Source organism: Dipodomys spectabilis, unplaced genomic scaffold, assembly GCF_019054845.1.
Source record: "Dipodomys spectabilis isolate Male_0828 unplaced genomic scaffold, ASM1905484v1 ptg000094l, whole genome shotgun sequence".
Taxonomy (NCBI): Eukaryota; Metazoa; Chordata; class Mammalia; order Rodentia; family Heteromyidae; genus Dipodomys; species Dipodomys spectabilis.
Genome location: NW_024870771.1, coordinates 19,443,568 through 20,597,000, shown reverse-complemented (window position 1 = coordinate 20,597,000; position 1,153,433 = coordinate 19,443,568). Strand labels below are relative to the sequence as shown.

Below are 1,153,433 nucleotides of genomic sequence, written 5' to 3'. Positions count from 1 at the left end.
GATATAGATGATAAAGATTCTATACATATAACTATAGATGATATAAGTGTAGATGTGGACATAGATGATACAGATGATAAATATAGATATATGGATATCACTGATTGCTTATAGGGAAACACATTTCATCCTCACATGGAGTACTTTAGGAGCTGTGTCCTAGTGGCCATGTCTCTTGATAAGATAAACATTTCTTGAAACTGCTTGAAAAATTAGCAGTTCAAATACATCGGGCTATGAAAAGACTGGTGGATTATGCAAACACCGGATGGTAGATAAAGAAGAAGCTTTGTTTGTCTGAAATGTTGGAATCCTGTGAGAACAGACTGTGAAATTCATCCAATCTGGAACACTAAAAGAGACAAAGTCATGACATATGCTTTTCATGACTGAGTTGGGCCTAGGGTTTCATGATCAACATCAGTAAGAAACTACTGATGTGATTGACAGTTTTGCTCATTTTTTATTCTTTTTTTTTTTTTTTTAAATCCTTGTAAAGTGATGTACAGAGGAGTTACAGTTACATAAGTCAGGTAATGAGTACTTTTCTTTTTGAACAATGTCATCTCTTACTTCATTTCTCCCAATTTTTTCCCTTCGCACTCCCTTCTCCCTCAAATTGTATAATTCATTTCCAAATAGTGTCCAGAATCATCCATGGGATAGTAAGACTGACTAACTGAACTTTCAATTTCACAACGTATAGATCCAAGTATAGGCTTCAAATAAACTCAAAATAATTTAAATAAAACATAATAAGTTTATACTTTTGTATATCATAATTTGACTTGTCTCCTCATTTAAATTATATTTCTAAAAGCAAACAATCTTTTTATATCTTACAAAAGTATTTAAGAGCCAATGAAAGAAGACTGTATTATCAATTGTATATGATAATAAGTTCCAATCAGTTAAACCTTGGCAGGATTAATAAACAATTCTTAACACTAGGCTGGAAATATACCTCATTGGTACAGAACTTGGCTTAACATAGAGGAAGGCCTGTGTTTGAACCACAAGACTGGCGAGAGGTGGGCATGTAGGGGGTTCTTAAAACCATATCCCAGTGGCAATGAAAATTGGAAAGGAAAAGTTAGCAAAGCCCTTAGAATTTGGCATGTGTGGCCTCCTACCTTATGCAAATTAATAAACTTGATCCCAGTTCTATGAGGGCAGTCTTGGCAAGTCCTTCCTTCCTCTACCTCCTCCTGTGATAGATTATTCTTTCAAATGTCCCCACCCGTGTCGGATCCTGCATCTTGGCTGCAATTTGACTCCAAGGAATTTTTTTTTTACATTTTCTTCACAAACCTGGCTCTTTGATAAAGAAAAATCTAAAATTTGGGACACTGCAAAGACCACATCAAATATTGGAAACTGTTTCAAGGATCAAAGGCTTAGTTCTTTATAGAACTACTTCTGGTAAATACAGTTTAAATAGTTACTTGGATGTCTTCAGTCATCTGACTAATTATATTGCCTCACATATCAAAATATGAGAAAATAGTTCATTTAATCTGAAAAGATGCATATTTTTATATTATTTATACAGCAGTGCTTGACATACCTCACTGTGGTTGTCATTTCCTTACAATTGCCAAGTTCTTAAATTGTTGTTTGTTTTAGTATTCTGAAGAAAGAGAGACAGACAGACAGACAGACAGAGACAGACAGAGAAAGAAAACAGTTTTGGTCCCAATTTTTCTGACATTAAGATTCACTTATCCAGTTAAAATTGATTGAATTTATGCCTAGAGAGGAATTAGAACATTTTTAGACATTTTTATAGGCCATAAGATCTTTTCTTTTTTTATTTTATTTTTTTTAATTGTGAGAATACCATACAGAGGAGTTACAATTACATGGGCAAGATAACGAGTACATTTCTTATCAAGCATTGTTGCCTCCTCTTTGTTTCCCCTTCCCATCTTTTCCCATACTCCCCTCAACTTCCCTCACCCAGTCCGCCCCCCTCCCCCCCACCAAAGTTGTACCAGCAATCCCACTTTTGGGTATTTACCCAAATGATCACAAACAAGACCATACTAAAGCTACCAGCACAACTATGTTTATTGCAGCATTATTTACCATAGCGAAGATATGGAACCAACCCAGATGCTCCTCCGTAGATGAATGGATCAAGAAAATGTGGTATATATACACAATGGAATTCTATGCCTCCATCAGAAAGAATGACATTGCCCCATTTGTTAAAGACATAAGTTCTTTTCTTAATCATTAAATTTTATTGCCAAGGTAGTGTACAGAGGGTTACAGTTACATACATAAGATAGTGAGTACATTTCTTGTCCAACTTGTTACCTCCTCCCTCAATTTTCTCCCAATTTCTCTCCTCCTCAATCTCCTCCTCTAAATAATACAGTTCATTTCCAACATAATGTCTTGTGAGCATCACTGTTACACTGGTTTGCCCTTTGTCCTTTGTCTCACCATTTTGTTGTTCCTCTTCCTTTCCCTAGTTCAGATAAACATAAAGTTATTCAAATCTCTACCATTACTTAAATTTTCATCTAGCTAGTATATTTGAGATGTGTGTGTATGTGTGTGTGTTTGAGTGTGTGTGTGTGTTTGTCTGTGTATCTGTGTAACTGTGTTTATAAAGATTTTCTTCAGGGTATGTTCTGATTTAAGGAAGCATTGTTGTTACATATAAGCAAAATTTTGCTGTTTAAGGAAGAAAAAAACAGTTAAACCATCTATTAGATTAAGCAGAAAAGCATTATCATGTTAGAACAACATAACTCTTTAACTTAAATTTGTGATTTATGAATATGATTCTAGAGAAGAAGAAATTCCATTTATATTGAGTATATTAAGAATGTTGGGAGAAAAGAAAATCCTATCTGCTGTGACCTTGAAGGGCTAGCCTTTTGTAATATAACAAATATACTGTCTAGACTGGAAGGGTAGAGTCCCAGCTTTCAAATGACCATTCTTTCAAATGATTTCTCTATATTGGGTCAATCATTTCAATAAAAAATCACAAACTATATAGTCTGAAAGTTAGTTGCCTGTTACATGGTACATTTATGTGTTTTTCTTCTGAGTTTTATTGTTTCAGAGGTAGACTAACCTCTGACCATCATCATCTTTTAAAACCTATACTCTGTACATTTGATGTACAATAGTTTTATTGTTGCAGTGGTAAATTGTGTGCATATGAGCTCTGGGGAAAGTATATAAAAACTTGTTATTTTTAAAACAAGAATGTAGCTTTACTCAATTTTTTGGTGTAAAGTTCCCTTGGCAAAATCTGTCTAAATACTCTGACAAATTCACATCACTTATCTCTTAATTTTTAATTTATTCAGATGTTGATTCATTCATTCATCAAGTAGCTATTATGTGAGTACAAATGGTCAACCACCAAAATCCTGATAAATGGGGCTAAGAACCTGTATTTTGAGTCATGTAGAAAAAGAGAAGCTTAGATCTCTCTACTTACTTACTACATCCAAGGAAGTTTTAGAGTTGGTGTGCGGATATATATGTTTCCTAAATTGGTGTTCAATAGGGACAGTGAGGAAAAATAGAAACAAGGTATTAGAAAAAATTATTTTTAGTTCCAAATAACATGACTAATGATATGAATCCATCAGACTAGTAAAATAATGTTCATATGTAGGAAAAGTGTGAGACACTCAAAGGAAAAAAACAAAATCAATCCTCAAATCAAACTAAGATATCAAAAATATTTAAAGAAGCAAGTAGCCCATGGATCACACCTATAATTGTAGACATTCAGGAGGCTGAGATCTCAGGATCACACCTGGAAGCCAGCTTGAGCAATAAAGTCTGTGAGACTCTTTTCTTCAAATAAACACACACACACACACAAACACACACACACGCACACACAAACTTAGCTATGACACTAGTGATATGGACACGAGGTTTTTTTTCTTGTTATTGTTTTAATGTACTGTGTGATGTTTTTGTTTCTTTTGTATATTCTTTGTCCTATGGTATATCCTTATTGTCACTGTATTTGTTTTGGGTACATTTACCTAATTTGGGGAGGAAAAGGGTAATAACAAAATGCTGAAACAAGAACACAGGATGACCCACTGCAACAATGATACTCACAGGACACTATGTTGGAAATGAACTTTACAACTTAGGGGGGATAAGTTGGGGAAGCTGGGGAGGGAAGAGATAGTAGGAGAAAAACAAAGTGGGGGAGTAACAATACTAAACAAGAAATGTACTCATTATCTTACTCTTGGAACTGGAACCCCTCTGTATAGCAAATATATAATAAAGTGTTTTCACTGTATTTGATATTGGTATAATTTGGAAAGGGGAAAGGAAAAACCAAATTATTTAAATAGGGATACAGGTTGACCCATTGCAACAATGAGAAGTACAAGACCCTATGTTGTAAACGAACTTTACAATTTAGGAGGTGGGGTTGTAGTTGAGGAGGTCGGAGGGAAGGGATGGTAGGGGAAAAACAAAGGAAGAGACAACAATGCTTGATAAGAAATGTACTCATTACCTTGCCCATGTAACTGTAACCCCTCTGTACAGTATTTTCACAATAAAAAAAACTTATTTTAAAAAATAATAAAAATTTTAAAAAATGAAGAAAAATAGATTACAACAACAAAAAATGAGGTATAGTGCCAGTTTCTTAAGTGTAAAGCTCAAGTACAGCACCCAAGATCTGACCTCAAGCTCCAGGATCAGACAATAATAATAATAAATAAATAAATAAGAAAAGAGAAGAAAGAAAGGAATATAAAACATTTAAACAATAGAAAAATCACCTAAAAAGAAAAGTCATCTGCATCACTTCTTATAATCACTAGAAATGCTTAAAATATCAGCTGCTATTCTTTTTTTTATTTAATTTTATTTTTTTTTTGTGAACATACTGTACAGAGGGGTTACAATTACATGGGCAAGATAATGAGTACATTTCTTATCAAGCATTGCAGCTTCCTCCTTTGTTTACCCTTCACATCCCTTCCCAGCCTCCTCCTCCACCCCCCCACCCAAAATTCACCCCCCCCTCCCAGCACCAATGTTGTAAAGCTCCTTTTCCACATGACAACTTGTACTTCTCATTGTTGTAACAGGTCCACCTGTATCCTTAAACGACTTGTTTTTCCCCATCTCCTCCACAGGTTATACTGACATCAAATATAGTGAAAGCAGGGGTTATACTGTGGGGGAGGGACATACAAAGCAACAAAGAGATAATCTTATGAATGCATTAGAAACGAATGTATGAAAGAAAAAAACATTAAAATACATATCTAAGGGTTCATTTTCCTAACATTACCTTATCTGACCTTTTCTGCTTGACTCATACATATACTAGATATTGCAAATAAGAGAAACCATGGGACCTATGTTTCTTTGGGCCTGGCTTACTTCACTTAATATAATTTTTTCCAAGCCTTTCCATTTCCTAACAAATGGGGCAATGTCATTCTTTCTGATGGAGGCATAGAATTCCATTGTGTATATATACCACATTTTCTTGATCCATTCAGCTACTGAGGGGCATCTGGGTTGGTTCCATATCTTAGCTATGGTAAATAATGCTGCAATAAACATAATTGTGCTGGCAGCTTTAGTGTAGTCTTGTTTGTAAACATTTGAGTAAATGCCCAAAAGTGGGATTGCTGGGTCATAGGGGAACTCTATGTGAAGTCTTTTGAGGAACCTCCATACTGCTTTCCAAAGTGGTTGAACAAGTTTACATTCCCACCAACAATGAAGTCAGGTTCCCTTCTAGCCACATTCCCTCCAGCATCTGTTGTTGTTAAAGTTCTTGATTTTTGCCATTCTAGCTGGAGTGAGGTGATATCTCAATGCTGTTTTGATTTGCATTTCTTTTATGGCTAGGGATGTTGAGCATTTCTTCATGTGTCTATTGCCCATCTTTTCTTCTTCAAAGAAGTTTCTCTTTAAGTCCTTAGCCCACTTATTTATTGGGCAGTTGTTTCTTTGAGGATTTGTTGTTGGGGGATTTAATTTTTTGAGTTCCAAGTATAGTTTAGATATGAGACCCTTGTCTGTTGTAAGGCTAGTGAAGATCTTCTCCCAGTCCCTGGGCTTTCTATTGATCTTGCTAGCTATGTCCTTTGCCATGCAGAAGCTCTGCAACTTCATGCAATCCCATTTGTCCAACCTTTCTTTGATTTGTTGTGTTTCCGGGTCTCTATTCAGAAAATTTCGGCCTGAGCCAAGGAGACCTAGGGTTTCTCCTATTCCATCCTGTAATGTTTTCAGAGTGTCTGCTTTGACTTTGAGGTCTTTGATCCATTTGGAGTTGATTCTGGTGCAGGGTGATATATAAGGATCTAGCTTTAGTTTTCTACAAGTAGTTAACCAATTTAGCCAGCACCATTTACTGAAGAGGATGTCTTTCTTCCATTCTATTGTTCAGCTGCTATTCTTATTTCAATTAATTTCCTGGCTGTCAGTAAATTAATTCTACTGGCTTTCAGTAGATTTTGTTTCCATAGCCACCATGTAATTCAGTGTCTGAGATCCACTGGAAGCCTAAGCACAAATTTGTCCAATAAAGGAGGTCAGGTCTGGCTGGCACCATATTGGCCATGTGGTAGATGGTAGGGTCTGGCATCTTGTCTTCTTGCTGGGGGAAGGAAATGCCCCTGCCTCCCTGGTGATAGATGAGCTGGATCTCTGGGGGCAGGGGCGGGCACTTGTCTGATAGGTTGTAGAACTTGTCACTACAGTGCCTGGGACTTGGAATTTCTTGCGGACCTGTATCCTGCTTGGACCCAATTTAGGCCTGGAGCGCACAGGTGATGCCATGCCATGCATGTCTCCATGTTTGTGTCCTGTGCTGCCTGCTGGCTTGTTTCCAGGCATCCCGATTCAGCTCTCCATTGTAGCTGAATTGGTTTGTTGGTATTGTTTTTGTTCTTTCTTTCCTCTCTGGCCTGTTTTCTAACGGTGATATGTGTATTTGGGGGCTACAGGCCTTTGTTACAAAGCCTGCAGAATGCTAGTGTTTTAGTAAAGACTCGAATATTCCATCTCCCAAAATGTGGCTTCTGGGATAGTTCACCTTACAACAGTAGGTGGGTAACACCAAAGGCAGTAGAATAATTTCTTCAGCGACCTCAGAGGAAAACAAATCAATTCGGATTTATAACCTAGAAATCTTGCAATAAAATAAAGATATTTCTAGAGGACCAAAAATAATCATTATAAATTTTTGGATCAAAGGAATTTCGAAAAGATATATCTCCAAAAAATGAAAGTGATTTTAAAAAGTTTTAATAGTTAAATAAGAATGACGAGTAGATAAATAGGAAAGTATGTAAGAAAATAAAACATACATTGTCTTTCAAAATATATAATCATCATGGGAGTAGTCTATGAAGTTTAAAAATGGTCATACATGCTGTATAATATATTACATAAGCCAGAAGGTTTGATCAGTGCCCAAGTGCTTTAAAATTACTCAGATCATTTGGGTTTGAAGTAGGATTAACAGAATTTCTGAAAGCAGAGAAATTAACATATTGATTGACTTCAGACATACAATCTTATTAGGTTTCAGGACAAATCCTCAGGGTGACATAGTGGGTTAGTTCTCTCAGGTTATATTAAAAAAAATCATAGGCCTAGTAACTTAAATAGTAGTTTATTTTCTTACACTTACAGAACTCAGAAGTCTCAGAACAAGGTGCTTTCCTTGTATTGTTTTCCAAAGGACTCTCTTCCTGGCTTGCAGACAGCCTCCTAGCTGCCTTCATGTTCTGTGCTCCCATGACCTCTTTATATACCTGCTGGAAAAGATTGAGGAAGTTCTTTCATAGAGCTTCATACTGGGGTACTAACAGGGACCTGGCCACTAACCAGAATCAGGCCCCAGTTAGTGACCTCAATTGAACCCAATTTCCTTCAAAAAAAAAAACCAGCCCTAACACATTCAATTTATAACATTTACTAAAATAATCATAATAAAGAAAAACATTGGATTTACCAAAAAGGATGAAAAACTACAAAACACTGACCATGCACAAAATAAAACTGTTTAAATTGAGTAAATTGTTTCTTGGTCTTCTGAACTGTCTTGGGATGGCATATTCTAATATGCAGTTAAATAAATTTACTTTTTTTTTTTGTCGGTTGTGGGGCTTGAACTCTGGGCCTGGGTGCTGTCCCTCAGCTCTTCAGCTCAAGGCGAGCGCACTACCACTTGAGCTACAGCGCCACTTCCGGTTTTCTGGTGGTTTATTGGAGATAGGAGTCTCACAGTCTCTCTTGCCCAGGCTGGCTTTGAACTGCGATCCTCAGATCTCAGCCTCCGGAGTAGCTAGGATTACAGGCGTGAGCCACCAGCGCCCAGCTAAATTTACTTTTAAGATGAACAATAGAATACAAATCGAGAAAATTAAGAAAAAGATGGAGTTTCAAAAAAAAGCAAGTTCAGAGCCTAGGGCCTGAAGAGTGGACAGAAGTTGCATAAGATCAGAAAACCATACAGGACTGTGCAGAACTGATCCCTGGCATCTGATGAAGTAGGCTACTTGGTTTTCCATGATGGCCTTACCTAATTGTATGAACTTAATAGCTCAAATCATACAAGTATGTCAGAGTTCTGCAGGACAGAATTCCTGTATGAGTTATAGTGTGTTGAAATCAAGCTATCAGCAGGGCTGTGTTCTTTTCTAAAAGCTCTGTGGGAGAATTCATTTCCTGCTCATTAGGATTATTGGCAGAAAATTCAGTTCCTTGCAGGTGTACTAGTCATGTCCCATTATCTCCTTGTCTGAATTGTGAACTCCTTTCTACCTTCCAGAGGCTGTCCCATCAGAGGGCTGCTGACCCCTACCATCAACAGAGAAGGCAGTGTTTTAAAGTCCTTTTCAATTCACATTTCTCTGATAGTGGCCAAGAAAGGTTCTCTGAACTTAAGATGCCATGTTATTAGATTAGACCCACTTGAGACAATCTAGGAGTCTCTCCCCACTTCAAGGTTTATAATCTTAATTGTTTATACAATTATAACGTACAAGGATTATAACCTTAATCATATCTTTGTATTTCTATACATTTTTCCAGGATGAGGATGTGAACATCTTTGAGTATTATTATTTTATCTTTCTCAAATCAACTTGGCAGAAATAGAGAGCTCTCAAGTTAATAGATAAAGTGTCCTGGGTTCTGTTTTGAAGAAGGGCAAATCAAGATGTGCTTCAATATTCAATAAGATGTTACATATTACATAATTTAATATGCAGATAAAGTACAGATCATTGTTAATAACCAGATCAGTGATAAGGTGGTAACTTTGGAATTATAGTGGAACTCATTCTTCAGATCCTGGAAAATTTAGAAATTTAAGTTACTCCTAAAGGAAATGAGAAATATGACTTACCATGTATCAAGAACAAGACCAAATTAAGAATCACACATTAGAACCAAATTTCTACCTGTCAAACAGACTGAGAGGGGAAATGAACAGACAGTAATTTGAAAACAAATAAACAACAACAACAACAGAAACCAGTCTAGTTTGAAGGTGTAAGTAAATTAAATGAAAGAGAAGACCAGGACCAGATAATCTAGGTAGGACAGTTGTGACAAAATAAAACCAAGGGTCATATTTTTAAAACCTCCCATATTACAAATATATCTTAACACAAACATAAAAGAAAAAAAATAGTGAATGAGTTCACAAAAAAACTCTAGAATGTATATACTTAGGCGAGTCAGTGGTTGTTTTGCAATGAAATCCCCATTGTAAAATATTCAGTAATTGTGAGAGGTGGTTACTATAAATTTAGCATCCTGAGATGAATGATAGTATTTCCATCAGCAAGAAACACAAGTTCTTTTCCTTTCTTTCTCCATAGCAGATTACTAGCTTGCCAGTGTGGCCTTGACAATGCCTCAAATCTATCATCATTGAATGAGGGAAGCGAGGATCAGCGTTGCTCAAGTCATGAAGTTCTTTCAGGCTTGAAATGAAAATGAGGAATGTATGAGGTAGCAAAGTGGTCAGAAGACGCTGAACTTTGTTCTGATGCTTTTTCCATTAGACAAAAGCAGTATTATTTGTGTAGTCCTAGGAAAAGAACCTAAGCCAAGTTTTATGCCAATGACAATTTTCAGATATTCTAGTAATGTTCTCATTACTAAAATATAATTCATGTGGATTATTACAAATGGAGAGGTAAATACCTATAAAAAAGGAACACAATGTAAAAAGATATTTACATTCTATTACATATTCTTACATGTGCAAATATATGCACATGAGGAACATACATGCAACTTGCCCTCCCAATCACCTGAACCAAGGAAGTTAAGAAGAATTACAAACTCCTTTTCATTCTTCAGGTTTATGTTCAGGAAAGAGATTAGAAGAGGGACATCAATGTAAGTTAAAGTGCCAATGTCATTCTGTGGAACTAATCAAATTTGAGGTATAAGACACTGAACAATTAGATCATTGAACAGAGGTGTCAGCTCTTCTCACCACTGAAATTGACTGAAACAAGCACCCAATCAACATACAAGTCAATAGTGGGAAAGTGCAGTTCTTCCCAACACTAGCAAGGTTCTTCTGTATGCAGAGCAACATGGTTTTAAAAGACACCATTCCCCCTCACCCTGCTCCAATTCCTTTGGGGGCGAGGTCTTACTAAGGTGCCCAGGCAAGCTTAGAGCTTATGATCTCTCATCCTTCCTATCCTCTGAGCTTCTGAATTAGCTGGGATTGTGCACTCAGGATGACACCATTTCTTTGCTACCTGCCTCACTCTAAAGGGAATCCACTCACATTGTATGCCACTTACGAAGGCATACTTCTCACCCAGAGAGAAAGACTGCATTCCTCCCACCTGTGAAGAAGGAATCAAGGGAGGGTACTTAGCAGGATTGTGACTCTACAGTTAGGGTCAGTGCTGACCAAGGAGACCTCAGACCCCCTTGGAGGCTTCCAATTCCCAGAAATGGGATTTATATTATAAAAGAAGAAAGAAACACCCCATAATATTATTGTAGCTGATTTATTTGGGGGACAACATTAAGTTCTAAATTAGGATGAGAATCCAAATATATGCTGGTAGGAACCATTCAACTACTCAGAACCATGAAAATTGAGGATATTCACACAGCATTGATGAGAGTAAGCACACTCCAATTTGTGACAGTTACTACTATATAGAGCAAAACAACAAGAAAAAGTTTGTTGTTCTTAATTTAGTAAGCTTACTTCCAGAAATTCAATCTGCATTTAGATAATAAATACACATTAAAGGGAGCCATAGCATTTGAAATTATTTGTAGAAGAAGCACATGGAGAAAAGAGAAAGAAAAATTTTTTTTACATGAAGCTCAGTTCTGGCCTTGAATAGAATTACCATTCTTTAGCTTGTGAATTTCTGTTATAGTTTGGCTCTTGTTATAGGTTTTTACTGTTTTTCATTCATTTGTAGGTCACTTCTGTACATGAATAATCAGGATTTCCAGGAACTACTCATATATTTTTTAAAAAGTGTTCATTTTTGGCCTTGTTTCCTCATAGTTTTAGTAAGAAGTAGGTACTTATAAGATCAAATGAAAAACTATGACAGCAATGCATCTGTAGTAGATGCACTGAAGACCTTGAATATGAATGTTACATTAATTTATATGGTGATCTACATAAAACAGTATATATAATTATGGCCAGTAAGTGCCATTCTTGAGAACTGTTTAGAATATCGTAAGAACAATTTTGTGAGCATAAATAACTGAGGAAAATCAAATTCTTGACCTTAGGCCTCCAAAGGTCAATGGTCAAAAGTATCAGCTCTTCTTATCTTGTAGGTATAAACCAAGCAAAAATGGATAAATTGCTGCATTCTGAAACAATTCCTGTGTAGATTTTTGGTTGCATATGGGGTGTTAATCTAACTGCAGTACTGTGTAATATGGCTGATTAACATCCAGGCTCAGGGAAACGTCAGTTGCATATCAGAAGTAAGTCCTTCCCCAGACTTTAATATTCTTCCTTAAGATATAAAATTGTCTTTCATAATAACATCTCTTTTATAATATGTTACACCAAATCTATTTCTTCTTTATGTAATTTTCTTTAAATATCAAAACAAAATATATGTTAACTTTTTCAGGCACTTAACAGGTAGACAAAGCAAGAAAAATACTTGATTAGTAAATAATTATATTTTAATTTATAGTGTGGAAAGTTTCTCCATAATTATTGCACAGTGTGGAATAATTTTCTGTCTCATGTATGTTTCTGAAGCTTTTCTATCACCTATCATTTTTACCCAAAGAAAGTATAAACATACTAACATAAACTAACTAAACCTCATTTCAAGAGGCAACATCCACTGAACAAGGCCTTAAGATCCTCCCCTACTTTAATTACATGGTATTATTACATCTTCAACAATTTCTTATTTTTGCTTTTGTTTTTATTTTTTGGTTGGTCATGGGGCTTGAAGTCTAGGCCTGGGCACTATCCCTGAGCTCTTCAACCCCAGGCTAGTACTATACCACTTGAGCTACAGCACCACTTCCAGTTTTCTGGTGAGTTATTGGAGATAAGAGTCTCTTGGACTTTCCTGCCCCAGCTGGCTTTAAACTGTGATCCTCAGATCTCAGCCCTCTGAGTAGCTAGGAGTATAGTCGTGAGCCACTGGCACCTGGCCTTAACAATTTCTTAAGCACACATTTGGCAGATGGTAAAGAGTCTGGAACTGTATGAAACTCACTCAATGATATTTATAGGTTTGTTCTGACATGACAATATTAGTTGTAAATGAGCAGATTTTCAGGCAATGGCTCTTGACTAATATTGTTAGGAGCAAATTATTATATTTAGTTTACCATAATTTGTGACATTTCTGGTATGATAAACAAAAACCAGAATGTAAGTTACTTAAAGTCTCTAATCCTGATAGTAGTAGTTGAAATACATGGTGGAAAAAAAAAACTTAGTCATGAAGGCTATATATTTTATGTAATATAATTCCCTTCAAATGCAAAACTATTAATAGAAATCATATCAATCTTGCCAGTGCCTGGCAGTAGATATAGAGGATTGGCTATAAAGAGAACAAGGGACATTTGAGTATAATTCATTTGCTGTGTATCTCAAATGTTCTGTTGGATGTATGATTATACACACTTAACAATACTTACCATAGATTTTTACTCTCAAAACATGGATCTTTTTTCCTAGTTTCTCTGAATGCTGAGATCTGAGGATCACGATTTGAAGCCAGCCTGGTCAGGAAAGTCTGTGAGACCCTTATCTTCAATTAATCACCAAAAAAGCAGAAGTGGAACTGTGGCTCAAGTGGTGAAATGCTAGTCCTGAGCAAAAAATGCTCAAAGACAACATCCAGATCCTGAGTTCAAGCCCTAGGACCAGTATAAAAAAATTAATTTCTTTTTGGATTGACATGCAATGGTATTGACACACATTGGTTCTTTTCATACTCACTCCCAAAAGAGCTAACAGAATCTCATGGCACTTAAGTTAATGTCATTCATATGAGGACATATAATTGGAATTGAAGGAAGCATTACCTTTTCCTTTTACATTTAAAAAAATTTATTGTAAGGGTAATGTACAGAGAAGTTACAGTTACCTAAGTCAAGTATTGAGTACATTTCTTTTTTTATAGTGTCACAATTCTATGTCTTTTTCATTTCTATAACATAGCAATAGAAACTTGTGATCTGATTTTAGGAAACAATGCAATAAAGTCCCTCAGAAGCATATACTGAATTCTAGATCTATAAGTGTATGGAAATCCATGGATAGTTATCTGCTACAAACAGTAACAGTAGTGATGTTTTTCAAATCCACTATTATAAAGTGCAGTAGTAGCAATGTTGGACCAAACTTCAACATTGGACCAAACTTCAACAAAATTAGAAATATATAGTAGGAGCTATAAGGATAAACATTTATTCTTTGGAAAATGCTAGCCTACCTTTAACTTTATCTCCTTAGCAATTTTTGGACTGTTTTAAATTTTTTGGGGGGGGTGTTGGTCATGGTGCTTGATCTCTGGGCAATCAGGGTCCCAATGCTATCATTAACCTCAGGAAATCAGGGTTCCAATCCTATCATTAACTCTATATGAATCATGACCCAGTAGTACAGGATGTACATGGTCAGAGATGCAACTACAGAGGAGGAAATACGTCAGCAGCCTGTGCTTTAATCCTAACAGTGACCATAATTTAATGTTGTTATCCCTATTGCATGCAAGTAGCTTTTGGTTATATGTACCAGGATATAAAACACAAACAAATTCTAGGAGCTTCTACTTCTAACATGTAAGCCAATTGCTCATGTTGAGATCTGCTAATGTAGGTTTTTTTTTTTTTTTTTTTTTTTTTGTCGGTCCTGGAGCTTGAACTCTAGCCCTGGGCACTGTCCCTCAGCTCTTCAGCTGAAAATGAGCGCTCTACCATTTCAGCCACAGCACCAATTCCAGTTTTCTATTGATTTATTGGAGGTAAGAGTCTCACGGACTTTCCAGCCTGGGCTGGCTTTGAACCGCAATCCTCAGATCTCAGTTTCCTTAGTAGCTAGGATTACAGGCATGAGCCACCGGCAACCAGCTCTAATGTAGGTATTTAAAAGTCTTTTTCATCTTTGAAATTCACTGATTTTCAAATAAAATTTCTCATTTCTGTAACTTATGAGTGACTTATTTTGACTGCCAAGTTTAGAAAAACCCTAAAGCCATGCATAGCCATTCAAGGATCAGCATTTCCTTTACACTTCTGGGCATATGGAAACTCTTCCTAGTCCTTATTAAGCATCTTTATAATCTTGCTAGATCTTTTTAAAGCTGGATGAATTTCCTGAAGGAAATCTCTAGTAGGATGAAGGTAGCTGGTAAAATTTCATTCTCTAAACAATATTAGTATGATGTCTTTGTACTCATTCCTCTGAGTCTACGGCAGCAGCATTTATAAAATTAAAGAAGAAAACCAAAGAATTTATATTTTAAACATTTAGAACCTCTTTGATCTAGATTTAACCTTTTAAAGTACAGATGAGAAGTATTTCACCAACTCAATAACAATTCATAAGTGTATGTTGAATATTTCCAATATATCATGCATTATTACAGGGCCCTGCAGTACAAGCAAGAAAGGCTGTCCTAGATCTCAAGGAACCATTACAGTAAGTGACAGAGACAGTGATCTAAATAAATACATTCATGGTATTAATAATAAATACATAGAGGTCATCCAAATGTCTAGAAACAGGAGAAGTTCACAATGATTGCATGTACAAGGCAGGAGAGAAGAGGAATGGACATGGAACTAATAAAGAATGTTTACTTAGGGGAAACAAAATTTGAGTTGGGAAAAGTGATAGGCAAACGCAACAATTTTACATATAACTGTAGACAAATGTTTAGCAAAAATATATTGTATAGTATATTATATGTTATAATAATATATTGTATATCTTAGTTGTCTTAGAGTACATACAATTGAGAAAACAATTAAAAACCCAATTTCTCCTTATCTTAGGCCACATTAACTCCCATTTTGACATCTTTTTCCCATGTAGCATGGGTAAAGAAGGATGCTATGTCATACTATGCAGCCAGACCTTTGTATCCACCATTGCTTAGCCTGAGAATCTTGGCTTCTTATGTAAAGGAACGAGACATTACACTTGTCTTTAAGGTCCCATAGCTTCATTTATATTTACAAAGAAATATCTCTGAGTTTGATTCCTCAAATAATTGATTCTTCCTTTCCTTGGATTTGTTCTAGTACATACTTTTGATGCAGGGAGTATTATACCACAGTGTGTGTGTGTGTGTGTGTGTGTGTGTGTGTGTGTGTGTGTGTGTGTGTGTGTGTGTATGCACACATATATCTTGAATGTCCTCCTTATCAGGACCAAAATTCCTTGGGGCTGGAAGGATCTGAATAAATAGTGATGGTCATGTGATGAAGTTGGCTTATGTAGGCTCAGGAGAACTATTGTAATATATGGAGAGATTCTGTGAGTCATTAATTAAATCTTTGGCAACTTAAAATAATTGATAGTGAAATGTTTACACTATGGAAATTAGCAAACACAACATAAGAAACTGCTCAAGAAATCTGAAGGACAAATAATGTAAATTATGTTAGAATAACTGTAAAGTTACACAGTCAAGTAATAATTATTTAAATTAAATAAATCATTGTAAAGTGGAAGAATGATGAGAAGTACAGAAAGGAAAGTATTGATGTATCTCTGTCCAGTGTGACTACTGCAAAGGGAATCAGAATCACCACAGTAATTGTTATGAAAGATAGAGCAATAGCCAAAAGCCAAAATGATTTTCCTAGGATTAGTTTTCCCCAAAGTAAAAGACAGAAAATAAAGAAGAAAGGCAAGAGGCAGGGGGGAGAGAGAGAGAGAGAGAGAGAGAGAGAGAGAGAGAGAGAGAGAGAGAGAGAGAGAGAGAGAGAGAAGAGAGAGAGAGAGAGAGAGAGAGAGAGAGGAAGAAGAAGAAATAAGGCTAATAATTCTTGCCAGCCAGACTTTTAAAACAAACTATACTATATAAAGAAATTCTTTATTAGCTACACAGTATATAAAATATGTGACTATATGATATATATTGAGTGCAGTATATGAATTACAGTTACTATAATTGGATTTAAGAGCAGTGGTTAGCATCAAGCTTTACACAAAGTTAAGACTTCCTTTTATCCAGAAAACAAAGACTATTTTCTCGGAAAATGTAGAAGGTTTTCTTTGTCCTGATAACCATATCTTTGCTATTTTCAAAATTATTTATAGATTTTTAATGAGAAGGAGAAGACTATCAAGTCACAGTCAAGCTATCATTTTATATTCCAGGCACACAGTACCATGCTAGAAAAGACTTGCTTTCTTTCTGATCTCTATTTCCGTGGCTGTTTCCATGGAAAGAACATATAAACCATGGTCCTTAGAAATGTTCAATCCACCTCACTGTTGCAATAGGTCCACCTGTATCCCTATTTAGACAATTTGTACAAGACGTTATGTGAAAAAATGACTTTACAACTTTGGCCCTGGGTGAGGAGGAAATGGGGGGGGGGGGGCGGCGATGGGAAGGGATGGTAAGGGAAAACAAAGGAGTCAACAATGCTTGATAAGAAATGTACTCATTACCTTGCTTATGTAATTGTAATCCCTCTGTGCGATATTTTCACAATAAAAAATAGTTTATGGCCACAAAAAAAGAAATGTTCAGTCCACAGATATTCCAGAAGAAGGTTTGCACAGTCTTGTTTAGGTATTGCTTTGGGACATGGTATAAATGATATTTCTCTAGGAAAAACGTTGGAAAATTCATAGCTGTCTTTGATAGTCCCTTGTATTGAGGCCTTTGTTGCAGCTGTCAATGGTCAGTGAAAAAAGTAGATAGATCATATGTAATTGTCTCGAAAGCGGTAACCATCTAAGAAATGCTGAATGCCATGTGCAGAAATCCCTTATGACAGAGCTTGAAGAATACATGCAAAATACTGTTCAAATCCTCATCTCAAATCTGCTATCTGTAATAAATATGAATCCCAAAGTCATAAATATTTAAGTGACTACCTTACATCTCTTAAATGCAAAATAATGTCCTGGCTATAAGGTAATATCATCATTAAATAGAAATACTTTGAGCTAGACCACTAACATAATTTATAGAAACTTCTATCATGTTATATCCTTAAGAGTGCCTTTAAATATATTCAGTTGCACCTATAATTACATGGCAAATTCTGCTTGCATAATTGTAGGGTGGTGACAGTATCAAAATTTTAGGGTCAAATTTCTGAAGACCTGAATAAGAATTTTTCTTCTACTTCTCATTACATAATGTTTCCTGGGTTTCGGGTTCTATACATCTAAAATAATAGAAATATCCTGAGTCTGAAAATAAATGAGATAATTAAGTAAACTAAATACAGCATATGATGTAAAAAAAACTGTAAATTAAAAAAAACTGTAAATTCAACAAGCTATGACATAATTATTAGTCATCAACACCTTTACTGGCATCATCTTTAAGTGATATAAATTGATGAAGCCATTATAATTGTCTAAGTCTTTTTCTCTATATCAAGACAATCATTTCAAAATGCAATCCTCTAAAATATATCATGTATGCAAAATATCTGGCATACTAAAACTTAAGTGCCACAGGTCTTGATTGGGACCTACATTGGCATATAATGTAATTTAATCATCTAAATCATATTTTAAAATCCAATGTGTCATAAGAATATTAGAGTGGGTATTTTTTATAACAATTCTGCATTTAGTGGCTTGCTCCCCAAAAGTTTTATTTCCTATTTGTGTTTTAGTAAATTTGACTAGTTGACTAAGATGAAATTTCTTCTCCATGAAATTTTCTAAGGCTCTAAGCTTATCCTGTCTGATGCTTTTGTTAAGCAATATAATCTTAGACTATTTCATCCCCTTCATCTCACCAGTAGATGCAAAAGAAGCAAAATCATGGAGGATGGGACAAGACAGTAGATGCTCAGACTTGGAAGTTTCTCATGCTAATTTCATGCAAATTATATTGATAATTGTATTAAATCCACAAAAGGCTGGGAGATGTAGTCTACCTACATGTAAAGATGAAACAGAAAATGAAATATAGGGCTTAAATCTCTGCCTTAGGGTTCTAGCACATTAAACTATATTATTAATTGATTGAAAGAAAATGTGCGATTTAATAGTCTTAATAGCTTATCCTATTTAAATAATAACATGCAATTTAGTCACCTTCTTAGACAAACTACTAAAACATGCTAGAAATATATTTGCTAATTCATGGCTAAGCACTATTTTGAAACCCATGTTCATGAGTTCAAATTCTTAGGCTCTTCATTTGTTTAAATAGAGTTAATACTTCTGTGATTGACACATCAACTGTTAGGGAGAACAGAGCTTTGCCAATGTGACCAGGGCAATAGAGTGCTTAACCAATGAGCACTATTTTGATAGTACTTAACTTGACATGATAAAAGACATTGCTTTCTCTCTGAGTGTGGAAGTGAAGACTAAATACTCTTCACCTGAATGAAGGATAAGTAACATTCATGAGAATAACTATTCATGGGAAAAAACATGGTCTTCCGAGCATTTATAAATATAGATATTAAGATATGTTCTGGAAATGAATCCACAGACCTATAGCCATCTAATCTTCGATAAGGGAGCTAAGCCTCTTCAGTAAATGATGCTGGTAAAATTGGTTAATCACCAGTAGAAAACTAAAACTAGATCCTTATATATCACCCTGCACCAGAATCAACTCCAAATGGATCAAAGACCTTGGAGTCAAAGCAGACACCCTGAAAACATTACAGGACGGAATGGGAGAAACCCTAGGTCTCCTTGGCACAGGCCAAAATTTTCTTAATAGAGACCCAGAAACACAACAAATCAAAGAAAGGTTGTACAAATGGGATTGCATGAAGCTGCAGAGCTTCTGCATGGCAAAGGACATAGCTAGCAAGACCAATAGAAAGCCCACGGATTGGGAGAAGATCTTTACTGGCCATACAACGGACAAGGGTCTCATATCTAAAATATACCTGGAACTCAAAAAATTAAATCCCCCAACAACAAATACTGAAAGAAACAACTGCCTGATAAATAAGTGGGTTAAAGACTTAAAAATAAATTTCTCTGAAGAGGAAATAAGAATGGCCAATAGACACATGAAGAAATGCTCAACCTCTCTAGTCATAATAGAAATGCAAATTAAAACAACATTGAGATTACATCTCACCCTAGTTAGAATGGTTATAATCAAGAATGCTAATCACAACAGATGCTGGAGGGGATGTGGCCAGAAAGGAACTCTACTGCATTGTTGGTGGGTGTGTAAACTTGTTCATCACTTTGGAAAGCAGTATGGAGGTTCCTCAAAAGACTCCACATAGATGCCACATTTTCTTGATCCATTCATATACTGAGGGGCATCTGAGTTGGTTTCACATCTAGTATATATGTGAGACAAGCTGAAACCATCAGATAAGTTTATGTTAGGCGAAATGAACCCCAAGATCAGGACTCAAATGTTTTTTCTTTCTTGCTATTGTTTCTAACATATTTATAAGATGATTTCTTTGTTGCTTTGTATGTCCCTCCCCCATCATATAACCCCTGTTTTCACTATGTTTGATGTTGGGATAATTTGTGGAGGGGAAGGGAAAAAAACAGATTATTTAATAGGGATACAGGTGGACCCACTGCAACAATGAGATGTACAAGATGCTATCTTGGAAAAGGAACTTTGCAATTTAGGCGGTGGTGAGGGGTGGGGGGTATAGTTGAGGAGGTGGTAGGGATGGGCTAGTAGGGGAAAAAACAAAGGAGGAGGCAACAATGCTGGCTAAGAAATGTACTCATTACCTTGCTCATGTAACTGTAACCCCTTTGTACATTATTTTCACAATAAAAAACTTATTTTTTAAAAAAATATGTTTTGGAATGACTTCTATTGTAAATAGAACAAAATCAGAACCACTGGTAACAAGCCAAAGTTCTGAACAGTTTTAGATTCAAGTTATATATTTGGATAAGTGAGGGCCCCAGGTTTTAGAAGACATTGCATTTAGATTGTATAAAATTTGAATTCATGACTGAATATTTACATACTCATGGCTAATTTTGACACAGTCCAAATTTAGCTAAATTTATTCTTAAACTACTCTTCCAACATATGAAAAAATTATGATTTAATTTAGATGCCACATTCCTCAGGAATGATGCTTTGATATTTGATATTTTATATGCTGTGAAAAACCTCTTGCTACAGAAAACCAGCTACTGAGATGGTCAGTCTATATGTGTAGGGAAAGTAAATATGCATTGGTGAAAGGTTGTGAGCCAGTCCTCCATCACTAAAACAAATACCTGAGTATGTGAAGTGAATGAGTTTGTTTCAGCTTGTGACTTTGTCGGATTAAGTCTGTGATTCATTGGTGCTCTTGTTTTGGGACTTGTGGCAAGGCAGCACATCATTTATTGTTGGAGCATATGGTAGAAAAAAAAACACTCAAATCACAGCCTGGAATTGAAAGAGAGAAAGAGAAAACAGGGTTCCAGTATCCTTTTTTAAGTGTATGCCCTAGTAACATAAAAACCTCCCAGTAGGCCCCACCATTTCACAACTCCACCAGTTCTCAAAATCACTTAACTGGTACCAAGCCTTTAATATGTAAGTCAATGGGGAGGGGTATTTAAGCTTCACTGTACAACAGTGAGGTATAGACAGGAAGTATGATCTTTTAAAAAAAATAAGGAAGATAAAAAGGCCAGCCCTCATATATTTAGTCTATGACCTCTGGCATTTGTTTTCTCTCTCTTTTTTTTTTTAAATATGAGTTCTTAGAGATATTTGAGGCAGGTGCTTGTTGCATATCCAACTGTAATCCCAAACTACTTGGGAAGTAGAGGTTGGAAGATCATCATCTCAAGACCAACCCAGGAAAATTTAGGGATATCTAATCTTAGAAACAACAGCAGGAAGCAAGCAAGCAAGATAAAGCAAGAAAGCAAGAAAGCAAAAAAGAAAGAAAGAGAAAGAAAGAGAGAAAGAGGAAGGAAGGAAGGAAGGAAGGAAGGAAAGAAAGAAAGAAAGAAAGAAAGAAAGAAAGAAAGAAAGAAAGAAAGAAAGAAAGAGAAGGAAAGGAAGGAAGGAAGGAAGGAAAAAAAAGGAAGGAAGGAAGAAAGAAAAAAAGAAGAAAGAAGGAAGGGAAAAAAGGAAGAAACTAGTAGGCATACAGTTCAAGAGGTACAGTATTTGCCTAGCATGAATAAGACACCCTGGTTTTCATCTCCAGTACTGAAAAACAAATATACATATGCTTTTTGTATGATTAATAACTGATATAAATTTCACATGTACATTTTATTCTTCATTTTTTTTCAAAAGCACATCAGTTTGGTTAATCCTTAAAATAACTAAGTTGGACAGCCACAGCAATTATCCTAATTCTTAACTGAGAAAATTAGGAAACATGAGAGTCTGTGGTCTTTCTAAAGTTACTCAGATGACAATTGTAGTGTGTAATGTATATTTCTCATGGAATCTTCATATAAACCATGAAAATGGAGTTCATATTTTTATAAAATAAGCTAGTTTGACTTTGGATGAAGATGAGGTTTATGGGAAAACACACATACACACACATACACACACACATGATTAACCTGTTACATTATATTACATTACATTACAATAGACACATCCAAAAAGTCAATGAGAATGAGAGGACACAGAGAGAAAGAAATTTCAGTAAAGTTAAAATAGTGGGTTTATAAAATTAGAAAGCACCATTTCAGTTGGGGAGAAAATAGAATTTCATCAACTGCTTCTGAGAGGAAAGGAAAATGAATGACCAGTTTAAGTAGCTGTTATCACGACCAGTTTAACTGTCACTTCCTGTTTCATTGTCACATTTGCAGATTTAGAAGATTCAGAGCTATGGTAAACAGATTATATAAAAGCAAGTAATTAAGTTGGTTGTAACTATTATAGCATTTTGTGTTAATTGCATCCTATAGCAAATGTTACTATATCCCAGTTGTGCTTGAAAATAATTCCAGTCATTTCAAACTAGTTTCAGTAATTTCACATAATGCCATTCACTTACAATGCTAGAACTACAGACTGAGGATTTTTTGAACTCAGGTTTCTGGGTTATAGAAGGAAGGAGCGAATGTAGTTTCCTGTACCATTTCTACTGCAAGGTGCCAATGCTTTGATCAAATGAGACATTAATTATCTAGTCTAATCCCAAACCATAAACCGTTCTTTGCAAGGAAAATTAAAATACCCAGTGGAAAAAAAGGGTATCTGAGAAAAATCATTAAAATTAAAACCTAATTCTGTAAGGATTTAAAGAACTATAATGATATAATATAAAAGCTAAATTGGAACATATAAAAGTAAACAAGATTTGAGAAGATCTCTGCCTTAGTTATTGGAAACATAAAGTTACATTAAAGGAAAGTAGAAAGAATAGAGCTAGTTGAAAAGGGAAAGGTGCTTAAAGAAAACTAAGTTGAGCATCAGCAGCTTACACATATAATCTTAATTTCTTGGGAGGCTGAAATTAGGATTGAGTCTCCAAGCCAGTCCGGTTGGAAAAATTCTAAGATTTCATCTCAACAGTAGAAGCCGTGAATGGTTGAATGTACTTCATCTGAGATATGGTGGGAAATGAAAAAAATAAGATGATGACAGTCCAAGTGCATTGCCTGATAAATAGCAAAAATTACCAGTGGAGGGGGAAGTGGGGAAGGCAGGAAATTGGGCTCAACACTAGAGTATCTCTACCTAGTAAGCACAAGGTCCCAAATGTTTATTGCAGCATTGTTTACCATAGCTAAGATATGGAACCAACCCAGATTCCCCTCAGTAGATGAATGGATCAAGAAAATGTGGTATATATACACAATGGAATTCTATGCCTCCATCAGAAAGAATGACATTGCCCCATTTGTTAGGAAATGGAAAGACTTGGAAAAAATTAAGTGAAGTAAGCCATGCCCAAATAAACAAGCAGAAAAGGTCAGATAAATTGAGGTTAGGCGAAGTGAACCCCAAATAAGGACTCAAGTGGTTTTTCTTTCTTGCTATTGTTTCTACCATCTTTATAAGGTGATTTTTTTGTTGCTTTGTATGTCCCTCCCCCTGTTTTCACTGTATTTGGTGTTGGTATAATTTGGGGAGGGGAAGGGAAAAAACAAGTTGTTTAAATAGGCATACAGGCGGACCCATTGCAACAACGAAATGTACAAGACGCTATGTCAAAAACCAAACTTTACAACTTGCGGGGTGGGGGGGTGTAGTTGTGGAGCTGGGAGGGAAAGGATAGTAAGGGGAAAACAAAGGAGGAAGCAACAATGCTTGATAAGAAATGTACTCATTACCTTGCTCATGTAACTGTAACTCCTCTGTACAGTATTTTGACAATAAAAAAAACTTACTAATAAAAAAGTCATCAACTAATCTAAACTTAAAAATAATAAAGTAAATGATAGCAAAATTATTTATCATTTCCAAACCAAAATATAAAAATAAATAAAGGCAACTATGCTTTATGCTTTCATTTATTCAAGTATTATTAATCTCATTTTCCAAGAACAAGTGTGATAAGAATAATACAAAACAATTTACTTGCTCACATGTAATTTACAGAGACAGAAATCAAGTAAACAACTACACAGTGAAACTCAAAGTATGTATATTTGGCATTTCTTTTGTGTAACTGAAAATCTCTCCATCCTGTCTCTGATCACTGCTGTAGGGTATATCTGTTTCCAGACTTCTTCCAGACACCTTGAGATGTTCCAATTGCTATCTTGTGCCTCCCCCAAGAGCTTTTCCAGACATAGTGCAGTGGAGTTAACACCTGTGATTCATTTTCAAACAAGAGTCCAGAGCTGATGCCGAAATTCTGAGCTATATTACACCAGTGTTCTCCAAAATACTCTTGGTACATAAAACCTTCTGCTGTGATGCTTAATATGATAATGTAATACTGATGCTGTGATTTTTCCCCTTTTATTTTCTTATCTATCACTACATATGAAGTTCAGTGCTTGAAGGAGCTCATTCTATAGAGAGCATGTTGTAAATGTTTTTGTTCGCAACTTAGGGAAAATTTTAAAAGGTTTCTTCTTCCTTTTATTTTTTTAATTGTTGTTGGTCATGGGGCTTGAACTCTGGGCCTGGGCACTCTCCCTGAACTCCAGCTCAAGGCTAGCATTCTATCACCTGAGCAACAGCACCACTTCCAGTATTCTGAGTGGTTAACTGGAGATAAGAGTCACAACTCTTTTGCCTGGGCTGGCTTTGGACAGCGATCCTCAGATCTCAGCCTCCTGAGCAGGTAGGATTACAGGCATGAGCCATTTGCACCAGGCATCTTACGTTTTCTGAATCCTGCCACCCCCTCTTCCTCTCATAATGATTTCAAGACCTTCACAACCTTTTTTATGTGATGGTTTCACTAGTTATTACATAACCTTCTTAGGGCAATTCACATAACAGAATGACATTATTCCAGCAGACTCATGATTGATGCAAAGGAGCTAATCTCTAGTGCTAGAATTAATTCTAGTCATCTTCATTACTGAAATTGATCCATTTTCCTCTAAAAATTCACACTTCAGTGTGTAGGTGGCTGGTGATGTAGCTCCATACAGTCTTCTGCAAACCTTTTCTGCTAATAAAGATTAAGATGAATCGCTATTTTCATCTTGGATTGGCTTCAAGCATATCAATAGAACAACTTATAGAACTACCATATTTTAGCAAAAATTATAGAATGCGGTGTTGCCAGTCAATTTGTTGCTAGGCCAGAGATTATAATGGCCTGCCAAATTAGAATGAACAAGAAAAAGAAAATACTCAATCCTTATCATTTTCTCACAATATACAGAACTAAGAAGCCTGTGTTGTTGCTGTTGCTATCTGCACACACTTTCTTTATGAAAGTTGCATTTTCGATTTATTTACTCTGTTTTGTACCCAGTCACCAATCAGTTGTAACAACTTGATGGCTCTCAAAGGAATTGGGAGCTGTGCTCCTTTCAGTTCATTGAGATACACAGGGAAATGCACAATTGGATTGTTTATATACATGTTGTGTTTTTAATTTTCATTTTTTGAAATCTCAGTCCTTTGTGTTACACAAAATGAGCAAAAGTAAAGAAGATGCTATTTCTTTGGTAGAGGTAATGTGAGATAGCAAGTTTTTCTCATATTACACTTTTCTAGACATGCATTATCTTTCTCGAATTACTACTTTGTGGCATTCGGTTAAGAAAGCACTGTCTGTCTCACCGAGGTAGGGCACCACTGCCCATTTTCCCAGAGCTGCTGCTGGCATCTCTACTGGTATCTTGTCCAGCTCTCTTATATGAAAAGCTGGCCCCTCGCTTGACCCCCTGTTTACCAGTATGGCAAGGACTGCTTCCCTGGAGCTAGAGAATTCTGAGAATGGAAAGTTTGATATCTTTGAGTCACACAAGTTGAGCCGATTCCAGCCTAAAATCACAGGTACCAATTTAAAACTATTGGTGTCATGTCCTAACTCTAGTGCTCCAAAGTATTCATTGAGGAGTAATCTTGCAATATTCAGTGTCCTTTCAGTTCAGCAATAAATAAAATGATAGGAAATGGTCTGAGCGGAAGCTGAAGAATTCACAGCCTAGAATTGAAATTCGTATTGGGTTTTACTTTATTAAAATTATCAGATCCAAGTTCTAAATTTTCCATGCTAACTTAAAATAGTTGCGTTGAACACTAAGAGGATAAGCAAACTACTTAGAGGAAATAGGCTAAATCTCAGATTCTGGCAGCAAAGTAAAGGTAGAAGAAGGTGATTCTATTTTCTTTTTCTTAACTCAAGGCTAATAAACAAGATTTTAAAGTACTAGTTTGAAGGATAGATAGGGTAGCTTATGCCTATAAATCCACCTACTTAGGAACATAAATAGGATGATCAAATTTCAGGCCAGCCTGAGCAAAAGTATATAAAAAAAATCTATCCTAAAAACAGCAAGCAAAAAATGGACTGGGATTTTACTGTGTACTGGTGGCTAGGCATGTAATCCTAGGTACTCTGGAGGCTGAGGTCTGAGGTCAAAGATCAAAGCAGTCTAGGCAGAAAAGCACACTAGACTTCTTTTTTCCAACTGAATTATCAAAATGCCTGAAGTAGAACTGTGACTCAAGTGGTAGAGTACTAGCCTTGAACAACAAAAACATAAAAAGCTCAGAGACAGATCCCAGACCCTGAGTTGAAGCCACAAGATTGTTACAATAAACTGGACTAGAATTATGACAAGTGGTATAACCCTTACCTAACAAGAACAAGTTTCAAAATTCAAAGCCTAATTCCATTAAAATACAGGAAAATATCAATATATGCTTTTATTCAATACGTAAAACCTAACTTTGGTTTTCACCTACCTTGTTTTGTCTTTTTATTTATTTTGGCAAATTTTTTTTGTTGTTTTTTTGTTTGTGCTGAGTCTGGAGGTTGAACTTAGGCCTGGTTGCTGTCTCTCAGCATCTTTTGCTCAAGGCTAGTGTTTTACTACTTGAACCACAGCTCTACTTCTGACTTTTTTTTGAGAAGTTTATTGGAGATGAGAGGCTTGTGGACTTTCCTGCTTGGGATGTCTTTGAAACTCCATCCTCAGATCTCAGCCTCCTATAGTAGCTTGAATTACAGGCAGGAGACCCAGGTTTGCTGCGGTGGTAATATTGGAGTAACCTCATGCTTGCTCTGCAAACACAGAGTCATTTGAGCCACACCCTTAACTCTTTGTCCTTACAATTTACAGGTATAATTTTGAACTTTTGCTTTGGGCTAGTCTTAGACTAGTATTTTCATACTTAAAGCCTCCCACAAAACTGTGATGTCAACTTCAGTATGCCACATGCTTATTCTTTGAAATAGTCTTGTAACTTTTTTAGGCACAAGTTGGCCTAGAACCATGATCCTCTAGATAGCTTCCTCACTATTAACTAGAATTAGAGGCTTGACCTACTCTCTCTGGTTTTACTTACCTTGATGTTTTTTCATAAATCAAAACTCTATGCATATACACCGAGCTGGAGTACAAAAGCTACAGTGTCACCATATGTAATTATTCATTTTAGAAAGCTTAGATTTATATGTAGCACTTGTTCTCATGTTGTAAATTAGAGAGGAAATAAGATAATTAAGCTAAAACACTATAGACTGTGAACACTAATAGAACCATAGCTCCCTAAAGATGTTAGTATTTAAAATGTTTGCCTTCACTTATGTTTCTGCTATGAATCTCAAACTTTGTGTGGAGCATTATATCCCTTGAGAAAAATACAAACTCTTCAGGATTCCTAAAAATCTGTCTGTGTCTCTGCTAGGGTAGGAGGATAATGGATTCAGAAACGTTGTTCTGTTCCAGTGATTTTCAAGAGGCAGAAAGATTGCAAGGCTTGTAGAAATGAAGCCAGAGCGTGTGTTAACAAGAATTGCAGCAATATTGAAGTGTGACATCATGTTTACAAAATCTCTCTCCCTCTCTCTCCCCCTACCTCTCTCTCTCTTGCTTTCCATCCCTCGCTCTTTCTCCCCTTCTGTTTCTCTTTTTCTTTCATTTTCCTGGCAAGGTATCGCTATCTTCCTGGGACAGATCCACTTGCCTCAGCCTCCTGCATGCTGGAATTTGAGATGCTCTCCATGGGCTGGGCTCTGCCCTGTTGCCTTGCTGTTGTTAAATCTGTGAGACAGTAGAGAGCTCAGGGTTTCAATGTCACTGTCATCAAACCTTGCTTTCCCTGCCCAAGTGTCTCTGTGCATCACGTGTCCTGTGCCTCTGAGACTTAATTGTGCTCTATCCTTTGCACGCACACTATAGTTTTTGCCAGACTTGCTGTGTTCTTCTTCTTTGACTATTTAAATGGATCTTAGAAGTGTTAACTATCTGCTTTGTAAAGCTTTATTACTCTCCTCAAATTATCTTAATTCATTACCTTCTTGCTATGATAGTTTAGTTGAGTGGAGGATATAAAGCTAATTTATTTCACATTTTTACTTTTAATAGTTTTTACTTTCTTTATTGAAAAAAGTAATTACTGAATTCTCTTACAATAACTGGAAATGACTTTTTCTAATAACACATTATCAAATCATCAGGAAATAATTTGAAGTATTTTCAAGTATTTTCCACTTGGGTTATTGTAAATCAGCTTAGAATTGTTAAAACTATACATTGTTTATCTTAAAGTTGGATTTTTGTTTGTTTTTTAAAATTATAGATTTGTGTATATTTAGCAAATGAAAAAAAACAAAATATGAAAAGGAGAAAGTAAATAAAACCCAATACTTAGAAATAAACATTATTGATGCTTGGTATATAGGTTTCTATATTATTTCTATGTTCACAGATACCCACATAAGGGCATTTTAATAATATACTGATATTTTATTATTTTATTTTAGATACAAATACTATCATTATAAAATTTATAAGAAGTCAATTTTTGTTATAGGTCATGTGATGAAATAGGAATTATTTCAATGTGATTGAACTTAAAACATTACCATGTCATACATTAAATATTTCATTGATTTTAATTTTAAATATTTTGGCAAATGCCTTTTATACTGATTAATATGCTTAAATAATGTATATAAATTATATTTGTGTACTTTTTCTAATAGTTTTATAACTTCTCAGTATTTGGATTGTTATTCATAGAAAACCCCCTACACATATACAAAATATATGTTTCCTAATTTTCCTTATTTATGTACCAGCATCACACAAAGTTGCCTTCATACTCAGCAACACTGGATATTGCTCTCCACATCTAAAAGAGTAGAGCACTGGTATTTCCTCACGTTTTGCCATCAACCTTGGCCCTTTATTCTTTTTTGTAACAGCCTCTTCCCACAATTAATCTATGCTCTATATTCCATGAGCAAAGCATTTCTGGGCAGTGTCATCCCTAAGGATAAGAATGTGAATTAAGAAGGTGCCACAAGAGACAGAGAGATAAACTACCATGGTCAGGGGGATTTCTTCATTATATCTTTGGAAAATTAGCCTCAGTTTGAAGTCATTCAAACTAGTGGGTACTAGCCTATATTGTTTGTGATTAAAGCCTCTTGGAGACTTCCGGGGAATGAAATCTTCCCATAGATAAAGACAGTAAGGCCACTGGTGTAAAGATCTATCAGGCACATATATCTGGGAATAACTTCTCTAAAAAACTCACGAACATTCATGATCCATCTTTTTTTGTGCCACTTCTGGGGCTTAAACACAGGGCTTGGGCACTGTCTCTGAGTAGTTGTGCTCAATGTTAATGCTTTCCCACTTGAGCCACAGCTCCACTTCCAGCTTTTTGGAGCTTTTTGGAGATAAGAGGCTCATGGATGTTCCTGCCTGGACTGGCTTCTAACCATAATCCTCAGATCTCAGCCTCCTAATTGTTCCTACGATTGCAGACATGAGCCACTGGCACCCAGCTTCATAATCCATGTTTTAAAAAGCAAGACTTGGGAATCTAGATTCTTTTTTTTACCAGAATAATGAAGGAATACATTTTTGCCTGATGAGAACTTTACGAGATTGAACAAAATACTAGGATAAAAAAATAGAATTAATTTTATAGAGCAAAATGAGGAAACATTGGCATGAAGTCATGTACTTAACAGCCCCAGTTTCTCCCATGTAACCAAGAGAGTTACTAGTAATGGTGACTACATGACCGTTGTTGAGTTGTTGAAGACTTTGCTATTCAGTGCAGTTTCAAGTCTGCAGCTTGCTAGCAATACACTTTCAGACACAGCCCAAACTTACTTATTCAGAATCTGAACTTTATAAGATCCCCATGAGATTTATATGCACTCTAAAATGTGAGAAATTTCATTTAGGAGATAAAATTTGAAGAACCTGATAGAAGGTAAGATATAGAAAATGAGAGAGATGTTGGGGAAAGAAATGACTGAATTTCATTCTTCATGGAAGTAAATGGACTGACAGCTGATATACAAGCAGATGGAGAGAGTGAGGTAAACAAGGGTTGGAGACATTGAATGTGAATGGCAACAAATGTGTGTTGCTCCAACTGTTGGTGATACAGAGCTGTAGAGAAAAACAATATCCCACAAATTGGATTAGCTTGCTTTCCATCCATTCAGAAATACTTCATTGAGGTTGTTAACATCAAGTGAAACAATGCATGTCAAGTGCCTGCCATGATGCTTCCCTCAAAGAAGGCAACCAGACAAATGCAGTTATTACTATGATTGAGAGAGTCATTTTCTGTTTTTTGTCAAAAAATTTGACTATTAAAGGAAACTGTATAGATGAAGATAAACATGTGCTACTTGGATATAGTTTGATTATATTAATCTACCTTCATTGCTAAAAAAAAGTAGAAGAAAACTGAAAAGTAGCCACTTTAAAAAAGCTTAGCAACAGAACATCCTACTCAGCATTTAGTAGAGATGCTTGCAATTAAAGCCATGGTGTGGAATTCCTGATTACTCAGCTTTTGCAAATTGAAGGAATAATAAATAGTACAGAAAGGAAAATGGTTATTTCTTCAAAGATGCATAGAAACAAACATCTAATTTTTGTGTTATGCTTGTTTAATTAGGTAATTTACTGTAACATATATTTATCAGAAAAGACTATAGAAAAGACAAGGCTTTTTTTCCTCTTTATATCATTTTATGAGTATTAATTTATACTGCACAAAGGGACTTGCTGATCCTCACATAAAAATCCTGGTGATTGAAATTTAGAGATGCAAGACATAAGTTTGGATTTAGAATTTAAGGAAAGGGAGTAGAGGAAAACCTCTAATGGAAAACAGAATGTAATGTTTAGAGGCAAAAAAAAATGTTTGGCTATAATAGAGTAATTGATTCCATACCCAGAGAGTAAGGAAATATAAAATCATAGGTTAGGTCACACTAAACTGCCAAACACCTTTGTAGAAGTGATCTAACCTCTCAGAGGATGGCTGTACTTCTCTGCCTCTGGGTAGAGAAGCTAGAATCAAGTATAGGTCACGTCAGAAACTATGAAGAAGTTCAACATTTTATGATGTGTTCCAGGAAGATACTTTGATGCAGATGATATATTCTCTTGTTTGTCTACTGAACTATCTCCATAGCTTTGATTAATGTACCTTTTTGTACCAGAAGCCAGTGGAGCCAGGGGCTTATGTATATCACCCTGCCTACTTAGGAAGCTGAGATATGAGGATCATGGTTCAGAGGATTATAGTTCAAGGGCAGCCAGGCAAGAAAGTCCATAAGGCTCTTATTTCCAATTAACCACCACAAAGCTGAAGAATCTGAAGCTATGGCTCAAGTGGTAGAGCATTAACCTTGAGTAAAGCTGTTTAGGGACAGTGCTCAGGCCTGAGCTCAAGCAAAAAACAAAAACAAAAACAAAAAAGTACCTATCTTCTTATGCCTAAGCAAATGGATGAGTATGTAGACTGGGTTAAGAATTAGTAAACATGTTTACTTTTAGAACCTGTCCATGACTTGAAGGAACATCCAGGTTGGAAAGCGATAGAAGTATTGGAAGTATGAATACCATGGAAGTCCACTTCTCACTCTTCAGGAACTCTTTGATTTTTTACTTCCAAGTAAAAGTTTGCTTCAATATATGTTTACTCTAATAAAAAAGGACATCTATTTAATATCTTTTAACACCTTATTCTAGAAAGTACTCCATATCCACAGCCTTCCAGAACTACCCCAGTATTTTTCTCCTTTGAGGAAGGCAGATGACTTTAGGTTACCGGATGGGCATTATGGGTTGGGATTATAGCTAGAAAAATTGCTGGTACATTCAAATAGACATAAGCGGTAGCCATATTTAATAATCAAACACAGAATTATTTCATATGTACTCAAAAATTTGAAAGTTAGAAAACTATTCCTCAAACAAAAGGTTAAACATATAGAATTCTAAATATATATGAATGTTACTGAATGAATAATTTTCCACTTTATCTACCATTTGGTGGCGTCTCTTCATATCTTCAAGTTATGCCTCTGTTTATTTCTTTTGGAGATTCATGCATTGCCAAAAGAAATTATCTTAGTTAACATAACTACATATTATTTTACATAAATTTGTATCTAGTGGTAACTGAGGTCTATTCCTGGTTTATTCATCATACTCTAGGAAAGTTCTAGTATTCAAAAAGCATCATAAGTAAACTTAGATCTGATATTCAGAATAATAAACAGAATGCAATTTACAAAACACATTTTGAATGTGATGTAGCTAACGAATGGATTAGGAATGAATGATGATGGAGAAAATGAGAAAATTCTTACTTTATTTTATAAATGATAAACATCCAAAGAGGCCCATTCAAATGAACTAAGAAACAATTAAGTGCTTTCCTTGGATTTTTTATGCATACACATTGTTCCTCAAATGGAAATATGTAGAATTATTATGGGTCAGAAAAGAGATCACACAGCCAGTCTGCATCTACTGTTCTCAGCCTGCTTTCAAGGTTGGCCTGTGGCTGTTCAATTCCAAAAGTTTCCATCATTTCCTTAAAAGATTTGTTTACTTTGCTTCAACTGCTTATGCAACCAATGTGATTTAGGGTGAACACTTCACTTCCGAGGGTCACGAAATTTGGTAGGTAAAATTTCAGATATCTGAAGATGGTAGAATGCATCTATATGATCCAATTTTCAATAAAACACTGGATTCTTTTCAATTAGTTTTTCTAGTTAATACATTTCACGTATGTTATCATAACTGAGTTATGGAAGATTTATGTACTAAATGAAATCACTGAGAGGAAGTTCTTAAAGTCTTGTGCCTGGCTTCTTGTGAACTGTAACCCATGACCTTTCTTATTTCTGACAGCTCTTTGAGTTTTAGTGAGAATGGTGTTTGAATTTGTTGCCCAACATTTCATGTGTTTTATCAATTTTGCCAGTACCATTCTCTGAAGAGGCTGTCTTTCTTCCATTCTAGTTTTTTGCTTCCTTATCAAAGAATAAGTTGCTATAGTTCTGCACGTTCATTTCTGGGTCTTCCATTCTATTGAATTGGTCCTCAAGTCTGTTTTTGTACCAGTACCAAACTGTTTTAATTATTATGGCTTTGTAGTAGAGTTTGAAGTTTGGTATTGATATTCCTCCAGCACTGTTCTCTGCAAAGGATTTTTTTTGCTATTTGGGGTCTTTTATTGTTCCATATGAATTTTGGGGTTGCTTCTTCTATTTTATTGAAGAATGAGTTTGGGATACTGATAGGTATCACATTCAATCTGTAGATATTCTTTGGCACTATTGCAAATTTCATGATGTTAATCCTCCCAATCCAGGAGCATGGGTGGTTTTTCCACTTCCTTAGTTCTGCTTTAATTTCCATTTTCAGGTTTTTAAAGTTTTCATCATAGAAGTCCTTCATATGTTTAGTTCAGTTAATTCCTAGGTATTTTATTTTGGGGGAGGCTATTACAAAAGAGTTGCTTTCCTGATTTCAGCCGTGCTTTTCTCATTATTACCATACAACCAAACCATTGATTTTTGAGGGTTAATTTTATACCCTGCTACTTTGGCAAAGTTTCTGAGCAGCTTGAATAACTTTGGGGTGGAGTCCATGGGCTTCTTTAAATACAAGATCATGTCATATGCAAAGAGGGAGCATTTTACTTCATTGTTTCCTATTTTTATCCCCTTTATGTTTGCTTTTTATCTTATTGGTCTTGATAGGCATTCTAATACTAAATTGAAGAGAAGTGGAGAGAGTGGACATCCTTATGCTGTTCCTGGATTTAGAGGAAATGCCTGTAGCTTTTCACCATTAAGTGTAATGCTAGGTGTAGGTTTGTCAAAAATATCTCTTATTAAATAGAGGAATGTTCCATGGATTCCTAGTTTCTCCAGATCTTTCATCCTAAAGGGCTGTTGGATCTTTCAAATATTTTTTCCACATCTATTGAGGTAATCATATGGTTCTTATCCTTGCTCTTGTTGATGTGATAAACTATATTAATTCATTTGAATATATTGTACCAGATTTTCTTTCCTCAAATGAATCCTGTTTGATCATAGTGTATGATTTTTTGGGGGGAATTTTTGAAGGTGATTGACCAGGATTTCGTTGATAAGTTTTGGATTGATATTCATCAAAAAATGGGTCTATAGTTCTCTTTCTTTGATGAGTCCCTGTCTGGTTTTGGGATGAGGGTTATGATGGTTTCATAGAAAGAGTTTGGTAGTGAACTTTCAATTTCAATTTCATTGAAGAGTTGGAGGAGTCTTGATGAGAGTTCTGCTTTGAAGGCCTTGTAAAATTCAGCTGTGAGTCCATCTGGTCCTGCCTGGGCTTTTCTTTGGTGGGAGGTCTCTTATTACTGTTTATATTTTGATGCATGATATGGGTTGGATAAGTTGCTTTAAATCATCTTGGTTTAGTTTGGGCATATCAGTTTTGCGAGAAATTCTTCCATTTCTTATAGGTTCTCAAATTTGTTAGAATACAGGTTTGAGAAGTGTTCCCTTATAATGTTCTGAATCTTGTTTGTTTCTGCAGTGATTTTCCATCCTCATCCATGATTTTGTTTCTTTGGGTGTGTTCTCTTCTTTTTCTGATAAGATTTTCTAAGGGTTCATCAATTTTGCTAATTTTTTTGAAGAGCCAACTCGGTTTTGTTGATTCATTCTATGTGTTTTGGGGACTCTAATTAATTTAATTTTGATTTCATTTTAATTATTTGTTTCCATCTACTGGATTGGGGTTTGGCTTGTTATTCTGTTTCAAAGGAGCTTCAGGTATATTATTAAATTATTAGTCTGAGATCTCTCCAATTTGTTGATGTAGGAACTAAGAGCTATAAATTTTTCTCTGAGTACTGCCTTTGTTCTGTCCCAGAGGAGCTAATAATTTGTTTGTTCATTTTTGCTAAACATCATGTACGTTTTAATTTCCTTTCTAATCTCTTCCATGATGAATTCGTTGTTCAATAGTGTGTTGTTCAGCCTCCACTTGTTGCAGGATTGTGTTTGGTGGCTTTTGGTATTCAGTCCAATTTTATTCCCTTGTGCTCTGAGAAAATGCAGGGCATAATTTCAATGTTTTTGAGTTTGGACAAATTCACATTGTGACCTAAAATGTGGCCTACTTTGGAGAATGTTCTGTGTGCTGCAGAGAACATGTATTCTGATGCTGCTGGATGAAATAATCTGTAGATATCTGTTAAGTCTAATAGGTCTCCGCAGTTGTTTAGATCTGAGGTTTCTCTGTTGAGTTTTTGCCAGGCTGATCTACCTATCTACCAGGAAGAGTGGTATGTTAAAGTCCTCAACAATTAACGTCTTTGGATTTATGTGTGATTTTAGGGAAAGTGGTGTTTCTTAGATAAATTTGTATACTACAAGATTTGGTGAATAGATTTCTAGAATTGTTGTAGCCTATTGTAGGAGAGATCCCTTTATCAGTATGTAACGTTCTCTTTTATCTCTTCTTGTTAATTTTAATTTGAAGTATATTTTATCTGATATGGGGTCATTTGCTTGGTAGCTTTTGTTCCAGCTTTTCACTTTCAGAATGTGTTTCTTTTTGTAGACAAGGTATGTCTCTTGAAGGCAACAGATAGAATATCATTTTTTTTGATCCAACTAAAAATATATATTATTTAAATGGAGAGTTTAGGTGCATTAACATTGAGGGTTAGGATGGAAAGATGTTTGGTAGCTCCTGCCATGTTATCCACCTTCTTAGCTGCTGTGCCTACTTTGTTCTTACTATGCTTATCTGATTTTTTGTATTGGGGCTGTTTCTTGGCCCTTATCATGACCTTGTTGGTTTTCTATGTGTAGGACATCTTTAAGCATCTTTTGTAGAGCTGGTTTGGTGGAGATATATTGTTTCAATTTTTCTTTGCTGTGGAAGGTATTTATTCATCCATCCATTATGAAGGAGTGTTTAGTTGGGTACACTATTCTTGGCTGATAGTTGTTTTTTCTTTAGGGTGTCCCATACATCGTTCCAGGCTCTTGCTTTCATGGTCTCTGCTGAGAAATCTGTGGCTACTCTGATTGGTTTTCTATTGTAGATGATTGATCATTTCTCCCTGACAGCTTAAAGATCCTTTCCTTGATCTCTATGTATCCTGTATGGATTACAATGTGAAAGTGGATGATCTGTTCTGGTCTGGTCTATTTGGGGTTTAAAAGGCTTCTTATATCTGAATGGGCCTATCTTTTTGCATATTTGGGAAGTTCTCTGCTAGGATTCTGCTAAATATATTTCCTAGACCTTTTGCTTCTAGACCCTCCACTCTACCCATTAGCTTTACACTAGGCCTTCTGATAGCATCTTCTAGCTGTTGAATATATCTATCATATTTCTTGGATTTGTCATAAATATTTGTCTGTTCTTTCTCTATAATATCTAGGCTGTCTTCAATCCCAGAAACTCAATCTTCTGCATGGTATAAGCTAATGTCAAGATTTTATACTTTATTTTTTTTACTTCCTTTCCTTTTAATTGGTCAGATTTGATGGCTTCAGTTTCTTTGCTAGAGCTTCATTTTACATCTTGTATGGACTTCATTATCTCCTTGATTTAGTTCTCAGTGTTCACTCTCAAATCTATTAGTTGAGTGGTTATAGTTTCATGGGACTCCCTTTCTTTCTGTTGGAATTTATTCAGCTTTCCCTTTGTGAATTCCATGAATTCATCTATTAATCTTTGGTTATTCTCATCACTCTTGTGCAATTCCTCTATTAATCTTTGATTAGCCTTGTGATGCTCACACAATTCCTCTATTAATCATTGGTAGCTTCATACTGCTCATACATTCCCTTATCATGCTCACACAGTATCCTTTGCAGGCTTTCAATATTTTTATTCAGCCTGTTTACCAGTAGTGTTTGTAGAGTATTTTGAGAATTCTCCTCTGGATTATTCATTAACTGCTCTGTTGCCTGTTTATCATTAGTGGGAGAGGAGTTTCCTAAGATTGCATTTTTTCTTATGTTTCTGCCTATTTCAGTATGAAGGAAAACCAGTTCCTTGCTAAAACCCTATTTTAAGGCAAGCATCAACCCAGAGCCCTGTAGTTGCACAGGATTTTTGACACAGTCAAAATGAGTACAGATACAATCTAATACAACCACAGACAACTAGGGATCTATGGACTAAGAAAATCAAAGAAGGAGTCAAAGGACCAGAAATTAATAGGTATGGGGAAAATTGTTAGGAGAAAATAAGATTAGAGGACTGTAGAGAGGGAAAGGAATAGATAGATGATAATGAAAACCTAAAGTCAGAGAAAAGAAAAAGAGAGAAAGAAAGGAGAAGAAACAGAAAGAAAAAGACAAAGAAAAAAATTAAAAATTGAAAACTTAAAAAAATATATAAATATAGGAGCTGACATGGTAACTCAGTGGTAAAGTGCTTGCCTTGCACGCATGAGGCCCTAGGTTCGATTCCTCAACACCACATAAGCCAAAAAAGCCAGAAGTAGTGCTGTGGCTCAAGTGGTAGAGCACTAGCCTTGAGCTGAAGAGATGAGGGACAGCGCCCAGGCACAGAATTCAGGCCCATGACCGAGACAACACACACACACACACACACACACACACACACACACACACACACACACACACATGTACACACACACATACGCACACACACACACACAAACGTGTGTGTGTGTGTGTGTGCACAAAAAATAATACTAAAATTAAAGGAATCAAGGTTGAGAAATTGTGAATTGAGTAATTGATGTCTAAATTAAGTACACACACAATGAAGGGTAATGTGTAATCATCAAATATGGGTATGTATCTGGGGATGAACAGAACAGCAAGAAAGTAGAGTTAAAAAAGAAAAAAGAACAAAAGGGAAATGAAGGGGGAAAAGAAGAACAAAAAGAAAATATGAAAAAAGGTTGAAAACATTAAAAAATAAATGAAATAGAAAAAAAATTCTTTGATTTATTATGTTGATCTTTTGTCCCCACTGTGTCCATATCCAGTCTGTTGGTAGAGTCTCTGATTTGCTTGTGGTATTTGGTTTTCCTGTGGCTTAGTTGAATTCTTAAATCAATTTGTTTTAGAAGGCAGAACGAAGCTCTGCCTTACTGACAAGGGGACTCTGTGACCCTTTTCCAGACTAGTACAGTGGGAGGGCAATCTGCTGTGTACATCACATAAGAGGGAGGTTTCTGCTTCCTGTAGCTTGGAGTCAGTGCAAGAGAGCTGGAATGTGGTGGGGTTGTTTGTGACTTGTTAGCAATCAGCTTTTCCTTGAAGTGCTAGTTTCTGAGACACTCTTGTGTCCCAGCATGGAGCCACTTTCAGCATTTATGCTATATCCAGATTCAAATTGTTTTACTTTTAACTTTTTGCATCTGAGAGAGCTGCCCATGCTGCAGAGAGGTGGGGTCACCTCTGGCTATTTTCCCCCGTGAAGAAAGTCTCCCTGCCCCTGGTGGAGCTTACCTGGGAAGAGTAACTTCCACCTGCATGGAACTGAGCCCTGCTACTCAGGTTCCTTTGCCCTGTTCAAAAATGGCTCATCAGTGTCTGCTTCTAAGGCTCAAATTATGTGCTACCTGCTCTGGCCTTGTCTTTGCCAATATTAAAGATGGCATTCTTCTCTGGTGGTAGTGGGAGCTACCTTCTAAATGCTGCTCTGTGAGAAGGAGTGAGAGTGTGTTGTCGGGTACTCACACCTTTCACTTGGTTTTTGGCCTGTCTTAGGTCTAAGTCCATCAGTGGTCAGCAGGATGAAGATTTCCACTCTTTGTCAGATCACACTGGTGATGAGTAGAAGCCACTCTCAGGCCATTTCTGGCATCTTTGTCCTGGGCTCTGTCTGCTGATATGGTACTACCACCACCATGGTCACTAGCAAGAGCTGGAATCCATAAACAAGTTGATTGAATTTTTTCCTCTCTAGCCAAACACTCTGTGTTATGATGGCACACTTGAAGTGACTTCCTAGCATTAGATTTTTCACTGGAAAAATGAAATTGGTTTCTTCATGAGAGCTCAGTTCCCAGCTACTCTTCCACCATCTTCCTTCACAATCTGTAGGAACTTTTAATTGTGGCTTTGACTAACTTGTCTTTGTTAAGTTGCCCAATTGTGACTTTTGAACTAGTCTCTAAACTTCCACCAAACCAAGTATCTGTAGCAACATATAAATCTCAAAACACCTCTATCATACAGCCATGAAAGGGAATCATCAACCTTTAGCTTTGAGGAAAGTCAAGGCAAATATTGATTATCACATAGATTTTACAGAATTCATAGCCCTGAAGAAGTGATAGAGTTTTGTTCCATTTTTCTTGCTTTGTTAAATTTTTGTTTGATTCAAATGTAATGTTGGGCTGACTGGACAAAGGGCAGTGAGTGGAAGGAGCATTTGGCAATGAAAGTCTAGAGAGAATTTAGTCTTGGAAGAACTTGTCAAAATGATTTGGAAAATTTCCGCATCAAAGAGCAGGTAAATTTTTGTCAATAATAGGATGTTTTCTATTATAGTAAGCAATGGTTCAACAAGTAATTATTATTTCAGATGCAGCCTTTTTTTCCTGTTATTCTCTCTTTGCATAAAAAATGAGATAAATGAATTTCAAGAGAGGACCTAGAGATCAATGTTTTTCTGGCCTACATTAATAAGCACATTCTCAGTCCCAAGTCAAAATTATAGTTTTTAATTACCTTTTTTATTGGAATCATTAAACATTGTCTGGCTTTTGAATGATGAAAAGAGTAATAATATGTCAAAAATGATGAGACAGTCTATAAAAACATTACTTGAGAAATTTATCACAATCAATAATCTAGAATTGTGCATTAGTCATTCCTTTTTTTTCTGTGTATGTTGCTCACCTTCCAGTTACCTTTCATATACCTAATGCTCATTTGGAAACTGCATTTCTTTGTCACAGCCAGTCCAGGGGTTCTCAGATCTCATGAAAAAGGAATGAAATTGTGACAATGCAGAGCTTTTCTTAAATAAGAAACACCACGTCTATAGTTCTGAATTAACCACCAGAACATGATAAAGTATAGTAGCACTCTCAATTTTGACATTTTGTTTTCTGGATGTTGATCTAAGAATAGTACATTCTTCTAAAATTTTAAGTCTATCATTATATGCTTATAATAGATATTTTGTATGTATAACCTAGTATTAATATTTTGCTTCTTGAACTTAGGAAAAAAGTGCTGTCTGTTTTATTAATCTAGTCTTTAATTTGTAGATTTCTTCAGGACTATTTGTGATCCTGCAACTTGAATAAACTACTTTAGGTTAGAATGCTTTGACCAGCTAAACCCAGTACCTATGCAAATATGTAATTGAGAGATCATAGTCTCTATAAATTTATCTTCGGAAAATTAATAATCCTTTTCTCCTGGCAACACAGTGTAGTTAATACATTATAGGGCATTTAGCTAATTTGATGAAAGAACTCTACTTGAAGACACCTGAAAGTTTGAAGAAGAATGGGAAAAAGCAAAAAGTCAAGATTAGTCTGTAATCTCAGCACGCACAAGGACTACTACACCAGCAACAGATCTAGGGTTCCCTCAGGTTCTTCATTAATTTCATATCTGAAGAGATAAGCAACATAAGGGACTCAACAAATAAACTTACAGAGCTTTTCACAACACCTTTAGACTATCCACTTGTCAAAATGTCCTAAAAATTTCCTGTATAAATTATATGATCAGTCACAAAATAAGTCTTACAATTTAAGAAAGCTAAAAATCAAGAGTGAGGGGGAAAAAGCATAGTTTAGAACAACCATTGCAACAATGAAGAAATCCAGAAAGAAAATTTTAAGCTTCTTAAAATAAACAAAAGTAGAATCACAACCAAGGGAATGCAGAAAAGTAGAACTAAGAAGAAAATGTAAACAATTATGGTCTGAATTAAAAGTAGAAAGATTTTGATGAATAACCCATCCATATATCTCAAGGAGTTACAGAACAAAGTGAGACCTTAAAGGAATAATAAAGAGCAGAAGCAAGTTGAATAGAGGCTGTAATAATATGTAAGAGATGAATGAAATAGAGATATTTTAAGATGATTAAAATTGAAGGTAACCCTTAGATAAACTTAGTAAAACAACAAATTTGGTAACATAGAAGATGTATAAAATATTGAAATATATATATCTTACTAAAATTGAATTACAAACAAATGGAAAACTTGAAAACAACAACAAAAAAAGAGTAACAAGACTAAATCAGTAGCAAAAGTACCTTATCAAAGGTGAGCCTGGAAGTATATGATTTCTACCAAAATCAATGGATTCTACCAAAAAATGAAAGAGATAGTCCCATTTTAAAAAATTATTCCAAAAACCAGAAAAAGACGAGAACTTTTACAGATTATTTACAAGGCCAGAATTACCTTAATGCTAAAATCTGATGAAGGATATGATAACAAAATGATGAAAATAGCTTCTAAAGTCCTCAATGAAATACTAGCAAACCAGATCAAACAGATCATTCAAAAGATTGTTTAAATAGGGATACAGGTGGACCCATTACAACAATGAGATGTACAAGACGTTGTGTTGACAAACGAACTTTACATCTTTGGGTCAGGGGAGATGGGAAAGGATGGTAAGGGGAAACAAAGGAAATGCAAATCAAAACAACATTGAGATACCACCTCACCCCATTTAGAATGGCTAAAATCAAGAAGTCTAATTACTACAGATGCTGGAGGGGATGTGGCCAGAAGAGAACACTACTGCCTTGTTGATGGGAGTGTAAACTTGTTTAACCACTTTGGAAAGTAGTATGGAGGTTCCTCAAAAGATTTCACATAGAGCTCCCCAATGACCCAGCAATCCCACTTTTGGGCATTTACCCAAATGATCACAAACCAGACCATACTAAAGCTACTAGCACAACTATGTTTACTGAAGCATTATTTACCATAGCTAAGATATGGAACCAATGCAGATACCCCTCAGTAGATGAGTGGATCAAGAAAATGTGGTATATATACACAATGGAATTCTATGCCTCCATCAGAAATAATCACATCTTCCCATTTGTTAGGAAATGGAAAGACTTGGAAAAAATTATATTAAGTGAAGTAAGCCAGGTCCAAAGAAACATAGGTCCCATGGTTTCTCTTATCTGTAATAACTAGTATATGTCTGAGTCAAGCAGAAAAGGTCAGATAAGTTGATGTTAGGTGAAATGAACCCCAACATAAGGACTCAAATGTTTTTTTTTCTTGCGATTGTTTCTACCATATTTATAAGATGATTTCTTTGTTGTTTTGTATGTCCCTCCCCCACAGTATGTCCCCTGTTTTCCCTGTATTTGATGTTGGAATAATTTGGGGAGGGGAAGGTGGACCCATTGCAACAATGAAATGTACAAGATATATGTCGAAAAATGAACTTTACAATTTTGGCGTGGGATAGGGGGATGAGAATAGGAAGTTATGGGAAGGGGAAACAAAGGAGGAGGCAACAATGCTTGATAAGAAATGTACTCATTACCTTGTCCATGTAATTGTAAACCCTATGTATGGTATTTTCACAATAAAATAAATAAATAAATAAAAAGATTATGCACCACAACCAAATGAGACTCATCTGAGAAACACAAGTTTAGTTTAATTTATGCAAATCAGTAAACATGCAACTCTATGTCAACAGAATGAAGGACAAAACTGCATGATCATGGTTACAAGTTATCCTGGGCAGAAAAGTCTATATTACTCCATTTCTGTGGTAATCACCAAAAAGCTGGGCTACAGGCATAGTACAATGGTAGAGTCCCAGTTGAACAAGAAATTCAAATAAGCATGGGGCCTTAAATTCAAACCCCAGTACCTGAAAACCAAACCAAACAAAACCCTTTTCGACATAGTCCTACTAGTCCTTTCAGAGAGTTTTGTTGTTGTTGTTGTTGCTTTTCTCCATTGTCACTGCTTTTGTTTTCAGTGCCATTTGTCTTTTATGTAAGTTTATCTTACCCTTGTAAGTGAGGACACAAAAATGGTGGAACAAAGTGTGAACAAAGGTAGCAGTGATACTCACTAGACACTAGGATGAAAATGAATTATGCAACTAGTTGAGGAGGGAGCTTGGGAGGAAAAAGCTGGGGGTGAGCCAGGGAAAAGATGACACTCTTCAAAAAGAAAAGTACTTATTACCTGACTAATGCACCTGTAACCTCACTATGCATCACCTTTATGATAACAATACAAATTTAAAAAAAAAAGAAAATGAGAAGTATTTGAGGTGAAAACAAAAAAGTCAGATTGACTTCCAGTGACATGATCTTCCATATTGAAGCTCTCAAATACTTGACACACACAAAAAACAGAACTAATAAATCACCAACATCTCTCTCTCTTTTTTTTTGTCAGTCATGAGGCTTGAACTCTGGGCTTGGGCGCTGTCCCTGCGCTCTTCAGCTCAAGGCGAGCACTCTACCGCTTGAGCCACAGAGCCACTTCCAACCAACACCTCTCTTATCTGAAATACAAATCAAGAAAACAATATATATATGCATGCAAATAATTTTAATAGTGGTTACTATAAACTGGGGAGAATAGGTGTGAGGGTGGACAATATAGGGATTGTTACTCACTGGGTTTCATTTCCATAGGAGTAAGATATGATAGTGATCTAGTCAACAGTATGATGTTGATAGATAATTATTCTATACTCTATAATTGAAAACACTGCAGCTAACATTTTCACTATAAAGTAATTTTAAATGTTTGAGTACATAGGTATGTCTGACCTGATTTACATGTACATATATCAATGAAGCATCATATAGTACCTCATGAATAGGTACATTAATAATAATTGATGTACCAAATTAAAAGAAATTTAACTTAAATTGAAAAAATATAGCTTTAAAAATGTTTATTGTCAGGCATAATGGCATATATGTGTAATCCCATTTGCTTGGGCAACTGATGTTGGAGGAGCATAACTTTGAGCTCAGCCTAAGCAACACAGCAAGACTGTCTAAAAATAAATAAATAACTAAATAAATAACTAAATAAATAACTAAATAAATAAATAAATTGAGGGCTTATAATAATGGTGTTTGTCATGCAGTAGATGACAGAGGATGTAATCATTTCTGTCCTCATTTTTCTTCTCATAGTGAGAAGGAGGGTCCACAGGCTGAGGATGTGGCTTAGTGGTAGAGTGCTTGACTGGCATACATGAATCCTGGGTTTGATTCCTTAGTACCACATAAACAGAAAAATCCGGAAGTGGTGATGTAGCTCAAATGGTAGAGTGCTAGCCTTGAGCAAAAGAAGAAGGGACAGGTTCAAGCCTCAGGACTAGCAAAAAACAGAAACAAACAAAAAAAAGTAGAGGTTTCTCAAGCAGTAAATGCTACCCATAATGTGACTGACCTAACAATCACAAGGAAAGTGAAATGTAATGTTGTAAAGTAGGATGTAGCCTTTTGATTGTAGCCATGATACCTGAGAGTGGGCATGTGGGTACTGCAAAGGTGACAATCATACCTTCTTTTTTGCTCTAAGTACAAAAGGATAAGCTCCTTTTGTGAAAACTCACCTCACCAGTGCACTTACTTTTCTTTATTTTAATACTTTTTATTGTAAAACTACTGCACAGAGGGGTTACAATTACCTGAGTAAGGCAATGTATTCATTTCCTATCGAGAATTGTTGCCTCCTCCTTTTTTCCCCCCTATCATCTCTTCCTTTCCCACCGCCCCAACTACTCCCTGCCTCCCGCCAATGTTGTAAAGTTCTTTTCCAACGCAGTGTCTTGTACATCTCATTGTTACAATGGGTCAACCTGTATCCCTATTTAGGGTCCCAAATTAGAAAATGTATATACAAGATGCAGGGCACCGGAATCAAATACAGTGAAAACAGCGGTTATACCGTGGGGGAAGAACACGTACATTATGCTTGAATATTTAAAGTCTATTGAAGAGTAATTGCTGGAGGGAAATGGAGAATACGGGGTTAGAGTTCATTTAGGAAGCTGAATTATCTCTATGTGCAAGCCAAGTACCATGCTTAGATAAGGCCCTTTCACAGAGAGGGAGAAACAAAGCTCCAATCCCTCCTTGCTAAGTCCACACTCATGGGTCCACAATAGAGTTCCTGAAAACTTCACTTTTACATTCTTAGTGTGAATCTTTGAAAAATAAGAGACAAGACATTCTCCCTTTTGAGCAATTCAATTAGTGAATGAGGCCTTCATTTTTTAAAATATAGATGCTATCAATATTAAATATTAAAATATAGGATACTATCAATGGCAGGTGTCTAGAAGGTAGAGCTGTGCATAGAGAAAAATACAGAAGCAAGTTTTGACTCTGAGGTACTACTTACTTAGTGCAGGCTCTCCCATGAGAAATACCTATCAAGTAGCTTTAAAATAAATTGGAAAGAGAAGTAGAGAAAAAAAAAATGTGGGAGAGCAGGGGAGTAAATGAAGAGTCAGCAAATGAGCAGGTTTTCATTTGAAATTTAAATTGGCAGCTGGCACTCTTTGAATCACTCTACATTTAATATAATTTCAATCGGGTAGATGATGGTTTTGCAGTTTGAAGAGGCAAAGCAAAACCTTGAATATGAGAAATGAACAAACCTCAGTTATTTTGCACAGCTCAATTTGACATACTTCCCCTCATATACTTTGAAGAAAATAAGGTGCAGGTATTTGGGCTGTTTATTTCTTGTCAGCACAATGCATAAATGATTGAAGAACAGAATTCAAACCATATAAGCTGTGACTTTAACATTATAAATGGAGTTATTTAAATGAGGGGCAAAACAAAGCCTTGAACTGGTTATTGATTATTAGAGAAACAAATCCATAATGTGGAAATTAAACTAGGCTCAAAAGATAGCCATTCATAATAAACTTATCCAGGTACTAAAGGTTAATCAGTTAGGAATGATTTGCAGAAAGTAATACATAATTAACAGGAATGTATAAATCATTTGTTATTGATCTAAGGGAAGTTGGTTTATTTCACAAGAACACTGATTTTGTATATACATCTCAATTACTGCTCTGAATAGATATGCCAACAGAAACATTAAAAACTATGAAAGTATACATTAAGCTGTGAGTGATAAGTGAAGACTCTAATCCTAGTTACTGGGAGGCTGATATAGGAAATTGCAGGTGAGGCCACACTAGTTACCCAATCCTTCTGCACTATGGTTTGCACCTTTTATTTTGGCTAGAGGGATGGGAAATACAATGGCTAGGCATGGTTGTGTGTGCCTGCTGTCACCTACAGTGACTTCAAGAACCACAAGGAAGAGGATTGTAGCCTGAGATGTCCTACTTAGAAAATCCTACTTAGAAAGTACCTAATGTAAAAAGGGGCTGGAGTTGTGGCTCAAGTGGTAGAGCTTCTGTATAGCAATAAAAATAAACCTGAGTTCAATCCTCTGTACTTCTAAGTAAACAAATTCATAAATATAAAATAGATAAATATGAAATAATATATATAACAAAAATAAGAGATGAGAATCTTAGGAAAAAGATAATCTGAAGCATATAAAAGTACCACATTCATTGTGATATATGTTATATATATATATGAAGTCTATGATTCCATGAAAAAGAATGACACCCCCCCATTTGTAAGGAAATGGAAGGAGTTGGAAAAAATCATATTAAGTTAAGTAAGGCAGACCCAAAGAAACATAGGTCCCATGGCTTCCCTTACTTGTAATAATTAGTATATGTCCAGGGTAATCTTAGCAGATGAGCAGAATAGCTCAATAGCTATGTACATATGATCATATAAGATGATGCTAAGTAAAGTGAACCTCAAGATAAGAACACAAGGTTTTTCTTTGTTGTTGTTGTTAATGTACTCTGTAATTTCTTTTTTTTTCTTTGTGTCTTTTCTCCCCTTGCTTTATCCCCTATTGTCTCTGTATTTTGGTACCCTGAGTATTGTATATAAGTTTATCTGAATTAGGGAAGGAAACAGAAACAACAAAATGGTGAGACAAAGCACAAAGTAGGAACCAATGCAGCAGTGACATACACAAGACAATATGTTGGAAATGATTTGTACAAGTTAAGGGGTGGCAGGGAGGGAAAGTGGCAGAAAATGAGGGAGGAGGTAACAAGTTCAACAAGAAATTTACTCACTACCTCACTTATGTAACTGTAACACCTCTGTACATCACCTTGACAATAAAATTAAAATAAAAAAAGTACTGCATTTTTGGCTGGGCACATGTATTTTATCAACACATTTGAATAGTTTTCTTTGAGAGAGTCCCCTCTTTGTGCCTTTTTTAATCCTCAGAACATTGAGAAATATCAAATGTATATGTTTGTAATTCAGTTATATATTCAGTCAGGTGCCAATGGCTCACACCTGTAATCCTAGATACTCAGAGGGCTGAGATTTGAGGATCATGAAGCCAGCCAGGGCAAGGAAGTCCTTGAGATTCTTATTTCAATTAATCACAAGAAAACCAGAAGTGGTGTGGAGGCTCAAGTGGCTGTGCTAGCCTTGAGCAAAAGGAGCTCAGGGACAGTGCCAAGGTCTAGAGTTCAAGCCCCAGAACTAGAAAAAAAAAAAGCAGTTATATTTACAATGTATTTGAAACTTGGAAAAGAATGTAATCTGAGGCTCAGGTAGCCAGTGAAAACAGTGTTAACCTGAACTCAAGCTTTATGTGATCTTGAATCTACTTACTTCCCTTAAGTCAACAATGTATTAACATCTCAGTTTTCCTTTGACATTATCAAAATTTTCTTTTGAAGTTAGCAATTAAAGCACATGCATTAAGGTCAGAGGCATAGCTCAAATGGTAGAGCCGTTACCCAGTAAGCTCAAAGTCCTAAGTTCAAACCCCAGTATCACCAATAAAAGAAATGTATGTATTAGGAAATTCTAGGGGAAATTCAGGCATACTTCTTTTCTTTTAAACTTTTTATTGTTATTATAAAAGTGATGTACAGATGGGTTACAGAAGCATACATCAAGTAAGGAGTATATTTCTTTTTGGACAATATCACCACTTTTCTCACTCCCAGTTTTTACCTCTTGTCCCTACCAACAATTAGTGTAAGTTCATTTTCCACATAGTCTCTAGTGAGTACCACTGCTGTGTTTGTTTAACAATTGTCCTTACATTTCTGTGTCCCACTCTTACCTTCCCGAAGACAGAAAATGAACAAGCAAGACAAGAAAAGGAAAACAACAATGAAGCAAAAGCATCTTTTTTCCATTTCCTGGAGTTCATTTTGATAAATATTATTTTATATGATCAAAGGCACATGAAAATTGTGCCTTTACATTCCTCCCTTAACAGACACTCTTTTTTTATTTTGGTCAGTGGTGGGGCTTGATCTCTGGGCCTGAGCGCTGTCCCTGCGATCTTCAGCTCAAGGCAAGCACTCTAACATTTGAGCCACAGCACCACTTCTGGTTTTCTGGTGGTTTATTGGAGATAAGAGTCTCATGGACTTTCCTGCAGGGGCTGGCTTTGAACTGCAATCCTCAGATCTCAGCCTCCTGAGTAGCTAGGATTACAGGCGTGAGCTACCGGCACCCGGCTTTAGACACTCTTCTTGATGTGAGAAAAAGGTACATGTTTATTTCACAATGAAGATCTATGAAATAGAGTTCTTATTCACTAGTTTTATAATGTACTTATTATTATGTGAACAGAGGTCTAGTGAAAATGTGTCTGGATCTAACTAATTCAGTCACTTTCTCTAATTTGTGTATTAATATAAGGTTAGATATAGATAAAGCAAAGAAATTCAATAATACTCCAGCTTTCCTCACTTCTCATTTCAGGTATCAGTCTGGTGAAGACAAATATTCTACATAAATTCAACAGGAAGTAAAAGAATATCAATTATCTAGTAACCAATATCTTGAATTCAGAAACTGGCAACATATTCATGTTTGAGATTCCAGAAAGGCTGTTTTCATAGTTGTGCATAATTTAAAAGGAGGGCAAATATAAATACAGGTACTAAGGGGTGAAGGTATTTAAACTTGTAAAATATTTAAATGTGGTTTGATTACATTCCCAAACAACTTTTTCTGCCCCATCATCTGGTGTCACTAAATATAGCCTTAGACTTTAGTAGATCAGAACGGTATCTACTTAGTGGTTAATTAGCCTCTTGTATTAAAAATAAAGCCTATAAATATCACCTCACTAGTAGAACTGTATCCTATAGAACTGTTGCCTGCTCTCTTTGTGGTTTGAAATGATCCATACAACAGTTAGAAATCTAATAACCAAGATGGAATGCCCAAGGCTGGATTTCAGGCCCACTGAGTACCATGGATCAATAATGAAAATTTCTACTCCTTGATTTTAGATTAATGAGCATCAAAGGAAATAAATAGAATGAAATGAAATGAATTTGAAATCAGAGAATTTAACTAGGTTGTTCATTTCTATGTTGTACATTTTCTTCTCAGCTTCTGGGTTATTTGCTGATAAGGAGGAATTTCAGAAGCCTACCAATTACCCAGCATCATGAGGATAATACATATAGATGCTGGTTTTATTCTATGTTCTTTAACATGTTAAATCATTATTCCCGCCAAGAAGATAATGATAATGATATTAATTCATCCAGTCATCCTAAGCATACTTGTCATTATATTCAAATATGGTCAGAACAATGTAAATGTTCTCATTATTCTTCTTAGCCATCAAGAAACTTATGGATCCAGAGTTTTCCTTGGGTCACAGAGAGTATGTCTCTTGTATATTGTGCTCCATCAGAACCATTGTTCCTCAGGGTTAGACGTGAACTGCCATGCTGACAGATACAGGTATCATAAGGCCATAAGTCTTTGTTAATATAGGATGTGGCATGAGGAATATTTCTTCTTAACCAAACTAGTTCTTTTTGGTTACTTGTTTCCTAAAGCAGATTCTTGGACAATCACTGACAAAAATCTAATATGAACAAACTCAGTTCTAGTCCTTATCTTTCTTTTATATATCAAATATGACTGGCCAAATTATATTACCCTCAAATCCCATTGGTTTTTTTTTCTCTCACAAAGATTTTTATTAGAATTAGGAAGAGACTCTGGATTTTGGAGGCATTCTTTCACCAATGTGAGCAGATTATCCAGCATCTCAAGTATCCCTGATTATTGTGGCAGAGAGGAAAGAGGGAGCTATTTAGAAACAACTAAAAGTGACATGGGGCACTTTTGTTTAAAACTTACTGATCATAGTCATCACGTGACTGTACTCTAGGGGAGAGAAAAATGTCCCAGAAGTAAAATCCTTCCAAATGACTTGGTGAAGGAGAACTGGAAATCTTTGGTAGATAGAACTTCCACTTCATGAAAGAACTCAAAACCAGACTAAGTATCATTAACCTATCAACTTATCCAACTGGAGCATAAAGAACTTGAAAGATTTCAAGGTAATGAAAGAGTAAACATTAAATATCTTGATTTTATTATCACTTAATATATACCTCCATGGGGACATCATAATATACTTAATAAATGTATGCATTTATAATGTGCCAGTCAATAAATAAATTAGAATGCCTAGCTACAGAAATAAGACAAGATGTTTGAAAACAAACTTTACAACTTTGGTGGGGGGGGGGGAGGTGGGTTGAGTGGGGGGGGGGGATGGGATGGGAAGGGGAAACAAAGGAGGAGGCTACAATGCTTGATAAGAAATGTACTCATTTTCTTGCCCATGTAATTGTAACCCCTCTGTACAGTATTTTCAAAAGAAAGAAAGAAAGAAAGGAAGGAAGGAAGGAAAGAAGGAAGAAAGAAAGAAAGAAAGAAGGAAAGAAAGAAAGAAAGAAAGAAAGAAAGAAAGAAAGAAAGAAAGAAAGAAAGAAAGAAAGAAAGAAAGAAAGAAAATAAGATGCAAACATAAAGTGGATCCAAATAGGGAAAGATGAAGTAAAACTCTCCCTCTTTGCAGATGACATGATCTTTTATTTAAAGAACCCCAGGGAAGCCAGGTGTCAATGGCTCACTACTGTAATCCTAGCTACTCAGGAGGCTGAGATCTGATAATAATGGTTCAAATAAGTCCGGGCAGGAAAGTCCGTGAAACTCTTATCTCCAATAAACCACCAGAAAACTGGAAGTGGTGCTGTATTGGTGCTCAAGTGGTAGAGCACTAGTCTTGAGCTGAAGAGGTGAGGGACAGTGCTCAGGGCCAGAGTTCAAGCCCCAAGACTGTCCAAAAAAAAAAATCCCAGGGACTCCATTCCCAAATTACTCGAGCTGATTCAAAACTTTGGCAAAGAAGCAGGGTAAAAATTAAACCTCAGCTGGGATTTCTATCACATTCTTATTTCAGAATGATGTCCACATTATGGGTTACTTTAAAATCTGGATTTGTTCTCACAAAAACATTTGAGATTGAAGTTAGTCATGAGCTATTAACCTCATTTGATGTCATGAAGCTAAGTCTCAGAAAGTAGGCTACTTAACACTATTAAACAAGATAATGCTGGTTTGTAATTTTAGTCTAATTCCAGATAGTCATTTTCTACTGATGTATTTTAATGCCTTTTCAAAAGTTATAAGAATTAGAACTATATCATAGAAACTATAGAGAATTTTTAACTTTGTTGAATGAGAAACTTGCTTCTGTCCAGCTGTTACAAGAAAACAACAAAGTTGTCTTCTTTTCTTTTCTTGAAATAATAGAGAATAGTGGATAAATGTTAGTGAAAGAGTTTCTTCTTAAATTATGTTGGATTTTCATGAAGAAATCAAGTTGTCTTATTAATCTGATAGTCACCAGTTTGTTATTTATTGATGAATAATTTTACTTTTCATTAATAGTATTTTAAACAAATTTAAATTTACATATGTATATATTTGGACATATGTATAATATTTGAAATGATAGAATCTAGCTAATCAGCATGCCATTAAATGATTTACTTCTAAATGTTGTGAAAGACATTATAGGTAACACTCAATCTGAAATACACATTATCATAGCCATGTGTACAAAAGTACATAGAATGTCTTATCTGAAACTTTGTACCCTTGACTTCATTCCCTTTCTCACACACCCCCATTCTCCATCCACTGAGTCAGTTGACACTCATTCTACTTTCTTTCTTTTTTGTTTTTGGCCAGTGTTACTTTATTTCACTATGATTTTTAATGTTTGCTTATTTTGTTGTAAAGGTACACAGAGGGGTTACAGTTACAGTTTTACATGCACTCTTCTTTGTACTTCTCAGAGTTCACCATGTACAAATAGAGAAGTGATATCAGGCTACAACTTATTTTGTGCCTAGCTTATTTCACTCAGCATAATATCCTTCATGCTCCTTCATGTTGCTGCAAATGACAATGTATCATTCAGTTTAAAGTCTGGAATAGTATTCCATTGAGTATATGTTCTATACTGCTTTATACATACATCTGCTAATGTCATAGTTTTCTTCCATATCTTAGCTACTTTGAATAATGTAAAGAATATGAGAATACTCTACATGCCTAGAACAGAGATTGTTAGTTCATATGGTTATACTATTCTAGTATATTCTATACTATTACCTATTTATTAACCAAAAATGCATATATGAACACCCAAAATAGTATAATAAAATCATATACCAGTTGATAATATTCAATATTGTAATGCATAATAATCTGTTAATAATATCACAATCCAACTAATACCCAAGTTAAAATGCAAGCTTTCTTGAGTCTTCTGATTTTTAATATATATTGATTATTGTAAAGATACTGTACAGAGGGGTTACACTTACATGAGGTAATGAGTACATTTCCTATCGAACATTGTTACCCCCTCCTTTGTTTTTCCCCTACCATCACTTCACTCCCCACCTCCCCAACTCCTCCTTACCCCCAGACACCTGCACCTGAAGTTGTAAAGTTCATTTTCAACATAATGTCTTATACATCTCATTGTTACAATGAGCCAAACTATATCTCTATTTAAGCATTTTGTTTTTTCCCTTCCACTCCCCAAATTAGAAAAAAAAATATATGTACAAGATGCAGGACACTGGAATCAAATACACTGAAAACAGGGGCTATACCATGGGAGAGGAACATACCAAAGAAACAAAATAAAAATCACATAATACATTATAAATATGTTAAAAACAATAGTAAGCAAGGAAAAAAAAACACTTGGGTCCCTATCTTGGGGTTCATTTCACTTAACATCATTTTATATGGTCATATGTACCTAGCTTTTGCCCTTTTCTATTGTCCTAGACATATACTAGTTATTGAAAATAAGAGAAACCATGGGACCTATGTTTCTTTGGGCCTGGCTTGCTTCACTTAATATAACTTTCTCCAAGTCTTTCCATTTCTTAAAAAATGGGCATATTCATTTTTCTGATGGAAGTAGAGAATTCCATTGTGTGTGTGTGTGTGTGTGTGTGTGTGTGTGTATGTGTATATATATATATATATATATATATATACACACATGTATATATATATATATATATATATTTATCACATTTTCCACGTTTTCTTGATCCATTCATCTACTGAGGGGCATCTGGGTTGCTTCCATATCTTAGCTATGGTAAATAACGCTGCAATAATCACACTTGTGCTGGAAGCTTTATTATGGTCTTGTTTGTGATTGTTTGGGTAAATGTCCAAAAGTAGGATTCCTGGATCTTAGGAGATTCTTTTGAGGAACCTCTATACTGCTTTCCAAAGTGTTTGAACAAGTTTACACTCTCATGAACAATGTAGTAAGGTTCCCTTTTGGCCACATCCACTCCAGCATCTATTATCATTAGATTTCTTGCTTATAGACATTCAAACTTGGGGGAGGTAGAATCTCAATTTTGTTTTGATTTGCATTTCTTTACTGACGAAAGAAGTTGAGCATTTCTTCATGTATCTATTGGCCATTCTGATTACCTCTTCAGTGAAATCTCTCTTTAAGTCTTTATCCCACTTATTAATTGGGCAGTTGTTTCTTTGAGAATTTGTTGTTGGGGGATTTAATTTTTTGAGTTCCAAGTATATTTTAGATATGAGACCCATATTCACTGTATGGCTGGTGAAAGTGTTGTCCCAATCTGTGGGTTTTCTATTGACCTTGCTAGCTATGTCCATTGACTTAGCTATGTCCTTGGCCTGTGCCAAGCAGACCAGAGTTTCTCCTATTCCTTCCTGTAATGTTTTCAGGTGTCTCCCTTGACTTTAAGGTCTGATCCATTTGGAGTTGATTCTTGTGGAGGGTGATGATAAGGATCTAGCTTTATTTTTCTACAGGTGTTTAACCAATTTTGCCAGCAACATTTACTGAAGAGTCTGTCTTTGATTCTGGGTTTTTTCGGTTTTTTTGGCTCCCTTATTGACGATTAGATGGCTATAGGTCTGTGGGTTGATTTCTGGGTTTTCAGTCCTATTCCATTGGTCCTTAGATCTATTCTTGTCCTAGTACCCTGTTCTTTTAATTGTTATGGTTTTTTTTTAGTAGAGCTTGAAGTCTTGTATTGATATTCCTCCAGCACTGTTTTTTCTGCTACGAATCATTTTTGATACTCGGGAATCTTTTATTGTTCCATATGAATTGTTGGATTACTTCTTGCATTTCGTTGAAGAAGGAAGTTGGAATACTGATAGGCATCACATTGAATTTATAGACATCTTTGAAAGTATTGACAATTCCATGATGTTAATCTTCCCAATCCAGGAGTATGGGAGGATTTTCCACTTCCTTCGTTCTGCTTTAATTTCTTTTTTCAGGATTTTAAGGTTTTCATAGTAGAGATCCTTCCTAATTTCAGCCACGCTCTTCTCATTGTTGGTATACAGAAAAGCCATTGATTTATTAGGGTTAATTTTATACCCTGCTACTTTGCAAAATTTTGAATCAGTTTGAGTAATTTGGGAGTGGAGTCCCTGGGATTATATAAGTACAAGATCATGTCATCTGCATAGAGGGAGAGTTTTACTTCATCCTTCACTGTTTAGATCCCCTTCATGTTTGGATCTTGTCTTATTACTATAGTATTATAATACTAATTCTAATACTAAGTTGAACAGAAGTGGAGAGAGTAGACATCCTTGTTTCATTCCTGAGTTTATAAGAAATGGTGTTAGCTTTTCACCATTAATTATAATGGTGGCTGTAGGTTTGTCATATACAGCCTTTATTATATTGAGGAAAGTTCCATGGATTCCTAGTTTTTCCAGAGCCTTCATCATAAAGGGGTGTTGGATCCTGCCAAATGCTTTTTCTTCATCTATTGAGATAATCATGTGGTTCTTATCCTTGCTCTTGCTGATCTGATGAATTATATTTACTGATTTGTGTATATTGACTCAGCTTTGCATCGCTGAACTTAATACTGTTTGATCATGGTGTATGATTTTTTTGATTAGTTGTTGAAGTTGACTGGCCAATATTTTGTTGAGAAATTTTTCATCGAAGTTCATCAAAGGAATGGGTATGTAGTTCTCTTTCTTTGATGAGTCCCTGCCTGGTTTTGGCATGAGGGTTATGATAACTTCATAGAAAAAGTTTGGTAATGAACTTTCACTTTCATTTTCATTGATGAGTTGGAGGAGTATTGGTGTGAGTTCTTTGAAGGCTTTGTAGGTTTCCACTGTAAATCCATCTGATCCTGGGCTTTTCTGGGATGGGAGGTCTCTTATTGCTGTTTCTATTTCAATGCTTGATATGCCACCGTTCAGTTGCTTTAACTCATCTTGGTTTAGTTTTTGCATGTTGATATTTGCTAGGAAATCATCCATTTCTTCCAGGTTCTCAAACATATTAGCATAAAGATTTGAAAAGTATTCCCTTATAATATTCTGAATTTTGTTTCTTTCTGTAGAGATGTTTCCATTCTCATCTCTGAGTTTGTTTATTTAGGTGTGTTCTCTTCTTTTTCTGATAAGATTTGCTAAGTGTCTGTCAATTTTTTAATTTTTTCAAAGAACCAAATCTTTGTTTTGTTGATTCGTTCTATGTTTGTTTTGGATTCTAATTAATTTAATTTTGATTTAATTTTATTTATTTCTTTCCATCTACTGGATTGGGGTTTAACTTGCTGCTCTTTTTAAAGGACTTTCAGATGTCTTATAAAATTGTTGGTTTCAGAACTTTCCAATTTGTTGATGTAGGAACTCAGAGCTATAAACTTGCCCAAGTATTGCCTTTGCTGTGTCCCAGAGGAGCTGTGATTTGTGTGTCATTTTTGTTAAATAACATAAAATTCTTTACGAATCTATTCTATTACCCACTGGTGGTTCTACATTGTGTTGCTCAGGCTCCATGTGTTATAGGGGATTTTTTAGTGTGTGGCATTTGGTGTTGAATTCTACTTTTATTCCCTTGTGGTCTGAGAGAATTCAGGGAATAATTTCAGTGTTCTTGAATTTGGACAAATTTGCTTTGTGACCTAAAAAGGGTCTATTTTGGAGTATTTTCCTAAAATGTGGTCTGTTTTGGAAAATGTTCCATGTGTTGCTGAGAAGAACGGTATTCTGATGCTACTGGGTGAATATTCGGTAGATGTCTGTTAAGTCCGGTTAGTCTATGCAGTTATTTAGATCTGAGGTTTCTCTGTTGAGTTTTTGCCAGGTTGATCTATCCAGTTGGGATAGCATTGTGTTAAAGTCCCCAACAATTAATGTCTTTTGGTCCTGTGAGATTTGAAGGAAAGTATTGTTTCTTGTATAAATTTGGGTGATCAATTGTTTGGTGAATAGATATTTAGAATTGTAATATCCCCTAAAGAGAAATCCCTTAATTAGTATTTACCATCCTTCTTTATTTTTTCTTGCTAATTTTAACTTGAAGTCTATTTGATCTGATATTAGGATTGCACCTCCCACCTGTTTATGGAGGCTGTTTGGTTGGTAGATTTTATTCCAGCCTTTCACTTGCAGAATATATTTGTTTTTGCCGGGTGCCATTGACTCACACCTGTAATCCTAGTTACTCAGGAGGCTGAGATCTGAGGATCATAGTTCAAAGCCAACCTGGGCAGAAAAGTCTGTAAGACTCTCACCTCCAATAAAAACCCACTAGAACACCGGAAGTGGTGCTGTGGTTTAAGAGGTAGAGTATTCACCTTGACCTGAAGAGTGCAGGGACAGCGCCTAGGCACAGAGTTCAAGCCCCACAACCGACAAAAACAAAAAACAAAAACAAAATATATTTGTTTTTGTGGGCAATGTGTGTCTCTTGAAGGCAGATGGTAGAAGGATCTTGCTTTTTAATCCAACTAGACAATCTATGTTGCTTAATTGGAGAGTTAAGTCTGTTAATATTGAGAGTTAGGACTGAGAGGTGTTTGGTAGTTCCTGCCATGTTATCCAACTTCTGAGTACAGATACCATATAGTTCAACTGGGTTCTTTCTTTGATTCTTGGATTCTCTGTTTGAGTTTCTTGGCCTTTACTCCGCTCTTCTTGGTTTTCTATGTGTAGAACATCTTTAAGTATCTTTTGTAGGGCTAGTTTGGTGGAGATATGTTGTTTCAGTTTTTCTTTATGGAAAGTTTTTATTTGACCTTCTGTTATGAAGGAGAGTTTAGCTATGTACAGTATTCTTGGTTGACAGTTGTCTTTAGGGCATGGCATACATCATTCCAGGCTCTTCTTGCTTTTATTGTCTATAGTGAGAAATTTCAAGTTATTCTGATTGGTTTCCCTTTATAGGTGATTGATCTCTTCTCCTTGAAAGCTTTAAGGATCCTTTCCTTGGTCTGAATTGATCCTGTGCAGATTATAATGTGATTGTTGGATTTCCTGTTCTGGTGTGGTCTATTGGTCTATTTGGGGTTCTACAAGCTTCTTGTATCAGAATAAGCCTGTCTTTTTACATGTTTGGGAAGTTCTCTGCTAGGATCCTGTTAAATAAATTTCCTAGACCATTAACTTCTGTCTCTTAGTGCTCCTCTACACCCATTTCCTAAGATTAGGCTTTCTGATGTTGTCTTCTAAATGTTGAATAGATCTATCCTATTTCTTGGATTTGTCTTGAATAGCTGTCTGGTTTTTCTCGCAGCCTTCTGCATGGTCTAATCTACCGTCAAGACTTTCTACTTTGATTTTCATTTCCTATGTTTCTAATTGGTCGGCTTTGATGGCTTCAAATTCTTTGTTGGAGCTTTGTTTTAGATCTTGTATGGACTTCTTTACTTCCTTAATTTGGTTTTCAGTGTTCATTCTCAAATCCCATAGTTGATTGGTTATGGTTTCATTGGACTCCCTTTCCCTCTGATGGGCTCCTTTCATCACTCCCTTTGTGGCCTCCCTGGATTCCTTCAGCTCTCTGTTTGTGGATTCCAATAATGCCTCCATTGAACTTTGTCTAGTCTCATCCCACTCATGCAATTCTTGTGTTAATCTTTGATTAGTTCCTCATGCTCACAAAATTCCTGTATTAATCTTTGTCTATTCTCAGCGTGCACATGCAATTCCAGTATTAATGTTTGATTAGCTTCCTCATGCTCAAGAAATCCTTGTATTAACCTCACCATGATCACAAAATTCCTGTTTTAATCTCTCTCTCCCTATCACACTCACACAAAGTCCTTTTCATTCTTTCAATCTTTTTATTCAACATGTTTACTGGTAGTGTTTGTAGAGCATTTTGTGAACTCTCCTCTGGATTATTCATTATTCCTTTGTCACCTGATTATCATGAATGGGAATTAAGATACGTAGACTTGCCATCCGGCTTGTTCTTCCCATTTGGTATAAAATCAAGACCAATTTTGTGCTAGAACCCTATTTTAAGGCAAGCATCAACCAGAACCCTGTAGTTGTATAGATTTATTGATGCAGTCAAAATGAGTACAGATACCATATAGTTCAACAGATACAATCTATTTCAACAACAATCAACCATGGATTAATGTACTTAGAACATCGAAGACAGAGTCAGAAGACCAGAAATTAATAGGTTTAGGGAGAATTGTGGGAAGAAAAAAGATTAATGTGGAGAGTGAATAGGAAAGAGGGAATTTCAGCAAGCCCTAATTTCAGAGAGGGAACCAATAGAAGGAAAAGAGGAGAGAGAAAAAGAAACAAGGAAAAAAATGAAAAAAAAAATTTAAATTTAAAAAGTGAAACACTTATAATTATGTAAGCTTAAGGAAATAATACTGATGGAGAAAAAGGATAGAAGGAGAGTAGGAGAGGGGATAAAAGGAAAAATGAAACACTTAATGTTATATAATTATAAAGAAATAATACTACTATTAAAGAAATGAAGGCTAAGACATTGTGAATTGTATAATCAATTTCTGGATTATGTGTGCACACAATAAGGATAAGGTCTAATAATTTTCAATGGGTATATATCTGAGGATGAGCAGAACAGCAATTAAGTCACGCAAAAAAAAAAAAAACCAGGAAAAGAGTGAAAAGAGTTTGTATGTCCCTCCCCCACAGTATAACCCCTGCTTTCACTATATTTGAGGGGGGAGGGGTAAAGGTGATGTTATATCTACCCTGTGTCAATAACCAGTTTCTTGATGGAGTCTCTGGTTTGCTTGTGGTGTTTGCTCTTTCTGTGGCTTGATTTGGTTTCTTAAGTCAGTTTGTTTGAGCAGGCAGAAAGAAGCTCTGCCTTACACAGGAGTTTATGATCCTCCTCCCAGGCTAGTTCAGTGGGAGGGAGATCTGCTTTGAGTATCACAAAAGGGGAGATGGCTATTTTCTCTAGCTTAGAGTTGCTGTGATCAGGCTAACTGTGGGTAGGGTTGAAGCCTGTCAGCATTCAGTAGCTTTTCCCTGAGGGGCTAGCTCCTGAAACACTCACAGAGCCCAGCCTGGAGCCATTCTCAGGATTTATGTTTCCTGAGTTTCAATTTTTCCTGTGAGTCCTCCTGGTGCTGGGTCTGCTGCCTAGGCTGGAGAGGGGAGGAGCAGCCTCAGGCTCTGTTTACCCAGTGAAGAAAGTCACCCCTTCATGGGCAGTGTTTCCTCTTCCTGGGAAGGGCAACATTCCTCTGGGTGGAGCTGAGTCCTGCAAGTCAGGTTCCTGTGACCTGTTGAATGGCTCCTATTGTCTTCTTACAAGGTCTGAGTTGTATGCTAGCTGCTCCGCCTGGAGCCTTTGTCAGTATCAAAGATAGAGTTCTTCTCTGGTGGTGGGGAGGGGCTACCTTCCCACTGCTGCTCCCAAAGAAGGAGTGATGTCTTGGGGTATACTCATGCCTATCTCTTTGTTTCCAGCTGTTCACAGTCTGCAATGGTCTGGGATCAGCAGGATGAAGATTTCTGCTACTGGTCAGTTCTTGTTGGTGGTGGGTAGAATCTGTTTGCACACCACATCTGGTGCCTTTGCTGATAGGGTGGCCTGGATTTCTCCTCTCTGGCCAAACTCTCTGTACTATGATGGCACAGTTGGTGTAACTCTCTAGCCTAGGGCTGTTCACTGGAACATTAAAACTGATTTCTTTGTGAGAGCCAACTTCTCCTCTTCTCCATCTTCCTCCAGACTCTTTCTGATGTTTTTTAATGCTTCACTCCATTTAATCCCACACAAAATCTCTTAGCTCTTTCAAGTCATGTTAGAATTAGTTTCTTCTGAAATTTTTCCAACTACTCCACTCTGCCAATAGCATTCTCAGGAGCAGAGGATCAGCCTGGAAACATTTCTTTGTCTTTACATTTCCTTTTGAGCCATTTCTCACATAGCATATATATATATATATATATATGTGTGTGTGTGTGTGTGTGTGTGTGTGTGTGTGTATGAATATTACATATATTATACATATTATATTTGTTTTAGTATAATATACAATAAAAGTGTATTTTATATATATATATATTATTGTGAAAATACCATACAGAGGGGTTACAATTACATGACAACCCCAAAAATGACACAAAAGAACAATCATTTAATTATTCTCATAGATCCAGTGGGTGAGATATTAAACAAGCAGCAAATTACGATATTTTCTCTGCTACACAATGTTGGGGTAGGTGGATGTTCAACAAGAAAAGATCAGGTGTCTAAAATGGCTTCATCGACATATGTGATATCTGGGCTAGAATAACACAGATAGTTCTATATATGAGAGTGTCAACAAGTGTCCTTAATTTTTAATTTTTATTATTTTGTTGGTCATGAGGCTTGAACTTATGACCTGGGCACTATCTCTGAGCTCTTCTGCTTAAGACTAGTGTTCTGCCACTTGAGGTACAGCACCACTTCCTATTAATGGGACATAAGAGTCTCAAGGACTTTCCTGCCCCATCGACTTTGTCTCAGATCTTTGCCTCTGAATAGTTGCGATTATAGGTGCAAGACCCCAGCATCTGACAGATGTCCTTTCAATATGGCTTCAGTTTCACACAGGGCATCAAGATAATTAAATATTTTATGTGCAGTACTAGAAAAATTAATGCCCCAAGCTGGGTGCTAGTGGCTCACATCTGTAATCCTAGCTACTCATGAGGCTGATAGTTGAGGATTGTGTTTCAAACCAGCCTGAGTGGAATGGTTGGTAAAACTCTTAACTCCAGTAAAGTACAAAAAAAAAGAGCCAAAAATAGTGTTGTGGTTCAAGTGGTAGAGTGCTAGCTTTGAGCAATAGAAGCTTAAGAATAGTAAAAAACAAACAAACAAACAAAAAACAGTGCTCCCAAGTCCTGAGTTCAATTCCCAGGATTTCGGCAGGGGTGGGGCGGTAAGAGGGAGGGAGGGGGAAGAATGAATGTCCCACCAGCAAGTGGCAGAGACACTTTAAACAAAGATGGATAATGCATTTCTATGGAACTAATTAGTCAAGTGTTGCTGCAAACTCAACTAGAAACAAAGGGAAGATTGTCAGATTTCACTTCCTGATCTGAGAATATATAGGTGAAAAATGGCTAGGTCTTAGGATTTGTAATGTTTAGTTTTGCTAGATACTGCCTCTGTGATTGCACCAATTTATACAGTCCCCAAGCAAAATTGTGAGAAAAAGCATGTCAACTTGGAAATCTTGTTTCAAAGGTTACATTTCTTCCCTAAGGCCCCTAGTATTCCAACAGCCCCTTGGCATAAACGTAAAATCCTTTATCATGTTCTTCAGGGCCTACTGACCTGGTCCTGCCTTTCTTACCACCTTTCTGTAATGCTATAGTCACACAAGCCTTCTGTCTAGTTTTTAAACAAAGCAAACTCACTGCCTACCTAAGACTACTGCATCTGCTCTTTCCATTGCTTGGAGAGGTCACTTCCCTGTCCAATCCTCAGAGAGGAAATGAATGATCACCAGTCTAAACTACATTTTACCCCTATGTGTACTTCCTCTTCTTCAAGCTATAGTTTTTCCAGATCAAAAAATAACTGCATGTGTGATTATTTTCTTATGTTGTATATCAAATTTGTAGACGCTACAGTGAGGTGACATGAGTTTGATTTCTGAAGTGATATACTAATTCAATTGAGTAAACTTACTGAGATAATTGATAACTGATAACAGGAGTTAGGCTTTTCATTCTTCTTACAAGTTAATCTATATCTAGCACAGAGAGGTCCAACAAGGAGAGAGGTGTACAGTAATGCCGATGGTTTAAATAATCTGGTTAATATTAGTACTAAAATCAGGGAAAATATCAGAAACTAGATTGGATTTCTAGTCTTTAGTGGAATTGGTATCCCAGAATCTGAGAACTATTTGATTTCTGAGTGTTCAAAGGCAGTTTAGAGGATATAACCCACCTACCTACCATCAGTGATGATTCTTGAGTTTATTGTTATTCTCTTATTCTTATGTCTTTCCTTTACTTCTCATAGGCTCATTATGATGGCCATAAGGAAGCTGAAATGATATTGTAATGTTTTCTAAAGCTATAAAAATATGGCAAAATGCTAAGGAAAAACTGTCTTCTCAACATAGTGAACATTCCTTTGTTTTTAAATCAAGGAATATTTTTTTAAAAGATCTTGATAATATTATCCCTTTCTATGTTACCATCTCCTAAAGACTTTTTTTGATGAAGCTACCTGGTAAGCTGTGTATAAAGAAATGGAATTGTCATAGAGAAGAACAGCTTCATTTCCATAGATGTTGGCAATTCCATCTCAGTTTCATGGGCTTCCTTCAGTGTAGTTGAGTCTCCAACTTTAGAAGCATCTTTTTTTTCTCAAATGCAAATTGAGTATAGATATTTCTAACAAATTTTGAGGTTCTGTAGATATTGTGGAACTGAATGCTATACTCAGATAGTGACCACATTAAGATGATTTTTTTAACCCTTGAGTCTGATTTGTTTCTTATGGATTTTCCTCCCTTGATTCCAAAGTCTATACACAACATCTCAGTTATATCTCAAACCTTTAGCTTGTCCTTAGATTATGACTCATACATCTAAAATCAATCAGCAGGTACTTCTAACAGGATGGGATTTTGACAATGACTTTGGATCATCCCATGAAGTCCAAACTTTTTTCCAGAAGCTGTCTTTCCATGGATTAAATTTTTATTTCTAAAAAAATAAAAAAATAAGAAATTCTATTTTATAATATTTTTATTATAAAGATACTATGCAGAGGGGTTACAGTTGCATGAATAAGTTAATGAACTTTGTTAACCTCTCCTTTGTTTTTCTCTTAACATTAATTTCCACCCCATCTCCCCAACTCTTCCTTACCCCCAAAAGTTGTCAAGTTCATTTTCATACTGTCTTGTACATCTCATTGTTACAATGGGTCAACCTGTATCCCTGTTTCAGCATTTTGTCATTTCCCTTTCCCTCCCCAAATTAGAAAAATGTATATACAAGATGCAAGGCAAAGGAATAAAATACAGTGAAAACAGGGGTTATACCATGGGGGAAGAACATACAAAAGAAAAAAAACCCACATAGTACATTAAAAACAACAGTGACAAAGAAAAAAAGAAAAACCTCTTGTGTCTCCATCTTGGGATTCATTTCACATAACATTATCTTATATGGTCATATGTACATAGCTTTTCACCTTTTCTGCTTGTCCCAGACATATACTAGTTATTTCAAATAAGGGAAACATGGGCCCTATGTTTCTTTGGGCATGGCTTACTTCACTTAATATAATTTTTTCCAAGTATTTCCATTTCCTAACAAGTGGGGCAATGTCATTCTTTCTAATGGAGGCATAGAATTCACACACACACACACATACACACACACACACACACACACACACACACACACAGTCACACACACACCACATTTTCTTGATCCATTCATCTACTGAGGGGCATCTGGGTTGGTTCCATATATTAGCTATGGTAAATAATGCGATAAACATAGTTGTGCTTGTAGCATTAGTATGGTCTTGATTGTAATCATTTGGTTAAATGATCAAAAGTAGGATTGCTGGGTCATAGAGGAGCACCATGTGTAGCATTTTGTGGAACCTCCATACTGCTTTCCAAAGTGGTTGAACCTCCATACTGCTTTCCAAAGTGGTTGAACAAGTTTACACTCCCACCAATAATTCAGTAGGGTTCCTTTTGGCCACATGCCCTCTAGCATCTGTTGTTAGATTTCTTGATTATAACCTTTCTAACTGGGGTGAAATGGAATCTCATTTTTTATTTTTATTTATTTATTTTTGTCCATCGTGGGGCTTTAACTCTTGGCCTGGGAGCTGTCCCTCTGCTATTAAGCTCAAGATGAGTGCTCTATCACTTGAACCACTGCCCCACTTCCAGTTTTCTGGTGGTTTATTGTAGATAAGAGTTTCACAGACTTTCCTGCCCAGGCTGGCTTTGAACCATTATTATCAGATCTCAGCCTCCTGAGTAGCCAGGATTACAGGCATGAGCCACCAGTGCCCAGCTTCTCAATGTTGTTTTGATTTGCTTTTCTTTTAGAGCTAATGAAGTTGAGCATTTCTTCATGTGTCTATTGGTCATTCTTATTTCCTCTTCAGAGAAGTCTCCCTTTAAGTCTTTAGCCCACTTATTAATTAGGCAGTTGTTTCTTTGAGGATTTGTTGTTGGGGAATTTAAGTTTTTGGGTTCTAAGTATATTTTAGATATGAGGCCCTTGTCTGTAGTAATCAAAACAGCTTGGTTCTGGCACAAGAACAGACCTGAGGACCAATGGAATAGAAATGAAGACCCATAAATGAACCCACAGACCTTTAGCCTCCTAATCTTCATTAAGGGAACTAAAACTAGAACAGAAGAAAGACAGCCTCTTCAGTAAATGGAGCTGGCACTATTGGTTAAATACCTGCAGAAAACTAAAGTAGATCCTTATATATCACCCTGCACCAAAATCAATTCCAAATGTATCAAAGACCTCAAGTAAAAGCAGACACCCTGAAAACATTACAGGAAGGAATAAGAGAAACTCTAGGGCTCTTTGGCACAGGACAAAATTTTCTTAATAAAGACCCAGAAATACAACAAATCAAAGAAATATTGGACAAATGGGATTGCATGAAACTGCAGAACTTCTGCATGACAAAGCTAGCAAGATCAATAGAAAGCCCATTGATTGGGAGAAGATATTCACCAGCCATACAATGGCTTAACATTTTCTACCTGTTTTACTTCCTCATGTTCTTTACATTTGATACATTCTATTATAATAAATACAAAGAGTAATTCCTAGCTGAAGTCATAGCTAATGGTCCACATTCATCATTGTGGACAAAATGCCTACATCAGCTTGTTCTGAATTGTGGTGCAAAGATCAAATCTTGATTTTGGTAGGAGGAACAATATCTTCTTGGAAAAGTTTAAAAGTGAAACAAAAGTTTCCTATCTCTACCTTAAAGAGAAATTGAGGTGTCAAAGAATCAGCAATTTTGATAAAAATGAATTACAATTTTGCAAACTATTGACTTTGAGGATGCTCTTAGACATTTGGATATGTTCTTCTCAATCATCCAAGCTTTTAAAAAATCACTTAAAAATATATATGTTTATACTTTCAGCTCATTTTCCAATATGTCTTGTTTGTGTACAAATAGATGTTAGTTTTCATGTTGCTGTGTTGATATTGTTTTCTTCATTCCCTGCTGATAACCACTTTGGACTCTGCATGCAAAATGTCTGGATAATGATGTGGTGTAGAGAAGGGTCCTCACCTTGGGTTTCCCTCCGAGTCTCTTCTGCTAACATTCTTTAATTTTACCAGAGAAGTTTATTCATGTAATTGATCTTATCCTTATTTGTCAATGAAGGCACCTCTGAGGTTTGCCCCAGAAGACTCCTCTGACAACAGGGAAGCACAACAGAAAGGGCAAGGTGTTAAAAATAGAAGAAATAATAATTTCTAGACAAAATCATCCCTGCCAGTTACATGTTTATCATCTTTGAGTCTCTCTTTTGGGTGTCCCCCTGGGGACAGAGCTAGCAGGATGAAAAACAATCAAAGCTTTGTGAGTTTGGGTATAATTTCATGGAGATGAGAGTAGAATCATGCAGGGAGATTTTTTTTTTGGTCTCTCATTCCCAATAACAATAGTAGCAATGAACAGGAGTATCACATATCCAGATAGCAATTCAGTGGATTAGAGGAAGACAGGAATTCTGCACATAACACATTAATAAAAACACAATATTTCAAGCAGTCTCTACTAACGTGAGGAGCAAAGAGATATGTCACAAAAATGAGACTAAGAAAAAAAATCTAGATCTTTATTTAGCATTTTGATTGTCTCATTTTTGCATGCATTTTTTTGGTCTATTCCTTGAGTATCACAAGGCATAAATGCTGACAATGCAATGTCCTCAGCCACCACCACCATTGCTACAGTACACGTGCACCATCACAACATCACCACTATTGCCATCCTTTTCCCATGTTACTAACTACTGAGTCCATCTTGATGACTGCCTCCAGTTTGATGCCCAACAGCACCTCTCACCTACCACCACTATCTGCCAATTAATTGCTTTTCAAATCTCCTCTCTAGGGAAAATGTGTCATTAACACAAGAAGGCAAATGATCCATGAGTCTGACTCAAGCTTTCTGTACAACAGAACATGAAAAATCTTACCTTTCTCCTGGATCTACTTGAGTGAACTGTATTCTTCACTTCCTTCTAGCCACTTCTTCAATAGCTAAAGCATTAAATAGTGAAAGGATATTCAGAGACTTTGTATCTCTGCTGTGCATTTTACCTTGCCCTTAGAGCTGTTCAGAATACTTGTTAGCTGGACCCTGGGATGCCATTTGCTCTGCACAGTTTTCCTAAATGGAAGTTTAAAAAAGTTTAAACTATTTAAAATAAAATCACAGCATCTGTAGATGAGCAATACCAAAAGAGACTTCTTTTGCCTGTAGATAAAACACACTTGTATTACAAAATTAATTTATAAAACAACATGTGCATCTATGCCATCTCCAGGGTTGGTTTTTGTAGGAACCAATGGTCAGAAAAGATGGTAGTGGAAGTTACACAGACATTGGAAAAGGCCATTTTTTAATTCTGAGTATACCAGTGTGTATGTTTATTTTTTTCCCTGAAGAATCATTGCTCAAAAATCCCAGGCAGGGGTTATACCATGGGGGAAGAACATACAAAAGAAACAAAAAAAAATCACAAACTATATTTTAAATACATTAAAAACAATAGCAAGAAAGAAAAAAAAAACAGTTGCTTTTCTATCTTGGGATTCATTTCACTTAACATCATCTTATATGGTAATACATATATAGCTTTTGACCTCTTCTGCTTGTCTTAGACTTATACTAGTTATTGCAAATAAGGGAAACCATGGAACCTGTTTCTTTGGTCCTGGCTTACGTCACTTAATATAATTTTTTCCAAGTCTTTCCATTTACTAACAAATGGGGCAATGTCATTCTTTCTGATGGAGGCATAGAATTCCATTGTGTATATATACCACATTTTCTTGATCCATTCATCTACTGGAGGGCATCTGAGTTGGTTCCATATCTTAGCTATTGTAAATAATGCTGCAATAAACATAACTGTGCTGGTAGCTTCAGTATAGCCTTGTTTGTGGTTATTTGGGTATTGGGTGTTGGTGCCCTGCATCTTGTATATACATTTCTCTAATTTGGGGAAGGGAAGGGAAATAACAAAATGGCAAAATAAGGATATAGGTTGATCCATAGTAACAATGAGATGTACAAGACACTATGTTGAAAACGAGCTTTACAACTTGGGGGGAAGGGGGAGGGAATTGTTGCGGAGTGGGGAGGGACGGGTTGTTAGGGGAAAAACAAAGGAGGAGGTACAATGCTGCATAGGAAATGTACTCATTACCTTACCCATGTAACTGTAAACCCTCTGTACATTATTTCATATATATATATATACACACACACACACATACACACACACATGTGTATGTGTGTGTATGTGTGTGTGTGTGTGTGTGTGTGAAGCCAGGTGCCGGTGGCTCACGTCTGTAATCCTAGCTACTCAGGAGGCTGAGATCTGAGGATCATGGTTCAAAGCCAGCCGGGGCAGGAAAATCCATGAGACTCTTATCTCCAATAAACCACTAGAAAACCGGAAGTGGTGCTGTAGCTCAAGTGGTAGAGCACTTGCCTTGAGCTGAAGAGCTGAAGGACAGAGCTCAAAAAATCCCAGGCAGCATTAGTGTATGCATTCCCCTGTCTCACAACTTCGTCGTCCCTCTGCTTCCATTCTCACAGCCTTAAATATTTTTTTTGTGTGGGAAACATTCAAAGATGTAAAACTGAACCTCTGTCACAAAGAAATAAAATGAAAAAATTCATAGCCCTGTCTTTACAAATATATTCTTTTGAGGTTTCATAGGTCAGCTATCTAGTTTACAGAACAGAGAAATGTATGCTTGGCTGATGCATAGGGGAAGAAAGCCACTGGGGTTACATTGGTTTCTTCAGGGTGCTATTGTTCTCCTGAGACTTGTGTGGAATTTATGCACATAATAATACGAAGTATCTTCCATACTATCCACACAAAAATTAATCTTCATGAAGTCTGATTCCATCAAGGAAGACTTTCACAAAATGTTATTGTTATACATGTCACAGCCATACTTCACATAGTCTACATCCTAATCACAGCAATCCCCAAAAGGAGTTTAACTTCAGATTTCTTGAAGCAAAGAAAAAAATATTTGATTATAACTAAACATAAACTATTGTTTGGAAGTGGCATACAGTTTACTACAAATAATCATTCGCAAATACTTGCACTCATGCAGATGAAAGAATTGTATGAACTTGCTTGGACACATTTGATTTTCACTCATTGTTGAACCACAGACTAGATACTTAACTCTATTGAAGTGGTATCTCTGAATATTTGAATGGTCTCATTTAATTAATTAATTAATTAATATCATTGTTATTGTTATTTTGCAAATACTGGGCTTTGAACTCATGGCCTCACATCTTCTAGGCTGGGGCAACACTGCTGAGTAAGTTCTCCATCTCTGGCCTTGAAGTATGAATCCCTATTTCCACCTCTCATGTGGCTAGCCAGTATGTTAGATCAGCCCTTTTTTTCACTGATTATTTTTGGTGTAGAATCTTGCTTCCCACCCCAGCATTTCAGAGCTACAATCTTCCTGTTTTAGGCTTCCTGTAGTTCCTATATGTAGATGCAACTCAATAACTCCTGCCTTTCACCTAGAGGGCATCAATTCTTTCCTCTCCTTTTAAACTTGCTGGGAAACATGATGACATTAAGTAAGTGAAGAGGAGGCTAAAGGAAAAGGAAACATCTTCCTGGAGGGAAGCTCTTCTGGGTGAATTTTACTGTATAAATAAATTCTGTTTCTCTTCTGCTATCAAAGAAAAGCCTTGCTTTATCCAAACTCATACTATAAGGGCTGGAAATATATGCTTACTCAAACTACAAATCAGACTCATGATTTTCAATCAGTTATAGCAAACTGGTCTGCAGTTTCATAATAACTTTTAAAGAATCACAAATAAATATTGCTAGCCTTGTTTAATAAAAGTAAAAATTAAGCAATGGGAATCAGTGTTAATTATATATTATATATTATATATTATATATATATTTGGATGTATATACCGATGTATGCAAAATATTGTAATTTAAAGGCTACATGAGAACTCTTCTGGTTTTCACAGCCACAGATGGATGGGAGTTACATTTTAGATAAGGCATCTTTTAAAGACCACATGTGAAAGGCCGAAGGGAAAAATGACCATCATCACATTTTGAAATTAAAAATATGTATCTATTAGTGTGCATAGTGTCACATGTCTTTAATCTCAGCTACTCAGATGAAGGCCATATGAACATTACATTCTTAGGTTTTCAGAGAACATTTGCACACATACACACACACACACACACACACACACACACACACACACAGCAAAAAAAACCACTGATGGTATGTCTCCATGGAGAACACTTGCCTAGCAATTGTGAGGCCCTGAATTAAAACCAGATGATGATCTAAAAATGCTGATTCTCTCAATGAGACTTTGGCTTTGTGTCATAGACTTTCTTACTGTATTCTTGTTAATTTGTCCACAGAAGTGCAAGCTAGGATGCTTTCATATTTTTCAGTCCTTCCTGATTTCCCATGTTTGTCTGCTGCCACTTCAGTTGAAGATGTGGGCAGATCCAGCATCAGAGGAATTGGCACAGGATTTATCATTTGGAGTTTAAGCCATAGCATTGCCAGAGGGAACTGGCAGTAATGTAATTAGCATTATCCAGACTGAGAGAAAAGCAAAGACAGGAGAAAGTGACAAACTTGAAGAGGATTGCTCTAGCCTTTCTGTCTCTCATTTCACTTTTGAATTGATATGATCTTCCTAAGTCAACATGCCCTCCTAGAGATTGTGCTGGCAGCTGGCAGGGTCAAAGAATACAGAGAAGAGAAAGAGTTTGATTTGAGTACTTCCAATTCCATACTATAATGTTACTTATATTTTGCATGCAAGTCAAATCAAGCCTTGTTCTATTTTGGTACTTGATGTAGAATCATTGTGTTGATGACAGTCATTTATTCCAAAATACCACCTCAGTCTCTGATAAATGCCTAGGACTAAAACAACTTTTGACCTAGACAGATATGTTAAAGATGCTGCATACTGGCTTAGTAAGCTTGGAGGTGTCATCAATCTAAAACTTTACAAAGACATCTGTGTTTCCATTGAGGGTGTCTTTGGGCAGAAAAACTATCGTTATTTCTGCCCTGTTTTTACTTAAAAAGAGCACCTCACTTTTATTGCTTTTCAGGAACACTAGTATATAAATGAACAAAGTGAATACGGACAGATATTTCATAACCTAGATAGAACAGCCTAATGATAAACCTTCCAATGATGGGCTTTCAGGCATCACTAAACACATAGAAATGAAATTCAAAGATGCACACCACTTTTTGTTTCCAGCAATTATATCATTACTGTGCGTAAGTGTAAAGAATGTGTTCAGGCTGGTGCACAAAAAAATGGTAATGGGAACAATTTGTGACAGGTCTTTATTTCTCCTGGGGTTGCTAGCCTCTTAGATTTATGTAGATCCCAGATCAAATACTTTTCTTATTTCTGCAATTCAAACTCTTAGTTTTGTTTTTGTTCTATTTTCTCATGTCTAATATGAGGACAATACTTTATCTTTTGAGATATTTGTTAAAGAAATACCAGTACTGTGGAAAATATACCTCCTTAAATATGTTTGATACATTAAAAGTAAACAAAGATCACTTATTCTTAAAATATATGTTAAACACTGTTGTCACATCCTGTGTATGATAGAATCTAGTCTGTATGTCACTGTTTTGGCTGTGTATAATAAAATCTAGTCTGTATGTCACTGTTTTGGTCTTGTACATTAGAGACATGCTGTTCAACCCTTCTTTACTTCACACAGTATACTCCAGTCCTGCTGGCCTCTGAGTGTGTTCTACCCTTAAAAGCCTTCAAAATGACCTTTCATCTTTGGCAAGCTAAAATTTAAAAAAAATTACTGTACAAGGCCAGACAATAAAAGATTTTACCTTTTATGTTCCATATAGTCTCTGCTAGAACAACTCAATTCTGCCATTATACTAAAAAAAGCATCCATAGATATTACTTCTTTGGACTAGTCGTTTTGTTTTGTTGGTCCTTGGACATTAGGATTTCCATGATCACTCTATTTAGAGTTTCTCCCCATTTCATCTTGATTGTACTTCTCTGTTTTGTTATCATAACTTGTTTACTTAAGTACTTATAAATGCACTACTATGCATTTATTATTTTTATTAAGCTTATATCTTTCCCATACTCATAGAACCCTAGTCTCAATAGTATGATCTGGAACTGGTAGGTGGTAGGTGCTCAATAGTTTATTTCCCTTGTGAATAATTGACCCAAAGTAATAAAATTCAAGATGGAAAATGTCAAATTTTAGTGGGAAAAAAATCAAGCGTTTGAGGAGCACTATAAGACCAGGAACTCATACAAATTATCCATTCCCCTTATGTATTCCCTCTCAAACACTTCTCTAAAAAAGGCAGACCATTTCATAGTCATTATTTTATTATTGTTGTTTGGGCAAAGTATGAACTATGAACCCTTTTTCCCTGATTATAAAATACACTAGTCAATGTAGTCCAGATCATAGGCATCAATAATAATTTTAGCCCATTAACAAGCCTTGTGTTCTGAAATTGTTTTGATGAAGATTGTTAAATGGCAGAATTCAATACAACTAGCCAGCCCACTCCCTATGCAAATCAAATGTTAATTGCATGCATGGATACTGAGGACACAAGCAAAATGAGACAAATGTTGCCTTCTCTAACAAAGTACTGATACAATTGTACAGAGAGAAATACTAAGTTCACAGGGATGGGGTATATCAGTCATATATATTTGTCCTAGCTGGAAACAAATGGCTCATACCCCAGGATTTTAGTAGAGATGTTAATGAACCTATGAGAATGCTATATGCAGCAGTGAGGATGGGACAGGCCAGATTTTGAAAGCTGAGGCTTTAGAGGCCAGCCAATGGACGATAAGCTTTCTGGACAACCAATAGGGCTGTGAAAAGGATCTGTCTTTAGGAGCAGGGGAGATAAAATGAAAAACAACTACCTGAGTAAGGAAGAGTAGATAAACCAGGAGACAAGAGACTATATCTTGTCAATCTATATTTACTTCATCTTTTTATAGTCTATTGATTTCATTAATACAATGGGAATTGAGGGATTATTGAAGGTTTTGTTGGTGTTTATTTTTAATTCTTAAGGAAGTAGGTCAAAAAACTTCCAAAGATACTAGCAGACTAGATCTGATTGAACTTAATCCATGTGATGTCTATTGTCCAGAGTTTGAGGGAAGAAAATACCTTTTTATCCTTTTGGCTGGGGGAATAACATTTAGAATTAAAGATAATTTTTTGTTTGAGATAAAGAAACCACAGAGTAAAATTTCTTGTTATTAACATTGAGTCTTTAATATTGATAAAACAGAAAAGGAGAAACTCTTGTATTCTTAGTAGTAAAAGCTAATCAGTTGATGAAATAGTTCCTCTTTTATTTATTATGCATCAAAATGAAGTCTTTCTTTGGCTTGTCAAAGCAAAATCAAACCCAGGACCTGTTGTGAATTGTAGTAGAAATCATTGAAACTGATGTGTTAGGACTGTGATCTTTAACAGATAATCACTTGCCTTTGACATCTCCTGTAATAAATATGTTAAATACTGGTCTGTGTCTTACAAATTATATACTTATGTATAGCATACATGTCATGTTATTATTTCTATTTTTTGGGGGGGGTCCAGTCTTGAGGCCTGAACTCTGGGCCTGGGCGCTGTCCTTCAGCTCTTCAGCTCAAGGCTAGCACTCTACCACTTGAGCCACAGCACCACTTCCGGCTCTTTTTCTTTTTGCTTATGTGGTGCTGTGGAATCAAACTCAGGGCCTCAGGCATGCAAGGCAAGCACTCTTCCACTGAGCTACCTTCCCAGCCCCATGTCATGTTATTTCTAAGGGCCTTTCCTACCATATTCACCTAACCTCATCCTCAAATACCATTCCAATACCTTTCTTAATAAATGGAGTTGTGAAGGGTTTCATCAGATTTCTTCAAGGAACTATATTCTGAATTCTTGTCAGATGATCTTTCCAAACATTGTGCTGCTTTTATGAACTGACTTAAATGATAGGATTACTAACTTGTAAAGCGTTGGGCAACCAAATAACTACTAGAAGAAAGCAATTACGGTAATGGACCATTTCTAAGGTGATTTCAGGAACAAAATTCTTAACATCAAGGTGTCTATCTTTTGTGAATTTTGTCAAGTGATCCAAGAAAATTGTATTGTGATTCTTTCATCATATATCTGATTAAATTCTTCCTCAGAGAGAAGTTTTGGAGTGAAAGAAGTCTATATAAAGTAATTTCAATATGTGTCCCTTTGAAATACAAGTTGATTTCAATGTGATTCTAGTCTAGCCACTGGCAAACTTGGAGACTTCAGACAACTCTCTGTGGTCCTCAGTAGCACATCTGTAAAATGAGAGGGATGGGCTAAGTGGGCCCTAAAGCCCTCTGCAATTCTACAGACTATGATTACGAGTCTATGATATTCCTGGAAATATCATAGAAATAAAATAAAACTGATTGAGTTGAAATTGGTCCAATAGTTACAAAGAAATATCTGACATTGTAATCACGAACTTGTATCAGTTATTCTTTTGGCTTTTAATTTCGGAAGCAGATGTTTGATTGCTTGTTTAAAACCTATGTAAAAAACCCAGCTCAGCTTTGTGAAAGCTTGAAATATTCTTAAACAGAAAAGTCAATTACATAATTTTGTAGATCCGCTAGTTTGGTTGAAATTCACTCACAGAGTATTTGAATGCCTTTTTCTTTGTGAGCATCTAGCCTTATTTTCCATGGCTTGCCTCCTGGGTATCCATTTGTTATTAAAACCAGAAGCACCATAAGGCATCCAAATGGAAGTCCATTGTCAGCAGAGGTTACATTTATACATTTCCCAGAAAGGAGGTTAAAAAAAAAACAAAATAAAACAACTATTGTCATAGAAAAGAATTAATGTGTGGATATTTGGGCTCTTATAATCTTTTCTTTAAGAATGAGGGATGGGAATGTTAACGCATTACAAAAGAATGTTATGGTGCTTTGACCTTTTCAACATTCGGTAATTTTGATTGAGTGGTTATTATGAGCCTTTTCATTTAAAAAGATCTATATCCTGTGAGAAAGAGCTAGGTGAGCCAAATTTTGATAATACATTTATCCTGAATCAAGCATGAAGGACTTAGTTACAATATGCCAGAGAGAATTGTGTTCCCTGTTTTCTACGACTTCTCACATCATTCTGAGATAATGTTAGTGTTACCACTGTACAGATGAGGAAGTTTAAGAGCAGAGCATTGACCAAATTGCATCACAAAAAAGATAGTGAATCAACCGCAATCCTAGGATGGTATGATATCAAATCTATATATTTTCCAGTAGAGCAGAGTCTTGTTGAAAGTATATTTATTTTAGAATAAATACTTACAAACATCCCAAAAATTTCCTCTACATTAGCCTGTACTTTGGGCACTGATGACTGCTAAGTACCCATGACTGCCTATTAAGCCAAAAATCTTCTATGACTGGTAGAGAAAAAATGATGAATAATCTAAAATACAACCCCAAATGATATTATACTTGTGTTGTATATTTGCCAATCGTTATAGGAACACATAATGGACAGAGAGATGAGTGACTTCAGGGCATTTGTACCCATTACTTTGACTCAGACTTGGAAGATAATGTAAGAAAATTGTGTCACTGGAACCCAGAGAAAAGGAGAAGAGTGAATTAGGGACTCTCTGGAAGGAAGAAAGGCTCAGCCTGAGGCAAACAATACTCCATTCCATCTTTTACTTATTTTTTTACTCTCTCTTCTCCTGACAAGTCGTTTATTTAGGGAATCCAACCAGATGTCAAGCATCATAAGATTTCTTTTACCCCAAGATTAGTATCTGGTGATGCAGAGCAAGAAGGGTAGAAAATGGATTGGGGAAATATACACATGTACAATGTGTGTGTGTGTGTGTGTGTGTGTGTGTGTGTGTGTGTGTGTGTGTGTGTGCACGTGTGTGTGTGAAATCACCCACAAAATAATTTTAGAAAAACCAAAGAAGAGTATGCCTCAGACAAAGAGTTGTTTTCATTTCTTTGGAAACAGAATAATTACCTAAGGTTTTTGAACTATTTTTGAACTAGTCCCCACAAATAAAAAATCCAAGCAAAGTTCTAAATAGAGTAACCTGACTAGTCAAATTCCAAGGCAATGAAATGGTGGGAAGGAGAAAATGAGCTCAAATTGATATACGTTTCTTATCTTAGTTATTAAAAGTGAGAAATGAAAGAAATATTGTTCTTCATTTTGATGGAGAGATTCTAATCCTGACTCCTCTCCAATTACTGAGTAATGGAAGAGTATGGAACAGATGATGAATCTTAGATACTTTTGGAGTCTGTGAACCTATGAAAGATTACATTAAATACTCATACTATTGATAATCCTTCAAAATTGAAGGTAGACTTCAAAATGACAACCATACTGAGAAGTCATTGTTGGCTTCAGCCTTAATTCAATTTATAGAAAACAAAGAAATAAATACATAATTTCCTTCAGTAACATGTAGGGTAGAACAATTCTGGACCACTTTCAGATATTTTTCAGTCAACACAGTCAGCAAGTTGTAATCTTCTCAGCTACTTGAGAGTTTAGTTATACTTTTAAAATTATCAACAATAAACCTACTTAGAATATTAACTGTTTGAAAGAATATTAGTTGTGTTTTTGTTCAAAAGCCCTAAGAAATAAAAGATTAGTAGGCTAAATATAAATCTTCTACTAGAAACCTTCTCCGTTAGTAGTTATAATCCCAAATGCCAGAGAAATAGGTAAACCAACTAACTGATTAAAACTTTAGAAAGCCAGTGACAAACTCTATAGTGAGCTTCATATCTTTTATTGTAAGAATGATGTTCCAGATAAAGGAGAGACATTGATAATAAGGAAAATGAAATTGTGGTAATTTCTTTGGAAAGAAACCCTCTAAAAATGGATCTTAACCTTGGTTTTGGTTTGGTCATACAAAAAGTGTTCATGGAGAATCATCTTTATGCAACAATGCTGCATTCCAGGATTATCATACATCAACTGTGGGCCAAAGGAGAGGAATACAGTATAAAGAAGTTAAGAAAGTAACACTTTCTTCTGGGAGCTGTGGGGACCATATTTGTTGGCATAAAAACCAATCAGCAGCCACCCCCATAAGATAAAAAATGAGCTATATTTCTTGTTTGGCAAAATGTTTCATTCAATACTATCTTGGAGTTTCTAATAGATAGAAAAATGTCATAAGAGTAGAAAACACTGAGAGATAGTGAGGGAGTGTATAAAAATTGAAAAAAAGATTATCTACTATGCATTACTTTGATACGTATTGTATCTCTCTGAGTTCTATTTCCTTTGCTTACCCTTGGCTAGGTGAGTTTGGGGTCCAAAAGAAATATTGTATACTCACTTTCTGTTTTGCATGCAGCTGTCCTCAAATTTACTTGTGTTGAAGAATATTTTCTGAACATAAAGAAATCCCCTATTCTGCTTCTTTTCTAAAGAATTACTTTCTTATTTTATACAAAATACAAAGATGTTTAACAATATGTTGTCTAAAAGTGGATCAAGAAAGTGTGTTATATGTACACAATGGGACTTTACTGAATAGAAATAATGGTATTGTACCATTTGTAAAGAAATGGAAAAACTTGGAAAATTATATTAAGCAAAATAAGTCAGGCCTAGCGAGATAAAGTTTCATGGTTTCCTTCAGATATGAAAGCTACAGTTGCATATAAAGCAAGTATGCAAGTGGTTATAAATATGTTCATTGGAATTTGAGGGAGACCTCAAATAGTGTAATTCCTTAGAAAGTCAAAGCCTAACAAAATTAACACCAGGAAACAGGTACTTTCAAAAGGTGAAAGAGGACCAAGGGGAAAAGGGTATGTGAATGAAGAGTACAAAATGGGAATGCAGTCAAGAATTCAGTGTATATACTACAAAATAAAGAAAAGAATAGGAAGGGGTTGTAAAGAGCAGGTGAGAATGTTGATCAAAATGCATTGTATTCATAAACTACTTTGTAAAATAGCAATTCCTTTCTATAACTACTTAAAGATAACTTAAAAAATAAATGATTTTATGATAGTTACTATTATATATGTATATATGTATTATATTATAGTCATTTATTATGCTTATTATATTTACATGAATATCTATGAATTATATGAATTATTATGAATATTGTATTAGCATGAATATTCCTAAACAATAAAGAATATAACTAGCTAAAATAAACAAAACATTATCTCTTTTTTCTAATGGGAAGATGATTAATGGTGTGACAAATAAATTATTGTATGTTATTTTAAAATATGTTTTGAGTTTCAAATTATGATTTAATTATTCTGCCCAAAAGAATGAGATATGAACTATGTTCCTATTGCTATGATCATATAAACAATTATAATGTTGATAACAGAGCATACTAAAAATAAGTAAATCAAAATTCTACCTTGAAAAATGGAACAGGAACCTTTCAAATGAATAATTACATGTTGTGTGGTATCTTAAAGCATATGTACACTACAGACTAAAATTTATGCCCTTAGATGACAAAGAAAAGAAGTTGGCAAGGCCAGAAAAGCTGTTTGGTAAAAAGTAGTGAAGAATATGAACTTTGTGAAATTGAGCAATAGATAATTTCTAATTAGCAGTATGCATGATCAGATATAGACATAACTGTTCTAGGAAAGTAAATTAAGAGAATTTAGACAATAACATGTATGAAATGTATAAAGCAAAATAACATGTACATTGATACACATAAATTAACATTTTTATTTTTTGATGAATGATATGTGAGTAGTTTTAAAAAACACATAAAATGTTAAAATAGAAATAAGTATTAAAATGTGTGTTGTCATTATACAAGGAAATACTTAGTTTTCACCCATGACAAGGATTATGGATAGATTAACAAGAGATAAGATAAAAGATGGTTTACTTAACAGAAAGAACAATGCTGGAGGAATAACAATACCAGACTTCAAACTCTACTACAAAGACATAGCAATCCAAACAGCTTGGTATTGGCACAAGAATAGACCTGAAGACCAATGGAATAGAACTGAAGACCCAGAAATGAACCTACAGACCTATAGCCAACTAATCTTCCATAAAGGGGCCCAAAAAAATAGAATGGAAGAAAGATAATCTTTTCAGTAAATGGTGCTGGAAAAAATGATTAAACACATGTCAAAAACTAAAATTAGATCCTTATATATCACCCTTCACAAGAATCAACTCAAAATGGATCAAAGACCTTGAAGTCAAAGCAGACACACCAAAAATATTACAGGAAGGAATAGGAAAAACTCTAAGACTCCTTGGGACAGGCCAAAATTTTCTAAATAGAGACCCAGAAACACAACAAATCAAAGAAAGGTTGGACAAATGGGACTTCATGAAACTGCAGAGCTTCTGCATGGCAAAGGACATAGCTAGCAAGAGCAATAGAAACCCCACAGACTGGTAAAAGATCTTCGCTAGCTATACAACTGACAAGGGCATCATATCTAATCTAATCTTAGAATTCAAAAAATAAAGTCACCCAATAACAAATCCTCAAAGAAACAACTGCCTGATTAATAAGTGGGATAAAGACTTAAAGAGAGACTTCTCTGAAGAAGAAATAAGAATGGCTAGTAGACACATGGAGAAATGCTCAAACTCCCTAGCCATAAAAGAAATGCAAATCAAAACAACATTGTGATTCTGTCTCACTCCAGTTAGAATGGCTATAATCAAGAAATCTAATAATAACAGATGCTGGAGGGGTGAGGTCAAAAGGGAACCCTACTGCCTTGTTGGTGGGAGTGTAAAATTGTTCAGTCACTCTGGAAAGTAGTTGGATTCTTTTCTGTTTCTAAAAAGCATCCTTTCCACTAGGTATGAGCAGGACACTTGTTATACGAGCATGTCTGGATGATAGGAAGGACCATAGTGAGCAAAGACTTGATCCAAGGAAAATTGTTATTAATTACATTTATTTTGGCCCATAACAATAACTTCATGAGAAGAATGACTTTTTTCTCAGTTGTTGTCATGTGTAGTTTTTTGTATGTTTTTATTGTAAAAATGCTGTACAGAGGGGTTACAGTTACATGAGCAAGGTAATACGTACATGAATGATTTATTTTGCTTCAGATTTTCTGGAGTTGCTTGGCCTGCTGCAATTGAGCAGAACATGACAGCACAGGAACATATGGAGGAGGAGAGTGTTCACATGATTTCAGTCAGGAAACAGACAACAAGAGGAAAGGATTGGGGGTCAGGTATAACCTTAAAAGGCATCCCCAGTTACCTCTTCTATCTAGGTCCCACCACCTTCCAAAGTACTGTGACCAGCCAGGAAAAAAGCCTTCAAGACATGAGCCTCATGGAGAACACTTCCTATCCAAATCATAAGAGGAATTATAATTTTTTTTAATTTAATTTAATTTTTTTTGTGAACATACTGTACAGAGGGGTTACAATTACATGGGCAGGATAATGCGTACATTTCTTATCAAGCATTGCAGCCTCCTCCTTTGTTTACCCTTCACATCCCTTCCCTACCTCCCCCCCTACTACCCCCCACCCCTCCCTCACGCCCACCCCCACCCCCGCACCAACTTTGTAAAGCTCATTTTCGACATGACAACTTGTACTTCTCATTGTTGCAACAGGTCCACCTGTATCCTTAAACAACTTGTTTTTCCCATCTCCTCCACAAGTTATACTGACATCAAATATAGTGAAAGCAGGGTTATACTGTGGGGTAGGGACATACAAAGTAACAAAGAGATAATCTTATAAATGCATTAGAAACAAATGCATGAAATAAAAAGCATTAAAATACATATCTAAGGGTTCATTTTCCTAACATCACATTATCTGACCTTTTCCGCTTGACTCATACATATACTAGATATTGCAAATAAGGGAAACCATGGGACCTATGTTTCTTTGGGCCTGGCTTACTTCACTTAATGTAATTTTTTCCAAGTTTTTCCATTTCCTAACAAATGGGGCAGTGTCATTCTTTCTGATGGAGGCATAGAATTCCATTGTGTATATATACCACATTTTCTTGATCCATTCATCTACTGAGGGGCATCTGGGTTGGTTCCATATCTTAGCTATGGTAAATAATGCTGCAATAAACATAGTTGTGCTGGTAGCTTTAGTGTGGTCTTGTTTGTAAACATTTGGGTAAATCCCCAAAGTGGGATTGCTGGGTCATAGGGGAGCTCTATGTGGAGTCTTTTGAGGAACCTCCATACTGCTTTCCAAAGTGGTTGAACAAGTTTACAACAACAATGCTGTAAGGTTCCCTTCTGTCCACATCCCCTCCAGCATCTGTTGTTATTAGAGTTTTTGATTATAGCCATTCTAACTGGGGTGAGGTGGTATCTCAATGTTGTTTTGATTTGCATTTCTTTTATGGCTAGGGTGGTTGAGCACTTCTTCATGTGTCTATTGGCCATCCTTCTTTCTTCTTCAGAGAAGTTTCTCTTCAAGTCTTTAGCCCGCTTATTTATTGGGCAGTTGTTTCTTTGAGGATTTGTTGTTGGGGGATTTAATTTTTTGAGTTCCAAGTATATTTTAGATATGAGACCCTTGTCCATTGTATGGCTAGTGAAGATCTTCTCTCAATCCGTGGGCTTTCTATTGATCTTGCTAGCTATGTCCTTTGCCATGCAGAAGCTCTGCAACTTCATGCAATCCCATTTGCCCAACCTTTCTTTGATTTGTTGTGTTTCCGGGTCTCTATTCAGAAAATTTCAGCCTGAACCAAGGAGACCTAGGGTTTCTCCTATTCCATCCTGTAATGTTTTCAGAGTGTCTGCTTTGACTTCGAGGTCTTTGATCCATTTGGAGTTGATTCTGGTGCAGGGTGATATATAAGGATCTAGCTTTAGTTTTCTACAAGAAGTTAACCAATTTTGCCAGCACCATTTACTGAAGAGGCTGTCTTTCTTCCATTCTGTTGTTTTAGCTCCCTTATCGAAGATTAGATGGCTATAGGTCTGTGGGTTCATTTCTGGATTTTCAATTCTATTCCATTGGTTCTGAGGTCTGTTCTTATGCCAATACCACGCTGTTTTGATTACTATGGCTTTATAGTAGAGTTTGAAATTTGGTATTGATATTCAAGAGGAATTATAATTTCTATGGCCAACATACTAAGGCAAAAAGTGTGGAAAATACGAAACTAGAAGGTCAGTGACCTTGCTCCTTAGGATTTCATAAATCCCTTTGATAAAACTATTCAGGAAGCCACAGGGCCCAGTGTTCTGAGATCAGTAGTATCCACACTGAATAGACTGGAAAGATCTCTTTCTCACAGTTTAGTGAATCATTACTTTTGCATGAACACTTCTGGAAATGTTTTTAGAGAGGCATATTTGACTGAGGTCAACTGTAATTGGTAAGAACTATGGTTCCTGAAAGGGGAAGGCTAGGTTACATGTATTCCTTCCAGGTATCTGACTTACTTAACATGTTAAATTCACATACAACAAACAAATTCTATTGAATTAAGTGACCTCTACATGTAGGAACCTAAAGAATATAAGATAAATAAGTATAAATTAAGTCAGCAAAAACTATTCTGGAGCACATTTGACTAATACAGAGACATTCTCTTCTATAAATTTATAGTTATTATTAGGGCTCTGACTATAAGATTTTTGAACTAAGAAATCATCCTGAAATAGCAATGGTGTTGTATTAATTGATGATATATTGATTGAGACACATAATAAGTACCTGTATGGATGTGAGCCCTCTTAATCACAATTAATGTCACAGAGTGATCCCATGTATCTAAGGGGAAATAATTCAATAATATTCCAATCACTGAAGCTTTATGTAAAATGAAAACAATTACAGATACTGGATTGTTTATGAATGTATTTAGCAAATTAAGACATTAAACTGTTGGTCATTGCTAGGGAATTGTAAGGCCACAGTTGGAACTTGATATCGAATAATGTTTAGTACCTGTCAACTGGTTAGTAATCATGCACACTTGATGAATAGTATGTTGTGTTTTCTCTTCAAACTATTGTGTTGTCTACTTAATTACTAATAATCTAATTTTTAACTTAATTCTGTCCATTTTGTATGTGTGTACAATTATTTAATCAAGTACTAATTAGGCATAGCAAATTTATTTTTATAAATATATAGCTTCCAATTTAGCCAGGAGAATGGAAACCAGTGGAAGAACATAGAACATTCCAACAGATACTTGTTCAAGTATCTAAAGTATTTACCATATTTGTTTTCTGGCAAGGCTTTCTTCCTCTCACTAGTCAATACTTTCCCATTACTCCTATAGCAAGAGTGCTTTCAGATATGAACACAGTATTTTACCTTGAGTTGAAACATTTTCTGTTTTTAAAATGATTAAAACCAGAAATTTTTACTGATAGTGCCCAAAGAGAAGTGTGTTATCACTTTGCAAAAAAGTTCATACATGTATTTTATTGTCATAATCAACCTGTAATTTTCTTCTTCCATTTACTTTCGCATTTCAATGTCTATGTGCTATCTTCAGTGAATAATTCTATGAGTGGTTCTTTCATAGACAGGAGAGAAAACTTGAGGAATGAGTGGTACAAATCTCATCCACTTACAATGATGACCTTCTGAGGAGACTACCTGTCCAGGAAAATTTAACATAAAGGACAGAATATAAGCTTTATATAGAGAGTCAGCCATACACTTCCATGAATCTTGAGTCTATGGATGCAACCATCCATGGATTGAAAATGGTAGATGGATGGACTAGTGAAATGAAATATAGTAGGACACTTGCTTAGTACTTGCAAAGCCCTATCTATGTTCAAATCTCAGCACAACAAAAACCAATCAAACAAAAATCTTGTCTTCTGACTGCATTCAAGTCATTTTTTTTCTAAATATCTATGTAGCTTGCATTGTATTGATTATTTCAAATAACTTAGGGATGGTTTGAAGTTTCCATATATGTCGATTGTATGTAGATATTACATTTTATGTAAGAGACTTGCTCTTCAACAAATTTTGGTATCATCATGGGATCTTGAAACCAATCCTCTACAAGATATTCAAGGACAACTGTAATTATGTACTTCAAGAGACATTTATTTATTGTTATGTGTGTGTGTGTGTGTGTGTGTGTGTGTGTGTGCCATTTCAAGGCTTGAATTCAAGATTTGGGCACTGTCCCATAACTCTGTCACTTGAGGCTGGCACTCTACCATTTGAGCCACAGATCCACTTCTGTGTTTAAGGTGGTTTAGTTGGACATAATATTTTTACTAGATTGCTTGTCTGGGCTGGCTTTGAATCTCAATCCTCAGATCTCACCATTCTGAGCAGCTACGATTACAAGCATGAGCCACCAGCTCTCAGATCATCATTATTCTTATTAGCAATCCTTTCTTTCATTTTTTACATATAGAAAACAACAATAAAATTAAATGCATATATGCACTTATATATAATACATGGAATCTAGGTTTATTGACAAATCTATTAACTTATTATGACAGGACTACCAAGATAAATTAGACACAGATCTCTCTCAAATATCATGTAGTTTACATGGAGGTAATTTCAACTACACATAAAATTCATAGGATAGTACCTTCTATTAAAAAGGGACTCAATAAATATATGTGCCGTAACTCATTTCATAAAACAGCAAAAGTCAAAAAGAGCATATATTGTCTGATGATCTACAAAGGCATTAGGAAGCTGGAAAGTTAAAACCAAAGAAATAGAAAAGAAAACAAACAAACAAAAAGAGAACAGGGGAGAAGGCTGAAGCCCTGTGTGGAGAAGCCATATATCAATATGTCTATGGTGAATAGGACTAATGTACATTGAATTGCAATGCAAGTCTGTAAGAGCATGAGCCCATGTAATTGTAACCCCTCTTTAAGGTATTTTCAAAATAAAAATGTTTGAGTTAGAGACCTATATTTATTATTGAAATATGAATAAATGAGCAAGTGTGGCTCACACCTGTAGTACTAGCTATTCAGTAGGCAGAAATTCAGATTGTGATCTATGGTCAAAATAACAGCAGCATGTTAGACTGGAGATGTGGCTCAAGTGTAGAGCACTAGCTGAACAAGTAAGTCAAGCTAGTTTGAGACTCTTTCAAACCCTGGTACTAGGAAAAATGTAAATAAACAATCCAGTGCATAGAAATGCTATTTAACAAGGAGACAAATACATTCAAGGGAAAAAAACAGTAAGCTAGGCATGTTGGTACATGACTGTAGTCTCAGATGAGACAGAGTGATCATGGGTTTGAGCCCTGCCTGAGAAACAGAGACAGCTAGTATCCAAAAGATAAAAAAAAGATAAAAAGAAATGAGTAAAAATAATGGATTTGAAAGGAATACAGATTTCTAATGTAGGTAGATAATAAAAATGTCCTATGTTATTCTATAATAAATCCCCCAACAACAAATCCTCAAAGAAACAACTGCTTGATAAATAAGTGGACTAAAGACTTAAAGAGAAACTTCTCTGAAGACGAAAGAAGGATGGCCAATAGACACATGAAGAAATGCTCAAACTCCCTAGCCATAAAAGAAATGCAAATCAAAACAACATTGAGATACCACCTCACCCCAGTTAGAATGGCTATAATCAAGAACTCTAATAACAACAGATGCTGGAGAGGATGTGGCCAGAAGGGAACCTTACTGCATTGTTGGTGGGAGTGTAAACGTGTTCAACCACTTTAGAAAGTAGTATGGAGGTTCCTCAAGAATATATCAATTTCTAATGAGAGCAGCCATTTACAAATTGATACTTGGGATATTGTTCAGAAAATGACAGAGTTGAGATATGCATCTCTTTAAATAGAAATATAATTCTTCAATGATTACTAATGTTTGTGCAGTCCCTAAAATAGTTGCAAATTCTATTCTGGAAAGACTTAATGAAATATTGAAATACAAAAGTATCTCATTAACAAAAAGTTCGAATCTACATTACCTCTTCCTCCTTTTGCAGCTTCTACAATAAGCAATCAAAATGGGCTTAAACTACCATAGACAACTATTTCCAATTTACTGTTTTCCCTTATTCCAACTGTCTATGGCCTCTTTTGTTTTCATTCATTTTATTTTTATTATCCTTAGGAGGCTGTATGAAGGAGTTGCCATTTAATAAAGCAGTTTATGAAAACAGCTCATCTTGATCAATGTCCTCCTAATTCCTGCCCTCATACTTTCTTTTGACTGTGTCCTCTCCTGAGTTGAAGATTCCATCCTATGCTCTCTTCCATCTCTGTTTTCACATCCAATCAGAAATGTCTCTCTAATGCTGAAACAACTGCCCCAAATACCACATTTTAAGTTTTTGGCAACCTGTATATTCTAGAACATAATGACAAAAACTCTACTATAATATTTATAACCTTCCTAACATGGTCATCAATCCCATTGTATACAGCATTTCCATCTACTTATCCCATTTCTACTGAGGCGCAATCAATCTAATCTGCATTTCTCAGTTGCTTGACAAATTTCTAACTTCTGAACTTATTAAGCCACTCTATTTCTTTGCCTATTACAGTTTCCTTTCTTTCTTTTGGGAGGAAAATTCTTATTTTTTTTTATAGAGCAAACAGAATTTTATTTTTTAAAGAAAAAATGGAAATAGAATTTATGAATTTATTTGAAATTAGTAAATACATTTTTAGTAGCCTACATAAAGAGATATAGCTTTGACCAAATTACAGACAAGAATCTAAATCCTTGATAATTCTAGTAACTGATCTGACTGACATCAGTTGAATCACAGTTTTCCTGTACAATGAAGGAATAGCTGCAGGCTAGGAAAGCAGCTAGAGAAGGCAGCCCGATTGTATCTGTGACAAAACTGTGAAAAATGGTATGGAGGATTACTTACTGGTGATCCACTTGCCCTGGAAGCATGATTCTGAACTATTGATTGCTCACTCTTATTTATTTTTTTAAGACCCAAAATAGAATACTTCCATGGATTATATTTATTCTCCCATGGTAAGAAGTTGCACTCTTCTCTTTTTCTATTTATAGAAACTATTGTTTATGTGAATGTACCCACTGTCCCTCCCGTCACACCCAGTATACACATTGACAAAGTGAGCTAGGTGGTTATCTCAAAATGTTGAATAAATCATTCTGAAGTCCAGGCAAATGAAATAACCTATTAAAACAAATTAGCACCTGTAATCCTAGCAATTCAGGAGGCTGAGATATGTTGATTGTGGTTTGAAGCTAGCCTGGGCAATAAAGTCCATGAGAATCCTATCACCAATTGAACAACAAAAAGTCATAAGTTGAGCTGTGGTTCAAGTGTTAGAACACTAGTCTTAAGTAAAGTAGCTCAAGGACAGCACCTAGGCTCTGAGTTCAAGAACTAGAATGGGCACCATAAAACAAAACAAAAACCCCAAAATAGTTAAAAAAAGGCAAGCTTGGCTGGATACTGGTGGCTCAAACCTGTAATCTAGCTACTCAGGAGGCTGAGCTCTGAGGATCATGGTTTGAAGCCAGCCTGGGCAGAAAAGTTCCCATGAGACTCCTATCTCCAATTAAACACTCAAAAACTGGAAGTGGAGCTGTGGCTCAAAGTGGTAGAGAGCTCAGCAACAGTGCCCAGTCTAGGGAAACAGTGCCTCATGTCTAGGGGAAAAAATCAAGCTTCTTATGCTGAAATATTACTTTCTTTGTTGTGATTTAAAAAAAAAATTAAGCACAGACCTTTCTAAAATCCAAAAACAGAGTGAGAAAATGCAAATCTGAATAAAATCCTGGTCTTCACTGCCAAGGACTTCACAAGGCCAGAGAGTCATTTCTACAACTGTTTTGCTAACATCTATTTCTTTTAGTTTTTGTATGTGATAATTATGCATGCTTTCAAGGCACAGTGTGATAATATATAGCCACATATATTATTAAATATGTATATATGTGTATATGATTGTATACAATACACACTCATGATTTCTCCCACAACTGTCTAGATTTTCTGCAATCTTTATGACAGATACAGACTCCGCATGAACTGTGACCACTCCACTGTGTTCTAGAACTCTAGAACTTACACTGCCAACTGTCTTTTGGTGTTGGATATCCAAATTCCTTTATCCCCCACATTCCCACTTTTCCTAATCACATCCAAACTCTAAAACTTTTTTCTTCCAAAATCACTTTTATTTTTATATTATTTGTTATACTTAAGTAGTTTTACAAAGGAGCTACCATTCAGTAAACCAAGGAATACAATGCATCTTGATCAATGCCATCCCTTTCACAATTCTCCCCACTGCTCCCAACCCACCTCTCCCCTCATTTTTGGAATTTTATAGCATATGCATTGATTATTATGACAGAGTCATCCCTTTTTTGATTTGTCTACCTCTCTTCCCTGACCTCCACAACCTTTTAAATATCAGTTTTCTTACATTCATTTTGTTAGACTGTGTTTCTAATAAATTACAGATTTGAATTCTCCACTGCAAATATCATACTTCATACTTGGCATTTACCTAAGATAAATGCCTATTGTCTGATGTTTTTTTACATACAAACAGGCTTTCTTTATTAGACCTAATTAGGTAAGTAATTTTAATATGCCATCATCGTAATTCACTGAATTTGTAAAATTACAACAGCAAGAGATATAAGCCTTTAGGTTACCTTAGTGATATAACTAAACAAATTTGTTAGCAAATTTAAAATTTATAGTTATTTCATCATTTAATAAAATAAGAAACATTGTTCCAGATACTTACACAGATTCTAATGACAAGTTTTATTTTTGAACCTACACTGTAATACTTACTCATCGTGGAAAAAATAGCTTTTGTAGCTTTTCAAAGAACATCAGAAATGCTGTGTTGAAAACCGAGATGCTGCAACAATAAAGGCATTTTTATGGCAATAGAAAGAAATGGGGGGAAATAAAAAGTATTAATGTTGTAATTATAAAACCCCATTGTACTGAAATTTTTGTCCTGAAAGTTTTTCAATAGGACTTAATTATAAATATTTTTCATTATAACAGCTTTATGTATTTCTATCCTATATTTCACCATGGGAATATTTGTAATATATATTTTGGAATGAGAAACAGGTCAAATATCCAGCACTCCAGTATTTCACACTCATGAACAAAGCCACCAAATTGAAAATTAACTTGGTTGTTTCATATCCCAGGACCAACTCAAAACATAAGCTTTTCAAAAACAAATGGTTGTGATACAATGTTGATTAAAAAGTGTGTATTTTTAAATAGCAAAATGAGGTATCTAAGTTTTTATTAGAAGCTTTGAGAGTCATCGCCAAAACTGTTAGTCTGAGAGGTGTCAGGGTGAAACATTATTTGAGAAAAAAAGATGGGGTTACAAAATACCCTGAGAAATGAAGATGGAAGGTGCTATGTGTTAGGTATGCTGTACATTATTTGGTGAACCTTAAACTCATCAAGAGATCAAAACTCTATCTGATGGAATTTGAGATTAAATGGTGCAGTACAATTTGCCTAACCAAGCACATGCACGCAATGATTTTCAGAAGGATAGCTTGTAAAAAAACACATAATCCTTTATATAAATTATTCTTTTCCTTTCATTCTCTCTTATATAAATAAATCTTTAAATATACAAATGACCTTAGCCAATACAAATGTCAGAGGCCATCATGCCAATGCCTTCTGCTCATATTTGTCTTCAGCCTAGTTTTCCAGTCATATATAAAACTTCTTATTTTCCAGAATCAATAGTTAAAACCCATTTTAGACGTTTTAAAAGTATAGCATAGTTACTCAATTTTTCTCATTTGCATACATTATATTTACAACATAATTTGTTTCATTATCTACAAAATTTCATTTCATATGTAAATATAAGGTACTTTAATCATCTTCATTTCCACAGATATTATGTATTCTGACTCACCCTTCCTAATTGTCCCATTCTTTTCCCAAATATTCTCCCTTCTACTTTCATGTCTTTTTTTATTTACCTATGGATTCTGCACCTGAGAAAAATGTGATTTTCATATTTAAGAGCTGGCATACATCTTCCTACAAATGACCATTTTCCTTCTTTATGGTTGAATAAAATTCCATTGTAAATAATTCGTTTTTCACCATTCGCATATACATGGATGAACACTAAGGCTTTTTCTATAGCTTGGTTATTATGAATAATGGTGCCATAAACACAGTTGTGCAAGTATCTCTATTGTATGCTGATCTTTGTACCTTCTGGTATATACTTTGGAACAGTATAGCTGGGACATATATTAGCTCTATTTTTAAAGTTTGAAGGAAGTTCCATACTGATTCTTAGAGTGGATGGTCTTATTTATACTGTCAAAAAGTGTATAGAAGTTCCTCTTTTGCTTTTCCTCACCAGCATTCATTGTTCATTTTCCTAATGGTAACCATTCTGACTAGAATGAGTTGGAATCCTGATGTTTATTTTTATTCACATTTCCTTGATAGCTAAGGATATTGACCATTTTTTGTCACATATTTATTGGCCATTTCTACTTCTTTTGAGAAGTTACTGATTTGACTTGCCCACTAATTGATTTGATTGGTTTTTCAGTGCTTATATTTCTACTTCTCTTATATTCTGGGATTAATCAATTGTCAGATGAATAGTTGGCAAAGATCTCCCATTCTCTAGATTGTCCCTTCATTCTGTTGACTGTTTCCTTTGCTGTATAGAAGTATTTAAATTTCATCCAATTTGTCAATGCTTGCAATTATTTCCTGAACAATTGAGTCCTACTCAGAAAAATCACTGACAATGCCTATATTTTAAAGTGTATTCATTGTAATTTTCATCTAGTGATTTTAAAGTTTTAGAGCTTAAATTAAAGATTTATCTGTTTTATACCTAGAACTCAAAATATTAAATCCCCCAAAACAAATCCTCAAAGAAACAACAGCCCCATTAATAAGTGGGATAAAGACTTAAAGAGAGACTTCTCTGAAGAGGAAATAAGAATGGGCAGTAGACACATGAAGAAATGTTCAACATCTCTGGGCATAAAAGAAATGCAAATCAAAACAACATTGAGATACTACCTCACCCCAGTTAGAATGGCTATAAACAAGAACTCTAATAACCACAGGTGCTGGAGGGGATGTGGCCAGAAGGGAACCCTCCTACAATGTTGGTGGGGGTGTAAACTCGTTCAAACACTCTAGAAAGAAGTATGGAGGTTCCTCAAAAGACTCCACATAAAGCTCCCCTATGACCCAGCAATCCCACTTTTGGGCATTTACCCAAATGATTGCAAGCAAGACCATACTAAAGCTACCACCACAACTATGTTTATTGCAGCATTATTTACCATACCTAAGATATGGAACCAACCCAGATGCCCCTCAGTAGGTGAATGAATCAAGAAAATGTGATATCTATCTATCTATCTATCTATCTATCTATCTATCTATCTATCTATCTATCTATCTATCTAAATATATAATGGAATTATATGCTCCCATCAGAAAGAATGACACCACTCCACTTATTAGGAATAGGAAAGACTTGGAAAAAAATTATATTAAGTGAAGTAAGCCAGGCCCAAAGAAACATAAGTCCTATGGTGTCCTTTTTTTGCAAGAATTAGTATATGTCTATAATAATTTTATCAGATGAGAAGTAAAGCTCAAAACTATGTACATATGACCATATAAGATGATGCAAAGAGAAATGAACCCCAGGATATGGACACAAGAGGTCTTTCTTTGTTGTTGTTTCTAATGTACTATGCGATTGTGTTTTTTTTTTTTTTTTGGTTTCCTGTTATGTTCTTCCCCCTATGGTATATCTCCTATTGTCACTGTATTTGATTTTGATACCCTGCATCTTATATATACGTTTATCTAATTTGGGCAGGAGAACGGGAACAACAAAACACTAAACAAAGACACAGGATGACCCATTGCAACAATGATGCCCACAAGATACTATATTGGAAATTAACTTTACAACTTTTGTGGGGGGGAGTGATGGAGTGGGGGAGGAGGGATAGTGGGAGAACAACAAAGGAAGGGGTAGCAATGCTTGACAAGAAATGTACTCATTGCCTTACTCATGTAACTGTAACCGCACTGCACAGCATCTTTACAATAAAATAAAAATTTTTAAAAAGTTACATTATGACTTTAAAATAAAGAATAATGACTTTATCAGTGCCTTTTCTGCATTTGCTGCAATATATCAGTTATCTTTGGCTCTACTGATAAGCTGTATGATATTTGTGACTTATGGATGTAAAATTTCTGGAAATTGAGCTGATTAGATCATGATCTACATCCTTGTAATATGTTGCTGAATTTAGTTTGCAAGCATTTTGTGGAGAATTAGTGGCTCTCTATCCATCAAGGATATAGGCTTATAGAGTTTCAGTTGTTGGTCGTGTTTGTTGTATTTTAAGCTGTTTTGGTATCAGATGCATTCTTTCTTCTTCAATTGAGTTTGGAAGCATGTCTTCTCTTTTTATTTATGTAATAATTTAAGGAGGATTGATATGAGTTTATGTGTAAGAGCCTGGTAGAAGCCAGATGCCCACGGCCCACACCTGTAATCCTAGTTACTCAGGTGGCTGAGATCTGAGGATATCAGATCACAAAGAAGCTCAAGGGACAGCATTCATGCCCTGAGTTAAAGCTACAAGAGTAGCAAACAAATAAACAAATAAGAAAAAAACAACAAAAAGTCTGGTAATGCATCTAGTACTGGACTTCTTTGTCTGACCCCCCAAAAATATATAGAAAGAAAAAGAGAGGGCTGGGAAGGTGGCTCAGTGGTAGAGCGCTTGCCTTGCATGCCTGAGGCCCTGGGTTCGATTCCTCAGCACCACATAAGCAAAAAGAAAAAAGCTGGAAGTGGCGCTGTGGCTCAAGTGGTAGAGCGCTAGCCTTGAGCTGAAGAGCTGAGGGACAGCGCCCAGGCCCAGAGTTCAGGCTCCACGACCGGACCAAAAAAAAAAAAAGAAAGAAAGAAAAAGAGAAACAAAATATAAAAGATTTTAATCACTAAAATAATGTAAACATAATACTGAAAAAAACCACAGTCAAAAGAAAAGAACAACAAATTGAAGAAGCATCCTTCTGGGTTCTCTAATATCGGGAACTGCCTGGGAATGATGGATGGCCAGTCTTGCTCAATTAGAGGTTAAAAAAAAAAAGTGTGAGTGCAGCGCTGTTCTCTGAATGAGGCAGGACGTGGGAAAACACAGAGGTTTCTCAGATCTTCTCTGGAGGGAGGAGATCGCGGTGGAATCCCACAGTCTAACTACCAGTCCAGCATTTGTAGATCCTGCCCAACAAAAAACACCTTGCGGGAAGATGGAGGCTAGGGAAATCAAGCAATCCTTCATCAGACTTGGGCTCAGAGTTTTCAATCCTACCTGATGGTAAACCACTTGTGACAAACTGGTAGTGTTGGAAGCACTCTTTTGCAGTCTCTGTGCGGATTCACAGGTGGAAGATATTACTGTGCATCACAGTGAGTGGACCCCCACATCACCATACTTCTACAGCTCTCAGTCTTCAGTAATCCACAGATTTTTGTGTCCAACACTACCTACACATTTTTCAACCTGCATCTTTTTTGAGGGGGTGGGGTGACGGGGTCGGTCGTGGAGCTTGAACTCCATGTCTAGGCCTGTCTAGTTTTCTTGCTCAGATCTAGCACTCTACTACGTTGAGTCACAGCTCCACTTCCTCAAACTGCATCTTGTAAAAGTGTCCCTAGTACCTTGATTTGTGATTATCCCATGTTCTCAGAATTTGAGAAAGGCTCAGTTTCTGCACCTCCCCTCAAGATGGTACTTGACTATATCACTCTGAGATGGGCATACAAACAGCAAAGTCAAATTTTTCTCCAGTGCTATCACACTACAGAGAAGAATCAGTATCACACCAAATCCTCCACTGGGTTTAAGGCTCACAAGAACATATGTGGCTTGTTCTTCCCTGAGGATTGCCAGTTTGTTGTTATCAGAGCTACCTGAATTCCCTTGTGGCTGTAGCTTTGGCATTATTTCCATTCATGGTTCAGGAGTTGGAGTAATGGACTGTCTTTTCTGTGAATTCATCTTTTGGATTTTTCTATAAGTTAGCTGTGTTTTCATCTCTTTCTTTATTCCCAATGTCATCTTATTCTCTTTGTCTTTGGAACTTTTTACCTTACTCTTCTTCAGAGTCACATGGACTGAGCTTCTAATCCATCATCTTAACGTGGAACTTAAATTTGTTTTGGATAATTATTACCTACCTTTAATGCACTGAGTTTAGTTTAGATATGCAATATACACAGAAGTCCAAGGGGAAAAACTTTCAGATAGTTTATTTTATAATTTAATGTAAATCACATAAAGGTCTTCTTTTAACTAGAATATGACTTTGCCTTATTCTTCCTCAGACTAAAAACTTAGGAGTTCTCTGCTTTATTCTCTCATTGTCATAAGAAAAGATACTTTATGGAAAAAGGGATGAGAAAGTATTTCAGGGAGTCCTACCACATGCTGTTCAATGTTAAAATTTACCAGCCATGAATAAAGCCCTGACTATTAATAGCTAACATTACTCTTGTCCATTTTATCTGTGATTCTACTTTAGTGACTTTGTTTTAAATAGTATTATCATCCAGATTAATGCAAAAGCCTCCATGCTATACCTGCCACAACCATATGTAATTCATGGCCAAAGATCAAGTAGTTTTTCCATTTTCATAGTTAGCTCAAAACTCAAATTGCACAAATATTTGAGATAAAGGATATACAGGTATATGGATATACAGGTATATATGGATATACAGATGGAAGTCTGGAAATGTTCACAAATACTCTGCTGACATATTCAGGTAAAAATAATCATTGTATAAGTTGTTATGTCGAAAAACAAACTTTACAACTTTGGCCGGGGGCAGGGGAAAAGGGGAAATATGGGTGGGGGGATACGGGAAGGGATAGGAAGGGGAAACAAAGGAGGAAGCAACAATGCTTAATAAGAAATGTACTCATTATCTTGCCCATTTAATTGTAACTCCTCTGTATGGTATTTTCATAATAAAATTTTTTTTTAAAAGCTACCTGAGCACAATTATTTTCTAAGAAATTTAAAATGATTTAACTTTTAAACTTTGAAGAATTATAACGTGTTTTGAAATAAAATGTAACAATATATACAACCTAATATATACAATGATTCATAACATAAGAAAATAGAGTATTCTAATTCTGACTAAAATAACTAAAATTCCCACATTCTCATAGTCATGGAAGAGTTGCTAAGGGGGGGTGGCAGTTTGATATTGTATTCCTTCTGGTGGCACATTTTCCTGGCATAATTTAATACAAGTCTTATAATAATGTATTGGCTACATAAAATCTATGGATGGCATTTATGATGTAAAGATTGTATTTATGCATTCTAAATATGATAATTCTCTAAACTTTATGACAAAAGCTCTACCTACCTATCTGAAATGTTTGTTTTCAGTTCAATTGCGTAGGTGTTTTTCTGATTTCACTTGAATATTTTTGTGTGCCAGTACTAGGGCTAAACGCAAGCCTTGATGCTCGGCTCAGACTTTTGCTCACCAATTTTACTCTACTACATGAGCTACACCTCCATTTCTGGTGCTTTGCCAATTAACCGTAGATTAGAGTATATCCATTTTGTCTGCTCAAGCTGACTTTAAATCAAAATCCTTAGCTCTCAACTTTTTTTTTTTTTGTCGGTCGTGGGGCTTGAACTCTGGGCCTGGGCGCTGTCCCTCAGCTCTTCAGCTCAAGGCGAGCGCTCTACCATTTGAGCTACAGCGCCACTTCCGGTTTTCTGGTGGTTTATTGGAGATAGGAGTCTCACGGTCTTTCCTGCCCAGGCTGGCTTTGAACCACGATCCTCAGATCTCAGCCTCCTGAGTAGCTAGGATTACAGGCATGAGCCACCAGCGCCTGGCTTAGCTCTCAACTTCTTATAACAGACATGAGCCACTGGCAATTAGCTTAATGTTTTTTTCTTAGGAAATATCATGTTATTTAACCATATTCTTTCTCTTACATAACAAAACATTTTATGAGACCAGATATTAATAATGACTTGAAAGAGGGAGCATGGTTTGTTTTCTTCCAGACATCCAGAGAATACATTCCACCAGAGACTATTATGTTACATCATAATTTAGGACTACACATTTTGACTTTTCTTTATTATGCTCTTCTGAGTTGTTAGGCTGTTCTGAGTTCCTATCCTGCCAGTTGTTGTCTCTAAGCCTCTATTTTCTTTTTCTTTTTTTGTTGGCCGTGGGTCTTGAACTCTGGGCCTGGCCACTGTCCCTCAGCTCTTCAGCTCAAGGCAAGCGCTCTACCACTTGAGCTACAGCACCACTTCCTGTTTTCTGGTGGTTTATTGGAGATAGGAGTCTCACGCTCTCTCCTGCCCGGGCTGGCTTTGAACCGCGATCCTCAGATCTCAGCCTCCTGAGTAGCTAGGATTACAGGCATGAACCACTAGCACCTGACTTTCTAAGCCTCTATTTTCATGTCAGCAAATGTGACCAGTGAAACTTGTATCAAGATATCACACGTAATACACTTACCTCAATACCTACCACAATGAAGACCTAATCAGTGATGTTTACACATAGAGCAACAAAAGACAATAATTGATACTTTGAGAATCACAAATCTTTTTCCATCCTATGGAAGCTTAGCTGCACAAGAAATTTCAATATATGAAGCACGTGGTATTTTCCCTTAAGTCAGCCTTCAAAAACACAATGATTGAGTTGGAAGGACAATTGCTTGTATATATGAGTATATGTGTCTAAGTATGAATATATGGATATGCCAGTACATATAAAAATCATATATATATCATATATATAATATACTGATTTTGATTTTAGGCCAACTAAGTATGAATATATATAGATACTTATACATATATACATTCTATATACAAATTTTATGCCTATAAGTCCAATCAAATATTAGCATATCAAAATGAATATGTACTTATTATATTAATCCAGTTAGAATTGGCAGGAATGATGCATGCTCCCAGTTGAAGTCAAAGTCTGTTTCCTGGTTATTAGGAGCATGGGATAAAAGAAAATTCCAAAGTCACTTGTGAAAATTCTTATCAATAAAACAAATATAACTGCATGTCAAGTATTCAATGAACTATTAAACTTAGAAGAAAAGAGAACAAAAGAACAGTGACTGTTATCATTGACTTTACAGTCTCGTCTTTCAAAGTGGAATAAAGAAGAGTATATATAATTAGTACTCAATTGCATGATGAAGCATATAACTGAAAATCATTTCGTATCAAGTCTTATGGTTGGAATTACCCTTTGGATTGTGTGAGCTGTAGAACTAAATCCCTTCTGATCTTTATCTCCCTTTTCAGATAACAAGAGATCTGACATGTATACACCTATTTATAGCACTGTATTATACTGGTTCCTATTCTCTTCCATCTTTGCTCATACTTTCAGGGCTCACCTTTACCCAATCCAAATTTTCGCTTCAGAGCTGGGAATATTCTATTCAAAAACAACTAATATGGTTATTCCCTGGGGAAAAAATTCTCAAATTCTACCTACCAATAATTTCTTCCTCCTCTCCTTTCAATTGCACCTGATGGCTACTGCTATATGCATGATTCATGGTATGTTTTGTTATAATTATTTAACAATGTTTGTGCTTTTATATGTATCCACAAGTCCTCCTTGAGTATATGTACTCCACAAGAGTTAGTAGAGTCATGGATATGACAAGTATTTACAACATACTGGCTAAATCTTTGAATACATTTTGATGATTTGAATAGTTCAGTCTGGAATATTATGAGCTTTAACTCATAATATTTTACTGGAGCCCATGAAGGAGGAGAAATGCAGATCTTGAAAATAAAGTGCAAATATTTGGGACAGCTAAATTATTATGTGTTATTCAGATTGGATTTATCTATAATTTTTAACAAAGAAACTCTAGCCCTTAAAGACATTTAATGTTTCTCCTTGTGATCTACCTCTCAAGTTATCACAGGGACCAATGTTAGCAGTGGTTCTGTACTGCACGACAAAGATTTTTTTCTCAGTCTCTGATAATCAGATTCCTCATTCCCCATTGCTCAACTTCTGAAACCACACTACATATTTTAGGGTTGGGCTATATCAGAAACATTTAACATATTAATTTATGTTTTAGTTACAACAGAGTAAACAGTTCTACAGTGACAAATAAGTGCTAAAATATAACTTAGAGGATGATCTTATTTATGCAAATCCGTTGTGAGTGAGCCAGACATCTCTTCTCTATCTTGAGGCTGTGACATCTGAAAAATATGGTCACCACTAGTGAAAAGAGAGTTGGATGACTTCAACAAATACTATCAAGTACCAGACCTCTAAGTGTCCACATCATTCTTGATCATGGACCTGTCCTATGCATTATAATCAAGGAAATTTGGGACCACACATAGACTCTTGATGAGCAATCATAGTACTGATTCCTATGGGAAGGAAGGGAAGCTCACCTAAGTATGTCAGATTTTGAAAATAATTGGTAGAGCTCTCAATATCTCCATGTGATAATTGATCTTGTCAATTTGATTGGATTAAGAAAAACCTTGGAGCTGAGTGCCAGTGGCTCACACCTGCAATCCTAGCTACTCAGGAGGCTGAGATCTGAGGATGGTGATTCAAAGCCAGCCAAGCCAGGAAAGTCAGTGAGACTCTTATCTCTAATAAACCACCAGAAAAGAAGTGTCACTGAGTTCAAGTGGTAGAGTGCTAGCCTGGAGGTTAAGAGTTGAGGGATAGTGCATAGGCCAAGAATTCAAGTCCCATGACCTACAAAAAAGAAGAAGGAGGAGGAAGATGAAGAGGAGGAGAAGGAGAAGGAGGGAGGAGGAGGGGGGAAGGAGGAAGAGGAGGAGGACAATTGGAGAGAAAAAAATCTGTGAAAAAAATTGAACTCTGCCAAATTGAAGTGAAGTGTTTTAATTAACCAAAGATAATTTTCATCTCTTCCAAAGGAATTCTCACGCTCATTAACATACATACACTTTGTTCTGTAAGTGCCTTATTCTACTGTTATCCTGGAATTTTGCTTTTAAAGTTGTCCCTTGTCTTGTTACTGGTGTTTATTCCCTGCTTTATTACAGAGATTGGCAGTAAGTCAATTTTGAGGTCTGCAAGGCAAGAAGGGAGCCATTTGTGAGTGGCAAAGTTCTTTAGGATAAATATTTCACAAGAAAATAGGCAAAGTTCTAATCAGTCTAAAACACCCAGACAATATATGAAATTGTAAGGATCACCTTTTTTCACCCAAAGCTGGTACTCTATCACTTGAACCACAGCTCTATTTCCAAAAATCACCTTAGAGAAAATATTTGGTAGCATTGCCTAATCAGAACCCATGATGGAACTAATAATCTGAATAATTTTATGGATAGAAAAGTATGAGAAGAAACAGTGTGAATCATAAAATTTCAGATCTAGTAGATTTTCCCCAAGTATACAGAAAGCTGAGTTAGGATAATATAGTTCCTCAATATGAGCATTCCCTTTGGCATCCATAGAAGCCTTTTAAGCAATAAACACATGTTTTTCTAGGCAGGCAGTTCCTACTAACAGTTTTAATGAAATCATTCTGAAATATTTAAAAGACATACTTTATGAGCTGGCCCTTAAAGAGCAGTGAGGGATTGACTTGATTTTGTCAATGTTTATTTGTTCATTTTTCCTATTTCTTATTACTTTTCCCTACAAGAGAGAGACTAATATGAATTATGTCTTTAATGAAGAGATGAAGGTTCAAACAATGTGAAGAGTGAGGAAGTCCACTGCTCAAGTAATTGCCATGCATACACAAAGCAAGAAAAACTATCTTTGACCAAATTTGGGAATAGGGTATAGAATAAACTTTAGTACTTTCTCTCTGTGTGACCTAAAATCTTGCATTTTGCTCTACTTCTAAAAATTAAATAGACTTCAAGTTTTAAAATAAAAGCAGTCTATCAAACTATGCAAAATATAAATCCCTTTATTTCATTTAAAATAGAGCAATAATGAAAGATCCCAATAGTTAGAATCCTGATATGCAAAACCTTCCACTTAGTTGTTTAACTCAAGAATGGCTGTTATTCTACTTATTAGTGGGTCTGTGCCTATATTTAATCCTCTATCTTAATTTGATGCCAGACGTCACAGAGTTTTGTGCCATTTTCACTCCTCCTAACCGATGTAAGGGAGCAGATCATTACCTTGTAAAACAATTTCTTTCAAAATTTATGGTATTTCAATGGTTTTCTGTTTACCTAAACATTATTCATTATGGCTGTAGTTGTGATGACATTTTCTTATCGATATCGACATTTGTTCTTTAAGCATACAAGATCACCCTCACATATTAAAGTAGTAAGCTGTGCTATTGCATTGTAGGCTGGTGGAGTCACAGCATGTGCCATGTCAACCTCTGTATCATCCACTGAATTAAATCCACAGATTTAGCTAACACTCAATAGGAAGTTTTAGATATAGATTGAATATATTATATAATTTTGAATACAATATATAGTTGTAAATCCATAGTATAGAATAAGTGTATCATAGGAGGAAAGGCTCCAGCTGAGGTTGAAAATCAACTTCCATGACCTAAAATTGAGACAGTGATAGGAACTGTTATGGAATGAAGAATAATGGAAAAATTTAAAAACTCAAGGCTGTGAATTGAACCAGCATATAGACATGGAAAGCCTTCGGTCAGATTTGCCTCATATGTGAATAGAAAATAACCCTGAAATGAAAGGTTTTCTTGGCAGCAAAGGAATCATGGATAGATTCAGACTGTTGAAAAAAGCCAGTATACATGCTGACACACACCAACTTAAGGTACTATGATTTTCTCCAGAAATAATTCAATGGTAAAGAAAGCAACATGAGTTTCTTCTATAGTCAGATTTTTGCAGGGAAAATAAATTTAATATGATCATATTATTTATTGACCATACTAGTTTGCCTTTTAGTATAAAACAAAACACAGAAAAAGTATTTGGTAATCTTAGGTACACTTAGGTACACTAGAATATATTTGTAGCTTACCTAGACTAGAATCTTTATGTATTTAATCATTAATATATAAGTTATTATTTAAAATAGTTAAAAACTCTAGTTTACAATGAATTACAGGCAACTGGCCCCAGAAAAATACAAAAGAGAAGAACTGAAAATAAGATTTTGACAGAAAGACAGATTGCATAAAAGTGGCAAGCTAAAAGTAGGCTTGTAAAACAGGATAGCCACTGTCAGGGGATAATCAAGATGGTTGGACAGGGAAGAGAACCAATGCACAATCAAACTAAAACTGTTTTCAAGCTTGTTATGGATAATATCTCATCATATCATTGGTCTTTATACCAATCGTTTGCATTGACCTGAACCCAAAGATGATAAGTGAAGTTAAATGTAATTTCATCCCAAATAATAAGTGTATTCTTGGCCCAAATCAATTTGAAATCTTTTTCTAGGAACAAAGTCTGTAGGTTTCAAAAGCCAGTCCACATATTACTCTTGTCTGTGCTAGTGGGCTGTGAAAAAGGAAATATAGACTCAGGAATGCTTAATGAATTGTTGTGTTAATTCTGATTTTAAACCCTATTTTTTTTGCAATGAAGCATAGTATTTTTGGTTCCATGCCTTCCTGATATATGATTGCTAAACAAAATAAAGATAATTTTGAAGTGGACAGAGTATGCAGAGATTTTCTACATGCACAGAGAGAGAGAGACAGAGACAGAGACAGAGAGACAGAGACAGAGAGACAGACAGAGACAGAGACAGAGAAATTTCCTTCTGTCTACTCTTTATTTTTAGAATGTGTCCTTAAATTCCAGTGTTTGTCATTATCTTCCAGAAAGTTTATCTCTATTGACCTTTACTATCCTTTTTTTTTAAAAAAAATTCCTTTTAAGCTTCAATCACATCTCTGCTCTTCAATGTTTTTTTTCAGTTATTGGAATTTCAACTTTTCTAGCTCTCAGAAATAATATAACCTCCTTCTCCATTTATCATTCTGGTCCTGTCAATTCCTTTTGCCTCCTCCATGTCTTTCCTATGACTTTCTACCTCTCTCTACCCTGGGAGATTGTCTCAAATGGTAAGTCACTGAGTGTATTTAATCAGTTGCCATCACAGTGTCTGGCTTCCGCAGACATGCATATAGCCTATTTTATAAATTTATTGTTCTTAAAAGCAAACCTAATTTTGCACTGAAACTTCTCAATCACCTTTACATAAAAACAAAACAAAACAAAAAACAGTGTATAGATACTGTTCTTTGGCCGGGATCTAATTGGAATTGCTTTACAGTATGTTCTTTCTAAAATTATTACTCTTGAAATTCTCACACCAGAGGGAATTGCTGTGATCTGTTTTCAGTCCAGTTATTTGTTCTCTTTTGCTATTCCTTTGCCCCCTTTTTGTGGGCACATTCCTATACTCAACAGGCAGTTGAGTTAAACAGTTATAACAGACAGTTCTGTTATACCATGAAACAATAATTTTTGCAGCATTTGTGTTGTTTGCACATGATCCTTGAAACAACGCTGTGATGGCTACTGATGCCCAAATGATGAAACGTCCTCAATGTGCACAAGCTCAAGCTCATAGAACTTGGTACAGAGGAGCCTAAATAAGATCTTCACTCTCTCCACCCTTCCTTTTATTACTAGATTAAGAGACTCAGGGATGTTTTTGACATCAGAATCTAATGGGGTATTATTAAGTTCTAGCTAAGTTTGAGTCTTTCACACTTTGTGAATACAAGAACTGTATTTACATTATCTTTGAATATATTTGCATAACGATGTGAAAGTTTGATACTGAAGTACACAAGTTGAAATGCACTATGGCTAATGAGGTCTACATGATTCTTCACAAGCTGCATTTTAAAATATCTTTAAGAGTATTTACCCTCATCTGAAAATAGAAATTTTACTTTATTATATTATTTCTATGAGCAATCTGATATAGAGAGATACAATTTTTATGATTAAAATTTGATCAACATATATTAGCAATTTGTATTTATATGTTGAAAATTGGTATAATTATACTATCCATTTCTTTATTTCCTACAAATTTGTTTAACATGGTCAACTATGGGCCATAAGTATTGAATGAAAATTTCATATACAAACTATTGATGACTTTAATCATTTTGGCTACTGTACTGTGCTGAATAATAAAGATTTAATACTGGGCTGAGAAGTTGGCTCAATGGTAGAGTACTTGTGTCACATGCATGAGGCACTGGGTTCGATTCCTCAGCACCACATAAGCAGAAAAAAATCTGGAAGTGGTGCTGTGGCTCAAGTGATAGAGCACTAGCTTTGAGCTGAAGAGCTGAGGGACAGCGCCCAGGCTCAGAGTTCAGCCCCTACAATGACAAAAAAGAAAAGAAAAAAAGATTTCATACTATTGCTTCTGCTCCATCCCATTTAAGACATAAATCATCACTTTGTCCAACTTATTCATGCTGTATATAGCAGGTCACTTATCAGACTGATTGTCATACCACAGCATCACAGTGCTTATGTCCAAGTAACTTAAGTGCTAAGCTATCCTATGTCACAATGCCTTCCTTTCATTTTATACAGATTGTACCAGCTCATATCACCAATTACAAAGGTAGCTGGGTGCTATCTTTTAGACTTGTGATCCTACCCATTCAATAGGGGAAATCATGGTTTGTAGCAGGCCTATAAAAACAGTTCAGGGTGAGATGTTATGCCCCTATCATTTCAGCTGTTCATGAGGCTAAGAGTAGGAGGGTCACATTTCTAGGCTAACCCAATTGATAAAAGTTCATGAGATGTAAACAGAAAAGGTCAAAAGCTCTGTATATATGACCATATAAGATGATGTTAAGTGAAATGAACCCCAAGATAGGGACACAACTTGTTTTTTTTTTCTTTCTTGCTATTGTTTGTAATGTATCTAAAATGTACTACGCGATTTTTTTGTTTCTTTTGTATGTTCTTTCCCCACAGTATAACCCCTTGCTGAAGCAAGGATACAGATTGACCCATTGTAACAATGAGATGTACAAGACACTAAGTTGAAAATGAACTTTACAACTTGGGGGTGGGAAGGGAAAGGTTGGGAGGTGGGGGAAGAAGGTGTGGTAGGGGAAAACAAAGGAGGAAATAACAATGCTTGGTAGGAAATGTACTCATTACCTTACTCATGTAATTGTAACCTCTCTGTACACTAATTTTTACAATAAAAACAAAACAAAACATAATTCATGAGGCGCCCATCACAACAGGAAATGTAGGGCGTTGATATACATGCCTGTCAACAGAGAAACAGCTAGAAATATAAATAAACAGGAGGATCATGGTCTAGCCCAGTGGAGACAAAAACAAGATCCTTTCTGAAACAATATCCTGAGGAGAAAAGGTTGAATCATAACGTAAATGACAGTGCCTACCTAGCAAAGCAAGTGTAAAGTCCTGAGTTCAGACACTAGTACTGCCGATAATAACAATAACAACAACAATAATAATAATATAAAAATAAAATAAGAAGGGTAAATATAGTATAAGATATTTCAAGAAAGCATTCTCATAATTTTTATTATAGCACGCTATTATTCCATTTTGTTATTACTTACAGCTACTGGTCTTCTACTGTGTTTAATTTACAAATTACATCATATCATCATGTATGTTTTAGAAGAACAATAAATATAGTGTTACTGTGGAAACACAATATGCAGTCACTGAGAGAGGAGAGATCTTGCATATTTCCCATAGATAACATGTGAGTCCTGTGTGTGAATCCTGGTAGGAAAGTGTTATGACACTGTGTGAAATGGCCTCAGGGGTAAGAGGAATAATAAGAGGAAGATAATATTCCCTGATAATGTTTCCTAGTTACTTACCAAAATCTGTACTGCATGTATCACAGACAAATTCTCAGAAGACACATTTTCTTACAACACTCATGCAGAACAGCAATATTTTGCTTATTTTATATGAAACAAAGGGATAGGGTAAGGAGTACATAAATTAAAAGGACATGATTCAAACCCATAGAAGTCTGACTTCCAAGTCTTTCCCACTTAGCAAGCTTCAGGTGAATATCCTATGCAGTCTCAAGAAGCTGCCAGGGCCTTGGATCTTCCTGGGCATGAGATTCTAGAAGGCTGAGAAATCACCTTCCCAATCAAGGACTCTAAAGTCTACCAGTACAAGTGGCAAACACCTCTAATCCAAGCTTCATAGGAGACTGAGATCAGAGATTACAGTTTGAAGCCAGCGTGAGTAGGCTGGCTGAGCTTGCTGGTTAATTGGAGAATCCATTGCCATGTAACCAATGAAAAGCAGTGTTGGAGGGATGGCTCAGGTGGTAGGCTGCTAGCTGTAATTAAACTAAATCCCTTGACAGGCTGTGGCTTAAAAAACTGTTTGGCAAGAACCCAATATAATGTATGTTCAGTTATGTGGTGAACTGTCTGTCACAAATATGAGACTACCACTAAAGCTTTGATCCAAAAAAACAAAAACAAATAAAAAATAAACTAAATTTGAATGGAAGGCACTGACTTCAAGCAACAGAGTTCAAGTCCTAGTACAGCGATGTAAAAGCAAAAGAAAAACATCATTGTAGGATATGATTATTAAGCTCTTAATAATGTGTATGTGTGCAGTTAGAAGGTCAGAGGTACATAAAAATTCTCTTGGCTTTTTCCCCTAATTTTGCTGTAAATCTAAATTTCCTCTTCAATTTAAATTTTATTAATTAAAACAAATTTATTCAGAGTTGAGTATTTCATGTAATGCTTACAGTTTCCAGAGTGAAGACCTTTTTGCCAATCATTAATTCTACCCAAAGCCCAGGAATCATCTCTGTGAGGCAGAGAGGGCTGCCAATTTTGAACAGCATTTATGTCTTTCAGCAACTTGCATGACAGTGGGTTTCCCCTGAGTGTCCCTTCACTTTGCGGTTGGTAAGCGAAGCACGAAATGAAGTGCAGCAGCTTGGCAGGTTGACTTCTGCAAAAGGTGTGAGGAACTATCTCTGGATTGGCAAGAAGTGTGAAGAATCTAGCAATGGAAATATTGGCTATCACTTCTAAATGGACCCTGGCTTAGGAAATGTGTTTTCTCTCTTGTTTCTCACCCTCTCTTGTAACCAGGCAGGGCTAAGGTATAATAGTTTGAGGTGTAAGAAGAGCAAACACCATCTGAACTTCTTTTTTTCCCTAGCTGGGATTTTGTAGAACAGGCAAGCAAAGCCTGAGTAAGAACACACACACACACACACACACACACACACACACATCTTTACCATGACATTTTTCTAACTCAATATTTTTTCTTATGCAAAAGTATATTTTTGTCTCTTGAACCTCACCAAGGACAAATTTAAGGGGGGAAAGCTGTACTAACATAACTAAGCTGTGGTCCATGATAGCTCAATATTCAACTAGTAATGCCAGCAAAGTATGTTCCAGGAAAAATGTGCCTTTGATAGTATCAATAAAGTCAGTCATTATTTTGTAAAATATAAAATTCTCAATTGCATATTTTTTTAACTTGAACTGAAATAAGAACACTTTCACTAATGCTTTCTCATTCTGATGACAACTTGTAAGGAAGTAAAAAATCAAAATCAAAATACCAAGGCATGACATTCAGGCTAAATTTTATAAATTTAAATATGCTAAAAAGTTTTTCAAAGCACATGCTACAGGATGGCTATGAATATCTGTCAATCGTCAAGTGTCAGAATTATGTGTCTTTAGAAGACAAAAATCATTTATTAATTCCAAAATCAGATACAAAAGTCTATAGCAGAATATTTTGGAGAAAACCAGTTGGATCCCAAATCTTCCTTCTTTTATATGACTTAGGCCTGAAAAGATATTGCATAACTTTACTATCTCTAGAATGTCAACTCCATATTCAGATTCTGATTATTCTGTTTTAACATGAGGATGAGTGCAAATGTTGATCTTTTGGATTCTCTCTAGCACTAGCAAGAAAATGACCTTGGCTGCGTACTGCCTGTCTTCATCCACACCACACAGTTGCAGAGCTGATTAGACAAGTGGGAAAGAGAAAGAGTTCTACATAGGTCTTCCTTCCTTCCTTCCTTCCTGCCTTCCTGCCTTCCTGCCTTCCTGCCTTCCTGCTTGCCTGCCTGCCTGCCTGCCTGCCTGCCTGCCTGCCTTCCTGCCTTCCTTCCTTCCTTCCTTCCTTCCTTCCTTCCTTCCTTCCTTCCTTCCTTCTTGCCTGCCTGCCTGCCTGCCTGCCTGCCTGCCTTCCTGTCTTCCTGCCTTCCTTCCTTCCTTCCTTCCTTTCTTTTGTTGTTGTTGTTGGTGGTCATGGGGCTTGAAATCTGGGCCTGAACACTGTTCTTGAGCTCTGAAATCTGGGCCTGAACACTGTTCTTGAGCTCTTCGGTTCAAGGCTAGCACTCTACTACTTGAGCCACAGCACCACTTACACATTTCATTCTTGGCCAAGTTACCTTCACAGGTTTTAATGGGTTTGACTTGAAAATAATAATTGATAATGCTTGTATTTATGGTTGGAAATTTGGGTATGGGTCTGTGCTTCATGTGTTCCTCTCTTTGATTTCATTCCTATGTATCATCTGGGAAGGCTTCCCAAACCTTTAATATTGTGTCTTTAGTTTCTTTCAATACTTTCATTCTTGCTGGACCTTGCATCAAAGTCTGCTTCTGGTCTACTCATTTTAAAGACTTCTATTATCATGCCACTTTAAAGTACCTCTTTATTTCCTATCTCCAGAGTGAACACCCCAATCATCCCTTGCCGATGGAGCTACTGTTACAATTCAGATGTCGGTCATGCCTGACTATCCTGGGCACATATCTCCACAGCAAAGTACACTTTCTTTCTTGTTCCCTAACTTCTGTCTTTGATTATTTGATATTAGGAATATATTCTTATTCATCTTAATCATTTCTGTACTTCTAACTCCTACAAGAATGCCATAAACTTTTGAGGCAATAGATAAATGTTCCAGAAAGATCAGCTTAATAAAGAGTTGAGGAAGGAAGCAATGTATGTATGCATTTGGAGATACTAAAGATTATGTTGACTGTATCAGGAACAGCTTTTTTAAAAGTAAAATAAGAAACTATCCCCTTTGCCTATATAGTGTGATTTTTAACAGTTTTGACAAAAATTTAACTCACAAAAGCTATTCCCTGCGAATGAGTTTGCTGCTGACTGGGAAAGCCGTATAAGTACCTGGATGCCATCCTTATCACCACGCCCCAGAAAAGTTAACTCCTAGTAACCCTAGTACTATATTCTCTCCATTGTTTTGAAAAAACATTAGTTGCAAAAGCTAGAATGTATAAAATAAATGGTTAACCAAGATAGAGTAACAATATTGAATTATAGACTTTATATGTGCAATGCATCATACTATAATAATAACAGTAACAACAATAACAATAATATCTACAAACATTTAAAGACAAAGGAAAGGAAGTCTAGATGTTCTATGATACAGTTAACATCAAAGGAGTTAATTTCACGTACTTTGCCAGAAGTATTAGACCTGAGAATATACATCAGGTCTTATATGTCTGAAATACTAAAACATAGAAGAGTCAACACATAGAGATTTACACATAGGACAAGTTGGAAATCACCACTAATTGGAGACTTTCAGTGCATATTTAGATATCTCAAGTATATAAAATAGAATCTAGACAAATTTGGACAACAGAATAATATAAGAAATGTACTGTCTATCCCAAAATTTACAAGAAGAAACTTTCTTGTGAAAACTACAACTCAATGTGTGTCCATGTGATTGGAAATGAGATATTATTCATTCCATACTACCCAAAGGCCAGAACACAATGTATATATGGCTCTAAAATTTATCAATTTTGGGAAACTTTATCAAGGAAAACTTAAAATGATGGCACAAAGATACACACTGTAAGACATGAGCTACTCTAGAATGAACAAAGTAAGTCCAAGCAGAAATGAGTGCTAACAAAAATGACAGTTCCCTTGAGGAGATCAGGAACAATTATGGGCTGATCAGCTAATGAAAAAGGTGGAAGAAAGATAATGCAAGTCCTCTAAGTCATGGGATACTATTTGATATTCCAAGTGTTCACACTGTAGTATATATGATTACATAGACAGCACCAGGATTTTCATTGAAGACAAAATTGCTGTGGAGTTGAAGTTACAATAGATAAGCATCCTGTCATATGACCCTCCCCCATTCTTGATTTACTATACTGCATTTTTTTCTTTTTATGTGGCATTGGGGCGGCTTGTGTTTCTAGGAATAAGTCTTTAATAATCAGAATATTTAGAGAAAATGTCAATTTGTGAGTATTATTCCAAAATTCCTTAGATTGAGCATCTCATACACAGTACATGTATATCTCACAACTCTGAAGTCAAAGTAGTTCAGGACCCAGGTGTGTACAATTCAGCATCTTGTGAGATTAGGCTTCCTGTTTCAGACAGCACTACCATTCCCCTGCATCCTTTAGTGGCCAAAAGAGCACACATCCTCCCTCAGGCCTCCTCCACAAAGGAAGTGTCCAAGTTAATGACATTTAAAACAATAGGTGCAAAGTCTTCTTTCCCTTATTGCAATTAAGGGAAAACATGGGACCTATATTTCTTTGGTCTGGCTTGCTTCACTTAATATGATTTTTTTCCCAAGTCTTTTCATTTCCTAACAAATCGGGTAGTGTTATTCTTTCTGATGGAAGCATAGAACTCCTATATCTGTCTGTCTCTCTATGCATGTATATATGTATGTATGTATATATGTATGTATGTATGTATGTATGTATGTATCTATGTATGTATCTATGTATCTATTTATCTATCTATCCCACATTTTCCTGATCCAATCATCTATTGAGGGGCATCTGGGTTGGTTTCATAATAAGTGGGCTAAAGACTTAAAGAGAGACTTCTCTGAATAGAAAATAAGAATGGCCAATAGACACATGAAGAAATTCTCAACTTCTCTGGCCATAAAAGAAATGCAAAGCAAAACTTTGAGATTCCACCTCACCCCAATTAGAATGGCTGTGATCAAGAAGTCTTATAACAATAGATGCTGGAGGGGATGTGACCAAAAGGCAACCTAACTGCACTGTTGGTGGGAGTGGATACTTGTTCTACCAAACTTTTATTGATTGAATATTTTGTGGATGAATGTTTCCCAGCCCTGGCCCCTCCAAAATAATTAATATGTGTCTAAGTTGTCATAGCTTTACTATTTTTTGCCAGGTTTTGTGTACATGGAGTAGGAGGATTTCTAAACATCTTTATTTTGGCCAGTCCTGGGGCTTGAACTTGGGGCTGTCCTAGGTTAGCATTCAACCAATTGAGCCACAGTTCCTCTTCAAGGTTTTTTTCTTTTAGTCTTTCTTTTCTTGCAGTTAATTGAGGAGTTTTATAGACTTTCCTGCAGGGGTTGTCTTTGAACCAAAATCCTCAGATCTTTTCAGAGTAGCTATGATTTTAGGCATGAGCCACCAGTGCCAGCCTAAGCATCCTTGTCTTAAAGATTCTTCTTTGAAGAGATCTTTGCTGCTAACAAAGAAAGTATCAAGACATAAGTGAATATTATCCACTGTTAACCATAGTCAAGAGATTGTTTAGGAGTGTCATGTAGGGTAATCACAGTAATTTAGGTAATATGACCATTTTTAACTTATTATTTTTCGCCTTCATCCCAAAGACCTTTATATAGGAGCTGTTTTTTTATATTAACAATTTGGAGAAAATTATTCAATATTCATCTAAAAATAAGAGCTAGATTGAGAGGCTATTAAAGTAATACTCTTACTTTGCATGCAAAAGAATCATTAAAATTCGAGATAGTGAGACTCAAATACATTGTGGTTGTTTTTTTTTAATGTGCATTGCTTCACACAAATAAAATTTAAAATCGTTATTATCGTGTTTTATATGAGGTATCTCATGTTTCCTAACCGTAATTTGCAGGTTTGTAAGCTAGTGATGTACTTAGAGAAGAAACTAAGGTTTCAGGCCAGAGGTTGGGGATAGGCAACAGCCATGTGGGGGATGTTCAAGATGTTCCTATTGGTGTCTGCTTCAAGAACAGAGCCTGCGAGTTCTTTGGTCTCCATAGCAAATGTCTGAATGAGCGACACACTGTGGACAGTTAAGAATTCCAAAAGACTTACGCCCCAGACATTACTGCATAACTTGTTACTACATTTGGTTTTCAAAATTTATATCTCTGCCCTGTACTCAATAATGTTATATTAGTGTATTTTTGGTGGGCTTTCCTTTTCTACTTTCCTTGGAAAGTTTCCAAACACTGTTTTGTTTAGAACATTTTATAGGGAAGGAACTCACAACATTTATAACACTGACTCAGAAATGATGATGTGAATGGATTCTCTAGACAGAATTTTTTATAACAGCTTCATTTTGATTTAGTACCTTGACTCATTTTTTCCCCTCATTACTTTTTTATTATGGAGAGGATAAAAGACCAGTGAAAGAAGATCAAAAGCTAATTAAAAGTAATCAAATAATGTTTTAAACATTCATTCCTGACAGCAATTTTTGCTTGTATCATTTGTAGCATTTTTAAAATCAATGTTTGGCAAATAATTCCTCTGATCCTTTTTAAGTTTTAAAGATTTCCTTATAGATACTGTGGGATGAGAGTTCATGTGTGTACCTAATGACTCAGATGAACTATTTTGTATCATGAAATACCCAGGGCATTAAAGCTATAGTTTAATTTAGCTGGTGCAGTAATACTATGAAATGAGTATTTACATAAGATTCCACAGGAGCTATACATATTTTTGGTTAGTGAATTAAGTCAGTCAGCATGATGTTGAAGAACAATATGTCAGATGAAGTATGCTAGATTTTTAACTATTTAAATATAAATGAATTAAGGTTCTGTTTATTGCCATAATAACAGAAGATAGTGTAAGCATGATACAATAACAAAATTATTTAGTAAATATTTGTACTTACAGTGTTTCTTATAGTTCTACATTTTGTCTCAACCTACATTTAGTGATGGTTTGATGCATTAATTAATTAACTAATTAATTAATTTTGGTGCTGGTTCTGGGGTTTAAACTCAAGGCAAGGACCCTGTCCCTAAACATTTTCATACCAGCTTAGCTCTCTACCAGTTGAGCCACAACTCCACTTCCAGGTTTGGCTGGTTCATTGAAGATAATAGTCTCACTGACTTTCCTGCCTGGGATTGTGATGGATCAATTTTTAATCACATAGGCTATGAGCTCAGAATCACACATAGCCCAAGTCCTGCAGTACACCTACCTGTAAGTGACACACTCATTTGTACAATGTCAGCACACTGGAGACCCCTGTCTAGCATGGAATCTGTGATTCCTGATGTCCTGGTTTCCTTTTCAATTCATTATCTCACTTGTTCCTGGAGTTATTGTCAGTCAAATTTGGTATTTCCAGTTTCTTTCTAAACACTTTGAGATATTCTTGATGGTTAATACAATATAATATACAATACAAGCTCCTAGCCTCATATGTATAGGGATTCATAACTCATCCTTTGAAATTTCACCTTTGCACTCGCGCCTCTCCCAAGTAGGTTTTCCTAAATTTTAATGCAAATTTTAATAGCTACTGTAACTTTTCTTTTAGTAAAAACCTTTTCTAAAATCCTCGTCTTTATGCCAAAATCTCAAAAATGTGTATTTTTGTTTAGGGTATCACTGAAATATCACCTCTCTGATTTTTTACGTAGTCAGAGCTCTCTGCTCTTGGTCTGATCACTTTCATAACAGTACTTGTAGCACCATATTAGAATCACAACTGAATCTGGAGTGCAAAGTCGTTGCTGATATAATACTAGGCCTATGACACTTTCTATTTCAACCATGTATTCTCACACCTGGTGATACATCATGGATCCATATGTTCATACATGATTGAAATGACACACAGTACATATTTATTGAATGAATTAATACAAAAGGGTCTTATCTTGTCAAATATGCTACCCTTCTTATTCCTTTAATGGAACAATACTTACAATGTATTACAAAATATGTATTTTGTGATAAGAATCTCAAACACTTGGAATCAGGAGTATTGACCATGAACTTAAAAGTATGTATACTAAGCTCAAGAACCAAATAGATAACTTTCCTAGTAAGATTCTGTGTAAATGAAGAATAATAGAAGTTAAGTTAGTCTTCTATCAGTCATTAAAGTCAGTTTTCCATCAGTATAACAAACATCTGAATTAAATAAACTTATAAAGCTAAAAGAGTTCTTGTGTCTTGTGATTTCAGATATTTCAACCCATGTTCAACAAGCTCTGTTTTTTTAAATTTTTTAATTATTTTTTATTGTGAAAATACTGTTCAGAGGGGTTACAATTACATGGGCAAAATAATGAGTACATTTCTTATCAAGCATTGTAGCCTCCTCCTTTGTTTCCCCTTCCCATCCCTTCCCATCTTCCCCCTGCCCCCCACCCAATCCTCCCCTCCCCCTTTCACACCCCCACTCCTGCACCAAAGTTGTAAAGTTCGTTTTTGACATAACGACTTGTACATCTCATTGTTGCAAATGGGTCCACCTGTATCCCTAGTTAAACGATTTGTTTTTCCACTTCCACTCCACAAATTATACCGCCATCAAATACAGTGAAAGCAGGGGTTATACTGTGGGGGAGGGACATATAAAGCAACAAAGAAATGATCTTATAAATGTGTTAGAAACAATCGCATGAAAGAAAAAAAAAACATTTGAATACATATCTTAGGGTCCATTTCCCTAACATCACCTTATCTGACCTTTTCTGCTTGACTCAGACATTTACTAGATATTGCAAATAAGGGAAATCATGGGACCTATGTTTCTTTGGGCCTGGCTTACTTCACTTAATATAATTTTTTCCAAGTCTTTCCATTTCCTAACAAATGGGGCAATGTCATTCTTTCTGATGGAGGCATAGAATTCCATTGTGTATATATACCACATTTTCTTGATCCATTCATCTACTGAGGGGCATCTGGGTTGGTTCCATATCTTCAAGCTCTGTTTTTTTTTAAGTGGGTTAAAGACTTAAAGAGAGATTTCTCTGAAGAGGAAATAAGAATGGCCAATAAACACATGAAGAAATGCTCAACTTCTCTAGTCATAGAAGAAATGCAAATCAAGACAACATTGAGATTCCACCTCAACACAGTTAGAATGGCTATAATCAAGAAATCTACTAACAACAGATGCTGGAGGGGATGTGGCCAAAAGGGAACCCTACTGCATTGTTGGTGGGAGTGTAAACTTGTTAACCACTTTGGAAAGCAGTATGGAGTTTCCCCAAAAGACTCCACAAAGAGCTCCCCTATGACCTAGCAATTCCACTTTTGGGCATTTACCCGAATGATCACTCACAAGGTCACACCAAAGCTACCAGCACAAACATCCATGTTATTGCAGCATTATACACCATAGCTAAGATATGGAACCAACCCAGATGCCCCTCAGTAAATGTGTGGATCAAGAAAATGTCATACATATGTACAATGGAATTCTATACCTCCATCAGAAAGAATGACATTACCCCTTTTGTGAGGAAATGGAAAGGCTTGGCCAGGCCCAAAGAAACATAGGTCCCATGGTTTCCCTTATTTGCAATAACTAGTACATGTCTAGGATAAGCAGAAAGTGTCAAAACCTATGTACATATGAACATATAAGCTGATGCTAAGAGAAATAAACCCCAAGACAGGGACACAAGTATTTTTTACTTTCTTGCTATTGTTTTTAATGTACTTATAATATACTATATGATGTTGTTTCTTTTGTATGTTCTTCCCCCATAGTATAACCCCTGTTTTCACTGTATTTGATTCTAGTGGTCTGTATCTTGTATATATATTTTTATAATTTGGGGAGGGGAAAGGATATAACAAAATGCTTAAGTAAGGATACATGTTGACCCATTGTACAAGACACTATATTGAAAAAGAAATTTACAATTTTGGGTGGAGGAGGGAGGATTTGGGGAGGTGGAGAGGGAAGGGATGGTAGGGGAAAACAAAGAAGGAGGTAACAATGTTCTATAGGAAATGTACTCATTTTCCTATTCATGTAACTATAACCCTCTGTACAGTATTTTTACAATAAAAATATATATGAAAAAATAGTGGGGTATATTTTATACCTATTTAAGTATGAGCTATATTTTATGACTTACCATATTTCACCAAAGAGAAAAACTAGTGAAAAAAGAAGTACAACCTTGAGAACAAAGTTGTAAGGCACCAAGAACTGCACCTTATTCTTTTTCTTGTATCACTTATGTGGAGAAAGTCAACTCCCTGTTCGAAGTTGCCCCAACCCCCTAACCTGGTAGGCTCTCTTCTACTACAACTGGTCAATATCTCAGCCATAGCTTCACTGGAGACTGAGCTAGAATCACCCAGTGAAGCTATTCCTGCTCCTGACACCAGACATTTGATAAAGTAATAAATTTGTGTTGTTTCCAATTACTAAGCTCTAGCAGAATGTGGTAACAATGAATATACATTGGGAAATTCAAATCCAGAGCAGTTAAGTGACTTGTATCTGGCTGTACACTGAGAGTAAGTCACAATTAGAATCTAAACTTTTACCTTATAATGTTCTATTGCTCAGTTTTGTGTCATTACAATGAAAACCCTAGCACAAGCTACCTGTGAGGTAATGAAATTTAATTAGCCTGATGGTTCTACAAGTTTCAATACAAATCACGGTAGCCCACTGGTGTAACCTGTGGTGGGGATGAGCAAAGTATTACAATGGGGGAAACTCACGCTGGAGTTAGGTAAGAGAGAGAGAAAAAGAAGGGAGGGAGTGTAAGAGGAGAGGAGGGCAGTCTGGGGACAGGTTCCCCAAATTTCTTTCAAAGGCATGCATTCAGTGATTCATTTGATTCAGCTAGAGAAAAGGGGCTCAAGGAACCTCCCACCAGGCTCCACCCCACTAAATTTCTACCATCTCCTAATGGTACCACTCTGTTGACCAGGTCTTCAACACAGGGGACTTTGGGCAATTTTTCCTATACGGAACCAAAGCAAATGCCTATACCCTATAATTGTGAGTCAAAGAAGACATATTTTTTGTAAAGCATGTGTGAACAATTTTGACCCTTACTAAATTGACAACAACCTTAGATTTTAAATTATTGTTATTCTTCCTGATTGACCCCTACCCATTATAATCCAGTATAAAATAAATGTTAGAGGTTATACCTTTATTATCTTTTCAGTTGTCATTCAGTATTCTGAATAAAGGGAAAAATAAAGAGCTCTTCCACACACAGTGGTCAAAAGCCTGACTATTCATGTTAGATGAGAGATGACTGAAACAGAATGCCCTCTTGCAGAGAGGCCAGCATCCTGCTGCCTGTTGATACTCAAAAGCCCCCGGAAGACATCACCATCTCAGAGGAGCTTGAGAAGGTGTCAGTCACAGGGCAAATATCACCTTGAAAGGTAAAGAAGCCAGTTTTAAAGGAGCTCCCTAAGAAGAAAAAGCCTGTCCTTTTCTTTACTGTGGAAATTGAAAGACATGAAGGATAAGACTCTTGAATATTGCTTTTGAATCGTCAGAATGAGATTTTGGTTAACCTCGGATGGCATCAGATACATTGTATTTTTATTTCTATTTTTTTTTCTTTCAATTTGTTGTGGAAAACAACTGTATTTTGTTTATTTTCCATTCCTAAACAGAAATTTCACTGTTCCTTTGTGTGTATGTGTGTGCTTGGGTCAACGTTTATATATACCTTGTCTCAGCCTATACATAAATTAAGGCAGAACAATTACAATTGGTATGGAATTGCTGTTCTGTTTCTACTCCTAAAACCTTTAGTAAATCCACATAGGGAGAAAAATGAGAAGAATCTATTGTACTATATAACTATCTCCTTTCCTCTGCCAGTAAGATTAAATTTCAAATTTGGTTAAGGAGGGAGTAGTGGTGTGGAAAAGAGAGAGTTAAAGGAAGAAAAGGAAGAAGAAAAAGAATGTAGAAGGAAAGAGAGAAAAGAGCAGAGCAAGGGAGAAGGAAAGGCAAGTGAGAGGCAGAGGTAAGGAAGAAGTTATTAATGGCAAAATAAAATAATTTCAATCCCTACTATAAACGCACATTGAGAACCCCAATCAAATTTGATTCAGGTAGGAAAAAAATTAGTTGTTAAAAGAATGTAGAATTCCTACCTGATAAGGACACAAAGGAATACAGAGATGAAAATATATGAACCAACTCTAACAAGCAGATATCCTTACTGTAATCAGTTAACATTCTCTCACAGACTAATAGTCTATACCTATAAGATGCATGAAATGAGTTCTCTACTCACTAACTGTACAGGTGACTTTGGGAAAGTTATTTGATTTCTTTTCCTTTTAACTTCACATTTCTTTTATGTAACAGGAGCATACTGCTGTATAACTCATAGCTCTGTGACAAATTTAGAAGACAAAGTAGATTTGCTTTGTGACAGAACAAACTTGTGCAACTACAGGGATTTAATCCATGCTATTATTTTTTGTTTATAGATCAACTTCCCATCTCTGAAGTTAAAGGACAAAATATTTAAGTATTCTTTGTATCCTCCCTACTTTCTCATTTTTATTCCTTGATAATAATTTGAAGTACTTTATATTTCCTTGAGCTAATTCAACATAATGTATCAAAAGAGGTGGATTGCACTTCCTTGCATCCAACACATTACTAATGAAATGAACACAGACTGCATGAGACTAAGCATTTGCTTTAAAATAAGGTTTGCAAAAAATAGCAGTATCCTTATTTCACTGGGAACAGTGTTTGGCACATACACACAATACACTCCAACTGCAAATCTTGGATTATTTGTGGGTATAACAGATGTGATTTGAGTTTCAGTTAGAGTGTTAATAAAATATAAGATGGTATTAGTTGGACTTTCATATTTGGTATTCAAAGGTTGTTTACAAAGCCTTTAGGAGTATTGTTATTTCTCTAAATAATTCCAAGAACTGCTTTTGAATATTCATATTTACAAATGATATGTATTCTGGAAAAGAACCCAAGGGAATTTAGGAAACCTGACAGCTATTAAGAGGGGAAGTTAGGATTTATACTGAATTTAGGTGATTTCAAATCCTTCGTACTTGCCCATATGGAACCCACAGAGACCGGTCTTTATTTCAAAACTCAATTGAAGCAGCAACTAAAAATTCAACTTGTGTCTACACAATGCTATGGTAACAGAAGATAAATAATTATTTAGTCAAGCAGCAGGTTATTAAACGTACCTGTGACCATGTCATAATTTTGATGATAAATTCAAAATTTGTCTAAGTTCAAAATAAGCTCTAAGTTCTATTTTGACCTATCATTTTGATTCATTTTCATCATATAAGGAAATAAAATTAAATAAATGAACACATATTGTAAATTTATTTAAGATTTCACTGATATATATTTTGAAGTAAAATTCACACAATCAACACAATACTTTTCCTACACAACATACAGCTAAATATCTAGATGTGTTTCTTATTCATCCATTCACTTCCTTTTTGTTCATCCATCCATCTACCTGTGATCTATTAACCTCACAAATTACTGCATTTTTTACTTCTCTGTCAGTTGGCTTACATAAACTTCTTGTTTGTCCATAAATTGCTCAATTTAGGGTCAGTCTATACCAGGGTTTTTGAAACATTAACTTTATACCTGAATCATCAGGGATTCCTGTTAAATTATGGGCTCAAGATTCTACATTTTTATATGATCTTTTGGATTATTTTCTGCATGTATGTGGGTCACACTTCTACAAGTAAGGCTTAATATCAATCACACAAAGGGGAAGATCAATTCATTGGAAGGAGTTTTGAGTTGTTTGCTAACAAATCTGGATTTTTATACTAACTTTATCAGGAATTAGCCATGTGAGTTCATCAAATGAAGTAGAGTAAACATGTGAACTCCAGATTTTATTAGCATTCTTTCTACAGTGGATCCACATTCACACAGGTGCGTGCATGCACACAGCAGGCAATAACAGATACTGTGAATTTATGGAGGTGAACTCACCCAACCTCAATAGGCTGACACGTGTGAGTCCCCTCAAATCTGAGGTCAGTTCACTCCCAAAAGTATGTGGTTGACACAGAGGTCCTCTTTCTGAAAAACATAACCAACCCATACTCAGCCTGAAAAGTAACAAATATTTCCAAAGCAATCCTCCAAATATATTATATTCACTAAAAAATGAATAACAGTATTTTCATGTTATTAGTTCAGTTCAGTGACTATGGTAACTGATTGGAACTAAAGTTAATCACAACTTCTACTCTTGTTCTTTTATTTATTTTTTTGTCTGTCCTGGGGCTTGAACTCTGGGCCTGGGCACTGTCTCTCAGCTTTTCAGCACAAGGCTAGCACTCTACCACTTAAGCCACAGTACCACTTCCGGTTTTCTGAGTGGTTTATTGGAGATAAGAGTACCTCAGTCTTTCCTGCCTCGGCTGGTTTTGTACCACGATACTCAGATCTCAGCCTCCTGAGTAGCTAGGATACAGATGTGAGCCACAGATGCCTGGCCTCATGTTAATTCTTTAACATGAGGTTGAATTAGCAAGTCAGCAGTTTTATTGGGCTTCAAGAGGTAGTTTTAGGGGAGCTATGTTTTCCTCATGACTTGATAAGTTTGATACATATCATGAAATGAGATCTGAGTTGATAGCTCTTTTTTTTTCTTCTCCTAATACTAGCTTCTATAAGACAGCCAAGTAACTCTGGACAAGTTTTCTATTCCTATGCTATTGCTCAAAAAACAGGGTCCTATGTCTTTGAAGAAAACATTTTACTACTAAGCTATCTGAGGAAACTTTATAATGACCACTAACCAGTCTGTGACAATTCTTTCTATCATCATTTTGTCAACTTGCTCAGGCAAGACAATTTATGTTTGTTGTTTGTTTTTTTTTTAAAAATCCTCAAATTTTCAATGATAGAATGTAGAGATAGTATGTAGAGAAAAAATGAAGAGAGATTTGTTTATTCAAAAATAAGAATATCAGATAATTAAAAAGTTAGTCAATAAGTTCAAATGGCTGTGTGCATATGCCTTCTGAACACAAAGGCTTAATTAATATTTTTATCAGGGCAAATGCCCCCAAGTCTTTTATCAAAGCATGCCTATAAATCTGCATTCAAACCTAGAATTTCATTGCTCCCCTCAAAACTCCATTTTTCAATCTAGCAACAGAGAGTTTTTAAAGCCCAGGAAAACAAGGCAAAACAACATGAACTTTAAACTTTTGCAGATAAGACTGTCTTGAACGTTATCATATGTAGTTGTCCAAGTGGAAAAAAATGAGATTCACTGCTCATATAAGATTAATAAAAAAAAAAAAAACAATTCATTCCTGTTTTCTAACATTCTGGAATAGTATTTGGCTATTTTCCCTGGAGTTAAAGAAGATATAGCATTGGTGGCACATGTTCTGGGAGGAGGGATAAAGGCCTCCAATCTTTCTCGCAGAAAACTAATGCTGACATCCTTTGTGGCAGATATACTGTGACTTTTTTCTCTAGTAAAATGAAATATTCCAATTAAAATAGTTCTCTCATGTGAGAGCATTGATAAAGGAAAAGAAGCTACCTTAGGAGTCAGAAATAGAAAGACAAAAGAAAAAAGGAAAAAAGGGGGAAGGGACAGAGGTGAGATACAGACTGGTGAAAGAAATGTGTCAGAAATAAATTTGAAAACTGTAAAGCAGACATTCAGGTAGGACAGAAGAAAGAGGAGAAACACAGAAGTTAATTTGAACAGAAACTTCATAAAAGAACCTATAACATTTGATAAAAGTCAGATGAAGGTATGTGTTTGTTTATTCTTTAGAATAAACAAATATCACCTGACTACTTGAGCTCAGATGTTTAGCCAAGTGTTTTGATAGTTGTTATATTAAGACAAAAGATTCACACCTTTTTAACTTATAGATTTATTGTGGGTTTTGTCATTTGTTCAATCAACATCTGATCTTTACTTCCAGGATTATATGGAGTTTAGTTGCTAAAACAAATTGAAAACTAGCTGTGTTCAAAGGTGCTATGATAGTATTTATGCTATTTTTTCCAAAGTTTGGGAGGGAACAAGGAGAATAAAGAGTGAAATCTGTGGGGGAGGGTCAGTTATATAAAATTGAATCATAAAATCAACATATTTATCTTGATTTCCTGGATTAACCAGTGTTCTCAGTGTTGTTTGTGTTCTCTCAAGACATTCCATAGTAGCTCAGTGATTAAATTCTGAGGGCTGTCTGTTTGGATATTAACTAGGTCTAGGTTAACCACAATCTGGTTCCTCATTGCACAGTATGCTGCGTATTCTACTGTCAACTTGGTTACACTGGAAACGCCATTTCTGGAGAGCCTCTGTATCATTTACGGTAATTCCAGGATTAGATTTAAATGTCAAGATGCCTGAAACTGGGAAGTTGAAGAAAGCAGTAATCATCATGTTCTAAATGGAAACCTTGTTTATTGGTGGTGAGAAACTGTCAAGGGGGGTGTTAGTGGGTATCAGTATATGTCTTCCACTCTCAACTTCCATTTGCTGACCATTGATCCAGCTTGGACTCAGCTGGAGAAGGGGCTACAAACTCATGAGCCATTAAGCAACAAAGCCTTTCTTAAACATTATCAAACCTCACGATCCCAACACCTGTGTTTTTGCTTCAAGTTCTGACTTTTATTAGGAGTAGTCTTTAATCATGGTTTTGCCTCCTTTCAACACCTGTCTTTTTATCTTCACTTTATGGTGCCTACCACAATTGTATAATCTACCTACTACCAAAAATTGATAGTTTAACAGGTCTTCCTGCTTTCCTGAATTAATTCTGGTGAAGCAGATAGGGTGGCCTTGCACTGCTTTGTGACATAACTGGAGAAAAAATTGAACAGAAATCAATGATTTTTAAAAAAAATTTTGGTGCTGAAGATTGAAGCTAGGGTCTTGGGCATGCTCTCCTGCCAGCAAGGTACATTTCAAGCCCCCAATACTACTTTACATATTGGAAGATAATGGACATGGTTTTGGATAGCACTTTGGATTTTTACCTATTCATAATGCTAAAAATATTACTTATTTTTCTAGCAGGGAAAAACCTGCCCTTTTCATACTTACTTGCTCTCTGCCTCTGGCCCTTGAACACTAAGGGGGAAGGATATGAATAAATGGTTTGGTATACTGCTTAGGGAATGACCTGAGATTCAGGGAAAAAAATAAATTTCCATCATCCCATTTGGGCTGCTAATCTACCTTTTCAGGAATGTAAGTTCATTTAAGTGAATAATCTTAATTTTGCTTCTGGAACATGAACTTGAGAGCACAGTTAAAATTCTAAAAAAATACAGAATATTGGGAATCGAGTTAAGTATAAAAAGAGTAAAGTCATTGGTAATGGAAAAACAAAGTACAGGAACAGCAATGTTAAGTAGAAAATTTTTATAATTTCTTTGCAAAATATTCTGAAATTGAACTCTACCATTTTCTCTTAGAAACCAGTAAAAGAAATCAGCATTTTTAAAAATTATTTTGTGACATAGAGATGAGTTACATTATCAATGTGACATTTTCAGTGATCATAACCAGTTCTTGAGTGTTATCCAGGAACTGTTTCAGCAGGGAAAATATGCTGTTGACCAGAAGGGTCTCTTCTTCCTCATTTCATCCTCTCCTCATTCTACACCTTAGTACTACTGTCAGCAGCCTGGGACTGCAGACAATAGAATTAGCAACTAAAGTTCAGCCATAAAACAAGAATTCATAAACAGAAATAAGGGAAAGGATCAAGAGAAAGTAAGTGAATATACCAGTTCTTATCAACCAACTGAAAATCCATCACAGGTAGACTGTTTCTGGATTTTGATCCCAGGGAAGGAACTCACCATGGTGCTAGTTTTCTCATTGATTGGGAGCTCATTTTCAGAGAGTATGTGGTCAACCAATCATGTAGTAAAAGGTGGCACCTGGGCCTGTGATATACCAGGGCTTAGACCTACTTCTGCAGGGTAATGTGTATATTAGTGCATACCGTCAAGGAATCTTGTTATTCTGTTGATCTAGCCTGTGGCAAAAGGCTGATGAGAGAATCACATGGGTACATCAAGTGAAATGGACCTCCACTCCTGTTCAGATTTCATTTAAAAAAATTATTGTCAAGGAGATGTACAGAGGGGTTACAGTTATATAAGTAAGGCAGTGAGGACATTTATTGTTGAGCTTGTTACCCCATCCCTCATAAGAAATTTCTGAAATAGGTAAAGAAGTTAAAGGAGATCCACAGCTAACACCCACAATTATTTGGAACTGGGGTTTGAAGTCAGGACCTTATGCTTAGGCTTTGTTTAGCTTGCAATGGCGGTAGCCAATGTTGGGCTGGTTATTTTGGAGATGGAGTCTCATGGCCCTTTTTGCCAGGATTGACTTTGGACCATGATCTTCCATATCCACATCCTCTAAGCAGCTAGAATTATGTTATTGAGCCACTGGTAGCTAACTGGATATCTTTGTTTGTTCAAGGGAATCCCCAAATGAAATGCTTAAGATTTCATACTTAGGACTTTCATAGACATATCTTATTCTACTTCTAGAACTACAGACACAAAATTTTGAATGTGTTAATGCTTAAATGAAGTATGGTAAAATGTTTGAAGAGATTCATAAAAGCTTAATTCTCAGTGATACATCGTGATGTTCAACAGCACTAATATACTTCCACTAAGTGATTACCAACTTCCCCTAAATCAGCTAGTTGAATTTGGCTTGACTACCTAATTAGTACATTTGAGCTAAGGTTCCCTGTCGCCTCTGAATTTAGTTAAAGTTGAAGTAATAACTAAATTAAACTGAAACCCTATTTTTTCTCTTTTACATGCTTATGATGATGACATTGAGTTGTTATTGTATACTAATGTAGAATATGATTTAAAATCCATTGCCTGGAAAAGAATCATATATTTTTCAAAATGAGATTTTAAATGTCTTATATTCTTAATTTTTCTCTCTCAATCTTAGATACACACAAACATTCTAAGAACTTATTTATGCATATATTTCCTTCTGTACATTGAGGAGTATATAGTATATCTAACATACCTTATATTATGATATTCTTAATAATATAAATTGAAAACTAGTGATAGAGTTTTTTTTTGGGGGGGGGGGGTTGTGTGTAAAATCTTGTCCCAAACTTTGTCAAGAATTTTCACATTTTTCTCTTGAGTAACAACTAGTCATTTTGCAAAATAGTATCAGTGAATTTTTCTATGAGAAACAAATGTTTCTCATATTAGAAATCATTCTAACCAGTGACAAAGTTATATATATGTATATATATATATATATATATATATACATATATATATATATATATATATATACACACACAGTTTAGACACTGTTACATGCAATCTAATTGTAAGTAAATTTCTGAATATCTGATAATATGGAAACCATGACATATGATATTGAGCTGTTTTTATAAATTATATTTTTTATTGAAGATTTTTAGGTGTTTATAGACCTTGAAAAAATATATTTTTGTTGTGGGAGTCTCAGAAGTATGTGAAATCTTACATTCTGAATTTCTCACTCATCCATTCTAATTGGTCTGGAAATGCCAGTTATGTAAAAATTTCAAGGTCAAAGATCTTCTTTATTTACTTGTGTGACAAGGTTTCAATTCTTTAAGTAGAGTGCATAAGAAAATATTTGCTGCCTGACTTGTTTGCAGAGAAGGTAAGATAAATTCATAAATAAATCTATTACAAAACCTGACTGAAAACTAATGGTCTACTTTACACATTAGGACTTAAAATGCAGCATTCCATGATGGGAAAAGCATTCTTAATCTCTTCGCTGTTATTTAATTTAATGTGTTGGGCAACAGGCTCATTAATCATTTCATATTAATATTCAAGTGAGAGAGGAAAGCTGGGGCATGTTCTATTTCAAATAGTGATTGCATTTGCCTTATGCATGATGGGGAGAGATCAGAAGGGAAGATTAACTTTCTGATACATTTGTTTCTGCTTCATTATCCTGCAAGCCTTTTCTGAACCATAAGAAAACTTAACCATACTGAAGGCAATCTTGTGTACTCAATCCTAATAAATAAAACATTTTTATTCAAAACTTTGTTTATTCAAAACATCACCACATTTATAAATCACAATAGAAAGAGAATGATCATTAATTTTATCCTAGATTTTTATTTATCTTTGAGGCATATGAAAGCTACTTGTACCGGGTCTTGAACTTTTTCTTATTTTATATTTTCATCTTATATTTTGATGTACATATATTTGTACATGCATATTTTGATGTACATATATTTTGATGTTATATATACTCTGTACAAATTGAACTATATGTAGTGCATGCATCTGCATCAATGCATGTATATATGGAATTTGTAAGGTAAGAAAAACAATGTTTAATTTACAATAATTAAGTTGCTTATTGAAGGATTATCTATGTTGTTATTAATAGAAATTAAGTCTATGAAGCATTAATGTGAATGTGTAAAAATCTTTGAAAACTTAATCTTATTTAATTTTCATGATGATTCCATGAGATAAATATTTTCATTTCTATATAATAGTCAATACAGCTTCAGTTTAGAAATGTTAAGTAACTTGGCCAAGGTCACTACCGCTAATAAGTGGTAGATTTGAATAACAAAATTTAAAATTTGTGCTTAGCCAAATATGTAATAAGTACTTATTTCAGTAAATTTAGTCCATAATATTTAGAGGCCTGTAATCTAAGTAGAAAATATGGAGTCAAATTCTGGGACTTTCCTGTTACCCTTTTGGTAGTAAATGAAGACTGAGGACTTCTTTCATGCTTTCAATCTAAGCAGATTTATTAGGAGCTCAAATCTGATCATATTCACTCAGTGAAAGCTTTGTTTCTAACTGGATAAAGGATTTCTTAAAATTAGTTTAAAAAATTCTGTAGATTAGAAGAGATTTGTCATTAATTATTTGTCTTGATTTGAGATACAGCATCTTTCATTTTTATAAGAAATATTGTTCTGTTCTGTGTTAATGAACAAGATTCAGAAAAAGAAACAAGGATTATTTTTAAAAGTCATTTATTTTAAGATGTTTGTTTCCCTTTGACTTACATCAAAGTGAATTACTTTCTGAGGTCTTATGCTGCTTATTAAAATGAGATGTTGATTGGTGAAGCCTGGGCTCACGGTTAGAAACCAGGGTTGGACAGGAAGTCTTTAGCTCAGTCTAGATTCCAATTTCTATCACAGAAAAGATCACCTTTTGAATGATCTCAGTGACTGTAATTAGAGTGGTGGGAATTTTTAATTACCCTTTCTGGAACCCTTTGTTCAAAAAATCTTCATTCCAGCTTTCAGAAGATAATACAATTAAAACTAGATTTATTCTATTTTAAACATCTTCCTGAATTTCTTCCCTTTTACAACACAAATACCAGTTATACTTTTAACTTCTTTAACCCTCTGGGCAGAAAGTGTCATGCAATTATGTTACTACAAGTTTGTTTGTTTTTTAAATTTTTTTATTGTGAAAATACCATATAGAGGTGTTACAATTACATGAACAAGGTAATGAGTACATTTCTTTTTTTTTTTTAATTTAATTTAATTTTATTTGAGAACATACTGTACAGAGGGGTTACAATTACATGGACAGGATAATGCATACATTTCTTTTTTTTTTCATGCTTGATGTTTCTTTTTTTTTTAATTTAATTTAATTTTATTTATGAACATACTGTACAGAGGAGTTACAGTTACATGGGCAGGATAATGCGCACATTTCTTACCAAGCATTGCAGCCTCCTCCTTTGTTTATCCTTCACATCCCTTCCCAGCCTCCCCTCTCCCCACCTAATCCCAATCCTTCTCCTTCCCCTCCCCCTCCCCCCCCCCCCCCCCCCCCCCCCCCCGTTGTAAAGCTCGTTTTGGACATGACAACTTGTACTTCTCATTGTTGCAACAGGTCCACCTGTATCCTTAAACAACTGGTTTTTCCCCATCTCCTCCACAAGTTATACTGACATCAAATATAGTGAAAGCAGGGGTTATACTGTGGGGGAGGGACATACAAAGCAACAAAGAGATAATCTTATAAATGTGTTAGAAACACTTGCATGAAAGAAAAAAAACATTAAAATACACATCTAAGGGTTCATTTTCCTGACATCACAATATCTGACCTTTTCCGCTTGACTCATACATATACTAGATATTACAAATAAGGGAAACCATGGGACCTACGTTTCTTTGCGCCTGGCTTACTTCACTTAATATAATTTTTTCCAAGTTTTTCCATTTCCTAACAAATGGGGCAATGTCATTCTTTCTGATGGAGGCATAGAATTCCATTGTGTATATATACCACATTTTCTTGATCCATTCATCTACTGAGGGGCATCTGGGTTGGTTCCATATCTTAGCTATGGTAAATAAAATGCATACATTTCTTTCCGACTTTTTTTTTTTTTGGGTCCGGTCGTGGGGCCTGAACTCTGGGCCTGGGCGCTGTCCCTCAGCTCTTCAGCTCAAAGCTAACGCTCTACCACTTGAGCCACAGTGCCACTCCCGGCTTTTTTTTCTTTTTGCTTATGTGGTGCTGAGGAATCGAACCCAGGGCCTCAGGCATGCAAGGCAAGCGCTCTACCACTGAGCCACCTTCCCAGCCCATGCATACATTTCTTACCAAGCATTGCAGCCTCCTTCTTTGTTTACCCTTCACCTCCCTTCCCAGCCTCCCCCTTCCCCCACCCAATCCTTCCCCCTCTCCCCCACCACACCGACATTGTAAAGCTCGTTTTTGACATGACATTTTGTACTTCTCATTGTTGCAACAGGTCCACCTGAATCCTTAAACGACTTGTTTGTCCCCATCTCCTCCACAAGTTATACTGACATCAAATATAGTGAAAGCGGGGGTTACACTGTGGGGGAGGGACATACAAAGCAACAAAGAAATAATCTTATAAATGCGTTAGAAACACATGCATGAAAGAAAAAAAAACATTAAAATAAGACAAGATGCAGACATAAAGAGGATCCAAATAGGGAAAGAAGAAATAAAACTCTCCCTCTTTGCAGATGACATGATCTTGTATTTAAAGAATCCCATAGACTCCACTCCCAAATTACTCAAGCTGATTCAAAACTTTGGCAAAGTAGCAGGTTATAAAATTAACCCCCAAAAATCAATGGCTTTTCTGTATGCCAACAATGAGAAAAGTGTGGCTGAAATTAGGAAAGCAACTCCATTTGTAATAGCCCCACAAAAAATAAAATACCTAGGAATTAACTTAACTAAAGAAGTGAAGGACCTCTATGATGAAAACTTTAAAATCTTGAAAAAGGAAATCAACACAGAACTTAAAAAATGGCAAAACCTCCCATGCTCCTGGATTGGAAAGATTAACATCGTGAAAATGGCAATACTTTCCAAGGCTATCTACAAATTCAACGCAATACCTATCAAAATTCCACCCTCATTCTTCAAGGAAATAGAAGAGGCAATCCAAAAATTCATATGGAACAATAAAAGACCCCGAATAGCAAAAACGCTCCTCAACGGAAAGAACACTGCTGGAGGAATATCAATACCAAATTTCAAACTCTACTATAAAGCCATAGTAATGAGTACATTTCTTATCAAGCGTTGATGCCTCCTCCTTGGTTTCCCCTTCCCATTCTTCCATCTCCACCCCCCCCCAAAGTTGTAAAGTTCGTTTTTCGACATAACTTTTTATATATCTCATTGTTGCAAATGGGTCCACCTGTATCCCTATTTAAACAATTTGTTTTTTCCCTTCCCCTCCACAAATTATACCAACATCAAATACAGTGAAAACAGGGGTTATACTGTGGGGGAGGGACATACAAATCAACAAAGAAATCACCTTATAAATATGTTAGGAACAATACCAAGAAAGAAAAAAAAAACATTTGAGTCCTTATCTTAGGGTTCATTTCACCTAACATCAATTTATCTGACCATTTCTGTTTGTCTCAGACATATACTAATTATTGCAAATAAGGGAAACCATGGGACTTATCTTTCTTTGGGCCTGGCTTACTTCACTTAATATAATTTTTTTACCACCTCATCCCATTTAGAATGGCTAGAATCAAGAACTCTAATAACAACAGATGCTGGAGGGGATGTGGACAGAAGGGAACCCTACTGCCCTGTTGGTGCCAGTATAAACTTGTTCAACCACTTTGGAAAGCAGTATGGAGGTTCCTCAAAGGATTCCACATAGAGCTCCCTTATGACCCAGAAATCCCACTTTTGGGCATTTACCCAAATGATCACAAACAAGACCATACTAAAGCTACCAGCACAACTATGTTTATTGCAGCATTATTTACCGTAGCTAAGATATGGAACCAACCCAGATGCCCTTCAGTAGATGAATGGATCGAGAAAATGTGGTATATCTATACAATGGAATTCTATGCCTCCATTAGAAAGAATGACATCGCCCCACTTATTAGGAAATGGAAAGGCTTGGAAAAAATTATATTAAGTGAAGTAAACCAGGCCCAATGAAACATAAGCCCCATGGTTTCCCTTATTTGCAATAACTAATATATATTGATACAACTTTTCTTTTGGTTTTCCTTATAATTTGGAATCTTCATAGACTTTTATGAAAATTTTCAGTAATATTACATTATGAGCTTTGGTATCTGTATTAATATGATGTTTCACATGTTTTGAGAACATTTACTTATAGCTGTGTTTCTCAGTAGATATCAAGCTCCTACTTGCTAAACTCAAAATCAATATTATGCCTCAACCATGTTATGAAGGAAATAAAGTTTTCCTCAAAAACTGTTCTTTTCTCTTCTAAAAAGTTCAAGAGCACAGACTGATGTTGCAAAAGCATGTTAAGGAAAATGAGATCATTTTGTCAAAAGTAAAGGTCACCGGAATGGATTCTCTACAGCATCACAGCTGCCATTTTGTTTCCTTGAGTAGATCAGAGGGCAGAATCAAATTAATGCTGACCCAATGAGATGACACTTAAGAAAAGGATAGCTAGGTATTAATTTATAGTAACACAGGTAAATGATGGAAGAATTGTACTCATATCTGGTTCATATACTTCCTTCTCTCTTTAAAGCCAATTTATGATCTAAAGTTGTTTGGCCTTAAGACATCATGTCTATTATAATATTAATATTTAAGACCCTCACAATAACATAAAAATAACCTTCTAGTAGTCTTAAAGCAACCAACTTGATCTCAAAAAGAACTTTCTAGCTCTCTTAAAAATAACTTTCTAATAATTCAACTCTTCAAGTGGCTGGTTAGGGTTCCTCACAAGGCACCATTGTAAAAGACATTGCCAGGATTCCACATTTTATTATTAACTAATCCATTTTTGATAGACTTTTGATTTCAAACTAGAACTGATGACATTGGACATGTTGATAGCCTTAGAACCATTCTAATTTTAATAGGTTTTGCCCAAAGAACTATTATATCTTGTGGTGACTTTGATTTCACACATGAGGTATTGATCTGCTGTTTAATTCTTCAAGGACAAGCTTATATTCCTCGTCCTACCACATTTCCTTCTTGTCAGATTAAGACTGGGAGATGGAAATAGTCTGTCAAGAGTGTCATACCATCATATCCAAAAAGACAAGGAATAATCCAAAAATACATACTTGGTGTGACCAGTGAAATGAGAAACCCTCTAACTTCTTGTGAGATCAAGTTAGCACAGTTCCTAGGATCCAGGGTAGATCTGGATGATGGGCTCAGACAAAATCTCCAGCTGGTATGGGAATCTGGCAGAACAGGAATTGATCTAGGACTTAGATAAGCTTTAAAATGGATATATATGGAAAAACAGTTGTTAAGTGTCTATTGAAGTAGCTGAGCATGGTTCTTAGGGTTGTGGACTCTGCCACTTTGCTACTGTGTGATTCTAACTTAACCTCCTTTGAGACCGTCTACTTACCTGAAAACCTGAGAAAGAAGTAATGCTTACTTCATAATCTAAAGAGGGTAACTCATGAAGAGAGAACTGTAATTTCTGTACATAGAGAGTACATGTGAAGTGAAAGCTGCTTCTCACATGTATTGAATTCAGGTGGTGGTATTATATTATTTAGGAAGGATGATCAACTGATATCTTAAGGGTTATATATAATTCTAGAGTCCAAGCATATGTCCACAACAGATATACAGAACTAAATGCAACCAAGTTATATGCCATAAGAATGAGCAGATCAGTGTGCAAGCTCTAGAGTGGGACTGCCCATGTGTGATGCTGGTTTCTCCCCTGGTTAGCTAGATATACTTGGGCAGATTATGTGCTTCCCTGTAATAACAAAATAAGGAAAACTATTTTACTTTTTTAAGACCTGTGACAATTAAATGAGTTAATCTATATAAAATATGACAATGAATACCTGGTTCATAATGAACACTAGATAAGAGGACCTTTGACATAATCATTTTTTTTACTATAAGTTGAATCTCCCAGTTGCACCTATTCTAAGATTGATTTCCTCTTCTGTCCAAAGCAAAGAGTTGTTCATCCTGTATCTGCTATTTCTTTGATTTCAAAGTGGAATTTTTCCAAGTTGCTTTTCCTATGAAACACCACCATCACAGGTAAAGAGGCAACCTAGAATGATGCAGAAAATTCTTAAGTCTCTGAAATTCTGCCCATACACCATCTCTGTATTGTAGGAACTAGTTGACATGTAAAAGAGGAAGAGAAGGAGAAAGAACAGGAAAGAACAAGCATGTAGACAGGAGACCCTGAAGGTCCAAGGATCCAAATTAGCCATTCCCAGAAGTCTACCAGCTGAGAGTCATAACAGGAGGGTATCACGATAAGCTGTTCAAGTTATTTTTTGATTGTTCATAAAACAGTCTTGAGCTTGTACTTTATTGCTAGAAAATGGTAGATAATAGCCACTGTCCTCTCCCTAGAGACTGTCCAATCTGGTGAGGGTACCCAGCTGTATTCTCCAGCGTAGACTGTCACAAAACCTACCAAAGACTGTGATTTCAGCAAGAAGAACATATCTCTCACATTTCAGAAGGCTAGATTCTGATAACATGGTGTCAATAGGTTTGGCTTCTCCTAAAGCTTCTTTCCTTGGCTTTTAGATGACTGTATTATGGCATTCTGTGTTTCTTATGGTCTTTTCTTATACTGCTCCAGATTTGTTCTTGTTCCTATGACAGAAATCATACTGGAGTAGAATCGCTCATATTTCTAACCCAGTTTTAACGTAATTGCTTTTTTCAAGATTGAACTTTAAAATACAGTCATATTCCAATGTACTAGGAGATGCAATTTAGTTCATAACACAGAATAATATGAGTGATTCCCACATGTTATGTGTCTCATGTGACAAAATGGGAGTTGAGGACTTACTGGAAGAGGAAAGAGAAAGGGAAAGACAAAGAGAATAAAGTATCTTCTGATAATTTTTTACATCAGGGACACTTTCAAGTTCCAGACATCTCCAGATTACACTCCAATTCCAGGCTAGTTTCTCTTCACACCAATAGGACTTGATTCTGCTGACTTTGGAAATGGAATTATCTGGCTTCTTTGCATCTCCAAATGTACCTGCACGGCTAAGGAAGAGCAGGGTTATGACTGAGTGTGACTGTAGAATGTATAACTTTAAAAAAGAAAACTCCATATAATAATAACTATATTCTATATGGATACAGATTCAAATCTTGTTCAAGAAATTGAAAATAAAGAAGGTAAAAGAACAGAAAGAACTCCAAATATGCAGGAGGCTGAAGAGACATTAAAAAGTAGAGTTGTCACCCTAAGACCTGGTGACAATGTGAAGAATATGTTAAATCTTGATAATTATCCCAGTAAAAGGTGGGCTTCTATTATCACTAAACACAGTCTTCAGTAATTGGATGAGATGGTTTTAGGTATACTGAGCTTCTTTTTGTTTGGTTATGAAAAATTCTTTGTTATCTCAAACTCTGGTAACATAGGATAACCACCAAGATCTTTCCAGTCACAGATAGCAGAGGAAGAAGGAGGGATTACCAAACTATTCATTGTAGAACTTGTTGATCAAAAGACTCTGAATACTAAAAGTGCAGGAGCAATCATGGTCAAAGACAGCAGTCATATCTACACTTGTTTTCCCCCTTTTCTCTATTTTTGTATACATTAATTTTAATTACTTTGAGGCAACAAAATTTAGTAACAAGTGTTTGACAAGCACCCATCATAATGGCTAAACTACAAAATCAGCATTACTTATGTCTGATCACCTATACAAAACTCATCAATTTTTCTTTTGACAAAAGATAGTAGAAATTCAAACAACAGGGGACAAACTACGAATTAAAGTCTTGTTTGCTAATCTAGCACCATAATTCCAGTCGTAGAGCCTCCCAAGGAGACAGAAGGAAGACCAGGGAATGATAAGGCTGTTGGAAGCAAAGAGGAGTTCTGAATTTGTGGTCCCATTTCTGCTCTGAGGGAACACCCAGGGTCTAGCAAGGAAGAAATGGCTGAGACAAGATAAGAACAGAAGCTTTGGGTCAGGAGGTAAAGGAGGGTTAAACAACATCCACCTGCTTATCTTTGCTTTCATGTGTTGCCACTAGGAAATGGAAAGGGACCAGTTTAGGTCCCTGGTACCCAGAAGGAAAAAGTTGGTATTTAGCATCCTGCTTTTCAGATCAGACTCTGTGTATTTTGGAGAAGTTGTTGCTCTGAACCTCTTAGGAAAATATTCGATCATTTCCTATAATAGGGAGAAGACATTGGATAAACACTCAATAGAATGGACTAAATTCACTAGATAAGGCAGAAATCAAAGAAAGGATGGAAGAGTCCTGAAGAAGATGCAGTAAGAAGAAATAGTTTAATCTGAACCCTGAAAGATTTTTTTTTAAAAAAGGTAGCTTCTCATTCTCTTTGGGATTATTTTATGCTTTAAAATTATTATCTTTCTTTGAGATAGACCTTACTACAACCACCAATATTTTGTGAGGGTCTTGAAGCTTATTGTTGCTAGCTTGCCCAAAGCTTACCAAAATGGGAGAACAGATAGCTGGATTTGAGACTAAAACCTCTTCAGGTCCTCTGTTGCTGACCTTTTCCTGCTTGGACCATGGAGGGGCAGTAATTATCTTTTGTCTTTCAAGTATGCCAGATCTCCCAGTCCTCCAAATTACTTCTTTATTTATTTTTTATTGTCAAGGTGATGTACAGAGGGGTTACAGTTGCATAAGTAAGGTAATAAGTACCTTTCTTGTCAAACTTGTTACCCCTTCCCTTATTTTTCTCCCACTTTTACTCCCCTGACCCCTCCTTCAAGTTGTACAGATTATTTCCAACATATTGTCTTGTGAATATGGCTCGTTCCCCTCTTGTTCCTTTGTCTCACTATTTGGATTTCAGAAAAACAAATTCATTGTACCACAGTTCACCTCTAATTGTTATGTCACATCATGTTCTTTCATGACAACATTGTTCCAAAAGAGTTGCTTTCAAGCAGCTCCTCTCTTAAGTTTTGTGTGGATTGTTGAAATGTTATAGTTTATCTTGAACTCATATTGATCTAAATGACCCTGAACCAGGGGTTAAAATTTTCCTAGCTTGGGAGATGTGAAGCTTTTCTTCAACACATATTCATGCATCAGACATTTGTTGAATACTAAAATGGGAAGGATTTTTATTACAAATGGGAAGAGGTGGAGGGAGCAGGCTTGTAATGTCTTCTGCTAAGAGATCTTGTAGCCATTCAGGAAAGCAGACACATGAATGAATATATTAACTGTACCATAGTGCATGCTATAATGTAAGTTAGTAGTTTTTTTCTTCCTTCAGCTTATCGCAAAACTAAAACCAATATCTTTGCTTTGGCTGTGACATGGAATAAATCTTATTTTGCCTCCTGGGACGGTGAAAGCTCAGTTGAGAATCTCATAAGTTCAGCCCAAATTTTCAGCAGAAAATTGATGAGAAATAACTGATTTTAAGAGAAAGAAAAGATGTAAGGTAGTTTGGCTTAGTAGAACCTGATCCAAATAGTCAGAGAAAAATTCAAGCTGTAATTATCTTAACAAGCAGGTAAAACAGTTACAAAAGTTAAATAATGAAACACTCATTATTTCACAATTGAATTATCCTTGGCATAAACAGACTTCTGTGTCATGTGCTATTTTATTATTGCTGGTAGAAGAAATTAATGTAGACTTTAGAGAGACCATTTAATGAGAATATCAATACTTTTAAATCTATAAATAACTAAACTATCCAAGGATACCTTTAAAGTTGTAAATCTCATCACTTCTGTACATTTAGAGGAGTATGACATTTTAGAATAAATTTTCAAACAGTCCAATATATTTCTATAATTTAGGTTTCTATAAAGTGGAATATTTGGTCACTTTTACTGATATGATAGTATATTCATCATTCTTGGAAATACAGATAAAGTAAATGACTGTTCAAATACTTGACAAGAAGTTTATGAAGAAAACTATGAATTATATAAATACAGAATACAGTATAATGAAAAGACACAGCAAATACTTTCTGTTTCATACACTCATATTTCTCAATTTTTTAAACCTTCCTCCAATATATTGCACAATATTGGAAGACATATAAATTGACAAGACATAGTGAAAAGGATATTTATTATGGCATTACCAGCAGAAAAAGAAAGCCCACAGATCAAAGCAGATGAGAGAGCTTTTTGCTATCTTCCATGAGCTTCCATTTACAATTTGTCACGTAAATTTTAGATGAAACCACATCTTGTAATAATGGGAAGATGAGTATCCCACAGGACAAGCTTTCTGTGAATCCTAAGGGCTTCTGATTTAAACTAGAGTTTGTCTTTTAATAGCGCTTAGATTTTGGACAATCAAATGCATTTTTCTTTTTAAAAAGTCACCGAACTATCTATATATACGTACTGTAACTGTCTTTGGGAATAAATTAAAAGACATGTCATTTCATGAATTTAGTACGCAGCTAGCTGTTTGTTCTTCACATTTGTTGGGTATCCTCCAACAATGCAATGGAAAGTCCAGTTATCTTTGCCTGGAGACCAATCTTGTATTTGTCCACTTTTCTCCATCTCCTCTGATACTTTCTATACCAGGAATTCTCAACCTTGAAATTCTAATGCTTAGAAGCAGAGGAAGATAGCAATCTCTACTACAAAGACATAGTAATCAAAACAGCTTGGTACTGTCACAAGAACAGACACCAGGACAAATGGAATAGACTTGAAAACTCAGAAATGAACCTAAAGACCTATAGCCATCTAATCTTTGATAAAGGAGCTAAAAAATAGAATGGAAGCAAGACAACCTCTTCAGTGAATGGTGCTGGCAAAACTGGTTAACTACTTGTAGAAAACTAAAGCTAGATCTTTATATATCACCTTGCACCAGAATCAACTCCAAATGGATCAAAGACCTCGGAGTCAAAACAAACACTCTGAAAACATTACAGGATGGAATAGGAGAAACCCTAGGTCTCCTTGGCACAGGCTGAAATTTTCTTAATAGAGACCCAGAAACACAAGAAATCAAAGAAAGGTTGGACAAATGGGATTGCATGAAGTTGCAGAGATTCTGCATGGCAAAGGACATAGCTTGCAAGATCAATACAAAGCCCACGGATTGGGAGAAGATCTTCACTAGCCATACAACAGACAAGGTCTCATATCTAAAATATACCTGGAACTTAAAAAATTAAATCCCCCAATAACAAATCTTCAAAGAAACAACTGCCCAATAAATAAGTGGGCTAAAGACTTAAAGAGAAACTTTTCTGAAGAGGAAAGAAGGATGACCAAAAGACACATGAAGAAATGCTCAATCTCTCTAGCCATAAAAGAAATGCAAATCAAAACAACATTGAGATACCACCTCACTCTAGTTAGAATGGCTATAATCAAGAACCCTAATTTTAAACAACACATGCTGGAGGGGATGTGGACAGAAGGGAACCTTACAGCATTGTTGGTGTAAACTTGTTCAACCACTTTGGAAAGCAGTATGGAGGTTCCTCAAAAGACTCCACATAGAGCTCCCCTATGACCCAGCAATCCCAATTTGGGGATTTACCCAAATGGTCACAAACAGGACCACACTAAAGCTACCAGCACGACTATGTATATTGCAGCATTATTTACCATAGCTAAGATATGGAAACAACCCAGATGTCCCTCGTAGATGAATGGATCAAGAAAATGTGGTATATATACACAATGGAATTCTATGCCTGCATCAGAAAGAATGATATTGCCCCGTTTATTAGGAAATGGAAAGGCTTGGAAAAAATTATATTAAGTAAGCCAGGCCCAAAGAAACATAGGTCCCCTGGTTTCCCTTATTTGCAATAACTAGTATATGTCTGAGACAAGCAGAAAAGGTCAGATAAGTTGATGTTAGGGGAATCAACCCCAAGATAAGTTTCAAATGTTTTTTGTTTTTTTTTCCTTTCATGCAATTGTTTCTATCATATTTATAAGATGATTTCTATGTTGCTTTGTATGTCCCTCTCCCACAGCATAACCCATATTTTCACTATATTTGATGTTGGTATAATTTGTGGAGAGGAAGGGACAAAAACAAATCATTTAACTAGGGATACAGGTGGACCCATTGCAACAATGAGATGTATAAGTTGTTATGTAGAGAACCGACCTTAACAACTTTGGTGGGCGGTCGGGGGAGGATCGGGTGGGAGGAGGGGAGGAGTATGGGAAGGGATGGGAAGGGGAAACAAGGAGGAGGCAAAAATGCTTGATAAGAAATGTACTCTTTATCTTGCCCATGTAATTGTAACTCCTCTGTATGGAATTCTCACAATAAAATAATAATAATAATAATTTTTAAAAAAGAAAAGAAAAAGGAGGAGGCAACAATGCTTGATAAGAAATGTACTCATTATGTTGCTCATGTAATTGTAACCTCTCTGTAAGGTATTTTCACAATAAAATAACTTATTAATAAAACTTTTAAAAAAAGAAATTCTAATGCTTATCACCAGGAATTATTGCAGTATAAAAGTGTAAGGAACCCATGTTTAAGTGAGTAGATAATATGATGTCAAACATACTAATGTATAAAGATTTTCTTCTTCTGTATCTTGTTTGATTTATCATGGCATTAATTTATTTGATGTCATTTTATTTTTATTTTTCATTTATTTTGTCAGTCATGGGGCTTGAACTCGGCTTGGGCGCTATCCCTTGCTCTTCAGCTCAAGGCGAGTGCTCTACAGCTTAAGCCACAGCTCCACTCCTTGTTATCTAGTGGTTTATTGGAGATAAGAGTGTCATGGGCTTTCCAGTCCAGGCTGGCTTTGAACCGTGATCCTCAGATCTCAGCCTCCTGAGTAGCTAGGATTACAGGCATGAGCCACTGGCTCCTGGCTTGATGTAATTTTAAATAGAGAAAAATTAAAAGGATAAATTTTGAAGAAGAAAATTTCACATTTATCCTTTTATAGTGCCTGTTGAATTCAGATATGAGAACATTTGCATTTTATACACAATCATAATGATATAGCTGTTTCACAAAACTAACTTGATTGTTTCTAATCTCATATCTTCATCTGTGCATATTCTGAAATTGTTCTGAACAGAAAGGAAAGAAAAAAAGGAAACAATGATTTTTCTATTTTCACTTACTTAAAATTATAAGTTAAAGTTAAGCATTGAACATACACAGAGGAGTAATGTATGCATGAAAAAAAATTGAAGGTCCTTTAGCTACATATATTTCCTTGAAAGTCTTTCCTATTTTCCTGCCTTGGAAACAATTGCAAACAGGAAATGTGGTCTCTTGAGATTTCAGATACCAGTCACAGGACACAATCATATATGTAATACCTTTACTGTGTTTATGGTAGTCTCTCTAAACAGCTATAAACCTTGGGGCTCCCTTAAAGTCCTCCTCAGATATGGTAAGTCTTAAGTGTCAATGGAGCAGCAGGGAAGATAATAACTGTCTACACTTCTCATAAGCTTGTTCTATTGTCCTATTGAATTTCACTTCCAGATGACAAGTTCACAGTTGCAATTTCAGAATTTCAGGATGACAACAGCAGAGTACTGAACCTAGTTTGGCTCCCTTCTAACTATGGGGAAAACATATCAGACTGTATAAGTATCATCTTCATGATGTCTCTGACAACGTAAGATCATATTTAATGAGTTATATTCTGTAGGATGTTTACCAGCACCCCTGCCCTTTACCTACCAGATGAAATAAGATGACTCTACCTAACTACTACCAGGCAAGTCAATAAAAAATATGCCTAGGCACTGTAGCTTTTCTCCAGCCCTCATCTCACTTGCAATATATTTCATTTTTCTCTTTAAGAAACTTACTACCATTTAAAAAAAATGTGTCCCTTATTGCTAAATTTCCACTGGGCAAAAATGCATCATTCTAGATGAAATCGTCCTTGCTTCTTTTCTTGTTTACAGTTGAACTACCTAACTAGTTTCTTTGGCTCTTAAGATTGATATCTCTTGTTCCATTCATTACAATCAAAACAATCATTCAAAGGATCTTGTCAGTCTCCTTAAATGCTTCAGTGATCCACCCCTTTATCCTCATATGCAAAACTCTGCCACTCTCACATCTCTGAAATGATGTCTCTGATCTTTACTTTCCTTTTTCATCCTAAACTTAGCTTTTTAAATGTTCCATAGCATTGAGACCCTATTCAGGAATAAAGAACCCTTCTACAAGCTGTTTTCTGCTAAGCTAGAATATTCCTTACAGCACGGGTGACTATTTATGTTTCCAAATTTAAAAATTATTTCCTGAATGTGAGTTCTCTGGATCATTAAAATAATACAGCTATGTAGTCATTCTTTATGATAATATCATGTTTATTTTCACACAACCTTTTTTAAACTCTCTTTTCTTAAAATTATATTTGCCTCTGTCCATTATCCTTGCCACCAAAACTATTTCATAAGAATAGAAATATGTCTGTTTTCTCCTATTCTCTTCCCAGTGCTCCATATAGAAAAAAGCACAAGAAATAGTTTTTCAATATTTGTAGCATGTGACTCAAACATCTATTGCATATTAATTACTGAATATGTGGAAGATTAAAGGGACATAATATCTTCATTTTCTTCATTCATGAAAAACTTGTAAGCCTATTACTTTGATGTTTAAAGCCAGCCAATCCAGGGGTTTCTTTCTATTCACTCTTTATATTTTACTTTAAACACTATTATGTTTCATCTATTAGTTTGCACAGACCTGTAGACAGATGTGTGGAAATTCAAAACTACTTTACTATATCCCCTATACTAAACTTAATGTTGCAAATATTATTAGAACTCAGCTAATACTTGTGTCATCAAATACATTGTTATTATCATGAAGAAAACACATTAGACAGAGAACCAGAAGATATTATGAGTCTTGGTTTTATTGTAACAGCATTTATGTCTTCTAAGATTCCTATGCTAGCTTTCATTTTCAGCTTTAAACATGGGCTCAGTCTTTGGAGTTCTGTAGGTTTTAAAATTTCATAACATCTATAAAATTTATGGGTATTGCTTTGAGATAAGAAACAATATATAAGGAAGACTCAACGTGATCTATATAATATGAAATGTTCTCTGGTAATTATTTAAAAATTCAAGTCCACAAGGGTTCAAAGATTTCTTATTTTCTCCCAAAATGAAGTCTTTGGGGAAACTCAAGAAATATGTACTGAATATTGAAACAAATGTAAAAAGCCCAAACATGTCAGAGTAAAAGCAAATTCTTCATTTTTAACAATAATCTAATTTTGATGTCCACATTGTTAGCAAAAACTAGAAAAGATTGGTATTGCCAAAGTAAACTCTGAAAATTAGACCAAGTAAAGCTTTATCTTCAGTGTAATTCCAAAGTCCTATGTTTGTGAAGGGGAAGGAAAGTACGTACACAAATGGATTCCTTCAACCCTTAATGAAGACAAGATGTAGTGTTTGTCCTTGGTAAAATTGTGTTTGGCCATTTATCTCAGTGGCATTCTATCAATTCTGCATCACCCCAATCTACCTTCCATTCACTGCCCATCAATTTCCACTTGCAGAACAAGATTTATAATTGTCAGAAGTCAACCAGCCACTCTGAGATGCTGCAGGGCCATAGGTATCTTTCAAGTGTATGTGTGTGTGTGGAAGGGATGAAGGGGGGGGAGAATACAGAAGGAAGGGATTGGTATTAATTGGCATCTTGCCCTTCTAGTGATCTCTCCCTGCTCTCCCATCACCTAGTTCTAATATCGGCATTCTCCCAGAACCATGGCACTCAGGCCTAAAACTCCTAAATGAACTTCCGTCGATTCCTCAAAAACATGGCCACTCTCACTGCTGTTTCCTCTTCCCGACCATTGATGGAGCTGATTGGTTTGCATTATTGATAAAGACCAGCAGTGCCCTCCATTTGCACTGCTTTGTGTTTGCCAAGATTCAATGATATTTGTCACGTTACATTCATGACTTTAGAGGTGGAAATCTTTTTAGTGCTCATTTTTTCCAAAGCCTTACCCACTACAGAACTTCTCTTTATTATATCCTCAAAGCTTACTCTATCTTCTAGTTTTTGCTAGAACTACATTCAGAGGTTGAGAACGCTACTTTTTGATGGGCTTTATTGTACTGTTTAATATATCTAAGTGGTAAAAAGTACTTCTGACTTCCCACTAACTGATCTCAGCCCTGTCTCTCATCTGAAGCAACACAAAATATGATTATTTCTCTTTTCCTCTTAGGATGTCATGGTAGATGTCACATTCCTATCAATTATAAATTCATAGCTAAATATCACGCAGCCTGGGAGAAAATTCACAATTATGCTTTGTTTGGCTTATGTAATGATGCTCCTATTGGTTTTAAAATGAAGTCCAATTTATTGGTGTTCAGTAATCCTTATGTAGTGCTTAGTATACATACATATATAGTACACATACATATATACATATGTATGTATCTATAGAGATCTTTAAGATGTCCAATAAATATTCAAACATTCACTACTCATAATTATCCTAGGATCTAGAGTCATATTATCCCTTTATTAGTCATACTGCCTTTCTGTTGATGAGAAAACTGAAGCACAGAACACAAGTCAATGGAATAATTAACATTGAAACCCAGGCAAAACTGGCTTCTCTGAGCTTTTCCTTCTTAGTCATAACACTGTGCTATGAGATGTAAAACATTAATATTGCATAGAGAAATTGAATTTTTGTCTTCTGTTTGAGCAGGATTTTGCAGGTAAGGAGCTAAACAGCCCATGAGGCAAGAAAATTTAGTGAACACTGGAATTTTCATCTAGGTGACAAAATGTGGTCTTCTACTGGCTACAAAGACAAATTCTATTTCTTGAGATATCTTTCGTTTATGTCCTCTACGTAATTCAATGGACTATTCCAAAGCAATGTTTTTCTTTTTTCAGTTTTATGTGCTCAGAGTTCAAGGGTTTTGAATTAAGAAAAGTAATAGAAAACATAATAGACACGAAATAAATTTGATAAGACTTACTTGAAGTTTCCTTTTATGTGACTATCGCAAAGACTATCAAAGATTTTAATTATAAGAATAAAAGTAGACTTGGAAAACAAATAATAAAGGTAATTGTGTACAAAAATTGAAATCTGGCAGAATTAAAACTATTGGAAAACATATTGATATGATATGCTAGCTATTATGATAGTATTAAATAATGATGACTATGAGCTAAATTTCCTATCCCTGATGTAGAACATAGGCAATTCTATGATTTTACTATGTTGCATGAATATCTTTATCTTTAGGAACCCATTGGGATTTTCTTTGAATAAGTTAGGGAAAATCTGTGTATTATATATGATGGATTTATATGTGAATTGATTTATGGCAGCCTCCCTTCAGTCATTCATGCAATATCTTTGAGTATGTAGAATAAGCAGCAATCTTTTAAAAACTCTCTTCTTCACGCTCATGGTATTGTCCTGCATACAAGGAACTGTAAAAATACTAAATTCTACATTGTGAAAATCTTCCAGATTCATCTTTCTATTTATTCTGATACCTTTACATTGATACCTTTCTTTGACCAAACCTTGTGGATCCCAACCATTTTTGCTTTTGTTTCTCATATTTTGAAAAATATCTTTTTATTGTAATGATACTGTACAGTGGGTTACAGTTACATGAGTAAGGACATGAGAATATTTCCTAACAACATTGTTACCCTCTCCTTTTTTTCCCCTTAACACCCTTTTTTTTTCCTCACCTCCCTAACTTGTCCCTCCCCACTCCCAAAACTGTAAAGTTTGTTATCAACATAGTGTCTTGTACGTCTCATGGTTACAATGGATCAAACTGTATCCTTATTTCAGCATTTTGTTATTTCCTTTCCCTCCCCAAATTAGAAAAATATATATAGAAGATGCAGGGCACCAGAATCAAATACAGTGATAAAAGGGCTTGTACCGTGGGGAAGAACATACCCAAGAAACAAAAAAAAAAAAAAAATGACACAGTACATGATAAATACATTAAAAACAATACCAACAAAGATAAAACCTCTTGTGTCCCTATCTAGGGGTTTATTTCGCTTAGCATCAGCTTATATGTTCATATGTACATAGTTTTTGACACTTTCTGCTTGTCCTAGACATGTACTCATTATTGCAAATAAGGGTAACCACGGGACCTATGTTTCTTTGGGCCTGGCTTACATCACTTAATAAAATTTTTTCCAAGTCTTTCCATTTTCTAACAAATAGGGCTGTGTCATATTTTCTGATGGAGGCATACAATTCCATTCTATATATAAACCACATTATCTTGATCCTGTCATCTACTGAGGGGCATCTGATTTGGTTCCATATCTTAGCTATAGTGAATAATGCTGTGATAAACATAGTTGTGATGGTAGCTCTAGTATGGCCTTGTTTGTGATCATTTGGGTAAATACTCAGGAGTGGGATTGCTGGGTCATAGTGGAGCTCTATGTGGAGTCTTTTGAGGAACTTCCATACTGCTTTCCAAAGTGGTTGAACACTTTTACACTCCTACCAACAATGCAGTAAGGTTCCCTTCTGGCCACATCCCCTCCAGCATCTGTTGTTACTAGATTTCTTGATTGTAGCCATTCTCACTTGGGTGAGGGTATCTCAATGTTGTTTTGATTTACATTTTTTTTTTTATGTCTAGAGAAGTTGAGCATTTCTTCATGTTTCTATTGGCCATTCTTATTTCCTCTTTCGATAACTTTCTCTTTAAGTCTTTAGCCCACTTAGTAATTGGGCAGTTTTTTCTTTGATGATTTTTTTGGAGGATTAAAATTTTTGAGTTCTGATTGTATTTTAGATTATGAAACCCTTGTCCATTGTATTGCTAGTGAAAAACTTCTCCCAAGCTGTGGGCTTTCTATTAATCTTGTTAGCTATGTCCTTTGTCATGCAGAAGCTCTGCAGTTTCATGCACTCCCATTTTTCCACAACTTTTCTTCGATTTCTTGTCTTTCTGGGTCTTTAATAAGAAAATTTTGGCCCGTGCAAAGGAGCCCTAGAGTTTTCTAATTTTGCCAGCACCATTTGCTGAAAAGGCTGTCTTCCTTCCATTCTATTTTATAGCTTCTTTATCGAAGATTAGGTGGCTATAGGTCTGTGGTTTCATTTCTGGGTCTTCAGTTCTATTCCCTTGGTCCTCAGGTCTGTTCTTGTGCCAGTACCAAGCTGTTTTGATTACTGTGGCTTTGTAGTAGAGTTTCCAATTTGGTATTGGTATTTCTTCAGCACTGTAAATTCTGCTAATGCTTGTTTTGCGATTCGGGATCTTTTATTGTTCCATATGAACTTTTGGATTACTTCTTCTATTTCCTTGAAGAATGAGGTTGGTTGGGATATTGATAGGTATTGCATTGGATTTGTAGATAACCTTGGGCATTATCACCGTTTTCAAGATGTAAATCGTCCCAATCCAGGAGCATAGATGTTTTCCAATTCTTCAGTTCTGCTTTAGTTTCCTTTTCAGGTTTTTAATGTTTTGATCATAGAGGTCTCTCACTTCTTTAGTTAACTCCTAGGTATTTTATTTTATTTTTATTTAATTTTATTTATTTATTTACATTGTCAGTCATGGGGCTTGAACTCTGGGCCTGGGCACTGTCCCTCAGCTCTTCAGCTCAAGTCGAGTGCTCTGCCACTTGAACTACAGCACCACTTCCAGTTTTCTGGTAGTTTATTGAAGATAAGAGTTTCACAGACTTTCCTCCCCTGGCTGACGTTGAACTGCATTCCTTATATCTCACCTCCTGAGTAGCTAGGATTACAAGCATGAACCACCAGTGCCCGATGGTGTTTTATTTTTTGTGAGCTATTACAAAAGGAGTTGCTTTCCTGATTTCAGCCATGCTCTTCTTGCTATTTGAATACAGAAAATTCATTGATTTATGAAGGTTAATTTTATATTCTGCTAATTTGCCAGCTTGAGTAACTTGGGAGTGGAGTCCATGGGCCTCTTTAAATATAAGAAAATGTCATCTGCAAAGAGGGAGAGTTTTAATTCAGCTTTCCTTATTTGGATCCCCTTTATGTTTGCATCTTGTCTTATTGCTCTAGTTAAGCATTCTAATACTAAATTGAAGTGAAGTGGGGAGAGTAGACATCCTTGTATCATTCGTGAATTTAGAGGAAATAGCTTTAGCTTTTTGCCATTTAGTATAATGCTAGCTGTAGGTTTATATACAGCCTTTATTATATTGAGGAATGTCCCATAGATTCCTAGTTTTTCAGAGCTTTCATCATAAAGTAGTGTTGGATCTTGTCAAATGCTTTTTCTGCATCTATTGAGACAATCATGTTGTTCTTATCCTTGCTTTTGTTGATGTGGTGATGAATTATATTAATTTATTTGTGTATATTGAACCAGCTTTGTATCCCTGGAATGAATCCTGTTTGATCATGGTGTATGATTTTTCTTTTGTTTTCTTTTTTTCTATGAGTTGTTGAAGTCAATTTGCCAAAATATTGTTGAGAAATTTTGCGTTGATATTCATCAAAGGAATAAATGAACCTCAAGATAAAGATACAAGTGTTTTTTTCTTTCTTAGTATTGTTTCTAATGTATTTATAAGGTACTATGTGATTTTTTTGTTGTTTTGTATGCCCCTCCCCTATGATATAACCCCTTTTTTCACTGTATTTTGATGTTGGTGTAATTTGGGGAGCAGAAGGGAAAAAAACAAATTGTTTAAATAGGGATACAGGTTGACTCATTGCAACAATGAGATGTCCAAGACACTATGTTGAAAAACAAACTTTACAATTTAGGCGGGGTGGGGGGGATGTTGTTTTGGAGATGGGGGGAAGGATGGGAGGGAGTAAACAAAGGAGGAGGCAACAATGTTTGATAGGAAATGTACTCATTACCTTGCTCATGTGATTGTAACCCTTCTGTACAGTATTTTCACAGTTAAAAAAATAAAGAAATGGGTCTTTAGTTCCCTTTTTTAGATGAGCCCCTGCCTAGTTTTGAGATGAAGGCTATGATTGCTTCATAGAAAGAGTTTAGTAGTGAACTTTCTATTTGAGTTTCATCGAAGATTTGGAGGAGTATTGTTGTGAGTTCTACTTTGAAGACCTTATAGAATACAGCCGTAAATCCATCCTGTCCTGGGCTTTTCTTGGATGGTATGTCTCTTATTGCTGTTTCTATTTTGATGCTTGATATGGATATGTTAAGCACATTTAAGGCATCTTACTTTTGTTTGGTCATGTCAATATTTGCTAGAAATTTGCCCATTTCTTTCAGATTCTCAAACTTATTAGCATACAGGTTTGAGGAGTATTCCCTTATAATGTTCTGAATCTTGGTTGTTTCTGTGCTGTTTCCATTCCTTAGTTCCCTGAGTTTTTTATTTGTATTAATATTTCTTTAGCTTCATCATGCTCACACATTTCCGTTTCACGCTCACACAGAGTTCTTTGCAGGCTTTAAATATTTTCATTCAGCATGTTACCATTAGTGTTTGTAGGGCATCTGGGAAACTCCCCTCTGGATTATTCATTAAGTGCTCTGTTGCCTGATTATCATGAGTGGGAGTTGAGATACCTGGACTTGCTATTTTTCTTGTGTTTCTCTGGCTTGTTCTGCCCACTTGGGTATTAAAGCAAAACCAATTCCACATTAGAACACTATTTTAAGGCAAGCATCAACCTGTAGTTGCACAGATTGTTTGACGCAATCAAAATAAGTATAGATACAATCTATAAGTATAGATTGTATCTATAGATACAATCTATACTTATAGATTGTATCTATAGATACAATCTAGATTTACAACAAACCACTAGGGATCATTGGACTAAGAAAATCAAACAAAGAGTCAGCTGATCAGAAATTAATAGGTTTAGTGATAATTTTGAGAAAATAATATTAGAGGAATCTAGGCATGGAAAGGAGAGAGCGAATATAATAAAGATCTAAATGCAGAGAGAGGAAAAGGGTAAAAAGAATGGAGAAGAGAGATACAGAAAAAAGAAATATAAAACATTTTAAAATGAAACACTTAAATTATATAAGTATAAAGAAATAATACTACAATTAAAGGAGTTAAGGCTGAGAGTTTGTGAACTGAGTAATCGATATCTGAATAAAGTAGTCACACAATGAAGGATAAGGCCTAATAATGAAAGATGTGTATATATCTGGATATGAACAGAACAGGAATTAAGTAAAGCAAAAAAAAAAAAAAAAGACCCAAAGGGAAAAGAGTAAAAAGATAGAGAGAATTTTAAAAAACTAAAATAAAAATGATGAAAAAATAGAAAACATTAAAGAAAAAAAAAGCTGGAAAAAAAGTTCTTTAATTTTATTTTTGAGAAGGGGGAATCTTAGGCCTCCTCTCTGTCTGTAACCAGTCTTTTGGTGGAGTCTCTTGTTTGCTTGTGGTGTTTGGTTTTCCTGTGGCTCGACTGGTTTCTTAAATCAGTTTTTTTGATCAAATAGAAGGAATTCTGCCTTACCAGGGATTTTATGACCCTCCTGCCAGGGTAGGTCAATGGAGGGCTTTGAGTATCACCAAAGACCTAGATTGCTGTTTCTTCTAGCTTGGAGTTGCTGTGATGGGACAAGGTTGTGGATAGGATTGAGGCCTGTTAGCAATCAGTAGCTTTTTCCTGAGGGGCTAGCTCCTGAGACACTCACACAGCCCAGCCCAGAGCCATTCTCAGGATTTATGAGTATTGTGTTTCCAATTGTGCTGCCGGGTCTGTTGCCTAGGCTGGAGTGGGGAAAGGCAGCCTCTGGCTCTGTTTACCCAGTGAAGAAAGTCACTCTTCCATGGGTGAAGCTCACTGCCTGGGAAGGGCAACTTTTCCCTGCATGGAGCAGAGACCAGCTGATCAGGTTCCTTTGACCTGTTGAATGACTCCTATTGCTTTCTTCCTAGGCCTGAGTTACTGGCTAGCTACTCTGGCCTGGTCTTTGTCAGTATCAAAGATGGAGTTCTTCTCCAATGATGGGGGAGGAGCTACGTTCCAAGGCTACTCCGTGAGAAGGAGTGAGAATGTCTTGGGGTTACTCACAGCTTTCCCTTCGTTTCCATGCATCCATGGTCTGCAATTGTCTGTTTTCAGCAGGATGAAGATTTCTGCTTCTTGTCAGTTCTTGCTGGCAATAAGTAGACTCTGCTCCCACACCTCATCTGGCACCTTTTTCCTGGACTCTCTGTGTTGATATGGCAGCTGTAGCAGCAGCCACTGCTGCGGGTGTGGAAACACCAAGTGCTTGAATCTGTCTCCTTAACCAAGCTGCCTGAATTTTTCCTCTCTGGCCAAACTTTCTGTATGATGGTGGCACACTTGGTATGATTCTCTAGCCTTGGACTTTTCACTGGAACACTAAAACCAGTCTCTACACCAGAGCTAGTTTAGCCACCAGCTTCTCCTCCACCATCTTCCTCCAGACCTCCTCTTTGTTTCTCATTCTTTTATTCTATAAAAAGAAGTTTGTGGTTTTGGATTGTTATATTGTGTCTTTTCACTTACAAGCACTATGTAATTCAGGAAGCAGATCACTCCAAGAAACACTTCATCAGTCCTTTATCTCTATATCCTTGGGTATGTCATTTCATCCTTTTCAGTTTGTGAGATATTTTCATACAAATTGCACCTTTGAACTAAAGGAATTATCTAAAGAGAAAATTACAACTTAGATTCATATCTGTCCATTTTAACTAAAGAAATAATCAAAGAGCTGGGCGAGGAAGTTGCTGGCCATTCACATTTCTCTTCTCCCTACTTGTGTTCCATTGAGGAAATCAACTGAAATGACATTGACAAAAAACTTCAATAACAAGTAAAGAAAAAAATCCTTACATGAATTAATCGATAAACACTTCCAAGTAGGAAACATCAAAATGATTTTTAAATGCTTTTCCTCAGATATTTTCCAAATGGGCCATGTCTTTGAAACTGATAGATTAACTGGATCACTTAAGTCATTTCCACAAAACCTGAAAGACTCATTTTATGCCCAAATGCTTAATGCCAAAATACACTGGAGTAATTATCTTTTCATTTGGAACATATGTGCCTGCTAGTTTCAACTGAAAGAAACAAGATTTACCTGGAAGGCTAGTCTCTTTCCTAGCACTTTTACAAATAATTTTTTTCACATCAACATTGACTTTATTCTGTAGTTTGAATTTAAGCCATAATACTAGGAACACTGCTTTATCTTTTTCTTTGCCTCCATTCCTCAGGCTTCATTCCCTGAGGAAGTGTATATTTATCAAATACTTAACCTGTTGCTCTACAATCAGGTCACTTGTGCTAAAGGTCTCATAACATAGTCCCTGCCTGCAAATATAGCCCAAAATGAACTTAGTATCAATTTGCTATTTACTGTTTTGTCATTTCACCAGTTTTCTGCCCCATAAGCTATCATTGTTACTACTATTATTATCGTCTCATAAATACCTTCATATCTCTTAAGTACTACATTATAAATCTACCTGGTCAATTTATGTAAACTCTTCTAAAATGATTAAGTTATCAATCTCAGGGGAGATGAAAAGCATAAACATTAGCATCTTTAAGTTTGCAATGTAATTTTCACCCCAATAAAAATACAAATTTTTAAGTGATTTCAGTGTGCAAATGTGAAAACAATAGTAATGAAGGAAGAGAATTAAACCTTCTGTTAGCCAATTTGCATTGTTGCTACAAAATATTTGGCTTGAGTGATTTAAGAGAGGAAGGATTTATTGGTTTCACAGGGTACAGATTTTTTTTCTCCCATGATCCACTGCCTCCATTGCACATAAGCCTATGTCAAAGCAGAATCATCATGACAGATACATAAAGTGGAGGGAAGTGGCTTACCTCCGGATAACAAAGAAGCAGAGGGACTTACTTCCCCAAATGGTCCCCATTCAGGATCTTTATGATTCAATCACCTATCATACTGTCATCAGTTGGGGAGCAGCCTTCAGAATTGTTTTATATCCCAACAGTAACAAATATGAGTTTAATATTGTTACAAAAGCCTTTACTATAGAAAATGCATGATGGCTTTTGTGACAAAATATTTGACAGAAAAAAAACTAGAAATATGATAGGCTTGAACTAACAGGATAATAAAATCAGGAACTTTAAATTTTTCATCAAAATTGTGAAATATGATGACCACTTCCTTTCATTGATAGAAAAACACATGATATTAATGAGCAACACTTCAGGCTTTGGGGCAATGGGATCTTTTTGATTAGGGAGCAAAGCCAATGCTCAAGAATTTATAGATAATTTAACACTAATAAAGACTAAGATGATTATATCTAATGGGATTTTAGGATTTTAGCAGCTCCAGTTTAGATGACAAATTGCAAGACATAAAGTGTTTTACAACAACCATGTAATGTAAGAGATTACACTTATTCCCTGTGTAGTGTTCTCAGCTCCCTTTTTGCCTTCTCTTATGATCTGTACTGAATAAATGAAATAGTTGAAGCTGTGAAATTTGATGCCTCCTAAACAGGAAGGAAAAATGTTGACTAATTCTGCACAGAAGGCGGCTACAACATAAAGTTGAGAAGCTGAGTTTACAAGTTAATTGTTGTCGTGTGCTGTTTGCAAAACAGCCATCAAATCTGGCCCAAGACAAAATGAAGAATATTGCCTCATTAACGAATTTGGCAGTAGCATAGTGACAGTAATCACATTTTTATTCTATTTTCATATTCAAGACTTCAAAGCAGCTTAAAAACATTCAATAAAGAAGCAGGTTTCAGCATGCCAACCAAGAGCTGCATCAACACTCTCATATATAATTTTTTGAACATTATCTGAAAGGGCAGAGTTTAGCTTTAACTTCAGGAAATACACACACAAAGAAGCATGTCAGATGAGATTAATAAAAGCATTCTCTTAAAAAATAAATGAGTTTCTCAATAAAGTGGAAAAAAATTCCACCAGTGTAATTTGTTGTTTCAGTTTTAAGTGCTGTGGTCAATCGCTAATGAGCAACATTGTTTATATGCAAAGATTGAACTCTCTTTAAAAACAATTATATGAGAACAAGAAAGTATACAAATGGCTCAATATGTATAAACTTATTTATAGGATGGGTCAAATATATTAAAATACTTGTACAAGTTAAAGAAATAGTGATATGATTGAGATAATAACTTGACTAAATTAGTTAAAAGCCATCTGCATTTCAGTTACTGTAGAATTATTTGCATTGTATTAAAAGAACTATGAAACTGAGAAAATCAGAAAGTGAGGTGTTAGGCATAGAGTAGCAGCTATATTGTAGTCAGTCATAGTGCTTGTTTGTTGACCATGATCTTGGCTCACTTTTTTTTCCTGGCTTCTATTAATATATTAGAAAAATCATTCTGCATTCATTTGAATGATAATACAATATTTTTGCAGAAACATTATGAAAATAGTTTTAAAAATCTTCTTTGCAATGCACAATTCCTGATCATTTCACTTTCATATCTTTTTCAATATGAATGAATATAATTCTTCATTATACACACAGTATATATAGAGTTATGATAGATTTACTAAACATCACTTATGTTAAGGTACATAAAGATGTGTCAGAACCAGATTGACCTCACACCTAGCTCCCTTGGGGCTCTAACACTCTGATCACATGTCATGCATTTGGGTAAAGTAATTGCGACAGCTGAGACTTCAGGTATCCCACAACTAGCAGTAGGTATGTTTCTGTTAATGGCATTTAAATTTCCAAACTAAAGAGAGAATAATAATTTTAAAAATATATGAAACAAAAACAAAATAATTTGATAGTGTCTGAATACAGAGTGATTTATAATGGGAGGAATTAGAGTTACTGAGTGTTATTTTTAAGCCTCCTGAAATGGTAGCATGATTTTAGTTTTTTTTAATTACCTTGTAAAATAGGAATGAGTTATTAAATGGGCTTTACTTTTTCCAGCTAAGATAGGCAAGTTATCTTGTAAATCAAAGCACCACACTAGCTGATAGAAAGCTTAATGTGTCACACCATGCTTCAATACATTTATTGACCAGATTATAAATTGCTGTCAATGTTTTAAATTTTTATTCCAAATTGGAAAGGTTTCACAAAACCATATTTAAAAAAAACTATTTTAGCTAGCTGTTCCTTAAGATTTGGCTGACCATTGCTCAGGGACAGGGCAAAACAACAGAGTGTAGAGAAATCTCTGTTAGCCTATTAACTATTGGAATTCAGGTCAAGGCTGAGATCCACAAAATATATATTCCTTATATGAGGCTGTTATTTCAACCTTAAATTTTTCTACCTACTAGATGAGCATCTAGTGAGCATGGAAAGAAATGGATTTTCTATTAGAAAAATCTTTAAGTTTATTATAAATGAGGGATTTATTGCATGCACCCAGTGTTAAGAGACCTTTTCACTTACTAAAATTTGCTTTTACTGCTTCTTTTTCTATTGTACATAAATTGATATTGTTCATGAGTAATATTATTAATGATCTCTAGATATCTAAATCATTTAACAAGAATAAAGGAAGTCTAAAAATAACTCTGAGCTATGTTTGAAAAGAAGATAGTATAATATGGAAGTTTTGTACAATGGAATATAAAACTGGTTCTTTAGCTACAATCTACCACCTGATATTTGTGGCACTATAACCTAAATATTAAACATTCTTAAGTATCCAACTTATCATCCAAAAGATGGGGCAATTTTAACCTCCAAACATTGATGTGAGTCTTAAAGTGAATTATATGCCGAGAATTCTTAACAATAAGTCAGCATTCAGTAAATTAAAGCTATTTTATTAATATTATTTATTACAGTGTTCTATTACAAACCTACATATCTTAATACTTATGAATTTAATAAAACCATATTGCTTTTTAAAACACTTTATTTTCATATCTGGACAAATATGTTTCTGAGGCTACTCTGAAATTTGAAATTCTCTCATCAGCTTTTGATTTGATGTGCACATTCACAAGTAAAATAGAAATTCATCTTGAGCATCCTTTACTAATACCCTCTTTTCTAAGCTCATTTGATATTTTACCATATGAAGAATGAATTTGCAACTTATAATTGGACATCACAAATTTTATTAATACAATGGCATAAGCAATCACCATAATAACTAAATAGTTGCTTTCTCACAGAGCCTGTTTGTATAGTGATTAATATAATGAAAACATCTCATTTCACAGATTAAAATGTATTTTCTTGGTAGTGATTACAAAATACTTATTGCCAGGCTCCAGTGGCTCATGCCTGTCATCCTAGCTACTCATGAAGCTGAGATCTGAGGATTATGGTTCAAAGCCAGGCCTGACAGGACAATCTGTTATACACTGATCTCCAATTAACTTACAGAAACCAGAAGTGGAGGGATCCCTCAATTTATAGAAAAGCAGCACTGAGTGATAAAAGTTAAGTGAATTCAAGCCCTGAATTCAAGCCCAAATATTGGCATGCATGTGCATGTGCACACTCCCATATGCACGCACGCACACACACACACACACACACACACACACACACACACACACACACACAATGCTTGTCTACTCAACATATAGTTTTATGCGACTCCTGACTGAATCAATAGTAACAATTGCATTTCAATACCTTTTAAAATATTAATATATTGACTTGAACTTTGAAATGTCCGTGATGGAGTTATTTTATTCCCACATGTAAATTTTCCTCTTTGTGGATTCTTCTGGATATTTCCTTTTGCATTCCTCTCATATTTTCTTTTAGTATTGCTAAACCTGTATACAAGCACTCAGATCCCTTACCCAGGACTGGCAAGTCATATGCACACATATGTTCTCTTGCACACAATTCCAGGCCATTTTTAATGAATGCATGTCATTAAAATTTCTACTCCCCTCCTACTAAAATTTCTACTCCCCTCCTACTACTCTACTCCTGGTCCCAGGTTCTATTTGTACTTTCTTATGAATTTTCCTTATTGTACATTATTTATTTAAGTTTGTTTTATTTTCCAGCCACCATAGACTTTCTTGATATTTTCTATTGTATACTTACTATTTGCACTCTTCCCAAATATTTCCCCCTACACTAGTTTTGCAGCTTCTTCTTTCCTTTGGACTTCTCTCTCTTTGGTAGCAAGCAGCACATGTGAACACATTGGGAATTAGAATTTCAGGTTTATAAGATTGGTTGTATAAATTGCAATGAAATGGCTTTATGCAAAGTTACTATATTAGTAACTCAGTGAAGATTACTGAAAGTACTTAACATACTTGTGGTTAAAAAAACAGCCATATTGTATTTTTAAAACATTCTCACCATTTCTGGAACACCATTTGGATGTAAATGTGCATATACTTAGCTCATATTTTACAGCTATTCCATTTTAATTATAACTTCTTCAAGGCAAGGTTAGTTCTCAAGTTGAGAAAAATCTCCAGAAGTGTTAAGATTTTCACTTCTGTCCTTCAAACTTGTACCATTATGGCACAGGTTGCTCATTTTTTCTACAGATACTTAATCAGGAAAGTGGTGATAATTTTGTATTCTTCAAAGCTTCTGCCAGTGAATTATAGCAGCCAAATGAGGGGAATATCATGAATGCTTTCTCTATTTCCCCATTTGGAGAACAATATACTATGTATGTTCAAAAGCTTAGTTGTTCTTAGTAAAAGCTGGTTCTGATGACCAAATAACTGGACATATAAATAGTCTGACCTTTGACTTGTCACTTTTACTGTATGTCATAGGGCTGTCATCTAGGAAATGAGTTCCATAATTGTCTACACTGTATTATAAGACATGCTCAGCACATCATGGCATCCCTTTATTCTCCCTTAGAGTATAGCTTTCTAGCACAAAGTAGAATCTACTAAATGTGTTGATTTACCCCTATAACTTCGAAAGGATCAGTAAAACACAAACTATGTAGGTCATTAGACTATAGTAGATAAAAGGAAAAAGAAACGTTTAATGGAGATGTTGACACAAAGTGACAGTTCTCAAAAAAAGTTCATGTATCTGTGTAATGATTAAGATTAAAGAAAAATTTACTTTGAAAACCAAGTTTCACAACTATATTTAGCACCCAAAAAGATGATCAAAAGAGTTCTAGATAACACAAAGAATGAAACTTTAAATGAGTTTGTAGATAAAACTTGAATTTTATTATGAGAGTGATTGATGCTTGGGTCAAGGTCCTCAAAATGAAATTCAAAGCAAAATCAACTTCTTGTTGAATAAGCTCTTTTTAAGGTTAAAATATTTACTTGAGTAATGATGTTCTGAAAGATTGAAAATGCTTTCTTCTTTGATAACCACACACAATTCCTTCTTATAATGAGATGCCATGATGAGATATTTGCCACTCATAATTTTAAACAGAATTCCCTCCTACACAAATATGCTATATAATGGACCCTACCTCGAGATAATTTGCTTCTGATCATGTTTTTGGTTACAAGATAAAATGTGTCTTTCTCAAATTAAAATGTTGACGTGAACTATAAGCAACTTAGAATATGATTGTCTTTGAAGAATGCACCTTTAAAGAGGTAAAAATGAAGTCTTTAAAGTGCACCTTCATTTAGTATGACTGGTGTCCGTTTACAAAGAGGAAATTTGGACCTCCACATTCACAGCAACATTGGGAACATTTCATTAATACTGTGGAAAGGTAGACATCTATAAACCAAAACCTTAGACTAGATTGTGTAGACTAGAATTCAACCAACATATGAAAACAGAATTTGCACTACCGAAGATATTGAGTATGTGGTGTTTATTAACGCTCTACACAGAATTTAAGTTTTTCAGGAAAGCCCTAAACATTATTTACTTAACATGTTTTGAAACTGGTCTCTAACTTCACAGAAACACTTTAAAATTTATGAATAAATGTATCAAAATAGCACATTCTGACACCTAAAAATTAGTCAGATGATTGTCATAATTGTTCTACTTTTTATGCTGAAGTAAAATTTTAATTGAAAGGAATTTAATGGAAAGGGGAGTACTCACTATATACATCTTTATTCTGTCTGTTCATACTTTCATTCTTAGAATTCATTAGCAAAGATGCAGTTCCCCATAGACTGCCTGAGAAGAATTTGGATTCCATTGTCCAAGTGCTTAGTGTACTGGCATTTACAGTGGTTATTCTATTTTTAGGTAGTGATGAGCAGATAAATAAGCCATGTCTCAGTCCCTTACAGATTTTTACAGGGGAGACAATATTCTTTAATATCATAAAGTGCAGGATATGCCATGAAAGATGCTTAAAATTTCAGTGCTGATTAACCAAATAGAGCAAATGATCATGGCCTGACTGATATATTGGCACAGAGCAAAATGTATTTGAGACAGAAACACATCTAAATATTTTGTGTGCTACAAGGCAAAGAGAAAACATATTACTCAAGAAACCGAAGATAGATTAAATAGGCAATCTGAACATGAATGGAATAATAAGGAATATTAAAAAGAAAGTGTAGATAGGAAACAAAACTTGAAATGACCACTTATTAGTAATTCCTCCATTAAATAAATAGATACATAAACATATATATGCAAAGATAGCTGTATGTGAGAAGAGCTTAAAAAAGAATCCATACAAAAGGAAAAATATTTGCTTGGATTTACAAGTACAGGAGAACATCTAAGATCTTCAAGCCAGCTTCTCAAAATTTTATAAATATAAACGTAGAATTAGTGCAATTTGAATTGTCATCCATTCATTATTAAAGACAACATTTTGATAATTCGCCACATTGTTAATTTCTGAAGCATTTATTGAGTGTTTAGTATGTTTCACTTAGTTCAGTAACAAACACAATCAAATTTAAGGCCAGATGAGGTTCTAACATAATACTAGATATTAACTCTGAATGAAAAAAGTGTTAATTTTCCCTATTGATTGAATATATGCTTGTGGAGAGCACTGTCACAGGGTACAATGTAACCAGACGCTGTTCCATTGCTTAGGAAAATTCTGTTTTATCTTGCACTTGTTTTCAGCTGCAAGCAGTTCTTGAAAATCACATCCTGATGAGAGATGTGAAATCAGGAATGATGTTTTTAGCAGTCCATTAGTCTTAGACAAATATCAAGGAATCAAAAATGCTCATTCCAACTGATACTGCACAGTATTTGGTAGTCAAGTATCTATGTAACTGTTATGGCAAGCTAGACAGGAAACTAACAAGTGTCACTAGGGGTAGTTATGCCAGGGACATATTCAAATAAAACTTCAAGAGGAATTAAAAGCCACAGTGAGGTACCTCTTGTCACAAACTATGTGACAAATATTGTTTGCCACATGGACTTAATGTTCAATTGGAAAAGTGATTCTGGCTCTCTTCACCTCTTAGGGCTTTAGGAACATGATGTGACATGAGTATTAAAGTAGCTTAGAAAGATGACACAGACAATGATAAAGATTATTATAACAACAACAACTCCAAGGCTTAAAATGCAATGAGAACTGCCATAAGTAAATAGTTGTGTCAGGTTTTATTTATGTATTTATTTGTTTGTTTATTTATTTGCTGTTGTATATGTGAAACAAACTATGGGAAATGAACCAAAGCTAAAAAATTCCTCATACCTGTAGCAACTTTAAAACAATCATCACCAGCAGGACCTTTACCAAAAAAGGGAATAATTTGTCATTGGTGAATAATATCAAATCACTGCCAAACTACATGACCTATCTAAGTATGTGTTTGCACTATCTTTAACTGTGATGTTTTCCTAATGCATATTTCAGTAGGATGTTGACGATGAAAAGTCAAAATGGCAATTTAACAAGAGGGAAAAGTGATTTTATCCAGGGAATAAGGGATTTAGCAGAATCAACAAAGAAACTTCCAGTTCTATTCTAACTACCAATTGGACATCAGTTTTCTCAGGTGTATTCCATGAATACCAATACACCATAAAATGAAGAGTTCATTATTAAAAATTAGTAATTCTGTAATTAAATTAGCTTTCAAACACTTTATATTTAAATCCCTCTTTGAATGTTTCAGGGCTGTGAGAACTATGTAATAGGGAATTGTTATCATTCCACAAATTTTGAAAAATATGAATGTCCCAAATCACTAACGCTCCATGAATACAGAATACAAATGCATATTTAGCATCAAATTTGTTGCATGTCTACCATAAATTAAACATGAATGTAAAAGAATAAACTAAAAAACAATATAAAACTTATCAATGATGCAGATCAGACGTGGAATTCAACTCAGCACATGCTTGTAATTTTACTCAGGAGGCTGAGATTGGTGGATGGAGAATCCAAGCTAATCCAGGCAGAAAAGTCCAAGAGACTCAATCTCTAGCAAAAATAAACAGCAAAAAGCCGGTCTGAATTCTAATCATGATACTTCCATAAGAAGAAACGCAAAGCCTCAAAAGACAGCAATCTCATTGCACTGAGGCCTACTAAGAGCTTTCAGAGGCCAATCAGTTAGGCCTCATCTTGAAAATCTGGCTACTGTTAGACATTTGCAGATAGAGTGAGGAAAGAAGTGCTCAGTTGACAGAATCTGCTTGTGCGTGGAAGACCAGGAAACTTGTCTTTTCTATAGGATAAAAAAGAGAATTATAGGAACTGAGATTTAAAGGCAGAAGAGTATGCCTGGGACAAAATATGGACACACGTGATGAGTAGAAGTTTGGTCCCTACTCCATATCTACAAGATAATTTGTTCAGGTGTGGAGCAAGACAGTAACCATTTTGCACCTTGAATTTTAAATGACCAAATTAGGAGATATATTCTGAAAATATTAAGGAGTTATATAGCTAATCTCTGTTAAATTTATAAAACTGAAATATATGTATACATACGTGTGTATCTATATGTATATGTGTGTATATATATATATATATATATATACATATATATATATATATATATATATGCATGAATCTTTTGAGATACTCCACTTTGTTTTCCTTTTTCCTTGCAGAATTAATTCTGTGTCATTCTCTAACTTGATGCTAATTCCAACTCTCTGCTACCTACAAATGTTTGTAACTTCGTTTCCTTCCTTGGGATGCCTTCAGTTTCCTTACTCTGCCTGTTATTGCTATTGGACATGGTCAACTTTTCAAAGATTTCACATATTTAACAAATTCCTCTCAGGGAAGAGTGTCCAATTGTTGCACTCTTTTTAACAATGGGTGGTATTTATACAATAAATGCTGATATGTTGCAATATTTGCATGCATTTATTTTATTTTTCAGTAACCTCACAGAGTAAACATTTCTCAAGGAGTAAGAGATCAAAGTAAACCACACATGCCATATTACAAACCACAGCATATTCTTGACTCCCAGGTGTCAAAAGACAATCTCTCTTAATCCTTGAGTAACTCTAATTAAAACAACAATGACAAAATAAAAAACACAATGGGGCATGTAAATTAAGGCTTCGGGAAATCCAGGAATCATCAAATGTTTCTCTAATCACTCTACACATTAGACCACTATGCTTGGCAATTCATGAGTTAGCTAAATATCAATCTACTGTCATGGCCTGTATCTATTAAAAATATTATCTATACCACTTTTTTGTCTAAATAATATTTGGGGAGCACAGTGTGCCAAAGCAACAGAGTAGTAAATACAATGAAATAATACATTTTAAGAGTAATGCTCAGCACAGATACTTGTACTTCACAGTTGTTCAGCAAAGATTTTAATACCTGACCTTATAAAGTTAACATTTACTTAACAAGAAATCAAGTATAAAACTTACCCACAACTTAAGAAAAAAATAATAAATCTGCAATTACATATCAAAACATTTTTAGATTGTATCTTATTTTTGCAATTTGAATGTTTATTGGAGGCAGTATTCTCATGTTTTTAAATTATATTTTTATTATCATTAAGTAGTTGTATTTTTAAAAGCTTGAATTGTTTCTTCAAAAAAGTAAATTACAAATTAATCGATTAAACAATAATATGAAAAAGTGGGAATTGGTTTTTGGTAAGGACAAATTACATTTAATATATATAACTATTGTAGTATATATATGATAGATAGATGTGTACATATAGAGAAAGAATAGTGTGATCAATTAGGCTGAGTACAAATTCTGTTGTTTCTTATTAAAGATACAAGAATTACACATTTATTTAAGCTTACCTTCCTCATCTACAAAAAGAGATGATAATAATTCTTAACTCCCGTATAACTGACGTTAAATTGTGAGGATCAAATATTCATCATGTACTATATGCCATGTAAGTGCTGACTACTGTCATTATTGCTAAATAACCTGAAAATGAGACCTATGAACATTTTATTATGCAAAGAAATTTTAAAAATGGAGCAAGTAACTGAGGATATGAAAATATTTGAAACATCATAGCCAATGAGGAATTATACCCATGTGACTGACAATGGAATTGAAAATAAAGTTATCATAGTGACTTAATATACTTTTTTACATTCCCCATGGATACAGCAGGATTTGATTTCTCATCTTTACTGGAATTAAGTTTTGGCTGATAGAATATGAACAAGATACTTGTATGTTGTCTCTAAGTATAAAATTTCAAAGTTTTCCACCTAATTCTCAATGATCTCCTGTGTAGAACTTGCACTAAGTATTAGATGGGTGACTTTACTGGCATTAGAAAAGCCAAAGGACAGAACAAGGCTGATCACTGAGTGAATCATCCCTATTCCCCAACTTGGCATTCCAAACATTGAATGTGCAGTAAAACATAAATATTTAGTCTTATATAGCCACTTAGATTTTGAGGTTGTTTGTTCCAAGATCGTCAGGTGGGACTGAGAGAATAATGAAAAATTATTCAAACTGGAGTCAGAACACTTGTGCTCAAATTGTGTACCTCACATTTACTAGCTACATAACCTCAGGAATCTTCTCTGATTTCTTTGAATTTCATTGTCCTATTATAAAACTTATATGAATTAAGTAATATAGTTCCAGTGCTTGGATTATAGTAGGGACTGTCTGTAATTTAACATTGTGGTAGTCAGTACTTATAGAGCAGAGATATGCATGCATATAGGATAATTTAGCTAACATGTTTAACAGCCTTGCAATTATTTAGTAGAATACTTCACTTTCCAAGTTTATCTTCATTTTGCAAAGATACAATTTAAAAATGCTATGCTAAATTTAAGGGCTTTCTCCAAACATGTGAATTGACGTGCTAAAGAATAGCATTTTTGTTTTCTTTCTGATGCTTCAGCACTGATTTGCCCAGTCTCTTTTATAATAAAATACCCTCTATTTAATATGCACAACAACTACAAGTCATTAATTCTCTAAGTCTTTTCTAAACCAACACCCTGGATATGCAGTAGAATCTCAATGCAGTTGTGGTTGTTAGCAATCTCATCTAATTTATTATCTAAGGAGAGATGTGACACAGAAAATATTCAGATTAATTAGACAAAAACTTTTAAAACTTGAGTAGTTTATTTTCTTTTAGTCATAAACAGACTGGCTAAATCTGTGCAGAAATTCTATATGTGAGAGTACTTTCTTTTAATATTTTAAAAGTTGTTGTTGTAAAGGTTTTGTACAGGGAGGTTACAGTTACATAAGTCAGGTAATGAGTACATTTCTTTTTGGGCAATGCCACTCCTTCCATTGCACTCTTCCAGGTTTTCTGCTCCTGTCCCTTGCCCCAGCTCATATGAGTTTGTTTTCCTCTGGTCCCTCCATTTCTATTTCTCCACTTAACCTCCTCCAAACAGATAAACAAGACAAAAAGAACATAAAAACAACAACGAAGAGAAAACTTCCTGTTTCCATTTATTTGAATATATTTCAATAAATATTTTATAATCCTTAGAGGCACCTTGACATTGTGCCTTTGGATTCCTCTCCTAAGAATATACTCCTTTGGTCTCACTGTGTGTGAATGCCTAGAGTCCTGTAACTTTATCATGTCGCAGTGTATCTTAAATGTAGCTTCCTCATATGAAAGAAAACATGTGCTGTTTGTGTCTCTGAACTTGGCTTACCTCACTTAAGATGATTTGTTGTAGTTCCATCCATTTTCCTACTAATGACATAATATTGTGTTTTTTCCTAATGGCTATGTAAAGTCCCATTGTGTAGAAGTACCACAGTTTTTGGATCCACTCATCTATTGTAGGACATCTGGGCTCTTTCCATATCTTGGCTATTGTGAATAGTGTAGCAATGAACATGGATATTGAGGTATTTTTACAGTGTCTTGGCTTGTGATGTTCTGGGCAGATGTTCAGGAGTGGAATGCCTAGGTCATAAGGAAGATCTACACTTAGCTTTTTAAGGAACCTCCAAACTACTGTCAGGAGTGATTGTAGTAGTATCCATTCCCACCAGCAGTGAAATAGGATTCCTTTTTCCCTACATCCCTCCCAGTATTTGTTGTTCAAATTCACAATGTTGGCCAATCAAACTGAGATAGAATCTCAGAGGATTTTTTCCTTTGTAAATTAATTTACTTTATCATTAGTATACTTAGATTTTACTAGCAGTAATAGAGCCAGTGTGCACTGACAGAGACAGAGATGAAAAGAATGCTATGAGATTCCTTGGACTGCACAGAATGGAAGAGAGAGCTGCTTGATTGAAATGTATGCTGTTCTTTAAGAAAAGTGGCAAATAAACCCAATATCAACTCAAAACACCATTGACTTCACTAGAGAAGATGGTTTCACCTAGAATGTTAGCAGTGGACAATAGACAAATACCTTAGAAATAGGAGCTAGGGTGTGATTTACTGAAAGAATTTACCCTGACCAACTTCAATATATATCTATATATTTGATATTTTCATTTCATTTTTATATATGGTAAATTTAAATTTCTATTTATAATTGTAATATAAAGAAAATTTTCTTGCTTAATTTGTTTTTGGCAATCTTTTCAAATTCTCTTCATTCTAATAATTTGCTTGTAATAACATTAATCATTGGACTTCGCTATGGATTTTAGGTTCATCATGCCAATTCCTACAAAAACACTAACTGATTTTTGCTATTTCAAAAGTATTTCCTTTTGAACAACATTGTGTATCTTGATGCAGTAATATGCAATGTCTTCAATTTTCAATAGTTATTTTCTTTCAAAGCATTTCTATTTACACTCAAAACATCTTCATTTCTTTTGACAAAACATTGATTTCTAACTGTTATAATTGTAATACAAGTGTAAATAGAATTATTTGTATTTCTGGCTTACTTTAGTTTAAAGGCATATGGTTGATTTCTGTGTATTGATCTTTGCATTCAGTAACAATGTTGAATGTATCTACTAGTCTTAATAGCTTTTATTGTATCTCATAGGATTTTCTCTAAATATGCTCACATTATCTGGAAATATACTTGGCTGAGCTCTCCCTTTCCTATCTGAATGCTTGTTACTTTATATTTTTGTGTAATTGTTCTCATTAGATACTTATACAATACTTTGTTAGAAACACAATATTGAATAGAAGTGGTTAAAGGTCACATTTATATATTGTTCCTGATCTTATGAGGGAGTCATTCCTTTTTAATCTATTTTGGTATTTTGTTAGATTGGATTTTTCATCAATGTTGGTATTCTGCAGAATAACAATTTGATTCTTCTTGGTTTTTTTCTGTCTGCATAGATGGAACTTCTTTTCTTTTTTCTCCTTCCTTCCTTCCCTTTCATTCTTTCATTCTTACATTCATTCTTTTTTGTTTTGTGCCAGTCCCAGGACTTGATCTCCTGAAGTTTGTTTGTTTTTTCCTGAACTCAGACTGAGTCTCATGGACTTTCATGCCCAGCGTGGCTTCAGACTGTTATTCTCAGATCTCAGACTCTTTAAAAAGCTAGGATTACAGGTGTGAGTCACAAGCACCTGGCATTAGATGATACACCTTATTTTATTCCTTTTGTCTTAAAGCTAACTGAATTTTCTTCTCCTCCTTCTCCTCCCTCTTCCTTTTCATATTCCTCTCCTCCTCCTCTTCCTCCTCCTCCTCTTCCTCCATTTCCTCCTCCTCTTCCTCTTCCTGCTGTTTCCCTGCCCTACTGAGATATTGAACTCAAGACTTTGTGCTAGCTGGGCTTTCTCACTTGTCTGGCTTGATCCGATCAGACCTTATTATATAAGCCATACCTCCAGTCAGGACTTTTGCTGATTATTTGGAGGTGAGATCTCAGACGTTTCAGTTTTGTCTGGTTTTGAACATTAGCCTTCTAGCTCTCAGACTCTTGATTAACTATGATTATAGGTATGTCCAACTAGTGCATTTCCACATTCTGTATTATTCTAGCTTGAAATGTCATTATTTCCTTTCTTACAGTTGATTGTGTCTATTTATTTATATACTTACAGACATGATTGCATGGAAAAATAGATAAATTTTTGAGATTTTCAGTTTGTTTCTAGTATAGAATTTGTAGTTGTATGAATTTCTCTAAGCACTGCTTGAGCTATAGCCTTTAACATTTACAAAGTTGTCTTCATTTTTTATTTACCTTGACATAGCCTTTTTTTTTCGTTTGGGTCCTTTGTTACTTAGTAAAATTTTCTTTTTTAAAAAAATTGTCTAACTATGTTGTAAATGAACCTTACAACTTTGGGAGGGGAGTAGAGAGGTAGGGGAGGGAAGAGATAGTGGGAGAAAAACAAAGGAAGGGATAACAATTCCTGACAAGAAATGTACTCATTACCTTACTGATATAACTGTAACATCTCTGCATCTTTACAAGAAAATAAATTTTTTAAAAATGTCTACATTTTAGCCACGTATGGTGGTTAATACCTATACTCTCAGGGAAACCACAGTTGAATGCCAGCCCAAGGAAATAATTCTTTCAAGAAACAAACTGAAAAACAGGGGTTATACCATGGGGGAGGGACATACAAATCAACAAAAAAAATCACATGGTACCTTATTTATGTTAGAAACAATAGCAAGAAAAAAATACCTGTGTAATTTGGGCAGGGGAAGGGAAAAAACAAATTGTTTAAATAGGGATACAGAGAAGGGGTCCAAGATGGTGATGGACCGGTAGGGAAACACCCCAGCTCTCTCAAACCAAATAGAGAGTTCAGGTTTTAATGCTGTTTCTTCAAAAGACCAACAAGAACACAAAGGCAATTACTCAGAGAGACACAGGAAGTGAACAAAAGAAAAAGGAAAAACTCCAGACACTACACAAAGACAGTAAAGTAGGAAGACCTTTCCCCCACACCTTGCTGCCAGCAGGACTCCAGGCAGAGCCACTCTAGCGGCGGGGCTCCATGCAGAGCCGCCTAAGCAACCTGGCTCAGGACCCACAAGGGACCACAGGGCCACAAGCGTCCCAAGGCTCTGGGAAGACTCCCAAGAGCCAATGCCAATCTGGAGAATACAAACAGAAAACTTGGAATGCAGAACCTGCACGAAGACCCGCCGCCCCTCCCCCTCCCTCCGCCATGGCGCAGTGCCTTGGCCAGGCCGATATAAACAGCCCAGCCCAGCCCTGAGTGCCAGCCAGCAATAGCAGCAGTGGTGGCAGCAGCAGTGGCAGTGGCAGCAGTGGTGAACCACCCCAGACATGCAGCACACAGCCTCTCCACATCAGCCTGCAAGAACAGCCCAGCCCAGCCCGGGGCAGAGGCCACAGTAGTGGCCTCAGCAAACAAGCCCAGGCTCCCAGCATGACACAGACACAGCACCTTTCTGCACCTGACCTCCTGCAGCACCTTTCTGCACGGCCCTCAAAAGCATCAAGCCCAGTCCAGGGCAACCCCAGACTTGCTGCAGAGCACAGCTCATCTCTGCACTGGCCTGCATAGGCAACCCAGCCGAACCTGGGGTGGCAGTGTCAACCAAGCAGGGAAGTGGCAGCAGCAGGGGCCAAGGACCCTAGACTCCGCATCCCTGTGACTCTCTTCCCTGGCCCGCAGAAGCACCCAAATCAGTTTGGGACTGCGGTAATTGCAGCTGTAGTAGCAAAAGACAACAGAAAGACAACAGACTTGGATTCAGAGGAAGATGGCAGAGGAGAAGCTGGAGGCTAAACAAGCTCTCACATAGAAAGCAGTTTTAGTGTTCCAGGGAACAGTGAGTAGCACTCCTTCTCAGGGAACAGAGGTGGGAAGGCCACCCCTCCCCCCACCACAGGAGATCTCCATCTTTGATACTCACAAATGCCGGGACAAGCAGCTAACTCCAACTCAAGCCCTGGAAGAAAACAAGAGTCATTTAGCAGTTCACAGGAACCTGACCTGACCTATAGGCTCAGCTCCACCCAGCCCAGGCAGAGGATCTCTGCCCCAGGAGGAGTGACTTTCTTCACTCTTTTTTTTTTTTTAATTTATTTTATTTTATTTGTGAACATACTGTACAGAGGGGTTACAATTACATGGGCAGGATAATGCGTACATTTCTTACCAAGCATTGCAGCCTCCTCCTTTGTTTATCCTTCACATCCCTTCCCAGCCTCCCCCCTACCCCACCAGTCCCAATCCTTCCCCCCCTCCCCCCCCCCCACCAACATTGTAAAGCTCGTTTTCAACATGACAACTTGTACTTCTCATTGTTGCAACAGGTCCACCTGTATCCTTAAACGACTTGTTTTTCCCCATCTCCTCCCCAAGTTATACTGACATCAAATATAGTGAAAGCAGGGGTTATACTGTGGGGGAGGGACATACAAAGCAACAAAGAAATAATCTTATAAATGCGTTAGAAACACATGCATGAAAGAAAAAAAAACATTAAAATACATATCTAAGGGTTCATTTTCCTAACATCACATTACCTGACCTTTTCCGCTTGACTCATACATATACTAGATATTGCAAATAAGGGAAACCATGGGGCCTATGTTTCTTTGGGCCTGGCTTACTTCGCTTAATATAATTTGAGGCTGCCCCTCCCAACAGCAGCCTAGACAAACAATTGAAACTCAGTAAACATAAACCCTGAGAATGGCTCCAGGCTGGGCTCTGTGAGTGACTCAGGAGCTAGCCCCTCAGGGAAAAGCTACTGTTTGCTGAAAGGCCTCAACTCTACCCAGAACCTAGCCTCATCACAGCATCTCCAAATTAGCGGAAACAGCCATCTCCCTTTTTTGTGACACTCAAAGCAGATCTCCCTCCCACTGAACTAGTCTGGGAGGAGGACCACAAAATCCTGGGTAACCCAAAGCATTTTTCTGACTACTCAAACAAACTGACTTAAGAAACCAATCAAGCCACAGGAAAACCAAATGCCACAAGCAGACCAGAGACTACACCAAGAGACTGGTTACAGACAAGGCTGGAAAAAAATCTACCAAGCAAATGGCCCCCATAAACAGGCGGGAGTTGCAATCCTAATATCAGATAAAATAGACTTCAAATTTAAATTAGTGAGAAGAGATAAAGAAGGTTGCTACATACTAATTAAGGGATCTCTCCTTCAGGAGGATATTACAATTCTAAATATCTACTCGCCAAACAACAGAGCACCCAAATTTATCCAAGAAACACTACTTTCCCTCAAAGCTCACATAGATGCAAAGACATTAATGGTTGGGGACTTTAACGCACAAATATCCCCACTAGATAGATCAACTCAGCAAAAACTCAACAAAGAAACCGCAGATGTAAACAACTGCATAGATCAACTAGATTTAAAGATAATCTACTGCATATTTCACCCAGCAACATCAGAATACACATTTTTCTCAGAAGCACACAGAACATTTTCCAAAATAGACATTTTAGGTCACAAAGCAAACTTGCCCAAATTCAGAAACATTGAAGTTATGCCCTACATTCTCTTAGAACACACGGGAATAAAATTAGAACTCAACACCTAAAGCCACGAAAGAAAGTCTTGTAACATGTAGGGGCTGAACAACAGTGTGTCATGGAAGATATTAGAAAGGAAATTCAAATGTTCATGATGTTCAACAAAAATGAAAACACAAGTTACCAGCTTCTTTGGGACACAGGAAAAGAAGTACTTAGAGGTAAGTTTATAGCTCTGAGTTCCTACATAAACAAATTGAGGAGATCTGAAACCAACAATGTAATGAGACATCTGGGCCTCCTTGAAAAAGAGTAGCAAGATAAACCCAAAAACAGTAGACAGAAAGAGATAATTAAAATTAAATCAGAATTACAAGAATTAGAAGCCAAAAGAAAATAGAATCAACAAAACAAAGAGTTAGTTCTTCAAAAAATTAACAAAATAGACAGACCTTTAGCAAATATTATCAGAAGAAGAGAACACACACAAATAAACAAACTCAGAGATGAGAATGGAAACATCACCACAGAAACAACCAAGATTCAGTACACTATAAGGGAATACTTCTCAAATCTTTATGCTGATAAGTTTGAGATCCTAGAAGAAATGGATGATTTCCTAGTAAATATCGACAAGCCAAAACTAAACCAAGAAGAGTTAAATCCACTTAACAGGCCCATATTAAGCATTGAAATAGAAACAGCAACAAGAGACCTCTCATCTAAGAAAAGCCCAGGAACAGATGGATTTCCAGCAGAATTCTACAAGGCCTTCAAAGCAGAGCTTACTCCTATACTCATCCAACTTCTCAATGAAATTGAAAGAGAAAGTTAACTACTGAACTAATTCGATGAAGCCATCATAATCCTCATCCCAAAACCAGGCAGGGACTCATCAAAGAAAGAGAACTATAGACCCATTTAGTTGATGAACATTGATGCAAAACACCTCAACAAAATTTTGACCCATCGACTTCAACATTTCATCCAAAAAATCATACACCACGATCAAACAAGATTCATTTCAGAGATGCAAATCCGGTTTAATATATGCAAATCAATCAATATAATTCATCAATCACATCAAGAAGAGCAAGATAAGAACCACATGGTTATCTCAATAGATGGAGGAAAAGCATTTGACAAGATCCAACAGGTCATTATAATGAAGGCTCTGGAAAAACTAGGAATCCAGGTTATATTCTTCAATACAATAAAGGCTTTATATGACAAACCTACAGCTAGAATTTTACTTAATGGTGAAAAACTAAAGCCATTTCCTCTAAATTCAGAAAGAAGACAAGGATGTCCAATCTCTGCACTTCTCTTCAATTTAGTATTAGAATGTCTAGCTACAGCAATAAGACAAGATGCAAGCATAAAACGATCCATATAGGGAACGATGAAGTAAACTCTTTCCTTTGCAGTTTACATGATTTTGTATATAAAAAACTCACCTAGTCCAGTCCCAAATTATTGGGGCTGATTTGAAACTTTGGTAAAGTAGCAGGGTATAAAATTTACCCTCAAAATCAATGCCTTTTCTGTATGCCAACAATGAGAAAAGCATGGCTGAAATCAGGAAAGTAACTCCATTTATAATAGCCCCACAAAAAATAAAATACCTAGGAATTAACTTAACCAAAGAAGTGAAGGACTTCTATGATGAAAACTTTAAAAACCTGAAAAAGGAAATCAAAACAGAACTTAGAAAGTGGAAATACCTCCCAGCTCCTGGATTGGAAGGATCAACATCGTGAAAATGGCAATACTTCCCAAGGCTATCTACAAATTCAATGTGATACCTATCAATATTCCAGCCTCATTCTTCAAGGAAATAGAAGTGGCAATCCAAAAATTCATATGAAACAATAAAAGACCCCGAATAGCAAAAATGATCCTTAACAGAAAGAAGAGTGCTGGAGGAATATCTATAGCAAATTTCAAACTCTACTACAAAGCTATAGTAATCAAAACAGATTAGTACTGGCACAAGAATAGATCTCAGGACCAATGGAATAGAATTGAAAACCTAGAAATGAACCCACAAATCTATAGCCATCTAATCTTCGATAAGGGAGCTAAAAAATAGAATGGAAGAAAGACAGCCTCTTCAGTAATGGTGCTGGCAAAATTGGTTAATCACTTGTAGAAAACTAAAGCTAGATCCTTCTATATTATCCTGCACCAGAATCAAGTCCAAATAGATCAAAGATCTTGAGGTGAAAGCAGACACTCTGAAAACATTACAAGATGGAATAGGAGAAACCCTAGGTCTCCTTGGCACAGGCCGAAATTTTTTTAATAAAGACCCAGAAACACAACAAATCAAAGAAAGGTGGGACAAATGGTATTGCATGAAATTTCAGAGTTTCTGCATGGAAAAGGACATAGCTAGCAAGATCAATAGAAAGCCCATGGGTTGGGAGAAGATCTTCACTAGCCATAGGATGCACAAGGGTCTCATATCTAAAATATACCTGGAACTCAAAAAATTAAATCCCCAACAAATCCTCAAAGAATGAACTGCCCAATAAATAAGTAGGCTAAAGACTTACAGAGAAACTTGTCTGAAGAGGAATTAAGGATGGCCAATAGACCCATGAAGCAACGCTCAACCTCTCTAACCATAAAAGAAATGCAAATCAAAACAATATTGAGATACCACCTCACCCCAGTTAGAATGGCTATAATCAAGAACTCTAATAAGAACAGATGCTGGAGGGGATGTGACCAGAAGGCAACCTTTCTTCATAGTTGGTGGAAGTATAAACTTGTTCAACCACTTTGGAAAGTAGTATGGAGGTTCTTCCAAAGACTCCACATAGAGCTCCCCTATGACCCCGCAATCCCACTTTTGTGCATTTACCCAAATGATCACAAACAAGACTGTAGTAAAGCTACCAGCACAACTATGTTTATTGCAGCATTATTTACTATAGCTAAGATATGGAACCAAACCAGATGCCCATCAGTAGATGAATGGATCAAGAAAATGTGGTATATGTACACAATGGAATTCTATGCCTCTATCAGAAAGAATGACATTGCCCATTTGTTAGGAAATGGAAAGACTTGGAAAAATCTATATTAAGTGAAGTAAGCCAGGCCCAAAGACACATAAGTCCCATCGTTTCCCTTATTTGAAATAACTAGTATATGTCTGGGACAAGCAGAAAAGGTCAGATAAGATGATGTTAGGAGAAATGAATCCCAAGATAAGGACACAAGTGGTGTTTTCTTTCTTGCTATTGTTTCTAACGTATTTATAAGGTGATTGTTTATTGCTATGTATGTTCCTTCCCCATGTTATAACCTCTGTGTTCAGTGTATTTGATGATGGTATAATTTGGGGAGGAGAAGGAAAAAAACAAATTGTTTGAATAGGGATACAGGTAGACCCATTGCAGCAATAAGATGTACAAAATGCTCAGTTGGAAAACAAACATTACAATTTAGGCACCGGGAGTGTGAGGGAGTCTAGATATGGAGATCAGAGGGAAGGGCTGGTAGGGGAAAAACAAAGGAGGAGCCAATAATGCTACATAAAAAATGTACTCATTACCTTCCTCATGTATTGTAACCCTTCTGTACAGTATTACCAAAATAAAAAACTTACTTAAAAAAAGAAACAAACTGGGCATGGCAGTTTAAGTATATAATTACAGATAATAGAAGGATGTATGTTGTAGGGTTTTGGTCCCAGGTCAGCTGTAGCAAAACAGTGAAACTTCCAATACTGAATATCCTATTTGTGCTCTTAATAGAATTAAAAGTCTCTATGAAGAGGCTGAAGCTCTGATGCTATGGATTTTAGTGCACCTTAAGCACTTTTACATTCCTTAACTGCACACTGGTGTTAAAATAAGTTAAGGTATTTATGTGGCCTCTAAAAATACCATGAGTCCTTGGTCATAGGCCCCTTATCAAGTGTGTAATTTGTCCCTAGAAGTAACAAAGTTCTATCAACCACTATATCTGAAATAAAACACAAAGTAGAACATCAGGAAATTAAGACATTCAGTTTTAGAAATGAGAATCCTAATAGATGATCTAATAGCAACTCATGCACTGCTGAGGACAGAATTGTTGTTATAAAGGAAGAGACAGACACAGGATTGAAAGGAGATTAAGAGACAAGGGGAAAATCTTGATAATAAAATCACAACTCATAAGCCAGACGCAGGTGGCTCATGTCTGTAATCCAAACTACTCAGGAGGCTGAGCTATGAGGATCGCAGTTCAAAGCCAGCCTGTGCAGGAAAGCCTGTGAGACTCTTTTTCATTTTATTTTATTTTATTTTATTTTGAACATACTGCATAGAGGGGTTACGATTACATGGGCAGGATAATGCGTACATTTCTTATCAAGCATTGCAGCATCCTCCTTTGTTTACCCTTCACATCCCTTCCCAGCCTCCTCTCCCACCCAATCCTCCCCCCCCCCAACATTGTAAAGCTCATTTTCAACATGACAACTTGTACTTCTCATTGTTGCAACAGGTCCACCTGTATCCTTAAACGACTTGTTTTTCCCCATCTCCTCCCCAAGTTATACTGACATCAAATATAGTGAAAGCAGGGGTTATACTGTGGGGGAGGGACATACAAAGCAACAAAGAAATAATCTTATAAATGCATTAGAAACAAATGCATGAAAGAAAAAACATTAAAATACATATCTAAGGGTTCATTTTCCTAACATCACATTACCTGACCTTTTCCGCTTGACTCATACATATACTAGATATGGCAAATAAGGGAAACCATGGGACCTATGTTTCTTTGGGCCTGGCTTACTTCACTTAATATAATGTTTTCCAAGTTTTTCCATTTCCTAACAAATGGGGCAATGTCATTCTTTCTGATGGAGGCATAGAATTCCATTGTGTATATATACTACATTTTCTTGATCCATTCATCTACTGAGGGGCATCTGGGTTGGTTCCATATCTTAGCTATGGTAAATAATGCTGCAATAACATAATTGTGCTGGTAGCTTTAGTATGGTCTTGTTTGTAAACATTAGGGTAGATGCCCAAAGTGGGATTGCTGGGTCATAGGGGAGCTCTATGTGAAGTCTTTTGAGGAACCTCCATACTGCTTTCCAAAGTGGTTGAACAAGTTTACACTCCCACCAACAATGAAGTAAGGTTCCCTTCTGTCCACATCCCCTCCAGCATCTGTTGTTGTTAGAGTTCTTGATTTTTGCCATTCTAACTGGAGTGAGGTGGTATCTCAATGCTGTTTTGATTTGCATTTCTTTTATGGCTAGGGATGTTGAGCATTTCTTCATGTTTCTATTGGCCATCCTTCTTTCTTCTTCAGAGAAGTTTCTCTTCAAGTCTTTAGCCCACTTATTTATTGGGCAGTTGATTCTTTGAAGATTTGTTATTGGGGGATTTAATTTTTTGAGTTCCAAGTATATTTTAGATATGAGACCCTTGTCTGTTGTATGGCTAGTGAAGATCTTCTCCCAATCCGTGGGATTTCTATTGATCCTGCTAGCTATGTCCTTTGCCATGCAGAAGCTCTGCAACTTCATGCAATCCCATTTGTCCAACCTTTCTTTGATTTGTTGTGTTTCCGGGTCTCTATTCAGAAAATTTCGGCCTGCGCCAAGGAGACCTAGGGCTTCTCCTATTCCATCCTGTAATGTTTTCAGAGTGTCTGCTTTGACTTCGAGGTCTTTGATCCATTTGGAGTTGATTCTGGTGCAGGGTGATATATAAGGATCTAGCTTTAGTTTTCTACAAGTAATTAACCAATTTTGCCAGCACCATTTACTGAAGAGGCTGCCTGTCTTCCATTCTATTGTTTTAGCTCCCTTATCGAAGATTAGATGGCTATAGGTCTGTAGGTTCATTTCTGGGTTTTCAACTCTATTCCATTGGTCCTGAGGTCTGTTCTTATGCCAATACCAAGCTGTTTTGATTACTATGGCTTTAGAGTAGAATTTGAAATTTGGTATTGATATTCCTCCAGCAGTGTTCTTTCCATTGAGGAGCGTTTTTGCTATTCGGGGTCTTTTATTGTTCCATATGAATTTTTGGATTGCCTCTTCTATTTCCTTGAAGAATGAGGGTGGAATTTTGATAGGTATCGTGTTGAATTTGTAGATAGCCTTGGGAAGTATTGCCATTTTCACGATGTTAATCTTTCCAATCCAGGAGCATGGGAGGTTTTGCCATTTTCTAAGTTCTGTTTGATATCCTTTTTTCAAGATTTTAAAGTTTTCATCATAGAGGTCCTTCACTTCTTTGGTTAAGTTAATTCCTAGGTATTTTATTTTTTGTGGGGCTATTACAAATGGAGTTGTTTTCCTAATTTCAGCCACACTTTTCTCATTGTTGGCATACAGAAAAGGCATTGATTTTGGCGGTTAATTTTATACCCTGCTATTTTGCCAAAGTTTTGAATCAGCTTGAATAATTTGGGAGTGGAGTCTATGGGGTCTGTGATACTCTTATCTCCAATAAACCACTAGAAAACTGGAAGTGGCACTGTGGCTCAAGCAGTACAGTGCTTGCCTTGAGCTGAAGAGTGCAAGGACAGTGCCCAAGCCCAGAGTTCAAACTCTATGACCAACCAAAAAATATCCCCAAAACAAAAAACAATGTTTTTTTTCTTTCTTGCGATTGTTTCTAACACATTTATAAGATTATTTCTTTGTTGCTTTGTATGTCCCTCCCCCACAGTATAACCCCTGCTTTCACTGTATTTGATGTTGGTATAATTTGTGGAGGAGAAGGGGAAAAACAAATTGTTTAAATAGGGATACAGGTGGACCTATTACAACAACGAGATGTACAAGTCCTTATGTCGAAAATGAACTTTTCAACTTTGGTGAGGGGCCATGGGGGAGGGTTGTGTAGGAGGGGCGGGAGAGTATAGGAACGGATGGGAAGGGGAAACAAAGGAGGAGGCTACAATGCTTGATAAGAAATGTACTCATCATTTTGCCCATGTAATTGTAACCCCTCTGTACAGTATTTTCACAATAAAAAATGAGAATGTTTTGGAGAAATAGATTGACTTTAAACCAAAAAAAAAAAAAATAATACCACAACTCATTAAAGTTCCAAAGGCCTGGACTAGACACAAAAACCAAACAATAGAAAGGAATTTTCCAGATTTAAATAATGAAATAAACTTTCATGTTGAACAGTTTTAATACATGGCAGTTGTACTGGTCAATTTCATTGAAGATATATATAGTTGATCCTGCCCAAGTAAATGTAAGCTAAGTGTCTTAAAATGAAAGTAATTAACAACTAACCTTAAGTACATCATTATTATTATCAGGGATGTTGATAATAACAAATGCAATGCAATAATCCAATTACTTTTCACCTAAGTGAATAATCCATTTTAGTTACAATTAAATATTTATCATGCATGATTTATTTAGATAACATAAATAGATAATAACTAGTAGGTGGACCACATGGAAGAAATTATTAACAGTATTAATGAATATGTATTAATTAACTAGTGTTTATTTCATTTAAGCTGAGGTATGTTTTTTCCCCTTTTCCTGAAATATTTTCTGTGTCTTTTGAAGCACCAGCATATATTATAGCCCTAATTCATGTTACTTTTTTTTCCTGGAAATGTTTCCAATATATTTTCATTTGTCACCTATTTTAGATAGTATAAAACTCTGTTTTGCTTACAGTATCTCTTCAGATTCACCAAAGCCTCTAAGTAAACTGTGTGCCCTCTACTCTGGAATTAATATTTTGTTGTTATTCTTAGCAAAGAACATCTGCTTTGCACTTCAGCATTCTTTATCCTTTTGGCAATTACTGGTACTCCAAAGAGGCACATTTTCTTTCTTTGAAAATTGATTGTTTCTTAAAAATGTTCATAGAAACCCTTGCCTTTTAGAATGCTCTTTCCAATTTGTAGCATTTTAAATCTCCAAGAGACCTTAGAAATAATTTAGTTCAGCCTTCTCATTTTACATCTGCTAAATCTGAATGATGAGGCTATTTGTTCAAGGTCATCCTGTGTTTTTGAGGCATATCTAAATGTAAAAAAAAATACTACTTTCATTTTAAATCTGGTCATATTCTCACTACATTTTGATTGTTTTGGCTGGTTGTGGACACTTACTTTGAGCCTGGAACTGTGTTGTGAGGGTAGAGAAAAGACAACAGAAAAGATATTCCATACCAATTTCCTGCATTTCAAAAACTCCCCAGAGATTTGTGCTTTGTTATCCTGGAGCAACAATCTTTAAAGATAAATATTAAATATCTTCCTTTTAAAATATATTGATTTAAAACAAATAAAACAGTCAGTGAACTTGGAATATAGGACTTAAACATCAGTGCTTATTAAAGTTGTTCTGACCTTTTGTGTCCTAAAATAACTGTCTTCTAAAAAGAGATATTTTTGTTTTCTAGGAGAGTCATTTTCTTTGAATTCTGTCCTTTAATAGGGAAGAATTTTAAGGACATCAACATCAACTGTTCTGTGTCACTCAAATGTGTAGATAAACAATTTACATTTTTGTATGTGTGTCTTAGTCAATAGATAGGATGCATTTATGAGTGAAGAAACATTTCTGATTCCATCTCTTCTTTTTTCCTTATAGTGACTAGTATGGTCTTGACACTTGGTATATGTCAAATAAAGTTTTAAGTACACTTCTATTTTCTCACTTTTTATTGAAAGTACCCAATTTTTATTTCAATTTTGCATATTTTATGTTCATCTTCTATTTTTAATGCATATTTGTTGCATATTTTACTGTCTTTTGAGAGTCAATGTAGCGATCAATAGCCTGAAAAGAAGCCATACAAATGGTTCTTGAGTTGGTACACATACATGTCTCAAATAAGCACATTTACTCATCTTACTCATCTATTCTTTTAATAATGGCTTCACTGTCCACTTTCTGTCAGACATTATTGTTAACATGGGTCTTGCCCAATCACAATGGAGTAGAAGAACAGCAATTTGGTAATAAAAAGTTTTTGAGCCTTATTGCAAAGGCTATGAATTTGATATCCTGCAGGACAGCAGGAGAATGCAGGCGGCTCCTTTATGGAGGGAGTTCAGGGAAAGCTACTCTGAAGTACTGATATTAATCTGGGACTCAAAGGAGAAGCAGCTATGCCAGACCTAAGAGAAAAGCAAACCCAGGAATTGAATAGCAATTACCAAAGCCTATTGTGGAATTAAAGTTAATGGTCATATTAGAGATATGTCATGTGAAATGGTAAATAGGTTATTTAAATCAAGTGAGCAACAATAAAGCCAATGCTTACATCTGTTAAACTTTCTGCTCCGTGGAGAAGGAAGCAGAAAGATAGTAGACAAGCTGCGAGAGGACATAGATGAGTGTGGGAACAGAGGGCTAGTGATGGCTGAGACTAGGTATGAGGTTTTATGGGTAAAGTTTTGTGTTTCTGTATAATTAAGGTCTTCTGTATAGAGTCTACTGAAATTTAGCCTTAAAAGATACATGAAGAGACAAAGTAGGGCATGGAAATAATGCAGTAAAACATCCAATGTACATCTTACAAAATTTAAGAAAATTGAGGTAAAGGGTGGGTTGGCAGGGGTGAGTGAAAAGGTTGAAAGTGGTAACATTGATCAAAACACATTGTATTCATAAACTGCATTGTTGACTGGTAACTCTTGTATAATTACAGATAATGAAATATTTTTAAAAGGCAAGCTGTGGAAGAGAAATTACAACGAACTAATAGTGACTAGCTATTCATTATATATAATGTTATTTTGGAAATTGTATAGTATTTATGATATATACTCAGACTCTGAAGATTTAGAGCCAGCGAGTCATCCTAAGTTGAAGCTGTTTATACTAAGGAGTGAATGGTTTTTTTTTGTTTTTTGTTTTCCATCTTCTGACATAGGCAGTACAGCTTTCCTTCTTCCTATAAGCACCCCTTACATTTTCATGGTTCCTTTTCTACCATACAGATTGTGTAGTGCCAGATGACATCCATCTCTTGGGGATTTGGTACAAATGGGCACAGTGCAGTTATTGTTGTGAATAAGTAATGTCTATGATCAGGGAAAGCTCATGTTACATTCACGATTATTCTATCAAATAGAGGTGTAAAAAATGTAATGTCAGGTTCTTCTTGGAAATGACAGGATGTGACCCAATTGGAATATATTATATTTGAAGTGATGCAAGAACATTTCTTGATGAATTGAGAGGTAGGCGATGAATAGAAATGAAAGGGAGACATCAGTGTTTACCTCAATGTTTATATAAGTAATTCCCAATTTGGCTATATTGGTTTTTTTTCTTAAATTAGTTTTTTATTGTGAAAATACTGTTCAGAGAGGTTACAATTACATGAGCAAGATAATGAGTACATTTCTTATCAAGCATTGTTGCCTCCTCCTTTGTTTTTCCCCTACTATCCCTTTCCTCCCATCTCCACAACTAAACTTCTCCCCACTCCCACCCCCTCATCTAAACTGTAAAGTTAGTTTTCAACATAGTGTCTCGTGCATCTCTCCCCCATGGTATATTGGGGTTTTAACTTAGTGTATTATTCTTATTAAGAAGCCACTGAATAGCTGAGCCACATCTTCAGCCCAGTGTTTTGCTGGCTGAGAACCTTATATTTCTGAAAATTTTTGATGCAAAAACAGGTGCTGATTTTGCATTTTCACCAGTAGTGCATTCTACATATTTTAGGCTCCTTGTTGTGGCTGGGATGACAGGCATACACTACCATGGCCAGCTTCATTCCTGAAGAGAGTCTCATGAAATTGTCTGCATGAGGTGGCCTGAAACAGCAATCTTCTCAATTTCCGATTCCCACAAAGCTTGGAGTGAAAGGCATATGTCACTGCAGTCAGCTGTGTGTTGAAAAGGCATCTCATAAACTTTTCTTCTTGGGCTGGCTTCCATTGTGTCTATCCATCCTCCATTCTAGCTATTCTATCTGCTTTATCTCTGATTCTCAGGAAGCTAGGATCCCAAGCATGAGGCACGGGTACATACTTTATTTCACTTTATCAAGAGTGGCATTATTTAATAAAGTGGACAAAGACTGAGAGAGGAGTGACTTGTAGGTAGAGTATTCAAATTATTTTAGCCAACCCAAGTACAAATAAAATACAAGAGGCAGACTGTAATGTGTCTAGAAAAGATATATTTGGCTAGGAAAATAAATTGTATAGTCATAAGGAAATAAGAAGTAAGCCTGTGCTATTATTTGACACATTTTGAGTGTGTTCCCTGAGGTTGATATGCAAAAAGCTTGGTCTCCCATACACCGGTGCTGAACTGGAAAAAACTAGAAGAGATGAGGCCTGAGAGAAGGGGTAGAAAAATCACTGGGAGTGCCATCTTCAGAAAAAATGAAGGCAGTTAACTTGGGACCTTAATTACATGGTATAGGAATATTATAAAGAGAATAAAAGCTACGGTCCCATACCTCGGGCTTCTTGTCTATTCATGTGATGTCTACCACTTATAAGAGGTATGACCACCATCCCTATCTATCATATTTTGATGGAGTCAGAGGCTGCATGCATGGAGCTCTCTGAATTCAGAGTTTCATTCTCCCAAACTGAGGTATATACATTTCTCTTCTTTTTATAAAGTACACAGCCTTAATATCTTTAGATACCTCTAGCTGAAACATCAGATATTTTATTACAGCATTAGGAAATGCAATATGACACTAACAGTTTTATCTCACTATAGTCTACATTTAAATACATGACTTGCTTCCCAAAACATGAAGAATTCAGTGACTACTCCACTAGTTTAATGTGCCCAGAGAGGCCTGTAAAAATGGCAAGATGTCCACAGAACTAGCTCATGAACCAGGCTGTAAAACTGAAAATGATAGACTGAAAAATATTCACTTTTGTAATTCTGTGACTTGAATTAATTTAATGGATTTTTCTTTATTGTATTCATACTGGTAACTCAGCTTGCAACAGTAACTAGAATCTTCTTGGAAGATTTAAACTCAATCAGGTAGACATTCCTTTTACCAAGAAACAAAAGATTCAAATATTTCAGGAATTAATATTTCTATTTAATAATTGCTCATGTTGCTTCCGTTTAAATAGCTCTTTCAATCTACAATGACTCAGATCCTTATCTGGCCATAGCAGGTGGTTCTCATTTAACTGCTTGTATACTCAAATGATGTGCAGTCAAATACTGTTTGAACTAGAAGCTCTGAAGACGTGGCCCATTATATTTTCAGGGTGTCTAGTGTGACTATAGAAAATGGATGCTAGCTGGGCATCCCTTTATTTATATGCCTTTTATCATGCAGCTTACTTGAAATTCTTAATGGCCAAGGAATTTCAAAGTAAGAATTTCCTTCACAGATGTTACTTTTTTCCATACATGGTACAAAAGGCTTAAGGGAAGACACAATGTTTTATTGGTTCATTCCCCAAAGTCACACAGCCTTAGCTTTACAACATTTTATTGGTTAAACAGTCATAAACCCTGATTCAACAAGTTGAAGGAATAAATTCTCAATGACTGAGTTTTAGAGAATTGAGAAGAAAAGGTAAGGTTTAACTTGAAAAAATCAACCATCTTCTCCTGAGTACAGCCTAACTTGACTAAAGTTTTATTTTGTTTGGTTTTATTTTTATATTCTGCAAATTCAACCAAAACTATCCAACAGGTACATTAAACAAGGGGGAGAAAATCAAAGATATTTTCTCTCCTCTAGCTACCTCTAATTTCTCATCTACTCCATAAGACTTCTAGGTGGTAGACACATCGGATGAAATCTACTGTGACTTCACTTTCTCCGACTCCACATAAGCCATCACCACTACAAAAGTTGAAAATTCTGCCATAATAGACATTCTATCTTCACTTTCTAATAATTGTTATTTTTATGTATATTCAATACATTTCATAATTCGACAGAGCTCAAAAGCTCTGGAGTGGTTTGAGTGTCCACAGTGGTAACGTAGACCAAGTAACCATGGTGATAAAGAAAGACTTGGCATCCAAATGTCTAGAACAAAGATGTTTTTAAAGAAATCTGTTTCCAGGTCTGTAACCTGCATATATACTTTTTGTGACAGCTGACTTGATTGAAAATAACAAATCTTTACAATATTATCACTACTGGTTATCCAAAAATAAATAAAAATTATATTTTGTTACCACACCATAGGTTACTGAGAAGTTATAAATTCCTCTCAATCAAGACACATAATAAAGGAGAAATTAAAATACTGACTTAAGAAATATGTATGTCAATATCTAATTTAAGTGATGTAAATACACAGTTTCATATCTTTTCCTGGCCTGATACATTTTTCGGTGAGGGATGAAGTTTGTTGTTAGAAAATATTTTGGCCTATTTGAAGATGCTTTGAAGTCATGCAATGAAAATAAGATAGGTTAGCAATGCTTTAAAATGTAGGTAGGAATATTTTAAAGGACAACCATAATTTTTAAGTTCAGTATATGCATCACATCCAAAATGTTTGTACATAAAGTATTTCACATGTCATGCATTCAATTCAATACCCAATTACAATCTTTTATTGAAACATATCAGGAACTATTTATTCTGATCATATTATTTAATTTTATGGTAGTTTTCCACCATGATACACAAAATGTCTTAATTTACAAACATAATGAAGATACTTAGATGCCAAAATTACCTGGGGAATTCACAGTCTTCTCAAAATTCTATTAGTAGTTAGTTATATGAGTAAAATGAGCTTGGCAATTTCTGCTGTATATTCTCTAATTATATGTATTTGACCTTATAGTATTATTTGTTATTAGTTTTATTTCCCCTTTGAATGGTAGGTCACATTGTTTCAGGGACAATGTTTATCAATGCATGTAATGAGGTTACCTTGGAAACAATCTAAAACATTTTCCTGTACACTGCTTGCCTACCCAGTACCTCCCATCTAGTAGCTATTCAATGAGCACATCATCAAATGTATGAATGAATAATTAATGTATGCATAAACAATAAAACAGAATATCAGATATAGTGTTCTTTTCCTTTTTTAAACTTCTGGTGATTTTTAATTATATTTTATTGTCTTTCTAACTAGTTGTACAAAGGACTTACCATTCAACAAATCAGTTTATGAAGGCAATGCATCTTAATCAATGTAACTGCTTTAATCATTCTCTCACTTTCCTCCAAAACCAAGCCCTCCCCTCAAATATCTTAACTTCATAGGATATGCATTGACTATTCTGATTGCATTCTCTACCCCTTCCATTCTTCATTTATCTGCATCCTTTCCCATTGCCTTCCTTTCCACACTTTCAAAAACAGTTTCCTGTGAGTTAGTTTTAAGGAATTATACTATGTAAATTCTCTCCTTCAAATGCTGTATTTCAGTTATTATATTTGTGTACAGCTGCATACAACCAGGAATGTTTACTTGCACATTTATAAATTAGTTCTATCTTCCTTTTATTAGAGAAAATATGTGTCCTTTGTGACTTACTTCACAGAAAGTATTTTTTGCAGGTCCATCTATTTCTTTGCAAATGATGTACTATCATTAATACTAATGGATGAATAAAATTCCATTCTGCATGTATAACACATTTTCTTGATCTATTTGTCAATTGATGGACATCTGGCCCGTTTCCATATCTTGACTCTGATGAAAAATGCAGCAATGAACATAGCTGTATGGGTGGACTCACTATAGCCTGATCCGTCATCTTTTGGATAAATACCCAATAGTGGTATTGCAAGAACATAGAGTAAGTTTAGGTTTTGGAGAAATATTCAAACTTCTTCCTAGGTTGGTTGAACAAGTTTACATTCCTACCAACACTGTATTTGGGTTCCTTTCTCTCATACTCACACCAGTATCTGTTGTTTGTAATCTTGATGATGGCCCCTTTAACCGGGAAAGGATGGGATTTCAATGTTATTTTGACTTGCATTTCTTTTATTTGTTGTGTATTTCTTCATGAGTCTATTGGCCATTTTTGCTTTTTCTTCTGAGAAATCTCTATTTAGTGCATTTGCCCATTTATTGATTGAGTTTTTGATTCTTTGAAGGCTTAATTTTTTTTTAGCTCTTTGCATATTCTGTATATTAAGCCATTGATGGATGCATAGCTGTCTTTTTAGCTTGTTAGCTACATCATTTGCTGTGCAGAAAGGTCTTACTTTGAGTCAGTAAAACTGAGAAAGTTCTTGTCTAAACTGAGAAATTCTGTTTCTCCTATTCCTTCCTGTAGTAGTTTCACATTTTCATTTTTTACATTGCACACTTTTGTCATTTTTAATTAGTATTAGTACAGGATGACAGAGATCCAGTTTATTTTCTGCCTATAGATTTTATATAAGCTACCTTCAGCAGTGTTTTGTAAAACTTAATACCTCTATCCTAGTTCTGTTATTCATTTTGAAAATGAATGTAAATTGATTTAGAATTTGATATTTTAAGTATCTGCTTTATTAAGTTATGATTCTCCTACCAAAATGTTAATTATTTTATATTTTAGTGTAAAATTCTGTGGCTTATAAGTTAATCACAGCAGTATAAATAATTGCCACCCTTAATTTCAGAACATTTTCAATTTTGATATGCATGTATTTCTCCAATGACAAGTGATGTGCAATATCTTTTCATGATATTAATTGTACTTTTTAAAGAAATGTCTATTCAAATCCTCTGAATAGACATTTTAAATTCTATTACATGTTAAATTCTGTCTTTTTATTACATTGTAATTTTTTAAAATATTCTGGACACAAATCTCTCATCAAGTATAGGGCTTAAAAATACCTCCTTATACAATGTAGGAGTCTCCTCCTCTACTTGATAGTTTGAAGCTCAGATTTATTTTTTTGCCATTCCTAGAGCTTGAACCCAGGTCCTGGGCCTTATCCTTGAGCCCTTCTATGAGCTCAAGGCTAGTACTCTACCACTTGAGCCATAACACCACTTCTGGATTTTTCTGTTTATGTGGTACTGAGAAATCTAACCCAGGGCTTCAAGCACTCTACCACTAAGTCACATTCCCAGCCCCTATAGCTCAGATATTAAAACGTGTTCAATCCACTTCATCTACTCTTTACTGTCACTGAGCTTATGGTGTCATATCTAACAGCCTTATTTGATTCTTTTTTTTTTTTTTTTGATGATCATGGGGTCCAAACTCTGGGCCTGGGCGCTGTCCCTCAGCTCTTCAGCTCAAAGCTAGTGCTCTACCACTTGAGCCACAGCACCACTCTTGGCTTTCTACTTGTATGGTACTGAGGAATCAAACCCAGGGCCTCATGCATGCAAGGCAAGCACTCTACCACTGAGATACCTTCCCAGCCCCCTTATTTGATTCTTAATGAATGCAAATCATTGTCTGTGTGTGGCTTCCCTCACTTTGAATGTAAATCCTGAAGTTTTGCTAAATTGTCGCCATGTGTTTTCTTTAAATAAAATCCATAATAGAGGTAGTCCCACCAAAAAACCTTTTCCTGTTACTCCGTTGATAACTATAGGCATTGCAAAAGGGCCTTTAAAGAAAAAAAAGAAACAAAGAAAAAAAGCAATGTGAAAGAAATTAAGGTAATATCAGGAGAATGTAAGTGCTGACTGTAAACCATACCAAATCATGAATAACTATTTTGAGATAAAACCCAAGTACATTAAAGAGCACAGGAATATAGTGTGTTTTGGGAAAGGAAACAAGACATAATATCCTTGAGATGGAGGTTCTATAGGATCAAAAGCGTCTAGTTCTGAAGGGGCAACAAAACAAACACAAGAGAAAAATAAAATAAAACCAAGCTATCACCAATGACAATACCTATAATCCTACCTACTCAGGAGGCTGAGATCTGAGCAGTGTGATTCAGAGCTAGTCTAGGCAGAAAAATCCAGCAGACTTTAATCTCCAGTTATGAGCATAAAGCTATAACTGGAGGTATGGTTCTGTTAGTCAGAAAGCCAAGTGAGAGAGCAAGGCCTAGCGTTCAAGACCTAGTACCAGCACAAGAATAAATGGATGAATAGAGAATAGATAGATGATATATTAGATACATAGATAGATCGGTATATATAGATGATAAACAGATATAGTTAGATTGATAGATAGAAGATAAATAGAACACCAAAACTCAGAAACATCCTCTAAAGGGTTCAATTACAATCATACTGTTGTGAAAAGGATAATTGCCACACTTTAATCTACATATTGATTGCCTATGAAAAGACATTTTCCCGTTCTTCAGGTCTTAGTGGGGCCTCCAGGAGGGACTGACACGTCTTGTCAGGGAACATGCTGCACACCTAGGCAGGGGAAGGCCAAAGGGAACAGAGCTCCTCTCCTCCTACCCAAAGTTTCTCTTTCCAATCAGGCAGTGTTTATGGTGTGACCTTTCCGCGTGTGTTTAGGCTTAAAGGTCAGATCTGTTTTCTTCAGCAGCTGTGTGAGGACTATTCATCTTCCACTCTCATTTGAGGATTGAAACCTAAGGGAACCAAACAGCTTCACCATAGCTTGGATTAAACTCTTCTAATGGCATCCAACACTCAAAGGTTTGATCTCTAACCAGGCAAACTTCTAAAAGAAACTCGGGTTCTATTTATAGCCTAGGTTGGGGATTAAGAGACTATAACTTGTATTCCATCAAACTTAGGGGAAAATTATCCTCTAGTAGACCATTAAAAGCATTCCCAGTCCAGTTTAAGGGCTGTTTATAAAAACAAAGTTGCCTGCTCTGTGCTGCTACTCAAACACAAACAGTCAGAAAACCTCTGACTTGATGTTGCATACCTAGCATAGTGTTGGTGTTTATGGTAGAGAGTAAACACTATCTGATCTGTAAAGTATACACCTTGCAGGAAAGCTGAAAAGTGGGTGCTTGCAATACAGTAATTAGAGTGGTATCATATAGTAAAAGCCAGGTTGGGAGAGGGCCAATCCAGTCTCCAGAGAATGCTCTAAGAAGTTGTGTGGCTTGAACTAAGCATCTTTTCCTTTTATCCTTTCTTCCCAAGTGTCTGCATACAAGTGAGTCTTTGCTCTGCAAGGAGTGTCCAGGAAACCTCTTTCTATGGTGCATGAATGATAATAGAAGCTCTGATACTTGAGCTTGCAATTATTTTCTTCATTTTTTTGGAAACATGTTTTTTAGGATAAAAATACTGTACAGAGGGGTTACAGTTACATGAGCAAGGTATGAGTACATTTCCTATCAAGCATTGTTGACTCTTCCTTTGTTTTTCCCCTACCATCCCTTCCCTCCCACCTCCACAACTTACCCCTCCCCACCTAAATTGTAAAGTTCGATTTCAACATAGTGTCTTGTACATCTCATTGTTACAATGGGTCAACTTGTATCCTAATTTAATCATTTTGTTTTTTCCCTTGCCATCCCCAAATTAGAGAAGTGTACATACAAGATGCAGGGCACCTACATCAAATACAGTGAGAACAGGCATTATACTATGGGGGAGGAACATACAAAGAAACAAAAAAAGTCATATGGTACATTATAAATACATTAGAAACAATAGCAAGAAAGAAAAGACACACTTGTGTCTCCTTTCTTACTGCAAGGTAGATGTACAGAGGGGTTATAGTTACATAAGTAAGGTAATGAATACATTTCTTGTCACACATTGTTACCACCTTGTTTGTTTACTCTCACTTTCTTCCCCCCTTGACTTCCCTCCCCACCAAGTTCATTTCCAACATATTGTCTAGTGAGTAGCACTGTTGCATCTGTTCACCCTTTTATCATTTCATCATTTCTGTGATTTCCCTTCCCTTCCCCAAATCAGATATTCTATCTATCTATCTATCTATCTATCTATCTATCTATCTATCTATCTATCTATCTATCTATCTATCTATCTATCTATCTATCTATCTATCCATCTATCTATCTATCTATCTATCTCTATCTATCTATCTATCTATCTATCTCTATCTATCTATCTATCTATCTATCTATCTATCTATATCTATGACACCTGGTACCAAAATAAAAAACAGGAGATAAACCAAAGGGGGGAAGGGGAAGAAGGCAAAAAGAACTTCATATGTTAAAACATATGTTAAAACAAAAACACCTCTTGTTTCCATATCTTGGATTTATTTCAATTAGCATCATTTTATGTAATCATATATACAAAGCTATTGAATTATTCTACTCTTATTTTTTTTTCTTCTCTAGTTTTTTCCCCCTTTTTTTGTTTTTTCTTCCTCTGAATTTAGGTCTTAGTTTTCTTCTTTCTGTTCCTTTCCTTCTCTACATTCCTCTATTCTTATTTTCTCCTCTTATTTTTCATTATATCCCTTAATCTTTCTTCTAATTTCACCTAAATCCACTTTCCTTTATTTCTGGTCCTTCACTCCTTGTTTTCTTTTTTTTTCCAGTGTGGGTCTTGAACCCTGGGCCTGTGTGCTGTAGGAGGCTCTTCAGTTCAAAGCAAGAGCTCTACCACTTAAGCCACGGTGCCACTTCCAGTTTTCGTGGTTTATTGGAGATAGAGTCTTATGGACACTACTGCTTGGCAGGCTTTGAACATTGATTCTCAGATCTCAGTTTCCTGAGTAGCTAGAATTACAAGTGTGAGCCCCTGGCACTGGCCTTTGTTTTCTTTCTTTATTTTTTTTATCAAGGTGATGTATAAAGAGGTAATAAATACATTTCTTGTCAAACTTGTTACTTCTTCCCTAGTTTTTCTCCTTCTTTCCCTTCTCCTCACGCCAAGTTGTATAGATCACTTCCAACATATTGTCTTGTGTAAATCGCTGTTGTGTTGGTTCCTTGTTTATTTATTCTGTTGATTCCTACTAGTTTTCCTTTGAGCTTGCAATTCTAAGACCTTTTACCAGGACAAGCTCCTCTTCAAACCAAAGAGGAAGTTGTTACTACAGCAACAGAATTTCCTCTATTAGGAAAGGAGAATAACTGGGGAACTAGGCCTATCTTAAACATTTAGCATTACACCCCTGAGATAACTGTTGACATTTCGAAAGCCAGAGCACATCACTGAAGTACATCCCCAAAACAAGAGGTCTCTCCTTCCGATTGACTACTTTACCTAGCCTGGCCCTGGATTTCTGGTTTGGAGATGAACTTCAGGAAAGTGCTAACTGCCTGCTGCCCTGCTGGACTACAAAGGAACAATTTGTAGAAAACACAGGTACTTTCTTCCTCTGGGAGAGAAAGGGAAGCCATGTGGTTGCTTGAATGATCTCTGTGGCAGCCAACTTATGGAAGGCCCCCTCCACCCTCAGGAGACAGGTGAACCTAGAAACAGTGAAGTCAGGTCTGAAGGGCAGCAGAATCTGAAGGGCAACGTCAGGTGGCATCTTAAATAAACAAAGTAAGACTTTATTTTGTTTTTCTTTCAGCTTAGCACAGATACATTTCTAAGCAGCATCCACAGCTAATAGGCAAATATAAGCATAAAACACTCCTCCCAGACAGCAACAGCAACCCTGGAAACTGGGGCTCTCTGTCATTCATCATTGGTTAACTAGATACCAGAAAAGTCTGTCACATGCTTAGAAGAGAATGAACCTGTTATGTAGATAGATTGAGGTTAGGAATCTCCTGCCTGCTAGTACTAATTGAATATCTGGATGACAGCTTTACCAAGTGTTAGATCAGGAGATATGTGGGGGAAAAGTATTACCTGCATTAATTTAATAGATGCTTAGTTAAATTTGAATTTCATAGAATACATTTTTAATGTGCATTCCAAATGTGATATAGCACACGCATATGGTTACATGTATGCCTTAAGTAGGAAATAGAAACTTGGTTATCCTATGGTTTTCTTTGCAAAAATTGGACAACCTTAGAATTAGTCAGGCTAGTGAGTTTTAACTGAAGTAATATTTACCCCTGAAGTTACTTACAATGGCAAAACCCAAGAAACATTTGTAGTTCTCTGAGTGTAGCTAAAGCAGTAGCCCCAGCTGACCTGGAAACTTTAGATATATAAATGTTTAGATCCACAGACATAATGAGTCACAGTCTGTGGATCAGGATCCAGCCTTTGTGGTTTATCAAAACCCCATGGCTCTAAGATGCCAAAATTTACAAATGGCTTTTCATATCTGTAGAAAAGCTGCAATATTTGAAGATCAAATATAGTATATAGTATATATAGTATACATAATATATATGAATTTTATTTATATTTATTTATATTATATATTATTATAACATATATATATATACAGGAGTGCAATTTATGTATGAATTCATGTATGGACCTTTCATTAGTTCTTTCACTACTTTATAAGTAGTAGCTTATGGCGGAAATAACCCAAATACCCTGCAGGGAAATGAATAAATGATTTTCCTTGAAACATAGGACTGCGATAGTCTGGATATGATTTCTGTGTATCCATCCTCCCTGGACTCAGGAAACTTATCTTAGTGTGGTGGTATTGAGGAGAAGTGGGATCATTAAGAAATAGAGCAAATGGGAAGCTGTTGGCAGCATTGGTTTTCTTAGACTGTGAAGAATCAAACCCAGGGCTTCATGCATGCTAGGCAAACAATCTACCACCAAGCCACATTCACAGCCCCTAGTTGTTGCAAAAGAGTTATTTTTATTTATTTTATTTTTTTCAAATTCTTTATTGTGATTGTGATTACAAAATTTCCCAATTTTCACAGTATTGTGGGATAGTGATGCTTAGTTAAAGTCACAAACACATTCTAACGTTCTTGGGGCAAATTGTCTATCGTGGTGTACAACATTTATTAGTTCTATGAGCTTTGCAATACAGTTATTTCTTCCACATTGGGTGATATGTTTCCTTTTGCATAACATCAGCTGTTCCCTCTTTCCCACTTGTTCCTTCCTTCCCATCGCTGCAATTGAGTTTCTTATTTCATTTTGATCAATGTCCAGTGCAGCTGATGGGTCCTGCTGTTGTATGTTTTTCCTTGATTCCCTCTAGTTCTGTGTCATCCTCCTGGTTTCCCTCCAGTATACACATATATACCATATACGTGATCAGCAACATGGGTTATTTAGTAGTGATTCGACCAGATGAGTGGAAGTCCTTTGTTTCTTAAGTCTTGTTAATTTTGTCGTATCACCTTCGTTTGGGATTTAACATCCATTTATCAGGGAGACCATGTGCTGTTTGTCTCTTTGCACTTGGCTTACCTCACTCAACGTGATTTCTTCTAGCTTCATCCATTTCCCTGCAAATGCCATTATTTTGTCCTTTTCAATGGCTGCATAATATTCCATTATGTATAGATAGGACAATTTTTGGATCCATTCATCTGTGGTGGGACATCTGGGTTGTTTCCATATTCTGGTTATTGTGAACTGTGCTGCAATAAACATGGAGGTGCATGTGTCCTTGTATACTGATTCCTCTTGCACAGGATAGATGCCTAGAAGTGGTATGACTGGGTCATAAGGGAGGTCAATATTTAGCTCTCTGAGGACCCTCCAGACTGCTTTCCAAAGTGGTTGTATAAGTGTACATTCCCACCAGCAGTGTAATAGGGTTCCTCTTTCTCCGCATCCCCTCCAGCATTTGTCACTGTGGGCCATTCTGACTGGGGTAAGGTGGTATCTCAAGGTTGTCTTTTCCTTTATCTCAGGGTTGCATTTCCTTCACAACCAGGGATGTTGTACATTTCCTTATGTGTTTCTTTGCCATTTTTATGTCTTCTTCTGAAAAGTCTCTCTTTAGTTCCCTTGCCAATTTAGTAACTGGTTTGTGAGGTTTGGGAGGGATTAGTTTCTTGAGTTCCCTGAATATACTGGATATTAACCCCTTGTCTGACATATTGCTGATAAATATTTTTCCCAGTTAGTTGGTTGTCTTTCTAGCTTGGTTGCTATAGTTTTAGCTATGCAGAAGCTTTTTATTTTAAGGTAGTCCCATTTGTCAAGTCTCTCTCCTGTTTGTTGTGACCCTGGGACTCTGTTCAGGAAGTTCCGTCCTGTGCCTATTAGTTCAAGTGTCTCTCCAACTCTTTTCTGCAGTAATTTCAGAGATTCAGGTTTTATGTTAAGGTCTTTAATCCATTTTGAGTTGATGCTGGTGCATGGTGATAGGCTGGGGTCCACTTTTAGTTTTCTGCATGTGGCCTCCCAGTTTTCCCAGTACCAGTAGTTGAAGAGGCTGTGTTTCCTTCTACTGTATGTCTTTGGCTCCTTTGTCAAATATCAGCTGACTGGATCTTCTATTCCATTGGTCTTTGGATCTTTTTATGCCACTACCATGCTGTCTTTGTTATTATGGCTCTATAGTAGAGTTTGAAGTCCAGCATCAAGATCCCTCCCATGTTGTCCTTTTTGCCAATAATTGTTTTGGCCATTCTAGGTCTTTTGTTGTTCCATATAAGTTTTTGGACTGTTTTCTGTGTTTCAGAAATGTATGTCACTGGGATTTTAATAGGAATTGCATGTTATTTGTATATTAATTTTGGCATTATTGCCATTTTTACCATATTAAGTCTCTGCCTATCCAAGAGCATGGAAGGTCTTTCCATTTCCTGGTGTCTTCTCTAATTTCTTTCTTTAGGTTTTTATGGTTTTCACTAAATAGTTCTTTTGCGTCTTTGGTTAGGTTAATTCCTAAGTATTTTATTTTTTTGGGGGGGGGCAGGTTATTGTGAATGGGGTTGCTTCTTTTATTTCCCCCTCTGGTTATACATTGTCGGTTTACAGGAAGGCAACTGATTTAGGTGGGTTGATTTTGTATCCTGCTACTTTGCCGAAGTGATTTATAATTTCTAAGAGTTTGGGGATGGAGTTTTTGGAATCATGAAGGTATAATATCATGTCATCTGCAAAAAGGGATAGTTTAACTTCATCTTTCCTTATGTAGATCCCTTTAATGTCTTTTTCTTGCTTTATTGCTCTGGCTAAGGGTTCAGGACTATATTGAAGAGGAGTGTAGGCATCCTTGCCTTGTTCCTGATTTTAGGAGAATTGCTGGTAGTTTTTCCCCATTAAGCATAATATTGGCTATTGGTCTGTCGTATATGGCTTTTATTGTTTTAAGGAATGTTCCTTCTATTCCTATTTCTCCAGAGCTTTTAACATCAATGAATGTTGTATCTTATCAAAAGCCTTTTCTGCATTAGTAGAGATAATCATGTGGTTCTTGACCTTGGATTTGTTGATGTGCTGGATTACATTTATTGATTTACGTATGTTAAACCATCCCTGCATCTCTGGGATGAAGCCTACCTTGTCGTAGTGAATGATTTTTTTTAATATGTTTCTGAATTCTGTTAGCTAGAATTTTGTTAAGGATCTTTACATCTGTGTTCATCAAAGAGATTGGTCTGTAGTTCTCTTTTTTTATTGGATCTTTGCCTGGTTTGAGGATGAGTGTGATATTGGCATAGTAGAATGAGTTTGGGATAGCTCCCTCCTTTTCTATTTCTTTGAAGAGCTTGAGGAGTATGGGTATTAGTTCTTCTTTAAAGGTCTTATAGAATTCCATTGTGAATGCATCTGGTCCTTGGCTTTTTCTTGTTGGAATACTTATGATTGCTTCCTGTATCTTGTTGTAAGATATTGGCATATTTAGTTAATTTACTTCTTTTTTGCTCAGTTTGGTCAACTTGTATTTCTCTAAAAATGTATCCATTTATGCTAGGTTTTCATTCTTTAGAGAGTATAACTTTTGAAAATAGTTCTTTATAAGTGTTTCAATGTCTTGGGTATTTGTTGTGATTTTTCCCGTGGCATCCTGATCTTGTTAATTTGGGTTTCCTCTCTTCTTTTCTTAATCTTGACAAAGGTCTATCAATTTTATTTATTTTCTCAAAGAACCAGATTTTTGTTTTATTAATTTTATTTATAATGTTCCTATTCTCTATCTCATTAATTTCCACTCTTAATTTGATTATCTGGCTCCATCTAATAACTTTAGGTTCCATTTTTTCATGTTTTTCCAGCTGTTTAAATTGCAACATGAGATTATTTACTTGATCTGTCTCTATTTTCTTGATGTGGGCACTGAGGGAGATAAATTTGCCCCTCAGGACTGCTTTTTCTGTGCCCCACAAGTTTCTTTGTGATGTGTCTTCATTTTTATTGATTTGTAGGAACTTTTTAATTTCTTCTGTTACCCAGGTGTTGCTTAGTAGTATGTTGTTTAATTTCCATGTATTTGAATAATTTCTGCAGTATGTTTTATTATTGAGAACTAGCTTGATTCCACTGTGGTCAGATAGGATACTGGGAATTATGTCAATCCCCTTGTATTTGATTAAGTTCCTTGCATGAACTATGATATGGTCTATTTTGGAGAAAGTTCCATGAGCTGCTGAGCAGAAGGTGTACTGTGTTGTTTAAGGGTGAAATACTCAGTAGATGTCAGTTAGTTCCACTTGAAGTATGGCCTCACTTAATTCAGTAGCTTCTTTGCCAATCCTCAGGTTGGTAGACCTGTCTTTTGGTGAGAGTGGGGTATTATCGTATTTGGATCCATTTTATTCTGTAAGTTTGAGTGTATTTGCTCTCAATGTTTGGGGAGTATAAGTTGATCATGGTAATATCCTCCTCTTGGATGTTCCCTATATTAATATGTAGTGTCCTTCCTTATCTTTTTGTACTGATTTTAATGAAAAGTTTATTTTGTCAGATATCAGGATAGCTACTCCTGCTTTCTTACTGGGGGCATTTGAATGGTAGATCCTTTTTCAACTCTTCACTCAGTTTGTTTGTATGTTTTGCTGAGAGATGGGTCTCCTGAAGGCAACAAATGGATGGGTCATGTTTTCTGATCTAATCTGCAGTTCTTTTTCTTTTGATTGGTTAATTAAGTCCATAATATTTAAGGTTATTATTGAGAGATGCATTGTGGTTCCTGCCATTCTCTGTTTTGCTAAGTTTTTCTTCTTTTCTTTCCACCTGTGCTTACTAAGTTAGACTTCTATTAATACCTGTCTGATGTGGGTCCCCATTCCTGGTTTCTTTCTTCAGGTTGTGTTCCCCCTCTCAGTATTCTTTGTAATGCTGGCTTATTGTTTATGAATTCATATACTTTTCTTTACTATTAAAAATTTTCATTTCTCCATCGAATGAGAATGCTAGCTTTGCCGGATATATCAGTCTGGGCTGGCAGTTATTGGTTCTCAGGGCTGTGATGGTACTTTCCCAGGTCTTTCTTGCATTCAGTGTCTGTATGGAGAGATCTGTAGTGATTCTAATTTTTCCCCATGGTAGTATAGCTCCTTCTTCATTTTTGCTGCATGCATGATTGTTTCCTTATTCAGATCTATCATTTTCACTATAATGTGCCTAGAATTGTTTCTTCTGGGATCCTGCTTGTTAGGTGTTCTATATGTTTCTGTTATGTAGGTAAGATGTTCTCTTTTAACATGGGGGAATTTTCATTGATAATCTTGTTGAATAGGTGTTGCATTCCCTTGCTTTGATTTCTCACCTTTGTTCACTCCAATTATATGAAGGTGAAATTTCTTGGCACTATCCACTTGCTCTTGGGTTTCCCTTTGGCACAATTTAAGTGATTTTTCCATATCTGTGACTTTTTGATCCAGTTGGTGTATTCTGTCTTCTGTATCTGACAGTCTAAATTCCATTTCATTTACTCTGTTAACTATGGCTTCCATTATGGTTTGCATGGAGTAAATGGACTCATTTGTGGATTTGATGTTGGTTCTCAAAGTACCAATCTCACCTCTTAGTGAGGTGTATACTGCCTTTATTTTTGCATGCACCTCCTGTTTGAGATCCTGAATCTCTTATGATAGTTCATCACTGTGTTCTTTAAATTTCTGGTCTATTTCTTGCTTTAATTCTTTTTTTTAAGTTTTTTTTGGGGTCTGGTCGTGGGGCCTGTACTCTGGGCCTGGGTGCTGTCCCTCAGCTCTTCAGCTCAAGGCTAGCACTCTACCACTTGAGCCACAACGCCACTTCCGGCTTTTTTCTTTTTGCTTACGTGGTGCTGAGGAATCGAACCCAGGGCCTCAGGCATGCAAGGCAAGCGCTCTACCACTGAGCCACCTTCCCAGTCCTTGCTTTAATTCTTGAGTCATTGCTTCCAGCATCTCTTGGATGAGGCTTTTGTCTTCCATTCCTTCTTTTCTACCACTGGGGCTCTCCCCTGGGTGGCTGCTGGCTTTTGGAGGTAGCTTGATATCCTGGGTGTTGATAAACCTTGTAATATTTCTGTGTGATTTTTGCATGGGAATTCAGGGATTATTGGAAACTAATCTGAAATTTTGTTTTGGTTAATAGGTGTCTGTCTCTGCTTAGTTGCTGTTTCTGGGTTGGTGGAGAGAATCTACCTGGTCTCCCTTCTGTTGGGGGCTGACCTCTAGTTGCTGGTCTGACCCATGTAGGGCTCTCAGCTCTCTGTTGTAGATCACTGGCAGTTCCTGCCTTTAGAAGGACTGAGAGGTATAGACTGCTCCTGTTTACTCCTACAGGGGCAGATCGGGTGTGCTAGAGTCTGCTATGGGCTCTTGATTTTTGTTGTTGTTGTTGTTTTTGGCTGTGGGCCTGAACTCTGGGCCTAGGCACTGTCCCTCGGCTCTTCAGCTCAAGGCTGGCACCCTACCATTTGAGCCACAGCAGCACTTCTGTCCCTTTCTGCTCATGTGGTGCTGAGGAATCAGATCCAGGGCCTCATGCACCTAAGATAAGCACTCTACTGCTGAGCCACCTTACCAGCCTGAGCTCCTGACTATTGTCCAAATCCGGGCCTAGGATATATGGGTCAGGCTCTGGTGGGGTTTGGGCTTCTGATTCTCTTGCCCTGCCGTGAAGTTCCCTGTTTTCCCTCCTGTGCTGACACAAGCATATGCTCAGCTTCTGACTTCAATCACAGGGAGTTGGTTGTGTTGCTCAGGCACTGGATCCCCAGGCCTGGTCCTGGCACCCAGTCCATGGCCTGGGGCATACCAGTTGGACCTGTGCTGCTGTGTATTCCACCTAGGTTATGCAGCCTGGAGTACACAGTTCAAGTTTCCTCCATTGTTGGCTGTTGTGACCCACAGGTGCTGTTCCTGGCTTGGTTGTTCAAGCTCCCTTCCAGGGGTACTCTTGATCTAGCTTGGCAAGCTGGACGGAACTCTCAAACAGTTCCCAGTTTTAGTGGGTCCTGTAGTCTAGGTGTTGGAGTAAGGGTCTGGGTCAAGGTCTGGGGGTTCCTACCAGCTCTAGTCTCCCTTGAGGAGGGATATGCTGTCCCCTGCATGGTTCTCACCCTGGAGCTAGTTGTTGTTTCTGTACGATGCAGGTCTTTGGTTGCCACTGCAATCAGAGTTCAGTTGAGATGCTTGTGGGCTGGGCAGGGTGGTGGTGGCTCTGTGTGTTCCTCCTCTGTCTGCTTCTGTGGATGCTGTTTGGGTCAGCAGAGCAGGATGGGCTGTGCCAGCCTCCCACCAAGGGGGTGGGGGAGGGGTCTCCTTGCAGGTTCTGAGCATTGGGGATTGTCTGTTTGCACTCTCCGGATCAGCACCAGTACCTTTCAGGTCTTTTCCTCTGGCCTTCTGTGGGCAACACATGTAATTCTAGGGTTCCCGCTGTGGGGCCAAGTGGCTTTGGCGGTATGAAGCCCCTCTGCTCTGAGAGTGGGGTCGGGGTGGGATCTTTGTGCAGGCTCCGGGCTGGGAGGTTTTTCTGTTAGGCGATCAGCACGATCAGCAATCAGGGGGTCCAACACTGGTACCTCAGGTGTCTTCTGCTCCAGTGAACTGCAGATGACCTCCTGTGTCTCTGGGGTCTCCGGCAGCTCCTGCTGGGCTGGTTGTGGGAGGGGGTCTTTGTGCTTCTCTGTTCTTAAATTCTTCCTTTTCTTTCTTTCCTTTTCTTTCCCACCTCCTGTTTTTCTCTGGGTGTTCATCTTTTTGTTGTTGTCAGTTTCTTGGGGAAATTAAGTGTTGGAACTCAAACTCTCTTTTCAGTTGGAGAGAGCTGTGGCATTTCCCTACTGTCCTATCACCATCTTGGTCCCCCCTCAAGAGTTATATTTAAAAGAAACAGCTTGGCACACTCCTAACTGTTATGGCTTTCTGACTCTGGGGAATTCTTCCTTCTTACAAACATTCCCTCTATGATCCATCCATCAATCCTGATGTCTCCACCTCAGCCAGTGCCATACTGTTTGGATATTAACCTCCAAAATGGTGAATTAAAGTAGCTCATTGATTGATAAGGTATTAATCCTAAGGCATTTCAATACAGAAATGAAACCATTTTGGTAAAGTCGAAAAAATATTATTGTGGGCAAAAACAAATAAAAAGTTATGTTCTACTTTATTTGATTTTTGTGTAGTTTAATGATCAGGTAAATTTTGTCTACAGTGTTAGAAATCAGAATGTTGTACACTGGGATGGGAATGGGTTATTGGATTTATTGAGCAAGTATATGAAGTATCGCCCAGGGTGCCAGAAATGTGCTTCCTGCATGTAATGAATCCATACATAAAAGGGCATATATGCAAATAGTTGAGATTAGTGTATTTGATCCGTATTAAAATTTTTGATTAGCTTAAGAAATCATAATGGTTAAATGTTTTTATGCTTTAATGTGTTGAAATGATTGTTTACATGACCTACTATGTTTCAATGACTTATTCCAGCTGTATGGCAATAAAAGCTTCCACTAAGCCTAATGTGGCCCATCCATGCCCATGGCCTCATGTATTCTCAAGTGAGTGGGGAAGTGCCTGCTTCCTGGAGGGAGACAGAAATCTTTGTGATTATCCTAATGACTTTAACACAGCTCTTTTGAGGAATTTTGTATAATTCGCACACTTCCATTCAATATTCTGAACAAATAGTTATTACTGATTATCTTATGAGAATAAAGAACTTTTTTACATATGTAGGATTTAATGAAGTATACTGTAGAACGGACTTGCTTTTAGGAAGGTTATGTTCATAAAAAACAAACAAACAAACAAAACTACTAGAAGCCAGGCACAGGTTGCTCAGGAGACTAAGTTCTAAGGACTGAGGTTCAAAGCCAGCCCAGGCAGAAAATTTCTTGTGATAATCATCTACAATTAAGTATCAAATACAGAGTGGATCTGCAGTTCAGACACACACACACACACACACACACACACACACACACACACACATCCTGAAATAAATTAGAATGAAGTAAAATTGAGATCCAAAGATGGCAACTAAATGGTAAAGACAACTAGGTTATAAAAATTCTGAAAATGAGAATCTCAAATTGATCTCTATCAGAACTATGTGGAAGACAGTTTGCTTGAGTTTGGGTCTTACCTATAGAGTTTCTCAGTCAGTGGATTCTCTCACACTGGTCAGACTGATGCTGTTCATTCCTGGACTCATTGAGAACTTCTGGCTGAAAGGAAGCTAAGAAATGGAATACTTAATAGTTCTCATTCTCCTCCTGCATTGAACAAGAAATCTTAGTCTCAAGATGTGGGTATTTGGAAACTGTAAAATTGTTAAAACCTGCCTAGATCTTCTTTAGCAACAATAAAAAGAAGTAAGTAAATAAGCTTTTGCTTGTTTTTATATGTGAATTGGTTTTAAAATACATATAGAAGAGAATGGAGTTTTGTGGTGGAGTTACTGGGTTTACTCTCCAAAACAAAAAAATTGATAACAATAATTTTATATGTGTGTTTGTATATATAACTATACACACATATATAGGTATATATTTTTATGTATTTATCAATATATAATTATATCTGTATAAAATATAATATATAATTTATCTACATTATATATAATTTATATATTAATATATAATTTTATATATGTATGCTGATATATAAACATACATATATAAGCATATAGTTAAGAATGTACATGCAAAAACACATACACATTTACACACATATACATATATCAATACCCATACTCACATATATGTATACACATATACACATGTACGTAAACATATATACATACACATATGTAAACATATATACATATATGTAAATATGCACGTGCATATACATATATGTAAATATATGTAAATATATGTATATGCATATGTATAAATATGATATTTTATTTGGACTTATAAAGGGCTGTAACTTCAGGATCACAAGACTAGAGATACTGAAATAGTGGGGCTATTCCCAAAGAGAAAATAATGTTAGAGAAATCATTTTCACATTGCAAACATATTTTCTTACTTCAGGGTTTTGGGCGTTTTGCTTTAACTCTTTCTATGTAACTTATTCTGCTGTCATCACATAGTCATTTTCCCATTTGTCATCATCAATATTTGATTACAGCCAGTTCTTCTACCCCTCCTCTCCTTAATATTCTACTCTGTATTCACCCTTACTGGCCATTAGTCATCCTTTCCCTCAATATCTTTTTCTTTTTCTTTTTCATTTTAAGCTCAAAGCTAGCGCTTTACCACTGAGCCACAACGGCACTTCTAGTCTGCTTGTGGTTGACTGGAAATAAGAATCTCACAGACTTTCTCTTCTTGTCTGGCTTCAAACTGTAACCCTCACATCTCAAAATTGTAAGTAGTCAGGTTTTCAGAGGCCTTTCCACCAGCACCCTGCTCTTTTCTATGTTTTAAGGACCCTTCTAAATTCCTTTTTTTTTCCTGAAGCCCATTCCTACAGTTCCTTCTGGCTATGCATTAAATAGGAAATCTAAGGCATTTAAAGAAAACATTAACACTGTGTGAAAGTGTAGACTGCTGTTTAATTAATCGTGTCCAGGTGTAATTATTTTCTTTTACTATTCATTGGGTTTTCTTGTAGACTAATAGGCATATTCTAGTTATTACAAATGAGGGAAACTATGCAGCTTATGTTTCTTTGGGTCTGGTTTACTTCACTTGGTATAATTATTTTTCCAAGTCTTTTTATTTCCTTACAAATTGGGTAATGCCATTCTTTCTTTTGGAAACATAGAATTCCTCTCTCTCTCTATTTTCTCTTGGTCCATTTGTCCATTGAAGGGCATCTTGGTTGATTCCATAACTTGGCTATGGTAAACAATGCTGCAATGAACATGGTCATGCTGATGATGGCTGCAGTGCGCCTGGATTGTTGTCAATTGCCTAGATGCCCAGGAGTGGTATTGCTGGGTCATAGGGAAGCTGTATGTTTAGTCTTTTCAGGAACCTCCATAAGGCTTTCCAGTGTGGTTGATCAATCACACAATGAGAAAAAAAGGAAGATATTCTTAGGAGAGGATCACAAGAGACTCAATATGTGCATATGATCATATAAAATGATGCTTATTGAAATGAATTCCAAGAAATGGAAACAAGAAGTTTTTCATTGCACTGTCTTCAGTTCTCTGATTCTTGTTCTTTTTTCTTTCCTTTTTTCTTTGATTTATTCTCTTCTGTAGCTGCCTTTTATTTCTGTACCCCTGGTCTTATATATAAGTTTACCTGATTTAAGGAGGGAAAGGGGAAGCACAGAAACTGTGGGACAAAGGGTGAACAAATTCAGAAGTAAAACACACTAGACAATATGTTGAAAATGAGCTATACAACTTTTGCGGGGGGGGAGGGGTAGTTGGGAGGGGAAAAATTGGGAGAGAATGAGGGTGTCATGGCTCAAAACAAATGTACTTATTACCTAACTCATGTTACTGTAAGCCCTCTGTATATCACCCTTTACAATAATTTTTAAAAGAATACATTAATAACCAGAAATAATCTATACAGAAACTCTGCAGTTGAATGTTCCATGGAAAGATATTTCTTGAAGAGTTTCCAGTATTTCTAGCTAACAGATAGAGATGGGACAAGCCAGAGTGTAACTTATTAGCAAAATTATTAAATAGTAGCCATGTAAATTTCCTCCAAAGAAATGTACAGTTCTTGAAATTCAGTAGTACAGACTAATACCAATGCAATTTGCTGATGTGACCAATAAACATGCATGTATGTGTATTATAGAAAAGTAGCAAAACACTGAAAAGTATAAACCAGTGATAAAAGTTACAGATTAATTCAACATTGCTATGAACAATGTAATATATTTCATCTTGTACATTTGTTTGTTAGGTTACATATCTATGTAGAATATGTTTGTAACAGATTTGGTTTTATATTTCTATATATGTAACAAACATTTTATGACTATAATATATAAAATTTTATGAATACAATGTATATATAATTAACATTATATATTATAAATATGTTATTAATATGGTGTATATATATTTTAAATGTCAATGAATTTTTTTCTACAATGTGATTTCAAAGTATGGATGATCACAATTTAATGGAACATAAAAATATCACATAACTAAAACCTATTTTCTTAATTTTCTCATTGTATGCCACCATAAATAGTTTTACTTAAAACCTTATGCTTGCTAGTCATCTTTTTCCAACTAGATAAAAGACATTTATGAAAGAGCATATACTTATTTCTCAAGTAAGAGGGTGAGTACCAGTGATATACCATTTTCAATTTCTTTTTCAATAAATAAGTGTTGTAACTGAACTATATCCATTGCTCTAAGGAACATAATTTATTGTAACTTTCTTTTAGTTGTCCAATATTTCAGATGAGAAGGTTGCACGTACTTAATGTGTATGGTTAAGTAAATTTTTTTTCTTTTGTCTTAGTCATTGGTCTAAGTCTTCCACAAATTAACTGTTCATATTTTCCCCTTATATTTCCTACCAGGATGGGAACTAGAGACTTTCCCTCTCCCCACTAATTTGTATGAAATCTTTCTACTGTAATTTTTATTGTTGTCATTTTTCTTCATGTTTACATCCTTCTAAGAAATCTTCTATTACTATTTAAGCTTTTTTATTCTAAAGTGTTCACTTTTTATTTGAAGTATTTTTGCCTTTGATGTTGTACTTGCCTTTTGAAATATAAATGTGCATAATTGTGAATTTATTTTCTTTATAATTTTCTTGTGGCTTCACATTGCTGAATATATGCCCATGAATGTGAGTATGTAACAGAAACATACATGTACATGTATGTATCCTTAGTTTTTCCAGAATGCATTCTGACACATGAACAAAACATCTTGTCCATTTTTAGAAACTTTTTCCTCTTGGCAATATTTACTCATCTTTTTTTTTTTTTTTTTCTGGTTGTGGGGCTTGAACTTTGCACCTGGGTGCTGTCCCTGGAACTTTTCAGCTCAAGGCTAGCACTCTACCACTTGAGCCACAGTGCCACTTCCATCTTTTTTTCTGGTGGTTAACTGGAGATAAGAGTCTGACAGACATTGTGATCCTCCTCCCAGGCTAGTTCAGTGGGGAGGGAGATTTAGGCACATGGTGGGGGGGGGGGGGGAGTGTAGTTGTGTAGATGGGAAGGAAGGGATGGTAGGGGAAAAACAAACAGAGGAGGCAACAATGCTTGATAAGAAATGTACTCATTACCTTGCTCATGTAACTGTAGCCCATCCTCTGTTCAGTATTCTCACAATAAAAACTTATTAAAAATAAATAAAATCATTTTTTAAAAAAAGAGTCCTGTGGACTTTCCTGCCCTGGATGTCTTTGAACTGTGATCCTCAGATCTCAGCCTCCTGAGTTTCTAGGATTACAGGTGTGAGCCACGGGTGCCCAGCAGCAATATTTATTTGTAAAATAACTTTATTTCTATAAAGTTGTGTTTTGCTTTCATCATACACCATTTTTTTTCTGTAAGTCTTTGCTTCCATTTTCCATTTTGCTTACTTTACCTTTCGGTCCTGCTATTCATTTCATATTGTTTAAATTCTTACAACCTCATTGCATAAAACCTAATGTTTTCTATTTTAGGATAAATTTACACAATTTTATGTCACACTTAAGATATTATTTATAGTTAATAATAATCAACATTAAACCCTATAGTTAAAATTAATAATAGATTTTTAATAATTATTGAAATCCAGTTTCTCCTTTTTTACTTGATGAAAAAGGTATCACTTCTTTCTATGCATGTTGAATTTGCACCATAGAACTAGAGTTCAGATATATTTGATGATTTCTGTAATGACTTCCATGTCTTGTATTAACTATGCAATTTACAAAATACTTTGATTCATCTCTCTGGCTCATACCCAAAATGTTTTAGTAAAAATCAGTATTTGATTTCATTGTGTATGTGTCATGAAACAAAAACTGATTCTTAGGACTCTATAGTATATCATGAAATACATGTCCCAAATAATGTAATTGACAATCCAGAGTAAAGGACTCTCCTCCTTGTGTCTAAGGACATGGGCTTAATTAATCACATTCCTTATATATCTCACTGACTTCTTTTAAGTTTCTATTTCAATCCCTAGCAGCAGAGTAAACATTTACAGCATGCATGTAAATAATCATTTCCCAGCTGCTTCACATCTCGAAGTGAAATAACTGAAGGTTAATGCACCATTTAATTTTGTCCTTCTTGGATCAAGCCTTGAACTATTTCACCATGAAACACCCTGAAATTGCTCTATTCCACAAAGAAGCTTACATTGCTATTTGATACACATTCTTTGGATAGCTGACTATCTTGTTATGTTGCAGTTGATACAGTAATCTGTTAGAGTCTAGACATGTGTTTTATTATAAGAGTGAACAGAGTGAATCTGGGCATCAGAGGGAGAAAGAGATACAAGATTTGACAGCCATACACTTCTAAAAATCAGACTGGTTTGAAAGGAAAAATTTGGGAGCTAGAGTAGTTTGTGTTCTGACAATCAGTTTACATCTAAATAACAGAATCTCCACCAGGGACCACTCAGAAATAATATAAAAAAATATTGTAATAAGATACTTAGATGTTTGCTTTGCCTCAGCTGATACACAGCATGGCAAAGCCCAGATCAAGATAGGAAACTTTGTCTTTTCTGTGTGTTGAGGGAATATCAATTAGGTAGAAAAGAAATTAAAATGTCAGGCTTTGATAATATAGCATTAAATGATAAAGTGAACTGCCAGAACAGCAAAGCCATTAAGTTAACGGTATTGTGCATTACTGTGACTAGTGTTTACTCCTGTGCACACGCATCTTATTCTGTCTGTGAATTCTAGTCTCTGGACTCTTAAAATGATTAAAAGCTGTAATTTTTCCTCAAATATATCTCCCAAGTCACTAATTACATTCCCTAGAACCTTACATTCTTATTCCTGCTACTGTTGCTTATATTTTACCAAGGCATGTTTGTCAGCTCCACAATCAAGCCTTAATATTCAGGCAAGGCCACACATTCTCAGTGCTACATCACATTACCCAATACTTTCTTCCTGGAACTTGGTTTATTGACTTCTTAAGAAAGGTTTAATTGAAAAAATACTAAGTAAGAGTTCAAGGAATTTGTTTCTTTTCTTAAGTAAATTTGAAGTTGTTTTGCTTAAAGTATGCCACAACTGCTGTGAGGTGTGCGATCCTTAGGCAATACACAGATATCACTGAGATTTCTGTGCATGACACTTGTCTTGGCAATGAGTCTTGCTGTCCAGTATTCCTTCCTAGAGATGAATTTTATGAAAGCTGAAGGTTTTGTTTAGTGCCTCTAGATTCATGTTTTGTTTTGCTCAATTCTAAAACATAAAATAGCCACTCAGAGAAACCTCGACGTGAATAATCACTGTTTTTCTTATAAATCAGTCAGATGTTCCCAGGAAATTAGTGATTCCTTGAATATTATAAGTTATAAGAAGAATTATTCATAGGTATTATACAATGAGATACACTAAAAAGGAAAATAATATCTATTATCTACAAAAGCATCTAATGTCTTATTATCATCACATAATTTTATCTATTAATCTATCTCTCTAATTGTTTTAGGTGGTACTTGGGTTTGAACCAAGGGACATGTGCTTGCTAAGAGGGCTTTCCTACTTGAGCTATTCCCCTAGCCCATTTGGGTTTTGGTTATTTTTCAAGTAGGTTCTATAATTTTACTCAAGAGCAACATTAGTAAAACATGATTGTAGTAAAGTTCTAGTACATATTCAGGATCCTATATGTGCACCACCACATCCATCTTATTGATTGAGAAAAGATATTGCTATCTCTTTGCTTTGGCTAGTCTGGAACTGTGATCCTCTCAGATTCTGCCTCCTGAGTAGCTGGATTACAGGTGTGAGCCATCATGCCTGATAATCAAATTCCTAAACTTCCTATGTGAAGAGAATGGTTCTTGGTCCTGAAATCTGCTGAATATAAACAAATACTTCATGTTAGAGGTTATATTTAATAAAAATCTATTCTTAAAAAAATATTTACAATTATCTTTAAGTAGCAGCTTATTAATACAATATGTCCTGATCAGTGTCACCTCTTTCAAGATTCACACCCATCCCATCCTTACCCACTTCTTCCCTTACTTTTCTTAATTTTGTACTTCTCACCTTCATTTGTCTGCTCTGTTCCTCTTGACCTTACCCTACCCCTTTCAATTACCCACTTCTTGTGTTCTATTTTGCTGAACTTTGCTTTTGGCTTTCTAAAGAATTACACTATTTGAGATCTCCCTTGAATCTAATCAGATAGCATATTTGTATATACTTGCATGCTCTGTAACATATTTATTTATGAGTTTGCAAACTAAATCTAACTTCTACAGATAAGTGAAAACATGGATCCTTTGGGCCTGACTTCACTTAACAAAATATTTTCTAAGTCTTTCCATTTCTTTAAAAATGGCTCAATACAATTTTTCCTTGTGGATCTGTAAAATTCCATTATCTATTAAAATTTTCCAATAGACACATGAAGAATAGCTCAACATCTCTGATCATAATGAAAAATGCAAATCATAACAACCTTAAGATTCCACCTCACCACAGTTAGGGTGGCCATTATCAAAAAAATAAATAATAATGGATACTCATGGGGATGTGGCCAAAAAAGGAACTCTACCACACTGTTGGTAGGAATGTAAACTTGTTCAACCACTCTGGAAAGCAGTATGCAGGTTCCTCAAAAAAATTAAACATAGAACTCACTTATGATCAAACAATTCCACTCCTAGGCATTTATCCAAAAGATTACAAACCAGGACCCATTAAAAACACAAACCAGGGGCTGGGAAGATGGCTCAGTGGTAGAGCACTCGCCTTGCATGCATGAGGCCCTGGGTTCGATTCCTCAGCACCACATAAGCAAAAAGAAAAAAGCCGGAAGTAGCATTGTGGATCAAGTGGTAGAGTGCTAGCCTTGAGCTGAAGAGCTGAGGGACAGCGCCCAGGCCCAGAGTTCAGGTCCCACAACCAGACCCAAATAAAACCAGAACAAAACAAAACACACAAACCAGCACAAACACCATTATCCCAGCACTATTCACTAGAAGCAAAGTATGGAATCATTCCAAATGCTCCAAAACGGAATAGATCAAGATTCTTAAAATTCTGTATTTGGCTCTCATTCATTAACTCTCTATATCAGCTCAAAGACTTGGAGTTGATGTGTAATTAAAAAGAAAAACACCTTTTTGAAAAGGTTAACCTCTTTGCTGAAAAGATAAACCCCTCTGTCATTAGCTATGAGGTTAGGATAATAATGTATGTAGAACTTTAGAAAGACATGCAGAAAAGCTTTAGGAACAAAATCCAATCAGGGATAAATGCACTCAAATAACTTCTGTTCTAAATTTTCATTATATTAAAGATTAGGATATCTTTATTCCATTCTTAACTATTTTTATTTTGTTTTATATTTTCAGTCCTGGGGCTTGAAATCAGGGCCTGGGCAATGTCTCTGAGTCTCTTTGTGCTCAACTTAGCACTCTACCACTTCAGCTACAGTACAACTTTCAGTTTTTGAGTGGTTAATAGGAGATAAGTCTCACAGAGTCTTTTCTGTCCAGGCTGGTTTTGAACCACGATTCTCAGATCACAGCCTCCTGCGTAGCTAGGATTACAGGTGTGAGACCCTGGTGCCCTGCTCATTCTTAACTTTTTTTTTTTTTTTCGGTCATGGAGCTTGAACTCCGGGCCTGGGCACTGACCCTGCGCTCTTCAGCTCAAGGCGAGTGCTCTACCACTTGAGCCACAGCTTCACTTCTGGTTTTCTAGTGGTTTATTGGAGATAAGAGTATCACTGACTTTCCAGCTTGGGCTTTCTTTGAACCGCAATCCTCAGATCTCAGCCTCCTGAGTAGCTAGGATTACAGGCATGAGCCACTGGCGCCAGGCTTTTAGCTACTTTTAACTGGATCAAATGATCAATTCTGCAGGAAGAGAATAGTTGAAAGATGGAGTCCTTAAGATGCCAACTGTTTCTTTGAAATGCATTGATTTTAAACTTTTCCCCCACAGTTATTCTTTGGATAGATGTATGTTTAATGTAAAGACACAATAGCCACAGTTAGACTCAAACTGTTCATTTATGCCTTAACCACAGTGTTATTTTGAACAAGCATTTAATTAACTTAGTACTTATGCAGCTTTGTATCCATGCTATTCATTTGTTTGTTTGTTTAGGAGGTACTGAAGTTTGAACTCAAGGCTTTGAGCTTGCTGGGAAGACCTGTAGGACATGTCTACATCCTTATTTTACACTGGTTATTTTTAGAGTAGCACCTTACCTACAGTCCTGGTATGTGCTTGAGCTCTGCCCACTATAGTTATGCTTTTCAGCATAAGATCACAGTATACTACTGTATCTGCTTTCCTCCATGGAAATAGAATCTTGTGGACTTTGCTGCCCAGGATTTCCTTGGATCTTTACCCTCCTATACTCAGACTCCTACATACACACCTGCTTTTTGTGCATATTATCATTTCTGTCTTTAGTTAGTATGGCTGTTATTCTTCACAATTATTTTGAAATAAGACAATTGTCTTAGAATAAATATTTTCTTTTAGTCTGTAAGAATAACTCTTTTTCAGATATAAGTCATAAATATTAACATAATATAAAAGTAATGGAAGTGTTTTTAAATTAGCCCTTAACCCAGAGAAAAACATTTCTAAAATTCTTTGTTTTCAAAAAATATTTTTAGGCAGTGATGTATGTATAATTTCTCACTGAAGGTACATAAAACTTTATAGCACAAATATTTCCCTATGTGGTTATTTTCTTGCTTTCAGTATAAGATATTACTTCTGTACAACATCCCCTGCATGAGTGTGCTATAATTTATTTTACTTGCTTTTTAATATTTTTCCATGATATAATTCTCCAATAATCATCTTACAGCAAATTATTTTCTTCTTAGTTTCAACTTCTACTTTTTTATGTTTTTTTCCATGAGTAGAATTTTCTGTACTTGTACATTGAAAGCATTCTTGTACACAGAGTGGCAATTTTGTTCCCTAGAGTATGTGAATCTAAAGAAAGGAATTTGATGTTAGTATTAATGTAATTTGTAGTCACATTTACAGATACCACACTATTTATATGATCCATTAGTACACTAGCTAGTAATGTGTATAGATTTTACTTCCATTTCAATGTTTGGGAACTGTGGATACATTTCCCTTATCTACAGAATAAAAGTGCATCCACTTCAAAACATCTCTTTTTCTCTGATACTGGTTAAATTCACTTAAGAGACTGCTCAACATTCACATCTCAATTTCAAAAGAAATATCCTCTTGCAACCTGTGTTTCTTACCTATACGTGAAGAACGTTTTCCTTACAAAACTTTTTGTTGTTGTTGTTTGTTTGTTTTGTCATGGTACTAGGCTACACAATTCTTAGTTGGACTCTCAGTTCTTAGAACAACACCCTTAGCTCTTCTTTCTTTAGAGTATTTTGAGATAAGGTCTCATGATTTTACCTCTGTGACCCTCCATCTACTACTGTCCTACTTAAATGATCACATCTGGCCCTTGCTAAGTATCTTACATTATTTTTTCTACCAAACAGGGGAAGGAGTGTCATATAAATAAATCATTTCAGGAATTATTCATCTCATTACCCAAACCTTCTTGAGACTCAAGACAGCATTGATGTTCCTTCTTTATTATATAATGTAATGATGATGCTTACTGACTGAGAAACTTAGGTTGTTTTGTATACAGTCCTGGGGGAATCCATGACATTGCATATTGCTAAACAAGTGATCTACCACTGAGCTACAAATGCTCTCATATTTAGATTTTTAGTAGGCAGTTTACTGTCTTTTTAAGAACACCTTTTACCTCTCTCCAAAATTTCCCATCAAAATACTTCAAAATAGGCTAGGCACTGGTGGCTCATGCCTATAATCCTAGCTAGTCAGGAGGCTGAGATCTGAGGATCACAGTTCAAAGCCAGCCAGGGCAGGAAACTCTGTGAGAGTCTTATCTCCAATAAACCACTAGAAAACCAGAAGTGGTGTTGTGGCTCAAGTGGTAGAACGCTTGCTTTGAGCTGAAGAGCATAGGGGAAGCACCTAGGCCCAGAGTTCAAGGCCCATGACTGACCAAAAACAAACAAAAAACAAAACAAAAAAACTTCAAAATAGATCTTGAGTTTTTGCAGCTCCATTATCTTCTTATCTACTTTTGACATTGAAGTTTATTAGATTACTTAAGTAACATAATACAACTTTTAAGTCCCTCTCCATTTTGTATGATTTAACTTTTTGGTTTGGGTATTTTGAATGTAAAAGCAATGTTGAATTTAAATAAAATGTATGTTTCATGCTTATAAACATAGCTGATTGGTTTATGATAGATGGTTGGATAGATAGATGGGTGTATTTTGTTTGGCAACAGGTCACTTAGGATTTTTTGTATCCATTTAATGATACACTGTGTATCATTTTCTCATTGCTTTTAAGCATTTTTAAAAAATTTGTATTCAAGTTATTCTGGCCTTTTAAAACATGTTCCTGTCTCTTTCATTTGTTGTAATGGTTATTACATAGAATTAGTGTTGTTTCATCCTTAAATGTTTGAAAGGTCTCTCCAATAAAGATTTGTGTATTTGTAATTTTATTTCTGGGCAGACTCTTAGATGTACATTAAATTTTATAAACAGCTCTAGAAGGGTACATTTTGTACTTCTTAGGCAAGTCTTATTAGATGGTGCTATTTAAGGAATGTAAACATTTTATTTAAATGTTTGACTGTGTTGAATGTTTTTGTCTTTAATTCTTAAACACGGAGAGCAATGCTAACATATTCAAGGATATTATTTTTCTCTTTTTTTATTCAGTTGCTCCTTCATATAATTTTGAGGCTACACAATGACATAAATATGTCAGTGATTTAAAATTCTCTTTTAAATGTTAACTCCATTGATCAGAATTCAAAATCCACTTGAATACTGCAATTTATTGTTTCTGCTAAGAAATTGATAAATAAATTATTTTCCATAATATTGGCCCGATACACAATATTTCCACCAATTAACTCCTTGGAATTATTTTACTTGATCTTTTGGAAAATAATCTGAGGGTTTTGTATATGAGCTAGGCTTACAGTTCTGTTATAATTACATAGTCATTCTTGTTAATTTGTTTCATATGTATTTTTGCTGTATTTTTATGTCAGTCTTATTGTGTGTAATAACCACCGATAATGTAATGTAATCCCCCAATAATCAGCCGGGGCCAGATAATCAACATGGCCCCTAGGCCCAATCGGCTAGAGGGGGAAGGGCATCAAGAGACCCTCCCTTGCTTCTCCACAGACCATGGGAATAGGGTAGAGAGCAGGAGAAGTAGAGTGGAGAGTAGTTGGTTGGAGTGGGGGAGTAGAGAGACAGAGAGGACAGAGAGACAGCAGGAGGAGAAAGCCTGCTGGAGCAGAGTAGGGCATGTCTGTGGAGAGTGGAGAGGCCTGCAGAGAAGGAGGAAGGGAAGAAAAGGAAAAGCCTTCCCCTTTGGAGATTTGGACCTTTGGAGGTCTGTGGTTAGAGGTTTGTAGACTGACTAATTGGTGGTTTGCAGACCAACTAATATAGGTCAGGCTGCCTATTGGAGGCTTGGAGGTCTGGTGGTCAACGATGCCCTTGATTCTGGGTATCTAGCCCAGGACAAGGTAGCTGCAGGACCTTTTTCTGGTGTAAATATTTGTAAATTAATTTTTTTCTTATCTTTAACTGTACCTGGATGGATTGTCTTGTCCTTCAGAGGTCATAAATTTTGTAGATTTTCTTGAATAATACAAATTTTATTGGTAATTTTAAATTATTTCCCATTTTTCATATTTTGTAGCCCCAGACTGTGTTTAGTCTTTTTTGGGGGGGGATTATGGTCCTAGGTCTTGAACTCAGGGGTTTGCTCTGTCCCTGAGCCTCTTTGTACTCAAGGCTCTACCACTTGAGCCACAACACCACTTTCTGAGTAGTTTATTAGAGATAAAAGCTCACAGACTTTACTGCCCAGGCAGGGCATGAGCCACCAGCACCCAGCTGTGTTTATTCATCTATTTCCAGACATACTCTATCGGTATATCTGCACTTAGTACCCAATTTTCTCCAGATAAGGTAGTTTAATCATATATTTTTTTATTGTAAAGACATATGCCACATTTTCTTGATCCATTCATTTACTGAGGAGCATCTGGGTTGTTTCCCTATGTTAGCTATGGTAAATAATGCTGCAATAAACATAGTTGTGCTGGTAGCTTTAGTATGGTCTTGTTTGTGATCATTTGGGTAAATGCCCAAAAGTGGGATTGCTGGGTCATAGAGGAGCTCTATGTGTATTCTTCTGAGGAACCTCCATACTACTTTAAGATAGGGACACAAGAAGTTTTTTTTTCTTTGTCGCTGTTGGTTTTAATGTACTATTTTTTTTGTTTCTTTTATATGTTCTTCCTCCATGGTATAACCCTTGTCATTATATTTGATTCTGGTACCCTCCATCTTGTATATACATTTTTTCTAATTGGGGGAGGGGAAGGGAAATAACAAAATGTTGAAAAAAGGATACAGGTTGACCCATTGTAACAATGAGATGTACAAGACACTATGTTGACAAGGAACCTTACAACTTGGGGTGGGGGGGAGGAATAGAGGATATGTGGAAGGAAGGGATAGTAGGGGAAAAACAAAGGAGGGGGCAATTATGCTTGAAAAGAAATGTACTCATTACTCATGTAACTGTAACCAGTCTATACAGTATCTTTTTTTATTTTTTATTTTAAGGATATTGTACAGAGGGGTTACAGTAACATGAGTAAGGTAATGAGTCCATTTCCTATTGAGCATTGTTACCCCTTCATCCCATTTCAAAAAATTGTTTAAAAAACTGTCATTTCTTTAATATTAAAATGTTAATATTATTGCAAGGTGCCAGTGGCTGACATCTATAATCCTAACTACACAGTAGGGTGAGATTTGAGGATCACAGTTTGAAGCTAGCCTAGACAGAAAAATCTGTGAGACTCTTATCTCCACTAACTTACTAACAAAAGCCCAAAGTGCAGTTGTGGCTCAGGTTATAGAGTGTTAACCTAGAGCAAAAGAAGTTCAGTCAGAGCCCAAGCCCTGAATTCAAGACCCAGAAAAAGCCCACACAATATATTTATTATTGTTGTCATTATTATTATTATTATTATTATTCAGGATTATTATTATATAGGATTTGCAACATACTTATCACAAGACATCAAGGTGATAAGACATTAATTACTCAAATTCCTCCAGCCCATGAATCCCTTTCATCTGAGTTTCTACAAGTTTCTTTAGTTCTCAACAATTTGTTGGTTGTTATGTTTTTCAAATACTCATATTTTTTAACCTCTGAGATAACTTTTAATCTTGATATTTCTACTGAGGATTTTATATAACTATCCCACTAACTCTCAAAATATCTCCTTTTTATTCTAATCACTTGGAATCTAGGAGAGCTCTTAGACTTCATTGTTAATTCACCTCCTTTTTCTTTTGCTGAATTTATATGAACATTTAACCCTTTAATTCACTTCTAAATTTAATATTGCATTTTAATTCAGTGTTTTGAGAGTTTTTTGAAAATGCTTCTTTAAAATTTGTATTTCCAATGTTTCTTCTTATTTCAACAAATGCATTTAATAGACATCTTTAAAACTTTAATGTTTTTTTGCTAGGCACTGATAACTCATCCTTGTAATCCTAGCTACTCAGGAAGTTGAGATCTGAGGACTGATGCTCCAAGACAGTGTGAGCAGGAAAATCCCTGAGATTCATCTCCAATTAGCCAGCAGAAAGCTGGAAGTAGAACTGTGGCTCAAGTGATAGAGGGTTAGCCTTGAGCAGAAAAGCTCAGGGACAGCTCTCAGGGCCTGGGTTCAATCCTCTGTATGGGGGAAAACAAACAAAGAAAAAGCAAATAAAACAAAATTTAAGTTACCTGTTCCAGGATTTTTATTCTTATGTAAATAGTTTCTAAAAAATATTCCCTTTATTTTCTTAATTTGTTCTCCTGTTGCTCATGATTTTCATGAAATCATATTTTTAATCTTCTGTATATTTAGGAAATATGGAAAACATGACCCTAGCATTTGCAGCTTTTGGTAGTTTTCAGAAAAGATTTAAGCCTTTTTCAACAGACTTATCACAGCATAGACTTATTGAAAGTTCTTCTATTTAGCTGGTCAGTTTTCCCTGATCAGTTTTCTCCAATACGCCTATGTTACTGCTTATTGAATACTGTTGTGCTTTCTATGGGAGGAGAGAAATTCAGGAAGTTCCTCAGTACCTGTTGTCAATCACTTTCTACCCTAGCTGGGATGTAGGTCTCTCAAACTGCAATTTATGAGAAGTACTATTGGGTGTGTTTAAACAGATAATTCTGCCCCCAACACAGAAATTCTGACTCATTGAAACCAATGTGACAGATCCTGTGGCTTGTATTTGACATGAAACTAGCCAGTGTTGTGTGGATTGTATGAGGAATTTCACATTTTTCTCTGGCTTGTGATGGGCTATTCTATTTTTGATTTGGTTTCCTTCCTTTTTCAGTGTTATTGATAACAGCATCAATTTACCCAGGGGGAAAACTGATGATTTACTAGGGGCTAAGGAAGGAAAGAAGGAGAAAACAGTGATAATTCTCTGCTCAGCTTTGTGTTGTCAGTTTCTTCATATTGGCCATCAACCATTTATCATCCTCCTCAGTATTTTCAGTTTTAATGTTAACAAGTGCTGGGAAATCATCAAATTATATTTCTCTGAAGCATCTCTATATGGGAAATTCCAGAGTAAGGAGCCAACAATCAGCCTCTTATGGTTCATCTGTTTAGAAATTTGAAATAAGTCTAATGTTTATTGAATGAGAGTCTTAAAAAGCTGTAGAACACATTTTCATGTAACTATTTGACATTTAAATACTTTGACAATCATTTGTATTTGTGATGGTCTTTCCTAGCTAGCAACCATACTGTAAGTTCTATCTTATATTCTCTAGGCACAAAATATGTTTCAATGACATTATATCTCAAAAAGCTTTTTGGTTAATGCCCAGTCACCAAATCATCTGCCTGATGTGTAAAGGAGTGTAATGATTTGAACATCACTTGATTTTTTTAAAAATATGATATCTTCAATATTTTTTAGATTCTAACATCTATGCACCCTACAACATCTCTGACTTCTTAATCCATATTATGTCCACACAGTAAACTAGAAAGTTATCTAGGATCCAAAAGAGAGTATTAACAAAAAAAAGATATATCTGTACAACACAAACAATTTTTTGAAATCAGGGACAAAGATTTAAATATTGAAAAATGTTGGCATCTTTTCAAAGAATAGAAAACAAATGATATGGAAAAACAATATATGACAATGAGACAGATGTGAGCTCATTTCTGGTAATGAGCATCTATGGACCACTTATTTGGTGGGTTGGCTTAACATTTACATTTATGTCAATTGTATGGATTATAAAGAAAATGTCTCTTGTTGGGAGGACAATAGCAAGACACAATGCAACAATGAAATCTCATTGTTAATAGCTATTGCATTGGAATGTCAATGACGGGCTGCATTGTTCAGAAGCTGGCATTGGCAAAGTTATTAAATTGGTTGGTTCATGAGGGAATATAGTACATTAGTGAGCTATTCAGCTATGACTGAGTGTATGTATTAGAAAGAATGCCTTTGTAAGTTTCCAACATCATAAATCAAGACAAGATTTAGTGAAAAACACGCCCTGGAAGGGGCAATCATATATTTTACAAGGCTTAGCTCAAGAAAACTCAACCTTCAATCATATTTCAGCCTGTATTTCATTTTTATAATTTGCATCATACTATTGTCATGTTTATTATATTTGGTTCTTGTACAGGGAGCTTTATAAGATAAGCATGGTTAGGAGTAAGTTATAAAAAACTGATCCATATAGATATTGCTATTGGGTTTCTTTTATTCCTAGTAAGTAAAGTGTATTTTTAAATTTTTAATTATATATGTGTACAAAGTTATCATAATAAACCCACTTTGCATGTATTTCCCAGGTTGCTTCCATAGGTAATTAAGTTTTTAGATATAAATCTAAGTGTTACCCATAAAGATAGATTGAAAATGAAGGTTTTTAGTAATCAGAGAATAATTTTTAAGTGATAAGATTAGAAGTTTATTTTCATATGATATTAGTCTGGGCCCAAATAACTCCTGTTATCATCAGGTTGTTTGTGGTCTTTAGAAGGAAAAAGAATATCATTTCTTATCTTATATTATATTTATTAACAATCTTAACTCATTTAATTCACATCAGAGTTTTTCAGTCAATCTCTTTTAGTGTTCTGTCTACCCTTCAAAAATGGGAAGTATAGCTTATTACTTCAATAGTTCCTTCTTTTTCCCCTAATGCACTAAAGCATTAAAGGATCAAAGATTTTATGAGTAAATTAATATTTATCTGACATTAAATATAAGATGTCATAAAATCTCAACAAATGCATGTTTTGGCTTAGCAAGAGCTATTATATTAGAACTTTATTTTAAGCTGGGAAATGGTGGCACAGGCCTGTAATAACCACTTACTCAAGTGTGAGAGGCAGGAGGATTTCAAGTTCAAGGACAACTTGCGAAAAGTAAGGAGACATTGTCCCCCCAAATTAAAATAATATATAAAATAAAAAGGGCTTTGGGTATGGCTCAAGTCTGATTTGTAATTATATTTTATTACTTTTTAGTAGTTGCAGAAAGGATTTACTAATTCAACAAATCAGTTTATGAATGCAGTGCTCCTTGATTGATGTCATCCATTTTCATCTTTCTATTCCTTCCTTACCTAATATGCACAGTCTTGGATTCAATTCACAGCACTGAAAAATTACTCAAAAGATTTTTTGGTGGTGGATTTAAATTTTTGAGTTCCAAGTATATTTTGGATATGAGACTCTTGTCCATTGTATGGCTAGTGAAAATCTTCTTCCAATCCGTGGGCTTTCTGTTGATCTTGCTAGCTATGAACTTTGCTATGCAGAAGTTCTGCAGCTTCATGCAATCCCATTTGTCCAACCTTTCTTTGATTTGTTGTATTTCTGGGTCTCTATTAAGAAAATTTCAGCCTATACCAAGGACTCCTAGGATTCTGCAAAGAAACAGCAGCTCCATAAACAGCAGGCTAAAGACTTAAAGAGAAACTTCTCTGAAGAGGAAATAAGAATGGCCAATAGATACATGAAGAAATGCTCAACCTCTTTAGCCGTAAAAGAAATGCAAATCAAACAACATTGAGATTCTACCTTACCCCAGTTAGAATGGCTATAATGAAGAACTCTAATAACAACAAACACTGGAGGGTATGTGGCCAGAAGAGAACCCTACTGCATTGTTGGTGGGAGTGTAAACTTGTTCAACCACTTTGGAAAGTAGTATAGAGGTTCAATAAAAGACTCCACATAGAGCTCCCCTATGACACAGCAATCCCACTTTTGGGCATTTACCCCAACGATCACAAACAAAGTCATACTAAGTCTACCAATACAATTATGTTTATTGCAGCATCATTTACCATAGTTAAGATATGGAACCAACCAAGATGCCCCTCAGTAGATGAATGTATCAAAAAATGTGATATATATAATAGATAGATAGATAGACAGACAGACATAGATATATAATGGAACTCTATGCCTCCATCAGAAAGAATGACATTGCCTCATTTGTTAGAAAATGGAAAGACTTGGAGAAAATATATTAAGTGAAGTAAGCCAGGCTCAAAGAAACATAGGTCCCATGATTTCCCTTATTTGCAATAACAAGTACATATGTAGGATAATCAGAAAAGGCCAAAAGCTATGTACATATGACCATATAAGTTGATGTTAAACAAAATGAACACAAGATAGGGACACAAATATTTTTTTTCTTTCTTTCTATTGTTTCTAACTTATTTATAATGTACCGTGTAATTTTTTTTGTTTTTTTTGTATGTTCCTCCCCCACGTATAACCCCTGTTTTCTCTGTATTTGATGTCTGGCCCTGCATCTTGTATATACATTTCTCTAATTTGGGGAGGGGAAGGGGAAAAAATCCTTAAATAGGGATACAGGTTAACCCAATGTAACAATGAGATGAAAAGACACTATGTTGAAAATGAACTTTACAACTTCAGGGGGGTGGTAGTTGTGGAGATTGGAGGGAAAGGATGTAGGGGAAAAACAAAGGAGGAGGCAACAATACTCGATAGGAAATGTACTCATTACCTTGCTCATGTAAATGTAACCCCTCTGTACAGTATTTTTACAATAAAAATGTACAAAAACTCAAAAGAAAATATACTTTGAAAGATTAGCTAATATATGTAGTTTGTTATAATAACTTATGCAAAATTATGTTACTTTAATAACAAATTAACATTTCTATGAAAAACCATTTTAGAATTATAAAAGAACAAAATAATCAGTAATTGTGCATTGTGCATGATAAAAGACCATATATACATCTACAAATATAAAATATGGTAGTTATATACAGAAATCATAGAAAGACTTTTTCAAGAGATACACATACAAAAACCACAAGCTTAATAAATTAACAGTATTCACAATAGTATAAAAAGAGTAAATTGAAGAGTAACTTTAACCAAAGAAGTAAAGATATATCATGAAAGCTGAATGGCTGAGAAAAGAGGAACAAGTGGAAAGTACAATTAATCCTGGATTATAATAACTACCAATGCTAAAATATTCATAGTCAAAGTAATCTTATAGACTTAATGAAATCCCTGAATAAACTCTAAATATTGTATTTTATGGAAATAGGGGAAAAATCTAAAAATTTATATAGAACCACAAAAGACCCTAATTAAATAAAGAATTTTAGGCAAAAAATACAGAGATGAAAGCATTGCACAACTTAACTTGAAATTTTATTACAAAGCTATAATAATCTAAACAAAGTGTGGCCCAGCACCAGTCACTCACATCTCAGCTACACAAAAGTCTAAAATCGCTGGACGCGGATTGCTCACGCCTATAATCCTAGCTGTTCCAGTGCGGAGCCTGCCATCAATGAAAGGGAATCCTGAATTAGGGGGCGAGGATGTGGAAAAATAAAGACATAAGACAAAGGATGGGGTCCGGAGGTCTGAAGCTCAAGACTGCAGCACCGTTTATTTTTAACTTTCCCTAATATATACTATTAGAAGTCAAGAGGTAACATAAGGTTACAATAGGCCAGAAAAACAAGGAAAATTTCAGTAAAAACAGAGTGCAGTAGAAAACAGGACAAGGTCAACTGCTAGAAAGTAAAACAAACTGCAGACATAGCAAAGCAATCCTGGGCACCTGGTGTTTTAAGTAAGCCAGTTCCTTGTATGTGCCTTCAAGTGAGCACCAGGGTCAAGATGACCTTTAAACTTTACTGTCAGCTCCCAACACTCAGGAGGAGGCTGAGATCTGAGGATCGCGGTTCAAAGCCAGCCCAGGCAGGAAACTCCGTGAGACTCTCCAATAAACCACTAGAAAACCAGAAGTGGCGTTGTGGCTCAAGCGGTAGAGCGCTTGCCTTGAGCTGAAGAGCTGAGGGGCAGCGCCCAAGCCCAGAGTTCAAGCACCACAACCAACCAAAAGAAAAAAAAAATCTAAAGTCTGGAGGATCACATTTCAAAGACAAGTATATGTGATAGGGATCAAATTGTAAAGTGACAGCTGAGTGAATAAACCAAGCTCTTGTGAACTGTGCAGCTAAAATTCCAGCATTGCTGAAAAGATACCAGATGAACAAACAAAATACAAAAATGTAAAAAACACAACATTACTGCATAGAAACAAACACTACCCAATGTGATAGGATAAAGAGCCCAAAAATCAACATACACATTTACACTCAATTTATTGTATACAGAGAAATGTAAAGCATACTTGGGGAAGACAAATAACACAAGAATTTACTTACATGTGAAATCAAAAGCTAGTTGGCCCCATACAAGTAGAGTAGAATGGATATGTCCAGAGTGTATGGGAGAAGCTGGGGTACAGAAAGGGAAGACACTGATAGAAAACCACAAAGATAGGATCAGTAAGCTTTAGTGATCAATTGCAAAGCATGACTAAAATTAATAGAATCATTAATATTGAACATAATGAGAACAAATGCATTCTATATTTTAAAGTTAAAATTATATTCTAAATGTTTCCGCTGTATCTGAGTTGATGGACATTTTAAACATCTTCACCTCATCAATCCATAATGCTAACTTGAGCTTAAACTTCCGATATCATTTAATATATATTACAACTGTTATTCATCAATTTAAAATACATCCAAATTGAGATGGGCAGCATCTCAGCCTCTGACCTGTAATCCAAAACCAAATTGAGAAAAAGCAATGGATACCATTGATTAAGATTCATTTATAAACTGCTTTGTTGAATGATGATTCCATTGTACAATGATATAAAGATAATAACAATAATAATAATAATGAGTAACACACACAAATCTTTATGCTGATAGCATTGTTATTGTCATTTTTTATTGTGAAAATACTGTACAGAGGAGTTACAATTACATGGGCAAGATAGTGAGTACATTTCTTATTAAGCATTGTAGCCTCCTCCTTTGTTTACCCTTCCCATCCCTTCCCAGCCTCCCCCTGCCCCCCTACCTAAGCCTCCCCCCCATAAAAGTTGTAAAGTTCGTTTTCGACATGACAAGTTGTACTTCTCATTGTTGCAACAGGTCCACCTGTATCCTTATTTAAACAACTTGTTTTTCCCCTTCCCCTCCACAAATTATACCAACATCAAATACAGTGAAAGCAGGGGTTATACTGTGGGGGAGGGACATACAAAGCAACAAAGAAATCATCTTATAAATGCGTTAGAAACAAATGCATGAAAGAAAAAAAAAACATTTAAATACATATCTTAGGGTTCATTTTCCTAACATCACCTTACCTGACCTTTTCTGCTTGACTCAGACATATACTAGATATTGCAAATAAGGGAAACCATGGGACCTATGTTTCTTTGGTCTTCGCTTACTTCACTTAATATAATTTTTTCCAAGTCTTTCCATTTCCTAACAAATGGGGCAATGTCATTCTTTCTGATGGAGGCATAGAATTCCATTGTGTATATATACCACATTTTCTTGATCCATTCATCTACTGAGGGGTGTTTTTGTCATTTTAAAATTGTCATTTTAATTTAGTAATTTATTATTAGAATAGACTCCTTAGGTACTTGAATGTTTAAAATGAACTGATGTAAAATAATTTGACATTATGAGATGAATTGTAACTTAAACATGTTTTTCCTCTTTTATGTATTTATATTCCTTATGTTTTGATATTCTGTATACTCTGATATTGTTCTGCATAATCTTGGTTGTACACTTGAATGGATTGAAAAGCACTTAGGAGATCAGTAAATTTCCCTCTTGAGTGTGTCTGTAAAAATATTTCCCGAGAGTACTAACTAAAGACATAAAGTTTGCCCAGAATGTGGACAGTACCATCCCATAGACTGGCAGATCCATTTAAATAAAAAGGGAATGGAGATGGCATAAGTACAAATAAACTTTCTGCTTCCTGTCTATCATAATGTAAGTAGCTTTGCTTCACCATATCTTCCACGACATGATAGAATGAAAACTCTGAAATTGTGAGTCAAGGGAAATCTTCACTCCATTAAACTGTTTTTCTACAGTATTTACCACAGCCCTGGAAAGTCTGGGTAAAATGAAAAACTGGTACCTGAGATACGGAGACAATGTCAAGACAAAATTTTACTTCATGGTTTTTAAGCATTGGATATTGTTTAGATGATAGATTTTCAAATTTTTGAAAATGTGAGCTGGAGAAGCCTTAGAGTGACAGCTTAGAGGACTAGAATGCTGAAAAGAATGATGACAGGAAAAAGCCAGGGTCATGAGCTTTCAGATGGGAATGGGTCCTCTATTAGGAATTAGATTTGAAGTCAGCTATGTTATACCCATCCAAAGAACTTGTGTTAATTTTTCTTATGTGTTAAGACTTTGTGTAGATGGAGTTGAAAGGTAATGAATTATTTCATCTGGCTGAGGAAGGCTGAAGTCAGTACAACATTCAGTTTATTTCTGACTATGTAAAACAAGTTTGCAGGAGTATGTCAGCAAATGGTAGAGTACAAACATTGAGAAACTTCTACATTGAACAGAAAGTAAACATATGCAAATGTAGGGCCAAAAAACGTGTGCCAAGTGAAAAGATTACAACCAAATACTTTACATTGGGATAAGCAAAATGATGCCTTTAGGACATAGTAAGAATTGTCTAGGTCCTCCTCATCAAAGGTATCAAGTTTATAAGTTATTAGAAAGGCTTCTTGCAGAAGAGATCTGGGGCCCACTGCTAGCACAGCACTACATAGAGAAATTCCCACATTCACCTATCCAGGCCCTCAGCAGGCAGTGCAACCATGGTCCATGTGGGCACAGCTACTGCTCTTGCTGGTAGAAGGCCTTGTCTTCCAAGAAAAGCCACAGAAAATGAGTAGAGCCTGCTTAAGAGATAGGTCATATTCTTGTAAAGGGAAAAGATATAGAAATGGTACTGACCAAGACCTCTAGGGCCCATATCCTGTCATCACATGCCCTGGATGGCAGTGTGGAGATGTGGGATTTAATGTTTGCACTGCTAGACTATAGTCTTTCTTTGGGCCAGTACTGCCTTGGTAGTTCTCCTAGTCTAATCTAAAGGGGCTAATAGTCTCAGAGGAGACTTTGAACTTGGATTTTTGAACAATATCAGAACTCTTAAAGTTTTGAGGACAGAGAAAGATGACCTGAATGCATTTTGCATTATGAGATAGACATGGGGATTTTGAAGGTTAAAGATACACAGTTATTGTGTAAGATATACTTAAATATCACCTGGATAAATGAGGGATGTGATGGTAATCTTGATTTCAACTTGATTGGGTAGAGAAGAATCTAGATTTACAAAGCACAACTTGACTTTGACTCTCATGATGTTTACCAAAAAGATTAACTAAGGGGGAAAATTCACTCCGAATTTTTGGCAGCCCATGTTATAAGCTTGAAGACTAGTTTGAATAAATGAGGGGAAAGCAGGAAGTCCACTAGTGTGCCGATATGTTCCTTACCATCTTCCTCTTCCTCTCCTTTTCTCTCTCTCTCCTTCTTCTCTTTCCTTCTCTACTCCACTTCCTGTCTGTTCCTCCCCATTGTCAATGATGGAAGACTAACATAAATATGTTGCAATTGTTTATTTTTATGTATTTATTTTAGTATCTTTAACTTGTTGTATAAAGGAGTTACCATTTCACAAAGCAGTTTATGAATAAAATGAATCTCGTGCAATGGGTTTTAAGATTACCATTGTTAAAAAAAAATGCTTGTAGCCACCGATATAGACCATTGTATCCTTTTCACGGTGCTGTTTACAGACAAAATAATTTTTATTTCATAAAATAGATTCAGAGATATCAACAAATGAGTTTTTTAGTTGTTTTCTGAATAGTTTTGAAATAAATTCACATTTTACACAATTTCTTAAACTGTACACATACTGGTTGTTTGGTTTTGTATACTCAGAATCAATATTCTTTTTCTGACTATATAGTTTCTCTGTTTTTAAGTGGAATTATATAATATGTAAATTTTTGTGCATGTCTAGCTTCTTTCAGTTTCCATATATTCTCAAATATCCTATGTGTAGCATGTATCATTGCTAGATTTCTTTCTTTTTTTATTCAAGTTATATTGTATGCTTATATAGGTTTTACTATGCTAATTTAATACATACATATGATACATATCAACCAAATCAGGGTATTAAGCAATTCAATTTCTTTGAACATCTTTCTTTTTGTTTGTTTGGTATTTCCTTTTTCAGTAATTCTGAATTAAATAATGGAATGCTTTAATCAACAGACACCTAATATGCTACAGAAAAGTATATCAGTCCTTTCTTGTATTTAGGGTTTGCTTATTTATATTTTTGCAATATTTTTATTGTAATTAATTGATTATATAAATTTCACAAATTTCACAGTATTGTGGGATAGTGATACTTAGTTAAAGTCACAAACATATTCTAACCTTCATGGGGCATATTGTCTCTATCATGGCCTATAAAGTTTATGAGTTCTATGAGCTTTGACAATACAGTTATTTATTACACATTGGTGATATGTACATTGCTTTCCTTTTACATAGCATCAGCTGTTCTCTCTTTCCCACTCATTCCCTCCCTCCCATCACTGTCATTGAGTTGCTTAGTCCGTTTTAATCAGTGTCCAAGCTGATGGGTCCCGCTGTTGTATGTTTTCCCCTGTTTCCCTCTGGTTCTGTGTCCTCCTCATCGTTTCCCTCCGATGTGGACATATATACTATGTATGTGCTCAACAACATAGGTCATTTAGTAATGATTCGACCAGATGAGTGGACAACCTTAGTTTCTTAAGTCTTGTTAATTTTGTCATATCACCTCAAGTTTTGGATTTAACATCTACTTTTCAGGAAGACCATGTGCTCTTTTCTCTTTGCTCTTGGTTTACCTCACTCAACATGATTTCTTCTAGTTCTATACATTTCCCTGCAAATGCCATTATTTTGTGCTTTCTAATGGCTGCATAATATTCCATTGTAGATACCATAATTTTTGAATCCATATATTGATTTTTGTATCATCTCTATCCTCTGTCCTTTTCTATTACTATTGACTACTATTCCTCTGTGTTATTCTAAAAGGTTGACAGTTTAGTTTCTACAAATGAATGAAATCATGTAGAACTTGGCTTATTTCACTTAGCATAATTATAACTAGTTCCATTCATGTTGCTATAAATGGCAAGTTTTTACTGTCTTATTACAAATAATATCCCATGATATGGGTATAAAATAACTGTTTATCCATTTATCAGTTGATGGACTTTTAGATTGTTTCCACGTGTGCTATTATGAATAATTCCACTGTGAACACTTAACTAAATTTCATTTGGTCCTATGTCATATCCATTCCTTATATCAAGGTTTAACTTCTTTAGGTGTATTTCTATGAGTAGAACTGCAGAATATTAGAGTTACTCTACCTTTAATATGTTGAGAACTTCCAACCTGTCATTCAAACTAAATGTTGCATTTTACATTCTCACCAATAATGTATGGGGATTCTATATTTTCTACATCTTCCTTAATAAGGATCAATCTGTCTTTTATTATAAACACTTTGTTTAGTGGTATGTCACTATAGATATGATTTGAATATCCCTAATAATTAATGCGGTCAAATAATTTTTCATTTGTGTATTGGTAATTTACATGTATTTGGAGAAATGTTTATTCAGATCAATTGCCCATTTTTTCTCTGAGATGTTAAATTTTTATTGTTTGTCAAAATATACTATTAGTATATAAGAGTTCTATGGACTAATTTGAACTTTTGGCCACCATCTTCTGTAACATGCTTAACTCCATTTTTAATTAGAACAAATTTTATCCAGACATCTGTTGCTAAACAATGTTGATCATAACTATGAATAGAGGGGGAGAAGAAATCAGAGATAATATCAACTACTCATACAATATATTGAAGATTATATGTTTTCATAATTACGTATATACTTTATTATATATACACAGTATGCATGTATTTATAATTATATAATATACATTCACACAAATATACATATACACATTTATATACACATAATATATATGTGTGGATATACATATATGTTTGTATAGATACATCTCCTAAACAATATCCTTGATTACTGATATTTTGGTGCCCTTCTAAAATCCAGGAAATTATTTTCTATATACTTTCACTTTGGGAAAAATAATATAAAACAAAGAAGTATTGTACCTGTGAGTGTCATTTTAGTAGTCTATTTCTGAAAGAATATGGTAATAGATAATACAGGAGTATACACTTAGGAAATATCTCCAGTGAATCTGACTGTTAATAGTTTGTAAATATGCCCTTTTGTTTTATAGAGTATCACCAATGATCTGTGGAAGTAACTGTGGGGGTAATCTAGCTATTGCAATCTTATTTACAAATTAATACGTTTAAAGTTGTTCATTTTACTTACCTTATGGAAATATAAATGATTTTATTTCATTTACTACAGCTTACAGGAACATGAGAAAACTAGTACATGGTTTTTGGTTTTGAGTTTAGACTGGTGGAATCTCATCATCTAGGTTCAAGATCATTTAAATGAAAGTCCAGATATAATGACACCATACAGTGGTGATAGGTTATATTACTACTGTTTCTACTCTAGTGAAATTCCATTTCAAGAAAATACTGTATTCTGTTTTACTTTCTAGACATTCATTGCAGTAGGTTATCATTTGTACAACCAATGTGAATTGTGACTTTCTGATAATTTAATGTATGTTCAAATACAGGTGACTTTGAATATTTGTGATTGATATTATAAGAATATTCTTGATTGATATAAGAACAAATATATACTTGATTCTTACATTTTATGTGTTTCACTGTGTGTTTGTATGTGACTATGCTTGCATGCTTATTTTGGAAAAGCCTGAGTAATGATGAATGGAACAGAATGTGGTTTATCTTCATATTTGCAGCACCTAATGCAGCATCTGCATTTAATAGGCTCTAAATTCTAGCTCATGAATTGATAACTACAACTAATACTATCCCTAGTATTGTTTCCTTATTGCTTATCATATGCTATAACATTTGTACATTATCTCATTTGATACTGGTATGCACAATATGTAACTCTTATCATCTCCATTTAGTCAATCAAAAATATTGAGTTATACAGAACTGATTCTAGGAAGAATTTAAATAATCTTTTAGCAAGGTGTTGTATTTATTTGTTTCCATGCTTGTGAAGTTATAGGTTTTGTGCACATACAGTCTATTCCAAACATGGAGGTAAAGAACTAGGGTCCTGTATGTGTTTCAGAATCAGACATGAGTTTAGACACATGGAGTTTGTGACTCAGGAAAGAAGAATGGAACTATATGTGCTATTTTCTAGATCAAGCATCTAAGAGGAACCACCTCTTCCTTTATTTGTCTTTCTCCTCCAAACTCACTTTACAAAGCTTGTCTGAAATGAATAAAAAGAGCCCCTTAAATATTATTGATAGATGGCACACCTGTCACATATCGCTTTTTGTAAGGGAATCTTAATGACAATACTTGGGGTTATGATGTCTCTCCTTTGAGAGAAAGAGAATTTAAAGTAAGCACAGCCTGCTGGAGATATGAATCTCTTGGCACCTATTAGCATAATCTACTTAAGGAAGGGACATAAATGTAGAGTGAAAGGCTTGCAAAATGATTTGCTGGATACTATTGTTGAGTCCTAATTTAAATCACTTGGTTTTCTCAATTATTATTCCAAAGCCTCATCTGAATCCTTCTGACACTAAATGTACTTTATAGGGACAATACATTCCCATAACTTGGAAAAATCTTTAATGTAAGATTTATATATCTGCAGAGAGATGGATGAGAATAATTACTTTGAGTCTTGTTAAGTTCCTTCGAGCAATGCTCTTACAAATTTGTATAACAGAAAGAATTAAAATGTCACAAGATATATTTCTGAAGATAACAACCACAACACTGACAAACACTCTTAAACACAGAAGTTTTTTGGCAAACCGCATGGATAATTGTTGCATATACTTACATGAGGATACTGTGTTTTCTTCAAAGCATTAGTTAAAAACAGATTTCATGTTAATTTTTATTATAGACCAGAGGTTTTTATATAAAAGTAGCTGTTTTGCCTGTCACTGGGAGAATCTAGTTTAAGATATCAAATGTTGACATGTTACTGGTCATTGGATAAATTTGAAAGAAGATGTAAATTCTCTTATCCCTAAGAGAAAACAATTCAAAATCCATTTCCCAACAACTCTTCATATGATGCCTTATGTATACTTAGGAGAAAAGTCTTTTGGCAAAGTAAGAGTTTCTTTCCAATAATATTCTTTAAAGAAAGGTTATCATCTTTATGATCATCTTTATGATTACTTTTTATCACAGGGCTTGAACTCTGGGCCTGGCACTGTCCCTTAGCTCTTCAGCTCAAGACCAGTGCTCTACCACTTGAGCCACAGTGCCACTTCCAGTTTTCTGTGGGAGTTTTTGGAGATAAGAGTCTCACAGTCTTTCCTGTCCAGGCTGGCTTTGAACCACGTTCCTCAGATCGCAGCCTCTTGAGTAGCTAGGATTACAGGTGTGAGCCACCAGCACCCAGCTGATTTTTTATGATTTTAAAACATAGTTATTTTGAATTTTCAGTAGGAACAGCACATAAAGCCAGAAAATATTCTGGACACATCACTGAAAATTTATTTGTAATTTCACTGAACTATGATCTTAAAGACATAGCCAGGCTCTTGTCGCTCATACCTATAATTCTAGCAGAAGTTTATCTGAGGGTAATGGCTCAACACCAGCAGACAGAAAAGTCTCAGAGATTCTATTTCCAATTAACTAAAAATAAGCTAAAAGGGAAATGGAGGTATAGTTCAAGTGGTAAAGTACCATTTTTGAGCAAAAAAAGTCAAATGAGAGTGTGAGTCCCTGAATTCAAGCCTTAGTATTGACAAAGAAAAATTAAGAAGAAAGAAAGGGAAGGAAGGAAGGAAGGAAGGAAGGAATGAAGGATGAAAGGAAGAAAGGAAGGATGAATTTCTGTATATCTGAAGATAATCTTCTCTAACATAACCTTGCAAGTTCATATATTTCTTTATTACCTATTTATCCATCATCTGGAGTGTTCCATACACTGAGGTTACAATTCTAGGCACTGAGGATGCAATAAGTTCATTTAATAGAAAATTGCCACGTTCCTTCCTTCCTTGAGCTGGTTTTGTGTTGAAAGAGACAAGAGCAATAATTAAGTCATGGGCAGACATTTGACCTTTATTTGAAATGAGATAAGCAGACAGTAAAGCACTTTGAACAAAGAAGTGACACAGTACAACTACTGCGTTTTGCTTGACATCCTCTGGTATTTTTGTATACCATGGACAAAGAGAAGCTTACTGCAATAATTCAGACAAAGAAAACTGTAGTGTGTACCATAGAGGAGACAGTATAAGCAGTGAAAAGAAAATTAACTTGCTCCTATACTTGAATGATAGAGCTGACAAATCTGCATAAGGATCAGACCAGTTATGCACAGAACTGAGGAAGAAATGTCATGTTCTCTTTCTTTTTAACTCAACACACATATAGAATTAACTGTAGATTACATAATTTAAACTGGGACAAGATCAAAACATGTCTCAGTATGTAATAAACATCTGTTTAACCTGAAATTGTTTTATCCTATTCATCCATTTCAGTGCAGATCTCAGTATTTGTTTCTGGTTATGGGAACCAATCACTTTGCAGATGACTTTGCACCCAACAGATATCTTTTCATGTCTTGAGGATGGAATTTTAGTCTTGAGCATGCCTCATATTTTAGTGTATATAGATCCATGTTTGGGAAAGTCCTATTCTCCTTTCCAAATTAAGACAAGAATTTAAAGTTATTTTGCACTTGAGCTTATTACAGCTGAGACTGGATTGTTTTGGATTGATTTAAGTAAATTTAGAGGGATAATGTATAATGTAGTTTAAGAAGAAATATTAATCCTAGCAGCTCCTGAGCCTTCATAGTTCCTATGCAAGAGAGGAATGGAAACTCAACATATTTTATGTAACTACAAAGGTGAAATAATGTTTTATTACATAGTTCTCTTGAGTAAACTAAATTTTAGCAGGCTAAGGGGGCAGGAAACTATGCAGCATAATGCTGAACCGATGACTAAAAGGGCATGGAAGATTTAATTTGACTCTTGACCTCTCATTGAAAGTGGATTAGTTAGGAAAATAAATGGGCACTATGATTTAAATGACTCTTCTAAAAGACATGCTCTGACTATGATATAGTAAGATAAAAAAAATGCATTTCAAGTATTAGAAATATGCTTGCTTCAGATGACAAATAATTTGATATTTTTTCTTTTTTATTTGACTAAAAGAAAGAGTTAAAAATAACCCTGACTCTAAATAAGAGTCTTTTTGGAAGAATTCAACTTCATAGAACTGATAAAAATCATTAGATATTTACCTTATTAGAATCAGATTTACACTGTAGTGTTGGATCACTCAGTGTCCATTCAGATAAGCAGAAGCACAAACAGCAAGATTATAAATGCACAGATAGGTAGATTATCCTTAATTTAAGAGGATTAACGTTTCCAATGTGAGTTAAAAAAGCATGTTTAAATTTCATTTAATATATCTAATGTACTCAAATTCATAGCTTATCTAGATGGTCTCCTGTGCATTCTTGGAAATTTCCCACTGGAGATGGAGAGCTATAGCATGCTGTTATCATTCAGCATCATGAGAGATGATTGAAACATGTATTACTTACTCAAGATCAGACTTAATGAGAAGTTTCTACTGAATTCATATCATGTTGAATGCCCCTACACAATTAAAAAATCATAAGTTGAATCAGTGTATAAGAATTTTAAATTGGGGCTGAGTTTGTTACTAGGATTTAACTCTTATCTTTACAATTATAGAGGTTCTTTGGTATCTTTATAAAAATACTTTCTTCACTTCTGGTATTGGAGCTGAAAGTGCACCAGGAAGACAGTTGGCAAGTTAAGGTGTAGAATGAGAACTAGAATGTGTAAGTACAAGCTAGCTCCTGAAAGAATGGACTGAATCCAAGGTCAGTTCTTTTTTCCTCTATTACTGGTATTGGAGAAGCCCTGCAGAAACCATATCTATGTATCTATCTATGATCTATCTATCTACATCTATTTATCCATCTATCAATAGAAATGACATGACATATCTATATGCCATGAATATGTATATATGTATATATACATATATAATTTTAAGGCATTGTACAAAGAGTTGCCATTAAACAAAACAGTTTATGAATACAATGCATCTTGGTGAATGTTTCCCCTTTCAACACTTTCACACATCCCTCCCAAACTATACCAGACCTTGATATATGCCCATCCAAGGAGCTGAAAAAACTGAAGGAAGAATGAGAAGAAGGGGATCAGAGGCAGACAACCACTACTTTACACTGAGCAGGTGAATCATGAAGTCAGTGGCAACAGGAGTCACTTGCAAAATCACCCTCCCCATTTTTCTGATGTTTCCTTTTAACCGAAAACAGAGGGAAATAAAAATTCTGGTGATACAGATCAATCTAATTACAACTAACAAAATATTTGGACATCTGGGGCCAGGAACTAGTTTTGAATCACAGTTTATTGTTGACCAACTATTATATGAGAGTAGTCACATAACTACTGTATACTTGCTTTTCTCAGCTGTAAACTGTGCTTAACAATATTTTGATGATTAATGCAGATGATATATATCAAATATTAGAAGAGGGTCTGACTGATTTTCATAACTAGAATCTTCAATTGAGGCTCATGTCACCGTTACTTTAGCTACTTAGAAGGCTGAAAATGTTGGAACTGAGGTTCAAATCTAGTCTGGACAGAAAAAGTTCTGGAGACCCTTTCTTAATAACGAACTAGATGTGATGGTATATACCTGCTATCTTAGCTATGGGGAATCCTAACATACATAGATTTTTGCCTAAGCTTGGGTTCAAGTAGGAAATGAGAATATTTTTTTAAAAAATCAACAAAAATCAAAACTGAATATGTGTCTTAATGATGAGTGCCTAGTTAGCAGGTTTAGGATCCTGAATTCAAAATTCTAATACTATAAAAAAATATATATTTAAATTTTTTAATTATCTTTAAGTGGTTGTACAAAGAAGTTCCCGTTCTACAAAACAGTATATGAATACAAATTGTTTGATAATATTGTCACACATTGCTCCTAACCCACATAAAAATATTTTAAAAAAGAAATAGGGGAGCTGGGAATATGACTTAGTGATAGAGTGCTTGCCTAGCATGCCTGAAGCCCTAGGTTCAATTTCTGAGTACCACATAAACAGAAAAAGCCAGAAGTGGTGCTGTGGCTCAAGTGGTACAGAGAGCTACCTTTGTGCAAAAGATGCTCAGAAACAGTGCCGAGGCCCTGAATTCAAGCCCCACAACTGGCAAAAAACAAAAAAACAAAAAAACAAAAAAAAAGCAATAGAGCTCTAGGCCTGGTGGTGAATGTTTGTCATCCCAATTACTCTAGAGGGAGAGAAAGTAGGATGTAGGATTCTTGGCCTGTCTGGGAAATGTTACTGTGACCCTATCTCAAACACAACTTAAAAGGAATGGAGATATTGTTCAAGTGACAGTGTTCAATTATAAGATCTTGAGTTTAATTCCAAGTAACACAAAAAAATCAATAAATAGTAAGCATTGGACATCGTTTCCTACTTAACTTTCTTTTTACACTGGCAATCAGTGCTTTCCTAACTGTTTTCCTGAGACTCATAAAACATCTGAATACTTTAGAATGAATCTTTTCCTAGTACATTGAAAATATTAGATGAGAAACCTTTAAAGAAACAATAATATACAAATTATCTTAGTAAGTGATATTTAAACTCACATCTTTGAGAATATTAAGAATCCATATTTATTTTAGCTTCTGAAAAAATAAATAAAAAGATAATTTACAATGAGTAAAAGGCCTACGGGAAAAGACCAGAAAGATGATTCAATTGTTGGAATGAATTTATGAGAAAAATCACAGGAAATTTATAATACACATATACATCAGAGATATAAATTTTATACTGGGCACTAAAACGGCTCATCCTAGATCCCCTCTCTGCACAAGCAGACTGGTGCTCTTTGTCAATATGAATACATTTAGTCATTACAGCTACTGGTGCAGCTAGGAAAGGGATTCAAAGTCAAAGCTACTTTGAGCTCTCACAGTATTGGCCTCGGCAGGAACTTGTCTGAGTTTGAGTCTGCAGAACTGACTCAAGACTCCCAGAGAAGCCTTTATCAGTAGGTCTGCTCCCAAAGGATTTCTGGAAAATCAAACTCTGAGGACCCTGAAGATCCAAATGGCTAAATAAAAAAGGATGAGTTCCAAACAGAAAGTCAGATTGGAATTTTCAAAGGTTGAATTTTCAAACAGTCTTTGAACATTGGGAAGGGATAACAATGTTAGACAAGAAATGTACTCACTGCCTTATGTTTGTAACTGCAACCCCTCTGTACATCACCTTGACAATAAAATAAAATTTAAAAACTACTGAATGCTAAAAAATGTGAAGATTAAGTGTGACTCTTAACATGAAAACCTTTACAAATTTAAAAGCATTTATAAGCTGAGAACTCGTTGGTGGCTCAGGCCTTTAATCCTAATGACTCAGGAGGCTGAGATCTGAGGATCAAGGTTGGCAAGCTATCCTGAGCAGAAAAGTCGTTAGGCCTTTTATTTCCAATTAACCACCAAAACGCTGGAGGCAGATCTGTGGATCAAGTGGTAAAGCACTAGCCTTAAGTGAAACAGCTAAAGGACAACACCCAATCTCTGAGTTCAAGCCTCAGGACAAGCACTCACAAAAAAATGTCTTTTTAAATAAAGCTTACAATCTTCTTGATTTCATTTCCTTTTCTTTTCTTTTTGTTTCGTCCAACAACAATTTCACAAGCATATAATATATATCAGATATGAAATTTCTCATGTAAACCTAAGCTCCTGTCAGTGGGAAGTTTACATTCAAACTGGAGGAATATAAAGCAAACAATGTAGTGTATTACGTATGTGAGTGTTAGTTTTCTAGAGAATGACGAGTGAGAAATGGAGAACTGGAAGGAGGGTGAAAATAGCGTAAGTGATGAAGCTTTAAATAGGGAATTCATGGAAGTCTTCCCTGAGAAAGCAGCACTTTCCTAGAGACCAAAAGAGAAAGGAATGAACCGTCATATTCCCAGAGAAGATTAACCAGACAGAGGATAAAAATAACTGCAAAGACTTCAAGGTTAGGAGAAGGAGAACATGTTCCAGATTCCCAACAGAGCAGTATGACTAGGGCAGATGAAGAGACCTTAGTGGAAGAGGTTAAAAAAATACTGGAGGAGCAAATCAAATGGAACCTTCAGCTCTCTGAGGAAAAAAAAATTGACTTCCCTGAGGGTAGGGAAGTAGTACATGCTTAGGCAGTTCATACTTAACAATAGATACAAGTCATTTTGCATACTTTATTGAGGCTAGATAGAATACCAAATGTTAAAAGAGAGCATTTGCTAAAACACAGGAAAAAATTCAATTGTGAACCAATTATTTTGGAGAAAATGATAGTACTTAAAGTGTGGACAAATGTAAAGATGTTTAGATACTGTGTTAAGGGAGAGTCAGCAAGATTAGGAATGATTGTTAAAGAGAATATGGAGCTGAGGACACAGAAGGATACAGTTAGCATTAACTGAAATGGGAAAATAAAGAGAAACAGAATTTGGGAAGAAGTTAGGAACGTTAGTATTGAATATGGTCTTTTGAAAGCATACTGAACATCCACCATAGATGTCAAAGATTCTTTGGATAAAACTCTGAATTTGGGGAAGTAGATTTAATTGAATTTATGAATGTATTACCAAAGTAGAAGTGATTTTTAAATCTAGGAGACTGGTTCAAAACTCCAGTGGAGTAAGGATACAGCAAATAATTATCTTTGAATTAACTGGGAGATGTATGTGTGTTGGGGGATCCAAAAGTTAAAGAGGAAAAATCAAATTTAGGAGAAGAGTTAACCAAATTGGAAGAACAATCAAGATAGCTCTGTATGTTGGAAGTTAAATAAGAAAATACCTTAGCAAGTCATGACTTAGACGAAGAAGAACATTTTAAGTCACATGCAATGATTCCAGTGAATTGTGGAATAGGAAAAAGTGATGAGTATACATGTGAGGGAATGATTATGACCAATAACTTATCAAGGTATAAAGGAGAGTGAGAACTGGAAGGAAAGGTAGGGTAAAAGCTGTGAGGTTATAAATGGGCAATATGGCTCACACCTGTAATTCTAGGTACTCTGGAGGCTGAGATTTGAAGGATCATAACGCCAGGCAAGCCCAAGCAAAATGATCCACAAGGCTGACAAAAACAGTCTTTCCTTTATGTGTGGTGCATCCACACGCATATCTTCAGGAGAAGTAGAGGAGAGGGCACAGAACTGGAGGGAAAAAGGGTGAAAAGGTGCAGCAGTGGAACTCTCTGGACACTGATGAAAGTGAACAATTCATGGCTGGAGACAGGAGGAAGGGACTGGAGAGAGTGAGGGAACAGAAGATACTGTACAAAAGAAAATGTACTCATCACCTGACTGGTATAATTATAATACTTCCATACATCACTTTTATGATAACAGTAAAATAAATTAATTTAAAAATAAAACAGTCTGTCTATGTAGCTCAAGTTCTAAAACATCAGCCAGGCAAGGATGACACCCTGAGTCCAAATTCCAGTATCATTAAACAACCCCCACCAAAAAAAATCTATACCTCCAATGAAGTAGAAAGATGACATGTTTTCAAAGCTCTTATTGGTCTTAAAATGTCAGTTTTGGTTTCTTCATCTGTAGTTATGTCTTTATATCATGCCTTCTACCATATGATTTTTATCTTAGAACATTTTTTTATCAGCACTGTAGTGCTAATTATAGCATCACAGACCAACTGCATGAACATCACTTGGAAGCATTTCAGAAATGCAAATTCTTGGACCTCAGTTTATACAAAATGAATAGGAACCTGTGGCATAAGGGTCCAGGTAAAAATTGATGCCTCTGTTGTAATGTTTCCAATACACACTCATCTTAGGTAAGCGACAGTTATTTTGTTCTGTTTCTCTAAAATCATCCTAGGTTCTTTCTACCAAGAGCATACTATCTAAATTTCATTGCTTAGTTTTCTCTCAATTTCCAGGTTGTGTTCTCATGTTGCTTTTTCATTGCTTTCTCTGAAGTCGTCTTTGTCTTGATGGAGAAACAGAAACATCACTCAGTTTTTGTATTTAAACTGAAGTCTTTTCTGTTTTCCCCAGGTCAGCTCAGATGCTTTACCTCTTGCTTCTACTAAACAATATATATTTCCTTTTTTATCATACATCTCATTACAGCCTTAATTATGTATTGTGCATTTGGTACTCTCCATTAGACAGAAGTCTTCACAGTAGAAAGATACTAAAATCTCTGCAGTCCAGTATGTTTAACAATTTATTTTTGCATTTACTATGGGATTCTTGGAGGAGGATGAGTAACTGAATGTTATTCCAAAGTAAAATGGTTTCAAATTCAAATGCTATGCCATGTCTGAGACTGATTCACAACAATTTATTATGTATTGTCCTCAGCCAGAAATAATAAACAATCTACTTATAGAATCCATTTCCTTGCACTGGGTCATTTATAACTATATTAAAATAATTTATAATACTTCCATTTTTCATATGGTAAAACTGAACATCTACTAATTATTCAGCAAGGCTTTGTGATTTGAATGAATAATTTTTTCTTGGACTACACAGATTTCCGCCCCCCCACTATTCTGATTATTTTCAAAGAATACCCTTGAAGACTCTAACAATATCTGTCCATTACTTTGTCAAGGCATTGTGACTAAATCTGTGGTTTTAGAATGGGGTTTCTCAGTTAGAACAATGGTTGAAGTCACAATAATAATCTCATAAATTTCAGATTCTGGACAACTGAGTCAAGTAGGCCCACTCAGATTACTTTTGCAGTTGATTTCATGAAGTTATACCAAGCACTCTATTATTATCTCTGACAGATAGGTCAACTGACATACTTGAGTAGATGATGAGTTATTTTTTTGACAATGAAGATATAAAATGATGAAATGACCAATCTAGTTATATCTATGACATAGATTAAAATATAAAGTCTTTTCACCTCTTACTTATAGAATGATAAGATTATCTCATGGGTAAACTGTCAATTATTTCTGCTTATTTTCCACATTTTTCCCTCATGGATTTCACTTCTCAAACAGTAGATTCAGATTATCCTTGATTTATTATACTAAAATTCTTACTTGCTTTAAGAAGCAGAATGCGCTAGAAATTATTCAAGTCTCATACAGTATGAAACTACCTATTTTTAACAAGGACTACTAATTTACCAAAAGGATATATGCGGCTGTGTTAAATAGCATTTTTACTCTATAAATCCATTTTTTAAATTTTGTAATCCCTCACTTATATTTAGATTAAAACCTACATGTAGGTTTCACTATGTATATATGCATATAGGTATAAATAGAGACAGATATTGGTATGCATATATACATTCTAGATTTTTTTAAAAAATGTATAGAGAATACTGTTGCAAAATTATATGCCCCTGGCACATACTTCTGAATACTAAATGTTTTTTCAAATTACTGATCTTTGCTCTCTTCCTAAATATTAGCTAATGTACAATTCTTTTAGTTAGATGTGGCCATGCAATGATCTGTGGCCAATGCAACAACAGATGGTTCACACACAGACCCCCATATGTAGCCTAATTTGTCTTTCACCAGTCTGAATAAACAAAATTCCAAGAATACAGAGGAAGCACCTGATTCCAAACTCATTCAATAGAGCAGAAACCTCCTAATCACCAGATCCCACAAATCCTCATAGAATTTTGATATTTAAATGTCTCTAAAATTTTTAAACCATTCGGTTTCGGATACATATCTTACATAGAAACTAGTAGTATTCACCTTCATTAGCATCATTGATTCTCCTCTCTATAGTCAAAAATCGTTTTTCCCACCCAGGTGCCAGTAGCTCATGCCTGTAATCCTAACTACTCACTTGAGATCTGAGGCTCACAGTTCAAAGCCAGCCCAAGCAGAAAAGTCTATAAGATTCTTATCCAATTAACCACCAGAAAACCAGAAGTGATGCTGTGGCTCAAGTGGTAGAGTGCTAATATTGAGCTGAAGAGCTGAGGGATAGCACCCAGGCCCAGAATTCAAACCCCACAACTGACAAAAACAAAATCATTTTTCCCATTTTTGACTCTTCTACAGGTGTGACTAACTGTTTAGGCCCTGTTTACAAACCTAAGTGAGACAATAAGGGAGAAAATAATTTAGGCAAAGAATAAAGGAAAGAATGGCCAAGTATATTAATACAGATTTAGTGGTCATATCCACATTTTAGCAGTATACACAGTGACCCTGTGTGCCTTATGTGTATTTCAAAGCCTTCCCTTGTAAAGTTGAACATTGTTTCGTATAGTGATTGGTAGGATTATTATTTCTAAAGCCATTCCCATATGTATCTGATGCAAATGATATGTTTACTTGACACATGGAGAAGAAAACAAAGGGATATACCACACTTAGGCCATTAAATAGTGGGTAATCTAATCTTCATCCATTTATTTTCTGAGGTCAAGGGATGAAATTAATCTGACACAGATTAAAGTCACAGAAGCTAATCATAATGCCTCACACAGCTTTAAATATTTCCTCTTTACTGTATCTTTTCATTAATACTTTATTCATAGTAACAAGGTAGTATTAGCATAGTTTTCTTTATTTCATACAAAATTAATTAGGATTATCAATAAATTAGTTCACTTCTGTCTCATGACTAAATTTTAGCTCTTAAGTGATTCAAAGTTGAATTGTGCAGATAGACAGGCAAAATATAATTGGCATAAACACAGGATAGTAGTAAGAAAATGCACAAAATGTGCACTGATCTAGGTTAACTAAAGTAGACACATCTATCAGATTTCCACACTAGTAAATTAAGGTGTATTAAAAAATAATTCTAGTTAGATAATCACTGTGCTAGATATTCTATTTCATTAAGTCAGATATATGAATTTCTGATTTCTATTTAATAAATGTTACTCAGACACTATGAACAATCCATGTGTAAAGTAGAATGGAGTAATGAAATTTGATCAATATCTATATGCCAGATAAAAGATCCAAAATTTACTAAGGGCAATCCTGTTAAATGGATGTGCAATTTGAGAAATAAAAGAGAGCTGATTTACATATTGCAGTCTATTATGATCTACAATAAACCACCAGGAAACTGGAAGTTGTGTTGTGGCTCAAGTGGTAGAGCATTCATCTTGAGCCAAAGAGTGGAGGACAGTGCCCAGGCCCAGAGTTCAAACCCCATGACCAACAGCAAAAAAAAACAAAAACAAAAACAAACAAAACTAATTTTCTCATCTGATGGAAATGCAGATATAGGAAGGGGCACAGGGCTGGTTCCTTTGTTGACTCAATGCCACTTAATATCTCCTCACACATTTCCCCAGAGCCAATTTTATCCTTTATTGATCCTCTTGTGATGGACAGATCTAAGGAAAAGGTATTCAAGATTAGTAGCACCACTCAGGTTAATCACATTTCTATCAGTAGAGTTATATAGTTTTTGTTTTTGACAGTCTAATAGCTTTTTTCCACACCTGTTTATACAGATTAAACTTATTATTTAATGAAATGTGATATACATAATGACTAAACATGAGGTAAAAAATGATTTGCAGCTACAAAAACTAAAAGGAATGCTTTTGAAAGACTTCACAACTAAGTTGTCAGAAATAGCTGTGTAATTTGTGTGGGAAAGGCAAGTATAAAACATTGGAATGAGTCAAGAAAAATCTAGAGGCATTGGCAAACCGAGTATTTCCCAAACATTTTTAATGTTTTTTATGGATTACTCTTTTGTACTGCATTTATTTGCTTATTTATTAAATATTGATTATTGTAATTTTAATCTCGGTCTATAGTATAGACTAGCATCCAATATTGCATGCTCCTCACTTTCCCTATATAAGGAAAATAAAATTAGACATTAAAGAAAGATAGTGGTAGTATAAAAGGAAATTCTAATCAGCGGATATGTTCTAAAGAAATATTTGTCCTATGTCAGTCAAACAGAAATATCTTTTAGTGAAAATATCTTTTTGTGACTATAAATTTGTTAAAAGAATCTTACTCATACTTTAACTCAGATTTATTTTAAATCATTTGCTTTAGATGAGAAGACATAATTTAGTCTTTTAAAGCTGTTCTTAAATATTTTTAAATTAGAAATTTAAAATAAGTTACAACATTCACCTGATTTAAGCAATCTAATTGATGTAAACAATTTAAATATTACTTGGTTTTAGTGGAAGTAAAACTGAAAAAAATTTGAATTTTACATAAATGCTTTATGTTATGATCATTTTAATGCACATGAAGTTTAATAAGTAAACATCATTAAAATATAATTTATTTAATCTGCATGTATCCATTTTGTAGCAGGTTTTTATCTTTTACTGTGAGAGACTTGATGATCAGTAACTTTGCTATCTCATCATTTCCCTCCTCCTTCCCTCTTGATTTTTTAATATTATTTATTGTTATTATTAAGGTGTTGTACAAAGGGATTACCATTTCATAAGTCAAGTAATAAATACAATTCTTTTGGACAATATCACTCCTTCTTTCACTTGCCCCTAGTTTTCCTCTCCTATCCTTGTTTACAACCCATTGAATAGTTCCTGCCTTCCCTCTCAAAATGTTTTCTGCTTATACAGTTAATGGTAAATGATATATCTACAGTTAAGGGTAAATGATATATCTATTGTTTTGCTTTAGTATTATATTCAAGTTGGTTCAAGGCATACTTCTACCTAGTTTCCATGGAATATCCATTTATAAAAGTTAATTTAATTTATTTCTAAAATAAATTTTATTTTTGTATAGTAAATTTTAAAAAAAGAACGAGAACATTATTCTCTGAAGCTCCTTTTCTAATCATATATGGAAATAGTTTTCATTGTTTTATGCTCAATCATGATGTATTTGAGAGTAAGAATTTTTTAATCTTATTTTCTTGAAAGCTACATATTGTTTTATGTAGCACAGAATGTTTCAGTGAAGTATGAAATTGTAAGTAACTTTGATGTTGCAAAAATTCTATATTTATCATTGAAGCTCACTAAAAACTTGAGTGTTTGCATATGCACACTGGTAGTACAGTTATAACTTTTCCTAGAATTTTATTTATGATAATTATTTAGTTGGTGGGCTCCATTCTGTTTTATTTGAGGAAATTTTTGTGTTCATTATTATTTTGACATTTAATGTGCTTTGATTATTTTTATCATATTACTTATTATATTACCATTTTGTTCTTTTTTCTTGAATTCGTATTTATATTAAATTTGTTTATCGTTTATATAGTTGTCTCTGTTTTCTGTTTTGTCTTTTGTATTCTTCCTCTTGATACACATCCCACTGTTACTAAAAGATATCCATAGAATTTTCATGCCATTCAAAATATTTTGGTTATCACTATGTTGGACAGCTTTGTCCACACTTTTTACTTACTTTGATATAGTATGAATGAATTAGTCACACTTTTACCATCATATTTGTATCTTTGCTTATTATTGTAACTATAATTTGAATAGTGGTTGTTGAATTTAAACTACTTTCATTTGCCTGTAGTCATGAAACAAGGAACAGAAGTATCTTGGAGAAAAAGAGAATGTTTCTTGCTGGAACACATAGGCTCATCCTCTTTAAAATGATCATATTTCATTCCATAGGTTAACTCTCCAAGCCAAATATGTATGGTATAAGTCAGCAACCCTACTCCTCCTTCCAACCAAGATCATAATCCCTTTTGGGATTTTCTGCCTCTGTCAAAAGCCAATGTGATTTGTTTAATCTTGAGCAATTTTTATTTCTAGACTTATCTCTAGTGAACTACTTCCATTCTTAATATATTCTTTTCCATTTTCTGAAATATAGTAAATATCACCTGTTCTTAACTAATCCCCGTCTTTCCCTAGTTATATATCCTTAGTTCTAAAATCATTCCTTTCTTTCCTTGATATCACTATTTGATGGTTATGTTTATTTGCCACTGATAAACCTTGTAGATTTTTTTAACTGATTTTATATTTTTCACAAATTTTGGAGGGAATTTTTATAAGGCTGTTTCTCTCCATTCTGCCTAATTCTTTGCTCTTAACTAAGATTTATCATGACTAAAATGAGGTACAAAGAATGACATATAAGAGACAGAAGTTCTTAGATGTTTCAGAATGATCAAGGTTGTAAGGATTCAGAAGTTAGGCAATTATCATGATCTAATTAGTTTCATCCAGTTGAAATTTCTGTGATGATGGAAATATGCTCTGTGTTGTTCTCAAGAAGTCACAGCTAAATGTTACTCTTGAGCACTTGAATTGTGACTAGCATGATTGAAGGGCTGATTTATGCTAAGTAATTAAATAAATCTAAATAGTTCCTGTGTCTTGTGGCTGCCAAACTGAAGAGCTAAACTAGTGTTTTTCACATTTTAGCATTTACATCAAATCCTTTTTCATGATTTCCTGCAGTTCATTAACCAATTATTCTGATTCAGCAGGCCTGGGACATGACTTATTATAATCAAGCTTGTTAACTGTTTTAAGTCAGACACTGGTGACTTTTGTCTGTAATCCTAGCTACTCAGGAAGCTGGGATCTCAGTTTGAAGCCACCCATGGCAGAAAGTCCATGAGACTCTTATCTGAACTTCACTACCAAAAAGTCAGAAGTGGAGCTGTGCTTCAAGTGGTAAACACTAATTTTAAACACAAAAGCTCAGGGACAGAGCTTAACCCCTGAGTTACAGGCCCAGGACTTGTACACATACAAAAACACTTTATAGATTTCTCAAAAGGAAACTCCAGTTGGTCTTGTGTCTCAAGATGTCATCTCTAGGGAAAGACAATGCACTGTCCTTCATTCTTCATAAAAAATAACCAGTTTGAACCTTCACTGTACCTCTTTTGACCTTGTGTCTCAGAATAACAGAATTACAAGCTTTAAAATTTTATTTTGAGCTTCAAAAGACATTTTAAAATGGGAACTGAGTTTAATTCTAGGTAGAAAATAATGGCATAAATATTTTAATGTACACTATATTTAAATTATTCCTTTATGGATATGTAAGACCAGGCTCTGCTCTATCACTTTTTCAATAACTCACTGAGGACCAGTCTTTTGAGGATAAGAGATGTTTTATTTCATACATACTTGTCTGCATCAACAATGCAAGGATTGTAATTATTTCCTATTCTTGCATCTATCATTAACCAATTTGAATATTTTCTATAAGAATGGACCACATTGTACTAATGTCTCATCTCAGACACATTAGGAAATGGAGAAGTTTTTGCAGAGAAAAATAAATCATATCATTTCCTAGAGAGGAGAAATAGCCTTTTCAGTGAATCATCTTACGATGTAGTTTAATTGGCCCAGAATATTATTGTGTTTCATACCCGAGTGAGATTTAGAGTCATTTTCAGTATTATCCATATTGTAAGAAATTTTCTAAAGTAATTAAAGTGGGTACTTCTGTTATTTGACTTCGTTGAAAATTTTTACCAAAGATAATAGGGAAAAGGCAATAAACATGATCAAGATTGTTATTATATATATGTATATTATTCTAAAGGTGATGTACAGAGGGGTTACAGTTACATAAGTCAGATGATAAGTACATTTCTTTTTAAATGTCACCCCTCCCTTATTTTTGCCAGTTTTTCTCCCCTGACTCCTCTTCCCCCCAGTTGTGTAGTTCATTTCCAACATAGGGTCTGCTGAGTATCACTGCTGAATTATTTCACCCTTTGTCACACAATTTCTGTGCTTCCCCTTCCCCTCCCCAAATCAGATAAATTTATATAAAATATGAAGTATAGACAAATCAAGAACAGTGACAAAAGGGAATACAACACAAAAAGAAATAAAGAACCCCAAGCAATACAATAAAAAAGTCTTGTTTCCATTTCTTGGAGTTCACTTCAAAAAACATCATTTTATATGTTCATATGCTCGCAACTATTGAGCCCTTGTGATCCTCTCCTAAGAATCCCCTCCTTTGTTCTCACTTTTTGTGAAGGATTAGAGTACTGGTTTAATTAATCATATCCAAGTGTAATTGAAAGAGACAATATTGCCCAGAGCTATCTACAAATTCAATGCAACACTCATCAAAACCACAACAATATTCTTCAATTATGTATAAGAAGCAATCCAAAAATTCATATGGAATAATAGAAGACCTTGAATAGCAAAAACAATCTTTATCAGGAAAAACAGTGCAGGAGAAATATCAATATCGAATTTCAGACTGTAATAAAACCACCTTGGTACTGGCAAAAGAATAGACTTGAGACCAATGGAATAGAATAGAATGAACCTACAGACCTATAACCACATAATAACTGATGAGAGTGACAAAAATACAGGATGGAAGACAGATAGCCTCTTCAACAAATAGTGCTGGAAGAATTGACTATGCTCATGGAGAGGACTGAAGTTAGATCACCCTGTGCCAGAACTAATTCCAAATTGATCAAAGACCTCAATGTAAGACCAGGTACTTGAAAATATTACAGGAAGGGGTATGGAAAACATTAGGGCTCCTTGGCATGGGTCAAAATTTCCTATGTAATGATCAAGAATCACAGTAAATCAAAGAAAGTGGATAAATGGGATTGAATCAAACTGAAGAGTTTCTCCACGGCTTAAGACATAGCTAGCAAGATAAATAAAAAAGCCACAGAATTAAAGATTTTTACTAGCTATGTATGGGATATATCTAAAATATACTTTAAATTCACCCCCTCCGAAAAAAAACAAATCCTCAAAAACAACAAACCCATTCAAAGTAGGCTAAAGACTTAAAGAGGGACTTCTCTGAAGAAGAAATAATGGCCAATAGACACAAAAAGAGAGGTTCAACATCTATAGCCACAGAACAATATTGAGATTCCACTTCACCACAGTTAGAATGGCCATTATCAATAAAACTAATAATAACAGATACTAGTGTGATGTGGCCAAAAGGGAATGCTACTGCAATGGTGATGGATGTAAATTTGTTCAACCACTCTGAAAAGGAGTATGGAGGTTCCTCAAAAGATTGCACATAGGGTTGGAGATTTAGTTCGGAGGAAGAGCACCTGCCTGACGAGTGCAAGGCCCTGAGTTAGGTCATTAGCTCTGGGTGTGGAAGAGAAGGTAAACCTACACATAGAGCTCCCTCATGACCTAGAAATCCCACTCTCGGACATTTGCTCCACAAACCAGGCTGCACTAAAGCCATCATAACAACCACGTTCATTTCAGCACTACTTACCACAGCTAAGATATAGAATCAACCCATATGTTCCTCAGTAGGCAAATGGATCTAGAAACTGTGGTATATATACACAATGGAATTTTATGCTTCCAACAAAAAGAATGGCATTGTCCATTTTTAAAGAAATGGAAAGACTTGGAAAAAATATTTAAAGTGAAGTAAGCTAGACCTAAAGAAATACAGGCTGCATGGTTTCCCTCATTTGTAATCATTAGAACATGCCTATAAATCTATATGTAAACTCAATGGATACTGAAAGACAAATAATTAAGAGAGTTATTCTTATTGAAAATGTTTAGCAGAGATAATAGGGGAAAGACAACCAACATGACCAAGACTGTTTTTCTGGATATATCATTTAGGAATATTTATTTTAAATTGTGTGACATTTCACATAGTTCTTTTCATTGTTTTTTATGTTTTTTTATTTCTATTATTACTTTCTTTTCTTTGACATTTATTTGTGTTTTTATTTTCTTTTCAGTAAGCTTTTCCTGTTCTTGCAATAGATTTATTGTTCAATTATCTTAGGTTTCTGTCACTATTTGAGGGAACATACTTGAATTTAGTGATGATTACTAAACAATCTCATATTTGACCATGTGTAAATATTGTGGATAAAAATCTTATATTTAAAAAACCTTTATGCAAATACATGCATTAACTCTGAAAACAATTCATCTAGGAAGATTTATTCAGGACTTACTTTAAATGTTCACAGCCTTCATGAATAAACTATTTTAAAAATTAAGGGATAAACAGTGAAAATTAGCTACAATAATAGAACCATTTAGTACTTATAAAATACAATTTTAATTAAACTGATTAGATCTATTTGCTTTATAACATAGGTAGGCAAAATTAAACATATTCATTTTACCTGTTGGCACAAATGTCCTTTGGTATTCTTCCTAAGAACATGTCAGTTTCTACACTCTTTTGTAATTGTTGCTGACCTATGACCTCAGATGTTTGTTTATCTTTTTGTTTATTTTTCATTATTCAACTATAATTAGTTTATTCTCTTAGAATTTCTGAGATATTTTCCTTACCTTCTATAATATTTTTGCTTTTAAATATAGCACAATGGGATTGACTAATTGAATTAAATGTATATGAATCAATGCTTTGATATAATGGCATGTGACTAGGTTCTTTAATCTTCAGCCAGACCCTGTGTGGAGCCAGTGTTGTCCATGTGGTGTGTGTCTCTAGTATGTCTCAAAACTGTATCCCAGCAAAGAAAACAGAAATGAGTCATTGAATAAATATCAATCTGATCATAATTATCTTTTAATAATGAATACAGTTACAATTTTATGACCTTTAACACTATATATAAATCATTGTAAAAATTACTGCAATATTATATTGAAACTGAAGAACAGGATTAGGAGACATTACTCAACAGTTGCCAAGATTCCATAAAGCAATGTAAAATACAAATGACTGACTTGGAAAATGACTTGCCATTTACACAATACATAAAAGAATTACAAACTTTATAAGGATGTTCTGGAATTTAGAAAGAGAAAAAGGGGCCAAATGAATATGATTTAAAAATTCCTGAAATAAAAATTGAAGTGTTTCAGGTCCTAATCTCAGTCTCAATGAAATAAACGCGAGTCCTGACAATTATGGCATAGTTACTTTAACTGATCATATTGAAAAAGTAGAAAATTAATGAAACCTAGTGTTTCAGACAACAGTTTGACCACATTTTTCAAAAACTTACTTGTATAAATTAGTTCCAGATTGAGAATATAGCTCTATGAGGATCTTCAACTGATGTTAAAAGAGGTATGTAGAAATGACTCCTGAATCTTTGTAGATAGCTGTAAAATATAGGAAAGCACTGCACTGTCCAACTCTGGTGATTCAGGGCTGGATTACTTGCAACCATTTACAAAGAAAATTAGACAAATTAATGTTTACTGAAAAAAGCAAGTTGAAAACAACAGAACTAGTTATATTCACTTTACATAATATATACAAACATGTATGACTACACTTACAAATGTATATATATAAACCTATATATATATGGTGTATAAAGGTATATGTATAAATATGTATATATAAGCATGTATATATAAACATGTATATTAGCCTATATATAAATAAGCATATATGAATACATATGCTCTATTAACATAGGAAAAATGTTTCAGAATTGTACAATCCAAATTATCAGCTACTGGAAATTAATATTGAGTAACTAAGTGAGAAGCCTTACCTTTTATATTTATTTTTATTTAATTTTTAAAAATTAATGAGCATATTATCTATTTATTTTTAATTTAACCTAATTCCAAAAGTATTTTACAATCTATAGTGTAGAACTATTTCATAACTAATTGATACAATATTATGTAGTTTTATATTTCAAGAAAAATATTTTAAATTAAATAAATGGAACTTTATCTAAATATAAATATAAATTTTGTATTTTGCCTTAAAATGAACAACACAGGCAAATTTACTTCAACTAATTATGCTAATTTACTTTAATATATTTCTACTTTTCCTTCTCAAAACAAAGATTATAATGCACTTCAAAAATGTCCCCTAGGAATCAATCCAGTAAATTGTGATACAACCCCTATATGACTTACCTGTTATGTTAATCTCACAAGTTTTTTTATTCTAGAGACTGAGGTACCTAGAATAACAGTGGCTGATTTTAGTAAACACAAATTTCTTTTCAAAACCAAAGGAATTCATCAAAAATAAGCAAATATTAAAGCAAGTCAAATTATTTTTTTCAAATGTAATGAATTTTTCACACTAAAGGTTCAAATATGAAAGATTACTATTATAACAGGAGTTTAATGTCTTACTAAAATATTACTTGTATACATCAACTATACTCAAGTGGCCTTAGATTTAAGATCAGAAACCATCTTCTTTGATATAATATTTAATACCTTTCAGAGCTAATGGTGCATTCTGCATCTGTTTATTAATTTTATGTTCTTTTAACTGAATAGAAGAATGGAGATGGATAGAAGAGCTTGATCCTCATTGCTGTGGAAATTTCCCTTCATTGACTTTAAGTCAGTTATCAGATGTTCCTGTTTCTCCCTAGAAAGGATGAATTAGTTAAATTTTTTGAAAGTCTGACACAGTTCCTACATGCTTTGTATTTAAGACTATTTTATAATTAAATGTCATATTACAAAAGCTCTTCTTGCTTCTGCATTAACTTTTTAATGGACATTGAATTAAAAATCATAAAACTTAATGCTTACTGGTGAATAATTTTAAAATCTTGACTAATAAACAGTTGGCATATGGACATTCTTATTGAAATATAGGACATTTTTACTGGGAAATACACTTTTCCATTTAAAAGTTTTTATGCTGATATAATATAATTGGTTCCATTAAGCCGTTATAATACAAATTGCATTTCCCTAAGGTCATTTTAGCCTTTGCACATGGTTAAAGGCTTTCATCAGTCATATAAAGCTGAGTGCTATCAATGAATTTTACTATTAAGAAGCAGATTACCTAGCAGAATAATAACTGAAAAAAGAAGAAAAAGAAAAAGAATTTCTTAAAATATCTGACTTATATAAACTTTATAGTACATACTTCTTTAATTCTGCCACATATATTAACTCATTCAATTCTCAACAAAATCAGAGAAGTTTATCTTATTATTGTTCTCACGTAAAAATTAAATGGTGGTCTAGGGAGGTTAAGTGATTTACCTGATGCCTTACCGACAGTATGGAATTAGGCTACAGTTCAAGCTCATATTTTTTGATTCCACAGGTCATGCTCTGATTTAACCAATTGTCTACACGACCCTTCAGTATGAATGAGTTTAATGTTTAAGAAAATGTCAAATTAAATTAACAATTGAAATCCCATAATATTATATGCAGTGTAATGTCACAGCTCCCTTAGTTTGTGTTTTGCACACTCTATGGTGTTCAAATACTGATAAAATCATTTCATGGCAAATTTTTCCAAAACATATCCCAATCATTAAGCAATGCATGTACTTGGAATCAAGTGACATATAAAACTGCAGACACAGATGGACCTGAGATTTTATGTCTTCAATTTGCTACCATAAGCCTTGGAACTTAGAAGTTCTGGTTCCTCTGCGTATTTAATATTTTATTAGACTATACCAATAAATCTGATTTGGGTCCATTTTGCTGCAACCAAAGGTTAATCTCTAAAAAGGTGTACCTGGTTGCTTCAAAATTTGCCAGACAATCAATAGAGAAGACAAACTTTTTCATCAAATTCTTATTTGTTTAATAAGAACCTTGCTTTTCTCCCCCTCACATTTGGTAGAATATGTATTCTTATTTAAAATACAAAGTCCAGGGTGGTAGGGAAAGAATAGGTTTGTACACATTCATGATTGCTACTTTGAATTCAAAAGGCCAAGTTGAACTACCATAGAGGACTGAATTTTGTAAAACATTTGAACAAAATGAAAACAAAAAATAAACGGTCATAGCTGCAGGTCAATGGACAGTGTCAATCCCACAGGCATAAAAATGAAAACAGGAAAATTACTAAGAAATGACCCAGCAGGCACCATTTTGCTAGTAAGAAGCCTAGCATAATCTCCATTTCTTCTTTCCTTCTCCTCCCTGCTCTAACAAGAGAAGCCAATAAACTGTTTCTGTCTCTCCTGCTTAAAACTCATTGCACTGGAAAGAAAAATCCATGTTTTCCCATACATCTTAGAATAAAATTCACACTCCTTGCCAAGGCCTGAAAACTCTGGAGAATCTTGCTTTTCTCACATTTTTTTTACATAAGTTTTTTTGTGAAAATACTGTATAGAGGAGTTCCAGTTACATGAGCATGGTAATGAGTATATTTCTTATCAAGCATTGTTGCCTCCTCCTTTGTTTTTCCCCTACTATATCCCTTCCCTCCCACCTCCACAACTACACTCTCCCTCCTCCTTCCCCCCACCTATCAGAAAGATTAACATTACCCCATTTGATAGGAAATGGAAGACTTGGAAAAAATATATTAAATGAAGTAAACCAGGCCCAAAAAACATGGTCCCATGGTTTCCCTTATTTGCAATAACTAGTATATGTCTGGGACAAGTAGAAAAGGTCAAAAGCTATGTATATATGACCAGATAAGATGAAGTTAAGTGAAATGAACCCCAAGATAGGGACACAAGTGTTTTTTCTTGCTTGCTATTGTTTCTAATGTATTTATAAGGTATCATGTGATTTTTTTTTGTTGCTTTGTATGTTACTTCCCCACGGTATAACCCCTGTTTTCACTGTATATATATATATGTCAATATAATTTGGGGAGGGGAAGAGAAAAAATAAAATGTTTAAGTAGGAATACAAGTTGACCCACTGTAACAATGAGATGTACAAGACACTATGTTGAAAAACGAACTCTCCCAATTTTTTTTTTCTGCTAGCTTCCCCCAATCACGCTTAGTACTTTCCAGTTACATTTTCTGATTCATTTATCCAAGTCGCCAATACATTTTTACCTGAATTTTTTAAACTTTTTATTGTAAAAATAGTTTACAGAGCAGTTACAGTTACAAGAGTAAGGTAATGAGTACATTTTCTATAGAGCATTGTTACCTCCACCTTTGTTTTTCCCCTACCATCCCTTCCCTCCCCACTTCCCAAACTCCCTTACCCCCGGAGTTGTAAAGTTCGTTTTCTATATAGTGTCTTGTATATCTCATTGTTACAATGGATCAACCTGTACCCTTGTTTCAGCATTTTGTTATTTTCCTTCCCCTCCCCAAATTAGAAAAATGTATATACAAGATACAAGGCACCAGACATCAAATACAGTGAAAGCAGTGGTTATACCTGGGGAAGAACATACAAAAGAAACAAAAAAGTCACATAGTACATTTTTGGATACATTAAAAACAATAGCAAGAAAGAAAAAACAAGTTGAATGTTTACCATTTCTTTCCCTTCTATCTTGAATTCTCTTCTCTCACACTTAAAAACCTGGCTCAAAATCTTTCAGGTCAAGGCTTAATATCTTATTTTTTAAACTCTACATCATTGATATTCAGAATAGCATCATCTACATTATTTTCTGTCTTATAATCTTTTTTTGTTCTTGTCACAGAGACTGTTTGCTGCAAGTGTAAATTATCTTATTTATTAAATTGTACATGTTTTAGCTACTAACGTATAAGCTTGATCAAAGCAAATATTGATTCCAACTTGTTTCTATTATGCAGTGTAAGTTCAGTCAATTGCCTGGCACAAAGTAAGCACATAGTAAATGCCAAGGGATTGAATGAGCCTGTTAGGGAAAACTACCCAGAATGTGGTCAAGGGAGAAGGTCAGCACTGAAACTAAGGATGGGAACAGGTTATTTGTATTAGGGAAATGATAGAAAGATAGGCTAGGCTAGAGGAACACATGTAGAGACCAAGTCTCAAAATATATTAAACATGAACTAGTAAACTTAAAATGAACAAATAAAGTGATGCTAATCGAAATGATCTCCATGGCATGCAAACATTTGTGATTGTTGGTTTATGTGTGTGTGTGTGTGTGTGTGTGTGTGTGTGTATGAACTGTTTATAGTGATTTCTCCTGTCTTTCATTTTTTTTTTCCTCTTGTTTATTACCCATGGTCACTGTTTCTGATTTCATTACACTTTGTCTTGTATATAAGTTGATCTGATTTGGTGAAGGGAAGGGGAATCACAGAAATGGTGAGACAAAGGGTAAACCAATGCAACATAGACAATCATTAGACACTATGTTGGAAATGTTGGAAATGAACTTTCCCACTTGGGGTGGAGGGGAGTCGGGAGGGTAGTGAAAGTGAGAGAAAATGAGAGAGCAGATAATGCTGTTCAACAAATAATTATTACCTTATATAACTGTAATTCTTCTCTACATCACTTTACAGTAAAATAAAATAAAATAAATGATAGTGAAACAGTCAAAGAATGACATTTTAACTAAGTATCTTCCTATCTTTTGTCTAATAAATGTCTGTCTATAGTATATATGTTTATCCAGTCATAAAATAGGTAATATATTTGACAGTGCTCAAATTTAATCACAAACTGGCTATAATTAAAATGCTATTTCCATCTCTTTACCAAAAGAAATAAACTAATCATATATATGACAGGGAAGAGATAGAAACAGGCCCAAACTATCTTTTGTTCAGCATTTTTATCTGATATTATTTTGAATCTTATTCTGTAAATTATTTTTTCTTATACATATTGCTTACATAATCTAAGCACATGGTCATATTCTTTACCCAAGAAAGCCACCTTCTCTGACTTTTTCTCATGATACAATACATTTTATCTTCTTTGAAATGTCCTTTACCTTTTTGTCATCACTATTATACCAGTAGCCTGTTGTATTCATCATCTTGGACCTTGCTTCTTTCCTAAGTAACTATTTTCAAACATCTATTGTAACATCCTAGTTATAGTTAATGGGCTAGTTAACGGCTACTATCAAGAAAACAAATAATAACAGATGCTGGTCGGAATGTGGCCAAAAGGAAACACTACTACCCTATTGGTGAGAGTAAGCTGGTTCAACCATTCTGGAAGGCAGTATGGCATGGAGGTTCCTGAAAAGACTAAACAAAACTACTCTATGATCCAGCAATCTCACTCATGAGCATTTATCCCAATGATCTCAAACTAGACCACACTAAAGCTACCAGCACAACTATGTTCATTGCAGGATTGTTTACCATAGCTAAGATATGGAACTAACACAGATGCCCCTCAGGAGATGAATGGATCAAGAGAATGGGGTATATTTACACATGGAATTTTATGCTTCTATCAGAAAGAATGATATCACCCCTTTATTAAGGAAATGGAAAGACTTGGAATAAATTGTATTGCGAAATAAGCCAGACTCAAAGAATCATAGGGCTCTATGTTTTCCCTCATTTGTAATAATTAGCAAAAGCTTAAGTTAGTCCTGCAGAGAATCATAATAGCTTAAGAGCTATGAACATATGACCATACAAAATGATGCTAATTGAAATAAACTCCAAGACATGGAAACAACAGGTCTTTTTTTTTTTAGTTGTCAGCCTTTATGTTGCCAATGTACTGTATGTAGTTCTTCTTATTTTCTTTCATTTGTCTTTTTCTATTCGTTTATCTTAGCAATCTATGTCTTTGATTCTGGTACACTCCACCTTGTATATACATTTATCTGTTTGGGAGGAGGGAAGAAAGAAAGAAGTACAAAAGATGACTCATTACAACAATGGTACAGGACACAACTTCGTGTGAAGGGAGGAGTAGAGAGAGGGAGGAGATAGTGGGAGAAAAACAATGGAGAGGGTAACAATGTTCAACCAGAAATGTACCTTACTCATGTAAATGTAATCCCTCTTTATAATAAAATAAAACTTAAAAAATAAAACAGATAAGACACCCACATTGTGTGCTGTATAAATAGCATCCTTTACTTGAAGTTCTGGGGATTGACCCCAGGGCTATACACTGCCCAGGCAATGGTTTTACCACTGAGCTACTTGCCTAGGCTATTAACCTTTCAGTCTACTAAAAATAAATCATTATTTCCCATATTTTCTTTAAACCAAACAAATATAAAGAATTTTGAAATAATGTTAGTAGGATAAAACTCACTGTCATTTTCAGTTACTCATTTGAACGTTATGTGTATTTCAACCTGCACTGACAGCACATTGCTTAATTCATGGATTAACAAATGTAGTTATTCATTAGCCATCATCAGCTACATAAAATATATAGGTAAAATATGAAGTATTGCAATAAATTGAAAGTATTTTCTCTAAGATGTACCGTGTATTGGTACAAACAATCATACTACTCTAAAACAAACTGTTATAATAGAAACCAGATTCAGATGTTAGAAGACAAAGCAGTATGAATTAGAGAGGTGTCATTTTAATGAAAAGTTCAGAGAGTTTAGAGTAAGGATGCTTTTATTCTTTTTTACTTATTTCCATTAGTTTTCCTCTTTGGTCTTATCATTTGAGTGGCTAAGCATACTTCCCAGTTTATAAACATTGCCTCAGGAGAGTTCTCTTACATTTTACATATTTATTTATTCCCTGTAACTTCACTCTTCACTGGGGAATACTTATAAACGACACACCATGAATGGTACCTGGGTGAGTAGATTGACTATCCACAGTTAGAGAAAATGAAGGATGTTTTGCAATGTTAGAATATGAACTCAGGAGCTAAGTATTGTGTTCCTGTTGAACTACCATATGATCCAGCAATTCCACTCCTGGATATTTACCCCAAATATTACAAACTAGGATATAGAAAAGCCGCCAACCAGCACAACTATGCTTATATTGAAGCATTACTATAGTCAAGGTATGGAGCACATACCTTGCAGTGGATGAATGGATCAAGAAAATGTGATATATATACACCGTGAAATTTTACTCATCCATTAGAGAAAAGATGTTATTGTACCATTTAAAGACCTAGAAAAAATTATGTTACGAATAGTAAATCAAAAGCCGGGCGCCGGTGGCTCACTCCTGTAATCCTAGCTACTTAGGAGGCTGAGATCTGAGGATGGCGATTCAAAGCCAGCCAAGCCAGGAAAGTCAGTGAGACTCTTATCTCCAATAAACCACTAGAAACCTGGAAGTGGTGCTGTGGCTCAAGTAGTAGAACGCTAGCCTTGAGCTGAAGAGCACAGGGACAGCGCCCAAGCCCCACCACGGGGGGGGGGGGCGGGGGGGGGGGGGGGGGGAAGGGGGGGGAATAGTAAGTCAGACCCAGAGGGACAATGAATGCATGTTTTCCATTATATATGGAAGCTGGATTTAGCTTATACACTTTTTTTGAGTGCTTTTTTTTTTATTGTCAAGGTGATGTATAGAGGGTTTAGAGTTACATATGGTAATAAATACTTTTCTTGTCAAACTTGTTTTTCCTTCCCTAATTTTTCTGCTACTTTCTCTCCCTCCAAACCCTCTCCCAAATTGTAAAAATCATTTCTAACATATCGTCTTGTGCATGTCACTGTTGTGTGGGTTCTCTCTTGTCCTTTGTCTCATCATTCTGTTATTCCCCTTCTCTTCTCTAATTCAAATAAACTATATCAAATATAGGGTACCAGAATCAAATACAGTGAGAACAGGAGATATACCTTAGCTAATATATTTTAAGTAAATATACTGGCTAGTGAGCAAGTGTGTACACAAGTAATAACTGAATATGGCAGAGTCTAGGATGATCTCATGCAATGTAATTCCTTAGAAACCCAAAATCAAAGTTCAGCAAACACCAGGAAGCAGGTTCTTGAAAAAGGTTGGGTGAGGTCAAGGGGAAGAGGTAGAGGAAAGAAGAGGATAAGAGAGGGAGAATGCAATAAAGAATCCAATACATATTCTACAATGTTATAAGAGTAAGGGAAGGAGTTGGTAGAGAAGAGAGAGGTGAGAATATTGAAAGGGTTGATAATGATCAAAATATATTGTATTATAAACTACTTTGTTAAATGGAAATTCATTTGTACATCTAAAAGACAGTAATAAAAAATTAAAACAACAACAAAAAAGAATTAAGTGTTTCTGAGGTCTGGAGTTAGTGTCGATATCACTGTCTGGAGAAATTGCTGCAGTCAAGTTGCAAAGGCTTTTCAATCTAATGTGAACATGAACATCATCAACAAACAATTATGACTAGATTCTTGACTCTTTTAGCTGCATTCAAGATCATTCTAAACTAAGAAACTAGGATTCACAGACTAATTTATAGGTGATGTTTTATTTAAGTTATACCATAATCAAGATTTTAAAATAATGTTTTTAGTAACATAACATAAGACAAAATTATATCTACAGTTAATCTTTATTGTTTATTAACCTCATAAGATTAGCAAAACATTTGTACAATACTCTATTTTCCTTATAAACAGTCACCCCTGTTGGAGTTTGGTTACTACCAAAACATAGGTGCAGAATTTATCTAACAGTTCATTGTAATCACTAAGCCATCATAGACCAATGTATGGAATGGAAGATATGGTTAACTTTTTCAAACTCTACTACAATACCATAGTAATCAAAACAGCTTGGTACTGGCACAAGAAGAGACCTCAGGGCCAATGGAATAAGCCAAAAAATGAATCCACAGATCTATAGCAACCTAATCTTCGATAAGGGATCTAAAAAATAGAATGGAAGAAAGACAAATTCTTCAGTAAATAGTGCTGGCAAAATTGGTTAATCACCTGTAGAAAATTAAAGCTAGATCCTTACATATCACCCTGAACCAGAATCAACTCCAAATGGATCAAAGGCCTCAAAGTCAAAGCAGACACCCTGAAAACATTACAGGATGGAATAGGAGAAACTCTTGTCATCTATTTTCTATGACATATTTTCCATCCTTCTTATCTATTTCTTCTCTACCTTCTATTTTTTCCCCTCCTCTTCCTAACTCTCAATTATCCAAGTCATTCTCATTGTCACTAGTGATGTGTTTCCCTGAAATTTGTTTACTTATAAAGAATGCTTTTCCTTCTACTCTCTGAATTAAATATTTAATGCTTCTTGTGACTAAGTAAATCAGTTTTTGCATAGTTCAGATAAACTAAAATCCTATAAAAGAGAATGCTTCTTTATGCCAAAATGTGTATATGTATGCAATAATTATATAACTTAATACCAATATAGAGCTCAACAAAATCATTAAAATATTAAAAACAGGTAGAGGCTAAATATTTGCAGATGGTAGTCTATTAAGTACAAGTGAAAAATCACTTGAATATATTTATCTATCAATTATTTATCTATCTAGCATCTATTATCTATTTACTATATAGCTTTTAATCTACCATATATTTATTTCTCCACTATCACCATCTCTTTATCTATCATCTATCTATGCATCCATATATCTGTCTATCTTCCTCACTTGAACTTAATAATTCTTTAATGCCTTTCTCCCCATGTTATATTTATCAACAGAAAGTATATTTTTATTTTTATTTTTTATTGTGAAAATACTGTACAGAGGGGTTACAATTACATGGGCAAGATAGTGAGTACATTTTTTATCAAGCACTGTAGCCTCCTCCTTTGTTTACGATTCCCATCCCATCCTCCCTTCCCTCCCACCCAATCTTCCCCCCCCAAGTTGTAAAGTTCGTTTTCAACATGATAACTTGTACTTCTCATTGTTGTCCTCCTGTATCCTTATTTAAACGACTTGTTTTTCCCCTTCCTCTCCACAAATTATACCGACATCAAATACAGTGAAAGCAGGGGTTATACTGTGGGGGAGGAACATACAAAGCAACAAAGAAATAATCTTATAATTGCGTTAGAAAGAAAGGCATGAAAAAAAAAACATTTAAATTACATATCTTAGGGTTCATTTTCCTAACATCAACTTATCTGACCTTTTCTGCTTAACTCATACATATACTAGATATTGCAAATAAGGGAAATCATGGGACCTATGTTTCTTTGGGCTTGGCTTACTTCATTTAATATAATTTTTTCCAAGTCTTTTCATTTCCTAACAAATGGGGTAATGTCATTCTTTCTGATGGAGACATAGAATTCCATTGTGTATATATACCACATTTTCTTGATCCATTCATCTACTGAGGGGCATCTTAGCTATGGTAAATAATGCTGCAATAAACATAGTTGTGCTGGTAGCTTTAGTGTGGTCCTGTTTGTAAACATTTGGGTAAATGTCCACAAGTGGGACTGCTGGGTGATAGGGGAGCTCTATGTGGAGTCTTTTGAGGAACCTCCATACTACTTTCCAAAGTGGTTGAACAAGTTTACACTCCCACCAACAATGAAGTAAGGTTCCCTTCTGTCCACATCTCCTCCAGCATCTGTTGTTATTAGAGTTCTTGATTTTTGCCATTCTAACTGAGGTGAGGTGGTATCTCAATGTTGTTTTGATTTGCATTTCTTTTATGGCCAGGGAAGTTGAGCATTTCTTCATGTGCTATTGGCCATCCTTCTTTCTTCTTCAGAGAAGTTTCTCTTTAAGTCTTTAGCCCACCACTTATTTATTGGGCAGTTGTTTCTTTGAGGATTTGTTGTTGGGGGGATTTAATTTTTTGAGTTCCAAGTATGTTTTAGATATGAGACCCTTGTCTGTTGTATGGCTAGTGAAGAACTCCTCCCAATCCGTGGGATTTCTATTGATCTTGCTAGCTATGTCCTTTGCCATGCAGAAGCTCTGCAACTTCATGCAATCCCATTTGTCCAACCTTTCTTTGATTTTCAACAGATAATATTAAGGAATTGGGCTTAGTAGGATTTCATTTCATTGCTCTATATTTTTATGCCCAAGAATGAATATAATAACCTCCTTCTATTAAAACTTTTTCCCATTCACATATTTAGAGAACTGAAAATTTATATTTATCATTTTCTTACCTGGCATTTATCTTTAAGATAGCCTTAGCTGCTTTTTGTAGAGGAATCTTTCTGGACTTTAGCACATCTGTGTGTGTGTGTGTGTGTGTGTGTGTGTGTGTGTGTGTGTGCATTACAGACAATCAAAGTCAGAGTTCTGGCATGGTAGGCAAGCATTCTAGTACTAAGGTCTCTCTCCAGCAATAAACCTTGCTTTCTGTTGTAGTTAGCTACTTCTAATTCATTGTCTTTCATCGAATCCCAGCTTTCCTTTATGCATTGAATTTTCTGCCTTTGCTACTGCTTCTTTTGATATACCTCTGCTTTTGATTATTCTGAGGGAGGTGAGTAAAATACTTATCTATGGCTAAATACATTAATAGGCTTATCTGATGTTTTGTTTCATTTGTTATAAAATAAAGCTTCTAAACACCAAAAAGTGTTCCTCTTTTTGGAAAATGATTCCAGAATCATGCCAAACATGTCCCCTAGTACTGAGCTACACTCTCAGCAAGAATATAATTTTTGAAGAATAACTTTAAGCATTGTGTCTATATCTGCATAACAAAATAAGACCAAATAAAAAGATTTGTTTTGAGTATTTAAACATTTTTTTGTAGAGACCCAGAAACACAACAAATCAAAGAAAGTTTGGAGAAATGGGACTTCATGAAGCTGCAGAGCTTCTGCAGGCAAAGGACATAGCAAGCAAGATCAATAGAAAGCCCACGATTGGAAGAAGATGTTCACTACCTATACAATGGATAAGGGTCTAATAGCTAAAATATACTTGGAACTCAAACAATTCAGTACCCCAACAACAAATCATCAAAGAAATAACTGCCCAATAAATAACTGGTCTAAAGACTTAAAGAGAAACTTCTCTGAAGAGGAAAGAAGGATGGCCAATAGACAAATGAAGAAATGCTCAACCTCCTTAGCCATAAAAGAAATGCAAATCAAAACAACATTGAGATACCACCTCACCCAAGTTAGAATGGCTATAATCAAGAAATCTAATAACAGCAGATGCTGGAGGGGATGTGGACAGAAGGGAAATCTACTGCATTGTTGGTGGGAGTGTTTACTTGTTCAACTACTTTGGAAAGCCTTATGGAGGTTCCTTAAAAGACTCTTCATAGAGTTCCCCTATGACCCAGCAATCCCACTTTTGGGCATTTACCCAAATGATCACAAACAAGACTATACTAAAGCTACCAACACGACTATGTTTATTGCAGTATTATTTATCATAGCTAAGATATGGAACCAACCCAAATGCCCCTCAGTAGATGAATGGATCAAGAAAATGTGGTATATATACACAATGGAATTCTATGCCTCCATCAGAAAGAATGACATTGCCCCATTTGTTAGGAAATGGAAAGACTTGGAAAAAATTATATTAAGTGAAGTAAACCAGGCCCAAAGAAACATAGGTCCCATGGTTTCCCTTATTTGCAATATCTAGTTTATGTATGAGTTAAGCGGAAAAGGTCAGATAATGTGATGTTAGGAAAATGAACCCTTAGACATGTATTTTAATGTTTTTTTTTCTTTCATGCATTTGCTTCTAACACATTTATAAGATTATTTCTTTGTTGCTTTGTATGTCCCTCCCCCACAGAATAACCCCTGCTTTCACTATATTTGATGTCGGTTTAACTTATGGAGGAGATGGGGAAAAACAAGTCGCTTAAGGATACAGGTGGACCTGTTGCAACAATGAGAAATACAAGTTGTCATGTCGAAAATGAGCTTTACAACGTTGGTTTGGGGGGGGGGGGATTGGGTGCGGGGGAGGCTGGGAAGGGATGCGAAGGGTAAACAAAGGAGGAGGCTGCAATGCTTGATAAGAAATGTAGGCATTATCCTGCCCATGTAATTGTAACCCCTCTGTACTGTATGTTCACAAAAAATAAAATATAAAAAAAGAAAATGTGATATATATATATATATATATATGATCGAATTCTATGCCTCCATCAGAAACAATGACATGGCACCATTTGGTAGGAAATCAAAAGACTTGGAAAAATTATATTAAGTGAAGTAAGCCAGGCTCAAAGAACATATGTCCCATGGTTTTCCTTATTTGCAACAACTAAAATATGTCTGGGCCAAGCAGAAAAGGTCAAAAGCTATGTACATATGACCAGATAAGTTGATGTTAAGTGGGCCAAGCAGAAAAGGTCAAAAGCTATGTACATATGACCAGATAAGATGATGCTAAGTGAAATGAACCCCATGATAGGGACACAGTGGTTTTTCTTTCTTGTTATTGTTTTTAACATTTTTTGTTGCTTGTATGTTCCTCCCCATGGTTTAACCTCTGTTTCCACTGTATTTGATGTCATTATAATTTTGGGAGGAGAAGCGAAAAAACAAAATGTTTAACTAAAGATACAGGTTGACACATTGTAATGACATGTACAAGACGCTATGTTGAAAACAAACTTTACAATTTCGGCGAGGAGGGGAGGTGGGGAGTGTAACTGTGGTTGTGGAGGTAGCAGTGATGGGATGATAGAGGAAAACCAAAGGAGGAGGCAACAATGCTTGCTCATGAACTATAACCCCTCTTTACAGTATTTTTACAATAAAAATCTTATTAGCATTGTTTCGAATACATGTCCTATTATATTACTATAAAGTACAAATTTTGAAATATCAGTGTTTTGAAACAAGAGTTAATTCTAACCAGGCATTTGCCATAGAGCTGATAGTTCCTATTCTCTTATCACAGCTCAGTGGAACAATTTCATGGTCATCACCCGACCTCACACCTGAAATTCATGGAGTCCTTGAATTATGTTATTTGCTCTGAAATTCTATTAGTCACATTCCCAGTTTTTCACCTCACTGATGGGAACAAAAAACAGAAAAGCAAGGATAATTTTCTTAAATAGCTATAGAAATTGAGACTCAGACGTGAGTGGTTATTAGAAACTTCTACCATATCATTATAAGAGAGACATCTAGCTTAGTGCAACATTTATTTGACTCCATTCTTAAAAACCCAGGGGATGTATGCTGAGCTATTAGCAAATATTAAAGGAAGAAAAATTGATAAAAAATTATGGATGAAACATTCTAGTATTCATGAATATAAATAAAGCATCTTAGACTAGAATGAAAATGCAAATAAAATGAAGAAAAAAGAATACAATAACTATGGGCACTATCTTTTTAAGAGCTTTGTGTAGGTATGTCTATTTTTGATGGAGAAAATTGTACCAGATATAAGAAACTCATTTGTGAATGATGACTGCTACAGACACTGAAAAGTGTCATTTAATATATTCATGTTGAAGCAAATTCAGAGACTTGAAAGGACCTAGATGAGGAGCAAACAAGTAATGGACTGGAGAGGTATAAACCAACAACCCATCAAGTGCAGGAAGGGAAAGTGTAATCAAGTAGAACATGTATGATTCCAAAATCAATGACCAGAGCCAGGGACTGGCTACTCGGGAGGCTTATGTTTCGAGGTTCAAGTTTCAAAACCACTCTTGGCATAAAAATCCCAGGAGACTTTGTCAAATTAACTAGCAAAATGCATTTGTGAACAAATTCTTTCTCCCTTACAGTAGTGTCTTTCTCTCTCAGAAGTGAGAAATTCAGCAAATTTAGTAACCTGAAAATACTTCCCAAATACTTTGTTTTGTTTTGTTTTTCAAGGTAGACAAGAACAGCTTTGAGTATGTACTAGATGCTTTTCTCCAGTAGTTCTGGGATCCTGTTTCTATCATTTCTTTTTCTAAGCATAATCTGTTATTGAGCTGTATTTATTTTTAAATTCAATGATGAGTTTTTAGATGTAGAGTTGTGATTTATTTTCCATAGAATGAATCACATTTAGAGACAGAGTGATCAATAATTTCTTTGTTTCAACATAGAGGGATAAATAAATGATCTACCTGTAAGATTATACCGCTTCAAAATCTGCCACAAGCACATATATTTCCAAATCTTTGAAGAGTAAATTTTAGATAAAGGATCAATAAACTGAAAAATGTACTGTCCTGCCACATTTTAACTTGTAAAATCAATGTACCTCTTAGATGAAGTATTTTTGTATATTTGCAGTGTGAGATTAATACTTCGATATAAATATACACTTTTTTGTAAAACTCAGTCTTTTCTATTCTGTGTATGATTTGCACAGCATGTAGTCACTTGCGTATGACTCTCACTCTGTTCATGTGTTTGTATTTACATATCAAAACCAATAAACTGATTTTTAGTTCAATTACAAATAGTGCAAAATGACCTTAAAAATATTTCAAAAGCTGCTGGATTGCCACCTCCTCCTTGAGTATCACTTTTGTTTTTAAAAATGTTATTTCTTTTTTATTTATGAAAAAATATTTTTCTTGATTTATATTTTTTTATTGTAAAGATACTCTACAGAGGGGTTACACTTACATGAGCAAGGTAATGAGTCTATTTCCTATCCAGCATTGACACACCCTCCTTTATTTTTCCCTACCATCCCTTCCCTCCCTTCCTCCCCAACTCCTCCATCTCCTCCCCAACTCCTCCGTCTCCTCCCCCTTCCCCGCACCAAAGTTGTAAAGTTGGTTTTCAACACACTGTCTTGTACATATCATAATTACAATGGGTCATCCTGTATCCTTATTTCAGCATTGTGTATTTTCCCTTCCCCTCCCCATTTAGAAAAATGTATATACAAGATGCAAGACACCGGAATCATATACAGTGACATCAGGGGTTGTACCATGGGGGGAGAACATACAAAGAAACAAAAACATCACATAATACATTATAAGAACATTAAAAAGAACAGCAACAAAGATAAAATCACTTGTGTCCCCATGTTAAGCTTCATTTCTTTTACCACCATGTTATATGGTCATATGTACGTAGCTTTTGACCTCTTCTGTTTGTCCTAAACATATTCTAGTCATTTCAGATAAGGGAAAACATGGGAGATATATTTATTTGAGTCTGGCTTGCTTCATTTAATATAATTTTTTTCCAAGTCTTTCCATTTCCTACAAATGGAGCGATGTATCTCTTTCTGATGGAGGCATAGAATTCCATTATATATATATATATATATATATATAAATGATATATATGTGCATATATTTATGTATATACATATAGGTATATATATATACATACACATATACATATATATATATATATAAAAATATATACATATATATGCCAGTCATCTACTGAGAGGCATCTGGGTTGGTTCCATATCTTATGAAATGAACATAGTTGTGCTGGGAGCTTTTACTATGGCCTTGTTTGTGTTCATTTGGGTAAATGCCTAAAAGTGGGATTGCTGGGTTATAGGGGAGCTCTATGTGGAGTCTTTTGAGGAAACTCCATACTACTTTCCAAAGTGGTTGAACAAGTTTACACTCCCACCAACAATCCAGTAGGGCTCCCTTTTGGCCACATCGCCTCCAGCATCTGTTGCTATTAGAGTTCCTGCTTATAGCCATTCTAACTGGGATGAGGTGGAATCTCAAAGTTGTTTTGATTTGCATTTCTTTTATGACTAGAGAAGTGGAGCATTTCTTCATTTGTCTATTGGCCATTCTTATTTCCTCTTCCGTGAAGTCTCTCTTTAAGCCTTTAGCCTACCAAGCATAGCTGGCTCATGACTGTAATACTAGCTACTTAGGAGCCTGAGATCTGTGGATCATGGTTCAAAGCCAGCCCAGGCAGTAACTCAGTGAGACTCTTGTAAAAATACCGTACAGAGGGGTTAAAATCCCATGAGCAAGGTAATGAGTACATTTCTTATCAAGCATTTTTGTCTTCTCCTTTGTTTTTCCCCTACCATCTCTTCCCTCCTATCTCCACAACTACATATCCCTCCCTCCCCGCCCCCCCCTACCGCTAAATCGTAAAGTTCATTTTTTGACATAGCATCTTGTACATCTCATTGTTGCAATGGATCAACCTGTAACCCTATTTAAACAATTTGATTTTTCCCTTCCCCTCCCCAAATTATATCATCATCAAGTACAGTGAAAATAGAGGTTATACCATGGGGGAGGGACATATAAAGCAACAAAAAAAATCACGTGGTACCTTATAAATATGTTAGAAAAAATAGCAAGAAAGAAAAAACCACTTGTGTCCTTATCGTGGGCTTCTGCGTGGCAAAGGACATAGCTACCAAGATCAAGAGAAAGCCCATGGATTGGGAGAAAATCTTCACTAACCATACAATGGGCAAGGGTCTCATATCTAAAACATACCTGGAACTCAAAAAATTAAATCCTTCAACAACAAATCCTCAAAGAAACAACTGCCCAATAAATAACTGGGCTAAAGACTTACAGAAAAGCGGGGCGCTGGTGACTCACGCCTGTAATCCTAGCTACTCAGGAGGCTGAGATCTGAGGATCGCGGTTCAAAGCCAGCCCGGCCAGGAGAGACCGTGAGACTCCTATCTCCAATAAACCACCAGAAAACCGGAAGTGGCGCTGTAGCTCAAGTGGTAGAGTGCTCGCCTTGAGCTGAAGAGCTGAGGGACAGCGCCCAGGCCCAGAGTTCAAGCCCCATGACCAACAAAAAAAAAAAGACTTACAGAAAAACTTCTCTGAAGAGGAAATAAGAATGGCAATAGCACATGAAGAAATGCTCAACCTCTCTAGCTCTGAGACTCTTATCTCCAATAAACCGTTAGAAAAAGGGAAGTTGTGCTGTGGCTCAAGCAGTAGAGTGCTCGCCTTGAGCTGAAGAGCTCAGGGAAAGCACCCAGGCCCAGAGTTCAAGCCCCAGAACCGACAAAAAAACAAAACCAAAATTTAGCCCACTTATTAATCGGGTGATTGTTTCTTTGAGGATTTGTTGTTGGGCGACTTTCTAAATATACACTGTATGGCTAGTGAAGATCTTCTCCCAATCTGTGAGTTTTCTATTGATCTTGCTATGTCCTTTGCCATGCAGAAGCTCTGCAGTTTGATGCAATCCCATTTGTCCAACTTGTTATGTTTCTGGGTCTTTTAAATAAAATTTTGGCCTGTGCCAAGGAGGCCTAGAGTTTCTCCTATTCCTTCCTGTAATGTTTTCAGGGTGCCTGCTTTGACTTCAAGGTCTTTGATCCATTTGGATTTGATTCTGTTGCAGGGTGATATATGGGGTTCTAGCTTCAGTTTTCTACAGGTGTTTAACCAATTTTGCTAGCAACATTTGCTGACGAGGCTGTCTTTCTTCCATTCTACTGTTTTAGCTCCCTTATCAAAGATTAGGTGGCTATAGGTGTGTGGGTTCATTTCTGTGTTTTCAATTCTATTCCATTGGTCCAGAGATCTCTTCTTGTGCCAGTACCAAGCTGTTTTGATTACTATTGCTTTGTAGTAGAGTTTGAAATTTGGTATTGATATTCCTCCAGTACTTTTCTTTCTGCTAGGACTGTTTTTGCTATTCAGAGTCTTTTATTGTTCCATATGAATCTTTGGATTGCTTGGAATGAGGTTGGGATATTGATAGGTAAAACATTGAGTTTGTAGATAGGCTTTGGAAGTATTAGCATTTTCATAATGTTACTCCTCCTAATCCAGGAGCATGAGACATTTCCCCTTCCTCAGTTCTGCTTTAACTTTGGTTTTCAAGATTTTTAAAATTTGATCATAGGGCTCCTTTACTTCTTTAGTTAAGATAACTCTTAGGTATTTTTTTGTGTGTGTGGTGGGGCTATTACAAAAGGAGTTGTTTTCCTGATTTCAGCCACACTCTTCTCATTATTGGCATACAAAAATCCCATTGTTTTTTGAGGGTTAAGATTGTATCCTGCTACTTTCCAAAGTTTTGATTCAGCTTAAGTAACTTAGGAGTTGAGTCCATGGGGTTCTTTAAATACAAGATCATGTCATTTGCAAAGAGTGAGAGTTTCACTTCATGTCCCTATTGGGCTCCCCTTTATGTTTGCATCTTGTCCTATTGCTCTTTCAAGGCTTTCTAATAATAAATTAAAGAGAAGTAGAGAGAATGGACATCCTTGTCTTGTTCCTGAATTTAGATGAAATGGCTTTAGCTTTTCGCCATTAAGTATAATACTGGCTGTAGGTTTGTCATACACAGCCTTTATTATATTGAGGAATGTTCTATGACTTCCTAGTTTTTCCAGAGCTTTCATCATATAGGGGTGTTGGATTTGTCAAATGCTTTTTCTGCGTCTATTGAGATAATCATATGGTTCTTATCCTTGCTCTTGTTGAGAAGATGAATTATATTAATTGATTTGCATATATTGAACCAGCTTTGTATCCCTGAAATGAATCCTTTTGATCATGGTGTATGATTTTTTTGATGAGTTGTTGAAGTCAATTGACCAAAATTTTGTTTACAAGTTTTGCATGGATGTTCATCAAAGAAATGGGTCTTTAGTTCTCTTTCTTTGATGAATCTGGGCCTGGTTTTGAGATGAGGGTGTAATGGTTTCATAGATGGAGTTTGGTAGTGAACTTTACTTTCAATTTCATTGAAGAGTTGGAGGAGTATTGGTGTGAGTTTTGCTTTGAAGGCTTTGTAGAATTCAAATGTAAATCCATCCAGTCCTGGGCTTTTCTTGAGTGGGAATGCTTTTATTGCTGTTTCTATTTCAATGCTTGATAAGGGTCTGTTAATTTGGTTTAACTCATCTTGATTTAGTTTGGGCATGTCAATATTTTCTAGAAAATTGTCCATTTTTTCCAGAATCTCAAAATTATTAGCATAAAGGTTTGAGAAGTATTCCCTTATAATGTTCTGAATTTTGATTTTTTTCTGTGATGATGTTACCATTCTCATCTCTGAGTTTGTTTATATGGGTGTGTTCTCTTCTTTTTCTAATAGGATTTGCTAAGGGTTTGTCAATTTTGTTAATTTTTTTTAAAGAACCAAGTCTTTGTTTTGTTGATTATTTGCATTGTGTTTTTGGACTCTACTTCAGTTAATTCTGATTTAATTTTAATTATTTGTTTCTGTCTACTGGATTGAGGTTTAACTTGCTGCTTTTTTTCAAGGAGCTTCAGAATCCTTGTGTTATAGGGTTTTCTTTGGTGGTATTTGGTGTTGAATTCTAATTTTATTCCCTTGTGGTCTGAGAGAATTCAGGGCATAATGTGAATCTTTTGAATTTGGATAAATTTGCTTTTTGACCTAAAATATGTCTAATTTGGAGAATGTTCTGTGTGCTGCTGAGAAGAACGTGTATTCTGATGTTGCTGGATGAAATAATTGGTATATGTCTGTTAAGTCTAGTTGATCTATGCATTTGTTTATGTCTGCGATATCTCTGTTGAGTTTTTGCCAGTGATGTGTTCAAGTCCCCAACAATTAATGTCTTTGGATCTATGTGTGATTTAAGGGAAAGTAGTTTTTTTTTGGATAAATTTGGGTAATCCATTCTTTGGTGAATAGATATTTAGAATTGTAATATCCTCCTGATGGAGATATTCCTTAATGAGAATATACTGACTTTCTTTACCTGTTCTCACTAATTTTAATTTGAAGTTATTTTATCTGATATTAGGATTTCAACTCCTCCCTGTTTATGGGGGCTGTTTACCTGGTAGATTTTATTCCAACCTTTCACTTTCAGAATGTTTGGTTTGTGGGCAGAAGACTGAAGGATCTTGCTTTTTGATGCAACTACACAGTCTGTGTAACTTAATTGGAGAGTGACGTCCATTAATATTGAGAGTTAGGACTGAGAGGTGTTTGGTATTTCTTTCCCTGTTATCTACCTTCTTGGAGGCTGTGCCACCTTGGTTCTTCTTATGATTCTTGGATTCTCTGTTTGGGGCTGTGTCTTGGCCATTATTGTACTCTTGTTGGTTTTCTATGTGTAGGACATCTTTAAGTATCTTTTGTAGAGCTGGTGTGGTGGACTTATGTTGTTTCAATGTTTCTTTGCTGTGGAAGGGTTTTATTTGACCTTCCATTGTGAAGGACAGTTTTGCTGGGTACAATATTCTTATTTGATGGTTGTTTGTCTTTAAGGAGTGGCATACGTCATTCCAAACTCTTTTGGCTTTAATTTTCTCTGCTGAGAAATCTGAAGTTATTCTGTTTGGTTTCCCTTTATATGTGATTGATCTTTTTCTTTGACAGCTTTTAAGGATCCTTTCCTTGGTCTGAATTGTTCTGGATTGTATTACAATATGGTGGTGGAATGTCCTGTTCTGGTATGGTCTATTTGGGGTTCTGAAGACTTCTTGTACTTGAATGGGCCTATCTTTTGCATGCTTTGGAAGTTCTCTACTAGAATTCTGTTAAATAAATTTCCTAGACCATTAACTTCTGACTCTGGGTGCTCCTCTGTACCCATTATCCTCAAAATAGGCCTTATGATGGTATCTTCCAAATGTTGAGTAGATCTCTCATATTTCTTGGATTTGTCTCAAATTGTTGTATGTTCTTTCTCTATAATATATAGGCTGTCTTCAATTGCAGAGATTTGATCTTAACAGTCTAAACTACTGTTAAGACTTTCTACTGTGTTTTGTATTTCCTTTCCTTCTAATTGATCAGATTTGATGGCTTCAAATTCTTTGTTGGGGGGCTGGGAAAGTTGCTCAGTGGTTGAGCAATTGCCTTGCATGCATTAGGCCCTGGGTTCAATTACTCAGCACCACATAAGCAAAAATAAAAAAGCCAGAAGTGACGCTGTGGTTCAAGTGGTAGAGTGCTAGCCTTAAGCTGAAGAGCTGAGGGACAGTGCCCAGGCCCAGAGTTCAGGCCCCACGACCGGACCCCCCCAAAAAAAATTCTTTGTTGGATCTTTGTTTTAGATCCTTTATGGGTTTCTTTTCTTCCTTAGTTTGAGTTTCAGTGTTCATTCTCAAATCCCTCAGTTGATTGGTTATAGTTTCATTGGACTTCCTTTCCTTCTGATTGGCTCTATTTGGCATTTGCTTTGTTGCCTCCCTGGCTTCCTCCAGCTCTCTGTGAATTCCATGAATGTCTCCATTAATCTTTGTGTATTCTCATCCCCTCACACAATTCCTTTATTAATCTTAGATTAGCCTCATCATGCTTATGATATTCCTGTAGTAACTTTTGGTTTGCCTCATCATGCTCAGGCATTTCCCTACCACACTCACAATGAGAGCTTTGACAGCTTTCAAACTTTTGATTCAGCATGTTTACTAGTAGTGTTTGTAGAGCATTTTGGGAACTCTCCTCTGGATTATTCATTGACTGCTCTGTTGCCTGATTGTCATGAGTGGGAGTTGAAATTTGACTTGCTATTTGTCTTGTGTTTCTGCTTGATCTGCCCATTTGGGTATGATAGCCACTATTGGGTATGGTAGAACACTATATTAAGGCAAGCACTAGCCTTGAGCTGAAGAGCTGAGGGACAGTGCCCAAACCCAGAGTTCAAGCTCCATGACTGACAAAAAAATAATTAAATTATGTAGATCAGTAATTCATCTACATCTGTATTTATACTAGTCTTAAGGTATGCTATCAAAAATTATATATATAGAGAGAGAGAAAGAGAGAGACAGACAGACAGACAGAGACAGAGACAGAGAGGGGTACTTGTGGCACACTCTTGTAATCTCAGCTATTCAGGAGTATGAGATCTAAGGATGGGGGTTTAAAGCCAGCTCAGGCAGGGAATCAATTAACCATAAAAAAAACTGGAAGTAGTGCTATGGGTTAAAGTGGTGGAGCATTCAATTTGAACAAAAAAGCTCAAGGATAGTGACCAGACCCTGAGTTCAAGCTCCACAACAAACAAAAAATTAAATATATATATATGTGTACAATTATATATAACATATATATGTATATCTAAATATAACATGTATGTATTTCTTTCTTTGGTGACCTTCAGGTAATGTTATGCATTTCTTTAAAAGCAATTGTAAAAATTGCACCTGATTTTAGATGCAGGAACAACCTATTTGGAAACATCACGAGTGCTTCTTTATTTAAACACTGTTCTAGCAAACATATTAGGCTCTGGAAAACATTTAATATACAGTTTCAATGTAAAGTTCATGGATAAATTAAATAATCTCTCCTGTTTAATACACTTGTTAAGAATCATTTTGCATATGGATTTTCCCCCTAAAATTACCTAATTTTTTAAGATTGTCAGGTATAACCAAATAAAGCATTATCTTATTTTTATATAAATGATGAAAATCAAATACTAAAGACATAGATCTGTGAAACTATGATTTCTACTTTTCAGCTATTTGGGAAGATTGCTATGACTGCTTCAGAAAGGACTTTTCCATCAAGATTGAAAGAATAAATCTATGTAAGGATATTTCTCTAAGCTGGTAGTCCAAAAGTAATAAACATCAAGCTTACAGGAAATTGTGGAAACTGAATGGTTTTTCTTTTCTTTCAAGGAATTTAATTTATTTTCATATCCCAGGTGGCTTGAGGAGAGGTGTAATCATCTGTCACTCTTCAGTTAAATCATATTCCCTCACTTCCTAAATATTCTCTGATCTCCTTACCTATAAACCACATTCTACTTTCTTTTCAATACAATCCAGTGTATAAATTTAATAATGACATTACAGATTGCACAGGAGGGTAGGAGTTAGAACGATTTGAAAGATATTTGAGAGACAAAGATTTCAAATACTACTCCTGATGTTAACTTTTAGTGTTTTTTTTCTTCTTCACAAGAAAAGAGAAATAATATGAAGCAGGTGGCAAAGGCAGGATTTAGTTTCTTTAATTTAGAAATATTATACATTTCATTATTTATTGACTTAATATTTTAGGTAGTTATTGGTATTTAAATCTATTATTCTATCATTCTAAGCAAAAAAGATTGAATGTTCAAATAACCTAGTAGACAGAGGTTTACACTAAACATATTTTCCTGGTATAATTAAACCAAGCATCATGATCTGCTGTATGACAAATCAAGATAATCATTGTAGAAACAACTTTGGTTGTATAAATGATGAAATAGAAATTAAATTGAGTAGGAAGGAAAGAGATCTAGAGAAGTAAGAGGAAGTGCTGGATGGTCTCTACCTGTTTTTATAAATTTATGTACAAACAACTTGAGGTTTTTGTATTGTTTTGTTGGTCATGGGGCTTGAAATCTGGGCCTGAGCGCTGTCCTTCAGCTCTTCCACTCAAGGCTAGCACTCTACCTACATGAGCCACAGTGCAACTTCCAGTTTTCTGGAGGTTCATTGGAGGTAAGAGTCTCACGGACTTTTCTTACAGTGCTGGCTTTGAACCACGATCTTCAGATTTCAGCCTTCTGAATATCTAGGATTACAGGCATGAGCCACAGACGCTGAGCTGGTATGCTTTTGTAATAATGTTAAATAGTGGAATTTCTTTTTTGGGAATTTTCCCTCATAGGAACAATAATAAGCATAAATTCTATGTTTCAACTGGGTTTATTCTTGCTGAAATTATACCTGTATTTGCAAATAGTCAACTAGACTGTCCAATTTGAGAAAGTTTACCTTTTGAAAAAAAATTCTATGCTTACCAAGCATTTGCCTGACAATTTCCTGTTTGTTTGTTTTTTGTTTTTTTGTTTTTTTTGTCGGTCTTGGGGCTTGAACTCTGAGCTTGGGCCCTATCCCTGCACTCTTCAGCTCAAGGCCAGCACTTTAACACTTGAGCCATAGCACCACTTCAGTTTTCTAGTGGTTAATTGGAGATAAGAGTCTCATGGACTTTTCTGCCTAGTCTAGCTTTGAACCCTTATCTTCAGATCTTAGCTTCCTGAGTAGCTAGGATTACTGGCATGAGCCACCAGTGCCTGGCAGACAATTTCCTTTTATAATTTTCTTTTTTTAGTTTTTATATTTTATTTATTTTTATTGTAAAGATGATGCACAGAGGGATTACAGTCATATAGGTCAGGAAATGAGTATATTTCTTTTTGAACAATACCACCTCTTCCCTTCTTTTCTCCCAGTTATTATTTTATTTTTAAAATTTTTTATTGTCAAGGTGATATACAAAGGGGTTACAGTTACACAAGTAAGGTTTTAAGTACATTTCTCCTCAAACTTGTTATTCCTCTCCTCATTTTTCTCTTACTTTCCTCCCCAAGGTCCCCCTCCAAGTTATATAAATCATTTCCAACTTATTGTCTTGTGTATATCATTGTTGCATTGTTCCCCCTAGTTTTTTGTCTCACTATTTTGTTGTTCCTCTTCCCTTTCCTAATCCACATACACACACACACACACACACACACACACACACACACACACACACACACACACATACGGATTATACACACTCACAATACCAGGATATCAAAATCAATACAGTGACAACAAGGGATATACCATAGAGGGAAGAACATACAACAGAAACAAAAAATCTAATAGTACATTAAAAACAATAACAATAAAAAAGACCTCTTGTGTCCTATGTCTTGGAGTTAATTTTGCTTAGCATCATCTTATATGGTCATATGTACATAGCTTTTGAGCTATTCTGCTCATCTGCTAAGATTATTTTATAGACATATACTAATTATTTCAAATAAGGGAAGCTATGGACCTATGTTTCTTGGGCTAGAGAGGAAAAATTCAGACAGCCTGTTTAAGAGACAGTGTAAAACAATTGCAAGAAAGAAAAAAAAATTGAGTCCTTATCTTGGGGTTCATTTAGCCTAATATCAACTTATGTGACCATTTCTGCCTGTTTTCACTGTATTTGATGTTGGTATAGTTTGGGGAGGCGAAGGGAAAAAACAAATTGTTTAAATAGGGATACAGGTGGACTCATTGTAACAATGAGATGTACAAGATGTTATGTTGAAAAACAAACTTTACTACTTTAGCCAGGGTGGGGGTGGGGAATGGGAAAGGATGGGAAAGGATGGGAAGGGGAAACAAACGAGGAGGCAACAATGCTTGATAAGAAATGTACTTATTATCTTGCCCATGTAATTGTAACCCCTCTGTATGGTAATTTCACAATAAAAAAACGAGAGTGTAATTTTCTTGATTGACAATACCTCCTTACCATACCACAAATATGACAGCTTATATCTCTATGTCATAAGTCTTTTCATGGAGAATATTTGCTAGCTTGGAATCCAAATGCTGTTTCAATCTGGGAGGAACTTATTTCAGGCTCACAATATGCAAATACAAATATGTGCTTTTGAAGTTTAGAAATACAATCTGAAGATTTTCATATAAAGCAGTTCCATATCTCAAATCTGTTGTTTTCCTAGAAGTCTTATTTAAGAATACCTAGCTTAAGGAAATGTCATGAAGCCTCCTCACTGGTGTGTATTTTTTGAGCTTCACAAAAATTTTATAAGGCATAGTTAAGACATATTAAATGATCATTGCAAATGAGCCAACCAAGGTTGTATAGTCCATCGCCTTACTCCAGATAAAAAAATTACTCTCTAACCTTCAAGGCTCTGTTAAAGAATAAGTACATACATCCTTCCATTGACAATATCCTAAACAGAATAAAGCATTGAGAACATGGATTGCCATCATTTGTGCTGTTGAATTGTGATAGATCCCTGAAATAATGGTCAGCAAGAGACATTGATTCCAGGTAACCTGGAAGTTTACAGCTTTCACAGGGCAACAGACTAATGTCAGGACATGAGAATAAAATGCCACTCTGTGCCCCAATTAAAGAGATTCATTTTATTTTCGTTTGGGTTAAATATTTATATTGTTATTATAAAGGTGACATACAGAGGTGTTACAGTTACGTAAGTTAGGTAATAAGTACATTTCTTTTTGGACAATGTACCCTTTCCTTAGATCTCTCCCAGTTTTTTTCCCCCTCCCAACCCCACCTACAAGTTATGTAGTTTAATTTCATCATAGTGTCTACCCAGTGCCACTGCTGCATTTTGTATTTTCTAATACATTTTTCTGTTTCCTACAAGGGATGTTCTAATATTTGGGTTGTTGCATCAAAAATAAATAAATATATAACATAGCACTTTCAAGATTGTTGTTTTTAATACTGATGATTTATTTCTCTGAACATTACTAACTCCATTTCCTGGTTCTGTCTTCCTACTACATTTTGACATACTGCTTCCAACTCTTACATCCCAAGCCTATCAATCCTGTATTTAATGGCATTTTTTGACGTATTAGGTAACATGTTTTTAGTAAGTAATAAAATTGTGGTTATAGAAAGAGCTAATTTGGTCAAAAGGATGCAGTCATCATGGGTAGTGATGTAAGCAGACCTCTGGAATGAATGACCTGAACTAGAAACCTGTCCAATCAGACGAGCATAAATCCACCCTCTGTCCTTCTCTTGATTGTCTGAATTCATTTAATCATTCATTGTCTTGACAGGAGATAAATAGTCTATTCTACACAAGGAATTTACACAGAGATTTGTGAAAACTTATAAAGAAATGGAAAGCATTTGTGATACCAGTAAGTAGTAGCATAATCTCCCAGAACTAGAACTAGAAAACCACATTTAGGCTTAAAGGAGCAGGCAGATAATAGGATCCTTCCAGAAGAAGATGAGAGAGGAAGATTTACATCCATCAGGTACACCCCCTCTCCATGCAGCTAGTGTCATTCTGACACTACCATTCCCTGGGCATTTCTTCCATAGTCATATTTGATCACATTAGAGAAAGCCTCTTTACTTCCTGGGTGATTCCACGTAATTAGATAAAACCTGGAATAGTCTAGGATTTTGTATTTACTTAATTCCATCTGCTAACGTGCCTTTTTAAATATGACCAATGATGGTCACAGATTTCTATGGCTAGGACATAGTCCTCCTTTGAGAGATTTAGTCTGGTTAACATAATTTTAAATTCATCATATCATTACAAGGATTAAAAATATATGCATAAATATATAACATTAGATTTTTGTGGAAAATAGATTGTCATTCCATTTTCTAGCGTATGACACTATAAGTAGAAATGCAGTTGTATAACACAGGATAATTTTTCAAGCAACTGAAGTGTTTTATTTATTTATTTTTTTTTAACCCACAATATCTTATATTGCTTGAAGTGTCATCAAAAGCCTTCCTTTCCTTAGGGTGATGAAAAATGCAGATATTTTTCCTTGAAGCAAGTGTGTGTGTGTGTGTGTGTGTGTGTGTGTGTGTAGGTCAGAGAGAGAGGGAGAGAGAAAGAAAGAGAGAAAGAAGGAGAAAGGGAAAGAGAGACGGAGAAAGAGAAAGAGAGAGACAGAGAAAGAGTCCGCTCTGGGCCTTGAACTCAGCCTGGGCTTCTTTTGCTCAAGGGTAGTGCTCTATCACTTGAGCCACAGCTCTACTTCAGGCTTTTTCTATTTCTTTCTTAATTTTATGGGATTCACATATTGAGTAAGTTCAATAGAAAGATAAGCAATGATAGAGTAGGCAATACAAACACTGTAAGGATGTTAGTTTTTTAAGAGTAAATTCTTATTCATTAAGAAAAAATTACTGTTATTTTTCCAAAATATAGAACTGGATTTCAACAAAACTTAATAAAATAAGACACAATGATTAATAAGGCAACATTCACATTTAAGATTAGTTAATGCAAGATTACAATGTTTTGATGTCTTGGAGGGGTTAGGAAGCATTCAATGTTGTTTAAATATTCTTTTTAAGAAATTTACCATTATAAGGCAGCATTTAAATTTGATACAATAACTATATCTTATCCATAAAATAAAATTTTATTATTGAATTATATTGTTGAATTACTCATATTTTAATATTAGGTTTTAATTATATACCTAATTCAAAAGATTTCAAATACACTGATTTTTAGTATAGTACAATTTGAAAAAGGGTATGTCTTCAATAATTTTACCTGTAAATACTAACATTTTAAAATTCTTTCTCTTGGTTCGATGTTAATAAGAATTGAAGTAAAGAATGACTAATAAACACTACACATTGTTGAATACATACTCACCGGGTAATTCTGATTTGGATGCTACAATTACTTACATAGCTCACTAGTCTCTAAGTTTAATTGTCTGAGATATATTAAAATCTGTTATTTCTAGTAAGGTTATTTATATACTACCACTTCATGCTTTTTTGGTAGTTTATTCTGAGTGTTGCCCAGGCTGACTTCAAACTGTGATCCTCAAATCTCAGCCTATTGAGTAGCTAGATTACAGTTGAGTGACAAGCGCCCATTTAACCTTAAAGCACTTTTAACAACTGTGTAAAGGTTGCATTGTAAGGTTGTAACTTCTTTGAGAGCAGAGACCTTGTTTTGCATGCTGTTGTTTTCTCAGTATTTGGAATAACCTTCAGCACATAAAAAGAGAAAAAAATGTAGTCAATAAGTGAATGATGATTAATGAATGTGTGAGTGCATGAGTAAGGAAAACAAGTTATTAGAATATATCTATAGTTTTGAGAAATAATGTAAAAACAAAGAGAGAAGAGACAGTCTACAACAACACAGCCAGCTCTTCTCGAGGTTCTTAATACCTTGATTACTTCCATGAGTCTCACTAGTTCTTCAGAATTGCATTTCTGTCAAATCCATTCGTTCTTTTATGACCAGAACAAAATTTGTTTAGCCAAGTCTTATTACTTACTTCATTGCTTAAATTCCAACTGCATTTCCTTCTGTTGGTTAAAGACAATCAAGTTCCTACCAATTCCTTGAAGACCCAGCCCTGAATATTATTTGTTTTTAGGCCTTGCTGTGCAACTGCATGGAAGTTTTTGCTTTCCTTGCTCACTTCTTGTCCTTACTTGTCTCTAGGCCTTTGTGAATGTAATTTCCCTGCTCTATGCACCCTTTCACTTTTAGATAGCCTTGTCTGGCATACTGTTATTGTCTTAATACTCAACATAAAAGCTGCATCTTCTAAGAAGCTGTTCTGAGTCCAGAGACAACACTGGTTCTATTCTTTGGAAAGTTCACACCCACTTTAAATACTGTTCCATCTTTTTCCTTCACTCTCCCCTATCAACACTTTATAGGAAAAAAAAAGAGAGAATTTTATTTTATTCTTTAAATTTCTTTGTTTGACAAAGGATTCAACATGTGACAGTAATTTAAATAATAAATTGTCTAACTGGTACCCAATAAACATATATTACACTTTGGATAAAAAAGTGTTTGAAAGCTAGATCTGATGCATTGTGTCAATAAACTGCTTTATTAAATGGCAATTCCTTTGTACAACTATTTAAAGACTGTTTAAAGATAATAAAAAGAAAAGGTGAATATATGTAACACTATATATATATAGTGCTATATATAAATATAAATATAAATATATATATATATATATATATATATATATGGCACAATTCCACACTGAGATTGCATACCTGTGCCTGGGAAAGTTGGGGGGAAGTGATGAGTTATTAATTACCATAGTAAATTCAGATAAGTGTGGCATCCTCATTTGTCAAATAGTAATACAATAAACGTTAGTTAACTTTTTCTTGCTTTGAAATAATTCTTGAGACAATTTAAAGGGGTCATATTTAATTTAGCTCACAGTTTCTGTGGTTTTCAGTCCTTTGTCATGCGTTTCTCAATCATTCATAGTGGAAGACTTGGAAGAGGAAAACTACTCAGCTCATACCAGCCAAGGGACAGAGAGAGAGAGAGAGAGAGAGAGAACGCAAGGGACTAGGGGAAGGTATTTCCTCAAAGAACATGTCCCCAGAGATCTATTTTCTTTAATTGTGCTATATGTCCAATTCACATACTTTTCAAAAATGATACCAAATTATAAATCCATCAATTAAGCTGTGATTCATTCACAGTCCCTATGATTCAATCATATCCCAACAGCCTCAATTTTGAACACTGCATTGAAGAGTAAACCTTCAACATATAACCAGTGAGCCTCCTGGGATACATTCATAGCCATAAAACTATATAAATCTATATAAATTCATAAAATCCATATAAATATATAGTAAGACCTCAAGTTAAGAGGTCCTATTGAACTGTTAGCTCTATGTGACATATGTATGGTCTTGATTTTATTATTTTTGCCAGTCCTAAGGCAAAAGAAGCTCAGTGCCTGGTCCCTGTCTCTGAGCTTATTTTGGTCAAAGCTAGTGCTCTACCACTTTACCCACTTGAGCCACTCTACTGAAGGCTAGTATTCTCGTCAATTGTGCCACTTTTGGGTTTTTCTGTGTATGTAGTACTGAGTAATTGAACCAGGGCTTCATGCATTCTATGCCAGCACTCTACCACTAAGCAACATTCCCAGTTATTTAAATTTGCTTTAAAGTAGCAAATTAGTAGGTAAATACACTAAAATGGCCTACAAATCTATGAAAAACATTTCAAATCTGAGTCTCAAAACTCCAAATTAAAATAATTGCAAATGTAACTCGATTGGTAGAGCCATATATAACTAGTATTGAGACCTGTCTTCACTAGTTTTACCAAAAAGAAGGCAAAAATATGTTCTTTCTCCAAAATCAACTAAACAACAGCAACAGCTCCCCCCCCCCAAAAAAAAACCAAGAAAGATACTATAAACAGGTATCTTTGTATCTGTTGCTGATGGAAACAGTATTGGAGTAATTCTAAAAGCAGGGAGCCATCAGTATTATATTGGAATGTATTATTACTGAGCAATTTAAAAGGTATACAATATTGACATTTTTCTATGTTATTGCATTGTTCCCTTTGTTTTAATTTAAATTATATATGCATGTAATAACAATATATAAATAAATCAAATATACAGTGGTGTTAGTTTCTTTATAAGTAGGTAACAATACCTTATTGTGTCAAGTACCTAACAGAAGTAACCTAAGGGGAGAATACGAAGAGAATTATTTCAGGTTTATTATTCCATAGTCCCACTATGTACTTGAGGAAAACATCATAATGGCAGGAGCATATTTCTGGGCAGAGGTATTCATTTTATAGCAGAGAGGAAAGAGGGAGGGAGAAGGGCCAGGAAATATATGTATATATGCATATATATATATATACATATATATGTTTTTATATATATGGATATAATGGTCTTATGAAAAAAAAACAAAATAATTTTACATCAGGTCACTCTCTTTTTCTTCCTTGATGACCCCCAAGGTCAAAATTGAATTTCCAGCTCAATTATACTTAATCTATTATATATCATGATGTCTAAATCAACATGTTCTCTTTTATTTCCTCTATCTTTTTACACAATAATCTAGCCTTGAGTCCTCATTGTAATTACTTTCTGTTCTTTTGTTATGAATTAACCTTTATGACATTTTGTAAATAACCTAAAATAATTTTTAGAAAAATGAAATTACACAATTTATAAATCTTATTAAATCTTAAATTAGTAATTTTTTTTATTTTTTTATTGTGAGAATAATGTACAGAGGAGTGAAAACTACATGGGCAAGATAACGAGTACATTTCTTATTAAGCATTGTTGCCTCCTCTTTGTTTCCCCTTCCCATCCCTTCCCATACTCCTTCCCCCCACCCAAATCCCCCCTCCCTCCCCCCTCACCAAAGTTTTTCGACATAACGACTTGTACATCTCCTTGATGCAATGGGTCCACCTGTATCCCTATTTAAACAATTTGTTTTTTCCCTTCCCCTCCACAAATTATACCAACATCAAATACAGTGAAAGCAGGGGTTATACCATGGGGGAAAGACATACAAAGCAACATAGAAATCATCTTATAAAATATGTTAGAAACAATTGCATGAAAAAGAAAAAAAAATTGAATACTTATCTTAAGGTTTATTCCCCTACCATCAACTTATCTGACCTTTTCTGCTTAACTCAGACATATACTAGTTATTGAAAATAAGGGAAACCATGGGACTTATGTTTCTTTAGGCCTGGCTTACTTCACTTAATATAATCTTTTCCAAGTCTTTCCATTTCCTAACAAATGGGGCAATGCCATTCAGTAATTTTTGGTAACATTGCTTATGGCAAAAAAATAAAAGAAAGAAAAGAAAACTACCAAAGATTAGAAAAATAGTTCTGAGATTTAAGAATTTATTTTCAAAATATTATTTTTTTTTATGTATGCCAGCCCAGTTGGTTGAATTCAGGACCAGGGCATAATTTTTGATTTTTTTTTAATTTAAATTTTATTTTCAGGGTGATGTATAGAAGGGTTATAGTTACATAAGTAGTTGTTACCCTCTCCTTCAGTTTTCTCCATTTCCTTCACCCCAATCCCCCCAAAATTGTACAGATCATTTCCAAAATATTTTCTTGTGTTGCCTTGGTTCCCCCTTAGTCATTTGTCTCACCATTTTGTTGTTCCCCTTCTCTTCCCTAATTCAGAAAAACATATATACAATACCCAAGGTACCGAAATCAAATACAGTAGCAACAGGGGATAAACCATAGAAGGGAAAACACAAAAGAAAAAAGAAATCATGTACTACATTAAAAAACAAAATATGAAACAAACAAACAAAACAAAACACAAAACATTACATTTTCTTGATCCATTCATCTACTGAGGGGCATCTGGTTTGGTTCCATATCTTAGCTATGGTGAATAATTCTGCAATAAACATAGTTGTGCTGGTAGCTTTAGTATGGCCTTGTTATGGTCAGTTGAGACCCAGAAAAAAACCCGCAGACCTATGGCCACCTAATCTTCGATAAGGGAGCCAAAAAATTAGGATGGAAAAAGAGGGCCTCTTTAGTAAATGATGCTGGCAAAATTGGTTTAAAAATATAGAAAACTAAAGGCAGATCCTTATATATCACCCTGCTCCAGAATCAACTCCAAATGGATTAAAGACTTTGAGGTAAAAGCAGACATGCTGAATAGGAGAAACTCTAAGGCTCCTTGGCACAGGCTGAAACTTTTATTAGTAATGAACTAGAAACACAACAAATCAAAGAAAGGTTGGACAAATGGGATTGCAGGAAACTCCAGATCTTTTACATGGCAAAGGACATAGCTAGCAGGGTCTATAGAAAGCCCATGGACTGGAATAAGAGTTTCACTAGTCATATAACAAAAAGGAGCTTCCTCTCTAAAATATACTTAGAATTCAAAAAATTAAATCCCAAGCTGGGGCACCGCTGGCTCTTGCCTATAATTCTAGCTACTCAGGAGGCTGAGATCTGAGGATCACAGTTCAAAGCCAGCTCCGGCAGAAAAGTCCGTGAGATTCTTATCTCCAATAAACCACTAGAAATCCAGAAGTGATGCTGTGGCTCAAGTGGTAGAGTGCTGGCCTTGAGCTGAAGAGCACAGGAATAGTGCCCAAGCCCAGAGGGGTGGAAAAATAACCACCCCTCCCAAACAAATCCTCAAAGAAACAACTTCCTCATTAATAAGTAAGCTAAAAACTTAAAGAGAGACTTCTTGAACTCGTGATCCTCCTGTCTCATTCTCCTTGTTGATTACCGGCTTGCGCCAGCATGGCTGGCATGAGAGACTTCTCTGAAGAGGAAATAAGAATAGCCAATAGACACATAAAGAAATGTTCAACTTCTCTGGCTATAAAAGAAATGCACATCGGAACAGAATTGAGATTCCACCTCATCCCAATTAGAATGGTCTTTATACCTAGGAATTAACTTAACCAAAGAAGTGAAGGACCTCTATGATGAAAACTTTAAAAACCTAAAAAAGGAAACAGAACTTAGAAAGCAGAAAAACCTCCCATGCTCCTGGATTAGAAGTATCAACATCGTGAAAATGGCAATACTTCCCAAGGCTATCTACAAATTCAATGCAATACCTATGAATATTCCAACCTCATTCTTCAAGGAAATAGAAGAGGCAATCCAAAAGTTCATATGGAACAATAAAAGACCCCGAATAGCAAACACAATCCTTAATAGAAAGTACAGTGCTGGAGGAATATCAATACCAATTTCAAACTCTACTACAGAGCCATAGTAATCAAAACAGCTTGGTACAGGCACAAGAACAAATCTCAGGACCAGTGGAATAGAATTGAGGAGGAGGCAACAATGCTTGATAAGAAATGTACTCATTACCTTGCTCGTGTAATTGTAACCTCTCTGTAGGTATTTTCACAGTAAAAAGAAAAAGAAAAAAAGAAGAAAAAAAAAAGAAAGCTAATAACAACAGATGCTGGGTGGGAGTATGATCAATAGGGAACCCTACTGCATTATTGGTGGGAGGGTAAACATGTTCAACCACTCTGGAAAGCAGTATGGAGGTTCCTCAAAAGACTCCACATAGAGCTCTTCTATGACCCAGAATTCACACTTCTGGGCATTACCCAAATGCTGTTGAGTTTTTAGTTTTGCTCAAGGCACCACTTGAGCTCTATTGCTGGAGCCACTTCTCTCTTTTCTTGTATGTGATCGCCTGGAGTGAAGAGTCTAAGGGATTTCCTGCCCTGTCTGGCTTCACACCACGAACCTTGGATTGCTTCCTGTGTAGTTAGTATTACAAGCATAAGCTTCTTGCCCTGGGCTTAATTCATTTCAAGAAATTTCCAACTCCAGAAAATGAATCCTTCCAAAGAACTACAGTCTTTAATGTGTAGAGAAAAAGTAATCTAGTTAATTCTTTCATTCATTTTACAACACCTGTGTTTAAGAATAAATTTGTATCTTTCATATTGGTTGCTTTTGTCATTACTCTAAATAGCCTAGGATGGTAATAACCCATTCTGCTGCTCATAAAATTCATTTGATTAGTGTTTGCCACTTGTTCTGTAAGTAGCTCTTCATTTCTGTTTGCTGCTACTATAGACATAAAATATACTACTGCAGTAGTTTTTAAACACATAATAGCATCATAAAGCAATATCTTTTGTTGGTGTTTAAGAAATTTTAATGTTAAGATAAAATAATTTCCCATTTATTTGTGGACATGTACCTTAAACCCACATTCAAAAACACTGCAAAACTTATTTCAAGTTTCTGAGTAATTCTAAATCAATCAAATATTTGCCATTGTACAACACCACACTAGGGAATGGCCATGTATTTCTTACTTAATTTGTGTGATATCTTCTAAAAGTATATTTGATTTCCATGTGTGAGAGAAAGAAAAACGAGAAATTACCTAAACAAATTTTGTGGCCCATTAGTTTGATTCCAGCTCCTAATGTTTTCTAAGGACCTACAATATAATTCTTTGTACTATTTTTCAATACAGTATTTTATATATCATATTTTTAGATATTTTTATTTTCATTAGTAACTACTATCATTTAGCTAAGAGATTATTGTCACATATTGACTTCTTTTGAAGATTTTTTTTTTCTCATGGCTGATGTTTTGCCAACTTGAGCCACAGTTCCATCTTTTTGGTAGATAATTGGAAATAATAGTCTCATGGTCTTTCCTGTCCCAGCTGCCTTCAAATCTTATACCTCAGCCTCCTGAATATCTAGGGTTACAAGCATGAGACACTGGGCTCATAGCTTATTTTGAAGAATTTTATAATATTTAAACAGGAAATTTTGTGAAATATTTTCTTTAAAGTCTAAATGCTAAGAACAAAGAAAATGGAGTTCTGAAGTGAACTTAACACTTATTTATCACAAATAAATCATAAATAAACCTGAAACAAGAACAAAATCCTGCGTGGGGTCAAAGGGAAAGTGATAGATTCATGAAGAGGAGAAAAGAATTGGAAAATGCAGATAAGAATCCAATATGTATCCTCCAAAATCAATAACAATGAGGAAAAGGAGTGGCAACATTAATCAAGATATATGGTACTCATAAACAGCTTTTTTCAATGGCAACTCCTTTGGACAACTAGTTAGTTAATAATAAAAATGTATTTATATACACATTTTAAATATTTAGGATAGATTAATGGATAGATTTTAAAATAATATGTCCGGGGCTGGGAAGGTGGCTCAGTTGTAGAGCGCTTGCCTTGCATGCCTGAGGCCCTGGGTTCGATTCCCCAGCAGCACATAAGCAAAAAGAAAAAAGCCGAAAGTGGCGCTGTGGCTCAAGTGGTAGAGCGCTAGCCTTGAGCTGAAGAGCTGAGGGACAGCGCCCAGGCCCAGAGTTCAGGCCCCACGACCGGACCCCCCCAAAAAAATCTATGCCCTCCTTTCTGAGCCTATATACTTGATTCTGTTTAGCATTATATCAGCATTATGTTACATCATGTGTACTATATGAAAATATTACACATATAGAAATATTTATATATGAAATAATCATACACATATAGTTAATTAAATGAATATTTCCTGATTTCTTTCATGATGTTTGGCACTAGAATTTCTGGGCTGAGCATCTAAAACTTAAGATAGCCATTATTTCCCTGCTAAGGACTTTATGATAAACAAAATAAAACAGATACTTAAAATGTAATGTGATAAGCATTCTGTGAGTGGTCTTCTGAAAGTCTTCAGCTTGTCATCTATTTCTTTATGTTGTCAAAGTAAAATGTAGTTGAACACTTACGTGTTTTTCCTGATGATTACCTCACTCATAATTTCTACACATATACAAGTTTAGATTTCAATGATATTTCTGTACTGAATTGTGTAAAGGTAACGTTATACCTAATGCACTTAAGGGCATCATAGGCACACTATGAAAATGTGCTGTACAATAGAATTTGGCTTTTAATTTTTTTTCTGCTGGTAGACAAGAGGAAATCAGGGAGATTGATGTACAGTTGCTGTTTATTCAGGCATGTATTGTTTGTGACCAAGCATAGTGCAGGAGAGTTTCTTTCTGCCTCATTAAATAAGTTAATCATACAAATCAAAAGAAAATGTTAGAAAATATGGGTAAAGTTTAAATACAAATGATACCTTTTTCATTGCTGACATTACAAGCAGATGCAACAATGCTTGAGTATCAGTTGCAAAACATTATCATTCTTTGGTAGCTAATGTGAGAGAGTAGAAAATTAAAAAGGTCATGGTGACATATATACATATAGCTATTTGCACAACATGATCACCAATACAAATCATTCTTCATAATTAAAATAAGTCTACAGGGCTCACAGGATGTGCTAAGAATTGAAATGAGATGTGTTTTGTATCTGCAAATTTCACTGAGATGCCTTTTAAACAGAAGCTAGAAAAACTCAGAAAGTCAATGCAAAACAAATCTATTAGTACATGTTTTATAAGTTCACACCAGCATGACTGAAACCTTTTATGTCCCTCACAACTCTATAACAAGCACCATTTGCAACACAGAAGATGAAACACCTGTGCAAATAGACAGACATTGAATGAATGGAGAACAAAGTGTGATAGCGGTTATAAGATGGATAATGAAAGTGATGTTTTCACAGCAAATATTGGCACAAATCGATCAATATGTTGTATTTTCATTTGCAATAATTTAAAAAATGTTCTCTAATTTACCTTATAATTTCTGATTTTATCCATGACTTATTTAGACTTAATTACTATCAAATGGCTGGGGACTTTTACAGACATGTTTTGTTTCCCATTTGTAAAATTTTCCCATTACCACTGGAGAATGCACTTTGCAAGTTCTGAAACATGTTAGACTTATTGATGCTTTTTTTTTTTTTGATTTGGGTGTATTGAAAATAATGGGCATTCTTCTCTTGTACAATTTGAATGCCTATGGTTTCATTTAGATCAAGTTGATGATACTCTTCTTCACCTTTTTCATATCCTTTACATATTTCTCACTACTTTGTAAATTTAAAGGAACAATCATGAAATATTCCATTATTATTTTGAATTGGTGCATTTCTCATTGAAGTTCTTTCATTTTTGTTTCAGGCATAGATTTCATTGCACAGATTTTATTTCAAAGTTAAGGATGAACTGATACATTTTATTATTACAATTATTTGCTCTGAAATCTCTACTATCAATCAAGTCTACCTGATATCTTATGGTTTTATGTCTTTACTGTTAAAGTACTATTTTCCTTTCAACACATTTGTGTGTGTACACACACACACACACACACACACACACACACACACACACACATATAATAGGCTGTAAATATTAAGCTTGTATTTAATTCTATTGGACAATCTTTAATCTTTTGTTAGGATTTTCAGGTCATTGACATGGTATGGTCATATTGATCGAGTTGCTGTTTGTTTCCTATTTACCCATTTTACTTTGTTCCTGTTTTGTTTTTTGCTATTGTCTTTGGATTAAAGTTTTAATGACATTTCTCCAATTTATCTTCTTTTTCAACAAATAAATTATAACTCAATTATTATTTGTTTTTAGTGAATGTTTTAGTGTTTATATAATATCAATAACACTATGTATAGCAAAACAAACTTCACTTTATACTCGCAGAGCTAGCAGCTTATTTTATCTTTATTATAAAACCACAATATTTTGTAGCTATCGTAAATATTTGATTCTATTTTACAGAAAAATAAGTAATAGGAAAAGCACATTCCTATTTACCATATATTGGTAGCATTCATTCATGAGTGCAGATCTAGATTTCCATTTGGTATTGTTTTCCTTTGACTTGAAATACTTCTTTCAGAATTTTGTGCATTGCCCATTGGTGAACTATAAAATTGAGAAATTGAGCTTTGATGGCTCTTCTTCTTCTTCTTCTTCTTCTTCTTCTTCTTCTTCTTCTTTTCTTCTTCTTCTTCTTCTTCTTCTTCTTCTTCTTCTTCTTCTTCTTCTTCTTCTTCTTCTTCTTCTTCTTCTTCTTCTTCTTCTTCTTCTTCTTCTTCTTCTTCTTCTTCTTCTTCTTCTTCTTCTTCTTCTTCTTCTTCTTCTTCCTCTTCTTCTCCTTCTCCTCCTCCTCCTCCTCCTCCTTCTTCTCCTTCTTCTTCTCCTTCTTTCTCCTCCTCCTCCTCCTCCTCCTCCTCCTCCTCCTCCTCCTCCTCCTCCTCTTCTCTTCCTCCTCCTGCTCCTCCTCCTTCTCCTTCTTCTTCTTGTCTTTATTAAATATTTTCACTGTGTCTAATATGAAGTAAATATTCTTTTATTCTGCGATTATGTCTTTGAGACTTTAAAAGCATTATTTCAATACCTTCTGATTCATGTTCAGGCTGAGAGGCTGATTCTTGTTTCTTTTTGTGTATTACTTGCTTTATGTCTATGTGAGTTTAATATTTTATAGTCACAAATTATTAGAAGCAATTTGATAATATTGTGCATAAAGACTTCTTCCAACATCTTGTGATTGGAGTACTTTGAAACTTGGTTCTGTAGGTTTTCAATTTTCATTAAATTTGAGGGAAAATGGTTATTATTTCTTCAAGGTGATTTTTTTCTGTGTGCATGTTTCTCTTCTTCAGGGACTCAAATTGCATGTGTATTTAGCTCCATGAAATGTTTCATAGTTCACTAGTCTGCCACTTCGTTTTTTCCAGTCTCTTTCTCTTAAATTTTATTTTTGAAACATTCTATGTGTTTATTTTCATATCCAGGCCTCTGCTTTGTAGTGCCAATCTGCTTTTAATTGTACTCTGTTTTTTCTTCTCATTATTTTGACACTTTGCATACTATTATATCCTGATATTATTTATAGGTATACTTCATTTGATTTTTTCACATTGTAGGTCCAATTTTCCTTCTTTGAATACCTGGTTTTTCCCTGCATAGTGATTTGGGGTTCCTCTAGTCAGTAAGCTTAAGAAAATTTAAGGCAAATTTGCCCAATTTTCCATCTTGCAGAATCACTATACTTCGTTATCTAATGTTCAGTGTCTTGAAAAACATTTTTCCTATATGCATTCTGATTTCTGTTTTGAGTCTTTGTTTTGATTTCAGTTGTTGCATGATGATGACATAGTCAGTATCTATGAATCATCTTCAAGTGAATATGCGAATCCATTGACTCAGAATATTGTACTTACACAATAAATATTTAACCTTCCAGGGTAGGGTTTGTTTAACAAGGTAATTATCCAAGCATGAGATTGTATATCTGAGGTGAGGAATTATTTTCTACTATTTAACTATACTATCATTTCAGAATGTAACTTCACAATAATGTGCATTGTCATTGAAAACTTTTGATGTGTACTTCCAGTTATGAATATCCATTTGAAGACTTTCCCTAGCTTCTACTATAACATGGTTTCCATAACAACTTTCTAAACTCTATAATTGGCCTTAGTATATACTCAGCAATATTGCTGAGTATATATGTGTGTGTGTGTGTGTGTGTGTGTGTGTGTGTGTGTGTGTGTGTGTGTGTGATTAGTAACAATGTATCACATAACTAATTTTCTTCAACATACCCGTTCAAAAAATCAGTTAGAAAAATGTCAGTTCAATGTCTAGCTGCAAATTAGGAAAGATAACATGGTATAACTGGATGAGATACAAACTGGGTTTCTGTATGATTGGTCAGCATTTGTGATTATCTAGTGAGTTTTCCCAGAGATTTGACTGGGTTATCAGAGAAAATTCTAGTCAGGGTATTCTTAGCTAAATTGTGTCCAACCAGGGTGCATTTGCAGTCAAATTAATTAAAATTATCTTTGATATTGAAGGAAATGAACTGGGGAAATTTCATAGGTCCCTGATTCATGACTTTATCTAATGTGATGTCATTCTTCCATATGAAGATTACATAGAAATTTCAGCAGCTTTGTAGATGTTTATTTAGGGAATAGATGAAAGAAACAAATAGGAAGATGATTTGTTCTTTTTCCTTTCTATTCAATGTTTTCACAGTAAGGTACATGTTAAAAAGGCTCTCCAAAGTACACTAAAACCTTTTTATCTTTTATCTTTTTATCTTTTATCAATTATGTTTTTAGAAATTTAACATATATAAACTAGATATTTTACCTAATCAAAAATAGCTTTGCTTTCTTAATCTTCAGTCTCATACTTGAAATATATGTATTTAGGCTTTTTGGTGGACTATAGTGGTATACAATTGTAAATGCCACTTGAAATACAAACTATTTTATATACATATATATATATATATATATATATATAACATATATGGATATCTGTCCATAATATTAAATTTGCTAGAAATTTTCCATTTTCAGTCTTTATTTATAAGGGTTGAATGCAAAACTTCAGTCTATCATAGAAAATTTTCTTATAAAACACTGTAAAATTGAATACAAATAGAAGAATAAATTATACTTTTACTTTAATGTAGTCTTATAAGAATGGGAACAGAATGTCTAAAAGATTAACCAGGAGACTTTGATAAGAAATGAATGAAATATTCTGGAATCTAAATTTCTTAGCAAATCAGATGTACTCTGAATGTTGTCCTATTTAAATACCAAGAGCCTCTGTATAGCAAAGCAACAACCTTGAAAATTACAGAAGCCATATTTCAATCTCTTGATGAAGTTGGCATTTTTTGAGAGTTGAAGGAGGAAATCAAAATATCAATTTTAATATTATACACTGACATGTAGGTGTTGTAAACAATACAAGGATTCCCTTAAACTCTCTACCTTCATTATTTATGGAGAAAACCTTAAAAAGGGGAAATCAAATTAAATAATTTGTGAATAGTATGATTAAAAATACAAAGATATTTAATTTCTTCAGCAACAAAGAACTGAATGTTAATATTTCCTAGAGATATAGGAGTTTTGCTTTGAGAAAACATCTTATTTTTTTATTATTTTTTTATTGTGAAAATGCTCTACAGAGGGGTTACAATTACATGGGCAAGATAATGAGTACATTTCTTATCAAGCATTGTAGCCTCCTCCTTTGTTTCCCCTTCCTATCCTCCCCCCGCACCCCCCACCCAATCCTCCCCGCCCCCCACCCCCGTACCAAAGTTGTAAAGTTCGTTCCCGACATAAAGACTTGTACATCTCATTGTTGAAATTTTAAAAGTAATAAAGCAGGTTCCGTATACATTTAGAATATAGATTCTTATTAAGTAGCTTTTATAAAATTTTCAGTCCTCTTTCCTACTTCAATCACAAGAATTATTCTTTGCCTTCTTATAATGACTCCTTTAACTTCTCCCTTGAGGAGAAAAATTATTTCTTGGAAAGCACAAACCCAGCAGCAGCTTTTGCAAGAGTACTGAGTTTAGATATTACAATATAATTTCCGTTTTCCAGAATTTGAGGGGCCAGAAACCTTTGAGATTTATTTTTCCTTCTTTTCTGGGTGGTGTTGTAGGAAAGGATTGGCATATTTACATAGATTTCAAAGGGCAAGCATCTCCAATCCAAAAATAATCATATTCTGCAATACTCAAAAATACTAAACTTATTGAGTATTTTTTTCGCTTGTGAGATATGAAGCAGAAGCTAATAGAGGTTAAGTAATACTAGGCACATAACACAGTAGTCATCAATCTCTGTAATCACGAACACTAGTTGGGATCACTGTGTTATATCGGTCTATGCTCTTATTTCATGGTTTATTTTAGAATCTTACTTCATTAATATTTGTCTTTCCATTCTTCTCTGTCATTTCTTGTTTTTTTTTTTTTAGTGTTTTCATCTTTAATGCCTCCAACTGCTATGACTGCATGTTGAAATATTTCTATATTTTGCCTCTAAGTTAAAGTTTCACATTCTCAAATTTGAATGATTCTATCATTTGTGCCTTCCCATTTGAATTCCTTCCCCTATGCCCAAAAGCTCAAAGCACTGGTTCCCTTCTCTACCACTTTTCTTCTTATTAACTACACCATACTCACCATGCAAATGAACTTATGCCCCAACAACTTAACAATTACATCTTCAGTCTCAAATTCTTATTGTCAGCTTATATCCTAAAATGATTGCAACATTAAATTGTATGTTTTTTTTTACTACAGTATCTTTCTTTAAAATGTCTCCTTCCACTCCTGACTTTGTTTCTATTTCATTTTGTTTATTTTAATTTTTCCTGTGTCTGTCTTCCTCACAGGTTTATATTGCAAGAATGACAATCTTTACTCATTTGGGACCAGGAAGAGTCCCAAATGTTTAGCTCTAGGTTTGATTTCAGCCTCAATGACAATCATCTTTTGAGAGCTACATGGACTTCTAAAACATATCCAAGGGCAAGCAGATAATCTTCTACATTTTTCTCTGCTTTGTTGTCTATAACTGATATAGAAATTGCCATTCAATTATCCAGGCCTAAGAAATCAAGGCTCTCTTAAATTAGTGAAATCATTTAAGGTGTTTAGAAGATACATTATAAAGCCTGAATTGTTATTGATTAATGGAAATATTACCTTTAAGGTCTGATTGGTACTCACAACCTGTATCCAGCTGAATCTTGGCCCTTCCCCTTCTATATCTTTCATGGTGCTGGAGCTTCTCCTCATTGTTTTTGCTGTGGCTGCTTTATTTTGCCCATACTATCTATTTTAGAACACCTGAACTCCTGTCTCTATCTTCTGTTTCCAACCATGACCATTAAATTTCCCTACTTCTTATACAGTTACCTTGCTAACATATGTCAAATCAAGGGCTTTGTGTGATAAGTACAGGTAATCATACTTGGTAAGGTCTTTCCCAACTTGGATATAAGATTCCATTTTATTTTACAATAACTATGTAACTATTAAGTGTAGTTCTAACATATGATGAGGGAGGAAATGCGGTCTCACCAACTCTTCACATTATCAGAAAAATTTGTGCATTTTGCACAGAATGCCCCAAAACCTTTATAGAATGACTATAATTCAACAATTTTTAATTTTTTTCTCTTCAGCCAACTCACTGTTGGGTAGCAATGGCAGTAGACATTGCATTTCTTAATCTATATCAGTCTTCACATTTCTTAAAATTCAAATAACACAAATGTGAATCCCTAGGAAGTCACCAAACCATTAAATATCTCATTTTTCTTGACTAATAAATATTGAAAATGCTCTCTCTATAAGTTTGTCATGTAATTCAGTAACTATATTTACTTGTTTGTGTATGTTTGTGCACATGTTTGTATTATGATTATTTTTCAAATGGTGTTACCTCATAAATGTAATATTGCTGTTGTAATAATTAGTTTTGACTCCTTATTTTCTTGGCTATATTTGTGTGATTGACATCTGTATATGACTATAAATATTTTCTAAGTTTTCTCACATAGAATAGTATCATAATAGCTAATTGGCTATGTGCATATGAACATATAAAATGATTCCTATCCAAATGAACTCCAAAAAACAACCCAAACAAACAAAACGAGTATATCAATGACTTCCTTAAATGATAAGATATATAGAGAGATATAGATAGATAAATAAATTTTCCCCTACAAGGTTTATTAAGAATCAATGGAAATTGTAGCTACCAAATGTAATATTGATGTTCCTACTATAAGAGGAAATATCTTGTTATTTAATTTATTACACTTTCCTATTACAATTAGTAAAAGCTAATTATCACAAAATTCTAAAGCAATAACAAAGACATACTAAGATGAAACACTGAGCAGATGTAAATAGGTATTGCACCGTTGTGTTCCTCTCCTAAGAGTATCCTCCTTTGGTCTCACAGTATGTGAATGCCTAGATACTTATATAATTTATCATGGCCCAGTGTATTTTTTAAGCATGCAATGTGTTTACTTTTAGACTTAAAGACACATTCTAGCTACAAAAAATGAGGGAAAATATGCAACCTATATTACTCTGGATTTGTCCATTTTCCCAAGCCTGTCCATTTACTTATGAATGGTACAATATCATTCTTTTTGACAGATGAGTAGAATTCCATTGTGTGTAAATTGCACATTTTCTTGATCTATTTATCCACTGAGTTATGGGCTGATTCTATATCTTGGCTATGGTAAATAATGCTGCAGTGAGCCTGATTGTGCTGATAGCTTTAGTATGGCCTTGTTTGTGTTACAGTAGTAGAATTTCTGGATCATAGGGAAGCTCTATGTTTAATCTTTTGAGGAACCTCTATACTGCTTTCCAGAGTGGTTGAACAAGTTTATATTCCCACCAACATCCCTTTCGGATGTAAAGGGTTGCACTGTTTGAAAATTGTCTTCCTTATATGGTTTATATAACTGTAACCCCTCTGATATGACTTTAAAACAATAAAATGCATAAAAAATAATGAGATGAAATATTGAGAAGTTTGCTCTTATTTTCCATCTTGGCATTTAAGCATACAAACTGCTGGTTATTTTTTTCCTCAAGTATTGTTATATGTGATCAAGGAAAGTCTGATGTTTCCGTTGGCTTATGTCAACACTAAGTTTTTCTTAAAGCACTTAATAGTTTTCTGTAGTTTCATCTATGTGTCTATTATAATGAAATATCTTGGCATGAAATTATTTTTGGATAATTAATAAAGCTCCACTTTTGTAGTAGGCCTACATTAAAAGTTAGAAACACCTTTCATTATTCCCTGTTTCAGATCCCAAGGTACAGGAAGCTCTAAAATAGATGATGTGGTGCTTTTTTGAAGGAAGGAAAGAAACCATGGAACAGTTGTCTTTTTCTCATTTAGTAATGAATCAAGCTGACCTTCTATCCTTCGTGTACCAAACTCAGGATAGAGTTCCTGAGCTGAACACAGACCATATGAAGTAGAATGAGAAGGGAAGTTTTGATAAGTGTAAACTGTCTTTGGATTCAAATGTTCTGAAGTGTGATACCTTATCAGCAATCATTTATTTTTGTGATTCCTACATGTTATTATTTACCCATAATCAGGTAGAAGATTCTGCAAAAGAGATATCATTATTTTTTATGGGGAAAAGATAACATAGCCTGCGTACATGTGTATCTGCCAAAACCTTTTTGTCGCCATTCACATTTTCTCTAAAATGTCAGGTGACATTCTAATTTGCTGATTTGTCATTTCCTTCCACTTGTAAAATAAACATATACTGAACAGCCGTTCATTTCCAAGGGATTTTTAAGTTCTATGAGTTCCTATGGCAAATGAGACTGCTTTTACAGAGCTGCATTTTTTCCAAGCCCAGTTCTTCAACAGCCTGTATGAGAAGCAGGTTAGTAATTTGCTAACAATATAGATATCTAGAGTCACTTCAACTGTTGATTTCTGTGAAGGGGCTCTCAAGTCTGTAGTTTAAACTGTAATTCTAGCTGTTGTTTTTTTTTCTTTTTAAAGTATTGGCACACTGATGTACTGCTGTTGTTCCTTCTTTTCAGTCCTTTATGTACTTGATTTCTTTATTTAATTGTAAAAGTGTTGTATAGAAAGGTTACAGTTACATAATGAGTACACTTCTTCTTGAACAATGTTACTTTCTTCCTCATTTTCTCCTGCTTCTCCCCCTACACACACACACTCACACACACACACACACACACACACACACACACACACACACACACACACACACACACACCCTTCACACTCAAGATATGAAGTTCATTTCCAACATAGTAACTAGTGAGTATCACTGTTGCAATGTTTCACCCTTTGTCCTACCATTTCTGTTATTTGCCTTCCTTTCTCAGTCAGATAAAATTATATACAAGATAAAGAGTACAGAAATCAAAACCAGTGACAACAGGGCAGAAAACAAAGGTAAAAAGAAAGAAAGAAAGAAAGAACAGCAAATAGTAGATTTTTGTTTTAAACTGCAACTCACAAACGCTTCTTTAGATACACATAAAAATAAAGCAGCATTTCTAGCCATATGAAGCAGCATGTATAACTGTACAAGAAATGAGATAGCAAACAATATTTGCTTTTCAGATAAAAAGTTTACACACTAATTGAAATTCCCATGATTTAACAAACAGCAAAGGGAAGATATCTACCTCTTAATACCTTAATGGATGGACATTACAACTTATTTTATTGTCAGATCATTCTCATGTACTGTATATACTGAAAGTTTTGGAATAATCTAGAAGTTGGAGCTATGAAATCTGGTGAAAAAAGAAACAGATAAGACCACCTAAAACATGGATTCTACCTTTAATCATTATTCTATTCTTTGAAACACTTCTCAGGTGAATCTATTTAAACTATTATGTTTTTCTTGGGTGTATGTGGGTTTTGTTTGTTAAAGTTTCCTTTGGCACTGAAAATTGAAGAGGTGGGAATGCATGGTTTGAGCTGGCTCAGTTCATGTCTATTTATTTACCACTTAGCAGCCTGGTGGGTGCCATATGGGCAATGAATACAAATATTCAATCTACCAGAGGCAGACTTCAAGGCAAATATCTGAAGTCACGTAAACATAGTCTATCTCTCCTATTCTATTCATTCATCTTACTCTGAAAATATGTATTACATTTCTTCCATGAGAGAATTAAATGGTGTTCAAATGTTTACCTAAAACAAATATTGATCATTTTGCTGTGTGACAGAGAATCTTGTTCAGTATTATGTGTGCTAACGCATTTAAATGTAACACTGTAAAAGAACTCTGATTATTACTCTTGTCTTGCAAATGAAGCTGAAGTCTAGAGAGATAGAGTAACTTGCTCAAAGTCCCCTGTTAGAGTGAATTTTATTTAGTATCTAAACTCATACCTTTTTCAACAGAACCCTTCCTTTCACCTTATATGCTATACACTGGATAAGTCACAGGGCATTACATCATCAGTATTCTTATTGAGACATATAAGTGAAAAGCTAAGATGTACTAGATACTGTTAAGTCAAACAGGAAATACGGGGAGGAGCAGAGGACTCAGAGAGGACTGATGTCTCATTATGCTATTATATTTCTTTATTGGTAGGTCCAATTTGTATTAAATGTGAAAGAAAATGCCACATTTAGACAACAATGAGTTTTCTGTTCTTGTTGGGGTATAAGTTTTGTGATTGGTTATAAGGGAGAAATGGTGAACAGAAACTAAGGTCCAGATATTAAGAGAATTCTATTCCATGCCAAGAATATTGGACTTCTCTTAAAATGATAGAAGTGTATTGAATAACTGACCAGATACATTATTATAATTCACTTCAAAGAAATTGATTTTTGAAGAACAGTCATTTATAGTATCCACTTTGAGAAAATAATGAGTCCAAATAGCTTGTTACTACATATTTTAATCTTTTCAATAGGAAACATGTGTTTCTGAGAAAGTTTGCAGCCATTTGACTCTGAGGAAAGGGTGAGCATAATAGGATTTTCTGTGCTACAGGGAAGATATTCCCAGGTATTTTTTCTGACCTGGAAAACTATATGTATCATTGTCCTACTCTATTCTCAGGAGTCACTGGTGATGTTCTTGTGAGCTGTACCCAAAAAAGATTATGCTAATTTTTAAGATGACATTTGTTCAAAATAGCTGGGTTGTTTAGTACTTTGAGGGCATATACTTTGAGGGCATAGTATCAAAAACAACAACTAATAATTGTATATGCTGCTATCATAAATGTACATATGTAAGCACAAGTCTTTATAGGGTAATTCTGGAACCAATGCCTTAACTACAATACCAATTCCAAGCACTCAACATTATGGTACCCTTACCTAAGAAAGCTATCAGGTTACTATCCAAAGACCATATAAATATAAACATAGATGATTTTAGAATTATTCTGTCTAGTACTACTTCAGTCACAGACACACACACACACATATTCTCTCTCTTTCTCTCTCTCTCTCTCTCTCTCTCTCTCTCTCTCTCTCTCTCTCTCACACACACACACACACACACACACACACACACACACACACACACACACACCACTGGTTTCTGGGAAACTGTTTTTATCTAATTCCCATTTGACATAAAAAGAGATTAAATCGTAATTAAAAATTTTTAATTGGATAAACTTAGTCACAATTTTAGGTATACACAAATGGAAAAAGAGCAGGATTTTTACTAAAGGATGACAATGTCTAAAGTATGCATAATTTACTTTTGGCATTCTGAAATTACCTGCCAATTGGAATAAAATTATGTGTTGATTCAACTTTTCTTTTCAACTGACATTTGAAGAATGCCAGTTTTCAAATTGATATGATTTCTAGTATCCCGCGCCTGTATTTTATGAAACAGGTAATCATGGCTTCTTATTTTGTGGTTGGCCTGGCACTAGCCTGTGAGACGGGGTTGTCATTCTTCCTAACCATGAGATATTGTTGCTGTGATTAGATAGTGACTTTTTATGATCCACATAAAGGTAAGAACTTAAGCAACTCTGCCATCATGCATTGGCCACCTAGAGGCTATATACATTTTTCATAGTAATGGCAATTTTTGGTGTTTCTTTAATGTTCCTCTGTCTCCATCACAATGGAGCTCATGCACTCTGTTTCTTCTGCACAATATATCTTCCTAGGTCACACCTTTCCTGCCTCAAGAATTTTAATGAGAGTTATAAATCTACAGAGTCCAGATACCTGGAAATCTCCTCCTGACCTTATCCTTCATCATTTTTCGCATGAGAACTTGGTATGACTTTGAGTAATGGTATGTTTTAAGAAAACAGATTATAGAACTAGGCTGGGCCCTTTGTTCCACAGCAGGACTCCCATGACCCCACCAGCCTTCTGCCAGAAGTTATGCTGTTGATTGTTGGTTTAACAGACATATAGAGGTTCTTATGATGTTCCCATCTTTTTTACTCAAGCTACGCTCTGCTTTTCTTGATGTTGCATTATTTTTTGTTCAATCAAGAACATTTTTCTTTTGTTTGTTGAGTGCAAAGAGTATATGAAATCTAGAATAGAGGGGTGTACATTTAGATGTTGTTACCAACCTGATGAGTAATTCTCCATTCTTGAGTCTCTAAAGTGGTTGGAGCAAAACTAACTTTTAAGATTTTTTTTGGTAAATGTATGCAGCATTAGTAAAATGCTAATATTGGGCTGGCCATAAGTTCTAGCATATATGTAATAATAATGCCATTGTCTACAATTTGCTGAGCAAATCGTACTCTGGTTTTTAATTCATGGAGTATAAGAACTAAAATACTTACTTTTAGTTCATTTTAATTTTCATCTAATTGTTCAAGAAGTGACAGTGTAGAATTTCAATTTATGTATTCACTGTATATGGATCAAATCATGATACTTTGTATTTAAATAAGATACCTATCATGTCTTCCTGGCAAACATTCAAAAGCCTCCCATCTGGCTACTTTGAAATATACAATACAGCATTATTGTTTATAATCATTTCACACTTACTTATTATTTCTCTATAACTATAACTTTGTAGTCATTGATCCCTATCTTTCCATTCCAATCTCTTGCCTTCCCCTGATTTTACTCCTATCTTTTTGTCCCACTGTTTTTGTTGTATCAATTAGATTTACAAGGGAGTTTCATTTTGACATTTCCATATATGAATAATGAATCTTTCTTTTCAAATCAGCCTTTGTCACTCTTCCTCATCTTCTCTATTCCTTCCCAAACGAATCTCAGAAAGCTCCATTGCTCCGTTTTAACAAATGTTTGTATATGTATTTCTGTGACACATACTCATTTACATAAGATACAGTAATTTTGCATGATATATATCTTTCTGAAATTGGCTTATTACAAATGATGCAATATCATCCAGATTTAACCCTGATTTACAAATAAAGAGGATATCATCATCTTTATGTCAACCTAGCACTCCATATTTTATAGATATGCCACATTTTAAATTTTTACTTTCTGATGACCATTTAGGTTGATTCCCTATCTTGGCTATCATGAATAGTTTTTAATGAACATAGGAGTACAGGAATATATTCAATTAATTTCAGCTTTTCAAATATATGTCAAATAGTGAGAATTTTGGTTGTCTAATTTTAGTTGCCTTAGTGTCTTTGAGGGATATCCTTAATGTTTTCCATAGTGAATAGACTCATTTACCTTCTTTTTTCTCCCTATCCTTAGTAGCATTTTGCCTTTTGATAATAGCCACTCTTACTAGAGTGACATGAGTGTGGCCTTTACTTTTTTGTTTGATCAACACATTTTTGTATGTGTATTGTTCACTTCTAAGAAGGTTTTCTTTTGAAAAAATTCATCGAGGACTTTGTCCATTTATTTTACTTCTGAAAATACTGTACAGAAGGGTTACAATTACATGGGCAAGGTAATGAGTGCATTTCTTATCAAGCATTGTTGCCTTCTCCTTTGCTTCCCCTTACCATCACTTCCCATCCTTCCCCCCCCCCCCATTTTCGATATAATACCTTTTACATATCATTGGTGCAATGGGTCCACCTGTATCCCTATTTAAACAATTTGTTTTGTTTTTTCCCTTCCCCTCCACAAATTATACCAACATCAAATACAGCGAAAACAGGGGTTATACCATGGGGATTGGATATACAAAGCAACAAAGAAATATCTTACAAATATGTTAGACATTATAGCAAGAAAGAAAAAAAAACATTTGAGTCATTAACTTAGGGTACATTTCGCTTAACATCAACTTATCTGACCGTTTCTGCTTTTCTCAGACATATACTAGTTATTGCAAATAAGGGAAACCATGGGACCTATGTTTCTTTGGGCCTGGCTTACTTCACTTAATATAATTTTTTCCAAGTCTTTCCTAACAAATGGGGTAATGTCATTCTTTCTGATGGAGGCATAGAATTCCATTGTGTATATGTGCCACATTTTCTTTTTTTTTTTGGAGGGGAGGGTCGGTAGTGGGGCCTGAACTCTGGGCCTGGGCTCTGTCCCTCAGCTTTTCAGCTCAAGGATAGCGCTCTACCACTTGAGCCACAGCGCCACTTCTGGCTTTTTTCTTTTTTCTTATGTGGTGCTGAGGAATCGAACCCAGGACCTCAGGCATGCAAGGCAAGCGCTTTACTACTGAGCCACCTTCCCAGTCCAGTACCACATTTTCTTGATCCATTCATCTACTGAGAGGCATCTAGGTTGCTTCCATTTTTAAAATTAGATTATTTGGGTTCTTCTGTTTTGTTAGTAAATTGTTCCAATAATTGCATATATTATATATTAACTTTTTATCAGATATGAAGTTTGTGAATATTTTTTACAGTTGTAGAAGTTATGTATTTACTCTATTGAATGCTTCCTTTAATGTGCAGAATTATTTCAGTTTAATCTACTCCTTTTAGTCTGGTTTTGATTTTGTTCTGGGTTGCATATCCAAAACTTTTGGCCAACTCCAGTGTTATGAAGTGTTTTGTCTGTTTTCTTTTAATAACTCCATACTTAGACCTGAAACCTAAAAAAAATTCATTCTTGCACATTGCAGACACAGAAGGAAAGAAATGAGTTGATTATAAAAGGGAAGTATATAAAGGGGATTAGTTATAGCTGAACCATTGCAATCCTTCAGTTTCAGCTCATGCTATAATCAGCTATGAAAATATCCATGCCGTATTGGTATTTCTCAGCCAATATCAGTATTCCTCCTCTAATTCGAAACTGGTTTATGTTTTCTGTGAAATAACTTCAATAGTCAATGATCTATGGTATGACCCCAATTTAGGTGATCTTGTGAAACTGTAAGAAAATGCAAGTGTTATGAGCATATTTAAGGCAGGCTAGGGTAAACTTTAAATCAATAAGTTAAAGTATAAAAATGTATTTTCGCTAGCACTGTACCACTTGAATACAATGCCACTTCTGTATTTTCACCTTAAGATACTATACCTTCAATGGGTTTGTATGGTTGCCACCCCCATTGTAACTCAAGAAGAAATTCTAAAACCCCTTTGTGCAACTACTAAAATATGTTAATAAAAATAGATTTCATAAAATAGAAGTCACGAATTAGTTAAATGTGAGCAGAGAAAAAGAGGACTGAGAAAAACTCCAAATTCCTAATGTTTAACATCTCTGATGTTACAGATACTATAAGTTTTTGTTGCCAGAAGATTCTGTATAGATTGTTAACAAGGGAAACACATCTTTAATATAGTTAATAATTCAATATATATCCTACAAATATAAAAAAAGGATAGGAACTGATGTGTTGGGAGGGAATGGATGAGAAAATTAATAGGGGTAACTGGTTAAGATGCATTGTACTCCTAAACTGTTGTTGTATAGCAATTCCTATGTACAATTACTTAAAGATAATAAATTAATTTTTTGAAAGAAAGTTCTTGGGCTAAGAAGGTGGCTCAGTGGTAGCGTATTTGCCTTGCATTCATGAGGTCCTGGGTTCAATTCCTCACCACCACATGAGCTGAAAAAAGCTAGAAGTGGTGCTGTGGCTCAAATGGTAGGCTCAGACTTCAGCCCTCACAAACAAAAAAAGGAAAAAGAAAGAAAGAAAAAGGAAGTTCTGGGTGTGTTTGAAATCCAAAGAGCATCTAATTTGTTTCATTATAGTAGATTAAAAAGGTTATAGAATTAAGAACAAATGAAAATATTCCTAAGAAAGTCAAGCTTGTTTAAGCATAAGAGACACAAAACAAAATACAACTCATCAGGGGCTTAACCCTGAAATGTTCACCACTCAGGAGGATGAGTTCATTTTAAGCTATCCTGAGCAGAAAAGTTGATGAGTTGCTTACCTCCAATTAACCAGCAAAACAGTTGGAAGTGGAGCTGTGGTACAACTGATAGGGCACTAGCCCTCAGTGATGAAGCTAAGAAAGAGCACCTGAGGCCCTGAGTTTAAGCCCTAGAAATGGCATCAAAGAAAGAGACAGAGCCAGGCACTGGTGGCTCACATCTGTAATCCTAGTTACTCAGGAGGCTGAGATGTGAGGGTTGTGGTTCAACGCCAGCCCAAGCAGAAAAGTCTGTGAGACTCTTATCTCCAATTAATCACAAGAAAACTGGAAGTGCTGCTTTGGCTTAGTGATAGAGCATTAGCCTTGAGTCTTGAGTTGAAGAGCTCAGGGACAGCACCCAGGCCAGAGTTCAAGCCAATGACCACACACACACACACACACACACACACACACACAGAAGAAAGAGACAGAGTTAGAGATCAAGACAAAGTCTTTTCACTTTTAATTTAAATAATTATATTTTGTCAGCAAAGTAATTTAATGTTGTGCAGAAAACCCTTGAAACCTTGGTTTTCTTAAAAGTTTAACAGTATACTTAATGTGTCCAAGTTCTTGCTGTTTCTACAAAACACTCCTGTGTGTGGATATCAATGGTAAGTTTTAGTCTGTCATTTGCATTATTTTATGGAATTCAATGTATTATTTGGTTTTGTTCTTTGGAGAGTTTTATTAATACCATTCTGAAGATTGTATTCAGATGTGGAAGCTTTTAGTGTATGCTCAGAGGCAGTGTGTGTGTGTGTGTGTGTGTGTGTGTGTGTGTGTGTGTGTGTGTATTTGTGTCTATCAGATATCAAATAAGCTTTATGTTGTGAATACTGAATTGACTCTTTAGATATAGAAGCAATGATAATGGATACTTTAATAATATGAAAAGAAAAATAGATTATAGTCCTTAATCAATGTGTACACAAAATTATTTCCATTTGTAAAACTATTCTTTTTACTAATGATATCAATTTTGTGTGTTAATTGGCTTGAACTCAGGGCTCTTGCTTAAATATTTTTTCATTAATGACTGAAACTCTGCCCCTCTATTTATGGCTTTTGTTAGTTAATTGGAAATAAGTGTCTTTTGGATTTTTCTGCATATATATATTAAGTGAACAATTAGCAAGAAATCACAAAAATCAAATACCAGTTACAAGATACATGAAAATAAATGAGGACTGCCTCAGCTCTTCAACTATGCTATGATTTTTACCATTATATTTGTATTCCAATAAGTCTATTCAGTGGATAATTTCAAAAGAAATTTCCAGTAGACCAAAAATGGCAGAATGAAGAGGCTGAAAATTCCATCACTTTGTAAAATCAGTACAAGATTGATTGCACTGCTTTTACAAGGCTCACAAAGTCTGCCTGTGTTATACTTTCTCAAGATGCTGAAAATTAGCCAAAATCATGCAACAATAAAGGCAACTCTATAAGTCTATGAAATCAAAGCAGCAAAATACAAGCATAAAATTAATCATGGAGAACAAAGAAACATAATAAATATTCCAGAAATAATTCCACAAACTTTGGCTGACTGACCTTCAATAAAGTTGACAAGAATGGGCAATAGGTAAAGCACAATCTCCACAATAACTACATTGGGAAAGTGTATAGTCATATGTCAAATGGGACTCTTCTGAATTAATATTGTAAATTCTACAGTTGTCATATTCTTATTCTCTACACTTAATTTTATGCTTAAATGTTGCTGCTTTGATTGAAAGATTTGTAGAGTTTTTTTAGAACAAATAATTTTTAATGGGGTATTAGATTTTAACAAATTCACTGAAGGATCATGCAGTAATGCTTGCATTAGAGACAATTCTGGGCCCCAAGTCTGCACATTCCTTTGCCATAGGTCCTGTGATGGCAGAACCTTTCATCTCCCCTTTATCGTTTACTATGACAACTGCATTATCTTCAAGATAATGGAACACACATTTTTTCTCCTGTATGACTTTTGTTGTTGAATTACCACCACTGGATGTATCTTCTTTCTTAGCTCTGGTTTGCCTGTCTTGACTGTAGCCATCACCATGTCACCTACACCAGCAGCAGGAAGTCTGTTCAGTAATCCCTTCATCCCCTTCACAGAAATGATATAAAGGTTTTTGGCTCCTGTGTTGTCAGCACAGTTGATCACAGCTCCTACAGGAAGACCCAGCGAAATCCGAATTTTGGCACCAGAAGAACCACCATGTCCTCTCTTGGACATCTTGGACGACGCCGGAAAAGGACAGAAAGTTGTAGATTATTTTTACATCAGATAATACAATGACACCATCTTCTTCATTCTTGCTCAAAATTTCTTTAGATATGTTGGGGAAGTCATTGTTCTCTACAAATTTTAACATTTGTTTCATTTCTATAAAAACAGACTTCTGGAATTCGAATTGGAATTTGATTATTGGAATTTTGGTAGACATATGAGTATTACTTGTATGGGCTATGACTTTTGATAGTTTAAGCATTTGAAAAAAATTAATTCTCCAGATCCATAAACAGAAAATGTTTTGCACTTATTTATATTGACTTTAATTTAAATATTTTACAGTTTCCAGTGTAGTGTACAAATATTTTTTAAATTTTATTTGAAAACTTATTCCTCACTTTTGTGCTATCATTGAAAGGATATCTGTCTCACCTTTTTAATATTTCACCATTAGAAGGTAGAAAAACCACAAATTTGGGGGCATAAATTACATATGTGCAACTTTATGAATTTCTGTTATTTCTACTAGTTTGTCCTGGAATCTTTATGATCATTTACTCTGTAAGATTATGCCATTTGCAATCCTCCTTCTGAAGATTGTTGTTATACTTGAATCTGAAAATTTTCCCAGTAGCTCAGGAGTTAAAAAAATAGTGTGCATCTTGGCACTGTAAGTATGTGGTAGAATCTTTACAAAGATATGGTCTAATGAGAATTCTTTAGAAAATTGGTAATGTGTCTAAGAAGGAGCCTGAAGGTCCATAGTCTTACTCTTCCTGTCTTTTCTATTCTGGACATAAGATGAGTGGCTTACCTCTACCATTTATTCCTCAACATGATTTTCTACCTTGCTACACATTCAAAAGAAACGGGTATATCTGGCCCTGTGTAGAAACCACTAAGCTATACGGCAGAATAAAAATTTTCTTCTTAGAAGTTAATTAATTCATGCATTTATTACAGTCAGTAATCTAAAATAATTATGATATAGATCCTGCAGACTGTCCAGTTATTTCCTCACATGAATCAGTTTTACTCTCAATGATCTTGAGATATTTCAGAACCAGTGAGTCACAGTATGTGTTTGTTCCTGTTGAAAATAGAATAACTTTCTACAATAAAAAAACATAAAAAAAGAAAATAGAATAACTCAGTTTTTAGTTTAAAGTAGTGACAAACAAATTCAAGTTCCATTCTCTAACTGCCTGTTGAGAAACATAGGCAAATTTAACCTTTGTGATTTTCTATTTATTATCATTTGGATAGTGATTATAATGGTTATAGAAATCTTATATTATTACCTTTAGGATTTAAGAAAATCAATCTACAGTCAATACTGATATGTAGAAATATGTTTATATGTCTATTAATGTATCCATAATAAATATAAATAATATAGAAAAATAATAGTAAATTTTGAGGTATTTGCTATAAGAGGACTACCAAGAGATTTCAATTATGCTACTTGTGTTTATTGTGGAGTCTATAAGCAAACTCAATGTGTATATTTATAGTGTTCATACTTAAATAAAATAGATTTGAGCTCAATAACCTGGAATGTTGGTTTATATGATCACAATCAGTTAGATTAAAGGGTAGATGCTCTAAAACAAACACAATGAAGACCCACAAGCTCATGAAAGTATAATGAGCAATATAATATAAGGTGATGAGAGCTAATACTTCATGCAAATGTGACATTATGTATCTCTTTGTGTTTAAGAATATTCTTGTCAGCTATGCAAATGCTAGTCATTATTTCTCAACATGCTCTGATCGCAAAAGAGCACAAAGAAGATTCTATATTTCACTCATTTAGAACATTATTATATTGTACTTTTTAATAGTTTTTTTATTGTAAAAATACTGAGAAGAGGGGTTACAGTTCCATGAGCAAGGTAATGAGTACATTTCCTACCAATCATCGTTGCCTCTTCCTTTGTTTTTCACCTACCATCCCTTCCCTCCTACCTCCACAACTACACACCCGTCCTGCCCACACCGCTGCCTAAATTGTAAAGTTCGTTTTTCAACATAGTGTCTTGTACATCTCATTGTTACAATGGGTCAACCTGTATCCCTATTCAAACATTTGGTTTTTCCCTTCCCCTCCCCAAATTAGAGAAGTGTATATACAAGATGCAGAGCAATGACATCAAATACAGTGAAAACAGGGGTTATACTGTTGGGGGGAACATACAAAGAAAGAAAAATCAGATAGTACATTATAAGTTCGTTAGAAACAATAGGAAGAAAAAAAAGGGACACTTGTGTCACTATCTTGGGGTTGATTTCGCTTAACATCTGGTCATAATTATGTAGCTTTGGCCTTTTTTTCGGCTTATCCTACATGTGTACTTGTTATTGCAAATAAGGGAAACCATAGGACCTATGTTTCTTTGGGCCTGGCTTCATTTATATAATTTTTTAAGTCTTTCCATTTCCTAACAAATGGGGCAAAGTCATTATTTCTGATGGAGGTATAGAATTCCATTGTGCATATATATATATATATATATATATATATATATACCACATTTTCTTGATCCATTCATCTACTGAGGGGCATCTGGGTTGGTTCCATATCTTAGCTATGGTAAATGATGTTGCAATAAACATAGTTGTGCTGATAGCTTTAGTGTGGTCTTGTTTGTGATCATTTGGGTAAATGCCCCAAAGTGGGATTGCTGGGTCATAGGCGAGCTCTATGTAGACTCTTTTGAGGAACCTCCATACTGCATTCCAAAGAGGTTGAACAAGATTACACTCCCACCAATAATGCAATAGGGTTCCCTTCTGTCCACATCCCCAGCAGTATCCATTGTTATTAGAGTTCTTGATTATAGCCATGCTAACAAGGATGAGGTGGAATCTCAATGTTGTTTTGATTTGCATTTCTTTTATGGCTAGAAAGGTTGAGCATTTCTTCATGTGTCTACTGGCCATTCTTATTTTCTCTTCAGAGAAGTTTCTCTTTAAGTCTTTAGTCCACTTACTTATCAAGCAGTTGTTTCTTTGAGGATTTGTGGTTGGGGGATTTAATTTTTTGAGTTTGAAGTATATTTTGGATATGAGACCCTTGTCCATTGTATGCCTAGTGAAGATCTTCTCCCAATTCGTAGACTTTCTATTGATCTTGCTAAAAACTATCCTTAACAGAGAACAGTGCTGGAGAAATATCAATATGAAATTTCAAACAGTACAATGCCATAGTAATCAAAACAGCTTGGTACTGGCACAAGAAGAGACCTGAGGAATTGAAAACCCAGAAATGAACCCACAGACCTATAGCCACTTAATCTTCCATAGGGAGCTAAAAAAATAGAACCTAGGAAAAACAGCCTATTCAGTAAATGGTGCTGGCAAAATTGGTTAATTACCTGTAGAAAATTAAACTAGATCCTTATATATCACCCATCACCAGAATCAACTCCAAATGGATCAAAAACCTCAGAGTCAAAGCAAACACCCTGACAACATTATAGGACAGAATAGGATAAAACCTAGATCTCCATGGCACAGGCTGAAATTTTCTTAATAGAGACACAGAAACACAACAAATCAAAGATAGGTTGGGCAAATGGGATTGCATGAAGCTTCAGAGCTTCTGCATGGCAAAGGGTATATTGTACTTTTTAAATAAAATGTAGAAGAACTAGAGTCTATTACTATCCTTGATAAATATTCAGAAAAAATATGTGGCAGAGAATCATTTAAAAGTGCTACAATTCGGTCACCAGAGGCTTATGCTCATAATCCTAGACTACGGAGGCTGAAATCTGAGTATCTAGGTTCAAAGACAAAGCAGAGAAGTCCATGAGACTTTTATTTCCATTTAACTGCCAAAAAAACAGAAGTGGAGTTGTGACTAAAGCCATAGAGGGCTGACTTTCAACAAAAACTCAAGGACAGAGCCTAAACTCTGAGTTCAAGACCAGGACTGACACACAAACACACCACACACACACACACACACACACACACACACACACACACACACACACACACACACATTTAAAATTCTTCATGTATACTCTTTTCAGAAAGCAATAGATTCTTTATCATAAGGTCAGGTCACATAGCTTTTTCAAATATAAGTTAGAATAAAACAATATGCTACAGTTTTTTCCAGAATTCCAATAGTACTGGTAAATTAGTGTTCACTCTCAATGATCATACTTATTAACATGCTAACCACTGGTTACCATAGTATTGGCTATCAAACAGAGAGGCATCCATGACTAATAAAAGTGAATAGATATTATTTACAGCCTATTACCTGATTTACTCTAGGACTAATGATCATAAAAATAATAATAGAAAAACTAACCTGCTATTTAAATAATTTTGCATTCACAATCGTTGATACTAGTTGTTCGTTCTTGCCTCCTTGATTTTAAATAAAAAGGCATTGAGTAATTTGGAACTTTCTCAAATTAATTTATCATTATACTTATCCTTCTCCTAATAAAACTGTTTATTTGGCTTCAGGCATGAAATTCTCAGATAGTAAAAAAACAAATCTCTCAAATCAGTGCCAATAATCTTCCAAGTATTTTGTAAATTAATATTTATGAATGGCAAAAGGTTACTTTTCTTACTTTGCAATTAAATGTCATCTTTCTTCATAAATAGAAAATAATTAGTGAATCAATATTTATGCCATTGTCTGCTTGCCAATTAAACCCTTACCCTAGGAATTCACAAATTACTTTTCCCTTGACGAGTCAGCACTATGGAATTCTTTTTTTTTTTGTAGTTGTCACCTACTTACTTTTTCTTTATTGATCAGCCTGAAATGAAATGTTTTTGGTTTTGTCTTTATTTTTTAATTTATTTTGATTTATTTTTTATTGTGAAAATACTGTACAGAGGGGTTACAATTACATGGGCAAGATAATAAGTACATTTCTTACCAAGCATTGTTGCCTCCTCCTTTGTTTCCCCTTCCCTTCTCTTCCCATACCCCCTCCCACTTCTCCCCCGCCCCCCCCCCCCCCCCCCCCCCCCCCCCGCGCCGAAAGTTGTAAAGTTCGTTTTCCCACATAAGGTCTTGTACACTGTTGTCATTGTTGCAATGGGTCCACCTGTATCCCTATTTAAATGATTTGTTTTTTCCCTTCTGCTCCACAAACTATACCAATATCAAAGACAATGAAAGCAGGGGTTATACTGTGGGGGAGGGACATACAAAGCAACAAAGAAATCATCTTATAAATATGTTAGAAACAATCGCAAGAAAGAAAATAAAAACATTTGAATACTTACCTTGGGGTTCATTTCACCTAACATCAACTTATCTGACCTTTTCTGCTTGTCCCAGACATATACTAGTTATTGAAAATAAGGGAAACCATGGGACCTATGTTTCTTTGGGCCTGACTTACTTCACTTAATATATTTTTTTCCAAGTCTTTCCATTTTGTAACAAATGGGCAGTGTCATTCTTTCTGATAGAGGCATACATAGTGTCTTTATTTTTCTTATCATCTTCTTTATCCTATGCTCCTTGGTCTTTCATCATTTTTATCCTCCACCACATTCCTGAAGTTCGAGCCAAGGAAGGAAGTCACACAGCACAGTAGGCAGCAGCAGAGGAGTGTGAGTAAGACTGGGGCACAGGAGAAGAAAGCTATCCTTCAGGCCTGATAATTTCATTCCAAACCATTTAGAAGCTGACATTAAATTTCTAGATCAACAATCAGAGAATCCCTTTCCCCCAAATATTTTCCATTATGCTTTTTTCTTAAATAGAGAATGCTTTGACCAAAATGCCCCAGTGTCATTGGTGATGACACTGGAGCAGGAGTGGAGAGAGAAGAATAAACTAAAAGAATAAGAGCAATAAAAAGAGATCATCCACTTATACAAATAAGGAAGTTTGGCCCTTGGTTGAGATAAGAAAGGTGAAGCTAGAAAAGACAAGAAAGATGGAAAGATAGAAAGGGAACATTGTAGAATTAAGCAGTAGGTTGAGGAAAAGTCATAAATGAGTCATGGATTGGGAATGGAACAAATCACATTGATGCCTTCTTTCTGTGCTGCTTTAAAAAAAAAAAAGCCCATATATCACCTAATAGTTATCTGAACGGGAGCCTGGCTGAAGAGGATGACAATCACAATAAGCCAAGCAGACAAGTCACATAGCTACAGGGAATAGTCCTAGAAACGGGTTTTACGATTTAGCATAGATATGTCTTTTTTTCTTAAAAGAAACAATCTTAGCTTATATTTTATTCATAGAAGCCATTCTTTACTCCATTGCCTTGAGTGATTTGGGCTGTGTGTGGATGTGAGAATCATAGCTTTAAATTCACCTGTGCCCTTGAAACAGCAGCCAATACTACATTCAGCATCGCTACAACTCTCTGCTGCTATTTTGCCTTTTTATTTTTTTGTCTTCTTTGTGAGCCTATTGTGAATCCCTCTTTTCATAAAATTGGGTTCAGGTGCTGTTATTGAATTAGCACTTTGTTTAAATGTACACACATATACATCTCAGAGAGAATATGTAAATCACACATGGACAGCAAAATGGCATCAATTCTTTGAAGCTCATTTGAAGAATCGCAAACCTTCTGTTTACCCTAGTGAGAAGGGATAGGCAGGGATTTATTAGTAAAGAATGAGTACGATGCATATTAAAGAGAGAGTAAAATTATATATTTTCTTTCAGATAACAAAAGTAAGTACAGTCTTTCTGCTTTTGCCCCCCACTATAAAGACTAATTATAATCTGTCCTATTTAGTGTTTACTTGCAGACTGAATTTAAAGATACAAGGAAACATTCACAAGTATTTTAGTACTGTTTTCCAAAGATATTTTCCTACTGGAAAATTCCAAACAGCTATAAAAATACAGAAAGGTAAATTCTGTTGTAAGGGCATGCTGCCTCAGGAACTCACTGGTCAATGTCATGTATGACCACTGTAGAAAAATGATTCTTATGACTGCATGCATCTATAAAAGATCTCACGTTCAAAGTTATCTTAAAAATAAGATGGGATGTTGGAGGGTGGTTCTTTCCAAAAAAATGGATATGAATCAACTGTTTATAATTCAGTCAGTGAATAATCCTGTAGTGCATTCCTCTGGGCTCCTCCTGTTTTGAGAAAAGATGGCCTACATAAAAGAGAAGGGATTTTTATAAGCAGAGACCTCAGCTATACTCAACTCTGGTCATTTATCTACTGAAATATTTGGGGAAATTATTAAATCCCTGATAACATTAACTTCTTCATCAGTTAGTAGAAGTGATGAAAAAGTATACTCAACACTTTAGAGGATTTTCAAGTTAAGTGAGAACTAATCAGAGTGAATTTAGCACAAAATAAGTTCTCAATGGGCATTTATTTCTTCCTCCTTCATCACTGAATGGTTGTCTTCCCATGTTCTGTGAAGGTGATGAAACTCAAGGTAAGTCTTTGATAGTTTGATAGTTATTCTGTAAAAACTTGGGAGAAAGTTGACACTTCGCAGTTTTAAAACAGGAAGAATGGTTTTTGTTCTTTTAAGCATGCATAGAAAAATATGTTTGTCCTAGTGACTTCTATTCACATTAAAATATTTACCATTGAGAGCGCTGAAGTTACTCCCAAGGGCCTGCAAAAACCTGTATCCTAACCAGATACATGATATTTTTTTCAGAACTGAGACAAGATGGTAATATAATGCAATAAATAGTAATTCACAAGGAACATCATTTTGAGAAAGACAAATTTCCAGTTCCATAAGATTCCATAAGATTTTGATCAGCATATTAAATGGTTATATATAGGAGTGGAGTAAATATGGATTATAAGAGACCATTCATGAGGTGATAGAAGTCATATGAAAGAAATGGCTTTAAGGAAGATTAGAATTGGAAAGTAGAGATAGAGAACAAGAGAGTCATATGAACTATTTATGGAGAGACAACAGAAGTTGTCTCTATATGGAAATTGATATCATGTACTATATATATATATTGTCAAGGTTATGTACAGAGGAGTTATAGTTACATAAGTAAGGTAATAAGTACATTTCTTGTCAAACTTGTTACTCCTTCCCTCATTTTTCTCCTACTTTACCCCCTCCCATGCCCACCTCCAAGTTGTACAGATCATTTCCAACATATTGTCTGTGTATATGGCTGTTGCAATGATTCCCCCCTTGTCCTGTGACTCACCATTCTGTTGTTCCCCTTCTCTTCCCTAATTAAAAAAATGTGTATACAATAACAGGGTATCAAAATCAAATATAGAGATATACCATAGGGGGAAGGACATACAAAAGAAACAAAAAATAACACATAGAACACTAAAAACAACAACAAAGAAAGACCTCTTGTGTTCATATCTTGGAGTTCATTTCACTTAGTGTCATGTTATATAGTCACATATATATATATATAGTTATTGAACTATTCTGCTCATCTGATAAGATTATCCTAGATGTGTAAGTCAACAGAATTTGAAGGAGAAGTTTGTGTATAATGTATCCAACTTAAGCAACCAGAAGGACAATTAAGCTAGGATATAAAATTGGGAGTACTGAAGAAAATTCTTATCTTGGCTGCAAAAAACACCATCTTGAACATATTAAGGTTCAATTGGCTTGGAATTTTCAAAGATGAGATGTCAGATAAGCGTATGGAGAGATGACTGTACCATTGAAGAGAGACGTGGGAAACAACACTATTGGGTCATTAATTGTCAATGGCCATTTTGGATGACCACAGTCAGTGGATCTCTAAGTGTAGGAGACCATGTTTAGAGAGAAAATTCACAAAAACTCATTCCTTTGGACAAGCTTTGAAAAGCACTTCCTGCTATAGCACTGACTTCCAGTTACCCTGGTGGCTTGCATAAAATAGCATAATCGAATCTGCTGCCCCTCTTTCTCAGATGCTGTTTAGAAATGAAAGCAAATCTGCTTTTTAAGAAATGCCTCTTGCAGAGATGTGCCAAGCCTCGAAGAGGAGCCAAAATTTTCGAATGGTCCTTTGATGAAATACAGTCAGTGTAAAGAACAGCCTGTGGAAGTCCCAGGCTGAGAATTTTAAAGATTGTCTTACCATGTCAGTTTCAAACTCAGTCCAGAATCGGGAGACATTTACTCTCTCAAGAGAGATTCCCACCAATATTATGCCAAAATAGTCTTCTTTAAATTTTTTTTTAATATTTAGCAGATGCATTCTGCATTCTAAAATTTAATTAGGGATTCTAAATTTCTCTTGAGTTTCCACTAAACTTAGTAGTTTTAAAGTCATCGGAGGCTTAGGACTTCTGTTCATCTAAGTGAAGGGAAAGAAGGAAAAGAGAAAAAAAACACAACACAACACAATGCAGAAAAGACTTGTTAAGATTTCATTTTCTATATGGTTTATTTGAAAGAATACTTGAATCCTCACTAGTTATGAATAGTAAGTTAATTTCATACTCTCATGTTTAATTTAGGTCACCATTTTTAAATTTGGTCTTATCTTTCAGCTTGAAGAATGCTTTGGCGATATGACTTTCAAATAGAGTACAGACACATTAGGGATTTCCTGCTGTGCAATGTCCTAGTCTAGTTAAACTGTGTACTGTACTTTGTGGTTCACCTTTCCAACTCCCTCTATTCCTTGTAAAGATTTGTGATTTTTTCATTTTCTGTTGTTGGGATTTTTAATTTAGTGAAATATGTCAGCCACTTATGTGAAAATATGAAAAATATGAAACTATGATAAACAACAAGTCTTTCAAGTGCAGAGGAAAAATGTAGTTTTTTTTTTTGAGGAATTTAATGTTGAGCTATGATTGGGACCTCTTTTCTACTTTCACCATATATCATTTTTTTCTCTTCCATTTCTACTATACTTGCAACTGGAATTGTTTTTCTTAAAAAGCCCTCTCAGATTTAACTATGACTAGGTGCTATGCTAAATTTAACAGTACCAGTTTATTTATTTATTTATTTATTCTTTTATTTTTTGTTGGTGGTGTGGCTTGAATGGCTTGAACTCTGAGCCTGGGCACTGTCCCTGAGTAATTCTGCCCAAGGTGAGTGCTCTACCACTTGATCCACAGTATCACTTCTGTTCTTCTGGAGATAAGAGTCTTACGGACTTTCCTGCCTGGCAGGCTTCAAACCTCAATCCTCAGATATCATCCTCCTTACTGGCTAGAATTACAGGAGTGAACTAGTGGTGCCCGGCTAGTACCAGTTTTCTTTATGCTCAAAATAAAACAAAACAGCAAAAAAACAAAACAAAACCCAGTAACTTATATACATGTATTATTTTTAATGGGCGTCTGTTTGTAGAAACAGGATTTGAACTTAAGATCTTGTTCTTTCCTTTTACTTTTTTTTTTTTTATCATGGCTTGTGGTCTACTACTTGAGCTACACCTTCAGTCTAGCATTTTGCTTGTTCACTAGATAAAGTCTCCCTCAAAATTTTTTGTCGTAATCCTCTAGATCCCAACTAGTATTAAAGCCAATAGCAATAGGTTCTATACATATATTTAATACTTTCACTCTAGTTATATATGCATAAATAAATATAGTACATTTGAAGTTTTTATATAAGACATGTAATATGCTGGTCATGATTCTTCAATAATTTGAGTTTTATCTATGATAATAGAGTTTTCTATTTCGATAACTACATAGTATTTCATTCATAAATATCCACAGTGTATTCTTCCATGCTTCTGCTAATGCATCCTAGATTAGTTCTAACTTGTTATTCTATATAATGAAACAATGGATATATTTGCTCTTTACCTTTGCCTTATGTCAACATAGGAAGTTTTTGTATATATTTAATTCTTGATACAAAATTGTTCATCTTCTTTATCATATTGCTAAATTGCTCTCTGCTGTAGTTATACAAATTTGTATTTTCAATAGCAGTGGAAAATAGATGTGATTTTCTCATGTTTTGATCAACACCTAGTACTTTCTTTTTTCTATGTGTTGCCCAGTTTTCTTTCAAACTTAAATAGTTAAGTCTTGGGTATGATCCACACTCAGTCATCATTTCCACAAACACCACCAGTTTACACACCAGTTTTCACATGAGCAGCTCTTAAAAATTTAGGTATAATGAGTAGACCAAGCAAAGTAGTGACTGGTGCATTCTAATATGTAACTTTATAATCAGACTAACATGAGTAAAATCTATCATCTATTGATTTTGCATGGTTTATATGCAGATTAAATTTGTCAAATTACCAAAGACTTCTTTAGATTCCTCCAGACCATCATTGATACCTCTTAATTTCATATCATTTTAGAATTGAAAGGAATGATTTAACACTCTTTCCCCGTCTTTACATGTAAAATTCATTAATAAGTGTTTCAAAATTGAGGAGACAAAAAGTTGGAAAATCCCTGATTAAGTCACCAAAAAATCATTCTATTTTATTTATCTATTTTTTTATTTAAATCCAAAGACCTTTCAATATGGTATCTCTGTCAGGGCAAGCACCCTTCCCCACCTGGTAAAACAGCTCTAGCAATCAAGATTTTCTCCATCCACTGATATACACTAATTTCTCTTCAGTTTATTCTATATTGTTTTAGGACCTTTCTCCTTGTCTGATTAGCACAGATAAGATCTCTCGTGATCTTCAACAAAGATACCTAAAAGGGTGTTGTTCAGAAAGTTTATTTTCAAGCTTTTCCAACAATCTCTCTACGTATTAGCTTTATTGGTTTACATATCTTAAAGAGAACTCTCAACTATCATCTATTTCTTAAAATTCTGAGACACTCAAACTAAACATTTAAGTTGAGGCATAGACCGAGCATGCTAATGGAACTAGAAAAAATATGAAGGTAATAGTTTGATTTTAATGCCTATTAAATATTGTTAAATTATAGTGAAACATTTAAGAAAATAGATGTGACATTAAAATGAACACCTAATGATTTCATTTCACACTAGTCAATATTAAATTAACTCAACATCACATGGAAATGTTATACATTTCAGAAATAAGCAATAAAAGAAAATTATGCTGTAATCTTACCAACATATCATAGCTGGATATTTGTTATTAAAAAGAGATTAAGGAAAATATTGCAAAACTGTTTTAAAATCAATTGTTTTTAAAAGAATTAGAGGAAATCTCTAACACGCCAGTAGTTTCATTATGCATTTTAAATTAATGAACACATGAAACACTAAAATGAAGGAATGTATAAACAAATTGCTATCTGTACAATGAAATGTTTATCGAAGATTATTTAATAGGATACTAAAATCACAACAGCATACTATCTATAAATGGTAATTTCCAGAATTAGATCTTAAATTTAAAAGTTCAAATAATTAACTGGAGGAACTAACAAGCTATTTATCCCCCAAATTGTAATATACATGCAATATTGGTAACCTATATAAATATTTACATTGTTTTAATATGTAGGTTTAATAAAAGCAAGTTTTTTTGATTTTTATGTCAATTCCTATTATTTCTATACAATCACTTAAGTAAAAAAGTATATTTAAATATTGTAGATAACTTAAATCACTCAGATGACTAGTTAAATTATGTGAATGAATAACACTTAATTATTATACGATAATATTTTGATTATTTTGACCCCTTCATAATCATGCACAAGAGATATTTGTGAGAACTTGATTAATGGGAAATTTGATTTGGAGTGATTCTATTTTAAACCTAAAGTACCTACTATCATTTTTTATTTGACAAAAAGTAATTCATTACTATACACACTACTTCAATTTACTATATCATACTAGTACCCAGAAATAAAATGCCTTCAAGGAAATCACAGCTTCAGTTGGAAGTCAAGCAAAGACATAATGTATGATGGATTGTGCTTGGACACCTGGGCTGATTGTATTAAGAACCCAGCTCTGTTTGTGTCTGCTTTGAGATGGTATCACATGCTGTGGGTAGGGCTAGTAGGGTCGAAGAGTACAAGACTGCCACTTTTCAGCTGGACATCATGGAGGTCATTGGAGGATCAGCCTGCATAACTGTATAACACTAGCACCAGTAGGATGCACAGAGACAAGGCTTCCCAGTGTTGACAGTGTGAAGAGCACAGATGGAAGGAGAGAAAAGTGGAAGAGAGATGGTAGATGTTGACCACAAGGAATCTCATACCTTAGTGATGATGCAGTTTTATGGGCAGACTGAGAAGTCCTCTTAAAAAGGTCAGCAGGGAAATAACCTTGTGAGAATTGTTTTTCAGGAGGCTTATCTAGTTGACTCAATGCTGTTGAAGATTTCCTGTAATTGGGAAAGGTAAGTATGTATAATGGGTGCTATGTGACCAGAGCTAAGAACTTTACTTGTGAATATAGAGGAAGTGATGAGACTTTACTACATAGACTGACAATAATCACCATATGCTAAACCACAATAACCAAAACAATATATATGAGTTTCTTCTATTCTTTGTGTGTTTATCCTATGCTTAGAAGTAGAGTAGATGGGTAGAACTGCCTCTCCATTTAAGTAAGAGATGCTACACCATATCTGACCCACTGTTTAATTCTGAAAATAGAGTTTTACAGGAACACATCCACACTTGATTTATTTTATGTACTGTCTGTGGTTATCTTTTCACAAAGAGGGAATATCACAAAAGAAAAGATAGTAAAGTTTAATATATTTTCCATCTAGCACTGTACCAACCTTTGACTTCAAAGATCACTCTGTTTACCACATGTAATTTTTTTTCATGCAGTTCCACATGTTCTTCATTTCCTTCTATACCTCAACTGTCCCTGAGATCTTTCTTTAAAGTCTGCTGTAAAATAAAGATTGCACATAGAATATTGTGCCTGAAAATATCCTTCTTCAGTAAGCATTCCTAGAATAATCCTATATTGTGATCATTGTCTTTTAGTACACTGAACATGTTAGATTATTACACTATCATCTATCCAATTTAATTCAGTTGAGAAGTTGACTGCTAATCTCTTACTCCATTTAGAGTAATGTTTTCTTTTGTGTTTGCTTCTGTCCTTTCAAAACTTTTTTCTTTCTTTCTTTCTTTCCTTCTTTCTTTCTTTCTTTCTTTCTTCCTTTCTTTCTTTCTTTTTCTTTCCTTTCTTTTCCTTCTTCCTCCTCTACCACTACCTCCTCCTCCTCCTCCTCCTCCTTCATTCTTCTTGATTGGCATTTTTACACTGTTAGGAACTATATATACTGTGAAAAAAGATTAGCAATACCTTATGGTGAACAGGCTCTGGGCAGGGTTCCTGTGGTTATCATCAGATATAGATACTAAGAAAATCAAGGACAGTTTCACTCAATAAAGCTAAACAGAGTTGATAAGCAAGTCTCCTATGAGTTAGTAAGTCAATGAAAAAGCTGGTGACAACAATGAAATTTGTGATAATGTCATAACTTCAAGGAGGGGTGAATCAACAATCTCTTTCTTGTCTTCCTTGTGCTCTACCTTCTCCTCTTCCTCCTACTTCTTCCTCTTCTTCTTTATTGTTGTATCAATACTGTGTCTTGCACGTGGGGCCTGTGTGCTCTCCTTTATCATCTTCACTCAAGGTTGGAAGTCTACCACTAGAGCCATAGCTCGATGACTGGGTTATCAGTGGTTAGTTGGAGATAGAGTTTCTTTAATTTTTTTTATTGTAAGGGGTTATATATTGTAGAGAGGTTATAGTCACATAAATAAGGAAATGAGTACAATTCTTGTCAAACAGTGTTACCCCCTCCCTCGTTTTCTCCTGCTTTTCCTCCCACCTCTGACTCTTTTCCCCACCCCAAGTTGTAAAATTCATTGCCAACATAGTGTCTAGTGAGTATCATTACTGCATTAGTTTATCCTTTGTCTCACCAATGGCCTCATAAGAAAAACTCTCCTGACTCCTTGATCTAGAACTTCAGCTTCTAAACTGTAAGAAAATAAATTTCTATTATATAAGGCAAAAAAGAGTCTCAAGAACTTTCCTACTCAGCTGATTTAGAACCAAGACCTTCAGATCTCAGTCTCCTGTATTGCTAGTATTACAAGCATAAGTTACCAATGTCAAAATAATCACCTCCTCCTTCTCCTGTTCCTCCTCCTCCTTCCATTTCCTTCTCTTCCTCTTCTTCTTTCTCCATCTTCTCTTCTTCTGTATTATCAATGTGATATATTTAGTTGCAATATCATTTTAATTTTCCTGCATGGAATTTGTAGGCTAATTAAATAAATATATATATTATTGTCTTCCTTATGTCAGCTGCTATGTCTGTGGTTATATCAGCAACCACGCATTCATTATTCCACTCAAGGAGTCATCTAGCCCCTGTTTTAGTGAAACCCATGGTCAATAATTTCCCTCGTGTATGTTCAATCACAGGTTGTTTGGGATTATAATCTAGAAGATCCTTTTTCTGGAATCTTCACAGATATGAAGAATATCTTTACTGTGCTGTTAAATTCTATTATACTTTTCCAGATTTTTCAGTTTTCCAAACCTGCTAGTTCATATGTTGCAGTTCCCTATCCTCTTAAGATGCTCCTTAATTATTGAAACACAGCCAACATAGCTGTTAGATTGTTGGTGCCTATTTATTTCAATATCTGATGTCATTGCTGTATTTATATTTTTTATATCTGCCTTTCTGCCTTTTCCTGCCTCTCCTAAGTCTAATGTATAGATGAACTAGCTACTTTTCCTTTTCTTTTATTTTTTGACAGTACCTGAGCTTTAATCCTGGATCTTTTGCTTGCCAATCAGTAATCCTATAATTGTGCCATATCACCAGCTCTTTTTCCCCTGGTTAAGTTTGGGATAAGGTTTATCTTCCTGTGCAGGGTTGCCTTGATTTTGAACCACCTGTTTTATGTGTCTAATAGGATCTGGAATGACAGGACTGTGTTGTGCCAAGACTTTTTAATTAAAATAGTCTTGTTGGCCTTTTTTGCTTGGGGTGGCTGGAACAATTATTCTCTTTCTCAGCCTCTGGTGTGGCTGAGAAGACAGCCGCTATAAACTGTTTGCCAGCTATTGGTTGTGGTCCATGAACTTTTTTGCCTAGGCTGGCCTCCAACTCTAATCTTCCCAATCTTATCCTCTCAAATCAAATACCTAGGATGACAGTTTTGAAAGACTGTCACCTGGATTAGTTATTATTTTGATAAGATGAGCATTCTCTCTGCAAAATGATTTTAAGAATTAAGAAATATGCATTTACCAGAGACAGCATTCCTTATGGCATAAAATTCCAGACTTGAGACAGAAGATTGAATTCATGACTAACTCTACCCAGGCTCAGCACTTCCCGTGACTCAGCCTGAGGGTAAACACATTAGGCTCTCTGCTTACCAGGAGGAAGGTATCCTATTAGACTTCTCAGTTTAGGAGAAGTCTGGCTTTGATTTTGCTACTACTCTCAAGAAATCTCTGCTAGGAAATTATATGCCTTCGGGGCAAAATCAGATTTTGAACTGACATTAGTCTTCGTGTTTTCATTGTTCTCTTTTTTTTCCCTGATAATTCCTTACCATCTTTTTGCCTGCATGAAATTTTTAAATAGTTTTTAACAGGTACATACATCTCAATAACATGACCCTGTGTCCCCTGGCTGTTCTAACATAGAAACAGGAAGTCTTCTGAATCTGTGCTTCAAGAGTGAGGATGTTACATAAAGCTTAAGATAAAAAAACAACAACAAAAAACATTTTGCTCCTTGTGCCATCTTGATAGAAGAGGAATATTTTCACATCTTCTGTGTACTCAAAAAGTGGCATCCAGGTTCTATGTTCTTGTTGCTCAAACATGGTAGAATACTAAGCTAACATGTTGAGTATTTTTTCGCCAAAGGTAAGTAGAATGTCAAAAACTCTGCATATACCAACATCTATTGAAGAAATGATGATTCTTGTAGATTTCTTGCACAAAATGTAAGATATTTTTCCCCAGATTTTGAAGATAATCTGCCTACCATCTCACGTGACAGATACAGTAAGTTGATGCTTATGTTCTGGGGAACTGTTGGGCACATCTGTTCTTCCTTTGAGAACCCTGCAATCTTCACATGAACAAATCAGTAAAAGACTGATAGAAAACCAGCAGGATATAAAATCAATGTACAAACATCAGTAGCTTTTTATATACCAATAACAAGCATGCTGAGAAAGATATCGGGAAAACAGACCATTCACAATGGCTTCCAGAAAATAACTAGGAATAAATTTAACTAAGTAGGGGAAAGATCTCTACCAAGAAAACACACACACACACACACCACACACACATACACACACACACACAAATTGAAGATAAAACTAAAGTAGAAAGAACTCCCATATTCATGGATTGGAAAAATTCAGACTACAAAATGGGCTCCGTTGTCCACAATGGTCAACAAAATCACTATAATCTCCATCAAAATTCCAATGGTTTTGTTTACAGAAATAGAAAAAGTACTAAAATTCGTAAAAAGGCACAAAAGACCAGAAATTAGCCCAATGGTTATTTTTTTAAAATAGTATTACCAAATACATTTGACTTCAAAATATACTACAGAGTCACAGTTATAAAGAAAACATAGTACTGGTAAAAATAAATAAATAAATAGAAGACTTAGAAAAAAGTCCACTCAAAAATAGGGGGATTATCAACAAAGAAGGGAAAAACCATGGGGGAAAAGACAGCCTCTTCAATAAGTGGTGTTGGGAAAACTGTATAGCCATATGTAGAAGAATGAAGTTGACTTGTATATCTGAGCCTTTACAAAAATCTATCTAAAGCCTGACACCAATGGCTCATGCTTGTAATTCTAGCTACTCAGGAAGCTGAGATCTGAGGATCATGGTTCAAAGCCAGCCCGGAAAAGAAACTCCGAGAGACTCTTATCTCCAATAAACCACTCAGAAAACTGGAAGTGGGGCTGTGGCTCAAGTGGTAGAGCACTCACCTTGAGCTGAAGAGATGAGGGACAGCGCTCAGGCCGAGTTCAAACCCCACAACCAACCAAGAAAAAAAATCAATCAAAATCGATGAAAGACATTAATGTAAGATGTGCAATTTTGGAAATACTAAAGGGAAATACAGTGAACACTTCAAGATATAGGGATGGGCACTTTTTTTTTTTTTTTTTGAATAGGCCTCCAAATGGGAAATGAGAGTAAGAATTGGCAAATAGAATTGCATCTGAATAAAAAGTATCTATATATCAAAAGAAACAATTATCAGAGTAAAAACACAGCCTACAAAATGGGAGAAAATCTGTGACTACTATTCATTTTATTTAATTTTTTTGTTTTTGGGTTTTTTTGGGGGTCCGGTAGTGGGGCCTGAACTCTGGGCCTGAGTGCTGTCCCTCAGCTCTTCAGCTCAAGGCTAGCGCTCTACCACTTGAGCCACAGCGCCTCTTCCGGCTTTTTTCTTTTTGATTATATGGTGCTGAGGAATCGAACCCAGGGCCTCAAGAATGCAAGGCAAGCGCTCTACCACTGAGCCACCTTCCCAGCCCCACTATTCATTTTAGAAAGGATTAGTGTCCATAATATATAAAAAAAACTAAAAATAGCACCAAAAGAAACCAATAATCCAATTAATAGAAGGTGAAAGTCATTGAAATATTTCCAAAAAAAAGGAAAAAATTCAAGTGGTCAGTAAATACATAAGGAAGTATTCAATGGAATTAGCCATATGAGAAATGTAAAAAAAAAATGATACTGAGATTCTATCTCACTATAGTCAGAATAGCTATCATCAAGAAAACAAACAAGTGCTGACAAGGAAGAAGCCACTGTGAAACATTGATGGTAGAATATAAATTATTGCAGACATTAAGGAAACTGTATGAAGCTTCCTCAAAACTTAAAACAGAACTATCATTATCCTGTTATACCACTGAGCCTATATCAGAAGAAGCCAGGTACATAAGTACACAGTAAAGATTCCTGCACATTCTTTTCTTTCCTTTCTTTTCTTTTCTGTTCCCCCCCCTCAAGACAGGGACTTAAGTGTTTTTTCCTTGTTATTGTTTTTAACATACATACAATGTACTATGTGATTTTTTTGTTTCTTTTGTATGTTCTTCTTCCACGGTATAACTCATTTTCACTGTATTTAATTCCAGTGACCTGCATCTTGCATATACATTTTTATAATTTGGGGAGGGGAAGGGAAATAACAAAATGCTGAAATAAGGATACTGGTTGACCCATTGTAACAATGAGATGTACAAGATACTACATTGAAAACAAACTTTACAATTTCGGCACATGGCCGGCTGGGGGGGGGGGGGAGGAGAAGGGGGGGAAGGGGAGGGAGATGTGGTGTGGGGAGGGAAAGGAGTGTAGGGGAAAAACAAAGGAAGAGGTAACAATGCTCAATAGGAAATGTAGTCATTAGTCTACCCATGTAACTGTAACCTCTCTGTGCAGTATTTTACAATAAAAACATAAAAATATTAACAGTAGCAAAGTAATAGAATTTCTTAGGTACTAATCATCTTGAAAACTGTCCAGCCATAAAAGGAATGAAATATGTCATTTGCTAAAACTTGGATGGAACTGGAGATCATCAGGATAATCAAAATAAACCAGGTGCTAAGGGACAAATGCTCAATGTATTCTTCCAAATGTTGAACATAAACATAATAAAATTCTTCATATACTAATACCATTTTAGTGACATTTGAAACTACGAATTGCTCTTAAATTTTTTTGTGCTCTAACTTATCAGATGTGGTGGGTACACCTGTAATCTGGCGCTCAGAATGTTGAGTCAAGAAGGTAGGGAAAGTTGTGGGAAAGTTGAGAAACACAGGAAAACCCTATCTCAAAAATAATATTGATAGACAGATAGATAGATAGATAGATAGATCGACAGATAGATAGATAGATTTACACACAGATATATAAATACCTACCTACCTACCTACATACATACATACTTAGATACTTGGATAGATAGGTGCCTTGATGCTTTCTGGAATTTTGTGACAACTGTACCTTGTTGCTTTAACCAAAACATAAATATTGTTAATTCTTCATTTCCCTGTGTATTTTATGTTTTTTTTTCATATTTGTTGTCATTTACTAGATTTAAACCATCTCATTTCCTCTCCATTCAGTTTCCCTATTGGATATTTTTTATTCTATGAGATTATGATAACTTTACATGTATTTCCATATGAAGCTTCTTCCTGTACTATAGACTTGAATATGTAATCTGACAGTTGGTGGACAGACAAATGTCCACACCCTGTAATTTGACATTTTCCAAACTGTGTTCTCCTCTGCCATCTGCTGGCTGACTAGAAATTGCGCTAGCATATCATTTCACTGCTCTTCACTCAGCCAAATGCCACATACTGGTGCAGCACTAGACTCCCTAGTCTTCATCCTATTTCTGTTCTCTCCTCATTTCTACACTGCCCTGGCCCAACTCTTTCTGCCCTCTCTACCCTAAAATGCTATTTTTTGACTAGCCTCCTTTATTCTAGCCTTATATACATTGTAAAAAGTAAGTCACTAAACAACAACTTTCTTTCAGAGGCTGAGCATTTACTAAACAGATTTGACAATTAATGAGCACATATGTTATCACCATTTTTTCCTCTGGTTCTGAAAGCTATCATTAAATGATTTCCATATTATTTTCCCATTTAGCTCAGAATCCAACTCTACAACATCAGTTGTCCTTATTGGGTAGGAGATGGCTTTAAAGCTGAAAGACTACTTGCTTTAGGAATTACCAATGACAAACAAAGCTGGACATTAATTGAAGTGGTAAGGACAGATTTTAATCATTAATATACTGTTTCAGTAGGGAAGAATTCAGCGTCAACTGAACTGAACTTCAGTTTATGCAGAAATGGCTGCATGCCACTGCATGGGGAGTTGTGAGGTGGGGAAAGGGGCTCACAGATCCTCTTTTTTTGAGTGAAAGCATTGAACATTAAGATGCATAAATAGAATTAGACTGGTAGTGTCTTTTTCTGTTAGTTGGGAGCTACTAGAGGTCTATCTACTCATGGAGTTTGGAGTCACCATATCTTGGAAGAATAATTTTTAAGGAATAGCTTTCCAGTTCCTCAGAGTATCCTAAGTTTCAAGAGCTAGATATGACCGTCAAACAGACAGAAGATTCATAACTGCAAGTCTTTCTTAGGAAATGTGTGAAAAAAGGGTTACTAGTGGCCTAGTTCAGGCCATGAAGCAGTATTCAGCAAACTGCAAATTCTAGTGTCCTTCTACTCCCACAGGAAGGCTCTGAAGGCAATGAAGGACATCAGTAGTCATTCTCAGGATGTGGCCTTTCTGGGTAGGATGAAAGTCTAATTTCCCTAGCATTCAAAGAAAAGAATAGATAAGTGCTCAATAAGTATTACTGACTCTTCCAGTTCATTGTATTGGAATGTAGCAAATAACTCCAACACTGAATAGATTGTTGTCACAATAATAACTTCAACCGGGATCAGTGTCGAGGACTTGTCTCCTCTGTGTAATATTAGATATAGCAGCCTAATCCTGGCTGAAGGATTCGCTCCTCAAATGGGTCAGTTACATGGCTGGCAAGTTAGTGCCAGCAAAAGGTCATTTACTCCACTTGTGTATTGTGTGGGCATCTTCTATTCTTCTTTATAATGTAGTGAGCCTGTACATATGAATGTTCAGGCTGCTTCAAATAAGCATCTAGTTTAAAAACAAGCATCAAGAAAGAGCCACTAAAATGGTTCCTAAGAATAAACACAAAATGTCTCATGCTGAATTTATTAATTAAGCCAGCATTAACACTAGCCCATATTTAAAAAAGAGATTCGACTTGAAAGCAAGAACATTAACAATGTGTGGTCAATTTTAATGAGCATTTGGATGAATGTAATTTAATGTCAATGAAAGACATTCCCTTAACATTTCTTTTAAACAACCATAAAAATTTAACCAGTTGCCTTCCTTGTATAACATTTTTATTCTATTTGTGTGTGTGTGTGTGTGTGTGTGTGTGTGTGTGTGTGTGTGTCTGTCTGTCTGTCTGTCTGTCTGTATGTATGTGCATATGGCACTGACTATATTCAAGACCTCAAGCTTGATAAGTAGGCAAGTTAACACCTAAGCTATACTTCACTCTTTTGCTTCTCTTTCCTTGTTGTTTTGTTTCTTGTTTGCTGTTTTCTCAGAGTCTCATGCTTTAGTTCTGGCAGTGATCCTCCTATACTCATCTACTGAACATCTGACATTAGAGACATACATCCCCATGCCCTGCTCTTCATCTTTTCTCTGAGCTTTACGGTCTCTATTTATGTTGTGTACCACAGCATGGTATGTGGAGTGGGTGCTGTCCACTTGGCATCCTCTCATACTTGGCACAAATTTCTATAAATATACCTGCACATGATTTCAATGTTTTGTGATATCTCCATTTAATCTGGCCATAAGTCTATATGCCAACCACACAATTATATAATGTTAGGTTAGGGTAGGTTATATGGTTATATTATGTTATTATAGGACTTCCCATTGGTACAATAATAATTCCCAGTAATTTTAGAATTAATATACACACAAACACATGAGCTGTTAAAGAAATATATTGACCTTCCCATACTCACCACAGCTTAAGAGCTCAATATGCGATATTCAGCCACAATTTCTATTCTAAAATACCTAAAGGCATCTTGTTCTCATCTTAGGAGAATGCCTAAAGAGTCCTACCCTGTTGGACAAGTGTTGTCTGACAACGGGTTTTGAAATCAGGGGCATTCTTCTCTCCAATTCTGCTTGGCACTCTGATTACAGTGTCTAAACAGCTTGAGTTCCCTGGGCAAAAATACACCATGCTGTAATAATTCAGAAGCTGTTTTGTGTTCTTGAAACATATGGTGCTAGCTCAGATTTATCTTGGGAAAAGCTGGCCAGGAAGAGAAACTGCTGAAGAGCTGAAAACTCTCCCAGCAGCTAAAGGAAAGGACGGCAGGCATTGGTGTCCTTCCTCTCAAGCTCAGGCTGGCTGCCAGTTTGTGGTCCATATGTTGAGGCTGGAGAGTTGCCTCAATTCTGGTAATGATTGTATCAAGTTGCTCTGGGCTGATATTTCCCCGAAGAGCTCACAGGTTCTAATCTATCAGAATTCATCAGAGTATGGTACATTAACATTTTGAAGAATTGTCTATTTTTATTCTTCCTGGTTGCGGGGTTAGACGATGGCTTATTCAGAAGAACTATTGTATTTGCTTTACCCTGATGCTCAGTTAGGTGCAATATCACACCACACCAAATGTGGCAGTAGATGGTGACAGAGGAAATTCTAAATGCCTCCTACTTCTCCCATCCTCTAGTCCAATCTGAATTTCATTAGTGATTATTTTATGATAATAGAGTAGAAACAAGCGAAGAAATAGGTTGCTTGGAGAGTAAAAGAAAAAACATATCTCCTTTGATCAGGCACTAGTGGCTCATGTTATAATCTTAGCAACTCAGGAGGCTGAGATTGAGGATCATGGTTTAAACCTAGACCAAGGAGAAAAGCCTTCCAGATCCTTATCCACAATTAAAACCAGCTGAAACCTGGACCTAGAAGTGTGTGGCTCCAGTGATTAAGCACCAGCCATGGGAGAAGAGCTGAGCTGGAATCCAAGGCTCTAAGTTCTACCCCCCAGTATAGTTGCAAACAAAAAAAAGTTCTCTCCTCCCTTTATCTCTTTGCCTCTCCTTCCTCTGTCTTTCTCTCTTCTTTTGCTATTCTTTCTATTATAACAATTCCTTTCTTAGTTTGTCTCAGGTGTTAGTATGCTTTCCTCTACTATTGTACCTGAGGTAAGCATTTAAAAAAACAGGACACAGTTCTAGAGGTTTTAGACCATGATTGCTTGACATCCTGCCTTTGAGTGGTTTATGGAGGACAAATTTCATACGCAGGACTCATGAGGTTAAGAATTAAACAGGAGGAAGCCTAGATTCCCCAAACCTCCTTAAGGGAACCCCTTCCATAACCTGAAACCTCTTTTGACCTCACCTCTTAGGAATTCCAGCACTTCTTAACAGAGTCAGGAACTGGGACCCAGCCTCTTCTGTGGGACTTTATGGACAGGCCCACATGATTGCCATCTTCTAAACTACACTATGAACGCTGGGCTTTATGACTTTTAGCTCTTTATCTCTCGATCTCTAATTGCTAACCTAGTAACTAGCAAGCTAAAAAGACCTTTTAGTAAATGATACAATGGGTCATTTATTTGTCATAGTGTAATTTCTGCTGGCCTTCACATTTTGCTCAATAATTATTTCCCCCTGATTATTTCTTCTTGAGTATCATGTTTTGTGTTAGTTTCTGTTTGTCTGTCTATAGATTTGTCAAAGAATCACATTACTTAAAAGAAGAGAGCCAGAGTCAATGTATATGCCTATATTCCTAGTACTCAGCTGGCAAGTTCAAAGCCAGCCTTTGTAACACAGTGACACCTCATCTATCTATCTATCTCTATCTATCTATCTATCTATCTACACACACAGATATGTGTGTGTGTTTACACACAAAAATGCACATAAATATTTGTGTGTTTGTCAATCACCCATTAAATGACATTCTGAACAAAGTTCTAATCACTCTGTTTTCTCTCTTTATGGTCCACTCTGCTACCTGACATAGCTCTTTGAAGATAATCCCCTAGTGATAGCACTGTTTTCAAGGGGGGAAAAATCTCCTTGCCTTGGAGGAAACTAAAACTTCAGTTCATGCTTGTTGCCTCAAATACTTTCCAAAACCCTCTTGTCATCCAGCTGAGGAGCATTTCTTAGAGTTTACAGTCACCAGGTTCCAACTGTCTCACAGCAACATCTAGTGATATGGTGTGATGACTACAGCCAACCACTTACTTCTTTTAGCTGAGAACCAAGATTAATGACATTAGAACTGGCATATCAAACCAGGTGCCCGTGTCTCAGGATTATAATCCTAGCTACTCAGGAGGTTGAAATCTGGGAATTGTGGTTCAAAGCTAGCCGGGGCAGAAAAGTCCCTGTGATACTCTTATCTCTAATTAACCACTCCAAAACTGTAAGTGTAGCTATGGTTTAAAGTGGAAGAGCACTAGAGCACTAGCCCCGAACAAAAGAGCTCAGGGACAGCACCTAGGCCCTGAATTCAAGCCCCAAAACATAAACAAAACAAAGAAACAAACAAACATAAAAAGAAATGGCATATCATCTGTGTTCCATTCCACATATCCCTCTCTTGTTCTGCATTGTAATTTTACCTCAGTACTGGGTCATTCTCTCCATTCTTTCATTATACTTTCTTATTTCTAGACCTAGCAGCACTCTCCACAAATATCATTAAATCCTTTTCCCAGCATCATGTCATTCTCTTTGAGAAAAGTTCAAAGTTTTTCAATGTTTGAGGAGACAAACATCAGTTTTTAGCATCTTCCCATATTTTGGTCCCAATCTTAATATTCCAGCAGGAACTTCTTCTGGTTTGGTGATAGGATCCTCCTCTGTCATATTGCAGAAGTTGGTTTTCTCTCTTCCCAAGTATGTTTACATATGATTAGCAAGGAAAAAGAGAGAAATAAAAAAAATAGTTTTGAATAGATGGATGGAGTCTTTGCTAACAAAAATTATATTAAGTGAAGTAAGCCAAGCACAAAGAAACATAGGTCCCATGGTTTCCCTTATTTGCAATATCCAGTATATGTATGAGTCAAGCAGAAAAGGTCAGATAAGGTGATGTTAGGAAAATGAACCCTAAGATATGTATTTAAATGTTTTTTTCTTTCATTTGTTTCTAACGCATTTATAAGATTATTTCTTTGTTGCTTTGTATGTCCCTCCCCCACAGTATAACCCCTGCTTTCACTATATTTGATATTGGTATAATTTGTGGAGGTGAAGGGGAAAAACAAGTCATTTAAATAAGGATACAGGTGGATCCATTGCAACAATGAGAAGTACAAGTTGTCATGTCGAAACGAACTTTACAACTTTTGTGGGGGGGGGGATTGGGTAGGGGGGCGGGGGGGAGGCTGGGAAGGGATGTGAAGGGTAAACAAAGGAGGAGGCTACAATGCTTGATAAGAAATGTACTCACGATCTTGCCCATGTAATTGTAACCCCTCTGTAGAGTATTTTCACAATAAAAAATAAATAAATAAAATAATGTAAGTAAAAAAAATAGTTTTGATTCTGATCTTTTGTTTTTCTTGAATGCCCTGCCAATTTATTTGAATTTTTTTAAGAACAACGTACTCAAAAGGCAAAATTAACTAGAAAACATTTGGTAGCTACACTTCGGCTCTGGAAAAGACTTCATTTTGCCGTCATTTATCCTGCTGCTCAGTTTAGTTTCTCTCCTCTTTCAGCCCACCTGCCTGTGCATTGTGTTGTCTGGCATCTTACCTTGTTTGCTGTTGAGTACTGAGAACAACATCTTGTCAGATGTGTAAACTGAAAAAAGTCACAGTGGTGCTCTGCAGTCAACTTTCTAGGCAAAACCATTATATAGCCAATCTGCTGCTGACTACAATCAGCTAGGAGGCTACTGCTCTATTTTCCTTTGCCATTGGTAAACTCATGGCAAAACCCCCAATGGACACCTACAGGATGAGATGGCACTTTAACATATACACACAGAGACACACAGAGATACCAATGTGTGTATACTCACACTCACACTATGTGTATCCTTATATACATGTACCTGTGCCAAGTTTAATTTATAAATTAGGCATGGTAAGAGATTGAGAACAACAGTTAATAGCAAACTAGAACAAGGATGATGATATGCTGCCAAGAAAGTTAGGTTAATGCGTCCTTTCTCATAAAGTATCATCTTGTCCTGTAGCCATTCTTCTTCTTGCAATGGTGTGAGATGATAGGATTCTAGCTTGGTTAGATGAAGTGAAGTGACTGACAAAGTCATGGTGAAGGAGTATTAGGATAGTACATGAGAGGTATTTAAGCACGAAAACTACAGTCACACAGTAGTAAGTCTGATAACTGCAACAGTGAGCAGGTGACTAACAGGATGGGTAGTATATACAGTCTGAATACAGAGGACAAAGGGGTAATTCTTGTCTCAGGGTAGGCAAGGTGAGAGTTATGAGATTCCATCATGCTACTCAATAGGGAATGTAATTTGTAATTGATGGATTGTTTCAGTTTTGGAAATTATTCATTTAATACTCGGGTTGTAGTTAACTGTAAGTCAATTAACAGAATCAAAACCACTGATAAGGGTCAATACTAAATTCATACTAATCACAAAAGTCTATAGAGTTTATACATCATGCCAGGAACTCTGTTTTAAGGCTTCTATAAATTTTAATCTTTTCACCAGCCTGGAACGTATCTCCTATACTCACAGTCTTAAAATAAAGAAATGGAGCCTAAGAAAGCTTAAATCATTTGTGCTAGCTCATCACATTAATAAGAGTGGACTCTCTCTACTTGACTCGAGTCTATATTCTTGAACACTATCCAAACTAATACCAAATAACTCATTTTCTAAGCATTTATGTCCATTACCATCTCATTAATTTTTTTCATTTTATTGTTAACTTCCAGAATTGTCTTACCACTCTTAATATAATATAACCTATCTACTCTTAAAGAGCCAGTATATAACTTATATTGTATCTTATTTTCCCCCTGATTATCCAGCAGGAAGCATTTATTCTACAGTACCGAGATATATCTGTTTACAGCACTTATTTTTAATGCATGGATTCATGTTAGAAGTATACTTTTATCACTTTTGAGGCTCAAGGTTGTACTTATACACTTTCACTATATCTAGTCCAGGATAAACTGTTCATTTTATTATCATATTTTCAGTCTTGATTTTAATACATAATCTGAAAAGAAAAGTCATGCCACTATGAGAAAATAACATAGCAGAGAACATAAAATGAGCTAAGTCCAATTCTAACATTTACTAGCTGTGCAATACAAGAAAATGTAACAGGGCCCACTGGTCTTCAATATTGTCATCTGTAAAGTTGATCATCATAATAAAACTATGTGTTTTACCTTTCACCGATTTCTAGTCATCCGGGTGGGAGTGGTTTATAACTCATAAAGTGCTATGAGACTGTATTTTGTCATTGCTAATAAATATAGTCAATTGAACAACCAATTATTTCATTGACTTTTAGGAAGCTATATAGTGAGCAGTAAAAGAAATTCAAAGCTGAGACTGCTAATCCACATATGGTAATGCTATTGAAGTTGAGAATGTCATTAGTCAGGTGAAGTCATCTGATTCTGCATAGTCTCATGTGTTTTCACCACAAATTAAATAAAAATCCAGAAGATGATATCCAGGACAGATTATAGAAATGAGTCAATATGTAGCTTGAATGCAATGATGCAAACCAAGATTTAAAAAAAAAAACAAGATGCACTCTCTTAGATGTGTAAGAAGACTTCCAGGGACTCATCACACAGAAAAATAAACTTGCTAGAAGATATAAAAATTTATATGGAAACTTCTGGCCTATGTAACAGTAACCATAAAACACTATTTTAAATGTCATGTAGGTGAGGAGTTATTCATTGATGGAAAAATATTTTATGCAGATGCTTTAATTAATGACAACTATATGAAGTACACTTACTTTATTTTGAAATGAAACTCAATCTGGAGATATAATAATTTAGTATTATATTGTCATATAATATACATGATAATTTATGTATTGTATTGTATGCTATATACTGTATGCTATATGTTTATTTACTATTTTATATTTATTATTTTAAATAATTTGTTACAGCATAATAAACTTAATAATGATTTATAGAGTAATGTGAATGGCAGTGTCTAGCATAAATTCTGAAGTTTTTTAGGTAAAAGATAAAACAAAAACAATTATTTTGACGTTTAAATATGAAGAGTGTGTATGTGCGTGTGAAAATTTTTGTTGTACTCACAAAACAAAGAGTCAAAATGTATTTTCCAAAAGTTGAATGAATCATTTAGGGTTCACATTTTCTTTCATATATACATATTTTACATATATATATATATCACCATGTGATTTCATTTAAGTATATATATGTATATGGATATACATGTATATATATTCGTGTATATATGTATATATATATAAATATATGTGTATATAGGTATATCACCTGGTGATTTCACATATATATATATATATGCATATACATGTATATATGTATATATGTATGTATATCATCAGGTGAATTTTTTAAGTATGGATAAGAGATAACCAAGACTTGCCCAGTGTTTCTCAGGGGCATGGAGTAACACTGAGTAAGTAATAAATTCTGCATGGTGGCGTTCAGGTTTCTGTAAAACATAAGGAGTAAAAATGCTTGAATAGTACTTTAATCACTATTGCTTTATATAGTGATGTGCAAATTAAAGTTGGGAATCTGTCATTTCAATAGGCTTTTAGAATTATTCAGAGTCAGAAATGTGACAGCAGCTGACCTTTATTGTCAGGCTGTACTGCAACAAAAGTTCGGTGGATAATGTGCCATTTCCAGTGTGAATTGACTGAAGTTGATAAAAGAAGTCAAATATCTGGACTGAGATATATGTGCTAGGAGATAAAAAAATGACTTTTTTGCCGTAAGCAAACTCTCTTACTGATCAAAAGAGTCAAAAGGCAATCCTCAGTGCTCTAACTTACAATAGCTTATAAAAACACTTCAATTATATATAAAGAAAATATTATTTGAGTAAAATGAGGAGATTTTATTGAACTGTGAGCCTTTGGATGGCTGCAGTATTTACATCCTGGGCCTCAGAAAACAATAGTTCTGAATTAGTGGCTCTATGATATTTTCCAAAGTCGACAGAATTTAATTATTTGAATGTAAATATAGTTAAATTACCTGCACATTAATTTACTTTAAGTTCTTTTAGTTAGCTAATAGCACTAAGCATTAACATTAGCAAAGAAACTTCTTTAAGTTCTGTAAACATCTTCAGTCAGGGAAAGAGTGTAAATATTTTAACTTGGTTCACCCAAAAACAAAAAGTAGTCTATCAAGAAGATACCTAAGGATTTTAAATTTAACCATTTTCAAAGATATTCTTAGCTCTTAAGTCAAACAGAAAATTGTGATGGGTACTTTAGGTCATGAGCTGTAGTTTCTCATCCCCTAAACTATATTGTTGTCTGGCAAACTTGAGTACTTTGCTCATTTAGGTGAGATATTTCTGCAGATTTGTTCTTGCATGATAGCCTTTTCCACAGGTAAAATAGTAATTGGAATCCATATGAGAGCAAAAACAATTCAAGTAAATTGTTCAGTTGTGCTTTTATCTCATTGTATAAGTTAGCAAATTCTAGGAACCAAGCATGTAATCTAGATAATAGAGATCAAAGAAGTCTAGAGTGTCTAATAAGAGTGGTGTCCCTCATAGAGAAATCAGTGGGGTCTAGAGCGTATCTTAGACATATGGTTCAAGTAGATAAAGTATCCTAATCTGACAACAAAGGATGAAGACAATACTCAACAGGGTTTGTGGAACTGAGTGAGGATGAGTTCAATAGAACAAAAGATGGGGCAGTAAATGAACCTAGACATCAGAGACATTGTTACCCTTCATTTCTAATGTAAGAGCGTCTAGTCCTGGGAAGTGTTTGCCATTCATGTGAGATCTATTCATGGAGAAATGATTATCCCTTTTTTCAAAGGAATTCTGTACTTTTCATTGGATGAAATGTATAATAAAACACATATGAGTAATGAAAATAAACTGATACTAATCAGTTCATTTCTAAATGTTGCCATTATTGAAGAGCCATCTGCCATTTTTGAGTAGCATCAAGTGTCATATTAGTAAAAGTTAAAGAAAAATAATGAAGTTGGATAAAGATTTACCCTTTCAGTCTTAGTTCCATGGGAAAATGTTTTCTCTAATGATTATCAACAACTGCTTTATTTCCACAATACCAGGGAGACATGAACTTCCTTGACGTTTAAAATAGGATAATAGATACAGATACTAATATGTCAATTGAATAATATACATAGGTAATAATATCTAAAGTATAATATCACTCATGAAACCACCTAAGGTACACAGATATATACATATGTGCATTTAATACCTGGACCCTTAGATCCCAGTGCATTTCAGTGAACTCACAGGTACATCTGCCAGATAGAGTGCACACTGCTACATAGAGGTAGTTCAGTTTCTTTTTACCCAAGGGATATTGTTCAAAACTAATTGGTAGAAGCTATGATAAATGGCAATTATCTCTCTCTGTGATGTGACATATTCGAAAGGACAGGGGCAAAAGAACAGACATCCATCTCTCCCCCCCAAAAAACCCACAGAAATTGAAAATTAACAACAGTAGAAATATTGGTGTTTTAAGAATTAATTTTAATACTTACAGTCAATCAAAGCAAGCCCTAAGCAGCTCTGATAGTAAACTCCTAGGACTGTGATATGAGTGAATGTTTCCAGTTGACAGTAGAACTAAAAGGAGTGTAGTGATTTCCAAATGATTGCAAAGTCTGATAAGTTGAGCAATGGCTGATACATTGACACTAAAATAAAAAATAACGGTCATATGTTGGGCTTAACTATTTTTGAAGGATTTTATATATTTTTGTTCTAGCCAGGTAGTGATACTGAATTGTAGTGTTTTGAGGACTATGAAAATTTGAACATTGATGATTATGTCATCTCTAGGTTATGTCTGAATACTTACCTTTCTGAAGCTCCTTAATCTAAATCTTAAATGTAGCTGTTATCAAATTTGTGATTCAAAAAACCCCTACTCACATTTGCTTTGAATCTATGGTGTTCTAGCCATAAACTCACAGACACATTTAAAGCAACTGTTTACTCTAAGTTTTCTTTTCTACATTTTGCCACCTCAAAACCACACAAAGCAGAGTGACATTCTCTATTGCATTGACTTTTGGTACAGCCTATGTCCCTATTCTCATAACTCAGCCAGTCCAGATAGCATATGGGAATTTGGTTTATGGGAATTTGGTTTAGATTAACTTCCCCTTGGTTCTGCGCTTCTCTTCAATGGACTAACTGCATTTGCTCAATTTAATGCCTTAAAGTTTACCACCTATAGGGGGTTCCTTCAACTCTTTCTGTTAGTCATTACAATGAATTTTTAAGGTCAGGTACAGTGGCTCACACTGGTAATACCGTCTGAATAGGAGGTGAAAGTTGCAGTTCTAGCCCAGTCTGAGAAAAAATGTTGCTAAGGCAAACAAACCAGTTCAGTGGTTTGTAATACTAGCTATGTGGAAAACTTTGGTAGTCTTAGGCTGATCTTGAGCAAATGTGAGAGAATCTGAAAAATATCTTAAAGCAAATGGCTAGAAGCATGGCTCAAATGGTATAGCACATGCTTAGCTAAAACCAGTTTGTACTCAAACTCCAGTAACCATCAAAAAAGAAAAAAATTCTTAAGACACTTTCCTTTCTACTGGTGCTTTCTAATTGGTGGAGTTCTGTTGTCATATGTTCCTAGGAACATATGTATTTATTTGCTTTGTATCCTGCTACTAAAAAGATGTATGTTTATCTAAGAAATAAATTAATGTTCTTTGTATTTATTTTATTTTGCATTTGTTATTTGGCCCACATTTAATCCATATCAATTCAATTTCTACATGTATACCAAACATAGTTATACATGATAGAATATTTTTCTCTTTAGCCTAAAAGCTCAATTTCGTTTTGACATTGAATGTATTAAGGTTAACCAGAAACAGTTGTCAGTTTAGACAGTTGTTCGTCCCTACATGGAAAGGCTACACAAGTAACTTCCTGATCATATCTGCTTTGTAGTCTTAACAACCATCTAACCAGAACTTACATGCATGGCCTCACCCTACTTTACGTATATTCTCATGATTTCAAGCTTTTGAGATAAGTTAGAAATCTCAATCTTGTTTTATATTTAGGGGAGCATTCACAGTATGAAAATCCAAACCTGAAACTTTTTGAGGACTAACATAATATTGTAGGTGAAAAATTGCTATAACCTATCTCAGGTAATAGATCCTTTCAAATATAGCAGACTACCTGTATAAAGTGTATATTAAAATCAAATAAGCAGATAACAATAAAAATAAACAAATTAAAACCTGCAACTTTTAGCCAGGTACAGGTGGCTTATGACTGTAATCCTAGCTACTCAAGAGGCTGATATCTGAGCATCACAGTTGGAAGCCAGCCCAGGCAGAAATGTCTCCTTGAGACTCTTATCTCCAATTAACCACCCAAAAACTGGAAGTGGTGCTGTGGCTCATTGTGGTAGACTGCTGAAAGGTCAGATGAGACGATGTTAAGCAAAATGAACCTCAAGATAGGGACACAAGTGGTTTTTCCTTCCTTGCTATTGTTTCTAATGTATTTATAAGGTACCACTTGATTTCTTTGTTGCTTTGTATGTCCCTCCCCCATGGTATAACCCCTATTTTCACTGTATTTGATGTTGATATACTTTGTCGAAGGGAAGGGAAAAAACACATTTTTAAAATAGGGATACAGGTGGACCCATTGCAACAATGAGATGTACAAGACGGTATGTCGAAAACTTTACAACTTTGGCTGGGGGCGGGGGGACATGGGAAGGGATAGTAAGGGGAAACAAAGGAAGAGGCAACAATGTTTGATAAGAAATGTACTCATTACCTTGCCCGTGTAATTGTAACCCCTCTGTAGGGTATTTTTACAATTAAAAAAAAAAAAAAAGAGCCATGCCGGGCGCTGGTGGCTCAAGCCTGTAATCCTAGCTACTCAGGAGGCTGAGATCTGATGATAGAGGTTCAACCAGCCCAGGCAGGAAAGTCCGTGAGACTCTTATCTCCAATAAACCACTAGAAAACCGCAAATGATGCTGTGGTTTAAGCGATAGAGCCTCGCCTTGAGCTGAAGAGCTGAGGGACAGTGCCCAAGCCTCCAGAGTTAAAGCCCCACGACCAACCCCCCCCCCAAAAAAAGAGCCTACACTGGGGCATACTTTGGATATGAAAATTAATCAGCCAAGAGAAGTCAAGAACTTGATTTCCTTTATCTGGTCTATGTACCCGTGGAGACTCTGCTCTGCATTATTCTCAGACCACATATTTAGCAACTATATTTTGTTGCTAAAGTCTAAAACATGCTAAAATCATTCAAACTACACTAGTTGATTGTAAATGATTTACTCTGCCTCTTCTGCAGAAACCCCATTGCAAGCCATTCCTTATGGTAGCATTTCATTTCCTAGGTGACAGATATCTGGATTACATTATTATTTTTATTTTTATAAGTTTTTTATTATGAAAATACTGTACAGAAAAGATACAGTTACTTGAGCAATGTTATGAGTATATTTCTTATTCATTGCTTAAATGGCATGATAGTAAAATATTTCAAATTTGTAGACCAAGTACTTCTTTACACAATTCAATTCCATTGTAAGACAAAATCACATATGGTTAATATAGAAACACATGAACATTTCTAGGTTCTAATAAAGCTACTTACAAAAAGTGATACCTAAAACACAGCTATATTTTCTTGAACTCTAGTGTGTATCTCTCTGTGTGTACATGAATGTGTATTTATATACTTTCAAAAATATACTAGTTTATGAGGCTGTGAAGGTGGTTCCTTTTTAGAGGGCTTGCCTCCCATGCTTGAGGCCCTGGTTAGATTTGTCAGCACTACATAAGCAGAAAAAGCTGAAAGGGGTGCAGTGGCTCTAGTGGTAGAGCTCTAGCCTTGAATTGAAGAGCTGAGGGACAGCGCTCAGGCCCAGAGTTCAAGCCACACAACCAGAAATATATATATACATGTATATATACATATATATATATATATATATATATATATATATACATGTATACTAGTTTATGTAGATGCCCCTAGGTGAATAAGTGGGAGAAGAAAAAGTAGGTTGTAGAGATAACCTGGGTCAAGGGAATGAAAATGATCATTTATGAGTTAATCATACATATATATATAATATACATATAAGTACATATATATTGTGTGAATGTAATTATTTTTCATTTCATTCTCTACAAAATATTGCTACCAAATTCATTCCTTATGGTAGCAGTTCATTTCTGGATATCTGGATTACATTATTATTTTATAAGTTTTTTATTATGAAAATACTGTACAGAGGGGTTACAGTTACTTGAGGAACATAATGAGTACATTTCTTATTCAGCATTGTTGCTTCCTCCTTTGTTTTTCCCCTACCATCCCTTCCCTCCCATCACTACAACTACATCCTCCCACCCACTACCCGACCACCAAACCCCACCTAAATTGTAAAGTTCATTTTCAACATAGCGTCTTGTACATCTCATTGTTGCAATGGATCATTCTGTATCCCTATTTAAACAATTTGCTTTATTAATTCTCCTCTCTAAATTATACCAACATCAAATACATGAAAAGAGAGGTTGTACCATGGGGGAGGGACATACAAAGCAATAGAAAATAACATGGTACCTTATAAATACGTTAGAAATAATAGCAAGGAAGGAAAAAAAAATCATTTGTGTCCCTATGTTGGGGTTCATTTCACTTAACATAATCTAATCTGAGCTTTTCTGCTTGTCCCAGACATTTACTACTTATTGCAAATAAGGGAAACCATGGGACCTATGTTTCTTTGGGCCTGGCTTACTTCACTTAATATAATTTTCTCAAGGTCTTTCCATTTCTTAACAAATGGAGCTATGGCATTCTTTCAGATGGAGGCATAGAATTCCATTTTGTATAAGTACCACATTTTCTTGATCCATTCATCTACTGAGGGACATCTGGGTTGGTTCCATATCTTAGCTATGGTAAATAATTATGCAATAAACATAGTTGTGCTGGTAGCTTTAGTATGGTCTTGTTTGTGATCATTTGGGTAAATGCCCAAAAGTGGGATTGCTGGGTCTTAGGAGAGCTCTATGTGGAGTCTTTTGAGGAAACTCCATACTACTTTCCAAAGTGGTTGAACAAGTTTACACTCCCACCAACAATCCAGTAGGGTTTCCTTCTGGCCATATCCCCTCCAATATCTGTTGTTATTAGAGTTCTTGATTGTAGCCATTCTAAATGGTATGAGGTGGAATCTCAATGTTGTTTTGATTTGCATTTCTTTTATGACTAGAGATGTTGAGCCATAGAGGTTGTCTATTGGCCATTCTTATTTTATCTTCAGAGAAGTTTCTCTGTAAGTCTTTAGCCCACTTATTTATTGGGCAGTTGTTTCTTTGAGGATTTATTGTTGGGTGATTTAATTTTTTGAGTTCCAGGTATATTTTAGATATGAGACCCTTGTCCATTGTATGGCTAGTGAAGATCTTCTGCCATCTGCCATCCATGGGCTTTCTATTGATCTTGCTAGCTATGTCCTTTGCCATACAGAAGCTCTGCAGCTTCATGCAATCCCATTTGTTCAACCTATCTTGGATTTGTTGTTTTTCTGGGTCTCTATTACAAAAATTTTGGCCTGTTCCAAAAAGACCTAGGGTTTCTCCTATTCCATCCTGTGATGTTTTCAGGGTGTCTGGTTTGACTCCGAGGTCTTTGATCCATTTGGAGTTGACTCTGATGCAGGGCGATATATAAGGATCTAGCTTTAGTTTTCTACAAGTGATTAACCAATTTTGCCAGCATCATTTACTGAAGAGACTGTCTTTCTTCCATTCTATTATTTTAGCTCCCTTATCGAAGACTAGGTGGTTATATGTCTGTGGGTTCATTTCTGGGTTTTCAATTCTATTCCATTGGTTCTGAGGTCTCTTTTTTTGTCAGTACCAAGCTGTTTTGGTTACTATTGCTTTGTAGTAGAGTTTGAAATTTGGTATTGATATTCCTCCAGCACTGTTCTTTCTATTAAGGATCATTTTTGCTATTTGGATTCTGTTATTGTTCCATATGAATTTTTGGATTGCCTCTTCTATTTCTTTGAAGATTGATATGTATCGCATTGAATTTGTAGATAGCCTTGGGAAGTATTGCAATTTTCACAATGTGATCCTTCCAATCCAGGTACATGGGGGGTTTTTCCACATTCTAAGTTCTGTTTTGATTTCCTTTTTCATGTTTTTAAAGTTTTCATCATAGAGGTCCTTCAATTCTTTGGTTAAGTTAATTCTAGGTATTTTATTTTTTGTGGGGCTATTACAAATGGAGTTGTTTTCCTGATTTCAGCCCTGCTCTTCTCATTGTTGGCATAGAGAAAAGCCATTGTTTTTTGAGGGTTAATTTTATAACCTGCTGCTTTGCCAAAGTTTTGAATCAGCTCCAATAATTTGGGAGTAGAGTCCGTGGGATTTTTTTAATACAAGATCATGTCATCTGCAAAGAGGGAGAGTTTTGCTTCATCTTTCTCTATTTGTATCACCTTTATGTTTGCATCTTGTCTTATTGCTGTAGCTAGGCATTCTAATACTAAATTGAAGAAAAGTGGAGAGAATAGACATCCTTGTCTCATTCCTGAGTTTAGAAGAAATGGCTTTAGGTTTTCATCATTGAGTATAATTCTGGCTGTAAGTTTGTCATATACATCCTTTATTTTTTTGAGGAATGTTCCCTGGATTCCTAGTTTTTCCAGAGCCTTCATCATAAAGTGGTGTTAGGTCTTGGCAAGTGCTTTTTCTGCATCTATTGAGATATCCATGTGGTTCTTATCATTGCTCTTGTTGATGTGATGAATTATATTGATTTGGGTATATTGAACCAGCTTTGCATCACTGAAATGGATCCTGCTTGATGGTGCAGTATGATTTTTTGGAAGAATTGTTGAATTCGATTTGCCAAAAGTTTTGCATCGATGTTCATCAAAGAAATGGGTCTATAGTTCTCTTTCTTTGTTGAGTCCCTGCCTGGTTTTGGGATGAGGGTTATGATGGCTTCATAGAAAGAGCTCAGTAGTGAATTTTCTCTTTCAATTTCATTGAAGAGTTGGAGGAGTATTGGTGTGAGTCCTGCTTTGAAGGCTTTGTTCAATTTCATGGTAAATCCATCCCATCCTGGGCTTTTCTTAGATGGGAGGTATCTTATTGCTGTTTCTATTTCAATGCTTGATATGGCCTGTTAAGATGGTTTAACTCATCTTGATTTAGTTTCAGCATGTTGATATTAGCTAGGAAAAGGTCCATTTCTTCCAGGTTCTCAAACTTATTAGTATTAAAGTTTGCAAATTATTCCCTTGGAATGTTCTGAATCTTGGTTGTTTCCATGGTGATGTTTCCATTCTCATCTCTGTGTTTATTTGGGTGTGTTGTCTTCTTTTTCTGATAAGATTTGCTAAGGGTCTGTCAATTTTGTTAATTTTTTTGAAGAACAAACTCTTTTTTGTTGATTCTTTCTATGGTTTTTTTTAATTCTAATTTGTGTAATTCTGATTTAATTTTAATTATTTCTTTCCGTCTACTGGATTGGGGTTTAGCTTGCTGCTCTTTTTCAAGAAGGTTCAGATATCTCATTAAATTGTTGGTTTCTGATCTCTCTAATTTGTTGTTGTAGAAACTCAGAGTATTGCCTTTGCTGTGTCCCAGAGGAGCTGGTAATCTGTGTGTTCATTTTTGTTGAATATCATGAACATTTGAATTTCATTTCTAATCTCTTCCGTGACCCACTGGTGATTCAACAGTGTGTTGTTCAGCCTCCATGTATTACTTACTTTGGTGGCTTTTGGTGTTGAGTTCTGATTTTATTCCTTTGTGTTCTGAGAGAATGCAAGGCATAACTTCAATGTTTCTGAATTTGGACAAGTTTGCTTTGTGACCTAAAATGTGGTCTATTTTGGAAATTTTTCTGTGTTCTGTTGAGCAAAATGTGTATGCACACTTGGTGTGATTTTTTGTAACACTTAAACTTCTTTCTATGTGAGAGCTTGTTTAGCCTCCAGTTTCTCCTCCACTGTCCTCCTCCTGAGAATCTAGATGATTCTTATGTTACACTTCTGCAGGCCACAGAAAAGTGCAAACTTCAAATCCAATCAGTAAAACTAATTAAATCACATAGGAAACCATAGCCAATCTGAACTAAGGAAGAATGACTGGTAAACCAGTATACCATAGTATGAGATCCTCCAAGCAACATGAAGACCCTGGATGCACCACAAGTAGTAACATGGTAGATGTCTGGATTACATTATTCCAAGTGTTGTAAAGTTTGTAGGATAAATTAATCAATGAATATGCAATTTCAATATCTTAAATATAAACTCATTCACTCAGTGTGCTGTCTCTTGGAAATAGTAATAGAAGCCATATTTCAAGCAGAATGCCTGCCTAACTTAGTCATTATACCCTTGTAAGAATAACCAATTTGACAGTAAGGAGATAACTCACTGGATAGAGAATAAACTGAGACAGATGTGTGCCTCTGTGGCTGGTATCCAGTTAGGCATACTATCAAGGCAATTTTTTAAATAAAGTTCTTCATATAAATGAAGTGATAATAGTAACAACACATTATAGGTTGCCTAACAGAGGAACCCTCTTTTCCACTTAATAAATGTCCTAACATTATGCTAAAGATTGTATGTCTGATCCCAGTTAAATATCAAAATTTTTAAATATGGACCTTTCAGATCTATATCTATATTAATTTCTAATGTGAAGATCTTTTGTAGCATGCTTTGAAAGAGATTAGAAGTATTGATTCTCATTTAAGTACTCTTAGATCACCAAAATCCTACTAATGAAGTGTTTCTTTAGATAATGACTTCTATTGTGTAGGTAACATAATATGGCATAAACATGTAAAACATTAATTCCTTAAATAATATGACTGGAAATTCTGATGAAATTATAATATAAATGAATCATTCAGCTTCTGTGCTAAGATCATATAAGCATAACTTTTAAAGAACTAGAATAGCTCTAAAACTTTTTAAAAGTCTCATTTGGATTTCCTAAGATAAAATTAGAAAGATAATTTGATCATGTTGAATAGGAAAGTTTATTCTGCTACTGAAACTGGAGTCTGCAAAGTCTGGACCCAAACTCATTCTCAGATTTAGGCATTTGTCCCTACACCAAATAAAAAGAAATGAGAAAAGACAGAGAAAGGAGATTTATTACATGATATGAGCATGTCATGGGAAGACAATAATTCAATATATCTTTGTCTTTGAGGTTTAGACTTAAGCTTTAGCTTTGAGTAGGCAAAGAATTTGTTGAAGGGAGAGAGTTGTGTTGCATAATTACTAAAGAATCTTGCTCAACATGGCTTGGTTGATCAGTATTTCAGACCTGGTTTGTGAAGGGGTTTTGAAAATATTATCAAAGTCATTATTATTTAGAATAAACAAATAATCCTTGCCTAGTGGTTAGTCTGTTCTGAGGAAATTCTATTTTACTTAGGGATAGTATCATCAGTTAGGTCCCCTTGGAATTTCAAAGTGATTGGAAAGGGACTGTAGAGAAAATGGCTGTAGGCATGGGTGAGAAAACTTTTATAGGGTAATAATCATTTGGACAATTATAGCCTCATTGTAGGCCATTCAGAATCATCAACTTAAAAAAAAGACCTGCTATACATCTTCAAATTTTATTTATTTATTTAATATTGCAATTATTTTATTTATAATGCATTATCTATGTATCTATGCATTTTTGTTTGTGATTTTTTAATTCTTTTTTTATTGTGAACATACTGTACAGAGGGGTTACAATTACATGGGCAAAATAATGAGTACATTTCCTATCAAGCATTGTAGCCTCCTCCTTTGTTTACCCTTCACATCCTTTCCCAGCCTTCCCCTCCACCCCCCCCATCTAACCCTCCCCCCCCCACCAAAGTTGTAAAGTTTTCTACATGACAACTTGTACTTCTCATTGCTGCAACGGGTCCACCTGTATCCTTATTTAAATGACTTGTTTTTCCCCTTCCCCTCCACAAATTATACCGAAATCAAATACAGTGAAAGCAGGGGTTATACTGTGGGGGAGGGACATACAAAGCAAAAAAGAAATAATCTTATAAATGCGTTAGAAACAAATGCATGAAAGAAAAAAAAAACATTTAAATACATATCTTAGGGTTCATTTTCCTAACATCACCTTATCTGACCTTTTCTGCTTGACTCATACATATACTAGATATTGTAAATAAGGGAAACCATGGGACCTATGTTTCTTTGGGCTTGGCTTACTTCACTTAATATAATTTTTTCCAAGTCTTTTCATTTCCTAACAAATGGGGCAATGTCATTCTTTCTGATGGAGGCATAGAATTCCATTGTGTATATATACCACATTTTCTTGATCCATTCATCTACTGAGGGGCATTAATTCTTTTTTTATTGTGAAAATACCATCCAGAGGGGTTACAATTCCATGGGCAAGATAATGAGCACATTTCTTATAAGCATTGTTGTGTCCTCCTTTGTTTCCCCTTCCCATCCCTTCCTATCCTCCCCCCAGGCCAAAGTTGTAAAGTTCATTTTGCAACATAATGACTTGTAGGTCTCATTGTTGCAATGGGTCCACCTGTATTTAACTTATCTCTAATGCATGGTTGTAACTATTTTCATTAGGTTAGGTATGTGATGTTAGTTGATTTTTATTATGTAGTTACACACAATGTTTTTCTCAGGATTGCTTTTGGTCAGTCCAGATACCAGTTGACACCACTCTGGTAATGCTTTGAAAAGAATGGCACATGGCAGTAGTTGTTCTGAATGAAGGTAAATGTTTCAATTCCTGTGAAATTTCATCACTTCGTATGAAATCTATAAAATACAAGCCTTTTCTAATTTTCTGGTCATCATCACTGCTCAGCTGAATGATTTCATGTTGTGGGTTGTCAGGCACATCAGCTGGTTCTATCTTGAATAGTGCAGAAAGGATGTTCAATTCCATTTATTCTTCCTCTTCCTCTTTTTTTTATACTTTTCATGTCCTTGAAACTTTCAGTAAGTGTTTCAATTAATTTTGCATATCCATCAGCATATTCAAGCATCATGGAAGTCTTTTGTCTTTCCAGAGTGGGAAAATGTACCTTTTTATTGCTTTTAAGTTATACTTTCCACAGCCTTAATTTAGCTTCAAGGAACTTCATGTTTAAAAGCAGGGACATGAAACACCAGTTGGGACCCTACAGTTATCTATAGGTGTTTGGTAATGTTATCAGGAATGAATATCCCACAGCCACTTAATACCATTGAGTTCCATGGTAGATTTTCCTTCATCTCCATGAACTGCTGAACTAAATTTATTCTATGGTTGCGAAACCACATGAACATTTTCCTGCAACTCAGCTATCACACTTCATAATTAAGAACAAGATTACTCTACTTAGAGCTCATTGAGTAATCCTTAAACCCTGTGCTTTTGACAAAAGTCCTGAAAGAGACTACTGTTGATATTGTATTGCTGACAAACAATTGCTGACTGATGCAGTGATATATAATTTAATCACCAGATGAAGACTGAGATGATTTATTTAGTTCTTTCATGACAAATAAAATTATCTGTATTTGTGAGCCAACTATAACCAGAGGTCCATCTGTGGAAAGACCCCTAACTTTTCAAAAGGTAGCTCAAGTTTTTACTCATAAGACTTTAAAACAAGTCCTCATCTCCTGCAGTCCTATACATGGCTTCCAGCAACAACAGTTCTTTTTATTCTTTTTTTTCCTTTTTTCTTTTTTTTGTTGGTCATGGGTTTTGAACTCTGGACCTGGACACTGTCCCTCATGTCTTCAGCTCAAGGCTAGCGCTCTACCACTTGAGCCACAGTGCCACTTCCAACAGTTCGGTTTTTTTTTTTTGTCATTTGTGGGACTTGAACTCTGGGTCTGACCACTGTCCCTGCACTCTTCTGCTCAAGGCAAGTGCTCTACCACTTGAGCCACAGCGTCATTTCCGGTTTTCTAGTGGTTTATTGGAGATGAGAGTCTCACGGACTTTCCTGCAGGGGCTGGCTTTGAACCGTGATCCTCAGATCTCAGCCTCCTGAGTAGCTAGGATTACAAGCATGAGCCACCAGTGCCTGGCCAATAGTTCTTTTTGTATGGCAGATTCTGCAGTTACTCTGTAAATGAAAATGGCCAGTTGAGCAGTATTGGTTATGTCTATTTTCCTATCACATCACAGAGAAAAGACTGGAAATCTGCAGAATCCTTCAGTGTTGTTTTACTGTCACAAGATTAGTAATCTGATCCGAGATGATTCTCTAAGAAAAATTAATGCTTTGAAAAAAATTTACTTTACCACTAACAACTATTTTAGCTATTGCCTCTGTTTACAGGAAATCATTATGTTCAACATAGCTGTGCTCTTATTCACCATATTATTTCAGGCCTGTGTTATCACTCTTATCCAATTAGTATAAAAGTGTACAAGATAGAACAAAGGCTACATAGTGAATTAGCATGTGAATGATGTGGTGGCACATAGATTCTGACCTTAGTCAAATATATAACCATTCAGTGGCCTGTGATCAATGTAAATTGCCTTGCCAGACCTGTGGCTTATTTCTTTTTAGTTTTTACTTTCTTTTTTTTTTAATTTTTTCTTTTGTTAAAATGTTGTACAGAGGGGTTACAGTTACATGAGTAAGGCAATGAGTACATTACTTGTAGACCATTGTTACTTTTTCCCTTCCTTGTTGTTGTCCCACTATCCCTTCCCTCTCCCAGCTCCCACACTTTTACCCCACCCCCCACCCTGGCTGCCCGAAGTTGTAAAGTTCATTTCCAACTTACGGAAATGTGGCTTATTTCTTTATCTACTGGGAAACTACTATAAGAAAGCCATATAACAACCATAAGCGTAAACTTTAAGGGGGCATTTGTAGCTCTCTTAGATCTAGAACCTATAAATTTACAGAAGTAAAAATTATTGGGCAAAAGTTCAAGTTCTTAATGAAGTCAAATTAAGCAGAAGGCCTCCTAATTTCTGTATCCAAGTATTATAGCACTGGGTGACATTGTTATACACAATGATCTTGAATGAATAATACATTTTGCATTGTGAAGGATGTATTTCATCTTTCAGTGTGTCCTTTGCAAGCTGTGTTTTTGTTGTACCCTTATAAAGTTTTTTCTATTATGGGATAAGTTTGGAAGTTTCAGAGTGCTGATATGTCACTGGCTGATTGCTCTCTTCAAAGGATGGTACCATATTGTAGGCAGAAAACTGATCTACACATGACATGTTCAAATGTGTCAATAACTCAAGAAAATGTATTTAATGGAAACACAGACTATGTTTCTATACAGAGAATACCTTCACTGTCACCATAACTGCTTCTTCACTTACCTATTGTGCCAAAGAGCTAGAAAATCTTAGAGGAGCTGACTGACATGAACTGCCTCACCATAACTAGGTTAATTATCATCTCATCTAAGACAATGATCTCTGTCAAGTGTTAACCTTTGGCGTATGCACACACACACACACACACACACACACACACACACACACACACACAAACAACAAATATTTTGGCCATTCTCATGGAGCCATTCATATAAATATACCTCTGATCTATTTTAATTAATTACCTGCTTTCCAGATCCCTAAACAATTAGTCAGACCATTCACATTAGAGTGTGAATTTATGATTTCCTTTTCTTTTCTCTTTCCACATGAAATAGGAAACCAGGTGAAATACATATGATTTTATTCACATAGCTGTCTTTTCCTGATTGACTTTAGTTTTCACCCACAGATTCATCCAACCACCTTTAAAAGAAGCTCAACCACTCTCCTCTCCTGACAGCTAGCTAGTCTGAAATACCTTCCTCCTGGAGCTAGTGGAGTAACTTGTTGAATGATATGGATGTTCAGCTACCTGATTATATTTCAGACCTGGGCCCTCTGCTCCTGCTCTTGATAAATCTCTGATATGTGGTTCTGTTTTATGATAAATTTCTTAGGTGTGTGTACCACCTTATGACATGATGGGACTCAGAGATCAGTTCATGGTAAGAAGGTATGGCTGTATAATCCTTTGATGTATTGTATCACCTGATCTATATTTCTTGTAACTATTGTTTTGAACAGAGTTCTCTCTCTACTTCAAGTAGTATGATTTTGCTCTGGAATTCTAAAGGCTTACATTTTTTATTTCCCAGTATAGCTTACCAAAATTCTATATCCTTTCCTAGAACTAACACATGTAATAATATAAAATCTGTTGAATCACATGGTCTAAATAGTAGATCTGCTACAAAGCTTTTGATGTACTATTTCCACTCCAAACTGAAAGCATTTGCTGTTACAGAGTTAATTGTATTTAGGAAATATTCTTAAGCATAAACCATGTTATTTGCAGAAGAAAAATAGTGTAGTACTTAGTATTTTTATTTGACTAAGTCCCCCCCGCCCCGCCCAATATACTCTAGATTTCTGGATTCTTAAAAAGCCATCATTATAGCCCCACAAAAAATAAAATACCTAGGAATTAACTTAAGAAACAAGTGAAGGCACTCTATAATGAAAACTTTAAAGACCTGAAAAGGGAAATTAAAGCAGAACTAAGGAAATGGAAAAACCTCCCATGCTCCTGGATTAGAAGGATTAATATCATGAAAATGTCAATACTACCAAAGGCTATCTACAAATTCAATACAATACCCATCAATATCCCAATCTCATTATTCAATGAAATAGAAGAAGCAATCCAAAAATTCATATGGAACAATAAAAGACCCTGAATATTAAAAAAAAGCCTTAGCAGAAAGAACAGTGCTGGAGGAATATCAATACCAAACTTCAAAATCTCCTATAAAGCCATATTAATCAAAACAGCTTGGTATTGGCACAAGAACAGACCTGAGGACCAACGGAATAGAACTAAAGACTCAGAAATGAACCCATACACGAATAGCTACCTAATCTTCGATAAAGGACCCAAAAACATTAGAATGGAAGAAAGATAGCCTCTTCAATAAATGGTACTGACAAAATTGGTTAAACACCTGTAGAAAAATAAAGTAGACCCTTATATATCACCCTGCACCAGAATCAACTCCAAATGGATCAAAGACTTTGAAGTAAAAGCAGACACCCTGAAAACATTACAGAAGGGATTAGGGTTAGGGCTCGTTGGGACAGGCTGAAATTTTCTTAATAAAGATCTAGAAACACAACAAATCAGAGAAAGGTTGGACAAATGGGATTGCATGAAACTACAGAGCCTCTTCACGGCTAAGGACATAGCTAGCAAGATCCATAGAAAGTTCGTGGACTGGAAGAAAATCATCATTAACCATAAAACAGACAAGGGCCTAATATCTAAAATATACTTTGAACTCAAAAAATTAAATCCTCCAAAAACAAATCCTCAAACAAATAACTACCCCATTAATAAGTGGGCTAAAGACATAAAGAGAGACTTCTCTGAAGAAGAAATAAGAATGGCCAATAGTCACATGGAAAAATACTCAACTTCTCTGGTCATAAACGAAATAAATGAGATTCCACCTCACAGAAGTTAGAATGGCTGTAATCAAGAAATCTATTAACAACTCTTTCCATTTCCTAATAAATGGGGCAATGTCATTATTTCTGATGGAGGCATAGAATTCTAAGTGAAGGGGCTGGGAAGGTGGCTCAGTGGTAGAGCGCTTGCCTTGCATGCCTGAGGCCCTGGGTTCTATTCCTCAGCACCACATAAGCAAAAAGAAAAAAGCCAGAAGTGGTACTGTGGCTCAAGTGGTAGAGCGATAGCCTTGAGCTGAAGAGCTGAGGGACAGTGCCCAGGCCCAGAGTTCAGGCCCCACGACTAGACCCCCCCCCCCAAAAAAAGAAAAAAGAATTCTAAGTGAAGTAAGCCAGGCCCAAAGAAACATAGGTCCCATGGTTTACCTTATTTGCAATAACTAGTATATGTCTGAGACAAGCAGAAAAGGTCAGATAAGATGATGTTAAGTGAAATGCACCCCAAGATAAGGACACAGTGGGTTTTTTTTCTTTCCTGCTATTGTGTCTAACTTATTTATAAGGTGATTTTGTTGTTGTTGTTGTTGTTGCTTTGTATGTCCCTCCCCCACGGTATAACCCCTGCTTTCACTGTATTTGATGTTGGTATAATTGGGGAGTGAAAGGGAAAAAATAAATCGTTTAAATAGGGATACAGGTGGGAACCCGTTGCAACAATGAGATATACAAGATGTTATGTCAAAAAACGAACTTTAAGCAGGGCGCAGGTGGCTCACGCCTCTAATTCTAGCTACTCAGAAGGCTGAGATCTGAGGATCGTGGTTCAAAGCTAGCCATGGCAGAAAAGTCCCGGAGACTCTTATCTCCAATAAAAACCACTAGAAAACCGGAAGTGGTGCTGTGGCTCAGGAAGTAGAGCACTTGCCTTGAGCTGAAGAGCGCAGGGACAGTGCCCAGAGTTCAAGCCACAAGACTGACCAAAAAAAAACAACTTTACAACTTGGGGGGAGGGGAGGGAAAGGGGGGAGGGGGAGTGTAGTTGTGGAGATGGGAGGGAAGGGATGGTAGGGGAAAAACAAAGGAGGAGAGAAGGAGGTAACAATGCTTGATAAGAAATTTATTCATTACTTTTCCCATGTCATTGTAACCCCTCTGTACAGTATTTTCACAATAATAAACATTTTAAAAAAGAGAGAAATCTAGTAACAACAGAGGCTGAAAGGGTTGTGGCCAAAAAAGAACCCAACTGCACTGTTGGTGAGAGTGTAAACTTGTTCAACCACTCTGGAAAGCAGTGTTGACATTCCTCAAAGACTCCATAAAGAGCTCCCCTATGACCCAGCAATCCCACTTCTGGGCATTTTACCCAAAGGATCACAAACAAGGCCATACTAAATCTATCATCACAACTATGTTTATCGCAGCATTATTCATCATAGCTAAGATATAGAACCAGCCCACTAGATGAACAGATTAAGAAAATGTATATTGTACACACACACACACACACAAACACACACACACACACACACACACACACACACACACACACACACTGGAATTCTATGCTTCCATCAGAAAGACTGACACCACTCCATTTGTTAGGAAATGGAAAGACTTGGAAAAAAGTCATAATAAATGAAGTAAGCCAGACCCAAAGAAATACAAGCCCCATGGTTTCCCTCATTTGCAATAATTAGTATATGTCTAGGATAATCTTATCAGATGAGTAAAAAAACTCAAAAGCTATGTACATATGACCATATAAGATGATGCTAAGTGAAATGAACCCCAAGATCTGGACACAAGGGGTTCTTTCCTTGTTGTTGATGTTGTTGTTTTAAATGCAGTATGTGATTTTTTTTTCCTTTGTATGTTCTTCCCCCCATGGTATAGCCCCTGTTGTCACTGTACTTAATTTTGATACCCTGCATCTTGTGTGTACATTTATATGATTTGGGGAGGAGAAGGGAAATAACAAAACTCTGAAACAAGGACACAGGATGACCAATTGAAACAATGATACTCATAGGACATTATATTGGAAATTAACTTTACAACTCCAGGGGAGGAAGTAGTGAATGAGGTGGGAGAGGGAATGGGTAGTGGGAGAACAATTAAGTTGGGAGTAACAATGCTAGAGGAGAAATGTACTCATTATCTGACTTATGTACAGCATCTTCATAATAAAATGAAATTTTAAAACAGCCATCATTGATGTGGCTGAGCCCTAAATATCCACAGTAGTTTTATTATCCTTTTTAAGGCATATATATTATTTCCAATATATCCACGATATTTGTGATTTCTTACTACCCTGACACATTAAATAATGTTATCAATATATAGTGGGTAAACATAATGTCTGGGTAGCTGAACAATTCCGCAGAATATTCAGATGAGCGAGATCTCCTGTGTTTAAATATGAATAGAAAGTATAGAAACATTAATAAAACCTTAGATCAAAACTGTAAATGTATGGTGATTTGTATTAGTCAATTATCATGGCTATAACAAAATGTTATATCCTGGTATACTAAACAATAGACATTTATTCCTTCCAGTGCTGGAGGCTGGAGAGCTCAAGATTAATGTGTCAGTAGATTTTGTTCCGGACAAGGACTCTGTCTAGCTTTCAGACAGCTATGTTCTCTCCACTTCCTGCAATATGGAGAGAGTTCTAGCTTCCCCACCCACCCCCTCTGTTAAAATGACACTAATGCCACCTTAGGTGACCCTCCAATTTAATGACCTATTCTAAACTTAATCACCTCCAAATATCTCCTCCAACAATAATACATTGAGGAAAAAGTTTCATTATAAATATGTGCAAGGAGACACAAATATTCAGCCCATGATATGGAGGAATTATAGGAAGAATCTCCTTCACTGATGGAAGAAGAGAATCAAAAAAGAGAAATCTTACCCAGCTAGCCTATCTCAAGGACAAGCAGCCACTTTGTGGTCATGTAACCAGAAAACACAAGAAAAAAAAAAGGCTAATTCACTGCAAATAATGATAATTCCTAAAGATTTTCATGATACTGTGAAGTGATGGAAATTTCCAAGAGTTCTTGTTAAAAGCAATTTTATATGAGGTGAAACTATTTGTCTTAATAAATAAAATAATGGCTGCTATAAAAAAGCTTCTAAAGCATCAACAATGCTATAAGAATTAGGTCTGTTGTAAGAGCTAACACAAGGCACTTTGATCTAGGTGATTGTACATACCATTTTCAAAACTTGGCTTCAAAATTTTTCCTTGTTCTGCATTTTGTTATTTCCCTTCCCCTCCCCAAATTAGAAAAATGTATATACAAAATACAGGACACCGAAATCAAATACAGTGACTATAGGGGTTGTACCATAAGGGAAGAATATACAAAGAAACAAACAAAAAAATCACATAGTACATAAGTACATTAAAAAGAACAACAAGAAAGATAAAATCTCTTGTAATAACAAAATGCTGAAATAAAGATACAGGATGACCCATTGTAACAATTAGATGTACAAAAGACTATGTTGAAAATGAACTTTACAACTTAGCGAGGGGCAGAGTTGGGGAGGTGGAGAGGAAAGGGTTGGTAGGGGAAAGACAAAGGAGGGGTAACAATGCTCAATAGGAAATGTACTCATTACCTTGCTCATGTAACTGTAACCCCTTTGGACAGCATCTTTACAATAAAAAATATATGTAAAGAAAATTTTTTCCTTGTTCCAACAATAGGAAAGAAAAACAAACATGGAGATTGATGCATGGGATATTTTTCATGGATTTGACTCATGTATCTATCTCTTGGATATGGTTTGTCTCCTTCAGCTTTGTGACTTGTAAGGGTAGTTAGTGCAGGAAGGACCCTTAATACACAGGCCTATACAAATATGATTCAGTCAAGAGATCCACAGGCCTAAGACTCCCTTGTTTTTCTGGAGAGACTGGCTTAGTGATTTTGGAATTGAATTTGATCATGAAGGAATGAGTTAGTCTTGTAGGAGTGAGGTAGTTTATAAGACTGTATTTGTTATCATAAAAATAGATTCAGATCAGTTACTTATTCAGCCTTCACTTCCTTCCTCTTTGTTACATAATTCTCTTTCTATACATGGCTCCTTCCCTTTTCCACTTCACCTCCTATGGAGTAGCACATGCCCCCCCAGAAGAAATCTAGAAGAGACTTGCCATGCCACTGGACCTACAGAACTACTCATTAAACTTTTCTTCTCTATAAATTACCCACTGATGGATACCACTCCAGAGCCTGAAAGAGACTGGATGGGGCATGAAAGAAAAGAATGACAGACAAAAGATGGGGTTGGAAGGATCAAGTGGGCTGATAACCTAAATGGCTACAATCTTTATTTGTCACACAGTATTATAATCACACAGCCAGAATATTGGCTTAACTTCCGCAGAAAGCACAGAAGGTCAATAACTATTAAAGATAAATTGTAGATAGTGGTTTTCCTGGGTACAAGTACATTTCATAACCATGGTCAAAACAGAATGTCTACATTGTTGGCCCAAAGGACTCCAGCCAGCACAGGATAGACTGGATGAGGAAGAAAGAATGTGAGCAATGCCCAAAGTTGTCCCCTGACCATCTTTGACAGCTGCAGGACCCTGTATACAGCTGCAGCAGTTCCCAATAACCTAGCTTTAGGTATTTTGTAAAAGTAACAGAAACATGAGTAAGACATCCTGAGATTAGATTAGATGGTTAATCTTAACTGCAAAAAGTATATGATTTTTTTATTGAAAGAAACAAAAAGAATGTAACAGTCATCTGAGAGCATGTTTATTTTCATGTGCCACAAAGATCTCTTTGTTCCTATCATCCACATGGGACACATTTTCATTCCCTCTAGAGAGAAACAACTCACTCAGCCACTGCCCATTGAATTTCTCAATATTCATGTGAGGGAATATATTTTATTAAGGCCATAGATATGGCAACCAACCAATCAGTCATATAATTATTTGTGTCTTAATCCAACATACAATGGAAGTGAAAGTTTTCACTCAGGAAAGAAGAATGGAAGGGTCAGAGACAGCATTGAACTGTTAGCATGCATAAAATCTTTTGGGGAAAGGGTGATGAATTCTTCCTAAGAATACTTAATCAGATCCTAGTTCTTTTTTCTTTCAGAACTTCCCTTTGTTTGTTCATTTCTTTTTTTCTTTTTTGTTTTTTCTTTTTGTCAGTTGTGGGGCTTGAACTCTGGGCATGGGCACTGTCCCTACACTCTTCAGCTCAAGGCAAGCACTCTACTGCTTGAGCCACAGTGCCACTTCTGGTTTTTTAGTGGTTTTTATTGGAGATAAGAGTCTCCCGGACTTTCCTGCCATGGCTAGCTTTGAACCACAATCTTCAGATCTCAGCCTCCTGAGTAGCTAGGATTAGAGGCGTGAGCCACCGATGCCCGGCTGTTTGTTCATTTCTATGGCTCTTGGTTCTACTCTCTGTGGAGGTATCCAGAAGGATGGCAAACTTCAGGGCAGAAAAATACCCTAACCCAGCATGTTTTCTGCCATGTGGACATTTATGAGTCCAAGAGCTAATTTCAGGCTCCATTTGCCAAAGGCTTCTATAAAGAATAAAGTATTCCTATTTTAGATAGTTATGGTGACAGTGGGGTTTTCTAGAATTTTTAGGGTAAGCTGGCCAGAGAGTTCATTTGGTCTTTGATTTAGTATCAAAGATGACTTATTTTTTAATCATCCAAAGTCTCTGTGACTTTTCTGTGATTGTATGTGGTTCAAGCCATAAGCTTTGGAAACTCTTTAGAAATCTTAAGTCTGGAATCACTTAATTCTTTTTATTTCTGTTGACAGTTTGACCAAAATTTTCCCGGACAAACTTTTTTATTATACTAGAATCTCAAGGAAAAAAAATACCCTTACCCTTTCTAGTCATTTTTCTCTAGAGTTATGTTCAGTAGTTTTCTACCATGCTGCCTAAGTTATTGGAGACATGTTTACCGAGTAAATTTCAATTATAAATGCAAGGACACCCTTTGGCCTGCTTCCAATATTGGTTACCTCACTGTTTGCTCTCCAACCACTAAGCCAATGAAGCATAATACAAATGATTGTTATATCAGTAGCAAATTCTTCATGCCAATTTGTGTTTCAGGCCTGTTCATAAAAGTTTCTAGAAAGCCAAGTGCTTTTTATTTTATAGTATCAATAGAACAATTCTAATGATATTTTGAGGGGTAGACAAGACATATTCACTCTGAACTGTGGCACATGAAGAGTCTTGCATTCCAAATTCTCAGCATGTGTCTCAAAATGGTGATCATTACCTCTGATTGTCACATGCAACCTATAGTTTTCTACTAAGACGTAAGTTTTCAGACTGTTTTCTTACCTTTCACCATTTTATTCCCTGTACTTGGAGCAGAGTTTGACAAATAGCAAAAATGCAATATGTAAATATTTAACATATGAAGAGATTGAGAGATTTCTTTGTTCTATTTTATAGGCAAAATTATGTTTGTTGAATTAAGCACATTTAAAATGCTTTGTAGTCACAATAAAAGATCTACGTAAACTGAGTTCTAAGAAAATGACCTAAACTATGTTTTCTATTATTGATACATGATTGTGTGTGTCCGTGTTTCTGTGTGTGTGTGTGTGTGTGTGTGTGTGTGTGTGTGTGTGTGTGTGTGCATATATGCATGTAACTTCTCTATAGCAACCAGCCATCTTAGTGACAATATATGTCACCTTCAGTCTGGTTGAGTTGTCATCAGTTTTTAATTAAGAGGTGACTTATTTGTTTACTTGTCAATGACTCAGTGAATATTTAACCAACTAAATAAAAACTTTCTTCAGCCTTCTCTTTGGTTTATATGAAAAAAGTATATGTTCAGAAAACAAATGCTTTTCTGAACTGATTGAATTTCCTTATGGATACAAAGAACATTTCTAATTTGCCAAACACAAATGAGAAAATATTTTTGATGTTACTACTTGTCCTTAACACCTGCTTGGGTCTAGGTCTACCTCTCCATTGATTGCATTTCCTTAAATTCTTTCTCTTAAAAGCTTATGTCATGACTCAAAAATATATTTGATTCTATACATCAAAATGGTAAGCCAAGTTATATATAATTAAGTAGGCTCCAATGTCTATTAAGTTAATTCAGTCCTAGGCACATAAAATATTTATTTTGCTAATAAAATATGTTCTGAAGCTAAGCATACACATTGATGAATCATTCACTCTTATGTTTGTTGTTTCTTTTTAATTACGTAAATTTACAGTGATTATATTTAAAAATATGCAGGCAAGACTTTCCAAATAAACAAATTGAATTCCCTGGAAGAAATATTACATCTTGATATCAATATAAGGCTTCTGATTTTTATTTCTGTTCCAGTATTGGGGCTTGAACTCAGAGTCTATCCTCTGTCACTTGGCTTTATTTTTTTCCTCAAGGCTGATATTCTACCTCTTAATTCACAGCTCTACTTCTGGCTTTATGGTGGTTAATTGTGGATAAAAATCTCACAGTCTTCCCTGCCCAGGCAAGCTTCAAACCTTGATCCTCAGATATCAACCTCCTGAGTAGCTAGGATTACAGATAAATCTCTAGTGTCCAGCTCTGACTTTTTATTAGTGTAACAATGTTTCAAAGAATAGGCCAAGTTAACTTCTGACAAAAGTCAGGTACTTACATATTGTTTTCTAACACTAAAGAAACGAACACATGCATAATCTCCAACACCAAAAGCTGCTTTGGCACCAGCGTGATGGCCTACTAGACTTTCACAAATTGCTTTATCTTCCTTGCTGTTTTGTAATTCTTCTTGTCAATGCCATGTCTCTGATAATGTCATTTTGTACAGTGATTGTGTGAATGCTTAGAATTACTGATAATTTCCACAGACATTATTTGCTAGTGAAGTAGTAAGGGAATATTTTTCCATTCTGCGTGTCTTACAGTGACTGATTTCTTACAAGATGGGTTTCTTGGCATCTTATGCAAGGACTCTAATCCCAAGAGAAAGCTCTATGCACAAATTAGAAGTGGATGAGAAATGCTTCTTAAAATAGAACTGTGCCAGAAGATGTGTTACTTCTCAACAAGTTCTTTAAATCAATGATTTTCTATAAATACAAATTAGTGATTATGATTGGATACATTATGAGAAAATATTTGAAAGCTTATTTCCTGATTATTTCAAGTGATTATATTTGCATATTATAAAATGACAAAGACAATATTTAATTTGATATAAATAGTAGTTTCTCAATTTCTTTAAAATAATAAATTCAAAGTTAATACAAATTGTTTGAGAAAAGAATGGAGAAAAATATGCTGATGGAAAAGACTATGAAGTAAGAGCAATAAATAAGTTTAGGACCGCCGGAGGCCGGTGGCTCACTCCTGTAATCCTCGCTACTCAGGAGGCTGAGATTTGAGGATTGGGGTTCGAAGCCAGCCCAGGCAGGAAAATCTGTGAAACTCTTATCTCCAATAAACCATCAGAAAACTGGAAGTGGTGTTGTAGGTCAAGTGGTAGAGCGCTAGCCTTGCTTGAGCTGAAGAGCTGAGGGACAGCGCTCAGGCCCAGAGTTCAAGCCCTATGACTGACAAAAAAAAAAAAAAGTTTAGGACAGATACTGTATTTATTTTATCTAATTTTATTTTACATTTAGATTATAAAATTAAACAATTAAATTAAATTAAAAATTAAAATTAAAAAAATAATGCTGCAATAAACATAGTTGTGCTGGTAGTTTTAGTATAGTCTTGTTCAGGTAAAAGACCAAAAGTGGGATTGCTGGGTCATGAGGAGCTCTATGTGGAGTCTACTTTCCAAAAGTGGTTGAACAAGTTTACACTCCCACCAACAATACAGTAGGGTACCTTTCTGGCCACATCCCCTTCAGCATCTATTGTTATTAGAGTTCTTGTTTATAGCCATTCTAAATGGGGTGAGGTGGAATCTCAATGTTTTGATTTGCATTTCTTTTATGGCTAGAGAGGTTGAGCATTTCTTCATGTGTCTATTGGCCATTCTTATTTTCTCTTCAGAGAAGTTTCTCTGTATGTCTTTAGCCCACTTATTTATTGGGCAGTTGTTTCTTTGAGGATTTGTTTTTGGGGGATTTAATTTTTTGAGTTGCAGGCGTATTTTAGATATGAGACCCTTGTCTGTTGTATGACTAGTGAAGATCTTCTCCCAATCTGTGGGCTTTCTATTGATCTTGCTTGCATTATTTACCATAGCTAAGGTATGGAACCAACCCAGATGCCCTTCAGTAGATGAATGGATCGAAAAAAATGTGGTATATATACACAATGGAATTCTATGTCTCCATCAGAAAGAATGACATTGCCCCATTTGTTAGGAAAGGAAAGACTTGGAAAAATTACATTAAGTGAAGTAAGCCAGGCCCAAAGAAACATAGGTCCCATGGTTTCCGTTATTTACAAAAACTAGTATATATCTAAGACAAGCAGAAAAGGTCAGATAAGATGATGTTAAGCAAAATGAACCCCAAGATAAGGATACAAGTGGTTTTTATTTATTTGTTATTGCTTCTGACGTATTTATAAGATATGTGATAATTTTATTGTTTGTATGTCCCTCCCCCATGGTAAAAGCCCTGTTTTCACCGTATTTGATGATGGAATAATTTGAGGAGCAGAAGGGAAAAAAACAAATTGTTTAAATAGGGATACAGGAGGACCCATTGCAACAATGAAATGTACAAGTCGTTATGTCAAAAAACGAACTTTACAACTTTGGCTGCGGGGAGGGGGCGGGGAAGGGTAGCTGAGGAGGTGGGAGGAAAGGGATGGTGTTGGGAGGGAATAAAGGAGGAGGCAACAATGCTTGATAAGAAATGTACTCATGACCTTGCTCATGTGATTGTAACCCCTCTGTAGATCTGTACAGTATTTTCACAATAAAAATCTTATTAAAAAATGAAAATCATGGGCTGGGAAGGTGTCTCAGTGGTACAGCGCTTGCTTTGCAAGCATGAGGCCCTGGGTTTGATTCCTCAGCACCACATAAGCAGAAAGAAAAAAGCCGGAAGTGGCGCTGTGGCTCAAGTGGTAGAATGCTAGCCTTGAGCTGAAGAGCTGAGGGACAGCGCCCAGGCCCAGAGTTCAAGCCCCACGACCCGACCCCCCAAAAAAAAATTAAAATCGTAATATTTTTGCTGACCATAGGTCAGCTTGAAAATTAGTCTATATTTTAGAAACCAAAACCTGTCTGGGTGCCATTGGCTCACGCCTGTAATTCTAGCTACTCAGGAGGCTGAGATCTGAGGATTGGGGTTCATAACCAGCTCAGGCAGGAAAGTCCATGAAACTCATCTCCAATAAACCACCAGAAAACCGGAAGTGGCATTGTTGCTCAAGTGGTAGAGCACTACCCTTGACCTAAAGAGCTGAGGGACAGCGGTCAGGCCCTGAGTTCAACACCCAAGTCTGACAAAAAAAAAAAAAGCGCCAAATACCTAAATCTTAACAGATGTTCTTTAAGTAATGACTCTGATAAGAAAGGTAACTAAGCAGAAAGACAGACAGACATATAGATATCTTCTGCAATTGCAAATGCAAAATAATGTAAATGAAACCTATTATTATACTTTTCTATGTACGAAATATAAATATATATTCATGTTCTTTTCTTGTAATTATTTGCTAAATGACATAGAATTTGATCACTGTTTACATAGTATTTACATTATATTAAATATTATAAGTAACTTGGAGATGGTTTAAAGTATACGTGAAAAGGCTATATGCAAATTTTATGCTATATTGAGCATTAATCAATTATTATCTATGGTGGTGGTGGTGTTGCTGAAACAAATTTCCTATAGATTCCCAGCATCAACTATCACACACACACACACACACACACACACACACACACACACACATGCATGTGCACACACCTCTCTCTCACACACATACATTTTCCATTTAAATCAAAATTCTTTTATGCAGTATCACTTAGTCAAAAACTGAAAATATGTTCTAAAATGCTAATTTCAAAATTCTAATTCCAAATCCAATATTACACTTCTTGTGGGTCAATAATAAAAAATATTATAACTGGCTTAACTATTATAATTTCAGCTTGTCAAGGAATATTTCAAGTCAGTTTCCTAAGGAAAATCTGACTTGAAAAATATAAAAAAGATATCCCTTAACATATTACTGAGGTATTTTCTTCTTTATGGAGGAAAGGAAGGGTGATATATGAAGCCTCTTCAAAATTTATAGTTGGAAATATATCCACTCTCAATGTATTTGCTTCTTATTCAGAGGAAATGTGCACAAAAGATTATAGAATTATGATCTACTATAAGATCAGAGTCAGATTTCAGACAAATATGTATACCAGTAAGGTCTTAGAAGGTAATCTAAATGGATTGAACAAGCTAGTATAATCTAACAGACAGCAGTGAACTTCAAAGTTTTTTTACTTGAGAAGAAGTTGAAGCAGATTGTTTTGTTGTTGCTGTTGTTGTTTTTGTTGTTGAAATGTGGATTTTATCAAAATTGTAGCTTCCAATTATTTGAGGTGCAATCCAGTTAAATATAGATAACTAATTCTAATTATTAAGTAATAAATAAAGAAATACCAACTTGTATCTGGGAAAGATGTGGCTTACCAATAGGCAATTTAAAATATAATGTAGGAATTACAGAGTCAATACAACATAAGTCCTACATATTTAATGAAGTTTAATGTCTTTCAATATTATTTAGTTATGCATTTTATCATTTACTGTCACCTGTCTACCAGCTTTATTCATTTACTTGTTTGTGGCCATATAAATAACCTTTGGTTCATACTCAGTGTTGCTTAAAAAATGTCAATGATGACTCATCAATTGAAGAAGGTTTGTTTACAGTAGGGAAATGGGAATGAGAGGTTTAGGAAACTGCCGGATTGTCTGTGACAGGGTACTTTGGCAATACCCCTTCTCTATCAGCTAAGTTATGCCACTGTTATGTCTGTGGCTATATGGAAAAATCCTACATTCTTGCTATTCAGCTTGTGTGATGTTAAAATAGTAAGTGATGATTTTCAAAAGGAAGAATAGAAATTTGAAAGCAGTGTAGCTGACCTTCTCAGAGGTAAACAAGGGGAATAGCTCTAGCTCTGGCCAAGTGGTAGGGGTTTAAATACTAAGATGTCTTTATCCAGCCCAATCTTTAATAAAGTTCAGGTTGCGACCCTGATGTATAATGAAAAGGCCACAAATTGGAGAATAGATAATTCTCCATCATTCTTAAGCTGTGTGCACCTAGTAAGAAGCTTAGCTGGTTTGGATTTTGTTTCCTTTTGTAAAAACCTGAAGAAAATAAATCGAATTGATGACTGTTCTCATCTGGATTAATGTAGTGAAATCTGTGGAAACTCCCAATGCAATGACTAGCACACAGAAGCTGGAAAGGAAATTTTAATCACTTAACTATATTTAATGCTACTTCCTTTTCCTTCTACCTATTTCACACTGGGTCCCCTCTTGATGAACTTCATTTGTCAGTCACTCATTTTACAGTGACTAGGAAGACATGAACAGAAAGATTCTGGGGCTGGGAGGAAGAAGAATAGAGCTTCAGTAATATGAGGATTTGTTTTATGACTGTAGGCAAAACAACTTACACAGAGGAACTGTGTTGAGTTTTCTTAACTGCAAAAAAGGATGGGAGAGCTTTCCCTTACCTGTATCAGAGTTGAAAATAATTGAGGAACTAGGAAAAGCAATGGTTTGTACAAAAGATGTAATCAATGCATGATTCTTAAACAGTGAAAGCACTTTCAGACATTGGGTCATTATTTAAATTGAGGGATTTAAGTAGCCATTAACATCTCACTGTAATGTATTTATCCAGTCTTGTTTTTAATGAGCGCTTTGCAGAGTTTCTTTAAATTAATCCTAAATTAAAGAATAATATACATCTTTTTAATTATATATAAGCTAGTGAGTCTAAAATGAAAAGTTTCTGACAAACCAATACCATTGCAACTCTTACTAGTTAATTCTTTTTCATATTTCTGAGTTTTGTTTCTCAAATAATGGTCTTATAACTTTAAAAGATATTTTTTTTCTTAATTTACCAACTTTGAAATCTTACATGACTCCATTACCTTGCCCATGTAATTGTAAGCCCTCTGTACGGTATTTTCACAATAAAATAAAAGATTAATAACATAGTGACTCAACATGTATATTTTCCATTTCTCTTGTTTTATTGTCAGTATAGTAATTTTTAAATTGTTGTTTATAAATTTTACATTTGACATGTAGCTAAAGTTGTTTGCTACTTTTTCTAAAGGCTCATTCTAACAATATCCAATAAAAAATTTCATATACAAACCGTAAATGGCGCTGTGGCTCAAGTGGTAGAGCACTAGCCTTGAGCTGAAGAGCTGAGGGACAGCGCCCAGGCCCAGAGTTCTAAGCCCTACAGCCAACCAAAAACCAAAAAATCATAGGTAGCTTTTCAATTGATAACTTGAATCCTAGAATTAAAAATGTAAAAGAAAATTAAATCTGAAGATACTAGATTCTAATGTTCAAATAAAAAATTACACATCGAATGATTTTCCTTTTGCGATTCTATCTTTTAATATATCTTTAATATATCTTTTAATATATCATATCCATCAACCTCTTCTCCTTTGCTGTTTTTAGTGGATATCAGTTTATTTAACCATTTTTCTTTTTGTTTTTATTAGTATGTATTAATTGTTCCCAAAATAGGTTTTATTATCACATTATTATAGATGTGTATAACACACACTGAACATTATTTCCCCGTACTATCATCATCTTTTTTTTCCCTGCTCCATTGTACTGCTTTACTGCCTTTTCCGAAATGATCTCGTTTCTACTATTATGTCTTAAAATAATCCAGATAGCATATTTTAGAGAAATCATTTGTATTTTTGAATCAGACAATATGTAGTTTGGTTTATTTTTCTTGCATATGACATGATTTAATTTCTCCTTATAGCTGAATAATTTTTTTGTATATCATCTTCACTTTCTTTATCCATTTTTCTATTAATGACAGTCTAACTGTTTCCTATGTGGTGAATTGTGCTTTGATGAACATAGCTATGCAAGTATCTGTATTTTATGGTGATATTGGTTCATTCAGGTATAAAACCAGGGATGGAATAACTTGATTATATGCTATTTTTAATTTCATTTTGGAGGGAACCTCTACTAACTTCCATGGTGACTGGATAATTTATATTCCTACTAACACGGTCAATGAGACAAAACTTCAGTTTTACAAGAGGAATAAATTAAAGAAACCTATTGTATAATATGATGGCTATAATTAATCATTTACTTTTTGGACTTTAGTTTTAAATCAATGAACACATACTCATTTTTAAAAAATATACTAAGTCTCTTTTGTAAATATTTTTATTATGTATTATTTCTATGTCTATTTAGGCATATATTTCTTATATTTTCATTCATATCTGGCTTATATTTTTGTTGATTTAGGAGCCATTATTTCATGAATAAAATTACAACTAGTTTGATTAGTATAGAATGTTTTTATAGTTTACATATATGTTTTATATAATATATATACACACATTTATACTTTACAAATGTTTTGTTTCTTTTTTTTGTTTTGTTTTGTTTTGTCTGTTGTGGGGCTTGAACTCTGGGTCTGGGCTCTTTTCCTGAGCTCTTCAGCCCAAGGGAAGCACTCTACGACTTGAGCCACAGCACTACTTCCATTTTTCTGGTGGTTAATTGAAGATGAGTCTCACCGAGTTTTCTGCCTGGGAAGGCTTTGGATACCGATCCTCAGGTTTCAGCCTCCTGAGGAGCTAGGATTACAGGTGTGAGCCAACAGTGCCTGGCTTAATCTGTTTCTTTAAGAAACTAAATTATAACTAGATATGTGAATGTGCATATATGTGTATGTATATATAAAATATATTTGGGGTTTGAGTTTTTAGCACTCTGGACTTATTATTCATAATAATATATTATTATCTAATATATCATTGTATATGAATTATGTTGCATCTTGTTATAGTATATATTTTATGTCATCTATATTATATATGTATCTATGTATATTTAAGTATGTACATGTTGCAGTTTAAAGAAGAATCTAATATACAAATGAGTTTCTTGCATTTAGTATGTATTCTATTGGCCTCAACTTCTCTTCAGTATTTCATGAGGTATAATTTTAGGTCTTATTTTCTGCTGTTTTCTATCAAAGGCCCTTCATGTATTTACTTCTTATTATCATTTCCACTCCTTGGCCTATGAACACATTTCTAACCTGGTTCGCCATCAATCAAGCAATAATGAAGTCATCCTCACCAATGTGTGTGTTGTGGGCACTCAGCTATAAGCACTCATCTCTGTCTCTCTGATCTGTGCATCAAAGACAAAGAGCTCATCATGGCCTAGCCTTCCAGAATAGTCATCTCATGATTAACTCTGACTCTACTGTCTTCATCTAATATGACAAGTGTTAGGACAATAAGCTTTTGAGAAAATGATTCTGGATGGTTAAGCAACATTAAAGGCTTCGCAGAGTCTACTGAAAATCAGGTTTCCCAGAGTTGTGAACTAACCTTCAATATTTTGTGTAGTTCTTATTTAACTATTGTTCCTTTTCTGTACTGCCCTATTTTCAACACAGATAAAAGATGATTAAAATATATAGTGTGTAAATATGAAAATGTCATAATAAAATCCACTAGTCTGTAAAATTAATAAGAAAAAGAAAGTATGGTCACTGGACATTACCTATAATGAACATCTCACCTCAGTACTGCATTATTCCTATTCATAGAGCCAACTATATCTACTGATTCCATTCATTATACAACCTTTATGAGGAACAAAATGTACTTATCAATTGACACATTTCACCAATGTTCATTTCTAAAGGATTATAGTTATAAGTGGGAGCCTTTTCAAGCAATATCAAATTTCTCAGCCATCTGCTCAGGATTCTACATTTCAATTGTGAAGTCTTTTATTTTGCACTCAGTAGAAGAAAACAAAAACACATTTCAATGCAAGTATTTTTAAACTCACCTCAATGAAAAACACTTAATTCAAATAATGAAAACTACTTCACATAACTTTTGTATTATCTCTACCACTAATAACTATGTCTAGAGTTTGAAACAAATTATTTTTGACACACAGTTTTCCTGCCAAAGTGTTTCTACTAAAAGATGTAGAAGCATGGCTTTATCATAATGATGAAGACTGATTCATTTATTTAACAATATATAAATGGCTTGATAGAAATGAAGAGAATCCCAGGTATGTCGTGACTTGTGAAGATTATACCTTATTAATGTACCACCTTGTGAAGAAGTGCACTGCCTAGGGTAGTATATTGTGTCAATGTCTATAAAGGTATGCATATACTTGCCTTTGGGTATGGTGTGAGTATGTTTGTGGGTGATGTTACAGAAAACTCTTATTTCTTCACTATTTTGCAAAGAGTTTTGGCTGTGCAGTGCCAGTGTATCTGTGGGTAGTGGAACTACAGAACATTATTTGAGTAAATAACTGAACTCTGAGAAATGGGTAAATGACCTGAAAGCAGAAAAGTGTGAAGAGGCTCCCTTGTCTGTCACTTTGTTGCTGTGGCAACCATTGCTAGCATAACAATAAGATCCATGGTTACCTCTGTGGTGGTGTTGAGTTGTTGGGGAAAAATGAGAAAAGAATTTGGCTCATCCATTCTCAGGAGAAACATTTGAATTGTTGAAGCTTGATGTCATTTGTCTATCTCCGTCAACCATGCAATCCACATACCAATTTGCTTAAATGGTGGATTCACATGCCAAATCTAATTATCCCTTCTCTCACAAAGTCATTAATCATTTCTATCCATTATTCATTGACTATCCATAGCTACTCCAATCTTTAGTACATGAAACTTCAATACACATTACAATATCCATGTTTATGAGTGGCATTTATCTCTGAGAGGTACTGCATAGCATTTCCACATTGGATGAAATATTCTTGGCATGGAATCTGGTGGTGTGTTTTAGGTCTTAGTCTCAATAAACTTTAAAATGCATAATATAACAATATGCTAGAAATATTGAGAACCTACAAATAATTATTCCTTGTGATATTAATTAGCATAGTGGAATGAAAAACAGTAGACTATCTGCACAGTGTCGAAGGATCTCATAGAACTTTGAAATGGAATTTTGAGTTATCAAAATCACCAGGGGAAAAATGGTGCAAAGGAAATGTTAGCCTAGTTAAAAGGTAAATGTTTGGTAAAATTGGTGGTAATTGTACCATTCTCTGATCATTTAGCATCAGGAACTTCTGCCTACTAGCAGTTCATAGTTCCCCATATACATACTATGATCTTTTATTTTCCTCCAAAAATGTTAAAGTGGTACTAAAAGAGACTTACATAATGATTAATTTAAAACCCATAATTTTTAAAAGATACTTAGAGATTCTATGGCATAGTAAAGACTTGTACACAATCCTAGGCTATTATCTGCGGATAAAAGAGATAAAATGAAATTAGGATTTCTGACATCACCAAGGACTATACCCAGGGCCATGATGTGCACAAGTCGATGTTGCCAAGGCAAATTATTATTTATATTTGCATCTACAACCTGTATCTTCCAATCTTTCCACCCATTTATCAATTATTTGTATTTCTGAATGAGGAAACAGAGATTCATCAAGATTGTGCCTGGTGTCCTAGCTTCCTTGAAAACAAAATAGGCTTGCAAAATTGGTTTGTCAAATTCAAACTATAATGAGATCATTTCCAAATCCTCTACTTTTATTAGCTTTGAATCATAGTGGGCAAGTACAAGTTTGAAACTGGTCTTTCATTATGACAAAAAAAAAAACCCTTTTATTACAATATACAGCTGCAGAGCACTCTATCCAAGTCTTTTTTCAAGATAGAAAGAACTGAGACCTAAACAAAGTAATTTTCTTCACATATTTAACTGTTCCAATTGGCAAGTTTTCTAACCTATAATCTTATTGCCATATTTCTTACAACACCATCCTTTCCTCTAGAGTCATTCATAATAGAAGTATTATGCTATCTTTTCCTCAGTCATTTCTTCTGCTTCAACCTAAAATCCACACATAATATTAGACTCATCTCAAATTCTCCATTTTTTGCACAAATCCTGATCACATTTCTTGTTTGTTTTTTTTTTTTTTGTTTTGTTTTTTGGGCCCGGTCGTGGGGCTTGAACTCTGGGCCTGGGCGCTGGCCTTCAGGTCTTCAGCTCAAGGCTAGAGCTCTACCACTTGAGCCACAGCGCCACTTCTGGCTTTTTTCTTTTTGCTTATGTGGTGCTGAGGAATCAGGCATGCAAGGCAAGCGCTCTATCACTGAGCCACCTTCCCAACCCCCTGATCACATTAATGATGCAAAAAGATGCCTCTTTCTTAAAATGAGTAGAACAAGTTGCAATACAATTAAACATTTCCACCTGGCTGTATCTTAGATATATCCCATCCTGTAAACATTCTTCATTTTTTAAAACAATATCCATAACTTTCCTGCCAACTAGACACCATTCTGTGAGAAGTTCTTGTGCAATTCTGTATGGTTCTTACCCTTCTTGTGCTTGTATAATTCCCTTCTCACACTTTTCATTGTACCAATTTTGCCATGATAGGTTGATAGTCAGTATTTTATAGTTGAATAATAGATTCTAGATCATGATAGATTATTTTTCTTCTTTAAGGGGTATTAGTCAATGATATATGTGTTTTTATCATTTTAAAAATAAGGAAAGGCGATCTATAGAAAACTTGTCATAGAGTTCTGCCTGCTATTATGAAGAAGCAAAACAGAAATTGTACCAGCTAGCTTTTCATGTGTTGAGCTTCTAAGCAATGCACACCTCAGAAATAACCATCAGTGTTTGTATTTCAAAATGTGTTCTTTCTTCCCATATTGTATCACCCATTTGTAATGGTAATTTGTGTGTAGATTTTGAAAAAGATTTGGAAACACAAATATAATGAAAGAAGACCAGAGTGTTGAGATTTTATGGGAAATAATTATACATATATAATATAAATGAGATATGATTATAACAGGGAAGGAGGCATTTAAGAAACTGGACAGAAATTCTGGTCAATTTTCTCTTTTGTGTTCTTTCTGCAAAGATAGATCAAATTTTGGTATTGGGAGAAGAATGGAATAATTTCTATGCAAGTGGGAATATGGGAATATTAAGTAAAACTAAAGTTTCAAATATAAGCATGCTCTAGGGTAGCTTTACAGAAATGACATTTGGATGACACTTTTTGCTTTAATAAACATCTTTTTCATTTTGTGAAGAGACAAAAATATAACAAATTTGTGGCAATTCTAATTGACTTTTATTTATAATTCACAAAATAAGCTGGCCTACTATCTACAAAGCAGAAGCAAATGTCCCATTGTATATACCGATAAGATAGAAAAAGGAATCTTTTTTTAACTTTAATTGGTTAACATCAGGTTATTTGCAGCTTCTTTTGCTAGGGTTAAAGCAGAAATGATTTTCCCAGTACATTGACTAAAGTAATTTGGAATTTCTTGTTATCCAGAGAGACTGGTCTGCTTGGAAACCTATCTGGATTTTTAAAGTTTTTAAAAGTTTCCCTTGGTTAAACACGAATGACCCCATTTTAGTTCAGTTTGGTCTGGATTCTCAAACATGGCCTCTCACAATTTCATCTAACAATATAAACCTCGCAAATCTCTCCACTAGATTATAAACCTGAGTAGTATTACCATTCTCCACTTTATTCAAGTCCCAAACTTACATCTTACAATTTGGCCTCTGCTATCCTCACCTATTATCAATCATCAATTTTTATGAGGGCTACCTCCTGGACATTTTTTAATTTATTTTATTGTTATTTTAGGGGTGATATAAAGAGGGCTTATATTTACATAAGTCAGATAATAAGTGCATTTCTTTTCATAGTGTCATCTGTTCCCTCATTTTCTCATTCTTTCCCTCCCATCTCCACTCACGATTTCTATAGTTCACTTTCATCAATGTCCAGTGGGCTATACAGCTACACTTTTCAGCATTTTTCTTCTGGAGATTATTTGAATAAATACTCAAGTGGAAAGCCACCTTTCTTAACTTTTTCCCATCAGCATAGTGTGAAGCAAAAATCATCTATGGCCTAGACTAGTTAATTTACATAAATTTCCATACTTTTCTACCATTAAGTAGGGAAAGAGTAGTACAGATGGTTGCTTCTACATCAAACATCTCACTGATTAACTAAGTAATGACAGTAAGCTTCTTAAACTTTATACAAATTGGAAATAATTATGTGTATCTCATTTACCTTATGGAGATAGATAAAGAGACATAATAGATAGATGCTCCCCTAAAGAGCATTGCAATTCTTTGTTGTTATTATTATTATTATTGTATCTAACTGGACTTGGAACATATAAATACCTATCTAATTGTATACTTTTCAATCTTATATCCACTTAATAATTTTCCATCATTTATAGAATAAACTCATTTTTTTTCCTTTTTTATTGTGAAAATAGCCGTACAGAGCGGGGTTACAATTACATGAGCAAGGTAATGAGTACATTTCTTATCAAGCATTGTTGCCTAAACTCCAAAATTTTTGACATAGATCCAAATGAGCTCACAAAATTCTCCCGTGGAGTTCTTTTTTTCTCATTATTTATTTTATTGTCTTTAAGCACATGCACAAGAGTTCCATTATTTTTTTTTTCATTTTTTTAAATTTTTATTTTTTATTGTGAAAATACTGTACAAAAGGGTTACAATTAGATGGGCAAGATAATGAGTACATTTCTTATCAAGCATTGTAGCCTCCTCCTTTGTTTCCCCTTCCCATCCCTTCCCAGCCTCCCTAATCCTCCTCCCCCCCCACCACCAAAGTTGTAAAGTTCATTTTCGACATGACAACTTGTACTTCTCTTTGGTGCAACAGGTCCCATGGACTTCTTTCTAGACACATCTTTGCCATACACTCTTCTTCATTATCTGATCTCTAGCACAACACTTTAAATTTCTTTGCCACATGACTCATGTTGGTGTAAGCCTGCATATGTGCAACTCTCTCCTTCCATGGCTGCACTCCCACTCACCTTCCCTTCAATTCTGACAATATGCAAAAATCCAGTTTATTGAAAACATTCTCTGGAACAGTTATTAGGTGAAATTATTATGTGACTAATCTTCTAGATCAAGGCTCTCCATTTTCTATAATAAAATGATTTCATCTGAGATGACTATTAGATTGCGAACTACTGGAGCAGTTCTCATCAAAACTGGATTTTAGTTTTGTGGAAAGCACCTGTTTTTCTGAGGATAATCAACATTTATCCAGCTTGCACCCAAGGCTCCAGGGACCATGGCTGCCCCCTTCTCTATGCCTGCTAGTGCCTAAGATCCATCCTGCTTTACCAGACAACAAGACACAGACTGCCTCCAAGTCCTGTTCATCCTTAATAATTCTATCATCCCACATGAAAGGAACATTCAGATTTTGACTCTCAAGGCTCTATTTCTTTCTCACTCTGTTTCATAACTTGCAAGAACTTTCTGGACTCATTCTAGCAATCTATCCCAAGAATAGCAATATTGTTTTCTTTATGCTTTGCAATTGGAATCCTAAACTTTCCTAATGTGTCTGAATCCTGATTCTAATCTTATCAAGTAGACCCCTCATGCTATTATAATGACATTCATAACAATTCATCTCATTTGAAGGGTCAGGGCAGTAGCAAGAGCTCAGGAAATCTGGCTTCCTTAATGCTCTTTGGTGGTTTTAAAATAAAACTACACATTATCTGACATACTTCCTTCTAGAAGTAGAGTTTAATTCTCATCTTCTAAAGTATGGGCTGGAGTTGGTAAGTTGCATTCTACAAACACAAAGTTGGCTTCTTTCTTTCTTTAAGTTGGATGACTCAGTCTAAGGATCCAATGGAGTAGAGCATGTGGTAGAGCTGCCCTTAAGTGGCCTGTCTCCCACTCTCAAGCTTGTACATGTCAAGTGTTCCTTTTTATGGAATTTCCTAATAACTAGCATTAGATATAAATACATATATATATACATATACACACACACACACACACACACACACACATATATATATATATATATACACATGACTATTTATGTAACTATGTCTTTGACACTTTCTGTCATATAAGTTTTTATTATATTAAGTTTGTAGAGAAATGTGTCTGTTAATAACTGAATCCCTTGGTTGTTAACAATTGATATATCTAGCCCAGGACATAGTTCTTAGGTAAGACAATTGTAAATAAACATAAATAAATAACTTTAAAGTCATTCTAATTCTATTCATAAATTTCTGGGACTCTTCAAAGGGGTGCTACAAATAACTCATCCTAACCACCCATTTCCAAATAAACATAGATGGCTCATGGAACATTGAAAGGCTTCCTGACCCTTCCTCTGACATAAGTTTTGGTGTTCTCCTTACTGCTGTCACTGTGAAAGGAATTCTAGTGTCTTGTATATACAATTATTGGATTTGGAGAAGGGAAAGGATATAACCAAATGTTGAGACAAAGGACAAAGGGTGAACCAATGTGACAATACTCACTAGATACTATGTTGGAAATGAACTTTGCAACTTGGAGAGAAAGGGAATGAGGGAGAAGGAAAGTGGGAGAAAACAAGGGAGGGGGTATTGATGTGTGACAATAAATGTACTCATTACCTTACTTATGTAACTGTAACCTCTCTGTCATCACCCTTACAATAAATTTAAATTAAATTTAAAAATAAGCAATAATTATGTATTGCTAGAAAAGGGTTAATTCAAAGGTCTGGTTTCAAATATTACAAGTAGATCAGAAAATATTAGAACAAATATATTTTGGAAAGATACACATAGTTTTCTATTTTATCTTATTAATCTTCCTAGGCATCAAATACTAATCATGACCTATTAATTCTAAGTAAAGAAAAAGTAAGGTAAATTGCAAAAAGCATGGCTTAAGCTGGGGCTTTATAACCTGACCCATTGATATTCTTTCCACTGTGAAGGAAAAATAGTATTTTCAATTTGACAGAAGTCAAATAACTGTGAAATATAAACTTGAGATTAAAAAGTGGAATCCAGTTATACAATGTTAAAAAGTATTCTTTTTATTTCCTCAAATAGTGACAAAATTTATTTAAGTTTAATAGATAGCTATTTAATTAAAATATGTTTAAATTATATTTTGTATACATTTTATTGTAAAATTCTGTACAGAGGGGTTACATTTACATGAGTAAGTTAATGAGTACATTTCCTATTGAGCACTGTTACCTCTGCCTTTGTTTTGCCCCTACCATCCCTTCTCTTCCCAACTCCTTCCTCCTGCATCCTAAAGTTGGAAAGTTCATTTTCAACATAGTATCTTGTACATCTCATTGTTACAATGGGTCAACCAGTATCCTTATTTCAATATTTTGTTATTTCCTTTCCCCTCCCCAAATTACAAAAATGTATATATAAGATGCAGGGCACTGGAATCAAATACAGTGAAAACAGGGGTTATACCATGGGGGAAGAACATATAAAAGAAACAAAAACATCACATTGTACATTATAAATACATTAAAAACAACAGCAAAAAAGATAAAACCACTTGTATCCCTATATAAGATAAATCACATTTTAATAAGTCACTTCATTAGTTTTAATAACAGATACCTGTTTCATAATTCACATTATGTATATATTTCTCAACTGGCCATTTACAGATGGTCTTCTTTATCTGGGCATTCTGTGTTCATGTATTTACCCAATCATTAAAAATAGTTGTAAAAAGTTTTATTATATGAAACATTACAGATATCACAAAATTCCATAGATATTTTGTCATTATTTTTCTACATTCTAGTATATATTGCTTTTCCTCAATACAAATTTACTTAGCTCTGCCACTGATTTTCATATTGAAAATGGTCCAAAACCATTTAAAATAAATAGAAGAATAACAAAGGTGACAAGAAATACAATGCCTATGTCATGGTCAGGAGCATTGACAATGTTGCTCATTATGAGGAATCTTGGAAACCAACCCTCAGGGACAATGACAGAATCTCATGTATATACAGTTTTGTTGAAAGGTATCTGTTCATTGAATATTTCTCTCTCACATAATTCTGGTCTAGCCTATACCATAATTGCTACTGACAAAAATTATAGAACACTGCACATATTCCAAGTTATTTTGCATTTTCTATGTTCAGGCAGTCTTTGGAATGGAATGTGGATGCTTTCATTTTTTTATCTAAAGTAGTTGACATATAATCATGTAGAGCAACAATAATGATATAAATAGATACAAGAACTTTCATGTAAGAGAAATCTTTGAAGAGGAGGTTATATTGTATGTGTGTGTGTTTATAGTTCTATGAATATATATATATATAGTTATGTATATGTGTGTGTGTGTATGTGTGTGTGTTGTTGTTTTTACACTTCAAGTTCAGCGATACTTTTTGTTCTTACTGTTTTATTCCTTCTATGTTCCAGATATTTATGTGCCTCTTTTTCTACTCTAACCTTCCCCTGATTATAGGCATCATGCTAATTTCTCACTGTGATTCCAAGGTTCAACACAGACACAGACAGCTTTGTTCTACCTTTGAAAAGCCACAAAGAGGCATCAATATTCAACAGGGAGTTTTTTTAAATAACCTGAGAGCATTTGGGAATAGATCTTCCTCCAGTGGGTAAATACCTATTCAAATCAACAGAATGTACTTTCAGCCGGCATGGTTTTGAAAGTCTATAGGATTTCCAAATGCATTTTTTTACAATGAAAGATTTATAATATGCTAATACAAATGTAAATATTCTATCTGGTCACATTTAGAAGGTAGGAAGTTCTAGTAAGTGAAAATGCTTATTATGCAGGGACTTGAAGTTGTTCTACTAGACAGGGTGTACCATAATACCATCTCATTATTGTAGAATTAACCAACTTGTTGCTGTTGTTTGTTGTTATTGTTTTGTACATATGTATAAGCAAGTGGCAAAAACCAGGTGTCCTACACAAGTTCTCTTTCACCTAAGGAATTCTGAATTTCTTGATTTTAACATGTCTAATTAATTCCTTCAAGTAGGGAGTGAGGGGAGTTTGCAGTGTAGCTTGAAGGTAGATTGCTTGCCTAATATATTCAAGAAATTGGGAAATAAAACAAAAAACTACAAAAACCATTATCATCACTTAAGTTCTAGATACCTCTCTTCTCTTGAAAAGCTGTAGGATTTGCCCTCTCAGTTGCTAATTTTGTCCAGCTGCAGCCACTGTCATGAGCAATGAAGGGACCTCCTATAGAGAAGACAGTCTCTCCTTTTAGACCTGTCCCCACCTCTTTCTCTGCCTCTTTCCCACTTAGGCCTCAATCTCTACTGCTTTCCCAATGTTAGACTTGAAAAATACATTAAAAAATTTCCATTAAAGGTGGCATGATTAAAACTAGAACAAGATGGCTGTAAATTTTAAATAAAAGAGGCACTAATAGGAAAGAAGAACATTTCTTTGTGGAATAAAGACATTCTATATATTTAAGTTGTAATGCCATCTGTGTGAAAGCCTGCATCTTTGATCCTGCCATGCAAATTTGTGTTCACTTAAGTGTCTTTCGTTTAGCTGTAAGTGCAGGTAAAGAACCAAACAACCACAGTGTGAGCTGACTTTTTAAAATTTGTGAATAAACATGTGGCTATACAGGGAAAAGTGGCGAAGGATATACTCCCAAAGTCAGCTCATTATAGTTGCTTAATGTGATATGGGTGACTTTAAATTTCCTATGCTTAAATTATCGATGTTAGACATTTTTTTCATGAGATGATTATGATATATTTCAAAACAGAGAAAGAATGGAATAAAAGAAAATAGGAAAATTAAGAAATGCTCCAGTCAGAATGCTAAACACAATCTGTGTATTCTCCTCTGGATGCAATTAATTCAAACTTCAATCTTCACAGAAACTAACCCAAATTGCAAAGGCCTTTATAATAAGCCTTCCTCAATTGATTTTCACTGAATCAAAACCTCCCTCTTCAGGCATATTGACTTTTTTCATTGTCCCCTAAACACACCTGAACTCTGAACCATTTCCTCCTCCATATTTTTATTTATTCTGTTAGCCATCTTGACTTCCATTTCAACCCAGAATATCTTATTTTGTTGAGGCATCAAAGTATGTATATCGTGAGTTAATAGTTTCCTTACCTTCATGACATAATGACTGTTTTCCTTAATTAAAATTGCACAAAACTCACGATAGCAAATAGTTTAATCTTTACAATAACTATTTTCCCCCAGGGAAAACTAAGACCCTAATGCAGTAGCAGTTTCTATGGTACCAAATATTGCATGTCTTAAAAACAAAGCAAAAGTCTTAGAAAAATGACTTAAACAAGTTATCCAGATTGATGTACTGCAGTCCTTTTGCACAGCCACTAAAATGAACATTTCTTCTTATGGATAATGAAGAGGAGGTGTTAGTACATGACACTCTGCAAATTCTTGTTAGCATAAAGCTCCATTTGGTATCCTTTTCTAATAGGATTCCACAGAATATTATTTTGTACGTGATTACTTAGGCAAGGCAAGTTCATACTATGGTTTTACATTAATTCCTTTCTTAGTAAATTTATAAAGAACCTGGAATTTTCTTTGCAAGAATCTTCAGGCTTCACAGTACTTGAATGGTAATGAGCATGCTATTCATACAACAACCATAGAACAAAAGGATGGTGCTTACAAAGCATCATTCTTTAGCTATGATATTAAAGTGATAGCAAAGTGAAGACTGTCCCACATTCATATAACCATGAGTGAATACTCAATAGGACACCAGATCTGAACGTCTAAACAATGTTTCCCTCTTTCTCACACTTACTCCTTGCTTTTTCTCTTCTGTCAGGACCACATTATTTCAAACTCATGCTTTGTAGGGTCTCCACTGTGGAAAAGTCTCAGAGAGATAGGATTGCTTCAATTCAAACTGCAACCTCATTTTTCCCTCTACTATTGGCAAATTGATAGAAACTTTACATCTGTCATGTCCTCTTTTAAAGATGAATGTGAGGTGGTAGATGATAATGCACTTCAATTTCAAAATGAATGACAAGTTGAATATCTTTCCTGAAGTTTCCATCCACAGAATATAAGAGCTGTCTATCTCTCATGTCTAAAAGATTTTGGCCTTTATTTATTTTTGAAGTACTTACCTTTCAATGTATTTATAAAGAGAATTTGGTTTATGTTTTCTCATGCATATTATAATACCCTAAAACTCCCAGGAGCAAACTTAATATGCCTTACTTATTCCATGCTCTACAAACAAGAGATATATGTAAGTAAGAATTTAATATATACTTAGAGAAAATATCAACTATTTGAGGCTAGCAATCCCAGGTACATGAGAGACTGAACTAGGAGGATCATTAGTTCAGATTCATAAATTCATGGTTAACCTTGGCAATATAGTGAGTCCTTGTCTCAGAAATAACAAAAAAAAGAGGAAAAAATGAAAGACAGAGGGTAGGGAATTGAAGAAATAAAGAGAAGAATAAAAGAGAGATGGAGAGAAACTGAAATGAAGGGAGAAAGAAAGAGAAGGAAAGAAGGAAAAAGGAAGGAAGTAAAAAAGGAATGAAGAAGGGAATTGTTGAACAATTGGTAAAAACCTGTTTCTTTTCTGAAATTCTTGCTGTGCCAAACTATCACAGATTATGTTTTCATACCGTATTCTGGTGACATTTGATAACCCAGGTTGTCTGAGAGATCCTACTGTCTTTTGTGTCCTCATCCCTACGTGTTGATAGGGAACCAGGAATGTGTATATTGATAGAAACTTGCTAGAAATGGAAACGCAGAACTGCAGATCCAATCTTAAGCAGTGAGTCAGAGCCTGCATTTAAACAAATTCCATCTTTAAAGTTTGAGACACCTTAACCTACGTATTCCCTATATTTCTACATTGGGATGACAGATCTTCTTTCTGAATACAATATTTCCTCTTTTCTTGAGGGATACCTTCAATCTCTCTCTCTCTCTCTCTCTCTCTCTCTCTCTCATTACCCACTATGGACTCCACCACCCATCTTTCCTATTAATTTTCCATCCAAACATAGCTTTATCTCCACAGACACTCCAGTAATCATTTCTCTTATAGTAAGTATCTTAGCCCAAATCCCCTTGTTCGTCAAGATTCACTTGCATCCTAGTCCATTTTCTAGATATGTTCTGGCTCTTCCTCAGCCTTTCAGCTCCTGTCATTCTCCCGGAACTTCATACATCACAATGACTTAAAATGGCTGAATATATTGAACATCTTTCTGATTTTAATGGTCTGGTCACTCTGGGGCCTTTGACATTGTTGAGGCCTATTCCTGAAAATTCTTATTTTCCTCTCAGCCTCTGTGAAATAGTCCTCTTTGAGTTTTGTGAGAGCTCAGATGGTTCATTTCTCGTTGCTAACTCTGAATCCCCATCAAATTTGTATTCTCCATCCATTCACACTCAACTTTCCATTTTGATCTCTTTTCACATTTCCTTCTCAAAACTGGCTCCCTTCATCAATGACTGCCTTTCTTCTTGAATGTCACACTCATGACTTTCCCCACAAGTAAAGTACTTCTTTTTGTCATTGTACCCCACCATTGGGTACCACTATCCTTTTGTGCATTTCATGTTCTTAGCTGAGATGGTGGACTTGAAATGTTTCTCTGCACCTTCTTTCTTTATCCTGCACCTCCAATTATCCTCTGACTTCTACCAGTTCTGCTGTCTTTCTTTTTTTTTTTATCAGTTGTGGGACTTGAACTCTGGGCCTGGGCACTGTCCCTTAGCTCTTCAGTTCAAGGCTAGAATGCTACAACTTGAGCCACAGTGCCACTTCCGGCTTTTTTGGTTTATGTGGTGCTGAGGAATCAAACCCAGGACCTCATGCATATGAGACAAGCACTCTACCACTGACCTACCTTCCCAGCCCAGTTCTGCTGTCTTAATAACGCTCTGATCACATTGCTACTGACTCTTTTTGCTATTTTTGTACTTTTTCTTGCTTCTACTGTAGTAAGTGTCCCCAGAATCTTTTAAATCCTCACCAGAAAGTTCCTCTAATCAATACGTCTTGTATCTTCTTTAGTGAAAATGCTTTTGTCCCCATACTGATGTTATCTTGGAGTTTTCCATTTAGGTCCACCAATGGCAAATGTCTCTTGAGGTTGTACCGATGAGGAAGTATTCTTGTAAGTAATGAGTACTGCCAATTATTGTAAATAAGTACTTGCATATGAGTAATGGAGACCATTCCTGACAATGAAATAATTGGGAAGTAGTAGAAAAGTAAACAACTCAAATGAGGTGTAGGTTCTCAGTCAACACTCCATTCTAATATCTATGAAGATAAATTTAAAACTAAGCAAAATTTAAATAATAGCGATAACAAATGATAGCAAAAAAAAGCAAAGCAAGCAAAAATTTAACAGAAGCTTCAGAGAATTCTGGGCTAAAAACCTATTTGCACATTTTGAGAATCTCTTGCTGGACCCTTTAGAAAATATTAAACCCCACTGATTCCCCCTCAACCTTATGTGTGGTTTATTTGTATGTGTGTAAATCCTTTCCTTTCCCTATCATTGACTTATAACTAAGAACCTACTCAGAGATAATCATTGCTCATTCTTGAATCCATACCTATAGCCAAAAATGGAAAGTAACTTTCTTTGTCCAAGCTGTGTAATTCTATGCAATATTGTATAGAAAGATGTCCTGAGCATTCATGCCCAGGTTTTTTGTTGTTGTTGTTGTTCTTGTTTTTTGTCAGCTGTGGAGCCTGACCTCTGAATCTGGATGCTGTCCCTCAGCTCTTCAGCTCAAGGCTAGCCACAGTGCCACTTGCAGCTTTTTCTGCTAATGCGGTGCTGAAGAATTGAACCTAGGGCCTCATGCATGGAAAGCAAGCACTCTACCACTGAGCTACCTTCTCAGCCCCATCATGCCCAGTTGTTTAAGAGACCCCATAGTTACTACAGGAACTGAACTGAGCAAGCACCATCTATCCCTCAACCCTTGCAATACAGGGAAAATAATTTCTGCATTAGAAAGATAGAACAAAGGAGAATAGTTTTAGGAGAGGAACACAAAGGTGCAATGCCTATGTGAAATTGATCATATATTGAAATGAATCCAGGAAGTAGAAACAAGATTTGGCTTTGTTACTGCTTTTGTTTTCTATTCCTTTTGTTTGTTCATTTATCAGTCATTCTTTCTGATGTAGGCATAGAATTCTATTGTGTATATACACTACATTTTCTTGATCCATTCATCTACTGAAGGGCATCTGGGTTGGTTCCATATCTTGGCTATGGTAAGTAATGCTGCAATAAACATAGTTCTGCTGGTAGCCTTAGTATGACTTTGATTATGATCATTTTGGTAAATGCCCAAAAGTAGGATTGCTGGGTCATGGGGATGCTCTATGTGGAGTCTTTTGAGGAGCTTCCATACTGCTTTCCAAAGTGGTTGAACAAGTTTACATTCCCATCAACAAGGCAGTAGAGTTCCCTTCTGGCCATCTCCTCCAGCATCTGTTGTTGTTAAAGTTCTTTTTTTTTAATTTAATTTAATTTTTTTGTGTGTGTGAACATACTGTACAGAGGGGTTACAATTACATGGGCAGGATAATGCATACATTTCTTATCAAGCATTGCAGCCTCCTCCTTTGTTTACCCTTCACATCCCTTCCTAGCCTCCCCCACAGCCCCCACCCAATCCTCCCCACCCAACGTTGTAAAGCTGGTTTTCGACATGACAACTTGTACTTCTCATTGGTGCAACAGGTCTACCTGTATCCTTAAACGACTTGTTTTTCCCCATCTGCTCCACAAGTTATACTGACATCAAATATAGTGAAAGCAGGGGTTATACTGTGGGGGAGGGACATACAAAGCAACAAAGAGATAATCTTATAAATGCGTTAGAAAAAAATGCATGAAAGAAAAAAAACATTAAAATACATATCTAAGGGTTCATTTTCCTAACATCACATTATCTGACATTTTCTGCTTGACTCATACATATACTAGATATTGCAAATAAGGGAAACCATGGGATCTATGTTTCTTTGGGCCTGGCTTACTTCATTTAATAAAATTTTTTCCAAGTTTTTCCATCTCCTAACAAATGGGGCAATGTCATTCTTTTTGATGGAGGCATAGAATTCCATTGTGTATATATACCACATTTTCTTGATCCATTCATCTACTGAGGGGCATCTGGGTTGGTTCCCTATCTTAGTTATGGTAAATAATGCTGCAATAAACATAGTTGTGCTGGTAGCTTTAGTGTGGTCTTGTTTGTAAACATTTGGGTAAATGCCCAAATGTGGGATTGCTGGGTCATAGGGGAGCTGTATGTGAAGTCTTTTGAGGAACCTCCATACTGCTTTCCATTGTTGGTGGGAATGTAAACTTGTTCAACCACTTTGGAAAGTTGTTAAAGTTCTTGATGATAGCCATTCTAACTGGGGTGAGGTGGTATCTCAGTTAAGTGAAGTAAGCCAGGCCCAAAGAAACATAGGTCCCATGGTTTCTCTTATTTGTAGTAACTAGTATAAGTGTGAGACAAGCAAAAAAGGTCAGATAAGTTGATGTTAGGTGAAATGAACCCCAAGCTATGGACTCAAATGGTTTTTCTTTCTTGCTATTGTTTCCAACATATTTATAAGATGATTTCTTTGTTGCTTTGTATGCCCCTTCCCCATGTATAGCCCCTGTTTTCACTGTATTTGAAGTTGGTATAATTTGTGGAGGGGAAGGGAAAAAATAAATTGTCTAAATAGAGATACAGGTGGACCCATTGCAACAATGAGATGTACAAGATGCTATGTCAAAAAACGAACTTAACAACTTTGGTGGGGATTCAGGGGAGATGGGAAGGCAGGGATGGGAAGGGAAAACAAAGGAGGAGATAACAATGTTAGATAAGAAATGTAATCATTACCTTCCTCATGTAATACCTCCGTACAGTATTTTCACAATAAAAAAATTTATTAATAATAATAAAAAAGAAATCCAGGGATATAGGGCAAGCAAATGCAACAATGGTATTCACTTGCCACTATGCTGAAAAAGAAGTATACAACTTGTGGGTAGGGATGGAAGGAAGAAATGAGAGAAAGCAAGGGAAGGGGTGACATTGTCCAAGAAGAAATGTACTCTTTTTTTTTCTTTAGCAATGTGCTATGTATCTGACTTACATAATCTGAACTCCTTTATACTTCACCTTTATAATAACAATATCTTTTTTAAAAGAAAGATTTACTATATGGGAATCCCAACCTAGAGGAAAAGTTACAGGTGCTCTGTGGTTCAATAATAAAGGGAAAGCATCTCCAGAGCAAATTTTACTAAAGTTCTTGTTCATAGTGGCTGGAATATTATAGCTCCTCTACGCATGTTAATACTTGATTCAACTTGTGCTTATTCCATGTGTCTATAATTGGCTAGCTATAGTACACCCACATATGAACTACATGGGGCTGGAGAACAGGAGTATAATGGTTCAAAGGCAATCCAGGCAACAAGTTAGTGAGACTTTCTAACTCCACAAATAACTCAAAGTGTCCCTGTAATTTTGGATCTGTGGGAGGCAAAGGTAGGACTGCTGTCTTGGACCATGGTAAACAAGAGTCTACCCAGAAAATAAGCTTAAAAAGGCTTGGGACTATGACTCAAGTAAGGATCATTTATATACCACGTATGATAGGTTCAAATCTTAGTACCACCAAAACTACAAATAAATAAAAAATAATAATATAATCATGATTAGTGGGTAATAAGAATGGAATAAATAGCAAAGCCAATGTAAATGACTACAGAGTTGAAACAAATAAACTATAATCAAATCATACAGATATATAGACAGACATGTTAATGATGTTTATGTAGTTAGAAGAGATCGAGGCATAAAGGTTTTACTTTACTGGATGGTATTTGGAGAATTCGAAATTTTCTAGATGTAACTGTATAGTCAATGATCAATTGGAGAATTAGTATGCAAGCTTGGGTATTTGTTAACTCACAACTTAAACTACTAGTAACATTTATTTCTATCTCATAAAACAAGTAGAAAATCAGAAGTGTTGAAAAAAGCTCTCATTAAACCTTTCCACAAGAACAGATTTGTAGACAGATTCAAAATGGATTCAGAGTATGCAAGCTATGAATTTATTTAAAAGAATATCCTAATATGACTTCCACAAAAATAAATATACAATCCAGGCAGCCATGGCTCATGCCTATAATTCTAGCTACTCAGGAGAATGAGATCTGAGGACTACAGTTCAAAGTCAGCCTGGGCAAGGAGAGTCCATGAGACTCTTATCTCCAATTAACCACCAGAAAATGGAAATGGTGCTGTGGCTCAAGTGGTAGAGTGCTGGCCTTGAGCTGAAATGCTGAGGGATAGTGCCCAGGGCCAGAGTTCAGTACAGTGCAATGTTTCTTGGATACTAAAATATAAAAACAAGTATACAAATTATGAATGCTTTACTTTGACTTCCTCAATGCCAGTATGTAATTATAAATATACATTATAGACATATTAATGAATAATACTTATAAAGAAAAATTGATCAAGAATGTTTATCTTTAGGAAAGTAATGACTAAGTAACTGAACTAACACTGATTGCTCACTAGACTTCAAGATCTGGTAAGTGTGGGAATTAATTTAAATACATTTTCTCTTTTAATATTCACACACAAAAAAGAAACCCACAACTCTATAAGGAGTGTGATCAATAGAGAAAAAATTGAAGAAAAATAAATATATCAGCAACGGAGTATTTAGTTAATACCAAGGACTTTATTAGACATTATGAAGTATCTATTATGTAAAGCTCTCTTTGCAGAGGGCTATGTTGCCTGGAGATAAGTGAGCTGCTTCTAAAATGCATCTCTTAATTGGTAACATAAAGTTTTGCTTACTTGACTTCAAGGCTCAAACTATTTTCATTATAATCATTTATAGTTTTTAATATAAATGTGTCCCTTTTGGACACTAGTGAACTAAACTACTTATCAATTTGTGTTTTAATCAGGTCTGTCTGAAAAGTATCTTCCAGCGACTTTGTATTTACCTTATTGCCTACCAGGGTATTCTACCATACATAGCAATCAATAAATGCTTGCTGAACTAATGGATGTGTTTTACTGTGCTATTAAGGAAAACTCATCAAACACCACAAAATGCTCTTGTCCCAAAGTTGATAGACAACTAGTTATGATGCAGTTTTTTGAAGGAAATAAAATCATCCTTCTCTGAAAAAAATCTAGTAAAAATGAAAATTTTATGATGATTGGCTTTACTTTTGAGAGCATTAATATGAGTCACAGTTAAATAGAGAGACCATTGACAGTGACAGAAGAGCTTGGTGTTGGTGGATCATTTTTTAACCTGGCTACTCAGGATGCTTAGATCTGTAGGATTATGTGTCAAGAGCAGTCCATGCAGAAAAGCTCACTAGACTTCACCTGTCAAATAGCAAGAAAAATCGGGGCTGGAGGCATAGCTCAAGTGGTTCAATACCAGCCATAAAGGAAAGAGCTAAGTAAGAGCATCAGGTCCTGAGTTGATGCCTAAGAACTAGCATAAAAATAATATTAGAAAAAATATTTTTGAGATTAGATAAACTCTTTGATATGCAAGTTAAATGTATGCAAGTTAAATATGCAAGTTAAACATTTCCATTAGAGGAAACAATGCACTTATTGTTGTGTTTTTGAGTGCCAAATAATATTCATTAATAGATAATTTCACATACACTACACTTACAAATCAGTGTGTCCCTAGGTGATTATAATCATTTGGACCTTATCCTAAATAGTTAATGAAAGATAAGATAGGTTATTTTTTTGCTTACAATGCACCAAATGATTAGCTTCTATGGAGCATAATGATGGGCCAGTGTTGGCATTCAAGCCATAATATGAAATTGGTTATTTTAATTACATTTAATGGAGAGAAAAGTAAGTCAGGAAGAAGTTAAAATTTTATCCAATTCACATATCAGATTTTAAGACCAAATAACTCCAAAGCCTTTGTCCTCCTATTGTCCTACCATGCAACCTCCAATACCTCCAAATGCAAGCAAGGTGCAGTGATACAAATAAGGCCTTCACCCAAAGTCATAATGGATAATAAAATATTTATAATATCAACAGGGTCAAAGATAAGTGCACTTTTGGAAAAAAGTGACTGGAAGGAAACGCCACAATGTGAGCAGTGGTTGTGTTGGATTACATTGCATTTTGCTATTTTAGTAATGGAAAAATTTAAAACTCATAACAAAGCGGGATAAGTACATTTTAGGACAGGCTATCCATCAGATTAAAGACGAATTCTGGGAGGGCAGCAATGGGACACTACCATCTAGACCATGGAGAGGAAGCAAATATTCAACACTGCTGTTCTATCTCAACATAAGAGAAATCATGCTCTCATTAAAAACCCTAGTGAAGAACAGCCACTGTGGCTGGAGATGAATACTAAAGAAGGAAAAGGTGGGAAAGGTTTTGCCCACTATCTCGGAAGGTAGCAGAAAGTAGAAGGCAGGCAAGTATTAACCTGATCAGGCAGGCAGCATGCTTGATGTTGGACATAGAGAGCTGAAGAGTCATGTAGGTAACTCCAATTTGCTAAAGAAGAAAACGACTCTGCACTCGTAGGTTCTGTTTAAACATAGATTCCCTTTGAGGAAGGCACTATGTATGTATCTCACTATACTCTGTAATTTTGATGATAAAGTAGAAACTGTAAAAACAAGAATAATATGACAATAAGCTTTCGTTTTCTTCTGTGCAGGGCTTTTCTTTCCCTCTTTCCTTTTCTCCTCCTTCCTTGTCATCCCCCTTTCTTTCCTCCCTCTCTCAAAGCTCTCTCCCTCCTTCCCTTCCTCTGTGTATCCTGAATGCATCTTGCATCTGCTTATTTATATAATTGTAGGTTTCTATATATGTTCTTAGCAGTAACAACCAACCAATCTGTTTTATCAAAGAGAAAACAGGATTCTCATTGATTTCTACTATAAATGTTAAATGAAGACCCCCCCAGTCAGAGAATGCTGCATCCTGAGATGGCAGATAGAATTGCAACAATGAGATGTACAAAATGCTATGTCAAAAAACAAACTTTACAATTTAGGTGGGGGGGGTGCTTGGGGGCATTTATAGCTGAGGAGGTGGGAGGGAAGGAAAAACAAAGGAGGAGGCAACAATGCTGGATAAGAAATGTATTCATTACCTTGCTCATGTAACTGTAACCCCTTTATACAGTATTTTCACAATAAAAAACTTAATTTTTAAAAAAAGGAAAAAAAAGAATAGTCCATTATTTCACGCACTCTTCATTGGATTTAAAATACAGTTATTTTAAAGCTCAGTGAAACCATTTCTGGTTTCCAGCACAATAAAGGTTTGTTCTTTTTCTTCTTGGAGAGATTGACCTAAGCATCTTGAAGCAGAGTCTTTTTTTGTTTTTGTTCTTTTAGAGAGTATGAGTATTGATGTCCAACCATGAGCCTGGCCCAGAAGATCATTTCCTGTAGGTCTTTGAAACCGGGTATTCAATCTCATATAGTTTACATGAAATTCCAAATCATTCTGCAAAATGTCTCTTTTTGTGTCCATGTCAAAGATCAAAGGCAAGTCATCCCAGCAGACTCATGCTGAGAACTTCTGTGTGGGAAGGTGGCAAAATAAGAACACAGCTGCTCTCCTGTGTATCTTCAGTCCTAGCCATCAAGCCTGCTAATTTTGACTCCCATAGTCATTTAACATCTTATGCCAGCAGTCTTTTGAGAAGCAAAAGACAGCACTTAGGCAGAGAAATTGTTTTAATTATTTATTTTTAAGAATAAAAAGCAACTGGGAATAAAAAAAAAGAGAGAGCGATGTTTTGTGTCTTTGAGTCTGTCATGCATGATACTTTAAGGTACAAAGCAGTAAATGAGCAGCTACCTTGTTTATCCTGAGAAGAAAAATATGTGAGTAGGAATCACAATGCACCAACAACTGTGCATATCCGATTCCTCTAAGCATACTTAAGTGTCTTAGATTTTCCATTAGAGAAAATGTATTTTATTCTGTGAACGGAACAGTGCACCTGAGTGAGTTCTGTCTGTGTTTTTGTGCTGATGAGGATGTGCCATTAAAATACTAGGAACAAATGGTAATGTTTTTCTAGCTTTGATGCTATTCTCATGGTATTTTCAGGAACACACATCCTGGGCAAAGAGGCCTCTATGAGCCATCAAATATCAAAAATTCTGCTTTTTAAAAGCTCATGCATATATTCTCAAGAGATGTCCTCTGGCATTCAGTTATGACCAATGTATGTTTATGTGGTGAGCTAGTCTGCCAAACATGGCTGGCTCATCTGTGGGTGACAATACATTAAAATGGAAAGTGCTTCTGGCAAAAGCAAATGAATAAAATATAAAAAGGTGGATGGAAAAATCAGAAAGCAGACATAATGCTTTACAAAGCAAGCAGTATGACACCATGAAACAGCAATTATACCTATGCTAATAATCTTGGGAAGCATTGTGTAAAAATTTGATATTCCAAATATTGTCCTAACATAAGTTATTACATCTATGAACAATCCCCAGTGAACCAAACATAATGATATATGTCTAAAATGTCAACGCTGAGAGGCTAAAACAAGAAGATTTCAAGTTCAAAGCCAGCCTGTTAACCTAGCAATCCTAGTCTCAAAAAATATAAATCACAAGACACTATGTTGGAAATTATCTTTACAACTTCAGCGGGGGGAGGGAGAAGAGTGGGGGAAGTGGAAGAGGGAATGCATAGTAGGAGAAAAACAAAGGAGGGGGTAACAATGTTCCACAAGAAATGTACTCATTACTCCTTCCATACAGCATTTTTACAATAAAATTATATATATATATATATATAAATGCAAAAGAAAAATAAAGTACCACTGGGTGCTGGCATATCATGCCTATAATCCTTGCTACTTAGGGACTGAGATCTGAGGAGAGCATTTCAAAGCCAGCCCAGGAAGAAAAGTCCATGAGACTCTTATTTCCAATAAGCTACTCAGAAAAAGCCAAAAGTGGTACTGAAGTTCAAGTGGTAGAGGACTAGCTTTGAGCACAAAGAGGTTCAGGGACAATGCCCAGGCCCTGAGATCAAATCCCAGGACTGTAAAAAAAATTAATTAATTAATTAATTTAATTAGTTAATTAATTAATGTTCTCAGTGAAAGAAAGAATGAAATGCAAAATAGAGTGTTGAATGGTTTTTAAAACAAATATATTTTAAGCAGGGCTTTGCCAGTGCTGTGTTATAAACTGGATGTTACTCCATTTAAATCCAAGTCCAATAGCTCTGTTTCTTTTATCTCTAGGTGGAAATAGTAGCTACTCCTTTATGTAATCCAGGTGATTTAGAGTATGCGTTTAGGGAGGAGCTGGTGGGAATAAGAGTCGTCCATGTGCTTACAAAAAATAAACTGAAGAATTTATACGTATCTCAAATCACCTTCATAGGTGAAGAGTATCTGTTCTGGGTTTACATTGTGATTGGAAGTGACAAAGTTACAATTAATACAATGACTCATTAGAGTGTTAGGGGGTAGAACAAACAATTCCATCCTTGGCCAGAGATCTGATTTACTCTTCACATTTACCTGGCCAAGCCATGTGACAGGGAGCCAGTGTATTTGAACAGCCATAGGTATGGCTTTGGGGTAGGAGGGTCTCTCACAGATAACAGGTTAGTGATAGACGTGTAACATGAAGCATGAGTGAGGATGTACAACTTACCCATGGGCATGGATATGAACACAGGAAGAAAAATATGTGACACATATTACTTTGGCCTGGACAGGTATGGAAAGTGTCCAAACTCACTCTCAAAAATGTCTAGTAATAGGAAAGTGATAGAAGACAAGAAGTAGGGCTCTAGCTAACACCATGTTAAGTATAGTTCAGAGACAGCTAGCAAAGTATAGTCTGGAGAAAGCTGTTTTTTCATAATTGGGATGCTACAGGAGTCTGAAACCACTCTCCTAATGTGATGAATGGTTAAGAAGTTGATTGAACTCCAATTAAGAGAGTCTATTAAAGAGCAAGAAACCTAGCTGTATATAGCAAATGATGTGTTTTACAGATTATGAGGCAAACTACCTTTCAAACATACCTCTTCTTAAGACAATGTAAACAAGACTTCCTTCAAAGAGTCATTCATCTCAGGCACTTGGTCCTCTGATATTTGCTGCTATATAAAAAAAAAATTATTGTGAGAATACCATACAGAGGAGTTATAATTACATGGGCAAGATAACGAGTACATTTCTTATCAAGCATTGTTGCCTCCTCTTTGTTTCCCCTTCCCATTCCTTCCCATACTCCCCTCCTCCCCCTACCAAATCCTCCCCCCACCCCCCACCAAAGGTATAAAGTTCATTTTTCAACATAACCATTTGTACATCTCATTGTTGCAATGCGTCCAGCTGTATCCCTAGTTAAACTAAAAGCTGACAGTAGATGAATGGATCAAGAAAATGTATACACATTAGAGCTCTATGCTTCCAACAGAAAGAATGATATTGCCCCATTCGCAGGGAAATGCAAAGAACTGGAAAAATATATTAAATGAAGCAAGTCAGGGCCAAAGAAATATAGTTTTGATGCTTTCTCTCAGTTGTAATAACTAGAAGATGGCCATAATATTCTTAGTGAGGGATCACAATAGCCCAATTGCTAAGTGCCTAGGACCATATATAATAAACTCCAAGAATTGGAAATAAGAGGTTTTTATTATGTCCTGTCTGCAGTTATTTTATTTTTTCTTTCTGTTTTAGTTTTCTGTTCCCTTTGTCTTATATATAAGCTTATCTGATCCGTGGAAAAGAAGGGGAATCACAGAAACAGCAGGGCAAAGGATGGACTAAGGAAACAATGATGCTCACTAGACACTATGTTGGAAATGAACTTTACAACTTCAGGAGGGAGAGAAGTGTGGAGTGGTAAATGGGAGAAAATGAGGGGTGGTGGTGGTGGTAACAGTGTTTAAAAAGAAACATACTCATTACCTTACTTATGTAACTGCAACATCCCTGTTTATCACCTTTACAATAAATTAAAAGCAATAAAAATATGAGAATAACTACCATAAAGAAACAAATGTAGAGAATATCACATTGAGAAAGTCAAGGGTATAATAAGGATTGACAGAAGCAGTGGTATTCATTACTCTACATAAAAGAATGTGTTAGAACAAATACCTTTTAATTCCAACTTGCTTTTCTAAATGGGATACCCACAAATAACTTGCATTGTTTCATTTGCCCTCTATGTGGGAGTGGAAGGTGGGTCTAAAATGGCTATCTAGAAGAAAATGGGGGGGGGACTTATCAATTATTTTAAGTACCCTATTGAACACATCACTGCATTTTAATCTGGGATAGAGAGTGGAAAATGGCATCTGGTTAATCAGGGGTTCATAGATTATTTGGTGAAACAACTTAACTGTGTTGAGATAAAATGAGAAATTGTGTGTCTTCCCCAGAGCAGAATTATAAAGCATCCTGCTTGGTACTTAAAATTGATCGTGCATTATATTGGTTAAAGAGTGGCATTTTGAAAATAAAATTAGTGCTGATTTCCATTTGTGTTGAAAAAGTTGCACTTGCATTTAATAAGGGTTTTTTCTCTTTTAGAACAGATATATAGTTTAATTTAATTTACACTGAATCAATGTTTTATTCAACATTATTTTAAAAATACAAGATAAACATGCACATAATTACTCATAAGAAAAATAACTGTAGTGGGTAATATACTTCTCTGGAAAAACAAAGCACAAAATTGGGTTTATTAATTAGAGCAAATGTAGTAACTCAGGAAATGTACCTAGATAATTCAAGTTTTCAGTTCACAGACTTAGAAAGCATTAGGAAGTATTGCTTGTTAAATTTTACATCTAAAGCTGTGTTTGCAGTTGCTCTCAGATTCCTTGATCAATATCTGTTGATTAAGATTTAAGCTTCATGAGTTTGTTGCATTTTGTTTAATTTATGTGTACTTCTTTGATTCACAATCTATAGTAAATTCTTATTGCTTAGATCTGGACAAAATGTCTTGAAAATTATCAGTAACTTCCAGACAGTAGAAAAAATGAAATTCATGTTGATAGTAATTGAAAACAAATGGCTGGTGTGACATACAGAGATTCATCAGCTAAATAAATCATTATTCCTCTTTCAAATGTGACTGAAAGTTATCTTTTACCCAGAAAATTCCATTTCACAACAAGGTGTTTATAAAGACATTTTATTAATAGTTAAAATAGCAACTGCTCCAAAATGATAATGAAGAACTTGTACATATATGCAAACTGAACTGAACAACTGTCTTACTTAATCTATGGCATATTACATTATCTTTGAAAAGGGACTCAGGGGATTTGTTCACAAATTTTAATCATCTAAGTGAAAAATATATTGCTGCTGTAGAACTGGTGTTGTAAGATGGTGTCAGAGACAAAAATATTAGGGAAGTCCATAGATTTCATTTGCAATTTTTAAGTTATTTAATATAAATCATTAAAGACATTTGGAAGACATAATCAATCTCCCCTCCTCCCTATCTCTCTATTCCTTAAGAGATTTACATTTTAAAAGGCTAGGCAAATACTACCAAGACAGTGAAATATATAGTAAGACCTGGTTGTAAATCTAACTATAATCATCCAGAAAGATGGGTTATAAAATGGACATTTTGGGCTGAGTATCAAAGTTTAATAAATTAAGCTTTATCAGACAGAGGAGTGAGTTGAGCTTCAAAGTGGCCCAGCAGTGAAAAACAAGCATAAGTTAGAACTTCTGTGACATACCCAGATGTTGTGTCTGCAATCTACAGTAGGTCTGAGAAGTGAAAATAGTAAACAAGTTCTTGAAATTGTGATGTTATGCAATGACTTGATGATTCTTTGTTAATGAAGCATGAATCATTCTCCTGTCATGCATTTAGTGCACTTGGTTCATAAATTGACTCCAGTTTAAGCCTCTTTCCCCAGAAAAATGATGAATTGTAGAGTGGGATGTCTGAATTCTGGAAGATGCATCATGATTGGTGCACACCCACTAACAACCCTTTTGCTCACTCCCCCAGACAGAAGGTCAACACTTAGAATCCTGGGAACCCACAAAAGCAGGTTATATCCTCACATGTGCAGTCAGTAGTACACCAAGAGAAGATAACAATAAAAAAATAAACAATAAATAGATTTTAGATGGAGAGAGATTATGCATGTGTGTGTGTGTGTGTGTGTGTGTGTGTGTGTGTGTGTGTGTGTGTGTGTGTGTGCCCGCGCGCATGCGCGTGCGTGTGCACATGCTGGTCCTAGGGCTTGAACTAAGGGTCTCTGCACTGTCCTTGGAGCTTGATCTAAGGGCACCTGTGCTATCCCTAAGCTTTTGTGCTCAAGGCTAATACTCCTAGCCACAGCACTGTTTCCAGTTTTTTGGTAGCTAGTTGAATATCTCAGTCTCATGGATTTTTATGTCCTGGCTAGCTTTGAACCATGATCCTTAATTCTCATCCTAGGATTATAGGCATCCACCAGTGCCTGGCTTGGTAGTGAGTTTTCTGAGTATAATGAACCACAATGTTACAGTCTGGGGATTAAAGGCCCCTCTAAAGGCCCCCCGTGTTAAAACAAAAACAAAAACAAAAAACCAGATTTGGGCAGGTGTGGAACTACTAGAAGGTGTCTGTGATGAGGGCAGAGAGATTTGAGAGACAATGAGCAGAGTCCTCTATCAAGGATTTCCTGGTTTTTGTCACCATCAAGGAAAGAATTCTAAGATGAGACAAGTTAAGGAACTTGGAGGCAGTTTTATTACAGAGCAAAATTATACATTTGAGGAGTGAATGACAGGAAAACTTTAATGGATGGGAGGATTGCTTGTGATTTAAAATCTAAGCCAGGTACCAGTGGCTTATGACTATATCTTAGTTTCTCAGGAGGATCAGATCTGAAGATCATAGTTCAAAGCCAACCCAGACAGGAAAGTCCATGACACTCTTATCCTCAGTAAACTACTCAGAAAAGGCCGGAAGTGGCAGAGTTTTAGCCTTGAGTAAAAGAAGCTCAGGGACAGTGTCCAGGCCCTAACTTCAAGCCCCCGTACCAAAAGAAAAGAAAACAAACAACACCCCCCTCAAAAAAAAAAACTTAGTAATAATGGGGAATTTCAGGAATGTCTTGGGAATTTCCTTTGTTGTCTTTATGGATTTTTTTAATATGTCATAGTATTGGACATCCAATCGGAACAGCTTGTTTTACAAAGTTAATAATATGGAGATGCTGTCACACTGAAGTAAAGGAGAATGAGTAATCATCTTGATTAGCCATGTTGGTTCCAGATGGTTTGGAATGATTTTCTGTTTGTTTGCTTGGTTAGTGTTTGGTCACGTGATATGACTATAATGACACTGTTCTGCATTTGCATCAGCCTCTAGTCATCATGCACGTTGTCTTTTTTAATATCTATGTCTGTCTAGCCTACCTCAATTTCCCCCTCAGAGATGTCCTGCCCTTAATTTTAAGACATCAAAGAGTAGTGAAATTTGCATAACCATTTCTGGCTAACAGTAGGCTGTTGACCCCACCTATCAAAAGGAAAGAAATGTCCACAAGCCTTATCCAAGGCAGAGGCACTACAGGTGGCCCTGAGTATGGAGCTGTGGAAGTCTGGAAGACACACATTTTATAAGAAGGTGGAAAAATGCAGAGATCAATACGAGGAGCAATATGGCTTTTATTTTTGCACTTATCTATCTAAGGCTATCTCAGTTGGGCCTACTTGAAGGTCTTTGGATCATTGGGAGATGTGTTGCTTAAAAGGGGTAGTGGGACCCAGTTCTCTTCATTGTCCTCATTCATGTCTGAACCACGAGTGAATTGCTCTGCTTCACCACTTGCTCTCATCCATGTGGTTCAGACTAGCTACATTTTTTTTTCAAAATTTTTTATTGTGATTAAGTTGGTTACATAATTTCCCAAATTTCACAGTATTGTGGGATAGTGATGCTCAGTTAAAGTCACAAACACATTCTAACTTTCCTGGAGCAAATTGTCTATCATGGTCTATAACATTTATGAGTTCTATGAGCTTTGCAATACAGTTATTTCTTCCACATTGGATGATATGTACATTTCTTTTGTTTTGCATAGCATCAGCTGTTCCCTGTTTCCCACTCGTTATCTCCCTCTCATCACTGCCATTAAGTTGCTTAATTTATGTTGGTCAATGTCCAGTGCAGCTGATGGGTCCCGCTGTTGTATGTTTTTCCCTGATTCCCTCTAGTTCTGTGTCGTCTTCCTGGTTCCCCTCCGGTGTACACATATATACCATACATGTGATCAGCAGCATGGGGTTATTTAGTAGTGATTCGACCAGATGAATGGAAGTTCTTTGTTTCCTAAGTCCTGTTAATTTTGTCGTATCACCTAACATTTTGGATTTAACAGCCACTTATCAGGGAGACCATGTACCATTTGTCTCTTTGCTCTTGGCTTACCTCACTCAACATGATTTCTTCTAGCTCCATCCATTTCCCTGCAAATGCAATTATTCAAATGCTGGAGGGATGCGGGGAAAAAGGAACCCTATTACACTGCTCGTGGGAATGTACACTTATACAACCACTTTGGAAAGCAGTCTGGAACGTCCTCAGAAAGCTAAATATTGAGCTCCCTTATGACCTAGTCATACCACTTCTAGGCATCTATCCTGAACAACAAGAACCAGTATACAAGGACACATGCACCTCCATGTTTATTGCAGCACTGTTCACAATAGCCAGGATATGGAAACAACCCAGATGTCCCACTACAGATGAATGGATCCAAAAATTGTGGTATCTATACACAATGGAATATTATGCAGCCATTAGAAATGACTTGCTACATTTTAAAGCAATGAAAATACTGAAATCTCAATAAGCTTGTTCTCTTTATAAATTGATCATCTCAAGCATTTTTTTAAAATAACAGAAAGCTGTCTAGTATATAGACCAAGAAGCATATAGAACAACATGGACTCCATTTTAGAGAAAGTGATCACAGTGTATGTTCAATATAGACATACAGGAAGGGGAAATGAATCATGTAGATTTTATAAGGAACTCTACCCCTGGCAAAGGAAGTAACAGGAATAGTTTGGAGTTTCTTTCTAAGGACCAGCAAGATAGCCAATGAGGCTGCAGGTCTGTGAGCAGGGAGAGCAAGAGGAAATAATGGCTCCCTGCCTGTGAAATTGAAGTGTAAGCTCAATGAGAAACTTCAGGCCATTAGAAGAAGCTTCACATAGAAACAACCCAGATATGCCCCACTGCATATGAATGGATCTGAAAGTTGTGATAGCTATATACAATGGAATATTATTCAGCCATTGAAAAAGATAAAATAATGGCATTCACAGGGAAATGAATGGAACTAAAACAAATCCTTTTGAGCGAGGTAAACCAAGAGCAGAGAGACAAACAACACGTGGTCTCCCTGATATGTGGATGTTAAATCCAAAATGCAAGGAGATATGCCAAAGTAAATAGGATGCAAGAAACAAAGAAAGGACATCTACTTAATTTGTCATATAATTTCTGAATGACTCCATGTTCTTGACCATATATATATACACACACACACACACACACACACACACACACACACACACACATATGCACATCTGAGGGAAGATAGGAGGGCAAGGAATCAAAGGGAAATGGAAAAATATACAGCAGAGGGCCTATCAGCTTCACTGGGCATTGATGAAAATAAACTAAGCAACTCAAGGGCAGCAATGGGAGGGAGGGATGAGAGGAAAAGAGGGAAGAGCTTACACTAAGCCAAAGGAAAGAACTATAAATATCACCTGATGTGAAAGAAATAGTTTTATGATCAAAGCTTATATAATTCACAAACTTTATAGACATGAGAATGACAATTTGCCTTGTGAAGTTTTAAATGTGTTTGTGACTTTAAGTTTCACTATCTCATAATACTCTGAAATCTGTGAAATTTATGTAATCAGTTAATCTCAATAAAAATTATTTATAAAAAAAGACATTTCACTCTTCACAGGAAAAATACCATTAGTATTTTAGAATTTGTTTTTCTTATTTTTAAGTAGTTGTACAAAAGGGTTTATGAGGACAAGGTATTTTGATCAGTCATCCTTTCTGAGTAGCTCTCTACTCAGACCTGGCTTCTCTTTTCAATGGCTTTGGCTTTCTTGGGGACACTTAAGAGCAGTAAAGTCATTGGAAGAGTTAACAACACACTTATTTAACAATCCAGGAAAAAGCTGCATTTAGCTAAGTATAGTCTTCTCTTGCTGGAGATAAAGAGAAATCAAGATCTATTCTAGAATGAGAGTCAATAGGAATGACAAAAAGTTTAGTTGTGATGTATGAGAGCAGAGAGATAGAAAGAGAACCACACCTCCAAGTTTTCTGACACAGGTCACTTTAACAAGTGGAAATGCCTTTGTTGAAGTGGGGTTGAGTATGGGAAGGAGATAAAACAGATCCTTTTGGGACTGTGATCATTTTGAGATGCTTATTAGACAGTTGGGAAGAACAAAAGATGTTCATTATTTATCTTAGAAGAAAAGAATAAAAGAGATGCCTATATTAAGATTATAAGATAAGAATAAAAAAATCTATCTAACCTGATAAATTCCAACAAGAAATCGTAATATTTTGCCAGCAATGAAAACTTGAGTTAAAGGGAAGACAAAAGGATGTTTGAAGTACTTAGGGCTTAAATAAGCCCATTGGAAATATTTTGGCCTCTATATATTGTAAGAGTCATGGTGGGGGATGGTATATACGTGTGGCCAATTGTATGACTCAATTAAGTTCCTTAGTTTAATCCTCCTCAAAATGGAAATCGCTAACATAGATGCAGAAAACAACTTCATTAGCTTCCTTCAGGAGCATTCTCAAACTAATTCCCAGAACCTGACAATTTAAGTGAGAACAGAAAGAATATTCAGTGAATGCCTTGATTTTCAAATACTGTGCTTACTGCTTTACACATATTATCTTAATTTATACTCCAGACACATTTGTTCTGAGACTGAGACACTTTCATTTTAGAAGTGAAGAAAATAATGTTCAATAATTATGCCTATATAATGTAGTCAGGTAAGGTTAGAGCTAAAATTTTGTGTTACCTTTAGTCATTACTATTAGAAAACATTGAAAATATATCTCTAAACATGTTGGTATGCAATTAGGTACTTAAATTCTTAAATTAATAACTTGTTTGATCTGAGGGCATAATATCTGCACAGTAAGATATAAAGTTTTGGAAATAAACAAATTTTATGATTGTAACCTTTATGAGCTTATAGGATCCTATATCCTGGTATTTTCTGTATTCAGTCCTCTAACATTCATTCAGTGGTTACAATAGGCAAGGAGTTATGTACTACATAGCTATCTAAGACCTAGTTCTTATGCTTGAGGATTTCCTATTATAGAGAGAAGGAGTCAGATAATAGCACACTGTTTCTGCTTTAAAGGCTGTGCTCTTCTTGCCTGTTTAATATTCATCAAGTGCCTATAATCCTGGGCTTTGCAAAAATCATTCACTGCTTTCTGCAGTGATCAGTTAATCAAGCATAGCCTCAAAGGGACTGAGGCAATGGTAGAAAAAGGCTAGAATTCAGGAAAAGCCTCTGCTAGCCAGCATCCACAGTTCTAAAAGTAGGCAAAGCCAGAGGCTGGGGACAAAGCACTGTGAGCTCACAGGTAACCGGAGCCCAGGAGATGAGCCCTGGGAATACAGATCAGAAGAAAGACAGCAGTGCTGGTATAAATAAATAGAGACAGACCAAGTTTAGAAATTCACACACAGAGGTTCAACACTTTCAAAGAGGAGATGTATTGGTGCTTTGAAAATAATGAACTGAAAAGCAGAGATGGTTAAGGCAGGGGCCATGTGTTCACAGGAAGAGGACATCCTCTTTGTGGCCTTTTCGGTCTCTGGGCCCTTCTGAATGGATTCTATAACTTCCCCTGTCAGAACCCAGAGAAAGAAGGATCAGTTCTATGAGATTTCTTCCTGCTGAACCAGGAGGAGGAAACAGCTTCAGCCCCCACAGATCCAGAATCCTTGTTCTACTTCTGTTCCTTTTTTATTAAAGCTACCTCACTCTGAGAAATGTTTGATCCTTCTGACTGGAGCCTATCCCCATTATACTGGTAAGAGATCTGGCACAATACTTGAGTTAGGAGCTACTTCTGGATTTGGAGTCACCTTTGAACTTTCATGAAGGGACAAGACATTTCCCTTTATTTTCTTTGGCATTCGGTTACTCCCAGACAAAATTCATGTGTTAGATATTCTATAGTCTTTGGATTTATAGATGTGCTCTTTCATTCTTCTCCCTAATAGGTTTACCTAGCTTAAGGTCTTGCCTAATTCTTGGAGGCAGAACAGAATATACAGTGTCAACAATGGGTGGGCATGGTGCCTTGGTAAGAAGACATATTCACATGCGATATGATGGCCCATTTATACTTATTGGAATAGCCCATTGCTGGCCCATGACTGACCAGATGAACTGTAGCCCTTTTCAGATGCTTAAGGTTGAAGCATTAGTTAGAAAACCAAACAATATATAGATATCTAAAAGTGATCGCTTATTGTAAATAACCAAGTAAAATCAGATTCAACCTAAGGATGTAACTTGTTGGATGTGTGGATATCATAAACCTGATCAACAAAATTGCAAAAATAATTTAAGCAAGTACACAGCCAAGAATAAATAGAGGTAATCAGAGAACAGAAAGAGAACAATTTGCACAAGGCTATAAATTACATATATATATAATTATATATGTTATATAAATATATATATTATGTAAATATATATTTAATGTCAAGGAAATCACAGTAAATTTAAAATTCACTGGGATCCTCAACATGGAAAATGCTTTCCAAACTCATTTCTGAGAATCACTATATCTAAGCACAGTTTATGTCTTCCCAAGGAAAGATGATTTGCATGATCTGATGGCATAGAGTAGGTATCATTATGGAATGAGCTAGGTATCTACTATGTGGAAACAATTTCCACAGAAATCCAGGGGTTTCCTTGCCTATTTCCTTCTGTCCTTATCCCACTACACTATTTGGAGAAAGGACATGAGTTCTCAGATGTTGCTCTGCAAACCCGTAGATTCTTCGGTCTTCCTTTCACACAGCCCCAAGGAGACATTTACTGTTTCTACAGAGCCTGGTCCCAGATGCACTTTAATAATGTCAAGAAAGTGGTGAGAAAATGCAGACACACTTTTTCTAGCTGAGCTGAGAGCCTTGATGTTGCATTATGCCAGAGAATCATAATGACTATAAACAGCATAGGATCTACTTCACTTAGTTTTTAAATATTTAAAATACTAAAACTTTTAAGCAGTTTAAAAGTGATTGGCTGACTCAGTTACTTGCAAGAAGGTGAAAAGACCTTGAATTACTGTAAACTCTTTTTAATTCCTGGAACTTGGAATTGAAATATTTTCTTTAAAATATCAGTGTAAAAGAAATAAATGTTATTACCCTAGGAAGAGAATATTTACCCTGATCCATATTTGTATTTGAAGTCAGAATAACTTTTACTCTGTGGAATTGCTTTCTTTCCTTCTTTTAAAAATATTACCTTTACATAGTTATATAAAGGGGTTTCATTTCTATATAACGATGTATGAGTACAATGAACTTGATCAATCTTTCCCCTTCTAACATTTCCTGCTGAAGTTCGGTTTCAGAGCAAACATGACTTAGCTTTTTTAAAATATATAATCATTTAAGGTGATCACTGTAATCCTGACTCTTTGGAGGAAGGGACAATTTAGTTTGCTTGTTTTAGAATGTGAAATGCCTGTTTGGAATCTGTTCTGCATATTTAGAGCTCATGGTTCAACCACAATGTTAGGCACACTTGCAAGGTCCTTTAGCTACTCCACAGGATTCAGGCTGAAACGTTTGTTCTGACCAGATGCTATAAAAATAGGAAAGTCACCTAGGGCTGCTAGCTTCTTCCACTATTGTTTCCCCTCCAGAATTTCACTGCTTTTGTCACTTGCCAGTGCCTCAGGTAGTTACTTTTTGTAGTTCTTCCAGCAGTTACAGTTATTATCTTTGGAGGGGAGCCTGGCTGAAGATTATTCAGCTGTTCTAGAGACATCCCTGAGGAAATAGAAGGGAAGTTTCCTTTTCCTTTGTGATCAGACAGTTCATGCTACTTTTAAGCTTGCATCACATTTCAGTGTAAAAAATCAAAGCTCTCTCTATACATACATATTTATAAATGTAGGTATATTTGTGTTTATGTAAAGAGATAGAGTCTCAATTTATAATAGGTTAACTTAAAATCTAAGGTAAATGGAACAAAATATGAAGGTCAGAAATACACTTTAAAAAGAAATAAAAGAAGGGCAAGAAGAAAATAAATGGGATAAGGAGAAAGAGAGAAAGGAAGAGAAAAAGAATTCCATAGAAACACTGGGCATATTGAAAAGATGTAAATATATGAAAGAGTCTACCTGGAAGACTGACTTGAAAAGACAGAATAATCAGTTGTGATGCTCTGAGCCAAAACAAAAAAGTGTGAAGGAAGAGTCAATAGGAAAGAGAAAAACAGACATACTAAGAGGTGTGTGATAGACACAGATTTAAGATTATGGGAACCATACCCAATTAAACATGATCTCTTTGAATGCAGTCAAAAACCCATGACCTCTTCCCTTTTTCTCACAGACAAAATAGCAACTCTGATGATATTCACCTCCTTATTTACATTGTGTTGTTTGAGAGTCTTTTTATTTTTATTTTATAAAGCAAATGTGAATGAGAAATTCTGTTGGCTTTTGGGAAGCAAACACCATGCTTGAAAGTCTTCTGAAAAGGATCTTATGACAAAGTGATTGTGGGTGGCTTCTATGAACCCCAGGGCAGACTGTAGTCAACAATCAGTTTTTTTAAAAAAAATTGAATGGAGAGCTGGGCACCCGTGGCTCACGCCTGTACTCCTAGCTACTCAGGAGCCTGAGATCTGAGGATCGCGGTTCAAAGCCAGCAGGAAAGTCCGTGAAACTCTTAACTCCAATAAACCACCAGAAAACCGGAAGTGATGCTGTAGCTCAAGTGGTAGAGTGCTAGCCTTGAGGTGAAGAGATGAGCGACAGCCCAGATTTCAAGCCCCACGACAAACAAAAAAAAATTGAGTGGGCTGAGGATGCAGCTAGTAGAGCACCTGCTTTGGACCCCCTTGGGACCAAACTACAAGTAAGCAGAACACAAAACTGAGTGAGCTCTAAAGAGATTATTGGTTAGCCAACCCTCCTGTATTATTTAGGATTAGCCAATCCTCTTGTATTATTTAGTCTTAAGCAAATGAACCAGCGAAAAATCTGCCTAGATTGCTGAATCATGAAGACTATGAGGTAATAAAGGTGGTTCACAGCACATAGAAAAATCGCTAATGGGCTGGGAAGGTGGCACAGTGGTAGAGCGCTTGCCTTGCATGCATGAGGCCCTGGGTTCGATTCCTCAGCACCACATAAGCAGAAAAAAAGCCGGAAGTGGCTCTATGGCTCAAGTGGTAGAGCGCTAACCTTGAGCTGAAGAGCTGAGGGACAGCGCCCAGGCCCAGAGTTCAGGTCCCACGACCGGACCACCCCCCAAAAAATCGCTAATGTAGCTATAGAATGTAGGGTGAAAAGTTTTTGATACTGAAATTTGAGAGTGCGGTATAAGAAATCAAGGAAATGGCTACCCAATCAGAACACCCAGAAAGACACATGAAAAATCTGAATCAGGGTAGTTACATAAAACAAACCAAACTGAAAATACTGAATATCTTCCATGTAGGTGAATACATTTCTATGTCCTCTAATTAAAAGACATAAAATATTTATGCCACAGATATTCATACTAGGGATAAGTTGGGTAAGGTAAGGAAATTCAAACCTGACACATCTATGGAACATTGATTATGGAATACTCTGCTATACTCTGAATGCTTATGTCCTCCCCAAATTCATATATCGAAATCCTAACTGCCAAGATGGTGGGTATTAAAAAGTTAGACATGAGTGGCACTGTAGCTCAAGTGGCAGAGCTAGGCTAGCCTTGAGCGAGCTGAAGGACAGTGCTCAGGCCCAGAGTTCAAGCCCCACAACCGATCAAAAAAAAAAAAAAAAAAAGTTAGACACGTAGCCAGAAACTGGTGGCTCACGCCTGTAAGGCTGAGATCTGAGGATCACCGTTCAAAGCCAGCCCAAGCAGGAAAATCTGAGAGACTCTTATCTCTAATTAACCACCAGAAAACTGGAAGTGGCACTGTGGCTCAATTGGTAGAGTGCTAGTCTTGAGCTGAAGAGCTGAGGGACAGCGCCCAGGCCCAGAGTTCAAGCCTCACGATTGACAAAAAAAAAGATAAGTAAAGAAAGTTAGACATTTAAATGTTTGTTAGATGATGAGACTGGAATCTTAATGAGTGGGATAAGGATCCCAGTTTTTTGAGGATGATGCTCCAAAGACTTATCCTGTTCTTCCTACTATATAATGACAGAGCAGAGGTCACTGATGAACCAGAAAGTGTGTCCTCATCAGAAAACAACCCACAGCTTCTAGAAACATTAAAACTCATAATTTTCTGTTGCTCATGGACCATGTAATTCATGATATTGTATAGTGAAATGGACTAAATTATGCTGTGTGCTAGATACATTGGACAAAGATCAAAGTATTTCTATGATTAGAATAGATTTATCTTATTATATATGTTTATACATAATTTTCTTTTTTGTTTGGTTTTTGTTTTTATCTATTTATTGTGAAGATACTGTACAGAGGGGTTACAGTTACATGACTAAGGTAATGAGAACATTTCCTACCGAGCATTGTTCCCCCCTCCTTTGTTTTTCCTCTACTATCACTTTCCTCCCTACCCACCAACTCCTCCACGCCCCCAGAAGTTGTAAAGTTTGCTTTCAACATAGTGTCTTGTACATCTCTTTGTTACAGTGGTTCAACCTATATCCTTGTTTCAACATTTTGTTATTTCTCTTTCTTATCTAATGCAAAACTATGTTCATGTATGTGTACATAAGTCATATGCTTCACAATAATTTTAAACCATGTACAAAATCAATGTAAGGAGGTACTCAATGAAACCTACAGATTAACATATATTGTCTGTGGCTTTTGATGTAAGGCAACATATATTACCAAAGATATTGCCAATAAGATGACCTAAATCCAAATATCTGTTTTGCTTCTGAACAGCTGTGGAACCCTTAGCAAGCCCAGCAACATCTTTTAGATCTTGGTAAGTGGAAGAGGGATGTGTCTACCCACTAGAGACATTGCATTAAAAACAGTAGTGCCTGGCTTATATTAAGCAGTTACTAGGAGCAAGCCATTCTTGTTTCACTATGATTATGATTCATAGGAAAAATTCGAAGATGAAAATGGACTTAACAGCATGGGTGAGCGGAAGGAATGCTGGGATGATTGTTTGATAGCTAATGGTACAGAGAAACAAATGGAATGTGACAAATGCATGTGTAGAAATTAAGTACTATAGGTGTGGAAAGCACTTTTCACTGGAGTGGGGCCGGGATAACTTGCATCACTTCTACATTAATTTGCAAATGGTTTTGGGTGGAAAGAATGTGCATTGGAAAATGTCATCAAGCATCTGAAAATTCAGAGATTTTATTACTTCTTGGCTGATCAGAAAATTCAGTTTAGGAACCTCAGCTACAGACCATTGTGCTAAGACTTAGCAATATGTAAACAGGAAGGCAGGTGTTGTGTGGAAAGGATTTTGACCACGTGAGAGACAGCATCTTTTTAATACTAACTGGCACTCAATTTGAATGGCATACTACCTGCCCATTTACAGCTAACACTTTAAACAAGCATGCCTCTGAGTTCAGGAAGGGAAGAGACATAGCTGCCCCAAACCACAAATCCCAGAAAGAAGAGCATTAATTGCTCTCTGTATCACACGGATTGTGTAAGTCTGCCATCAGTAAGAAAAAGTAGCCTCGGAATGGGACTCATTGCTTTTTCCAGGTAAATTTGAAATTGAACAAATGTGATTTTCTTTGTGGTGTTAAATGCAGACTGTATGGATACAGTATTTAAAAATATGCAGATGAGTCAATGCCTTACCATGAGGACCTTTTCAGCAGAAAGCACCTCCTACAACCCCTTTAGACTGACTTGGAGTTTGCTCACTCCAAGGAGTTCTTAAAACATAAACAAGGTTAGCAATGTGCTTCCAACACCATAAACACATTTTAGAAGGAAGGAGAACTTTTATAGTTGTACATACATTGGAGAAGGAGCATGGCCCCGGAGAGTTCAACATTTACCCTCACTTTAAAAAATAACAGTGTGAAAGAAATTGTTCTAAGTGTAGTCTCTGTCTTTTACTTTATATTCTTTAATAGCTACCTTTTATTGAGTGTTTAGTAAGAGCCAGGAACTCTATTAGGGACTTTATAAACTTCTACTTTACAACACAGCTCAGATATAGAAAACATACAAAATTATTATAAGGCAAGTATGGTTTTAATTCATATCCACATGAAAGAATAAAACACTACTAGTCTCCCAGGACTTCTTCCTAGGCTCGGTCCTTCCTTTCTCCAAAAATAACCTTCAATGTGACATTTATAGTTATCATTTTCTTGCATTTCTTTATGGTGTATCATTTAAGCCCGAGGCATCACAGCTTGGTCATCAATTTTCAAACTGATATGTCTTTTAGCTGTAATTTAATCAATGTGTCATCTCTTTGTGCACACAAATTCTTCCTTTTCTTTGCTTTAAATTAGATTTGTTGCAATCTTGGGCTACTTGAGTTGGTGAGTGTGCCCTGGGGTGGATTTGATGATTTTGTATTTATGGTGTCAATGGGCAGCAGGATCCTTGATTAGATAGCTTTGGAAATGCTGGCAACACTACAGGTAGTTGTGAATTCTTTCATTAGGAAGTGTAGTGAATACTTAATAGATGGACCAGTTATTTTACAGGAGATTCCAAAATGATAACATTTTATCCACTATTACTTGGTACATAGCCTTGAATAATTATATATATATATATATATATATACATATATATATATATGTATATGGAGAGACTTCCTTTTCATTTATAATATGATTACACAATGGAATAACACCAAGGAAAGCAGAATCAAAGCCAAATCTTTTACTTCACTGATTTCTTACCATAATAAATAGATTTCCTCTCATCCCCAAAAGATAATTAATGAGTCTTCAAATATGTTCAGTGATTACCCTCATCCACTATAATGTTTATTCTTATTTGTATTTCTCCTTCTCTGGGCAGGTAACACCTTTTGAAAATTGGCTTTTGTTTTCTCCTAGACTAGCATCTACTACATCATGTTTGTGAGAGTTCATATTAAAGCATTAAGGTCTGTTATAATTCTTATGCTAGATATGGATTACATTGCTTTTCTAAGATGTCCTGGTTTCTTTTACCATCACAATCTTGATACAAATGATAATCATTTCTACTAGAGTCTCCAGTTACAGAAAATAAAAAGGCAGGGCACCCATCTAAATTTGAATATTTGTCCATTTGGGATACATACTTGTGTACATATTTGTTGCTTATTTCAAACTCAGACATAATTGAATGCCTTGCATTTGATTGGACATCTATTTTCTACTAGTTCAATCATTGTTTCAAGGCTACTGTTGATTTTAAGTGCCTGAGAAGCAGGCATAAGTCAATTTATAAAAGTTACTGGATAATTTAAGCAAACAACGAAGGGAATGAAAAAGCAGGGAGAACCTTTAGACTATTTAGGTTTCACCACTCTGCAGACAAAGGAGAAAAACTATAGTTCAACATGAAGAGTCTCAAATTCTACTTCATTTCTAAGAAACACTTGGGAAGTCCTTGAGCCAAAGTTGTCTACCGCAGGAGTCCCACAAATGCTATGAATAACTCTGTGACAGGATCTCTGCTGCCTACACTAAATCATCCAACTGGCATACTCAGCTCAGCCTCACTACAAACGCCATTCAACCTTTTGTGCCAGTCAATAATGAATGTGAATCAAAATTCCCAGTTCAATTTTAGGACTTTCTTTCTTTTTAATGAGCCTTTTCACTTCATACTTTCTTTTCTGTGTACAGACAATCATAGCTTTTTAAAGCCTTGGAGATTGGGAAATTGAAATATCGCATAATATGTCATTATTTTTTTCAGTATTACACTTACAAGGGGCTAGATGTTGGCTGACTAGCTTTATTATCACCAACTATGAAGATGAAAAGGATGGCACGTCTTTACACATAGGCCATCCATATTCTCCTTCATGATTTTTGCTTTGATATACAAAGTCTATGTTGTGAGAGTTCATAGCTATTCATGGTCTTTCATTCTGTAATAACTATGTAATAACTGTCTTCCTTCTGTAATAACTATTTAACACACTCAGAATATTTTTAGACATACTACATATTAACATGATGACATTTTGAATGTGTAAGGATAAATACAATGAACTACTAAATTATTTTGCTACTTTTTACATTTTAGATGGCAACTACGAAATTATAAATTAAATATCACTTGTTAACATATATAATTTAAATGAATATAGTGATTTTAGCATTCTGTATTCTGGAACTCATTCTTAGTACATCCCTAAAGAAGATGACATCAGGACAATAGTTCTTGTGTGGTCTATTAGTGTCTTTGTGACTCTTCTTTTTCTTTCTTTCTTTCTTTCTTTCTTTCTTTCTTTCTTTCTTTCTTTCTTTCTTTCTTTCTTTCTTTCTTTCTTTCTTTCTTTCTTTCTTTCTCTTGTTCTTTCTTTCTTTCATTCTTTCTTTCTTCTTGCCAGTTCTGGGGCTTGAACTCAGGGCCTGGGCACTGTCTGGCTTTTTCTGTTTCTGTGGTATTAAGGAACTAAATCCAGGCTTCATGCATGCTAGGGAACCAGTATATCACCAAGCCACAATCCTAACCCATGTGACTCTCTTTTTCATGAAGTATAATTTCTCTCTCTCTCTCTCTCTCTCTCTCTAAGAGAGAGAGAGAGAGAGAGAGAGAATATTTATTGTAAAGGTGATGCACAGAGTGTTTACAGTTACATAATTCAGGTAAAAAGTTCATTTCTTTCTGAACACTGTCACCCCTTTCCTGGCTCTGTCCATTCTTCCCTCCACCACAAATTTTATCTCTCATTTTCAACATAGGTCTAGTAAGTACCATTGCTACATTTGCTCATCCATTGTCCCACCCTTCTGTACCCCTTCTTACCCTCCTGCAAACAGATAAACTTACAAACAAGACAAATGAAAATAAAAAGTTTGTTTCTGTTTTTCTTTGTGGTTTTTGTTTTCTTTACGTTTAGTCTAATGGGTTTTAAGATGTTTACCTTCCCACTTCAGTCCCTTAAAGGCTATTTTATGCATCTTCTCTTATGCTTTTTGTAAATTACTTTTTATTCTGAATAATGTAATGCATATAATTTAATTTCTAATAATAAATATTCATAAATATTTGTATACTCCATTGAACAACAATGATTCTTTTATTTTTATTTTTTCATTCATATGAACACATTTATTATGTTCAAGGCATAGTTCCAGCTGCAAAGGCTATTCCAAAGTAACTGATACTCAATAGATATAATTTTTTTTTCTAATTCACAGAATGACTCTTTTAGAATACATAACTACAAACTAGAAAATTCATATAAATAAGCTTACTTAAAATATGTGCTTAAGATGTAAAACAAAGATATCTCTGTTCTGAAAATAGTTATCATCTTAAAATATTAACTTTATCTTGTAATGTTTTATGTGATACTATATGAAAAAACCTATAAGAATTTCAGATTTTTAAGAATCAACTCCAAATGGATCAAAGACGTCAGAGTCAAAGCAGACACCTAGAAAAAATTACAGGAAGAAATAGGAAAAACTATAGGGCTCCTTGGCACAGGCCAAAATTTTCTTAATAAAGACCCAAAAACACAACAATTCAAAAAAGGTTGGACAAATGGTTTTGCATGAAACTACAGAGCTTCTGCATGGCAAAGTACATAGATAGCAAGATCAATAGAAAGCCCACAGATTGGGAGAAGATCTTCACTAGTCATACAACAGACAAGGGTCTCATATCTAAAATATATTTAGAACTCAAAAAATTAAATCCCCAACAACAAATCCTCAAAGAAACAACTGCCTGATAAATAAGTGGACTAAAGACTTAAAGAGAAACTTCTCTGAAGAGGGAATAAGAATGGCCAATACACACATGAAGAAATGCTCGACTTCTCTAGCCATAAAAGAAATGCAAATCAGAACAACATTGAGATTCCACCTCACCCCAGTTAGAATGGCTATAATCAAGAAATTTAATAACAACAGATCCTGGAGGGGATGTGGCCAAAAGGGAACCTTACTGCATTTTTCATAGGAGTGTAAAATTTTTAAACCACGTTGGAAAGCAGTATAGAGGTTCCTCAAACGAGTCCTCATAGAGCTCCCCTATCAACCAGCAATCCCACTTTTGGGCATTTTACCCAAATGATCACAAAAAGCCCATACTAAAGCTACCAGCACAACTATGTTATTCCAGCATTATTTACCATAGCTAAGATATGTAACAAACCCAGATGTCCCTCAGTAGATGAATGGATGTGATATATATATATATATATATATATATATATATATTTGATAGTGATAAGTTAGATAAAAGTGATAGTGTCAATAGAATTCCAAATTCATTTTTTCCCATAAGCTGTCATCATTGAAAAATTAACATTTTGTCAAATTTCCGGTACCCTATCCTAAGCAGTGAAGAATGCCAGCCTTATCTAGCTTTTCCTTCATGTATACAACTGAGCCACATCTGGCATCTGGCAGGCTCTTTCCCTTAAGAGCTATTGTTCCTGTGGCTTAGTTGGATTCAGAAGCCACAAGAAATAGAATCAAGAATGTTTTGTTGTTGTTGTTGTTGTTGACTTTTAAAGTGTTCTGCTTGCAGTTATTTTTTAATTAAGTTTTTATTGTCAAAATACAGTACAGAGGTGTTACAGTTACATGAGCAAGGTAATTAGTACATTTCTTATCCATCATTGTTGCCTCCTCCTTTGTTTTTTCTCTACCATCCCTTCCCTCCCACCTCCTGCCCCTCCCCCCCAGCCTAAATTGTAAAGTTCGTTTTTCGATATTGCATCTTGTACATCTCATTGTTGCAATGGGTCAATCTGTATCCCTATTTAAAATTTTTGTTTTTCCCTTCCCATCCCCAAATTATACCAACTTCAAATACAGTGAAAACAGGGGTTATACCATGGGGGAGGGACATACAAAGCAACAAAAAAATCACACGGTACCTTATATTTTTTCTTTACTTTTTCCCCTTTGGTTTATTCCCTGTTGCCATTGTTTTTGATTTATGTATACTTTGTCTTATATATAAGTTCATCTGATTTGGGAAAGGGAAATCACATAAACAGTGGGACAAAGGGTGAACCACTTAAACAATTATATTCACTAGACACTATGTTGGAAAAGAACTTTACAGTTGGGGAGGAGGGTGTTGGGAAGGGGAAAGTGGGAGAATATGAGGGAGGATGTAACACTGTTCAAAAAAATGTTCTCATTACCTTATATAATGAACTGTAACCCCTCTGTACCTCGTCTTTACAATAAAATATAGCTTAAAAAAGAGGCACTGTTCATCACACAGGTGACAGAATTACAAAACTTCTACATATTAAATAGAGAGAATCGAAATATTAAGACAATATATTTCCTTGAATGGGTATTAAAACAAAAACATGTACATTCACAGGCTTACTATTGAAGGGGGAGGAAAGTAAATATTTCTACATTTTCTACCTAAAGAGACCTATTAGAACTTTACCCATCACCACCTGCATACACACATTTAAGACTAATATCCTCACCATTTTCCTTCATGAATTCACTAGTAATCATTATATTATTTATAATTTGTGACAGAATAAAAAATACAGAATGATTAAAAATACAGAAAAAAAGTACAAACTGTTCAGTGATCTATACACTACCAGAAAAGAAGTTGAAGAAGAAAATCCCTGTGATCTTGCATTAGGAAAGACTTCACCAGAATCTGTGTCCTAATAGGTCAGTACATTTGGGAAAGGTAGATCATCACTGAAGAGAACTGTTGACTCATCCTTTGAGTTGTTCTGTCAACTAAGATTAAACACTCAACATTGCTGAGTCAATAGTTAATTAAGGAGTACTTTTCTAGTCATTGATTTGTATGAACTATCCTATTCGTTACAGATATTCTCCACCTCCTCCACTAATGTTTACTGTCAAATTGTTAAGTAGAATACATAATAAAATACTTGAAGAAAAGTTAAGCTTGAAAGTAATTGAGAACATAAAATCACCTACAAAAGAATGAAGAAATCACAATTAGAGCCATTCATTCTAAACTTGCACAAGTACTTATTATTTTAAAACTGAGAGAAGCAATACTTGGAACCTCAACAATTGGATTTATAGCATTTGTGATCCTTATAATGGCAGCTCTAAAAATATTAGACAGAAAACATTCTAACTTTTCTAACATTCTCAGAAATTATCTCCTACTTTTCTTTATTTTCTTCCTCCCCATTTTGTCATCTCCTCTACTATCACTATTCTTTCTCTGCTTTGAATAAGGATATGTGACTTTACTAAAACATTTCAATTTGCATGGTAGAAATGAATGGCTTAAAATCATATTAAATGAAGTAAGCCAGGCCCAAGGAAATATAGGTCCCATGGTTTCCGCATTCACAATAATTATGACTAGGATAACTTTAGCAGATGAGCAGAAAAGCTCAAAAGCTATGTACATATGATCATATAAGATGATGCTTAGCGAAATGAGCCCAAGATATGGACACAAGAGGTTTTCCTTCTTGTTGTTGTTTTAATGTACTATGTGATTTTTTTTGTTTCCTTTGTATGTTCTTCCTCCTATGGTATATCCCCTGTTGTCAATGTACTTGATTTTGGTGCCCTGCATCTTGTATATACATTTGTCTAATTTGGGGAGGGGAAGGAAAAGGGGAATAACAAAATGATGAAACAAGGACACAGGATAACCCATTGCAAGGGTGGGTTGCGGGGGGGGGGGGGAGTGGAGAGGGGGTTGGAGTGATGGAGGTGGGGGAGGGAAGGGATAATGGGAGAACAACAAAGGAGGGGGTGACAATGCTAGAAAAGAAGTGTACTCATTACCTTACTCATGTAACTGTAACCCCTCTGTAAAGCATCTTTACAATAAAACAAAATTAAAAAATATTTGCTGCGTGACAGATGAATGTAAAAAGGGATCAATACGACTAGCACACTACTCATTTAACAGGTTAAACAGAATTAAACAATAATGACTAATAATGAGTATTTATCTTAATGTACTTGATTTTAATGTATGTCACATCTCATAATGTCCTGAACCTAGAATTTGTATAATCTGAGCAGATGATTTTGTGTGGTGAAAGGAATATCAAGTGATAGGGGAATGTGCCAGAGACTTTTTAATATTATTGGAGTCTCTGTGGCTATAGCATTCTTATCAAATCTGTGGAGGATCATGGGGAATGTGAATTAATACAAATTTTTAATTAAATTGACTATGGCCAAAATATTACAGAAGTTAGAAATTTTTCCTTTTCTCCAGAAATTAGTCAAGATCTAACAGTGCAGGTTTTTTTAAATTTATCTTAATATATAAATGAATTCCTTGAATGGAAAATGTGCTTAGTGATATTCTTGGAATTACATAAAATAGGAAAGTAGGTAACCCACTATAAAGTCTGAATGTAAGAGAAAGCTCTGTACTATGTACTTTTCAAGGACAAAGAGGAGATCGCTTTTGAATCATTACAAAATCTAATCTTGTTTAGGGAAATAAGAAATATCAGGTTCAGAAATATTATTCATCAAAGAAGACTCATTATCTGAAAAGGACAAATGTTATGCCAACATTTCTAAATATTCTTTCATAGCAAACAACCCTTCTGTCATTTGCAGATTTCACAAAAACTTAATTTTATCTTTAAAGACCTGTAAAAATCAACCCAAATTAGCCACTGATACTTGCCAAAAGAGATGAAAGATTTGTTTCTCCTTTGTCAACATTATCAATTCATTCAATGATTACTCTTTACAAAGTAAAATTGTTCCAGCCCTTTGTTGTGCATCTGTGGGTATAATAATAATAGCAGGAAATTTTCTCAAATTCTTAAACTGTTTTGTTGTTGGCATTCAGCTATTCAGGGGAAAAATCACATACAGGAAAAAAATTATGTTTTGTTTTATTGGCTCAGTGCCCTTACATATGTCATAGAAGAATGGTAGGTGAAAGGTAGGCATGAGAGGTATAAATATAACAGCCAAGAAGATTCTACCGCACTGGAACTCAGTGGGAACCTGCAGCTTATCGGTATCTTTGAGTCTCCAGTGTGCAACAAGAAAGTCTCTCAGGATATTGCAACTCTGTCTGCTTCCACCAGAGATCATAATTGGGCTATGAATTTTTATAACAGGAAAGCCTTCCTGTCACACATAGAGACTGTCAGAAAGTTTAGTTCATGCAAAAAGACTCTCACAATGGTACTGAGTAGCACACATGGATATCACTTAAATAGGTAGTATCACCTTTCTGTCTTTCTGTCATATTTCTTTTAAAAAATGTATCTGTTATAATTTATGTACTTATCATTTGTTGCTGAACGTTTCTCACTATACTGATTTTCTGCCCAAGGACAAAGTAGGCACTTTAGGGAATTTGGAAAATCTATTGAGGTGAGTTGAGGTGATTTATAAATCAAGACCAAATGATAGCACACAATGTGAACTAAAGCTGTATCTTCATCAGCAAAGATATAATTGGTCAGTTTTCAGGCCAGCTCTCTGAAGGCACAGCTCACGAGCCCTGTCTTCCTAAAGCGGTACTCATTACAGACACTCAATAGAGGACTGACTTATGCCGGGAAATCCCTATTAAGGTGGCCTTTACATGACACTGAGATTGACTTCAGGAAAGAGAAAGGGTGAAAAAAGCATCAAGAGATTCTAAGCAACTAGTGTAGAGGACCCTGGTATACAGGGTCCTATTTGTCTTTATCTAATTTATCTGAAATTGAGGAGTTTGTCAGGAAATACTACCCTGCTTCACATACTCTTATAGAATTTTTGTGTTTTACAGACATAGCCAAGGTTAACCTGGTTATATTATGATTTGCTTGTTGTTAACGAGCAAAAAAAAATCTCCAGTGTCTCTACTTTGATATTAAAGATTAAATAGGTCATACAAACAAGTGTGTTCCTACAATGACCTAACTTTGTTACTGATACTGAAATATTTTGATTATAATCTTGACTTAGTCAAATTCTCAGTGAGACTATACATGCCACACTGGCATTTCACATCATGTTTGGGTGTGCTTGTTGGTACTTGGGTTTGAATTAAGTGCCTGAGTGCTGTCCCTTTGTTTTTTCACTCAAAGCTCATGCTCTACCACTTGAGCCACAGCTCCAGTTTCAGTTTGTGGTGTTAATTGGAGATAAGAGTTTCATGGACTTTTCTGCCTGGGCTGCCTTCACTCAGATCTCAGCCTCCTGAGGAATAAGATTGCAGTAGCCAGGATTACTTTTTGAAGCATAAAATATCAATCTGAGGAAGATGCTAGATGTTTAAAGCATATATATAAGAAGGCTTTTGAGCAACTTCAGAAACCCAAAGGAACACAATGAGAAATCAGCATTGTAAATGACATCCTCATGGAAGCCTGAATGTGGAAACTGTGGCCATTCATTTTCAGAAGGAAGTGGTAAAGTTGCTTCCTATAAAAATTTAAAAAGTCTATATTAATGTGACAACATATTGTCAAATGTTCTGAGACATTTAGAACCATAAAGGGAGAGGATTTTACTAGTCACTTTTCCAGGTGTTGTCCATTATAAGAATCTGATCAAGGCGGGCACTGGTGGCGCACGCCTGTAATCCTAGCTACTCAGGAGGCTGAGATCTGAGGATCACGGTTCAAAGCCAGCCCAGGCAGGAAAGACTGTGAGACTCCTATCTCCAATAAACCGCCAGAAAATGGGAAGTGGTGCAGTAGGTCAAGTGGTGGCGCAGTAGCTCAAGTGGTAGAGCACTAGCCTTGAGCTGAAGAGCTGAGGGACAGCTCTTAGGCCCATAGTTCAAGCCCCAAGACTGACAAAAAAAAAAAAGAAAAGAAAAGAAAAAAGAAAAGAATCTGATCATATTTCCTTCATTACCAAACAAGAGTTAAAAAATTATGATTGTCATTGTTTAGCTCCTCAGGGAAATAAATAAGACAAAGAACCTAGAGATATTCTGTAAAACTCTAAAAAACTCTTCATAAGTAGATTTTTTTATTTCCAGAAATACTTTATAACCAAATTTTAATTATGATTGTTTCAAAAATGCCAGGCATCAGGGACTCACACCTATAATCCAAGCTGCTGTTGAGGCTAAGATTTGAGTATCCTAGTTCAAAACCAGCTTAGGCAGAAAGTCACTGACAGTGTTATTTCCATATAAAAAGAATGTGTGTGTGTGTGTGTGTGTGTGTGTGTGTGTGTGTGTGTGTGTGTGTGTGTGTGTGTGTGTTTGTGGTAGCTCAAGTGGTGGAAACCATCCATACAAAGAAAAGCTGAACGAAAATGCAAGGTCCTGCATTCAAACCACAATACCAGCACACAAACACACAAGAAAGAAAGGAAGGAAGGAAGTTAGGAAGGAAGGAAGAAAGAAAGTTAGGAAGGAAGGAAGAAACTAAGGAAGGAACGAACGAACAAAGAAAGGCAAGTATGCGGCAGAGAAAAAAAGAAAGAGAAGTTTGCCAATAAGGCAAATATTAACAAAATATTATGCATTTACATGTCCTAAAAGAACGTGAATATTTGGTGGATCTCAAGGATCCATTGTGGAGTAATTAAACTATCTATCTTTTGTACCTTTCTAAGCATTTAATTGATACTTCCAGTAAATTTTAGCCTATGCAAATAATTTACCATTTAGCACATTGATTTTTGATCTGTTAAAATCAATGTATAGTCACAGAAATAGAAGAGATATATTAATTGTCAAGTGTTTTAACATGTTAATTTTTCCAGGTAAGGAAGTGGGGACAGGAGATAAACAAGTTCACCCTGACCCTTAGTCTGGATGAAGCAAAAGCAGTCATTCAGTGACATACAGACAGATACAGACACTTCATGTCTGCATTGCATTAGGGTTATGACAACGTGACTCCTCTAATTTTATAGACTGTAAATGGTATCCTTTTCCTTACCCACCTCCCCACCTTCTGCCAATCCTGGCCTTGAACTCATGAACTTTTCATTTTAATCTCTTGAGGTATATCTTCACTTCTGGCTCTTTGCTAGTTAATTAGAGAATGAATCTTAAGAGTATTCTGCCTAGACTGGCTTCAAAGCACTAGTCTCAAATCTTAGTCTCCCACATATCTAAGACATGCCAGTTATCAGCATCTAGCTATTTTTAAATAATACTATGATGAGAAATTGTAAAAGAGAATTATAAACATACCTCTGTATTTCTTAGAAATTAGACTTTTTCTTCAATTAGAAATAGAGTACAAAAATCTAACATATGAATTCAAGTGTATTATATTTCAAAAAAGAGGTTAAGTGGGGAAAATCACTTTTCATGCAATCAATTTTTAATTAATGCCCTTAATGTAAGTCTCAAGAGATTAACAAAAAAACCTCCTATCTTGAAAATTAACAATCTACCCCCAAACAGACTCAGATCAAAGAAGCCCTTCTTCAAAAACAAAAGATGCTCTCAAAGTACACCACATCAAGCAAAACATGTAACCATTTTGACATAATTTGTAATCAAACTAAATTTCATACTCAATATTGAAAACTGAGTATAAAATACATATTTAGTTAAACATCACTACCTTAAACCATTAGGTTTAATCAAATAACTAATCTATATCTGAATGGCAATAATTCCCTCTACTATGCCCCCATCCTTTATTAAACAAATTTCTGTCATAAAGGAAATGTCTTCAAGTAGATCATCCAAAATGGAAAGACTTGGAACAATGAATGTATCCAAGTAAAGAACAGAGAGTAAGGTGTAAAGATGGAAGTATTTTCTGATCAATGTATATTCTTTCACTCAAATCCTCAAATTATATATGAGGAAAAAACTGATTTATCAGATTCATTGCACAGATATTTTACAAAATTTCATTTCTTTTATGCTTGCTTTAAACTTTTACACCTAGTAGTGCTTCTTATCACAAAGCAATTCTACTGAAGTAGAACACTTCAGCAACCAAAAAGGCCTGGAGCACACATTTTTGAAAAGCAATTTCTCTGTTCATCTGGATTCCACCTATTGACGATGACAGATTTCTTTAAAAATTATTTTAAAGGCATTGTTATTGTTTAGGGCAAGCATAATAATTTATATCTTAAGAATGAACAAGACAGGGGCATATTTTCTACAATTCCACAATAGCTAACAAGTGGCTGAGTCATTTAGACAAAAAGGGAGCCAGTCCTTAGGTTGTAAAACCCAGTTCTGAGCTCCCTATACATCGACATCTCTACCTTCTGCTTCCTTACTTGGAACTACTTCACAGCATGGACTGGATTCATTACTTTCTGCATAGTTGTCTCCCTCTCATCTTTTTCCCTGGTGAGCAACCCCCATCAACCTGTGTGTGCCATGTCATGGGGCAACTGCATGTGGTCCATCTGCTTAAGGCATATTCTTGCTGGCACTTGGGGAAAGTCCTGTGTTTAGGGAAACCAGGTGAAACTAATGAACATAAGCTTATTCCATCCAGCCACATGCACTCAGCTTCTAAACTAATTTAAACGACGTGGCTTGGGCGTTAACCATTGGGTTTCCAAAAAAACGGTTTGGGTAGTTTCGGCTTGTTATTGAGATTCTCTTCACTGCAGCCCCTCCCAGCCTTTACAGGGTGCTTAACACCTGTTCGGTGCTCAATAAACATACTTTGAATGAGAAAGGGATATGTCCAGCAGAAAAACTTAGAACCTGCTGATTGTTTCCATCTATACCCAGAAAAGAGAGAGAGAGAGAGAGAGAGAGAGAGAGAGAGAGAGAGAGAGAGAGAGAGAGAGAGAGAGAGAGAGAGCCTTTAAAAAGAATTATCAGGTTATTAGTGTTTCTAACCAACCTCTAGGAATTCACCTGGCCTTAACCAGGAAGCTATCTGGGGAATGTCTTTAGCTAGAAGCTAAAGAATGCACACTGCTCCAAATCAAGAGGCTCGAGGGGCCGCGGGTCACCATCTGGGACAGCCCTTCAGGCCCAGACAAGTGTCGCACACCATCAGGGGTAGACCCCAGGCCTCTGTCCCCCGCTGCCCCTTGCCTTCTGGAGCGCTGGAGCATGCCCAGTGGCCGCGCTGGAACCACAGAGGGCTTTGCACACTCCGCTTCTCCGGGTTTTAACAGGAGCTCGCGGGTGGCAGAAGGACCAGGGTGCCCACAGAGCTGGGCAGCCTTGAATGCTGGAAAGGGAGCCGGGAGCCAGGAGCCGCGCCGCCCAGGGCTCTGTCCCGCGTTGCGGTTGCTAGGGAGGGAGATGCAGGAGCTAGGCGCGGGACTGCTCCACCTGGCACGCTGAGAGCGGAGCGGGGAGCCCCCGGGGGCGGGCGGCTGTGCGCGCGGGGGGCGCGGACTGCGGTAGAATGAGAGCCGGGCTCCTCGGGCGCTTCCAGACGTGGCACCAGCGCGGTCAGGGGCTGGGATCCTGCCGCTCGCCGCCCCTCTAACTTGCCACTTGATCGTGTCTGGTCTCGGGAGCTCGCTCGGGAGGGCCGGCGGTGGGGGGCGGGGGAGTGGGGAGTTCGAGGGTCTGCGGTAGCCGAAAGAAGAGGATCCTGCCTGGGGGGGGGGGGGGGCTGGCCTGCTGCCTCTCGCCTTCCCCTCCCTGACGCTCCCCTCCCCCCACCCATCGCCGCCGCTTTCCCTTCCGCCAATTCCGAGAGAGCGAGCGAGCGAGCGAGAGACGGGCGCCCGCGATGCGATCGCGGCCAAGTGACAGTCCCTGAGTCTGAAGTGCCCGCGAGGAAGTGAGCTCCAAAGCGATGACAGCCATGAAGCAGGAGCAGCAGCCCACCCCGGGGGCCAGGGCGAGCCAGGCGCAGCCGGCGGACCAGGTGAGAGTTGGCATCTGCGGCCAGGCCCTCCCTGGAGTGTGTGTGTGTGTGTGTGTGTGTGTGTGTGTGTGTGTGTGTGTGTGTGTGTGTGTTGGAGCGGGGAGGATGACTCGCGTCGGCGCTCCCCCACACCCCCGTTTCTCCTCTCGGGCTCGGCTCCCACCCCTCCCTGTCCCCCACCCCCGCCCCAGTTCCACAAGCAGTTGTTCCCTGCTATCCATGGACTCAGCAGGAAGTTAGAGCATCTGAGTGCGCTCTGGGTCCGGGCGAGAGGATGCGCAAGGTGGAGAGCCGCGGGGAAGGGGGGCGAGAGGTAAAGGCTGGGGGTGTCCTGGAGAGAGCTCCAGCGGGCGGGCCACCGTGGGAGGGAGAGGAGGTCAGGTCTGCACTGGCAAGATCTGCCGCGCTCCTGGAGAGGACCACTTGCAGGGTTCAAGCCCTGTCTTACTGTGCTCTGGACACGCGCTGACCCTCCCCCCAAATACCCAACTAGGCAAATGACTTAGGCCGGCAGAGTTTTCCCTTGCCTTTCTCTTTCGAGGAGACAGCGGTGGGAGGCAAGGTGGGGAAAAGAGGATGTGTTCTGCATCTGTAGTGTGCAGAGTGGAACGTTGCTTGGGGAGCAGAAAGGCGCTGGTCCTCAAAGGGAAGCTGGGAAGGGACTGGCTCCAGGGATCTCCACATCCAGAGGTGTTGTGTCTGCGGAGATAGGGTGCTCTGTGCTGGTGGAGGGTTGATGTGATTCTTCACATCCTTCGCACACGGCAGCCCCGTTTTGTTTCTGTCTTTAAGGACCTATAGTCTCATTGCATGGAAGATTTCCCCCTCTCAGTCTGTGTCCCTGGATTGGGGGTGATTGGGCGTTCGGTGATGCTCTTTCCTAAAGTTGGAGGGTTAGGAGCGCGGAGACGCTCTGGCGTGGAGGAGGGAGGCTGTGACCGCTCCAGGTGCGGTCACGTTTATATCCATTAGAACTGGGCAGAGAGAACCGCGCTTAGGTCAGTGCATCACCGTGGGGCTAGAGTTCCCCGGGCGCTGGGGTAAGCTCTTTCCCCGGGGTGCTCTGTGGAAGGCCACCATAGGCGTCCCCCACAGAGACACTCCCCGTTCGTTCTTAGAAGTGAGGTGACAAGGGGGTGCAAACAGCTCGACTTCAGCAGTCAGTCAGCTCTTCGCGAATTCTTTGCACTGAAGAGCGCCTGTGAGGGAAGCTGTCCAAATAGCTGAGAGGGGTGGCAAGGCAGAAGAAGCGATGCCAGCAGTTCTGATATTAATATTCCAGTCTTGGTCATCTCTGTTGGCTTGTGGTCTCTTCTCTCCCCTTCCTTCCCTTTTTCATTTTCCTCACATATGTTTCACACAGGTGGTGGAGATTATTCAATCCCTTATAGCTTCCTTTCTGTTAATGGAGGTGAATGCTGCTTTTCAAAGCACTGGTTTTCTTAATCCATCCTCTTCGATGCATACTTACAGATAAGGGCACGAATAAGAGATTATATTCAAATGTCCCTTCCTTTTTATACCTCCTCCCACCCCCCAGCACACACCACCCCACCGCATAGAAACTGCTTAGGAGATGTATAGAAATGATTTCCCTGAAAGAACATGGATGTGACATCCTCTTTCAGGCTGACAGCCCTTAAATTTCATTAACAAGCCACGGAGCCTCTTTGCTGCTCTTAGAATGATGCTAGCCATAAGAATGGTAAGTCAGATAAGAGTCCCCACATGGAATCTTTGCTCACTAACCTGTGACACCAGCTGGTTACTTGAGGTGCTGCAAACAGTACAGCCATGGTGGGGGGAGGTAGGGAAAGAAAGGCAAGGTAGAACACGCAGAAGCTGAAAATGTATATGCAAATAAGTGGACATGTTGTATATGCAAAGCAAATCCCTCTTTCAGGACTAATCTGGTACTTAAAATTCAAAGGGAAAGATAAGTTCAAGCTCGAATCCATTTTTTTCTTGTTAGTATTCATATTTTTATGGCCAATTCAAATATTCAGGGAGTGGCCATTTGAAGAACTCTCATTTTAATTTAGTAGGTTCAAGTGACTTCTTGAGCATTTACATGATTTTAAAATGCCATTGGTGTGCCTTTCTATACATGTGTTAAAAGAGACTGATGTAAGAATGAAAAGAGAAAGAATGAAATATCAATATCTATTTTATTATTTGACCAGGGACTAACCTTTGAATTGATGGCCATGGAATGTGGGTGATTGCTGTGGATGCTTGCATGCTTTCAATACATGCCTGAGTAGTTATGAACAGATTCAGTCATTGTGGTTTAATTTTGTCATGGTCTCACAACTTTTATGCAATACTAGCTACAATACCTCTGCAAAGATGCTATTAATTATCCTAGCTTGCATGATATATCAAAAAGAAGATTCATAAATTGACTTCAAAATATAGCTTTATGAAACTCTGTCTGGGGTTACAACAGGGAGCATGTTCCAGCTGATCATTCATCTGTATTGATTTTGAATGATTTAAACTTTTGAAGGTTGCCAAAAAAAGTCTTTCACTTTCCATGATAGAGATTGTTATTAGACTTGAAGATACTTAGCCTGAGCCACCCAGTAAGTACCTGTTTCTATTTAGCCGGTCAAAGAACCCAGCCTTTCTTTGGAGTAAAAATAATATGAAACAATGTAATTTGGTTACTGTTGTCTTGCTGTGGAGGACTTAGTTTTTTTTTTGTTTCATCTTGTCTGTGACTGTTCTGTCACAAAGGGCTGTGACCAGAGACAGCCTCACTTTCAGAAAAAGCAGGAACGGGATAATTTTCTTTACTCTTTGAACCATTGAAAATATTTACATTATATCAGCAATCTTTTAAAACTTCATTGATGCTTTCCAGCAGTTATGTTTGTTTCAATAACCTTCCACCTTTTAAAGACGTCAAAAATGTAAATACTTTGACATGAATAGAGAAAATCATTTCCATATAACATGATCAATATCTAATTTTCAATGGACAGATCCTAAATCTTGAATGGCTAAATACAGTTCATTGTTTGAAAGCAGCCACTTCCTGAATGTTTGTTTGCTAGGTTCTGTGGGCTATGCTTGAGGTTGATAAGCTACCCTGTATCAAATGCATTTGTCTCTTCTGACTCTCAAAGCAACTTTTTGAGGTGCATCCTGTAGTTCTTCACTTTGGGGGGATGATGATACAAAGGATTGAGTTAAGCAATCTACCCAAGCTTGGCTGAGAAGTCAGGTAGTAGACTTGAGACTTAGCCAGGAGATCAAGTCTGTCTTGTCTTTCTTCCTATGTTATGCACATAACAATACAACCTATTCCTTTTATAACAATGTGGTACTATCACAAGTGTTGTGCTGTACCTGTGTGTACAGAACACTTTAAATGTAAAGTGGGTGAGGAATTTGTTTAAAGCCTCTACTATAATAGTGATTGATATTTTAAAGTTACCTTCATATCAACTTTAAAATCTAACTAGTATAAAATTATCCAGATGGATCCTTATACATACAATATGAAGTTAAGTATCTTTGTTTCACTTGTCTCTGCTAATGTTGAGATTCTCAAGGCCTGTTAGGAGTGCATTCTTTTCTACTTAGGAAGATAAGGTTTCAAATTTACTCACATTTCCACCAGGTGGCACCCTTCTGCTAAATGCAATGGGAAAAAAAAAAAAGCTGCCAACAATTCACAGTTGTGATCACTATTCCTAGCACACACACACACACACACACACACACACACACACACACACTCACTACACCACACCACATACAGTAAAATCCCATGCACACAATGAAATCCACTTTCTGGAATATGACTAAAATGTAATTTTAAAAGCAACTGTTTCTCTCCAGAGATAGTTAACATGACCTTTTTATTTTAAGTACGTAGCAGCTTTGGATGAAATAATTCATACTCTGAACTCTGGAGGAATACATAATATGTGAAACAGCAACTGCAAAATAGCCATCGTAGATAATATTAATCTGAAATATTTCAATATGGAAATTCTATGCATTATTTGATGTCAGCCTTAATCTGGCAAATCAGCTAAAAATATTTGAAAAATATATTTAAGAAAAACTTGGAGACAAAAGTTGTCCATTTATGTTTTCTTGCTAAATTATGAATGTGTCATACTTTTGTAAAGTGAAAAGACTTTTTTTTAACAGAACTTTGAAAATGGATTTATAACTAAAGCTGTGAAGCTTACTTAAAGCCAGGTTTGGTGGTTCACACCTATAATACCAGCTGGTGAGGCTGGAGTCAAAGATCAAAATTCCTAACCATTTTGGGCTACATAATGAGATCCTCCTTGAAATCAGCAAATGAAAAAAAAAACAATAACAAAGCTTCAATCAGTGTTTAAATATAAATATGTAATTATCAGGGGAAATTCTATGTAATTTGACACAATTTAATTTAGGTTAATTGAAGATAATAGTAGAAGTTTTGACGATTATGGAGAAAGAGTATTTTCTATTTTCTTAAGTTTTTTATTTTGTACATTTAAATATTATACAATACTAAAAAACAAACACAATACATAATATAAATATTTCATATATGAGACATTTATATTAAGTTAAGAACATACCAGAAAATATCCCCTGCTGAAATTCATCTGCTATGTCCACAAATATAGCCATCTGTTTATTTCAGGGACTGAGCAAATTGCACATTTAAAAAAGATTAAATTGCATAAAAAGCAAGTTAAAGAAAATTGTATTGTTAAATATTAATGTTGCATTATGTTATGGAACATATTATCATGAAAACAAAACACTTAAACTAAATTCCTCCCAGCCTGAGAAAAAGCAAAGCTATTTCAAAATTTCATTCTTGAATCATTTATGATTACAAAATGTTATAACCTTTAGTACATAAATGCCTGTTTGTTTACATATATACAGGGTATTGTGTCTTATAACAAGTACTGGAATATTGCGATTGAAGTTGTGTACTTTGTATCATCAATCACAAATATTCATTTACTATTGACTGTATATATGCACTGCAAATCAGATTCAAGGTCATAGAAAGCTTGTCTCCCCCAGAGTCTATTGCATTTTTTGGGACAGGATAGTTCATCTTCATTTCAACTCCGATGGAAGGGAAGTGACTCTAGGTTCTTACCAGCTTGATATACAGATTGAGATAATTTAGAAAAACCTTTTAATAATGCCTGCCAAATAATAAGTTCTGTATTAAATATGTAATTGGGGAATAATAGCCTAGAAACTTTTTTAGCTAATAAAAGAAGAAAGTATGTCAGTAAGCCACCTATAGCTAGTAAATTATTTTAACATTTTCCCAGACTGTTCCTTTTTTACGTATACACATGTGTATGACTGCTCATGATTTTGCACATGCATGTAAACATCATACTACTAAAGTTGGATATCAGACATTCAATCTTCGAATTATTTTTGTCAGCAAGCATTCAATCAGGTTTAGTTCTTTAAAGGAACAACAGAAATGGAATGGAGAATACAGTAAAACAAATATTAGATTGACTCCTTCCCCTACCATTCATGGACCAATTCATAATCTTAAATCTATATAGCTTTAACTTCAAAAGAAAGAGATGCAGGGTAAAAGGTGAAAGGTTCTAAGGATTACATATCATATAGGTGACTGGACTTGTATTGAATTTGGCCTAGGAGAAAAAAATTTTTTTAATTTTTAATAATCCCATCTTCTAAATCAATTAAAAATATTATTCTTCTGAAGGGCAATTGTGCATTTATGTTAATGAGAACGTTGAGGAAATATGTGTGCACACGTTGTCCATTAGGCAGAGCAGTGTGTGTATATTTATATTGATTTGATGCATATATACTTGATATCTACATGCACTTAGTATTTTTATTAGATTATTATAGAAGATTAGGTAAAAAAATCAATTTGTAACAATTGACTGGTTTCCACTATTTTTGGATAGTAACCTATCTATCTCCCAAAAGACTTAGCATCTTCTTTGAAGTATTCCTGATTTAATATTCTCTTTCCAGAAGTTTGCTTCACAGAAATGATTGACTTAGAAATTCTTTGCATATGGGAACTGAAGCTATGTTGAGTTGAAATTCAAGGAAAAGACGGTTGAATGCATAATGAAACCTGATTTTGCATTTGGAAATCTTCTCCAAACAGGTTACACCTCATCTGACTTAAACATGTTGTATTCTATCATACTTATTGTAATCTTAGGTAAGGACAAAAATCTATGTATCAGGCTCCATAATAGCAAATGAAGATTTGTGAGGGAAAAGTCTTTTTTATGTTCTTTATCGTCATCCTATTTCTGAAAGATAAATGAAGATTCAATTTCTTATCTCCTCTGAGGGTCTGTGTCCTGAAAACAGCTGTGTGGGGAAGCTGCATTACATAATTGAGAACTTGAATAGTAGTCTCTTTCGTGATTTATTTTGAAAAAGTGGGCCAGAGAGACCACTTGAAGTTGCATTAACAGTTCTTGTTCAGGGAGCAGGTCCTACTGCTGCTGGGAAAGGGGTTTGCTTTGAGGAGACACCAGGCAAGTGAAAACTGATGCTTGTACTTCTGCCAGTCACATCTCATTTCCAGAAATGCTTTCCATATCAGTTAATAAGTGCAAGACATGACCTTTTTCTCATTTTCCATTTTTTGAAACAAGTTGTAAAATGTCTTTTTCATAAAGGGACCTTTAAATCCAATGGTTCCCAAACTGCTTCTAATGATTATTTTTTTCTCTTAGACACATTTGGAGATTAGGTACTCACACAATGTTTAAACTACAGTCATTTCAGACATAGTTTCACTTCCAGCTTTTTTGTTAATTGGATAATAGAGTCTCTAGAACTTTCCTGCCTAGACTGGCTTTAAAGTGCGATCATCAGACTTTAGCTTCTTGAATAGCTATGATTACAGGCATGAGCCACCAATGCTGATAGAGAGAGAGAGAGAGAGAGAGAGAGAGAGAGAGAGAGAGAGAGAAACATATCTGAAATTTAGTAAGTATTTCCTCAATTTAAAAGAAGATTCTTTCATTCAGTTAGTTTATAATTTAAAAGTTTGAGGATGTATGACTTTCTTAAAAAGTTTCTTTTTTGTCTACTAAATTAACTTTCAGGGATCTTTACAGAAAAAATACATTTCATTTATTATTAGAGTACAATAAAGCTTAAGTGCTCAATGAATAATGTGAGTATATAATTTTATGAATCCAGCATCTCCACCAGGCTTTTGTCTTTTCTGTGATCTTAGGAATTCCATTCATGTTATTTCCTGATCATCATATTAGCAGTGAAAAATGTGTGTGATTCATAGCTAGAGTCAAATGGCACGAACCACCCTTGTTCACATCTTTGGAAGTTGCCAGTCACCTAAAATGAGGTTATCTCAAAGATAGTGACACCGTATACTGGGAGCGATTCCTTCCACATCTGTCCCTATGTTAGAGCCTGTCTATGGATCTAGGAAGTCTCCATGTTACAGAATAATTCCTCTAGTTTCTTTCTCTCCCTTTGTTCTTGTGCTGTTTCCAACCCAAGTCCAGTTCCTCCACAATTTTCTAAAACTTGATTTCCTGACATGTGGAATGGAATTCTTTTTTTAAAATTATTATTGTCAAGATGATATACAGAGGGGTTACAGTTACATAAGTAAGGTAATAAGTTTGTCAAGAAATGTGCTTATTACCCCTTCCCTCATTTTCCTACTTTCCCTCCCTCCAACCCCCTAAGTTGTACAGATCATTTCCAACATAGTGTCTTGTGTGTATACCACTGTTGCATTGGTTCCCCCCTTGTCCTTTGTCTCACCATTCTGTTGTTCCCTTTCCCTTCTCTAATTCAAGTAAACAAATATACAATACCAGGGTACCAAAATCAAATACAGTGACAACAGGGGATATACCATTGGGAGAAGAACATACAAAAGAAACAAAAAAAAAATCACATAGTACATTAAAAGCAACAACAACAAGAAAAACCTCCTGTGTCTATGTCTTGTAGTCCATTTTACTTAGAATCATTCTTGATTTCAGCACCTGCCTCACCCTCCTAAACTCTTCCCTTTGAATAGCCAAAAGAGAGAGCATGATGTCCGCAAAGATTTCTGTTTTGTGAGTCTTGACAGTCTTGCTATGAAAACAGGAAATAGACAGTTTACATGATTATACTTACACATATTTATACTTCATATACTTCACAATTTTTTTAAGATTCAAATTCTTAGCCTAAATCTACTTAGTTCTAGGCAAATGGCCCTTACGCTTTTGACAACTGGTTTTAAGACTTCCTAGAAGAATATCTGTGTATTCTCCCCTTTACTACAACCAGCAGTAACACTGACAGGTATAAAGCATTGTGAAAGTTGCCTCTCAGATACACTGCTCCAATTGGGAAATGACGGCGCCTCCCTGCACAGGCAGAAGATCTATCTTAGGCTTTTTCTCTTGACCCACTCCTCCCCTCACTTAGCATTTGCAATTGCAACTCTTAGGGACTCTGGAATGCATGTTCATGTCACAGGTTAATTATACAGCTATTTTTTTAAATACCTACAATTTGTAGCATTTCTTAGCAGATGGGATTTCTTTCTATAAATTGATCACTTCTGTTCCTTCACAGAGCTGTCAAGGTACCAAGTTCCAATCCACACCTAAAAAATGTTTATATAGAAAATGAATATATGAATAAATGTGAAGACCCATAGAGTTCCTGTTTGTAGAAATAACTGAGGGGTTCTAGTCATTGAATCTCCCTTTAAACCTTCACTGCTTAAGTTTCTAGTTCGAGTTAAATTAGTCTGTTTTGATCAGACAGTGCATCCAGAAGTAGAATGATTGTTTATATTGCAAAATTATTGTGAAGATTCGTCAGCGAGATGTTTATTATCTATGAGGCACTAAACACTAAACATGGTGTGCCTGTTACCTGATTATTAATAGGTTTTGTTTAGCTATGTAAGATACACACTAGAATATGAACTTAACTTGGTGTGAATTCTTAATGTTAGGAATCCCATCTTTGAAGTGCATTCTCCATTGCTTTGATTATATCAAAACTTAAGGTTGCCTTAGTTTTAATATCAAGCTCCTATTTGTTGATCTGGACATTAGATGGAGTTATCCTGGTTCCAGAGCAAACATGGGTTAGGAGTTGGTTACAGAAATGCCAGGCTTCCAGTTTTATTTTCCTTATAAAATCCACAAAGTTTGGAACATAGAGGTGGAGAACTGAATATGCATTTACTTTCCCGAATTTGTTATTTCCTTTCCACATCTCATGGTTAAATTCCATCTCATGCTCGTAATGCATTCTGTATTCAGTGTACTGCTTGATTCCTTCTCACAGCTCCAGTCCTTGAGCTGTAACCACAAATCTAAAAAAAAATGGAATCACAGATGGTGCAAATATTTGAAAATAGGTAAATACAATCTAGGATTAGCTGCTCGGGCTCAGAAATGTCAGCTTCACATTGCTTATTGGTCACACAAGGCAATTTCAGTTAAGAAAAACCCATGGCAAAAGCATCATGATAGAAAATTGCTGGTTTGGGGTTGTACAACATAACAAGCCCATAATTGTTATATAAACCTCAAAATGAGTCACTCTGTAACAAGGGGAAAGTATTTCAGAGAGGTCACAAAGCTCCAAGAGGTTATACAGAGGATTAAAAATTAAACAGATATCATAACAGTTCTGTACCATCTGCTGACTTCCATGTAAAGCCAATTTTTAAAGAGAAAATATCCATTTGTATGGATGTACTTTAGGTAGGAACATATTAATTGATGTGAATATTCAAAGCAACAAATTGCTGACATAAAATTTGCAGATCACAGTTCTTGGTACATGCTTGCAGGTGCCTTTTACTGTCTAAATAGTTTTTTGTTTTGGTTTGGGTGTGGTTTGATGTCATGGCCTCACATTTGCATGGTTTGTTTGCTTTCTCAGCTTGCACTATGCCTCAGGAGCCATGGATACATCCATGCCTTTTTGTTTTCAGTTGTGGGGCTTGAATTCAGGGCTGTCCCTTTGCTTTTTCACTCAAAGCTAATACTCTACCATGTTGAGCCACAGTGCCACTTGCTAAAAAGTCATTCTCCTCTCTTTCTCTCTCTTTCTCTCCTTCTCTCTCCCTCTCTCTCTCTTTCTTTCTTTCGGTTGGTTGTAAGGCTTGAACATAGGTCCTGGGCACTGTCTCTGAGATCTCTTGCTCAAGGCTAGCGCTGTACCACTTTGTGTCACAGCTCTACTTCCTCTCTCACTACCATTTGCCAATTATTTTCTGACTGGTCTGACCTGAAACTGCAGTCCTCCAGAGCTCAGCCTCTTGAGTATTTAAGATGATAGATGGTGGGCCACACAGGCTTTGTTTGTCTCAGGGTTTTATGCAAGAGAAACTAATTTTTATTCCAATTTTTTCAGGAAGTATTATACAAACCTGCCTATATCATCAATAACCTGGTTCACTGGTAAGACAACAAAGAATAAAAAAGTCTACCTTTCAAATTTTCACCACTGATAAATTTGCTAGGTTAGAAACTTCAACAATTTTCTCAGGAGGCTCTTTTTTTAGTACAGTCTGTTTATTATTAGAAGCATGTAAAATTATTTTTGTTTTGTCAATAAAGAAAGTTAAAGTAGGAATTCTCTATAGGGTTAAGGGTTGTTTTAATTTTTACTCTCAGACTAGTAGGTTTAGTAAGTATAGGAGTTATGTTTCTTCTATCTGGAAAAAACAAGATTGATGATATATTAATTTGACTAAGTTTAGATTTTCTTCCATGTGTCGTTTTTTATGTAAAACTCTATATGATAGACCTATACCAAGTAAAAAAATATGATCACTAGGAAAGAAAACATGGCTCTCATTTAAATATATACTGAGCAAGTCAAAGATCTAACTCTTCAGTACCCCACCCAACGAAATGATAACTTTGACTCAAGGAGTGTTTGAGTATAGTGATTTATAAATCCATCTGGGAAAGGAACGGTTTAAGCAATTTAGAAAATTACACTCAAAACTGGTTAATATCCAATACAACATCTAAATCATAACATTTCTGATTACCTTTTACATTATTCTATAATAAACTATAATTTTAAAGATTCTGATCCTGTGTTAGATAAAAATACTAAAGGCCTATTCCAACACACACACACACACACACACACACACACACACACACACACAGTATGCCAGCTTAATAACAATCCATTGTAAAGATGGACCTACATTCCCACCAACAATGAAGTAAGGTTCCTTTCTGTCCACATCCCCTCCAGCATCTGTTGTTGTTAGAGTTCTTGATTTTTGCTGTTCTAACTGGAGTGAGGTGATATCTCAATGTTGTTTTGATTTGCATTTCTTTTATGGCTAGGGATGTTGAACATTTCTTCATGTGTCTATTGGCCATCCTTCTTTCTTCTTCAGAGAAGCTTCTCTTTAAGTCTTTCGCCCACTTACTTATTGGGCAGTTGTTTCTTTGAGGATTTGTTGTTGGGTGGTTTAATTTTTTGAGTTCCAAGTATATTTTAGATATGAGACCCTTGTCCGTTGTATGGCTAGTAAAGATCTTCTCCCAGTCCGTGGGCTTTCTATTGATCTTGCTAGCTATGTCATTTGCCCTGCAGAAGCTCTGCAACCTTATACAATCCCATTTGTCCAGCCTTTCTTTGATTTGTTGTGTTTCCGGGTCCACTTTGGAAAGCAGTATGGAGGTTCCTCAAAAGACTCCACATAGAGCTCCCCAACGACCCAGCAATCCCACTTTTGGGCATTTACCCAAATGATCACAAACAAGGCCACACTAAAGCTACCAGCACAACTATGTTTATCGCAGCATTATTTACCATAGCTAAGACATGGAACCAACCCAGATGCCCCTCAGTAGATGAATGGATCAAGAAGATGTGGTATATATACACAATGGAATTCTATGCCTCCATCAGAAAGAATGACATTTCCCCATTTGTTAGGAAATGGAAAGGCTTGGAAAAAATTATATTAAGTGAAGTAAGCCAGGCCCAAAGAAACATAGGTCCCATGGTTTCCCTTATTTGCAATATCTAGTATAGGTATGAGTCAAGCAGAAAAAGTCAGATAATGTGATGTTAGGAAAACAAAACCTCAAATATGTATTTTAATGTTTTTGTTTCTTTCATGCATGTGTTTCTAATGCATTTATAAGATTATTTCTTTGTTGCTTTGTATGTCCCTCCCCCACAGTGTAACCCCTGCTTTCACTATATTTGATGTCAGCATAACATGTGGAGGAGACGGGGACAAACAAGTCGTTTAAGGATTCAGGTGGACCTGTTGCAACAATGAGAAGTACAAAATGTCATGTCAAAACCAGCTTTACAATGTCGGTGGGGGGGGGGGGGAGGGGGGGTATGATTGGATGGGAGGGAGGGGGGAGGCTGGGAAGGGAGGTGAAGGGTAAACAAAGGAGGAGGATGCAATGCTTGGTAAGAAATGTATGCATTATCCTGCCCATGTAATTGTAACCCCTCTGTACAGTATGTTCTCAAATAAAATAAAATAAAATTTAAAAAAAAAAAAAAAAAAAAAAAGATGGACCTACAGTACTACTTAAATGTAATTTGCAGTTCTCAAATATGCTTTTTAACATCCAACCTCGGAAAAATTGTGCAATCTAAGTCTACACAAGGTGTCACAGTCAACTTCTTAAACAATTTTATCAAAGGCTTTTGTGGAGTCTCGAGTGTCAGATTTGATTTACCAATAGCAAGGTTCTGGAGTGCAGCCAGTCAGCCAACACTGCTTGTCTTGTTGATTCACCCTCCAAATTGGACTAGGTGTCTGAAGTACAGAGGAGAACAATTTGGTAATCTCAAAAGCCCTTCTGTGAAGATTAGATAGTATAATTGCAGATAAAGAAATGGAAAGCCAATTTTTTTTTGGCCTCATGTTTAGGTCAAAGACATGATCCCTGGAGATAGTTGTATTCAGAGCTGCTCTAAGAAAGACCGACATAAACTACTCATTGGTCAAGATGTATCTTGAGATTTCACTCTTTGTTACTAATGTCCCTGACGGCCATTACTACACCTAACATCTATCTGTGTAGATTTGGAATTCTACCATGACTTCCTATAATCCTTTAATTTAATGCAGATCGAAAATGTTGACATCTTATGTCTAGTTTGTATTTTGCTTCCTCTACATGACAACTTGTCATGTTGATATTTATGTTCAAGAAAAATAAATAGAAATGGAGATTAAACATAGAAATAAGGCAGAGAATTTTTAAAAACTAGAACTTCTGTCTGAACATAAGGAAAATGTACCAGATTTCATGGCCCCTCCTTTTCTGTGTGTGTGTGTGTGAGAGAGAGAGAAAGTGTGTGTGTGTGTGTGTGTGTGTGTGTGTGTGCGCGCACGTGCACATGCGTGCACCAGCCCTAGATCTTGAAATCAGAGCCTAAGTATTGTCTCTGAGCTAGTTTGCTCAAGGCTGATACTCTATCACTTGAGCTAGAGTTCCACTTCCAGCTTTCTGCCAACTAATTGAAGATCAATGTTTCATGGATTTTCCTGTCAAGGCTTGCTTCAAATCTCGATCCTCAGATCTCAGGCTCCTTGAGTAGGCAGGAATACAGGCTTGAGTCACCAGTGTCCATCTGCCTTGTGTGTTGAAAAATGGGCATTTGTATACTGTGTACATGGGCTCAGTAAATATATTTGAGTTTAAATTACAGAATTCTTGGATTCTATTTTCTTTAAATATCTTTTAATTTCTTGTAGAAAAGACTAGCAAGTATTCAGAAGTTATGTATACATACATTGAGTTGACCACTCTAGTTAGGTAGCATGATCTAGAATGGTGAAAATGTTCTCTATCTGTGCTTTTCAGTATGACTGTCTGCCTGTGATTGTTAAAAACTGGAGTTGTGGCCAATGTACCTTGGAATTTATTTATTAACTTTGTTTCTCATTGATTTGAATGTCACATGGTTTTGTGTATCTAGAAGCTACTTTATTAGGAAATCAGTTTTTGTCCATTATTTCTAAAACTACTGATCATCTGAATTACTTGGGGCCGATTGCAAAATTTGGACACCAAGTAAATCTAAGGTAGAGTGCAGATGCTGCTGACTCTGGATTATACTATTAGAAATAAGGCTTTATTTCTTGGCAATAAGAAATTTCTAATTCTAATCCATGATTTTATCCAGCTGACAGGTTTTTTTTTTTTTGTTTTTTGTTTTGTCTATCGTAAGGCTTGAACTCTGGGGTTGGGTGCTATCCCTCAGCTCTTCAGCTCAAGGCGAGTGCTCTACTGCTTGAGCCACAATGCCACTTCCAGTTTTCTAGTGGTTTATTGGCGATAAGAGTCTCATGGAGTTTCCTGCCTGGGCTGGCTTTGAACTGTGATCCTCAGATCTCAGCATCCTGAGTAGCTAGAATTACAGGCGTGAGCCATCAGCATCAGGTACTGACAAGTTTTATACATGAGTCTGATGTGCCAGTGGTAAAGTCACTGTTTAAATTATACTATGAGGAAAATTTTGTGGTAAAGTTACTGGCATTTTTATTATTATTAATGATGGCTAAAATTTTGTATCTATATCATTCATCTATATCATACAATAGTCAGCTGGCTAAATTGCATTGAATTTTCACCGATGTTACTATTGTGAAGATTGTGCAAATAAGTAGCTTAAATTAGAAGATTCTCCACATAGCACTGCTGATAAATGAAGAAGCCATCCCTTTGGTTACATTCAATAATTACATCATAATAAGCAGCAATAAATATTATTTATGAAATTGAGACCAATCATTAGCTGTGTTTGGCATATCCACAAATTGTATTAGATTAAGCACAATACATAAAAATAAAAAAAAAAAACAGACAGACACAGGGTATCAGTCAAAATAAAAAGCTTCTGCATAGCAAAGGTAACAGTCAACAAAGTGAAAAGATAGTTTCAGTGGGAAAATCAAACAGGTTTCATTGTTCAGCCTCAGAAGCATAATGAAAGAAACTTATGTTTATTATCGTATGTAAGACTGTATATGAACAAAAGATAACTTCTGCATTTACTAGGCCTAAAACAGAATTATTTAGTTGTACTGGGATTTGAACTCAGGGCCCATTGATTGTCATGCAAGTGGTCTCCAACAGAGCCAGTTTTTCAGCCATTTTGTGTTTTGTTGCTAGTTATTTTTCAGATAGAGTCTTGTTTCCTTCCCAAGGACATGTCTTGACTGTGATCTGCCAATTTAAGGTCTCCTGTCAAACCTAGGGTGACAGGCATGTACCACCCCAATCAGCTCTTGGTTGAGAAGGTATCTTATGAACTTTTCTGAATATCTGGGCTGGTAGAGAATAATGATCTTCCCAAAGTCAACTTTCCAGGTAGCAAGAATTATGAGTATGAACTATATTATTAATAAATGCAACAGAAAGATAAATAACACTATTAAAATGTGGTTTTTTTTTGGGGGGGGGAGGTCCGGTCGTGGGGCCTGAACTCTGGGCCTGGGCGCTGTCGCTCAGCTCTTCAGCTCAAGGCTTGCGCTCTATCACTTGAGCCACAGCGCCACTTCTGGATTTTTTCTTTTTGCTTATGGAGTGCTGAGGAATCAAACCCAGGGCCTCATGCATGCAAGGCAAGCACTCTACCACTAAGCCACCTTCCCAGCCCTTGAAATGGTTTTTGATTGGTTTAAGAGAACCATCTCCTCAAAGACTAAACCATTTCACAGGAGGAATAGTTAGTTAAGCCACTTTCAACAATAGAGTAACTTATAAATATAAATAGCTATGTGTATCTATATATAATTTAATCTCTGTAAATTATACAGAGCTATTTAAAATCAAGTAGCCTCTTTGAAAATTATTGGAGAAAATTTTTACAATGCATCTTCTACATAATGACATGATATACATATACAGCTGGATTATCATCACTAGAGGGAAAAAGCAATTGTTTTCTATTGCTTCTGGAAACTGAGCTAATAATAAATGGATTTTAAGGTTCAAGTCATTGATGCTCTGCATACAAAGGAGGAGGTATCTCCACATAAATCAAGTAGGATTTTGATAGTGTTTTTATTTGATTTTGCTATATTTTATTTTCTTGCAGTACTGGCTATTGAATGCATAGCCTTGTGCATGCTAAGCAAATGCCCAGCCACTGAGCTACACCTACAGCTAGTGTTCACTCATTCTCTCCCTCTTCCTTTCTCTTTCTTTCTCCCAGGGCTGGGAGTTTGAACTCAAGGCTCTTACTGAGCAAATACCAGCATTTATTTAGCTCTCTGTATAGAACTTCTTTAAATGGCTCAGATCAAAAAGACATATGGAATGTTATCAGCAGGATTCCTTATTTCATGTTAGAAATATTCAATCAGTATGACTTAAACTAAATTGTAATGAGTTACTAATTACATCTTTCCACATAAAGGCTGGATAGAAGTGTCATTTGACTTAATTGCAAAAAAAATCAACATGTCTGTGTATTATAATTCAATGTCTCTGGGGATAGACCTATTGCTTCTGAAATTAACCTGAAAGTTTGTCAGATAATCCAATTACAATGATACAGGGAGGTTTATCAGGAAATCGGGATCTTCTTGACCTGTGGGGTTTAGTGTGTTTGATGGTACACCAGATTTTCTTTCCTTAGGTATTTTTAAAGTCATGGCATATTCAATGTATGCATTGTAAGTCATATCCTTGAAAATGCCTAACTTTAGCATCCTGTCACTAAAATATGCAGGCATATATAGACACCAAGGTTATGTGCTAAGAAAGGGGAGATAAGCAAATAAAATCTTCCTGGTTTTTTTTTTATGTTTGTGAAGGTGAATATTTACTACAGAAGGGCTTGAAGGAACCTTGATATCTCTTGTTTATAAAAATATGTTTCCTCCCTTCCTTCCTTTTTTCTTTCCTTCTTCTTTCCTTCCTCATACTCTTTCTTTCTCCTTTCTCCTTCTTCCTTTCTCTCTTTGGCAAAGAGGCAATGAACTAATAAAATGAGTGTAATTGTTTTTGTTTCTTTCTGAAAATGTGTATTGATGAACATTTAACTTCTATTTCAATTTATCAGTAGGAAAGTTTAAAAGCCACTTTTAAACCTAACACATTTTATTTTTACTAAGATTTTGCAAATCAGACCTGTTCCTTTTGTCTTGAAATAATAATTTTCAAACAAAAAGTTTTAGTGGGAAAAAAATACCTCAAGTGAGGCACTTCCATTGTTTTTCAGAAGTCACAGTGGAAAGTCTGGATAATACTTGTTCTTACCAAAAGTCTTTGAGGCCAGATTCTTTACCTCATTTCCCCAAATTCCAATACTTGGTGGCTTAAAACAACCACTATTGTGTTTGCTTGTAAATCTTCTTGTCAGAGCTTCAGTCTGGACATGGTGATTCAGGCAGGCCACAGTTGGAGCATTTGGGCTTCTGCACCAGGATACTGGGGTCATCAGCTGAGCTGAATTCACTTAGCTGAGTTAGGATAGAAAGGCAAGAAGTTTGCATTCATCTTTCTAGCATCTTGGAGCTTCTTCATGTAGCATTGGTCTTTTTCTCTGCTCAGATAACTTGCAATTTCTCACAGAACAATTGTCTTTCCAAACAGAATATTGGGAGCAGTGAAGGCAGAAATTGCAGAGCTTTTATGGACCTACTTTAGAAGTTATAGTGTCACATTTTACTGAGTAAAGTAAGATACAAGTTTAGCCCAATTGCAAAGATAAGAAAATGAACTCACTTGCATGTAAAAGGTGATAAGATATTTATTTTTAATTATCTCAGTTCTACCAGTCATTTACATATCTTTGAACAAAATATCAGACCCATATCTGAGTACGGGCAGTCACCATAGAGTATGTAGATAACTTAGTTATGTTCAGATGGAGATGTAATAAGGATAAAGGGGATACTGTGGCATAATATCAGTGGCTCATGCCTGTAATCCTAGCTACTCAGGAATGGGAGATAGGGAGACTCCTAGACTCCAACTCTGATTAACCAGGAAAAAGCTGACCAGGAAACATGGCTCAAGTGGTACAAAAGCCAACTGCGGAAAAGAAAATTGACCAAGATCTTGAGACCCTGAGTTTAAACACATGTAGCAGCACACACCCTCCCTCCCCCCCCACACAAAGTGATGGTATGATGCAAGTGGTTAATTTGTCATAGTTTATCAGTACACACCTCTGTAATATGAAGGAGGTAACAATGATAAGAACTGTCTTTAGCCAGGTGCTGGTGATTCATGCCTGTACTCCTACCTATTCTGGAGGCTGAGATTATAGGATTGCAGTTTAAAGCCAGAAGAACAGTCTCTGTGAGATCCTTATCTCATTTTAACCACTAAAAAACTGGAAGTAGCACTGTGGCTCAAGTGATAGAGCACTAGCCTTGAGCACAAAGAGACTTAGGGACAACACCCAGCCCCTGAATTCAAGCCCCTCAGTGGACCACAAAATAAACAAAGAAGAACTTTCCTTTACCATAAGAATGCTTATTAGGAGATGAATTTGTATTCTTACTTAAAATAGATACCATCATCTTTATGTATAGTCACAACACATTTATTTAGGAATAGGTTTAATGTAATGCTAGATTGAAAATTATGGTATGTTCTAAATAATCTTTGATCTTCAGAGAAATTATAACCATCCAGAATAATTTTATGAAATAAAGTAAAATATACAATTACACATCTGAGAAGGTACACATTATTCAGGAAGGGAAAGCTTGTGCATGGAAGTTGGTTATTATACCTATAAAGATACTTTAATTCTGAGATATAATTACTTTAATGAATTCTGTGACAGTAAACTCTTTAAATTATCACATTTCATGCTTGAAGGAGGAAGAATACTGAGAATGTGAGGATGCCAAAGATTTTATGTAAAGTTGGGCTTTTTGGATAGGAAGAAAATAACCTGGGAAAAGATTTGGAGTTTTCAGGAATGTGATATCACTTTATATGAAATATTAAAAAAAACTTACTCCTACCTCTTTTTAATGGTATGTAAATCCTTGTTCTCAGTAGTGTAACTTTGTGAAGTGAACTCCAAAGCAAAGAACAGATTCATCTGCCCATGGAGTAGGTCCTTAAATCATGGCAGTTTCAACCCTAATTTTCTTCATGGATAAAATGAAGTTATTTCATTCACAGGGAAAGATGGAGGAGGAGATATTTCAGAAGGAGCATAACTATGGAATCTGAAAGAATGAGATTCCTTTCCTTCTTCTCTACTTCCTTAAGTTAGCCCATTTTGCTTAAAATACTATTTTATCCTTAAATTTTGATTTATGTTCATGGAAATATGAGAATGTAGGTATTAATATGCTCCCAAAATTAAACTTTGGTCTGTCCATTTTTGAGTGGAATGTATCCAGATACATTGCAGGAATGACAGGTATTGAGAATCCCTTTTTTAAAAAAATTATAAATATACTGGGATATGATCAATTATACAAGATTATAGATACTAACATACAATGAGACCAAAAGAGGATACTCTTAGGAGAGAAAAACAAATGTGCAATGCCTAAGTGCCTCTTCATAGTTATATAAAATAATATATAAATTGAAATGAACTCTAAGATATAGAAACAGGATACCTCTCTTTTTTACTTTTTCTTTTTTATTATTATTTTCTTTCTTTCTTTTTAGTTTTTGAGGATTCTTTCTTCTTTACCTTATATACAGTGTATTCAAGTGTACATCTTTGGAAGGGTTGGGGGAGGGTACAGAACTCAAGAGAAAAGGAATGAAACAGTGTATAATGGAGCTCACTATTCACCAAAGTGTGCTATACAACTTTGTGGTTGGAGATGGGAGGGAGGGACTTTGAGAGTGAGGGAACAGAACACACTATACAAAAGGAAATGTACTCATTACCTGACCTCAAGTAATTACAGTCCATCTGTATGTCACCTCTACAACAACAATGAAGTAAATTGATAATAAAATACACTGATAAAACCCACCTCAGCAGGCACATATACAAATGTACACATGCATGCACACATACAATTAACAGAAGAAAATATTTTAATGCATTTTTGATAAATCCAATAGATAATCACATGCTAATTCTCTTTTACTCAAAAAAGAAACAATATAGAGGAACAGTATCCACGTTTTAATGTGTTTTTTCCATCTTAAAATGTCATGTGAGAATTTTATCTCATTGTTTTAAAGAGATAGTTTCTTCCAAAAGTACTCCACACTTTATAGGAAAGAAAAGAAAGATGAAAAAAATCCCTTGTTCTAAAATAATTCTGACTTGACCTGTGTTCCCTGGGAATTAAGTCCTATTGTTGATTCTGAAGATGAGCTCTCTGGAATTACTACCGTAGAACTTTTCCCTTGCTTCTGTCGTACTTAGAAATTGTTTATGGTCTCTCTCCAAACACCTGCACATTTCTTAACAGGGACTAGATTTTTGTTCACTTCAAATCATCACTAAGAGATTTTGAAACCTATTTGTGAATCTCTGTTTGTGTTTAAGTGCTCTGAATCAGAAAAAAAAGGAAATTGGCATTTAGGAGAAGGGCCAATAGAAATCTTTATCATTATTAAGCAGATTAGTATTTAGAATGTCTGCCAATCTGGGGATTAGTTTAAAGCTAGGCCTAGATGATCTCAATCTGACAGGTGGGATATATATTAAGCCTCTTATAATTCTTACAGAGAAAATCTAAAAGGAGTTGATGAACAGCAGGACAAGAGCTCCAAAAGATTGGAGCTTCTGAGATTCAACAAACTGCCAGCATTACTCAGTGGTAGACCATTTGCCTATGAAAACAGGGGGAGAAAATACAGAAGGGTTATACCTAGAATGAAAGGGGGTTATGTTGCCTTGGGCCTTGGAATGTCTCCATAAGAACAATGCACAAGTTTATACTCCCACCAACAATGCAGTAGGGTTCCCTTCTGGCCACATCCCCTCCAACATCTGTTGTTACAGTTCTTGATTATAGCCATTCTAACTGGGGTGAGGTAGTATCTCAATGTTGTTTTGATTTGCATTTCTTTTATGGCTAGAGAGGTTGAGCATTTCTTCGTGTGTCTATTGGCCATTCTTATTTCCTCTTCAGAGAAGTTTCCCTGGAAGTCTTTAGCCCACTTATTTATTGGGCAGTTGTTTCTTTGAGGATTTGTTATTGGGGGATTTAATTTTTTGAGTTCTAAGTATATTTTAGACATGAGACCCTTGTCCGTTGTATAGCTAGTGAAATGTACTCATTACCTTGCTATGTAACTGTAACCCCTCCTCTGTACAGTATTCTCACAAAAGAAACTTATTTAAAAAAAGAATAATGCAAGTTGGAGTATTTCCCTGGGACCAGAACAAAATATAAACTAACAAAGTACATTGTAACAATATACATCCAATGAATGGTTTTATGAGACAGAAACAGAGACAGACAGGCAGAGAGATAGAGACAGACAGAGAGACAGAGACAGAGACAGACAGACAATCAAGCAGGCAGGCAGACAGACACACAGACAGGCATATAGAGAGACACAGAGACAGAGTCAGAAAGACACAGACCCAGAAGGAGATAGTGAGTGATAAAGAGATAGAGACAGAGAAAAGAACTCAGTAGATTTTTTGAACAACTAATTTTAAGAAACTTAGTAAGAACAATATTGACCCAGAGGGGTAGGGTCCAATCTATTGGGATATTATGTTTCCAAATTTAAACAGATACTGTGCTAACCTTGTGCCCAGGTCTCTGCGTGTACATCATTGGCTATTATTAGTACTATTATTTTTTTCCACTGTAATGTAGATTGTCTAGATGAATTCTTGTGCTGCCATTGCAGATTATCTGTGCCCTTGCTCTGCTGTGTCAGACAGCTTTGGATAGGAATGAGAGTTTATTTCGAAGAAATGTGTTAAGTAAACTTAAGCAAATGTCGAGATGACATGTGTGAATCACATTTCTTCCATTTCTTGGACTTTTACAAGATCGTACAGCAGTCACAGAAGCCTGACAAGAGTAGCATTCTCCTGGCATCTGCCCTTGAGGAATGCTTCCATTTATCACAGCTGTGCAGAGCCCACATGTGGGAGAGCTACAATAGGCAAAGTCAAGCCAGCTGTAATTAATGACCCAGGCCAATATTGGTCTTTGAAGTATTCGGATATTAATAAATGTAAGATAAGAAAAGCAGCTATTTATCTCCTCACCCAATACACCTTCAAACATTTGTACAAGAGATAGATATCCTTAGGTAAACATTTGCAACCGAACGTATTGTCAGAATCTCTGAGCTGTTACCAGTGACAAGCAGGTTGCCTTCAGTAATTGCAATGAGACAGAATCTAGTAGAAGCTTTTGTTCTCTTAAGTAATATTTTTCTAAGAAATATAGTTAAGAAAACTAACAGTTTTTTTTTACCAATGCAAATTAGGAGTCAAAACGAATAGGGAGACCTTAAAGGATACTGTATTGTCACATTTAATATGGGTCGGAGAAAAGTAAATTTATATAAAAATCTTTTGTTGCTATATTAATCAAATTATGAAATAAGTAATAGTAGAAAAAGAGCATTCATTTATTTTTGTGCATATACTAGTATTGGAGCTTGAACTCAAAGGCTCATGTTCCTGCTTAGCGAGTTTGCTCAAGGCTTGAGCTTTACCATTTGATTCAATGCTTCACTTCTGACTTTTGTTGGTTAATTGAGGATGAGTCTCCTAAATCTGTAGGCCCAGGATTGCTTGGAATCTTGCTCTTCAGATCTCAGCCTATTAACTAGCAAGGATTACAGTCATAAGTCACCTGTCTAATTTTCTTTTTAAATCAGCTTCTTGCTATGTAGTATAGGATGACCTCTCTCTTTATAAAGTCCAGCTGGTTCAGGATTTAGGATCCTCTTACCTCAGCCTCCTGAGTGCTAGGACAGGCCACCTCTCCTGGAATAAAACAATAACATATTGTAATTGAATTTAAGCACTTAAGTGTACTACTTTTAGAAACTATGGAGTGATATTGTGTTAAAGGAGTTAAAACTCACACAATATGTTAATATGCTTATTTCAAGGGTTTCCTTTATCGATAAGGATTTTTAAGCCATTTGATCATATACAATGAATTATAAGAGACTATATATAATATGTTCTAAAAATGTTGGAGGTTGAACTCTACCTTATTCATGAAACAGAACTTGACAACAAGACTTTACATTTCAGCATCCACTAATATATACACAGTATTTTAGCAAAGAAATACTTTCAATAACAATTTTAAAAGTATCAGGCAAGTATTTGCACTAAAAAAAGAATACATGGAATATTAATTAGTAATCTTACCAAATTCATTAGGCAAAAAATTATCTCAAGCCTCAAAAATGAGTTATTTCAAAAATTAGGAATTCATAAAATTGAAATTATTAAGAAATCATTTAAGTCTATGTTGATCTATGTTAAAATAATAGCTTTGTTAAACATTTGGGGAAAATGTACTGATATCATATCAGAATTATGATTAACTGGCAACAAGAAAAATAACATATACTATATATATATATATATCTTCATGCTATTTAACTGGTACAGGTGGGTGAAGCTATAATTTGTTGTGGAAACTCCAGAAAATCAGTCTTAACAAAATTATATGATCTGGACAATATTAAACACAAAAATCACTACATTTACCAACATTTACTATAATTTTAAATATGTTAGAAAAGGTTTAGATGTAAGTGTATTCTTTAAGGAAAAAATATTTAAATCCTTTAAGGAATCAAAGTGATAATCAAACTGCTATACTGTTAACAGAATAACTAAATAAATCTCACTTCTGCCTCCTAATCTTTCTTCATTACCATGTAAATAATGAATTTTCAACTTTTGTCATCAGTTGAACTTTGTAGAAATCTGTAACATTGACTTATTTCTAGCTCCTTTTGCAGGTTTATATAAAGTTTCTTTCAAATAATTTATTAATTCATTCTTACCCTTCTATATCTCCAAAGTTTCTGTTTGTTCCTTCATCTCTAGTCTTAGCTTTCTATGCTTTGTTCTTCTTTAGGTGTAAAATTATTTTTCCCTGAAACGTTTTCTGTGTAGAGAGTAAAAGTACATTCCACTTGCTTGAATCAACAAATGAAAATGGATTGATTAGGTGTTATATAGCAACAATGGTGCTGAGTTCTGAATTTATTTTATTTTATTTTATTTTTAATTGTGAAAATACTGTACAGAGGGGTTACAATTACATGGGCAAGATAATGAGTACATTTCTTATCAAGCATTGTAGCCTCCTCCTTTGTTTCCCCTTCCCATCCCTTCCCATCCTCCCCCTGCCCCCCCACCTAATCCTCCTTTCCCCCCACCAAAGTTGTAAAGTTCGTTTTCCCACATAATGACTTGTACATCTCATTGTTGCAATGGGTCCACCTGTATCCCTATTTAAATGATTTGTTTTTTCCCTTCCCCTCCACAAATTATACCAACCTCAAATACAGTGAAAGCAGGGGTTATACCATGGGGGAGGGACATACAAAGCAACAAAGAAATCATCTTATAAATGTGTTAGAAACAATCACCTGAAAAAAATAGATTTGAATACATATCTTAGGGTTCATTTCCCTAACATCAACTTATCTGACCTTTTCTGCTTCACTCAGACATATACTAGTTATTGCAAATAAGGGAAACCATGGGACCTAAGTTTTTTGGGGCCTGGCTTACTTCACTTAATATAATTTTTTATGAGTCTTTCCATTTTCTAACAAATAGAGCAATGTCATTCTTTCTGATGGAGGCATAGAATTCCATTGTGTATATATACCACATTTTTTGATCCATTCATCTACTGAGGGGCATCTGGGTTGGTTCCATATCTTAGCTATGGTAATTAATGCTTCAATAAACATAGTTGTGCTGGTAGCTTTAGTGTTGTCTTGTTTGTGAACATTTGGGTAAATGCCCAAAAGTGGGATTGCTGGGTCATAGGGGAACTCTATGTGGAGTCTTTTGAGGAACCTCCATACTGCTTTCCAAAATGGTTGAACAAGTTTACACTCCCACCAACAATGCAGTAAGGTTCCCTTCTGTCCACATCCCCTCCAGCATCTGTTGTTATTAGAGTTCTTGGTTATAGCTATTCTAACTGGGGTGAGGTGGTATCTCAATGTTGTTTTGATTTGCATTTCTTTTATGGCTAGGTAGGTTGAGCATTTCTTCATGTATCTATTGGCCATTCTTATTTTCTCTTCAGAGAACTTTCTCTGTAAGTCTTTAGCCCACTTATTTATTGGACAGTTGTTTCTTTGAAGATTTGTTGTTGGGGGATTTAATTTTTTGAGTTCCAAGTATATTTTAGATATGAGACCCTTGTCTGTTGTAAGGCTAGTGAAGATCTTCTCCAAATCCATGGCTTTCTATTTATCTTGCTAACTATTTCCTTTGCCATGCAGAAGCTCTGCAATTTCATGCAATCCCATTTGTCCAACCTTTCTTTGATTTGTTGTGTTTTGGGTGTTGTAAGTACCAATTTCCTGGTACTTATTTTGTTGGGCTTTGATTTTGTGTTTATAAAGAATTTTACCATTTTCACTCTCCATAGAGTCAGTTATATGTCAATTAACTGATACCTAATGGCATGGAAACCATACAGTTTGTTTACTTGTAGATTTATAGGTGTGTTCTAGCTCCCACAAATGAGAGAAACACTTGTTTTGTCTTACTTCACTAAATTTAGTTTTTTCCAAGTCTTTCCATTTCCTTATGAATAGAATTTCATTGTACTTATATACCATTCATTCATTCCCTGAGGGGCATTTGGGCTGATTCCATGTCTTGACTATGGAAAATAATGCTGCAGTGAACATGACCATGTTGGTGGTTTTAGTGTGGCCTTGTCTGTGGCCTATTGGATACATGCCCATGTATCCCATAGGGAGTTCTATGTTTAGTTTTTTTAATATGTTTTTTTTGTAAAAATAATGTACAGAGGGGTTACAGTTACATGAGTAAGGTAATGAGTACATTTCCTATCAAGTTACCTCCTCCTTTGTTTTATCCCTACCATCCCTTACCTCCCCACCTCACCAACTCCTCCTTCCTTCCCCCCCCACAAGTTGTAAATTTTGTTTCAACATAGTGTCTTGTACATCTCATTGTTACAATGGGTCAACCTGTATCCCTATTTAAAACATTTTGTTATTTCTCTTCCCCTCCAAATTAGAAACGTGTATATACAAGATGCAGGGCACTGGAATCAATACAGTGAAAAGGGGTTATACCATGGGGGAAGAACATACAAAAGAAACAAAGAAAATCACATAGTTCCTTATACATATGTTAAAAACAATAACAAGGAAAAAAACACTACATCCCTGTCTTGGGGTTCATTTCACTTAAGATCATCTTATGTGGTCATATGTACATAGCTTTTGACCTTTTCTGCTTGTCCTAGACATATACTAGTTATTGCAAATAAGGGAAACCATAGAAATCAAAAAACTCTTTTTCCTATTTTTAGTTGTTTTTTTTTTTCAGGAACCTCCATACTTCTTTCCAGAGTTGAACAAGTTTTCATTCCCACCAACAGTGTAGTAGCATTCACTTTTGGCCACATCCCCATCAGTATCTCTTATGGTTAGTTTTCTTTATAATATCCATTCTAACTGGGGCAAAGTAAAATCCAAGTGTTGTTTTTATTTGCATTTCCTTTATGGCTAGAGAAGTTGGACATTTCTCCATGTGTCTATTGGCCATATTTACTTCTTTTGAGAAGTCTGACTTTAACTCAGCCTATTTATTAACTGGATTATTTCTGTGAGAGTTTATTTCTGAGGGGTTTGTGAGCTCTAAGTATACTTTGGATATTAGGTTCTTATCTGACATATAGCTGGTAAAAGTGTTCTCCCATTCTGTGATATTTCTACTTAGCTTGCTGCTGTGCAAAAACTTTTAACTAAATTTGATGTAATCCCATTTCTCAATTCTTGCTTTGATTTGTTGTTTCTGTATTTTTACATAGAAAGTTTTGACTTTTGTCCAGGAGCCCTAGTGTTTCCCCTTGCCCTTTCCTGTAAAAGTTTCATCGTTTCTAGCCTCACATTGAGGTCTTTGATCCATTTTGAATTGACTCTGGTGCAAAGTAACATATGCCAATAAAATTTCTGTTTTCTGCACATGGATGTGCAATTTTTTAGTATCATTTGTTAAAAAGTCTGTTTCATAAACTGCTTTGTTAAATGGCACTTCCTTTATATAACTACTTTAACATAATTTTAAAGAAAGAAAAAACTGGGACAGATGTGGAATTTTCAAGCTTAAGCAACACCATCTATAAATTGCATAGACCTCAGTTTTATTATATTTATAGGAAAATCACGGCAATTTTACATGTCAGGGTTTGAGAAGCCACATCATTGAAGTTGTGTAATACATTGATAGTGGTTCATAGAAGATGAGGACCCTGTTGGAAGGCTTTAAGTGAGTGAATGACATTGTTAATTTAAAACATTTCATTTTCACAACAGTGTTCAATATGGATTTAAGTGATTTTCTAGAGTACAGTTTGTAACCAGGGCCTGCCAACAAAGTTCAAAAGCAGTTCAGCCAGGATCTAGACTAAAATCACAGTCTAAAAATTTCTTAGGTTTCTAGCATTGCTAATCTAGAAAAATTGTGCAAAGACTCATAGATGAAGAAAAAAAATCTTCCCAAGAGGTAAATTTGGGTTTGATATAGGAAATTTGATCTATTTATAGATATTCTTCATCTGATACTAAATCTTAATAGGTTGAAAGGGAAAACAATAAGAATTTGAAAGTCACCAGTACTTTCACATTGGTGAAAGCTATGAGTGGACAGAATTTTAAAGCTGACTATATATAATAAGATATTAAGATAGAAGTAATCTAGGAGTTGCTTTCCTTTAAAAATTAATCAATACAAACACAAACATATTTTAGCTCTCTCTCACTCTGTGCACCTATGTAGGGTCAGTGAAGGAAAAAAAATCCACAAAGACCAAGGGATCATATACTCAAATTAACAGCTATGAAACAGCATGGAACCCAGGGGATTGTGCAATTTCTATAACAAGGAAAACATTTCCACACTAAAGACAGCAGACAGAGCTGAAAGCAGAATAAAATTTTTATAGTATTGGGAAGAGAAGATATAACATAGTAAAGGCTTGTGAGAGGTACAGTTGTAAAAGTTTGCTGAGCAAAGAAGAATTAGGAGTGGGAGTCATGGAATTCAGCAAGAATTCTTACAAACTAAGTGAAAATTATGTTTTCTGTCATTATCCTTTTTGAGCAAAAAGAGAACTGAAAAATATTACCCGCTATAGGTAAAGAGTCTATTGAGACAGATTGGAGAGGTAGAAAAGAAGAGTAGAAGAAGGAGATACGATCTTGGGGAATGTCAAGTAACTAGGTCTTTTTGTATTAAGAATATTTAGAGCTAATACCTATAACACATTATGCCTGTTAAGTGTTCATTGAAGATAACTAAAAGAAACCATTAGTGAAGCAATTTAAAACCTGCAGAGATGCATTACAAAAGCAGGCACTAGTGTAATGTCTCTTAAGAAAATTCACAGACCAAGCTATAAAATATAGGAAACTCAAAAAAAGCTCAATGAAGGTGAATAGGCAGAAAAAATAAAAGGCAAATATTTTCTAACCATATATAAAGATCCTCATACTTTTACAAAGTGGAATAAATTAAACAACAAAATCACCTACCACCTTTTGGATTGGCAAAGATTCAAAAAATTGGTAATAGATGTCCTTACTGGGAATCACTATTGGGAATGCAAAGCACTACCACTCCTTATGGAGAGGAATTTGGTAATGTGTAGGAAAATTGTATATATGCTTACACTTTACCCAGCAAGTATGCTTTTACACTTATTCCATGAATATTGGAACTAATATGAAGGAGAAGTATTTTCAAAGCTATTAGCTGTAAATCTGTAATCACAAGAGGCTGGAAACAATCCCAATATCTCTGAATAATATTGTGGTGTATCTACATAAATGCAGTGCATTTTAGCTATAAAATGATTGTGAAATGTAACTGATATTGTCATCAAAAGATATATAAATATATATACTTTCATTATTGTATATATACTTACATATATGGATACCTATATATGCACACAAAATATATAGAAATATGCATTATTATATGTAATATAATTACTAGTATTCCAAGATACATGATAAGAATTCCCCTAGGATATAATATAAAAGGAAACACATGCATACAATTGATTTGTGAGTGTGTGGAGCAGGTTGGAGATGTTAGTAAATGTTAATGTTAATATATGTTATATTGTAGAAATAGCATTTGATCTCTATAATTTACATGCATATAATTAAACATACCAAATTAAAAAGGTCTTTCTTAATACTAAAAATAAAATTGTCTAAAGCATAAGTACAGTTGGCAACAGAACATGGGAAGACTTTCTTCAAGTGGCATTAAAACAAAGCCACCAGACTATGTCAAGAGAAATATTCCAACATGAAGAGAAAAATAACTGTCATAAAAATAAATGGTTTCAGTTATTTAATATTTTCAATTTTTATTGTTATTCTGGGATTCCTGTGAATAAGATGCAAGATGGATATTATGAGCCTCAACCTAAAGATGAAAGAACTGAGGCTTGACAAAATCCATAAGCTTGTGTAATGTAACACATCAGCAGAGCTTGCTGAAAGCTCAGATCTGACTTCTGATAAGGAACTTCTGTGCTATTATATACTGGTTGTGATGGTTACTGTTGATTGCCTGGTTATTAGTAAATGGTATGTGTGTGTGTACGTATATATGGGTGTAGGTGGGGGGAGAGAGAGAGAGAAGAGGACAGAGGGGGGATTCCAGAGATGATTGACTTAAATTTGTTCCATTTATTATTATCAATTATTATTATAAGTTAATCTTTTATAAGTTATAATTCTTAAGTGGTTGTACAGAGGAATTTAATTAAAAATATCAGATTATGCATCCGATGCATCATGATCAGTTCTTTATAGCTGATTGTGCCTTGGATTTGCTTCATGTCTTTTTTTATATTTTCTTTAACAACTATAGCTAAACTGGGAGCCTACCCTAAACAAAGCAACAGGGTAACTATTGAGTAGATGTTAGAAATTCTTTGCTACTCCTTTATCAACACACAGTATATCTTTTATTTTATTACTTCATGTTTGCTGAAGAAACATGAGTTTTCTAGGACAAATCAGTATTTAATGGACGAGAAGTACAGATGAGGAACACATCTTGAAATCAACACAGGCAAGCCATATTTCATGTCAAAATTGAAGTGTTTTCATTATTGAGGAAAAAACATGTCTCATTGACATGTCATTCTTTCAGGGACCAGGTGTTCAGTTTATTTATTAATTGTGGGCAATCTATCAAGCCCAGCAATATTTTCCTGGCGATTTCTCCTGGTGTCTTTCTAATTTATGTGAATCACAGAAAAAGACAAATTCCTACCACAGAAGAATTTGCATTCAACTTACATGCATTTGATCATTGGAGCATATTCTTCCCTTGGATGTGAGATGATTGGCAGAACATAATACCTTCTGTTCTGTTGAATCTTAATTTTCTTAACTGGGACTGGTATATTGGCAATGAGACTCTAGAGTAGTTGACTCTACTCAATTGTATATCAAGGTATATAAAAATCATTACTAGCTAGGCTCCAGTGGCTCACACCTGTAATCCTCGCTATTCAGAAGGCTAAGATCTGAGGATCACAGTTTAAAGCCAGATGGGGCAGGAAAGTCCATAGGACTTTTATGTCAAATTTACGTCCAGAAAATGGGCGTGGCACTGTGACTCAAGTGGTAGAGGGCTAGCCTTGAGCTGAAGAGCTGAGGCACAGCACCCAGGCCCAGAGTTCAAGACCCACGACTCCTTCCCTCCTTCCCTCCCTCCCTCCCTCCCTCTCTCTGTCTCTCTCTCTTTGTCTCTCTCTCTCCCCCCTCTCCCTCTCCCTCTCTCTCCCTCTCACACACACCTACACACAAATCATTACTATAAGAGTATATTTTAAATTCTCTGCAATGACTTGAGCTTTCTAAGTTATTGCTTTCAAAATATGCTTGTAGTTTAAATTGTAGTTATCTGTGACAAAGACTGAACTTTATGATAAGGTACATATTTGCCATCATTTAGTGGATTACTCATTATCATAAAAGAGAAGAAGAGAACATTTTAGCCATATGCAGGTGGCTCAGGCCTGTAATCCTAGCTACTCAGGAGGCTGAGATGTGAGGATCATGGTTCAAAGCCAGCCCAGGCAGGAAAGTCATTGAGATTCATCTCCATTTAAGTACTAAAAAAAGATGGAAGTATAATTTGTCTTAAGTGCTTGAATATCAGCTTTAAGCACAAACACACAGGAACAAGCATAGGCCCTTAGTACCCTGGACTGGCATTCCCTACATCTTGTATATGCATTTTTATAATTTGGGAAAGGGAGGAGAAATAACCAAATAAGGATATAGGTTGACCCATTGTAACAATGAGATGTACAAGATAGTATGTTGACAACAAACTTTACAACTTGATAGGGAGGAGTGGGGAGTTGGGGAGGTGGGGAGGGAAGGGATGGTAGGGGAAAAATGAGGAGGTAACAATGCTCATTTGGAAATGTACTCATTAGCTTACTCATGTAACGGTAACCCCTCTGTATACTAGTTTTACAATAAAAAACATTAAAAAGAGAGAGAAAACACTTAATTGATATTTTAACTTTATGGTGCTATAAATATAATAGACAAGGCTTCTGACCATGTTCATTTGAAGAGTTCCAAGCCATTCCTAAATGTTTATGAAGCTATCAGCTTACATCTATCGTTAACTCTTCTAGACCATATGAAGATGTGGATTTGGTACCCCAGCTAACAATTTGGAAGGACTATTCCAGAGTAATGTTTGGAAGACAAAACACGTTACAATGGAAGTCAAAGCTTGAATATAGCCATGTATTGACAACTACTTATATAGAGCAGGAAAGAACTTCCTGTAAGGAAACTCCATTACAACTTAAGCACACCTTCAACAAGATGGATGAATAAGGATGAATCAGAAGCCGGTTTTAGTTACTCATATTTACTGTATGTAAATCAATTCCAACTATATAAAAATAGAAAGGACTGCATTTGAAACAGCTCAAAATATAACTAGAAATTAACCTAACCAAAGATGTTAAAGATCTTTATAGTAAAACCTATAAAAAATCTGAAGAAATAAATCAAAGAGGACACCAGGAAATGGAAAGACCTTTAATGTTCATGGATAGGTAGAATCAATATTGTAAAATTGGCCATTGTAAAATATTGTAAAATTTGCCCAAAAATGAAACACAAATACAATGCAATTCCCTTCAAAATTCCAATGATGCTCCTTACTGAGAGAGAACCCCTGCTTTCACTGTATTTAGTATAATTTGTGGAGGTGAAGGGAAAAAACAAATCATTTAAATAGGGATACAAGTGGACCCATTGCAACAATGAGATGTGCAAGTCATTGTGTCGAAAAATGAACTTTACAACTTTGGCCAAGGAGGTGTCAGGGAGAGATGGGAAGGGATGGGAAGGGGAAACAAAGGAGGAGGCAACAATGCTTGAAAAGAAATGTACTCATTTTCTTGTCCATGTAATTGTAACCCCTCTGTTTGGTATTTTCACAATAACAAAAACGTAGACCTTAAAAAAATTCTGAAAATTCATGTGTAACAACAAAAGACCTAGATTAACCAAAACAATTCTAGGCAAAAGAAAGCAATGCAGGTGGTATCACAACACCTGACATCAAAGTCTACTATTGAGCCATAATAACAAAAACAGCTTGATTTTGGCACAAAAAACAGACCTGAAAATCAATTGAATAGAAGACCCAGAAATAGAACCATACACTTACAGTTATCTGATATTTGATAAGAGAGCCAAAGACATACATTGAGAAAAAATAGCCTCTTCAAAAATTGGTGTTGGGGAAAACTTGGCAACCAAATGCAGAAAACTAAAAGTGGATCCCTGCTTGTTGCCTTGCACTAAGATCAATTCAAAGTGGATCAAAGACCTCAATTTTAGATCCAAAACTGTGAAACTATTGCAAGAGAAAGTAGGAAAAGCATTACATCTTATAGGTATAGACAGGAACTTCCTAAGTAGAGTCCCGGGAGCACAACAGATAGGAGAGAGACTCAACAAGTAGGCCTACATTAAAATAAAGTTTCTACACAATTAGGGATATAGTTACTAATCTCTAAAGACAGCTAACCAACTGGGGAAAAATGTTTACCAGCAATACACCAGACAAAGGCCTAATATCCAATATATACAAGGAGGTCAATAAGCTAACCCCTCCCACACCTAATAAACCAGTCACTAAATGGGAAGGGAGCCAAGGAGAGCCTTCTCAGAAGAAGAGGTAAGACTGACAAAGAGACACATGAGGAAATTCTCATCATCCCTGGCAATAAAGAAAATGCAAATCAAACAACTCTGAGATTCCATCTCACCCTATTAAGATTGGTCAACAATGTGAATTCGAATAGCAACTAATAGTGGGTACGTGTTCAAAAAGAAATCCTACTGTAATGTTCATGGGGATGTAAACTAGTACAATCACTCTGGACAGCAGTCTGTAGGTTCCTAGTAAAACTAAACATAGATCTTTCATAAGACCAGCCATTCCACTCCTTGGCAACTACCCTGGTCATGAGCCAGGATGTGATTAGGACACTTGCACATCCATGTTCATTGCTGCACTATTCACAATAGCAAAGATATGGAACAGCCCAAATGGCCCACTAGAGATGAGTAGATCTAAAACTTGTGGTACCTATACATACATAATGGAATTTTGCACAGCCATTAAGAAAGAATAAGACAAAACCATTTGTAGGGAAAAGGATGGAACTAGAACAAATCATGTTAAATGAGGTAAGCCAAAATTGGTAAATCTTGATCATAAAATTTGAGTGTTGGCTTAGCCTCCATCTTACTGGGTAAATCCACAGAATTTGTATACATTCTTTTTTTTTCTCTTAGATTTTTTTTTATTGTGAAAATACCATACAGAGGGGTTACAGTTACATAGGCAAGACAATGACTACATTTCTTATCAAGCATTGTTGCCTCCTCCTTTGTTTCCCATTCCCATCCCTTCCCATCTTCCCCCATCCCTTCCCTTCCCCCCCCCCCACCAAAGTTGTAAAGTTCGTTTTTTGACATAACAATTTGTACATCTCATTGTTGCAATGGGTAAAATGAACGCCAAGGTAAGTATTCAAATGTTTTTGCTTTCATGCAATTGTTTCTAACATATTCATAGGATGATTTCTTTGTTGCTTTGTATGTCCCTCCCCCACGGTATAACCCCTGCTTTCACTGTAGTTGATGTTGGTATAATTTGTGGAGGGGAAGGGAAAAAAACAAGTCATTTAAATAAGGATACAGGTGGACCCACTGTATAAATTCTTTAATCTTTTTCTCTCCCTTTCTCCTTTTGTTGCTACTAGGGTTTGATCAAAGCCTTGTATTTTTTCTTCACCCTTTTTCAGCTGATGTTCTATCAGTTGGACAATGATTTTGGTCTGGATTTTTGCAGATTATTATAGAAACACAGTGTTGTAGATTTTTCTGCCCAGACTGGCCTTGAACCTGAGGTCCTTTAGACCTCAACCTCCTGAGTAAGATGCCAGTTGTGAGCCACTGATACCTGGCTAGGACCGATCTTAATACTAAACTTTGTATCAGTACCCATTAATTTTGTGTGTACATGTTTCCATGATAATAATTTTTAACAATGACTTGTAATTTGCTGTGATAGATTTACTAAGGGTTGCTAACTAATTTGCTAACCAAACCCGTTTTTGTGTTACTTAGTATAGTTTCTCTCAAAATGGCCATACAAAACTTATTTTCTTAAAAATCATTCATATAACTTATGAAAACTAATATAAATCTGACATCAATTATTGAACTAAACTTAAATAAGAAACTCTCAAAATCCCTCAATTGTCCTCTCTATCTTTTGCCACATAAAAAGTGAAAACAAGCTTTTCATTTTAATGACAGTATTGGGACTTGAACTCAGGTTTTTGTACTTGCTAGACAAGCACTCTACCACCTAAGTCACATCTTCAGCCTTTTATACTTTATGCAATTTTAAGATAAAGTTTCTTAGACTAGCTGGGACTTTTATGTTTCCTGTGATTATATGGGATGAAAAGTGTACACCAACATGCCAAGTTTCTACTGTTGAGATACTGTCCCTTGTGCCTAGGCTGACCTTGTACTGTGATCCTTCCAATCTCTACTAGGATTATAGGTGTAAGCCATCGTACCTGGCAAAATGTTTCTCTGGGTAGAATAATAGGACATATATAATTTAACATCCTAATATTTCTCTGAATATGTCTTCTAAGACTGTCCTGCTCATACATACCATGCAGCTTTGTAACAATACTTTGGACTATAGTAAACTTAACTCTTGATAAGCATGGTAATCTAATACCTAATTTAAATATAATAATAAAAATAAAAATAAAAACCTCCACAATTACATTTACTTAGCCAAGGATAGGTTGGTGGCAAAGAAAATATTTTGGATACACAAGCCCATCAATTAACTTGTATCCTGAAGTGGAGTATTTTTATTTATTTATGTATTTTTATTGTGAAAATACCATCCAGAGGGGTTACAATTATATGGGCAAGGTAATGAGTACATTTCTTATCAAGCATTGTTGCCTCCACCTTTGTTTCCCCTTCCCATCCCTCCCCACATCTCCACCCCTCCCTAACCATCCCCCCCCCAGCCAAAATTGTAAAGTTCGTTTTTCAACATAACGACTTGTACATCTCATTGTTGCAATGTGAAGTAGAGTGTTTTTGTACACTGTTCTGCTTAATAGAATCTCATTGAGAGGATTTATAAGATTCTTAATACCCTTTCATTTTTATAAATTTTTATGGGCATGTATGTAGGTATGTATTTTTCGACTTAAGGTTTGTGATATCTGTGAACATGAGTTTCACTGTAGCCACATATGTAATAGGGAGTATTAATGTCAGGTGAATTCTGTGATTTCTTCTGTATTTTATTGATTTTTCAAGACCTAAGCATTAGAAATTATTATAAATAACTATTAAATTGCTGTCTGAAATTTTCCTTTATCTTGTACACTACAGAAATCATCTTTTCTTTCTTCATCTGAACTAATGGGTCTTAGGTTTGAATGTAACAAATACCTGCAAAGATTTGTTTGAACACAGAGAGTCATTTATTTATTGATTTCCTTATTTATGTATTATTTTTCTTCTTTAGTTTTTAAAAGTTCTAAGAATTGATCTTGGGGTAACAAGCACACTTGAGCTATGTTTGAAGACCATTTGATTCATTTTGCTTCTGGGGTAAGTTCTCAGTTATTGTCTGGCTGACTTTGAATTCACAGTCCTTCTGTATCTACCTCTCAAGTAGCTGTGAATACAGACAGACATCTCCCAACATCGTTGGCTTATCTCTAGTGTAATATCATGCTTAGACAATACTTTTATTCTAAAATTATTTGGAAGAAAATTTGTGACTTGTTTAGAATCATACATTTTTTGGTTCTCATGTTGGTTGGCTTTCCTTTATGTCCATACCCTCCCTCCTTCCATTATGTTTCTACCCATAATGGCCTGTTCCTAAATTTTGTTTTAGCAGGAAGTGATGACAGGGAAGATAGTGTTTCATAACTGGCTTCTCATACATTATCTTTATGGCATGGTTTTTCTTAAGATATCTTTCATACATTCAGTAACAAATAAGTTAAAGTCTCTTCTTGATGCACTTGATCATCAAACATGGTCTTAATATCAAAACTTTGTCTTAATATTAAATGATTTTTGTTGTGCTTATTGGATTTTTGTTACAATGTATTAGAGCTCCACCCTTTTTGGAAGCTAAGTTTTAACCAGGCTGAAGTATCCAAAATGTCTCCAGAGTGGAATAACTTGATTCAAACTTAGCTTATGCAAAAACAACAGCAGCTCTTGTTGCCTCCTGTGTGGCCGTTCTTGTACAGGCAAAGCAGTGCAGTTAATACAGTTTGAAGTAAGAAAATCAAAAGTGTGGCAAACAAACTGCCTTTTCCAGCTGAACTCTGTCTTCTGTGACAGATGGTCTGCTTGGGCATTTTTTTCTACCCAGAGAAGTGCTATATTTGAAGTATGAAAGCAACAAGCAAGAGCATTCATTGTACAGAAGCAGTTTCAAATAACCTATGTGACTGCCAATCTCTGCTGCTTGTAATTTTTGAATTTTCACAAACACATACAAGAAGTCTTGTAGGGAGATTAAACATTCCGTTAATGTTTTTTCCAAAGTCATTAAGCACCTAGCATTTAATCTTTTATATATGCAGATTAAAAAGGAAGGTTGATTAAGTAACAACAAAGGGAAATTCATTCAGAAAATCTCTGGCATACTCACTGTCTTTGGTGGAAATGAATAATTTATTAGGGAGAAGGAGATGACTTTATAGGAATATTATTTCCCAAGCTGGGAGACCCATGGAGCTGTTAACCTAGTTCTCTGCCCAGTCATCTGATCAGATTTTTTTGCTATTGATAGAGAACACTCTACCTAGGACCACACTGAAAAATCGATATCAGACTCCAGGCTCCAGACATTTGATACTACTATTCTCTTCTTAAATTTTTGTTATTCTTAGATTTGTCTATTCAAGTCATTGCATACAATGCGAGTTTAGGTTTCATACTAATTTAAATTAAGGTGATGCTGACTGACTTAATATATTTTCATTTTCATGAGGACCTTAGAGCTCTGTCACCAAGAAATTACACTAATAGAGAGCCAGCAGTCACACGAGTTGTTCATTATGAAAAGTAAACAAGAATTAATACCTGGAAACAAAGCACGCATCCTTGTTCTCTAATTTGTAACACTTACCAAGGCCTATTTTAGATTATCCTATTAATTTTATTAAGAAAATAAATGGCTACTTTTTTTTAAATCTAGAAGAATGGTTGGTGAAAGTTTGCATCAAAAAGAAAAAATAAACATATGAGAAAATAAATATGCTTACTCATATTTAAACATTCTGCAGCGTGACCACATATCAAAGGTTCTCTTGTGTAGCAACTGATATGTACAAATACCATGTTTCTTGTATCAGTTAAAAATTAAAATTAGGAAAATAAATGCTTAAAAAAGAAAATATACATGAGTACACTATAGAAATTTATATATATATATATATATACATATATATATATATAATTTCTTGCAACAGGCATCATGATACAGGTTGACCCATTGTAACAATGAGATATTGGAAATGAAATTTACAACTTTTTGGGGGGGTGGGGAGTTGAGGAGGTGGAGAGGAAAGAGATGGTAGGGGGAAAACAAAGGAGGAGGTAACAATCCTCAATAGGAAATGTACTCATAACCTTGCTCATATAACTGTAACACCCCTCTGTACAGTATTTCTACAATAAAAAACATATTTTTTTTAAAAAAGAGAAAAAAATCTAAAAATTAAAAAGAAAAAACATTGAAAATAAACTTCTTGTCATTTCCTCTACCAGTATAAAAATGTAGAGTTGTTGTTATTAGAGTTCTTGATTATAGCCATTCTAACTGGGGTGAGGTAGTATCTCAATGTTGTTTTGATTTGCATTTCTTTCATGGCTAGAGAGGTTGAACATTTCTTCATGTGTCTATTGGCCATTCTTATTTCTCTTCAGAGAAGTTTCTCTTTAAGTCTTTAACCTATTTATTTATTGGGCAGTTTATTCTTTGAGAATTTGTTGTTGGGGGATTTAATTTTTTGAGTTCCAGGTATATTTTAGATATGAAACCCTTGTCTGTTGTATGGCTAATCCGTGGGCTTTCTATTGATCTTGCTAGCTATGTCCTTTGCCATGCTGAAGCTCTGCAACTTCATGCAATCCCATTTCTCCAACTTTTCTTTGATTTGCTGTGTTTCTGGGTCTCTAGTAAGAAAATTTTGACCTGTGCTAAGGAGACCTAGGGTTTCTGTAATGTTTTCAGGATGTCTGCTTTGACTCTGAGGTCTTTGATCCATTGGGAATTGATTTTGGTGCAGGGTGATATGTAAGGATCTAGCTTTAGTTTTCTACAAGTGACTAACCAATTTTGCAAGCACCATTTACTAAAGAGGCTTTCTTTCTTCCATTCTATTTTTAATTTTTATTTATTTTTTATTGTGAAAATACCATATAGAGGGGTTACAATTACATAGGCAAGATAATGAGTACATTTCTTATCAAGCATTGTTGCCTCTTCCTTTGTTTCCCCTTCCCATCCCTTCCCATCTCTCCTTCCCCCCCTTGTGCCGCCCCCCCTCACCAAAGTTGCAAAGTTCGTTTTCGACATAATGACTTGTACATCTCATTATTGCAATGGGTCCACCTGTATCCCTATTTAAACAATTTTTTTCCCTTCCCCTCCACATTATACCAACATCAAATACAGTGAAAGCAGGGGTTATAAAAGATCAATCACCTATAAAGGGAAACCAATTAGAATCACCTCAGATTTCTCAACAGAGACAATTAAAGCAAGAAGAGCCTGAAATGATGTATGCCATGCCCCAAAGACAAACAAGTATCAACCAAGAATACTGTACCCAGCTAACCTCCTTCATAACTGAAGGTCAAATAAAAATCTTCCATAGTAAAGAAAAACTGAAAAAATGTATCTCCACCAAACCAGCCCTACAAAGGATTCTTAAAGATGTCCTACACATACAAAACCAACAAGCCACAATAAAGGCCAAGAAACCACACCCAAACTGAGAATCCATTCTATTTTTTAAACTCCCTTATCCAAGATTAGGTGGTTATAGGTTTGTGGGTTCATTTCTGGGTTTTCAATTCTATTCCACTGATCCTGAGGTCTCTTCTTGTACCAGTACTAAGCTATTTTGATTACTATGGCTTTGTAGTAGAATTTGAAATTTGATATTGATATTCCTCCAACACTGTTCTTTCTGTTAAGGATCATTTTTGCTATTTGGGGTCCTTTATTTTTCCATATTCATTTGTGGATTACCTCTTCTATTTCCTTGAAAAATTAGGTTGCTGGAGGGGATGTGGCCAGAAGGGAACCCTACTGCATTATTGGTGGGAGTATAAACTTGTTCAACCACTTTGGAAAGTAGTATGGAGGTTTCTCTAAAGACTCCACATAGAGCTCTCCTATGACCCAGCAATCCCACTTTTGGGCATTTACCGAATGATCATAAACAAGACCATACTAAAGCTACCAGCACAACTATGTGTTTGCAGCATTATTTACCATAGCTAAGATATGGAATAAGATATATACATATATGTGTGTGTGTATATATATATATATATATATATATATATAGAGAGAGAGAGAGAGAGAGAGAGAGAGAGAGAGAGAGAGAGTGGAATTCTATGCCTCTATCAGAAAGAATGACATTGCCCCATTTATTAGGAAATGCAAAGACTTGGGAAAAAACATATTAAGTGAAGTAAGCCAAGCTCAAAGAAACATAGGTCCCATGGCTTCCGTTATTTGCAATAACTAGTATATGTCTAAGACAAGCAGAAAAGTTCAGGTAAGCTGATGTTAAGAGAAATGAACCCCAAGATAAAGACACAAGTGTTGTTTATTTTCTTTCTTGCTATTGTTTCTAATGTATTTATAAAGTACCATATGATTTTTTTGTTGCTTTGTATGTCTCTCCCCCACAGTATAACCTGTTTTCACTGTATTTGATATTGGTATAATTTGGGGAGCAGAGGGAAACTAAACAAATCGTTTAACTAGGGATACAGATGGACCCATTGCAACAATTAGATGTACAAGTCGTTATGTTGAAAAACGAACTTTACAACTTTGGTGGGGTGGTGGGAGGAGGATCGGGTGGGGGGAGGGGGGAGAATGGGAAGGGATGGGAAGGGGGAACAAAGAGGAGGCAACAATGCTTGATAAGAAATGTACTCGTTACCTTGCCTATGTAATTGTAACTCTTCTGTACGGTATTCTCACAATAAAAAAAAGAGAGAGAGAGAAAAGAAAAGAAAAAAATGAACTTTACAATTTAGGAGGGGGCGGGGGAGGGAAGGGGCGAGGGGCAGGAATGTAGTTGAGATAGGAGGGAAGGGATGGTAGGGGAAAAACAAAGGAGGAGGCAACAATGCTTGATAAGAAATGTACTCATTACCCTGCTCATGTAATTGTAACACCTCACCAAAAAAAAAAAAAAAAAAAAAGTAAAAAAATGTAGAGCTGGGGCTGGGAAGGTGGCTCAGTGGTAGAGCGCTTGCCTTGCATGCCTGAGGCCCTGGGTTCCATTCCTCAGCACCACATAAGCAAAAAGAAAAAAAGCAGGACATGGCGCTGTGGCTCAAGTGGTAGAGTGCTAGTCTTGAACTGAGGGTCAGCACCCAGGCCCATATTTCAGGCCCCACGACAGTCCCCCCCACCCCCCGCAAAAAAAAAATGTAGAGTGTTATCAGTATTTTTTCTAGAGCTATTTCGATTTTTAACATTTCAGCTCAGTCAATGAAGCCCTGAAGTAGTACTTAGTAATTGTACTTGTCCATATAAAACAGAGGGAATTTGTCCTGATAGAGGAAACAAGAATGCTTTCTTGGCAAAGAGACTAATTTTATTCAAAAACACATGTTATTCTTAAAATGTATTCAAATCTGGTTTAAAAAAAAATTCCACTTTGTCTTCATTGATTCCCATCCCTTCCCTTCCTGGATGAGGAAGAAGGAAGTTAAGGCAGCTTGGTCCTCAGGAAATTTTAAACCTGAAGTCCTCATCTAAAGAAGAAAGATATCAGATTTTGTGTTAACATATCTTTTTTTATTATTGTGAAAATACCATACAGAGGGGTTACAATTACATGAGCAAGATAATGAGTACATTTCTTATCAAGCATTGTTGCCTCCTCCTTTGTTTCCCCTTCCCATCCTTTCCCATCTGCATCCCCAACCCCCCTCCCCCATGCCAAAGTTGTAAAGTTCATTTTTTAACATAACGTTTTGTACATCTCATTGTTGCAATGAGTGCACCTGTTTCCCTATTTAAACAATTTGTTTTTTCCCTTCCCCTCCACAAATTATATCAACATCATATACAGTGAAAACAGGGGTTAACATATCTTCCATTTCCTATAACACCTGTACCTTCTTTGAAAATACATGTTATTATGCAAAAAGCCGAAGCATCTATCATATGAGAGTTTCTGCATTTGTTGTTGCATTCCTTCCTCTCTGCCCATTCTAGAAATCTAAATGCAAGATGATTTTGCATTTGCTCTAAACTGAGCCACAGATTCACAATTTATTTCCTTTATTTAGTTAAGAAATAACATCTTTTGAGTATAATGTCAAGCATTTTTTCTGTTACTACTTATCTTAATGTATAATTTTTTGCAGTTTGTCACAGAATGAAAATATCTGCTAATATAAGCTAGACAAATGATAGGTTTGCGGCATCAAACTAATTTCCAATTTTCTGATTCAAGCCCTTGGAAATTTAAACTTATTTAATTAATTTAATTTAACACTATTGAGATTAAAAGAATTAAAAGAAAAAACATATAACATCAGTATAAAGAGATAAAAAGGTCCAGTGGATCTTTTCTTTCTCTTTTTCTCTTTCTTTTTTTTTTCTTTTTCCTAGAAAAATCTAGAGAGTTGCATTATTTTGAGGAGGTTTTTTTAAAATTTGAGTCAAATCTGGATTCTGTACACTTGTTATTCCTTTCCATATTCTACTCAGAAAAGACATTTTGAACTAATAGCATTTTCTTTGATGAGCAAATGATTTCTATTCAATGTAGACATGTGGCATGAGCATTTGGAATGTTATTAGTGTGCCTGAATTTTGAATTTTTCAAATTTTAATTAAATTAAATTAGCCATACATGGCTAGTGGGTGCCATATTGGATTAGCAGCTTTAGAAATGCTGCTCTTTCATCAAGAGCAGAGGAAGAAAATATATCAATCTCATGCATTCCTCCCTGCCCCAGAGGTATTTTTTTTTTTACAATGGGAAAAATAATTCTTGATTTGGGATAGAAATAAAATCAAAAGAATATTTTAGGGCATGGCTAACTCATATTTATAAAATAATTCTCTACTCTAGGTACTGTTGACTCACACCTATAATCCTAAATAATTAAGTAAAGACCCAAAGTATCAGTTTTAAAGTCAACTCTAGGAAAAATGTCAGTGAGACTCCATCTTCAACCTACAATCAAAAACCCAGACTAGAGCCGGGTGCTGGTGGCTCACGCCTGTAATTCTAGCTACTCAGGAGGCTATCTGAGAATATCGGTTCAAAGCCAGCCCAGGCAGGAAAGTCTGTGAGACTCTTATCTCCAATAAACCAGTAGAAAACGGGAAGTGGTACTGTGGTTAAAGCAGTAGAGTCCTTGTCTTCAGCTGAAGAGAGTGGAAGGACAGCGCCCAATGCCAGAGTTTAAAAAAAAAGCCAGAAGCTAAGGTCCTGGGTTTAACGCCCCCCCCCCCCCCGCCCCCATCCTGTGTATGTATGCATGTGCATGCGTGTGCGCGCGCGCGCGCGCGCGCGCGCGCACACACACACACACACACACACACACACACACAGCAGTTCTGTGAGGAAATTGATCAAAATGGTGCCACAGCACCACCTCCAGCTCTTTCTGAGTAATGTATTTCAGACCACAATCCTCAGATCTCAGCCTCCTGAGTAGCTAGGATTACACATAAGCCTCTGGTCCCTGGCAAATTTACATTTTCTTTAAGAGCAGATTTTTTTTCAGTACAAGGAACAGAATTCATTTGAGTCTCGTCCTTTTTTTCTATCTATCCTAAGGTTTTATGTTTGTTTGTTTGTTCTAAGAAATTGCTTTTGTCATGAGGAGTTGGAGCATCATGTCATTCATGCTTCTCTTTAATTTCTACCATGATTTTTCTGGTAGGAGCATAAGATCTGAGGAGCCTGAAATCTGAGGATTGTGATTTGAAGCCAGCCCTGGCAGAAAAGTCCCTGTTGAGACTCTTATCTCCAATTAATCACTCAAAAAAACAGAAGAGGCACCATGGCTCAAGTAGCCTTGAGCAAAAAGAGGCTTATAGAACAGCATCTGGGCCCTGAGTTCAAGCCCCACAACTGAAAAAAAAAAACATAGTTCCCATGGTTTCCCTTATTTGCAATAACTAGTATATGTCTGAGTCAACCATAAAAGGTCAGATAAGTTGATGTTAGGGGAATGAACCCCAAGATAAGTATTCAAATGTTTTTTTTTTCCTTTCATGCAATTGTTTCTAACATATTTACAAGATGATTTCTATGTTGCTTTGTATGTCCCTCCCCCACTGTATAACCCATGCTTTCACTGTATTTGATGTTGGTATAGTTTGTGGAGGGGAACGGAAAAAACAATTTGTTTAAATAGGGATACAGGTGGACCCATTGCAACATTGAGATGTACAAGTCGTTATGTCAGAAAAACAAACTTTACAACTTTGGTGGGGGAGGGGATCGGGTGGGGGAGAGGGGGAATATGGGAAGGGATGGGAGGGGAAAACAAAGAGGAGGCAACAGTGCTTGATAAGAAATGTACTCGTTATCTTGCCCATGTAATTATAACTCCTCTGTACGGTATTCTCACAATAAAAAAAAAGGAAAAAATATACCAACACATTCTTATTCAATACTTTGCAGAAAGAGATACTGATAGTGAATACTGGATTGTCTCATACTGGATTGAGCTTAACTAAGCAAAAGTAAGGGTGATGCCCTTCCAAATTAGTACTGTGTTCCACTTCCAGCTCTGTCCCGCTACTACAATAATTTTCTTGCACTGGAAAATGTAAACACACACACATGCAAATCATGGAGATACATAGGATGCACTAATACACATACACAGCGACTCGTACACACACATATGCAAGTTGGCACTTTGCCTATGGCCTTCCTTGTCTCATGTTGAAACTTCTCTATAACCTGACTATCCTCTTAGCCAAACACAAAATATATAGCATCCCACTACATATAACTGGTGAAATTTTCCCTTTTAGTAACTCAAAACTCTTTCCTTGAAAATAAAGATATCTATTAAGCGAAGTAAGCCAGGCTCAAAGAAACATAGGTCCCATGGGTTTCCCTTATTTGAAATAACTAGTATATGTATGAGACAAGCAGAAAAGGTCAGATAAGTCTATGTTAGGTGAAATGAACCCCAAGATAAGTATTCAAATGTTTTTGCTCTCTTGCTATTGTTTCTAACATATTTATAAGATGATTTCTTTGTTGCTTTGTATGTTCCTCCCCCACAGTATAAGCCTGCTTTCACTGTATGTGATGTTGGTATAATTTGTGGAGGGGAAGGGCAAAAACAAACTGTTTAAATAGGGATACAGGTGGACCCATTGCAACAATGAGATGTATAAGTTGTTATGTCGAAAAATAAACTTTACAACTTTGGCCAGCAGAGGAAGGGGGGAGGGAGAAAGGGGAGGGGGGAGGAGGGAGGGGATGGGAAGGGATGGGTAGGGGAAACAAAGGAGGAGGCAACAATGCTTGATAAGAAATGTACTCATTACCTTGCCCATGTAATTGTAACCCCTCTGTATGGTATTTTCACAATAAAAAATTTAAAGAAAAGAAAGATGTGCTTAATGATAGAAGGTCACATACCAAAGTGACTCATAGTCAGTTATGAGTAAGTTTTCTGGATTAGGAATAAACATAATTGAGAAATTTGGTTATTGAAGCAAATAATACTTAAGTGATGGAATTCTATGAGAGTAGATAACTTTGTTTAATAGAAATTGCAGTTGGTTTTCTGAGCCAGCCTGCTTTCAGTCCTCACTAGTGAAATTGTCTTTTACAGTTAAATACCCATTGAGTTTTGACTGTCTTTTTCTCTTAAAAAGCTGTCATCCGTCAGAACACTAAGTGACCAGTTCTCATTAATGCCAGACAAATGTAAAAGTAGCAGTGAAACTAACTGATATTTGAAAGTCATTTTTGAAATATGAGCCAAAAGCCAACTACCAAGCATTCACAGGAAGAAAACAAAAACATTTAGTCCCTTACTCCTACCAGAAATAATAGCCATTACGTGAGTATGGTAAATTACAAGTATATGTGGTGAATTATGTGATAAAAACAGAAGAAAAAAGTATTGAGGCTTTCAACTATTCCAGGGCTTTACAAAGCGTTTTGTTCACATAAAGTTTAATAAAAGCAAGTATTTTCACCTTTATTTTACAAATAGTGATTCTAATACTCAAAGAAATGATCCTGGCAAATGAATTCATTGGGCTGTGATGGTGGTTGCAAGAATGGACAGGCAACAAAGTATCTACCCTCTCAGGGTGAGTAGGTTACAGAAGTTTCAACTCCATGCTTGCAATAGGACAAAGCCACAGCCTCTTTGAAGGAGACAATAAAGTTCTGAGTGATGGGATTCTCTAAGGAAGAGTATCAGATTTATATTCCTGGCAAGATTTTGGGTGGGAATATTTTCCTCTTTTTCACAAATTCATATGAATATGAATTTGGTAGTCATGGTAGTTACATTTTAGGCATACAGGAACTAAGACATAGTATTCCCCACATCATGTAACTGGGATGCCAACCCAATGTGCCAGCTCATACATTATTCATTATGAGATAATGTAGTAGATGCCACAGGAAAACATCCTCTGACATCTTAAATCAGCATTTTCAGACATTACTTCCATATTGTAATTTTATAATTATAATAACTGTTCTTGCTGGGCACTGATGGCTCACACCTGTAATCCTAGCTATTCAGGAGGCCGAGATTCTGAGGATCACTGTTCAAAGCCAGCCCTGGCAGACAAGTCTGTGAGACTCTTATCTTCAGTAAACCACCAGAAAACTGGAAGTGGTGCTGTGGCTCAAGTGGTAGAGCCTTGAGCCTTGAGCTGAGGGACAACGCCCAGGCCCAGAGTTCAAGCCCCATGACCAAACAACAACAACAACAACAACAAACAACAACAACAAAAACAAACCTGTTCTCTGAAAGAATTTGCTGAACACAATTCTAATTGTAGGTATATGTGAGAGAAACTAACCTTTCTGAAAGCTCTGAGAAGTACAGCAAAAGGAAACTCATGTGATTTTATTTAAAACAATACTTTTGGGGGTGGAGGGGCAGGTGGAAATAAATTGAGAAAGTAAGAGTGGAAGAGTACAGTCATAACATTAAAAATGTGTAAAAATGGACCCTGGTAACTTGAGGGGGTTCATTATGGTTGGGAGAATGAGGTAGCATTGATCAAGATGAATTATAGCCAGAAAGTTCCATGCTGAACTGAAACCCTTTTGTACATCTTCTTATTTTTCTTTCTACTTAAAGATAATTTTTAACAAATAAAAAAATTAAATAGCCCTTTTCACCTGGAACAGTAGTTCAGTTCTTCTGAAGTTAATCCTTTGGCTTCATAGGCCAAAGAAAAAAGTACTATGGACAATTTTGTCATCAAAGTTGGATCAGAGGAATATTTCTGGCAGATCTTACGTGGTGCACATTTATTTGATTGCTATTTATGAGGCTTACCCTTCAACTTATTCTGGACTTATTCACTGAAGTAGGAGACGCAGTTGAGTTGTTTGTCTGTTTGTTTTGTAGATGCTCTATCTAGGGAAACAGCAATGCCACAGTTAAGGATACATATGTCTCAATCCATGTAGGGAAGAACAAAGAAGTAGATGATTCCAACTGGGTGGGAACACTCTCTCTTTAAAAGCCATCAAAGGTGTGATCACAAGATTTGTAGAATTAGGAACTATACATGATCAAACAAATATGACTCTTGGAGATTTTTTCCATCTGCCCACAAGTGTTATGTTGACTGTTCCAGACTTTTAAAAGTGCTGCAACTTCAACATTCAGATCTCCTTTTTGTGTGCATAATAAACATTCCTGTTCTGTGTAATTTTAACTAGACTGAATGATGCTTACACTTTCCAGATACCAGCTGTTGAAGCCGCAACTTTCAAACAATTTTGCAGATCGGCAAACACATTATATTATTGTGTGCTCTGCAGCTGTCTCTCTCGTTAGCCTTGCTTTGCTTTTTGCAGAGTAACTTGTGTACAGTTACAGAAGAGGATTTGTTTTCCTCTAGCAGTCTTGGCAATTAGTGCTTTCTGAGCTCCAGTTTTTCTTCCATGAAATAGGTACCTTGTATTGTGAGTCATTTACAGACCCAGGTAATGGCTTGTAAGCTGTTAAATAGTAATTATTGTACAAAATAAAGAAGGAAAATACTTTGTCCTGGCTTGAATCACTTCAAAATTATTTGCTTAACAGAAATCTGAATGCTTCAATGTTTAAAGTACTCTGCTAACTTTGTACTACATCCAAAGACTCAGAAATAACATATATAGTGAGGCTTGTTGCTTTAAGGAGTGGAAAGCTCTAGAGGTGAGAGACAACATAGCTCTGTAGTGCACCAGAAGGAAACCAAGCTACAACAAAGTGTCCAAAGTCAGCACATTCCAAGGTAAAAAATCAAGAAAACAAGAAGTTGGTTTTGGAAGGTCATGTTAAAAAGTTTGGAGTGGAATGGAGTTTGGAACAAATGGAAATACTTTGGAGAAATTCCAGCAGGATAATATTAAGGTGAGATTGATGTTCCTAGGAAAAGATCACTCAGTAGAATACCAAGAATACATTGAATAGAGACATTGGTTCCAAGAATATCGGTGACTATAGCATTGTCTAGTTACACATTAGGAAGAAGGTTCCATGGAGTTGGAGAGTTTTGGTTATTACACTTGCAAACATATATATATATATATATATATATATATATACATCTGCTACCTAATGCAGTTATCAGAGGTGCATTTTAAAGCTAGACTATACACTAAACCACAGCTTTGTTTAAGAGATAGAAACTAGGCTGGGTACCAATGGCTTGCACTTGCTATCCTAGCTACTCAGAAGGCTGAATTTTGAGGATAACAATTTAAAGCCAGCCTGCATAAGAAAATCTGTGAGACTCATATCTCCAGTTAACCACCAAAAAAGCTGGAGGTAGAGCTGTAGGTCAAGTAGTAGAACACTAGACTTGAGAAAAAAAAGGAAGCTCAAGGATAGTGCCCACACCCTGGGTTCCAGCCCTAAGACTGGCACATAAACAAAATGTAGAAACTGTCTCAGAGCAACCAGTAGCTCTGCTATAGGTTTTAAAGCAGAGGCAGGTAAAACAAAGTTCACATCTTTAAAGAAAATTTCATCTGTAACCTCTCTTTGTTTTGAAATTGTTTTGTATTTTTTGTCATCATCATTCAGTCTTAATCACATAGGTCTGAGTGAAAGAATATCTTTTTCATATTTTAATATTTTATTTTGTTGTAAGGATGCTGTACAGAGAGGTTATAGTTACATCAGGAAGGTAATGAGTACATTTCTTGTTGAGCATTGTTACTCCCTCCTGTGATTTCCCCCTACTCTTCTTCCCTCCTCCAACCCCCCTATTCCTTCCCCCACCCAAAAGTTGTAAAGTTCATTCCGACATTTTGTCTTGTGAGTATCATTGTTGCAATGGGTCATCCTTTATCCATGTTTCAGCATTTCGTTATTCCCATTCCTCTCCCCAAATTAAATAAATGCATATACAAGATGCAAGGTAACAAAATCAAATACAGTGACAACAGGAATATACCATAGGAGGAAGAATATACAAAAGAAATAAAAAAGAAAATCACATAGTATGTTAAAAACAACAACAACAAAAACCTCTTGTGTCCCTGTCTTGGGGTTCATTTTGCTAAGCATTATCCTATATGGTCATACGTACATAGCTTTTGAGCTTTTCTGTGCATCTGATAAGATTATCCTAGACATATACTAATTATTGCAAATAAGGGGAACCATGGGACCTATTTTACTTTGGGTGTGGCTTACTTCACTTAATATGAATTTTTCCAAGTCTTTCCATAAGAATATTTATTTTTAAATAATTATAGGTTGATGAAACTGTGATTGGTCTTGAAGCAAAAAGAACTGTTTAAGGACAGCTCTTTATAATTCTTGCAACATGACTTTGAGCAATGTGCACATTTAGCTCCAAATCTTGTTTTGTGTTCTTTATTAATCTTCACTTGTCTTCCTTGTTCAGTGGGGCAGTATTGATTGCCACCTGTGTTTCAAGGACTGTCATAGGTATCTGGTGAACCTAATGTCCTTAAGGATCTTAGTGTATAGGAGAGGAGAGGAGGCTCAAGTTGCTCTGTAGCTGCAGAGACAGGATATCCAATCCTCCTGAGAGATAAGAACATCTTCTTGGGCATGGATTTGATTTAAGGAACTGTCAACATCATAGTTTCAAATTGCCTGCAGTATATTTAGAAGTTTTGGTTCATTTCTGTAAAAACTGTTTAAACTGAAGTTCTTTCTGAGACTGGATTCCTGTGTGGAGAACAGGTCAGTTCTCAGATCAATACAATGTTGCAATACTTGGGCCAACCCTTAGTTTTTTGTTCTGATATCAATCAAGGGTACTCAGATCTTGAGCATTCCTCCCCCCCTCCTTAGGCATTCCTTTTGCTAACATCTTGATTCTGAGAAGATAGTTTACATCATTAGAACCTCACTTCAATTTTTAAGATGGGAGTGGGTTTCAAAATTTCTCATTGGAAGAGCTGTACTAGTGCTTGTATAAAACCATATTTGATGCAAGGGACCAAATATGCCCCTTTTGGAAACGTTAGCACCTTAGGACAAAAAGAAAACAAAGCAGCTGTGTATAAATATAATATTCTTAAGCAATTCGTATTTGTTGGTATCAGATAAATGTGTTTTGTAAAATTTAACATACAAGCATTTATTTACATATATAAATGCAACAAAATATTTGGTATCTAGGCTTAAATATGGGAAGTCTTGGCATATGAAATAGTAATTATCTCAGTTGCCTTCTTGCTAGTCACTTTGTTCTGTCAGTTTTGATTTTCTACTCATGATTTCTTATCACTTTTCTTTGCCTAGATTGCTTTCATCTTTTCCTTTATTGAATCATCTGACTTTTCTCCTTATTTAACTTCTGAGCAAGCAATGTTTTCAGAGCAGCAAAAACAAAGATTCCTAACCAAATGCTTGCTAAGAAACAAGATTTTCTGGAGAAGAATTTTTTGCCAAAATAGATGACAAATTAATCTACTCTGGCAAGGAAGAGAAAGTTTATGCTTACCAGATTTCAGTCAGAAAGACAGTAACAAAGATTAAAAATATCACATATCAACAGTACCTTAATTAGAGATTCTGAACATTTGGAAAGGAAGATAACTTAAGTAAAAAGCAAGGCAAATAAATGAGAGATATGTATGTTTTAATATAACTTGTTAATTTTGCACAAAGAAGCCATATGCAATTATTTGATCAGTCATTTTAATCTACTACAATTTATTTTGTTAAAATGTAATGATTAATATGCACATTGAATTGAATAGTGCCATTTATCAAATTTTGCTAAATTATCTCATTATTTTGCTAAATTTATGTGTGCTTTTCATTAAGATTAGTTGATTTTATTGATGATTTCCCTCCTTTTATATCATAATATTTCCTATTAGAATGTATTTTGAAATGATAATTTATCAGTAGGCTATAAATGCATCAACATATTTCAAGATGTTTGGTTAAAATATCAGTATTGATTTATTTGTCATGGAAACTTTGGCTTTGTAGTTACCTTTTTATAAATGCACATTTTTTCATACCTCCCACTAAGCTGTTACTGTCCTTTACACTTGAGTAATACAACTACAACTGGCCAATATTAACCAAACCTTTGTCAAATAATTAGTTTCAATAAATTTGTTATTTCCTTTTTAGGGGTTCTCTTTTCTTTAAATTTCTACTATACATGGATATCTTACACAGAGAATGGATTTTATGGGATGATAAAGTACATGCTGGGCTTTCAGACTCTCTCACCAAGATCTAGATGCGTGGGTTGCTCCTTCTTATCTTTGCAAGAATAGAAAGTTAAAGATTCACTGTAGGTTTCCAAGCTTTTATTTATAATATGGTCCAAATAGTATTTCTTATTTGAGAAGTAAGCTGTGAGACAAGACTTGGAAAATCACTTACCATGGCTAAGCCTTAAAAGAGACTGAATTAATTGCCATTCATAAAGATCATAATTTCTACAAGTCTCTGATTATGAGATGAATCAAAAATCACCAAGGCAGGAGTTTTTTGACTTCTTAGCTAACTTTTTGGTAACTAAATTTATTTCTGTTGCTATACAAATAATTCCTCTTAATGTTTCTTTCTGTCATTTCTCCTTAAAATATTGGGAAGATAATACGTGCTACAGTCTTCTTTTTAATATGACAGTAATCTACCATCTAACATTCTTTGTTGATCAAAAGAAATAATAGAAATTAATGTCTTTCAATACATTGATCTTTTAGAATATTTCATTAAGTGTATCAGTTGGAATCTCTTTAAAAAACTAATGATGCTTGATTTCAATAGAGTAAGAGATCTCCAACTACACAGTCTATTTACAATTATTTTTTAGTGTGCAGGAAGCTGCTGATGCTTTCAGTTAAATAGTTGAAATGTGTTTTTTCAATTTATTATTCCTTTTTTTGATGAACAAGTAAGTTCAGCCAGTTAAAGCTGTTTGTTGCTCTGTTTAGCTTCTTAATGCAAAAAGAAGGTCAAAACTATTTTGTTGAGCTAACAGTGCATTCAACATGATACTAAAGCAATAAACCAGGTTGCATTGCTTAACTTGGACCTTAACCTGCAATTACTTCTCAGTGGTGCTCTGCCCTGCTGATGTCTTTGTCAGTCCTTGTACTTTATCAACAAATTAGCTAATTTCAAGTTGTGAGGTTAGTCTTTATCTATGTTACCTTTAAACTAAATACTTATTGTTCTCTATAGCACTTTAGTGCTTTAGAAAACACCTTGGGGGTAAGCCTCTTTGCCTTTGCCTGATTCTGTTGTGTCATGACCCTTCATTACAGACTCTTCTGAAGACGTTAGGCAGCTTTATATTAAGCAAAGATTATAAGAGCAGCCTGCTCAGTGGAAAGTATCATCCCAGGATACCTGACATGCCCTAATACTTCCCTTTGCCACAGGGCACATGCTAGTCATTCAGATCAGAGCCAACCTCAAGTTGACACAGTCAAAGTGTTGCACTTTCATCTGTATCTCCTTAGATTCAACACATACTTTTGTGAAGTGTCTTTGAAACGGCCATGCAGGCACTTAGGGTATCATTAGATAATAATAGACTTTTATGATATAAAACAGTGGAATATGTTGTAGGATAGTTGTATAGTTAAAAGAAGAATCATTTACATAATGATTATATAGTGCCAATTTTCTTCATTTGCTACCTATAGAAATTCATATAAGTGTGTTGAAATTTCTTCTTGTTTGTTATTGTTTGGATATATGTGTTCACAAATTCTTCAAATGAGATGCTTGTACATGCTCAATCACACACTCAGTGTGTCATTTCATTTTGAGAAATATGTGATTTATTAACACTGGATTTATGGAGTTAGAAATGTCACCTTACCATTCATTTATATAGGAATAAGACAAAAATTTAGATTTTAGGAAATATTTAATTTAAGACACTCATTACAGTCTGCTGTATGTCTGTTTCTGCTCTAGCAGAATAGAGTACACCAATGTTTTTATTTATTTCTTTGCTTTGTTTTTCAGTACTGCAGAATGAACCTAACACTTCTCACATGACAGAAAAGCATTGTATTACTTGAATTATGACCCTAGCTCCTTTGTTTGTGAAACAGGGCCTAGTACTACTTTTTCATATATTAGCTTTAATCTTTTCCTCTTCCTCTCAAGTAGCTGGAACAAGAAACACATGTCACCATGACCAGCTTAACAGTATCCTTGTGTGTGGATATGTGGGTGTGGATGTGTGTACTGGTCCCAGAGCATGAACTCAGGGCCTGGGGTGCTGTTCCTAAGCTTTTGTGCTCAAGGCTACACTCTATCAGTTGAGCCACAGCTCCACTTTCAGCTTTTAGATGGTTAATTGGAGATAAGAGTTTCAGGAACTTTCCTGCCTAGGATGGCTTCAAACCACAATCGTCAGATCTCAGCCTGCTGAGTAGCAGGGATTACAGGCATGAGCCACTAGCACCTGACTTTAACAGTGTTTGTGAATAACATCAATTTGGAAATAGAATGTGTAAACTCAATGTATTTGAAATGTTGTTTGTAAATTGCTTGTGCATATATTTCCTGAGTCACTACCCACAGAGTGACTGGGTAGTCTAAATAACAATAGTTGGTCTTCAGCCTCATTTTTATTGGATCTGTGGGTGTTTACTCCATCCATCCATCCATCCATCCATCCATCCATCCATCCATCCATCCATCCATCCATCCAACCAACCATCTCTCCCTTCCTTCTTGCCTTCCATCTCTTCTGCCTGCATGCCTACCTGCTCATGTAGTTTTATGTCTCCACTTTGCAGACACAGATATTTGTTCTAGTAACTTTTTGTTACAAACAAATGTTCTAACTTGGGCTGGGAAGGTGGCTCAGTGGTAGAATGCTTGCCTTGCATGCCTGAGGCCCTGAGTTCGACTCCTCAGTACCACATAAGCAAAAAGAACAATGCCAGAAGTGGTGCTGTGGTTCAAGTGGTAGAGCGCTAGCCTTGAGCTGAAAAGCTGAGGGAAAACGCCCAGGCTCAGAGTTCAGGCCCCATGACCGGACGCCCTCCCCCCCCCAAAAAATGTTCTAACTCTTGTGCATACTATTTTGTTTGAATAATAAGTGTGTATGCACATGTATATATATTGAACAAATATGTTAACAAATAAGCTCATATTTGGACAAATATGAGCCTACCTTGATTTTCTTTTTTTGTATGTTTTTATTGTAAAAATACTGTACAGAGTGGTCACAGTTACATGAGCAAGGTAATGAGTACATTTCCTAATGAGCATTGTTGTCTCCTCCTTTGTCTTCCCCCTACAATCCACCTCCACATCTCTCCCCACCCTCCCACCAAAGTTGTAAACTTCATTTTCAACATAGTGTTTTGTACATCTTATTGTTACAATAGGTCGTGTATCCTTATTGTTTTTTCCCTTCCCCTCCCCAAATTAGAGAAGTGTATATACAAGATTCAGGGCACCGACATCAAATACAGTGAAAACAGGGGTTATATCCTGGGGAAGGACCATACAAAGCAACAAAAAAAAAAATCGCATGGTACATTATAAATACATTAGAAATAATAACAAGAAAGAAAAAAGATATTTGTGTCCCTATCTTGGGGTTCATTTCATTTAACATCATCTTATATGATCATATATACATAGCTTTTGGCCTTTTCTGCTTGTCCTAGACATATACTAGTTATTGAAAATAAGGGAAACCATGGGACCTATGTTTCTTTCGCCTGGCTTACTTCACTTAATATAATTTTTTCCAAGAAGACTCCACGTAGAGCTCCCCTATGACCCAGAAATCCCACATTTGGGCATTCACCCAAATGATCACAAAGAAGGTCATACGAAGGCTACCAGCACAACTATGTTTATCGTAGCATTATTTACCATAACTAAGATATGGCACTAACCCGGATGCCCTGCAGTAAGTGAATGGATCAAGATAATGTGGTATGTATATACAATGGAATTCTATGCCTCAGTCAGAAAGAATGACATTGCCCCATTTGTTAGGAAATGGAAAATGTTGGAAAAAATTCTATTAAGTGAAGTAAGCCAGGCCCAAAGAAACATAGGTCCCATGGTTTCCCTTACTTTCAATAACTAGTACATGTGTAGGACAAGCAGAAAAGGTCAAAACCTACTTTGATTTTCAAAGGGAGAATAAGTCTACATTTTTATTGATAATTTCTTTCATATTTAATTTTATTTTCAATTGTGTTGTAGTTTATACTTTATTTTACTAATAGCCATGTGTATAAATAAATACTAATATGAATGAATGAATACTAAATGAATTTCCTAAATGAATATTAATATGATGAATTGCACTGCATATATGTCAAAATGACCCAGAGATATAATAGAGGTAAGTATAAAGAGAATACTTAGACTAGTGTCATTTCCACACAACAATCACTAGGATTTTAGGTATATTTTCAAACTTTACAAACTGTTCCAAATCTCTAAGTTACTGTCTGTATAAAAGAAAATGAACAGAGGATCAACCAGTAGAAAAAAATCCTTGTAATATATTTGTTTTAAAATAAGATACAACTAATTTCTGTAAATGACATGTAAATTTGAGCTTTGGATTTGCAGCTGAATTGTGTTTGAGATATCTGGCCTTCCATCAGTTAGTGTTGGGAAGCAGTCGGGAAGGAAACATAACCTCCTTGCAAATGTGGCCTGTGGGTTGGGGAGGGCCTCTGCCTACTGAGAACTGAGAACAGTTGTGGATGAGGAATGAATGGGTGTTTGGTCTGGGTGCCAAGTCAATGTAAGGAATAAAAGCTAGACCATGAAGATGGTCTAGTGACAACTCTGGCTTTCAGAAAGTTGATGAAAAGCTTTATTATTCTAATTCCAAAGCAGTTGCAAGCATCATTTCTGGGGTTAAGCTTACATACGAATTTTATCTCACGTCCAAATCCTGATACGTGGTGTGAAATTGTTTAACCCTGTGGATTTTTCATGGTCTTTTGAAATGATCAGTACCAACAGAAATGATGTTCATATGCAGGAGATTATTTTTAATTAATGATTCTTAGGCTGACTTTGAGAGGAAATAGGGAAGTATTGGTTAATATTGTCCTGAGTTATGCATTTCATATGGGAAATAATTAGCGTGTCACTGAACAATTGTTTGTCTCAAAGGTTTTCTTCTGACTTTTAAAAAATTGTAACACTAAATGAGGCCTGCATTGTTCTTAATATGAGGTTGTCTTTGTGTCTGAAAGGATTTAACAGGTTGACCTAATTTCTGAATTAACTCCAGACATGACCTGAGTTTCCCATTTCTCTGTCCTAAACATTCTTTTTTTTTAATGTTCAAGTTACTTGACCAATATGATTCACATATTATATTGTGATTTTTAACACTCAAAATAAGATTGTTAAATAGGCATTGTCATTTTAGACATATGGAATGGAAATTCATAACAAAACTTTACATTAGAAAATTTAGAAAGAGCCACACATAGTCTTTACTGATGCACACATAAACATTTTAATTTTTTAAATATAATTATTTTGAAATTTAGCACAGATTATTTTAGTGCATGAGGATTAATGAGGGAAAAGTTCAAAAGAGAGAGAAACATTGAGATACTTTTTCTGTGTGTGTGTGTGTGTGTGTGTGTGTGTGTGTGTGTGTGTGTGTGCGCACGTGTATACATGCTGGGACTAATCCTCAACCACTTGAGTCACACTTCCAGTTTCCAAATAATTTAAATCCTTAATGTCCCCAAGAAATAATAGAACTTGTAATTTTTCAGTGGCTGCTACTATAAAACTCTATGTGTCTTGACCTAGCATAATCAAAAGAATCCTCTAAAATACTTAAGATTTTAATTACAATATGCTTTTCAAATCACTGTCATTTTTTGTGTTACCCTCTTATCTCTCTAATCAGCTACTATTTATTTCAAAGATCAAATTTAAATTCATTTCCCACATTCTTACAGGTAAACTTTTCCTACCATAGAATTTTACAAAGGTACTACATAGGAACAAGGAGTAGGTACAAGGTTAATTTTGGGGTTTTATTTCTGCAAGTTATCAGCTGTTTGTGCTTAGGACCATCAGCTAATGGTGTTAAATTTTAATTTCTGTGTCTGTATAATGATGACCTGAGGCTGTCTATATATCTTAGTGACCTGTTTTGTGACTTCTGAATGACATTGTGTGTGCAGGATACAAAGAGTATTTGTAATATAAAATATAAACTTTAACAATCCTTAATAATATTAATAATATATTTATCTTTATATATTTTATTTATTGAAAACAAATATTTGTTACTACTGTCATTACATTTACATTATCATGTAAAGCCTTGTTAATACAAAATCTGTTCTGTGACCAGTAGATATAGTTACTATTGACCTCTGACTGTTATTTGTGCTTTAACTCTTTACTTGTCTGACATTTCCTCTTACCTCGCTGGACCTCTTTCCTTATTGCACTAATTTGTTTTGGTCTTTTATCTGTAGCCTGACACATATCAGATACAGGGTAGGGTTGGATTTTGAATAAAAAAGTGAAGAATGCTGTTACTTTTCAGAACTCCATCCAGGATATGTGATAAAGTTTTATTATATTTTACTCAATTCCATCACAGATATTAAAGCAATTGATCTGTACACAGGAACATCAAGCTCTTTAGAGATCCACTATGGGGTGGCCATGGGAACATGGCTCAACACTCTGAACTAAATCATTTGATTCTACAAAACATACTGCTGATTCACATGCCCTTGGGCCTCTACTTATGCAGTTATTGGTGACTGTGTCTAAAATTGTTCTTGACTTTTTTTCTGATCAGCCATACTACATCCTTAATTCTCAATGCCAGCCTCAACCTCTCTCCTAACATCCTGGGTTCAAGGAGTTCCTTGCCCATGCTTGGCATTTCCTAGTTATCTTATGTCTTGTATCCGTCATCCTGTTTATTTTTTTTTCCTCTTACTTGAGAGATTGTATACTTTTTAAAAACAGGAGCACGTTTTGTATTTTCATTAATTATGAATGTTTTTTACTAGAGAGTTAGTTCTTAGTTCTTTAGTAAGCTTCAGTAAACACATGTTAAACTGAACTGGATGTTTTATGTAATTTTTCTTTCTAGCTGCAGCTATTTGTCTTGCATTCAGAAGGATATAACTTGTATTTTTGTATCTTGGCAGTCAAGTGTAAGTAAAAACTTGAGCTCTAGCGTAAGCAACTTTGAGGACTAGGGGAAAAAATGTAAAAGTGACTCAATTCTTCTTGAAGCATAACCTCTGTTATGTAACTTGCTTTAATTTTAATTGGTGGGTATAGGTAAGTTCTACTGGATCCTTACATTTTACAGAAAAAAGGAAATATGTCCTGTTTGTTATGCCTGGTTTCCTTAAAGCATAATATTTGAATGAAATATATACCTTAGGAATAATGTATATCTTCTAAACTAGACATATTCTAGTATTCTAGTAGCATAAAATTGACACAGAAGGCCATTTGTTTGGAAAAGATAAAATATGTCTTTTAACAAATTAAGAAGTGCAATCATTACTTAGAATATATTCCTAAGCTTTTCCTACCTGTCACCCAACCAAAAAAAATTAAACCCAGGATATTTAAGAGAAGTACAAATATTCTGGTCTCCTTGTCATATAGCAACTGCAGGCTGAAAGAATGTAGTTCCTTTTCAGTTTACTCTTCCATAAAATCAGTTTTTCAGAATGATGTACATATAATCTTGCATATCTTTCCATACCAGAGAACTACTCCATAGAGTAGTATAGATGAGAAATATTCATAATAAAATATACTACTTGGTTTCAGGGTTAGTCATTGTTTCTTTGCTATGATGAATTGCTGAGAAAAACAATTAAAATTTATTTTGGTTCAGAGATTCAAAGGGTTATCCCCTGGTGAACTGGTTTCATGACCATTGGCCTCTATAAAACAACCTGTAATGACTGCAGAGGAGATTGTTCATTTCATGAAAGCCAGGAAGCAGAAGTTGAAGGACTCTTGAAGGTAAGATACAGTCTTCAAGGCATGATCTGAAGGATCTATTCCCTCCCACTATGTCTCATCTCCTAAATTTCCATTCTTATTTGCTTCTCATCATCTCCCAATAGCCCTTAAAATTAGGAACTCATCAATAGATTAGTTAACCGATGAGGTCAGAGCCCTCAGGATCCAAACCATTTTCAGAAGCACTGTTGTTCTGCACAGCATTGCTTTATTGGGAACCAATCTTTCATAACGTATGTCTTTGGGAAAATTTCTGAACCAAATCATGAATATGTCCTATATGTAAGATAGGGTTCTTTGACATTCATGAACTCTGAAAATCACATTATTCACAATTCTTTTTCTAATTATAATTTGCACTAGATTTCCAACTAAAATGATAGAAACTCATATGATTTAAAAAACAATTTAGCATTATTATTATTATTATTATTACTTTGAATGAGGTACACACTATGTGTCTCAAGCTAGCTTTGAACTTGCTATGTAGCCCAGGCTGGTCTTGTCCTTTCAGTCCTCTGGTCTCTACTCACAGACATGCTACCACATCTGGCTCAGAGTAACACATTTTTAAAAAACAGTATCATATTTCTTCTATCGTATGTTCCAATTGAAATTATAATCAGCCCCCTTACTTTTGTTAGATTAAAATAAAACTATTTGTTTGTTTGTTTGTTTTGTATGTCATGGGGCTTGAACTCTGGGCAAGGCTCTGTAAAATAAAACTATTATAAAACAATACTTCAGACAATTTTCTACCCAATTATATGGAGTACATGATATAAACCCAGGCTTCTGTGTTTAAGAATAATATGAATTGTGTGTGAGTGGTGTGTGTGTGTGTGTGTGTGTGTGTGTGTGTGTGTGTGTGTGTATGTTTGTGTGTGTGTGTGTGTGTGTGTGTGTGTGTGTGTCCATGTATCCTAACTCAGGACCTAGCTGCTCAACCTGAGCCTTTTCTTTCTCTTTTTCCCCCAAGCCTAGTGCTCTACCAATTCAGCCACAGCTCAGCTCCAGTTCTGGAGATAATTGGAGATAATATTCTCACTGATTTTTCCACCCAAGGCTGGCTTCGAACCTCAATCCTCAGATATCAGCTTCCTAAGTAACTATGATTACAGGTGTGATTACTTTAGATTCATTTCAGAATCTAAAGTGACTCATATTACCTGTACTTTATATATCATGAGCAGGGGAAAAGGCATTTTCAAAGTAACATTATAAGGTAATGGCATACTAAACATTAGAAACAGGTTTCAATTTTTTTAGCCAAGTGGAGTAAGAACATATGTATAAGACTGGCTTGCAGTTACCCTCCTACATCTTCAGTTTCTGGGTGGAGAAATTTTGGTTTCTAGACTAAACTCCTTGAAGATGAATATGGTTCTTCTGCATTTATTCCCCTCATTATTCCACATGCAAAAGGAGTACATTTATATCCTTCTTTATAGTTTTTGTCTACATGTTCATGTTTACATATTTCAAAATCTGTAGTTTTCATTCTAAGTATTTTCATATCTTTATTTATTTTAGTTACAGGGCATAACTAGGTAAAATTTACTCTTCTCTGTCCACAGTTCTGAAGGCAAGAAGTTATTAGATTCAATGTACAGATATGAAAATAGACTTAAGAAATTTGAGGGGAATGAATGGGACTGGACTAGATGGGTATGGAAAGAAAATGGAAGGTGTGACACTCATCAAGATGTATTGTACTCATAAACTGTCATGTTGAATTGAAACTTCTTTGTATAATGTGATAAACAATTATTATAAAAAGTGAAGGGGTGCTGGAATGTATGAGACTAGGGTGAATATAGTCAAAATAACATATGTACATGTTTGAAAAGGAAACAATGAACCTTGTTGAAATTGGTTTAGAAAGGAAGGAGAAGAAAAACTTATTGATAAGTATGGGAATGGAGAAGAAAGCATTACAGGAAATAATAGGAGAAACTCTAGGGCTCTTTGGCACAGGTCAAAATTTTCTTAAGAAAGACCAAGAAACACAACAAATCAAAGAAAGGTTGGACAAATGGGATTGCATGAAACTGCAGAGTATTCTGCAGGGCAAATGACATAGCTAGCAAGATCAATAGAAGCCCACAGATTGGGAACAGATCTTTGCTAGCCATACAACAGACAGGAGCCTCATACTTATATATACTTAGAACTCAAAAAATTAAATCCCCCCCCAAACAAATCCTCAAAGAAACAACTGCCCAATAAATAAGTGGGCTAAAGATTTTCTGAAGGAGAAATAAGAATGGCCACTGGATACATGAAGAAATACTGAACATTTCTAGGCATAAAAGAAATAAATCAAAACAACATTAAGATTCTACTTCACCCCAGTTAGAATGGTTATAATCAATAAATCTAATAACAACAGATGCTGGAGAAGATATGGCCAAAAAGGAATGTTACTGCATTGTTGGTGGGAGTGTAAACTTGTTCAATCACTTTGGAAAGCAGTATGGAGGTTCTCAAAAGACTCCACAGTGAGCCCCCCTATGACCCAGCAATTTCACTTCTGGGCATTTACCAAAATGACCACAAACAAAGCCATACTAAAGCTACTAACACAATTATATTTACTGCAGCATTATTTGCCATAGCTAAAATATGGAATCAACCCAGAAGCCCCTCAATAGATGAATGTGTATATATATATATATATATATATATATATGTATATATATATATATATATATATGTACACACACACACACACACATGTATATATATATATATATATGTATTTCCCCCTCCCCCAGTGGAACTATATACTTCCATCAGAAAGAATGACACCACCCCATTTGTAAGGAAATCAAAAGATGTGGGAAAAATTAAATTAAAATTATATTAAGTAAGCCAGCCTCAAAGAAACATAGATTCCATAGTTTCCTTTATTTGCAATAATTAGTATATGTAGTATATGTCTAGGATAATCTTAGCAGATGAGCAGAATAGCTCAATAGCTATGTACCTATGACCATATAATATGATGCTAAGCAAAATGAACTCCAAGACATGGACACAAGAAGTTTTACTTTGTTGTTGTTGTTTTTAATGTACTATGTGATTTCTTATTTCTTTTGTGTTTTTCCCTCTATGGTTTATACCCTGTTGTCATTGTATTTGATTTTTATACCATGGATATTGTATATACATTTATATGAATTAGGGAAGGGAAGTTGAACAGCAAATTGGTGAGAAAAAGGACAAAGGCAGAACCAATGCAACAGCAATACTCACAAGACAATACATTGGAAATGATCTGTACAACTGGGGTGGGAGTGGAAGGCAAAGAAAAGAGGGAGAAAAATAAGGGAAGGTGTAACAAATTCAACAGGAAATGTACTCAGTACCTTACTTATGTAGCTGTAACCTCTCTGTACATCACCTTGACAATAAAATTTAAAAAAATTCTAAAAAAATGAAAATGATCAAGAAAAAGAAGGGATGATTCTATCAACATACTTTGTATACACACATGTACTATGTTACACATTTGTAACACACGTGTACAATTATGCAAATAAAACTGGGGAGGAAAGTAATTTTGTATTTATCAACCATAAAGAAGAATGATGTTTGTCATACATCGTGTTTAGCACAGGAATGTTTGTGTTCCTAGAAATATTACCCTGAATCTTGTTTATAATACAAAAATGGTGTATGTGTAACTTATTATATATATACACATATATGGAAGTTAATATACACACACACATATAGTGAGAAACAAGTTAAAAAACTAGCCAAAGTCACGCAGGAAACTTGCCTCTTAAACCTAAAACAAACAAACAAACAAACCCACCAACAACCTGGCTTATTCTCATGTCTTTTAATGATGCTGATTTAGGTAGTTCCTATGTCAATAAAGAGAATATTAGATGTAGGGAAATTGTGAAGGCTGATTGTTTTTTAACATCTGCTATCAACAGTGAGAGAATTGTGAGCCAGCTAGTCCTCTTAACTACTGGGTATGGTAGGGGTGTATCTGTGATGATCATGCAAGCACCTGGTACTTACTGAGCACTCACTGTGAGCTTTACAAGCATCATCTAATTCCATCTTCATATAACTCATCAGAACTAATGTGCTCATTTTGCAGATGAGGAAGTTGTTACGCAGTGAGATTTATTTGCCAGTTTTTCTTGAAAAGTATATAGCTTTTTTGCTCTTAGCAGCTGATTTAACACATAGCTATGCTTTCAGTAATTTTCAGTCTTCATTCACTACTTTGTTTAGCCTCTTCTGTCTGTTGGTAGCTATCAACCTTGTAGGCATTACCACTACCAGAGATTGCATTAATGAGTCTGTGTGAAACAAATGTTTCCAGTTAATGACCTTTGTGTAGATACTTCAAGTGATCAAAAGGAAATCTGGAGTTTAATACTATCCTAAGAGGGATAAATTCAGGGAAAATTGCACTATAAAGTCATTTGTTTTTAGGAGAATATATCAAATGTAAGCATTAAAATATCCTCCAGTGGAGAACAATGTCGTCTATACAAATGAGTTTAGAACACTATTAGATTTGTCTTAATTCATACTTTACCTAATTGATGTTGCCTCAAACAAATCAAAACACAACAGTCACATTGATTCTTTAACCATCCTAAATGGAACAAGAGTTCACTTCCAACCAGGCTCATTTATCCATGTATTTATTTCTTATATACTCATATATTCATTTATATTATTTAGTTATTTGTAAGCAGAAAATATTTTACAGATAATAAATTATAAAAACAAAATCATGCTAAGAATATTTTTGTAATAAAACATCTGCTTTACTCAGCAGAAGGTATATATTCTCTAAATTTACCCACTACGTTGTACATTGCATGTATTTTTCATGCATTTGTTTTTGACAAACTGTATATACGGTGTTTGCTTCAATTGTGCAAGCTTGTTTACAGTATTTCAAAACTGAAAGATTTCACAAGGAAGTCCAGACTTTTAATTTCCTTAAATATTAGTAATCTGACAAGATTGGAATCATAGTCACATATAAATTTGTTGGCCAAATTAAACTAGAGTTGAAATGGTAGTATTCTATTTCAGGCTGGACTATTAACTCTCCAAATGTTTGTCATATCCACTAAAGTATGCAAAACACACTAGGTTGACAAAAGCTGTTGTAGGATCTTGGTGCTTGGCTTCCACCTGTAATCCTAACTACTCAGACTGAGTCCTGCAGTAGCATAGTTCAAAGCCTACAGATAAGTTGGAAAGACTCTATACCTAATTAACCAGCACTCACTAATACATAGAAAGCTCTTCTTTGATTCCTTCTCCTCTCCTTCCTTCTACTCGTCTATCATTTTAAATACTCAACTGTTTTTGTTTGGCCACATTCTATGCATCCAAATGTATTTTGGCTTCACTTTTAAATTTTTCATGTAGGGCATGCCAGTAGTTCTTAATCTTTAAAGCTGATTTTTATAGTTATTAAAGATTAAGAGAAAACTTTCTTTTCCAACAAACTAAAGTCAATTTTATAATACTAAACTTTTCTTCTTCAGTATATGTCTGTAATATATGTCAATTTTCTCAGTTGATTTGATCTCTCAACCTTGGAAATTTTAATAGAATCTTTCTCAACATGATTTGCTTTTCATTCAATGAATATTACATTGAATGAAATGGAAATGTTTACAAATAATACAATTAAGTAAAAATAATTTTCTCCTCAGGGCTAAAATCACAAGGATCTCTTTAAAAATCCTAAAAGAAGTTAAAGTTAGCAAAACACTAATTATCTAAAACATGAATAGAGTGCTCACAAGTCCTAAAATTAGAATGATATAAGGAAGAATTCTTTGTTGCATATTTTATGGAAATGTTGCAGGGGGGAGCTTGAAATTATCAAATAATAAGAAGGAAATGGTAGTTGCCATGATTTTCTCAGTGTGTTCTATACACAACTTATAAGACCTCACACTGAGCCCCTTTTATATGTACAATCAATACATATGAACCTTTTTAAGTTAATAGAATGATAGATTAAATGACCAGTTAAGATGAAGTTAAGCAAAATGAACCCAAGATAGGGACATAAGTGTTTTTTTTTCTTTCTTGCTATTGTTTTTAACGTATTTATATGGTACCATGTAATTTTTTTGTTGCCTTGTATGTTCCTCCCCCATGGTATAAAACCTGTTTTCACTGTATTTGATGTTGGTAAAGTTTGGGGAGAGGAGGGGAAAAACAAATTGTTTAAATGGGGATACAGGTAGACCCATTGTAACAATGAGATGTAAAAGATACTATGATGAAAAACAAACTTTACAATTTAGGTGGGGTGGGGGAGGGTAGTTCTGTAGATGGGAGGGAAGGGATGGTAGGGGGAAAACAAAGGAGGAGGCAACAATGCTATATAAGAAATATACTAAATGTACTCATTACCTTGCTAATGTAACTGTAACCCCTTTGTACAGTATTTTCACAAAAAAAACTTATTTTAAAAAAGTATGATAGTGTACATGGCAGAAGGATTGTCCAGGCAATAAATAGAATTAATGTAATGACAGAACAAAGTATGGTCTAGGTAGACAATGGATTTTATTCAACAGTTAAAGCAGCTGAGTTTCTGAAGCACAGACACACCCACACACACACACACACACACACACACACACACACACACACACACACCACACACACACACACACAGAAGAATCTCAAATGTGTCACATAAAAAAAGTCAGTCCCTAAAAAGCTACACACTAATGATTTCATCTATATGACAATATGGACCAGGTAGAATCCATCTGACTGGAAACAGACAAATGTGTGAAAGACAAAAACGGAGGATTCAACAGTTTTAATTTTTTTGTTGGGCTTGGGGCTTGGGGCTTGGGGTTTAGGGCTTGAACTCTGGGCCTGGCACTGTCTCTGAACTTTTTTTGCTCAAGGTTAGCATGCTATCAGTTTAAGCCACAGCACCATCCAGTTTTCTGGTGGTTAATTGGAGATAAGAGTCTCATGGATTTTCCTGCCTGGCTTTAAACCACGACCCCCAGATCTCAACCTCCTGAGTAGCTAGGATTTCAGGAGTGAGACCATGGTGCCCAACTAGATAGTCTTATGAAGAATTGAAGAACTCTTCCTTATTTTACTGTGGTGGAGGTTAATCAGTGGCCATACTTATAGCAGTTCACTAAAGAGGGTAAATTATACTGTATATAAATTCTAAGAATATTGATAGCAGGGGAAATAAACCCATAATTGATTCAAACTCTACCTCTGTTAGGATGTGATACCAAGTAAGTTTCCTTTGATGTATGTTAGATTTTGGTATGATTGGAGTGTGTCTCCAGAAGTCTTACTGTGTGAGGCTTCATGTCAGTGTGGTAGTAATGATGTGGTAAAACCTTTAGAGGTAAGACCTGAAGGGAAGTATTTAACACATTAATACTCTGAAAAGGAACAGTGCTGTTCTCTGGTTGCCTTAGTAGTTGGTTGATGTGTTAGGGCGTGGCAGGTCACTTCCTGGTCATGTTGTCTTTCTTGCCATGTGACACTTCGGTGCACTGCCACCATTGTGATACAGTCCCTCACAAGGACCTCACTAAAGCCGTGTAAATGCCAGTGCCATGCCCTTGAATATCCACAGCTGTGAGCTGAATAAAGCCTATTTTGTTTATAAAGTCTCAGCCTCAGGTCCTTATTAGGCAACCAAAAAATAGACTTAGAGTATGTCCTCATCTAGAGAATACATAGTAGTAATGAAAATTATGGCTAACCTTACAAGTTTCTGTGTTCATTGTCATAATTCAATAATGTTTAATTCCCAAAAACACTTTCAATCTATTGTCATCTAGCAAGTTTTTACACTTTGTTCCATCAACAATTAAGAAATTCGAGGAGCGGAAAGAAGAATAAGGAAGAGATGCAGTTTGATCAGGGCACTTTATATGCATATATGGAAATGTCATAATGTAATCCCCTTGTACAATTAGAACATACTAGTAAAATATTTTGAGACAGAAAAGGATGAAACTATGTGTGTATATATGTGTGTGCATATGGGTGTGTGCATATTTATAGTTAGTGAATAATATCCTGAAATAAAAAGATATTTTGGAATGACCTTTTATGATTCAACTTGTCCAATGTTCTGGGTTATGTTCTTACCTCTAAGTATACAACTTTTATTTCCTTTTCTACAAGGAAAAACTGGAGTAACTTTTTTTCTGTTCCCTTATACTGATACTGCTTAACTTTTAATCCTTAATAGTTTTATCTTTCACATTTCAGAAAATCCTATTCAAACCTCCAATTACAACAGGTTCTCTTTCCAAACTTTCATAAGGATATCCTCTTCAATGTACTACAGTTACCTCATGGTTTGTTTTATGCACTTAAATTAGCATATGTTAATTTATATTAGCATATGCCCCCTGTAGTAATTAAGGTTTGTCAGTTTTGCATTGTATTCAAATTCATTAAAGCAGGATCAGCAATTCATGGCTCCCAGAGCTCTGCCAGTATGTGATATGAATTAAGGATGGTTTATTCTTCCTAGTGAGTGAATAAAATCAGTGAAACTAATATAGGAAATGTGACAATGGTTGTGCATGGTCAAAAAAGCATAAAGTAATTATATTCCAGTCCTCTATGTGAACACTGTCTGATTTTTTCTATGAAGGATTATATGGATTGTATGTTCTACACTGGCTTCTTTTCCTTGCCAAAGGATTGATGGCTTTATTTAAAGCAATCAAACATGAGAACAGATTTTTCCATAGAGATTAGACCAACCTGACTATGTTGGTCAAAATTTAGAGCTTTTGATGCCTGCTGGTTTTTGTTGTTTTATTTCTTTTGTGAACTGGGAGAAACCCATGGCTTGTAAGATATTTTTTGTCAACAAAACTAATAGCCCCACATAGACAGCTGAGTTCTGTTTACCTCTGCTTCTGGCACCAGATTGAGCATCAAAAGATTGCCTAAACTGACTGTTCATTTAGAGCTGCTTGTTTGAAGCTGACTAATGTGGTGAAAATGCTAACAGTGAGAAAGTGATGCTATTTCAAATCTGAGTTTTGGAGAGGTTCTCTAACAGAGAGGCTTAACCAATGGGAAGGGTAACCTGGTGGGTTAGGAGCAGGTTTAGTAACAGGCAAGTTGATGATGACTGATAAAGAGACCTACAGACATTATATATGAGTGAGGGCAGGCTCAACAAGAATTTAAGAATGCATATCTCACTGGATAGCAAAGAGATTAAACAAAATTATAATAAATAGTATTATTCTCATTTGAAGAAGAAAACTTTAGTATTTTAAAATTGACTTTAGTTTGTTGGAAAAGAAAGTTTTCTCTTCATCTTTAGTAACTATAAAAATCAGCTTTAAAGATTAAGAATTACTGGATTGGTCTACATGAAAAATTTAAAAGTGAAGTCAAAATAAATTTGGATCCATAGAATGTGGCCGAACAAAAACAGTTGAGTATTTAAAATGATAGATGAGTAGGAGGAAGGAGAGGAGAAGGAATAAAACAAGAGGAGCTTTCTAAGTATTAGTGGGTACTGGTTAATTAGGTATAGAGTTTCTCCTACTTATCTGTAGGATTTGAACTATGCTACTGCAAGACTCAGTCTGAATAGTTAGGATTACAGGTGAAGCCAAGCACCAAGATCCTACAGCAGGTTTTGCCAGCCTAGTGTGTTTTGCATACTTTGGTGGATATGAAAAACATTTGGAGAGTTAATAGTCCAGCTTGAAATAGAATAAAGACTTGCATCAGGTGTGTGTGTGCGTGTGTGTTTGTACTGGTCCTGGTGATTGAATTCAAGGCCTGGACACTGTTCCTGAGTTTATATACTCAAGGCTAGTACTGTACCACTGAGCAAAAGCTATACTTCTGGCTTTTTTGGTGGGTAATTGGGTGGTAATTGGGTGGGTGTTTCACAGTCTTTCCTGCCTAGGCTGACTTTGAATGAAGATCCTCAAATCTCAGCCTCCTGAGATTATAGGCTTGAACCACTGGGGCTGGCCTCTGAGCCTTAGATTTGACCAAAATCCCAGGTGATTATGCCCCTACTAGCATTTAACAAGGCCCGTATAGACTCCTGCCTGCCCCAGTATTTACCCCCTTTCCTCTCACCACACCATGACACAGCCTCCTTATTGTCTGACCCATTGTTTTGTTGTGAACGCAAGTAATTAAGATCCACTATACTGTGTTACACTTTAGGCCTTAGCGTTTAACTTTCTAGTTTAGGATTATCATACTCCAGCTCATCAGAACTGCTTCGTTTTGGTAGACTCTGCTGGAAACTTTGCTGTTTTTGTCTTGAGTTGACATCAGTTACCCCTAATAGAATTTTAGAGGCATTGTCTATTTTTCAGGGGTGGCTGTGTTACGATAACACAGGTTTGTAATGAGCTCTCTAGATGGTACTTATTCATCTTGTATCTATAAGAAATGTCTAAGTAAACGAAGGTTTGTTGTGATAGGCTAATGTAGCTAAAGTGTCACATTAACCCCTTTCTACTTTCAATTATTCTGATTACGATGTCCCAGCCAACTCTGTTTTGGACTTACTTTGACATCTAATTTTTATCTCATTAAATCCCTGATATCTTCTGATTTCCCCTGTGGCATGTGTTCTTTTTCCTCTACACATACATAGAATCACTATGTAGCGATTGTGAAGAAAGACACTGTGCCAGTGTGAGTGTAGTGCACACTCTGCTTATCCTCAGACAAGGCAAGGGAGCTAATTTGGTTCCTTTTATTCATAATCACTGCACATGACAAGCTCTCTAAAATGCACATTGACTGGAGTGAATACACTCATTTTGAGCTCCGAATCTGTATAAGCATTAATATTTCCTAGTAATCATAATAACAGCTGCTGTTTATTCAGTAGTTAATATGTGCCGGCCTTGGTGCTGAGTATTTTCTGTATATTTTCTTCGTTAGATGTCCTCAAAACAACTACCATGAGATGTGGATTAGTTAAATTCATTTCCTATGGAAGGAAATTGGAAATCCAAAAAATAACATACTTTCTTAAATTCCCATATTTGGTATGGGTCAGATCTAAGGCAAATACAAACTCTTAGTTGCTTTATTGATAGTCTCCTTTGTAATATTCATCTTAACTATTCACTTTTAATTTTAATTTATGTTTTGTTTTTGTTTGTTTTTTTTCTTTTTCTTTTTTTTAAAAAATTGTGAAAATACCTTATGGAAGGGTTACAATTACATGGGCAAGATAATGAGTACATTTCTTATCAAGCATTATTGCCTCTTCCTTTGTTTCCCCTTCCCATCCCTTCTCATTTCTCCCCTCTCCCACCCCCTGGTAGAATTGATATATAGAGGGTTTACAGTTACTTGAATCAGCTGATGAGTCCAATTCTTTTTGAACCATGTTTCCCCTTCCCTTGCTATATCCGTTTCTCCTTCCTGTCCCCACCCACAAGATATACAGTTATTTTGTACATAGTATCTAGTGAGTACCACTGTTGTATTTGTTCACACTTGTTCTAACTTTTCTGTGCCCCCCAACCCTCTCAAATACAAACTAGCAAACTACAGAAAAGGAAAGAAAACAAAACAGCAAAAATGACAACTAAAAATGTCTCTTGTTTCCTTTTCTTGGAGTTCATTCATTAAATCGTATTTTATATGACCATATGTAAATAGCTATTGAGCCTTGGTCAACCCACTCTTATGCATATTCTCCTTTGGCCAGAGGGTCCCATATAATTTGTCATGTCCCAGTGTGTGTGTGTGTGTGTGTGTGTGTGTGTGTGTGTGTGTGTGTGTGTGTGTGTGTGTATCAGAATGTTTACTTGTAGATTTGTAGGCACATTCTACTTACCACAGATGAGGGAAATCCTGCAGCCAATGTTTCTTTGGGTCTGGCTTACTTCACTTAACATAATTTTTCCAAGTCTTTCCATTTCTTATGAATGGTACAATATCATTCACAATATCACAATATCATTCCATGGTGTATATATACCACATCTTTTTGATTCATTCATCTACTAAGGGATAGTTGGCTGGATTCCATATCTTGGCTATGGTAAACAATGCTGTGGTAAACATGGTTGCATTAAACTGAAGAGCTTCTGCATAGCAAAGAACATAGCTAGCAAGATAATAGAAAGCCCACAGAATGGGAGATTATCTTGGTGTACATCAGACAAGGGACTCATATAAGAAATATATTTAGAGTTCAAAAAGTGAAACTCCCAAAAATTAAATCATCAAAAACTCAACAACCCAATAAATAAATGGACTAAAGACTTAGACTTCTCAAAGGAGGAAGTAACCATGGCTAATAGACACATGAAGAAATTTTTAATATCCCCCACTCTGCAACAATGACACAAGGTAATATTCTGGAAATGATCTAAACAACTTGGGGGAATTGGAGGGAAAGAAAGAGGGAGAAAAATGAGAGAAGGGGGTAACAAGTTAGACAAGAAATGTAATCACCTTACTTATGTAACTGTAACCCCTCTGGACATCACCTTGACAATAACATTTTTTAAGAAATGCAAATCTAAATAACATTGAGATTCCTAGTTAGAATGACACTCTAGTTTTACACTCTAGTTAGAATGGCCATTATTAAGAAAACGAACAATAACAAATGCTGGCAAGGATATGGCCAAACTGTTAGTGGGAATGTAAGCTTGTTCAGCCACTCTAGAATGTAATATGGAGGTTTCTCAAAAAACTAAACATAGAACTTCCCTATGACTCAGTAATCCTATTTGAGTGCATTTATCGAATAGAGCACAAAAATGCCATACTAAAGCTACCAGAACCACGATATTGACTTTTTAAAATAGACTTAAAGTAACATAGCAAATAAATGATTGCAATATTGTATTTAAAAGGTTTATATTAAAGGATGTTATTTTTGTATACCAATGTCAATAGCTCTGATTTAATTTTGCCTTAAAAAGTATAAAATATTTATATAAAATAATAATTATACATGCAAATTATGGGAATATGTGTGTGTGTGTGTGTGTGTGTGTGTGTGTGTGTGTGTGTGTGTAGAGTATATGACAATTAATTTATCTGAGGCTATGAAAGTGGTATTTTCTTTCCAAAATTTGCTCTAGAAAAAAAGTCACAGTCCAATTCCATAATATTTCAGGCACTTTTGTCTATTTGAGGAGTCTCACCTAGTTTGTTTTAAAGCCTAAAATTGGATCTAAGGATGTAGTCCTATGTGAGATTATACACAAGCTGTCTTCTGGTACAGGTTTGACTCCATAGCTAATTTTGGAGACTAGAGAAAGTGAATGCTGTATCTACTTCCATTTTTTACTTCTAGTGTTAAACACTATAGAAGACATACAATTGTGAGTTTTCTGTTTAGTATGTTTTGTATTTTGTTTTTGGAACTCTGAGTCCCCCATGTAGCGTTTCCTGACCCACAGATTCAGTCTTTGCCAGCAACGGTCAACAGGATGGATTTTCCCTTATATGAACTTCTTCCTAAGTTGAAGCTCTCTGTGGATATCAGCAGGATACTGTGGCAGGATGCTACTCTACATAGAGCATCCACAGCTATCACAGGTGCTTCTCCTAAATGCTCACCTCTCTTACTCCTCAGTAAGATGTCTCAGAAGAAAGTCAGGCCTGAAATCAATAGGGGAACTGGGGATAAAATACATTCCAGGTACCCTTAATGTTGAAGAAAGGGAGATCTTTCACAGGTGATAGGATGTAGGTGAATAAATGAATGTCTTCTTTCACATTGGGATATTCCATAAATTATTCAGAAGTGATTTATCATTTTCAATCTGCCATCAATGAGAAATACATTTTGCACCACAATTCCCTCCCCTCTCTCTTTCTTTCTCTCTCTCTCACCAACATACACATCTGAAATAATTTTTTTAAAAAAACAACAATATTTTCTACCTACATGTTCTACATTATATTTTCTTGTCTTTCTCAAGTCAGTCTTATTAGTGTTTAGGCTATTTGTTTCATGGTTTGTTATACTGATCACATGAACTTTCAGTGAATGATTTCCTAAGAAATTGTACTACATTCAAATCAGGTGGCCTTTCTTTCTCAGAAGAAACAAATGATTTTCATGTCAATACTTGGATTTCCAAAAATAGCTCTGAAGTTAGAACTTTGATTCTCAGAACAAGTTTCCTTTCCTGTAATACCTATTATAATGAAAAACACTGTGACTAGAAAAGTGATACTTCACTCCACCTTCCCCCTGTGAGTACTTTCACTAGAGAATAACCCCATACATTTATACTTATTAGGCATTTTTTTCTAAATATGAGAATCATAGATGATTGCTGTTTTGGTACTGAGGCTTGAACACAGCATCTGGGCACTGTCCCTTTTTTCTGCTCAAGACAATAGCCTTTGAGCCATAGCTCTACTTCCAGCTTTTTTCTGGTTAAATGGAGGTAAGAATCGCACAGACATATCTGCCTGGGGTTGGCATAGAATCACAATCCTCAGATCCCAGCCTCCTGAGTAGCTAAGATTACAGCCTTGAGCCACTGGAGCCTGTCCATTGCTGCTGTTTTAAAACTACTCTGTAATATTCAGGTTTAAAAATATAAACTACTTCTCTGTAACCACTATTTAAGGGTTGTTTTTGTTAATACCTACATAATAAACAAACACATTCATGCACAACTGTATGCTAATATTCACTTCATTCCCATTAGGGACTTTTAATTCTAACAGTTGCTCACATTAGACAATGTGACCTTGCCATGAAATTTAGCTGCTCTAAAGTTGAAACTCTCTCTGTACAGCATCTTTACAGAAATTAAAATTTAAAAAGTTGAAACTGGCATCTCTCTATTGGCCTTGCAGGGTAAATTTGTGATCTCTGTGATGAGAACATGATTGTTAGATGCTATTAGCCTTCCTCCAAACTTTCTTACTTAACATGAAAATACTTAGGTTTTTGCTTTTTTGGCTTTTATTTTTAGCTTTTATTGTACACTTCTAATTTTATTCTCAGTGTGACCCCTTGCAAATCCACAGGGAAAGGCAGATTGCTCTAGAAAAACCTCTGTACAAGGAAGTTAAGAGAAATAGAGTTCTTATAAGAATAATATGGGCAAAAGTGGTTTAGTAAAACACACAAAACACTCCTGCACATTTCAAAGGAACATAGAATAATACTCTGGACCATAAAAGCAATAATTATTGGCATTGATTCATTTGTTTAGTTTTATAAGTAATTTATCATCTGAGTTGTTGGCCTGTAGGCCTCTGTTTTCCAAATTTAAAGAAAAGAAAAGAAATACACAATGGTAAAAAGGAAGGTATTGTAGTATAGACACATTTAAAACTGTACAGTTCTTGTGCTGGGAATCTGGCTTAGTGGTAGAGTGCTTGCTTGGCACACATGAAGCCCTAGATTCAATTCCTCAGTACCACATAAAAAGAAAAGCCAGAAGTGGTGCCAGGGCTTAAGTGGTAGAGTGCTAGCCTTGAGCAAAAGAAGCTTAGAGACAGTGCCCAGGCCCTGAGTTCAAGCCCCAGGACTGGCAAAAGATAAATAAATAAAATATCAAAACCACATATTGTATGCTATTTCAAGAACTACTCCAACATATCCAAGTTGACATGTCCTGAGATTCTCAGGAAGCACATCATACAAGACACGATTTTTACTCCATTCTGCTTTCAGAATGACTTATCACTGAAGCATTTAAATTGCCTTCCAAGTAAGGACTCTGATTCCTTATCTCATGACTCAAATGAAAAGTTCCTTCTTGTCTAAGGAGTGCAGGAAACAATCAACCAAGATGGTACTTTTGTACTCTCTCCACTCTCAAATATATATATTTAAAGTAAGTAGCTTTATGAGGAGGTTACAAATCCATACATGAGATTATAAATACAATGCATCTTTATATATGTATCATATATTACATATGTTAAAATAAGTAGTCTTATGAGGTTACAAATCCATATGTCAAATTATTAATAAAATGCATCATCTTGATTGATTTCTCTTATTATCTGCCTGTTTTGTTTTTGCACTAATTTTTCTTTTTTTTATCTTTTTTTAAGAGGGGTTACAGTTACATGAACAAGGTAATGAGTACATTTCTTTTTTTAATTTTAATTTTAACTTTTTGTGAACATACTGTCAGAGGGGTTACAATTACATGGGCAAGATAATGAGTACATTTCTTATCAAGCATTGCAGCCTTCTCCTTTGTTTACCCTTCACATCCCTTCCCAGCCTCCCCCCCTCTCCCCCAACCACCCCTCCCAAAGTCCCCCCCCCCTCCCCCGCACCAAAATTGTAGAGTTCCTTTTCGACATGACAACTTGCACTTCTCATAGTTGCAACGGGTCCACCTGTATCCTTAAACGATTTGTTTTTCCCCATCTCCTCCACAAATTATAACGACATCAAATATAGTGAAAGCAGGGGTTATACTGTGGGGGAGGGACATACAAAGCAACAAAGAAATAATCTTATAAATGAGTTAGAAACAAATGCATGAAAGAAAAAAAACATTTAAATTCATATCTAAGGGTTCATTTTCCTAACAACACATTATCTGACCTTTTCTGCTTGACTTATACATATACTAGATATTGCAAATAAGAGAAACCATGGGACCTATGTTTCTTTGGGCTTGGCTTACTTCACTTAATATAATTTTTTCCAAGCCTTTCCATTTCCTTTAAATCCCCCAACAACAAATCCTCAAAGAAATAACTGCCCAATAAATAAGTGGGCTAAAGACTTGAAGAGAAACTTCTCTGAAGAAGAAAGAAGGATGGCCAATAGACACATGAAGAAATGCTCAACCTCCCTAGCCATAAAAGAAATGCAAATCAAAACAACATTGAGATACCACCTCACCCCAGTTAGAATGGCTATAATCAAGAACTCTAATAACAACAGATGCTGGAGGGGATGTGGACAGAAGGGAACCTTACTTCATTGTTGGTGGGAGTGTAAACTTGTTCAACCACTTTGGAAAGCAGTATGGAGTTTCCTGAAAAGACTTCACATAGAGCTTCCCTATGAGCCAGCAATCCCGCTTTTGGGCATTTACCCAAATGTTTACAAACAAGACCACACTAAAGCTACCAGCACAACTATGTTTATTGCAGCATTATTTACCATAGCTAAGATATAGAACCAACCCAGAGGCCCCTCAGTAGATGAATGGATCAAGAAAATGTGGTATATATACACAATGGAATTCTATGCCTCCATCAGAAAGAATGACATTGCACTAATTTTTTTTAGCCACTTTTCTCCTTTTAGCCACCAGAACTATTTGTGGTCCTTAAGATTAATATAGGGCCGTATAGAAGATTGCACAAAAGCAGTCAAATATATTTGATAAAATGGATAGTTTGTGGTTTAAAGTATCATTGTAGAGACTGCTTACAGAATCTGTCATCATTTTCAGTCAAAGTTGTTCATATCTTATATTTTAAGACTTAAATCTGTTTATTAGTTGTCTATAAAAATGAAAACTTAAGAAAAGTGCCTTTGATAAGAAGATAAAAATAATTAGCATTAATTCAAATATCTTTGATGTTACTTTTTGTATGTATTAGTAACAGAACTAAAAATAAAGCATTGACACTAAATTAATATGCAAGTACATGCAAATGTTCACATAGATACATTGGTCTCTTTAAAATTATTTGTACAATTGCTATAACTCAGCTATAATCATAACCAAATGTTTCATCAGGATAAAAGAGGACAAATTTGTCATTGGTATTATAAATTTTTAGTGGAGAAGTTAGAATTCAAAGCCAAAACAAGTGGTTTATATAATTAAAGTAGAGCTTTGTCTGTGGTAAATTTTTTATCTTGGTAATATAAATTCTTTCTTAATTCTTGAAAGTAGTAATTGTGATATTTCATAAAATATTAGTGAGAATGACTTTTACATAAAAACTGAAGAAATAAATGGAAATTATTGGTTAGGTCTGTATCTTAAATGTTATGCTTACAACTAAGAATTTTTTTTAATTTAATTTAATTTTATTTGTGAACATACTGTACAGAGGAGTTACAGTTACATGGGCAGGATAATGCGTACATTTCTTACCAAGCATTGCAGCCTCCTCCTTTGTTTACCCTTCACATCCCTTCCCAGCCTCCCCCCTCCCCCCCTAATCCCAATCCTTCTCCTTCCCCCCCCCCACACCAACCTTGTAAAGTTCGTTTTGGACATAACAACTTGTACTTCTCATTGTTGCAACAGGTCCACCTGTATCCTTAAACAACTGGTTTTTCCCCATCTCCTCCACAAGTTATACTGACATCAAATATAGTGAAAGCAGGGGTTATACTGTGGGGGAGGGACATACAAAGCAACAAAGAGATAATCTTATAAATGTGTTAGAAACACATGCATGAAAGAAAAAAACATTAAAATACACATCTAAGGGTTCATTTTCCTGACATCACATTATCTGACCTTTTCCGCTTGACTCATACATATACTAGATATTACAAATAAGGGAAACCATGGGACCTATGTTTCTTTGGGCCTGGCTTACTTCATTTAATATAATTTTTTCCAAGTTTTTCCATTTCCTAACAAATGGGGCAATGTCATTCTTTCTGATGGAGGCATAGAATTCCATTGTGTATATATACCACATTTTCTTGATCCATTCATCTACTGAGGGGCATCTGGGTTGGTTCCATATCTTAGCTATGGTAAATAATGCTGCAATAAACATAGTTGTGCTGGTAGCTTTAGTGTGGTCTTGTTTGTAAACATTAGGGTAAATGCCCAAAAGTGGGATTGCTGGGTCATAGGGGAGCTCTATGTGAAGTCTTTTGAGGAACCTCCATACTGCTTTCCAAAGTGGTTGAACAAGTTTACATTCCCACCAACAATGAAGTAAGGTTCCTTTCTGTCCACATCCCCTCCAGCATCTATTGTTGTTAGAGTTCTTGATTTTTGCCGTTCTAACTGGAGTGAGGTGATATCTCAATGTTGTTTTGATTTGCATTTCTTTTATGGCTAGGGATGTTGAAGATTTCTTCATGTGTCTATTGGCCATCCTTCTTTCTTCTTCAGAGAAGTTTCTCTTTAAGTCTTTCGCCCACTTATTTATTGGGCAGTTGTTTCTTCGAGGATTTGTTGTTGGGGGTTTAATTTTTTGAGTTCCAAGTATATTTTAGATATGAGACCCTTGTCCGTTGTATGGCTAGTAAACATCTTCTCCCAATCCGTGGGCTTTCTATTGATCTTGCTAGCTATGTCATTTGCCCTGCAGAAGCTCTGCAACTTTATGCAATCCCATTTATCCAACATTTCTTTGATTTGTTGTGTTTCCGGGTCTCTATTCAGAAAATTTCGGCCTGAGCCGAGGAGACCCAGGGTTTCTCCTATTCCATCCTGTAATGTTTTCAGAGTGTCTGCTTTGAGTTCAAGGTCTTTGATCCATTTGGAGTTGATTCTGGTGCAGGGTGATATATAAGGATCTAGCTTAAGTTTTCTACATGTAGTTAACCAATTTTGCCAGCACCATTTACTGAAGAGGTTGTCTTTCTTCCATTCTATTGTTTTAGCTCCCTTATCGAAAATTAGATGGCTATAGGTCTGTAGGTTCATTTCTGGGTTTTCAATTCTATTCCATTGGTCCTGAGGTCTGTTCTTATGCCAATACCAAGCTGTTTTGATTACTATGGCTTTATAGTAGAGTTTGAAGTTTGGTATTGATATTCCTCCAGCAGTGTTCTTTCCATTCAGGAGCGTTTTTGCTATTCGGGGTCTTTTATTGTTCCATATGAATTTTTGGATTGCCTCTTCTATTTCCTTGAAGAATGAGGTTGGAATTTTGATAGGTATTGCGTTGAATTTTTAGATAGCCTTGGGAAGTTTTGCCATTTCCACAATGTTAATCTTTCCAATCCAGGAGCATGGGAGGTTTTGCCATTTTTTAAGTTCTGTGTTGATTTCCTTTTTCAAGATTTTAAAGTTTTCATCATAGAGGTCCTTCACTTCTTTAGTTAAGTTAATTCCTAGGTATTTTATTTTTTGTGGGGCTATTACAAATGGAGTTGCTTTCCTAATTTCAGCCACACTTTTCTCATTGTTGGCATACAGAAAAGCCATTGATTTTGGGGGGTTAATTTTATAATCTGCTACTTTGCCAAAGTTTTGAATCAGCTTGAGTAATTTGGGAGTGGAGTCTATGGGATTCTTTAAATACAAGATCATGTCATCTGCAAAGAGGGAGAGTTTTATTTCTTCTTTCCCTATTTGGATCCCCTTTATGTCTGCATCTTGTCTTATTGCTGTAGCTAGGCATTCTAATACTAGATTGAAGAGAAGTGGAGAGAGTGGGCATCCTTGTCTTGTTCCTGAGTTAAGAGGAAATGGCTTTAACAACTAAGAATTTAATGGGAGATAAATTTGTTGAAAGTAAAGTATCAGCCTAGTTATTTATTTATTTATTTATTTTTGGTCCTGAGACTTGAACTCTGGGCTTGGGTACTGCCCCTAGGCTCTTCAACTCAAGACTAGTGCTCTACCACTTGAGCCACAGCGCCACTTCCGGTTTTCTGAGTAGTTTATTGAGGATAAGAGTCTCACAGACTTTTGGTCCCGGGCTGGCTTTGAACTATGATCCTTAGATCTCAGCCTCCTGAGTAGTTAATATTACAGACATGAGCCACCTGTGCCCGACTTCAGCATAGATTTTTTTATATGCTATTTTTTCTAATTGTATCTTAAGAGGACCTGTCACTTTATTGTTGATTTAGAATTTTTTCCTACAGAGTTGAAAATTTCTGTAATAGAAATACATTATACTAATACTTACTTCTATCTTTTTGATATTTTTCCAAGTAGGCAAGTTAGCTACAGAATTAATGATTCTTAATCCAGTCATGGTGGTACATGCCTGCAATTCCAACACTTGCTTAGCAGGCTAAAGCAGTAAGATCTCAAATTGAAGGCCAGATTGTGATACACATTAAGACCCTGCATCTAAAAGCTGAAGAATAAAGAAATGTTTTTATGATTTCTTTATTGGTATTCTAATAAAATCATTATGAGAGTGTAGTGTTAATTGATTTTCATATCTAAAATACAGAAATATTTCAGAATTTTTAAAAATTGAGTTTGAGCTAATCATAGGAAACTTTATTCAGTGAAATCCAAGAGTTACATGTGATATAAAAAAATAGAACACAGAGCACAGAAAATAGAACCTAGAACACAGAATAGATGTACATATAAAGATAATTGTTTTTATGCTAATATATTCTGTTTTATAATTAAGACTGTTCTAGGTGCCTCTCGCTGTATGCTTGCTTAGTGAAAAATTGTGAACGATTCCTAGTTTTTTGCAAATCTTTGAAGTTTATGTCAACTCACTGCATGTCTATATAACCTTCACTATATTAGAGCACAGTGATGCTCCCTGGCTATACAAAGATAATGAAGCTATTGACAATAGTATTGAAGATGTGGATCATTTGCTGAATGATCTAGTGACCAATTGAATTCCTTTGTTACGGTGGTAGCATAGAGAAAGATTGACTTTGTTGAGCCTGCTGAAGCCAATAATAATTTCCAGAACTGATAATTACTAGTTTAAGCCTTAAACTAAAGGTCACTAAAGAGTATTGTGAACCATCCACTATAAGTAATCTTGCAAGATTAGAGAAATGATGATCAGTTCTATACCTACTGCAATAGTTTATGTGAACAAATCAAAACAACATTGAGATTTCACCTCACCCCAATTAGAATGGCCATTATCAAGAAAACTAACAACAGATGCTGGTGAGGATGTGGCCTAAAGAGAATTCTACTACACTGTTGGTGGGAATGAACATTCATTCAACCTCTATGGAAAGTAGTATGGAGGTTCCTCAAAACAATTGACATAGAGCTTCCTTATTTCCCAGCATTCCCACTCCTGGGCATGTATCCAATTGACCACAAACCAAGCCACACTAAAGCCACCAGCACAACTATGTTCATTGCAGTATTGTTTACTATAGACAAGATATGGAACCATCCAGCTCCCCCTCAGCAGATGAATGGTTCAAGAAAATATGGTATATATACACAATGGAATTCTATACTTCCATCAGAAAGAATGACATTGGCACAAAATTGAAAGATTTAGAAAAATTATCTTAAGCAAAGGAAGCCAGATCCAAAGAAATATAGGTTACATGGTTTCCCTCAGTTGTTGTAACTAGAGTGGACTTATAAATCTGTAAATAAACCCAATGGATAGTAAAATACAAAAAATTACTCTTGGATATGATAAATTAAGTGGGATTCTAACCATTTGCACAATGAGAACAAAGGAGGATATTCTTAGGAGGGGATCACAAAGCTCAATAGCAATGTGCATATAACTGTATAAAATGATGTTTATCAAAATGAACTCCATGAAATAGAAACAAGAAAGTTTTATTTTACTTTTTGTGGTTCTTCTTTTTTCTGCTTATTGCCCTTTGTCACTGCTTTTTTTTTTATTTCTGTAAATTTTGTCTTGTATGTAAACTTATCTGATTTAGCCAGGGAATAGTGAAGCAGAGAAATGATGACACAAAGGGTGATCTAATTCAGTAATGGTATGCTCTAGACAATATTTTGGAGATGAATTATATAACTTGGGGGAGGGGAATCAGGATGGAAAAGACCTGGAGAAAATGAGCGAGATGGTGATACTGTTAAAAAATGTACTCAATACCTGGATTATGTAACTGTAACCCCTCTGTGTATCATCTTTAGAACAAAACAAATAGTTTAGGGGGAATATGAAGAATATAACTAGATAGGTAACAAGGGAGAAGAGAGAAAGGAGAGGTGGATTAATGTAAGGAACCTGAAAGAGCATGGATTAATTGTGTAGGAAACATGCCAATACTAGAAGAAACAAAGATACAAATCACACTCCTGTGAATGCAACATGTTCTCAAAATGTTCTAGTCAAGATAAAGCTGGTTACAAGACAGGAGGAAACCCAAATAGCCTGGATATGCACTGTGAAAATAAGTTCATTAGCAATTTCTTTTATGTATTATTATGTATTTTTCATGGTATTCATAGAAAAGGGAAGGATTTTGAAATTGTTCCAAATTATATTTAAGATTTGTAGCATATTTTACTGAGAATCAAGAGATCATTTTTGGTATCTTCATTATTTTGAAAAATAAATTCAGTTATTGTACATATACTTATTTGGGGAGGAAGAGTGACTAATTTTTCAGCATGCCAAATAATACTCTAATGATTAGCACATGAATATGACACCATCTATTGTTTTTACTTAGTGTTTTAATTTGTATACTGTAAAAATTAAGTAATTTTAATCATAAGTTATTAGAAGAGTTAAAACAAATTCTTTACATGTATAGTGATCAAAAGCCTTATAAAATTTTCTGATATTTTCATTTGGCTTAATTAGAAGCACTTAAGGATTCAGGATAAAATACAGTGACCTGTAAGTAGGAGAAACCAAATGGACACAAGGGCAGAAGATAGTGAGAAATGTCTATAGGAAACATGGCTGATTTTTATTGGGTCATTTAGTTTATGGAGATTAAGGAAAAATCATGTCCACCATAATAAAAATGTTTAGGTTTTATCAAAAAGAATTTAATTGGAGGGTTTTATGCTAATCTATGAAATAGTATGACCTGTGACTTTATAAAGAATTTGTTCCAGATAGTAAAACTTTAAAGTTATATTTTTCCCGTGAACAGTTTTTGCAGAAGCAAAACTCAAGTACTTAGAGTTATGATCAATGTAAGAGAAAGATTGCTTTCTTTTCATTAAAAAATACTATTGGAAGTAAAATTTTCCTCCTTGTATCAAGAGAAGAATAATAGTTCTCTTGACGATAAAAAAACAAGTTACAGTAAATGAATAATTTATAGAAAATGACCAAATTTTCCTGAGTGGTACAACTAAAGAAGTTGTTTACAGATGTAATTGGTTTGTAATTTTTTTACAATTTTTCACAGTTTAGTTTAGACAGTGAAGAAATCTTCCCTGTTAGCTGACCAAACAAGGAAAGCCTAACAGGAGTGACATGCTTGTTTTGTTTTTTCAAAGATAAGATACCTTTTCTTGTATTTCCTTCTTATCTCTGCTTTCTTACTGCCCTGGTATGAGAGTAGTGTCTTTTTATTTTTTTAAATAAGCTTTTTATTGTGAAAATACTGTACAGAGGGGTTACAATGACATGAGCAAGGTAATGAGTACATTTCTTATCCAGCATTGTTGCCTCCTCCTTTGTTTTTCCTTTACTATCTCTTCCCTCCCAACTCCACAACTATATGCCCTCCCTTCCACCTGCCTAAATTGTAAAGTTCATTTTTCGACATAGCATCTTGTACATCTCATTGTTGCAATGGGTCCACCTGTATCCCTATTTAAACAATTTGTTTTTTCCCTTCCTCTCCCCAAATTACACCAACATCAAATACAGTGAAAACACGGATTATACCGTGGGGGAGGGACATACAAAGCAACAAAAATATCACATGGTACCTTATAAATACGTTAGAAACAATAGCAAGAAGCGAAAAAAACAAAAAGAAAAACATGTGTCCTTACCTTGGGGTTCATTTCGCTTAACATCATCTTATCTGACTTTTTCTGCTTGTCTCAGATATATACTAGTTTTCACAAATAAGGGAAGCCATGGGACCTATAAATACCTAGGAATTAACTTATCCAAAGAAGTGAAGGACCTCTATGGTGAAAACTATAAAAACCTGAAAAAGGAAATCAAAACAGAAACTAGAAAGTGGAAAAACTTCCCATGCTTCTGGATTGGAAAGATCAGCATCGTGAAAATGACAATCGTTCCCAAGGCTATCTACAAACTCAATGTGATACCTATCAATATTCCAACCTCATTCTTCAAGGAAACAGAAGAAGAAATCCAAAATTTCAAAAGGAACAATAAAAGACCCCGAATAGCAAAAACACTCCTCAACGGAAAGAACAGTGCTGGAGGAATATCAATACCAAATTTCAAACTCTACTACAAAGCCATAGTAATCAAAACAGCTTGGTACTGGCACAAGAACAGACCTCAGGACCAATGGCATAGAATTGAAAACCCAGAAATGAACCTATAGCCTATACAGACCTATATAGACCTATAGCCACCTAATCTTTGATAAGGGTAATGTCTTATCTATTTGAATACTTTCTCTACTGAATATAATAATAACGTTCCTTCTTTAATTACAGTCCATAATCTCTTCCTGTACTAGTTCCCATGTAAAATAGCATAGTGTTTGCACACAACCCATGCACATCTTCCTGAGTACTTCAAATCAGGTCTAGATTATGGATAACCTTATGAGGTGAAATGATATGTAAATAGTTCTACTGTATTGTTTAGGATATCACAGAAGCAAGAATCTGCACCTGTTCAGCACAGATGCATCTTTTCTGAATATTTTACATTCTTGGTTGTTTGAAACCATAAATGATAAACATATGTATCTGGATGATTGGATATTTGGGGAAAATCCCTATTAATGGAGGGACTCCTTTTCCCAAATCAGTGAACTCTCTGTATGTCCATTGATAAAATATCTTCTCTACTATAAATTGAGCTGAGATAGGTGCTTTATTTGATAGCAGAGATTAAAATTTAGAAGATGTTAAGGAGAAAGAGTCGTTGAGTACATATTGTAACATATTTCAATATGGATAAACACAATGGTGTAGAGAAAAGGACAAGGAACAGCATACACATACACAGTGTGGGGCTGTACAGTGTAAGGACTTGGAATCAGGGTTTGTATGCCCAGAGGAGACAACTGGGAGGCGGTGAAGTATGTCAGTGGTAGTCTTGGCTCTTTGGATATTTGTATTATACCTTCTTCTTAGGTTTCTCAGGGTGTCTATGAAGTAGGCAATAGTGTTGCCACAGATAACTTTGAAAGTCATGGCTTATTTTAAATTAGTGAGATATTTATTAAACTGAGCATACATTTACTTTCTACATAGTCCTATGTGATATTGAGGTCCTATTTGGCATAGCAAAGTATTCCTATGAATTCAATAATTATCTTAATGAATATTAGTTAACTGTTACTGTAAAGATGAGAAATTACGTACCAAAACCAAGTGAAACAACAACTCCATATATTTGAAAATTGAAAACATTGTGCTGTTGGATATTATTCCAGAAAAAGAGCATCACTTCCTAGTAGGAAGCAAAGGAATGAAAGTAAAGCAAATCAGGAAGTTTTGTAGGAAAGGATTTTATATTTCCTTCCCCAGTGGCTTGGAAGGAAGCTGTCTTTGCCATTTTTGTGGGAAAAGGAGGCAGAAATAATTGGAACGGAGATGGATGCTGCAAACAAGTCTGTGTAGTTAGGAAACTGATGTACTGTATCATCTCCTTTATCTCAATTGGAACAGTTCCTCCCGTTTTCAAGCTTCTCTCAAACAAACAAACAAACAAACTTTTGTAGTTTCTCTAAGAAAAATATAGAAGACGGTGTGATTGACCTAATTTTACTAATGACAGCTTTCAAACATACTGGGATCAGGCTGTCACTGATAATGTAACACCTTTCTTCCCCAAATACCAGCCTCTCACATACAAATATCTCTCACTCTTGTGTCACACTATTAGCTATCTTCACTTTCTCCCTTGATCTAAAAATTCAGTCTCTGGGAAAGAATGAGCTAAATATAATCCTCTTATTAGAAAGTTCTTACTTGAAACTCAAATCCCCCAAATCTTAGCTCAAAAGTCTGTTCAGTCTATCAATGGAGGTTAATTGAAGTGCAAACATATATAAGAATAAGGGACGTAAAAAGAATGGGACAGAAAAGAAAGACTTGTTTATTAAAGAAAAATAATAGTATGTGAATAATAAGTTCATCAAAAGCCCTGTACATGCCTCAGTCCTATTTTCTTCCAACATTATTAATGATTGGGTCTGGATCCCCTGGAACTCTATTACAGCCCATGAGACCCTTTATAATAAAGATTTTAGAAATGATTCTTATGTGTAAGAAGGTTTCAGTAAGACATACATCCATGCAAATACATCTGGATATATGCACATGTATCTACACATACAAGTATATGTATATATGTGTATATATACGTGCATGCATGTATGCATGCATACATAAATACATTCATTCTAGCTCACACCTGTAATTCTAGCTATTCAGGCATTTGAAATCTGATTCCTGTTTGAAGCAAGAACTGGTAACATCCCTGAGACTCTTATCTCCAGATAAAACTGGAAGTGGTGCTGTGGTTCAAAGTAATAGAGCACTAGCCTCAACCAGAAAAGCTCAAGAACAGTGCCTAGGCCCCCCTCTGTTCATGCTCTATGATCAATATACCCATGTATATTGTGTGTGTGTGTGTGTGTGTGTGTGTGTGTGTGTGTGTGTGTGTGTGTGTGTGTGTACACTTGTATTTCAAGGTCTTTCTAAATAACTTAGACTGAAAATTTCAAGGTCTTTCTAAATAACTTAGACTGAAAATGTGGCAAACAGGCCATGTTTAATAATAATTTCAAATATATTTTTTTCCAGAATTACTAAGAAAATTTATGTTGAAAATTGATTTTTATAGAAAACAAAAAAGAGCCTCTTTGTTTCACTCTGACTAAGAAATCAGTGTCTATTAGCTGATCACCAGTGGTTCACACCTGTAATCCTAGCTACTCAGGAGGCTGATATCTGAGGATTGTGGTTCAAAGCCAGCCCAAGCAGGAAAGTCTGTGAGACTCTTATGTCCAATTAACCACCAGAAAACCAGAAATGGTGCTGTGACTCAAGTGGTAGAGTGCTATCCTTGAGCTGAAGAGCTCAGGAACAGTGTCCAAGCTCAGAGTTCAAGCCCCATAACTGACCAAAAAAGAAAAACAAAAGAAGTCAGTCTATGACATTTGCTTTAAATCACATAATTAACTATTATGCTTTTAAGAAAGTGCCAATAGAACCTTTTCGAACAGAATACATCACTACATTATTTATTCGGATAATGTTTTGTAAAGAAGACATCCTTCTATTTTGTCCAGAACTACTCCCCTTAACTCCCTCCCCCCCAAAAAATCTATACTTACACAGTTATTGAGTAGATACTGTAAAGGAAACTTCACCTCTAATCTTAATTTGTTGAATAAATGGTAGAATACATCATGTAACATTTGGACATAATAGCTAAAAGCTACTTCTCAAAATATTTCTTTTTTTTTCTTTTTTTTTTATTGTGAAAATGCTGTACAGAGGGGTTACAAATACATGGGCATGATAGTGAGTACATTTCTTTTTTTTTTTTTTTAAATTTTATTTTATTTGAGAACATACTGTACAGAGGGGTTACAATTACATGGGCAGGATAATGCATACATTTCTTATCAAGCATTGCAGCCTCCTCCTTTGTTTACCCTTCACCTCCCTTCCCAGCCTCCCCCTTCCCCCCCACCCAATCATACCCCCCCTCCCCCCCCCCCTCCGACATTGTAAAGCTGGTTTTGACATGACATTTTGTACTTCTCATTGTTGCAACAGGTCCACCTGAATCCTTAAACGACTTGTTTGTCCCCATCTCCTCCACATGTTATACTGACATCAAATATAGTGAAAGCAGGGGTTACACTGTGGGGGAGGGACATACAAAGCAACCAAGAAATAATCTTATAAATGCGTTAGAAACACATGCATGAAAGAAACAAAAACATTAAAATACATATTTGAGGGTTTGTTTTCCTAACATCACATTCTCTGACTTTTTCCGCTTGAGTGAGTACATTTCTTATCAAGCATTGCAGCCTCCTCCTTTGTTTACTCTTCCCATCCCTTCCCAGCCTCCCCCTGTCCTCCACCCAATCCTCCCCCCCCCCCCCCCCTCCCCGCCAAGTTGTAAAGTTCGTTTTCGACATGACAACTTGTACTTCTCATTGTTGCAACAGGTCCACTTGTATCCTTATTTAAACGACTTGTTCTTCCCCTTCCCCTCCACAAATTATATCAACATCAAATACAGTGAAAGCAGGGGTTATACTGTGGGGGAGGGACATACAAAGCAACAAAGAAATAATCTTATAATTGCGTTAGAAACAAATGCATGAAAGAAAAAAAACATTTAAATACATATCTTAGGGTTCATTTTCCTGACATCACCTTATCTGACCTTTTCTTCTTGACTCATACATATACTAGATATTGCAAATAAGGGAAACCAAGGGACCTATGTTTCTTTGGGCTTGGCTTACTTCACTTAATATAATTTTTTCCAAATCTTTCCATTTCCTAACAAATGGGGCAATGTTGTGAATTACTTTGCTTATTTGGAGAATTACATCTTTCAACCTGACAGACATGAGCTATTGGGGGTTACAGTTACATAGGTAAGGTAATGATTACATTCCTTTTTAAACACTATTACCCCTCCCTCATTTTCTCCTGCTTACAACTTCCCACTCCCCTCTTCCCAAGTTGTAAAGTTCATTTCCAACATAGTGTCTAGTCAGTATCATTGTTGCATTAGTTCATTCTTTGTCCTGCTGTTTCTGTGATTCCCTTTTCCTGCCATGGATCAGATAAGCTTACATACAAGACAAGGGGCACCGAAGACTAAAACAGAAAGAAAAAATAATTGCATACAGGACATAATAATTCTGAACCTTTAAAAGCTTTCTTTTATTTTAAAAAAGAATACAGACAATGTAATGTGTGTTTTTGTGTCAGTTTATCAGGAAGGTGAAAACTAAGTAGAAACTATCATTTTTTCAATTAGGTGTTGAGGTTTTTCTAAGTTGCTAATTATGATGTGCATTCATCCATTCACATAATATGTGTATTTGCTCTGATGATATAATCTAGATTATATTCCAATTTTAATTTATTATGTGAGATGCTTTTAAAAGCCAATAATGTAATTGAATTCACTTACCATGTAGGTTCTAATAAGGAACTGGGATCAATTATAAGAATAGAGAATACATACAAAATTCCAGGTACAATGAAATATGTGGAGCCTCTCTTTTTCTCTTTCAATCTTTCTCTCTCTCTCCATCTCTAACCTTTTAGTATTACTCATAATGCTTAAATTCAAACAACTGTCCTAGTTTGAAATGATTTCTGGTTAAAATTCAAATATCATTTATTCATGGCAGCTGTATTAAAAGAACAAACACACATTCAGTGTACATTTGTTACTCTAGTGGCCCACTGTAAAAGATTTGTTCTATCGTATTAGTATACTATTTTAAAGGATTAGAAACTCAACACTTTAAGCAGGTCAGTGGCAAAAGACATTGATATTAGCTGATAGCCATTGGACACTCAGCTTATATTTCTTCATTTTCATTACATGCTAACAGAAAGAATCACCATCCATATTTCACAGTTTAAGTAAATGATTATAAAGCAGCCAGTGAGGATAAAATCCCAGAATAAATCAAAGCTTAAAAATATTCTAGGTTAAAACATTCAGAATTCAATTTGGTAAATCAAAACCCCTTAAAATTAAAATTTGACTTCAACTGACTAAGAATAGTACTTAATAGTCAGTCAATAAAATACATTCATTATTTTATATGTGAAAAAGTTAAGTTTACACTATAGACATGACTGTTTTTTAGAATGAACTTTTTCATGTATAGCATTGGTGGACACTAGGATCAGCTGCATATAATGGAAACAATCAAATTACAGAAAGTTAAGTTGTTATATTCTAGGACAAGCAGAAAAGGTCAAAAGCTATGTACATATAACAATATAAGAGGATGCTAAGCGGAAATAAACCCCAAGATAGGGATACAAGAGGTTTTATCTTTCTTGCTGTTGTTTTTAGTATACTTAGAATGTACTATGTGATTTTTTTGTTTCTTTTGTATGTTATTCCCCCATGGTATAACCCCTGTTTTTACTGGATTTGATTCTGGTGCCCTGCATCTTGTATAAACATTTTTCTAATTTGGGGAAGGGAAGGAAAATAACAAAATGTTGAAATAAGGATACAGGTTGACCCATTGTAACAATGAGATGCACCAGACACTATGTTGAAAATGAACTTTACAACTTCAGGTGCAAGACAGAGTTAGGGGAGGAGTTTGGGAGGTGTGGAGGGAAGGGATGTTTGGGAAATACAAAGGAGGGGGTAACAGTGCTCGAGAGGAAATGTACTCAGTACCTTACTCATGTAACTGTAACCCTTCTGTACGGTATCTTTACAATAAAAATATTTATTAAAAAAGAAAGTTAAGTTACTTATCTTCCATGTTAAACCCTTAGGAAGACTTTCTATGACAAGTAAGACAATTGTGTTAGCTTCTTGAATTTTGCTGTCATTTACCTCCCAAACTTGAGGATCATTGTATGATCTGGAATTACTTCTGCAGTATCAATCATTATAGCTATAATTCACATAAGTTAACAGAAGGATAGAGGAGCAAAATAAGCATGTCTCAGCAATCAGTGCCAAAAATAGGCAATCTCTCAAAATTTGTTTAAAAATATTTATGTGAACATAATTGAAAATTATTCTAAGAAATATATGTTCTTCATTGTACATTAATCTGTCACTAGTAGATTTCATGATTGATCTATAAGAAGTCTTTGTCATTATGCATTTATATTAAATGTATGTTAATTTTTCAGTGTACATATATAAAACTCTATTTTTATTATAAGTATAGTATCTTCGTTTGCATTTTCTAACTTTAAAATGTTGAATATTTAAGTGAAGTGAGCCAGACCAAAGAAACATAGGCTCCATGGTTTCACTCATTTGTAATAATTAGAATATTCTTAGGATAGTCCTAGTAAAGTATCACAATAGCTCAATAGCTATGTTCATGTGACCATATGAAATGATGCTAATCGAAATGGCTCCAAGATATGAAAACAAGAGGCTATTATTTTTAATGTACTGGTTGTGATTATTTCCTTTTTCTTTTATGTTTTTCCTTTTGATTTATTCTCTGTTGTCACTGTTTTTCTTTTTTTCTGTACACTTTGTCTTGTTTATAAGTTTATCTGATTTGGGGAAAGGAAGGATAATCACAGAAATGGTAGGACAAAGGGTGAACCAATGCAACAGTGATACTCACTACACACTATGTTGGAAATTAACTTTACAACTTGGGGATGGGGAGTCCCGGGAGGGGGACAGAGAAAGCATGAGAAAATAAGGCAGAGAGTACACCTGCTCCACAAGAAATGTACTCATTAATTACTTTTGTAACTGTAACCCTTCTATATACCACCTTTACAATAAAAAAGAACACAATCAAACCAAAAAACCATGTGGAATATTATGCTGAGCATAGTGACTCAATACTGTAATACCACTATTCAAGCACTGAGGCAAATGTATAATGATATTATTCATTCAGTCACAGTTTAGGTTATAAAGCAAGATCTTGCCCACTTTTAAAAGAGTAAAAGAGAGAGAAAGAGAATTTAGTTGTACCTACTCTAGTCTAAAATTTTGAGTTAATAGTTAATAGTGGTTAATAGTGATTGTTTCCATTATTTTCTTAGTTTAGTTTATCAATTAAATATATGTATATATGTATAAATATGTATATATTTTAAAATGATGAATATTTGAAAAAAGTAGTAATTTTGACAGTAATACTTCTAGGAGTAATCAGTCATAATTTCCACTAACTACATCTATAAATTTTCTGCTTATTATTTTCAAGTATTTTGTTACATTTACAATGTTTTAAATGATTTTTAGGAAGTTGGAAATGAGATTGGGACATTTTGTTGGTAGTGATTTAGAATTACTTCTCTTTCAACATATGATTTTCTTTGTTAAGAAATGTGAAGATGATGGATAATACTTGTTGTTTAATTGAATCTTGACATCAGAAAAGAGACTGTTCTATATAATAACCTAGACAAGACAGTCTACCCTTATCTAAAACACAATAGATTCATAAGGTTCTCAAAACCCCACTAGTAAAAGTGCTGCTTCAGAAGTGGCACTGTGGCTCAAGTGGTAGAGTGCTAGCCTTGAGCTGAAGAGCTGAGGGACAGTGCCCAGGCCCAGAGTTCAAACCCCACGACTGACCAAAAAAAAAAATTCATCTTATTGAAGGTGAGGTACTCTTGCTCATGAGTGTCTGAAGAATGAAGAACAGCTCCTAGAATATCTTTCCTGAGTAGTAATACTCAGGAATTAGTGAAGCATAGATAATGGATATATTATTTTTAAAACCATCATTTGGTACTGTTCTTTAATATTTTATATGTTCTTAGCCGTTCTTCAGTTGAAATGTATCTTGCTTGAAAATGTTCTTTTGAAAAGTGAAATTAAATTCTTTTTTGGTGGGAAGCTACTTTTAAAGTCAGAGTCTATCCTTAAATTCAATAGTTCATTAAATTAGGAAATTGAAAATAGAGGACTTGACATGGGAATATGGTCATTGTATGTATGGTATTACTCTCAAAGCTAACCATAAAAGTAAAACAGTGTCAGAATCACAATTAGTGTCTGTCCTTGAATTGTCCTTGTTAATAGAAATGGAACAGTGGAAAATGCTCCATAGATGCATTGCCTGGAACTTCACTTAATAGCCAATAAATTCCACCTTCCTTAAGGGAATAAAATTAAGAGGAGGGGTATAGTCTTTGTGGTTTGAAAAAAATTTGGCAACACAATTTATTGTACGTTTTAATCTACATCATGAGATCAGTTGAATTTATGCCACTGAGGATATATTTCTCTGCCACCAACTAAAAGCTACATACAAGTTATTACCCTGCCCCCCTCAAAAAAATCAATGTCCTGTAAGAGTAACATGTTGGGTGAATCAAAAGGCAATGTTCCATGCACTTAATTTGGTGACTTATTTTCTATTTGAGTGTTTATTGAAGAAATGAGTTTACATCTGAAAGTTTGAAGTTTCTCCTGACACCCTAAAGAATTCCCATTAGGCCTTAGGCATTTATTTTTAACTATATTCCTATATTTGCTTCTGGATTTATTTGATTTGTGGTCTCAAGATTTTCTATAATTCAAATGATCAGTTTCTATTATTTTTGTTCAGAAAATTAAGTTTCCACAATTTATTGAATATCTGTGCTGGAGAGTAGAATGGCAGTTTCTCTGTACAAATGCTAACACATACAGCCATTTCTACATGCTATAAAATTGGACAAAGTGTTCAAAGGTGATGAACAGTATTTATTGAGGTGTGACATTCCTGTGTACTACATCTAGTTGTTTCTACTAAGATTCTTCTCCTCTTTATATTCTTTTCCATATTGTATTGTCACTTCACAGCACCACTTCTGATTTTCTAGTGGTTCATTGGAGATAAGATTCTCATAGACTTTCCTGCCCAGGTTGGCTTTGAACCGTGATCCTCAGAAGATCTCAGGCTCCTGAATAGCTAGGCTTACAGGCGTGAGCCATCTGTGGCTGGTATATTGTCACTTCTTATTTATACTAGTCAAACACTTCTCAAGACGTACAGATTTCCTTCTCAAACAAGTCTAATCAGACAGATTTTTAGGTCACTTTGAGTTTTTAGTGACAAGCAGTTGGAGAGGAAGAGAAAGCTCACAGAACTAATACTTTCATACCTACATCTCTCAAATAAAAAGAGAGAATCATTAATTCCTGGATTTACCATTCTCATATTGGAGATGCCATGTGTACTTCTAGCACAAGGAAGTTTCTTGATTTTTAACACAATTAGTAAATATTGCAAAATCTAATGAATAATAAATCTCTCATTTCCATATCTTTTAAGAGAGAGGAAGTATAATCACCCAATATATCAACCTGCCAAGAATTCCAAATCCCTGTTCTACTATTTCTATTTACTCTCATTAAATACTGATTACTTTGGGCTTAATACTATTTTGTTATCAAATTCTGCCATTTTTTCCAGCGTCCTATCTCCAGGTTTGAGTCATAGTATAGTAATCATTTGATAACATAAATTTTATATGCTATCATTAAAACATTTCTTAGTAATTTAAAGTAATTTGGGTGAAGCTCATATTTATGCATTTTGATTACAAGTATAGAAAGAAACAATAAATTCTGACTTATCTTCCCTTTAGTGTAACATTTTAAAAACTTACTAATTCATTCTGTCCCCAAAATTGTGTGATATAAAGAAACTGCAATTAAAAAAATACTCATCTAAAAGTCTCTGTTGTCTACAGGTATTAGTGTTTTCTAAAGTAAAACCAGTGTTTGTGGACTGTAGCATTTTAAATTTGAAAGAATTGACAATACATTGGAAGATTTGATATTAATAACTTGTAAATATATACTGAGTTCATTTATTAATTCTGGCTTAAAAAGAACTTCCCTTGAAGGAAACATGCATTCTTGTTTCTGTACAATGTCTATTATTCCCTTTGCCTATCAGGAACTGAAACAAGAATATGTTAATAATTCTTACTGTGTGCTTTCTATAAATCTCTGATCCTCTGGTCTAGAAAATCATGAGGTATATTAGACCAAAAAAAAAGATTCTTTGGTGCAATGAATACTTATGACTCTCTTTTCCTTGAGTTCTCTTTCAGAGATTGGTCGGGCTTTGTCCTCTTTAATAATAAATGAAATCCTATTCTGTAATGTTTGGTTTTTGTTTGTTGTGTAGATTGGATGATTTTTGTTAATTATTTATGTGCAAGTACTGATATTTGAACTTGAACTCAGATCCTGGGTGTTTCTTAGCTTTTTTCTGTTTAAGGCTGACAGTCTACCATTTGAACCACAGCTCCACTTCTGGTTTTTAGCTGGACAATTGGAAATAAGTCTCATGGAATTTCCTGTCCAGCTGGCTTCAAACCACAACCCCAGATCTTAGCTTCCTGAGCAGTTAAGATTGCAGGCATGAGCCACTGATTCCTGGACCTCATTTAACTTAAAACAAATTAGATAAGATATTCTGTCTTTTGAAGAGTTTTTCAGCAATGGGTTTGAAATAATTAAAAATGATACCTAGTGGGCTACTTAAAGGTCTTATTCCCTTAACCACAAATCCAAAAAAATCCTTGCTTATACAAAATATGTATTTCTAAATAGACTTATTCATTAATAAGTCAGGTGATGTGTCATTGGCTTAGTATTTGATTTCCAATATCTCTCATATAAACACATACATATACATATGTATAACTCATATTTATCAATTTTGATTGCAAGCATAGAAAGAAACAATTTTGCCATATATTTTCTTTCAGTGTAACATTTTAAATAGATAATGTATAATATAATATACAAACTAAATATAAATGTAATATGTATTTGCTATTTTTCCTTTCTGAAAATTGGATTTTACCTTAAATCTATAACATTGTGTACCAAAATTACCAAATGCTTATGAAAATTATGAAGGCACTTAATTTTGAGATTTTATTTTTATGCTTAGAGTAATTTAATTTATTATTCAGTTTCTGCTGAGTAATAGAACATAATCAAAGGTCCAAATCACAACAACAAACACCAACTAAATTTATTTCTCATTCAAATACCTTTATGTTGATTGGTGTAGCAATGTTTCACACTGTTTAGTGAGTGCAGTTCTCCGTTTGTTTTTATTTAAGGACCCCGCAAATAATATTTACATATACAAGTTGAACCACAAATGCATATCTAAGGCTTTGTCAGATTTTGTTCAGTATATTAAGTCACATTCTATTTGCCAAACATTGCAAAGTTAAACCCAAAGCTGGTGAAGAGAAAATTATAATACATTATACTCAACTCACAACAACTATTTGCCACTTGAAATATACTTAGTAATAATTTTCATCATTTTTAACATTATGCATTATAATTAACAAATATACATTGAAAAGGATTGTAGACAAATTTGTCACATGTTGTGTAACAATACTGTTTACACAGGCTATTTTGCTTCTTTATACTATTTAATATTTATTCATGTGACAGCTTTGTTTTAAAATACAAAGCTCTTTTTATGTGATGTATGTGAAGACTGGGTAACAAATTCTTGGATCTATAATAAGACAAGAAAGTGAAGGGCCATGAGAAAATCATGTGTTTAGGAAAATGCTACTGATAAGTTTTGTGAAGAATGCTAATATTTCAACTCACACACTGAAGAAAAAAGAGCCTCTTTTAATATTGCTGTGTGATTTCCCCAGTTGTTTTTATAACCTCTGGAAACTTAATTATAACAAATATCCACAAAGATATATGCCCTTATTAGATAATAATAGTCTACAAGTCACATGGCTTTATATTGAAGTTCCTAAGTTTCAAGCCAGCTTAAAAATTTTACAGTTTTCAGCCATTGTGTTTCTCATTCAGCACAAATGCAGAGTTCCCAATGTTTTCAATGTCTTCATACTGTCTTTTGATTTTGCCCTCTCATATATGTGTGTGTGTATGTGTGTGTTTGTAATATATATATGTAAAATATGTGTATGTGTGTATATAATCTTTATTTTTATTTATTTCTATTTTTTTGTTGGTCATGCATAGGTCTGCATGCTTTCCCTCACTCTTCAGCTCAAGGTAAACATTCTACAATTTGAGCCACCAGTGCCACTTCTGTTTTTCTGAGTATTTAATGGAGATAAGAGTCTCACAGACTTTCCTGCCCAGTCTGGCTTTGAACCATGATCCTCAAATTTCAGCCTCCTAAGTAGATAGGATTACAAGCATGAGCCACCAGAACCCAGCTCATCTTTAGGTTTATAATCTTTAGTTTTTCTTTACATATCTATTTTTATTCTAAAAATAGTGTACAGAGGCTTTACAGTTACATGTGTAAAGTAATGTGTACATTTCCTATGGAGTGTTGTTACCCCTCCTTTGTTTTCCCCTACCATTCCTTTCCTCTCCACCTTCCCTACTCCTCCCTCCCTCCCTGCCCCACCCAAAGTTGAAAAGTTCGTTTTCAACATAGTGTCTTGTACATCTCATTGTTACAGAAGGTCAAACATCATCTTTAGTTTTATAAAGTCTCTTGTCTATCCTACTCATCTTGAGAGCTTAAACACTTTTAGATGGAAAAACTTAATTACTTTCTATTTAATTCTCTAAGAGTGTGCTATATTACTTCTAAAAATTGACACAGTACATAATGGATTGAACATTACCATTTTCCATTGCATCCATATATATTTGCATAAACTAAATATTACTGGATATGACAGTTTGTGATTTATTCTATTTCATTGGGATGAATTGGTAGCAACTCATTGAAAGACCATCAGTCCAATTAACATGTCAATATACTATAAAATGCTGCTTTATTATTTTAAAAAACATTTTATTGTCATTGTAAAGATGATGTACAGTGGGGTTAGAGTTACATACATCAGCTAATGAGTACATTTCTTTTTAAACAGTGTCACCTCTTCTCTTGTTTTCTCCCAAGTTTTCCCTCCTGGTTCCCTCCCCCTTCCCCATACATGTTGTATAATTCACTTTAAGTAGAGTGTCTGGTACGTTTCACTGCTGCATTTGTTCACCATTTGTCCTACCATTTGTGTATTCTTCCTTATCCTCTCCAAAGAGGTAAACTTGCATGTAAGACAAATGATACAGAAATCAAAAACAGTGACAAAGGAGAAGACAAACAGACAAAAATAAAAATCAAGATAACAGACACTCTTGTTTCATTTGTTGGAGTTCATTTCAATAATCATTATTTTATATGATCATACGTACATAGCTTTTGAGTCTTTGTAATCACTTCCTGAGAATATCCTCCCTGGATCTCACTGTGTGAATATTTAGAGTCTTCTATAATTATACAGGACTGTATAATTTTCATGTCCAAGTTTACTTTTTTGTCATTTACATGCAGTATGTTTACTTGTATATTTATAGGTAAGCACATTCTAGTTACAACAAATGAGGGAAGTTATACAACCCATGTTTCTTTGGGTCTTGTTTACTTTGCTTAATATACCTTTTTGCAAGTCTTTCTAGTTACTTACAAATGGGGCAATGCCATTCTTTCTAATGGAAGTATAGAATTCCATCATACATATATATATATATATATATATGTGCATACATACATACATATATATATATATCACATTTTCTTATTTTATTAAGTTTTTTATTGTGAAAATACTGTACAGAGGGGTTACAGAGGGGTTACAGCTACATGAGCAAGGTAATTAGTACATTACTTATCAAGCATTCTTGCCTCCTCCTTTGATTTTCCCCGACATCCCTTCCCTCCCAACTCCTCAGCTAACCCCCCCCACACCTAAATTGTAAATTTCATTTTTTTACATAGTGTCTTGTACATCTCAGTGTTGCAATGGGTCCACCTGTATCCCTATTTAAACACTTTGTTTTTTCCCTTCTGCTCCCCAAATTATACCAACATCAAATACAGTGAAAACAGGGGTTATACCATGGGAGAGGGACATACAAAGCAACAAAAAAATCACATGGTACCTTATAAATACATTAGAAACAATAGCAAGGAAGAAAAAAACATTTGTGTCCCTATCTTGAGATTCATTTTGCTTACTTGCAATAACTAGTATATGTCTGGGACAAGCAGAAAAGGTCATTTAAAATGATGATATGCAAAATATATCACACTTCCTTTATCCATTCATCCACTGAGGGATTAATGGGTTGATTCCATATCTTGTCTGTGGTAAACAATGCTGGAATGAACATAATTGTTCTGGTAGTTTTAGTGTGGTCTTGTTTGTAGTCTATTGTATAAATGCCCAAGAGTAGAATTGCTAGATCATAGGGAAGCTCTGCTTTATGATTTTTAAACTTGGTGTCCCAAGTTGAAGCTCAAAGTAAGAGACATCTATAAGTATTTCAGTATTATTAAATGCTAAATAAATGCTGCAGATTGTAAGCATTAAAATGTGCATAACTAGAAGCTAATATGTGTTAAAAGAGTAGTAGACCTAATTAAAGATGACATGGTTGAACTTGGATTATATATTTGTGTCTTTTTTTAATTAATTAATTTATTTTTGGGTCGGGTCTTCGGGCCTGTACTCTGGGCCTGGGCGCTGTCCCTCAGCTCTTCAGCTCAAGGCTAGAGCTCTACCATTTGAGCCACAGTGCCACTTCCTGCTTTTTTCTTTTTCTTATGTGGTGCTGAGGAATCGAACCCAGGGCCTCTGGCATGCAAGGCAAGCGCTCTACCATTGAGCCACCTTCCCAGCCCCTATATTTCTGTCTTTACAAAGAAAATAAAAGGCAACTTAAATATGACTGGCCATAAATAGGAGTTTTGAGACTAAGAACTAGATGAGAGATTTAATATAGATTTCATTTTGATACTTAATATGAAATAACAATAAAATGATAGACTGATTATATATTATGTCTGATTATAGATTCTGACCCAACTGTCTTAACCTTAATATTTTTGATATTAGGGTGTTTCTCTGTACTTTTTATTTGGAAAAGAGCATTATATAAGAAGTATTTAGGGAGGTGAATTTGTATGTAGTATATGCTAATATTTGCTATTGAGTACGTGATATGTGTTGATGGGCTATTAGGCAGTTCCCAATTGAATTTTACCAGTCCTAAAGGGTACCATCTAGAGACCCATGGGAATGCAATGTATTTATTCTGCAGGTCCCAGATTCTCTCTTGAGAATTTTATGTATGCTTTCTATGTTACTTCAAAAATAATATGTGCTCATTACTGTTTAGAATGGCTGCATTTTTGTAGTATTATTATTTTTTGAGGAAGAGCAATTCCATTTCACATTTGAGAATGTTGATAATTTGGCTAGCCTTCACATACTAAGAAATTGACCAAGAACAAACAAAAAGACCAAAGAGCATCAAATATTCATAGTGACCATATAATGAAGGAGAATATGGCTTTTATATTTATGTTTTGCAGAGGTTTTAGAAAAACAAAACCCTTCTATTTTGGTTTTACTTCTGTGTGGAAGACAGATTTATTTAAACCTGTTATATTTTAAAGTACTGAGTTTTGAATTAATGTACAAGTAAAACACAGTTTTGGGAGCAGAAGTCGTTCACACTAGAAGACTGCTGAATTACCTGCCTCCAAATCCAATGCTACAGGGCATCACTACTAACAATACTTTAGATGTCATACAACTTTGCTTTAAAAACTTAGGTATGGTTTTAAAGTGGGATTCAAGTGATGTTTAGAGGGATCACTCCTGTGTTTTTCTAGAGTATCATTTTAGAAGCCTGTCTTGTTTACTATGAGATGTTTCTCAGAACCCTATTAAAGACTCATTATAAGGATGAAGTCCCATGACTCAAACTTCGGAAGCATTTATCTTACTCATTTCCAACACAGAAATATATATCCAATGATAACTGTAGATTGGCATGTCTTTGGTCTTGAGAGATAATTATTGAAGAAATTCCCAGTTAGAAATATTTTGGAATAGCAGAGATTTATTTTTGTATGATACCAAAGTTTTTTTTTAATTTAAATTTTTATTTTTTGTGAACATACTGTACAGAGGGGTTACAATTACATGGGCAAGATAATGAGTATACTTCTTATCAAGCATTGCAGCCTCCTCCTTTGTTTACCCTTCACATCCCTTCCCAGCCTCCCCCCCCCCTCCCGCCCCCGCCTCACCCTCCCACTCCCCCCACACACCAAAGTTGTAAAGTTCATTTTCGACATGACAACTTGTACTTCTCATAGTTGCAACGGGTCTACCTGTATCCTTAAACGACTTGTTTTTCCCCATTTCCTCCACAAATTATACCGACATCAAATATAGTGAAAGCAGAGGTAATACTGTGGGGGAGGGACATACAAAGCAACAAAGAAATAATCTTATAAATGAGTTAGAAACAAATGCATGAAAGAAAAAAAAATTAAATACGTATCTAAGGGTTCATTTTCCTAACATCACATTATCTAACCTTTTCTGCTTGACTCATACATATACTAGATATTGCAAATAAGGGAAACCATGGGACCTATGTTTCTTTGGGCTTGGCTTACTTAGTTTAATCCAAAGTTTAATGAAATCTTCTTGGTATATGGTTTTAATCACTTTCTAAATTATATATGCTTTAGATGATATATCTTTTGTGACTTCTTGAATTTTTTAATATTTTGCATTTTTTATTGTGAATGTGATGTGCAGAAGGGTTACAGTTACATAAGTAAGGTACTAAGTACATTTCTTGTCAAACGTGTTAACCCTTCGCTTATTTTTCTCCTACAAAAAAATCACATAGCATATTAAAAACAACAACAAAGAACAAACTCTTGTCCATGGCTTGGAATTCATTTAGGAAGAAAATTGTGATATATTGGTAAACATGCTATTTAAAAGTGATTTATTCTAGCATATTAGTGATCATATTCTTGAAATTTAGGGCAACTTTATTATCATGTAATAGTGTTTCAAATGCTTCTCTCTTCTTTCCTTCTGTCTTTGTTTCTCTTAATTTCTCTCTTCTTCTTTCTCCCTTCATCCTGTCCTCACTTTACTGTCGCTTTATTACTGAATTTGCATGTTTCTTCTAGAAGGCATTTGCTCTTTTTTTTACCTTTGTCTTGATTATTTTTTCTTTCCTATAGGTAAATATCAATCCTAACCACTTTTTTGAACTGTCTCTAATCTGAGTCTTAAGTTGTTTCCCCAACCTTACATCAGATTTAATGAGGTGTCTCTTCCTTTGGCTGTAGTTGTACTTATGTAAATGGTCATTCTTCTCTGTATTATATAATTGTGGTTATGCATGTCCACCTACTTCACGATGATCTACCATAGGTCAACAACTATATCTGACTCAAACTCATCTGACTCATCAACATAGAGATTTCCATATCATTTTATGCAAATTTTATTTCAAGTGAGCCTTGACTATGAGTCAGTTTTTAACCTTTCTTTGCTATAACTGTAATCATTTGATTGTAATCATTTAATTAGAAATATTTCTCAAAGACTACCTTCACTTTGATGTTGTGTAGTATACTTCCCTCATGTTTATACCCTCTGTAATGACCATTTATTGAGCTCCAATTATGGGCTAGATTCACTGTTGGTTGCTTTGCAATTTTCATGACTAATTTCATTTATTCAGAATACTTTTTGTGAACTAGGTGAACATTAGTTGCTCCAATTCATAGGAAACAAATTAAGAATTAGAGACTAATTTACTTCCTAAGGTTTTAAGAGTTATTAAGTGCTAAAAATTACTATTAAAACTTGGAAAATTCTGATGATCATTTTCTACAAACCCACAGCAACTAAAAGGATTAATAAATAAACTGCCAGGTATGTACCAAAATATTCCTTATTATTCCTTTTCATCAAGCATTTAAGTGCAGTATGCTTATTAGTTCTATGAATTATGGCCTTGGATTATGCAAATTTGGGAGCAGGGAGTCAGACTAATGGAAAGAAGAAGAGGAGGTGAACACAGTCATAATATTCAATATCCATACGTGAAAATGGAACCAAATTAACAAGATAGGTGGGTTTGGGGAAGATGAGAAAGAATGATAAAGAGATGGTATTGCACTCTTACTGACATGTTGAATTCAAACTTGTTTGCAGAATTAAGAGCTTTCTGACCTCTCTTCAGAATTCATGAGAAAAAAAAAATGTTAAAAGACATAGAAAAATAGTGTGTTTGTTTGTTTTATGCTTAGTAATTTAACATTAATTTGACGTTTCCTCATTATTACAATCTATCGTATTCAATAATTTTAGATTTAATCATATTCTTTGTTCATAGTTTTAGCTGCTAGACTTGCAAATGGTTTTGCTAAGCATATGTTCAATTATGGGCATTAAGGGGAAGGAATTAGTTGTTTAAAGATACAATACCACAATACCGATGTTCATTGCAGATATTGGTATCTGATCCTATTACTTCTTGCTGATATTAGATTTGGGACTACAGTGCATATTCAAGACAGTGTTACAGGAAACTACTGACTGATAGGAACTCCATCTGGAATGTATTTGATCTTTCTATTATTAAAATATGGTTTGTCTTCATGCAAACTCTGCAAATTGAGTATTTTTTTTCACTTTGGAGAAAACCACACAGTGAATTCCAAAAGATATTAGTGTTATGTGTATAAGCAGTGTATTCAAATCCAGTTAACCATACTAATCAATGATCTAACTCTTTCTACCATATCACTCATTGTCCTTTCAGCATATCACCTTAGTGCAAACCAATGCAAATTTGCATTTACAAATGAGTAAAATACGAACAAATTGGTGTGACAAGCACTGCCAATTTGTTTCCTTCCAAGAGGAAATTGCGTCCAGTTCAATTGGTTTAGTAACATTGAAAGGAATGTTAACTGTGTTCCATATTTATGAACTAACAACTGTAAGGCAGCTAGGTACTTTCCTAGTTGAATAGATGTTGGAATAAGAGAATCTTGACAGAAGTTTTGAAGAGTGTTTTTTATCCTTTCAAACTGGGAAAATCATGCAGTCTCCAAAGAATGGATTTTAAAGTCAAACAAGGGATCATGCTGAAAATTGAACTTCTGGAGTCTTTGCTCTTCAGGTTGTTTCTTTTTTTTAATTTAAATTTATGTTGAACATTCTTGTTCATGTCCCTTTTTTCCCCTTACTGCTTTCAGAAATGAGGTCAAAAGCTCTAAACTCACAGAGAAAAAAAAGTAGTAGAGGTAGTAGGTAGCAATAAGCAGCAAAGATGTCCTTTGAAAAAATATCCAGGTTAGCCAGACTTCAAAATCTTTCTGAAAACCAAATTTTAACTTGAAAATCAAAAGGAAGTTTTATATGACTTATAGACAGAAAAACATTTGAACAGAAAACTATGAACAAAATTAAAGTTTTGAATTATAATTTGACTTCTCTAATAGAATAATTCCCAGTGCAGATATTTTAATTAGAATTTGACAAATCATGACAAAAATATAAATTTGAAAATAAATTATTTTAATTGCAAATATGATGATGGTGATATCTCTAAATTTTTCAGAGTTTCTATTTGTCTTGAGAAACGTATTTTTTTTGTTGGTCCTGGGGCTTGAATTCTAGGCCTGGGTGCTGTCCCTCAGCTCTTCAGTTCAAAGCTAGGAATCTACTACTTGAACCACAGTACCACTTCCTGTTTTCTTGTGGGTTTTTTGAGATAAGAGTCTCATGGAATTTCCTGCCTTGGTTGGCTTTGAACTGTGATCCTCAGATCTTAATATCCTGAGTAGCTAAGAGGCATGAGCCACCAGTGCCCAGCAAGAAAAATATCTTATGCACCAAATATATGTGCAAAATAATATCTTTATTATTACTATTATATTTGAGTAGTTGTACAAAGAAGTTTCAGTTCAATATCTAGTTAGAAGAACAATGCATCCAAAATGTGCATATAGCCAATCAATTAGGTATACTCATGTTTTTCTGAAATCTTATGCTAATGATGAAATATGCTATATAGACACATAATAAAACTAATATCATCTTCCTGTGTAACTTGGATACTATACAGTTTCTTTTATTACAAATCATTCTTCATATAGCCTGAAAAGGAGTATCTAATGTGAAATTAATCACCTTCAGCCCTTAGAATGAACAAAGGTAGAATGTCATAGGCCTATTGTTTAAGATAGGATTAATGCAATGGTGATTAATAGACTTGCAGAAACAGTGACTGATTTTTTTTTTTTGGTGTCTAACATAGGACCCATAAGTATTCACTTAAAAATGCAGTTCAAATTATCTAACTTGTAAATTATGTATCACAAGTGAATACTCTAAATTTCTGCTTTGGATCTAAAATCTATGCATTCCTTAAAGGAAAAAGAAATCAAATTTTTACTAAATTTGACCCCCTCTTTCATTGGAGCCAATGGAAAGGTAAGTGGATAAGTTCAGTAACTCTATACTCTCAAATGTTTATGAGGAACTATTATTTATCTGGTAAGCAATTCACACAAAGTTCTTCATTGAGAAAGTGGGTTTTTGAGGAAATGAAGTCACTTTCCAACAAAATATCAGCCATTTCAGGATTTAGTTTCCTTTTTCCTTGTACTTTTCCATTTGGTTGGTAATATAAATATTAGATCTCTGTATTCCCCACTAGAGCCTTAGCCCTGTCCAGTCATCCGGGTTGATTAGACAACTGCTTTTTCTCCACATGCCACACTTAGAAAAAAATGCCAAAGCTACAGCGGAGGTGAATCTATAACTTCGTAAAAACATTAAAATCTAACTATGGATGGGACATGCGTCACAATCTAAATAGGTCTTAGTTCAGTTATGTTCACAAGTGGTGAACATCACATCAGCAACTAACACGTGAGGTAATGAAAAGGTGAGCTGGTCCTTTTCAACTAACTCCTTGCCTAGTCTTACCTGATGATTATGAAGAAACAAACCCCTATTCATTATTTGTCCTATATATTATATTTTGAAGACAAATGCATAGAGGAGAGAGAGAGAGAGAGAGAGAGAGAGAGAGAGAGACAGAGAGACAGACAGACAGACAGAGAGAGAGAGAGACAGAGAAGGAGGGATGGAGAAAGGCAGAGAAGAGCATGTATGAATTTAAGCTTTGCCCTTGAATCTCTGGGTATGTTCACACTGTATCCTTTAATGCAAATTATTTGGATATTCAAATGAATAGTACATTCCTTTTTCAAAACCAAGGAATATTTTTCTGTTTTATTCTTTCATATATTTACTATTTTAACTAAAACATGCACTGGGACAAACTCTTAGCCCTGTACCAAATGGCCAACATTATCTAGATAGTTTAATTATTACTATTATTATTATTACCATTACTTGCTTTTAAACAGAACTCACAAAATGGGTGTTATGATTGCTTTCTTATCAAAAATAGGATATTTCAGTATGTGTTACTAGGGATTTACAAGGATGTTTTAAAAATTATCAATATTATTCTGAAAATTGTACTTGGAACAGGATTCCAATGTAGTGATTTCCTAAACTGTTTTGAGTAGAATACCAGTGCCATATTTTTGAAATGGTGCTCCATGCCAAATGAATTCTGGGATTATAGAGTTCAAGCATGTTTGCCTGTCCCATGCAGAACGTATCAGAGCCTTACAGGAAGGGTAGTGCAGTCTGTTATTGAATGAAGTGGTGAGGGTTCTTCTCCCTTCACAGAGCATACCAGGAACTAATTTTTTTAGAAAATTGGAAAATTCCTTCATAAGTTATCTTTTGAATAATTTTTGTGCGTGAATGGTGTTCCTATTTTATATGTAGTATATATGACTATCCATGAAAATGCAACCTGATCATTTCTATTTACTTTACTTTTAAAGTTAAAAATTCATTTTCATGCAAATTTATATTGATATTCTTTAGTATTAGCACCTGTTGAGTGAACAGAACTTTGATATTCAAATCATTTAGTTGCCTTCGGCTATTACTCCTGGTGACTTTTTCTCCAGTGAATTTGGAACTTTGTTATTTGTCTAGTGATTGGCTAGAATACCTTTTCATTTTCTGTTTAAGCTACATAGGTTTTCATAGCTCTGGAAGAATTATGTGATGCATCCAATTGACTGAAGATATCATGACAGATTAACAGAGGAAACCTTAGTAAAATGAATTATTTACTGAAATCTATCCACTAGGGAATGAGAGATTTATGCCAACCTCAGTTGTGCAAAATAGAAAAAAAATTACTCACCAACTTGTTTTGTGCAGGTTGTGGGTCTTGCATTTAGTCTGGGTGCTGTCCCTGAATTTATTTGTTCAACGTTAGTATCACTGTGAAACACAACTATAATTGTGGCTTTTTAGTGATTAATTGGAGATTAGAATCTTATGTTCTTTTCTACCTGGGTTAGCTTCAAACCATAATGTTTGGACCTCAGCTCTCTGTGTAGTTAGGATTACAGGTGTAATCTTAACTTTCACCTGTCAACTTTTTAAATGAGGAAATCAGGAACGCATGATGAAATTAATACATTCAAATAGAATGGCACTATACAAAACATTGGAAGAGATTCCAAATGCTTTCTGACTCATTACTACATAACTTCTAATTTCATACCTCATAATTGGCTCATAATTCACAGTTGTGACACCTTTATTTGCCTGTTCCCTCATTAAGCATAATAGAACAAGTATGGAGCAAGCATGGCTTGGCTGCTGGATTTTAACATTCCTCTTGGATCACTTGTATACAACGCTTGTACCCTGATTCTATATGAAGAATAGAATCCAATTTTGTTTTCTTTTACATTAGAAACAGCCCATTGCATCTTGACAAGATGTTATGAACCAGAGAGGAAAGGTCAATCATTTAAATGAACTTTAGTAAAAGCAATATATAGGAGTTGTTTCTTGGCTTTCTGAAACGAATTTTTATAGCCCCCTATAATTGAAAGCACTCCATGCAGGCACTTCACAGTTTGGACATTCACGAACTGTAAGCTGACCTGTGCTGAAGAAGAATTGCTTCGTGCCTTTGAGAAGTACCCTCGAATAAATCATGGCACTACGTCTATTGAATTCTTGAATAAAATAATAACCTCTACCTTTTTATCTTTTTATCCATGTACATCCATGAATGTACACACACATGAACTCAAATGTACTTTACATAATGAAGTTATTGAAATATATCAATAAGTAAGGCTATTCACATGATTAAGTTATATGTATTACTATACCCCCAATATATCATACATAATTAGTCTATAATAAGTAATTACTATGTAGTTATTACATGATTAGAATATACAATTTTTGTACACAAGTTTCTAATACCTATTAGGGGAGAAAATAAGAGTTAGAATAATTTGTTTAGGAAAAAACTGAAGTTCAAATATTTAAGGGAATTTTGCCAAGTTCCCATGCTAAGATTAAAATGCCACTACATAGATCACCTTAGCAATAAAGCTAGCCTTTCTTCTTTTTTTCTGGGCATTATTCAAATATATTCAGAAGTTTCTTTATAAACCTACATTATAAGAACAATTTCTCACTTTCTATTTTATTCTTGTGTATTTCAACCACTGGGGCAGAAACATGTTCTTTAAATCTCTGTGAGAAGTGAATTGTATGCCCACCTCTTTTTTAAAAAATAGATGATGGAAAGGCAATGATTGCTATTTTGCCCTTGGAGATTAGCATAGGAATTGATATTGACAGAGTTATTGAGTATTAAATATTAGATATTAGCATAGCTATTGATATTGATCCCATTCAGAGAAGGTAAAACGAGAAGAAAGAAAATACCCTTACTCCTGTTTTCACTTATGGCTGTCATCTACTGTGGCTTAAAAAATTAAAGACAAATTCTAGAAATCAACAAGATAATTATCAGACCATTTCTCTTGATATCACAGGGTTTGTGCTCAAACAACCCTTATTTCACTTAATAATAGCCCAAACCACATATGACAAAGAGAATCCATATAACACTTCCTTTAAATAAATTGGTTTTCTATTTCCATACTGATTTTACATTTTCTTAACATTGAAAGACATTTTCTTATAATATTCACAAAACACACATTTAACTTGTAATCTGTAGCTATTATTTGCTTTCATTAACAAAAGAAGGTTTAGAGTCACATAAGGAAAGTTAGCATACATTTATATTCACACCCCATATCATATTATAAATATCTTATTTTTCTAGAAGGTTCTGTCAGATTTTTTTTTTTGCATTTTGATTGTTATTGTACAGGTGATGTACAGAGGAATCACAGTTATAGGTCAGAAAAAGTACATTTCTTTTTGGACAGTATCACTCCTTCCCTCACTCTCTCCATTTTTAAAATTTAATTTAATTTATTTTTCTATTTTTTTTATTGTGAGAATACTGTACAGAGGAGTTACAATTACATGGGCAAGATAACGAGTACATTTCTTTTTTAAAAAATTTCTTTTTTATTGTGAAAATACTGTACAGAGGGGTTACAATTACATGGGCAAGATAATGAGTACATTTCTTATCAAGCATTGTTGCCTCCTCTTTGTTTACCCTTCCCATCACTACCCATACTCCCCCCTCCCCCCACTGGGTCCTCCCCCCCCTCACCAAAGTTGTAAAGTTCGTTTTTTCGACATAACGACTTGTACATCTCATTGTTGTAATGGGTCCACCTGTATCCCTAGTTAAACGATTTGTTTTTTCCCTTCCCCTCCACAAATTATACCAACATCAAATACAGTGAAAGCATGAGTTATATCATGAGGGAGGAAAATACAAAGCAACAAAGAAATCATATTGTAAATATGTTAGAAACAATTGCATAAAAGGAAAAAAAAGACATTTGAATACTTACCTTGGGGTTCATTCCCCTAACATCAAATTATCTGACCTTTTCTGGGTGACTCAGACATATACTAGTTATTGCAAATAAGGAAAACCATGGGACCTATGTTTCTTTGGGCCTGGCTTACTTCACTTAATATAAATTTTTCCAAGTTTTTCCATTTCCTAACAAATGGGGCAATGTCAGTCCTTCTGATGGAGGCATAGAATTCCATTGTGTATATATACCACATTTTCTTGATCCATTCATCTACTGAGGAGCATCTTGGTTGGTTCCATATCTTAGCTATTGTAAATAATGCTGCAATAAACATAGTTGTGTTGGTAGCTTTAGTATGGTCTTGTTTATGATCATTTGGGTAAATGCACAAAAGTGAGATTGCTGGGTCATAGGGAAGCTCTGTGTGGAACCTTTCGAGGAACCTCCATACTGCTTTCCAGAGTGGTTGAACAAGTTTACACTCCCACCAACAATGTAATAAGGTTCCCCTCTCTCCACATCCCCTCTAGCATCTGTTGTTATTAGAGTTCTTGATTATAGCCATTCTAACTGGGGTGAGGCGGTATCTCAATGTTGTTTTGATTTGCATTTCCTTACTCTCTCCATTTTTCCCTCCTGTCCCCACCCACAAATCATATAGTTCATTTTCAACATAGTATCTAGTGTGTATCATTGCTACATTTGTTTACCCTCTGTACCACTATTTCTGTATTCCCCCTCCCCCTCTCAAAGACAGATAAACAAAGAAGACCCAACTAAAAGAAAACAAAAATGGCAACAAAGAACTAAAATTGTTTCCTATTCTTGGAGTTCATTTTGATAAATACTATTTATGGGGTACAGTATACAATAATTGCATATGTATAATTGCTCTATTTACTGTTGATCTCTTTCTGTGTCTAATTTATGTATTGAGGTTTATCAGAGTCATATATTGAAATGTTAAGCATAGTATATATAGGATTGAGTAATATATAGATTTGGGTTTTGTACTACCTGAAGTTTCAGGCACCTACTAAGGATTTTGGTACACATCACTGGTTCATAAGAGGAAACTAATGCACATAGAAACAAAGTGATCTTAAGTTTTAGGAAGTAAAATATTGCTGTAGGTAGCTAGTGACTCCTATCATTTGCATCACTGCAGAAGACAAATTATAAACATTATAAATTACTTTATGCATATTATTTTAAACATATGATTTGCTGTTTATAAATTATTCTCTAAATATTGTTTAGAATTTAGATACATATCTAGATATATCACATTTTCTTAATTTATTCAATCATTGAAAGGCATATTGGCTGTTTCTATGACTTGGCTAAAATAAATAATGCAGCAGTCAACATGGGTTTAAATGTGTCTTTATTGTATTCTGACTTGTTATCTTTTGAATAAATGAATAAGAGTAGTATAGTTCTTTCACTGGGAAGTTTTCTAGAATTTTAACTTATCTCCAAAATGCCTTCCATAGTGCTTGCACAATTTTACATTCCCATCAACAGTGTTAGGGTTTCTTTCCCTACACATCCCTACCATTATCTGTTGTTGTTTATATTCTGTTTTGTTTATTATTTTAATTTCTTATTAAAAATATTTCATTATCTTAAATACTTGTACAAAGGAGCTGCCATTCAGCATAGTCGCTTATTAATACAATGCATCTCATTAAATGTCACCTCTGTCAACATCCTAATCTATCCTTCCCAATGCAACTCTTCCCTCACCTTTTTTTATTCTATAGATAATACATTGAGTTTTTGATGGCATTCTCCCCCTTCTATATTGTGTCTTTGATGATGGACATTCTATTTAGGTAAGGTGTAAAAATCTAGTATTGTTTTGATTTCCATTTCCTTTATAGCCAGAGATGATAATCATAAATCTTCATGTGTTTACTGGCCATTTTTACTTATTCTGGAAGTCTCTATTTAGCTTTTTTTGCTCATTTATTATTTGGGTTATTTATTGATTCTTAGAGGGTTTAGTTTCTTGAGTTTTTTATATATTTTGGATATTAGGCCCAAATCAGAAGACAATTCTGTTCCAAAATACCAGTGCTGAATGTATCACAATTCCAGACTTCAAGCTTTGCTACAGAGTTGTAGTACAAAAAAACAGCTTGGTATTGGCACAAAATAGGCATGACGAACAGTAGAATAGAGGGAAGACCCAGAAATATACTAATATACCTACAGCATCTAACCTTTGCAAAAGAGCCAAAAATATATGTTATGAACAATAGCAACCACTTGTGTCCCTATCTTGTTCATAACATATATTTTTGGCTCTTTTGAAAAGGTTAGATGCTGTGGGTATAACTTCCCCCACAGTATAACCTCTGTTTTAACTGTATTTGATTCTGGTGCCCTGCATTTTTTTTTTTTTTTTGATTTTTGGTCGGTTGTGGGGCCTGAATTCGGCCTGGGCACTGTCCCTGAGCTCTTCAACTGTAGACTAGTGCTCTACCACTTGAGCCTCAGCCCCACTTCCGGCTTTTTCTGCTTATGTGGTACTGAGGAATAGATCCCAGGGCCTCATGCATGCAAGGCAAGCACTCTACCACTGAGCCACCTTCCCGCCCTGTATTTTCTATATACGTTTTTCTAAATTGCGGAGAGTAAGGAAAATAACAAAATGCTTAAACAAGGATACAGATTGACCCATGGTAACAATGAGATGTACAAGACAGTATGTTGAAAATGAACTTTACAACTTCAGCAAGGGTTTGGGGAGGTGAGGATGGAAGGGATGGTAGGGGAAAAACAAAGGAGGGGGTAACAATGCTTGATAAGAAATGTACTCATTACCTTACTCATGTAACTGTAACCCCTCTATACAGTATTTTTACAATAAAAACATATATGTTATGATAAAAGGTAGCTCTTCAAGAAATGGTGTTGGGAAAATTAGACATCCATGTGTAAAACACAGAAATTGGATCCCTGGCTCTCACCTTGTACCAAAGTCAATTCAAAATGGATCGAAGACCTCAATATAATACCAGAAACCATAAAATTACTATGGGAAGAAGTAAAGGAAACATTCAAACTTATTGCCATAGGCAGAAACATTAGGTAGAGTTTCAGGGACTCAGTAAATCATAAGGAATTGACAAATAGTATTGCATCAGGCTAAAAAGTTTCTTCACAGCTAAGGAGATAGTTATTATGCTATAATGACAGCATATAGAATGGAAGAAAATCTTTGCTGGCTATCCATTTGAATATGTTACTTCTTTAATCATTTATTTCTTGATTTTTCTTCCTATCAAATTTAAAAATAAAATTAAACCATACCTATTTAAATGTGTGTCTTTTTTATCTTACTGTAATTACTCAAGAAATTCGGCTTAGAATAAATTTGGAGAAAAAGAGTTGCAGTTACTAAATAATTGTAAACTTTGTTGGAATGTTTTCTATGCGGAACTATTTTCTGGGGCAACCTGGATATTGTGGGTCATAGGTCAACAACAAGATTTCTGAGCCAAGAGCTTTATGGGAATGATCTTAGCAGTGAAGTCCTGGGGATAGAATAGCAGTGAATCAGAAATAGTATTAGAACCTATTTAATAGAAGGGAAAAAGAAAAGTGATAAATGCATATCTAAAAAACCATGGTCTTGCCAAAATCTCTTATCCTTTCCTTTATATTGCCAACTCTAAAGGTGATTTTCCCTCATTGGATACCTTACAAAATCGTCAGAGTAATCCATCTAAATAAGAGCTTACCTCAGATGACTAAGAAATAAACGGCATCATTAAATTTCTCTGAAGCTAATGTACCATCTTCTGTGATGGTTTTTTTATTTGGCTCTCTATTTGGCAGTTTTTTTTTTCTCCACCATGAACAACTTTAGATTCTCAGAAGTAACCCATGTGTAAAAAAATTACTTGGCTAGGCACTGGAGGCTCATGCCTGTAATCCTAGCTACTCAGGAGACTGAGATCTGAGGATCCAGGTGCAAAGCCAGTCCATGCAGGAAAGTCTATAAAACTCTCCAATTAACCACCTGGAAACCAGAAGTGGCGCTGTTGCTCAAGTGGTAGAGGGCTTGCCTTCAGCTGAAGAGCTGAGGGACAGTACCCAGGCCCAGAGTTCAAGCCCCACGACAAAAAACAAAAACAAAACAAAACAAAACTTGTAGAGTTATAAAAGTATAGTTAGCTTAGTTCTTTAGTTTTAAAAATAAAAAGGCAAAAAAATAGTGTTCTTTTTCAGAGAAGAGTATATGTTCTAGCATAAATAGAGCTAGTATCTAGGTCTATGTACCTAGTTTATAAGTCTCTCTCTCTCTATAGCTAGATCTATATCTATAGGTAGATATATAAATATATCTATAACTATAGATAGAGCTCTCCATATATACATATATATATACATATATATATGAATTTATTCATCCCATAGGAAGGACAATAGTATGTTATTTGTAGGAAATGGATGGACCTGGAAAAATTTATGTTAAGTGAACTAAGTCAGAATCAGAGAGACAAAGGATGAATATTTTCACTCATTTAGAGTTCAGTACGGAATTATAAATATATACGTAAAATCATACAGGGCCATATGCATATAGATATAAACATACTAAATAATATGCCATATTTGGGGGAGGATTTCATTGGTGTAACTCCTTTGAACAACTAACTTACTTACAGTTTAACAAAATAAACATCAAGAAGCTGAAAAATGTTTTGGGGATAGAGGGGGATCAAGGAGAAGAGCAGTAGATAAATAGAAGAAAGATGGACAAATGAAATCATAATTTTCAATGTACATGTGTAAAAATGGATTAAGGTAAATTGAGGGGCTGAGGGAGATGGAGGAGTACGATGAAGGCTTGACATTAATCAAGATACATTGTACTCACAAACCAACATTGAATTGAATTTTCCAACAACTAAAGATAATAATAAAATAATACAATGATAAATAAGGAACTCCATATATTGAAAAGTAGGCCCTGGTCATGGAAAAGATTTTTCATTTTTCTTTCTTTCTCTGAAGTGGAATAAACAACCCCTATAAACAGGTAATGTGTTCTCTTTTATCCACCAACAGAAGACCGTTCATTGTATAGAAACAGTGAAACTGGTAGACCTACTGAGCAGTTGTGTGCAGAGATGGGAACAACCATATAAAATTTGCAGCTTTCCAGGACTGACTATTTGCAGGACAAAGGTATCGTTTTGCACATAGTACTTCCAAGAAGACTCCAGGGAATCTGAGTGTTAATGGCACTTACAGATTGCCAGAGTTTTTTCTCTCCCCTATAGCACTCTCCTTATACTTCACACATGGCATTATGCCGTAGAAGAAATTGCTTTATCAAATGTTTATGAGTCATTTAGATATTTATCAAAGAATACCAAATTTTGTAGCAAAGGCTATTGTATTATGTACATATACTTTATTGAAATTTTCATACTCTTTTATAAATTGGGACTTAATGAAAATATGATACATACAGTAAGAAGTTTATAACAGTACTTTTTATTATTTAAAATTTAGAATTATTAACTGTATTACATCAACAGAATGTATAATCCTTGTGACCATTTTAAAATACAGACTTCAACTTTGATAAAGGATGTTAGCTGATATTCTAAGACATTTTTTCAGTTTCCATTGTTAATATATTACTATCAGGAAAAACCTTCTGAAGAAGAAGGTTTGTTAGTGGAAATATCTCTGTTACAGGTTCTGGTCCTCACTTCCAAATAAGTGTTTCTGCAGGACAGCTTGATGAAGTGGCTGAGATCATATTCTCAGAGATGGATAGTTATGGCTTCCAGTCTTCATCCAAGCATTTCTGATTGTTATTTGGTCAAACCATTTATTTTTCTAAGGCTCATTTTCCTTGCCTGTTGGTTTGTAAATATGATTTCCCCTGTAGAAAGGTGGTTGTGAGGATTCTGTGCAGCCAGGCATGTGTACAGTAAAATATTCTACACATGCATATATCATGATTGCTTCCTTATGGTAATGCCAGTCAAACCACAGCCTATTTACTCTTTGTTGCTCTGTCTAGAAGCTGACATCCTCATTTCTGGAATAGTTACTATACGCACCACTCATTTGCCTATGAAATCCATTGTTAATGATGACTTTTTTTAATATTACAGCATCCAAACCAATCTTAGCAATGAAAATAGCTTTAGAAATAATGGTAGGCTATAGAATTCAACAGTTTAAAACACACAATTCAATTCCTTTGAGCATATTTACAGAATTATGAGATTGTCATAGCAATGAACTTTGAGAAGGCAGTTTAGGAGTAAATCATTGCCACCTTGGGAGAGACAATGACTTCTTAGATTTAATATTAATGACCCAATGATAAAAGTATTAAAATATAAAATGAATTTAAAAAGAATTTAAAAATTAAAATTTATCAATTTTCAAAAAGAATATATATCATCAAAAGACAGTCCTGTATTATGTGCTGTACCTATGGACATAATTAGTTGACCACAAACTTACATCATACTCATGGTTATGTGGGATTTCAATCACACATAGGAAAATACAATAAAAGAATCCATACAGACCTAAAACAGAGAAACTTCAGAAAATCACCTTTTACTTTGCTGAATGAGGAGGGAGAGAACCAATCAGCAAAAGGAAAAGGAGCAGAAGAGAAGTAAAGATGGAAGGAAAGTTTGTCTAGATGAGTGCTAGTAAACATAACTTTGTTTGGTGTTAACTAATAAATTTGTAATTTCTTCTCCTTGGTAAAGAGCTTTTGCTGGGATGTAAGTCAGTTGAAATTTCCTTTTGATAGCAATATTGATTCAACTAATAAATCACTGCTTTTATTTATATTTGATACTATCTTGTGGCCAGAGAACAGCCTTTTAAGATTGCTTTTGTAAACTATTGGAGCACTGACCTTGTGAAGCTATTTGCTTAATCTTTTCTACAGCTAATGCTTAGTGGTGGCAGGTGATTTGCCTTACTCATGCTCAACCACTATTGGTTGAATATATTGAAGGGGTGCAAATAAATCACAAGATTTTAGATTTAGACTTATGCTTTTTGAGTGAAAAAATTTTATTATGAAAGTTAAGTTACTTACAATTATAATAATTATACTAATACAATTATAGATATTACCTTTATTCCTAGCAACTTTAGAATAAGATCTCTTATTTATCAATTGCAAAGCGGTATTTCCTTTATGGTCTAGCTCAAAAGTACTGGAAACAGTGAAGCCAGATCCTCATTCTAATGTCTATAGAGTTATAAATGTAAAAGTCTATACAGTCAGTAGCACCAACATATCCTGAGCTGCTCTCTAGTGTGTCTTCAAATCATTAATTTTTTCAAAGATCACTGAATTAAGAAACAGAGATAGGCCTTGAAGGAGATCTTAACAAACCTGTCCTTTTTAAGTAAAGGAATAAAGAAAAATCCAGGCACAGAAAGTGCTAGATTGCAGTGTCATTCAACTCAGGACAAGAGTCCAAGGACTGGATGCTGTCCGAGCTGTGACCTGTGTCCATTTACAAAGCTTCTTGTTTTCTTCATACCTCTGTCACCTTCTCTGGAAAAAACACCCATCTCTGAAATTCCTGCCATGCTTGTGCTGTTAAGTATTTCTCTTAGGGAAATAAATGAATACTTTTTTATCTAAAGAAAATGGAAATCATATACTTCTCTTTTACTTATGGTTTAGCTAGAGCCTAAAAGCATTGAATGACTTGTCCAAGCTCTTGTAGCAAGATCGTGTGTGAAGAGATTCAAGAAAATGAATCTTTTAAATCCTTAAAAATAACCTTAGACAAACTAATGAGTACATAAAATTTATTATTTTAATAAGACATAGGATAAAACTTAGCATCTATATTTTATGCTTTTAGTTATGTAGTTGAAAATAATGATAGCCATTCAGAAAACTATTTTATCTGTTTTAAAAACATATCCTCAGAAGCTCTGTGTCTGATGCTTAGAAATCTAAGCTTTATCCAAAGTGATTATGAATTCTTGAGACACAAAGCTGTAATGTGGAATTATAAAGTACTGACATATATTTTATAAACATTAAATACAGATCAATGGGTGCTTTGGATGGGAAGCATGAAGCTAATTAGGTTGACCTTTATCCAGTAGTTGACAATGGAGAGGAATCAACTATAGTAAATGATGTCACATTTATTTCTATGTGTTACATTTTTTGAGGAGTCGTATTTTCTGAAGATTACTGCAGTTAATTTTAGACATTTAGCCCTTGCTGTAGTTTTGGAAAATTTAATTTCTCCATTCATTAGGACCTGTTGCAGATAATGTTTTCTTGGATTCTGATAACTGCTCTTGGTTACCTATGAAGATTCATACATAACAGAATGTCTATATCCAAAATTAGGGCTAATATTATGTCTCTTTTCTTATCTGACTTCTTTCATACTTATTTACATGGAAGAGTTCTATTCTATCATCTTAAAAATTATATAAAATTGAAATGGCTGAATTTTTAAAAAGTTGTAAAGGTTAAAAAGTTGTAGAGACTAAACTAGATTTTTATGCTCATAAACAATTGATTCCTTTTCTTCTTATCAGCTAGACCCTGAGGAAGTTTAATTTATTTTATCACATAGTTTCCTGTAAACAGTTCTGTTGCATCCCCAAGCTTCTGTTTTCCCCCAGTTCTTCATTCTTCAGGTACAGTTGAGTTATTGCTTTATGCCAATAAGATGTAGACATAAATTTCTTGATGAGACAACTACGGAATCCATTTTAGTGCTGAGAATAAATTTTTCACTTCTTAAAATTTTTATTTTAGAAGCAAAGATAGCCCAGGTGCTTGCTGGCATGTTTTCTAGGGATTCTTTTTTTCCCCCCTCACTGTTTCTCCTAGTGAGAAATGAGGCAGAATTCCCACAGAGCAATTGTATCTGTGATAGTGAAGACATGAAAGATTCACGTAAGTGGATGCTTCTTTCTCAAAGGAGCTCATTTGCTAATGCTGCATGGTCGATGGTGGTTTGAAATGAATTCCTAGTGTAGCTGTGGCTGAGTGAGATCTTGGGGGCTCACTCGGAAGAGAATATACCTTAAAAGTCCACATAAATGCTTACTTTTCCAGTTCACACAACTTTCCAAATTTGTTGTTTTAATTGTAACTGATATTATAATTACTAATGGTATCATATCCTATCAAAGACCTACATGAAAGAAGTTCTAAAAATCAATCAGTTTGCTGAATATTTTTAGTATGATCTATATTTTATGTAAAGGTAATACTGGATATTTCTAAATGTTATAAAGTTAGGAGTGGAAAATTAGTAATATCTTTTGTAATTCAGATGTGAAGTACATTCACATTATGATATTCAAACATATCAAGAAGTTTATATAGTCAGTTGAAATTAATCAATTTGAGAAATCGATTCCAGGAATAATATTTCTTGGTATTGTGTTCATATATGCCCTTTAAACTTACTGTTGTTATTATTGCCACATTTAATAAATGTAGTTGTTTTTAGTACTTTCTTTAGATTGAGGTAGGGCTGGGAAGTTGTTTAAAGAAATGTAGAACCTGCAGGTTTTTACTTTTCTCATGGTACGTTTTGTTTTCAAATAACTTTAGTACTTTCTTAAAAAAGAAATATATCTTTTGAGAATTTGTAATGTATTCTTTAATAAGATTATAAGAAGATAAACATCAGAAAAATCATGTAACATATATATGAATTTTATTATTTAATTATCTACATTGAAGCATATATACAATAAAATGCAACGTTAAAGAAACAATTTGGTTTATATAATTCTATTAAGGATTCCATCGTTCTACATTATTAGGAAATTTCAACTTTTCTTCTAAAAGTTTTCTAGTGTAGTGTTGCATTAGAACCTGTAATCATAGTCCAATAGTATGTTAATGTTAATGCTAACACACTTTATTTCCAGTCCTGGGTCTTAACCTCAGGATCTGTCTTTTTTTTTTTTTTTTGTCAGTTGTGGGGCTTGAACTCTGGGCATGAGCACTGTCCCTCAGCTCTTCAGCTCAAGGCTAGCACTCTACCACTTGAGCTAATGTGCCACTTCCGGTTTTCTGATGGTTTATTGGAGATAAGAGTTTCACAGACATTCCTGCTTGGGTTGGCTTTGAACCACAATCCTCAGATCTCAGCCTCCTGAGTAGCTAGGACTACAGGCATTAGCCACCAGCGCCCAGCTCCTGTGTTTGTTTGTTTGTTTTTTTGCTTGAGGCTGGTACTCTTGTCACTTCAAACACAGCTCCACTTCTGTTTAAAGATGGGTCTCATGGATTTTCTTGCCCAGGCTGGCTTCAAATCACTATCTTCAGATCTCAAACGCCTGAGTGAGTAGCTAGGACTACACGCATGACCCATCAATACCTGGCTTCTAATGCATATTTTGTGATTGATGAAAATGATAATAACTTCCAGGTTTGTCTATTAATGGATAGATACCACAATAATAATGCATAGTAATGTTAAGTAAACTGGTCCTTTATATCTTTCATTAAAATTATCCTTAAAATACTTTATGTATCTTATAATATTATGAATATAATGATTTTAAGCTTTCTGTTTTCTTGTTTTATCTAAAGGAAATATTGTTTTTCTGTAATAAGTTGATGTTTCATACATGAAGTAGATATCCTATATCTTACAAAATCATTTTACTGGTTCTTGCACCTTTTCTCAAATTTTATGCACAATTAGAGCAATTGCAAATAGAGAAAGGTACAAAATCTTATACTTTGTAATATTCAAATGGCTAGGACTTAGGCATATGCTAAGCCTGTGTATACTAGTACATGTCAGATTTATTGTGTCTCACCATTAGAAATTATTAAAATAGGCTTTTCAAATGCTAGTTAATTTTAATGTTCAGAGGCAAGAAATTTCACTTCTTAGAGAAGTTAACCTAGGACCTGAACCTAATTTCATAGTATCTCCGATCATCTAACTTTAATTTTTTCTTTTAAAGAATTTTCTTTTATTGTAAAGATGCTATGTAGAGAGGTTACAGTATTCTAAACAATCCTTTGGAAAAATACAAATGTAATGGCACCACCTTTATTGCTTCAATATGAATTAATAAAAAGATTGAAATAAGTCAATGAAAAACTACTATCGAGAGCATTGCTTTTTTTTTTTTTTTTGGTAAGTCGTGGGGCTTGAACTCTGGGCTTGAGTTCTGTCACTCTTCAGCTCAAGACCAGCACTCTACTGCTTGAACCGCACTCCACTTCCAGTTTTCTCGTAGTTAATTGTAGATAAGAGTCTCACGGACTTTCCAGTCTGGAGTTGGCTTTGAACCACGATTCTTAGATCAGCCTCCTGAGTAGCTCAGATTACAGATGTGAGCCACCAGCACCTGGCCGAATATTGCATTTTTAATGCACAATTTTGTTGATATTTGGCTGGTTATCTACATATTAATTATTTTTATTTATATTTTTAATTTACAATGGTCAAATACTTTTAAAAGCACAGTAAGTAATAACAATAGATAAAAACTATTACTTATTTACCCTAGGTGTAAAGTATATGATCAATAAAAAAAATGATGATTGAAGTTTATATTTTATGTTGTTTAGTTTGGGATTTTTGTGTCAGTAATTGAACTCAGGGCCTCATATATATATATTTTGGGGGTCCGGTGGTGGGGGCTGAACTCTAGGCCTGGGCGCTGTCCCTCAGCTCTTCAGCTCAAGGCTAGCGCTCTACCACTTGAGCCACAGTGCCACTTCCAGCTTTTTTCTTTTTGTTTATGTGGTGCTGAGGAATCTAACCCAGGGCCTCAGGCATGCAAGGCAAGCGCTCTACCACTGAGCCACCTTCCCAGCCCTTATATATATATATTTTTTAATTGTGAAAATACCATATAGAGGGGCAATTACATGGGCAAGATAATGAGTAAACTTCTTATCAAGCATTGTTGCCTCCTCCTTTGTTTCCCCTTCCCATTCCTTCTCATCTCCCCCCCACCCTACCTTCCCACCCCCCACCCTCCTCTGCCCCTACCCCCAGCCAAAGTTGTAAAGTTCGTTTTTCACCATAACGACTACTTGTACATCTCATTGTTGCAATGGGTCCACCTGTATCCCTATTTAAACAATTTGTTTTTCCCCTTCCCCTCCACAAATTATACCAACATCAAATACAGTGAAAGCAGGGGTTATACCATGGGGGAGTGACATACAAAGCAACAAAGAAATCATCTTATAAATATGTTAGAAACAATCTCAAGAAAGAAAAAAAAACATTTGAGTCCTTATCTTGGGGTTTATTTCACCTAACATCAATTTTTCTGACCTTTTTGCTTGTCTCAGATATATACTAATAATTGCAAATAAGGGAAACCATGGGACCTATGTTTCTTTGGGCCTGGCTTACTTCACTTAATATAATTTTTTCCAAGTCTTCCCATTTCCTAACAAATGGGGCAATGTCATTCTTTCTAATGGAGGCATAGAATTCCACTGTGTATATATACCACATTTTCTTGATCCATTCATCTACTGAAGGGCATCTGGGTTGGTTCCATATCTTAGCTATGGTAAATAATGCTGCAGTAAACATAGTTGTGCTGGTAGCTTTAGTCAGTCTTGTTTGTGATCATTTGGATAAATAGGGCCTCATATTCTTACTTAGTTTTTTCTCTCCAGGATGGTGCTCTACCACTTAAGGCTCATTTCTCCTTCCACAATTTTGCTGGTTAATTAAAGATTAAAGTGTCATAGACTTTTCTGCTCAGACTGGTTTTGAACCTTGATTCTCAGATCTCAGGCTCCTGAATAGCTAGGATTACAGTTGCCAGCCACCAGACCATCCAGAAGGTTACTTTCAAATTAAGTATTTATGCTCATGTTTGATTCATTCTGAAGGGATCTTTTACCAGATAAGGAAGTGAAAAATAACTAGCTCTATTTTATTCAAACTGGTGATTTTTAAAACTACTGAGCATATGTGTGAGTGTGTGTGTGTGTGCACACGCATACACACACATAAGGTACATGTAAATGTGTATGTATATATATATATATATACACATACCACATATGTCATGTAATTTCTGTTTTGTTTATTTATGATATTCCATATTTATTTTTAATGACAAAATACTAATTGCTGTCATAGTACAACTGTTCACTCTAACTCTATTAATTTGATTTGTTTAAATTGGTCATGTTTCTTCTAAAACCAATTCAATAGAGAGAGTCCATCATCTCATAAATAACTTATTGTCTTTCAGAAGCCTTATTAATTTTCAGTTTACAATCTTTTCCAGGCCTCAGTAAGTAAAAACATGACCTCATCTTCTAGCTGTCAGGTTTTTAAGCATCAAGTACTGCCACCCTCACTTTTAATTAACATCACCAGATAGTGTTTGTTATGAAGTAAATATGTTAGCCAGTTACAATCAAATAAAAGTAGCTTATGGCTCATTGAAAGGTAAATGCATTTTTATGTGTGTTAGAAGGTGAACCATGGGGAGGGGGGGATTATGGGAAGGGATGGGAAGGGGAAACAAAGAGGAGGCAACAATGCTTGATAAGAAATGTACTCAGGGGGCTGGGAAGGTGGCTCAGTGGTAGAGCGCTTGCCTTGCATGCACGAGGCCCTGGGTTCAATTCCTCAGCACCACATAAGCAAAAAGAAAAAAGCCGGAAGTGGCACTGTGGCTCAAATGGTAGAGCGCTAGCCTTGAGCTGAAGAGCTGAGGGACAGGACCCAGGCCCAGAGTTCAGGCCCCACGACCGGACCCAAAAAAAAAAAAAAAAAAAAAAGAAAAAAGAAATGTACTCATTATCTTGCCCATGTAATTGTAACCCCTCCGTATGGTATTTTCACAATTAAAAATATAAAGGTGAACCATGGCAGAATGTTGCTACAGAAGAGATATGCTATAGAAATAGTTTCAAGGAGAAGAAAATGTGAGTTACTATAGTTTGTAGTGGTATATTTAAATACCAGGTGGAGGAACAGGCTCAGTTTAGGATTAATAGATATGGGGTAGATGGATTTTAAATCACCTTTTAATTTTTATGATTTTGAAATACCATTTTAAATTTTGTCATATTAATTTCTACTTTATCCTACAGATCATTTCTTTCTCTTTTATTGATTGATTTTTTTTTCCAAATTCAAAGCCATTCTCTAAATTTCATCAAACTCTCAGCTTTTCAATGGTTATTCTGACCTAGTATGTGTTAAGTGGGTTTTGTAATGAATTCTCATAATAGGTAACTCAGCACTGTGTTTCCACAGTCTCCAACTACCCATCAAGGTCTTATATCAGACTGTTTAACTATATGTGTGTGTTCATATACACGTATATATGTGTTGGCGTACCATGAATTCTGTGAATAAATAAAGCAAGTCTTCTGGAATTATGTCATCTATAGGGACTGAGTGACAGAGTAGGCTTTGAAAGCAATGCCTTTCCATAGTGATGACCTTAACTGCTACAGTCTCTTATACTACCCAAGAAGTCTTTATTGTACCTTGTCTTTTACAACATGGATTCACAGCTGCTATTTCATATATGGCTGGATATATTACTTGTAATAATGGAGTGTGTAGCTTACAGCATACATCCAAATGCAAGTAATGGTGAATATGCAACCGGAAACAAAAAGTAGGATATTGTATGTAGAATCTTTATATATCCTAGTTTGATTTGCTTTATGAATTCCTTTCAGTATATATTAATATCCTGGAATGTGTTCTCTGTACACTGGTGACCTTTCTGCATAGAATGTCAATGAGAAAAGACATCCCATTGTTAGGTGAACGCTTTTCATTTCAAGCATGTAAGCAGGAGCACACTCAGTGGATTAAAGATCGATCGATCTCAGCAAGCAAAGAACATTGTTAAATTGGTCAGTCTTCTTTGGCTTTCTTTTTTTTTTTGCTATGAATGGAAAAAAGAAGGTGCCTCTCTCTCTCTCTCTCTCTCTCTCTCTGTCCCTGTTGTCCTAGACTTTGGGATGAAGGGCTAGAATTACTGCAAATAAACCCTCAAAGAATTGGATTATAGGTCCAAGTGTAATTACATTGTAGCTGTTTCTCTTTGCCTTATAGTCACATTTATAATTTGTGATTAAAGTATTAGTAGAAATGAAGTAACAGTATATTGTAGTTAATAAAGCAGTTTCTCTATCTATTGTTTTCCCAAGCCTTTAAATTTTTCCCTACAGAGGAAGGTATTTATGTAATTTTTTATGCCTGAAATTGTTAGGTTTCTATATATTATTTCGGGAAAGTTTTGCATTAGCTGTAATAAATAAGTGGTTTGGCTTTAAATCATAGTCTTTTGCTTCACTTTATTTATAGTAACTTTTTTTGTTATGATAGGAAGAAGCAGTCTCAATGTTTTATTTTTATAATAAAATACTCAGAGAAAGAGTTATTATGCATCCTAATACTGGTATGCAAATATCTTAAAGTGTAAAGGCTTTTAATCATACTGGGAGAGATTTCGGCTGATGCAGTTTGTGAACTAATATTTTTGCTTCAATATAACATGAACTGGACTGTATCCCCTCACTATAGAATGCAGGTTATAAAACTCAGGTTGTTTATAAATGAAGATTTAGAATCATTTAACTAAGCTTCTGTGTAAGGTGTGCATACAGAGACACATCTCTTTTTCACTCTGTAATTTTAAAATATGCTTTATCTTCTGGAGTTAGGTATCATGCAGCACTTAAAGTAAAAAATAACAGAGGACTGAAAATTCAGCTCTTATTGATTCATTCTTTACCTTGGCCACTGGGATAGAGTTTGATAAGGAGAATGTAGGGAATGGCAGTGGGGGGCATTGCTGGCACTGTGGATTAGAAGTGGTAGCAGAGATGAACAAGAAGGAAAAAAGGAAGTACATTTTAAAATCTTCCCTTTAAAAACTGCTCACTCCTTTTGATGGTTATTTTGCTGTTTTTTTTTTTTTTTTGACTCTCCATTAACAATAATAAGACAAGCAAAATAACTGCCCATTTTAAGGTGCTTTGGATACCAACAAAATTATTATATGCAGAATCTTGACAGAGAATTTCCTTTTCACATGACTGATCTGTTAAAAACAGATAGGCAACTTTTGGGCATTTACCCAAATGCTTATAAACAAGACTACACTAAAGCTACCAGCACGACTATGTTTAATGCAGCATTATTTACCATAGCTAAGATATGGAACCAACCCAGATGCCCCTCAGTAGATGAATTGATCAAGAAAATGTGGTATATATACACAATGGAATTCTATGCCTCCATCAGAAAGAATGCCATTGCCACATTTGTTAGGACAAGGAAAGGCCTGGAAAAAATTATGTTAAGTGAAGTAAGCCAGGCCCAAAGAAACATAGGTCCCATGGTTTCCCTTATTTGCAATAACTAGTATATGTCTGAGTCAAGCAGAAAAGGTCAGGTAAGGTGATGTTAGAGAAATAAACCATAAGATATGTATTCAAATGTTTTTTTTCTTTCATGTGATTGTTTCTAACATATTTATAAGATTATTTCTTTGTTGCTTTGTATGTCCTTCCCCCACATTATAACCCCTGCTTTCACTGTATTTCATGTTGGTATAATTTGTGGAGGGGAAGGGGAAAAACAATTCATTTAAATAGGGATACAGGTGGACCCATTGCAACAATGAGATGTACAAATCGTTATGTCAAAAACGAACTTTACAACTTTGGCTGGGGGGGGGAGGGCGAGGGGGCACCGGCGGGGAGGATTGGGGGAGCGGGGGAAGAATGGGAAGGGATGGGAAGGGGAAACAAAGGAGGAGGCTACAATGCTTGATAAGAAATGTACTCATTATCTTGCCCATGTAATTGTAACCCCTCTGTACAGTATTTTCACAATTAAAAAAAATTTACACCTTGATCATGATATATAAAGTGTACTTCCTAATGTGATAAAAATATTTTCCGTGTTAAAAAAAAAAAACAGATGGGCACTAAGCATATTTAAGTCTCCTATTCTGTGTACCATAGCTTCTCTGTAAGAGATGGGTAAAAATCACCAATGTAGAGAGTAACATTCAAGAGTAAAAACAGAATTATGCTTTTGTGATCCAGAAGCCTTAAGGAGAGAGAGCTTCATCACTGGATATCTTCTCTCTAGAAAGATGGAACATGTAAAACCTCACAGTTAATGATACTAAAATCAACTTTGATATAGATGAAGAGAACAACGAAGAAAAATGGCCTATTGAATGAAAAATTGGGATAGGAATGAAGCAGGGAAAACTTTCACTGAAAATTGAAAGATACAATTATTTAGAAAATTAAATTACAGCAGACTCATTTCAGATATAAACACTTTTCCCTAAGTACAAATTACCTTAAACAAAAGTTAGAAACAAGTTGTGAAATGAGTGTTATACTTGCTGGATGGAATGATCCCTTGAAACACATGCAAAATTTTGCAACCTTTTAATATTCAAGTCATTATAAAATTTATGCCAAATTAACACAATACAGAATGATGAGAGGAACAATTCATGGAGAGTTAATAGCATATTGTGTATATTTGTGTGTGTGTCTTCCTCTTGTATATATACACAGATAGGCATATATGCATACACCTATATACACATACATATGCACACATATACACATTTGCCTATAAGCATATACATATACACGTGCATATATTTACGTTTGATCATATTCATTTGCCTCTATGTATTTTATATGTTTAAATACATATATGGATAGGGAGCTATGTGATATGGCACATATAGCTATTAATATTAATGATAGGATCTAGACACTAGATTGCTATTTGATCTGAATTTCCTTCAAAGTTTCCTGTTTGAAAATTGTTACAATAAGCTGTTGAGTAACAAATCTACCCAAGACAATGGAAGAAAATCTGTAACTATTACTAAGGTAAAATTAGCTGAAAATTAAATTATTTTTAAGCATTTTGATAATATCACAGAGTTTATAAAGTAATGTTCACCTGTTTGAAGTTCCTGATATTCTTCTAATCCTTCCAGAATCCTGGAGTAGACACTGAATTTAATCTAGTAAAAGGATTAAATTTTGAGTAAAGTGTTTGTTTAACAGGCTCAGGTCTTGGGTCAATCCATAGCACTGTCACCTAGACAGAAAGACGATCAACAGATAAGCAGAGAGGTAGTTATTGAATTTAGTTTTTATATGCTTTTGATATAAAAGGGATTAAAATTGTAAATTCATAGAAAAAAATTCCCTTAAATGAAGTTGCCTGATACCGATCTACTGCAGAGCCCATGTTTGACACAATTTTCATATTTAAAGTTTCTATTTCTGTGCAAAGATACTTTTCTTTAATCATTGACTACAACCATGCATGGAAATTTGATACAACAGATCAAAACATGTTTGGGACCTAAAGTAGAGATGAGAACAGAGTTAAAAATAACACCTATTATGGAAGTGATCATCTATGTCCATAATGCTGATAATGGAATGTTAAGTAGCTCTTTAGGGTGATATATAATATATCATCTCTCCCTGACCCCAGCCCCAAGTCATGACAAATCAATTGCCTTGACTTTGCAGTAAGATTATCTAATATTCCATCATTACTTTGGAAAGACAATCTTCTCTGTAGCCCAGAAAAAACATCCCTACATCCTCTGAAAGGGGGTGAGATAAATTCTCAGTCTCTGAGAAAGAATAATACTACTCACGCCCATCTGCTCATCTCTCTACTTCTAATTCACGAGTATGGACTCCAAAATATTACAGTACCACAGATCAGATGTTGTCTTTTCTTACATAACATTTCATCCATTGTCCCTGGACTAAATACTCAAGATCATTAATAAAATGGTATTAAATTTGAGCACATAACATTTCTAGCTTTAAGCTTTACTTAACAACATAACATACTGAATTTTCCTCGTCAGTAACTTCCAGTACCTGGTAAATTAATGGTGCATTTTGTTCTCCTCTTTAAATATGAAAAGAATCACAGAACTGGCATGTATTTATCACAATACTTCCCCTTAGAAACAATTTCTATCACTAGAGTTTTAATATTTTATTAATACACACATTTACCTAAAATTACTTTAATTGAATGATAAATATTTGAATATTAAGTCCTTTCATTGTCAAGTATTTTCACAATAAAAAAAGAATATCTGATATTGGGCAGCTTTTGTGAGTTATGTAGCCATGAGACTTTTATAACTGATCTTTTATGTGGAAGAAATAGCCACTGACCAGATCCTCATTGTAGACTCATTATTTTTCAACACATTCATCAATACAAAGGCCTTGAGGGTGACTGGATTTTACAGATCTATAGCACTGTGCCACTGTGCACTCTCTGAAAATCCATTACAATATACACACTATGTTTTCCAAGGCTTAAGAATAGGGAGATTGATTGCCTTTCCTGTAAGTTTCTGTATGTAATCAGAAAAACCTAGAATTCCAAAGTGTTATTTTAGGCAATCATTTAGGTTAAACATCTTCCTTTGAGAATTCTCCTTGAACCTTGAAACACAGGCAATATCAGGCCCTATCCTAAAATGTTTTGGGAGAACATATTCAGTCCATTTATAAAATTATCTATCTATATCCAGTCCTTTGTTATGTCTGTTGATGGCCCCAATTTTCTGTATTGCTATTTAAGTATTACATTATTCTTCTAAACAGCAAACTTTAGAGAAATTAATACCCAGGCAAAATAGTTTCTCTGTGAACCAACTTTGGATTTTTCTTAAACTAATCCTATACTTGCCCTGGTGTTGTGTTCTCTATAGTGGCATGTAGATTTGGGGAGTAAAGGCTCAGTGGGTGATTGATGTAGTACAGCCATATGCTGCTTAATGAGAGAGTGGTCTTTAAAAGGCAACTTTGTCACTGTATAAACAGCATTGATGGCTTAGGATACTCCATAACTATGCTACCTTGTATATATGAGTGATAGCCTATTCTTGGATCCACGAAGATTAAGTCAAGTACAAGAGCAATTGATGTCATGAAGAAACATGATAAACATGAGACTTGTCAGATGATGTTGCTGTTGGTGTGACAGCACACTCTTTTATAGAAAAACCTTTCTTTTGATGTAGAGAGAGAATGCTGTAAATTAATAATAAAAAAATTGTCTGTGGCCAGGTGCTAGTGGCTCATATCTGTAATCATAGTTACTCAGGAAACTGAGATCTGAGGATTATGGTTCAAAGCCAACGTGGGAAGGAAAGTTCATGAGTCTCTTATCTCTAGTTAATCAACCAAAAATCAGAAGTGGATATGTGGCTCAAATTGAAAAGAACTAGCCTTGAATGAAAAAGCCAAAGGAGAGTAGAGAACCTGAGTTTAAGACCAAGTACCAACATGATATCTCTGTCTCTGTCATTATAGAAAACTAAAGTTAGATCCTTATATAGCACATTGCACCAGAATCAATTCCAAATGAATCAAAGACCTTGAGGGACAAGCAGATACCCTGGAAACATTACAGGAAGGAGCAGGAGAAATACTAGGGCTCCTTGGCACAGGCTGAAATTTTCTCAATAAAGACCCAGAAACACAACAAATCAAAAAAAGGTTGGGCAAATGGGATTGCATCAAACTATAGAACTTCTGTGTGGCAAAGGACATAGCTAGCAAGATAAACAGAAAGCCCACAGATTGAGAGAAGATCTTCACTAGCCATTCAGCAGACAAGGGTCTCATATCTAAAATATACCTGGAACTCAAAAAATTAAATTCCCCAACAAGAAATCCTCAAAGAAAGGACTGGTCCATTAATGAGTGGGCTAAAGACTTAAAGAGAGACTTCTCTGAAGAAGAAATAAGAATGGCCAATAGACACATGAAGAAATACTCAACATCTCTGACTACAAAAGAAATGCAAATCAAAACATTAGATTCTACCTCACCCCAGTTAGAACGGCTAAAACCAAAAAATCTAATAACAGATGCTAGAGGGGATGTGGCCAAAAAGGAACCAGACTGCATTGCTGGTGGAAGTGTAAACTTGTTCAACCACTTTGGAAAGCAATTTGTAGGAAAGCGGGAAAGCAGTATGGAAGTTCCTCAAAAGACTCCACATATAGCTCCCCTATGACCCAGCAATCCCACTTTTGGGCATTTACCCAAATGATCACAAACTAGGGCATACTAAGGCTACCAGCATGACTAAGTATATCACGACATTATTTACCATAGCTAAGATATGGAACCAACCTAGATGCCCCTCAGTAGATGGATGGATCAAGAAAATGTGGTATATATGTACACAATGGAGTTCTATGCCTCCATCAGAAAGAATGACATTATCCCATTTGTTAGGAAATGGAAAGACTCAGAAAAATTATATTAAGTGAAGTAAGACAGGTCCAAAGAAACATAGGTCCCATGGTTTCCCTTATTTTCAATAACTAGTATAAGTCTAGGACAAGCAGAAAAGGACAAAAGCTATGTACATATGACCATATAAGATGATTTTAAGTCAAGTGAACCCCAAGATAGGAACACAACTGTTTTTTTTCTTTCTTGCTGTGTTTTCAATGTGTTTAAAATGTACTATGTGGATTTTTTTTTCTTTTGTATGTACTTTTCCCACAGTATAGCCCCTGTTTTCACTGTATTTGATGTTGGTGCCCTGCCTCTTATATATACATTTTTCTAATATGGGGAGGGGATGAAAAATAACAAAATGATGAAATAAGGATACATGTTTAGCCATTGTAACAATGAGATGTACAAGACACTATGTTGAAAACGAACTTTACAACTTGGAGGGGGGGGATGTGTTGGGGAGGTTGAGATAGAAGGGATGGTAGGGGATAAACAAAGGAGGATGTACCAATGCTTGAGAGGAAATGTACTCATTACCTTACCCAAGTAACTGTAACACCTTTGTGCACTATTTTTGCCAAAAAAACAAAGAAGTATTTTTATCTCTATCTTCCCACACAGTCATACACATACAAATACATATATGTTTACCTATATATATAGGTATCTGTATTTTAATATTGTGTGGGTCATTTTATATATATATATATATATATATATATGAATATACATCAAATCATATGTATACATATATGATCCATCATTGATACTAAGTTTTTAGTACATGATATATTATTATATTATTGTTGATGTTGATCTTCTTCTACTAAAATAGATTCCTGTACCTATAAAAAACATGTTTACTAAAATGAAACTTCTTTACTGAGGGTCTGAGCATTATCCAATGGTGTGTTAAGATGTGATGCTGCTAAATACATATTGAAGCTGTTGAATGAATCCTTTGAATGTATCTGTTGTGAAAATCAGAAAACCAGGTGAATGCCAAGGTCTGGCTATCATTCAGCCAGGTGGACCACCTGGATACCCATATTTCTCATAATATCCTTTCCATTTTGATGGATACACTTACCTACAAGTCTTGGCTTTCAGTTATAAGGAAGGGTATAGTGAGATGTTTATAAGAAACACATTAAATGGATCTGCAGATGTACCATTTTTTTTCTTTGTCAGTTGTGGGGCTTAATCTCAGAGCCTGGGCACTGTCTCTGAGTTCTTTACTACTTTGAGCTCCAACTCCACATCCAGTTTTCTGGTGGTGAATTGGAAATAAGAGTCTCATGGACTCTCCTGCCTAGACTGGCTTTGAAACATCCTAAGTATCTAGAATTTCAGGCATGAGTCACCAGTGTCCAGCTCAGAGTTACAGAGTTAAAGAAATAACATAGGTAAATAAACCACAGCACCAACATATAAATTTATTTTTTAAGAAAAAAAAATGATATCACAGGCCACATGTGAAATGTCAGTCTGTTCAAGCCTTTCTGGGAAATGGCGTTCAGTTCATTAGGGAAGCCTAATTAACTTCTAGAAATTAGTTAGCAAGCATGAGGCAAAATATTGTATTAAGATATTTATTACAACATTTATTTATTAAGACATGAAGATATACACATCATGAGAATTAGAATGGCTGAGAATCAGTGAGCACTGTGTGTTTCTTCTTGTGACTGTCACACAATTTCAGTAGATTCATGAAGACAATAATTTTTCTGTTTTAGTTAACTCCAAGGCATTTTATATTTTGTGGGGCTATTACAAAAGGAGTTGCTTTCCTGATTTCAGCCGCGCTCTTCTCATTGTTGACATACAGGAAAGCCGTTGATTTCTGATGATTAATTTTATACCCTGCTACTTTGCCAAAGTTTCAAATCAGCTTGAGTAACTTGGGAGCGGAGTCCATCTGGTTGTTTAAATACAAGATAAAGTCATCTGCAAAGAGGGAGAGTTTTACTTCAGCCTTCGCTATTTGGATCCCTTCATGTTTGCATCTTGTCTTATTGCTATAGTGAGGCATTCTAATACTAAATTGAAGAAAAGTGAAGAGAGAGGACATCCTGTCATGTTCCTGAGTTTAGAGGAAATGGCTTTAGCTTTTGCCATTAAGTATAATGCTGGCTGGATGTTTGTCATACACAGCCTTTATTATATTCAGGAATATTCCATGAATTCCTAGTTTTTCCAGGGTGTTGGATCTTGTCAAATCCTTTTTCTGCATCTATTGAGATAACCATGTAGTTCTTATCCTTGCTCTTGTTGATGTGATGAATTATATTGATTTGTGTATATTGAACCAGCTTTGCATCCCTGAGATGAATCCTTTTTAATCACAGTGTATGATTTTTTTTGATGAGTTGTGAAGTCGATTGGCCATAATTTTATTGAGAAGTTTTACATCAAAGTTCATCAAAGAAATGGATCTATACTTCTTTTTCTTTGATGAGTCCCTGCCTGGTTTGGGGACGAGGGTTATGATGGCTTCATAGAGAAAGCTTGGTAGTGAACTTTCTTTCATTTTGAATTTCATTGAAGAGTTGGAGGAGTATTGGTGTGAGTTCTGCTTTGAAGGCATTGTAGAATTCAGCTGTAAATCCATCTTGTCCTGGCCCTTTCTTGGGTGGGAAGGTTCCTATTGCTGCTTCTATTTCTATGCTTCCATTAGGAAGAATGACACCACCGCATTTGTTAGGAATGGAAAGGCTTGGAAAAAAATATATAATGTGAATTAATCCGCATGGGTCCTGTGGGTTCACTTATTTGCAGTAACTAGTATATGTCGAGGATAATCTTACCAGACAAGCAGAAAATGTCAATAGCTATGCCCATATGACCATATAAGATGGTACTAAGTGAAAAGAACCCCAAGATAGAGATACAAGAGTTTTTATCTTTGTTGCTGTAATGTGCTTATAATCACTTTTCGATTTCTTTTGTTTCTTTTGTATGTTCTTCCCCCATATTGAAAACCCCTGTTTTCAATATATTTGGTTCTGGTACCCTACATCTTGTATATACATTTTTCTAATTTGGGGAGGGGAAAGGAAATAACAAAATGCTGAAACAAGGATACTGGCTGACCCATTGTAACAATGAGATGCACAAGACACTATATTAAAAATGAACTTTACAACTTCGTGAGGTGGGGGTTGTGAAGGGAGGAGTTGGGGAAGTGGAGAGGAAAGGGATTGTTGGGAAAAACAAAGGAGAGTGTAATAATGCTTGAGAGGAAATATACTCAGTACCTTACTCATGTAACTGTAACCCCTCTGTACAGTATCTTTACAATAAATAATATAATGAAAAAGAATTTTTCTATGGATTTGGACCAGATCTGCAGTAGGTTTTATTTTTCTTCTTCTAATTCATTGTTATACCACCCTGTAATGTATATGACATTTACAACATAGTTTTTTTAATAAGAAAAACATGAAGGGTATTGTGTTCATCTATTTAGAAACTGTAGAATTTAGTAACAAAGAATAGACTAAGACTAACATACTGCATAAGTGGAATGTGTACATTTGCAGGAGAATTAGGGAAAAAAGAGGAAGAAAAAGACAAAGGACTACTATGGTAGAGTCCCTTGACGTAAATGTGCCTACAGAAGGTTCATACTTGATCACTGTTATGGCTGAGATATAGTTTGTCTCCACCAAAATGCATATTGAGGCTCAGTTCCCTAAGATAACAGTGTTGAAAAGTAACAAGGAGTTTAATGAATGGGTTTGCAATGGGAGTGGTTTCCTGTTATTAGAGGACTGGCTGTTACCATGATAGAGGGTTGTTAGGAAGCAATCCTAGAGCTTCCATTCAGTCTCTGAGGAACCCAGGCTCTTACTCAGTTGCCTAATTCCCATCTCCTCTCCTTTTTCTGCTTTTCCATGAAAAGCTGAACCTCCGTGGACCCCTCACCACATAGGTGCAAAGCAGATACTGGTGCCATGCTCTTGTACTAACCAAACATTTTTCTTGTTAACTGTCCAGCTGCTGGTATTTTCCTTACAGCAAATCAAAACTAAGATAATCATTAAACTCAGAAACCCCTTGGAACTCCGTAATTCTCGAGTATTTCAGAATCAACAAACTAAGGCTCTAAGATGAAACATATGCCCATCGTCTTCCACAAGAACCAAATCCAGAGATTAAAAAACAACCAACAATACAAAAGTTTCTACTATGAAAAACAACTGAGGAAATATACATTTACTGAAAATGAAGCTATTGGCTCTCCCTAGTAGTGTACATTTCATACCATTCATCCCCAACCTCTTCAATATGCATCCATAAAGACATAATCTTACAGGAAAAAAAATCTAGGAAAATGGACAATCAGAGAAGTACTAACACAAAAGTAAGCCAAAGTGTGATGAAAGCTTGGGGAGGTACTTCCTCCAGCCTGTGGTTATTGAATTATTTTGGAAAGTAGTTTTAAACCAAGATGTACAAAGTAATCACAGTGTGTGGACACACTTTCACTAGTAGGCAATCTGAAACAGATCTTGATTTTAGTCTTAGAGACTAAGTATTTTTTCTTTTTGTCTCTTTCCTTCCTCCTTCTGTCTTTCCCTTTCTCTCTCTCTCTAACTTTCTTTCTTTCTTTGTCTCTCTTTCTCTCTTTCTTTTTCTCCCTTTCTTCCTTTCTTTCTTCCTTTATTCTTTTCTTTCTTCCTTTCTTCTCTCTCTCTCTCTCTATACATATATGTATATTAGAATTCCCATAAATATTAGAGTTTGTGAATATACTCAACAAAGAGAAATATTAGGCTTCCATGGTGTTCACATACTGGTGAACAGATTAGCTTTCACAGAGATTTTATTCTAGTATGATGTTATTAGTGTTTTTCCTCCATTCTGTGTTTCCATTTACTTATTAATTTGTTTCTTTACTTACATACTTACTTATTAGATTTCCAGAATTGTGTTTTTGACTTATTCTCTTTGAATGCTTCTAAAAACATATCCTCAAAAACCTCTTCTGAGCCAGATGCTGGTGGCTCACACCTGTATTCCTAGCTACTCAGGAAGCTGAGATCTGATTATCACAGTTCAAAGCCAGCCCAGACAGGAAAATCTGTGAGACTCTTATCTCTAATAAGCCACCAGAAAACCAGAAGTGGCAGTGTGGCTCAAGTGGTAGAATGCTAGCCTTGAGCTGAAGAGCTGAGGGAGAGTGCCCAGGCCCAGCATTCAAGTTCTGCTGCTTACAAAAAACAAAATGAAAACAAAAACAAAACAAAACCAAACCCTTTTCTGTGAAGCATCTAGTAAAAAGGAGTAAACCTGTTAGATGTGTCTGCTGTTAATCTGAAACTTTTAATCTTGGGTGATATTTGTGTGTGTGGGGGGGGTGTCTTGGGGCATAAATTCTTGGTCTGGGCACTGTTCATGTGCTCTTTTGCTCAAAGCTAAGGCTCTAGCACTACTTTTAGCCACAGCTCCACTTCAGTCGTTTTGGTGACTAATTGGAGATTAGAGCCTCAGGGACTCTACCCTTTCCAGACTGGCTTTGAACCATGATTTTCAGACCTTAGTCTCCTGAGTAGCTGGGATTACACGCATGAGCCACCAGGACTTACCTACCCTTCTGTTGTTTTAATAAAAGAACCTACAATTGGATTGAATCAGATACTGTATGCCCTGTCACAACCTTGTCAAAAATTATTCTGTTTTGCTAATCAGCATCAGCACAAAATAAATCAGCATTTCTCCATCCCGGACAAGCACTGAGGAATTTACAGGGGAAGAGACATTAATTTGGTTAGCTTTTCTTGGGAGTTGGGTAGTCACCCTCCCTTTTACCCAGTGCCCCATGAAGACATTAGTTGGAAAAGATTTTGTTCCTTTAGTATGGTGAATGAAAACACACACACACACACACACACACACACACACACACAAACACACACACACAAACACACACAGAGTACTACACAAAATTTTACTTAAATTACCTATAATGGAATAATTCAGGCAAAGGAACTTTCAGGCAATCTACCTTTGAAAATGTATGGAGGCACAGTATATTCTACTTTTAAATTGGACATTCTAGGGACTGCTGCAGATACTGGCTTCTCTATTCAAGATACCAGGCAAAAAGAAATCTCTCTTCTGCATATGAATAGACACAGTGGCTGCCTTTGAGGGAGTAATTGCCTTCATACTCCTCCACACAGGAATTTCAGCTTTAAGCAGACCAGAAATTATGTGTGATGCACACAGATAAAGTATAACTTACCTTAGACTTGATTATTTATTCCTAGTCCATAGAGTTTCTGGAAATAGACAGAATACTACTTTACTACAGATGTCAATAAAGACCCAAACTCTGTTAACTTATTTTTCCTTAATTGCATTGTCTATGTATATGTATGTTGGACTGAACTAATAATCAGAGTATCAGAGAATGTTAAATGCATGGAGATTCTTACATTTATAATTAAAGGAAGCATAGAATGGTGATTACTACAGCTGACAGGTAATTCCTTATTTCTTTTATTTTGAAATATGCATGTCATGTTTATTAACACTTTAATATCAAAAGCAATAACAATAATCAAAAGCACATTTAGTTCTTGTTCTTCTCCATTTCATTAACTTGTACTTTTTTTCCTTTTGAAGAAAACATTATAAAATTAATATCTTAGCTGTAGCTGCCTCGTTATGATATTAAATTTCTCTCTATAAACAAGTATTAAAATGTTCTTCTATACACATGCTGTGTGTAACCTTAAAACTAAAAAAAAAAGCAAAAAGATACAAGTTCTTCCCCTTTAAGAGTAGACCTGAAAATTTTAGAAAGGACCAAATGTTTAATATTCAGTTTTTCAGAATTAGTAAGTCATAGATGCTCAGTAAATGAATGTAGAGATAAATAAAATGTTGACCTATCTAAAAAATCTGTCTCTATATCCATATGGGTTGACTCCTGAGAGCCAAGCATTTTTTTACTGAAAGAGAAGAAGTCTGACTGTAACCATTTGAGTAGTCCAAGGTAGCAAAGGACAAAAGTAGTCTTTACCTTCCTGACCAATGCACCAATTATGTTACCAGAAAGCTTAGGGCAGATTAATAACGTCAGTCTTTGTATCTGGCAAGAGAAGCATTCAGAAAAGATGTGAACATTGTAAAGGTGATAGGAAAGTTACTTAGAAGAGAAATCTGGCAGAGAAAGACTGCTCATGGCATATACATGCCTTGAGAAGTGAACACTTCAGCCCATCTTCACCATTGTGCTTGACCTTGGGTTAAATAGTGAGAATTCCATGTCTTTCTTATTGGTGGGTTTCCTTCCTGTTTTCTGTAAGGTTGTGACACCAAACAATTACGTTCACATTTGTATTTCCTCATTATTTAGTGCTTCTTATTTCATTCTTTGATAGCCTCCTGCTCTCATTTGGTTTTCAGACAGATTTTGGTTTATCAGCTTCTCCTGCCATCTGAAAGTTTAATAGACCACAATTCTCTGATTGGCTGCTGTTTTATTAACTTGTATCATTCCCATCCAGCAACTTTGCCCTGGCCTCTGCACTGAGGCTTGAGAGGGCACTCCAGCTTCCACTGGGATAGTTTCTGGCTTAGAAACAGTGATGATAAGAAGCACAGTTAGTAGGATAAGGAGAGCTGGTGAATTGCCAAAACCTCCTACAGTTGCTCAGCAGCATCTAAAGGTCAATTGTGTTATGAAGAGCAAATTAAAAATGCTGACCTTGAACTCAGCTAGAAGCCACAGTGCATCTTATTCCATCAAAGCCATCGTATTTTGCTCAACCTTTGTTTGGAATCTTAATTTGACACCTGGGCAATGCCAACCTTTAACTAGCAGAAGAAAGAACCACATTACATACACCTTGAAGAGGAAAATAGTGGGAAATGAGTTTTCTCAGTCTGGGTGACATTTGTCTGCCTTTCATATCTAACCTTTTTTTCAGATCTGGTTTTTAACTGGCTAAAGATCAGAAGAGATTTGATCTTAGCAAACAAAATCTAATACCCTCAAGGGGCTCTCTTCTCCAGACTTATTTTCATTTAAAATATTATATGACATTGCTGAGTATTTCAAAATATTTTATTTTCTACTTTGTTCTTCTGCTGTTTGATGGACATTACTATTGATGAAAATATTTGCATTTCTTTGAAGACTCATCCAACGTCTTTTTATTCTTTTTTTCTACCTTCCTGTTTCTTCTTTCCCCTATCAGTTTAATAAATATTTTCCTAAACAACAAATGAATTCCCTATTTAGACTTCAAAAATGTGTATGTTCATTAAGAATTTAAAGACATCTCAACAAACACAGAAAGAGTGAGAGAGGAAAGAAAGAAAGAGAGAGAGAAAGAAGGAAGGAAAGAAAGAAAGAGAGAGAGAGGGAAGGAAGGAGAAAGGGAGGAAGGAAAGAAGAAAGAAAGAAAGAAAGAAAGAAAGAAAGAAAGAAAGAAAGAAAGAAAGAAAGAAAGAAAGAAAGAAAGAAAGAAAGAAGCGAGCCAGGTGCCTGTGGTTCACTAGCTACTCAGGAGGCTGAGATCTGAGGATAGCGGTTCAAAGCAAGCCCGGGCAGGAAAGACTGTGAGACTCCTATCTCTAATAAACCACCAGAAAACCGGAAGTGGCACTGTAGCTCAAGTGGTAGAGCGCTGGCCTTGAGCTGAAGAGCTAAGGGACAGCACCCAGGCCCAGAGTTCAAACCTCACAACCAACAACAGCAACAACAACAACAACAACAAAAAAAAAACAAGAAGGAAAGGAAGAAAGGAAGGAAAGAAAGAAGGAAGGAAGGAAAGAAGGAAGGAAGCAAGCAAGCAAGCATGCACACTGAGTGCTTGTGGTTCAAACCTGTAATCCTAGCTATTCAGGAGGCTGAGATCTAAGGATCAAGATTCAAAGCCATCCAGGCCAGGAAGACACTTACTGCAAGGCACTTATCTCTGATTCACTAGCTAAAAGTAGATAGTGGAGCTGTAGCTCAAATGTTAGAGCACTTGAACAAAAAGACTAAGGGACAGTACCCAGGTCCTAAGATCATGCCCAGTACTAGAAAAAAAGTCCATTTCAACACAGTCTTTTCCTGATAATGAAAGTTAATTCTTGTGGACATTTTTTTTTATTTCTTTAATTCTTCAAATTTCTTCAAGATTACCACACAGTTCAGATTGCTATATACTTAACAGTTGCAGCCCCTTTGCACATTCATTATTTCCTGAAAAGTTAAAAAAAGTCACATGAAAGTATCACCTTTACTTTATATGTGAGCAACATGAGGCGGTGTTATATCTAGGAGGTAGAGAAGTGGGGAGTGGATTTTGTACCATGCTGGCTACATCAGACAATGCCCCAAAGCATAATTTGGCCACATGCTGCTATTCCTGTTTGATGCCAGAAAGATGAAAGCTTTATTTTATCTTAATTTATACAAGTAATTATTAATGAATGGGTATACAGACGAGGCTGCTAGGTTTACATTCTACAATGAACATTACACATTAGATGTATGATTTTTCTGTCACACTCTGATATAGAATTATCCTTTAAATAATTTTAAAAGTAAAAGTTGAAATTCTGAAAGGACTGTCAATGGAGAGAAAAAGAAATATCTAAGAGCAGTAGCCAAAACATCTAATCCTAGCTGTTTCAGAGTATAGATCATGGAATTACACTTTGAAGCTATCCTGAGTACAGAAGTTCTGGAAACTCCATCCTCTTCAGTTGCTGGTCATGGTCATGTATGCTTTCATCCCAGTGACAAAAAGAAACACAAATAGGAGAATAACACTCCATGCTCTTTCGTGTTTGGAGAAAGTTCCTGTCTTCAAAATAACCAATGTCAAAAAAGATAAAAGCTGGAGATAAGGTCTAAATTTTAACAGTACCTGTCTAGTAAGTTCAAGGTGCTAAGTTCAGAACACAGAACAATAAAGATAACAATAATAAACAAAATTATCATTATTAAGAAAATAGCAAAAACTAGTTGTAGATTTGTTTATGTATTTAGCAAATAGATATATATTTTTTTACCCAAAATTCTACTAAGCATTAAAGACACAATAAAATTTGAGCAGATGTAGCAGAAGGTTATATTTAGAGTCTACATTTTCTAAAATAAAACTTCTTAAGAATTTTCTACTCTGTTAGCAACTCATGCTGGACAAGCAATCTCACAAATGCAGGACTATTTTTTCCATTTGTGACATTCTTTTATTGCTCTTTAAGCACACATATATAGGAACTGATATAAACTGGCAACATCACTGAGGAGATATCTTTCTCAGTTTCAGATTATTTTTATTATCTCTTCCCTCCATCTTCATCTTGTTGAGATGCATCCCCATTCTTATTCCTGAAAACATGAAGCTCTGATGGTGCTTGAGAGAAGACTCTAGGTGCTTTGCTGGGTGTGGAGAGGGAGGCAAGGAAGTGTTTGAATACCCTGGTCAGAAGAAACTTGATTCAGTTGGAAGCATGTACAGAAGAAAATACCAAGTACAAGAGAAGACTAATAAACCTGATCATGTCTCATCATGAGTAGTTAACTTGCAATTACATTTGTACAGATTAACTTAATTGTGTGCCTACCAGAACTAGCCCATAGAGCAATGGAGAATAAAATCCAGTTATTTTGACTTAAAAAAAAAAACCCACACACACCCACCAAATTCCTCTGGGATGAGTAATTTTAGATGTTCCACGACTTATTTTCTCTGATAGAGTTCCAAAACTTTCATGTGCACAGGGATCATGTGGAGAGACTGTTGAAATGAAGATTTCTCATCTCTTTTCCTGAACTCAGGAGGTCTGGAGTAGGATGGTACCGTTTTCATCTGTACCTCACAGGTGACATGACAGTACTTAGAGCATCACTGCCTTTAGGAAGCTTCTCAAGCCTCAGCACAGAACAAAATCACCTCCAGAGTTTGCTAAAAGAAGTCATCTTTGGGCTTCTTTGGCCCTGGAAATTCAGAATGTCTGAGATAAGGCCAAGTGTTATTCTTTGTACATGAAACAACCTTTCAGATTGCGTTGCTTCATAGATTGCACCGGAGTGAGGAACTTCTTGGACAGACGCAACCAACGAAGCCTAAGCATCCAAGAGCTTTGGTTGTTGTTGTTGTTTGAGGGGGGAGGATCATGGGGCTTGGGCACTGTCCTTGCACTCTTAAGTTCAAGGCTAACGCTCTACCACTTGAGCCACAGCACCGTGTTCAGTTTTCTGGTGGTTTATTGGAGATAAGAATCTCACGGGCTTTTTTGCCCATGCTGGCTATGAACCGCGATCCTCAGATCTCAGCCTCCTGAGCTTCAGCCACTGGTGTCCGGCAAGAATCCAGTCTTTTAGCATGTGAAACTTGGGATCAGATTATGTCATCTGTTTAATATGTAGCCTGTACATCAAAGAAACTAGACAAGCAGGGAATTCTGAATGTTATGAATCTCAATTTTACGAAATATTTGGTACGATAAAATAACTAGTGTGATGACATATACAAAAGGCATTTTCTAGAAAAAAAACAGACTGTCTGAAGGTCACAGTAGTACCCTTAACTTGCTCACTGCTTAGAGAACAATTGTTTCCCTTTCTTAGGGATATCTTCTGATACATTCTCATATTAACATATTGGTGAAAGAAAAAAAATAAAGGCAGTTTGTAGGTTTGGCTAAAATGACTTTTTCCTTGTGTAGGCCTAAAAATATTATTTCCCTTTCTACTGTGTAGCTTGGACTACAGTCCTGAGCCACATATCTATCCACAAAGGAAAATCAGAAAAAAATGTATATACACAACAGATACACACATACACACATGTATATATTATACATATATATATATATATATATGCATATATATAATTGTTTAACGTACCACAAGGAAAAGAATTCCTTTGAATTTTTCAACCAGATTTTGGATAGTTCTATAAACTCACTATTACCTTTTGAAAGGAAATATTGACTGTGTTAAGTAAATATTTTATATCAATATGAGGAAATTAATAGTTTCTACTTCATATCCCATTGCAAGTTTTGTGATTTTTCTGTTTTATTTGTATTTAACCTTATTTATAAGGTTAACAAATCCCTCAATAACTTTTATACTCAATGGGGGCAAATTGTATTTTAATTTATATACCTTCCTGCATTTGATTTAGATAGTCCGGTAAATTTTGTTAAGTGATACATGGTATGATTTATAGGGATTCTACTAACTATTGAATTCTTCTGTCTCAAAGTTTCTCAAATCAGACCTGCATATGTTGCTCAAGAATTTTTAAATTATTCAATATAATTATAATAATCAGTTTCTCACCAATCCAGATTTGAAATTATTGACTGATGAAAATGTACATATCATAAATACAATGAAATCATTCAAATAAAGGTAATTTAAATTTGCAAGCTATTTAGCAGGAAATGAACGGATAGAATATGTTACCCCATTTAACAAACATTGAGGGTTTTTATTGAGTTTTTTCAGTAAACATTGAGACTGCTTATGTACTTAAGTGAATCTCAGCCTAAAAAAAAAACTCTGTGGGCATCTTTTCAAACAGAAATATGGACAGGCCTGTATCCCTGATCAACCAACAAAAAGTCATTTATAACCAAAGAGCTTGAATGAGGCAGAATCAGAAGTGGATTGGAGATATGACTGGAAATTAAATCAAGTGTGGGAAATGGTTACCAAGGTCAAGTTCGTCCTCCCAAGGACATCATGATGACATAGACTAGATATATGGACAATTATTTGTAATTATGCATTTGTACTTGAATTTTACATAGAGTATGGGCATGAAAAGACTTTAGAGAATATGCTGACATAGTGAAACATATTGCAGGAATATTTTAAGTTGGTGTTGCAGGCTTATGTTGTGACCTTCAGTATTTAGGAGGCTGTGGTCTGGAAGATCACAGTTCTATCCATCCTGGGCAGAAAAGTTCTTTGGCTTTCATCTCAGAATTTCAGCAAAACAATGCTGGAATATCAATCAAGTGTTAGGACAGTAAGTATGAAACCCGATTTTAAAATTAGAGAGATAGTAGAAAAATATGGAATGAAAAGAGTATGACAAGGGAATGGAAAATTAGAGTAAGAGATCTTGAGATTTGGAAATGCCTAGATGTTTGCTGCGTGAATTTTCAAGAATAAGACATTCCTATACATTTCACTTTATGGAGAGACACATATTTCTAACTCAAATAAGAGTTCATCATTTTAAAAGATACAGTTCCCTAGGTGCTGCAACTGTAAAAATATGAATTTATTTTCAAGCATCACAGAATTCAGAGTATCCCTGTGAGTTTTTCCTCAAAAAATGTTATTTAACCATTATATTGTGCGGGCCTACAGATGATTTATTGATTTAGTTGTTAATGTACTCATTCTAAAAATAATTATTTTTAAAAGTGGCATATTACAGTGGTGGGGTATGGTAAGCCAGACTTTCCAATTTCTCATTTATTAATGGTAAATGGATATGTTATTAATCTCTCATAATTGATTTTTTATCTCCAATTGTCAGAAAAATAGTAATGTCACTTGATAACTATGAAGATTGTATGAGGTCATGAATATAAAGTACTTAGTACAACATCAGATATATAGTAAAATATCAACGTTATTAGTACTCTGTTGGACAATGTCTCTATGAGAATATTACATGGTTCTATAATGTTCAAAAACTGAACATCACAAGCAGGAGTCATTCCAGTTAGTCTTGATTTTGACAGACAGTCTATCAGGTCACAAACCATCAATGTGACTCTGCCATTGATCCTTTCATTGGGATGAAAAGAGAGTTAGAGCTGCTAAACCTGTTTCCCCCACACACCTTTTCCTTGCATTCTGAGACTAGCATACTTTAGTGTTGATAGAGATGAAAGTGTTAACTGTTGGTTTCTGCTTGTATTGCTATTGTTTTCATTCTCTCTTGGTTCTGCCAATGAGTGTTTGTAACTTTCAGAGCCAGCAGAATCTGTGATTTACTTCAGTGATCTGCCTGCATCTGCCACTGGCTCCTAGAAGCCTTTCTATAGGGCATTATTAGTGAGAATCACAGGTCAACACAGCACACACCTAGCAACATGCAGGAATTTTGTGCTCCAGACAAAGGTCTGTAGTCACAAAATTATTGTTTGTCTTGAAGTTTCATCTCACTCTAAAGCTAATGATTTGTGGGACCCACATACTTGAGTTTTGTAGAAAATGAAAACCTGTAGGATAATAGAGGTATTGGAAAATTTGCATCATTTGAAGATAGGTATGGAGAATCATTTATACACCAAACAAAGCAGCAACAAGTAACCGCTGGAACTGATCTCTGCTGTATTTGTTTAATCAGAATGACAGTGTGGTTGATTCAAGGAGAAAATCAAACTGCAAAACACTGCCTCTACTTGAAAGTCTTTTGTTTATTGAGAGTGTAGTTCTTTAAGTTTACTATGTCGAAAGCTAAATTCTGTGCCAAAATTGCGGTATGAAAATTGGCATCAGTGCTTTAATCTGTGAGTCACAGAAACCCATTTACAAGCTATAAAGTATTTTTATTCCATATTTGTTTAATTCAAAGCTTCTCTATCTCTGTTGTGGATGATTTATGCACCAGTAATGAACTGGATACACTCATGTTTTGCTTTATTTTCCTCCAAATCAATTAGCTGTTGCTGATGAAAGAAGACTGTACTTGGAGTAAATCAACTAAGATTGAAGTGTAGACTTAAGGAAGAAATGACAGGCTCCATATTTTATAAACTTCATTGCAAAGTGAAGCTGACATTCATTTTCAGTCTATGTGGTTTGTGCTTTGCTTTAGTGAGTTTAGCTTTAACATTTCCAATCAAAAGAACTTAATACAGATCATCTGAATAAAACAAACAAGTTGCTTTATTTTGAGAGTAGTGAAAGATAACTCATGTTCATTCTTCTCTGTCGTCCTATATTTGTGCTAATATCATCCAGGTTAACCCACAAGACAATGTCATTAATCATTGCTATATAAATACTCATTTAATTTAGTTACTACCTGCATTGAGGGGTTATGAATGAGGGTAAAACAGTTTTAAATGAACCTTCTAGGCCAACCAGTTCTCACTGCTCTGTGGTAAGGGACGTTTCAAATGACTTTTCAAATTCTCTTCTTTCCCTTCATTCAGTTAGAAAAGTATCATTTCAAATATGTTCACACTTAAATGTTGACATAGTATATACTGTAGCAAATATAAGTATACATGGACACATTTTATGTCCATAATTATTCTGCAAAATATTTTGGCTCTTGTCCTGGTGTTGATAGCCAATGCATTTGAACACCATCTACAATTTAGACAGCAGGCCAAAAATCTCTGCTAGTTTATCTTGTAGAGAAATCAAATTCCTCCCCCCACTCAATGAAAGATAGCCATTTACAATATATGCATTTTTGGGTAATTAAATGAATTACTGAAGAGGAAATGGATTCTAATCAGCTTTCAAACTGTGATTGTGCTATGCACTGAATCATTCTTTTATGAATATTTTTCTTCTGGAGCATGTGTAATTATGAAACCTCTTTTTCTGTCTTGGTAGGAACTGGGAAGTAACAGCCCTCCACAGAGAAACTGGAAGGGAATTGCAATTGCCCTGCTGGTGATTTTAGTTGTGTGCTCGCTCATCACTATGTCAGTCATCCTCTTAACCCCAGGTAATCTCTCTTTAATTCTTCTCTTCTCATGGTATTGTGGATGATAATTTTACATTCAAATGCCTTAAGAGGGTAGCAGTGTGTGGTATTTTAGGACACATTAGCATTGGTTGGACTTTTTATAAAGCATAATCAGAAATTTTGCAAATGGCACAGTAATTTCGTAATTGAGATATTATACACATATTTTAGGGAGATGTGGAAAGGGTAAAGTAAATAAATTGAGCATGCCAACTGGATAGTTGATTGTTATTGCTACATTTATTTATTGTTTGTCAGTTTTATATGTTCATGAGACATGTGTATTCTATTGAGGGTTGAAGACCATGGGTGGAGTCTAAAAGTGGCCTGATATGGATGTAAAAAGAAATAGAGAGGACCCAAATGAAAATAATAGCCAGAAGAAAGGATAGTGATCTCAACTTCTCCAGCTAGACTCCTCTTTCTTCTGTTCACTTTTCTTTCTTCTTTGCTGAAGATTTGACATTGTGAATCTTTTTCCTGTGGCTAAAGAATTCCTTCAGATTGCTCTTGCAATAATCCTTGAACTTCATTCTTTAAAGAGCTTAACATTAATATAGAAATTATTGCTAGACTTAGTTCTCCCATGAGTACTATTTCTATACTCAGGACTTGCAGTATCCTTGGTAGGGCTGAATAACAAAGGCAGAGAAAAAGGATTCATGGTTTAAATTCCAAAACCAAAGCCTATCTTGCAGAGTAGATAAATATGGGATGCTGCTACAGTGCTCCCAGCTGTCTTCCTCAAAGTCTGGCTATCTATATCCCTCAGTGTTATGAAAATCATCACTTATGTTGGGAATAGGATTGTGCTACTCCAAAATCAACTGACATTCTAAAGTTGGAGCCTGGTATTAAGTGCTTATTATTTATTAATTTCCTTAGGTACAGTTTCAGTGTTATTCCTTAAGCCCTACAAGCAAGTTAGACTTATTTCACCATGAGCAAAATGTCATTAATCAGAGTTTGTTTTCAGAGTCATTTACTCAAATAAATATAGGGACTAATTATACAAATGGCAGCTGTCACTTATTTACTCATGACTTTTGTTAATTTTTGAAAATATTTGATCAATAAAAATATTGGCTTCAAAATATACAAACTACCAAAAATACAGCTTGTAGGTTTTTTATTTAATGTATGAAGAGCCTGAGGATGAAATTAAGGAATGGAGGAATTGAGTAGAGGACAGAGAGGTAATTGAAGAAACAGAGAACTGGTTTATTCTGCAATCTTTTCAGGAAATTTCTCCTAACTGACTCATTTTTCCATCTGTGGAATAATATAATTGAGCAGCAGGATGCCTCTAATAAGTTACTGCAGAATGCCAAGAAGCTTTGTTACAGGAAGATGAGCTTATGTTCAGATGGCACTTGGCTTAAATATATGAATTTTTACATAATTATAAAAAATGAATGACTTGGTGTTGTTGCTTTGAGTTGTTGGCTATTAACCAGATGAAAAACACTGGTGGCATAATGTCTGTGTATTTTTTAGCTCCTTTCTTTAAACCTTATTCTAGTATCCTTGTTTCAGAAATTAACTTTCATATTTTCTTCTTACTCTCTTAGTAATATGTTGGGATCCTTAAGTGTTTGGCATGGCCAGAAATTGGTGGTGAATGCTTCTATACTTTGCAACTTAAGAGACTGAGATCTTGAGGACCACAGTTTAAAGCCAGCTTGGACAAAATATTTATAGGACTCCATATCAAATTAACTTTCCAAAAGCCAGACTAAAGCATGTCTCAGTAGCAAAGTATCATCTGTGAGCAACCATGAGAACCCTGGATTCAGCTCTAGTAATGAGAAATAAAAATTTTTTAAAATGTGAAAAAATATATCCTATAATTCGAACTACTGAGAATTTCCAATTTCCAGCAGTATAAAATTATAATATAGTAATACTTTTTTGTAATGCTGTTATTTTTGGGAAATGGGTTTGCAATAAAAACACACTATTGTTTGAGGTTTGGCTCTTTACTAATTTTGTGAAGGTATTTAATCTTGCTTTTCAAATAACTCATCTGTTGTACTGGTATTTATGCTTTATGAGGGTGAAATGAGATAATATTATTTAATGATATTGCTCTTTCTACTATTCAGTACATAAAGACCACCTGAAACCATGCCAAACATTGTTATATGAAAGATATTTTCCAGAAATATGTACATTTCTTAAATATGTAGATCTCCTTTGACATCAATGTGAAACTATGATTAAAATGGAGGGAATATATACTTAATCTGTAGGTATCCTTGTAGTGATATAATTGCTCATTTTTTATTTATTCATTTACTCAATAGATAAATGCGCAGATCTTACTAAATCCTGTGTGGTGTTGTATGGTTATTGGCTTGCACTTCTGCTGTTTATATCTTTCACTTACAGCCTTTTCCTTCCAAATTATGCACACAAATCTGGAAAACCTATATACCACCAACCCAAAGACTTAATTTCCTAAGGTATTAATTATATAAATGGGAATAGTGGATTAACAGTTTACAGATTTCATGTATCAAAATGTCTCTGGATTACACTATTATCTTTGGTAGATATGATGAAATATAAAATGAAATCATTTCCTCACCATCTGTTTGTTTATAAATTCTGTACTACCAGAGGCCTGGAACATTATGTAAATTGATGATATGAGGAGGTGTAATAACAGTGATTAGGAATTTGCTTGAGTTGTGACCCAGTGATAATGCTACACTAGTTATATGGCCATAATATTGGGCCTATACCAAACATATCTAAATCACATAGAAGACCAGACAATCAACAAATGGGAGTTCAAGAGTTGAGTTATAGACTGAAAGAACTCAGAATTTATCTGTTTTTATATCAGCCTTGAAGAAGAGAAAAATCTTAGTATATTCAACTTTTGGTTTTGAGGACATGAGTGGGTATCAAGATCATTACTACACACTTTCAATTAAGTGTGTGTGTATGTGTGTGTGTGTGTGTGTGTGTGTGGTCATGTAGGCTTGTAATTTGACCTAGTACACTAATTACACCAGACTTTCTTTTCCAACCCTGAAACTTGTGGTTCCACAGCTATGCCAAATTATACTTACAAGGAAAATCACCAGCTGAAAGGAAATGTAGCTCTTCCTTCTGCTTTTTTTTTTTGGGGGGGGGGGGGTCCGGTCGTGGGCCTGAACTCTGGGCCTGGGCGCTGTCCCTTAGCTCTTCAGCTCAAGGCTAGTGCTCTACCACTTGAGCCACAGTGCCACTTCTGGCTTTTTTCGTTTTGCTTACGTGGTGCTGAGGAATCGAACCCAGGGCCTCAGGCATGCAAGGCAAGCGCTCCACCACTGAGCCACCTTCCCAGCCCCACAGTCATTCTTTTCTAAAAGTAAAAGTGAGCACCCTTCCTTGAACTCAACAACCAAAAAAATAAAGGTAGGGTTAATCAATGCATCTAAGTTAACTTGTCCTTTACTAACTATGGAGTAGACCATTTATTTCTTTCAGAAATTAGTTGCTTTTTAAATAAAATGCTTTAATAGTTAACTGACTCTTCAAAAATAATCAAGACTTTGAAGGCAAAGAAGATGCTTACACTCACGGAAAGTAAGGCACCTGTGTCAAATTACTCAGGTAATAAAATTTGCAATCAAACCAAAATTACAATGAACATGTGTTTCTATGCTTAAAGCTTGCATTTCTTAGCAGTTACCTACATGCTGTGAGGCTATTTTGAGTAAAACAGTTTCTAAATAATTTTTCAGACTAGGTGATGTTTTGCATGTTTTTAATCTTCCCCTCAAAGCCAACACACACACAAACATGCACATACATATATACATACATATGTATCTATTTATATGTAAATGTGTGTATAAATGCATGTATATTATGCATACAATATACATACGTATATATATATACATATATGATTTTTCAAAGTAGAATAGATTTGATGAAGCAGCACAATGACTTTAATTTTTCTTTGAGTCAGCGTCCTTAACAAAATAATTGAATATACAGTTTGGATCTGGAATGTCTCTCAAAGGCTTAGTCCCGAATTTGGCCCCTCAGGTAAGTGGCAGAACTTTTAAGACTCAAGGACTAGTGGGAGGTTTTAGGGCACAATAAAGGGACTTTTGAGGTCATGACCTTTTCCTCTTGTACGTCCTAGCCATGGGCCATTAGGTGGTTCTGTTACTAGACTCCCACACTCTCCCCATAGTGTACTGTTACAAGCCTGTAAACAATGGGTCCACCTGACCATAGACTGGAAACTTCTAAATTGTAAACTAAAACAACCTTTTTTTCTTTTTACAATCCATTAACTTAGTATTTATTTATTTAATTAATTTTTAATAAGTTTTTATTGTGAAAATACTATACAGAGAGGTTACAGTTACATGAGCAAGGTAATAAGTACATTTCTTATCAAGCATTGTTGGCAGTATCAGAAAACTAACAACAGGCTTGATTTCAAAATGGGTATGTGATTTGTTTAATATATACAGTTATAAAAGTTTTATGAATGACTTATCTTACCTCCTATTGGAAAAGTTTTCCTAGAGTAAGCCCTTTGACCTAATGGTCTAATAGCTTCCTGAATAATTTCACCATCATTTTCCCTCTTCCTCTAAAGCCTCTATAAGCTTGGGTGCTTTACCTTCTATAGCTGGGCCTTGGAGGTCACATGTGGTGGTGGGGGGGCAGGTATACAAAATAGAAGGATGGGCCTGGGATGGTGGCTCAGTGGTAGAGTGCTTGCCTTGCATGCCTGAGGCCCTGTGTTCGATTCCTCAGCACCACATAAACAGAAAAAAACAGCTGGAAGTGGCGCTGTGGCTCAAGTGGTAGAGCACTTGCCTTGAGCTGAAGAGCTGAGGGACAGTGCCCAGGCCCAGAGTTCAGACTCCACGACCGGACCCCCCCTCCTAAAAAAAAAAAAAGCAGAAGGAAGAGCTACATTTCCTTTCAGCTGGTGATTTTCCTTGTAAGAGTTCTCCAGCCACTGTGACCTGTCACCTTTAAGAACTTTGTTTGTGATTAGTACATTAGAGGCTTCTTGCCTATGGCTGACCAAGGGGAAAATTATAAAGATTCAACATTGATGTTTTGTCTTCATTGTTAAATCTAGTTTTTACTTCCTTTTGCAGCTTTTTCTTCCTTTATAAAGTACTATCTACATGAGCACCCAAGACTGGTCTGTATGAACTATTAGAATACAAAAGAAGTATCCTCATTAGCAGAAAGAGTTCAATTTGCTCTTAGTTAAAAGGGACATTAATGGGAAACACCTAGCCCTTCTATTACTCCAATAAATATCACCAAGATAAGGAGTTTAAATTTGGTTTAGATGGCACATTTGTAAATAAGTTATGCAGGTTGAGAGTGGCATGATTAGGTAAGTCTCTGTTATCAGATAAAGATTAGATCCATGAAGCTACATTTAATTAATTTGAGTCCTATCATGCAACTAAGAAGTGGCAAGAACCAGAAAAATTTCCATAAAAACAAACCAAATGAAACAAAAACTACAAGTGAACATTTAATGGAGTATTTAATATCTGAAGACTGCAAATCATTTAACTTTTCATAAGATAAGAAGTTAAATAAGGAGAATGATTTTCTAGTTAATGTCATGAAGGTCAACAGATTTGCATGAATTTGGCAGCCAACTTGTGAAAAATTCACAGTAGATAGAAAGAGTATTAACCTTGATATTGGACTGTCATGAGCTCCTTCCTCTGCCAGGATGTATATCTACAGAGATGGCTTTGAGGTGAAGAATTCTTTCCTCTCCATGTCTAGGACATCATTTTAGAAGCAAACAAATACAATTATTTGGTCCTTTGGGGAATAACATAAAAACAATTCATTTGCTTTTAATGTTGTAAAGAGAGATCAAAGGGAAAGAAATCACTTACCAGAGAGTGTTTGATAAAATTAAGAAATTTATTGGATTTAGGACAGCTGATCTGTTATTATTATACCAAATTTCAAAGCCAGTTAATTCTTGTTAGTACTGTGCTCTACAAAAATTATAGCTCCTGGTTATAGTTAGTTTAAATGTCATGTTATATTATGTTGCAAACATATTCCTGGTAGCTATAATTTAAAAGGTGTCATTTAAGCATCTGACCTGTGTCTTAAAATGTCAAAGCAACAATTAAACTCTCCCATTATGCCTTTATGACAGGAAATAAATGTTTTACAGATTTTGAGATTTGCATTAATCACATGTAAACAACAATGTCAACCAACACACAAATTGTTTATTTTATTTGGTTGAATTAAAAGAAAAGATTATGTTGTATTGACAGGCATAATCTAGTGTTTCTCTGCTTGTTTTTCCAAGAACAGCACAGATGAACTCATTTGAATGTAGCACTATCCAGGCATCATTACCCTGCCAAAGAGTAAACAATGACAGATCGTCCCAATTTCTCTCCAGATAAATGAACTACTATTGCTTTTTAAAGTAGACTTGTCTGTGGTATTGAATAAGAAATAATTTCCTTTGGTATGAATGCATTAAAAATACTTAGGATTTTTTTCTTTTCCCAATAGTTCCTTTTCTATTTTAAATCAAAGTTGATTTCCTTACTATTGTTTACTTACATTTTCCTAAAAAATGTAAGAAACAAACATTTGTTTGTTGCAATGTGTTTAATTGTTCTATACTCAAAAAAGATGTTTTTATCATGTAAAGCTGACTTGTTACTAACAAATCATTTAAATAGGGATACAGGTGGACCCATTGCAACAATGGGATGTACAAGTCGTTATGTGGAAAAGTGAACTTTGGATGAGGGTGTTGGGGAGGCGAGGGAGGAGGGGAGGGGAGGGGGCAGATGGAAAGGGATGGGAAGGGGAAACAAAGGAGTAAGCAACAATGCTTGATAAGAAATGTACTCATTATTTTGTCCATGTAAATGTAACCCCTCTGTACAGTATTTTCACAATTAAAAAAAAAGCTAAATGTAGTTGTTGACTTGTTCTACTTTATATATCCTCGCATCACTAACTTGTATTAGATCCTATTGCTTATTCATATTTTACATTTCTCCTTTAGTTTCAGAAGTTAACATTAATTGGTTGATGTCACACAACAAGAAGGAAGAGAAGCTTAACAGATACTCTAGGCTTCTTTGGTTCTAGTGTGAATATTAACATGTATACTAGAGATTAAGACTGATAGGCATGGGGGACATAAAATAACACTAAGCTTTAACTTCATATATTTCTAAAAATTTCAAAAACCATTCTAAAAGATATATTCTTTCATTAAAGGGAAGAAATGTGCCAAGATTGTTTCACACAAAAGTAAAGAGATAAGCTGTATCTTATCCTGATCTTGATTTTCTTTTCTTAAGGAGTGAAGTAATTCTTTAGATTGCTTAAAGCAAATGAACAGATAGAAGAAGTGACTGAATGGTTTGAAATCTAAAATATAAGTGGGGTTTTTGTTTATTTTTTGTTTGTTTTTGGTCACTCATGAACTTGGGGCCTGGGCACTGTCTCTGAGCTAGAATTCTATACTTTGAACCACAGCAACACAAAGTTTTTTTGGTACTTAATTAGAGATGACAGACTCATGGGCTTTCCTGCCGGGGCTGGCTTTGAACCACAACCCTCAGATTTCAGCTTTCTGCATAGATAGGATATAGGAGTGAGCCACCAATTCCTTCCAGGCTCTGTATGAGTTTTTACTTTAGATGTATACTTACTGAAACCCCAAATACCAATGGTAAAATTTAAAGACAGTTCTTCTTCACTGTATAAAATTACTTATGTGTTATTTTCTAAACATGCTCTATTGTTGGAGAAGGTATCAGTGGGAGGTGTATGGGCTAGCAAGGAGGGTGAATACTTTGTATGTATAAAAAATAGAACAATGAAACCTATTGAAATTGTTTTAGGAAGAGAAGAGATTAATAGAATATATTGTATATATGAATGAAAATATAGAAATCTTCCCTCCAGGTAACTAATATATGTTAATTAAAATTTAAATACACTTAAAATAACCAGAAAAAATATTATCTCATATATTTTTATATGTCTCCTCTAATTAAAAATGTCTAATTTAGCTGGGCACTGGTGTCCCATGCCTGTAATCCTAGCTACTCAGGAGGTTTGAATCCAGCCTGGGCAGTGAATGAAACCCTTGTCTCCAATAAGCTACTCAGAAAATGTTGGAAGTGGTGCTGTGATTCAAGTCGTAGAATGGTACCTTTGAGCACAAAGAAATTCAGGGACAGTACTCAGGCCTTGAGTTCAAGACCCAGGATGGACAAAAACAAACAAATAAAAAAGGAAATAAGTACTTGTCTCTCTGACATCTTGGTAATTTCTTGATTTTCACCAAGGCAATGGAAGCAAGCATTTCCTGGAAAACAGTGTCTTAAAACCTGCATGGCTTTTGAGGAACCTCCATATTGCTTCCCAGAGTGGCTGAACAAGTTTATGTTCCCAACAACAATGCAATAGGGTTCCCTTTTGGCCACATCCCCTTCAGCATCTGTTGTTATTAGAGTTCTTGATTATAGCCATTCTAACTGAGGTAAGGTAGAATCTCAATGTTGTTTTGATTTGCATTTCTTTTATGGCTAGAAAAGTTGAGCATATCTTCATGTGTCTATTGGCCATTCATATATCTTTCTCAGAAAAGGCTCTCTTTAGGTTTTTAGTTCACTTATTAATCAGGCTGCTGTTTCTTTGAGGATTTGTTGTTGAGGGATTTAATTTTTTGAGTTCTAAGTATATTTTAGATATGAGACCCTTGTCCATTGTATGGCTAGTGAAGATCCTCTCCCAACCTGTGGCCTTTCTAGGATATCTATGCTTCCATCAGAAAGAATGACACTGCCCCATTTGTTAGGAAATGGAAGGACTTGGAAAAAAAATTATATTAAGTGAAATAAGCCCAAAGAAACATAGGTCCCATGGTTTCCCTTATTTGCAATAACTAGTATATGCCTAGAATAATCTTACCAGACAAGCAGAAAAAGTCAAAAGCTATGTATATATGACCATATAAGATGATGCTAAAGGTTCCACCTTACCCCATTAGAATGGCTATAATAAAAAAATATAATAATGACAGATGCTAAAGGATGTGTCCAAAAGGAACCCTACTGCATTGTTGGTGGGAGTGTAAACTTGTTCAACCACTTTGGAAAGCAGTATTGAGGTTCCTCAAAAGACCACTCATAGAGCTCTCCAATGACCTGGCAATCCCATTTCTGGGCATTTACCCAAATGATCATAAACAAGGCCTTATTAAAGCTACCAGCACAACTATGTTTATCACAGCGTTATTTACCATAGCTAATATATGGACCCATCCCACATGCCCCTCAGTAGATGAGTGGATCAAGAAAATGTGGTACATATATACAATGTAATTCTATGCTTGCATCAAAAAGAACCACACCCCCATTTGTTAGGAGATGGAAGGACTTGGAAAAAAAAAAAAAAACATAGTAAGTGAAGTTACCGAGTCCCAAAGAAATTTAGGCCCCATGGTTTCTCTTATTTGCAATAATTAGCACACATATAAGATAATCTTATTGGATGAGCTGAAAAGCTAAAAAACCATGTAAAAATAATCATGTAGGATGATACTAAGTGAAATGAACCCCGTGATATAGATGCAAGAGTTCTGTCTTTATTGTTACTCTTTTAAATGTACCATGTGACTTAAATTTGTTGTTGTTGTTGTTTGTTTCCTTTGTATATTCTTTCCCCTATAGCACATTCTCTGTTGTCACTGTACTTGATTTTGATACCCTGCATCTTGTATATACATATGTCTAATCTGGGGAAGGGAAAGAGAATAACAAAACGCTGAAACAAGGTCACGGAGTGACCCATTGCAACAAGGATACCCACAGGACAGCATACTGGAAATGAACTTTACATCTTTGGGTGGGGGGGGGGTAGTGGGAAAATAAATAAAACAAAAAATAAATACACACTGCATCTCAGTTTATGTTTTAGTAACTCAAAAATAATTGAAGCCCCAACTCCTGATAAAAACAAAAGATGATGCTGAGTGAAGTGAATCCCAAGATAGGGATACAAGAAGTTTTTTTCTTTGTCAGTGTTGTTTGTAATGTACTAGATAATTTTTTTTGTTTCTTTTGTATTTTCTTCTCCCATGGTATAACTCCTTTTTCCCCCGTATTTTATTCTGGTGTCCTGCCTCTTTTTTAAACATTTTTCTAATTTGAGGAAGGGAAAGGAAATAACAAACTGACCCACTGTAACGATGAGATGTACAAGACAGTATTTTGAAAACGAACTCATTCAACAGTGTATTGTTTACTTTCATGTATTTCTGTCTTCTGTAGTTTATCTTAATATTGATTTCTAGTTTGAATTCCTTAAGATTTGATATGGAACCAACCCAGATGCCCCTCAGTAGATGAATGGATCAAGAAAATGTGGTATATATACACAATGGAATTCTATGCCTCCATCAGAAAGAATGACATTGCCCCATTTGTTAGGAAATGGAAAGGCTTGGACAAAATTGTATTAAGTGAAGTAAGTCAAGCCCAAAGAAACAAAGGTCCCATGATTTCCCTTATTTGTAATATCTAGTATATGTATGAGTCAAGCAGGAAAGGTCAGATAATATGATGTTAGGAAAATGAACCCTTAGATAAGTATTTAAATGTTTTTTTCTTTCATGCATTTGTTTCTAACTCATTTATAAGATGATTTCTTTGTAGCTTTGTATGTCTCTCCCCCACAGTATAAACCCTGCTTTCACTATATTTCATGTCGGTATAATTTGTGGAGGAGATGGGGAAAAACAAGTCGTTTAAATAAGGATACAGGTGGACCCGATGCAACTAGGAGAAGTACAAGTTGTCATGTCAAAAACGAACTTTACAACTTTGGTGGGGCGGGGGATGGGGGGTGGGGGGAGGCTGGGAAGGGATGTGAAGGGTAAACAAAGGAGGAGGCTGCAATGGTTGATAAGAAATGTACGCATTATCTTGCCCATGTAATTGTAACCCTTCTCTACAGTATGTTCACAAAAAATAAAAATTAAAATTAAATAAAAAACAAAGATCTGATGAGATACATAAATTATTCCAATTACTTTTTTAGTTGTTTATACCTGCTCTATGCCCCAAGATATGATCTAATCTGGACAAAATTTTAGTCTGCTAAAATAAAAAAAAAGTATTCTGTAGCTTCTGGATGGACTATCTTGTTGGTGTCTATTTTAAATCTAAGCTTTCTTTGTAGACTTTTGTCTTAATGACCTATCTATTGCTGAGAGTAAAGTCCCTCACAACTATTGTGCTGAGCTCTATCTTTCCCTTGGGGTCCAGTGGTATTTGATGGTATGAGATGAATCAATATTTGATTCCTATATAATTTCAAGCCATATTACTTCTTAATGGATCTGTCTCTTTACTAAATGTAGTGACTTTCTTTGTCTGTTCTGATTAATCCTGGTTGACATCAGCATTGTCAAGTACAAGTGTAAGTACTCCTGGCTTCTTCATCCTTTTTGCTACAAATAGTGTTTCCCATCCTTTCACTTTCATTCTTCCTGTGGTTTTTCCTGGTAAAGTATGTATCTTGCAGTGAGGAAATATCTGACTGCTTGGTTTTTCATTTAAAAAATAGTAGCGTAACCAAACACCAGTGGCTCAAATCTGTAATCATAGCTACTAAGGAGGCTGAGATCTGAGAATCATGATTCAAAGACAGCCAGCCGGGGCAAGAAAGTCCATGAGACTCTTATCTTGTATTAGTCACACAAGAACTGGAAGTAGCACTGTGACTCAAAGCAGTAGAGTGCTAGCCTTGAGCAGAAGAGCTCAGGGACAGTGCTTAGGCCCTGAGTTCAAGCCCCATGACCAGCATCATACACACACACACACACACACACACACACACACACACACACACACACACATATATAAACATACACACACATATATTAATGTAGTGTAGTGTAGTGTTTTATGCCATTTCCAGTCAAGCAGATTATCTGTCTGCTTGGAGGACCTCATGGCTTCTAACATTATCTTCCACCTTCCTTCCTCTTTCTAAAAAATTCAAACAGTTGTCATTATTCTACTTTTACATATGCAAATCCACTATTTTGGATCTTTTTATTTATTTTTTATTGTAAACATACTATACAGAGGGGTTACCGTTACATGAGCAAGGTAATGAGAACATTTCCTAGCGAGCATTGTTACCCCCTCCTTTGTTTTTCCTCTACCATCCCTTTCCTCCTCACCTCCCCAACTCCTCCTTCTCCCACCCCAGAAGTTGTAAAGTTCATTTTCAACATAGTGTCTAGTACATCTCATTGTTATAATGGGGTCCTCCTGTATCCTTATTTCAGCATTTTGTTATTTCCTTTCCCCTCCTCAAATGAGAAAAAATGAGTATACAAGATTTAATACAGTCAGATTGTCTATTTTTTTTCTGTTTGTACATTCTAAGATAAGGTATCAAGCCCAATCTGGCTTAGAACATTTTATGTAGCCTAGGCTAGTGTTCATTATAGCTTGTGTCTTTTAACTGGAGAACTAAGAGGTACTTAATGGATATATTTGGAAGGTAGGGGTTAATTCTTGTCATTTTGTTGTTTTTCTAATGTTTATTTTCTAATTGTAATGTGTTTAACTAATGTTATAATGTGATTTGTTCATTACTGAATTCTCTTCTATTTATGATTCTATTTATCTTCCTCTTCTTGTTTGTTGAATTCCTTAGGTATTGTCCACTGTGCCTGTTTAATATACTTAATTCCTGTGCTTTGTGCTTATCTCAGAAAATCTTTATTCTTCCTTTATTCTGAAAAATAGCTTTCCTGGATATGGTAATATAGTCTGATGATTTTGGACATTGCTTAAAATTTTCCACTCCACACTTTCCTGGCTTTCAGAGTTACTGCAAAGAATTTACTCTTTATAATGTACTGGCCATTATGAGTGAGGTGGTACTTCTCCCTGGTAACTTTAGGTATTCCTTCTTTGTTCTGTACTCTTAGCCCTTTAAGTATAATATTGTGTAGGGAGGATTTTTGTTGTTCTTGTTGTTTTTATTTTTGTTTTTTGTGACCATGTCAGGGGTCCTCAATACCACCTGGACCTGGCTGTTTATATCCTTCCTAATAGTAAAGAAACTTTATACTGTTCTTTCACAAAGTATGTTTTCTATGCCTTTATGCCTTCACATCTTCAACAAAAATGCATGATTTTGTTCTTCATGTCACAGAAGTGACATGGCTATTCTGTTAATAGCTTCTTATTATTTGCTGAATGTTCTAACCTACCACCCTTGTCTTTAAACCTTGAAAATATTTCCTTGCCTTTACCACATTGATAGGCTTTCTACTAAATTTTACATTTGACTAATTTAAGCTTTCATTTCCAGGATTTCTGTTTGGCATTTTTTAAAAACCTCTATCACTTGGTGAAATTATCATTGTTTTCCTTAAACCTGAATTGTTTTCCTTCCCCCTCTTGTTTGCTTTCTTTTGCTTTTTTTTTTTTGAGGGGGGAGTCCTGTCGTGGGGCCTGAACTCTGGGCCTGGGCGCTGTCCCTCAGCTCTTCAGCTCAAGGCTAGCGCTCTACCACTTGAGCCACAGCGCCATTTCCATTTTTTTTGCTTATGTGGTGCTGAGGAATCGAACCCAGGGCCTCATGCATGCAAGGCAAGCACTCTACCACTGAGCCACCTTCCCAGCCTTCTTTTGATTTTTTTTATGTACTGTCTTAGACTACATACTTTTAAAAATAATTGTTTTGAATCCTTTATCTAGTATTTCATCCATGTCCTTGGAGTGAGTTGTAAAGAACTATGAACTTTGTTTAATTGATGTTGGCTTGTGTGTGAAGCATCATATGCTAGCTCTTAGTGGGACTAAGAATGAAGGTCAGCAAAGAACATCCATGCAACATATTCAAATATTGATTCCCAGCACCACATAAGGAGAGGAAATCAAACAAGAGTAGAAAGCAAAAACAAATAGGAATAAACCAGACACAGAAATAGAGTAAAAAGTAATTATTATAAATTACAATACTTACAGCTCTCATACCTATAGGAATGGTGATAACAGAAAAATAAAGTAAGCTCAAATCATTTAAAAACAATGAGATAGAAAAAGGGGAACCTGGGATGTAAAAACATGTTACAAGACTCAACATGGACAGAGGATGGGAAGAGATGGGATGGGGAAATAAAGGAGGAGGCTACAATGCTTGATAAGAAATGTACTCATTATCTTGCCCATGTAATTGTAACCCCTCTGTACAGTATTTTCACAATAAAAAAATAAAAATTAAAAAAAAAAAACAAGACTCAACATAGAAGGAGAGAGTTGGAAAGAAATGGAAAGAGAAAGCCATTCTTTTATAAAGATATTGAGACTACCAGAGAAAATGAAAGAATAAGAGTATTAGGATAGGAAGAGAAAGAAACAACAAAAAGTAATATAAAGAATATAAAATCTATGTGTATATGTCTATATTTTGCATATATGTACAAAACATACGTGAGGAGAGTCTATCTTTGCAAGTTTCACTTCATTATGTGTCTTCTTGGGTTGTTTCGCCTTTAGAGGGAAGGGAAATTATGAGGGATATAAGTTTCCTTTACTTTCCCTATTGTTGCTAATGGGGATAGTTTCAGACAGGAGCCTTGTTTTTATGTTAGTACAGAACCAAGGTTCTTATTAGGATTAAATTTACTGGAAACATCAGCTTGATCTGCTACCTAGATTGCCTAGCACTGAGCTAAATTCCAAGTTAGGATCCCATGCTTGCTCATGATGTGCACATGGGAAGAAGGGCGAACAAGTATGCTAGATGGCAGTGGGCACCACAGCTCCTGAGCTTTCCTCTGCACCACGTGTACTGGTGGTTATCAAACTCCATCCTAGCATGCAGGAGCCTGCTTATTCTCAAGTCCCTCTTAGCTGACCAGGCTCCTGAGTAGCCAGGCTTAAAGGGAAACTTCCATTTCCTATGTTATCTTTGACCCAAATTCCATTGCATATATTTTCCGATGATGAGCTTGCTCCAGAATAGCTCCAACAGGGCTATTCTGGACCAAAAATGCAGAAATGCAAGAGTGCCTACATGCTGTGCAGTTCCCAGATCAGATAATTGCAGGCTACCTTTCTGTTCCTTGTCTGACTCTAAGCTAATTTGTTGTTGTTTTATTGTTGTTGTTGTTGTTGATGGGTTTTTTGTTTGTTTTTGCCAGTCCCGGGGCTTTAACTCTGGGCCTATGCACTGTCCCTGAGCTCAGATCCTCAGATCTAGCCTCCTGGGTGGCTAGGATTACAGGCATGAGCCACCAGCACTCAGATCTAAGCTAACATTTTCCTTTTCTCTTCTCTTTCCCCTCCCCTTTGCCATACTCTTGACCTACCGTGGGTCTGCAGTGTAAAACTCTTCTATTCTCTTCTGATAATCAGAAATCTCTTGATTGGTGCTCAATAATGGCTACCAGTTGTTTCCTCAGTAACCTATCACACTGAGAAGCTGTGCTCTATCTATTTCACTCTATAGTTTCAGAGAATCCAGAAAGGGCTGCTTGTTCTAGTCTGCCATATTGGATCTTTGCTAGTGATAATTTATGTCATGTTGTTGCATAGTAAGATATGATCCTCATGTCCTAGAAATTTATAAACCATACACTGAAAACCTCTGCTGTATGGTAATAGTAAATAAAATCTGCTTATGAGAATGAGCTAGAAGCAAACAGCATGCATGAAGGAAGAATTTAAATACAACTATATCAGTTCTCTGAGGCTGAAATCCAGGTCATTATACTTTAGGATAAAGATATCATTCTGTTTATTAATTTTTTCTTTTTTGTGTGTTTGTGTGTGTGTGTGTGTGTGTGTGTATGTGTGTGTGTGTGTGTGTGTGTGTGAGAGAGAGAGAGAGAGAGAGAGAGAGCAAGCACTTTTCCCTTAACTTGCCAAGTGGAAAAAGTCTGCATTCAAGTACATTTCACATATTTAGATTTTTCACTCAAATTCAGGAGATGCTAATTCAAAAAGGTCTCAGGAAGATGTTTGAGAATGATTAGCATTTTGAATAATCGACCAATTTAACTAATTAAACCTAAGAGTAAATCCTAAAGCTCTTGACTTATTTATTCAAGGGATGCTAATTTTGAGACAGAATGTAATAATGGCCCTTCAGAACCTGAAAGTGTGTTCTTTCCTTACTTGATGAGCACTTGGAGTCCTTGATGAAAACAGGAAGACACAGTGTAAACTGTAAGAGAGGTGAGAGAATCTTAGATATGCAAGCTGCTTTGTGGGTCATCAGGTTTCCTCTTTTAAGAAACAACCATTGTAAAAATGAAAGAGTGGAGGTAGGAAAAAGAAACAAATACAAAAGGAACAACTGTAATTTTCCAGGGGTATATGGTGGGTATGGTATGATAGACATTTTCTTTATTGTTTAGTGGATGAATTAAGGTTCAAAATACTAAAGTGACAAACAACTTGAGATTTTCTTCATTGACAAATCTGATGTATATATTATTTGTGTCATTCATATTTTGGGACACCAACTACAGAAAATGAAAATGGAAATAAAGAATAAATCTGGACTCAATTAAAGGACAGGAAAATGGGTCTTGGTCACGAGGCTGTGCTGAAAGTGGTAGGAGGGTTGCCTTAATACAAAGGATTGGCTTTATTCCTGTTGTTGAGAATTTTGAATAAACTGATTAGATTCCCCTTGATGTCACTGTTTTAACAGAAAATTACTTCAAATAGGTTTTAAATTAAAGGAAATAATTCTGAACCTCTGTTACCAAGAAAAACTAGATAAAAAGTAATGCAATTATTTTCAGGAATGAGAAACCAAGAACTAAAAGTCATAAATTAGTTTTTCTTATATTCAGTACTGAAGAACATGTTTTTTTTTATTCTAAGATTATGCAGCCAACTTATTTCAAAAGAACATTTCAAAGCAAGCATGGATTTTTGGGAAAGAAGCAGAGAAATACCAATCACAGCCTATGATCTTAAATGACAGGCTAAAGCAGAGAAAGGACATGGAGTGAATTATTCAATTTTAGCTCAGTTACTACATTTAATTTGCTGGAGCTGAATGATTTAACTAAGTTCTATACTTTGTAACTGTTTACCAAATAAGGACTAAGACCCAGCTCTTTAAATACTTATGATTACTGACTTCTCTGTATTGTGTAAGGTTTTGTGTTGCTATTTATGATCAAAGAATAACATCTTACATGGGTAGCAAATACATCCTTTTCAAGAGGGATTTTTATATATGAGGTTTTCAGACTTCTTTGTATATATACATTAGTGCAGGACTGTATACACATCAGCGGGGCATTATGTAAATCCGTTTGTCATCAGTGTCACAATAATTGAGAATGTCAACACAAAGAGGGAAAGTATTTTTTCCACTCATGGTTGTAGATAGTCTGAGGCCACTTTGTTCTGTTCTTTCTGGACCAGAATAAGGGAGAACAGCGTGATGGGGGAAGGTAGAACATCATCGATGCTCTAACTCTGGACCACATGTGATCCAGAAAGGAGGGGTTATGAGGGAAGAAATGGGCTAAGAAGCAAATCAAAGCTGCTCTAGACATGCCTGACAGGCTCACTCTCTTCAGTAATCCACATCCTGGATTCCCACCACTTCACAATAGTCAATCAAATTATGGGCCCATCAAGCAAGAGTCGATAGGTGAATTCAGATACCTCTTGATTCAATCACTTCCTAAAGGTGCAACTCTGAACTTCACTGCATTAGGGACCAAGCTTTCAACAATTTAGCCTATGGGAGACATTCCAGACCTAAATCCTAAGAGGCTCTTTTGTTTTTGCAGCACTGTGGACTGAATTCAGGGCTCTACATTAAGCTACATTCCAGGACCATTTTCCTTTAATTTTTTCCCCCAAGAATTTTCTCTCAGTAATTTTTCTCAAGTTGGTCTCAAACTAGAATACTTATTCCGCCTACCCCCTTAATTTCTGGGATCGCATGTGTGAAACACCACACACCCAGCTTGGTTTAGAGATCAGGTCTCAGTAATTTCTGTCTGGTTGACTTTGAACTGTGATATACATGGCTCTGTCTCTTGAGCAGCTGGAATTACAGGCCCTAATAGATGTTTTATATTTGTTACAAAATAACAGGAGGAAGGATACATCACTATCCTTAAGTATACATCAAGATACCTTGGTAAAAAGACTAAACCAAATGAGAGGTGATAACTACATTTTAGAGAGATTTTCTTTATATTAGGGATTAGACATTGATTTCATTATTCTTTTTCTAAGGATAAATTGGAAAAGAGCTTTACATAACTTAGAGTGATTTGCAATCTAATACCATTTGCCCTTTAAGCTACCTCCTCTGTCTGTGTTCAGTATGAATGACTGGGATGAATGACTGCTCTCAAGGATTCTCTATTCCCAAGCAAGGTTTTGTGGATGATACACAGAGAAAATTTTATTGAAATGTACCAACGAGTAATATTTGTTTAGGTAGCTTCCCCAGGTGTGATTTTATCTTAAGTCACATTCCTTATAAATTAGGCTGCAATGAGGATTGGAAACATTTGCTGTTGAGATGTAATAGGGATGCGCTTGAAGCCCTAAGTAATAGTTTAATATGAAGCTATCAGTAGAGGACAAATCTGGAGTATCAGGATGGCATATTGTAGGCAATTTTCTTGAGAAAGGCAGACACAACTGTACTTTTTAGTACATGATCTGACACTCCTCTACTTGTGCAATATCGTTCTCAGTGCCATCTTGGATCAACTGAGGTAAAAAGAGTAAGATGATAGATAGAGTCAGGGAAACGTACATGCAGTGTTAGACTTCAGTTAGGGAAAGATTTCTTGCAGCTAAAAGGCTGAAAGTATTCTTAAAATATTGCACAATGTCAAGAGGCATGACTTGGATGGGAGAGTGCCTGTCTCCTAACACAAGGCTCCAAGTTTAATCCCCAGTACCACACATTAATATATATATATATGCATATATATATATATATATATATAAAGTTGTTGTACTTTTATTTTTAAAAAGATATGGTTAACATTTTAAAGGGAATGAGGAAAGAAACCTTTGGGAAGCTGAAAATTTTAGATCACCAGTTCAAAACTACATTGAATTAAATGTGTCATGTAATTTGATTCATCAATATAGACCTAATCATTTTAATATAATGGGGCATATTAATCCAATAGCTTAAAAATATAATTAAGCATGATCACTCTGATTTTTATAGATATAGGATTTTTGGAAATAATTTTAATGATAGTAACAACAGTTAAAAGTAATCAAATTAAATAGTAAATCATTAATTGTTAATGATGATGCAAAAATAGAAGGGAAAGACAGAAGTGTTATTGGCACATGAGCCAATGAAATATAGCACTAAAATGAAAACAATGCTTTTGAGCAGCGGAAGTCAGACGAATATATGAATCCATATGAAACAAATAAGTACCTTCATATTAAAACTTAAGTCCATATCAAACATAAATAAGAAATGATTGAAAATGGAGCAAAGAAATCCATATAAAGTATAAAACATATGACCTTTATGAAAAATAATGTAAGAGAAAATCTTCAAGTTCTAGGAAGATGAGAAGCATTATACCTGATATCAAATGCATGATTTATACAAGGGAAAACTAATAAACTGGACATGACAAATACTAAATATATTTTCTTTATAAAAGTCTCCTTAAGAGGTTGAAAGACAAATTACATAAAAGAAGAAATGCTTGAAATATACATATCTGAGAAAGGATTTGTCCCTAGAATAGATAATGCTTCAAACTCACTAAACTCTGAAAACAACAAAATCAAGATAGGAATAATGGGAATAATATGAACAGAGCATATGTAGATCAGAAATGAACTCATTAAAACAGATTCATCATTGTCGACTATTAGAGAAACATAAAACTATAATGGCTTTTTACCTGACTTATATAACTATAACCCTATTGTATACAACCTTTACAATAACAGTAAAAATTATGAAAACTGCAATGTGATATCACTATGTGCCTACAGGCTGAAATTAAAGGCAAAAGTGACATAAGTGCTGTAAAGGATATAGAGAAACTGTATCATTTATATACTGCTTGTGAAAAGTAGAATGATATAATTGTTTTACCATATAGAACGTTTACATAAAATAAAATACATGACAATCATTTGATTCAGTGAAGCAAGCTTGGACATTAAACCCAAAAAGGTAGTTTTATTTTATTGTAAAGATACTATTCAGAGGGGTTATAGTTACATGAGTAAGTTAATGAGTACATTTCCTATGGAGCATTGTTACCCCCTCTTTTGTTTTTTCCCTACTGTTCCTTCCATACTTATCTCTCCAACTCCTTCCTCCCCTCCCCGCCCCCAGTTTTAAAGTTGGTTTTCAACATAGTGTCTTGTATGTCTCATTGGTACAATGGGTCAACCTGTATCTTTGTTTCAGCATTTTGTTATTTCCCTTTCCCTCTCCACATTAGAAAAATGTATATACAAGATGTAGGACACCAGAATCAAGTACAGTGTCAACAGGGATTATACAATGAGGGAAGAACATACAAAAGAAAAAACTCACATAGTACATTAAAAACAACAGCTATAAAGAAAAAAAAAAAAAAACTCTTGTGTCCCTATCTTGGGGTTCATTTCACTTAACATCCTCTGCTTGTCCTAGATATAGACTAGCTATTGCAAATAAGGGAAACTATGGGACCTATGTTTCTTTGGGCCTGGTGTAATTCACTTAGTATAATTTTTTCCAAGTCTTCCTATTTCCTAACAAATGGGGTGGTGTCATTCTTTCTGATGGAGGCATAGCATTCTGTCATATATATACATATATATATATATGATATATATATATATTATATATATCACATTTTCTTGATCCATTCATCTACTGAGGAGCATCTGGGTTGTTTGTGATCATTTGGGTAAATGCCCAGAAGTGGATTGTTGGGTCATAGGGTAGCTCTATGTGGAGTCTTTTGAGGAACCTCCATACTGCTTTCCAAAATGATTGAACAAGTTCACACTCCCACCAACAATGCAGTAGGGTTCCCTCAAAAAGGGAAATTTTATATTCAACATGAAAGGTTGGAAACAAATATTTATTGCAGCTTAATGCATAATTGCTCAACACTAGGAAAAACAACAGCACAACTGCTTCTCAGTGTGTAATGATTATTCAAACTGTGCTTCACTCATCTCTGAAATGTGATTCAGACATCAAAAGGAATAGATTATTGATACACTTAACAAATTGGATGACTCAAGAGAACTTTCCTGAGTAAAATGGTCAATAGCAAAAGAATAAGGTGTTATGTGATTACAAATATGTAGCATTATTAAAATTTCAAAAGTAGAGTTACAGAAAAGAGCTCTGATTACCAGGGCATGCTGGTGGAGAAGGTCTGCTAAGAAAATGCTAGAACATCAGGTTATATGGTCATATGCACATAGCTTTTGATCTCTTCTGCTTGTCCTAGACATGTACTAGTTATTGCAGATAAGGGAAACCATAGACCTATATTTCTTTGGGTCTGGCTTACTTCACTTAGTATAATATTTATGAGTCTTTCCATTTCCTAACAAATGGGACAATGTCATTCTTTCTGATGAAGGCATAGAATTCCATTGTGTATATAAACCACATTTTCTTGATCCGTTCATCTACTGAGGGGCATCTGGGTTGGTTCCATATAATAATGCTGTGATAAACATAGTTGTGCTGGTAGCTTTAGTGTGATCTTGATAGGGACATAAAGATATTTTATCTTTTTTGCTGTTTATTTTTAATGTACTTATAATGTAGTATGTAATTATTTTTGTTTCTTTGTATGTTCTTCCTCCATTGTTCTTCCTCCCTGTTGTCACTGTATTTGATTCTGGTGTCCTGCATCTTGAATATATATATATATATATATATATATATATATATATATATATACGTATATATATGTGTGTGTGTGTGTGTGTGTGTGTGTGTGTGTGTATACATATATATATATATATTAATTTGGGGAGGGGAAGGGAAATAACAAAGTGCTGAAATAAAGATACAGGTTGACTCATTGGAACAATGAGACAAACATGATATTATGTTGAAAAGGAACTTTACAACTTTGCAGGGAATATGAGGGGGTTGGGAGGGAGTTGGAGAGGTGTGGAGTAAAGGGATGGTAGGGGAAAATAAAGGAGGGCGTAACAATGCTCAATAGGAAATGGACTTATTAACTTACTCATGTAAGTGTAACTCCTCTGTACAATATCTTTACAATAATATATATGTATATATATATATTTAGAAAAAAAAGAAAGGGTAGAACATCTGTTCTACCTCTTGACTTGTTGTGGCCATGTGTTTAATTGCATAAAATCACTGCATCTATTATCCCAGCACTCAGGAGTCTGAGCAGGTAGATTTTTTTTTTTTTTGGGGGGGGGGGTCCAGTCATGGGGCTTGAACTCTGGGCTAGACACTGTCCCTCAGCTCTTCAGCTCAAGGCTAGCACTCTACTACTTGAGCCACAGCACCACTTCCGGCTTTTTTCTTTTTGCTTATGTGGTGCTGAAGAATCGAACCCAGGGCCTCAGGCATGCAAGGCAAGCGCTCTACCACTGAGCCACCTTCCCAGCCCTGAGCAGGTAGATTTTAAAATTTCAGACTAGCCTAGGCTACACAGAGGCTCATGGTCACGTGAAGAACAACATGAGACTGTTTTATTTTAGCTCAGTAGTAGAATGCTTGCCTCATGTCCCTCATTTGATCCACAGCAATCCACAAAAAAAAGGAGAAAAAGTGAAATAATTTAAACATAATCTCTTTCATTGGAATAAACAAATTCTTACTTCCTAACTTCACCTATATAAATTTATAGGATTAAATAAATAAGTGTATATCAAACAGAGATTATACAAATGTAATTAAGAATTGAAAGCAGAGAAGGTCAGATAAGTTGATGGTAGGTGAAATGAACCCCAAGATAAGTATTCAAATGCTTTTTCTTTCATGTGATTGTTTCTAACATATTTATAAGATGATTTCTTTGTTGCGTTTTATGTCCCTTCCCATGATATAACTCCTGCTTTTACTGTATTTGATGTTGGTATAATTTGTTGAGGGAAGGGAAAAAACAAATCATTTAAATAGGGATACATGTGAACCCATTGCAACAATGAGATGTACAAGTCGTTATGTCGAAAAACGAACTTTACATATTTGGCCAGGGGTGGGGTGGGAGGGAGATGAGAAGGGATGGGAAAGGGAAACAAAGGAGGAGGCAACAATGCTTGATAAGAAATGTACTCATTACCTTGCCCATGTAATTATAACTGCTCTGTATGGTATTTTCACAATAAATAATAATAAAAAAGAATTGAAAGACTTGGGTTTGATAAAATAATGGTATACTTCCATAGTTCAGGATAATATAACATTGTGAAACTTAGATAAAATCTCATTATCTTATAGATTAAGTATATTTTAATATTAAAATTAGTTTCTCTGATTAACCTCCAAATTCACTGACTGGAAAATAAATTCTAGAAACAAGATTCTTTGATTTGTCAAATTGCAAGCCATCATCTAAAACACATTTGTTTCTTCTGGTAATGGTGTTAATTAAGGCAAGTCCATAGTTTATGTTAGGGTTCACACTGATGTCATACATTCTATGGAATTAGATATATAATGACATGTTTCACATTATAGTATTATACTGAGTACTTTTATTGCTCTTAAAGTCTTGTCCTTAACCATTGATTTTGGTTGTTGTTGTTTGTTTTCCCATTATTAACATGCATTTAGGTTCATCTTTGACTTATTCAGATTTGTTCACAATTTGTGGCAATGAATTACAAAACAATCCATTGTTTGGATATATTGTAATCTATTTATCCATCCTTGGATGGATATCTGTTTTTTCTGGTTTTTTTTTTTTTTTTTTTGTAATTAGGAATAAAGCTGGTACAAACTTTGGTGCAAATGTGTTTCTGGATCAGTAAGTTTTAACTCTTTTGGGCAAATGTCAAGGAGTATCTTTCTTTTGTCTGATGGTAAAAGTATGATTAGTTTGGTAAGAAATTTCCAATTGTTTTCCAAATTGAGTGTATCATTTTGCATTCTTGCTAGCAAAGATTGCGGATACAATATTTTTTAAAGTGAAGATTCTTTGGATTCTTATAGCAAGCTAGTGCTCTTCCTCTCTCTCTGAGCATTTGCACCCTACATTCTTATTCTGACATCTATTATTTGTTTTGGTACCTCAAAGCAAACCCTCTGAGCAGGGCTTAGATATCGCCTTACAAATATTTTAGTTGTTAGTTTGAAATCTTCTGCATAAATTAAAGAACTTCAAGTTTCGATCTGTAAGACTGTCAGAAGTGGACATCAATGGATTTTTTTTGTAAAACCATATACAATCATAATATCTTATGTTAATGATGGAATCAAATAACATATTTTCTTGGCAGTTACTTGGTTGGTTAAATACACAACAAAGAGACTTGCTTTTGAAATTATTGACTCTCTGCCCTAGATATTCAGTTAGGAAAAACAACAACAACAACAAAACCAAAGATACTGCTGTAGGAAGTGCTGAACTTTTGAAAATGAAATCTAATGAGGTTAGTATATATCTTTGACATTTTATTTTCAATCACAGTGATGTTCCTAGCTAAAAGGTCACAAAGAAACATGTATACAGAAATAAACAATGCTATTATTTTACAATGAAAATAAAATAGTGCTATCTGTAGTTCCTTGCTTCTGAAAGGATTTTTTGATGCCTGATTTTGGTACTCAAACCATGTTCTTATTGCCATTTCTAGGTCTTAGGATGCTAAAATAAAAGAACTTTTCATAAAAGCAGTAGCAATTTATCATTTGGGCTTTACATTTAAGTCTGAAATCCACTGAGCATTTGTGGTAATTATTTGGTGGAACCTGGTATTTCTTCTATTTGTTGGGTGCTCTTCCTTTGGAGTTAGGGAAATTTCTTTGTCAAACACATTCAGGTTCGTCAACTCACTTATATTTGAATTTTGCAGTGAATTTGTAAGTTCCCTTAAGAAGATTATATCAAAGTGAGTTTGGATAATGAGTGGCTGGCTACATATGGTTAGATTATGACTTTTGGATAGTGCATACCAGGATTTATTCTGCTTCCATATTGTATATCATGGTGTATTTTAGGATTGGTCTGTTAAATTGGTGCCAAATCAACTAAGTTTAATATTTACAATAAATTATTTTAAAATATTTATGAGGCTGGATATAGTGGAACTTGGCTGTTATTCAAGTATCCAGAAGTCTGGGACAGGTGGAACTCAACTTGGAAGTCAGCTTGGGATCTTGTGGCAGACCCTGTTTCAATTAATAACAAAGAGTATAAGCTCACAAAATAAAGTAAAAAGTCAAAATGGTCTCTTTATTGTAATATATTGTTGACATATTTTCAAGCAAAACACTACAAGATTTATATCTCATATTTCATTTATTTTAAAAACATCTCTGACCTAAGATTACTTTCATTTTAGATGAACTCACAAATTCATCTGAAACCAGATTGTCTTTAGAAGACCTCTTCAGGAAAGAATTTGTGCTTCATAATCCTGAAGCATTGTGGATCAATGGTATGTGCAGATCTTTTCAATTTTGAGTTCGGTGTAATTAAAACAAAATGTTTATCATAGGTGTTATCTATCTCCCCTTCTCTCTCCTCCTCTTTCCTAGCTACCCTTCCCCTTCATTTCCCTCCTATCTGTCTCTCTCCTTCCCTCCTTCTCTCTCCTTTCCCTCCCCCCTCTCTCTCTCTCTCTCTTTCTCTCTCTCTTATGTCACCTATATATCTATATATGCCAGACATTAGAACTTGATCTCACATGTGAGAGAAAATCAGTAATCAGTTCTGGGAGTGGTGTTTCAGAAACTACCCCTTACACTGGATGTATGTACTGTTCTTTGTGATTTTTTTTTCTGTCCTAGAATAAAAACACTCCTGTTTTCCTTAAATCAATCTTGAAGACTAACTTGAGAAAATAAAATTAAGTTACTGAGTGGCTTCATGGACTTCAGTTTGTTGTTACAGAAATTAAGAAGGAGAATTATTGAGTGAACTAATTCTGAGAAATGTGTTAGCAAACATTAAGTGACAGGGTTTCACTTTTTGAATATTCCATTTTGCCTGACAGCACTTGTAATCATGGTTGCACATCATTCTTAATGCAATATCTTTGCTTATTTACCAGGAAAGATATATATATATATATATATTTATACATGTAATAGAGATTTGTATTTTGAACTAATAAAGGTTATTTTATTTATAGACAATTCCTTTTTATCCAATATTTTATTTAAGCATATTTATGCTTACAAACTAAGCTTTAATTTATGGAAGCTTATAGAAAGACTGCAATCATGGAGATAAGATCAAACCATACTTGTTTTCTTCTCACTGAGATAATTCCTAGAGATGGAGCAGCAATCAGATTTATTTTTGACTAGATGAATGAATGTTTTAAATGAAAATATAGCATTCTTGATCTTAAATTGATATTTCATATGTAATTTATTAAAGAAGACAATGTATCATGTTGCAGGTCACATGATCGAGCACTTTCCTTCACCTACTTTCATATTTTCTTATCTAACTATTTATAATTGGGATAAGTTATATTTTTGCCTTGTCTCTGTGATTATTTCTAGTGCACAGTATTAACTTCTCACATAAGCACTATCACTAATGAAGGTTAAAATAATTTTACTCCAAACTTTGTTCCAGTTCACAAATCTATCACAGATCATTCTCTGTTGAGCAGTTATAATTATATAAGTTATCTATTTACTCAAAAGCAAATCTTTTCATGAGGCAGTTAACTAAAATGGAAGTTATCAATTTTTTTAAGGTTGGTAGTTTTGTGAATCATTAGATCTGAAATATTGGCTAATCTTTGTGTGATTTTTGACAAATTATAAAAAGTTGGCAGTCTTTGACTTTGGAAAGCAAGGGAAAACTCAAAGACATTGTCTTCCTTCTCAGTTTAGCTTGGACTACTCATTGAAATGTCTTTTTTCTGTGTATAGCTGGCACATTGATACTAATGCTCCAAAGAAATGAAGTAAATGGTATGCCATATTTCAACATCTATGGTGCAGATTCTATTTTTACATTTTATAAGATATCAAGATAATGTATTTGGAGTCAATTTTTAACATAAATTCCTTAACAAATTTTGGTAAACTGCATCTTGAGAAAACAAACCTAGAAAAAAGCTGTAGAATATTCTAAATGATGCTAAAAATAAGCTTTTCAAAAGAATTTTGCATAGAAAAGCAGTCCTTTAAACTGTCAAAACAGTCTAAGCTCAAGGAGATTGTGTAAAAGTTTATTCTTTGTCCATTGTTTTGAAGTAGTAGTGTTTATTGGTGCTCTGCTGTAACTCAGCCTCTGTACAGCAGTCACTAGGTGTTTACCCTATTTTTATATTCCTCAGGTATCCAAGAAATGGATGGAACTCACAGGAATAGTGTGTATAATCTTATCCATATTATAAATCATTATGTCAAAATGAAATGTAGGCTTTCTATTTATTCTCAATAGAGTCTCATAAAATTTTCTTACTGTATGATCACTTGAAGGAGTTCAGCTAAGCTTATTTGGAAGTTGTGTTTAATTCTTGAAGGTCACCATAGGAACACAGCACATTGCTGATCAAATAGGAAATGAGAGTCAGAGTGGCCCTGGCCAGTAGCTTGTGATGAAGCATTGTCATTCATTATGCTGATTCTCAAATCATCTATCTGAGAATGCCACTGCAGCCTTGGATGGGTGATTATGTTCATGGTTTACTGAACAAATGCCGTGCCCCAGATCTGTTCAGATCCTTGAAATCTCCATTTTTATAGCATCTTTTTTTTCCTAGTTATGTTACCTTGAAGTCTAAAAATTCATCTTGTCTAAAATTGTCAATTGACATTCCTTTGATTATCAAAGAATAATCTAACATTGTGTAACTTCTATGTTAAAATCCTGATGGGTTAAATATATTAAGTAGATATGATATATATCATAAAATTATATATTTTACATAATTCATATATAAGAAAAATAGAAGTCTAGAAACTGATGTCAAAACAAGAAACTTATTCAGACACATCTAATTAATAGAGAGAGAGAAAGCCTGCTTTATTCATTTATGCTGAAGTATAAAACAAACCTTATCATTTCATTCTGACATGCCATTCCTATATCAATTATATCCTGAAAATGTCAGTTATATATACATCTCTTACTAAGTCTGTTCATGTTGGTTATTACACTAATGTTTTTATCTTTCCAATATAATAGCAACTTATACAATCATTAAAAATAAAATGGATATGCCTATTTATTGACACAATCAAGATTAAAAATAAAAACTAATGCTTTCAAAGCAGGGGAAATAATCTATGTTATTGAAATATAGTATGTTATAGTGATGGCCTCCAGATAATTTTTTCTTCTTACACCATTTTTCCTCAAAGTTCTTTAATAAATGTGTATATATCTATGTGTGATTCTTATAACTAAGAAAAAAGATGTTGCTTCCTGTCAGTTGCATGGCCTCCAATTCCTCCAGCAGTTTAATACAACTTTTTAGGGCCCAGTTAATAAATAGTAAACTGCTCCTCAAAAACCACTAGGAGAATGGTTTTATCAATGGACTGAACTCTTGACTCCTCCCTTTATATGTGAAGACTCAGTGAGCCAGGCCTCAGCCTCTGTCCTTTCCTACTGTACCTGATGCTTCCCTCTTTCAAGCCATTTGATGTGCTCCCAAGCCTCTAGAGCTCTCTGTCTTTGTGCCTTTACCGCTCTCATTTTTGCTTGTGCAGTTTTCTCTGTCTCTGAGAGATCCCTCTTTCTGAAAGTTCTGATTGTTTTCCTTCTGGAAACCTGATTCCAGGCAACACCAGTGGCTCTATTTTTGCCAGTTTGTGGAACATCACCTTCCCCAAATTGTGTTGTGATTCTCTTAGGCATAAATTTTTATCTTGGTAGTAGTTAGACCATATCTAATCTGTAAGTAAATATTTCTAAGACAATTGTGAAGGACTACTTTTTTTGTTTGTTTGATTCCACTTGTTCTTTGTTTCCAATTTGGTATAATAAATATTTCTGAAAAAAATAACACAATATATTTCTAGATAAATGAAATAATACATTAATATTCCCTACCACAAATTCCAGTTTTCTCTTTCTAAACCCTGCAATTACATTTCAAAATATGTATTATATTAAAATATTACAATACATATTTTAAATAGTTTGAATGAAAGAATATATTTTACTAAACATTTTATTTTTCTAAACCTATACAAAAGTGAGAATAATAATGATTAGATCATATTTAATGACTATTTTCAAATATAAAAATGAAATAAATACTTAACTGCTTAATATTGTAATTTAAATTGATTTAAAAACAATTTTTAACAATCTCTGTTAACTTTAAATTTTACACAAAATGTGTTAAGTGATACTGTAAACATCATCTCCAACTCTATCTCATTCTAAAATTTAACCTTTAGAGACAATTTAAATACTTTTGATCAAAAATAGAATCTAGCTTTTTAAGCACATCTCCATAACAATTGACATTCGGTAACAGGTCATTAGGTAATGAAATTTTATACTCTGTGCCTAGTGGGTGTCTTAGGTCATTCCATGAGTTTGACAATTGCCTAAGGATATTCATTCTCTTATCATGGTCTTAGATCTTACAGAAATAGCAAATTGCTATGAAAGTTTCTGAAGCTTATCTTTTCTAGACAATGAAACCTATCAATTTCTGGCCAAGTAGGAAGCCCTTTATCAATGGGCTATCCTAGGCCAACATCTCTCAATCCAGATCTATTCTTAAAACAATAAGCCATAGAATAAGTCATTTGTCAGATTCACATTTGACTATAGCATCTACTAGGTCTAGTGTTCAATTAATAGTTAGCAAAATAAAATATAAACCTCTAATGTTTTCTTGATATACAAAGTTGGACCCACATGCTCCACAATCATTTGAGGGTTCCTTTCAGTTCTTTTTCTCATAGTGTAGATATATTTTTCCCCTTGTATTGCCAATTGTACATGTGGTATGATGTGTTACTGTTTGTTTCTGAGCTGAGTCATTGATATTATGTGAGTGCCTGAGTTTTATCACCATCTTAAAAGATTCATTTTGAGCCAATGAAACCCATTTGCCACATAATATTATAAGAGATATTTCTTTCAAGCTTAAAACAATGTGTGGACAATATGACATATTAAAATAGGGAAGTCATTAAAGTAAAACAAGCTAGGAGTAATTATTTTTAAAACCTCTGATACTTGGTTTCTTCACCCAAAGTAGGAATAACAGTATAGCTGGCAACACAATTGAAAGTGAACAAAAAATGTAAAATAAGATTAAAAAGTAAAATATATAAATTATATAAGATGTTAAAGAGGCAATGAAGAGTCCACATGTTAACTTTAATGAAAAATAAAATGCATTATTTAAAATATCATCAACAATATAATAATCTGGAAACATAACTTAGAGAGTAATCAAATTAAGCTAACTTGTTGCTGTTTGACACAAGTTAACATGCTAGTATTTTTGTCAATTTATTTTGATTGCAGAAGTTATTACCCTTCTCACTAGCCAATTCAAAGTCCTGAATTAAAATTACCTTATTTTTAATCTTGGTTTTGTACACTTGAAAAACTTTCAGTTTTATAATCTTCAACAAACAATATTTAGATAAGTTAAATATGAATTTAAGTCCATGAGATTCTATATAACATATATAGAGACTTAAATTGTGATTAAATAAATAATTTTATTTAATAGAATATGAACAATCTATTAAATATGATGTATTGGGAAAAAATAATGATGTTGGCTCCTTTGAATGAAATGCTAAGTGAAAGTATTATGATACAGAATAATATAAATAGTATATTCACAACTGTATCATGTACATATACACAACTGTATATGTGAAGCACCAAAACTGATTTTGCTTTAAATAATAAACATCTGATAGAATGATTGTGACATTTGTTTTTAATCCATATTTCTTAAATGATATTGTCCCTATTTATCCAATTTTCAACTAGTATGCTGTCACTTTCATAACAATTGAGTTATTAATTTTTAGTGAGAATATAAATACAATTCACCAAATATTTATTTGGTTATTTATGAGATTATTCTTTGAAAACAAAGGGGAAGAAGGTGAGAAGGACTGCCAGAAAAGGCCTGTTGTAGCCAGAGAAATGGATTTTTAAAGGATGTAGAAGAGAGCATTAGAAATATGGGCTCATCTGTAGTAGGCACAAAAACAATTTCCTCTTACTAAAATGAAAGACAACCTCTCTTCCTTGAATTTCGGATGCCCACAGGGGAGGCAAGTTTGAGAGCAAGAAGTTCTTACTGATAGTGGGAGAAAGGGAATGTTTTCAAGGCAGTACAGAGCTCTGAGACTTCAGAGAGGTATTATTTCTTCTATTAGTAGTTTCACTCTCTTATCTCCCAAGTGATTGATACTTAATGTTCTTTATTCTTCACTATGTTTATACAAAGAGGACTATTGGAATATGACTCCCTGGTTCTTGATTCACAGCTAAGAAAACAGAAAATTGGGTTATGAATGTAATTAATTTCTATCAAGGTTGACCCACCTTCTTAGGCTATTATATGCCTACATATGACTACAATATAATCACTGACAAGACTAAGTACTGAAAATGAATATCATGGAAGGTAATTTAGATCTCTCAAATGACCAAAAGTGTTTTCTTTATTGCTGTACTGTATCCATAATAAACTGTTGCAAAAATCATGAATAAAATGGAAACATCAACAACAAAAACTCACATTGTGACATTTGATTATACTAATTTCAGATAGACAAACCTTTTTTTAATGCAAATATAAATAGTTTATTTAAGAAAATGTTTATAAAATTCTGGTTTGTCTTAAAGTAGCAATATGTACACTAAATACCAAGAGAGAAGAGCATAAATTACCCTCAAATCAATCTAGCATAAACCTCTTAGAAAAAAATAAAAGGTTTATGAAAATATGTCTATGGATTAAATATGCAGTAATTAATATATTTATAGGGGACTTGACCTACAAAGTAAACTATAGGATTACTAAAATGTCATGTTAACCCATACTTGTTGATTTAGAAAATTATATTTTGATGGTTAAACAAAAGAAGAAAAAAGTTTAGCTAAATGGAATGAAGGTTATATTTAGAGTTCACCAGAAGGCATTTATTGAGTCTCGACTATGTGCCTGCACAGAGCCTTGTGTATTCTAGATAGAATCTGTTGACATTAGAAAGATTTATAGTAAAATAAATGAAGTCCTCATAATCTTGTGATATTCTGCAGTTTTCGCTGGCCTTAGCTTAGCTTTGTTGGCCCAGTCACTGACTTAGTCAAAAGAAGTACTGTTTTAGGATGTGTTGACACTGGCATTTATTCTTTCATTCCTTCAACTTGTATTTATTGAGCAGAGTCATAAATTATTCTAGATAAAAAGATAAGAATATAAAGAATCACAGTACCTTCACTATGAAAAACTGAGAATGTAAAGGTTATTTCCTCATCTTTCACAGTATCTTTTCCAATGTACATGGCTTAAATGAGTGAAATTAGTCATCAGAATAGTGTGAAGAAACAGATTAGGCATGCATGAGAAAAATATTTACCACAACTTTGGTAAGATTTTGTTAATTTTCTTTGCTATGATATCTGGTTCACGTTTTTATACTCCATATTCCTCTCTTTACTTTGCCATAGGACACAAATCACACATCTCATTGTCTGTCTCTGTCTTTTATTTCTTAGAGTATTTCATATGTTGATAATCCTGATTAATACATTTGTGTACTAACATTTTCAAAGGAAAAAAATACATAATTCTAGTACACAGAGTCTGTGGAAAATAGTTCAAATGAATGGATCTGAAACTATGAGACAATAATGGAGTGAGGATAGTTGGGCTTTTAACATATAACTACTTCTTAGGACTGGAGAGATCTATTTGTTACATGTAAGAAATACAAACAGTGAGAATAAGATTTATGTAAATAATGATGCTTGGTCTTGGTATACGTAGAGGGAGAACAGTACAGAGTATAAAAGAGTACATCATTGAAACAGGAAAGGGATGTATTAGAGCAGACCCAGGACTTAATGCTGTGTGTAAATATGTTGTAGAAAACTCTGTTGGGGTGGTAATAGTGGTGGTATTGGGGAAAGGGGGAAGGGAGACTTTCTTTCTGAATGACTAATTTTATTTAATTGAACATGGAGTCAAGCTGAATGACCTTCTAGTAGTAGAAAGTCAAATATTTCACCCACTAAGTTCATATTGGCTAAACAAAGTTGTTATATGGAAAATTTGATGGAGACCACAGTAGTTTATCAATAATTGCTTCAATATTCTCACTAGTCATTTCAAAGAAAGTAATCAACAAAAATGTTCTATTTTAAGTAGTTTTATTCCATGTGTGTTCATAAAGACACGTTCAATAATAAGTCCAACAGATTTAATTTAATTTCCTTTTTGTAAAAATTTAGCTCTATACTTTTGTTCCAACTAAAACTGAGGCAATATGAATTTATAGAGTCCTGAAGTAATGCAGACATATGAAGTTGTAATATTTTAATCAACTCATTACTAGTGCCAAAATTAAAATAATTATGTTTCATATGTTGTATAGTAGCTGTGCATTTATAATTGTTATTTGCTAATGTTTGTAATTCCCTAATTCAGTTTACATAACTGGCGATCCTAACAAACAGATCATTTTTCAAGGCTCCAGAGCTAAAAGGTGGCACAATGACTACTCATTAGTCTTCAGTCTATCTGCTTTGATCTTCAGGTTTCTATGAGCACAGTGACTAGGCACAGAAAGGTTTATGGGAAAGAACAGTAGGGAAAGATAATCATGAAAAGGTAATTACTTTTGATATGTGCTACTAAGCATATGTTATACAATAATAATTAAAAATAAAGTAGGAAAAAGTGAAATTTCACTGAACATTTGACACAAAAACTCTGTAAGATGAACAAAGAACTGAATTTAAAACGTAATGGAATAGAAAATAAATTATTACACTGGGATTTAAGAAACTGAGCTCAATATTTACCTTACAGAAATATTACTACTTTGCTAGGCCCAAACCTTCATTGTTGAGATTACAGGTTTTGCCAGAATAAAACATTGAGTTTTTCAGGATTTTTTTTTTTTAATTTTGAAAGTATCCATATCTCGATGTTATACTTTAGTAGTCCCTTGTGCAAATCACAATAGGGCTGGAGTTTGCTTATTGCTAAACTTCAAACTATTTGGTTTAAAAAGAGCATGTATTAATACCCAAAATATTATAAGTGGGGCTGGGAAGGTGGCTCAGTTGTAGAGAGCTTGCCTTGCATGTATGAGACCCTGGGTTCGATTCCTCAGCACCACATAAGCAGAAAGTAGCGCTGTGGCTCAAGTGGTAGTGCACTAGCCTTGAGCTGAAATGCTGAGGTACAGCACCCAGGCCCAGAGTTCAGGCCCACGACCGGACCCAAAAAAAATATTATAAGTGTTTCACAGTTTAACAGTGTTAAATACAGTGAACCAGTGATACATTGTCAAATATAAGTGTTGACCCTACTACTTTTCAACTTCTCAAGCATTTTTTTCTTTAGGAATTATACTTCCTAACAAAAGCATATATTCATAAGATTTATACATTATATTTCTGTATGTAGAAATTATGAGAAATTTTAATTTCTTTATAGTTAGTGTTAATATTTATGAAATTGAAACTGTTATTTGGTAAAAATGTAAACAAACCTCTTAATACTCAGGATTTGAATTAAAATTATTTTTTAATTGAAAACAGTTTAAAAATGTTTAAATTGCTTAAGTTTGGCTCCATGTTGTATGTGAGTTTGAGAAACTTCATTAATCTAAGCAATATTGAATTGCTAGGGGACAACACACATTTTTTTAAATCTCATTGCCACTTAAAATCCAGGAAAATAATTGGCACTTTTCCTCAGCTTTTTACAACATTGGCTTTTATCACTTATTGTTTATAAATGCTTATTCCAACAAAATTGGAGAAAGAGAGAGAAAGAGTGAGGGGGAAAATCCTCTGAATAAAATTTTAAATCAGGAGGTAGAATGTCTCAAATTTCCATGTTCCACTCCTACCTTTCTGACAGTTCCTGGAAGTCTTTGTGAAGTCCCTATGACTTCAAGGGGCATAGGATTAAAAACTATAATGTACAATGTTATCAGAGAATATACTGTATATTAACACATATAGTAAGATATAAAGTCTATAATGTAAAATTCAGGATTTCATTTTGAATTTGTAAATTGACATTATTTTAATTAGTATATATGAATTATACAGGGGTCTTATTTCCTTTTTCTATCAACTTATATGATAGCCATTGTCCTTCAATTAATTATTCAGATCTAAGCATCTGAAGCATCCTAGCTATCATAATCATTCTTAATCACTTCTGTTATTTTATTATTTAGATTGTCACTAATTTGAGTTTAATATAATCAAGAAAAATTATAAGAAATTTTATTTTATATATACTATTCTATGTAAGTGTAATTATTAGTAAAGTGTGCTGATTTCTGGCTTTAAAATGGTCAGTTGGAAATTTGAGAAAATTTTAATAAATTAGGCTATTTTCAAGGAGCTGCTGGGCATCACAATGTAGATGAAATTAAATAAATGTATGGCAATAGGTTCCAATTTTAATTTGAAATACTTTATTTGACACCACTATGGAACCTTATATGTGGTAATACCACTATGTAAGTTAAACATATTTTTAGTCATTATATCAGCTACTAATTTTAAGCATGCAATTTGACTCTATTGAAGTGAGTAGCTATCTGATGGAAATCATTCCTCCAAAACTAGAACTATGCGTAAATGATCAGAGAGCAACACAGTGTGAAATATTTATCTATAGCAAACTTACATTGAAAACATAACAAGATATATTTTTGACTTAATAATGAGAAGGAAATATTCACAAAATATTTCAAAAACAAGATTATTTTATGAATAGGTAGGGAGCATTCATAGCAAAGTACAGAGTTGAAGCTTCCATTACTGTTCAAAAATGCATTTGTCTCATATTCTAATAGATCATTTGTAAATACTTTAAACATAACAGATGATTTTACGGTTTTCTTTATGGTTTGATTAGTTAAATATCATCTTTAATCATATAATTTTATTTATATACAATCATATCAAATGTGCATTATGGTCCAAGCTTATACTTGCTGTTGGGATTTAGGATTTTAAGAGGTCAAATGAAGGATAACAGATTAAGTCAAGTGTGAGGTAGAGGTGTAGGTGAATAATTTTAATGAATTTTGCCTGCTTTCTAGTGTTAGCAATCTGTTCAAGGCAAAAACTTCAGCAGTAGAAAGAAATAAAGAAATAATAAAAGATTGTAGTCTTGTTCTGACTGGGAATTGCTCAGTATATGAAGGACTACTGAAGGAACACTCCAGGCTGAGACAACAATAACATCTTAATTGTGAAAATACTGTACAGAAGGGTTACAATTACATGGGCAAGGTAATGAGTACATTTCTTATCAAGCATTGTGGCCTCCTCCTTTTTTTCCTCTTCCCATCCCTTCCTATCTCTCCCCTCCACCCCTGCTCTCTCCTTCCCTCCCCTCACTCGGTCAAAGTTGTAAAGTTTGTTTTTGACATAACATCTTGTACATCTCATTGTTGCAATAGGTCCACCTGTATCCCTAGTTAAACTATTTGTTTTTTCCGTTCCCCTCCACAAATTATACCAACATCAAATACAGTGAAAACAGAGGTTATACTGTGGGGAACGGGCATACAAAGCAACAAAGAAATCATCTTATAAATATGTTAGAAATAATTGCAAGAAAGAAAAAAACATTTGAGTCCTTATCTTGGGGTTCATTTCACCTAACATCAACTCATCTGACTGTTTCTGCTTGTTTCAGACATATACTATTGAGCAATAACATCTTACATACATATGCAAAAGTTCAAATTCTTTCTTCTTCAGGTGTATTTTGACTCTTTAAAACCATTTATTTCCCTTCTAAAATTGCTAACACCACTTCCCATATCCTTAAGACGGTTTGATCCTAAAACTGGTCATGGTGAGTTATATATTTTGTATTTCTCTCATGTACATATGAAAGTTAATGAATTTATATGCCTTTCCTCCTGTTAAATCAATTTGCACCGATGTGATTATCAAGCTTGAGGAGGGAAGTTCTTCTGGGCTCAAGGTGTGGCATTTTACTGGTAGTTTCTTCTGTGGTATGTGTTAGAATATTTTTGATGAATGGAAGTTGAATGAAGATGTTGTGTTCCTCGTTGAGGAATCAGGCTTGTGTAGATGAGGAAACTTTAGAATCAGGCTTGTGTAGATGAGGAAACTTTAGGGAAAGTCCTTCTTGGACTTTAGGGAAGTACAGAGGAACCTGCATGCTCTTCTTTGGCAGATAAATCAAAGTGTTATACTTTAGGCTCTTTTAATTCTCAACACAGTATCTGAGAAGTTTGTTTTTATCTTCCTTTACTGAATTTATAGCTGATTATTCTTCCCAAGCCAAAAACAAAACAAAACTAAACAACAACAATAACAACAAAAAAACAAGACCTGTTTTATTCTGGATTATATTAATCATTGTAATTCAATCCATATTATATACAGAGTTACAAAAGAAAATATCCTGTTGGGAATGTTGCTTAGTGGTAGAGTATTTGCCTAGTATAAATGAAACCTTAGGTTTGATTCCTCAGTACCTCCTAAGCAGAAAAAGCCAGAAGTGGCACTGTGGCTCAATTGCTAGAGTGCTAGCCTTGAGCAAAAAGAAGCCCAGGGACAGTGCCCAAGCCCTGAGTCAAGCTTCAGGACTGGAAAAAACACAACATAAAACCTAGTTTCAAAGGACAATGTCAGCTGGGCGCCGGTGGCTCACGCCTGTAATCCTAGCTACTCAGGAGGCTGAGATCTGAGGATCACGGTTCAAAGCCAGTCGGGGCAAGGAAAATCTGTGAGACTCTTATCTCCAATAAACCACTAAAAAACCGGAAGTGGTGCTATGGCTCAAGTGGTAGAGTGCTTGCCTAGAGCTGAAGAGCACAAGGACAGTGCCCAGGCCTAGTGTTCAAGCCCTACAACCAACCAAAAAAAAAAAAAAAAAAAAAAAAGAAAAAGATTATGTCATAGAAGAAGCCATGTGTCAATGTCTCATGTCTCTACTTTTATGTACTCATAAGGCTGAGATCCAGAGGGTCATGGTTTGAGGTTACCCAGGTTAAACACAAAAGAGTATATGCAAGCCTTAATCTCTGAAATAACAAGAAGGGATGAATATATTGCTTAAATGGTATAGTATCAGCTGAACAAGCAAATTCTGTGCAAAGACCCTAAGTTCAAATCCTGTACCACCAAATATATTAAAAAAAAGAAAGAAAAAGAACATACTAAAAATATCACACTGTAAATTTCCTGCATAACTCTAAAAAATCTGGCTTTAAATGGAACTATGAAAGAGAAGCTTTATGAAAAGACTTTCTATCATACAACTTTAATGGCAGTCTCACTTTAAGCTCATTCTAATATTGAAGTTTGTTATTTGGAAACAATAAAAACATTCAATTGCAAACATTCAAGTATATTCAACTAAATCTTCTTTCAAAGACCTAGTCTTATGATTGCTTTTCTTGCTTATTCTAGATGACAGGAAAATTGAGAGCTTGTTTATTGTCTTGGGAACACTTATCTTTTGAAATCCATATCTACTTACTTGAAGGTCAGTTGTTTTTGTCCCCTGATGATTTTAGAAAATGTCAGGGAAACGGACACAGTAATTGATCATATTAGGATAGAATAAATCCATAAAGATTTGAAAGCTTGATCTTGCAAGCTGAGTACATGCATGAGAATTTATAGAATGATGAAATAATTCTAAGAGAAAGCAGAACAAACAGGAGGCAGAATCTGTATCTGATCAAGACCTGGAACACTGGTTAGTATTCTATTCTTATAACAGTATTCCATTCTTATAAACAAAAAGAGGAGTGGAAAGTTAAGACTCATTTCAAGATTATATGATCTGTAAAATGTCAAGCTAAATTTAAGCAAAAAGATAAACAAGCAATGTGTGTCCTGGAGTCTTTCACCCATCTATTTCACCTATTATAAGAATTGTACAAAATAAAATAAATCATATTTAGGATGCATTCGTATTACCTGATGGACTTTCTTAACTTGAGTTTCTGGAACTTTCCCCACAGTTTCCAACTAAATAGTCCAGACTTGGTCTGATAATTTGCATCCCTAGTAAAAGTATCAGGATCAGCTTAGAGAAAAAGTATAAGTAAACCATGTGAGTCTAAGTTCCTGAAATTCCTAATCTTGCTAGAATAAGAAAACAAAATTATAGCTAGTTTGTCAAAAACTAGTAATGACATTTGTTACTGGAAATTTTTATTTTCTTTAGAAATTGAGAATTTAAAATTTCTCTCAAGGAGGTATAACAACATTCTTACTACTGTTTTACCCTAAGTTTTAGGCTTACATAGCCTATCTTGTAGTCATTTTCTGTATTTGATCAATCCATATATTTAGTTTCTCCTACATCTGTTGTTTCCATAGTGAGTCCTACTCCTTTAAATTTTTATATTTGGATTCTAAGATGAACATATAAATTGGACTCCTAATCCTCTTGAATAACATTCTCTGTATACTGCTGCTAGATAGAAGAAATAAATTTTATAAAATCCCTAGGCTGATTTGAAAGATGAACCTCCTGCCTCAGCCTCTTCAAAAGTACTAGGATTAAATGTCTGTGCCATAAAGCCTGATGCAAAGTTGAAGTTTTCATTAAAATATGTGAACATAAAATATGTGAACATGGAAGTTTTAGGGAACATAATTAGAGATGATTGTCAAACATTATTTTTCCACAGTGATTTCTAATAATGGAAGTTTCACCCTTTTTGATATGCCTAGCTTTGTTGAAATTATGTTTCTATTTTGGGGGGTATTTTTTAAATCTCCTTAAATATTCATGTGTTTATAAACATACGATTCCTTGAGGTCTTTTATCTTTGAGATATGTTATCATTAATATACACAATTTTTCTGATTATTTAAAGTACGGAATTACAGATAGGAAATATATCAAACAAAAAATTGAATTGGCATGAATTGAAGATGGACATCTTAAAATGAGAGAAAAAGGGGGAGGAAGGAAGAAGAAATTGAGAGATGTCTTAGAAGAAAAGGGTACAAAATATCATTTCATTCTGAATTTAAGTACATTTACTGGCTGGTCATAAGTTTTTTTCTCTTTTTGCAAAACTGAAGTTTTGTTTGGCTATTTCACTTCTAAGGCATCACTTAAGACAGTGAATGAAAAGGTAATCATTACCCTTCAGAGGTAAGAAAATCTCTGCAGGCTTATAGAACCTATTTGATTTCAATAAGCATTAAAAGGCTTTATAATTTGAACAGGGCTGTAGTGCCAAGATTGATTCTGTTCTGAGCTCAGCAGGATGAAACTCTTAGCAAGTATGAAACGCTGTTAATTGGTCCACATCCTTTCAGAGGACTATCACTCAGCCAGGAGCCATTAGTTGTGGTAACTGGTGATTGACCCAGCAACTGGACCAGAGGAAAAGTTTGTTAATGACCCTAGATCAAAGGCCAGATCAGCACAAACAAGACCATGCTAAAGCTACCAGCACAACTACATTTATTGAAGCATTATTTACCATAGCTAAGATATGGAACCAACCCAGATGCCCCTCAGTAGATGAATGGATCAAGAAAATGTGGTATATATACACAATGGAATTCTATGCCTCCATCAGAAAGAATGACATTGCCCTATTTGCTAGGAAATGGAAAGACTTGGAAAAAATTATATTAAGTGAAGTAAGCCAGGCCCAAAGAAACATAGATCCCATGATTTCCTTTATTTGCAATAACTACTATATGTCTGAGACAAGCAGAAATGGTCAGATAAGTTGATGTTAGGAGAAATGAACCCCAAGATAAGGACTCAAACTTTTTTTCTTTCTTGCTATTGTTTCTAACATATTTATAACATGATTTCTTTGTTGCTTTGTATGTCCCTCTCCCATGGTATAACCCCTGTTTTCACTGTATTTGATGTTGGTATAATTTGTGGAGGGGAAGGGAGAAAACAAATTGTTTAAATAGGGATACAAGTGGACCCATTGCAACAAAGAGATATACAAGATATTATGTCGCGAAAAACAAACTTTACAACTTTGGCGCAGGGGAGGTGGTGGGGAGTGGGGGGTGCTGGTAGGGCGAGGGGGGAGATGGGAAGGCTGGGATGGTAAGGGGAAACAAAGGAGGAGACAACAATTCTTGATAAGAAATGTACTCATTACTTTGCTCACGTGATTGTTACCCCTCTGTACAGTATTTTCACAATTAAAAAAAATGTAAAAAAAAAACAAAAAAAAAGAATTTCAGGTAGAAAAAGAAGAGACCATTTGTCAGATCAGCTGACCAATGTTGACAATCCAACATATCTATCCCTAAAGCCACAATAATTTAGGCATTGTACTTGTAGGCATGTGACTGATAAGTAATTGAGCATAGTCACTCGTGTTACATTTGTGTCAGGATCCTAGGCTACATCTTGAATTTTGCTTTATGCCAATTATTTCATCTAGGTTAGGCCATGAAAAAAAGTAGAAGCACTATGAAAACATACAATCTACCTGGCATACACGAATTTATAAGCAATCAGGTTAAAGGTTGAGTCTGTTATGTCATTGATTAGTTAGAGTATATAACATATTCCATGAACAGTTGCAACAGAGGGTTGCAGTGTGGTCCAGACAGCCTCTCGATTGCACAGGATTGTCTGATGATTGGGGGCAGAACAGTGCTCTGAGAGTAACTATGTCTTAGCCAAAATGAACAGAAACAGTAGAGGCGGTAGCTCTTTAGCCAATGTTGATTGTTTCTCTTTTACATGTCAGTTAATAATAGCCATGCAAGAAGAATGCAATAATATAAGAACTTGCATTATTTCTGTTCCTTAAAATTTATTCATAGGACCTTGGTTTGTATCACTTGTTAAAGCTGAGCTGGAAGTCAAAGCAAAGTTAATGCTCTTAATCCTTTGCAAAAGAATAGAGTGTAAAGCAAATGGACTTGGAACTCTTTTCCATACATGGGTTATATATATGGAAAGGCTAATGGATACTTGAAAGAGATGAAAGGAAATCTACACTTGCTAGGAGCAGTCTCCCTTTACATACAAAGTAAAAGCAGAGAATAAGCAAAGTCAAGGGAAAAATCTCAAAGTAGGAAGAGTCAAGAAATGAATTACTTAGTAGAGACAGTTAGATCAGGAATTAAAGCATGAGAGTAACTGGTAATAGATTTGACACTTCAAAAATCACTAATAATACTTGATATTTATTAGGAATCATAAGATATGCAGAAGAATATTCATTAGACTGTTAATGATGAAAACCAAAAAAAACACTAGTTGGTTACATCAAAAGAGAGAAAATAGATTCAGGAATAAACACCCTTTTGCTAATCTCATACTGTTGTATCTATGGAAGGAAGCTGTTTTAAAAATTTTTTTAAAAATATGCATCTGTCTCCTTGTTTGTATACAGACATGATATATTAATGAAATTCTTTATGTTGTTATAGTTACACTATTTTGTTTTGTGAGATCTGTTGGGGATAAGCATAGCCTGGAAAATGAGTAATGTGTACTTTCTCTGTACAAACACCTAGAAGTATTTGCAGTTCTTTCATGCTAGCAAAATGTCACTTCACTGTGTTCCCTGCAGGTATTTCAAAGTTCCAAAGGGACTAGACAAAATTTTTTATGTACTCTTTGCTCTTCTAGACTGTATTCAGATTCTAGATTTCCTCAGTGGGCTACTATTGTTTCTAAAGATCCCTTTCCAATGCTGTTTCTGTAGTAAGCTCATAGTATTAGGTTTTCTTCCAGTAATAAGAGGAGGCACAAGATTTTTTAAAAAAACAACATTTCATTGTCAAGAATACCTTAAATCACATTTTATAAATGATCTTCCACTTGCTCATATTAGTGAACACTTTATTTTAATTTTAAAAGAGTATAAAGGAAGGGATGAAGGAAACAAAGGGAGTGAAGACAATGCTGTGAAGGGTATTTTGAAATAGTATCCAAGAAACAATTGTCAGGAGGAATGGGAGTGAAGATTCCTAGAGTCTGCTCAGCCTTCTCTTCTCCCCTATACTTTTGGACACATGTCTTTGGTAATCTCTGCATTGGTATGTTATGTTCACAACTCATTATTTTCAATTCATTTGAGGAGTCTTCCAAAGAAAATTCTAGAATAGAATGCTATGGGGCGGGGGGTGGTAGAGGTAGCTAGCTGCCATTTTAAGATAATAGGATGTGATTTACTGGAATGGATTGAAATTGAGCCCTGTAATTAGAAAATCACATGGCATAATACTACATGGAAATGAGTAGCAATCCAGATATATGGGCCTACACATCTTGTTTAAACAAACTAGTTTTAGCTGTGTCTCTGCCATAAGGGAGCTGGCCAAATTAATCTCCATAAGACCTATCCTAATTTTCACCGATTTTTCTATTTTCACATTTTTCATAGTGTAATTTGTCCTGAGTTTTTTTGGGACATTAAAATAGGCTTTTTTTTACAATACTAGTGCCAAATAATGTACATTAAGTCTGTATTGAAATTTTTGGTTTATACTTTGTTTTTTATGAAATAATGATTTTGAATATACTGTGTTAAAATAGGTTACATTTTATTTGTTTTGAAACTTGTTATTCGTTAGGAAAAACATTGGTAAAGCTAGTTTCACAGCAACATAGAATATTTTATTGGAAATCTACCTATTTTTCTATCATTAACTTCAGGAAACAAAGAGGACATAAGAAACATGAGCAAACTATTAGATGAATATAAATAAAATTCTGCATTTTTATGACTATGTACTTATGCAAGATTCAGCATGCATTGTCTTATTTGGTAAGCAGAATTATATACTGGCTAAAATGATATTCTCAGACAGTTTGAACATCTGGGAGCACAGCTGACCATATAGGTTGGACTGAATATTAATTAGGGTTTGTTATATTGAGTTCTAAGTGTTTGCATTCTTGTTGAACCATTAGTGGCTAGACAATTTATGCATCATATATCCATTATTCAAAAATCCCCCAGGAAATTAACTTTATTATACAAACTTTATAAAAAAGAGTAATTGAAATACTATTAACTAAGCAAATCAAAGGAATAAGCTGAGCAGGTCCTTTGTTTCCTCTGCTCTGAGTGAAGCTCTGGGAGGATACTATAGGGAAGTAGGTTTTATTGAATGAGACTCTGCAAATAAGACCCAAAACACGGGCTACCAAGAGAAAACAGTGCATCGTGTGGGCAGGTGATCTCTCAGTGGTAATTCAAGAAATGGCTGGAATCTGCGGTTATATGTCAACAAACAAAACAATTTTGTAGGGAGGTGGCAAAACAAAAAAGGACTTTGTACTTCTCAGGATGGGAAAGCAAATGCTTAGGAAACTGATGGATGACAGGGCCACATGCTGATGCTTGCTGTGGGATTTTCTCCAATGCTTTATCTGTCTCTGGGAAGGGCACGGTTTTCCTCAATACTGAACACCCATTCTTCCTGGTAGAAAAAGAAGAAAGACATATTTAAAGGTTTATTTCTCTAAGTTTAGACAAGTAGGAAAGTACAGAGGGCTTTCTTGAATCGTTTTCTGAGTTACCAAGCTTCAAAGTATTCCATATGAAAAAGGTACATGCCACTATCACCTAAATATTCCCTATTGAATACTGAAGAATATTTAAGCATTGCCTTCATAACCAAATAACATTACTGCATCTAAAAAATTAGTAACACTTCCATAACATCTTATAACTTTAGTATTTCTACTTTTCCTAAAATGTCTCTTGTAATTTGTTTGCATCATATTCCCACAGAGGTCTACATATTTTAATGTATGATATCACATGCAATTAGGATACATGTATATATTTTTTCATATATAAGTACAATGTATTTCAAAAGTACTTATCTTCTAGTCAGGTACTGGTGGCCCATCCATATAATCCAAGCTACTCAGAGAATTAAGATTTGAGACCAGCCCAGTGGAGAATTACCCAGAAAAAGTGGAGGTGAAGCACAAGTGGTAGAGTGTCAGCTGTGAGTGAAAAAATAAGAGAAGTGTGCCTGGGCCCTGAATTCAAGCACCAGTACTGGCATAAAAAAATCTCCTCTGTTTTCTTGTTCTCTCCTACCTCTATCTCCCCAGAAACAGTCCATATTTAGAGTCATGTTTCCCAATAACTAGAATTCATATGCATGAATGTGTGTGTGTCCTTTAGTTCTAGCTTCCACATCTGAGCAAAAACATATTTGAATTTTAGAGTTTAGTTTAATTAATATCTATTGTTTATTTGAGATTTAAGTTTAGGTTCTCTATCTTCTTACATTTAACCTTACTGACATTTTGTTTTGTTACTGTGGTTTTACAGATCATTGGTTCAGTGGCTAGCAATAACTATGAGGAGATAATAAAAGTCTTCTGGAGTTTATATTCTAATTGAAGGCAATAAACAGACAATAAATAATGAAATGGAAAATATGTAGACAAGCACACTGAAGAATGAGCAAAGAGGTAGATGTGACTGAAGGATGGGAGCTGGAAAGACCTAAGTGAATAAATTTCAAAATGACATTGGCCTGAGCCTTTACACAAATAATAAGAAAAGGGACTGTAGCTGTAAACAGTTTGACAGAGGAATGTCACTTTCTCATCAAAAGCAAAGTGTTCTATTGAAATAAGATTGTTGATGGCAGGGAGCCCTTGAGTAAACAAGTAGGTATTTTGAGATAAAATCAAGAAGGAAGGTAAGTGCCACTTTGTTTAGAAGCTTTCATGCTATGAGGTTATAATTGCATTTTATTCGCAGTATACTGGAAGCAGTATTGTAGATTGGCAAGAGGCAGTTTTCAATTTCAGATCTGTTTGACTTTAGGAGACTGCCCATGGTCAATACTAGAGATCTTGGGCTGCTTAGCTGGTAGGACCCTGATAAGTCAGATAAGACATGCGGGTGACCCAGATCAGGGTTGTAGCAGTGGAGACAGAGTAAGGGTGAAGTCTGAGGATTAATTGGATAAACTCTTTATAGCCATGAAGGACTGACTGTTCACCAAGCTCTAGCTGATTCTTTCATTAGATTTACAACATGATCTTATATGGACATCTACATGGCATCCAATATGATCACTGAAATCTCTGATTATGTTATTTTATCTTCTTACCAGACTATACACTTCTTGAGGGCAGAAACAATGTGCTATTCATTCCACCTTGCATCTGTTTGGTGCTCATTATGAGAAGGAAACGGTAGTTATTAGTCTACCAGTACTGTGGGCAACATTTTGGAAATTGGTTCATATCCCACAAATGGCTTTCAATGAATGAATGTTACTGTTCTTCTATTAACAAAACTAGTCACAATATTAAGCCAAAAAATAAAAAGAATGCCTCTTCCCAAAACAAAACAAAACAAGAAAACCTTTATAGTAGGTATACCTATTATAAAAACTTTAAGTTTTACTTTCTTAACCTCTCAAAGTTAAGTTTGGAAAAATATTTTCAAGAGCTTTCTTGAGTCATAGCCAAAATAAACAACATATAAGTTTTCAGCATTTTCAGAAAAACTAAATGAAACTTTTCAATTCCCCTTTACCAAATGACCAATTTCCAAATTCTCCTCCCTTGGGCCTTTGTCAGTCAAAGTCCTTCCTAGATCCTTTGTTATGGAATGCATTTTGTGACACTTGAACTCATTAAAAAAAATCAGAGGCTGGCCATTGGTGGCTCATACCTGTAATCCTAGCTACTCAGGAGGCCGACATCTGAGGATCCTGGTTTGAAGCCAGCCCATGCAAGAAAGTTCATGAGACTCTTATCTCCAATTAATCACAGAAAAAAGCCAGACCTGGCCCTGTGTCTCTGTGGTAGAGTGCTCGCTTTGTGCAAAAGAGCTTAGGTTCAGCACCCAGGCCCAAAGTTCAAGCCCCAGGAATGGCAACAACAAAAAAAATCAAAGCAAATAATTTATGTCTACATCTCTGCCTACACTTAGGTGATCTTAATGTAAGCATGTGCCTGTGTGCATGCATGCATACGCGCGCGCACACACACACACACACACACTCCACAACATTTCAATTTCACTTAAATAATATTAACTAAATTGTAGCTTATGTCAATATAATATCTTAGTCCTTTACTAATTAACTATTTTGTAGTACATTACTCAATTTTGTTTGCCCTTTGACAGTCCAGGAAATCATCATGTCTGTTTTATTAACTTTTCTATCTTCTACATCTCATACATGCCTGACACTTAGAATTCAGTAAAGTTTTCAAGAATATATAGTTGATATAATGAGCTAAATCACAATCTTACCATGACTAATGTCGTGGTTCCCCTGCAGGTGGCCTCCCCTGCATGGGGAGGGGGTTGGGTAGGAGTGGAGAAGAGGGAGGGTAAAAGCACAAGTTGTGGATCAGAACATTATCAGAACAAACCACCACTGTTTTCTAGGGTAACAAATTCCAATGCATGAGGACTTTGGGGAAGTAATGAGAAAGTTGTTGAGAACACTTTTGCCCCCAAAAAGGTAACAGTTATTTTGTGGTACTTTGACATAGAGCTTTTCTTTGAATATTTACCTGAGTAAATAGATCAAATTCATAGAATGATCTAAAAGTCTTATTTATAATTAAGCTTTCATTATTCATCTTACTCATTTGTTGAAAAATGTTGCTATTTTTTCCTAGATTCTTATTACACCAAAGTTAATACAAACATTTTTTTTCCCATCAGCACATTCTTAATGACAACATGGAGAATTTGGAAATTTCATTGTTGAGTGTGAATTAGATACGTGTATATCCTGTGTGTCTCTTCTTAACCTGCGATTCTTTCTTCTATGAATTTCTCTCCATCACTATGATCACAGTGACTGGCACCTTATAGATCCTCAAGTACTCTTTCTTTCAAGTTGAATGAAGAAAAACTACTTGAATCCAGACTAGATAAAAGGCAAACCCAACAGTTTGTGTTTGTATCTCCAGGAATGCCTGTTGACTACACACAAACACCATGCTGAAATGGAGTCATGAGAGAAATAAAGCAAAGCTGAGATAATTGCCACAAGCACTATTTTTAGTCATGAATAATTATGTGTTAAACAACTGCTATTTTCTGCTGAAGAGGAGATGACATTTCTGTTGATAACACATTGCATGTGTGCTCCAACTGCATCTTGAAGGCTCAATAGACAGATTTGTAAGTCTTTGCAGAAGGAATTAAGCATAAGGCAGTTGTGTTCTTCCTGTCATTGCTCTATATTTATGCTTTGCTCAATGTAAATAAGGGCACTTGTGATTTCTGTTAGAACCATTCTCTCCTGAGAATTTTATTTTTTTTCTTTTTCAATACTCAAATTTAATGTTGAGAAAAAAGTGAAACACACACACACACACACACCAAGGTAGTAAATTTTGGTTATTATAACAAATATGTGAAGTCATAAACTTAGGCAAAAGGAAGGCTTACGTGGTTCATAATTTCAAAGGTTTTACATCCTTGTATGCATAACCCTGACGCTGATGCTTGGTGGTGTGGTGAGAGAGGACATCATGGTATGGAATGCAGGGCAGAGGAAACCTGTTCAACTCATTTTTAATAAATGAATGAATGAGGGAATGAATGAAGAAACAGACATGGCTGAGATCCAGGAGCCTCTTCAAGGGGATTCTTTAGAAACTCAGATTGTAAATCTGCTTTTGCCTGAAACATCATTTTTAGGTACTGTGGATAATATGTAGTATGAACTTCTTTATCTTTCTATCTGTATTGTCTCATGACTATCTTTATATGAGTCTTAACCACTAGGACAGTTTTTGTAAGTAGAATAGCATCCATGCAGAGTGATCAACTTGCTGTCATTCTGTGCACATTTAATCTTAGGACCTTATTTGTCTACTCTTCTTCTATTTGTCTGCCTCTCTCCCTTCGATCTACCCTACTCTTAACCACACGTACGTTAGCTTCCTGGTATTCATATTGTTATCTATGACTTAATTATTCAAAAGATTTAATTCATTTAAATTCTTCCCTGCATAGAATAGTTTTCCTCTTTGTACATCTAGAAAACTTCCATTGACGACATAGCTATCAAATGGAGCAGTATGTAGAAAACACTTTGAGAGTTTAGTACATGAAATACAAAAATATATAATCACGTTACTATTTTAACCTATATCTATTAACAACTGACCCAGTATCTATTTCTTTAAACTAAGAGTGGGAGAAAAATATTCAATATATTTCCTTTCTGGTTCTACAATTAAATGAAGGAAAAGTACAAAGTGAGCTGTGTGTTTGATTTATAAGGAAGTGACATCTTTAAATTATCAATTTGCTTCATCCTTTGCATTTCCCATTGTTCTTGGGATTATCAATTTTCCTTTTCCTCTCTCTTCTCTATTGTAAACAGAGCTCAGTGAACCATTCAGAATAACCTTAGTGAACTGAGAAGAAAAAATTTACCTGGAAACTAGAGACCAGAGTTCTCCCAGTAATCACTTGGAAAATACAGAACAAGTCACTATGTCCATGTCCCTCTTCCACTCTGTGTAATAAAGTTGATTATGGTGCAGGGTGATATATAAGGATCTAGCTTTAGTTTTCTACAGGTGATTAACCAATTTTGCCAGCACCATTTACTGAAGAGGCTGAGTGGGGAGTGGGGAGAATTGGGTGGGGGGCGGGGGGGGGGGAGATGGGAAGGAGAAACAATGAGGAGGCTGCAACGCTTGATAAGAAATGTACTCATTATCTTGCCCATGTAATTGTGACTCCTCTGTACAGTATTTTCACAATTAAATAAAAAAGGAAATGGACTCCTCTGACTTATCAAATGGTAACTCTTCTGTACAACTCCTTAATAATAACAAAATTATATTAAAAATACTTAAAGAATTATTATGTCAGGGACATTTGGAAGAAGGACAATATTTAATTCATTATGGACCCATCCATTCTGATTCCCTGAGCCATTATGCCTTTCCAGATAAAAGGGAAATTTCTTAATTTCACTGTTAATACTTTATGGAGGACAGATCATTCTTTATTCTGACTTGGTTAAAAAAATGTGGCACATCAATCCCCCAAACCTGACCTATCATTTTTGGGTGTGTTTTTTAAAATTATTTTTGTGTTAATGAGGTTTGAACTGAAGGCCTAATGTTGCTAGGCTTGCAACAGGCTTCTTGTAATCCCTAGGATCACAGGCACATGCCAACATGTCCAGCTTACTTTCTGTGGAGAAATAATCTCTGTAGACTTTACTGCTAAGTCTATGACCCTCTACTGATTAGCCTCCAAAGTAGTTGGGATTAAATTTCAATACTATGCTTGTGGCATCTTTTTGTATTTTTTAAAACATTTTTATTAACATCAATTGTTAATTAGTTGAAAAAAAGGGTTTCATCTTAACTTGTCCATATATGCATAGAATGTTTCTTTGTCAGATTCAGTTGGAGTAGTTTTTGAGAGTTCCAAATTACAAACTGGGATAGGAATAGGAAGTAGAGTTGGTGGACCATATAAATGAGCATAATGTACTTGGACACATGGGATGGTGAAATAGAATACATGGACATAATTGGGCATAAACTTTATAATATAGTGAGAGAAAGGAATGTTAAGCTCAAAAAAGATGAGTCTGGTAAATTACACAGAAATTGAATCATGAAGCAGTTCCTCAAATAGATCAAGAAATTTGGAGTTTATTCTAAAATCAGGAGGAATCAACCATGTTGTCTGTGAATATTGACACAGCCTTCCATTTTAAAAACTGGAATTTGAAACTTAAAACTATTGTATCTCAAAAACCTTTTAGAGCTAATGAGTAATGGCTAGCTCAGGACATTTTAAATGAAAATTCAGATCCCTAATGAAGGGAAATTACTTGTCTCCATCATGTTTTGAGTGAAAATGGCAGTAAAAACAGGCTGTTGTTCCTGAGGGTGCTTTATGGGGGACATGGAAGATGTTAACATTATTTTTTAATTACAGAAAGTACCATATGAAAGGTTGGTATGAATGGTTCTACCTTACTACAAAGAAAAAAGGAAAAAAGAAAATCCTTATTAAATGTTACCCTTGTACAACGTTAATGAAATTGGTAGATAACAGTTTTACAAAGCATGTGTCCTAGCATGTGCAATTTCCTATTATGAGAGCAAGTCATGGATTTAAAACAACTATTAAAGTGGTTCATGTGAAATGCAAATGCTTTTCTTTCCTAAAGAACAAGACTACTAAATAGCAAGACTACTTGCATATATAACCAGGTGGGTTTTTTTGTTTGTTTATGGAGAGCTTGGTGTTTAGAGTTTATTTTTCTTAAGTATGGGGAGACCATACAGAAATCCTTGCTAAAAATAAATACTTTCATCTTTGCCAAAAACCGAAGGTGAAAAAAAGGTATTGAGGGTGCTGCAAGAGGGTAAAGATCCAGCTAATTTTGACCACAGAAAACTCAGTGAGTTCTTTCAAAGTATACCACGTATCTCTGTAGAAAGAAATGCTCCTGTTTAACAATTGTTCTCATATAGCAGTCTCTTCACCTCCGTATTAGTTTGCTACAGTATCCAGAACAAAGTGGCCCCGATGCTTGGCTCAAAACACTGAGCATTGTTTTCTCACTGTTGTGGGTGCCAGATATAAAATCAACGTGCTAGTGTCACGGCTGTCCTCGAGGCTGGCACCATTGCTGGTCCTCAAAGGCCTCTCTCTTGGTGCGCTGGTTGCTGTTCCTTTTTGCCTCCCAACATGTTCATTCTTCTGTGCCTGTGAATCCAACTGACTACAAGAACACCAGTCAGCTTGAATTAAGAATCAAATTTACTATGTGAATTTTTTTGTTTCCTTTGTATGTTCTTGCCCCTATGGCATATCCCCTGTTGTCACTCTACTTGATTTTGGTACCCTGCATCTTGTATATACATTTTTCTAATCTGGGGAGGAGAAGGGGAATAAAAAAATGCTGAAACAAGGACACAGGATGACCCATGGCAACAATGATACCCACAGGACAGTATATTGGAAACGAACTTTACAACTTCAGGTGTGGGGGGTGGGGAGGAGTGTGGGATGTGTGGGAGGGAAGGGATAGTGGGACAACAAAAAGGAAGGGGAGGGATGACAATAATCAACAAGTAATGTACTCATTGCCTTACTCATGTAACTATAAACCCCTCTGTACAGCATCTTTACAATAAAAGAGAACCACCAGAATGATTTTAATTGTATCTCCATATATAGTTATATATTGAGGGTACTAAGGTTTAGAATTTTTGTTCATCTCCATATTGTTGGGAACTACTGGACAAACACATTTTGTGGGGATCAAGACTCATGAGTGTGGGTGGGACATGATAGTGGTGAGGGCATGGTGGACAGGAGGCAGAGGAGATGGAGTACATAAAGGGATAGGAAAGGACTGAGATTGGTTACTGCCAGGACTCACTTTCAGTAACCTACTTTCTACATGTTCGTGCTACTAAAGTTTCCAGAATCTCCATAAATAATGCTACTACTGGGAAGCCGATATTGAATACATAATCTGTAAGGGACATTTCTTATTGACACATAAAAAATCTTCAGTATATGAATGTGGGATTTGGGAGCATAAATTAGTCCATAACAACTTGCAGAAATGTCAGTGACAGCTTATTACTAACTCAAATATTTTTCTGTCTTTCTAAGCCTTCTTCAATTGGCCTGAGTCCAGCAGTTAAAATTTGTTGGTCCTTACATATTAGATTATTTTTTCCAACATACATATTTTTTCTCCATTTCTCTAAATCCTGCCTGCCTCTGGCTTTATAACTCTGCTGAAAACATTTACAATGTATAACAGGATACATTATTTGCTACACATGAAACTTAGTGGGCTAATACACAAATTTCTACTTCATTCTGCCTTATTTATATAGGATTCTAAATGTTGTATTTATGTCTTTGATCTCTCCATCAAGATTGTAATTCATGAGAATGAGAATAGCATATTTTCCTTTCATATTCTTGTATTTGTTATGTGTATTGTTATAATGACTACTTAGGTATGTATATAATCTCATATTATCGAACTTGGCTGAATTTCTGATTGGTGAAACACACAGTTAACTTGTTTTTTGATTCTGCTAAGTTTTAGTGCTACTATAATTGACCATAATTGACTGAGAATTGTGAATTATCAACACTAATTGCATTCAGTATATGGCTTTATAGTCCCATGCAATGCTTGAGTTGATGTCCATTAGACACTTCAAGTAATATTCTCAGAATTCAAGACCTATTGCCACTGATAAGGATATTTATCTATCTTCTTCCTACATCAGTTTTTTTTTTCTTTTTAGTTTTTGGTACCTTTTCAAGATGACCTTACTCAATACAAGACACTTTACATTTATCCAACTATCTGTGTGCTTTGTGAGAATCTTGAACATTATTGATACTGTTGGAGCATGACTGCATTGGGGGACAAGGATTCATCTATTTCAGTGAAATTATCAGTATTTATTTTAAGCCATTAATATAATAATGCTTGGAAATGCACTGTTACCTAAACTGAGTATGCAATAATTATAGCTACTTTCCCACACATGGTTTCTTAGAATAAATGTCATGTAATTTGGCACCCTAACTTTGAAATAATGTACAAAATATCAAAGTGGATAAAGAGTCCTCGATAGATATTGTTTTTCTAGAGAGTATTTTTTGTGGTCTGCATGGTCATTTTAAGAGAATAAGAATAGTAGACAATCACAGTAACTCCCACTGTGTAAGCTTTTACTATCCCAACAGATGTTTGAGGTTCAAAAATCAGTAAGTTTTCTGCATCCAAAGCTATTTGCTTTGGCAGCTTCAGTCAATCATCCATAGGGGTCAGACCCAGATCACTGTTTTCCTACACACAACGTAGAACCCACTCTCACCATTTACCTTCAGGAAAAGTAAGGCAAGCAACCTGCAAAGTTAAATTGCAAAGCAAGGATCCTCTCACCAATTATTAGAAGAACTCACAATGAGAATATGAAATTAGTACTTGAAATAAAGATATTTCCCATGTATCAGAACAATAAAAGTCTGAATATGTGTTATTCACAGTACTGATATTAACAATTAGCAGAATTTCTTAGACAATGTCTTATATCAGCAACCTGATCTCTTCTTAAGAACATGATGAGGAAAACCACAAGAGTAATTTCAACAGCTGCCTGATGCAGCTATGAAATCAAAAAGTAATAAATATGGGTGGAGTATAGTGGAGTTTCATGTTGGGTTATGGAACCTTAAGCTATTTTTTTATGGACTAAGAGAATCTAGTCCTAAACTTAAGAGTAAACTAGTAAAAGATCTAAACTTGTGAGTAAACTAGAAACATAAACTTTTAAAAACCTTTAATTACATTTTACTATCTCGCTTCCACATTGACTTTATTTTAACATAAGCATAGCCAATGGGAAAATCTTAGCATTTTTTTCCATTAGCCAAAGGAATAGTTCAGTAATTATGAAAAAACAAAGTTACATTCCCATGTCTTCTGACATTTGTTGAAATTGTTGCTATTGTGTTTTATATATATATATATATATATATATATATATATATATATATATATATACATAGATAGATAGATAGATAGATATACATACATATATATACAAATTACAAAACATGAATTTTTTTTTGTCGGTCATGGGACCTGAACTCTGGGCCTGAGCACTGTCCCTCAGCACTTCAGCTCAAGGCTAGTGCCCTACCACTTGAGCCAAAGTGCCACTTCCAGCTTTTTCTGCTTATGTGGTGCTGAGGAATCGAACCCAGGGCCTCATGCTTGCAAGGCAAGCACTTTACCACTGAGCCACCTTCCCAGCCCCAAAACATGAATTTGAAAGTGAGCATTTAATGGGAGATTCAAGCAGGTTTAGAAAAAAACAAGGAGTTCTTGCCAGATTAAAGGTGAAACACAAAACGTCAGGAAGCAAGATGTAACTTTTTAGTCTAGGTCGGTTTCTACTGACCATGACATTTTTTTCCTGTGGTTTTGGCAGATCCCTGTTATTATTTAAAGAATTACTTGGCCTGATTTTACCTAGGAATTTCAGATGTAGTGATTTTATAATTTTGACTTTGTAAGTTTGGGGAAGACTTTTTCTAAATATTCCTGCATGTCTGTTTGTATTCGTTTTGTAATTTGTTTGATCTTTAAGTAGTTGTACAAAGGGTTCAATTTCAATATATCAGTTTATTAGTACAATGCATCTTGATTGGGGCCAGCTTCTTCATCATTTGTATTCATAACCATGGCTCTGTGTGTCTGCCACACACCTCTGGCCAATGACAGCATTGTCCCCTCAGCTTTTGCATGTTCTCAAGGGGGAAGTTAAGTACAAATAAGTGTTTTTGATTATTTTCTAATTTTGCTACCTACTCAAATATAAGGATACATTCCTTATTCAGATACTTATCACACAAAGAATTATGCATTATTTCAAATCCATTTATAAATGAACTTATGACTCCTAGTTGGGAAGTGATTTTGAATGTGGATCTTTGAATATGTTTATTGTATGTGAGAATTTTTTTACTTATTCTTTTGCTGTCTGGTTATATTAAATGGTTTTAGAAAGCAATGCTTAAGAAACTGGAATATCTCTTTCCATATAAATATGTGATAAAATTTATTACAGCTTATGTGATTTATTAAACTGAGTCTCCCCTGAAGCAAATGCATTATTAAGCAGTTAAAATATTCATGACATGTCCTTACCACAGTGAGTGCCTTAGAGGAGCTCCTTCATCCGATAAATATGTGTTTAACAAAATTGCTTGAAATGAATCTCTTTTATGGGTTTTGTAATTATTGTTCATATTTAAGGTTTCCATATATATAGCATAAATACCAGGATGTGTTTCTCACATAGGATCATGTTTTGTTTCTGAATGCAGAGTCAGTCTTTATGAGAATTTAATAAAATGTTATGTTGCATCATTAACAGTCCTCAATAGACTGTGAATGCCTAGAACATATGTGTACTGTATTGTACACAGTGACATTTTTGTTTTAAGACTTAAAGCAACAGATACATTGAATCACTTATGATTTCTTCTTGTGCATGTTGGACTCCAAACAAAATCACTGGGTTGCAAGATAAGGATCTTGAAATTTGCCTTCCCTAAGTTTACACTCAGATTCAAGGGGGAAAAATCTATTAGAACATAGTTCAGATGAAGTGTGTCAGGGAATACTTGTAGTCTCAAGCCTCAGAGTTCAAGTACAAAGACAAAAACAAAAACAAAGACCCAAAACAAAACAAAACGAAAAAAAAAAAACCACCAAAATCTAAAAGCAAAATTGGTTGAAGGCATGATTTTAAAATAGATTTAATAATATATTTTAAAATCGGTACCATTGGTGATACAAAGGACAAAGGGCAAACCAATTCAACAGTGATACTTAAAAGACAATATGTTTGAAATGAACTGTACAACTTTTAGGGGGGTTGGGAGGAGGGAAAGTGGGAGAAAAATGAGGGAGGGGTAAACAAGTTTGAATAGAAATGTACTCACTACCTTACATATGCAACTGTAAGCCCTCTGTAAATCACCTTGAGAGATTAAATTTTAAAAAATCTGTACCATTAGGGGTAGAGATGTGGGTCAATTGGTAGAGAGTTAACTAATGACCAAGAGTGTTAGATACTGAGTTTGAGTTCTGATCTCTATCCTAAGGAGAAAAAGAAATCTGTACTATGTTGTTAGGAACAAAAGAGCTAGAGTACTTATATTAAAATTAGAAAAAATAACATATTTACTCATCTATAATCCTATATATTAGCTTCAAAATTAAAATATGTTATTAGTATTATAATTTTTTATTCCTATAAAAGAACTCAGTCAATAGTCATTTTAAAATAACATAAAAGTCATTTGGCATGATTCCAGATTGGTCATTAACATTCTTATATACAATTAAACTTATTTATTATTCTTCCATTTGGGGATTTTCTTTGCCTCCAATTGGTTCAATTATATGTAATTTGTAAAATTTTGCATGTTTCAAATTTCAGAGACTCATTCATGATGAAAACGTGTGCACAGGCATGAACACACACACACACACACACACACACACACACACACACACACACACACAAAGAAAACCATTAACTTTCTTGTAGGCATTCTCCAAAAATCTCAGTGAAACAATCAGTTGAGAAAATGTGTGTGTGTGTGTGTGTGTGTGTGTGTGTGTGTGTGTGTGTGTGTGTGTACTCACCACAGCAAAGTTGCTTATCCTCTTCCTTGGGCTCTGGTGACTTTTGAGTCCTGTAAGCCTTATGCTTGCCCTATCCCTGAACCACACCACAGACTTCATGGTATCTTCTGAAGAGATGAAAAATTTGATGCTTAACTAAATAAGATGTTTAGGAAGTTGTGGAATGATTTTGTTTTTAGCTTCTTTGTCGTTGGATGTGTTTCCTGAAACAGTGCTGAGTGTTGATGAAGGCTATCGATGAGCAAAATCCTGAGAATATAAAAATCGGAAGCCATTCTTGCAGTGTATGTGGCTCAAATTGCTTCCAATATTAACAATGTGTAGTTTACACTGTCGTAATTGTGTAGGTGGATGGTTTGGGTTCTTGCCTTCTACTTTGAATTGCCTTCTCCCTGTGCCATATCATCAATCTTCACTAGCTACGTCATCATTTTTCTAATGTTTGTTTAAAAAAGAACAACAGCAGATATAACATTACTTTTTAAACATTTATAAAAAATAAAAGCTCACAGAATATTTGTGTGATTAGTATACCAACCATACACAGTGCTAGACTTTAGAAAGAAAAGTGATTAAACAAAATATGGATGAATTTTAATACCAAATTAAACTCCATTCTAAATTCCAAATTAAATTGCTAAAAGTAGAGAATTGCAACTGGGCTTGGAGAAGGGCTGTAGAGAGAGAGAGCGAGAGAGAGAGAGACAGAGAGAGAGACAGAGAGAAAGAGAGAGAGAGAGAGAGAGAGAGAGAGAGAGAGAGAGAGAGAGATTCCCCTGGGAATTTTGTTCACATTTAGCTATTTGTACAGAGCTTCTGCCTGCATTGTTGCAATGATTGCCTCTCCAGAGGTTTATTATATAGAAAAAAATCATATTGGGTCCTTATACAATATTTATATACATTTATCCACATATTAGTTAAAATATAAATTCCAGATTCATGGAATATTCTTTAGACAATTTGATCTAAAAGGATGAATTCTGAAGAACAAACAAACCATTCTGTAGAGATAGGTGTATACTGTGGGCTCATTGAAATTTAAATTTTCAGAGTTCTTCACAATAAGTTTTGAGTAACATTTTCATTTGAATTCTTGCACCACTATTAGCCAGGCTTGGAAAGAATTCTGCACAATAGACTTTGAATAACATTTTCATCTGAATTCTTGAAGAACTACTAGTGTAGATTTAGAACCTTCATTTTCATTTCTTTTTTTTTACTTTCTATTTTATTCGTTTTAATTGTAAAGATGCTGTACAGAGGGGTTACAGTTACATGAGTAAGGTAATGAGTACATTTCTTGTTGAGCATTGTTACCCCCTCCTTTGTTTTTTTCCTACTATCCCTTCCCTCCCCCACCTCCTCCAATCCCCACCCACTGAAGTTGTAAAGTTCATTTCTTTATAGTAACTCTGAATGTGAGTATATTTGTTTTCCTTGGCACAAGACTAGGCCCAGATAGATAGTTAGATAGCCCAATAAATATATAAATTCCTCTTGTCTTCTTACTATGTTGACAAGGATTTTTCCTGTCACATTTTACCCATCCTTATTTGAAAGTATTAAAAACCTTAAATGATAGTGAGAACCCTAAAATATGGCTGTTCACGCTGGCCAGAGGGTTCTAGTGTTACCAGAGCGATCCACTAGAGGGCTGCTGTTCATGAATGTTGATTTAATATATATGGATTCTGCAATTTTCATTAAAGAGCTAATGTCTTCAAGTGACCTACTACATGTAAGGTCCTTTTGCTAAGCTATGCCGCGTCAATACCATGACCATATCTTGTCTATGGTTGACCAGTGTTCTGTATTAGAGTTCTCCTGTTCCAAACAGCAAATTTAGCCATAGGAGCTCATTTGAAGAAGATTTTCTGCAACCTGTTCACATGATAAAAATTTTTGCCTCATAAGGTTACTATACTGGAAACTGATTGGCCAGCTTTTATAGTTATTTGTATATTATGCATATAGAAAGATGATGTAAGACAAAAACAAGAAAAGGCCACAGTCAATCAAATGTCTGAAATTGAATGATGTGAATATGAAAAGGCAAAAAGACTGCAAGAGTAGGGTACCAGTAACTCACCTTAGTAAAGTTTTGTAAAGTAGATTTTTTTCCTTCTTTCCTCTAGTTTAACAATAATGTACAATAAGACAATATTGCTATGACCATAAGAATAGTGTACTTTTAATCATTGCTTTGATTTAACTAGCTTTTTCTTTATTATCATGACTCTACAAAAGCTGATGCAATCTTCTGAGTTATGAATAAACTGCTGACTGGGAACCAATGATACAGATTTCCAGATCTTCTGGTAGGCAAATGGGCAAATCAAGCTTCTGAGTAAAAGCTACACTTGGTTTTCAGATGAGTGATATCTGTGAACAGTAGGAGATTGAACATACAAGTTACCAAGTTTAATTCTGGCTCTTAGGGTTTTTTAATGTTTTTTTTTGTTTGTTTGTTAGTTGTGGGGCTTGAACTCTGGGCCTGAGCACTGTCCTTCAGCTCTTCAGCTCAAGGCTAGTGCTCTACCACTTGAGCTACAGCACCACTTCCAGTTTTTTGGTGGTTTCTTGGAGATAAGAGTCTCATGGACTTTCCTGCCCCGGCTGGCTTTGAACTGCAATCCTCAGATCTCAGCCTCCTGAGTAGCTAGGATTATAGGTGTGAGCCACCGGCACCTAGCAGGGTTATGTTGTTGTTGTTGTTGTTGAACTCAGGGATTGGGCACTGACCAGGAGATTCTTTGTGTTCAAGACTAGTGCTCTACCACTTGAGCCACAGAACCACTTCCATTTTTTTTTTCTGCCTGGGCTGGCTTTGAACTTCAATCCTCAGATCTCAGCCTTCTGAGTAGCTAAGATGACAGGCATGAGACATTGGAGCTTGGCTCTTAGGGTTTGGTTTTATTTTGTTTTAAATGTTGTGCTCATCTAGATTTTTGCCATGATTGATATCTTTGATATGTAGACTGTGTCCTAGGAATTATTATCTATGTATGCACATAATATTTTATGCACACACAATTCTAATTCAGTTATCTAAGGTGTTAGACATATTATTCTAACACACACATACACAATTCTGATTCAGTTTTCTAAGGTGTTAGACATACTTTTCTTAGGAAGAATATTGACTTTTTTACTCCCACGTACAAACGTGGTTGATGCCAACTTTATCAGTTAATCTTTGGAGAGTTGATCAAACATGTAAACTTGGATTCTGAAACTAATTTCATCTTCAGAGTTTGGAAATAATTTAGTCTGACCCTGCCATTGTAGAGATGAGTCTATGCATTCTGAGATAATTGAATGGACTTTCAAAGATACAAAAAAAAAAAGTACTCAGCAAAGCCTAGGTGGATGTCTTCTACTTTCAATCGTCATTGTAGTTCTTCTATATTCTAGACTACCACATTCCTGCTGATCTTTTATCCCAGCATTTAATAGTTTTTTTGACACATTGTAGGACACCAAATAAAACCATTAAAATAAATACCAAAATATACAACAGCATATTTCAGAGAAGAATTTATCTTTGCAGAAACTTTCTTGCCATTATTAAGGTGATATTTGAGATTGGTGTATCTATAAAATCAAATACCACTCATTAACTTATGTGAAATTGTGCCTGGCTTAATTTGAGGATCTGTCTAGAGAAAGTAGTTTAAAATTAGCTTTGCTTTCCTAATTAACTTTTGCTTCCCATAAAGTCCAAACAAAATGGAGAAAAATCTGACAACACTAATCTCAAGACTTTGGGAAAGGCATATATGAAAGAGCAAACTGCATGGTCAAATTTCCCAAGTCTAAATATATGATTTTACCTCCAGGAATAAACTTGTAAGGAAAGTGCTACTACTGACCCAGAATATATAGGTCTTAAGTGATAAGCCACATTTGCCAAGATAGAAGAACATTTTCCTACAGTGATATTACCCAGCTCTGTGTAGAGTCTTCCTGTGTTACTGGAAGACTTCAGCCTTATCTCACACCTCAGTACCCCTGGTGTCCTTAGGTTCTGTGATCTATAATCCAGTAGTTATTCTACCTTACTAGCTTTATTAGCCTTAGAAGAAAGTTGGGGTTGTTTTGCCTGCTCACAATTTTTTTGCTCCCTCCCTCCTTTCCTCTTTCCCTACCTCCCTTCCTCCCTCCCTCCCTTCCTTCCTTCCTTTCTTTCTTCCTTCCATCCTTCCTTCTTTTTTTCATTGTAATTTTTTATAATTTTAGAGTTGATATGCAGAGAGGTTATAGTTACATGAGTCAGGTAATGAGTATTATTCTTTCTCAGCCACAATATGTCTGTGTGGACTTTGGCCAATTATGTTAGTTATTATAATTTAGTCTAGAATGCTTATACAATTATTTCAAATCCTAGTTACACTGGTAATTTCCTGATCTCATCAAAGACCAGACAATTATTATTATTGTTATTATTATCCACTGTGAGGCTTGAACTCAGGGCCTGGGCACTGTCCCTGAGCTCTTTTGTTCAAGGCTAGCACTCTGCCACTTTGAGCCACAGCACAACTTCTGGTTTTCTGGTGGTTAATTGGAGATAAGAGTCTCAAGGACTTTCCTGGCCAGCCTGGAGTTGAACTGCTTTGAATCTTATGACTGTGCCGACCAGATTTTGCACTAACAGTTGCTTCTGTATCAATGTTGACATCTGTGTCCATATACATTAATCTTCAGGCAGTAGCAGTTTCTGAAGGGTTAACCTTTAAAGTCTATCCTTGGGCATGTGATTACTAGGAAAGTGAAATAGTAAGTAACAAGGTCTGTATTAATTAAAAGGTCCATTAAGGGCAGAATGCCAAAAGCTGAATAGAGGAAACTTTGTCAAGTGCAGAAATCCAGAAACTTAATTACACCTTTCTTTAGCAAGAATTCTATCAACTGTAGTTTTCAGATATATGACCTTCCTTAACTTTCCTAGTAATGCATAAAATTAGGGTGCTGCTTGATTTTGTACTTGCTGTTTGCATATATCCATGCTCAATATAAACAGAGTTCACAAATATATATGTGAATACAGGGTTCTTAACATGATGTCAGAGGGAGAAATCAGCTTATATAAATGCTTCTCTCTACATACTTGGTTTTAGGAAAATATGCATTTATCTTCTTTTTAATAGATAAAATATTTGAGAATACTTAGAGTTGAGGTTTTATATAGTAATATGGTAATATTTTATTCTAGACTTACAGGATGTCTTTGTGTACTTTCAAAACTATTATACAAACCAGAAAGCAAAAGAGTAGGCATTTAAATTTATCTTCTAAGAGTATCAAGCCAATTAGACTACAGGTTGTCTTTACAAAATTGAAAATATATTTTGTTATTCTTAACTGAATTTCACTATAGAATGTGTTGTCCTGGTATGGCCTCCTAAGTGGAGGTCAAGTAGAATTTTTTATCCTCAATCCAGTCACAGAATTAAGTAATAAGGTAAATTCAAGACCAAGAAAATACAGAAGTCAATCTACCATCTTAGTTCCTTGGTATACTGTTGAATGTGCTTTGGGATTATAGATGAGGGTCAATGATAGACTTTTTCTATACATTCTGACAACTTGCTCTTTTTTGGGGGGTGGGGGGGTCTGGTTATGGGGCCTGAACTCTGGGCCTGGGTGCTGTCCCTCAGCTTTTCAGCTCAAGGCTAGCGCTCTACCACTTGAGTCATAGCGCCACTTCCGGCTTTTTTCTTTTTGCTTATGTGGTGCTGAGGAATCGATCCCAGGGCCTCAGGCATGCAAGGCAAGCACTCTACCACTGAGCCACCTTCCCAGCCCAACTTGCCCATTTTTTAAAGGCAACAACTTACCTGTGAATCAGTTCCTCTGCAGATAGATAATGCCGATAGAGAAGCCACACTGAAACCATGGCTAAGTCAAGCCTACTTGTAGATTCATGAGGATTTTGAACCAGTTTGATTCCAGACTCTTATCCTCTTCCACACTATATTGCCTCTGTGTCTATGATACTTCAAAGTCTTTTTCTATTCTGTGCTTAAGTATTGAGGAGTGTGTGTGTGTGTGTGTGTGTGTGTGTGTGTGTGTGTGTGTGTGTGTGTGTGTGTGTGTGTGTGCTGTCTGTCTGTCTCTCTTGTCTGTGTTTGTGTCTGTGTCTGTGTGCCTCTCCTGGGTCTTGAAGCTTAGGCCCTAGATGCTGTCCCTGAGCTTTTTCTTTTTTTTCTTTCTTTCTTTTACTTTTTTCTTTCTTTCTTTTATTTTTTCTTTCTTTCTTTCTCTCTTTTCTTTCTTTCTTTCTCTCTCCTTTCTTTCTTTCTTTCCTTCTTTCCTTCTTTCCTTCTTTCTTTCTTTCCTTCTTTCCTTCTTTCTTTCCTTCTTTCTTTCTGTCTTTCTCTCTTTCTTTCTTTCTTTCTTTCTTTCTTTCTTCCTTTCTTCCTTTCTTTCTTCCTTTCTTTCTTTCTTTCTTTCTTTCTTCCTTTCTTTCTTTCTTCCTTTCTTTCTTTCTTTCTTTCTTTCTTTCTTTCTTTCTTTCTTTCTTTCTTTCTTTCTTTCTTTCTTTCTTTCTTTCTTTCTTTCTTTTTTTCTCTATTGTTGCTGATCTCAAGGCTAGCACTGCACATTTGAGCCACAAGTTGATTTATGGCTTTTGGTTGTTAATAATCCTCAGATCTCAGCCTCCTGGGTAGTTAGGATTACACCATGAGCCACTGGCACCTGGCATGAAGAGCTAATTGTGTTTTTTACTTAAAACATATCAGCATTAGAAATAATAATATAATATCACTTTAAAGAAATGGAAAGTCCTGAAAAAATAAGTATTTTAAATAAAGTAAATCAAACCCAGAGAGAGAAAGATTTCATGTTTTCCCTCACGTGGAAGCCATATATGTTAGTAAATATAGTAGCTGGGATACAAGTGAATGCAAATTTATAACTGAAATACTGTAGACTCAAGGAAGAACTCAAAAAGCATAATCTCTTAGAAAGGCAAAGTCAAATTTCATCAAAATAAATACAGGAAACAGGTACTTGAAAGGGTTGGGCTGGGATAATGGGTAGAGGGACAGAGGAATGAAGAGGCAAAGTGGGGAGAATGCAGTCAGTAATTCAATGCATGACCTACAAAACTTAGAAAAGTAGAGGAAGACGGGTGGGTTGGGAGGGAGGAATAAGAATATTGAAGGGGGTGAAATTGAACAAGATGAATTGTTATAATAAACTGCTTTGTTAAATGGCAACTCCTCTGTACAGCAACTAAAAATATTTTCTGATAAAGAAAAACACCAAATCACACTGTATTGTCCACATGCACAGTCTTATCACCAGAGAACTTTTCTAATACTACATTTGAGATTCTAGTATTGGGCTGAGAAGGTGGCTCAGTGGTAGAACACTTGCCTCGCATGCATGAGGCCCTGGGTTCAATTCCTCAGCACCACATAAGCAAAAAGAAAAAAGCCGGAAGTGGCACTGTGGCTTAAGTGGTAGAGCACTAGCCTTGAGCTGAAGAGCTGAGGGACATCGCCCAGGCCCAGAGTTCAGGCCCCAAGACTGGACCAAAGGAAAAAAAAAACAAACACCTAGTACGCACAAACCCTGGGTTTGATCCCCATTCCTTAAAAAGAAAAAAAATAAATAACTTAAGTAATTCATTGGAATTTAGTATTATGGAGATGGTCAGAAACTAAATCATTTTGAAGGTAAAGTTGACAAGCTGACAAGATCTCTTGATGAATTAGACATAATATGTTAAAGAAATAAAGATTCAAGGATGTCTGCAGTATTTCTTAGGGCTTTTTATTTGTTTTTCATTCTTTTGGCTGGTCAGCTGAAAAAATATATATGACCTACTGAGATGTAAAAGCTGTGAGAAGAGTAAGTTCAAGGGAAACATTAAATTTTACTTTGATGTTTATTAGTCATAGATCCCTGAATAACAGAATAAATAGAATGAATGAATACATTAAAATGCACATGCTCTCACACACATAAACACATAAAAGAGAGAAATTTTACAACTGTCCAAATGACTTTGGGGCTACATAAATTCAACATTGGCAGAGAAGGCCATTGATCGAGGTAAGAATTGACGTTACAGTGCTGAGTCTAATTCCTGACTGTATACTTCCTCTTTAAAGAACCTTACTCTTGGCTATGATGGCCTTCGAATAATTAGATGAGGCCTACATACAATATGAAGGGCAACTCTTTTTGCTCAGTTTACCAATATAAATATTGATTGCATCGAAGAAATATTTCAAAGTACCATCTAAGCTGGTATTGGACAAAACTTGGTTAAATTGACAGATACATTTCATCAACACACATATATATGTTACTATATATTATTTGTACTGTATACAGTATATTATATTGATGATAATATATACAATGTATAATATATTGTATATTGTTTTATATATTGTATCTTATATAAAGTGATATAAGATATGATATTAACATGTAATATATATTTGCATATGTTAATTTATAAAACACATTATATGCATTGTAACATGTAATATATATTTGCATATGTTAATTTATAAAACACATTATATGCATTGAAGACATCCATGTGGAAATGTTAAAGAGCCAGTTAAGTATATGAGTATATAATCTAGATATGAAGAGAAAAATTTTAAGAAGATAGAATTTTCTCATTCATCAGCATCCTGATGTCATTTGAAGACTTATCATTGGATAGAAAGCTTTGTCTCAATCCAATAAAGAGTATGGATCCAAGAGGGAGCAATTGCCTTTCTTTATGATGCTGGTGGATCACGTAACAGTTTGAAGAATAGAATATTGATTATAGTAACAGAGAGCTCATTGTCCTTGAGTTTTCAAGAAGTAGTAAATGTATGAGCTTGATTACAGTGAAGCCGAGAGAGAATGAGAGGAGAGGAGAGGAATTAGAAACAGTTCATCCAAGAATCCTGGTGGAACAGAAGCCACGGGAAGGCAGAGTAGCTGTGGTTAAAGCCAGATGTGGCTTTAACTGCATTGTTCAATAAAAAGCTGTTCAGCAACCTGTATGTTAACAGGAATGCTTTAGTAAATAAGATTGTGTTGCATTTATGCAGGAAAGAGAGAAAGTAATTCATAGAAGATTGTCCCTGAAGAGGTTTAAAGAATGGAATATAGGTTCCAAAAATTATTTTTAAAGAGAAGAGCATGATAGTCCATACACAGTAATGGGGAAAACATCACAGAAATCATTACAGAAAAACAGAGTTTTGTGAACACCAATGGTATGACAGAATGAGATGGCAGTCCTCTGAATGCTTCAATTTTCTTTTTCTCTTTTTATCGTAGTAGAATTTAATGCTTTTATTTAAGTAAGGTTATACAAGCTGTATTTGAATCCCAAGGCCTCAAGTATCTTTTTACAATAAAAGATATAAAAGTAATAAAGGTAACTTGCTAATATATAAAATTCTCTAGTCACAATATTTCCCTGAGACTGTTTAAGTTGCATTTTGGTCACATATTATTCTCATGTGTACTATTTAAACACAGATTAATTCTTACCAATGTCCTTCATAATTTCCTAAGTTGAATGGATCAAATGCAGAGCTCTTGGTCCATTCACAATGACTTTTTCTCCTATTCCAAGACTCAATCATCAGGATTAATTTTGCTTCTCATGAATGCTTCAATTTTCTCTGTGAAGCAATGCCACTAGGTGAAAGTAAAAAGAGAAAGCTGTCACTGAGAATTTCAAGAGAAAGGAAAATACCCAAATTGATAAAATGCCATATTTGTGCAATTTAGCAATGACTATTCTTTAAAAGGATACTGTTCTGTTATCTTACAGAAAATTGCTGCAAGTGTATGCAGAGATATACAATGCCTATTTACATACACAATAACCTGCATGGTAGCAGTGCCCAGTGAATACAGGTTGAGACTAAATATTGAGGAAATATTCATTTATTGAGCTTAATATTCATTTATTGAGTGAATATTACTCAGATGTAATTTCGTCCTGACAACTAATGGGACCTACTTAATTTTAGTTGGATGATGAAGGTTGCACTTAAGACCATATGCAGTATTGTTGTTGAGAGAGAAAGCCTACCATTAGCTTCATGATTTCATCCTTTTCCCAACTTAACACAGTGACCACTGTGCTAAAATAATCTTTCTAACATTTCTTTAAACATGGGCCATCTCTTTCTCTTCTTTATCCCTTAAATAAGTGATTTTTGCCCCCAAAATGTACATGCTGTTTAAATTCTATAAGAAAGGAAGGACTAAAATACATTTTTAAAATATAGAAAGCCATTAAAATGTTCCCTGGTGGAATTTAAAATGAGAAATAGGGCACTATTCATTTAAATAGTATATTAATAACGTGGAAATTGGTTGAGGCTTCTCTCCTGGGGTTCTGAAACTTTTTGCAATTGTCTATATCTATAGATGGCATATATTATTAACTGAGATATAATGCATTTATTTTTATGGGATTTTTCGGAAGTACAAATATTTAAATTCAGAGTCTGGCACTTGCTAGGCAGGTGCTCTTCCACTTGAGCAGGACTGATTCTGATTTAAGTTTCTGAGAAACTCTCACACTTTTTAAAAGATTATTTTGATGTACTAATATTGGTACAAGGGAGTTATAACTTATCTTGTCCATTTATATGTCCAGTAGTAATTAACCAGTCATTCCTTCTATCATTTCTTCCCTTCTCACCCCTTTCCCCAACAGTCACACTGTTTCCACTTCCTTTGCACATACGTACATTACCCACTGCTTCTTTCTCCATTCATCCTTTTCCCCTTCCACCAGCCCTCTACATTCAAAAAAATGTTTCAGCTTCCTGATCTTTATTTTGTTAACTTTTCTACTAAATTGTTTAAAAGGTTTGGACCATGGAGTTTTGCTCCTGTGTGTAATATACTCTAGCCATCTTGGTCATGTAGATATGCGCATAACCCCGTTTCATTTATCTAAGGGTCTGAATTTTGGGATTGTTGTTGATGTTTGAGAGAAATCATGTACCTTTGTCTTTCATGACCTGTTTCTCACATATTTTGGCCTTGGGCTGGCCTCAAGTCATGATTGTTCTACTTACATCTCTGTCATCACTGTAGTTGAGATTACAGGTGTGAACCATCATACCTGGCCCTTTTTGAAGTATTTATGGTACAGGTTAATACACTTACTTCTATACAATTAGGTATTATATAAGATTATAAAGGTAAGGCCTTTGGCTGTTCTTACAAATTACATTGGTTCATTCCTTATTGAAACCAAATCCTGCTCTAAGTATAAATTCTCACCATTATCACCTGAAACGCTGGACATTGGATATTAAAATATCACTTTAGCAAGATCACAAAACATATCTAATTCTGCTATACAGAAAGGATGAGTTGGTACAAATGACTTCGACCAAGGCCTAAGCATACCTTTCTATTTTCCATTTAATATTCGTCTTGACATGGTATACTGCATGCATACTTGCAAAAGGAGAGATGGACTGTTGAGGGAAAAAATCCACTTATGTAGATATTATAGAATAGAGTTAAAGAAATACAGAAAATAAAATGGATCATTAATCACTCCATTTATTAGAATTATTGTATCCTAATAAATTCATTATGCTTTCACATATATGAATTGCAACTCATTTTTTTCCAGAGAGAACTAGAAAAAGGCTTTGCCAAGCTAAGACTAATGTTTTAGAGATGTTGGGTATTTAGTCATTATAACCTCAAGTTATTATATTTGGTATGACACTTATTTTGCAGTTAGTGTGCTTCAAGTCACTGATGGTATCTGGTAGGAAATCTAAAATATTTAAATGAGTTGTCATAAACATCAGAATATCTTATTAGACCCAGCACTAGAATATGACAATGTGACTCTTCTTTGGAGAAGCTTTACAGATAAATAGATAGATAGATAGATAGATAGGTAGATAGATAGATAGACAGACAGACAGATAGATAGATAAATAATCTCTTACAAGCTCATCCAATTCAAAAACATCTGGCCTATTATAGGAATATACTGCTCAATCAATTTTGCATGTGTGAATGAAATGCACCAGGAAGTGTAGAATAGTAAGGAAGGCAAGTTCTTCTCCCACTTGGTCCTGTAGCAGAATCAGTTTGGTAGGGTTTTATGTAAAAGACAATGGTGAGAATTTGGGCTGAGGATTGTCCAGACCACTGAGATTTTTACTTCTCTGATATGTTGCTCTTGTACTACAGGGTGAGGAGTGAGTGGCTGTGTACAGCACGGGGAAAGAACTTTGCTCACAGTGTTTCCTTCAGTGTACAAGACCAGTCTCATAGTGCTAATTCAGATATTACGAATTCATTTGGTTGAGAAAGGATGGCTTAAATTATTTCTTTTCCTCTGTCCCGCTGAGTTACTTGGAGGAAGTGCCACTTGCTCAGGTTCATTTACATACACAGCAACCTTTTTAATAATTTAGCATTCAAAGATACAATAAAATACCTTCAAAGGTCACTCTCTTTTCCCAATACTGGCAATAGCCTAGCTATTTTCTCTCCAAGGTCTTACTGTTTAATTGAAATACAGTGTGAATCCAAAATACAATTTTTGGGTAAGACTTTCATAGTCACATTGAAAATCAAGTAAATTTATTTGCTGCATTTCTTCATGCTTTGTCCCCCTGTTTCTGTGCCTCCCTTTACACTCCCAAAGACATATAAAATGAACAAAAACAATACAAAGAAAAAAAGAACCTCTTGTTAATTCATTTCATAGAGTACATTTTGATATATATCATTTTGTTTGATCACATGTACATAGGCATTTCACCTTACTGTTCCTTTGCTAGGAGTATCCTCCCTCGGCCTCACTGTTTGTTTATGCCTACAATCCATTATAATTTATTATGACTCTTGATGTATTTTAGATCTAGCTCCTGTATATGAGAGGAAGCATGAGCCATTTGTCTCTTTGAGCTTTGCTTATCTCACTTATCCATTTCCCAGCAAATTACATAATATTCTTTCTAATGGATTTGTAAAATTCCATTGTGTATAGGTAGCATATTTTGGGGGGTCTACTCATCTATGGTAAGGTATCAATGCTGTTTCTACAACTTGGCTATTGTGAATACTGCAGCAGTGAACATGGATGTACAAGTGTCTTTATGGTATCCTGTGATGTTCTGGGTACATGCCTGGGAATGGTACGGCTGAGTTGTAGGGAAGATCTGTTTATTTTTATGAGGTACCTACAGAATGCTCCAAGAGTGATTGTAAGAGTTTACATTCTCACCAAAGTACAATAGGATTCCTTTTTCCCCATATCCCCTACCAATGTTTGTTGTTTGAATTCACAATTCTGGCCAGTCTAATTGGAGTGAGATGAAATCTCAGAGTTGTTTTGATTTGCATTTCCTTTATGGCCAGGGATGATGATCATTTCCTCATTTGTTTCTTTTTTTAATTTTATTTTATTATAAAGATGCTGTACCGAGGGGATACAGTTACATGAGTGAAGTAATGAGTACATTTGTTGTTGAGCTTTATTATCCCTTCCTTTGTTGTTCTCCCCCCACTCCTTCCCTCCCCCACCTCCCTCACTCCTCCCCCCACCCTAGCTTGTCTTCATACTACCACCTGAGCCAGGCCTCTTTTTAAACCTTTTGATACCATCTATTTTTCTAACTATACTGGATTAGAATGGCAATCCTTTGATCTCACTCTCTTTGTCCTCCTTGTCTCTGAATGAGCCACTGGAAGAGAGGAATCACAATAAAGGAGAATGTGTGTGTGTGTGTGTGTGTGTGTGTGTGTGTGTGTGTGTGTGTGTGTGTTATGTGTATGTATGTTTATACCATCAGTATCTGGTATACAACATTTTTCTCCAAAACTTGAACTAAACCAAGCAATAAACCTGGAAAAAAACCTGAATTTTCCAGTTATGCTGCAAAGATTAAAAATACCTCTTGTTGTAGTGTATGCATTTTTTAAAAAGTGTCCTAAAATGTTATTTTTGTGAATATCTAATTTTTATATTGTTTATGGAGGACAGAAGATGGCCCCATGTTAAAGTTTCCAGCATAATTTTAGTGTATACTTTTACTATTAATACTTCTAGGACACTAACCTTCTAAATTTTACATTTCCCCATATATAATCATAGTTTATAACATTATTTATAACAAGTTTAAGTTGAAACAACTAACATTTGGCAAATAAGAAAGTAATTTTTAGTTAGGAGTTTCCTTACTCTAGAGCTTTTCCACTTTAAAAATGTGAAGGATGCATAGAACAAATTTCAAAAGCTTGACTATTTGATTTGGTATTCTCAAAAAGACAACTTTTTAATAGATAGGAAAAGTAAAACGGAAAGGTACAGAAGAAAAAGAATTGCACAAAACTAGAATAAACTTAATTCTGGTTAGTTAAAATTATAGTAAAAGTAATTTTACACCTTTCAGGCATTTTTCTCACTCATACATATTTTAAATATATAAAATATTATTAAATGAACACTTGTATAAATTCTTCCTTTTTAAGTTGTACTGTGAGATTTACTCTGAAATGAATTAAGATTTTTCTTGGCTATATGAAGTTTCATGAGTTGAATAAACTTTTGAGAAAAATAATTGACCAAGCAAGATGTAATCATAAAACAGAGTAGTGAGGAAGATTTAAAATGTACAGCACAATGTCAGAACTGGGGTTCTGTCTTATCTGGTGTGTGTGACAATCTCAGTAGGAAGTGCTGATGTGATGTCCTTATTAGTAAAGCACAGTACTCATATTACCCTTAGGACCTGAAGAAACTCATATATCCTCTACAACTAGAGAAGCATTCACTAAACCCCATTTGTGATGCCTACTTCCGCAGTACCATGTCCTATTTGGTACCTTCTCTTGATTCACTTTTTCAGTATTTTGGGGATAAAACCTTACCCTCTGAGCTAGGGGCCGGTGGCCATGCTTGTAATCACTCAGGAGTCTGAATTCAGAGGATCATGGTTTGAAGCCAGCTTGGGCAGGACAGTCTGTGAGACTCTTACTTGAGATTATCTACCAAAAAAGCCAGAAGTAGAACTGGAATTCAAGTGACAGAGTTCTAGTCCTGAACAACAACAAAAAAACCTTAGGCTAGCACCCAGTCCCTGAGTTTGAGTTCTAAAACCAGCACAGAAACACACACACACACACACACACACACACACACACACACACACACACACACACACACACAAATTCCCCTCTGAAATCCAATTATGTGGAGGAAATTATCCATGTGAAACAAGGGACAAGATTTTGCAGAGAGTTATAGAGATTTCCTCAATGACACTATTACACTTAAGATAATTATATTCTGTTGAAAAAGCTACATCAGTAGTATTCTGTTTAATCTTGTTTTCAATATTAAGTTGAACACATTTTGTTGGACTGGACTCAAAAGAAAAGGCATTGGGAAGAATATGGCTTTACAAATACTTCAAAATAAATTATTAGTAGAAAATCTACATGCATGACTAAGTTAGAAATTGTGGATTGAGGTTAGATTGTGTTGATTTGGGGTTTTTCTAATGGGCAGCTAATTTTGTTGTTGAAATTGTATGATCGTAATATTTCTTTTTCACCTTAATTGAATTCATGTGACTTTCAAACATTGGAAATATTCTTTTGTAACACATTCTTTTAATATTACCAGATCTGTTGGCAGAACTTTCCCAATTCTTACTCAGTAACTAATGGATGTGAAACTAATACGGGATACTAAAGAAGCGTAGAAATGCAAAACACAAATATATTTTTGCTGAGTGCAGTACAGGCGAAAGTGAAATTATTGCACATAGAAAGAAATGGACTAAGTCACATTGTCACTCCTTGTCATCTAAATAACTATTAACTTCTTTGTCATTCAAAGCTTTTAAGTGTTTATAGAATTCAGCTAACTGGAAATAGGGCAGGGCAAGGGGTACACACAACAAAAAAAAGTAGTAGAACCTAGGAGAAACAAGTTAGAAAACAGTACTCCTTTTGTAAATGTATAATGACAGTTACATTTGTCATCTCAGGTTTTGGCTTCATATTGGTTTTTCTAACTCAAGAGCCTGGGGCAGTACTTTTTCAAGAATAGTGTCTTTTTCATATGCAGCTTTAATAAAGACAGTATATTGCCAATGTCCATGAAATGGATGAGCAGATTGTTCTGTGTTTTACCGATCACTCAACTCTCAAATTCATAGGATTTGACAAGTAGGACTCAAATGGGAACAGTTCTTCAATTACACCGCCCTCCCCCCCGCCCCCCCCCCCCCCCCCCCCCCCGCCTTGGAGAAGACAGTTTCTTTGAAAGCATAAATGAAAAATATTAGAGTAAGAGGACATACATCTCCTTTCTCATTTATTATCTAGCCAGTCTGCATGCAGTATTCTATTAGGTATGTCCAATTAGGTTAGTTAAGCACATAGATATTCTCTTGGATTTTGTTTTTGTTTTGTTGGTCCTAACCTTGAGCTTCATTTTCCTCAAGGCTGGCACTCTACTGCTTCAACAGTGACTCCATTTCTGGCTTTATTTTTAGTAGTTTATTGGAGATAAGAGTCTCATGGGTTTTTCCTGCTTGGGCTGGCTGAGATCCTCAAATCTCAGCCTCCTGAGTAGCTAGGATTACAGGTCATATGTGTCCAGGGTTCATTTGTTCTTTTTTTTCCTTCTTTATTTCTTTTTTCTTTCACTCTTTCTCTCTTTTTTCTCTTTTATCTCTCTTTCTCCCTTCCTTCCTTCCTTCCTTCCTTCCTTCCTTCCTTCCTTCCTTCCTTCCTTCCTTCCTTCCTTCTTTCTTTCTTTCTTTCTTTCTTTCTTTCTTTCTTTCTTTCTTTCTTTCTTTCTTTCTTTCTTTCTTTCTTTCTTTCTCTTAAGTTCTGTCATGGAGCTTGAACTCAGGGTCTGGGTGCTCTCCCTGAGGTCTTTTCCTCAAGGCTAGCACTCTACTACGTTAAGCCACAGCTCCACTTCTGGTTTTCTGGTACTTATTGGAGGTAAGAGTCTTGTGGACTTTCCTGCCCAGGCTAGCTTTGAACCATGATCTTCAGATCTTAGCTTCCTGAATAGCTGGAATTACAGGCATGAGGCACCTGTTTCTGGCTCAGGATACTATCTTTTTAAGAAAATAAAAATCAGATTATATCAAATTAAAGATTTAGGGTTATTATTCATACTAATGTATCATGATCCTTCAGAAACTGTGAAGTTGCAAGAGCAAAGGAATCCAGTAATTCCATAATAAATATTACAGAACTTGCCCTGAGTAGAGACTTAAGAGTTGAAAATAGTCATGAAAAGCTTTCAAGAGCCTAGAGGATAAAATAATGCCTATAACTAGGTTGTGGAAAAGCAGTCCCTTGGGTATAGGGAAAGTCATAAAAGGATCAAGAGATAAAAAGTCAATGTGGCCTGGGGTGAGTGGGACCATGGACTCTAACTCTGGATAAGATAACCACAGTATGAAATCAGAAGTCCCCCCAAAACTTCTATGGATTAGTAACTCAGGATCTAGGTAAGGTATGGAATGTATGTAAAGGAGAAAATGAAACTTGCTACTGAAGTCGTGTAAGAGTGATTTTATCATACTTCTCTTTGAGTAGAAAGAGAAAAACCAAATGGCTTTGTTGCTTTGAGAGTGGAAGCTTAAAAAATAATAGGAAATTATTTTTGCCAGTTCCTCTGCCTCTCATTCCAATCCTTGGCATCCTGATCAAGTTAATTACATTAACTGATGATCTCTAACTGTTGAAGTTTCCCTATTTTTGTTGCCCTGCTCACTCCAAATTCACAGGCTTTGTATGTTGACATTCTATCTTAGGCCCAATTTCATTCTTCACTCACTCTTTGGGTTATGAATTTAAAACTGAGTCAAACAGGCACTTGCATCTCTCTATTATTATGAACTACAATTTGAACACTAGTATTTTGAATCTTCTTTAGTATATGATAGGCATAAACTTATATTTGGAATTCCATTACCATAAGGTCATAATTATTGCAAATAAGGCAAATAAGTGGCTTCCATTACTGAGCAGGAAATCTTTATACTTTATTCTAAGAAAAATCATATCAATAACATTGGAATCAAGCCAAAGATTGTGCAAACTCCAAATAGAAAAGGCAACAGACATAATTAACCAAAAAGAAGATATCAAAGATACAATCAACATTTATACTCAGTTTTCTATATTGGGACTCATTGTTATCCATCTGTCTACCTGTGGACATGTATACTCAATTATGTCAGGTAGAATTTTCATCTTCACAATCTCATCAGTTGACTGTTCTTTTATTTAAGCTACTATAGACTTGGCTAAAAGCTGAATGAAAGAAGCGGCAATTTCTTCCAGGAAATAATGCTTGAAATTAAAAGAAACTTCAAATGAAAAAGGTATCTGTTATTAGAGTTGGTCTGCTGGTTTTGCTGCTGTCTGGCTCTATGAGGGAATTTAGGAAAATAGAAGTAATATAGGTCTTTGATTTCTCATCTCTACTTTAAAGGGATGGAAAAGACACTATTATTTTTTTTTTAAAAATAGATAACATGATTAGTTGATTGAAGTTTAATTTTGCAGACCTGAAATCATTTTAAATCATTTGCAGACCTGAAATTATTTTAAAAAGGCCCGTTTGAAAAAGTATTTGCAAAAATTTTATATGTGTGTATGTATATGTGTTTCTGTGTGTAGATTTCTGGCAGGCAATTTTGTCTCACAATGGACATCATAAAGTGAGACATTTTCTGCTGTTAGACAGGAGATCGTAGCTGGCTTCTGTTGAATAGAGTCCACGGACACTGAAGCTTATCTTAATATGTACAAGACAGCCTTCCTACAGGAAAATAATCATTTGGTCACACAGGTCAATTATGTTCTGATTAAGAAATCCTATAACTAGCTATGACCCATATTGATAGCTTTGCTTCAGAATCCACCCACCAGTGATATGTCATATGAAAAAAAAATAGGATAGATTTCCCTCCCTCACCTCATAAGCACAAGGTGTCTCAAAGATTACAGATGAGAGGTGATTTTTTTGTTCGCTTAGATGAAAGCTATGGAGAAACTATTTTGTATTTATATTTAATAGTATTTCTTTGGGTACTAATATAATAATGTTTTTGTAAATGCATCATGGGCTTTAACAGTTGAAACCTCCTTTGCTTGCTCTAATGTTAGAAATATATGAATATAATCAATATTATGAATTTCCATTTGTATGTTCTAAATATAGATAATTAAAGGAAACAATAAAGATGTTTTTTTTTTAATTTTCTTCATTGCTGTAATTACAGAGACTTTCTAAATTTTGGAAGGACTGATTTGGCTATTTATATATAAATATAAATTTGTGAAGACATGTGTGTTGTGTATACATATTAAAGCAAAATCATATGTGAAAATAGAATAAATTAATTTTTATTTCCATGTCATTGGCAAGATACTGTTCTCTGTGTAACACATATTTGCATTCTAATTGGGATTCACATCCAAAAAGCACTTTATTTTATTTTTTTATTGTGAAAATACCATATAGAAGGGTTAAAATTACATGGGCAAACTAATGAGTACATTTCTTATCAAGCATTGTTGCCTCCTCCTTTGTTTGCCCTTCCCATCCCTTCCCATGTCCCCCCTCATCCCCAAAGTTGTAAAGTTCATTTTCCCACATAAAGACTTGTACATCTCATTGTTACAGTGGGTCCACCTGTATCCATATTTAAACAATTTGTTTTTTTCCCTTCTCTCCACAAATTATACCAACATCGAATACAGTGAAAGCAGGGGTTATACTGTGGGGAGTGACATACAAAGCAACAAAGAAATCATCTTATAAATATGTTAGAAACAATTACATGAAAGAAAAAAAAACATTTGAATACTTACCTTGGAGTTCATTTCACCTAACATCAACTTAGCTGACCTTTTCTGCTTGTTTCAGACATATACTAGTTGTTGCAAATAAGGGAAACCATGGGGCCTAAAATTTCTTCGGGCATAGCTTACTTCACTTAATATAATTTTTTCCAAGCTTTTCATTTCCTAACAAATGGGGAAATGTCATTCTCTCTGATGGAGGCATAGAATTCCATTGTGTATATATACCACATTCAATGGAACAAATAAAGACTCCGAATAGCAAAAACGATCCTTAACAGAAAGAACAATACCAAATTTCAAACTCTACTACAAAGCCATAGTAATCAAAACAGCTTGGTACTGCACAAGAACAGACCTCAGACCAATGGAATAGAATTGAAAACCCAGAAATGAACCTACAGATCTATAGTCATCTAATTTTCCAAAAGGGAGCTAAAAAATAGAATGGAGCTTGTCGCCGGTGGCTCAAGCCTGTAATCCTAGCTACTCAGGAGGCTGAGATCTGAGGATCACGGTTCAAAGCCAGCCTGGGCAAGAAAGTCCATGAGACTCTTATCTCCAGAAAACCACTAGAAAACCAGAAGTGGCGCTGTGGCTCAAGCGGTAGAGCGCTTGCCTTGAGCTGAAGAGTACAGGGACAGTACCCAAGCCCAGAGTTCAAGCCCCACAACTAACAACAACAAAAAAAATAGAATGGAAGAAAGACAGCCTCTTCAGTAAATGGTGCTGGTAAAATTGGTTATCTACTTGTAGGAAGCTAAAGCTAGATCCTTATATATTACCCTATACCAAAATCAACTCCAAATGGATCAAAGACCTCGGAATCAAAGCAGATACTCTGAAAACATTAGAGGATGGAATAGGAGAAACCCTAGGTCTCCTTGGGACAGGACGAAATTTTCTTAATAGAGACCCAGAAACACAACAAATCAAAGAAGGGTTGGACAAATGGGATTGCATGGAATTGCAGAGCTTCTTCATGACAAAGGACATAGCTAGCAAGATCAATAGAAAGCCTACGGATTGGGAGAAGATCTTCACTAGCCATACAACTGACAAGGGTCTCATATCTAAAATATACCTGGAACTCAAACAATTAAATCCCCCAACAACAAATCCTCAAAGAAACAACTTCCCAATAAATAAGTGGGCTAAAGACTTAAAGAGAAACTTCTCTGAAGAGGAAAGAAGGATGACCAATAGACAACCTCTCTAGCCATAATAGAAATGCAAATCAAAACCACATTGAGATACTACCTCATCCCAGTTAGAATGACTATAAACAAGAACTCTCTGGAGGGGATGTGGAGAGAAGGGAACCTTACTGCATTGTTGGTGGGAGTGTAAACATGTTCAACCACTTTGGAAAGTAGTATGGAGGTTCCTCAAAAGACTCATAGGGACACATAGAGCTCCCCTATGACTCAGCAATCCCACTTTTGGGCATTTACCCAAATGATCACAAAGAAGACCATACTAAAGCTCCCAGCACAACTATGTTTATTGCAGCATTATTTACCATAGGTAAGATATAGAACCAACACAGATGCCCCTCAATAGATGAATGGACCAAAAAGCATTTTATAGTCATGCTTTTGCTTGACAAATAAAGTGCCAGTCCAACGTAAGCCTATCTTTCATAGTAAAACTCCCCACAAGACCTCACAAGAAAAACATACTCAGATTATTTTCCAGTTTCCTTTATAAACTGAACTAATTACTTCATTCTCATAAAATAAATATTTTAATGACTGATACTTTCTATAGCAAAATTATCTAAATGAGCTTCTTGCCTAAGTATGTTTTGCTACTCATATGTCTCTCATATACCCATAGATATCTCATCTACTCTCGCCTAATAACACTTCTTTCATCTAACTTCAAATTTCTGTTTTGTAATGTTGTGTATGTTTATGAAGACTTGAATTGTAGCATGATTTTCAATAATCAATGCACATACAGTGTTAAACAACATTTATTCACAGTGAATCACAGTATTTTTAAATGGTCATCGTTTTCTGCTAAATATGCTTTATAACTAGGCTAGATTATTATTAAGGGACTCTGAAAAATATTAGTGGCTGTATCTGTTGTGTGTGTGTGTGTGTGTGTGTGTGTGTGTGTGTGTGTGTGTGTAAGCATGGTAGTATAATTTGCTTATTAGGCAGCAACAGCCAAAGCAGTAAAACTAAATTGAAGAGTGTCAAAAATTATAAAATGAAATACTTACTGGACTATTACATTATGATTAAAATATAAAAGTTCTCTGGGTCATATTAGCTTTAGAACATGTTGTAAATTCACATTTGAGAACCAGAAAAGTATCCTAATCTTCATCATCGAGCTGGAACACCAGCTTATTTTATGGCCAAATAGATTGCATTTGTTGTCATTAAGCAAAGTTGATTGAATGCATGCTACTCCTTACACGTTGACTTGACTGCTGCATATTCTTGGGAATCCGATAGTGCAATAAAATATAGAAGTGGCTGATTTCCAAAGTGCTTGAACAAGTTTACATTCCCACCAACAATGCAGTAAGGTTCTCTTCTCTCCACATTCCCTCCAGCAGCATCTGTTGTTATTAGAGTTCTTGATTATAGCCATTCTTACTGGGGTGAGGTGGAACCTTACTTCATTGTTGGTGGGAGTGTAAACTTGTTCAACCATTTTGGAAAGCAGTATGGAGGTTCCTCAAAAGACTCCACATAGAGTTCCCCTATGACCCAGCAATCCCACTTTTTGGCATTTACCCAAATGTTCCCAAACAAGACCATACTAAAGCTACCAGCACTACTATGTTTATTGCAGCATTATTTACCATAGCTAAGATATGGAACCAACCCAGATGCCCCTCAGTAGATGAATGGATCAAGAAAATGTGGCATATATACACAATGGAATTCTCTGCCTCCAACAGAAAGAATGGCATTGCCTCATTTGTTAGGAAATGGAAAGACTTGGCAAAATATATATTAAGTGAAGTAAGCCAGGCCCAAAGAAACATAGGTCCCATGGTCTCCCTTATTTGCAATAACTGCTATATGTCTGAGACAAGCAGAAATGGCCAGATAAGTTGATGTTAGGCAAAATGAACCCTGAAGATAAAGACTCAAATATTTTTTTTTCTTTCTTGTGATTGTTTCAAACATATTTAAAAGATGATTTCTGTGTTGCTTTGTATGTCCCTCCCCTACGGTATTTGATGTCGGTATAATTTGTGGAGGGGAAAGGAAATAGGTGGACCCATTGCAACAATGAGATGTACAAGACATTAGGTGGAAAAACGGAACTTTACAAGTTTGGCTGGGCAGGGGGTGGGGGAAAGGAAAAAGATGGGAAGGGGAAACAAAGGAGGAGGCAACAATGCTTGATAAGACTCATTATCTTACCCATATAATTGTAACCCCTCTGTATGGTATTTTCACAATTTAAAAAAAAGAAGTGACTAAGGAAGAGCTCTATCTATGCAAGTAGAGTAAAAAATTCCATCAAGTTCTTGCCACAAGACTCAAGACAAACTTCATTATACCGGGAACACCTGTACTAATTTAATGCAAGCACAAGTACTCTGATGCCTCTTGGACTTTAGGTTTTCCTTTATAATCATGGACAATTAGAAATAGTAACTTAAAAAAACCTTCCAAAATTTTTGGAGTTAGAGATTGTGCATATTGAGAAAAACTTAAAATATTCCTTTATGTTTAATAATGTCTGGCAGTTTCTTGAAGATGTTGGTTTTGAGTTCGGCTACAAAGTTTGCTCGATAGCTCAGGCTAGCCTCAAACTCACTATTGTGCCTGTTTCCCTAGTAATTGAATTGTATGTGTAATTCACCATTACTGCTTGACTATTACACACACACACACACACACACACACACACACACACACACACACACTCACACAGATACGCTCTTTGACAAGATTATGTCCTCTATGGCTAGAAAAATCTTCCAAGTTTAGTTATTAATTCCCAATTTTCCTTTCAAAGCAATCAATAATATGAGAAGAAATATAATAGGTTTATAAGTAGTGATTTTACTTTTTGTATATCATTTAACTATTACACTATTTGGAAATGTAGTCTTCTTAAAATTATATCTTATGTTAAAATTATTTTCTAAGTTCTTGAGTGAATTGTCATCAATTTCAAAAGTACAAAGTAATTTTTACTTTATTGTTAAAAACAAAGTTGCATAAATTGATATTTAAAAGGAGGAATGCTTTTTAGGGATAATTGACATGAAAAAGAAACATGCTTTAAGTACAGTAGGAAATATTTATGGCCCTGTCCTGTAATACAAAGAATGTGGATTTAATATTGAAAGCTATTTCTGTGGCTTTATGTTTTGGATAAAACTCTTGATGCCAGTGAACCTAGACTTGACTTCTGCTGTATCTGTGATTATGTTTGTAAAGTTTGTCATGCTTTTTAACTTCGCAGGTCTTCAGTAGATTTTAGAATAAAACTTTATAACCTAATTACTTTATAAAATAGTTGCAATGACTCAAGTATTTGTGTGTGTGTATTCACTCACACATTATTTACAATAGCTGGAATATAAGATGTATCTGATTGCTATTATTTGTATTAGCTAACTATTGTCTCACTGTTTGAAACAAATACCCAAGATATAGTTGAAGAGCTGTGCCAAAAGTAAGGAAGTGATATCTAAGGTGTATTATGTAGGGAAAAGAAATAAACTGCCTTTCTTTAGAAAGTCAAACCAAATCTTTGTTCACATGATTTTTTTTTCCCTGAAATGAACTATTTTTCATTCTTTTTTTTTTTTTTTTTTGGTCGGTCGTGGGGCTTGAACTCTGGGCTTGGGCGCTGTCCCTGAGCTCTTCAGCTCAAGGTGAGCGCTCTACTGCTTCAGCCACAGCTTCACTTCTGATTTTCTAGTGGTTTTTATTGGAGATAAGACTCTCATGGACTTTCCTGCCCAGGCTGATTTTGAACCACAATCCTCAGCTCTCAGCCTCCTGAGTAGCTAGGATTACAGGCATGCGCCACCGGCACCCTGCTATTTTTATTTATCTACTTGAGAGGCACTTATCTATTTATCATGTCTAATTAGGATCTTTTTTATTACTACACTATATGTTATACTTTAATTATATTCTTATAATACTGTTGTCTAATGATACATGCATATATGTTACATATGTTCCTATCTCATAACCATGATTAGGATTTTAAATGGGGCCAGTTTTAATGAAGTGATCCTGCCTATTTTTCATTATTTACACCTTTAATCCAGCGAAAAGAAGAGTAGAATTTTAGATCTGAGTAAGAAGCAGCTGTTAATGACAGATGTCTGTGATAGAGTAAATAAGTAGAAAGCAGCTTCACAGACAATGTTTTGGATCAAGTAAAGATGCTTGAGGTTAAAGGAAACGAAACCTACGAAACCTCAATTTTCTTTCTCACAGAGTAAAGCTAGCTGGGATACCATCCTGAAACCAAGCACAGCAAAAGCTTGAGATGCACACCAACAGAACTACACAAACTCATGTGTATGCAGTTTTGAAATCAGAGAACTCAGTTTCCAAGCCATAGTAAATACCATCCATCTTCCAACAATGTGGCTCAAGTTGCAACTGTGACTAATTCACATAAAATACAATTTTGGTGCTAATACGTCACTCCACAAATCACTATGTAAATACAAGATTAGCATCGTGATTGATTCTTTCTAAGCCTAGCCTGTCACTGTGTATGTATCTGTCAGCCAGTCTGCACTCAGGAAACAAGGCATTCATTTGTTTCTCTTCCTGGTCTCAGGTTAATAAATATATGTTGCATCTTTTAAAAATGTAACTGAAAAAGTAAATGGATCCACAAAGACAAAAGTGCAGTAAAGAAATGAAAAGTAATCATTTTGAAAGTGAAATTAGAATAGAACGTAAATCTACTTGTGGAAATATGATAGTCAAGGCTAATGAGATTTTTGTTAGGGGTCTCTCAAAGCCTGAGGAACATGGTGTGGGTAAACACAATACCTGTATTTTTCTAAGTATGCCATAGCAGACTACAATAGGGCGATGATAAGCAACAAAACTTTATTGCTCACAGTATAGGAGGCTGAGAAGTCCAAGTAAATTCAGTTTTTAGGGAGGATAATTCCTGGGTTACAGCTGGGGACCATTTTTCTATATGTGCACACAGAGGAGTCAGCTATCTCTAGTGTCACTAATCATAGCCGAACATTCCATACCCTGAATAATTTTATCTAATGCTACTTACTTCTCCTTACTTTCTTGGCCCCTCCCCAAGTATCATGAGGTTAGTGGTAGTGAGGGAGGGCTTTGCTGTATGAATGGGGGGTGGGAGTATATAATATGATTAATGTGAGGAAATGTTTTTGGCATTACACATAATCTCCCTGTAATTTCATCAAATAAGAGAAGATTAATGCCTAGGGAAGAATATTAGCATGTATGCCAAACTCAGAATCAAAATAATACAATTTTCTATTCTATTATTTAATTCTGTTTATTCTATCTTTATCGTTCAGTAACACTTTCCTATATCCAAAATTTTCCTGTCCTCCATGAAAAGAGACCTTAAACTTCAAGACTCCCTGGGCTTTTGGATCTTGCTAAAAACTATAACATTAATTTTCAGAGGTATTTCATGATAAGCATAAAAGATAAGATGTAGCAAACAGGTCCAAACCTACAAAAGAACCTGAGGACTCATCAACCATTGAAAAATTATAAATTTAAAAAAAGGATGGCATCAAATATTTTATTAAGATTTTTATACAAAAGAGAACATAATACACATTTTAGTTTAATTTGTCTAGTGTTTAAAATATTAAATACTAGTATGATTATTTTTTTGTATATTTTTAGCTAACAATCAATTGCTGTTTTCCAAAAAAATGTTTAAAGACCAAAAACCAATCATGATTTTTATCATTGATTATTGTTCTGCATAAGTTCAGTTCTCACAACCATTTTTAATGACTGATTATTTCTTTATTAAGTTTTGAATTTGTAATTTATTTTTTATGTTTCATGCTTTTTAAAGAATTGTTATTATAAAGGTGATGACATTTTTATAGCACTATATAATTTGTAAGGTTAAAGTTGCCTTTAAAGTCAATGACATGACTGACTTTGCATGCAAATAAAAGAAATTTTTGGACCAAAAACAAAACACAAATAAGACTTTGTGTGCTGACACTGACTGTAAGAATCTATAGATCCTAATCTTGCAAATGGTAAAAACAGGAACATTCTACACAATTGGAGATCATCATACATGGAGGGTATCCCAAATCAAAGTGATATGAGCAAATGGAACAGTAATGTGTATAGTTGCTTGAAATAAGAGATAAAAATGGCTTAGTTGTAGAGTGCTTGCCTAACATGTATGAAACCCTGGGTTCAATTCCCTAGTACCACATAAATAGAAAAACCTGGAAGTTCTGTTGTAGCTCAACTGGTAGAGCCTGTAGCCTTGAGCACAGAGAGGCTCAGGGACAGAGCCCAGGCCCTGAGTTCAAGCCCCACGACCTGAAAATAAAAGAGAGATGAAACAGTAAAATGAGATTTCTAATCTTTTTTTAATTTAATCATTGACATTCTAAGATCTTTTTTCATCTAGTAGACAAATTTTGATTTTTCTAAATCAAAAGCATTTGATAAAAGCATTGGACAGATGTTATAAAGATTGGTAATATCATTTTTGCTTTCTGAGACAATTGTAATATAGTATACATCTAGGATAATATTAATAGATGAGCAGAACAGCTCAATAGATATGTACATATGACCATATAAGATGATGCTAAGCGAAATGAACTCCAAGACATGGACACAAGGGGTTTTTAATGTTTTAAATGTACTACATGATTTCTTGTTTCTTTTGTGTTTTTGTTCCTCCTATGATTTATCCCCTGTTGTCACTGTATTTGATTTGGTACCCTGGGTATTGTCTATATATTTATCTGAATTAGGGAAGTGAAGGGGAACAAAAAATGATGAGACAGAAAAAGGACAAATGAGGAACCAATGCAAGAGCAATACTCATAAGACAAAATATTAGATATGATCTGTATAACTTAATAGGGGGAGTGGGAAAAAATGAGAGAGGTAGTAACAATTTCCACATGACATGTTCTCACTACTTTACTTATGTATCTGTAACCCTTATGTAAATTTAAATGTAAATAATAAGGAAATATGAGCTAATAATTAGAAAAGTGATTTTCAGAGATAACCAGGTAACATCTACTGTAATACAAAATAAGATAGATGTGGAATAGTGATAGATATCTGTAATCTATGTTTATTTATACATACACATACATTGTAAATATATATATATATATTGTTTATCAAAATTAACTCCAGGGAATGTTTCTCTCTTAGTGGGAGAGCAATAGGAAAGGGTACAGAAATGGAGCAACAATGGTACACAGTAGAAACTGTGTAGAAAATGAACTATACAACTTGTGAATGGAGACAGTTGGGAAAACTGGTAGAGAATGAAGAAATGGGTGACATTGTCAAAAAGAAATGTAATCATTACCTGAATTGTGAAAAGGTAACCTCTCTATGCATCCCTTTTATAATAACAATAAAAAATTTTAAATTAAAAGTAAGAATTAAAAAAAAACAAGAAAGATGAGAAATGACCACTCTACCCACTGTGTATGTTAAACTATATGTCTTTTTGTTGCATTTAACATCACGTATGAACTAAGTACAATGATAAAATTGATGGCATTTGGTTCTGTTAATTTAGCTGTGACATTTTTGTACTTTGGGTAGAAAAATTAATTGAAAATTGATTGATTGATTTTCTAAAAGTGTGTAGTGTTCAAGATAACTTGAAAATACAGAAAATACTAATTCAAAATACTTAAATTGAAAAATTTGAAGAATAAAACACTGAGCTAAAAATTTGGGTAGGACTATATTCAAAGAGATCTGATTTCATATAATTGATGAAGTCTTAGAAACATCCATCAAAGTTAAAATATTAGCATTAAAAGTCAATCACTTTTAAACACTATTCATTGAATCCCATTTAGAAACATCACATTTTGATTTTTTTGGATGTTGCAAAGGACAAGTTGGGTACTAAGAAAACAACTCAGCTGAAAGAGGAAGAGGAATCAATATGCAAGTATGGAAAGTACTTTGGTAATCTGAAGTTTCCTAGTTCCCATTCTGAAATACTGTTCAGCTTGTGCATAACATTGTTTTAAGTAGACAATGAGATACATAGGAAGCACTTCAAAACACATTCAGCCAATTTATTTAACCTACACACTGATCCATTTTACCAAGTAAACTCAAACTTTTCATTTAATACGTTAGATATGGCATTTTCATATTTTTAGACAGTATTTTTCTAAGTCCCACTGGTGTTTAAGCACTTGATGGCATGACATTAAGTCATAATATAATTTATTGATAATTACATATCAAAGAAGTGTAGGCTTTTAGACTCATAAGTTACTTAAAATCCAAGCCTCCTAATGTATTCATGGAAAAGAAATTTGAGTTGTCTCAAATTGATAGTTTCAAATCTCTAGAGAGCTTCCTTGTGTTATTATCTTTAATGCACAGATCAAAAAGCAGGGTGAATTCTCTGTTTCTGCCTTTGTCCCTCTGTTATATATGTGCAAACCACGCCTTCATTTCAGCAGCTTATAAGCATGTCCATATATATATATTTGTGTGTGCATATATGTATGTACATATATATGTGTATATATGTATATATAATTTATGTATATAATATATAATTGGAGAGTACATAACAGCAATATAAGTGAGGAGAAATATATATGTCAATTTCTACAGTTCTTTATAGGAAAAGTTGAATCTACGGCCCAGTAATTCTACCAAACCTTTCATATGGAGCCACCCCTTACTTATAATAGAACATTTATGGTGAGGGAGGGGAGAGAGAGAGAAGGGGAAAGAGGAAAGCAGAAAGAGAGGGAGAGTTCAGGGAGATAGGGGAGTAGGGTGAGAGGAGAGAAGAGGTAGAGGAGAGAGATGAGAGTAGAGAGAGAAGAGAGGAAGATAGATAGTAGAGAACAAAGAGGAGAGGAGGAGAGAGAGAAAAGGGAGAACTACCCTGGTGATTCAAATTACAAGGAGACTATAGAGTCCAATTGGCACTAATAGTAATTAAAAGAGGAATTTCCTGGAAAACAAAGTACATTGAAGTGTTTTCAGATGATCTGAACAGAACCTAACGGAGCTGAGTAATTTTATTCCCCAGTGTTCAGGTTGATAAGCACAGTCTTAATATCACCTAAGTAATTCATGCCTGCAAGAGTGTTACAGATAGATGTTCACGTGATTCTTTCAAAATTGGAAAACTATATTAGATGGCAAAACAGGTGGCAAGTTAAATATTCATCATCCAATATCCCTTTACCTTAACTATGTAGTAAACAACAGCTTGCACTTCAGTGGGTAAATTACATTAAGAATATGACTGAAACATTTAAGTCCATTCATTGGGAAATAAGTTTGATTTTTGAAAGTGTTAAGTGACTCTCTTGCTGGTATTTCAAGAGCTATTTCCAAAAACATGGGCAAAAATGTATTATTTGTAATGTATCTAAGCTTTCATCCAAACACAATATAATTCCCTTTATAACATTGATTTTTATTTTGATAAATGAATTCGGTTATATTACATTATTGACAAGCAACTGATACTTGGATATTGTATCTCTAACAATAATAAGTGCATTTTTATGATTTGGGTTTTGAGGTAAAAAAAAAGAGAAATAGATTTGGATGGAATATCAAATTAAATAAAAATGACCCAAAAATTCTAAAAATTGTAAGAATTAACACAATCAAAATGTTTATTCATTGTACTTTGTGTAGCCACCTTTATGGCTTCTTCCCAATTCCCTGCTGCCTCCACTGCCCAGGTAGCCCTTGGATAACTGCTGACTTTTATTGTGCGGCAAAGTCAAAAAGGAAGCCATCACGATTACTCATTGGAAGATACTATGTGAATGTCATCTTAATGACAGGGATGATTTATGTTCCTCCCTCCTTCCCCATTCTCTTCTCTCTCTCTTCCCCTCCCACTCCTACTTTTCCTCTTCCCTCTCTCCCTTTCTTCTTTTTTTTTCCTATTCTCTTTCTTGATCCTCTAACCTATTTTTCTTCAATAATCAACGAATAATACATTGGTTTGATATAAGTAGAAACCCATTCTATTTTTGTTCTCAATTTACTGATTTGATAAATTTTATGCAAAATATAGGTTTTTTGTAATTAATTAAACTTTCCTAGGAACTTTAAATGTAATGAAAGCAAAAGGCATAATTGTTGCTGTCTTAGTTCACCGATGTTTTAACAAAGTTCTGTAGACATTAAGTCCTCTGTAATAAAAGGGCTCATTGAGCCATTGTAGATATATAGAAAGAATAGGCCTACTTCCTGCGACAAGTTTTGCAAATCCCAGAAGCAAACACGAGAGTAAGTAGCCAATGGGTCAATGAACCTTTGAAGCCAAGAGCATGTCTATAAGAAAATTCAGGAAACTTCAAATTGTTCATATTGCCGATTGATGAGGAAGGAAATGTCAATTGGGAAGTTTTAGAAGTAGTTTAGAGGAAGACTTTTCTGCTTTTGGATCACTTGAGGTTGGTAGACTGGGAAATACTTCTGTAAACAAAAGGCAGTAGTAACACAAGAGTCTATTGGTGTTTAGGCTTTTGTAAAGATTTAATTTTATTATCTTTAAGCTGTATGCAAAGGAGTTGCCATTTAACAAACCATGCATGAATACAATGCATCCTAATCAATGTCAGGCTTTTCAACATTCTCATCTATCCCTCCTCTACCCAGCACTGATCTCACTCTTGTTAATTTTGTAGGATATGCATTGAATTCTTGACTGCGTTCTCTTCCTCTTCTCTTCATTGCCTCCATACTACCTGTTTCAGGCACCCAATTTCTGGTGTTTATTTTGTTGAACTTTGACTTTGCCTTTCTAAGGAATTATAGTATTTGAGTTCTCCTTGAATCTATTATATTTCAGTGAATGCATTTGTATACACTTGCATAACACCTAACATATTTTCTTAAACCTTTACAAGCTAAATCTAGCTCTAAATCACATATGAGAAAGCATGAATCTTTTTGTCTTTCTGGGCCTGACTTATTTCATTTTAATATACATTTTTCCAGGTGTTTCCATTTCTTTACAAATGGTATAATAACAGTCTTTGTAATGTGTGAGTAAAATTCCCACTGTGGGCTTTAAGTCAAAGTTTAAATATGGAATGAGGAATATGGAATTGCCTTTTTTTAAAGGCTCAGTTCTACTGATTAACTTTCTCTACTTCTGCCTCTTCATTAATCCTCTAGGACTTTTAGATTAACTTTGGGACATTTCGGAACTTTTATTTAAGTCAAAATACTGTCATTGATACACTGGATTATAACGAAATCTTCCATCAATCAAAGATCCTCTTCCAAATTTATTTCCAGTGACTTTTGAGTCTTTCTGTAGTTACTAATCTATTACATTTCAAAAGTGTTTTCTTATCTATGATCATGAAATGAATGCAAAGATGTATCTTGTCTTTGATCCTTATTTCAAAGTGTTTTGGTTTTCTGAGGTTTAGACCACAGGAAATCCTGTTTGAGGATGGATAGTGGAAGCCCAATAGAACAAAGTAGGTGCAATTCAAAAGCAGATTTTATTTTAAGTATAGCAGTAATTGATTTAAGTAGATTCATAAACATGTACACTTCCAAAGATGGCTAGTGTTGGAAAGAAGTAGACTTGCAGTCTACCCTCTGAAGGTTACACAGTTGAGATTGCTGACACAAAATAGCAATAGTCAGTTTAACAGAAACTCAACAGAAGACATTGAATATTTTACATGCATAAGAACATCACTGGAAAGACATATCTTAAAGCCCAGGGAGTCTTAAAATTTATGTACTCTCTTCATAGAGGACAGAAAAAATGCTGTATATAGAAAGGTTTAATAAACAATAAAGACTTTAGGTGTAATAAATGGACTTAAATAATAAACTGGGAAAAGTTCATTTGATATAAACTCTATAATAGTCTTTCTAGGCTTTAATCTACTCTTTTTTGATGAGATACTAGGGAGGAACCTCAACACAATTACCTCTCTCTTGAGGAACTTAGTCAGTTAAGGGAAATTCTGACAAAGACCTTTTCTGGGTATTGTCAGTTAGAAGTCCAAATTAGCAAATTTTGAAATATTATTTTCTGTGTCTCAGTATTAGCTAACTTTGCATCTATTATGTGTTAACAGAAGTTAGTTGTACTGGTATGATCACCATCAAGATCCAATTCTCATTAACTTTGGTCTGATAGTAGTTAACTGGGAATATTTTATTTAACCAAAACCATATTCTTGAGCAACATGGCAGTAATAGTACTTGGGACTTAAAGGTGATGATGATGATGAAGAAGAAGAAGAAGAAGAGGAGGAGGAGGGGGAAGAGAAGTTGTTGATGATACTGATGGGGGGGCAGGTGAAGGGGACAAAATGTGAGGCAGAATTCTTTTAAAAATAATTGTTTCAAGGAATGAAATTGTTTCAAGGAATGAAAACTTGAGATATTTTTATGGTATTGGGATAGATATAAGTTTGACAAAAAGGAAGATATGTTGGCTATGTGTATAAGAAGAGACAGAGTTACTGAGTTAATCAAATACCACTTACTAGGCTGGTAAGATATAAACTCCTAACTAGTAACAGTGAACCTAATATTCATACAATGTATTGCCTGAATTTATTTCAGTAAGTACTTTTGAATTAGTTCTGTAATATAAGTGTGTGTGTGTGTGTGTGTGTGTGTGTGTGTGTGTGTGTGTGCGCATTTTGTATAAAGGTTTGAACTAAAAGCCTTATGCTTACTAGGCTGGTGCTCTACCACTTGAGTCACCACACCAACCCTGAATTTGATGGTTGTTTTGAAGACAGAATCTAGCAAACCTTTCTTCCTCAGCTGGCCTTGAACTGTGATCCTCCAAATTTCAACCTTCTGAGTAGTTAAATTTACAGGCATGAGCTTCAGACATCTAAATGGCTTCAATTTTTTTATATTAATTTAAAAGTGTTCATGAGAATGTGAGGCAAATTTAAAAGTGCTGACCTTATATCATTCAGAGCTCTGATCATCTGAGACAGTAAAGACCATATGTTCTAAAAACAAACAACAACAACATAAACCCTTACACATAAACACTAATCAAATATCACTTCCTGAGGTTTTAACCTATCATCTTATAATCTAGTTCTGGTGCCTTCCACTTGAATATTGGCACATAAGGTCAGTAACATATTTGCTATCTCTCAATCTTGGATAGTGATGGTTAGATAAAATGTATTTGGTAAAAGCCAGTGCCAGTGGCTCACATCTGTAATCCTAGATACTCAAGAGGCTAAGATCTGAGGATTGCAGGATCAAAACTAGCCCAGTCAGGCAAGATTTTGAGACCCTTAACTCCAATTAATCAACAACAACAACAACAAAACAGAATTGGCACTGTGTCTCCAGTTGTTGAGTGCTAACCCTGACCAAAATTTCTCAGAGACAGCACCCTGACTCTCTGTTCAAGCCCCCGGACCAATACCAAAAAATTTTAAGATAGTTTTCAATGAAATAAACCTAGTGGCATAAGTTGGTATTCCTAGCATTCAAGACTTTAAGGCAAGGGTGATATTGAAAGTGAGGTCCTGAGAACTGGATGCCATGCTACAAATAACAACAGTAGAGTTTTAAAGAAAAAGTTGTAAAGATTTATTCATTTGCCAGGGCTAAAAGGTGTGCAGTGGACTAGCATCTTAAAACTGCAATCCCCTTTGGAAGAGGAGGATGTGTTTTTAAGGGAAAAGCCCAGGAGGTTTAGGCTTCCACATCTATTTATCTCTCCATGTCATTGTGTCAGTCTCTGAAGATACATGCCCTTGTGAGAAAAGGTAACTTTTTCCTGTGGCCCCAGAGATAAGGAATACCTGTGTTTCAGCAAGTGGTTGAAAGGCTGTTAATCTTAATTTTCCCAGCATTGGGAAATGGAAGGGTGAAAAGAACAAGGAAAGAAAGAAAAATATTAAACTTGAACAATTATGCAAAGTAGGTTGTCTAGTGGAATGACTTTTTTACTAGGCTAGACCTATAACTATTAAGAAGTCTGTTCCTATTATAGAATGATAATGAGTTCATGGTCATCATGCACTATGTACAATGACTGTCTCACTATACAAAGCAAAAAAAAAAAAAAACCAAATTAAAAAATATCTAACATTTTTTCCAAATGAATAACACAAAGAGTGTTCAATAAATATGTGTTTAATTAATGGAAGGAATGAAAATATTTATGTTAAATATTCTGAAGAGATTTCCATCTGAGGGAAAAAGAAAATAGTGAACTTTTCAGCATATTAAATCATAATTTAACATGCAAGTAATTCCATTACCTAATTAAGTGTAATTAAAAATTTTGTGATTTTTAAATATTCCATAATTGTAAAATTAGGAAACTATTTTCCAAACAAATCAACTGGTATATATTTTTTTCTTTTTTTCTTTTTTTTATTGTGAAAATACCGTACAGAAGAGTTACAATTACATGGGCAAAATAATGAGTACATTTCTTATCAAGCATTGTTGCCTCCTCTTTTGTTTCCCCTTCCCATCCCTCCCCATCTCTCCCCCAACATTCCCCCCAGCCAAAGCTGTAAAGTTGATTTTTCAACATAACGTCTTGTACATCTCATTGTTGCAATGGTCCACCTGTCTCCCTATGGTGTATTTTATAAAACATTTGAGACAAAATGCAGTGAGTGAGAGCCATGAGATACTTCCAAATGACCATTTGTTGGCTGTTGGAAATTTTAATTATACAGTATAAATATTGATGTTACTTTCTGTGAGTGAGAATTAGCAGAGAAAAATATGCTGAGAAGATTAAACAAGGCTGAGGAGCATAGAGTCTACTTCCTCAGTGCAATTGGCATAATTCTTACTATTTTAGTGGGACAGTAACAACAGTCCTTGACTAGAGGCCCAACTCTGGGTTTACAATATATCAGCATCAGACATTTGCCCTAATACACAATATTCCAATTAAAGGGAAGGATAGCTATAAAAGTGAGAGAACAAAGAGTTTTTAATGTGCTCGATTTCCTTGTGATGACAACAAGTGTCTCAGTTTACCTCCAGAGTATGCACATTTTGGTTTCAATGGTAGACTATTTGTGGCAGAGGATGAGAGGCTTAGTGGATCTTTATCTCAATTCTGCTCACATATGGGATTCTATAAGCTGTTATTCTGTTCAACTTAGGGTAATACGCTGATCCCCAGTATGTAATTACTCCTGATATGGATTGGAGTCCATTTCTTGAGGTGCTACTGTCCCTTGCTGGGCAGGGGGGGGGGTCTTTTGGCATAAAAATTGACATTGATTAGTCCTATTGTTTCTGGAATGTGATGTGACTGCAGGGGAAAATGGCTGAGAGAAAAGGAATCAGATACAGAATGAAAGCTTTTAACTTACTTTGAACTAACACTTGAAGCCAAGTAAGGACTCAATACATTTTTGTGAGCAAAAGCAGTTTCAGGATACCTGTTTTAGAAGGGCACCTACTAGTTGTACATGTTTTGGGCCTTTGCTTCACTGACATGGATATTTTTAGAGCCACAGAATGGTAAACAATTTTATAGAGACTTGGAGATAGAAAGGTTTATTAGGATGCAAGAATTAGAGAGACACAAGGGATAGCCAGACAAAGTAACAGTGCTGCTGTTACTTTTGGACAAATACATGGTTGCTGGGGACTGCTAATTATCTATCTCCTTTTTCTTGGACCTATTGACTGGCTGTCACTTTTTTATACAAAGGTTTGAATTTCATTTTTTTATTTTATTTTATTGTAAAGATGCTGTACAGAGGGGATACATTTACATGAGTAAGGTAATGAGTACATTTCTTATCAAGAATTGTTACCCCATCCTTGTTTTCCTTCTACTATTCCTTCCTGCCCGCCCCCACTGAAGTTGAAAAGTTCATTTCCAATATAGTGTCTTGTGAGTATCATTGTTGCAATGGGTCATTCTCTGTCCTTGTTTCCATAATTTGTTATTCTCCTTCCCCTTCCCATATTAGATAAATGTATTCAAGATGCAGGGTACCAAAATCAAGTACAGTGACAACAGGGGATATACCATAGGGGGAAGAACATACAAAGGAAGAAAATCACATAGTACATTAAAAACAACAACAACAAAGAAAGAACTCTTTTTTTTTTTTTTTTTGGGTCCGGTCTTGGGGCCTGAACTCTGGGCCTGGGCGCTGTCCCTCAGCTCTTCAGCTCAAGGCTAGTGCTCTACCACTTGAGCCACAGCACCACTTCTGGCTTTTTTCTTTTTGCTTATGTGGTGCTGAGGAATCGAACCCAGGGCCTCGAGCATGCAAGGCAAGCGCTCTACCACTGAGCCACCTTCCCAGCCCAAGAAAGAACTCTTATCTTATGGTTCATTTCATTTAACATCATCTTATATGGTCATATATACATACTTTTGAGCTTTCCTGCTCATCTGATAAAATTATCCTAGATGTATACTAATTATGGCAAATGAGGGAAACCATGGATTAAAGACCTCGAAGTAAAAGTAGACACCCTGAAAACATTGTAGGAAGGAATAGGAGAAACTCCAGGGCTCTTTGGCTCAGGCTGAAATTTTCTCAATTAAGAACCGGAAACACAACAAATCAAAAAAAAAAGGTTAGAAATGTGATTGCATTAAACTTCACAGCTTCTGCATAGCTAAGGACATAGCTAGCAAGATCATTAGAAAGCCCATGGATTGGGAGAAGATCTTCACTAGCTATGCAACAGAGAAGGGCCTCATACCTAAAATGTACTTGGAACTCAAAAAATTAAATACTTCAAAAATAAATCTAAACAATGTTGAGATTTCACCTCACCCCAGTTAGAATGGCTATAATCAAGAAATCTAATAACAATAGATGCTGAAGGGGATGTGGCCAAAATGGAATGCTACAGCACTGTTGGTGAGTGTGTAAACTTGTTCAAATACTCTGGAAAGTAGTATGGAGGTTCCTCAAAGACTACACATAGAGCTCCCCTATGACCCAGTAAACCCACTTCTAGACATTTACCCAAATGATCACAAACAAGGCCATACCAAAGCTCCCAGCACAACTATGTTTATCTCAGCATTCTTCATCATAGCTAATATATGGAACTCCAACCCAGATGTCCTTCAGTAGATTAATGGATTAATAAAATGTTTCACTTAATATAATTTTTTCCAAGTCTTTCTTTGTATATCCCTCCCCCACGGTATAACCCCTGCTTTCACTGTATTGATGATATAATTTGTGGAGGGGAAGGGAAAAAACAATAGTTTAAATAGGGATACAGGTGGATCCATTGCAACGAGATGTACAAGTCGTTATGTTGAAAAACAAACTTTACAACTTTGGCTGGGGTGGGGGGATGGGAGATGGGAAGGGATAGTAAGGGGAAACAGAGGAGGCAACAATGCTTGATAAGAAATGTACTCATTATCTTGCCCATGTAATTGTAACCCCTCTGTACGGTATTTTCACAATAAAGAAGAAGAAGAAGAAGAAGAAGAAAAAGAGAAAAAAAGAAAGAAAAATAACTTCTATAAAAAAAGAAAATGTTATAAGTATATATGTATAGAGAGAGAGACACACACACACACAAACACACACACACACACACACACACACACACACATGCACACACACGCACACACTGGAATGCTTCCATCAGAAAGAGTGACATTGCCTATTTGTTAGGAAATGGAAAGACTTGGACAAAATTATATTAAGTGAAATAAGCCAGACCCAAAGAAATGGTTTGAATTTCTAATTCATGGAAACATCTTGAGAGTTCAGTTTTTGCATTTGCAATCTAGTTGGTGCACTTTGAAGCTTAGCTTACCCTCATTATCAGTCCAGCCCTTGATATTGCTATTTCCATCTTACTTCTTTAGAGGGGGGTCTCTTCTGTGTCTATGCACGTCTTTGAAGGTTAACCTGATGTTTTCTAGTAGTCTTTTTTGTGCAGAGGGTTTCATTAAGCTGAGAGAGGCTATTAGACTCCTGAGTCATTAGTTAGAACATCATTCTGAGTTCTGACACAGTCATATCTAAGTTATCTACTTTTATCCTTATATCTTTTCCTAACCAGAGATGAATGATTTTAACCATGACACAAGGATACTCTTTCTTTTATTAGATAGAGCATTTTCATATTTTATGTGTTGTAATAGTCAAAGAATCAGATGATTTTTATCTATAAAATGTAGTTCCATTTCATTAATTATTTCTTTGTTTATCTTTAGGTAGTTATACAAAGGAGGTCCCATATAACAAAGCAGTTTTAAACATAATGTATCTTCATTGATGTCATCCCCTGCATCATTCTCATTCCATTTTGGCTCACCTATTCTCTTTTCTTAATTTTCTGATATATACTATGAATTCTTGACTGCATTCTTCCTCTTTTCCCCCTTCATTTGTCTACCCCTCCCCTCTTGATCCCTCTCTACTTGTTACATATTTAAATTTCCTTGTGTTGATTTTACTGGGTTTTGACCAAGTATGTCTAAAAGTTTATACTATCTGAGCTCTCCATAGAGTCTATAATGCTAGTTAATTCATTTGTAAGTAACTGTATATCACCCAACATTACTTATAGATTTATAGGTAAATTCTGTATACCACAAATGAAGGAACCCATACAACAATTTTTTTCTCTGGTTCTGGTTTCACTTAATAAATTTTTTTCAAAGTTTTCAATATTCTTATGAATTGTGAAGTCTCATAATGAATAATATAATATCTAATGGATGAATAAAATTCCTTGGGCATATATACAACATTTTCTTTATACATTGTCCATTGAAGGACATATGGGCTGATTCCATATCTTGCCTATAGTGAATACTAATATAATAAACCTAATTGTGATGATACTTAAAAATTAAATTCTCAAAGAAACAACAACAAAATTAATAAATGGGTTAATGACTTACAGACTTCCTAGTAGAAGAAATACAAATGGCCATAGACACATAAAGACATACTCAGGATCTCTGGCTCTAAAAGGAAATGCAAATCAAAATATTGAGATTCCACCTTACCCCAGTTAGAATGAGGATTATCAAGAAAACAATAACAAATACTGGCCAAAAGGAACACTGCTAAACTGTTGGTAGGAATATAAGCTCATTCAAACACTCTGGAAAGAAGCATGGAGGTTGTTCAAAAAATGAAACTCTAGCCTTGGACTCACTACGTATCCTTCTAGGCATTTATCCAAGAGAACACCAACAAGGACACAGAAAAGCCATCAAAACAACTATGTGTGTTTGTTTGTTTATGCCAGGCTCTTGCTATGCAGCCCAAGTTGGCCAAAACTTATCATACTCCTGCCTCAGCCTTCAGGTACTGGGATTATAACTGTGTACCACTATACACAGTAGGCCCAACATTTGAGAAGTCAGTCATTTTAACCAGGAAGAATAGGAATCTCACAGATTGCAATGTGGCACAGATTATAAACATATTAAACATAAAATAGAGGGCAGGAGTATCTGACTTAAACACTAGTGGGTTTTGTTTGTTTTCATTGTGTTAATTGTAACATCTATTTCAAGAATTTGATACTGTTTTATTGAATTATTACTTATGGAATGTTTGCTAAGTGACAGTTCAATAAAGTATTCCCTCATCAAGGATAAGGCAATAATTAAAACTAGTAATAGGTTAGCCAGGCGCCGGTGGCTCATGCCTGTCATCCTAGTTATTTAGGAAGCTGATATAAAGATCACAGTTCAAATCCAGCCCAGGCAGGAAAGTCCGTGAGACTCTTAACCTCCTATTAATTACCAGAAAACTGAAAGTGGTACTGTGGCTCAAGTGGTAGAACACTAGACTTGAGCTGAAGAACTGAGGGACAGCACTCAGGCCCAAAGCTCAAGCCCCATGACCACCAAAAAAAGAAAGAAAAGAAAAGCTAGTATGATTTTTAAAATATAGCTTGTTTGCATAATCTTTATTAACTTTCAATAAAGAAAATCCCTTTTCAAAGTACTACAACCTTCCAAATTTCAATGAATACATGAAACCAGTGTCTTCAAAGAGTTTAATCAGTCTGCCAAGTTTTGCAGTTAAAATGTTTACAAGTGTTTGTATTGCAAAGTTATAATTTCCACTTTACTATTTCCATAATACTATATTTGAAAAAAATAATTTGAATGCTGCCATTGGAAGGCAGTAGAACATGGAGGTAGCATATCTAGTTGCTTAGATTTGGTTACTATCAAAATATCTTTTTTTTTGGGGGGGGGGGGTGCAGTCGTGGGGCCTGAGCGCTGTCCCTCAGCTCAAGGCTAGTGCTCTACCACTTCAGCCATAGCGCTACTTCCGTCTTTTTTCTTTTTGCTTATGTGGTGCTGAGGAATGGAACCCAAGGCCTCAGGCATGCAAGGCAAGCGCTCTACCATTGAGCCACCTTCCCAGCCCCTCAAAATAGCTTTTTAAGTAGGTTTTATTCACAGTCTGTGAACAATACTTGCTCTGTGCGGTAAAATGGCAGCAGAGATAGTCCAACACATCACCAGGTCCTCATGGATTTGAAGCCGATTCTCAGGCATGGTGCAATGCTCTAGGGAGAGGCTAATGGCCAAGAAAAACAAGAAGGCAAGAGTAAACAGTGGACTCATAGAAATAAGGAGAAATCCAGACTTATTAAAGTGTAGGTTCACACCCAAAACACAGGACCTTTTTTTTTTTTTTTTTTTTTTTTGGGTCCGGTCTTGGGGCCTGAACTCTGGGCCTGGCCGCTGTCCCTCAGCTCTTCAGCTCAAGGCTAGTGCTCTACCACTTGAGCCACAGCGCCACTTCCAGCTTTTTTCTTTTTGCTTATGTGGTGCTGAGGAATCGAACCCAGGGCCTCAGGCATGCAAGGCAAGTGTTCTACCACTGAGCCACCTTCCCAGCAAAACACAGGACCTTAACACAGAGTGCTAAGCAAAAGAAAGAACAGGGACAATTCCTCATCCCAGACTGAGGGAAATAAAAAAAAAAGGAATTCCTCCTCCAGAGACCCCAGAGGCACATAAATTGGATACCAAAAACAGGAGCAAAAAAAAAAAAAGTGAATATTTTGATTGAGTTCTGTATCCTGTGCAACAAACCGTTAGTTCCCAGAGCCTACTCAGTGGGAGTCATCACCGGAGAAGCTCTTTAAAGGCAAATGCTTCAGCTGGGAGAGCAGAAGACCTTGTGTTTTATGTCTCCAAACCCCAAGCTCTCCCCACACGGTACTGCCTCTGCAAATAACCACCTTTATAATCCATGGGGATCCACAATATCAGGCTGGAATGGGACTCTAAGTCACAGATACTGCACTATGGGTGAAGAGTACAAATTGAAAGCCAGAACGACCACACTGCATCGCAGAACACCCATGAGCCACAGAGCCAACGTTGAATGAGTGGCATGGGAAGGAAGTTGGGAGTCAGATTGAGTTATCACTGGAGTGCTGTGAGTTGAAAGCCTCCTTGGCTGTTCTGGCAGTGAGTGCTCCCAGTGTGCTCACGCTAAGAGCCAGGTGCAACCTAGATTAACTGCATTGCCAAGCCACTTGGGAGTCAGGAGGAGCCTCAGTCGGGTAGGCATTGCATGTGTCAAGGGAGTACTGGGGATCAACAGGAGAAAGGAATGAGCCTGGAATATGCTGAGAGGCCTTGGTGGTCAAGAGGAGCCAGGAGGCGAATTGTCTCCCGTTGGTGAACAGCTTCTTTCCTCTCTTTTTGCAGTGTTGGAGATCTGGCTTAGAGCTTCACCTATGCCCGGTCAGCTTCCTCAGCCATAATGTAAACCTTTTTAGCCATGAGACTTTCCCTCATTTCATTATGTTTATAATTGTGTGTGTGTATGTGTAATAGTGTTATTATTCTCAAACATAAAATAGAGATTAAACGTAATTCTTTGGAAGTCTCCCTCAATTCTTCCCCCAAGTAACTTTTCTCTGGGGGAGAATTAAAAATAATTTTGAAATTAGGGTATAAAGTGCCCTGTAAACTAGGAACCTGTGGTTCAAAGAGGCAAAGACTGGAGGAATACTGTTCTGAGCCACCATGCAGGAGGGCAGTTTTTCAATCCTGAATCACGACCAATAGCTGTTTGATTCATGTTTGTCATTCCATTTATTATGGAAACAAGAAATAGGAAGATTGTGGTCCATGCTTGCTCAAGAAAAGTGCAAAAGTAACCACAACAAGCGGGCGCCAGTGGCTCACGCCTGTAATCCTAGCTACTCAGGAGGTTGAGATATGAAGGTCGTGGTTCAAAGCCAGCCCAGGCAGGAAAGTCCATGAAACTCTTATCTCCAATAAACTATAAGAAAATGGGAAGTGGCGCTGTAGCTCAAGTGGTAGAGCTCTAGCCTTGAGCTGAAGAGCTGAGGGACAGAACTCAGGCCCAGAGCTCAAGCCCCACAACGACAAACAAGTAACCACAACAAATATGTATTGAGACTTATTTTAAGTGCTAGAATACCTGCCTAACAAGCGGAGTCCTGACTTAAAATCCAAGAACATCCAGCAAGAAATATACAGATAAAATATCTATCTCTCTCTCACTCTCTCTCTTTTTCCATCCATTTTGATAAACAGTATTGAAAAATTTTTAATGAGCTTAATTACAAATAAATTTGCCCCACTTTATTAATTAGCATTAGATTTGCTTCTGAAGTTTTACTTTAGTTCTATGACTAAGTTTGAAAGATGGATTTAAGAGGACTACCACATCATCAGACTACTTTTAGGTAAAATTATTTCCAAACCTTACCTAAGGAAACATATATACAGCTTTGTTCACGTAATTATAGTAGATTCTAGGTATATAAAGAAGAACAGAATATAGAATCTGTCCTCAAGGAGCAAAGGTGCATTTAATTCCTTTCTTGCATTGCAGCAATAGCTATAAATGTAGTAATTTTCCTTTTTAGAATTAGTAACCATAGTATTCATTTGAATATTCAGTGGTGATAGAAGCTTCAATTTTTAGCTTTATAGTACTTCCTAGTGGCTGGTATAATATATTTCAGAGGCCCATTAACTCTACTTGGTGTCCACATAAGTAATCGTACCCTCTGTTGTATGAATGGATTACATTTTTCATAATGACCTGCAAATATAAAATCTTTCTTTCTCTCCCTATTATTCTCTCTTGGCACATAAGTGGAAAAGACATAATGATGTACCATGAGTTTTATCTATTTGAACTCAAGTAATATCTCCCAAGGTGACATTCCTGTGTTTAAAAAAAAGATTAAACAGTCTTCTTGGCTTGTGTTTTAAAACACACTTATTTAGATCTAGAGTTACTTGCTGCTTTTGTTGTAGGAATTTGGGAAATGTTGAGCAAACCTGAAATATATCATTACTCTTTGCAAATATATTTCAGTTTCTGAAGTTCAGTACTATTCTTTTTTGCTAGTTGCCTGTGCATTTCTCAGAAAAAAAGCTGTATCATGTTGGCTATAATAGGTATTTAACAGTGTTCTTATTGTTTTATTCTGGTTATTTCTCGTGCAACTGGGGAATTCACAATGGATAGACTCTGGAGGGTTTCAGTAAGCATAGGTGGTCTGGACAAGGTTAAGTCTAAGGAATGAGCAGAGAGAAGAGTTGTGTCTTCTTAGACATTACAATTGTATTTAGTCAATCTGATGAGGACATATCTCTTGATCCATCCTTGTTCAGTCAGTTTGTAAATGGGATTATTTCACATGAGCAGAAACCTCTCAGTAATGAGAAAGGAAAATGACATTTGAGAACCAAGGAATATTAATACCATTTGAGGACATATATCCCAATGGGGAGAAAAACTAAATGTATTCATTAATTCCGGATTTAAAATTGAGCCAATTATTATTGATCAACTCCCTTCTAACATCTATATAAAAGGATACAGATGAACAAAACAAGCATTTTCTTGTTATCATAAAAGCACAAAATGCTCAGAATAAAGTTAGGAAATGACTTTTTTTGTTTGTTTCTTTTTCAGTAAACAAAAAGAAAAAAACTAGTGATTAAAAGGGCATATCTTTAGGTGTGAAGAGGTTCTATATTTTTATTATTATGGAACTTATATGCTAGTGTATTTTTGTTAAAAGCCATTAGTGTATCCTTCTCATTGAGTGAATTTTACTATGTGTAAATGACCCTAAGATATGTATTCAAATGTTTTTTTTTCTTTCATGCGATTGTTTTTAACACATTTATAAGATTATTTCTTTGTTGCTTTGTATGTACCTCCCCTATGGTATAACCCCTGTTTTCACTGCATTTGAGATTGGTATAATTTGTGGAGGGGAAGAGAAAAAACAAATTGTTTAAATAGGAATACAGGTGGACCCATTGTAACAACGAGATGTACAAATCGTTATGTCGAAAATGAACTTTACAACTTTGGTTGGTGGGGGGAGGAGGATTGGGTGGGGGGGTGGAGGATGGGAAGGGATGGGAAGGGGAAACAAAGGAGGAGGCTACAATGCTTGATAAGAAATGTACTCATTATCTTGCCCAGTAATTGTAACCCCTCTGTACAGTATTTTCACAATAAAAAACCTGTTATTTCAATGGTATAAGGTTTCAATTATGCAAGATGAATGAATTCTGGAGTTATAATGCATGATTTTAGTTAATAAACATGTCCAAATGTAATTTTTGTCTTTTACTGTCCATTGTGTTTATTTGAAGATTTATAGGCACATTCTAGATAGTACAAATGAGGGAAACCATGTAGCCTATGTTTCTTTGAGTCTGGTTTACTCCTGTTGGTGGGAATGTAAACTTATTCAACCAATCTGGAAAGCAGGATAGAGGTTCATCAAAAGACTAACCATAGAGCTTTCCACAGCCCAGCAATTCCACTCCTGAGCATTTATCCAAATGACCATAAACCAGGCTTCACTAAAGCCACCAGCACAATCATGTTTATCGCAGCATTGTTTAACATAATTAAGATATGTAATCAACCCCTCAATGCCTCAATGAAAAATAGATTAAGGTTGGGGTATATATACACAATGGAATTCTGTACTTCCATCAGAAAGAATGACATTGCCCTATTCATAAGAAAATGGAAAGAGTTGGGAAATGTTTTATTAAGAGATAGGGATTCTTCAAGGCTTGAGTATAGGATTTTGAAGATCAATGAAACCCAATAACATAGTTGAAGAATTGTTTTCTGAGGTTTTCATGACAGAATGAATTATAGATTAAAAAACCTGTTGGCAGCCATCTCTTTAAATGTGTAAATGTGGCATATGAACATATAAAGGTGTTATATACTGCTTATACTTCTCAAATATACAGAAAGGATATTTTTTTGTTTTCTTTAACTGAATTGGTCTTCATTATGATCTGAATATTGGGAAACATATTTTATTTTGGAGTATTTATACGTAATGTTTTATTGACTTATACATCTTATAGATTCAGATATCCCTCAGATAATGCTGAGAAAATCCAACCTCCATTTGGCAAAAAGGTTCAATTCTTATCTTGAGAAGTGCTAATATCACACATAATAAGGCCTTCTGTCAAATTTCGTATCCATTGTGTGTGTGTGTGTGTGTGTGTGTGTGTTGACACTAGACCTTGAACTCAGGGCCAGGTTATAATGTCTGAGCTTCTGTGCTCAAAGCTAGCACTCTAAGACTTTGAATTACAGCCACATTTTTGGCTTCTGGGTTGTTACACTGGAGGCAAGATTCTGATGGACTTTCCTGCATGGGCTGACTCACAAACCACAAACCTCAGATCTTAGCTCCTGAGTAGCTAGAATTACAGGCATGAGCCACCAGTGCCTGACTCATGCAGTTTTTTTCATTACTGTACAACTATAGTTCTTGCACTCTGCTGATCTTAATGGCTGAGTTCCTAATTTGTGTGGTTGCAGAATTGGATATTTCCCTTCAAAGTACCTTGACCACAGCCTGTTTTCCTTAGCTCATGACATAGTCTGGACTTTCAGAGCCTTTTCTTCAACTTCCACTGAGTTACCTTCATTCAACATCTGGATCACTTTGCCTATACAACTCTACTCAAGTTTCTTCTCAGAAAAATTGAAATAAATTGATGTGCCAACTGCTGTTAGTGAGAGGTTTTAAGATCTGGCCCTGGAGTCAGAATACAAATATGAATGGCCATACTTATTCACTTTATTATTTTCAAACTAAATATTTAATTCATTAATCATAATGACAAATTGCTTCAGGCCTTTGTCTTGACCAAGCTTTCATTCTGAAGAGCTGAAAATCCATATATGATATAGGGATTATCTGGCTCATTAGAGTTCAACCCTAAAATCAGTGGCCCAGGAGATATAGCATCTAGTATTTGCCCTATGCCCAACTCCCTTTTCTCCTCACTTCTGCACCATTTAGTATTTTGAGGATCTTCAATCAAACAGGTGAATATTCCGGTCTACAAGCTGACCCTATATGACATGTGTTGCTTCTTAGGTCCAGAGGTCCACAGAAGTGACTCAATGCTTCTTAAGATGCAAGGATTCATGGAAGAAGCTCTGTATACTTGGGAAGAAGTTTTGATTGGTAAAAAATTGCTAGAATTCTGGGTAAATATGGATTCAGGATAGATATATTGCCAGTACTGTATATTATTGTGGCATCCCTCTGCTTCATAAAATCCTTGCCCTATGAGTAACAGTGCATTCAAAGGAAAATAGGGAGCTTTCAGACCAGAGAAACCTAGGGTCTAAAGCCCATTCTTAAACAGTATAAAGTAATGTTCCAGAAGCTCAAATCCCAAACCATGATCCTATCCTATTCAGATTTTATTTGAAATTTTTATTATTTGGTTAGTCATCCCATCATCAAATTCTCCTTCCATATTCCTAAAAATAACAGCACCAACACAATCTCATTGGGAAAAGTACATCTTTTATTCTATCTATTTTGTGAAATAATTATACAAAGGTTTACCGTTCAAATGTCAGTTTTTTAGTGCAATATATCTTGATCATTGTTACCCTTTCCAGAAATCATTTGGCCTCACTTTAAAAGAGAAAATATTCAAGAATGTAACAATGAGAATATCTAATGTTTGATATCAGGGGTATATTTTGTTTAACTGTACTAGCTCTGCAAATAATGCACTTGATTTCTTTTGTAAATTCATATGATGACCCTATTATGTGATGTGAACTTTGGAATAAAATGATGTTTACTCAAAAGGAAAGTGCAGAGATATTTTCCACTCTGAAGGTGGAAATACTGTTGAAATAAATTATTACTTCAGAGTAGTAAATATAGGATATAAGGATTAATAGTAATAACTAAATATTGTTGTCCAACTGTGAGAAATTAAGATTTAAAACTTGAAGTAATCGCTGGGCGCCAGTGGCTTATGCCTGTAATCCTAGATACTCAGAAGACTGAGTTCAAAGCCTGCCTGGCCAGGAAAGTCTGTGAAGCATTTATCTCCAATAAACCATTAAAAAACTGGAAATGGTGCTGTGGCTCAAGCAGTAGAATGCTCATCTTGAGCTAAATAGCTCAGGGACAGCATCCAAGCCCAGAGTTCAAGCCCCACAACCGACAAAAAAAAATAAAGAAGCAATATTAATTGTTAATTGAAAATGAGGGTGCAAATGAAAAAAAAAAACAGAAGCAATGGTCAGTATGGTTTTCTGTATTTTTATGTAACTTACTTTTACTCTTTATGTCATTAATTTGAAAGTGATACAAATATTTTGGATCAATATTGTCAAGATATTTTTCTGTAAATCTGTCTGTTCTCTATTTTTAAAAGTTATAGACATACTTTACAAACTCTTCTGGCTCCCACTAGACAGTGTGTTGGAATTGAATTATACAACTTTGCAGGAAGGGAAGTAAGGAGGGGAAAAACTGGGAGAGAATGATGTAGGACATGACACTGTCCAAAAGGAAATGTACTCATTACCTGAATCATGTAAATTTAATCCCTCTGTTCATCACCTTTACAATAACTTTTAAAAAAACTCATATGGCAATTCAAATAAAACCTTATATGTCTGTCACTCACCACAAAAGAATCTTCAGAGTTTAAAAAAATATGCATTATCAAGATATTTCAGATATTAATATTTAATTATATTTAATATGTGATACATTTTATTACATTTAATATAATATAATTAATGTTTAATAATATTTTATATGTGATACAGGTTACATAACATTTAATATAATTAATGTTTAATGAAATGTTACTGATTTTTATATCATAAAACTCATTATTGGAAGCCAAGTAACATTTTTCAGATTCAGCATTCCTCAGAATACAATTTTTTTTTTTTTGGTCAGTCGTGGGGCTTGAACTCTGGGCCTGAGCGCTGTCCCTCAGCTCTTCAGCTCAAGGAGAACACTCTACCACTTGAGCTACAGTGCCACTTCCGTTTTTCTGGTGGTTTCTTGGAAATAAGAGTTTTGTACATGTCGTTATGTCAAAAAACGAACTTTTCAACTTTGGTGGCGGGGAGGATCCGGTGGGGGGGGGGGTCAGGGGGTATGGGAAGGGAGGGGAAGGGGAAACAAAGGAGGAGGCAACAATGCTTGATAAGAAATGTACTCATTACCTTGCTCATGTCATTGTAACCCCTCTGTACAGTATTTTCAAAATAAAAAAAAAAAAAAAGAGTTTCACGGACTTTCTTGCCCGGGCTGGCTTTGAACTGTGATCCTCAGATTTCAGCCTGCTGAGTAGCTAGGATTACAGACATATTTGCCACCGGCATCTGGCTCAGAATACAAATTTGAGATATATTTCAGTAGATATTCTCTTTTAAAAAATCTTAAACTAGCTGTTCAATTCATTATATAAGTTCGTGAGTGTAAAACCTTATCTCTCCATTTATCCCAAATATATTTTCTTTGATAGAAAAATCTTCAGAAATGCTGACATTTGCCCAAATTATACCAAAAGCCTATGTTCATTTGATTCATAAATATTTTGTAATAAGTTTTTTCTTGTGAAAATGCTGTACAGAGAGGTTACAATTACATGAGCAAGGTAATGAGTACATTTCTTATCAAGCATTGTTGCCTCCTCCTTTGTTTTTCCCCTACCATTCCTTCTCTTCCACCTCCACAACTACACTCCGCCATTGCCACTACCCCCCCCCCCCCACACCTAAATTGTAAAGTTCATTTTTCAACCTAATGTCTTGTACATCTCATTGTTACATTGGGTCAACCTGTATCCCTAGTTAAACATTTGTTTTTTTTCCCTTCCCCTCCCCAAATTATACCTACATCAAATACAGTCAAAACAGGTTATACCGTGGGAGAGGGACATATAAAGCAACAACAACAACAACAAAAAAACACAGGGTACCCTATAAACACGTTAGAAACAATATGAAAGTGATTTTATGCTTTGAGCAGCCTATGATAAACTTAATGTTTTCAAATTGTTTGTAATAAGTACAAAGAACACGTGAGTTGACAGAACAATACACATCATTATTACATTTGTGAAAATAATGACTAAAATTGACTTTTTAAAAGTTGCTTCTCTAGAAGCTTAAAGCTGTAATATATATATATATATATATATAACTATACTATTAGCAGAAATTAAGTGCTTTGTTGAGTTCTTCACTTATTATCAGAACACCTTGGGGAGGTAATTGGGTCTCTCCATATTGGCTTTTTTCATAAGCACTTTTGTGTTTATCATTATGTCACTATAAGAGTTGTGAGCTTCTTGGAACAGATCAAAAGCTTAATTCCTCTTCTCTCATCAACTTAGATTTCAGATGTCTCAAGGAAACGTTGGAGATCCTAAAATTCCAAGGTTCTTGGATAAAGAAATGAACCACTCTGGCTTTATTAGAAAAGGTTAAAGTTTCCAGCTGAAATTTGGGAAGACAAGAAAATTTTTAGAGGAGTGACAAAGAACAAAAAGAAGATATCTGAGGAACATTGGTGTGGAGGGAAATTTTAAATCATTCACATAAGTATATCACTCCCAAACCCAACAAAATAAGAGGCACAAAATCAGAAAGGAGACTTTGGTGCTCACTGTTCACCTGGGGAGGATTTACTTGCTACTTGGATTGCTATTTAATATAGCAAATTTAAGGGGACAAGAGAACCTGAATTAGTTTTCTTACATTATTATTAGAATAAAGACACATGAAATGTCAACTTTTCAGTAGCAAGATTTATTATATGGAACATGCTGTACAAAGAGGACCTTCTAGAACTTAATTTGTAACTCTAAGTGATCAGGGTGACTACAAATGCGAAATAAGATAACAGAATAAGACCTTAGAGTGCTGTACTCTAGATTCATTAAATATGCTAAGAGAATTTAAAGAAGTAATAAGAGTCAAAATATAGTAAAGAAAAATAAAATATAAAATTATAATTTTTGAAATTATTTTGAAGATGAGGAAATATAAGATATGCACTCAAAGAGAACTTAGAAATAAGTTTTACAATTAAATTTATAGCCTGACTCGGGAGTATAAAGCAAGAATATCAAAAGTAGAGGCCACTGGACATCACCCTGACAATAAAATCAATCTAAAAAAATGAGGCCAGTCTTGGCTGAATAATGAGTCATTGACGAAAGAAAAAAAGTGTCAAAAATAATCTAGTGGCAAGCTGCTGTTGCTGATTCAATATTAGATGGTGAGGCATGAAATAATTTGAGAGCATGAAATCACACAAAACTTATCAGCATTTTATATGTTGTGATTTTAACTTTTAGTCTGTTTTGATAGGCCAGACACTAAGAAAGTATTAGAGTATTAGTTTTCTACAATATGACTTAAATCAACTTTTTTGTTTGTTGGTGGTGTGTGTATTTCTGTGTTAGTTGAGATTGAACCCTGGGGTTCTAGTATACTAGGCAGATACCTCACTGAAGTCTTTCTTTAGTTATCTCTGTCTAAGCAATGATTTCTTTTCAAAATTTCTACAATCACAGATAGAAATTACATTACCATTACCTCCTCCAGATTCTAATTACAAAACTAATTTTTCAATGAAGCTAACAGATAAGGACTATGCCTTTTCCTCATAGTTAAGAAAAATAATTTTCTTTCATTGTACAAAGGAACTTCAAACCAACATGTCAGCTGAGATGAATGCAATGCACCTTGATCAATATCACCACTTCACATTAAGTAAATTAAAATTGTAAACCATGCAATGCAGATCATGTTGTATGGTGAGGAGCCTTCCCTAAATCACTTCTCCATACCCTACTACATCATTTGAACTTAATATTTTTAAGACATAATTGGTTATTTACAGAAACAATTGTTTCATAAAAAAGGTCCTCCATCTATTATAAAAATGTTGCATTTTGACACCTATGTATGCAAAAGTTAAGAGATCATCTAATTGTACGTCTTCCATACCATGGTTTTTGGTTGTTGACTTTGAAACATCACAGAATGTGTTTCAGAGGAGGCATATTGGACAAATGATTGCTGAGAATACCAAGGGACACCTCAACCTTTCGTGCAATGAACACATTTATCATTCTGTCACTGCTGTACCTTCTTCCAGCTTCATCCTGGGCCAGAATCTCATGGCACAGACACAAACCTTGACATCAAACAATAGCACAAACAAGTTGATGGTCCAAATAGAAGAAAGCATAAAAATGTTGTACTCAATGGGCTCTGGTGGAGGTCTGAAGACATTAGTGATTATGGCAGTTCAGACCAGGAAGAAAAAAAAATCTATGTCCAGATGAGAAACATTTTGTATGTGTTTGTGTTTTTTTTTTTAACACTTCTTTCACATTCATCACATTTCCAAAAGTGCTATCCTGACACCCAGGCCATTGATGCATATTTTTTTCTATTATTACACGTTGTTTTCAACATTTATTTTCCCCCCATTGTTACTAACATTTGCAAACCTAATACATTGCCAATATAAATATACTTTCCTCAGTGGTTAGATCCCAAATAATTGAGCAATGCGTTACTACACATAAGTGAGCTAAATAATTAATTTTGTGTTTTTCTTTTTAAGTTTTCAGTAATCTCTCCTGTCTTAAATGACTTTACTTTTAAAGTTAATTTGACTATTAATTTGTTTACCTGAACCATAATATATGTTGAATATCTAAGATAAAGGTAGAAGGAATATCACAAGCCTGAGTGGTTAATGGGTAACAAATAAATGGGTAATAAACAATGAAACTGGATTGAAAAAATACTTAGTCATTAAACAAGGCAAAACTGTTGGATTTCAATATAATGTTCAAATTGAGAGATGAGATTAACAAATGGCTATAAAGTCTGAGAAGTATTCTTTTTTTTTAGTTGTGAAAATACCATACAGAAGGGTTACAATTACATGGTCAAGGTAATGAGTACATTTCTTATCAAGCATTGTTGCCTCCTCCTTTGTTTCCCCTTCCCATCCCTTCCCATCTCCCTCCACCACCCGGACCCATTCCTCCCTCCTCTCCGCGCCCCACACCAAAGTTGTAAAGCTCGTTTTTCGATATAATGACTTGTACATCTCATTGTTGCAATGGGTCCACCTGTATCCCTATGTAAACGATTTGTTTTTTCCCTTCCCCTCCACAAATTATACCAACATCAAGTACAGTGAAAACAGGACTTATACCGTGGGGGAGGGACATACAAAGCCACAAAGAAATCATCTTGTAAATCTGTTAGAAACAATAGCAAGAAAGAAAAACATTTGAGTCCTTATCTTGGGGTTCATTTTGCCTATCATCAACGTATCTGACCGTTTCTGCTTGTCTCAGATATATACTGGTTATTGCAAATAAGGGCAACCATGGGACCTATGTTTCTTTGGGCCTGGCTTACTTCACTTAATTCAATATTTTCCAAGTCTTTCCATTTCCTAACAAATGAGGCAATGTCATTCTTTCTGATGGAGGCATAGAATTCCATTGTGTATATATACCACATTTTCTTGATCCATTCATCTACTGAGGGGCATCTGGGTTGGTTCCATATCTTAGCTATGGTAAATAATGCTGCAATATACATAGTTGTGCTGGTAGCTTTAAAGAGAAACTTCTCTGAAGGGGAAAGAAGGATGGCCAATAGACACATGAAGAAATGCTCAACCTCCCTATCCATAAAAGAAATTCAAATCAAAACAACATTGAAATACCACCTCACCCCAGTTAGAATGGCTATAATCAAGAACTCTAATAACAACAGATGCTGGAGGGGATGTGGACAGAAGGGAACCTTACTGCATTGTTGGTGGGAGTGTAAACTTGTTCAACCACTTTGGAAAGTAGCATAGAGGTTCCTCAAAAGACTACACATAGAGCTCCCTTATTACCCAGCAATCCCACTTTTGAGCATTTTACTCAAATGATCACAAACAAGTCTGAGAAGTATTCTTACAGCATGCTACAAAGAAACATTTAGAATACCTGGTGTTCTGCTACTGGCAAGGATGCTATCATAGATTTGCTATTACTTTAATAATTAAAACATTGAAGATATAGCAGCACAACTTACTACAGGGAGAAAGTAAAGATTCTAATCAGTATTAAAAGTTCTTTTTCTCAGATCTTATTACTATTGCTGGAATGCTATAAATGACATAAATTTAACATACACTACATATGCGTATATTTGTCTTTCATTTTTTACAACTTTACATTTTATAACTTTTATTTAAAAGTTATTTCACCATACTTCTAGAGAAGTCACATTTCTTCTTGTTTTCTTGATTTCATGACCTAACTGTGTAACTATCTGGACAAAAGAAACATCTTCAGAAAACCTTGCCATTTTCTCCTCAGTTATCTCTAATTTTATGGGGATTTTTCTTACATTACCAACAGCTTCTGTGTATGTCTATCATAGCCATAATAGAATCTGAGCAGAGATTATTTATTCTAGTGGACCATGAGCAATTTCTAAATTTCAAAATGTGTTATCTTTACCTAGCTTGCTAGAAGGATAGGATTTGTAGCCTGGCTGGCATCCTAGGCTCAGTCTATCAAAAGAGATAGCAGACTACAAACACAGTAGCTTTCTGTGCTGAGACTCAGCTCAGCAGGGAAGGGGAAATATGGACCTTACCTCTCAAAAATGCGTTGGATTAAAGTTTCAATAATCTCCTGTATGGCATCATTTATTTAATTTCTTTGGTTAGTATATTATCAGTGCCACTCCTAGGATAACACAGCTAATTTTACAGCAAGTATACCTAACAACACTACTTCCTTACAAAGGTGCTCTTTTGCCCACCTTTCTGGCTTTTGTTTTCAATACCACTTCCAAACAATTCATAGTCTTAGACCCTATAAAGCACTTTCCTGGAATGGGCCTTCTTGCAAGCTTGGAGGACCATACCTAATGTTTTGCCTGTTCTTGGAATACATTTCCCCCTCCAATTACTCTTGGACAGCTTCCTAATGTTCTTCATTGCTTAGTTAAATTATATCATTTTAAGACAATTCTTTTTTCATCTTACCCATCTGTGACCAATTTGGATAATCTTTCTATATGCCTATTTATTCTGTAGTTAACTATTTAATTAAATAGTCCGCAATCTTTATTCTGTGGTACCAGAATTTGAATTCAGGGCTATGAGCCAGATTCTCTGCCTTTTACTTTGTTTACTTTTAGCTGGAATTTTGTTTAGTTTTTTCCAAGTTATTGCCTTGCATTTCTGCCAGAGGGTAGCCTGTGCTATTATTCTTCATGTATGCTTCTTTAATAGTAGCTGGGATCATAAGTACAAGCCACCATATCTGACTTGTTGTTGAGATAAGGTCATGATCTCTTTTGTCCATGCTGACCTCAAATCTGAATCCTCCCAGTTTCTACTTCCCAAGCAGTTGAGATTATAGGCATCAGCCACAGTGACTAGTTCTTTACACATCTCAATGACTTCATTCACTAACAATTTTGATGATCAATCCTATTATATATATATATATATATATTTATATCTATAGCAGATATCTATATTATCTATCCATCTCTCCATATACCTATGTATACATAAATTATGTTACATATAATATACAATATATAAAATATTATATAATGTATTATTTATAATATATTAATATAGTAACATATAATATATTATATGTATTACACATATATTATAAGCATATATATTTGAGAGAGAGGAAAGAGAGAGAGAGAGAGAGAGATTGAGATTGAGGGGAAATAAATTAGTAACTTGTCCAGGGTCTCACAGTTGGTACATGATAAGAATGTTTTTTTTCAGGCAGGAGGCCCTGGATGACAGAGTATTCCATCACTGACAGAGGTTTAATGTAAGTCACAATTGCAATGTGGTTTTCATAGGTTTTAGAGGTACATTACAAAAGTAAAAAGCAATATGTGAAAATAAGTGTATCAATAGATTATTTTGGTTAGCTAAATATATCCCATATAGTATTTAAATATTTAACCACTATAAAAAATAAAGAGCTAAGAATGCATGTAATCCTACTTAAGATTAAAAATTAATAATGAACCATTTCTATAGATTTTGCATACTAAGTTTTTTTAATGGAGTGATTTTCCTGTTGATTGGGGGTATTTTTAAAAAAATTTTAATGGCATTGGGAATTGAACACCAGGGAGTTGGACATGTTGGCAGATGCTGTATATTTTATACTTCCAGCCGATCTCAGTTGGGGTTAGCATCCTGAGGATATGTAATGGCTTCCTATACTAAGCAAAACCAGCCTTTATTTTGTGTTTTCAGTCAGTCTAGGAGGTGGGAGGAGTTTTGAACTTATAACCACATGTTTTGTGCTTGTTAGGCTAGTGCTCTATGATTCCTTTCATGACTCCTCTTGTGAAAAAGTCTATAATAACTCATATTTGTACTGAAATAATTTTATCTGCCTACCTTTCCCATTAAAAAGGCCTTTATTTTTGTTTCACGTTCAAAGAAAGATATCTATGGGATTTTAAACCTCTAGCACACAGACTAGTTAGTGCTTCATACTAGAGTAGAAATTATAAATGCTTAATGAAGTTTGTCACTGAGATACTGTAGTCCCTCCTGAGGACAGACATTTATGGATACAGTTTTTAAAATCATTATCCAATTGTAATTTCAGGAGATTCTATTTTTTAACAAATATCTAAGAGACTTACATTTACTACTCCTTAGCAAGTTCTTTGGGAAGAGTGAGAAGACACCTTGGAAGTTGCCTGTAAGTCTAAGATTCTACTTTCAATTCCACTTGTAGAACGCAAGTAAAACTGAGCATGCAAACACATACCTGTAAGTTCAGTACATGGGAGGTGAGGACAGAGGGATCATAAGTTACAATTGAATCTACAAAGCAAAAACTTATCTCAAAATGTAAATAACACTAAAATATAGAATAAAAGTGCACTAAATGAATTTATTGCAAACCTTAAAAGATCAGAAAATATTTTGAACATTTTCTTAATTACTAGAAAGTCTGTGTTATATTGCTATAATTTGGTAGTAAAAGGAAACCAGAACTGGTGCTATAATGCCATATTTGGTAAAAACCAATTATGCCTCACAGATCAAATGCCTGAAAAATAGTATTTGATTTATTTAAGCTGGTGTTAGAAGCTCAACTCTTAGAGGTGTTTGCTATTTATTTGAAAACCTATCCAACTTTCTTTCAACTGGGACAAACTAGGACAGTTTCTTAAAATGAAGCCTATTATATTCAAATTGTTCCATCTGTTTTCTCTAAATGAAAGAAGCTTCCCTTGGTGCTAGTCAGAGAGCAAGGGCTCCTTGACTCAGAACCAGATGTGAGTTTTTTTTCCAGCCTGCTATTTCAGCCCAATTACAGTCCTGGCAGCCTGTGAGACTCATGGGGTAAACTTTTTATAACAATTATCAATATCAGCCAATTTTTCAGAATGGGCAGGAATAAACTTCAATGGCTCCAGGATGAGTTTTCTGTCTTCCAAAGACTATCTGGCTGACTGCCATGGAGAACAAATAGTGGTATATAAAAGCTCTAGAAATAAGCTATCTTTATGTCTTCTTAGATACTCAATGTTTTACTTGTCTAAATTAACTATTTAATGCTCTTTTAGATACTATTTTTGTGAGATACAAAATTTTCTCCCTCTTACTATCCTACATGAAACCATCTATATTGTATATGTGTTTATCTAAGCATTAAACATTGTCTAGGATATTTAAGAATTTCTAGATAAAGTTAGGATAAACATGGATTGCCTTCTAAAACTATTATAGAAGAGAGAAATGTGTGTGTGTTTGTGTGTGTGTGTGTGTGACACTATTGAACTCTCCATATATTGATTTTTGTGTGTTTCTTCGGATTGAAAAAATTTTAAGACTAGAGTTGGAATTTTGGGTGCTATGTAGTAACACTGTGTATTTACCTTTATTTGGTAATTACTAATTCATCAGTTTCTGAAATGATCTGTCTAGTAGATCACTGTGAAAGACAAATGGCAAAACTAATTACATTCTGCTCTGATATTCCCTGAACATAACAGGGAAAGTGCCTTTAAATTTATTTATTAAATTTATTTATTATTTATTTATTGTACAGGGAATTGCAATTTAACATGTTCATTTATGTGTCCAGTGCATTATGGTCAAAGTCTTTCTTTACATTTTTATTTCTCAGACTCGTTTCACCTTTCCCACTTCCTTTATCATATATGCATATTGAATACCCTCACTATATTTGTGTACTTTTTGAAAGTGAATGTTTTTCTTGTTCTTTTTATATTGTGTAAGTGAAGATTTTTCTCTTCATCCAAATCTTAGTGTCAGAGTTCTTAAAAACCTCGAGCAAATAATGTGAGGAAAAACAGTGAGAGGCTTAAGTCTTATGGTCTAGTCAGTCGGTCGTACTGAGGCCCACCCCTCAAGCCAGGAATTAAAAGACAGTAGGGAGTTCATGGATTTAAGAATCACAGAAAATACAACCACAGAGATTATGGAAGCATATTATATTCTGGCTACCATCTTTAAACACAGTGTGGTCATAATTGCTCAATTAATTGTGATAAGCACTCACTACTTGTAAAGGGGAAATTTTTCCACGTATATTTTTATTGTAAAAATACTGTACAGCGGGGTTAGAGTTGCATGAGTAAGGTAATGAGTACATTTCCTATAGAGCATTGTTACCTCCTTCTTTATTTTTCCCCTATCATCCCTTCCCTCCTTAACTCCCCAACTCCTCCCTGCCCCTCCCCAAAATTGTAAAGTTCATTTTCAACATAGTGTCTTGTACATCTCATTGTTACAATGGGTCAACCTGTATCCTTATTTAAACATTTTATTATTTCTTTTCCCCCCCAAAATTATAAAAATGTATATACAAGATGCAGGATACTGGAATCAGATACAGTGAAAACAGGGGTTATACCATGGGGGAAGAACATACAAAAGAAACAACATTTCTACTCATATAAGCCATGTAATCTAATAGATATCTTCTGCTCTTTTAATTTGTTTTATAAAAATATATTTAATGAAAAAAACTACTCTGAAGAAGGACACAGACTTTTCATAACGGCAAATTATACTTGGCAATATGCACCTAGAATCATATGTCATCTTTTCTGAGGTAAGAAATTTCTTCATCACTAACAAATGAGAGAACGCAATAACAAATTGATATGTTCATCTGAAATACTCCAAAGTAGAAGAAAATCTGAACAGTGCTACAATACGTTCAAACAGGCCTGTTGACATTTTTCTTAATAATATATTTTTGACAGAAAATTTTAAAAAATGGAAATGTATGTTGACCTTCATGAAGCACATTTTGAGATACATTGTGAACTTTTTGTGAACATATATCAGTTAACTTTTAAGGAGATCTCTTGCCCTTAAAGACTAAAATTCTGATGACATTTGGCAATAAGGCAGCTGTACCTCTGGGAGAAATTCTCCTCCTGCCAGTTAGAAGGAACATATAGTTTGTTTGTTTGTTTTTTAAGAAGTCTCTCTTTAAGTCTTTAGTCCATTTATTAATTGGGTGATACATGCTACTAAAAATAAATCTCCCATTCTGTGGGCTTTCTATTTAGCCTTTCCCCTGCAGAAACTCTTCAGTGTAATACAGTCCCATGAATCCAATCTTTCTTTGATTTGTTATGATTTTGGATCTTTACTTAGGATGTTTGGAATTGATTCATGTGCAGGGTGATATATAAGGATTTAGATTCAGTTTTCTGCACATGTATAGCCAATTCTGCCAGCATCATTTGCTGAAGGGTCTGTCTTTCTTGCATCCTGTGTTCTTGGCTCCCTTATCAAAGATTAGGTGGCTATACGTCTGTAGGTTCGTTTCTGGGTCTTTGATTCAATTCAATTGGTCCTCGGGCCAATTCTTGTGCCGGGAATTCTGTTGTTGTTGTTGTTATTTTGGTTGGCTTTCTATCTCTTTTACTGTTTAGATTTTGGTACATTTTGTTTTGTATGGAAGTTTATCTATTTTGGGAAAGGTAAGGGGGAGCACAGAAATGGTGGGACAAAAAGCCAACAAATGAAGCAGTGATCCTCAGTAGACACTGTGTTGAAAATGAACCATACAGCAGGAGGGGGGAACTGGGAGAAATTAGGAGAGGTGACACTGTTCAAAGAAGAATGTGCTCATTTTCTGACTTAAGTAACTATACAACTATGTAACTTTACAACAATAAAAAGAAATTTTAAAAAGCGTAAGGAAGTCATGTAAACAAGCAAAAAGAAAATGAAGAAATCATTGCAGCTTGGATGGTCTCTAAGAGAGACCATGGAATGTGAGACAAATGTGACTTCTGTTTATATTTTGTGGTATTATCATTATGTGTGTTTGCATATATAATGTTTATATATAATATGATGTATGCATGTATACACATATGTATATGTGTGTGTTTACATACATATATTCATAAATCATATAGAAAATCTTCCTGTTCCTTCTACAATCTCCAGATTTGTTATTTTAGAAACTATTAAATCTGATATTCCAAATTAAATTTGGAATTTAATTAAATTTAAAATTAAGAGTCCAAAATTAAAGAGTCTATAAAAAATATAAAAAATTCCCCTACTATAAAAATTTATGTAAGAATCTAAAAGTGTAACATATTGTAGCTATATGAGAATATTCTGTAACTTAGGTCTGCTATTGAGAAGAAAATTCATCGATTCATACAGAGTTGATCATTACCAAATAATTCCTATGTCTGTTATATTATGAAACATTTTTCAGCTATTACAAATAACATAAAATAATATTTAATAATCAACATAATATTTACTATTATGTGAGCTAACAAAATGCAAATGGTCAACAATGATCATTATAGTTGCATGGTTGGAAGTCATTGTGTATAAGAGATTTCATTTTAGAAATAAACACATGAAAGTATATTCCAAAGAGACCAGAAGGTACTATACAAACATCAAACAAATATGGAATTTAAATTTTAGTTTATAAGAGGCAAAAAAGATATCAAATAATAAAAAGGTTTTAATATATCAAAGTATAATTTTAAGCATAGCAAATATCACATGTGATTAACCTATAGCTAATATTATACTAACTTTTAAAAAATGAAATTATTTTCTCTAAATTCCATGAGACAAGGTTGTTCATCCTCTTCCCTCCAATTGAATATAGTATTAGAATTCTAGCCAGAGCAATATGGCAAGATAAAGAAGTAAAGTGGATTCAAATACAGAAAGAAAGTCAAATAACCTGTTTGCAGATTACGAGATTATAGTTAAAAGAACCTAAAGTTTCCACAAATATAAAATAGCTCCTAGATCTAATTACAAACTTTTAGTAATATAATACAACATAAAATTAATATCCTGAAACAAGTAGCTCTACCATGTATTAGCAATAAGCAGAATGAGAAAGAAAAAAGGAAAATTATCACAAAAGCCTCAAAAATAAGAATGGCCAATAGACACATGAAGAAATGTTCAACTTCTCTGTCCATAAAAGAAATACAAATCAAAACAATATTGAGATTCCACCTCACCCCAGTTAGATTGGCTATAATTGAGAAATCTAATAACAACTGATGCTGGAGGGGATGTGGCCAAAAAGGGAACCCTACTGCACTGTTGGTGGGAGTGTAGACTTGTTCAAGCACTCTGGAAAGCAATATAGAGGTTCCTTAAAAGACTATACATAGAACTCCCCTATGACCCAGCAATCCTACTTCTGGACAGTTACTCAAATGATCATAAACAAGGTTATACTAAAGCTACCAGCACAACTATGTTTATCCAGAGCATTATTTACCATAGCTAAGATATGGAACCAATTCAGATGTCCCTCAGTAGATGAATGTATCAAGAAAATGTGGCATATATATATATATATATATATATATACATATATATATATATAAAACATATATATGTATACACACACACACACACAATGGAATTCTATTCATTGTAAAAAATAACACTACACCATTTATTAGGAAATGGAAAGACTTGGACAAACTATATTAAGTGAAGTAAGCCACATCCAAAGAAATATAAGTCCCATGGTTTCCCTCATTTGCAATAATTAGTATATATCTAGGATAATTTTATCAGATGAGCAGAAAAGGTCAAAAGCTATGTACTAAGCAAAATGAACTCCAAGATAGGGAGAGAAGAGGTCTTTCTTGGTTGTTGCTGTTTTCAGTGGACTGTGATTTTTTTCTTTCCTTTGTATGGTTTTTTTTTATTGTGAAAATGCTGTACAGAGGGCTTACAATTACATGGGCAAAGTCATCCTTTGTATGTTCTCTCCCCTATGTATATCCCCTGTTGCACTGAACTTGATTTTGGTACCCTGCATCTTATATATACATTTATCTAATATGGGGAGGGGAAGTGGAACAACAAAATGCTGGAACAGGACACTGGATGTCCCATTGCAACAATGTTACTCACCAAACACTATGCTCATAATCAACTTCACAACTTTGGTTGGGTGGGAGTGAGGGAGGTGGAGAAGGGAAGTACCAATGGAGGAAGGAAAGTACTAATGGAGGAAGGGGGTAACAATGCTCAACAAGAAATGTACTCATTACATTACTGTATCCCATCTGTACAGCATCTTTACAATAAAATAAAAAATTAAGAAAGATTCTAAAAAGCCTCAAAAATTAAAGGCCAAGGAGTAAACTTAACTAAGGTGGTGAAAGCCCATACAATAAAAACAAAAACCTTAAAGAAAGAAATAGAAGAAGACCTCAGAAGATGGAAAGATTTACTGTTCAAAGGATTGTCAGAATTAATATTGTGAAAGCAATCTACAAATTCAATTCAATCTTTTCCAAAAATAGAAAATTCAATCTTAAGATTTTTATAGAAACTAACTGACCCCAAAATAGCAAATGTAATCTCAGCAAAAGTACAGCACTGAATACATCATAATACAAACTTGAAATTACACTACTAAGTCATAGTAAAAATAATAGCATGGTAACAAAATGGACAAATGTCCAATTGAACAGAATTAAAAAAATCAAAATTAACCAGCATAGTTACCTTCATACGATTTTTACAAAGTAACAATAAACATGGAAATATAAATGAAGTTCAACTGGAAGAGTGCCAGCTTGAACAAAAATGTTGAGGAGCACATGCCCCTGAGTTCAAGCCCCAACACTGGCACATGCATATGCATATATGCATTTTCATGGGCATGTGCATGTGCACACACACACGCATGCACACACACACACACACACAGAAGCCAAAAGTATGTATTATTTACATGTGAAGACTAAAAATGGACCCCATCTCTTACTCAGTACAAAAAGCAATACAAATGAATCAATGATCTTATGTGAGCTGAGCACAGGTGAGCTTAGGCCTGTAATTCTAACTACTGGGGAGGCTGAGATCTGAGGATAGTGGTTCAAAGCCAGCCTGGACAGGAAAGTCTGTGGGACTCTTATCTCCAATAAACCACTCAGAAAACCAGAAGTGGCACTGTAACTCAAGTGGTACCGTGCTAGCCTTGAGCTGAAGAGCTGAAAGATAGCCCCCAGGCCCAGAGTTCAAGCCCCATTCCTGACCAAAAAAAAAAAACACTTATCTGAAACATTGAAACTACTACAAGGATATACAAGTAAAACACTTGAAGATACAGGAATAACAGCCGGGTTCCTAGTTATATGGCTGAGATTTGTGGTTCATGGTTCAAAGTCAGACCAGGAAGGAAAGTTTTGAAGACTCTTATCTCAATTTAACCATCAAAAAACCAGAAATAGGGGCTGGGAAGGTGGCTCAGTGGTAGAGCACTTGCCTTGCATGCGTGAGGCCCTGTGTTCAATTCCTCAGCACCACATAAACAAAAAGAAAAAAAAGCCGGAAGTGGTGCTGTGGCTCAAGTGGTAGAGTGCTAGCCTTGAGCTGAAGAGCTGAGGGACAGCGCCCAGGCCCAGAGTTCAGGCCCCACAACTGGACCAAAAAAAAAAAAACAGACATAGAGCTGTGGCTCAACTGGTAGAATGCTAGCATTAAGCAAAAGAAACAGAGACAACTGAAATCAAAACTGTAGTGAGATTCCATTTCACCTCAATCAGAATAAGAATAGCAACCATCCAGGAAACTACCAGGTGCTGGTGAGGAGCAGGAGAAAAGGAAGCCTCATAAACTGCTGGTGAAAAAGTAAAGTAGGACATCCTTAAAGGAAGTCTTTATGAAGTTTCCTCAAAAAATTAAAATTATAGCTGGAATGTGTGACTCGTACCTGTTTCTACAATCTTGGTTCAAAGCCAGCCTGGGTAGGAAAGTCCGCGAGACTCATGTCCAATTAACTACCAGAAAGCTGGAAGTCAATCTGTAGCTCAAATGTTAGAATGCTGGCCTTGAGCAAAAAAATCTCAGGGACAGTGCCCAGGTTCTGAATTCAAGCTGCAGGGCCATCATGCGTGCACGCGCACACACACACACACACACACACACACACACACAAAACCAACAAAAGTATCTGAAATTATATCTAACCTTATGAACATTTCATGTACACATATACAGAGAACTACATATATTGAACATATAAGAGAAAAAACAACACAGCTAGGTATATTACAGCTCTGTTCACAAGAGAATTCTGTGAATTGGCTTAGGTTCCCAATTACTGGATGAATAAGGAAAATGTTTAGAAAGAATGATATCACATCATTTACTAATTTAAAAAAGACCTGGAAAAAAATCATGTTAAATGAAATTAAGTAGTGTTGGGTCTTCAACTGTCCTAGGGAACACTGACAGGGGACCGAGAAAAGGTAAGTGCTCGCCTGCCCATTCCCCAGACTCCCTTAGCCCGGAGACCATCAAGCAGTGGGGAGTCAAGTCAAGCAGGAACTCGTTTATTACCACACAGCAAGCACTTTTTTAAAGCAAAAAACCACATGGCATGGAAGGGGAGGAAAAGGAACCAACCAATTATTGTAGAGGTCACCCTATCATGCACATAAGCTTTCTATACTGTCCCTGCTGTCCACGAACTGTTCATGCACGACGTCACTTCGCCTGGTTGTAGTATCCAGTCAGATTTTAATATAAACAACTCGGGCTCTGCCCACTCAACTCCCTCTCAGGGCCATCTTTGCTCCCCATGTGCCCTACAAATTAGTTCCTGAGAGACAAACAGTTATATTTTTTCTCTCATATGTGGAAGCTAGATTGAATTTATAAATATATAAGTAAACCTTTGGAGCTGGTATACAAGTGTACAAAAATATATTAACTGAAATATGGTAGGTTCATGAGAGGGCACAAATGATATAATTACTTAAAAAGGCTAACTCAGAGTTCAACAACATACTTGCCAAGAAATATGTACTAAAAATGGCAGGAGGTAAACAAATTAAGAGAGGAGAAGGGGAGAATATAATCATAAAATTCAGTGCATGCTACAAAATTAAGAAAAGTGAGGGGAGGGGTGGTTTGGGAGAGATGTGTGAAGATATTGAAAAGGAAGACACTGATCAGAATGCATTGTATTCATAAACTGCTTTGTTGAATGGCAACTCCTCTGTACAACTACTAAAGATACAAATGTTAAGATAAAAAGGAAATGTCATCTAGTAGGGTGCCTATGGCTCATGCCTGTAATCCATCTTGCTGAGAAGATTGAGAACTGGAGGATTCCAGTTCAATGACAGCCTAGACAGAAAAGTCTACAAGATTCCATTTCTAAAACAACCAGCAGAATGTCTGGCTGAATGCATGACTTAAGTGATAGAGTACCAGCCAAACTGTGAGTCCAAACCCTAGCTCTGCCAAGGAAATAAAATGTTCAGAGGGCTGGTGGCTCATGCCTCCAATTGCAGCTACTCAAGGAATCTGAGATCTGAGGATTGAGGTTTGAAGAAAATTATGGAAGGAACATCCATGAGTTCGTTAATCACCAAAAAGTCGTAAGTAGAGCCATGGCTCAAAAAGGCTTACCGACAGTGCCTAGGTACTGATTTCAAGTCCCAAGACTGGCACAAAAGAAGAAATGTGATTTCACAGATAAAGAGACAGACAGATAGAAAAATAGTATAATGAAACTTATGACTATTGGAAAAAAAGAGAAGAGAGGGAATGTAGTAAACTTATTCAGTGTATACTCCCTGGATGTATGAATTATCAAAATGAAACTGTGTACTACAACTAGGTATGGTAATAAAAATTAGTACCAAAGATATTAAGTAGCAGTGCAGTATTATAAACTAAAATATACAATATTTTCAGCAGATATCTAGGATTTATTTATTTTGTTTAACTGAAAGCTCATGTATACTGACTAATAACAGGAATACTGTCTAAATTTTTTAAATTTAAATGTATTTTAATTAATATTGCATGAGTTATATTAAAATAAAGCTTTTTTAAATAGTAAAATGTAAAAAAGTTGCAAATCTAAATATTTATTTTTATAATAACATCATTACAGGAATGAGCAATAATAAAATTGATGGACAGCTGTTTTTGCAGAAATAATTAGGGACTTCTGTAGCATTTATTGGGATATAACAGAGAGAAAATTAAAGAAATAAAGAGTTTGAACAATATGATAAATCAACTAGATCCAAATGATATATGTATCCAATATCAATTGCTTATGGAACATTTTCAAATATACACATGCCATCTGGTGTATCTTCTCCAACCATAATGAGATAAAATTATAAATCAAAAACATATAAATCTTAGAATGTCACAAAATACTATAAATCAACATGCATTTTAATCACTCATGTATCAAAGAGGAAATCATAAGTAGAATTAGGTAATAAATGTGTATAAAAAACTTACACCAACACTCAATTTGTGCTATAAAATTAGTGGTGTGAAGCTAGGCAAACTTACATTAGAAAAGATGTCAGATTTAGAATCAAAAGTAAATCTTGACAAGTTAGGGAACTAGAACAGTAAAAACTAAACTAGGCCAAAAGCAAGCAGTGTAGGAAGTATTAAATACCAGAACTGGGATAAACAAAAGAAAGAATCCAAAAGCAAAAGATAAAGAATTTGAAAAACATCAACAGCCTTTAGTTAAAACAAAGAAACAAAAGTCTGGTCATCTTTACTGGCTTTGTGACCAAAAAATGAGATCTGCTACTGACTCAGGAAAAGGCAGCTGAAGACTTTCCATCTCAAAGCCTCTACTTCCAGGCCTCTGGGAGGGGGAAAACTCTCATAGGACACCAGGGCTTTCAATGAGACAATGAGCAAAAAGTCCCCAAACTGGTGAGGGTCTTTCTCTCTTGGACTCCATCGTTTTCTTCCCTTCTTGAAAGAGATCTGGACCTTAACCTTCTTGAAAATAATCTGTATTTTCTATTAAAATAAATAAATCATTTTTCTACAAGTCAATACTTATGAATGAAAATATCATATGAAAAGTTTAGGGAAAGCCTAGAGAGGAGTAATAATAAGTAAAAGATGAGGTAAAAGGCTGAGATAGAAGAAAAGTTTCCAATTACAATTAAAAAAATGTGTGATAATAATATAAATAAATACAGTATAGAAATCCCAGAAACTGACCATCAGGATTTCCATGTGGAAAGGGCAGTCTTTCCAACAGATAGTACTACAGAAAATTGGTTATCTAACTACCATGGAATGGAGTTGATTCCTTGTCTAATGCCAAGTACAAAATAAATAAGCTCAAAATGATTCTATGACTTAAGATATAAGTATATAAACTATTGTTTTGTTTGTTTGTTCATTTGTGTGGTTTGAACTCAGGGCCTAGGTGCTGTTTCTTAGCCTCTTTATGCTCAATGCTAGAGCTCTACCACTTGAGCCACAGTGCCATTTCCTAAACTATATTTTTATAACCATAGTAACTCTAGTAACTACAGCTATAAAACTATTTAGCTTAGAAGAAAACATAAGACCAAAGCCTTGGGATACTGAGATGGTCAGTATTATTTCTTCAATATGACAAGCCACAGATAATGCAAGAACAAATTCGAATATTGGTCATAAAAATAAATTAATTGCATATTGAACCAATTAAGCACAGAATAGTAAGACAACCCACAGAATAAAAGAAGTATTCACAAGTCATATATATAAGGAATTAATATCCCTGATGCATGTAGAATTTCTCAGTAACTCAACAATAAAAGCAATACAACTGATAAATGTCCAAGGAACTCAATTAGACAGCTAACCAAAGAAGACATACAAATGGTATGACATGTAACTATGCTGAATATATGTGTGCCCTAGTGAAATGCAAGTCAAATGTACCATTGGATTAATGCTTGTCAGAATGACTACCATAAAAATAATATTAGTGAAGATTTGGAGAAACCGAAACTCTGTGCACAATAAATGACCGACAAAAAAAAACCAAAAAAAATAAATGAGAATTTAAAATATAGCTGTGTGTAGCCGTGTATAGCTGTGAGTATAGCTGTGAGGAAAAACAATATGACACCTCATCACAAAAGTTGCCTTACTATCCAGAAAGTATTTTTTCTGTATATATCACACATAGAACAGTATGAATTTTGCTTTTTGTGCCTTTTTTTTTTTAATTGGTTAAAACCAAAGCTTGATTTTAGGGTCATAAGTCATTGAGTTTGTTTGCTCCACTAGAGCTCTACTACTTGAGCCACACCCCCAGCTTGCCTTTTTGCTATTTATTTTGGAGTTAGTCTGACCCAGGCAAGTGTGAAAGAAGCTATGCAAAAGAGATCCTGTCACCTGCTCCTGAACCTGCCACATTCAGTCAAATATCAGTTCTTATGATGGTTACATACGTATTAGTGGTACTGCTTGGATGAAATCACTTGCCAGGCAAGAACCAGGATCTGGTCCAGTGCTGGATTGCAGTGAGAAGCTAAAGTGAATGTTTATTGTAGGAAAGTACAGAAGGAAGGAGCTCCTTCACGAGAAGGGCTGGTAACAGCTCAAGCCACAATAAGTGACTTGTACTCAGTCTTTTATACCTCTGGTGACAGGAAAGCTTATTTTCTGGTCAGCTTTGTTCTGATATTTTTGTAATTTAGTTGTGTACATCAACTTTTAAACAAGGGTATTTGTATGAAGTGCCCCTGCATTCAGATGTAGGTGTACTGGTATAAATTCTTGTGGGGTATGCACCAAGGATAGCATTTGGGGCAAGCTTCTAAATGTTCCTACCTAAGGCTAACAATGTCACCTAGACCATCTGGTTCTTGTTTATCACAAAGAAACACCCAGGGAGGAGTTAGGCTCATTTTGGCTCACATTAGTACCACAAAGACTGCTAAGAGCTACCCCTTTTTCTACCCACTATGTGTGTTGCTGATCAGCCCCAGGTAGGATGTATGTGAGAAGAGGATGGGGACTGGAAATTAGCACCCTCACTAGACCTTATTTGAAGTCTCACCACCATATTGTATTTGAAAGACTTTAAATACAATATTTGTTTCCCATCAGAATTCTGACTCTAGTTTTCTCTTAATTGTATGATATAATTACAGTTAATTAAGTTCCCCAAAGCCCAATTTCCATATGTGGAAAGGGCCATTATTATGAAAATTAAATACAGTAAGTTTAAGTACATAACCATATGTCCTAACCACAATAAGTGTTAATAAATGCCTGTTTTTCTGAAACAAAGACACCACCTGACTTTATCTTACTGACTTTGATTTGTGGATATCTGTTTTTCCCTCTCTTTATTTCCTAGATACAGGGAAAACACACAATAAATGAGGTAGAGATATTGTATGTATTATCTTGTTTGTTGCTATACCAGAACATGTTGAAATGACTAAAGCAGGGTGCCTGTTTTGTGTCATGTCTGTATCCATGAGGACAAGTTGTCTACTATTTTATTGGATTTGTGCTTCCAGCTGTGCCCCAAAGCAAATGTTAGGATGTTAAAATGCAGGTGAAGTGAGCCAGGATCTCCAGATAGAGCCTCTTATCTGCCTAATGATGTGTACAATAAGTGTCATATTAGGAAAAGGAACAGGAAGGCTCATCTTTTTGAAGCACAAACACAGTGATCACGGTAAAGCACATCATATTATGTTTTCTAAAAACCATGGGAGACAAAAAAATCTGAAATACTTAAGGAACAACATCTGTTCTCTCTAGTTCTTTAACCCACTTTCAACCTAGAGAAGCAAAACAAAATGACAGTTTAACTGGCGTGTTTTGTCAGGTCCAGATCTTTAGCTCTTGCATAAAAGTGAGCAAGCTACATCTGTGCAAACAGGTGGCTTGAATTAAATATGATGTTCTGTATTAGAAAACTTGGATGGCAAAATTAGGAAACTCTGAGTACTTTTTAGTAAAATGAGAAATATGGACCGAGGTGAATTATAGAAATATTTGTTCAAATGGCTGTAGGCACCTGCATGTATCACATTTGCTCCAGGTGATTCTCCCCCCATCCCCTCCCCTCCTGTCACACACACCATATGCTCATGCAAAAGGTCAAATGGAACAACATCAATCTGGAGACACTCCCACAGACTTCTATAGTCCAGTGAAGACCAACTTGGAAACAACAAAATCCTTGCTCACCTATGCCTCCTTCCAACTTGATAATGGCTCTCTTAGCTTCAGAAAGTCCTTTGCTAAAAGGAGTAAGAGAGGTGAGGGAGGGAAGGGATAGTAGAAAGGAGTTAAAAATGCTTGACAACAAATGTACCCATTACCTTACTCATGTAACTGTATCCCCTCTGTACAACATCTTTACAATAAAATTTTAAAAAGTTAGAAGCTATGTGGAAAGGCAAAAGAAAATGCAGGTGGGAAGAAGAAATAAACACTCAGCAGTTAAGACATAATCAGTGTTGCAGAAACTGGGCTGATTTGGAAATCTCATCCTGAGATTTTACTTGTTGAACTTATAGTGAGTTCACCTACTTTTTGATGTCTTTTGTCTTACTGCTGATATAATGAAATGGTAGGACAGACAGTATGGCCTGCTTGGTTTGTCTAAGCTGTTCAATATTTTTTTTGGGGGGGGGGCCTGAACTCTGGGCCTGGGCGCTGTCCCTCAGCTCTTCAGCTCAAGGCTAGCGCTCTACCACTTGAGCCACAGCGCCACTTCCAGCTTTTTTCTTTTTGCTTATGTGGTGCTGAGGAATAGAACCTAGGGCCTCAGGCATGCAAGGCAAGCTCTCTACCACTGAACCACCTTCCCAGCCTCTGTTCAATATTTTTGAAGATGATTGTCAACTTTATTCTCTGGTCTATTATAGAATCATGGAAATTCAGTAACCTGGTACATATGTATGACTAGTGTATTTTACAGTTGCCATTTTCTCTGAACATACCAAGTAGAAGAAATAAAGATACAAATAAAGAAATAAAGAAGGAGAAGTTTATTTTCTTCGAAATGAACTTTACAACTTGGGTGATGGGGAGGAGTGTGGGAAGGGATAGTAGGAGAAAAAGGAAGGAATGGGTAACAATGTTCAACAAGAAATGAACTTGGGGCTGGGAAGGTGGCTCAGTGGTAGAGTGCTTGCCTTGAGCTGAAGAGCTGAGGGACAGTGCCCAGACCCAGAGTTCAGGCTTCACGACCGGACCCAAAAAAAAAAAAAAAAAAAAAAGAAATGAACTCATTAACTTACTTATGTAACTATAACCCCTCTGTACAGCACCTTTATAACAAAATAAAATAAAATAAAAAGAAATTGAATGTGGGTGATAACCATAATGCATGAATGCAATATTTTCATTTTAAAGTTGGGAATGAGATTAGCTTCATTTTGAGTAAATGCAACAGATAAAGTAATCATTTTACATTTCATCTTCTAAATGCAACAGACAAGATAAACATCTTATGTTTCATCTTCTACTCTACAGTTTTCATTTTTTAAAAAAACCTAGAACATTGTATGTTATATTGTAAATATCTCTGTATTGTACTTATTGATCACCATTGAAATTTTCCAATTTAAGAAAGTGACATTTATTGAGATAAATTTTATATACTATAAAACTCATTCTTTTAAAATGCAGTTAATTTTTAAATAATATCACATTGTTTAGTATTGCTCCTCCACTCATCCCAAAGAGAAATCTGGGGTCCATTTGCATTGATTTCCCACTTCCTTCCCCTGAAAGCACCGGGAATACCCTGAATTTTTATTACTATGGATTTCCCTGTTTCTACATTTCCTGGTTTTATACATTGAATCAGGAAAAATGCAAGGTGTTTTTTTTTACTACCTTCTTTTGGTTAGATAAATTTTTTCAAGGTTCATCCTATGTATTGTTTCTTTGTTTATATTGTTAAATAATACTCCATTCTGTGGACAGGAGATATTTCTCAATTCATCAGTTCATGATATTGGATTGGTTTCCATTCATAAGTCACTTTTCACTTTAATATTGTACTATTTTATTATTGTACTATTTTTATTCTTGTGATATTTTAAAGGTAAGCAACCCTTGGAATTTCAAACTTTTCTACTTGTTTATCATCAGATTTACTATATAGTTATGCAATGTTCATATGGGAATATTTAAACAAATTCAGTGAGGTACGTAACATCAACTATATACCCAATTTTATTCTAAATAAGGACATTTGAAAATTTTTTCTAAAATGTGACACATTCATTTTGATGGATAATTGCAATAGTGGATAACAGTAAGGATAGAATACAGGTGAAGTGGAAATTTAAAAAATTGTAAAAACAAAGCCAATTGTCATAGTCAACAGTGTTATTGGCAAAATTATTAAACCCAGAGATACTTATTGGGCATATCTTTATGCAAGATACTAAGTTTTTACATGTATTGTAGTGTTTGATCCATAATTAGCATATTTCAGATTTGTTCATTTTTCATCTTTCAAATATCAAAAGTAAATTTCAGATGGATAGTGTAAGTAGTTCATCTAAGCAAGTAAAAGAATCACATTTTATCCCAAATCACTGACAATTTATTTTACTATTAAATAAATGAACAGTAGATATAGGTATATAAAAGTAACATTGCTTAGAATGAATACATTGGAAGAGACCATGATATTAGCTGAGAAATTTTGTTATTCATAATTGCAGTTGAGGTATGGTCAAATATAAGGAATATAACCACCGCAGCAAAAATTGTACTTAGCATATTCATGTTCTAGTACTTAAAAGTTATTTACTATTTGTATTAGTATTGTGGTTTGAACTCAAGGCTTTACGTTCTCCCTTGGAGGTTTTGCTCATGACTGATACTCTCTAAACTTGAGCCATGTCTCCATCTCTGTGGATATTTTAGAACTGGAGTGTCATTGATTCAACTAGAGGTCGTCTCTAAATATGGCTTGAAGGATCATCTTCAATACTTCTTCCTCCAATTCAAGCATCAATCATTTATCCAATGTACCCCTATTTCATGAGGAATAGTACTTGGGAGCCAAACTATGGACTTAAAATGTAGGTTGACTGCCAGAGAAATTAAAAATACATACATTTTCAAGCATTTAAAATTTTCTGTCTCTAGTTATGGATTAAAAATCTAACAATTCAGATAGGAAGGGGAAACAAAGAGGAGGCAACAACAGTTGATAAGAATTGTACTCGTTATCTTGCCCATGTAATTGTAACCCCTCTGTACGGTATCTTCAAAATAAAAAATCCAATAATTCATATAGCTACTACAATTCTTGATTTTTTAATATTAAAAGTGTGTACTAGAATTAAAATTCAGACCTGACAGTCTCTAACAGCTGGCATTCTACCACTTAAACCACATTTCCAGCCTAGACTTTTCCTGGTTTTTTTGAAGATGAAGTCTTGTAGAATTTTTCAGAGTGGTCTGGCTTCATACTACCATCCTCTGGATGTCACTCTTCTGAGTAGCTAGGATTACAGGAGTGAGCCACCATGTACAGTTCTAAGTAATAGATTTGAAAGAGTTTTTTTAGTGTTCATCTTTATACATGGAGTCGAGTTCATTTTTCCAGCAAATCTGATAAATCTTAACAGCTCAACAGAAGACTTGAAAGCTTAATGGAAATTTGTGGTTCTTCCAGGGCACAATTGCCTCTCCTCAGCTAACATGTGTTTCTCTCAGTATTATGGGTATCTGACTACACATCCTCAAAAGTTCTTATTCCATCTGACAAGTTTTTCCTATGAGCTTAACAAAATTAATTGAAGCTAGTGCTCATGCCTGAGATCTGAGAATGAGGTTCAAAGCCAACCTGGGGAGGCCAATACCAGACAAATCTTATCTCCAATCAATCTTATCCTGGAACTGTAGTGCCAAGCATGAATGAAAAAGCCTATTAAAGACATGAAGCCCTGAGTTCAAGATGCAGTACTTATACACATACACAGACACACAAAAGCACACACACACACACACACACACACACACACACACACACACACATTTTGAGATTTCACGCAAAATTATTCACTTCAGGTTTAATATGATGTAAATAGATAGTAGGCCTTTGGGCAAGCTGAATAATGCTCAGAAGCTAGCATTCACTGAAACATATTCCCAAATGGTCTTTCCTTTATGACTGAGTGACATGCAATTGTCTACCAACCCTCCTAATTACCCACCCCCTCTCTGCCCCTGTTCTATTTTACACTCATAATCAGTTGTGTTGAACTTTCCTGAATAATCAAATGATAATTGATGGTGTATTTGGGTAGGTATCATATAAGTTATAAATAATACCCTTCTTGTGTCACCATCAGTGCACATAGGCTACTAGACCTGTTGTCTGTCACTTAGCCAGCCTTTACTCTTTCCTGACAGAAAAGAGTTTCTTTCTAGATGAAAAATCAACCTATTTAGACCCATAGCTGTGAAGAAGTATATCCCTGGACCAGCCAGGTATTTTCCCATTTTCTTTCCAAATGCTTGTCTGCAGTTCCTGCACATCTTTAATCAGGAAGTGATTACTTACCTAAGAGAAAGCTGTGGTAAGTTATTATTCCTGCCCTTGATGGCATCACTTGAGCATCTGCATCACCATCACACTTCCATGCATGAAAACAGATGTAGAAAACTCAAGATTAAGGTTACAGTTCTAATACTTAAAAAAAAAATCTACTTGTTTCACACATTTTTATCCAGAAATAGAAACTAGCCATAATAACTTATCCATAGTATTTTTTGTTTTGTTTGTTGTTGTTGTTGTTTTTTGTTGGTCATGGGGCCTGGACACTATCCCTCTGCTCTTCATATCAAGGCTAGTGCTCTACCACTTGAACCACAGCATCACTTCTGGCTTTTTCTTCTCATGTGGTGCTGATGAATTGAACCCAGGGCTTCATGTATGCGAGGCAAGCACTCTACCTCTGAGCGACATTCCCAGCTTTTTTTTTTTCAATTGGTATAATTGTGTTCTACACATTTATTGACATGTTACAAATTATTCCCAAACTTTAATACATTCAAAATACTTTCTTTTTGTCTTATTTTCTTGGCCAGGAAATCAGCAAGACTTCAGACAGCATTTCTTTTTTTTAATTGTGAAAATACTGTACAGAGGGGTTACAATTACATGAGCAAGGTAATGAGTACATTTCTTATCAATCATTGTTGCCAGCTCCTTATACATAGTTTTTACTCATCAACTTCATTTCAAAAGCATTACCTTTTACAATAGCTATTTGAAATGAGGTAATTAATATCTCAGGCCACAAAACAACAAAACAATTACATCCATCATATGATTTGGGGTTTATCAGCATTTTTATTTCAACTGAGTTTTTCTCATGAACTTCTCATGAGAATAGTAAAACATACACTTTTAAGAAATGATTATATCTGAAAAATAAACCACCTGGCAGAGTTTTTGCATCATTTTCTCTAAATTTAGTCTTAGTTCCAACTATGTTTTTATATTAATAACTCTCTTTTAACTATTCCATCCTTATTATCAGACTTGGTCTTATATTTCTGGTGTTTTTCCCTAGGGTTTACTTGTCTGTATTTGAATTTTCATCATTCCTTCTTTCACTTCTTTCAATGCTGCTTTTATTTAAATCAATGCAGTATTTTACCTCAATTTATGTAACTAAATGAATTTTCTATTCAATTAAGTCTTATGCCTTAATTATGTACTTTTGGAGTGCAGTGATCAATTAAGCTCCCCTGAGATTTAAGTGAAATATGCAAAAAATGATAAAGGTCTGATATTCTATATTTGAAGACTCCCAGCATCTGTTTTTCCAAGTTATTTGTCAGACAACAAAATTATTCAGTACTGTTTTATGTAACATACTGAGCTATAATACCCATAGTTTCTGTTGTAGCTTCTAAATATTGGTATATTTTCTTCTTTATTTCAACTCCTATATGTCAATTTATCTTTTAAAATGTCAGTGTGGATTGAAAATGTTAGTATTACAAATAGCCAATGGAGAATTTTTTAATGATTCATAATTTAATTAATTTATATCTAGGATTTGGTGGAGACCAAATATAGGGTCTTGGGCATTCTCAGCTATATCAGTAAGAGCTATAACTCATCTCCTTAATGGTGAGTTTTAATGACAGAGTAAAGTATCTATTAACTTAAAAAAAGTGTTAACTCTAAATGGATCAAAGACCTTGAAGTCAAAGCATACACCCTGAAAACATTACAGGAAGGAATAGGGGAAATTTTAGGGCTCCTTGGCACAGGCCAAAATTTTCTTAAAAAAGATCCAGAAACACAACAAATCAAAGAAAGGTTGGACAAATGGGATTACATGAAACTGCAGAGTTTCTGAATGCCAAAGGACATAGCAAGCAAGATAAATGGAAGGCCCACAAAATGGGAGAAGGTCTTCACTAGCCATACAACAGAAAAGGTCTCATATCTAAGATATACTTAGAACAAAAAAGAAATAAATCCCCCAGCAACAAATCCTCAAAGAAACAATCACTCGATTAATAAGTGAGATAAAGACTTAAAGATAAACTTTTCTAAAGAGGGAATAAGAATGGCCAATAGACACATGAAGAAATGCTCAACTTCTTTAGCCATAAAAGAAATGCAAATCAAAACAACATTGAGATTCCACCTCACCCCAGTTAGAATGGCTATAATAAAAAAATCTAATAACAACAGATGCTGGAGGGGATGTGGCCAAAAGGGAACTTTACTGCACTGTTGGTGAGAATGTAAACTTGTTCAACTACTTTGGAAAGCACTATAGAAGTCTCTCAAAAGACGCCATATAGAGCTCCCTTATGATCCAGCAATCCCACTTTTAGGCATTTACCCAAATGATCACAAACAAAGCCATACTATAGCTATCAGCACAACTATGTTTATCACAGAACTATTCACCATAGCTAAGATATGGAACCGGCCCAGATGCCCCTCAGTAGATGAATGGATCAAGAAAATGTGGTGTGTGTGTGTGTGTGTGTGTATGTGTGTGTGTGTGTGTGTGTGTGTGTGTGTGTGTGTGTGTGTGTGTGTGTGTATACACATAAATATGTATATATATACATAAATGTGCATATATATATATAATGGAATATATATATATATATATTTATATATATATATATATATATATATATATATATATATATAATGGAATTCTATGCCTCCATCGGAAAGACTGACACTGTCCTATTAGGAAATGGAAAGACTTGGAAAAACTTATATTAAGTGAAGTAAGCCAGGCCCAAAGAAACATAGGTCCCATGACTTCCCTTATCTGAAATAACTAGTTTATGTCTAGAACAAGCAGAAAAGGTCAAAAGCTATGTATATATGACCATATGAGATGATGCTAAGCAAAATGAACCCAAAGATAGGGACACAAAAGATTTTTATCTTTTTTACTGCTGTTTTTAATATACTTATAATGTATTATGTGATTTTTTGTTTCTTTTGTATGTTCTTCCCCCATGGTATAACCCCTGTTTTCATTGTATTTTATTCTGGTGCCCTGCATCTTGTATATACATTTTTCTAATTTGGGGAGGGGAAGGGAAATAACAAAATGCTGAAATAAGGATACGATATAGGTTGACCCATTGTAACAGGTTGACCCATTTAACCCTATGTTGATAAAGAACTTTACAACTTTTTTTGGTGGGAGGAGTTGGGGAGGTGGGGAGGAAAGGGATTGTAGAGGAAAAACAAAGGAGTGGGTAACAATGCTCAATAGAAAGTTTACTCATTACCTTATTCATGTAACTGTAACTGCTCTGTATAGTACCTTTACAATTATATATTATTTACAATTATATATTATTTACAATATATATTATTTACAATTTTATATATATATATAACTCTTGTTATAGGCATCGAACCCCAGGTATTGCACATACTAAGTACATCCTCTAACAATGTTATATCACTATCCCCAAGTCTATAACATTATGAAAATAAAATTCTATTAAAACATTAATATATCTTGTGACCGCAAATGGGTGGTTTTACAGGCGACTCATTAAAGTTACAGATACCTTTTTTTGATTAATTTGCAAGGTACACATTTTTTATAAAGAATTAATATTAAAGACAGAAAGGATGTAAAAAAGTATTGTCTTGCATCCCATATATCTTTTTCTGTAATAATCTGTGTGTAGTGATATTAAATATGACTAGAAAAAAATCTCCATAGTATAAGAAAGCATATGTATGAAAAGCCTAGTAGTGGTTAGGCATTATGCCAACCAGAACAGCCATCTTGAGTAGAATGATATTGGAGCATAAATGTATTTGTCATGGGGAGAAAGTTAATCAACTAAAAAAAGTTAACTAAATTTCATGATCTAGACATAAAGGGTCCAAGGATGATATAAAATTAGTTAAGCAGTAGATAGATATTTATAGTTATATTGGCAGATATTTTAATAGTAGAAGTCAGAACTTTATATGAAAGTCAGGGCTCACTTTTTATTTGGATATACAGCTCTCACTTTGGTTTTAGAAGTCAATAAATAGTTTTCTGATCTATGATTAATTTAGTGAAATATCACTCTGGAGCTGGGAATGTGGCTTAGTGGTAGAGTACTTGCCTAGCTTACATGATGCCCCAGGTTCGATTCCTCAGTACCACATACACAGAAAAAGCTAAAAATGTTTCTGTGGCTCAAGTGGTAGAGTGCTAACTTTGAGCAAAAGAAGCACAGGACAGTTCCAGGCCTGAGGTCAGTCCCCAAGACTGGCCAATAAAAAAAAAGAAAAGAAAAGAAAATGCTCAACTTCTCTAGCCATAAAAGAAATGTCAATCAAAACAACATTGAGATTCCACCTCACCCCAGTTAGAATGGCTATAATCAAGAACTCTAACAACAACTGATGCTGGAGGGGATATGGTCAGAAGGGAACCTTACTGCATTGTTGGTGGGAATGTAAACTTTGTCTACCACTTTGGAGCTCCACAATGAGCTCCCCTATGACCCAGAAATCCCACTTTTAGGTATTTACCCAAATGATCACAAATGAGACCATACTAAAGCTACCAGCACGACTATGATTATTGCAACATCATTTACCATAGCTAAGATATGGAATCAACCCAGATGCCCCTCAGTAGATGAATGGGTCAAGAAAACGTGACACACACACACACACACACACACACACACACACACAATGGAATTCTATGTGTCCATCAGAAAGAATGACATTGCCTATTGCCCCATTTGTTAAGAAATGGAAAAACTTGGAAAAAATTATATTAAGTGAGGTAAGCCAGGCCCAAAGAAACATAGGTCCCATGTTTCCCTTATTTGCAAAAACTAGAATATGTCTGAGACAAGCAGAAAAAGCCAAAAACTATGTACATATGACCAAATAAGATGATGCTAAGCGATGTGAACCCCAAGATAGGGACACAAGTGGTTTTTTTCATTCTTGATATTGTTTCTAACGTATTTATAATGTGCCATGTAATTTCCCCCATGGTATAATCCCTGTTTTCTCTGTATTTGATGTCCATGCCCTGCATCTTGTATATTGACTTTTCTAATTTGGGGAGGGGAAGGAAAAATTTTGCTTAAATAGGGATACAGATTGACCCATTGTAATAATGAGAAGTGCAAGACACTATGTTGAAAAATGAACTTTACAATTTAGATGGGGGAGGGGGCGGGAGGAGTGTAGTTGTGGAGGTGGGAAGGAAGTGATGGTAGGAGAAAAACAAAGGAGGAGGTAACAATGCTTGATAAGAAATGTACCCATTACTTTGCTCATGTAACTGTAACCCCTCTGTACAGTATTTTTACAATAAGGTACATATTTATGAAAGAAGTATCACTCTGCTTTTTGAGGCCATCTTGTTAGTGGTTAGGGATATTAGAATTAAAACTTTGAGGAGGAAATATTTGAAATTGTTGGGACAATTTTTAATAAACAATTTTAAGGGGACTGAAATTTTATACTATTTGAAAAAATGACAAGAGGCCTTTTGGTCAGATTCTGTGTTATTCACAGAAGTAGATAGAGGGCAGTATCTGTGTTGGCAGATGGTTCCTACACCTGCAGGAATGATGCTTAATGGATATGAAACCTAAGGAATGACAGAAATCCAAGGACAAAGGGTGAACTAATGCAACAGTGATACTCACAAGACACTGTGTTGGAAATGAACAAATGAACTTTTCAACTTGGTGGGGGAGGGGAGTCATGAGGAAGAGAAAGCAGGAGAAAATGAGGGAGGGAGCAAAAATGTTCCATAAGAATTTTCCATGTTTCCTTACTTATGTAACTGTGACCCCTCTGTTCATCACCTTTACAATAAAAAATAAAATGAAATAAATAAAAACTTTTTTATAAAGACTCCATTTTAAGATCATCCTTCTGTTATACATGTGGAATCTGAAGTCAATTCAATTTAATCCTTTCACAAGAAAAATAAAACCTGACAAAACTGTGACTGGTCAAAAAAGAAAATCAGAGAGTGATTCTGATACGGATCTAGTCTCTCTGTCTTCCTCCTCTCTCATGCGTGTTCCAGCTCTCTTCCTGCTCTGCTCCTGCTTCCTCTGTTCCTTTCTCTGTCTCTTTCTCTCTCTTTCCCCATTCCTCTGTACCCCTTTTTCTTTCCCCTTCTCCCTCCCTTCCCTACTCTCTTTCCCTCCCCTCTCTTGCAGTTGGATGGAACTTTACAATTGCCTTCAACCCTTATTTGTGTCACAGAACTCTTGACTTTTAGCCTTTTAGGATTATGGAAACACAATCTACTTTATGTGCATTTTAGGATACTAATGAAGGTCTTTCCATTGCCAGCTGATTTCAACCAATTGGGCTTATAAGGCAGAGGTCACAGAGGCCATGGGTTTGGTAATAAATTAATGTAGAACCAGTGAAAGTGTAAACTGTTATGCAAACAACCCTTCCAGTGGGAATAGATATTATAAATTCTAGAGCAGTGTATTTTCTTCTAATGTAATTTCTCTTTTTTGTTTTTGGTGTTTTTATTTTTGCAAATAATCCAAAAGGGAAATGATCATGTAAAAATTGCTGATATTATACAAATCAGAAAAACATCACTTAGTTGAGTTGCTATGAGCTGCCCCATTATCTATTTTGGAAAGGGCCCTTTATTACAGGAAATGCCACGCATAGGACCTCCATATGAATTCATGATAATTGCTTTCAATTTTATTATGGCTTTTAAATGAAGATGACCTTTATTCTATGTTTTAGGGAAATATATTTCTTTTCTATACCTGACTGATTGATTCCAACCTTTTAAAGGAAAATATGTGATTGATATCATCATTGAGAAAAAACAAAATATCTACATAAAGATTTTGAAAAAAAAACCCACCAGCCTTTTAATGCTAGTGGAGTACTATGAAAGTAACTTCACATTTACAAGTATAATAAGTAAAATATATGTATTTTGAATCTGAAACTAAGCTAGCATAGTTAGCAGAAACCTTTTGCTTTTAAGAATTGAAAAGTATTTTCTGGGGCCCATATGGTTTATGTTACAACAATTCAGCTATGTCTATATTTTGATAAGGAAACAATAAATAATGAATAGTCATTGTTGATTTCTTCACTTATTAAAATATGCAATGCCACATTTTATTTGATCTATGACTGTAGTTCATAGTCATCTACTCTAGCAAACTAAACAAATATCCGCATGTATAATTGTTGGAGTGCATTCTGACAGTGATTAAAATAGAAGGAAGGTTAAGGAAGGAAGGTTATATGATAAATTATGGTAACAGGGAACAGAGCCTGAACTAATTCCAAATAGAGCAGGGACAGCTTGGGATTTACAGGCAATGAGTCAAGGTTCAGATGGGGGAATTACTAAAGGTGCTTTGAGTATACTGGGAATGTTTTTTTAATTTGGCCTAACCAATATCTTGCTAAAGATAAACCAAGCATTTAGATATCAAGTCCAAAGGATGAGGAATTTGATATCAGAATATGGGTGGGACAACTCTCACTAAATTGAGGCAGTACTATTCTTTTTACATTTTTCTTTAAATTTTATTGGAAAGGTGATATACAGAGGAGTTACAGTTATATAAGTCAGGTAATGAGTACATTTCCTTTTGAACAATGCCAACCCCTCCCTCATTTTCTCCCAGTTTTTCCCTCCCTCCCCTCTTCCCTCAGTTGTACAGTTCATTTCCAACATAGTGTCTAGTGAGTATCATTGCTGAATTGGTTCATCCTTTGTTCGACAGTTTCTGTAGTTTCCCTTCTGCTCCCCAAATCAGATAAAATTATATATAAGACAAAGGGTACAGATATCAAAAACAGTGACAAAAAAGGAATAAACCAAAGAGGGAAAAATAACTGCAAATAGTACAATAAAAAAACACCCTGAGCCAGGCGCCGGTGGCTCACTCCTATAATCCTAGATACTCAGGAGGCTGAGATCTGAGGATTGAGGTTCAAAGACAGCCCGGGCAGGAAATTCTGTGAGACTCTTATTCCCAAGATAGAATGCTGGAAGTGGCGCTGTAGCTCAACTGGTAGAGTGCTAGCCTTGAGCTGAATTGCTGAAGGACAGCACTCAGGTCCAGAGTTCAAGCCCCAGGACTGACAAAAAACAAAACAAAACAAAACACACACCCTGTTTCCATTTCTTGGAGTTCCTTTCAATAAATATTATTTTATATGACCATATGCCATATACACATAGCTATTGAGCTCTTCGATCCTCTCCTAAGAATATCTTCCTTTGTTCTCACTGTGTTAATGTTTAGAGTGCTGTTTAATTAACCATGTCAAGATGTAATTATTTGTCTTTTACTATCCATTGGATTTATGTGTAGATTTATAGATACATTTTAGTTGTTACAAATGAGGGAAACCATGCAGCCTATGTTTCTTTTGGTCTGGCTTACTTTGCATAATATAATTTTTCCAAGTCTTTCCATTTCTTACAAATATGGCGATGTCGTTCTTCCTGGTGGAAGCATAGAATTCCATCGTGCTATTTGCACATTTTCATCCACTGAGGAGCATCTGGGTTGTTTCCATATCTTAGTTATGGTAAACAATGCTGCAATCAACATGGTTGTACTTGTGGCATTAATGTGGGCTGGTTTGTGGTCATTTGGGTAAATGCCCAGGAGTGGAATTTCTTGGCCATAGGAAAGCTCTATGTTAAGTCATTTGAGGAAACTCCATTCTGCTTTCCAGAGTGATTGAACAAGTTTACATTTGCACCAACAGTGTAGTAGCATTCCCTTTAGGCCACATCACACCAGCATCTGTTGTTGTTTTTTGTTTTCTTGATAATGGTTATTCTAACTTGGGTGAGGTATAATCTCAATGTTGTCTTGATTTGCATTTCTCTTATGGCCAAAGATATTGAACCTTTCTTAAGGTCTATTGGCCATTCTTATTTCTTCTTCAGAGAAGCCTCTCTTTTACTCTTTAGCGCACTTATTAATGGGATTGTTATTTTTTTGAGTATTTGGTTTTGGGGGTTTATTTTTTGTGCTCTAAGTATATTTTAGATATGAGGCCTTTGTCTGATGCATAGCTAGTATATATCTCCAATTCCATAGGCTTTCTATTTTTCTTGCTAGTTATGTTCTTTGCAATGTTGAAACTCTTCATTTTGAGGAGTTCGCATTTTGACCCAGCCTTTCTTTGATTTATTGTGCTTATGGATCTTTACTTAGGAAGTTACAACTTGTGCCAAAGAGCTCTAGTGTTTCTTCTACACCTTACTATAATATTTTCAGGGTATCTGGTCTTACATTGAGGTCTTTTATCCATTTGGAATTGATTCTGCGGCAGGATCTAACTCCAGTGTTCTTCACATTTTTTTATTTGTTATCTTTATGGTCCTTTTAAATTCTTGTACTTCAAAACAAAGTTTTATAATAAAAATATGTTTTCTTTTTATGCATTGTCTATTTATTTATTTTTTTATTTTATTACATATATATTTTATAGCTTCACTGTCCATAGAACTTAGAATTAGAAATCCCTAAATGTTCTTCAATTGGTGAATAGATAAAGATGTGGAGTACTATTTAACTATGAAAAAAATAAAGTTTTATCATTCAAATCATTGTGGAGTGAATATTATGTTAAGTAAATAGTCAAGCACAGAAAAATAAGTAATGCATAGTCACACTCATATGGAATCTATGATGGATGAACTGAAAGAAATTAATAGTATAATGGTAATTACCAAAACCTGGAGAGAATAGGAAAAGGAGGCACTTGGGGGAGAGTTGGGGCCATGGGTACTAATTTAGTATGAAGAGGAAGAGGTTTGGTGTGCTGTTGCACAGTAAGCTGACTAGAAACAACTCTTTTCTAGTGCATATTTCAAAAAATTAGTAGAAAGTATTCTGGCAGTTTTCACTATTTTCTTAAATGGTAAATGTATTTTTTATTTAATTTATGTAATATATACCTGCATCAAAATCATTACATTCTATCTTGCATTTTATATATATATATATATATAAACACACATACATACAAACATATATGTATGCATATATAGCTATATATCCACACACGTATAGTTTTCATGATTTATGTGCAATTGAAAATCTATTATACTTCAGAGTTAATACTGACAGTAACTTGTTCAAAGGTAGAAGTATATGATTAAATTTTAAGTGACTGGCATTAGAATGCAGAAGGGAGAGATATTAACGGCAATAATAGATAGAATGTAACAGTGATTTGAAAGAGATGAATATTTGGAACAGGAGCTGGTGCATTGTCCCTGTGCTTCCTGACCATGTCTGAGTGGGGGTGGAGCATGAGACATGGGAAGCAGATAGTAAGAGATGATTTGGCCTATTTGACAGGATATTGGTAGGTCATAAACACAGAAATATAGTTTGAATTGTTTTGGAACATTTGATAAAACATAAAATGCTATGTAGAATGAATTGGGCTATGTACCAAGATTGGCATACATTTGATGTACAAAGGGGAGGGGAGTGTATTGTGATACTTCCACATGTGATACAGGACATCCTGCTAAACTCTACTTTCTCACTCTTTACCATCTCGCTCCCCCCACTCTTCATTGCTTTATTTTTGTGCATGCAAATATACTATATTAACTACATGCATCCTCATCCTCATTTTTCCTCTTTGTTAGCCCTACCCATTTTCACTGGTGCATACCCTAATACAGCCCCTGTTTTACTTTCCTGCTAAGGATTAATATTAATATTGTAGTTAGTATTCTAACAAGACAACAAAGACATATATATATACATATTTATATACATGTATTTATACACACACACATAATTTGGAGTGAAGATTCAGCCAAAATTATAAGGACTAGTATGTACTTTTAGTCTATTAAGATTTATACATCCCCAACAGACTTGTGTTATTTAGAATAGCATTGGACATAGAGAACAGGCAGGCAGGTGAGAGAGGTCACGATTTGGGGTGAAAGTGTGAGGATTAATATAGCAAAGTGTCAGGAGAAATGAGCACTCTAAGAAGAGCAGTTAGGGGAGAAATGTTAGACCTCAAAGCTAAGCTTTGAAAAATGTCATTGTTTTAATCACATATTTTCCAGGATAGAACCTATAGAAATATTTGAAGAAAAATATTAGGACAAAGTATGGTTCAAAGCCAGTGGAAGAGGATCACAAAATCTTCTGTTCATCACAGTCACACTTGGGGCATTGAGTGTGAGGAGACAGCACATATTGGATTTGATTATTCCAGGTCACTGGTGATGTTGGGGGATCACAGTTTCAGAAGAGCAAAGACTGCAACTGCCCTGCGGGAGAAAAGGAAAATAGCATGCAGGGTTGACACACCATAAGGCAAAAGTCGTGTGTGTGTGTGTGTGTGTGTGTGTGTGTGTGTAATGTCTTGAGAGTTACTGTAAAAGAGGAAGAGCCAGGCACAGAGCAAAAGACTTGAGTTGAAATATTTATAATTCTTTCACTATAAAAACTATATCCATTATGAAAAGAAAACATATCTAGACAAAAGAAGCAGACATCTAAGATATTTAAGATATTTAGAAAATACTTGGCTTATAAGCAAAGCTTTCCTTTGCAAAGAAGAGAGAGACATTCCTCCTGAGAGTAGGGAAAAGGAAGAACTTGAACAATGATGTTCTGAGGTAGAAAAAGGATAATGAAGCCATTTCTCATGTGCTGGAGCTTTTAAAAAAGTAAGATGAATTTTGCATTCCTGGGAGGGCTGGCTTAGGACAGTTGAAGGAGGAGCCTGCTGAGTTTCAATTATGAACAGCTCCATACGATTGATTTATCATGGATACATTTAATTAAGCATTAAAGAATTAACTCAGTATTTAACAAATCCTTCCTGAAATGATTTGGTAATTTTCTCTGAAAATCATTTCATTATTTGGCCCTACAATTTTTACCTTTCTCAGTTCTTTGATAATATGTTTCTTTTCAAAGTATGGGCTGCTATAGAAATTTTTATCTATTGTTTTAAATGAAGATCATGTTGGATGTGAATATCTAATAGAGCCAATTTGCCACTATTTTTCTTACTTTGTAAGAGTTGTTTATAGATATACTTAATTTTGAAACATTAAAAGCAAATTATCATGTCAAAGTTAAATGTATAATTACATTAGGAATATCAACAACTAGTAAGAAGTTTCTTTTGATATATATGGAGAGTAAATTCAATTAACTCTCTACTTGATAAAAACCCCAAAATAACCTGTTAACCAATCTGAGTTTATTACCCATTCTAGTCAGGAAAGACAACCCTTGGAACAAGTCTTAAGTGTTTGGAAAGATTTGATTAATAAGCGATACATATGGGGCCAGGGGTCTAAGTTGAGTATCAGTAGCTAAAGTTCTTTCAATGTGAGATTCTTTCTGGGATCAGGCACAGTATATTTTATTTTATTTTATTTTTATTGTGCAAATACTGTACAGAGGGGTTGCAATTACATGGGCAAGATAATGAGTACATTTCTTATCAAGCATTGTAGCCTCCTCCTTTGTTTCCCCTTCCCATCCCATCCTCCCCTTACCCCTACCCCTCCTCCCCCCACACCAAAATTGTAAAGTTCGTTTTCGACATAACAACTTGTACATCTCATTGTTGCAATGGGTCCACCTGTATACATATTTAAATGATTTGTTTTTTTCCCTTCTCTCCGCAAATTATACCGACATCAAATACAGTGAAAGCAGGGGTTATACCATGGGGGAGGGACATACAAAGCAACAAAGAAATAGTCTTTATAAATGTGTTAGAAACAATTACATGAAAGAAAAAAAACATTTGAATACATATTTTAGGGTTCATTTTCCTAACATCAACTTATCTGAACTTTTCTGCTTCTCTCAGACATACACTAGTTATTTCAAATAAGGGAAACCATGAGACCTATGTTTTTTGGGCTTGGCTTACTTCACTTAATATAATTTTTCCAAGTCTTTCCATTTACTAACAAATGGGGCAATATCATTCTTTCTGATGGAGGCATAGAATTCCATTGTGTATATATACCACATTTTCTTGATCCATTCATCTACTGAGGGACATCTGGGTTGGTTCAATATCTTAGCTATGGTAAATAATGCTGCAATAAACATAGTTGTGCTCACAGCCTTAAAATGGCCCTGTTTGTGATCACTTGGATAAATGCCCAAATGTGGGAATACTGGATCATAGGGGAGCCCTATGTGAAGTCTTTTTTTTTTCAAAAATTTTTATTGTGATTAAGTGGTTATATAATTTCCCAAATTTCACAGTATTATGGGATAGTGATGATCAGTTAAAGTCACAAACACATTCTAACTTTCCTGGAGCAAATTATGTATCACGGTCTATAACATATATGAGTTCTATGAGCTTTGCAATACAGTTATTTCTTCCACATTGGGTGATATGTACATTTCCTTTGTTTTGCATAGCATCAGCTGTTCCCTCTTTCCCACTTGTTCCCTCCCTCCCATCACTGCCATTAAGTTGCTTAGTTCATTTTGGTCAATGTCCAGTGCAGCTGATGGGTCCTGCTGTTGTATGTTTTTCCCTGATTCCCTCTAGTTCTGTGTCATCTTCCTGGTTCCCTTCCGGTATACACATATATACCATACATGTGATCAGCAGAATAGGGTAATTTAGTAGTGATTCAACTTGATGAGTGGAAGTCCTTTGTTTTTAATTCCTATTAATTTTGTTGTATCACCTAACATTTTGGATTTAACATCCACTTATCAGGGAGACCATGTACCATTTTTCTCTTTGCTCTTGGCTTACCTGGCTCAAGATGATTTCTTCTAGATCCATCCATTTCCCTGCAAATGCCATTATTGTGTCCTTTCTAATGGCTGCATAATATTCCATTGTGTATAGATACCACAATTTTTGGATCCATTCATCTGTGGTGGGAATCTAGGTTGTTTCCATATCCTGGCTATTGTGAACAGTGCTGCAATAAACATGGAGGTGCATTGGTCCTTGTATACTGGTTCCTGTTGTTTAGGATAGATGCCTAGAAGTGGTATGAATGGGTCATAAGGGAGGTCAATATTTAGCTTTGTGAGGATCCTTCAGACTGCTTTCCAAAGTGGTTGTATAAGTGTACATTCACACCAGCAGTGTAATAGGGTTCCTCTTTCTCCATATCCCCTCCAGCATTTGTCATTGGCTGAGTTGAGGATGTGGGCCATTCTGACTGGGGTAAGGTGGTATCTCAGGGTTGTCTTTATTTGCATTTCCTTCACAACCAGGGATGGTGAACATTTCCTCATGTATTTCTTTGCCATTTTTATCTCTTCTTCTGAAAAGTCTCTCTTTAGTTCCCTTGCCCATTTAGTAATTGGTTTGTTAGGTTTGGGAGGGATTAGTTTCTTGAGTTCCCTGTGTATACTGGCTATTAACCCCTTGTCTGATATATTGCTGATAAATATTTTTCCAAATTAGTTGGTTGTCTTTCTAGCTTGGTTGTTATAGCTTTAGCTGTGCAGAAGCTTTTTATTTTAAGGTAGTCCCAGTTGTCAAGTCACTCTCCTATTTGTTGTGACCCTGGGACTCTGTTCAGGAAGTTCCTTCCTGTGCCTATAAGTTCAGGTGTCTCTCCAAATCTGTACTGCAGTAGTTTCAGAGATTCAGGTTTAATATTAAAGTCTTTAATCCATTTTGAGTTGATGTTGGTGCATGATGATAGGCTGGGGTCCACTTTTAGTCTTCTGCATGTGGCCACCCAGTTTTCCCAGCACCAGTGGTTGAAGAGGCTGTGTTTCTTCCATTGTATGTCTTTGGCTCCTTTGTCAATTATCAGCTAACTGTAGGCATATGGATTTATTCCTGGATTTTCTATTTTAGTCCATTGGTTTTCAGGTCTGTTTTTGTGCCAGTACCATGCTTTCTTTGTTATTAGGGCTCTATAGTAGAGTTTGAAGTTCAGCATGGATATCCCTCCCATGTTGTCTTTATTCCCTAGAATTTTGGCTATTCTAGGTCTTTTGTTGTTCCATAGGAATTTTTGGATTGTTTTCTGACTGTTTTCAGAGATGTACATCATTGAGATTTTAATAGGAATTGCATTGAATTTGTATATTAATTTTGGCAGTATTGCCATTTTCACTATATTAAGTCTGCCTATCCAAGAGCAGGGAGATCTTTCCATTTCCTGGTGTCTTCTGTAATTTCTTTCTTTAGGTTTTTATAGTTTTCATTAAATAGTTCTTTTACATCTTTGGTTAGGTTAATTACTAAATATTTTTTGAGAGGTTATTGTGAATGGGGTTGCTTCCTTTATTTCCCTTTCTGCTTGTATATTGTCAGTGTACAGGAAGGCCACTGATTTTTGTGGGTTGATTTTGTATCCTGCTACTTTGCCTAAGTGATTTATGATTTCTAAGAGCCTGGGGATGGAGTTTTTGGGATCGTGAAGGTATAGAATCATGTCATCTGCAAAAAGGGATAGTTTAACTTCTTCTTTCCCAATGCGGATCCCTTTAATGTCTTTTTCTTGCCCTGGCTAACGTTTCCAGGACTATATTGAAGAGGAGTGGAGACAGTGAGCATACTTGTCTTGTTCCTGATTTTAGGAGAATTGGTTGTAGCTTTTCCCCATTAAGTATAGTATTGGCTATTGGTCTGTCGTAAATGGCTTTTATTTTTTTAAGAAATGTTCCTTGTATTCCTATTTAGCTTTTAGCATGAATGAATGTTGAATTTTATCGAGGCCTTTTATGCATCTGTGGAGATAATCACGTGATTCTTGACCTTGGATCTGTTGATGTGTTGGATTACATTTATTGACTTACTTATGTTAAACCATCCCTGCATCTCTGGGATGAAGCCTATCTGGTCGTAGTGTATGATTTTTTTTATTTGTTTCTGGATTCTGTTAGCTAGAGTTTTGTTAAGGATCTTTGCATTTGTGTTCATCAAGGAAATTGGCCTGTAATTCTCTTTTTTGGTTGGGTCTTTGCCTGGTTTGGAGATGAGTGTGATATTGGCATTATAAAATGAGTTTGGGATAGCTCCCTCCTTCTCTGTTTATCTGAAGAGCTTGAGGAGTATGAGTATTAGTTCTTCTTTAAAGATATTACAGAATTCTGTTGTGAGTCCATCTGGTCTTGGGTTTTTCTTTGTTGGAAGACTTCTGATTGCTTCCTATATCTCGTTGTAGGATATTGGCTTATTTAACTGATTTACTTCTTCTTTGCTCAGTTTGGGCAACTTGTATTTCTCTTAAAATGCATCCATTTCATGGATCAAAGACCTTGGAGTCAAAGCAGACACTCTGAAAACATTACAGGATTGAACAGGAGAAACCCTAGGTCTCCTTGGCCCAAGCCGAAATTTTCTTAATGGAGACCCAGAAACACAACAAATCTAAGAAAGGTTGGACAAATGGGATTGCATGAAATTGCAGAATTTCTGCATGGCAAAGGACATATAGCTAGCAAGATCAATAGAAAGTCCATGGATTGGGAGCAGATCTTCACTAGCCATACAACTGACAAGGGTCTCATATCTAAAATATACCTGGAACTCAAAAAATTAAATCCCCTAACAACAAATCTTCAAGGAAACAAATGCCCAATTAATAAGTGGGTTAAAGACTTAAAGAGAAACTTCTCTGAAGAGGAAAGAAGGATGGCCAATAGACACATGAAGAAATGCTCAACCTCCGTAGCCATAAAAGGAATGCAAATTAAAACAACATTGAGATACTACCTCACCCCAGTTAGAATGGCTATAATCAAAAACTCTAATAACAGATGCTGGAGGGGAAGTGGACAGAAGGGAACCTTACTTCATTGTTGGTGGGAGTGTAAACTTGTTCAACCACTTTGGAAAGTAGTATGGAGGTTCCTCCAAAGACTCCAAATGGAGCACCCCTATGACCCAGCAATCCCACTTTGGGGCAATTACCCAAATGTTCACAAACAAGAACATATTAAAGCTACCAGCACAACTATGATTATTACAGCATTATTTACCATAGCTAAGATCTGGAACCAACCCAGATGCCCCTCAGTAGATGAATGGATCACAAAAATGTGGTATATATACATAATGAAATTCTATGCCTCCGTCAGAAGGAATGACATTGCCCCATTTGTTAGGAAATGGAAAGACTTGGAAAAAATTATATTAAGTGAAGTAAGCCAGGCCAAAAGAAACATAGGTCCCATAGTTTCCCTTATTTGCAATAACTAGTGTATGTCTGAGTCAATCAGAAAAGGTGAACCCTAAGATATGTATTCAAATATTTTTTTTCTTTCATGCGATTATTTCTAACACATTTATAAGATTATTTCTTTGTTGCTTTGTATGTTTCTCCCCCACGGTATAACCCCTGTTTTCACTGTATTTGATGTTGGTATAATTTGTGGAGGGGAAGGGAAGAAACAAATCGTTTAAATAGGGATACAGATGGACCCATTGCAACAATGAGATGTTCAAGTCGTTATGTCAAAAACGAACTTTACAACTTTGGTGGAGGGGGGGGCAGGAAGATTGGGTGGGAGGACAGGGGGAGAATGGGAAGGGATGGGAAGAGGAAACAAGGAAGGAGGCTTCAATGCTTGATAAGAAATGTTCTCATTATCTTGCCCATGTAATTGCAACCCCTCTGTACAGTATTTTCACAATAATAAATAAATAAATTAATTAATTAAATTAAAAATTAAAAATGTATCCATTTCTGCCAGGTTTTTTTTTGTTTAGAGGGTATAACTTTTGAAAGTAGTACCTTAAAATTGTTAGGATATCTTGGGTATGTGTTGTGATTTTTCCTGTGGCATCCCTAATCCTGTTAATATGGGTTTCCTCTCTCCTTTTTTTAATTGATCTTGGCCATGGTCCATCAATTTTGGTTATTTTTTTGAAGAACCAGCTTTTTGTTTGGTTAATTTTGGCTATGATTCTCAGATTCTCTATTTCATTGATCTCTGCTCTTAGTTTGGTTATCTGGCTCCATCTAGTAACTTTAAGTTCTATTTTTTCATGTTTTTCTAGCTGTTTTAATTGCAACATGAGATTATTTACTTGGTCTGTCTCTATTTTCTTGATGTGGACACTGAGGGCAATAAATTTGCCCCTCAGGACTGCTTTTGCTGTGTCACAAGTTTCTTTGTGATTTGTTTTCATTATCATTGAGTTGTAGGAATATTTTAATTTCCTCTTTGATCTCTTCCATTACCCAGGCATTGCTTAGAAGTGTGCTGTTCAATTTCTATGTATTTGAGTAATTTCTGTGGTATGCTTTCTTATTGAGAACTAACTTGATTCCACTGTGGTCAGATAGGATACAGGGGATTATATTGAACCCCTTGTATTTGTTTAATTTCCTTACATGAACTATGTTATGGTCTATTTTGGAGAAAGTTCCATGAGCTGCTGAGAAGAATGTGTAATGTGTTGTTTTAGGGTGAAATACTCAGTAGATTTCAGTGAGTTGTAGTATGGCCTCACTTAATTCAGTAGCTTAATTTGGTGAAAGAAGAGTGTTCAAGTCTCCTAGTATTATTGAATTGGGGATCTATTTTATTCTGTAAGTTTGAGAGTATTTGCTTAACATATTTGTGTGCACCAATGTTTGGGGAATATAAGTTGATGATGGTAATATTCTCCTCTTGGATTGTTCTCTGTATTAATATGTAGTGTCCATCCTTGTCTTTGATTTTAATGAAAAGTTTATTTTGTCAGATATCAGGATTGCCATACCTGCTTTCTTACTGGGGGCATTTGATTGGTAGATCCTTTTTCGAACCTTCACTCTGAGTTCGTGTGTGGCTGAGAAGTGGGTCTCCTGAAGGCAACAGATGGATGGGTCATGTTTTCTGATCCAATCTGCAGTTCTTTTTCTTTTGATTGGCAAATTAAGCCCGCTAATATTAAGAGATAGTATAGAGAGATGCATTGTGGTCCCTGTCCTTCCCGGTTTTCCTAAGTTTTTCTTCTTTCCTTTTCTCCTGTGCTTTCTCAGTTAGACTTCTGTTAATGCCTGTCTGGGTGCAGGTCCCTGTTCCTGGTTGCTTTCTTCAGGTTGTGTTCCTCCTCTTAGTATTCTTTGTAATGTTGGCTTAATGTTTATGTATTCATTTAGTTTTTCTTTGCTATTAAAAATTTTCAGTTCTCCATTGAATGTGAATGCTAGATTTGCTGGGTATATCAGTCTGGGTTGGCAGGTATTGGCTCTCAGGGCTCATATGTTACTTTCCCAGGCCTTTCTTGCATTGTGTGGAGAGATCTGCAGTGATTCTAATTTTTTTCCTGTTATAGTATAACTCTTTCTCCATTTTTCCTGCATGCAAGGTTGTTTCCTTACTATTCAAATCTATTATTTTACTATAATGTGTCTAGAAGTGTTTCTCCTGGGATCTTGCTTGTTAGGTGTTCTATATGCTTCTTTTAAGTAGGTAAGATGTTCTTTTTTGAGAGGGGGAAAATTTTCACCGATTATTTTGTTGAATAGGTGTTTCATTCCCTTGCTTTGATATTCCTCCCCTTCATCCACTCCAAATATATGAAGGTTAAATTTTTTTGGCACTATCCACTTGCCCTTGAATTTTCGTTTGGAATGATTTAAGTGATTTTTCCATATCTGTCATTTTTTGCTCCAGTTAGTGTATTCTGTCTTCTGTATCTGACACTACATTCCATTTTGTTCACTCTGTTAACTGTGGCTTCCATTGTGGTTTGCATGGAGGAAATGGACTCATTTATGGATTTGATGTTGGTTCTCAAAGTACTAATCTCACCTCTTAATGAGGTGTGTACTGCATCTATTTTGGCAATAATCTCACCTCTTATTGAGGTGTGTGCTGCCTCTATTTTTGCATGCATCTCCTGTTTGATATCCTGCATTTCTTTCAATATTTCGACCCTGTGTTCTTTCAATTTCTGGTCTTTTATTCTCTTTATGTCTTGAGTCATTGCTTCCAGCATCTCTTGGATGTAGCTTTTGTCTTCCATTCCTGCTTTGCTCCCACTAGGGCTCTCCCCTGGGTAGCTGCTGGCATTTGGGGATAGCTTGCTATCCTGGGTGTTGATAAACCTTGTAATTTTTCTCTGCGATTTTTGTATGGGGATTCAGAGATTATTGGAGACTAATCTAAAATTTTGTTTTAGTCAATAGGTGTCTGTCTTTGCTTGGTTGCTGTTTCTGTGCTGGTAGAGAGAGTCTGTACCTAATCTCCATTCTGTTGGGGGTCAACCTCCAGCTGCTGGTCTGACCCACATAGGGTTCTTGGCTCTCTGCTGTAGATCACTGGCAATTCCCACCTTTAGAAGGGTTGAGCAGACTAGACTGCTCCTGTTTGCTCCTACAGGTGCATTGGCGAGATCGAATGTGTTGGATGCACTCTCCTTGATGCTGGAGTTTGCCATGGGCTCCTGATTTTTTTTTTTTTGGGTCTGGTCTCTGGGCCTGGGCACTGTCCCTCAGCTCTTCAGCTTAAGGCTAGTGCTCTACCACTTGAGTCACCGTGCCACTTCTGGGTTTTTCTTTTTGCTTATGTGGTGCTGAGGAATCAAACCCAGTGCCTCATGCATGCAAGGCAAGTGCTCTACCACTGAGCCAACTTCCCAGCCCCTGGGCTCCTGATGTTTTTTTTTTTTTTTTTTTTTTGGGGGGGGGGCAGTTGTGGGCTTGAACTCTGGGCTTGGGCACTGTCCCTCAGCTCTTCAGCTCAAGGCTGGCACCCTACCATTTGAGCCACAGCACCACTTCTGGCCCTTTCTGCTTATGTGGTGCTGACGAATCAGATCCAGGGCCTCATGCACCCAAGACAAGCACTCTACCGCTGAGCCACCTTACCAGCCTGAGCTCCTGACTATTATCAGCTGCTGGTGGCCTGTGTTGTCCAATTCCCAGCCTATAATATATGGGTCGGGTTCTGGTGGGATTTGGGCTTCTCTTGTCCTGGACCCCCGGGTCTTTTGCTGTCCCAGGCATGATTCCCGGGGGTGCAGTTTCATTTTTCTCCCCTCTGCTGAGGTGTATGGTCAGCTTCTGACTTCAGTTAGGAGGAGTTGGTTGTGTTGCTCAGGCACAGGAACCCCAGGCCTGGTCCCGGCCCCCGGCCTGGGGTACACTGGTTGGACCTGTGCTGCTGTGTATCCCACCTAGGTTACACAGCCTGGAGCACACAGTTCAAATTTCTTCTACTGTTGGGTGTCTTGACCCAGGGGTGCTGTTCCTGGCTTGGGTGTTTAAACTCCCTTTCAGGGGCACTCTTACTCTAGCCTGGCCAGCTGAGTGTGCTCCATGGGCTGGTGGAGCTCTTGAACTGTTCCCAGTTTCAGTGGGTCCTGTGGTCCAGGTGTTAAGGTAGGGGGTCTGGGTCAGGGTCTGGAGATTCTCACCAGCTCTGGTCTCCCTTAAGGGGTGCACTGTCCCCTGCGGGGTACTCACTCTGGAGCTAGTTGTTGTTTCTGTTTGATGTAAGTTGTTGGTTGCCGTTGCAATCAGAGTTCAGTTGAGGTGGTTGTGGGCTGGGCTGGGTGGTGGTGGCTCTGCGTGTTTCTCTTCTGTCTCTGCCTAGGTTGATGCTATTCAGGTTTGCACCACAGGACTGGCCTCCCACCTCCGCACGAGGGGTGGGGGTGGGGCCTCCATGCAGGTTCTGAGCACAGGGGTTTGTCTCTGTTTGCGCTCTGCAGATCAGCACCAGTTCCTTGAAGGTCTTATGCTCTGGTGTTCTGTGGGCATCCCGTGTAGCTCTTGGGTTCCCGTGGGGCCAAGTGGCTTTGGCAGGATGGAGCCTCTCTGCTTGGATGGAGAGTGAGGGGTGGGGGTGCAGGCGCCTGGCTTGGAGGTTTCACTGTTCATAATGATCAGCAGGTCTGACACCGGTACCTCAGGTGGCTTCTGGGCAGGTGATCTGCAGACAGCCCCCTGTGTCTCTGGGATTCCAGCAGCCCCCACCGGACCAGGCTGGCCGTGCCTTGGCACCAGTAAAGGTTGGGGGAGGGATCTTTGCACTTCTCTGTTCTGAAATTTTTCTTTTTCTCTTTCTTTCTTTTTTTTTTCCCGCCTCCTGTTTTTCTCTGGGTGTTCGTCTTTTTGTTGTTGTGGGTCTCTTGGGGAGATAAAGTGTTGGAACTCGAACTCTCTTTTTGGTTGGGGAGAGCTGTGGCATTTTCCTACTGCCCCGTCGCCATCTTGGTCTGCCCTCCTATGTGAAGTCTTTTGAAGAACCTCCATACTGCTTTCCAAAGTGGTTGAAAAAGTTTACACCCCCACCAACAATGCAGTAGGGTTCCTTTCTGGCCACTTCCCCTCCAGCATCTGTTGTTATTAGAGTTCTTGATTATAGCCATTCTAACCGGGCTGAGGTGGAATCTCCATGTTGTTTTGATTTGCATTATTTCTATGGCTAGAGAAGTTGAGCATTTCTTCATGTGTCTATTTGCCCTTCTTATTTCTTCTTCAGAGAAATTTCTCTTCAAGTCTTTAGCCCACTTATTTAGTGGGCAGTTGTTTCTTTGAGGATTTGTTATAGTGGGATTTTGTTTTTTGATTTCTAAGTATATTTTAGATATAAAACCCTTGTCGGTTGTATGGCTAGTGAAGATCTTCACCCAGTCTGTAGACTTTCTATTTATCTTGCTAGCTATGTCCTTTGCCATGCAGAAACTGCAGTTTCATGCAATCCCATTTGTCCAAACTTTCTTTTATTTATTGTGTTTCTGGATTTTATTAAGAAAATTTCGGCCTGTGCCAAGGAGCCCTGGAGTTTCTCCTATTCCTTCCTGTAAGGTTTTCACAGTGTCTGCTATGACTTCAAGGTCTTAGATCCATTTGGAGTTGATTCTGGTGCAGTGTGATACATAGGATCTAGTTTTAGTTTTCTACATGTGGTTAACCAATTTTTCCAGAACCATTTAATGAAGAGACTGTCTTTCTTCCATTCTATTTTTTTAGCTCCTTTATGGAAGATTAGGCAGTTATAGATCTGCGGGTTCATTCTGGGTCTTCAGTTCTATTCAATGGGCCCTCAGGTCTGTTCTTGTGCCAGTACCAAGCTGTTTTAATTACTATGGCTTTGTAGTAGAGTTTGAAATTTGGTATTGATATTCCTTCAGCACTGTTCTTTCTGCTGAGGCTTCTTTTGCTATTCAGTATCTTTCATTGTTCATATGAATTTTTGGGTTGCTTCTTCAATTTCATTGAAGAATTAAATTGGAATATTGATAGGTATTGCATTGAATTTGTAGATAGCCTTGGGAAGTATTGCCATTTTCACTATGTTAATCCTCCCAATCCAGGAGCATGGCAGGTTTTGCTACTTCCTTAGTTCTGCTTTAATTTCCTTTTTTAGGTTTTTGATTTTTTCATCATAGAAGTCCTTTATTTCTTTAGTCAAGTTAACTCCAAGGTATTTTATATTTTTGTGGGGCTATTACAAAAGGAGTTGCTTTCCTGATTTCAGTAGTGCTATTCTCATTGTTGGCATACAGAAAAGACATTGATTGTTGAGGGTTAATTTTATACCCTGCTACTTTGCTGAAGTTTTGAATCAGCTTGAATAATTTGGGAGTAGAGTCCATGGGATTCTTTAAATACAAGATCATGTCATTTACAAAGATTGAGAGTTTGATTTCATCTTTCCCTGTTTGGATCCACTTTATATTTGCATCTCATCTTATTGCTGTAACTAGGCAATACTAAATTCTTAATACTAAATTGAAGAGAAGTGGAGAGAGTGGTCATCCTTATATTGTACCTGAGTTTAGAGGAAATGATTTTAGTTCTTCACCATTAAGAATAATGCTGGCTATATGTTTGTCATACACAGCCTTTATTGTATTGAGGAATGTTCCATGAATTCCTAGTTTTTCCAGAGCCTTCATCATAAAAGGGTGTTGGATCTTGTCAAATGTTTTTACTGCCTCTAATGAAATAATCATGTGGTTCTTATCCTTGCTCCTGTTGATATAATGAATTATATTAATTGATTTGCATATATTGAACCAGCTTTGCATCCCTGAAATGAATCCTGTTTGATCATGGTGTATGATATTTTGATGAGTTGTTGAAGTAGATTGACCAAAATTTTGTTGAGAAATTTTGCATCAATATTTATCAAAGAAATGGGTATACAGTTCTTTTTCTTTAATGAGTCCCTGTCTGGTTTTGGGATGAGGGTTACAATGGCTTCATATAACGAGTTTGGTTGTGGACTTTCAATTTCAATTTCTTTGAAGAGTTGGAGGAATATTAGTGTGAGTTCTGCTTTGAAGGCCTTGTAGAATTCAGCTGTAAATTTATCCAGTCCTGAGTTTTCTTGGGTGAGAGATCTCTTATTGCTGTTTCTATTTTGATGCTTGACATGGGTCTGTTAAGTTGGTTTAAATCATCTTGGATTAATTTTGGCATGTCAATATTTGCTAGAAAATCATCGATTTCTTCCAGATTCTCAAACGTGTTAGCATAAAGGTTTGAGAAATATTCACTTTTTTTGTTGTGATGTTTCCACTCTCATCTCTGAGTTTGTTTATTTGGGTGTGTTCTCTTCTTTTCCTGATAAGATTTGCTAAGGGTCTGTCAATTTTGTTAACTTCTTTCCAAGAACAAACTCTTTGTTTTGTTGATTCTTTCTATTTTTTTAATTCTAATTCGTTTAATTCCTGATTTAATTTTAATTATTTCTTTCCATCTACTGGATTTGGGTTTACTTTGCTGCTTTTTTCGAGGAGCTTCAGGTGTCTCATCAAATTATTGGTTTCAGATTTCTCCAATTTGTTGATGTAGGAACTCAGAGCAATAAACTTGCCTCTGAGTACTGACTTTACTGTGTCCCAGAGGATCTGGTAATTTGTGTGTTCATTTTTGTTGAATATCATGAACATTGAATTTCCTTTCTAATCTCTTCCTGACCCACTGGTGGTTCAACAGTGTATTGTATAGCCTCCATATGTTACAGGACTTTCTTTGGTGGATTTTGGTGTTGAGTTCTAATTTTATTCCTTTGTGGTCTGAGAGAAAGAATGCAGGACATAATTTCAACATTTCTAAAAATGGATAAATTTGCTTTGTGACCTAAAATGTGGTCTATTCACTATCTTTTTTGATGTGGATAACCTTGAATTCCTAAATCTCTCTCCCACATAGCTAAGATTAAAGGTGTATATCACCACAGCTGGCTCTTTTTTTTTGTGTTCTTGCTATGTGGCCTAAGATTGTCTAGAACTGAGAGTCTTTCTATCTCAGTCTGCCAAGTACTGAGATTGTGAGTTTTCTCTACCATATACTGGGTCTTACTTGAATTCTCAGTAAGGATGTTGCTCTTATCGTTGTTCAAACTATGAACAGAAGAACTTGACAAAGTAGAGGTAATAATTATTTGGGGTTCTTTAGACTTGAAGACATGGTTAGATCAGTAGGCATTAATTTTATTTTGTCACTTTTTTCATTTTAAGCCACTTCCTGAGTTGGGTCTGTGTTTAGGATAATTGGCTCTAACTTGTAATATCTAGGAAGAAAGAAAGATTAATCAAACCATGCTACAGACATGCTTCAAGTATATCCAGCTTAATTTTCCTATATTAATTCACATTATTCCCTGAACTGATTCACTAATATTCCTCTAATTCGTCTAACAAAATATGAGAGAAACTATTTAGAAGGGATGTGATTTATTATTCTATCAAGAAAAATCTCAGATTGCTCTAATGATAATATATCCAAGGGTAAGGTAAGGTAAATAAGAGAACCAAGAGTCAAGATTATAATTAATAGATAAAAACTAAAAGAATAAATGAGGACAGATATACTAACATTTTCAAATAATTCACAAAGTAATATTATAAATTATTAATCTAAAAAATTATAGTTGACTTGAAAAAAATTCAATTTGGAGTGCAGGTCTCAATCCTCAAATCTTTATAGATTTTTTTTAATAAATAAGTTTTTTATTGTGAAAATACCTTATAGAGGGGTACAATTACATAAGCAAGGTAATGAGTGTATTTCTGATCAACATTGTTGCCTCCTCCTTTGTTTCCCCTTACTCTCCCTACCCTCCCATCTCCCCTCCCCCCCACAGCCAAAGTTGTAAATTTCATTAAATGCAGCTACTTAAACTGTGGAATAACTGGAGAAGAAATGAGAATTTTTTGCTTGTTAGATTATCAGGTCTTTCTACACACATAACTTCAATAAGTTCTGTAATCTACCAATACAATACTTTTCCCAAGAATGCAATTAAAACATTCAGATTCTGGGAAACTTTTGGCTCATGTAACTTACTCAGTGTTAATAATGGACTCAATATCTCCCTTCCTAGAATTGTCAGTGGGTAAGAGAGATATTTTTCATACCATGATAAGGGTTAAGTAAAACTGAAAAGGAGATTTCCATTTACAAAATCTCTATCCCAAAGATAAATGGATGACTAGCAACTGAGTGGTTGAGAAGGACTAGAAGATTACTAATCCTTCATGAGGGTGGTTTTCTGTCAGCAGAATTGACATAGTCTAGATAATTGGCACTCCTTGTAAAGTTAAACAAAATTAAATCATTGGTCACTCAAAATTATATGCCTATATTCCCAGCTATTCATGAAGCTGAGATCTTAAAGATCTGGGCAGAAAATTCTGTGAGAATTTATCTCCAAAAATTAACCAGTAGAAAGCAGGGCAGGACACAAGGTTCAAGTAAAAGAATGCCATGTTTGAGCAAGCAAGTCAAGGGAAAGTGCGAGACCCCAATTGCACACTCTGGTATGGACAAAAATACCAGGTGGATTTCCTAATGAAATAGTCTCTCTGACCTGAGAATAGGCAGCTGATTGCCCATATTTTAATTAGTTTATATTTGTTAAGCCACGAGTTTAAAAAGCCCTCTCACTGATCCTGTGTTCATTGCACAGTGGTCTATGTGTTAAGTGGGCTTCCTGAACTTTCAAGAGAATTAATGTGGGCCAGATTCAGAAATCTGGTTGGGTTATTGAAGATTAACCCTAATTCTTATGATGTATCTGTTTACTATGCATGCTTTCATATCAACTATTCTATCACCTCGTCAATATATTTGTCTTTGTCTTTGCAGATACAGATGTGGTGTATAAAAGCGAGAATGGACATGTGGTCAAACTGAATATAGAAACAAATACTACCACATTATTACTGGAAAACAAAACTTTTGTAAGTAATGAATAATTAATTGCTTTATGCATTACAGTATTGTTTGTTCTGGGATATGCTGAACTTCGAATTTTTCAGCTCCAGTCTGTGCAAAGCATTTCAGGAGGAAAGTTAGGGTTGGAATATTATTAGAATCAGAATATCCATTGATAGAAAATACCTTCACTCCATCTGTTTTATTCTCTCTCTATTTACCATCAGAATCTGATATGTTACATCAATTTATTCAATATTAATAATGGACTCAATCTGCATTATTACTCTCCTTCCTAGAACTTGAAGGTAGGAATAGACATTCCCAGAAGTTATAGTTGCTTAGTACAAAGACTTTCCCTAATGTTTTCTATGTGAGATTAATGTTACAAGTCTCAAGACTTTAAGAAATGGTATATTTTGTGCATCATATTATGAACTTGCCACTCTCTTCCAGGTTTCCTGATTTCATACTCATTCAATGATTTTTGTCCTGGATCAATAGAAGGTTTACAATTAGCTTTGTGTTGGAGCGGATGCATTTTACTTTTAGCATTTAGAGAACTATCATTTAGAGGACTATCATTGATCACTTAAGGCTTAGCCAACAGTGGTCAACTGACTGAATATGGTTATATTTTGTTACACCTTATAAACACAACTTTTATTAGAAAAGTTACACATAACATAGTGTCAACTATTTTCACGGACAATATTAACCCCCAAAAGCAACAAAAACCTGACTCACAAAATGTGTGACAAGAAACTAATGACCTTTTTATAATCAAACATTCAATGTTGACTTGCAATGCTGAGGCTTGAAATCAGAGTTATGTGCATGTTACAGGTACTTTACAACTTGAGCCATGCCATATTCCCAGTATTTTTCTGTTAGTTATAAGGGATTACATTTTTCTCTAGACCTCCTGGATTCGAAATTCTATTTACACCTTCCCATAGCTCGAATCACAGAGGTGCACAAAGCACCCAACTTGTTGGATGAAATGAGGCCTTAGACTCTTATGCTCTGAATATCTTGTTTCTTGAGTAGGTAAGTTTACAGGCATGAGTCAGTGGACCTGGCCTACCTTGTTCTTACAAAAGAGTATAACTATGTTTTTAATAATCTATTTAAAAGACTTAGCTAGGACTACTCATTGAAAAACATACAATACATAATATAAATATAGCAAAACCTAAGTATTAAATCATGATGAAAAATAGTGCACAATTTTTATTTGCTAACATAATATAGGCTCAGTGTATGGTACACTAAATGACTTTATGTAATATGGGTATAACATAGCTCAACCCCTGAAAACTCTTCACAAAATAAAAAATCACAATGACAATAAAAATAAATAAAAAAGTCAATTCACACACAAGAGCTTTACCTCCTTCAGTTATATTTCATACTTTTCTTCCAACCAAGAACCAATTGCATAATATATGGGAAACAGATTATTTTCAAGTAAAGCCATCTTCAAAAGCCAATTTCAATATTCAAAATATTTTGTTCTCACAACTGAAAATAAGTTACTTCCTGAAATGACAGTCTTCCATTTCACTGCCTTAAAAAATAAGCTGTTATGGATAATAGAAGTGTTTTCTTACTAGGAAAAAAAAAAGAAACTAACTGGCTATTTTTAAATTTTTATTCCTACTTTCACATTTAGTGTAGCCAGTTAATCTTCATATCTGTTATTAGATGGCCCAATTTTCTAAAACTCATTTCATTTTCAATAGCTTTCTTTGATAACTGGAGTGTTCACTCCCAGGTGGAAAAGATGAATTAACAGCCTTCTTTCTCAATGTTTTTGTTTGTTTGTTTGTTTGCTTTTGTGCCAGTCCTGAGGCTTGAATTCAGGACCTGACGGCTGTCTCTGAGCTATTTTGCCCACAGCTATCACTCTACTATGAGCCAAAGCTTCACTTCTGCCCTTTTCAGAGCTTAATTAAGGATAGGAATTTCCCAAATTTTCTCATCAGGGTGGCTTGAAAACTCAATCCTCACATCTGAGTCTCTTGAGTAGCTAAGATAATAGCCATGCGCCATCAGGACTTTTCTGCCTTTTTTTTTAATACTAAGAAAACAATGGTCGTTGAAGTCATGAAATTATTATATTTGTGTCTGTTTGGAAAATCTAACCAACCAACTTTCAATGAAGTTACTAACCAGCAGAAAGTTATGACACATATTTCTTTACTACAAGTTATTTCACAGATATTCAAGGCAAAACTATTGTATTTGTAACAGTTTATAATACTTGTGGCAAAAGCAAAATATGTAACATAGACAGACAGATTGCTCATATTCTGAGAATAAAAGCATTTCCTGCGATGATAATATTAGTCCTTTTGCAGTTACTATAAGTAAGCATTTGTTACTTCTTTTTGAGTGTTCCTTAAAGACACTAGTTAAGAGGCTAAAGAATCGGTGATGGATACTGACACATGTGGAAGAAGTCTTTCCTAGGAAGTTGGGACAGGAGGAAGAAAGTAGGACATAGTAATGAGGAGAGATGGTGCTAATACTATCCTGATTAAAATCAGTGTGAAGTGATTTCTCTATTAGTTACATAAGGAACAACATTAAATTCATTTCCAGATTTCCCTTTATCAATTTGTACCATTTTTAATGGAGATTATAGGTTTCTGGTAGTCAAGCATTCAAGTTAAGTAAAACTCAGTATGATAATTTTGTCTTTAAAAAGAATATTGTAAAAATAGACATATGGATGAAGTGTGTGGTTATGGATGGGAAAGAAGTTTTGCAAACACATTTCCATATAACAAAAAGGCTGAAGCATTTAAAAATATTGTAAAGATAATTACAGAGGGGTTACAGTTACAGTCATGTAATGGGTACATTTCTTTTTAAACAGTTTCACCCCCTCCCTCATTCTCTCCCAGTTTTTCTCTTCAGACTTCCCTCCATACCCAAGTTGTATAGTTCATTTCCAACATAGTGTCTAGGGAGTATCACTGCTGAATTTTGTCTTTTGTAACAAGTACTTACTGATCACTCCCTAAATCTGATTAATGAGATGTTTCCTCTAATCATAAATCATGTTTTTATTCTTTTAGCATTTATTATTTTTCACCCTTCTTGACATATTAAAAAAAAGAAACAAAAACAAAACCTGTGTTATTATTCTGTAATCCTAGTTCTGTGGTTGGTAAACCTTCCTATCTTATCTTGTCTCATATGAGTTTCTTAATTTGCTAATTGATTCTCTTTCATCTTTATGCATATGCATTTAATCATTGCAAATCTTTTTTTCAGGTATATTCTATTATCTTCTATGTTGGCCATGACTCTTAATTACGAGTCATACTTATGTCACAGTGCTGATAATTAGACAATTTGTAACACTTAAGACAGTCAAACTGAAGAGTAAAATGAGGGGAATGTAAAGTGGCATATATTTGCAACTAGCTAACCCCAACCTGAGATCAAAGATACAATAGCGTGTTTCTGGATGATTTGAGAGGAACTTGTTTAGTTGTTTACTCACAACTCTAAGCTGTACCTGCTAAATATAGTTATATTTTTAAAGCTCATATTAGGCTAATATTTGGCTTTACTTTCTCACCTTCACCATTCTCTTGAAAATTAATCACTTAAGATATGATAAGAATTCTATAATGCATATTTTCTTCAATAATTATAAGTACTAACTTATAATTATAAGTAATTGGAACAGATTGCTATAAATGTCTTTTAATGGTAATGTAGCAAGTCAATTAAGAAACATTATTGACAAACCTATGCTAGACTAGCCTGATTTTATAGGACATGTTATATAATTATATAATGTTATATAATTATGAGAGGCAGTTTTATTTTTAAAATTAAAGATAGTTTAATATCAATTTGTTATTTACCAGTTTAAAAACTGCTTATTGGTTGTGTACTAGTGCCTCATGCACATAATCCTAATTATTCAGGAGGCTGAAATCTTGAGATTGTGGTTCAGAGATCTGAGAATTATGGTTCATAGCCAGCATGGGCAGGAAAGAAGCTCAGGGACAACTTCTGAGACCTGAGTTCAAGCCCAACAACTGGCAGACACACACACACACACACACACACACACACACACACACACACACACACTCACAAACGGTTATTTTTGGTTATGTAATCATGGGTAGCATATGCTGTGCAATGAGAACAATATTGGGCTTAGGTGTTTAAAACAAAAATAAATAATTGGAAGAAATAATTGCTTATGGCATTCTCTTCAATTTAAGTTAGATGAATATCTAATGAAGAAGAGAATTAAAAATTATATAACTATTTAATAAGAGAATATAAAGAAGTGATTTAACCTCAAAATTGTTCTTAACAATTTATGTGTTTGGCAATGTTATCTCTCAGAACTATAACTATTTCAGAATGAGCTCATTCTCAATGATATAATAATAAAATATTTTATAGGTATCGGTTGTATTACTTCTGCCACCAGTGTGGACTCTAGTGGTCACGGTAAAAATCGGCAGTCATCATTTTTTTCTGTATCACACCATTCTTTGAAATTAAAAAAAAAGATTTGGAAATGAGGTCAAGTTCCATGATGTTTTTTTTTCAAAAAGGAAAATATTTCTTTATTGTAAAAAACAATAACAGAAACAAAAATGTAGCCTCAAATATCTGAAAAATCTGTTTAAATTCATTCTATAAAATTTTCTAAAATTGAGATGATAAATTTATATGTGGCAAAAGAATGATTTCAAGGATAATGGTAGATATCTACCATTGGTTATTATGAAATAGTAAAACATATTAGATACAGGATATACCTAGATACTAACAATTGTCTTTCTGGCATCAGATTAGCTGTGATTGATTCATTGTGTCATTTGTGATATAAAATATTTGTGATATGTGAGGATGTGCAAAGTTTAGGTGGTTTATGTTTTTAGGGATGCTAAGCAAGCATGCTATACCTGAGCTACATCCCAACCTCCAAACATAGCTCCATGTGTTTGTGTGGCTGTGTATGGGTATGTGTGTGTGCGCCAGTCCAGAGGCTTGAACTCAAAGCCTAGGTGCTGTCCTTGGGCTTCTTTGCTCAAGGTTAGTGCTCTATTAGAACCACACCTCCATTACTTGCTTTTTGGTGGTTAATTGGAGATAAGAGTCTCATGAACTTTCCTGCCTCAGCTGGCTCCTCAGATCTTAACCTCCTGAGTAGGTAGAATTACAGGCATGAGCCACTGATATGCACCCAACATATAACTCTAAACCACCATGAACTGAAGACATTTGAATGATTGGGTTTGAGGAAACAGACAACCTGCAGCGGGAAGTAAAACAACACACACACACACACACACACACACACACACAAAAGAACCCAAAACATATCAGTACAAATGAGTCATTTCAAACATGTACCCCCAAACTATGCAATTCTCGTTGTAAAATTTGAGGTGAAGAACAGTCTTTGGAAGATTTTTCTTGGCTATGTTACCACTTACATTGCCTATAGTCATGGAGAAGTTGTTATTTTTGAAAATAAAAAATAGCCAGGCACCGGTGGCTCATGCCTGTAATTCTAGCTACTCAGGAGGCTAAGAGCTTAGGATCTAGATCTAGAAAAGTCTGTGTGAAACTGTTATCTCCAATAAACCACCAGAAAAACGGAAGTTTGCTGTGGCTCAAGTGGTAATCTTCCTTGAGCTGAAGAGCTGAGGGGCAGGCCAGGCTCCCACGACCAATGACCCCACCCCCCAAAAAATCTGAATCTATAAAAAAAAAATAGCTGGCCTTAGCAGTGGGTCTTTCCAGCACTGAATTCAGTTAATCTAATGCTAATTAACCATTGAGGCCCTAGGAGCCATGACGGCTGCTACATGTGTGTTAGTACCGTTTCTTTGTATCTTAGGCCAATAATTCTCAACTAGGAGTGACTATTTTACACAGTTGAAAATTTGTAATTCTAGAGGTAGTGTTGATGGTCCCAATTCTCTGGTATTCGAATGAGTGGAGGTTTTGACTGAGCATTCTACAATGCACACAGCAGCACCTCATAACACAGACTAACCCAGCCCCCACTTCCCCAAAAAAAGAACAGCCAAATTTAGCACACCTTGCGCTAGACAGAGAGGTAAAGGAAATAGAAGGTAATTTTTTATGTTGGGTAAACTGGAAGGAAGAATATAAATTGTAAACTTCAGCTGCATTCCCTGGAGTGACATTTCTTCTTTTAAATAAAAGGACCAGCATGAATGAGCTACAATACTTTAAATTATACTTCTTCTCCTTTGTGTAGTGTAAGGTGTATACTAATAAGGTCACCTTAATTTTATATAATTCTCTGGGGGATACTTATTGTATTTTTTAATTATCTTTAAGTAGTTCTGCAAAGGGGTTTCAATTCAATATGTCAGTTTATGAGTACAATTTATCTTGACTAATGTCATCTCTTCCATTATTTTCCCCTATCAGTCCCAACCCCATAGGAATATTTGTACTTGTTGTATTTTTGTTCAGATAAGTTAATACCACTCATTTGCATGTTACCAATTCTTTCACCAGGAAGCAATTATCCTTCTTTAACTGGTCACAGATTCTAGAACTGCATATTTGCATTAACAGATGCACCTTTAATAGATAAATCTACTCTCCTTACCTTGGTCATCACCCTGCCTTTACCTTGGTAGTGTTCCCATTCTTCATTGTTAAAGACCTCTCTTATTTATTTTCATAATATCCTTGGGAACACTTAAAACTTTTCTATATCTACAGTATTATTTTTAAATGATAGTTATACTTATTTAGATAACATCTAATTTCTAGTCAACAAAAAAGAATTGCTTTTCTTTATATCAGCTATTGAATGAGGGTAGTAAATGGGGTCATAGATATTTTTTCCAGCAAAGATTAAAGCAAGTTCCTATGTTATAAAGATGATATTGAATTAATTACTCCTATTTAGCTTGTTGAAAATTTTCTGAATGTTTTATGTATCTAAAGATGAATTATAGCATAGTTTTATGGTCATCAAAACAAGAAAAGTATCAAAAATACTGATAGTAACTCCAAAAAATACTCAGCCATAGGTTTATTTTTAAAATGTGAGTAGGGAACCTTTTGTTGTCTTTGTGTATTTGCTAAAGTAATTTGTTGTTGCTTAGTTATCCACCAAGGCCTACTTAGAGCAAATGGGGTTAAAGTAGGCAACTTCGTATATTTCACCCTACAATATTGTTTAGAATGATTTAAAGCTAATTCTGTCAACAAACTTATTTATAAGGATACAGTATCTCAGGAGTTGTATCTATTTTTATTCCCAGTAATGTTCATTGTTCCTGATAAAACCATATCTATACCTATTTTTAAACATTATGAATGTTCTTCAATAAATTATTGAGGACAGAAATTGAAATTATCTAAATAATATATCTAAAATTCTCCCTTGGGTCCAAGTGAAACACTGAAATAAGTATCATTTCATTATCAACAAAATGGTAAATATTTCTTTACTATTAAATATGATTTGCTTAAACATGTGAATAAAAGCTTGGTTCACCTTTTTCTCATAACTTCTAGATACTTGCTGTCAAATGCTGTCAATTTCAATATTTATTTTAAAGAAGATTCTCAGTTGATCCTTTTGGTGCCAGAGGTGTATGTTATATAAGATGCTAGAAGAAAACAAGAGGGAATTCCATGGCAAACAGTGTTTACAATTGTTTGGGAATTTATCTTCCCATTGCAAAGGAATTCCCACTTAAAAGAAATTGTAACTTTGAAGAACAGATTTGTTCAATAATTCTAGTGTAGTCAGGAGAAGAGTAATACTGTTTTGAATGCTAATCTAGTGATTCTTTTAATATACTTGAGTATTCTATTCAAAATCTCTATCTGTGAATGTAAAATTATATTATAGTGCATTTAAATTTTATATAGGACATTTCTGTGTTTTGAGTATTTTCTCTTTAGCTTTTTGGCAAAGATATTTAGGAAATATAAACAAATATAATGTCTTTCATAAAGATACTTCCAGGAAATAAATATGTTGGATATATACAAATATAAATAGATTTAGAGAGTTGCATAAATCTAGCTATATTTATTAGCTGAATTGCATGTTTTACCACCATTTAAGGAAGAATACAGTGCACAGAAAAGACAACTGCAGCCGGGTGCTGGTGGCTCACGCCTGTAATCCTAGCTACTCAGGAGGCTGAGATCTGAGGATCGGGGTTCAAAGCCAGCCTGGGCAGGAGAGACCGTGAAACTCCTATCTCCAATAAACCACAGGAAAACCGGAAGTGGCACTGTAGCTCAAGTGGTAGAGTGCTTGCCTTGAGCTGAAGAGCTGAGCGACAGCGCCCAGGCCCAGAGTTCAAGCCCCACGACCGACAAAAAAAAAAAAAAAGAAAAGAAAAAAAAGAAAAGACAACTGCATGTACATTTAGTGGTTTCAATTTCTTTAAGGTGGCTGAAATCATATTTAACATAGTTTAAATATATCACACTGCCACCTATGTAATTATTCTTTTCTATACACTTTCAATTCTAGTAGAAATACTGCTTATACAAAGGAAATAAACAGCATCATGTTACACAAACAACACTACAACCACCACCACAACCACAAAATACTACCAAAATCTATTATTGGATTCTTTCTTTTATTCATCTTGATAATTCTGATTGCTGTCAATCTGGTTTAAATTTGAAGTTCTTCTTTCTCTTAAAAAAAACATGTAGAGTTTTTTCTATCTCATCAGCTTTGTTTCTGCTCCATTACCCCAAAAAGACTTAATAATTTGTTAATTCATTTGCCACCTGGTTATGGAATGTCTGCTATTTGTAACCCAATATCCCATTGTCTATGAATACAGTGGTGAATGAGGTAGTTCTATAGAAAAATAAAACAGGAATACTTAAGGACCTGTATAAGAAACCATTAGCTAGTTCTAAGTCTTCCTAAGAAGATGCAGATAGCTAGAAGATGAGTAACTTTTTATGGAAGGTCCTCTGAAGGAGATACCATTTCAAAGTTGGGTTGGAGAGTTTTTATTAGATTACAAGAGCAATGAACCAGGAAGGGAACACTATAGATCTATCACAAGAGCAGAACATTCACCCCCAGTGAGGGGTGTGCCGAATGGTACAAGATGAACCCAGTAGGATCACTAAGTGGAAAATTATGTTGTGTTTTGTAGGTCAAGGTTTTTGGTTTTTTTTCTTGGTTCTTCTTCTTCTTTTTTGTTGTTGTTGCTGTTAGAAGTAAGCACTCTTTGAAGGAAAGAAGTGGCAATATGTGAGTCATGACTGTAAAGAACTCAGCCTATTACATTACGAATGCCTCCTGGGAACACTAAGGTAGAATTTGAGAGGCCACTTTGAAGGCTGCTGCAACACTACAGAGAACATAAAGAACAAGCCTTGAACTACAGTACTACCTATTGGAAAGTAGGTAGATCAAAGATTGGGAATAGCATCATCCTGAAGGTATTTGTTGATGTTGTTGCATGCCTGTGGGGAATAGAGAACTCACAATTACATCATGCCTTTGGTTTTAAATTTGATTAAATGAACAGTTCTGTTTTTAAGATGTTACAACCAATTTTGACAATAAGATCAATTCAGTTTGTTTGTGATGTGTATATGTATACATATTTTCTGATGATAATAATGGAAAAGATTTTAAAGACCTGGTTGCAAAAAATTTGAAATAGGAGACCAGAGGAAGATGGAGGAGATCTAGCTGGGCTATATGGGAGCTCTCTCCAAGAAACCAGATTTTGCAGTTTAGGAAATAATTCACTATGGGGAAATCACACCAAGTGAGACATGATAGTACATAGATTCTGCCAAGTGAGAAAAAATTCAGACAGCTTGCACCAGAAGAGAGATTTGAGCATAAGCGGTTGCCCCAGCTGCCGACAGGTGCCATGTGACTGGCCAGACAAGGCCAAAGCAAATGGCTGAAGACCAAGGGCCGCATCTCTTTACCCAACTCCAGTGCAGGACTGATCATGAGCAGAATTCCACATCCTGCTGACCACCAGTGCAGATCGGGAAGGGTCAAAAAGTTAAGGGAAACTTTGAGTATCCTCCCTCCTTCCCACAGAACAGCTCAGGGAAGGTAGCCCCCCCCCACCAACCCACCTCCACCACCAGAGAATGATGCCATATTGGATACTGGACAGACTCTACCATAAGAGCTAGCAAATAACTCCAGACACAAAAGCAGCAGGCAGCACCACTTTTCTTCATGGCAAGGAAATGGACCAGTGAGAGTCAGCTCAGCCCAGGGGAAAGCTCTCTCATCCAGAAGGGTGGATCAACCTTCACTACTTGGTAAGCCAAAAGAAGCAGCCAAGACACCCTGTAGGCAACAAAGAAATTCCACATATACCTCAGCTGAACTGACAACTCAGCCAACTGCAGGAATCTCACTAAGATTCATTAAAAATAATAAATAAAAACTGGACAGGCTACAAAAGCCAAGAGAGGATACAGGTAGGTGACCCAAAGGGGGCTCCCAGCAACAAACTGTAGTCTCCAGCCAAATCCTCCTGGAAACACAAAGAAGAAAAAAAAGCAGGTCATGTTTTTTGCAAGGTATATTAAATAGGTAGGTTTCATTAGGTAGCCAATGAAGAGAACGTCATGTGCTATTCAGGCAGGAAAATAAGTTTATTTATCGAACTGCTGCCCCCGCCATGCCTGGTGGAGAGGCACAGATGAAAAGGGAAGGGAGGAAAGGGGAGGATGGTGACCTACCACTGGGCCAGGACTTATCTAGGCCAGGAACAGGAAAAGTTGTGGCCAGGTAGGGGAAAGGTGTGACCACACTGGATCTGGATATGATCTCAGGGTCTGGGACCCTCCTAAGGTCAGATAGGAGGCATGTGACCAGAGGTAGCCTAGGATGTGACCTAGCAGGAGGGGAAGGTGATTACTTCCGGGTCTGCCAGTTACCTAGGTAACAGATACTGGGCAGAAACTTAGCCAAGAGGAAGGGAGGTGTCCCTGTGCAGACCTTACACTTTTCAGTCTGGAAAGAAGGTTGCAAAGTCCCCAAGCCTGTAAAGCAGAATTTTTTTCTGCACACCCAAATAAGCTGATTTTTGAGAAACCACCAAGCAACCAAGAAAATGAACCACGATGTGGACAGAAGGGAACCTTACTTCATTGCTGGTGGGAATGTAAACTTGTTCAACCACTTTGGAAACCAGTATGGAGGTTCCTCAAAAGACTTCACATAGAGCTCCCCTATGACCCAGCAATCTCACTTTTGGGCATTTACCCAAATGTTTACAAACAAGACCACACTAAAGCTACCAGCACAACTATGTGTATTGCAGCATTATTTACCATAGCTAAGATATGGAAGCAACCCAGATGCCCCTCAGTAGATGAATGGATCAAGAAAATGTGGTATATATACACAATGGAATTCTATGCCTTCATCAGAAAGAATGACATTGCCCCATTTGTTAGGAAATGGAAAAACTTGGAAAAAATTATATTAAGTGAAGTAAGCCAGGCCCAAAGAAACATAGGTCCCATGGTTTCCCTTGTTTGCAATATCTAGTATATGTATGAGTCAAGCAGGAAAGGTCAGATAATGTGATGTTAGGAAAATGAACCCTTAGATATGTATTTTAATGTTTTTTCTTTCATGCATTTGTTTCTAACGCATTTATAAAATTATTTCTTTGTTGCTTTGTATGTCCCTCCCCCACAGTATAACCCCTGCTTTCACTATATTTGATGTCAGTATAACTTGTGGAGGAGATGGGGAAAAACATGTCGTTTAAGGATACAGGTGGACCTGTTGCAACAATGAGAAGTACAAGTTGTCATGTCGAAAACGAGCTTTACAACGTTGGTGCGGGGGCTAGGGGGGGAGGATTGGGGGTGGAGTGGGGGGGAAGGCTGGGAAGGGATGTGAAGGGTCAACAAAGGAGGAGGCTGCAATGCTTGATAAGAAATGTATGCATTATCCTGCCCATGTAATTGTAACCCTTCTGTACAGTATGTTCACAAAAAAGAAAAAAAAAAGAAAACCAACCACTACAAGAAAACCAAGGATGACATCATAGGACTGGAACATGGACTTAGGGGACACATAAGATCCCCCTAATAAAGAGAAGATACTTTTTTTTTCTTTTTCCTTTTACCCTAATTATATATATATATATATATATATATATAAATTTTTTCATTTTTAACTTTTTTTTGCTTCTCTTTTTATTTTTTGCAACGAGTTAAACTCTGTTACCTTTTTTTTTTTTTTTTTTTGCTTTTTGTCGTTTTTTTAATGTGTTTTTATTTTTAGTTTTGTTTTTTTGTTTTTTCTTTTTGCAAAACTTCAGGTTTTGGGGTTTTGTTTTTTTTTTTTGGTTTTTGTTTGTTGTTTTTCTTCCTCAATGCTGTTCTGTTCACAACTGGATGCACAGGCTATGGTGACCGCTAGACTTCCTCCATAACTGAGTATAGACATAATTCAGAGTATAAATTGATCACCCAGTTCTCTACTGCACAATATTAGTATTCTTAATTTTATTAGTCATATGTACATAATTGTTGTTCTATTTTTTATTTTTTCTTCTTTTGTTTTTGTTGTTGTTTTCTTTGTTCTTTTTTGTCTTTTTTTCTTGCTTTGTTTTAATTTTTCTTCTCTTTCTTACTTAGAAGTTATATCATAACTTTTCTCCCTCTATTCCTTTCCTTTGCTATGTCCCTCTAATCTGATTTTCTCCTCTTATATTTCCTTGTATATTTTAATTTTCCCCTAACTACACCTTACCCATTTACAATTATGTCTACTCCTTCATTCCCTCTTTGCTTTCTTTACTCTGCTGATCTCAAGTGTGAAACATTGAGAGAGACTATACCTGTAGTCAGTAAGATTGTACCAAAGTGGCTCAGGGTATTATCCCTTCAGCCCAAACCATCCTAAACCTCATAACAAAGCGACTTACTGGTTACAGTTGTTTATAATCCCCACTCCTAAGATATAATACCCCTCCGCTGACAAAGATAAGTAGAGATAAGTAAGGGAATACCTGTCTACAATTGGTAAACTCTAAAATCAATGCAAAGATACTGACTGGGTGTGGATTTTGTGTTAAAGCTGTGGTCTGTAGTGGTACTGGGCTACTTACATATCTGATAGAGGAGAGATAGCAAGAAATACCTACTTGGATTGTGTAACTCCAAAGTCTGGACAACCACAGGGCTCTGAGTTGGTGCTGGTAAGAGACAGGATATAATTTTATTTCCATAAAAGGAGAGGCATAGGGGAAACACCTATCCTTGAGTGAGAACCTGCAAAGTCTGTCCAATTGAAGGGCTTTGAGTTTAGGCTTGCCATAAAATTGTGTTCTGGTGAGGAAGTGGAGATTTTTTCAGTTCTAAGAAGGAGAAATAGAGTAAAAAACACCCATTTTAAGTGTGAACCTCCAATTCCTGTGTAACTACAGGGCTCTGGGTCAAGACTTGTCTTAAAATTGTGATTTAATGTGTAATTCATATAATCTCATTCCCCAAAATGTGAGATACTGTGAAGACTCCATTTCTGATTGTAATCCCCCAAAGTCTGTGCTACTACTGTGCTTTGGGTAAGTGCTAGTCATAAATGTGTGTTCTGGTGTGTAATAGGATATAATCACACTCCCAAAAATGTGAGATAGAGTTTGAATACCCATCATTGATTGTAAACTCCCAAAGTCTGTGCAACTGTAGGGTTCTGTAGGTGCTTATCTTAGAATTGAGCTCTGGTGTATAATTGGATATACACTCACTCCCAAAAAAGTTGAGATAGAGTGAAAATACCCATCGTTAATTATAAACCTCCAATATCTGTGCAACTACAGGAATCTTGATTGGTACTTGTATTGAAGTGAGGAATTGGATTTACTTTCAATACCAAATTGGCAGAAAAAGCCACAGAAACACAAGAAAAATGGTAAGTCTAGGAATTTTGATTCCCACACAGGAAAAACAGGCAAAAGAGCAGTTAATAAAAAAAATCTGAGGAGGGAAAGGGGTATAACAAAATGCTGAAAGAAGGACACAGCATGACCCATTGCAACAAGGATACCCCAGGACAGTATATTCAAAGCAAACTTTACAACTTCTTCAGGTTGGGTGGGGAAGTGTGGAGTGGGGGAAGGAGTATAGGAGGTGGGGGAGGGAAGGGATAGTGGGAGAAAAACAAGGAAGGGAAGGGGTAACAATGATGGACAAGTAATGTACTCATTGCCTTACTCATGTAACTGTAACCCCTCTGTATAGCATCTTTATAATGAAATTTTTAAAAAGGCAAAAAATATTGAAATAATGATTTCAATACTTAAATTCACATAGAACAAAGAAATAGCCACCTGCATAACCATGTTTATTGCAGCACTATTTGCCGTAGCCAAGGTATGGATTCAGTTCTGCTGCTCCACAGTGGACAAATGGGGCAAAAACAAGTAGTGTATGTGCACAATGGGATTTTACTCATTGATTAAAAGGAATGATATTGCCAGGTGCCTGTGGCTCACACTTGAAATCCTAGCTACTCAGGAGGCTGAGATCTGAGGATCGAAGTTCAAAGCCAGGCTGGGCAGGAAAGTCCATGAGACTCTTATTTCCAATAATCCACCAGAAAACCAGAAGTGGTGCTGTGGCTCAAGTGGTAGAGTGCTGGCCTTGAGCTAATAAGCATCCAGGCCCAGAATTCAAGCCCCCAACAGACAAAAAACAAAAACAAAAAAGTTGAACCATTTGTAAAGAAATGAAACGACCTGTAAAAATCATGTTCAGTGAAGAGTAAGTCAGGTCCTGAGAGATAAATGATACCTATCTTCCCTTATATGTGACATCTAGTTTTCTCTTATAAACCTATAGTTAAAACATTTGGTGATATGCAATGTATACAAATGTATTAACTGAATGGTAGATTCCAGGGCGATGTCAAATAGTATAATTTCTTAGAAAGGCAAAATCAAAGGTCAGCAAAATAGAGCACCAAGAGGAGGAGAATGCTGTCAAAAATCCAAAGTGTATCCCACAAAATCAAGGGGAGAAAAAGGGAGGGATGGGTCAGAATATTGAGGGGTGATATTGACCAAAATATATTGTATTCATAAACTCTTTGTTAAATGGCAACTCCTTTGAACAACTACTTAAAGATAATTTTTTAAAAATGGAAGTAACTAGAAATATAAGAGGGGAAGGGAAAAAACCAAAATGCTTCAATAGGGATATAGGTTGACCCATTGTAACAATGAGATGTACAAGACACTATGTTGAAAATGAACTTTACAACTTGGGAGGGTGGGGCAGAGAGAGGAGTTGGGGATGTGCGGAAGGAAGGGATGGTAGGGAAGAAACAAAGGAGGAGGTAACAATGCTCCATAGGAAATGTATTCATTACCTTATTCATGTAACTCTACCTCCTCTGAACACTATTTTTACAATAAAAACATATAAAAAGAAATATATATATATATATATATGAAGGAGTATTTAAGATATGGAATTCTGATTCAAATGATAAACTTCAAAAAAGTCAAATTTATGCTTTATGAAACTAAAAATGTAACTAATTAACAGTATCATGTTTGATTTCAAATTCCAAAAACAAAACAACTTACTTGAAGCCAGATTTGATTGTCTCTTGATTTTCTATTTGGTTGGCTACAGTAATTCCTCTTTATTTAAAGGAAATGTGTTCTAAGACATCCAATTGATGCAGCCTGTGACTCACACCTCTGCTATGTCACCTTGTTGTCACATGGAATGCATTTTCAGTTCTTATCATTCGGCACAAACTTTCAAATGTTCATGTAGTTTCCATATTAACTATGCATTTACTATGTATCCTAGGTGTATCTTCTTAAGACACTACAGAAAACTGGCATATATTTTTTTACATTCCCAATTTCAAGAATAGAGTTTTTGTCTTTTATCAAGTATTAGCAAGGACTTTTTTATAGAATAGAGTTGAAATAGAGTGAAAAAAGGGGAAAAAATTATCCCTCTTCCCAATAAAGAAAATGCATGTGGAGGCTCAAAATGGCAACTCCTATGTGTAGCTAGTATGCATTAGACAATGGTGTAGGGTTGGTGAGTAAGGTCCACACAACACACATAACTATTAGGACTTTTCACCCAATTATGATTCCATTTTAATTTATTTTTAAATTTTTATTGTAATGTTGATATACAGAGGGGTTACAGTTACATAAGTCAGGTCATGAGTACATTTCCTTTTGAACAGTGTTATCCCTCCCTATTCTCTTTCAGCATTTCCCCTCTTAGCTCCCCTCCCCACAAAATTGTATAGTTCATTTCCAACAAACATGTCAGTTAGGTTTCACTGCTGAATTGATTCATGCTTTCCCCACCATTTCTGAGGTTTCCTGTCCCCTCCTCAAATTAGATAAGCTTATATACAAAACAAAGGGTACAGCAATCAAAATCAGTGACAAAAGGGAATAAGCCAAAGAAAAAAGGGGAAAAACCCTCAAACAATGCCAAAAACCTTCTTATTTTCATTTCTCAGAGTTCATTTTGATAAACATCATTTTATTTGATCGTAAGCACATAGCTATTGAGCCCTTGTAACCCTCTCCTAGGAATATCCTTCTTTGGTCTCACTATGTGAATGCTTATAAAGATGTTTAATTAAGCATGTCCAAGTATAAATACAGTATTTGGCTTTTACTATCTATCGGTTTACTTGTAGATTTATAGGCATATTCTAATTGTTATAAATGAGGGAAACCATGCATCTTATGTTTCTTTGGGTCTGGCTTACTTGCTTAGTATAATTTTTTCTGAGTCTTTCAGTTTCCTAATGAATAGGGCAATGTCATTCTTGCTGATGGAAGAAGCATAGAATATATGCTATGGTAAACACTGTCACAATGAACATTGTTGTGATAGTGGCTTTAGTGAAGTTTGGTTTGTGGTCATTTGGATAAATGCCCAGAGTGGGATTGCTGGGTTATTATGTTCTTTCAATTTTTCTCTCTCTACTTTTTCATGGAGTTCCAAGATTTTTTCCATTTCACAACAAATCAAAGAAAGGTTGGACAAGTAGGATTGCATGAAATTGTAGAGTTTCTGCTTGGCAAAGGACATAGCTAGCAAGATCAATAGAAAGCCCACGGATTGGGAGTAGATCTTCACTAGCCATACAACAGACAAGGGTATCATATCTAAAATATACCTGGAACTCAAAAAGTTAAATCCCCCAAAAACAAATCTTCAAAGATTTTTTTTCCATTTCAAAGGGGAAGATAGACTTAGGTAGATCCACTCGTATCTCCTATGCTTATTATTTGAGACTATAAACTAGGTATTGTCAAGGGAAATTATCTTTTTTTTTTGTTTTCTTTCCTGGTTTTGAATTCTGAGTCTTACCCTCTTGAGATATATTTTTTAAAATAATGTAATTTCCCTGCCCATCCATCTATCCTGCTTTATTTCCTCCCTAAATGACATTGGTCCATTTAGAAGATTTATTCTTACTGTGGATCTTAGCAATTTTGGCATATGATTTTTATTCTTGTGCCTATTATGTTGAGAATTTTCAACTCATCATATAAAAGAAACCCTTCAGAGGGTTTGGAATATTCAAATTTTTAGATTCACTGCTCTTTAATTTACAGTCCTTTATTACATAATATAAGAATAACTTGAGTACAAACACTGAGATTTAGAACATTCTCTCAGATCACTACCATGGCTTCTAGGCAGCTAACAGGTGGATGGTAGCATGGATAATATGAATACTGAAAAATAATGAAAGCGGAAAGGTTTGGGCTTGACTCACTTGATAGAGTCCAGCCTAGTAAGCACCAAGCCCAGTGTTAAAAAACCATACCACAGCGATCCTGAGCAGAAAGAACAGTGATGGAGGAAAATCAATACCAAATTTCAAACTCTCCTACAAAGCTATAGTAATCAAAACAGCTTGGTATTGGCACAAGAACAGACCTGAGGACCAATGGAATAGAACTGAAAACAAAGAAATGAACCCACAGAACTACAGTCACGTAATCTTTAATAAAGGAGCTAAAAAAATGGAATGGAAGAAAGACAGTCTCTTCTGTAAATGACACTGGCAAAACTGGTTATTCACCTGTAGAAAATTAACACTAGATCCTTATTTATCACCCTGCACCAGAATCAACTCCAAATGGATGAAAGCCCTTGAAGTCAAAGCAGACACCTTGAAAACGTTACAGTAAGGAATAGGAGAAACCCTAGGACTCCTTGGCACAGGGCAAAAATTTCTTAACAGAGACCCAGAAACACAACAAGTCAAAGAAAGGTTGGACAAATGGAATTGCATGAAGCTGCAAAGCTTCTGCATGACAAAGGATATAGCTATCAAGATCAACAGAAAGCCCACGGATTGGGAGAAGATCGTCACTATCCATACAATGGGCAAGGGTCTCATATCTAAATTATACTTGAAACTTAAAAAAATTAAATCTCCCTAAAACAAATACTCAAAGAAGCAACTGCCCCATAAATAAGTTGCCTAAAGACTTAAAGAGAAACTTCTCTGAAGAGGAAATAAGAATGGCTAATAGACACATGAAGAAATGCTCAACTTCTCTAGCCATAAAAGAAATGCAAATCAAAACAACATTGAGATACCACCTCACCCCAGTGAAAATGGATATACTTAAAAAATCTAATAACAACAGATTCTGGAGGGGATATGGACAGAAGGGAATCCTACTGCATCGGTGGTGGGAGTGTAAACTTGTTCAACCACTTTGGAAAGTAGTTTGGAGGCTTCTCAAAATACTCACCATAGAGCTCCCCTATGACCTAGCAATCTCACTTTTGGGCATTTACCTAAATGATCACAAACAAGGCCATACTAGGGCTACCAGCTCAACTATGTTTATCACAGCATTATCTACTATAGCTAAGTTATGGAACCAATCCAGATGCCCCTTAGTAGATGAATGGATCAAGAAAATGTGAATTTTATGCCTCCATCAGAAAGAATGACATTGCCCCGTTTGTTAGGAAATGGAAAGACTTGGAAAAAATTATGTTAAGTGAAGTAAGCCAGGCCCAAAGAACCATAGGTCCCATGGTTTCCCTTATTTGAAATAACTAGTACATGTGTAGGAAAAGCAGAAAAACCCAAAAGCTATGTACATATGACCATATAAGATTATGTTAAGTGAAATGAACTCTAAGATAGGGACACAAATACCTTTTTTCTTTCTTGCTATTTTTTCTGATGTATTTATAATGTACCATGTGATTTTTTTTTTTTGTTACTTTGTCTGCTCCTCCTCCCTCATGGTATAAACCCTATTTTCACTCTATTTGATGCTGGTGACCTGCATCTTGTATATACACTTCTCTAATTTAGGGAGGGGAAGGGAGAAAACAAAGTGCTTAAATAAGGATATAGGTAGACCCACTGTAACAATGAAATGTACAAAATACTATGTTGAAAACGAACTTTAAAATTTCAGCATGGGGGGTAGGTAGTGTGGAGGTGGGAGGGAAGGGATGGTAGGGGGAAATCAAAGGAGGAGGCAACAATGCTCAATAGGAAATGTACTCATTACCTTGCTTATTTAATTGTAACCCCTCTGTACACATTTTTACAATAAAAAAAAACAGGCAAAAATGTTAATTATAAAAAGTAACTCAATATCACAAAAATAATAATTTTAGAAAATCTGTTTTTCGGAAATCGGAAGATAGAAAATAACATTTAATTTAACATTTTTCTTTTTTTATTTTTCTTTTTATTTTTTGTGAACATACTGTACAGAGGGGTTACAATTACATGGGGAAGATAATAAGTACATTTCTTATCTAGCATTGTAGCCTCCTCCTTGTTTTCCCTTCACATCCCTTCCCAGCCCCCCCACCCCCCACCCAATCCCCCAAAACCCCTGCACCAACATTGTAAAGTTCGTTTTTGACATGACAACTTGTACTTCTCATAGTTGCATCGGGTCCACCTGTATCCTTAAACGACTTGTTTTTCCCCATCTCCTCCACAAATTATACTGACATCAAATATAGTGAAAGCAGGGGTTATACTGTGGGGGAGGGACATACAAAGCTACAAAGAAATAATTTTATAAATGCGTTAGACACAAATGCATGAAAGGAAAAAACATTTAAATACTTATCTAAGGGTTCATTTTCCTAACATTACATTATCTGACCTTTCCTGCTTGACTCATACATATACTAGATATTGCAAATAAGGGAAACCATGGGACCTATGTTTCTTTGGGTCTGGCTTACTTCACTTAATATAATTTTTTCCAAGCCTTTCCATTTCCTAACAAATGGGGAAATGTCATTCTTTCTGATGGAGGCATAGAATTTCATTGTGTATATATACCACATTTTCTTGATCCATTCATCTAGTGAGGGGCATCTGGGTTGGTTCCATATCTTAGCTATGGTAAATAATGCTGCAATAAACATAGTTGTGCTGATAGCTTTTGTGTGGTCTTGTTTGTAAACATTTGGGTAAATGCCCAAAAGTGGGATTGCTGGGTCATAGGGGAGCTCTATGTGAAGCCTTTTCAGGAACCTCCATACTGCTTTCCAAAGTGGTTGAACAAGTTTACACTCCCACCAACAATGAAGTAAGGTTCCCTTCTGTCCACATCCTCTCCAGCATCTGTTGTTGTTAGAGTTGTTGATTATAGCCATTCTAACTGGGGTGAGGTGGTATCTCAATGTTGTTTTGATTTGCATTTCTTTTATGGCTAGGGAGGTTGAGCATTTCTTCATGTGTCTATTGGCCATCCTTCTTTCTTCTTCAGAGAAGTTTCTCTTCAAGTCTTTAGAAAATAGCAAAACCTCCCATGCTCCTGGATTGGAAAGATTAACATCGTGAAAATGGCAATACTTCCCAAGGCTATCTACAAATTCAACCAGATACCTATCAAAATTCCAACCTCATTCTTCAAGGAAATAGAAGAGGCAATCCAAAAATTCATATGAAACAATAAAAGACCCCGAATAGCAAAAACTCTCCTCAACGGAAAGAACACTGCTGGTGGAATACCAAATTTCAAACTCTACTATAAAGCCATAGTAATCAAAACAGCTTGGTACTGGCATAAGAACAGACCTCAGGACCAATGGAATAGAATTGAAAACCCAGAAATGAACCTACAGACTTATAGCCAACTAATCTTCGATAACGGAGCTAAAATAATAGAATGGAAGAAAGACAGCCTCTTCAGTAAATGGTGCTGGCAAAATTGGTTAACTACTTGTAGAAAACTAAAACTAGATCCTTATATATCACCCTGCACCAAAATCAAATCCAAATGGATCAAAGACCTCGGAGTCAAAGCAGACACTCTGAAAACATTACAGGATGGAATAGGAGAAACCCTAGGCCTCCTTGGATCAGGCTGAAATTTTCTGAATAGAGACCGGGAAACACAACAAATCAAAGAAAGGTTGGACAAATGGGATTGCATGAAGTTACAGAGCTTCTGCATGGCAAAGGACATAGCTAGATCAATAGAAAGCCCACAGATTGGGAGAAGATCTTCACTAGCCATACAATGGACAAGGGTCTCATATCTAAAATATACTTGGAACTCAAAAAATTAAATCCCCCAACAACAAAACCTCAAAGAAACAACTGCCCAATAAATAATTTAACTTTTTTCTGTCTCATTTTTATGTATAGTGTATTCAGGTGTACATATTCAGGAGTGGAGGGAGGGTACAGAACTCCAAGGAAAAACGGTAAAGAAAAGTTCAGGAGTGGAGTTTATGGAACATTGATGAAAATGAACTACATAACTTGTGAATGGAGATGGGAGGGAGTGACTGGGAGAGAGTGAAGGAATCAAAGACACTGTAAAAAAGGAAATGTACTCATCATCTGACTCATGTTATTGAATCCCTCTATATATCACCTTTATAATAACAATAAAGTAGTTCTTTGAAAAAGAAAAATACCTATTTTTTAGAAAAGATGAAGATAGGAAACAACAACTTAATTTTTACAATGCATCTTTACATTTTATCATTGCTAGTTTGTAAAATATAAATGAAATATATGTGAATGTGAAAAGAAAACAATTTCATTTCCAAATATATTAATCATTTCAAGAATATTGTGAGATATTACATGGAATTATTTTAGGAAATATGTCATAGTTGATACAGAGGTCAATGGTATGTTTTATAGTGGATCTTTTATCTTGTTTTCATCTAATACAAAATTGATAGTGTAATGCTTATATTTACCAATTAGAAAAAAAATATGAAAGTTTTATTAACTCATTCTCACTCATACACTCTTAATTTTGTTGTTCTTTTACTAATTTTTTCCTACTTTTCTTTCTTGTAGATTATAAGTATATTAATATGATTGTCCCTTTCTATGAATATATATATGTACATAAGTAGGTAACAGAGTTAAGATATATTCTACATATTTTCACCCATTTGAAATATATAGTCCATTGGTTTGTAGTTTGCTTTTCAAAATGGTAAAACCATCACCACTCTCTAATTTCAGATCATTTTTTCCTGATCCAATGAGAAACATAGATTTTTAGCATCAATTCTGCATCCTCATGTTTTTTTCCTTCGCAGCTTCTTTCAAAGGAAGAAGGAATTGCTTATTCTGTACATTTGGAAGAGGAAGACTTCATGTGTTGTCTTGTGTGATAAGCTTCTTTCTCTTAACATAATTCCCTCAAGGTTGATCCAGTTTGTAGTTTATATAATTGTTTCACTTTTAATCTCATTATAGAGATATACCATAATTTCAAGTTTTAGGTCAATGTCTTTCATTGTATTTGTTTCCATTCTTCAGTGATATTATGAGTCACATGGTAGCTTATTTTAAAAATCATTTTGAGGAACTGTTGAATTATTTTCTACCCTTTTACTAACCGTATGGGAGAGGGCCTGATTTATTTATATCATTTATCACTCTTGATTTTTACCTAGTTGATTTTAGCCATCTTAGTGAAATTATGGCCCTGATTAATGTTTATTTAATTTCTACAATTATCAATCTTTTCATGTGGCCATTGGCTGTTTGTATATCATCTTTGGAATCAGATCTATTAAAATTGAATATATGTATGAAATATCACAGTTCAACCTCTTTGGGCAATTAGCATACACTAAAACATGAATGACAGGAATATAAAACAGACACTGTATTGGGGGCTATGGCTTTCTATAGTAGAGTGGGAGGGGAGGTTAATAGAGGGTGAAGAGTGGTTAAGTTATATTATGTGCAAGTGTGAAGTGAAGCAAAAAGAAGTGTAGGTATTGGTTCATTTTCAAGAATGGGGACATAGGAATGAGGAAGTTAGATGGAAAGAGTGATGTGTGGAAATTAATTACTTTTGCACAAGTAATTAAAGCTATTACAAAGTTTGGATGAAAAAGAGAGGGAAGGGAGAGAAAAGAGGACAATGATATAGAGAACAGGATCAAAATATATTAAAAATATATATATGAAAATGTCATATTTAAGCCTATTATTTTCACTATTAATAAATGAAATTGAAAGCAAATAAGTAAGTTTCAACTCTTTCCCCCATTTTATTTATATATATACACGCACATATATATATATATATATACATTTTTTTTATTGTGAAAATACTGTAGAGAGGGGTTACAATTACATGGGCAAGATAACGAGTACATTTCTTATCAAGCTTTGTAGCCTCCTCCTTTGTTTCCCCTTCCCATCCTTCCCCCCTATGTCCCCCCACCTAATCCTCCCCGACCCCCCAACACCAAAGTCGTGAAGTTCCTTTTCAACATAACGACTTGTACATCTCATTGTTGCAATGGGTCCACCTGTATCCCTATTTAAACGATTTGTTTTTCCCCTTCCCCTCCACAAATTATACCAACATGAAATACAGTGAAAGCACGGGTTATACTGTGGGAAGGGACATACAAAGCAACAAAGAAATAATCTTATAAATGTGTTAGAAACAATCACATGAAAGAAAAAAACATTTGAATACATATCTTAGGGTTCATTTCCCTAACATCACCTTATCTGACCTTTTCTGCTTGACTCATACATATACTAGATATTGCAAATAAGGGAAACCATGGGACCTATGTTTCTTTGGGCCTAGCTTACTTCACTTAATATAATTTTTTCCAAGCCTTTCTATTTCCTAACAAATGGGGCAATGTCATTCTTTCTGATGGAGGCATAGAATTCCATTATGTATATATACCACATTTTCTTGATCCATTCATCTAGTGAGGGGCATCTGGGTTGGTTCCATATCTTAGCTATGGTAAATAATGCTGCAATAAACATAGTCGTGCTGGTAGCTTTAGTGTGGTCTTGTTTGTAAACATTTGGGTAAATGCCCAAAAGTGGGATTGCTGGGTCATAGGGGAGCTCTATGTGGAGTCTTTTGAGGAACCTCTATACTGCTTTCCAAAGTTTTTCCCCTAATTTTTAATTAAGCTATAGTTCTCTTTTCTCTAGAGTGCTAAGATTTTTATATTAAATGTGAAGTCTCTTGTAAGAATTAGATTCAGTCTGCAAGTATTTTTTCCCAAATATCTTATCTTTAACTTCTTGGATGATATACTTTGGTGTACAAAAGATATGAATTTTTATAAGGTCAAAAGTATTTGTTTCCTCCTCCCTCCTAAGCACTTTTGTGTTAATTTATACTGACTTCTCTAATTTTGCCTAGAAGCATTGTAGCTTTTATTCTTCTATGCAGTATTTGTAAATTACTTATCCCTTATAAATGGTTTTGGCACTCATCAAACATCAGTTGTCCAAAGTTGTGTAAGTTTAATTTTGAATGTACTATTCTATTGATTCACATGCCTATTCTTATGTCAGGGCCTGAATTTTGATTATTTCAGTGTTGCAATAGTACTTACAATCTTGAGGTGTGAATCTTTGATCTTTATTTCATTTACAAATTGTTTTCTGTCTCTTACATTTCTATATAAATTTAAGGGTCAACTGTATGTTTTTTTTCAAGACCTAAAAAGGAAGCTGAGATTTTGAAGAGGGATATGACTTAGGAGATAAATTTAAGAAATATTAGTATCATACAAAGTGAAGTCTTCTGACCTATTGACATGCATGCAATACCTTTCAATTTATTTAGATTTCCTTATTTTTCTAAAAGAATGATTCATATTTTTACGATAGATATCTTACATGCCTTAGCTAAATATATTCCAAGATATTTAAATATTCTTTTAGTTAGTATAAGTTGAATTGTTGGATGGTGGGTTCATTTTAGCAATAGCATATTTACCAAGCGTGTCTCATGTTCTTGTTTTTAATCCCTATAATCTCCAAGTAATAGAAATTTATTAGTAATAATAATAAATAACAAAAGGCATTATTTTTCATTCCATCTGTGGATTATTATCTTGAAGCATGTAGAAATAAGTATGTATTGATTTTTTAAATTTTACCACACATATACTAATTTTTTTAGGATATATATATACTAAATATATATTTAGTAAATATATATTTAGTATATATATATATATATTTGTTAGCACATGAGGTTTTATTATTTATTTCCTATCTGGAAACATTTTATTCTTACTTTTACAAAGGTATTGACAAGAATCTCTATAAGAATGTTAAATGGAAATGATTTAAGAACAAATATCCTTATCTTCTTTTACTTTAATGTGAAGTTATTCAGTCTTTCTCCATTATGTGTTCTAGTTCATGTGTTCTGTAGTTTTTTCTTACCTATATATACTTTTTTTTGTTAAAGATTTGTCCTTCCAGTTTTAGTTCTTTTTTTAGTATATTTTTATTGTCAAGGTTATGTATAGAGGGGTTGTAGTTACATGAGTAAGTTAATAAGTACATTTCTTGTCAAACTTACTACCCTTTCCCTCATTTATCTCCTATTTCCCTCCCCCTACCCCCTAACATAATGTCTTGTGTATATCGTTGTTGCATTGTCCTTTGTCTCACCATTCTATTGTTCGCCTTCTCTTTTCTAATTCAAATAAATGTATATATAATACTAAGGTACCAAATTTAATACAGTGACAACAGGGGATATACTATTGGGGGAAGAACATATAAAAGAAACAAAAGTCACATAGTACATGGAAAACAACAACAAAGATAGAGCTCCCCTATGACCCAGCAATTTCACTTCTGGGCATTACTCACCTGATCACAAACAAACCATACTAAAGCTACCAGCACAACTATGTTTATTGCAGCATTATTCACCAAAGCTAGAATATGGAACCAACCAAGATGTCCCTTAGTAGATGAATGGATCAAGAAAATGTGGAATATATATATATATATATATATATTCATATATATATATATATATATGAATTCTATGCTTCCATCAGAAAAAATGACACTGTCCCATTTGTTAGGAAATAGGAAAACTTGGAAAACAATCATATTAAGTGAAGTAAACCAGAGCCAAATAAACATAGGTTCCATGTTTTCCCTTATTTGCAATAATGAGTATATATCTAGTATAATCTTAGCAGATGAGCAGAATAGCTCAATAACTATGTACATATAACCATATAAGATGATGTTAAGTGAAATGAATTCCAAGACATAAACACAAGAGGTTTTCCTTTGTTGTTATTTTTATTGTACTAGTCTTAGTTCTTTAGTTATTTTGGTCAATAGAAGGTGTTGTATCTTGTTAAGTATTTTTTCATCTATTAAGATGTTCACATCTTTAATTTTTATAATAATATATTAATATATGTATTGACTTTTGAGTAAAGTTGTATTCCTGAGATAAACCCCATTTCAATATGGTGCATAATCCTATGTTGCTAGATTCTGTCTTTGAACATTTTGTTCATAATTTTTGTGCTTATATACCTAGGATACACACACACAGACACAGACACAGACACACACACACACACACACACACATACATACATACATATATATATATATATATATATTATTTAGGTAAAATTTAAGCTATTTTTATTTTTTTCATCTTTTTTCTATTCTTTGTCTCTTATTTTATATATGTATGTAAAAAGGAATATACAGTCTTCAATTTAGAGATTTCCCTCTAATCTCCTTTTTGCTGCATTCTTTAAATTTTGGTATTTAGCTTGCATTTTTCAGGGTTTTCTTTCTTTTTGTCTTTGTGATGTCTTTTTTCACATATTGAGTATTTACATAAGCTAGTTAACATCCACATATTTATAAGATTACCTACTACTTTTGATTTCTATTTTTTTCCATTATTGCCAGAATATATATGGTATCTGATTTCAGATGAGGTATGATATATTTATTAGCATTATTTTGTTGTCCAATATATAGTCTGTCTTGGGGAATGTTCCACGTGTAATATGTAAGAATGTGTATATTGGTAGTGTTTTCTGTGCCTGTAATATTTTAATGCTTTATAAGATTACTCAAATCTTCCATTTCAACGTTTATATTTGCCTACACTAATTACTGAAACTGAATTTTTAAACTTTCAGCTCTTAATGATGAATGATTTACTATTTATTCAATTCTGGCATTTTTCCTCTATTCTATACATCTGGTATTTGTGTATACATGTTTATTATTGTTATATTTTCCTCAAAGAATGCCCATCTTAAATTTCTTTTTCTCTCAGTTTTCTTTGTCAATTTTTCTGATGCTGAAAGTGCCATTCACCTTCATTTTTCCTCTATTTATGCAGTGTTGTATTTCCAACCTATTTAAACCTGTTTTCTTACCCTTTGGGATAAAATGTATAGTTGGACCATGTTTTTTTACTCTAAATTTGTTATTCAAGTATTTTTTGCAATTACTTCAATTATTGATAATGAATTATTAATGCAAACCATTTGATGTTTGTTTTATAGTCTTGACTACAGTTAAACAGATATCTCTTGCAACTTCTACATTATTTTCTTATTTACATTCTTGTTTTTAGTTTTTTGTTTCTTACCTTTATAGTTAGTATCCCTGAATAATTTTGATCAGGATTATTGCTTAGTTAAAATATACACAAAAATATTTCAATATACCTCTGTTTCTTCCATCTCCTTTTTACTATAGCTGTCATAGAATATGATTTTATGAAGTTTTATAATGACTGATCCTGTACTTATCTGCTAAAATGAATAGATGAAAGGAGTTGCAATCAAAATGTGTTTTTTTTCCTAACACCTACAAAGTCACATTTACTTTGTCATTTTATTTCTTCATGTGAATTCAAGTTCGAGTTTCTTTTTCATTTATCTTGAAACGAGTCCTGTCAGTATGTTTTAAAGGGGGAGGTGTGATAACAACAAATGCTCTTGGCTTTTTTGAATCTACAAATGACTTAATTTCTCTTTAATTTTTGCACTTAGCTTAGCTCAATGTAGAATTGGTAGTTAATAATCTCTTCTATTTAATAGTTTCAAAATGCACCTTCTATTGCTGCTTTACTTTTGGCCTCTACAGTTTCTTATGAGATTTACCAACTGCTCTATTTATTGACTATTTTTCATACTTTTATGATTTTCATTTTGTTTGAGTTTTCCCAATTTAACTCCAATGTGTCTATGTGAGAATGTCTGCAAGCTTGTTTCATTTAGAATTTATTGAGCTTATTGAATAATAAATATGCTTCATCAATTGAGAAGTTTTGATTTGTTTTATCCTTTCTCTTGTTTATCTCTGTCATTAGCCTTCATTGTATTTAACTAAACGAGGAAAGAATATAAAGATTGTCCATTTCAGTATAACTCAACAAATATTTCTATTGTGATATTGATGTTTATGTATAATAATTACAATCTCATTTACATTCTGGAAAACTGGCCTAGAAGACTTTGTGTTGGATACTTTATACTATCATTATTATTAGTAGTAGTATATATTATAATATATGTTATATATTAATATATTATATATAATTATATATTATTATTATTTATGTCATAGGCTTATTTAACTGAGTAATTGAAAATCTTTAGCTATTAATGTAGATACTCATGAGTCAAAAGATAATTATATGAATTAAGGAAATTTTCAATTAAATTTCTACCTAATATTTTTACTGTCTGACATTATGAACTTCTATAAGCCTTCTTCCAACTCCTGAACTAAACTTAAATGAATTATTTTTATTTGTCCTATCTTAAAAATATACTTCAAAATACAGAAGCTCTAGATTTATTTTTTTTAGTGTATGGCTAGGAATAGTTGATAAAGAGGTTACTTTAAAAGTGTGAACATTTTAGCAGTGATACTCACTAGACAATATGTTGAAAATTAATTATAAAACTTGTGAGGGAGAGAGGTTAGGAGGGAAATAACAGGGAGAAAACAAGGATAGCGCTGCCTGGTCAAAAAGGAATGAATGTAGTCATTACCTGATTATGTAACAGTAATCCTTCTGTAAATCACCTATACAATGAAAATTTTAAAAAATAAAGATCATGAAAATTAAAAACTTAATACACCTATGGAAACTATGTCCATAATATATAATGACTTTAAGAAACAAACTATAGAAGGAAATTCCTAAGAAAACTGAACAATGTACTGTATTTTAAGAATTATATTATGATAAGATAAATATTTATCTAAAGAAGGTATAGGATCTTGATGCAGAATGAGAAATCTAACATCATTATAAATGGGCATTCTTATGTTTGTATTAGTTTTAAAGAAAAACACTCAGAATAATACTGTTATTTGTACTAACAATAAACATGTAATTCTCACAGATATGTACAGTAACAATGCATTTATTTGCACCTCATATATCACTAAAAATTATATAAAACCAATGAAACTAATCACCGTTTGTAGACAATCAATCATTTTATAACTGAGTAATTTTACCTCTCTGTATAGATAGATGCTATGTATCCATTTTTATCTATCTATCTATCTATCTATCTATCTATCTATCATCTACATATAATAGCCTTTCTTTTGTCTTAGTTTTGATTATGACCAACACTTACCAACTGTGTTCATGTTTCTTACAAATGGTACAAGTAGCATTTTAATAAAATATAGAATATTTGCCTTCAAATATTATTCTCAATCTCCTATGGTATTTTAAAAGACAGGAAAATAAAATATATTTTATGTATACATGTAATGTTATATATATATGTATATATTACATTTTACTGACCAGTGTACTATTTGTGGCTATTATACTGGTTTTTTTTAACCTAAGTAGAATTATATAGTTTCCATTCTTCAATCAAACACATCACAGTGCAAGAATTCAAAAGCCAAAGGAAAATAGTAGTCACTAAACTGGACAAAGTAGGTAGTGAACCTTTCTGCCATTACAGGCAGTTCCGTCTATCCAACAGAATTGGCACAGGTCTTCTATACAATGAGGGGAAATATGTTATCATCCCATAATTCTTTCTGAAGTTGAGCATGTAAATATTTGCAATTGTCAAAAAATTTCCAGAAATTTCCCTGTGAACGTTTTCAAAGGTGTATGTATAAACAATATGATGTTCCAAGTTATATATATGCATGTGGCTATGGATGTGTACATGTGTAGGTATTTATATTTATTTTGAACAGTATGGATTATGTTTACTTTTGTTCTTGCTTATTAATCTTATTAATTTCACAACCCCCCTCCCATTTTTACTTCTAATGTATTTGTTTTGGGCAGTACTAGTGTTTGAACTCAGAGGCACTGACTTGATTTTGTTGATGTTCTATAACTTGTATCACACCACCAGCAGTACTTTTTTGCTTGTCATTTTGTAGGTAGAATCTTCTAGACTCTTCCACCCTAGCCTCATTCAAACATTGAATAAAGAGTCAAGATTATAGGAATGATCCATCAGTATCTGGCTTCTGATATCATTTAATGTCTACCTAGAATTTGCTTATATGGTATACAGCTATGATTTTAGTTATTTCCTTATCATGCATATGCTTCAGATAAAACCTTTGCAACCATTTTTGAAACATGTTTGCAGCTAAATTTATAGCAGTATTATTGCTGAGAGAAGGAAAACATTAGCTGGAAATTTAGTTGTTAGTATCAAATTTCATTAATCACACTCAGCAAAGGTATATCTTGCCACCTGTCTACTTTTGCTGTTATTGGGTTTTATCAAACATTTGAATGATTATCCTTTTGACAAATGAAAATAAACTTTTCATTGGTATAATGATTTGCAACTATTTACTGATGAATGAAATCAATTGACATATTTTCTATGTAGTTTGACAAGTTGTTTTATTTTTTTCCTGTGAAATCTCTTGCATAAATTTATCCATTGGACATTATAAGTGATTTCTATGTGATTTCATTTTTTCTTTGCTTGAAGTTCATTGCAATCCTTTATTTATTGGCATTTTGAAATCCAGTGAGAATAATTTCAATAGTCCCATTCTCTCAGTGGACTGTAATTACTATCAATTGTCTGTAAAAATAAATGAATGAATGAGCAAATTAGAAAGAGGAACATTGGCAAGTGTGACTAAATGTCTATAATAAACTCATAGAGCTACTTATTTCACACAAATATCCTTCCCATGAAGTTTTGCATATGTATCCTTATGTGTTTCCTCAGTTTTCCAAATGAAATAAAATAAAGCTAAAATACACAAACTGAATAACTCTTTAAACCTTACATGTAAACCAAGTACTACCAAGATGTTAAAATATTCATAAAAGAGATTAATCATATTACATATCAAAAAAGATGAAAATTATTAACTGATATTTTTGAGAAGTAGATTATACAAGACATTTTTTACTTTCTATCATTAAAATCCAATTTAGAAAACTGAAATAATGAATGCCTAGACAGACTCTCAGCACAGCTGAGAGACCATCCACCTTTGAAATTTAATTCATGATAAGAAATGAAGATCACTGACCTTAAGTAGAGCTACAGTTTGGGGCTTAAGATTTGGCGGCACCTACTTGATAGTTCCTTAGTGTCTTTTCCTGAATTTGAATATGGAAACTGATGTGTCCCAAAGAAAATAAATGTGAACTTAATTTTTTCCACTTATGTTTGCTGTTTGTTTTGACACTTATGGGACATTTATAATATCCCTAATCTTCAAATGGTTACTGCCAAATAATCATGGAAGATCTCATGATTCATTAGCATGAATTTGAACATGAAGGGTCATATTCTACCTGTCACCATGGTCAAGAAATATTGTTATTTCTTTGTTATTCCTTTATACTTTGATTTCTAGATATATTTCTTATTCAGATCTTCTTACCTATTGTATTTATATTTTTATTTTCTATCTTATATTTGTTATAATTTCATGTGAAATTAAAAAGAAATACTTGGGCACACTAAAGCTTGCCAAATTATTTATTTGATAAAGTTGTATAAAAATACTTAACTGAGAAAATATGTAATTAGGAAAAATAATCTTCCAACTCAATTGAAAAATAGATCACAAAAGGCACCATAAATTTTTCAAAAAGCAATATTAATAAATAAAAATACCATAATTTGTACATATTTATTACAAAGGACATTGTATTTAGCACCTATCTTTTTGGCAAAGCTTAACCCTGGTTTTTCCAAGTATTTAAAAGAATGTGAATAACAGAGCCCCCTAAACAGCAATAGTAAGAATGCAATTTATGCTTTTACTTGTGGTAATATTTGCCATTTTGTGCTATAATGTAAATCATTAGCATTTGTTCTTATACATCATATGCCCTACAACTCATAAAATCCTTGTGAGGTATACAGAACCATGAGAAATCAGTCAATTGCACACCAGGAAACACAAAGGTACTCAGTTACAGTTACAATAGTCACTAGTCCTGAGCTGTGCTTAGAAGCTCTTAATGTACCCTTCTGAGATAATGGATAATATAAGAAAAATGGCTTTGACTTTGGACTACAAAAGTAAAAGTTTAGTAAATGACTATTCAACTTTTAAACTAATTGATATGAAAATTATTTTTATGCCCTCGGATTTCAGGAAAAAAGTTATGTTTGCTTTGCTATTTACGTTTGCTTTTATGCTATATTATTTAGTCTAAATTGGTTTTGAACATTTAAAAGAGTCGTTAGGGCTCTTCTTTTTTCTCCCTTTCCTTCTTGAGCCATGGTATTGTTATATATTCCAGGCTTGCCTCAGTTTCTGAACACATGATTTTTCTGCCTCAGTGGATTGCAGCCATATGCCACCATTCCCAAATCATGATCTTCTTATGCTTTCCTTTATGGTTCAAAAATTGTTTATATATATGTATATATATACATACATACATTTTTTTTTTGGTCAGTCCTGAGACTTGAACTTGGGGCATGGGTTCTGTCCCTGAGCTCTTTTGCTAGAAGCTAGCACTCTACCACTTTTGAGCCAAAGAGCCACTTCCATTTTTCTGGTGGTTAATCAGAGATTACAATCTCACGAATATTTCTGCCTAGGCTGGCATTAAACCATGATCCTCAGATCTCAGCCTCCTGATTAGCTAGGATTACAGGCTTGAGCCACCAGCGCCGGGCATCTTTTATATATTCTTAAGTCAGTGTTCACTTGTTTTCATGATTATAGAATATTAATTTTCTCTAATGGTAAGGATAAATCTCACGGCTTTCCTGCTAGGAACAGCATATCCCATTTGTACATGAAATGTTCAAGGATATCTGGTTTATAAAGCTGTTTAATTTATTGGAGTATATTTTCTATTGTTTTGTATACAAACTTAACTGGGATTCCTGTATTTTTACTTGCTAAATCTATCATGAATGATGCTACGTTAAGTGACAGAAGTCCTGATTACTAATTTCAAGACAGAAAATGGAAAAGAGAAAATAGATATCAATTATTATTCATGGGGAATGATAAAGAAGGTATCATATTTGGAACAAGTAAATTTCCTTTATATTTACTAAATTGTTTAGTCTTCTTGGGTAATTATTAATGATATGTTAAAATAATAATATTTTAATACTTGGAACTCAAAAAATTAAATCCCCCAACAAGAAATCCTCAAAGAAACAATTGCCCAATAAATAAATGGGCTAAAGATTTAAAGAGAAACTTCTCTGAAGAGGAAAGAAGAATAACCAATAGACACATGAAGAAATGCTCAACCTGCCTAGCCATAAAAGAAATGCAAATCAAAACAACATTGAGATACCACCTCACCCGTTAGAATGGCTATAATCAAGAACTCTAATAACAACAGATGCTGGAGGGGATGTGGAGAGACTGCATTGTTGGTGGGAGTGTAAACTTGTTCAACCACTTTGGAAAGTAGTATGGAGGTTCCTCAAAAGACTCCACATAGAACTCCCCTATGACCCAACAATCCCACCTTTGGGCATTTACCCAAATGTTTACAAACAAGACCACACTAAAGCTACCAGCACAACTATGTTTATTGCAACATTATTTACCATAGTTAAAATGTGGAACCAATCCAGATGCCCCTCAGTAGATGAATGGATCAAGAAAATGTGATATATATACACAATGGAATTCTATGCCTCCATCAGAAAGAATGATATTTCCCCATTTGTTAGGAAATGGAAAGACTTGGAAAAAATTATGTTAAGTGAAGTAAGCCAAGCCCAAAGAAATATAGGTCCCATGGTTTTCCTTATTTGCAATATCTAGTAATGTATGAGTCAAGCAGAAAAGGTCTGATAAGGTGATGTTAGGAAAATGAACCCTAAGATATGTATTTAAACGGTTTTTTTCCTTTCATGAATTTTTTTAACTGATGGTACAATGATGCAAAGGATTTACTTAATTACCCTGGAAATAATTTATATAATGGAAACAATATTTCCAAGATAATTCTTGATTCTTTTTTTAACTTACCAGTTTATTAGTTTGTAGAAATACAACTTCTTTTTTCTCTTTCTATTTTTTTTAATTTTAATTTTTATTTTTTGTGAACATACTGTACAGAGGGGTTACAATTACATGGGCAAGATAATGAGTACATTTCTTATCAAGCATTGCAGCCTCCTCCTTTGTTTACCCTTCACATCCCTTCCCAGCCCCCCCCCCCCCCCCCCCCGAACAAAAGTTGTAAAGTTCATTTTTGACATGACAACTTGTACTTCTCGTAGTTGCATCGGGTCCACCTGTATCCTTAAACGACTTCTTTTTCCCCATCTCCTCCACAAATTATAGCGACATCAAATATAGTGAAAACAGGGGTTATACTGTGGGGGAGGGACACACAAAGCTACAAAGAAATAATCTCATAAATGAGTTAGAAACAAATGCATGAAAGAAAAAAAACATTTAAATATTTATCTATGGGTTCATTTTCCTAACATCACATTATCTGACCTTTCCTGCTTGACTCATACATATACTAGATATTGCAAATAAGGGAAACCATGGGACCTATGTTTCTTTGGGCCTGGCTTACTTCACTTAATATAATTTTCTCCAAGTTTTTCCATTCCCTAACAAATGGGGCAATGTCATTCTTTCTGATGGAGGCATAGAATTTCATTGTGTATATATACCACATTTTCTTGATTCATTCATCTACTGAGGGGCATCTGGGTTGGTTCCATATCTTAGCTATGGTAAATAATGCTGCAATAAACATAGTTGTGCTGGTAGCTTTAGTGTGGTTTTGTTGTAAACATTTGGGTAAATGCCCAAAGTGGGATTGCTGGGTCATAGGGGAGCTCTATGTGAAGTCTTTTGAGGAACCTCCATACTACTTTCCAAAGTGGTTGAACAAGTTTACACTCCCACCAACAATGAAGTAAGGTTCCCTTCTGTCCACATCCCCTCCAGGATCTGTTGATGTTAGAATTCTTGATTATAGCCATTCTAACTGGGGTGAGATGGTATCTCAATGTTGTTTTGATTTGCATTTCTTTTATGGCTAGGGAGGTTGAGTATTTCTTCATGTGTCTATTGGCCATCCTTCTTTCCTGTTCAGAGAAGTTTCTCTTCAAGTCTTTAGCCCACTTATTTATTGGGCAGTTGTTTCTTTGAGGATTTGTTGTTGAGGGATTTAATATTTTGAGTTCCAAGTATATTTTAGATATGAGACCCTTGTCCATTGTATGGCTAGTGAAGATCTTCTCCCAATCTGTGGGCTCTCTATTGATCTTGTTAGCTATGTCCTTTGCCATGCAGAAGCTCTGCAACTTCATGCAATCCCATTTGTCCAACCTTTCTTTGATTTGTTGTGTTTCTGGGTCTCTATTAAGAAAATTTCAGCCTGAGCCAAGGAGGCCTAGGGTCTCTCCCATTCCATCCTGCAATGTCTTCAGTGTCTGCTTTGACTTTGAGATCTTTGATCCATTTGGAGTTGATTCTGGTGCAGGGTGATATATAAGGATCTAGTTTTAGTTTTCTACAAATAGTTAACCAATTTGGCAGCAACATTTACTGAAGAGGCTGTCTTTCTTCCATTCTATTATTTTAGCTCCCTTATCGAAGATTAGTTGGCTATAGGTCTGTAGGTTCATTTCTGGGTTTTCAATTCTATTCCATTGGTCCTGAGGTCTGTTCTCATGCCAGTACCAAGCTGTTTTGATTACTATGGCTTTATAGTAGAGTTTGAAATTTGGTATTGATATTCCACCAGCAGTGTTCATTCTGCTGAGGACCATTTTTGTTATTCGGGGTCTTTTATTGTTTCATATGAATTTTTGGTTTGCATCTTCTCTTTCCTTGAAGAATGAGGTTGGAATTTTGATAGGTATTGCATTGAATTTGTAGATAGCCTTGGGAAGTATTACCATTTTCAGGATGTTAATCTTTCCAATGCAGGAGCATTGGAGGTTTTGCCATTTTCTAAGTTCAGTTTTGATTTCCTTTTTCAAGATTTTAAAGTTTTCATCATAGAGGTCCTTCACTTTTTTGGTTAAGTTAATTCTTAGGTATTTTATTTTTTGAGGGGCTATTACGAATGCTTTCCTAATTTCAGCCACACTTTTCTCATTGTTGCCATACAGAAAAGCCATTTATTTTTGGTGGTTAATTTTATACCCTGCTATTGTGCCAAAGTTTTGAATCAGCTTGAGTAATTTGGAAGTGGAGTCTATAGGATTCTTTAAATACAAGATCATGTCATCTGCAAAGAGGGAAAGTTTTATTTCTTCTTTCCCTATTTGGATCCCCTTTATGTTTGCATCTTGTCTTATTGCTGTAGCTCCGCATTCTTTTTTTTTTTTTTGGGGGGGGGTCCGGTCCTGGGCCCTGAACTCTGGGCCTGGGGACTGTCCCTCAGCTATTCAGCTCAAGGCTAGCACTCTACCACTTGAGCCACAGCAACACTTCCAGCTTTTTTTTTTTTTTTTTTGCTTATGTGGTGCTGAGGATTCGAACTCAGGGCCTCAGGCATGCAAGGCAAGTGCTCTACCACTGAGCCACCTTCCCAGCCCTCTAGCTAGGCATTCTAATACTAGTTTGAAAAGAAGTGGAGAGAGTGGACATCCTTGTCTTGTTCCTGATTTAAGAGGAAATGGTTTTAGTTTTTCACCATTAAGTATAATGCTGGCTGTAGATTTGTCATATATAGCCTTTATTGTATTGAGGAATGTTCCATGGATTCCTAATTTTTCCAAAGGCTTCATCATAAAGGGGTGTTGGATCTTGTCGATTGCTTTTTCTGCATCTATTGAGATAATCATGTGGTTCTTATTCTTGCTCCTGTTGATGTGATGAATAATATTAATTGATTTGCATATATTGAACCAGCTTTGCATCCCTGAAATGAATCCTGTTTGATGGTGGTGTATGATTTTTTGGATGAATTGTTGAAGTTGATTGGCCAAAATTTTGTTGAGAAGTTTTGCATCAATATTCATCAAAGAAATGGGTCTACAGTTCTCTTTCTTTGATGAGTCCCTGCCTGGTTTTGGGATGAGGGTTAGGATGGCTTCATAGAATGTGTTCGGTAATGAACTTTCTCTTTCTATTTTATTAAAGAGTTGGAGGAGTATTGGTGTGAGCTCTGCTTTGAAGGCCTTGTAGAATTCCGCTGTAAAGGGGCCTGGGAAGTTGGCTCAGTGGTAGAGCGCTTGCCTTGCATGCCTGAGGCCCTGTGTTCGATTCCTCAGCACCACATAAGCAAAAAGAAAAAAAAAGCCGGAAGTGGCGCTGTGGCTCAAGTGGTAGAGCGCTAGCCTTGAGCTGTAGAGCTGAGGGACAGCGCTCAGGCCCAGAGTTCAGGCCTCAAAAGAACTCCGCTGTAAAACCATCTGGTCCTGGACTTTTCTTAGCGGGAAGGTCTCTTATTGCTGTTTCTATTTCAATGCTTGATATGGGCCTGTTAAACTGGTTTAACTCATCTTGGTTTATTTTTGGCATGTCAATATTTGCTAGGAAAAGGTCCATTTTCTGTCAAGTTCTCAAAGTTATTAGCATAAAGTTTTGAGAAGTATTCCCTTATAATGTTCTGAATCTTGGTTGTTTCCGTGGTGATGTTTCCATTCTCATCTCTGAGTTTATTAATTTGGGTGTGTTCTCTTCTTTTTCTGATAAGATTTGCTAAGGGTCTGTCAATTTTGTTAATTTTTTCAAAGAACCAACTCTTTGTTTTGTTGATTCTTTCTATAGTTTTTTGGATTCCAATTCATTTAATTCTGATTTAATTTTAATTATCTCTTTCTGTCTACTGGATTGGGGTTTATCTTGCTGCTCTTTTTCAAGGAGGTTCAGATGTCTCATTAAATTGTTGGCTTCAGACCTCTCCAATTTGTTGATGTACGAGCTCAGAGCTATAAACTTGCCTCTGAGTACTGCCTTTGCCGTGTCCCAGAGGAGCTGGTAATTTTTGTGCTCATATTTGTTGAATAGAATGAACATTTGAATTTCCCTTCTAATCTCTTCCATTCAGCAGTGTGTTGTTCAGCCTTCATATGTTACCAGATTTTCTTTGGTAGCTTTTTGTGTTGAGTTCTAATTTTATTCCCTTGTGGTCAGAGAGAATGCAAGGTATAACTTCAATGTTTTTGAATTTGGACAAGTTTGCGTTGTGGCCTAAAATGTGGTCTATTTTAGAAAATGTTTCATGTGCTGCTGAGAAAAACGTGTATTCTGATGCTTCTGGGTGAAATGTTCGGTAGATGTCTGTTAAATCTAGTTGATCTATGCAGTTGTTTAGATCTGCGGTTTCTCTGTTGAGTTTTTCCCGAGTTGATTTATCTAGTGGGGAGAGTAGTATGTTAAAATCCCCATCAATTAATGTCTTTGGATCTATGTGGGATGTGAGGGGAAAGTAGTGTTTCTTGGATGAATTTGGGTGCTCCATTGTTTGCCGAATAGATATTTAGAATTGTAATATCCTCCTGAAGGAGAGATCCCTTAATTAATATATAGGGACCTTCTTTATCTCTTCTCACGAATTTTAATTTGAAGTCTATTTTATCTGATGTTAAGATTCCAACTCCCGCCTGTTTATGGGGGCCGTTTGCTTGGTAGATTTTGCTCCAGCCTTTAACATTGAAAATGTGTTTGTTTTTACGGGCAAGATGTGACTCCTGAAGACAGCAGATAGAAGGATCTTGTTTTTTAATCCAACTAGACAGCCTATGTTGCTTAATTGTAGAGTTAAGTCCGTTGACGTTAAGAGATAGGACTGAGAGGTATTTGGGAGTTCCTGCCATGTTATCCACCTTCTTGGGGGTTGCGAAAACTGGGTTCTTCCTATGGTTCTTGGATTCTCAGTTTGGGTGCTGTTTCTTGGCCTTTATTGTGGTCTTGTTGGTTTTCTATGTGTAGGACATCTTTAAGATCTTTTGTAGGGTTGGTTTGGTGGAGATGTATTGTTTCAATTTTTCTTTGCTATGGAAGGTTTTTATTTGGCCTTCAGTTATGAAGGAGAGTTTGGCTGGGTACAGTATTTTTGGTTGATAGTTGTTTGTTAAAGGGCTTAGCATACATCATTCCAGGCTCTTCTTCCTTTGATTGTTTCTGCTGAGAAATCTCAGGTGATTCTAATTGGTTTCCCTTTATAGGTGATTAATCTTTTCTCCTTCACAGCTTTAAGGATCTTTTTCTTGGTCTGAGTTGATCCTGTGTGGATTATAATGTGACAGTGGGATGTCCTATTCTGATCTGGTCTATTTGGAGTTCTAAAAGCTTCTTGTATCTGAATAGGCCTATCTTTTTGCATGTTTGGGAAGTTCTCTGCTAGGATCCTGTTAAACAAATTTCCTAGACCATTAACTTCTGTTTCTAGGTGCTCTTCTACACCCATTATCCTTAGATTAGGCCTTCGGATGGTGTCTTCCAAGTGTTGGATACAGCTATCATATTTCTTGGACTTGTCTTGGATGGTTGTATGTTCTTTCTCTATAATATCTAGGCTATCTTCAATCCCCAAGATTCAATCTTCTGCATGGTCTAATCTGCTCTCAAGACTTTCTACTTTGTTTTTTTATTTCTTTTCCTTGTAATTGGTCAGCTTTGATGGCTTCAAATTCTTTGTTGAAGCTTTGTTTTAGATCTTGTATGGACTTCTTTACTTCCTTAATTTGGTGTTCAGTGTTTATTCTCAAATCACTTAGTTGATTGGTTATGGTTTCCTTGGACTCCTGTTCCTTCTGTTTGGTTCCATTCAGCATTCCCTTTGTGGTTTCCCTGACTTCCTTCAGCTCTTTGTTAATGGATTCCATGAATGCCTTTAGTGATCTTTGTGTATTCTCATCCTGATCTCTCAATTCCTGTATTACTCTTTGCTTAGCTTCCTCCTGTTCATGCCATTCTTGTAGTTCTCTTTGAGTGTTCTCAGCCTGTTCACGCCATTCCTACCTTTCTCTTTGAGTATTCTCAAGCTGCTCATGCAAATCCTGTATCAGTTTTTGAGTAGCTTCCTCATGCTCCTGATATTCCTGTATAAACCTTTGGATTGCCTCCTCTCTCTCCCTCTCATGCTCATATACAGTCCTTTGTAGGTTTTCAATGTTTTCCTGCATTGACCTATTGTTTGCCTCCTCTCTCTCCCTCTCACGCTCATACAGAGTCTTTTGTAGGTTTTCAATCTTTTCCTGCATTGACCTTTTGTTTGCTTCCTCTCCCTCCCTATCACGCTCATACAGAGTTCTTTGTATGTTTTCAATCTTTTCATTTATCATGTTTGCCAGCAGTGTTTGTAGAGCTATTTGGGAACTCTCTCTGGATTATTCATTATCTGTTCTGTCCCCTGATAATCATGAGTGGGAGTGGAGGTACCCAGACTTGCCATTTTTCTTGTGTTTTTCCGGCTTACTCTGCCCATTTGGGATGAAAGTAACACCAGTTTTGTGCTAGAACACTAACAAGGCAAGCATCAACCAAAGTCTGAATTTGCACAGTCAGTAGTCTGCAGATACAATCTAGTTCAACTATTCAACATCAAACAACTTTATATTAATGGGCTACAAACCACAAAGAAGAATTTGGTAAACCAGAAATTATTAGGGTTAGGGAAAGATGTGGGTAAAAAATAGGAATAGAGTGATGTGTGAAGGTGCAGGGAGAGTTAACTTAACTAAGTCCTAGTCTCAAAGCAGGAAATAGGTTGGATAGGATGAAAGTAGAGAGAGAGAAAACAAGAAGAAAGAGAAAGGGGAAAAAAGAGACCAGAAAAAATAGAAAAATAAAAATTAATAATATTCAGATCGAGAACAATCTATTCAAATAACATGAATATAATGAGAGAAGGGGAGGGATATAAAGGAGATGTGAAAAACTTAAAAATAAAAATACTTAAAATATTATATAGGTATAAAGAGGTAGTACTGCTATTAAGGAATTTAAGTCTCAGAAGTTTTGAATTGAGTAATAAATTTGTGAATTAAGTGTGTACACAATGGGGGATAGGGTCTAATAGTCAACTATGGGTTTATCTGAATATGTGCAGAACAACAATTAAGTCCCATAAAGAAGAACAAAAGAGAGGAAAAGGTGAGAAGGATAAGGAAGAAAGAAAAAAAAATCAGAAGTTCAGTCGAGCTAAGCAAAAAACAAAAAGAATTTTTTTTTAAACGAAGAGAAAAAAAAAGAAAGAAAAACGCACACACGCATGTATCCCTAAAATAAAGATTATAAGGGGGAAAAAAAGTTACTAGAAAACAATTTTTTTCAAAAAAGGTAAAAATTAAAAATTAAAAAAAGTTTTAGAAAAGAAAAAAATTTTTTTTGTAAAAGGTATAAAAAAAAAGAAGAAGAGGAAAAAAAAAGTTCTTTGATTTTTTTGGGAAGGTTGGGAAAAATCCTCTATCTCCCTTGTGTCTGTAATCAGCCTCTGGTTGGAGTCTCTGGTCTGCTTGGGGTCCTGTGGCTTGGTTGGTTTCTTAAGTGTTTGTTTCCACAGGCAGAAAAATGCTCTGCTTTACCCAGGATTTTTCAATCCTCCTCCCAAGTTAGTTCAGTGGGAGGGACGTGTGCTTTGACTATCACAAAAGAGGGAGATGGCTTTTTCCTCAAGTTTGGAGATGCTGTGATGAGGCTAGGTTCTGGGTAGAGTTGAGGCCTTTCAGCAAACAGTAGCTTTTCCCGGGGGCTAGTTTGTGAGAAACTCACAGAGCCCAGCCTTGAGCCACTCTCAGGGTTTCTGTACTGATGTCGAGGCTGCTAAAGGGAGGAGCAGCCTCTGGCTCTGATTACCCGATGAAGAAAGTCACTCCTAGGGCTGGCGCCCGAAATGGATGACTTTTCCCTGGGTGGAGCTGAGTTAAGTTCTTGTTAAGTTCTTGTGACCTGCAAAATGACCCTAGTTTTATTCCAAGGTCTGAGTTGGAGCTAGCAGCTCCACCGAGCTTTGTCGGTATCCAAGATGGAGATCTCCGGTACTGGGTGGGGAGGGGTGGCCTTCCCTCCTCCGCTCCCTGAGAAGGAGTGAGGACATTAGGCTTCTACTCATGCCGACTCTTGGTTCCTGGGTGGTCTCTGGTCTGCGAACTGCAGGATGAAGGTGTCTGCTCCTTGTCGGTTCTTACTGGTGTTGAGTAGAATCCGCTCGCCCGCCACCTCTGGCTCTTTCGTCCAGGACTCTCTCTGTTTCAGGTATGGCGGTACCTCCGTCGCAGCAGCAGCTGCTGGCAAGAGCTCCGATCTGTCTCCTTGCCTAAATTTTCCCTCTCTGGCCTAACTCTCTGTCCTGTGATGGCACACTTGGTGTGATTCTCTGGCTTAGGACTGTTCACTGGAACTCTAAAACTGCTTTCTATGGGAGAGCTTGTTTAGACTCCAGCTTCTCCTCCGCCATCTTCCAGGAACCTTTCATACATTTGTTTCTAACACATTTATAAGATTATTTCTTTTTTGCTTTGTATGTCCCTCCCCCATAGTATAACCCCTGCTTTCACTGTATTTGATGTCGGTATATTTGTGGAGGGGAAGAGGAAACACAAGGATACAGGTGGACTCGTTGCAGCAATGAGAAGTACAAGTTGTCATGTTGAAAACGAGCTTTACAACTTTAGTGGGGTGGGGAGAATTGAGTGGTGGGAGGGGGGGGGGGAGGCTGGGAAGGGATGTGAAGGGTAAACAAAGGAGGAGGCCACAATGCTTGATAGGAAATGTACTCAATATCTTGCCCATGTAATTTTAACCCCTCTGTACCGTATGTTCACAATAAAAAAAAAACAAAAATAAAACAAAAAAACACACAAAAAAGAAATGTACTCATTATCTTGCCCATGTAATTGTAACCCCTCTGTACAGTTTTTTCACAATAAAAATATTAAAAAAATAATAATATTTTAATCAACACTAATGAGCCTTGAGCCATGAGAAAACATTAACATTTAAAAAAATTACTTTTTATTTCTTATTAATTCTCTTTATCTATCTCATTAAAAACTTCAGTCAGGTCAACATTTTAACTTTTTACAATCAAACATATAATAATTCATTTTATTCTCCCTTCTTCTTATGAATACAGGAATTGCAAATTCTTAGTATCTACCTTCTTGTCTTTTCCAGAAATAAAACCATATTCCTTACTGAAATATTTGAAATACATTCAATATAATTTAAAATATGTAATGTACTATTTAGATATCTGAAATGATGCACTCTAAAGTTCTTTGGATGAGAACAGGAAAGGTAGTTTGCTATTTGGTAACTGCATTCTTCCCATCCTATGCCATGTCATACACATTGGCCAAGACCTTGGTAAAGGAGCTGACTTGGAAGGTGTATTGTTTTTGGTCTTCCTGTAGCTTCTACTTTCTTTTTATATACTATATTATTTAATACTGCTGTACTTTGATGTGGCAGAACCATTTAAGGGAAACATATATTTGAAATATATTAAGTCTTAAGAGAAATTGAAGGGTAATTATACCAGCACAAACTGAGATTCAAGGAAATAATTTGCAGAAATATGCAAGTTACAATATCCTTGTCTTTCTTCAGCCACAATTCTTCTATAATTTATTGACATTTTTAGGTAGAAATTATTGGCATACTTCTGCCCAAAGGCACCTTGTGTACTCTGCTTTTTAAACTATTAATTGAATTCAGTGACCATTAATTTTCACTTTCTGTGAAAGCCTACAGTGATTTTTAAATCTTTTAATGGAGAGCCTAAGATCTAAATCAATAGAATATTATTTTTTCTCACCACATTTATTGAACAATGAAGAGCTCTGTGAGCTATTGTGCATGGGTTAGTAGGTACTGATTTAATAACCTAAAAAATTACATCGTAGTTGTACCATTTTCTGTAAAGAGTTATTTCATAAAACCATCCAGTATCAATAAGTGTATAATGCAGAAAGAGAGAGAGACAGAGACAGAGAGAGAGACAGAGAGACAGAGATGATAGGATGGAGGGAGAGAAAGAAGAAAGAAATGAGAAGAGTGAAACCATTGTCTTTGTAAAACAAGGATGGATGTAGTGGTACAACAAAGAAATATAATTTAAACCCCTTCCTTATTGGGTAGTTAGGGAAAGAGAACATGAAAAGATACACAAGAAAACATTTGAGTTTAAAATTCCCATCACATAAACAGATTTATGGCTATGGGAAACAAATAATGCTATTGTTTACAGTCAGAAGATATAAACCTGTTTGCTTCTTCCCTTTCCTCTTGTTTGAAGCCAGAAGTAAAAGGAAACCCAATTATTGGTATCACACTGTACTGTAATTTGAACATCTTAGTTTCTAGATTCTGCAAACTTTTCCTTTTATCCTAACTGAATAGTGTCCCTTCTTCCTCCTGCTTCCAACTGGCTTATCTAAAATCCTTTGTTTAAGCCAGGGGATTGGACCATTTTATAGTCTGTGCTATGAAAAGCTTATGCATAATACATATTTTAAAATAATATCTTATTTTTCTAGAGTTAGAAATGTCTTGTCTAAACCTTTTATAGCATTATTAAGCTAATAATGAGATTGGGCAGGAAGTGAATTGTATTTCAAATAAATTAAATATAACAAAATGTGTGTATACATATACATTTATGTGCATGTATATGTTGGTATGTGTGAAGGCTTCCTAAGGATCTATGTTCTTATGTTTATATATGTGTGTACATATTCAGATTTAGAGGGTTATCAGCTCAAGCAATAATGATGTTTTCTAATCTATCTTCCTACCTATCTATAAATTAATATATGTCTATAGATATTTGAATATTTGAATCTTTATTCCTATTTGGAGATAAATAGCTATTTATCTATCTATTTCCAAAATCCAGATAGATAGATAGATAGATAGATAGATAGATAAATAGATAGATGTAGAAATTGATATATATTACCAAAGGCTTACTCCAAAAATCTAGAATATATATGCATGTAATAGATTTATAGATAAATAGATAGATATCTCATTCTCTCTCTATATTACAAGATATATATCTGTAGAGATATATATCACCAAAACTTATCCAGAAATCTGGAGTGATACTCATTCTCTCCTCATAGTCCCTCTGCCTCTGTCATTTCCAAACTTTAGGGCACAGGAGTCTTTCCTATCTACTGTGTTAATTTTAATCACATCATCAACTCATCTCTCCCAGTGCTTTCTCAGCCTCGAGTCATGGCAATGCATATTTTATATTTTCTGGCACTTGTGACATTTCAGTTTGTGTTTAATGATTTCTTGCCATGATCTTTAATATCTGACATCTTAGAACACCATCATTATCCTATTTCCACCTCTAGTTATAATGTTTCTGACAAAAGTGAATCATTGCAGTGAAGGCTCTTAATAGGGACATTACTGTGGCAATAAAAGATGTAAATTGCAGTTCCAAACAACCTAGAAGTGTGATCACGATGCAGTGATCAATTGTTAGATGAATAATAATATACATGTGAGGTCAGATGAAGCACTTAAGCTAAGAGTAGAGGAAAGACTTAAAGTAGGAGTCTTAGAATTAAATGTTAGGGAAATACAATTTGAATAGGTAGAATGGAGAAGATAGTTTGTTATAGCAAGGGCGTGTATGGAACACATTCACAGGAAAAAGCCAACCTGTAGATTTAAAGGATAAAAGAGCAAATAATGCTAAAGATATCTACAGTGTTAGTGACCTATCCTTCAAAGCACCTGGGTTGAAGGATTTTGTCTTTTATTATGTAAAGGGATGGATTTGCATTACACATTAAGTGTCCATCTAAAACATTCTAACTGCTTACAGATAAATCTCTTATACCCAGGCTTTTATTTGCAAATCCTAAGCATTTCCTACAGATATCTTTTAGAGACTTTGCACCAAGCATAACTAAAATTTACAATTTTAATTTTTAATAAGTATTTTTTCTGTCATTCCCTCAGGGTTAGGGTGGCAATTTTCTTTCAGGGTTAACACCTTGAAAGTTAATATTTTATATAGGTTCTTCCTTTTCTGTTTTTTTTTTTTTTTTTGTCGTTGTTTGTGGAGCTTGAACTCTGGGCCTGAGTGCTGTCCCTCAGCTCTTCAGCTCAAGGCGAGCACTCTACCACTTGAGCTACAACACCATTTACGCTTTCTGGTGGTTTATTGGAAATTAGAGTTTCATGGATTTTCTTGCCCGGGCTCGCTTTGAACTGCGATCCTCAGATTTGAGCCTCCTGAGTAGCTAGGATTACAGATGTGAGCCACCGGTGCCTGGCTTCCTTTTCTGTTTTCAAACATTGTCCAAAAGTTGGTGTTTTTGTTTTTTGTTTTGTTTTTGTTTTTCTTTTTGTTTGTTTGTTTTTTGGTTTTTATTTCTCCTGTGTGTCCAATTCTGAAGAGTCCTCTTCTGTTTTACCCCTGCTTCTGCCTTCATTTCTTGACCTTGCAATTCTGGATTGACACTAATGCCTCCTATTTGGCATCATGAGCTCAATATGGCATGAGATCTACCATTTGTCAAAATAGTGACCAGCGTGGTTCCAGCCCAGCCCAGGTGAGAGTTCAGTATGTGCATCTGTCATGCCAGTTACCATGAGGCAGCTTAAAGAGTAGGATCATGGTCTATGCTGCCGTGGGCAGAAAGTGACACCCTATCTTGAAAACAACCAAGTAAAAGGGGCTACAGATATGGCTTAAGTGGTAAGACTATCTGCTAAACATACATAAAGAGCCCTGAGGTAAATCCCCAACCTCCGGTACTGCCCCATAAAAGTAAATAAAACAAAACGAGTGATCTGCTATACCCATGCTGTCCATGTGTAATAATGTGTTCAGAAATATTAATGAAAATCCATAATGGTGTCTCACATTTTCCTGCAAATGCTTTTAGTGAAAGTTTCATCACTAACAGTATCATCAAATTTAAGAAAGGGGGAGGGTTTTGTATTTAAAACTTCAAGGCATTGTCCTCTCCCACATTCATCCTTATGGCAATTATGATTTTAGCAAAATGTAACAATCTAGCAAACCCTAGGAAAAGTAGAATCCGTATATAAGAGGAATGTCTTATGATCCAGAAATCAATACTTATTTTTGGTCTTGATTTCTAACCTTTCTAGAAAATATAGAGGAAAAAGCAACCCTGTGTTTATATTTTCCTATGAGACAATGATTATGTATAATCAAAGGGCTCCTCTTCCATGTGTCCTCAGCTCTTACCCAGATGGTATGTTATGGCCCTTTATGGCTAGTACCTGCAGGCATTTACTTTTGGGTCCCTCTCCACCATGGACTACAGAGATCACTGTACTTGATCACTGTGCTTCTCTTTCACTGCTGAATTGGCATAGATAGAAATAATATAGTGGACGTTGTTTTCCAATTGTGACTTTACCTGTAAGTACAATGGCTACCACAGTACTTGCCGCATGGAGAGTATTCAGTTTGTGAGTTTGGGGAGAATGAAATAACACAAACAAATGTGGCACTACAATTTGCTCCTAAATTGCTGAGTGCACATTGCATTTTCCAATATAATCGGATGTATTGTGTTCCTTACTTGGTCTAGTAAACCAAGCATATGCTTTTTTGTCTGCTCATCCCTCTTTGTCTCTGAGTCACAGAGGTAATACAGAAGTAAAGCCCGCTGGACTTTGGAGTGAAATATGCACTGCTACACATCCCAGATGAATATGACAGCATATACATATATAGAATCCTTTTCTGCATTTTTTCATTTCAATGGTAATTAGGTGGTTTAATATATATGTATATATACATACATATATATGTATTATACACACATATATATATTATATCACACACACACACACACACACACACACACATATATATATATATATATATATATATATATATATATATATATATGATATCATTATTGGTAGCAATCATCCTCCAAAAACACTAATTTGAAAACAAATCACACTGAGACTCAACCACAAAGGTATTGCTGCCTTCATTGGGTCAGTGTTAATAAAGGGTCTCTTGGTGGTTTCTGGAAAACAGTACTTTCCCAAATGCAATGGATGATAACATTAATGGTTTATACTAAGAGTTATTTCCCTAAGACACTCAGCATTCCTGAATCTTTCAGAGTGTGTCTCTTACATTGTATCTCCAGTGAATCTCTGTACAGCACCACTGACCTGCAAATCCCTCGCTAAATTCTGGGACCGTTTAGCTTCGTGGGCCCCTGAAAAGATATTTGGAGAGTTTCCCAGATTGTGTACTGCTGCCATAAGCTGGAGGGAGTATAGTGATAATTAATAAAGTGCCAGACTGGATAATTGTAGGAACTGTAAAAGAGACTAAAATGTTGTTACCTGAGGCACAGAGGCACCTGTGAAAGTGTGAAGTTAATTTGTGTGAAGAATATCACATGGGGTTGAAGGAGAACAAGGAGATGAGAGTCCCTTTAAATAAATCAGACTTCAGTGAGGGAAGCTTTTTACAAAGAAAAAGTAAAAAAGAAAGAAAAAAATCATGCTGATAAGATAATGTGAGGCATATGAAAGGTGGTCTTCTTTGACTGTCTTATTATGTTTGGTTTTCTTTGACCTTGAGACAGGTTTAAGAGCTATGAACTACTTTCCTAGCTCTCATAGGACAGAAATGATGGCACTGTCCTCTTAACTGTTTTTTTTTAAACTGATAATAGGCCTCTGTCTCCTGAGTAATACCTTTCAGGAATAGTACATTTACCTCTGTAATGCTGGGAGAGATGACCTTGTATCTTCAATTTTACCTTCAGTCCCCACAGACCAATTTCTATAAAATTCCAATATACAATAAGTTAATGGCAAAGAGGAGAAGAGATGAGGGTACCTATCTCACAGATTACCCCAAGGAACATTAGGAACTAAGAAGTTCTTAGCATCCTGAAGATTATATTATACATGGTGAATACATTACATCTACTAAACTTCTTGTTCTTTTCATTGTTGAAATGAGTTTATTTATTTATTTATTTCTACACACTTGGTCTGCTGATACCCTACCACATGAGGCACACTTCCACCCCAGCATTTTTCTTATTATTTTGGAGAATGAGTCTCTCATGGACTTTTCTGCTGGGGTTGGCCACCAACCAAAATCCTGTGGATCTCAAATTCCTGAGTATATAAAATTATAGGCATGAGCCACTGACATGTGGTTGAAATGGATCTTTAAAAAAATGAAAATGAAAAACTTTGAAAGTAATTATTACCAATGATCACATTGATTTCTAAAATGTCTTTACACCAATTGTATAAAGCATTATACTTATCATTGCCAGTTGATTATCCACTGTGCTCATTGTTTATCTCTGGTCAGGGATTAACAACCTATCTGGTCCAACAACAATTCGTTTTTTTTTAATTTTAATTTTTATATTTTGTGAACATACTGTACAGAGGGGTTACAATTACATGGGCAAGACAATGTGTACATTTCTTATCAAGCATTGCAGCCTCTTCTTTTGTTTACCCTTCGCCTCCCTTCCCAGCCTTCTCATTGTTGCAACAGGTCCACCTGTATCCTTAAACAACTCCAACAACAATTCTTTTTTTTTTTTCCAACAACAATTCTTTAATAATAATAAATAAAAATTTCAGAAGCTGGGTACCAATGGCTTATGGCTATAATCCCAGGAGGCTGAGATCTGAGGATCACAGTTCAAAGCCAACCTGGTCAGGAAAGTCCGTTTGAGATTTTTATCTCCAATTAACCATCAGAAAACCAGAAGTGTTGCTGTGGCTCAAGTGGTAGAACACCTGCCTTGAGATAAAGAGCTCAGACTCAGAGTTCAAGCCTAATGACTGGGGAAAAATAATCTTGGAACTGTTGTGTGTACTCAGGTCCTTAACTTGAAATCTGAGTAAAAATCAAAATGACTGGGCATCAGTTACTCACACCCATAATGCTAGCTACTCAGGAGACTGACCTCTAAGGATCAGTAAAAGACAGCACCCAGATTCTAAGTTCAAGCCCAGTACAAGCATGAACATGTGCATGCACACACACACACACACACAAGCAAATACAATAAAAATAAAATGGTGTAATCTGTACTAAAATATCAAAAACTAACTTGTTTATTTGACCTTCCATGAAATCAGGAGAAATAAGAGCTAAATAAAATTTCCAAAAAGACAGTTCAATTGCCATTATAATGATGCCCTCCCTGTATTAGTCCATAATGCATAAAAGTTAACATGAAGTTACCTGATATTAACTGGGTTTTCTATTGTTTCTTCTCTGAATCTGCTTTATAAGCAAAGTAGCTTTGAAATAGCCAAGCTGCTGAGTTTTCATTCTTCTTTTCTGTGTTTGAATACAATTTCCCCTGCTCAGACTATCAGATTGCATACTCTAGTTTGTGAAATTAAATGACACACAATTAAAATTAAAGCCAATTAGCATACAGAAAATAGCTTGTAATTTTGTTTTTTAAATAATACAAAGAGTGTCCTATATTTCAATTCTTACACAGATTAAGGGGTCCAATTCAACAAAACTGCCCCCACTTTTGACTTGGGATGCATATTACAGGCCTTGAGACTGATAAAGATGTAGGCAGGGTAATACTTAGATGGATTGTGAAGATAGGAACCTCTGACTTTGCAGTTGAGGGAACATCACCTGCCTAGCACAGTGAAATATTGACCAACCTAGAATTCTCCCTCAATCCTCAAAACATGATGTTTTGTTTTGATATTTTTATGTCAATGTGTTATATTAGGCATGCTTGTTTTTTTGTGGTCGTGGAGCTTGAACTCTGGGCCTGGGTACTGTCCCTGAGCTCTTCCACTCAAGGCTAGCACTCTACCACGAGCCACAGCACCACTTCTGGCTTTTTCGGCTTATGTGGTGCTGAGGAATTGAACCCAGGGCCTCATGCATGCAAGGCAAGCACACTACCACTGATTCACTTTCTAGCCCCTATTAATGTGTTCTTTACAAAATTTGCCCACCTAATATACACCGAGGGACCATTGCAGGTGTGATGTGTTCCTAGTGGATATCTCTTCTGTGTATGTGGTGATGAGGAATCAAACCAAGGTTCTCATGCATGTGAGGCAAGCACTCCACTACTGAGCCACCTTCCCCGCCCACATGCTTGATTTTTAAATCACTAAAAACAAGATTGAACTAAAACTCCCCTTTCAAACCTTGGGGTTCTATTAAAGGCTCTAAACCTATTTTCACATGGTTGACCTGATTTGCTAACCAGCCAATTCTGAAGCTCTAAATTAGCCCCATCTCTTTACTTTCATTGTCATAAATTCAAGTATGATTGAAAAGTTTGCATTGAGAGATAGAAGATATATTTATTGCTTAGAAAATCCAAGGTTTTTGCACTGTGTGTCAAAGACATGGACAAAGACCATAAACAACACTGAAACCTTCTATATATTAATAACTTAAGATTCTATGTTAGCCATTGTGGTTTGGAAAATGAAGGGAAGGAGGGTGGAGGGAAGTAAGCAAAGAAAGCAGAAACTGATTTTACCCTTTTCTGTTTTTTGGTAAACACCTGTGGCTATTGACCTAAATTAAGATGTACATGTTTGCTATGAAAACTTTGTAGTATGCTTAAGATGCTCATCATTTTAATTTTGTTTGTAATTTTTAGTGTTTTGGTGATGTGTCAACCCAATTTGCTTATCTTATTTTCAAATGTGAATTAGACAAATAGTTCCATTTCCTCTGAAGTCATTTCTGTCCCTTCATGTGTTTCACTTTCATTATGTATTAAATTCCTTCCGTTACCAATTCTGTTCAATTGTTAAATTGTAGGCTCCAAAATCAGTCCAGTTGCTGTCTCGCATCAAAAGAATCAGTTATATATTTGTGTTTTAATCTATTTTACTCTGGGAATTTCCTTCAAAGAGAGTCTTCCTTTAATGTGTCCTCATTAAATATAAATAATCAACTCTTAAAAACATAAAAGCACAGACACAGAAAATCATGACACAGAATGTTGATATCTTTTTCTTTTGATTAATCCAACATGAAAATATAAAAGCATTCCAGCTTCTTATGAATTTCAATATGCCTTTATTTTTTCATAATAAAATTATTAGTCTTTAAGGAAGAGTATATAGAAATCTATACTGATATTTTTCCTTCTGAATCATTTCCTGTGAACTGTTTAATAACTTCCAAATATTCGTCTGCTTCTTTATAATCAAACATACATCTGTACATATGCCAATGTATAGTATAAAGACATTGTCCCATTTGTTAGGAAATGGAAAGACTTGGAAAAAATTATATTAAGTGAAGTAAGCCAGGCCCAAAGAAACATAGGTCTCATGGTTTCTCTTATTTGCAATAACTAGTATATGTCTGAGACAAGCAAAAAGGTCAGATAAGTTGATGTTAGGTGAAATGAACCCCAAGATAAGTATTCAAATATTTTTTTTCTTTCATGTGATTGTTTCTAATATTTTTGTAAGATGATTTCTTTGTTGCTTTTTATGTCCCTCCCCCATGATATAAGCCCTGTTTTCACTGTATTTGATGTTGGTATAATTTGTGGAGGGGAAGGGAAAAACAAACTGTTTAAATAGGGATACAGGTGGACCCATTGCAACAATGAGATGTTCAAGACATTATGTCCAAAAACACACTTTACAACTTTGGACCGGGGGAGGGTGAGAGGAGGAGATGGGAAGGGAAGGGAAGGGGAAACAAAGGAGGAGGCAACAATGCTTGATAAGAAATGTACTCATTATCTTGCCCATGTAATTGTAACCCCTCTATATGGTATTTTCACAATAAAAAACAAACAAAAAAGAATGACATGCTCATTTTAGAGGTTTTGTGATTATAAATGCAATAATTTTAATAGGTATATGAAATATATAATTAAATATAATTATATAAAATATAAAGCTAAATATATAATATAAATATATACAAATATAACTGAAGATATAAAGATATCTTAAATATATTTCATATTTGATATTAATAAATTCAAATATCCAAATGCATGTTGATTTCTGTTATTTAGTCTCTTTTAGTAATCATTCTTTTTTTCTTCCTAGGTAACTTTCAAAGCATCTAGATATTCAGTGTCACCAGATTTAAAGTACGTCCTTCTGGCATATGATGTCAAACAGGTAAAGGAATGCTCCTCTGTGAGAAATTATTTCTTGGTGGAATCACCAAGAAAAACATTAGGTGACAGTTCATCATTTTATCTTAGGCATCTGCCAACCTAGAAATTTTAGTGTTATCCAGTCACTGCACAGGAACACTGATGGCTAGGTTGCATAGAGGTTTGGAAGCAATATCTATTCTTTGATACCTGATAGTGGATAACTGGAATAATTTCTTAAATGCCTTTAGTAAATGTGTCAGATGAATCAGAATTTGTGACATTCTCAGGCTTATCTTTGCTATACTTTGTGTGTGTGTGTGTGTGTGTGTGTGTGTGTGTTCATGGGCATGTAAATTAGACATTCTTCCTGGCTTCGTGCTGAGCTGCAGTGTGGATCTAGGAAGGGAATGATGCAAAAAGATGTTTCTGGTTTTAGTCATGGATTCTTATTGGGTGGTATTTGAATATAAGGTTTTCTGTCATAAAATTCTACAGTGGGGCCAGCCAAAAAAAAAAAAAAAAAAAAAAAAACTCTGAGCAACTAACACATTCTAATTACAATTAGTGTTTCATTATTGCATGTCCACTTGAGAGCAGAATTGAAACAATATGTACAGTTGTTGAGTATTTTGTACAAAGATATAATTTGCACAGTTCAAAAACAAAGTAAGTGTTAGAAAGGCAATTCTGCAGATTAGTTTCTGTAGAGAATAAATGATTGGAAACCATTCAAGAAAGTTTATGAGCTTTAAGACAGACAATAAAAATTTATGGACTTCAGGCAGGAAGCCTCATATAATGCTTGGGAAGCATTTGAACACATGAAATTTCACAGTTCAAAAGACCTGCTACTTGATGATTTTAGCCTTTTGGAATATAAAAATTTTGCTACGTATTTTATAGTTTTATTTAAAATAATTAATTTCCCCTGACAAAAGTAGAGCTATTTTGATCAATATAATCTTTTTCCCATTTTGTAGTATAGCCTCAATCCACATCCTCTGCCCTGGATTATATTAACTTGTAGAATTTGGAAATTCTATTATGTAAGAAAAACAGTTGGCTTTTAAGTTAAAATATTAAAATGTAGTAAGGAGTTTGAAAAGTAACATTTTTTTACCTGAAGAATTGAAATAGGAAATGACTATTATCTTAAGCTCAGGATGAATTTAAAGGCAGATTTATATGGGAAGAGTAATCAGAACAGGATTGATGGTAAATTAAATAGCTCAATGGAACATAATATGGAACTCAATCTGACAATGTGTCCAAAAGCTGCTGATCAATTGGCATTGATTGTCAGGTAAATATAAAGTAATAGTGAAGTTTATTCTGATTAAGATGTATAAATACCATGATGAAAGCCTTTTTTTTTTACAAGTGTTACTTGTCATAATAAAAGGAATGACAGGAAGTAAAACATTTTTTTTGGAGGGTTGTGTTAGAGGGAGGAGAGAAACAAAAGAAGAGGATGAATGAGATGAATTCCTCCTTGTACATCTAATGTATGCCAATTAAAAGAAATAAAAGGCAAAAGAAACAAGAGAAAGTATGATAAAAAATAAAACAGAAAAAAACAATGTTTTGGTTCTAGCTTTATACCATAAAGAAATCCAAACTCAAAATGGACCATGCATCTAAATATAAACTGTAAATATGACACCTTTAGGGAGAAATAAACACATGAAAAATTCCGTTCAGATCTGGGACCAGGGAGAAATTTCTTAAATTGTTCCCTAAAAGTATAGTCCAAATTGTTCCCCAAAAGTATAGCCCATGAAAGCAAACAGGTATTTAGTTTTGTGTGAAAGACCCTACAATGAGGATGAATATAGAAACAATAGTATAAAAGAAAATATTTCTGATTACATATTTGACAAAACCAATATTCTTTTGAAAACAGCTCTTTAAACACTTAAAGGCAACAACAAAGCAATCATACAATAAAAAAAATAGTCCCAGATATAAAAGGAGATTTCACTGAAGGGGTTGTTCACACAGCAAATGAATGTAAATATTTCAGTATCATCAGCATCAATTGGAAACAATTTATAACTTTATACCTATAAAATGGCTAAAGGTAAAGAATCAGTGATAGCATTAAATTACAGCATGCATTGAGAGAATCTTCAACATTACTACTGGAAATATGTGAAATGGTTTGCCTACTTTGGGTGATTTCTTGGTAGTCTCTTTACAAACTAAACATGCACTATCATCCAACCTGGCAAACTCATTTCAAGACATTTTTCTTGAAGAAATGAAAACTTACTTTCACCCAGAAGCCTAAACACAAAACTTACAGCAGTTTAGTTTTTGTAGCTGCAACATAACCCAAATGTTCTTTTGTAGGCAGTTGGTTAAACTGTGCAGAACCTTTCAATAGCATATACATCATAAGTAAAAAGAAATAATGTTTTGACTTGTGAAACAACTTGGGACAATGTCAGAATAATGTTCAGTTTTAAAAGCCTATCTTTCTGATGGATGAATAGAATTCTATTGTGTATATATACCACATTTTTTGATCCATTCATATATTAAGGGACATTTGGGCTGATTCCATATCTTGACTATGGGAAATAATGCTACAATAAACATGGTTGTGGTGGTGGCTTGATTGTATCTTTGTTCGTGTTCTATTGGATAGATGCCCAGAAGTGGAATTGCTGGATCATTGGAAGTTCTGTGTTTAGTCTTTTGAGGAACTTCCACACTGCTTTCCAGAGTTATTGAACAAATTTTAATTCCCACAAACAGTATAATAAAGTTCCCTTTCAGGGACTTCCCCATCAGAATTTGTTATTGTTAGTTTTCTTGATACTAGCTATTATAATGAGGGTAAGGTGGAATAATAGTGTTGTTTTGATATGTATTTTCTTTATGGCCAGAGATGATGAATATTTCTCCATATGTCTGTTGCTCATCTTTAGTTCTTCTGAGAAGACTTTAAGCCATTAGTCCATTTATTAAGTTGTTGTTTGTTTGGGAGGGTATCTTTTGATGTTTCAATTTTGTGAGCTGTAATTTTTATATTTTGGATATTAGGTCCTCATCTGTTGGGTAGCTGGTAACTTCCCTATTCTGTGGCCTTTCTACTTAGTTTGTGCCTATAAATCTACAAGTAAGTACACTGGGTAGCATCCAAGAGGTTATAAATGAATTAAATTAAGTAAAATAGAATCTATAGAGAACACAAATAGTATAATGCTTTAGAGAACTTAAGTCAAACCCTAACAAAATGAGTACTAAGAAATGGGTACTTGCAAAGGGGGAGTGGGGAGTAAGGAGAAGAGAATAGAAGAATGAATAGGTGAAATGAATGGAATGCAGGCAAAAATGCATTGTATAGGCACAGAAATGAGAAAAATAAGGAAAGGGGTAGATGAAAGGGAATGAAGCTGTTGAATGGGTGGCCCAGATCAAAATGCATTGTATATATATATATTGCTTTGTTAAATGACAAACAAATTCAATATATAATCTAAAACTTAAGAAAAGTGAGGCAAATGGTGAGATGGGAGGGGTGGTGAGAAGATTAAAAGGAATGAGATTGATCAACAGGCACTGTATTATCTATTCTGTTGAATGGCAACTTCTTTGTACAATTACCCACCAAAAACTAAAAATAGATTAGATTAAAAATAAAATAGAATTAAAAGCCGATCTCAGAGCTGATTGACTATATGACCAAATTTAGAGCTATTTTTTTTCCTAATCAGTATTGGGTTTGAACTCAGGGGTTCATACTTTTACCCTGCTTGCTTACTCTGAGAGAATCCTATGATCTGATATATTCCTTCAGCCCAGCATTTTTGTTGGCTAATTGTACATGGAGTTTCACAAACTTTGCTGTGACAATCCTCCCAGGTCTCAGACTAAGCTAAGATTACAAATGTGAACTACTTGTTCCAAGCTTATATACATTCTTTGAATAAGAAAATTATGCAAATGAATAACAAGAATTGAGTAACTGTTCCTAAGTGGTGATGAGGGAATTGTTACTGATTTTATATTTTTTTAGAATATGCATCTGTTTTTGTTTTATGGATAGTAAACCTTTGCCAAATATGGTATTTACAAATATTTTTGTCTGACTTGTAGTCTTTTTTTCCTTTTTTCAAAAGACATCTTTTTATGCACACATTTCTTAAAGTTTTAATGGTCTGATTTCTCTACTTGGTTCCTCTGCTGCATATGACTTTGGTGTCCATACCTAAGAATCAACTTCCCAATTACAGATCAGGAGGGTTTTTTTGACCCCGGATTTCTATTCAGAATTTAGTTTCATCCGCTCTCATATCTCTGATTCCTGTACTCTGCCCTCAGTTTAGGAATTGGGCCCAGGGTATTGAGCTCCCAGCCCAGTGTTCTACCACTGAGCTAATTCTTGGGCTCAAAGCTAGCTTTAGATTTTATAAGTAACTTGTTGATGTTACTTTGAATTAGTTGTTTTGTATATCCTATGAGATAAAAATCCTGATGTGTCATCTACTGGTAAACTACTTGTCCAAATGATTGTATTGATTTTCACTTTCCTTCAGTAATAGCTGTCATGTTATATTCCTGTCCCAGCAGAAGATTGTCCATATCTTAAAGAAAAACTAATTGTTAAATTGGGAGATTGCATATACTATGACTACTAAATAGATGCATGCATGTTGACATACCATAGAATCAGTAGTAATGCTGATTGGTATATTGTTGTATAATCATTATATTGTGTCATGAATTGCTCTTAATTTAGTGATTTTAAATCAATACATTTACTACCTCTTACAGTTTCTACTGGAATACTCAAATCATTACTGTACCTTAGGTTCATCAAGAGAGTTCTGTAAAATGTTAATGGCTAGGTCCTACCCTGCAGAAATGCTGATAAAATTCTAGTGTATACTTTAAACTTCATAGTTTTAAAAACTCACCAGCTGATTGTAATGTACACCCAGGTTGAAGAGTAATGGATTTAAGTGAAATGGTCTCTTCTACCTACTGAAGATTTCCAAGACTTTAGGATTTAAGTGAAACGGTCTCTTCTACCTACTGAAGATTTCCAAGACTTTAGACAAGGGAGTACTAGAGAGAAAAATAAGAGCTTTGTTAAAATATATACTGCACCATATTGTTCCAAAGTTTTCACATGTATTCCTTTAAATTTTACAACTTCCATTCTTTCTCTCCATTTCTCCCTCCTTCTTTAACTTCCTCTCCTCCCCTCTCTCTCTCTACTTTTTCCTCCTCCTCCTCCTCCTCCTCCTCCTCCTCCTCCTCCTCCTCCTCCTCCTCCTCCTCCTCCTCCTCCTCCTCCTCCTCCTCCTCCTCCTCCTCCTCCTCCTCCTCCTCCTCCTCCTCCTCCTCCTCCTCCTCCTCCTCCTCCTCCTCCTCCTCCTCCTCCTCCCGTCCCCCTCCCCCCCCCCTCCTCCTCCTCCTTCTTTTTCTTCTTCTCCCTGTCCACCCACCTTTTCTCTCTCTCTTCTGGAGGTTTAACTCTGAATATAATGCTTGCTAGGTAAGTGCTCTTCCACTAGATCTATGTCCTAGCTCTTGTGTTTTAGTTAACTTTTTGACTAGGATCTTGCCTATTGATGGGATTGGTGTGGGCCACAATTCTCCTGTCCAAGTTCGATATTTACCATGATGCTCAGCTTATTGGTTGAGATGGTACCTCAGTTACTTTTTGCTCTGGATAAAATAAGGTGAACAGGATTAATCTTCCTGAGGAGCTGGAGTTATAGATGTGTACCCAAGAGCTTGGGACATCTGATCTTTAGTAGGCTTTATTATTGACAATATAGAAGGCATTTTTCAAAACTTGTCTAATGTGATCAGTATTGAAACTGCTTTTGGAGCAATGATTTTCAATGTATAGATTTTGTGACAAGTCAGAGTAGGGTGGAACTCATTCGAAATACATCGGTCATAGTCTAGACTCCTGGAAGCAGAAGTCTAGTACAGGGCTCTGAAATCTAGTTATATAAGAAATCTAGTTATAGAAGACTTCTAGGTGATTCCAATGCACACTTAACACTGAAGACCTCTAAGGAACAGTTCCTTACAAGTCAGCAAAGATTTACAAAAATCACCATTCATGAGAAAGGATCAAATACTTTTTAATTAAGATTCTCACCACCATGTGTCCCTGGCTTTTGTATCCATCTTTGAGAATCTGATGAATTTTCTAAACTGAACACATCCACAACACCATTATCAAGATTAAAACAATGAAAGCCTTGTATTTCTACAGGGTAGACCATTGCTCTCTATTATAGGAGCTTACATTTTTTTTGGCCTGACTTTTTGCTTTATATAATAAATTGAGTAAAGTGTACATCTTTGTATTCCTCTTGCTCAGTGAAGTATTTACAACATTTATTTATGGTTTTCAATAGTTATGGCTTCATTGACACTTCTCAATTCTGTGTGTGTGTGTATATGTGCACACACATGTGCATGCCAGTGATAGGCTTGAACTCAGGGCCTGGGTGCTATCCTTGAGCATTTTTCCTCAAGGCTAGCTTTCTAACACTTGAGCACATCTCCATTTTTGGCTTTTTGGTGGTTAGTTGGAAATAAGAGTCTCACAATCTTTCCTACCCAGGCTGGCTTTGAACCACAATTCTCATATTTCAGCCTCCTAGTAGCTAAGATTATAGATGTGAGCCACCAGACTCACTTGGTTCTCATTTCTGCTTAATATTTCATGCATGAATCAAAATGTATCAACTCTACTATTGATTGGATTATAAATAAATGTAGGTGAATAATAGGTTTTTGTGTTAAGATTATTTCTATGTAGCTTCTTTCCCTGTGCATTATCCCCCTTCCCCCTTGGCATCTATTTTAAAGCAAGATTATACAAGAAGAAATGTAGATTTGTTGCACACTTATGTCATTAAGGAGACAAGTGTGATAATCACTTTATACCTTCTACCATCCTTGCTTCTGGGCATTGATGTTATATTTTACAGAGGAAAATTAGACATATTAAAAGCCATATTCAGGGCCTCACCTCTGCAAGAGTGGCTTGATTTCATTCTCCTAGCTACAAAGTCTCTAGTTGTTTTTTTTTTTATTTCACTATCATCTTGAGAAAGTTCTTACCTATCTTCAATGAGTTATTTTTTATACTAGCATAGCTATTGTCCAAATTTCTTGAAATCACATCAACAGGATTACAATTAATTGAAAGGCTAATTTAATTTTTATTAAGTATATTATTTTTAATATTCATGTATCATTTATTTATTATTTGTCTATATTTATTGTGATAATGGAGTTGGATCTCAGAGCTTTTCACTTGTTAGATAAGCATTCTACCTTTGAGCCACAACTCTAGTGCTCAGCACTTACAATACTTCTGTAGGTTTGGTGACTTTGCATTTTATTTTATTTCTATACCTTCATTTTTTGAAATTGTTTCTCAAAATAATTACATTTCGTGACCAAAATGTGAGAACACTTCTAAAAGAGAAAACATATTCATAGGTAAATAATGATACATTTAAATCTGGATGAGCATATTTGATTGCAAATCAACACTTATTTTGACATTCTCCATATCAGAACAAACTAGTTTTCTGTTATTACAAATAATATTCAAATACTTTAAAATTTATCACTAAATCTATTTTGTGCATTAACCCATTATATTTGAAATTTTTGGTTCATTTCAGTTATTTAAGAGTTGGAGTTTTTAAACTATCCTTGGAAAATGAACAGGCTTTTATGTATATTCTACTCCATTTTTTTTTAATTTTCAGGGTTCAAGCATTTTAATTCATGGCTTTGTACTGGCTAGGCATTTTATCACCTGAGACATACCCACAACAATTTTTACTTTCCTTAGTTTTCCATAGAGTCTTATGTTTATGGCAGAGCCTGCCTGAACTGCAATTTATGCTTCTCATGTAGCTAACATGGCAGGCATGTACCATCACATCCAGCTTTTTATTGATTAAAATGAGATCACAGAAACTGTCTTCCTGGCCTGGCCTTGAACTTCATTTGCTTGAGGTCTACCTCATCAGTAGCTAGAATTACAGTGTTGGGCCACTCTGTCTACCCTTTATAATTTATTTTTATTAACTTTAAGTTGCTATAGAAAGGTAATGTAATCTGTATTTAGGGGAAAAAACAAAGGAGGAGGCAACAATGGTTGATAGGAAATGTAATCATTACCTTGCTCATGTGACTGTAACCCTTCTATACAGTATTTTTACAATAAAGAATGTATTTTTAAAAAATGAAACATAAAATAAAAACAAACATTATTTTTTGGGGGGGTCCGGTCCTGGGGCCTGAACTCTGCACCTGGGCAGCTCAAGGTTAGCACTTTACCACTTGAGCCACAGCGCCACTTCCAGCTTTTTATTTTTTCTGCTTATGTGGTGCTGAGGAATTGAACCTAGGGCCTCAAGCATGCAAGGCAAGCGCTCTACCACTAAGCCACCTTCTCAGCCCCTAAAAACAAACATTTTTGAACCATTTAAATGAATTCTTATTTACAAATTACTTGTTGATTGGTTTTAAAACACATGTTAAATATAAGAGTTAACTAATTTACATGTTTACATTGTTCATTCTGTCTTATATTTGTGGTCAAAATATAATTAAATTTATTGATCTTTTGGTTTAATTAGAATTATTGTTTATGCATAAGGATACATAAATTTGCATTATATTTGAAATTATTGGTTCATTTGAATTATTTAAGAGTTGGAGTTTTTAAGCCATTTTTGGAAAATGAACAGGTTATATATATATATATATACATATATATATATTTACATATATATATTCCTGAATTTAAAAAAGTAGGTGAATGATTCATTAAATCTTGTATAATAGAGGGAACATGTCAATTTTACCTGTGCTGTCGCTGCTCTATTAGCCTCTGCCCTCCCATTTTTCTTTGCTTTACTCTAAGGTAAAATACATTCCATTCAGCATTAATCCTTACTGCTCTGTAGGTCTGTAGAACAAATCTTCCTTCTGATAAATATCTATTTTAACAGAGAATTAACCACTGTAAAATGAATTCTGCATGCACTACTGCTTGAAAAAAGTAACTCTCCTCTAGTGAATTATCTAATTAAATTCTGGGATGTTTTACAATTTCAGAAACATATTTAAGAAGTCTGAAGCAGTACATGGTCTGGCCATAGGATTGTCTAGGCTGTTAAACTTTAAACACATTGGGTGCACAGATATTTTAAATAATCTGGTTAATGATAAACTTAGGCAAAGTGCCATATGGAAGTGACTGTAATTCTAATATATGGCATTTTTAGTTTATCCAAAATCATTTCAACTTCTTGTACTTGTAGACATGAATACCTTTTTTGTTTATAGCTTTGTTGCTAAACTGCTACAACATCTCACAATATAACATTGAGCTTAGAACTTATAAAAGAGGCTGATTTGATGTGGAATATATGCTAGTATATGCTTTATTATATACACGTAAGTATACACATATGTGCATATGTGTATATATACATATACATGTATAGGTGTGCATATACATAAAATAGATGATGGAAGTTTCTAAAAGGGGAGAGGAAAGGAAAAAGGAAGAAAGAAAGCAAGAATGATGGGAAGGAGGGAAGAAAGCTAGGCAATAAATAAGGAAGAAGGCTTACTGAAAGTGAAGTAGTTTTGAACATGGTTTTGAAGCTAATCATTAAGCCAGTTTTGAAGCTGGATGAACAGCTATATTCATAGACTTACAGTTAATATTATGTGTTGGAGTTCCTATTGATATATCATAAAATAAAATTGTTTCCATTTCCATGGTCCTTTCCAGCTGAAGCTGGAAATGTGTTTTTTAAAAAAATGTATGCATAGAAACTTATCACTGTTTTCAGTGAGTAGGTTGTAGAAATAATATAACTTTATGACATTGTATCAAATATACACACCACCACTACTACGAGAGGGAGAATTGTTCTGCCTTCACAAAGGAAATCTCAGAGTTCTTCAGTATACACTCTCTCACCTTCTCTAATCCCTAGAAAACACTCCTCACTATCACTATGTTTTTCACTTCAGTCAATGCATAAAGACAATCATATAGTGTACCACTTTTTATATTGGCTTCTATTTTTACCCTAAAGATTCATGCACCTATCGCTCATCCCTGTTGTTTGTGCAACAGTATATTGAGAAAGGCAATTCAGGAAAGAAAATTCTGCTGAGAACTCTGTAGTTTTTAGTGGAGTGCTCCAGAAATGTAATCTACAAGAAATGGAAGCAAAAGCAAAAAAGAAGGGAAGAACACATGCCTACATATCTGAGGATGATTTTCCAGGGGAGCAAAACTTTTCCTTATTAATTGGAGAAGTCAGGAATCCCAGTGTGACTTGAGCAGTTGGACAGAACACAGCATGAAGGAATGACATTCAGGTGAAGGACAATGAGGTAACTCCTACAAGATCCTGAAGACACCATGGGCAGTGTCCATGTAACAGATGTCCTGGAAGCATAATCCTACAATGAGAAAGGCTTGACGTTTCCTACAGAGTTACTTTTAAATGCTGAGTAGATCAAAAGAACTCTTTTTTCCCTTGGGATTGCAGCAAAAACTGCCACTCTGTATTATCAAAATATCTCCAATGGGATTTCTTTCTTCAAAAAAGATTACATGAATTTTGCACTGGATTTTTTTTTAATATGTCTGTTGATTTTATCAAATTTTCATCTATGAGGTGGTAAGCCATCATCATCCATGACCCACCAGTGCCTGCAGATCTTTGTCTAGGGAACAAAGGTGTAGAATTTGACTGAAGTAAGATGGTACCTCTTATGACTCAGAGGGCTTTGCCGTGGGGTGAGGGCCTCATCAGAACAGAGGATATCCCAGAAGTCAGTTGAATGGAGATGAAGCATTTCTTAACAGATGATATCTACAGTTCCTTGGGGTCATGTCAGATGGCAAACACTAAGTGGGTCTGCCAGAAAATTCTAGTCCATTTGGGAAATTATATGACTTAAGCCAAGTCTCAGTCTTTCACTCTGTTAAAGAAGTAAAGGGGTGTAAGTCCTTTTGACAGGCCTCAAAAAACATCTTAGTAAATGAACAAAACTCAGGAAGTCAAAGTTGCTGACGTTAATGGAAAAAGGGACTTGAACTGCTGCTGCAGGCGTGCATTCCCTATCTGATTGTCACAGATGTGCTTGGAACAGAAGGAAAACATCCAGGATAAAATCAGCCAAGTGAAGGGACCCTCATTCATTTTAACAAAAAGAAAAGAAAAACAAAAACAAAAGCTTTAGCATGAAAATTTGATTTCTTAATCCTGTTATGTAATTGAAAGTGTTTGCTGTGGTAGTTCACAAGTGGTGTAACTATCATTACTTATAAACTTGTTTCAATCTGACTGTGTTTTTTCATGCATTTTCTCTACTAAGCATAGGTGGTAATATAAAGAATGTGAGGAGGGGAAGTGGCACTGTGGCTCAAGTGGTAGAGCGCTAGCCATGAACTGAACAGCTGAGGGACAGAGCCCAGGCTCAGAGTTCAGGCCCCACGACTGACAAAATGGGAAAAAAGAATGTGAGGAAGATTCATTTCTTTAACTTCAAAGAATAGGAATTAGCGTGTTTTGTTGCACATGGGAATGCGATTGCCACTGTATTAAATTCACACAATGCTTTGAACAGCTGTCAAAATCTGATTAAAATTTCTCCAATTTCTAACAAGCAATTAAGAGATGAAATCTACCTACCCAAGAATCACTAGAGGGAAACAGTCATTGTGTTGATTTCAAGTTGCATTAATATTAAACAGAGTTTTATTTAACAATTGTTATCTTCAAAGGGAACAAGAAATTAAATAGGTTCAAAAATAGTCTTTGTACTGAACACTTAAAATAAATAAATAAGTAAAATCACAAAAAATCATATGCTCGTCTTCCTCCTGAAAGAGATGAAATAGTAAGCATTGCAACATCAAATACCATGTAGTCATAACATTTATAACTTTGCGTTACAAACCCAGCAATGAAAATAAAAATTCCTTGGGTCATCCTCTGTAGGATATTAAATAACCCTGAGGAAATTGTCAATACAGTCTGCTTTCTGGATTTACAGATGTATTTTTGTTTCCATTGTTTTAATTTCTTGTTTTTTGCTTTTAAACTCCCGAGTTACCTTCTGCCTAGGTATCTATGATGAGGGACAAGCAATTTTGATTTATTTAAGTTCTTTTCATGCTGAGATCATCTTTCACACTCACTTTGTTTTAATTCCTACATCGAGCACATCTTAAAAACCTACATATAGTCTGAAAGTGTAGTCTCAACAGAAGCCATGGGATATAAGAGACATCTTGGCCAAGATTTATAGCCTCTACTACGAGATTGTCCCAGAATTTATTTTGGTACAAATTCATTTGTTAGAAAGAGATAAACTTATTATCCTATTGTTCCCATAAAAAATAAAACAGACAAGCTCAGTTTAGGTCTGGCTCATTTTAAGGGTCAAAAGAAAATTAGTTTATTCACATTTAGACAGGTTTTCACATAAATAGTTATCTTTAGCTGGGAACTGGTGGCTCATGCCTGTAATCTTAGCTACTGAACAGGCTAAGACATGGACAACCTTGGATTCAAGGCAGTCTAAGCATACAGTTCCAAGTATGAGCAAGAAAAGCTGAGCAAGAGCAGGAGGACCCGAGTTCAAATCATGGTGCCAACGCACGTGCACACACACACACACATACACACACACACACACACACACACACACACACAATATGACACTGAATCATGCGGGGCTGAAAATGTGGAACTCCACAGGGAAAGCCCAGTAAAACCTTCCTTTCTGCTGTTAGTGGGGAACAAATTTTGACAGTGGAATTACTATTACTCAGAGTTTGGAAATTCTTCCTATAATTTTGCCTGTACTCTCTCAATGATGATGAGAGAAAGGAGACAGCTTATCTATGAAAACTTTGTCTTTACTGTTGTCCAAATTGTTTCTTTTGGGTAGAAGGAAATACTCCGAGATAGTCACTAGGAACTGAGAATTTTTGTAAATGTTAGAGTGGACTCTTGGACAAGCTGATTTATTACTGTGGGAACTGAGGCCTCCAAAGACCAAATGGTAAATGGGCTGGTAGTGTAGTTCAAGTGTAAGAGTGTTTACACAACAAGACTCCAAATTAAACCCCAGTACCACAAAAAAGTCAAACGATTAAAAGATAGACAGTGACAGAATTTTATCTGGCTAATGTGCTCCGAAATTCCCAAAATGATCCCATATCAGTAGGAAAGAGAGAAAATTTCTTTCTCCTAAAACAAATAAAAATTAAAATACCTTGCTCATTTTCAAATACTAATTACCTTGTATTTTTCACATCATCTAGTTGTTTGTTTTTACATAATTGAATGTACAAGAGGAAATGTACTCATTACCTGTCTCAAGTAATTGTAATCGCTCTGTATATCACCTCTACAATAACAATAAAGTACATTAATGAGAAAAAATAATTAAATGTCAGGAAATGAGCTAGGCACCAGCAGTAAAGATAGCAATGTGTAATTCCTGTCTTTCATTTGGAGAATGTACACTGTACTGGGAGAAACTTGCATCCATAGAAAAATTTAATTCATTTGGTAAAGGAGATAAGGAAATCTTAAAATTAAAAAAAAAGATCGTTGAAACTGTTATGGAGAGTTTGCTAATTCTTCGGCTTAAAACAAGTGGGAAAAGTTGTTAGAATATTTAAGAACAATCATTAGAGACCCGAGAATAGACACAGAACAGTGGGAGACTGGTGTGGCAAGAATTGGGAGGTTTAACTGGAAATGAGTCAGAAAGCATCTAGTTCATATATTTGCTGTTTTTGTCTTTGATGTTAGCTGTCATGAATTAAACAATAGATCTTCAAATCCTGCATCAATTACAAATTTGTAAAGTGTAGGATTTTCTAACATCAAGTAAGATATGTTCATTTATTTGGAAATCCTTCTCAACACACAATCCTATAAGCATGGCAAAACTGGAGAAAGCTGCCAGGTTTCCATTCGGTCCTCTTATCTAAGACTATTAATAAAGGAGAGGACCTTAATCCCCTTTCTTCAGTGCTCTCAGGACTTCTATAGGCAATTTTCATTAGTTCTTACTCTTTCTACTTGGAATTGGAAAGAAAGAAAAGACAAGAAGAAACTCTGAGCAACCGAAATTTAGTGATTATCATAGTAGTTTGACTGAGGGTCCAAACTTACATGGGGTTTTTTGAGCATCTATTTTGACTTTCCACATATGTAAAATCAGTGGAACTGAGGAGTTCTTTTCCGTTCCTTCCTAAAAAGTCACTAAAATGTCTATGAAAATTAAAGCATCCTGGAAGTGGTAAGCTCTTTCCAATCAGATGAACTTTCCCTTAGTTAAAAGTAAAATGCCAGCCGGGCACTGGTGGCTCACGCTTGTAATCCTAGCTACTCAGGAGGCTGAGATCTGAGGATCGCGGTTCAAAGCCAGCCCGGGCAGGAGAGACCGTGAAACTCCTATCTCCAATAAACCACCAGAAAACTGGAAGTGGCGCTGTAGCTCAAGTGGTAGAGCACTCGCCTTGAGCTGAAGAGCTGAGGGACAGCGCCCAGGCCCAGAGTTCAAGCCCCACGACCGACCAAAAAAAAAAAAAAAAAGTAAAATGCCAAGATCAAGATGTATTGTACTCATAAATTGATATGCTGAGTTAAAACTCCCTGATAGAACTATTTAAAGATAATAACATGAAATAAATAAATAAATAAACAAATAAATAAAAATTCGAAATGCCTTTATTGTTATTTGGGTTTTCTGTGTTTGCTCATTACTGTGCCAATAAACAACTTGAGGGAATACAAATGTTTTTGGCTCACAGTTGCAGACATTTTCAGTCTCTCATGGCAGGAAATATGATAAAGAGAATCTTACACCATGATGACCAGGAGTTAGAGAGAGGGAGCTACCAACAACCAGATAAAACCCTCACAGGCAAATTCACAGTGATCTACATTCCCCACTGAGGCCTCCTTCCTAGTGTTACCACTACTGGAAATAATGCCATCAAGTTGGAATCAGCCCTCAATAAGGATCTGTGAGGAACATCTTGATACTCAATTTGAACCTAATAATAAGTAGGGAGATGCATGTATATTTATGTATATATGTATATATTACATATATAAGCATTTTTCCTTAAGTAGATGGCAGTTGTGTTTGATAAGGTCTTAAGTCTTAATAAATTAAAACCAACAATCCATGGGCTTCTCTGCAAAAGGACAGAAAATATATTTGCTCCTTACCCCACTCATGTTGGGTTTTCCACACTACATCAATTTGCTTCAATGTTTTTCCTCCTCATTTATTTTGAAACTTGGTCCTGACAACGAAGAGGATTATCTACTCTGATTAGTTGAGTTGCATAATCATGGAGTTTAGTATTAGGTAGAGATGGGATGACAAAGACCTTGAGAATTGAACCCTTCAAGGACTGTGATCTCATTCATCTGTGTCAAGCTCTTCTTTGCAGGTTAAATGTTCAATATGTTAGTTGAGAAACTGAACCTCAAAGATCTATCAAAGTCAGATTGTATAGCACCTGCACAAAAATGTCAAGTAGTAAAGTTTTCCTATTTTATTATTGTGGGACTACAGGTCCTTCTAGCCCCTCCAGTTCTCAACCATAATTACAGTGACAGCACATAAACAAATATACTTTAATTCAAATAATGATTATCAGACATATAATAATAGAACACACATCTGCTAAGCTGGTGAGAAATGAATATGAAATCCTTAGAAGTGATGACCCTGTCCTGTTGGAGAGTTCATAATTTGATATTCTTTCCTTGACTTAGTTTTAGCTCTGTTTACCACCCTTTATCCCTGACACCAAATGTCAACTTGTATCCATTTTCATCTCAATATTTCCCTGCAGAAATACTCTAATCAGGACATGAATGATAACTTACAATAAAATACTTAGGAAGGTCATTCTTTATCTTTCATTTTGTCAAATAATTGGGAACAGTATTTTTTAAACCATCTGGCTATAACATAAAAACCCATTTTGGAAAGATGCTTTTACAGAGTTAGAGAAAAGAAGTCTCTTTCTAAATGAAACATGATATAGTAGGCATTTATGTTAAAAACAAAATACAATGCCTCTTTATATTTCACCATTTCCAAATTCATTTCACAAGTTTATATCAGATATGATTAAAACATTTATGAATGTTTTTATTAGGATCAAATATTATGATAGTTGATATTTCTTTGCATGTGAGAAAAGCACTCACCTAATCTCTAGTAGAATTGGACTCTACTTAAGTTAAAATAGAATCTATCCCTCTTATGTTTAGTTGTTCAAATGCATTCTACTTAATAACCCAATTAGACTTGAGAGTACTATTAGAGCAAATATGTGACATTAATTTTTTCACAATAAGTACTTAATTAGTGAGAATGAAAGCCACAAGAAATATCAATTAATCAGAAGGAACAAAATAAAAGACAACTCAAAAGTGTCTGGAGTTCAGGGCTGGGAAGGTGGCTCAATGGTAAAGTGCTTGTCTGGCATGCATGAGGCCTTGGGTTCAATTCCTCAGCACCACATAAGCTGAAAAAGCCAGAAGTGGTGCTATGGCTCAAGTGATAGAGTGCTAGCCTTGAGCTGAAGAGCTGAGAGACAGCGCCCAGGCCCAGAGTTCAGGCCCCATGACCAACCAAAAAAAAAAAAAAAGTGTCGAATTTAGAAAGCTATAATAAAAATTTTGACCAATGTATGCTAAAAATTACAACCAAGTGTCTAGTCTAATTCATTTTTTTGTTTATGGAGCTACAAGGACAACTAAGATATTTAAATCTTTTGGAAACATTAAAGGAAATTTTCTACTATATCTTATTAGACTCTTCTTAAACTAGGAAAGAGGAGTAAACTTATGATTGTCACCAATAAAGCTGGATGCTTTTGACATCCCTCATGTTATGTGAGTTTACTAGAAATTCTTTTTTGGTTGTTTCTTTAGGCTGAAACCCCACATATGGAATACATGTGTCTCAAAAATACATTATTGAATTAGACAACCCAGGATATAGAGCACAAAGACAGCAATTCCTTATGCATATGAATACTGTATTGGGAGTAATCCAATGGGAAGCTCTATTTATAGAGCCTTTATAGAGGCTTCTACTATATCACCAACAAATTTCAAGATCCTATCTTACTCCAAACATCAGTAGCTCTGAGTGAGGTATATCCCTTGCTTCCATGAGCTTAACATCTAGAGGTGACAGGTAATGCAAGGAGGTTTTCTTGATACATAAAGCAGCCATCAGTAGACCTCAAACAATATTTGATATGTTCATTACTCTATACACAGTTAGCTTTGTATTCATTTGAAAACAGTATTGATCCTCATCTTATTTACCCGTAGTGTTGCTTGAATCTTTGGAAATACGGCATTGATGTCATGTGCAACTTTAATATAGGTATAGAATTATTGTCTTCCTATTCACCAAAATACAGTATTTCTGCTTTTATTAGAAGTAGTATCATCTGCCTAATTAACATTTAATATCTCAGTAATCTCCTACAACCATTTCAACTCATCTGATTATGTTGTGGTGTCCATAATGTTAGCTAATGTATCCTATAATATTTCCACTGTCCTGTTAAGTTCCCTCTTTAGTTGTAACTCCAGAACCCATATCTCTACTATTGCTGAATACATACTATAAAAGCATAATGTTGGTGTTTGGATACATAAATTTTCTGAAAACTTTAAATGTACTGATGCTTCCTGTTGAATAATGTATACATTAGTCATTCTCCTATCAAGAAGCTGCCTTTATACCGTTTTCTGCATTTGCATTAACTGTGTCCCAAAGGTGCACAGTTATTCTCAACATTATGTCTTTTCCTGTCTTGTTAACCCCCTCATTGATGTTGCTTCATTAGCCTTTATCTTTTTCCATCCAACTTCTTTCCATTCTTTAGTGTTTAGAACAAAAATCTTATATTCCCTGCTTTTCTACTTCCCCTTACTTCAAGATGGCCTTGGTTCTCACTTCAGTCTTTCTGAATACTTTGAAATACTTACTTGAGGGAAACAAAGCATGGATGTGGCCCTTGACCTTGTCCATGAAGTCCACCTTTACACTGCCATGCCAGTTAGGACTATCATCTTTACCAGAGACTCCTATCTCCTCTTTGCATTATTAGTGTGCATCCCATTTAGCCTTCAGTCTAATCTTCTCACAGAAGTCATAATGATTGTAAACTTCCGTTCCCCCACATTGGTTGGTTAACAGATTGGGATAAACCAGAGAATCATCACCTTTAGAATTAAGTCCAAAGCTCATCAAAATCGTCAAGGATCTGCATGCTCTGGTTCGTCTAGTTCTCTAGCTATGTGCCCTTTCATGTTCCAAGCTCCATGTACACTACATAGGATGCAAATTTTTGTACATCCTATACTCTTCCTCCTTCTTCATCCATACCATTTCTCCAGCTCTGATGCATTCCTCCTCCCCAAATCAGACCCACCACTGAGAGGATGTGATGTCACTGCTAACTGTGCACCAAGATAGCCTGTTTGTACAGTTTGGGTAGAATTAATTCCATCAGGATCATTTGACGCATACAGAAAAGGGAAGTGACACTTTTCTAAAGGAAAGCCCAAATGTTATGAAAAATAGAGAGAGAATAGATGCTAGCTATGCAAAAGTAAAATCTCACCACTATCAATAAATGCTCTTTGATAATTATAGCAATTGTGTATGTGGTGCTGTAGCATAGTGACTAGTGAGATATGAATAACAACTGAAGAAAACTTGTTATATAGGGAATGTTTCTAGTCCAAGGGCAAAATGAGCTATTGCTTTTTTGGTCTAGTTTGAAGTTTTCATATTCCTAACACCAATCCCTTTAACATCATTATTGTCATTGCATCTCTAAAACCCTTAAGAATTGACAGCTATAATGAAATATATAATACCTACAAAATATGCTCAAAACCAGGCTTATCGAAATATGCATAGCACAATATTGAAAGAGACAAATCTCCAGTGTGCTTTATGACCCAGAAATATCTCCCTCATTTTCGGAGTTCTTTTTCATGCAGAAACTGACCCTCATTCTTTGCTTGAAATTCACAGTAGCCATCTGCTTATGCTTTGACCTATTTTCTTTCTCAACTTTTCACTTGAAATGAGAATTAACTTTAAAGCTTATTTAAAGGAGTGTGGGAAAGCTAAATATGGGGTTGCAGCTGGTTCGGGCTTTCTATTGAAATTCTAGTGGCCTGGTATAATTTAAGATCTATTTATATAATTGTCGTGATGTAGCAAAAACAATCAAAGAAAGTTGTGTTATATCATTTGTTGAAGTAAGATAAGTCAAAAAAACATTGTTTTCATCTTTGTGTTTAGAGTTTAATGGAAGTGTCTCTATGGGCCCTCTCAAAGGGTTTCCCAAATATTGACTAAAAAAAATGAGGAAGATTTAGTTGTGATTATTTACAACTTGGGATTTTCTATAGAATTATTTTCTTTCTTTTCTCTTCTTTTCTTTCATTTCTTTCTTTTCTTCTTTCTTTCCTTCCTCCCTTCCTTCCTTCCTTCCTTCCTTCCTTCCTTTCTTCCTTCCTTCCTTCCTTCCTTTCTTCCTTCCTTCCTTCCTTCCTCTTTTTTTGTTAAAAAAATAGAAGATCTATCATGGGTAAATTCTATGGCACTTTCTCATAGTAACTACTGACTCTTATGAATAGAGCATTCTCCCTCCCTTAGACTCAGGTTTTAATATTTTCTTATTATTGAACTCAACTTTTAAAAATGGCACCAGTCAAACTTTTGTAAGCTTTTCATATGATAACAATGATTTTCCATATGTGAAGAATGTCTAAAACAACTCATTTGCCCCAAAATAAACAATATAAGGAATTCAGTATACAATATCAATTTTGAGACTAAGAACAACTCACTTATGCTACACATAGTGGGTCTTGCCTGTAATCCTAGCTACACAGGAGGCAGAAATCAGGAGGATCATTATTTGAGGCCAGCCTAGGCAAAATGCGGTATTCCACTTCAACAAGTTAGGCATGGTGCTGTGTGCCTGTGATCCCAGATAGGCAAGAGATATAGGTTGGAGGATTGTGGTCTTAGGCTAGCCCCAAACAAAAATATAAGATTGGATTCAAGATATAATTAAAACATAAAAGGGTAGGAATGTGGCTCAGGTGACTTCTGTAGAAAGTGCAAAGCCCTGAGTTCAATGCCTAGTACTACCCAAACAAACAAAACAAACAAATCGCTCATGTTACCAACTCCAAATTATAAATGTTTCAAAAGCCTGTTGGGGACAGCCAGTAGATTTTGTTCTGGGTCTCCACAATAACAGAGGCAGAATCTCTAAATACTCTTCAGTTTTTCTCAGACCTGTTTCCCTGTTGTTATGACTGTCAAGTTCCAGTTTCTCCTAATTTACCCCAAGAAAAGTGAGAGGAATCAAAGAATAAATGAGCATCTCTCTTGTGTCTGCTCCTGTTTATAGGTAAAGCAAAATATTTTTATGAGGTCCCACCTAAAACACAAACAATTTATAGCAAATCTCTGACCAAGAGGAATGTGCTTATAATGATCATAATTAATCCCTGCAGATCACATACAGTTTCTCTCTCTCTTGTTTTGAGATTAGGCCAAGCAATTCTTCAGTTTTGTGTGGTTCAAGTCTGGAGGAGAGGTGAAGAGAGTAATGTTGACATTAGACAAAATTTGTTAGGCAAGCTTTCCCTGTCGGTGATCAGTTTCAGATGCCACTATGAATTTCATCTTGCATTTTAGAAAGGCATTTTCCCCAATACTACCTCACATAGCTTTATCAACTCAGTCAATAAATGCCAAAAGTGGAGGTGGTGAGCATTCATTTTGTAGGTTTCCTACTTTTCACACTTTCTCTTGAATTTTAATTGAATGTGGAAAGTAATATGTTTGCTGAAGGAGTGAAAGATATTTCTCAGGCCAGGTACCAGTGTCTCACGCCTGTAATCCTAGCTACTCAGGAGGCTGAGATCTGAGGATCATGGTTCAAAGCCAGCTCAGGCAGCAAAGTCCATGAGACTCTAATCTCCAATCAACCACTCAGAAAACCAGAAGTGGTGCTGTGGCTCAAGTGGTAGACTGCTAGCTTTTAGCTGAAGAGCTGAAGGACAGCGCTCAGGCCCAGAGTTCAAGCCCCATGACCAAAAAAAAGGAAAAAAGAAAACAAAAGATATTTCTCAGGCAGAGTTGTTTGAAGATATGGTAAAATGAGGGGAAAATTAAGTTTAAAATATGTGTATTAATTTAAATCAGCATACCATATCTATATGGAATTAAGAAAAATCAAATTTATTTTAAAATCTCAAGGTAATAATTTAGCATGAGCTAACTTTAGAGATTGAATTAGCTGAAGAGATGAAGCAGACAAGACCTACATGTCTTTATGACTCCTATCATTTAAAATATTACTCTTCCTTTGATTTAAAACAAGAATAGATTATTCAGTTTATGAAAATGTTACTTATGCTTTAAATTTCTAGATTGGAAGGTAGCAAGTCTGAAACTATGCTGTTTGAGCTAAGGTAATTCAAAAGAAGAAAGGAGAGTAGAGGACTCAGACTTTACTTCAATGGGATGTCATTGCCTGGCCTTGAAAATGAATGAATTTGAAGAGAATTCACAATGCCAAAAGCAATTCAGATAAATTTAATGTGAACATTAATGTACACCATTGAATTATTCATATAATGCCCATATATTATTATTTTATAGGCATGTCTATAATCATTTGACTTTCAAACTATATCCTGTAGATATCTTAGGTCTGTTATACTTGGTATAAATTACAAAATTACACCATGAGTCTTCATATTAAATTACATTTCTATGAGTATATCAAATTACAGATTTTTTTACATAGCCATTTTTCTTATTATTCAACATAATAAGTTAGTGTAGATTATATTGATATGTGGGAATTATCAGTATTTTCAGGATTAATAAATGTATGAACTTATGTTCATAAACTTTTTCAAAACCTGTCATTTCACAGATTTATTATAGTTTGCCCTCAGAAATGTATGACTCCTTTTTCACTTTAAACTTGAGTGCATAAATACCAAATGGTGCATGAAATTTGCATAAAATAGTCTGATTATTGAGTATATTACATTTCCTTGTACTTCCTGCTGGGAGAATAGAGAATCCTAATTGGATTAGGACATTGATTAAATGCATTACTGAATAAATTGAAGCTAGTATTTATGAACAAATGGTGTGTTTCTCTTTATCTGTGCTGTGATCTTTCTAGCAAAATAATTTGGATCCTTTTCTGTAGACTTCCCATACACAGGATTTGGAGTCATAGCTGTGCTGAGAGATATTCTTACAAAGATTCTTTGGGAATTAAAATGATGCTGAGATGTACTTTGTCTTAGATTATTTTTAGAATAATATTGAAACTTTCTAAGTAAACCACAGTCTACTAAATATGTTTCAATAGGTAGTCTGTAGAACAAAGCATCAAATTCATATTTGCTTCTGAGCTTTGACACCTCTTTGTCTCTTTGTCTGCCTGTCTGTCTGTTTGGATAGGACAAATGAATAGCTTTCTTGAGGGTTTGTTGATAAGCATATCCATTATAAAAGCCCATCTTGGTTTAATAGTGGTGATCACTCAACTGTGCCTTTTCCAAAGATACTGTTACATACTTAGAGTTTTGACATTATGTTTGGCAAATCGGAAGTAGTTAAAATTTTCAGAGTTGTTAAAATTACATCATGAAAAACTAAGATGAAATTGCAAATATGTCCTTACATATGTTTGCTATAAAGACATGATGAAAAAATAACAAGGTCTATGCTTGAAGTCTCCTTATCATTTTCTCCCACTCAAGAGAACCACTATATCTGAAATTTATATCTGAAGGCTTAACTATTGTTCTTGGAGGACAATACCTTGAGAACCCATTGGGGAGATAAAATGGATACACAAAATATATTTGTTTCATATGTTGAATTATTTGGGGTGACCCTAATTGGCTGAATTTACAAGTCAATATTAGAGTTGAAAACTCTCACATTGCAGAGGTAGCCATTGTTATTAGTTACATATAGATCCTACCAAAAGCTTCTCTCTTCATAAACACAAATAAGCAGCTGCACATATAGTCTTGATTATTGTGCTAGTACCTTGTGCATTCTTCTACATAAGACCCAATTTATTTGTAATAGGCTTTTTGTTGTTGTTTTGTTTTGTTTTCGTCCTGGGGTTTGAACTCAGGGCCTGGGCACTGTCCCTGAGCTCTTCTGCTGAAGGCTAGCACTCCAACATTCTGGGCCACAGTGCTACTTCCAGTTTTCTGGTAGTTAATTGCAACTAAGAGTCTCACAGATTTTCCTGCCAGGGCCACCTTCAAATCTAATCCTCATATCTAAGCCTATTGAGTGGATAGGATTACAGGCATGAACCACCAGTACAATAGATTTTTTATATAAAATTTTTCCATAACAAAATCCAAGTACAAATACAAGGCCTTTCCTCACCATCAAATGGCTTAAAAATTTGTAACTTGGTTATTAGTCTCTGTCCTCTGTAACTTCTGCCTATTTTTCTATAAAAACACTCAACTACACCTCTGGATAACTGCTATTCCTGTCACTTTGTAGAACAAATTGCTTCCAATGCAGGGCAGCTTTAACTTGTCAACCCCTGTAATTGCTAGCAGAAATTTTCTAATTCTTAGACCACATACCCAAGTTTTCACTCTGCTGGAAGATAGGGAAAGATGCTTTTGCTCTTAACTCCAGATCTTATTTCTGTTTCTCTCATTCTGATATCTGCTTTTCTAAGTGAATATTTATATGGGCATTCATGCCCAATCTCAGACATGGGCTTGTCATCTCAAAGGTATAACTTTCTATTTCATAAACTGTTTCTAAAATTGTGGAAGAGGCTGAGTGCTGGTGGCTCATGCCTGTAATCCTAGCTACTAAGGAGGCTTAGATCTGAGGATCGAGGTTCAAAGCCAGCCCAGGCAGGAAAGTCCATGAGACACTTATCTCCAATAAAGCACCAAAAGACCAGAAGTGGTGCTGTGGCTCAAGTGATAGAGTGCTATCCTTGAACTGAAGAGCTGAGGAATAATGCCCAGGCCCAGAGTTCAAGCCCCACAACCAACGAAACTAACAAACAGATTGGGGGAGAGAAACTAACTTTTTTAACACGTTCTATAACCGGCCTGAAAATGAAATTAACAACATGAAAGATAAAGCATATACTTTTATTGATATTAATACTTTTAATGTTGTATGCATGGAGGCCTCCTTAGAACGAAGTGAAAACTCCAAAGGAGTGATTAGACACAGGGGCTTGGACACTACTTTAAGAAAGGTAATTAATTGTGGAAATTAACAAAGGAAATGGGGCCTGGGGTGAAGGGCCAGTCAATTGCAGGGAAAGCAACTAGGAATTAGGAAGAAAGAATGATAAATTAATATAAGAATACATAAATTATTATAAATTATACATAATACATACATTATTTAGTAAGTATGTGTAGACTCACCTGAAGAGCTTTCTTCTCTCTTGTCATAAAGGGTTGTTCTCTTCCTAGGAGATGAGGAGACTTCCCAAGGATACTTATTTCATAACTTTCATCAGATTCAGGCAGAACAGAAAGTTTATCCTGTCTCTCATTTCTCTCTACTACCATCAGTTAAAAGTGATGATTATGCCCAGATTGCAATTTTGGCATGGAGTATTTTTTTATTTTTTTTACATGTTTAAGTTCTTGTTTATTATTTAAAGACCATCACCTTGTCTTTTCTACTAGGAAATCTCCATTATCACCTAAGGAATTTATGAAAATAATACCATTTTGAAGCCTAACATATAAGGATTTTCTTGTCATTTACCTCTGTAGAGATAGTTAAGGGGTATTAAAGGACCCTTCTCTGTATCTTCTGCCTTATACCTTCTACCAAAACTTACTTTTCTTTCTGTGACTATATCTAAGTCCTTGTTATTAGCATACATTAATTCCAGAATATTACCTGGAAGGCCTAGGAACCACTGTATAATTGTAACAGGAAGATTTATTGTCTGTAATGTTAAAAACTGTTTGCTCTGTGGGTTTGTTTTTCATTATTTAACCTTCAACTTAGTTTTTATAGTCTTAGATTTTCTCATATTTAGATAGATAATATGTTAATATTGATATGAATCAAGAATGGAGAAAAACTAGCAAGAATATGAATACATAGATATCATGTACTTTTATGACAGACCCCTGCTCACAAGTGTCAATATTATAATCCTAATTGTATGCCATCAGGGACAATGGTATTAGAATCTTTCTGAGTAGAGCAAGAGGCATTGTGAGAATGCTACTGTCAGGCATCCTTTTTACACATTTCACAGTTTCATAAGGTTTTAACCCATAAAGATAGCCTATTCCATATCCATTTCTGCAAGGACATTCTAATTAAATTAGTTTATCTTATAAATAATTTGAACTAATATGGTACTATCTCATGTTTTCTTTTCCAAGGTAATATCTGTACTTTATATCTATTTTCATTGTCTGGAAATGCTTACAAATGGATAGAATAAAATTTTCTGTTTACCACTTTACACATCATCATGAAGTTATAAAATGTAAAGCTTCCATACTCTTGATACAACCATGTTTATATCATTTTTATGTGAGGTTAATAAGATATTATGTCACTTGCCCAAGTTCAAGCTAATGCTAAACTTGAGAATTCCACAAAAGCTTTCCTCACTACAATAAATATTTTATTTCCACTTAGCTAAGTAGACAGTGAAATGCAGTAACATTTCAGTTGCATCTGAGACTCTGAGGAGCCTATGACATATTTATATTATATTAAAAATTAAAACAAGCTGGGTGCCAGTGGCTCACACCTGTAATCCTAGCTACTCAGGAGGCTGAGATCTGAGGATCGTGGTTCAAAACCAGTCTGGGCAGGAAAGTCTGTGAGACTCTTATCTCCATTAAACCACTAAAAACCTGGAAGTGGCACTGTGGCTCAAGTGGTAGAGCGCTAGCCTTGAGCAGAAGAGCTAAAGGACAGTGCCCAGGCCCAGAGTTTGAACACCACGACAGACAAAAAGAAAAACAAGGAAAAAACTAAAACATAACCCCACACAACGTATGCACATGTATGTGTGTAAATATATAGTTGTAGAAATGGATAGATAAATAGACATTACATTAAGGTCTTAAGTCCAATCAAATAAAACACTGTCAAAACAGCTCTTGCAATGTCATACTCCTCCCCCTAACCATATATCATTTACTCTTCTATTTCTAAGGCCTATAGAGCTAATAAGTTTCAAAACTTTTGAAAAAGCATGAGAAAATTGATTAGAGATTTTTGTATAGCTTCAGGCAAAATATTGAAGTGCTTTTCAAAACAAATTGCCAAACCCATTGCTGTTTTGTCCCCACGTGTGACAGCCTTAGACTTGTCTGTTGTTGAACATTTCTTCATCAAGAATTCTGACTTCCACTTCTGTAAAGTTGCAAATTGAAGCACTCTTTCCTTTCAAATCTTCTCTCATTTTTTAATGTGTTTTATTGTGAAAATACTGTACAGAGGGGTTACAGTTACATGAGCAAGGTAATGAGTACATTTCTTATCAAGCATTGTTGCCTCCTCCTTTGTTTTTCCCTACCATCCCTTCCCTCCCACTTCCCCAACTACATTCCTCCTGACCCCCCACCCCCACTAAATTGTAAAGTTTGTTTTTCAATATAGTGTCTTGTACATCTTATTGTTACAATGGATCAACCTGTATCCCTATTTAAACATTTTGTTTTTTTTCCCCTTCCCCTCCCCAAATTATACCAACATCAAATACAGTGAAAACAGGGGTTATACAGTGGGGAAGGAACATACAAAGCAAAAAAAAAAATCAAATGTTACCTTATAAATACGTTTTTCTACTACCTTAATCCTGGCCTCTTGTGATTGGCCATGTACATTCCACACAAACTTTCCTTTCCATTATATATATATATATATATGTATATATATATATATATATATATGTTTATATACATATATATATACACACACACATATTTTATGTAATTTGTGGGGCTAACTTTAAGATTTGTGGGAATATTGTAGGATTGGCTCAGAAATACTCTTCATGTCATTTTACATGATCAATTTTCAAAGACAGGAGGCAAATAAAGGGCAATCATGTTCCCATTAGTCATGTATTCCAAAACGCACAGGCACATTCTCCATCATATTTTTCATGTGCTAAGAAGACTGTGAGGATTGTATTGATTATGAAGAATTTTCAAGTGTCAACTTCAACAAAGAACTTAAGGTAGTTTTAAAAAACGGAACTAGAAACTGTGAAGCCAAATGCTAATTTTTTTAAAATTCCTATTGCTTCCCTATAGTACCAGGTCCAAATTGTTGTTGTTGTTGTTGTTGTTGTGTGTGTGTGTGTGTGTATGTATGTGTGAGAGAGTGAGAGTTTGCTTTATGAAATAAACATATAGCATATATGAACAAACATTATAGCTTATTTTTGTATGTGTACAAAGTGTATATTATAGGTTTTTTTTCTCTCAGAAGCAGACCCAAGGTGGTCTTAAATGTACAAGAGTTATATTAGGGAAAAGCTTGAGAACGATATGGTAGAAAGAGCAATACAGTGAACGAAGAACTCTAGATCCTCAATGTAATTTTAATGCTTGTAGAAGAAACAAGGCAGGAAATAAGGGCTGAGTAAGAAGTGTCTCAGACTTTGGTGTAAGAAATCTCCAGACATATGGGCAATCAGATGACCTTATGTCAAAGTAACCCACGAGAGTTCCACCTCCTGCAGGAATAGGCTTGTTTCACACTGTCTGAAAGCAGCCCAGAGAAACAAGGCTTGGGCATGAAACTCACATCAAGTTCAGGAGAGCAGAGGGGCTAGTTAGTCCCCTTGGTTCCCACAATAGGGTTACATGATTGAGATGTAAGTGGTACGTCATGGGCAAACTAGAAACTCCACACAAAACTTGGGAACTAGAGAGAAAATGTCTTTCTGCCTTGCAATTGCTCCTTTAGACATAACATCATTGAATGAGGGTAGAAATAGATACTAATAGTAACTCATTTTCAGAGGCTTTCAAATTATGGGTTACAGAGAAGGAAGGTTGCTGGTTTAGTAAAAATATTTTTAATTGTATGTTTATGATCTTTCAGTAGTTATATTAAGGAGTTACCATTCAACAATTAAATTTACTAAGTACATCTTGATTGATGCCCATGATTGGTAATTGTGATTTAATGGATAGGTCATCAGGACAAATACACTCTTAATTCAGGACCTTGCACTTGTGCTTGACTTTTTGCTCAGTTCTGGGCCTATACCACTTGAGCCATGCTAATAGTTTCAGCCATTTTCTTATTGGGAAAAGAGTCTCATAGACAGTCCTCACAAGGATTTTTTTGAACTGGAATCTTTAGATCTCATCCTGCTGAGTAGCTAGGCTTTCAAACATGAACAATAAGTACCAGAGTAGTGTTTATTTTAAAAGCAACCAAAACTATTCTGAAGTGGTGGTCTATTCACCACAGTATGAAAAATGCTGACCTAAGTTTTATAAAACTAGTCATTATACTATAGCTATATATTATTCATCTATATATATTATATCTGTTTAAAAGAAAACATATATTTTCAAATTATAAAAAACTCCTCTGGGAAAGTAAGAGTATTCTTAGTTCAGAGAACTCTATATAGCATGAAATATATGACCAAGGAATTAATAAAATAGCAAGTTTTATGGAAGTTCAGAAAGGCAGTAGACACTGAGCCATTTGGGGAAAAGACTTCTTTTTCCTTCTTAGTTGGCATCATTCCTCTGTCACACTACCATTATCTACTTTAATCACAATGAATCATGAAGATAGTTGCCTTTATGAATAATGGGTACTCACTTATGCAGATGAATGTTCCTTGCTGAGCTAGCTAAGTTTATCTGGCTTTCCAGGTCAACTGGGGTCCCTTTCCAGATAAGATAAATCTCTTGAGAAAAGGAAGATAAAACAATTACAGTATATCATCCTGTGTAGAATTTCAAGTAGTATTTTTGCCCTTAAATATTGTCCACATTGACTTAAGAACAACATTTATTGCAATACTAATTCTGATTGAACTCTGTCATTTTCCTTTTGTTCAATGTAACAAAAGTATACTTGATGGGATGAAACTCCGGGGAAACACAAAAACCATATGAAAAGCAGGTTCAGTATAAATGCAAATTGCTTTACAAAAACATTACCAAATATTCTAAAAGGGATTAATTTATTGTGAGTAAAACATTTCTGGAACAACTCTTCACTGTAATGTCCTATAATTTTTTGATATCCTAAAAATAATAATTAGTGACAGTTATAATTTTATGATAATGACTTTCTTCATTTGGGATCATTGAATAACCAAACTGAGGTCATTTTATTTGTTTTGCAGTTTCATTTCTATTGTACAAATTTGAATGTGACACTGCTTTCCTGGTGCATAAACTAAAGTAGGGGAATATAGATAATGTTTAACTGACACAATGGTACATTAGACTTTAGTTTCCATTAATAATCAAAATTATTAAGTTCTGATTTGCATTTTTGTTTTATAACTGAATAAAACGTAATCACACATATATTCCAAATGATGTATAACCTGGAAAAGGACCTCTGTTAACTTTGTAGCTGTGATTTTCCAGACAGCATCTTCAAGTTTATTTTTTCCATTTAACAAGGTCAAATGAGGATGATGGACAGGCTACTTAACAGATACTATGGTTTGTCAAAACATTTTTAAATTCCTGTAAAAAACCTTCTATCAAATCATTGCTAATATTCTGACCTCAGTTTGCATTAGAGGCTCAGTTAGACACGGTGTTGTACAAAGAGCACATTGTCTCATGCTTCACAATCTTTTCATCTATCTATGGCCACATATACATGAATCCAAAGGGAAAAAGAAAATCCTTGCTTCTGTGTGAACTGATAGAGCAAGCCTGTTTAAAATTCTCTCCCTTAGGTTTGAGGTCACTGTTCAAAGAATGTATCACTACAAAAGAGCCCACAGCAGTTCATTGCTTTCAAGATGATAAGGGCTAACCCTTTTTGAGCAAGGAAAGCATATTTATACTCTTTGAAGATTGTCTTGTTGATGCTGAGTTACTGAAAAGATGGGCTGAAAGTAATCTACCCTCTCCCCCCAACCACTACTTCTACAGGTTTAGGAGAATGTCATCAAAAACTCAAAACAAACCTTCAGGAGCTATGACCTGCTGAGACCTGGAAAAGAGTCAAAGTCATACACTCAACATTTAAGAAGGAACAAATAAGAAACAAATTATTATTGACTTTTGGTTTAATGATCAATAAGTTATATTACTGTCATTACAATGATAGTTAATTCTTTCATTTGGACAGATATTTGAAGGAATCGCCAGATGCTCTTTGAGTCAGAGTTGGTGATGACTCATAACATGGGCCCCTTGGTCCATTTGGATATCTCTCCACACCCTCATTTCACTGTGAAAATGAACAGAAGGAAAAACAGGTTGTCAATGTATGCAGGCCATTAAAAATTAAAGGATGTAGAAGTTGCAGGGTATATGTTGATCACCCAGAAACCAAGAACTATCCTATTACCTACTTGCTGAGAATATTGAAATCTCAATGACTGAAAGAAAAAACCAGTGTCAAATTATTTCATCTCAAACTGTGAGCATACCCATACATTATTTTTGCTTTTATATATTTTTATTGTAAAATACTGTACAGAGGGGCTACAGTTACATAAGTAAGATAATAAATACATTTCTTATTGAGCATTGTCACCTCCTCCTTTGTTTTTCCCCTACCATTTCTTCCTTCCCCACCTCCCCAACTCCTCCCTTCCTCCCCCCTCCACCCCAGGTTGTAAAGTTCCTTTTCAACATAGTGTCTTGTACATCTCATTGTTACAGTGGGTCAACCTGTATCCTTATTTCAGCATTTTGTTATTTGCTTTCCCCTCCCCAAACTAGAAATATATATGTAAAAGATGCAGGCACCAGAATCAAATACAGTGAAAACAGGGGTTATAAAATGGGGAAGAACATACAAAAGAAACAAAAAAAAATCATTACATTATAAATGCATTAAAACCAATAGGAAGAAAGATAAAACCACTTGTGTCCCTATCTTGTGGTTCATTTCGCTTAGCATCATCTTATATGGTCATATTTACATTATTTTAAAGGAAATAAAACAAGCGTTTAAAAAATGTTTTCATCATCTTGAAGAAGTTGTACAGAATAGTTGCCATTTTACAAAGTGGTATACAAATGCAGTGCATCTTGATTGATATCACACCTTTCAACATTCTCAACCATCCCTCTCAGCCTGTGATGACTACCACAAAAAGAATGTAAAATGGGAAATCAGAAAGAGAACAAAATTATTGGTGATTAAGAATAGGGGGAAAAATAGGGCAAAACGTTAAAGGCAGAACCTCTTGGTAGAGAGAAACTCCAGGTTAGTCATTAAAGGGACAATTAGGCTTGAAGTAAATTGCTGAATTAAACACCGGGTTACTGGAATTCAGTAAATAGTATTATATGATCAGTATGTGCTATGGGGGTCTCTCCAGGGCAGGGGAGACACAGAAGGCACAGTGACCTGAATAACCAGAATGACCTCTGCAGATTCCAAGAAATGGACGAGAGGGAAACCAATAACTGCCAACTTCCTGCAAATTGTGGAATTCTTGCTTCTTTACCCCTAGCTTGCTTGCTCTGTCTTATTACAAAAACACCACCTGCCTGTGGTTTGCGCCCTTAAATGCCCAGTAGGTTAGCAGCTTTGGGCTGTACTCCAAAGCTCTGTGAGGTGGATGCAATCACTGCTCTGCTAATAAAGACTCCTAGCCTAATTGACTGAGTGTTGGCATGTCTCTGGAAAATCAGGATACAACAAATCTGCCCTTTCCTTCACTTTCCTTCTTCTTCTACTTAGTAGTATTTTAGGATATATATTGAATTCATGATTGCATTCTCCTTCCCTTCTCCTTTCTATTCATCTGGCCCTCTCCTCATGACCCCATCCCCCACCCTCTAGTACTTGTTTTCTGGTGTTCATTTGGTTGAACTTTTACATTGTCTTTCTATGAATTACACAATTTGAATTAGCCTTTTAATCTACTGTATTTCAGTTAATACATATGTACACAATTAAGTATTACCTAAGTATTTACCTATTCATTTGTTAGCTAAATATAGCTTCTACATATGAGAGAAAACATGAAGCCTTTGTCTGTCTGGGCCTGACTTACTTCATTTAACATCATGTTTTCTAAGTCTTTCTGTTTCTTCACAAATAGCACAATATCATTCTTTCTAATGGATCAGTAAATTTCTATTATGTTTATATGTACCACATTTTCTTGACCCATTTGTACATTGAGGGGCATCTGGGCTTCTTCCAGGGGCTTGATTATGGCACATAGGGAATCCTCTTCCACTGTAGGCAGGAATGTAAATTTGTTCAGCCACTCTTGAAAGCAACATGGAAGTTCCTAAAAATCCTAAATTTAGATCTACTTTATGTTCCACCAATTCCACTCCAGGACATTTATCCAAAAGACCACAACCCAGATTATAATAAAGCTACCAGCACAACTCAGATAATCTTATGATAAACGTATTGTGGACACATACAAAATTAATCATTTTATTTTTAAAACGCTGTACTTTAGGACAAGGGTCTTGACATGCATAGATATTTAAATGAGGAAATTATGGATGTGTTTTATCTGTAGAAAATAAAGAATTTCCTTCCAAACTTATAAAAATTGCTTTAGATAAAGTAGAATGATGAACTGGATTAATTTTGTTTTGCAATGGATATTAATTTTCCTTATAGAAGAATATATAAATAAAATAATTTGAGGACTTACTGACATAATTTGAAAAAGTTTGTATGTATATTTATATATATACGAATATATATGTATACATATGTATATATGTATATATACATATATATGTATGTATCTATATAATGAGATTTGTTTATGTTCTCTGACCAGTTTGTCACTTGTGAAGCAATACCAAAGCAAAGAAAGAAACAGTTCTGCTGTGTGCTTTAGAATTCTTCTTTGATGTGTGAATAGTCATATCCTTTATATTTTTTATTTTAGGCTTGAGTTAGTACATACTAACAGAATGAAGAATTTCTCAGAGATAGCTCTATATAGGCATATATTGTACTTCAAGCAGTACACCTTTCTAATTTAGCCAGGAAATTCTATTATAATGGTATAAAGTGAAACACCTCTATTCTTTTTTTGTGTGTGAAAATATCATATAGAAGGATTACAATTACATGGGCAAGATAATGAGTACATTTCTTATCAAGCATTGTTGCCTCCTCCTTTGTTTCCCCTTCCCATCCCTTCCCATCTTCCCACTCCCCCCCCCCCCCCGCCCCCCCGGCCAAAGTTGTAAAGTTCGTTTTCGACATAACAACTTGTACATCTCATTATTGTAATGGGTCCACCTGTATCCTTATTTAAACAATTTCTTATTTCCCTTTCCCTTCACAAATTATACCAACATCAAATACAGTGAAAACAGGGGTTATAGCATGGGGAAGGGACATACAAAGCAACAAAGAAATCATCTTATAAATATGTTAGAAACTTTTAACAAAATATCTAGGAATGATTTTTTTCACATTTTAAAATTATTTTTACATAGTTTTACATTTCACAAAGCAGTTTATGAATACAATATATCTTTATCAATGTCACCCCTTTCAACATTCTCACTCATCCTTCCTCTACCTACCCCTTCTTTCATTCTTTTTAATTTTGTAAGATTATACATTTCATTCTTGACTGCATTTCCTCCCCTTTCTCCTTTCATTTGTCTACCCCTTTCCTCTTGACCCCACTTACCCTTTCCAAAAACCACCTTCCTGCAGTTTAATTTGGCTGAATTTTAATTTTGGCTTTCTTAATAATTACACTATTTTAGATCTCTTTTGATGCAATCATACATTTGTATTACATTATGTTTGTTGCTACCATATCTTCAAATGAGCATTGAAATTTTATATAACTTTTAAAAATTATTTCTAAGTATATTGATTCATTATTTCAATTATGTATTTTTGATTGACCTTAACTACTCATCTCTGCCCTATTTGTGAGCATCTTTGTATTCTAATTTTAAACTAAATTTTATATTTGTCATTGGTTATTTATTTACTTTTTGTTGGCTTTGGGGCTTGAAGTAAAGGCCTGGGTTCTGTTCCTTTTCTCTAGGCTAGTACTCTATCACTTTCAGCCACAGCTTCACTTCTGTAAATTTGTCTTTTATTTATAAAAATAAATTGAGAGTTAATTAATTGGATTGGAGAAAGAAAATCTGGAAATTTAGAATCATATTCTATGCTTATATTTTTAGAATCCTGGTCATAGACCTGTGTCTGGATCCAAAAGCTCATTCACATTGTGAAGCAGAGTAATACATATAAAAATGAAAAAAATGTATTTACAGTTTTGATCTAAGACAAATTCTCAGATTTTTCCCTGCCTTGACCCTAGCATTGTTACAACTAGTAATAAAGAAAAAACAGAGCTCTAGAGATATGAATATGCACATTTAGCTGTGTGATCAAATTGCTGAACAGGGTCAGATTCTTTCTCTAGGACCCAGGGGTTAGGACTTTCAGTGAGTCATCATCATTACAAGCATTTTATGGTTCAATCTAGACTTTCCTGTCATATGTATTGATGTTCTTATTTGAAGGGGAAGAAACTAAGATCCGATTATCCACAAGCCTTTTAGTTTGTTCTTCATCATTAAAATATACATAAGTAAGTTTGAAATTACTTAATCGTACCATTGTGAAAAGCAAGCCAACTCACAACAGTCTTTGTTTTTCATTTTAGTATATGTAAGAATACTGATTTGAAATGGTAATTAGATTGAGTTAATAAATTTTAAAACCATAACTTATATAGAGTTAAATAACTGGCTTGATATATCTAGTAATTAAGAAAACCAAGTTGCAGACCCAGAAGCCTGCTATCAGAGCCTGGATTCAACACCATTAACCTCTATTCTGCCTGAGATGATTGTATTTTATTGATTTTGTAAATCTGTAGACATATGTATTTATATGGTATCCAAAGCTCTGAAAAGTCAGAAGTTTAATGGTTAATATATTAAGTAAAGCAGATATCTGATTTTAATTAAGTGCCATAGTTTGTTGCTGTTTATATATTAAATAATTATATTACCATAGTGTAATTGGTTTTGAAAATTAATTTATAGTTAATATGATATATCAAATCTTAATTATACTTGGTGGAATGAGATGAGTTGAAAGAATTCATTAATGAAAGGTTTATGTTAGTTTATTCAAAAACATACTTAGATTGTATCGGTGGTCATAAGATTTTCTTGTTGGTGCATTTTGTGTAAAAGTTATGTGGTGAAACAAGAAATAATCATTGGACATGAATACTTTTTTAAAAAATAAGATTTTTATTGTGTACAGAGGGGTTACAGTTGCATGAGCAAGGTAATGACTACATTTCTTATCCAGAATTGTTGCCTCCTCCTCTATTTTTCCCCTACCATACCGACCCTCTGACCTCCTCAACTACACCCCTTACTCCCCCATGATTCCCACCTGCCAACCCTCCCCACCCCTCCACCACCCACCCCCACCACCTCTGGCTAAATTGTAAAGTTCATTTTCAACATAGTGTCTTGTACATCTCATTGTTGCAATGGGTCAAGCTGTATCCCTATTTAAACATTTAGTTTTTGCCCTTCCCCTCCCCAAATTTTCTGACATCAAATAGAATGAAAACGGGTTATACCATGGGGGAGGGACATACAAAGCAACAAAAAAATCACGTGGTACCTTATAAATACGTTAGAAACAATAGCAAGAAGGAAAAAAAAACACTTGTGTCCCTATCTTGGGGTTCATTTCGCTTAACATCATCTTATCTGAGCTTTTCTGCTTGTCCCAGACATATTCTAGTTATTGCAAATAAGGGAAACCATGGGATCTATGTTTCTTTGGGCCTGGCTTACTTCACTTAATATAATTTTCTCCAAGTCTTTCCATTTCCTAACAAATGTGGCAATGTCATTCTTTCTGATGGAGGCATAGAATTCCATTGTGTATATATACCACATTTTCTTGATCCATTCATCTACTGAGGAGCATCTGGATTGGTTCCATATCTTAACTATGGTAAATAATACTGCAATAAACATAGTTGTGCTGGTAGCTTTAGAAATGCTCAACATCTCTAGCCATAAAAGAAATGCAAATCAGAATAGCAGTGAGATTCCACCTTACCCCAGTTAGATGGCTATAATCAAGAACTCTAATAACAACAGATGTTGGAGGGGATGTGGCCAGAAGGGAACCCTACTCCATTATTGGTGGGAGTGTAAACTTGTTCAACCACTTTGGAAAGCAGTATGGAGGTTCCGCAAAAGACACCACATAGAGCTCCCCTATGATCCAGCAATCCCACTTTTGGACATTTAACCAAATGACCACAAACAAGACCATACTAAAGCTACCAGCACAAATATGTTTATTGCCGAATTATTTACCATAGCTAAGATATGGAAGCAGTAGATGAATGGATTAAAAAATATGGTATAAACACAAAATGGAGTTCTATTCCTCCATCAGAAAGAATGGCATCACCCCATTTGTTAGGACATGAATACTTTTATCTGCTGAATTTTATTTAACTAAGTCCTTATAACTGGCATGATCCAGTGGAAAGAAGTATTCACAGCCATATTCAAGAACATAAACATCTGTTCAGGCTCGGGGCTCTGTGGAGTCATGCATGTAAGAAATTAGAGAGAGCCTAAGGAGATCTGCTGCTACATGATGGTGACTTTGCTGTTATGAATGTATTTTATGACACATTTAAACAAAAACTAGTTTAAAATAAAATGAGATCATTGCTTCCCCTTCCTCTTGATCTGACCTTTTGAGGTTTGCTTCTGGCATTTTCTTGAATCTCCAATCCCCCATACAGCTTCAACCTGAGAAAACTAAACAGAGTCCTGCCCTAAAGCTGGCAGATACATCCCAGTATGCCAAATGGAGAAAAATAACAGCAAGAAGCAGTTGAATATATCAATGAAGTACAAAATGAAATAGACATAATGATCAAGTCAGTGAGATTTTTTTTTTTTTGGTCAGTTGTGGGGCTTGAACTCTGGACCTGGTTTCTGCCCCTCAGCTCTTCAGTTCAAGGCTAGTGCTCTACCCCTTGAGACACAGCACCACTTCCGGCTTTTTCTGCTTATGTGGTGATGAGGAATCAAACCCAGGGCCTCGTGCGTGCAAAGCAAGCACTCTACCACTGAGCCACCTTCCCAGCCCACAGTGAGGAGATTTTTGAAAGTAGAAAAAAAAATTAAACTCTGATCACCAAAATCCCAAATTTATCCATAAGATTTGTCAACCATCCTCAAGTGTCTGTACCTTTTGGAGAGAAAGATGAAGAAGTGCTACATTACCTGACCAGAGTTGAAATGACAGAATTTGAAGATATGACAACAGGTTACAGAATAGAATATTGGTCTGATGAAAATCCTGACTTTGAAAATAAAGTTCTCTCCAGAGAATTTTACCTGAATGAGAGTGGTGATCCATCTTCAAAATCCACTGAAATCAAATGGAAAACTGGAAAGGATTTGATGAAATGTTCCAAACACAGAATAAAGCTAGCAGGAAGAGGCAGCATGAAGAAGCAGAGAGCTGGTTTATGAACCACTCTGATGCTGGTGCGGATGAGTTGGGAGAAATCATCGAAGATGTTATTTAGCCAAATCTATTGAAATACTAACTGGTTCTTGATATGGATAGTGAGGAAGGAGAAGGGGAAGTAGATGATGATGAAGATGATAAAGGAAAGGACTGGAATGGGATGAGCATGAAGTGGAAGAGGATAAAGATGAGAAGGGGAGAAGGGTAAAGGAAAAGGTGAGAAGGATGACTAATAGAAAACACTGATGGATTTCATAAATAAAACAAGAAAATAGTCAGTCCCTTGGAACAAGGTGCAATTTTTTCCTTGGTGCTCAGTCATCCAGTTCTTGAGGTCCCTTTTCTCAACACCATGGTTCTCAATTTATTTTGGGTGAAATACCTTGCTCAAAATACAACCAGAGAAAAATCTCCACACCTTTCTGTTCTAAATTCATTTTTATCCCTTTCTATCTCCACAAAAACTGTATTGAATCAACACTACCACCACTGTGCCCTGTGGGGATAAAAGAAAACCCTCCAGCTAACTATATTCTGCTGGAAGAGCAAGCCCCAGTACATATTCCAGCTGTTCTCTTCCTTTCTTTGTATATTAGTCTCAGAGATTACTGTGCATCTTTGTGAGTGTGGACACAGTTACCATTACCAACATGTATCTGTCTGCTTTCTCATGTAAAGAAAAAAGAAAAAAAAACTTTAAAAAATGAGGTTATAGTAGATCTGCAAAGATGATTTTGAGGCATTTGGGAGCATTCAGTCGTCATTTTTGACAACATGGCTTCTCCTTTTGTATGTTTAATGGTGATATTTAAGGGAATCCTTGCAGTTTAAGATTAACTTTTAAGATAAAATTCTCTCTTAATGTTGATTTGAGCCCTGCCAGGACAAGACAATCAGTAGATCCTATAGGATGGTTCTTGGAATTTAATTTTTCTATTGTGATTTTTTTCATTTATTTTCCCCCTTTGGATTATTTTTCTGAATATTTTTTATTATCTTTAAACAGTTGTGTAAAGGAATTGCCATTCACCAAAACTGTTTATGAATACAGTGCTTCTTGATCAATATCACTACTCTCAGTATTTTCACACTCTCTCTCCCAACCCACTTTTCCCTTACTATCTTAAGTTTAGGATACCTATTCATTTTTCCTTTTAACAAAACAGTTCACGTGTGCAATGCATCTTCATCTCTTTATCACTTCAACATCTTTACTCTCCCCAAATCTGACCCACCAGGTTCCTTATATTTCTTAATTCTGTGGTATCTACAATGAATTTTTGCCTGCATTCTCCCCTTCCTCCTTTCATTTTTCTGCCCTTCTCCCCTTGGCTCCACTCTCCCCTCTTTCGAGTACCCATTTCCTGGTACTAATGTTTTGGGCTTTGGTTTACTCTTTATTTGTGGTCTCTATAGAATCTATTATACTTCAGTTAATTCATTCATAACTGCTTGCTTACCACCCAGTGTGTTTACTTGTAGATTTGTAGGCACATTCTAGGTACTGCAAATGAGGGAAACTAGGCAAATATGTTTCCTTGGGTCAATGCTGAAAATTTCCTTTCACTGGAAAGGAAAGATGATGCTCAGGTTTGGCATTAGAAGTATGCGATGTATTCACTGGTAGATTCAAGGGAGAAATGCAATACTATAATTTAGAAAGGCGAAGTCAAAGCTCAACAAAATAAACACCAGAAAGTAGATACTTGAAAGGGTATGGTGGGGTCAAGAGGCAAGGGATAGTTAAATGTAGAGGAGAAGAAGGAGAAATGAAGACATGCATTCAATGTATGTCCTTCCTATGAAATTAAGAAGGGTGAAGGAAGGAGTAGGTATGGGAGGAATGGGTGAAAATGTTGAAAGAGATGACATTGTTCCAAATGGATGCATTGTATTGACATTGATAAAATGCTTTGTTGTATGTCACCTCCTTTTATAAATAAAGAAAAATAATAAATGTGTACATGAAAATAATTTAAAAATGATACCTACCATGCACAAGTACTAATTATTTAATAATTAATTACTTAAAAATTAAGAATGAGGATAAAAAGGATTTCATCACCAGCCATAAGGCAGTCTCATTACAACTGATGTCAGCTTAAAATAGTTTGTGTGATATAGACAATAAAGTAGGTCATCTAAAAACAACAGCCTATGAAACATATATCTCCTGCTGGACTGTCACCTTCAGAGAAGCCTTTATTCCTACACAGAAAGCATGACAATTGCAAACTTTTGCAAACTTTCTGACTTCATGCAAGTGACATTCCTCATAAATTATTTAATAGAAACTCAGCAGTGCCTGCAATTGAGGGACTACATCTGCAGAACTAACAGCAGATATGCAAAATAACTCCTAAGTTAGTAAAAATGATCTTTATATTAATTATATTTATTATATTATAATAATTTTTTAAATTTTATTTTATTGTAAAGATGCTGTACAGAGGGGTTACAGCTACATAATGTACATGAGTACATTATTTGTCGATCATTGTTACCCATTCCCTTGTTATCTCACTATCCCTTCGCTCCCCGACTTTCCACACTCCTCCCCAACCCACCGCACCCCACCCCTGACCAAAGTTGTAAAGTTCATTTCCAATATAACTCTATGAGCTTAGATAGAATAGGACAGGGGAGGAAAATCTGAAATGCACATTTTTTTTTAATTTAATTTTATTTTATTTGTGAACATACTGTACAGAGGGTTTACAATTACATGGGCAGGATAATGCGTACATTTCTTACCAAGCATTGTAGCCTCCTCCTTTGGTTTACCCTTCACATCCCTTCCCAGCCTCTCCCCTCCCCCCCATCCCAATCCTTCTCCTTCCCCCCCTGCCCCCCCCCCCCCACCGACATTGTAAAGCTCGTTTTGAACATGACTACTTGTACTTCTCATTGTTGCAACAGGTCCACCTGTATCCTTAAACAACTGGTTTTTCCCCATCTCCTCCACAAATTATACTGACATCAAATATAGTGAAAGCAGGGGTTATACTGTGGGGGAGGGACATACAAAGCAACAAAGAGATAATCTTATAAATGCGTTAAAACACATTGAAATGCACGTTTTTTAAAACTAGGTCCAGAGTTTCAATGGTATTGGTGAAAATGTTATGCTTGACTGCTCATAGACAACATTCACCAGGGATAAATAGTTTAATTGGGTCTCCAGATATTATGTACTTAGGTATTTCAAATAATCTACACATCAGATTGAATATAGATGTTGTTTTCTGTGTCCACATGTTTTAGGAAAACTTCAAAATCTAGCATAGAGATTTCCTATTAAAGAAATTAATCTCACAGGATGTAATGGTACACACCTCATCCCAGTATTTGGGAGGATTGAGATTGAGGGTCATTCTAAACCAAAAACAAAGTAAAAACAAAAGAAGAACAACAACAAAAAACCCATAACAAAGACCATACCAAAAATCAATGATTCCTTCTGTGGAATCTTGCACTGATAATTTCAAATAAATGCCAAATACCGGTTTTGACTTAAAATGGTATGCTCTAATTATTCTAAACTCCTAAAGTGAGTGTGCAAATTAAAGGAGGAGATGCATGAAAACAAAGTTATTTTGTTAGCAGTACAGATTTAGAGCTGCTTTTTAAAAACCATTTTATTATTTTTATTTTTATTATTATCTTTAAGTAGTTGTACAAAGAAGTTCCCATTCTATAAAAACAGTATATGAATACAAGGTATCTGACAACATTGTCACCCATCACCTCTAACCCATCCCTTCTCTCACTTTTCTTTTCTTTTTTTAAATGGAGATTAAATGGTGATTACAGAAATTACATGTTTCACAGTATTGTAGAATAGTGATACTTAGTTAAAGTCAAACACATTTTAACTTTCACGAAGCAAATTGTCATTACCATGGTCTATAAAGTTTGTGAATTCTATGAGCTTTGACAATTCAGTTATTTCTTCCACATCAGGTGATGTTTATATTTCTTTCCTTTTGTTCAGTGTAAGCTGTTCCCTCTTTTCCTCTAATCCCTTCCCATAACTGTCTTTAGGTTGTTTAGTTCTTTGCCATCCATGTACAGTGCAGCTGATGGGCCCTTGGTTGTATGTTGTTCCATTTTATTTTGTTAGCAGTTCAGATTTAGAGCTGCTCTTTTTTTTATTTTTTTTAATTTTTTTTGTGTGTGAACATACTGTACAGAGGGGTTACAATTACATGGGCAGGATAATGCGCACATTTCTTACCAAGCATTGCAGCCTCCTCCTTTGTTTACCCTTCACCTCCCTTCCCAGCCTCCCCCCTTCCCCCCATCCCAATCCTTCTCCTTCCCCTCCCTTCCCCCCCTCTCCCTGCACATATGTTGTAAAGCTCGTTTTGGACATGACAACTTGTACTTCTCATTGTTGCAACAGGTCCACCTGTATCCTTAAACAACTGGTTTTTCCCCATCTCCTCCACAAGTTATACTGACATCAAATATAGTGGAAGCAGGGGTTATATTGTGGGGGAGGGACATACAAAGCAACAAAGAGATAATCTTATAAATGCGTTAGAAACACATGCATGAAAGAAAAAAACATTAAAATACATATCTAAGGGTTCATTTTCCTGACATCACATTATCTGACCTTTTCCGCTTGACTCATACATATACTAGATATTGCAAATAAGGGAAACCATGGGACCTATGTTTCTTTGGGCCTGGCTTACTTCACTTAATATAATTTTTTCCAAGTTTTTCCATTTCCTAACAAATGGGGCAATGTCATTCTTTCTGATGGAGGCATAGAATTCCATTGTGTATATATACCACATTTTCTTGATCCATTCATCTACTGAGGGGCATCTGGGTTGGTTCCATATCTTAGCTATGGTAAATAATGCTGCAATAAACATAGTTGTGCTGGTAGTTTTATTGTGGTCTTGTTTGTAAACATTTGGGTAAATGCCCAAAAGTGGGATTGCTGGGTCATAGGGGAGTTCTATGTGAAGTCTTTTGAGGAACCTCCATACTGGTTTCCAAAGTGGTTGAACAAGTTTACATTCCCACCAACAATGAAGTAAGGTTCCTTTCTGTCCACATCCCCTCCAGCATCTGTTGTGGTTAGAGTTCTTGATTTTGGCCATTCTAACTGGAGTGAGGTGATATCTCAATGTTGTTTTGATTTGCATTTCTTTTATGGCTAAGGATGTTGAACATTTCTTGTCTATTGGCCATCCTTCTTTCTTCTTCAGAGAAGTTTCTCTTTAAGTCTTTCGCCCACTTATTTATTGAGCAGTTATTTCTTTGAGGATTTGTTTTTGGGGGGTTTAATTTTTTGAGTTCCAAGTATATTTTAGATATGAGACCCTTGTCCGTTGTATGGCTAATAAAGATCTTCTCCCAATCCGTGGGCTTTCTATTGATCTTGCTAGCTATGTCACTTGCCCTGCAGAAGCTCTGCAACTTTATGCAATCCCATTTGTCCAACCTTTCTTTGATTTGTTGTGTTTCCGGGTCTCTATTCAGAAAATTTCGGCCTGAGCCAAGTAGACCTAGGGTTTCTCCTATTCCATCCTGTAATGTTTTCAGAGTGTCTGCTTTGAGTTCAAGGTCTTTGATCCATTTGGAGTTGATTCTGGTGCAGGGTGAAATATAAGGATCTAGCTTTAGTTTTCTACATGTAGTTAACCAATTTTGCCAGCACCATTTACTGAAGAGGCTGTCTTTCTTCCATTCTATTGTTTTAGCTCCCTTATCGAAGATTAGATGGCTATAGGTCTGTAGGTTCATTTCTGGGTTTTCAATTCTATTCCATTGGTCCTGAGGTCTGTTCTTATGCCAATACCAAGCTGTTTTGATTACTATGGCTTTATAGTAGAGTTTGAAATTTGGTATTGATATTCCTCCAGCAGTGTTCTTTCCGTTGAGGAGCGTTTTTGCTATTCGGGGTCTTTTATTGTTCCATATGAATTTTTGGATTGCCTCTTCTATTTCCTTGAAGAATGAGGGTGGAATTTTGATAGGTATTGCGTTGAATTTGTAGATAGCCTTGGGAAGTATTGCCATTTTCATGATGTTAATCTTTCCAATCCAGGAGCATGGGAGGTTTTGCCATTTTTTAAGTTCTGTGTTGATATCCTTTTTCAAGATTTTAAAGTTTTCATCATAGAGGTCCTTCACTTCTTTGGTTAAGTTAATTCCTAGGTATTTTATTTTTTGTGGGGCTATTACAAATGGAGTTGCTTTCCTAATTTCAGCCACACTTTTCTCATTGTTGGCATACAGAAAGGCCATTGATTTTTGGGGGTTAATTTTATACCCTGCTACTTTGCCAAAGTTTTGAATCAGTTTGAGTAATTTGGGAGTGGAGTCTATGGGATTCATCAAATACAAGATCATGTCGTCTGCAAAGAGGGAGAGTTTTATTTCTTCTTTCCCTATTTGGATCCCCTTTATGTCTGCATCTTGTCTTATTGCTGTAGCTAGGCATTCTAATACTAGATTGAAGAGAAGTGGAGAGAGTGGGCATCCTTGTCTTGTTCCTGAGTTAAGAGGAAATGGCTTTAGTTTTTCACCATTAAGTATAATGCTGGCTGTAGGTTTGTCATATACAGCCTTTATTGTATTGAGGAATGTTCCATGGATTCCTAATTTTTCCAAAACCTGCATCATAAAGGGGTGTTGGATCTTGTCGAATGCTTTTTCTGCATCTATTGAGATAACCATGTGGTTCTTATTCTTGCTCCTGTTGATGTGATGAATAATATTAATTGATTTGCGCATAATGAACCAGCTTTGCATCCCTGAAATGAATCCTGTTTGATCGTTGTGTATGATTTTTTGGATGAATTGTTGAAGTCGATTGGCCAAAATTTTGTTGAGAAGTTTTGCATTAATGTTCATCAAAGAAATGGGTCTATAGTTCTCTTTCTTTGATGAGTCCCTGCCTGGTTTTGGGATGAGGGTTATGATGGCTTCATAGAATGTATTCGGTAGTGAGCTTTCTCTTTCAATTTCATTGAAGAGTTGGAGGAGTATTGGTGTGAGCTGTGCTTTGAAGCCCTTGTAAAATTCCGCTGTAAAACCATCTGGTCCTGGACTTTTCTTAGCTGGGAAGTCTCTTATTGCTGTTTCTATTTCAATGCTTGATATGGGCCTGTTAAGATAGTTTAACTCATCTTGGTTTAGTTTTGGCATGTCAATATTTGCTAGGAAAAGGTCCATTTCTGTCAAGTTCTCAAACTTATTAGCATAAAGTTTTGAGAATTATTCCCTTATAATGTTCTGAATCTTGGTTGTTTCCGTGGTGATGTTTCCATTCTCATCTCTGAGTTTATTAATTTGGGTTTGTTCTCTTCTTTTTCTGATAAGATTTGCTAAGGGTCTGTCAATTTTGTTAAGTTTTTCGAAGAACCAACTTTCTGTTTTGTTGATTCTTTCTATAGTTTTTTTGGATTCTAATTCATTTAATTCTGATTAATTTTAATTATTTCTTTCTGTCTACTGGATTGGGGTTTATCTTGGTGCTCTTTTTCAAGGAGGTTTAGATGTGTCATTAAATTGTTAGTTTCAGATCTCTCCAATTTGTTGATGTAGGAGCTCACAGCTATAAACTTACCTCTGAGTACTGCCTTTAGTATACGTACTAACCAAATGTAGTAATTCTGCATGAATGAAGGTCCTAAATGATTTTGCCAGATAACCTATGTATATATGTAATAATGAGACAAAATTAGCTGTAAGTATATTCATATCTCATACTTCCTGATACCTTTATTGTAGGAGTGTGATGTATGTTAAGACACTGCCTCTATCAGTGCTACTGAGACTAGAAGGGCTGATGTTAAATTAGTGTGAATCAGCCTGGGAAGTTACAAAGCAACCACTTGCCCTAGGCACTCACACACGTGGTTAATGTTTGAAAAACTTGTTCCCATGTCACGGACTATCTGTCTGCTTCTTTTTACCAGATTCACTATGGAATCCAAATAATTAGATCCATAGAGATATCAGGGATAAGCCTAAGCAATGGAAATGCTATAGAAGCAGCCAGTCACTCCACTACTGTTGCCAGTATAGCTGGTCAAACACTGGATGTGCTGAGTTGTTCTGGAAGCAGTGGTGTACTGCAGACAAGCACTGGCACTGAACCACTGTGTTCTGCTTTTATGTACCCTGACTAAAAACATTTAACCTCATTTTATTTCAACTTATATAGTCTCTGTTTATTGTTTTCCCTGTAATAGAAGAAAAAGATGTGCTCATTTGGAAGAGGAAAATAGAAAAATGAAAATATATAACTCATTGTGTCAAAAGCCCAAAGTAACTCATAAAGAAGTTTGGATGTGCTTATCTTTACTATCTGTAAAGGTATACTCGTGTGTGTGTGTGTATGTGTGTGTGTGTGTGTGTGTGTGTGTGTGTGTGTGTGTGTGTGTGTCTGTACGTATGTGCACATGCATGCGTACATAGATTCAAACTCATATGTGAGTGCATTCATGCATGTTTTTACATGAGTTTTACAAAACAAACTTGCAAGCCTACAGAGGACATATAAAATAAATAATGTTCACCTTTTCAGATTAAGTTGTTAAGAGCCACTTTCCTACTGAACAATTATCACTCAATTTAAAGTACTTTACCCAGCTGTTGTTTGAATAAACCAAAGATTTTTTTGTTTATTTGTTTTTTCAGTTGTGGGGTTGAACTCTGGGCCTAGGTGCTGTCCCTCGGTTCTTCAGCTCAAGGCTAGTGCTCTGCCACTTAAGCCACAGCACCACTTCCCATTTTCTAGTGGTTTATTGGAGATAAGACTCTCACAGACTTTCCTGCCCAGGTTGGCTTTGAACTGTGATCCTCAGATCTCAGCCTCCTGAGTAGCTAGAATTACAGGTATGAGCCACGGGCACCTGGATACACCAAAGATGTTTAGTTACAGTATTCTATACTGTCCTCAAAAAATGATCAAAACATGTAACACCACACTTGGGTTGCTGTAGCGACATCTAAATTTTTTATCAAATTTACAAAATAAATACATTTTAATAAGTATACTAAAAACTTTCCATAACCTAAACACTCACAAGCTGTTCTTCCATAAAAACTGTGTGTAAAAATACAGGTATAAGATATATGTGCTTATTATTTCCCAGGCTCCTGTGTTTTATTTTCATGCAACCCTTTTAATTTAGAATTGTCAGTGAAAAAGCATGTTCTTTATACATGGCCTATATAACTTACAATATGAAGAAAAATATATATGCACATATACCCACATGAATACATATAAAAGAGATATACACAATTATCCTTTGGTATTCATGAGTGAATGGTTCCAGGACTCTCCATGTAGATTATAAATAGCTGCTTGATTCATTTCCAAAAAATGACATAAAATATATACCCCATAGGCATCCTCATGTATACTTCAAGTCATCTGCAGATTACCTATAACACCTAACACAACGTGATATATATATATTATGTATACATATATAATCTATTTATATCTATCAAACTATATAATGCTATTAGTCTACACAGGGCTGTTGATGTGCAACATAGGCTTATTTCCTTCTGCAACCTTTTTTGAGCATCTAATGTTTAATTTGCAAAATAGTCCCCAAATACCAAGGGATGACTACATGCATACACATATATAATCATATATAGACATGGTGTGTGCATGCATGTTTATTCATATATCCATTTCTTTGTATATTCATGAGCAGAGAGCAAGCTCTAAGATTCTTATTGGGTGCACAGATGAAATCACCCTAAACTCATGTGTAAGTATTATTATGCAGATAACATTTCAGGAGAGTTTAAGAATGAAAATTCTCTACACTTGGGATCATAAGATCCAAGTAGTTGACATAGCACATTTCTTTTAAATAAATTGAGTGTTTACTAATAAAATTAAATCTTTATCATTAATTTTTATATATAAATATATTTTGATGGATTGGGGATTCAGCTTGGTAGAAGAGCACTAAGGCCCTGAATTCAGTCCTCAGCTCTAAAAAAAAAAGTACAAAACACTATAAATATATTTTGAAAAGCCTCAGAGTAAGCACTCCTTCTGGTGAGAAATAGAATGGCTCATGCCTGTAATTCTAACTATTCAGGAGGCTGAAGATCATGGTTTGAGACCAGCCAGGGCAGGAAAGTCTGTGAGACTTATCTCTACTAAACTATCAAAAATGTCATAAGTTGAGCTGTGGCTCAAGTGGCAGAGCACAAGCCTTGCGCAAAGAAAGCTCATGAACAATGCCCAGCCCCTAAGTTCAAGCCCAGAACAAGCCCAGAACTGGTACACACACACACACACACACACACACACACACACACACACACACACACACACACATGAAATAGAATTAGTATTTCATTTTGCCATTGCCAGGAAAGACATGAAGATTGACCCTACAATCCTGTCTGTGACCATATTGTGTTGGCAGCATACTTCTTAGCGATTTTCCTATGTTTAAATTCTGTATCAGAATTCTGGAAAGAACAGATCCTTAACTAGTGTTCCTTTGGAGAAACTTTAAGCAGAATTTGTTTGCCAGATTCACGAGAAACAGGAACTGTTAGCATGCTGAAGTGATTTGCAGGGAGAGACTGAGAAAAACCTATTAAAATAGTTACTTCTCATCTGAAGGTGATAAATTTCAGAACCCCCACTGGATGGCTAAAGTCTCGATAGTAGTGAATAGTACATACAATCATTTTAGGTACTGATTAACAAGCACATAGAAATGGCATAGATAGAGGAAACAAAGAAAGAATTAATTTCTCAGCCAGGATAGGGCAGGGCAGTACAAGAATCTATCATTCTACCCACAAAGCCATGCACTTGAGGGTCAATTGCTGGAAAATTCCTACTGCAGTAGCCAGTAGGAAACAGAACAATCAAAACATAGGAGAGTCCTGATAAGGACATTGATATGGAGGGATGAACTGCACATTCTTATTGTTGAAGTGCTAACTCACAGGATAAACAGCCTTCTAGATATTTTTGTTTGGATACTTGTTTGTTTGTTGTAAGACTCACCCTCATTATCTATGTACCCCAGTCTGGACTTGAACTCAAAAGCCCTCCTGCCTCAGCCTCCTGAGTGCTAGTATAACAGGTTTGTACTACTAAGCCTAGCTTCCAGAGATTTTTTTTTTTTCTTTTTGTCGGTCATGGGGCTTGAATTCTGTGCCTGGGCACTGTCTCTCAGCTCTTCAGCTCAAGGCCAGCGTTCTACCACTTGAGCCATGGCACCACTTCCGGTTTTCTGGTAGTTTATTGGAGATAAGAGTCTAATGGACTTTCCTGCCTGATATAGCTTTGAAAAGCAATCCTCAGATCTCAGCCTCCTGAGTAGCTAGGATTACAGGTGTCTGAGCCAACAGCCACTGGCTCCAGAGATTTTTTTAACTGATAGATTTCTAAGTATGATCCTTATCTTTTTATGCATCTTAGAGTAGTGAATAATCTATTAACTAATGTGAAGTCTGTATCTTGAACCAATCTACCAGTGCAGTAGATTATTTCAGTCTCCAGCCATCCTTTTATCCACATATCCAGGTACCTGAGCATCACATTTTATTCTTCTCTCTTCTTTACTCTCTCCCTTCCACCATCTCCATTCTACTTCCTGTCTGGCCTCCTTAATTTTTGGATTGATTTACCTTGTTCTTCCATAGTTTTTAATTCTCTCAGAAGAGTGATTTTTTAATGTATTGTAATATCCTGTTATTATTTCACTTCTGTCCTATTATCATTTCCCAAATTCCATTCAGAATAATCCATATGAGATTTAACTGTCTCTTCAGTTGAAGGTTTAACACATGTTCCTTGTTCTCTTAGACCATCTGCCTTAGATCCGATTGCCTTTCATAACTTTCTCTTTCTGATCATCTTCAGCTTATATCTCTCCACTTAACTGAGTGTTCAGTTTCTCTCTGAAGACTTTCTAAAGCATAGAGTCTATACTTTTCTCTATGATTTCCTAACTTAGAACATCTTACTGGCTGCTGAATAAATATCTTCATTGTCTGGTGTTCCACTAAGTTATCAGCTTGTTGAGGGTAAAGACAATCTTAAATTACATACTAAATCTGGAACAGTGCCTGGAATATGCCAATGACAATAAATGTTTCTTGAACAAATGAACTGCAGGCAGGAGTCCTTTAGATTTACATGACCTCCAGAGCCTCCTCCACTGTCGGCTCTCCACATCCCCAACCCACAATTCACTGCAGGAAGACTGTCTTTGAAGGCCTCTTTGCCTGCTTTGCCAAACCCAGCTAGCAATTGGCATTGAGCCCATATAGCTATGAGGGGCCTGATTCAGAGACAATTTGGAGGAAGCCTCTGTAGATGAAGTTGAACTCTTGTGTGTCTCCCCCAAGAGCGGATTTCATTAAAATCATCCTATTTTTCTCTTTTATTTTTAAAAGATCTTCAAATTTACTTTCATGTGACTGGTCATGAATTTAGAATAACCTTCATTTGCTGCTTCTGATCCTTTCCCAAGTTCTTTTTGAAAGATATGTTGTGCTATCAACAGAATGAAATAGGCAACTGGGACCAAATAAAGAGAAAGAAGAGTCACCTCAATATCATGCATTGTCTGGGAAAACAAATTTATAATACTTTATCTTACTATACTATATTTAGTTTTAATTTATTGGGTCAATTTATCTTTAAGGATCTTCACAAGAAAAATGAGTGTTTAGTACTCTTTTAAGGCTTCAGTTTGAAAGAGATTTCAAATGTGACAGCTTGCTTTCCTCTGGAGCAGATTCACAACACATTCATTAATGTTCTTTACATTCATTGTTCCTAAAGGATGAGCAACAGCTTTTCCTTGTACATAGTTCCTCAGGAAGTACCAGCTCCATGCATGAGTTCAAGTGGTGTTCAGAACTGCTTGAAGTACGACTTCAGAACTCACCAGCACAGGCGTTGGCTTTATAATCATCTAGGCTTGATAACTATGCTAGGCAGAATGATCCTAAAAAATAGCCACATCCTAAACTGCAAGGTTGTTTAATACGTGGTTTTGTATGTCAAAATGGAATAAAAGGAAATCAGTTGATCTTAAATAGGGAAATCTGGGCTACTTAAGAACAGTAGAGAAAAGAGAAAAGCTATTCTAAGCAATATGACAACAATGTGGGAGGGGGGATATGGACAAAAACACAGGCAGCTTCCACCAGCTGAGAAAAGCTTTCAGCAGACAGTCAGTGAGGGCACTTTAGTCCTATGGTTGTAGCTTTTTGACTTTTGCCACTTATCAAAATAGGAAGCAAATGGATTCTTTCCAAGACTTTCCAGGAAACCTCCCCACTGAAAATTGATTATTGCTTAAAACCCATGTTGGATTTCCTATCTATCATCCTATAAGAAAATAAATCTGTGTTGTTCAAAGCACAAGTTGACAGCAATTTAATCTACAGGCTAGAATTCAATAGTCTTATCAAAACTATCGATCACCTTATCCTTAATAGGAACATAAATGTTTCAAGAATACATAGAAAGTTCAACTGTGATAAAGGAAAATGACAATATGTTGAGACAGTAATTGGTGTAGTGGCATCGAGTATGCCATTATAAATTGCAAACAAATTCTGCTAAATTTTCGTCAGATCATTAATTTCAGACCTAGAAATAAAAAGGATTCAGATTTCTGAGCTCAAAAATCTATTAGAGAATAGCACAGAACTGATAGGAAGTCTCATAAAGATTGACCTATGTACCATATCATTAAGAGAATACTTTGCAATCATCAATGTAAGACTGTAGGAAAAAACACTTGAAGCTTTGAGGAAGGTATTGGGAGTTTGGTTAGGAAGTAAGCATTAACTTTCTGATTGAGTTATCTGGAAAGGGAAGAGAAAGAAACTTTCCAGAATAAAACAAATTTATCAGTGCTTCACAATTTGTCATCTCCTGAGATGTCCAGCAAGCAAAATGTCCACTTGCTGAAAGCCACTCAGAAAACTGGAACTGTGTGTGTGTGTGTGTGTGTGTGTGTGTGTGTGTGTGTGTGTGTGTGTGCTAGTGTGTGTGTGTGTGTGTGTGTGTGTGTGTGTGTGTGTGTGTGTGTGCTAGTCCTGGAGCTTGAACCCAGGACCTAGGTGTTGTCCTTGTGCTTAAGGTGAGAGCTCTATCACTTGAGTCACAGATGTACTTCTGGTTTTTGGTGGTTAAGTGGAAATAAGAGTCTCAGACTTTTCTGTCCAGGCTGGTTTCAAACCATGATCCTCAGATCTTGCTGCAGCTGATCTCTTTACTCAGCCCCCAACCCAGCTACCTTACTTCAAGGGCAATGCTTAGTATCTGACAACGAGATGGAACAATTTATCAAGCACCATCATCTAATCCAACAGATACAGCCTAGTTTATATCAACTTTAGGAAACAGAATAATGTAATCATTGAAAATTAGGAGAAATACACAAAGGGTGCCTTACTCTAGACAAAAGGGGAAAAAGTATAGCCAGAGAGAGTTCTTACAACAGTTCCTGAGGCCACCTCTGCTGCAAATATTGCCTGACCAATACAGGAGAATGTCCCTGTCTGTCAGCTATGCATGCTGGAGATGGTCATTGCTCACTGACTCCCAGGCTGAAACATAGTCCAGTCAAGAAGGCAGAGACTCTAAACTCTTCCTATTAGACTTCTAGAGAGCCAAATTCATGTGGAGTTGGGCAGAAGACAATGAAGAGTGAAAAATCTGAGTGAGATTTCTGTCTTGAGAACTGGTAAATGATGAGACTTCATTCCAATGGCCTAACCTCTCAGAACTTGAACAACTTCATTTTCAAAATGGCACAGATCCACTATTGTGCCTCTTGTAGAGTAAGTGTCTATGCATTTTGAACGTGGATTTCAATTGAGTTACATGAATCTATAAAGCATTGCATTGTAGTGATTTCTGAAAATTAAATTAGTCATCACTAAACTTTAAAAACTTCAACAAAAGTCTCTTTTCCAGAATTCTGGAGGCAGATGTCTACCATCCTGGTGGCCTTGGGATTTGTTTCAGGACTAAGCCTCCCTCCCTGCGTTGGAGATTTTGACTTCTCCCTCTGTCCACTGATGACTTTCCCTCTGACAATATGAGTCCAAATTTCCTCTTCCAGTAAAGACACCAGTGATTTTAAGATAGAATCTGCATGAATGGCTTCATTTTAAGTGATTGACTTCTTTAACACTATCCCCAGCCAAAGTACTTACATGAATGAGATCAGATTAGCATATGGATTTGAGAGGCTATAATTCAGTCCACAACAAATATTATTACTATCTTCATTATTAATTTCAGTCTGATCTTTAAAGTATGATTATTGCTTTGTGAATGTCATATGTTATAAATATAGAAAAAGCCTATTTCAGGGATTTTTTGAGGCCCTAGTCTCACAAAACCACTACTTCTCAAGGATTACAAGAGCCAGTGCTTTGCCTTTAATCAAATAGCTATTGAAGCTGGCAACTGCAACTTGGTCTCTGCTGGCTTTGCCACCTTTATTATGGAAATCTTTCCTCAAATTAAGGTGCCATATTTTGTGGTGTGTAATGGCGTCCTGTTAAGATACAGAATTTGATTCCAGTCACAAAATAAATATGAAAGTAGTGACTTTCTGCAGCTGCTGTAAATTCCTTTGGAAAAACACACAGGAATACTGCAAATATCATCATGCTCAATTGGTATTTATTCTCTAAAACTTTAAGCTATGTCGTCCCAGGAGAGTCCCTCTCTTACTAGGAATAAATACTGCCCTGGAATTTTAGGAAAAGAGCCTTATCTCAAACTTTCATAGCCCCTTACATAATCAAGCCTTACACAGCAAATATCTGGGCAAGAAATAGCCCCAGGAAACTGATCCCAGAAAAGAAGCAACCTGAGGAAACAAGCTGCAGAAATTCTGACACTGAGAACCATCATTTGAGATGCTAATCACTACAGAAGCATGTTGTATCAGTCCATTTAGTTTGATTTGGGGAGAAATCTCCCAAAAGGGATTGAGGACTTTGCAGACCTAAGACACTGACATGTAGAGTAAAGTTGAATTTTACTATATTAGCTTCCCCTGTGAGATTAATTCATCAAGGCTACTAATAACTAAAGCAATAGCTTTTAAACTTCAATGTCTTTTAAGAATTATCAGGAGAACTTGTTAAAATGCCACCAGCTCAAGAGATTCTCATGGATTCAGTACTGAGTATAATCCAGAAATTTATACTATTCCACTCTAATTTTCATTCAAGTTCATTTTATTTTATGTATACTGAACACTGCTATAAACAGTTTGCTAAAATTCACTTATTTGAAGTACTAAAACACCGTGTCCATGTTACTTATATTGTACAGTAGAGAAAAAAGGCTAAGTAGATGGCAGAGGTGAGATTTGATCTTGGGCAATGTTTTCTCCAAAAGGTATGTTTCTGGCCACAGTATTCTGCTTTCAACTCATTTTGATGCATTTTTCCATAGTTCATATGTTGAGAAACACAACACTAAAAATAGCCATGTAGATGTGATTATTGTTCATATAATGACAATTTTTTATCAACCATTTATTCCTGATTAGTAAAAAAGAATAGGAAATGTGTTGAACTTTATCTAAGACAGATGAACAAATAAAAGATATTTGAATGTACTATGTCCACTTGTCACAATGTCTTTTTATTTTAATTATATATTACCTTTAAGCTGTAAAGAGGGATTTCAATTCAACATATCAGTTTATGAGTACAAAGTATCTTTGTTCTTGCTGGTCCTGAGGTTTTTGCTGAGGGCCTGGGTACTGTCCCTGAGCCTCTTTGTGCTCAAGGCTAGTGCTCCACCACTTGAACCACAGTGCTACTTCTGGCTTTTTCTGAGTAGTTTATTGAAGATAAGAGTTTCATGGGCTTCCCTGACAATGCTGGGCTTGAACCACAATGCTCAGATCCCAACTTCCTGAGTAACTAGGATTATAGATGTGAGCCACTCCTGCCAGAGGTATTACAATACATCTTGATCACTGTCACTCCTTTCACCATTCTCCTACATCTCTCCCAACTAGTAATTCCTTTTAGAACTTCAGTTCTCTGATTGTCCTCAAAGACAAATTGGTGGTTGGTTAAGTCACAAAAGCTTCTTGGTTCCTCGTGCATTAGAGTGGCTGTTGTCTTGGGAGAGATGGCTGGCAGGCAGGATTAGCCCGGAACTCTTGACTAAATGTCACACATGCCCTCTAACATATAAACACTTGGATTTTTTCCGGTCATGGGACTTGAACTCTAGGTCTGGGCACTGTCCCACAGCTGTTCAGCTAAAGACTAGAGCTCTACCACTTGAGCCACAGTGCCACTTGTGGTTTTCTGGTGGTTTATTAGTTTATTGCCCAGGCTGGCTTTGAACTGCAATCCTCAGATCTCATGCCCTGAGTAGTAGAATTACAGGAGTGAGCCACCAGCACCTGGCAAGTACTTGGATTTTTTACATAGTATCCCAGGGTTCCAAGATACAAAGCTCAGCATGATTTCTGAGCTGGATTCTTGGGTGCAGGTGGTCATACAGCCTGATTGAGGAGAAAGACATCTGCGCACTGCTTTCAGTGGGAAATGTCACTGAATTTTTTTTTGTGTGGGATCATCTTAATCTTGGTGATAAGCTTGCTGTCATGGTCTGGTTTGTGTCTGAGCTGAACATCACAGGAAAAAGTTTGCAACATCAGGAGGATGATAACTATTAGACTTCTTGAATCGGAAATAAATTTTCTCAAGAAAAAAGTAAGAAGTAATTAAAGTGAGTGAGTTTTTGGTGTTCTCCATATATTTTCGCCTACAAGCTTGTCTAAAATGAGAATTGTAGCAAATGCAGTGAATAACTAACTGGATTATCTTCCAGAAGTTGACTGATGTCCTAGACACTGCTACTAAGTTTCCTAACTTAATACTTCTCACATTTCTTCAATTATCTATCAGGCCAACAATTTCTATCAATATCTTTTTCAAAGCATTTCTTTTTTTCTTATATATTTTAATTTTAATTCATTCCATACTATAAGTAAAAAGTATTTTCACTTACAATTCATAGAGATATTTCTGAAAAAAAATGAGAATTAAATAACATTTTCAATTTAAGAAGTAAATCTTTTTCCACTATAAAATACAGAAAAGATAGTAAGGAGTAATTCAGTACGCATATCTGGTTTACATAGTGATCTGCTTAATGAGTAGGTAATATTATTTTCCAGGGCAGTAATAATATAGTATATGTGATAATATATAAATGAGATTTTTCTGTGAAAAAACCACACCCTATTATTATTAAATAGCAATTTGTCATTTGTTGACTAATATGTAGGTCTATAGATTGGTCTGGGACAGCTCCTCTCAGCTCTGTGCTGTTACCTGGGCTCATTATTAGCAAGTTAAGGTGAGTAAACTCACATAATATAGTTTACAAAAGAGAGAGAATCTTTTGCCATGTGTTCTCTTATACTAACTAGCACATGATCCCTCACACAGTAGTACCATATATAACAAGAACCTGACCCAACATTTATGTAACATCTTTCCCCGTAGATCCTATAGGTTAAAATAAGTTAACCCACCATCCTAGTCAATGAGTGGTGAAATCAATTTCACCTCTTGATGGCATTAGGCACCAAGAATTATGGCCATAATAAATTCTTCAAGGAGAGACTTTTAGAAATTATATAGTGCAAGAAATCTTATGGAACATACACTTTGCCATTATAAAGCTTTTTATTTTACAGTACAACCTAAGCTTGGAGGTTGGCTAGATTACATATAAACTTCAAGTACTACTTTTCTTTCTTAAGTACTTGAAATGATGTGAAAGAAGCAAGGTATCAATCACTATATGTATGTATATGTGTACATATGTACACAATCACATCTATATTATTTATAACATAGTTTTAACATATTTATAATATATGATATACAATAAATGCATATAATAAATGCACACTCAACATTTTGAAGAAGTTCTGTAATTCAAAACCATTTTGAAATTCTACATGAGTCATTGAGATGATCACTTTTTCTTACCATTTTCTAGTCTGTGATAATATGGGACACTTTGATAATAAATTTACTAACTGTCATTTAACAAGTATTTTTTGCAATCTAATTGGTGCCAACACCCTTGGCCTTTATAAGTAAATAGACCAGATGTAGGTTTGGGTACACTGAGAAACAATGTTACAAAAAAAGTAGTTGTTAGGAAGTGGAGTGAGAAGGACCACAATTTCTAGGTCAGCCTGAAATACAAAGCAACACACACCTTAGGAGAACAAAAACCATCACATTGAGTGTAATATAAGCATACGATATTTGGATATCCAACTTAAGAACAAGCAGCTAGACAAGACACAACTGAACAACTGAAAAGTTACCTTGGTGTGAGCCACAATTTACATGAATTATCAAGAAATGAAATGGGAAAGACATTTTTGAGAATGATAGGTTGTTTGTACTGTCCAGTAGAAGAGCTAGTGTTGAGATGTGGTTATTAAACTTTAAAGAATTTCCTCAGTACCATTGCTATGCATGGTAAACACAAAACAAACAAACAAACAAAAGTGGATAAAAAGGCATCAGGATTCCTTCTCAACAGAAAGGAATTGAATGTGGTCATTTAGTTCACATACTCAGCAGGCATAGGAAGTCTAAAATAGATCCAGGCCAGGTTCCTACAAGAACTGAGACCTTATCATAAAACAAACAAACAAACAAACAAAAAACTCAGCTCAGTTTTATAGTCCCTGTCTAGCAAGCACAAAACCCTGAGTTCAAATTCTACTACTCCCCAAAAGTTAAATTATTTAAAATACAAATAAATGTAAAAGTTCAATGTCTTCTTCAAGTGTTGATATTTAAGTACCTATTAGTCACTAATGCATTTTCAAAGGAAATTCTACCAGGTATCTTAAGTATAGGAGTTGGAAAAAGCTATGGCCTAGCAACCAAAATCCATTGCCTGATTTTGTGTAATGCACATTACATATATTTTAAACATTGTTGAAAGGAAAAGAAGGAAGAAGGGAAGAGGGGATGGAAAGAGTGAGCAAAAGAAAAAAAATGAAATGAGAAAGAAAAGAAACAATAAAGGGAGGGCAGAAGAAAGGAAAAGAAAAAGGATAATGTATAATAAAAATAACTTAAGAGCATCTATATATGCCTGAAGAATTTAAATTATTTCCTATGTGTCACTTCCAGAGAATGTTTGATGAGCATTACTCAAAAGGCCAAATTCTCCTTGACTGTCCTTTCAATTCACCTTTATGGGTTTGTTTTCTGCCTGCTTGGAAAGCTACTTTCCACACTAATCGTAATTAAGAAAACATCCAATGAAGCTGGGCGCCAGTGGTTCAAGCCTGTAATCCTAGCTACTGAGCAGGCCGAGATCTGAGGATCATGGTTCAAAGCTAGCAGAAAAGTCCGTGAGATTCATCTCTAATAAACCACTAGAAAAGCAGAAGTGATGCTGTGGCTCAAGGTAAAACACTAGCCTTGAGCTGAAGAGCACAGGGACAGTGCTTAAGCCCAGAGTTCAAGCCCCATGACTGACCCACCCCCCCCCAAAAAAAAAAGAAAGAAAGAAAGAAAGCAAGGAAAGAAGGAAGGAAGGAAGGAAGAAAGAAAGCAAGGAAAGAAGGAAGGAAGGAAGGAAGAAAGAAAGCAAGAAAGCAAGAAAGCAAGAAAGAAAGAAAGAAAGAAAGAAAGAAAGAAAGAAAGAAAAGAAAGAAAGAAAGAAAGGAAAGAAAGAAAGAAAGAAAGAAAGAAAGAAAGAAAGAAAGAAAGAAAGAAAGAAAGAAAGAAAGAAAGAAAGAAAGAAAGAAAGAAAAAGAAAGAAAGCATCCAATGAACAGAGCAGTTACTAAGCAGAGGCTTTCAGGCAAGGAATTAAGACTTTGAACCTTAGCATCTACAATAGTGAAAATACATGTTTATCTTAAGATAATAGAAGATAAGTAATGGTGTCATTTGGGGTTTCAGGTGATTAAATATCTGCTAATGATACTCTAAGTTCTCTTTTTCTCTCTTGCCTTTGTCCATTGAATAATGTAATACTTAAGACCCTATTCTATACTCCAGTATTCAACAGTTACTAGCTCTATGAACATACTTACATTAATTAACATTGTATCCCATTGGCCATAATTATACTAAAATTATCCAAACGGGCAATGATGCAATAGTAAAGTGATATTACAGAGTAACTATTATGTTGGCCTAGATGTGCTAGAAATTAGTAGTTAGGAAAAAGTAATCATTTACATGCTCTAGGAGCAAAATATCAGTTACCAAATTCATTTAGGGAATATTACCAAGTCCCTTAAGCAGATGTTAGCTAAGAAGTAAATTAATCTTTCAGGAATACTATTAACTAAAATTCTAATGGTCTTCATTTTAATAAATTGTCATGATTAACTCAGACCTAATTTAAATTAACCTGCATAGATTGGTAATCCAGATAAATTATATCTTGAAAATATGTAATAAACAAATCTCAAATAGTATTAAATGTTTTTATTTAGCCAATTTTTCAAGTTTATTTTTGTGGTTCCTTATTGTAACAACTTCCCTGAGCAAAACTTTGCAATTTTTCTTATGCGCTATCATTTGAGTCTCATAATAAAGAAGTAAATTACATTTCAAACATGTTAGTCAAATGACAGGTGTTTAAACTGTTATAGTACATTATTTAATAGCAACTAAGCTTCTGCTTTAGGTCCTTAAAACTATGGAACTCTAATAAATAAAGTTTTCTTTACTAATTTATTTGTTAATATTATTATGTCATTCATTCTAACTGGGAATATGTGGCTTAATATCTTCAATGGTTTGGGAAATATAAATAGATTATGGCTTTTAGAAGGAGTTCCAGTAATGTTCATCAAGTAGAATACTAGCCCAATATTTGATTGAAATTTGAGGTCAACATGGAGCAAGCTTTTGAGATCCTTCATATAATTCTGCTTGGGGAATCTCAAACTCTATGTGAAATAACTTAATCATTGCAGGAATACTTTCTAAAAATCATTATTTAGAGAGAGTTTGGATACAGAGGAGCATAAAATTTTGATGAATCCTAGTATCAATGCTCAGAGTTAAAAGACGCTGAATAAAGCAAAAAAAGCAAAATCTGTAGTCAACATTCCATGTTTTAAAAACACAAAAATAAAAGTATGTTCACAAGAAGTCATGGAGAATCTGCAACACAGAAATAAATGTTTGGCAAAATTGAAATTTGTATTAACATTGCAGAGTCAAAGAATATAACCATTGACCACTGACTAACATTTACTAATATATCAATTGCCATTATCAGTTAGTTGGTACTGTTCTAAATACCTCCTCCAACAGATTTGTTTATATGTGTACATGTGAACATACACACATGGATACATATATGCATACATACACAGGAATCTGTTCACACAGACAAATATTTGTTTAAGTATAAGGGAATATACACTTCATACTCTGATTTTATTTTCTATAAATCAATATTACTTCCACTTCTCTTTCTAGTTCTCATACTAACCTTATTAACCATGGGAACAGTATGGTATCACAGTCTTTTATTGGGAAAAACCTACCATCCTTACTATTCTTGATTAAGATAAGATAAATAGGACATTGAATATAGCTGCTTCCCCTATCCCTTCCTCTTACTTACTAAAGGGAGTGGGAACCATCACCAATGATTAAAACTTCCCTTCTCTCCAGTACTGGCATGTGAATGACCTTAATAGCTGTTCCCATTAGTTGCAATCAATTCACAATGGCAAGAAGACATTGTGACTTAGGAAAATCCGTGTTTGCTAATTTCTACTGAAAGCAGCTATTCAGTTTTACTACACCAAGTTAATCTATTTACATTTTTTTTCTTTTTTCTTTACTTGCAAGAAGCATCTCACGATCCCTACACTGGATTTGGTATTTTTAACCTGTAGAACTGTACTATTTATAAATGCCTATTTGTAGTTTAAAAGCTATGACATGAAAGTGGTATCAGATTGTTCAAAGAAGACAGGATGGGAATCGGGTATAACACTGGAAAAAACAAGTTTGAGCTAATTTCTCTAACATAGGAAACCACTCACATTAGAAATAGCTGGAGTTTGCATTAGATTTTTAAAGGAACATTCAGTTGTGTGAGTCTATAAAAAAATGTATGATAATTTATTCACACTTGTATATGAAGATGTAATTGAAACCAACATTCAGGTCCCTGAAACTACTGTTACAGTCACTCACATTCCATTCACTTTACTTACTTTGGCTTTACATTGCTCTTCTCTCTACATTCCTTAAATGTCATTTATAATTACCTTTTTCTTGGGAAGTGCCAGTTTGAATAGAACCTGTAAATTTTCTTACATTATTTCTGCTTAGCACAAAAAGTTTTCAGCTTTCATTTTTGATTACTTTAATTCATGAATTATTTAGAATTATGTTAATTAATTTCTAACTATTTTGAATGTTTCCTCTATCCTATTATTATTACACATTCCATTTTGAAAAGCATACACGTATAACTGTACATTTTTAAAAATTCTTTTTATTGTTATTGTAAAGATGATGTACAGAGGAATTAGTTACATTAAGTCAGATAATGAGTACATATTCTTTTTGAAAAATGTCACCTCTTCCCTAACTGTCTCCCATTTTCCCTCCTGTCCACATCCACAAATTATATAGTTCATTTTTTTACAGTTTTAAGTATTAAGTATTAAGTATATTTCTTGTAACACTTATTATCCCTTCCCTCATTTTTCTCTTACTGTAGTTCTTTTATTACTGGTGCATTTTTTTCACTCTTGGTCCCACCATTCTATGCTACTCCTTATCTCAGATAAACAAACAAGACAAAAGTTAAAGAAAAACAACAAAGAAAAATCTTGCTTCCATTTCCTGGAGTTCATTCGATAAGTATTATTTTATATGATCAAATGACATAGCTATAGCACCTTGGTGATCCTTTGGTATCACTCTGTTAATGCCTAGAGACCTATATAATTTATAATGTCCCAGAGTATCTTTTTTTTTTTTAACATCCAGTGTGTTTACTTTTAGATTTATAGGCACCTTCTAATTACCACAAATGAGGAAATCCATACAGCCTGCTTCTTTGGATCTTTCATACTTTGTTTAATATGATTTTTTTTTCTAAGAATTTCCATTTCCTTATAAATGGTACAATATCATTCTTTCTAATGGATGAGTAGAATTCCATTTAAAATTCTTGACATTTGCTTTCTGGCATAGTTTCCTGGTTGTCTTGACAAACATGTTACATGCCTTGAGAATTTATGAATTCTCAGATATTAGATTTTTTTCTACCAATTAGGTCAGTGAATTTGAAATTGTCCAGAATTTCTACATTTCAGTGAACTTTTTTGGACTAAATCTTCTCTCAAGTTATAAGGTGTTAATCTCCATCTCAGCTTGTGAGACTGTCTAATTTGCCATTTGAATTATTCAGGTTTTCTTCATTAATTTTCAGATCCAATTAATTGGTACATAAATATAGGCCATTGTTTTCATTGTTATCACTTATTAGAATGAAATATGTCTCTATACATTTGTTAAAAAAATAGTTGTTTTGTCATTTATAGCCTTTTTGTGTTGAGGTTCTTATTGTCTATTTCTTGTTTTCTTCAGTTTTTGTTTTAAAAGGATGTTAAATTTTCTCAAAGACTTTTCCTATATCAATTCAAATCATCATATGATTTTTCTTGGTCCTGTTTATGTGATGCATTGCACTTGTTGATTTTTTTTGTTATGCTGAGCCATCTTTGCATCAGTGTAATTAACCAACTTGATCATGGTATATTATCTTTCCAAAGTGTGTTTAATTCAAAAGTTTTATTGACAGGTTTGCTTTTATGTGTATTAAAGTGATTTATCTATAGTTCTCTTTTATTATTGTTGTATATAATTTTAGATATCTATATAGGTTAGAATTTACATCATTAATAGTGAACAATATAAAACATTGAATTCTTTCACATCAAATTGCATAAACTATAGAAAATGTGACCAGGCTGGGAAGGTGGCTCAGTGGTAGAGCACTTGCCTTGCGTGCCTGAGGCCCTGGGTTCGATTCCTCATCACCACATAAGCAAAAAGAAAAAAGCTGGAAGTGGCGCTGTGGCTCAAGTGGTAGAGCTCTAGCCTTGAGCTGAAGAGCTGAGGGACAGTGCCCAGACCCAGAGTTCAGGCCCCATGACCGGACCCCCCTCCCCCCCAAAAAAGAAAAGAAAATGTGACCATATTATAAGACCATTTATCTCCATCATCATATGTATTATATTTGCCATATGAATTGACACACACTAAAATCCATAAGATAAACATTATACAATTGGCATTATAATTTCAATTTGATTTTAAAGAAATTAGATTGAAAGTATTTTTTAATGTTTCTTATATTTTAGCATTATTTGGGTTACTTAGTTAATCCACTTTTATAATCTTTTAATATTCTTCAGAATTTCTTCAGTTTCTTTTAGAAACTCTTTTTGTAGTGTAGTTCCAATGAAAATAGATTACCTAAGTCTCCTTTACCTGAAAATATCTATCACAAATTTACTACTCTATTATCTATCTATCTATCTATCTATTATCTATTACAAATTTACTATTCTCAAAGCATATTTTATTAGACCTTATATTAGAGTTCCTATTTCTTCCTTTTTTTGTCCTGTGAAGCTGTATTTAAATTTTTGTCTTGTTATTGGCTTTGAAAACTTGAGCATATGTATGTGAACTTGTCCTATTTGGGGTCTTCTGTATTATTGCCTAACATCTTGCTCATTTAACAAAAGTAGTAGTCACAGACATTATACTTTCAAACACTTCCTCTGCCCTATGTTCCTCTTCTTTGCTTGGAAACTTAGTTACATGCCGTTAGAATTTTTGGCATGGTCACAGAAATCCTTTCTCTTTGGCATTTCATACAAATCTTTTTTCCCCCCTTTCTCTCATCATTCAATTTAAGTGAATCTGTTAATAGGCCTTCACATATACAGGCCATATTCTCTGAAATATCTATTATTAAGTCCATCAATTGATTTTCTTTTAAGTGTTTATTTTCAGAACGAGCACTTTCCTTAATTTCTTTTTTGTTGTTGTTGTTGTCTATACTATGCTAAGAGTTCCTGACTTCCTTCATCATAAATGTGATGTTTACATTTAGACTACAGTATAAGGATTTTCTAAGATTCCTTTGGGATTCTAACCTCTGATCTATTGAGGTGTTTTTTGTCTTTTGTCTTTGGATTTGATCTCATTCTTGTCCTTTCTTTTGCACCCTGGACATTCAATATTTTGCTGCATAAATTCATTTAATTTAAATTTTATTTTAAAGGTGATGTACAGAGGGGTTACAGTTACGTAAGTCAGGTAATGAGTGGATTTCTTTTTGAACAATGTCACCCCCTCCTTCATTCTCTCCCACTTTTCCCACTCCTGATCCCCCTTCCCTCACCCAAGTTGTATAGTTCATTTCCAACATAGTGTCTAGTGAGGATCACTGCTGAATTGGTTCACCTTTTTTCCATTGTCTCTGTGTTTCCATTCCCTCCCCAAATCAGATAAACTTATTTTTTAAAATTTTATTGTAAAGGTGTTGTACAGAGAGGTTACAGTTACAGTTACATAAACAAGGCAATAGTATATTCCTTGTCAAACATTATTACCCCTTCTCTTGTTTTTCTCCCACTTTCCTTCTCCTGGCCCTGATGTTATAAAATTCATTTTCAACATAGGGTCTTGTGAATACAGCTGTTGTATTGGTTCATCCTTTGGCCTTAGTCTCACTATTTTGTTATTACCCTTTCCTTCTCCAAATCAGATAACCATATATACAAGGCACAGGGTACCAAAATCAAAAACAGTAACATCAGGGGATAAAGCAAAGGAAAAGGAAAAATAAAAAAGAAATAACTTCATATAGTATATTAGAAACAACAACAAAACAGCAACAACAAAAACTTGTTTCCTATCTTGGAGCAATCCTACTCCAGGGCATTTACCCAAAGGAACAAAAAAAAACGAGGACACATTAAAGCTACCAGCATAACTATATTCATTGCAGCATTATTTACCATAGTTAAGATACAGAACCAATCCAGATACCCTTCGTAGAGGAATGGATAAAGAAAATGTGGTATATATACACAATGGAATTCTATGTTTCCATCAGAAAGAATAACATCGTTTGATTTATAAGGAAATGGAAAGACTTGGAAAAAATCATATTAAGTAAAGTAAGACAGACCAAAAGAAACATAGGCTCCATGGTTTCCACATTTGTAATAACTAGAACATGTCTAGGATAGTCCGAGCAGAAGATCACAATAACTCAATAGCTATATACATATGATCAGATAAGCTTACATATAAGACAAAGGGCATATATTTTTTTTAAAAAAATGACAAAAGGGAATAAACCGAAGGTAGAACAATAACTGCAAACAGTACATTCTTGATTCTGTTCCAAAACACCCCCTAAAGATTTATGCTGGTTTTGATTTTAGCAGGATATTTATTTATTTGGCCTTGAGGTACAGAACACTACACACCTCAACCTCACAAACGGTCCCGAAGTCAACTAGGAACTTGAAGTAAGTTTGTTGGCCAAATTCACATATGCTTTTTTTTTTTTTGGATATGTTCTTTAAATCGCTATTTTGGGCAGTGCTTGTTACCTACAATTCCTTTACCTGATTCTTCTGATCAGCTGTCATTTGTAACCTGTCTGCACTGTCACTGTCCCCACTCTGATGTTAACTCCCCAATAAAGAGAGAATTTTTCTCTATTCTAGTCCAAGTTTTGTCTCTCCTTAGAAAACTCCCTGCTTTGTTCAGCCTACAAAACTTTTGGATTTTTAAAAAAATGTTATCCTTCATGATAGCTTTGTGTAGAGGGAGAATTGGTTTTTCACAAGCTTATTTTCACTCTGAAACACTCAAACTTCATGTTTAATAATTTTATATAACTAAGGTAAAGTAATAATGTTTTCTCAAATTAATGGTGAAGGTTTTAAATTAATTTTGTCAAATGCATTAAAATACATTTCCCCAAAGAGTAATAATAATGATACTCTTCTGATTTTTTTAAATTTATCTATCAATCTTTGTTAGTAGATTTCTTTGTCTGTATTGCAAAGCACATGACTAAATTTTTCAGGTAATTTATTCTGGTACATCTTTGGGGAAAAAAGATTTCAGCTTGATTGCTGTAAAGCATGAGTTCATTCACATTTAATTATTGGAAGAATAGTACACTTATAGCATTAATCCACAAAGCTGAATTTATCATTTGTATGAGATGGCAACTTTGAAGTTGACATTTCTTTTATTTCAATGAGATTACAGCTGCTGATGAAGTGCAAGAGGCATATTATGCAAAATAAAAGTTTAATCATGAGGGAAAACTTCAGTTGAATATTTCTGTTTGATTAATAATCTATAAGCACATTCAATCTAATTTAAATTTATGCAAAAGCAAAAGTGCTATTGAAAATTTGCCATCATTTAACAGTGACATGAATCTAAGTTTCCTCTATCATGCTCTGTGGACAATGATCAAAGGTACTTTGGTTGTGAACTGGTCTTTTTAAAAAATATTTTTTTCTTGCTGGGTGCTGATAGCTCACATCTGTAATCCTACCTTCTCAGGATGCTGAGATCTGAGGATTACGATTCCAAATCAGCCTGGGCAGATAAGTGCATGAGGCTCTTAGCTCTAGTAAACTACCAAAAGAAAAAGCCTATGTGGATGTGTGGCTAAAGTGTTAGAGTGTGAGGTGAGACTTGAGTAAAAGGAACCTGGGGACACTGCCCAGTCCTGAGTTAAAACCCTAGTACTGGCAATATGTATATGTATACATGTGTGTGTGTATATATATACACACACACATATATAATCCATGTATTTATATTCATTCTTAATATCTTTATATAGTTGTACAAAGGAGTTATCATTTAACAAGTCATAAATTATTAATAGAGTGCATCCTGATTGATCAATATTACCACTTTCATCCTTCTACCTCATCCCTCCCATCTTAAGGTAGTAACTAGAATTGAAACAGATCATATGCAAAGTAAAGTGGGTTCTGCTGTGATAGATCTGACTTTTTCCATTATCTGGACTTTAGAATGTTATAAACATTTCCACTGGACTGTTGATGGCAAGGTATTGTTTATGCAGCAATCCAGCCCTCTTCTAATAGCAGTAATGCAAACATCAAATACTAAAGAGTAAGCAGATGATCTAGAGCTCTGTGTTCCACATTAAACACTGCCAAGTCTAGGATGTATTAGCTGAATCTGTAATGGAGATAAATAGTTTATAAACATATTGCTGTTAAAATTGATCATGCTGTTCAAATTTGAGCATAAGGTAAAAGTTTATACCTATTAAATAAGACTTTACAGATGGAAAAGAAGAATCTATCATTTTGGTTGGTGAGTATTGGATGGGGATTTAGTTCTAATTTTTACAAGTTGTATAACAGTAATAACTCATCCGACCTCTAGTTTTTGTTTCTTCAACTGTGAGATTAGATTTGTATTTTGTATTAAATCACTTATAAGTTTGATTTTTTTTGTAATAAAATGGCATTACCATAAAAAACAGTCCGGTATATAAGCAGGACTTTAGCAGTCTCAAAGGAAAAATCTGCTTTTCAGTGGGTTAATGGGTCCAAAGAATGAAGATTCTTATAAGTGCGTTTATCAGTATTATGATTTAGGAGCTCAATCTAGTCCTGAAGAGGATGTTTACCATCAATGGATCCAAAGTGTACTTTTAGCCCAGCATCTTTTACAATCTGTTCAAATTTGATCATATTAATAGTCCACTTTAATTCAATACTTTCTATTTATTTTGTATTCACAGTAGGACAGCTTTTTCAGCATCTCAAAAATAATCATTACTTTTTACATATTTTACTACCATACCTCATTTGTAAGGACAGGCTTCATTGTGACATTTACATGCATGCATACAATATATGGCAAATTCAATTCCTCTATCGCTCTTCCTTCTGTCTCCTATTCTAAAACAACTTCAACTGAATTTATTATTCTATTCCCATATATGAAAATAAACTCCAAAACATCTTTCAAAAATTATTTTTTTAGTATTTTTAGTTGCTTGTTTTAACCACAAACTCTATATTTTTATTCTCTTTCTTTCATAATAAAGGTTCTGATCGTGTGCTATTGAGGTCTTATGAAAGAAAGAGACCCCTTCCTCACAGGAAGGGGATTTATGAGAAGCATAATAAAGGATCTGCTAGTCAGGTGACAGTTCTTGTAGAAGCCACCCATAGTCCTTCCTGAGATATACAGGTTTTCAAGGTCTCCAAGTTTCGCAAAGTGCCTTAATCAGTATCTTTAAAAAACACGTTAGTAACTGGTATTTCGAAATAATAAGTAATATTTGAAGCAAGTGCCTCTCTTATTGCTTTGGTAAAATTTCCAAAAATGTATTTATTATTTAGATACCTTTAAATTAAATAATTTAACACAGCTGAATATCACTGAAGTTATTGGTAACAGTGACATTTTATCCTTCATAGATTAGTGTATTTGAAAATGTTTAAGCATCATATTTTCCTCTATCATTGTAAACATGCTGGGGATTATAAATGCTAAAGCCTATATGTAAATGTTGTTATCTTAAAGCTCAATCTGTTGTTTTGGAGAAAAATAGCTAATGTTTAAATCAAAATTCCATGGTGAAGTCACAGCCTGTCAAGTTTATATATTCTTTGCTTGATGACAAAAGCACCATATTCTCTGTAAAGTATAACCTGAAATAAATATACACACAAAAATATAATTTTTAACTTGTACATTGGCAGTGACCAGAAAAGCAGAACTGATCTTTCTTCCCAGCCCCATCTGCTCTCCTGAGTGTCTGAAGAGGTGGTTAAGGTAGGATAGGTGCAATAAATAGGATGTTGGCCCACATGCCTGTGTAAGCTCTGGACATAACAAAACATGGTTAAAAGAATGTGGTCTCCCTCTGCTGTGTTTTTTGAGAGGTTTCCTGACAACTGTGACCACACAAGCCTAAACTCAGAGGAGAGGATATAAGCCATTCATCCTGCTATGTGCAATGCTAGCAGATTTATTTTAAAGCAACACTTTGCCCAAAATAAATCTTAACTTTTTCAAAGCAGTAATATATCTTCATCAGAACTTGGATCTGTGAACAAACTTGATACTCTGCCAAGATATAGGATAAACAGCAAGTTTATTTATTCTCTGTAAGGTAAAGTATTTTGAGATGACATTTATCTAGAAGGACTTTAAGTCACCAATTACAGACTGTAGGCCTGGTACAGAGCCTTCTAAGCAAAACTTACCTGAAGGTAAACCCCTAGATTTTTGCTGCTTAAGGAAGACATGTATTCAGCTGAATGCAGAATAAAGAACAAGCATTAAAATATTTGTTTCATAAAGAAGTGATCTTCAGGTTCATGAATAAAAACACCACAATAATCACAAGCAATATTCTGAATAAGCATAATTTCTGGCTATCTTTTTTGGAGATTTTAGCTTTATAGACAGTGCAATCATTCAGAATGTACAAATTTCATTTCAAGCAAATTGTGCTATGTCTCAACTGCTTGTTTTGTTAAGTTCAGTAATGGAAACTGATTTTTAAAATCACCCTCTTGAGTGGGTGGTACAGGACTATTTTCAGTTTGTCTGCTCAGTCTTCTGTGAACTGTACTCAGGAACTTGTCTCCTGGTCATCAGCCTAAAAACAATGAATCTTTGTTACCTAATTAACTATTCTAATTTAAATTACATGACTCAATGCTCATGTTTATAATCTCAACTAACCAAAAGTGGGAAATCAAGAGAATTATGGTTTGATGTCAGCCAGGGAAAAAAGTTCACAAAACTTCTGAATTAATAGCTATGTATAGTGGTGCATGCTTATCATCAAGCTATGGTGGGAAGCCTAAAATTGGAGAATCTTTATCTAGGTACACATGTGATCAAATATTGAGACTCTATCTCAAAGAAAAAAGTACAAAACAGAGCTAGTGGTTGGTTTAGTATTACAATACCTGACTAGCAAGAAAGAAACCTTGAGTTCAATTCCAAGTACCACAAAAGAGAAAAGTGTGTGAAAAAGTATTTCATGCTCTCACCAAAACCAGTATGAAAATGGTTGATGATTATAGTCACACACACACACACAAAAAAACAAAAACAAATTCACCTACTCTCTAGGACTAGGGAATAAATTAAAGGAACTTGAAGGAACTTCAGTATGGGGGAATGATGATGAGCATGAATAATTGGGTACATTCAGTACTGAGATTCAATGAAGGTAATAGAATTAAATGCTGATAGAAACTTATAAAGTGCATTAGTTGAAGAAAGGATATTAGATAGATTATTTATATTGCAATTTCTCCAAGATGTTACTTTCTCAATAGGGAGGTCAAAATTTGAACTTTTCTATTATTCTGTGAAGTTTCTTTATCCTTTTTTTAAATCTCTAAACTCTTTTTGAGAAGATTTTTGTGGTCCTTCTCATATTCTCATTCCTTCCATGGTAAGCAGGAAGGGAGGAAAATAAGCATATTCTAAAATTTAACTGAAGGATGGCATTTGAACTAATTTTCACTTTTTTCTTAGGGAATAAATCATAAATGAGAGAAGTAGAAAGAAGAGGGAGAAAATGCTAACACAATAAAATTTTTACCTGAATGCCCCTGTACCCCCAAGAGCCCCCGTATTAAAGGCTTGACACACAGAGCACTGCTACTGTGAGATGGTCTGACCTACCAGTTGTCCTTATGTCTTTGGATGTGTCACCTTGTGGGTATTGTAGGATGCTGCTCTCTTTCTCCTGTTGTTTGCTTCCTGTTCACCAAGTAAGCAGTTTTCTCTACCTCAACCTTCCCATCATTACCATTCAGACCCAAGAAAATTCTAAAAGCCAAGTGTTGTTAGATTATAAACTGGGACGTCTAAAACTGAAAGCCCAAACATATGTTGCTATAGTGACAAAAACCAGGCTAATGCATTATACTATTGTTAAATCATGAAATATTCCAAACAAGATTCTCTTCCCATTTCATTACCAAAGGGAGTAAAATAATGCAAGTGTCTTTTCAAAATGGACAAGGACTTTTCCTGTGCCACTAAACTTAAATTACTCCAATATTTATTGAGCACTGATTATGTAATAGTTATTTTCTCAGTTACATTCCCAGCATCACTAAGAGCAGAACGTGATACACGTTGTATGAAAAATTAGCAACTTGATTCTGACAAGAATCTAATCATAATTCACTCAGAGATGCAAAAGTTCAGTGTCTTTTTAATTGGACATGTCACTTGATATTGTATCTCCCAAATTCACAGTGTGGAACTGTTTGATTAAAATGAAGGTATTTAGCCAAAATTTAAATGGGCATAAGAACTGATAAAAATGTGCTGACCACCAATGTCAAAAGTTATATAAATATTTTAATAACTAAAGAATGCCTATTTATTTGGTTCATAAAATTGAGTTTTTTGTCAAAGAAATGCAGTTTGGATAAGTTATTTTTAAGGATTTTTATAAGAATTTAAGATGCTATCTTATTTATAGAAAGAAAACAATTTTTAATATTGTATTTGTGAAGAATTAGAACTTTTTGATATGTGCTTTGAAAGGAACTTTTAACAAATTACAAAAATAGTAATACCATTTAAAAAGTTATTATTATTATTTTTGACTATTACTATTGCTAGTCATGGTAACACACCTGTAATCCCAGCATACAGGAAGCTGAGAAAAGAGAATCATGAAATCAAGTCCAGTCTAGTCTGCATAGGGAAATCCTGTTTCAAAAAATAAAAAGCAATTTTCATTAACATGTATAACGTTTTCTTTATGGAAATAGAGTAAACTCTGAATCTAGAAGATAAAACCAAACTGAACCAAATAGCACTACTTGAAAAATATAAGTGGGTGAAATGTATTCTTTTTATTCTTTTTACTTCATGTTGTGTCACTTATTACTCATTGATTTCTTTTGAGTTTTGTTTTTTTTTTTACCAGTCTCTTCAAAGCTGGATTGTTGAATCTAGTAGTGGATCAGAGCTACTTATGGACACATGGCTAGAAGTCTCTCAATATTCTAATAGACTAAGTTCAAATGGTCTAGGAATCCTGAAAGGATACTTCACCTGAGAGGAAAACAGAATCATCTTTTCTTACATTGATTCCTGCTGTAATGAAATCACAAGAGTCAACATTAAGAAAACAGGAAGTGAATGCCAGTGCTTCTCTCCTGGGCTACTTCTCAAGGAGAGGTCCTCCTACTTGCTTAGAGACTGATAAAAGCACACCAACAATGAAAATAGGAAGCAATATTCCTATTTTCTTATCCCATAACAATTTTCATTTAATACTATGGGAGATAAAAAGTGAGGAGAGCATCCTTCTTCCCTCTTCTGTCTGAATTAGAAATAGTCAGATGAAACCAAGTGCCCTTCACCTCTTAGGCTGCCATTGTGTTCTACTCCAGCCTATCAAACAGAAGGGAAGTTGAGGGTTCTAAGAAGGAAAATACGATTCAAAGATTTTTAAAAAAGAAAAAAAAGAGGGGCTGGGAAGGTGGCTCAAGTGGTAGAGCGCTAGCCTTGAGCTGAAGAGCTGAGGGACAGCGCCCAGGCCCAGAGTTTAGGCCCCACGACGGGACCCAAAAAAAAAAAAAGAAAGAAAAAAAAAGAAACAAGAAACCTAAGGCCTAATAATTTGATGAATGAAATAATGTCGGCACAGCAGAAATATTATTGTGCCTTTTTTTCTGATATTTTCGATTGTCTTTAAAACATTTGAAGCTGGTTGCTGGTGGCGCACGCCTGTAATCCTAGCTACTCAGGAGGCTGAGATCTGAGGATCGCGGTTCAAATCCAGCCTGGGCAGGAAAGACCATGAGACTCCTATCTCCAATAAACCACCAGAAAAAACCAGAAGTGGCACTGTAGCTCAAGTGGTAGAGTGCGTACCCTTAGCTGAAGAGCTGAGGGACAGCACTCAGGCCCAGAGTTCAAGCCCCACAACCAAAAAAAAATAAAAAATAAAAATAAAACATTTGAATATCCCTGTCCAAAAAAAGATGTGTTTATCAATTGTTGAGATGTTATAACTAACAGATATTTGGTTAATATTGTAGAAAATAACATACATTTAATAAAATATGTATCAGTAATTATGTTCCACCCTACAAGAAAAAAAATAAAATGCAGTTAGATATAAAAACACACATTTGGTTAAAAAACACTAATGCTAATATGCACATATTTACACAGATATATAGGAAGACATGCTACTTAGCAACTCATTATATTAAAATCTAGATGTAATTTAAATATATACCTTTTTGCCACATGAGCCAACAATATGTGGCTGTTGAAAACATTCTGCTTTACCATTAGCATTTTTCAAAGTAATGTGCTAAAATAAAAGGAGAGAATAATTCTTGTGCTTTATAATTTCTAATGACCTTTTAATGTATGTTAAAACAAAGTTATAAAGTTATATGTTCATTTCTTTACCTATTTAATGGATGCTCTTCCACTGACATTATTCAGTAAGGCATGTTCAGAGTCTGCTATGTGTATTACTAGTCCCAGGGCACATATTCCTCTGTGTGTGTGTGTGTGTGTGTGTGTGTGTGTGTGTGTGTGTGTGTGTGTGTCCTGGGGCTTGAACTTAGGGCCTCCCACTCTAACTTGGCTTTTTTGTTAAACACTTGCACCCTTGCTTGAACTACACCTTACCTCCCCAAGATACATATTCTTACTATCTTTAAGTAGTTGTACTGAGAAGTTGCTATTTAATATAAAAGTTTATGAATACAATGCACCTTGATCATTGTGACCTCTTTCAATATTCCCACAATTCTTAATGTTTGATACTTTGATATGCAGTATGAGAAAAATTTAAGGGATATAATGAATGAAAGTTGGAGCCTAGGTGAATCTAACATACATTGTAGTATATATAGAAGTCATGAAGATATGAATTTAAATTTAATACACAATATCATATGTATTGTAAAGTTTTGAAAAAAAATCCAAAGGGAATAAGATTTCCCAATAAACCTGGTAGAATAAAAAGTATGAGAGGCCTTGAATTTATCAACTGAGTCAACATATGATAGAGTCCTTAGCAAAGCAAGAAGTGACAAGTGACAAGCAACGTCTTTATCCAAATAACAATTCCTCTCCAAATCCTTTTTCATAATGAGAACCAACATCCCTTTCAGCCAACCATAATCTGTCATTAAAAAAAAAGGAATCAGGTTATATCTGAAAAAGGAGAAATCCAAGGAAAAGATGTACAGATTCTGTCATATTTATCCCAAGTAAAATGAAAGCTGTCTGAACACTACAGAGTATTTCTTTCTTTCTTTTTTTTTTTTTTTTGTCGGTTGTGGGGCTTGACCTCTGGGCTTGGGCCCTGTCCCTGTGCTCTTCAACTCAAGATGAGCACTCTATCATTTGAACTACACTGCCACATCCAGTTTTCTAGTGGCCTAATGGAGATAAGAGTCTCATGGACTTTCCTGCCCAGGCTGAATTTGAACCATGATCCTCAGATCTTAGCCTCCTGAGTAGCTAGGGTTACAGGCGTGAGCCACCAGCAACCGGCTTTTCATAATTTCTTAAACTAAGTTTACACAAAAGTGTTTCTAAATGACTTAATCTCTCATTAATGTGAATGAATATTCAATGATCCTCAGACATGCAAGTATGACTTCTAATATGGAGATGATAGTAGGAGAACCCTGGAGAAGTAGAAATTTAATAAAAGCATCAGAATATTAATATTCATTTAGAAATTCAATGGTTAATGACAGATGCTATAAAAAGAATTCATAATCAGTACAGATGTTTTGTAAGGAAAGTTAAAGACACTAAAGAAGAAAAAATGATATAAGTATATATCATATATATATATGATATATAACTGATATATAACTATATATCAAAATATAAAATAAAAACATATAAATTTATAAACACCAAAATAACAACAAAAAGGCCAAAGAATATTGAAATCATTTAAAAAATAATATAAAATATTTCCTGTATTTTAGAAGCATGTGTTTCTAAACCAGGCATTGTTTATAATGGATACATGGAGAATAGATTGACTAGAGAATAGTCTGGTAACATCCAGAAGAAGAAAATAAAGAAAAGAATCTAAGGTTTTTATCTGAAAAGAAACAAGAAATTTCACAACACAGAGAACTGAATATCAGAAGGGCCCTTTTCAGTGGTGATATTTGTAGACACTAGAAAACACTGAATGTCTCAGACATATACTAGTTTTTCCAAATAAGGGAAACCATGGGACCTATGTTTCTTTGGGTTTGGCTTACTTCACTTAATATAATTTTTTCCAAGTCTTTCCATTTCCTAACAAATGGGGCAATGTCATTCTTTCTGATGGAGGCATAGAATTCCATTGTGTATATATATACCACATTTTCTTGATCCATTCATCAACTGAGGGGCTTCTGGGTTGGTTCCATATCTTCGCTATGGTAAATAATGCTGCAATAAGTATAGTTGTGCTGGTAACTTTAGTATGGTCTTTTGGGGGAGGGGATGGGAGAGCAAAGATGGTAAGGGGAAACAAAGGAGGAGGCAACAATGCTTGATAAGAAATGTACTCATTACCTTGCTCAAGTGATTGTAACCCCTCTGTATGGCATTTTTACTATGAAAAGAAAATTAATTTTTAAAAAGCTGTGGAGAAAAGACCTAAGAGAAAATGTACTTTAAACATGGAAAGAATTAATTAGGTTATCTAGAAAGACATTTTCAATCATAGATTTTGCAAATTCTGCCTTTACAAATTTACTATCAGTTACTTTTTACAAGTTATTATAGGGGAAATAACAACAACAAAAAAAGAAAACACGAAAACACTGAAGACATTGCTGGAAAATACTGAAGGAACATTATTCCCAACCTTGAATTCTATGTCTCACTGATATAGTATGGTATTAAATGTCTCCATATTTAAGATTTCAAAATAATCATTTTCTAGAAACTTCTACAGAAAAAAAACTGGAGAAAAAATACTGTGGAAATCACAAAGAAAGAAGAGAAGTTCGATCTAGCAACCAGTATATTCATCATAGGTACTTACTACCAGGTCCACAGAATGACCAATCTATGTAAAACAGAGTATTGTAAGCTCTGACAGGAATGTGCCTGTTAGGCATAATTAAATTTAAACAGAAATAACAAAACAAACTGAAAAAAAAACAAATATTTTTGTGAAATTTCCAACTTGTTTGCAGATTTTGAGGATAATATATTTGCCTATTGAATAGAAACAAAATAGGAACGAGGAAGTACCATTAATGAAACTTAAATTGTATGGAGTACAGCAATAGAATCAGTGGCCCATCTATAGAAAATATTTACATAGTCATTAACAATGAAAATACTGAGATTGAGTTAGTGACTCATCTGTAGTTAATATTTATGCATTCATTAACAGTGAAAGCACTGAAATTGATTTTTTAAAAATTTGACATAGAATAAACATTTGACCTATTGGGTTTTTACCACTATGTGAGGTCTTTGGTGGGAATGAATTTATGAGATGTGCATCCTCATCTACGCTAGTAGGACGTCAACATATAATAGGTGAAATTTTAAGCCCAAAATTTACTGATCAATCCTGTTACCACATATAATAGAACCTGTCATAAGAAAGGGTACTCAGAACAATCATGTTGGAAACTAACTATTACAAGCAGAGTGTGTGTGTATGTGTGTGTGTGTGTGTGCGTGTGTGTATGTTCCACATAAAGTAAAATCTAGAAGGCAACTCTACAGAGCCAACAAATAAATACATAGAGAGACCTTAGTAATTTAAAATGAATATACTTTTAATTATCCATTGGGATGTAACTACATGCCTGTGATCTTCTCCTCCTGAAATGCTGTTACCTGTTTATTTGCTTCATTTATTTCAAAAGCAATCTTGAATTACCCAAAGGTAATTTAAATGCCTCTTTTATATTTATATGTCTGCTCTTCAGTAACCCTGCCCTGGTACAAGCATCAGTGAATACTTAAAATTGTCTGATTTATAATAATGCCTTTAAAAGAACTGCAAAATTTCAATGAAATGGTTAGGGAAAGAAAATAAAACGGAGAACAGTGTTAGTTTTCTCTCATATATAGAAGCTAGGTCTAAAATATATGGACTCTAGGCACTCACATGCAGTGAGACTGAAGGAGGATATTCTTTGAGGAGGAACACAAAGGTGCAGTGCCTACACAGAAAATAATATCTAAATGAACTTCTGGAAATGGAAATGAGGTTTCTTTTTTCTTTGTTGCTGTTTTTGTTTTCTTTTCTTTTTGTCTTCTTTATCTTTCTTTGGGAGGGCAAATGGGGAACAGAAATGGAGGGACAAAGAGTGAATAAATACAGCAGTGGTATTCACTAAACACTGTTGAAAATGAGCTAAACAAGTTATGGATGGGGACAAGAGAGAAAAAAAGTATAAGAAAGGGAGGGATATTGTCCAAAGAACTGTATTCTTTATCTGAATTTTATAACTGTAACCTTTCCGTATATCATCTTTATAAAAATATTTTTTTAAAAACAGAACATATATAAAGATAAATAATAGTGACCCGAAATGACTATTTCTAGAAAGAATCTTTCTTAGTAGAACATTGATATTTCTAGGCATTGCAGGAAATTAATCCCCCTACTTGATAATAGTTGAAAATTGGTATCTGAAGACATGTCTTTTCATTGCATATCTGTATTGTATCAGATTGATATAGCTTACATTCTCAGAGAAAGAAGGAAATAGAATTTTAATAAAAGCTGGATTGTGTGAATAATACTATTGAATTGTAGTGCATGAAAATCTCTCGTGCAGGAAATGAAAGCAAGAAAAAAAATAACCAAGATCGGAACTTTTTCAGTAGGGGAATGAAATGTAAAATGATTATAGAAAATAGATCATTCTCAAATTAGTATTCAGCACTTCAGGGGAAGAGCATATTTTTCTCCTGCATAAATTATTTGGGAACACATTTCAAAAACCCAATCTTAATCTAAGCAATGAATGTTTCAAAGAGTAAATTAATACTTTCCAGGGAGTGAAAGAGAGCATATGGGGAAGTGGACTGTGGTGCCAGAGTAATGACGGCAATACTAGCATTCCTTGAAAGGCACAAATCTCATTGTTTTTCCTCTGATCCTGCTGCCCCACAGCCTTGTTGATGACAGAATTGTTGCTAGACCAGATTTTGAATAGACAGATAGCCTATGCTTTTCATCCAGTAAATCTCCTTTATAAAATCAAAACTCCCTAACTTCTTCAAATATAATATATTCAGTAAATAAGCATTTATTCTCTTGTGTCATTTTATCTATTGTAACTTACAGGCATAAGGATTCATTTTATTATTTAGCTAGTTTAGTGTTTCAACAACAACACTTGTTTATTCGGTTGGTTTTTTGGTAGGGCCTGGGCGCTGTCCCTGCGCTCTTCAGCTCAAGGCGAGCGGCGTTCAGCGCTCAACCACTTGAGCTACAGCGCCACTTCCGGTTTTCTAGTGATTTATTGGAGATAAGAGTCTCACGGACTTTCCTGCCCGGGCTGGCTTTGAACCTCGATCTTCAGATCTCAGCTTCCTGAGTAGCTAGGATTACAGGTGTGAGCCATCGGTGGCTGGCTAACAACATTTTGAAGATCCAAAGTAACTCCGTTTTGAGACTGGCCCCATCATCCTGTGCTAGGCTGCCCTCAAAATAAAACAAGAGAAAGAAAAACAATTCTTGGAAAAAACCGCAGATAGCCATCAACCCTGCCTATCCCTAGCAATAGCCAATCAGGAGAAAGCAGAACAACTGCTAAAAGAACCAGGTGTTCCAGGAACAGAACAGTTTTGCGACCATCAAACCCTCCAACGTGGATCAATAGTATTATCTCTGTAAAAATCTACCAATTGTGTTACTGCTTGTATGGAAATCCCCTAAACGTGTTTGTTCAATACTATAAAAGTCATGCTGATTGTAGGTTCGGGCCTCTGAGCGTCACCGGTTACTGAGTGTGTGGAGGACCGAGCTCAAGATTGCAAATAAATGACTCTTTTGCTGTTTGTATTGGTCATGGTCTCTGGTGGTCTTTCGGGGGGTCCCGAGTCTGTGTATTACAATTTCAAATTTTGATTGTGTTTGGAGTGGAGCTCAGTAGGTAAAGTGCTTATCAACTTGTTCAAATCCTGAATTCAACAACAACAAAAATAAACCAGAATAACAAATAACAAAAAAAAACACATTCTTTAAATCATATCATGATGGTGAGGGAGGCCATACATGTTTGAAAAACATTCATCTTGTATTCAGAATCTGTTTGAACCTGGCAGAAGAGTTGCTGTGAATAAGTCTCTTTCCTTCGAGGTATCCTCTCCTCTCCCCATATCTCTTCTCTTCTCCCTATCTATCTCTGTCTCTCCCCTCCTTACCCTACTTTTCTCCCTCTCCTTTACACTCCCCCTCCATGTCTTCTTTTCTTTCTCTCACTTGTAGTAAGGCAACACTGAACTCTATGACCTCAGCTCTTTAGCAAGCCTCGTTGTTCCATGTTGAATAGAGATGGAAAGTGAGAAGCAAATTAGGAATATGTGCCTCCTGCTTCCACTTTAGTACCTTTACTGATAGATTTGTGATCATTGAAGTGTGACTATTCAAAATTCATTTTTTAAAAAATTATCCAAACATTCCTTTGTTCAGATTAAGTAACTACATAAATTTCACAGTACTGGGGCATAGTTATAGTTGGCTAAAATCACAAGATAGTGCCTGATGGGAGGAAAAGGACAGCTACTTTTGGCACTGGTACTCATCAGGAATGTGGGATCTGTGTCTAACTGCAATCCAAGTTTTCATGACTCTACTGTCATGGGCTTGTTTCACTTCTTAGAACAATAAGTTTAAAGTTATCCAAACAGAATCTCTAAAAATTGGTAACCACTTCCCAGGAATTTCCCAATCCCTTTGGATCAAAAATGGAAAATAGTTCTGATATGAAGATAATTTGATTAAAATATGAAAGTGCTATTCTTTGCTTTTGGAGGTGAGTGGGGAGGTTGAATTCAGAATCATGTGTTTGCTAGGCAGTGCTTTTCCACTTGAAGCACAATACTTTCGCCCTTTTGTTTGTATTTTTACCCATATCCAGTCTCCTCCCTACATTTCCTCTTGTGCAGTTAAATTATATAAGTGTGTGCTACCTTACCCACTTGTTTGTTGAGATACAATCTTGCTAATGTTTTTTTTTTTTCCCAAGTTGGCCTTAAACCATGATCCTACCAATCTTTACTTTATCAGAATAGTTGTGATTACAGATTTGAGCATTGTCTTCAGTTTTGACTGTGCTTTTCTTTAGTATAATGAGTATCTTGTGAATTGATAACCAGTTAATTGCAGGATGGTATAAATGTAGTTTGACTATGTGACATAAAGTTTAAAGTCCATTTTTCTGTGAAACCCATTAGAAAATACATTATATTCATGATTTACACGTTTTTCCACATGCACAATGTAGAAGAATACATCTCCTTAGTTCTTTTTATCAACTACTAGCCACCAGTGGTGGCTGAAGCCTGTAATTCCAGCTACTCCAAGGAAGAGACTTGGAAGTTTGTTGCTCAAGGTCATCTGTGTGAAGGCCCCATCTCAAAAGACAAGCAGATGTGGTAAGGTGTACCTCTCTTTTCACTAAAACACTAGGCTGAGGTAGGCTGATCGTGCTCCAAGGCTGGCTCCAGGCAAAAAGTGAAACTCTTATCTGACAAATAACTTAAAGCAAAAAGGCTGTAGTTGTGGCTCAAGTAGTAGAGCGAGGGGTAACAAGAGCAAGGCCTTGACTTTAAAAACCTCAGGGGAAAAAAGAAGAAAAAAAGGAAAAATAAGCAAACAAATGCTTCTATAGGATGAAATAATCTGGAATAATGTAGTGAGAAAATATATTCTTTGTAGACAGATCTTATTTGAAATCTGATTTCTGTGCTTCTTAGCTCTTTTGATACTGAGCAAGTTAACTAATATCTCTGAGCCTTAATTTCTTTCTCTGTAAAATGGAAATTGTTATACTTTTCTCATAAGTATTTATGTGTATGTGTGTGTTTGTGTAGATTACATAAAACTATAAGAAGAGCTTTTCCCTGGATGGCATGCATTAATTACCCAGTTTGATGCATAAAAATACTGATATTTGTATCCTCATCCTTTCCATACACTTACAATAAAAATACCACATCTGGTAATGTAAGCACCAATCCTGCCCTTGTGCAAAACTGTTCTCTCAAATATATAAGATGGGGCATAAATCCAAGGCTATGTTGTCTGTGGAATAATTGTGATAATGGTTGCTATAGGGATTTCTTTCATTGTTTCTAAAAGAATACATAATCAGCCAAGTGCCCAAGGCACTCATTTCTATCAGGTATAGAGAGGTTTGTTCCTATAACTGTTGTTGAAATGATGTCTAGGAAAGCCAGATATCTGGGTACTAGTTTTATACAGATAGAAGAGGAATTCTTTCAGTCACTGTGAATGCTTGATTGGGAGGTTCCAAACATTCATGGATAAATTTCAGGAGATTTCACTGCCTAGTCTTTTTTTTTTTTTTCCGGTCGGCTGTGGGGCTTGAACTTCGGCCTGAATGCTGTCTCTCAGCTCTTCAGCTCAAGGCTAACTCTCTACCACTTGAGCCACTGTGCCACTTCGGTTTTCTGAGTGGTTTATTGGAGATAAGCGTCTCACAGACTTTCCTGCCCAGGCTGACTTTGAACCTCCATCTTCAAATCTCAGCCTTCTGCATAGCTAGGATTATAGATGTGATCCACTGTTTACTCTTACCTTTAAGACACATTAGAAGACAAATATTGGCACAACATACCTGTAGTTTTGATTTATGTAATCTGGTAGACTATTACTAGGCCTATAGTATATGTGGAATTTTTGTATTATTATTTCATGAGATCAGTATTACACATTAATTTCAAGGATTCTTTAAGGATAGGTAGTTTCAGTTGGTTCATCTAACATGATCTGTGTGATTCTGCTTAGTCCCTGCATAGAGCAGCCTCTGTTTTCCAATCACGTCTCTCTCTTTTTTTCTTTTTTAATTTCAGATACCTACCAAAAGCCTTCATCTTCAGCAAACCATTTCTTGGCAGCTTGAAAAAATATTGCTAAGATATATCTTCTCCACTGGAGTCAATATGTTATAGTTTTGGTTTACACTCATGCAAACCAACCCCAAGGCATGACTTTGAGTACAAGTAGATTATTTTGGAGAGGATTATAAGTCCCAGTGAGAAAAGGAAACAAGGAAAGAAAGCTTCAGTAAAGATTACAGTTTTGATAACGTTAAACCTGTTGGTCACTGGAGTTTATTCCCTCCAGTCTGAGAGACGCTGGGAATTGACACTTAACCTACAGTTACATGACCCCGAATTCTACAAGAGAGAAAAAGTTCAGTCCACAGTTTAAAGTGGAACCCAGGATATTTGTTATCAAGTGCATCTGTGGATTGAAGATGATAGCCAACAGAGCTTTGAGGAAGTGTATTTCCAGGTAGAATTCAAGGAATGTACTGAAAGTAGAGGAAGAGTTAAGGGGAAGTAAGCAAAGAGCTGATATGTCTACAATAGTCACATTAAAACTCTTTCAACTTCAGATTTGTCAGGAAGTCCCAAGGCACCTTCACTTTAACTCTCTTCCTATGACCTTGGCAGCCTGTTGGGTTGGGACTATTGTTCTTTGGGTGCACTTGGGTCTATCTACAATAGGATCTGCCCATCAAGCATCAGGTACAGAGCTCTTCTGGATGCATAAAGCACCCATGATATTTTTTACATTCATTCAGATAGTATGTGACTATTGGTAGCAATTTTTCTCCAAATTCAACTCCACAACTTAATAAAGGAAGGAAATCTCACTTGGTGAGAATATGACTTGCTTATAGATACTCAGCTCCCAGAGGTTAAGTTTCCTATATTTCCATGGAGTGACAAGATTCATCCCTTTGAAGTTACTGGGAAATTTTGTGCCTTGGATTTCATCACAAAATACACACAATGGCAAAATATTTTCATACAAAAAACATTTTTGACTGAGCAAAACACTTTATTTTTATATTGTATTTTACTTTTAATATAGTTTAACAGATATCTTTAATCTTCAACTGATATGTTCAATTGAAACTCTTGTACAAAACATTTTTGGAATAACATATTGTTAACTTAGAAGTTTATATGACATCTAAGTTACTTTCTTAGTAGTCAAGAACTACCAAGAGGAGGTTAGTGTGACCCAGCTATCTGAGTGGATAATTTCTATGTATGTGGACTGTTATGACCATAGGATTCTGTCAGAAAGACGAGTGAGACAGGAGTGCCGGCATTATCACACTATATCACCTCTACTTTCAAAGTTCCTTCAATTAGGGGCTTATTGGGCTATCTCTACTATAGTTAGGTGCTTTCAGAAAATTCACAGATATAGGAAAGAGGTGATGATCCCTTGGGTTGGTAAATGTTCACAGAATGATTATGAACCATTAGGATAGAGAACAATCTAAGAAATGGCCAGAGAATATTAGCAGTGATAAGAAATAAAAAGGATTGGATATCTTCTCAGTACCAAAAAGAATAAAGTTGAAATGGAACAATGCTAGCACTGAAAAAATGAAAAAAAAAGATTTTATTTTACTGTACAAAATAAATAAACCAAATCAGTGAATTGTAGTATTAACTTTACAAAAGCCATTGAGAAAGCAATGTAAAAATAAACAAATATTTAAAAATAGAATCCTAGTTGAAACATGGATTATATTTGATTATACCTGAAATTTTGCCAACAAAGAAACTAATAATTCAGTCAATTATACACACATTATTTTCCCATTTCACACTGTTCTACCTGCAGAATAGAAGTAAATGTTCTGAATCTACCTCAAAAAGGACATTATTTCTGTAATTTGATTGACTAATTATAAATTCTAGAAGAGAAGGGAGTGATAAATTGCACTGCACATGTCACTACCACTATGGAAATGCAAGCTGTGCTCATGAAAATACAGTATGAAAGAAATCACTGTGTTTTCACATAGCTGCAGCTATCTATGAAAATATAAACTCAAGCAGGATATACTTGTTGACAAAAAATATAGTAATACATTTCAACATATAAAGGTGTGAAATAGTTAATTTTATTTTAAATAAAAATAAATGATTATATAGATATCACTGCTTCAAATAGAAAAGTCCTATCTGTTTAAGACCAGTGCAATTATTTATGGGGATTGAGAAACTTAATGCCAAATTTAATATTTTGGAAAAATGAAAGGCTCAATTAATTAACATGGAATTAGAGAAACTATTTTGGAATCGTCTTCCTTTCTCTTTCCAGAGGGGATTAAAATGGAGATTATATTAGAGAATTGAGTATGACAGTCAATTTATAGAGAAGAACTGTTATAAGGTATTAATTAAATAAAGGCTAGGGATATATGGAATTAGTTGGAGTCATTAAACTGATTATTTAACAAATCTGAGATTTTTTTCTTTTATGTCAGACTTTTCAAATTATTAGCAATTCTAAAATGTTCAGACCCATTTGAAATCAATGAATTATTGTTTAGATGACTAAGGCAAGTTAACCAGTTTGTATAAATTATCTTTGGAATCTTAGACAGTCATCTTCAATCCATTTTAGTTTTTCCAGGAGATCTTTGATGCTCTTGTTATATATACTAGGTATACTAACTTGTAGTAAGAGTAGACAATAATGATAATAAAAATGCAGTGTGAAATGAAACAAGTCTTTATTGGGTGATTATCATATGGTAAGGCCTTTACCTGTGTGTTAGCTCAGTAATTTTCATATATTTCTGTGATGGGTAAAGGTATATTTTCCCATTGTCTAGCAACTGAATCAAAGAGAATTAACTGCCTAAGCCATGTTTATTCTGCTTCTATGTGAGACACATTCTTTAATAATCCAGGGTCTTTGTTCTAGCCTAAGTTACCATTCAGATATTTAAATACCCATAAATATGTTTTAATCTCAAAACAAAGAAAAAAAAAATCTTACTTTATATTCCTAATATAATTTCAACAGTTAGCTACTTATCCTCAAAAGATAGGCATCACAATTTGCAATATTATTTCACACTGTTTTTCAGTCTTCTCGACATTAACTCTTTCGGTAGACTGAGTGAATTTGTCCACCATTGTCTTCTAAGACAATTGGGCCCTTTGAATTGACCATCTATCCCATTGATGGACATTTTCTTTCACTTAAGAGTTCTCTTGTGACATTCTAGTAAGTACATCATCTTCTAGTTTGACATATTTTTGTTTTGTAAGTTGAATTTTTTCTTTTTTTAATTTAATTTTATTGTAAAAATGCTTTACAAAGGGGTACAATTACATGAGTAAGGTCATGAGTACATTTCTTGTCCAACATTGTTATCCACTCTTTGTTTTTCTCCTACTATCTATCCCTTCCCTCCCCACCCCTCCTACATCCCTAACACTCTCTCTAAAGGTGTAAAGTTCATTTCCAACCTAGTGTCTTGTGAGTATCATTGTTGCAATGGGTCATTCTGTGTCCTTGTTTCAGCATTTTGTTATTCCTCTTCCCCTTCCCAAATTAGATAATAATATATACAAGATGCTGGGTACCAAAATCAAATACAGTGACAACAGGGGATATACCATAGGGGGAAGAACATACAAAAGAAAAAAATGTAAGCCAGACCCAAAGAAATATAGGTCCCATGTTTTACCTTATTTGCAATAATTAGTATATGTCTAGGACAATATTATCAGATAAGCAGAAAAGCTCAAAAGCTATGTACATATGACCATATAAGATCATGCTAAGCGAAATGAACCCCAAGATAAGGACCCAAGATGTTTTTCTTTGTTGCTGTTTTTAATGTACTAGTTTGAAATTTTTATGTTACATGTTCCCAATCATGGGGAATGATTCCCATTAAGACACCATCTTGTACCACTGAGTCAGTCCAATTTGTATTGATCCATATGTTTAGACAAATATCATTGGTTTTCAAAGGACATTACTACTGAAAGCTTGATCTACAAACTTGATCTTGTTATCATAAACCTGATTGTATACCCAATCACCCATACATAATGAACCTTATTATCAAATCTTGACTCATTCATTTATTCTTAATTACTGAGTATTTTATACATAATAAAAACTTCCATGTTTTTTGAATACAACTATAGACATGATTAAATTGAGTCCTCATGATGTGTATATGCTCACTGAGCACTGAAAGAGATCAAGACTGAGAAGACCCCATGTCTTTGAGAGGGACTTATATTTTGTAAACCACATCTGAGTAACCACAGAGCAAAAAAAAAGTATAGTATTTTGTCTTATTGAAAGAAATGTGTCAGTTAAGTAAACCTGCTTCTCTGAGGGATGGAGTTTTGTCAATTATAGATGACAAATAGTAGAATTCATGAAGAATTAATGGAGCAAAGAAGGCAGTGGCAAGAGCAAGTTTAAAGAGCCTAAGAAATTAAGTTCAGTTCTTCTCTTAGTTTCACTTCACCAGAAAATTTACTCCCTGAAATATTTCTTTCTCTATGGTTGTGTGTCCCTTGACATGACAGGTAAAGTCTTTCTTCTCCTAAACTTGTTATTCACTAGGTAGTAAGAGTTCTTGGTTTATCTAACATATAGATCTATTCATTATTCCAGTGCTTAAACTTCATTATAATTCCCACATACAATTACTGAAGTACAGCAGTCACCACTAATTTACATTATGCTATGAGCAGTTCTTTCAAAAATTGTGTCCTATATCACATGCCATCAGTGGTACAAAATGTATGAATACATCCTTCTTGATCATCATAGTATGATAGTAGTGCTCAGAAGAATGCATTTACTGCCTTTACCATGGTGTCATACTTCATAATACTCTATTACCATCACTACACTCTATCATGATAGTGTTAGACTCGAACTCGAAACCCCCAAGAGACCCCCAGAAATCACAACCAATGCAAACAGCAAAAAGAGTCATTTATTTGCAAGCTTGAGCTTGGAATCGCAATCATCACTGACAGGCGGGTCAGAGTTGTGACCCCGACCACATGTTCAGCAGGGTTTTTTTAATTGAGTATATAGCAGGGGGAAGGATGTCTCAAGCTCATTGGTTAGGGGTATGATCATTTCCTGTAAGGGCTTAGCGGTTACAGGATAGGTTAAATCATACATCATTGGTTGGATAAGTGGGGCTAACCACAGGAATGCTGAATTATGTCTTGTCCTAAATGTTTTCTTAGCAGTGTTTTTTTTTTTTTCATTTTATTTTATTTTATTTTATTGTGAACATACTGTACAGAGGGGTTACAATTACATGGGCAGGATAATGTGTGCATTTCTTATCAAGCATTGCAGCCTCCTCCTTTGTTTACCCTTCACATCCCTTCCCAACCCCCCCACCCCCCACCCAATCCTCCCCCCTTCCCCCCCCCCACGTTGTAAAGCTCATTTTTTGACATGACAACTTGTACTTCTCATTGTTGCAACAGGTCCACCTGTATCCTTAAACGACTTGTTTATCCCCACAAGTTATACTGACATCAAATATAGTGAAAGCAGGGGTTATACTGTGGGGGAGGGACATACAAAGCAACAAAGAAATAATCTTATAAATGCGTTAGAAACAAATGCATGAAAGAAAAAAAAATTAAAATACTTATCTAAGGGTTCATTTTCCTAACATCACATTATCTGACCTTTTCCGCTTGACTCATATATATACTAGATATTGCAAATAAGGCAAACCATGGGACCTACGTTTCTTTGGGCCTGGCTTACTTCACTTAATATAATTTTTCCAAGTTTTTCCATTTCCTAACAAATGGGGCAATGTCATTCTTTCTGACACAACAAATCAAAGAAAGTTTGGACAAATGAAATTGCATGAAGTTGCAGAGCTTCTACATGGCAAAGGACATAGCTAGCAAGATCAATAGAAAGCCCACGGATTGGGAGAAGATCTTCACTAGCCATACAACAGACAAGGGTCTCATATCTAAAATATACTTGGAACTCAAAAGCTTAAATCCCTCAACAACAAATTCTCTAAGAAACAACTGCCCAATAAATAAGTGGGCTAATGACTTAAAGAGAAACTTCTCTGAAGAAGAAAGAAGGATGGCCAATAGACACATGAAGAAATGCTCAACCTCCCTAGCCATAAAAGAAATGCAAATCAAAACAACATTGAGATACCACCTCACTCCAGTTAGAATGGCAAAAATCAAGAACTCTAACAACAACAGATGCTGGAGGAGATGTGGACAGAAGGGAACCTTACTTCATTGTTGGTAGGAATGTAAATCTCAGTAGAGTTGTGGGGAGTGACTGCCCAAATTCCTGGACTGGTCAGGGCAGCCTGATCCCTTAATAATTCTTACTGTTATCTTGCCTTGGTGCAGGATCTAACACTTACTTTCCAATAACAGATGACAAATGTTTCAGTTTTGTGTGAAATTACTGCTAAACTTATTTTTGGTCTCTCAATAGCTCATATACCTTTGAACCACTAGTAGCTATCTTTCTGTAATGACATTCTTGAGTGTTCTTTCAACTTAAGCATGGATTGTATCTCCATGAAGTAAACCTTCTGAAATATAGATTAAATAGATATAGTGCAAACTGCTCCTTTTTCTTTCAATATTCCATATGGCTTATGGTTCTGAAATTCAAGCCTGGATATATTAGTCCTCTACTTAAATTATTTTTTGTGTGTCCCCATTACCTATAATGAAATCATCTGATATCCTTAGCATGGCATTGCCTGTAGTTCATATCTCTCTACAATCCTTTCATCTTTTCTTATATAAGATTCATACTCAAGAATGTACTCACTATGGCTCTCCCAATAAGCTAAACAATTATCAGCCCTCATTTCTGGTTGCACACTGATTCCTCTATGTGATCCTCTGTAATTACGTCATCACTGATCTTCCAAGTTTCACCCAAGTTGTACTAATATTTGTGGGTTATTGTTTTCTTTCTGACACAGCATTGAATTGTTTTCTGTGTCCTGCTTTACTATTTGATGATTTTTATTATAACTTTGTCATATTTGTTGAGCTTATTCATCTATTTTTGCATAGTCCTGGATAAAGACACTGAGAAATATTATATATTCACTTGTTCTAATGTTGTCTAATGTTAGACTGGGTTGGCCTGTAGCAGTTGCAAGAGCTAGATTAGTGAAGGATTTAAAAAGTATGGAAAAAATATCAAAATGAGCCCAAAATTCCAATCATATTTTGAAACAACATAAATTGAGATTGATTTTTTTTCCTTAAGGTTAGGTTTCCTTCAAGGTTAAGTAAAATCACAGTTCCTACTATAGCACCTGAGCAGGCTCTGCTCCATTTCTTTACTGATGGGCAATCACTGGGCAGTGCATTGGATGTCACTAGAGTTGATACACACCATTCAGCACAATCCATGGTACCCTGTCAACCAATGCTGGCTTCCCAAACAGCCCATTGGGCCAGATTCAAACTTGGAATCCAGTCAATGACTGTGTGCTAAACATCAGCCTGCCTTCCCACATTATTCTATCTAAATATTTTGCGTATGAACCCACACATTATTTATGCTGGAAATAATAGTGTGTTATGTTTAATTCTTAGTGGGCATAGAGGTGCATTCTATTTTAGAAATGTGATCCTTCAGATCAGAACCTTATAACATCAAAATTGGTATTATGCTTCATGTACATGACTATCATTCTTCTCAGTTTATTCATCCTGTAGTGGCACACAAGACAATAAAAATAAACAAAGGTCAGATAGGATGCTGAGAAAGTAAGTCTGCAAAATAATGCTGGGCAGTTAGAAAGCTTGTGAAATGTTGTGAAGAATCTATAATTCACAGAGTGCTGATGTCTCACACCTGTAATCCTACCTACTCAGGAGGCTGAGATCTAAGGATTGTGGTTCAAAGCCAGCCCAGGCAGAAAAGTTAATGAGACTCTTATCTTCAATTAACCACCAGAAAACTGCAAGTGATGGAGTTGCTCAAATTGTAGAGCACTCACCTTGAGCTGAAGAGCTGAGGGACACTACCCAGGCTCCACAACGGAAAAAAAAATCTGTAATTTATTCTTCCCTTCCTCTTCTGGCTTTATGATTACCTAAAGTCAAAATTAGCTCCTCTTTTACTTCAAAGTACATCTTTTTTGATTCTTTTGCTGGGTGCTGGTGGCTGATGCCTATAATCCTATATACTCAGAAGGCTGAGATCTGAGGCTCATGGTTTAAAGCTAGCCCAGGTAAGAACATATGTGAGATTCTTATCTCAAGTTAAGCATCAAAAAGACAGAAGGGGGGGCTGGAAAGGTGGCTCAGTGGTAGAGCATTTGCCTTGCATGCCTGAGGCCCTGGGTTTGATCCTCAGCACCACATAAGCAAAAAGAAAAAAGCCAGAAGTGGTGCTGTGGCTCAAGTGGTAGAGCACTAGCCTTGAGCTGAAGAGCTTAGGGACAGCGCCCAAGCCCAGAGTTCAGGCCCCAAGACCGGACCCCCCCCAAAAAAAAGACAGAAGGGGAGCGAGCTGTGGCTCTAGTGATAGTATGCTGGTCTTGAGCAAAAAAATTCAGAGAGAGTGCCCAGGCCTTGAGTTCAAGGCCCAGTATTATATATATATATAGTGCCTATATATATTATATGTATATAGTGCCTATATATATTATATGTCTCCATATTGAGTAAAAATAAATTAAGGTTTTTTTTATATATAGTGCCTGTATATATTATATGTCTCCATATTGAGTAAAAATAAATTAAGGTTTTTTTAATAAAACTTTACCATCATGGAAATTTGCCAATTCTTATCAGATATCTAGTTACAAAGTTAAATTACATCTATGAGGAATATGATGATGATAAAATTTATTATTTAAGTTAGGTTATCTATAAAAAGGCAAGAAAAGTCAATTTATAAATACATTTGGGTTGCAGTCATACACTGAAATACATAATCAGTTTGTTTCATAAGGATTATAGATAGAAGTATTTCTATATTAGATGAATCTTACATCCCTCCACAGTCTGAAAACACAATTTGCCCTTGGTTAACATTGGTGGTAGAATAACTATGATAACACTGATGTATGACAGGAAATTTTTTCTAGAATGAATACAGAAAATTTTAGAGCTTGAACATTTCTTCTAAACTCACACAGTAAATCACCTTTCAAATGATTTTAGGTACCATTGCAAATACTTAATTCTGTGCCTCAATATCAACTTTCGGAAGTGGAAATTAACAAAAATATTACAATTATCCTTCAATTATAAAATATTGCATTCTAAGTATAGCAATTATTTGTAGCTGCAAATTTTCAAGTGCATGATGTGTTACTTGTCTTCATAATAAATAGGCAGTGCTTTGTGACGCACAGCTACCACAGCAAATGAAACACAGAGTATAGAGGAGTGGGTAACAATGTTGGACAAAAAAATGTACTCATTGCCTTACTCATGGAACTGTAACCCCTCTGTACAGTACTTTTACAATAAAATAAAATTTTAAAAAAGAAAAAGATGAATCCTAATGATAATAAAGATCGTTTTCTTGTTATTGTTGTTGATTTTACCATAGTATAAATCTTTGGATCTCTGTAGATTAAGAACTTTATAAATGGTATAAGAGAGATTTAAATATTTCTGGATCATTACAAAATGGAATTCCACTGTGTTTAAACTATCATATAAGTTCCAGAATAGTACAATGAATTCTGGAGGTATATTCTCAATCCTGGCAATGTATCTTAAAAACTCAAAATATCATATGAAGTTCATCTACTTGTACTCAGTAAACACTAGAGATCAACTTCAGTGGATATTGAGTATACATGAGCATTTTCTTGGTCTTTTTCCACATCTAATATGTCTGACCTTATTCCTTCATGACAAACAATAAAATATAGTGTGTTTTTGAGTATTGCACTTTCTTTCAAGCTTTATTGTAAAGCAAAAAAAAAATCCTTGCCAAAAAACAAAGAATACCACTGAGAGTCAATGTCTCATTAATGATGGTGGTGGTGATGTTTTCTTTTCCATTTTTCTCTTTTTATACATCTAGAAAATATTCATCACATTTCTTTTCTATTTCTATTTAGAGTAAACAAATCTTAACTCTATTGGATAATCGATGAATATCTTGAAATTAAAACAGTGTTTTGCAAAGTGGGATGTGTACAAAAATAAATTACCCTCAAGAATTACAAGCAGAAAATATATTTTGGAAATGTTAAAATGTGATTTTTTTTCATAACACCCAGTGTTGTTGTCAGTAAGTAGTATGGAAAAGAAAACTTTTTAGGAAACCTCTTTATATCAAGACAGAATCTGTTCAGAAGTATTTCACAAAGAAAACCCAATGCCAACCATACCAACTAAATAGTTTCTTTAACGATGGCACATATAAAATATAGTTGTCACAGTTTAATTGAGTTAGGGGATATGGATTCTGCCTTTTCTCATTTGGAACTAGTTGCTAGCCAATATAAACCATTATTATCAATGGCAGTGAAATCTGTATAGGTGTTGAATACAAGTGTGATCTCTTCATGTGAGTTGCAACATGATCTATGACCAGCCATTCAGTGTGTTATGATTGTTTTCCTTGGATTTAGCTTTTATATGGAATGAGTCCTACACATTCCAAGCAGGTTGTATTTTTGGTCTTAATGTTGATAAGGTCATAACGTCTTGATAAAGTTATGTTTAATATTATGGGTAGTGTTAGGCTAGTAATATTATAGGTAGTGTTAGGGTAGTGTTAGAACTTCATCAAACCTGGGGACCAGGTAAGTGCAAATACATAGATACAGAGTTTTGCATATATTTCTAGACAGTAACATACCTTGTACCCCATCTTTATGTCTGTGGATTTCAGAACAATACTATTCTAGTAATTTTTTCTTCTTATAATTTTGCCATTATGTAACTATAAATCGTAACAGTTGGAAGTTCAAAAATTCATTTACTTGATATGACCTAGTATTTACATTTGACATTTTTGATTGAATAATCCTTTATGAATTCACATTATGTTCTGCCTTATCACATTTTAAACTCAAATTCCAAAGAGTTTATTCATGCTGTTTTGAAACCATCCCCATTTACATGAGACAATACAGCAAACTATTCAACTGAGCAAATTCTTTTGAAACATCAATGAAATGTCAACCATTTTTCTACCATTGTGGTGATAGAGATCGTTCTGATAGAATACCTGTCTACATCAGCTCCCAACTTAGATATAGCTGCGATAAAAATTGAATTTTTAGTGTAACTGAATTTATTACCACACTCAAGTGTACATAAATATTTTTATTTAATATCTAGGCTCTCACACTACTAATTCCAGGAATTAACTGAAAATGTAGCCAGATCAATATCCAGTTAAAACTATCACAGTAATTATTATATTTGGCATTTATATGGTGCTTTTTATAGAGCATGCCCAGCTCTTCCACATGTTTATCATGAGTTGTGTAGGTTTATATTATTGTATTCCATTTCCTCCATCTAAAGTTCAGACTAGTCATCTGTGAGTCAAACATCAGGTCTTAGAAACTTGACAGTTGCTTACTTTGTTTCTGAATCCTATGTTCTATGGAAATATGTTTCAACATATATCAATTACAAACAATTTTTTAAATGTACTGGACTAAGTTGTGATATAATTTACATATTACAAAGTTTATTCATTTAATGAGTGCAGTTAAACAATGTTTAGCCCATTGTCAGGGCTGTCTACTCATCACTGTCTTGTAATTTTGGAAGATGTACGTCTTCACCCACAAAAGAAATCTTGAATACACACTGTCTCCATTCTCTTCACTTTCTGCTTCTCATTCAATCTCCTAGTCCTAAACAGACACGAATGTGTTTTCTGTCTCTCTGTATTTGCCTATGTAGAACATTTTATATGCTCAGTATTATGTGATGCTTAGTCTTCTGTATCAGGAGTATTTCATTTAGTGCAATATATTGTTGTTTGTGAGATGTGGTGTGCTGAGGGTGGAAGGCAAAGTCTCAGGCTGGCTAGTGAAGTGCTTTACCAACTTTAGCCAACCTTAAAAACCATTTTCACTTTAGTTATTTTCCCAATAGGGACTTGAATTTTTCTACTTTCTGTGCCTCCTACATATCTGGGGTAACAGATATGCCTGATTTATTAAAATATGTCTCAATAACATTTTGCCAAGGTTGGCTTTGAACTGTCAGCTTGGATTGCAGGTGTGAGGCACCACACCAAATGTAGTTCAATGTTCTGAGACGCAAAGACATTATAGCATGTATCAGTACATCCTATATTTTTACTAATAAATTTCTGTACCATGTATATACCACATTTATTTATCTATGTTTCAGTTGATATACTTTTGGGGATTTCTTTTTTCTATTTTGGTCTAGTTTTTGTTTTATTGGAGGTGTTTGAATACATATTTTCATGCCTCTTTGGGAAAAACACAACACCACTAAGGAATGGAATTTTTGATCCTAAAGTAACTCAAGTGTTTAATGTTTTAAAATTTTTAAAACTTCCTTCAGAGTCGTATACCATTTTCTGTTTTCACCTGCAATATATGAGTGTCTGATATTTTCTATTTTTTTGTCCACTGTTTGATCTAAGCATTTGACAGCTAATGACATTGAGTATACTACCTGTTTCAGTATGTTCATATTCACACTTATTAAAGCATTTCTATTATATGCAGATTCTTTCATACCACCATAAAGATAGGATATGGCTCATATGGTTTAAAACAGGCTCTACTTGGCCTTTTAGAGAAAAAGTTTGCCAAGCCATGCATTAGCAAATCAAAGATTCACATCCTCAATCATGTTTTATTATTTATTGCAAGTGAATTTCCATATATCAGGTACTCATTATATATGGAGAGCATGATTGAAATGATTTTGTTTGAATACATTTGTGAATTTGTGATGATGTTAAGTTTCTATTTATTCATTCACTCAAATTCATTCAATGTGTTTATTAAATATTCATTTATTCAATATAATTATTAAAGAGTTAGTATGTGACAGTGGCTATGTAAGACTTTCAGAAAGTGCAGGGGAAAATCACAAAGCCCCTATCATAACATATCCTAACAGATCACGGGAAAGCCATGTCTTACAGAAAAGTAGTGCAGGGAGGAGGGGAAGGCCTGGAGGAAGCTATGTAATGAGTGTGGATAGGGATTATTGGAGGAACTATTAGAATAGTGATTTGAGAAATAAACAAGAACCCCAGTTATAGATTGGTAGCAGGATTTATCAGATAAGCAGCCATCACATCTTATAGTCTAATGGAGCATGCTGCAAGTGTTACTGTTCTTGTGGCATTGTCTGGGTTTAAACATTAAAAAAAATGTTTAGAGCTTTGTTGGTCAAGAATACATTTTCAGCACATTCGCCACTTGTGCGGTGGTAAAGTACTATCTAGTATCCACAGGGTTCTGGGTTCACTCACATAACACACACACACACACACACACACACACACACACACACACACACACACACACACACACACACACACACACACACACACACACACACATTCAGGTGCAGATGAAAATATTCATGAAACTCCTGGAAACAAAATGATCACATAACCTGTACCTTTTGTTCTTTGCTACAGGGTGACCTTTTTTGATATTGGAGCTTTCCTTTCTATAGATGTTAGGCCTGTAAATTAGTTATGGTAATGCCTCTTTCAAAGAGTCTTTGAAGTTTAGCTTTCCTTTATTAAATACCTACCTTTCATTTGTGTCTTTTTGAAGCACTTTAAGATTATTGAGAAGAAAGTTCAAGGAAAGATAATATAATGGGTTTTTCTTCCTTGGGCTCTAACACTTGTGAAAGGATTACTTCTTACCTTTTTTTTTTGTTAAATCAACTTAAATGAATTTTTCAAAGTGAAATGTTTTGACTCTCAAAGACTAGAAGTAACTTTTGATCTCTCTTTTCTTCTTTCTAACATTTTCCTTCCTGGACCAATGCATAGTTGATAAATTTCAAATGTATTTTCATAATTCCCATGCAAATAATTTGTGAACTTACCAACAATGTATGAATAAGTACTAAGGAGGTTTAGGTCTGCAGTATTGGACAGGCTGGATATGCTGATGGAAATAATCTTTGAGTTGCTTCAACATAGATCTTCATGGCCTTTCACAGACCAGGGCTGTGAAAATCTCAAGCTCTGATGTTCTTGCTGTGCCTGACTCCTTTCAGGACTAATTTCCTTATTTTCTAACTTGGATTCCTCAGTTATAGGATCAATAAATTTAACAATACTTATCGCAGCTCTTGAGGAGCATCAAGCAGATTGTTGTTAAGCAGCAAATATAATTACTAACCCTATTGGTTTAGCAAATTGAGAAACACATCTCCTAGAAACATACATGTGTTTGTGTGTGTGTGTGTGTGTGTGTGTGTGTGTGTGTGTGTGAAAATATCAATGGTGCCCTGAAGAAATATTTATTTGATGTATTGAGTCAGTTACCAGATGAAAAAATCAGTGAAATATAAGTTAATGAATGTTGGTATCATATTATCATTATGTTGGAAGAAATGGAAGAGTATATACCACTGACACATGTTATAACTCGTATGACATATTTACAAAAAATAAATAAAAGACAAACCATTGCCTCCCAAAGGTCATCACACAAGTCTATGATGTAAAAAATTATGCATATGGAAAAGACTTAGTTAACATGATGTTATGATTTAGTTAAAATGATACTATGATTTCATCATGCAATAAGGAGTTATTTGTGATTAAAATAGTTCAATATAGCCATAACTAGGCCAAAATAAATATGTCTAAAACAGTAGACAGTTTGTCTTATTTAAATTTGGAGTTCATTTTCACATTATAGAATTCATCTGTAGTACCTTCACTATTAAGAATAAAGCTAATGTAATAACAAATACATTATCAATGTACTCAAAACTTAAATAGTTGATGCCATTTTTTTAAAAGGATTAATATAATAAAGAATTAAGGACAGCAATATAGATCCAAAATTCAACTGTGAAATTATACAGCCAGAAATACCTTTTAGAAACCACCTCTGAGCTGGGTGCTAGTGATTCATGCCAATAATCCTACCTATACAGGAAGCTGAGCTCTGAGGATTTCAATTCAAAGCCAGCTCACACACAGGAAATTACGTGAGATTCTAATAGCCAATTAAGTGTCAAAACTCCAGAAGTGGATCTGTGGTGGTAGAAGTAAAACACTAGTCTTAAGCAAAAAGTTTAGAGACAGGGCTTAGGCCCTAAGACTTACATGTCTACTGTAACCCCTCTATACATCACCTTTATACTAGCAATAATTTTTTTTAAAAAAGAAAAGAAAAAAGTTTTTTGATGGGTGCCAGTAGCTCATGCTTGTAATCATAGCTACTCAAGAAGACTGAGATCTGAGTATTACAGTTCAAAGCCATCCTGAGCAGCAAAGTCTTATTAATTAAACACAAAAAAATCAAGAAATATAGCAGTGACTCAAGTGGAAGATTGCTAGCTTTGAACAAAATTGATCAGGAACAGTGCCCAGGTCCTGAGTTCAAGCCCAAGGACTGGCATTAAAAAGAAGAAGAAGAGAGAAGAAGAAGCTTTCTATGCACTGATATACTTGTCAGCATATATAATATAAATTATTAGAGTATTCTCATTTTTAGTTAACAAATTAAGGAAAAATATATAATTTTCCTTAGAAACATCTATGTTTGTGAGTTGTTTATGTATCTGTACATTTTTGTCAAAAAAAGACAAAAGGGAACTAAAAACTATCTATGTGGAGTAGAAGGAAATAAGGTATGGTAACTGGAGAGGGGCTTTTTGAAAAATCACAACTTACATAGTTGGAAGTGTGAAATACAAATTATTCAATCCAGTGAAAAACAAAACTAAATTTGAAAGGATAAAAAGGAATTGAATCAAATTGATTCTGAGCACCAAATTAATAATTACCCCTGTGAGGAAATAACTCAAATAACTTTTACTTGATTAATTTGCTTACTAATTAACATATTTATTAATTTACTAATTAACATTTTAATTCCAACAACATTATTCATATAATGCATGCTTGAAATTACATATTTTGAAGTACTAAACAACCTGAAAAATACTCTTAATGCTGTTTTTTGTAATACCATTTATTTGAGTATTCATTAGAAAGAAGTTTTGTGCATATATTGCCAGAAAGAATGTACTCAAGCCAAGCACCAGTGGTTCGTGCCTGTAATCCTAGCTACTCAGGAGGCTGAGATCTGAGGATGATAGTTCAAAGCCAACCCAGGCAGGAAAGTCCCTGGAATTCTTATCTCCAATTAACCACTAGAAGTGGCACTATCGCTCAAGCTGTAGAGTGCTCACCTTGAGCTGAAGAGTATAGGGAAAGTGCCCAGGTCAAGAGTTCAAGCCCCGTGACAAAAAAAAAAAAGCACTCAAGTTGTGAAGGAGAAAGACATATTTTTAGGGTGTTTAGTTTTATTTAGAAGTAAGGATACAACTCATAAGTAAGGGTATACAAACACATATGTATATATACACACAATATACTCTTTTTAAAAATTATTTTATTGTAAAGATGATGTACAGAGGGATTACAGTTACATGAGTAAGGCAATGAGTACATTACCTGTCAATCATTGTGCTATTATCCTACTATCCTTCTCTACCCAACATCCCACACTCTCCATCCCCAAACCCACCTTTCACCCCACGGCTGAAGTTGTAAAGTCCATTTCCAATATACTGTCCTGTGGGTATCATTGTTGCAAAGGGTCATCCTGTGTCTTTGTTTCACTGTTTTGCTATTCCCCTTCCCCTTTCAAGATTAGAAAATGTATATACAAGATGCAGGGTACCAAAATCAAGTACAGTGACATTAGGGAATACACTATAGGAGCAAGACCATACAGAGGAAATAAACAAACAAAAAATACCATAGACATTTAAAACAACAACATCAAAGATGGATCTCTTGTGTCCATATCGTGGGGTGCATTTCACTTATCATCTTATATGATCAAATGTACATAGCATTTGAGCTTTTCAGCTCACCTGATAAGATTATCCCATACATCTACTAATTATTGGAAATAAGGGAAACCATGGTACCTAAATTTCTTTGGGACTGGGTTACTTCACTTAATATTATTTTTCCAAGTCTTTCCATTTCCTAACAAATGGGATGGTGTCATTCTTTCTAATGGAAGCATGGAATATAGAATTTAGGTATACACACACACACACACACACACACACATATCACACTTTCTTGATCCACTCATCTACTGAGGGGCGTCTGGGTTATGGTGAATAATGCTGCAATAAATATAGTTGTGCTGGTTGCTTTAGGATGGCCTTGTTTATTTGCATTTGGGTATAGGCCCAAAAGTAGAATTACTGTGTCATAGGGTAACTCTATGTGTAGCATTTTGAAGAACTTACATACTGCTTTCTGGAGTGGTTGAACTAGTTTACATTTCCACCAACTATGCTATAGGGTTCCCTTTTGGCCACATCCCATCCAGCATTTGTTGTTATTAAATTTCTTGATTATATCCATTCTAACTGGGATGAGGTTGAATCTCAAGGTTGATTTGATTTGCATTTTTGTATGGCCAGCGAAGTTGAGTAGTTCTTTATGTGTCTATTAGCCATTCTTTTATATATATATATATATATATATATATATATATATATATATATATTCTAAAGATATTGTATATATAGGGGTTATAGTTACATGAGTAATGAGTACATTTCCTATCAAGCATTGTTATCCTTCCTTTGTTTTTTTCCTACCATCCCTTCCCTCCCTACCTCCCCAGTTCCTCTATCCCCCCGCCCCCCTGGCCAAAGTTGTAAAGTTCATTTTCAACATAGTGTCTTGTAGATCTCATTGCTACAATGGGTCATTCTGTAGCCTTATTTCAGCATTTTGTAATTTCCCTTTCCCTCACCAATTTAGAAAAATGTATGTACAAGAGGCAGGACACCAGACTCAAATACAGTGAAAACAGGGGTTATACCCTGGGAGAACATCCGAAAGAAACAAAAAAAAATCACGTACTACATTAAAAACAACAGCAACGAAGGTAAAACCTCCTATGTCTCTATCTTGTGGTTCATTTCACTTAACATCAACTTATATGCATAGCTCTTGAACTTTTTTGCTTGTCCTAGACATATACAACTTCTTGCAGATAAGGGAAACCAAGGGATTTATATTTCTTTAGGCCTGGCTTCCTTCACTTAATATAATTTTTTTTCCAAGTCTTTCCATTTAATAAAAAATGGGACAGTGCCATGCTTTCTAAGGGAGGCATAGAATTCATATATATATATATATATATATATGTATATATATATATATATATATATATTTATACATACATACATACACTAAACTACTGAGAGGCATCTGGGTTGGTTCTATATCTTAGCTATGGTGAATAATGTTACAATAAACATAGTTGTGCTGGTAAAACAAAAACAAAAGCATAATTGTGATCCTTTGGGTAAATGCCCAAAAGTGGGATTCCTATGTCATAGGTGAGCTTTACATGGAGTTTTTAGAGGAACCTCTGTACTGTTTCCCAAAGTGGTTGAACAAGTTTACACTCCCACAAACAATGCAGTAGGGTTCCCTTTTGACTACATCCCCTCCAGCAACTGTTGTTATTAGATTTCACGATTATGGCTATTCTAATTGGAGTGAGGTGGAATCTCAATGTTGTTTTGATTTGCATTTCTTCTATGGCTAGAGAGGTTGAGCATTTCTTCATGTGTCCATTGGCCATTCATATTAGCTCTTCAGAGAAGTCTCTCTTTAAGTCTTTAACCAACTTATTAATGGAGCATTTGTTTCTTTGAGGATATGTTGTTGGGGGATATTTTTGAGTTCTAAGTATATTTTAGATATGAGACCCTTGTCCATTGTATGGCTAGTGAAGATCTTCTCCCAATCTGTGGGCTTTCTATTGATCTTGCCAGCTATGTCCTTTGCCATGCAAAAGCTCTGCAGTTTCATACAATCCCATTTGTCCAACCTTTCTTTGATTTGTTGTGTTTCTGTTAACTTATTAAGAAAATTTCATCCTGTGCCAAGTAGCAGTAAAGTTTCTCCTACTCCATCCTGTAATGTTTTCAGGGTGTCTGCTTTGACTTGGAGCTGTGATCCATTTGGAGTTAATTCTGGTGCCAGGTGATATTTAAGGATCTAGCTTTAATTTTCTAGAGGTGTTTAACCAATTTTGACAGCACCACTTACTGAAGAGGCTGTCTTTCTTCCATTCTGTTTTTTAACTCTCTTATTGAAGATTAGTTGGCTATAGGTCTATGGGTTCATTTCTGGTTCATCAGTTCTATTCCATTTGTCTCCAGGTCTATTCTTGTGCCAGTACCATGCTGTTTTAATTGCTATGACTTTGTAGTAGAGTTTGAAATTTGGTATTGATATTCCTCCAGCACTGTTCTATCTGCTAAGGATCATTTTTGCTGTTGTGGGTCTTTTATTTTTCTGTATGAATTTTTGGGTTGCTTCTTTTATTTCATTGAAGAATGAGGTTGGAACATTGATAGGTATTGTATTGAATTTATATATAGCCTTTAGAAGTATTGCCATTTTCATGATATTAATCCTCCCAATCCAGAAGCATGGGAGGTTTTTCTACTTCCTTAGTTCTTCTTTAATTTCATTTTTCAGGTGCTTAAAGTTTTTTTTTTTCATAAAGGTCCACTTCTTTAGCTAACTCTTAGGTGTTTTATTTTTTGTGGGAACATTACAAAAGGAGGTGCTTTCCTGATTTCAGCAATGCTCTACTTGTTATTGGCAAACAGAAAAGCTATTGATTTTTGTGAGTTAAATTTATACCCTGCTATTTTGACAAGGTTGCAAATCAGGTTGAGTAACTTGGGAGTGGAGTCCATGGGGCCCTTTAAAACACAAGATCATGTCATCTGCAAAGAGGGAGACTTTTACTTAATCTTTCCTTATTTCATCCTCTTTATGTTTGCATCTTTTCTTATTGCCCTAGCTAGGCATTCTAATACTAAATTGAAGAGAAGTGGTAAGAGTGGACATCCTTGACTTGTTCTTGCATTTAGAGGAAATGGTGTTAGCTTTTCACTATTAAGTATAATGCACACTGTAGGTTTGTCATACACACCTTCATTATACTGAGGAATTTTCCATGGATTCCAATTTTTCAGAGCTTTCATCATGAAAGGGTATTGCAACTTGGCAAATGCTTTTTCTGCATTTATTGAGATAATCATGTGGTTCTTAACCTTGCTCTTGTTGATGTGATTAATTAAATTAATTGATTTGCATATATTGAACCAGCTTTTCATCCCTGTAATGAATCCTGTTTGATCATGATATATGATTTTTTTGATTAGTTGTTAAATTTGATTGGCCAAAATTTTGTTGAGAAGTTTTGCATCAATGTTCATCAAAGAAATGTGTCAATAGTTCTCTTTGATGAGTCTTTGCCTGGTTTGGGGATGAGAATTATGATGGCTTCATAGAAACAATTTAGTAGTGATACACTTTCAATTTCATTGAGGAGTTGGAGGTATATGGTTGTGAGTTCTGCTTTGAAGGCCTTGTAGAATTCAGTTGCAAATTCATCTGGTCCTGGCCTTTTCTTGAATGGAAGCCTTTTATTACTGTTTCTATTTTAATCCTTGATATGAGTCTGTTAATTTGCTTTCAATAATTTTGGTTTAGTTTGGGCATGTCAATATTTGCTAGAAATTCGTCCATTTTTCCAGATTCTCAAGCTTATTAGCATAAACGTTTGAGAAGTATTTCCTCACAATGTTCTGAATCTTGATTGTTTTTGTGGTGATGTTTTCATTTTAATCTCTGAGTTTGTTTATTTTGGTGTGTTCTCTTCTTTTTCTGTTAAGTTTGCTAAGAGTCTGTCAATTTTGTGCATTTTTTCCAAGAATCAACTCTTTGTTTTGTTGTTTCTTTCTAAGTTTTTTTGGACTCTAATTCATTTAATTCGGATTTAATTTTAATTATTTCTTTCTGTCTACTGGATTGTGGTTTAGCTTGTTGCTCTTTTTCAAGGAGTTTCAGGTGCATCAAATTGTTGGTTTTGGATCTCTCCAATTTGTTAAAGAACTCAGAGCGATGATTTTTCCTCTGAGTACTGCCTTTGCTGTGTCCCATTGGAACTTGTAATTTGTATGTTAATTTTTGTTAAGTATCATGAATATTTGAATATCCTTTCTAATCTCTTCCATGACCCACTTGTGGTTCAACAGTGTGTTGTTAAGCCTCCATGTTACAGAATTTTATTTGGTGGCATTTGGTGTTGAATTCTAATTTTATTCACTTGTGGTCTGAGAGAATGCAGGACATAATTTCAGTGTTTCTGTATTTTGACAGATTTACCTCGTGGCCCAAAATGTGGTCTATTTTGAAGAATACTCCATGTGCTGCTGAGAAGAAGGTGTATTCTCTTGCTGATGGGTGAAATATTCTATAGATGTCTAAGTCTAGTTGGGCTATGCAGCTGTTTACATCCAAGGTTTCTTTGTTGAGTTTTTGCCAAGGTGATCTATCCAATGGGGAAAGTGGTGTGCTAAAGTCACTGACAATCAATGTCTTTGGATCTATGAGTGATTTTAAGGAAAGCAGTGTTTTTTGGATAAATGTTGGTTCTCTCGTATTTGGTGAATAGATATTCAGAATTGATATCTTCCTGTGGGAAAGATCCTTTTATTAGTATGTAGTGTCCTTCTTTATCTCTTCTTACTAATTTTAATTTGAAGACTTTTATCTGATATTAGAATTGCTACTAGAACCTGTTTGTGGGTTCCGTTTGCTTGGTAGATTTTAATCCAGCCTTTCATGTTCAGAATACGTTTGTTTTTGTAAGGAAGGTGTGTCTCTTGAAGACAGCAGATAGATGGATCCTTTTTTTTTTTTGGTCCAACTAGAGATTCTATGTCATTTGATTGGAGAATTAAGTCCATTCATATTGAGAGTGAGAATTAGGATTGAGAGCTGTTTGATAGTTACTGCCATGATATCCACCTTCTTAGGGGCTGTGTCACCTAGCTTCTGCATATCTTTATCTGATTCTTTGTTTGGGGTCTTTGCTTCATTGTATTCTAGTTTGTTCTGTATGTGTAGGCAATCTTTAAATATCTTTTGTAATGCTGGTTTGGTGGAGACTTATTGTTTCACTTTTTCTTTGCTGTGGAAGATTTTTCTTTTTCCATCAGTTATGAAGAAGAGTTTAGCTGGGTACAATATTCTTGGTTGATAATTGTTTGTCCTTAGGTCATGGCATACTTCATTCCAGGCTCTTCTTGCTTTCATGGTCTCTGCTGAGAAATCTGTAGTTATCCTGATTAGTTTTCCTTCATAGGTGATTGATCTTTTCTCCCCAACAGCTTTAAGGATCCTTTCTTTGGTTCTATTGATCCTGTATGGAATGTTGCCATGGATGTCCTATTATGGTCTTGTCTATTTGGGGTTTTAAAGGTTTCTTATATTTAAATGGGCCTTTGGGCCCCATGGAACATTGGGAAGTTCTGTGCTAGAATTCTGTTAAATAAATTTCCTAGTCCTTTTGATTCTGTTTCTAGGCCCTCTTCTATACCTTTTAGCCTTAAGTTAGGCCTCCCCCCCCCCCTCCCCCCCCCCCCAGGGCTGAGGAACGAACCCAGGGCCTTGTGCTCACCAGGTGGGCGCCCTGAGTTAAACCCCTAGCCCCATGATTGTGTCTTCTTTATGCTGAATAGATCTATCATATTTTTGGATTTGATTTGAATACTTGTCTGTTCTTTCTCTATAATGTCTAGGCTGTATTGTATCCCAGAGATACAGTCTTCTGCATGGTGTAGCTTACTGAGCAGACATTCTACTTTGTTTTTTATTTCCCTTCCTTCTAATTTTTCAGTTTTAATAGCTTCAATTTCTTTATTGAGCTTTGTTTATGATCTTGTATTGATTCCTATACCTCCTTGATTTGGTTTTTCATGTTCTCTCTCACATCCCTTAGTTGAATGGCTATACTTTCACTAGACTGCCTTTCCTCTTGTTGTAATTCATTCAGCTTTCTGGTTGTGGATTCCATGAATTCATCTATTAATCTTTTGTTTGCCTCATCATGCTCACACATAGCTTCATATAGGCTTACAATTTTTTAATTCAGAATGTTTACCAGTAGTGTTTGTAAAGCATTTTGAGAGGTATCTTCTTGATTTTTTTTTATTTTATGGTCTGTTGCCTGTTTGTCTTGTATGGGAGCTGAAATTCCTTGACTTGCCATTTTTCTTGTGTTTCTGAGGGTTATTCTTCCCATTTGGGAATGAAAGCAAATCCAATTCCTCACTAGAACCCAAGTAACAACTCAGAGCCCTGCGGTTGCACAGATTTGGTGGGTTTACAATTAATGATGGGAGTTTTCACTCTATCTCACCTTTTTTGGTAGAGAGTGTATATCCAGTTCATACCAGAACACAATTCTAAAACAAGCACCTATCCAGAGCTATGTAGTTGCACAGACTTTGGGAGTTTATAATCAACTAAGAGTATTTTCACAGTATCTCACCTTTTAGGAGTGTGATTATATTCTATTACACACCCGAACACACATCTAAGATTAGTACTTATCCAGAGCACAATAGTAGCACAGACTTTGGGGGTTTACAATTACAAATTGGAGTTTTCACAGTATCTCACGTTTTAGGGGATTAGTATATCAATTACACACTAAATCACAATTCTAAGACAAGCCTTCACCCAGAGTCCTGAAGGTTCAGTCAAAATGGATATTTTCATGTTATTTCTCCTTTTTTGAATTGAAAATATCTCCACTTCTCCACCAGAATGCAATTTTATGGTGAGCCTGAACCCAAATTCCTGTAGTAGCACAGACTTTGTAGGTTCTCACACAAAGATAGGTGTTTTCACTATATCTCTCCTTTTTTGGAGAAGAAAGTATATCCAGCACCTACCAGAACTCAATTTTAAGATAAGCACCAACTCAGAGCCCTTAGGATGTGCAGACTTTGAAGGTACACAATCCAAATAAGTATTTAAATCTATCTCTCCTCTATTGGAAATATAAATAGGTCCAATACCAGCACATAGTACAGTTTCAAGACAAAATCCACACCCGGGAGGTATCTTTGCACTGATTTTAGAGGTTCCCGAACATAGATAGGTGTTCCCTTATTTATCTCTGCTTATCTTTGTCTGGGGAGGAGTATTATGTTTCAGAAGTGGGGATTATAAACAGTTGTAATCAGTGAGTAACTATATTATGAGGTTTAGAATCCTTTGGGCCAAAGGGATAACATCCTGAGCCACTTTGGCATTGTTTCACTGACTACTAGCTCAAAGTTTCATACTTGGGGATCAGCAGAGTAAAGAGTAAAGAGATAGAAGATGAAATGAAGAAATAGAAATTATTATAAATGGGTTGAGGTGTAGTTAAGGAAAATATTAAGATATACAATGAAATATAGAAAAGAGAAAAATCAGATTAGCGATTTTTAGCAAAGGAAAGAAACAGAGGGAGGAAAGTTATGACCTAACTTATGTAAAAATAGAGAAGAAAAATTAAAACAGATGTAACAAACAAAAAGAGGAAAGAAGAAAAATATACATTAAAAAATTTTAAAAATAGAACAATTAAATACATATGAAATAATAATACTAAAATTAAGAATACTAATATTGTGCAGTAGGGAACTGAGTGATCAATTTGTACTCCTAAATTACGTCTATACATGGTTAAAGAGATAGCCTAGTGGTCACCGTAGGCTGTGTATCCAGTTGTGAACAGAACAGCAATGCAGAAGGAAAAAAAAACCAAAAACAGAATAATTTCAAAAAGAATAAACAAGAAAACAAAACTAAAAACAAAAACACATGAAAAACAGACAGAAAAAAAAGACAGCAAAGAGTTAAACTAGTTTCAAAAAAATAAAAAGAAGAGGAGAAAAAAAATAAAGAACTTAAGAATAAAAACTGGTTTCTTGGGGCAAGCTCACTTATATAGCTTATAGCCTAGCTATACCTCTGCAATCTTCCTCCGTTCTCCCTTAATGCACTCTTCAAACATAGTGTCATTTATCTTGGATCTGTTGGGCTATTCAGTTTTCCCTATTATTTTGCTTCTTGATTAAAGGACCTCATGATGCTTGATTGTATATCTAATGCCCTTAATTAATAAAAACATTTCACTGATACGCTTGTAAACTGTACAATCTAACTGATTGATTTTAGTTCCAGAAAAAAAAAAGAACAAAGTAGATAATGTTGTAAAGCAGAAGAGTACTCAGTAATGAGTTGAGTAACGTAGTAAAGGTGAGATACTGGTGTTTGGAAAAGTTAATGACCACAACTATGATATTTATACATAAGAGCCTGTTAAAATTACTAAAAATAAACTTAAAGAATCCATAAGTGATAAAATAGAGCAAGAAATAAAGAACTAGCTCTTAATGTTTTTATTATCCCTATTTCCTCTATTAGTAAGTTTGGAACTTCCACCTTAGCATTCCAGCTCTGAGAGAATCCAGTACCTGATATTAGACAGCTGGGTTCAGTAAGTGTGCACAGTCACACACATCCCATACTCAGCAAGCATGTTCAAACTCTGAGGGTACAAGGCAAATCACAGAGCCCATTTGAATTACACTGGGGGAAAGAGTGTAGAATCCCCTGTTACTCATAGGAAGGTAGTAATGACTTGTTTAAACACCTTTGTAAGCTTAGAAGGAACAAAACCCCCAGCACTCAGTGTTAAGAACTTCACCAGTTCCATTTTTTAAAGAGGTGATTCTATCTTTTTGAGGAGTGGCAGGAATGGGGGGGATTGTGGCTTGGTCATTGGAAGCCTTTCAATTTCACAGTCAATGAACAAGTTTAGACCTTATTTTTAGGGCTTACATTAGGTAATAGATATGACTCATATGACAGACTAGAAACAGTTGTGATTTTTATATGTATCACTTATAATTTTCTAAGAAAATGATAATAATAATCAAGTACTGCTAAAATCATTGAAGGAATGTATTATTTGGGAATAGTATGTTTATGTGTTTTCCAAGCCTCATTGCACATATCACTCATGAAATACAGACGTTGAAAAAAATCATATACTGATGATTTTCACCCAGTGGCTTAGCTTTCTATGAACTGATATTGGTTTAAAGATATGTCTATATATTTGTTTAGATATATAGGCATATATCTCTATATATTTATATTTATCCTGATTTTAAATGCAGTGTGCGGTGTACCATTTATTTTAGTGTCCTTACCAAAAATGTTTTCCTAATTTTAATGACAAAAACAGACAAAACCACAATATGGGGTTCTTTCCAGAACCACTTGCCTAGACTTTTCAACTGATTTCATACACAAAGAAGGAGAAGACAGAGCAACTATTCTAATTTGGGGGAAATGATCTGACATAATAATGAGAAAGAGTATATGAAATCTGATTATATCATGAATTTTAAATGAATATTAGGAACTTTCATATAACCACTTATGAAAACAATGGAAGTTGTAGTTTGGATGCTCTTCTCTAACTAATGTTGGTTTTTCTCAAGTGTAGTAATGTTATAGCCATATATTTTTGGGAGATACATGCTGAAATACCTTTGTACATCAAGCTTTAGATTATCTGAGAAATTGTCTTTGGACATATGAAACTGAGCTAAATGCTGGTTTTAGAAGCAGGTGTGTTAAGGTACTAGGAGTTGGTAAATCCAAGTTAATAGGCAAATAAGACAATGACACCTTGTGAAGTGCATTATATCCATCTACATAATTGAATACATTGAATATATATTAAAAATAATTGAATACAAGTGTAAAAAATGAGTAAGGAGATGAGAAATAGCAATCTAAAGGAGGAATGTGATCAAATTGAATTATATGCAAATATGAAACCCCTTAATACAAGTATTACCAATCAAATGTAATTGAATAATAATTTGATATTACCTATATAGCTTAAAACTCTCTACCAAGAAAAATGACAATTAAATTATAAAAAGTATTTTTTAAATGTAAATTAAAATAAGTGAAAATAAAATATGCAATAAAATAATTTCAAGGTAGGCAGAAAGAAAATGCTACCACATGAAAATACAGTGAAACAAAAATAAATGATAAGCACTTATAGTTGAAAATATGTGGTTAAATTACAACAAATGATGTATAAAATAAGATTGATTTGAAATTTTGTGAAGCAGAGATAACCTTTATAAAAATTGGTCACAAAATCATGTACCTTATTATGAAAGGAGTGAAGGTTACCCTCTAGTTTTTATATAGTTGAGAAAAATGGATGGGTTAGCTATCTTCAACTTTGTTAGGTACTTAGACAATCACTGAAATTATTCATAACTTACAAACATCTAAAAAATGGACACAGCTGGACATCAGTGGCTTATACCTGTAATCCTAACTACTTGAGTGTCTCACAATGTAAGGATCTTAGTTCAAGTGCAGACCAAACAGGAAAGTTTCATGGGATCTCTTGGCACAGTACAATTTGCCTGTCATCCCAAGCTACTGGGAGTATGGTGGATCTGGACCAGCCCAGAAATATCTTTGTCCAGTATCTGCACAGCAAATATGGTTGTGGTTAATGTTTGCAATCCCAGGAATAAATGAGAAGAACATGAATGTAGGCAAATTATGGCTCAGATGTACAGGAGGAGAAGAGCTTATTTCAAAATCACCAGTGATTTTGAAAAAATCACTGAAGGACTGAATCATGGCTTAAGTAATACAGTGCCAACCTAGCAGGTGAGAAGCCAGTACTACTCAGAGAATCTAGTGAGAACATGAGAAATATAATGCAAGTGACAGAGACAGATAGAATTCTAATGAGAGAAGGATGATTGAAGAGTTTAGAAAAATCAATGTTGTAGGTTGTCAGGGGTTTTCAACAGCCAAAGAAACAAAGCAACAAAGTTAAAAATAAAGGTTAAATTTTGAGAATTACAACAAGTAATAACATTGGCTTACCTAGTGAGATCACCAAATTAAACACTTAACAGCATAAGCCTTTGTGTAAATTATACCTATATAGAAAGAATGACCATACTTACTAAGTAAGAAAGGTCTACACACAAATTTTTATGGATAGTAGGCATTGTTCCACTTGTGTGGAAGCCATTTATCCATCTTCAGAGTGGAAGCAGGAGTTCATGTAAAGGAGGAACATGTAGTGGAACATGTAGCGTGATACCCAGAGTTGAGCACGTATGTTTTAATTAAAGAAAATCCAAAGGTGCATATGTCTTTGCAATGCAAAGATCAGTCTCCCCCTCTGTAGGATTTGGAAAACTTCTAGACAGATGTGGTTGCTTATGTATCTGTGGTTTGCCAAATTTTAATGGGTACTGCATTGTGATTCTGCAGGAATTATCATGGGACTTAGAAACCTGTCAGTTGATTGAACATTTCTTGTTCATTCAAAACTTACTTAGAATTCCAAGTGTATGTTTATGAAAACTGTGCTTGAAAGGTTGGCAATGAATGATTTCATTCTCTGATATTATATGTGATTGCAATCTGGAAGGCTGAACCTTTTGGAAATGGCCAACCATGAAATAAGAAAGTCGACACAATTTGAAATGGTAATCTCGTCTCGTACATATTTCATTCAACCCCTTCATCTACAGGGTTCAATCAATCTTGGAATTTTTCTCTAAGCCTCTATCCTTTAAACTAGAAACCTCCAAGAGAGGAGTTGGCTGTTTTCTACTCTCCTATCATGGACTATAGGTGAAAATGTAAGGAACAAGTTTTGTTACTCAGATATCAAAGTTTATTTCCAGGAATAAAACAGGAATGCCCGAAGGACTGTGTATAGTTGTTACTATAGGTCAATAAAATAATCTGACATTTTATTTAGAAACAAAATAGGTTTGGTTTTATTCATCCTAATGGGTTCACCATTAAATATTCTTCTTTGTTCATTAAAATATAAACAGCTTGAGAGACAGGTAGGTTTAAAGTATATGGCCACCTGACTTCAGAGGTACTAATTGTACTTGTAGGCATAGTGATTTATTAGAGGAATTAATGTCAGAGCATCAGGTGGGGGAGAAGTCTAAGGGAGTACTGAAGAAGAAGTCTAGTATCTCATGTCAGAAGTGTTGGCATAATAAACAAATCAGCACTGTTCTGATTCTATACTGAGACCAGAGACTGGATTAGAGGAAAGATTCATACAAGGAAAATGTATGACTAGTAGTTGTTATTTTTTAGAGAAAATGGATAATTGATATGGCAAATAAATTGTTTGTATCATTTACCCTGTAAGTGACTGGGCCTGTATTCTAATTTAGGCCTGTAGGGCTGAGTGTGGTATGCGGTAGAAGACTTCAGGGATTCTTAGCTACTGGTGTACCTATGCATGTACCAGTCGAGACCCATTATGGGAAGGTAATTAGTGATGCTCACTTCTACTTATACATGCCTGTGGATTCCTATGAAAAGTTCTAGAGGAGAAGGTCCTCCAGAACAAGAATGCCAGAAACAAGTGGAAAAAAAATCTGAATGTTGTTTTGATTTGCATTTCTTTTATGGCCAGAGATGTTGTGCATTTCCTCATGTGTCGATTAGCCATTCTTATTTCCTCCTCAGAGAAGTCTCTCTAAGTCTTTAGCCCACTCATTAATGGGGCGGTTGTTTCTTTGAGGACTTGGTTTCAGGGGATTTAATTTTTTGAGTTCTAAGTATATTTTAGATATGGGGCCCTTATCTGTTGTATGTCTAGTGGAGATCTTCTCTGAATCTGTGGGCTTTCTATTGATCTTGTTAGCTATGTCCTTTGCCATATACAGAAGCTCTGCAGTTTCATGCAATCCCGTTTGTCCAACCATTTGATTTGTTGTGTTTCTGGGTGTTTATTAAGAAAATTTCAGTCTGTGCCAAGGAGCCCTAGCATTTCTCCTATTCGTTCCTGTAATGTTTTTAGAGTGTCTGCTCTTACTTCAAGGGTTTTGATCCATTTGGAGTTGATTCTGGTGCAAAGTGATATATAAAGATCTAACTTTAGTTTTCTACAAGCGTTTAACCAATTTTGCCAGCACCATTTACTGAAGAGGCTGTCTTTCTTCCATCCTATTTTTTGGATCCTTTATCAAACATTGGGTGGCTATAGGTCTGTGGGTTCATTTCTGGATCTTGAATTCTATTCCATTGGTCCTCGTCACCCCCGTTAGAATGGCTATAATCAAGAAATATAAAAACATATGCTGGAGGGGATGTGGTCAAAAGGGAATGCTACAACAATGTTGGTGGAAGTGTAAACTTGTTCAACCACTCTGAAAAGCAGTATGAAGTATCCTCAAAAGACTCATAGATCTCTCCTAGGACCTAGTAAACCCACTTCTGGGCATTTACCCAAATTATCACAAACAAGGACGTATAAAACTACCAGCACAAATATGTTTATCACAGCATTATTCACCATAGCTAAGATATGAAACCAACCCAAATGCCCCTTGAGAGATGACTGGATCGGGAAAATGCCATATTATATATATATACATATATGAATTCTATGCTTCCATCAGAAAGAATGACACTTCTCCATTTGTAATGAAATGGAAAGACATGGAAAAAAATCACATAAAGTGAAGTAAGCCCGACCCAGAGAAAAACAGATCCCATGGTTTCCCTTATTTACAATAATTAGTATATGTTTAGGATAATCTTAGAAGGTGAGCAGAATAACAGAATAGCTATCTACATATGATCATATAAGATGATGTTATGTGAAATGAACTTCAATACATGGAAACAAGAGGTTTTTCTTTGTTGTTATTGTTTTTAATGTACTATGCATCTTGGTTGTTGTTGTTGTTTCTTTTGTATATTCTGCCCTCTATGGTATATCCCCAGTTTGTCACTATATTTGATTTTGGTGCCCTGGTAATTTATATACATGCATTTGAATTAGGGAAGGGGAGGGGAACAACAGAAGGGTGAGACAAAGGTCAATGGGGGAACCAATGCAACAGCGATATACAGAAAACAATATGTTGGAAATGATCTGTACAATTTGGAGACGGGGTAGGGGGAGGGAAAGCAGGAGAAAAATGAGGTAAGGGGTAACAAGTTTGACAAGAAATGTACTTATTACCTTACTTATGTAACTGTAACTCCTCTGTATACATCACCTTAACAAAAAAAAATAGTCTGATATCACTATCCTCAAAATGAGAATTTCATGATCATCCTTCTTTGTTTTATTCTCTCTCGACCAGTCTGTCTTTTGCTCAGGTCTATTATTCTTCCCTCAATCCACTGGCTCACTCCACTGTTTCCTTTCTCAATTGCCCTCCCTCCTTCCTCCTTCTTCTGGATGTGCTCTGCCCTTCTTCTCTCTTTCTCCCCATCTTCCCATATGTGTATATGTCTGTATATATAGATACAAATATGTAGATATATATTCTGCTCATTCTAGTTCTCTATAAAATCTCACAATGTAGACACATTTGTGATTATACATTTAAGTACACTATTGAGAAAAATTTGCATAATCTGCCCAAATATTCATGTGGTTATTTCCATAAAATGGATTGGCCCCATTTGTCTTTTCTGAAGGTCTATCAATACATAACTACCAAGAACTCAAGATAAGCAATGCCCAATGCATTACAGAGTCGTTTAAATTATTTGTCATGCAATCAAAAGAAGTTAATTCAATTTCCTCATGTTTGCCAATTAAATTCAGTCTTGGTCCTAGCAATATATTCTTTTGGGAAGCAAACAAATAAAAACAGAAGTTGCAAATGGGATTGCGGAATTAAATCACATCGATGAGCTTAGTGGGTCAATCTTATATAAGCTGTTCCATTATGTACAACTCATTGCTACAGCTAAAATTATGTCTAAGGCAGTTTGTCTTCTAAATTGCTGAAGACACTTCATGGTGGCATTGACGACTGTAGCTGCTATAGGTTAAGGAACCAATTCATTGTATTTCATAATTAACACAATTGTTAATAAAGAACAGTAGTAGCATGAAAAAATTGTAGAGAGATAGAAAAACTGAAGACTAAAGGAGTCTACCTTTGTAGGTTGAAAATCCATTCATTAGAAGTGACACTTGAAGAAGAAAACTTGAAAGATGCATTAACAACAACAATAAAAAAATGATGAAGTGTCAAAGTCAGAATCTTAGATGGCATGAGGACATAGAACAAATATGAAGTTCTATTCACAGAGTTATTCTTTGAGGCTCTTTTTAAGTTAAAAAAAGAAAATAATACGCATGTTCTAGAATTAATTTTGCTCATAAGCATAGTTACATTCAGCATACTTTTAGAAAACTGATCACAAATTTTCAATGTTTGTCCTCATGAAATAAAATCTGCCCTGTGCTCAGAATTTTCCTTTTGCTAAAATTGACATTACTTTATTAAATATGAATTTCTATTAGGTTAGAACCTGGGGGCCTTGTTGGTTATTTTTTAAACTTTCACAGTCAATCCAGGACAAGTTAAATCATCTTCTTATCAATATAGCTTGGAACATTTGGTGAAAATGTAGGTAATAATGTGAATATATATACATATATATGTATATATATGTGTACATATGCATATATATATATATATATATATATATATATATATATACACACACACATATACTAGTCCTGGGGCTTAAACTCAGGGTCTGGGCTCTGTCCTTGAGCCTCTCTGTGCTCAAGGCTACCATTGGAGCCATAGCACTACTTCTGGGTTTTTCTGTTTATGTGGTACTGAGGAATTGAACCCAAGGCTTCATGCATGCTAGGCAAGCACTCTGCCACTAAGCCACATTCCCAGCCCTATATTTTTTAAATATATAGCTAAGTACTGTTTTTGAGGATGTAGCTTGGTTGCTGGCCTACTCATGTACAAGGGTCTGGGTTGAATCTCTGAGCTCCATGTTTCTTTCTTTGCCTTTGTTATTCTTTGTTGTTTTCATGGTCGTCAGCACATAACCAGATAAACAGTTCACAATTCTAAATCTAGTCTCACAACAAACATTAAAGATGCTTAAATATTTTAAATTAAAGAAAAAAAAACCTAAGCTATGTCTAAACCCACTGGAAAGGGGCATTTTCTACATTCAGTCAGTTTATTGGGAATGTTTGTGTGAGGTGGAGTTTATCAGCCAGTATAAAGAATCCTAATTGAAAGTGTTTTGTGTAAATTTTGCCCAACAAAGATATAAATTTCTAATAAGATAATTGGATTTTTAAAAAATTTCCAGACCCAAAGAAATAAAGGTCCCATGGTTTCCCTTATTTGCAATAATTAGTGTATGTCTGGGATAATCCTATTAAATGAGCAGAAAAGCTCAAAAACTATGTACATATGGCCATATAAGATAGTGCTAAACAAATGAACTCCAAGATATGGACACAAGAGGTTTTTCTTTGTCATTGCCGTTTTTAATGTACTATTGTATACATACATACATATATATATATATATATATATATATATATATATATATATATATATTTTGTTTCCTTTGTATGTTCTTCCCTCTGTGTTATATCCTCTGTTGTCACCATATTTGCTTTTGGTACCCTGCATCTTGTATATATAATTATCTAATTTGAGGAGGAGAAGGGGAATAACAAGATGTTGAAACAAGGACACAGGATGACCTATTGCATCAATGATACTCACAAGACACTATGATGAAACTTCCTGGGGGGGGGGGGAGAGGAGCGGTGGGGGAGGGAAGGGAGAGGAGAAAAACAAAGGAGGGAGTAAAAATGTTCGACAAGAAATGTACTCATTACCTTACTCATGTAATTGTAACCCCCCCCTGCCCCCCCACAGCATATTTACAATAAAATAATTTAAAAAATAATATTGATGAAGCTAGAAGAAAATGTGTAAAGGAGCAAAGTTAAACTGGAAGAAATTTCATGGCAAGTTGCCTTTGGAGCTCCCCATGCTCAGCTAGAGGATGCTGGGCAAGTGCTCTGTAATGGCCTCAGACAGTAAGCCAAGACAGACTGTTTAGTATTTAAAAGAGCCTGGTAAACTCAGACAAAATCATTTCCCAGTGACTGAGTTCAAATCTTCCTACCCCCAGGTACTTTGTTCTTTTTCTCTTGTTTGAAACATTGTGCTAATTACCAACATTTTTGACGCATACTCACACAAAATAATTTTAAAATTTATTTGGAAAAAAACTATACATATGTATGAGACCATGATAAGATGCAGCTGATCAATTGCACTCCTGCTCTGATGAACCCTTTGACCTCCAGGTCTCCACCATCCTCTGGAGCCACTTATGTTTTTCTCACCCTTTCCTTACCTGTCATGTCCTGTGTTTAGACAGAATCCCTTATATAGTCTATTTTTTATTTTACTTATGAAAAAATACGGGTTATAAATAGGAAATTTTATTTTCCTAAAATTATACAAAACAACACTAAGTCAAAACGAAGGCATATTCGAAGTAATATCTCCTTCTTTTTCCAAAAACTCAGACAAAGCCTTTAAGGCCTAGAATAGTAGTACACACATGTAGTCCCAGAATTTAGGAGGCTGCGGTGGATAGAACTCAGGATACAACTGGGCTACATAGTGAAACCTTGTCTCCCAAACCCCACCAAGTGCAAACAAAATAAGAAAAGGACAAAGCAACAAACAAAAATATGCTGTTCATCCTTACTGCATTGTTGGTGGGAGTGTAAACTTGTTCAACCACTTTGGAAAGCAGTATGGAGGTTCCTCAAAAGACTCCACACAGAGCTCCCCTATGACCCAGGAATCCCACTTTTGGGCATTTACCCAAATGATCACAAACAAGACCATACTAAAGCTACCAGCACAACTATGTTTATTGCAGCATTATTTACTATAGCTAAGATATGGAACCAACCCAGATGCCCCTCAGTAGATGAATGGATCAAGAAAATTTGGTATATATACACAATGGAATTCTATGCCTCCATCAGAAAGAATGACATTACCCCATTTGTTAGGAAATGGAAAGGCTTGGAAAAAATTATATTAAGTGAAGTAATCCAGGCCTAAAGAAACATAGGTCCCATGGTTTCCCTTATTTGCAATATCTAGTATATGTCTGAGTCAAGCAGAAAAGGTCAGATAAGGTGATGTTAGGGAAATGAACCCTAAGATATGTATTCAAATGTTTTTTTTTCTTTCATGTGATTGTTTCTAACACATTCATAAGATTTTTTTTTTGTTGCTTTGTATGTCCCTTACCCACGGTATAACCCCTGCTTTCACTGTATTTGATATCGGTATAATTTGTGGAGGGGAAGGGGAAAAACAAATCGTTTAAATAGGGATACAGGTGGACTCATTGCAACAATGAGATGTACAAGTCCTTATGTCGAAAACAAACTTTACAACTCTGGTGTGGAGGGGGAAGGATCGGGTGGGGGGGCAGGAGGAGGATGGGAAGGGATGGGAAGGGGAAACAAAGGAGGAGGCTACAATGCTTGATAAGAAATGTACTCATTATCTTGCCCATGTAATTGTTACTCCTCTGTACAGTATTTTCACAATAAAAAAATATCCTGTTCAGAATGGGCATATATCTAACTTAAAATAAGAGAAAATTAAACTGTTAGCCCTCAGTTGATTTTGTAAAAATTGTTCTTCCCCAGTATTATGAAGGGACAAATCTATTTGAGACTTGTAGCAACTAGCAAACTTGTCTACCTCCTTCCTTTCTTTCCTCTGTAACACTTCACGGTGGATTTGGAGTATTTATATCATGAACATGAGACAACAACTATTGGAATAAAAGACAATATATAAGTATTATTATAAGCAAAATAAATGAGCTTGAATATGTTACTTTTAATCCAGATGGTTGACTTTTTGTTAAATAAATAGAATATAATCCTAACTGGTAAATGTAATTCTCTTCACATAACACACACACACACACACACACACACACACACACACACACACACACACACACACACACACACACACACAGCATATGTCTTTGCCTCTTCATATTTGTTATTTTATTCATCACGGAGTTTCTAGTTATTACTAGCTGTCAACCACTAGGCTGACATCTCTTCTGTATGGATTGGAGATTTTGCTGTCTATTTTCAATGCCTGTACTCTATTGATGCATGGATAGGAAGAGGAAACAAGAGCATATGGAAAGTTTGAAGACAAGGAAGGGCTTATTCTTTCTTTACAGAATGGAGACTGCCTCCTTTATGGGCATAACAGACTTAACAATCACCTCTCTAGCCATTACCCAGAGCCTGCATTCCTGGAGCAGGAATTTCAGGCAGTAGAAGTGTTTATGCAAGCACACAGAAAAGCTCCTGAACTTCTCTGCGCAGTAGTGCATGATTACACTCATTCATCTGGTCAATGACTTAGTAGGTAGTACGAACCATGGTTTGTGAGCACCTTCAGTGATGACATTATACAAGATGTGTTTTTCACTATAAGAATGTAAGTGATGAAAACAGAAGAAGATAGATATATTCTGTGTTAAAAATGGCACAAAATAAAAAATATAATGAAAAGTTTGTAATAACTTCTGGTGCTCCAACAAAATTCTTGAGTAGCTGGGTACTTATAAAGAACAGAAATTTACTTCTCACAGTTGTTGATGTGGGAAAATGTTGCTTTCTTACCTCCTTTAGCAGCAGGCAGAAGAACAAGCCACGGCAAATTAGCAGAAGGTTGCAAGAAGACACTTGGATTTTTTTTTTTTTTGACACTTGGATTTTTATTTATTGTGTATACTCCTATTTTTTACTTTTACTCATTTTTGTTATCTTTAAGTAATTGTACAAAAGAATTTCAATTAGTATCAATTTATGGGTGCAATTGTGTCATAAATGTCACCACTTCCATTGTTTTCCCCCCATCTCTCCCGACATGATCCATTCCCTCAATCATCATAGTTCTAACTTCACATGTATATGCTGGATATTATGACTGCATTTGCAGTTGACCCCTTCCCCCTGACCACGCACTCATCCTCAGCATACCTTAAATTCGAGATGAATCCTCTTTTTAACAGATTACATTTCAATTAATGAGGAAGCCTTCCTCAAGGCCTGGATCACATTTGAAACACCTGGATTGCAGAAGATATAAAGTATCAAAAGTATCAACATGACCTTTGAAGGACACAAAAACATTCAAAGTACAGCAAGTTGTGACGAACTCAGTGTAGACTCATAACTACTGTGGCAAGAAAACAAAACACTTTATGCTGGCGATGTAGTCTATGTATCTATATAAATAACATTAGAGTTAACTTTTAGAACTAAAATTTTTTGCATCAAGGGATAAGAAGATTCCATCAGAACAAAAAGAAAGATGACTCTTCACTAATATTTTTTAAAGCAAATTCTTACAAGTAAAATCAGAAAAAAAAACATGAATTTCTAGAAATAGAGGTGGGACAATGTAGGTATAATAGAAGTATTGGATCAATGGTGGTCAAAATAGAACACTTGAATTAGAAGAATGAGTTCAATTGTTCTGATATACAACATAGTGACTATAGTTAATATAATATTTATATATGGCTATAAGAGTAGATACGAAGTATTATTACCACCAAAATGATGAGTAAATTAGGTAATCTATACATTAATTTGCTCAGTGTACAGATCTCATATTTTAAACCATCACTTCAAATATAATAAAAATGTGTTACTGGAGTACATCGGTATAGGCACAAGCCTAAAATCCCAGCTGTGGGAACTGAGTAGGTAAAAGGATCATGATCCAATGTCAATCTAGGCAAAAGTGAGAGACTCAATTGTAAAATAAACTAAAGATAAAAAGGTTTGGGGGAATGTTTCAAATGAATCACTTCCCTAGCAAGTGCAGTACCCTGACTTTCAAATCTCAGTGCTGCTGATATGCCTTTACAACACACACACACACACACACACACACACACACACACACACACACACACACACACACATGTGCACACGTACTTTTTGATAGCAAAAATCATATGAATATTTGTACCTTTCTCCTATTTTCCAAATTATTTCCCATTACCCCAAGTGAAGTGGAATGAGAAACAGGAACCTATGTGAGTGTGGGTAGAATTTAAGAGTGTGCAGCCATTTGTGGAAAGAGTCCAGCTCAATGGAAGGCAATGCAGGCATTGAAATCTTATGGAAAATGTTCACCATTGATCATGGTTCTCTAAGCACCTGAAGAGACAGAATGGGCCAAGTCTTTATAGACTTGAATGGAGCTGGCCATGTAGTAGAAGCAAAGAAGTGATTGAAATTAGGTAAAGGTAGTGTCACAGGCCAGTCCTTTATGGACATGGAGTGAATTTATGTAACTATGGTTGACTCTTAGTAATGTGTCTTTCACCACTGATAGAAAGTAAAGATTAGAAACATATTCAGTGGCATGGGGCCAAATACGAAGCACCAAGTATAATGGCAAGAAAGAGAATGCAAATAGCAGAAAATTGTGTAGAAAAGTGTACACTTTTCTTGGTGGGATAAGGGAATTGCCTCATCCTGATTAGAAATTGCCCATGTGCCAATGATCAGTGTAAGTGAGAGAAATTACTATTACGTTATGTTCTCTGAATTCATTAACAGAAAGAGATTGTAATGGACCTTATAGAATTAAGTGACTATCAACAATCAGTGATACTTATTATAGACAGAGTTGATTATAGAAAGCATTATATTTGACTACTAATACCAAATTCACAAAATTGTATTTTAACTACAAGTTAAATTCTGATATATGCATACTTTGATATTTCTATCTTACTCCTTTTTAAAATGTTCTTAATTTCTAGGAGGCTATTAATATCCTATTAATATTTTATTTGATATTATAAAATAAGATTAACTTAATATCCTTGCAGATAACAATGTTCTGCTCTTTTTTTAAAAAAATTACAACACTTTATTGCAGCTCTGGCAAAGGTCAGATTATGTTCTGCTCTTAAATGGTGAAAATGAAGAGAATTCAATTAAATATTACATTCTTGTATGTAATATGTGTGTGTGTGTGTGTGTGTGTGTGTGTGTGTGTGTGTGTGTGTGTGTGTGTGAACACAGGGCCTCTCACTTACTTTCATCCACTCCTGGGTGGCACCCTCCACTTGAACCACACATCTACTTCCAGCCTTCTGCTGGTTAATTGGAAGCAAGAGTATCCTGGTTTTCTCTTTCTGGGCTGGCTCCACCTAGGCTTATCCTGTGTACATTTTTAAGTCTTGTGTTCTATTAGAAAGGTAATTACCCTTTATTTTTAGTACATACATTCAATCACTTTCATCTTTAATTCAAATACTTCTGTTCTTCCTCCTTAATTCCAATCTTGTCTTTCACCTACTCATGAGACTCTGTCTACCTTTAATGACTATGAAAGGACTGGACAGTATCAAATTCATCTGACAAATTATATACTTCCTTCCAGTGGAAGAATCAAGGAATTTTCTGTTATTTTTCACAGAATGTCAAGGATATCAACTCAGAGAACTTGTTGATTCGTTGACGTAAACAGTGTATATATCCCTCATGTGGCTAGTGAATATTTGTTGGTAAAAAGAATTTCTATGTTGTAAATGCTATTCAATTCCTTCTTTCATGGATATGAATGAAATATATTTTGGATTAACAGATTTAGTTACTTAGAATATTAGTAATCATGATCCTTTTTCAAAATGATTAAATAATTTGTAGACCCAGTGTTGGAGTCTCCTGCATCAGAGTATTACAATTAAAAACCTATGTCATCACAACAGGCTTTTGAAAGTAACTTTCAATCATGTCATTTTGAATGCATGTACTATATAAAGATTTCCTACTTTGTGTTTTTATTCCAGAATAATTCCAGTTTCAGGTCTTTACTGAGTTTCTTGACATGACAGTTTTGTATTTTCTCAGTCTGGAAAAATTACCATCAAGATGAAGGCACAGACTTCAGAGTGAAGGCACAGACACCAGAGTGAAGGGGAAAACACCCTTAACAGCTAGTAGAGATAACTGAATTTTTTATTTACTGATATGAGTAAATGGATTGGTAACTTAAAAGACTTACTGTAATAATGATTTGTTTAATTCATTATGTTCATTACCTCTAGTGATGATTCTGTGTCATATGCTTCATTACATTATCCCTACCCTCATCTAGCTTCCTTCCCCTGTGCAACTTCTAGCTACAGGTATGTGGAAATGTTCTTAGCACTTTTTGTTCCTAGCAGCATGTAAAGATAACTAGAAGGAGGAAGAGATTTTGAACAGGCAAAGGGAAAGGGGGAGATGAAGGAGCTGGCGGAAGGGAAAGTGAAGAATGGGAACTAGAAAGAAAATAAAGAGAAGGAAGAGATCATACGGAGAAGGATGAGAAAGATTTCTTATCTCTCAAAACCCAAGAAATCCCTCTTTAAGTCTTCCCCAAGTTCTTGGATAGCCTCATTTCATCACACCATCCGTAAAATTCTGAGAGCATTACAAAGACTTAAAACAGTTTCCTCCCATGCAAATAGATGACTAGCAAGTCCTAGGAAGGTTCAGGTCTTCTTGCTGGTCTATGTGTTTCAGGGAAGGAGTAACAAATTCAACAAGGAATGTACCTACTACCTTACATATGTAACTATGACTCTTCTGTATATTACCTTGACAAGAAAATCAAATTAGGGGCTGGGAAGATGGCTCAGTGGTAGAGCGCTTGCCTTGCATGCATGAGGCCCTGGGTTCGATTCCTTAGTACCACATAAGCAGAAAAAGCCAGAAGTGGCACTGTGGCTCAAGTGGTAGAGCACTCACTTTGAGCTGAAGAGCCGAGGGACAAAAAAAAAAAAAAAAAAAAAAAAAGAAAATCAAATTAAAAAAAAGAATAACTCATTCTAAACTGGTGCTTGAAAGGAAAACTGGTTAGAAACTAGAGGTTCATTAAAAGAGACAAAACAAAAGCAAAACAGAATAGATTTGCTTAACCCTATTTATGTAATAGATGTAGGCATCTAAATTAGTCCTTCTAGTTGGTAAATTGAAAGAAAATTAATGATCCTGAAAATGAAAGGCAGTACATTACAATATAAGCTTTCTAAGAACATAACTGGAACCTTTTATCCTTTTGTGTTAACTCCTTTCTGCCTTGAATTTTCTTCTAAAATGGTTCACTCAAGTACAAAGTTAACTTTTATTAAACAATTAGACGAAGAAAAGTAATTTTCAAAGCCAGAAACCAGAGAGAGAGAGAGAGAGAGAGGGAGGGAGAGGAGAGAGAAGGGATGGAAGGAACAGGAGAGAAAGAGAATAAAAGAGGGAGAGAGAGGAGCTGATTGATAGAAATATCTCAGAGCCCAATTACCAACACAAAAAGAAGGAACCAGATGAGTAGAATATAAGGGATAATGTAACCTTGGCATTACATTACATATGGACAGATGTACCTCCTCTATCAACTCTGATCACATGATAGAAACTCTTGAATAGATGAAAGTTAGTGCACACTCTCTTACATATTCTTTTTTTTTGGTCAGTTATGGGGCTTGAATTCTAGGTCTGAGTGCTTCTTGAGCTCTTCAGCTCAAGGCTAGTGCTCTGCCACTTAAACCACAGTGCCACTTCCAGCTTTTTCTATTTATGTGGTGCTGAAGAATCAAATCCAGGGCCTCATGCATGCGAGGCTAGCACTGTACCACTGAGCCACCTTCCCAACCCCTACATATTCTTTTCAGTGAATATTTTTTATTATCTTTAAGTGCTTCTACAATAGAATTGCCATTTTAAAAATCAGTTTATGAATACAGTGCATCTTGATCAATGTCGTTCCTTTTACCATTTCACCCACCCCTCCCAACTCATCCCTTCCCTTAATTTTAGGTTATACATATTTTTTTGCCTTTTTATAGAACACTTTACGTGTACAATGCATCTTGATCTGTGTCATCTCCTCAACATTTTCAGCCCCCTTCAACCTACTCCTTCCCTTATATCTCTCAATTCTGTTATATATACAATTAATTCTTGCCGGCTTTCTCTCCCCTTCCCTGCTTCATTCTTCAATCCATCTCCCCTTGGCTCCACCCTAGCATCTTGCAAGTACCCATCTTTTCAAGTCTTCCCTTTTTTATTTTTTTGTCAGTCGTGGGGCTTGAACTCTGGGCTTGAGCGCTGTCCCTCAGCTCTTCAGCTCAAGGCGAGCACTCTACCGCTTGAGCTACAGCGCCACTTCCGGTTTTCTAGTGGTTTATTGGAGATAGGAGTCTCACGGTCTTTCCTGCCCTGCTGGCTTTGAACTGCAATCCTCAGATCTCAGCCTCCTCAGTAGCTAGGATTACAGGCATGAGCCACCTGCACCCGGAGACTTTCCAATTTTGATTCTTCTATAAACAGATGGTGATATGCTCAATTTTTTCAAACCACCAAAGTCAAAGCAAATGAATTTTAGAATTATTCTAAATTTATATTATAATAGATATATAAACTATATAGATCATTATATTATCATTAGTATTTATAATAGTGTTTATCATTACTATAAAGTAATCAGAGTATGTCATCCCAATGATATCTATTGGTTAAGAGTATGTCCTAAGACTAAATCAAATATATGATTCAAATTTTAACTTCGTAAATTATTAGTGATTTTAGACATTTGTTTTGTATTTGTTTTGTTTTTGTGATATTGGAGTTTGTAGTCAGGACCTTGCTCTTGCTAAGCAAGCACTCTACCACTTAAGCCCTCCTTCCAGCCCTATTACAAGTAAAATTTTATCTCTAACACAGCTTTTTGAACCATAATATAAACACAAATAATACAAAAGAGCTAGTATTAAGTGCATAGTAGACAGCAGGCATTCTTGCAAGTCCTTTGCACACATTAATGCACATCGCTATATTAACAATTTTGGATTAAATACAATTATAGCCATTTAAAATTGTAGAAACAACAAAAGAAAAACTATGAAGTACTGTATTTGGTAAATGAAACATATACAGGCCTGGCATAGTTTATGTGGACAATACTCAGAAACAGTTACTGTTGTTTTATTATATTGTATTTGCCTGGATTTTCCAGAGGACTAAAGACAGAACCAGCAACTCAGGAAACCCAATGGTATAAGTTTCTCTCAAACTAAATGGCCTACCTTGAAGACAGCCAGAATTTATGCTGTTTAAGGCTGTAATTGCCTCCTTAAAAGTTCACCCACATTGTACACAGCAATTCCCTTCACCTGTTGTAGAGATTCAGATGTGAATTTGATTCTAACACCCACACAATATATCCAAACACACAAAATATGCCACTGAGTAATGGAACAATTGGTCACATGATGTTAAGACATCAACACGGTGGATATAGTTCAGTGGCAGAGCACTTCATTAGCATGTGTAAGATGCTAGGTTTGATCTCTGAAAGTTACTAATTAACTAGCATAATTCATTTTGGCTTTTTGGTGGTTGTTTTTATAAAGGTGATCTACAATAGGGTCATAGTTACATAAGTCAGGAAAAAAGTTCATTTATTTTTTGATCTTTCCTTGCTCTCTTCCAGTTCCCCCACCTAGTCCCAATCACATTGTATAGTTGTATAGTTCATGTTCAACATACTGTCTAGTGAGTACCACTGCTATGTTTGTTCACCATTTGTGTCTCCATTTCTGTGCCTCCCCTTGTCCTCCCAAAGACAGATAAAAGAACAAACAAGACAAAAATAAAACAAAAACAACAAAGAAAAAAACCTATTTACATTTCCTAGAGTTCATTTCCATAATTATCATACAATCAGATGCCCATAGGTGCTATGCCTCTGAGTTCCTCTCCTGAGAGTATTCTCCTTTGGTCTCACTGTGTGTGAATGCCTAGAGTCCTGTATAATTTATCATGTCCCTGGGTATTTTTTTTTTTTTTTTGGGTCCAGTCGTGGAGCCTGAACTCTGGGCCTGGGCGCTGTCCCTCAGCTCTTCAGCTCAAGGCTAGCGCTCTACCACTTGAGCCACAGTACCACTTCCTGCTTTTTTCTTTTTGCTTATGTGGTGCTGAGGAATCAAACCCAGGCCCTCGGGCATGCAAGACAAGCATTCTACCACTGAGCCACCTTCCCAGCCCGTCCCTGGGTATTTTAAATCTAGCTTCTGTATATGAGAAAAAATATACCATTTGTGTCTTTGAGCTTGGTTTACTTCACTTAACATGATTTATTCTAGTGGTATCCATTTCCCTGAAAATAACATAATACTATCCTTTGTAATGGATGTATACTACTCATCTATTGTAGGACATCTGGGTTGTTTCTATAATTTGGCCATTGTGTATAGTGAAACAATGAACATGGATATGCAAGTATCTTTACGCAAGCCTGGATTCTGATATTCTCTCAGTAGATGCCCAGGAGTGGTATGACTGTGTCATAAGGAAGATCGATATTTAGTTTTTTTGTGGAACTTCCAGATAGCTGTCTAGAGTGGTTGTACTAGTTTACATTCCCACCAAAAGTACAATAGGGTTCCTTTATCCTCATATCCCAGCCAAAATTTGTTGTTCTAATTCACTTATTTTGCCAATTTTAAAGGAAGAAATATTGATTAAATAATTGAAAAATGAAAATTTGAAATGAAATTTAGTTATTATTTATAACAGACATGGGAAAAGCATAAATGAGAATGGAGTCCAGTCTAAACTTCAATATTTAATCTTCTGTTCACAGATTAGTAAAGGATTGATATACTCACTATCCAATTTTGTTACTGGCCATTAAAAAGGCAAAGTATAAAAGGAGAACAAATGAGGAAATAAATAAAGACTGTAGAACAAATGAATTGGTAGGAAAACCTGTAACTACCTGATTCACATATTTGTGATATAATGCAAACACAGGTAGGGTATTACTAATCAGCCAAACAAACAGAGTTTGAGTTCCGGTCTCAGCCAAAATAAACAAGTAAACAAAACATAAAATTTCTCTAATGAAATAAAAACAATTTTTAAAATAAAAAATAATATAATGTTCCTAGAGTAATGTGATGGATGAAATAGCAAACTCTGGTGTAGTGTACCCAATTCCAAACCACCCTCATCAGAACCAGCAATTAGCTTTTACACCAATGAATCTATCACCCACATTCTTTAAAAGTATCTTGTAGAATTCCTTCTATGTAAATGAAATCCAGTTTCCATTCAGTCCCATAAATTTATGTTTTTTCAGTTCTAGGCTCATTTTCTTCTGTTATTTTGTCCATGAATCCTAACTTCCACCTACAATTAATTACTCATGGTTTTCCAAACTATGATGTTTATGCTGTTTACTTTTATCCCTTCGCTTGGATTTCTTAGAACAGAAGTTTATTTTGATCACAATATCACTAATGAGAACAAATATGAGGACAGAGGAGAGAAGAATGGGAGTTATAGTTGTCTTTTTTGATCATGTATGTCTGTTGTCCAAGCCATGTAGAGAAAGTCTTAACTTCGTATTTCATTTAATTCTTACTTTAAACAGAGTTGTCTTATTGACATTTTATTGTTGTAGACATTAAAGTATAGAGGGATTGAATGATGTACCCAGGTTCACCCAGTTAATAAGTTTTAATCATCCATTATACTAAATTCACTCTCTAAACTATCAAAACTGAAGTTTTTAAAGAAACTTTTCTATTGATAATAATTTTTGAAACTCATGAGGCCCTCTAATATGTTCTATATTTATATATAATTATGGTTGAATTATTTACAAATTAGTCTACTGAATTTAATTTTTTGTATGTTTTTTATTGTAAAAATGCTCTATAGAGGGGTTACAGTTACATGAGCAAAGTAATGAATACATTTCCTATGGAGCATTGATGCCTCCTCCTTTGTTTTCCCCCCACCATCTCTTCCCTCCTACCTCTACAAACACACCCCAGCACCCCCACACACCCGAAGTTGTAAAGTTCATTTTCAACATAGTGTCTTGTACATCTCACTGCTGCAATGGGTCAACCTGTATCCTTATTTCAGAGTTTTGTTTTTTCCCTTCCCCTCCCCGAATTAGAGAAGTATATATACAAGATGCAGGGCACCTGAATCAAATACAGTAAAAACAGGGGTTATACCATGGGGGAGGAATATACAAAGCAACAAAAACATCACATGGTACGTTATAAATACGTTAGAAACAATAGCAAGAAAGAAAAAAGATATTTGTGTCTCTATCTTGGGGTTAATTTCACTTAACATCATCTTATATGGTCATATGTACATAGCTTTTGGCCTTTTCTGCTTGTCCTATACACTAGTTATTTCAAATAGGGGAAATTATGGGACCTGTTTCTTTTGCCCTGGCTTACTTCATTTAATATAATTTTTTTCCAAGTCTTTCCATTTCCTACAAATGGGCATTGCCATTCTTTCTGATGGAGGCATAGAATTCATATATATATATATATAAATATATATATATATATATATATATCTCATTTTTTTGATACATTCATCTACCAAGGGGCATATGGGTTGGATTCATATCTTAGCTATGGTAAATAATGCTACAATAAATACAGTTGTACTGGTAGCTTTAGTATGATCTTGTTTGTGATTGTTGGATAAATGCCCAAAAGTGGGATTGCTGAGTCCTAAGGAAGCTCTATGTGGAATCTTTTGAAGAACCTCCATACTACTTTCCAAAGTGATTGAACAAGTTTACATTCCCATCAACAATGAACTAGGGTTAAATTTGATTTTCTGAGGGATGAGGCTCCACCACTCTTCTTCCCACATATAAATAATGTATTTATTATTAATAATTTGTGAAGCTTTATTCTTTTTTTTTTTTTTTTTTTTGTCGGTCGTGGGGCTTGAACTCTGGGCCTGGGCGCTGTCCCTCAGCTCTTCAGCTCAAAGCGAGCGCTCTACCACTTGAGCTACAGCGCCACTTCCGGTTTTTCTGGTGGTTTATTGGAGATAGGAGTCTCACGGTCTCTCCTGCCCGGGCTGGCTTTGAACCGCGATCCTCAGATCTCAGCCTCCTGAGTAGCTAGGATTACAGGCGTGAGCCACCAGCGCCCGGCTTTGTGAAGCTTTATTGTAAGTATGCACAAGTGAATAAAATTAATAGTAAACACAAGAAATCAAACAAAGTACCATTGTCACTAGGAAAATTAAGAAGGAACAAAACCTTATAAAGTTCCCTAGTACTTGAATGTCAATGGTCATATGTATTGAATAAAAATAAATACTATGTGGGGTTAAATGGGATATGTCAATATGTTAATATGATATGTTAATATCTAAAAAATAAGACCAATTTGACAATTTGACCATCAAATCAAGAATAAATTGTCTGTAAATAGTATTTATGGTTCGCGATGTTTCTAGCTTCAGTTACAAAAGTCATGAAAATTCAACCATCTACCTTAAATAATCTTGTCATGAAGAAATACAGCCTTCTTCTTCTTATGTCATTTTAAAATAGATATCTTACATGATTGCCCATTAGGAGACTGTGTAGTTTTATTTTTATTGTTTATAGATCAATCAATATCTTTCAATCTTGATGCATGAGCTCTTTGTCACCATTAAGACAGCAGAGGGCAAAGGCATTACAATAAATGTTAGCATGGACAAAATAAAGTAGACTCATTAGAGTAATTACAAGGGAGACAGAGCTGTCTCCCAATATCCATTCCCCACAACTTTGACCTTTTCAGTGGATTTCTTCATGAGATTCAGCTCAGCTTAGAAAAGTGTTAAAAACTCTGTATTTTCAAGTTTCTTTGCAAAGTATCCTTCAAAGTAGACACTTGACAAGGCATTGATGTTTTCAAGGGAAGGTAGGCTTCACTTAGATGGTCATATAAACACATTTAACAAGGCAGAATTGATTTGAAATTCAGACTACACTATGACTTTATGCTAGAGCATGCTACTTTTAGATAATTCTTTACAATTTCCCAAATGTATAACTTCCTTAAATGTCTTCAATTATAGATAGTTGGGAAAATACCCATGATTAAAAAATTTGAATTAGATTCTAAAGCTCACAGTTGAAACATACATATACATAGAAATTTGCATGCCTACAGAATATATTTTTGTGTGCTATACTTTTAAGAGCACTCATAAACACTGCAAGTTATTGGAAAAAATATTTTTGAGTATACTAAGGCTTTCCAGAAAACTCCTCACATTAAATGATATAAAAATTAAGTCATATAAATTTGAAATCATGGGAAATCACATATTGGGATTTTGTTCCTCCATGTATTAACTTGTATCATCTTCTTTCTGTCTTGTTTTCTGTTAGGTAGCTGCATTGAGTGACTAGAACAGGTATACAGAGATGTGTGATCACGTTATATAACCCTTTGACTTTTTCCTACTTTCACAGATTATCTTCAAATTTACATTTTTATTATTTCAAATTAATAAGTATCTCAAATACACAAAGAATTGAGTAGTTGATTATGTAATTGTTCAACATCTCCTCATATGTAATTTTAATCCTTAAGAGCATTGGTTTATTGAATAGATAATATTCAATAAATCCTGCGACCCAAGGAATCGTGCATCTAACACATGGACAAAACACATGAGAGTCCTAGACACTTGGCTCCAAAATAATTGGCAAAATGAAACATGATTATACAAATAGGTATACATGTGTGTATGTGTATCTGTATATATATATATGTATATAAAATTGACTGTGTAAAAAAGTTCTAGATGTCTTCTACACAGCAAACTATCCAAAATCTATTGTGTGCTTTAAAAGAACTAAACAGGAAAGATCTCAAGCTGTGTTCATACCAAATAAACACATGCACATGCGCGCACACACAGACTGAAATTTTTCTAGGTGCTACATTTGTTAAAAATCGGTGTTGCTGTCATGGCTGTTATGCATATATCCAAATGTATCAGGAAGTTTACCATAAATGTGTACAATCTATTCTATGTCAATGATAACCTGGTAAAGCTAAAAATATTTTGACAAACAGGAAAACAATGACATATTAAAGATACTTTTCATATTAGGAATTAATTCAGAATAGCACAAACATTGAATATGTAATTCTGAAGAACCTAGCTTTTTTCATTTTCTTTCATTTTGTGTAAAAAAGAGGAGATATCCTTATTAAGTATTTTGTTTTTTCCCTTCCCCTCCCCAAATTTGAGAAGTTGATCCACTGTAACAATGAGATGTACAAAACACTATGTTGAAAAATGAATTTTACAACTTTGGCAGGGAACGGGGGGTGGGTAGTTGAGGAGGTGGGAGGGAAGGGATGGTATGGGAAAAACAAAAAGGAGACAACAAAGCTCAATAGGAAATGTATTCATTACTTTGCTCATGTAACTGTAACTCCTCTGTACAGCATTTTTACAATAAAAATGTACTAAGAAAGAGGAAATAGAGAAATCTGTGAGAAAGAAAATGCATATAAGGAAGAAAATTCTATACTCAAATTAGAAATTCATTTTTTATTAAGCATTTATCTCAATATTGTAAAACACATTTTTTGGGGAATGCTTGTCCTGGGGCTTGATCTCAGGGCCTGAACACTGCCCCTGAGATATGGTTCTCAAGGCTAGCACTCTGCCATTTGAGCCACAGCTCCAGTTTTGGCTTTTATTCTGATTAAATCAAGTCAGTATGATATTTGCAAAGCTATGACCTTGTCATTCAATCTGGGTGCAACAAATCTATTCAATCTATAGGAACTGAATCTTAAAAACAATGCAAGAAGATTATTATCCATTAATTTACCTAAATAAAAATGGATTTTGTCTTTGAAATTTTTCTTTCTTTGAAATATGAGATGAGACTATGAAACATATTACTCATGACATAATAATCTTTAAGGAAAACTGTTCAAGTTTCCATTTTGCAAAAATGGCATATCAATGCAAGGACCAGATAAAATAAATTGTTTCACGTTATAGCAAGCTTTTTGCAGTTGTAATTCTATTTTCCTAATTATACCCACCTCCCACTCTCAAAATAACAGTTTTTCTACTCTAAAAATGTGACCAAAATTATGTAGAATTAAGTCTAAATTTATTCTAGTAATGAGATGATTTTTAATATTCCTAATACAGTGAAAATTTTTGACAGACATTTAGCATTTGTTGTTCAGTCAGTTAGTGCTGCAAGGGGAAAATATATATCAGATTTTGTTCATTTGTCAGTTGTACCAGCCCCAGGCAAATTTCCTTTTGTTTTGACTTTTTATTAATTAACTATACCCTAAGTGCTAAAAGCAATGACTCATTTTTAGAATTTGTTTTTTTGTGCACCATCATTTCTAATTTTACCCCTGTGTACTCACAAACAAGCTGCAGATGGATTAATCATTATGACATGTAAAGATATAAATCTGTCGCTTGAAGGTTAAATTAAAAATAGTTTTTAGGAGAATTTCATAATAACCTGAATCTGTGGAAAACCTGCTGTGTAGCAGTCAACATCTGGGTATTTTTCATGTATTCATTTAAATTTACAATGGGGCCTGTATCTAGTACCATCCAGTTGAAATGTCATTGTTCACAGAAGAAAAAACTGAATCTCAGCCTTTTGAGGTGATTGTCAAAATTCAGAAGACTGATGAGGAAGAATGAACCATAATATCGTAGCCACTTGATTCTGAATCTTGTAGTTATATCTCTTCAGTGCCTGATGTTGTACATATGAGAACTTACGAGGTAGGTACTGGCCTTTCTATCAAAATTGGTTGATCATTTCAGTAGACAGTGTGTTCATTTCTAAAGCTCAGGGATCTTTAGTGTTGTAAGTATTTTAACACAACGCTGATTTACTGCTCATATACTTTGAAATAGACTTTAATTAAATAAAACTGGAACAAATATGCTAGAAATACACTAGAATAAATAATTAAAATAAAATTTCTCATGAAGACATTGAGACCAGATACATAATAAAGGGAAAATGCCTTTGTTCAAACAGCAGGAAGGCAGTTCAATAAATGTAAATCATTTTTTTGTTGTTGTTAGGTGGATACTGGGACTTGAAATCAAGGCCTGGGAGCTCTCAAGAATTAAAATTTTCTGCCCAAGTTTAGCACTCCATAACTTTGAGCCACAGGTCTAGTTCTACCTTTTAACTGGCCTAAATGGAGATAAGAGTCTCATAATATTTTCTGCCCAAGATGATTTCAAACCATGATCCTCAGCCTTCTCAGAAGCTAGTATTACAGAAGCTAGAGAGCCACCAATGCCTAGCTATAAGTTGTAAAACATCTTTCTTTTCTTCCATGACATAATTATCCATTAGTTGTTATGTTTTATTATCATTCATAGCATTTGTTATTTACTATCATTTTAAATGAAGCATAATAAAAATGAAAATGATTTGCATGAATTTTACTTAAATAAGAAAGTGCCAATTTTAAGTGAAAAAAATATTTCTCATATGCAGAATAACTGAAGTGATACAATTCATATTTCTCAGCTTGTATGTACATGCATTGTTTCTTGCCAGAACAATAGAAACACTGCAATCTCAGTTGTTTTATTTTATTTATCAATAGAGCATCACTCTGCTAATCCTTTGTCTAGTTTTTGTTTTTTTTATGAATAAAACAGAACTTAAAAAGCATTTAAAGAATACCCTCTATTTCCCTTTACTTTATTGTAAATTTATTTCAAGTATAAGAGAATAAGCCATGTTAAATAAACAAACGAACGAAACAAAACAACCCTACAACATGGTTTCTTGGTCATCATGAGTTTTCCTTTGATTTTGTGGTGATGAGAATAGAACACTGGGCCTTGCCTTGCTTGCAAGACAGTGCTCAACTACTCAGCTTCACATCTAGCCCCGTGATTCTTCAAAGAAGTTTGATTTCAAGCAGAGATCATTGGCTTGGGGGTCTATAGCACCCTTTTCCCCCAGTTATAGACACAACAGATTTGTACTCAGTTTGACTGTTAACTGTGCTTCCATAAACAATGGGTTTATCAGAATCCTGTGCTCATGGGGAAGGATTAAAACACTGTATGTGAGTGGGTGGACTTTTGTTTATTCCTTAGGCCAGCCTGAACTATATTCTTTCAATTTGTGGTTCACTTTCAGCATAGCTGGGATGACAGGCACTTACTACAACAATTAGCATTTTATTTGTTGAGGTGGGAGAGGTTTTGCAGACTTTTTAGTTGGGCTCAACTGTAATTAAGATAATCTCTTACCCCCCAAGGAGCTAAGAACTGTGATTGCAGATTTGAGTCACTGCACCTGACAAGAAAGATTTGCTCATAAGATTTTTTTTCACTAACAACAGCAATAATAATATGGATAAAAATACTTGTAATATAACTCTAACAACTGAGCATTTATCTAAAAGTTAAGATATTAGGTACCCATTAGGGATATACATACTGTTTTTTTTTAGTATGTCAATGTAGGCTGTATTTGCCTTGGACTTGGGTTAAAATATGGGCTTTGAAATGTGTGTACCTGTTCTCCTCTACGTTACACATGCAAACATAGGCATTTTATGTAGCCTTACCTGTAAAGTATGCCTGGTTATGTCCACTCTTTGGAGAAGTATATGAACCAACCCATGGCAACTTAGAAGAAGTTCCAATTATGGGATTTGACACAACACATATTTCAAAATTTGACTTTCTTTTTAAATTTTAGAAGTATCCCATGGCCCTTGAAAAAAGTCTCCTTATCAATGTTTTTAAAGCATAAAAACAATTTTTAAAAAATACATTTTTATTGTAAAAATACTGTACAGAAATGTTACAGTTGCATGAGCAAGGTAATGAGTACATTTCCAGTCAAGCATTGTTACTTCCTCCTTTGTTTTTCCCTTACCCTCCCTTCCCTGCCCTCTCTCCCCCTCCCTGTCTAAATTGTAAAGTTCTTTTTTTCAACATAGTGTCTTGTACATCTCATTGTTACAATGGGTCAACCTGTATCCCTATTTAAACATTTAAACACTTCGGAAGATATACCAAACAAGTGATATATAGTGTTATTTTTGAAAGTGCCACAAAAAATGGAAAACAGAGGAATATAATAAAGATTGCGTAGTGTGTTGTTCAAAGCTGCAAGAATCAGACCAAAGAGGAAGCAGTTTGCCAAAGTCAAATTCATTTCTGGGAAAATCAGTAATGAGTCAATATCTGCCTCTGTCTCTGTCTCTCTGTCTCTCTGTGTGTCTCTCTCAGGCTTCTTGCTATCATTCTACTACTTGAGTTATGCCTTCAACCCTGCTTTTTGTTGTTTATTTTGGAGATGTAGTCTCTCAGAGATTTCTGCCTGGGTTGCTTCAAACCATAATCCTGTGGATCTCAGCCTCCTGAGTAGCTAGGATTATAGGAGTTTATTATAGGATTATAGGAGCTTACAAGTAGTTATATTTATCCCTGGCCTAGAACCAAGTGTTCCATGAAACCCTGTGTCCTTTCCCTGGCTATGTTAGTCTTATTTATCTCAGAATCAACACCTGTCACATTAGCATTTAACTTGCTTCTGACACTACTGTTTCAGATAGTTGAGGCCCAAAAGATCACTATGGAAACTGCTGTGCCATTGTTTCTCATCTCCCAAGTATTTAAGGCAGGCAAAACTTTTCCCTGTGGTGCTTGCTTCAGCATTTACATTTATTGACCACTTCTACTGTCATTGCAAAACACAGAAATAAATAAGTGTGAAGTTTAGAAGAATTTATCATTTTTTTCTAAGGCCAACATTTTATTATACAAATGTTTCTATAAGATAGATTCTCTTTTCATGAAAGTACAACAGTCTAAACTAAAGATTTGGGTTACTTAGCCATATAATCCATTATTTAGCACAAATCTCTTTAATCTACTTTATGTTATAATGGCCCACTTGAAATTATTATCTCAATAGAGGATCCATTCATTTGTGTTTTTCCTTCTAGTTGTGAGTCTCTTCTTAATTGTTATTTTCAAAATGGTATTACAAAGATCTTTGTATTCTGGTCTATCTTTCTCAATTTTAATTTGCCACAAGCAAGCATACCTTATAAATAGGATTCTTTTTTAAACTATATTTATAGACTAAATTCTTTGTTACTGACTGGGGAAAAAATGAGTTCAGTGAGAATTCATGAAAACCAAGCGTTTTTGACATTGTCAGAGAACAATTACAATGATAAATAAATCTTCAACCAGTTAATGAATAATGTGTCATAGCCCCTAACATTTTAGGTAAAACATTTCTAAATGGCTTTGTATTTGGTGCCTTCATTAATTTGGGTTTATTTAATTATCTTTCCTATGATTGGTTGTTTCTTTGGAAAGCCAATTAGAGTGAGTATGTAGACAGTTAGCCTAGACTAACACCAATTCACAGAACTTGAGGTTAAAGTCAGCTTTGGGAAGTGGGGTAGCTACTATCTCTGTTTAGCTGGCTGGATTATCCCAAGCCTTGGCATTCACTAGTGTCAGTTGTTACAAGTCAGTTTCTAAGTACAGCTTTGTTGAGTGAATCAGGTGGATATTTTTTGCAATGGTTGCTTGCTGCAGTTATAGTTTCTTGATACTAGCTAGTTTTATGTTGTGTTTCTAGCCAGCATTTCTAGAAGTTCATCTGTCATGCTGGGATTTTTAGTTTATCCAATAAATTTATGAAATCATCAATACCTTTTATCTGACCCCAGCTTTATTAAGGTATAATTGATAAAGGATGATGTGCAAATTACTACTTTGATATATGTACATACATTGTGAAATAATGACCTCAACTAAGCTCATTTATATGTCACCTGGTATATTTGCCATCATCTTGTATACATGTTTGTTTATGTGTGTCTGTGTGTCTGTGTGGGTCCATGTATGAGACAGTTAAAATCTCTATTCTTAGCAGATTCCAAGCTTATAATACACCATTATAGTCTATAAATATAGCAATGTACTTTGGCTTTCTACAACTTAACAATCTTGCATGATGTAAAGCTTTATACTTTAACCAAAACTGTCTCAATTTTTCCTGACCCTCTGACTGCAACAATTTATTTTTGTTTCTGTGAGATTGGCAATTTGAAATTCCTCAAACAAGAAAGATTGCATTTTATGGCCAGCTATTTTTAAATAAAATTTCACATACACGTAGTTACCTTTCTGCATCTAGCTTATTTTTTGTACGTTCTTTATTGTAAAAATATTGTACAGAGGAGTTACAGTTACATGAGCAAGGTAATGAGAATATTTCCTATCAAGCATTGTTGTCTCCTCCTTTGTTTCCCCCTACCATTCCTTCCCTCCCACCTCCCCAACCACTCCCCCCCCATCCTGCCCTGCCAAGGTTGTAAAATTCCTTTTCAACATAATGTCTTGTACATCTCATTGTTACAATGAACAATGGGTCAAACTGTATCCCTATTTAAACATTTTGTTTTATCCCTTTCCCTCCCCAAATTAGAGAAGTGTGTATACAAGATGGAGGGCACCTTAATCAAATACAGTGAAATAGGGCTTATACCGTGGGGGAGGATCATACAAAGAAACAAAAAAAAAATCATGTAGTATATTATATATGTTAGAAACAATAGCAAGCAAGAAAAAAAATATTTATGTCCCTATCTTGGGGCTCATTTCGCTTTACATCATCCTATATGGTCATATGTACATACCTTTTGACCTGTTTTGCTTGTCCTAGAAATGTACTAGTTATTGCAAATAAGGGAAACTATGAGACCTGTGTTTCTTTGGGCCTAGCTTACTTCATTTAATATCATTTTTGCCAAGTCTTTCCATTTCCTAACAAATGGGGCAATGTCATTCTTTCTGATGGAGGCACTGAATTCCATTGTGTATATATACCATATTTTCTTGATCCATTCATCAACTGAGGGGCATCTGGGTTGGTTCCATATCTTAGCTATGGTAAATAATGCTGCAATAAACATAGTTGTGTCAGTAGCTTTAGTATGGTCTTGTTTGTGATCATTTGGGTAAATCCCCAAAAGTGGGATTGCTGGATCATAGGGAAGATCTATGTGGAGTCTTTTGAGGAACCTCCATACTGCTTTCCAAAGTGGTTGAACAAGTTTACACTCCCACCAACAGTGCAGTAGGGTTCCCTTCTGGTCACCTCCCCTCCAGCCTCTATTGTTATTAGAGTTCTTGATGATAGCCATTCTAATTGGGGTGAGGTGGAATCTCAATGTTGTTTGGATTTGCATTTCTTTTATGGCTAGAGAAGTTGAGTATTTCTTCATGTCTATTGGCCATTTTTATTTCCTCTTCAGAGAAGTTTGTCTTTAAGTCTTTAGCCCACTTATTTACCAAGCAGTTGTTTCTTTGAGGATCTGTTTTGGAGGATTTAATTTTTTGAGTTGCAAGTATATTTTAGATATGAGACCCTTATCCATTGTATCGCTATTGAAGATCTTCTCTCAATCTGTAGGCTATCTATTGATCTTGCTAGCTATGTCCTTTGCCATGCAGAAGCTCTGCAGTTTCTGTGTCTGGCTTATTTTATACACTATGACATCCTTCAAGTTTATCTTGTTACAAATAGCACAATTGCTTTCATTTTTAAATCTGAATTATTTTTTATATATGCTCATATATGTATATTCATATGTTAATACTCGCAATTAGTTATTAACTACTTATAAATTTCAGATACCTTTTATTTTCTCTCCTCAACTGAGTAGTTTTTGATAGTGAATAAACTGCACAGTTGTAAACATCCTTGTTTTTTCTGTATGTAATACATATATACAAGTACAGTTGGTCCTGCACAATTTGTAGGCTTCTGATCTAAATGTTCCACATCCAAGGTATCAGCCTCTCTCAGATTTAAAATTTCTTGCACAAAAATGTTATATTTCACACGTATACACTTCTTTGGCCATTAGTCTCTAACAATATTATATTAGAACTATATATAATTTACATTGCAATAGATTAAGTAATCTGGGGATTTTTAAAATACATAGCAGGATGTGCTTAAGTAATTATAAATACTACATAATATTTTATAATGGGGAATTTGGGTATTTATTCAAACTGTAACCTATAGCCTAAGATACAAAGAGGAGAATATACTTTCATACAAATGCACATATTCATACAATACTTTAGTAATAGTATGAAAATAGGTATTTAAGATTAATTTGGTGTTATAATTTTTACAGGTATTTATAGTCATTTATCTTGTGTTTTACCAGTACTTTGCTGTATTTTACTAAATGGAATTTGATTTCTATCAATATGTTATGATAACTCCACTATGAGATATTAAGGAATTTCAAATTATTGCTAATTATCTATAATATCATGTAAACACACACGGGGTTTTGTGAGAATGTCACTTTACATCTTACTCTGGAAAACACTTAAAGAATAACATAAACAGTGAATATATACTTGTAACTTCTGAAAATAAAGGACAAAACAAAAGGAAAACAGAGTCCTTAGGATATAAAAGTCATTCTGATAGATATATTAACAAAGTGAAAAAAACTAAGCACAACTTTCCATTTCATTATTTTCATTTCCTTGTATGGTTGATTTTTGTAAGATTTATATTAATAGAAATGCTGATGTTGTTCCAGTTAGTAGACTTTAGACAGTTATAGTCAACATCAGTCTTATGTAAAGATTTGCTGCCACAACTAAGATTTGCTGCCACAGCCTCCAAAGAAGTATCTGGGAAATCTCTCTTTCTTTCTCTCTGTCTCTCTCTCTTTCTCTCTCTCTCTGTCTCTCTCCATGTGTCTCTCTCTTTCTCTCTCTCTCTCTCTGTCTGTCTCTCCGTCTCTCTGTGCCTTTCTTTCCTACACTCAAACAGCACATTTATTGGTGATCAAGGTTATAATTTTTTTTGTCAGTTGTGGGAATCATCTTTGTATACTGCTGATGGAACCAAATGGTTCCAAATGGGATTTTATTTTTCAGTTGGCTCTTAGTCAACCTCAGGATGAATTAAATTGTTTTCTGTTGTCATGTCTTAAGTTAATGTCATGAGGTATATGTCCAGACAGAAATAAGACAAGCTAACGTAGAATTTTGAAAGACTATTTTCTGTTTGTTCTACTTTAATCTCTATACTCTTGATTGTCCTTGACAATGAAGAGAATAAGAGTTAGGAATATGTTTAAGAATATATGGATGACTAACTCATCTGAATTTCATAATAAAAGATATAATTTTAAATGGCATTGTTAATTGACACTGTCATAAAACTCTAAATCATGTGATTATTCTAAGAATGATATTCCTAATAATGATGACAATAATACTATTTTTATCTTTCAATGAATCCAAGTAAGGAGAAGACATACCTAGTGCCAAGCTACCAGTATAGAAACAAAAATTTAAAGCAGCAGAGTTCACCTTAGTTTTGTACCTAGAAAGAGAAGAATTCAGCCAAAACAAAGACATAGTAAAAGTGATAGGAAATTTTATTATAAAAGAAATGTATTTGATGTTAGTATAGTTTGGGGAGGGGAAGGGAAAAAACAAATTTTTAAATCAGGATATAGGTGGACCCATTGCAACAATGAGATGTACAAGACATCATGTGGAAAAACAAACTTTACAACTTTGGCAGGGGTGGGGTGATGGGAAGATGGGGAGGGAAGGGATGGGAAAGGGAAACAAAGGAGGAGGCAACAATGCTTGATAAGAAATGTACTCATTACCTTGCCCATGTAATTGTAACCCCTCTGTACAGTATTTTCACAATAAAAAAATGGAATACAAAAAGAAAAGAAAAGAAAAGAAATGTAGTGGAGAAAGTATGTGGTATAGCCATGGAACTGGAAGACAGCAAGCACTTCAACCTAACTTGGCCATCTTATGCTGTCTTCCTCTTTAATGACCTTGGTTTGAGATTAAATAAGGAGAATTGGAGAATTTGAGGACAACTTTCTGATTGATGGGTTACCTTCTGTTTCTTGGAAGGTCCTAGAGCCAAAGCTTTACTATCCTATCTCTACTTCCTTATTCTTTTGTCCTTACTTCCATATTCTTTGTAGCTCTCTGTTCTCACTTGATTGTCAGGCAGGTTTTGGTTTATCAGTGAATTCTGTCCTTGTCAAATTGTGTGGGAGACAATTCCCTGACTGACAATTTCTCTTTTAACTGCTATCTGTATCTAATATTTATAAGACACTGAAAAAACAGTGGGGACTTTACAAGTGTTATTTCACGTAATCCATAAAACAAGCCTATCAAGTACTTTCCATACTCATTTTTATTTTCCAGCTATGAAACTCAGACTTTCAAATATCTGTAGTATATTCAATTTGACTTTAAGTGTAGTGGGTTGCTGGTATCTAATTCCAATAACATTTGATATATAATTGAGAAAATTATATTTTTCCCGAACAAGCTTGCTGAATCATCTATCTGTTCAATCTCTGCTGATACTGTCCTGAATTTTCCATCTCTTTCTTAACTCAGTTTGCAATGCCTGTGACTATTTTTTACTCTGAGCTTAAGAGAGAGGCTTTCTCTCTGTGTGAACCAGGAATGATATTTAATACCTGTGTAGTTCACTCAAATTTCTGAGACTCAGCATGAAGAAGAAAGGTTAAAACTTTATATACTTGATGAGCATAACTTTTATTGTAGAAAAAGAATGCTTATTTTCACATGGGGGAAGACCATTGATTGAACCACTTTTCTCATGGAGTATAACCAAATGTCTTCAGCCGCCAATTTTTCTGCTCAGTCAGTAGGTGTGAATAGCAAGAATATTAATAGAGCAAAGGAGTATTCCCCAAATATGCCTTATAGTAAGGCACCCAGGGAAAAGTAGATTTCAGTATGCTTTCAGGAATTTATTCATTTACAAAATACCTCGAATCATTTCCACGATTCCAAACTTCTGGAAAATGTCAAAATATTTATTTAAGGAGGAGAGGAAAATTTAGCTTCATGAGACACGAATCAGTTGTTATCACATTAGACTCCTACAATCAATCAGGAATGAGCACAGAAGTGAAAAGATCTATATAGCTCTTTTTTGAAATAAGTCTTCTTTGAATTTTTTTCAATAAATCATCTGTACAATATTCTTCCAAGTACCTGTTATGGACTCCTACTTGTGACCTGTCTATTCTTCCTAATTGGGAAAAAGATCTGTGAAACCTCAGGCTCTGGTGTCTGCTCTGCCTGAATTTGCCTGAATGATGGGTTTGGCATTTTCAAGGCTGGATGGCTTTGGCTGAGCATCAACAATGAAGATTTGGCTGCTTCAAGAACATCTGCTTTTAGTAATAACCAGGTTAGTGTGGGCCACAAGCCAGTGCAGCTGAATAGACGTGAAGTGATGGAGAAGGAAAGCTTGTTCCTTAATGCTTGAGGTATATGCCAGCAGGGACCTTAGAAGTAGAGGTCGGAGAGATTTTTATGTTGAAAATCAGTAGAGTGTTACCTTCACTATGGGAGCAAACAACTTTCTCCAGATATTAATGTCACCATTAGAATAATTGCTTTGTAAAGCTCTGTCTCCCAAGTTCCATTTCCTGGTAAACAACAAATCTTTCTCATCACCTTAGAATTCTGCTCATTTTTCATAAGCAGCACATAAAGAACACATTAATCTTCATAGATGTCTGCCTATATTTTTATCCCAAGGTTAGTTATTGTCAAATATTTTCAACCCATAACCCTTTCATCTTGCAAAACATTCTTTTATTAACTTCTCCAGTAACTCACTGTCCTTTAAACTAAACCTTTTTGTTTACTTGAAGAAGTGATCGTTGCCGGGAAACTGAGGCAAATGAAGTTATGTCCCTTGTTCAAGCTTGCACAGCAAACATGGAACCTAACAAAAATTCATAGAGCTACCATAATCTCACTATCACACTACAGTTCAGCCTTAGAGTAAGATAATGAAGTATATTAAATAAAAACACACAAAAATCATATCATGGATATAATCTATACAAATGTATGATTATCAAAATAAAGATCTAAGATTTTTACGTGATTTCTTGTGTGTAGTTTTTAAATTATTGTTAAGTAGAAGAATTAACATAGGAAGAGTGGGAAAATATAATATTCAATGGTATATAAGTAAAAATAAACAAAAGAAAAATTGAGGCAATGAGATGTGGGAGAGATTTGGGAGAAAGATGAGGGGTGACATTAATGAAGATGCATTATAATTATAAACTGACTTGCTGATTTAACGAGTTATAAGTAACCTTTCAAAATAAATATTTCATTAAATAATATTTAATATTTGTGTTAACTAGAAATTAAGGAGAATGGAACATACATTTAAATAGTCAAATGTAGAGAATAATGTCTCATAAGAAAAAGAATAAAAACATATACTGTATATAAGATTTAAAAATAAAAGAAAGGATTAAGACAAAAGTTACTGAACAAATTGTACTGAGAAATAACTTAAATATTGGAGTAGGAAGAAACCATACTGGGTTTATACCTTACATTTCAGGAAACAATGACTGGATTATTGAAATTATAAATTTAAAATGTATTAGAAAAAAATGTTGTGTAATAGTTAAGCTAGTCATGCTGCTTTTGGCAAGAAAATTACTGAGTGAAATAAATAGGAAGCTTGTGCTGGTGGCTTACTCCTTTGATTCTAACTACTCAAGAGACTGGGCAAAAAAAGTCATGAGACTCATATCTCCAGTTTTCTACCCCAAAAGCCAGAAATGCAGCTGTGGCTCAAATGGAAGAGAACTAGCCTCAAGCCAAATAAAATAAAACAAACAACAATAAAAGACTTAGGAACAGAACCCATGCCCTGAGTTCAAGCCCAAGGACCAGCCCAAATTAAACAAACAAATAAATACAATAATAAATACACAATAGGAAATATTTAGAAAAATATTTAAAGATATACAAAAAGTTAAGAGTAAATTTGACAGTTATTGTTGCATTCCTGAAAATACATTCAAACTCTACAATATCAGAAAAACAAACATGCAAAAGAAGAAGTAGAACAATGATGCAAGCTGGGGAAATTCCTCTTAAGATTTCTCTCCACAGGCACACCAACTCAATAGGGATTCATGCTCCAAACTAAGGAGCTAAGGTGCCTATTTCTGGTTTTTATTTTGTGTAAATACTAAATAAATACCAAAAAAAGGTATGTTGAAGAAGACAGAATGGAAAGGATTGAGCTTTCTTTCTCCCAATTCGACACAGTCCAGGATGGAAACAAATGTTGCCTGCTAGTAGCAGGAAGAGAAAATAGTGAGTTGAGGACTGAGAATTAAAACACAGTATCAGGCTGCCATGGTAGACCAAGTGAATCAGGAATCTTCACAGCACTGATCACCAGGCCAATACCTAAAGTCAGAGCTGCAGGTACTGTCTTAGCTCTAGTGGCATAGAGAGAGTGTCATGACTCTTCCCTTCCAATTCCAACCAGTAGCTGCAGAATGGAGAACAGAACTCTGTTTGCAGAGGAGCAGGACAGGAAATGGTGCCAAGTTGTCAGACCCCTGAGGGGAGAACCAGACCTGAAGAACCAGAAACTGAAGGCTCCATGGGAACGCCAGAATTCACAGATGAAGCTTATGCCTGGTCTAGACAGAGGCTGGTACATCCGTGAGACTGACTCCTGTTATGGTCTGTATCACCTTCCACTGAAGTGTAGGCTCAGAGATAACTAGGACTAATGTCCTCGAGGCTTTGAGACTCAGAGATCTCCTTCATCAAATCTACTACAATTTCAGGCAGCATAGGCTGATATTCTGGGGTAGGACAGCTAAGAGGTAAAATCATTATTCCAGCAACTTGGTACCTGACCAACGAAGTCTAACACTGAGCAGATCCCGATGACCGCCTCTCCAGGCTTTCTTGCAGATGCTGGAGCCTTTTGTGTTCCAGTGCCAGGAAAGATAATGTGATCCAAGTCTAGCAGACTTTCATTTCAGCTCCTGTCACCTCTGGTGGGTTTCAGGAGTCTCAGGTAACAAGTCCCATGTCTCTGGAAGCAGCCTGTAGCAGCTTAAGCCTTCGTAGTAACCGGTGTTGTCATAATCTGGGTTGTCTGAAAGCCACAACTTGACTTGTAGTCTCAGTGTTCACCTGTGTGACATTGGAGCATGGGACTGGTCCATCCACTGTACCTCTGCATAGAACTGGGCAATTTCTAGTGTCTGATGACATGCCTGTGACCAGATAGACTTTGGCTTATGGGAACAGAATACCCTTTCTCTGTATTCTATTTCTCTTTAAACAATACATCATAGTGCATGTGGGACAACTTTCATATAGAAATAATGACAAACAAGAAAAGATATGGGTAGGCAAGTCACAAATGAAGGAATTCAAGGAATTATAAGTGATAACATGATAATCAAGCTGTCATGGCCAAACTAGTTTGAATAATGGTGGGTGCTCTTGATTTTTTTTTTGTTTTTTACTCTGATATTTGACAATATCAGAGTTTAAAACCAGATCCTCCCAATTAGTATAGCAAGCATTCTACAACACAATCCATGTGCCTTCTCAGCCTTTTTACATTCTGCTAGTTATTGTTCAGGTAGTATCTTATGTTTTATTTATTTTTTATTTTTTTAATTGGGGGCCAGTCTTGGATGATGATCCTCTACCTAGGACTGCCATATAACTGGGATTATGAACAAGTATTACCATGCCAATTTTTTTTTAATATTTCACTCCAAAATAGCCCAATTGGTGGCATGGTTTTTATGATGTTGGAGAAAAGGAGTGAATGTTAGAGAGTTGAAAAGTAAACAAAAAGGAGAGAAGGACAAAGAAGCTTCTATCCTATGTACGAGTATAAATTCTTTTTAGGCTTTATAAAAATAAAACGATGATAATATGAAACACGATGTGAATATATGCCTATAACCTGATTTATAAAGTTTACTTCAAAGAGTATATAACCAAAGGGTGCACATTAGCATTTTGTATTGTATGGGAAAAGAATTATAAATAGTTAATAAATAAATTACCATCCAGTTTTGAAAATTATATCTGTGATAAATCTACCCAATAGTCCTAAAAATCATCTAACATAGGTGAATATTGATTAATTTTAGGAGCATGGTGTTGTTAAAATAATTCAAAATCTCTTCAATCTATTATAAGAATTTTTCTTCCTGCCTGATAGAAAGATGCATGAAGATATTAGTAAGCCAGCTGCAGTTGAAATAGAATGAGCTTTCTTTAGTTGCACTTTCTGGCCCAACCTCAGGTAATAGCTAAGCATTTCCCACGAATATTGACCTTTAGTCTTCCTAACAAATAGTTAGATAGAAAATGGTCTCTCTATTTCTTTAGTAAGGATATTACTCAAGAATCTCATGGTAGGATTTGATTCTCTTGAAATGGAGAACAAATTTCTCACCAACACTTTTAAAGGGATGAAATTTCTTTAAAAACTCTTCCTGTCACATATCTGGCTCAGGAAATAGGGGCCTGAATAAATACCTCTGCATTGACACAGTAATTTCTTCCTTTCTAGTTTTAAAGCTAAGTAGAAACAAGTTTGAGTGTTTGTCTTTCATTCTGTTGTAAGTTTAGTTTATTTCTGCATTAATAAGCTAGAGAGAAAAGTAATTTATGGGCAGTGAAGCAATGTTTACATTATATCAGTGTAAATTGGAAACTTACTGCTAGTATCAGTAAGTGACCTTTAAATACTATGCAGGTTATCAAATCAGATTTTTTCAAATGATGGTAAATAGGAATAGTTTAATGTCAATGGATATGGGGGATGCTCATTTGCCTTAATTAGTGAAGAAAGCTGTTACATAAAATATGTGATCACAATGAGGGGCATTGTCAACGAGACTGTTAGCAATCCATCATGCTGGAAGTTATGTGTTAAAAATGCACCACTGAAAAACTGATACAAGAAAGCATCTTGAAAATTAATTGTGCATTATAGAAATCATCTAGTGAACTCTGCAAAGCCATTGAAAGGAAATTTTACTGTATTATAATCGGTTTATTTAACTAACATGCTAATGTAGGAAATAATTTATTTTACTTATTTCAGTTTCCTATTGTGTTATAAAGAAGGTGGAGGGGAGGATGGAATGGGCAGGGGAAATAAAGGAGGAGACTACAATGCTTGATAAGAAATGTACTCATTATCTTGCCCATGTAATTGTAACCCCTCTGTACAGTATTTTCACAATAAAAAAAAGAATAACATTCTTGTTCTGTCTTGTACTAACATTTATACTATTTGAATTACATCCTGATCTACATATAATTTGAAAAATATTGCCCAGGTTTTATTTGGTATTTCTATTATTTGAGTCCTCAACAGTCCATTTTTCTTAACAGAAATATATTAAATAAAATCATATTTACTGGGTGTGACAAATTGTTTGCATATGCATACAAAATATGTTGAATATATAAAATAACATACTTTGTCACACTTTATTGTAGAAAGTTATTAGTAAAACATATTCCAACTCAGAATATATGTGCTATAAATAATAAAAATTTCCAAAACAATATTCTTTCCTTTCCCATTGGACTCTTACTAGATCCAAATAAATTAAGAAATAGTATAAAAGATTTGTAGCAAATAGCTGCTACATTTAATTGACAAGGTTATTTTTAGAATAATAGATTCTGGCATAAATTTATCCTACTTTATAAGAACCAAAACTTTATCTTTCTCATTGACATTCATTTTACTCAAACTGGAGTATATTATCTGCTCTAGCTTTTATCAAGGATGATCAAAGGAAACTATACTCCTTCTAACTTGTACATTAGGAAAATGGTACATGCATTCCTCCTTCCCTTTAACTGATATCAATTAGTTTTAGGACAAGTTTCATATTAACAAGTCAATTTATATGGGCAGTGCTTCTTGATCAAAATCATCCTTCTACCATTCTCCCTCCTCCACTGCCAGTTTTCCAAAGGACTATCACCAAATTGCCTTCGTAGAAAGGATAAACACTTTAGAGTTAATGAGAGTTTGATTCTAATATTGGCTATACTATGTATAAACAGTGGATGTTGTAATCACAATCATCATCACGTTACAATGACTACTAAGAACGTTATTTAAAATACTGTTAAATATTAATGCTAACTTTCATTCTTTCCTATATTAACGTTCTCTTTCAAGCAATCCTTGTTTAGTGATCACAAAGCTTTTTTTGTTGATCCATTCATCTTCTGAGGGGCATCTGGGTTGGTTCCGTATCTTAGCTATGGTAAATAATGTGCAATAAACATAGTTGTGCCAGTAGCTTTAGTATGGTCTTGTTTGTGATCATTTGGGTAAATGCGCAAAAGTGGGATTGCTGGGTCATAGGGGAGCTCTATGTAGAGTCTTTTGAGGAACCTCCATACTGCTTTCCAAAGTGGTTTAACAAGTTTACACTCCCACCAACAGTGCAGTAAGGTTCCCTTCTGTCCACCTCCCCTCCAGCATCTGTTGTTATTAGAGTTCTTGATGATAGCCATTCTAACTGGGGTGAGGTGGTATCTCAATGTTGTTTTGATTTGCATTTCTTTTTTGGCTAGAGAAGTTGAGCATTTCTTCATATGTCTATTGGCCATTCTTATTTCCTCTTTAGAGAAATTTGTCTTTAAGTCTTTAGCCCACTTATTTATCAAGCAGTTGTTTCTTTGAGGATTTGTTGTTGGGGGATTTAGTTTTTTGAGTTCCCACTATATATTAGATATGAGACCTTTATACATTGTGTGGCTAGAGAAGATTTTCTCCCAATCTGTGGGCTTTCTATTGATCTTGTTAGCTATGTCCTTTGCCATGCATAAGTTCTGCAGCTTCAAAACTATGCCTCCATCAGAAAGAATGACATTGCCCTATTTGTTAGGAAATGGCAAGACCTGGAGAAAATTACATTAAGTGAAGTAAGCCAGTCCCAAAAAATATAGGTCCCATGGTTTCCTTTATTTGAAATAATTAGTACATATCTAAGACAAGCAGAAAAGGTCAAAAGCTATGTACATATGACCAGAAAAGATGATGTTAAATGAAATGAACCCGAAGATAGGGACACAAGTGGTTTTTTCTTCTTTCTTGCTATTGTTTCTAAAGTATTTATAATGTACCATGTAATTTTTTTGTTGCTTTGTATGTCCCTTCCCCACGGTATAACCTCTGTTTTCACTGTATTTGATGTCAGTCTAATTTGGGGAGGGGAAGGGAAAAATGTTTAATTAGGGATACAGGCTGACCCATTGTAACAATGAGATGTACAAGACATTATGTTGAAAAATGAACTTTACATTTTAGGCAGGGTGGAGGGGAAGTGTAGTTGTGGATTGGGGAGGGAAGGGATGGTAGGGGAAAACAAAGGAGGAGGCAACAATGCTTGATAGGAAATGCACTCATTACCTTGCTCATGTAACTGTAACCTCTCTGAACAGTATTTTTACAATAAAAAAACTTGTTAAAAGAAAGCTTTTTTAAAAGAGGCATGTTAAATTGATTTTTCAAAAGGCAGCTGTATAATTTTGTGGATCATATTGATGGTAACAAACACTCCTACCACAGGGCTCCAGTCCTTCACTGCATTATAAAGACAAAATCAGTCAAACAAGAGGGTCAGGACTCCTTGTTCTCAAAGGGCATCTCATTATCCTAGAGAAAATTTGGCATCATGTGTGACCAACTTCCAAGGGAAATCTACCCAACACCCCATCTCCACCCCTGCACCTGTGTCTTGAGTTCTCTTACTGGTATCCATTTATAAATTCTATAGATTCAGGGTCCCTTTCTCACAGTTCAGTTTGCCTCACTGTTTGATTCAATGGAAAATCCATAATCTTATTTCAAATATTCTCTGGAATATTTGAATATTCATGGAAAGAAATGCTATTTATATTAATTCAGCAGTTTAACTGCATTGCAGAAAAGGCTTTGGCATAAAAGATACAAACGTCTGGTTGGAGGATGAAAACCCAGACATGTCTTAAGTAATAACTTGTATTCTAAGAGAAAATAAGGTGATGGTGATGATGAAAAAGGGGGGATCTACATGTTTAACTTCATAAATTAAATAACCTTTCCAAAACAAAATCTTGCTTAACTGCAGTGATCACCATTAATTCATGTGCATTTCTGACAATAATTTTTTAAATGGTAGCTTAATTGGTCCTTTGGGAATGAATCCTTTGCAAAGCCAATGTCATGTTTCATGTACTAGCTTTCAGAAAGATTCTGTGCAGATAAATTTAGTTATAATGTGGATTATAATTAGATACCCATGCAGTCATATTGTGGCTCTGTTTCCTACTTAAAATTTAAGTTGGAGCATTGTATAGATTTTTCACTTGAATTGTGAATGATAATACCTACTTCTTGAGATTGATTTAAACAAAAAAAAAGTATGAATTATATTAAACAGCAGTATGACCTGGGCCTGCGGCCTCACATCTGTAATCCTAGCTACTCAGGAAATTCATATCTGGAAGATCATGATTTGAAGCCAACAAAAAGCAAGGATGGAGGCATGGCTCAAGTGATAGAGCACCAGCCAAGGAAGCAAACCAAATGACCATGAGGTTCTGAATTCAAACTCTGGTCCAGAGAAAAAAGGAGTCATTAATGTCTAGATGCTCTATTTAACCACTGCTGTTAGAGCTGGGAATGTAACTCACTAGTAGAGGATCTATAAAAGATTCTTGGTTTGATTCCTAGTTCCTCAACACAGGAAAAATGTAGAAATTTAACTATATTTCAACTATCATTTCCATTGATACTTAAATCAACTATTACTTTTGAAATAAAACAATCTTGAAACTAAAGAGATTAATCACTATAGTGATTAATGTATTAGGATGTCTATAACATCCCAATTTATTGGTACAAAACTACTCCATGCTAGGAGTTCTTAGGTGATGGTTCTTAGTATTGTCACTCCAACTGATCATAAGCTCCTTGAGGACAGAATTCACACTGATCATAGGCTTGGCATTTGGCAAGGTGCCTGATGGTTGAGAATGAACATGATGTGCAATGTTCATTTATATACTGGCACACAACATATAGGAGTCACTACAATTATCAAGTATACTCATCTTTTAATATATTTAATATATTAATATAAGAAAGTGATAGTCCATGTGTAACCTGTATCAAGGAGCTTGTTAAAGAAACATTTGTTAAATAAATGAATATTGCTAATATTCATTTCATATTATACTTTCATTGTGTTCACCTCTCAGCAGACTCTACAAAAGTCATCTTTTCTTCTTCTAGATTATATTGTACAATTAGTAGGTTACCAGTGCAGAATACACATGACACTTCTGTACTGGCAAATGTCTTTTTGCTTAGATTTACTTGTTACTTCATATCAAGACTCTGGGAGCATTGTGCTCGCTTTCTCAACACAGAAGATTCAGATCTGAGGATCACAGTTTAAAACTAGCTAGCGCAGAAAATTCTCTGACACTCTTGTCTCCAATTAGCCACCAAAAAGTCAGAAGTGGTGCAGCTAAGCAACTTCCTCCAGGCCCTGAGTTCAAGATCCAGGACTATCCCTTCCCCAAAAAATATCATGGGAGATTAACACATGATACAGTTCTTTGTAGCCACTATAATAAATCTAAGTTTTAAAATTTATAGTTGATACAGTTGGAATCTTATAGAATACAATGTGAATACATACATTGTCACTAATAGAAATGACTTCTCCTTTTATAATCTTTTAAGTAAAGGCAATCTCAGATTTGAAATGTTCCAAAAGAATCAGATAACAAAGCCTCATTGTGAAACACAATACTGTAAAATAGAGTGAGAAGGTTTGAATTTCATTGTAAAGAAAGAATGCAAATGATACTTTGCCAAATAGGTGGCCATTCATGCTTAATTGAAGCTATTATTGCAGTGAGAAGAAATAACAATTTTACTTCAAGGGAGTGTTAATTGACAGTATTATAATATGTGTGCATTGTATGCACTATAGGAAAGAAAAGATGCTTTTATGAAAGTATACTGACAATGAAGGTATCTATATAAATCCAAGAAATAATACTATAACAATGTAGCTAATTAAACAGGTCTTTTACCATATTCACATAGCTTCAGAGAGAAACAATTTTTGGTGACATAGTAACATGCTTACCATTTTCTCTCCTAATATACTCTTCCTAGTTTCCTCATTTTCTTTATATCCCACTGTTCCATCATCTCTACTTAGGAAGAACTAAAACGTTAAGGTATTTTTGCATTATTGGTTAACATCCTGTGTTTGAGTTTCTCATCCTGCCATGGATGCTTTGATTTTTGAAGGAATTATTTTTAAAAGAAATAAGAATGTTACCTAGCCTCTTAGGTTACGCTTGTAATCCCAGCTACTCGGGAGATGGAGATTTAAAAGATTTAATTTCAATGTCTGGATCAATAATTTGCAAAGTCCTCTCTAAATCAGTAAGTTGGTTGTTGTGTTCTGTAACTACCTCAGAGGCAGAAAGTAGGGAGCTTGCTGTCTGAGGCTAGCCCTGAGGAAGTGTGAGACACTATCCAATTAATGACTAAAGCAAAAGGCTAGAAGCATTGCTCAAATGAGTTCAAACTTCATTACTGTTTAAAAAAAAAAGAAAAAAAAGGAAAAAGAGGAGATCTCCTCAAGGACAGTACTAAAATGTGTGGTAGATTACTTATTTGAAAGCAACCATTTAACTTAAAGTTTAACCCACTGCTAGGGAAGGGTAGAGGTTATTTGCATTCATGGAAAAGCACTTCCACAAGAATGAGTCTATCCTAATCAGAATCATTGTTCCAGAAATGACAGTTGCATGATACATATAAACATGACATGATTTGAGATAGCATGGAGGACTCAAAGGTAGGACACACCTGTACCTGCCAACATTGTCATAGGAAAAGAGACAGACCTATATTGGTGTAATTCACATTATGGAGCACGAAGCATTCTAAGCATCTTCTAGAGAAGTAGGAGAGCAATAGACTTCAAGGAGGTGTCAGCGTGAGCTCCACTCGGGGGGAGGGGTGTTGGACAGGAGGGAGGTGCCTTCCCACCTCAGTGAAGATTGGATATCGGAAGGAAAATAGAAGCACAAGATATACAGAGGATTCACTGAACTTCATTCCAGGGTTTATTAGGTGAATTGAGGGGTTGGAGGATAAGGGTTAAAGAACATTCAATAGGTGAAACAGCACTGTCTTGGAATGTCAAATGGATGGAGCCATTGGTGTATTATTGTGTAGTCAATAGAGAGACCCTGAAAATTTTGACCAAGAAAAAATGTACTGTTGCGTAGAGAGGATGTGAAGTGGTATTGATGATCAGAAGACTAGGCTCAAAAGAAGGAGTAAACCTGTAGTGGAATATTTTGTGTTCTGATTTCTTCCAGACACTTACTTCTACATTTTACCAGAAACATATATGTGTGTGTGTGTGAGTGTGTGTGTGTGTGTATGTGTGTGTGTGTGTGTGTGTGTGTGTATACTTATGTTTGTGTATGTATATAAATGAATTTTTAATACCAAACAATGATAGATAACTCTACTCTTTCTTATTTCAGATTTTCCATTATTCATATACTGCTTCCTATGTGATTTACAACATACACACTAAGTAAGTTCTTTGACATTCTGTTTTCTATGAGCAATTGTCAAGCTATATTGTTGTTGCAGATGCCATGTTGTTCATGTAAACTTATTTACTTTTTCCAAGGGAAGTTTGGGAGTTAAATCCTCCAGAAGTGCAGGACTCCATCTTGCAGTACGCAGCTTGGGGTGTTCAAGGCCAGCAACTGGTAAGCATGGGTGGGGAAACATGGCCGTGGGGTGCTTTATGGGGTATTGAGCACCATTGTTAGCAAGGTAGATACAGAAATATATTTTTTCTTTTTGAAAAAAATATTCTATTATATTCAGCATTTTCTCATTTGTATCTGACATAGTTACTGGCTAGATATTCTAGTTTACAGATGTTATTAATTATCACCAGTATGACTATCTAGTCAATAATGTAACCTAGAAGAAACACAAACTGACAAGGCCTACCTCTATATACTTTCCATTACCAAATAGTGTCAATTTTTGCTTAAAGTACAAACAGTGTTATATTTTTATAGGATCAGACAGGGTAAGAAATTTAGAAAGAAGGGGCTGGGAAGGTGGCTCAGTGATAGAGCACTTGCCTTGCATGCCTGAGGCCCTGGGTTCGATTCCTCAGCACCACATAAGCAAAAAAGAAAAAAGCTGGACGTGGTGCTGTGGCTCAAGTGGTAGAGCGCTAGCCTTGAGCTGAAGAGCTGAGGGACAGCACCCAGGCCCAGAGTTCAGGCCCCACGACTGGACCCCCCCCCAAAAAAAAGAAATTTAGAAAGAATTACTGGACATTTTTAGAATTGTTTATATTATTATATCATTGTACAAAAGGCTTCAAATTAGCATGGCAGTTTATGAGTACAACTATTTAATATTCTTTTGAGAGATACCTTCATCAAATAAATCTTAATATTATCACAATGCAAAATAGAGTGCTATTGATGTACAAAAGAGGTTGAAGCACAGTCATGCACCTGGTCATGTCTAATGGATCCATGCTGAAACTTTCTCCAGGTAGTATCACTCAGCAGAGTAGAGCTTAAATAGCTTTATGTGTAAGCTCAGTTTATTAAGATTGCTTAATTGATTTCTTTTCAATTATTATTATTGTCATTGTTGTTATTGACTAGTTAAACAAAAGGGGGACAATTCCATAAGTTAGGTTATTAGGATAATGCTTCTTGCTCAGTGTTACCCCTTTCATTTTTTCTCTATCTTCCCTCTTCAATCCTTATCAGCAAATCATAACGTTCATTTTCTATATAATGTATATTGAATATAATGACTGAATTTGATTACTCTTCCTTCCTCCATTCCTCTTTCCCACCTTTACCCACGCTCCAAACACATGTTTCTACTTCCTGGTGTTTGTTTTGATAAACAGTGCTTTAGTTGTTCAGGGGATTTACTCTACTTACTTGATTTCTAAACCATTCATCAGCTATATACACCCTTATCTGTCACTATGGGAACATTCCCTTTGTTTCAGATCCTTACCAAGACTTAAAGCATCACCAGTATGACTACTGGCATGAGACTTATCTCATGATAGTAAATGGCATTTACTATTTCCTTTAGGTAGGGGAACTTTTGTTAGAGTTATTGGCTCTTGTGTTGTCTCATATGAGAAATACCTATTAATACATTTGATCTAGTCTTTTGTTTGTCACATTTTATTTTTTAAAGGGTTTATTGTATATGTTGCGTTGGACCTAAGCCCATAAAATAATTGACTGGATTTTTCTCTCACATTCTTGTTTCATTTCTCCTATCAATCAGCATGATATTTCTGTAAAGGTATATTCAGTTCTGTGGTCATATTCACCATCTACTATTCATTTTATTTCTGTTCCCCCTTTAATCATTGTTGCAATTTTAAAGTAGATTTTATTATGACCTTTTTAAACATGCATAAAAAGATGGGTTCCTCTCTTGTTCTCTTTTTTTTAATCCCATCCATCTCCCACTGGACTCATTTCCAAACAGTCCTCATTTTATGTCCAAGACCTTTTTTTTTTTACTTTAAAATTTTCATATAGGAAACCAGCTATTTTTTCTATATCTGGATTATTTTAATCTGTAGTTCCAACCATTTCCTGAAAATAACATATATTTGTGCTTCTTTATGTCTGAATAATATTCCATAGTGAATATATACTACATTCTTTATCCATTCATCTGTTGAGTGGCACTTCAGCTGATATCACAGTTTGGTTGTTGTGAATAGTGCTGGGAATGGCATATGTGTATCTCTATTATCTCGATTATATGCTAGTTGATTTCTGTGGATAGAGGCCAAGATGTATGGCAGGATCATATGGTAGTTGTACTTTTAGTTTTTTGAGAAACCTGCATACTTATTGCCATAGTTTCCTTTGTTCACCTCTTTCTTTTCTTCTGGTTGGGTGGTTGCTTAAAATACTTTCTTTTGTTTTATTTTGTGTTGTTTTCTGAATATCCTTGGGTTTCAGTTCAAACCTCCATGCTTGCCAGGCTGTTCTTCTACCACTTAGGCCATGCCTTTAGACATTTTTGCATTATTTTCTGATAGACTTAACATTTTTCCATAGCCAGCCTGAATTTCAGTCCTCCCACTTATGACTCCTGCCATGACAGCGATGTTTTGCTTCATCTGCTGAGATGGGACTCAAGAACATTTTGCCTTTTTTCCCTTGAACTCTAATATTTCTTTACTTAGTGTCCTGTGTAGCTGGGATGATAGACCTATATCATGGTGTCCAGCTTTTGATTAAGTTGAGACCTCATGATTTTTTTTTTCTGTTTGGCCTGGAGCCATGATCCTCCTGTTCTCTGCTTCCTGAGTAGTTAGGGTAAGAGGCATGAGCCCAGTACTTGATTACCACTCCATTGATAACTTACTACTCTACCTGCTCCCTAGCTGCATGTGTTATCTGTTGGCTCTGTTTTCTTTATCTGGATTATCTATATCTAGGAACACCGGGTTTATCCACGTCTGGAAACATCTGTGTCTTTATTAAAAGGAGACTCCATATCTTGCTGGAACAGTCTCAAAGTTTCAATTTTCACTTGAAATGAATTTTGGCTCTTTATGTCTTTTTAGTCATTAATATTAGTGTCAAAATTGGCTTTCAATTTCCATTTCCCTTTTTGGAAGTCTAAATGGCAAAACCTAATATCTGTATGTCAATTTGAGAAAAACTTTGTGATAGTGAATCCTTATGCTCATGAACATTTTGCATATTTTAGGCATTTAGGATTCCTTCAGTAGCTCAATCTAATTTTAAACTTTTCTACCAGATATTTGCACCTTATAATTTCAGTTGACATCTTAAATTCATGTGCATTCTTATTTTTTTTTTAATGAACCTCTTTTGCCTAGTGCTGGTAGCTTACACCTAGATTTTAGTAGGCTGAGATCTGGAGGATAATGTTTCAAAGACAGCCTAGGTAGAAAATGCCTTTGAGACCCCCATTTCCAATTAAACAGTAGATGGAATACTAGAGGCCTGGCTGTAGCAACAGAGTGCCAAACAAGCACTAGACTCTAAGTTCAAGCCCTGCTACTGCCAGAAAAAAGAAGAAGAAAAAAATATATACTTAAATTACATATTGATTTATTGAGATTTGTGTGTGTGTGTGTGCATGAACATGCAAATATGCATGTTGATACTGGTACTGAACTCAAGGCATACCACTCTTGCTCATCTTCTGGTGCATTACCAAGTGAGCCATGCCTCCAGTCTGGCAGTATACTGGGTAATTGGAAATGAGGTCTCATCAATATTTCCTGCCCTGGGTGATTTTGAACTCTGATCCTCCAGGTAGCTACCTGAGTAGCTAGAATTATAGGTGTGAACTATCAGTATCTGGATGATTTTTAAATAAAATAATTATAATGATATTGGTGTAGATATGTTTAGTTTATTTGTAATCAGAATATTTTAAGGGATTGATGATATGAGTAAATTGTGCTTGAGTGCCCATATCACAAGAAGCTGTAAATAAACACATATTTATTAAATGATAATTCTTTTGATTGGAAAATGTTCTGTCCTAGAACAAATGCTGAACGGAAGAAGCCAGAAATGGACTCTGTCTCAGTGGCTAGTGGGCTTGGACAAGTCATTTTAAAATAAAAACTTCCTCTTCATCATGTGTGACCGTATTTGACTCTGATTCTGAGCCTAGGCTATTTAAAATATTATATTGTGCTATTTAAAAAAATAATTACATTCTTTATTTTCAATGTGATAAAGTGGGATAGATAAGATTGGATATGGAAGTTTATAAAAAGTTAAGAGGATTTTCATTCATTTAAAAAACATACATAGCTTGTCCCTCTGAAACATTAAGGCTGAGATTTGATGACCAAGATTTAAAACAAGTACAGAAGAGTTTTTTCTGGAATGAGCTAACAAAAAGCTGGAACTAGATGTGCAGGTCGGGGGGTGGAGGCAGTGGGCTTGAGTTTGAGTCATAGTCCTGGCAAACACACACACACACACACACACACACACACACAAACACAGTTCCCTCAAACCATATAGACATAATATCTAGAAAATATGTTGACTATATGACTTAGTTGTAGCAAATGGATTTATTTAAAATATATGATTTGGAGGGCTGTCTGAAGCTAAGGCATTAGAAGCATCAAGAATCTGCCTTCATCTGATCATACAAATTATAGTTATTGAAATGAACTTCAAGAAATGAAAACAAACGTTTTTTTAATTTTTGTGCTGTTTTTGTTTTCTTTCTTTTTTGTTCTGTTTGTTTATTTATCTGTCTTTGGGAGAGTAAAGAGAGGCACAGAAATGGAGGGGCAAAGGGTGAACAGATTCAGCAATGGTTCTTACTGGAAACTATGTTAAAAATGAACTATACAACTTATGGGTGGGAATGGGAAGACAAAACTAGGAGAGAACAAGGGAAGGGGTGATATTGTTCATAAAGAAACTTACTCTTTATGTGGCTTATGTAACTGTACATCACTTTTATAACAACAATAATATAAGAATCTGTCTCCACACCCAGCCAACAATTAGACAAGTACATATGTAACTATTGGGTACTCTAGAATCTATAGAAAGTTTTGACTACCATGGGGAAGTCTAGATATTAATTCATCACTAGTTTCAGTTGATTCTTTGTTCTTGGCTCAGCACACACACTTAGCTACCCATGATCAAACCCAGGCCCGTGGCAGGCATCTCTCCACAGGTTCCTGGTACATGCTTGCAGCTTGTGAAACTCAGAATCGTCAGAGGATCCTCATCCAAATGTTGGAGAGTCATGTTCTTATTGCTGATGAACACTTCTTGGTTATGAGGTTTCAGACCCAGGAGCAACTGACTATTATTCCCATTGATCCCCTACCATCATTACAAGTCCTACTCCCTGCTTAGTTAAAGTCTGTTCCAGCATATTGGAAAGACCAGTTCCCTTCCCCTTTTCCAGTTTTTTTTTCTTTTCTCCTTTTTGAAGCTATCCATTGCATAATGAGACAATCAAAATTAACTGTAGAGATAAGAATACTACAGTGCATGCATGCCAAAGGAAAGACACAGGTTCAGGGGGGAACCTTAAGCTTGTTTTAGAGGTATCAACAATCTCAATGTGAGGATACTCAGTGAGAGTATAAGTAGATTAGAATTAAATTGCTAAAATCAGAATTTAAATTGGGTCAACCCCAAATTATTACAAAATGGGATTATAAGCATTTGTGTACCAATACATTTGATCACCTTGATGAAATAAACAAGTTCCTCAAAACCAAGCAAACAAAACCATGAACAAAGAAATAAAATATAACAAAATAAAATATGTAACTGCAAACCATAGGAGAAACTTTAATTTCAAAGGGTTAATTTCAAGAAATACAAGGTAACTGGAAGGATGGCATTTACAGATAAAGAAGAAAAGATACTATTCCTGACGAATACCAGATATTAATAAACAAGACTGTAAAAAAATCATCATGAAATATTCTAAGAAGTAAAAGAAAGGAGGAGAAAATAAAGAACAAGATCTCAAAACCAAATGGAAATAACAATAGAAAGAACATCACAACAAAGGATTCCTGGAGCTGAAAAATTCAATCATTGAAATGCAAAATCCACTGGAGGAATATAAGACAGATTTGAGTAGGTAGAATAATCAGTGAACGCAAAATAAGGCAAATAAAATTATCAAGGCTCAGGAATATGAAGAAAATGAGAGTGTTTAGAGTAAATAGAGCTTAAGGCACATTTGAAACATCGAATGGGCCAGCATACATCATGTAGGAATAGCAGAATGAGTAGAAAAATTCCAGAGATTATCGCAACGCATAAAGACCAACACTTCCTAAATTTGATAAAAAGAAAAAAATATAAATGTCCAAGAAACTTGACAAATTAGGATATACTATTAGATTCTTAACAAGAGCCTTTATAGTCTTAATTTCAAAAGGTATAGACAAAGAATCTTCCACATGAGAGGTAACATGTACAAAAGATTCTTAATAAGAGTATAAGTAGATTAGACTTAAATTGCTAAATCAGAATTTAAATTGGGTAAACCTCAAATTATTACAAAATGGGATTATAAGCATTTGTGTACCAATACATTTGATCACCTTGATGAAATAAACAAGTTCCTCAAAAGACAAAACCAAGCAAACAAAATCATGATGAAATGGAAAATAGACTTACAACTAAATATATTTGTATCTGATGGTGAATTCTCACAAATACTCAAGTTAGAAACACTATTTTTCTTCATATAAATTGAAACAGAGGGAACTTTTCCTAACTAAATTATGTGATTTTTAGCATTACCCAGATATCACGGCTAGAAAAAAAAGATACTACTGGAAAATTACAGACCAATATTCATTATAAGCTTTGGTCTAAAAGTTCTCAACCAAATATGAGCAAAAGAAATCAGCAATCTATTAGAAGGATGATTCAACATGATCTTGTGGGATTTATTCCTGGAACACATACGTAGATCAGCATAATTCATTATATTAGTGGAATGAACAAAACCACATAATAGTCTAAATTGATGGAGACGCAGAATTTAACAACATTCAAATGAGGTTATTATACTCAATAAACTAAGGATTTAAGGACAGGACCTGAGCATAACAAAATCCATGTATAAAAAAGTGTGCAATAATCATCTTATCAGTGGAGAAAGGCTAAAAAGTCTTCCTCTGTGGTCAGAAACAACGCAAAAATATTCATCCGAATATTGGAAGTCCTAATAAAAAGAATTCTGCAAGAAATAAAAGGCATCCCTTCTTAAAAGAAATAAAATTATATGTGAAGATAGATGATATGATCTTCTATGTAGAAAATGCTGATTCCAGAGTCTAAAACATTTTAGAACAAACACATTTACTGAGAAGCAGAAAAAGAAATTAACACAAGCAAGGCTTTAGTGATTCCTCTCCATCCCTACCCCCCAATCTTAGAGAGGCTGACAGGATTACAGTGTGGGGACAGCCCAGGCAGAAAAATCCACAAGATTCCTCCATAGCTAGGCACATTGACATATTCTATCATCCCAAGCTTTGTGGAAGGCTGGTTGGGAGGATTGCATTTTCAACCCTTGCTGGACAGGGAGTTATTGAGAATCTATACCATATAAAACAAAAACGGAAAACATAAATAAATAAAGACAGGCATGATGATATGCTAGTCATCCCAGCTACAGCAAAATGTGTAAATAGGATTGTGGTCCAGAATGGCCTGGACAAAAAACAACAACAACATATAAAACCAAAAAAGTACTTTTCGTTTAATAACAAAAATCAAAAATAACTGAGGGAGTGGTTCAAGTGCTAAAGAGCAAGACCTTGACTACAAATTCCAGTAACAATAAAAATAAATAAAAGTAAGTTAGACAAAAGTTAAAAACACTCATTGTAGAATACTTTTTAAATTAGTACAGATTTTTAAGAAGATGTGTTCATCTAATTCTGTTGCCAGGAAGGAGAGGATTTTTATCAGGAAAACTTATGATTACAACATTTGTACTATCATTAAAACCAAACCACAAGCCCAGTTTCTCTTTGGCTTTGTGATTTAGGGAGCATTGCAAAAATTTATTTTAAGCAATTGACTCATGTAGTTCTGGGCAAGTCCTTTATCTGTGGAAATACTGCAGCACCCCAAGTTTTGGAACAGTTATTTTTACTGTCTTGTATTTGAAATCTATCACGTATGCTGGAAGTTAGGTAACTAGGAAGGATTTTTTTCAAAATTTTTCTTTTTTATTATTATTAATGTTTTTTCTATTGTAAAAATACCATACAGAGGGGTTACAATTACATGAGCAAGGTAATGAGTACATTTCTTATTTCTTATCAAACATTGTTGCCTCCTCCTTTGATTCCCCTTACCAAACCATTTGAGACCTTATCTTGGGGTTCAGATGCTGGAGGGGATGTGGACAGAAGGGAACCCTACTGCACTGTTGTTGGGAGTGTAAACTTGTTCAACCACTTTGGAAAGCAGTATGGAGGTTCCTCAAAAGGAAGTCCCCTATGACCCAGCAATCCCACTATTGGGCATTTACCCAAATGATCGCAAACAAGACCATACTAAAGCTACCAGCACAGCTGTGTTTATTGCAGCATTATTTACCATAGCTAAGATATAGAACCAACCCAGATGCCCCTCAGTTGATGAATGGATCAAGAAAATGTGGTATATATACACACTGGAATTCCATCAAGGAGGATTTTTTTGAAATAGAATTCCAGGAAGCCTTGTATTTTACTTTTAAGATCTTCAACTGTTTGGGTGAGGCCTACTTACAGTAGGAAAGATAATACTTAAGAGTTACATGATTTTCAGCCAATAATGTCAACAAAATAACCTCCACAAAATCTTCAGCAATGTTTACCAAACAACCTTATACTATTGTCTAGACTGGTATGAAAATTAAATATCAGCAGGTATGACACATAGCAGTAAGCCATCTGTGAGTAATAGATATAATTCTATATCCTATAAATGACTCACATAATTCAGTCTGATAATCTTGTACCTAAATAGTTTAGTTGTTTATTTTCTAACTTATGAAATTTCAATCTCTCTTAACTCATTCACAACCTCCAGAGATATTTGAAACTTGATACCTTGATGGGTACTAAGAATTCATGTCTGTAATCCTCGCTACTCAGGAGGATGAGAAGTGGAGGATTAAGGTTCTAAACTATTTTCACTACAAAAGCTCACTACTTTCCAACTCCAAAATAACCAGCAAAAATCAGGTCTAGCATCATGGCTTAAGTGGTAGGGTACACCTAAATTCACACCTTAGTACTGTAATGAAAACTGGATACCTTTACCATACTCCCAAGTTTGAAAAGTCACTGATACAGTGAAGTATGACATATGTTTAATTCCTAGTACTCCATCACAGAGGGCTGAATTTTCTCCTCCAGATCACATGCTATGCAAGTTCTAGGTAGTGACACCCTGCTGCTTTGTCTCAGAGTCCTCATCAGAAAATCTTTCTGTTGACCCCAGAACTGTTAAATCTTTCTGTTGACCCCAGAACTGTTGCTTACCACTTTCTCTTCCCTGGTTTGAAAATTTTTCTGAACCTTCCTCCATGCTAAATGAGCTTGTCAGTATTCTAGCATTTCAGTATTTCAGCTAAAATTATGTAAATTTGACTCTTATTTATTTAAAATAGTTTTGTTTATCACTGACTTTTGAGGAATATGTATGATACAGAATATGTGAACTATTTTTCTCCTTACTTTTTGACTTCATAAAAATTACTTTTGTGGAAGGCAACTTGTAGGTTTAATAAATTGCTCCTGCACTGATAAATTAATGAAAGGCTTATTATTGTTCCCATGTATGATGGAAACTTAAGATTGAGGATGGTTTTAATGTAGTAGAAAAGGTCACATGAAGACTGGTCTAGAAAAAGAGTTCATGAGTAATAGTGAAGGACTGAATCCAGAGGCAGAAAGCTAGATGTAGAGGCCTACAGACCATTACAATCATCTAGAAATAAAATGATAAGCAATAGTGTCTTAAAATACAAGTGAAACAAGACCATCAGTTATTTCTCTTTATGTCTTTTCTCTTCTCTTCCTTCTCTATTTTTATTTTCTTTCTTTTTCTTTCTCTTACTATTTTTATCCTCCTTTTCTTTTCTATTTTTCCTTCCTTCCTTCCTTCCTTCCTTCCTTCCTTCCTTCCTTCCTTCCTTCCTTCCTTCTTTCCTTCCTTCCTTCCTTCTTTCCTTCCTTCCTTCCTTCCTTCCTTCCTCTTTACCTCCCTCCCTCCCTACCTCCCCATCTCTTGCATATGTGGTGTTGTGGCTCAAATTTGCATCCTCATGGTTGGTGTGTACCATGTGCTCTTCCTAGGACCTACATTTCCAGCCCTAAATCAAGTTTTTATACAAAGATCTAAATTTTAAATGCTATCGCAATATTTAAAAAAAATCTTAAAATGTTCTTATTACCTTACTCATGTAACTGTAACCCCTCTGTACAACATCTCTACAATAAAACAAAATTTTTAAAAAATCTTAAAATCATTCATGTAAATAAAATGTGGACTTTAAAGAAGCACATGTCTATATACTTCTTTTTCCAGAAAAGTGCTCTTAATATACCTTCTTTGACATTGTGAATATTTTTTTAATCTTTGAAGGGTAAAATAAAATCATAAGTCCATCATTCTTTAAAACTTCTCCAAGTCTTTTATTTATCAAAATCTAGATGTTTAAGGAAATTTCTTGCTCAGATTATAGTGGATACACACACATTTTTTTTTTCTGATATTGTTACTTAAACTGAAGAACTTGATCTCACTCAGCTTGCATGCTCAAGACTAGCAGTCTATAACTTGTACCTCCAGCCTTTCTTGGTGCTGGTTAATTGGAGATGTAATTTTAAATGCTATTATGCAAGAAGCTTTGAAGTTTTATCCTTCAAATCTCGGCTTCCAGAGTTGCTGGAAATACATATGTCCACCACCAGCAATCTGCTAATGCTATATTTTTGAAAAATTTAATGTTTATGTAATTCTCTACAAAAGAAAACTAATTTTCCATCTATATGCTTGCTTTTACTAGATTTTTTTTAAACTTAAAATTGTGTTTGAACCTCAAATGACTAACAATATTCCCAGTAACTCGAAATGTCTATCATAGAACTGTCTACATTGTCATTAAAAATATTGAATTGTTTTATTGACCTAAGCAGGTAATTTTAAAGTAATGCTTCTCTAATGGATTTTTGGAACCTCATGTCATGTTCTAAAACTAATAGGACTTTCCCTCACATTTCATCAGATATCAATGTTTTTTTTTTTTTTTTGCAATTTAAACACTTTTTACTTAAATCCTTATTGAAGTAACTCAAACCTGCAATCCTAGCTCCTTGGGAAGTGTAGGTCAGGAAATCACAGCTCCTGGCCAGACTAGGCATACAAGTTCCTAAGAACCCATGTTACTGAATGGCTGGGTTAGGAATCAACACTCTTATCACCTGGGACATGGAGAAGCATGAGTAGAAGAATCAGAGTCCAGGTCACCTTGCATAAAGCTAGACTTTTACCTTGAATGCATTTAATTCCAAAAGGGGCTACAGGCATGACTCAAGTAGTGAAATGGTTACTATAAACAGGAGGCCTTGAGTTTAAACTCCAGTACTACTGCCAAAAATAAACTAATGCAATATATTAAAAAATACATCAGCATTCAAATCTCCCCCTCCTCTCTCTCTCTCTCTCTCTCTCTCTCTCTCTCTCTCTCTCTCTCTCTCTCTCACATACACACACACACACACACACCACAAACACACATACACACACACATAGAGCCATAATAGCTGATTGGAAAAGGAGCCCAGCAGGTGTAAGGTTCTCTCTAACTCAATACCTTCTGTGCTCTGCCTGGTGCTCGGTCTTCCCTTGTTCAACACCACTGCAATCCATTAGGTGTGAAAGGAAAATGTTACATCACTCCTGACTCAAGAGGCACTTGCTTGTCATCTCTAATGTGTATCAGTTTGGACCGTTGTGTTTTAGTTGGATTTTTGTTTTGTTTTATATTGTTTTGTTCTGGTCCATCTCATCCATCTTCATTATGGAGATAAATAATGGAAATTAGATTATCTTTTCGTTTATCTGGAATAAAATTGAATGATTTCAGTTAATGGGAGAAAGCAGTCTCCCTTACCAAATTTTAGGATCCCCACACCAAAAGTCTAATGGCTCTTAGTTCAGATTTGCAATCAGTAAAGCCAATGTCAAGAACCTCAGATTATCTGTTACCTTAATTATCTTTATGATAATTATCTTATGTGTCTCTATAATTAATCTTAATTATCTCCATATTAATTATTTAATATGTAAGTTAATAATACTATGAATCATAATAACAATTGGGTAATAATTGGGTTTAATGGAGATAAAACCCAAAGCAAGCACATATAAGAATAAAAGGATCCTTAAATCACTATATTGAAAAATAACAATATTCTGATATGCATTTACATTAGTAGTATAATGCTATTAACATATTTCATATATAAATATGACTGTGATTACATTTCCCCCATAGAACATGCTATAATAGTGCATGGGTATGTATAAAATAGAAGAATACACATGGATGATACACAATTTAAAGGGAAATTAATGTCCTTTAAATGAATAAAAACAAGTATTTAAATCAATTTCATATAGTATTGTTGCATAAAGATCACTCAGCCATCAAGTCTACTTTCCAATAAAGTACTTGGTGTTATATTATTAAATAGTATGTTTATGATGTTTTCCATCTAAATTCAGAGTTCCTTAAAATAATAGTGGATGCAGTTCTGCTTGTTAAAAAGCACACAATTCAGATTATTTCCTTCTACTTCAGCATCTCCTATAGAAGTATAAAGAGAAAATGGAGTAACTTAAGGCCTGCTTTTGGGAGTTGTGTTGCTTTATTCTTGCTTGCACTAACCTTAAGGGAAGGCATTTGGTAAGGGTATGTGGATTTGGTATCACTGACAGCCCTGCATTCTACAGTCCCTGAAGGCAGAAACTCCAATTCTGTAATCTCACTGGCATGTGGAAACATACAGTGAAATATGGAGCCGTGTTTTTCACTGAAAATAACAAAGATGCTGCTGGGGGAGATTGTGAAGCCTGTGCCAGGAAGAGAAGGGGGAGGGATCCAGATGCTGCCAGTTTCTGGATCAGGCCAGTCTAAGAGAGGGAGCAGAGACCCTGCCTGGCTTATCAAAATAAATAAATGAATACACAGAAGAAGGAAAGTAAACATGAAAAGAAGGAAACAAGGAGGGGAGGGAAAAAGAAAACCATCATTCTGCCACATGCTGTTTGCAGTGCTATTTCCTCTATTATGGTCTATGATGTTTTATTTAACATTATTTTTGAATCAGTAGGAAAACCATACTCCAAAGTTAAACAAGTATCAGTGCTAATAATGTAATGGTTATACTTTACTTTTCTCTTTTCTGGGGGAAAGTATTGTCTTTACCTATACTGAAAGTGTTTGAATGGGTTCATCCAGTGTATATGTATTATACAATTGTATAAATTAAGAATATGCTACAACTTAGGGAACAGTATGACACTCTGCATTCCACAGAGCACAGAGGAAATGTGAGAGAGCTACACTCTGAAAACACATAGTACCAAAACATCCTGGCATGAACTTTAACTTCTGAGGGAGAAGCCAATCATGTGGTGATGGGCTTGTTTTCTAAAAGACTCACTAGTTGACTTTGGGAGTTTAATATCAACATCTAATTTGCTTCCCTCTAGACTACCAAGGAGACTCTTAAATGTGGGAAAATATGATTGGGCTTATAGAATCCTGAATTTGCTTTTGGGAAATGATACAAAGAAGCAATGAATCAATAATATAAAACATGCTAGCCTGTAGGTACAGGATTGGGGGGGGGGGCAGATGATTATTTCCTGGTTTCACTACATTCTTATCACATTTTCCTTTGATTAGTATTTAAGCAATCTTTGAGTTATTTGAGTCACTTAGGAATACTGAGGGAAATAACAACCAGCATGCTTTCCCATACCTTTTCCTCCTACTATAATAGTAGGATGTTAATCTAAGATGTTAAGAACAATAGAGAAATCACAGATTTTATAACTATGAATGGAGATCATGTATAAATAACCTAACGTGCTCAAGTCATTGAACAGTTCCTGAGAGGCACACCATTTGAATAGAAATGACATTGCAAAGAACAGCCAGTGAAAGTAACTAAGTATTAGACTTCATTTCATTGAAACTCTTACATTTATTTTTACTATTGTGCATTGAACCCTGATTCTTGCATATGTTAAAGGACAATTCTACCACTTGAGGACCTTTGTTTGAGATAGGGTCTCACTAATTTTTTACTTGGGCTGACTTCAAACTTATGATCCACTCCTTCTGTCTCATAAGTATCTATGATTATGGGCATACATCACCACAGATTCTTCAAAAAACATGCTAATAATTAGATTTTATGTCCCCAAACTAAATTTAACTAAAATGTGAAAGTAAGCATGTCTAAGTTTGGCTATTCATTTACAAAATAATAGCTTATTCATTAATTCATTTGACTTTCCCTACTTTATTCAATTTCAATGTCTTCCAAAAGAATTTTGTTCTGGAAAGATTTTCCATCTTATATCCAGCCTTTTTTTGGGAGTGGGGGGATGGTCAGTTGTGGGGCTTGAACTCTGGGCCTGGGCATTGTTCCTCAGGTCTTCAGCTTAAGGCAAATGCTTTACCACTTGAGTCACGGTGCCACTTCCAGTTTTTGGGTGGTTTATTGGAGATAAGAGTCTCACAGACTTTCCTGCCCGGGCTGGCTTTGAACTGTGATCCTCAGATTTCAGCCTTCTGAGTAGCTGGGAATATGGGAGTAAGCCACTAGTGCCTGGCATCCAGCTTTATTTCTATAATATAGCACTTTGAAAGCATATTGATATATCTGAATGAAGAATTCAAAATGTCTAGATTAAGAATTGTTCTCATAATTAAAGCATCATCACAATTTGAAATGATTTAATTTGCCTCAATAGCAGGAACTTGAATTTGAAAAAGAAAAGAAAGATAATATTACACCTGGAACAGGATAAATTATATCCTACATGTCTGTTAATTCAAAGCCATCCCTACTTAGAAGAACTTTTACTAAAGCTCTGTAGATGTTTCACAATTCTCATATTGGAAAGCAATTGCTAACAAATTGATCTTCATGTAAACCTTGTAAATCTTCATGTAATCCTCATATTGCTAACATCCTAATCTTCATGTAAATCTTCTGTTACAAATAATAGGTCATTTATTGAAAGGGGGAAAAAAATCTGCCTGCACTCCCCAAAGCCTATATTAGAATGGAATGAAATTATACATGATTGGGAAGATGAGAGTCTTCCCCTTTGTGTTTGGCTTTGTGTTTTTATCCTAAAAGCACATATAAAGAAGGCAGTTATGAAGAAAGGTGAATTAATGACAGAGGAACTCACTGTCTTTTAAGCTGGAGCAAAGTAAAAAACAAAACAAAACAAAAAAAAACATTTGACTCCCCTAGAAAGAGAAGGGGAAACTTGGAAGGAGGTAAAAACAAAAGACATCTCTAATGGAAACTCAACTGCAAATGCTTGAATTTTCAGTTAAGCTCTTCTGAGTGCTCTTTTGCTTCTGATTCTTGCAAGTCAAATCTAAATGAATAGAGAATGAAAAATTACGGTGAATCAGTATAGAAATAACTATCTCCTCATCTTTCTCTGTACCATTTTTTCTCCTTCAAGTTTCATGCGTACTGACTTTTAGGTACATCTAAATATTAAACATTAAGAACACAGGGTTATTTTTAGAATTAAAACATATGTAAAGTATCTAAACGTGATCAAAGTTAGAATGAAAATGACAGGTCAGAGATACACAGGTCAACATCCATCATTCATTCTGAGAAAAGAACAGTTACAAATGAAAACAAGAATGATGATAGCCCCAGAAATCAGTAAAAGAATTGTAAAGATCATCAGACATGTTCATAAGAACCTTAGGAAAGAGGAGAACGGATGAGGAAAATTAAATCTGAATAAATAATAGCCGTACTTTTCAAATATTAGTAAAATATCTAAATATATCTGTTTAAGATGTTCAGTGAACCATAAGCATGATAAATTAAAAGGAAAGCACAGTTGGATTACTGAAAACTACAGGTCAACTGTCTGGAACATCAGAGGCCAAGCAAGGAACATCAGTGCTCCTAGAAACCATGACAACCACTATGAAATAGAGATGGATTATTTTTTTTAATTTTATTTTATTATAAAGGTGTTGTACAGAGGGGTTACAGTTACATGAGTAAGGCAATGAGTACATTACTTGTTGAGCATTGTTACCCCTCCCTTGTTGTCCCACTATCCCTTCCTCTTCCACCTCCCTCACTCCTCTCCACCCCCACCCCCAGCCAGAAGTTATAAAGTTCATTTCCAATATACTATCTTGTGGGTATCACAAGATAGTAATGGGTCATCCTGTGTCCTTGTTTCAGTGTTTTGTTATTCCCCTTCCCCTCCCCAAATCTGACAAATGTATATACAAGATGCAGGGTACCAAAATTAAGTATAGTGACAACAGGGGTTATACTATGGGGAAGAACATACAAAGGAAACAAAAAAAAAAGTCACATAGTAGTACATTAACAACAACAACAACAACAAAGAAAGACCTCTAGTGTACATATCTTGGGGTTTATTTTGCTTAGCATCATCTTTTATGATCACATGTAGGTAGCTTTTGAGCTTTTCTGCTCATCTGATAAAATTGTCCTAGATGTATACGAATCATTGCAAATAAGGAAAACCATGGGACTTAGGTTTCTTTGGGCCTGGCTTACTTCACTTAATATGATTTTTTTCCAAGTCTTTCCATTTCCTAACAAATGGAGCAATATCATTCTTTCTGATGGAAGCATAGAATTCCTATATACATATACATATCACATTTCCTTGATCCATTCATCTATTGAGGGTTTTCTGGGTTGGATCCATATCTTAGAGATGAATTATAATTAAAGAAACAAAAGAGATCCTTACCACACAAATTGGTACTGTTTCCAATATTCTCATTCTTGTTCCTGAAGATCTGCACATCTTTATTATCAACAACAAGAAGAAATTTTCCCAGTGGGAAACATAGATCTTCAGGAATGAAAAAGAAAAAGAAAAAAAAAGACATTGAAAATGTTACCTATATTAATAAATGAATTTCTCCTTAATATTCACATGAAATTTCTTAACCTTAAAGGGAAAATAACAGTGTGATGTGGTAAGGTCTAAATGTCTATATACATGATACCTGTTGACAACTATGATGATAAGATTGACATTATTTTTATATAATAAAGTTATATATTTACAACTTTTCCATATTTTGTATGAGTTTGATTTTTGGATAATAATTTATGTACACAAGGCTCTTCAGATGGTAGATGACTAATAAAATTAGCTTGTCCATTAACTTTAGAATTTAGTTTTATGTTTGATGTGGTGGTTTGTTTTCATCAAACAACAATGTATAGAATCATGTATTCCTTGTTAATGCTTAAGATTTTTTTTTTGTCGGTTGTGGGGCCTGAATTCTGGTACTGGACACTGTCCCTCAGCTCTTCAGCTCAAGGCTACTGCTCTACCACATGAGCCACAGCACCACTTCCGGGTTTTTCTGCTTATGTGGTGCTGAAGAATTGAACGTAGGGCCTCATGCATGCAAGGCAAGCACTCTACCACTGAGCTACCTTCCCAGCCCCTAAATGCTTAAGATTTTTTTTTGTCATTTTTATTTCTGGTACAATTGAGAATTTGAAACAAGTCATTATGAAATGCTTCCAAGTGATTAATAATATAAAATTATTTCAATATTTTCCTAGAATTTTGTGAACTTTTGAAGCATTGATTCGCTTTGTTTTATTCTTTTTATTTGTTGTGAAAATACTGTACAGAGGGGTTACAATTTACATGGGCAAGATAATGAGTACTTTTCTTATCAAGCATTGTAGCTTCCTCCTTTGTTGCCTCATTGCAACAATGAGATGTGCAATGTCGTTATGTCAAAAACGAACTTTTTTTTATTGTGAGAATACTGTACAGAGGAGTTACAATTACATGGGCAAGATAACGAGTACATTTCTTATCAAGTATTGTTGCCTCCTCGTTTTTTCCCCTTCCCATCCTTTCCCATACTTCTCCCCTCCCCCCAACTCGATCATTCCCCACCCCACACCAAAGTTGTTAAGTTCATTTTTCGACATAACGACTTGTACATCTCATTGTTGCAATGGGTCCACCTGTATCCCTAGTTAAACAATTTGTTTTTTTTTTTCCCCTTCCCCTCCACAAATTATACCAACATCAAATACAGTGCAAGTATGGGTTATACTGTGGGGGAGGGACATGCAAAACAACATAGAAATCATCTTATAAATATGATAGAAATAATTGCATGAAAGGAAAAAAAAAACACAAAAAATTTTAATACTTGTCTTGGGGTTCATTCCCCTAACATCAACTTATCTGACCTTTTTCTGCTTGACTCAGACATATACTAGCTATTGCAAATAAGGGAAACTATGGGACCTATGTTTCTTTGGGCCTGGTTTACTTCACTTAATATAATTTTTTCCAAGTCTTTCCATTTCCTAACAAATGGGGCAATCTCATTCCTTCTGATGGAGGCATAGAATTCCATTGTGTATATATACCACATTTTCTTGATCCATTCATCTAGTGAGGGGCATCTGAGTTAGTTCCATATCTTAGCTATGGTAAATAATGCTGCAATAAACATCGTCGTGCTGGTAGCTTTAGTATGGTCTTGTTTGTGATCATTTGGGTAAATGACCAAAAGTGGGATTGCTGGGTCATAGGGGAACTCTATGTGGAGTCTTTTGAGGAATCTCCATACTGCTTTCCAAAGTGGTTGAACAAGTTTACACTCCCACCAACAATGCAGTAAGGTTCCCTTCTGTCCACATCCCCTCCAGCATCTGTTGGTATTAGAGTTCTCGATTATATCCATTCTAACTGGAGTGAGGTGGTATCTCAATGTTGTTTTGATTGGCATTTCTTTTATGGCTAGAGAGGTTGAGCATTTCTTCATGTGTCTATTGGCCATCCTTCTTTCCTATTCAGAGAAGTTTGTCTTTAAGTCTTTAGCCCACTTATTTATTGGGCATTTGTTTCTTTGAGGATTTGTTTTTGGGGGATTTAATTTTTTAAGTTCCAGGTATATTTTAGATATGAGACCCTTGTCTGTTGTATGGCTAGTGAAGATCTTCTCCCAATCTGTGGGCTTTCTATTGATCCTGCTAGCTATGTCCTTTGCCATGCAGGAGCTCTGCAATTTCATGCAATCCCATTTGTCCAATATTTTCCCAGTAGTTAATTCAGTTTTAATTATGCAGCTAATAAAAGATTTATTAACTAATTCACTGTTCCTAGTAGCCTGTATTACTCCCAAAGGTCCATGACCTGCAAAAATTTAGTTAATACAATGTGGAAAATACTTCCTGTAAAGGAAAAAGGAACCCAGGTACTTGAGGTTTTTAAGAATAAGAAATTTGTTTTGTTGAATCTGTAATGTGTAAGTCACTCTAGAGAATTCATTTGCCGTGCAATTAAAGAGCGGTAGAAGGATGTCAAATTTTACGGAAGGTAAGAAGTAAAGGAAATGTTGGACAAAACCTTAGAGGATACACCAACACAGTATGCTGATGAAAATGAGTTCAATGTTTAAAATGGTGGCAGGGTGCGGGGAGGGGGGGAGATGCGGGGAGATAATAAGTTCATGTTTTTAGAAGCATGTCATTTCACTTGTGGTTTAAAAATGAAGCCTATGTACTTATAGAAAATATTTATTTACCAGAATTGTAATACCCCATTTCCCAATGGGACACCCCAACACACAGGCAATTAGACTTAGGAGTCTTTATTTGCCAAGTGGCATCTGCATCCAGCTTGCAGAGTTTATGAATGCAGCCCAGAAATGCAGACCTGCTGGGTATGTAAGGGCCAAACCACTCACAGATAGCATTTTGTCATTGAGCAAGCAAGCTTGGGGGGGGCAGGGAATGGAGGGGTGGAGGGGTGGGGGGAGGGAACACAGAAGCAAGAATTAAGCAGTTAGCAGGAATTTGGCATTTATGCTTGGTTTCCCTTTCACCCATTTCTAGGAATCTGTGGAGGTTAGGCTTTATTTCCGTTATTCAGGCCTCTGTACCTTCTGTGTTACCTCTGGCTTGGAGAGTCCCCCTGGCAGATACTGATTGTTTTGTACTATTTACAGAATTGCAGTAACCTGGTGTTTAATTTACTAATTTACTAATTTCCTTGAAACCTTTCTCTTTGGAATTTCCCCTTTAAAGACTAACCTGGAGTTTCTCTCTGCCAAGATGTTCTGCCTTTAATGTTTTGCCCTATTTTTAATAATTAATACTTTTGTTCTTTTTCTGATTTGACATTTTATATTCTTTTTGTGGAGTCATCACAGCATTATTCAGGAATATTTGCTTAGAGAATTTAAAACATAAGATGAGAGATATACTGAGAAAGAATGGGTGGGTTGGGTTGATTTTGATGCCACATTTCTTATGCATTCATGCCTGTTTTCATTCTATTTGATTCTGGTGCCCTACATTTTATAAATACATTTTTTTCTAATTTGGGGAGGGGAAGGGAAATAACAAAATTCTGAAATAAAGATACAGGATGATCCATTCTAACAATGAGATGTACGATACACTATGTTGAAAATGAACTTTATAACTTGGTGGGGGGAAGGGGAAGATTCAAGAGGTGGGGAGGGAAGGGATGGTAGGGGAAAGACAAAAGAAAGGGTAACAGTGCTCCATAGGAAATGGACCAATCACCTTACTCACGTAACTGTAACCCCTCTGTACAGTATCTTTACAATAAAATATATAAAAATTAAAAAGAAATTAGAAGATGAACAATATTGAAAAACATTCCAACTGTGTAGCAAGATGCCATAACTCATTAAGAACTTGACGTTTAGGGGGCAAGTAAGGGTGAGAGTAACTGAAAGTTTTAATAAGATTTAAGTAAGTGATGCATGGGTAGAATACCACAGGAAACTCCTTTGAACAATAAACATGAGCCTAGAAAAAGTCAAACAAAGGAACTAATGGCAGGAATGTAAAATAGGTCTTATTTGCAAGAATGTGGATTTCTGGGAGGAAGAGGATACAAAGTAGTTGAAGGGGTGGATGTGGTTGCAGAATTTTTAGATACGGAGTGGTGCTGTAGCTCAAGTGGTAGAGCACTGGCCTTGAGCTGAAGAGCTGAGTGACAGCACCCAGTCCCAGAGTTCAAGCCCCTCGACCGACCAAAAAAAAAATTTTTTTAGATACGTGTATGAATATAGAACAACAAAACCTGCTGAAATCATTTCTACATGTTTTATACCACCAAAGAGGTACAATATAAAAAAATTACAGGACTAAATAGCAATTATTTTTAGCTTTGTAGGATGAAAAAAATCATTGATTTTATGCAATGCCTATATATCAAGACCAAAAGCAGGTGATCACAAAAATATATTGATATAATTCAAATAAAAAAGTAATTAAATACAGCACTTTAACAAGTTTTAATAACAAGTTTACAAATGGGAAAAATGATTTTTATTAAACTTGTAATTGTTCCATGTCATCAAATTATTTGCAAATATTGGTCTGATAAGCCATTCTTAGATTGAGAACCTCAGAGATTTGATCAAATACTGGCCTAATGAAACATTCTTAGCTTGGGCAACTTCAAAACTACAGAAAAAAGATTTCACCATACCTCATGGTCCAGAAACCCTGCTGCTTTGACCTAGTGATTTAGAAGATCACTCCCCTATAGTGAAAAGGCCCAGTTACAGAAGCTTATGAAAGAAGGAATTTTGTAATGCACTGGAAAGGTTATAAGGAAACAGCAGGGAGCAAAAACCACCTTGGGGTATGAGATGTTAAATAGTGTTCCCTACACGGGACTGCTGGGAACCGCTGGCCTCCAAGGTGAGCCAAGCTTCAGTTATGGAAAATAGAGGGGAAAATGGCATGTGTGAAGTTGGTTGTGGATTGAGTGCTAATGTTAAAACAATAGTGAAAAGGTAGATTAGGTGAAGATGGAAAAGTGCAAAGATGTTTATACATTTTTTCTAGGAAGGATAGTGGTGTCTGTCAGATCAATTGTTAATAGTACACACACACACACACACACACACACACACACACACACATCTTAGGAAGACTGATACAAGCTGGAAAGAGTGGCCTGAGAGATTGTCTTGATACGGTTTGTGTGAGGAGAGTGACCAGTAAGATGGACATTCTGTTATATGGCACAAAGCCAACTGAGAAAATAAGATAAACACTATTACATATTGATCTTGCTTGCTATGTCCTTTACCATGCAGAAGCTCTGCAGTTTCATTCAATCCCATTTGTCCAACCTTTCTTTGATTTGTTGTGTTGCTGGGTCTTTATTTTAAAAAACTTTGGCCTGTGCCAAGGAGCCCTGAACTTCCTCCTATTCTTTCCTGTAATGTTTTCAGAGTGTCTGCTTTCACTTCGAGGTCTTTGACCTATTTGGAGTTGATTCTGGTGCAGGGTGATATACGGGGTCTAATTTTAGTTTTCTACAGGGGTTTAACCAATTTTTCTAGCACCCACTTACTGGAGAGGCTGTCTTCCTTCCATTCTTTAGCTTCCATTTTTAGCTCCCTTATCAAAGATTAGTTGGCTATAGATCTGTGGGTCCATTTCTGGATCTTTAGTCCTATTCCATTGGTCTTCAGGTCTGTTCTTGTGCCAGTACCAAGCTGCTTTGGTTACTATGGCTTTGTAGTAGAGTTTGAAGTTTGGTATTGATATTCTTCCACAACTGTTCTTTCTGCTAAGGATTGTTTTTTGCTATTCTGGGTCTTTTTATGGTCCATATGAATTTTTAATTGCTTCTTCTATTTCCTTGAAGAATTAGGTTGGGATATTGGTAGGTATCACATTGAATTTGTAGATAGCCTTTGGCAGTATTGATATTTTCATGATATTAATCCTCCCAATCCAGGAGCAAGGGAGGTTTTTCCACTTCTTTAGTTGTGTTTTAATTTCCTTTTTCAGGTTTTTAAAGTTTACATCATAGAGGTCCTTCATTTCTTTAGGTAAGTTAAGTCCTAGGTATTTTATTTTTTTGTGGGGCTATTACAAAAGGAGTTACTTTCCTAATTTCAGCTGCACTCTTCTCATTATTGGCATACAGGAAAGCCACTGATTTTTGAGGTTTAATTTTTTATATTGCTAAGTTGCCAAAGTTTCGAATAAGCTCAGATAACTTGGGAGTGGAGTCCATGGGGTTCTTTAAATACAAGATCATGTCATATGCAAACAGGGTGGTTTTACTTCATCTTTCCCTATTTGGATCCCTTTTTTGTTTGTATCTTGTCTTATTTTTTAATAACGATAACCAACATTGATTTATTTGCGTTTATTTTATGCTAAATTTATTCCCGTGCCATAAGTTTTTGTTTCTTCAGCTTCTTCTGGGATACCTTTTTCTTCTGTGCAACCTCCTCCTCTGGTTTAGGAACAATTTGCTCCTTCTCCGTAAGGATCATATCAATATGGCAGGGGAGCTCACGTATGAGTTAATGCTACCATGGGCTCTGTAAGTTCGGCAATGCATCTTAGGTGCTTTTTTCACCTGGATGTGTTCAATGACCAGGGAGTCTGAATCTAAACCCTTCAGTTTTGCATTACTCTCTGAATTCTTAAGCATGTGCAGTAGAAATTCAGCACTCTTTTTGGGCCACCAACCCTGTGTCCAGCCCCGCTGTTTGGCCTGGGCACACCTGCCATTCCACCATTGTAACGCCGGAATGGCACACATTGCTTCTTTAAGGTGACATCTTTCAGATACTTGGTCGCTTTTTGGATATGCATACCCTTGATGGTCTGGGCTGTTTCTCTAGTGTTCTTAAAAACACGAAGATTGTGATCTCTTGACTTGCACGATTTTATGGGGTTTTCTGGGTCTAGAGAGTAGCAAACCATTTTCACAGGTCACCTCTGACCGCTTACAGGAAGAGTGTATCTTGTCTTATTGCTTTTACTAGGCACTCGAATACTAAATTGAAGAGAAGTGTTGATAGTGGACATCCTGTATCGTTCCTGAATTTAGATGAAATGGCTTTAGCTTTTTGCCATTAACTATAGTGCTAGCTGTAGGTTTGTTATACACAGCCTTTATTATATTGAGGAACGTTCCACGGATTCCTAGTTTTTTCCAGAGCTTTCATCATAAAGTGGTGTTGGATCTTGTCAAATGCTTTTTCTGCACCTATTGAGATAATCATCTAGTTCCTATCCCCGTTCTTGTTCATGTGATGAATTATATTGATTTGTGTATATTGAACCAGCTTTGCATCCTTGAAATTAATCCTGTTTAATCATAGTGTATGATTTTTTTGATGAGTTGTTGAAGTAGATTGGCCAAAATTTTTTTATTAATAAGTTTTTTTAATTGTGAAAATATCATACAGAGGGGTTACATGAGCAAGGTAATGAGTGCATTTCTTATCCAGCATTGTTGCCTCCTCCTTTGTTTCCCCTTGTCATCCTTGCCTTCCCGTTTCACCCCAGTTCCCACCAAAGTTATAAAGTTTTTTTTTTCGTCATAACGACTTGTACATCTCATTGTTGCAATGGGTCCACCTGTATCCCTATTTAAACGATTTGTTCTTTCTCTTCCCCTCCACAAATTATACCCACATCAAATACTGTGAAAGCAGGGGTTATACCATGGGGGAGGGACAACAAAGAAATCATCTTATAAATATGTTAGAAACAATAACAAGAAAGGAAAATCATTAGAGTCCTTATCTTGGGGTTCATTTCACCTAACATCAACTTGTCTGACCATTTCTGCTTGTCTCAGACATATACTAGTTATTGCAAATAAGGGAAACCATGGATCTATGTTTCTTTGGGCCTGGCTTACTTCACTTAATATAATTTTTTCCAAGTCTTTACATTTCCTAACAAATGGGGCAATGTAATTCTTTCTGATACCCAAACGATCACAAACAAGACCATGCTAATGCTACCAGCACAACTATGTTTATTGCAGCATTATTTACCATAGCTAAGATATGGAACCAACCCAGATGCCCCTCAGTAGATGAATGGATCAAGAAAATGTGGTATATATACATAATGGAATTCTATGCCTCCATCAGAAAGATTGGCCAAAATTTTGTTGAGAAGTTTTGCATTGATCTTCATCAAAGAGATGTGTCTATAGTTTTCTTTCTTTGATGAGTCTCTGCCTATTTGGGATGAGGGTTATGAGGCTTCATAGAAGGAGTTTGGTAGTGAACTTTCACTTTCAATTTCATTGAAGAATTGGGGGAATGTTAGTGTGAGTTCTGCTTGAAGGCCTTGTAGAATTCAGTTGTAAATCCATCTGGTCCTGACCTTTTCTTGGGTGGGAGGTCTCCTATTGCTGTTTTTATTTTGATGCTTGATATGGGTCTGTTAAGTTTGTTTAACTCATCTTTGTTTAGTTTGGGCAAGATCCTAAACACATTCTACTTCAGCTCCTTACCTAATTTTTCAGTAATACTTTATGACTCACTAGATTATAGAAAGGTTATATTGCCTATAAAATTTTAAACTCCTCATCTTTTTAGTTTGAAATGTGAGTTCTTAAGCCACAGTGCCTCTGAGATAGTTTCTGTTTCCTTTCATGCAGAGGTCATGTTAAAATGACATTACAGTTACAAACATATAAGGAAACCTTGTAATCACCGTATTTCCATGTTTAACCCTCCCCCACTTTCATCCATTTTTAAAGTTTATTCATTAGAAATTTAGAATATGTTTTCCCCCAAAGTAGTAAACATATATTTACATATTCCTTAAACAATATAAAATTTGCTATGTCACTAAGCATTAGCAATTGACAAAATTCTGATTTTTCCAGGAAGTCTATGCTATGTTCACGATAGTGGTTTTCTGGCCAATGCCATGCCCAAGGAAAATGCAAATAAATTAAATGCATGCAAACTTTAAACCATAATTTGCAATGACAATTGGGTGACATTTACAAAGGCAGATGATTACTTAGAGTGGATTAAAATATGAAAGTTCTCTGCTAAGAATTCAAGCCTAAAGACTTTGGTCTTTATATTTATGTGATGAGGAGTAATGCACTAGTAATTTTTGTAATTGGAAAAGGCAGAGTGCAAGGAATGAAAAAAAAAGATTCTGAATTGTTAACTTGATAGACATCAATGAAAACTAAAAGGTGAGACAAAAGTGAAAATCTTATTACTGACTACCCAACAAATATTACTGAGAACCAGAAATTACTATTTTATATACCTTCTTATATGCTGTCATTTCTCCAGGGCTTTCAGAGTACATTCTTTTCTTTTGCATATATATATATATATATATATATATATATATATATATCATAGGAATATGTGTATATGTATAGAAATATATACACATATATATATCACATGTAGTATATAGTTATATCCACGAAGCACAAAGGGTAGTCTAATCTAAAGAGTATTATGGGGTAGGAAAAAATGAAATAATATTACCACTTTTATTCTGAATCTGAAATTATATTTAAATGTAAATGATTTATCCTCAGTTTATCATTGTTTCTATTAAATATGTTAATAAAAAAGATTATTCAGAACATATAATTTAATTCTGGACATCAGAATTTAATTACCAAGTCCAGTTTTCCATGTCTATTTTACTAATTTCTACTATTTTGAAGGACATAGTAAAAATGTTTTGATGTTTTTGATTTGCAATAAAAAATTAAAACCTATATTTCTTCATTTGTAGCAGAGGATGCCTTGAAATTTCATGAAGTAGAATAAAGTGTAGAGCTGTAGGGAAAATGTCCCTGGGAGATAGCCAAGCCTGGTTCCACCTTCTGCATTTTTCAATTTGTTTTCTTATCAGTATGCCCATAAACTGGAAAGCAGTAGGCACAAACCCACTGATAAGCACAGGAGAATTTCTTCCAGTCTCTCGACCCTCCTTCATGGAAACTCTTTTAAGGCTTTTGAAGTCCTCATTTGAAATAAAAAGTGTTACAACACAAACGTAAAAACAAATTATTTTAACCTTGAAAGCTGGAGTGCATAGCAGCATACACTTTGCTACTTCTTTTGGATGGATGAGAGCCAGCATATCTAGCTGGGAAAAAGGGGTTAATTCAACTCACTCCCAAATTAAAGAAAGATAACTTTCTTACCCATGAAATTGTAAAGGTTAAATGGTTGCATGCCACATGTTAATTTAAGATTCTGGGAGTAAGCAACAAAAACGGGTTCATGCTCATTTCAATAGAAAATTAATTCACACACACACACACACACACACACACACACACACACACACACACACACACACACACAACGGTAAGCTTTCAGAACCAATGAGAAGCATGGAATTCTAGGACTACAAAATGGGCAGGAAACAGGAAGGGCCAATATTTTGAATTTAAAAATTTGTTCAGGAAATTTTCATGAAGTTATTGTGGCAAAAATCTGTCAGAATTTTTTAAATGGCAGTTTAGCCATGACCATTCTTGTCCCCCCTTACTGGAGCATGAATGGTCTGCTGGTTAGGTTGAGAATAGTTGCTGAAATTCAAGTTCAGACAAATTCAACTCAGACAAGGGAGGCAGCCCAAGTTACCCATGCTTTATTTGCCTTTTTGTCTTTATGATGTGGGCTTTATGAACTGGGCTTGCTATCCGTACTCTGCTAACCACTTACACTGTGATAATGCACAAGCACTACAGCTGGAAGGGAACTCCAAATAAAATATGAACAATTAGTGTTTATTCTAGAGAAACAGGGCTATGGTTCTTCAGTTATTGTCTGCAAATACTTAAGAATTCCTTTCAGCATAACTATATAACATGTTTTTTATTTTGTATTTTTGCCTACTTACTGATAACTGCAATAATTTAAAAATGAAACGTGTACAGGTCCAATGACTAATATATTTTTGGTATAGGACCTTGGGCTTGAATTCAGGGCCTAGGCTCTGAACCTGAGCTTTTTTGCTCAAGGTTAATGCTTTTCTACTTGAACCACAGCTCTTGGGCTCTTGGATGGTTAACTGAAGATGAAAGTTGCTTCCACTTTCCTGCTCTGATTAACTTAAAATTTCGATCCTCAGATCTCAGCCTTCTGCATATCTAGGATTATAGGCCTGAGCCTCTGGTTTGCAGCATGATATTCATTGTTTTTAAACCTATAGAAAATGTTAATGTCACTCCCTCTACAAAATAGGAAAGTGGAGGACAGAGAGCTGAGGTGATGACATTCTCCAATATTGGGATGATTAATTGACAATGTCAGGAGTGTATGCTGGGTCTCTGTAAGAGACATCTCATTGGAAGTGGGGAAATGAGCCCTAATAGAGAGCTTTCCTAGTAGATTTGTAGTAGGTTGTATGGTTCACCTCCAGCACTGGAAATAAATTAATGATAAATACACAAATATAATAAAGTGAAATATCATTTTTCCATAGGACAATAAAGTTATTTTTCAGATAACAAAGTTGTCATTGAGTAGCTCACATCACTTTTGTTTATTTTTAAATTTTTTTCAATACTTAACATCTTGCTTTTGTTTCATTTTTATTTTCCATTTTGCCTTCTCTATCACTTATATTAGGTAGTAATATTTCCCCCTAAATTAATGTCCTATTTTGCTGTATGTGTATTAATCTGTATGTGCTTATATCAGAAAGTTAATGTAAACCATAAGCCATTATATTTTTGTCTCTATATCCTCAAAGGTTAGCATATTGACTAGTGTGTACTAGATGCTGGATATATACAGAGAAAGTGAGAGAGGAGAGAGAGTGAGAGAGAGAGAGAAAGAGAGAGAGAGAAAGAGAGAGAGGAGAGAGGAGAAGAGGGAGAAGAGGAACAGGGAGAGGGAGAAGAATATAGAAAATGAAGGACTAGAAAATACCATTCCCAGGTCCTAATATATCACTAAGTATCAAAAGATATTTTTAAAATAGCAATAACATTGATAACTAGGTATTTTACATGGGTTTCTATTTATTTATTTATAATTATCAAAATGAGTGATTCATCCCATGGTCTTCTCTTAGGCTAAATGAGTTTATGGACTGATACAGCCCAGAGACAGTCTGTTACTCATAGATTGGAGGTGGTATTTTCATACTGTTATATAGTATTCATTTGCCTTTGACAAAAGCATTGACAAATGCAAAGGAATTGGACATGAGAAGTGTCTAAAATTCATAGGTATGAATTTAAGACAAATGCACCCATTTCACTTTTGGAAAATGCATAATATTCTGTAAAGGTTTTCAGAATTAAAAACTTTGAAAGGGCTTCCTGATATGAATAATTGCAAATGTCAAAGGATGAGAGTTCTCCTATTTCTAGAATGTCAGCTCCTGATGCACAGGTGACATGAATGATTGCAATAGGTTGTCCTATCTCCCTGAGATGCAAAATGAAGCAGTACTTCATAACCAACAGGGAGATTTATTTAAGGCGAAAATGTCATAGGTAATCAAACTATTTAACTTTCTCTCATAGCTTTACCCTGCACTAAGTACATGGACACAAACAACATATACTGACAATGTATGGAAATAATTTTGTAAAGTTGAATGTGACACTGTGGCTTTCAGTGAAATATTGATAAAAATCTTTTTGGCAATATTTTAGATGGGTTGTAAGTATCAATATAAATTACACAAAATACATTTTGCTTTGCTTTAGTTCCATTTTAGCAAGTATGCTGCAAAGAATACATTGCTGATCGTTGTGAAACTCACTTCTGCATTATGGCAGAGTAGGAACAGAGCATTGCTTGCACACTAAAAATCTCCATTCTGTTTTCTACTAGTCACTATTTCACTCCAAAATTAATCATGACACCGAATGGAAAAAAAAAAAGCATTATTGGCTCTTAAAAGTAGTACTGCTATGAACATTTGTGTATCTGCTATACAAATGCACACACAGAGATTAGCTAGCTTTTATCCATCCACATCTATTTCTATTAGCTGTCATTAAAAGATGAGTTGAGTGGTTGAATCATTTAGGTACACAGACGTTCTTCACTGGTTAAAACTATTACTGAGATTTAAATTATGCTTGTACCAGCTCCTCTTCTCTCTAGTAGTACATGAGAGTTTGGGCTGCTTCACATCATTAGCAACACTTACTACTAGCTTTAAAAAAAATTAAGCCAATAATAAGTCCGAACTACTTTGGTCATTATTTTCCTTTTTTATGTTACTAAAAGTTTTTACTTCAAGACTTGAAAAAATAATCTCCCCAAATGTTCCCCAGAATAAAATGACACATGTTGCTTGAAGAAAAACATATTTTTCACTGCTTAAGAGACTCAAATGTATTAGGGGGACTGTGCCTAAATTAATCCGAACAGTTTTTTTTATTCAAAAATGTAAATGTTGCTGGGTTGGCCACTAATGGATCATACCTAAAAACCTAGCTACTCAGGAATCTGAGATGTGAGGAGGTTGGTCCAATGACAGCCTGAGGCAAGAAAGTCTGTGAAACTGTTAGCTCAAATTAACCATTAAAAAGCTATTAGTAGCAATGGAAATGGGTTCTTTTGGTTGTTGTGGTTGTTCGTCTTTTTTCTTTTATCTCTCTTCGGGACACAGAAATGGAGGGACAAAGGAAAGGGGGAAACAGAGAGGAAAGGGGGGTAACATTGCCCCAAAAAGAAGTGTACTCTTTACGTGGTGTATGTAACCATAGACACTCTTTACAAACCCTTTATTATAAAAAAAATTGTAAAAAGTCTAGAAATGGACATGTGGACCAAGTAGTAGAGTACAGCTTTGGAAAAATAAAGCTTAGTGTCAGAGCCCAGGACCTGAATTGAAGCCCCAGTACTGGCACAAAAAAAGAAATGAAAAAGCAAATGTCTTGCAATATTTTATGTGTGTGATGGAACTTAAAGTGACTTATTTTTCCACTATTTTCCTCTGATATCAAAAGTATTCATGTTTGTGTAAGAATATAATATAAAAGTATATATATGAACAGTCATCCAAATGCTGGTAGAATCTGTTCCTAATTGCCAAAAAATCTTTGTAACACATTGAATTAAGTTTAAGAAATGTTTAGTGTATGGAAATATACAATCTTAAAATGATGAGCTGATTATGATTGCAAAGTCAAAATATGTTCCTTTAGAAACAAAGGCAAAAGGTTCAATACACATTTTTGGAACCAGAGTGGGGCCAAAAAAGTACAATGAGGCTGAAACATTTTTTTTTAAATTTTTTATTGTGAAAATACTGTACAGAAGGGTTACAATTACATGGGCAAGATAATGAGTACATTTTCTATCAAGCATTGCAAGCCTCCTCCTTTGTTTAACCTTCCCATCCCTTCCCAGCCTCCTCGCCCTTCCTCATCCAATCCTCCCCCCTAAGTTCGTTTTTGACATAACGACTTGTATTTCTCATTGTTGCAACGGGTCCACCTGTATCCTTATTTAAACGACTTGTTTTTCCCCTTCCCCTCCACAAATTATACCAACATCAAATGTAGTGAAAGCAGGAGTTATACTGTGGGGGAGGGACATACAAAGCGACAAAGAAATAATCTTATAAATGCGTTAGAAACAAATGCATGAAAAAAAAAACATTTAAATTTATATCTAAGGGTTCATTTTCCTAACATCACATTATCTGACTTTTTCTGCTTGACTCATACATATACTGGATATTGCAAATAAGAGAAGCCATGGGACCTATGTTTCTTTGGTCTTGGCTTACTTCACTTAATATAATTTTTTCCAAGCCCTTCCATTTCCTAACAAATGGGGCAATGTCATTCTTTCTGATGGAGGCATAGAATTCCATTGTGTATATATACCACATTTTCTTGATCCATTCATCTAGTGAGGGGCATCTGGGTTGGTTCCATATCTTAGCTACATAAATAATGCTGAAATAAACATAGTTGTGCTGGTAGCTTTAGTGTGGTCTTGTTTGTAAACATTTGGGTAAATGCCCAAAAGTGGGATTGCTGGCTCATAGGGGAGCTCTATGTGAAGTCTTTTGAGGAACATCCATACTGCTTTCCAAAGTGGTTGAACAAGTTTATACTCCCACCAACAATGAAGTAAGGTTCCCTTCTGTCCATATCCCCTCCAGCATCTGTTGTTATTAGAGTTCTTGATTTTTGCCATTCTAACTGGGGTGAGGTGGTATCTCAATGTTGTTTTGATTTGCATTTCTTTTATGGCTAGGGATGTTGAGCATTTCTTCATGTGTCTATTGGCCATCCTTCTTTCCTCTTCAGAGAAGCTTCTCTTTAAGTCTTTAGCCCACTTATTTATTGGGAAGTTGTTTCTTTGAGGATTTGTTGTTGGGGGATTTAATTGTTTGAGTTCCAGGTATATTTTAGATATGAGACCCTTGTCAGTTGTATGGCTAGTGAAGATCTTCTCCCAATCCGTGGGCTTTCTATTGATCTTGCTAGCTATATCCTTTGTCATGAAGAAGCTCTGCAATTCCATGCAATCCCATTTGTCCAACCCTTTTTTGATTTGTTGTGTTTCTGGGTCTCTATTAAGAAAATTTCGTCCTGTGCCAAGGAGACCTAGGGTTTCTCCTATTCCATCCTGTAATGTTTTCAGAGTGTCTGCTTTGACTCTGAGATCTTTGATCCATTTGGAGTTGATTCTGGTGCAGGGTGATATATAAGGATCTAGCTTTAGTTTTCTACAATTAGTTAACCAATTTTGCCAGCACCATTTACTGAAGAGGCTGCCTTTCTTCCATTCTATTTTTTTAGCTCCCTTATTGAAGATTAGGTGACTATAGGTCTGTAGGTTCATTTCTGGGTTTACAATTCTATTCGATTGGTCCTGAGGTCTGTTCTTGTGCCAGTACCAAGCTGTTTTGATTACTATGGCTTTATAGTAGATGAGGCTGAAACATATTGATAGGCTGAGAGAAAAGGAACTATAACCTGGTTGTCTGAAAGTTACAGGTTAAAATAGTTTAGGGTGGTAGATAAGAACTGAATCTGATTTGGGGAGACTACATCCATGCTGGAAATGTCAGCAATGATTGATCCAATAAAGGAAGCTTAAGAGGATCTGAGTGAAATGCACAAAAACATTGGCTTCAGAACTTAACATTTAATGCAGAAATATTTCAGACATACGTTAGAGATAATGTTCCATTTTGACAATTATCATTCCTAGTTAAACAGAATATTTGAATTATCCTTCTCCTAGAATTCTCCCATTTCTGTCATCTATTTTTTATTGCCAATCATTACATCCTTAAGTATTTCCCAAATAATATACCTACTCATCAACAACTATACAGAAACAATTATTGAAGAAATATTTGGTCCCGTTTTCAAGCTTCTCTATGGTTTGAGGTGAAATTAAATTTTAGAGGAACCATACATAGACAGTCTATACAACTTTTCTCCAAATATTTCTGAAGCTGTCAGTTTGGCTTTAGCTCATTCTGTGCCCCCAGCCTTAATCTCCTTCTCCGTCAGGGGACAGAAATGTTATCTGGAAACAGTTTCAGTAATAACCAAGAGGAAAGATTGCTCTGGCATCATTGATGTCCACCAGGGACGCACAATGAAAGCCTCTACAACCAACAATTCCCTAGTACTCTAGTATTCAATGACCAAATGTATAGATAGATAGATAGATAGATGATAGATAGATAGATATAGCTAGATATAGATATACCTCTGTTCTAGGTGTGGAAAAAACTCTTCTTACTATCAGTTCAAAAGACATTTAATTGAGGTAGCTCATGTTACAGGTTAATTTCTATATTTCCCTTGTCATTTTTATTAGCACTAAACTTAATGTTGGCAATTTATTCATAATATGTGGACTCTCCTAGTTTACAAACACATATAAATCAAACCCCTTGCCATTGGGGAAAAGTACAACAAAATGACTAGGACAATGTTTTCTCTCATTTGTGGAAGCTAGGGGGGAAAATATCCAAGCATAAAAACAAGACCAGGAAAATGAGAACAGAGGAAAGGGGAAGAAATAAGAGAGAGTGATAAAGGGGAAGAGATATAATCAAATATTGTCTAATCATATATGGAAATATCATGATGACACAGCTTAATATACACCAGTAAAAAATAATGAATAGGAAATGCACTCATTACCTTGCTCATGTAACTGTAATCCCTCTGTACATTATTTTACAATAAAATGTATATATATATATATATATATATATATATATATATATATGAAATATCTGCTTTCATTTGTCAGGAAAGCTATTGGCAAGCAATCAAGCATTCAAGAAAACAAGTGTTGGCTAGGATTTCCACCTCTACACTCACTTATACTTTGTAGGAACGAATCCAATTCAGTACTATAAGTAATATATGAGAATTTCTCAAAAACTATTAAAAATAAAACAAAACAAAATGAAGCTATTTTGTTATGTAGTAATTCTATATTCATTATTTTTAAAATACAAGTGTTCTAAAATGAAAGTATATGAGAATACTACACTCCTATGTTTATACTTCACTATTTATAATAACGAGGATATAAAATGGCATCAATCAATAGATGAATGGATAAATAGACTTTCTACATGTAATGAAATCCTGTTGAGCTTTCACTGTATTCTTGTTTTTTGGTATAGTTTTCCCCAGGCTTGAACTCAGTTCCTCTTGATCACAGCTGGTGTTTTACCTTTTGAGCTAAGCTTCCACTTGGCCTTTTGCAGGTTAATTGGAGATAGAACCCCTTAGCATTTTCTCCCAGGCTGACTTTGAACTGCAATCCTCTGGATATTAGCCTTTTGAGTAGGATTTGTGTTACTATAATCCAGAGCTGGTTTGGAATTACTTTTTTTTTTAATGCAAACTACTGTGAAAGCCAACCCCAACACAAACTAATTCCACTGTACATTTGTACATCCTAACACCATTACAAGGCACAGGAGAGATTATTTTTAATTGTTAAGTTTTCTATTTGAGATTATCATGAAAATCATTCAAATTAGTAAATGTGTAATTGATTCTGAAAAATATTTTAGGCAACATAGCTCTAATGCTCAATTATATTTTTTTCATTTAAGTTGGCTAAAAGTGTGTGAGAGTATTGTTATTACAAACCATTATCACTGTATCAGTCACAGTAAGACATTTATGATTTCATTACTCTCAACACCAAAGTTTAATGACACCTAATGTCAAATGTTGACTTCTTATCCAGTTGTGGTACCCCATTCCTGTAATCCCATCACTCAGTAGGCTGTGGCAAGAGAGTATCAGAAGTCTGAGTGCAGCCCAATCTACATAGTTACAACCTGTCACAAACAAACTGATTTATTTCTATTATATGTCTGTAGTTTGTTGGTTCTGAGTAAAAATGACGTTTGCTCACTGTCTCTTCCAGGAACAATTCTGAGTACTGGGTTTGCCAAATCTGCAACATGCAGAATTGCTAGATGAGAAATAGATGACTTGGCCCTGCGTGTGGACTTGTGGCATACAAGACGTGATTGTTGTTGTGGAAGGAGGAAAAGAAGGCAGATTAAAATTGACTGTTAAAGATCCTTGCCTGTCAATAACATTCTTCTGTCCAGTCATTTGGTGATGAATAGTATTGGCTAGCACATTCAATAGAAAATTTCTTAAAATTTATATTACAATATTCACAGCAGCCAATTCGATACATTTTTTTTCCAACTGTTCTTTTGCTCTTTGGTGATTTCTCCAATTTTAAGTGTTTCATGGGTAAATTAAGAACACTCATTCTGAAAAACTGGATAGTTATCATGCTCTATAAATATGAGTTAATTGATCATCAAGCTATCCATTTCTATTTATTATAATGATAGGTGGCTCACTGAAAGAATTGATTAATGGCATCAAAATAGTGTGACAGTTTAATCAGTAACATGAGGATAAATGGTAGTAGACTTTGTCATATATTCAATATGATTTATAGCTTATTGAAATCCTTGATGCTATTATTTGGATCAATTTGAATTTCATCAAATTCCCCAAATAATACAGAACATTCCAAGCTCTTGTCAACATAGTAGTTAGTTTGCGGTCAAGCTAGTTAAGAAGAATAAAATTCAGCAAATAACCTTGATAATTGGAAAAGTAGCTAGAAGTTATAATTTTTCTTTTCAAGCTATGGTTTGAACTAAGAGCCTCCTGCTTACTAGACCTCTTGACCCACACTTCTAGCCCCTCTAAACTTTTGTCATTTTTAGAATAGAATCTCAAGATTTTGCTCAGCATTGGAACATAATACTCTGATCTACGACACCCATAGCTGCAATTATAGGCATGAAACACTATAGACAGACAGACAGATAGAGGTGTGGGCAGTGTCCCTTAGCTCTATTTCTCTCAAGGCTAGCACCCTACCACTTTGAGCCACAGCACCACTTCTGGGTTTTTCTGTGATTAATTGGAGATAAGAGTTTCTTGAACTTTCCTGCCCAGACTGGCTTTGAACCACGATCTTCAGATCTCAGCCTCATGAGTAGACAGAATTATAGGAATGAGTCACCAAGGCCCAGCTTAAGCATATGTTTTATGAAGGGGCAGACACTTCTTTTTTCTTTTTCCCCCCTTCTTTCTTTGTTACTGGCAAAATGAACTTGTGGGTATTTACTACTGTGGCCTTCAATGGAGTGGCATTAACATTCTGCTTCCATTTGTTTTTGTTTTGTTTTTTTTCAACATGGGAGCAGATGCCAGTTTCATATGGGTTGTGAACATCATCCAAGCTGTTCTTCAAATATAAATGTAATTACTGGTCAATAGCCCTGGATAATTTACACATCTGTTGAAATTTTGGAGGTTTTATTAATTAATATGACTCAGAGTTATTTTCCATTTGGATAGCTGAGAGCTATTTCAGATGAAGACACACAGTCCTAACCACAGCTCAAGAATAGATGTGAATAGTCCCAGCCAGGAGCCCTATATAAAAAGTTCAGCTATAACCAAGGGATTTTTTTTTCTCTCAAAGAACAGCTTTGTGCATTTGTGTGACAAGCGAAAGATCTAAAACTTAAGTTTTAGATGGCTAAAATATGGGTAATATTTTTCTTATCAGGGAAGGTGAAGTTATTAAATTCAATGTCATGCAGTATTATTACACTAGAGAGAATACTGAAGTTTTTGCCTAGATGTGATGATCTTCATGCTTTGGGTAAGAATGTTATTTGCTATTTCCTAGTCCATCTGAGAACTTTCAAATGGAAATGAAAGCAGTGGATACCATTTGCTAATGTATTCTCCTTCCACTCTATATTTTCATTCCTCTTCCTTCCACTATCACCACTGTTATCTGATCTACTGTCACTCCTGAGGCATATTTTACTTAATTATAAAAGGCTGGGTGGCAGTATGAAATAATTTATAGATGGATTGAAGTCACAAGGATTTTATTTCTTTTGAATTGTAGGCTACGAAACGCTTAAGAATTTGAATCATGTTATTGTAAAGTCAGCCTTGCTTTATGTAAGATCCAGGTATTGTTCTATATTCCCTATAGCTGTAATATTCTATCTTTACAATGGATCAGTCAGGTATGTATATGTCTCACTCCTAATTTATATTCAAAAATTTAGAAAAAAAACACAATCACACCTGATTTATGGAGCTATAACCCCTCTGCATATCACATTTGTGATCTCTGTTTAAAAAGCAAAACAACACAAAACAAAATCCTTAGATTTATGAGGGTCAAGAGCATTACCAAAGAAGCAGGATTTTGAATGTAAACTTATTCTGAAGCTCATGCTTTCAAGAACTTTCTGTACTCTCCTTTTTTTAATCCCAAAGTTCTTATCCTTAGATTAGCATCACTACCTTTAATGTGTGTGTGTGTGTGTGTGTGTGTGTGTAACACTTACTGAGATTATACCCTTCACTAAATCCCTCAGAATAGATTATAAAGCAAATTTTCAGATATTAAAATTGATTCTGTTACTGCACATCAGTGTTTAAAAATCTGGGACCTCACAATTATTTGGACAAGTTATGGGAATGTTGCTGTTTGCTGTATTTGCTCTCCTACTTTGATCCTGCCACATGCTTAACTCATGGATGCTGAGGTATCTTTCAGCTCCTTAGTAGAACATTTGATCTAAGGAACTTTTTGGTTGGCTGTATTTGACTTCCCAAATATGTGGAAGAAATGTGGTTTATGAAAGTTGGTAATACTATATATGTATATATAGAGAGAGAGATGTATAGATATATGTATAATACTATATGTATGAAACATTTCAAACATTTGTCATTAAAGATATTGAGAAAATGAATAGTTTTGTCTTACAAGCTGTATAGCAAAGGAATAATTGTGTAGGCATTGTGGTTCTTGTGTTTGTACCATTGTTGTTATTTTGGAAGATGTTGTGATATGTTCAAGTTGAAAGTTCTCAACTTTCTGATCCAAGGCTATTATTGATGTTTATAATTTAAGAAGGGGTTGTCTGGGAACACTGCCATTTCATGAATCTGTTTATTATATCAGTTCAGAGGAATTTTTTAATCGCCATGTATTATCAGTGAATCTTTGAATGGCACCAGATAGAAACAGGTAGACTTCCTAAGGATTATTTTGGCTACCAAATGCATTTTAGGAAAAGACCCCAAATTGAAGCTTTTCAAATGGCCAGTTGACAGTTACTAAAACGATACCTAGTTTTAGCTATCTGTCTCTCAAGAATGCAAAATAGTATCTGCAACTAAACTAATGTTATGGCATAGAAAGAACAATATTAAGTAGATTAATATCGATGCAGAAAGTATGGATCTCAAAGTAGCAATACCAAGTCCCATGAAATTTCTAAATGACAGTCTGATGTTGGTAGGATAGGGAAAGAAACAGCTATTAATAAATAAATGAAATGTAAATATGTGCATGAAATAAATGTGCTTGAAAGAATGATGTTGGTAGGCTAGGGATAGAAACAGCTATTAATAAATAAATAAAATGTAAATATGTGCATGAAATAAATGTTCTTGAAAGAATGCTTGAAACATGTAGCTTCCTTCGTATCATTTTATTATATGAAAAATTTAAATGCCCCTAATATCTTGGATTTGGTTCTGTTTCATATGTTTTCTGACACAGATTTATATTTTTGAAAACAATATCTACTATCAACCTGACATAAAAAGCAGTTCATTAAGACTTACATCATCTGGGAAAGAAGGAGTTATTTTTAATGGGATTGCTGATTGGTTATATGAAGGTGAGTTGAATAGTTTTACTTTCTAAAAAATGCATATCACATATTTTCATACAAAATATGCAAGAAAAATGTTCATTCTATAGTAATACTTAAAGCTGTATTTTTCTGCTCTTTTCCTTTTAAAATTGTCTCATGCATTCTTTCCATTGAATGTGCTCAAACTTTGACTGGTTTTGATTTATATCTACCTACCTTAATTCACATTTATTACATGTATGAGTGAGTGGGTAAGTCTGTATGTGTATGTGTATGTGTGTACAAACATTGTTCAGACTGGATTAATGTCATATCACTCTGGAATTAGAAATGATACTCTTGTGTTAAAAGTCTCACAAAAACCATTTAATTTTACTTTTCTCTTTATGGATATTGTAGCCTTTAAAAGCCATGGCACAGGGAGAAAAATAATGCTACCTGAAGAGTTATTTTCAATAAATATTGCTTAAAGTTTCAATAATATCTGAGAACATAAAAATCAAATGGCTGATCAAAATACCTATTTTGATTGTATACTAATTATCTATCATTTATGTGGTAGGTAGGAATTCCCTCAAGAATACTCAAAGCTGGAGTTTTATGCTCAATGATTAGATTCTTCAACTGATCTTGACAAAATATATATGATGTAAAGTTATCATATTTGATTATAAATTTTAAATTTTATTTGATTATAAATTTTAAATAATTTAAAGTTCAGAATCTAATAATTTGGTTTTATTTCTCAAGCAATACTTTCAAAGCAGTCTCCTGATATTTGATATTTTAAATTCTTTAATAAAAACAAATCTTTCAAAGCACTCACTTAATAGTCACTAGTGCCGGGCGCTGGTGGTTCATGCCTGTAATCCTAGCTACTCAGGAGGCTGAGATCTGAGGATCGTGGTTCAAAGCCAGCCCAAGCAGGAGAGACTGTGAGACTCGTATCTCCAATAAACCACCAGAAAACTGGAAGTGGTGCTGTAGCTCAAGTGGTAGAGCACTCGCCTTGAGCTGAAGAGCGGAGGGAAAGCGCCCAGGCCCAGAATTCAAGCCCCACGACCGACCAAAAAAAAAAAAAGTCATTAGTACCACGACCGACAAAAAAAAAAAAATAGTCATTAGTAATGGCAAACTCGATTCCAATTATTAGTCCACTCACTAAAATAGAGCATATATTTAATAAAATCTTTAAGGACCCTATATTTAACTACACAGATTTTGTCAGGTAGAATTCTTTTATTAATGAGTTGTATTCCTTGAAATTACATCTAGACATGTAAATGTAATTGTGATCCTTTACTATTATATGTGTATGTAGGCATATTTATATATATTTATGATATTTTTCCATATATATGCATATGTGTGTGAATGATAAGATCAAATAATAAAAGTTTTTTGGAGGCCACACTTTATCTTGAGAAATAGAATATCAGTAATAATTATCAGTAATAATAATTTTATGAAGGCATAAAAACTAAAATAAAAATGTATACAAGTATAAGATGGCTTCAGCCAAGGGCCCTTGGCTCCCACCTGTTATAATCACTAGTCAAGAGGCTGAGATCTGAGAGATAAATTTTAAAGCTAACCCAGATTGAAGTGTTTGGTAGATTCCATTTCCAAATTAATCAGCAAAAATCAGTGATTCAGAAAAAGCTCAAGTGGTAGAGTGCCAGCCTAGCAAGCACCCCACTACCTACACATTAAAAAAAGAGAGTTGATCACAGGAAATTCTGATTCAGGCTTTTCTATTTCAAAAATCAAATAAGTTATTAAAGAAGCTTGGGATGACCACAGATTCAAGGAGGAAACAAGTGAAGAACAAACTTGATTAATTCTGAGATTATACAGAGTAGATGTTGAGTGATGCACTTACCTGAGAGAACTGGAGAGATTAGCACTTTAACTTCAAAATGTTCTTTTGTTCTGTGTGAGTATCTAAAAAATTAAGAGGTGGGGCACCAGTGGCTCACCCTGTAATCCTAACTACTCAGGAGGCTGAGATCTGAGGATCACCGTTCAAAGCCAGCCCAGGCAGGAAAGTCCATGAGACTCTTATCTCCAATAAACCACCAGAAAACCGGAAGTGATGCTATGACTCAAGTGGTAGAGCGCTAGACTTGAGCTGAAGAGCTGAGGGACAGCACCCAGGCCCAGAGTTCAAGCCCCATGACCAACCTCCCCCTACCCCCCCCCAAAAAAAAACATGTCAAGAAATATGCTAAGTAATTGAATCACAGTAAACAAGTGATCCAACGTAAGAACAAGAGTGAGACAGGCCAGTCTTGGATTTGTGAGCACTCTCCTAAAGGAGAAACAATCTGATTGAGCCTGAAAATTAAGAACTTTTACATGTGAAAATAAATTAAAAGAGAAAATGCAGTAAGAGGTAATAGCTTGCAAAAAACAAATAAACAAAAACACTAATGGGTTAAATAGCAGAGCTTATGTAGTTAGATTTACTCGACAGAAATGAGGTATAAGATTTGAGACAGGAAGACAAGAAGAAGCAAGGAATAATGACCTGAGATTTTTCTGAGGTTTTATTTCACTTACTACTAGTAAATTGAGACAAGTAAAGAGTGACAAGATTAGTTCTTCTACTTTTATATATCAGTACTGTTATGATGTAAAGCTGAGATCTTATAGTAGGAAGGACCAGTGAGCAGTATCAGGCTTTTTCTGTGCTCTATCTGGAGATAACGAGCAGTGGGACAAGGGTTAGAGCAGTTAGTAGACTGAAAGATGGCTCTAAAATTGATGAGGCAGTGAAAGAGATAGGTTTTAGTGGATGAGCAGATAGAGTGCATAAGAGCCAAGAATCACACTATGGCTTCTGGTTTGGATTGCTAGTAAAAGTGGTGTCAGACACAGTGATCAAGCACTAACAAGCAACAGTAGGTGTTAGACAGAGAACTTGGTGCAAATGTAGCATGTGTCAGTATGCTAGCATGATATGCTATGGGCATCACTTTAAGATTCTTAGTGTGAGTCAATCTGGTATATACCCAATGTAGACATTGCCTGTTTTTCTGACTCCTTGATAAGACTACTTAGGCCTATGTTCTAATGGGAAAATTTAAGGTGGAAAATTAGAAATCTCTTATCTATGAAAAAGGTCATTCTCTTAATAAAATAAAGAAATTTTCTATTTGGGCTGAGAGTGAACAGTGAGTATAATAGGGTTGAGGGATGAACAGGACACATTAACCAAAGCCTGACACTGCAGATCTGACAGATTCTAATAAGGATAGGAGAAATTAAGATTTTGGCCATATAATTAAACCTAATATTTGAGGCTCTCTTGTTGCAGATATGAAGAAATTCTATGTGTTATTGTTGTTGTTTGGTCAGTACTATGGCTTGAACGTGGGACTTTGTGCTTGTTAGGTTGATACTCTATCACTTGAGACATTCCTCCAGACTTCCTTTTTGCTAGTATTGTGGTGGCAGAGTCTAGAGAAATTCTTTGGACTGGTGTCTAATTGTAGTCCTCTAGATGTCAGTTGCTTGAGTAGCTTGAATTACAGACAAGAGTTACCATACTTGGCCCTGTTAGTCTCATAAAAGTATGAACTGAGAATACCAAGTGAGTAGCTGATATAACAATGAATACGTATGTTGTATCCACAAAATCAGTGTTGCATCGGAAGTGAGTGACTCAACATGCTATCTCATGTAGCAAATCTCTGTGACATAGCATACATATTTTGGCCCCTAAAGTAACAGAATTCACTGATCTTTTCCTTAGGCAAAGATACCAAATGATACTGTTTATCTACTTATGACAATTCTCACCATACTATAAGTGAAATTTGGAGTCTCATATTTTTAAGAGATTGTTGTTGGAAATCTAATACACATCATGTAAGATGCTTGTGAATTTGGTATTATGTGAGAGCAATACAAGGTCACCTTAGTGGAGTGTAAACCACTACATGTAAGGAACCATTCAGAATTCAGTAAATAGAAGTCTGAAGAAACTCAAGTCAGTGCAATATAGACTTTAAAATTACAAATAAATTTTAAGTCTAATGTGACGGAGTAAAAGTCTTTACATTGTTCTAAAAGAATAAGGAACTGATAATGTTCTTAGTGATACACTGCAAATACTGATTATCACACCCTCTTCATTTAACACAATAATGTAAGATACCTTTTTGTTTTACTTATTGCCTTCTGTTGGACACATGAATTACATTTATTCCTAGTTGGTTCAATAAGGGCTTACTGGACTTACTTCCCATGAAAATTGTGCTATAATAAATAAGACAAAAATAAAGTGGAAATGCAACACAGGAAGTTGGAGAAAGGCAAGATTCTGGACAGGACTAAGTCTCCTGAGGTGAAATGTGAACACATATAATTCTTGTAAGGAAGTTAACAACACAATGCAGACAGATGAGCAGAAACTCAACCATGAACCCAGAAGGATACAAATAGCAGCCTTCAGGAATTCTGTGTACATTGATTGTAAAATGGATATGGATAACATTAACTTGCTTTCCAGAATAGCACATTCATCTGGATTCAGTGGTTATATATTAGTTTTCTGGAAATGCTTTATGTTGAAGTTGTGTTTATAAGTGTCTGTGATATAAAACCACATATGTTGACAACCCCATCTGCTCTGTAGTAAAATTTTCTAAATCAGAATAAGAGACAAAGAGTCCAAACTAGAGTAAAGTGGAACAGAATGCAACTTGTAAAAATAAATTGTTTGTCAATGTTATAATGTAATTAACATTAGGAGTTTCCATCCTTGAGTAAACTCTCCTACTAGTTGCAATTAAACCAGTGTGTGCCTGATGCTTGATGACTGTTAAGGAAATGCTTAGCAAACATTCTTTTAGTTATTCCCTTAGTTATTTCACTTAGTCTTATGCTTGAGAAAGTTGCATAATTTTTTGCATTTTATTATTTTGGTGTTCTAATATTTTCTGAATAATATTAAGTACAAAGAATTCTAATAGAGATTGTTTTGGACATAGTCCTTAAATATGACCATGCTTACTGATAGGAAGTACTGGGCATATTTAATACTTGTGAAAAGACTATTTTCTTAGAAATTCAGAGCATTGAATTTATCCAATAAGATCTGTTTGCATCTTCAGATCTTATAGGTCTTAGAATTCATATCTAATTGGCCCTTATCATATGTATCTTTTCTCAATGTGCTATATATATATATATATAATTCATATCTCTTCAACTGTATTGTAACTTATTTGGTTAAATCAGGATCAAAATCATGGCCTGAATAATGAAAACATTTAAAGGGGAAGAATTCAAGATAGTTGTGTTACTCAGCATCCTGTTACTATGACAAATAACTTTTGGTGATTGATTTGTAAATAGAAAAGGTCTATTAAGCACATGATTGTGAACATTCCAAGCTGAAGTAAGGCCGCCCTATCATGTTGAGCCCCTGATGTGAACTCTCTCCATCATAGCAAGAGCTCAAGGCAGAGCAAACTGCTTATATCACAAACCAGAACCAGAGAGAGAGAGAGAGAGAGAGAGAGAGAGAGAGAGAGAGAGAGAGAGAGAGAGAGAGAGAACTGATACTAAGTCCCCATAATTCTCTTGGAGGGCTCAACACCAATAACCTGAAGACTTCTTATTATACCTCAACTCAGAAATTTTCTACCACTTCCATGTGGGTGAAAGACACTGACCAGGCCATAGATTTGAAACTACAAAAAAAGACTCTTATCAAGGACATGGAATATGTGACATTCTTAGGCAAATAATTGTACCTGAAAGGTAGAGGAGGCAGTGGTTTCCAGAAACTGGAAGAAGGAAATTCTATCAGTCATAGCAAAACCAAGAGGATAAGGAACCACATGATTCAGTGAGTGGGGAAGAGGAAAATCAATCCCAAACACTTTCTCCCTTCCCTTCATTTGATTTACATGCACTTTATATCGGTCATACCCCACAAATATTTGAGACCAGAGAATAGTCTTGTTATTCAAATTAAGTTATGTCCCACTTATGACTGTTGACTGTTTACTCCATTTGTGACGGTATTATTGCAGGATGCTGTCTGTCTGTTTATACATCTGAAAGTTATGAACACAACCACACTTGTGTTTTTCATATAAGCTTGCAGAGAAACTGATCCAAGTAAGAAAAAAAAAACTAAGAGCAAGTACATTGGCACATTCCTGTAACAGGAGCTAACTCAGAAGATTCAATAAAAGGAACATAGTTCAAGGCCATACTGGTCAAAGAAGATAATGGGACCCTATCTCATAGAAAAGGTGTGATGATACACACCTGTAATCCCAGTTACATGGGAGGCAGGGGATCATGTTCTGAGGTTGGCTCAAAGCAAAAGTATGAGACCCTATCTGAAACATAACTGCAGCAAAAGGAGCCAGGGGTATGCCTCAAGCGATAAGAGCATTTGCCTGGCAAGGGAAAGGCCCTGAGTTTAAAATCTCAGACTGTCCAATATAAAAAATAAAAGAAGAAATGTACTTACCATGTATCCTTTCCGCTTTGAATTGTGTGATCACATGAGGTAGACATAGTAATACTAGCTAGTTTAGACCAAAATTATTCCTGCCAAATCTTATTTCTTTGTGTTTTATTAATCAGTATACTTTGGCAAGAAGTAATTGTAAATATCTTGCATTCCAAATATATTCCTCGATCTTTGTTGCCTAGTACAGACACATTGTCTCTGTAGAGACATCATTTATAGTTAGATTATACATAGATATAGATACAGATATAAATAAGAATAGATTATAGACAAGATCTTTCATCAAGCCCAATATAGAGACCATCTTTTCTGCATTATAATTTGTTTTCCTGTTTGATTTTGTCGTTTTACTTTGTTCTGTTTTATTTTTTCTTTTTGCAGTTGCAATGTGTTTCAGTTACTATGTGGATTCAGTTCAAAGTGGTTAGAAGGAAAACTTCAGCTTCAGATTCAGGGGAATGAAATTAGGAGCCTCTTTCTATAGGAGCCATTATTCCTCTAGGGCCAGGGTGGGAATGTCTGATTGGAGGGCTGTATAAGGACTGTGAAATCATGTGTTGCATGACAGGACACATACATATGCTTCTCTGATGCTTCTCACCAGCTGCCTGTGCCTGTCTGTATTGATAATTTTGTAGGCCTACAAATCATGTCATAGATATCCAAATGGACCTTGGCAGAAGAAAGGTTCTCATACCTGTTAGGCAGTGGAAGTTGTATCCCACCCACTTCTTTATTAGTTGGCAGGAAGCAAATGTGTTCAATGGGCATGATAGTGACAGGACACCTTCACTTTCATTCCTCAGTTTCTAGATCTTTTTTTTCCCTGTGGCTATTCAGGAAGGGTTCATTGCTTTCTATATAATGACATCAATTTTCATTGTTATTGCCAAACAAATACACCCAAAGTAATGTAGAGAAAATTATTTAAGTCTCTCATCCATGCAGAGGCAAAACTAATGTGAACATGAACCCACTCAATCTTCCCATGTGAGCAAATAGCCTCCTGTTTGCAATACAATATTATCATTTGAAGGTGTTTTAGTGTAGGCTGTTCAGAAAACAGCATGCTTTTTTTGTCCATGTATAGCTGTGCTCATATTACTATAGTCAGAAAGCGTAAATCCACTCTCAGAATATGTTTCAGTGGCACAAATCCTCTCCCTTCTTAAAGGGAATGTTCTCATGCACTCTGTCTGCTCCAGGCCATCAGCTAGTCTACTAGAAATGGTGCTATGTCAATGCCTTGGTGATGCTCATTACCACTGAGGGTGGGGCCAGGAGATGACTGCTGTCTAATGACCAATCATCTTGCTCATCTGATTCTTGACAGTCACTTCTGCCATGGATGTGACTTGGTGAGCATTGAGTGACACACTAATATCTTCACATTTTCACGTGTTGGTCTCTTTTGGCAAATCTGCCCACTTGAATTTTCTAAACCTCCCTACCACAGATTTTCTAGTTTTACTCTTGTTCTCTCTGACTGTTGATTACTGTGCATAAGTCAGGATGGATCCAGGCCTTGAGGAAAATATTTTTGAACAAAAAATTAGCTGCTAAATATTTCACTTAAAATCCTGCCAACCTGGAGTATTTGTGTTTATTACTGTCTTCTGATGCCAGTCATGAATTAGACTGAAGGAGGGAACTTATCCAATTGGCCTCATACGTCATTGAGACCTACCCACAATTCAAGCTTGGATTTACTTTCCTGTTACCATAAGGTATTAAAAAGCATACCTTAGCCTACAAATGTCAGATAGGGTGAGGAGATGAGCAGAGACTGCAACAGTACAAGCAGTCAGGTGTGCATTTGGGCTTAGTCCCTTATAGTGTAGCATCTTTTCGTAGTGGAACTTGGTTGCATATGTTCAGTGGATCAGATAATAACTAGTTCAAGATGGGGAGTTTGGACTGAACAGTCACTTAGTAACTCACTGTCAATGTAATTGTTTCTACCAGAGCCCAGTAAAGAGCACATTTTGAAATAGATAATATATTATTTTCTGTTCAAATGGTCTTTCTGTAAAGCTTAAAATGCCCGACCTATGATTATCATGTAAGAATTCCAAAGTCTCCATGCAGCATCTCTGTCTCTCATAGTTGTTTATACTGTTTTTCCTTCTGGTGGCCATGGGTACAGAAGGAGAGAAGTCTGCAATTCCATTGAAGAGCCTTCTCTTTTCAGGTTTGGTGCAGAGCTGGCAGCTTTACAGGCCACCTGGGAAATAGAATAGAATCTTGTGCAAAAGTGATTCTGTTTTTCTTCAAATGGCTGAATTCAATTCCTCTTTTGTTTTTGCACATGTACACTCCCAACAGTTTTTCTCTCAGTTTGGAAAAGTATGTCCCAATATATCCCAGACTACTGGGTCACTACAAACTTTCAGGGCATTGCAAGCTGTAAAACTTTCACAGAAATTTCTCTTCAATTGTCAATCTGTATGCCAAGGTGGTCTACTTCCTTTAAACACAGTGGCTCCCTCTGTCAATAGGAGATGTGTAGGAATTTTGAGGTTCATAGTATGTCACATAGAACAGCACTGAGCTATGGGAAATGTGTTATTTATGATACCCATCCAGAAAGCATTTCTATTATGTTTTCCTTTTCCCTAATTTCTTTATCCTTTCAGTAAAGGCCCCAATCCCTCCTCACAAGTATCTTTACCTTTGCCTAAAAGTACAAATAAATATGAGTCCCTTATTTGTGTTACAAATCTTCAACTTTCATTATGCCCTCTGGAACTTTATCTTTTCCCACATTACAGAGGAGAAGGATTTTGCCAACAGTGACAAGTGACCTTTGTTGGTTTGCTGTGTACATTCAGGGAATTTGTTTCCATTTCTCTTCTTGCCTATAGAATTTCTCCAGGTTCATATCAACTATTTTTCATCATCTTTGCAGTCGCCTGTATCTGTTGTGGCAATGAAGTGTCACAAATACTTGTTCTCCCAATACCTTTCTCCTCTCCTTGCACATCATTTCTTGTCATCACTAGTGATGATTGATTACTCATGACTCTCTCTCTCTCACTATGGATTATCTATGACCCAAAAATATTATTGCACTCTACATATGCACACAGGTATTAAATTTTTAAATGAACAATCTTCTATTTAAGTGTCTGTTTACTGAAACTACTGCTGGAATGCCAAAAAGAGTGGACATGTTCATCAAAATTAGTTGAAGAGTATTTATTTGCAAAGAGAACACTGACAAATTAAAGGTTTAGAGAAGCCAAGAAGAAAATGCTTTAATTTAAATCTAAGAGCAGCCAAGCTATCACCACCACTCTGGGCATAGTGATGAGCCATTGCTAGACGCAGAGAAGAGGCATTTGATGGAAGCTCACTGACAGAGTAGTGACATAATTTCTAGTTCACAGCCAACTTGAGGTGACATTGTAGGATGAAGCTGAGAGAAAAAAGCAACCTGTCTTGGCTCTCTTCCTTTTAATCTCCTGCCTAATCACCAAAATGGTCTTGCCTTCTGGAAATCAATGCATGAAAGGGGTTTTCCTTTTAATATAATTCATTCATTCTTAAAAGGAGTAATAGAAAAGTGAAAAGTGGACATTGGACATTAAGGCAACATAAAAGTTATCTAAGAAGTTATTTTATTCTGTTTCTTTAGAATTAGAGATTATTTAGTGGATTAGTGGGATCCTCAACCTGTTTGATGAGAGAATGAAAAATTAATGTTAAGCAAGTATGGATGAGTGGTTGCCTGGACATGTCCTTCTTCAATCACTAATCCAATTCATTTTAATCCAGTGGTACTCTCATGTTCTCTGTCCACATTGCTGACAATCTATGAAATCCTGCATCTGTCACCTCACTCTATTCTTTAATATCTACTTTTCCAGACATTGAAAAGCTAACTCAGAAATAGAGGGTTCTCAGGGAAGTGGACAAAATGCAGCACACCATGGATAAAATAACCATGTGCAATGATGATTTCAAGGACAGATGTTTGTGGGTCACTGAGCCCACATCTCTACAGTTGGTTTCAAATAACACTTGTTTATTCTAGAGGAACTTCTACATTCTCACATTGCCCACTGGTGGTCACCAGATGGAGAGAGGCTTGCCTTCCTGATGATAAATGACTCCTTGGTGCCTAGCATGGTTATCCCTCGGTTTACTGGAACACTGTATCCCAAAGCAAAGCAGTATCCATACCCTAAGGTAAGCCATCTGGGAATACTAGTGTGTTCCTTCTCTCTACACTGGTTTAATGGAGAGCTTTCTTGGTTCATGAACAAGCTGTCTTTGGAAGAGAGAAAAAAGCTCTATTGGTAGGCAGATTGATCATTCTTCAGGGTTCTATAAATAGTGAAGACACCCTGCTGAGTAGAAAGAGGTAGTAATGATTTGAGGGTTTAGGAAATTACCCTCTGCTAAACACAGACACACACACACACACACACACACACACACATATTTTTTTTTCCCGGTGATCATTCCTATTTGTTTCTCATTTTCCTAGTTGGAGAAAGAGGGAAAAATGGTAAGAGGCCAAACTGCTGTTAGGATAAATGTTACTCTGAGGAGTTGAGAATAAGTGTTATTAAGAAAGGAAAGTGTTGTAGTCAAATAAATTGGAAGTTCTTACTTGTTTTTTTTATTTTTTTAAATCAAGCCTTTTCACAGAGAAAGTGCTCTCTTATCTAAGAGCATTTAATATACTATATGTTAATGTATATTATAAATCTCCTATAAAAATTGACTGAGCATAAAGTATTTCCAGTAAGGAATAGTCTAAGCATAAAGAATCTCCATAAAGAACAGACAAAGCATAAAGAATCACCAATAAAGAATAGCCTAAGCATAGAGAATTTATTAGTATTAGTATTAACATCAGCATTATTTTGGCAGAGCATACTATGGAACATGGTTTGTGAAATGCTGGCTTTGAATCATAGCAAGGGGTGAATAGGATGGATGAAAGGGTTTTATTGGGAGAGGAACATGTGAAAATCCTGCCTGCAAAGCAGAACTATTATCAAGTATATAATGAGGCCACTAGGAACAGGATGTAACAACATTACAGTATATTGCGTTTTCTGTTGTGGGTCATCCTTAATTTCTCAAGGACTTTCTAAAAACCACATTTCCATCACATGTTTATATAACAAAGAATAATGGCTCATGGAGAGACATTAATGGCTCATGGTGAGACACCCTGTACATTAATCATTTAAAGATGTCGTATAGAAAACCTCAGACATTTTTCTTGGCATAATTTAGTAGCTCTTAATTAATTAAAAAAGGCTGCTGGTTTCATTCAGAAGCTGGTTGTAAGCCATCCCTTTAGAGAGTTGTACTTTGGTTTTCCTTAGTACAATAGGTTTTCTCCTTTTGAGTCTGTGCCTTGTGTTATATTAGCTGGGCACAGAACTTGGAAATCCCCACAATCATAGTTGATCTCAGTGTGGGGTGAAAGCACAGCAGGTCACATGGAGGTGAGGTCAATTACACTTTCCTCCTCCCTCTCCCACCCACCAGACTCCAGTTATCAAAAATGAAGATAGAAAGTCATTAGACTTGAACAAGCAGGAGAGCTTCTGCACTCCTATTTCCTTTCATTCCATCTTCTACTACCTTTTTAGGTTATCGTATTAAGTACAAGATTGAGAGGAATTCACTTCCATGACTTGGAAGTCATGTTTTAAGGGTTTCTCTGCACGAAGATTAAGATAAACGTATACTCAGAGTTCTTTGGAAGAAGATGGTAGTCTAGCCTGGCAACCAAATAATCTAGTTTCCTCTTCATTAAAAAATTGTTATTGTATTTCACAAAAGGTCTTATGACTTTTCCAGTTGTAAATTTCATGGCGTATTTTTTTTTTTTTTGGATAGGGGGTCCGGTTGTGGTGCCTGAACTCTGGGCCTGGGCGCTGTCCCTCAGCTCTTCAGCTCAAGGCTAGAGCTCTACCCTTGAGCCACAGTGCCACTTCCGGCTTTTTTTCTTTTTGCTTATGTGGTGCTGAGGAATCAAAGCCAGGGCCTCATGCATGTAAGGCAAGCGCTCTACCACTGAGCCACCTTCCCAGCCCCTTAGTAGCGTATTTTGTTGAGGTTTGTACCTCTGTAGCACAGCTAAACCTTTTTTGTCTGAGAAAAATGAACTGAAGTATTCTCAAACATATTATTTCTCACATACCTTAATAATGATGAAAATCTTCCTGGCAATTAAAGGAGAAAATTAGAGAACTAGGGACATACTATAAACTCTTCAGTGCATTGAACAAATACTAGGAATTGAAATCATGTACAACTGTTCAGGCCCACAAAAAGGGGATAAAATCAGACCTGTGAAAGAGGCAACACTTGATAATTGATTTTCAAAGATGAGTAATGGCTCTCTGATTCCCATAGAAAGCTAGATACATTAGCTCCAGCTTCAAGTTGCTTCCTCTCTTAGAGATAGCCCACAGTGTTTGAACTTCATATTTGTAGGCTTTGTAACTTCAGCAAAGTCAAATAGAAACATCTGAGAAAGTTCAAATATATCAGCAGGAAGTCAGATGGCAATACAAAACAGGACAGTTTATTATTTCATAATTTTATGTAATTAATCATTTAATAATATATAGTGACATACAGATATTGTATAGTTCACAAATATTAACCTTATTTTATGTTTTCTGAGAGATTTTTTTTGCCACTTTTTTCTTATTTGGACATGATCACAATCACCTGCATTTTATGAATGGGAAAACTAAGATTGCAAAAGGTTGAGTTTTATAAAAGTCAAAGCTATTTTGAGAAGAGAAAAATAACTCAAATTTATTGATTGCATTTCTGTCAATAAAGCTACCAGAGGTCAACTCAGATTTCAGAAGATGCAGCTGAAGTCAAAACATCTTCTTGTCACCTTAACAACTATTTGTGGACCTGTTTGTTCCATTTATACCTAATGACTTAGTTATATATGGGAAGCAGTCTCACACCTGGAATATATGAATATAACATGATGGAGGTCCTGAGCGTAATGACTACAGGCTAAGAGTACTAAAAATAATACACAGAAATGAGCATAGAGGCTGGTTAGAGCAAGACAAATGACCAAGCATGCCTGTCCTCAGGTGGCTGATATTTAGAATTCCTGGTTCAGTACAGAAGACAATAAATAGGACTCAAAGAAATTAGGGCTTACTTTGGTCCTTGTTCTCAGAACAAATGCCAAAAAATTTTGATGATCATATTTTAATTTATAGGCTTAGTATCTTCTACTCATTAAAAATATACTTGTTTTCCCCAAAAATAAGCAAACTACTTCAACTCACTCCTGTGCAATAAACTTTCAAACAGTGGTTCTCTAGAAATTGAAATAACATATAGAGTTCATACTTAATTGTGCTTTTCATTACACTAGATTAAAATTAGTTCAGCAAATACTCAATATGGCTGAATTTACTAATGAAATACTTCCACCAAACAAATATATTTGTATTTTACTTAATTCAGCATAATTCAGAACTCATAAAATACCCCATCATTAGCAATTCAGCACAAAAGAATTGCACAGTTCTATCTCAGTAACCTCAGGTTAATCTTCTTAATTAAAACATTATCTCGTTTAATGACAATTTAGTTGCCAGTAAAATAAGGTTAATTATTATTAAGGCTTGTATTTCAGAATCATAGAGGAAAGCATTCTGCAGATTCACAGTCTTTGTGGCAAATGTCACTGTTAAAAGCAAATAGATTAACTCTTCTAATTTGCAAACTCTTGAAATGATTCAAATACTAAAAGGCTGGATGTGATTAATTTCAAAATCCCATGGAAAAATAAAAATATAATTGAGATTTTTGAAATGCTAAATTTCTGTTGAGTTGTTCACATTTTGTCTAAAATCTGGCCTCATGTGTACAACTTTTAATTTGTATGCATGGAGAAGCTGTTTTTAGATACAGTAATCTTCCAGGAAACTTGCAGTACTATTGACAAAACTGACAAAAATATGACAATAATCTGTTTTTGACAATACGTCAAAGTATTCATCATTGGTAAGAATCCATAGTATGATCAAATTCAATTTGATTATTAAATGGTATAAATATAAGAATGATTTTTCACTGATTAGAAATTAACAACTATCATTTTAAACTAATGCTATCTACTATTTTAGAATCTTTATGTAATCATCTTTTAGTTTGTTCACAAAGTAGAACTGATATATTTTTATTCCAGAGAACAGAAAATTTTGACCCTGAATGCCTGACTTGTGAAGTATTTTTATAAAAGTGTTTGTCTCATTTTTGATAATCAAGTAAATAATACTTGAAAAATCTTAAGCATTTGACCCATGATTCATCTGAAGTAAATAAGAGTCAAAATTTGGGTGATATTTCTCTGACTCACAGATTAAACTAGTTCTTAAAATGTGTTTCTTTTTCATTAGTGTCAGGGCTGTCAGACTACATTAAAGGCCCTTAAAGACAAGCTCTGCAGACTGCTGAGGTAGATGAGTAGGATAGACAGAGAAGACAATTGAGCCCAGGCATATGAGAGTTTGAAGCAATGTGAAGTTTTATAAAATTTGATGCATGAGTGTTCTTTGTGAACAGGGTCAGAACTTATCTCACAGGAAGCCCTTTACTATATGAATAATTCTCTCTTCATAAACATTGAATCTGTAGTCAGACTCCTGACCCCTCTCTTAGGCTCTCAAATTCTAACCTGAGTATGAAACACTCCTACTTAATTGCCTTTGATTACTTAACCAAATAATCTCTGTGATAGAAGAGATTCAAATCAGGGCCTTTTACCATATAAGAGTTATACCATTTGATCCTTTTGTTTTAATCTTGTTTTACAGATAAGACTCAGGCTAACTTTGCCTAGTCTTTCATCAAACTTTGACCCTCTGCCTCTGCTTCCCAGATTGTTGGGATTGTCTGCAAAAGCCACCACCTCCAACCAAAAAGAAACTGTAGAGTCTGAGTGGAATATGTTGTTATTTCTGGTCCTGACTTAACTCTGGATGCATCAATGCCCACTTCTTGAATATGAATCTATATTTTTTTCAAATCTTTGAATTGGTCATCCTCCATATTTTTAATTCACCTCATTTTTAATTTCCTTCTTCTCTTTATATTTCATCCAGTTCTTGCTTAAAGTCTTATTGCTTAGAAAGAAACACATTGAACCAAATCAACTGATTTGATATCTCATCCACTGTTGAAGACATTCATTCATTCAAGCTGCCATGCTAGTTAATTATTTATTTAATAAATTTTTGTTCTACGGAACTATCCTTACCACTGTGATCTAAATTTATGCCATATACTCAGGGAGGAAACTTTGCCCATCTTTCAAGGATCATTTAAACAAATGAGTCACCACATTTAAAATCAGTAAATTTAGAAGGAAAGCCAGGCAGATTATGCATTGGAATACATTATTAGCCTTCATAGAATATTAAGCATATGATACACACTATATGTGAGTAGAATTTCTATAATTTTACATGTTGGAAGGAGTTTTCTCCCTCCTTTCCCTCCCTCCTTCCTTCCTACTATCTCTCCTTCTTTCTTTCCTTCCCTTCTTCCCTCCTTTCCTTTCCTCCTTCCCTCCTTCTTCTACTTCCTCTTTTTCCTCCCTTTTTCTTTCCTTCCTTCCCTCTCACTGAATTTCAAGTGCTATAATGAGAATAGTGCCTTGATCTACTAGTCAGTCTGCTCAGCCAGCCCTTTTGCTGTGATTCTAGAGAAAGGAAACAGTAACTGCTTAATGAATAAAGCAATCATGATTTTCTATCACTTTTAATTGTCTGACTAAAATGCTTAAGAAGCAGCAATCTACAAAAAACAATTGAAAGCAATCAAGTTGTTGAATTTCAAATCATTTCTACTTCAGAGAAATCAAACTTTCCCCCTATGACACAGAAAAGTAAATGAGTCAAATATGCCTTTTTAAAAATTCGATATAGTCTAATGCTTAATATATTTGCATTACAACTTTCATTTTCTCAAAGGCAGGTCAAGTGAACCCAACAATAAAATTATATGTTGTAAACCTATATGGACCAACTCATACTTTGGAACTCATGCCACCCGACAGCTTTAAATCAAGGTATGCAATTTCAATTTCACTTTTACGGGGAAATAGATATTTTCAAACCAATGATCATTTTGTTGCAATTTAGAGAGATGCGATCAGCTCAACAATTCCACTTGAAAATAAAGCTGAGGTTGTCCCATTAGTGAGGAATGAAGTCATTCTGCATATCTGGCTCTCCCCAACAAGCATTTCATTTCAAGGTGATTAGTGGCACCACAAAATGGCTGAAGAAACTGGGAGGATGAATTGAGTCTTTTGTTGGAGATATCTCAAGGAAATAAGAAGCAATGCTATTTTCCTGGAAAATAGTTTGTACATGTAAACAACAAAAAAACACATTGCTTTTTAAAACACCATAAACTCCATGTAATTTGTACAGTTTTTCCAACTTTCTTCAAACAGCTGGCCAAGGATTCTTTAGCATTTTTCTCTAGGCAGAGAAATTTAATGAGGTTTTGTTTCAAATTACCTTACATCAGAAACTTCCATATTTAAAAAGTTTCACATGGAAGGAAAAAAAAAATATGTGTCAAGTGCATGAATTTAATTTTAGCCAAATCATCTTTCCATTACAAATAATCAAAATAATTTTCATGTGCCATTTGAATTCCTAGAGTGTTTCAAATTTCAAAGGATATTCTTTCCTATGCGTAGCTTTGTCGAAATTTATCATAGTTTTGGGGATGGTAGGAAGTTGATTCAGGAAGATGCCTTCACATTATATTTAATGATATGAGACTTTGTTCAAAGTTTGTTTTGATGAAGTCTCTAATGCAGGGTAACTGAATCTAGTAGGTCTACTTGAATGGTGATTCATTTAGGAAAATTTTATCCTAGTTAGTGGTAATTACAGTATAGCCTAAGTTATATGGAGACTTTTCTATGGAGAAAGAATAAAATGCATAGAATGTTTACACTACAAAATCCTTTAACTACCTAATATAGACTATTTATTTCAATTGAAGTGAAAAATAAAATCCAGAAAGAATAATAGTGATCATACAACTTAAGAACTTGGTAGCAAAATCCTCCATGAAGTAAGATCAGGGCATCAAGTTACAGAGGATTTCATCTGCATTACATAGTGAGGCTTACAATAGAGTTCGCTGAGTGAGTGGAAAAGTGTATTTCTGAGCTTAGATGACCAGCCATGAATGACTTTTGCAGAAGTGCAGCAGTTGTGAAAACTGGCGTTTTGTGGAACCCATTACTCTTCCTTGTTGAATTGCTCCATACTCAGAAGCAACAAAAAGGGACACCTGACTAGGAGTGGTTGGGTTTCATGTCTACCACCTTTAACCATGTCATTTTGGAAAAGACAGTTTTCTTCTCCCAAGGTCTAAATCTTTAGTCTTCAGTGAATCATTTCTAAGTTTTTTCCATTTTTTTTTTGGTCTCTATAGCATGGTTTTGGTATTCATGTGTCTTTTTAACAGGAGGTAGTGATTCTTGATCTTTATTTTGATTCCTATATACAAAATATAAATATATACAACTGATTTATTCATTTTATATTTCCCCCATGTCCTAGTAATTCCATTGAATGTTCTTTTTTTGTTTTGCCTTTTGATTTTTTTTTTTTTGGGTCCGGTTGTGGGGCCTGAACTCTGGGCCTGGGCACTGTCCCTCAGCTCTTCAGTTCAAAGTGAGAGCTCTACCACTTGAGCTACAGGGCCACTTCCTTGTTTTGCCTTTTGAGTAGCTATGCTATTCTACTCATGTCATTTGTAATATTATTTAACAGTAACAGAAAAACAAATGATTAATGTATTATATAATATTTCACATGATTTTGTATATTGTCTAAGTAAGTGCTATGTTTGTGTACTTATCTGCACAATGCTAATTAATATGTGAACTATGTTGTAGTACTTAATATACTTAAAATCTATTTTCTTTGTGATTCTTACATTTTCTGCCACACATAAAGCTCAAATATGACCATCTCTCACTTTTCTAATAAATTACTGTAAAGATAAGAACAGACATGACTTTGTAGAAAGACAATTAATAAAATGAATATAAGAAAATATGATAAATATAGGAAAATATCCTTTTGTGATTGAGCTGCCTTTCAAACAGCATCTCTTGAGCCTACCCTAACAAACAAAAATTATTTGAAGTCAAAAATCTTAGGTCAAAAAAAATTTAGGTTATTTATTTTATTCTGTTTGATGGATTATTTTAATGAGTGAGTTATTCATATAAAACTGTATAAGTTAGAATTATATAATAAAGTCTTCAACCTAGAAAATTTGTTTGACCTTAACTTTGACTAATTTTTTACACTGTAGTGAGAAGCTTTGAACCTGTCAACTAAATATTTTAATTCATTTATATAGTTTACAAAGGAAATTAAAAGATTACAGAAACCTGTAAAAAGACATAATTCCTTTTCCTAATTTTTACCTTCAGGCAACCCTTTGTCTTGTGTATTTCTTTTTATTTATGTATTCCTAATAAACTCTTAGACTGCTAATACAGTCTTTCTTCTGCAGCAGTTCAAAGTCATTACCATGAAGTTCTTCTTTATTCAAACCATAGTCTGTGTTATTCTGAAAAGAATGTGCACTATAGGACTTAAGGTAATGACCCTTCTTGAATGTCCCCAGAACCAGTAACACTGGGAATCACATGAGTCATCTCATCCTGAGAGGCAAATTGTTATGCTATGCTTTTAGGGTACTGGAAACTCTCATAATCTTTTTAGAAAATCTAGGTGGGGATTTCAAACATATAGTTAATTTGTACTGAAAGAATTTTGTGATAATAAGTCACACAGTTTTTTCCTTCGATTAGGTAAATATTATATTAATTTGGAAAAAATGATGCCTTGTTCTTTGTGTTCACTGAACTCATGTTCAGTCATAGGAGTAAAAGTAATGATTTGTCTTTGTATTCTCCTGTGTATTTATCATCATTTCACTCATTTGGAATCAAATCCCCCTGCTTTTAGGAACCACTGTTCTCCATCTGCATTTTTGATGTGGCAATACCATATTGCTTTTCTCACTTAGGGCTCAACACCATCATGCTTTTTCTTCCTAAGGTATTGGCTAGAATATATCTAGCCTACATTGTTCATTCTTCCAAGTAATATTTATATCTTCCAATATTTAATCCTGGGATTCATCTGTGTTCATGGAAGTCTCCTAGATAGCACGTCTTACAAGTAATGCATAGTTATTGTCAGAAGTTGGGGGACATTTCTTATAAGTAAAGCAAGATGAGCATTAAAATACACATCTAGGCAGAAATCTTTGAGTTAAATGTATGTCCCCAAAGATTCTGTGTGGACACAAAGCAGAGATTAGACAATCATCTATGAAAACACAGATGTGACTGCTAACTTACCAGTCTGCAGGTGAGGCTGCAACCTCCATTGTACAAACCCTTGTGGACAATTAGATCTCCTGTGCCAGACCACCCAGAAAATCTCTGTTGACTTGAGTGTAACCCTCTAACCTGCTTGTCTCTGTCTCTATGGCTCAAGAGGACCAGATCCTCGTGGACTTCCTGGGTATTCCAGAGCCATGGAGACTAGGAACAAGCAGGAAAGCCAGTTATAAGAAAGGGACACTTCTACTGGCCACTGGTCATGGAACACCAAATCTAATGTGTTCATGAGATGGATTTCCAGAAGAGCCACATCTGCAGCAGGTAGGAAAGGAGTGTGGAATTCTGGGTGAGGGCACTGTGAGACCTACTCCTCCACTAAGGGAAAGCCTGAATACTGACCCACAGACAGCATATGTCCATGTGAATCGTCAGAAATGTGAGCCTAGTATTCCATGGCAAAGAAAGTAAGAAAACAGGAAGTGACTAGTTAGTAATGTGTCTTTGCACTTTGCCTGTATGCCGATCTCTGCTTAAACATTCATTTTAGGTGTTTTCAACAGGAACATAACATTTTCAGAGCTTGGAAATTGTCTTTTGTAAGACATTATAATGCAATTTGAAGAACTCTCTCATTGAGAATTTGATTACCAAATACAAAGTGATATTTGGGTATAAATAAGATACAAACTAGTGTGCCCCATATCAGATTAAGTTTTGCTTAATTTTACAAAGAATACATATCCAAACCCCACCAATAATTTCCTTATCAATGGAAGTATCTGAATACAAGATAATATTTTCAGTTTAATAATTTAATATCTAAGTTAATTTGTGTAGCTACATACCAGATATAACTAAACAAAGGTGTTTTGTGATACCAGACTTTCTTCTGTAGGCTTTTTTTTGCGGGGGGCGGGGGGGGGGGATGATTAAAACTGGGCTGATTAGCTTTCATACAGCACTCATGGATGACACATTTCTAAAGCAATTTATATATTCTATAATCTGTGTAATGTTGTAGAAAAGTTGTTCTTTTTTGTTTTCACCATAAATGAAATCATTTCTGATGACTGCACTGTTGTATGCATGTCTATAAGAAGTTTGTGATATGTCAGTTTCCAAATGGAGAATATACATTTCATAAAGGAAAAAACATAAATTTGTTCACTCCAACCACTTTAAGACATTATAAGTCCCATTAATTAGCATTCCTAGTGTACTAAATGTTTTAATAGCCAATCACACTTTCAGTTTAATTTCTTCTTGGTTTTTAAATTGCTTCAAATAAATAAACCTTAACAATGTTGTACAAACAAAACAAATATCATGAATAAAAGGCTAGTACTGGCTTTTGATTCATAGCTGACAAATACCAAAATAAACTATTCATTCAGACATGTGTTGTGAAAGCCTTTGTGTATAAAATATGATAATATGAAGATCACAAATGAGGTATAATTATCAAGTCAAGATTAACCTTTGTCTTTTAATTTATTAATTGTACTTTTAATGAAATAATATAAAATAACTTGAAAATACATATTTGTTTTGCACATATACCAACCAATGAACATTTCTCATAGAAATCTAGCTAGCATCTGCTAATTTCAACTTTCCGAGAACTGCTTTTCTATGAATTCATTCATTCTTGAATTTATTCTTAATTTCCTGTGTATTTTTTTTGGGGTCCAGTCGTAGGGCCTGAACTCTGGGCCTGGACACTGTCCCTCAGCTCTTCAGCTCAAGGCTAACACTCTACCACTTGAGCCACAGCGGCACTTCTGGCTTTTTTCTTTTTGCTTATGTGGTGCTGAGGAATTGAACCCAGGGCCTCAGGCATGCAAGGCAAGCGCTTTACCACTGAGCCACCTTCCCAGCCCTGTGTATTTGTTTTTATATGCATATGTGTACCTATACATATGTTTATACATATATGTATATATCAAATATACTCAGTTGCATTATACATGCGAGTATTTTAAAAGAACAGATGTGTGCACATAATTACAGATAAATAATGTAGCATCCTTATAATTTTCAGTTATTCTTTTATGTGAAATAACAAGTGTTTAATTTTGGTTCTACACAGATTTTTTTAGGCTCTAAATATAAATGTTAATTTTTGTCTCCTAACTAGAGAATACTATATCACCATGGTTAAATGGATAAGCAATACCAAGACTGTAGTAAGATGGTTAAACCGACCTCAGAACATTTCCATCCTCACTGTGTGTGAGACCACCACTGGTGCTTGTAGTAAAGTGAGTATGACTTGCTTTTCTTCTGTGACAAAAAATGAAGTGCTCTATCATTCTTTGCAGAGGGAAATCAGGAAATAGTTTGCATAAATATTTTGGATATTTTCTAAAAAATGGGAGTAAATGAAATCAATAATAAAAAGTGAGCAGAGAGCTTTGAAATAATACATGAATTCCTACTTATATAAAGAGTAATTGTGTCCCATTATTTTCTTTCCAAAGAGGGGATTTTTCTCTGTATTTTGACATAAATTAACTTGAAATTATAGGAATTTGTTTCTGTCTTGTTCAAAGACATTTTTCTGTAGTACAGATGTCTCATAATAATCTTTCTGTTCTTTAGTTAATTAAAAATTGTTCTTGATCTACATTTTTTTTAACAGTGTAGCTTTTTTCCTTTCCTTTTCTTTTTCCTTTGTTGGTTATGAGGCTTGAAATCAGGGCCTGTGCAGTGTTCCTGAGTTCTTTTTTCAAGGTTAGTACTCTACCACATTGAACCACAGCTCTGCTTCTAGTTTTCTGGTGGTTAATTGGAGAAACGAGTCTAACAGACTTTCCTGCCTGAGCTGACTTTGAACCTTGATTCTCAGATCTCAGCCTCCTGACTAGCTACGATTACAGGCATGAGGCTCTAGCAACTGGCTCAAAGTATAATTTTAAATTAAAATTAAAATTAAAAAGATTATTATCAGATTTTGAATTTATAAGACCATTGAAATGATCAAAATGTTCTATATATGCAGAGAAGTATAAATATTGCATATGGCTCTCTCGGGACTAGTAGGTAGGAACTGAAGTAACAATAACTTTGGAAAAGCTATCAGAAAGAAATGAACAAGTTGAAGAATTTTCTTAATAAATAATCATATGAAAAATCTTCATAAACAAAAACAGAAAACATATAATTTTTTGGAAAATAGTGTTTGAAATGAAAATTTGAACAGATGGATTTTACATATCAGACCTTATTACAGTAAGGACAATAGAAATAATTAAGACTAAAGTGCAAAGAAAAATATGTGAATAATTAATAAAGCCTGAGTAACATTTAGAACACTATCAAATGGTATATTATTGTGAAATAATATGTTCAGATATCAGGATTTAGATCACTTGGGCAGGAAAAAATTAAGAATTATCACTTAACTCCAGATGCATTGTCTCTTACCTATAACACTAGCTATTTGGGAGGCAGAAGTTGAAGGACCACAATTAGAGGCCGGCCAGAACTTCAATTTTTTGGGATTCCTGAGGTTGGGTGCACTGGCACACACCTGTTATGCCAGCCTGGGCATAAAGCAAAACTCTCTCAAAAAAGAACCAACAGAAAAATGGCCTTGGTAGAGCATGTACCTTACAAATGTAAGGCCCTGATTTAAATCCTCAGTACAGCCCAAATAGTGAAATAAATAAAAATACTTAAGATAACTTAAAGTTTCTTAACAAGGAAAAGACTAGGTCACATTTCCAAAGGTTAGTGAATCCTAAGCAGTGAAATACTATACTTTGTGGAGGGGAAGGGAAAAAACAAATTGTTTAAATAGGGATACAGGTGGCCTCATTGCAACAATAAGATGTACAAGATGTTATGTCAAAAAATGAACTTTACAACTTGGCCAGGGGTGGGGAGGTGGGAGGGGGGAGATGGGCAGGGATGGGAAGAGGAAACAAAGGAGGAGGCAATAATGCTTGATAAGAAATGTACTCATTATCTTGCCCATGTAATTGTAAAAAAAAAAAAAAGTCTAAATATTCCCTACTGAAATTATTGCTCAAACTTTAACAGAAATAGTTGAAAGCATACCTGTAGAAAACCACATTAATAAAAGGGCATATCAATAATGTGAATTATTACCCAAGTTTCATCAAAACCAATGTTATTCAGAATGCAATTGAATGATGCTTTAAAATGACTTAATAGAAAATAATTAGAGTGTTCTGAGATTTTTTTGCTACTCTGTGTGTGTGTATGTGTGCCCATGTGCACGCCAGTCCTGGGGCTTGAACTCAGGCCTTGGTACTATCCCTGATCTATTTTGTTCAAAGCCAGTACTCTGAATTTTGAGCCATAGCACCTATGATGCTCAGATCTCAGACTTCTGAGTAGCTAGGAGTATAGGCATGAGCCACTGGGCAAGCAGCTTTGTTCTAAGTTTTTCTAGAAAGAACTACATTTGTGTATTTTATTTAAGCAAATTCAAATGATAGGACTAGACTAGCGATTGAAACAGTAATTTAATGATACATTGTTGATTGTTTGGGAAGATTCAGCGATTCCAAATAATTGCACCCAAGAAGAAAGTTTAAAATACCTAAGCAAAATGCATTAGCAAATGTTGGCAAAGCTAAACAGACATACGATTATATTTTGCTTATCTAAATAATTAGTGAAGAAGATTGGTATAGGTGAGAATATTTGGTTGGTATAAATAACAAAATTATAATTAGAAAACATTTTATCTAAGAAAGGATAAGAACAATGTTTACATATATAAAGAACTATTCACAAGTTTCAACATAAAATTAATCCTAGTATTTCTGTATTATTTGTAAGAGGATTAGGTTTGATATATGTAGTAAATCACCCATTATTTAGATTTCTAATCTATTACTCCTTCTGAGCATGATGCTACACATGTGTACATCACTTAGGAAACTAACACAGGAGGATCACAAGTCTAAGGGCAGCTTGGAATACACAACAAGACCCAAAGAAATTTAACTACTTAGAAACATTCTAGTGGGTATTGATGGCTCATGCCTGTAATCCTATCTACTCAGGAGGCTGAGATCTGAGGATCACAGTTCAAAGCCTGCTTGGGCAGGAAAGTCCATGAAAATCTTATCTCCAATAAACCACCAGAAAACCGGAAGTGGTGTGTGGGTCAAATGGTAAAGCATTGCCTTGAGCTTAAGAGCTGAGGGACAGTGCCTAGGCCAGAGTTCAAGCCCCATGACAGACCAAAAAAACCAAAAAGACAAAAAAACAAAAATACATACTCCAAATGTCCTTGAAGGTGAATTTAATTTGCCACACAAATAAGGTGTGAATTTTAAAACCTAATCACAAGAGAAACTAAAAACTATTTTGAACTGAAACATAATGAAACTGCATGCCTACCTATACTGATCAAGTGAGTGGTACTTAAAGTGTAATTTACATTTTTTATTGCCCATCTGTGATTACATCGATAAATATTATTCACAATTTGAATAAAAAATAAATGGAATGTGCCTATATGTACATGATAGTATACTATCCAGTCTTGAAAGACAGAAGAAGAATTTGCCATTGTAACAACTTAGGTGAACCTGCAGGACATTATTCTTATTGGAATAAGTCAAGCACACAATGATACAGTTTCACTGATAATTGCAATTTAAAAATTAGAATTCATAGAAAAAAAAGTAAGGACTAGCAGAATAAATGTTCGTACTCCAAAGATAAGTTGATCAAGTAATAAATATGCTAATTAATTGATTCAATCACTTTACATATGATTCACTATAATACATTTTACCCTGTACATATGAATAATTATTTTTGTCAACTAACAAGTAAAAACAAAAAAGAGAATAAAAGAGAAAAATGTGTAAAATGAATAAGAAAAATTCCCATTTAAAAAGTCAGAAAAGGCAAATTCAACTCAAACTAAGCAAATTATAAAGCACAAATTAATAAAAGAGAAAAATAATTGAGAATTCTATGACAATAAAAATTGTATCGTGAAAGCATTAATAAATTATGGATGTTGATGTAAAAAACCACACATTCAATGCAATGCTTAACAAATTCCAATAACATTCTTCAATGAAGTAGGGAAAGCAATCCAAAAGTTCATATGGAAAACAAAAGACCACAAATAGTGAAAACAATGCTTAGCAGAGAGAACAAGGTAGGAGGAATGCAATACAAAATTTCAAATTCTATTACAAAGCCATAGAAATAAAAACAGCTTGTTACTGGCACAAGAATAAGCTTGAACACTAATGAAACAGAAGACCCTTATATGAACCCACAGTCCTATAGCCATTCAATATTTGATAAGGGAGCCAAAAGCATAGGTTGGAAGAAGCACAGGCCCTTCAGCAAATGGTGCTGGCAAAATTGAGTATACAGGTGCAGAAAATTGAAGCTATATCACCCTGTACCAGAATCAATTCAAATGGAATCAGCAATTTCAATGCAAAGCTAGAAAATATGAAAATATTAGGTAGAGTAGGACTCCTAAGCACAGATACAAACTTTCTAAGATCCAGAGTTATAACAAATCAAAGAAAGATTGGGTAAATGTTAATGCATCAAACTGAGAAGTTTCTGCATGGCAAAGGACATAGCTAATAAGCTAAATAAAAAGTCCAGAGAATGGGAGACATTTTTTCTCTAGCTATACATTAGACAAGGGTTTAATATGAAAATATACTTAGACCTCAAAAAATTAAACTTCCCCAAATTAACCCTCAAAGAAACAACAACCCAATTAATAAATGGACTAATGACTTAAAGAGAGACTTATTAGAAGAAGTAAGAATGACCAATACTATACACATAGAAATGTTCAACATCTCTCTGTCCATAAAAAAAAAGGTAAATCAAAACAAAGTTGAGATTCTACCTCACCAGAGTTAGAATGGCTATTAACAAGAAAACTAACAATAACAACTGCTGGCTAGTATATGGTCAAAAGGGCACTCAGTTGCACTGTTGGTGGGAATGTAAACTTGAAACACTCTGGAAAGCAGTATGGAGGTTTCTCAAAAGACTAAACATAGAACTTCCACATGACCCAGATATTCCACTTCTGGACATTTATCCAATAGAGCATAAACAGGGCCACACTAAAGTGAGCAGCAAAACCTTGTTCGTTGCAGCACTATTTACCATAGCCAAGATATGGAATCAGCCCAGATGCCCCTCAGTTGACATATCTATCTATCTATCTATCTATCTATAGATAGATATATGAATTTTTTTCATTCATCAGAGAAAAAGATATTGTACCCATAAGGAAATGGAATGACTTGGAAAAACTGGTTTCCCTCATTTGTGGTAGCTAAAAGGTGTCTGTAGATCTACAAACAAACACTGAATAGTAAGCAAAGGGTTACATAATGAACTAACTGAAGTGTAACAGACTCTATGGAGAAGACAAATAAACTATGTCAAATCCAAACAAAATAAGTAGCAGGAAATGGGGACTTGTAAAACTATAGGGTGGGGCCAAGGAGAAAGAAGTAGAAAATGAAGCAAAAGCAGGGAAAATGCAGGCAAGAATTAATTACAGATACCACAGAATTGAGAACTGTAAGGGAAGGAGTGGGTGACATGGGGGTGACAATGTTGAAGTTGTTTATGATTCATTATACTAACACAAACCACTTTGTTAAGTGGCAAAAAAATTGAATACATAACCTAAACTTAGGATAAAGAAGGCGAGGGCTGGGCTGAGAAGGGTGGGTGAAAATGTAGAAAGGCATGACACTGTATTCATATACTTCCTTGATGAAAGGCAACTCTTTTTTATAACTATTTGGACATAATGAAAATATTTTAAAAATACAAAAATAAATATAAAAGAGCAATAGGTGCTAAGTACCAGTTGCTCATGCCACACAAACAAAACATAAGGAAATGGTACATATCAATAAAAAAAACTAAAAATATCAAAATATGTAAAGATAAACTTAAATAGAAAGTACTCATAAAAATATGAAAAACTATTCAGCATAATCAAACATGAAGGAAATGTAGTTTGAAATAATCATGAAACAATGTCCTATATCAATCATGAGATGGCTAAATTTAAACAATAAAAGACTGCCTTTATCTTTTGATGAAATGGTATAAAACTAAAATTCTCTGTAAGTGGGAAAATAAAATGATGCAATTACCTTAAAAGTTAATTTTCAGTTTCAAATAAAATTATACATACATATACACATAATGGTTAATTTTTGTGATATTAATAGATAAATTAATATGAATGTAAACATGCTTTATTATTCCATTTTTATTTTTCCAAATATTAAAATATATGTCTACCAGAATATTTTGACATAATTAGGAAGTTTTACTCATGGTAACTAAAATTTGGAAACTCTCCAACTGTCCATTATTAGGTGGATGAAAAATAAGGTATATGCATCTTTACAATAAAATCCTGCTCAGCAATTTAAAAATGGAATAGAGTAGAACCCTCAGACATTCAAGAGTATGAATGAATCTTTAAAAATAGCTGATGTGAAAAATGCCTCCACCCATGTATGTAATGTGGTCATAATGTATGATTATGATTTTCCAAGTTTCCATATCCAAACTAATCGATGAGAAAAGATCAGAGCAGTGTTTGGCTTTTGGTAATCTCTGGGAAAGGAAGAGCCTGGGGGAACTTTCTGAGGAGATGATGGTCCTGGTGTTTTTGTTGTTCGTTTTTGTTTTTGTTTTTGCCAGTTCTGGAACTTGAACTCAGGGCCTGGGCACTGTCCCTGAGCTTCCTACCACTTGATCCACAGGGCCACTTCTGGCTTTTTCTGTTTATGTGGTACTGAGGAATTGAAACAATGGCTTCATGCATACTGCAAGCACTCTATAACTGAACCTACATTTTGATACAGTATAAATACACTGATAAGACTTTATCACCTCTGTACTTAAGGATGGTACATTTCAGTCCATGAGAATATTTTTTTGAACCACTGTCTTAAAAATATTCTGAAAGGAAGAAACAAAGTGGCAAAAACAACTGTGATTAGAATGGTAAAGATGTAAACATAGATGCAGAAATGAGATTGTTGAGCCAGTCATAACTTAATGGGTCTGATGTTGCTATGATATTGCATATATTATATATATGATTAGCAAATTATCTCTGCCATCTCTTTCATATGGGTATATTGTAGGTTGACCAGGAATTCTCCTTGTATTTGATGGGTTGTTCTTGATGGGTTCTTATTTAACTGAATACTATGTCACTGTAAAATTGTCTTACACAAGACAATATGTGAACAGGGTAGCAAGTTAAACAACTAGCATGTATGTGACATTGGGCATGATCACTCAGAAGATTCTAGTAAATCAGAGCCTGCTACCTTCTCCATAGAAGGATAATTAAATATTTTCGTTACATATGTATAACTGCAAGGATAGCTTGTAATGTTACAAAAATAAAAGTAATAATCTGAGTCCTATCATTCACTTGACAACTTAGTCATATCCTTACATAATCCTAAGTAATGCTGGGAATTAAAAAGATTTTGTTTTCAGCTAATAGTAATTCTAAGACCAAGTATGATACCTGAACTTTTTAATTCTAGTGACCCTAATAATTTAATGATTTAATAATTTAATTTAATGACCCTAATAAGTAGTGACATCAACATGAATTTACCTCAGTCCTTTTTATGAATGAAGAATTGTTGTTGTTGATGAAGTACTAATAGAAAACCAAAGCAAAGTCTAGTTCAATGTTGTTTTTTTTGTTTTTGTTTTAATAAACATATTCTAAATCTAGACACCAGTAGAACACACGTTGTAGCTACTTGAGAGCCTGAAATTAGGGGCACTGAAGTTCCAGGCAACCTAGGCAGAAAAGTTCATGAGATCCCTTCTTTTTTTTTTTTTTTTTGTCGGTTGAGGGGCTTGAACTCTGGGCCTGGGCGCTGTCCCTCAGCTCTTCAGCTCAAGGCTAGCGCTCTACCACTTGAGCCACAGTGCCACTTCCGGCTTTTTAGTGGTTTATTGGAGATAAGAGTCTCACAGACTTTCCTGCCCAGGCTGGCTTTGAAAGGCTATTCTCAGATCTCAACCTCCTGAGTAGCTAGGATTACAGGCGTGAACCACTGGCTCCTGGCATGAGATTCCTTTTTAACCCATAAAAGGGCACAACGGCATGCATTGGTCATCTCCAGCTATGTTGCCGGCTAGTAGCGGTAGGATACAGCTTCAGGCCAGCTTAGGCAGGGAAATCTGTGAGATTCTCCCACGACGGAAAGAAGCTGGCTGTCATAGCATATGACTGGCATTACAGGCACAAGAACGCCTTCCTTAGGTAGTTTGTGACACAGGATCACATCTATGCTGAGATAGGTTAGCTTATTTCAACAAGAGCCAATGAAAAGCCGGGCTGGAGCAAGATATCCAGATGATCTGAATTTGGGTCCATTCTGGGAAGAAAACTCAATAAAGCTCCATATCTAAAAATTGACCAGCAAAATTCCAGATTGGAGGTGTGACCCAAATTAGAGAATCTAGCCATACCACAAACTGAGTGATCCTGGAACTAAAACAATTTGAAAGGTGTAGTTCTGTGTTAAGAAAAATATCCCTAACACATTGTACCTATTTTTCTTTTTTTTTTTGGGGGGGGGGTCCGGTCATGGGGCTTGAACTCTGGGCCTGGGCGCTGTCCCTCAGCTCTTCAGCTCAAGGCTAGTGCTCTACCACTTGAGCCATAGCGCCACTTCCGGCTTTTTTCTTTTTGTTTATGTTGTGCTGGGGAATCGAACCCAGGGCCTCAGGCATGCAAGGCAAGCACTCTACCACTGAGCCACCTTCCCAGCCCCTATTTTTCTTAATTTGAATACTTCCATAACAGAATAATTTCTTTCAGAGAGCTGTCAGGTATTTAATCTCATTACCTAGAAACATCATTACTGGAATATTTTATCTACACATAATGAATTTGAGATTAGCCGAATTTTGCTATATATTAGCACTATGATTTTGGTTCTGACCATTTGCAAGAATGTGTTAAATAATTTATGTTTCTTTGACATTTCAAATGTTTGATATTCTTTTAAAAACAGAAGTATTACTATTTAAAAAATGGCTATGGCTTAAAGTGGACTGAATATGGAAAGAATGTCCATTTTTAAATTTAATTCCTTGGCTGTTTGCCTGGTTCTATTAGAATCTGAATAATTATGTTTCCTGATGTTTCCTAGAGGTGAAAAAAGGCAATGTCTCATGGTTAAAAACAGTTCAAATTAGGTAATTAAACAGAGCTGGAAAGTGATCTTCCAGCCCTGTTTACATACAGCCTGAGATCTCTGTAAGAGTTGACTCACTCAGTTAAATCAATAATGATAATGAGAGCCTCTCATCAGTCTCTCCTGGTATTTTACTCATTGGACAGTAACAGACTAAATAGCATTAAATGTCTATTTGTTCATTTTGGTCTCAGATACTTTATGGAATTTGTTTTGTTTCAGAAATATGAAATGACATCGGACACCTGGCTCTCTAAACAGGTACTATTTGGGTAATCTGTGTCACATTTTGGTCATTGTGAACATTTGATTCAATCATTTAGCAATTAAAAACTTCATGTAAAAAATATTTCAATTCCATAACTTTAAGGTTTTGGTAGTTTTGACAATGTTTTTTTTCCTATTTATCAAGTCTGGTTTGGTATTACACATATTTAATCCCAGCTCTTAGGAGGTTTAGGAGCATCTCAAGGACAACCAGGACTACATAGCAAGTTCAATGCCCATAAACAAAAAAAAAAAAGTAGACAAATGAAATTTATGACTTGAAGCTTTTATGACTTTACTTATTAAGAAGTTACTTACATGTTTTATGTTACATAAATTTCTCAGTAACTACTAAGATACACATCCAGGATTATTCTTAAAAATAAATAATTTTGCAGATGAAGAGAAAAAATTTACAACCTGTTAAATTTAGAAAGCATTTTCATTGTTGAGATTATCCAGAAAATTTTCCAAATCTTCTGCCTAAATTGATCATGTGAAAATTATTCAGGTTAATACCTTTTTCCTTACCTATATCTTTGCTCATATTGCTATTATTTTGTGACATAAATTAGCCTGGAGTGTAGATAAAACAATAGAGAAAAAAACCCTGAATTTCTCCACAGCATGGTCTTATATTGGGCAATTCAGAAGGAAATTTAGTTAGGTTGTCCAAATACAACTGAATCCTTTTCATGGTGAATTATACAACTGCTTTTTGCCTAGGAAAACATTATGTTTTGGGTGGGTAGATTTTGACTTATTGTGTTCAATATAACTCTTTTATTCTGTATTCCTTTCCTAGGTATCATATGCATCCATGGTTTCAATTACTACCCATATATTGAAACCTCCCAATTTACAACTCCAGGCAATCCTATGAATTTCAAAATATCTAGATGTATTCATTGCATCTATTCAATTTATACAAGTAACTATATATTTCATAGATCCAAATTGAACATATTTGTCTTCCAGCCAGTTATTTCTTTTTATCACAAAATTCAGTAATACAATTATCCATCTAGCGATTGAGACCATGAACTAGGTTTTCCAGGAACTTGTTCTCATCCTTATTTGAATATGTAATTCATCATTAAGTTTTTCAATCTTTTATCACAATGATCTGTTAAGTTAATTGACTTTTCTCTGACTCACAGACACTATCCAGCTTGAAACAGTCCCTTTTTAATAATCTGTCCTTAATTGGCAAACTCTCAACCCCTCAAGTACCTGCAAATCTGTTAATACTTCGGGCCACAAAGTGGCTTATGGAAATCTCCATTTAATTATAAAAATGAGCATCAATCTCATGATTCTATATTCATAACTCAAACAATTACTGTTCCTTCATTTTTTGTCCTTCAGATCATAACCAACAGCTTTGTGGTCCACAAATAATTAACTTGGGTTAGGTTTCAGCTGTATGTCACACCATTCTTACACTGTTCTCCATTCTAGCTATTTTAGCTTTCATATGCAAAGAGTATGTGGCCCTTCCTTGGGAACAGAAATCTCTCAAATATTTTATCATCTGAAGTGTTTTCAGTTTTTAGTCTCATCTTATATCTCCTACTTAAGTCACTCTCTACTCACACTAAGCGTGTTACATTTTTCAAATAAAATTACTTCAAAGTCAAGGGCAATACTTATATAGCTTGTCTAACTATTTATGTAATCAAGTACAAGGGCAGAAAGGATGTTTATTTGTTTGGTCTTTATTATTACAAGGCTTGAGCAGAATTCAGTATACAAGTAAAGCTCCATAAATATGTTAAAAAGGAAAAGTCAAAAGGACTGTAAGAAGTCCTTAACCCTTACTTGTTTGAAGTATAGATATACAGATAGAGAAATTAGATGGGTGATAGATAGATTTGATAAGCATTAGTTTTCTTCAACATATATTTTATGCATTTGCATGTATACATGAATGAATATTTATCAATGCATGTAATTTTACTCTAGTCAATATACTAGTTAAAATTGCAATAAGAGTTTGATATTCCAGCTGTAATGGACTCTCACTAAATTAACACACATACTTAAAACAATAGAAAGCAAGTTTATAATGGATATTGAATTATTCTGAAATATATTGTTTTATGATAGTTATTTTCCATCATTTTATGGCTAGTGACATTTATAATAGTTTACCAGACATCACTAGATCTAAATTCAAAATCCCAAGTCTATGAATGTTTAATAGAAAAATTTTAAAGCAAAGCATCCAGTTATGAATTATTCAGTAAGAAAATGAAGTTTTGATAGTTTATCCATGCTGATTTTTTCTCCATCAGTTCTAACATGATTTTATTGAATACTTAGAATTAAATAAAATTAATGAGATGAGCATGGTACCAGGAAAGGGAAGAACTGAATTTCTAAATAAATATCTGAGGTAATTAAAATTTATCACCTTATTAGTAGCAGGAAGGAAAGAGAGAAATAGACTTCATTGGCCTGATTTTAAGTTAGGTGATCGTTACATAATGCAGTTGGTTAATGAACAATATCCCAAGTCTAGCTCAATATCTATCAGGACCACTACTTCTTCATGATCATAAAAGTAAGCAGTGAGGTTGACTCTAATATAGAACTTGTTGCTTCTAGTCAAATATCATCCAGTGGTGAAAATTCATAAGTTCAACAACGCAATTTACATTGTAACCCCAATCTTTTCTTTTCTAAATCACTTGTAATGCTGGTGTTAATGTAATGGGAAGAATGCTTCAATATCAGTATGCTAAAGAATATTTCCATTTTGAGTAAAGGAGAGAGAAGTAAGAAAGGAGCCTGTGCATTGGAGGAAATATAGTATATAGAGTCAAACATATTTAAACAATACGTGTATCTACCACGTGTACACTCATATATTAAAAACATATGAAGTTGACATCTACTGTGTTCTAAGCAATCAAATTAAACAGACAAAATTGGAAATGGAGTATAATTATTAGTTCCCTGGTTAGGTAAGCCAGTTGGTAGATAATAAAATAGAATGCATTGGAAGCCATACAGAGGTAAATTAAGGATACAATTCAGGCTGTCCAAAAAGAAATTATTTAACTAGAAGAGATTCTTTAAGAATATTTGAGGATGGCCTATGTCTCCTGAAGTTAAGTAGAAATTGTAAAAATTAGTAAGAAAGAAAAACAAAACAAAACAGTAAAACAGAAAGGTTGTTCTTGACAGAAGATGCTTCCTGATCAGAGGCAATGATCAAGATATCCCAGGGGCTGAACAGAATGATTCACAGGTGAAAAATAGGATGAACTCAAGTATGTGTTTTGTCATTATTTATTATGAATGCATTTGTGCAAATTTTCCAACTTTAAATTACATATTACTTCAGAGGTTTTATTATGCGTATTATCTTACCCTGAGTTCCCACAAGGTAGACAAGGAATATGCTATTATTTTTAATCTTCAAATAGTTATGTGAGAGTTTTCATGCTTTAACATGCTTATGTATAAGTGTATAATATATATATACATAATATATAAGTGTATGTATAGATGTGGGCTATATGTACATATATATATATTTATAAAACACTCCATACATGTATGCATCTTGGCATTCACACATAAACATACAAATGCATATGCATCTGCAGAGGAGTGGTGGCTGCCAAATAAAATAGAAAGGAAAAGGGGATAGTTGTGTCAGCTGTTATGTGACTTGTTTTCTCGGGGTTTGCATAAAATAATCAGGAACTTTCTCATTGGTAAGGTGACACTGGTGCAAAGACATGAAGGAAATAAGAGCTAGACAAAGGTAATAAAAATTAGGAAGACAGAGAATCAGAAACATATGGGGTCCACAACAGAGCAAGAGCAGAAAAGACAAAATCAGAGGAGAAGCCAGGCCATCTAACCAAGCTGGAAGGCCATAAGAGACATTTAATAAAGTCTCTTTTATGTATAAGTGTATAATATATTCATATAAAATATGCATGTATATATGTATATATGTGTGTTTATAAAACAATTCCATTTATCTGCCAGAAAATAATTTAATGTTCTCTCATATTAATCCATTATCTCAATATTCTCCCTAATACAAGATAAATCAATCCATTTATATGGCTTTATTCATTTAAGTTTTATAAATAATTTGATTTATTTAATATGCTTCTCTGCATTTTACTTTAAAATTATTAGCCAGGATTCCCATTTGTAGATGGACATTTCGTTTGTGGAGAGATGAGCAGTGAGATGGGCAATCTGCTAAAATGATGTTCCTATATGTTAAGATTTTGAATCTTAATAAACTTCACATACACCAACAGAAATTAATCTTTAATAACCAAAGTTTCTGAGGAAAAAGATTTCAGAAAAGTATATCATTTCATAATATTATAGATTTAAAGTTTTCTTAAAAACTGTTTTGGTTAAATTGTACAGATGTTCACATTTTGTTATATTTGAAAGACAAATTGCCAAATAAATCCCAGATACAGACATGATACTTTTTGTATGAATCAATTTAAACCATGCTTTCAGCATGATATTCAATAATTTCTGTCCACTGTATACAAAACATTCCCAGTCTTCTCTCCACTCACATACACACAGAGTGAATTTTTATGTCACCTCTACAATATTTATTTTGAAATATCACACTTTGCTTTTAAGATAATTTGAAAATTTTCCAAATCACTTCTAAATCAATGCCTAATATTCCTGACCTAGGAGTGAAGTCAGTACAGATTGCAACATGCCATTTTAAGATTCTTACATGTATGTTGTATTTTAGAATGAGGAGCCCGTGTTTTCTAGAGATGGAAGCAAATTCTTCATGACAGTTCCTGTAAAACAAGGGGGGCGTGGAGAATTTTACCACATAGCCATGTTCCTCGTCCAGGTAAGTGCCAGCTTCCTTGTGTGCTTTGGTTCCAGTGTCATGAGGTTCCTGAAAGACAATTTTCTTGTAAAGAATTAGTTCATTTTAAGCTGGGCACCAGTGGTTCACACCTGTAATCTAGCTTCTCAGGAGGCTGAGATCTGAGGATCTCGGTTCAAAGCCAGCCCGGGTGGGAAAGCCTGAGAGACTCATCTCCAATTAACCACCAGTGGCGCTGTGGCTCAAGTGGTATTGCACTTGCCTTGAGATGAAGAGCTGAGGGACAGTGCCCAGGCCCAGAGTTCAAGCTCCACGACCAACCAAAAAAAAATCATTTTAATTGTATAAACTAATGTAGTTCATTATGTCAATGTCATATATACACATATATGCACATAATTATCTTTAGTTGTATTCATCTTCCATTAGGTTCTCTTCTTCACTCTCCCTTCCCTCCTATTTTCCCCCATTCATCTTTTCAAATAGCCAAATAGTTCTCTTTCTACTTTCATGGGTTTTTTTTCTATCTAGATTTTGCATATGAGAGAAAATAGGTGATAGTTATCTTTTTTCTGACACTGGCCTGTACAGGATGATCAACAGTTGCATTATTTTTTTTCTTGTGAATGTCATAGTTTCACTTTTATATTTGAATAAATTTCACTGTGTGTGTGTGTGTATGTGTGTGTGTGTGTGTGTGTATAATTATATATACACCATGTTTGTTTCATCCATTTGCCTGCTCATGCGCTCCTAGGATGATGCCACAGCTTGACTCCCAGACACAGTCCCAAAGTCCAGCTCTGTGGCATAATGAGCACATAATGAATGTGGGGATGCCAATCAGTTGTAGTGCTCACCCCTTTTAGGAAGAGGGCTTCTGTAGTGCAGTGGTATTACACTCACCTGACACATAAATTTCGGAAAGAAGATCTCATCCCTAGCTGGAAAATCAAGCTATATCTTCCTACAAAACAGTCTCAACAGTCAATAAAATTTAGTGAACCATATTTATGTGCTATGAGCTAAGGACCTTGAGATATAAAATTTAATAAATGAAAGGCACACAACTATCAAGGACCTAAGGACAGCCTAGAGAATTTTAATTCATCAAATATACATTATCTACTTTGCAATTACAAGTAAAGGTTTTCAGAGTAGTGTTTTGAGGACTGAAAATGTAGCCTAGTGTTGGAACATTCTTCATAGACCATACAAATGGGAGTTCAGTTCTCAGTACTGTGACAAAACAAGTTTAAGTTACAAAACTAAATGTTTACAGTAATGAATTGTTTAATAAATTAAGCATACACATTTACAAGAAACCATAATATTTTTAAAAACAGTAATATGAATGTTTTGTAGGTTATCTATAAATAAAGTCTAATGCATGTTTGTAATGATTAGCTTAATTCTTTGAATTCTCAAAAACTTGTGTCAAAAGTTAAAATTTAAAACCTATGGATAGTACATTATTAAAGTAATTGTCCTGAATTTAGCTAAGTTTAATTAAGGCTGTAATAAATATTTTAGAACATCTATCATTTCCACAGCAGAGATATAGTTTAAATTTCATCGTATTTTACAAGGCAGAAAAAGCAGACTGATTAATTTACAGTGATGTGTAATGTGATTCCATTTACATTCTAAAGAAGTGCATGAATTTATAAATGAATGAAAATTTAGTTTTTAAATAAAATTATCAATTTATTATATCAGACAGGTAGAGTTTTAAGGTAACATTTTCCATTTTTGCTTAGTTTTTAATGCGATCTGGTAGTGTCACTTGTAAATTGTTGTACTTAACCTTTCCCAAGCAAAGAATACTTCATGGTAATAAATAAGAATATATTCTGGCCAAAAATTAAACTTTCCAAATTCATAAATATTTATGACCTCTTAATACATTTTTTCATTTCAGAATTTTATGTTCAACCAACTGCACAAAAACATACACGGTAAAGATTCTATAGTCTTCAAGTTGTTTATATAATGGGAGTGTGCAATATATATTTAAGTGTACAATTTCCAAAAGAGGCAATCTTCTTAACACATTGGGGGGAAAGAGAACTTGTTACAGTGTTGATGTTTTTGTCAGATTGAGAGATGAGGGATATTTTTTTTGGGGGGGGGGTGGTCTGGTCATGGGGCCTGAACTGTGGGCCTGGACACTGTCCCTCAACTCTTCAGCTCAAGGCTAGCGCACTACCACTTGAGCCACAGTGCCACTTCCGGCTTTTTTCCTTTTGCTTATGTGATGCTGAGGAATCGAACCCAGGGCCTCAGGCATGCAAGGCAAGCACTATACCACTGAGCCACCTTCCCAGCCTGAGGGGTAATTTGTTTTAGCAATGGAAAGAAGTATCTTCTGTCTGCATAATGAGGGCCTGGCATGCTTTCATTATTTATCCCACTATTTATCTCATTATTTATGAAGTGTTCCAAACAACTTCATATTGGTGATATGTTTCCTTTGTTCATTTCTTATTTGAGGATTCTAACAAAGCTTCATTGAAGTTGAAAACATTTATCTCCATTCTGGTTTTCCTCATGTTATTTTGTGGTTTGACTTTTTAGGAAATAAACATGGTAGTATGATTATTTGTGGATATGTTGAGAACTGACTGAAATTAACTCACTTCTTTAATAATAAAAGTTCTATGCTCAGGTAAATGCAATTTATACTTGTTTATACAAGCATATGCTTGTATGTATATTGCATACAAAAATCCACTTTTATGACTTATATAAGACTACTTCATTGATGTAAATACACTAGAAGAGATTAAATACCCTGAATAAACTAAATGAAGACATCTATACAATCATCCAGCCTCAGCATCCAGCCATATCAACTTTTAATAAACTGTTTCATATATTTCCAATTCCTTTTTCATTAAAATTACATGATTTTTCTTTAAAATTGCAGTCATAACATGATTTAGGTTAGCAATACTTCAAAATAATGTAAGAATTTTCTTATACAATTTAATTGCACTTTCCTCATATCATTTAATTACATTATTAATATTTTATATTTTAAATTTAATATTTTATTGATATCTTAATAGCTGGGCCACCTTTTCTCAAGTGGGCCTGGTTACTGTGTTTAAATGATCTAATTTAATTCACAATTAAATTCTTTTTTTCTGTTTTGCTTGGTTACAGTTATTGCCATAAAATTGCATTTGTAAATGTCAAAATGTATTTAGGCATAGCAAATAGTTATTTAAGTATTTTGCTTAGGCTTTAGTAGATAATACCAAAAGTGCAGACTAACCAGATGTGGTGTTAGACACCGATCATTCCATCACTTTTCTATTCTTCCTACTCTTCCTTACTACAGTATCTCACTTACTAGCAACATGGCCAGAAAATTAAATGGGAGAAAGGCCTACAGTTTGAGATAGCCCTGGGTCAGTTGAGCACTTGCTGCTTGGTTGTCAGTGACAGCATTCTCAGCCACTCAGAACAGAATGAAATTAATGAATATTTACGAGCAGTTTCCTCTCTTACCCAAATAGTGACTAGATTAAAAAAAAACAACAACATTAAATCTAAGTGACCAAATTGCTCTTCAGCTATTATGAAGAGTTCAGAAATGTAGCCACAAATTTATGTTATCTCTTTTGATGTACCAAAGCTGACTCTTGCCAAAGTAATTCTTAAAAATATGAAGAAAAAAGCTCATAGATTTTTTTCTATAGGAACACTTGTAACCTTATGTGTGTTGCAGTGTTGAGTCTTTCATGTTGGTATTTTCTATTTATTTTTTGTTTGTTTGTTTTTTGGTGTTTGTCCTAGAGCTTGACCTCAAGGCCTGGGCACTGTCCCTGAGCTTTTCTGTTTAAAGCTAGTATTTCACCATTTAAGCTACAGCTCCACTTCTAGCCCTTTTGGTAGTGAATTGGAGATAAGTATCTCATGGTGTTTCTTATCCAGGTGACTTGAAACCACATTCCTCAGATCCCAGTCTCCTAAGTAGCTAGGATTACAGTGCCAACAGTTTGAATTTTAAATGCTTACTTTACTCATTATGCTAAGTAACCTTAGGGAAAATTTTAGTAGGTTAATATTTAGTTGACATGTGCATAACCATTGTTGTAAAAAGTTAGATCATTGCCATTGGTTATCACTAAAGATGGCACTTACCTTATCATTTCTTTAGCACTGATTAGATCTGAAATTTCTGAGTCAAGATAAAATATTTCTGTGCTTTTATGTATGTATTCCATTTCATTATGTGAAAGCATAATTTGTGAGCACTTTCTGTTCGCTATTTCATTGAAATATTTATAATTTTTTGAAAAATCTATAAAGCTACAATAACTGTTCTTTTAGACCATTGATTCCAGGGTCTTTCTCATGATAGACAAGCACGATATAGTTGAGCCACATCCTTGCTTTTTGGTTACAGTTTGATTTTTTGGTTCCCGCTCCCCGCTCCTACATTTTTCCTCAGACTGATGTGGACTGCAATATCCTAGCTATGCCTCTCATACCTAAGTTTACAGACATCCACCACAATGCTTGGCTTATTTGTTAGATGTGGTATCAATAACTTTTTATTGGAATAGCTTCACTTCATGATGCTCTATTTTCTGAGTAGCTAGATGGATTACAGGCATGAATTATCTCACTTGAGTCGAGTCATCATGAGAAGAGCATATGCTCTTCTATGTGAAATTGTTCTGAGTAATTCACTGCAATATGATTATAAATACCAGCTTATGAACTTCCTGATACACTGAGGCCAAACATTTTTATATCCATTTTTAAAATTTAGTCCTTCAGAGAATTCCTCTGTCCTCCACAAGTAATAGTTTTCATGTAGTCCTCTAAGTTCTGAATTCCCTTCTCTGAAAGAGCAACAGCCTATCTCCTGAATATCTCCTGCAGTTAAAAGAAAGGTTCTTTCAAGGACATGGCAGCTTTTTCTCAAATATTGAGATGAGCAGACATTTTATTACATTAAGTGTTGCAAATTCATGGGATTAAGCAATTGCACTGTCATCGTCCAAAACTGTATTAAATGAAAAATTACACATTTGTGAATCTACTCACTTTCCCTGTTCTCCTATACAAAATTTTGCCCAGGAGACCTGATAATTCCGCTTGGAATGATTTTAAGTAGCGTTATTCATTGCAAATAGTGTAGAAAATAGAATGCTCCCAATTCACAATGCTATCACCTAATCAACCCAATAAAACTTTTTTCATTAAATTTCACCGCTGTATCTGATTAGGACATAGTCTGAAAACAATGAACTCATTTTATGCAATGAATAGAGAGTAAATTAAAGCATGCTATTTTTAAGCACTACAATATTTCCCTTATTTAGAAGTCATAAAAGTTAGACCAAATTTAATACCAGATATTTGAATGAAAAGGGTTTAGTCAGGTAAAAAGCCCTAGCAACATTACATTTTACTGATCACAATGGTGAAATGTAGAAATAAAGAAATATAATTTGTTCAATTCAGTATCTGGAATCTAGCATCAAGTAAATCAGTTGACTATGAATGAGGTAGAGCATCAAATAAAAAGGCACTGCATTTTCAGCCCTTTTTAAAGAATGAATGAAATAACTGCATTCACTACTGTTTTATAGTAAAGTTAAAGTTGGAATATCAGTTCAGCATCAAATATTTTTCTATATTGTCTCTCATAAGTTCGATATGGCTTACACTCATGTCTAAGTCTATTTTATCATGTTAATATAAAAGAGGTTATAGATGTTTGGGAAGAAATATTACTATGTGGCAAACATTTTTTTCCTTTCATTTTGGTTATATTTTCTTTTCTGTTTTGTTTTTTTTTGTTGTTGTTGTTTTGCTGCTGCAGATATTTGGATAACCAATTGAAGTTCAGAAACTCCCTTGTGCTAACTATTTAAGTCTTTTCTGACATTTACTTTTTATATACACTATAGTTAAACTGCTATATTCTGACTAGTGTTGAAATTATTCACTTACAATCCAGACAAAATTAATATGTTCATTGTTATGAAACACAGTATGCTGATAAATGTAAATTAAATTAAATTGAATCAAATTTAGGCTATTATATTGGAAGTGGGTTTATACTAATTTTGCCCAGCTTGTATTTACCTTAGTATATATCAATCATAGAATAGAAAAATATCTAAAGGTAATGAAAGCAATGAATTTTGGTGTCGATATTCAAAGTGTATAGTTTTATTTTCTTCTGTACATTGAATTAAAACATTACTCAAAGTGTTAGATTTTTGGTCAATAGTATTTTCACACATTCATTCACACACACACACACACACACACACACGCACGCACGCACGCAAGCACGCACGCACGCACGCACGCACGCACACAGTTTTCCTGAATATTTAAATAATCAACTTGAAAATCTGCTATCCTCAAATATCCAAATGTTTACAAATTTGACCAAATGTTCTATTGATACTTGGGATTTGATCTTATCTTGAAATTGACACCCAAATCAAAACACATTGAACTCTTGAACTGTTAGTGTCTTTGTTTATTCAAAGCATGAAGATCGGGGTTTGGAGCCATCTCTGACAAAAAAAATCTGATAATCTTATCTCCAATTAATCTGCCCTATAAAAATAGGGATGTGTCTTGAGTCATACAGCACTAGCCCTCAATTAATAAGTCAATCAAGAGCTGGAGGCCTGGAGTTCAGGAGCCAGTATTAGTGTGCATACACTGGTGCACACACACACACACACACACACACATACACACACGAACATAATCAACAATGAAGACAAAGAATGAATAGAGGAGTAAGGTCAATGATTTGAATGCATAGAATACACAGGTCCACAGATGACAGTTTCTGTCATTACTATCTAAAAAAGAAGAGAATTTGATAGGTAAGGATATTGGAAGGAAAGTGAAACATGCAAATAAATAAGTGGGCTAAAAACTTAAAGAGAAACTTCTCTGAAGAGGAAATAAGAATGGCCAATAGACACATGAAGAAATGCTCAACCTCTCTAGCCATAAAAGAAATGCAAATCAAAGCAACGTTGAGATTCTGCCTCACCCCAGTTGGAATGGCTATAATCAAGAACTCTAATAACAACAGATGCTAGAGGGGATGTGGACAGAAGGTAACCCTACTGCATTGCTGATGGGAGTGTAAACTTGTTCAACCACTTCGGAAAGTAGTATGGAGGTTCCTCAAAAGACTCCACATAGAGCTCTCCTATGACCCAGCAATCCCACTTCTGGGCATTTACCTGAATGATCACAAACAAGACCATACTAAAGCTACCAGCACAACTATGTTGATTGCAGCATTATTTACCATAGCTAAGATATGAAACCAACCCAGATGCCCCTCAGTAGATGAATGAATCAAGAAAATGTGGTATATATACACAATGGAATTCTATGCCTCCATCAGGAAAAATGACATTGCCCCCATTTGTTAGGAAATGGAAAGACTTGGAGAAAATTACATTAAGTGAAGTAAGCCAGGCCCAAAGAAACATAGGTTCCATGGTTTCCCTTATTTGCAATAACTAGTATATGTCTGGGACAAACAGAAAAGCTCAGATAAAATGATGTTAAGCAAAATGAACCCCAAGATAGGGACACAAGTGGTTTTTGATTCCTTGCTATTGTTTTTAACGTATTTATAAGGTACCACGTGATTTTTTTGTTGCTTTGTTTGTCCCTCCCCCATGGTATAGCCCCTGTTTTCACTGTATTTGATGTGAGTATAATTTGGGGAGGGGAAGGGAAAAAACAAAAGGTTTAAATTGGGATACAGATTGACCCATTGAAACAATGAGATGTACAAGACGATCTTGAAAAAGGAACTTTACATTTTAGGCGAGGTGGGGGGGAGGTAGGAGGTGTAGTTGGGGAGGTGGGAGGGACAGAATGGTAGGGGGAAAACAAAGGAGGAGGCAACAATGCTGGATAAGAAATGTACTCATAGCTGAGTGATGGTGGCTCACGCCTGTAATCCTAGCTACTCAGGAGGCTGAGATCTGAGGATCGTAGTTCAAAGCCAGCCCGGGCAGGAATGTCCATGAAAGTCTTATCTCCAATAACCCACTAGAAAACCGGATGTGGCTCTGTAGCTCAAGTGGTAGAGCACTCTCCTTGAGCTGAAGAGATGAGGGACAGCGCTCAGGCCCAGAGTTCAAGCCCACGACTGACAAAACAAAAAAAAAGAAATGTACTCATTACCTTGCTCATGTAATTGTAACCCCTCTGTACAGTATTTTCACAATAAAAAACTTATTAAAAAAAGTTACAGAACTTTACAGAGAAAGTTACTCATTGATTACCTGAAGACACTTTCCATTCCTAATGGTGCCCCCTTCTGATGCTCCTTAGATCTTTAGCAAGAGAAAAACTAGTAGATTACTTAATCCTTCTTGAACATAACGAATGCCCATTCTGAAAAATTCTATATATTTCCAAATAACAAAGATGACCAACCATAGATAAGAAAGTTACTATGCTAGGAGCGCTGAAAGTAAGAGTCTTTTTTCAATAGATCATAATACACCCACACAAACACCTAAGAAGTAGAGAACTGCATGAATCAAGTATTTTTATTTTTATTTATTTTATTTTTTGTCAGTCATGGGGCTTGAATTCTGGGCCTGGGCACTGTCCCTCAGCTCTTCAGCTCAAGGCGAGCATTCTACCACTTGAGCCACAGCGCCACTTCCGGTTTTCTAGTGGTTTATTGGAGATAAGAGTCTCATGGACTTTCCTACAGGGGCTGGCTTTGAACCATGATCCTCAGATCTCAGCCTCCTGTGTAGCTAGGATTACATGCTTGAGCCACAGTGCCCGGCGAATCAAGTATTATTAAGTGAGCACTTGTAGATATAGATTTATACATCAAGTGAGAAATTTAAACACATTTTGTTGTTGTTGTTGGTTGTAGGGCTTGAACTCTGAACCTGGGCACTGTCCCTGAGCTCTTCAGCTCAAGGCTAGCCTTCTACCACTTGAGCCACAGCACCATTTCTAGTTTTCTGGTTGTTAATTGGGGATAAAATCTCACAGACTTTCTTGCCCAGGCTGGCTTTGAACCTTGATCCTCAGATCTCAGCCTCCTGAATAGGTATGAGTTATGGGTGCCCCACAAATTTAAACACTTTTAGGAATAGCTTCCTCATGAAATAAAAAGAAGTTACAAATTAAAAAGTGAGAGATTTCAATAATAAATTGAAAATAACACAAAATAATAACAAATCAATTGAAAGAAGACAAAGGAAAATGGAGATTCCTGAAGATATGATAATAAGTAACAAGGAGAGAGATTAAAGAAGAATAGAATTAGAAGGAAATAAAGGAATACAAAGGCAATTTACATATGTGGAAATGTAACAAGGTAATTGATGGGATGGCAGGGCTTGGAAGACACAGTGGAGGAAGGAGTGACATTGATCAAAATACTTTGTACTGGGCTGGGAAGGTGGCTCAGTGGTAGAGCACTTGCCTTGCATGCATGAGGCCCTGGGTTCGATTCCTCAGCACCACATAAGCAAAAAGAAAAAAGCCGGAAGTGGCTCTGTGGCTCAAGTTGTAGAGCACTAGCCTTGAGCTAAAGAGTTGAGGGACAGGGCCCAGGCCCAGAGTTCAGGACCCACGACTGACAAAAAAAAAAAAAAAAGAAAGGAAAGAAAGACACTTTGTACTTATAACTGATATACTGTATTGATATCCTCTTGTGTATTTACTTAAAGATAATAAAAATATTAAAAGTTGCATCATATTCACAAATGGCCATGTTTAATTGAAACCCTTTGTGTAACTCATAAAGATAATTAAAAATTCATTAAAATAAGAAACTACAATTGGTAATGATAAAAGATTAAAAACTGATGACTTAGAAGAATTCTTAAGGGAGATTAAAAATGTGAGACAAACAATATTTAAAATTATAATGTATCAACAATAAATAACAAAAATGATTTAAAATCTGATGAAGGCCTTTGGAGAGATAAGAGCACTGTTATTAATGTAAAAATAAACTGGACACCTGTAGCTCAGGGGCTCAGATCTGAGAATCCCAGTTTGAAGTCACCCTGGGCAGGAAAGTTGGGTGAGACTCTTGTCTTCAATAAATTACTCAGAAAAAAGCCAGAAGTGGTGCTGTGGCTAAAGTGGTAGATGCTAACATTGAGAACAAAGAGGCTCAGGGAAAGCCCCTAAGCTCTGAGTTCAACCCAGGACCAGAAGAAACAAATATATAATATTTACTTTTTTCTATATATATTATATATGTAAACATATATGTATGTATACATTCATATATGTATAAATGTATACATGTGTGTACAGATGTACACATATGTATATGCATGTTTATGTATCTGTATATCCATATACATGTATATATAGTAAAGCTAAAGCAGAAATATAGCACTAGGATTATACATATTATAAAACTGAATATCTAAGTTTAGAAGGAAAACACACAATAGGAGAAAATCTTCTACACATCTTATTCAAAATAGATACATAAAAACATAAAAGAACTTTTGATAAAGAGTCACATCAAAACCAGAAAAACTGCTTTAGTAGCTTTTTTATTACAAATAATCCAATATAAATGTTTAACAAAATAATTAAGATAGGAAAATACCCTAATATCATAACATTCAGAACCAAAACATGAGCACATATTAAAAGAAAAATACTTATATTACTAAGAACCATACAACACAAAAAAACAAGATAGTAACTGATAACACTGAAACATGTAGAAACTATGCATTCTCCATTAAAGTGAGCCAAATGAACCCTAAAATTTAATAAAGCTTGAGATACACAATAATTTTACAACAGATTTCATTATATGAATGAAACTAAATATTCAGTAGCAATGTACTCATTACCTTGCTCATGTAACTGTAACCCCTCTGTACAGTATTTCCATAATAAAAATCTTATTAAAAAAGAATTCTAGGATCGTAAATGCAATAACCTAAAAATTAAGAATAAATAGTTAACAGGTTTTCTTAAAAGAAAGCTTAAAAGCTATTTGTACTGCACAATTTCGGGGAAAATTCAAACCCAAAATTCCAAAGTTTATAAAATATTAATAAAGAAATGAATGGTGGTAACACCTTATCTGAGAATCTGTGATGAGACTATAATACAGTACCATAAGTAGTTACAAAATGAAAATAGAACAGCAAAATTAAATTATAAAATTGAATACCTAGAAAACTATTAATAAAAAACAATGTAGACAGAAAGATGTATATACAGATGCTTGGAGCAGAAATCAAATTGATTATGAACTGAAAACTATCCTATGGTAGTTAATAGGAAAAAATATAGTTCTTTGAACAAAAAATGAGTAAAAAGCAAAACATAACTGTAATGGAAACCTAGTGAGAAAACACACAAAATAAATTATTAGTGAAATAAACAATGAATCAATGAATCACAGTGTACCAGATATGTAAAAATACTATGTCTACAAAAATGTATATAAATTATAAGTGTTTGAGATAGACTAGATTACCCTATTCCAATATTATGCAATTTATATGTATTTTAAAACATCATATGACATCCTATGTACTCGTAAAATTGGAAAAAATAGAGTTGAAGTCCAGATAAAAACATTGAAAATATGTTATTAATTTTAGAAAAGTGCATACATTTGGAAACAACTCATGTTGTTTCCAACATGTCCATTTTCTGGCATTTTTCAATCACATACCATAACAGTAATGAATATGAACTGTGGCCATAAACACCAAGATTCAGCAAGACAGATTCATCTCTAAAATAATTATTGCAGAAAAGCATCAAATCTTAAAGCATACATGGAAACATTTAAGAAGATAATTGCATTCTTTATTTGTTTACAGCAATCTGTGTTCTGATATATTCTTCATAAGGTTGTGCAAGCATCATGTATGTGGGAGCCATGTAAATCTCCTGTTGGTACTGAATACTTCCAGAATAATGAATAATGTGCTCAACCGGGAGATTTCTGAATGGTTTTTCTATCACATCACACTGTAATAAAGGCACTGCTCCATCTCAAGTAATGTGTACATCCTTGAGATTTAGGACAGGAAATGGAATGTGAGCTGAGAATTAAAGAATTGACTATAGCACAGGGTCTCCATATTTTTTGTGTTTACCAGGGAGATGCTGTTTAAATTAAAAGAAAATCAATATTTTCTATTTCTTTCCAGAGTAAAAGTGAGCAAATCACTGTGCGGCATCTAACATCCGGAAACTGGGAAGTGATAAAGATCTTGGCGTATGATGAAACTACTCAAAAACTGTGAGTGTTTTGGTTCTCGTCAGACTGGTAGTTGCTGCTGAAAAATGTAATCCTTTCTGCTAGTTCACCCACTCTGCCTCTAATATAAACAAGCCAACCATGTAAACCATAGCCTTTTATTTAAAAACCTTGTCTATTCTTCACTCAGGTACATTTCACACTGGCATATACACGTTTAGAAACTGAAAGAAAAACTTTGATGAGTTTAAAAAGAAAAAAAAGACAATTTCCAGCTGGATCAATTCTTGTGATTTGAATAAGCGAATAAGCCTTGTCAGTTTTCTGATGCTTAAGAAAATACTAGTCAAATCTTACTGTGACAAGAATAGATCTTTTTTCTAATGCCTGGGTTGTTTTCTTCCCTGGACAGCTACTTTCTGAGCACCGAATTTTCTCCCAGAGGAAGGCAGCTGTACAGGTAGGTGGATTGTAACCATATCTGGACATAGAATGGCTTCTCAGCCATGATCCACAGAAAACAATGAAAACATGGAAAAGTCTGATGTCACTTTCAATATGAAGTCAGCCAAACAGTATTGTTTTAGTCAAGAATGGCCCTTAGCTGAGATAAAGTAATGTGACTGGTCTGGTGGTCACTGTTGTAATCCCAGCTACTCCTGAAGCACTGGTAGGCAGATAGTGTTCTGAACTAACCCAAGGAAAAGTGGGAGACCCTCTCTGAAAGACAAACTACAAGGAAAGCAAATTGGGGTTGTAGCTCAAGTGGTAGACTCTTTGTCTAACATGTTCAAAAACTGTTTAAAACCCAATATCACAAAATAAATACAATAATATAAAATAAAATAATGTGTTAACATTTCCATCTGCCCAGCTTTCCCAAATGCAAAGCTATATTCATTTGAAGGGATTAAGAGCATAGCTATTTAGCATTAAATTTGCTTACCAAGAAAGCTTTCACAAGACCTCACAATAATGACTTCTTTTTCTTGGCTAGAAACAACCTATTAAGTCCAACTTTATATGCATAAACTTTCTAGTTTCCTTTTCACAGGTCCATTTTTTTCCTTAATGATGCATGTCATATTTTATTTTATTTTATTATTTATTTATTTTTTATTGTGAAAATACTGTACAGAGGGGTTACAATTAAATGGGCAAAATAATGAGTACATTTCTTATCAAGCATTGCAGCCTCCTCCTTTGTTTCCCCTTCCCATCCCTTCCCAGCCTCCCCCCGCCCCCTCACCCAATCCTCCTCCCCTCCACCAAAGTTGTAAAGTTCATTTTCGACATGACAACTTGTACTTCTCATTGTTGCAACGGGTCCAACTGTATCCTTATGTAAACGAGTTGTTTTTCCCCTTCCCCTCCACAAATTATACCAACATCAAATACAGTGAAAGCAAGGGTTATACTGTGGGGGAGGGACATACAAAGCTACAAAGAAATAATCTTATAAATGCGTTAGAAACAAATGCATGAAAGAAAAAAAAACATTTGAATACATATCTTAGGGTTCATTTTCCTAACATCCCCTTATCTGACGTTTTCTGCTTGACTCATACATATACTAGATATTGCAAATAAGGGAAACCATGGGACCTATGTTTCTTTGGGCTTGGCTTACTTCACTTAATATAATTTTTTCCAAGTCTTTTCACAGGTCCATTTTTAAAGTGTTAAAAGTGCTATGTCACATTCTCAGTGGAAATTATTCATGTTTGAAGACCATCACCATTACCTTTGAGAGTAAAAATGCATATTTAAAGTATCTTATCTCTGTCTAATTTACCCACACACTCATTCATGCATCGATTTCTTTCATCAGAAGCAAACTTTCTTTATCATCTTTCCCATATGTCATTTTCTTATATCACAGGCTTAGTCTTTTCTCTCAGTCCTGTTGGAACCCATGTTCTGTTCTCAAATTTAATGACCAGAGGAAAACAGGCTGGCTGTTAAGAGATAGCAATTTGAATTTGAGCTCAGAGGTGTTCATCAAAGAAATGGTCACTTTAGCTTTATGATGACCTGAAGTTTATCTATTTGGAAGTTTATCTTTTGTGATTCATGCTGGTAGACATCAATAATACATAGAAATGGACAAACAATTGATCAATATTTTATTTCTTGCAACTTATAAAACTCTTACACATAAAAAAATAGAAGACATGACTTTTTGTCAGAAAACAAGACTTGTTCAAAATCAGCAAAAGGAAGTGTTGTAATATTTTCCCCTTATTACTTTGGAATTTGATTTGAATCACAATAACCCCAAAGCTTTGTGAGTTAGCCTTTTGTGACCCCTGACTAAGACAGAGTAGTCAAAACATCTATGACTTGTACAAGTATAGAAGACTGTGTTATAAAGAAAAATGTAGCACCCATAAATTTCCCCTTAAATAGCTCATCAAATGTCACTTTGCTTGACTGGAAGATAATGTTAGTGTTTAACCCAGAAAAGTCAATCAATGTCTTCCTCAGGCTATAAAAATCATCACTAGTTAACTTAATGTATGGCAGAAGACTTCCCTAGAGAATCAGACTGTTACCATATTTAATATGATTTTTTTTCTGTCTCAAAATTTGCATTTCTCATCTTGGCAATGGTGTAATCTAAATAATGACAAAATACCAAAGTAAATCTCTTGGGAACTGGATTTTTGAAAGCTTTATGGAAGAAGAGAGAAAGGCTTTTCATCTTTTTGACTGAATAGATTTAGATGACCAAGACAATTTCTTAGGCTTACTGTGCAGATGGTGCTATGACATTGTGACTGCAATCAACAAAACTAAGTTGTTTAACGTAAAATAGTCCATTAATGTTAGATATATTTACTACTACTAACCAAATTAATGGACATGTTTATCTGATACATCATAATAAAGATGAAAATGTTAAGTGCTTCCACTATACATGGAAAAGTGTGGATGATAATCAGTTCAGTTGTGTTCCAGTTGTGAAATGATGACTTTGTAAGATCTTCACATAATACCTTGTTGATTGGTATCTGGTGCTTCGTGGACCCATTTTAACATCACTGTATCTGTCATGACTGTGTAGATTGCACATGGTAGTTAACATAAATATTGTTCATACATAAATATATGCGCAAATCAGGTTTTTTTTTAGAGAGATTTCTTTTTTAAAAAATTGTGAAGATACCATACAGAGGAGTTACACTTACATGGGAAAGATAATGAGTCCATTTCTTATCAAGCATTGTTGCCTCCTCCTTTGTGTTTCCCCTTCCCATCCATTCCCATCTCCCCCACCCCCACTCTTCCCCCAGCCAAAGTTGTAAAGTTCATTTTTCAACATCTCATTGTTGTACATCTCATTGTTATCAGGTTTTATTCCACTTCAATCAATTATAAATATCTTGTCTAGTTATTGTTTTAAAAGGAAATATCCTTAAAATGTTTTCTACCATAATATTGCATTCTAATTTATCGATAAAAATAAACACTTCAGTTTAGAAATACTATTCTTGAGTGAATTTATTGATGTTCTAACCTTAATTAACTTTCCTGTAAGATAAAGATGATGGTTGCTTTTCTTTGCCCTCCTAATATTTTTAAATATATTATTATTAACATTAACTGTATAATCACACAAAAATGTATTTTCCTTATGGAAATTTGAAGGCAATTATTTTTAAGCAAAATATAGCACACTAAATTCTAATATTTAGATTGCTGAATTTAGAATATCATGATTTTGATTTCATGTGACTTTTAGAAATACTTATTCTTTTACCTAATAGTTATAGTTACTTAGTACTCATGGGAAATTCCATTGAAAGAAATTGGTTTTCTATTTTTCCACTTGTTTGTTAACATCAATTCATTGTTCAATGGAGTTTCATTTTGATTTGTCCATGTGTTTATCCATTGCAGGCTGATCAGACTCAATTCTCTTTGAAGACTATACACATAACATAACTATAAAGAAAACACGGGGAACAGAGACTTATATTGAATCACAAGGAAGTCAATTTATTTATAACCACATACTATGCATGTTAAATACATTCAAGTATACATAATTTTGATTTTACGGAGAAGAAAAAAGTGTGTTTAACATGAATAATGACATGAACTGCTTGTGTAGAGGAAATCATAATTTAGAAGGAGCTCTACTTGAACTCTGTTGTAGCTCTTCAACTTGTGTTGCATGCTATTCAAATGTGGAAGCAGCATGCCTCAAGTGCCTGTAAGAGTTCTGTTTCTATCTGTTCATTTTCTTTCCCTAGTGCCTCTACTGAAGGGTTATTGAATCGCCAATGTATTTCGTGTAACTTTATGAAAGAACAATGTACATATTTTGACGCCAGTTTTAGTCCCATGAATCAACATTTCTTATTATTCTGTGAAGGTAAGATAATGTATAATTAGTGATAACATTTATTTTATTTCTTTTATTGATCAATATCTTACTTTCATGGATAGAATTTAACGTTTCTAAATAACGGATGGACTAGGATACAAATTATATCCATATATTTCATCAAGAAATGGAAATTGGGAGTGGGTGAATGCATGCAAATCCAATAAGCTTACTTAAATCTCAGAAAATTATGAAAGTAAATGCATATATTTCTATTGACAAAGTCATTACATAATAATAATTTAATTTCCTATTTTTTAAAGAAAGCAAGAATTTTGTCAGAAAATGGCTGTATGTTAAGCAGTTTAGTATCTGTAGAAATTGAATTTATTCCTGTGGTCTTCTGTTCTGAGCAGTTACATCATCCCCACTCCTACTCCAATGCTGTGTCCTACATGGCCATACAGTCCCTCTAGTATGTCATATGAATTTTTCTCCATAGTATAGAATTGTATTTCTTAGAGATGAGATGGAATTCCTGAGTTTCTTATATCATGATCAACTGAAGTCTACAGCTTCAGTTTAAACCTTAAGTTATTGTTTTTAAGATTTAGTACTGTGTATGAAAGCATAATACTATTGTTTTCTTGATATGTAAAGTGATAAAAGAAAAGTACTAAATCAGGTTAGCAATTAACCATTCGATATTAAATAGGGCTTCTTGATGTAAAGGAACTGTAAATATTTGAGAATACCCATTCATATCTTTTTATAATTTATAAATAGACACAAATATTTTTTCATTTATCTTGTGAATATATTTCAACTATGCATTGCATTCTTTCTTTCGTGGGAGTGGTAAACAGAGTTTTATCTTGGATGAGCAGATGAGGAATGAGTCATGAATCAGCTTTCTAAACAGCACTTACTAGTTCTTAAAGACTAGAGATAGAAGAATACAACACATAAGATTGGCTAGTCATAGAAGTAAAGACAGAAAGAACACTGAGGTGAGAGAGATGTTAGTGAAGTTTCTGAAGATAATTTCCTTTCCCATGTATTATTAATTCTCTGAAGGAAGTACTCATAAAAAGGATGGAATCTATCTAATGTGTTTGTCATTTACCTTACCACTCCCATTTGGAAAAAATAAATAAATCTGCCATGTAACCTCTCCAGTAACTATTATTAGGTATCTAAAAATATTTACAATGTTTATTTTTTTAACTCTAGGTCCAAGGGTCCCAGTGGTCAGTCTCCATAGCACGGACAATGTAGCAAGTGAGTACATGAGAAGACCACTTAGTTATATTTGGTATTACATGTAGGTTTTATATTATTTATTATGTCACACTTTATGGACGCTACCTCAAAAAACAAACAGGAGGCACACTGGAGCACACAATAAATGTGATCTTATATTTGTAAGGGAAGCAATAAAGCAAGTGATTCCAGCTATGTTATAGATTAGGGTTGATCTATTTAGGATATCTGGGCTACCTAAGTCCAATTAATGAGTAATTGCTGCAGCAAGTACAATGCAGCTTTTTACACATTAGTTCTGTTGGTCGTTCTTTCCTGGGCCTCCAAAAGGTTGTATTTCAATAACAGTTACTTTTTAGGACATGTGAAAATAGATTATTATTTTAACTAACTTGGATTCCATGTATTACAGATATTTATATCTTCTAGCTTTATACATTCACTTCAATTCACTTATATGTTTACCCATTTTTTCTTTGTTTATTACAGTGAGTAACTGCATTGTCAAGCAATGTGACAGAAGCCAGGGCTACTTTGATAAGATAGTGATGTGTTTAACAACATATATAGAATAGATAATAAATATATAATTGAAGCTGGACTGCCATGGTTTGTGCTGAAAATGCTGAGAATCTCAGAAGGCTGGGATTTGAGAATTACTGTTTGAAGCCACTTTGGCTAGGAAAGTCCATGAGACTCATCTTCACTTAACCACTAGAAAGCTAAAAGAGGAGCTGTAGTCAAGCAGTAGAGCACCAGCCTCCAGGTGAACAACAACAATAAAGCTCAGAGACAGTGCCCAGGCCCCAAGTTCAAGCCCTAAGAACAGCACCATGCACACACACACACACACACACACACACACACTCACACACACACACACACACACACACATTAAATATAAATATGACCTAATATTAGAAATATATATCAGGATGGATTTCTGACATTTTCTCACTTGTTTCTTTTATTTCCTTCTTTTACTTATTTAGATTTATTTAATCAATTTTATGTTCTAATGATTTGTCAATCTACTATAATCTGAGGTTTATACTAATTAACTATTTAATCCTGAAAACCTCACCAAATTGTTAAATTATATTATCTTTTGCTTATAAATGAGGAATGAGTCATAGAGAGACTAAATAAGCTAACAAGTCATTTAAAGAGAAATGGCAATGCCAAGAATCAAATTAGGCAGCTTGACTCTAGAATAGTTTGTAATTCTGCAATATAATGGTAAATTTACTATCATCATATTGCAGTAATTACAAACTATCACACTTGCAAAGTATGCATCTTAGAAGCATTGAATTAGAGATATACAGATATAAAATTAAAAATTTGAATGCTGTGTCATTTTGGAAAAAGAGACAATTCATACCTCTCAAATAATATCGTATGTTGACTTACCAGCTATACTAGACCAAAACACGTTCCAATTGCATGCTCTTTCCTTTTTATGGCTGTATTACTTTCAACATAGTTTAGTTACTATTTGTTCCTTTATCCCTGTATTTTATATATGTCTTTAAGAGACTATATTAAACAAATTAAATTCATTCTATACGAATAGTAAAAAATAATGATAAAAATGACACTATGATTAATAAAATAGGTAAAATTTGTAGACAGAAAAATCATTGTGTAAAATGGGTCTACCCCTTACTTCCCGTGAGAGCTATGATAGTGAGTTACTAAGTTCAGTTTCCTGGTAGTCAGGTAAACCAGTATGCTTGCAGTATAATAAGATACATTTGTCATAGGATGCTCTTAATGGATGACAGTTATTTGCATCACAATGCATATTATACATTTAACAATGGGTAATTAAAAGGAAATACTTGATAAGATTTTAATATAAATATATCCTACTGTTACAAGACAGTACTTTTCATAACATTGCTGAAATTTATGAAACATGTCTTCCTGAGGGAGAGCTTCTGATCATTCTTTTCAGAAGCCAACTCTGATTGTATAGTGATCAAGAACAATTAAAAAGTGGATGGTTACCCAGGATAAGGTGCTTTCTTAGCTTTTTAGAGGACAATTACTCATGGAGATAAAATTTACCACACAATGACATCTTGGGTTAATGAAAGAAAGTAAGGAGTCAGTCATAACTCATTTGGGAACCACAGGAAGTAGAAAAGACAGGAGAATAGTGGGAAAAAATGAAATATTTAACAAATTTGGAAGACTTTGTAACTTAGTAGTTATCAAAGAAAGCAGGGTATATTATAATCACATAAATTTTATTGATAAACTAGTAGCATACAAATTTTACCTTGATGATGATGATGATGATGATGATGATGATGATACAGAGGCCCTTATAATTTGATGCAAAAGTATAAATTCAAACACATTATGGAAAAATAATAACTCAGTCTCAAGACTTCCATCATTTACATCTTTTTTTTCTTTTCCTACTTAATACTGGGGAAAAGTCTAATTAAAATTTTGAAACAAATCTATTGGTCATAGCAACAGATATTATAAATAACATAGGATTGGATATTGTAACTAAAGTTTAATGGCATATTACTCAGCTCCCTCAACTACTGTCCTTCCAGAATCACTTTGAACTTTTTTAGTCCTTCTCTTCCTCATCTTCTGACTTTGAAACCATTTGTGGAGATGACTTGTGTTGGTTACCTTGGGGTTGCAAAGTGGATTCATCTGAAGCCAATCTTGTTGACAACTGGAGAGGAAGGAAGATGCTTTGTGATTATCTTCCCACAGGTTGTCTGCCACCACTTAGCATGTGTGTATGTATGAGGAGTCTAATAGTCTCTACTTGTCCTTCAGTCCTGGCCACTCTGACAGGCCTTATGTCATTCCACATCTCAGTGCTCCTCCTACCCACATCAGTGTGGTCCCTTTATTAAAATAATGTTGTCAGATTATTCTAATTAATGGAAAACGCACAAAAATAGAGTAGATAATAAAAGAGAAAAGGAAAAAAATTGGTGATTTTGAAACGTTATGGGTAGACATTTCCAGACACAAAGAGAAAGAGAGTGAAAGAAATGAAGAGTACCCACCGGCTGTGGAAGGCGGCAACAAAGCTGAAGATCGCTCTCCAATCTCCCTCAGCCTCCCCTCTCCAGCCCCAGCTTAGGCAAAGACTTAATTCATGTCCCATTCACACACCCCCACCCCAGTGACAGGAGGTTGGTAAGCCCTCAAGCCTCCAGTTTTTGTGCCCTGCTCTTAATAAAGCTTTGAAAAGAAAAAAAGAAAAAAGAAATGAAGAGTTGAAGAGTACCTTGGTTAATGATTGGCCAATCACTACATCCAGGATATTTTTGATCAGAGTCAGGAAGTGCATGGGCTTGTAAAATATGTGATGAAAGAATAACTATTTTCAAAATCTGATAAAGAATTTAAAAATATACAAGCAATTAAAGCAGAATAAATCTCAACAAAATTTAAATGCCATACATAAAACAGAGATCAAGAAAAATTTGCGGGCTGGGAAGGTGGCTCAGTGGTAGAGTGCTTGCCTTGCATTCATGAGGCCTTGGGTTCAATTCCTCAGTACCACATAAGCAGAAAAAGCTGGAAGTGATGCTGTGGCTCAAGTGGTAGAGCACTAGCCTTGAGCCAAAGAGCTGAGGGAGAGCGCCCAGGCACAGAGTTCAGGCCCAAAACTGGCAAAAAAAAAAAAAAAAAAAAAAAAATTTGCAAATCACCAATAATAAAATGTGTTGCATCTACACACAGCATATGTAGTGACCAAAATGACAATATATGTCTTAACAGAAGGGAAGCAATTCAGAAGATACAGTAGAAAAAATATTTAAAACACTGATTTAAAAAGTGAAACAAAACTGAAGTGATACATAAATATTCTATTATCTATAAAATATTTGTAATTCATAACTAACATTCTTCTCACAAATATAATTGTGTTTCCTTTCACCATTGTTTACTAAATTAACACAAAGCTTGAACAGACTTTATTTTTCAGAAAATAGAAGAACTGAATTATCCATATTCTGAATGAAACACAAGGAGAAAGCAAGATCAAATTGCTCAAAAGTTTAGATGCTAAATTCCTTCACTAAATACTAGTAAATCAGACCTAGTAATTTGTAAATATGATAATACTTTATGACCTGATGATACCTGAGCAACCTACTGTTCACCTTTAGTCATTATGTTTTACCATACAATACAGACATCTCAGAGGGTTTAGAAAAAATATATTTGATACATTGGACAAATACAATACCACTGTAGTAATAATTACCTTGCAATATAAAGACAGAAAGGAAATTATAAAACTTGAGTGCTTATCTGCAAAATGTACAATAGTCCATATGATGAAAGAAAGACTGATCTTTCCTCAGAACTGGGAAGGTCAAGCATGTGTGGTGTACACAGCACTGTGTTATATACAGCTTCTCCTGGACACCAGGCAAGGAAGATATTATAAGGAGAAACAGGCTCTGTTCACAGACAACAAACTTGAATACAAAATATTAAAAGAAAACAAGCAAACAAAAGACCATGGAATACCCCTGAACAAAGCTAGCTTTTACAGATAAAGGAATTAATTGATCAAAGCTATAGATAGTGCTCAATATAAAAATTTCAGATTTTTTATTAAATATGTCCTAAGTTGAAAGAAATTTAACATCCTTTTAAAAATGACACTGAAGAAATATACTATCTCAGAATACATCTCATAGAAATATTTAAGTCCCCTAAAATGAAAGATAAAAGTCTTATCTAGGAAAAAGTAAATATTCAAATACATTGAGTATCTTTCTCTGTCCCACATTCTCAGCTTCCACTCTGTCTTTTTCTCTCTCTCTCTGACTTTCTGTCTCTCTCTCACATATATATTCAAATAGATTTGATTGAAACTTCCTGTTTTTAGAATATAAATTCTTGCCAAGTAGATCTATAAATATAATGCTATATAAATCAAAATGCCAGAAATTTACTAATGCTCCTTTCATGTTTTTTTTTTCATTTTACATTTTTAATTACTATATTGTCAATTCCATTAAACTTTTCTCTGTAATCTAATAATCTTTTAATCCTAGCAATTATATGTTTCCTCTTAGGTTGTTCAATTTCCATAGTATTACATTCCATAGTATTTTTTTGGCATCTGTAACATGGTCATTCTTTCTCCACCTTAATAAGTGAAGCTTGGTTGCAGTCTCTTTTAATGCTTTTTATCTAGGAATGTTATCAGCAAAGTCATTTGCTGGTTAACAGTTTTTCCTCATTTTGAGATGTTTTTGTTATTGTTATGATTTACTTTGTGTTTGTGCCAGTCCTAGGACTTGATTTCAGAGCTTTTTTGCTCAAGGCTAACATTCTACCACTTGAGCCACAGCTCTACTTTTGGCCTTTTTCAGGTGATTCATTGTAGATAAGAGTCTCATGGAATTTTTTACCAGACTGGCTTCAACCACAATCCTCATATCTTAGCCTTCTGAGTTGCTAGGATTATAGGCATGAACCATGGGTGCCTGGAACATCTAAGCATTTTGTTGGTTTTTAGAGACTTCAAATTTTATCTTATTTTGTGCTAGATAATTATACATTTTCTTCAAATTTTCTGAAACAAAGTAGTCATGGATTCAGAGTTTCTTTTTGAAATGTTGATGGTCATTGCTATATATCAGAGCAAATTCAGAAAGCAAATCAAGAAAATAAGCAAGTCCACTTGGAGAATTGTCGCTATAATTTAGAAGACAAATTGCGAGAGTTGTGTTTAGCACAATGCCTGCTAAAAGATAGCAGCTGCAAAATATTTTGTGTTATCACACTAACTCCTGATTAATGCATTGGCTTTATGATAACTTTTTTATTCACAGAATATTTTATATTGGAAAATAATTCCATGTTAAGGGAAGCTATTCAGAAGAAGAAGACAACAAAACCTGAAATTAAAATCCTTCATATTGACGACTATGGTAAAGTTTTGTACACATTATGTTACTCAAATCAACTTTCTCTGCATCTTATAGTTTTTCATATAAATGACTGTCCATCTTTAATATTTTGCTCTTTCTTTAAAAGAACTTCCTTTACAGTTGTCCTTTCCCAAAGATTTTATGGACCGAAACCAGTATGCTCTTCTATTAATAATGTAAGTATTTTGTTTATTTTTGGAATAAAGGTATTAAAAGATTTTTGTCATTTCCCTTAGCCTCACGTTATATTACTCTGAGTAAATAAAAAATAGAAGTCTTATGTATGGAATTCCTCAAAGAAGCTATTAATTGTATTAACTTCTTTTAGACTCAATCACTGACTTATGTGTAGGTATGTGTATGAATTTTTAAACTTTATCTCAGGAAGGATATGATGCTGTCTTAGGAATAGTGAGGCCAAATAGTGTGGTGTGGGGGGTTCCTGTGTAGCTATTTATTACTCCAGCCTTCTACTCCACATCAGTTGTTTATGCAACATTTGGGAATATTCATATCCATTGCTGAAAGCCGTGGTAATATTTCTATCACTGCTCTGTTTTTTATGGACTCATGATCACAAGAAAACATCTCCATTCTCCGAAAAATCTTTCTCTTGAGTTTTTCCATCTTAAAATTGATTTGCAAATTGTTCTCAGTTCATATTTTCTAAGAGTATGATCTTATAGCAATAGGCAGAGGTTCCTGCCACCTAATGGGTAACTAGCTTGATATTGATTTTTTTTTTCAATTTCTTGGAGTTCAATTTGATAAGCTTCATTTTTTTTTATTATTATTATTTTTTTAATTTAATTTTATTTTATTTGAGAACATACTGTACAGAGGGGTTACAATTACATGGACAGGATAATGCATACATTTCTTACCAAGCATTGCAGCCTCCTCCTTTGTTTACCCTTCACCTCCCTTCCCAGCCTCCCCCCTCCCTCCCACCCAATCATACCCTCCCACCCCCCCTCCCCACTGACATTGTAAAGCTGGTTTTGACATGACATTTTGTACTTCTCATTGTTGCAACAGGTCCACCTGAATCCTTAAACGACTTGTTTGTCCCCATCTCCTCCACATGTTATACTGACATCAAATATAGTGAAAGCGGGGGTTACACTGTGGGGGAGGGACATACAAAGCACTTAAAAAATGGCAAAACCTCCCATGCTCCTGGATTGATATTGATTTACCACTGTATTCCTCAGAGCTTTTCTTATTAAGATCCCAGGTACTATATTCATATCACAGTGCTTTAAATTGTCCAGAAACATATTTAGTGTCTTAGTAGGAACAAGAAAATTGAAATTATGATTACTGAGTGTAAAGGATAAATACGCCCTCTAAGAATCAGATTGCCTGGGTTCAGAGTCTAATTTGTCATTTGCTAGCTGAAAGTCCTGGGGTAAATAACCTTTTACAAAGCTCTGTCTCTCCAAATATAAAATGGCATTATAACACAGCCAGTGTTTTATGACTGTTTTATAGATTAAATGAAATATCATGCACAAAATCCATTTTGCATTGCCTAAAACATGATTTGTATAATTGTGATTGCAGCTTATTATTTTTGTATTGATTATACTGATTTTATTTAGATACTTTAATTGTGAAGCAATGTGTTGCTCTGGTTTAGTAAGCAAAGTAAAACAGAAATAATGTAACACAATTTTCTCTTACTCCATTCTTCCTCCCTTACTGTATAATCTTGTCTTGAAAGCCCAGGCTTTCTTATGTATAGATTCTCATTTTTGCCCTTCCTAGACAGAAGGCTCTAAAAGTTTCATTTGTTTTCTAAAGAAAGTTTTTTTTTTTTTTTTTTGCCAGTCCCAGGATTTTTCTTCAGAGCATCATGCTTGGTCAACTTGCTTACTTAGATTGTTTGTTGTGCTGGTGCTTTAACCCTTGAGCCATGCTACCAGTTACATGTTTTGCTGATTATTATGGAATAATATACATGGAATATTTGATTTTTTTCCCTTTCTTGTCTAGTGTTTGTGACCCTTCCTATCTCAGCCTCCTGAGTGGCTAGGATTTTGTATGTAAGCCGTGGACTCAATTGAATGTTTTTCTTGACTTTTTTTAAAATCCCTCTTTTGTCACTTCTTTTTCACCTGGTTTTCTTCTGTTCTTATTTAAGTTAAATTTATGATATATTGAGGAAAATATTTAAGGTTCTAAAATAGGATTTAAAATAAGAACTACTTGGAATCTAATCTTTTGTCCTAGTCAGGTTTTTCTTTAGAAAAAAGGAGGCTTTTTACTGAATGGTAAACTTTCCTAGGAATAAGAACTCTATTAGGTATATGTAAATCGGTAATCCAGAACTTCAAGCTTGAAGTATGGTTCACTGTGCTACTGGAGGTGAAGATTTCCACATTTGTGACAGCACCCTGGGAAAAACAGAATTATAGAGTCTGTGTCAATTGAGAACTTAATTGGGTTCAATTGGCATCAAAGTTATACTTGTGTAAAGTAGGTTTTAGTACATAAAAATCATTCAAGGACTTGAATAAGACACCAATTTAAATATTTGTCTCAATGAGAAGAGAATTTGGAAATGTTTTAGAACTGGGATGATCAAAAGTGTTGGATTTGGAGTTGGCTACTGCTGGGTTCATATACTCTCTATAAGATTTACTAGTATACCACTTAATTTTTCTAAGCTTCTCTTACCTTAGTGTATTTTAAATATATATAACATTAATAAATAATATATTAATATGAAATAAAAAATTTGTTACGTATTTCTGAAGCACATAAAGTATGATAGTTAGGCACATACTATTAACTTTGCTGAAATTTTGGTTGATGAAAAATAATGAAAGGGATTGTTAAATAATATCTAATTATTTACTACTACTTGACACTATTTAAATATTAATCACTTTACACACACTGCATGTTTTCTCAGAACTAGATACTTAAAATTGTAGCAATATGGCATACAAATACCAAACCAAAAATTGAGTCTTAATTTCTATCTATAAAATGATGTATTCTTTTTAAAAAAGAATTTAGTTATTGGGCTGGGAAGGTGGCTCAGTGGTAGAGCACTTGCCTTGCATACATGAGGCCCTGGGTTTGATTCCTCAGGACCACATAAGCATTAAATAAAAGCTGGAAGTGGTGCTGTGCTTCAAGTGGTAGAGCTCTAGTCTTGAGCTGAAGAACTGAGGGACAGCGCCCAGGCCCAGAGCTCAGGCCCCATGACCAGACCCACTCCCCCAAAAAAAAGAGTTTATAGTTATTATAAAGGTGATATACAGAAGAGTTTTAGTTATCTTTTAGTTACATAATTTAGGTAAAGAGTACATTTCTGTTTGGACAATGACATCATTCCCTTGATATCTCCCATTTTTTGGCTCCTGTCCCACCCACAAGTTGTACAGTTAATTTCCAACATAGTGTCTATTGAGTAGCATTGTTGCATTTGTTCATTTGTATGTCTACTTTATCCTCACCAAAAGACATAAATGAACAAATAAGAGAGAAGAAAGGAAACAAAAATGAAGAAAGAAACTAATTTCCATTTCTTGGAGTTCATTGTGACCAGAGGCAGATAGCCTTTGCATCTTTGTGTTCCTTCCATAAGACTATCCTCCTTTGGTCTCACTGTGTCTGAATGTCTAAAGTCCTGTATAATTCATCATGTCCCAGTGTATTTTAGAGGTAGCTTACATCTGCATGTAGAACACATGTGCCATTTGTCTCTCTGAGCTTGGCTTACATCACTTAACATAATTTGTTCTAGGTCCATCCATTTCTCTGCAAATGACATAATATTATTGTTTCTAATGGCTGTGTAAAATTCCATTGTATATAGGTACCACATCTTTTGGATTAACTCACCTATTTTAGGGCATGTGGGCCGTTTCCATATGAACATAGATGTGAAAGTTTCATTATGGTATCCTGACTTGTGATATTCTGGTAGATGCTTTGGTGTGGTATGGCTAGGAGGTAGGGAAGATATATATATATACATACACACACATATACACATATATACATATATGTATATATATCCGTATATATGTATATATACATATATATGTATGTATACATATTATATACACATGGTTTTTTGAGGCACCTCCAAACAGTTGTCCAGAGTGATTGTACTAGTGTACATTCCCACCAACAGAACATTCAAGGAATGCTCACATTCCTGCGATATTTGTTGTTCAAATTCACAATGTTGGCTAGTCTTACTGGGGTGAGATAAACTCTGGGTTGTTTTGATTTGCCTTTCCTTTATGTACATGGATGATGAGCATTTCCTTATGTGTTTCTTTGCTATTCTTGCCTCTTCTGAGAAGTTTCTCCTTAGTTCCTTTGCCTAAAGCTTATTAGCTTTGGGAGGCGTTAGTTTCTTGAACTCCTTATATATTTTTAATCATAGCCCTTTTTCTGATATATTGCTGGCAAAGCTCTTCTCCCAGTCTACTGGCTATCTTTCTAGTTCAGTAACTATGCCTTTTACTGTGCAGAAACTTTTTATGTTAATGTAATTCCACTTGTCGAGTTTCTATCCTATCTGCTGTGCCCCTGTGACTCTTCAAAAACTTGCTTCCTGTAAGTCCTAGAGTTTCTCCTATTATTTCTGTCAGTAATTTCAACGTTTCAGGTCTGATTTTGAGGTCTTTGAACCACTTTGAGTCGGTATGTGCATGATGACAAACAGGGAACCACTTTTAGTTTTCTTCATATGGATGCCCTGTTTTCCCAATACCAATTAATTGAAGAGGCTATCTTTTTCCATTGTATATTTTGGGTTCCTTCTCAAATATCAGATAACTATAAGTATATGGTTTTATTTCCAGGTCTTCTAGTCTGGTCCATAGATCCTCAGGTCTCTTTTTGCTCTTTTTATAATACAATAATCTATTCTTATATATAGCATAATCAAGCCAGGCACTGGTGGCTCACCCCTGTAATCCTAGCTACTCAGGAAGCTGAGATCTGAGGATCACGATTCAAAGCCAGCCCGGGCAGGAAAGTCCATGAGACTCTTACCTCCAATAAAGCACTAGAAAACCGGAAGTGGAACTGTGGCTCAAGTGGTAGAGCACTAGCCTTTAACTGAAGAGCCAGGGGACAGTGATCAAAGCCCAGCGTTTAAGCCCCACGACCGACCAAAAAAGAAAAAAAGAAAAGAGAAAGTCTGAGCAGAAGGGCCCAGAACGTTTTCTCTGTGATAAAAAAGCTAAAAAGTGCTTCCACCAGGGATAAATCTTGCATTAGGTCACCAGCATCTGCTGAGTCTCTATGCAATCTCTATGCTTTTTCCTGATCTATACCAACATTTATTACCAAACACTTAAGTTTTCTTCTTTTTGTTTGTTTAATGTAGTAGCAACTCATTAAGGCCTAATAGTCTAGGTTCACAATTATTCATTTCAATATTTATAACCTCAAATTATCCTTTATTTTATTTTGACAGTGGGGAAGGGGGTCTTGAACTTAGAGCCTGCACACTGTCCCTGAGCTCTTATAGTTCAAGGCTAGTGCTCTACCACTTTGAGCCATGGCATCACCTCTGATTTTCTGGTAGTTAATTAGAGAGAAAAGTGTCAGGCACTTTACTCCCTAGGCTGGCTTTGAATTCCAATCATCAGGTCTCAGCCTCTTGAATAGCTAGGATTACAGGTGGGAGTCACGACAACCAGCAAAATTACTTTCTTTAATATTATTCTGACTTCTACTCATGTATATGATGTTTAGTATAACAAATGTTTATCGTTTCTTTTATGGGTGGCAGCTGTGTTAAATGGCTATGGAGAGATTATAGAAATTGTAGCCTTTATATTTGTTCATTCAGCTGTCTTTATGATGCCAGAATATACAGAAAACCTTCCAGAAATTAACTTGTAATTCTTTCAGGGTTCAAGTCTAAGCGCAATGTAAGAAATACCCTATAACTGCAGATGTCTGTTTGATAAATAAATATATATGAATCTAAAAATGCTTAGAACACAGTATAAGCAATTCAGGGGAATTTTTGGTATGGTTTTTTTTCCCTTCATCTTCATAAAGAGAAACATTATAATACATAGAAGTTTAGCTCAGTGCCAAGGGATCATCAATTCATCCTCTTGTCTCCTTTTCCATACCATCCCTGCAATAGTGGCTTCAGGTTTAACCCAGTGAGGCAGTAATAATCAAGTTGTAGCAATTTACAGGATACAACCATACTCTATCATCATTTTATTCATCTTCCTTGAATTCCACTGGACACTTGGTCGACTACTTTTTTAAATTTTATTTTATTGTAAAGATGCTATACAGATGGGTTACAGTTGCATGAGTAAGGTAATGAGTACATTTCTTGTCCAGCATTGTTACTCCCTCCTTTGTTTTTCACCTACTATCCCTTCCCTCCCATCTCCCCCACTCCCCCCCACTCCCGCAGGTTGAAAGGTTAATATCCAACATATTTGTGAGTCTCATTGTTGGAATGGGTCATCCTGTGTCTTGCTTCAGCATACTGTTATTCTCCTTCCCTTCCCCAAATTAGATAAATGAATATACAAGGTACAGGGTACCAAAATCAAATACAGTGATAATGGGTGACATACCATATCATCTTTTGTCCATATCATCATGGAGATTTCTTCTACTCTCTTCCTCAGTCCTTTTGGAATCCCAAGTGCATCCCTTCTCCTCTATAGCTGCAACCTTCTGACCAGGGACTTGGGTAGATAGGTAGATAGATAGAGAGATAGATAGATAGATAGATAGATAGATAGATAGATAGATAGATAGATAGATAGATAGATAGATAGATAGATAGATAGACAGACAGACAGACAGACAGATATAGATATATCCTAGTAGGATTTGGACCACAATTTCTGAAGGAAGATCCACAGTGTAAAACTGAATATAAAGATAAGTAATTTGTAGACTAGTTTGAGGAGTTTTCAAACATCTTAAGAAAATGCCTTTATTTTATGCATTTAAACAGCCTTGTTTTTTCATTTAATATATTCAACAGTGTCTTTTTGTTTGTGCGTTCGTATTTTTGAGTCCTTTAATAAGTTTCTTGAAAATATGTATTGATAAGAATACATCAAGCAAACATGGCTACCAGGAAGCATTATTCATTTGTATCTAGATAGTGTCATCATTTAATCAATGTGTAGTGTATCAAATAGTAATAATTGGGTGATCTTGATAGAAATGAACTACTTGGAGCTGTGTTCTGTGTAATTATTTTGTTAAATAATATAATTGATTTATTTGTTAAATAATATAATCTATTCATTTGTAATAAATGAATTTTCTAGTTACTTACAAAAACAAGTCAATATAATCAGTGATTTTTCACACTAGTTTTTAATTTACTTAAACCATAATACTGTGAGTACAATCATGCTCATAGGACATCAGGCTTTAGGGTATCTTATATGTTCAGTTTTGTTTTGCCTTGATCTTTGTTTCAAAGTTGTTTCCTGCTAGTTCACTCTCTTGTTTGTGAAAAATCAAATATCCTTTTGCATTTTGTTCCACTCTACCACCCTGCTTTCTACCAATACTTTCTTCATCCTCTTTCCTTGTTGATTATCTACTCTACCACTAAGGTGAACTGTATGAAATTCACATCTGAAAAGGTAGTTCTCACATGAATCAGAGTAGCCCAAAAGTGTAATTTGGTGCTGAGATATAAAAAACTACTTAAGGCTTGGAAATTCCACTTACTTGATCTTTCCCTTTCATTCTCTTCTCTCTCTCTCTCTCTCTCTCTCTCTCTCTCTCTCTCTCTCTCTCTCTTTCTGTCTCTCTCTCTGTCTCTCTCTCTGTCTCTCTCTCCCTCTCTCCCACTGTGTATGTGTGTGTATACGTGCGTGCATGTGTGTGTGTGTGTGTGTGTGTGTGTGTGTGTGTGTGTGTGTGTGTGTGTGTGTACAATCTACCACTGGCCAACTTAAAAGTTCTAAATACTTTCAGACCTAATTTCAGGTAATTCTGTTCATATTTCTATCATAAACCTGTAACAATACAAGATGATAATAGGTGTTTTTCTGTCTTTCTTAAATTGATGATACCTTGATAAGAAGTCTGTATTGTTTTGCTATAACACATTAGCTGGAGCAATACTATTTTTGAATAAATATTGATGGAATTCATGCATGAGTGAATGAAGGAAAGAATGAATCAATACATAAATTAGAAAATAGATCTATCCCTCACTCTTGGATTTTTCATCAAGAATGAAATGAATTTGGAAATAGGAGAAAAAATGATTTGAGAGTTTCAAATGTGTATACATTTAGACTATAGATGAGTCAATTTCTTTATAGTATAATCTCACATACAGTAAAAGTCGAAATGAGATTCTTCTTTCTCTTCAGACTATCTGGATAATTCTGAAAAAAATGACTAGCTTTTTTTTATTGTCAAGGTGATATACAGAGGGGTTCTTTAAGTAAGTAATGAGTACATTTCTTGTCACTCTTGTTATCCTTTCCCTTAATTTTCTCCTACTTTCCCTCCCCCCCAATCCCACCTCAAGTTGTACAGATTATTTCCAACATATTTTCTTGCCTATATCACTGTTGCATTGGTTCCCCCCCTGTCCTATGTCTCACCATTCTATTGTTACCCTTCTCTTCCCTAATTCAAATAAACATATATACAATACAAGGGTACCAAAATCAAATGCAGTGGCAACAGTGGATGTACCATTGGAGAAGAACATACAAAAGAAACAAAAATGTACATAGTACATTAAAAACAACAACAACAAAGAAAAACCTCTCGTGTCCATGTCTTGGAGTTCATTTTGTTTAGCATCATCTTATACGGTCATATGTACATACTTATTGAGCTATTCTGCTCATCTTCTAAGATTAACCTAGATGTATACTAATGATTGCAAATAAGGGGAACCATGGGACCTATGCTTCTTTGTGTCTGGCTTACTTCACTTAATATGATTTTTTCCAGGTCTTTTCATTTGAGAGTGTAAACTTGTTCAAACACTCTAGGAAGCAGTATGGAGGTTCCTCAAAACACTACACATAGAGCTCCCCTATGACCCAGAAAACCCATGTCTGGGCATTTACTCAAATGACACAAATAAGGCCATACTAAAGCTACCAGCACAACTATGTTTATTGCAACATTATTCACCATAGCTAAGATATGGAACCAAGCCAGATGCACCTCAGTAGATTAATAGATCAAGAAAATGTAATTATCTATCTATCTATCTATCTATCTATCTATCTATCTATCCACAGTAGAATTCTCTGCTTTCATCAGAAAGAATGACATTACCTTTATCAATTTTTGTAGTTTCTTTTTACAATTATTATTCTTTTTACAATTTATTATTATTAACTCCCCTTAAAATACTAAGAATTAGTAAATTATCTACTATTCTTTATGGGTCATCTTGCCAAAGATGTATCTTTGATTCTTACAGAAATCATGCTAGGTTAATAAATCTTTTCCCATTTTAACACATGGGTAGTATGAATAGAATGTATCATGTGTATTATCCATGAGCTAATGAGCAGGAGAGGAATTATGGATAAAAATAGTATTTTATTATTGGATGAAAGCCTTTCTTTTTTTAAAATCTAGTACTACTTGCTTACATAAGTCAGTGTACTATGGCTATTGACACATCACTAAACAATGGCTAAAATCAGAAGTGTTCTGTATAATTGCAGTCTATAATCTCTTGGTTTTTTTCTACAACAGAGTTGATGACATATCTAGAATGTAGCATTTATATAATTACTGGTTTGTAATAAATATATGCCCTTTCTTCAGTCAGATATTGCTGCTTTTTATTTAGTGAGACCCATAGTTTACATTTTAAATTTCTAATTTTTCTTTATCTCCCTCTATTTAAATGGAATAGAAAATTTAAATTGAAAATTGAATTCATATTTGCTACATAGGAAATTATCAAGAGGACAAAAATGACATTTAATCTAGAGAGTATAGGGGGAGATGATCAGTTCATTTTGTTTTTGAGCATATTTCTTCTTTCACAGTCTATTTTTCTTATTGTGTAAATATTTAGAAAATACACCAACCAAGATGATGTATTTAAAAATATCACAGAAGAGAAAAATCATAATTTAAATAAGTATGTATATGAAGCAAAAGTTATAACATTTTGGTGACTCTTAAAGATACACAATATTTCAGAACTTTTACTTTTATCAATAAGTTTATCTTATACATCCAGTTTCATAAGAATGGCATGAATGCCATTGTATTATTCAATATGAATCTTATGGTTTTATTGCTATTATCTATTCAAATCATCCACTATGATAGCTAGATAATAAATTATATTGTAAGATACATATCAGGAATGGTTTTTGTGAAACATACTTCCTAACACAACAAGTGTTTGGTTTGAATGGTTATGATATTGACCATAATATTGAGTCATAAATATGATAATAACCTGCATTTAAATTTATGTGTATGTATGCATACATATTCAAATGTGTTATGGGTATGTATGTGTGTATGTATGTGTGTATGTATGTATTGCTGGCCCTGAACTAAGGGCCTGGACACTATCCCTGAGTTTTATCTTCAAGGCTAGTGCTCTAATACTTGAACCAAAACACCATTTCTGGCTTTTTAGTAGTTAATTGGAAATAAATTCTCATGGACTTTCCTTGTTGGGCTAGCTTTGGACAAGGATTCTCACATCTCAGCTTATTTGAGTAGCTAAGATTACAGGCATAAACCACTGGCATCCAGCTCAATATTTCATATTTTAATGAGTTATATATTTCTCAAAATATAGTAAAAGAGAATATGAAGCCAGGCACCAGCGGTTCACATCTGTAATCCTACATACACAGGAGGCTAAGATCTGAGGAACCCAGTTTAAAGCTAGCCTAGGCAACAAAATCTGTAAGACTCTTATTAACAATTAACCATCATAAAACTGGAAATGCATCTGTAGCCCAAGTGGTAGAGTACTAGCCTTGAGCCAAAAAATGCTCAGGGACAATGACTAGGCCCTGAGTTCAAGCCCCAGAACCAGCAAAGAGAGAGAAAGAGAGAGGTGGGGGGAGGGAGAGGGAGAGGGAGAGGGAGAGAGGGAGAGAGGTGAAAAGTTTAACTGAAATACTAGGTGTAGTATTTTCTCCCCTCGTAATATCGTATTATCCTACAATTAAGGAGTGCATCATTTACATGATGTATTCTGATGTATTCCAGGATTCTTTTCTATCTTCTTTTTACTATTTCAAAGCTTTCATTTATGAATTGTAGATGATTATTTGGCATATAGACAAAATAGGAGTTAAGACTATGGCAATGATAATAAGAATACTCTCTTGATGTGTTTTTTTCTCCTGTGAAGTTAGGATGTGAAGATTTTGCAAAAATTTGCAAGTCTTCTAGGAGAAATGTGACTGAACATGAAAATCAAAACTATTAAACTTCAAAAACCGCAACACAAATAACAATTTTTATTAATGTACTAATGAAGTATTAATAAATGAACATTTTGATCTACCTTAGATAATAATTTTTGCACTAAATGTGGGCATTTGTGCTTTTTTCTTGAGGGTATTTTCTTCTATGTTGTGACTTCTTTCAGAGTTGTAAAACTTGCATAGTTCCAGCTTTCTTAATGACTCTGTAGTTAGATTTCAAATTTGTGTGGCCTATACAATCGAAGTTCTCTTATTCCAGCTTTATTATTCAATCTTTTCTTTCAGTAATAGATACCTCAGATAAACATCATATAGAGAGGTATTTCCACATGCAAGTTTATAGATTTCAAGTCATGATAAATGGCCCTGTTACTGGTCCTGTGACCTGGGAGAAGGAAGAAGAAGGAAGGAAGGAAGGAAGGAAGGAAGGAAGAAAGGAAGGAAGAGAGAGAGAGAGAAAGGAAGGGAAGGAAAAGGAAGGAAGGAGGGAGGGAGGAAATTAAGGAAGTGAGGAAGAAAGAAAAAACAAATGGGAACAGGGGCTAAAGCCCCATTGTCCCCCTGAAGGGCTCACTTCCAATTGACTGAAGACCTCACAGTTGGCCCCATCTCTTTGTGCTTTTTGGAATTTAAACTCAGAGTCTCCTACTATTTAGTAAGCACTGTCTGTTTTTCTTGAATCATAGCTCAGTTACATTTTTTTTCACTTTAATGATTTTTCAGATGGAGTCTTCTGTTTTGTCTGTCTGATGTTAGACTTTCAACCTACTGCCTATGCCTCATGCATAGTTGGAATTACAGAGGTACTCTACCTTGTGTATTTGTTAAGACAGAGAGTCTCACTAACAGTTTTTGAGGCTGGTCTGAAACTATTACCCTCTCAATCTCTTCCTCTAGAGATTACAGGCATGACTTCTACCATTCTTAGCATAGGCCCCCATCTCTTAAATTCAACCACCTCTTACCAGCATCGCAGGCTTGGGACCAATCTATAAACACATGGACTTTGAAGAACATTTCAGATCCAAACTGTAACACCACTGAAGAATTTAACAGAAAAAAAAGAGCACAGTGATTTTGGAAGCCCTAATTTACCCTAAGGAAAATATGTTAATATTCAGGTTTGTTTCTTAAAGTCTTAGTATACTATCAAGATCATGCCCTGATAATGTCCAAACTTTAATGTCATAGGAAGAGCTAGATTGTCATGAACCATCATTATCCTCCTCTCTACTGGTGTCTTCTACCTCTTTATCCATCACAAAAGAAGTATTCTTATTTAACATGGGGGCTGAAAATTATCCATCTATACAACATACAGTTTAAATATCCAGTGCTGACTTTCACTTTTGTCTCATGGTTCCATGTTTGCAAAAGGCAGAAGTGGCATTCCTCATTTTACAAGGGAAAACACTGAGCAGAAGTGGCAGGCAATTTACTACACAATGTACCAGAAATCTAGTAAGGAACAAAAACTAATCCAAGGAAGGCACATTTTCTGACTTCTGTTACATTTTATGGAGAGCATTCTAAGGTTAAAAGCACTCAAATGATAACGTGAGAGAGTGGTGAATGCCTCTGTAATTCCAGCACTCAGAATCCTAAATCAGAGTGATCATGAGTATGAGACCACTGTGAACTACACAGTGAGTTCAATCCCAGTTTAGGTTATAAGAATAAACCCGATCTCATTCCCACCCTCTCCCACACAAAAGATATGACATAAATTCAGAAAACAGATTAGAAAGAGAAATCAATAAGTAGGAAAGGGATGTTCACCCCTGATTCTATTACTTCTATTCAGTTCAACTATTATGATTTCTCTCTGCTTTGGGGATATAATTGCTTATACACCAATGAGCCTAAGTAAATACTGTGAGTTCAACTTCCACAATTATAATACCATAAAATGAGACTTACTTATGTGAGAAAGTTTTTCTGAACTTATATGTGTCTCAGTTCATTAAATGGTGACATTTAATGGAACATTAATTGTTCTACTACCAGTTATCTCTCCCCAGTTACCACTAGTTGTTGTTGTTATTATTATACAATAAAGGAATAAAAATTTACAACACAGTAAGCTAAAATGAAAATTTCTCAGTTAATAAAGCTATGGTTTTGTTGATAAATTGGTTTCTAGATAAAAGAAAAAAAAGAATTAGAAAAAATACTGCATGATCCCCAGTAAAGACCATCATGGTGTCCAACTTAGGTAACAACACAAGTTGAAGGTTTACATGTAATTACCATCCATTCTGTGTGTGTGTGTGTGTGTGTGTGTGTGTGTGTGTGTGTGTGTGTTGCTGTCCTGGGGCTTGAACTTATGGCTTGGACACTATCACTGAGCTTTTGTGCTCAAGGCCAGTGCTCTACCATTTGAGCCATTTGTATAGCATCCATTCTTTTTTTAATTTATTTTTTATTGTGAAAATACTGTACAGAGGGGTTACAATTACATGGGCAAGATAATGAGAACATTTCTTATCAAGCATTTTAGCCTCCTCCTTTGTTTCCCCTTCCCATCCCTTCCCAGCCTCCTCCCTCCTCCCTCACCCACACCGAAGTTGTAAAGTTCGTTTTCGACATAACGACTTGTACTTCTCATTGTTGCAACGGGTCCACCTGTATCCTTATTTAAACGACTTGTTTTTCCCCCTTCCCCTCCACAAATTATACCAACATCAAATACAGTGAAAGCAGGGGTTATACTGTGGGGGAGGGACATACAAAGCAACAAAGAAATAATTTTATAAATGCGTTAGAAACAAATGCATGAAAGAACAAAAACATTTAAATACATATCTTAGGGTTCATTTTCCTAACATCACCTTATCTGACCTTTTCTGCTTGACTCATACATATACTAGATATTGCAAATAAGGGAAACCATGGGACCTATGTTTCTTTGGGCCTGGCTTACTTCACTTAATATAATTTTTTCCAAGTCTTTCCATTTCCTAACAAATGGGGCAATGTCATTCTTTCTGATGGAGGCATAGAATTCCATTTTGTATATATACCACATTTTAGCATCCATTCTTATATTGTAAATCCACTGGAATCCCTGACACATCCCATGTGGTACACGTCTCATTGTTGTCCTTCACTGTTCCCATGCTGAACTGTACCTCCTCAAAAAAACCCCAAAAAAACAGAAAGCTAAGACTGTTGTGAAAATTGTCTCTTACTTAATTTTTTAGAGTTCATGTATTTTGTTCTATTTTTATGTAAAATGCTCCCATATTATTTAAATAGAATATTTTGATTCATTGTATTTGAGAAAGACCCACTGCATAAGCAGTGGACATTAGTGATACACACATGAAGAAGGTGGTAGAATCTCCTAGCCTTGTTATGTTAATAAATTGTGTCAAGAAATCACTGAACTGTGAATGATTTAGCTGTGACCCTCTCTAAATACAAAGTCATTGAATAAACTCTAGTCAGGTTCCATGATGCTATGACTATTCACAGCAAATCAAAGAAAGTATCTTCCAGCTCCCTTCCTTTTCCACCTCCTCACCCATTCTGTTAGAAATTTTCTCAAATGGAAATTGGCCAAAGGATAATAATTAATGTAGTAAAACTTTGACAGCAAAGATTATTAGGAGATTGGAGCTTCTTCTCATTTTAGGGCACACTTTCTGTCTTGGTAGTATCCCTGAGGCCTTTTTCTATTGCTTCTATTCTGATATTTTAATGTGCTGTCTAAGATGTTTATCCTGAGGTTAATTTTGTGTGGATAATACTAACAGTCCATTTTTGAGTTTTAGAACTGGCTCATTAATATCCATGCTGTTTAGTGGTACAACCTGTGTACTGATAAGCTTTTATTTTTGGCTTCTGATTACAATATAAATATAACTTGATATAAAAAACTGGATTCTGTGTTTCTTTTCATTGCTCTCATGATAGTTGTTATGCAAGCTTGCATCTGGGCAAGGAGATGATTCTGGCTTTTATTCAGAAAAAGAGCAAATTAGGATCAAATTCCCTTCAAGCAAAGAAATAATGCCTTTGCTAGGCAATATTTTATTATGAGAAAGAATAGCACATTAAAAATAGGATGAAACAGGGAAAAGGGGGAGTAGGCAGGAACAGGTAGAGAAAAGATGCAGTGTTATTAATGCACAAAACTAAATTTGGAGTTCAGGGAGGAAAAATAATAAAACACTACATAAAATAGACCATTTTAAAAATATCATAAAAAATCTTGCCCATGTAATTGTAACCCTTCTGTACAGTATTTTCACAATAAAAAAAATTAAAAAACCATAAAACGCACAGCTTATTGATCAAGAAAAATCAGCAAACAAAAATTTCTGGTGCAGCCTATGTCAGGATCAACAATATTAAATGTCTTAAAATATACAGAATTGTTCCATAGTAAGAATGGCAAAAACTCTTTATTTTACTTTATTATATTTTTAAAATACAGATATACCTGAGTAGAAAATCATGCACAATCTTGGCCAGTTAAAAAGAAACAGAAAGCACTTAATCCAGTTCTCTAAGACATTTCTAAGACACTTTTAGCATTTGTGTGGTAGAATCTCTGAAGTGACAGGCCCCCACTTAGTTGATACATGTTGAACATCCCTTAAGGAGGAGAGACAGGATGATAACTTTTTTCACTCCTGTGAGTACAGTTACTGCTAAGTAAATAATTCCACTCAGCAATCATTTGGATAAGTGGCATGGAGTACTATAGATAAAATAATGTAATAGTTTCAAAATGGGAAAGGAGATCATTAAGGCTGTGTGTAATTGTACAAATAGCAGGGAATCTCAAGAACACCTTTTTTATTGTGAAAATATTGTACAGAGGGGTTACAATTACATGGGCAAGATAATGAGTACATTTCTTATCAAGCATTGTAGCCTCCTCCTTTGTTTCCCATTCCCATCTCTCACCCACCCCCTACCCCTGGCCAAAGTTGTAAAGTTCGTTTTTCGACATAACGACTTATACATCTCATTGTTGCAATGGGTCCACCTGTATCCCTATTTAAACAATGTGATTTTGCCCTTCCCCTCCACAAATTATACCAACATCAAATACAGTGAATGCAGGGGTTATACTGTGGGGGAGGGACATAAAAAGCAACAATTTTGTCAGCACAAGTCCACTTTCCAGGAGGAACTGTATTCTTGGAGGATTTATCAACATAGAGTTGCCCTGGGGAGAGTCATACTGATTTAGCCCATCTTCTATGAGAGGATAGATAAGAAATTATATACAAAACATTAGTCAAACCATATTATTAAACATCTACCATGGTTAGGCACACTTTGCCAGGCCACATATATTCATGTAATTATTATTGCATCTGTTCTTATCTAATGTTATTCTCCACATAAAATGTAATCAAAGTTAGGAAGTAAAGTCACTTTTCTGAAGTCACAGAGACTGTATCAGTTTTGCTTATCACTCTACCCGGGTACATAACATTGCTCAAGTTATTGCAGCAGATTTGTAGCAAAATCAGAACAAATATCATATTGTAAATTCAGTTTCCTTTTGGTTTAAATGGTATTTTGGGAGCCTGAGCAAGCATGCAATCTGAGCAAATCTCTAATTTGTTTTTGGTACATATGGTACACTGTTAGATTATACTTGTTCTGTAATTTAAAAGTTACCTTAGGTAATTGTGTGGTCTTTATTTTCCCCCTATATTATTGGATCATTGTTTTGTGAACTCTTCATTCATACGGACACATTCAGTGATGAAAGGATTGAAGTGATGAAATTGTGCTTCCAACCACTTAACTTATAAGAAGAGTTTAGACTCAATTTGATTCTGTTCCCTATGTTATGAAATAGAACAAGTTTGATAACTTTCTTGCTAATTAAAATAGATGGAATATTTACATTTGCCACAAGTACCAACAAGTTTGTTCATTCTTAATTCAACCATGAAACATCATCTTTACTATGGTTTCCCAGAGATTTCTGAGACAAAGGAAAAAGAGCAAAGTGTTGTAGACTGAAGATATGAAAGATATTCAGAGAAAAAAATAACAAACAATAAAATCCACTGAAGCTCAGAGATCCTCCCAAATATCCCTTATGGCTAATTTGGACTTGCCTTTTGCTTCCCATTTGTTAGGTGGTAGACAATTCCATTAGTAATACCTTCCTTATGATCATTAAACCAGTCAATGTATTGGCTACACCAAATTCCTTTAATTAGTACTATTTGATTGACTTTATTTTCAAATCCAGTTTTTTTGTTCCAACACTTCTTGAAGTGCCCAACCTCCTTCTTAATGATAACACTTGGTGTTCAAATATCTGTTCTTGTAAACTCATCTTGAAATAGTTACACAAGAATGGCAGAACAGAAAACAAGTCAGAAAAATGCTTTCAAGAATCATGTTTCATAATATACCCATTCTACATGGGCATCTAATATCAAAATCCTTGAAATACAAATTTAGAGCTAAAAATGGCAATTTACAGAGACAAATAAAGGGGGAAATTGTATTTTTGTCCTTACCTATTCTTAGGACATACATTATATGAGTAGGAGACTATAGGTCTTTGTTTTGAAATATTTGTAACCACTTAGCAATTGTAATTTTGAAACATGTACCATATTTTAAGCTATGTTTTAAAATATTTTGTTTGCCATATAATTCCATATTTATTAACATGTAGGCTAAGCTTAGCTGCTACTTCTTAAAATAACTGTAAATAATATAATGAATTATACATAAAAATGGAAAATTATGTCTTTTTAATACACCAATCATTTTACACCACCTCAGCATTACTGCTGACAAGGTTAAAGGCTGAGTTATCTTGTCTTAATCAGAGCTATTAACATTTCTCTAATTACTTAAGAGAGACTATTGATTGCATATTTTATATATTTATAAGGCTTTAGATGTAATTAGGGACCTCTGAAACACAATAGTTCATACAACAGTTTATGTTTTAACCACAGATATTGTCGAGCTTCATTTCTGCATAGTAAGCCAAAATTCTTTATGCAATTTGCACCTTTGAACTGTAAAGAAATATACTCAACATAGTCATCTTGGTTTCAACTAGAATAACAATAATGTTCCTACAGTACTTTTTATAGTTCCATCTGAAAATGATCTTGCACATTACGTTTCATGAATTATTTTCTTATGCGTTATGTCACTTAGGCTGAAGAAAAATCTCTTTGAATGTATATTATTTAGACATATGTAACATGACAAAATGCCTGACATAAACTGCTTAAAGGCAGACATATTTATTTTGGCTCATGGTTTAGAAGGCTCCTTCTATGGTTTCTTGGTTCCTTGTTTCTAGGCATGTGATGAGGCTGTTTATGATGGTGGCCAGAGCCTGTGATAGAAGGAGAAATTGTGCATCTTATGTAGTAAGGAGGCAGAAACAAGCAGCTTACATCATAGTTGATGGGAAGCAGGTTATGGCTGTAACAGGAAAGGAAAGTACCTCTATACCATAAATTCCCTAAGCATTCATTTTCAGTGACTTAGGACTTTCAGCCAGAGCCCATCTTTCAGAGTTCTACCATCTTCCAATAGTTAATACAGACTTCAAATTTACCAATGAATTAAACAAACCTTTAGCTCAGAGACATAATAATCAATTTCATCAGAAAATCTCTGACAGATATACTCAAAGGGATATTTTGCTAATCTTCTAGCCATTTATTATTTTAATCAAGTTGACACTGAAGGTTAACCATCAGGGGGAATACAGCTGAGAATTCTATCATCATCATTGATGAAGACACAGAGTCTTAGGAGTGCAGTATCTTGTCATGTTCAGAGTGTAGTTGAAATTCTAGCTCTGGTATTTTTAGAGCTTAGCATGAAAGGTTGAACTTGATCTTTGTTATCTTGTTGAACCATAATATTTGCTGTAATTCCCCAAGTTCCAAGAACAGTGGCTTTATGTAAACTGAAGTCTTTTGAAGTCTTCTTGTTTTAAGCTTTGCCTGAATCTTTTATTTCCCTGAAAAGTTACAGCTCATTAGATATTGGCTGTGTCCTACATATATCAGAAAATGTGTTAAGCATAATGATACATTTTAAATGCTGGACAGTTTAGACCAGTATCTCCTGGGGAACTAAATATAACACAGGTTTTATTCTCAATGGAACTCTTATAATCTTGGTGTAGATAATATTCACATAAATAGAAACAACTTGACAAGTATTTAATAGAGAGTTAAGCTACAAAAATTTAAACAAGCTGGGTGGCTCATGTCTATAATCCTAGCTACTCAGGAGGCTGAGATCTGAGGATCATAGTTCAAAGCCAGCCTGGGCAGGAATGTTCATGAGACTCTTATGTCAAGTTAACTACCAGAAAACTGAAAGTGGTTAAGTGGCTTAAGTGGTAGATGGGTAGCCTTGAGCTGGAGAGTTCAGAGGCAGCACCCAGGCCCAGAGTTCAAGTCCCAAGACCAGCAATAAAAGAAAAAAATATATAAAAAATAAAGCTAAGAATATAAATATTGTGGAAAAATGTGATATTTAATAAAAATTAGGACTTAAAAAGGTATTTAATTCAATAAACCATCTATTTCCTTATTTAGAATATTTTTACTTAAGTAGCTTTACAAAGGAATTGGCAGTCACCAAAGCAGTTTATGAATACAGTGCATCTTGATCTCTGGCACCCTTTTAAACATTCTCACTCACATCTCCCAAACCACCCCTTCCCTTACATAACTTTATGTTATGTATTTAATTTTTTTTCTTTTAAGACAGTATATGTAACTGATGATTTATTGTTCCCAAAATGTTAATTAAATTTTGTTAATATAAATGATACAACAACTCTCAAGTGCTTAAAACAGTGAAGACACTCATAGTAGTTTATTACGTATGCATAACTAAACATTAATGTCTACTTTTTTGTTTTTGTTTTGTTTTTCATTTTTTGGTTTGTTGTTTGTTTTTTGGTAGGTCAGTTAGCTTGAACTCAGGGCCTGGGCACTGTCTCTAATCTCTTTTTGCTCAAGGCTAATGCTCTACCACTTTGAGCCACATCTCTATTTCTGGTTTTCTGGGGAGTTAACTGGAGATAAGCTTCTCACAGATTTTCCTACCTGAACTGACTTTAAAAACCACGATCCTCAGATCTCAGCTTCCAGATAGCTAGGATTATCAGTGTGAACCACCAGCACCCAGGTCTGACTAACTATTTTAAAGAAGAGAATTTATTTTTTCTGCACAGTTTTAGAGATTGAAGTTTGAAATCCAGGGTCCAGCAAGGCTGATTTCCTCTGTGCCCATTCCCTTTGGATAATTCTTTCTGCCTCTTCACAAGTCAGCTCCCTGAGCAAGGGCACCTATGATATCGCTTAGATATCCAAATTTCTTCTCTCACAAGGCAAGAATGTCAGGTTGGGTCAGACTCCACCATAGTGGCCTGAGTTTACCTCACTTACATTTTGAAGTTCCTATGTCCATGTATAGTCTCGCTTGAAGTATTGAAGGTAAGGGATTCAACATTCGAATTTTGGGGAGATGCAACAGTTAACTTGCCAAAGTCTTGAGTAAATTCTAGTTGATTAATGTTCTGTCCTACTCCATACTTTCTCCTTTATCTTAGTAATTAGCTCTACAAAGCCCTATCTGTGCACTGTTCCATTTCTTTCTGAGATGGGTTATTTGCTTCAGAAAATTCTTAGAACCATAAACTAGACACAGATGCTTGTAATACTAGCAATTCAGGAGGCTGAGATCTGAGAATCTTGATTCCATAAACTAGACACTGATGCTTGTAATACTAGCAATTCAGGAGGCTGAGATCTGAGAATCTTGATTCCAAGCCAGCCTTGGCAGGAAAGTTTATGAGTCTCTTTATTTCCAATTAACTACCAAAACAAAACAAAACCCTGCAATATATCTGTGACTCAAGTGGTAAAATGGAAGCCTTGAGAGAATAAAAACTAAGGGACAGTATCCAGGTCCTGAATTCAAGTCCCAGTACATGCACAAATACACACAATTATACTCACGCTCACACACACAATCATGAATCTTGGTACCTTAAAAGTCTTAATGAAAGCTATATGTTGCTTCAAAGTAAAGTCTTGCATAAATACGAAGGCAGAAGAAGTACCCACCTTAAAAGGTGGGTACAGTGGGAATTTCTTGTTGAAGCACTTTTAAGGATGGGAGTTTTTTGAGATTTGGTACTATGATGCTTTTCAAATACAAATACATCAGGACCTACTGAATTACCTAACTTTGGAACTATATCATCTGTGTCATTTCATGAGCATTTCCTTTTTTGGCCTTTAAATATTTTAGAAAGTAAAATAATAAGTACCCACCATTTTAATCTGATATTTTAGAATCACACTACCCTTTTCCTCTAGTGAATGGAAAAACTATAAAGTTCATGCTTTATAATTTAGGTGTCCTTTACAAACAGTTTATATATATTTCCTATTATATATGACTGTCCTTTCTTTCCTTGCTGTCAGCTTCATTGTTGGAAGATAATTTTTCTCACTGTTTGCTTACCTTTTCAGAGAATTCAATCATAAAATAAAACCTTCAGGAAATAATGCAAGAAGTAATTCTTTATGAGTTCACCATTCTTTAGGGTTGTGCGTATACTATTATTATAAAGTTTTCAAAATTGTATTTGCTGTCTGCTGGAGCTTTCAGCCCTTGTAAACTATCTGAAAGACATTTCTAAACCACATTTGAAGACATACAACAAAAACTGGCCTGTTATTGTATTAGTCACTGTTTAGAATTCCTTTAGAAGTACCACATATTTACATGTTCCACTTTGAAAAGTGTGTTAGAATAATCTCTGTTGTGAACTTTTCTTCATATTTTTAGTTCATCTACAGGGATTTTTATTAAAGTTTTATTAAGGAAAATGGCATTTTTACCTTTAGATTTACTATCAAAAATGTTTCTTACAAATAATGCAGTGACCAGGATTGCTCATGAATAGTGAATGTGTTCACTAATCTATATGAACACTGAAACTTCTACGAAATTTCCTTTACTCTGGTTTTGACCCCTTTGTTGGTGTTTGCAGGGATGAGGAACCAGGAGGCCAGATGGTCACAGATAAGTTCCATATTGATTGGGATTCCGTCCTTGTCGACACAGATAATGTCATTGTGGCAAGATTTGATGGAAGAGGAAGTGGATTCCAGGGACTGAAAATTTTACAGGAAATTCATCGAAGATTAGGTTCAGTAGAAGTAAAGGACCAAGTAGCAGCTGTAAAGTAAGTCGGTGAACATTGTTGTATTGATTTTTTCTGTAATGACAGAATCTAGGTATATGACTTACACTAATAATTGACTTAAAGGATTCTGGATAGCTGAGTGATTTTCTAAGTTAAGGATATAGATAGCTCTACTACATTCTTTTCAGTCTATATTCTCCTTTGTGGTACAATAAAAGAATGATAATCTGGAATTAGGGTTTATTTTGTATTTATGAAAATTAGAGAGATTACATGACTATTTTGTTTGTACTACTTGCAACATAGAGCTATAGAAATCGATAATATCTATTAATTCCACAGTCCTAATTCTAACTCTTACAGTGGCTATTTTCACATTCACAATGTTAACTAAACAATGATTGTAGATTATTTACAATGGAACATAAAAATCAGCCAAAACATGGATGTTAATCCAATCTTCCTGGAAATCATTTAAGTTGGAATTTATAACAATCTCTCATATGACATAAAATAACTAGACCATCACTTTGAATAGTAAGATTCGGTAATATACTATCATGCATAATTAGAGCTATAATCAGTAAACCATTTCTACTACTTGTGTATGTGCCAAGCATAAATTTACATGTATATTTGCCTCAAGAAGACATAATATGTATTTTGTTGTTGCAGATATTTACTGAAACAGCCATATATTGACTCCAAAAGAGTAAGCATTTTTGGAAAGGTAAATAATAAAATTACTACTCATACAAATATATGTTATGTACCTAAGTATATATATATATATATATATATATATATATATAATTATGTTCTTCATTATATTTCAATTTCTGCATTAATTTCAGAAAATATGATATTATATATACATGTATAATTTATTAATTTGGCAACTATTTCTTGAGCATCTAACTGGTACATGGTATTAGAGAATCAACAGCAGAAATGTCCCTAATTCCTTAAAGCTAGCAATTTACAGAAGAGCAATAGATATGAAAAACAATAAATGAACAGTGTGCTTTTATATAGAGAAGAATCATAATGAAACAAATATAAAATGATATGTAAATGATCACTATAGAAATAATCTGTAAAGAGATCATAGAAAAAAAGAAATAATAAATGAAGAAGTCAAGAAAGGTCACTGCAATGAGGAGATATTTAAGCAATATCTAAGCAGCAAATGGAAGGTAGACAGCCCAGTCCCTAGTAACTGCATGTTCTTCACAGAAGGTAAACAAATACCATACCCTCAAGAAAGGCACACATACACCACACACACACACACACACACTGAGTAAAGTATGGTATTCACAGGGGAGGGTTATAAGGGTGTACCACCTTCCAAAATTAATTTATCACTTAACAAAATGGATACCAAAAAGCTAGAATGTGTGGTCAGGGTGTAGGGAATGTCAATGGGGTGGTAGACAAATGGACAGAGGAAGGGTGGGAAAATACAGTAATACTGTTCAGTGTATACATGTGAGAATAGAGCTGGGAAAGTTGGGTGATATGTTGGTTGGGAGAGCTAGGGGAGAAGGTTGGAAGGGATGACAATGATTAGGATGTGAATTTACTCATAATTCATAATGTTGAAGTGAACTCCCTTTATACAACTACTCTAACATCATATAAAAAAGATGAAAAGAGGCTGAAGCCTTGGAACTGGAAGATGACCTGTTTGCATAGGTATTTTTCTTGTGCTATCTGTAAGTAAAAACGATGTGAAGATCAACATTATTTTCCCATTAGGAAAATATACCTTGCACAGATTCTTGGGGAGCACGTGCTTTCTGACACATCATTGGCAGCATGCAGTGAGGTAACAGGATGATGGAAGGAGAAACTATTCAACTATTTTAGTTTAGAGATAATTCATGGTCTTCCTGAGGATAGTGGAAACATATATTTTCTACTTTTCATATAATAACTTAGAGATCCGTCACATAACACTGGACCATAAATCTTAGTCATGTTGACTGACAGACACATTATCCTTCTGCTTCACAGATCTACACTGTTTTAATTGTATTCTATTTTGTTGTGAGTAATATTGAGTGGATCAATAAAATATTTTATGTAGTTTTCTCAATATGAATGCAAACAAAAATAAAAGAGACCAAAACAGTAATGATAAATACATTTTGAAAAAGGAAAATGTTAAATATCTGATTATTCCAGAGAAATGGAAACTCTGGACACATGATCAAAGGAATGTATTCTGTTTCACGCTAAGACATTAAGCTAGGTGAAATGCACCAGGCACAGATGGAGGAATATGGTAGGGTTCCATTCATATGAAGTATCTATAGTCGTATAGTTCATAGACCCGGAGAGTAGAATTGTTGTTGCAAGTGGTTTGGCGAATCATGAAAAGGAAAACTTTTCAAGGAGTTCCCAGTTTCAGATTTGCCTGATAAAACAGTTGTGAAAGTCTAACTAAAAAGAATATGAAAATAGATTTGAAGCTTTTGAACTGTGCCATTAAGGAAGATTATTCTCAAGAATCCAGTGTACATAATACTATCAAATTAAGAAAAGTGAGAGAAAGGTTGAATATGAAAAGGATGGATGAGACTGTTGAAAGGGGTGACGTTAATCAAGAATATATTGTAATATATTGTATTCATAAAATGATTTGTTAAATAACAAAACTTTTGTACAATTTCTTTTTTTTTTTTTGTCGGTCGTGGGGCTTGAACTCTGGGCCTGGGCGCTGTCCCTCAGCTCTTCAGCTCAAAGCCAGTGCTGTACCACTTGAGCTACAGCGCCTCTTCCTGTACAATTTCTTTATGATAAAAACATAAAATAAAAATGGTTCACAAAGTGAAAAAATAGTAATTCAGGTGGTAAATTTTGTTCATGTGCTTTTTGCCACCAATAGGTGCATGTGTACTATTCCTAAACATTACCAGTCCTGACATGTTAATATTTACAAAGGATTTAAGATTTATACATTTCATGGTTGTAATTACTATACACATAAAGAAATGCAAAGGACCAACTGAGGTATACAAGCATTTATAGAGACTGAAGGAATGCTCTGGAGTATATAAAATGTCTTATAAAAAAAAAGGAACATGAACTATATGGTGAAGAATTAGAAAGTGGGAGAGGAAAATCTCATGTACATGTGCTCTGTCAGAAGAGAGAATACCTGCAGAGCAATCAATAAAAGTGATTGTAACTAAGGAACAGTTGGCAATAAGGAGAGGAAACAGTTTAGAGGATCATCTACATCAGCTAAAGCGGTTATATGTCAGCCTATACTTGTAAAGGAACTAGACTTGGAACTTGAGATTTAGAAGTTCACATTATCATGTTAGCTCCCAATGATCACATTGGATTAATGAATGCTAGCTCCATTGACTCCAGTAACCTAAACAGGAAGCCGAGAGTAGAATACAAAGGAAATTTATTCTCAATGAAAAAAATCAATAAATAATGTATGACAGTAATATGAATAACTTGGTTTTCTGAGTATATAATATAATGAACATGTTCACATTAAAATTTCAGAAACAAAGCTAGGACAAAGGCTCACACCTATTGTCCTAGCTGTTTAGAAGGCAGTGATTTGAGCATCCCATCTTCAATGCCAACCCTGACAGGAAACTGTGAAACTCTTAGTTCCCATTAACTATCAAAAAGCTGGAAGTTGACACAAGAATATAGAGCTAGTCTTGATTTAAAAAATAAAATAAGCAAAGCTCTGGACAGTGCCCAGTCCCTTAGTTCAAGCATCAGTTCCAGGAAAACACACACACATACACACACACACACACACACACACACACACACACACACACACACACACACATACACACACACACACACACACACACACACAGTGGGCATGGGTACACAGTAAGCACTGATTTTTTTTCTTAGAGTATGCATGTTTTATTTAAGTATCAAATTGAATTATGTTACATGGCTAAAATTAGTTTGTAAGTAAAGACAATTTTCGTTAAGCTTTTAGAATGTAACAGCATCTGGGATTATTGGTTACTTCCCGGGAAGTTTTAAATGATATTTAAACTTATTTAACCATTAAAGGATTTTCATGATTCATCTCTTTCTTCTAAGCTAAAGCTATTAGCACTTTGAAAAGGAGTTAATTTTCCATTTTTTCTTTTTTTTGTAATTAATTTTTATGAAGTTTTTATTGTAAAATACTGTACAGAGGGGTTACGTTATATGAGCAAGATGATGAGTACATTTCCTATCAAGCATATAACTTTTCAGAATATTTGCAAAGAGTAGTTTTTAAAAAAGCCCTCTTATACATTTCATCTGCAATCATAGTAACTATGACCTCTTTTATTTCCCAGAGGACCAGCCACCTTTGCTACCACATTCTGCTTCTTGAAGCAGACATTCTCATATATATATATATATATATATATATATATGTGTGTGTGTGTGTGTGTGTGTGTGTGTGTGTGTGTGTATATATATATGTTATATATATGTCATATATATATATATATATATATATATATATATATATATATATATGGTGTCTGCTTTTATTTTGAAGTCTTTGATCCATTTGGAGTAGATTCTGGTGCAGGGTGATAAATACAGATCTGGCTTTAGATTTCTACAAGGTGTTTAACCAATTTTACCAGCACTACTTACTGAAGAGGCTGTCTTTCATTCTATATTTTTAGCTCCCTTGTCAAAGATTTGGTGGCTATAGGTCTGTGGGTTCAGTTCTGGGTCTTCAGTCCTATTCCATTGGTCCTCAGGTCTGTTCTTGTACCAATACCAACTGTTTTGATTACTATATTTTTGTAGTAGAGTTTGAAATTTGGAATTGATACTCCTCCAGCACTGTTATTTCTGCTAAGAATTGTTTTTGCTATCTGGGGTCTTTTATTGTTCCATGTGAATATTTGGATTACTTCTTCTGTTTCATTGAACAATAAAGTTGGGATATTGATAGGTATCGCATTGAATTTATATATAGCCTTTGGCAGTATTGCCATTTTCATGATGTTAATCCTCCCAATCCAGGAAGATGGGAGATTTTTCTACTTCCTTAGTTCTGCTTTAATTTCCTTTTTCAGGCTTTTAAAGTTTTGTCATCAAGGTCCTTCACCTCTTAAGTTAACTCCTACGTATTTTATTTTTTGTGGAGCTACTACAAAAGGGGTTGCTTTCCTAATTTCAGCTGCACTCTTCTCATTATTGGCGTCCATGAAAGCCATTGATTTCTGAGGGTTAATTTTATACCCTGCTACTTTGCCAAAGTTTTAGATCAGCTCAAGTAACTTGAGGGTGGAATCAATGGGGTTCTTTAAATACAAGGTCATGTCATCTGCAAAGAGGAGAGTTTTACTTCATCATTCCCTATTTGGATCCCCTTTATGTTTGCATCTTGTCTTACTGCCCCACCTAGGCATTCCAATACTAAGTTAAAGAGGAGTGGAGAAAGCAGACATCTTTGTCTCATTCCTGAATTTAGAGGAAATGGCTTTCACTATTAAGTACACTGGTGGATGTAGGATTGTCATACATAGGCTTTATTATATTGAGGAATGTTCCATGGATTCCTAGTTTTCCCAGAGCTTTCATTATAAAGGGCTGTTGGATAATCATGTGGTTCTTATCCTTGCTCTTGTTGATGTGATAAATTATATTAATTGATTTGTGTATATTGAACCAGCTTTGCACCCTTGTAATGAATCCTGTTTGATCATGGTGTATGATTTTTTTGATGAGTTGTTGAAGTCGATTGACAAAACTTTTGTTGAGAAGTTTTGTGTCGATCTTCATCAAAGAAATGGGTCTATAGTTCTCTTTCGGTGATGAGTACCTGCCTGGTTTTGGGATGAGGTTTATGATGGCTTCAGAGTTTGGTTGTGAACTTTCACTTTCAATTTCATTGAAGAGGTGGAAGAGTATTGGTGTGAGTTCAGCTTTGACTTGTAGAATTCAGCTGTAAATCCATCCAGTACTGGGCTTTTCTTGGGTAAGAGTTCTCTTATTGCTGTTTCTATTTTGATGCTTGATATGGATCTTCAAGTTGGTTGAATCATCTTCATTTAGTTTGGGCATGTCAAATGTTTGCTAGAAATTCATCTATGTCTTTCAGATTTGTAAACTTATTAGCATAAATGTTTGAAAAGTACCCCCTTATTATATTCTGAATCTTGGTTCTTTCTGTAGTGATGTTTCCATTCTCATCTCTGAGTTTGTTTGTTTTTTTTTGGGGGGGGGGTGTATTCCCTTCTTTTTCTGATAAGATTTGCTAAGAGTCTGTCAATTCTATAATTTTTTTTCGAAGAACCAACTTTTGTTTTGTTGATTCTTTCTTTTGTTTTGTTAATTCATTTAATTCTGATTTAATTTTAATTGTTTTTTGTCTACTGGATTGAAGTTTAACTTGTAGCTCTTTTTCAAGGAGCTCAGGTGCCTCATTAAATAGTTGGTTTCAGATATCTCCAATTTGTTAATGTAGGAACTTAGAGCTATAAACTTACCTCTGAGCACTGCCTTTGCTATGTCCAAGAGAAGCTAATAGTTTGTGTGTTCATTTTTGTTAAATATCATGAACATATGAATTTCCTTTCTAATCTCTTCCATGACCCAATGACAGTTCGACAGTGTGTTGTTGAACCTCCATGTGTTGCAGGATTTCCTTTGGTGGCTTTTGGTCTTGAATTACATTTTTATTCCCTTTTGGTCTGACAGAATGCAGGGCATAATTTCAATGTTTCATGTTTCTGCATTTGGACAAATTTGCTCTGTGACCTAAAATATGGTCTATTTTGGAGAATGTTCCAAGTGCTGCTGAGAAGAACGTGTATTCTGATGCTGCTGGGTGAAATATTTGGTAGATATCTCTTAAGTCTAGTTGATCTTTGCAGTTGTTTAAGTCTGAGTTTTTGCCAGATTGACCTATCCAGCAGGGATAGGGGTGTGTTAAAGTCCCCAACAATTAATGTCTTTTGATTAATGTGTGATTTTAGGGAAAGTAGTGCTTCTTGGATAAATTTCGGTGCTCGGTTATTTAGTGAATAGGTCTTTAGAACTGCAATATCCTCTAAAGGAGAAATCCCTTAATTAGTATGTAATGACCTTCTTTAGCTCTTCTAGCTAATTTTAATTTGAAGTCTATTTTATCTGATATTAGCATTGCAACTCCTGCCTACTTATTGCTACCGTTTTCTTGGTAGATTTTATTCCAGCCTTTCACTTCCAGAATATGTTTGTTTTTGTGGGCAAGATGTGTCTCTTGAAGGCAGCAGATGGAAAGATCTTGCTTTTTGACCCAACTAGGCAGTCTTTGTCTCTTAATTGGAGAGTTAAGTCCATTAATATTGAGAGTTAAGACCAAGAAGTGTTTGGTAGTTCCTGCCATGTTATCCACCTTCTTGGGGGCTGGGACAACTGGTTTTTTCCTATGCTTTTTGTATTCTCCTTTTGGGGACTGTTTCTTGGCCTTTATTGTGCTCTTGTTGGTTTTCTATGTGTACAACATCTTTAAGTATCTTTTGTAGGGATGGTTTGGTGGAGATATATTGTTTCAAATTTTTTTGCTGTGGAAGGGTTTTATTTGACCTTCCATTATGAAAGAGAGTTTTGCTGGGTACAGCTGGGTGCAGTTGTTTATCTTTAGAGCATGGCATACATCATTCCAGGCTCTTCTTGCATTAATTGTCTCTGCTGAGAAATCTGAAGTTATTATGATTGGTTTCCCTTTATAGGTGATTGATCTTTTCTCCGTAACAGCTTTAAGGATCTTTTCTGTCTGAATTGATCCTGTGTGCATTACAATGTGATGGTGGTATGTCCTGTTCTGGTCTGGTGTATTTGGGGTTCTAAAAGCTCCTTGTATTTGAAAAGGCCTATCTTTTTGCATATTTGAGAAGTTCTGTGCTAGGATCCTGTTAAGTAAATTTACTAGATAATTAACTACTGTCTCTAGGTGCTCCTCTACACCCATTATCCTCAAATTAGGTCATCTGATGGTGTCTTCTAGATGTTGAATAGATCTATCATATTTCTTGGATTTGTCTGTTATATCTAGGTTGTCTTCAATCCCAGAGATTCATTCTTCTGCATGGTCTAACCTACTGTCGAGACTTTTTACTTCTTTTTTTATTTCCTTTCCTTCTAATAGGTTGGCTTTGATGGCTTCAAATTCTTTATTGGGGCTTTGTTTTAGATCTTGTATAGACTTCTTTACAGCCTTAATTTGGTTTTCAGTGTTCATTCTCAAATCCCTTAGTTGATTGGACTCCCTTTCCTTCTGTTGGGCTTCATTCAGCATTCCCTTTGTGGGCTCCCTGGATTTCTCCAGCTGTCTGTGGATTCCATGAATGCCTCAATAAATCTTTGTCTATTCTCATCCCACTAATGCAATCCTTCAATTAGTCTTAGATTAGCCTTATCACACTCATGATTTTCCTGTATTAATCTTTGGTTAGCCTCATCATGTTTGCAATATTCCTGTATTAATTTTTGTTAGCCTCATCATGCTCATGGTGAGACCTTTGCAGGCTTTCAAACTTTTCATTCCAGATGTTTACTAGTATTGTTTGTAGAGCATTTTGGGAACACTCCTCTGGGTTATTCATTGACTGCTCTGTTGCCTGATTGTCATGAGTGGGAGTTGAAATACCTGGACTTGCCATTTTTCTTGTGTTTCTGCTTATTCTGCCCATTTGGGTATGATAGCCAAACCAATTCTGAGCTATTTTAAGGCAAGCATCATCCAGAGCCCTGTAGTTGCACAGTTTGATCCAGTCAAAAGGGGTACAGATACAATCTAGTTCAACAGAGACAATTTAGTTCAACAACAAACAGCTAGGGATCAAGGGGCTAAGAAAAATCAAGTAAGGGGTCAGCTGACTAGAAATTAATAGGTTTAGGGAGAATTTCAAGGAGAAAATAAGATTGGAGAAGCATAGGGAGGCAAAGTGAGAGAAGGATTCGGAGAAAGGGCAGGAATAGCAGGAAAACAGAAGAGCGATAAAGAAAAGGGAAAGATAAAAAATAAAAAAAATTTAAAATGAAACAGTTATAATTATATAAAGAAATAATTCTACAATTAATGGAGTTAAGGCAGAGAGTTTGTGAATTGAGTAATCAATATCTGAATTAAGTATGCACACAATGAAGGATAAGGTCTAATAATTGAAGACAGGTATATATCTGAGGATGAACAGAGCAGCAATTAAGTAGTGCAAAAAACAAAAAGAACAAAAAAATGAAAAAACCCTAAAAGGACCAAAAAGGAAAAGAGTATAAAGAGAATATTAAAAAAGAAACAACAATAACGAAAAACAAAAACAAAAAAAAGCAAACCTAAAATAAAATAAAAATGATAGAAAGAGACAAGAGTTTTTTTTTAATTAGGTAGAAATAAGTTCTTAAAATAAAAATTGGGGGGAGTGGTGGCAGGAGGGGTTCTTGTGTGTCCCCTGTGTCTGTAGACTGTCTCTTGGTGGTGTAGTCTCTGGTTTGCTTGTGGTGTTTTGTTGTTCTGTGGCTTAGTTGGTTTCTTAAATCAGTTTGTTTGAGCAGGCTGAAGGAAGCTCCTCCTCACTGGGGAGTTTATGTACCTCCTCTCAGGCTAGTTCGGTGGGAGGGTAGTCTACTTTGAGTATCATAATAGAGTGAGGTGGCTGTTTCTTCTAGCTTGGAGTTGCTCTAAGGGTTGCTAGGTTGTAGGTTAGGCTGTGGCCTGTCAGCAATCAGTAGCTTTAGGCTGATGGCCTAGCTCTGGAGACACTCAATCAGCCCAGCATTGAGACAATATCAAGATTTATGTGTACCAAGTTTCCAATTGCTCAAGGGCTGGAGTTGCTTCCTGTGCAGCAGCTGGGTACGGTAGCCTCTGGAGCTGTTTACCCACTAGGGAAACTCTGCCCTGCCCAGGCAAAGCTGCCTCTGCTTGGGACGGGCAATTCTCCCCTGGAGTGGATCTGAGCCCTGATGCAGGTCAAATCACACTAGCTGGAGTTTTTCTCTGGTGGCGGGGGATGGGATAACTTCTCATGGTTGCTCTGTGAGGAGTGAGGATGTCTTGGGGTACTCATGCCTATCCCTTGGTTTCCTGGTCTTCCACATCCACTGAAGATTTCTGCTTCTTGTCGGTTCTTGCTGGCGTGAGTAGAATTGGCTTTGACACCTTTGTCCCAGGCTTTCTGTGTCAAATATGGAAGCTGCTGCTGCTGCCCCAAACAGGGGTTGCTCGAATCTGTGTCCTTAACTAAGCTGCCTGAATTTTTCCTCTGTGGCCAAACTCTCTGTACTATGACACTACAATTGGCGTGTGTGTCTATCTAGCTTTAGATTTCTCACTGGAATACTAATACCGGTTTCTACAGGAGAGCTTGTTTAGCCTCCAGCCTCTCCTCTGCTATCTTCCTCTCCTTCTTTTCTACTCTTAAATATATTTTCTTCTTTAGTTATTAAGTTAAAAGCCCAAGCTATTTCTCTTAGCATTCTTCATTTTAAATAGTTCACAGGTATTCTACTCACTAAAATTAAGTTCTTTCCTTCCTTCCTTTTCTTCCTTGTTTGTCTCTCTGTGTCTTTCTTTCCTCTGTCTCTCACTTTCCTTTGTCTCTCTCTCCCTCTTTGTTCCCCTCTCTCCCTCTCTCCTCCCTCCTTCCTTCCTTCCTTCCTTCCATGCTTCTTCCTTTCTTTCCTAATAATGGGTGCTGATCATAGGACCACGACTATTTCTATTATCCTTTTCACTGAAGGCTTGTGATCTACCACTTGAGTGGCAACTCAACTTCTGAATGCATGGGGGTTAATTAATCAAACTCCCAAAGACTTTTTTGCCAAAGTTGGCAAAAGACCTCAGTTTCCTATGTAGCTAGGCTTAGAAGTATGAGCAACTGGCACCCGAATGTATTTCTTAATGTCCAATCTATGTCTATATTCTCTGAATTTTTTTTACTATTTTTATGCTTCAAGCATTTTTGTATTCTTCTATTATTGATTATGATTGTAATTTCAATGAGGTCAGTAATGTGTAACAATAATCTTTTTAAACATTAATTGATTTGTAATATCGAAAAGGAATAAGTTTCATGTCTGGTGTCTGATGGGTTTGTTGGTATTGCTGTTGTTTTTGTTGACAATCCTGATGCTTCAACTCAGGGCCCAGACACTGTCCCTGAGCTATGTGCCCAAGACTGGTGGTCTACTGCTGGATCGAAAACTCTGCTTATGGCTTTTCTGGTAGTTAATTGGAGATAAGAGTCTCATGAACATTCTTGCTTGAGCTAGCTTCAAACCATGATCCTCAGATCTCAGTCCCTGGTGCTCAGCTGTTGTCTGAAATTTTTGTTGTTACATATATGTCTATTTAATCAAATTTGTTTATCATTATGTTGTAATAATAAATTTTATAAATGATTTATTTTTTAATTTCTGAGAAAAATGTATGTTAAATTTTCCACTGCAATCCTATTTTTTTCTTTATTATGTTTCACAGTGATTATTTACTGCCCAGTTTTATTAATTCCCTTTAAATTCTGAATTCTTTGACCTTTTTGGTAAATTAAAATTTTTGATTGTACCGACCCGTTTACTGCTTTTGTTATTCATGATGATGATTTTCAAACATTAAAATTGTACCACCAAGACTATGAATGTAGGTTAGTGGAAGAGCCTCTTTGCTTAGTGTATATGAGGATTAAGAGGCCAATACTTAGCAAGGCAAAACAAAATAAAATATCAGTATATATACTTCTTTTAGTATATGTTTATATCATATAAAACTTTCTGTCTTGCAATTTTGTGATTTTTTTCTGTGTATTGGAATGTTAGGTTTATAAATACCAGTGACACATTAATTAAATAATTAAACTAGTACTTTGCTGAGCTGAAACTATTACATGGGTATTTGAGGAAATTAGAAGAGACAAACTTCAGCTAAAATAAGTCTTTTAATATCTAATTGCATATCAACATATCACATATTCTCTTAGTATTCAATGAGTAAATAACACTGTACTAAAAAATGATAAATATTATCTAAAATGAAGCCCACAGCTATTCAGTAAGATTTACTGTTCCAATTGTGCTTTCTGCAGAATAATTGAACTGGAATTATCTTTGGTTGTAAATATGCTTCCACCACTGTTGTGAGGGTGTTATTTAAACCAGCCTCAGGCCCACACAGAGCTTTAAAATCCCTTCCTTTACTGAGCATCATGCAGCTGGCCCTTCCTCTGTGAAGCCCTTAGCACAATCCCTTCAATAGGAAATCTGCTTCCTCCTCTATGAAGACCACTCTGGACATTTCTCACACTGAACTCTTTGTATTTTGGCCTAGTGGGGTATTTGGATGTTCTTTCCTTCTTTATATTTGGAACATTTATTTCCCTGATCTGGATCTCCTTTTCCTCTCGAAAAATAAACCACACTCTTTCTTGTCCCATTTATTTATTTATTTATTTATTGGTCATGGAGCTTGAACTCAGGTGTAGATGTTGTTCTTGAGCTCTTTTGCTCAAGGCTAACAATCTAGCACTCTAAGCCATACCACCATTTCCAGTTTTCTGGTGGTTGATTGGCGATAAGAGTCTCATAGACTTTCCTGCCTAAGCTGGCTTTGAACTGTGATCCTGAGATTTCAGACTCCTGAATAACTAAGATTACAGGCAAGCCAGTAGTGCCTGGATTGTCCCAAATTTTCATAAATTAGTTGTACATTTCAGTCCTTTTTCTTTTTATTTAATTATTATTGTTGTTATTGTTATCATCATCACCTTTAAAGAGTTGAATAGAGGTTTCAATTTTAAAAAATCAGCTTTAACAAATCAGTAGGATACATCTTAAGCAATCACCCCTTTCATTGTTCTCTCCATTTTTTCCAACCCCACTCATATCCCAAGTTGCCAGTTACATTTTTCATATGCATATTGAATATAATGACTGTATTCACTACCCTTTCTCCATCCCCTCCTTTTGACCTTTACATGCCTGTCAAGCAAAATAATTTCAGCTTCTTAGTATTGATTTTGTTAAAATATTCATTAGCTGTTCAAACATCCTCCCCTGAGTATGACTTACTTTAATCAATTTGTTTGTGTATATATATATATATATATACATGGGATCTTGTATATGTTTTCATATATGTTTATAATTTATATCTAACTTCCTCAAGAGAGAAATTATGTATCCTTTGTAAGTTTATTTTTTTTAATTTTTAGGTCTATCCATTTCCCTGCAAACACCATGATGTTATTTTTCCAATAGATGAGTAAAATTCCATTGTATATATTCAACATATTTTTGAGCCATTTGGCTATTTTAGAACATCTGTATTATTCTCACAAATTGCCTATTGTAAAAAATACAGCAGTGAGTATGAATGTGCAAGTATCATTACTGTAACCTGACTTGTAATGTGCAAGAGAGGTATTGCTAGATCACACAGTAGATTTATATTTGCTTTTTAAATAAATCTCTAAACATCCTTCCAAAGTGGTTGCACTAGTTTACAATCCCACCAGCACTGTAACATGGCACCTTTTTGCTACCTACCCACCAGCAAATTTATTTTTTGATGGCCTCTTGCTGATTTTATCTGAGCTGGCCCCCAATTGAAATCTTTGCCTTTTCAGTTGATGGGATTATAGGGATGAAACATGTTGCTCTGTAGCAGGTGGCTCTTTTTGATCAAAGAATTGTATTATGTATCCTTATTATCAATCTAGATTGAATAGAGAAGAATAATTCAACTATAATGCTTGGTGTAGGTTTATTTATTTAGTTTCAAATAGCTAGCCCATTTTTAACTTCCACTGGTTGACTAAATCATCCTTGATAATTTAACTCATATCTAAACACCAATTTCTCAAATATTGTAGTATCTCTGGTGTAATCTTCCTTTGTGTTCTTATGCTAATTTTACAGTCTTTTTATTATAATGATTTATGTTAATACCTTTTAGTATTGTAAAAGCAAGTTGCTACTCTATTTTTCTCTTTCAAGGTACTCTTGATTGGCTTCCCTCTCCTATTACCCATTTATCCTCATTTTTGCAAATTTTCTTTTCTTCTTTTGTTTTCTGAAGGAAAAAAATGTATTTCTTTCATGATTGCGGGCTAGAAGCCCAAGACCAAAGTAGAGATTGAGTTGCTTTCTTCTGTATTGTCCTTTCCTGTCTTGATGAGAGCAGGTCTCTTACTGCCTTTCCAAATGATCATCTCTCTACATCCACTGGAATTTTTTAGTTAAAATTTTATTAAACATCTTTTATAATACTTTACCTAGAGACTTTAAATCTTCATAAAATTTAGCCTTTACTTACATCACATAGTATACATAGCATTTAATTCTTCCTTTATTTATCTTCATAAAATTTCATAGTTTTCTTTATATAGGTCAAATCACTTCCTGAAACAGTTATTTCTAGATATTTCTTGTTAATTTTTCTGCAAATTATATCTATTTCTTTGTTTTATTTTCTAACTGGTTTGTTAGAAAGTTTTTAATGATAGCATATTTAGTTTTTTATTGGCATTTTAAATTGATAAATGTTGATATGACTGCTTTGGACCTTTTTTTATTGTGAAAATACCATACAGAGGGGTTACAATTACATGAGCAAGGTAATGAGTACATTTCTTATCAGGCATTGTTGCCTCCTTCTTTGTTTCCCCTTCCCATCCCTTCCCATCTCCGTGCCCCACCCCCCCACTCCAGGCCAAAGTCAGGTTCCATGGTTTCCCTTATTTGCAATAACTAGTATATGTATGAGACAAGCAGAAAAGGTCAGATAAGTTGATGTTAGGTGAAATGAACCCCAAGATAATTATTCAAATGCTTTTTCTTTCTTGCGATTGTTTCTAACATATTTATAAGATATTTCTTTGTTGCTTTGTATGTCCCTCCTCTACGATATAACCCCTGCTTTCATTGTATTTGATGTTGGTATAATTTGTGGAGGGGAAGGGAAAAAACAAATCATCTAAATAGGGATACAGGTGGACTCATTGCAACAATGAGATGCACAAGTCATTATGTCGAAAAACGAGCTTTGGACCATTTTATATGATCATTTTTAATCTTTGTTCTTTTAAACTTACTATAGCTAGTGGTTAAAGAAAACTTCTAGCCAGGTGCTGGTGACTCAGGTCTGTAATTCTAGATACTTTAGAGGCTGAGATCTGAGGATTGCAGTTTGAAGCCTGTCTGGGCAGAAAAGTCTATGAGAGTCTTATCTCTGATTAAACACCAGAAAACTGAAAGTAGCACTATGTCTCAAAGTGGTAGAGTGCTAGCCTTGAGTGAAAAAAGCTCAAGGACAGTGCCCAAGCCCTGAGTCCAAGCCCCATGAGCAAAGAAAAAACAAAAAACAAGCAAAAACAAAAACATAAAAAAAAACCAAAATTTCAAGATAAAATTTTTTTCTGAAATATTTAAAAATTTAATAACATGAACTGGAACTATGGGAAAAATAGACAAACATTACTAGAAAACATAAAATAGCAAAAGGTGATTTTGTGATTCGGCTGAGAAATAAAAAGGTGTGCTAAGTTTGGAGATGAGAAAGGAAATTTAGACCTGAGGTTAGGAAAACTTCCACAGGCTGATAAAGCCTAAGACAGTGCAATGAGGGAAAGGAAGCAATGCAAAATACATGAGCAGATATTTTAATCCCTTCATCTTTGCTAACACAGGTAATTAGCCATCATTTATATTGTTACATACTTAAAACTGAATGGGCTTCTTTGAGTTTGATACCTCTTGAGCTATTTATAAGGCTTGAAGATTTAGCTCTATATAATCTGAAGAACTCCTCAAGGCTGAAATCATAAGAAGACTGACAAAATATGTCATTATATTAAGCAGATTTTCAGAGTGAAATGGAATAACACAATGCAATAAAATTGCATTAACCCTAACCTGTTATAGAGTTGTTATCACAAATGAATTCATTGTGTTCCACAGGTGAAGTAGTTCAGAATAAATCATGCAGGTCAAGACTGAAAGGAAGAGCATCATGTTTCCCTTTCTTTTTTTCTCTTTATTTTCTTTATTGTTATTTTGTCACTATATCCTTTTGTTTTCATTATATTCACAATATTATGAAACATTTACTGCATAACATGGGACCATATGAGTCCTGAATAAAATAGCGTTGCAAACCACCCTCTGCTTCTCAAAGTCTTTCTGTTCATTAACTTGGTTTCTACATCCATATTTTGAAATATGGAAAATCTCAAAAGCCATTTCTGTATTATGGGCTTATTAAAAATTATAAACATTCACATTTTAAAAGTAATGCTATAATGCCTGGTAAGTGGAAAATTTAAAACAACTGTAATGCATGGGAAAATCCTGTCACTAGGAAATCATTAACATTTTGGCCTAATGGAATCAGAGCATCCAACAATGGGTATTGATTGTGTTTTCATCTGTATCAAGTGACAAAAAGCTTCAGATTGGCTACATGTCAATAAGGTGAACTTCAATTTTATAATACACCTGATAAGTTATTTTGAAAATTAGGTCATCTTTACCTGGAACCAATATTGGATATTTACCTTTTTTCAGCATGCCTTTTCCAAAACCTTTTCACATTTTACACTTGCATTCATTGAATTAGTATAAAATGGTTGGGAGGGAGATGAATAATTAAAATTTAATTTATTCTAATTTTGCCCCGTGTTGATTTCCTTTTAAAAATAGAATTTACTTCTCTGAAATAAATCAAATTAGAACAGCATTTTGGATTTGATTTTCAAATGCTACCAAAAGATTTTCTTTTTAGTCGGTCATGGGGCTTGAACTCTGTTCTTGGGCAGTGTCCCTGTGCTCTTCAGCTCAAGGCTAGCGCTCTACCACTTGAGCCACAACACCACTTCCAGTTTTCTAGTGGTTTATTGGAACTAGGAGCATCATGGACTTCCCTGCCCAGGCTGGCTTTGAACCACGATCCTCAGATCTCAGCCTCCTGAGTAGCTAGGATTACAGACGTGAGCCCCCGGCATCTGGCCCAAAAGAACTTTATTTCACAACTTTCACTAATATTAAGGCTTAGAAGGTATTTAGCTACATTAGGTCCCTAATTTGCAAATTTAAGCCAATAATAAAGCATAATATCTTATGCAGGAGCAGAGATTTACTTCTCTACCAGCCCTTCAGCCTTGGGGAAGGTAAATTCAGTATCCAACATCTGTATTCTAATACAGTTGTTTTGGGAGAGAGTTTTTGATTTATTTCCTTTCTTTTTGTCTGTCAGTCTGTCAGTCTGTTTTCTGTCAGTGGAGCCATGCTCAGAAATTTTGAAAGGCTCTACAAAGATATGTTGGATAGCTATTTGTATAATATTATGCTGTAAAAACTTGTTTTACAAAATGTAGAATAGCATCAGAGGAGATTTTGTTAAAAATGGAAAATTTTAGCCTGGCATGGTAGTATAAGCTTATAATCATAGCAAAGAGGAGGCTGGTACATGAGTTCAAAGATACCTTTTTCTACATAGTGAGATCCTGTCTTAAAAAATAAAATCCTGTTTCCCATCCAGAATAATTATTTTAGCAGGTTCCTAAGTGAGATTTTTATTGTATATGTCTAAGGTCTGAAATACAAATAGCAATGCATATCAGTAATAGCTAGTTACTGTAGTGAAACAGGTCCACGTTTGTACCATTTCATGTAATTACTCTTATAATTTTCTTTTGTGCAAAGGGCACATACAATCTACTTATTTGGAAGGTGCTTCACCTTCAGTACACTTTGTTTTATCCATAAGCTTTATGTTGTTCCTTGCATCTCTAGTTGGTCTTCCTATATATTTGGTGTTTTGTTCTTTAATTTCTCAGCCCACTGTCCCACTACTTACTTTCTATCTATCTATCTATCTATCTATCTATCTATCTATCTATCTATCTATCTGTCTGTCTGTCTGTCTGTCTGTCTGTCTGTCTGTCTGTCTGTCTGTCTGTCTGTCTCTATCTATCTATCTATCTTTAATCTATTTTTTCTTTTAGATTCCATATTATAAGAGGAAATTATTTGATATTTTATTTCCTGTGTCTGGTTTATTTTACTTTTTTGCTTAGAATGAACTTCCTCAACTGTATCCATATTTTTGTGAACATCAGAACATCAGAATCTCTTTTCTTCTTAAGGATAAACAATATTTCATTGCCACTGTGAACAATAGATTTTTTTACATAGTTATTTCATTGTATGGTTTATCTGTCTTTAATTTGTATGGTTACCTTCATATTCTTCCCTTAATTGCTGTACCTATCTACATTTCCACCTAAACGTACAAGGGCTTTTTTGGGGGTCCATAATATGGTTAAGATTGTCTCTTTTAGTAACTTTCCTAACAGACATTATGGAGCAATTTATAGTAAATTTTATTTTCATCTTCTTAACCATAAATGACATCAAAAATATTTATGTCATTGAATCTTAGGCCCAATTTCTTTCTCTCTCTCTCTCTCTCTCTCTTTCTCTCTCTCTCTCTTTCTTCTTTCCTTCCTTCCTTCCTTCCGTCCTTCCTTCCTTCCTTCTTTTCTTCCTTCCTTCCTTTCTTTTCTTGTTCTTTTTTTTCTTTCTCAAAGCTTGCCCTCTGCTACATAATCCACAGCTTCATATACAGCTTTTTGGTTGTTAATTGGAGATAAGAGTTTCATGGATTTTCCTGTGCAGGCTGCCTTCCAGCCATGATCCTTACATTTCAGATTCCTGAGTAGCTAGGATTACAGGTGTGAGTCACCAGTGGCTGGTTTGCCCCCCCCCCTCGCCTTTTTTGTCACTTGTGGTGCTTGATCTCTGGGACTAGGCACTGTCCCTGAGCTCTTCAGCTCAAGGAGAACAGTCTATCACTAGAGCCAAAATAGCTTCTGGTTTTCTGGTGGTTAATTGAAGATAAGAGTCTCACAGACTTTCCTGCTTGAACTGGCTTTGAACTGTGATCCTCAGGTCTCAGCCATAAGCCATGGGCACCTGGCTGACATCTTTTTAAATTCAATTATATAGTTCTTTTGTAATTGAGTTTTATCATTTTTTTTCTATAAAATTTGAATATTAACCACTTACCAGATACAGATTTTGCAGTAATTTTCCTAATCCATTCACTAGTGTTTCACTTACTGATTGTTCTATCTTGCTGTGGAAAGAAGCTTTATACAGTAGTGTGATGGATCAATCCATTTTGGCCCTTGTAGCCAGCGTTTTCAGATGATATGTAGGAGTCCATTGCCAAGATCAGTGTCCAAAATAATTCCCCTGTGTTCTCTTACAGGTATCTTATAGTTCCAGGTCTGCCATATAGGTTTGTAGTCCTTTGGGGGCCATTTACGTGTGTTGATAAGGTCTAATTTCATTGTTCTATATATGGTATTCTGTGTATGGAAATATATGTTCACTGGCACTAGTTAGGAAAACTTTCCCATTGTGTCATTTTGGTGCTCTTGTTGAAAATGCATTGACTGCATATGTGTGGATTTATTTCTGAGCTCTCTTTTCTCTTCCACTGATAAATATATCTGCTTTTATTCAGGTGACTGAATTTTTCCATTTAGAAGCATTGTTGTAGTATCTACCCCTCTTTTGCAAGGCACATTGTTTGTTCTTGTAGATAATAAAGTTATGGAAAACTTGAAACTGAGGTCAAATGCCAATTTAGATTAGATTAGAATATTCAAATATGATATACCCTCCAATGGACTGGAGGTGTCATTGGGAAATTTTGTTTTCATGATTGTCTAGCTGTTCTCTCAAGCCATTCAGGTTATACAAGTATGCAGACAGTAAGCAGTTTTAGGGCCGCACATCATGACATGAGGATCATCAAAGTTACATGCATTTGTGAAGCTATGTGATGTATTCCTCACTGTGAGAAAAGGTCTTGCTTAGTAACTTTCTGCCTCTACATCCTATGAGGGCTTTCTTCATTTTTGTCTTAAAAGCTATTTACATTTTTGGGGGGGTTTTATGACTCAGTTTATCCTTTATACTTTCCTTAGATGTTGGGATGCATTTATGGGTGACTATTTTCAAATTGTTCTTGCCTGAGACTTTTTTTGTCTTTTTCAGTGAGATTGAGCAAAGTATCTGTGATAGTTTAAAACTATAAGCAATAGGTTTCTGCATTCCTGATTATTGAAGAAGCTTCCCTCAATCCTCTGAGCACTAGCTAAGTATACTGGTGCCAGCATGATATACTTATCTTGTCATTTCAGTAATGTGGGGCTGATTTAATGACTTTCATGTACTAATTTTTAAAAGATGCTGCAAATATAAATAATGAAGTCATTTTACTACTTGTTTTAAAAGTTAAGTGACAGTTTGTAATCCGAGCCATCCAGGTGCCTGAGATCCGAGTTTAGCAGTAGAAATCCAGCCAAGGCAGGGAGGTCTGTGAGATTCTTGTCTCTAATTAATCACCAAAAAGCTGAAAGTGGAGCTGTGATTCAAGTGGTAGAGCCCTAGCCTTAAGTTAAAAAAAATAAAAAGTGAACAACAAAAACAACAGTTAAGTGACAATGACAACGCACTATGAAATGATGTTATAATTGAATCATTTGAAAATCTTTTTTTTTTTTTTTTTGTCAGTCATGGGGCTTGAACTCTGGGTCTGAGTGCTGTCCCTCAGCTCTACCACTTGAGCTACAGCATCACTTCCAGTTTTTCTGGTGGTTTATTGGAGTATCACGGACTTTCCTGCCTGGGCTGGCTTTGAACTGTGATCCTCAGATCTCAGCCTCCTGAGTAGCTAGGATTATAGGCGTGAGCCACCGGCGCCTGGCCTGAAAATATTTTAGAAATAGACCTTGTCATGAACCAATTGCATCAGAATTTTGAAGTACTGAATGTAACTATTTTTCAATACTCTCAAACTGTTGATGCCCAACAACATAAAACAAAATAAGCAGAACCCACTAAAACTTAATTTCTAAAATATATAACTTAGTAGATTAGTCCCTTATTCAACATTAGGTAAACAATTTAAAAATTCTTCCAGAATTTTTGGATTGCAAACAAATCTTGACAACTTGACTTTGGTTTTTAATAATTCATGATTTTCTTAGTTCAAAAATATACCAAGATGGTGTTTAAAAAGTAAATTTGAATAATAACTCATATAGCCAGTGTTAGCTTTCATTATATCTCATGTCTTTTAATGTTTGTGTGAACACAAGAAATAGAAAATATTTTTTCCTCTATTATTTATGTGTTTTTATATAGGACTTCTTGAAGGAAAAAAATCACATTAATAAAAAAGAGAAAAAAACCTCAGTAATTTAGTAACATGTATTATCTCCCTAAAAATGAAAGTTAATATGGAAAAATGACAGATCTTCTAAATAGATCTGAGCTGTCCTACACTTCAGGCTTAAAATCATCTTCTCTAAATCAAAGGAATAATAGGATGGAAAAATCCCCAAGTAGGATAACTATCAGGAAATTCACTATAAAATAGAGGTGAAGTTTATTATGCAGACTTGAGTCAATGCCCTCTCACTGATGAGTCTCTAGTGATCTAATCAACCTCTTTACAAACTGAGATTTCCTTTATAATATCTCTTAAAAGTGAGCCCTAGATACCTCAAATTATTTCAAGAACAGCTTCTTCATCTGGAGTTCTCAAAACAATAAGGTCCAAAACAATTCTTATGCTATAGAAATATATTTGTGGTCATAGATTCTCATCTCCTACAGTCATGTTTTGGGGTGAGATATCTATATCCTTACATCCATCCAAAACTGAAAGCAGAAGGGTGCCAGTAACTCACACATGTAATCCTAGCTAGGCAAGAGATCTCAGGATAGTAGTTCAAAGCCAGCCAGGGCAGGAAAGTCTGTGTGACTCTTATCTCAAGTTAACCACCAGAAAACTGGAAGTGGTGCTGTGGCTCAAGTGGTAGAGTACTCTCCTTGAGCTGAAGAGCTCAGTACCCAGACTCAAAGTTCAAGCACCATGACTGACAAAAAACAAAAACAAACAAACAAACAAAAACCCTGAAAATAGCTTTTGCATTTGTGATCATATTTTTAAACTGGTTTTCTTCCTTAACCCAGTTTTATGCAACTATCAGTATTATTTCAATTATATATATATATATATATATATGTATTTGTACACACGTATATATATATATATATATATATTATATACATTGAATTTTCTTAAAATGATACAATCATTTAATAAAAGCTTTAGTTCCCTAGCTTCAGATTATTTTGAAGAGTTCTCTGATAAATAGTATGAAGTCATGGAGCAAATATTTGTTATTTGTTTTTATGTAATTAACTTTATGTTTTTTCTGAGGTTTTTCAGAGAACCTATAAGTTAAACTTGTAATTTGAATAACTGTTCCTATCTGCACAAATTTTGGTGTATACACTATCAACCAGTGATGAGAAATCAAAACTATTTCCAAGAATAATGGAAATAATGATATTTCTGTGTTATTTATTTATTCACTTATTCTTTGATCTGGCCAGGGTTATGGTGGCTATATTGCATCAATGATCTTAAAATCAGATGAAAAGCTTTTTAAATGTGGATCCGTGGTAGCACCTATCACAGACATGAAGTTATATGGTGAGTATATCTTGCCGACTGATCTAATCACATATATTGATTTGTAGAAAAGAATATCCCAAACCAGAAAAGCTCCATTTAGTTCATTCATCATGTCTTATTAAAGTCTGTTTGAGTTGTTTATCACATCTGTGATTCAATTGATTTAATTGCAGCATGACAATTAAGTTAGAAATATTGAAAGAAATAATGGATTTGGCTATATCTTTTGGTTTATTCTTAACTTTCTGTTTTCTTGGGTCACAGCCTCTGCTTTCTCTGAAAGATATCTTGGCATGCCATCTAAGGAAGAAAGCACTTACCAGGTAACTAACTTACAAGTAGCAAAAAGCATTGTTTTGTCTAAAAATAAGCTCAAATTGTTTTTATGTAAAATTTTTAAATATAGATATCTATGCTTTCTTTTGTAGGCATCCAGTGTGCTTCATAATATTCATGGTTTAAAAGAAGAGAATATATTAATAATTCATGGGACTGCTGACAGTGAGTATTATCTTTGCTGCTACTGCTGATTGAGACCTGACCATTTAGGATGGTATACATCTTGGGACTACTTTCCAGGAGCCTTGTAAATAAATCTGCAGAAGAAGAGAGCAGGAAGTATCTCAGCCACATGACAAGAAGTAGAAAGAAGAAATACAAGGCTAAGAGACAAGGAGACCACAGCCTCACATGGCACAAATGCAGAAATTTTCTATGATGAGAGGAATGGCCTGTCTGTGCTGGGGAACATAGTAGCCACTGGCTACTTACAACCATTTTGTAATTTGTGTTTATCAAGACCAAAGCATACATTATTTACTTAAAAAAAAACAACATAATTCTAAGCCAGGCACTGGTGGCTCACGCCTGTAATCCTAGCTACTCAGGAGGCTGAGATCTGAGGATCACGGTTCAAAGCCAGCCCGGGCATAAAAGTCCATGAGACTCTTACCGCCAATAAACCACTAGAAAACTGGAAGTGGCGCTGTGGCTCAAGCAGTAGAGCGCTCGCCTTAGGCTGAAGAGCGCAGGGACAGTGACCTAGCTCAGAGTTCAAGCACCATGACTGACCAAAAAATAATAATATAATAATAAAATAGCCAAATGTGTGTAATGACCATGTCTACAGTATTATTCAGCACACCTCAAAAGGATATATGATAAAATGTGCGCACACCAGATGAAAGATGTAGAGATCCCTCACTTCAATGAGGTCATTCACTTCAATAAACAACAAAGATGCTCCTAAAAGGAATCTGTAATGCCTCTCATTGTTTTCATCCCCTTAAACATGGAGAACGGGGTCAAGTGATATATATAGTTACATGGAGTTGTTTTTTTATTTTGCTGGTCATGGGGCCTGAACTCTGGGCCTGGGCGCTGTCCCTCAGCTCTTCAGCTCAAGGCTAGCGCTTTACCACTTGAGCCACAGCGCCATTTCCGGCTTTTTCTGTTTATGTGGTGCTGAGGAATCGAAACCAGGGCCTCAAGCATGCAAGGCAAGCGCTCTACCACTGAGCCACCTTCCCAGCCCCATGGAGTTGTTTATAGTCACATGAAGCATTCAGAGCTCAAAGAATGTATATCTTTATCACCTTTTGTGATACTTTAAACAGAAGGCTGAGAAGCTTTAGCTCAATTCACTGTTGACAAAAATCCATTTTAAAGAAAGAAACATCCATCTGAGGATTCCTAGAAACTGAATGGAGAGAGTCCAAAGCCTTAAATTAGTCTCCTAAATCTTGAACTATTTTTTTGGTCCAGCCTGATCTGCTTCTGTATTTTTAGCCAACAGAGAAAAATCACTGAAGAGTGCTTTATAAAAGCAAAAGCTTTTCAAACATGTCAAGCTATGATTAAAACAAAGTGTAGGTCAATATGTGTGTGTGTGTGTGTGTGTGTGTGTGTGAGTGTGTACAGGTGTTTGCAACAAAATGCCAAGGGACAGATATCTCATTGAATTCCCTACAATTCTACAATTCTACCTCCTACAATTCTTCTGCCAAGTGAAAAAGGCTTACATTAATAAAAATATATTATCTGTTTAATATGTGTGATAGATATGTTATAATGCAAGTAAGACTTTATTAATATGGCTTATCACCCAAAATCCATAACCACTCTCACCATCAATGAAATATTAGATAACCCAAAAGAGGAAGACTCTAGGAGTATTTGAATAATACTCCACAGAACTTATGAAGGTCAAAAAAATCAAACTCACATAGATCAGAGGAGATTCAGAAACACAATCCATATATGTGAGGTGCTATTCTGGATGGGACCCTGCCAAAAAATGAAAACAAAAACAAGGAAAAGACCATACACTGGTGGCTCATACCTGTAATTCTAGCTACTCAGGAGGCTGAGATCTGAGTTTTAGGGTTCTTCAAAGCCAGCCGGGGCAGAAAAGTCCGTGAGACTCTTATCTCCAATAAACCACCAGAAAACTGGAAGTGGCGCTGTGGCTCAAGTGGTAGAGCACTAGCCTTTAGCTGTAGAGCAAGGGACAGCACCCAGGCCCAGAGTTCAAGCCCCATGACTGACAAAACAACAACAGCAACAACAACAACAACAAAAACACAAGGAAAATAATAATGGACATTTAGTTAATAGTAGAGATTGATATTGGCTTCTTTATGTGACAGATGATATCCCCAAATAATGTAAGACCTACAAGTAACTGAGACCTACAGGTACTGTTTGCATTCTCTTGGAATCTGAAACTGTTACAAAATTAAAGTCTATCCATAAAAAGAAAGATGTGATACAATGCTTAGATTTCATGAATGCAAGAGAATATGAGACTTTTGAAGGAAAACTGAATTTTGCTTTAGGGTATTAAGACATTACATATAGGTCAATACACTCATGATGCTTTATATTGATTCATTTATTTCAGCAAAACCATAGTATACTAGGTGTTACTACTTTCATATTTTATTGATTAGAAAAATAAATACTAAAAGAAGCATACAACTGTTAGTAGAAAGAGGTTTCAGTTAACTGAAGTTCTTATTCACCAAATACTGAAGTGTTGGTCATGTGATTACATTGTCTTCTAATTTATTTTGTCTCTAGCTAGCTTGCTAGCATGTTTCAGTACTATTTTAAATTCCTTTATTCACACATGCTTGCATTATGGTAATTCATGTTGTTCCTATAAGAGTTCAGACTCATTCAGTTCCAGTCTTGCTACTCAACTATCTGAGAAAATACAGAGATTCAGCACTGATTACCTGGGAAGAATCACACCTGAATGAGCACACACATACAACACTTAGGGCCTGGTAGTCTACAGGTGCTGAACCAAGGACATTAAAATACTACTATAATATTACCTAGAAAAATTACAATCAGTTTACTCAGAGAGTTAGGTTTTAACATTCCTACTAAATCCCAAGGATTTAGTAGACTTCAATAGAGCATTAGCAGAAAACATAATCCAATTGAGAAATTCACCTATACAATTGTCTTTGAGGTGTGTTCATACAGAAGTATTAATGGAGTTCTTTTTCTATCTTTTTTTTATGAAAACAATAGGTGAGTTACCTAAGGAGTTAATTTACCTGAGTAGTCTCTCATATCAATTCACATTCATGGAAGCTTATATCAACTAAGCAGTTTATATTTATTTAAGTTTTCATAGTGATTTTTCTCATTAGGTTTATTAGGAGACTCTTGAAAAAATCTTGGGCTTATTTAAAATAAGGTTAAATACTTATTTGAAATTGTTATGGTCTGCTATGTAGTACGATGATTTGACAACATAGAACTTGAACATTAAAGAGTTTTAAACTATTTATAAATTTTCCATAGTTATATAAAACAAATACAAATTGTTACTTTGGAAGCCACTTGAAGATGGACATAGCACCAAGAGGAATAGCCAATTCTCACACCAGCAAACAATAGCACAGACATATCACTGGCTGGCCAAAAATTTCATAATTACTTCAGTCAACACCATTCTTTGTATTTGCATGTGTTCATGCAGAAGGAAGGTAGAAGCAAAAGGGAGTAATCAGTATACTCTACACTCAATACGTAGCCCTAAACTGATGGAGAAATTCTGTTCTAATATAAAATTGTAAAGCAAATTGTATCTGAGAGTAAATCCTAGTAATCTTCACAAAAGATTAGAAGGCTGTTTAGATGTATTAATACTAATATATATTTACTATGTTGAAATGTCTATAAAGTATGAAATGTGTGAATAATTTGAAAGAAGAATAAAAATATATCTAAGTAGCATCCCTCTACAGTAAGTAAACCTTAGTCACAGTGGTTTAACTTATATAATGTGATGTGAAAGTAATATCATGTCTAATAGATTTTTTTGTTAAAATCAAGTATTAGTCTTAGAAGCATAGCATGCAGGTAACATACTCATTATCCTTGAAAAAATAACTAAATAAAACTGATTCTAATAAAATTATTTCAAATATCATAATTTAATTTCTTACAGCAAAAGTTCATTTTCAGCACTCAGCAGAATTAATCAAGCATCTAATAAAAGCTGGGGTGAATTATACTATGCAGGTGAGTCACGTTTTCAGATGAATGTTGTATTAGCTCTCACACAAACACCTGAGATAATCGACTAATAAAAGGAAAGAGTTGAACTTGGCTCACAGTTATGGAGGTTCTATCCCATGTGATCTTAGACTTGAAGCAAGGCAGTACATTATGATGGGAAAATGGGGGATAGTACAATAGCCCCATCACAAACCAGGGAGCCCCCAAAGGGAAGAAGTTGCTGGAAATACCATTGATGACCTAAAAAAACTCCTACTAGGTCCCACTCTTGGAAGTTCCCCTGACTCCCAAAAGAAAGAGAAACTTTGAGTACCAAGTCTTTTAATCAGAGGTTTAAACAAGACATTCAAGGCCCAAACCATTCCAAAAATATTTTTAACCTTTTGTGTGAGTTTATTGTTTTTCTCTTTATTGCAGAATTACTCCTTCTTGCTTTTTCTTTTCTTTCCTACTAGTGCCACAAAAAAAAAAATAGCTTCTTTTATTATTCCAATTTCACTGTTGTTTTCTAATATGATTTTTAGGGAACAAAGATTGTATGTTTTGCCCTAATTGCACCAAGAATGTGTATCAGAACATGCTTTATCAGAACATGCTTTATAAGTGGATTTCATTAACCATTTAAAAAAGGTCTCCTTTTTCTTTAGCCTTCTATTGTTACAATTATTGAGTTTTTCTAAAGTAATTTTCTGTTTCTTTTATGTCCCTTTTATCTTTTCTCTACTTTCCAACAGTCTTTCCATGAAAAATAGGAGGGAATCAAGTATCTGGAAGAACTATTACAAGAAAAAATGATAATATATCACACTACCATTTAAATTATGTCTTCATACATTTAACAAATATTTGTCAAAGACCTAGAGTATGGTATTAAATATGCTGGTTGTAAACAGGACCTTTTTAATGCTATCAGGAAACTTTCAGCTTGATGGGATCATAGAAAAATAATAATTTTAATTTCTCAACATTGAATGAATTCAGTCACTTTCTCATTGTTGAGGCAAAATATCTGAGGCAGTCTATTGAACAATGGAATTATCTACTTTATTCTATGGGTTCAGAATTTCTAGTCCAGGGCAGTTTGGTCCCAATGCTTCAAGATTGTTGTGGCAAAGTGTATGGCCTTTTAATTTCATGCTGGCTTGGAAACAAAGGAAAGACAAAGCTAGAATGAAAATATTCTCTTAAACAGGCACGTCCTCATGATTTGGCTTACTTCCATTCGCCACATCTAAAGGATCCTCCACTTCTCAATAGAGTCACAGGAAGAGGACCATGCCATTAACCCTAGGGCTTTGGTGAAAACATTTAAGGATCAAACTATAAGCCTATCAATTGTATAACTCACACCTGTAATCCTAGCTACTCAGGAGGTTGAAATCTCAAGATATCTGTTCAAGAATAGCCCAGGTGAAAAGTTCATTAGACTCCATCTCAAAAATAACAAACAAAAAGCAGGATTGGAAGTGTGGCTCAAGTGCTTTCTCAACTACTTGCCTAGCAAGCATGAGACCCTGGCTTCAAACTTAAGCACTGAATAAATAGATTCAAACCATAGCACTCTGCCCTGGCCTCCCATCATTTGATAATTCCAAAAATATTTAGTCCATCTCTAAGAATCCTCAAAGTCTTAACAGTTCCATCAGAGATGAAAAATCCTTCTCTAAAGTCTCTGTGAATGAACACAGACTCAATTGTGAACTCCTGTAAAAGAAAAGAAGAAAATGACAATAGTAAGATACGATGGTGGGACCAAGTAAATGTTGGCATTACAGTGAACTAATAATGAATTGGATCAAAACAAGATGAAAACCCAACAGAATATATGTTAAATATTTCAACACCAAGCCCAGCATCTGAAATAGAGTTTACTCAAGCTCCATCCTTAGGTCTTTTCTGATTACATGCCCCATGGCCTGTCTCTTTGTCTGGCCTAGCACATTCTGCAACTTTCCTATTCAGGTATTACAAATTCCTGGCAACTCTGATCTATAGGGTCTTTATTGTACTCTGGCTTAATCTCACAGCTTCATGCATCACCTTCCCAGGTGTTGCTTGCAAGGATTGTGAACCTTCCACAAACAGACTGATCATTCAGGCCTTCATTTGAAATATGATGGATGCCTCCATGAGCTCATAACTCTTTTATTCTGGGAGCCAGCATCATGTAAATGACAACATTTTCTGCTGTTAGGGTTGTGGAAACCTATATAGCACTGGTTGGCTGAGGAACAAATCTCTATAAAACAAGTCCCAAGAAAGCCTTGTGTGAGCAAGATGAAGAAGATTGTCAAACAAAACTCCTAGAAAGGAATTGATACCTTTTCACCTTTGAGCTTGTAGGGGAGGGGTTTTGCTGGTTCCTAAGATGTCTTCAAAGGAGAAGCAAGTGTGCTACACACCCAGTGGGCCCAAGATATAGAAATGTTCTCTTCTTTGATGTGTTCATTCAATAGTTGATCTCCCTGTTCTTAAGAAAGATCTTCCCTGGATTGTAAAACTGGCCATAGGATAAAATAAGATTTATAGCCCTGTCAAAGTAGCAAAAGAAAATGTATAATTACAAGCTTTCTGAAGTAAGTTTTCTAAGAAAAGAGAGGTGAAGAGCTATAGCCAGGAAACATCTGTCCAAAGTTCAGTCAAGCAGAGAGCACTATTCACCCTAGCATAGTTGACAGACAAATGTATAGTTTTTAATATATTTTTTTTCTCTTTAATTATACTTTTTTGACTGTGAGTCAAAGCCAGGCATATGTATATGTTAGGAGATCAATCTATAACTGAGCTGAAATCTAAGCCACTGATTAGCTATTTTTTTAATCCTTATGAAAGTGAAGCTAAAACATGGAATGCTGATGGATGATGGCTGCTTTGATTTTTTAAGTCTACTTTCTCCTCCATATCTTAGGTCTACCCAGATGAAGGTTATAATGTATCTGAAAAGAGCAAGTATCATCTCTACAGCACAATTCTTAGATTCTTCAGTGATTGCTTAAAGGAAGAATTATCTGTGCTACCACAGGAACCAGAAGAAGATGAATAATGGACCCTGTTTATACAGACTGTAGGGGACATTGTGGCTCAATGAAAACTAAAGAGACTGTCATATTGTAGATGCTCCAGAATTTCAAGGACAGCTTGAGGAGATGACACTGGAACAGCACACTCAGACAATGAACTAGAACTTGAAGACAGACATCCAAGTCTACTTGTTGCAAGGGTACAGAATGTGTTTCTTTGTAAAAGGAAGGTCAAAGAGTTGGTTTCCTGGGAGAAATTAGTTTCACATTAAAGTAGGAATAGTGCATGTTTTCTTCTGTTATCCCCATTTGTTATGTAACTAGTTGCTCTCATTTTGATTTCAGTAGCCACCATTATCTTTGCATATGATGCACAATTCATCATCAGTACTCCAGTCCTTGATCTTGATGGCTGAACTGCAACCTAACTCTTTACTGTACCTTTATAATAAGTGCAATTCTTCACTGTCTATTATTATGCTTAAGAAAATATTCAGTAAATAAAAGACAGAGTATTTTATGTAATTTCTGTTTATAAAAAGGACATTATTAAATGAGTCAAAGGATCTATAGAAATTTGGATCTCAGTAACTTCCAACGTTCAGCCAGTTATCAGTAGACACAATATCTTTAAATCAACACATGAGTATATGTGTCACTATATTCATATATATATATATACACACACACACACACATGTGCATATACAGTCAGTGAATCTATTCTTACATGTTATTCATACTACAAAGGGTAAACTCTTGATGAAGTAGAAAAGATGATCTTTTACAGGCTATAATGGATGCTTTGTTTAATGAGCCAAATATGATGAAGCATTTTTTCCAATTCCAATTGCTATTGCTTTCCTATAAATGCTTGGGTTGTGTTTGGTATTGTTTTTAGTGGTTAATAGTTTTCTAGTTGCAATTTAATTTTTTGAATATGATACCTTGTCACATGTAAATTAGATACTTAAATATTAAATTATAGTTTCTGATAAAGAAATTTTGTTAACAATGCAGTGCCACTGAGTGCTATTTTGCTGTTTCAGTGGAGAAGGCTTTTTTAAAACCACATGGTCCTTTTACTTCTGTCTCTCAGTGCAGTCAATTCTCATTTTCATTGTCAAAGCAAAGATATGGGATTATGTCATCTTCCTGTTCTATTTAGTATTTCATGCCTGCCCAATTCATCTGTTGCTGTTTAATTTAAACCCTTCTGGTGAGAATTAAAAATGAAGTATTTTTTATTCACTGGCCCAAAAGTTCATAGACAGCAGTGTTTGCACGTTGAATGGAAGGCACACAGTGCATCAATTTCTGTGCTTTATTGACTTAAAGTAGTAAATAACAAGAGTGAAAAATAAACTCTACTGTATGGAGTCATTTTAAATCATGAGATCATTAACTTTAGTGACTAAAAAATAAACGCATCTCCCCCTTTATGTGAGGGATTATCTGAAAGCTAACTCTGTAGCCAAGTTTTGACATTCAGAAAAATCTATACAGTGTACTGCTCTCATGGTTGAAGACAAAAGTGTCTAGGGGAGACTGGTTTATCATGTCCTGAAAATGCCAGGAAAAGAATTTTAAAAATAGCAAGAAATCACTCAGTCACCATTTTGCTTTGTTAAAGTATCAGTTAGCAATTTGCCTGTTTATAAATATGGAAATATCTGACTGGGTCTTCCATTTTATTCTGGATGAGTTGGAATTGTGACTCACTGCTTCATTAGATTCAATTTAAAATGGAAAGAAAGGTCTGCAGAAAGACCCATTCCAGGTCTATTTCAAGAAAAGTAAACACGTTTTTTTAACAAAATCAGTTGTAATGTTTAAAGGGAATTTTTTGCCTATTTTATTAAGATGGAATTTTCTTTTTAGGCTGATTTGAAGTCCAATGGAAGCTTTTTAATCAATATTTTAGATTTCAACCACTAGAGTTTTTTATGATGCGAATAATTATGTTGTTTGAAAGATGTGGTTTTATTGAATGTTTACTTGAGTAACATTTAAAAAGTGTTTATCTTTTACTGTTCATCATTTCTCTTGCTTTATTATTATTATTATTATCAATGTTTATCTATTTTTCAATTAATTTAATACAGTTTGTAATGTGAAAGACATTTGTCTGGGACCCACTTTCACCTTGAGGGCTAAATGGATCCTAAATGAAGCATATTGCTTAGAACGAAGGTAGACATTTTTTCATTTATGTGATTCTTAAGTTTTAACAACTGGGTCATCTTAGACAAAGGAAATACACAGCAAATCATAGTCTACTACTCACAAATGGAATCATTATAACTGTATTCCCCTTTATATTTTTGCATCAGTTTTAATCCCATGAATTCATATATATGCATAGTAAGTATTTCCAAAGACTCCAATGACAAGTTTCCCAAGATAAACTAAACATTCTGTAACACAAGAGAGCAGTACTTACTAAGTCAGAGATGAACACATGACCTTTGAATCTATTTTGATAGAGAAAATTATTTTTCCTCTCAACTACCACTTAGACAGTGATCATCCTTGCACTTAAAACCAAAAGAGGTTTGCTGATCAGCTCACTGAGGGTCTCCTAGATGCCACAGGTAACTCTACTATAATAAAGTGATAGAAGAACTGCCCTTAGTGTATGGAGAATCTTTTCTACCATGACCTTCAGATGCTGCAGAATTGTCTGGGAATGAATTGCTCATAAGTCACTAGGGTCAACGAAGGAACATAGCCCATAAAAAGAGTTCCATATGAAGTACCTATTGTCCTTCCTTTTATGTTCTGCTCACCTACCCCTCTGGCAGCACCTGCATTGTGAAAGGTGATCTGGGCTCTCGTCGGTGCTCTCTGATTTTCACATTCTGTTCTGAGGTTTCATTGACACTAACATTGGTGACCTGCTAAAATAAACAGATGGATCACTTATGGACTACAAACCTACATGAGAATAATTATACAGAGCTGAAACCCAGTTAATGGAGGCCAGTAATAGGTGACTGTAATTTCTACTTTCAGAGGCTATATATGATTCTTAGAAGGCTCTGTGGGTCCCAGTATAGACAGTAACACACCCTTCTATTTTTTTTCTTTTCCATTTTATTCTTTTCAGTCCCATCTCCTATTTCTTAAAATAGGAGAAACAAACTATACAGGCACCAAATGATGTAGGTCCTGCTTTATTTGAAAACGTGTTCTTCCTTTCTTTCTTTCTCTTTCTTTCTTTCTTTCTTTCTTTCTTTCTTCCTTTCTTTCTCTCTCTCTCTCTCTCTCTCTCTCTCTCTCTCTTTCTTTCTTTCTTTCTTTCTTTCTTTCCTTTTTTTGTCAGTCGTGGGGCCTGAACACTCTGGGCCTGGGCGCTGTCCCTCAGCAATTCAGCTCAAGGGAAGCACTCTACCACTTGAGCCACAGCACCACTTTCTGCTTTTTTTGCTTATGTGGTGCTGAGGAACTGCACCCAGGGCCTCAGGCATGCAAGACAAACACTCTATGACTCAGCCACCTTCTCAGCCCCTGTTTCTTTTATTTTTCTGTAAGAGCTTATTGCTGTGAATACTATGGAAAATAGAAACAATATTATTTCTTTCAAGATGTAGATAAGCTCTTTCTACCTAAATATTTTTAAACTCATATTCTCTACCAAGCTTATGCTAAATCCTCTAAATGTATTATCATTCATTCTTCTCAATATTCCCTGAAATGGTTACTAGTGTTCCAATTTAATACATAATATGCAAGTTGTCAAAATTTACATAAATTTGAGCATAAATAAATTATATCTTTAAATAGACTAAATTAGACCTCCAGCCCACTTAAAATCCATATTTTCACCAGGCACCAGTGGCTCACATCTGTAATCCTCAGGAGGCTGAGGTTTAAGGATTGAGAATTGATGTCAGCCTGGGCAGAAATATCCAAGAGACTATATCCAATTAACAAGAAAAGGCCAGAAGTGAAGGTGTGGCTCAATTGGTAGAGGGCCAATCATGAGCGAATAAGGTGAGTAGGAATGTGTGGCTCTCTGAGTTCAAGTACTGGCATTATACATACATACATACATAGAAAAATCTATGTTCTTAGTCATTATCCTCTATGTTACTCCCTTCCTAATAAAACAAAAAGATTTAACTCACTCTCATTTCATTTGAGAAGGCATGCCATCCCGTATATTTTGGGGAATGCTTTGGAAGCAATGAGCAATGATAGCTAAATATATTGCTATAGCATACTGGAAGTTACATGAACAAGTTCCTTAATTTCAAGAGGACATATATCTACCTATAACATATTTTTTTCTGTTAGAAATATGTAAGAATTGTTCCTATCAAAGCTTTTGCTCTGATGACCATGACTACATACCTGGAGAGTGACTAGTAAATTCCTTTGTTCAGGCATTATGCCTAGGACATTCCAAAGTCTTTCCAGGAGACACACTATAATAATAGAAACATTGTGTTGATCAAAATGCTCAGGCTTGTAAACATGACAATCTTATAAAGCATTTATATGCTATGCAATCTGAAAACATACGATAGTATATAGTCATAGCAGGTACTGACAAACCTATTCACAATCTGACTTTAAAAAATGTTACCTACCTCTTATCTGTCACTGTAGGAAATAGCTTGGGTTTGCCATTTATCAAATCTATTAACAACTATTTTATTTCATTTGCCAATATTCCAGCAGTTGTTGAGCTCCCATATTTGAAATTAAAAAACAAAACAAAACACGTTAACTCAAACGTAATGCAGAGAGACTTTAAAGTAAATAATTCACACTAATATACTCTTAATTTCCTTAAGCTTGGATTGTCTGATACAGCATCATAGATTTTTTAATTAAGCCATTTAGGTACTAGGACAGTTGATTATCACACGCTGTCTATGTCTTTCACCTATCACTATTTTTTCCTAGTCATATTTGACAGGAATTAAACTTAAGAACACAGAGTGCGCTCCTGAAACTTGTTCTCTACTCTGTCATATAATCCCAACTAATCATAAAACCAAACAAGAAAATAAATCAACATTCAGAGAGGTGGAATAACTTTCCACCATGACACACTGTGTGGAGTAAGAAGGTAATGACTGCTAAGTCCTCACCTGAAGATAGTCACATGGATGTGTTTTCTAGCTGGTTAATTCCCTAACTTCATCACAATTGTAACCAGGTTGGAGCTGATGGATATGCTTGCTATCATGGCCTTATTAGACTAATCAGAGTGGTTCTCATTCTATTCTGAACAGAAGTACAAGGTACATTTAAACAGAGAAATATAAACAATTATAGGAGATATTGCTTGCATTAGACAACCAGTGGTCAAGTCTTAGCTGTAAAAGACTTGGGAAGCCTCACGAATGTGTTGGTTTTAGAATGTGGTCTATGTCAATAGTCATATTGGAGCTCAAGACATGACAACTGTGACAGTTCACTCTCTCAGCTGCTGGATAGCCATCAGAATCTACTTTGAAGACACCCATAGTGCTGTCCTGTATAATTTCAATGCCGAAGACTGATCCATAATCTTGAGAACTGATGATCATTGGAACTACTTGCTATTAAGACTGTTTACTTTCATGATGCTTTTATGTGAGGAGTTAAAAAATATTTTAAATCAAACATTACTCTTTGTGCAGAAGGAAAAGTTAGTATGAATTAAGAATGAAACAAGTTTAAGGAAATTCTGTTGGATGCAATGACAGCTTAGACCTTCACAAACTCATCCCTGTTGGGAATACTGTCTTCCCTGGTTAGTGACTAGAGCAGAGCACACAGCTTTAGATGAAGATTACGGTATCTGTGGAAATGTGAGTGTAGAATCCATGGAGCAATTTTCTCCTCTCAGTTCTATCATGTCTATAAAAGCCTTCACTTCTATTAACTCCTGTGTGTGTGTGTGTGTGTGTGTGTGTGTGTGTGTGTGTGTGTGTGTGTGTGTGTTTCCATATAAAGTAGATTTTCTCACCCCAAATTAGAATTACTGATGTTTCAGGTGCTGGTAATCAACCAAGATCTGAAAATATTAAATGGTAAATTTGCAATATAAACCAGTCATAAGTTTTATAAGCATTAAAAAACATAGAAGCACTGGATGGCACAAAAGAACAGGTCTACAATCTAATTGATAATATGTGACTTTCGTCTAGAGGATGTCAAGTTTCCAAACAGTGAGAACTTGGTCTTTTATACAGACCTTTCTGAGAAGGTATCTCACTTTTCTCCCAGAGGACTCTTTACCTCTGTCCTACCCTCTGTTTTAAGAGTCACTACACTCTTCCTTAGTCTACATTTTCAATTTTCACCTCTGTTCTTCATCTTTGGCACATTTTCTCATGCTGGTGGATAGTTTTGAAATTTGATTGCCCTGCCAGAAGCCCCATTTTGCAGGTTTTATTTGCTCTAACAGGATTTATGAGACCATGATTATCTCCGTATGGCTTGAATTGCTAGGCACACCATTAATTCTGCTGATTGATGGGTTGTGGAAGCCTTATATGAATGGGAAAGAAAAACATCTGACAGGGAAACAGGTAACACAGCTTCTCTATTCAAATGCTCTTTTAATGGATATAATCCTCATTACCTTCCAACATCTATCCTTGAGGATACCGTATGTGGTTTTTAATGACCTGTAAGTATAATTGGATTCTGAGCCCTTGAGAACAAATAATATATTTCTTTGCCAGGATTAATAGAAATTTTCAACTTCAAGGATGCATTCAAATCCTGAAATAACCAGATATTTTGTGCCTACTGTTTGCTAGATTATCATAATGTATGATACAACATTAAGAACATTTTTTAACCATTTAAACTAATTAACATATCTAACATGAACATTTCAGTCCTAAGATTATAACCAAACGAGTCATCACTAACTAAAATGGATCAGCATATTAATTATATTTTGGTTTCTATTGAGTCATTTTAATGCACATCTAACTGACTATGTCATTAATCTGAGTCCCTCATCTGTTTGAATAAATATCTCATAATGAACCTACTTGCCTTATTCAAGTCAAAAGAGTTCTTTTGTTCTTATTGCAGTTGGTCTGTATGCAATTTTCTATCCTACATTCAGTTTCAAGGGAAGGCCATAATAAATAAAACTGATACTTTTAATAGTTATTTTTTCAATTGAAATCATTCATGACAAAAAGACCTTGATGAAAAGTAATGTTTAGTTTTCTTTTTAATTTTATTATGTGTTGGCTTTATTTTTCTGAGTTTAGGAAGGGTATCTGGAAAGGATTTACATATTATTGAAAAAGTATTTACAGGTGGTAAAAAGAAAACCATAAAGTAATCTACTGCCTCTTTTGCTCACAAGCTGCCCCCCTCACATTGTAATTTCATACTTGGTTTCATTCTCCAAAGCCAAGAAAGCATCTAATTTGCATGATTTAGAAAATATTAGTGAAGAGTATTAAAAATCTTGATAAGGGCTGGGAAGGTGGCACAGTGGTACAGTGCTTGCCTTGCATGCATGAGGCCCTGGGTTCGATTCCTCAGCACCACATAAGCAGAAAAAAAAAGCAGGAAGTGGAAGTGGTGCTGTGGCTCAAGTGGTAGAGTGCTAGCCTTGAGCTGAAGAGCTGAGGGACAGCACCCAGGCTCAGAGTTCAGGCCCCACCACTGACAAACAACAACAACAAAAAAAGGTAGTCAGCATTGGTGACTCATGCCTGTAATCCTAGCTACTCAAGAAGCTGATATCTGCCGGGAGCTGGTGGCTCACGCCTGTAATCCTAGCTACTCAGAAGGCTGAGATCTGAGGATCGTGGTTCAAAGCCAGCCCGGGCAGGAGAGACCGTGAGACTCCTATCTCCAATAAAACACCAGAAAACCAGAAGTGGCACTGTAGCTCAAGTGGTAGAGCACTCCCCTTGAGCTGAAGAGCTGAGGGACAGCGCCCAAGCCCAAAGATCAAGCCCCACGACCGACCAAAAAAAAAAAAAAAGCTGAGATCTGAGGATCACCTTTCAAATCCAGTCCTGGCAGGAAAGTCCATCAGACTCAATAAACCACCCAAAAAACGGAAGTGGCCTGTGGCTGAAGTGGTAGAGTGCTCACTTTGAGCTGACAAACCCAGGAACAGTGTCCAAGCCCCGAGTTCAAGCCCCACGATTGACCATAAAAACAAAACAAAACAAAAAAAAAGAACTTGATAAGTGCAATAAATTTTTTAAATTTTTTTGCTTTTTTATTTTTTTTTATTGTGAACATACTGTACAGAGGGGTTACAATTACATGGGCAAGATAATGAGTACATTTCTTATCAAGCATTGCAGCCTCCTCTTTTGTTTATTCTTCACATCCCTTCCCAGCCTCCCTCCACCGCCACCCCAACAAATTCTCCTCCCCCCATAATGCTGTAAAGTTTGTTTTCCACATGACAACTTGTACTTCTCATTGTTGCAACAGGTCCACCTGTATCCTGATTTAAACGACTTGTTTTTCCTCTTCTCCTCCACAAATTATACCGACATCAAATATAGTAGAATCAGGGGTTATACTGTGGGGGAGGGACATACAAAGCAACAAAGAAATAATCTTATAAATGCGTTAGAAACAAATGCATGAAAGAAAAAAAAACATTTAAATACATATCTAAGGGTTCATTTCCTTAACATCACATTATCTGATCTTTTCTACTTGACTCATACATATACTAGATATTGCAAATAAAAACACTCCTCAACGGAAAGAACACTGCTGAAGGAATATCAATACCAAATTTCAAACTTTACTATAAAGCCATAGTAATCAAAACAGCTTGGTACTGGCACAAGAACAGACCTCAGGACCAATGGAATAGAATTGAAAACCCAGAAATGAACCTACAGACCTATAGCCATCTAATCTTCGATAAGGGAGCTAAAAAAATAGAATGGAAGAAAGACAACCTCTTCAGTAAATGGTGCTGGCAAAATTGGTTAACTACTTGTAGAAAACTAAAGCTAGATCCTTATATATCACCCTGCACCAGAATCAACTCCAAATGGATCAAAGACCTCGAAGTCAAAGCAGACACTCTGAAAACATTACAGGATGGAATAGGAGAAACCCTAGGTCTCCTTGGCGCAGGCTGAAATTTTCTTAGTAGAGACCTGGAAACACAACAAATCAAAAAAGGTTGGACAAATGGGATTGCATGAAGTTGCAGAGCTTCTGCATGGCAAAGGACATAGCTAGTAAGATCAATAGAAAGCCCACGGATTGGGAGAAGATCTTCACTAGCCATACAACGGACAAGGGTCTCATATCTAAAATATAATTGGAACTCAAAAAATTAAATCCCCCAACAACAAATCCTCAAAGAAACAACTGCCAAATAAATAAGTGGGCTAAAGACTTAAAGAGAAACTTCTCTGAAGAAGAAAGTAGGATGGCCAATAGACACATGAAGAAATGCTCAACCTCCCTAGCCATAAAAGAAATGCAAATCAAAACAACATTGAGATACCACCTCACCCCAGTTAGAATGGCAAAAATCAAGAACTCTAACAACAACAGATGCTGGAGGGGATGTGGACAGAAGGAAACCTTACTTCATTGTTGGTGGGAGTGTAAACTTGTTCAACCACTTTGGAGAGCAGTATGGATGTTCCTCAAAAGACTTCACATAGAGCTCCCCTATGAGCCAGCAATCCCACTTTTGGGCATTTACCCAAATGTTTACAAACAAGCCCACACTAAAGCTACCAGCACAACTATGTTTATTGCGGCATTATTTACCATAGCTAAGATATGGAACCAACCCTGATGCCCCTCAGTAGATGAATGGACCAAGAAAATGTGCCCCATTTGTCAGGAAATGGAAAGGCTTGGAAAAAAATTATATTAAGTGAAGTAATCCAAGCCCAAATGTTTTTGCTTTGTACATAGCATGCAATGGCTTACTGTGTATATTAGTTAGAATATGTAGGACAGGTTATTAGTGTATCTATCACCTTAAATTTTTATCATTTCTTTATAATGAGTCCATTCAAATTCTTCCCATCTAACTATTTTGAACTATGCAAATTATTCTTGTGAATTATTTACCTACTATGTACTAGTAGAGCACATACCTGTTCCTTCAATCAAGAAATAATATTTTACCTATTAACTGACCTGGTCCTCTGTTCTTCAAGGCTTGTGGTTACCTACTTTCATAAATCAACATTTCATTTAAATTTCCCTTATGAGGGAAAACAAACATGTGGTGCCTTCTTTTTTGTGCCTGACTTACCTCACATAGCATTGTCATTTTCCTTGTCTAACTATATTATCATTAATGACAGGAATTCATACATATTCATGCCTGAATTGTGTGCCATTGTATGCACACTTAGGGTGAATCCATGGCCCACACCCAAAAGTGACCTACAGATTTGCTGCAATCCCCATCAAAATATCAATGTCATTCTTAACACAAGTAGGAAAAATAATCTTGAACTTTGTAGGAGACCTGAATGTCCCTGAATAGTCAAAATGATCTTATAAAAAAGAAAAAAGCTGGAGACATTAAACTACCAGACTTCAAAGTATTGAAATCATATTTTTGTCTTAATATACATCATATTCATTCTACAAAATGGTGATTTTCTTTAATTCATCTATATTCATTTTTATATCCAACTCTAATATGACGCCCTCAATTGTTTTCAAGAAACCTTTAATCTCAAATTCTTCCCCATTCTATTTCCATAAAGACATTATTTAATCACATGTTCTAGTTTGTTTTGTTTTCATATTTGACTATTTGTTTTTGTGACAATGTATGCATAGTCCTGATGAGCCTGAAGCTTGTTATAAAAGGCAGGCATGCCTTCAACTCAAAATCTTCCTGTCAAATTCTTTACGGCTAGAGTTTCAGAGATGTACTACTATGCCTAAATCTTTACATCTACTTTATATGTTTAAATATGCAAAAAATTATTAAAACTTTACAATTCACTGGATAAATAAAATGATAACAGTAATGGGAGGAAACAACATTCACCAGTTGTTTAATTTGTACCAGGCCATAGGATATAGTCATCCATATATGTACTTAACCTTTAAAACAACTACTAGACAAATGCTACCACTATCCCAAATTTTACATAAATACATTCCCTACAAGCTTAATATATTTAAATGAGTTGTCAAAGTCACAGTAAGATGCTCTAGTTACTCATACAAAAGAAAATATATTTCAGCATGTGGAGATAATAAAGTGTCATTTCTCACGCTCATGAACTATGGACAGATGAAAGCTATTTGGCTTTGATTAACAGTCTCCATGCTTTAACCTTCAAAGGGAGAGAAGAACCAAATAAGGCTCTCATTTTCCATCTCTCTGAAATAATGTTCATCATCTCTGCTTGTCAGCATGGCTCTCACCATTTCTACTTTCCATCAAAAAGTATCAGGATGTCTTGATGACACTGGAAATCTGTGATACTCATGGTCACAGGAACTTGCAGTTCTGTCCATCATTCTCGATTTCAGACTTTTATTTATTTTTTTATTTTTATATTTATTGTAAAGATGTTATACAGAGGGGTTACAGTTACATGAGTAAGGTAATGAGTACATTTCTGGTCAAGCATTGTTACCCACTCATTTGTTTTTTCTCCCACTATCCCATCCCTTCTCCACTCACCCCCACCACCAAGTTGTAAAGTTCATTTCCAACTTTGTGTCTTATGCATATCCATGTTGCAATGGGTCATCCTTCTGTCCTTGTTTCAGCATTTTGTTATTCCCTTCCCCTTCATCATATCAGATAAATGTATATACAAGATTCAGGGTATCAGTCAAAGACAGTGATTGCCAAGGATAAACCAGTGAGAAATGAAAAATGAAATAAAACAAGAAGAAAAAACTAGATACAGTACATTGTGACATCAAGGTCAACAACCAAAATAACAAACAAACAAAAAAAACCTAACAAGACCTGTTGTTTCTATGCCTTGGAATTCATTTCAATTAGCATCTATTTATATTGTCATATGTACATAGCTATTGAGCTATTATGGTTCTCTTCCAGGACTATCCCAGGCATATACTAATTATTACAAATAAGGGAAACCATGCAGACTATGTTTCTTTGGGTCTGTCTTACTTCACTTAATATTCAGACTTTTTTTTTGCTTGCTTTGCTTTTTAACACCACTACACACAGAGCACAATCATCTTCTCCTCCAATGAGTACAACTCCAGTGAGTAGTGAGGATTACTGGGTGATGGGAAGTAGTCTTTACATTTAGGTCATGTAATTCTCATTTTGAGTCTGAACATCTTCAAACTGTAAAACATTATTTCCATTTAGAACAATAAAAGACCTCAAATAGCAAAAACAATCCTTAGCAGGAAGAACAGTGCTGGAGGAATATCAATGCCAAACTTCAAACTCTGCGACAAAGCCATAGTAATCAAAACAGCTTAATACTGGCAAAAGAACAGACCTGAGGACCAATGAAATAGGATGAAGACCCAGAAATGAAACCACAAATCTATAGCCACCTAATCTTTGATAAGGGAACTAAAAAATAGAAGGGAAGAAAGACAGCCTCTTCAGTAAATGGGGCTGGCAAAATTGGTTAATCACTTGTAGAAAACTAAAGCTAGATCCTTATATATCACCCTGCACCAGAATCAACTCCAAATGGATCAAAGACCTCAAAGTGAAAGTAGACATCCTGGAAACATTACAGTATGAAGTAGGAGAAAGTCTACCATTCCGTGGCACAGGTTGAAATTTTCTTAATAAGGACCCAGAAACACAAAGAAAGGCTGGACAAATGGGATTGCATAAAACTGCAAAGCTTCTGCATGGCAAAGGACATAGCTAGTAAGATCAATAGAAAGCCCTCGGATTTGGAGAAAACCTTCACTAGCCATACAATGGACAAGGGTCTCATATCTAAAATATACTTAGAATTCAAAAGATTAAACCCCCAACAACAAATCCTCAAAAAAACAACTGTCTGATTAATAAGTGGGCTAAAGATTTAAAGAGAGACTTTTCTGAAGAAGAAATAAGAATAACCAATAGACACTTGAAGAAATGTTCAACATCTCTGTCCATAAAAGGAATGCAAATCAAAACAACAATAACATTCCACCTCACCCCAGTTAAAATGGCTATAATCAAGAACTCTAAAAACAACAGATGCTGGAGGGGATGTGGCCAAAAGGGAACCGTATTGCAGAGTTGGTGAGAATGTAAAATTGTTAAACCACTTTGGAAAGCAGTATGGAGGTTCCTCAAAATACTCCACATAGAGCTCCCTATAACCCAGCAAATCCATTTTCAGACATTTACCCAAATGATCCCCAACAAGGCCATCCTAAAGCTACCAGCACAACTATGTTTATCGTACCATTATTGACCATAGCTAAGATATGGAACCAACCCAGATGCCCCTGAGTAGATGAATAGATCAAGAAAATGTGATTTTATATAGATATCTCTCTCTATATATATCTATATATGTAGATATATAGATATAGATATAGATATAGATGGTGGAATTCTATGTTTCAATCAGAAAGAATGACACTGCCCCATTTGTTAGGAAATGGAAAGACTTAGAAAAAGTTATATTAAGTAAAGTAAGCCAGACTCAAAGAAACATAGGTCCCGTGGTTTCCCTTATTTGCAATAATTAGTATATGTCTAGGACAAATAGAAGAGGTCAAAAGCTATGTACGTATGACCATATAATCTGATGCTATGTGAAATGAACCCCAAGATAGGGACACAAGAGGTTTTATCTTTGTTGCTGTTTTTTTTATGTTCTTATAATGTATTATGTGATTTTTTTGGTTCTTTTTATGTTCTTTCCCCATGGTACAACCTCTGTTGTCACTGTATTTGATTTCCCTGTCATACATCTTGTATATACATTTTTCTAATTCGGGAAGGGAAGAGAAATGACAATATGCTGAAATAAGGAAACAGGATGAGCCATTGTAACAATGAGATGTACAAGACAATATGTTGACAATGAACTTTACAACCTTGCAGGGGGGGGAGGAGAGGAGGGGGAAGAGGAAGGAAGTGGGGAGGTGGGGAGGACATGGATGGTAGAGGAAAAATAAAACAGGGGGTAACAATGCTTGATAGGAAATGGACTCATTACCTTGCTCATGTAACTGTAACCCATCTGTACAGTATCTTTACAATAAAAAAATAAATATTAAAAACAAAAAACATTACTTTTAGTTCTCCAGGCTCCTATTATGGAGAACATAATATAATGTGGAGCAAGTATGAAATAGAATAAATAGTCCCATCTGGAATGGAAAGGTACAAGTGAGTCTGCCTTTTCAAGCAACAGATATTCTTAGCCTATTGATTGTTCCACAAAAAACTTCACAAGTCTGAAACAGCAAAAGTAGATTTGATATACTTACATATATTAAGAAGCTAGTATGTTTTATTTATTTATTTCACTTTCAAATGTGTCTAAAGCTGGTAATTGAATTGCAATTCCCTTTAATTAGCTTATGTTGGGTCAGGGTTGGATTTTATTATTACCTTTCCATACATTTACAATGTATTCCAATCAATCTGGACCTCAAATTTGTTTTATCCCATCATTTAAGTACTTGCAAATTTTTTGGATCAATACAGTATATCAGTTTATCTCTGTTACTTTAATGTAATAACAACTAACTTAATGCTATTTATAAAAAAAAAATCAATGACTTTTTAGTTTAACCTTGACATGGTATTCAATGGAATGAGTTATTTGATTTGCTTAACTTTCACCTCGTATTTGTGATCAATAACTGACTTTCTGAACCCTCAAAAGAGCCAGAGAGACTCTGTGACCTGTTCTTAAATTTATTTTTCCTTTTTATTGTTTTTGTCGTTGTCACCACCTATTTCTATTTTATGTTTGAGGAAATGGGCTCAGTTACTTCTCAAAGCAAAAGACAGACACTTTTTCACCAAAGCCAAAGGAAAGCATATAGTAAATATAAGTCTTTTGATTCTTAGCATCATAATTAATGACAGATTTCTTAAAATTTTAGCTGTACCTCTGGTGAATAATTTGTAGGATATGGAAGATATGAAATAAAAACTAACACTTCAGAATCAAGCAAATCAAAAGACTGGGCAAAGCAGCTAGAGGGCTTTATTTCAAACTTGTGGAAGAATACCTTGGAATTGCAGGAGAGCTTTGTAAGAGTTCAAAAAATGTGAAAAAAACCACCCTTTACTTAGCTCCAACATCAATGAAAGATACAGGAAATAATATTTTTTAACCATAAACAAGAAAGTAATTGTGACTAATCTTGAAAAACTTAGAAACTCCATGACATAAACAACTTAAGTCTATTTAACCAGAATAATAATCTAATGGAATTCTATGCCTTCATCAGAAAGGAGTAAATTTGGTTATAAGACCAGATCCAGGTTCTAACATCTGCTACCTCTGACCAAATGAAGCAAAGACACAGATTCCACAAACTCTTCAGGTTTTTAATGGCCACTTTTGTAAGGACAAGATAGAATTACTTCCATTTATGTCTAAAAATCAGTAGTCTTACATATCTTTACCATTTTAAAATATACTTCTTTTTCTTCTACTTTTCTGCTGTAACGCACTAAAGCTTCCTGAATATCATCTTTTTATAAAGTTAAAAATCAGAATACATTAATGCCATTTGAAGACAGGGTTGTAATACTGACTAAACTCCATGATATGGGCAATAAGGAGCACTTATGCTTCTTTCTTATCATATACTATTCTAAGTCCTTTACAAATCAAAGTCTGATGAACCATTATCTCCATTTTACTAAAAGAGAGAAATAGCATACAGTACCTTGACTTTATCTGATCTGCCATTTGGAGACTTAAAATACCATGCATCACTCTTTAGAAAAAGTGGCAAATTTATTCAAATGATCTCAAGCTAGGCCACATTAAAACTACCAGCACAACTATGTTCATTGCAGTGTTATTTACCATAGCTAAGATATGGAACCACCCCAGATGCCCCTCAATAGATGAACAGATCAAGAAAATGTGGTATATATACACAATGGAATGTTATGCTCCTATTAGAAAGAATGACATCTCCTCTTCCGTAAGGAAATGGAAAGACTTGGAAAACATCATAGTAAGTGAAGTAAGCCAGACCCAAAGAAACATAGCAGACAACTGTTCAGAGTCCACTCTGAGTCTTTTTATAAAATCATTTGTTTTCTCATTTACTTTCTTACTTTAGAGACTGTGTTATCTCATTTTCTTTTTCTGATCTTTTTGGTATGTTTTTTATTGTAAAAATACTGTGCAAGCCGGGTGCTGGTGGCTCATGCCTGTAATCCTAGCTACTCAGGAGGCTGAGATCTGAGGATCTCAGTTCAAAGCCAGCCCAGGCAGGAAAATCCATGAGACTCTTATCTCCATTAAACCACTAGAAATCCGAAAGTGGTGATGTGGCTTAAGCGGTAGAGCGCTCACCTTGAGCTGAAGAGCACAGGGACAGAGCCCAAGCCCAGAGTTCAAGACCCATGACTGACAAAAAACAAGAACAAAAAAACTGTATAGAGGGGTTACAGTTACATGCACAAGGTAATGAGTACATTTCCTATTGAGCATTGTTGCCTCCTCCTTTGTTTTCCCCATACTATCCTTTCCCTTCCACCTCCACAACTACCCCGCCTCCCAGGGAAATTTGTAAAGTTCATTTTCAGCATAGTGTCTTGTACATCTCATTTTTTTTCCTGTGGTAGGGCTTGAACTCTGCTCCTGGGTGCTGTCCCTGAGTTCTTCAGCTCAAGGCAAGTACTTCCAGTTTTCTGGTGGTTAATTGGAGAAAAGTCCAATCATGGACTTTTCTTCATGGCCTGGCTTTGAACCATGATTCTCAGATCTCAGCCTCCTGAATAGCTAGGATCACAGGCGTGAACCACTGGTATCAAGCTTCTTTTCTCTTATCTTTAAAAGAAAAGAACTTGGCTCACTTCAGCAGCACATATACTAAAATTGAAATGATACAAAGAAGATTAACATGGCCTCTGCACAAAGATTACATGCAAATTTGTGAAGTGTTCCATATTTTTGTTCATTTGTTGCTTTTGTATGTTCTACCCCCATTGTATGATTGCTGCTTTCCCTGTATTTGATTCTAGTGCCCTGCATCTTATATATACATTTTTCTAATTTGGGGAGGAGAAGGGAAATAACAAAATGCTGAAATAAGGATACAGGTTGACCCATTGTAGCAATGAGATGTAAAAGAAAATATGTTGAAAACTAAACTTTACCATTTTGGGGGAGTGGGAAGGAGGGAGGAGATGGGGAGGTGGGGAGGGAAGGGATAGGAGGAGAAAAGCAAAGGAGGGTATAATAATGCTCTATAGGAAATGTACTCATTATCTTACTCATGTAACTGTAACACCTATGTACAGTATATTTACAATAAAAATATATTAATGTATAAAAAAGAACTAGCTTTTAGTTTATTGCTCACCTATTATATATTTTTCTTTATTGATTGTGTGTTTTATATCCATCCACTCTAATATTCATTGGTTATACATCTGACTTAATCTGTAACACATTTTGTGTGGAGAGGGACAGCATGCTCTAAGATCCTAGGGCAAGATAACATTTATAGATTTCAGAGACCTGAGAATAATTTCAGGAGCTGGATCACATCCATGAAGGGAGGTTTTCACATGCATGAAGTGTAGCTAGGGTGGTGATGGGCAGAAAGAAGTTCATGCAGGTCTTGTTAGGGCAGGAATTGAATTCATTCAGACCCAAATGGAGTCATGAAAAGGGATGAATCGAGGTTTCCATATGATTGGATTCCAATTTCAGAACTTTTTCCAATGGTTCTAAGGAAAAATAAATGAAAGAGTAGAAGAATAGAAGTGGAAAAAACAATGAGATATCTGGGAGCTATCCAAAGTGAGATGATTGTGCTATTAACTGAACTATTGACAGCAGAAATTGAGAGATGGAAGAATTCATAATTGGTTTCAGATGTAAAAACAGCAGTATCTTCTGACACCTTGGACATATGACATAGGAGAAAGATGGCTTAGTATTGCCTCAGAATTGAATTGAAAATTTTGGTTAATAAAGCTGCTATTTATTGAGTAAGAAATTTAAGAGAATAGATTAAAGGGGAGCAGAGATATCAAAGATTTAATCTGGAGCATGTCAAGTTTGAAATGACTTGTTTATTTTCTTTTTTTCTTTTACTCTTTCGGTTGTGTGCTAGATTTCTGGGCTTATTCCTGTGCTCTTCAGCTCAAGACGAGTCCTCTATGGAGTCCACAATGTCACTTCTGGTTTTCTAGTGTCTTATTGGAGATTAGAGTGGCCAGGCTGGCTTTGAACCATGATCCTTGGATCTCAACCTTCTGAGTAGCTAGAATTACAGGCAAAAGCCACTGGCACCCAGCACTTGTTTCTTTAAAAGTACAGATATGTCAGAAGTTGGAAATCAGAAGAATTAAAGTTCAAGGTCAGATCAGACAAAAGTTAGTGAGATTCCATCTCAACCAAAAGCTGGGCATGGTGATCACAGTAGTATTCTCAGCTATCTAGGCAGCATAAAAATAAGGATGATAGTTAGAGATTGGCTTAGGTGAAACCCTATCCAAAAATTAAAAGTGAAAAAAACATTTGGGAGTGTAGGTTAAGTAGTAAAACACATACCACAACTTTTCTAGAAAAATCAAACTCCAGGAGTGGCATGGAAGTTAGGAAGAAGGAAAGGAAGGAAGGAAGGAAGGAGGGAAGGAAGGAAGGAAGGAAGGGTACATCAGTAACTTTAAAGTATGGGCATGAATAAGCAATTAAATTGATGGGTTTAGTGTCATTCATTTAGTGCTTGGGATTAAATCTTTCAGTTTGGTAACTATCCACATAGATTCATTTTGCCTCCAATCTCCATAATGCCTTTGGGACAATATTTCAGAGAGAAAAGAAGGGCTGGTATGCAAACTCTGAGTCTCTTCAATATTCACAAGTCAAGAAGAGAGAAAGTTAGTGAAGGAGAGTAAGAAAGTAGGTAAGACAGAAAAACAGAACATCACTGAAGCCAAGGGCGAAAGGATTTGTAAAAGAAAAACACTGAGGTATGGCAAATTTGTCCAACAAGTCAAGAGAAATGTTTAAGATTTCATGGCCTCTTTATCAATTCCTGATGGAGCCACTACAACTGGCACTAGAAAGATTCTCTGCACCTCTTGGTCTTTGTCTTAGCTTTGATTCCAGTACTGTGCTGTAGAGGTATGGAGGTGAGAGATTCCTTGTCTTTCTATCCTCAGTGGGAAACCTTCCATTTTCTCACTATTGAGGGTTAGGTGAATGGTCGGGCTTTTCAGATATTCTTTTTCAAATTATTGTATTGAAGATGCTGTACATAGGTCTTGTCAAACGTTGTTACCCCCTCCTTTGTTTTCTCCTACTATCCCTTCCCTCCCCAACCCTCCCCCACTCCTGGCCTCACCAGAAGTTGTAAAGTTCGTTTCCAACATAGTGTCTTGTGAATATCATTGTTGCAATGGTAATCCTGTGTCCTTGTTTAAGCATTTTGTTATTTCCCTTCTCCTCCCCAAATTATATATATATATATATATATATATATATATATATGTATATATATATATACATATATACATGTTATCCTGTATAATATATATTATATATTATATATATGTATCAAATACAGTGAGAACAGGGGTTATACCATAGGGGAAGAACATACAAAAGAAAAAAAATCACATAATACATTAAAAACAACAATAAAGAAAAACTACTTGTGTCCATGTCCTGAGACTCATTTCATTTAGTATCATCTTATATGGTCCTTATGTACATAGGTTTTGACCTTTTCTGCTCATCTGACAAGATTATCCAAGATGTATACTAATTTTTGCAAATAAGGGAAAACATGGGAACTATATTTCTTTGGATCTGACTTACTTCATTTATGATTTTTTCCAAGTTTTTCTTTTGGATGGTGTCATCCTTTCTGATGGAAGCATAGAATTCCATTCATTATCTTGATCCATTCATGTACTGAGGGATATCTGGGTTGGTTCCAAATCTTAGCTATGGCGAATACTGCTGTGATAAACATAGTTGTGCTCGTAGTTTAGGATGGCCCTGTTTGTGATCTTTTGGGTAAGTGCCCAGAAGTGGGATTGCTGGGTCATAGGGATACTCTATGTGTAGCCTTTTGAGGAACCTCCATAATGCTTTCCAGAGTAGTTGAACACGTTTACACTCCCACCACCAATTCAGTAGGGTTCTCTTTTTCTACCTCCGCTCCAACATCTATTGTCATTAGATTTCTTAATTATAGCCATTCTACTTGGGTGAGGTGGAATCTCAATGTTGTTTTGATTTGCATTCTTTTTATGGCCAGAGATGTTGAACATATCCTCATGTGTCTATTGGCCAACATTATTTCCTCTTCAGAGAAGTCTCACTTTAAGTCTTTAGCCCACTTATTAATGGAGTGGTTTCTTTGAGGATTTGTTGTTGGGGATTTAATTTTTTGAGTTCCAAGTATATTTTAGATATGACCCTTGTCCATTGTATGGCTAGTGAAGATCTTCTCCCAATAGCCAAGATCTTCTCCCAATCTGTGGAGTTTCTGTTAATCTTGCTATGTCTGTCCTTTGCCATTCAGAAGCTCCACAGTTTTATGCAATACCATTTGTCCAACCTTTCTTTGATTTGTTGTGTTTCTGGGTCTTTACGAATTTTAACCTGTGCCAAAGAATTTCTAGAGTTTCTCCTAGAGTTTCTCATATTCTTTCCTGTAATGTTTTCATGATGCCTGCATTTACTTCAAGGTCTTTGATCCATTTGAAGTTGATTCTGGTGCAGGGTGATATATAAGGACCTAACTTTAGTTTTTTTACAGGTGAGTAACCAATTTTTCCAGCACCATTTGCTGAAGAGGCTGTCTTTCTTCCATTTTATTGTACTTTTTTGTCTCCTTTATCGAAGATTAGGTGGATATAGGTCTATAGGTTCATTCTGGGACTTCAGTTCTATTCTATTTGTCCTCAGGTCTGTTCTTGTGCCCAGTACCAAGCTGTTTTGATTACTATGGCTTTGTAATAGAGTTTGAAGTTTGGTATTGATATTCTTCCAGCACAGTTCTTTCTGCTAAGGGTTGTTTTCTGCTCTTCAGGGTCTTTAAATTTTCTATATGAATTTTTAGATTGCTTCTTCTATTTCATTGAATAATGAGGTTGGGATAGTGATGGGTATTGCATTGAATCTATAGATAGCCTTTGGCAATATTGCCATTTTCACGATGTTAATCCTCCCAATCTAGGAGCATGGGAAGTTTTTCTACTTACTTCATTCTGTTTTAATTTCCTTTTTCAGGTTTTTAAAGTTTTCATCATAGAGATCCTTCACTTCTTTAGGCATGTTTCATGGATCCCTAATTTCTCCAGAGCTTTCACCATAAAGGGGTATTGGATCTTGTCAACTATTTTTTTCTGTGTCTATTGAGATAATCATGTGGTTCTTATCCTTTTACTTGTTGATGTGATGAATTATATTAATTGATTTGTGTATATTAAACCAGCTTTGCATCACTGTAATGAATTCTATTTTATCATGGTATATAATATTTTTATGAGTTGTTGAAGTCCATTGGCCAGAATTTTGTTGAGAAGTTTTGAATTGATGTTCATCAAAGAAATAGGTCTATAATAATCTTTCTTGGATGAGTCCCTGTATGGTTTTGGGATGAGGGTTATGAAGGCTTTATAGATTTTGGTAGTGAATTTTCACTTTCAATTTTATTGAAGACCTGAAGGAGTATTAGTATGAGTTCTGCTTTGAAGGCCTTATAGACTTCAGCTGTAAATCCATCTTGTCCTGGACTTTTCTTGGATGGGAGCTCTCTTATTTCTGTTTTTATTTTGATGCTTGATATGGGTCTGTTAAGTTGGCTTAAATCATCTTGGTTTAGTTTGGGCACATCAATATTTGCTGGAAATTTTCATTACTTCCAGAGTCTTAAATTTGTTAGCATAAAGGTTTGAGAGTATTCCCTTATAATGTTCTGAATCTTGGTTGTTTCTGTGGTAATGTTTCCATTCTCTTCTTTGATTTTGCTTATTTGGTTGTGTTTTGTTCTTTTTCTGGTAAGATTTGCTAAGGGTCTTGTCAGTTTTTTTTTAAAGAACCAGCTCTTGGTTTTCTTGATTCTTTCTATTTTTTTGTACTCTTAATTCATTTAATTTTGATTTAGTTTTAACTATTTGTTTCCATCTACTGGATTGGAGTTTGGCATGTTGCTCTTTTGCAAGGCACTTCATGTACATCATTAAACTGTGGTTTCAGATAGATATTCTTTATCAAGATGAGGAAGTCTTCTTTTATTCCTATTTTGCTGAGATTTTCCTGGAGTGGACACTGGATTGTATCAAATGCCTTTGTAAAGTCAGCACTTTCTACACCTACTAGTCTGATGAGCATGTGGTATTTCTTCTTGAACTTATGGAGCGGATGGATTACATGAATTGATTGCTGGATGTTTGTGGACTATTTAACTAGTCTTGAGTATCTTAGATACTATTGTTGGGATATAACTTTTATATATTGTTGAACTTGGTTTCCTGGCATTGTATGAAGAAATTTTATTCATCTTTTGGCTCATGCAGTATTAGCTATTTTGTTTGTTGGACAAAACAATATCTATCTACTTTCTTTATAATTCTCTGTGCGTATGTATGTGTGTGTGCATGCGTGTGTATGTGTGTGCATGCATGTATACACATGCTGACATATACACTGGCCCTAAAGCATGAGCTTAGGGCCTAAGTATTATACCTGAGCATTTTTGATCAAGCCTAGAGCTCTAACATCTGAAGGACAGTCCCAGTACCAGTTTTTGTTGTTTTTGTTTTTGGTTGTTGTGGTTTTTTTTTTTTTTTTTGGTCAGTCGTGGAGCCTGAACTCTGGGCCTAGGTGCTGTCCCTCAGCTTTTGAGCTTAAGACTAGTGCTCTACCACTTGAGCCACAGTGCCACTTCCAGCTTTTTATGCTTAGGTGGTGCTGAGGAATCGAACCCAAGGCCTCATGCATTCAAGGCAAGCACTCTACCACTGAGCCACCTTCCCAGCCCCAGTAGCAAATTTTTGGTGATTAATTTGGACTTTCCTTCCAAGATTGGACTTGAACTTCAATCCTCAGATCTCAGCCTCCTGAGTAGCCAGTATTACAGGCATAAGCTACTGGTGTCTACCTTTTCATAATACTCACTTCAGAATTGGAGCTCTGTTTTATTTTAGGTAGATATTCTAGGTATTCATTATAAAAAATATGCATGCCTAATGTTAAGTTACTAATTATTGCTCTTTTATTCTTTTTTAGGCATAAAGCTAGACTACATATTTAAAACAAATTAATACAGGCTATATATTTAGTACACATTTCAAAAAACTAAGTAATTAACTAATTTGCCTTAACCCAAAATTTAACATTATAGTCTTAGGGGAATCATGCCATTTTTGTTACTGATAATAGGATTACTAAAATTAGTTTTAAGAGATTTTCTTCTTTCCCCTTAATCCTTATAGAACCAATTATCATACTTCAAACTCACATGGAGATAAAGTTCATTTGCATGACTATACTTTGTGTTCATATAAAATTATGATTATTAGTTTTCCTTTTCTTTAAATAATTTGGGCCTACTGATTACATTCAAATTTGTTGCCTAATATAAATTGGCATAATTCATAGATATTACATATGAAAGAGCTATAAAATAGCTCTGTTCTTTCTACTCATTCTTTTCCTATATATACAAATTAAATGTATAGTTTTCAATTCATAAAGAATAGTTTTAATTATTTATTTAAAAACTATGATTTGATGAAATGTGCCTATGTTGATATTCAATCCCAACTTCTTGGACAATGCACTATTAAAAGATTTTTCTTCATTATACTTTTTCTTTCAAGAAGAAAGTCTAGAGATGCATTGGTTATGGTTTGTATGGATGCATAAATTACACCAATTACCTAAAAATCATATCCATTATTTTGAAAGTAGGATTAATGTGTGCAACAGTAATTTTTAGTGACTGTAATATAGTCAATTCCATGCAGGTTCAAATTATGGAAGTTCGGGCCTATTGTATACAGTATAATTACATTTGAGTAGTTTTAGAGTCCTAAACTCTATGTATTCTAAGAATTACCTTGCTTGTGTAACTGTAACTCCTTTGTACAGCATTTTCACAATTAAAAACATACAAAAAAAGAATTCATGGATTTATCTCAGTGATGGTCTCCTTAGAACCAAATACCCATGAAAACTAAATTTCTGCTGTAACCTCAGAAAAAAAAGTATCATAAAAGAGTCTTTATTCAATTTCCTACATGGGAAGCAGCTAATGTTTTTCTTTTTATTCTTTGCTATTTTAACCCTGCAATACTAAAATAAACCTTTGCTAAAACTTAATAAAAAGCTAATGAAATCAGAGGGTAAACAATATTGACTGCTTTTAATGTTACAAAATAAAAAGACTCAGTGGAACAAGTAAGAGGGAAAAAATATGGTCTATATCATTTTCCCCAGCTCAGTTTGGAGTTGGGCATTGAGAGAATTGTCCCCCTCTGGACTTGGAAGCACTAAGTCACGGTCTTAGATTTAAATGGTAGTACCAGGCACTCCATAATTGCAGCACACAGTGCCAGAAACAGCCCAATGATGCACATCACTACACCCAAACCCTCAACAAAAGGAACTGGCATTAGCTGAAGAACAAAACACAGAATAATGTAAAACTCACCAGCAAAGGGAACCATAAAAATATGTTAGTGATGTTCTAATATTTCAAGCATGCTGTATAAACCATTCAAATATTTGGTATAAGCACTAAAAACAAAACAAACAGAATAATAACTACATTAATATGTTAAGAGACAGGCAAGATAGAAAGACTTAAAATGGGAAAAATCATAATATGGAAGTGGAGAAAAAGTGACAGTTTTTCCTCTTTTGTCTCCTGTTCCTTATAATTATACAGAGTTAGAATAATTTACACATAGTAGCTGTGTACCAGTGGCTCACACCTGTAATCCTAGCTATTCAGGTGGTGGAAATCCTAGGATCACAGTTGGACCCCAGCCTGGGCAGGAGAGTCTGTGAGACTCACATCTCTAATAAAATAGAAAAGGCTGGGCACCAGTGGCTCACACCTGTAATCCTAGCTACTTAGGAGGCTGAGATCTGAGGGTCATGTTTCAAAGCCAGCCCAGGCAGGAATGTCCCCTTGTGAGTCTTTCTCCAACTAACCACCAGAAAACCGGAAGTGGCACTATAGTTCAAGAGGTAGAACACGAGCTTTGAACTGAAGAGCTGAGGGACAGAGCCCAGGCCCAGAGTTAAAGCCCCATGACCTACCAAAAAACAAAATTCAAAAAATGTCAGAAGTAGTGCTGTGGTTCAAGTGGTAGAGCAGAAGTAGTTCAGAGATAGCACCTAGTCCTGAGTTCAAGTCTCAGGACTAGAACCACCACCACCACCAAGAACAACAAAACATCAACAGTTTATTATAATAAAACTTTTGGTAGCCTCTATCTTAATTAGGAAGAAACCAAAAATCTATTTTAAAAAACAATATATATATAGTAAGCGAGGAATCAAAATTCACTAATATGGTAAATAATCACAAAATGATCATAAGAGCAACTTTAATGCAGCTATAAAAAAGGAAGGGACCACAACAAAACTATGATATTTAATAACATTACTTTGAATCCCAAGCCTTTCGATTCCAAATTGAAAAATTTATCGTGATTGAATAGATTCAAACATCAAGTTTCTTTACAAAAGTCCATGTTCTGTACAAGTAACACACGGTGAAACTAGACAAATGGAGTAAGATAAGACAAATAAAAGGCAAACAAAGGAAAACAGGAATATCCATACTTATATCAGATAAAGTGGATTTAAGTCAAAAGCCTTGAAAACAGACAAGTAAAGTCATTACATAATGATAAAAGTCAATTGAGCAAGAGGAAAAAAATTACAACTATAAATGAACTCACTATCATAGCAGCCAAATATGTAAGAAAATATTAATGGATGTAAAGAGATAGTCTGTAGTGCAATAACAGTAATAATTGGGGAATTTATCACTTCACTTTCAGCAATGAACAGATTCATCCAGACAGAAATTCAACTAAGAAACAGTACAGTTCAGTAATTGTTGGGTAAAAGCATTTCAGTTTTAACAAATATAAAATTATTGATCAAGTTTCATGGGAAAGGATAAAGTCTGTATACTTACAATGTTTGCTTTCTTTCTTGGTTGCATTATCTAAATGCTTGTCTTTCCATTATTAGCTTCCCTCTTAAGGCTTCTATACTGTCTCTTCAGTGAACACAATGAAGCAAAGTTAATTCTCTAGTAATACTAGCATAGGACTGAGAATGAGTGTCATTGGCCTTTTTAGGTTACAGGGCTCTCTGTGGGTCCAATGTGTGGCCAAGATATTGATATATCCTGGATGTGTAGCTCAACTTTTCCTTCGGACTTGGTATATGTTGCAGAAGTAAGCACCCGATTATCCTCAAAGCAGTGCTTCAGGTCAACCATGTATGAATTACACACATAGAGAGGGAAGAAGACATTCCCTGTGAGAATCTTAGTGGTTCCTACCAACAGAATTGATAAGGGGTGATAGATACTTAGATTCACTAATGTTGATAAAAATATATAGCATGGAATGTCTTCATCTTTACTGCTCCAGTCAAAGAACTTCCATACTAACAATGGGATAGGAAAATAATGATAAAGGAAAATTCAAATTTGGGTTCCATTTTCTAATTCTGTTAGATTTTCTTTTTTCTTATCCTGTGATATAGATTTACCATATTTTGGACTTTCCCTGAATAGGCATATACATAAGTTATTTTTAAGTTAATTAGCTTATTTTAGTTATACAGGGATGGATGATTTCATTGTTAAATTTCCACACATTGACAATATATTCCAACCACTATTCAATCTCACCCATACCATCACTCTTTTCCTTCTCTCTCTATTCCCCAAACAATTTCAACCAATTTCATTGTTTCATTTTCATAGCTGCAAAGTCTATTTCAACTATCCATGTGCTTACATCTTTCTTGCTAGCCAAGCTCTTTACACACACATGTTTTAACCCTTCCCAGCTCTTGACCAGAGGTTCTTTATCTTCAGTGTCAATATTAGAGGAATTGAGGTGGAAATTTTCAAAGAGAATATCATCTCAGCACATTGCTAAACATCTTAGCAAACACTACAACTTCTGAAGAGAATCACAACCAGTTCTGCACTGGAACCTTCTTTCAGGTTAAAAGGTTTGAATGATTTTCTCATGTTATCTTTATTAGTGTCCACATAAAAATCTTCAGAAAACATGTTTGTTCATTTTTTTATTCAAATTTATTGAAGAGTAAGTCTTACTAAGAATTAGAAACTCACTTTTCCAGATTCCATCTGTAAGTTTAAAATGTAAAAGAAGGAAATCTAGGGAAATCCAAACACAGTTTCCTAATCTGCTATTTTCTGTTCATTCACAAATAACTAACGATATGTATTTCAGTTTGTGTTAGAAGACAATGACATGCCTAGTTCTATCACATGATTCTTATAAGAAAGAAATACTACTATGGCCACCCACTGAAAAATAATAAAGTCTTTTACAAATTCAGGGTGGCATTTTATTTTTCTTGCTATTATTTTATTGCTTCCAATATTATCATAGAACTGTGTGTTGGCACATGCTTGTTTCTTGCCATCTTAATAGCCGTAAATTCCACTCCACAGTTTTAAGCTTGTTCTGGTAACCCATCAATTTATATTTTCACCCAAAAATCTTTCCTGAATACTGAATGCATGGAGACAACTTCAGATTTAATAGATCCACTGAGACATCTTCTGGATCTCTCAAATGTAGCATGTTCAAATCAAATTTTGGTGCCCATCTGTTTCCTCTACTTCCAGCTTTTTGGAGGTTAGTTAGAGATAAGAGTGCCATGGACTTTCCTACACAGGCTGGATCAGTTCTGAAGATTAGAGTTCAAAACCAGGATTACTAGTGTGAGCCACCAGCACCTGGTATTTTTAAAATGTGCCTGGCTGATTCGCTCCAGCCAGCCAAGTATCTTATCAGAAAGGCCAATCTGTGCTACATATTAAGACTCTTTCTTTAAAAAAATAAATTGCAAGACTTTATCTGAAAAAGTAAATTAATTAAAAGCAAAAGAACTAAAGGTATGGCAAGCTAGCAAAATGCTTGTTGAACCCTTAGTTTTAATCCTAGTACCACCAAAAGGTTAAAAAAATCCTAATGATTAATTAATTAAGCAAAACTGAAAAATAATAGCACTGGCCAGCATGTAAAGAACAGTAGAATAGTTTTCACTATGTTTATCTAAAAGAAGTTACTAGATCATTAAAGTTATTCTATTTTTTATATGTTTATGTGTTTAAAACACTGAGATATATTACTGGTATTGGAAATATCATGAAGAGGCCTATAAAGCCTATGTTTAGTTGATATTGGATATTTTATGCAAGTACAGCAAAATAGACATCAAATCCAAAGACCTTCCATGGTGAAGACTTATTTCTCAGCAAAGGTGTGTTGGAGAAAGCAAATGTACAATTGTAAATTTAAAGTATGTCTTTCACTAGAGTATAGTTCCAGACAGAAAATCATCCAAGGGACTGCTCACATGCTAAGATGTTTTGTACTGAATAGAGCTTCAGTAATTGGTGATTAGCAAAGCCAATCCTACTCATGCTTCTATCTTCAAAATATGAAACCCAGAGAGCTATCACCAGAAAACAAAAAGAAGCAAAATATAAATATCAAAAGAGAAAGAAAGGAAAGGGAATCAAGGAAAGAAAATGGAATGCAAAATAATAGTCAATTGAATAAAACAACCACAGTGTAATGGATACATATTTTCAGATTGTAAACATTCAAACTAGGTCACTGAAGCCTTGAGTCTTAAGGTATATCTTCTCATAAGTCTCTGTTGCAAGTCAGAAAATTGTAACGTCCAGAAACAGTGTGGTCATGACTGAAATGTGTTTCATTCCCAATTAAAATGTTGAAGCTTTAACCTCTATCTGACTAAACTTACTATTTGCCATTGGTGCTTTTGAAAAGTTCACTAAAATTAAAGGATGTTACAAGCATAGGTCTGTAATCTGAAAGAGCCAATATTGGGATAGGAAGAGAAAGAGACATTAGCTCTTCCGCATATTCTCTCTTTCTCTCTCACTCTGTCTGTCTGTCTGTCTGTCTGTCTCTCTCTCTCTCTCTTTCTCTGTATGTCTATCTGTGCATCTCTCTCTCCATCTCTTGTAGTTATACACATGAAAACAAAGACAGAACATTCCTTGAGAAAACACAACAGGCTAAGAAGCCTCACCAGAAATCAACAGTGGTGACAAACCTTATGTTGAACTCTCAGCCTTTAAAACTGTGACAAACAGTTGTTGAATCCCATCAGCTTGTGATGTCTTGCTGAATGGATGAATTTAATGTATATTTACATTAATGTCTTGGTATGAGCACACTATGCCTCTTTATTTTTGGTTAATGTTTTCAGTTCCATGAAATCATTATAGCTTGCTTTCTTTTCTTGATAACTTATAATAGCATAGGGGTTTGAATATCATCAAAGACAGTTCATAGGTTTTATAAATTAGTAATACTTAGTAAACATGAATATAATGGGAACTTTAATAATCCTTGTGAATGCTGATGTGGAAAATTGAGGCACTCGAATGGAACAACCACCTTTCTTATTTAGAATAAGTGTAATTTCCTTTGGACACTGCTTAATATTCTGAATGCACTCATCTAAAACAAATTCTTTTAATGTATTTTCCCATTTATAACAGGTGTTAAATTAATAAAAGTTTGAACACTATCTAGTTCTAAATGCTGGGTAATCATAATTCATCAAAATAGAGACAAGATACTGTCCTCTTGGATATGGATACAGAAGTTTATAATACATATAAACATGCTAAATATTGACTATGGTCTTTTGGTGATATGTGCTATCTTACTAAATGTGAAATTTTAGGGAGAAGCTAGTGCAATTTAAACACAGGTGACACTTGAGCAGAATATCTAGAGAAAACATGAGATAGTCTTTTCTGTATCTGAGACAAGTCTCGACCAAGGAGCATCTGTGGTTGTGTATAGGTAGCAAGGTTACAATGGCTGGAGAAGTATAGTTGAGGAGCAATCACAGAATATCTAGAGAAAACATGAGATAGTTTTTTTTGTATCTGAGACAAGTCTCGGCCTAGGAACATCAGTGGTTGTGTGTAGATAGCAAGGTTACAATGGCTGGAGAAGTAAAGTCCAGGAGCAATCAGAGATAAGATCAGGGAGGTAACCACATGAATCCTGGTTAATCAAAGAATTTTTTCCCCTTTAAAATGATGCAGCCGGTGGCGGAGGCGGAGGCGGCGGTGGGCGAGCGCAGGAGCCATACCTGAGTCACAGAGAGTCCAGGGACGAAGGAGCCAGATGCAGTGGGTGAGCGGATTCTACTCAACACCAGCAAGAACCGACAAGGAGCAGACATCTTCATCCTGCAGTTCGCAGACCAGAGACAACCCAGGAACCAAGACTCGGCCTGAGTAGAAGCCTGACGTCCTCACTCCTTCTCAGGGAGCAGAGGAGGGAAGGCCACCCCTCCCCCCCCCAGCACCAGAGATCTCCATCTTGGATACTGACAAAGCTAGGCGGAGCTGCTAGCTCCAACTCAGGCCTTGGAATAAAACAAGTCATTTTGCAGGTCACAAGAACTTAATGGTGGCGTGACCTGCTAGACTCAGCTCCACCCAGGGAAAAGTCATCCAGCTCCACACCAGCCCTAGGAGCGGCTTTCTTCACTGGGTAATCAGAGCCAGAGGCTGCCCCTCCCTCTAGCAGCCTTGACAATCAATTGAAAATCAGTAAACAATAACCCTGAGAAGGGCTCCAGGCTGGGCTCTGTGAGGTTTTCACAAACTAGCCCCGGGGAAAAGCTACTGTCTGTTGAAAGGCCTCACTCTACCCAGAACCTAGCCTCATTACTGCATCCCCCACTTTTGTGATACTCAAAGCAAATCTGCCTCCCAATGAACTAGCCTGGGAGGAGGATCACCAAATCCTGGGAAAAGCAGAGCATTTTTCTGCCTGTCCAAACAAACTGACTTAAGAAACCAACCAAGCCACAAGACCACAAGCAGACCAGAGACTCCAACAAGAGGCTGGTTATGGACACAAGGGAGATACAGGATTTTTCCCACTCCTCCCAAAAAAATCAGAGAACTTTTTCTTCTTCTTCTTCTTCTTCTTCTTTTTTTTTTTATTTTTGGTAACTTATATAAAAAATTTTTTCTTCTTTCTTTTCTAAAACTTTTTTTAACCTTTCATTTTTGCCTTTTTTGAAAGAAAAATTGTTTTCCAGAAACTTTTTTTCCTCTTATAATTTTTATTTTAGGGATACATGAGTGTGCATTTTTCTTTCTTTTTAGGTTTTCTTTCTCTTTTTTTTTCTTTTTTAATTATCTTTTTGTTTTTTGTTTAGCTCTACTGAACTTCTTATCTTTTTTTCCTTCCTTTCTTATCCTTTTCACCTTCTCCTCTCTTTCGTTCTTCTTTATGTGACTTAATTCTTGTCCTGCACATCCTCAGATAAACCCGTAGTTGACTATTAGACCCTATCTCCCTATTGTGTACACACTTAATCCACAAATTTATTACTCAATTCAAAACCTCTAAGACTTAAATTCCTTAATAGCAGTACCACCTCTTCATACCTATATAATATTTTAAGCATTTTTATTTTTATGTTTTTCACATCTCCTTTATATCCCTCCCCTTCTCTCAATGAATTCACGTTCTTCCCTAAATAGATTGTTATCGGTTCTACATAATTTTATTAACTTTTACTTTTCTATTTTTTCTGGTGTCTTTTCTTCTCCCTTTCGCTTTCTTCTTTTTTTCTCTCTCTCTACTTTCATCCTACCCAACCTATTTCCTGCTTTGAGATTAGGACTTAGTTAACTCTCCCTGAGCCTCCCCACATCAATCTATTCCTATTTCTTACGCACATCTCTCCCTAACCCTAATAATATCTGGTCTTCCAAATTCTTCTGCACGGTTCGTAGCCCATTAATGTATAGTTGTTTGATGTTGAATAGATGTATCTGTTGAACTAGATTCTATCTGTAGACTATTGACTGTGCAAATTCAGACTTGGGTTGATGCTTGCCTTAAGATAGTGTTCTAGCACAAAACTGGAGCTATTTACATCTCAAATGGGCAGAGTAAGCCGGAAAAACACAAGACAAATGGCAAATCTGGGTATCTCAATTCCCAATCTTGATTATCAGGGGACAGAACAGATAATGAATAACCCAGAGGAGAATTCCCAAATAGCTCTACAAACACTGCTGGCAAACATGATAAATGAAAAGATTGAAAGCATACAAAGGACTCTGTATGAGTGTGATAGGGAGAGAGAGGAGGCATCCCAAAAGTTTATACAGGAATATCATAAGCGTGAGGAAGCTACTCAAAAACTGATACAGGATTTGCGTGAGCAGCTGGAGAATACTCAAAGAGAAAGGCAGGAATGGCATGAGCAGGCTGAGAACACTCAAAGAGAACTACAGGAATCCCACAAACGGGAGGAAGCTAATAAAAGAGTAATACAGGAATTGAGAGACCAGGTAGAGAGCACACAAAGATCACTAAAGGCATTCATGGAATCCATTAACAAAGAGCTGAAGGAAGTCAGAGAGACCACAAAGGGAATGCTAAATGGAACCCAACAGAAGGAATGGGAGTCCAAGTAAACCATAAAAATCAACTAAGTGATTTGAGAATAAACACTGAACATTAAATTAAGGAAGTAAAGAAGTTCATACAAGATCTAACACAAAGCTTCAACAAAGAATATGAAGCCATCAAAGCTGACCAATTAGAAGGAAAAGTGATAAAAAACAAAGTAGAAAGTCTTGACAGCAGGTTAGACCATGCAGAAGATCAAATCTCAGGGATTGAAGACAGCCTAGATATTATAGAGAAAGAACATACAGCCATCCAAGACAAGTCCAAGAAATATGATAGATCTATCCAACACTTGGAAGACACCATCAGAAGGCCTAATCTAAGGATAATGGGTGTAGAGGAGCACCTAGAAACAGAAGATAATGGCCTAGGAAATTTGTTTAATAGGATCCTAGCAGAGAACTTCCCAAACATACAAAAAGATAGGCCTATTCAGATACAAGAATCTTTTAGAACTCCAAACAGACCAGACCAGAATAGGACATCCCACTCTCACATTCTAATCCACACAGGATCAACTCAGACCAAGGAAAAGATCCTTAAAGCTGTCAAGGAGAAAAGATGAATCACCTATGAAGGGAAACCAATTAGAATCACCTCAGATTTCTCAGCAGAGACAATCAAAGCCAGAAGAGCCTGGAATGATGTATGCCATGTCCTAAAAACAAACAACTATCAACCAAGAATACTGTACCCAGCTAAACTCTCCTTCATAACTGAAGGCCAAATAAAAACCTTCCATAGCAAAGAAAAAATGAAACAGTACATCTCCACCAAACCAGCCCTACAAAAGATTCTTAAAGATATCCTACACATAGAAAACCAACAAGACCGCAATAAAGGCCAAGAAACTGCACCCAAACTGAGAATCCAAGAACCATAGGAACAACCCAGTTTTCGCAGCCCCCAAGAAGGTAGATAACATGGCAGGAACTCCCAAATACCTCTCAGTCCTTTCTCTTAACGGACTAAACTCTCCAATTAAGCGACATACACTGTCTAGTTGGATTAAAAAACAAGACCCTTCTATCTGCTGCCTTCAGGAGTCACACCTTGCCCGTAAAAACAAACACATTTTCAATGTTAAAGGCTGTAACAAAATCTACCAAGCAAACGGCCCCCATAAACAGGCGGGAGTTGCAATCCTAATATCAGATAAAATAGACTTCAAATTAAAATTCGCAAGAAGAGATAAAGAAGTTCGATACATACTAATTAAGGGATCTCTCTTTCAGGAGGATATTACAATTCTAAATATCTACTCACCAAACAATGGAGCACCCAAATTTATCCAAGAAACACTACTTTCCCTCAAATCCCATATAGATCCAAAGACATTAATTGTTGGGGATTTTAACACACCACTCTCCCCACTAGATAGATCAACTCGGCAAAAACTCAACAGAGAAACCGCAGATCTAAACAGCTGCATAGATCAACTAGACTTAACATACATCTACCGAACATTTCATCCAGCAGCATCAGAATACACGTTTTTCTCAGCAGCACATGGACCAGATGGTTTTACAGCGGAATTTTACAAGGCCTTCAAAGCAGAGTTCACACCAATTCTCCTCCAACTCTTCAATGAAATTGAAAGAGAAAGCTCACTACCTAACACATTCTATGAAGCCATCATAACTCTCATCCAAAAACCAGGCAGGGACTCATCAAAGAAAGAGAACTATAGGCCTATTTCTTTGATGGACATTGATGTAAAACTTCTCAACAAAATTTTGGCCAACCGACTTCAATAATTCATCCAAAAAATCATACACCACGATCAAACAGGATTCATTTCAGGGATGCAAAGCTGGTTCAATATATGAAAATCAATTAATATTATTCATCACATCAACAGGGCAAGAATAAGAACCACATGGTTATCTCAATAGATGCAGAAAAAGCATTCGACAAGATCCAACACCCCTTTATGATGAAGGTTTTGGAATAATTAAGAATCCATGGAACATTCCTCAATACAATAAAGGCTGTATATGACAAACCTACAGCCAGCATTATACTTAATGGTGAAAAACTAAAGCCATTTCCTCTTAACTCAGGAACAAGAAAAGGATGTCCACTCTCTCCACTTCTCTTCAAGGTAGTATTAGAATGCCTAGCTGGAGCCATAAGACAAGATGCACACATAAATGTGATCCAAATAGGGAAAGAAGAAATAAAACTCTCTCTCTTTGCAGACGACATGATCTTGTATTTAAAGAATCCCATAGACTCTATTCCCAAATTACTCAAGCTGATTCAAAACTTTGGCAAAGTAGCAGGGTATAAAATTAACCCCCAAAAATCAATGGCTTTTCTGTATGCCAACAATGAGAAAAGTGTGGCTGAAATTAGGAAAGGAACTCTATTTGTAATAGCCCCACAAAAAATAAAATACCTAGGAATTAACTTAACCAAAGAAGTGAACGACCTCTATGATGAAAACTTCAAAATCTTGAAAAAGGAAATCTACACAGAACTTAGAAAATGGCAAAACCTTCCCTGCTCCTGGATTGGAAAGATTAACATCGTGAAAAAGGCAATACTTCCCAAATCTATCTACAAATACAATGCGATAGCTATCAAAATTCCAACCTCATTCTTCAAGGAAATAGAAGAGGCAATCCAAAAATTCATATGGAACAATAAAAGACCCTGAATAGCAAATACGCTCCTCAACGGAAAGAAGTGCTGGAGGAATATCAATACCAAATTTCAAACTCTACTATAAAGCCATAGTAATCAAAACAGCTTGGTATTGGCATAAGAACAGACCTCAGGACCAATGGAATAGAATTGAAAACCCAGAAATGAACCTACAGACCTATAGCCATCTAATCTTCGATAGGGGAGCTAAAACAATAGAATGGAAGAAAGACAGCCTCTTCAGTAAATGGTGCTGGCAAAATTGGTTAACTACTTGTAGAAAACTAAAGCTAGATCCTTATACATCACCCTGCACCAGAATCAACTCCAAATGGATCAAAGACCTCGAAGTCAAAGCAGACACTCTGAAAACATTACAAGATGGAATAGGAGAAACCCTAGGTCTCCTTGGCTCAGGCCGATATTTTCTGAATAGAGACCCGGAAACACAACAAATCAAAGAAAGGTTGGACAAATGGGATTGCATGAAGTGGCAGAGCTTCTGCATGGCAAAGGACATAGCTAGCAAGATCAATCGAAAGCCTAGGGATTGGGAGAAAATCGTCACTAGCCATACAACAGACAAGGGTCTCATATCTAAAATATAATTGGAACTCAAAAAAGTAAATCCCCAAACAACAAATCCTCAAAGAAACAACTTCCCAATAAATAAGTGGGCTAAAGACTTAAAGAGAAACTTCTCTGAAGTAGAAAGAAGGATGGCCAATAGACACATGAAGAAATGCTCAACATCCCTAGCCATAAAAGAAATGCAAATCAAAACAACATTGTGATACCACCTCACCCCAGTTAGAATGACAAAAATCAAGAACTCTACCAACAACAGATGCTGGAGGGGATCTGGACAGAAGGGAACCTTACTTCATTGTTGGTGGGAATGTAAACTCCTTCAACCACTTTGGAAAGCAGTATGGAGGTTCCTCAAAAGACTTCACATAGAGCTCCCCTATGAGCCAGCAATCCCACTTTTTGGCATTTACCCAAATGTTTACAAACAAGACCACGCTAAAGCTACCAGCACAACTATGTTTATTGCAGCATTATTTACCATAGCTAAGATATGGAACCAGCCCAGATGCCCCTCAGTAGATGAATGGATCAAGAAAATGTGGTATATATACACAATGGAATTCTACGCCTCCATCAGAAAGAATGACATTGCCCCATTTGTTAGGAAATGGAAAGGCTTGGAAAAAATCATATTAAGTGAAGTAAGCCAGGCCCAAAGGAACATAGGTCCCATCGTTTCCCTTATTTGCAATATCTAGTATATGTATGAGTCAAGCGGAAAAGGTCAGATAATGTGATGTTAGGAAAATGAATCCTTAGATATGTATTTTAATGTTTTTTTTCCTTTCATGCATTTGTTTCTAACTCATTTATAAGATTATCTCTTTGTAGCTTTGTGTGTCCCTCCTCCACAGTATAACCCGTGCTTTTACTATATTTGATGTCAGTATAACTTGTAGAGGAGATGGGGAAAAACAAGTTGTTTAAGGATACAGGTGGACCTGTTGCAACAATGAGAAGTACAAGTTGTCATGTCGAAAACGAGCGTTACAATGTTGGTGGGGGGAGGGAAGCGGGGAGGATTGGGTGGGGGGGTGGGGGGGAGGCTGGGAAGGGATGTGAAGGGTAAACAAAGGAGTAGGCTGCAATGATCGATAAGAAATGTACGCATTAACCTGCCCATGTAATTGTAACCCCTCTGTACATTGTGTTCACAAAAAATAAAAAAATTTAAAAAAATTTAAAAAAAATGATGCAAGCCACTGAAATGTGTTGAGCGAAGTTGTAAAGTACACTTATACATCTTACCAATATCACTCTAGCTAAAAAGTGAAACTACACTAAAGGAAGTAAAGAAGATAAACAATACAAAAATTAGCTAGGGATAGTGACCAAGAAGACATGAAGGGAGCCTGCCTCAGGAGCATTGTATATAAAGAAGATGTCTGACTCTGCATATGTTGAAGATAGAGTCAGTAAGACAAGCTGACAAATTAAATATTAAGTTAGAGCAGAATTAAGGATAACTCCAAGGTGATTGATTTGAGCAATGTATTGTGCCAATAACTGAGATGGACCAGATGGACATACATACTGACGGCCTAGGGTCTTAGAAGTTTTTTTTTTTAATAAGCATCTGATATTTGAAATATCTAACACTTCAATGTGGAGATGTTACATTGATAGTTGGATATTTGATCTGGCATTGAGGGAGCTCAAATAATTACTTGTATAGCCCACTTGTTCAACTCATTAAACACAGGAACTTTAATTAAATATTCTCAATTATTTTATTTCAGTAGGTTTTTGTTTCTATTCATTTAGTATATCCCAACTCACAGAACAATTCTATACATTTGTTCTCTTCTTTTATTTCATCAAAAGTGTATGCCTTAAGGTGTAGTTTGATAGTTGTATGTCTCATGCTTAGAACAGAGAAGCTATTTACATGCTGTAATCCCACCCATGTGACAATATGGCTTATGGTTATTAGTGGAGAAATCTTTATGCATGAGTACTAAGTGGCACATGTGAGAGAATGAAAACGTGGTGGCTTTGCTCTGTAATAACAGGATCATACAGGAACTTATCTAATCTATATGTGATTCAGTCTGAAAGCCTAAATTTAATCCCTTCTGAAGAAGGTTATGACCTAATTGCTTCCAACAAGGTCTTGGCTATTAAAGTGCCACAACTTGTCAAGTTTAGTTCATTGAGGAACCAAGTCACAACATGAATTTTTTAGAGACAACCCCAATTAAAACTATAGCAATATCCTTGCAATTGTTGTCTACTCGGGTTAAACAGTAAAGATCCCTCATCAAGGCCTTATTCATGTATGTGAAAGAAAAGTAGACAGAAGCTCATGGACAATATTTTCTAATCTGAATTTAATTGAATGTATATTAGGTAGCCAAGTCTTTGTGAAATCATATTGCATACCTTGTTACAAACTCATTATTAATAAAGAATTTGAAGTGTTATTAAAATGCAACAGATTTATTACTCATTTTACCATTGAAATCTGTGAGTGACTTGTGTGTGCTCAGCAGTATTCTATGTGCACAGAATTTGCAGTGAACATGGCCTAAGAAGTGAAGTAGTACTGTCTTCAAGTGTCTTGCAATGTTTAAGTGAATAATTTTACATATGATGTGTGTTGGAAAATACAGAAGTCAGGAAAGATCCCTCTAATATATTTACCAATGATGAAAGTGATAGAAAAGCTTTAATACCTCACACACTAGCGTAAGAGAGTCATAGAGAGAAGGGACAGCAAGTGAAATAAATGAACATACTCCACTCATTTGTTTAATAAGCATGATTGCATAATTGTAATTTGCATAATTGTAGATGTGATATAACTCAAATAATTGAATTTCATCCTTGAGGATCTTATAGTCTACTGGTTTAATGAGCAGTCCTATCAAGCATTGAGATTCAATATTTACAGCCAATTATTGGAACCATAAGAGTGGTGGGGTGACTTTCGAGCAGTAGTTCTTTATGAAGGATAAAATCGCTTATGCTCATTAGGAACAGCTAGGACAATTCTTTATCTATTCTTTTTATTTTCTGCCATTTGTTTTAGTTTCTATTTCCACTGAAAAGAGATAGACATTTTCTTGTACAATCATTTCAGTCTTATTATTACATACCCAAGACAATAATGGTCCTTTTTTTTTCATTTTGTTTCAAAACAAAATCACATGCAGATTCTGCACTTTGAACACACTATTTCTTATCCACATTCAGCTTCTCACAGAAAGTAGTAATTCATTAGTATCATCTGTCTACTTCTATATTTAAAAGTACTTAACTTTAGAAGAGTTTTAGACTGACATAAATACTATGAAGATAAAGAAGGTTTATATACTTCACATTTCCCCCAAATTTAATATTTTTCAAAAGCATGGTACATGAGCAGCAAGTATGTAATTATGTGTATCAAAACTAAAGGTAAAGTTTCTATGTATAGTCCTTTTTTGGTAAATATCTTCTTTCTATTCTATGTCCCATTCATTGTATAATGAATGTATTACACTTACTTGTCATAACTCTTCAGCCACTTGGATGTGGAAATCTCTTAGATTATTTTTAAGACATACTGATCAACTACTTTGTAGAGTATTATTCAGTTGAGGTTTGTCTTATGTTTTTCTGATAACTAGGCTGGGTTAGTGAGTGTGAAAAAAGATCATATGACTCACCACTATTCATGTTAACCCTTAGTATCCAGGCTCAGGCAGTGTTGATGTGGTTCATCCACTATAAAGCTATTCTTCTTGTTGTTGTTTATGCTGTGGTCTTTGTAAAAAAAATCCAAAAATCAAAAAACAAAACCCTTACTGTTGGTATAAATTATGCTTTACTTTCTTTTTTTCTTGTGGGTCATGGGGCTTGAACTCTGGGCCTCAGCGCTGTCTCTCAGCTCTTCAGCTCAAGGGGAGCACTCTACTACTTAAGCTACAGCAGCACTTCTGGTTCTCTAGTGGTTTATTGGAGATAGGAGTTTCAAGGTCTTTCCTGCCTGGACTGGCTTTGAACCGCAATCCTCAGATCTCAGCTTCCTGAATAGTTAGCATTACAGGCGTGAGCCACCAGTGCCCTTCTGCTTTACTTTCTTAAAGGCAAATTTCATACTTAAATTTCTTGAAATCTTTCAGTGCTAAAAAATTCTGTCACATCTGTCTGCCTTAATTATATCTTGATCATTTATTTTTTATTAAAATCTAGTAGGTATTTGTTTTGTTTATTTTATTATTTAATCTATATATTGTGTCTTACAAAATTAGGAAAGATTTCTTGGCACCCCACAAGTACTTTTGTACTTTTTGTTGTTGTTGGTTGTAGGGCCTGAACTCTGGGCTTCAACTCTTCAGCTCAAGGCTAATGCTCTACCACTTGAGCCACAATACCACTTCTGGCTTTTTCTGCTTATGTGGTACAGAGGAATCGAACTCAGGACATCATGCATGCAAGGCAAGCACTCTACCACAGCTACCTTCCCAGCCCAACCACATGTCCTTTTGAAAATGTTTCCTTGTTTGTCAGAGAAAGGCAACACATACTTTTAAGAATATGGGTACTTGTTATAGTTTTTTTTTTTTTTTTTTTTTACTTCACTGCTTCTGGAGAAGTCTGGTGCTAAATTCAGTAGCAGGAAGGAAGGAAAAGTTTGGTGCTGAATTCAGTGGCAAGAAGGAAGGAAATAGTATTGATGTTCTAAAACTAGTAATTTATGCTACCCAGATACTAGGGCTGAAGTTTCAAACCTGAAACTCTACTTATTCTCTTCATTTTTACATATTTAGAGAGTACTCTTTATACTCTCTATCCAAATATTTCAGTAACTATGTACTTTATACTCCCTGAGAAACTTATTTCCATTTCACCATTATTCAAGAACTGAGATCCAAAAATTCATTATTTCTTAGCTGTCTCATTGGCAAACATTGAACAATGTACGCTGTTCTTATGATTTAAGTCCTTAGTGAGTTTTGCTGATGTTTGCAAGCTACTGTGTTTTTCTTTTCCCCCTTTTTATTATTATTACTGTTGTTACTATGTAGTTGAATAAAGGGATTGCAATTCCACAAGTCAGGCAATGAATGCAATGCTTCTTAGTTGATGTCACCTCTTTCTTTATTTTTCCCTACTTGCCCCCTCCCATCTAGTGCCTACCATCAAGTCACATAGTTCATTTTTGCATAATGTATATTGAATATAATGAGTACATTTGATCACCCTTCCTCCCTGTATTCTGTGTCACCCTTAGCCCACTCTCCAAAATGTGTTTCACACAAATTTGGGTCAAGTTGATTGAATGGCTCATCTGACCCATACGTAATTCTCCTGGTATATGTCATCAGCAAGGCTTACTCATAATGATATAAACTTTATAATTGCATGAGACATATCTGCATGAGACCCCATTCCTCTGAATTTTGTTACTACAGCATAAGCATTTTCTCCCAGGAACATTAATTATCTTCAAAAGTATCTGAATATTTTCTTAATAATGTGACGTTAATCAGAAGCCTGCATGCTTTCAAATTTGCTGATAAAATAAACTTCCAATTATTAATTCCCAGAAGTTTTAACTTAAATCACTTGCATATTACTTAACAAGTCTTACCTTGTTAATCCTTAGATATTTCAGTTTATTATGCCTATTCCCTTTGGAAGTTGAGAAAAATATTTAAAGCAGATTTTATAAGTTAAATGTTGTTGTCATATTATTATGCTGATATTTAGGTTTCAACTCAGGGCCTCAGATGTGCTCAGCTTACCTGGGATTTTTCTGCTCTTGTTTTCTAATTCAGGCATATGTTTGTTATTGCTAAGTTAAAATCAAACCAATTGAAAGCAATATAATAATTATTGTTGAAACCCAGATGCCCCTCAGTGGATTAATGGATCAAGAAAATGTGGTACGTATATACAATGGAATTTTATGCCTCCATCAGAAAGAATGACACTGCCCATTTGTTAGGAAATGGAAAGACTAAGAAAAAAATTATATTAAGTGAATTAAGCCAGGGCCAAAGAAACATAGGTTCCATGGTTTCCCTTATTTGCAATAACTAGTACATGCATAGGACAAGCAGAAAAGGCCAAAAGCTATGTACATATGACCATATAAGATGATGTTAAGCAAAATGAACTCCAAGATAGGGACACAAATATCTTTTTTCTTTCTTGCTACTGTTTCTAACATATTTATAATGTACCATGTAATTTTGATGATGCTTTGTATGTTTCTCCCCCATGGTATAACCCCTATTTTCACTGTATTTGATGTTGGTGCCCTGCATCTTGTATATAGACTTCTCTAATTCAGGGAGGGGAAGGGGAAAAAAAACCAAAATGCCTAAATAAGGATATAGGTTGACCCATTGTAACAATGAGATGTACAAAACACTATTTTGAGAACTTTACAACTTTGGTGGGGGATGGATTTGGGGGGAAGTAGTTGTGGAGGTGGGAGGGAAGGGATGGTAGGGGAAAAACAAAGAAGGAGGCAACAATGCTCAATAGGAAATGTACTCATTACCTTGCTCATGTAACTATAACCCCTCTGTACAGCATTTTTACAATAAAAACATACACAAAATAATTATTGGTGAAAATAGACAAAGAAGAATAATAAAAACTTTAAGTTAATTAATGAGGGAGAAGTTTCAAAAATCCAATCAATGGATATTTGAGATTATTTAAATACAAAAAGGAAACAGAACTCCTCATTTCCTATGTGTTTGCTATGCAGAAAGACATTCTCAACAAATGGGGTATACAGGTGGTAGATAATTGTAACTACAATGGAGAAACCTGACACATGCTATGTAAGCCAGAAAAACATCCATGCACAGACCTTGATGTGATGGGATGTAAATGGCCTGATACCCCTTGTGCTTCCTTTGGAAATTTATAATGTAATCATGAGAAAAACATAAGACAAATTTTAGGAAAATCATATCTAACAATGTAACTAGTAAGTATTGCTCAATCTGCCAAAATCATCCAAAAAAAACCCCATGAGAAATGGCCCCACCCCAGAAAGGCCCAAGGAATCCATCAGGATTACTAAATGCAATGCTATGTTGAAACACAGAAAGACCATTAGGTAAAACTAGGCAAATGCAAAACTGGGTGTCAGTGGTTCAGGCATGTAATCCTAGCTATAGGTGACTAGATACAAGGATCATGGTTTAAAGCTAGCCTTGGCAGGAAAGTTGGTCAGACTTTTAACCCTAATTAACCACTAAAAAGCTCAAAATAGAGGTATGGCTCAAGTGATTCAGCCCTAGACTTTAGTAAAATAGCTAAGGGAAGAGTCCTGCCCTATGAGTTCAAAGCTTAGCACTGCTATATATAAAATAATAATAATAAATAAACCCATTGTGAATACAAAAAGCTGAAATATCTATAGGTTTAATAGATATTATTATATTAATATATTCATTAATGTTTTATCAATGTATCATTCAAGTATGAGGGGAAAATTATGTGTGATAGGTATATTTAAATTATCTATTCAATTTCGTAATTGTATACTGTAAAAATTACAGAATATATTAGTTATATATACATTTAATCACATACACACTAAAATGACCCAAGAATTGGTCAGTCTTAGAAAGTTTTATAGTATTCTTAAAATAGACATTTCTGCAAACCAGAGTTAAAAAGGTAACCTGGGGGCATATATCAATGATAATCAAATGGAGAAAGTTATAATGAATATCACACCCAGTTTGCAGCTCTCAAATGGGACTGTGTTTCAAGATGCCAGGTTCCTTCATCATCACATCATCAATCAATCCTGTAAAATTTCACTCTTGGAAAGCTCCATTCACACAGAGGGCTCTTGAGCTGGGTAGTTGAGTCTGAGTTCCAAATTCATTTAAGTTCTCAAATCACAGTTTATTTTGCTTCTAAATATTTCGAATTCACCTGGCAGAGCACTTTATTTTCATGTATGGTATCTGTCTCAAAAGATTAGGGATTTGAGTCCAGATTCCCTTTCCCAAAGCACACCCTTGAACTATGTGCTCACATCATCATTTTCTTGATTATTGGACTGCCAACGGGGAGGAAGGATATCATCCTTATTAAGCATGTTTTAAGACAATAATTGGATCTCTTTTAAAGACAATTATTTAGATTTTTATCTCTATAGAAGAGGTATACGTATACTAATGAACTTAAGCAGCATTGATATTTTGTGATCTCGTTTCCATGCTGGTATCATTCATACTTTCTGACTCTGAAGAAGGGGTAAGAAATAAAATGGTTAAACATATAAATATCATATAATAGACATGAATAAAAAGTGTGGGTCTTCCTGAAATATAAACCAACAGAATAGCATATGATAGATGAGCATTTTTTTGCTGGTTAAACATAAATTGGTAGTAAATGTTTACTGAAATTACAAACAAAAAAGAATATACTTATTGGGAATTTTAAGGATAAATTTTCAACACTTGTAGAGAACAATATGAAATACTACAGAGGGATGTAGGACATTATAGTGTTGGTCTGTCATAATAGGTCTTGATTCACCCTTAGCTTATCTTTACCAGAGTTCAATGACAAGCCCTGATGGCTGAATTGATTGCCCTCATTAGCTCTAGTTGCTTGGCCAATGACAAAAGAATCTATCCAACACTGAAAATGGTTAAATCTTTGCCTATGATTTTATGATGTACTGTGAAGACAAAGCAGAACACACGGCATGAAATGGATTCAAGCCTCCAGGCTTAATTTTCCATCCCCAAGGCTCATCTTCCTGAAGGTCAAACTCTAATCAGTTGAAACTGTAGAGCTAAAGAAGCAAGCGATGACAGCTGACATTTTCTTTTCCATAAGAAAAGTTTGTGAATCAGAGGCAGAGAAGATCTTTGGGTTTCAAAGGAGTGCTTCTCACAATGAAAGGCTAGAGAGGAAGCATCTTAAATTTAAGGGTAAAAGGCTTTGAATAAACATAAAAATTGAATCTCACTGTTGGAAAGTTAGATTTAGATTAGGAAAATTCCTTAATGTTTAAGTTTCTCCATGTGGTAAAAACAAAGCAGAGAGTAAAGGGAACAAAAAATATAATGACAGATTCATTTACTTTTGTTAAACTGGAGAAGTTAAGAATAATGATCAGTGTTATATGCCTAAGGTCTCAGAACAGAGAAGGAAATTTCAGAGCCAAAGAAGGACAAAGCATTGTTGGTAGATGAGACAGAATCCACTTCAAATTGAGAAGAAAGATGTTCTGCTCAAAGTTATAAGACTGTGCCAATGTGTAACCATGATACTTTGAAGTTTCATCAGATCAGCAGTGGGCATCCTTACCTCTCAAAACAGGGAAAAGATAGCCTCAAACAAGAAACAAAAACCTACTACATTCTGTTTGGTTTTGCTCTCACAGTAACTTGATGACAGATATGCCACATATGAAGAACATCTGTGTAAAAATTTGGCTTGTGATGCTAAATTCAAAAGAAACACTGAGGAACATAGTATTTAGGAAAGCAAAGATTAACTTCTAAAGAAGTGATTATAACTAAAAGAAAAGATTCAGAAATGTGGAAGAAGATTGTTACAAAAGGATTCTAACTTGTGATTGAAATGCAAAATCCCCAGTTTCTTTGAATAGATAGCAGTCATAAAAGGAGAACTAACAAAGTGAAAGATCAAATTGAAGATTATTTTCACACAATAGAAATAAACAAATGAATAAAAAGAAGGTGAATATACAGAGAACAGATGAAGATATTTCAGTATCTATCAAGAAACCAGAAAAAATAAAGGAAGAAAGTGAAGAGAAAGAAAGAAATAATAATAAATAATTTCAAAGTTTGAGACAAACTTGAGATTTTAATTTCTATGTTCTATGTTAAGATACTATTAATACCTCCACATGCCTTGCCAGCCTCTAAAATATACAATAAAGCATTAAAGTCTTTGCTTTAGTTTCATAGAAAGATATATATTTAGATGAGGTATTCTACAGAGGAATGGGAATCCTATTAGTAACAGAGGTTCTACTGGATATACTATGAAAATATATATCCAGCAAAAGCAAAATTAGAGGAAAAAATTTTAAGCCTAGAATTTTACATTCAACAAAATTATAAATATAATTTTTTGGTCAGTCATAAGAAGTAAACTCAGGGTCTCATCAATATCTCTAAGTTCATTTTGCTCAAGGCTAGCCCTCATACATTTTGAGCCACAATGCCACTTCTGATTTTCTAGTGGTTAATTGGAAATAAGAGCCTCATGGACTTTCCTGCCCAGGCTGGCTTTGAACCTTGATCTTCAGATCTCAGCCTCCTAAGTAGCTAGCATTACAGGCATGAGCCACAAGTGACTGGCAATCTAAAAAAAAAATTTTTTTTTTGGGTCCGGTCCTGGGGCCTGAACTCTGGGCCTGGGTGCTGTCCCTCAGCTCTTCAGCTCAAAGCTAGCGCTCTACCACTTGAGCCACAGCGCCACTTCCAGCTTTTTTCTTTTTGCTTATGTGGTGCTGAGGAATTGAACCCAGGGCCTCTGGCATGCAAGGCAAGTGCTCTACCACTGAGCCACCTTCCCAGCACCTGCAATCTAAAAATTTTGAGGATAAGAAAATGACATTTCTTATATACTTGGGAATAAAAGAAGAAAACCTTTGGAGATACTAAAAGATGCTGGTAAAATTTTTTTAATGGGCATATTTAGAATTCATTACTAAGCATTAATGTTTATATAGAAAAAAATTTATACACAAGTGTATAAGCAAAAATAACTGAACTAAATAAGGTAAAGACTAAGAAGTTGGCAAGGAGACCACAGAAACATCTGTCAGAATTTAAATCTATAAGCAAGCAAATTGTTTGGAAATAGATATCAATTTTTTTAAAGGTCCAGCTTCATAGCAATGTTAATGAGATATCAAATTAAATCAAAAGTAAAAATTAAAAATAAGGTTATAAACCGCATACCAGGCAATGATGATAATGCACGTACAATAAATATGTATGGTACAAATGCCATACATGGTATGGCAGGTGTGGATCAGTGGTAAAGTACCTGTTTTAAAAACCCCTACCCTTTAGCCGGATGATTCTGGCTCATGTTTATAATCCTAGCTACTTAGGAAGCCAAGATTTAGAGGATCATGTTTTGAAGCTGGTCTGGGTAGTAAAGTTCTGGGAAACTGGATATCTAAAATCACCAGCATTACCTGGACTAGAGGCATGGCTCAAGAGTGAAAAAGAGCTAGCAGAAAGAAGAAGCCAAGAGAGTGCAAGTCTATGAGTACTCTTGTACTTCCCCTAAAAAATAAATGGGACACAGAAAAGTTTCTGCACAGGAAAGCCATAGATACTAAGCTAAAAAGACAACTTACAGATAGTGAGATCTTTCCTACCTCTCTCTTAGGTAAGGGTATCCAGCCCATGAAAAGGCACAAGAAACTAACTCTCCAAAAAAATCAGTAACCCAATTAATAAATGGGCAAAGGAGCTAGAGATGTTTCAGAAGAGGTAAGTATAACCAACAAACACGAGAAAATGCCTATCATCCCAGACCATAAAGGTCATGTAAATCAAAACAATATTGAGATTCTGCATCACCCCAGTAAGACTCGACATCATTGAGAATGAACAAATGCTGGCAGGGATGAATTGCACTGCTGGTGCGAATATAAACTAAGGCAACCACTCTGGAAGGTGTTTTGGAGATACACACACACACACACACACACACACACACACACACACGCGCGCGCGCGACAGCAACAACAACTAAGCAGATAATTGCCCTAAATCTGAATAATACCACTCTATTACAAGTCAGGATTCAGTAAAGACAATTGCACATCCATGTTCAGTGCTTCACTCTTCCAAATAGTCAAGTTACAGAAAAAACCCAGATGCCAGCCAGGTGCCGGTGGCTCAAGCCTGTAATCCTAGCTACTCATTAGGCTGAGATCTAAGGATCATGATTCAAAACCAACCCAGGCAAGAAAGTCCATGAGATGAGGCTCTTATCTCCAATTAACCACTAGAAACCTGGAAGTAGTACAACACTAGCCTAGAGCTAAAGAGCTGAGGGACAGCACCCAGGCTCAGAGGTCAAGACCCATAACCAACAAAAACAATTCTCAGATGCCCTACAACCAAGAAAATGTGCTTTCACTGTATTTGATGTTGGCATAATTTGTGAAGGGGAAGGGAAAAAAACAAATCGTTTAAATAGGGATACAGGAGGACCCATTACAACAATGAGATGTACAAGTCATTATGTCGAAAAACCAACTTTACATCTTTGGCCAGGGGTGAGGGGTGGGAGAGTGAAGGGGGTGGGACACGGGAAAGGGAAACAAAGGAGAAAGCAGCAATGCTTGATAAGAAATGTACTCATTACCTTGCCCATGTAATTGTAACCCTCTGTATGGTATTTTCACAATAAAAGTAAATAAATAAATAAAAAAAAATGTTGTACATACATACAATGGAATTTTACTCACCTATCAGAGTGAATAATAGTATGTCATTTGCATTGAAATGGATGGACCTAGAAGAAATAATGTTAAGAAAAGTAAGGCAGGTTCAGATAGACAAAGGACACGTGTTTTCTCTCATGTGGAAGCTAGATCTAAAATACAAACAAAAAATAACTTATACAGCTCTCTATGTATTAACACACAAACAAGCTGACTAAAAGATAGTATACTTAGGGAAGGAGTCCAATGGTGTAACTCTTCTGAACAACTAACGGACTGTTTAACAAAATGAGGGTCAGGAAAGCACCAATGGGTTTGGGGGGAAAAAGGAAGGCACAGAAATGGAGGTAGGAAGGGTGAGTAAATACAGTCATTATATTCAATGTAGATTATGTAGAAAATGGACTACATAGCATGAGGGTAGGAATGGGAGATGGAAAATAGAGGAGAAAGATGGAAGGGGTGACATTGATTCATTTTACTCATTATGCATTGTACTCATAACCTGAAATGGAATTGTAACTTCTTTTTTGTACAGCTACATAATAATATTTTTTAAAGGAGAGAATATTCCCCTCTTTTTGCTATAAGCAGTAGATGACATTTGCTCTATGAAACCTTCCAAATGCAAAGATTCTTCATGGACTAGTAAAGGCCTTAATAGAACACAAAACGGACCTTGGAAACAGAAAACAAATTCTCAAAAACCATCTGGAAATGGATTTCTAACCATCCTCTGATAGTCACTTGGTAGTGCTAGAGGATCTCAAGTGGAGCCTTGAGAAATTCTTACATGGAATCATTTACACGAATGATAAATTGGTCACTGAACTTCACCCTACAGTAATGGATAATTTTGGTAAAATTACTAATGAAGTCTCCAGATTATACTTCACTAACAACTTAATTTTGGTAATTTAGCTGGCACATGTGTGAGAGTCAAAACATCAAGTTCCATTTGGACACTTCAAAAGAGCTTTATATAATGAATGACTGATAGAATATTTCTACTATGTTCTTTTTAATAAGGGATCAGAGTATTTCCCTGTCGAAGAACTTATTATTCCCAAAGAAACAAAAAAAATGACTATTCAGTTGTGTGTTTCCTATATGCACATAGCTGAGACTGTTAATTATTCTGCAATACTGTGCCACTTACTCAAAAATCCTAGTGTATATAACATGACTCAAGCAAATAAAATTCAAGAAAAGTAGAAAGAACAGAAGGATTCTTAAATTTAGATAGACCTTCAAAAATATTTGACTTTGCTGGCAAAAGTCCCTTTCAATAAATTAAAGGACAGTTAACTTATTCATTTTCTCCTCAAACTTAGCAGCAAGCTCAAGCTGCAACAAGGAATATTACTCTAATATTGTACTCTGGACATTTTGCAAGCATGACAGAATACTGTAAGGGTTTCTATAACACCCTCAGTTGTAGTAGAACAGATATAAGCATGTTGTTTTTTCAGCAATCTCTCAATAATATGTTGTAATACACAACAGTCAAAGACTTAATTTACTGTAAACGTCATCAGATGTTTGATCAACAGCATTTGATCCCTAAAAGAAAATACAAAATATATACTTTCAACAATTGACATAGTAGTAATGCCAAAGAACTGATTCTTGCATACATGTATACCAATTAAAGACATACAGATCTCCTTGGAAATAACTCTATAGTCAGGACTCAAGACCTCAGACTAATTGATACAATCATCTGAATCTACCAGGAGCCCAGAATGCTCCCTCTAAGCCAGTATACAATGACGTGGGGTAACAGTTTATATCAGTTATTTCAAATAAAATGCCCAACATTTAGAACACTGGAGTAGCAGGCCTTCCATAGCCATTACCTTTGTCTTTTGCATAGTTTGTTCTACTTTTCCCAGTTTAGATTCATGAACTGCTGGTAGTATAGCATGTATAGGAAAACTTTGTTGAAGATATCCTTTAAAACTGCTAGTGAGGGGCTGGAAAGGTGACTCAGTGGTAGAGCGCTTGCTTTGCATGCATGAGGCCCTGTGTTCAATTCCTCAACACCACATAAGCAGAAAAGGCTGGAAGTGGTGCTGTGGTTCCAGTGGTAGAACACTAGCTTTGAGCTGAAGGGCTCAGGGACAGTGCCCAGGCCCCGAGTTCAGGTCCCATGGCCTAAACTGCTAGTGAATCCTTTTAATTTATAATATTATTACATGACCATTCAACTTTGCTACTAGAAACACATGGATTTCCTCTATTGCCGTAGCAATAGAATGACAAATTGTAATAGCTATCATTGGGTATTTTTTCCTAGTATTGAAAATAAACTGACATTGTTAATTCTAACATGTAAGTATATGTAAAAAGTAAAACCTAATTTCAAAAAAGAAACATGTTTCTTCAAAGGTAACTATAATTATATTCATAATGACTGGGGTATGACAAGGTCAAATACAATGTTGGGGTTACTGGGTATTAGTTTTCAAATCGTTCTATCCAGAGAACCTCCTTCTACTTTAGATGAGTCATTCCATCCCTTCCAAGTAATTTTCCTTCCCTATGAAAGAGATTGCTCATATAGTCTCTCATGTTTAATGACAGGTATGTTATTAATTCCCCATTTTATAAGGGAGTTCAATTCTTTATATGTTCTCCATATAAAAATATTATTTATTTCTGTGGAATACTTGTTAGAGATTAAGGCTACACAAAAACTACATCCTATTGTGTATGTGTTCAGAGACCTAAAAATGAGACCAGTCAAGGCTACTCAGAATTATCCAGTTATCATTAACTCAATTTTATGCACATAACCCAACAAAATTCCTACAATAAAAATCATCAATCAAAAGCTATAGTCATAAATGTATTGTAAACTACAGCTAAAATGATAAATAATAACTCCATATTGTCAAGGATGACAGACAAATTTAAATAATTTGGACCAAATGATAATGCATAATCCAATTATCTTAGACAGTGTCTGAGTTTTTGTCAGCACCTTGCATTACTCTTATATTCTTAGCTTTCTCAGGCTTCCAGGCAAACAGTAAACCTTAGGTTCCTCATAATTCTGGAAGCTGGAAAACCCACATAGAGGCAGCAGCAAGATTGACTTTCAGGGAGGCATTTTATCCTGACTCACTAATTGGTCACATGATCTTTCCTCTATGTGCTCAGAGAAAGATTGAGCATATTAACACGCCATTGATATTGAGGAGTGAAGCATTGCTCTGACAAACTCCTAAATATGGAAATGACTTTGGAAGCAAGTAATGAGTAGAGAAATTGAATTGTTTTTAAAAAAATTTGGAGAAAGTATAAATATTCAGTTATTTGTGGGGTCCCACAGAAAAAGTTTGTGTTGTGTCAGTGAATGCCTATATCACCATGCACAGAATGTTGTTAGAAATACTTATTGCAAGGATTCTGTTGAGGTCTCAGATACAGATGAGAAAGAAACTATTGAAAATTGGAGGAAAGACAGTCCATGATAAAAAAGTGGCAAGTAATTTAACCAAATTGATTTCTAATGATGAGAGAAAAGTAGAAGTTTTGTGATGAATTTGGCTAAATAACTATACACTTGAAAAAATAGCTAAGTCAATTATGGATACTAAGGACTGACACCTCCTTATTGCTTGTTATAAGATGCAAGAATAATGAAATAAAGGGATTTGTTTTTAAGCAATTTGAACTAGGGTTTGAAGACTTAAAAAATTATCATCTACACTGCAAGAAAAATTGATTTTAACCAAATCTATCTTATAGAGAACACCAAGCGTGATGTGTGTATGTGTGTGTGTGTGTGTGTGTGTGTGTGTGTGTGTGTGTGTGTGTGTGTGAATGTATCTTTAGCTGTGAAGTCAAGATGGGTTATAAGATCATACCAGCATAAATACAGCCTTATAGGATCCAAATAGGGAAAGCTGAAGTAAAACTATCCCTCCTTGCAGATGACATGATCTTGTATTTAAAGAATCCAATGGACTCCACTCCCAAGTTATTCAAGCTGATTCAAAATTTGGCAAAGTAGCAGGGTATAAAATTAACCCTCAAAAAATCAATGGCTTTTCTGTATGTTAACAATGAGAAGCGCACAGCTAAAATCAGGAAAGCAAGTCCTTTTGTAATAGCCCCACAAAAAATAAGATAATTAGGAATGAACTAAAGAAGTGAGGGACTTCTATGATGAAACCTTTAAAAACCTGAAAAAGGACATCAAAGCAGAACTTAGGAAACCTCCCATGCTCCTGGGTAGGAAGGATCAACATCACAAAAATGGCTATACTTCCCAAGGCTATCTACAAATTCAATGCTATACTTATCAATATTCCAACCTCATTCTTGAAGGAAATAGAAGAAGCAATCCAAAAATTCATATGTAACAATAAAAGATCCTGAATAGCAAAAATGATCCTTAACAGAAAGAACAGTCCTGGAGGAATATCAATTCCAAATTTCAAATTCTAAATACAAAGCCATAGTAATCAAAACAGCTTGGTACTAGAACAAGAACAGACCAGTGGACCAACAGAACAGAACTGAAAAACCAGAAATGAACCCACAAACCTACAGCCACCTAATCTTCGATAAGGGAGCTAAAAAATAGAATGGAAGAAAGACATCCTCTTCAGTAAATGGTGCTGGTGAAATTGGTTAATCACCTGTAGAAAACTAAAGCTAGATTCTTATATATCACCCTGCACCAGAATCAGCTCCAAATGGATCAAAGACCATGGAGTCAAAGAAGACACCCTGAAAATATACAGGAAGGAATAGGAGAAACCTTAGGTCTCCTTGGTATAGGCTGAAATTTTGTTAATAGAGATCCAGAAACACAACAAACAACAAAAGGTTGGAAAAGGAGATTACATGAAGCTGCAGAGCTTCTGCATGGCAAAGGACATAGCTAGCAAGATCAATAGAAAGCCCATGGAATGGGAGAAGACCTTCACTAGCCATACCATGGACAAGGGCCTCATATCTAAAATATACTTGGAACTCAAAAAATTAAATCCCCTAACAACAAATCCTCAAAGAAACAACTGCCTGATTAATAAATGGGCTAAAGACTTAAAGAGAAACTTTTTCTGAAGAGGAAATAAGAATGGCCAATAGACATATGAAGAAATGCTCAACCTCTCTAGCCATAAAAGAAATGCAATCAAAACAACATTGAGATACCACCTCACCCCAGTTAGAATGGCTAGAATCAAGAACTCTAATAACAACAGATGCTGGAGGGGATGTGGACAGAAGGGAACCCTACTGCATTGTTGGTGGGAGTATAAACTTGTTCAACCACTTTGGAAAGCAGTATGGAGGTTCCTCAAAAGACTACACATAGAGCTCCCCTATGACCCAGCAATCCCACTTTTGGGCATTTACCTTAATGATCACAAACAAGACCATACTAAAGCTACCAGCACAACTATGTTTATTGCAACATTATTTACCATAGCAAAGATATGGAACCAACCCAGATACCCCTCAGTAGATGAGCAGATCAAGAAAATGTGGTATAGATAGATAGATAGATAGATCTATATATGCAATGGATTTCTATGCCTCCATCAGAAAGAATGACATCACCCCATTTGTTAGGAAATGGAAAGACTTGGAAAAAAATTTTATTAAGTGAAGTAAGCCAGGCCCAAAGAAACATAGGTCCCATGGTTTCCCTTATTTGCAATAACTAGTATATGTCTGGGACAAGCAGAAAAGGTCAAAAGCTATGTACATATGACCAGATAAGATCAACTTTGGTTGGGGGGAGGGAGGAGGAGGATTGGGTGGAGGGAGGGGGAGGATGGGAAGGGATGGAAAGGGGAAAGAAAGGAGGAGCTACAATGCTTGGTAAGAAATGTACTCATTATCTTGCCCATGTAATTGTAACCCCTCTGTACAAAATTTTCACAATAAAAAAGATGATGTTAAGTGAAATGAACCCTAAGATAGGGACTCAAATATCTTATTTTCTTACGTGCTATTGTTTCTAATGTATATATAATGTACCATGTGATTTTTTCTTGCTTTGTATGTTCCTCCCCCGTGGTATAACCCCTATTTTCACTGTTTTTAATGTCGGTGCCCTGCATCTTGTATATACACTTCTCTAATTTGGGGAGGGGAAGGGAAATAACAAAATGCTTAAATAAGGATACTGGTTGACCTATTGTAACAATGAGATGTACACAATACTATGTTGAAAATGAACTTTACCACCTTGTGAGGGGTAGTTATGGAGGGTAGGGGGAAATCAGAGGAGGCGGAAACAATGCTCATAGGAAATGTACTCATTACCTTGCTCATGTAACTGTAACCCCTCTGTACAACATTTTTACAATAAAAAGTGTACAAAAAAATACAGCCTTATGATGCAAAAAGGACCAGATCAAACAAGCCAACATAATCGAAGGCTTTTGTATTCCTTGTCTACAAGTTAGAGTTGTGATACCTAAACTTATAGGTAATTCAAAGGTAATTACAAAGATAATTCAGAGATGATAATGTCTATCATCACAACACTTGCTGGATGCCATGGTTGTTAATTACTTGGATTCATAGACCAGGGATGCTTTCAACAGGTAAGATCCCTGACACTCAGTGCCTCAGATACTCTATGGAGTTGTTATGGTAGCGCTGCCTCTTGGAGCTTTAGGAGTACAACTTCTACAAAAAGCCACTGATGTAGAGCACAACTAGAGCCCAGTGGGTGGTGTAGCTTTCCCAAGCAGCTATTCTCCTGCCTTAGCATGTAATTTGTCTCTCAGAGTTTGGAGTTGTTTGGAATCCATCACCCCTTTTCTTTCATCTCATGTTTGCCCTTTGGAGTTAGATTATCTGTTTATACTTGCTCGCTTATTACATTTCTAAGCAGATAACATTTGTGGTTTCACTGATTCACAGCTGGAGAGGAATCTTGCCTCGGGATGAATCATAATTAAAACTTTCACCCATATCTGAATTAGATGTCATTTAGCCAAAATTTTGACCTTTAGACTTTGGGTTTCACGGTGGCATGAGTTAAAACTTTGGTACTATGGGGATGGAGTAAATATATTTTACATCTGAGCAGGACATGAATATTGGGAGGCCAGAGGGTAGAATGTTAGGGACTGAATAATGTTCTCCAAATCATTTGTTGAAGCCTGAAAGCCCAATGTATTATACAAAGCGATCAGGCCATTCAAGAATAATTAAGGTTAAATGAGGATATAAGTGTTTTTTTTTTTTTCCTAACCTGATAGGACTGCTGTCATTATGAGAAGTAGAATGTAGTCACCTGGGGTTTATTTCTCTTTGCTATGCACTGCAGAGAAGATTAGATGAGAACATAACTAAAAGGGCTTCAGCTACAAACTACAAAGAGGTTGTGGCATAAAGCACATTTTCTGGTATATTAGTTTGATCTTAAAGCATCCAGCAGAGTGAGAAAATAAATTTCTGTTGTTGATACCTTGTCTATCTGTATGACAACCCAAGTACATTACTACTCATGTGTAAATGTCAGGGTCCAGGTAAAACAATCAATCTCTAAAAATAAGGACCTAGTCATCTGGCTGGTCAAGGTAGACACAACTGCATTCTGGGGTGTCTCTGATGAGGTTTAACAATTCAAGTTATATTATTATATTTCTTAGAAATCCACCTGTTTTAGTTTTAGTCATGTGAAATAGTTTTCACATGTATACTACAGTGTTAAAATGTTGCATTGTTGTTGTTTTTATGTGGAATGACCAGTCACTCAATAGAAATAAGTTCATTTCTCAGCAGAAGAATTATGAAAGTCATGGTCTTGTTCTTTATCCAAGTATTATTTGTGAGATGACTATAATGATGGGAGATCACATCAGTGGCTTGCTCCTCTATGTAGCTGCTTTTGTGGGTAAACAAATCTGCCTGTCAATTATAGAAAATAGAATTGATACAATAGACCCACCAAATACGGAATGACAATGCAAATTTTTGTGACTAACATGATGATTTCATCACTCAGTTCCTCAATGGGGCCCTAAGCATTTCTGAATCTAAATTATTAGCCAAAAGGTGTAAAATAAAACATGCTTATTTCTTTTCAAAAGAACTTTTCTAGATTGTGTGTGTATCACCTATTACTGCATTAATTAATAAAATTCAGCTAGATAATATCAGACTTTCTAACAAAGTGGAGAAAGCTAATATCAAACAACTAGCTTAGGGTGTAGTCACTAAGGATACTGCTTACTCCCTGAAGTACTTAAATCTAATTTTCATGACATTGGGATGCTGTGTTTTCTTTATGTTTTGTTGTTTCTGCTGTTGTTATCAAAGATTTTAGTTCAGAGTTTTATTTGTTTATAATTTGTTTTCAATTATATAGTTTATATTACTCCTATTTTTAACTTTCATTGTCAATTAGCTGGCCTACTTTATAAATATCTAGAGTACTTGAAAACAAGTTATCTTTATACAAGATCAATTTATATTGACTGATCATTCATTTCTATATGTTTTCTAATGTATTTATTTTTTTCAGTAGTGGAACCTGAACTCTGGGCCTGGGCACTGTCCCTGAGCTCTTTAGCTCAAGAGTAGTGTTCCACCACTTGAGCTAATCACCACTTCTGGATTTTTCTGCTTATGTGGTGCTGAGGAATCCAATGCCTCACGCATGCAAGGCAAACACTCTACCACTGAGCCACCTTCCCAGCCCCTCTAATGTATTTTTTAAACATAGGGGAACTAACCCATATTGTCAATTACATTTTTAATGTAAAACTAGGCTCCTTTTTAGTTAAGACTTTTAAAGCATAAATTACTTATACAAGAGGAGGAGAGGAACATAGTGACATTTTTATAATTGCATATAATGTATATAATGTACCGTGATCAAACTCATCCCCTCTCTCCCTAACATTGACCAATCTCTGTATTTCTTAAAACCAATTTACAGGTTTCATTGTTGTCTTTTCATTGATGTATTCACAATGGCTGTGTCACACACAGCTTTGCCTATGAGATTTCACATTCTTGAATGGAACCCACATTAATCTCTCTGGATATCTGATTCTGCCATAGACGCATCTTTAGAACTATAGGGTGGATGCTTATTTGTTGTTTCAATATCAGTAGATAATTAGAAAATTATTTTATTTTATTTTTTTATTGTGAAAATACCTGCATCAGAGTTACAATTACATAGGCAAGGTAATGAGTACATTTTGTTAAAACCAAGCCACTTTGTTTTAACTTCACCTGTCTTTTGACTAAATTTCTAAATTTGGAAAATAAAAAAACACTAAATTCTGAGTTACCCCCAAAGTCATGGTCACATCTGGAATACAAAATACAGTCAAAAGATTTCCAGGACATTATGGTATACTATACTCCCTCTTTAATCTGTCAGTAGAATAGTAGGATACTTAAGGTAGGGACATTGTGGTGCTAATGGTTTAATATATACACAGTAGCATGGCTTCTCAGTTATTTCTCAATTAACTTAAGGAAATGAATATCTTAATAGAAATAGCACCCAAATTTATTTTTCTGCTTTTCTATTGTCAGACTATACTGATGTCACTGCAAATTGCTTCTCACTGAAATACAAGTTTATGACCTTTAGGTGGAGAAATATAGGAGAACTAAAAGGAGATTGAACAATCAAATCAAATCATTATGTCCCTTATAGCACACAGACTTTCAAAGAAAGCTCAAGCTGACTGAATGGTTTGCAAATGTTCCTGCCCCAAATGCCAAATGCTTAGAACTCACAAAATCACTTTAGAGTATTTTTGTCACATTTGGTTTGATGGACACTTTATAATTCCCTTTCCATCCTCTCAAGTGACAGTAAAAAGCAAGATAGAAAGTTTAACTTTAAAAATGTTTTTAGCAAGAAAGAACTATAGTCCAATAAATCAATCATACTAAATAGAAGAGCAAGGTGGAGACTCCAATACACACTAGAAAACATAGATGAGAATGAGCATTGAAGGGGTGTTCTGTCATCTACACTAACTCCATGTGTACTATTTTCTTATTACACCATATTTGTAGTTTTCACAGATGTTAATGAGCACCAAGCCTCACTATATCCTGGATTTGGGCAAGAACAAATAAATTTTCCTCTAATTTTCTGTCTAATGTGATATTTCTGAAATCTATAAGATCAATTTTGCTAACGTCTTATGTTCTTATTGAGGCTTAGAGCATTTTGTTTGATTAATTTACTTAAAACCTGTTGTTTTCCAGTGCAAGAGTTGAACTAGGGCCTTGTACATGGTAGGCAAACATTCTACCACTGAACTATAGCCAGGAACTGTATAAATGACTGACCCTTCCTTAACTAAAGGCCATTTGAAATTTATTTTATTAACATTTAGTTAATAAAATAAGTTTATTTTTATGCGAGTTTCAAACAATGTAAATAAATCCATAAGTATGTTTTGTTAAATCACAATAATAGTATTACTTGCTCTTGGAAGACTTTATCAAATTGCCTAGTTATGACTTGAAAAGGTGAAGGGAACTCATCACATGGAGAGAAGATGCAGGCAGTCTATGTACAGTGTAGGTGTTGCCACAAAGTATCATTTACAAAGAAAAGCATTTTAGGGCAATAGAAATGAAAAGTATATAATTCTTTTGAGGGTAATTATTCTTAGCTTTTACAATGATCAAAACTGGGGGGAACATAGGTGAGAAAAGTCAAGAGTTTGTTGTTGTTGTTGTTACTGTTTTTTCTGACCCTGAGGCTTGAACTCTGGGGTCTGGACACTGTCCCTGAGCTACTTTTGTTCAAGGCTATCACTCTACCACTTGAGCCACAGTGCCACTTCCACCTTTTAATTTAATTGTAGATAAGAGTCTCATAGACTTTGCTGCCTGAGCTCGCTTTGAACTGTGACCCTCAGACCTCTGTCCTGAGTAGCTAAGATTACAGACATGAGCCACCAGCACTTGGTAAGAGAATTTTTAAGGCACCCTGTTTTTACAAAAAAAGTCATCTGTTTATTCTCTTCAGTTTTGCCACCAGCTGTACATGTGTGCTAAATATTACCTCTGTTTAATTAGGATTATTTATATAAAACTATGATGACTAATGAAAGACAAAAAAAAACATATTTGACTATTTAAATTTCATCAATTTAAGAAAAATAGAATTTTAGTTCCTGGTTGCTCTACCCACATTTCAATGGCCCAGGAGCTGTTGTATGAGAAGTAGAGTTTAAAACATTTCCATTGTAGAAGTGAAGCTGTAGTTCAAGGGATAAAGTGATAACCTGAGTCTCAGCTCCAAGAATAGTACAAAAATAAATAAATACATAAATAAATATGAATATATAAATATTCTAAAGCAATTTTTGGAAACATGATCTTGTTTAGTAGTACAAAAAAACTTGAACTTGTGAGCCTCCTGCTTCAACCTCTGGGGTTATTAAGACCATAGGTGTACATCATGCCTGAGAAGTTTCTTATTTCTCAACTGCCCAATAAATAAGTGGGCTAAAGACTTAAAGAGAAACTTCTCTGAAGAGGAAAGAAGGATGGCCAATAGACACATGAAGAAATGCTCAACCTCCCTAGCCATAAAAGAAATGCAAATCAAAACGACATTGAGATACCACCTCCCTCCAGTTAGAATGGCTAAAATCAAGAACTCTAATAACAACAGATGCTGGAGGGGATGTGGACAGAAGAGAATCTTACTGCATTGTTGGTGGGAGAGTAAACTTGTTCAACCACTTTGGAAACCAGTATGGAGGTTCCTCAAAAGACTCTACATAGAGCTCCCCTATGGCCCAGCAATCCCACTTCTGGGGATTTACACAAATGTTCACAAACAAGACCACACTAAAGTTACCAGAATGACTATGTTTATTGCAGCATTATTTACTATAGCTAAGATATGGAACCAACCCAGAAGCCCCTCAGTAGATGAATGGATCAAGAAAATATGGTATATATACACAATGGAATTCTATGCCTCCATCAGAAAGAATGACATTTCCCCATTTGTCAGGAAATGGAAAGGCTTGGAAAAAATTATATTAAGTGAAGTAAGCCAGGTCCAAAGAAACATAGGTCTCATGGTTTCCCTTATTTGCAATATCTAGTATATCTCTGAGTCAAGCAGAAAAGGTCAGATAAGTTGATGTCAGGGAAATGAACCCTAAGATATGTATTCAAATGTTTTTTTTTCTTTCATGCGATTGTTTCTAACACATTTATAAGATGATTTCTTTGTTGCTTTGTATGTCCCTCCCCCACAGTATCACTCCTGCTTTCACTGTATTTGATGTTGGTATAATTTGTGGAGGGGAAGGGGAAAAACAAATCGTTTAAATAGAGATACAGGTGGACCCATTGCAACAATGAAATGTACAAGTCATTATGTCGAGAACAAACTTTACAACTTTGGGGGGAGGGGAGGGTTGGGTGGGGGCGTAGGGGAAGGATGGGAAGGGATGGGAAGGGGAAACAAAGGAGGAGGCTACAATGCTTGATAAGAAATGTACTCATTATCTTGCCCATTGTAACCCCTCTGTACAGTATTTTCACAATAAAAAAAGAAATTTCTTGTTTCTTTCTTTCTGTCTTTCTTTTTGCTTTGTTTTCTTACAGTGTACGGTTAGATTGAGGTTTTTGAATGCAAGACAAGCACTTTACTACTGTTTCCCTAACCCTTTAAAGAGCTTTCTTATGATGCTATGTTCAAATTTTCCTCATTGAGAAATGTGCTAACATAATCTGCTCTCTGAAACATTTTTAGTTAATATTTTTGAGTCATTTACAGCTAGGATAAAGCAAGAAAGAAAATGAGAAGCAAATGGAAAGAAAAAGATGAATTCAGTATCCCATGACAGGTCTAAAAACTCTGAAAAAATAGCATGAGTTAAATATTATAAGGAAATATATTAAGAATGGAAAGTCAGTATATGAAATATATTCAATATATATTTGTTTATAAAATAAAAATGATATAACCTGACTTCTAATAGCAGCAAAATAAAAAAAATCTTGAAAGCTTGGAAGGGGTCTCTGTGGTACAGTGCTTGCCTTGCATGCATGAGACCCTGGACTCGATCCTCAGTACCACATAAGCAGAAAAAACCACAAGTAGCACTGTGGCTCAAGTGGCAGAGCTCTAGCCATGAGCTGAAAAGCTGAGGGACAGTGCCCAGAACCAGAGTTCAGGTCTCACGACCAAAAAAAAAAAGCCTTGAAATGAAGTATAAACAAAATACTTTAAAGAAAATATAGTTTTATACGATTTATAAAAACATTGTTATAGGAAACAATATTAAACAATTTAGAATTTAGGATGACTGAAGGAGTAAATAAATTTAATCTTGTGTAATATTTCTGAGCAAGAAAAAGAGCTAAGAATTGATACTCATGCCAATTTGATCTGGAGATAAAAAGCAAAGCAATCCCAGTAAAAATTGCCAAAATGTGTATGTGGGGTGGGGGTGTGTGCCCGTGAGAGAGAGACAGAGAGAGAGAGACAGAGACAGAGACAGAGAGTGACTGAGAATGTGTGTGTTCCTGATGGAACCAAAATTGTACTGCTTTGGGAGCTTATAAATTAGCTTTCTAGTTTCAAACATGGTGAAGGGAATCCTGAGACTCCTGGGACAGAGATTTTAAAAACTTTGCTACTCAGTCATAACATCAGTCAAAATAACATTTGCACATGTTCTTCTCTAAGCCCCAAGTCCCACCAAGCAATGCAAAGAGACCCACAGGATCCCAACTTACACTGCTTGCATAACCCAAAAACTCTAAGCGCAGGAATTCAAGGCTTTCATAATGATCCATGATTACAATCATTTTTTTTTTGCTTACAATATAATATTTTGTAATTTTATTAGGTAATTGTACAAAAAGTTTACCATTTCACAAATGTCCCTTTCTATTACTGAAGAAACATTATTTTGATCTTCTAAATCTTTCAGTATACTGATACATTTTCTAGGATAGTCTAATCCAAAGCCAGTTAGCATCTCTGCTAGCAATGCAAAACCTATTGGAAGTCATGTGATGACATTTATTGTCCTCATCTGTGGCCAGGACTGAAGTGGGGGTTGGAGTCTAAGTCATGCAAGAAACATGGATCATGAGGAGAGGACATGCTGCTGACAGTGTTTCCTGTGCATAACAGGTTTAGATCCTTATGATCTCATAGAAGCACAAACATTTTCAGTTCAGAATTATTGTATCATTTGAAGAGATTGTGACTTCATGGTTAGCCTAGGCTGCATTTTGAGATCAAACAAACAAAACTGAAACAACACTTAGATTCTTAAGCATTTGATCTCATTATATTTCATATTGCTTACAAACACAGGTCTTTTCTACATATTCCATTTCATTTAGTGCAAATACTATGAATATTATGGCAAGACAGCTACATTTTTATCATGAAAACATGTTCCTTCCCTCATGCTTTGAATACAGAGATTTTAACCATTGGTTTTGTGCTATTCTTTAGAATTTAAATTAGCCATTCTATTGAGCTATATAATGACTTCCTTGGTCAGAGTATTTCATGATTTTATCTTTTTACTATGTAGGAGTAGGAAGATTCTATTCTAACTAGAGGAAATTCCTACTGTCTAAAATTCTTGTTTGCAAATGAAACATTTACTTAGACAATAGCAATCATATCAAATGCAATTAAATAGACTCCAACCAACACACACACACTACATTACCATTCTATTTTTCAACCACTCTCTAAAATCATAATAATATGTATTAGTCATACTATACATATTTCAAGATATCACAAGTGAGAGTTTACCAAATACTTTGCCTATCCATTGCATGAAGTGCCATGTCTTTAAATTCCACTTTTGTGTGATTTTTAATTGCACAGAACCATATATTTTAGGATTTTATTATTGTTATTATTATCATATATTTCTTTAACTTTAGATACCAGATACCAATTTTATCACAATTTTGCAACCATTTCTTTTATATGCATTCTACAAAACCTCAGTTTCTTAAAGCTTTCTTTCGTCTTTGTCAATGTAACTATAGGATGTTGGTAAGGGTGTTCTGTTCATAGTAGTTTCTTAGCAACATAAGGAGACAAATTGGCTGCCATTTTGAACGTTGCTAGGCACTCATCCAAAAGAAGAAAAGAATCAGTAGTGCCATTCTGATTAGAGCCATTCTGATATAGCAATTCAATGATCTATCTCAAAGGAGACATGTAATTTGTTTTCTCATCAAACTCATGTCCATAACTAGTCACAAACTTAATCCAATCACATGGAATCAGAAAGTACATTTGGCCAACATGTCTAAATGGTGAAAATTCCCAAATAATGACAGATTTTTTCACCCAAATCCTATCCTTTGTTCACTGGAGAATTTACTCTCCAAGTCCCATTTCAGGGATGGCTAAAGATGAGGATATTAACTGGTTTGTTAGGAGGCAGTTCCAAGTTGGGACCTCTCATGGGACATTTAGTAATAAATAAAGACATGTTTGGTTATAAAATGCTGAAATGGAACTATTCTGCTAGCAGATATTTGTGGGGAAGCAACCTAGCCTTAAAAACATGTGAGCTTTGGGGCTTGGAAGTTGACTCAGTGGTATAGTGCCTGCCCTGCAGGCATGAGGCCCTGGGTTTGGTTCCTCAGCACCACATAAGCAGAAAAAAAAAGCCAGAAGTGGCACTGTGGCTCAAGTGGTAGAGCACTAGCCTTGAGCTGAAGAGCTGAGGGACAGCACCCAGGCCTAGAGTTCAGGCCCCACGACCAGACCCAAAAAAAAAAAAAAACAAAACAAAAAACATGTGAACTTTGCTTTGTCTCACCTGATCAGACTCAACCTGAATATTGCTGCTAGGACATCAGTGTTTCTACTGCAGGACTGATGGGAATATGAAAGTGTACATACAAAGCCTAGGAAAAGTGAGAGTAAATAGAAAGAACAAGATTAGAGTATAGAGCTAAAGACTGAATATAGAAAGTGTAAAAGTGAAATTTAAAAAGTAAATTCCATTCTTCTCAAAATGATTCTCTAAATAATTAAGAATGGGAAAAAGTATAGCTGCTGTTACCTCTTCTTTTTACTCTTCTGTAAGGAGTAATGTGAACAATAGAATTCAATATTTGACTGTGCAACACAGCATGGCAAAAAATACATGTGTTTGAAATTAGACCAATTTATGCTTGAATATATGTTCTGCATCTTCCTAAATATGTGAATAGAGGAAAGTAATATTTCCTTAGTTTTTGTTGTGTCTGTAAAAATAGGTATGATAATACTTTCTTACTAGATTTTTTAAGTGCATTTAAAAGAACCATCTGGCATAAATTAGCCAGTCAATAATAGTGGCAGCTGCCATCCTCATAATTATAGTTAGTAGTGAAAAGGCTAGTTGTAGTCATTTTGCTTCATTGTTCTTCCACAGAGTCAGCAATTGTTCTGGGATGACTATTTGATTTGATTCACCATGTGTTTTCTCCTTTTCTATTCCTTATTAATTTTATTTTTCTCTTGCCTCATTTTTGAAGCAGGGTGAGCAAAGGTGAAATTATGCTTTTGTGGAACACACAAACAATGGTTTATCTACACAAAAGCACTTTGCTGATTAAACTCAACAGTAAGAAATAGAGAACTTGCTTTAAAAGTGGACATCTTGCCAGAGAAGACATTCAGATGGCATATAAGCATATGAAAAGATGTTCAACACCATTAGGGAACTACGAACTAGAATAATAGAGCTGGGGTTTTACCTCAGTAGTTCAGTAAACTTGCCAGGCATGTGTGAGGCCCTGGCATAATTGCACAAGCAAACAAGCAACAATCAATCAAACAAACAAAAATCAGGACTGAAATACAATACACCTAGCAGAATGGCCAAAATCCAGAACACTGACAGTTCCAAACACTGCCAAAGATGGGGAGCAAGAGGAAATCTCATTCTTTCCTCAGGGGAATGCAAAATGTTATAGCCCCTTTGAAGATAGCTTAGTAGTTTCTTATAGAATTAAACACACTCTTACAGTCTAATCTGTCAGTCACATTTGGCTGTTCACCAAATGAAATGAACGTTGTTGTCTGCAGAAAAACCTGCCCTAAATGTTTACAGAAATTTTACTCAAAATGACAAAATTCTGAATATAAATGATGTGTATGTAGTAGGTGAATAGAGAAAAATATGCTACATTGAGACAGTGGAATATTATTTAGCACTAAAATAAGCTATGTCAAGTCATGTAGGAAATGCATTGAAGAAAAAGTATGATGTTACAGTGTTTCACACGTGTTATATAATACCCCACTGAGTGAATAACAGAAAGAACACACCATAATGTAAACTACAGATTTTAGGTTATAATGACACATCAATATAGTGTAGGATTCAATAGGAAGTTTGTGTGTGTGTATGTGTGTGTGTGTATGTGTGTGTGTGTGTGTGTGTGTGTGTGTATCTGAGTGGCATATTTAAAGTCCATACATTCTACCAACTTCATATGAATATAGTAAGATAAATTTTATTGCTTTGATTTTATGAATTTTTTTATCTGGGAGCTAATGACTTATACTCTTCATCAGGATGCGGAGATCTGAGACTTGTGATTCAAAGCCAGTCTAGGCAGAGATGTCCTGAAGATTCCAAGTCCAAATTAATCAGCAAAAAGCTAAGCTGAAGGCATGGCTTAAGTGACACTAGAAGATCTTGAGAAAAGAAAAAGAAAAGATCCAACTGCCTTGAATGTGAATAAAAATCCCAAAACTTAAATAATAAAAGAAAGTGCTAACTTGATTAATCAGATACTTGTATTGATACTTGTGTGTTTTTATGTCTAGTCATATAATTAGTAGACAAGCAGTAAGTTAATCTTAATATTGCACATTTTGAAATGTTCCTTGTTCCATAAAAGTAGGCTATTGAATGCTGACATATACATCTCACTTGATTAATCTTACTTCTTTATAGAGGCCTGAACATAATTAAATCCCAGCGTAAGTACTTCCAGAAACATGTGACAAAATAAAACATTCATGTCATCTCATCTTTCTGATAATTTTACAAAAAGTTATTGAATTCATTAGGCTGACACTCTACTACAATGGAGACATCTACAAGGCAGCCATAACTAAGTTAAGCTGCTGGAGTTGCCTCTGAGCTAAGTTTTGACAGAATTTTTATGGTCTTTCTTTTCCTCTTTCCAATTTTTTAACTCTTCAAAATGTGACAGTAAAATCAGAAGTGACATTTTATTGTGTTTCAAACAAAGAAAACATCTAAAAAGAAATAGGAAAAGCCTATCCATTCTAAATCTTCCCACTGACATGTGAAGATACTGTAGCTGGATGTGTTCTGCTTGTCTTGTTTTATACTTCCTGTTTCAAGCTGTCACTAGGCTGGAGAGACACTATAGATTCAGGGGTTCCCTAACGGTGGTGCACTATTTTTGAGAAGAGAATGCATCAGCCAAGCACTGGGCAGTCTCACTAAACTACTTGGAGGAACCTTCGTGGAGCTAGCCATGGTCCTGAAGTCCAGAAAGGTTCTCCCACCCATTAGGCCACTCCTGGTCTGCCCCCTCTGACGGGTCTGGCAAGTCCCTCTCCAGAAAGACCTACACTGACGATGGCAGAAAGGAGATCGTCTTAATTTATTCTTTGCTTATATAAGTCATATGTGATTTTGTGGCTTTATTGCTTGTACACATCTTTCCGTGTTCTCTTAACTACCACTATTATAACCACTACTTCCTTGTAACTACTATTTGACAATTTTCTTTGTCCTATTTATTACCTTCAACTCCCAGTATAGTTTATGCCTTTGCCTGGACTAATTACTGATACTAGTTTTATTTTAATTATCTAAATACTTAGCAATAATAAATCTGTAACATGGATTTACAAATCAAATGCATTTATTAATGGACATCAGAGTGACAATGTTTTCTTCCATTGCATTTCTGTAGATAATTATAATACTATTATTTACAACTTAATTTTTCTGCTTTGATGAAGGCCTGTGGAACTTTCAAATATCCAAGAAGACATATTCCAACTATTTAGGACATGTACTAGGATATATTTGTTTTTGTGCATTTATGGAATATGAGCTCAGAATACAAAATCATTAACTATTTGATTCTCTGATTCTTTCATATATTTCACTGTGCTTATATAATTTTGCTTCATTTCTCACTGACATGTGGAAGAGGAGATTATGGTGAACTTTTTAAGCTACTACTTTATACCACATTATTTTTTAATTGTTCATTTGAAAGTCTCAATAAGAATGTTAGTACTCTTTAATTAGGAACCATGTTTCAGACTTTTTTTGTCTATCTTCTCTTTGGCATATGTGTTTGAATTTGAACTGAATGTTTTACAAAATATCCCTTAGCTGAGATTTCTTCAGGATTATTCTTAAGTAATCCATTATTATTGCCATTAATAGCAAAACTGATAGCATTTCCATCTGAATTTCTCCAGTGGAAAGGCTATGTTGGTTCTTCCAACTAGAAGATGATACTATTGATTAATTAATTT

At 35.3% G+C, this 1,153,433-nt stretch overlaps 1 protein-coding gene, 2 long non-coding RNA genes, 1 other non-coding gene and 3 pseudogenes across 4 annotated transcripts; 3 read left to right on the top strand and 4 right to left on the bottom strand.

The window, feature by feature from the left end:
- Positions 1 to 139,056: 139,056 nt before the first annotated feature.
- LOC122112322 lies at positions 139,057 to 146,139 on the bottom strand. Its single transcript, XR_006148198.1, has 3 exons — positions 146,006 to 146,139; positions 143,155 to 143,157; positions 139,057 to 139,068 (listed from the first exon to the last, which is right to left on the bottom strand). It is a non-coding gene; the product is annotated as an uncharacterized LOC122112322 (long non-coding RNA).
- Positions 146,140 to 276,426: 130,287 nt separating this feature from the next.
- LOC122112465 lies at positions 276,427 to 295,193 on the bottom strand. The gene is made up of 3 exons (XR_006148205.1): positions 295,182 to 295,193; positions 292,919 to 292,924; positions 276,427 to 276,472 (listed from the first exon to the last, which is right to left on the bottom strand). It is a non-coding gene; the product is annotated as an uncharacterized LOC122112465 (long non-coding RNA).
- Positions 295,194 to 303,719: 8,526 nt separating this feature from the next.
- Positions 303,720 to 304,167, bottom strand: LOC122112423 (annotated as a pseudogene).
- Positions 304,168 to 418,791: 114,624 nt separating this feature from the next.
- Dpp10 (dipeptidyl peptidase like 10) lies at positions 418,792 to 1,085,546 on the top strand. The gene is made up of 26 exons (XM_042685166.1): positions 418,792 to 418,863; positions 565,698 to 565,812; positions 591,408 to 591,503; positions 725,763 to 725,857; positions 779,614 to 779,688; positions 933,227 to 933,279; positions 933,379 to 933,460; positions 972,513 to 972,633; positions 983,145 to 983,299; positions 989,098 to 989,195; positions 994,660 to 994,783; positions 1,003,991 to 1,004,029; positions 1,008,795 to 1,008,902; positions 1,021,079 to 1,021,170; positions 1,021,541 to 1,021,588; positions 1,025,388 to 1,025,509; positions 1,026,695 to 1,026,742; positions 1,032,568 to 1,032,666; positions 1,032,773 to 1,032,842; positions 1,055,140 to 1,055,334; positions 1,055,971 to 1,056,025; positions 1,077,763 to 1,077,862; positions 1,078,109 to 1,078,167; positions 1,078,273 to 1,078,345; positions 1,082,313 to 1,082,386; positions 1,085,292 to 1,085,546. Exons 1-26 carry the CDS (start codon positions 418,792 to 418,794, stop codon positions 1,085,424 to 1,085,426), a joined length of 2,403 nt encoding a protein of 800 aa, XP_042541100.1. The 3' UTR covers positions 1,085,427 to 1,085,546.
- Positions 817,211 to 817,792, top strand: LOC122112331 (annotated as a pseudogene).
- On the bottom strand, positions 956,783 to 957,376 carry LOC122112385 (annotated as a pseudogene).
- Positions 1,085,547 to 1,102,350: 16,804 nt separating the features above from the next.
- Positions 1,102,351 to 1,102,455, top strand: LOC122112479. Its single transcript, XR_006148210.1, has one exon. It is a non-coding gene; the product is annotated as a U6 spliceosomal RNA (small nuclear RNA).
- Positions 1,102,456 to 1,153,433: the final 50,978 nt, after the last annotated feature.

Coding starts and splice junctions, on each gene's coding strand:
- Dpp10 (XM_042685166.1), top strand. CDS start 418,792: ATGACAGCCATGAAGCAGGAGCAGCAGCCCACCCCGGGGGCCAGGGCG. Junction 1,032,843..1,055,139: donor TATGCTCTTCTATTAATAAT/GTAAGTATTTTG, acceptor TGGTGTTTGCAG/GGATGAGGAACCAGGAGGCC. Junction 1,078,346..1,082,312: donor AATTCATGGGACTGCTGACA/GTGAGTATTATC, acceptor AATTTCTTACAG/CAAAAGTTCATTTTCAGCAC.